Genomic DNA, 979,339 nt, shown 5'->3' with positions numbered 1-979,339 from the left:
TTGGGAGGTACGCAAGGAATCAAGGATAGAGTGAGGCAGCAATAGTTAGACTCAGTCATACAAGAAGCTTAAGGTGTCCCATTGAGTAAGCTTAATCGCTAACTTTTCGATCACCAGGAACTTGATTCTGGTTCATAATGGAAGTTAAAAGCTAAGGAGAGGTGCAGATGGAGAAGTGAACAGTCCACCAACGCCATCACTCATCAAATACTCGCGTACTCGTCCACATGGTCGCATGTTGATATCTCAACTCAATAGCGAATCCGCGCAGCATCCACATACCCTGAACGGAGTACTTAGGCGGATGTTACTCGGTGGAACCCGCCAAAGACCAATCCATATTGTGCACAGTGCAGACTGCAGTGCAGATTTGACTCCTTTCTGGACCCTGTATCGAGATATAGATGTGGGTAAACGTCTTCAACTGTATCGTATTGGAGTGTCTCCACCTTAGCATAAAGGGAAGGTCCAAAGACATCAATCCTATAGGGTGGAATGAGGAGCCCTGGAAAGAGCCCAGCAGATATGAGGGAAATCCACCTTGTGGTTACCGAGAGTACGCCGACAACGATAACGAGCCCAGCCCATAGATGTAAAAGCAAAAGATGGGCATTTTAACCGGCACATGGGGAACCTGCGACTCTCGACACGACGCAGACCATTTGTTAAGGCAACGAAAGACGAGATATCTCCGCGATGGAAGGCAGTTCTTCTGCCTCGTCTGTTGGCTGGTTCCACCTATGGTGTGTTCCAGGAATCGTCCTCGTCTTGAAGCTGTAGGGACAGATTGGCCGTGCATAACCGTCTGCAGAGTCAACTCAAATCTCAGTTGCCACCTCGAAAAGTCAAGTTTCTCCGGACTTCGCTGCGACATTCTGGAAGTACTTGACTAGGTACTCTGAGCTATGTACCTACGAGATACAGGCTGGAGAAGCTATATGCGCATCTCTACAGCAAGTACCCCAGAGGTACTCCGGAGATACACCGGTGAAATCGGTCTCCTCTGCAAGGTGGCAAGACAGTTCCAGCACAAACAGGCCATAAGTCTCGTACTGCGATTTTTTCGCCTCTTTGGATCTGAGTTAGCTTAACCTTTTGGCGGAGATGTTCGGAGAAGAGCCATCAGCCTTCGCCGCCGGGGAGTATCTTGTCACTTGGATCTGTATATAGAATTAGCACTTTTGAGTTTGACTATCGTAAGTGTATGAGGTGGATGTTGACCACTGTACGGAGTAGGTACGGGGTATGTATGTAAATCTGTGTATAGGTACCATATCCCGTACCACAGCATAAAACGGGTCCCGTACGTCCTGTAATACCAAAAACACACGTTACACGAGTCAGCCGTCAAATAACATTGTGGGTCACAACAGGCAAACCCATGGAGCCGGCTTGGAGTTTAAGTGGTAGGACCCGTCCCCGTACAAAGCTTAGAGCCAAGCTGTCCTGAACCTTGATATGTGGGCTCGCTGGATCACAAAGTTGGAGATCATCATAACTTACAACTCAGTCCTGGCCAGTGCATGGCCCAAGCTCTTGCACTCTATCCAGATCAGAGTTCAGGGATTTTGGTGGTAACCGGCAAGAGTTGCTTCACTCTGCTCGATCATCAGAAGCAAAAAGGTAAATGCCAACAGGTGATTCTGCTCTCATTGTTGATTCGATGATTTCGAATTCCCAAAAACCCAAAGTTCGTAACGCCTCCAGCAAAAGCAAACTTTACTTTACTTTTGTGCCATTCGCCTGTATGTCAGCGCGTTACCTGTCCATTTTCCTGCCTTTTGTTTCGTCTTAGCCGATATTCCCACGCGCCGGAATTGTCCGACAGTGCGAGTCCCTGCATGAGGTGTTGAGATTAAGCCAGTGAGTAAGTACGAAGTAGGCAGTGTTGAACATGGCACATAGGAGACAGGTGGATGCTCAACATAACGTTAGTTGGCTATGAACTAGGGAGCGATCAGCTATGCGGTACGAAGTACAATAATCAGTATCAAGTGAAACAGCATCCCCGATCCTTGGGGTCAGCTAGTCGCCTCGTTAACCTCACCGAAGCAATTCAAGTCAAGGCTCCTACAACTTAATTGTTCCCTTGTGGATTGTTAAGTCGAGGTGGCCCCTGTCGTCCCGTACCTTAATAAAGCGCTCCTTAATTTTGCTCAAGCTAGGCAAGAACACTCGCCGGTCGAGTATTCCACTGTATCTCCGCCTCAATTATACGGGGTGGATACGGTGATCCAGCATGAAGGTTGGTTCGGAGACAGTCAGGGGAGAAATGATCAAGAACAGGATACGGAGTACTTACTGGAATGTTATTGTCCAACAAAGACTAATATGCTCGAAACCGTCTAGCCTCATTCTGACACGAACAAGCTTACCTAAAGTTCTCCTGGCCAGGTGGCCGGGACACCGGGTATTGCCCATGATATCCAACGGTACTCATGAATGTGAGATCTGTTGCAGCTTCATCCAATCAGTGCAATCAGAGTACTGTGCCCATTCTACTTATATTTCTAGACCACTACTATTTAGAGCCTGGGTTTCAGGATGATAACTTTACAAAATCAGTGTGAGAGTTGAAGCTTCTACCTGCATACGGGACTCCAACTGACAACATCCTACAGTCAACACACGTGATAGAGGAAACAGTGCATTAGGCGCCTTCTGGCTGACATGGAGTACCTAGCAAAGTTTATTCAACTTATCATAATGAGCAAGGTTCACGCGTAGGAATGGTTTCCAGGTCTTCTTGACGCAAGGTAATCACAGTAAGATATCACAAACACTGACAGCTTACAGTAAGTAGTAGTTAGTCTTGTAGCTATGGCTTAAGAAAAAGAGCGCTGATTAGCTGATAACCCCGCGATTTCTGTTGCGCCCCAAGGCAACCACAGCTGCAGCTAGCTGTCAGCTCCGTCTGTGCTAACAGCATCCTTTCTCGTGTCGACGATGAGTCGGGACTCGGGAGCGAATGAGACTCGACTTCCAATCTCCTGGAACCCCATGACAGCATGATCCTTGCTGACAGAAACAGTTGAGCTCAATACTCCGTCCTCTATAGTCACTCTGACTCTGAAGTCAGGTGTAGACATACGTAACATGTCTGGACTTGATGCCGTGCGCTGCTCCGTAAAGGCGTGAGATACATTGATCACCCTAATCCCCCCCCCCCCGTCCACACTGGAGACCGCTAGTTATCTCCGCATGGATTCTAGGCCTTCGCGTCGTACAAAGTCCGATTTTAGGGTCTTAGTACTCCGTACGGATAGTCGGATAACCCCAACGTCTCCTGTCTGCAGCAAGCTCGATGACCTGTCTGTTTGTTTGATTGTTGTGAGATGAATCTCTTGGCTCTAGATCCTAGTCAAAGTGAAACACCTGGTAGGAGCTACCTTAGACTAAAGTAACTAATCAGGTATGATGATGAATGGTATCTGGTATTTTTCGAGTCAAAAATTGATACCTTGGCTGTACACAAAAAAGTATCGGTGCGTGGAATCCCACTATTCCCTCCACAAGTGGCACAAAATGTCAATAATATAATAAAGCAAGCAAGCATAAGCCAACAACCCTGTACACCCCTCGCCAAATGGTAATTCTACCCGATATCTAACTACCTGCACACTCTGTACTGGGTATGCTGGGTGATTGTGTCATGATAGCTAACTCTGGCAGCAATAATGCCTCACTCCCCATCGGCCATCGGCACATCCTTGTACTAGACTAACCCCCGAATCTACTAGCGTCCGTCGTTCGAAATTGGTACCTCTTTGGCTCTTGCTCTCATTCTCAGGTTAGGTGCCCCTCTCCCCTGGAAATAACGGAATGCCATTTATTTCCCCCCCTCCGGTCGCATACCAGAGCATCTCATCTCCCCGGATCCGTGATCCGGAAATGTCAGGAGAGGAACGATCAACAGCATCATGTACTTCTTTTCCCTCTTCGTTTCAAGTAATCTGAGCGAACCCGCGAATCATCTACATATCAGACCGCACAGTGTCGAAGTATATACTACTTGGCCAACCATTGCCAGATGGTATGTGCCGTCGATCGTGCAAGCCACAGTGGTGGCGGCCCTGGTATCTAACCTACCTTAGGTAGTTTCTTAAGTACAGTAGGTTTTCCGTTAGATACTGGCTGGAGTCCTGCATATCGGATTTTGGATTCTAATTGGTCGCCCCCACCCTCCAGTGTGGAATGGAACTTGCAGCAGATAAAGTATCAAGCAGGAAGAGACTTGCCCTGTTGTAATGGCGAGCCACAAGGGTAACAATCAAACATTGACATGGTCGTCATTGTGCATTCTGAGACAAATGCCTCTCTAACCAGGAAACAAAAAAGGGAGGAATTACATAGTAGTCTGTCTACTTACATGACACTAAGTGGGAGCCACAAACTGTTCCCAGATATGTCGATCCTTGGCTGACGTTGCCCGTCTATGGCAGGTGGAATCTGGAAATAACTCCTCGCGACTTGCGACCTTTTTCGATGAGGCCCATATGACTCGGAGTCTCTGCGATTCACTTAGTAATAATGTAATAAGCCTCTTGAAGAGGGAAGCAAACAACTGGTGGCTCAGGGCAAGGTACCAGAAAGGTAAAAATGTAGACAGAGAGAGATTAAGAAGTGGCGCTCTGGAGTTCGACCTCCCACCTACAAAGCAGCGCTTTCACGCGATCATGTATCTAATGTCTTATTTGCTGGCTTCAGCTCATTTACTGGATTAGCTCGAGAGTCATATTGGACCTGGTAACTATACTAGGTACCTCAGAGTAGGGTGGTATGTATTAGATAGTAGTAGGATTGGACGGTGGACTTGAATTTGGAGAGCCACAGTAGAGAAGAGACAGGGTTAGCGCAAAACTTAATTTGCGGCATCATGGCAAGTATGGTATCAATAAGGACAGAACGCCTCTCCAGCCTTTTAAATCGGGTAATCAAATGTAAGACAGAGTCGCCAGGGCTAAAATCAAGTGTACATCAAGGGAAGTCCAAGTGCACGTGCAAGACAATTACTCGATATCTTGAAAACAGCTCGCAGCGAAGAAAAATTGATGATAGCGTCGTGGTCGGCATCACAGGACGTGCATAGGAGGAAGGTTTGAGCTTGCTGATCAATATAGGCGCAAAGGCATTGGGAAGAGCAGATGCCTGGGGTATCCGTGTTGCAATATATCAAAAAACGTAATGGTGAGAATCCATTTGCAATTCCAGGGTCAAGCCCGAGACCACATCAACCTACTCCGAGGAAACCCCAATCTGTTCCCTCAGGTTGATTCAGGATTCGTGCCGGTTGTTTATAGTGAAAATTCTGATTATATGAAATCATGAGAGGGTGCCCTTCAGCCATAGGCTGCGCAACAAATGTTTGTTGCGGCTGCTGCTGCTGCTGGAACCCGGGTGGTATATAACTCTGGTTGGTTGTATCGTACCGCTGCTGCATGAGCTGCTGCATGTACTGCTGTTGCGCGTGTTGTACATCAAGCGGTGACGTGACAGGGACACTCTGGGTCATCATTGGCGGCGTATCGTGTACTGGGATATGAGTCACAGGCAGACTTTGTTGTGGATAAAAGTCCTGACTCGGCGTCGACGGCTGGTGGTAATACTGTTGCTGAGCAAGGAGATACTGGTCGTTTGGGATTGGAGCAGCGACTGGGGCCTGGTAGGATTGCTCCGACATCGCATCCTCAGACGGCGGTCTGGTCATTGTTCCTGGCGGGTGGGAACGGTGTTGATGCTTGGTTAAAGTGGTCTTACGGCAGAAGCTGGTCCATAATGTTAGAATCTTTGCAGTTGTCGGTACACGATCAGATTTCTTACCTTCTCTCGCATGTTGGTTCCTGGCAGATATAAGGTCGCTTGCCAGTGTGAATCCGCCGATGGCGGGCTAAACTTGATGACTGCGTATTTGTCAATTAGCAATAGTTTTTGAAAGCAATGACCGGTATCAGTCCACTTACATCAGAGAAGGCCTTGTGGCAGCCTTCATGATCACAGACGTGAGGTTTTTCGCCAGTGTGTGTCCTCGAGTGTACAGTCAACGCGCTGCGCTGAATGAAACTTTTGTTGCAGTCCTTGACGGTACAATGATAGGGTCGCTCATTGGTATGTATCCGGTAGTGTCTGCAGAGATCGGATTTACGGTTGAACGACTGAACACAGTGTCAAACCATTGGTTAGCGCAAATGGTTTCGTAATAGCTGCTGGCATCAAGATTTCCAACAAAACCGGAACGAATCAGGGCGGCAAAAAGCCCAATAAGAAATAGAGGAAGCCCACCTTTCCACAGTGCTCCCAGGAACAATTGAAGTCACGTCCAACACCTGGGGCCATGGTTGTTGCGACGGAGCGATATGACTTTGGTAGATATACAAAAATGCTGAGGACCGGAATGATAGAGATAGGCGGGGCGATGGTTTTAACTTGAAATTGTCAAGGGCAATCTCGGAAGTGGGAAGATAAGCAGCACTGGCAGATCGAGGAAGATGTATTAGGGGTGCTTATGCGAGGGAGATAAATGTCACGGATCCTGAGGTGGAGACAAGCATGGAGAGAGTATTCCAAGTAGTGGGCAGAGAATGAGGCAGTTGAACAGAAATCTGCCTCGGAGACGCAGTAACAGATCAAAGAAGGACAAGGGGACAAAGAATGAAGAATAATGCTAGAAGAAGCAATATCAACCAAATCTGCAGATACTCGGGTTTGATGACTTAAAAGTTAAGCAGTCAAGACTGAACCAAGAGAAAGTTCCAAGAAACGATTGCCCGATGCGCTGACGATACAAGTAGAAGATGATGGGCTGATGGCGAGATTGGATGGGACGATGCTTTCGATTCCAGGTCGAAGCATAATAAGAGAAAGTGCTGTGCTAGTGGTAGGTAGTGGCGGTGTTGGTAATAGTTGACACTATATAGTCGAACAATAACAAATAGAAGACATTAAGGTGTCTGGTCGGGTGGAGTTGTAACGCACTGGTGATACGGGCGGGTGTGCCTTCTATGCTCCAATATCACTGAGGGACAGCTGTCAAGCCAGACAGACCTGAAGATAAACAGGCACTCCCAAACGATCGATATAACAGCACTGGAATACTCAAAAGGATAAGAGAATATTCAGATATCGGATGGAAAGGGGGAGGTAATAAGGGAAATGGGGTGAGAATAAGAGGGAGTGAAAATCAAGAGGAAGTGAGGACGATTTTCAGTGTCTGAATTCTTAATTTTCGTTTCTATTTTATTTTATTTTATTTCGTTTTATTTTTATTTTTAATTTTTTTCATTTCCGATCGGTTTTATTTTCTACCTTAGTGAGCAGGACGTACAGCATGTATTTTTATCAATGGTAATAATGTACATCAAAATAATAATATTATTATTAGTGTACAAGTTGCCTTTAGAACCCATAGGTACCTCAGACCAATAACCAACTACCATTAACCAAGGCTACCTAAGTGGACAATTAGACTTGGCAATTTCCCCCGGAAGGCTGGTGGCCGCTAGTAGGAAGGACTTCAGCAAGTCTCGAGTCAGCCATTCTAAGGTACGGACCACGGAGTAGTCGACAGATACCCTTGTAGGTACTGCGATAGTATAACTTGGATATTAAGGTGATATGGATCAATGGTACCAGAACACAGAGGAAGACGATGGCAGAAACAACATACAAGGAGCAGTTACTTAGTTCGGACGTTTTTACAGGAACATTACCATACTCTACGAAGTAGGCCCGACGAGAATGACAAGGCTGGGGGTAGTCCAGTCCGTCCATAGTCAGGGTCCTAAATATTGACCTTGTATTGTCGTTGTACAGGTCGTAGAAAGGAAGGCAAAAAAAAGAAAACAAAAGTCAAAAAGAAACAGAACATTGACACACGAATCCCAGGTACCTACATCCTTTTAGATAGTCAATGAAGATGGTCTTACAGATGTTGATTGCCTACAGGCTACATCCTATGTAACTAACTTTGAGGTACTTCGCTGTATCCTCGTACCTACTGATAAATGCACCCAAATACCCTACTAGGAAACGCATGATAGTTGACACCCATAGTTTATGAGGGACTAAAGACTGTGGTGGGAGGTTAAGTACGGGACACTATATTAGTAACTTTATCATTCCAGTAACTTATTCAACTGCTTCGTGGGGCCCGACCTAGACCCAGATACGATTTACTACTCTAGTCTCGACGGAGTACTAGCGCCGTGAACATTAAGGGCTCTTAAGTGCTACTTCTCCTAAGAGTGCTAAACTAGGCTAGATACTGAACAGTGTTCCGGTCAATGTTATTTGGCGGGGATCGGAGGTATCCACCCGCGTTCCCAATACCGGCCTAGACCCTTTACAGACTAAGTGAGAGAAGTACAGTATTAGTCAATTAGTCAATGGAGAATGGTGGCTTGTTAGGAGCAATAAATTCGCGTCAAATGGAAGTTGGCCTTGGAAGAGACTTGAGCTAGTGCTATTAAGGCCTAGTCTCGCTGCATGGCGCAATACAACCTACTTGATTGTCCGATTCACTTGTATTGTAAGCACGGTAAGATTTCCAATCCGTCCATGGATAGGAGGTTTCGACGACAATACGAACCTTACCTATGTAATTACTGATAAGACGGATGCTGGTAACCTTCTGGCTCTGTCGTTGAGGCTACTATTTCCATACCCCAGGGTGACTAGACTGAGTCATGTATGGCCTTAATGGTCATAAGATGTTGTAATAAGGTTCAATCAAACAGAAGAGGGGACTAATTAGCTTGTTCGACCACTTCGGAGAGCAGGTAAATATGTATGGAAGTAGCAGGGTCTATCTATTTGGGGACGAGTACATAAGGTATCTCTTCTTGTAGTCTGTACCACCCAGTCACTCACCTAAGCACTTAGTACCTTGAAAGTCTTTCCATAATCCATACTTATGAACCCCCTTAGGAATGCTTGGAGCCAATCTCCCACTAGCGGATAAAGGAAGCTAGCTTTGTCAGCTTGTGTCGAGCTCCATCCAGTGCGTCCTTACAGGAGAGCCACCTACGTGATTATTGTTGATACTCGTCAGCAGGCACGCAGCATGCAATACAAAAGCCAGCCCGAGGCGACTGTAATCGCAACTACTATGTTTGAAGAGCTGGCAAAGAAAGGTCGAGAACGAGAAAGAGCAGACATTGACAGTGACAGCAAGGGATGAAGGATGGCCTTTCTGACATGACTATGAAGAAGAGATCGGCATCATTTCCGGGAATTTACGAGTAATAGGAATAACTTATCTGCCTGCTTACTCGACTAGGTATTTCTGGATACCAGCATCGCCATTGATCCCGCGAATCAACCGCGTTCTCTATTCCCTGGCTTCAATAGTGAAATGGGAGCTTAAATCTGACCGTCCTGATTCTGTATACGGAACAGGTTTCATACTGCATAACATTTCACACGTGGTCTATCGAGATATTGAGTACTGGTGTGTCAGGTATCGTACGGAGTTTACCGATGTCTTTGTTGATGTCGGCCAGATGGAAAAAGCTCTTCGCCATTACCGAATGGCCGACTCGTCTTTGGCCGACTCTTACCTGGCCCAAGGTTACTGTGCCGACGCCATATGATCTCGCAAAAATTGTATGCTTTCGACTTTTGATCAGAGGATCCAGTTGGTTTAGGGGCCAACTATTGGGGCCGTTGAGGGTATGCTGCCCATCTAGTTGAAAGTAAAATAAAATAAAAAGAAAGAAGCTTGTTAGAGTTGGACTGGTCGGGAGACTGGATACAGGCATCATATGTTGGAAAACCTCACTTATGCCTGAGGGGATGATACATCTCAGCTTCATCAGTGGAAAGTTCTCCCTTCCTGTGCTTTCCCAGCAGTTCTCCAATGTTGATCCCAACTTTATCTAAATTCAAACATACGGGGTCCTCTGTACCGGTGTACAAAGGATGATGAGGCAACCATGAAGGATGAAGGATGAAAAGTGACAGATCACCACCGCCAGTCAAAATAAAATTCTACTACTTTATTCCACGCGTACTGCATACTGCGTACTCATGAATTGTGAACCATGGTCTTCTGGAATGTGAAGATCTCTCTTGAATTGACTCTTGTGATTTGTGAAGTTGCGATCAATTTGCTCGGTGTCTGGATATTCGGGAATTGAAAAGTGATCCCTTATTACTAGCTACAGAGTACTATGGCGTTCACGAATGTCATTTGTTGATTGCTCTGTAGATCCCTCCCTGATCATGCTATTGTGATGAGTATGTTTTCTTTTTCTTAACGCTCCTGCCCTGTTTCAAAACATAGACTAATGGAAGTCATTTCCAAGCAGTGCTGACTAGTCAGAGGTGTTCGTTTGGAGTCCCAACATCAGTTTAGGGTATGCGTACCTCAAGCTTCTCGATACCATGTGTGCCGCTTCAACAGGGAACAATCCAACGACAAATGCAAGTATGCCTTATCCTTGGATGACGAAGGCTTACTGGCCTCTAGGCTTGGGTAGATAGTGTATGTGTGCCCTTTTTCCCTATCCTCAAAAAACAAGTTGCGCCGTTCGACTGCATCTGGGAATCCGATTGACCTGACAGTCCCGTCCCTCCCCCACCCAAACCCAACACCAGCTATCCTAAGGTACTATTAAGACCCCATAATACTCCTAAGTGGCGCAATATAGTGCTGTGCCACAGCTTACTGTAATTGCAAATCGCTGCGCTTAAAATCCTTTTGCGAACTCTGGCGCGGAATCCCGTCAATGAGATGGCAGCATGGAGATAGATGCATCGTGCTGTTGCAGGACTTACGTATCGCGCTGATCTCTACATACAGATTTCAAGGGGCTGAGAGAGCTAAAGACACTCGAAGCATAATTGCCTCTGATTGGGTCCAATGCATATAGGTTCACAGTCAGGTGGCTTGATAACTACCTAAGGACATCGTTAGAGTCACTGCTCGCTAAATAAATGCCGAGGAAGACGTCATGGCTGATCTAAAGAGAGATATCGTTTTACAATTACCTCTCTAAACTGGACCATCATGCGGAAACAGCAATGGAGAGCAGAAATTTTCAGTTGCAAGATAGGTACCTAGGTTTCTTATGCACCTGGTCGATGGTTCCGTCAGGGCCAATGGATTGCAATGGTTGGCCCTCAGAACGACCGTAGTTTTTATGATCGAATACTAGTACGAGCTTTGCCTTCGCTTCCTCTCATCATCTGCTGGTTTGCATTATATGACGAACTAACACAGTCATTCTAATGGGACATGTTTCTACAGAAGGATTTGTTTTTCCCGCTATGAAAGGGATAAAAGTCCCTCCTGCCTTCGTGTGGCTTCATTCCATCTTATTTTGCTGCTTCTTGTTAGCCATCTTTCGATTCTTTGTCATGATCAAAGATTCTCGCTTGCGATTCGTGCTCGTTCGCTTATGCCACTCATCTTATCGAGCAGTGGACCATCTTCATATGAAAGCGGGCTGAAGGTCGAAGCAATCAATAATCAGGGAAGTATAACGATACCCCGCATTTTGCAATCTCTAGCAGTCTAGCTTGACTCGACTCGACACACGCTATCAACTTACTGCACAGGAGGACTTGCCGCCTGCAGCCACATTCAGCAAAGTCCTTCCTTCCCGTTCGGCCTGTTCTGGAAAGATCGATCCGGCAACCGAGAATCAATGATTCACTCAACCATCGACTTCCTCCTGTGGAAATGCACTAAATGGTTTCGGTTCTGGGCGAAAACTAGATATTACTGCTCCTGTTTCACAAGCGTGCATTGAGACATTTAATGGCTTACGGACCCCTTGCGTCGACAGCCAATTGACAGAAACCAGGCCGTTGGTACAGAGCAAGTACTGTACTTGGCGATTTGCTCTTCCCCTGCCCTCCAAGAAGGATGTGGCTCGATACTGAATGTCCTGAATGTCCCGAAAGTCCTGAATGGCCACATAAAATTCCTGGGAGACAGCAGCTTCTCTGCGTTTCCCAGGCCATCCGATGCTGGGATGCATGGATTACCCGCTAGCAGTACGATTCCGAAGAAGCACTTTCCCCCTCTTCGTCTCAAGGATGCGAAACATGCATTGCTACACCAGTCGTGCATCGCACTACCCGACATCCTTGGCCAGCGTATGAAAATCTCCGACTTGCAGGGATCTTTAGACTTATGCACTGTCTCGAGTGGATTATGTTATATTTATCTAGGCCACCATCACACAAAGACCACCGGCTCGGCTCGGCCTTTCCTGATGGGCAACTTCTCTAGCTCTCTGTCACAGGCTCACAGCAGCCAATGAAGATGGTCATTGGAAGCTGAGCCGAAACGAAAGAGACTTGAAGTTCTTCCAACCTTCTTCGTCCGAACAGGTACAGGGTTACAGTTGCACCAGGCTTTCCATTTATTCATAATACAAATAACCTACTACTTCAGGCGCTGCTTTGATGATCTATGTTCGGAACATTTCCCCAAGTGTCGGTGAGGCGACTGGATAAGCGAGCATGCAATCTATCAGTCAGCGAATCCGCCGATTCGAAGGAGTGTTGGCCCCCTTGCAGGTATGGTTGGTCCAACTTCCAAGTATTCCAACTACTGTAGGTAGTATCTATTCTTCCAAGGTCCTTTGAAGACACCGATCAAAACGGCGGTGATATTTTCCAACTTTGACGATCGGACAAGTCTGGAATGGTGGAGGGCCCTTAGGAGTTCGCCTGTTCAAGGCGCAGATTGAGGCTGAATATCTCAAGCCATGATGTGTCACATCAGCAGCGCCACATGTTGTTAATGTGTCTGCTGTCCACTCCGTTGCCGTATAGGCCTCTTCTCCAATAGACAACATCATACTCATCCTGTTGGTGGCTGGATCTCGAAAAACGAAAACTCAAAAAGATGAGGACAGGTAGTGTACATCGTATGGTTGGAGACTGAAGTACTTCGCCATCAGGATTAGCTGTCTCAATACTAAGAGTTCATTTTCTGGAAGAAGAACGGATTACTTCAAGCTTCCATAGCAAATGTCCTGATGCTGACGAGGAATCCTGGTAGAATACGGCCGTGCTGTGTTTTACAAATACGCTTCGCTTCCAATCTGTCGGATCCCTGGGGTGGCCACCTGATCTTCTCTAGCTTTCTCATGGGCTTGCACTTTAAGTTCTTGAACACGAGGGTTCTATATGACAGATGAAGGATATCGAACGGAATGTAAATGGCTATCATCCGGTTCGATTCGATCGTGGTTGAGAAGACTACGCCAGCAGGTTAGGCGTTCCATCTCTCGCACTACTACTGCTTCCAAGTACCTTCTTCGTCGTCTCCGGCCCGGTTCTCTTCGTTAACATCGCCGTGCTTGCTCGACTCAATCGCTTTATTGAACAGCAACGGGACTTACTTCCGAGGCCTTTTCGTACTCGACACTGAACGGAAACAGGGATTGATGACTATCCTTAAATGCGCTGGACTGTTCGGCTAGAACCTTGGGTATCGCCGTCCTGAATCAATCTGAAGTAAGCATAACAGTTGATTTGAGGGTTCGCATTTATCCTAAGGTTTGACATTGATTGTAGTTGTACCGGCACGGCTTGGCGAGAAGATATTCCTCGATTTGGGTCCAAACCTGATGATCTCTTCGCTATCAATTGCTTGAACTTCCTGGTGCGAGAGAAATGCAGAACATGATATCATACACTATCCTGGTCTTTCCTGGTCGAAGTCGCACCATTTCCTACCCTGGTAAAACGGCCGCAGTGCATTGGAATCTCGACAGACTTTTCGTTCCCTTGCCCTCCGAAGATCATCCAATTTATCCGTTGAACTAAGACACTACCACATTCGGCTGACCGATTGATGGAAATTTCTAAATTTATGCATGTAGGTTCCAGGCGATGTCACCTTAACTATAGTATTGTCCATCGCATCGCCATCGCCGCTTTGCCACTTGACAGGGGAAACTATCAATGCCCCCACGTTCCAGGACCAGAACGGTCGGATGGAACTAACATGGCTTCACAAGCATTTTCCTGATAGGGACCTCGGAAGAGCCGTCCGACCCGCTTCCATTCGATGGCTGCTTGATACACTATATTGTTATTGCTTCAATGCAACTCTGCGTATGAGCCAATGGCCGCAAATACGCTTCGTTTTATGAGACATGATCTCATGCCTTATGTCGAAACATCCGGGAAACATGACGGCGAGTCCTGATTGACTTGCGAAATGTCGCATATCAACTGTACTCACCGGGCGCAGAACAGGGATTGTCATCCCTGCGCATCAATTGAGACGACGCAGCATTTCAACCCCTCGATGAGTCCATGGATTGAGGTGTTATCGGCACATATTAGGGTTAATTGATGTTATTATGTCGTGAGCACAGCATTGCGTTAAGCGTAGCAAGCTCTGGTTGGTTCTTCCGTATATTGAGGCTGGCTGCCAAATACGAGTCTTCCGGGGTTCTCTCGAGATCAAGCGTCCCCCGACTGAGTCCAGACACTGTCACGTTGTTCACTTATGCTTACCTTGATGAATCGAGCTGAAGTATGCTCAAGCGACAGGCCCGTCTTTCAACCAATTCGGGCAATCGATGGTGGTTGGCATAGAACGCCACGGCTGCACTACATGCTTCGAGTTGCTCGTGACACACTGGGGATAGGATGTCACAACGGGATAGAAAGCCTCTCCAGTTGTCCACCTGACTTGCATCTACCACGGCTCGTCCCTCAAAATTAGGCATAGCCAGGTGCCAGCGCAGAGGTGTGCTAGGTTCGTGCTTTTGTCGAGCTCATATCTGCGATGCACTATGGGCTTTTTAGACATGCATCTCCGCGTAGAGTCATCAGCTATGCTCGTATGGCAGCGTAACGAATGGTACTTGCGAACTGGGGTATGAAGGATCAATTATTTTTGTGATAGGTATGAAACAACAGGTGAAGTTAAGGTGAAGACCAAACAGTCCGAATGGATCGCGATCACATGATCGCGTGGAGCAGGCAGACCAGCGATAAACAATTTTCTAGTTATCGGCTTTATCCTGAAGGGGGCAAGTGTTGACAATCAGATCGGCTACACCACCAACAACTACTACTACTACTCAATTGACAAGTCACGATCACAGAGATACTCGCGCCTCGAGGATCTGACTACATGTCTGACAGGGATTCCCAAAATGACCTGCAAGACAAGGTCTTTGTCTTGGTAACCGGTGCCAACAGGTATTGTACATTTCTCCGCATCCCCTCCCCAGGGGGTAAATTTGCAGTCGCATACCCATAATTCATCGTTTCCTAACGTGTTGTTCCTCCCCTTGGTTGCAATTCTCTCATTACAGTGGCCTTGGTTTCTCAATCTGCTGTCGACTGGTGGATGAATTTTTGAAATCTCACCGACATCCCCGCCAGTCTCTGACCGTTATTTTCACCACGCGGAGCACCAAGAAGGGAAATGACACTCTCGTTCGCCTACATGATCACCTTCGCGGCGCCTCTGCCTCTGTCTCTGCTTCCGCCGAAGCATCAGCGCAAGTCACCTTTGTGCCCGAGAACGTCGACCTGTCGAACCTCGTCTCGGTCCGCGCCCTGTCCCGTCGACTGAACCAGACCCTCCCCAAACTCGATGCGATCGTGCTGAACGCCGGCCTGGGCGGATGGACGGGCATCAACTGGCCCAAGGCAATCTGGGGTGTCATGACAGACCTGGTGCACGAAGTCTCCTGGCCATCGTTCAAGATCGCGCCCGCGGGAATGGTGACGGACCCCCAGACCGCACTGGGCGACGACAAGGAACCGCGTCTCGGCGCGGTCTTCTGCGCGAACGTCTTCGGCCACTACATGCTAGCACACAACGTCATGCCGCTGCTGCGACACCCTGATCAGCTCCATGGGCCCGGCCGCGTCATCTGGGTCTCCAGTCTCGAGGCGACCGTGAAGTACCTCGACGTCGACGACATACAGGGCCTGACCACTCTGGCCCCCTACGAGTCCTCAAAGGCTTTGACCGACATCCTGGCTCTGACCGCGGACCTCCCCAGCTCAGCACCCTGGGTTAAGAGCTTCTACTCGGTCAACGAGCAACCAGAACCCCAAAAAGAAACAGAACAGGAACCCCCGCACCCAAACATGTTCCTCACCCACCCCGGCATCTGCGGCACAGGCATCCTCCCGCTCTCCTGGCCCCTCTTCTACTCCATGCTCGCGGCATTCTGGCTAGCCCGCCTCCTCGGATCCCCCTGGCACACGATCTCCACCTACGCCGGCGCCTGTGCCCCCGTCTGGCTCGCCCTGTCCGCTCAGGCCGTCCTCGATGACGCCGAAGCGCCGTACCGGCGCAACGGCGGCGGGAGAGTGAAATGGGGCTCCTCGTGTAACCGTCTCGGTCAGGACCGGCCGGTGTGCACTGAAGTCGATGGATGGGGGTACGGTGGCGTGGTTGGGCCGGCCGTCCTCGACGGTGACCGGTGCCGTCGCCGGAAGAGGGGCGCGGTGGATGTCACTGCGGAAGAGAAACTGCAGTATGAAGATCTGGGTAGGGAATGCTGGCAGCGCATGGAGGAATTGCGGATTCAGTGGGACAAGCTTCTTGACGAGGCTGAGGCCCAGGTTGAATCCAAGGCATGACCAGCGTTAACCCTATACCATAGCCCTCCTCTTCCTCTTCCTCGCATCCTGTACTTTCCCGGGTTTATAACTTGCTTAATGTGTAATTGTACATCACCGTCTCTCAGCGTGATTATTCTGAGACTTGTCGAGTGTCGTCGATTAGGGCCTTATTCTGTATCCAAAATAATAATGCAGACTTGGACATGCTTCGGAACAATTATCACCTTCATATCTGCCTTCACTATTTACATTCCAAGAAACCCCTTGTCCACGTTTATCATTAAATCAGGCGTAGTATTATTCCTTTTTGCCCACCACCCGCGAAGAAGCACAAGCGGAGCACGCAAGAGAACAGATAGCAAATAATCCACAAGAAGAGAAACACAACAAGAGACAGCTTCGAGCTGGACGAACCGGGAAGATTATATCATCGAACGCGGCTGTTTTCCAAGGAAGACAGGTTGGCAGAAACCGACGAGTATGAAAGTCGGGAGAGGGAAAAGATGACTAAAAAGCTCTAGCGGAGACAAAAAAGAAGATGCCGACGCAGAGACGCTCCTTCACCGTCAAGGCTATGGGAGTGCTGAGCTACGGGGTAGGAAGCGAAAGAAGACGTAAAGGTTACTGCACTGTCTGTGCCTGGTGCGAGAAAATCCGAGTGGAGAAGAGGCGTAAAGTATTGTACCCAAAGACTTGCACCAGACTCAGCCGACCGATGGACCAAGCTTCAGCCACGCTGGAATAGAATCGAAGAAAATGACAACCACAACAACGACTCCGGTTATATGCATCTGGGTGATCGCGAGGTAGGTAGAATCAATGAAGATCGAGGTAATTAGGACATGTCGGCATTAGAAGGAGGAAATCACATGATAATGGCGGGAACTGTGTAATGCGTTAGTTTCTCGCAATCCGTAACGTTCGTAAAACGCGAGTGAAGGAAACATACCATCGATGTTCTGCTTGATGCTCTTGTGCGGCAGAATCGAGCCGCCATTGACGTACACCTCGTCTGCAATGGTGACATCGTCACCCAAGACCGTGACATTCTCCAATCGAGCCCACTTGCCAACAGAGCTGTTCCAGCCGACAATAGCCGACTTGACCCAGGCGTGGTCCTTGACCTTGCTGTTCTCCAGGAGCACACAGCGTTGCAGACGCACGCCATCGCCGACCACAACGTTGGGACCAATGACTACATTGGGGCCAATGCGACAGTTCTTGCCAATCTTGGCCGAGGGGTCAACCATGACATTACCGCCATAGACGTAGGGTTCGCTGTTGGGAGCCAGCAGCTTGGAGTTACGCTTCGCGAGGGAAGTGAGGTAGAGGCAGGTGCCAGTCAGGAAATCTTTGGGCTGACCGACGTCCATCCAGAAACCCTCGAGATCAAAGGAGTGGAGCTGACCGTCACTGCAGATGGCAGGGAATGTCTCCTGTTCGATGGAGGTGGGACGCAGCTCAATGCGCTTGAGAACACTGGGGTTGAGGATGTAGATACCGGCGTTAATGCGGTTACCGACGAACTCGACTGGCTTCTCGACGAAACGATCAATGCGAGAGGGGTGGTTGGGCTTGTGAACAACGACACCGTACTTCGAGGGCTCGTCGACCTTGGTAACAACGATGGTGCCCTCATCGCCATGTTTCTTGTGGAACTCTGCGAGCTGCTTGAAGGGAAAATCACAGATGATATCGGAGTTGAGGACAAAGAAGGGAGAGTCGTCCTTGCCCAAAATTTTCTCTGCCAGCTTCAGGGGACCAGCGGTACCGAGGGGTTCGGACTCGACGGAGAACTCGATTCTGACGTTGTATTGTTCCTCATACTGCAGACGGAAAATCACAGATTAGCCACAGGAACATACCAAGCTAACGGAAGAGAAGAGATCGGTGTACCTTCTTGAGGGCCGCGACCATGACATCCGGGCGGTAGTTGACGGCCAGAACAATATCTGTGACACCAGCAGCAGCCAAGCTCTCGACCTGGTGCAGGATCATCGGGCGGTTTCCAAATTCCACCAGGGGTTTGGGAAGGGTCAGAGTCTAGCATTGAAACACAGGTATGTTAGCATCAATTCGAAGTATTAGACAGACACAAGCTTCAACTGCGGGGGAGAGACACTCACCAAAGGGCGCAGACGGGTACCGAACCCTCCGACAAGAATGAGAGCTACAATCAAAAGGTTAATCTGAATGAACGCATTGACACTTGGTTGCACATGGAGAAATCCGTACCCTTCATGATGATGATTGACTAGATAACGTAAGGAAGATAGGTCAAAAGAAAGAGTTATTAGAAGCTGGTAGAGGTATATGTTTTGGCTTTGCGACGAGTGTCAGGAGAGGACGAGGGGCTGTGGAGAGAAAAGAGGAAAAGGGAAAAAGGAGGCCCCGCGGACAACGAATGTCAAGAAGCAAACGTCGACGACAATTAAGAACCGATTCAATGCGGGTTCTTGAAATTGCAAGATGGATCAAAAAGATAGAAGATCTGTAGATAGAGAAAGGAAATAATACTATTATAGAAAAGGGTCGAGAAGCAGAAGCTCGAAGTCACAGGAACGAACACCTGGCGTTGTTTCTTCCTTAATAACCTAAATAACAAATGAGGATAGCATAACATGATTTTCCCAATTATGAGCAGGGGCACTACCACTAAAGCAGAACTGCGTACGACGACAGGTCCCAATGGCTGGCCAGTCTAGGTACCTATGGGACCACACTAAGAATGGGTTATGGAACAGTAAGGTACACTTGCTCCGTACTTTGACCCGCTAATTGGCGATTCCACCTGAATCAGTCGATGCCACTTACCTTGAACAGCTGGTACGAACAGGGCGGACAGTTGCACGTTTTCAGCCAGAACGCCATGGGCAGCCTGTAGCAAATCATGTACTCTATCCGTACTCTGTAGATATATCTCATCTTAGGATTGGCAAGTTTAAAGGGGGAAATAATCTTAGGAAAGGCCCAGAACCACTACTGGATCAGGTGCTAGGTGGAGCAACCCCATTCGTTGCCCCTTGATATTATTTGGTTATATTAATAGGATTATTTCCTGCATATCCAGGACTCAAATGGCTGTTCCATAAGGTTGAATAACAATGAATGTTAATAACTGAATATACTGAGTAGCTACTGTGTGACCCTGAACTGAATCTATATGAGATTTTCATTTTATCGCATTTGCGTGTCTGGATCTACAGTGTGGATTAGGAACTGAACTGCGATGATTGGGGTAGCCGCATCGGGCAAGACACCTGGGGAATATGACACCCCTGAACAATCTTCGCTGATGCGCTTGGGTTACATGCGAATCCTTCCTTCATTTCAAACTCTTTTCAGGTTCTGGGGGATCTTCCTAACTCGATACCACCCTCAATCGATCATCTGCCATGCCTCGTATCAGACTGTTAAATGTTTGTATACCCCTGTTAGGCATAGCTAAGGTATATATATCGTTATTGAGCGTTGAGTTGACTACCTGTGGTCAACCTTGGTGCTAGAATCTCTCTCGTCGACTTTGCATTATTCACACTTCAGATCTTGCAGTCCTTCAGCTTCATCAATAATTGACAATTTACTCCTGCGTGTCTGGAGGCAAAGGCTGGCCATGTTTCCTTGAAGTACGCGGCCCACCGCCTACTAAATCCGGTGCACGGTCCACAAACAGACGGATCCACTCCCGCACTTTGCACACCTTCATCAGTAATCGCAGATCGCCATGCTTGGTTTCATCATCTTTGAAGGTTTGCAGGCGCCTTGTACTGTAGATGCCTCCTGCGTCCGTTGCGTCAATCCGCTGGCGGTGCAGCAAGTCGACTGTCGTTACCCCTCTGCCCACACTCTGCCCATATACCCGTTCTCGGAATGAGCTCAATCCTACCATGCGCAGGAGAACAATGTCTCGAGGTCGGAGACTAGACAATGACGTTCGAAGCTTCTGAGCCTCGATGTCACACCGGCCAGTGGCATTTGTTTTGTCTCCCAGAGGCAGCCAGAAGGTAACTCCGAATCCTGTTCTTGTCTCGTCGCCCACCACCACTTCCACGAGGTCCAGCTCCCTTTTCCACTGCCGAGTAACTATGCGGCGTGGAGGATGAATTGCGATGATACCCACAATCAGGTTTACTGTCATCGTCTGAGGCACAATCGATTGTAGATATGTGGCGCTGGGGATATCCTTCAGGTCACTGAGACACCCTTGAATTGCTAGAGAACCCACTTCTGGCGCTTCTCTGTCACTGGACGACGTGACGGATGTTCCTGTACTATCCGTCGATAAGCCACTCTCCTGCATAGAGTCTCCCAGATGCGCTCCAGGTAAAGAGATCTCGGACGTCTCGTGTACCGCAAAGGAATGGTCGTAGAACTGAGAGATTGCCGAGTCATCTGGTGAAATTGATGATACGCCATTTAGGGGCGTGAGATCTTGGGTTCTCAAAAATATAGCATGCCTGCCTGGTTCGGAGCAAGCGTTTTCTCGTTCTTGCTCTTGAACTTTCGGATCCTGTAACAACCTCCATTTAACAGTATGGGATTCTGAAACAGGCTGATTCACTTGGTCTTCAACATTTGGACCAGAGAATGGAAATATAGGGTTGTCGAGCAACCCATCCTCATCCCAGCAGAGGCTCTGCGGTGTGGGAGCACCCATGAGGAAAATGAGCTTTGTCGACATTGCTGGTAGGGCTCATGTGAGAGAAGCGCCTACAAACAGATAGTCAACAACCATGGCTCTCACACACTATATATATATATATAAAATCCGTGTGAAATGGCTTGTAGGGATCTGGTGCTATGGCTTCGAGCCTAGTTCCCTAGGACGAATAGTATGATATGTCCAGGAACGATGATCCATCACTGGCACAGGAGGAAAGGCAACAATAACGGTATGTCGAAGTCTGACAGATCAGAACCACGGATCGCAGATCGACCTACTTAGGTTGTACAAGGCTCTACGTATGGTTTGATTGCCGACTAAATCAACCTCTTAGACTACTCGGACAAGAGCGTCAATAATAATAATGTGGGTCAGAAAACAAGCTACCTACCATACTACCCAGTTTACTGCCATTATTGCCTTTGGAAACGAAGAAGCACGAGGGAAGCTGGAATTAAGGAAAGGCAGATATTGTTCTGCCTGAGGCTCATATTCACGTGACAACCCAACTACGGTCGTCCGTTCAGGCCGCAGTGGCAATATCCATACGAATTTCGCCGCCGCATCCTTGGCGGATTGTCTGCCGGAGAACGAACTACTCGTCATTCCTCATCTTTGCTCGCATTCGCCATCGTTTGAATCTCGTTGGCGATGGCAGTCATCCCGATCAAAGAATAAGCTATTATAATATATTGTCTTCATACCTGCCACTCTTTGCGTGGTCGACATTGATTGCTGCGGCCTAGTGCCGCTCTGACTCGAGACAACTATGGCTTTCCAAGTCCCGGTCTCAAGACCTGTAAGGGTCCTTACAATTCCTACGCCTCTTATGCCGTCTATTCTGACTTTCCCCTCTTCACAGAATCTTGCGGCCGTCACTTCCGATCTCTGGCCATCGATGTCAAAGCTATTAAATGCGCCTTGGACTAGCATCCAACGCACGGCCACCTCCGCATCTCCTACAACCCGACGACTGCACCAGCGGACGCTTGGGGGAAACGAATCAAGTGTATGGTTCTATTGCGATCATAAGTCTTTCCTCAGTGCTATATTGACAATAAACTAGGTAACTGGCCGGATTCCGCTACCTGAGTGCCTGGACACAGTCCCCCTTGAGGCTTTGAACTCGAACGTCATGCAGCGACCTGTCCAACTTGGGTTGTCGCGGACTTCTCTAAGAGGTAGGCTCATTTTATCGACTTCCATGCATATCGGAATACTTAATTTTGCCATTAAAGATTCGCTCTGGAGTTCCGCGACTGTATCCCGCCGTCGTATTGTGTCTCATTCCGCTCGATCGTATTCGACACTATCCGCCACCCTAGGCCGGACTCGCCAGGCTCCGAAAGCCAACGGCCTTTCGAACCTACAACAGCAGCGGTTTATGTTTGGAGGCCCATCTCACGGTCTGTTAGCGCACCAGGAAAAGACCGCGAACAACAACCCAAGGAGTGCCCACGCACAGAATGCTTTCTATCAGACTCTGCTCCGTGCGAACATGCCCGCTGTTATTGTCGAACGATACCGCAGCGGTCAATTTGCGAGTAATCCACTGTCTGAAGCTATTTATCTGAAAGCGTTGCAGCGTGTCGGTGGCGCCGATTCCGCAGCGGCGGCACCCATCCAAGGTCAGAACCAGCATCTGAACCCCGACCAGCTGCAGGCTATCGGTCAAGCCGTCGCCGCTCGGAATCACGGTAGTCAGATCGGACTGGCGACAAAGCAATCCGGTACTGGGGCTAAGGATAATCCTCTGCATGTGGTTGTCGAAGAGTCGCTGGGCAGCGCTGTCTTTCGATGGGTCAAATTTCTGCTCGTTTTCGGCTTCTTCACTTACATCTCTCTTGTCGTGATTACCATTCTTGTCGAAACTACCGGCGTCTTAAAGAATATCAAGGGTCCGCAGAGCAATGAGGCTCAACCCCAACAGCAAACGGTTCGGTTCTCCGATGTACACGGTTGCGACGAGGCCAAGGAAGAGCTCCAGGAACTTGTCGAATTCTTGTTGAATCCGGAGCGATTCTCTTCCCTCGGTGGCAAATTGCCAAAGGGTGTGCTTCTTGTGGGACCTCCTGGTACGGGAAAGACTTTGCTTGCCCGTGCCGTCGCCGGAGAAGCTGGTGTTCCCTTCTTCTACATGTCTGGTTCCGAATTCGATGAGGTGTATGTGGGTGTCGGCGCCAAGCGTGTCCGTGAGCTCTTTGCACAAGCCCGGAGCAAGTCGCCCGCCATCATCTTCATTGACGAATTGGACGCCATTGGTGCTAAGCGGAATGAGAGAGATGCAGCTTATGTGAAGCAGACCCTGAACCAGCTGCTTACGGAGCTCGACGGATTCTCGCAGACCACTGGAGTCATCATCATCGCCGCAACCAATTTTCCCCAGCTGCTTGACAAGGCTTTGACACGACCTGGCAGATTCGATCGCAAGGTGGTCGTCGATCTTCCGGATGTTCGGGGTCGGATGGACATATTGAAGCATCACCTGAAGAACATTCAAATCAGCACAGAGGTCGACGTTGCAGTGCTTGCGCGTGGTACTCCTGGCTTCTCTGGTGCCGATCTGGAGAATCTGGTCAACCAGGCCGCCATTTACGCTAGCAGAAACAAGAAGCCCAAGGTTGGACCCAAGGACCTCGACTGGGCCAAGGACAAGATTATGATGGGCGCAGAGGCTCGCAGCAGGATCATTCAGGATAAGGACAAGCTTTTGACTGCCTACCATGAGGCAGGCCATGCTCTCGTTGCTTATTTCTCTCCTTCGTCTACGCCATTGTACAAAATTACCATTGTTCCCCGCGGAATGGCGCTGGGAGTGACGCACTTCCTGCCTGAGATGGACATGGTTTCCCGGAATTACACCGAGTATCTGTCCGATATCGACGTCTCCATGGGCGGAAAAGCAGCGGAGGAGCTGGTTTTCGGTCCTGACAAGGTCACAAGTGGTATTTCGGCGGTAAGTTCTGTCTTTCAAATTCCGAAAGTCTGTTCACGATCACTAATGTTCTGCAGGATATCCAACAAGCCACTGAAACCGCGTTCACATTGATCACTCGATTCGGTTACTCGAAGAAACTTGGCAACGTCGATCTGTCGACCAACTATGATAGTCTATCATCTGAAACCAAACAAGAAATCGAATCCGAAGTGCGACGACTGGTCGAGGAAGCGCGGATGCGTGCCACCAAGATTCTGACCGAACGGAGACACGAACTGGAACTTCTGTCCAAGGCACTGATCGAGTACGAGACGCTGACGAAAGAGGAGATGGAGAAGGTCCTGAGAGGCGAGAAACTGGACAAGATGGAGTCCGTACCGTCGGCTCCGCTCAAGCTGCCCGAGGCTCTGCAGACCGCAAAATTGAATCATCCATCCACCCAGGCCGAGGAACCGTCGACCGCAGCCAAATAATAGGTTTCTTCCTCACATATCCCTTCCATCACCCACCTCCTCTCTGCCGAAAATCAGGCGCCGCGTTTTTGACGGACTCCTTTGTTATCCGTATTTCGATTCCTATTTTCCATATGGTTTTCTTTCTTCGTTCCTCGGTCGCGTTTCTGACTTCATGGTGCTTCGCGTCTTTCGATATGAAGTCTCAAAACAGCAGTTGTTGCATATGAGGTGGGGCATATCGGTTTAAGAATGAGCGATCAATGTACTGTATTGCATAAACATACTTATAACATATTCATCCGATATCAATGAAGTTGTAAAAGTTGGGATTTTGCACAAGTGCTTATAAGGAGGGCATCTTGTAATTATATTATTCAAGCAGCTTCTGTAAAAGGCTACACTACAACCAAGACACTGAAACGATGCTGCGGAAATTCCGTTTGATTGATATGTATACAGAGTTATCCGTAGAAATACGGTTTATATAGGTGTAGTGTAGGAGTATATACTGATGATAGCGGGTATCCAAGAAGAGACCTAGACCTCCACCCTAGAAATGGACCTACTGACCACCCGAGACCAAGAGAAAGATGCCAAAATGCCATTACCCCAAGAAGCTGAAAACGGAACGCTCAATCGCAAGCACATTGCACACAATCATCACAAGATATATATGTAGGAAGACATGTCGTTACTCTTGGCCCTCGGACTCGATCTCGCTCGTGTCCAGCCAGCCGCGCGACATCTCGACGGCCTTGGACCACTGCTTGTACATCCGTGCGCTCTGCGCGGGCGAGATGCGGGGTGTGAAGGTGGTGCGGTTGGCGCGGTTCATGTTCTTGAGCTCACTGAATTCTTTCCAGACATCGATGGCGAACCCGGCGGCAATGGCGGCGCCCAGCGCGGTGGTTTCGTGCATGGCGGGACGCTCGACGGGGATTTGGATGATGTCGGCTTGTGTCTATACGAGTAAAGGAATGTCAGTTTCACTGGTATCGTGATGCGGAAGCTTTCTTTTCTTTCAGAGACGTACCTGCATGCAAATGTCGGAATTACTCATTCCGCCGTCCACGGCCAATTCCGACAATTTGTGTCCACTATCCCTTGCCATGGCATCGAGAATGGCCTTCGTCTGGAAGCAGGCTGCTTCCATGGTCGCGCGGGCAATATGTCCGCGCTGCGTGTGTTGCGTGATACCAACTTCGTAGAAGGTTAGCAATTCGACTCCGTTCAAGGGTACAATGCGTTCAGAAAACTTACAGATGGTGCCCTTGGCATCATCAATCCAGTAGGGAGCAAACAGACCACTGAAGGCAGTGACAAAAACGCAACCTCCGCTGTCGGGAACAGTGGCAGCAAGATCACTGACTTTGCGCGAATCACGGAAGAATCCGAGGTTGTTCATGAGGAAGGAGATACCACTTCCGGCAACGGCAACACTTCCTTCAAGGGCATACACCGGCTTTCGATCTTTACCCAACTGGAAGCCAACAGTGGCAAGCAAGCCGTGTTTCGAAATGACGGGTTTCTCACCGACGTTGTAGAGCAGGAAGCAACCGGTGCCATATGTGTTCTTCGCTGTACCCGGTGTAAAGGCGCAGTGACCGACCAAAGCTGCGGACTGATCGCCCAAGCAACTGGTGATCGGTACCCCATCGAGAGGTCCAAACCGGACGTATCCATAGCCCTCAGGGTCTGACGAGGGGAGAATCTTGGGGAGCCTGATCTTCTTCCTGTCGATACCAAAGAACTTGAGCAGTTTATCATCATATTGCAGGGTTTCGAGATTCATGAACATCGTTCTGGATGCGTTGGTAACATCGGTGACATGACGACCAGCTTCGGGCCCGCCGTTGAGGTTGTACAGAAGCCACGAGTCAACAGTTCCAAAAGCAAGTCGCCCTTCGTCATAAGCCTGCTTAACTTTGGGGCTATGGCGAAGAAGCCATACTAGTGAGACAGAAGAAGGGTATGTGGAGAGAGGTAGACCGCAGATAGCCGGCAGCTCATCCGCCCCCTCTTGCCCTTTGAGCTCTCGAACCAGATTCTTGGTTCTGGTATCAGGCCATGCGATCGCGTTGTGTAACGGTTCGCCAGTTTCCCAATCCCAGCAAAGTGTTGTCTCTCGTTGACTGGTAATCCCAATGGCTTCAATATCTGATTTGCTGTGGCCTAAAGCCAGGAAAGTCTTCATCGCTTCTTCAATGCATGTGTAAACGGAATCCACCAGTTCGAGGGGATCATGTTCGTGCCATCTAAAGGAGGGGACAAGGTAATGGTTAATTACAATCCACGAAGCAGCGAAAACCGCACTGGAGCGGCCGACTAGCAATATACCTAGCCACAAGGAGAGAATTGAACTTACCCTGAATGCTCGTGGATCTGGCGGAATTCAGTCTGATACTTGGCCACAGGAACACCTGTGCAATCGAAGATGATAAATCGTGAACTCGTAGTACCCTGATCGATGGCACCAATGAAGCGGTCTTTCAGGTTGTCGCCTCGGCGATTTTCATTTTGCAGTAGCGAGCGGTTGCCGTCATGCGATTGATAGGCGGAAATATCAATATGCGCTTGTTGCTCTTCGACGGCATTATCAAGCTCGGTCAGATCGAAAGGGTTCCTCATTGTGTCGCTTGCAGTGGGTTGATGTTATATATAGAGTGTGTGAGAAAAGACGTATATAAATCTGTCGTCTTCTTCCTTTCCTGAAATGGCCAGTGGAAAGGTAATGGCAAGCAAGATTGAGGAGATTGGGGATTGGTGCAGTAGTAAGGTAGTAGTAGTAGTGGTGGTAGTAGGAACGGGACTGGTGGGAAAATTTACAGTCCCTAATCTGGTCTAACTCCAATCTATAAGACAGCGAAGAGGATGGAAGATAGGAACAGACGGAGAGAGAGTAGCCGGGAGACGCAAAAAGGGTCGATCTCAGTCTACAAATGAGGAGAGGTGGCGGTGCGTGGTACGCGGGGCAAAAGACGCTCTTCTTGGTCGACTTTTGAATAAGAGCAGAAGTCAAGACTGGGTTTGGTGACGTATAGCTGACTGTCGGGGCGGGGAGGGGATGAGGAGGAGGGGTGACGGTGGTTGAAGATCGGAGGATAAGTTATTCGGGTGGAGCGCTGAATAAGGCAGAAGAGGATCTTAAGAGGATGCCGTTTCCTGTTGTGTACCTCTTTACCTCTCGGTAGGCGCTGTGAATTATGATGATGGTGATGATGTCGGAATATTAAGATATTATGGAGAGCCAGTTGGAGGATCCGGTTTGACTGGGCGAGAGACAGGACCGGGACAAGAAAACGATGAGGTCACCGGTTGGGTAATTGAGTGTGGTTTATTCGGCGGAGATGTGGGGTGGAGGAGTTCAGATTAGAGAGGTGATGATTAGTAGTACTTTATTAGGGGTAGAAGGAAGAGACAGAAGAGGCGATGATAAGAAGAAGAAAAAGGAAGAGATCAATCAATTGTTTCATGAACTCACATCAGGACGTGGGAGACTCTTTATCCAAGAGGGTGGATCTAAGGAAGAATTAAATTTATTTTTCTACAAGCCCGTGCTTTACCTTCAGGCTTACAGGAAGAGGACTAGATCAGGTACCATACAGAAGTAGAACAATCTGTAAGTTTTCTCCGTAGGGACTCCCCCGGCTTCAGGATAAAAGGCAGAAGAAAGTCCCTCCATTCATCCATGGCGGAGAAGTGGGTGCGTGGGGGACAAATCCTACTCTTTGCCTCTTGTTAACTTGAATCTGTTTAAGCTAGTGGTTTTTTTTTCTGATCAGACGACCATTTGACTTCGTCAGCGTTGACATATCTCCTTTCCTAGGGCTCCAGTCCAGTACCTGTACCTACTGATTGCTACTATCCCCTTACTTCGTCCCAATCCTATCTTGTCCGCGTTTATCTCTGTTTTCCTCTAAACTCTTTGTCCTTAGTTTCTAGCTTATTTCCTACCTCTCTAGATGCTGTTTTCCTGGGTGTGGTTACAGACCTTCAGAGGCTCCAGGTCAGAATCGGCAAGGTACCCGAAATCCGATATGGAACTCTAGACCTTCTGGACGCATTTCTGAACCAGCGAGATACCCCATCAAAGCCGCTAAGAATAGTTTCGGACTTGCACATGACACCGATCCAGACCCATCGTCTTGTAGTAAATTCCATAGACTTCTTTCCTATGATCACCACTATTATCCTGCCTGCCCCAAAAATCATATATCATCGAGCAACTGCTCAAGCGGTCAAGCCAGGAATTCTAGTTTAGTAAATAAGCTCATTTACAAACTCAATTCATTCAGAGTCGGAGGGGAAGGAGGTACATCTTTAAGCCGAGAGCCCATTGAACTTTTCCAGCCCGATGAATGCGACTACGTACCTTAGCTGGGACTGCAGCCACATGCAGATCCAGACACGGAGTTCTGGAACTCATCCCTTTACTACCAGTCTACCTTACTCCAAAGATGACTATAAAACCTGCACAGAGAACAGAAGGGGACCCTCCCGTTCGCGTACTCCGCTGTCATCCTCTGGATAAATAATTTGTCGATCAAGCACATGTGCCACATGACAATGTCCAATTTTCTTCTCGTCCGAATGTACCTAGTAGTCTACTATGATACCCATGATCTAGACCCCCAATTCAATTAATAATTCCTTGCTACTTGGTCTGTGAATTTACGTACCCAGTATAGTATAGCATCCCCCTATTGGACATGCCCTTTATTCCGTACATCGGCATTTATCCCCTGTTGTAGAGTCCATCTAGATTGCTTCCGGACAGAGAAGATCCAAATAAGCTTGGGAGATATCCCGGGCGGCGAAGGGTCTAGGAACGTTGGCAGGCTGGCAGCTACGTCCAGCGCTCTGATTTATGGAGAAATTTTTGTCAATTCCGGATACTCGGTTCGGCTACTTTAGTCTTGGTCTACCTCTGGAAGCCGGAAGATTTGTGTTGAACACAGAGCAACTGTACTACGATGCTCAGGCATCAAGATATCTAGATATACATTTAATTAAGCCATAAATATGGTGATAATGATATCGTTGATTAATGCCCCTCATCTACAGTATTACGTTGATCAGAATGTTTACGGTACTACCAGTAGAAGTGTAGTTATGGCCCAGATAGTGGGCGGATTGTGACGTCTTCGACCAGACTTAACCTGCTTACTCCGACTTCTCTTTCTCCCCTTTTGCCTCTTCGAATCGTTATTCTACACCCAATGCCAAGAAACGGCCTGTTCCACCTTGGATAATTGCGCAAACAACATTGACTATTGACACTGCAAGGGTAGATCGTCCAGTCCATCATGAATAGCCTTGTGATGCTCAAGTCAACAGGGTGCTAGACCAACTTTAAACAAGAAACAGACAAAGAAAAGAAAAGAAAAGGAAAAAGAAAAAGAATGCGGCGCTGGCACTGTACAACATAGCAGCAGATGCACAGTTCGGCCTAGTTGGCCAAAACGGACGATAGTATGGGACCTACAGGCAGTCAGGCACTCACGGGACGGAATCGTTGTTCTCTCTTAAGCAGGCCGAGTCCGACATACCTTCCGCACTTAGCTTTGGACTTTGGGGGCCAACCTTGCCAAGGTAGAATCATTGACTCTTACGCCCCTCACAGGAAGTACGAACTAAACTATCGTCTTGCCCCGAGGCTTTCATAGTACTCCCGTACTCCGTACGCAGTACTCGAGAAAAGTTGTCCCTTCTGACCTTACAAGGCCGTTGTTTCCTGCAATTGCAACCGCAACTCGTCATCGAGCTTTTCCGACTGATCACGCAATATGTCTTTAGTTTTTCGAATCATTCTACCCTAGGTAGTCTCTACCTACCTTTGATCCTATCTCTTCTGGTAAGGTAATTATGCTCTGTAGCGTTAGATTTAATTGGACCAATCAAAGAGAAGTTTTGAATTTCTCTAGACTAACCGTCTTGACGCTACTCCGTACCCCTCTTCAGCTTAATCCAGCAATTTTCGAGAACCCACCGAATAAGTCTAACCTGTTCATATACAGTCCAATAGAAATTCAAACAAAAGAAAGTACCAGCGTCCGCCAGGTCATTGAATTCGCATGTAATCTACAGAAACTCGATCAAAACGATGCGACGTCTTTCCCACTGTCACATTGAGCTGCCACAGGCAGCCCGGGATATCACCCAACCCCTCAATAGGTCATATCATGTGCTATGAGCATCTCAAAATGCACAGAGTATCACCTGTATCCCGCAAGTCTGTCATTTACTCAGACTCCTCCTCGCCGAGCTCGGCGCGGCGGCGAGCATTAGCCTCTTCCTTCTCCTTCTTCTGCAGGAAGAGCAGCGCGTTGATCTTGTCGGTGATCGTGTGCTCAGTGCTGATGGTGTTGGCGATCTGCTCACGGCCGATCAAGCTGGCCACGATGCTGGCTCCGACAACGAAGGTCAGGACAAAGCGGTACATGCCATACCAGTGGGGAGCACGGCCGTGGGCAGCAGCGCGGGCGTCATTGTAGTACAGGAAGGTGAAGGCGAGGAACTGGCTGATCAAGGCGTATTCGACGGGAAGTAGCAGGGTGGGCCAGGCAACAGCGGGGGCGATGACACCGGCAGCGTAGCGCCTGTAACCGTGCTTGCCACCGTATCCGGCCCATTCAAGACCCCAGTGAACAGCTCCAAGGAAGGAGAGGATCTTGAGGGTCGCTTCGCGTCAGATAGGGAGCTTGACAGCAGGATAAATTCAAACTCACCACAGCACCATAGCCGACCTGGATAGGCTCGAGCATGTGAAGCATCAGCTCGGCAGTCTGGCCGGAGAAAATGAGGCCATCACCGGTGGCGGTAGCACGGTTGATCTCGTAGGAAAGGTAGACAGTCTCGAGGGAAGTAGCGAGGTAGGGGATGACACCAGCCATTCCGAGGTAGAGAGCCTCCTTGGGGGTTCCCTCAAGGCTGAAAGTGTCCTTGATGACTTTCTGAAGGTCGTCAAACGCCACGGTTTAGTGATATATCCCATACATAACATAGGTACGGCAGGCTCCCGTCATGAATGCCGGCCGGACGTATCGAACTTACCGCTTCGGTCTTGATACCCGCCATCATGTCATGGTCCTCCTCGGCAACCTTGGCTTCCTGCAAACAAACATCAGCAATTGACCAGAACTCTCAACATGAGCGGCACTGACCTTGGGGACGTTGGTAGAGCCCGGGACGCTGGAGGCATAGCGGACAAGCGCAGTGGTGACGGGCTTGCGGGTAGTCAGGGCCAAGCTGGATGCGCGAGCGGGAAAACGAGCGGAGGATGTCAGGTGAGCCTTGAACACATTGTTGGAGAAAGTCGAGCGGGCGACCGAAGCATTGGAGCTAGAAATAGCCCTGAGCACAGAGCGGGCAACCGAGTTTCTGTAGAGCATGGTGGACTGGGGTAGCTAATTTTTTCCGATGTTTGGTTAGTGATGAGGTCTGGAAAGCTCGGATAGCCGGGATATAGCCGGCAGAGGACCCAATTGAGGCTGGAAAGTGCTACAAAATGGCTCTAAAGATAGAGGCAAGGCTGTTTACCTGATGCTTTACCGAGCTGAACTCGTAAGAGTGGAGATTTTGTGGTCGTGGAAGCAATCAATCCTGAGGACCGGGAATGAAGTGATACAATGATGAGGTGTGGTAACCTCTGGCTTCGGCAGACCATACAGACCAATCCCGTAACTGTTATTAGGAATTATTGCCTCAGGCATGAATCGTTCAGTGACCTCCGGATCAAAATAGACGCCATAACGGGATGACCCGACGTCACGTGGCTGAGTCAGCGCAGCTAGAGGGTTGCAGCCCTAGGCATCTAACTAGATGCAGTCAGAACGGAGTCTCCAGGAAAAGGACCGACGTCACTCCTCGCAAGGTTGCCCGCTCGAGATCCGCCGCGTCACGGCTGTTCAACGGCAACCACTACTGCTGGTACACAAACCCCCCTAATCAGTCGGCCAGCACATGTTTCCCCAGGCACTGAGCCATACATTTTCTTTACGACGCAATTGGGTAATCAGCTTGCCTTGATACCCAACTATCTACGGCCCTGACCACCATTATCTCATCCAGGTTTCCTGTCAAGTGGACACACGACCTACCGTTCTGACAGCTTGCTTTCGTATTTGCCCCATTATCCACGACATCGTACCAGTTTGGAAAACAAATAGACTTCCTTCTTGAACTGGTTGGCCCGCATCAATCTTGAATGCGCTTTTTGCCAACCACCTGGATGGCTAAGGCTATCGTTACTTGCGAGTGTATCTAGAGCTCGCGCAGGTATGCCATTTCCTGCGAATTTATTCCTCAAGCATTCCATATTTTCACCATCCATCAACTCGTTCAAATAAATGTATAACTCATCTTTCTAACGCCGTCATCACTAGGTACGAGTGATTGTTATCATCCGTCAGCAACCTCTGACCTTCCCTGGGCCGACCTGGGTCACGGTCGCACCCCGCAGTCATGTTGGAAGGCTTGGTCGCAAACCTGCTCAATCGCTTCTTGGGCTATTATGTCAAGAATTTCGATGCAAAACAATTGAACATCGGTATCTGGTCCGGCGATGTCAAGCTTCGCAACCTCGAGCTGCGACGGGAGGCTCTTGATCAACTACATCTTCCGTTAAATGTCGTCGAAGGCCACCTCGGCGAGCTCACCCTGTCCATACCCTGGTCTAATCTGAGAGGGAAACCGGTCAAAGTTGAAATCGAAGATGTGTTTCTCCTAGCAGCCCCGAAGGAAGATGCGGACTATGACCCGGAGGAAGAGGAACGAAGAGCTTATAACCTCAAGATGGAAAAGATTGAGAGTGCGGAAATCTTGCGAGAGCGGAATACAGAGGGCATGAGCCAGGAGGAACAGCGACGGAACCAGAGCTTCACCCAGAGCCTCGTCACCGCCGTTGTTGACAACCTCCAAATATCCATCAAGAACGTGCACTTTCGATACGAGGACTCGATTGCTTCACCAGGTCACCCTTTCGCCATCGGTCTTACACTGAAGGAACTCAGCGCTGTGAGCACTGACTCCGAATGGAACCCTACTTTCATCCAATCGACCTCCACTACCACCCACAAACTAGCTACACTGGGTGCGCTATCAGTATATTGGAACACTGATGCCGAGCTTCTGGGCACAGGACGAGGCTCTGACCTGGGCGCAGAAGCACAAGGTATTAGGCACGCGGAGCTGATTGAGAAACTAAGAACTGCCATTGAGAGCGAAGAGAGCCACCAGTTTATGCTTCGTCCCGTCAGTGGTCGTGCTGGCTTGGAGTTGGATAAGTCAGGAAAGCATGACCGGCCAGCCATCAAGACACGGTTACTGTTTGATGAGCTTAGTTTCGTTCTGGACGACGATCAATATCGCGATGCTCTAATGCTAGTCGATCTTTTCCATTACTTTCTTCGTCATCAGGAATACAAGAAGCTCCAGCCGAAATGCAGACCGAAAGAGGACCCCGGGCATGGTTCAGATTCGCCGGAGAAGCGGTTCTCAGCAAAATCCACGATCGAAACCGGCGCTGGTCGTGGGATTATATCAAAGAGCGACGGGACGACCGTATAGCCTACATCCATCTGTTCAAGAAGAAAAAGCGGGAGGAACCCTTGTCTCCACAGGAGGCAGAGGATTTCGAACGTCTAGAACGAAAGCTCAGTTACGAGGATATTCGATTCTGGAGGTCATTGGCGAGAAATCAACTGCGGAAGGAGAATATTGGCCTCAAGAAGCCCGCACGCCAACAAACTTGGTCGGAATGGATATGGGGCACCAAGAAGGAGGAGTCTGAAGAGACCACGATGACCGAGGAGCAACGGCAGGAACTCTATAATGCCATTGACTGGGACGAGAAGAAAGCGATCGCCGAGAGTGTCGAAGTGCCAAGAGAGTGGGTAAAGCTTCAGGTCAACTCCGGTCTCAGAGCCGGAAGCTTCACATTGAGGCGTGATCCCCACGGAAAGTGTAGTGAAGTCATGAAATTGGTGTTTGACAATCTACGAGCGAAGGCTTTGCAGCGCCCGGATTCCTTCTTCATCGAAGTTGATCTGGGTGGGCTCAGAGTGTATGACGGAACAACCGAAGGTAGTCTCTTTCCACAGATAGTCAAGGTCAAGGATTCTCTCCCACAGTCCGAGGACAGTCAAACGCAGCCCCCTGATGGTAACGAGTTGCATCCGGAGACCAACGAGGAATACGAGGAGGCTGAGGATAACCTGTTTCAATTCCAGCTTGAGAAGAACCCATTGGAGGGCGACGCCGACTCGGTGGTGAAAGTCAAGATGAAGAGTATCGAGGTCATCTATAATCCGAGGTTCCTTGTGGAGATTGTTAAATTCTTCGAGCCCCCTGAGCGACACATGGAGTCCATCGGAGCCCTCTTGGACTCAGCAGGAGCAACTGTCGAGGAAATCCGCCAGCAAACCCGAGCAGGCTTGGAGTTTGCCCTGGAGGAGCACAAGAAGGTCGATGCTCACTTCGACATACACGCACCTCTCATTATAGTGCCAGAAAGCATTACACAAGAAAGCTCCCTCTGTCTCATCTTGGACGCAGGTCACATCAGTGTCAATAGTGAACTGGTCGATAGGCAGACCATGAGAGACCTCCAGGCCAAGCAGAAACGGCAATACGATGAGAACGACTACAAGGAACTGGAGCATTTGCTATACGATAGATTCCTTCTTAAGCTTGACTCCACCCAGGTTTTGATCGGCCCTGGAATTGAGAGTACTAAATCGCAACTCACATCCGAGGTCAAGAACCGAAACTTTCATATCATCGATCGTATAAACGTGGACTTTGTCTTGGAACTGTGTATAGTACCGAAAAGCACCGAGCTCACCAGGACTCGAATATCAGGCCATCTGCCGGAGTTACACGCTTCGATGTCTGACATAAAGTACAAGGGTCTGATGAAATTGATTGACATCGCAATTCCACGATTTGACGAGGGAGGTGTTTCCGATCGTTCGCCCGCAAAGAGCTCGAGTGAATCGACAACAGCAGGGAATAGAGCAAGATCGGCTTCCTTGCAGCCCTCAGTACCCAGGGAACTGCCGGTCGTCGATGAAGATTCCGATTCCGAGACAGATCACGAGCAGACAAAGAAAAGTGTCGATAGACTGCCCAACATTCACCGCAAAGATTTTGAATTTAAGTTCACAGTTGGCTGTCTCCGTGGCTCACTGTTCCGGTCGGATCCAAATGACCAGTTTCGAGACCAATTGTTGGTAGAGCTTGTTGCTGAAGGTTTCGAATTAGACTATTATATGCGACCGTTCGACATGGTGGCAGAGATCGTTCTGCAGTCTCTGAGTGTGGACGACTATATCGAGGAAAACCCCATTCCTGACTTCAAGAGGATCATTTCTTCCAAGGGATTCGACGCAGACGAAGATAAGGACCTCTTTCACCTCAAATTTGTTCGAGTCAAGCCAGAGTCACCCGAGTTTCTGTCTACCTACGAAGGTATAGCAATGAACCTTGATATGTCCATATCTACCATAAACCTTGTGGTCACTAGGAAGACACTTCTCACTCTGCTGGACTTCGTTCTCCTCACCTTCACCAGCCCAGAGCAGCCCAGAACCCAGATACCGTCGTCCGACGAGACTGTCCAGGACACCACTGCTCTCACCCAGGACACAGAACAGCCGGGAAAGATTCGGATCAAAGCTGACTTGAAGAGCATCGCCCTCATTCTAAACAATGACGGCGTCAGACTTGCTACACTGAGTCTTCACACTGCGGACGTGGGAATTAATCTTGTTGGCCGCTCAATGCTTATCCAGTCTCGAATCGGTAGCTTAACCCTCATAGACGATGTCAATACCGGCGCCTCAGCCACCTCCGACCTGCGGAGGCTTTTGACCATCGAGGGTGATAACTTCGCTGATTTTAAATACGAGACCTTTGATCCCGAGAGCACAAATTATCCCGGTTACGACTCTGAGGTCTATCTAAGATCGGGTTCTATCAAAATCAATTTCCTCGAAGAGCCATATCGCAAGATCATCAATTTCCTTGTCAAGTTCGGCAAGATGCAGGCTATCTTTAATGCTGCCCGCCAGGCCGCGGCTAGTCAAGCCAACCAGCTGCAAGAGAATGCATCTAAGATGCGATTTGACGTCGTTGTCAAAACTCCAATCTTGGTATTTCCCGGTGCCGTGAGACCTGATCGACCCCGCGACACAGTCACTGCTCATCTCGGAGAGATTTATGCTAAGAACACTTTCGTTCCTCTGGATGAACATGCGGAAAGTCCCGCCGTTAACCTGATTTCTTCAGGCATACGCAATATCCGCCTGACATCCAAGTTCCACTTCGGGGAAGATGTAGTCGAAGAGCTGGAGATGATCCAGAAAGTCAACTTGGACTTCAGCATTTGCTACCTTGAGCATCAGAAGGATAATCCACGTCCAGATATGGAAATCGAAGGGTCTATGTCTCCCATAAACCTTAGAGTGTCGCAAAAGCAACTCAAATTTCTGCTAGAGCTCTCGAAAACTGTGCCCGGCGCTTTCTCAACCGACTATGAGCAGCAAGAACTCGAAGCCTTTGAAGATCTTCCTACGTCTGTAACAGACACAAGCAAAGGAGCAGATTTGAAACTCGCTCAAACCACCCAGGAGCATGAAAAGACCGCCGAAGGATCGGGTTTGGACTACGAGACCTGGGCCAAGCTAGATATGATTTTCAAGGTAGATAGTGTCGGCCTGGAACTTATCCTTGCAAAGGACGACGAGCCAGTGGGTGATCTGGAGGACTCGAGTCTGTCGAAGTTTTCGCTTAATGACACCAAAGTCAAATTGCGCATGCTTACCGATGGGTCTCTGGAATCCGAGCTCTTGATTCACTCCCTGTCTGTTCGCGACAGCCGCAATCAGGACACGAACAAATTCAGGAAGATCATGTCACTGATCAATAACGATGTGCAACAGCAATTCATGGCTAGTCTCTCTATGTCGCCTGGGCCAGAGAAACATCTTATTGCGATGTTGACGATCGACAGCCCACGTATCATACTGGCGCTGGACTATTTGTCCGCTTTGCAGTCGTTTATGAACTCGGTTTTCACGGCAGAGGAGCCGGTGACCGTAGAAGAGATTGAGGAGACTGATGAAGCTTCTGAGCCAAGATCCAGTACCACAGAAAGCCCAGACCAAACTGCCATCGCCACCCCAGGCGAGGACTCGACAAGCTCGGCCGGCCAGACAACGATTTCATTCAGAGTGAACCTTGTTGACGCCCAGATTATCATGATTGCCAACCCTGCCATTTCACATACCGAGGCTATAGTGCTTGGTACAAAGCAAGTACTCTTCTCCCAGCAAAACGTCTCTACACTGCAGATCAACAAAGTCGGCATGTTCTTGTGTCGCATGGACAAGTTCGAGACCAGTAGGCTGCGGATTTTGGACGATTTTACGCTGGAGCTGTCCATGGATAGTCGGCCACAGGAGAAAGGCTCATCGTTAACTTCCATAGACGTGCACATTGAACCGTTGGTGCTTCGCCTTTCCCTCAGAGACATCTTGATGGCAATACAGATTGTCAATAAGGCCTCCGAAATGAGAGCAAACAGGTCACAGGAAATAGAGAGCGGCGACGTGAAGAGAGTATCAGATGGTAGACAACCCAGCGCGAAGTCCACTCGAAGGAGATCAAGCGCTGCGCGGTCGTCACATGCCCCTGCCTTGATATCACGACGAGCGAGCGGCAAACCGGCTAATCAAGGAGCTGCTTCGGAACGCTCAGCTATACTGAAGCGCGAAGAACTGAGCGCGCAGATCGACGGCGTCAGAGTGATTCTCATAGGGGACTTGCATGATCTTCCATTGCTCGACTGGAGCGTCAAGAAATTCACCGTCGATGTTCGCGATTGGTCGTCTGCACTGAGTGCTGACACTAGCTTTGATACCTTCATCAACGTTTACAATTTCTCCAAGTCGGCCTGGGAACCGCTCATTGAACCCTGGCAACTTGGTTTTCACGTCGCCAAGGAGGTCGACCCTGAAGTCTTTTCAATCGATGCCTACTCACATAAGAACATGGAGCTCACTGTGACCTCGGCTACAATTGCATTGGCATCCAAGTCCTTCCAGTTTCTCTCTACCGATGAAGATGTTCTTTCCAAACCCCGCGGAGCCGACGCACCCTATCGGATTCGCAATTATACCGGCTTCGATCTTCATGTCTGGGCGGATGTCAGCACCGGAGAGGAAGGTCCGGCTGCTAAGCTCTCTGACGGGGAAGAATACCCTTGGAGATTTGAAGACTCGACTGCAGTACGTGAGACTCTTGCACCTGAAGGCCAAGGCGGCGTTGTCGGGGTGAAACTCGAAGGGAGCGGTTTCGAGAGCATCAACCGCATTCCAGTGGCTAGGGAGGGCGAATTCTTGTATAGCCTCAAACCCAAGGCAGATGGTGTTCTCCATAGGCTTCTAGTCGAAGTTAAGCTGGGTACCGACAACGCCAAGTATATTACCTTCCGCTCGCCACTGGTTATCGAAAACAACACTCAAATACCGGTAGAGCTGGGCATCTTAAATCACAAAGAAGGACATCTTCTCAAGATTGAGAAGATTCTTCCTGGGGATGCGCGGCCTGCACCTGTAGGTGCCGCCTACTTGCATTCAGTCCTCATCCGTCCTGATCAGGGCTTCGGATATGAATGGTCAACAGAACCACTGCACTGGAAAGATCTTTTGCGGCGACCTACTCGCACGATCAAGTGCATCAGCGAAAGCGGACAGCAGGCTCCGCCCTTCTACTTCCAAATGAATGCCACCTACAACCCAAAGGATTCCTTGACGAACGTCTATCCTTACATGCGTATACGTATTTTCGCTCCGGTGGAGATTGAGAATCTATTACCATATGATTTCAAATACCGCATTTACGACAAGAACACAAAGAAGGATTGGACCAATTTCCTAAGGAAGGGTGGTGTCAGTCCGGTCCATGTTGTTGAGCTATCTCATCTACTGCTTCTCAGTATTGACCTAGAGGACACCGTCTTTAGGCAAAGCGAATTCGCCATCATTAACGGAAATGCGCAAGATTACCGAAGGGAACACATGCTCTCACTCAAGGATGAACAAGGCATTCCGTTAAGACTAAAGCTCCATTACTTCAACGTTCCAGATAGTGGAGGCGCTTTCAAGGTGTCGATTTACAGTCCGTATCTTATCTTGAACAAGACAGGACTGCCAATGGAGATCCAGAGCAAGGCCTTCTTGCAATCAGCACGCTCCGCAGCTGGTGAGGGCCTGAACCCCGATCCAAGACATGGCGGGCGGGCTCTCCCATACATGTATGCTTATCAGTCGGAAGATCCGAAGAACCGATCTATTTTGAAGATAGGAGATTCCGCCTGGAGCAGGCCGCAGAGTTTTGAGGCTCTTGGGAGCAACTTTGAAGTTGTCTTGCCCGATAGGCAAGGGAAGTGCGAGTTCCATGCAGGGGTGTCTGTTATGGAGGGTGAAGGCAAATATAAGATGACTAAAGTTGTCACCATTTCTCCTCGCTTCATCCTGAAAAACAAGCTGAGTGAGGACATTTTGGTCCGCGAACCCGGCTCATCAAACGTGCTTACCATCAAGAGTGGCGATTTGGTGCCCCTGCATTTCCTGCGCCAGATTGCAGAGAAGCAACTTTGCCTGTGCTTCCCCGGCGTGAACAATCAATGGTCATCGCCTTTCAACATTGCAGACGTTGGAACCGTACATGTGAAACTTGCCAAGGCAAATCAACGTCAGAGGCTTATCAAGGTTGATATCATCATGGAAGGCGCTACGCTTTTTATCCACTTCAGTTTGGAAACTCGAAATTGGCCCTTCTCCATGCGGAATGAGAGTGATTCCGAATTTATCTTCTACCAAGCTGTAAGCACCCCTGCGCGACATATGACTCGTATACATGCTAACACACTGACTGCCCTTATAGAATCCAAACGTGGAGGATGACGAGGAGGATAGAACAAGTGGCTGGCGGCCAATTCGCTACCGGCTCCCAGCCCGCAGCATCATGCCATATGCATGGGATTATCCGGCTACGAAGAACAAGTCTCTCGTCTTGACGTGTAATGGAAAGGAAAGGCACATCAGGCTCACCGAGATAGGCAACCTGATACCGATGAGAATACCGCCTTCACGACCTGGGGAGCCGCAAAAGATTGTTGATATCAACATCGTGGCTGACGGGCCGACCCAGACCCTCGTCTTGTCAAATTTCAAGCAATCTCGAAGTCTTTATAAGCAACAGAAGGCACAGACATCCCAGACTAGTGTGTCAACCGGTTTTGAGGTAAAGGAGCTGGACTCGGACGTCAATTTCAAAGCTCAGCTACGTCTGGCGGGCATCGGGGTCTCGTTGATCAACAAGAATCTGAAGGAGCTGCTATATCTCACTTTCCGCGAAATCGAGATCAAGTTCAGAGAATCAAGGGTTTACCAGACTTTGAACACAACGATCAAATGGATCCAGATCGATAATCAACTTTATGGGGGCATCTTCCCCATCTTGTTGTATCCAAGCGTTGTGCCAAAGACCGGAAAGGAGATGGAGGCCCATCCGATCTTTCACGCCATGGTTACACGCGTAAAAGACGACTCTTACGGTGTACTTTACATCAAATATGCCACGGTACTACTTCAACAGATGACACTTGAGCTCGATGAGGACTTTATCTTCGCCATGCTCGATTTTGCAAAGGTTCCTGGTGCTTCATGGTCCGAAGAGCAGGAAGGAAAACTCTGCGATGAAGATCTAAAAATCCCAGAACCGCAGAATGAAAGTGCTAGCCAAGATGTGTACTTTGAGCTCCTTCATTTGCAGCCGATGCAGTTGGATATCTCATTCATGCGGACAGAGAGGGTTAATGCCGAGAATACCATGCAGCCCTCCAACCCTCTCATGTTCTTCGTCAATGTCATATCCATGTCAATGGGCAACATCAACGACGCCCCCGTTCGTCTCAATGCTCTTATGTTAGAGAACGCTCGTGTCTCTTTCGGAATCCTTCTGAACAATATTCAGAGACATTACACTCAGGAATTCCTTCGTCAAGTCCACGTCATTCTTGGGTCGGCGGATTTCCTGGGAAATCCAGTGGGTCTGTTCAATAACGTCAGCTCTGGTGTTGCTGCTATCTTCTACGAGCCCTATCAGGGACTGGTCATGACCGATCGGCCTCAGGAACTGGGCATGGGTATTGCAAAAGGCGCTACAAGCTTCGTCAAGAAGTCCGTCTTTGGTTTCTCAGACAGTATGGCCAAATTCACCGGAAGCATGTCCAAGGGACTTGCGGTCGCCACGCTAGACAAAGAATTTCAAGATCAACGACGAATGTCGAAGTCTCGGAATCGGCCAAAGCATGCATTGTATGGTATCACGGCCGGTGGAAATGCGTTCGCAACCAGCTTAGCAAGCGGCATTGGAGGTCTTGCTCGCCACCCGCTGCAGGGTGCGGAGAAAGAAGGTCTCCAAGGTTTCATCAAGGGTGTCGGTAAGGGTGTACTTGGACTGGCCACCAAGCCGGCAATAGGCGCCTTTGACCTTGCCTCAAGTACGTCAATCTCCAGGAAAATAATGATGCTCATGCTGACTGTTGTCTAGATCTCGCCGAGGGTGTACGAAACACCACGACAGTGTTTGACGCGGAAGGTCTTGACCGTGTTCGCCTAACACGTTTCATTGCCACGGACGGTATAGTGCGGCCATACTCACAGCGCGAGGCTTTGGGTCAATTTTGGCTTAAGACAGCCGACGACGGCAAGTATTTCAACGAAGACTACATTGCGCACTTGGAGCTGCCGGGCAAGGACATGCTGGTCATGTTGACGTACGACCGAATAATGCTTGTGCGCAGCAAGAGACTCCGAACAGAATGGGATATCCGATTGACAGACATCCAAACCATTTCCAAGGAACGGACTGGTATGAGCATTACGCTCAAGGGTGGCGCAAACGGGCCTTTCATTCCCGTGCAAGACGAGAGCTCGAGGAATTGGCTGTACCGCCAGATCGCCATTGGTAGGTCTATCTATCCCGATAACCTCCGGAGTGAACGGTTGCTAACCATCTGAAACAAAAGCTGTCAACGCATTCAATGAAAGGAACAATACAAGAGTTTGAGTTGGGATTCCTTCCATCTTAAAAAATCAGGCTACGTCTCTCTCACAAGAAAAATGTGTTGAAGGGGACCAACACGAGGATGTATGATGCATTAAACGTACTTGGTCAGATTCTACACTCGCATTCCGCTTTTCAGAGTATATAATTCTACCACAGCCATTTTAGTGATGAGCATGGACTGTCAATGTACATAGTCACACTTTCTTTTATGAAAACAGGACGACTCATTCTTTCTCACAGTGTCGAAGTAGACTACCGAATTTATTACACCATCATCTGTAACTATAGATGTGTCTCAAACTAACATGCAATGTCTCCTAGTGAACGTGCCTGAAGGGCAAGCTTAGATTCATATAGTCGTGGTCAGACGAAGCTTTCGTTTCATCACATATGTGGAGTAAAAATTTATCATAGAGCAAATAAAGTAAACATGGGTATCATCAATTTCCCAGATGAACGCGCAGAAACAGAGGCTCCAGAGAAGCCCAGAGTACCTGAGACAAAGACTGATATGTCACTTGCCCTCGGCACGCTCCACAAGCCGGTCCTCCAGACCCATAGGTTCCCATATATCCTTTGCTTTCTTGTTTTGAACCCAGACGACATCTCCCTGTACAAACGCGACAACTCCGCCCTTCCCGGTGGCGCTGGCCGTGATGCGGAACAGGGGCTGGCCGTTCTGGGGATGCGCTTCCCGCAGCGGCAGTATGATAAGACCCTGTTCCATGCACCACGATTCGAGAATATCCTTGAAGGCGATTTCCTCGACGACCTTGGGCTTGCGAGGCGGGGCAAGCGCCTCTGGAGCGGCGCGTGGTACGTCTTGTGGGGAGCCGGTTGCGCTGCGACGGTGGGGACTGGCAGCTCGGTGGCGGGGTCGTCCAGGCGGGACGCAAGGTCCATTTGTTGGAGACCTTTGTTCCATTCGTCGTCGACGACGGCGAGCTCGTTGATCTCTGCGGGGATCTGAGTGCGCCACCAGGTGAACCATTCGCCGACCTCTTCGAAGTTGGGGTCATGGGTAAGCCAGAAGTATAGGGTTTCGTGCCATTTAGGGAAGAACTCTGCCACCAAAAGAAGACCAAGAACGTTGGGCCTGAAGAATCCTTTCCACTTAAGGATATCCTCCAAGGCAGTCAAGTCCTGATCTTGAGGGTTTACCTCGAAGTCCTTCTGCAGGTGACGCGCAAGACGAGGCAGCAAGTGGTTACGTAGGCTCACATCGAACTCGGACCCTAGCGCGTCTCGCCAGAGTTCGATACCACTTATCAGACCCTTACTGAGATCCCACGAACGCAGGATCTCCTGGAACTTCTTTTTCGCGTCTGAAAGGAGACCCGTGGCTTGTCTCGGATTCGTGTGGCGTTCGTCCAAGTATTGGAGCCAAGTGAAGAGCCACCATGGAGAGCGTGAGCCCTGCTGGGAAGAGGGATGACGCCTGCTGCTGCTCCTGGGCTTCCACTCTTTCAGGCCGCCGCTGAGTTTGGGAACGACGAGCTGGTCGAGCACGTTTGCGAACACAAAGTTCGGTAGGATCTCTTTCCAGGATACGATCAGTGATGTGGCAGGGGACGGGTCGAACACATCCCAGTCGTTAATGAGCGCAGAGCGGACTCGGGGGAGCCAAAGAGTGTAGATCATGGTTTCGTATGGCGACGTCGCTGGCCTTGACACGGCCTCGTCATTTTTCTTCCTGCCGAGAAGGGGCTGAAGACGACGAAGATTAGATACAAGGAATGTCGGCTCTTGAAGAGGATCCCAATCCTCCATCGCTTGGCGGAAGAGCGGGTGAATAGCAGCGACCGCCGTCTCTGATAGTCGATACTCGTCGATCTCGCTTCGGTACTTCATCTCTATCGATTCGAGCTTGCTGGTCAATTCGTCGAACCGTGCAAGCGTACTGTCTTCTTCGAAAATCTCCAGCTGCCCGATAGCAGTGATAAGGTCCGTGAGTTGATCCGTCTTGAGCTGATTGGTGTCCAGTTGTTCCACGATCTGAGCTTCCTCCAACTCAGCAAACTTCTTTCGTTCCGTTAATCCTTTCCATTCATCGGCAAACGCTTCGAGGTCATGACGCGCTCGTCGTGCGATCTTCAACGCCTCTCCTTCACCTTGATTGACAAACTCCAAAGGAGTCATCAGGCCGGCTGTGGAGGTCAGAACTCGCTGTTCCTTGCCAGTAGCATCAATCAGCGACTTTAACACGTTTGGCACCTCCAGACCATCCATATCTGCCTCAATTTCGCGTGCGGTTCTAAACCGAGGTTTCGCTCGAGGGACCGGTGTCCCCGTCCCACTCCTGCTCTCCCGTTGACGTTCTTCCTTCTTTTTCCGTCGTCTCCTCCGTTCTTCATCTGAACTGTCTTCGACAACTTCACCTCGGGCAGCTGCTTGTCGCTTCTCCTCCTCTCGAGCCTGTTTCGTTTTCTCGCGAACGGCACCCAACCCAGCGCCCGTCGGTCGCGCTTGCGCCTCGATCGGGGTGACGATACCCTGTCCACTCGCACCCAAACCTTGCCCTTCTTTGTAACCCATCTTAGCCATCATACGCGCAGCAAAAGAATTCCCTCCGCCGGTGGTGGGTTTGCTGGTATTGGCGTTTCCGCCTCGGGGGCAGTGGTGGCTGACTGCATGTTATTCCAGGGATTACGACGAGCACTTCCCAGGCCGAAAGAAGGAGGCGATTCGGAGCGAGAGGAAGCTTTCGCAAAGCCGCGAAAGCCTGTAGCAGCGCGAGCATCTTCCTCATCTGAGCTCATATCGACGATTTTACGCTTCTGGCCAGCGAAGGACGAGGACGTCGGTGACTCCATGGTCGGTCTAACGGGGGCAAATGCAATGAAGTACGTCAGAAAGTCACAGCCTTTTCAGTTTAACTGAGGGCGTGCAAGTGAGGTTAGTCAGATCTATGAAAAATCCATGAAAAATGAGCTGGCAACGACGCCGTATGATCGGCTTCTAGAACATGAAGATAATAATAAGCCGTATCTGATTTCTTTCGTAATCGCTCGGGCGGTGACGGGGCGGGGAAACGCGAGCTCCGAGGGGAGAGAAACAATGACGTTTGTTCCCCATTCTCCTCCTTCGAGCCGATTCTTCTCTCGTTCTCTCTTCCTTTTCTCTTGTCTTCTGTCTTTGAGAAGCATCAGAATAGTTTCCTGTTTGCCTCTTCCATCTCTTCAGTGAACGACATTTCTCAATTACATAATGGCCGCCTCTCTCATCCGTACCTCTGCGCGTACCGCCCTCCGCTCCGGAGCTTCGGCTGCTCCAAGAGCTGCTGCGAGCTTGACTTTTGCCCGCGGCAAGGCTACTCTGCCTGACCTGTCTTGTATGTTGGCTTCCCCTCATCAATGCATTCCTCGTCTCAAGATAGGAGCCTCCTTCCTTCGTTTAAAGTGGAATACCGACGCTGTATCCGAGCTACATAATCTCACCTTCACATATATCTACTAGCGTAGCATTACAATTGCAGTCTCTGAATGAAACTAATCATGGATAACAGACGATTATGGTGCCCTGGAGCCTTCGATCTCTGGCAAGATCATGGAGCTTCACCACAAGAACCACCACCAGACCTATGTCAACAGCTACAACCAGGCCATCGAGCAGCTGCAGGAGGCTCAGGCCAAGAACGACATTGCGTCGCAAATCGCCCTGAAGCCCCTGATCAACTTCCACGGCGGTGGTCACCTCAACCACACTCTCTTCTGGGAGAACCTGGCCCCTAAGAGCTCTGGTGGTGGTGAGCCCCCAGTGGTGCTCTGGCCAAGGCCATCGAGGAGACATATGGCAGCTTGGAAAACTTCCAGGGTAAGATGAACACCGCTCTGGCTGGCATCCAGGGAAGCGGATGGGCTTGGCTTGTCAGGGACAAGCAGACCGGACACATTGGCATCAAGACCTATGCCGTAAGTGCAAGCATTCGGAAAAAGTCAATCCCAGACAACTTACTTCGAATTAGAACCAAGACCCTGTTGTTGGTCAGTTCCAGCCTCTTCTTGGCATTGACGCCTGGGAGCATGCCTATTAGTAAGTGGCCCTTTCTAGCCTTGCCATCCAATGCCGGTCAACAGTAGCTGATGCAACACACTCCGCAGTCTGCAATACCAGAACCGCAAGGCCGAGTACTTCAAGGCCATCTGGGAGGTCATCAACTGGAAGAGTGTGGAGAAGCGCTTCTCCGCATAGATTATCTAAGAGCATTGTCTGTTGACACAGCTTTGGTTGGAGCGTTCTTCTGTTGGTTTGTCGCATATGATTGTATAATGATTTCCTGTATCTGATATAGCCCTAATCAACAAATGCACCAACAACTGCCAGTCACTCTCGCAATTTTTACCTCATGATTGTAGCCATTGTATGAGTCCTGCAGCTCTCCGGATAGCCGCGGATATGATCTCCCGTAACAGCCGGTATTGTTACCGTACTGAGCTCTTTACGGCATCATCCAATCTCCAAAAACGGAAATTCAATCCTCCAGGTCCGTTCCGCAGTATGACGAGCATATAGGCAAAAGAAGACACCAACTCTTCAACTACCTCCCATTCATCGCCGGCCGCCTTTCCAGCAGGATGTCTGCAGAGAGCCCGGGGCAGAAAACTGGCTTTCGAGCCTTTTTAACAAACGCTCTGCGACCGAAAAAATCCCGCCAAGTTCTCCGCAAGAACACCGTATCTACACCAAACCTCCGAGCGGCTGCACGACCGAGCATTGCCAGCGATGAGGTTCCTGAAGTTCCTTCGCTTGCGCCCTTGCAGGCTCATCGCCTAAAGTATCGGGAGAAACATGCACTGGTGGATACCCAGCTAGGCGAGACTCGCGACCCTACGGCTATGCTACATTCGATAGGCATTCTTGATACGGAAGATTCGGATGGTTTCGCATCGGACTTACAAAAAGACAATCGACCGCCCGGGGAGCCGATGATTGCAAGCCTATCACAAGATCTGTGGGCGCTTGTTGCAGAATACCTCAATCCGGCAGAGCGAGCCAGCTTAGCCTTTGCCAGCAAGACGCTTCTCCTCCGCCTGGGCCGGGGGCCCTGGATGGCCTTGAACCTCCCCGAGAACCGCGAATACAGAGTCGACTTCCTAGCCCCGCACGACCGATACCTACCCCATCATCTCCTCTGCATGCCTTGCGCCCGATACCACCGGCGCACGCAGGAGGGCCACGAAAGACTCGAGCCCGCAACGGTCGTCAACCCGCTCTTCAACTGCCCGAACGCCCGCAACCCCTCCTCCCGCCCCGCGCCACCGCATCACCCACGCCCGCATGCTGCACTTCACCTTCGTGCAGCTCGCGCTGCGCGCCCACCGCTTCGGCCCCGCCTACGGCATCCCCGTCGACTCCCTCTCCCGTCGCTGGCGACGGGACGGCTGGTCCCACCACACCCGGTACCACATCCACAAGGGCAAGCTGCTGATGCGGGTGGTGAGCTCAACGTTTGCAGAGCCCGACCTGGCGCCCAGCTCGATGCGCCTGCTCCTGTACTCGCGCGACGACTACTGGCCGTATTTTTCCGTCTGCGCGCACTGGCGCGACGGGCAGCTCATGGACGTCTGCAAGTGCGCGCTGGGCCACGTCCCGAAACCCCGCGCCACGGCCGGCCTGCAGGGCCTCGAGCACCGCGCCAAGGACATCTACCACGGCCGCACGCACAACCCCAACCAGTTCGCGACCCTTTGCGCCAAGTGCCGTCCCATGCGCCGCTGTCCCGATTGTCCGTCCGAGTACATGGTCGAGATCAAGTTGTCCGAGGACCGGTCCGACCCGCGGAGTCTGCGCTTCCGGCATGCGATCGTGGTGACGAGGTGGTGTGATCTCGGCGATGGGACCTCGCCGCATGGATCGCGCGAGTGGGCCGCGTGTAATGGCGAGCTGGCCGGGTATGACTCGTTTGAGGTGCTGGGGAAGCGGTCCATCTCCGGGGTGTTTGAGTCGGCGTTCACGGATGATCATATACCGGGGCAGAGGATCGTTTCAATGAATCCGAAGGGGAAGAGGCTCGGGGAGGCGGGGAACAGCTGGTATTGAGTGTTGTTGCTTTTTCCTACTATACTGCATTCTGGGACTTTTGGCCGTTGGTCATGGCGTATGAAGGGAAAAAAAAAAAAGGGAGTATGGTCCGGATAGCGCTGGCTGCATTTTGGGAATGATATATAGACTGGGTTTGGTTTTCTAGCTTGGTATTTGGGACAAAATCTAACAACCGTTGAATTCGTTATGATAATCCTAGCTACCTCAATAGTCTACAAGTTGTTCTGAAATAGAATGATTGTCTTGGACAAGCTCGCCCGTAAAGTCAAATGAAATCGTCATCATGTACGATTTGTAAAAGCAGAGAGCAGGTCATAATGAAAAGGAGGATTGCCGGGCGAAAGTATACAAAGGGACATAAGATCAGAAGAGAGGTGGTGCACTGGTGGTGAGTTGGCAGACCTGCTGAACCCACAACCGGGACAATAAGCAAAAAGACGCCCAAATGCTTCATATGTCGTCAGAGATGTATCATAATTCGACAGTAAATAATGCTTGTATTCCATGAAAACCGCCCATGCAATCGGTAGTCGTACAGTCCCACATGAATTATCTGAAGGAAAGGCTCGGGTATCAAAGCAGGTCGTAACAGTCATGCATGAGATACACGCGACGTGATAAAAGATTTTAAAGTGGCATAGGACGGGTCATGTATTCCCAAACTCGGGTATTTTTGTCATTGCGCCGCCGTATCCTTCAAGGTCGACGGGTTCTTCGCTCAATATATCGCGGCCGACGCGTCGAATCGTCGTCGTCTTGCTTTTGAGCCATATGTCTGACGGAAGCTGACATATCCTGAAAAGCTCCATATGCACCGACGCTCTTTGCTGCCTCGGGTAAGGTATTGGAGCTGTCAGGATTCCACCGGGCTATCGGCCGTTCCTTGCTGGTGGTCTGCGTAGTTACCGTCGAGTCGGCTCCAGCTTTCTTATGATGAGAACCGCTTCCGCTCGAACTTTTCATCCAGCCAAAGCCAAAGATGCCAAGGGAGCTACGTCTCTTATGACCCTTGCTGGCGGACGTTGATGGTCTGGCAGTTGATGAGTGTGACCAGAAGTTCGATTCTGTGAAAGAATGGGGAAGAGTCCTGCTGGGGCTGTTTGCATTATTCGCAGCAGCGTAGGTCGGTGCCGATCCGTAGAGGTCCCCGTGAACCCGTTGTGAAGCATCCATAGTTTCAACGGTCTTGGCTGTCTTTGGCGGTTCCACGATCCTGGCTTTGCGAATGACAGGGGAGGGCGCACCATCCCCACTATCCTCTGAATCAGTTATTGGGGATGGCTCAAGACGACGAGGCTGTGCCAGACGGCCTAGGAACGGTGGCCGAAGATTGATCCGTCGTCGGTGTTCCCGTTCTTGAAGTACAGGCTGTGTATTTGTGTCTGACGGAGGCAAAGGAAGCGTTGTTTTTTCTGGGACTCCGGGGTCTCGGAGAGTCGAGTCCACACTATGCCTACGAGTTAGGAACGTGGATTGGCTGGGAGCCCGTGCCCCGGTCGCTTTAGACGGCGGAAGGCCGGTATAGGTCTTTGTGTCTGGAGACCTATTCTTCGTGGGGCGAGGACCTGGCTTTGCCGCCTCGACCCAGTCTTGAGGAGTCAACGGGGGTGATAGAGATGAGACGTCCGCTATTGGCTTTTGAGTTATGGGGGCTGGCGGAGAGTAGTAGCTCTTCTCCATCTTTGATATGACTTTCTCAATTCCCACAGGGTTGAAAATCACGTCATCAACGTCGCTGAAATAACGCATACTTGGTTTTGGAGAAGCTGGATCAAACACGTAGTTCCTCTTGGTTGGGATGCCGTTCAAGGGAAAGATAGCCGGGGTCGGTTCGCGCTCTTCAGTACTAAGACGAGGCAGAGTCACATCGCTCCGAGCAGGGTCAATTCTCTCCAAGTCTCTATGATCGGAACTCTTCGTTGTCAGCTCTCCCGCAGACCGTGGCCGGCCAAGTTTTCGGGCGGCAGAGCACTGCTGGTAAGGCTGAACCTTCTCCCTGGCGCTACTGCCATTCGATCTATTTGTCCCCGACGCACAGGCCGTACTCATTGTGTCTGGAGTAGGAGGTAATTTTGACCCTCCAAAGACGTCATCCAGCCGTAGCTTCTGGCGAGGGCGCTTGAGAACATGCCGTCTTTGATAATGTAGTCGCCAGCCTCCCTTGAAGCATTGGTGTGAGCTTGGTGCCTTTCTTTTGGGATGGTACTTGTCGGAAATAATTCCACTTGAGGCTGATTCCAGCTAGAGCTGCGAATGTGACCGCTTGCCTGTATTTCGCCCTTGGGCCTCGGGGTAGTCTCACTTGTCCCCACTGATTTTTCCTGGTGGACTGGAGTGTCGACTTGGTTGAAAAGAGGCGCCTCGTTTATAGTGTCATAGGGCATGAGCTCGCTACATTCACTGAGAGCGCTCAATCTGGGTGACTCTGGTTCGGTAATTTCAGCCATTGAGTTCATACTCTCCGTCTTCGTCATAGCGCTTCTTGCAGATCGTGAAGGATGTTCAGAGGTAACGTAGAGACTGCGTAGAGCTGCGGTGCTCGGCTGCTCTTCACGGAGGAATGAAGGGGCCCTTGTGAGAGAACGACTTCCCGAAGAAACTCGGTTATTGTCCCCTAGCAAGGTGCCCTTCTTAGACGAAGATCTCTCTGGTATATCTGGAGTGACACAATTCTTAGGTGTGGCTGCGTCTGGCCCATTGCTGGACGAAGGACGAGCTGTAGAGGCTCTGGACGAAATCGCACCAGCCTCCAGCTCCTCCAATCTCGCTTCAAGTTGGCAGATCAATTCCACGGCTTCTGTGACCGCCTGGTCTCGCTTATCGATCTCTTGACGGAGCTGCTCATTGGACTCGCGGAGTCTCTGATTGTCCTCTTCCACATCACGAAGCTCTTGCAGTTCCTCTTCTAAATCGCGCATGCGCTGAACGTCTTCCTCCAGCTGCTGCATACGTTCCAGTCTTTTCTCCAAGACGGCCATCTGCTGCGCGCGATGGAAGATGTCAAGTTTCAGGTCAAAATTTTGTTTGTTAATTTTGGAAATGTACTGGCCGGGCGTCAATTTATGCCTTGACTCATGACTCTTTCTCGTGGGTAACTTACTTGGTCCATCTCCCTGAAACCCATCTCTCGTGGCTGCTTGAGGCCCGCCGATAATGCGCTATTAATCTTGCGTTGTCTTTCAGAACCTGCATCTTCCTGGGACTGGGACTGGGTCTGGGTCTGAGACTGGGTTTGCGAGCGTTCGGGGGTACGAGGCATGTACTCTGCACAGTCCTCTGTAGGAGGCGGACCCCGCGAAACTCGAGTCGCACGTTGCTCTCTTAAAAGGTCTTGTAAAAGCGTAGACGAAGGGTTCACTAAAGGTGTAGAAGCAGGTTCCGGGGTCCCTGTCGCACACAGCAATTGTCAGCATTCTCTTCTCCATGGTACCACAGCTTCGCGGAGTGCAAGGACAGCTCAACTATAACTCGTACCTGATCTGGACCCATGTTTCCTTCGTGTGGCACGAGGCGTTCCAGTTAATGGAGACTGGCCGTTGAACCAGGACGTTTCTGTGTATACCAATCAGCACCAAGATATTCATTGTAGAACCCAGGCACGCTTTACCAGAATCCAATCGCGACGGACTATTCATAGTGGACGTGCCCTTGACACGAGCAAGCGCTGCAGGAATTGGGGGTTCGGATTTGTCTGTGGAACACGGCGGTCAACTCAGTTCTTTTGTGTATTGCAAACGGGACTTGCGAAATCAAGGGCGGGCTTACTGTTTGAGTAGTGTCTCAGGAATGCTGTACGGCGAGCAGGGGCAGGCACAGAGGAAGAGGGCTCGAAGGACTGTCGCAAGGTAGAAGGGGCAGTTGATTGCACGGAAATTGTGCTACGTCGCTTGGGTTTCGAATCCATGCTGATGAAATGTAGACAGGAGCCACTCAGCTGGCTAGCTAGCACATTGCAGGATCTAACAAATTTGCAACAGGACGGCCAGCCGTGTGTCCTCTAGGGATGGCAAGAACTCTTCATCAAATTGGGGAAATTACTTCATCGATTGAGCAAGGGTTGACTCAAAGAGCCCTCGCGATACGGAGTACTGGCAGATTGACGATGCGAGGGGCCCGAACTTTGAGGCTGGAGGCGCAATGATCAACGAGTAGAAAGAACGGTGGGTTCACCTAACGCAGGAGAGAGGAAGGTAGTGATGATATTGGAGAAGCACAGCGTATGCAGCCTATTGGCACTATATCAAGTGAGGGCAAGATGAAGAAGATGATGACAAGCGCCTGTGACAAGTCAACTGTGAGTCTGTAAATCTTTAAGCTAAGCAAGAAACGGAGACTCCCACGATATGGGGTCTGGTCGGGGAATGTCAGGTGTTGCCATGCGACCGATTGCCATGCATCCAAGCAGTGGCCGATCTATTGATATTTATCCCTTGAATTGCGATTGTTGTCACTCTTCTCCGTATCGTCGATGGTCATCCTCATACCTCAGATAAGATAGGCAATTGAGCCCGTCATCATTCACTTCCGCTGTCAGGATATCGGTTTTTGGAGAAAGGGTAGCCTGGAGTTCCCTTCCTGGACGATCAAAGAAACCACCAATGGGGTTTCATTTCTTGCCCATCATCATTGGCCTTTTTGTGCTAGTGTCCACTAAAGAGTAAGCAATGAGACTAAGGCACGGCTAAAGTTCTATGTACGGAGTAGACTAGCCTTTCATCCTGTCAAAACTCAGGGGCTGGACTCTTATCGACTATTATCGTGAATAGGAGTCAATTTTGAACTCTGGCATATAGGAGCAATCTGCCATTGTCACACATATCCTTTCACCTTCAAATTGACTTGAAGATACTGATACACTCAGTAATTGGAAGTACTCCGTACCATGAGTCCTTCTGGCTCAATTGCTCATAGTACAGAGTAGAGTAACAAAAGGAATATGGAATATGCTTCAACCCCACAAGGCGGGGTGTGCCGGTGAACCACAACTTGCCCATGTGCGGTACGCCAGATCTAGGTAGGTAGTTTAGCTGTATCTAACTGCGCCTTCAATAGACCGCGGCACGATAGGAATATCACGAAGTTATCTTATTGGTTATTAGGCAAGAGGATCTGCCTGGCTACTAATATTATATTATTGCCCCATCGCAGATACTGGTATTTGCTTTGAAATATATTCAGTCACAATTGCGCTTAAATAACTACAGCATGCTCATATTAAATGGTGTTCTGTGGATATAAAGTCGCAATGAACCAGGTCACTTGCTACTAGTTATTCATACTAAGCAATCACGATGACGTTGGGCTCCTCTTCCCTGGGTTTACTGGAGACAATTGATGGTCCCCAAAAGCAAGCTATTCCAATGATGTGCTACTCAAACCATCTGGTAAATATTGGATCCCAAAGGACACAGACAACCATGACCTGCACGTAGGCTAGCATTATTAAGTCAATCGCGAGTCATTTGCTCGAAATTAGGACTAATGGCCGATATCTTGAGGTTCATGCTTTAAACGCCCAGCCCAATGCACCAACGAAATGATACCATGGAATCAATATCTTGGATCTCCATCATGAACTAATCAAAACGAATTCTCCCTAACACACTAAGAGCGAGCACAGCTCAGCTCCTAACAACCATTTTGAAATTGGCTGTATCATCTCTTTTTGGCCTCCCCCGCCCAGATTCGTGTCTCCCTTGCGCTATCATGGGCCACGCGGAACACTAGTTGACGGTAGTCAATAGCCGGGAATTGCGTGTCAGGGGATAAATTTACATACATTGCCTCTCCGTCTCATCCAGTCCTCGAAGAAAATCTGCACCCTCCCCTAAAGCGCCCTTGGGGTTATGCGCGTGGTCAGCAATCTCCGCTGCGCGCTTTTTGAATGTCTATGAAGACCAAAATTAGCAGAGAAACGTAGAGGAATTCGTCAACTCCACGCAGTCTGATGGATTTATACGTACGTTGATGAGAACGTCGACCATCTCTTCCTCTTCAAAGAGATCGAGCACCCGCTCGCTCAGACTGTAAAAGTGCGGTGCCAATGAGCGCAGATCCACGGTTCGGGGATCGGCTTTCAGCGCATTCACTACTCGGTCTGATAATGCCGATGGAAGGTCAAGTGTAACTAATCGTGAAGTTCCCAGACGTGCTCTTTTTTTCGGAGTTAGCGGGAGTCTACTTCATCGATAGTACATGCTGCGCAAGATCCTGACCCAATTGACAACATCACCCCAAGCCATAATGGAAGATCAATCCGAGTTCCTGCCTTGATCTATGCAATCGTCAAACTCTGAGTCGTTCTCCTGGAGCATCCTTACTCACATTTTCTCCAGGATTGCCCTCCAAGATGCCAAGCCCGGGCACCTCAAGTTCAAATGTGCAGGGCAGTTTCTGGTATGCAATCGTTAGATCAAGAAAAAAAAGTTGTCAAGGTGCAGACTGGCATACCTGTGCGTCTGTCAGGATAGAGTCAACGTCATAGTAGGACATCTTGAAGTCTTCTCCGAGTAGTACGATGGTCAAGATGCCAATCTTAAGAGCAATGCCGTTAATTGTGATCTATCTTGGTCGGCGGCGCGTACCGTTGTCGCGCGATCACGTGATAAACATAATTAAGAATTTAAGATTGTCCATTGCTATCCGTACTGGGTACTTCTTGGCACTTCTTCATAATTATTTGACCATCGTATGCTTCACTCGGCTATCTCAAGAGCGTCATGTAGCGTCTACGGAGTATGTTCGACAATCTCGTAGCCAAAATTAACGTTATCAAGACATTCCTCAAGTTAGGTTCAATAGATGCCGTGCCACTGCCCGAAAGATATTGTTGCCAATCTTGGACCATCTCCCCTTTCAAGGGTACCAGGCTTGTTTAATTTCAGAAAATTCCTTGCCTATCCAGTGGACTCGAACTCTGACGGTACCGACGAAGAAGCATATCTTGGAAATTACGAAGGAACTTGCCTTGGATGCGGCTTTTAATCCTAGAACCATCTCGAAGCATAGCGCCGGATGATCATCCTAGAACTATATGCATCCCCGACAATACGGTCAACAAGGAGGGCCCTGAATGATGATATTGGATGAAGATTCTGAGGTCGACGATGGATGAAGGACGACATCTTGCAGCTTACTCTGGAGGATCTGACAAGCGATTTCAAAGTTTTCAAAGATGTCTTACTACTGAAGGTACGCTGTACTGAGACCCGAGGTCACAATGAACCTACGTGGACATTGATCTTTTTCTTCCTTTGCCTCTTCACAAACTCAAGGGGATCATATTGAAAGAGTCGCAAGTCAACGGAGTCAGGTTGGATTGAATAGGCGGACCGATGTAGATATAGATGAGCAGAGGAAGAAAGCATGAAATCTCGGTTCGAGGAAGAACGGTTTTGTTACCATCTCAGGACGGACCTGGAGGTTCTAGAACTGGGGATTTTCAGGGCCGACCATAGGGTGTTTGCTATCTAAAATAGTGCGACTCCACCGGGCAGTCACACTGCGAACATGTCTTAGGTACTGGGAACTGTCTATTTATTATTCATGAATTCCGACTTGGAATCATCTCGAGGCCGTAGGTCTTAAGCTGATGATATCTAGATAGGTACGGAGCAGCTACTCTACATCCTGATCATGCCTTCTGTAGGTAGAGAGGTAGCTATATAGCCATTGTCGAGATAGCTCGGCAGATAACACCACCAATAGTGTACCAACGCAGAAGCCCTATCATTGTACCGATTCAATAACAAGGCGCATTGAGATCGCCTTCTGAGCTTATCGCTCTAATCATACCTGGTTCGTGAAGCCCAACATGACGGGGTAAAATCGGAAAACTGGGGAGGGGAGGTTGGAATACGTACGGTACCACCATTCCTTCTGTTTTCGGACTGATAGTGATCTGCCAAGAATCAAAATCTGTTGCCATCCGTCTTTGTCCCCGAATTTAATGCGCAGCCATGCAGTCTGAAATCCATCTTTCACAAATCTCAGCATTCTCTGTGTAAGATAGGACAACTACCTTGTTTGTTTGTTCGGGTCTTCAAGTCATATCTCTCATTATCGCATGTCTTAGCGCTGGGTTTTAAATGAGTGCTAGCTACGAGTAATCGGGTCTAGCCTAGGTATTCAGTTCTTGTCCGCTGATTTCACTGGCTAGGAGGCATGTATTATCTCGAGACTAGGAGGTGCTAGACCCCTCTCTAAGTTGTAAGATGCCTGAAAACCATCACCCTTCTCCAGTTCCTTGTTTTTGAGAAGACTTGAGCACAAATGTGGCTCTGACTACATCATACCCTGCAAGAAATTTTTTTTCTGCTCCATTGTTATGCGTATATTCGAGTCTGTCACATCCCGAGCCAGAGATGGGTAAGTACCCAAGGTACGGAGTAAGCAGTACCAGATACTTACCCAGGTACCACCTTAGGTACCTACAGGTAAGGTAGGTAGTATCAGTTAGCCCTATCCCGCTACCTTAGGTATTCCGTACCTGGGCACAGTTGGGTTGTAAGTGTAACGGCCGTGTAATAATCATGCAAGCGGTATGGGGACCAAATAGGTACAACATTAGCACCTAAGTAAGGTACGTACCTAGATTCTTCTCATCCAAATATAGCACTGTATCCTGATAGCCGGGGTCAAGGTCTTACAATTCCGTACATACATACGATTTAATTTATCCAAGGATGGATCGTTCAGTCAGTCAATTCATTACTTCTCCAACGATTGATCTAGTCTACCTCTTCATCTTTTTCTCTCTCTCCTTTGTTTATCTGCTCCGTTAGAAGGTCCATATTATTGTTTCTTTTTTTCTTGTGTTTTCCACCCTCTTTCCTACACTCTCACCTTGCCCCTATCTCTCCATTCCTCCTCTAATATCATCACCCGCCTCCTTTGAGAAGTATTGCATTTGATACACTCCTGTGCACTACTGCATGAGGGTTGCCTTATCTCTTTCCAAAATCTCCCAAGCAATTATCCATAAATCCTCCTCACTTCCACTAGATTTTACGGGCCGCCTTGTGCTCTTGATGGCCCTTGGGGACGTCCACTACTTCCCCACCACCAAAGAGAATGGCTTACAACGCCGTTTCCCAGGCCGACGTCGAAGTGGCCTCCAATGCGACCGATTCTGACGCCTCCCGCAGTCCATCGCCGCAGTCGCAACAGCGCCCCACCTTTCAGTCACTGCCCCTAGATACAGAGCACATCGGAGGAGGGAGTTATTTACAACCAGCAAAGGCCGCTGAGGACACCGGATTTGGCAGCTTGAGCTCCATGTTACGGTCCATGACATCGACCAGTTACGACATGGTCGAGGAAGACGACTACGAGGAAACGAACCCTGGCGCAGATCGACGGTCCGACGATCTTCGTCGCGTGATTCCTCCGCTCGACACTACTTCCAAGCCACAAGTGCAAACAGACTCCGATGAACCTCCCTTGCGGACTCCCATCACCGATACGCCGGTACCTCTCAGTCATCCGACGCCAGATCTCCAGTCCTTACAAGGAGCGTATGTCACTAATGTGGAGAGGTTGGAGAGGAGTGCGGAACGCTTGAGCTCGAGCTCAGCGGATATTGCGAGTGAGATTCGAAAGATGAATCTCGAGCAGAAGAGGCGCTCGTGCAGCTCCGTCTCCAACTCTGCTCTCCAATACAACACGGAAGGCTACCCCTTGAGGAACAACATTTCCAGCCCTCAGGGCTCCACTCGTTCTGCATCTCGTTTGGCGCAAGTGTCGGAAAGTGGAAATGAGGGTATTTTCACTCAGCCTGCGTTTGGGACTGCCCCTGAGGACATTTCTCCGCCTCAAGAGACCTTCTCGCCCCAGTCCCCGCCGATTTTCCTGATCGACACAGTCATGGTGCAGGCTACGAGATTGAGAGGCCTTCGTCTGCAGCTTCCGGTGACACCTTTCAACAAGCGAGGGCTCTGTTCACTGATTTTGACGGCGTTCATTTTGTTGACAAAGGTCCGGACCCCATGCGCCATGTGTCGCTGACCCGACCGCCTCTCGCAAGTAGCTCCGAGTCGTACAAGGAACCACAGGTGGGAGATAACATGGTATACTACCCTGCGCCTGTTCCGATGATGCTGAATTTACCGCCTCGGCTATCGCAAAGACGTGACGCGGAACGGGAACGGGAGAAACGTCGCACCCAGCTCCTCAGCACAGTTGCTCCGGAGAACAGGAAATCCGCGCCATGGCTGTCTGGTCAAATTCAAGAGGAAGCGAACGGCCAGAAAAATTACAAAGATTTGCCTCCTCAACTTCGAGCGAGCGTCTTCTTCGACACGCCGGCCGCACCGCTGGAAATCGAAGTGAAACAGGCTTCGGCCGTTGAAACGCTTGAGAGTATACTGGATGCCTCCGCGCATGCCCCTGTTACTGCCTTTACAGAACATCCCTTCGCTGGAAACGTAGGGTCAGATGTATATCGGAGCGCCAGGCCCAAGTCGTCCCATCCGAATCTATCCGAACAAAGGAAGAAACGTGCGTCTAGAAGCAACCTCGTCTCTGAGTATCACGCTTCCAATCCTGACCTCAGAGCGGCCTCCATCGCGTCCCATCCATTACATAAGCAAACTGTAGCAGACGCTGCAGTTAGACATGAAGATGTCGCTCTACATGCGGATGATGATGCTTACGATGAACAGTCAGAGAGCGATGATTCCGAGACGGGCCATGAAGAATCAGAGGAGGAGGACGAACCAGATTTCGAATACACAGGTCCCCCGAATACTCTGCTAGCAGAGCTAGAAATGCGAAAGCAGGAACTTAAACAGCGGCGGCGGACAGCCGCTGTCTCCAATGGAATGCACTCCACCCTTCTTCAGCTTGAGGCTGTCGCGCAGAAGCAAAGTGAGCACAGGCGACAAAAGCCAGTTACATTAGCTTGGGAAGATCCCGACATTCACAAGCACGAGGAGGATGAGGATGAAGATGTTCCCCTGGCTGTGCTCTTCCCTGAGAAAGCCAATGCCCCCGACGAGGCCAGACCATTGGGTCTCATGGAGAAAAGGGAATTGGAGGAGAGTGAGCCGCTGAGCAGACGTCGCGCGAGGCTCCGAGGAGAGCCCTTGCCCTTGACCAGCCTTGATAAGCGCCCAACCACCATATACACTCAAAATATGCCGGAGCCCGCGCAGCCGGACAGTGGAGACGAGGGAGAGACCCTAGCGCAGCGCCTTAAGCGGTTGAAAGCCAAGGACCGCACCAGCACTGTCGCAGAGAGTGAGTTCGCGAGTGAAATTCTTGCCGAATTGAGCCATCTTCACGAGGACGAACCGAAGGACAAGGAAACCGAAGCCGCGCCCGAAGACGAGACTCTGGCTCAACGACGAGAGCGGCTTCGAAGGGAGGCCGCCGCTCAGAAGAAGGCGACCCAAGCTCCAAGATACCGGAGAAGTATGGCGGACATCCTTCATGCCCGTCCGATCAGCGTCGGGCAACCGCCAACGAACGAGCCTGCTGCTCATCGTGGACCGACCCACCAGCGTTCATACGACAACCGTCTATCAACACAGCAACTGCCATTAAATTTTGGGAATCCAGCTCCGGCAGGGTTTGCGCAGAACCAGGGAGTAGCGGCGGCAAATCCTCAGACTTTTGGGATGGTGCACCCGAATACATTCTACAGCGATGCTATCTTGGGGATGAATCATCTGAGCTATGCTATGCCTCATAACTACCATTCCAAAGTCCTGCAGCCAGTGATTGATAATGGCCAACGGGAGATCATTGATCGTTGGAGGCAAAGCATCCGATAATTCTCCTCTAGCCACCTCAGTCTTGCTTTTGATGCTGTTGTTTCTTTCATTTCTTTTACACTCTTGCGTCTGATTCTGAGCGGTATTCCATGGTTGTGATGCATTGAAAGCATAAGCCCTCATTGTATTGGTGATATCCATGTAGAATTAGCGATTTTGCTTTGTGTTGTGTAAACTCAATTTCTTCTGAGAACATTCCTGATAAATGCATTGATTCAACATTTCGTTCTTTTCCATGAAAGAGCAGCTCTACAGTACTCCGTATGTAGGTATACCCGGCCTGCATTTACTTCGCGGATGTTATAACCAACCCAAGGCATGATTGACCATCAAAAAACATAACTATTTCAATACAGACCGTGAGGTTGATGGATGTTAAGAGTCTGAAATAAGTATTGCCTAGCTAGAGCACTGGTTGAATCAAATGATATAGTTGCAATCATTAGACTTTTGTGCTGAAAGTTTGGGTTGACCCGTTGATGATGATGATGATTATCCGCTTTCGGATGGTAGGTAAGCTAAGGTAGAGAACGGATGACATTCCTTCTTCCACCGTTTCTGTCAACAGCAACAATAAATAATGGAATAACACCTAGTTTCTTCTCATGGCTGACCCCTTAGTCAGTTTTCATTATTGGCAATAGTTCTTCTCATGAATGATTTCTTTATCATGACTTTGGATGATTCTATCATTTAAATACCGGATATTTACCAGTTCCCCCTCCTAATCTAATAATTAATTCCTCAAATTATCTCCTCTGCTTGTTTAACTATTGTTAGAACAGCGACCCGTGCACGGTTGAGAGGAGCCCCACAGCTCATTATATTGATTTTATCACCTTTGCAAGCTCAACAGGACGCGAACGACCAATTCGAAGGCAGAATGGATGATTTGTATGAGTCCTGAACGGAGAGACCACTCATAAGGAAGCACTGTAGGTGCTGGGGCGCCGATAATCATGCCACCATCCACAGTCTTCTCCTACTGGCGACGTGAGCATCGTCGCTCGAGTGCACCCCCCATCTCATCGTCCGGACCGGCCTCTTCAAGAGGCAAAAGCAACGGCAACCCTCCTCAGCTCCCGGTTATTCAGCACACGCCGATCCTTGCGACTACGATTGAGGAATCATCTCCGTGCCCCGATACGCTGACTCCCCTTACTTCGAGCGAATACTCGCCTGCAGATGGCGATACTGATAAGGGACATGGTGTGGGTTCTACAGTCTCGACAGATGCGCTCTCATCTGCTGCGACCAACCTGGCAGTACCGTCCTCTACTTCGGACAAGCAAGCGCGGCCTCAATCCAGTCCAGAAGGCCGCGAAAAGAACTTGGATTTGACTGCTCAGCCGAACTCGTCGCAAGTGTCCATTACGGCTTCCCGTCCCGAGTATGGCGACAGTGATTCCTCGAAGCCGAACTCGCCTTTTCGGCTGTCCTTCGGTAAAGGACTGCTGAACTCTCAGAATCAATCCTTCGACGCCAATATTAAGCGATCTTCGACGCCCGTGTTGACAAGCACCGCTGACAAATCGAATACAATGCACAAGGAATACAGGCCGGAAGGCTCGAGTTACCGTCGTCAAACCGACCGGGACGTGTCCGCGGAACATACATCGCATAAATCTGGGAAGGCAATGCTTCACCTCCTGAACCCGATGTCTCTGCTGGCCCGGCGGCGCTCTTCACAATTGGCCGGCCTCCGAGCGGAGGACATCAGCATCGGAGCTCGAAACGTGGTCCCCGCCATACCCGATGATTATGATCCTAGGATACGCGGAAACATCGTGCACGACTTCTCTGCCCCTCGTCCGCGCCGGAATCTGTCCACAGCCCCAGTGCTCTTACAAGATGCTGCAAATCAGTATAATTCGTACAATACGCCGCAGACTGAGAATGTGTCTCATCCGCATGGGAGGGATGCAGTGGTTCAATCAAGCGAGCACAGGAAGAAACACAGTGAATACTCCCCAGTTTTCAAGGAGCACTTCGAGGACGATCAGAATGTGCTACAGGTTGACAACAAAGCCTATTTACAGTCATCGCTTCTCACAAACCCGTCTCTTCATAGCGATGATCAATCGGTCCCTGTATTTGCAAGGCGACTCCCGTCGCGACTACCCGATCATGAGGAACATCCTGAGGAATCAATCCCTCTTCAGTCCGGGCCCCAAGCAGGACCGCAGAGCAAAGAACAGCCAGCGGCTCAGCAAGATTCAGATACAATTGAAATAATACTCCATCAGTCATCTGGCCTACCGAAACATTTCAAAAGCAACGCGTCCCGATTCAGCTTTGACATGAACGGAGTTGAGTCATCGGCACAGGAGAAGCTACTGGAAGAGAAGCACAAGGAGAAAGAAGCGGCACGCAGGGCCAAAGCTCAGCTCGAAGACAGGGAATACAGTGACGTCGAAGACGATTATGACAACGACCTTCATGACTTTGACGGCTTGGAAGAAAAGATCCCTGGGGTCAACACTGACGCCGAAGAAGATGAGTTCAGTGGATTCTCCGGCCCTGGGGCCGCATTGACTACCTCATGGTATGCGCCTGGCCTCTCACCAGTCGTCGCGAGCCCCATCAGCGCCCCGGGTCTTGGTCCGGCAGTCGACATAAATCTGCAATCGGATCAAGGCGGCGCTCCTCAGGTATCCGAGCTCTCTGTCACCGAAGACAAAGTCACTTCGTTTCCCCCAACAACCCTTTCAGAATCGGCAGCAGTAGGATGCGCAATGCAGACGGGAACTCGTTCTTCTACATCGCAGCTAACCGAAGAAGACGACGACGACCTGTACTTTGACGACGGAGAATTTGGCGAACTGGCTGGTGATCCAGGCGGCGAAACGTTTGATGAATCGATTTTCGATGACGAATCCAGTCATTTGTATGCTCGCAAGACGGCAGTTGTACCCACCGCGCCGGTTGAACCGGGGACGACGGACCAGACGGAAGACAAGTCTAGATCAAGAAGTGAAGCACCTGAACCTCACAGCCTGAGTCCCGAACTGGATCAGAAGGATGGTCTTAAGCACGCACCAAGCGTTGCTAGTAATTTCCGAGACGCAGCAGTTGCCAGATATGGTGGACTTGACGCTGAAATGACCCATAACCTAACGACAACAAAATCTCATGGTGGGGTCTTATCCGAACATAACCTGGAGGTCTTGCACAACGCGCTGGAGAAGGCCGCCAATGAGACTGCCAACATGGACAGATTCAAGCGCACCACAAGCGCGAGCGAGAGGTCCCTAGGCCAGGACAGCATTGCCAGAACGAACCAGACTATGGACTCTTACTCGGGGCTCGTCTCAGATGACAGCCATCTGAGCCAGGCTATGGATGCAATGGGCTTTGAAGAGGTTTTTGACGATTTCAACTACGACGACGATGATGCCTTTTACGATGATCCTATCATCGCTGCTGCCAATGCGGAGGCGCTGGAAAACGACGACGAAGGCTTCTATGGGCAAGAGTTTGGATTTTACGCCCAGGCTCATGGGGCCTACAGCTCAGAACTTACCAATGGGGGATACTTCGGTCCGCGTGGCGTCGAAGGCATTTCGCGCAACCACAGCAGCCGAGGCAAATTCCGAGAACCCAGTTTGACTCCTATTACTGAACGAAGTGAATGGAGCACGCGAAACTCGGTCATTTCATTGACCGCGCACGGTGCGGCTCACTCCAATCCCGCCATCTCCGGTCCAGGGCTGGCGCAACTTGTTGATATGGGTACCATGGACGACGAGATGTCTCTGAGCGCCCTGTTGAAACTGCGACGCGGTGCCTGGGGTGGCAGTAATGGAAGCCTTCGTAGCAGCAGCGGAAGCCCACCACCTCATCATCACTCATCGTCGAATCGCGCGAGTTTCACGGCCTTTTCTGATGTGAGCCCGACTGTATATACGGTTCCGCCAGATTACCTCTTTGGAGGAACAAGCGCGGCTGAATCGCCGACCATGATACCAACAAATGGAGATGTCGCCCACCAGTCGATATGTGGAGAAGCGGATTTGCAAATGAATCCTGAAGAAGCTGTTCCCGGATGATGCAGTCCATCCACCTCAACGAGCCTGCCGAGCTAAAGATATCACGACACGGAGGAGAAGTGTGGCGAGTACATATACATGATTTATACCCCCTATTTTACATCTTTCTTGGTTAAATTAATCCATGGTGACCGAGTGATCCATACTTGCGTTATGGCGTTTCCTCTCTCCAGGTCTTACCTAGTCCTGACACCTATATTTACTTAGTTTCTTCCTCTCGATGGAGTAATTGACCGTTTACGGTGTAACGTAGTGCCATAATTCCGCGAACTATCAGAATTTACTCTCTTGTAGATAGTTTCTGATGCGCTTTAAAAGCGAATGGTACATCTCATGAGTCATCGAATCTTCTCGATGATAGCTCGTGCATACAGATGAAGTCATAGATTTGGATTTTGTGTCCTGTTCCTGAGGATTACTATGAGAAAATTAATCCATGGCGATGATTGGACTGCAGTCCATCCGCAAAGACCCGGAGCGGGAAATGTTCATAGCCGGCCTGTGGCGGTGCGTATTCCTCTATTGTGATTCGCGACCGGCCGTACTTGCCGCTCTCAGCATGTCGGCGGCCCGGGCGTGTGCTGAGTAAGCTGTGGCTGTTGTCAGGAGGACAGCAGCAGGAACTGCATTAGCCACATCCGCGCTGGCCGTCATAACCGTAAGACATTCGGCAAACCTCTTCTCCCAGTCCTTCGTCACTAGAGTTACTTGACCTCTCTACTCCGGATTTCTCTCCTCTCTTCTTTTTTTTCGCAAGGCAAAAAAAAGAAAAAGCTTTGATTGTCTAAAGAGAGTGCTTGCTCTCTGATGAGTTCTGTTTCTGTGCAGGTGCTACGGCAATCTTAGTCGACACCTGTTTTCTGAATTTTTAGTGACAACTGTGTGTCTTCCTTTCATCCGTTCAATCTATCTCAGCTCCTGGGAGCGTTGCCGCTTATATTGACGATTTCGAAACAGGTCTCTATAATATATCTGATTCATTCTTGCTCTCAGTGTTGAGCATTACTAGAAAGAGCTCCAGCCTACTTGTCGCATCAGCTTCATCGCATCTGTTTTCATCGGCAACGGAAAAATCCCGCAATGCTTCGTTCCACAGCCGTCAAGGCCACCAGCAGCGGTCTGCTGCGTGGCCCCGCCTGCTCGGCCTGCAGGCGGTCCATCTCCCTTGCTTCCACTGCCAGAGCTACTGCCAACCATAACTCGAAATTCGGCTTGACCACGAGAAGACCTCTCGCCATTATTGACCGTTTGTCCAACGGCAGGAGACACTATGCTGCTGCTACTGATGCAGGAGTGGTAAGCCTAGCTCCTGGTCTACTACTGTATCTATTCATTGAGGATATCACTGACTTGAACGCGCGAATCCGCGCTCTCTAGGATCCCAATGACAACTTCCTTTCCGGAAACACTGCCAACTACGTCGACGAGATGTACCTGGCTTGGAAGAAGGACCCCTCCAGCGTGCACATTTCGTGGCAGACATATTTCAAGAACATGGAAGAAGGCAACATGCCTATCGCCCAAGCTTTCCAGCCTCCTCCGACTCTTGTGCCTACCCCCACCGGCGGCGTTCCGCAGACCATGCCTGGCGAGGGATTGGGTCTCGCCGCTGGCACTGACCTGACAAATCATCTCAAGGTCCAGCTTTTGGTTCGCGCCTACCAGGCTCGTGGTCACCACAAGGCCAAGATCGATCCCCTTGGCATCCGCGGCGAAGCTGAGGCGTTCGGCTACAACAAGCCCAAGGAGCTGGAACTTGACCACTATGGATTCACTGAGCGCGATCTCGACCAGGAGTTCACTCTCGGCCCCGGTATCCTGCCTCGCTTCGCCACTGAGAGCCGCAAGAAGATGACTCTGCGTGAGATCATCGCCACCTGCGAGAGGATCTACTGTGGCTCCTACGGTGTGGAGTACATTCACATTCCTGACCGCAAGCCCTGCGACTGGATCCGTGACCGTTTCGAAATTCCTGAGCCCTACAAGTACTCGGTTGACGACAAGCGCCGTATCCTTGACCGTCTGATCTGGAGTCACAGCTTCGAGGCCTTCCTGGCCACCAAGTTCCCCAATGACAAGCGTTTCGGTCTGGAGGGTTGCGAGACCCTGGTGCCCGGTATGAAGGCGCTGATTGACCGCAGCGTCGACCACGGCATCAAAGACATTGTCATTGGTATGCCTCATCGTGGTCGTCTCAATGTGCTGTCCAACGTCGTTCGGAAGCCCAACGAATCCATCTTCAGTGAATTCTCCGGATCTGCCGAGCCTTCGGACGAAGGTTCGGGTGATGTCAAGTACCACTTGGGTATGAACTTCGAACGTCCCACTCCCTCTGGTAAGCGTGTGCAGCTTTCTCTGGTCGCCAACCCCTCCCATCTCGAAGCCGAGGACCCCGTTGTCCTTGGAAAGACTCGCTCTATTCAGCACTACAACAATGACGAGAAGGACTTCAACAGTGCCATGGGTGTTCTGCTGCACGGTGATGCTGCCTTCGCCGGTCAGGGTGTCGTCTACGAGACCATGGGCTTCCACTCTCTCCCCGCCTATTCGACCGGTGGTACCATCCACATCATCGTGAACAACCAGATTGGTTTCACTACCGATCCCCGTTACTCGCGTTCCACCCCTTACTGCTCGGATATCGCCAAGTCCATCGACGCCCCCGTGTTCCACGTCAACGCTGATGATGTCGAGGCCGTGAACTACGTTTGCCAGGTTGCTGCCGACTGGCGTGCCGAGTTCAAGCGCGATGTTGTCATTGACATCGTCTGCTACCGTAAGCAGGGTCACAACGAAACCGACCAGCCCTCTTTCACTCAGCCCTTGATGTACAAGCGCATCGCCGAGCAGAAGGCCCAGCTTGACAAGTATGTCGAGAAGCTGATTGCCGAGGGCACCTTCACCAAGGAGGACATCGACGAGCACAAGAAGTGGGTCTGGGGCATGCTCAACGACAGCTTCGACCGCAGCAAGGATTACCAGCCCACCGGCAAGGAATGGCTAACCTCCGCCTGGAACGGCTTCAAGACCCCTAAGGAGCTGGCCACCGAGGTTCTGCCTCATCTGCCTACCGCTGTTGATACTTCTTTGTTGAGCCACATTGCCCACAAGATCAGCGGCGCCCCGAGGGCTTCACCGTCCACCGCAACCTCAAGCGTATCTTGGCCAACCGCAAGAAGGCCGTTGATGAGGGCAAGAACATTGACTTTGCCACTGCTGAGGCCCTTGCCTTTGGTTCTCTGGTCAAGGAGGGCTACCATGTCCGTGTCTCCGGTCAGGACGTTGAGCGTGGTACTTTCTCCCAGCGTCACGCCGTTCTGCACGACCAGGAGAACGAGGCTACCTACACCCCTCTGAAGCACATTGGCGAGGACCAGGGCAGCTTCGTCATCTCCAACTCTTCCCTCAGCGAATTCGGAGCGTAAGTTGACTTCCAATGACCGATTCACCTTTGCTCGCTCAAACTAACTATTTCTTAAGTCTCGGTTTCGAATACGGCTACTCTCTGACCTCCCCTAATGCCCTGGTCATGTGGGAGGCCCAGTTCGGTGACTTCGCCAATAACGCTCAGTGCATTATCGACCAGTTCATCGCTTCTGGAGAGTCCAAGTGGCTGCAGCGCTCCGGTCTCGTTGTCTCTCTGCCTCACGGTTATGATGGCCAGGGTCCTGAGCACTCTTCGGGTAGAATGGAGCGTTGGCTGCAGCTTTGCAACGAGGAACCTCGCCAGTTCCCCACTCAGGACAAGTTGGACCGTCAGCACCAGGACTGCAATATGCAGATTGCCTACATGACCTCTCCTGCCAACCTTTTCCACATCTTGCGTCGCCAAATCCACCGCCAGTTCCGCAAGCGTAAGTTTTGGTTCTCTCCCTCTATGAATGACTTTTCATTAACTCACTTGCCATAGCCCTCGTGATCTTTTTCTCCAAGTCCCTCCTCCGTCATCCTGTTGCTCGCTCCGATATTGAGGAATTCACCGGTGACTCGCACTTCCGGTGGATCATCCCTGACCCGGCCCACGGTACCGCCATTGACGAGCCCGAGAAGATCGAGCGCGTGATTCTGTGCAGTGGTCAGGTCTATGCTACCTTGGTCAAGCACCGCGAGGCCAATGGTATCCGCAACACTGCCATCACCCGTGTTGAGCAGCTGCACCCCTTCCCTTGGGCTCAGCTGAAGGAGAACCTGGACAGCTACCCTAACGCCAAGGACATTGTCTGGGCTCAGGAAGAACCCCTGAACGCCGGTGCTTGGAGCTACACTCAGCCCCGTATCGAGACCCTACTGAACGAGACTGAGCATCACAACCGTCGCCACGTCCTCTACGCTGGTCGGGCCCCAAGCGCCTCCGTCGCCACTGGTCTCAAGTCCGTCCACGCCAAGGAGGAACAGGACTTCCTTCAGGAAGCGTTCACTGTCCACCAGGATCGTCTGAAGGGCGAGTAATCGGACGTTGTAGCCGCTGTTGGATTATCATCTTAGGTGCTTTGATTTGTAGGAGCTAGCGTCTATCCATTTCTGTCTCCTTTGTATGAATTCATTCTGTTGTCAGCATCTACTGCGGCTTCTATCCTACAGTCATGCTGTTCTGTTTTTTTTTTTGATATCTCTTTTTGAATGTTCCCTGGCACCCTGTTACGGGTTGGGATTGACTTGTCTATCTCCTAGAACACGCCGGAGCATGTGTTTGTAAACTAAGAAGGCCTGAATTACTAGATCTGCAGTATTTCTTTCGTGAACATATCCCGCCCTAGAGATGTACTTATGAGACTGAATTGATATACAGCGCTGATGACGTCAAGGCAACCAATGGGGTAAAATGAGTAAGCAGTTTATAATGCCTGAAATGCAAGGCATCAATCACCTGATGCGGGCCCAAAGGGGAAAGTCTTGCTTCTCCGCACTGCAGAACTTCCGTCTCCTCTCGCCCCATTATCTGACATACCATCCCATCAACACCTTCGTCCATGTTGTTGGGTTCAAGACGTATCCCAAACTTTTGTTTGTACCATTTTTTCTCACCTGATTGAGCGGTTTCTGACCTGTTGCGTTTGAATTTCCTCTTCAACCATGGCATCCGTCGTTTCGTCGTCGGCCGTCAACGCTCAGGGTCAAAATGCTCGCCAGTCAGCGCGCCAGACACGTACGAATCCATCCAGAACGTCCAAGACGCTGGGACGGTCGTCATTTGCCTACGGTCACGGCTCAATGATCGAAGCGCCCCCTACGCCTCCTGCCCCTCACGGATTCTATCCCGCCCTCACTCATTTCACCGACGCCATTACCGCTCTGCCGCGAGAATTTCGCCGTCACAATTCGTTGCTAAAGGAAGTGGATGCAAAGGCTTGGGCGCTTGAGGATAACCTTCTCCAGCTGCTAAAGGTTTCTTCGGAGTCGCAGCCTGTTCCTTGTCCGTTGAATCCAGCGCCTATTGTCGACGGGGTGGTTCGGGATGATATTGTGCCAGCGGTAGGTCGTGGATATCTACAACAATTAATGTGCTTGGCTAAAACCTGTTTGCTTTACAATAGGATCACTCGCAACCTCCTGAATCGCAAGACAGCAAAAACCGTCGTCTTCTTTTCGATCGTGTGCGGCGCACCCTAGTGGATCTGATGATGACCGCGGACGAAAAGAACCATGTCATTTCCAACGCCAATGACGAACTAGACCGGCAGCTTCTGCGCATCGACGGCGTATTCCCATTCATTGCAGGGGAGATCAGTGAGGAGGCGCGCCTGGGCAGTCTTACGCACTGGGCCTACTCGAACAGGAACACCGCGAAAACCACTACGAATGAGCGTCCTCGCCGGGAAGTCGCATCCAACAAACAAGACCTGAACCATGCGCTTGAAACAGAAGCCGGATCCCGTAGTGATGCGAGACGGGATGCCGCTCGCAAACAGCGGCGCACGCATGCCGATTCGGACTTTGACGATGCTCGTGCATCTAGTTCGCGGAAAGGGCAGGTTAGCAAGCCTCGTAGCGGCGCAGGTGCGGCTGCTGGGGATCTGTCTGCAGTCGGCCATGGTGCACAAACTTCGGGTGCTTCGGGGGCTTCGGGTGCGACGAAACGCCGCAAGGTCGAAAGACCTCCAGCGGCCGATACTGGCGCAGCGATGGAAAGATCCGCCAGCGGTGCTGGGAATGCTTCAGGCCGTGGTGCATCGAAGGACGCGACAGCTTCAGATGCCACCAAGAAGAGATCTCGTGCTCCCAACACGAATGCAGCCGCTCGCAAGAGGTGAACATCTCCAGGACCTTTCAATTCCAAACCCTGTGCATTTGCTAACCAAATTGGTAGAAATAACACTGGAACCTCCGCGGCAAATTCGCCAGTGCTGGCACCTGCTCCTCTGGCGGGGGCGTCGAATGCCGTGCGTAGCGCAGCCAGTCCCGGACCTGGAGCAGTCGCTCGGCCGCAGTCGTCTCGTGCCCAGCAGAGCTCTGGACAGTTGTCCAATGGTCGCCAGCGGCCATCCTCCTCGGCGTCTAATCGCCTAGCAAGCAACAGTATGTCACCCGTATCTTTTGTCTTATCTTCTGTCTAACCTTGTTTTCGATTCAGGCAAAATCGTCGATACCAAGACTCTACCTAAAGAAACTCCCAAAGCGGACATGGTTGCAGCTGCACTTAATTCAGAATTGCAACGCCAAGCCGAGGAAGAGAATTCCGCCACAGCTGCGGCCAAGGCTGTCGGTCCCGTCAGCATGAAACGCGAAGATACAGAAATTCGACCTGCTGAGTCGGTCGAACCTCGGGAGACACCAGTACCTCAAGCTTTGAACGCAGCTCCGAAGGGCCGGTCGTCGAAGACGTCCACGCCTGTGCTCTCCGCCTTGTCAGAACCCAACTCCCAGCGCACTCGACCTACCCGCAACACAGACCCCGCGCCTGCGAAACGATCGCATAAGAAGAGCGGCAGTGTGGCGGTAGCCCAGCAGCGAGCAGTGTCTGAGGAGGAAGACTCGCTGCATGAAGGGGACGACGAGGATGAAGATGGCGAGCCGCGGTACTGTTACTGCAACGAGATCAGCTTCGGCGAGATGGTTGCTTGTGACAATGATGCGTGCCCGCGGGAATGGTTCCATCTGTCGTGTGTTGGGCTTACCAAACCGCCGGGGAAGAATGGTAAGTTCATTGGCCTAACGAGTTGGACCATGCTGATAGGGTACAGTCAAATGGTACTGCAATGAATGCAAGGAGAATATGCGCAGAAGTCGGAACGGGCGGTGACCAGATTCTCAGGGCCGCTCAGGTTCAGGTTTCTGTTGATTAGAATGGTCTCTTGATTTGGCGTAGAAGTAGGGCAGGTTATGGACATAGCATAAGAGACTGGATTTTCTGGCAGATCACTTAGGTCATTGTCTTCATAGTTATGATCAACCACCACCACACCGTACTTTGATAGCGGGAGTTACAACGCCCTCAATCTATCCATAATCCCTCCCTCTCTCCTCCGCTGTCTCTGCCCGGAAGCCTCACTCCCCAGCCCAACACCGGCATTCCCACTCGCCGCCGCCGCAGCAACAGCCTCACCCTCCAACCTCCTCCTCAAATCCTCATATCGCTCCCCGCCTTCTGCCCCCTGGTTCCCGCGTCTCCCCACCTCCTTCTCCCCAACCACCCAAGCCGGAACTCGCCAGCGAGCCGTAGGCAACGGCAACACCTCCGCCCGCCACGCAACCCAACAACCCACCCCACCGCCGCGGGGAGCATCATGCCAGGAAACTGCGACAGAGCCAGCTGCGCCGCAACCAAGTACGTAGTTGACTTGTCGGACAGGAGGAGCGTGAGGTATTTCCCTTGTCCCTGGCCCCCTTCTCCTCTATCATTCGTATTCGTATTCGTATTCGTATTCGAGCCCGGAGTCGTAGTCGTAGATGTGCTGGTGCTGGTGCTGGTGCTGGTGCTGATCCTATACCGAAACGTATGCGGAATCCCCGCATGATACTGCGCCAGCAATGCAAAAAGCGTAGCCGTCGGTCCGCAGGGGAGATAGTTCATTTTGTAAAGTGTAAGCGGGCGGAGGAGGACGAGGAGGAGCGGCGGGAGGAGGGAGGTATATGGTAATGTGGAGAGGATGAATGTCTTCCTTTCACGTTAGTATCGCGAGGCGAGCGAAGGTCGTAGCGTAGCATTGACGCTCAATAGGGGTAGGGGAAGGGGGGGGGGAGAGAACGGCGTACTGCGAACTTGCGCTTCCCCATGCGCGCTCAACAACGCGGAGATGGTAGGCGAGCATGGCGGCGAAGAGGGCCTCGGTTGAATTGGCGAAGCCGGCGAGTTGCCATGTTGCGAGGCGCCAGAACTGCGCGTAGGGCCAGAGGTGCGGGGAGACGCGGATGCTGGCGAGGTGTTTGATGTCGAAGATGGAGAAGGCGATGGAGGAGGCGATGGTGTAGATGAGGAGGAGTTTGGTGATGGGGGCGTTGGTTAGGCCGGAGGTTAGCATTTTCGTCTTTTTCTTTTTTCTTTGGGCTTAATTGAAACGGGGCCAGACCGGCGTGGTCTAAGATGCGGAGTGTGCTCTGCCTGGTGCAGGTGTTGTTGTGTTTTGATGATGGTGAGGGGAGAAGATGGAGATGATGACTGGTGGACACGTCGCGCCAACTGGTGGGCCGAAGCCGAGTCAGGTCAGTCGGCATGCCGATAAATTGATTGACTTACATCGTACGGAGTACCGTAGCGTCTTACAGTTATACTATACTGGATGCAGATAAAATCATGTACATTATCTATTTTCCAGCGATTGCAGCCGCTGCATTTCTTCAGTGTATGCCGTATTGTACTTAGCTAGAGCAGTCTCCAATGCTCGGATGGTGGGCCCCAGCAACTGCTTGATGGCCTTCTCTCCACCTGTAACTCCCGCAAGATTGAGGCGGATCTTCTTGCCCGTAGCCTCTAGCACCTCGCGCGCATGCTGCTTGAGTCGGTTTACTTCCACCTGGCGCTCCGCCTCGGCGTCGTTTGCGACAGACTGAATGCGTTCCATGGCCCGGTTCAGCGATTCCACAAGCGATGCTACCTCGGCCGCACGGTCGGGGTTTCCGGACAGAAAAGCCTGCCAGAATTGGTGAAGGAACTCCGTGGTTGTCGCATGTGTCAGGGTTAACCTATCATAGAGATTGGTCGACAATCCGTACGTCCCCCGGAGGATGTCGCCTCCGTCTGGTTGCGCCGGTCGCGGATGGCATCAAGGATCTGCTTCGATGCGCGCTGCAAGTTGGCCTGCGATCCGGCCCGCTGATCATGTTTCTGCTCGTCCTCATCTTCAAGTTCCTCTGGCTCCACAAGCTTTCCCAATGGCGCTGTCCCATCGGTCGGCAGGTCCCGGTCGATCTGGACGCGTAGATCACGGAGGATCTGGTCGGGATCCTGCTTGGCAAATAGCCGACTCTGCTCATCTTCGGTTACTTTGGCCTGCGAGAAAAACCGACTCTGATCCCGGATATTCAGTAGAATCCTGTTCTGTTCATCGTCCCCGCGCAAGTCCCGCAACTGCAGCTCATTGTACGTCTCCTCGTCAATACCGACAGGCGCCGACGGGTCGCGATCCACCGGCGCTACATTCGCCATAATCTTCTCGCTCAGCGTATTGAGCGTCCGAATGATGGGCACCTTGTCCACCCCAGACGGCCGCATGTCCAGATCCGGCCGATTCCCGCGCCGCTGGCTGTGATTGACCTCGTTCCCCGCCAGATCCAAAAAGTGCGGCACGTGAGCCTCCCGCTCGGGATTCGCCTGCTCGTCCTCGCGCAGATATTTGTCGAGAATGGCATCCGTCGCATCGTTCTCGGAGATGCGCTCGCCGCGCAGTTTTTTGAACAGTCGACTCTGGAAGAACCGCGACCAGAACTGCTGCTCGCTCAGCTTCGGCACATTCTCATCATATACCCTCTTCACAAGCGGATGCTGGCTGAAAATGAGCTGGATCTGCTCCTTGCTGATATTGAGCTTGGTCACGTTGTCCTCGACCCGCGGCTTCAGCGACGACAGCACGTTGTACGAGCCGCGCGTCTGCGACCGCTCGATCGCGTGCGCCCGCAGCAGGTGCAGCCGCGTCGACCAGAACTGCGACATGAACTGCGAGGCGGACAGGGTATCTGGTTTGGTGTGCAGCGATTCCATAAACATGCGCTGCAGGCTCGCATCGGCCTTGAGCAGCGACTGCTGCAGCTCCACGTCCGCCTTGAGCCGCTGGTCGTCATCCCAGGGTTTTGGGGCCTGCCCGGCCGAGGACACCGCGCTCGCGATCGCCATAGCGGCTGACATCCCTTCCCCGCCGGCGGGGGTTCCTGTCCGACCGGGTGTCGGAGTCGGGGTCGCGCTCGCCGCGGTTTTGGCGGCCTGGATGGCGGTGCTGAGTGCATCTTTGATGGCGTTCGCTTCCGCTCGGGCGTTGGCCCCGGCCGTAAAGGAGAAGACGTATTGATCTGGAGAATCATTCGGCGTGTTGGGAGGAAGAACGAAGACCTTGAGCATAACTTTGGGGTTACTAGCCGGGGTTTGCTGTAGATCTGCCTTGGTCAATAACCATACAGAAGCAACCGAGAGAAGGCCATCTCACATACTAGTGATCTGAGAAACTGGAATCGTAATCGTTCCAGTAGCGCCGCCAGCCGCAGGGATCCACGAGATGGACTGGCAGTCCTGAGACATGGTCAGGGTGCCATCTTTCTTCTTGTATGCCGCCGATCCGCTCGGAGGTGCCATCGTCCTGGAACTCGACAGCTTCCACTGTCCTGAGCGGCGTATCGGGATGCGCCCATCGGGAGAGGAGAAAAAAGTCCTTCCAAGGGCGAGGCCGGCGAAGAGGAAGGTCAGCGGCCCTCTGTGAAGATTTCGTGGTAGGGAAGTGGGATGATTTCGAGGTCGTGTAAAAATGGGCTCCGCAGCTCTCGTAGAAGGATGCAAGATATCACGTGACAGGTGGCAGTCTGCATGTCACTCGATCCAGAAAAATCCACGGCCTAAAAAGTTGGAACAAGATGAAGGAGATTACGAAACTGAGCTACTGACAGTATTTAGACTTTGTGGCAGCTTTACCTGAGATGAGATTTGGCTATAAGATCAAACCGAAATGTACAGACAGCAGAGCAATGACGCCATTCCCGTGAAAGCCCCGACGTCAAAGCAGAACAGGAAGAACTCTTTACAGCCAGAATTGCCCTCCGTATACCACGCAGCTAGGATTGACCTCAAGGTTATAATGGGAACATGTCATGGAGCGAGGATTGATCAACAACCTTAAGAGACTAGCAACCATCCCAGAGAAGCACAACCGTAACGCTATGAGAATCACTCCCGCTATGCAGAACACAAGATGCTGGACAATTCATAGCAAAGGAAAGCAAAGCAAATTATCAAACAGAGTAACCAGTGATCCACCCGCACTTTTGTCGCTCACGCTTGCAATTTGGTATCATAAATGAGTCCGCCCATTTTTCGTCAAGGACAGCAAGAGAAGGACATGAAGCATAGTAAGGGTATTAAACAATCAAAAGTCGTAAGCAACAGCCAGGAAGGAACACTCTTTGTCTCCAGGACTTTATTTCTTAAACATGTAATGGCCATAGATGCCTCCAACGTCTCCAACTGCAACCGGGATCTTCCTCATCCCCCACCAACGGGCGCCCATTTTCCAGGGACGAGAGCCGTCGTCGGGGACTTGGTTTGGCATAGATGCAGGGTCACGTACGTACCAGCCGCGTCTGCCAAGCTCACGGACGGTCCAGCCGCTGGAGGCACGGTTATTCTTGATTCTCTCCCTCAGCGGAGCAATGATCTTGTCACTGAACTCAATGACCTGCAGAGGATAACTCTGCTGCGAAAGGAGCAAGCAAGTATTGGTATTGAAGATAGTGCCAATCGACAACTGCGTGACCTTGTTGAGATCCAAGTAGCACAACGAGGACGGCACCCACGGTTCCTGCGCCTCGGTCGAGCTCGCATTGCCCGACACTGGAGGCGGAGCGAAGAACATATTGAGGTCTTTGCAAGACAAATCCGCCGAGCTCAAGCCGAGCTCCTCGAGATGCTTGGTCAAAGGCACCAAGGCAGCCGCATGAGCAGAAGTGATCTTGGCACCTCCCAGGTTCAGCGAGCGGAGGGTTTTCGGCAACCGAGGAAGAAGAGCAGAGACATCCCCCTCCTCGAGAATCCGGTAGCGAGTGGGGTCGGTCAGGAGGTTAAGGTACACCAGCGTATTGCACACTGCCGGATGCGTGGTCAAAAACTCGACTACCCTCGGACCCTTCAACCGAGTGCACCGCGAAAGGCTGAGATGAGTAATCTGTGCGGTCTCGGGGGTGGAGAAGAGCGCCGCCTCGCTGATCTGCGTGTGTGTGACATCGAGATGCGTCAGATTGATCAGACGAGGGAGAAGGGCCTCAAAAGTAGACGGAGACAGACTGCTGCACTCGTGTAGGGATACCCGCTTGAGATTCGGTAGGCTCAGAGGCAGACCCGGTCCTGTGGTCAAGGCTTCCTGGAAAACCGCCGAGAATGACTGGGTAGCACAACCGCAAAAGTCAACACTATGTAGGTTGGGCAGGCCGGTGAATATCTTTCGCACGATGTCCACGCTGATATCACCTTCCACATGCTCCTGCAGCAGACATTCCTTAAGGTTCGGCAGAAGATCCAAACATTTCAGCAGCGTCGTGGAGGTGAGGTTCTGGATTTCTGCATTCATCTGCTTGGTGCGTCCGAGTCCTACGGAAGTGAAATGGGAAAAGTCCAGACGACGCACAAGCGTCCCGAGCGCGGGATACTGCGAAATGTGGTTCAGAGCTTTGGAGAAGATGATGGAATGCGGGAAGGTCATGTTTCTGTACAACACACCAAGTGTGGCAGCGTGCAACGTACGGGACGTCAGGAGACACGACACCAGGTCGACATTCCGTGGTGTGTACCCATTAGGAGGGATATCCAAAGCCAGGTTGGAAATGATATGATCTGCAGTGACAGTGTCAGTGGACGAGCTGATTAGCAGGCATGCAGACGGGAAACTCACCGAGAACTTCCGGGGGCAGTTTCTCTAGCCGCGAGGAGCCTGGAGGGGGTTTCTGAGACTTGGATTGCACCGTCTTCGTGGGAGGATTATTCACCACCGCATTGCTCTCCCACGCCCAACCCCGAGTGTGCATAGCCCCCAACGCGCGAAGATCGCCATAGCTCCGGCTGAGACTCTTTCCTCCGAGTCGAATCTGTTTCCAACCAAGAAAACCACCGCAAGGACAACAGAAATCAGGTGTGTGTTGCATATCAGTCGCTATCGGCGATGTCTGTTTGGTCTGCTCTGTGGGAGACTGGGTGATGTGTGTATCAACGAACGATTGAGCAATGCCTGTACGGAGAAGATCAATCAACATGTGCAACCTTGCCGATACATGTGCACGAGTGCTTACCGTCGACGTCCTCCTTGATCGAACCAAACGACGGACGACGGCGACTGCTAGATCTGGATCCGTTGGGTGAGGAGCAAGCGGACGAGTGCGACGAGGAAGTGCGCGATAGTTGAGGATGACTAGTGTCTATAGCCGGAGCCGTAGTAAACCGAGAATAGGTAGGCTTCTGTAGGGGAATGGCAGAGGCGGCGACGGAAGACATGATGGACTGGAAGGGGCCTGCAAGAGGCCTCCGAACTATATAATCCGCCGACTAGGTGAGGAGAAAGAAGGTTGGACGGGATACGGATGCGTAGGAAGGAAAGGGGAACACAAGAGGGCCGAAGAGACGGACCTTTTTTTTTTCTCCTTCCTTTTTCTCTTAGCTAATTAGTTTTCAATTTTTTCCCCAGATTTACCAGCAGATTCTTAAATTCCTTAGCGAAGCAGAGGGAAAAAGAGGGGCGGCGGAGACTTTGTTAAGGTGAGGAGAATGAGGAAGCTGTTAGTCACAGAAATTCGCTATTGAACTATGGATGTTCGTTGGCAGCGGACGGGCACACCACCGCGTTTCCCGAACGGATGCACGGTTCAAGGTTGGAATGCGACCAGTAGGAGCAAAAGGACGGACTGTCACTTGCGTAGAAGGCTATTTGCGGACAGTAGTCTTAAGAGTTTGCAGGTTGATGGTAGATGGATGAGTAGGAGTGGTGAGAGATGAAGTGGGAGAGAAGAGTCAGAGCACGTCAGGAGACCAGCAGAAAAGCAAAGGCAAAATCCAGGTTTATTGCTATTGATCCTTACCTAGGTAGTACGGTACAGCTTCTAAATAAAAACTTTCTCGCAAAAGTGACAGCAAAGCGGAGGCGGCAAAAAACGAGCAGACAGAGATCAAGAGACACAGAAAGAATGAGAACCACTGGGCTGGGCGCCATGGAAAGGGCAAGATGCGGCCACATGGGGCGAATTGGCCATGATGAATGCGGCAAACAAAGTATGGGGTATCTAGACGTCTTGCCTTTGTTAGGTAGATGGTAATAATTGATTGTAGTTAGTATCGATAGTACATTGTAGTACTTCTTACTGAAGAAGCATCGGACGTTGTAATGATCGTCATTCTTCCATTTCTTTTCTTTTTTGCTCTTGCCTCTAAAATGCTCTAAATCTGGAATTAGAATTTATCAATCGGACCGGGCGGTGTGCGCTAGTATCACTTGGGAATAGAGGATTCCTTCTGCGATGAAAACATTGCGTCATAAAGCACGACAGCCTCAACATAGATGAGATAGAGAACCATCACTGAATGTCGGTATATCTGATGTCTTATAAGCAAGGTTAACTACAGGTATACAGGGGATCATAATTGCCTGTCTGTCCATTATTATTATTGCAGCCATATGGTATGGATGTTTTATTGAAATCTACCATGGCCCATCTCTTGGCCTAATCTTCTTTGGGATCGCTGCAAGCATTTTATGACATAATGCGAACCTCCCGCTAGCTTATTACTAGCGTTTTGGTGGAACATAATTACATAATCAATTTATGCAACTTGAAACAATTTCTGCTAAGCTGTACCCCTCTAGATAGATGGACATCTGAATATTTATTCTCTTGTTTGAACTATGTCAATTAATCCATCATCAGTTGTTCATTTACATGAATACAACAAAATGAAGAGGCAAATTTGCCGTCCTTCGTACTCTCATAGACCATACTGGTGAACACTTACCTGGTCTAGAATACCCCAGATCCAGCCACGTTCTCCAAAACTAAAGCTGCGCCCCTGTTTTGCCTTACCTAACAGTTATGCTAGCGTCCACACTAGCTCTCTCAGCTTAATCTATCATTCGTCACTTTGTCAAGCATTCTCAGGGTGATGGTTGATCATGCGGAGGTCTGACACTTACATTGAACAGAGCATCATCGGATCATGATGGGCTGTGTCTCTCATTTGTCACTTGACCTTTCTATTAGCAATACAAATCCCCTTGGCTCTACAACTGTCATCACCTGACCATCTCCCCTTAGCAAACCCGGAAATCAAGGATTCCAACTGGCAATAGATTTCCGACCGGAAAATGGGTCAACCCGGTCCAGCAAACAATACTAATGCTTAGCCCAAATACGTGGACTATTATTGCACAATGACTGGACTCGATGCTCACTAGTCTAGTAGTCTAGATAGTTCCTGCCTGCGGACTCCGTCCTTAGTCCGTCCTTGTCACCTTCAGGGTCAGGCCACATGACCTGATCTCATTTGACATTTTCCCTTGCAGTTCGTTGTCCTCTGCAGCTGCAACGTATCCAATATCCCGGGTCTTTGGATGATGATCTTCTCCTCCCGGCTCCTGACTATGGTATGCTGATCGTCAAGTGCATTCACCATGCATGTCTAGACCGCATCAACCATCCCTTCGGGGTCAACATTGCCTCTCTGTCCGCTCAGGGAAGAAAATGCCAAGGAGGATCATCCAGCCAAGACTCGAACTATCTACTCCGTCCGCTATTCCTTGTCTATGCCCATATACCTAAGGAGCACGGAGTTCACTTGCCTAGACCCCTTCATTCTTGGCCGGGACCCCTTGATTCCTGGATCAGTCCGCTGTGCGATACACACCGCATCTACTGAGGGGTGCTCATTCAATGATGTACACCTAGTGCAATCGCCTGGCTAACTAGTCACTATTTCAGCAGGGATGGCATGGCAATACCTCGCCTCTTGCGGATCTTGCTAACAGAAAGGGGTTCATTGCTACTGGCGCCTAACGAAGGAGAGTCCAGTCGAGAATTCCCGGAACGTATGACCTCAGTCTACGATTATGTCTGACTGACTGCAACTAATGTGCACACTGGAAATCGCAAGGACAGGACGCCCCCAAGTCTCATTTCCAGATGAAGGAGAAACACCGGTCGATATGCAGAGTTAATCCATATCAGAGAACCTCATTCGATCTCTAAAACATCAATAACATCATGATCAATATGATCGAATATACTTTAGGGAGAAAGAGCCTACCTGCATCTACCTGAGCTGCGACCTTGAATGGTCTCGAGCTTCCATAGGAATTACCGGCAGACTGCAGGACCACTCACGAGGAATAATCTAGAACTGCGCGCAGTACGGAGTAGCAACTGCAACTATTGAATCCGTGCTGACCTAGAAACATCCGAGGTCTTCTGTGCGACCTGACCCAACACCTGACGCAAAAGTTACGGGTTGTATATCATTAAACCAGCACTCCAGAACAAGAGTCGAACGACACAAATAAGGACATCTAACAATCTAAGAGCTCTACTGCAGACTGATGACATACTTCTTGGCTGATGCACCCTTCTTCACCTGATCGAGTCCCTCCTGGATCGATCCCAATCCCTTACCCACCACCTCGGCAGTCGGGGCAGACTTGAACTCACCCGCTGCCAACGCCTTGGGGAGGAAAGCCTCGAAGATGGCCGGTCCAACCTCATTATCCTTCACAGCGGCTCCAAACACGAACTTGGACTCGATGCCCTCCGGCAACGCACCACTTGGGGGATTGGTCAAGGACACAAACCTGCGCGAGTTGACCTTGGAAAGGATCTCGCAGCAAGGGCCTGCCGCCTCCGTGCCGATGGCCAGCGCACCAACTCCGGTTTTGCCGTCGTAGACCTTACTGATATCCTCGATGAGGGTCGGACTGCGGTAATCAAAGACGTGGCTAGCACCGAGAGATTTGACGTACTCAAAATTCTTCGCCGACGCGGTGGTGACGACCTCGTAGCCCGCCGCCGCAGCTAGCTGGATAGCGTTGCTGCCGACGCTTGACGAGCCGCTCCAAATTAGTACGAGCTGGCCGCTCGACGTAGCCCGCGGACTCGTGGGTAACCGCAGCGCCAGATAATCCTTCTGAAACAGCCCACAACTCGCCGTCGATATGCCCAGCGGAATGACGGAGGCGTTTTCGTACGACAGGTCCGTGGGAATCGGGGACGCTACCTGCGCCGGGATGACCGTGTAGTGTTGGAAAGCGCCCTCGGCGGGATTGTTGTCCTTGAGCTCGCTACCGAGTCCCAGTACGCGGTCGCCAGGCTTGAAGCGTGCCGCTGCGGCGCCGGAGCCCACCTCGACGACCTCACCGGCCACGTCGGTGCCCATGATGGTGGGATAGGTGGTCCAGGAGAACAGTGCGGCGCCCTGCTCCTGGCGAAGACAGTCGACGGGGTTTAGGCCGATGGCGCTATTCTTGATAACAATCTCATTTTCCTTGGGAGGGGTGTAGGCGGCGGGCCTGACCTCAAGAGGCTTGGCCTTTTCGGCAATCTGCCATGCGGCGGTATTCGTTGGGTGCATTCTGTGAGATGACAAGAAGCGGGTAAAGGCACGACAAACTGTAACAGATAAGAGATCAGCGTCGGCCTGACTGGATGAATCTCAAGCCTGAAGTCTAGGAGCCTCGGAGTCCGGAGCATGGGGCATGTCTGTCCCTTAAGTTCTGTGGGATGACCATCGTTTCGGGCGATATTGCTCTCGTAGCCGATGACTGCAACTTGACAGGCAAAGGTTGTCAGCATGAGATCATTGCGATGGTGACCATTTGGCGGTTGCGATACTCTGGGACCTGACTAATAGGGACAAGGCCGGGGTACATTGCCATTCCGCAATCAGATAACTCATTTGATGGCTTCGCTTCTCGTCTTCCCATTGTCCAACGATCTATCGGGCTTGATAATCCTGGTGGCACTAGATCAATGTGCATCTCCGTTATCAGACTAAACAGAACAAGCCTTCCGAGACGCTACCAGCAGACTCCAGTGGAGCTTGGTCTCACGTCACTGTACCAAACCATGTAGAGTGCTCTGGCACCCGGCGCAATTGTCAATTTCTCTCGCGCGGAGAAGTTGTACACGTTCTCTGCACATGGAGTCCACATGCCGTGCAGAGCTCTCCGTGAATTCAATATCGGTTCTCTCACTATGGGTTGCCAATACAACCTGAGGCTGTCCCCGTGCGTCTATGACAAGATGGCTGACGGCGTAAGGAGCATTCTGTATGCTGTATAGTCCGTAAGCAGCTTGCAGTCAGTCATATATTAGAGCCACAGGCCCAGGTAGTAGGGAATCTGACCGACTCCTACTCGCGCGACTGGTGGCCAGTCAAAGCTAGTTCATTCAATCTATCTCTTCCTTACCAGGTTGAGCTATTTTTCTTGGGCCGAGAAGGTCAATGTACTAGATGAGTAGTCCATTGATCCGCGGTATCCAGGGTATAAAGCGACTGCAAGGTTGTCTCTGAGCCGAAGCGGACGAGACGATGCACTTATCCAGGGACTTCCGTACCATAGCTGTGCCAGGAGTCAGATCCCTAGCTAAGTATGGAGTACCAGGACATATGATCTTTACAGCGCTGTGATACTATTCAACTTGACGGACCACGCATCACCAACGACGTGGCTACCACCCAGGGAAATCCCTCCGACCACCTCATGCATGGACTTCCGCCCATCCTGGTATCAACAAGCGACACCGACGTTCCGTATCGAGGTTGACAACTGGCTTTCAGCTGGTCGAGTCCTAACAAAATGCCTTGCTCATGTCCGTAGTATCGTAGTCATCAGAGTATCATCCTGGTGGACAATTCTTCACTGTCCGAACGAACGCCGAGCCTACTCCATATATACCCCTGTTGTATGTACTTTCTACGACATGCAGTGATATTTCCGACAGCCAACTCAATCTCACTCCGTCCATATATCAGGTCGTGTTCCAACAAGATACTACTTCATAGGAGATCGCCACACACCAAGAAATCATAATCATAATCATAAATGATAGTAAATCCCTGCAAGCGAAAAGCCACCATTCCGACCGGATAGAAGCCGGCTGGGCTTGCGTTGTGGCTTCGGTCTAATTTAGCCTGCATTGGTGTCAACTCTCTACGCTAATGATTAAACTGTCGCCTGCGATTCCCAATTGCCATTTGCCATTGGCACGTTGGAGGCAATACCCGGTTCATGATTGTATCAAACTCGCAACCCTGCTGTACTTGTGCAGGTGTCGATAGATCTCGGTCTAGAAAGTTCTTATTTTTATAATTTGTTTGTTGTCCCTGACAGATGACTCGGACGCTGCCGAGCTGTTTTTGCCACTCAGTTGCTAGATACCAACAATCCTCCGTATTAGGATGACTCTCGGAGAAAAATTGACTTGTTTACCTTTTTCCAGGTAACCTAACCTTAATTGAACAAAGTTCGTTGAACAGATACGCTCGTCAGTATGGCGTCAACGATGACCGCATGACTTCAATAATGCAAAGAACTCAAAGAAGACTCTAGTAACTCTATTCATGACGCAAATTGAAGATGATGTCTATTTGCAAGCAAAGAAAAATCAATTGTAACCAGTTGTAGCGGTGGTCGACTTGTCGGACGGGCATCCAGACAAGCGCCGATGGATATCAGTAGTCCTAGCCCATAAAACCCAAAGATGCAAAATCGTCTAGATCAACATGATGAGGATGATGACCGTTAAATCAATGAAACAGACAAGTAAACCAGACGCCCAGAACAATAAAGTTCAACCCATTCTTCAGCCACTTTTTTCCCTGTTTTCAAATCATTTGTCACGTAGCGAAGTTTTGTAGTGCAAGTGCGAAAGTTCGATGTTTTTATTCGACAGCGGAAGAGCCATCACCGTGGGTGACAGGGTTGACCTTGGGGTTCCACTTGAACTTGAACTCCTGGCCAAGCTCCTTGCGGACGGCAGCCTTGACGGCCTCCAGCACGTTGGGGAAGACACCAAAGTTGGCGGGGTTGTGCTCGTCGTTCTCGCCGCCCTGGAAGACACCGGTGCGCACCAGGCAGGTGTTCCAGCCGTACATGTTACCACCGACAATGTCCGACTGCGGGTTGTCACCAATCATGTAGATGTTCTTGGGCAGGCGGTTCTCGTTGTGGATCTGCTCCATCCAGGCCTTGAGCACCTCGTCGGCGTAGGTGTAGGTGGCGCGCTCGGGCTTGCCGTAGACAACACGCTCCAGGTCGACGCCGGTCAGAGCCTTGTACTGCGCCTCGATGGCGATACGGAAGCAACCCTGAGTCAACCGGGGGGACCCTTGTGGTCGGTAGGCATAAGCAAGTCACCCTGGGAGAAGTAGATGGGGATGCGGGAGGAGACGGGGTCCTTGGCGCGGGTCAGCATCTTGCCGTCCTCGGCCAGCAGCAGATCGATGATCAGCTGCATGTCGGTAGCGTAGTCGCGAGAGTCGGCAAAGACGAGAATGGCATCGAACTTGATCTTGGAGAAGTCGCGGGGCTTGGCCTCGGCGCGGTCCTCGGCAGTGAATGTGCGCCAGGGAGAGACGGTAGGGTCCCAAGCAAGGATATCCTTGGGGTGAACAACGTTCTTGAAGCCGTAGTTCTCAGCGACCTCACGGATCTTCTGACCCTCACCACCCAGGACGAGAACGGTCTCGTAGTACTCGGACAATGCCTGCATTGGAGTATGAGACTGGATGAACTGGTCGGTCGAGATAGGCACCTCCAGGATCTCGGACAGCTGCTCGCAACGGGCGGCTTCAGTCTTGCCACCACCGTTGGTCAGAAGGATGTAGGGGATCTTGATTCCCAACTCGTTGTCGCCATTCAGCATCTTGAGGGCCTCCTTGGCTTCAGGGATGGCGTGGTTGCCGTGAGCCAAGACACCGTCGATGTCGAAAGCGAACGCCATGTTCTTAGCGGCCGCGACCTTCTCCTTGGACATGTCCTGTACTTGAGAGGCCAGGAGGTCACGAGAGACAGAGGAGGCATCGGCCATGCGAACAGAGGACAGGCGAGACACACGAGGGGATCTGGGGATGGGGAGGGAAGTGCCGAAAGAGTTGCGAGAACCCCGACGATCCCGCATCGAGGGAGACAAGCTCAGGTTGTGCATGAACTGAGCGGCATCACTGATGGAGCTTCTGGTGGCAGGGATCTCGACAGTGTTGCCAGCCTCGTTGGGGATGGGGAGAGAGCCAGAAGTACTGCCACGGGCATCTCTGGGCGAACGAGCACCGGGAGGAGCGGGCTCGACGCCAAAGTCAGCATCATCGAAGCGAGGCATGGTGACGGTAGATGAGAGTTGAAAGAGTATGTAGACGTAGAGTTAAGGTAGAGTAACGTAGGGAGGGAGATGAGGTGGGTGATAAGAGAATGGAAGATGATATCACTCTTATATGGGAGGGCGGGCCGGATCAGTGTTGTATGAAGAAATTCACTAAACGGCTTCCCGAGAAGATAAGGGACGAAGAGAACAGGTGAATGAAGAAAAAGTCAAGATGATAATGAAGGAGATCAAGGTATTTATTAACTAGAACATGGTTTACCAGAACCAGTGGCGGTCAACCATCCCACTATCACTGTCTTTTCGCTCTATCCAACGCAGTAGCATAATGAGAAAATCAGGCTCCACCCAGGCGTATCATCATTCCTAGGAATTATCGTCATCATCGTTTTAGGTATCTGGGAAATGGGATGGTATCATGGTAGCAGCAATAATGATTGCGGGATGGACTACCTTACGCTGTAATTGTTTCCAATAATGGTCGGTACCAGGGAAACAGTGATACGCCCAGCGGGTACAGCGGAGCCGGCGTCGGGCTGGCTAAGCCCTTTTCAGCCCCGACAGGCAGGATTGCCGTGGGTCTTGGTATTTGCCATGTACTGCGCATTCCGTAAGGGAGGTATTTCTGTTTCATTATACGGTAGCAGGTACCTTCTTAGACCCTGTTTGATACGGCCTGTAACATTTATCAAGAAATTATTCATTAGAGCATGGAAATAGGGCGGGGCGGGGACTGAGAGGCCGAAGGTGGCATCACTGACGTTCCCATTCATCCATTGGCTGGTAAAGGCTTAAGGTGGAAATTTCTTTACCAGACGAACCGCCCAAGAAATGATCCTCTCAGCCAGCATGAGGCCAATCTGCACGCTGAGTGGACAGGAACCCACACATACTTGCTACTGATTGGCTGGTCACGGTTTTCCACCCATGGAATAAGCAGAGATCGATGGAGCCGATGACGATCGAGCGGGCGGCGGTGGGTCAAACGCTCGCGCCGTTTCGTCCTTTTGATTTGCTGGTTGCAGCTAGGCAGGGATGATGTCATTGCTGAGGGACTGCGTGTCGTGGTGGGGCATCACATCACTGAGGGAAGAAAAGAAAGAGACGCAGCGTTACAGAGTAATATTGGTGAATTAACTTTGGGCAAAAAGGGAAATAATTCCCAAAATGTTGGGGGGGATTCAGAGTAGCTGCAGTAATTGTTAAATATCGTCAGCAATTGAGTGCAGAAAAAAGAGAGGCAGTTGCAGTGAAGAAGATATGCAGTCAAGGATGTTTGTTGCTTATCTCCTTTAAGCTGCAGCAAAAAGGAATTGATACTCAGGATAGAAGATTCTATAGAGTCAAAAAAAAAAAAAGAATCATAAGAATCACAGGGGAGAAAATCATCATCATCAGCGTCATCCCAGCTTGCCGCCTTCGCTCGTCTTCTGAAACCCCACCTAAGCTGCTTCTTGTTGCATTGCTACCCCTCCACCTCAAAACCGCCCAATAATTCATCCTCTCTCCCACTCATCCGTCATCCATTCCAATACCCCTGAACATCTTGTTCCTTTGGATCAGTTTTCCATTCTTCATTATCATCAAATACTTCTACCACAACTACCTCAATTGCGCCTATACCTCTCTGCAAAATGTCGGCCGGTGTCACTTTTACTCTCAGCAACGGCGTTAAGATCCCCGCCGTCGGTTTCGGAACCTTCGCCAGCGAGGGTTCCAAAGGCGAGACCTACAACGCTGTCACATGTGCTCTCAAGACCGGATACAGACACTTGGATTGCGCCTGGTTCTACCAGAACGAGGACGAGGTCGGTGATGCTATCCAAGACTTCCTCAAGGAGAACCCCTCGGTCAAGCGCGAGGATATCTTCATCTGCACCAAGGTCTGGAACCACCTGCATCGCTACGAGGATGTCATCTGGTCGCTTGAGAACTCCCTGAAGAAGCTCAAGGTCGACTACATAGACCTTTTCCTGGTCCACTGGCCCATTGCCGCGGAGAAGGAGACGCAGGAGAAGCCCAAGATCGGCCCTGATGGAAAGGTAATTTGACTCAAACAGTCTCGGTCTGAACTTCTACTGACTTGCAAACAAATAGTACGTCATCCTGGAAGACCTCACCAAGAACCCCGAGCCCACATGGAGGGCAATGGAGAAGCTCTACGAGGACGGCAAGGCCAAGGCCATTGGTGTCTCGAACTGGACCATCGAAGGGCTCGAGCAGCTGCTCAAGTTCGCCAAGGTCAAGCCTCACGTCAACCAGATCGAGATTCACCCCTTCCTGCCCAACGAGGAGCTCATCCAGTACTGCTTCAAGCACGATATCCTGCCCGAGGCCTACTCGCCATTGGGCTCCCAGAACCAGGTCCCCACCACTGGCGAGCGTGTCAGCGAGAACCCGACCCTGAACGAGATCGCCAAGAAGGGCGGCAACACCCTGGCCCAGGTGCTGATTGCCTGGGGTCTGCGCCGTGGCTACGTTGTGCTGCCCAAGAGCTCGAACCCGGCTCGTATCGAGTCCAACTTCAAGAGCATCCAGCTGTCGGATGCCGACTATGAGGCGGTCAACAATGTCGCCAAGGGTCGTCATTTCCGATTTGTCAACATGAAGGATACTTTTGGTTACGATGTGTGGCCCGAGGAGACGGCAAAGCAGATGTCTGCTTAATTGGTTCGCTTGATGCGGGTCATAAAAAATCATTTAATGTTGGGACGAATATCATGATCGTTGACACGGTACATAGCTACATCTGAAACAATCCAATAAAGCTAGCTGGATTAGCTGGTTCATTCATTTGGTCGGACTACTAGTATCATCTAAGTATGCTTCTACCTCTCTGCAGTAGATAAATGAAACATAAAATGCGCCAAGGTGTCACCAACCACCAATAGCACCTCCTGTCAAAATCCATCCCGAAATTTGCTTGAAAACTCTTCCAACTCAAAATGCAGCCGTAACTCCAATGAGATGCCGAGCTTCCTACAGGCTGCAGCGCCCGATGTAACTGCACGCAGTATCAAGAGGCCGGGCCGTTGTAAATGTAATACACGGAGGACAGTCCTCCAAGCCAGCACTAGCCACGCAGTATGACGCATGTCTCCATTGTAACCTTCGCACCTCGCCGAATTTGGATATCCAAGAAAGCTCGTCAGGGGTTCAACCTACAGCCTTATTTACCTAAGATTTTACTGCTGTGGACAGCTAATTGGGAGTCCGACACACTTTACGGAGTAGTAGTCTACGCAAATGCGGTAATGCACCGCCAGTCACCAGCCTCGAGTAATGAGATCGGAAAATCCCGGGACTCAGCCACGCCCGGTGGGCAAAAACGGAAAAGCCCTAAACACCGAGCTTCCCGAATGGGAAAGACCGAGTTTAGCCCGTGGATCTTGAGACATACCTAAGTACATGGCAATAAGTGCTGTAGCCCTACTCCGTACACTAGGTACACTAGCCCTTAGGAGTAAGTAGACTAGAATAGGATAACTGTTGAGAAATGACGGAAGTAGACCATGACGTCGGTACGAGGTTTATGGGCTAAGGATTGGGCTAAGTGGATCACTGAGGTCCTTGCTGTTCCTACGGCTGTCATCTAAGTTACTCCGTACACCTCCTTGAATGGTAAACACTCCCTACTCATAGCCCACCTTGAAGGTTAGCAACGGAATTGATATGGATATGGATATGGATATGGTTATGGTTATCATTTCCTCTAATGAACAGGAACATACGGATCCACATGGTGCCCAACAATGATTTGTCCATCCTCAAACTGTCGATAATGAACCATAGGTACTTGAGACTAAGGTACTCACAGGTTGCTGTAACTGGTTGATCCCATCCCTTGAGTGATTTTCTGTAGAGGAAAGTCTTAGTATTGGTACGTCTGTTATATCAAAATGAACGATGAGAGACCCGCCCTCCTTCCAGGCGGTGTAGATGCAGTATGCCTACTGCTAGCTCACCGTTGATGTTGATGTTGATACTCCCGCTCGACATAGGCAAGTGCTGCAGGGCAGGCATCAGAAGAATGCAATCTGCAGTCTGCAGCGGGCAACCTTCCTCATAAGCAGCCTATTATCTAATTACCGAAAGTCAATTGCATTGCTGATACGGATATTAATGACAAGATTCAGCCAAGAGCATGGCCGTCAGCTTTGTTTGACCGTACCTTTGCTCAGTTGCTGCCAACCTGCCTTCTATACTAGGCACCACTTGCATGGCTATTGACCTGACTGACCTCACAGCTCATCCTCTCTTGCTAAGACTCGGATCTAGGGAGACAATCGTCGGTAATGCTCGGCATAGTTATACGATAATGGTGATAAACATGATCCAACAAATGACGATGCGACGCATCTCTTCTCCCCGCACTAAACGAACTACGCTGGACTATCGGAGGCTAACCGAGATCTTCATGAACACAACCCCCAAGTTTCCCCAGTTGGTAGCTACGTAGTTGACTAGTTCTTCACTAGTATCTATACAATACTGTAAGATGATGGTCGAGTCATGACAACAATTGATATGGTTGGCTGGTTACGGCCTTCACAGAAACTAAACCGAAGGGATGGCGGTAATATTCACATGAAAGCAGGGTTGAAGATCAACAGATCAACAATCCACTGCAAATGAACTCATACAAGGTGTGTCTCTTACACATAACGCCTTACCCACTGACAAGTCAACAGAAATACAAAAACGCCGGTTCGCCAGTCCGTTTGTCTCGCAAATCCCGTAATCAACTGATTGGCGGGCCTGATTATGTACAACCTCCAAAGGAGGGTCAGTATTGAAAATAACAATAGAGTTGAAAGTGACACAATCAAGAGCGGGGACGGATACGTCTCGGCATCGGTGTCGATCCAGCATGTGCCTTGAGAATGTTCTTGGATCTTATTCGCGGAGCGCTACCGCTGGTAGAGTCGGACGAGCTCCTATCGTCGCTGCTGCCGCAAGGTAGTATCTTGTTCGAAACGGGAGTACCCGTTGCAACAGCGCTGGGCCGCTTGGGGAACAATTTCTTGCGCTTCTCAACATTGCTGCTAGTGCTGAGAGTCGGGAGAAGCGACGCCTTCTTCGTGTCTGTGGCCGCGACAGGACTGGGATTACTCTTTGACCCTCCTAACCGCCGCACACGCCGCACCTTGGGAGCTGCAGTAGCAGGTGCAGTAGTTGATGCAGCCACTTCTTCCTCACCACCGGCCTTAGCTGTCTGGGACCGGGTGCTGCGATTACTGGCTGCCTTCTGCTTATCGGTGCCCTTCACCGTCGGATTCAAAGCGGCGTCATTGCGCTTCCGCTCCCCTAGCTTACTGTTGTCCTCCCCTTGGTACTGTACCAGGCGCTCCTCGTTCCATGTCACATATTTCTTGGCCCCTGTGCGCTTCTGAGCAGGGTCTGCAGCTTTGCCATGATCGACATCGAGACCGGTCTTCTGCGATTGTTCCGCCAAGGCCTGAAGCACGTATTTTGGCATGACCGCATCCCCTTTGTTGTGACGAGTGTTTCGACGCGTCGCCAGCGCAAGCTCCTGGGCTTCTGTGCGCTGCAGGAAGACGAACTCCGTCCCCTTTGCGCGACGAAGAGTCAGGGTACGAAGAGTAGGCGTAGCCGTCTGGGGGGAACTTTGGCAGCACGGTGCCTCGAACTTCGACGGACTGGACTGGCTGCTTGATTTTCGTCCTCTCGGGCATCAACCCTTTTCCGTGATTGATCATCCCGATCAGGACTATCTGCAGGATCAGACGCTTTCCCTGGAGACAGCTGAACTTTCGATGGCGAGGGCGAATTGGCGTCCAGCTCTTCGAGAGCCCGTCGAGCCTGTGGAGTTGGTACGTCACTCACGTCCTGGCAGGCTTGCTCTGCGGCCACATCCTGCACAGTCATAGCTGCGGCTTTGGCCGCGCGAGCTGCCTTGGCCTTGGATAAGAAGTTATTGAGCAACTCCGCATCCTCCCCACCCAGCGAGCTGCGTAGTGCCGAACGCACCAGAGTGGACTCTTGTTGCACACTTAGACCCTGCTCCGATGTGACTTCTGCTGCGATTGTGGAGTCTGCGGTCTGGACTGTCAGATCTTGTCGATCATCCGTCATATATGTATCCACGGCTGCATCTGGGGCAATATTGGTTACGGTATGAAGACTCGCTACACTGGTATCAAGTGCGGGGTCAGGTTGAGCGACATCGCCGGTGGCATTTATCTCGAAATCGTAGCTGGTTCCAGCGCAATCATCTGCACTGACGGATTTGCCATGTAGCGTGTGGAGATTCGCTGAGAAAAGGACCGAGTCTGTGGGTGTGTCTGGGGTCGAGTCAAAAGATGCGTCCGTGTCCTGTTCCGCGATTGACGTGGCCGCGTCCCGTGGCTCATCCTCGTCAGCCACGGCGTGACCTGCCTCCTCCTCTTCATCCGTATCCATCGGCTCCGCTTGGGGATCAATAAAGTCGGCATGGTTCGTAGGTAGTTTCCCTGTAGTCCATCAGCGGGTGTCCCATAGTCGCCTGGCTAAACCAAATATCAAGCGAGCATGCATACGTCTTCTCCCCGTCGCTTCCGACTCCCATTTTGTCTCAAGGAACGAACGTCCCCGTAGAACAGTACTGTCCGGTTGACTCTCATCCTTCAGCCCAAAGCACCGTCGCTTGACACCGCGGACAAACCCCAGATTCCTGGACAAGTTGATTTCGGCGAAGAGATCTTCATCGACATCCTCGTGCGACGCAGCGACGAGACGTTGTAACGCTTTCATGCTGTTAAAGGAGGAACGAAAGCGTTTCCAGACTTTGCGCGATTTCGAACGCCCAAGGAACGCGTTCGACGGTTTTCGGTCCCATAGACGAGGGGCGGCGGCGGCCTTGACGGGCGTGAAACTGAACTTTTCGTCCTGACTCTGAAGCTGGCTATGAAACTCAATCCAGCGAAAGCGCGCGCGGTTGGCGCACACAGTCGCGATCGTATCAGCGATCGTGCCTTGGTCTCTGGGAGTAATGGCAAGAGAGGGAAAAGGGGCAGGGGGAATTCTTCAACGCTTCCCCGATCAAAGCACCCATCATAATTTACAGGAATGTCAATCGGGACAAAAGAAGCAACTCACCATGCTCGCGACAGAGGGCCCGACTGATGGGATGGATCATGACTGGTGGCCATGGCTGCTTGGAGCCCCGAGGAATGTGACGCCGTGACGGAGCTCAACTGTATGTCGATGGGGAATGCAAGGTAGAGAGGTTCAAGCTTCTAGAATACTGCAATAATAGGATACAAGCTTAATAATTGGAGCATAAATGCGACGCTGATAGAGAAGAAAACCATCTATCCTAAGCAATACAAATACGCGTCAAGGCCGAGATGAAGAAATCATAATAATAAGGTAACAAATAATGCCAGGGCAAACTAAGCTGGACCAACGTGTTGATTGGCGGTGGGCGGGCCGTTGCTGTGCCAACACTTTATCAGATAAACTACGAGGTAGAGAGCTACATACGGACAACTCACCTGGAGACGCTGAGGTTCACTGGATATGGATTGGATCTCTCTTCCTATTCCATACCATGGGTGACTTGACCATCTTGTACTTCATGTAGAGGTGACAACGAAAAGATGGACCCTCTTATGCCTTGATACACTAGGAGGCCGGACAGCAGCACAGCACGGCGTCCTTCCAGCACTTGAATCTTGTTGAGGAAACGGATAACCAGCACGACTGTTATAAGTCAGGGAATTCAGCCGTGGTCTTATCTACTTGACTCTATGCTACGACACACTACACTCGTTGTATTCATGACAGGAGCAGGCTTGTCATTGTCCGAGGTGCTTGCTTTCAGCTCTGCATGATATGACTATATATCACTGGAAAGCAACCAAGTCAAGGAGAGATTGTTTTCGCAATGCTGAATGAGGCTATTGACTAGAACACCACTGCCTTTATCTACTGGATCCACATCCGAGTCTCAAACGAGGCTTTCCCGACAGCGTCAAACCTGAGCTTAGGTACGGAAGTTGCGTTGTTCATGCTCACTGCCAGACAGTGAATACCACCGAACGAAGGGCTACTTAAAATTTCGGCATTGAATTAATGGAGGTCGTCTAATGACAACAAAAATCTCCAAGAAGAGGCACAGCGAATATCATTTAATTCTGGCTTACTGGTTAGCCATTGTGGTCGAAGTACATGAACAGGCTAGTTGGGCCTTACCCGGTAAGCATATCTCATAAGGTCGTAGACTACTGTCTCTTAAAATTCCATTAAGTACGAGAGAGATAAATTGGCCCCGTAGGTTCACCGCAAACCCTAGAATACCGGCTCCTCCATGTCTCGGTCATCGAAAGGGTCACCGAACTCATCTAGGCAGACCATTAGCCATCGGTTCTCTATGACAAGTACCAGAGGAAACATGTCAGTGAGCAAGTAATGCACTGTTACTCAACCTACCCAGATTAAAGTCCTTATCAACGATATACTCCATCGCTCGCTGGTACTCCTCCTCCGCCCGTTTGTTCATCCACCGTGCCCCGGGTTGCCTTTGCTGCTGCTGCTGTTGTTGTTGCTGCTGCCCAGCAACCTGTGTCGAGAAATCTGAAGGTCTGTTCTTCTCGAGTGCGGCCATCTCCGTGACTTCAGAGAAGTTCTGTGTCTGCGAGCCTGGCGGGGATAGTTCGGAAGCCCCAGCGAATCCTGAGTTAGAGTCATTGAGACTATTGTTGTTCGTAGGCGTGCGGGAGCCCACCGGCGAGCCGACAGAAGATTCGGGGGATGAGGCCATTTGCGAGTCGCCGTCCAGATCTGTGTTTCGTGAGCAAGCGAGCCGTGCAGCTATTAAGACGTCCTGGGTGCGGAGGTGTAGGGTTATGAAAGGGCTGGTGGGGACACATCTGAGCCCAAAACTTACCAGTTGGCATCGTAGTTTATTTCCAGAAGCGCAACAAACGAAGATGAGGCTGGCAAACAGTCGGTGATCGTTGGTATAGATGCAGCTGTCGGCGGAGTAGAGACGTCTAGGCTCCGCCGCGGTTTAACTAATCAAGCAACAATGATTTTCCCGTCTTCGCTGGCTTTCCCCGCTGCTGCTCACTTTCTTTTTCTCACGCAACGACTGTCGAGACAAGACCGCTATCAATGGACATATTGGGCTGGATCTGAATTGGTGTCTCTCGCCCCATTTTTTGCTTCCGTCTACACCACTAGACCTTCACTAGTCGCTACGTCCCTGCTGCGGTGGTCAATCCAAATCTAACTCCTTTCCCGCCGTGTGAATATGAGCGCAAAGCCTACTGCTGACTCCCCGGACGCTTGGGAAGATGACTGGGAAAAACAGGCAGATGTATGTCTTCCATATCTAATAGCAGACTTACCGACCTGCGGAACCATTCTACATATGGGTCCGCTCGTCACCTTCACAAGAAGCGTCTGACGGAAAATTTCTCCTGGACAGAAACTAGCCGACGATCCAAACCCTCCTCCTCCAGAGAAGAAGGTATCCTCGAAAGTCACCAAGGCGCAGCGCAGGGCGCAACAGGCTGAGTTCAACCGGCAGCTATGGGCCGAAGCGTGCGTGCATGCACCCTCTACTATCAATCTCAATTGAATATTTATGTGTTGATTATGTGATAGTGAATCTCCGCAAACTTTCCACTACCTAGAGGCCCGTTCCGATGTCCCTTTAAAGCAGGATTTCAAACCAGCAGTAACTGTACTCAGCCGCACGCCTCAATTGATGACGCGCCAGTCATCGTCCAGCGGAGTTTCTTCAGCGACTGCGGGAATTAGTCGGCTCGGTTTGGCGACTAATGAAGGCCTGGAGGACTCTGATGATGACCAGAAACGGCCAGAACCGACTCCAGAAGAACGGCATGCCATTGCCCTGAAGAACCTGGAAGAAAAACAACGGAAATATGAGGAAGTGCGCGAGAGACTGTTTGGAAGTCCGTCTGCAACCACCTCGGGTGCATCGTCACCACGAAGCGCGACTCCTCCCAGACAGTTTGAGGGCAGAGGGAAGGGGAAAAGCCGCGGCAATGGCAGAGACAACAACAGAGACAAGAGAGACTCTTCTGCATCCTCGACGAAGTCAAAACAGCTCTTTGACCCCGGATATTCCTCCAAACCCAATTCAAACTACATGCAGAAGAAGGAGAGACAGCAAGCTGGCGAGCGGGTATTGAATGACCAGCCGCAATCTCCGCGGCAACCCGTTCGTAGTCCGAGAGGCCCAGACGCCAGTGGACGAGGCGGTTTCAGAGCAGGCCACAGAGGCGCAAAGGCCACTTGATCACAGCACGTCGCGACGTCTGGGGGCGCAGCCTTGCGTCATTCGCACCGGATATGTCTTTAGTGACAGGACCACCCCTTGCTCGCTGAAGCATCATGGCAACCCCCTTCCGGAGTTGATTGCGTTTGCAACCTGCGACGTATTGGGTCGATTTTCTGGGGGACGTTAGTTCTTTGCCAGTCACGGCATGATTGTATACTCACGGGCATATCGCTCATAACTGTCGAGGTACAGTTCGTCCGAGCTAGTTGTCGCCTTGACATGCTCATTGGCCTCAATCGCATTAACCCATGCGGCCCACCGGCTTCCGGGCTCGGGGTCTGGCCAGCCACGGTACGGTTTGAGCACCCGGCTCAGGCGGAGGATCCAAGGGGCGATCTGGACGTCTACAAAAGAGATGGTCGGTCCCAGGAAAAATGGACCTTCGGGATTGGCAGCCGTGATTAGCGTCTTGAGACCGTCTTGGAGCTCCTGCATATTCGCCGTCTGCTTTTGTTCCTCCTGTTCCTGGAGAACCCTATAGAAGCTGGGCACGATATGACGATTGATCTGCAGCCATTCAGCCCTAGTCTGGGAACTAATGTCGGACCACACAATACTTACATGGTCGGTCCAGAGCCGACAGTGAGCTCGCAACTTCGCGTCGCCAGGCGGCAGAAGGTGTGGAGCAACATCCAAATCTTCGAGCTGCAAACCCTGGTTTAGAGATGACGGCCTCCCCGTGAGAAAGGAATGTGTGGGTTGAAACCTACATATTCGAGCAGAACCGAGCTTTCATACGATCCCCAGTCACCGTGCCGCAACGCTGGCACCAGGCCTCTGGGGTTCACCTCCAATAGAGATTGAGGTTTTTGATATGGATCTACTTCGATATATTGATATGGGATACCCTTGGTTTCCAAGGCTATCCAAACGCGTTGTACAAAAGGACTAGAATATGCTTGTTTAGCTGGGTCTCGGCTGAAATACTCGATGCTCAGACATACCAGAAGCAACTTCCGAACAGTTTGAGTTCTGCCTCATTGGAATGATTTATAGCGGTCAAGGCCGCTAAGCCAGTAGCTTTGGTGTGGTATGTTTTTTGCTGGGCTTCACTTTGGGAGGGCATCGTTCTAGACTTAAATTTTTGGTTAGTCTCAAGAGGTATTTGAACCGGAATGAGTCTTTTAATCGAGCAACCGTCTCATGGATGTGTCTCAGTTGTAGCCAGCTGGGCCAAGCGGGGAAGCTGGATGTCATTTTATCCGGCATCCAGCAGTGACGTAAATAGCGGAATCACATACGCCAATGCATGACAGTTACACAGGGCAAGTCTGACAACTAAGGTAGTAAACAGATCGCACTTACTGTGACTACCTTCTTCTTCTCCTTGGCCTCTTTCAGCAAATAGCGCTGAACACTATTTTTCTTGACCCGGTCGCTCTCTTCCAACGTATGCCGATGGCCCCCGCCCACCCCGTCATTCTTCCCATTCGCACCATTGCCATTGACCCGCTGGATCGTGAAGAATCTCTCCCCATTCGCTCCGGGATGACCCTCAGGTAAGGTCGGATTTGGCGTGAGCACACCGAACGGCTGACTGTCCCTCCTCTGGCCCAAGGCCGACGAGTCATGAAACAACGAGTTCACGCTGGGCAGAAACTCCGAGGAAGGAAAGGACGTCTCGGACCCGTTGGCGACAAAGTCCGATACAGCAGCCATCCCGTACCCGGGGAAGTATTCGGTGATTTTGATTTTGACGTCGCAGAGGTCTCGCTGTCGGGCGGTGCGTTTCCGCTTCTTCTTGTTCGGGTCGTCGGATTTGGGGGTGCCGGGCGGGCGGCCTTTGAGCCTACAGTCCCAGTAGTGGGAGACGAAGGGTTTGCGCTTGTAGCGTTGTGTGGAGCGGTGGGAGTAGACGTTGTCGACGTGGGGGAAGTAGGTTCGGAATCTAGTTGTAGGGCAAGTGGTCAGATGATTCGGTTTGGGATTGCAATTCGATTAAAACCGCGTAGACGTACTGGTCTTCAGTCAAGGTGATCGTCTCGTCCACGTTGAATAGCTTCTCCCTCCAGTATTCAAGGTCCGGAGGATCAGGGACCAGTTTCATGTCTTTCAGACAACCATCCTGTTTCGAGAGCTCCGGGGCCACAGAGTAGCCATCGCTTTGCGGCTGTAGCTGCAAATGGTGCGGAAAGGGCGGCGATACTTGCAAGCCGGTGTTGCGCATGTGCGTATCATCGTCGGCGCCATTACCATCACACTCGACAGCGGTATTCGCAAGATCTGAACGTACTTGCGACAGGACCTGCTCGTGGTGTGCATCTTGATCGCCGCCGTGAGCTGAACAGGATTGCATCTGCTGACCATCCGAGAGGCTACCTGAGAACGCCTGGCGGGATATCTGGTGGTAGGTGTGCAGCTTCTCGTTAAACTGTTGAGCAGATATCAGCTCGGTGTTAACCGACTCGCCAGGCCGCGACGACCGCATAGAAGCCGGTGAATTGAGCGGATGACCCGCATTTTGATGGTGCCGCTGCTCCTGCGGATGATGGAGGTGGAGGTCGGACTGTTCAAGCACAGACTGCAGAGTCTGAAGCGACCGCGCGTCCTGGGGATCTGCAAGCTCTTGTGTATGTGACCGGTGATGTTGCTGTTGGGTTGCAGCTAATGCGGACGCGTCGCCTGCCAGGGACGACAGCGATCGGGGCTGTTCGTCAGAAGTGTGAGAGTCGACGCGGAATCGCTGAAGATCCGGGCCGTCCATGTCTCGAGCGGAACATCAAAGCACGAAGGCGGGATTAGTGAGTCTGGATCATGTCGAGTGCTGCTTTTGGAGGAGCGGAAGGGGAATTGGTGGGGAGGTTGAAGCGGCGTGTGGATGTGGAGAGCTGATACTAGTGATAAATATGACGGAGAAATTATATTGCTGCGAAGTTACTCAAGACATCCCACAGAGGATGAATCTACATTTATACCTGCCTCTATCAATAACTGCGCAATGGCTTTGATTTCACTTCCCATTTGTGGGACTCCACCGAATCTGTTGTCACGGTGAAATCAAACAGCTCGGAAAAAGAAAAAGCAACTATCGGATATTGTGACAGGGAAACCGACCAGCAAACTAGTCAGCTCTACAATTGACAGTTCATATCAACAAAACAGCTCCACGTTATTTGTCTCATGTCAAAAGAAAATTCCAGTCGATCTTTGTTTGACCTATATCAGCCTCCTTCTGCCGCCTTCAGGTCCAGTGCTTGATGTGCTGATTGGCGTCCAATAGCGACGCTCCTCGCGACTCGACACATCAATATCCATTCTCGTCAACACTATACTGACGATACATGGTTAAACTCTGCTTGGCGAACGCACTGCGGGCCCGAAGCTTCTCGCCGTATCGCGTGAACAGGGGCGGAACAATGCAGAAGATAGTTGCGATGGCCGCCAGCACGGTCACAGCAAGATTTGCGCCTAGAGCTGAGAACAGATGGGGCGAGACTAACGGAAAGACAGCCGACAGGATCGATCGGAGGAAACTGAGGGCTGAGAACCCACTCGACGCGTAGCTTAGATAGCTGTCAGTGAGATAGCCCCAAGGACATAGTCTAACTCGGTCAGCGAGTATCCGACCAACAACAGCGCAATCACGGATACGCTCCAATGCAAGTCTTCCACAGCCGGGGGAATGGTCCAGGCGAAGACCCATAGCCCGCCCGCGAGGATAGGAGCTCCAAGCCAGAGACCCAGCAGCTTGTGCTCGGGGAGCAGGACGCGGCCCTGCTGCTGGCGTTGGTCGATGATGTACAGGTCAAGGCAGCGAGTCAGCAAGCCAAGACTAAGCCCAACACCGATAGCGATGAAGGGTAAACTGGCTTGTCGGGGGCTGAAATCAAAGGATTCATAGATGGGAGGCAATGCTTCCGTGAAAAGATAAACCAGTGCAATTGAGATTGCGCTTATCAAAGACACTATGAACACGATAGGTTCGGTGAAGAAAAGAAGTACAGGCCGAGATAGTGCAAGCCGCGCAAAGCTATGCAGATCCGGTGTATGATCTGGGTTCACTCCTTCCAGCGACTCCACCTTTGACGCCTTGCGGAGCTGTGCAACTTCTCTTGCCAGCAAAAGCGACGGGCGGGATTCCCGGATGGTAAGAAGGAGGAAGGTAAGGAGACCTGTTACGATGGCCGCAATGTAAAATAGCCAACGCCTTTGAAGCCCGTCCGTTAGCAGCACTCTCTCGGCCATCCACCGTCAAGCAACGCTTACCAGTCCAGATCTGCAACTATGTAGATGCTCAAAACTGGCCCCACGATGAGACCCAAGTTGCTTGTTACGGCCCAGATACATACCATCCAAACCCGGTCGCGAGCGTTGAACATATCCTCGATACTGCCTATTACCACAGTGGTGGGAATCGCCGATAAAAACCCACTGACGAAGCGGCCCACAACCGCACCAGAAAGTGAAGGAACGGCGGCTACGACGAGACAGCTGATACTGTACAACGCTGTGCTGATGATGTAGAGCTTCTTGCGTCCGAAAGCTTCAGAGTAGGGCGGGAACAGGATACCACCGAATGCTTGCCCTAGAAGATATCTATTGCGCGTCAATAATGACACCCGTGCGAGCACATCCACTGTCACAAATGGCTTGGAATGCCTGAGAAGGCGAGGCAGGTAACGAACACTGATACGAATATGAAGATGGATTTTGTCTTCTCCAAGCTATATTCAGCAGCTGCAGCTCCGGCGGCGGTTGACTAGGTAGATGATCAGGATAAGTCGATGGTCTGGTAAACAAGTGCTTGAAGGAAACATACACCAGAAGTGCTAACAGCTGTTCTGATACGCTCTTCAGATTAGCACAGATAGCATTATCCCAGACAGACAGGCACATACGTGAAGAACTCGAGGAAGAAGATCAGGCTGATATCATAGACCTTCCGAGAAACATCCCAATTTCGGGGATGTCGACGGTTGCCTATTGCCCATTGGACATAAAGCTCGTCGGTGGTCATTTTCAGCCCATATTGGGAAAGATGGAACTGCAGCGAGTCCGGGTTGCTCAACGGGCTCAGCTTCTCGTCGGAGATCGCGATCGTGGCCTGCATCAGGAAGAGATCAAGTCATAGGAATACCCAATTCAAGATTCAGGTGCAAAGGAGCTCGTGAACGAGATACATCCATGAGAGCTAGACACATTTGAAGGGCTTCAGATCAGAGCACCCCGAGCCAGGGATACGACGTACGAGCAGGATGTTGCTATCTTCAGAGCAGGCTTCTAGGGAGGTATGCGACACCTTTCTCATGAGGTAAGCGCTCTCTCAATGCGCATTCCTGAGCCTATCGATATCGAGCTGTTCATTGGGCCCTGAGCAAGGATACCCGGCTCTCGTCGTGTGAGTGTGGGCCATTAGCATGCTTCATTTGGAAGGTCGGAAGGTTCATCACGATCAACATTCCTCGCGGATGGATATGCTCTTGCCATTTCCTTGGCACGCTCGTCGCACTGTTCGTCATCGGCAATTTTGCGTCGTGTCCTTGAGCGTAATGTACGAGGATGTGAGCGTAACGTCAGCTGGAGCGAAAGACATTGTAGGCGGGTGGTGGGTAACTTACTTTAGCCGACATAGTTGAAGTGTGATTTCCATCCGTCCCATCTCGTATTATTAGATTTTTTTCGACTTGCAGGCAAGCCGAATAAAAGATTGTTTGCTTACAGGGTCAGACATCAAATCACGCAAATCATTCCATTGCTTTGTTATGTAACTTAGGACTCATTCGATTCATCAACTGCGGAAAACATCCTCCGCGCCCGCCTACTCTTCCAATCATCCATCGGTTAAGACTCGCCCTGCGCAGTCTGTCAACCATCGGCCCTTCGGCATAAGCTTAAGCATTGCCATTGTAAGCAAGCTTGTTGGGGCTGCCCTGAGTACCGGTGACAACACCACTGGTGGCCAGCTGCTTGATGCGAGAGGTCACGGCAGCAGGGCCAGAGAGGTTCTCGAGACCCATCAAGTAAACGGACAGGCCAACAATGTGGGGAGTGGCCATGGAAGTACCAGAGATAGTGTTGGTGGCAGTGGTGGAGCCAATCCAGGCAGAAAGGATATCCTGACCGGGAGCGAAGATGTCGACAACGGAGCCATAGTTGGAGAAGGAGGCGCGGGCGTTGCTCCTGTTGATCGCAGCAACAGTCAAAGCGTTAGGAGCGGAAGCAGGGCTTGTGTTCGAAGCATCAGTCTGGCACGGCATGTTAGTCCGACTAAACTTGCAATGTTCATTTGTAAGTTTTCCAAGGCGGGGATACATACGTTCTCGTTTCCAGCAGCGACGACAGAAAGGACACCTTCACTGAAAGCGTTCTCAACAGCGTTGTTGAAGGCATAAGAGTAACCACCGCCTGTCATTATCCATCAGCAGCCGTTACTTCCAATCCAATCGAACGAGCAAGACGGTCCATCTTACCAAGACTCATGTTGATCGCCGCCTTCTTAGTACGACCCTTGCTCACAATGTCGTTGGCAGCCCAGTTGAAACCGTCAAGAATGATGGAGGTGCTAGAGGACTCGCCCTGGAAGACCTTGACGGACAGAAGGTTGGTCTTCTTGGCCACTCCGTAGGTCTTGCCGCCAATGGTACCAGCAACGTGGGTTCCGTGGCCGACGCTGTCAACATGGCTGCCACCAGCGGCGTTGTATGCCAGCGATGCGCGGCCCTCGAACTCGACGTGGTTGACATTGATGCCAGTGTCGACAACGTAGGCATAGGTGCCAGCGCCGGCGCTGGTGTCGTAGATGTAGTCGGTGCTTGCTTGTCCCTTGTGGGAAATGCTGCCCAGACCCCATGGGGCGCCCCTTTGAGTGGTCAAGGCGTCAATGTACCAGATTTGGTCCTCCTCGACATGGGCAACCTGTGCGCTTGTAAGTCACTGACCTCATGAAGTGCTGGAGTTCTGAAGAGTACTGACATCTGCGCTCTTGCGGATTTCCTCGATGGTAGCATCATCGAAGGAGCCGGCGTAGGCGGCGAAATCCTTGATCTTGTAGTTCTTCTCGATACCAACGGGAGTATCACCGATGGTAGCATCACGACGCTCCAGGTTGCGTTTGTGGAGATCAGTGGCCCAAAGAGTGTGAGACTCAATGGTAGCTGCGTCGGTGCCCGGCTTGAAGGTCACGATGTACTTGCCAGGAATCTTCTGAGCACCACGACGAGTTTCCTGGACAGGCGCGCCAAACACGGCTGGCAGGACAGCTCCAAGGAGCAGCAAAGTGCGTTTGATAGAATGCATGGCGAAGACACCGAGAAGACTTTGGATACCGGATCAGGCTGGGAGATGTTGGACTGAATGGTCTGATGGACACAGATCTCTGGAGGACAGGCAGGTATTTATAACTTTGTCTCTCTTCGTGTTCCGTTCATGTTCTTCAGCACTTGTGCCATTTTCATGCCTCTGCATTTCCCAGTCACCACCGCGAGACGAGAAGGGAGACATTCCGGAAGTGATCCGCAGAGTGCAGTGGGAACTAACAGGGTAACATTGCAACTCTGCATCGCACACCGTCGGAGAGCCAGATAGTGCCATGCGGAGAGCGTGAGAAGAGATGAACTATGCAGATGACGGATATGATCTTCATCAATTCGACATGACCGAGTCCGGGACAGGAAATCGATGGGTCATCAGAAAGAGGACGTTGACCAAGGAGAACAGTAATTGAGGCCGCTGATTCGTGCAAGAACGCCCCGAGCACAAGAGAATTCTCTCATTACATGCGCAAATAGCGCCCATGAATGCTCTCGCGCCTAACATTCTGCTTACGGAAGGTAATATGTCTTTTTCTTGGCTTCCTCAGCGACTCCTCACGCCATTGTGCCGACTGAGGTCCGTCCCACGGGCAAAGCCTCGGGGAGGAAGGGTCAAACGATTCGTCTGCAGAGACGGATGTTACCCTACCAGGGTACTTGGCAATCTCACGCGATTTCCTCCTTGGCATTTCTGCACGCATTGGAGATAAGGATATTGACTAGGTGGCTCAGTCTGATAACGGCGAGCCAGGGTCCCCCTAGACGGGACCCATTCGCATGAGCTTGGCAAGAGGGGGAAAAGCGCCTGATGACATGCTTAATGGGCCTGCAGATCTTAATAACGTTTGCATTAGACTGGAGGCCCAGTAAATGCTAATCAAGCAGCCCAGCGGTGCTGTCTTGTAGCAGACAGCCTTAGTATTGAGCCCTGTACGACGCGTAGATACTGTTTCTCTTGGAATCTCACCGGCTCGCTTTATGGACGATGGTAGCACACATATATCATACGTGCGCGCATGTGGTCTTACTGATCTCCTGATGCAGTCATGGTTCGAGGGCAACACACTCGAACCGCTCGAGGTGACTCTTGCTCTTGCACTGACTCGAGCACGCCAACCAGGGCTCGGGGTAACCGTCAAACGAAGGGACGGCCAACTTCCCCTCTCCACATGGTCTCGGCTAGTGGTAACCGCAGGCTGGGAATTGGTGGACGTAAGCAGTCCCTTTGACCTTTGTGGCTAGCCTAGAGATCCCGGTATCATTATTCGCCGGCGGGCGTCCGAGGAGCGCTCGGCCTTGGCATTAAAAGACCATACCGTGAGATAGATTAAGAGCAATGTGACGATACTGATTCTTGATGATAGATTCAGGGCCCCAACCCCAGAGATATAGAGTAGGTACCCTGTGAGACGTCGAGCGCCGAGGGAGTTCCTGTATGGGCAAACAGGACTCGCGGGCGCCTTCTCCGGCTTGGCCAATAGCTTAGCATGTCTGGTGATTTAGTCAAGTTGCATTTGACCTCGTGATCTCGATAAGGGCGCTGTCCAGTCGGCCAGGTCCGATTGCAGAGTTGGGATCATGGGGGTGAATGTGCCTTGTGGGCGAAAGGCCAAGAGTCCTCAGTGCAGCATGCCGACTTGGCACATTATGTTCCACCGGGAATCCGTTGGGGCTTATTATTATTATTAACCCATTTATATGTTGCAATATGCATATATGCTTAGTGAAAATGACGGCATGCATGTATACTTGAATAATGTCTCAGAGATAAGGCCTCTACTACAGTTGAACCCTTGCATTTGTTATTTCCGAGAATGATGAAGAAACACTAGGTAATAACGTTGGCAACAAAAAAGCCGGCTACCCTGCGGCCAAGACCTATTTTAATGTACAAGGGTGAATATAGCTAAAATCAAGGGCAAATATAGTGGGAAGAGACCTCCGAGACAGATGACACCATTGCCCCGGTCAAGTACAAGGAGCAATATCCAGTCGGAACCATCCTCCGAGGCTGACCATATCACCGAATTCGACCAATATCTCGTCGTCTTCTTAGAACAGTGTCAGGTTCTTATTCACTCTTCTCCACATGCTTCCTCTCTGCCACTCTGTTGTCAAACGGGTACCCCGTAGTCCTCTTGTCAGCTCCCGTCTTGCGACTGATCTTCCCATGGCTGGTGGCAAAAAGCGTACACCACAACCCAAGGGACCCGACGGCAAAGTATCCCACCATGGCCACCGCGAAGACCACTTGGTCGGTGGTAGTATACCAGGTGTACGCATAAAAGGCCGAAATGGCGTGGTAGACGGACGTTACTACCAACGTAGGAACAGCATACGGAGCCTTAGGGTCGGAGTCCTCGGTTGAGACCGCTTCTGAAACCGCTGAGCTGAGAGGGATGGAACCAGTCAGCATGATGGTCAAGGCGGCGATCGTGAGCAGACTGAAGCCGAGGCAACGAGCGAAGTAGACCTCAATTTCTGCGACGGTTAGCAACGGTTCCTGCTGAATAATGTCTTTTTCTGACGATAGTGCTTACGCGACGGCTGCCTGGCTTCTTCTAGCATGATTCTTGCGATCATCTGTGGCATTCCAATCAAAGGTATGGCTTGTAGCGAGAGCCATCCCGCGGTGGAGTATGCGTAAGAGTAGAATACCTGGAGTACAGGATAAGATATCAGCCACAAGAAATGCTTTAGCAGTATAGCGCGTGCCTAACACATACATCCATGGTATGCGAAATGATCTATATGTTTCGTGCACAGATCCTGCTATGTCGTTGTGGTCCCTGAGGTTTCAGTATTCAAAGTTCAACAAAAGAGTCAATTGTAGATAGATACAAAGTCTTATAAGGATATTATTCCCAAGTGCAGTATAAGTACCTGGAGAAAGCGATCTGAAGCAATTCGGTGATACGTCAGTTTGATACTGCATGGAAGCCGTGTGACATCATCCACATGGCATCATGGCATGCTTGGGACACACGCCTTTTGTCTTGTTTGCATTGGAGACATTATCCTGTTTTCCTTCCTGGATCCAAGATTCAGAATATCCTTAAAGTTATAAAGTTGTAGATCCATATGTTATACAATCTTATTGTTCCTTCGTGCATGCGGAAGCTGATACCGGCTGGATAAGAATGATAAGCACGATAACCCCGTATCAACCCGAGGAGGATGAGATCAGCAAGGAAGTTCAAAAGAGAAAAAGACATTAATCATGATTTTTTTGATCAAAAAAATCTATCGGTTGATATTACTAGAGCGTAGGTACCGTGCGAAACTCAAATCTTCGTCGTTCGGACCACCTTGAGACTCTGAAAGAGCTTCTTTGTATCGCTGGGACAGCCCCGCCTCGTCACCAGCTGGAGGAACACCTTCCTCGTCATCGTCGGTATCATCATCGTTCTCCGAAAACTCCAGATCCCCTTTGCTTGCTGCAGCAGCGGCTGCTTCTTCCTCCTCCTCTGCTTCGCTGACGGTCTCGGCTTCGTTCGCGGCACGCGGCTTCCGCGAAGATCCGGACACGCTCATATCCTTCATCAGCTTGCCCAGCTCCAACTCGCGCTGAGCTGCCTGGGTTTCCTCGCGCTCCTTCTTCTTGCGTTCCAGTTCTGGCTTGTAGTCCCGTTCAAACTCCTGGCGCTTCTCTTCAACTGCTTCGAAGAATTCGTCAATGCCGTCGCCTGTCATGGAACTTACACCCACGACACTCAGATGGCGATAGAACTCTTCCAGCATTAGACTCATACTATTGAGAAGCGAGCCCATGTATCCGCTGCCTGCCCCGAAGCCCGCGGCGCTGCCCTCCCCTCCGAAAGCACCAGACGACTCCTCCTCCCGCAATGCCTGCTGGAATGCATCGAAGTCGGCCATCCATTTTTTCGCAAACTCTGCATCCTGAACGTCTGTCTTGTTGAACACGAGAATCATTGGCAGTTTTGTTTTGTACAGGATACTGCAGGCGTAAAGCATGTTGCTCATAAAGGTACTTGTGGAAGTCGTACGCGGGGTATCAATGACATAAGCGATGACAGTAGGAAACGAAGAGGCTAGCGTCTCGAGTAAGATGCTCCCAGATGCACTCCAAACGAAGACTTCGATTTGTCCGGGTGTGTCGACCAAAATGTGCTCGATAGGCTTGGCTGATGGATTTTCGGGATTGGGTGCGGTACGCTTTTCCAGTAATGATATAATCTGATCAACCTTTGTCGCGAACAGATTCAATGATGTCAGAATACCGCCGTTAGGTCCGAGGTTATACTGTTTCATAACTTCTTTGTAGTTGATCGAGTCACGGATGTCGATATTGCTCTCAAAAGGCACCGAGTATACAGCGGGGTCGAGGTTGAGCACGTAGGGGATCTTCTTCTTCGAATGGAGGTACGAGTTGATTCTCTGCATGAAGGTCGTCTTCCCGGAGCCTAAGGTAAAGTGGCATCAGCAATTATCGCCCATTCGGTAGCAGCCCTTCGAGCTAGAACGCCCTGATGAATGATATACCTGCCATCCCGACGCAGACCACCGACACGGGAGTCGTCGCCATGATGAGGAATGGATAAAATATGATTCAGTCCTATGTACTGTCTTAAAATCTCAGTCGTAAAGAATATTTCTCTTCAAATTAAGAAAATAGCTAGCTTGATGGAGAAGTGAACGTGTAAGTGAATTAATGTGGTTCGAAGCAGAAATTCTTTTGTCGCGGGGATTCGAGGAGATCTGCTTGCGGGTGGAGCCCGTAGTCTGGACCGCCCAGACGTCATCCTACTCCGGAGTAGTGTTTTTCATGCTGCGGCCGCTCCCTTTCCACACGAAAGCTCTATGTAATCGTCTTAACAGATATCAACATGACTCTAGACGATTTTGAGAAGTCTCTGGCGGAAGATCAAGAGCGACGCCGCGAACGAAGCGACAGAGAGAAACATCGACACAGAGATCGAGACCGAGATCACAGCAAAGAACGGTCAAGGCATCATCGTCATCATCACCATCATCGGCGCCATACGTCGAGGTCGAGAGAACGAGAGTCGGATCGCCCTCGTGAATCGCGTGACAGTGAGGGAAATGGTCACCGACACAAGCGATCTCGCCATTCCACCGACCACGGCGACGACCAGGATCATTCCCAAAAGCGACGACATAGGAGGGAGAGTAAAGACAATGAATCGGAATCTACAGCTCCGGTGAAGGAGATATTACAGGAGGAGCCGAAGCAGTTGAGGCGGGATGCCTGGATGGAAGCGCCATCCGCCCTCGACGTTGACTATGTTCACCGGCGTGACACTACACGGTTGGAGGAAGAGCCGAAAGCCAAGATGCTCCAAGCGGATTTTGAGTTGAAGATACACGACCGAGAACTGAACCAGCATCTTCGTGATCTGAAAGATGAGAAAGCACTGGCTGAAGTAGAGGAAAAGCCAGCACAGCATGAGGTGGATTACACTATCGGGGATGCTGGCTCCCAGTGGAGAATGACAAAGCTCCGAGGCGTATACCGGGAGGCAGAGGAGAGCGGGAAACCTGTGGAGGAAGTTGCTATCGAGCGCTTTGGGGATCTGCGCTCGTTTGATGATGCGCGTGAAGAAGAGGCGGAGTTGGACCGCCGCGCACGGTATGGCGAGGGTTACGTGGGCAAAGAAAAGCCAACAGGAGACCTCTTCCAGGAGAGGAAGCTTGAACAAGGGAGTCGTAGGGAACCTCTTGAACACCATCGAGATCCTGAACAGGAGCTTGCAGCTCGTGGTCAAGGTCAGAAGATCGACACGGTTCCTCCTTCCGGCGCTACCCAGCACCTTGATCTGACAGCTCTCAACCGACTCAAAGCACAGATGATGAAGGCAAAGCTTAAGGGATCGGCTGAAGCGGCAGAGCTTGAGGAGCGCTACAACGCGGCCGCCGCGGCGATGGCCAATCGCAAGGAGTCCGATGTTGTAGTGCTCGGAGTTATGGAGAACCGAATGCTTGCAGGACAAAGAAATGAAGCCAAGCCCGTCGAAACTAGGAGAGGCCGGGAGCGGGGACAGCTGGAGGAAAATGAGGATATGACTATTGAAGACATGGTCCGAGAAGAGCGGCGGACTCGCGATCAATTTGGCGGAGATGGGAGACGACTGGCGGAAAGGATTGCCAGAGATTCGAAATTCGAGGTCAGTTCATCACCTAACTCATTCATCTATGAATGGTTACTGATTTTATTTGACTGAGTTAGAATGATTTGGAGTACATGGACGATAATGCCGCCAAACTTGCCAAAAGGGTGCATCGGTCTGACATCAACCTCAAGAATGCTACCATCAGCGAATTTCAAAAGATGAATCGGATCTTGGACAACTGCCCGCTCTGTCATCATGAAGATACCAACACACCCCCAATCGCTCCTGTGATATCCTTGGCGACCCGAACCTATCTCACTCTCCCCACCGAACCCGAGCTCAGCGAGGGATGCGCTACCATAGTTCCTATCCAGCATCGCACCAACCTGATGGAATGTGATGACGATGAGTGGGAAGAGATCCGGAATTTCATGAAGAGTCTAACTCGCATGTACCACGATCAAGGCCGGGATGTCATTTTCTACGAGAACGCAGCTCAGCCACATCGGAAGAGACATGCCGCGATGGAAGCCGTTCCACTGCCGTACAGCCTCGGAGAGACCTCGCCCGCTTTCTTCAGGGAAGCGATTCTCGCAGCAGACTCCGAATGGACGCAGCACCGAAAGCTGATCGACACCCTTGCCAAGGCGAAGCAGGGACTGGGTCGGAATGCGTTTCGTCGCACTCTGGTCAAAGAGATGCCCTACTTCCATGTTTGGTTTGAGTTGGACGGAGGACTGGGGCACGTGGTGGAGGATGAGCACCGCTGGCCACGCGGCGATCTGTTTGCCCGCGAGGTTATTGGAGGCATGCTCGATCTAGGCCCGGAGGTCATTAAACGACAGGGCCGCTGGAACCGAGGAGGCGATCGCAGAATGGACGGGTTCAAGAAAAGATGGCGGAAGTTTGATTGGACCCGAGTGCTTGTGGAGGGATAGGTCGGAAGAGCCTTCAATTAGATGTTATCCAAGCCGAGCAGCTGATACTATGAATATACATGTTATGACTATCAACTTTGACTCCAAATCAGATCAAACGATGAGGGAGACAGTGCTGGCCTCAATCCCAGTACCAGGTTTCTGCTAATGCGACAGGCAGCGCATGCTCGTGCTTTTCAGGAGCATTAACGTTCCCGGCAAAATATTGACTGCCTAATAGCAGCTTGTCTCACAAGTTCGAGGTCATTCCATGTCTAGATTGATGTCCTTCTGCCTCGCGATTAATTCCGATGCCCGTACTGATCTCCCCGCATAACCCCCACGCGGCGTTCGCATATCGCAGGCAAGTCTATGGTAGCTTTTCTCACTCGGGAAAGTTCAGAACTTACCAGAACGGATACCACCGACATCGGTAGGATTGCCTCATCTTGACATTCTTTGTGTCCATTGTCAATTCTTGAAGATCTTGACTGGTGAGTTGGGACTGGGGACTCCGTAGATAGCTAGAGATAGATAGTGCGGGGGAGAAATACTGAGAAGGCGCTGCGACGATAACATCAGGTGGGGCACTGCAATCTTTCACGGCCGAATGAAGGCAACATAACTCTCTCCTCCTTGGACTTTTTCTTTTATTACTTCTCATCTCTGACGGCCTCTGACGACTGTGTGGATATTCTTCTCGAAGGCTCTGCTCCGTTGCTGTCAATTGTGCTCATAGACATCGACGCAGCTGGCAGGCTGATATACTCTCGGACATAGCTTGTCCGCCGACAGTCTCGCTCGGCATAATTCCAGGTGCGGCGCTTTTCGCTAATAAGTGAGTCAAACTCGTCCTTATCTATCTTCAATTCTCCTTTGGAAAGATCCCTAGATTAACTTGAAGTCACACAGAAACCTCACAATGGGTTCCACCGGTACCAAACCCAAGGTCCTCCTACTTGGATCCATCGTCCAGTACGCACTAGCCTCTCACCCTGTCTCTATGGATCACTCTTCTGACCCAGCCTCTTCCCATCCAGCGCACACAAGACATGGCAATCGCTATCCGAGATCGCAGAACTAGTCACTCCCACCGCCACAAACCGCGCAGAGTTCCTGGAGGAATGCCGCTCCGGCAAGCTGAACGGCGTCGTCGCCGCATACAGAACCTTCGACTCCGTCACCATCACCGGCTTCATCGATGAGGAACTCGTCAACGCACTCCCAAGCTCAGTCACGTTCCTAGCGCACTGCGGTAAGCTCGCCTCACACTCATCTACAAAGGTAAACCCAGTGATCTGACCTCCCTCCAGGCGCAGGATACGACCAAGTCGACGTCCACGCCTGCAGCGCCCGCAATCCCCCCCTGCACGTCTCCAACGTCCCTACAGCCGTGGACGACGCCACAGCCGACGTGAACATGTTCCTGATCATCGGGGCGCTGCGCAACTTCAACGCGGGCATGCAGGCCCTCCGAGAAGGGAAATGGCGCGGCCAACCCCTCCCTGCACTCGGCCATGACCCCGAGGGCAAGGTCCTCGGGATCCTGGGCATGGGGGGAATCGGGCGCAACCTGAAGAAGAAGGCCGAGGCGTTCGGCATGCGGGTTATCTACCACAATCGCCGGCAGTTGACCGAAGAGCTGGCCGCCGGAGCGGAGTATGTGACGTTTGATGAGCTGCTGGCCAAGAGCGACGTGATCAGTTTGAACTTGCCCCTGAATGTAAGTCTTCCTATTCTACTTTTTGGCACTTCTGCGGTCATCCTAACCATAGAGAAGAAACACACCCGCCATATCATCAGCAAAGCCGAGTTCGGGAAGATGAAGGACGGTGTCGTCATCGTCAACACGGCACGAGGCGCAGTCATGGACGAGGAGGCCCTCGTCCAGGCCCTCGATAGCGGCAAGGTCTACTCTGCCGGCTTGGATGTCTTCGAGGAGGAGCCCAAGGTTCACCCGGGCCTTATCCGGAACCCCAATGTTCTTCTCGTTCCGCACATGGGCACATGGACCGTCGAGGTGAGACTCAGTCTACAGCAGCGAAGTCAACATGGCAGACATATACTGATCCGGTTGGTTTTTGATAGACTCAAACGGCTATGGAAGAGTGGGCTATCGAAAATGTGCGACTTGCGATTGAAACAGGGAAGCTGAAGAGTCCCGTTCCCGAGCAAGCCGACCTTTGAATGGGAGTATCTCGAGAATTTTGCACTATGCCAACCAAAATTTGGTGAAATGTACTTATTTCTCATTATTGATATGTACATGATTTTTGATGATAGAGTAGATGATTGGATACACCTGTCACTGTGTGTTAAAATGCACACGCCAAATCGATCGCTGTAATTCTTCGATCAACAGACGTGTATCCCTCGAGGTTCTAATCGTCCATATGCAGGACACCCCGAAGCGAAGCATGCCAGAGCCAAACCCTCAACCAAGTCTTGATTCGAAATGATAAGCAGCCAGAACGCCGTGATGCTGCCATTCCCTAGCTTCTGAGAGAATTGAGAACCGAGAAAAACTCCTATGCCATGAAAGCTTTCGCTGAGCCGATTGGACAAGGTGCGCGAAAAACCGATGAGGAATGTAAGCCCGTAAATGTAGGGAAAGAAGAAAGAAAAGAAAGAGAATCCGAAGTCAATGGCCAGATATCACCAACCGAAGGAGATGTCGCCAATGCCGCAATGCCAGCAAGGTGAATGCAGAGTCGACTACTCCCGGGAAACGTACCAGGACCGCACAACCATGCCGCAAATGCGCTTGACGACCTGCGTGGTACCCTTGCCGCTGGCTTCTTGCTCAAGGAATTTCTGCGCTACATATAGCTTGGCTCCCGCATCCTTTTCGTTTGTGGTGACATGCTGAGGGAGGCTGTGCGGGAAATCTGCCCAGCGCTGTCCAATGTGGCGGGCAATGGCAATGGAATAAATCACATCGCGATTCTCAAAGGTGTCCAACAGCGTTCTGCAACGAGCCAGAGTATCATCAATTTCTTTCGCAGAGCTAGCTTCGTTGTCGTGGAGAGTCAGGAAGTGACCGATCGAACTCCAAAAATCCAATGCTCTTCGCATCAGTTGATCAGGAAGAGTGGGTGGATCAGCTGCCGGTTCTGGAACAGGCCATTGGGCCAGTGGGTTTCTCTCCAAATGCTCGCCAGTTATCAGAGCCTCGATCACGTCCAGCCTGGACGCGGTAGCCAACAGCTCGAAATCCTTTCCATGGCTGCCGTTCGACACATTCATCACATGACGGCACAATGTCATGGTACTCCAAACGACGGACGCCTCGAAGCTCTCCAGCTGTGCGACGACGTTGGGATCGCTGAGGTTCCGATCGTTAAATGCATCAATAAGAGCAGAGTACTCGGCCATCAGCTGCGCATTCGCCAACAGGTGACCGAGCGCTTTCTCCGAAAACCAGCGAGTCTCAAAGAATCTATCAATGGCGGGAGCGTATGTAGCGAGGAACACGGCCTTGATTTCCTCGAGACGGTTCGGGGGGAGAGATGTGATAGGATGAGGGGGTGGAGGAGGAATGCCTCTCAGGGCCAGTAGATCGCTAATCTGAACTCGTTTCACTGCTTTTCTGTGAGTACGCACCACATTGGTATATCAAGGGATGAGTACCGGACGAGAAGGACGTACCTTTGTAGCTGGAAGTTTCCGACGGAGTGACCGCGGCATTTGTCGCATTGAGGGTCGGCTGCAGTCCTCCCTGAGTGACATTCTGGGTGCTGGCCATATTGGTAGAGTTGTTGCCCCCCAACGAAGGGTCAGCGGAAGAAGCGCCGTAGTCGTATTGTTGGTCGGTGGATGTAGATGGCGATTCTGAATGAAGAGAGGGAGCGAAAGGCTGGGATGCCGCAGGCACGTAACCAGGAGGCGCCGAGGGATACGAAGGCGTTGGATCCTGTGGATTGACGACGAGTGAAGGAGCAGGATTGGGAGCAGGTTGAATTGCAGAGGGTGTCGACGCCTGCGGTCTAAAGACAGGGTCGTAACCTAAACATTCACGTTTGCTCTTGACGCAATTTCTGCAAACAGGGTGTCCTTCGTCACACTAAAGAGTAACACCAATGCTCCGTCAGCCACTTCTAACCAATATCAAATAACCAAATAAGCGATTGAAAACACGAAAAAAATTGTGGCTGTTGAGGCGGAAGAAAAACAGTGGGCGATAGGAGAGCGGGGTTCTTTGCAGGTGGGCAGCACAAGCGAAGCGATAACTTTGCTTGCCCGCCCGCGATCCCCGCACACGATGATCGCCCTCGCTTCGGAATGTACCCAAAACAACATGGGCTGGAGGTCCATGCCATTGAGATTTCTCATGTTCACAAATTACATACCTTGATTCTGCGCTTTCGGCACGTTAGACACCCGGTCTTCGTTCTCCGCTTAACTTCCTTCTTATGCCTTCCGCCAGATAGCATTTTGTTCGGGTCGCCAGGGAGCTGGTAGCGCATCTGCGCGTTCGAATTCATACCCATTTGTGATACATTGGAGGGATATCCTGTCATATATTGGCCTACAGAAGCCATTGGGGGCATGTTCGAGGGCATGGGTGACCCAATGGGGCCTGAGGAATATGGGATGGCTGTGGCAGAGCGTTCACCTGCGATGATGCGGGTTGATGATTCTGGTACACATCATGATTCTGTTGCTGGTATTGCTGATGTGTTGGCTGAACATGCTGCGGCTGCGGCTGCGCATACTGTTGGGACGACTGATGCTGCTGCTGATAGTGCAAATCTTGTTGTTGCTGCGGTGGCGACGCCTGATGCGACTGTTGAGCTGGTTGCGATTGATACGTCCCATTCGAATATTGATAGGGTGCCGTTTCAGCGGAAGCGTGGCCTGACTGGTGGGATGTGGGATGCTCAGATGCCCCGGATACAGTGCCAGTGAACTCTGAAGCAGCAGGTTCTGGGTTGGATGCTCGTGTACCTGAAAGCAAGAAATTGGCCTCTGCAGCAGGCAAAGTCGTGTCAAGCGGTGGAAGAGATGTATCGATTGGAGGCAAAGACGGCACGTTCGAGTCGAGTGGTGGCAGTGTAGAATCCAGGCTAGGTAAAGACGTATCTATTGGGGGCAGAGTCGTGTCGACGGCCGGCATGGACTTGTCAATTGGAGGAAGCGAGGTGTCGAAGGATGGTAGTGCCGGTACCGGAGCAGCGCTGCTGGTCTCGGTAGGTTGTTCGGCCGCCGCTTGAGGAGCTTGTTCGGGCATTGGCTGAGGTGCGGTCTCAGGGCCATTTTCTGAAGTAGGCCTGGGTGTCTGATCCGGAACCGTCTCAACAGCGGGCTGTTCGGTCGATGAAGCTGCTTGTTTGGGCGATTCCTCAGGCGCGTTCGCCGATTCTGCTGATTCCGCCATGGGGCTGGCGAGGATAAGGGTTCTGCGCGGATCGGGGCTTTCAGAAGGCAAAAGCGTGCGAATTCGATGCAACGGGTGATATACGACGTCGCAGCTTAGCAGACACGCCTATCCGCGGTTCTGTCACTTCGTACAGTGGCCGGAATGTTTGAGTGCCGGCTTGCATCTATTCCTGCGGTCTTTCGGCCAATGCGATGTTAGTATCGAGAACTCCGCATATAGGCTAGAATACAAAGAATAGCGCGTCTAGAAATCACAGTAGTGCTCTTTTAACGGGGATGATTGGAACAAAAAAACGAGGGTTTTGGCTGGTCAATCTTGTTGGCGCATTCTCTGACTGCCATAGGCTGCTATCTCAAGAGGCCCGCTTGCGCAATGCAAAAGCGCATTTGCGGCTGAATGACAGAAATATTTCCCACAATAGATCTGGACACTTGTGCAGTACTCGAGACTCGCCGAGTACGGGACCTCGAGGGTGACAGGGCATGGGTTTGGAATGTTGGCGGGCGAGGCTGTCATGATCTTCTCCGCTCGGACAAAGCGTAAAGCGGCCGCAAAACAAGTTCCAGAATACCGTAGCAACATCGCAACGAGTCTTAACAAGCAAATATTGCTTCTTGACAGTACGAGTACAAAGCTCAATAGCTCATGAAGCTAAAGAAATAAAAGACATATCGCAAGCGAGCAGACTGCGCCCGGAAAAGAAACAGAGAGGTTCCCGTCTGGGTTACTTACCAAGTACTACTACTGGTCCAGATAAGCGAAAAGAAGCGAGAGTAGCCAGCCGAGTCAATAATATTCCACCAGATCTCTCGATTTGATCATGAAAACCTCCTCATCAAGCGTGGGGAGATGGTTTGCAATGAGGTCGTTGCGCGTCAAGAAGATCTTCTGGTGTGAGCTCCGGAACAACACTAGAAAAAGCCCCGGACTTTGACTACGAGAGGAAAAGAAAAAAAAAAAGGGAGGGAAAAAAAGATGGCAGTGGCGAGAATCACTCAACACCGCAGATACGGCAGAAGTATCTAATCTTCACTGATAAAACAGCTTCACACCTGCCGTTCACTTCCTCTGCGAATAACATTTTCTATCCAAAAATACCTCCTTCAAATTTCGTATTGCAGGTTTCATATTGCGAGTTTTATATTGCTTTTTGATTTCTTCAATTCTAGCACCATGCCTTCATCACTCTCACCTATACACTTATTATGGCTTGATCATTCCTGTCAATACAATTTTAGCTGGTATTAACCATCTAGTAGACCGTGTGACTATCAGCTGGCAACTGAAGCTTGACCTGGCTCCGTATATTGCTCTTGCTGTCATAAGTCTCCTCTTCGACGAGATTTGTTTCGTATGCATGCCGTCGTAGATTGCACGCCAAAGAAAGAAAGATGTGGATGTCACCACCAAGTCGCATAGCATTGGGACTCTTTTGGTGAGCTGCATGTGATGTTTACATACGTAAGAACTGATCCCTCTCCGTCCACTGTATGGGCTCCAACGTCTCTCTGCCGATGTAAGGCCAAATATTATCTGAGAACCCGCATAAGCTCGAATTGGTACACTCGATCTGATGTAGGCTAACGCAGGACCAGATAAGGCTGTTCCTGGAATAAAACAGACTGGCTGTATGAGCTGCATTGTTTCAGTGACGGACGATTGGAGGCCAGATGCATCATTCCTGGTTCGCCGACACTGTAGTTCAGTGAGATGGGGGCCATGATCGCTTCATTGTAGCACCAGCAGGCGAGGCATACTGGACCATGTGCAACCATAACGCATCGTTCGGACATTTATGCGCATGGTAGATGATAGATATCCCGCAGCTGCACAATTCGACTATTTCCTCAGAACCTTCGGCTTGCGCTTCTTGAAAACAACTCCTGTAGGTCCCGCCTCCTCTTCCTGCTTCACCGCTGGAGCATCTGTTGTAGCAAGCTGCGCCGCCTCTTTATTCTCAGACTTGACCGATGGTAGTTCTGACTCCCGTGCCGCAGCCTGTTCCGTATCGTTGCTTGGGGTAGCACCCTCTTTGCTAGCCTTCTCTTTCGACTGTTCATCCGGCGTTGACAATTTGACCTTCTTTACATCCTTGGTAGAATCAAGAAGGGCATCCAGATCTGCGTCGCTCTGCGCACCAGGGTACTGCCGAGTCCTCGAGCCCCAAGCCTGACTCACAAATCTCTCAGCCTCCTGTCGCGCCTCCTGCTCCTCCTCATCGCCTTCCATCTTGCGCTTGCGAATCCCGACGGAGCTACCAGGCTTTCCTTCCTCTGCATCGTCATCTTGTCGGATAACCCGTTCGGATACCGTCTGCCATTCGCCAGCGAGCGCGAGTTCACCACGGTATTCGTCTGGGATAGCAATTCCCATCTCTGCCAGCTGCGCTATCTGCTTCTTTCTCTCTTCCAGGGACACAGGTCGTTCTGCCGGTGGAGGGGCAGCCGGGGCGCGTTTCCAGGGTGCTGCGCCGCTGTCCTTTGCGCCTGGTTTTCCTGCGACAGTTTGCCTTAAGCGCTCGACTTCGTCCTTCGCCTTCTGAGTCTCTCGTTGCTTCCGCTCATTTTCCCGGTGGATATCGCGCAGAAAGCGCTTAAGGCTTCCCTGGTGTTTGGCGCTCGCTTCGTGCTGGGTTTTCTCGAAGGGTGTATCACGAATGAATATCTTGCATTGTTTGCACCAGAATCGGGGCTAGATTATTGCTGTCAGTTGATGCTGAACTTCCTTCACCTCAAGATGACCTCGGAGGAAATTCCAGAACTGAATAGAGTGCGCTTACAGCCGATTTCCAGTATTCTGCCATGACGATGTTTGAGTGTTAAATGTGTTATGTGTAAGGGAAATGATATCACCGTTATCGCAAAACAGTTGCGGTGATAATCTGCCACTCAAAATTAACCTAGTCCCAAAACAGCAGTCAGTGTTGCTCTGCAGCTTGAATGTACACCACATATATCATGTTGTTAGGAATAACCAAGAGGCTCTAAATCGAATAACAGAAGCTACAGGCGGTTGTGGAAGAGATCTGTTTTTCCTCTCGCTGTTGACCTCCCTGTATCCTGACTGCACGATGAACTGCAGTCAACTATATATATATTTTCCCCACCAGAACATTGTAAGTTAAGACACTCCTTTACAACTTTTATTTTGAAATTGTTGTCAGTCCTATGTTGCAACTTCTACTCTGATCCTTGCCTCAATGATATCGGGTTGGAACCAAAAGCCTATGTCTCGCGTTGAATCCAGAAGCTCGACCTCTCTTCTGACGAACTCTGCATCCTCAGTAGTAGGTACGGACTTGGTGCTCTCTCCTAAAGCTTCATCCTCATCACTATCCCAATCGGCTTCATCATCCTTTTTCTCCTTATTGACAGGGTCCAACTCGTCGGTCTCCCAGACTAGTCGGCACTGGTAAGGCGGCAAATTGAACAGGCGGGAGGCGATAGCCTTGACTTGATATGTATCAAACGACCTCGGGATCTTCTGAACACGAATCTGGTCTTGGTTTCCATCGGAATCAATCGACGAGTGCAAGCGAAAAGCCAACTTCACTAATCGGGCGGCAACAGAGCGCGGATTCACGGCAGCGCCTGCCAACTCGGCTCTCCTGATTGTGGGCGGGCCGTATTTGTCACAAAGCTCCTGATAGCGGGGATGTGTAGCAAGAATCTCGCGCTCTGCGCTTCCCGGATATGCGGATAGCTCTTTGCCAATGAGGGAAAGGTAATAGAGTTCGCCATTACTTCGGTCTTGGGCGGTTATCTTGCTGTAGTTGAGGGTTTGGATGGAAGCGAGTCGGGAGAGCGTTAGCATGTAGGCCTCGTCCACCGTCATTGGCTTCTCGGGCAGGTTTGTGACGTTCGATGGGGCAACAGGCTTGTCGTAAAGAGGATTTCCTGATATCCGCAAAGATTTCAGCGCAGGAAATACGGATTGGAGTTCATTCACAAACAGCCATGAATCGATGCTGTTTTTGGATAGGTCCACAGATTTGAGATTTTCGGGAAATTGAATAGAGCTTCCTTCCATGCCAGGCGCATATACTTTCTCGATACGATTCTCTCTGAGCGAGAGGTGCTCGAGCTTGCTCAAAGAGGTCAGACATGCTAATGAGGATAGCGAAGAGATGTCATTGTTTTCCAGTGTCAAAGTTGTGATGGTACCCGTGATAGGGGTCGAGATGTGGGTAATCTGATTTGCGGAGGCTGATAGAGCAGAAAGTGATGGGAATTGATATGTCAAAGCTGAAATCTGAAGGCGATCAACAGTCAGTCAGCTTGCTGCTCACCAAGTAGTAGCTTTGCGCAGCATACCTCGTCCCATTCGAGTAGAGTCTCATCCAGGTGCAGCGCCGTGATATCCTCGAATATAGGACCTTCCTGGCGAGGACCCAGACGATTTCCGCTGCCAACCGTCAGCATGCTTCTCATAACTGCGCTGAATGACCAACATCAGCTTTAATGTCTTCAAGCGCTTCAGCTGTTGACATATGTTTGCAATGTCAACCCAGCTTTCCAGTAAGTTGTAACTCAGATCGAGATCAACGATCTTAGGACATGTCTGTTCTATCTCCTTGCAAGCCTCTGCAAGCTCATGTGGACTCGCTGCATGAGCCAGAACTCCTGCAACACATAGGCGATCCAGGAGAACGACTTTCAGTTCCTGGAGCTCTGCAAGCTTCTTCCGGATCTTGTCGAAGCCGACCTCTTCCACTACTTTGTTACTAAATTTGATTATGTCCCGCGCAGCAGAGACTTCGCCTGACTGTTGTCTTGCGAGTTCTTCTTGAAACTCAGAAGCATACTTGTGGCGCACTGCCTCCAGGAAGCCTCGAGGTTTGTCGGTCCGCCGCGAAGGACGCACAAACGACCCAGCTGTGGGGTGTTTTCTTCTACCTTCCGTGCAAGTCAGTCGACCGCTCTACCAAGTCTTGAAGATACTTTCATACATGTAAAATATCTCACTCCGTGATGTTCTCCAGAATGCTTTCCCCGCGTGGGGTCATCCCATTCCACTCCGAGCCACTCGCCGGTGGTGCCTTCAACTTCACCCACGTAGCGAACTGTGCATAGATCGCCATTGTAGGATCGCCGTTGATTCATATAGCATCCGATGTCCATTATTGAAACTAATAGTCATGCACCCCCTGAGTTGCGCTCAAGAAGCTCCGGGAGGTTGTTGATAGCTTCCCAAGCCCAATGAGAAGCCCGCGGCGGTGCTTACATAACCCAAATATATCGCGATCTCCGAATTTCCGCCAGTCGAAGCTTATCGTTGCGCATCACTCATTTTGTCCACTCCCCCAGTTCTCTGATTTCGGCGGACGTGATTCAAGATGGACTACCAGGTAAGCATGAGAGCATGTATATCTACTTTCTTTGACATGATCTGACCTCTCTTTTAGAACCGCGCAGGATCCAAGTTCGGTGGCGGTGGTGTAGCATCACACTCCGCAACGAACGCAGACCGTCGCGAGCGTCTTCGCAAGCTCGCCCTCGAGACGATCGACCTCGACAAGGACCCCTACTTCTTCAAGAACCATGTCGGAAGTTTTGAATGCCGTCTTTGCTTGACTGTCCACCAGAACGATGGCTCATATCTGGCCCATACGCAGGGCCGCAAGCACCAGACAAACCTGGCCCGACGTGCCGCGCGGGAGCAGCGCGAGGGCAAAAACCAAGATCCGGCGATGTTGCCCGGTGCGATGGGTGTGCAGGTCAAGAAACAGACTATCAAGATTGGACGGCCCGGTTACAAGATTACCAAGATCAGAGATCCCTTGACAAGGCAGCTCGGTTTGCTGTTCCAGTTACACTATCAGGAGATTACGCCTGGGGTTCAGCCCGAGTACGGTTTATGTCCGCCTTCGAGCAGAAGGTTGAGGAGCCGCCCGACAAGAACTTCCAGTACCTCGTTGTCGCTGCCGAGCCATATCAGACCTGTGGATTCAAACTGCAGGCCAGGGAGATCGACCGCAGAGAGGGTCGCTATTGGACCTGGTTTGACGAGGACAGCAAGGAGTTTTGGATTCAGATCATGTTCAAAACCGAGCGAGAAGAGAGATTTAGTGGTGTTCCCGGTCTGGCACCAATGGGACCCAGGACTTAATAAAGGGGTTGTTGAGGGAGTAGGGGTGCTTTTCTGAGCAAATCTAACGGCATGTACTATTCAACTGGGGCTTTCTTTCAGGCGTTATTGTTGGATTTTCCTCGCATTGTGAATGTGTTTTAGTTCTGGGAATGGGCGACTTTTCCCGCGAATGAACTTTTAGAAGCCATTCTCTTTCATTGGGCTACTTTCTACGTGGCATAGCTTATCTACTTTCTGATCTACAAGATTGTGCTATTTCACAGATACATGGCTCTTCAAGGTTTCACTTTCATTGAGGATACATTGAGGCGCGGTGAGCGCCATATGTACGACCTAGCTAAAAGACAAAACAGCCAGTCAAACCATGGTCTGTACGCTTCAGTATATCAAAGAATTTTGATGACCAACAAACAATGCACTCGTATGTAGTTCTCTGCTGCTAGATACACTCTATACCCAGCAGTTGTCGTCTTGCGACAGAAAATGCATATGAAACCAAATATGCTCAGGTCATTATCACAAGGCGAAATCAAATGCGCTATATGCTCATGATGAAGACCAATGGAACGAGTAAACCGTCTAAAATTGAACATCCACCGCTGCCAGGGTTTTCCGCGCAAGCCAGCCCGCTCTGAGAACCCCCGGTTCGGTTCATGCACAATCCCCCCCATTTGAAGGCCAGCTTTAGGTTCAGTTCGCCTGGAAAGCATTGAACGCTTTGTATGTGTATCCAATGAATGGGAGGCTCATCTCAGCCTCCTGCTCCTCTGGCATGGCACGGGCCTGAGCACGGTGGATAGCGCTGGTATCTTCCTGCGGAATCTCGTCGATGGGGAAGTACGAAACGTCGATGTTCGAGCTGAGCTTCGGCTCGAAGGGAGCGCGGATATTACGAAGTTGTTCCCACACCACTCCACGGAAGAATGGGTGGTTCTTGATTTGAGTGGCACCACCGAACTGGCCGCCTTCATTGCCGATACGGTGTTCCGCGTCGCATAGGAAACTGCACAGTATGATCAGCTTTCAAGTCACAAAGATGAAAACGGTAACTGGAACATACCTCCGTATCAACGATTCCGAATCGCGGGACAGCGTAAGTTCCTCAGGGAAATACAAGCATTCTCGCCAGTTGACGATCTTACGGTAGGTATCCGTGGTATCCTCGGCACAGAACGGGGGCCACCCCACAAGACATTCGAACATGATAGCACCAACAGACCACCAATCACAAAGATAGGTATATCCCTGACCATTGAAGATTTCGGGTGCGATATAATCAGGTGTGCCCACTGTCGAATAAGCCATGGCCCGGCGGGACTTTCTCCAGGTGTTAATCTGCCCACGGTTCGAGACTGTCAGGTTTATCGCATCGTTGAAGTATCCAGAGTTGCGATTCTTATCCTTCGAAGTTGAGTTCTTCAAAAGATTCTGATAGTATGAGTTGTCGTGTGTTTTCTTGCCTCCGGTTGAGAGACCGAAATCAGTAAGCTTGACGTGACCACCACGGTCAAGCAGAATGTTGTCAGGCTTGATGTCACTGAACGCGGCCGAGTTAGCATTTTTACAACTGTCACAGCTGGAGAATGCCCCTGGCATAGAAGACTAGAAACCATAGTTTGCGTTGATTGTGGGAATAACTCACCGATGGAGGAAGCCAAGCTTGTGGACGGCCTCGATGGCCATTACGATTTCTGCCATATAGAATCGCGTGATATCCTCGGAGAAGATTTCATACTTGATGAGCATGGTCATCAGATCACCTCCGGGTAAGAACTCCATGAGCAGATAGAGATAGGCGCTGTCTTGAAAAGAGGCATGCAGCTTCACGAGCCACGGGTTGTCCTTGGAGTCCGCCAGAATGTCACGCTCAGCACGAACGTGAGCCAGCTGATCCTTCTTGAACATTTCCGTCTTGATCAAAGATTTGAGGGCATAGATTTTGCCGTCGGTCTTCCGTTGCACGAGTTTGACTTCACCAAAGGCACCCTTTCCGATAATCTTGATGGTCTGGAAGTTGGCAGGTGTCTCCTTGGTCCGGAGGAATCTTAGGAAGGTTGACTCCTTTCTCGCAGCAATCTCGGCCTCCTGGCGCTTCTTTTCCTTGGGGATACTAGGTTCACGGATCATCTTATCGAGCTCAGCAGAACTGTTCGAATGGAACGAAAGACATTAGCGATTGCTTCCTGGTGACGTTAAAGGCCATCATCACTTACCGCATGTTGCGATCGCGTGCCCGCTCAATGTTCTCATGGAAGAACACATTCACCAACTCCTTCGCCGCCTTGCCACGCTTATGAACGTTCTCAGAGTAGCGTTCGGGGTACCGTTGAAGCTCTTCGTTCTCAGCCGGGGTTCGGGGACTCCGAGGCATAGGAGGGACCAGATGGCCCGGTTGCTGTTGTCCGGGGCAGAAGAACCAGCAGTGCGAGGTCTCTGAGCAGGAGAGGCAGAACGGCCAAAGAAACCCGTGCGCGTCGAGTTCAGATCCTGGTTAGAGAACTGCTGGATAAGTCCATTTGTCCCATCGTTGGCATTGTAGGCCATCCGTGACTGGTAGGTGGGCTGAGGGGACGCCAGATTGTGCTGTTGCTGTTGCTGCTGTTGTTGTTGCTGCTGCTGGCCGTAAGGCGCCTGAGAATACTGGGGAGGATAAGGGTTGGCCATAAAGTATCCTCCCTGATTGTAAGCCCCATTTTGAGCATCGACATAATCCTGAGGACCCTGATTTTGGTATATCGGCTGAGGAAAAGCAGAGGGGGTTGTTGGGTATGCGCGGTTGGCCGCTGCTGCATTGTATCCATTGCGATCGTTGAACCCGAAATTCAGGTGGAGACGATTATTGTTAGGATCCATTTTGAGACTCTTTCCTCGACTCAGCTACCTCGACGTGACAGACGTTGGGGGAGTGGGATCGGAGGGTTGTCAATGTGATGACAAAAAAGTTGACGATCCAAGGGGGAGGGGAAGGGCACGGGTCAATATTCAAAGGAGCGGTGGCTCAGGAGTAGTACGAGGAGCCCTTTTGGGGGAAGAGAGGGGGAGGGCTGGACGGGGGAGAAGCCGCACGTTGCTCCGTCCTCCACGTTCAGGAGAAATAGGACAAGAGATGATGGTGTCTATCTGAGCAAATTCCAAGAATACTTTTAAACAAATTTGCCTCTATTTAACGAGTAGAAGGTATAATCTGGAGAAACAACGAGTGTCAGAGCCAAACGACCGAGAGGCTACTGTGTCTATCTAACTCCAACTCTGCGCGATGTTTGGTTCGTTTTGCGACTTTTGCGGAGTCTGGACTGTCGGGATACGGCAGCCTACAGAGACCAACTATGCAAGACAGGGGCTGGTTGTTGGCCTGGGGCAGTCAGGCACAAATCTAAGTAGTCAAGAGGTTCCTGAGGCTCTTATTCAAAAGATAGTCCATATGTGCAACCTCGGATGTTTAATGATTTAGAATGATTTAGCACACTTCATTGCGCATTATATCATCTAATCATGTTCTGTTCTAGGAACTCGCCTTGGCGGATCAATAAGGTACCTTGAAATACTAGGGCCTTCAACCAACAACAATGAACGGGCTTTGCTTTGACATCAAACAAGTGGGACAAGACCTAGAAGCACGAACTAGATGATCAGTAAACAAGGTCAATATCACTCAAGTCGTCAAACACTTTAGATCAACATAGCATATCTATTGTACTGTCTGCAACAATGTAGTCTGTTTTTTTGGAACATTCTTAGTTATCTGTCTGGGCAGACACTGACTCTTGAGCAATGCTCAAACGTGCTCTATATACCGCCCGGATAAACCTCGTCCCGGGCAGCTTGGAGGATCCCGAAGTTTTTGACTTATCTCGAGTCATGGCCAGAAACTACGCAGTGTTCTTGAACGAGGTTCTACTCACTTTCTAAAGAAATTCCCTTCACCGGGCTTGGCCCAATTCATGAAAATTGGAATTACTGACCTTCACACTTGCGCCCCATTACCTCCATCAACAGCTTGAGCCATGGCGGAGTCAACCAGTTCCGCCGCTGCCTCGGGTCAGGCTCAAAATGCTTCGAAAGCTACGCCCAAGCCAGCCAATCCAGCATTCAGGATGCTAGGTAATTGCTGATCGATCTCTTTCACTAGTTTTAGCTGACATCAATCGGTCTGCAGGATTGCCCAACTTCCGTTTCAAGCTTCCATCTCGGAATTGGATGATCTTTTTCACCATCACCGGCTCACTTACGGCTGCTATCGTCTATGATCGTCGGGAAAGACGTCGCGTACAACAGAAGTGGTGTGACTTGGTCGCACACCTCTCCAAGGAGACCCTCCCCATTGAACAGACACGGCGGAAATTAACGGTATTCTTGGCCGCGCCGCCGGGCGACGGACTTCGCATTGCCCGTGAACATTTTAAGGAATATGTGAAGCCGATATTAGTCGCGGCAGCTCTAGACTACACAATCATTGAAGGCAGAAGGGAGGGCGACGTGCGTGCAACACTCGCGGAACGAATCCGCAAGCACCGAAGGAAGGCTGGCGAGCCAAGCTCGGTTGTGGAGGAAATCGGCAACGAAGATATTATCGCCGACGCGAGACAGAAGATCGGTGTTGTTGAAGAACCAGGTCCAAAAGGTGATCTGGTAATTGGACGGCATACCTGGAGAGAATACATTCGCGGTCTTCACGAAGGTTGGCTTGGGCCCCTTGATCCTCCGAGCCCCCAGCTGCACCCGTGGAAGAGCCGTCGATACCTGTCGAAGGCTCAGAGACACCTGCCGACGGCATGTCCGCTGCAGAGAACACCGAGAAGAAGGAGGAAGCGGAGAAGAAGGATGACAAACCGGCCAAACCTAGTGGACCGACACCAGCATATATCTCTCCGGCCGAATATTCATCGCGGGGTCTTCCACCCACCCTCCCACAGTCCTTGGAGAGCTCCGTCCCCATCCCTTTCCCACATTTACTGGGTTTCTTGAATACACCAATCAGATTCTACCGTTACCTGAACCGACGCCATCTAGCCGATGAGATCGGACGGGAAGTCGCCGGCCTTGTCCTCGCCTCGTCCAGCAGACCATATCATGACAGTTCTTTCAGCTCCGACTCCGAACTGAGCGGTGCAAGTGTCGACGCCGGTGCTTCGCCGTTCCCTTCATCCGATGGCTTGATGCCTTCCTCTTCCGCAAAGTACGAACAGCAAACCGTCCTCGAAAAAGAAGAGTCCGAATGGCACAAATCAGTGCATAAGCAGGACGAGGAGAACCCTGACAAGGAACGCGAGTGGCTAGATGATATCGCCCTTGACCCACGCATTGCATCGCGGATGCAGCGCTCCCTTCTCTCCACTGATGAAGAGGCACGCTCACATCGCATTACCGAGGGCAAGGAATACATTCTCGGACAAGAGAGACCCGCCCCTGTCTCCTTCTGGCAGCGGATGTGGATCAAGTACGGCTACGGGGAGGACGAAGAATCCGTCAAGATGAAGCCCATCATTGGTAATCTTGATGGAGCGGATGGTGAATGATGACGAGTCTTGCCATTGGAGGGATGAACCTCTCAACTTCTTGATGTACCATACTCTCCCACTTAGACTGTATATTAGTGCGACCTTGAAGGTCATATATATTGTAGGTTATCCTGACGAATGTACATGACCATGTCGCTGACTTCTAGAGGAGGGCGACATCATAGTAGAAATCAGCCCGCTACAGGTAGTCCATTCAATGTCTTAGGCAGCGTCCTGTTTCCCCCAACGGACACCGCTCTGGTGACATCTAATATCAGTGAGTTAGGCCAACAATCAATGGCGCAAATTTTACAAGATTATCGATCTCTTCCGGACAAAGACGAAGGAAGAGCTCGTCAGAAACTAACGAAGCAAGCACCAAGCCAGTCGTATCTCAGTTTTATATTCAAGCCCCAGGAAAAGATAAGAAGTATAGTATCCTACTCATACATCAATCACATTGTATCTCTTCCGCTACACTGGACTAAATTCCTTGTCCCCTTGAGCCCTCAACCGCAGGTCCATCGATTTCCAACGCGATGATTCGGGGGTGAATCCGAGGCAAGGGATTGACCAACCCTTAAGCCCCAGTTACCACCGCCGTGATATGTGGATGACGGGATGATTCCTCTTAACATTCGTGCGATGGCTCAGCTGAGCTGGAAAACTGTCGATTCAGGCCATTTGCTGGTGGCCTTCTCGGTGTATGCGGTCTTCGCGGCCGGATCGCTTCCCCACTCGTGCAGAATCTCGAGACCCGCCAGCGCAGTCTCGATGGAGGCATTGTTCAAGTCAAGCGTGGCGACCAGATCCTTTTCGCACTGCGCCTTGGAGTCAGGCTGCAGAATGTGGCGGCATTTGAGGCCGGCTTGTGTGTGCAAAGGACTCTCCTTATGGGTGGACAAGAAGGAGTCGTTCCACTCTCCGAGATTCTGCGATTTGGGCAGCAGCTTTTCGAATTCAGCATTGACAACCTCAGCGACCTCAGGGGCAAGGGGCTCAGAAAGATTGTCAAGAGCTTTGCGGAAGCGCAGAAGCTGAACATGGAGAGTCGGGTTGCTTGCGTCGATTTGGTGAGCGGCGGCAAGACATTTGAGCGCAAGTGCGTATTTTTCTATCAAACGGGTTAGCCAATTTTCAAATGTATCTCAAGGATTGTACTTACTCTGTCTGAGGTACACCTCAAATCCAAGACACTGAGCCTCGATATTCTTTGGGCTATGCTCTAACAAGGGCGTCAAGAACTTGGTCGCATCCTTGAGCGGGTCTTGCGTTTGGACAAGCTTGTTGCCCAGCGGGTCAGGGTCCTCTTTCTTAGTCTCCCCATCGGTGCCCTTCGCAGTAGCGGCGGCAGCTTTCCTTGCCTCTCGCTTTTCGGCCTCGATCTTCTCCAGACGCTGCTGTTCCTTCTTGGCTTTCTTGAGGGCCTTCTTCCTCTCGGCGTCGTCTTGGTCGCCGGAGCCATTGAGTCCACTAGGCAGCGGGCCGTGAGCCAGATCCGGTTCGGCATGGAGTAGAAGATATGCTTTGATGGCAGAGAGAGCCATTCTGGTGTAGAAGGGATGTTCGCGCAAACGATCCTCCCACCGAACCATATCAACGTACGCCCTGATCATGCCCTTGCGAAGAGAAAAGCTATGGAAGTCGAACTGATCTTCCTGCCAAACATCAACGATGTTGTTCACTCCATGGAAGCGCTTCAGAGCAAGACCAAGTTTCTTCTGTCGTAGATATGACTCGCCATCCTCGGTAAGATACCAAACACATTGCATCTCGTGAAGGTCGCCCAATGCTCCTCCAACGGTCTCATTCCTTGTGAATTTGCTCATATTGTCAAGTGCCTTTTCGTTGTCATTATTCCGTAGTTGATACTTAGCCGCTTTCGAGTTGATATAGCGGTCCTTCTCATCCAGAAGTCGGGCCTTCTCCATCTCTTCGGCAGCCTTTTGAGGGTTGCCGTAGTGCTTCCATATCCTGGCTTTGGTCATCTGGTACTCGACAGCCTTGGGGGCTAGTTCGATGGCCTTGTCGACGGACTCCATGGCCTTGGATAAATTGCGACTCAGGTGGTAGTTGTAGTGCTGCGCAAGGAAGTAGTAAGTCGAAGCGAGGAACTCAGTGTTATCCTTAGCTGCCTCTCCTTCCGGGGAGCCGTTTGATTGTGCCGTCCCATTACCAGACACATAGCTTTCCACAAGCTCCTGTACCGTGTCGCGCTTGCTAGGGTTGGTGTACAGAGATTTGATATTTGCAAAGAGTGATGGCACACCCTTCTTGAGCATACGCTGCAGGTATGCATCCGCGGCTTGCTTAAACTCTTCGCCTTCCAAGAAGTCCAGTGGAATTCTGCGAGGAGCGTCTCCTCGAGGGTTCTTGTCCGCCCAAGCGTCATAGAAAGCCTTCAGCGCCGCGTGATCGATTTCTGAGATCCCCTTCGCCCTTATTAGACCGTCATAGTAGATGGAGTTCTCCGAGTTACGCTCAAGAAGGGCAGTGTAGGCGGCCTCCGCTTCTGCCTTTCGGTCCAATCGCAAAAGGTAGTCTGCCTTCATTTCCATGACCGCGAGCACATCCGTAATCCTGTATCCAATAGTCTCAAGGTGTTCCAAGGCCTGTTCGACCTTGCCTGCTTCCGCCATGATCATGTTCTTGTACAAAACAGCCTCTGAGTGCTCCATGTCGGATACCGGCGGCGGTTGCTTGAGCGTCTCCTCGTACGTGGTCAAAACTTTCTCCGCCTCCTCGAGGTCACCTGCAAGATGGTGTGCGATCGCCAAAGCCGTCCAATTCTGGCGGAAGCCTGGACGGGCTTGCAGCATCGCACTCCTGCTTTGGACGTAACCCTGGTAATCCCGCATTTGCATCTGGAGCAAAGCGAGGTCGCGCTGGATGGGCTGTGACTCCGGCTCGATCCTCAACGCGAATCTGTATGCCTTGATTGCCTCCTCATAGTTCTTCTCTGCTCGGTACAGCAGCCCATACACGTGCCAGCAAATGTGCGACTTCATGTCATTCCGCAGGGCTTCCTTGGCCAACGCAAATGCCTCCTCTTGTTGTCCAAGATTGCTCATGATCAAAGCCTTCATCGCCTGCGTATCGCCATGGTTAGGGGTTTTTCGAAGGATCTGGTCGGCGAGCTTAATGCCTATACAAGACGGAATGGAGTCAGTCTTCTTGAGTCCACCTCTCCGGAAACTTTGAGTGACTCAGTTCGGTCCGCAACCCACCCTTTTTATATTGCTTGTTCTCATAGTGGCGAACCACCTGTCGGAAGGAGGACGCATCCTTGGAGCTCAAAGGCTGCGGCATGGTGGCTGTTGTGCAAGGTTGGCGGAGTTGAAGGTGCCAAGTTACTTGTGCGTAGATAAAGCTGGTGGAAGTTGTGCGGGGAGTGGGCTCTTCGCTCCGGAAACAATGACGAGCACTTATATTATTCTTCTTAGCCTTTGAACAATATCAACGTCCACTCTACCGCAATCTATTTACTTGACTGAAGACAATGGATTGATTTTCTCTCCTCTGCTTAAATTTATTGTAACACAATGGATGGCTTGCCCGTACAATCCTCCCTCTCCAGCTGCATTCGCGCTCAACCAACGAGGGCTGACCAGCGTCAGTCAGCATGAGTATCCGAGACGTCGCTTGCGTGCATATGCCGCCCAGGGAATCCTTACATATTAAAGTCCGTTGTCGTGCTACCGTACCTTTGTTCTTTTTGGGTATATGCCTGGCTTTATGGTTCTTCGACAAGTTGATAATAGCGCTGAGATAGCTTGTGTCTTGATACCAAACGCCTGAGATATGCAAGGATAATATACAGAAATATACATCAAGAGACATGACACCTCGAATTATATCAACATCTGCTATGCCAGCAGAGTAATAAATGGGGGAGTATCCTTCATGTTTTCGGCGTAAGGATAACGGCCTCTGTTGGCGCCGTTCACAACCCTCACCGTTGCTTCCTCTGGCGCCAATTGTTCAAAGCCTCCTCCCAGGTCGAAGCCGAGTCACTGCACCTGTCAGTAACCACGCCCCAGGTTCGCGCTCGTATGATCTCTTCCACTGTTCGCTGGTTTCGAACCAAGTTCGCAAGCGACTCTGTCCTCAGCTCTTTCGGGAAATATCGAGCAGAGTAAGGATCCAATCTTTCATCGACAATCTTTTCTCGTTCCTTTGCCGACTCTTCCTGTCGAAGGATAAGATCCGGATCGTCGGGATCGGGACTGGTCGCCACCCCAGCGCAAAAGTTCAGCACATCAGATCGCGTTTGCCATGACTGGAGGAGGACATTGTCTTTGAAGTTCCGGCATGCTTCGGGATCTATCGGCCTTCCGGCTCTGGAGTCCGTTTGACGGATTGCAGTTGACGAGGGATCAAACCCCTCCCGGGCCGGGGTGACCAGAGCATTGAGATTCTGCGAAATGGAGTCATCAATGGTCGCCCTAGAAAGCCGCAGAAAATCTGCTCGATCCAGAAACGGCGAAGTCAGTGATGTTACTCTGCTGTAGTTGTGCGCGATCTTGGGCTGTGTATCAAGTACCTAAGAGCACCCTCTCATTGAAGCAGAACTGAGGACTGAGTTGTGGGGTTGATGTCGATGACGCCCCAGACATTCCGCCAGCCCTAGACGGTGCAGGTCCACCGTCTTTTCCAGAAGTCGAAAGAGCCCAAAACCACTCCAGTTTGTAGAGCTAGACAAGAGCTAGGGAAGTAAGCTGTAGGTTGACTTGTGCAGCGGCACAAGAGCGGGATATGGGAACAACGTTCAGCCTCTTGATTCAAAGAGCTCTCAAGCACACGAACACAGGAGGATCTTCCAAGTCTAATAATGTGGCAGACTGGACACTCTTCAATCCGAAAGACGTAAGGATGAGACTGGATATTGCAGGTGGCTGCGGCAATCCAACGACTGATGCTCTCTTATCGATAGTGGCTAATCCAAATTGAGTCGGGAGCTATGGATCACGGGACTTCGTGACATCGACGCGTCTCTATAACAACTTCGTGTTCAAATAAGCTGGTGTCTCTCATAGAATTATTATTAGACCTCGAGTACATTATCTTCCATCTAAACTAATAATTCAGCATATACATCAATAGGTTTGTCCTTAGAGGTACTTCAGCTGCCATGCCTGAATTAGCTGAAATCTCGCGCATCGTTCACTTTATCGATCAACATCTTGTTGGGAAGACACTCACAAAGGTTTCTGCTCAGAACGATGATATTGTGTACGGGAAAGTTGGGACCAGCGCCTCTGAATTCCAAAAGGCCATGGAAGGGAAAAAGGTCGTCAGCGCAGGTCAACAAGGAAAGTATTTCTGGCTCATCATGAACGAGCCTCCTCATGCAGTGATGCATTTCGGAATGGCAGGCTGGCTCAAGATCCGAGACGGCGACACATACTACTACCGCGTCGAGAAACCCGAAGATAAAGAATGGCCACCGAAATATTGGAAGTTCCTGCTGGAAACAGACGGGGACCCGAAAACCGAGGCAGCTTTCGTTGACTTCCGCAGATTAAGTCGAATCCGACTTGTGGATTGTCCTGCAGAAGAGATCCGCAAACATAGCCCACTCAAAGAGAATGGTCCGGACCCGGTGGCCGATAAAGACATCGTCACGGAAGAGTGGCTGGCAGACAAGCTCAAGAGCAGAAAGGTTCCCATCAAGGCCCTTCTGCTGGACCAGGCTAATATCAGCGGTATTGGTAATTGGATGGGGTAGGGCTACACGACGATGTATGCTGCCGCTTTGATGAGCCCAAAGAGCTGACAGCTGTTCAGTGACGAGATTCTATATCATGCCAAGATACACCCGGAGCAATATAGCAATACTCTCAACGATGAGCAGATCAAACAGCTTCACTCCTCCATCCATTATGTTTGTACCACGTCGGTAGATGTGCTCGCTGATTCCGAGAAATTTCCCGAGCATTGGCTGTTCAAGCATCGATGGGGGAAGGGAAAGAAGAACAAGCCATCGGCCCTGCCAAATGGCGAAAAGATTGTTTTTCTGACTGTCGGAGGGAGAACGAGCGCCGTTGTGCCGAGTGTTCAGAAGAAAACGGGCCCCGTTGCTAAAGATATTGGCGACGAGGATGCCAGTAGCCTTAAGACCGAGACCAAAAGAAAGCGGGTAACGGCGGCTGTTAAAAAGGAGGATGATGTGAATGACGATGAGGAGGAGCCCAAATCGAAGAAACATGGATCGCGGTCCAGAAAATCCGAGGATGCAGTGGAAATCAAGGAGGAACCGAAGCAAGAGGGAAGAAGACGATCCACGCGCCTCAGAAAATGAAGACTTTTCTTCTACACGCAGAGACATGAACTTATAGCGACGCAATTCGATTCGTCTTCATATACATATCTTGAAACATATTAAACTTCAAATATGGCCATGAGAAACACAAAATAAAGATATCCCTAGTATCTCATCACAACTTCACTCCATCGAGACATTCTCGGAAGATACTCAAATTCCCTGTTCTATGACCGGGATCCACAATGCCGAATATAATTGCTTCAAACCATCCTTTGAATTCCTTCTCCTTCATGACTTCCAACCAGCAATCCGCGACGTCATGCTTGGGATTCATGAACGCGCCACAACCCAAGGCGCCCAAAACGAGCCTCCGGTGACCGTGGGTCGCAGCAATGCGCAGGACAAGGCGCATCTTACCCTTGATCAAATCTCGATCCTCCGCATTCGCATACCGATATTTCTTGGAACCATCAATCACGACAGCCGGTGCCACCTCTGCTGCTATGCTGACAACACCGACTATGGGGAGCCACTCAGGTTTGCCCAAGTCCATCCAGCGATGTCGTTTTCGCGTGTCTTCCCGAAAAACAACGACGGTCGGTGAATAGATAGCACTAAGGCTACTGATGGGATAGAACTGCTTTTTGAGAGTGAAGCTGAGGCTACTGCGGAAACAGAGCTCCTCTTCTTGAGCCATTGCTCCATGTTCCCAACCGCCTCCGATATGATCCGCATTCGCCATGTTCAAGACACAGACAGGTTTGGTATCCTCATGATCGAGGAACTGCGCGGCATTGGCAAGGTTGATCGCGGTGTTGAAGGTGTCTCCTTCTACAACTTTGACCAATGTGCGGACATTGGGGCAGTTCTTCTGATCCAACTGGGGCAATTTATCGAGCGAATATTTATGCCCATCGGGCGGAGCGTCAGGCATCACCGTCAATATCGTCGGGATGATGTTCTTTGTTTCTTGGGCGACTCTTACCAGGCGCGCTCTCCTCGTTTTGCTGTCTTCCTCGCCTTCATCGGTTTTCCGTATCTTTGCGGGCCGTTGGGCTTCTTGCCGGACATTCGAGTCATTTGCGCCGGAAGCTTCATACACATCCTTGACTGCTGCGCGCCGTTTCTGTGGTTTGACAGTTACTGGCTGCTTAGAGCCATCCGCTGGTGCACCGGTCATGATTGGTAGGAAATCTAGAGTATACACAGGGGAGTAGTCGGAAAGTTAGGAAACTAGATGTTATGGATTCTGAGACTTTCTCCTAAGCTATATACGTCTATCACTCTCGCTGGGTTCTTGATCGAATCCCAAGCCTATAGCCGGGCAGAACAGAGCAAAGCAAACCGGCGTCTCCTGTTGGAGCCTGAGGTCACTAGACAAAGAAACCGCAGAACCGGCTGAACGAGGAGCATAAACAAGGCGGAATCTTCTTTGAACACACGGGCGGTGAGCTTATCAGCGCCGATTGCGGGGTGGGGCAGCAAATCAAGTCGGTCGCCACTTTCGGCGGCCATTACAAAGCGCAAGATTGGCTTTACTAAACTGCCTACTTTTTTATCAAAGAGACGTGGGTTGTTGGCTTCTTTTCTTTTATCTTCTGAAAGAGCGCTTCTCCGGTCAATCTGTTCACCAGCCCCTCACTACTGTTTTCTTTGTCGCTATTTCCGCCGTATTGCATCTACAGCAAAGAAGACGGGCTCGAAGACCGCTGCGAGATCCATACTTCTTGGGTGGCGCTCTTCTTCGTCCTTATCGCATAGCGGGGAGCTCGACCAAAAGCCCCTGCCACAATGAGTGCAATCCTTTCTGCAGACGATTTGAACGATTTCATCTCTCCCGGAGTTGCTTGCATCAAGCCCGTTGAGAGTCTACCACTGAAAGAATCCCAGTCGGAGGTATGTTTGCTATCTTACCAATCAACTGTCGTTATCAGCCAATAGGCTAACGCTCATTTCCAATTTTATAGAACCCCTATGAAGTGACAAAGGAAGACAAAGTTCAACCGGAAAACCTTCCCCCGGCTCAGATTTCATTGACCGATTGCCTTGCATGCTCCGGATGTGTCACTTCTGCGGAAGCGGTGCTGATATCCTTGCAATCACATACGGAGGTTCTCAACACTCTTGATTCGTACCCTGAATTGCCGCTGGATTTTGGAAGCGATCAAAGAGCTACACAAAATGTGGGATCAGCCGACAGCGATGGTCGTATCTTTGTTGCTAGTGTCAGTCCTCAAGTCAGGGCGAGCTTGGCAGCCACATACGGAATCACCGAGCGGGAGGCAAAATATATGATTGATCAATTTCTGATGGGCCCTCATGGTCTCAGAGCTGGTGGAAAACATCGCAATGGGTTCACATGGGTTGTGGACACGAACATTATGCGTGAAGCAGTGTTGGCTCTGACAGCGGACGAGGTCACCAGCTCTTTATTATCAACTGAATCGGGCAGCCTTCCCAAGCGTCCAATCCTTTCGTCCGCTTGCCCTGGCTGGATATGTTATGCTGAGAAAACACACCCTTTCATTCTTCCTCATTTATCTCGCCTCAAGTCTCCTCAGGCTTTGAGCGGCACATTTCTGAAGTCAGTGCTAAGCAAGGCGCTTGGGGTCCCGCCTTCTCAGATATGGCATTTAGCTATTATGCCATGCTTCGACAAGAAGCTGGAAGCCAGCCGGGAAGAGCTCACCGACATTGCATGGGCTTCAACCTCCACCGAGTCACAGACAACACCCGTCCGCGACGTTGACTGTGTCATAACCACCCGTGAGCTACTAACCTTAGCTTCTGCTAGGGGGCTTTCTCTACCCAATTTGCCGCTCAAAGCATTGCCCGCGTCATGTTCCACGCCGTTTCCAGACCAAGCCTTAGACTCATTCTTGTTCTCTAAGAGCTCATCAGGCCAAACAGTCGAATCGGGGACATCTGGAGGCTATCTTCATCACGTCCTCAGAATCTTCCAAGCCAGAAACCCCGGCAGCAAGATTGTCACACAGCGTGGGCGCAATGCCGATGTTGTGGAATATGTGCTCATGTCCTCTGGGGAAGAGCCCCTCTTGAAGGCGGCTCGGTATTATGGCTTCAGGAATATCCAAAACCTTGTCAGAAAGCTTAAACCGGCACGTGTGTCGAGGCTTCCAGGCGCCAAGCCGCAAGCAGTCTCTTCAAGTGCAAGTCGACGACAGCCCTGGTCAAGAATCGCAACCCCAGCTGGAACAGGCGCTGATTATGCATATGTTGAAGTCATGGCTTGTCCTGGCGGCTGTACCAATGGAGGTGGGCAGATTAGGATTGAAGATGCCCGGGAAGCTATTCCGAACACGTTAAAAGAGACTTCGACTGAAGCTCCTGTGGCTGCGTCGAAACCCACGCCGCATGAGCAGCGTGCCTGGCTTGCCCGGGTAGATGAGGCGTATTACTCTGCGGACTCGGATAGCGAGCGGTCTGTCACGACCGAGCCGGTTTCCGTCCTGTCAAGGGATACCGAGATTCATGAGTTCTTGAAGTATTGGTCAGAGAAGATTGATATACCCCTTTCCCAGCTGGTGTACACGTCCTATCGCGAAGTGGAGAGTGACGTGGGTAAGACGCAGAATGCACCCAACGAAACTGCTCGTGTTGTTGAGTTGGCAGGAAAGATCGGAGGTGGTTGGTAATACCGCACTCGCTGTCCGGTTTGGTCTGAGAACATCTTTGCATATATCATTTATACCCTTCAATTTGTTGTTGGGGAAGCGCTTTTTTGCATCACTGGTTGCATGCTACGCATTTGGAGAGATACCCTTTTATTATAGATTTCTCATGTGAGGTTTGTTGGGCATTTGAGAGGATTTATCAGTCATGAGATTGCTGTAGGAAGCTCCATAGATGTATAGATCAGGGTAAAGCATGCCGCCATAGCTTTCTCACTACGGTCATGATCGAGCGCTTGAACCCAATACTTCGATTGCAAACAATAAAAGCAATGAAACATGTGGCACATAGGTACCTGAGGCACAAATGCGCTAGTCCCTATTAGGCTAGCTTCTTTACCCCCCGAACCTTCCATCGGGATGACAAAGCAGCCTAGAGCATTCGGCAGAAAAAGTGCTCGAGAGATCCAAGTCTGAACTCTGTTCCAACTCGCCTTCAATCACCCGCACCCCGGTTTATACTCGAGCGATACCTGCGCCAGCGATATATTATTTGCCTACCAGTCGCTCTCGAACAGACCACCTTAGATCATCATGTCCCGCGAAGCGTATCAGGTCCCCTCTCTCGGCGCCCAGAATGCCTTTGGCACCGAGGGTATGGCCGCTGGCTCGATGGATGGGCCTGTCGTCGCCTATCTGTGCGGCGAATGCAATGCGCGCGTCTCCCTGAAGAGAGGCGATCAGATCCGCTGCAAGGATTGCGGTCACCGTGTGCTCTACAAGGAGAGAACGAAGAGGTGAGTATTTTTACTTCTGCGCGAAGTGAAGATTTGTCCGTGTGCGGTTGCTAATTGCCCTTTTTGAGTAGAATGGTCCAGTTCGAGGCTCGTTAAAAGAATCCGCACGACGAAGTGTTTCCGAACAAAAATTTGCAGGGCCTCCGCCCGTCTCGTCCTTTTTACGACAGTGATGTGCATTTTGTGGCGCTTTGGAGTTGGTTATTTTAAAGTTGAGAACTGCGAGCATGCCTGATGTTCTGCAAAGGTAGCGCTGAGGACAACATCCCTATAATATGTTCACAAATATCTTCAGTCCGACCTGATTCAATGCTAAAATATACCCCGTTCTGACGGTGTTGAATTTCCGTCCCTCGAAATATGCTCTCCGAGTAGTCCAGTAGTCCCCAGGTATTCCAAAATCTCGTAACCCAGTATGTACCTAACCTCTATCCAAAACAGTCCCAGCGAGAATTAAAAGAAAACAACCCCGAAATGGAAGGCATGAGGCATCACACATAACCCTGCGTCATCAATGGGACAGTTTTGTTAAAGTCTGTTTGTGACTTCGATGAACTGTTCCAAGCATTTAAGTGCCGAACCGCTTTCGACGGCCCATCTTGCTCGTCGAACACCCTCCTTCCAGCGACCACCGCCCGGACCACGTTCGGTGATCACCTTGCCATCATCACCAGGGCCCATGTTACTGGTGTCGGCTTCACAAAGGCCCGAAATCACCAGGAGGGCGGCAACATTAATCAAGACGAATGTAAGGATGGGGTCATCCGGAGGTAGCTCGTTTCGTAAAATACTCATGATCTTGGCTGCGTTTTCTTTCGGCATCTTTCTACCGTACACTGCACTTAGAGGATGTGCAGGCAGACCGAAATCAGACGGGTGAAGCTGGAAGGTTTCTATCTTGACCAAAGTCCGGGGAACATCTTCATCCTCGCCGCAGGAACACTCCTCATCAGGGCCGTCATAGTCGGGATTGGGGTATCCCGTAAGTTTCCAGCAGTTTGTTGGACCCGCGCAACTGATTTCGTCCAGGTCCTCCGCACCACAGACAACAAGGGCCTTCTTCACCCCACTGGAGCGCAAGGCTTCTGCGAACACGGGCCCCAGACTCTGATAAGCCACACCAACCACTCTCGCTTCCAGCGCCCAGTCGACCGGGTTTGCCAATGGGCCCATTAGATTGAAGATAGTTCGCAGGCCCAAGCCCCGACGCACTGGGTTGGCGTACATCATACCGGGGTGGAAATTGGGGGCGAACAGGAACGCGTAGCTCGTCGCTTCGTAGACTTGGGCAAGGTTCTCGGCAGTAACTGCGGAGATCTTCGGGGGAACTGGGGCGATCGCGTTCAGGACGTCGGCAGAGCCAGAGAATGAAGTTTGCGCGCGGTTGCCGTGCTTGGCCATCATAAGGAGCGGCGAGGCGATAATAGAGGCAGTCGTCGAAATGTTGAATGTAGAATGTGAATCACCACCGGTCCCAACAATATCACACTGGAACAAAACAAAATTGTCGAATAAGCGAGACAGTCAAGCTATCGATTCCGATTTCAATCCACTCACCAGGCCGCCCCCATAGTTTCCTTCCTTCTTCCCACGAGCATTGATGACCTTTTTCAAAGAGCTCTTCTCGATCTGGCGAGCTGCCTCTCTCATGCGGAGCGAACATAATGCAATGACCTGCGCATCTCGATCTTTTGCAGTAGAATGCAAAAGGGTCAAGAGAGCGGCCGTCTGGATGGCCGATAGACGATCTTCAAAGATCAATGCAAATGCCGAAGCGATTTCGGCGGGATCAACAGGGACCTGCGTAGTGGGGTAGGCAAGTTTCTGAAGGAGGGGTGAGATCGAAACCTGATTAGGCTTCTGGTCAAATTCATGCGCAGACAACATGTTGACTTGAGTAGAGTTCTACTCTTCAAGACACTTGAAAATGACTCCAAATGTCAGCAGTGACAAAGGAAGGTGGAAGTAGTAAACAGCCCCTCAGCTTGTATCACCGGAGGAGTCAGCGGCATCTGGCAGAATTTCACCGCCCACCCAATGGACTATACCGAAATGGGAACATCGGCCATTGTTTCTTCCAGATTTTGGTTTCTCTGCGTGCTTTCAATAATTCGTCGGCCAACGTTATCGGCGCCAACCATTGCGCGAGACTATCACGCCCTGTATTTCCTGAGGGCTTTCACGGATATCATCACACTCGCAGAAAACCGAATCTTACACTTCGATTCAAGATGCCCCCCCGGTTACGACTCGCCAATGGACGCATTTGTCAGTCGTTCCGACGCCAGAGAGTCCTATGTCAATTCGAAATACCAGTCGCTGCTCGCTATGCGAGCACCGCAGCTACAGCGACGACTCCGGCCGCATCTATTGAACAGATGACAACTTCCATTCCTCCAATCGCTAGATATCCCCCTTCTCAGCCTCCCTCTCATCGCAATCCCGAGTACCGACGATCGCAGCTTCTCCGGCAGTACACATCGCTTATCCGCACTACACCTCTCATGGTTCTTTTCCAGCACGATAACCTTCAGTCGGTGGAATGGACCGCAATTCGACGGGAACTGAGCAAGGCCATGCAGAAGGTTGATGAAAAGATTGCCGCCGAGGGACGGCAAGCTCAACCACTGGCACCGCACATCAAGGTGCAAATCGTGCAGACCAGCATCTTCGAGGTCGCTCTCCGCATTGTCGAATATTTCCGCCCAGATGAGGCCACAGTGGCCAATGCCAAACCTCCCAGAGCCGTCGACCCCGTCACACAGACCTCCGCCGAGATCCCTCTGTCGGGATCCAAGGACGACCCGGCTTTGACCCATGACCTCTCCCGTGCGGCCCATGACGCTGTGATGCACCTGAAAGGCAAGCATGAACTTTCAGCGCTTCTCGTGGGCCCCGTCGCAGTCCTTTCTATCCCACAGGTGTCTCCCGAGCACCTGAAAGCCGCCATGTCGGTTCTTGCCCCCAAGGCGACCGGCTTCCCTGCTCCCACTAGGAGGGCTAACCCGGCATGGCATGAACTGCCTGTCCAAAATGGATTACAGAAATTGAGCTTGCTGGCTGCTCGAGTGGACGGTCAGGTCTTCGATGTCGACCAGACGAAATGGGTCGGCAGTATCGAAGGTGGTATGGATGGCTTGCGGTCTCAACTTATTATGGCTCTGCAGAGCATGGGATCTAGCATTACGAATGCCCTGGAAGGCGCTGGTAAGAGCCTCTATTTCACCCTCGAGAGCAGGAGGAGCGTTCTGGAAGATGAGCAAAAGGGTCCCGAGGGTGACAAGAACGAATCTTAACGACATAGCAAATCTTGTCAGGTCATCCATGTATAATATTTCTTGTACTTCTCAATTAGACTTCCTCGGAAAATCGTTCGGTTACATTTCTCGAACTTGAGTAGCATAGCTTTGTCCAATCAGGATCCATTCCTTGAGATGAGTTATTGTTCCTCCCGCTCTGCTCTCATACGGTGTAGTGTATTTCCAATCTTACATGGGTGCATGTATGAGACCAAATTATTGACATATCATAATAACATATAAAGCATTGATGGGAAATGATCAGCTGCATGATCAGGCTGCCCGTGTCGACGAGGGCACGCGTGAAAGCACAAATCAAGCAACGCCGTTAGAGTGTTCCTGCTCCTCTCTCATCTGTCTCATCTTCAGCTTAGCGTTCATGCCAACAATGCACCGCACAAGGTCCCAGTCACCTTCGTGGCCGACCCAGTCCGTGACAAGAATGCCGGTCGACCAGTCACCGTCCTTATCGCTGTGTCTCCGGCAAAGATAGTCAACAGTTGCCGGGTTCAGCTTCGCTGCAATCTTCTCGGGCCACGTTCCGACCTTCCAGAAGTTGCTTGCACTGAGGAAATTGATATAAAATGGATGCGCTTTGCTGGCTTCGGGATCCGGGAGGGCACCGAACGGGTAACAGTGCACGCTGGAGCGATCACAGTGTTCCGTTACATATTTGATCTTGACGTCGATGTTCTTCGTCTCGACGACTTCGTAGAAGTCCTGGATACAGAGTTGGCCACTGCTGCAGGTTGCGCTTGGAGTATTATCTGCCCAATCGCTTCCGTCGATGCCCCAGCCGCGGCCGTCGTGTTCATTCTTTAGCTCTTCTATGATGTTGAACCGGCGAAGCAGGACAACTTTCCCGCGCACCTCGCCCAGGGTAGGGATTTTGGGTTCCGTGTACCACCGGCTATCTGGACGAGCATAATGGTCGCGCACAATCCGACTCAGTTGTTCATCGGTATGATTTCCTGGGCCTTCTCGCTTCAGAGAGATGATGAGCGTCTCAGATGGATTCTCGTCGAGGAATTCATTAACATCGCGCATCAGATCGCGAAAATACTTGTTGCCTGTCAAGGAGATGGGGAACACGCTGTGCACTAGGATAAGCTCGTCCTTGGAGGGATCTTCGGGAAACTGAGGCTGCACGCGGATGTCGAAGAAGCGAACACCATTTCGGAGCTGTTCGCGCGGGCTGACCGCTTGGCAGCGGACAGACGGAGCCGCAACATGGCACGTAGGAGAATTGTGTGTTCCTGGAATGGACAGCGAGGAGAGCAATGTGCTATCTTTGAGCTCTCCCATCCATGCTTGCAGATTGGCCGAGGAGTAGATTGCAAGATGGGATTCAGGTGTTACGTAGACGGCAGTGAAGCGAAATCGAGGATTATCGCACAACGCCTTCATTCCGGCAGACTCCGTCGTAGGAACCGGTGTCTGAATCTGATGTCGCTCTCCCTCTGCTTCAAAGATCCAGCGCAGGCGCTCTTTGTCCGAATCGATGAATGCACGAACTTCGGTCTGGACTGTCTGGAAAGGTTCCACATGAATATCAACCTGTTCATGAGCAAATGGTTCATTGTCATCAGTAATCGCGGCTACGGTCTCATTGGTGCGAGTGACATTGCTTAGAATTCGAGAGAAATTCCTGGCCAAGAATTGCATGTCATCTCGAGGATCCTTATGGGGGTGAAAACGCTCAATGAGCTTGAGGGTTATCGGGGTTGTGGTAAGGTTGCGAATCGTCAAGTGTTCGGCCACCATTGTGCAGCACGTCGGTGCTCAATTGAACGGTCTATCAAGTACAGCGAAGCCAGTCTTGAAATGCAGAACATGAATAGAAGGGAGAAAGAGAATACTGCCGCCTGCTCTTCTCAACCCTCAGGGAGGGTGCTTGGCCCTGACAGGGCTAGAAGATTAGGTTGCACCAATGATGGTTCGATCCTCCGCAATGCGATCTCCCAGTCCCACGTTCATCAACGCCGGTAGCTGGAACCCTAAGGTGCATCTAAGACACACCAATTTGTGCTCGGACAACAGGCATGTTTACCCGGTCTGAGCTGGAGAGTGAGCATTATTGAACAGATAACAATTTCACTGCCATCAAAGCCAGATACTCAGAGACCCTGGATCACAGCATAGGCGAAATGATGGTGGTCGGTTGTTATCGCTCACTGCCGTATTCAGCTCCACTGTGCTGAGATAATGGTGGGGTTTCACAAAATAATGGAAAACGGAGGGGAAGTTAGACTAGTTGTGGAGATAGTAATCTCAACCATGGACATCATCGTCGTTAATTTTGGATATCAGATAACTCTGCTTGATAATGAAGAAAGTATTTGCATGGAATGCAGCAAATATCCTTGCGGAACAAGTAGATATCCTTGCTCTAATCAAACGAGCACTCAGTGAATGTTGGTTATCGCCGGACTTGAGTCGAGGCAAGCTTGGGCTCGTCCTAATTGACTCGCAAATTCGAATCAGATTCAATTCAGCCACAATATTTTGCTCATACAAGTAGGAAAGAATGCAGCCGAGCCGTTTATCAAGGTACCATTGTGTGTTGAAGCTCTCAGTATTTGAGCCCGGATGGAAAGACGGACCGAACTATGGAGTATTCGACTGATAATGCGGAGTAAATCACGTGGGGTGACGCTGTGCTCGGTTACTATCGGCGATGGGGAGCAATATTGCGGAGAGACCCTGTGTAGTCCTCTTCCTACTAATAGGGACAATTCCATGATGCCTCGTGGTTTTCTTCTTTGGAAAAATACCCTCTTTCTATATTCCCATTCCCCGGTCGCTTCGTGATCGACTATGAGCTTTTTGCGCTGCAACAGAGGTGTGCTGGGGGCTCTCAGGTCCTCTCGGCCTCAGAGGGTCATCCCAACCACCCCATCGTCAAAAATATCAATACCTCGACGGAGATTCCACGCTGCATTACCTTTGTGGGGCATAAAATCTCAAATACTGAAGGATGTGGGCGAAGGTACACTCTTTCCTACGCAACTCTCATGTCTGTCATTCAATTGCTCACCCAGATTCTCTACGCAGGGATCACCGAAGTCCAGATTATTCAGTGGTATGTCGAGGAAGGCGCTCACATAGAAGAGTGGAAGCCACTGTGCCAGTATCAGTCTGATAAAGCAGTCGATGATGTGAGCGAGTTCTCCTCTATCCCGCTATTTACCTATCTGACAATTTACCAATCTAGATAACTTCGAGATACGAAGGAGTAGTCAAGAAGCTCCACTTTCAAGCAGATGACACTGTTCCCACAGGAATGGTATGCATGTTCATGTACAATTGGAAGGCGAGAACTATCCGTGTCTAACATTATGCCCTTCCCAGGCACTCTGTGACATAGAAGTCGAAGATGGCAAATATCCAGATGATCACACGCCTACTGAGCCCAAACCCGAGCAATTGCAGCCAGATCCCGTTGCTGAGGATACTCTTTCTGTACAGCCAACAGCATCGACTCCGTTGCCCCCTTCACAGGTCAATGAGGCCGCTGTTGAAGCCCCAAGGTCAAAGTATGCCTCTCTCGCTACCCCAGCAGTCCGTGGGCTGCTGAAGACTTACAATGTTGATATTCTTGACGTCAAAGGGACAGGGAAGGATGGTCGTGTTCTTAAAGAAGACGTCAATAAATTTATTACCATGCGCGACGCAGCAGCGCAAGCGGGTTCTGTGGCACCTGCCAGTCAGCAAACAGAAACCACGGTTAACCTGACACCGATCCAATCCCAAATGTTCAAGACCATGACCCGCTCTCTCACTATCCCGCACTTCCTCTATGCGGATGAGCTCAAGATCAACGACATCACGGCTTTGAGGAAGAAGCTGGCGTCTGACCCCAAAGATCCCAAAAAGGTCACCTTCCTCCCCTTTGTCATCAAGGCTGTGTCCCTTGCTTTGAACGAATATCCGCTTCTTAACGCTAAGGTGGACTTGAGCAATCCTGAAAAGCCGAAACTGATCATGCGGCCGAAGCATAACATCGGAGTTGCTCTGGATACTCCACAGGGGTTGATCGTTCCGAACATCAAAGATGTCGCAAACCGGACAATCATGGAAATAGCAGCAGAAATCAGGCGGCTAAGTGCACTGGGTAAAGAGGGTAAACTCACACCCGCTGACCTCAGTGGTGGCACGATAACTGTCTCAAACATCGGTAACATCGGAGGCACCTACGTTGGACCGGTGATTGTACCAACTGAAGTGGCTATTCTGGGGGTTGGAAAATCAAGAACAGTACCAGTCTTTGATGATGCTGGTCAGGTCACCAAGGGCGAGTTAGTGAATTTCAGTTGGAGTGCAGACCATAGAGTTGTGGATGGGGCTACTATGGCAAGAATGGCCAACAAAGTTCGCGAGTTTATCGAGTCGCCAGAGCTGATGCTTTTGAATTTGAAATAGAGAAAGAGCGGTTCTTCCATCACAGTGATACCAGGTTCTAATATAGTAGTTATAGAGTTCACCTGACAAAGCGATTGAAAGTCAACAGGTATTTTGCTTCTGAGTCTGTGTTGTGATGGAGCCATGAACACCAAGTCCTACTATTGTGTTCGATGAAGAGTTGTTTATCCCAAGACCGTGGGCAGTGAATTTTCTTTTCCTTTTGAATTTTGTGTTTGGATCTTCTTTCGTTTGTTTGCTCAAGGCTGCGCGTGCTGGCGTCAACAACCCCTCCTCACAGCTTTCAGCCTCTCACCACTCACCAACCTCTAACCTCTGATTTTCTCCTTGGTATTCTCTTTCTTTCACTTCATACTCCTCTTGCACTATTGCTGCTACTTTGCGAGAAGAAGTGAAACCCTCAGTCTGTCTCGTAGCCTTTGTCTCTGTCCTTGATAGTGACACCGAACTGTCAAGATGGGGACAAGAGGACTTCTCTTCATCCGCTGCCGCGGCAGATACTTCGTCATCTGGAATCAGTTTGACAGCTATCCTGAGGGACTCGGAGATGCTATTGTTCATGAAATACCAACTGACCCTGAGGGCTACCGCAGTAAGAGAAACGCTATGCTTCTGGACGCTGTGCACACAAACTGACACATCTGTTCTCGTTAGATTGGCTGAATTCGATGAGGGAGATGTATTCTCGTTCTGCACAGAAGTTCGAAGATCAGATACTCACGGTGGATGTCAATATCGAGCAAGACGATCTTAGCATCAGTGAGCGTCATGCAAAGAGTTATCTGGCTGTCGATGACCGCCTTGAATATGCTCCAATTCAGACGATCATGAACAGATTCTCCAATGACCTCTTCATTGAATGGACTTACACCATAGACCTTGACCGGGAGATGTTCGCTGTTGATGATGCCGCATGCTTCAAGCTGTTCAATATACCCCACGGGGGACGGTGGATCCGATATCTCGCTGAGGACGCCCGGCGGCGCAGAAAGCTGAGTGACAATACACCCAAGGATATCATTGCTGATATCTCCTGGGAACCAAACATCGATCCTAACTTGAAGGTTTTGGGAGAAGCTCTCAACATTGAACTTCTCTCGCTTACCGATTTTGCTGCTGAAACTATGCTCCCCTTGGGCTTGGATGCCGCCTCACCCTCCACTGCTGTCAAACAAATGATGCCTGTCCGCATCAACTTTCTGATGACCACGTTTTTGCAGATGTGTAGGGTGTATCGGAAGGTTCTTGATCGCTTTGTCCTTGGTTGGGAGCCCAGCTGTTTTATGTTCAGGGAAATGGCGTTCGCTGTGCTGTCGCTCGCAGCTGGAGAAGTGTTCTTCGAATACCCTCAAGTCCTCGATGCGAAGTATAGGACAAATGGCTATTACCTGCTTCCGAATTCCAGGACTCCAAAATGCCATACGAGGATGCTCCCGCGATTCATACATGAGAGTCACCTTCCTGGCATCGAGCCTGGATCAGCACCGAAAAGCACTAGCTTCTGGTTTCACAACGTTCTCGTTCTTCTCAATTCTAGACTTGATTTAGATGATGTCGAAGAAGCATCAGTGGTAGCGGTAGTGAATGATGGACTCGGTCAAGGATACGAAGAGTTCTATGCCATGGTACTCTCTATTCTAGACGTTGTTCTGATCCGCGTGCAGAAGGGACGTGACGGAAAGCCATATATCAGAAGGTCTTCTCTCATGGCTCTGTTTGAGTTTACTGGCGAGAACTCTGAATATGCTCATGGCCCTCGTACTCATCGGTCTCAGTCCCAGCAGGGTCTCAACAAACTAGGCAGTCACGACACCAAACCGAAAGACACATCCCTAGGAGAGGACGATGCTTCAGAACAGGACGGTGCTGCTTCCGGTATATCAGCGGATCCAGCGGCAACGGGTTATTTCGCCTTCATGCTGATGTATCACTTCTTCAATGCAGCTGCAGCTGAGAGGCTTGCTGGTACGAAGTCTCTTCTGTTTCCCAACGAGATCTTGTCCTTGATCATGGACTTTTCGGATATGCGTACGTATTTGGCCCTTGCACAATCATCTGCTTTCTGCCACGAGATAAGCCGTCGCAAGCTCCGGCTGAACGATGAATACGCTGTGATTGGGAGTGGCGAAGACTCTGAGACCTTTGTCCTAGAAGACTTGCATTCAGGGAAGAAGATCCATTCTAAGCTCACCATGTACCAAGAGGATTGGCTTGGCCGCGCAATTACAGATGGGCTCAAATTGAGTCCTGTTATAGGCGTCGCAAATACAGACAGACTCAGTATCATGGATGACGTGGCCATTCAATTATCGGACGTGACGCCAAAGGATCCAGTGTGGTCTGAGGCAGAAGAAGGCCCTTCGCGGTAAGTGGTACATCTCATATGTAATTTGCCAGGAGAGCAGTAAAAGCTGATATGTCGTAGAGAACAGTACGGCTGGTCTTTCCCTCCGAACGAGAGAGATGGTGACTTGATTTTCAGTCTGCCTAGTTATGCGTATCTCGGTGCTGTCGAGAACGCCTGGGGACAATACCTGTCCAAGCTAGCAAGAGACGCTGGTGATCCCCACTCAAGGTTCTTCAGTACTATGCTCCGCAACAGACTGTACCGCTGTCTTCTGCCTCCTGGATACCGTGAATTAGGGATGGAGCCCTTCCAGTGCAGCGGTTTTCACGCATTCTTCCGCCACGAGCGTGACGAAACTCCAGAAGAGTGGGAACGGACACTTCAGTATGTCGTTCGCCAGCTTTCCAAGCTTGAAGCCCGCCCCAGAGATAGGTTCCAGAGATGGGGCCATCCCGTCATTGTGGCCTTTTCGACAAAAGCCAAACTGTTCTATTATGTCTTTCATCGTGAGGTCAAGCCTGCGATTTGCTCGAATGCGACATCATACACGGTTGAAATCGCTGAGAAGTGCACTGACCCGAATCCTGGCAGTCGGCTTGTCCAGCTCATTACCGGAGAAGATCCAATCGATCTAAAAGACAATAATGGCAGGATGAAGTTTGAAAGCTGGATCACATTCCTCTGTAAAAACAGCTCACTACAATACAATCCATACACCGAACAGTTTGAGCGGGAGGCTGAGGTGGATGGTGGAGAGGACAATGAAGAGGACAATGAAGAGGACAATGAAGAGGACAATGAAGAGGACAATGAAGAGGACAATGAAGAGGACAATGAAGAGGACAATGAAGAGGACAATGAAGAGGACAATGAAGAGGACAATGAAGAGGACAATGAAGAGGACAATGAAGAGGACAATGGCGAAGACGATGAAGGGCACGAAGGTTAGTTGACGGACAGGTGGGAGTCAGATTGAGTCAGCCATGTTGCTTTAGTAGCTTGACGCGACCCTACATAATTCCTCACCGATCTGTTCAGCTCCTTGCTGTCTATCTGTTTGACATCATCATACCAGTCTCTTCTTCAGTACACCGTCCTTTGTAGAAGTCGATACATCACAGAGAGAAATGAATATTTGTTACCTAGGTGTATGAATGATGAGCAGGTTGTGAAGCTTTCTGAGCAGTGTGGAATGTGTCAATTGACTATACCTTGCTAATGAAGCAAGATAAAACTTTATAGTGTCCTTGACCTGTTTGGTCAATCTCTCTTTTGCCTCACTTGGTAGCAGCACAAAGAAAGTACTTGGGACCATGATGCAGACAGACTATCCAGATCGAAGCGGAAATTGGATCCGGAAACAATAACAATTAACCTTGGGCTAGACATCTGCAGGCCCACGGGCTATAACAATAGGTTTGGGGGCCGATTGGGGGCATCCGCCTCTCTAGCAGCATGCAGCGGACGACAGCAGTATATCACAAGTCACCACACTGCTTTTTATCCGGTTCGTGGTTTCCCCGGGAAGAAGGGCCAACTGAAGCTCCAAGTTTCTGTATCTACAATCCTTGGGTGAAGAATGGAATACAATAAATACTGCCTTCTTGATTGATCCATCCTCTCCCACCTCCTACATGAGATGGGGGTATTTTCTCCCAAACTTGCCTAATGCAAGAATCGAGAAGATGAATCTGTAATTCGGATATGTGATAGCACAACTCTTGTTGAAGATGCCTTCGATACCCTCCTGTAGCCATTCCCCGTTTCGCTGCTGTCTAGACATAATCAAGCGAACTCCGCGGTGGATAGGCTCAACGTCGGGGTAGTCGACACTCAGGAGTGCGATGACAGCGAATGCAGTTTGAACAACTTGGGATCCCATAGAATGCTCGATGTACGTCATTTGTTCGCAGCTCTGAATGGGATTAGTTCTCGGATATCTTTAACGGAGCATAGGGGTAGTGTAGTGGCTTATTGATATAAGATACTCACCTGAAAGCTTTCAGACCATCCACCATCCTCGCGTTGTTTCGAAAGCAGGAACTGACACCCCCTGCGGACATGTTCACTATTCTCATAGGTCTCTCCAACTGCTCCCAGGCATTCCAAAGCAAACATCGTGCCGTATGTAAAGCATACTCCCCAGCTTCCATACCAACTGCCATCAGCGCGTTGCGCCGTCCTGATATAATTCACTCCGCGTTGGATAAATGTCTGTATCTCTCCGCGTCGATAGTCAGGCCAGTGTTTGGAGAACAGTATCAAAGCTGTCAACACAGCGCTCGTGCACTCAGGATAATCATATTCAACCATAATGCGTCCAAAGACCTCTGCTGTGTTTAACATTTCGAGGTATTCACTTCCCCTGGTCGGCTCATAAGACGCACAACCGCCCGACGGATTTTGATAAGTGAGCAAGGTGTCCACGGCATCAAAGATCCTTTGGTCTTCGAGCAGCTGTGGATATCCATCGGCCTCTTTCTGAAGCACAATAACAGCCTTCAGCGCCTCTGAAATGCAGTCACTCACCCCATATCCCTGGTCGCGATTGCTGAAAGCCCAGGCGCCCTTACGGAAATGACGATAACAAACGTCCTGATCCTTGCAATTCTCGCGGATCTGCTGTCGATCCAGAAATTCCAGCGCCTGTACCAGCATATGCTTGAATTGGCCATCTTCAGCTAGACCAGCCGACCACACAGCCTGAATCAGAAACGCTGTGTCCCAGCATTGTACACCATTCGTCCCATTAGCGAACATCCCATCTTTATTCACCCAAAGGAATTCTTCCATGCGTTCCCGATGACGACGCACAGAATAGGAATCGGGCCCATCGCGGATATAGCAAACAATCAGATTCATAGGTGCATTAACGGATGCTAAATCAGCATAGTCTGAATTCGCATCCTCCATGTCAACCAATTTACTAACCCAGTCTTCCGCCCGTGTAGCCAGGCTTCTCGGTCGAAGGTATGGTGTCCAGATATTCGACAGGAACCAATTGGCTGAGTTCAACACCCACGACTTGGGATGATAATTATCGGTCGGGGCAATGTCATTGCGGTGTGCCGCCCACTCGATGCTCTCCCACGGCTGGACAAACAGCTCCCGTCGCAGGGCCCTCACAACGTCTGTTTCCGCGGCCGTCCACCTTTTAGACCAGATCCACGACATCGGAAGAAAGACCTGTCGGATATGCACCCACCATCGCCATGGGGCTACTGGTACCCAGTCCGGCAGCAGCCATGTCTCGGGAGGAACAGGATTAACGACCTCCCAGTCACACACCCCTAGAACTGCTAGCCAGAACTTCGACCAATGCGGCGCATTCACGGCGCCTCCAAGCCGGTGGAGAAGACCTCGCGCCTGCACCATGACCGGGTGCTCACTATCCACCCCAAGAAGCCGCAACACGGTGTAGTTCAGCGATGTGCCAAACACAGTGCTGTCGCCCTCGGAATGGAGCCCCCATCCTCCATCGACCGGGTTCGCGTGCGCAATCAGGTAATTTTTGATCTCTGTCGCATAGGCCGGCGGAATGGGTGTCTCCGTCACCACCCACGCAATCACCACCCCGGGAAGCAGGAACATTGGCCCGCCATATTCGCAGCCCCAGTTCCCCGGTGGAAGCTGTAGTTTCGAGAAGAATTTTAGGCCATTAACCGCACTTTCTAATGGTGACGTAGCAGTAGGAAGATCCGGGAGATCCTATTCCATATCAAATTAGAATGGGTTGCTTGGAGCACGCGCCATGCGGGGAGGTTAATCGCGTATGGAGATACCAAAGGAAGCCCTAGATAATACTTATCAGCGAGTGTTTGGGGCCATTTCCGAGCCGCTTCATCGTCGTCGAGATAATGCCATGTGTGCTTTCCATCCTCGTCCAGCATACGCCAGCGCGAGTAATCCGTCTTGTCAATTCGGTTCATGGCGGAGGGCTGCAAGTACCAGCATTGCCAGGTATACTCATTTACCAGAGAAACCAAAATAGACAAAGGCCAGCTGTTTGCGACGACAGAATCGGTACAATCGGCCCCTATCTAGCCGATCTAGGCTAGGGAGGTAAACAATGGACGAAAGCGGACACTAGTTTGTATCACATGCTTACACACCTGAGGTTCCTAAGAGGATTAAGTACGGCTGGGCGTGCGGGAAGCCCCGTTGTCCACACCCTATGGTTATGTGCTTAACTTCAGCCCATCTAGAATCATAATGATATCCTGCAAGGCTAAAGTCAGCTGTGTAACTTTATGCAGAACGATGTGAATCCCCCCCAGTGTGGCTAAGTAAGGCGGCTTCAAGGGAACCATCGATGATGACGTCAGTTCCCACCAACCGCTTATACCAGCGTTCAGAACAATGCGAATCAAGTTAGGATGTAGAAAACAAGGCAAATCATCTTTCTAGTCAAGGTATCAGCTATGCCTAACGCAGGGAAACCCTCTTGTGTACATGAATCATAACAGCAGACAGATCACCATGACAGGACATAAAGATTCAAACCGATGGGAACTCCAGGATATGATGCGGACTCCGTAGACACAAGGACAGATCATGATGCTTCCAAAAGCATGAGTAGGCAGCTCTAAAACTCCAAAGACACCGGACGGCGCAAGAGATCGATGCAATCCGTGCAATTGAACCCAGCCAAAAAAAACAGCAAAATCATAAATCAAGCAGACAAATGATAACCCGGTTACTGGTATTCCGCCAGCTTCTCCGACACCAACTGAAGAACCGTCTTCTGAACCTCCTCGCGGGGACCATCAGCGCTGACGGTCAGCGCATCCCATTCGCCCTGGGGTTCCTCGAGAGCCTGCAATTGGGAGTGGACCATGCCGCTCTTCATATAGTGGGAGGGATCACGCTGCTTGACACGCTCGATCAGGACGTCCTTGTCCAGCTTGAGATAGATGAAGTGGATCTGGACGGAGGGGGAGCCGTAGGCGGCGACGCGCATGACGTCTCGATATTTCTGCTTGAGGGCCGAGCAGGCGACTACGACGCCGGACGGAGGGTGGAAGTTGTTGGCTTGTGAAGGGGAGAGAGCCTCGATGGCGGCTTTGCGCAGGGAGATGAGCCAGTCCCAACGGTCTTCGTCAGTTAGAGGGATGCCATTGCCCATTTTCTCTCGGTTGGTTTGTGAGTGAAACTGTATGGGTGTTGTGTTAGTTCGACTTGCGCATTTTGCCAAAGGCCATAGATAGGATATCGGGTGTGTGAGAAGCACTTACATCATCTCCTTCGAGGAAGGGCAGACCCAGCTCCTTCTGCAGCATCCGTCCAACGGTACTTTTTCCGCATCCCGCAGGCCCGGTGACGACCCAGATATGTTGGATGTTCTCTGCTTTGGATGTCTCTGTCCGCATTGAGGTGGCCAAGTTGTGATTCAGAGAAACTTTGGAGACTGGTGTCCGAGAGGCATCTACAACCGCATTGGTATTTATAGGCGGTTGAGGCCTTTCCCCAGCTGAGAGCATAGTGTGTGTGTGTGGGTGTGTGTGTAGAACAAAGGAAGAAGAACGGCTCAAACAGAAAGGAGAAAACAACTGCGCAAGAGAGCCGCAGAGGGAACAAAGACTATGACGCTCTAGTGATACACGGAACTCGGTGGGTGATGCCGGATGGTTCAACCAACTTTTGAGTGTGTTGTTGGGATCGGTGGATGTATATGCAAGGCAACGCTTTTGTGTCTTGAGTGCTTTGAACTACGTGAAATGCAGCAAACCAGGTCGTTGAACAGGCGATTGCAGGTCAAAGGTAATACCAGTATCTTTCATGCAAGTTATAAGGGGAAGAAGAGAAAAAGACAAGGGAGTAATGACTAAATAAAAGGAAGAAATCCAGCAGACGGATATTAAGTATCAAACCTGGGCCGGTGGGGACTTTCATGTCGAAAGCCGATCCTGTAGGGAAACATGACCTATTGTTTTCTGTCAAGTTGGAGTTACAAAAACATCGAATCATACAGACGTAACGGGAATTTTCCGACAACTTTGAAACTGGAAGTCCGAACAACTTCTACCTACAGCGTTGGGTTTCTCCATAGCCTAACCTTAACGTACCTTACAGAGGTACGGAGTATAGATTACAGCCAGCCGAGTGGGGGAATCAGTGAAACATTCGACAAGGTGGGGGACATTCGAGAAGAAAGGGGGTTCCGCCGGCTTGGGTGTTAGTGGGAGATCGGATTCTTATTCTAGCTTTGAAGACACTCACCATCGCAGAATGGAAAGAAAAAGGGAAGAGTACTTTCTGAAATAATTCTAGGAAATTTGAAGCAGCTTAGTAGCTTGTATATCGCCATACACAAATTGTAAGACTGTATCTTTTGGATGAGCATCAAATACGTACGAAGTTACGTCCCAATGTCATCCCATCTTTTCATGATGTCACGGGTAGAAAAGAAGGTTGCCCTGCACCGGGGATCCGGGACTGATACAGCCAATAATACAATTACAAGAGAGTTACAGACACTCATCATATAACCCCCACGCTATACCACATAGGTATACTGTGTACTGGGAAAGCAGTTTTCCCATGTTCTTTTCTTGCATTTCTTTGAATTCAGTGGAGGACATACAGTTCAAAATTCAAAGGACGCGGAATACAGACGAAAATCTCAGGGATTACTCAGAGATGATCTCCAGGGACCAGATACCAGGATGCTGTGGCTAGCATGGGCTGACGGAAATAAGGTAGCGGCCTGGCATGGGAATCTTCTAATATCTATCAGTTATCTGTCTACTGGTTTTTCGATATTGATTGCAATTTGATTGCAATTAATTGTAAAAACGAATGGCGTACGCATAGCATTTACACTGTAACCGGAATATTCCCCCACGCAACCTTCGAGATCTTCAATACTATTAACAGCAAAAGTGGGAGGATTCAATCAAAGCGCAAAGGATCTATCCCTAGCTACATTCTGTAATGCGTTGCTCACTCACTTTTAACGCATCCCTGATATACCAGCATGGCTGTACAACGCTTCAATCTGCCAATGTTTGATCCCGTGGACAAGGGAACAAGGGGGCAAACGATAATGAGTGCATTATGGACGGACTAATACTCCGCACTTCTGGAGGTACGTTGGCGTCACAGCTCTGATAGGCGCTCAGCAGACAATCATCTTCCAAACAAGGGTTATGGTTCAAAAGAGCGAAGCTGCAAGCCCGATACCGCCTTTTCTTCAAGCTGTCGAGCGTCGACACTCCACCACTCAACAGTCAAAGCCGTGTATTGACTTCGACAGGAGCGCATGGCCATGTGGCCCACCGCCTAAATTGATTGATCTTGGGTCCTTGTGGCTTGCAAGGGGACGTGGCTCAATCCGGGGAAACCCGCCAGTTTGCATGCAAACAATTCGCTGGCCAACATCTTCAAGTTCCTAGCATTGAGTACTCCGTATTTATCCAAACCTTGTTGGAACTTGGAACTGGGTCTCAGCCTCAAGAAGGCAATATGTTCCGTGTAACAAGGCTCCGGAAATGTGTTTCCAGTTGCCTTACTGGTATGGTAGGCTGGCGGATTTCTGCCCAATCCGTTCGTTCCAGTTCAGCTCAGGACAAAAGACGTGTCGTACCTGTCGGAAACTGCATTCTTTTCCGCGTCCCCTTTATCTTCGAAAGTTCCAGGTCGTACTGAAATCGGCTTTGAATATCAGTTGTAGTATCATTACCCTCCATTTCGCAAAAGGATATTTCGCGGCGGATGGCGGGGATGCGGTAGCAATACTGATACCCAGGTACTCATACTTCTGTATTTTGACCTTCTGGAGACATGGCTACGCTGCACCCGTTGTTTTTTATCTTGGACCTTGATTTAAAATAGGTGGTTATCCATAACGATTGCTCTTTAGCCATTTTAGCACGGACATGACATGAGCAAGTATGCAGCCCATTGGTCAGCATCTGTAGCGCACAACAACTTAGTAGTATGTTACTGTTCCTGGCACTGGAGATGTCGAGTCACTTCATATTTTCTGGCTCATGGGGAGAGTGACTCGTATGTTCTTCAACTGTTAATCTACGAAATCCCCAAGTACAGATGTAACTATTGATGGATCATGGAACATCTCCTATGATGCCGGGATATTACGTAATCACGATATAACAGGCTAACCGTCAGGCAGTCGTGGATCGCCTTCTGCGGTCAACAACCAGGTGTAAGCTTGAGCGAAGCTAAGCGGCATGGCAATTGTGTGATTCTATCTGATTTGACTGCAAGGACTTCACGTGTGCACGAGTTCCAATCTAGTTTAAGCCTCCTAAACCCTGCCACCCGGCCTCCGAAATGACTTCTCTCTTCTTCTCCACTCCCGTCGACATTGACGTCGTGCTCGAAGACAGCGATGAACGCCAGACAGTGGACGTAAAGCTCGATAAGGGCCGCCGCGAGCGAGTCCCTCTTTACATGGATGGGGAGTCGGTGAAGGGTGCTGTTACGGTTCGACCAAAGGATGGGAAGCGATTAGAACACACAGGCATCAAGGTGCAATTCATTGGCACGATCGGTATGGGAGCCTGCCCGATCAAAGACTGCAGCACTTGCTGCCACTAGTAATTGAGACTTGAACTGACCAAGCGTCTCGCTGAGCAGAGATGTTCTACGATCGAGGCAACCATTACGAATTTCTTTCGCTGGTGCAGGAACTTGCAGCTCCCGGAGAGCTGCAACACCCACAGACATTCCCCTTCAACTTCAAGAACGTCGAGAAACAATACGAATCATACAATGGTATCAATGTGAAGCTGCGGTACTTTGTTCGGGTGACGGTCTCGAGGCGGATGGCAGATGTTATTCGCGAGAAGGATCTCTGGGTTTACTCTTATCGCATGCCCCCGGAAACCAACAGCCCGATCAAGATGGATGTTGGTATCGAAGACTGCCTGCATATTGAGTTTGAATACTCCAAATCCAAGTATCACCTGAAAGATGTCATCGTGGGGCGTATCTATTTTCTCCTCGTGCGGCTGAAGATCAAACACATGGAACTATCTATTATTCGACGTGAGACGACGGGCTCCCCGCCAAACCAGTACAACGAGAGCGAGACGCTGGTACGATTCGAGGTAGGCCAGCCCTTTTTGGCACAAAACAGGGGATGCCTGCTAACGTTGTTCTTCTGACAGATCATGGACGGGTCGCCTTCGCGAGGTGAGTCGCATCCGACTGAAATCGCTTCATGTCACACTGCTGGCACCCCACAAAAAGCAATATATGTTGTTGAACAAATGGAAAGAGCTTCCTGCTGATCATGACCAGGCGAGACAATTCCTATTCGTCTGTTCCTGGGTGGTTTCGATCTGACGCCCACATTCCGTGATGTCAACAAAAAGTACTCCACAAGATACTATCTGAGCCTGGTGTTGATCGATGAAGGTAAGCAGAACAAAAATAAAGCACTGCTTGTTCGGATGTTTTCTTTATTGGCATGGAATCTGCCCGATCGATTCCCTACGGAGAACCAACTGGCAGTCCGTGCGACTTCGAAAGCGCATGACCCATTATCGCGGCGTTGTTTGCTACCTGAATTGGTACCTGAGGTTTCAATATGTTCACACTTGCCCAATAATATCCCACGGCATCCCACCCTGAACATTTCAATAGCCGATCGGCTATTGAAACCACCTCGGACCAGTCATGGTGGTCATTCGAACCGGCTGACTTGCGGTTTCTTTCCGAACGGCAAAACCCCCACGCTAAGCCACACTTGGCTGATACCTCGCGTGGCGGTCCCACTAAGCCCCCGGTTTTCGTCATTTCATACGTTTTTGTTTCGAAACCCAGCTGTTTTTCTCAGTTTTTTGCATCCCACTGCGGTTTGATAACGTACTGACCTGAACTCCTTGTGTCTAGATGCCCGTCGGTACTTCAAGCAGTCCGAGATTACTCTCTACAGACAAGCTCCCGAGATCGCAGCGACCCCTCAAATCGCTCAACAGCAACAGATCCAGCAGCAGCAGCTCCTTCAGCAACAGAAGCAGCAACAGCCCCTACCAGAAGGCTCAGCCACGGCTGGACCTGGACGCGAATCATATCACACTCAGAGATTATCCGCCCCTGCCGCTTAGCCTGTAGGCTGAGTATGTCGCATGGGGTCTCGCTTAACGTTTCTATTTCATGGAAGTTGTTGAGATTTGGCGACATCTTCTACTCCATACATATACCCTATTTGACTCTGTATCCGTATCCTGTGCTTATCTTGATTCCTTGCCATCAGATAAACTGGTCCTGTAGCTGACGGTCTATGATTGGTTCTTTAAATAAAATAGCACTCTTGTGTCCAATGATGGTTGAGGATGGAACACTTGCCGCAAATGCTTATCCATAAGAAATACGCACGATTGAGATCTATTTGGGATGATCTATAGCGCGAAATGTAAAATATACAAATTAGACATCGTTGCCGACCCGTTCTAAAACCGCTCCGAGAACCTGGAGAACCTCTCCGTCATCTTTTTCCCTTCCAGCGACCTGCACCGCCTTCACAACGAGTGGGTATATCCATTCCAGATGTTTCTTGTGATGTCCGTTTCCAGCCTGGCTTGAGTCGCCGGACGACATGACCACTGTCCTCGTCTTAGGCGGAGCAGGAACGGCAGTTGGTTCGCTCCGCAAATCGATCATGCCGCGGAGAAGATGCAGGAGCGCCTTGCGCGCCGGCGTGGGCTGCGGCATGAGTCCGCGGAGTGGCTGATCCGCGATGTATGCCTTCAGGGATACGGCGCATCGGAGTATGAGATACGGGGCGACAGAGCGCGAGAGTAGAACGCGGGCTGTTGTTTGCTCTGTATTGCTTGGCTCTTGCTTGGATGTATAATCATTGCTGCGCGAGTCTTCGCGCTGGGGGGCTGGTGCGAGCTCAAATAGCGTGTCGATCAGAACGTATGCCATCCGAGCGCGTGGGGTTGGTGGTGGGTCAAAGGTTCGGCCAGGCTGGATATCATATAGACCCTGCAAAGGCTCCTTGTCCGAATACTTGATAGGAGCGCCAAAACGCTGTTGTTGGTAGATGAAAGAGGAGTTGAATATCGTACGTGCGAACTGGTGTCGAATTTTGTCTGGGATGATGGATGCGCCTAGAGATGGAATGATGATAGACTTAAGCTTGTTCATAGCATCGATATCGAAGGTTTCGTCTGCGCGGATTTTTGTTTTGGGAATTGAACGGGTTCGATAACCTTTCGCAGAGGCAATGCCGTTCGCAATGTCTACCACGCACTTCCAGAACCGCGAGATCTCTTCCAAATTTGCGTTTTCGTATTGCTTTTCGACGTATGGAACCGCCACACGGAGAATATCCAGCACTGCAGTGGTCGATTTCTGCCATAAACTGGGATCTCTGTCTTTTCCTGGCCACTCGTATCTCTGAACAATTGGGTTCCCAAGATGTTCCAAGGCAGAAGATAGAGAGCCATTGGAGAAGATATCTTCCCTGATACCAAAGGCAGCAATATACCAGCCCAGGAGCTCTACAGCGCTTTTCGAGAACGCAACAAAAGTTGGCCTTCTCGAATCTGAATCTAGGGACCATTTTGTCAATGCGGAATCAACGAAGTCAGCAAGACAGAAAACGATCTTTGGCTGAGCCTCCGGCTTGTCTGAACATAGCATTTTCACACAGTCAATGATAATTGCCTGTACATCCGAAACCCGATCCACGTCCGGCGAATAAGGAGAGGAGACGGAGTTCCAAGCGAGGAGGCGCAAATGATGGAGAATATGCTCAATATGGTCATCCCCTAGATCGTCCTTATAGAGGGCATACAACTGCTGAAATGCCTGCAAGTATGCAGATGATGCATCCTGATTTGGGCGTCCGAGGTCAATCATGTCCTCCTTGGGAGCAGGATGGCCAGCAACCCACAGCGACCAAGCGAGTTCGAGAGCCTTCTTGCTCATAATATTTGTCGTCTGCGCCTGAAGAAGGATGTTTGCCAGACTGGAGAATACCGCTTCACTGAGCTCCAGGAAGTTCGAGCTGATGAGCTTGTGCAAATATCCCAGTAGACGTTCCCAGGAAGCGTCAAAGGCATCGTCTCCGACGATAGGCTCGAAAAATGTAGTTATCAGATTGGAAAACCCCTTGATCATGACAACTGCTGTTTCTATCCAAGACTGAACCACCTCAGAGCCCCTGGCCTTCTCCGCTGCCCGAGAATTTGCGAGTTCAAGTTCGATGGCCTCAACCATTAGGAACAAAACACGATTCAGACACAGACGCCATGCCTTGGGTGAAAGTTGTTGCCCGTACGCATCGAAAATCCGTAGAAGGGTTTGAATCGCGCAGTTTCGGATCTCCAGCCTGCTATCCCTCGCAAGGCTTACAATCCTAAGCAGAAGCAGCAGCCACAGCGCATTTCGTGAGACCGAGGGTTCATCACCTCTTGCAAGAGTCGAAAGTGTCTCCTCGCTGACTGAGAGTTCGACATGCGACTCAATGCAGAATTCCTCAATTTGCCCTTGCAGAAAATCAGATACATTCCAGAAGGATGATGTCGTTGTCAATGAGATATTGAAGTCCTCTTGCTGTAAAGCGAAACGGGATAATGAATTCACGAGGTCCAACCGGCATTGGCGTGGCAAGAGAGCGATAAAATCAGAAGCGACTAACTGCAGAGATTTGTATGCAGTACGAACGAGCCGAGGCGAGTCGGCTACCGAGCGTGTGTCACGCGCCCTGCTAGAGGTATCTCCTGCCGCTGTCACACTCTCGCCGTTTGAAACGTCCCCGAACACACTGGATATCAGACCGAAGACAAGGGTCCATCCTTCATTGAAAGACTCTGCATACTGCTCCAGAATGCTCTTTAATGTCTCCAGACTCTGCTCATGGATCTCTATGACGGACGTAGAGGGTGGTAACCCTGGAATGCAAGCGTTAACCGAATATAGCGTCGAGACTTGCATGTTCAGAGTTTCCAGGTTTCTGATATGACGCGCGTTTCGGACTGAATCATCAGCATCGTCTCTCTGTTTCATAGTCTCAAATACGACATAGCTGAGTACACCGTTCGCTTTTAGACGAAGTCTCTGGCTTATCTCTGGGTTTGCGGCGGTGGCAATCAACCACTCAGTGAGCAGCTGCCAGACGCCGCGGTCAGTGTCGGCCAACGACGACAAGCGTTTAAGATTTGCTTGGGCGAGCTCTTTCACTTTGTCCAAGACAAACTTCAGTTCTTCATCCCGCACTCTGGACTTTTCGACCAAAAAGGACACACCCCGGTTGTTCCTCCGTGCCCGAACGACATGCTTTTGCGACGGTGAGGAGTTCGGAGTCCCCAGTATCTTTTCAGATGGCCCATCTTTAACTGGTTCTTCAGTCGTGCCGGAGAGGTCAAGGAGAGCAATCAGCAGACCGTCGAACGAATCGCTCGGATAGTCAACAGTGCTCTCGAACAATTTTGCAGAGGCTGCTTGAACAGCTGTAATTTCTGCCCCGAGGTTGGCTTTAGACATATCGCCTGACACATCCCCCGCATTATTAATAGAGTTATTGGTTTTGCTGGAGGCCATGCCGATGAGTAAGTCTACATCCTGCAGCGTTCCGAGAATGATCGACCAGGCCGGCTGGTCTAAAGTGGGGCCGAGGGCAATCCCCAGATTCAAGAGAGCACGTAGGCACAGCAGATTTCTGGTGCTTACTGACAATGAAGCAATTTCCGCAGATGCTCTCGGACCCTCCGCAGGAAATGGGGAGCTAACGAGGGACACCGCGCCGCCCTTGCTTTTTTCATCCAAGGTGGTGATGCTGTGGGAATCTGAGGCAGCTGCAGTCGAAGCACCAGCCATCTCAGCTGGCATTGTAGCCTTCGCTAGAGTAGTCAAAAAAGCGTCCCGCGGAACGGACAGTCTGAGAAGGCCGGCAACATGAGCGAGCTTCTGAAAAGATCGAACAAGGTTGTGATAGTATTCTTCGTCCAACGAAGCGTAGAGAAATGTCGAACAGGCTGCAAGTATAGCAGGCCAGCAATTCTCAATGATGCCGGCGCAGGCCTTGATTGCTGTCAATTGAGGGTGAGAATCTAGGTCCAAGGGATTAAGAGGTATCGCGAGTTTCTTGGAATTCGATCGGTGTATAGTTGTGCCGGAATCCATTCTCTGAAGATTATGTGCAGGCTTAGTAGAATTGCTTTTGTCGGGGCTCATAATCCGACTTCTCCGCTTCTGCTTCGAGTCTGGGACAGTTAATGGAAGTATGAATTTCGCCAGCCCTTCTGCAAATGAGGTGATACAATTGAGCACTAGGCTGTAGATGTATGTTTCAGGGGGAGATGGCGGATCGGTCTTGTCAAGCAGCTCGATGTACGGCGTGCGGACTGTGCTCCACTGACTGCTAATTCCCTGGAAATTAGTCTCAGTAGAAGGGCCAGTGGCCCCGATAACCCCAGCAACTCCGCCAGCTTCAAGTGTTATCTGCTCTTCTGTTATGGATCGTGCATGTTCAGCTCGCAAGGGTACAGTTGAACGACTGCTGACTCCAATCAATGAAGGCTTCTCAGACGCTAGACGCACGAGAGCGGCCATGTGATCTCTGAGAATATTCTTCCTGTTGTCTTCTCCGTCATATAGAGAATAAATGAGCCGAACTAGCCCCGGCTCGGCATAAAGTCCTCTAAAAATTTCCATACAGAGTACTCTTTTCCAAGGCGACGTTCCATCGGGTTCGAGAAGGTGAGTCAGCAACCCAAGAGCCATCTCGCATTCGGCTGTCAGAAGAGACATGTAACGCTTGAGAAGTATAAGAAGAATCCGAGCAACGCGGCTGGTAAGGGCAAAGCCGTGCCTCTCAGAGAGGTACCTGACTGTCATCGGCATGAGCCGAGTCCGCAAAACATGCGTGAGCTCCGCATGACCAACAAATAAGTGTCCGCTATTAGTGAGGATGCTCTCGATGAGCTCCAATGTGAACGTTTGAGAAAGTGATTTGATACGCAGAAAATGCAATTGCTCGCCATCTACAAGCCGGCACAGATCATCCAAGACCTTTACGCGCTATGTCAATGAAGTCCGAATACGCGTAGGAGTGTGGTGCTTACCCGCAATGCATCATACGCAGAGTACCCGATGTTCACGGAGTCAGCTTCAAGCTTGATTGTCACTTGTGGCTTGCCTTCATCGAGAGTTTCTGAAGATACGTCAGCAGACATAACAAGCCAGGCCGAACAAAGGAAAAACTGACTGTCTTCTTCAGCAACTCGTTCGAATGTCGAGACTACTAACTGCTGAAGAGTGGCTGCTGCTGTGCTAGATACGGCAAGAGTTTTGCTTGCTTGCAGCGTAGCACATATTTCTAATGTACTTGCAAGAAGCTCTCCTCCTAGGTCATTGGAATAATGCTGCAAAAGTGAGGGCAAGGACTGCAAAATTTTGAGTTGGATATCCAGGTCTGATCGAGTTAGTGATTTGAAGGATTATCAGCTATGACTGCTTACTCAGGCTAGTGGTCTCTTTCAATCCCCCAAGGACATCCTTCAGCCTCTCAGAAGGTAGAGACCGGGAAGCCACAAGTCTCTGCAAGCAGACAACTCCGATTCCGGCAAGCTTTGCATGTCGACTATGGCAAGCTAAAATAAATGGATCGACAAATCTGGGTTTGCGCACAAGATCTCTTGGGTATTCAGTAATCTTCCCAAGCAGCAACAAGGGCGACATATGGCATTGCTTGACACCCACCAGCAGATATCTGAGCCTCGGAAGTTGAAGGCAACGCCTTCAAATCATTCAGTGACTCCTCAGCAGCCTAAGCGGTCAGTAAGTTTGAGTTTCATGAAACCTCCTCTAGTAGATGGGAAGCAAACATTTCGCAAGTCAGAATTCTTCCGTTTGGACTCCTGAATCAGATTCAAGAGTTCTGTCTGCAAGAACTGAGAGGACATTTCCGATCAATGTGTACAGTCGCACCATGCCAAACGCTACCAGTCCGAGGAATATCTCCTTGACTTTTCTCCCTACTGGCGATCAGGTGTTCGCTGAATCCGATATTCGTTCATGGAGCATTTAGTGAATTGTAAGGAGTCTAGAAAATTCCAGACCGGAAACAGAACTCAGCACTTTACTTCCCGTATAACAGCCATGTATCTGTCAAGGAGTAGAAGAGAGAAGATAATTGTGATGCAACCACTTAGCAAAGACAATGCAACCGAGTTGATCCACATACACCGTTCCTGTGATAGATACCTTAGCTCTACCTGGTACTAGGTGGCTTCTCAAGGGAATGCCAAGACATCAGTGGATATGCCGGCCCCACGTGATACAAGTGGCTGTCGTTATCATCACGTGAGATGACTCTTCTTGAAATCAAGGCAGCCGTGACGAGTACCTCAGGCACACAGGCTAACCAAAATCAGTAGTGCATTGCAGAGTGCCCCTCTTCCTCCCGCCTTGATAAGGTAGGATAATCTCGCTCTCTCCAGTAACTTTTTGTCCGAGTACAGAACTCGTATTGTCCCGTCTTCAACAACAGTCACTGCAATGGCCGCAAAGATTCCAAGAAACTTCAGGCTTCTTGAGGAGCTTGAAAAGGGAGAGAAGGGCTTGGGAGCAGGTGAGCATGCAACCAATCTGTCATGACGCATCATCCCGCTGATATCATGATGCTTTTCAATTTAGAGGCGTGTTCCTATGGTCTTGCGGATGGTGAGGATATGATGATGAGCAATTGGAACGGCACCATTCTTGGCCCACCCCATGTTCGTTCTCTGTCTCTTTCCGATTGTCAGACCTACAAGCCAGCTGACCTAAGGAAATTAGAGCGTCCATGAGAATCGGATATACAGTGTCCAGATCCATTGCGGACCTGACTATCCTGATAACCCCCCAACTATCCAATTCATTTCTCGCGTCAACATACCATGCGTCGACCAGAAGACGGGAAAAGTATGAATCTTGGTCCACTACTTTCCCAATCGAGATGGATATCTCCTAATCGTCGCTTAGGTCGATCCCGCCAAACTCCCCTGTCTGGCCCAGTGGAAACGGGAATATACCATGGAGACGATCCTACTTGAGATCAGAAGGCGAGTTTTGGACCTCTTATTTACCTTGCAAGAGTAGGCTAACCAATCGCTCAGATACATGGCCCTACCACAACACAAGAAGCTTCCCCAGCCCCCAGAAGGCACCAACTTCTGAGTCTATCGCCTTGTACATGGATCAGACAATGATCATTGGAGTAACAGGTCGGTCATTACGTTAGGTCTCTCTCCTTACTACATTGAGTTCTAGAGCGTGTACAGTCTATGCATATCAGCAGGTATTGGCGTGGTTTCGTTAGAAGCCCATTTTTCAAGCAATCAAAATACGAAACGTGCCAGAGATTATATCTGACCCTAACCTTGTAACAGCGACAATGGAAGTAATCTGACTTCATATTTAATATTTCGGTCAGCGGTTATTTCCGTCCAACCTGTATAGACCTAGGCGACGGAACCAGACATGCTTCCGAAGGTCCGGCATCAGGAAAAAGATGCGATGGAGACCGTAACGACTGCTCCCAGACAAGATGGCTTGATAACAGGTGAAAAGCACCTCACACTGGTAGATGACAAGGTCTTCCGAGTAAATTTGACTGAAGGATATGCGAATGTCAAGCACAGCTATATAGCTCAATGCTCATCACGTGATATTTATTTTGTCCATAATCACATGTTCTGGAGATCAACAGGGAACAAATTATTATGGAGTACTGAGTGTCAAATTGATCAAGCTATGCATCGACTCATCGTCCCAAAAACCTTACGGACGCATCGATATGCTTGTGAGTACCATGTTAGAAGATCGTTTATTATTACGAGGCATATTTGGCACATGAGCTAACCAGTCGTCTGCAGGTCTGGCACTGTATCGAGCACTCCTCCGCCAGTGCGGCAGATTGCCAGGTGCAGTACCTGAGCTCCAAACATCCAAGTCGCTAATCCAGCAAATATTTCATAAGTATAAGAGCCTTCAAAGTCCGTCACAGACTGCAAATGCCCTGAAAGCTGGATACGAGGTAGGCACTCAGTCGCTCGGTGCCATCTTCTGTGACATTACCACTAATACACTGTCCCGTTCAATCTGCCAGGCTCTCGACTTACTACATTCAGCGTCTCAGGGCAATGAACATGACCGCCACCGTATTGCGACACTAGTCCTGGAAAGCCAATCGATTAAAAAACAGACCATTGAGTTCCAGAAAGCATTAGCTAGCACGGTTCAACCAAAGCCTTTATCCAAGAGAGAACTCAAGAAAGAAGAATCGAGGCGCTTTCAAGAAATGACTGCGCGAAGGCATCCGGACGCCACTCCCATCCTTTCCCGGCCCCGACCCGTCGTGAATGGAAGACGTCGGGTCCCCGTGCTCGTCAGCGCGCGGGGGATCCCTTTCCTGCGCATCAAGAAGCCCCAGCCCAAGAATCTGAGCGGAGTTATTCGGACGAAACTCGATAAGCGCTGGCGTCGGATAGAGCGCCGGGACAAGCTCGGTGTTGAAATACTATTCGCCAAGGACGAGGATGAGTGGGATCAATTGACTCTTGGTCGGCCAGAGACAGAGACATGGGCTGGAGAAATCAAGAAAGCTTTGGCCGAGGTGAACACGCAGCTAAAGGAGTCAGATTCAAAGAATAAGGAGCTTGCCGAGGCGATGTGGCAAGTCGTCCTTGCGGAGCGCAAATTGGCTGCGGAAGAAGCAACACAGGCGTCAACCCAAAGATGAAGGATCGAACCAGAGAAGCAATGTTCCATTCTACGCAGGCCACTCTTTATGTCGTGAATTTTGCGCTCTGCGAAGCTTCATATCCTCACCCACTACACGAGAGATTGCCCTCTCATTCGGCTGCAGTGAGCTCAACGGACTGTTTTTCACCGGAGAGCTCGCTTGTGCGAGAATTCCAACAGCATGGAAACGTCTATGATGCTGAGTGGTAAATGTGGGCCGACCATTTCACCTCCATAATACTTGATGCGGACGTTTAGTGTGTCGCTCTAAGTGTTTTGAACATGAAATTGGGTGGTCATCCTTAAGAGAAACTAGTGACAACCAGCTCTACTACCCTTGTTGCAGCTTGGGGCATGAGCACGCATCTAAATGGTGAGGGTTTGATCGACCGGTCTATCCCGGGTCCAAACATACCTTTCGTCCTAGGAACAGCCAGGATTAGCCCAATTATGACATGGTACGAATCAGACGGATACCACGGTGTCAACAGGTGGAATACTTCAGCCCTCTACAAAGTCATCGGTGGGGTTATCGCGCGTGCTTCTTCAAAGTGTCCAGCGCTACTCGCAGCAAGTGTATTCAATATTAGATCCAGATATGTACAGGTGAATGCTGGAGCAAACTCAACCCAGATATACCAGCACTACTTCTTTATGCAGTAATTTTCATCTTCTCAACAGCGGCCGGAATAGCATCCTCATCATCCTCATCATAGTCTGCTTTCCCTACCAAACCTCTCTCCCATAATTGCTTGCCAGTAAGCTTCTTCTCTTCTTTGACCAGTGCCTTCTTTGCCCTCTTTTCGTCCGCCTCTTTCTCCTCGCGCTCTTTCTGCTCCTTTTCCTCCAATTCTTTTCTGAACCTCTCTCGCCACTCTAAAAATGTTTCAGGAGTCACCGCTGTGCCCTGGAATTTCCGATTCTCCTCCTCTTCTGCCTTCGCAGCTTCCATCTCTTTCGCGGCCTGGACAGCGTTCGCCCGTTCAGCCATGAGCAGTTCGGCACTTTCTTTCAAAGTGCTGACCAGAGTGAAGACCATAGCCATTCCCAAGTTTTCCTCGATAGTTGGCTGTAAAGCTTCAAGGAGCCGATCACGATCTTCCTGGATGTCTAGCAGAGGGTGCTTGGGCGCATTTGGAGGGGCCGAGATGTCCAGGTCCGGGGCAACGTCGGGATATTCTGGTGGGTATGATACCTGAAGAATCAGGACTGGCTGCTCGGTTTCTTCCTCGTCTCGGGCGTCATTTTCGGGCGTCTCTAAGTTAATCGATATCCGGTATGCGGTGTCGGAAATATCTGAGGGTCAATTCACAATCAGCGGCCCGAGTGCATTCAAGATCGCAATTGCGAATAAAGACAGCTGAAGTCCAACCTGTAATCTCTTCGGGAAAAATGGAGTCGAGCACCTCGCGCTCCTCGACCTGCTCTTCACGGCCCATTCTGCTTCAAATGTGCTAGTAGTTGGTGGGGTAGTGCGAGTAGGTTTCGCGGCAGATGCACAGTAAGTACAGTTGTGCAAAATATTAGCACTCGGACGTTCGAATTAGCTTCAGAGTCTTGACCCCAGAAGACTTAAAGTATACTCATCTGACAGCTATTATCAAAGCTTGGAGTGCACAGGAATGCCCATAGACGATCTTGCGGTCCCGCATGCAAACCAGGCAAACAGATAAGAAACGACCAAAATTATTTCATCCAAAAAAGGGAATAATTTCAATGCTTCTCCGCCTATCTCAAATACAAACTCGATAGAGCCCACGTTGTTGGATACTTGTTATGATAATCTATATAATTTGCAACTGACATCTTCTATTCGCGAACAATTCTACAGTACGTCCAAGACACACCAGCCCAATAAGATATCATGGGCAAATCTAGACCTCACAAGAAGAAGGCTTCGAAGTCGCGTGAAAAGTCCGTTCTCCGAGCTGGCGGTTCAGTATCCAAACAGAAAATGACCGAAGATCCTGCGACGCTCCTTGAGCAAGCCGTCGTCTTACTTCAAACGGGACAAGCAGATGCAGCGCTTGCAGCAGCTCAGCAAGCTTTCAATTCTGCGCCTGCCAATTCCCCCACTCGACTATCAGCCCTGAACACTATTGGCGAGATCTATGTCGAACTCGGTGATATCAATGCTGCGAGAGAATGCTTTCTACGTGCGGTGGAGCTCGACCCGAATGGCGCAATACCCGAGTCCGAAGGGGGTGGTGCTGAGAAGTTTTTATGGCTGGCTCAATTGAGCGAAGCGGGAGGGAAGGATAGTGTTCAGTGGTTTGAGAAAGGTGTTTCGGCTCTAAGAACAATCATCCAGCAGTTGGAGGAAAAGCAGGACCCTCAGACCGCTGCTGAGTTGGCAGAAAAGAAGAAAAAGATGGCGAATGCACTCTGCGGAGTAGCGGAAATCTACATGACAGATCTCTCGTGAGTAGCATTTTACCCAAACATATTCATGGTGGAATAATCTGACAGTCTTCAGTTGGGAAGAAGATGCCGAAAACCAGTGCGAATCTCTCATAACGGAAGCTCTCTTGGTTGACCCTCAAGCGCCTGAAGTCCTCCAGACACTAGCATCCATAAGGATATCCCAATTACGACAAGACGATGCCCGAGCCGCACTCTCCCGAAGTCTTGAGCTCTGGAAAGACTTGCCTCCCGAAGATCCAAAGGTCCCGGAGTTCGCAACTCGAGTCAGCCTTGCGCGTCTACTGATGGAGGTTGCAATGGAATTGGAAGCCCTCGAAGTCCTGGAGCGTTTGATTTTGGAAGATGACCAGAGCGTGGAAGCATGGTACCTGGGTGGCTGGTGTCTCTATCTTCTCGCAGAGAAGCGACAGGCCCCCAAGGACGCAGAGGCAGAAGCATCGCCCGAGTCACAGCGGCTAGCTTCCCTTGTCGCCAGTCGTGAGTGGTTGAAACAGAGTTTGACCCTCTACGATCTGGTCCAGTATGAAGATGAAAGACTCAAGCAGCATGCTCTTGAGCTGGTTGAAGAGATGAACAAAGAAATACCCGAGGATATGGAAGATGACAGCAACGCCGAGGATGCCGAAGGGGAGGAAGGGGAAGGGGATTGGGAAGATGAGATTGAGGACGAGTCAGATGAAGACCACGAGATGGCGGATTGATGAAAAGTTACAAGTCATATATGTTTGATGAATATCTGTCATGATACCAATAGAGATGATTTTATTAATGCACAGAAGCCACGCTGGATTTATCTCCATTAACAATGGAGGTTCTCATAGAAATCGCCGTATTTATTCGACGACTACCCAAGACTGTTGTGGACCAGCCTTGGACCAGTAAACGTCAGTCTTAACTGCTTGCTATCAAGATGATCCCTGACTTCTCTGTCACTCAATATCGGAGTCGGAATCGGATTAAGTCCTCTCCGACCGCTTTACCCCGAGATACCCAGAACCAAATTTATCTCAGCGACCGACTTTGAGTGGCAAAAAGCTCAATGTGAGTGAAGGTCCCTCATAGAGGCAGCCGGAAGTGTCCAATCTTTATTCAGGATGGACGTAATGTCAGTGCCCGGCGGGGAGAGCGCGTCGTTGAAGGATCCGGTGGTCGAAGTGGAAGCCGTTGATATGGCAGCCATGGAGACGGAAGGGACGATCAAGGCCGAAGATACGGCTGCCGTGGTGGGCGAGGTTTCCCATTCTGAGTACGAGACTGACAGCGATGGCTCTGGAGAGGAGTGGGAAACTCAGTCCCTGTGCGAAGATGCCATTCAAGTACTGAAGGATGAGCAACTTCGCGATGGCGGTAAGCTCCTTCTTTATGCGCCTGGCTTATACACGCCACTCCCCTCAGTAGCGTCGTTCCACTAACCATGATCTTGATCAGTGCCGGGTGCTTGCACTCTGGAAGAAGCCATTGCTTATCGCGAACGACTGCATGAAATCGGAAAAGCTGCATTCGTTGAGGAAACGATCGCTCGCGATACAGTCACCGCGAAGAAGTTATGCACTGCGTTTGGAATCATGCCTCCAGCTTTCCTGGAAGGGGCCCCTGACGAAGCGTATCACCCTCTTCTTGCGATCGGGATTTCGCGCGAATTCTCGAGGCGGCCGAAACTTCCTCAATACAATACAATTGACGATGCCGTCCGGTTGCTCAACGAATCCAAGAATATCATTGTGTTGACTGGCGCAGGTGTAAGTTTTCAGATCAAAGGTGCTTGCTTGGCTAATTTGGTACTGACGACTTCCTCAAGATCTCCACGAGTCTTGGAATCCCCGATTTTCGCTCGAAAGATACCGGACTCTATTCTCAGTTAGAACACCTGGGACTAAGTGACCCTCAGGAAGTATTTGATATTCATGTGTTCCGTGAGGATCCAAATATTTTCTTCTCAATCGCGAAGGATATATTGCCTACGGAGAAGAAATTCTCGCCCACTCATGCCTTCATCAAGCTCCTGCAGGATCAAGGGAAGCTGTTGACCAATTATACTCAAAACATCGACAACATTGAGGCCAACGCAGGTATTATGCCGGAGAAAATCCTGCAATGTCACGGCTCTTTTGCGACGGCTACGTGCGTCAAGTGTCATCACAAAGTGAAAGGCGAAGAGATTTTGAACGACATCAAGAAAGGTATTGTTCCCGAATGCATGGCTTGCAAAGAGAGGCTCGAGGACGATTCTTTGAAGCCGCAGGGGCTCAAACGTAAACGGATGTCCAACGGAACGCAAAAGAGCAGGAAGAAGGACGGCGAGGACAGTTCGGAGGAAGAAGATTACGAGATTCCCACTCCTGGCGTTATGAAGGTGAGCGTCAACTATCATTGTGGTCCTAATGGCAACTGACAGCTAATTGCTATTTAGCCTGACATTACATTCTTTGGCGAGGACTTGCCCGACGAATTCGGCCGTCGTCTGCTTCATCACGACCGCGACAAGGTGGACTTGGTCATCGTGATTGGTACATCGTTGAAAGTAGCACCTGTGGCTGAAGTGCCGGGTGTTCTCCCGCGCCATGTCCCTCAGATCTACATTTCTCGCACTGTACGTTGCGCTCCAATCCCTTGGATATTTGTCGCCTTGGAACTGACCCATTATGTAGCCGGTGACGCATACGTGCTTCGATATTGACCTCTTGGGTGATTGCGATGTGGTAGTTTCCGAGCTGTCTCGCCGGGCCGGTTGGGACTTGAAACATGACATGATACCCCCGATGAGAAGGTTGAGATTACTCGGGTTGAAGGATATGATTCACGATATGTATTTAAGGTTGTGGGCGCATAGCGGCGGAGTCTTGTCATGGTTATTGTGTTACTGTCTATCGGTTTAGGGCTGGCGCGGGTCTGTGGGTTTATTCTAATATTCACATCTTGCAGTATCATCTATCAGAGGTTGTACTAGGTTATACTGAAGGTCAACTTCAGTAAGGGGTATGTTTGTCAAGTATTTCCTTGTTTTGCGAAGTACATAAGAGCTGGAGCTAGCAAGTTGCGAAATCCTCGCCAAAGAATAGAGTCTTTGAGGTCACTAAAGTAGCTTTCTAGGAGATCAACCCGTTTTTGTTACCGAGTCAAGTTGTTGTCGCGTGTTGCCCTCATTTCTCTGTTCATTCCCTACAGTGTGGGTTTGTCCGACAGTAGCAGATTCCGTTTCGCGGCAAAAGTAGAAGAATCGACGAAAAAGTCATCCCAGTCGCAACCACCATTTGACGCACCATACAGCCACGGCTAGGCTGGATACATTCTTTCTTACCTACTCATGCAAACTTATGAGTAATTGATTGTTCTTACATAGTCTATCCAGAAGCAAAGGCCACATCTTGGCGTGGTGGCATCACAATGGAATACTTGATCCGCTTCGCTCAAGTGCACGAAAGTTTTCGACGGCCGGAGATCCAAGCACTGGCAGCTCTGGCTGGAATCGACCTTGAGATTATTTGTTATAATGAATTTGTAGGTGTTCTATTCACTTTTTTCCCGGACTGCGGTTCACCCTTCCATCTCGGATTGTAATGATCTTGGAGGGTTTCAGGTTGGACTTTTTTTGTTCCCCGCGCCCCTCATCATTTGAAAGAAATATATCAATATATCATTACGAGCACAGCTGACCTAAAGAGCAGTCACCGTATTGCATTGTGAAGTTGGCAAATGAGGAAGCTGCACGCAGACTTATTGCTCGTAGCATCCTAGCGAAGGATATCTTCGAGCTCTGGGCTCAAGGCACTACCTATGAAGAAGTCCATAGCGACGTCCGCAGGCGGACCCAGCATCGCTGGAACGACTACAAGGAGGTATCATTCCGTTTCACCATCGAGAGCTTTGCTGGAAAGCGAAGTAATGAAGAGAAAAGAGACATTATCCAGTCATTCGCCTATCTTGACTTCCAGGGTCCCATTCGGATGAAGAACCCAGATGAGGATTTCTGGGTGCTAGAGGAGTACATCCCAGACGTTGCAATCTCAAAGACGACGACGCCATTAAGTACAGCAGTGCCGGCTGAATTACAAACTCCGCAGAAGATCTATTTCGGACGCTGGGTTGCTAATAGTAGCCGGGAGGTCGTCAACAAGTACGACCTTAAGAAGCGTCGGTATATCAGCACCACATCGATGGACGCTGAATTGAGCCTAGTAACGGCTAATATGGCTCATGCAGCGCCGGGGAAGCTGTTCTTTGATCCGTTTGTGGGCACAGGAAGCTTCTGCGTTGCTGCTGCGCACTTTGGCGCCCTGACTCTCGGCTCAGACATTGACGGACGCAGCTTTCGCGGCAAAGAGATGGGGAAGGGTAAACCGATGGGAGTACTGTCGAATTTCCAGCAATACGGCACTGAAAGCAAATTCGTGGACGTCTTCACTTCCGATCTGACAAATACGCCTCTCCGCTCCAGTCAGTTCTTAGATGGCGTCATTTGTGATCCTCCTTACGGTGTCCGTGAAGGGCTTCGAGTTTTGGGAACTCGCGATGGGCGTGGGAAGGAAGAGGTCTTGATCGATGGGGTTCCAGCTCATCTGTAAGTTCGCATCAAGGACGTATCGACCCATGGTTTGCTGATGCATCTTCAGACGGCCGGATTACATTGCGCCGAAGAAACCTTACGGATTTGAGGCCATGCAGAATGACATTCTCAACTTCGCCTCGAGGACCTTAGTTACAAATGGTCGGCTAGCTATGTGGATGCCCACATCCAGCGACGAGGAAGGAGAATTGGCCATCCCGATGCATCCAAACTTGGAGGTTGTGTGTGTCTCTGTACAGCCGTTCAACAACTGTAAGTTCATGGAGAGGATGGACTGCAATAGCACCATGGCTGATTTGGCATCTTAGGGTCACGACGCCTCATCACTTACCGCAGACTCCCGGAAGGAGAGACATCAGACATCTCTGTGGGACGAAGAAAAGCTGATGCAGAAGGGATGTATGCTGATGAGCTTAATGCGTTCAGGAGAAAGGTGAGCCATTTCCTTCAGTCCTACATCTGCAGAGAGTATATGACTAACAGTGGTTCAGTATTTCATGAAGAATCCCATCTCAAAGTCTAAATCCGGCACAGAAAGCGATGTATCTCGATGAAATAAAAAGCTTACTTAGAAATACGAACGCATCCCACGATCATTGTCCCCTAATGGTTTATAATACGCCCTCATATGGGAGCCACTTGAAGTCCTGTTTGAGAGCATCAAAAGATAGAACGCGACGTAGGTATCATACATCAACACACATATAACGAAGAGCAGCACAAGGCTGCAATCTCACAGCTTCCCCTTCATCCTCTGATACCGCACATCCGTAGCCGTCACATTCAAATCAACGCCTTCCCTCTCTTCCACTCGGCGAACTTCCTTCGCCAGCTCCTCTCTCAACGCCTTGGCCAACGTCTCTCCCTCCTCGTCATCCAGTTCATCCCTCTGCCCCCGCCCAAACATGACGAAACTCATTTTGGCTGCAGTAGGCGCAGGATCCAGCGGCGGCCTGGGAATGACATGGAAATGCACATGGGGAACCTGCTGTGCGGCCCTTATGCCTGTTCAATGCATGAGCAAGATTTTAACCAGCAAAAGTGGACAGATAACATACCATTATTCTGCACCACATTCCAACTCCAGTCTGATTCTGCCTCCGTGCCAAAGACAGTTCTCATCACGACCCGCGAGATGATAGGGAGCCACTGGCCGATCTGCGCGTGCCGTATTTAGTATTTGCTTGTCATGTAGTCTGATAGGAGGGAGATAGAGGGTATACTGACCTCTCTGCTGACTTCCACGCCCATGTCTTTCAACTTCTCGTAGTGATCTCTCGTGACGACGAGAACATGGCCCCTTGTCAATGGCATGATGTCCAAAAAGGCCAGGATATATGGAGTCGAGAGTACAAGGTGCGCGTGCGTTTCTTGCGTCGTATCTGTGGGGATGATAGCCGATTCTTGTGCGCCATCCTGTTTCTGCTGAGGATGAAATGTCGATGGTGGGATGGGAGGATATGCTGCTGCGATGCGGCAGAAGGGGCATGACACTGATGATGACGGTACAGTCATCTTGTTATTCTGTCTCAATAGAGCTTAGACTGGGTCTCTGTTGAAGAGAACATCAATAAGTATGGTAGCAAGCGCTTGGTAGTCTGGAGCAGAGATTCATCTGCCGGGGTGCATTGAGGGGACGATTGACCTCAAAGCAGGGTATCTCTACAGGCATAAAAGCTATATACTCTCAGCCAATTTATCAGGAAGATTGTGACTTCAACTCTTCAATCGTTTTGGATGAGTTGTGCCTCTGACCTGATGAAATCAAACTGGCCGGGACGAGAGTGATACTCCTCACTGGGGACCTCGGCTTAAATCTTCACACCCGCCTACCATTCTATACTGATTTGTGGTGTTGCTCTACCACGTTTTGGACATCTAGTTGTGAGAGGTACTCAGGAATTTAGGTAAAAACTTACTAAGGCAAAGAAATGCAGAATTGTTCGAATTTACATTATACTTTAATTTCTACTTATAGCTGCGCTTCTTGCTGGATCCGTACATCTTCAACAGAACTTTGACACTCCGAATCCTCACCTTTAGCCTACAGCAGCATGTGGAGCGTCATTGATTCGTGAAGTTAGCTGCGTACGACGGACACTCGGCGCATACGGAAGGCCAGTAAGGTGATCGAACCAAAAATTAAGTCAAATGGAAGTACATTTCCAACCCTGAAGCTTTCAACAGTTGTGATACCCGTAGCCGGGCAAGAAGAATGTGTAGAAGGTATCAATCAAAGCTTGTGCGAAACAACTCCGAAGACAGTGCCGAAACCAAAAAGAGCTGAAAGAACTTAAACAGACGATGCGCCAGACACCCCGAGAGAAGCGGATAATGCCAACGTACGCAAACTGGAAAACAGAAATACCGTCATAACCGTATGCAAGAGGTGCCCTTTTACCATCACAAACAAACAAATGCCGACATATAACTCGAATTGAATCCGTTGCTCTAACACGGAGATATGTGGCATATCGTGGCCATGATCAGCATGCTAGCACAACATCGATGCGCGCCTATTCACTTTCTTTGATGAAGTTGTACGGTTCCGTGAGTGCGCTATCAATGTACATTTGATGGTATTTCTTGGCCCACTGCCGGGTAAGGATGGAGGCTAGACAGACTGGTTAGCTGCTGTTGAATTCCGACGGCATGATACTAGAGAGCTTACCCTTGAGGAACTTCTTGCTTGCGTATTTCTTGAAGAACGCTTCGTGACATACAGGACGGTGAAGGTAGTCGATCATCAATCGGAAGACAGGGTCGATCTCTTCCTCGGTATAGCCAGCATAGTGCGCTAGGGTGGCGTCCTACTTTGAGTTAGCTTTACAAGTCACTCTGCCTCGCAACTGCGAAGGTCCTTACCCAAGCCCCACGTTCCAGGATCAACCGAGCAAGATACATTGCGGCTGCGGCGACGTGGCTTTGAGGATAGCACATGAAGCGATGATCCAAAAGACTGATTTCCATGAGGTACTTGCCGAGGGTACGAGTCTGAATGTCATAATTGTCTGCCTTTGAAATACGACGGAGGAAGTTCATGGGGTTGGGATAGCTCATGTTGTACTCGAGAGTGGCTAGGATGTGGCGTTCGGCATCAAGAATCTCCTTGTCTGTGAATGTTTCGTCTGCAACGTGACTGAAGTTGGCCACATGGGGTGAAAGAACTTCCTCATATTTGGAAGCAATGAACATGGCGGCAACTCCGACCAATTGAAGGCGATCAAGTGCGACGACTTCAGCGGAAAGGAAACGGTCGATGATGTTCACAGCGAGAAAAAGCGTCTCGGGGAGGAGACGGAAGCGTGTGTGAACTTCAATCAGCCAGTCGACAAGAATGCCACGCATCTTCCACTCGAGGTCGGGTTGGTGCTCAATGTAGCGAGGATTGGGTAATGTCTCCAACTCCAGGTCTCTCAGGTAGTCAAAGATCTCCACCACGTATTCAGCGGCCATCAGAGGATCGTCCAAATCTTCAGTGTCCAGGTCGTCGACTACGTCCTCAGGCTTCTTGGCGACTTCAGGCTCAGCGGCAATCACAGCATCTTCTTTCGCTGAGGAAACCTTCTCCACGGTTGCCTTCTTCTCGGTGATCTTCTTCTCAACTTCGACCTTCTTGCGCGGCGGTTCGTCGGTCTGCAGGGATTTCTCCTGTACCGATTTCTGGCTGGACGTCCGTTTCATTTGTGTGCTGCCGATACCAGAACCACTTCCAGGACGCTTTCCTTCAACCGCAGGCTTCTCCTTCTTCGCGTTGTTATCTTTGGCGCCCAAGGCCGTACGTGATGAGTTGTTTCGGCTCAGCTTTTGAACACCGCCGGTCTGCAGGGTAGCTTTCGACGTCAAGCCGACCTTGCCAGACGCGGCTTTCTTCGTTTCCTTGGCCTCACCATTTTCCGTTTTTGTAACATTGCTGACGTCTCCGAGGGCAGCGCGTCTTCTTTGTGTTCCCGTAGTCGTCGAGTTGGTGGCGGCCTTCTTGGTCTGAAGGGGCTTTTTAGCAGCCGCGGTGGTTGTTGGAATATCTCCTGCAGACAGAGCAGCGGCCTTTGCTCGTGTCAGACGCGTCGACGGCCCGTTCTCATCATTTTCGTTCATTGTACCTCGTGTACGAAGACCTCGGGCCTGTACAAGGTCAATCAGAATACAATTGCAAATCATCAAACCAAAGAGCACAATGGCTTTCGAAACATGATCGGTAGAAACATTACGCGTGTCTCTCATGGGTAGAACTTACCGGAGGCATGATGCTGAGGAAAACAGAGAGAAGATGTACGTAGGAAAGCGAAGGAAAAATAAAGGAGATATACTGTAGCTATTGTCGACCTGCAGAAGCTCTCCAGTCAGCATTCCAGGAGATCACCCCGGTGGGGATGGAATACCTGAGAGCCAAGGTGCAGGTTGCACGTACCACGCGTGGAAATACGTTCAATGACCAGCAATTCAACTTGAAGGAGAATTCCTAGTTAGAGGAAGGGAATTTTGTTGCAGAGTCGCAAAAATAATCGCATATATGGCTCCAATGATGTTGTTGACAGAACCTTTTGAGGTCTCAAATCACGTCCTATCCGGGCGCGCAAAACAACCAGAACTTCGTGTCGGCGAGCAGATTTTCATAAAATGTCTCGATGGCTAGAGACGACACGCGAAGAACTAGTGATTGCGTGTTTTTGAGGTGCTTTCCGCTGTCTTGAAGAAGCAGTACTGCTGGGGTGGTGTAAAGAAGGTTGGTAAAGTTGACAGGGCAAAGGCGATGTTTGGCCCTACGCTTAGCGTGGAAACAAACTACGCTGGCAAAGCTGCCCCACAGCACAACCACCCGGTTGTATGATGTCGACACCGCGTGGAAGATAGAAGAGTTGATCTTGATAAACCCCGTATGAAGTATCAAATATGAGATACTTGGCTCAATTAATATAATTGATGAGCGAAGAATGGCGTTTGATAAAGGAGAAATACAAGACACCTCATGAGACACCGCAAAAGAGCCAAAGTAAAGATGGACGGAAAGGGGTGGTGACGGTAATAAAAGGAAGTCTCCCAGGTGGTAAGGTAATAGGTATTGTATGGATCTTCACTGGATGGACCAGAAGAGGCATCGAGATCTCAGGTACCTACTACAGGGCTACCAGTTCGACTGTCCAATTATTATTCCTGAAAGTGCTCTAATTTATGAGGCATATTCAATATCTCTTCTCAAATAGTTAGCTACTTCCATTAGATCCATATAGTGACTGCTCTCTACATGTTAGGATGCATTGAAGGTAACCAGAAGGAAACTAAGGAAAGCAAGGTACGGAAATCTCCGTATAGATATCGTCATCGACAGAACGATTATTTACAGTGGTGGAGGCTTTCTGTCAAACGAGTATCGATGCCTGAAAGTTTGTCCCCAGGCAGGAAGTCAGAACAGACGCCATCGCGGGCATCAGCCGTGATGCAGCGCGCGTCTGGCCACCAAAACAATATATTGTTGCCCAGCAACCGGCTGTACCTTTGAACCTTCCATTCGACGTGTTCCCGTGTGGCGCAGTCCCGTGATCTCAGTGCTGTGCCACAATTGACTAGGGGTGGCCGTGCGGTAAGTCAGGTGATCTCTCGCGAGCCACATCCGCACCGGATAGTCGAAGACATTTTCCGGAGCACAAGCAGATCACGACGACACTCCCATTAGCGAAGGAGTGTTGTCATTGGTTTTGAGGGTGTCTGGATCTTGTCTCTGGTTGTATCGTTTAGCATTGAGGGGGTATGCTTCACCATTGATTGCCTACTTGCTCCTCAAATCGCGCAGTCCGAATCTCGCAGCTCCGGCAGCGCTTGGAATATTTCCGATCAATCGAAATACAACTGAACATCATGCTTCAACCTCGATTCGCCCTGACGGGTCTTCGCCTACCCTTCAGATGCCTGTCTTCAGTGTCATCACGAGCATATGCAACAGTTATCCACGAGCAAGAGAAGCCCCCAGTTGAAGACTCATCCAGCTCCACCTTCGATCCAAGCATCGCCTTTGCCCCTCCACCGACCCGTGATGATGCTGGCGTTCTCCTGCGAAAGTACAAGCCACGGACTCCCGGTATCAGACATTTGCGAAGGCCAGTCAATGACCATCTGTGGAAGGGACGACCGGTGCACAAGTTGACATTCCCCAAACGAGGCCAGGGCAAGGGTGGTCGAAACAACACGGGTAGGGTCACCGTTCGGCACCGTGGTGGTGGTCACAAACGCCGCATTCGAATTGTTGACTTTGCACGAACTGCTCCCGGGCCGCATCTGGTAGAGCGCATTGAACACGACCCTGGCCGAAGTGCCCATATCGCGCTTGTGCGCAGCCAAGAAACCCAGAAGCTGAGCTACATTCTGGCTGCGGAAGGTATGAGAGCTGGCGACGTTGTTCAGAGTTATATGTCTGGTATTCCGGAGGATCTTTGGAAGAGTATGGGAGGTACCGTTGATCCAGGTGTTCTCGCTGCCAGGACCGCTTGGAGAGGAAATTGCTTGCCCTTGCACATGATCCCCGTAGGTACTTTGATATTCAACGTCGGACTTCGTCCCGGCAAGGGAGGTCAGCTGTGCCGGAGCGCGGGCACCTACGCAACTGTCATCTCGAAGGGCAGCGATACTAAAACCCGGGCCAACGAAGTCGAAACCCAGGAAGATGGAACGGAAGTCCAGAAGCCCCTCTCCCAACGGGAGAAGCAGAAGCAAGAACGTATTGCTCAACATGTCACCATTCGTCTCCAAAGTGGTGAAGTTCGACTTATTCACAAGGACTGCTGCGCAACGGTTGGAGTGGCCAGCAATCCTAACCATCAGTATCGGCAGCTCGGTAAGGCGGGTCGGTCACGCTGGTTGAATATCCGTCCCACAGTCCGTGGTCTCGCCATGAACGCTGCCGATCACCCTCACGGTGGTGGACGTGGTAAGTCGAAGGGTAACGTCGATCCAAAGAGTCCTTGGGGTCTACCGGTATGTACTTGCGAAATCACGGGACAAATGCTTTTATGATCATTTATTTACTGACACCTTGTCCAGGCCAAATCCGGCTACAAAACCCGGCCCAAGTGGAAGATCAACAAGGCTGTGGTGGTCCCAAGAGTCCGCAACCAGGGCAAGCGTCGCAGAGGCTACAACTGAGCTTCCCTTTCTGTGATCGTCGTCGTTTCTCCCCGTCTTTATTTCACCGGAGGACTGTTTAGCCATATTTCCACTGGGGAAACATATGGCAAAGGCTGTCTGTCACAGATCTAGCATTGTGACATGTCCTTACTTCCTTCAGTTCCTCATTGTATTCCTCGATTATTCTCATGTGCAGAGGATGGGTCCTCCGCTCGCACTGTATCATATTTTGACTCGATTTTGGCGCCAGGCATGCTGTCTTCGATATCTTTCAAAATTCTTGTGATTATTCCTTCTCTGTATGGTTGATAGATTGTATACCCATGCGTTTGCCATGGCTATCTGGTCTACGGTCGAGATACACTTGATCACCAGGGGCAAAAAAGGCTGCCTCTTGAGATCCCACTTGTCTTATCGAACAGCATGTTCAGAGAACTTTCAACCCAAGACCGACGTAGATCACACCATTCAGATGCCTGACGGTGGCTTCTGCTGATAACGAGACCACCACTCTCAGGGACAGCTTGTCGTACCTAGACTCCAAAAAGAGACTCAATTCGATATGGCCCGTATTCCATTTAGGCTAATAACGAAGACCATTGCAAGTGCTTGAGGCTGGCTTTTTCGAGGACGCGGGGTGATCAGCAGTTCCAGATTGGGGAATCGTGGCGCTGTCAGCCCCGTCACCAACCTAAAATGATCAACGTCAACGAATCTTCCTACTGCCTGTTCCCGACCTGAGCATGACACTTCTCTCCTGATTATTCTTCTTCTTCAACTCACTTTTATGCTTTCCAATGCTGCATTGGTATGTCTTTTCGTACTTCGTCATTGAGGTCGTGAAACCTCCGTTCTTGCGCCCTTGTCGAGTCGCATAGTCCCGAGAGCCAGCGGCTTACCTTTAGCGATACGTTTTCTACCAACCTCTGCTCTACTACCAGGCCATGGCAGATCTCTTCGGCGAGAATTTCTTAAGCGTTACCTCTTCTTCCTCTCAGTTACGGCCTACACCGACAAATCCTGACGCACCATCAGCATCCACCGGCCATGGCGACGCGGATAACATCCATCTTCCTCGTACCAAGCGCATCGCATGTGTTGTATGTCGGCGACGGAAGCTGAGATGCGATGGAAAGAGACCGAGCTGTGGGACTTGCTCTCGACTAGGTCATGAATGTGCTTACGATGAGATTCGCAAAAAGAGTGGTCCAAAGCGGGGTTATGTGAAGCAGCTGGAAGCTCGGCTTGGTACGTGATATCTTTTCCTTTCGGCGTTGTCTCTGAACAGGAGACTCTGCACCTTGCATATTGCTAATTTTAGGCCCTGTGAAGCCCAGGTCGAAAATCTGCTAAGAACCCAAGAGCCGAGTACAGCCCAGACTCAAGAAAGTCATAACCATATTCCAGCGTCGAATGAAAATGACATGACGAGCTTACCGGACGTTCCCTTACTCGCAACCGATCTCAGCACCTCTCTGTCACCTCCACAGCTAATAGTTGAGCATCAGCCTTTATCTCAGGCATACCTACCGTCAGGACTCAATGCTGGGGGTAACTTTGGTTGGGATATGTTGGGTCTGGGACTCGAGGAACCGTTGCCAACTCAGGATGTTATCGATGAATTGTACGCCTATATCATTTCTCGCATTTCTATATCAATATCTCATGAGTTGACAGGAACCAAATTTATTTCGACAAAGTCCATCCTTCGTTACCCATCTTGCATCGTCCGAGACATCTAGCAGCCATGAACTTAGCCTACAACATACGACCCGCTGTGTGTCTACAGTATATGACCTGGTGTCATGCGGCCTCTGTCAGCGATAAATACTCAAACCTGCATGCTCTTTTCTATCAGCGGGCGCGGAAATACGCTGAATTGGATGAAATGAAAGGCTTCGGGGAGAGCATTGTTACTCTGGCACACTGCCAAACTTGGCTCCTGATCAGCACATACGAGTTCAAAATGATGTATTTCCCGCGAGCGTGGCTCAGTAGCGGCAAAGCTACACGACTGGCGCTCATGATGGGCCTGAATCGGCTAGACGGTTTGGCTCCCGAAGTGAAGCAATCGTTACCACCAGCCAGAGACTGGACGGAAAAGGAAGAGCGACGGAGAACCTTCTGGCTGGCATTCTGCATTGATCGCTACGCTAGTGTTGGAACCGGATGGCCTGTCATTATTGACGAAAGAGATGTCAGTCTTGTACCCTGTTTTCCCGGGCCCCTAACATGCTACAGCCTGATTGACAGCAGTTACTGACCGTCGCGATAGATCATGACAAATCTACCCGCCAGTGAAGTGTCATTTGTTAAGAGTAAGCCCGAGCGTACTCTACGTCTCAGCAGCGTTATGCGAGGGGAAGGAATCGCGACTCTGTCATCTCTCGCAAGTGTTGTCCTGCTGTCAGGCATGTTCGGTCGCAATCTTGCCCATCTCTATCGCCCTGATCCGCAAGATAACGACCACGATTTAAATGGCGAGTATTGGAAAAGGCACAGATGTCTTGACAATATTTTACTCCATTTCGCGTTGACAATGCCCAGCCATCTGCGGCTTCCAGCTGGAATAGCCGACCCGAATGTAGTCTTCTGCAACATGGCCATGCAGACGTCGACTATTTGTTTACACCAAGCTGCCATTTTCAAAGCCGAGAAGAACAAGATGCCCGATCAGATCATCACCGAGAGCAAGCGGAGGTGTATTGTTGCGGCGGACCAAATTTCGAACATCATGAAAATGATCAGTCATACAGATCTGACTCTTGTTCGTCCTTCCACTTTTCGTTGAGCGGCCACCGCGCTAATTTGCCATAGATGAATCCCTTCATGTCTTTCTGTGTGTACATCGCCGCCCGGGTCTTCGTGCAGTATCTGCAGTCGCGGCCCGATGACTCGGCTGCTCGCTCATCCTTGCAGTTTTTCTTCTCAGCTCTTGATGCTTTGAAGAACAAGAATCCCATGACGGAGTCGTTTCTTGTACAGCTGGACGTTGACATCGAGGGAACAGCGTTCCGCGATATACGGCGTCCAATGGGTGAAGTGCTGCCAGAAAGGGTAAGGCCGCACATCATATTTTCAATGGACAATGTCAAACTGCAATTGCTAACGTTACCTTGTCTTAGGTTCCTGGTTTTGTGAACGGAAAATGCACGTCCATGATGCCTACGCACAACGAGTTCCATCCCTCTGCTTCACTTCCAAATCGCCAAAGGCGAACACCAGCGCAGGGCCAGAACTCTGGAGGTGCATCAAGGGCTGGAGTTTCGCAATCTTTCGTTGAGCTATCATATAATCTCAGTTCCGGGCCTGAGACGGTAGGCTCAGGGACGGATATGGACCTTTCGCCGGGTTTCGATGACAATGGAAATCCGATATCAGAAGGCTCAACGTCGTCAGCCGTGAAATCGTCTTCAAATACATCTTACGTCGGTCCTAGTAGCACATCATCGCCAAAGGTACGGCAACATTCGCCCCTCAGTCTCTCGAATCAAACACCCAGCCATACGCTCGGTAACAGTGAGTCGGTGCACGTGCCATCGGGCTCCGCGAATACCGGGCAATTTGACGGGTTTACGTACAATGATAATATCTTTTCGACCGACGCCATGTCATCTCTCGATACTACTGTTCCAGATCCACCATTCCCCATTCCTCCATCATGGGATATTGCCGCTACGCAATCATCCAACGGAGAAAATACTAATATGACACCCGCGACAATGGGGTCTCTCAGTGAGACCCAGTGGGCAGAACTCCTCAATTCCAATAACTGGGACGCCTGGCGAAACCAGGGCTAAGCCGAGAAGGCGGCCTTCGAAGGCCAACATTATTGAGGCAACCTGCAAGCTTCTCAAAAAAGCAGGGTTTGGAAATTGATTGGGTGTTTTAGCTCATCTGCTGGATGTACGTGATACCCTTTACGCTGGGCGGGTGTCTGATAACGGCCAAGTCGCGATTTGTTCAATGGCCTTGAAGTTTGGAGTTTCGGTGTATACGACTATGTGGAGATTTTTCCGTAATGTAACATGATAACGTCCATGGAGGAAGTATCGTGATTTTTTGTATAATGCTCTATCAGCACATACCAGATTCAATAGTTGGAAATAGCCTCAATGCAACACATCCCACGAGCAAAAATATCAAAAATATCCCATACCATCTTCTGGTTCAGGTTCGCCAACAAATAGGTCTTCTTAGCCTAGTACATGCTACAGTACGACTAACAAGGCTCATAAACTTCCACCAGCCGCACCGACGATCTTCAGTCCTCCGGCACCAGCGCTTCCAGGCCCGTCAGCCGTTGTCGAGTACGCAAGCCAGTAACGCGAGGGATGCCACGCAACAGTCGGTATACCAGAAGCACTGCTGCCGCCCGTAGGAACTGTGTAGACGCTCTCCCCTGTTTCGGCATGGAAGATCTCCAGGCCGTTCCCGCCGCAGCCTACCTCGTCGCAGGCGCCGCAGACGAAACGCCCATCGAAGCTCCAGCTTACGCCGCGGATGGCACCCCCATTGTTACTCGAGACTGTGCGCCGGCAGATCCAGTCCGTTGTATCCCAGAGCGAGATCAGGGCGTCGCTGCCGCCGACGGCGAGGTACCGGCCTGTAGGCGCGAGGGCTATAGAGAGGCATGCGGATGTGTGTGCGTGAAGGGTGTGGAGGATGTCGAAGGACGGGTACGACATGATTTTGACGGTGCCTTCGCCTGTCGTGGCGAAGAGATGCAAGTCGGGAGAGGCGGGCGTAGGGATGTGGTGGGAGAAGGTCGTTGCGTTGGTCTGTACGGGCTGTGGATGGGATTCTAGTGCGGTGTAGGCTGTCGTTCCTTCTTTTGAATTCGGTGATGTAGGGGGGTGGTTGGTGACGCCGTCAGTCAGAATATATGATGAAGAGGGCGATCCTATCGAAATGGGGATCAGGGTGTCGTCCTGGGATCCGGAAAAATAGTCAGTCTCGTTTCGCATACGTCGATTCTCGTGGCTCATGCGTCGGCTTCGCATTGATGAACTCTGAAGTCCCAAGTGTAACATGTGGTTCTTTCAACACACCTTTCTTCCCACCATAAGGACTCTCCCGTCCGCCGACCAGGACATTGTGAATGCCTCTCCGCCGACATCGAGACGGCTTACACAAGTCTTCGACCGCACATCCCAGAACCTGACGGTACCATCCGTCGAGCAACTCGCCAGCTCCGAGTCTTTCACCGGGTTGAACAACACTTTCTCGATGCCCGCGGAATGGCCGCGCAGCTCGGTCGAGTATTTGACTGCTGGGCGCTCGGGGTTCCAGATGCGAAGGGTTCGATCGGCCGAGCCTGTAGCGATGAGCTGCCCGGTGGGATTCCACGCTATCGTGCGGATACTGTGGCAGAGAAGCAGCAGCCGCGGTCAGCTGGGAGTTTCTGAACGTGAGGTCACCAAGTGGACGAAGATCAAGACAAGACGCACGTGTGGGACCCGGGACCCCTTGCAATGGGGTCATGATAGCTTTGAGTCTTGAGGCTGCCGAACGCGAATGCGAATCGCTCCTTTGGCAGGAGATTCCGTCGTGGTGGAGGAGCCATCGCTCGCTATTGCTGCGATGGAGTTGCTGGCAGAAAGGCGTGCGACTGCGGAGAGCAGTGGAAACCCACATGCATGCCCCGAAGGGCTGTGGTTCGTGCTGTTAGGAATTGACACTCGCGAGTGGCAAGAGAACGGCCAGTATATATGCGCGACTGGTCTGATAATGATAGCGGGGTCAATTGCAGTGGATTGCTCAGTAAGGGCGCATGAGAAAGTTGGAGAACAATAAATGCGTCCATTACTTGTTATCAGGCTAAGATAGGATTTATGCCTCAGGCAGAAACATGTATAGCAATCTTCTTGCTCTCTTCATGAAGTTGAGCGCGATCCATGCAATGATCAATTAATTACTTGAGGCTTGAGACTGCGTCTACTGCATAAGATTCATGTGGTGCCACCTCGACGATGGCCTTTCAAAAGAGAGTTCCTGTTTGTGGTCAGATCACTATGTAGTCTACTCTGTCTTCACCAAGTCAATTGTACTCGAATCGCCTTCAACTGGCAATCATCTGTCATTTGTATCAAGTGCTGCTTACCGACAGAATAATACTCTGGCAGCTAAAGCGTGTTGAAAGAACTGTTAATGGGAATCGGTGATATCTGTGGATATATTTGGTGGAAGTATGTAGCCATGCATAGTACATCTGAGTACTAAACCTGCGATTCATCCCATATCTATCCAGACACTGGCGAACATTTTACTATCAGCTTCCTATGAATTATAGACCCAGAAAGATACATCGAATCTGGGATACCTGCATGCTCGAAGGCCAGCCTTGTAGGGCTGAAGAAGCTTCCGGTCCGCAAGCTCTATCTATCTACAAATCACACTTTTCCGACCCAAACGGCATCACGGCAACACATTTTCAAAGTATACGAAGCATCAAGCGCCACTCCGAGTCCAGATCGAGTGAGACTATACCCTGATAGAATTTCCAACGTACACTTTGAACTTTTTGGCTGGGTATTATCTTATCATGTTGGACTTCGACGACGACGCGTCCACGCGTGAAAAGTGCTTCACCACCATAGCGCAATTGCCTGCGTTTGTCGACCCTAAGCAGCCACCGACAAAAAAGTCACCTTTTTCAGCTATAGCGAATCATCCATTTGTACACACGGTACGTTTAAGAAATAAAGAACTCATTTGGACTTCTAAGCGATAGTGAACTAATCGTTGAGAACAGGTAGAGGTCATCCTCCCAGAAGAGGTCTATTCAAGCATAAAGGACTCGCTGGATGCGAAAGTCCAAAAGCTTCGATATGCGAGAGTGTTCATGTCTCCTTCTGCATTGCTTGAAGGAGACTTCTTCAATACGTACATCAAGACTGGTACATCATTCTTTTCCATCTTCCATGACCCCGTCGCAAGCAATCTCCATTAGTTCTAATCTATCACTTAGGCAATATCCTCATGATATCTGAGGGGCGGTCAGGCTCAGACAACGTCTACACTCTCAAAAATGGTACGTTCGCTTAGGAAGATGCGCATCTAGATTCAAACCTGACAATCTTTCAGGGATCTTGAAATTAGAGCTCGGCAAGGAGGCCTACGAACGGACAGGACTGACAGGGAAACCCATCCGCAGCGGAGGAAGAAAACACGCCAAAGAGCGATATCGTGCGTCAAATCCCGTCCTCGTCCCATCCTCACTCAGAAACTAATGAATCTAATCGAAGTTGTGGAAATCAATCTACGGCTGCCTTCTATGCTACACGGCAAGAAAGGCTTTGACAGAATCGTCTGGGCATTCAAAAATGTCCTTGATCACTCCGTAGCCTGGCTTTTTTACGATCTGGCACCGGGTTCCAACGGGGTCTCCGAAGGTACAGGTACTCAAACCCCTAAATCTCATGACCAAAATAATAAAAGAAATCAAGGAGATCCCACCCTCAAAGGCAATCATCCACAAATCATCGACTGCGATGTCTCCCGTACCAACTACCACAACATAATCACTCCCTCTTTCTGCGAGACGAGCTTCACAGAAGCATCCTCAGAAAGTATCTTGAAAGAGGATTCCGAAAATCTTTCTGAATGGCTGGCAATGGTAGCCCTCGGGTCTCCGCGAGTATCAAAAGACGACAACATCGATCCATACCTAAGCCGCTACAGCGTCCCGGATAACGGAACTGCCAGATCTGTCGATTTAGTCTCCTTGAAATGGCACGGTTTGGTCCCCGCCAGCTGGATTTTAGATCTGTTCATCACCGTGCTGTAAGTCCTCTTCTGCCATATTCACTAGAACCGTAACGGCTCTGCTGACTCGGTTGCTCACTAGGCGCGAGACTGCTTCAAAATCCTCGCCGGTATCAACATGGTTTGCACTCTCGTCAAGCGCACTGGGAAGGGAAGCAGTGGAAGCGAAGGATGGATATACGATCATGTTGTTGCCGCGATCCGAACGCACTGACAGTACTCGCGACGATCAAGAAAGTGGAGCAGACGCGCCTACCAAGACCAGTCGGTCTTGTATTTGCTGGGAGTATGTGGGAGCCTCAGTCTTATAATGCTACAATGACTATCAATTGTAGAGAAGGTTCTCAACCCTTCGTAACGCATGCGCCAGCCCTAAGGACGATTTCTATTCATTACCGTTCGAGCTATGCTATCATTTAAGTCAAGGTTGTGGTATTATCCAAAAGAAAACCTGCAAGAATCAGAAACCTCCATCAGATCCGGTCATCGCCCCAACCCAGTGAAAGAAGATAGTCAACCAAGGTAAAACAGTTATACAAAACTCACGAGCGGTTGAAGCAACAACAAGGAAGAATTATCCAAATGCGGACCAACTCCGAGAGTCATTATCCAAAGAGTTCATTTACCACGTCCTGTAACACAGGTCTATTCCCGATGACCTTATCCCCGCTTAGAAGCTTGGCCCCTTTCTTAGCGGGTTTCTTGAGGCCTCTATGCGTTTGTTGGCCCTGTATGGGGCCGAGAGGATTGCGAGATGCCTTTCGCGAAGGAGAGGTCTTTGGGGGACTTCTGCTCCCCTTGGATGATGATTCATCTGCATCGAGTGATGGAGTAAAGCTCACGTCGCAGTCGAAGATGTGGCTTTCCAAAGCACCTTTGGGCAAGTCATATACCCATCTTCGTTCTTCCACCATGCTTATGTATTTGCGGAGTATATCGTTGCCGTCTCGCAGAGTGCTCTTGCTTCCAATAACGAGCAGCTTTGTCCGCGCGCGCGTAAAGGCGACGTTGATCCGTCTCCAGTCTCGGAGAAGATCGCCAACATTATTGTCGGCGTTACTCCGAACACAGCTTAGTATCACGACTTCCTTATCTCGGCCTTGGAATTTGTCGGCTGTATGCATTTCAAGCTCGGGTTGGTATCGACGAAGATTCTGCTTCAACAGGGAGAGCTGGCTGCGGTAGAATGTGATAACGCCAATGTTACGTGCTGGGATGCCGCACGAAACCAATGACTCTACGAGCTGTGCGCAAATAGAAGACTCAGTTGGATTTACAATCCTGGCGCCGTTTGCCACATCTCGGGCTGGGATCGCAAGCGTGTCTGTGTTGATAAAACGGTTCTTTGCAGACGGATCAAGCACGTCTCGTAGCCAGCAGCGGCCTTGCTTTGTCCCCAAACAAAATTGCCGTTGATCTGGTGACTGCGGTAGTTGGTTGATATGATGCAACTTGAGACCGCCAATGTTGGGCAGATCTAAGGAGCGCGATGCAACTGCAGGAGTTCCACATTTCAGACGTCCCGAGTAGATAAGATTGTTGGAAAGGACCATAATATCCTCGCACATGCGATATTGGTGTTCAAGATTGACCACCGACTCAGGATGTGCGTCGGAAAGGAGCTTGAACAGACTGATATCGAGTCCTCCCTCTTGGGCTTCCTTGTTTTGCACCAAGGGTGGCAATTGGTAATGGTCCCCAACGAGAATGAATGTGCGCGCCATTCGGATCGGCCCTAAGCATACCGGAAGAGTGATTTGCGAAGCCTCGTCGACAATGCAATAGTCGAATATGCGTCTATTGAAGATATTGTGGTTGACCCCAAGACAAGTCGTCGCGACTACTTGTGACTCTTCATAGGATGTTTTCAGCTCTTCGACGGTGGATTTAGGGACTGCCGCAAGATCGACAAATTGCTGTACTTCAGGATGCACCTTTGCAGTAGCTCCTATCCGCAGAATGCGGAAATTGTCGTCTCGGATCTTTAGTAGGATATTATCGACAGCGGTGTGCGTGTACGAGGTCAGGAGAACACTCTTTCCTTGCGCCACCAATGCTCGAATGATGTGGGCAATGGTTGTCGTCTTTCCTGTGCCGGGCATACCAAGCACTAGCGCATAATCTCGCGCACTCATGACCTTGTCTATGGCTCTTTTCTGATCGACATTTAGGCTTGCTTTGGCGGAGTCAGACAACGGAAAAGCTGATGGTGACGGCTTGAAAATGGGTGTTTCTCCCTCAATGATGAGTTTTCTGAGCCGATTCGCTTGAAATAGGTCCTTTTCCATCATGGAAATGAGATTGTTTCGAACGATCGCCATCCCGTTGCTGAATTCGTCCTTATCCAGCCTGTAAAGAATCTCCTCCTCCGGTTCGTTAGAAGTAGTTGAAGGGAAGGAGCTATCTTCCAGCACTTCCATGATGCCGCGGAATGATTGATTCTTGTTAGCATCAAATCCCTTCATCTTTGTTCTTGCATTGTGCAATCTCCGATCGACTGCGACCATTATATGCTTTGGGCTGACTTGCACAACGTATCCGTTGGCGAGCGCAAAGTGACCTTTCTCATCGGATACAACGATCGGCTCTCCCACTGTCAGCTGCGATTCAGTGAAGGAGAACGAAGGCAAAGGATGCTTCTTGGCAAATGTATATCTGAAGCGATTAATCTTGGTGCTCTCTTTGTCCTCGTATGCGGACCCCGGTTGAATCACGACATTCCCGAAGCAACGCCCGAGAGCCTCTCGCTCACTGCTCAACAAGGTCCAGAGTTCGCGCTTGAATCGCACCATGCTCTGTTCCTCCTTCGTCAGCAAATCGTCCCATTTCTTAAAAAAGTGTCGATGCTGGGGCGTCAAATAGTCCATAGCCTTGACGAATTCATCGCCAAGTCCGCTAGTTTCGCCATCTCCGTCGTCCGCAAGCTTATGATAGATCAAGCAAGGCGTCTTTGAGTAACATCTGTTGCACATGCCCGGTTTCCTCACCATCGGTGGAAGTTGGTGTCTTTCACGGACAAAACCCGCCAGGCGGTTACGTTCCTGGATCATTTGCAAGAGCTCATGTCTGACACCACGGATGCGGAATATCTTCGATATCTCAAGATAGTAGAGCAGACCGAAGGTTACATCGACGTCTTGAAACGTAGAATCAGTGAGACAAGGTCCGGAGCATAATTGTGGTCCAAAAGCTTACCGTAGCGATCAGAAAGCAGCAAGGTATAAAGGGCAGTCTGAGCCCTGTGTGCCTGATTTGTATCTCTGTTGCCCGTCTTGAGCTCCAGAGGGACAACCAGATTTTTGTTGCCCTCGCCGTCATTGCATGCAACTTGGACTGTAGCGTCAATATTGCCCTTGAGCCCATACATCGGAGACCATATGTGCTCCTCCACCTCAAGCAGCTTATTGATGCTCAGATTGACCTTGGAACTATGCCGGTCTTCAACGACGGATTTAGCCTGGAAGCGCTATTAATCACCAAAGCATCCCAACTCCTGCAGGGTACGCTTACACTCGGAGTGGTCCGAAGAAAGACCTCTGCCCAGGCTTTCAGAGCTGGGACTCTGCTCATCATGTACTCGACGGCTTCCGGAATGCTCATTTGGATCAAGTATAAGTCTTCAACATGTCTGACAAGAATAGCTTCCACTAAAGCCCTCAAAGAGCTCAGATCCCATTTGTTGACTTTCATAGCTTCTTGAAAGAGCTCATGAAAGATATTTCCAAACACTTGAGGCTTGCTAATGTCGCTTGAATTCTTGATACGGTCCTGGAGAACTGCTCTTCGCTGGCAAGTGATCGAGTCTGCGACAACGGTCGCAGATATTAGGTGGTCTGGATGAAGTATAATCATGTTATGAGCATCATCGACAATACATTGCCCTGCTGCATCGAAATTGCCGGTCAGGTGAATATATGCGCCCTTACTGCATGGGCTGTCAAACCAAGACTCTCTCAAGATTACTGCCTTTTTGATTTTAGTTCTTTCATCCTGAACCAACAGCACCTGTCCGATTTGTTAGCCAGCAACGGCATATCTGATGAGTTTGGTACGACAAACCTGCTCTGGCTGAGTGCGACCATTTTTAGTGATATACGTATTCTCTGCAATATCAACAATCAAATATCGTTTGATAGCTTGCCGGTCTGTAGAGTTCTAGCTCTTATGTATTTAGCAAAATCCTATGGAAAGTACCAACTAAGAGCGACAAACGTTGACTGGTCCATTTCTACCTGGCTCCATAGACTGCTCGATAGCCTCCACGTCAAAGTCGTCATCATCAAACTCGTCAGCAGAGGATATTTCCAAACTCCTCGTGGAAGTGCCGTTAAATCCGTCTGTTTCAGATGGTCGTTTCGTATTCTGTTTTATGCAAGGTTGTTCGTTAGCCAACAGCTTCGCTGACGCTGTTGGTCCTGGAGGAGTCAAGCCTGCTGTTCCATCGCATTCGGCAAGAAGATCCTCTATATCGTCGAAGTCATCGTCGAATTCGTCACTGTTCACAGCTTTGTCGACACTGAGCTTCCTGTTGCCCGAACCAGGAGCTCCTGCATTATGGTCCGAGTCCCCCAAAGTACTAAGTTGACGTCGAGGCTGCTCCATAGTAGATTCGACAGGGGCTTCGGCGTTCATTGGATTCGTATAGTTGTTGGGCCGGGTTGGTTCAAGGAATGGGTCCTCAGACGTTTCGGCCAAGGTGAGAAAGTCCTCGTCCAAGTCATCATCACCGAAATCAGATGAAGAAGCTCCTACGCCTTCGGCTTCGTTTGGTTGTACAAGTGGGTGAGCAACCCCGTCGTCATACTCAATGCCTTGCTCTGAAATTTGCGCGGCGGCCTTTCTCTCGATAGGAGAATTCGATCGGCTCCATCGCACTTGCTTGCGCTTCGGCACGGGTGAAGAATCCGACATTTCTGCTGGAGCGACAGAGGGCTTCTGCAAGCTTCTCTCAATCTTCTCCAACAAGAAGTTGAGTCTGGAAGATTTCGTATTTGCGGACTCCAGTACATTACTCTTAGACCGAGAGAAAATGTTGCGCCCACTACCAAACTCTTGTCCATTCAATCTTCTCCGTTTTGCTTTAGATGTGGGCCATTCCGCATTGCAACTAACTGACCTCCTCAAACCAGAAGAATCCCTACTGGTGCCGGTCGTGGCAGGAGTTTGGGGTGAAGAGGAGAGAAGGTTAGCTAGGCGAGGAGGAGGGAAGCTGTCCTCTGGATTGATCGAAGCCTTGCCCAGGTAATTGTTCCACAGGTCTGTTGCGAGATCGTTCTGCGGTGTTTTGAGGAGCGCTTGGAAGGATTGCATATCAAAGGACCGTTTCCGTTCACCCTTCTTGCTTCCACCTAGTGGAGAGCTGGTCGGGGATGAGCTGTGACGCCGTTTCTTTCTCGTTGCGGAAGGTTGAGAGAGTGTGTCCGGGTTGGAGCTCGCAGGTACATGCTGCCAGATAACATGATCTTCCGGCGTGTATTCTTGTCCTGGTGCTCGGTTGAATGCATCTTCTGCATTGCTAATGAGGTCTGCCAGGGGTATCCTGTTCCCTGGCGTCTGAGGACACTCTTTGACTGGTTTCGGCTCGTTCGCTTCGCCAGAAGGCTCTTCTTTTCCTGGTTCTGATTGCAGTGGTTTGACCACTCCGTTCAACCATGAAGTTTGGTTTTCTTTGTCATCGTGACCTGCCTTTAATGGCGACTTCGCAGGCGACTTTCCTCCATTGTTCGTATGTTGATTGTTGAACCGGAAGGCATTCAACTTGGAACGTGAATTCGAGGATATCGGGTAGGACTCCGAGTTTCCAGCCATGGCTCAAGAATTGTTGGAGATTTCAGCCTTCTGTAGCACATCGGTTCATGTCTGCCTGGAAATTCAAGAACTATACAGATTGAAGCGAGCTGTAGCAACTGAGTAGAATGTGGTATCTACCATCGAGGTAGGACGTTGGAGAGAGGAGTGTTGTTTCCTGATCAAAGGAGAAGTCCAAGTATAATATCCATCCAGACCATGGCTGGTGATTGTCTCGATGTAGTACAATGATTGCCTTGAGGAATTAGGGTAATCGAGACGCGTCGCGCGTTGATGGCTCCTGCCTGAGGTGTATACTGGTGCCTGTAATGTCAGGCAGAAAGGCGGCGTCTAGATTGCCTCAATAGGGACTAGCGTGGTGACTCCAAGCTCCCGCCTCCATCGGCCTTTTGCGGCCTCACGAACATCAACCACTGGACACCAAGCGCCCCTCCACATACCGCAGCCTCATCAACAGCTGCGAATCGAGCTATCGTCCAATTGAACTCAGGGCGACTGCACCAGTCTACATCATTCTTTACAGAACCCCCGAAGTACCTCCTTACTATATTTGGCAGGGGCTCCTCTACCTAGCGTCGCCTTCCGACTATCAACCGGCTCTTCAAAGGAACATTGCCCAGATTCCTTCACAATAATCACAATGTCTGCTCGCCCTTTGTCGCAAGCCCTCCGTGCTCGCTGCCTTCTCCGCGGACCTCAGAACACTAGGGGCTTCTCGACCCGGAACACTCTCCGCGCCGCTGACCACGGTAATCACTATGACCCTCCCACCGGATGGCTCTTCGGCGTCAAGCCAGGTCAGAAATACGTGAAGGAAGGATGGGAGAACATTTGGTACTACGGATTTATTGGCAGTTTGCTCGCTGCTGGTGTTGCATACATTTTCAAGCCTGATACCTCGTACGTTTCATAACCACGTCCAGCCATTTATGGGAGGCCATTCCCTTATGAGCGGCTGTACCATATCGGCTTGTGCTATCTGGGAACATAGGTACTGATTGTCTTCTAGGATACAAACGTGGGCTTTGGAGGAGGCCCGACGAAGGCTGGAGGCCGAGGGCATCCTGGAGGACCCTGACAAGGTTCAGCAGAAGTGATCGCATTATTCCCCGATTTTCCTTGTACACTGTACATAGAGTGATCGGCTATGAAAGGCGCCTTACCACAAGCCTGGTCTGTGATACATACGGCGTATGAGCCCAACTTAGACGACTTGCTTTTTCAAAGTCTTTGTTCGTTCCTTCAATTCTCTTGTTCCACGCAGAGGGATTTATGTCGTCGTTGTATTTTTGAAAGTCTCAAATGAAGTCACTCAAGAAATCTTTCAAAAGGGGAAGACGTTGGGCCTGGTAGAGCAATGGTTGTCGATTGCCTTTAAAGACGACCTGAGACGAGCATTACGTAGCAAGATCTACGGGGCTTAGGTTGGATATGTCTTGGCAATTAAATCAGGTGCTATACCTCTGGGTATATGTCAGTTCTCCTTATTAAGGGCATCTCTCTCCTGACCTTCTCCAAGAGGTTGAGGTCAATCTCCGCGGTAGCGACTGCTGGTTCCCGATATTCGTCTTCGAGTTTCGCCACAATCTCTCCCCAAGGATTAACGATCATCGAATGGCCATAGCTTCTCCGCTTCTCATTGTGCGGACCAGCTTGAGCCGCAGCCACTACATACGCCTGTGTCTCGATAGCTCTTGCTCGGAGCAACGTTTCCCAATGCGCCTGTCCTGTTGGAACCGTAAAAGCCGACGGATACGTGACGATCTGCGCATTCTGACGCTTCAAGGCTAGACTGATTTCAGGGAAGCGCAGCTTAAAGTAGCATGTAAGATTAAGAGCTCTTCTCCATCAGAGGTTGGAATTTGGGCCACTAGACTCACATCAAAGCAAATCGATAGACCAACGCGTCCTAGAGGAGTGTCGAATGGCGGCAGAATTTCCATACCCTTTTCAACGCTCCTTGTTCCCGCAAAAGTGAGTCGTGTATGTATGCTTTCTACTTAGGATCTACTTACGCGCTCTCTTTGAGGACCGGACCGTCCTCGATTTCAACATCGAACAGATGAATCTTCTGGTAGCGTTGAGTAATCGTACCCTTATCATCAATCCAGATCAGAGTATTCTTGACTTTGCCGTTCGGCGCCAGTTCATGGATGCCAACGTTGATATGCAGGCTTGCCTGCCGGGCTTCACGCTGGAGTCCCTGCACAAACACGCTGTCCTGCACGGATCGCACAAGTGATATGCTCTCAGCTGGCGAAGAGGCAATGTAGTCTGATGCCTCTGGTAGGAATAATGCCTGTTCAGCATTAAGCAATCAAGGTCTCATGAGTACCTAAGCTCCTGTGGGAGAGGAGGTAAAGTGTACTGTACTTTAGCACCAGATGCCACAGCTTTGCGCACGAGAACCTGACACTGAGCCAGGTTCGAAGTCATACTCGCTGTCGAGCAGAGTTGCCCGACTGCCTGTTGTGGTCCTGATTAGTAAGATGGCTTTCAGCTGAAGCTGGGGAGTTATTCGGCTCTTACTGCAATAGCCATTGTTATATTACTGGCTGATCTATGATTCCTTTCAGATAAGGTAGAAAAATGTCTATGTAGGATTCAGGAACAACGAATAATGGGTTGTAGGATGGTGACTGCCAAGCTTGATACTGAGGACCGATAACGGTATGATAGCGATATGAGAGGGGCTTACCTAAAACCGCCAAGCTCCGCCGACTGAGATTCAACGACAAACGTCAATCACTGCACTGCGGCTCGGAAATACACAGTGTTTTGTGCAAAACCAGATCTGACGGGAATCAGATCACTTTTCACGAAATATGAAGAGCCTTCGGAGGGAGTTCTCCTCTGATCCGCAGGCCGCCAATGTCACCAGCAAAATCTTCGTCAGGTCCACGAAAAGTGGAAAGGTGCAGAAGATCGTACGTGAGCTTTACCTGAGGCAGGATATTCCTTGCTCGTCCAAGTTGTGTTCTCTATGTCCTACAATTGCACCAGCGGATGCGAATGGGAACAGTAAGTTGGAGTCCCAGGCGTATGCGTGAGGCTGATTGCTAATATGGGATAGTTGCGCCTTTCGTCCTCTCAGAGCAACCCGCTGGCACGAGCGCTTTCCCGCGCGGTCACTACCTCGTCCCTGATACAAACGCGTTGCTGAACGGTATGGATCTCTTCGAACATACGGGAGCTTTCTACGACGTTATCGTCCTTCAGACGGTCCTCGAGGAGCTCAAGAACCAGTCGCTGCCGCTCTACAACCGCTTGCTTTCTTTAATTAAGACGGACGAAAAACGGTTTTATCTGTTCTTCAATGAGTTCAGATTGGAAACGCACGTAAGAAGAGGTCAGAATGAGTCCATCAATGACAGAAATGATCGCGCAGTACGGGCAGTGGCAAAATGGTACTCTGAGCACCTTCGCAGCACGCTGAAGAAGGGCAAGAAGGAGAAGTCGGTACCGGCAATTGTCGTTATCACGGATGACAAGGAAAATCTGCGCAAGGCAAAGGACGAAGGTGTGACAGCGCTGTCGCTGTCCGACTACGTCTCTGGCCTGGAGGACGCCGACAGGCTACTTGATATGATCAGCGAGGCGAGGGAAGCAAGAGACGCAAAGGGGGCTCGTGGCGAGCTTTTTTATCCCGAATATTACTCGATGTCGAGAATTATGACCGGACTGAGAGCTGGCACACTGCATCAGGGCGTTTTCAATGTCTCCCCGTACAACTACTTGGAAGGGTCTGTGAATGTCGCAGCTTTCGATAAGCCACTCCTCATCCTGGGTCGTGATAATAGCAACCGTGCTATTGCAGGGGACGTTGTTGTTATTGAGGTCTTACCGAAGGATCAATGGAAGTCACCATCCACGAAGCTCGTCGACGAAGAAGCAGTCACGCGGAACGACAATCCTGAGGCGGAAGATAATGAAGAGGTAGTAACAGAAAAGGAGCGGAAGGCTCTGCAGGAAGAGGTCAAAAAGGCGCATGGCAAGAACTCCGAAGGAAGGCCGCAACCCACAGCGAAGGTTGTGGGTGTCATCAAGCGGAACTGGCGCCAGTACGTCGGACATGTTGATCAAGGTTCGACGGGGGCGTCAGCCAGCTCTGGACGGCGGCAACAGAACGTCTTTGTCTTACCCATGGATAAACGTATTCCAAAGATCCGGGTCCGCACTCGGCAGGCTAACGACCTGTTGGGCCAGCGGATTTTGGTCACGATTGACGCCTGGGATCGCGATTCTCGGTATCCTACTGGACATTTCATTCGTTCTCTAGGAGAATTAGAGACCAAAGGTGCAGAGACGGAAGCCCTACTTCTTGAGTATGACGTGCAGTACAAACCATTCCCCAAAGCAGTTCTGGATTGCCTTCCGGCAGAAGGACACGGCTGGAGAGTTCCTGCCAACAAGGAACATGTGGGTTGGAAAGGACGAAGAGATCTGAGGGATATTCTGGTCTGCAGTATTGATCCTCCTGGATGCCAAGATATTGATGACGCCCTCCACGCGCGGCCATTGCCTAACGGTAATTTTGAAGTTGGTGTTCATATTGCGGACGTCTCACATTTCGTCAAACCAAACAATGCCATGGATCTGGAGGCTAGCGTCCGTGGAACGACTGTCTACCTTGTCGACAAGCGTATTGACATGCTCCCGCATCTTCTCGGCACGGATCTCTGCTCCCTCAAGCCATACGTCGAGCGCTACGCCTTCTCCGTCCTCTGGGAGATGACTCCGAACGCTGAAGTAGTGTCTGCTGAATTCACCAAGTCTGTTATTCGCTCGCGAGAGGCTTTCAGCTACGAACAGGCACAAATGCGCATCGACGACCCGTCGCAAAATGATGAGCTGACTCAGAGCATGCGCACGCTACTCCATCTGTCGAAAATTCTCCGTCAGAAACGAATGGATGCAGGAGCGCTGAATCTTGCGTCACCGGAAGTTCGAATCGAAACAGACAGTGACGAAGTTGGCGACCCGCTCACGGACGTCAAGACGAAGGCCATGCTTGCAACCAACAGTCTTGTGGAAGAATTCATGCTTCACGCCAACATTACTGTCGCGGCCAAAATCTACGATAGCTTTTCCCAGACTGCTTTACTACGTCGGCACGCCACTCCTCCGCCACAGAACTTTGAGGAGCTCATCAACCAGCTCTCGAAGAAACGCAATCTGGAACTCGATGTGTCGAGCTCACGGGCCCTCGCTGACTCCCTTGACCGATGCGTCGATGCAGAGAACCCATTCTTTAACACTCTGGTCCGTATCCTTGCTACCAGGTGTATGACATCCGCCGAATACTTCTGTGCTGGTGCACATGCCGAGTCTGAATTCCGCCATTACGGTCTGGCATCTCCCATCTACACACATTTTACCTCTCCTATCAGACGATATGCGGATTTGCTCGTCCACCGACAGCTCGCAGCCGCGATTGGATACGAAGGCGAAGACGGCCGGGCGCAGGTTGAAGGTGTCATGACACGCAACAGGCTCGAGGACATCTGCCGCAATATCAACTACCGGCATCGGAATGCCCAGTTCGCCGGCCGTGCTAGCATCGAGTACTACGTTGGACAGGCGCTCAAGGCTCGTGGGGAGAAGATGGTCGCCGATGGCGTCGATGCGGGTATCGAGGAAGAAGGATACGTTATGCGTGTCTTTGAGAACGGCGTGGTTGTCTTCGTCCCCCGCTTTGGAATTGAGGGCGTTGTCCGCCTGGAAGATTTCGTACTTCCCGGCGAGTCGGCAGTCCGGTCCGTCGAGGAAAGACGGGAGTTGCTGGTGCGACGTGAAAGCGATTTCGACGGCGAGGAGTATACACTCCGTGTTTCCGAGAAGGGACATCCTGAGAAGGAACGTGGCGTTACCGTCGAGCTCTTCCAGCGAGTCAAGGTGAATGTCAGCTCGGTGAAGGAAGAAGGAGGCCGTGGAGCTGGAAAGAGGCGGGTGCGGATACTGATCCTGGGGGCCGGGAACTAAAAGTTTTGAAACTTACCATACTACGATATCGGATGTAAAGCATAGACATAGGGTTACTGGCGTTCAGCGGTACGAACATGCATTTGCGAGGATTGCTTGATCACTAAATCTATAATCTTCCAAGCTTAGAGTAATGTGATGCAATATGGACAAATTGTAGGGTATCATAATGTGGACTCAAACAAACCCCGGCAACAACAAGGATATTGCGCATCTCTTATCATACTTGCTTCAGAGCCACCATACCACGTAACAAGGTCGACGGCGTCCAGGGGTTCAAATTCGACGTCGTGCGCACGGAGAACGCAGGGTCAACCGTTTGACCATGTTCCTCAGGTTCAGCGTCCTTGGCTGGATCGGCAGAAGGCACATTCCCAGCCGCACTATCACCTGTATGTCGGGTGTCCACCGCAGCGACAGCTTCTGCCTTGGCGCGAGCCAAATCCCCTACTTTCCAACCCCGGACAAGCCAAAGACACAGCGCACTGCCGATATACATGAAGCCCGTGAAGATCTGCACCCTCAGATACTTCGAATCTGCGGATTTGCTGTCACGCAGCAATAGGGCGACCGCCTCCGAGACCGTCGTCGGCGGCACGAGTGTCAGCCAGGTAATGCTGAGGCCGCTGGGGAGGTCGCGGAGCCCAAGGATCTCGGCCGCGACCGGGGTAGAGGTAGCCCAGTAAGTGCCTGCGACGGTGCCGACGAGGACGGCGAAGAAGGAAACGAGACCCATGCTGCGGGCGAAGATCCAGATCACGAGGCAGAAGAGGCCGCAGAGGAAGGAGAGGAACGTGGCGATGTTGATGCGGCCGAACTTGTCGCTGAACATGCCTACGAAGGGGCGGCCGAGGCCTTGGCCGAGGTTGAGCAAGGCGCTGACGATGCTGCCCTGGTGCGGGGAGAGGCCGACGGAAAGGGCGAAGTTGGCGATACTGAAGAGAAGCGCGACGTAGCCGAGCATGGTTAGGATGCCCCAGCCGAGGAAGAGGAGGAACTCGGGCCGTTTCAGCAGAGGCAGGTGGAAGGCTTTGAAGCGGCTGCCGACGGCTTTGTTGCGGTCTCGGAGGAGATTGGCGCAGACCAGGTTGACCACGCAGGCGATGATGCCGAGGACCCGGAATGTCCAGCCTAGACCGAGACGGGGGATCATGGCACCTACCGCTAGAGACCAGATCAGACCTCCCAGTCCCGAACCGGCGGCGTTGATACCCATTGCAAGGCTTCTTCGCCGTTGGAACCACTGTGGAGTGATCCCCACGCTGCCAACGAACAGAAAACCCATTCCCCATCCGAAACAGACGCCCTGACTGAGGAAGATGTGCCACTTCTGCGTGGCAAAGGAGGATCCAATCAAGGATAGGGTTTCGAAGAAGACGCCTAGGTTGAGGACGAACCGCGTTCCGAAGAGGTGGATCAGATGTGTGGCCAGAGGGGCAACGAGGAGAGCGCAGGAGATACTCAGACCTCCAGTGAAGGCGTACGACAGCGCACTAGTGTTGGGAAAGACATCGTGTGAGAGATAATAAGAAAGGAAGACCCCGTAGCTCTACATAGAAACGATTAGTCCCCATTCCGTCTGGCAGAGATAGCAGCTAGACATCGTACTTACACTGTTGATGCCCCAAGTGTGCGCATTGATCCAGAATACACAAGCGACACAGACCCATCCATAACCGCCATCAGGTACATCTTGGGGCTTATTGTGGTCCGGTTCTGCTACTGATGTTGAATCATCCGAACCCTGCCCATGATTTCGTTGGTATAGAGGGCCCCCAGCCGCCGCATCTCGGTCATGATCTCTTGAACGAGTAATATCGATCGGTGGATTATCTGCCATTGCAACTTGGAGGTCGATTCTACGCAAAAGGCAGTACGACTTGAGTCATATGCTTGTCACCACGAGCTGATCGTACACATTAGGAGCACCGCAAGTAGAATCCGAACTTGGACCCCATGTGTAGTTCCAGGAAGAGAGAACCAGAGGTGATCTGGAACAGCATGACCGATTTTAGGGAGAGAGCCATAAGCAGAGACAATATATTTAGTCTAGTCTATCTCTTGCGGTGAGAAGGGGAAAAATAGGTGGTCTGTCATGGATGTGACGCTTTCTAAGGACGGCTCGGTTTCCTTGGCCATACGGTTTCGGCGATCTATCCGACTATCCAAGCGCAGTCATTGGAAGACGGCATCAAGGACCAACCAGCAGTTACCGTGCCGGTTAACCGGTGCGGAGACGTGGATTCTCTGGAGTCCCGTAGATACTTTGTGGATAGTCTTTTTCTTTCTGGAGATTGGAAGTTGAAGTTGGAGATTGAACCCGTGGAGACTGGAGTACCTTTCTAACTGGGGCGAGATTCTGGGGAAGATGGATCTGAATGCAAGGAAACCTGGTTTAAGCATGAGTTTCACGCGGACAACTGTACTCTATAGGCAAACATTTCCTTCACTGTCTGCCGTCGCCAGTCATAGCCATGTCCATTCCATACATCTTTCATCCTCGGGACTATTTATGCAGTGTACCCTGCTACGTAACAAAGTACTACATAGTGATCCCCGAGAAGGACAAATGTCCGAAACGCACTAGACCTGTTCAGGGTTAGAGGCCTGAGGTGTCAGCAGCTGACATAAGCACAACCCCGCGTTGCCTCGCGACGGGAAGTTTGACGTGTTTGCATCTTTGTTGTTGTGGTGGTCATAGCTTCTTCCATCGTCCAGGATGAGGGGAGGATATGATAAGGTAGCAAATAATAACAATAAGCCTAGAGTCGAGTATCACTGGATTCCCTGCATGAATTACACATACCTCTTAAATCTACTTGAACAGTCCAAATCTAAGCATATTCTAATCTAACTCTTCATAACTTTAGCCAACCTAAAAGATCTCTCTAGTTGATTCCATCCCTGTCATTCCAGCCACCGTCTGTGAGCCTATTGGCTCTGACGTGACTCCATAGGTACCTTATCTACTTAGCTCCGACCTGAGAGTACAACCCATCAGAGAGAGTCTCCATCTCCATTGAGTCCCTACTGTGATCTTAGACTTCTTCACATCCCAAGAAGCTAGCCCAAGATGACGCATATACCTCATCTTCCCGGCCATGCTAAGGCCAAGGATGGCCAGCGGAAGGTTACCCCCCGCGTCCGACTTATATGTCCAGCGATCAGTTCGGTGAGTTTGCATTGCTCGCTGACTCATGACATTCTTGGAAATTGTCGCGGTTTTTGACAGATTGACACCTTTGGAGTTGGCACCGTTAATCACCTTTTGGAGCTAATAATGTGACTTAATCTTCAGCCAACTATCTGAAAGACTTGCGAACGAATCGACCAGTCCGCCCGAGTGGATCTAGACCCATTCCATCAAGAGTAACCGGATCAGGTTCAACCCCTCGAGAGACCCTCCCTCCTCGAGCGTCGTCGTCAATGTCAATGTATGGACACCCCAGCGCCCAGCCTACTTCGCCCGAGAGAGAGCGACCTCGAGCCAGCAGCTCTCTGTCTACCCATCGCCCATTCGAACCCCACGTCTCCTTGGGGAGCTCAGCTGGGCGCCCATTAGTACAGGAACCAAGAATGGTGCCGATACGCAAGAATGTTTCACCGTCGCATGTTTTCTCGCGCCCCTCGCCTCCATCTCCCAGTGCTGTTTATCGTGAAAGTGGTCAGCGGCGGGTAGAGAAGGAAGAAGCACGCTCCTTGCGGGATGCGTTGCAGGAATTGGACTTGCACGATGAGATCCGCCTCCATCAGGCTGCACAAGACGAAGCCACGGAGCTAGTCTGGATGCATCAAAACCCCGGTGTGCCCTACAAAAACCCATATGCGCCGTACCATAACCCGGACCTGGACAGATCATCCGAGACGCCAAAGAACGCCGGCCGCTCTCACAGCCAAATTGATACAATTGGCGGGCCCATGAATAATCATCGATCGACCTCAGAAAGCTCTTCTGACAGCCATTGTGCTGATGCTGGGGGGACAGGTTTAGGTCTAAAGTATGACAGACAACGCCAGCATGTGGTGGAGGACTCGGCAAGCAGCCCTACAAAGTCCTCGTCGCCGCGGAAGCATGTCAGAGTCGATTTTGCGTTGCCCGCCGAGGAATCGCCCTCGAAATCTAGACGTGGCGGGAACTCTTGTCTCTCGAGATTCGGTAGCGAGTCATCGAGAGGGATTTTTCGAAATCCTCGAGACTCGATCTATGAGGAACCCAAAGACACTCGTGGCCCCGAGGAGGATGAGCGACCGGAATTTTCCAGATCCGACTCATCAGCTCTCAGATCAAAGCCGCGCAATGCCCTACCGCGAGGCTCTCGACCCCTTCCGGGGAGACTAAGCAGTCTTCCGTTCGTTGACAAGTTGGCGCGGTTCGAGCTACATAAGCAACATTCAACGCAATCGAGAAATCCGGACTATACGACGAACGACCCGCTCCCGCAAACAGCCCCGGATGAGGATGCCGACAAAGAGCAGGCTGTCCAGGCCGTTCCCACGAAGAATGGCCTTGAGATTCGCAGCGAAGAAATCAGGGCGGCTACAAGTAAGAAGCTCAAAGATCGAAGCACAAAGCTGCCTATGCCCACAGCCGTAAGTAATCGCGTTGGCCGGCCGATCGTGAGCTTCGACCCGACTTGGAAGCCCACTGAGGCCCGTCACCGCAAAAGCGTGACAGCCTGAGGCAGGATTCGGCCTCCCCAACACTACCACCGCAGTCTGCTGCCCCTACTATTGAAGTGTCCGAGCCGCCGGCGATACCGGTTATCAATGTTCCGGACGAGAAGGAGCCCGCCATTTCGGAGATGGCAGCAGCATCATCCCAGAAGGAAAGAGGAAGTACTAGGCCTCTGCCAGATCCAGTGAGCACAAAGCACCGCCCGCAATCATCTCCTCAGAAATCTGCGCAGTTTTCACAAAAGCCCTGGTTATCAACGTATACGCGTTCGGGAGTACCAACAGCGAAATGTGAGTCCTGCTCGCTTCCCATTGCAGGGAAGATCGTCACAGCGGCGGGGGCTCGCTTTCACCCAGAGTGCTTCGTGTGCCATCATTGCCATACTCCCTTAGAATGTGTGGCCTTTTATCAGGAGCCCGAGGCCAAGCGCAATGAGCGATTGGCGGGGGCGCCAAGTGACGACGAGGAGGCACGTATGTTGCGCTTCTACTGCCATCTGGATTTCCATGAGAAGTTCAGCCCCAGGTGCAAGAGCTGCAAGACCCCGATTGAAGGCGAGATTGTGGTGGCATGCGGGGCTGAGTGGCATGTTGGTCATTTTTTCTGTGCCGAATGTGGTGATGTACGTTCTGACCTTGTCCAACACTGTAAGCAAACCCCACTAATATTGTTATAGCCCTTCGACTCGAACACTCCTTTTGTGGAAAAGGACGGGTTCGCGTGGTGCCTTCAATGCCATTCTCGGCGCACCGCTCCTCGATGCCTGGGCTGCAAGAAGCCTGTCCTGGAGGATGTTGTGGTCAGCGCCGTCGGGGGCCAATGGCACAGTGAATGCTTCGTCTGTCACGAGTGCGGCGACGGTTTCGGTCCCGATGGCCGGTATTTCGTGCGAGAGGGCGAGCCCAAGCGAACATCTAAAGGCCGGATCATTGGGGTCCGGTCCAGTTGGCTGTATGTGAGCGATGCGAGAGCATCCGACTGAAGGCATCACCCAAGTGATGATACTCAACCTAGGCTGCGCACCACAAGCCTCGCTTCTTCCATCCGCAGTGTCAGCAAGTGAAATGTTGTCGCGCTGCCATGCAAGATTACGATCTAGGACTCTGCATTTTTGTTTGATCTTCTCAGATTTTGCCGACTGTTTTCGAAATGACTGCATATGCAAGCAAGCGGGATTTACGGCGATATGGTATGATTATGCATGCAGCGGGTGCTGTAAGACTGTTTTCTTTTTTTTGGTTTGAATCATACTATGGAGTTCGACAGGCAGCATCCTTTACAGAATAGCATTTTTCAATCCATCACTCATTCTGCATTCCACGGTCGCTTGGTTTATGCTCAATAACAAATGAGTCATGCAGGCCATTCAGGATCCGCCTTACGCCGAAAGACAGCCACGTATTTATTCCCCTTATTCCGAGCCACCTTCTTCCCTTCCTCGGTGGCCTCCTTCATAACCCGCACACACTCGTCCTTCTCCAGCTCCTCCTCCGAAACCCGCTCAAAGAGTTCCCTCACCCCAACATTCGCACCCCCGCTGTTCTCCCCGTCCCCTCCTCATCACCAGCTTCCACCCCAAAATGCCTCAGAATCCAATGATGATACTCCTCCACATCGGTGATCGTGTACAAAAACCCACCCGGCCGCAAAGCGTAGGCATACTCGGCATTCAGCGTCTCGGAGATAATCCGGGCCTTGTGCTTGCGGGCCTTAAAGTGCGGGTCCGGAAAGCAAATGAAGATCTTGGAAAGCTGATGGCGGGCGAAGAAATTAGGGAAGAATTTCATGGTGTTGCTGCGGATTGCGGAGATGTTTTCGTAGGAGCCCGGGACGAGAGTGGTAGGGGCGTGCTCGGTGTCGGTGGAGGGGGAGGGCGACGCTGCCTCCGCCGCTGCGTTTGCGTTTGCTTGTTTCCCATCTATCTGAACTTGCTGCTGAGACGGAGTTTCCGACGCTGCTCCTGTGGCAGTTGCAGTTGCAGCCCTGAGCTTATGCTGCTGGGCCCGGAGGGCTTGGATGCGCGTCGTCACGTATTCAAGGACCGAGACGCGGATCTCCATGCCTGATTTCCATGCTCTGTTAGCACTGCTCTTTCAACGCATATGTATGTCTATGTCTCGTATCCTACCAACTATCAACGACTCCGGCAGCAGAGGCGCAAGCCCAATGAGCAACCCGCCAAAACCACACCCGATATCCACAACCTCCACATCCTTCAGGAGCTTCCGGGCCCCGGCGAGATTGGTATGCGACGGGTCCGGATCCACAAAGGCAGGGTAATGCGATGACCAGTCCATATGCGCCGGGCTGAGGGGGCTGTAATCACACATTAGCGACGAAGAATAGTGTTTGTGTGGATATGTGCGTGGGGACGTACTATTTCAGATGGTGGTCCGAGAAGGGATTTGCGTGCGCCCGCTGACGATAGTACTTTTTCTTGGGCAGCTTGATCTCTGCGGCGTCGCTGGGGCCGGGTTGTGAGGCGGCCTCTGCTGTAGCTTTGCGGTATTCATCGCGCTTTTGGCGTTTGGGCGGGGTGGTGTCATGGTTGGATTCTGTCTGGGATTGATTTATGAATTCGAGTGAAGAATGTCCTTTACAAAAGGGGGTTTAGAAGTGCGATGGGCAATTGCAATCCCTGATAGAGAAATATTCGTGCAATGGCCAGAGGCGTGCTGGCGGAGGTTTGGACTTTTTTTTCCTCAGCGGAAGCGTGACGTCCGTTCAGGATGTCGGAGGTGAAGCTTGGCGGAGTAAGACCTACACCTCCGAATAGCAACCCCACAGCTCAATCGCTCTCTTCGTTTTGTCAAATATCTCCTTTTGCGAAATCATACTGTCCTCTTGACTTCCTGCAAATGCACAGTCCATCGATAGAATAATCTCGCCATCCATCCCAGCAGCAATCCTCCATACCGTACCGCAACCAACCCCACACCCGCAGTATCCATATCGGCCTCCAGTATGTCAACAGCCTCCTACAACCACAACCACAACCACAACCATACTAACCATATCTCCAGTTCCCGGTCGGAAACAAAAAGATGTCTCAGTCTCAGCCAACAACAACCTTCGAATTCCCACCAACCTACTCCTTCCCCCGTTCTTCACCCCCAACCCAACAGTACAACCCGCCTCTCCCAGCTCCAGAAATGGTCCTCGCTCATCCAATCCTGGTGCCGCCATCATCGCATCTACCGCCTCTCCCTAATTGAAGCAATTGAGAGCCCGCTCTTCCACAACGCTGCGCTGCGGAAACGGTTGAGTCTGAGTGAGGCAAGGGCCGTGCTGGACTGGATGGCTAAGCCTGAAGAGGAAGGGGTGGTGGACGGCGGGCGGAATGGATCGATGGGGGAGTAAGTCGGTGGCCTGGATTTGGTGGAGGAGACCTGAGGAGTGGGCGGGGATTGTGGCCGATTGGGTGAGTACTTCCTTTCCCTCTGCTTGTTGGCTAGCTTGCTGATGGTCGGTTCTAGGTGGAAGCGACAGGGCAGAAGAATGTTGTCTTGACGGTGTACGAGCTGCTGGAGGGAGAGGCTACGATGTCGCAAGGTATGGTTATGGCTTCTGTCTTCTCGGAAGTCGTCGCTGACATCTTCTAGAATGGCATGGGATGGATGCAGACGTGATGCTTAAGTCTCTGAACGTTCTTGTAAAACGCGGCAAGGCCCAGGTGTTCGGCAGCGAAGGCCAGGAAGGTGTCAAGTTTTTCTGAACCGACCTCGTCTTGAAACGCTAAAGTCAAATTCTCGAGCTGCATAACTATTTGCACAGAGCTGCTGAGCGCAGCATCAAATCTGTGCGCAAAGAAGAAATCCCATATAACTAAAGATCCAGACATTGATCCATCATAACCATGTACAAGGTAAGTCCCCGAGGCTTGGCTATGCAGCAAACCTAATACCAAAACCAGGCAGACACCCTGTCTAGTGGTCGCCCTGGTCAACCATGTCTTCCTTCAGCTCATATCCCTCAGCCGTACGCAGCTCCTGGGACATGGCAATGTCGAGAAGCCAGTCCACGCGTACGATTCGTGGTGTCTTGCTCATGCTCTGTGCCAACTGTGAAAATCGTGGCCAGAGCTTCTGATGGTCGGACGTTACGCTGCTGAGAAGGTAAAGCTCTTTGCGACTGAGGTCATCCTCCCCTGAGCTATCTTCTTCGCTCTCTTCCCGCTGCGAGTGGTAGGAGACCCTTCCGCGGAAAAGGGTGCAGGTCCCTCCATTGACATCCACAATGGACTTGAACGCTTCAAATCCTCCACGGATGGACTCAACACAGTAAATTTGATAGCCCTGCAGGAGCTTGTTCTTGTTCTTCTTCGCCTTGGCCCTCGCTTTTTCAAGAGAGAAGCCGAACCTCTTTTCGGCCACTTTGTCCACTAAGGGGAAGTCGTCAGGGTTCAGAAGCTCATTCTTCTTGAGGCACTCTGTGATGAAATCAATGTTCACAATCGCAGGACCGTATGCCAGCGCATTGACGAATTTGGGGGTTCGCAGTATAGACGGGGCGGCGAGATGTGTGCACCTCCGTGCATCTTGCACAACCATGATTCCAAGATCGCGAAGTTGGCGCTGATAATCGTTAGCTCTTTGGCCAAACATGGGCCGGTGCATATAGTTAAATATGAATTGGCAACATACCTTGTCTGCATCCTCTTTCTTCAGGTTGCCCACCCACTTCTGATATCCAGTAATAAGGAGGTGCATGGCAATAGGAGGTTTCGACTTCCTCTGTCTCTTCGCCTCCGTCGCATTGTCTTCGTCGCTTTCTTCCTGTGGCTCTACTGATCTGCGTTTCTTAGTGTTGTTCAGCACGACTCTGTCCTCGTCGCTCTTTCTTCGCCCGCCATAGATCACACCTCCGACTCGCTTCTTCTCCTTCTCGTACAAGGCGATATCTGGTGCGAGTTCCTGGAGTCGATTGAAAGCCGCTTCCTTTGACTTGCGACTGCTCGTTGAAGACGGTGTGTCGTTCTCTTTGCCCTCCGACTCCAACCGAGCACGTGCGGGCGTCTGTGGTTTCTTGTTTTCTGAATTTTTACGTGACTTGTCAGCTGCTCGCGGTGTCGCAGTCTCAGCGTCGACGGTCTGGGCTGTAGGTGGCTGCATAGCGCTTGATGTCTTGCCGGCATCAGCATTCTGGTCTTTGGTCTGCATTGCTCGCCGAGGGCTGTCTGATGATTGAGTTGTGTTCTCCAAAGAAGAAAAGAAATGGCTCTCTAGCACAGATCTATCCAGGCGTGTCTGACCGACAACCTCGCCTAGATTCGTCCGCTTAGGAAAGTGAGTATAGCGGGGATCAGACACCGGTTGCATCTTCCATTTTGCATAGCTTTCCTCCAACCAAAGGTGATTCACAACGTGCAACCCCATTCTTTTGCAGCAGCGCATTTCTCACTGTTGCCGTGGGCGGTCACTAGGTGCGTGTTTTCCTGCTTTAGTGTCTTGGTACACTCTGCGCCTGCCGCTGCGATCAAATTCTCCAGGTAGATTCTCGCTTCGCCGACATAATTTGACAGACTGATTTTGAGCCCTTCGAACCCGGGTATTCCTACGCGCGAGATGGGGTAGTGTAACATCCGTCGTAGCGGCGAGGTCCATGCATTGTAGGTGATCATATGGTAGAGCCATGAGAGGTTTCCAACGTCCTTATTCAACCTTGACGCCAAGCGATAACCGAATCCAGATCTGTAACGGCAGATGTAGATATCTGCTTCGGAGACGTCCGATGTCACCCGGCCACCAGCATCCCTGATCACCTCGACAATCGTGTTTGTTAGATGTATGCCGATCCCAAGATCTGCCGACAACATGATCTTTTTCCCTTGGAAAACATCGAGGTTTGGCCGTGGATGAGCAGTGACGATAGACGCTGGCAGGTTGGTCGGCTCAAGCGTCGAGGCGCCAATGATATCGCGATTTTCCGATGAACGAATCGGTGCGTCTGCACCTGCACGGAGGATTTCAGGATCTGGAAGAGTATATGGGCGCTCGTCGATTCTCCTGCCTAGTTTGAGGCAGTCATCGAACCTTGCAGATGGGGTCAATCAGAGTAGAATCAAAGATGGCAGGGTAACTACAGTCATACCAGTGAGGAAGCACAATCTTGATGTTCAGCTTTCTAGAAGTGACCACTCGCGCCTTATCGGAATCCACCGTCAGATCGACCAAGTGAGTGACCATACCAGACACCCTCGGACTGTAGAGGCCGCCTTTGGCCAAAACGCCGCCAATAATAGCATCCTTATCGCCTTCTGGAATATCACCGCACATGACGACGACATCGTTCAAGAATAGCCTAGGATCCGGGCTGTACTGTCGCGGGTTGGCCAACTTTTTCTTCGCTAGAGACGCCTGCACCCATTGCGGTTTGACGACGGGAATGAGAGCGTCATTAGCAGCATCAAATGCAGGAAAATCCACAGTATTTGATATCAGATGCGTGAATCCTTCTGTAAGGGGCGGGAAGTCTGCTGGCGGCTCGTAGATCACGGTCTCCCCGCCATGCGCCTCGAACGTTGACGCGAGCTAGTTTGAGAAGTCAGTTGAACCAAGATTGTACAGTCAACGATACCAAGAAGGAAATATGCGTACCTGATGAGCGGTATCAGGGCTGAGGTCTTTGGAGCAAATTATACAGACTTTGCATTGGTCGAAGAGCTGGAACTCTTCGTCGCGGCCCGCCATGGCGGAAATGGAGACCGCAGTCTGTAGAAAACGTTGGGTCTCTTGCTTATTTATTGATCCTCCTGACAGACAACCAGTACAAGTATCGTGGCAATGAAGTACGTAAAGCGTAATAAGTGCAACACCTAGACGTTGTCCTTGCGACTGAGCATCTGCAAATGATGCCTGTTGGGCTGCGACGCGCCGACGCGAGGCATCACGACGCCATGTCACGTGACTCGTGCATGAATGCGATCTTTTTTTTTTTAAAGAAAGCAATACGAATATTGTGATATCAAGCATAGTTTAATTGGTGTATTCTTGTTGTTGGTTGCATTGCAATGCTACAACTCCATTGATGCATTGTTTGAACTTCGAGTCTAGTATTGGAGTGCGCATTTTGCGACCGTCTTCAGCGCCTGAGCCAAATTCATGGAGAAAGCGTGTTAACTACACATTTATCAGCATTTGGATGGGTTGAGATGTTCCAAGTGGTATGTGAATGTGAAATAGCCACAAGATATGGAACAAGTGCTTCACTACCGCCGAACTCGCCCGGTGATTGATCACCATCTAGATAAACCCACTCGCCCCGGCAGTTGGGCTGATCCGCTTTGTACCTTTTCCGTCCCCATCGCAGCTTCCTCGGCCCATCCCCCAAACCCCGGCAACTAGTACTGCATGTCCCCGAGAATGATCATGATAGTGGGGTCCCCGGTTTATCGATATGGCAGGATTATTACTAGTATTGATGTCCAGCAGTCCTTCTCTCTGCCCTTTTCTCCTTTCCATATTCCATTCTTTCTGGGATGATTGATTCAAAATGTCTTCGTCTTCGTCATCGTCATCAATATCAGGACCCTTCCGCATCGTGGAACATGTGGTAGAATGCCAACATATCAGAGAATATCCAGCGGCCACTGCGAACGAACAGGAAGATGTACTGCATCTGGCTGTAAAACAATACGTTCCACTCGATAACCCTGAACCCCAGCCTGGCGATGTGACCATACTCGCCGCTCACGCCAATGGCTTCCCAAAGGTATATCTGGAAACTCTACGGATCATACGCGAGCGCATACTGAAATCGTCACCAGGAGCTGTATGAACCACTCTGGGAGGAGATATATGCGCGCTCCAAAGCCAATGGGTTCCGCATTCGAAGTATCTGGATGGCAGATGTGGCGCACCAAGGGCAAAGCAGCGTGCTCAATGAGGATCTTCTAGGAAATGATCGTGCGTTGATTGTTATCGGGTCAACCTCTCAAACGTGGTAGACTGACTAGTCCATGTCAACAGCGAGCTGGTTCGATCACCCCAGAGATCTACTTCATCTCGTCAACGTCAAGCGCAAGGAAATGCCACGTCCAATCGTCGGAATCGGCCACAGCATGGGCGGCGCTCACCTGTGAGTCTAAGGGTTGAAAGCCCATGCAAGCAATTTCTAACGCTATCGCAGTGCGCAGTTATGCCTAATGCACCCCCGACTCATTCACACTCTGGTCCTACTAGACCCAGTCATCCAACGCCAAACCACCCAGCTCGAACCGCGACCCCTGTTCAAAGACCAGCTCGTCATCGCCAAAACCACCCAACTCTCTACCTACCGCCGAGACAAGTGGCCATCCCGCAAAGCCGCCGCAGAAGCCTTCAAGAAGAACCCCTTCTACCAAACCTGGGACCCCCGCGTCCTCGACCGCTGGATCAGATACGGTCTCCGAGACCTGCCTACCGCCATCCACCCGCTAGACGACGAGACCGCAACCTCCCAAGGCAGTGACCGACCAGTCACTCTCACAACGACTCGCCACCAGGAGGTCTTCACCTTCTCACGGCCCAACTACGACGGGCCCCCGGGCAAAAACGTCCCGATTAACCGGGTAACGCATCCCGATCTGAACCCGAAGCACGTTGGTTCGTTTCCTTTCTACCGGCCGGAGCCGTCTCGTATCTTCGCTCAGCTTGAGCACCTCCGTCCGAGCGTGTTGTATATCTTCGCGGGCAAGTCGGACATGTGTCTCCCCGAGATGATGGCCGACAAGATGAAGAACACAGGCACGGGACTTGGCGGCAGTGGCGGTGTGGCCGAGGGACGTGTACGCGACGTATATCTCGAAAAATATGGTCACTTGCTCGCCCAGGAAGCGCCCAGTGAGTGTGGCGAGGCGGCGAGCCGATGGCTTGGCAAAGAATTGGAGCGATGGAGGGTGGAGGAGCAAGCCTTCCGAGAGCAGTGGAGCAAGAAGTCGAAGATCGAGAAAGTGACTATTGATTCACGGTGGAAGGAGCATGTACCCGCGCCCGTGAGGCCAAAGAAGGATTCTGAGGCTAAGTTATAAGAGGCTCATATGTTCCCATACAGCCAGCCATGCGACGATAACAGTCCCGTATAATAGACAAATACACAAAGGATCTTCTACGCGACATCAATGCTACATAGACAGACCTTGCTTCGAAATCTGTCAAGCGACTTCCTGTTTTCATATGATTCATTTCTCGTCGATAATATAACCCTGAGGAATTTCAGGGCAGACCTCTATATGCTAGTTCATTCTAATGATCTACATAGACCGTTAAAGCAACTTGAGCAAGTCTGGAGCGCCTGGCTCCACGTGTCGCAGATAATGGGGCAGGCTCGAGTCAAAAAGGCATATGGGCAGGCTTAAATCAGATTGACTTCTTGGCCGGTCGACTTCCGGAGCCAGTACTGACGGGGACAATTTCCGGGAAGTTCCAGAAATGAGGCCACCACAGGTCATATTCCTCTTGCCGTCCGTTCAGGCAATGGCGCAGCCAGATACCCCAAATGATATATAGATAAGCTCCAATACCAGTCATGACATGCCTGCAAGAGACATTAGCAAAAAGCCGAGAACCGGATTAAACTAAACATACCACCAGCCATGGCCCTCGAGGAAAAGACCCCAAGGAAGCCCGACTGCCCGACGCCATCTGCGGAGCGTAGGGCAAAATTGGTTATCCAAATTCCAAATGAGGAATCCTCCCAGGAACATCGCTAGTCCATAGGCAACCATGAACCACATTGTTTTGAGAGTCCTCACGTCCCTGACATTCTCGTAATGCTGTTGTTCCTTGGAAGGTACAGGGCGGCCTTTCTTTTGACGAGCCAGCCGATCCTCCTCAGTCGAGTGCCGCAAAGATGGGCGAAGTGTCACTTCCATGGTGTACATGCTTCTCAACACGACGACGATCGTCAAAAGCGCATACGCATTTTGATGGAATATGGGGTCCTGGAGGTAATGGTAGTAGAGAGTGATAAAGACGGCCAAACTCGTCAATGCGATGGCGAGAACAATACGGAAGCCGAGGGGTCTTGAGTAAGAAAATGAGGCATAGCACATCAAGCAGGTTGTGTAGATCATCGAGAGCTCATCAACTAATTGCATCGGATCTAGTAGGCAGTCAGTAATCCCGCACGTATCCTTCTTAGTGACTGGACTTGCATTTGAGAGTCGAGTGGAACAGGAAACTTCCAGCCCCAACTACGAGATATCCGTAGAAAGCTACCTGGAAGATCGTATCGTGTCCATATCGCCGACAGCTCCGGATGCCCTTGAATCCAAGCCACATGAACAACAGATTTGTCATACTATTGACGATTTCGGCGGAGTAGACGGTCGCATAGTAATCCTATAATTCATAACATGTGAGCGCAAGACATGATCCCAGCCGAAGCTATACGCACCTCTTCACACCAGTTCAATGTTGATGTGACGGGGCTCCAATATCCGGCCTTGGAAGGCGGATACGGAATGGACGTTGGAAAAGACCACTGAGGCATAGTGGCTCTCCGTGGCGGGTATAGGACAGCCTCGTTAAACTGCGCCGAGTAAAAGGGTTAAGATATGGATGGCATCGCATCGCAGCGAAGAGGGGAAAGAAGAGATCTAAGAAGAAGACAAAGAGGCATCTTAGTCATGTACCTGGCTAGGTAGACAGAATACTATTCCATGGTCAGGACGCACTTCCTACCTAAGGTAGGTATGCAAGGAACCTCCGGTTATCTACGCTTCCCACGCAAGCCCCGTGACGTCGATAATTACACAAATCAGCGGGACCCATCAATGTCGACTCCGATTTGCAGGGTGCCCATTGGCCAGGCCGACCCTCCGCAGGCTGCCGAAGCCCCGGCGGAAGGCGTATCGTCATGAAATTACCAGTGATCGATCGATTTCGTCCACTGAAGAGGTACATACCTCACTGGAGCTAGTATCGGCATTTCATACGATATTTTTACCTACCGAACTATGGATGCTGTTTTCATTTTACATATGCATTCTTCATCTGCCTGAATGGTTGCAGAAAGTTATCTCGAATGAGGTCAGCTAATTGACTAGGAATACAATACTTCCAATATATCGCTTCGTCTATGGACGTATCCTTCTTAGAAGACATGAGTGGACATAATCTAGCGCTGCAGAGGGGGTGTATCTACCTAGTTACCTTAGGCAGCGGTGTATCATCGTATGATACGCTGTATGGTTTCGTAGGGGCGGTAAGATAAATCCAGATGTGGCTGGTGCTTGGTCAGCTGCAGCCAATCACAAGCAATCGGCCGGAAACTTGATGACTTCACCGATAGTCGTGCATCTGAGAAAATGTTGGAGAGCCGAGAAAGGCACAGTCAATCTCACTGCATGACTAGGAAGTGACTCGGCTTTTGTCCTGACAGACCTTTCATTACACGTCATTAGCGCTGGACTTCTCTCTGAAATGCGGTCGTCGCATATTCCGTTGTAATCGACCGCGGAGCGGTCTCCGAGTTCTGGTTCATATACGGTGCTGGAGCGCTGTTGTTAATACGGATGAGCCGAAGCAGTTGTGCCTATATCGTCAGCATTGATAGAAGATAGCCAGCTCCCGGGGGAACCTGTGGAACTCCTGCAAGGGAAATGTCGAACAATGCTGCATACACAGTGACGCCGGTGAAAACCACCTCCACATGTACGAACATTGTGACTATCCATCTTTGAACAAGACTACCAAACCCAAAGTCTCAGCACCGAATCAGATTTGCTAATGCTCTATTCCTGTTCAGCATCCAAAACCACATTCCATTTCGCCGCCGGTCTCTGCTCTGGCCTAACCTCCTCCATCCTTCTACAACCCGCAGACCTCCTCAAGACCCGCGTACAACAGTCTCAGAAAACCGCTTCTCTCCTACCTACTATCAAGACGATTCTCTCCTCTCCTCACCCCATCCGCGGTCTATGGCGTGGCACACTTCCTTCGGCCCTTCGAACGGGCTTTGGCTCAGCTCTATATTTCACCAGTCTGAATGCATTACGTCAAGGCTTAGCGCAGACAGAGGCTTCCATGGCCATCGCCGCATCAAGCAGTGATGGAAAATCTCGTACATCGTCGTCTGCGCTACCCAAATTGTCTAACTGGGGAAATCTAGCCACCGGTGCCGTTGCGCGGACAGCTGCGGGTTTCGTGATGATGCCGGTCACCGTGCTCAAGGTACGCTATGAATCGGATTATTATGCGTATCGCAGTCTCTACAGTGCGGGGCGCGATATCGTCCGTACAGAGGGTGTACGGGGCCTATTTTCAGGATTTGGGGCGACTGCAGCGCGGGACGCCCCGTATGCAGGACTTTATGTTCTTTTCTATGAGCAATTGAAACGACGTCTAGCCTCAGTTGCGAGCTCAGAGCAGTCGGAGCAGCCACTCAAATCGACTTCGTCTTCATCCATCAACTTCGTGTCTGGTGGATTGGCTGCCGGCCTGGCCACCGCAATCACTAACCCTTTTGATGCCGTCAAGACCCGTCTGCAGCTCATGCCTGGCAAATACGGGAACATGATACGTGCCGTCCGGTTGATGATTCGCGAGGACGGTGTTCGAAGTCTGTTTGGCGGCTTAGGGCTTCGCATTACGAGAAAGGCACTCAGCTCAGCACTTGCCTGGACCGTCTATGAGGAGCTGATTCTGCGGGCTGAGGCTCACTGGGCTGAACAGGACAAGATCGACTTATGATGATATAATTATGACCTTGCCATACTATGTTTTTCCCTTCCTCTGAGACTTCTCGGTGCTCGTCCAGCGGTTTACAGGCAATTACGGGGAAACAGAACATGGCGTCGCATCCTGATATTGAGCTTCTTGTATCATATATAGCGATGAATATCCCATCTCAACTAAAGAAGAAGACATAATCCCAAAACCGAGTACAACTTGACGGCTAATAGCGTATCATATATCATCAGACATCACCGGAAATGACGTCGTCTTCAGCAAAAACCGATGGGAATTGAGGTTGGGCATTCAATGCGAAAAAAGCCCAAGGCAAAAAGAATCTGGTATATATTCCAATATACCACGCAAAAACATTAACAGGCTCATTATGTGAAAATCCATGCCCTCCGGTTGGGGCTCTTCTTGCGCACAAGGAACATCCTGTCTTTCTTGCGATCATTCACTTTGAGTTCGGTCAGGGTGCTTGAGGTCTCGGTAACGAGCTTGCCTTCGCGTAGTCGCCGAGTGTGGGCAAAGAGCTCTTCCTGCAAATCTTCGGAGATCCATTGCTTGATGATAATGTAGTTGCCGTCGAGCTATGGGGGAAAGAGGTCAGTATGGCGCCGTCTTTGACGTGCAGTTAGACAAATGACTTACCTCATCGAAATCCCAGGGCAGGCGATAAGCAATCAGTGTCTCTGGGAGGATATACTTGCGGTGGACCTGCAATCGATTGTGTTAGACCTCATGCAATGGCTTGGGCCTGTTGAATCCAGATCACTTACCTTGATCCACGTAGTCTTGTGGTGCTCAATCTCCTTCTTCTCCTCTTTTTCCTTTTCCTTCTCCTTTTCTTTCTCCTTCTCCTTTTTCTCTTCCTTGCCTTTCTCCTTCTTCTCTTCCTTGGGTGGATTCTTCTTCTTGTTGATGATATCCTCAATTTCTGCCTCGCTGTAGCCAAACTCCATCCTTAGTCGAGTTCTGAACTCGCGGTCTTTTCTCTCCTTCTCCTCCCGTTCAGCCATGCGCCTCCGCTCTTCGGCGATCTTCCATTCCTCGATAGCAGCCTGCTTCATGGCCGCCTCTTTCTTCTCACGTTCCATCTGCTCGAGTAGCTGCCTTGCTTGCTCATCGCGGAGCTCCTTCTTGAGACGCTCCCGCTCTTCCTCTTCCTCGATCTTGCGCTGGAGCTCCTTAAGTTTCTCCTCTCGCAGCTTGGCCCGGACTTCTTCCTGCTCCGCAGCCAGACGCTCCGCCTCTTCGAATTTTCGTAGCTTGAAGCGGAACTCGGCCTGCCGCTGTTCCTCCTCCGAGCGCTGCTTCTTTTCAAACCGCTCAAGTCGTCTTAGACGATCACTGATCTCATCTTCGTACCAGTTTTCTTCTTCTTTAATAAGTTGAGTCTGGTTGTTCTCATGTTCACCGCGCCGGCGAGCAAGCTCCCGCTCTAGACGTTCAATCTCCATCTGCTGCTTCATGAGCTCGAGGTCCTGGCGTACATCGTTCTTCTCGAGCATCCGCTGATCAATTACCAATTCAAAATCACGTTGGTGACGAGGAGACGCCTCATGGCGAGGAGAAGCCTCGCGAGAAACGCTGGTGCTAGCACGAGGTCGACGGTGCTTTCGGAGAACAGTTTCATCCTCCGACTCGATATCGACTATGGTTGTATCCTCGTGGCGCTGCTTGCGGTTCTTGTTGGCACTCCTGTTGGTGCTTTTGTTGCGGGAGTCGTTTTTGATGTCAACAATGACTGCAGGAGGAGGGGGAGGGGGCTGAGCTTCACGACGGCGCCGAGCGCCCGTTGAAGCGGAGCGATGGATACGGACGTCTTCATGCATGACAGGACTCAGATAGGTCGTGCTGCTGAAATCAGGATCATAGCGATGACGAGAAATAGAACGCCTTCTGACGGAGTGTCTGTGGCGGGGAATGTCCATGGAGACGTCCGACTCTGAGTAGTCTGACTCTGACTCGGTGACTAAACGTGCACGACGAGGCATCTTTGATCAGCGCTCGCCTTTGTCTAGGAATTTAATTATATATGTGATGGTATTGCGTGGCCGAGGCTGACAAGGCTGAACCACGTCGGGTATCAAAGCGGGGTGGCGCAGGAATCTATATATGAAAGGTGGGCGGCAGTTGTATAGAGTTGCAAGGACTTGAGAGGAAGGATAGGACGATAAGAGGAGAAAAGAAGAGATGAAAGGCAACGACAGAAATACGACTGGCTCTAAAAAAAGGTCAAGAAGACGAACCAGCCACAGCTTTCGTAAAAGCGGGCACGGCCAGCGCTATGAAGATCAGACGAGGATAAATGAGTGATGACATTCAGCTGAAGTGGGGGAGGGAGCAGGTTTAAGTATCGCAGGAGACCTGAGACTGAGAGATCATCCCGTCGCCAACGGTCGCAGGAGCCTAACTATGGAGTACTGCTGATTATTCCTATTTATTTCCCTTTCGCTTACCACTGTGGGTTTGATAATGATAGAAAGACAGCTCCGAATATTGACTCACCTCGAGGTCTAGTGTGCATGCACTATCCCGAGTGCACATTGCCATTGTAGGCGAAACGCCTAACTGGCGGCTATAGGAACAATCGACCAGAACGATCTAGATGGGATTAACATCGACTGGATGCCAATCTTACGTTTTCACTGCTTTAGGCGCCTAATCACTTCTAGTACAATCCCCAGATCCGTATCCAATAATCCACCCTCCTTACTCCTGATCCAAGGAAACTAATCGGTTGATCCCGCTGTGACCCAGGAGTTATTTCTCAGAGGCAACGTTCTACCTACTTTTGTCAAGACTTTCTTCAGCTGCCATCTGTGTACCCACACATCTGACACTAGGGCGTGACATCCCTCGTGATGGGGTTGAGTACACTGGAATCTGGTGCTGTTGCTGCCCGATTGCACATGACGCCACCCACGCAATACTTAGGGTCGGTGATACTACTATGGTATGTTGAGTAAGTAACGTTAGTATGGTGGGGCGGCGAACTGCGTAGAATTAGGATGAACTCCGTGCCATTATTATTTAGGGATATCTAAATAGACCATGACCATCAACATCAGTCCTTTACTAAATATCTCTATGGCAATATGACTCCTTCTACACCTCCTCATTTCCAGCTAACTAGAGATGAGCGCCTGCAAATCCTAACTCTGCGCTCACTAAATATGAAATATGAAGATATTGCAAAACACTTAGGGGTTTCTATATGTCAGGTCCAGCTAGCCTGCCAGGCTGGTCACCCTACTCCTTCTAAAAGGTCTGGTCGGCCGTTAGCAATGAAAGATGAGGAGATAGACTATCTTATAGGGTTTATCACCTCATCAAGGTACGCAAGATACCTTACTTATAGAGAATTAGCCTTACATCTTGATCTAGGCTATTCTCAATGGGCAATCCGATCTGCCTTACTTTCTAGAGGCTATTGAAGATATATTGCTTGAAGGAAACCACCACTATCTCCTGAGAATAAGCAGAAACGACTCCTCTGGGCATAAGAGCACCTTAACTGGTCTCCTAGTCAATGGGAAGCTATCCTATGGACTGATGAAACCTGGGTAAATCCAGGTCGCCATACACGTACGTGGGTTACTCACCGTAAAGATAAGGTCTTCCATGAAGACTGTGTTATTGAACAGCGCCCACGTAAGATAGGATGGATGTTTTGGGGCTTATTTTATGGAACTACTAAAGGCCCTATAGTATTCTAGGAGAAGGAATGGGGTACAATTAATGCTCAAAGCTATATTCAATATATAGTGCCTCTTATAATAGAGTATATCCATCACTATCCTCATCTTTAACTAGTACAGGATGGTGCTCCAGGCCATAGTGCTTAATCTACTATCCAGGAGCTTGAGAGGAATGGAGTCTATATGGTTAGATAGCCCCCTTCTCACCTGATCTTAATCTTATTGAGATGGTATGGAATTGGATGAAGAACTATCTTCAGGCAAATTTCCCTGAACATATGACTCTATCTGAGCTTAGGATAGCTCTTAGAGAGGCCTGGGATGCTATTCCACCTGATTTTCTGCAAGGTCTACTAAAATCTATGCCTGAAAGGTGCCGTGCAGTTATTGAGGCAGGTGGTGGTCATACTAAATTTTAAGATATCATTGTGCGTGTATATATATTAGATAGGGCGTGTATATAGGCTGGAAACTCATCTTTACCTAATAAAGTAGGGATTTCCAGTGGAGCTTACTAACATTATTTACCCAATATACCAGAGTAGATTCAGGTGGGCCTGTGGCGGATGAGGGTTCTATCTCCCTTTTCTGTCTGCCTTTAAGGTACCAGAGATGTGAGACTACGCGTAGATATGATTAAGCTCCACTCTCGGAGCCGCCTTTTTGCCTGACAGCTCCTTGGGATATTGATGGCTAGTTTATCGGCTTTGCAGTTGATTGATCAGGATTCACTTTGCCACAGCTGATGCCCTGCAATGAGCAGAAGTATGGCAATGTGAAGAACACCTCATACATGGTTTTTGATACTAGAACCAGTCATCATTAGATACGGTTCTGGGCCATACTATCCCTAGTTGTATCGGTATCCAGGTGAGAAGTGACCTCCCTCTGTCTAACCCAACCCGATCGGACCCGCCGGACATTCTTCATACTCTTGGGTATTCTTCACGGGTAGTTGTACACTCTGCCAAGGAGCGATCGGAGCAGGCTCGTTCAGGGCATCTGTGGCGTCTCATCGCACTTGCAGCCCGGTGACCTGACAGATCGAAGCACCTTGCAGATCATGTAGAGCGCCGTGTTTTCCGCCATACCCGGGGATGTCTTCAACCCATCCCAGCTTTCCCAAATATATGATTGAGGCAGTTGTTGTCGCCGACTTGCCGTGCACATGTGATTTTGTGTTCGACTTCAGTAATCATGCTCGTCCACCGGACTTCAGAATCTGCTCCAGATTTTCACGACTGTTCTTGTGCGTCATCTCGAGATAATTCAATTTCTTTTCCAGACCCTCAATGTCTGTCTTCAGCTCAGTTCTCTCGGACGCTAACCGCTTGTCAACCGTGCCCATCGGAACCGCCACGAACCTACAGCCAAAGAGGAACAGTCAGCCTTATCTCGGCAACCTTACTCCGTAAGACAGCTGATAGCCACGCAGAACTTGTACTCACATTTTCCCGACGCCCTCGTAGACCTTTGTGTCTTTGGATAGCGATCCGATTTCTTTCGATGTCAATTCGAGGAGGCGGATATTCTTCTGCTTTGCCGTGATCTGTGCCTTGGTGACGCCGATCTGCTGCTGCGAGCTGATCGCTCGAGCTTCGATCTCTTGCAGCAACTATAAAACCGGTGTTAGGAGGCAAAATTGTGGAGATACACACCAGTAGCAACTCGTACCTTCTGGAGAGCTTCGTTGGGGATAGACATGTCGAGGGCAGATATCGGACGTGGAGGGGTAGTTGATGAGGGGAAAGCTTCGCGTCCTTCGGATCGATTACTTGGAACGTGTTCCGTGTGGTGGCGGTGAGTACTATGAGATCTGAGACTGTGAAGTTTCCTCAAGCATTTGTTTCGTTCGAACTATCCGCGCATCCCTGATGCAGTTAGATGGGGTTGAGCGATGCCAATGTACTCAGTTGTACCCCATGATCATACTTGGCCTGAGCTCCCTGATGGGCGGGCGGTAGGGGAATTACCAAATACGGCTACATAGGGCATAGGGTTTGGGCTCTGAGAGGTACAGGTGCATGATATCTCTTGAGGAACTTATTTTGTTTAATTAAGATAGGATATGAAGATATGCAGATTTTGTGCCTACTCAATCTGCTTGTGATCTTATGGATGGATTACAAGCTGAGATTATCTCGTGTTGTATGGAGTAGTCAGGGTATATATACCCCGGACAGCCAGAGGTTAGTGCCTAGAGGACAACGGCGAGACAAAACAGTGTCGAATAGGTACACTTTACAGCTGGTTGCAAAAATGGTCCAAATTGTTTATCCTCTTGCCATTGTTTCTGAAGCCCAAGGACTGAGCTGAATTGGGTAAGTGCCGGAACAGCTATAATCCGCGTAGCCTTACCAGTAATGACGAGACAGTACATTAAATTTAGAGAGAGGTATTGTACGTAGGGCGCCTTCTATGCAAACTAGTCAAACCCCCACATGTTTACCCGTCAGGGTCTGGCACCAAGTAGCCTCGTATTTTGATTTCCCCTTCCTTCGTTCTCGCCCCTTCCGTCGTCCTTTATACCGTTAGGAACGAAACAGAAACCAAAGTCGCGTCCAAAATGGAGAATTACCAAAAGATCGAGAAAATTGGCGAAGGTGACGTGATGATGCAGTTATCTTAAGTGGCTGCCTAGTATACTATAGCTCACGCGTCGATGCTCCCCAGGAACGTACGGTGTCGTCTACAAGGCTCGAGAGGTGAACCACCCAAACCGTGTCGTTGCTCTGAAAAAGATCCGACTCGAGGCCGAGGACGAGGGCGTCCCCAGCACCGCTATTCGGGAAATTTCCCTTCTTAAGGAAATGAAGCACCCGAACGTGGTCCAGTTGTTTAATATTGTATATGTTGCCGACTGCAAGCTATATCTTGTCATGGAGCTCCTAGACTGTGATCTAAAGAAATACATGGATGCCCTACCTGTCCATGAGGGCGGTCGTGGTAGAACTCTGCCGGACGGGTCAATGATCAGCGTCAACCTGGGACTAGACGGAGCTATGGTGAAGAAGTTCATGGCACAACTGGTCGAGGGTGTCCGCTACTGCCACAGCCACCGTATCCTGCACCGTGACTTGAAGCCACAGAACTTACTTATTGATCGGGAGGGAAACCTGAAGTTGGGCGATTTCGGACTGGCGCGCGCCTTTGGTGTCCCGTTGCGGACTTATACTCATGAGGTAATAAATACTGGCTATGAAACACGTCATTTAAGCCTACCAGCTGAATATTGTTCGTCTAAGGTGGTTACCCTTTGGTATCGCTCTCCGGAGATTCTGCTCGGTGGACGCCAGTACTCCACCACGGTTGACATGTGGTCTGTTGGAGCTATCTTCGCGGAGATGTGTACGCGCAAACCGCTATTTCCTGGCGACTCGGAAATTGATCAGATTTTTAAGATCTTCCGGTGCGTAGCTTTTTGCTAGGTCGAGTTGGCCCAATAGAGTTTGACACTTGGTTCTATAGTCTCCTTGGCACCCCAGATGAAGAGATCTGGCCTGGTGTTACCGCGTTTCCAGACTACAAGCCCACTTTCCCAAAGTGGAGGCGCTCCCCAGGTCCACTGGTCCCAGGATTAGACAGTGCTGGCTGCGAGCTTCTGGAGGCTCTGCTCGAATATGATCCAGCTCAGAGGCTATCTGCAAAGCAGGCCTGCATGCACCATTACTTCTGCAACGGCAGCTCATTATATTCCACCCGCACCCAGGGCAGTGGCTAACCAATCTCCAGAAAGAGAGCATATCGTAACATCATTGATGTTGGATAGTAACTGGTGAATAGATTATATCATAGTGAAGTCAACACGGACGGTCGAGTGGTCGAAGACCATATCTCTAGTCAGAAACCAAGCAATTTCACCTGAAGGCCAGCATCACCATAGTTGATTAAGTGATCCATTGATCCCTGCTGTTTGTAGTTCGCAACACTTGACCTTAAACACTACTCGCACCATTGACCCATTATTTTAACAACTTCTTACTGTCTACCATGCTATTACGTTTATTATAAAGCTCAGCAGTGTGGGGTTTATATATAGGGTATCCTTTATGATCTAAATAAAGTAAATATGCTGGACAGATTTAATACCACTAATTGTAGTAGAACTTAACTGCTCAGGAAAGTGCTGTACCAAAAGGAGCACAGCCTGTTTATCTAATAGAGATCCCTTTATATACCTAACTTATCCAAGTTTATTGACTAATATGATAATAGGGTAAGAAGTCCAAAATATAGTAAACACATACATCACCTATATCTATATTATGCTCTTCGGCTGTTTATTTTGCAGCCTTGCTGGACAAGTGTTATGTTTTACGGAGGATCTTTGATGGTTAATAGAAATATATCTACGTGGCAGGAAGGGTACATAGGTTGTAAAAGAGAATACTACAAGATATAGGTTATGTAGATATAGGCTGGAGAACATTCAGTCTGTGACCATCTTGTACTCCAAAGCTATGATGATATGACACTTGACAATCCCAAGTCAGTAAAGCTAGTGGTCACTAGCAATTATCTAGGTGGTGAGTGCGATCAGAACCAACAACGACATCTCAAAAAGAAGTTCAACCAAACAATGTATTTCTGGAAGACTCTGAGAGCCCAAAATAAGTTACTCACCCAACAAAAGAACCAGCAGGATGAAAAGTACATGTGCGCAGGGATTCTGCGGTTGGCCGTCGGACACGATGGCCCATCGCCCCGTTGCTGTGGCAGGGATGCTGGTGGAGACTGTGCTGGAAGCGCAGCCCACTATGGACTATGGAGGCATACATCATCCACGCCTCGCTCTCCATTTCGTTGACCGATCCGAGTGATTCGAAGATAAGGTTTCTGGAAAGAAGAAATTGTAAGTTTGCCAAAGTCCCTATGATCATTCGTTTTCGGTCGTCGATTCCCTGTGCAGTTACCATCATCCGTCAAAACAATACTAATTGTTTGGTTTACTACATCTAGTAGTTATTTGTTGTTAGCCGCCAAAGTCATCGCCCTAATTGGCACCGAATCTCCAGAACCATATTTGGAACACCGTTATAATCGTTGCTTCCGACAAATATTGGAACAGCTGGGCTGTGATAGGGTCCAGTGGGCGGATCGCAGCCTCTGGCAGCCAGAATGAAGACTTCATTGTGGATCACGGCCACATTCCTCGCTTCGACGGTCCTATCTATAGAGACATTGCCATTCTCTCCCCCACAATTCGCAGAAATCAGCAAAAGAGCATACGATGTCTTACAAATCCTGAAGCGCGCCGATAATAATTGCCCAGGGGGTTACAATCCTTGCACCAACCTAGGCCACTCCGACGTTTGCTGCAGAAGCGACTCGATCTGCTCTCGAGACGCCGCCCATAATATCGCTTGCTGCCCTACAGGGGCAAAGTGCACAGGAAGTCTTACGGGGACGTCCACTGGCACAGACACCAGCTTTAGATTCCCTGGAACCGCAACCGCGGCACCGACTACGACTACCAACGACGCTACAATAACCGGTTCTACGTTGACCGGGGCTTATCCGTTCATCTATGTCCCCACCACATTCCCCAATGCAGGCATATGCTCGTCATACTGGTCCGTTTGTCAAAGCGAGTATTCGCAGTGCACCGCGTCACTTGGAGGCCGCTACGGAGTCACAGTCGCAGGAGGCGGTGCAGGAGTCACGGTTGTGGGCGGTGGTCCAACGGCCGCCGCGTCTGTTTGCTCGAGTCTGAGTCAAGCTGCGTGTCATGGGCTCAACCTGGCGTACTGCGGAACGTATGCCACGGGAGGAAGTAGCCCGAACATTGCCGTATCCGGCCGAACCTCCAGCTTGCAGGACTTAGTTTTTGGTATGGTTGTTGGCGTGGCGGGAATGTTTATCTGAGCCTTTGAGGCACTGAACCATTTGAGGTCGACAATATGAGACGCCCCATCAAGTTTGTTTACGAGGACTTACAACAGGGCATCGCACACATTGGCCCTGTTCACGACTCTTTCTCTTTTACGCTTTGGATGACCCATGAAACGATTGACTGATGATATGTACGCCATGTATTTGAAATGGCACTATGTTTCCCAATATGCCTGTATATAGAAGACGAGATACTTTCATCGATCAACATGACGAGCAGAACCAGATTGATCCGATAAGCTTCACTTCACTCCCTTATCTCTGACAACATATTCAAAGGCATTGTGTATGCTGTTCAAGGTTGATCGACTCATTCATTAGGTAGGCTCCTTGCAAGAATCCCTCTTCCTTCACAGTCATTGGTCGGTCAGAATGGACTCGATCAAACGCGGCCTGAACTGTTGGATACAGTGAACTCAATGCCTTGCCTATGCGCAGGAAATGCCCAATCTCCTGCCCAAGTTTTCAAACTTTCGGATTCCAAGGCATTAGCGTCTCCGGATCGCCTGAAGATGTGTTGTTCCTACATGAGTACGGAGCATATCAGTGCATACACCGCTCTGGCGATTTGAATCCGAACAGCCGACACGTCAGTAAGCCTTGATACTTAGCTAGCTCAAGACAGGAGACTAAAGATCCGTATCAATGAGAAAGAGTTGACGCATTAGAAAGCCTGATGTGGACAGTCCTACGGGGTACGGAGTACATCGACCATTGGTTGCTGGCCGATACTAAGGCCGGGTAATTTCTGGGATCTTCTGTTGGTGGAGCTTCTACATAAACGGTCAATGGCCCGTCTCACGGTTTGATTAAGTCTCACCGGCCGCTAAAGTCAGGCGATCGGAAGAGTCGAGCGCAGTGACCTAGGAGTGATGCTGTCAGGGACGGCACCCAAAAGAGCGGGGAGGATTCCATGTGAGGGCAGTGATGTGATGCCAATCACACCGACGGATGATGCTCAGTTATTATTAGAAAAGCTGATAGAGACAGAACAGGAAAATATGATATGATTCCCAGCCTCCTAGATTTCCAGGTAGTCTCTTAATCTGAGCTATTGCAATATATCGTGCATCAGCTGTGTTGTAGCGATTGGTTGTTGGTATCAGGAAATCCGGTGGTTGGGTTTGGATGAGAGGAGGCTGGGAGTTGTGCTCAGTCTCGACAGTCAGACCTCCACGAGCTGCCGGATCGCTTCTCATTCTTCCATTCCTTTCTCTCATAGAAACATTTTTGTTTACTTAGATCATTATCACAAAATTTCTTACATTCCGTTCGTTTTTGAAACCTCGTGGAATCTGCTTTATCGCATTCCTGCTATCGGAACTATCCGAACTATAAGCCTGTCAAAAGTGTCACTGCCTCTGAGCTGGTCGACTGCTCAACGGGTGACAGGCTTAAGCTGATTTGGCCAGGAATCGCAGCGAACAGTCCAGGGTGGGCGACTGATCGTTACCTTGCGCCAGCCGTTCAAGAACCGTCGAAACTGCTCCTTCGCCATGAAGACATTTCGTATAGTACGGCCAACGATCTCGATACTGGCTGTTCTGAGCCAGTTGCGACTATCAGCTGCGACACCGCTGGAAGTCGAAGAGGTCAGTCTCGAGGAGGCCAGTCTCGAGAAGCGCTGCGCGAACCCTTGCGGCTATTACAGCCAGCTATGCTGCACCTCCAGCCAGACCTGCGGTACCAACAGTCAGGGACAAGCAGTTTGTTTGGACTCGTCGGGCGGCAGCGGCGGCGGCGGAACTTGGGAATACTATACCACTACCTACGTTATCACCGAGACGGATGCCAAAACGATTACTTCTACATGGAGTAGCCTGATACCGACCGCAACAAGCTCGACCAGTTGCAGGACCGACCTCGGCGAATCAGCTTGCGGCAATACATGCTGTGGTGCTGCGTTTGTCTGCGCCAATGATCAATGTATTGTGGGAAGTTCATCGATATGGGTAACAGCCACTGCGACCCCTCCAGTCCGGGGAACGACACAGTCGACTATGACGCAGACTGCAACTGCGACGACCACACAAGGGTTCATCCCACCTGTGGGAACAGACGGCGCAACTTTGATCGGAGTCCATGCTGCCGGAGGAGGACTGAGCGGTGGCGCGATTGCGGGTATAGTCATCGGCGTAATCGCTGGCGTCTTTATCCTGCTCCTGCTATGCGCCTGTATGTGTTGCAAGGGAGCTCTGGACGCCCTGTTCGCCTGCCTTTGTCCTGGTAGAAGGAAGAGAAAGGATACCACGTATGTCGAAGGGCATTACCATCACCATGCGCACGGAAGCAAACCCGAAGGGCGAACCTGGTTTGGTACTCGGCCATCCGCCTCAGAAGGAGGCGAAAAGAAGTCCAGATGGGGAAGTCTGGCGACCATTGGCATTATACTCGGCGCTCTTGCGCTGTGTCTAGGCTTGAGGAGGCGCAAGGATGAAGACGAGAAGAGTGATTACACTTATCCCAGCTCTTACTATTATTACTCCGACTACACGAGCGCAAGTATGTCTCCCCCGCTCTCCCAATTGACCGTCCGTAGCTAACAGTCTGCGTCTTAGGTAGCGAAAGCTCGGATAGGCGAACAAGAGACACAAGACGATCCAGAAATCCTCGCACGCCGCGCTCACGACGATCATGATCTAATGACTTGCTCCCAATGATCCGACGGCGTCTTCGAAAACGAATTCCCCGTCTCCTGTGAATGACTGAGCATTCTCAAGGAGCTTCCCCAATAACTGATAATGCATAGATCGGCGCTGGCCTTGTATGTTATAAGTATGCTTGCTCTTTTTCCATTGTGATCTGTGATTTCTGGGACGGAAATGTGTGACGATTATCTTCGTGTGATTATGTTTTACCTTTATGACCTTGATGGATTGGACGAGAAAAATGATGTAAATATGAGCAACGAACGCGAATGATCCGAGTTATACGGTAATAACGAAACCTGGTAATCCAACAGATCTTAATCACTGTAGGGTTATTTAACCTGCCAGGCACATAAGATGCTATAAGTTTGCCTTGGGACAGATATAGACATATCCGAACCGCAAAGCATCATGAGCTCGAAGCTGAAGAGGGCATCTGGACGCAGGTACCCTTGTAGCCTAACACAGATGCCGATTATGATTTCATGCATTCTTATCATGATCGCCAAGGGGCATTTTGAATCTCCGATTCCCCAACCTGGCGAGGGTGAGAGCAAGGGCCATCATAGTCACCTGCCGGACTGACTCGTGCGCCTTTCAGTGTAACCTGCAAGTCGGTACTTTATTTAGGTAGGTTAGGTATTCGAGGAATGTAAGCTCCCAAAACACCTTCTGAACAGCTCAAGAACAGTACTCGATGGTAGATATGAAGCCAGCAGAAAAAGAGAGATGAGAAGTGAAGGATTCTTGATGTTATTTTGCAGAGAAAAGCCAAGATCATGGTGCTAAAAGTAGTAACTAGTACGTAGTGGGAGGCTCCACAAGACACAGAACCCGACCCTTCTTCATCGCCAAAAGTCACAAACCCAACTAAACCGCCTAAGCTCAACTTGCGCGCGCTCCCCGCCCGCCTCCCGAAGTCCGAACTTCCCTCTTCAATAACCCTCCTCTATCTATCACTTCCGACTTCTGCTTCCTATTATATCCAACAACCTCTACCAGTCAACGCTACATCTGACTCCTGTCAGCAGAGATTTATCCATGAATTACACTTCCGAGTTCCCTGCTTGACAATCTGAACTATCCTATCCTCGCGACGCTTCACCGTCTCTATTAGTCGCCTAGGGTACTACGATCCTTCGTCGGCCCGCCATGCTTCAGACACAATCTCAGCACGTCTTTTCCCACCAGCATCAGTATCCGCAGGCTGATCCTTCTTGGCTGCAGCATCAGCAGCAACAGCAGCAGCCGCAGCAACAGCACCATCCGGCCCAGCCCCATCCCCACCAAGCACAACAGCAGCATTCGTCGCTGGTGGCTCAACATGCTCAAGTTCAGGCTGCTGCCGCCGCAGCGGCTGCCGCTCAACAGCAACATTATAATCGCATCGCTATGGCTGGAAACGGTGCTGCTGGGAACGCGGCGCAAGGTGCCGGTGCCGCAGCCTTGAATGGAGAAAACGCTTTGTCCGGTGCGGTCTCGGTCATGGATGGTGGCATCAGCGATGAGAACAGAAAGGTCTTCATTTGGGTTGCAGAGCTGCTTGATCCGAATCGTCGGGAGGCGGCTCTGATGGAACTCAGCAAGAAGAGAGAGCAGGTTCCCGAATTGGCGCTGGTCATCTGGCATTCATTTGGTATGATCTGAGACTTTCGCCCGCGGTTCTGCGGAGTGCATAATCTGAACGTTCAGTACTAACATTCTCTCGAAGGAGTTATGACTGCTCTGCTCCAGGAAATCATCTCCGTTTACCCCCTGCTCAACCCTTCCCAGTTGACTGCTGCGGCGTCGAATCGAGTTTGCAATGCGCTGGCTCTGTTACAATGTGTTGCCTCTCACAACGAGACTCGCACTCTTTTTCTGAATGGTATTTTCTCACCCCTGATTTACCTGCGTGCACTGAGAGACAGCATTGCTGATGAGCACGTCGCCTTCTAGCTCACATCCCTCTTTTTCTTTACCCGTTTCTCAACACAACTTCGAAGTCTCGACCTTTTGAATACCTGCGACTTACTTCACTGGGAGTCATCGGGGCGTTGGTAAAGAATGATTCGTCCGATGTGATCAACTTCCTCCTAACGACCGAGATCATCCCTCTGTGCCTTCGCATCATGGAGACAGGATCGGAGCTGAGCAAAACCGTCGCCATTTTCATTGTACAGAAAATTCTTCTTGATGATATCGGTCTTGCATATATTTGCGCTACATACGAACGATTTTACGCCGTGGGAACGGTGTTGAGCAATATGGTCACCCAGCTTGTGGAGCAGCAGACAGTGAGATTGCTGAAACATGTTGTCCGCTGCTTCCTTCGGTGAGTCTAGACCTCTGAGTCCCGATATCCTCGCAATAGACTGCCGATCGGATCCCATATGCTAATATCGTATCAGACTCAGTGACAATAGCAGGGCTCGTGAAGCTCTCCGCCAGTGCCTTCCCGAACCGCTCCGCGACGCCACCTTCTCCTCTGTACTCCGCGACGATGCGGCCACGAAACGCTGCCTTGCACAGCTTCTCATCAATCTCTCTGATAATGTTTCCGACGGCGCTCCGGGAGTCACCATGTAGACGACGAAAAAAGTATCCTTCCTCATCTAATATGCTTGGTATATTTGCCACCTTACGACATGCATGGGACGGTTTCTAGGCGAAGACGGATCACACGGCGCAAATAGTGTTCAAAATGGCAATCTCTACACATTGAGACAAGAAAAGCAAAGGGAGGGGCATGATCGATGAGGCCATGGTTTCGATTCAAGAAAAGCTTTCTTTTCTCTTTTTTCTTTCCCCTTTTTTTTATTGTGATCATCTGAGTTGGTTTCATTTCGGTGACTTGGTGCTTGAGTGATCTTTCGTGTTCGAGTGTATCAATTCTCTGGTTTCCATTTCGTCCTCTTCATTGTTCTTGCCTTCTTGTACGGGTTCTGCTGATCTTTCATTGCAATGGTACAAGGGTCGGTGGCGTGGATATGGTTGGGCGCTATCTTCTCTTTCGCGCATTTTCCTTCTCTTCAATCATGATTCTTTTACCAATCCGTATACCATTGAGATAGACCCTCTTTTGAGCAAGAGATACCAATATATATAAGTTTTTGTTCATGATGGATGCTGGTTGAACTGTTTCTCGCGAATTATATCTCGCGAGATATGCAATTAACAAATGCTGAGATCTCCAATGTTTGCTCTGGGACTCTGTGGAACAATGTGGTTTATTTTCTTTATGAATGCTTCTATTTTCATTCTTATTTACACCTTTCTGTTTCTTGAGGACTTCACCTCCCTGAACATACAGAAAGACGATCTACCGTGGAGTGCCTTATCGGGGTGTAATTAATCACGTGACGGCGTCCCCAGGTTCGACGCGCCTCCCTCTGAGCTCATCACTGTCTCGCGCCCTGGAAAAACTTCCGCCGTGTCTGCCCGCCGCCCTTCCAGCCAGGACAATTACAACACTTTCCTGGGAGGAACTGAAATCATTAACACTCATCCAACCGCAATTAATATTTGTCCCACAGATTCAATTTTTTGATCTAGGAAGAAGATCAGGTTGTCCCACGCATTGAACCTCGCACCTTCTTGAATTCCCATCTGCGCTGCGGCGCCCTGAATGGTCTTGAATCGCCGCCATGGTATCGCGAAAGCGCACCCGCTCCGAGGTGGACGCTGCTCCGGAGCAGCCTTCTGAAGAAAATGGCTTGCTGAACCGTCTTCGGAATTGCTGGGAGTTTGCGAACCTCATGCAGTATATCGCGATTTTTGGTAAAGTCATGAAGATTGACGAAGACTTTGGAATTGATGTGAGTGTTATTCTTTCCCATGCTCCTGCGCAGCTCCGTATACCGGGAGCGACAGTTCTGTGCTATTTGTCCCCCGTCTTTCTTACGAAGCTGATTGTTGGTCGTCCCTCCCTTGCTAGGATTTGGAAACGGAATGCCTCAAACCTGAACCATCGGAAAAGCTCATGGAGATTGGACTCTGCCTTCTCAAATGGGTCTCGTCGCATCGAGGTCTTACGTATGTGAACGGTCTCTTCACTTTCTCTATGTCGCCTCAGCTGATGGGAGGTTTTGGATCTAGGTTCGAGAACTTTGACGAATATACGCGACGTCAATACAATGCCAAAGCTCCCCATCTGCCTAACCCCTTCGGTTACGACGAGGTCCCGAACAAATTCTTGGACTTTGATGTATTCCAAAAGCTTCGTGTTCTCCATCAACTGTCTGTTTGGACTTTTTGGAACCCCGATCGCATCCGCGAGAAGATGCCAGAGCAGAAAGAAATTGACCAAACACAATGGGTTGGTAACCTCCCGCTGTCTACCTTGGTCTTCCGCAGAAATGCTGATACGGTGCAGCGCATTGAAGAATTAGGCTATGATCGCGAAGGCCGCTACTATTACGTTCTAGATGACAACCGGCTGTACCGTCGTACCGATCCTGATATCCCCCCCCGAAGCCTGCCAAGTCGAAGCCGAAGAGCCGAAGCGCAAGAGCATCACGAGCCTCCAAACGACGGAAAGTCTCAGGCGCGGCGCCCGTTGAAGAGTTCGGTGAAGACACTGACAATGTGGATGACGGCGTTGCTAAAGATCCCTTTGAAAACATGAAGTGGGAATGCATCGCCATCACATTAGAGGATTATAACCGCTTCTTGGACACGGTTCGCAAGACCAAAGACCCAGACGAGAAGATATTGCGGGATAGGATCGTGGAGCACGTGTTACCGGTCATCGAGAGGGAGGAAGAAGCTCTACAACGGAAGCGAGCCAGGCGTGAGAAGGAGCTCTTGAACATGCAGCTGCTTGCAGGCGCCAAACGGTCCGGCCGACTCGCCCAGAAGGCTGAGAGGGAGCGACAAGAGCGAGAGGCAGCCGAAGCAGCTCGGAAGTACGAGGCGGATTTGGCCGCGGCGCGCAAGGAAGAGGAAAGGTTGAGGAAGATGGAGGAAGAACGACGCACTCGGATGATGACGCGTGAGCAGCGCATCAAAGACCGGGAACGAAAGCGTCGTCTGCATGAAGCCGAACTTCAGAAAATTGCAGAAGAACAGGAGAGACTTGAAAGGGGTGAGAGCAGGCTGTCAGAAAGGCAGCTCAAGGCTGAAATGGAGAAGCAGAGGAAGAGCTTGGAGGAGCTTCAGTCAGATGATCACTGGATTTTTGACTGTTCAGGTTGTGGAGTCCACGGGGAAAATTGGGTATGAAATGGCCATTCTCGACTGTATCAGCCGCACCTTGCTAACAAGGAAACAGGATGATGGCTCACATAGCGTAGCGTGTGAAAAGTGCAATGTGTGGCAGCATAGCAAGTGTCTAGGTATTGCACAGCATGATGCCGAGCGCGAAGATTTCCACTTCATCTGTCAGGATTGCAAGCGACGGGAGGAAGAGGCGAAGTTGCCAAAACTTCCTCCTTTGAAGTTCAAAATCGGTTCTTCACCACCGTCCGCTGCTCTGGCTACCCACCATCATCAAGACTCGGGAGTAACCAATGCCGCCGCAACAGCGCAAATGAGTTCTCCTTCAAAGCCCCCGAAGGTAGAACCACACGCGCCATCTTCAAGTACAGCTCAGGCAGTGACTCGAGTGCCATCATCGCCTGAACGTCCTCCCCAGCACGTCACCCACGGACAGTCAGCTCCTATTAGCGACTCTCGGCCTTTGTCGTCGCCGATGAAAGGCATGAATGGTTTGGCGCCTTCGTCTCAGGGACTGTCTCAGGGACTGCCTTCTAAGCTGCCATCCATCTCACAAGCTACCAATCTTCCTCCTATCGGTCTAGGCACCTTTGGTGGAAGTTCTTTGCATACTGGACGGCCGTCGTCTGCCCACTCAGCTCAGAGCCCGAGTCTTCCCTCGCCTATTCAGAATCGTCCCTCAATGTCTCCCACCCAAGGCAATCATGATGTTGGTCCGCTTGCGGGATTTCCACCTACAGGTCCCTCGGACGGCTCAACTCCATGGACGCCGTTTGGACCACATCGGGCGGCTCCGCGGCCCGACACTGTCAATAATGCCTCCTTTTCTTCGTTCCACAGCGGTCGGCCATCTTTCTCAGCGGCGACTCCTAGTGGCAGCAGGTCCTCGCCCCCGCAGAGCTCGCATGGCGTACCATTTTCTGGCATCAGCCCAACCAAGCAGTCTCCGCGTCCCATGACCTCGGGCAGCCTTGTTGGGGCCCCAATCCTGCCTCCAATTCAGAAACTGGAGCCGAGCCCGAAGTTGATGGGCAGAAGTTCGCCTGACGCGCCCATTCCACCTCCCGTGAAATCTATGACTCCTGAACAGGAAGAGCGTCGGCAAAGGGAAAATGCTCTAATGTTCCAGTCTCAGCCTCACTCCCTGTCTAATCGCCAGTATTCCACCATGTCATCCCCTTCGCTCAATCGGATACCTCCTTTGGGCCCATCAGCTCTTAGTCGGAACAACGAACCACAGTCATAGGCGGCTCGGCAGGACCATAAGTTAGATGGTGAATTGGAATTAGGCGCTTATTTTTCGTCGGGTACAGGTTCCACATTGCATTTTGATATGGGATTTCGTACTACATTTTACACTGCATCATGGCCGAAGTGTGCTTCATTTCTGGATCTTTCGGCAAGCAATACCCTTCTTTACCCGAACGAATCTAGGGTCCGCGATGGTGGAGATTTACTCCGTGTTGGCGCTGTTATTCTTCCGATGGGCGAATACTGAAAGGCCGGAAACATCTCCCCCAGCAAATGGACATTATCCAACACCTGCAAACGGAACGACGTATTCTTTATTTGACCACTATCTGCGGATCGCCAATTCTAGTCTGCAAGGTTAATTGAACGTCCGAAATATCCGAAGATCGAAGCGCTACTTTCGGGCGACGTTGAAATTTTGCATCGGTCGATCGGTCGATGAACAACAATGCCTTTTGGGTTTTTTGACAACATGTCACTGTATCAATTGATCTTCTCTTCTGTCGTACGCAGGATACATCATCTTTTTCTGATCTGGGCCGGATGGGATTTCTGAATTACATCCACGGAGTTTTACAATGCAATCAAGGCGTTGCACTGGGTTGATTGAGGAGTTAATAGAGACTGACAGATCGGATGGTTTTTTCTGTATGTTTCAATAGATGCGGTTATGGTTTCAGTCTCAAGGCAGAAAATGGACACGCATGCATAGCTATTCCTTCAAATTTGCTTCAATACTATATCGAGCAATATTGCATTGCCTGGTTGCCTCAGGTGTAGGCTACACTCCAGCCCTGGAGTCCGAACGAATCCGAAACCCCTATCGGGTCGGCTGCATGCCTGTCTCAGGTACAATCAGAGGGATCCCAGTAAACCAGGGTAGCCTACGATCTATATACCGGTCACCTATAGCGCAGGGGCAACCCAATTCTTAGGACGAGATGGCTGCAGCTATGCAGATTGACAATAGCAAAGACACAAGAATGGGTTTTCTGCGCAGGTAGCAAATGAGCTGACCCTGGCACACCCGCTGCGCTGGGAGCAAAGGGTAGAGTCCGTCTGAATCGATTCGTGAGAACTGCATGGGGGCATTTCAAATCGAACTGGATGGTTTGTTCTTGTTGACGGGAATGTGCTGCTGGTTGGGGATGGCGATAGGGATGGGGATGGAGGACAGGACAATCACCTTATTGTGCTTGTTCCTCGCATGGTGCATATGCATTTTTTTTAGGAGGTAGGGCGGGCAAGCAAGCAAGTCCCTGATGCTTGGCCTGTGGTGATTGAGTGAGTGATGTACGGATACTCTGTAGGCCTGGACATGTTTACTCGCTGTCGATGACTTTAGGACTCTATTGCTCGTGTAACATGGGCTGGTTAGGGGAAATACTCGTAGCCCGATGGGTCCCTCTGCGCTCCATTCATACTTGTACGGACTATGAGGGTCTAATTCCGTCCGGGATTGCCCTGAATCGATTTTCAGGGATATGAATCCTGTTCTAATAAGAGGGTCGGCAGTCCGCCATGAAAATCTAACCGTTCAAAGTAGATAGTTTAGACGACTTGATTCGATCCATTCTTGTTGTATCAATCAAGCTGTCGGTTTAGTGTATCGACTATTATGGTGTAACGTCCAGTGCGCACGGGATGGATCATCGTTAGCTCACCGGGGGTGGCTGATTAACAGCCTGGCAGCTGCTGGGACTTTTGTCTCTCTCGTTCATTTGCCGCTTGGTTGAGACAGGATACAGGCACTCAAGTTTCCACTGCAGGACAAGTAGCCAAGAGCACATGATGAACGAGTGTTTAGTACGGAGTACTCCGTACGACAACTAACGAAAGTATGTAGCAGGCCCCTCCTCACTGGCCATAGGCAAACCTGACTCGAGGAAATCATTCCAAATCATGTATGCTTGGCGGAATATCCTATCGAATGTAACGTCGGCTATCGGCTCCGGTCATGACTTTATGAGTGCTATCTCGTATTACGGGCATGGTTGGGTTAGGGTACTCGGCTATGTGATCCCAGGAGGGACTAGTGGTGCAAGATGAACGACTAAACTGACGATGGCGGGTGATGGTCCGGCCGCGATGCAGCTCACGATCCAAAGATCGCCTGAACTCAAAAATCTGACAGTGACAGCCCTCGTTTCTCAGATCGTGTTCATGACTCGGGGAAAGGCAGTTTTGAATGGTTCCCGTCAACCCCGTGGAGCTAGCCAAGCATGCACATTGTGGATAGTGCTCGTGGTTTAGCTAGTAATCGATTGGAGTAGATAGACGGGGAAAGCGGATCCCAGTACATGCAGATGTCGACATAGGCAAGGGGTTCAGAGTAATCCTGTACTAAACTACGTAGTAGCATCCTCAGCTTCAACTTTAGGCTTGTAGGTGTGACAACTCTACCGCCGTGGCGCCTGTCTCTTGTCCAAGTCGTTAGCCTGTACGGGGGTAGGCAGATCCTCATGCACATGGCCTAACTGTAGTATGCAGTGCCAGATAAACAGATTGGAAGAATGAAATGGACAGTATCCAATTGTATCATGGATTCACGGGGAATTGGTTAGTCGTACAGATTGGAGTAAGTGCTTTGGGCTAGGTAAGAAGCAACATGGTCCAGGCCAAGAGTCCCCAAGTGGGGTCCGGATGGAGTTCCAATTCCGCCGACACTACTCCGTAAAGTTGACTAGATTACTAGAAGGGGGCATTGATAGCAGGGAATATATCTCTAATACGCATTAGCCGCGGGATTGCTCAATATTCGATACACCATCGATTCATAACAAAGTGCCGGCAGCTGATCCAAAGTCTAATCAAAGCAAAAACCTACATGGCACAAAAGCCTAATATTTCTCCATAGGTCTCGAACTATTAAGGTATGCGGATCGACCTTCCTCTAAACCGATCTGGTCCGTGGAGTGTGCGGAGTACTCCGTAGGGCGTAGACTCGCCGCACTATGGTACATAGTCCGTACTAGTATTTCATTTTCACTTTGACGTTTTGAAGATGTCAAAACCGAGTCTATCCGTCCACTCGAGGCGGTTGTTCGGATCCGATGCAAAGGCACATTGCTTATTAATAAACGATCAAGCCGCTGATCGCTAGCCACAGACCACTGACGATGAAGTATTGAAGGTGATGATGCTGAAAAGTCAGCAGTCAGTTATCTGTCACTCGAAGTCAAGGTTACTTGGGCCACTAGAGCTTTCCAATAGAAAGCCATGTCACTGCACCATAGTCATACCTCCTCATACGACTAAACAACCTTATTACTAAGGTACCTTACCCCATAGGGAAAATTAATCGGCTGCTCCGTACTGGACCATCTGCGCATCGTCACATATGCCTCATACCCGAAAGTAAGTTATAGACGCCGAAATCACGCTATTCTGATACAGAGTTGATCCCCGAACTAAACCGTCCGAGTCAGCCACAGATTAAGCTCGTACGAGCTCGTACGAGGGTTGGGATGAATATCTATTGTAGCTTCGCGTGGCAGTCAGGAGCCAGACATCCCTGCATATGCAAAGTACATCATGACGGGGAATGGCACCAAACAGAACGCACAGGCCGCGGACATCCTTGTGCTATAAAACAGCGTTTATTACGTGGAGTCCGTATGTTGAGAGACTTCCTAATGTACCATGTATCACACCCTTACTACTACCAGCGCCTTAGACTGACCGGTCAGGCCGCAAGGCACATGACTCGAAAGCGATAAACGGTTACCGTTAAGTAATCAGTGATGATACTGCATGGAAGGGTAGGGATTAGACTCAAGCTTCGCAATTTGTCACGCTTTCCAGCATTTTGCTTGGTGGACTTGATAATTTGAGTGTCGGGTAAGCTGATGGATTATTCCCCCTTTCCGGGTCATTCGAACTCGATAGTAGATGCCTTACTTTACAGGCAATATGCTACACTCGAGTACTCCGACTGCTAAACTGAGCGTTTCTTATATCCGAAGACCCGTAAAGTCCGTTGCTAGAAAATTTATCAGTAAGACTGCAAGGGCCGTAGCGACGAACTCAATGTATCTTCTTATCACTAACTTATGTCTAAAGACTTAGGATTCCGCTATGTAGTAGACGCGCGGATGCGAACCATCGAGGGAGATGGATGACGTGAACCAGGCACCTGCCGCATCATTCATTGCCCAAATGAGAGAATTGCACCTTGGCTGGGCTGGACGGATAACTCTAAAGCTGGCAGGTGATTTGGTACGTACCTTCGTTCGAGTCATTCCATATTTCTCCCATATTTCTCCCAACTTCACCCCAGGCTCCATGAGTCCAGCCTTATCTATCCTCGTGTTTAACTTCGACCCTGTCCACACGAGTGACAAAGCGTTTTCTGCCATTTAAGGTTGGATAAGAAACCATGTACTCGTACTGTTTTGTCAAACCATATCAGACCCACGCGGAGGATCGCCATGCTGTTGCTCCATAGTCCATAGGGAGTAGAACTGTAGATTCAAGGTAGGACCAATTCTGCGCCGTGGAGTTTCCACGGCCGGCACAGCGGGCAGACGTGAGAGCAGGGAAAGCATCCTCGAGCTATCCGGGCCGGCGTACCAGCACCACTCAAGGTTTATCGCTTGAGACTTGTTGACCGTTGCTGCCACTCAGTGAGCCAACTAGTGCGCTATCACACCGCAATCTAGCAGGAAAGTTCGCCTCGAGGCGCAGGATGTGTGGTCTTTATCACCAATTGTCACCAATCATATTGGCCCAACGCCCTGTTGGTTACTCAACAGTGCGCACACCTCTCCTGGTGAATTATCTTCTTGTCTTTTCCATCTTCTTGATTACCAGAAATACCTCGTGGCATAAGGTTTGAAACTTAGGATTGAGCCTACTCTGGCGCTTTGACGATGATTGTGGTGGCTTCCCTTCCACAACCACATGTTTCTGGGAGGCCACGTTTTTGTTGATCGCAGCCACCCTGCACCTTATTTCCAATCGAGCCATGAATAGCGCAGGTCGCGATGGTCTTGCTCGGCGATATACGCTTGCCATGTGGTTGAGACTTGAGAGAACCATGGAAGTAGTATGCCAAAAGGACTTAGTGCCAAACAGACTTTCTTGCGTCTCTCACTCCCCATACTTGACACACGTCGCTCAGGTGAAAAGTTTGACCAGAAGGCATGGAGAAGCAAAAGTGTGATAGCTAGTCCAGAAACAGGGAATGCGGTTGATCATGTGGGCGTTTTCCATTGAATACCTACTCCTCTACCGGTCTCTCAGTTTGCTGTGCCTGAGCAGACATCCAGTTGACAATCCTGAGTACAGCTCCTTGTCGGCCGTTGGCTTGTATCCATTGATCGCCTTTCTGGCCACTCCCAGGTCAAGCGATATTCCCGAAAAATATCTGGGACCAAGAAGACGAAGGAAGATTGGCGGTATCTCTGATGTCCGCTTGCTCTGCATTTCCTGATAGAGCCATCTAGCGTATCATGGAATCCTGAGTCTTAGCCACTTGTCTGACTCGCCGAAGAGTCAATAGCCTCTTCCCCAACGTTGATCCTGCCATGTGCTCGGGGACATTTGATCGGCAACTTTTGGAAGGAGCTTTCCGTGGCTCGTACCCAGATTGTTTCGTTTTCTCTTCCCACCATTTGCCCCATAAATGGAATCCTATTCTTCACAACTTTGTTTCAAAAAATATATTCAACGTTGAATGTTTGGGGAGAAGAGGCGCAGTCTTCGAACCTGAAACGCGATTATTATTAGGTTCGCCGGATTTGGTGAGGAAAGAAGCCATTAACCCATTCAGGGTGCAACGAACCAAGATGTGGTGATCAACGCCATGGTTGAGACCAGCAATTTGACAGGCCCCTGTCACCAGACCATCGAGGCTTTGCTCTGTCTGTTGTCCTCAAAATACTACACTCAACGGAATGGGAAAGGCTCGCTTCTTGGCGCAGATCTAGTGATGTTCCAGAAGCTTGTCGGACACCTGGGGTTGTCGAAATTGTCCTACCAGATCATCCTTGCTGCCAATCCTCTTCCTTTTGGAGGAGGCTTTGCCCAAGGACCTGCATGGTGACACCAACGGGGCTGACATCAACTCAAGCGGTCAAAGCGTCCCTGCAGGAGTCATGAACCACTCTGAAACTTGCAAGATACCTCAACAATGAGTGCTTTCATCTTGAGGCAAAGATCCTTGATGAAACTAGCCCTGCCCACAATAGTGCATGAATGCCTTGTACAAAAATAGACAGCACGAACTGCATCCACATGAGGTCGAATTGGAAAACCAGCGCTTCAGGTTGCTGGGGAATCTCGAGTCGAGCGCTGATACCTACTGTCAAAGGCCAGAGGTTCCTGTGTCCCTGGATTAAGCTCGAACAAAGAACTGATGCAGGGCCACTACGGTTCCTGCGCAAGCCATATGGGGGCCTTTCAAGCCTATCAGCAACAGCAGCCCACTTGACAGCCGCAGATCATGGGTCCATGCAAGCCTCCACTCGACGGTATGCCTGCTCACTCTGATATGGTGGACAATCAACAAAAAGGTCAATTAAGATGGATGAAGCAGAAGAGTGTGTAAGGCTCCCCCAAAAACCATTCGGTACGTCGATTGTGACTGGTATCCACTCTAGGTACCGTAACCGCTTTCAGGTTGACACATGACAGCCACATGCTTGGGGCTTGCTACACGGTCCAATAGCTGCAAGGATATGTACTATCGACTTGTTGGTATCACCACAAGATCAAGGAATGACAACCTAATTCTGGCAGTTAAGTAAAGTACCTTATTGCATGGTCATGATCCATTGTATGCGACTTGCGTACAGAAACCCGCCAAGTTCTTCCTCGACTCCAGGTAGGCTATGGACTTATTCGTTCCTGCTGCATATGGCCTAGTCGACACGTGACTGAAAAGAGTCCAAGTGCAAGGAACCTGATGGCAAGGATAGCAAGCCATTTAGGCACATCGATCAAGGTTGATCAAGGGTAACATGCACAAATCCTATCATTATAGACCAAAGGGGAGGCGAAGATAGGGAGCAGTTCGTCAGGCTACCGGTATTTTTGGATACAAGGTACGAGACCCGTCCTGACTCTATTCTCTTTTTACAGACATCTACGCTAGTAAGGTAAGAATCGGCGATCTGCTAGAGCCAGCCTGTGGTACTAGTGCGGCGCAAATTTGGCCCACCCAATGATAAGCACCAATGGGGTCCTCGTGGCAGGAAGGTAACTTAATTCTCATAACAGCCACCACATATTGAATAATAATGCCTAGTAATAGCCGGGCTACGCAACTACCGCCACGGTATCTATGAATGCCAACTTTCGGCAGACTTCAGGTGAGAATTGACTGAGAGGGAAAAAGAAAAGTGAGAGAAAGGAAGAGAGGGTTGATACTGAGGGATTAGGGATTCTATATGTTGGCAAATCTGGCTCTGAACGAGGTCCTCTCACTCCTGATCATCAAGCTCCCCGCAAAACTGGTCGAATTAAACCCCGTCTCCATCGGGTCCATGCTCACCGTTTGGTCCGACTATGGGGCATCTCCAAACACGGAACTGCTTGCGCCCGAACCAACGACCTACCTATCAATGACAACATTACCGGCAACTCCGTTTCCCACTCAAGACGTCTACATACAGGTAGCGTATCTCTCCTAAAATGGCGGACCCGAGGGCGATCGACAATCTCAAGTTCCATACTCCGCCGCGATTTAGGTTAAATACTGGGAAATGTCCATGGTCCTCTTGAAACTACGTACATTATTACATATGGTTTAGACCGGGTGATTTGCTGGAAGTTATGGAGGTCGAATAAGGCCATGTGGGAAGCGTACGGTTCCATGGGCCAGTCCTCATGTCTTCTCACTATACGGCGTAGGTCCCGGAATCGATATACCTTTTCGACGGGAGGGATTCTAAGTAGCTACGAAGTAGGTACGGTAACCGCCTCATGTTATATTTGAAATATCCACCCACAGACTCCAATGACATGCAGTCTTATATCGTCAGACCCATGGAACGTCGCTTCTGATATCATGATCAGTACATAGGTACTCTGAGTCTCATCGCGGAGAGTGGAGATGTCTTCCTCTTCTATACTCCTAAACAAATCATGAGACCCTGTATCATACATATATATAGTCTAGATTTGTCATGTATATACTCCGTGTTGTCTCACGTTTTTACTTGAATTGTCCGTCAGGTCGTGGATAGATAGTTAATGCCCCGTATGTACTATGGCTCAACTCTACGACTGACCACTGTTTGACACTTCAGGATAGTGAAGTATTGACGACATCTACTGTAGGTTTATGTAAGTATCTGCCAGTCAACTTGAAATAAAATTTTTTTTCTTTTTTTAGGGGTCTTTTTTTCCTTTTCGATTTCCCCTTTTCCCGTTGGTCGTTTCTCCTTCTGATCCTGTCTGAGACTGATAGACCCATTACTAACGCGCTGTCACTTTCTGAAGCTAATTAGACGAATGTCGCATTTATTACCATAACAGTTACTGTAGACAGGTATCCCAGGAGCTAAAGCCACATGAGGTCTTCCCCGTCATGTGTAATAATGCCTGAACATAGAACAGTCCAATTTAGAGAGACAGAAAGTATTCGTAACAGAATTGTGTCTTTGAGCCTGAAATTAGATTCTCCATTGAATCCCCTCTGGTTTTTTCTTGAATATTTGAATTATTCAACTTCTATCAAATCATGATCCATGGATAGTTCTGTCCACACTGCGGTACCTACATCCACTCTAGCCACTCAGTCCCAGACTGATTCACTAACAAGGGATCTAGAAGCAGTTCAAAGCATCTGCATCTAGAATTGGCACAAAGGAGGGGCGCAGTCCCTCTCATTCTGGCTCTTTTATTATAATAATTATTATCATTTTTCTAATTTTTCTTTTCTTTTTTGATCCTTTGGGAGGAAGATCCACTGGCGTATGTTTAGTTCAAGCCTTCAAAGGACACAACAGAAAAGAATAGGAAATACGGTCTGATAATATTAATGGCAAACCCCGGTCTCCTCTCGTCCCAGCACGGTGGAACAAAGACAGCGCGCAGAGCATTTTTGGCTTGATTTTCCCAGCAGGTGCAACACCGCCATTGACTCAGGGCCTCAGCCTACTGGACTGCACCAGCCAGAGAGGAACTCCTGACTGACTGACTGATGTCTGTCTGTGTCTGTTTGGCCCTCCAGGTCTGCAATAATGATGCATGGAAGAACCATAATACATCTCCACTATTACCCACTGATCAGACATTAAAACATTAAATAAGATCGACGGGGCTCTTGAGATTCACGATCTCGTTCACATCCCCATACCTTGATCAATCAGTCTGTCAATCAATCAGTCCTCTCCTCCAATTGATCCCTCCTTCCCATCCTGTTTGCTGAATATCTTTCATAAAATATCCTGCATACCCCTCCTTCATCCTCTCTCTTCTCTTTTCCTTGGTCTCATCAATCTCGCCTACTTCTACTGTTGATCGCTGATTTCCCGTGGAACTCTTCTACCGCTCCGTCTCCTTCTGGTACCCGTCTCCAAACGACAGTGCATAATACTGTCTGATACAGCGTTCCATCTTCTCGTCGGGGGTCTCTGTTGCTGTGGGGCATCGATTCACTGGAGCCTCAAATGCTCAACTTGCCTCTCAAGCATACCCTACTTAATCATAAAGTTATTGTCATTCCATTCACCTTCTCGGGTGTCTCTCTGCGCGGCTCGCCCGATTGTTTCCCCCGGTTGTCTAAGTCAAGGGGTTATCATTTTGACAATCGGACTGTCTCAGCCTTCGCACAAGAGTCAGAAAGGGGAAATTTCCCAGATCTCCTTTCGAGCATCTGATCTGCTGAGGGAACTTCTACAACCACTCCCATTGCGTCCTAAAAACGCATATTTCCGCTATCGCGCGACCTTTCCTCCCAACATCTCTATACCATCCTCACCTCTGATCTGCTGCCACAATGGCTGCTGCAGCTGCAGCTGCGAGATTCATCCCACCTCCTTCTCCCCCTCAGTCAACCGACGGAGATCTCGCTTCTGAACAGCGTGGCATGCTCAACTCGCTATATTGCTCCCAGAACCCTTTTGTCACATCTAGCTTGCCGTGCAGCGCTGAAGCTGCCTACAGTGAGCTTGAGCCACAAGCGATGGTGAGTTGGAAGCTTTCTTCAGCTTGTTGATTACCTACTGACTGTTGATCAGACCTACGGCCCTTCATCGTCACCGCGATATGTCTCCCACGAGTACTCAACACCTCTACCACTACAGCATACGGTAGGGTCCCCGCCCCCGTTCTCAGTGACACATTTAGCTAGCCAAGCATGTGCTAATAGACTGCAGATGCTACCCTCAGGTATTCAGATCAATACGCCGCCTCCTGCCTCGGACGAGGGAGTTGTTCCTAGCAGATTAGAAGCGACTCCTCCTCGCTGGCCATCTTCATCAGCCTTGAAGCTTTCCCCTGGGAAAGTAAGAGTAGCTAGACCTCCCAGAATTAGGCGCCGAGCCAAGAAGGCGAACAACCGGGAGTCGAAACCTAAGCTAGCTGGTCCTTTAAGTGAAGTTACCAAGCATTTGACACATGTTCCCCTCAGAGACATGGACAGCTGGGTGCATCGGCCCAAGGAGGTGCGGCACGCGGAGGTTGCCAAAAAGAATGGCAAAGTTGCCAGACCTATGAACTCGTTCATGCTCTACCGGTCTGCATACGCAGAGCGGACCAAGGAGTGGTTTGCACAGAATAACCACCAGGTCGTTTCAGAGGTCGCAGGCGACAGCTGGCGGATCGAAACGCCAGAGATTCGCGAGAAGTACGAGCTTCTGGCCAACCTCGAAAAGGCCAATCATCTCAAAGCACACCCAGGATACAAGTTCTCCCCGTCGAAGGAAAAGAAGAAACGATCTGAAACGGATGACGACCAGCTGACCGTGGATGGCGGCGAGATGACTACTGCATCTAGCCCGGCGTTCCTCCAGGTTCGTGCCGTGGGCTCGTCCGAGGTCGACAGCAATGGTTGGGGCAGCCACGACTCAACACCCTTCGACTTTCCAGAGCATGGGCTGCCCACGACGACATATTACGGTTCTTCGTGGCAGACCAGTCATCCCAGCATGTCAGCTCCCAAGCCCTCTTCATACCTCCAGCAGCCAATGCATCAAAACCTCATGGGCCCTCCTACTGAAGATCCTCGATTCAAGCATGTTGGACTCCAGGACATCCAGTTCACCTCGTCGACGGCGCTGGCCGGGCTGCCTGGAGGCGCCCACCACGACCTTCTTCAGCCCCAGAACACCCCTGGAACTGGACCCGATGGTCAGCTGGATCCTCAGTTGCTGTCATTAAGCGACCACTCTAGTCAGCATGCTATGTACAACCACTCACACTATGCGATCTGGCAAGAAGTCCCGACGAGTAACTGCTATGTCCCTGTTCCCTCTCCGCTGCAATCCACATACCATGTCGGCGCCACCTATCATCAAGGCATGCAGACTCTAGGGGATAGCCACGATACTTGGGATTCTACCAACGACGAGACCAGTTTTGACGCTTCCAATGGCGAATTCGAGCACTGGATCAACTCTCAAGCATCTGAATATCCCTGATCGACAATGTGACATTAATCAAGGCAGCTTCCTTGTGTCCCTGTCTTGTTGTGACGAGAAGATGACCCTCATGTCATGCTTACTGATGTGTGTTTTCTGATTTCTGTCTGTCATTGGGCCGGCCTTTTGTAATTTAGAAGAAAACCTCAGGGTCGGAGTTGTACAGGCGCGGAGTCTAGTATTGTGGGACTGGGTGATACCCTACGTTCTTCAGGTCTCCTGCTGCTCCTTCTCATTGGTAGTCTGCGTGATATCTCCTTTTGTCTGTTGGAGTTGATCCCTTTCTGGGTGGTAATCTCCTTTGATATTTCATGGAAATATCCCTGCTATTTATGTTGTTGGTATCTTGACTTTGACACAATATTAGATTGAGGGGCGCAAATCATTATTTTTCTGACCTGCTCTCCTCTTTGTAAAAATTTCCTTTGCATTGCACTGCTACAACCTTGTCCAAGGATGACCAATCTTCTGGTAACGAGTATCTTCTCCCGTCGATTGTAGCCAGAGAGCTATTGCGTTCGTGGACCACCCCTCATCTTTGAACCCGTCGTGTTCACTCAAATCCACCGATCCACTCGTTCGTAGCCAAATCTACACTATACAAGTCCACGTCGTTAACACATTCAGTATGTTCTCCTTGCAACAGTGAACATGCACAAGCCGTCAACGAGGCTATTTGAACGAGCAATCGACTGCGGCTGAACGATCCGGTTGATACACCAGGTCGGATATTCCTTATGTCGGGAGAGAGGGAGTCAACGCATTTCGTCGTTGATTCTCCTGCATTATGCTTTTACTGAGCTCCCCTGCTTTGTTGTCTCTCCTCGAGTGTGTGATAAGGCATGTATGTCCACAGATCACCCTTGTGACGAGCCAATCATTTTTGGTCTGTCTGCAGATCGCTGATCTATTGATCGGAGATCGTCAATAGATGCGCCAAGTGTAAATCCTATGTGGATAGGTTAACTAATGGACGGTGCTGACAATTCAGTCAGACAAGTCACGGGCCAGGAGACACATACTGAGCTGGAAGAATGGGACCTGAGCACATAGTGATACTTACTTTTTTCTGGACATAAATAGCCCACCCTCGCTGGACCCAAATGAAGTTTCCAGATAATCTGTATAAACTCAAAGACTCAACCCTCTACTAGATCAGCATCCAAACAGGACCAATTGCCGACAATGAAGCTCGCAATTCTAGCAGCCTTGTCTACTCTCGCTTGCGCAGCTTCTCAAAACTATTTCGTTGGCGTAAGTGTCTTTGCCCTCCCCACTGCACCTTATGACCAGCTGACAAGGTAGTATGACTCCCTGAACCCCGGCCCCGTCGACCCCAACCCCTTCAAGGGCCTCTCATACGGCGACCAGTTCACAGTCGCTCGTCGCGCCAAAGTAGCCCCAACCCTCTACAGACCCAAGAAGAACCCCAACGTTCTGGCCCTCGCTCCAAAGCCGCCTGGGACATTCCTCGGTTCCGTCCGCAAGGCCCGGCGGCGGATACCTTCGAAGCCAAGAAGATCTCCTTTGCATGCGTGACGGACCAGAAAGGCAAGACGGTGCCTGTTGACTGTACCGTTTTGTTCGAGGGCACGCAGAACAACGATCTAGGGATTCCGAAGATCCAGACGGCGAAATACACTAGCACGCCCCGACTGCAGAGAGTGGATTTTGAGGGGTTTACGGACTTAAGGACGTTGGGATTTACTGTCTCCAAGGCTGGGGAGGATGATAAGTTGAGTCAGGATGTTACGTTGATTTTGGATAACTTTGGGTATGTTGTCAACTCGAAGTAGTGTTGTGGATTGTGCGACATCCAACCTTTTGTGATGGATTAGGAGCGAATATTGCAGTAGCATTGATTTAGGGCATGCATCCTTAGTAGAACACCTTGACAATCCCTTCATGAACTCGTAACTCAATATGAGCTCGAATGCGTCCTGCTGTCTTACTGTGGTCTTATGGGTGCTTTTGATTCTCCATATTCAGCCTGATACCAATCGCGGCGGCCAATATTCATCCTTAACGCGTCAAACTTGTGCTGATAATGCACCAGTACGTATGCAAGAATAATACAGCAAGTCCAAGTCCCAATGATAGTAGTTGTAGATTGTAAGTGCCTACTGTCCTACTCCGTAGGTTCTTATGCAATGACCGCCTTTCGCGAGGCTTGGCACGCGGAATTGCATCAACCCGGCAGAATAAACTTATCGGGCCGATCATTGACACACGCGTCCAGCGCGATCATCAGACGCATCAATATATAGCAGTAATAACACCCTAAAATTCTGACATCTTTTCCTTGTCAACACACCATCATGTACGGCGAACTCGGAAACAAACTGGTCCGCCGCGTCCTACTCCCCAAATTGCATCCGGCGCTATTTGCTAACAGCACCCACACAGGTCCAACACGCCAAACGCACGCAATCCCTCGTCCACCTCCCCCCTACCAAACCGAACTGGTACGCACCGTCGCCCGCGAAGTCCGCAATCTCGACCGCGACGTCGCCCGCCTCCTCGAACCCTTCGGCGGCAGTTTCAACCCCTCCGCAGATCCAGCGACCGCCTGCGCCCTACTAGTCGACCACATCTGCACGCGCCGCAACAAGCGCTGTCTCCTTGCGTATCACCGCGTGCGCACGGAGAAGCTCGAGGAGCTCTGCTGGAAGGGGGTTGATGTGCTGGAGCAGGAGCAGCCGAATGCCGACGAGGGGCGGCGGCGCATGGGGTGGTGAGTTCGCAGGCGGGGAACCATAGCTCGTTGAGTCCTGAGGAGGAGGAGTATTTTCGGCAGTATAGTGATATGCTGGCGGCGTATAAGGGGCAGTGGACGGATATTGATTTGACGGGGAGCTTGGAGCCGCCGAGGGATCTGTTTATTGATGTGAGGGTTTTGAAGGATGCGGGGGAGATTCAGACGGAGTATGGGTATGTTGTTCTTGCTCTTGTCTGTCGGCTGGGCAATCCTACTGCATGCATTGAGAGCAGAGCTGACGTGTGTTGATGTTTTACAGGGTTATCAATCTGACGAAGAACAGTCAACTCTACGTTCGACAGGGCGATGTGGAACGGCTGATCGCGCAAGGGTTCCTGGAGCGACTGAGCTGATAGGAATTGATGATGATAAACGGCAGGCGGATTGACGACTTGAGATACCCATTGTATATACGGTGCATTGAACTTTTTTCTAAGAATTGTCGTATGGTTTGTAGATGTGTTCCCATATGCGGAGTAGGGGGGCTCTCATCATGATTCCGTGATCTTCATAGTCATGCAGTAAACCAATTTTGACCAGTTGACATTGAAAACAATGGTCGCTGTCATATCGAGTAGCTGATGGTAGCTTCCACTTACTCCGTAAACAAGTACTGCAATTGATCCGCTCGTATGTCCAAAGAAGCAAAGACAGACTAAGCTTGCATGCATATTCCGTCCTTGTGCATTGATCAATCACGGCGATCATACTACATCATTAATCAATTTCAGATTGTTTCTGCCCAACTTTCAAGTTCCAACTCTTGTCCCACCAGCTGCAGGAGGCGATTACTCAATAATAATAACGACACTATCCGTGCGGTAATCAATTCCAGGAACTACTCAAAGTTCCTGATCCACAATTGCCAGAATGCGGTAAAGCGGCCCCAGCGGAGACGATGATAACGGCTGGTGATAAAGACTTTTTTAGTCAACTCACGGACCAGGATTGATAACGCCGGGCAGCTTCTGGCCTTGGAGTTTTGATATGGAATGATTCCTCCCAATGACACTTGGTCGCTTTCAAGACCCCATTGGTCATACTCACTTCCTCATGCATCGGGTTTTTGTAGACCTTCTCCTCCCCCCAGTTGTGTGGTAATCAAAAGACGATTGCTCCTTGTGCCTTGATTCTTGCGTCATTCGGGTTCCCACCCATCTGCTGGTCTGCGGCCGTTGGGGTGCGGCACGCACACGGAGAAAGGAGCTTAACATCTCGCCTCAATTTATCCCGTTATTCCTCGTTTCTATAAACGGGTTGTCTGTGTCGCAGGCAATAACAGCTCGGGTTCGCGATGGGCGTCATCGGACGTCGAGACCGCAGTGATTCTCGTGCGTCAGGATTTTTACCCCGTCGCCCATCTTTGGTCAACACAACTGTCCCAAATGTGATAGAAATACCGATCGAACGGGCCAATCATGGCAGCACTCCGGACACTTCAGGACTCGAGCCTTCTATTCACGGCGGGTCGAGCTTCAGGACTCCGACTCGGTCATTCTACCATCGGTCCTTCAAAGGTTCTCAGGGTACGATAATCAGAGATTCTGTGAGGGGTTCAAATGTCCTAACTGGCTGTCTAGATCCGGCACACTATTCATCGGAAGGTTTGAGAGAACAAACAGCTGAATTAGCATCGTTTGCGCTGTCGCTTCCTCACGAACGGAGCTCTCATCCGCGAGGCCTGGATATCTTTCAATCGAACCAACAGACTGTTGTCGCCGCACCCTCGTCCAGCTACAACGGCACTCCAGGGGATCTGACCATTGTCGAACCGGAGCCCATCCACGCTCCTGCCACCAGCTCCTCGGTATTGACTCAGATGATTCGCAGTCCTCCCTCTGAATCGGTCGGGGACGACACCGACCACTACGGAAGTAAGCTGCGCCCAAACGACGCGACTGGTGTGGAAAACCCGAGGCTCTTGTTTAATGATGGCGAAGGAGAAGAGAACACAAGCACCGAACGGACCTCGTTGCTGAATAAAACGGCACAATCTAAACCATTCCATGGATATGGTGTTGCAGACGATATTGAAAGCCAGGACTTACCGAGAGAGCGCGAGCAGGGCGGACAGCCTCGCGGTCTAGCGACGATCAGAAGCTGTCTTCGTCTGATAGCAAGCCCGAAGTCCTGGGATGGGAGAGCAGTATGGCAGCAGGGGGTGGTTTATCCCGCCAGCCTGCTACCTTCTGTGTTCCTCGGGCTCCTGCTGAATATCCTCGACGCGCTCTCCTACGGGATGATCCTGTTTCCACTGGGAGAGCCTATCTTCTCTGAGCTGGGGTCAGACGGAATCTCGATGTTTTATGTCAGCACAGTCATTGCTCAGCTGGTCTTTTCATGCGGAGGGTCAATCTTCCGTGGCGGTATCGGGAGTGAGATGATCGAGGTTGTTCCATTCTTTCACAAAATGGCCATGACAATTCTGGTTCGGGTTGGCGAGGACAATCCGAAATCGGTCCTCGCCACAACCATCCTCGCATTCTCCGCCAGCTCGGTTCTTACGGGGCTTGTCTTTTTCCTGATGGGAACGTGCAAGCTTGGTTCTCTCATTGGGTTCTTCCCGCGTCATATTTTAATTGGATGCATTGGTGGTGTAGGATTCTTTCTGATGCAGACCGGTGTCGAGGTATCTGCTCGGCTATCCGGGTCTCTCGAGCTTAACGCACCGACCCTGCAGAAGCTTTTTCATATGGATACACTACTGCTTTGGATGATACCCTTGTTACTTGCGATTGCTTTTCTTGTTTTGAAGCGCTTTGTGCGGTCCAATTTCCTAGTCGGTGGTTATTTCATTGCGGTAGCTGTGGTTTTCTATATCGTCAAATTCGGCGCGAGAGTGTCTATGGATACCTTGCGTAGCAGGGGATGGGTCTTTGACGCTCCGTCGTCTTCCAACCCTTGGTATCACTTTTATACGCTCTATGGTGGGTTACCTTCGGGCTATTCCAGCCAAGCATGAATTGACGTTTTACAGATTTCTCGGCCGTCGACTGGCCCGCATTCGTTGATACAATTCCAGCGATGTTTGCATTGACGTTCTTCGGAGTCCTTCACGTCCCAATAAATGTACCGGCACTGGGTATATCGACTGGGGAGGACAATCTCAGTGTTGATCGTGAGCTCATCGCTCATGGCATTACTAATGCACTGTCAGGTTTCGCAGGAAGCATACAGGTATGGTTGAGCAATTCAAGGGACATCGTTCGTTTCATATACTCATGCAGCTCTAGAACTACCTTGTATACACTAATAGTCTTCTTTTCATCGCCAGCGGTGGCAATTCTCGACTGGCAGGTATCATGCTTGCCTTTGCTACAATGGGTGTTCTTGTCGTTGGTCCCGTGATTATTGGATTTATTCCCGTCATGGTCGTTGGAGCTCTCATCTTCATGCTGGGCATTGAGCTGATGGAAGAAGCTTTGGTCGACACGTGGGGGAAATTGCACCGACTAGAATACTTGACAGTAAGAAAGTCCTATCTCTTCAAGGAGCCGCCCTCTGATTCGTACAGGTCGTCATTATCGTCGTCACCATGGGTGCTTGGGACTTTGTGGTTGGCATCTTTGTCGGAATCATCTTGGCATGTGTGAGTTTTGTGGTGCAAACCTCACGCAAGTCAGCCATCAGGGCTACCTTTTCTGGCAAGATTACAGGCTCGACTGTCAGGAGACCTCCCATTCAGCAGCGATTCTTAAAAGAGGCAGGGCAGCAGACGCTTATCCTCAAGCTTGCTGGCTATCTATTCTTTGGGACGATAGTCAGCGTTGAAAGTGCCATGCGGGCACTCATTGAAGAGGAAGCTTTTGACAGACGACCTATCCGGTTTGTCATCCTGGATTTCTCGCGAGTGTACGGCCTGGACTTTTCCGCGGCAGAGGCGTTCACGCGTATAAACCGGATTCTCCGGAGACGCAATGTGCAGATGACTATATCCGGGCTTGATATGACGAGTGAGGTGGGGAAGAGTCTTCAGAACGTTGGGCTTCTTGCAAGCGAGACCGGCGTTGAGATTTTCAAGGACCTCAATTCGGCCCTTGAATTTTGCGAGAACGATTACCTCAAGGTCTTCTACAACCATCGCGAGGCATTGATACGGAAGAAGAGCGGATCGTCACCTCATCTTGAAGTTCCTGTGTCCCAGAACCAATTGCAGGCCGCTGAAGGAATTGTTGGCTCTCCCCGCCGGCTGTACCTCCAGCAAGCTGCTACCACTACTCTGCGCGAGGAGGAGACGGCAGCAATGGCCTCGGTTGCCTGGTCGGCGATGCGCCAACCGCTCCCTTTGCTCCTGCAGACTCTCCAGGGGCTCACCACCAAGAACGAGGATTTTTGGTTCAGGGCATGCCCGTATTTTGAGCGAGTCTGCTATGCTGCGGGCACCGTGCTGTTCCAGGAGGGAGACTTACCCGAGGGATTTTACCTGCTCGAGTCGGGAATGCTGCGAGCTGAATATGAGCTGCCTCAGGGCCATTATTTCGAACTGATCGTTGCGGGACGGCCCTGTGGCGAGCTGCCGTTCTTCAGCGAAACTCGCCGGACTGCGACGGTCAAGGCGGAACAGGACTGCGTGGCCTGGTGTCTGAATGCCGACAAATGGAAGCAGTTGAAGGAGGAAGAGCCCGAGATCGCGCAGGAACTGTTGACGGTGAGCTTGAAATTGACGAGTGAGAGAATGGACAGCATCACATCGTAAGTACCTTGGCTTTACAACATGGCCTCAAACATGGCCTGCAACAATAACTAATCTGGTATACTAGGTATGTCTTGACGATGGCAGCTTGATCACCATATTCTTTTTTTACATATCGCTGTTATTGGATGAAGCAATTGGGCGTTGCATATTTCGCATTGGCGGTCATCTGAGTCTTTGAATACTCGCATTAGCTTTATTTCATGTATACTGGATTTCCTGGCTCTGTAGATAATGTGATTTCTGCTTGAAGACCGAACTCTAAAGCCCATAGAGATGTATTGCCACGCAGGAGTGAACAGTGAACTAAACTGATGCATGCCTTGACGGCTTTGATGCCATCGTTGCCGTCATTTTCTGTATTCTGATGCAAGATGATGCGATGCATGGCAAGACCGCATGACTGAGGGGTTAATGAGGTCCTGCGTATGTAGGTAGTCGTCTGCTACGCATTTGATTGCTGCATCCAGCACTGGCGTCTACATATCCTTAGATGTACGGAGCTCACTACTCTTCTATCCCTGATCTGCGAATTCAGGATAGAACTGCCTACACCATAGATACGGAGGTCGGCGAACAACTGGTCAAAAGCAGCCAAGTGCTAACAGGACAAGCAGCGATCATCAGATGTGCAAGGATCGACAGTGGGCTGTAGTGGCATGATTGGCCCGTCGCCTGGTCGGAGATTGTGACTGGTAGCTGGCGACTACGTTAGCGACAGAGAAAACGGTTCGAAACGGCCAAGAGCGCGTAGATCTTGATTGTCTCTCTTCAGTCTCACCGGCTCTGGTCTCACCCCGTGACTCCCAAGGTCGATAATTAAATATCCGTACTCGTATTTCAGTGCATATTGAGTCAACATCTCGACGTCACCAGCGGACCAGCCAAGCGTGGAACCGGTACGCCATCGGAAAATGCAGGGTCATGCTAATATAGGGCTGGCCTGGTAGCGTAAGGTAGGCAAGGTACCTTTAAGCGACGCGAAGCGAGTTTGGAAATGTGATAGGTTGCCTACTTGCGACTCGAGAGAGAGCGGGTTACGCAGTGGGGCTCTTTTTGCCTGACACAGACTACAGTACCTAAGGACTAAGGTCGGTATGCTAAGGTACTCCGTATGGCGGGAACTGGAAGTCAACTAAATTTCCTGTTTCGGGCAGTTGGTATAGACCTGGAGCTAGGGCTACTGAAATTTTTTCGTTTTCGCTTTCGCTTTACTGGTTCCTGATCCACTCTCCCCTTTTTATTTTCCCTATACAAAAAAGCGACGGAGATTAGGTACCTCACCACGTTGGGCTCTCATTGGTATTTACGACTACTTGTACTCCCGTAGGTAGTTGACAGGCACGATTTAAACTGCTAAGGTAGGTAAATGGAATAGCATGTGCAATCCACACACGACATGGGATGGATCATGGAGGGTGTCAACGTGTTGTGGTTGGTCAATCGGGAAGATCGCAGCCAGGAGTCACGGGGCTGCAGTCGCGTGGACTCTCCCTTCAACTCACCCACTGATTTTCACTTTGTCGCACCTCTCAAGGTAGGCTAGATGGATAATGATTGGAAAGCCGCAGCAGCGCAGGTAACCAGAATGTTCCAAAATGCGCGGTGCGACGACAAACCAAGGACGCTGCTTCTGATTTGCAGAGTTAGAATACAAGGTGGCGGCGGGTTTCAATTCCAATCGCCTCCTTGAATCGGAAATAATGCAGAGTGCAGGTTCTCTGGCGAAAATGCAGAGCGTTTGAGGTGGATCCTGCAAGGACAGGGTGAGAGTCGGTGGGTGTGGTTGTGTCAGCCTGTCAGGGGGTGCTACTTTTGGTAGTTGGCTTGCTGTTTGTCGCAAGGATTTGGACCATTTGAAGTGAGAATATGGAGGTATTGAGAGATGAATGAGGGTAGTGAGACTTTTATTCTTTTCTTTTTACCTCCATATCTCCTGTATTCCTCTACACTGGAGGATGTCTTGACAATTCACAGATGTTGGAAGAGTTATCTGTACTACCAGACCATATGATCATGTAGTTAGCGTCTCACAATTCTCAGGACGATCTGAAAGAAGACCCATGGATCAAAAAGGATCCAGCGGTGGCTGGCGTCCCACAAACAGATGAGCGACGGTTGACGGGCCAGGTGACATGATTGTTGATCGCATCAATCTGCCATTCAAAGAATTTATTCATGATGCCACCGACATTGCTATTGGGGCTCAATTTTGTGGGATCAACTACAACACCATAGGTACGGTACCTATGGGCATGTAACAGAGTACTCACACTCTCCAGTTGCAAGTTGAAGGATTTTTGCATCATCACAATTCGCAGAATGTCGCTAAATGACGCTAAAGCCGACCAAAATTAAGTTGGAATCGGGCCAAAAATTTAGGGACAATTAGTGGATCAGTTCGGAATGGGTCCGCCCAAGCGAAAGGCCTAGTTACTCTGTAGGTAGTCTAGAGCTGTTTAATATCGACCTATCTATCTGCACGACCGGTAGGGGAGCTCCTTGAGTTGATCACAAAGCTATCCACATACGTAGTCGGAAAGCGACCTTAGTAGTTAGTCTGAAGGACTAGCTATCATAGTGTGCTCCTTAGCACCTTAACTACACCACTGTTTCATTATTCCTCCTTTTTTTGACTTTATTAGCAGAGGATCATGGCGGCGAAAAAGGAGGTAGATAGATAAAAGATAACCAAGAAGAATTTTCACGAGTACTCTTAGCCAAATTACCTTCATAATAATGGATTGACCTTGGGTTGGTCAGAAGTCTTGGGCACCTGCAGCGCATTCAAAACATACAATAAAGCTTCCCGAAAGGTTAAACAACCCAGTCATGGGTCCCTTGTGGAAGGATAAGACCATCCAGCTTTTGATATTAATCATCTCTATAGAGGTGTGTACTCCTGAGAACCGCAACTGGAGCTCTGATGGGCCCAACTAGAGAAGGGTATACGAGTAGATGGAGCCACCCCTAAGTGTACCAAAGTATCAGGTATCAACTGCTCCCGAATCCCAAGACAAACAAGAAAAATTTCACCCAAAGGACGGACTGCTTTGTACCATAGTAACCAAATTAACCAATAAACCATGTCTATCATTACCGTCCTTCTGCTCTGGCTAGACCTAGTCAGGCCATAGTGAGGAGGACCGCCCTGCAGCTCATTGCCCTTCTGGGCTGATGCACCATCAACCCAGGCTGCATCCACTCACCCCCCTCCTTCATCCCCTTCTCCTTCTTTTTCTTTCTCTCGTTCCTTTTTTTCCTCCTTCCTCTCCCTCCCTCTCTTTTCTTTCTTCTCTTCTTCTCCTCTCCATTCCATTCCTGATAACTAAGCTATCACGCTTTTGTTCGTTTCCCACGAACTTTTCTACCCATTCTTCCCTTGTGATACCCGAGCTATTCTTCGCCTTGTGCTGAGAGAGCTCCTGTTTCCTTTCTTTTGAGATACCCCCTTGAGATACCCATACTCGCCCTTGATACCCGAAGCGCTTACAGCTTCTCTAACGGCTACTTAATCAAACTCCCTACCATAATAACATCTTAATCAACCATCATCACCATGTCCGAAGTCCAGAAGCCTGTTGAGGAGACCCCGTGGCCGTCCCTGCCGCTGAGCCCGTCGTCGAAGCTCCTGCTGCCGTCGAGGCCGCTGCAACTGAGACTCCCGCTGCTGAGGCCTCCAAGGAAACCCCCGTTGAGAACGCCGAGGCCACTCCCGCTGCGGCTGAGACCAGCGAAGCGACTGCCGAGCAGCCCAAGGAGGAGGCCAAGGAGGAAATCACTCCTGCGACTGAAGGTGTGCTTGGACACAAGGGTCCTGGTCTGGTGAAGTAAGCGCTACGCGAGCCTTGGGACAGTAATGTGGATCGATTGCTAACTTGTTCCTTTTTGTTAATAGGGGTCTGCGTTTCTCCAAGCGGTTCTTCTACTTCAGCGACGAGCCCGTCGAGGCCAAGCAACTGTCCGTCTTCCAGCAGAACGAGAAGCCTGCTGTCGCCAACCCTATCGTCGCCTGGGCTACCCAGACCGGCAAGGGTCTCCTGTTCCTGACCAAGCGCGCCGAGGATAAGGCTACCCCCGCTGGTATCTTCAACTTGGTAAGCAATTTTTTTTTTTTACTTTTTTCCTTCGTGAGACATAGCGTGGTTATTCATGCTAATACGTCTTAGGCTGAGATCTCCGACCTTGCCAAGGAGGGCGCCAACGAATTCCTCTTCAAGGTTAACGGCCAGAAGCATACTTTCCAGGCTGCTAACGCTGCTGAGCGTGACAGCTGGTTTGTTGCTCTGGAAGCCAAGGCCGCTGAGGCCAAGGCTGAAAAGGAGACCATCGTTGCCAGCGAGGGCTACAAGGCTGAGCTCGAGAAGCTGAGTAAGTGATATTGGATCGAGTTGCTAAATACGGATCAATTCTAATTATCTTGCAGCCAAGCCTGTTGTTGCTGAGCCCGCCAAGAAGCCCGTTGAGGCTAAGGAGGAGGCCAAGAAGGAAGAGGCTGCTCCTGTTGAGGAGGCCAAGGAGACCACTGAGGCCAAGGACAAGGCCAAGAGCCGCTCTCAGTCTCGCAAGAGGGCCAGCATCTTCGGCTCCTTCCTCGGCAAGAAGGAGGAGACTGAGGAGAAGAAGGAAGAGAAGACCGAGGACGCCAAGCCCGTCGAAGCCGCCGCCGCCGAGCCTGTCGCCGAGACCGCTACTGCTGAAGCTACTGAGGGTAAGTTTCATCAATATTCAAAATCTGTCCCGAAGCCGAAAGCTGACTGTCGTCAAGCTGCCGCTCCTGCTCCTGCCGAAGAGAAAAAGGAGGAGACAGAGGCAAAGAAGGAGGAGAAGAAGGCCGAGAGCCCTGCTCCTAAGTCCAAGCGTACCTCTCTGTTCGGTAACTTCTTCCAGAAGGTTACCAGCCCTTCCCACGAGAAGTCCGAGAAGGAGGCTGCGGCTCCTGCTGAGACCTCCGCTGTCTCCAGCACTGCCCCCAGCTCGAGAACCCCGTCGAGGAGGCTGCCGTGAAGCCCATCGAGCCTGAGACCGTGACCACCGCCGCCGCTGCCACTGAGGCCGAGGCCCCAAGGAGACTGCCGCTCAGTCCCCCACTGCCGAGACTCCTGCCGGCAAGGACAAGCGTCGCACCTCTTTCTTCGGTAACTTCGGCAAGAAGAAGGGTGACTCTGACAATGAGGGCACCGACGGCGAGGCCAAGGCCAAGAGCAACAAGCTCGGCGGTCTTTTCCGCAAGCCCAGCAAGGCCGTGAAGCTCGACAACAAGGAAGCCTCTGCCAAGGAGGAGGACAAGGCTGAGCCCACCGCTCAGGAGACTTCCGCTGAGGCTGCTCCCGCCGAGGAAGCCAGCAAGCCCGCTGAGGCTCCCGCCACCGAGGAGGCCAAGCCTGCGACTGTCGCTGCGACCTCGACTCCTGTCCAGGCTGCGGCATGAAGTGCTCATTCTCAGAGGCGTGCCGTCGAGTTTGAGAAATGGTGGGATCAACTTTCTACGTCTCCCAACGCCTCTGCATGCTGTTGAATCATTACCATGACGGAAAACGAAAAAGTGCTGAGAGAAAAACCACGAAAAAAAAACATTTCCAAAAAACATATATGTCGATCTGGACCCGGTCTGCTCTTTTTTTTTTTGCTGTCTTCGAATCGCTCTATATCGTTTCCGCAGGCACTCCTTGGCCAAGTCTAAGAAGGATTTGGTGCAAGGAATGTCAATGATACCCACATGCTGCTTTGGCGGTCATTTCTCACTGCGTCGACGTCACCGGTGCATTTCGTTCCTTAATGATATCCATTCGCGCAGGTTTATCCCAACCGAGGCTTGCGTGTGTTCATGTTTTGCGCCGTGCAACTAGATTGATACCACTTGCTGTCTTGCTTTTGATGTTGTTGGTTGATCTACGATCACTAGTTTGATATTTTGTGTTGATACCCGAAGGGGAGGACTGGATTTGGTGGCTTCAACTCAAATCGAGCCCGATTGTTGACTGTTTGCTTGGAGCGTGTACGCCATGTATACTTGCGCACCGCATCATAGTAATAATTAATAGAATCAATAATGCGTTTGTATGATTTTGGCAGTTTCTAGTAGACTTTGGTCTCGACAAATCGATCCTGAATTTGCATGTGAGAAGTATCCTATGGATCCAAGGTGCTCCGAGCCCTGCTCCCGAACTTCTGAGCAGGCCGACTAAGTTTTTCTGTCTATGGGGCTCAGTTGTTGGTCAAGGGGCCATGGATGGCGTAGAGAACATTCCGTCCTTTCTCAAGGAGTCGACGAGGCTTGAGGGTTCAAACTCAATTGTACGGAGTATTTTCGATAGTCTCCTGACCGTGCGCCTTGGACATGACATCACTGAAGCAGCGCCTTTTCTTTGATTATTAATCTACACACAGGATTCATACAACCTCCTGTCTACAAAGCCAGGTGACATCGAAAACGGTCAAGCGAACAAAATGTTGGCGAGTGTTGCCGACTTCTACGGCGATTCCCGGTAGGGAGGATCCGTAGGTTCATTCGTGCATGGGTCGTGGACTGCAGAAGTGGACTTCCGCAAGGTGCAGAATGTGGACATTGGACGCGATTGACCCGAGGGTTATTCTAGACTGTTTGGCTTCGCTTAGTGAGAATCTGACCCTCCTTGATGAAAGGGTCGTAGGAGCCTGGTACCGAGTAGGGGATATGTATGGTACTTTCCCAAGGCCAGAAAGTTGGTACGAGTATATAAGGTGCAGACAACTGTCCTTTCCTCCCAAAACTGTCGAGCCACTTGTCCTTTGAGAGCCTGGGAAAATACTATCGTACTACTGAAAAAGATTGTGCGAGCTGATAGAGTTTGGACTTCGGAGATAGTAAAGCGAAGTCCACGCCCTTTGGTGACACCAACGCCCAAATGGGCAATGGGCGGGGAGAGAAAAGGGAAAGTGATATGAGTGGAATAACCCGCCGGATCCCCGGTTTTCCTGTTTTTTTGTCTTTTTCCCGCAGCTCCCTTATTAATCCATTTTATTGTGTACTGGTCTGATTGGTTTATCTGGCCATGGCGTGCTGAGACATGAGGCTCCCAGGCCACCAGGCTGCCAGGCATGAGCACTCAGCCCCCTCCGCGTCCCTTGTGACTTGCTGATTAACGGCCTGCATATGCCATCTGGAGTGTGGAGTTGATAGGTGTCTGGGTCCGTGGCTAAGTTGAAATTGGCTTTATATGATGGACACGAAGCTGCTGGCTTGCGTGGATTCACCCAATGTAATATTAATGAGACATTCAAGGGAGGCTGTGATGAAACCGGCTTTCTTAGTGCTGTCGTGGAATTGATGCCTGGGTTCTGGATGCGATGTTGCGCCATGTTATTGGTCAATGGGTCGTGAAGAGGTACCTCTTGCCTGGTACCGAGTACGCGGCGGAGCAGGGATGGCGCTCCGTATTAGGGGACCAGATCATGGAAGCGTCATTCCAGTACTACTGTCAATTATCAGTGATGGATTTCAGTGATGCTCATCCTCTTTGCACGTAAGATAGATATCTGTCCGAGGGTCTCAAATAATTATGTCAATTGAATTCAATTGAAGGGATCTTTATGGTGCACTCTGCTCGACAGGTACGTACCGGAAAGTACCTTACCTACCTGCACAGGAATGCCGCCCTGGGGCGTGTTCCCGCGGGCTAGACGGACCAATCATCGCAGCACATGGTCCTATGACTCACACCTGCTGACTGCGTCCAGGAGCGCTATCCCGACACAGTTAGTGCATGAAGTGGGACATTGTTGCGCAGCCATTGGCCGCCGGTGGAAACGCACGGCGCACACAGACAGGTTAAACTAGCACACTCGAGGGTTTTAAGAAGTGCCTGATTTCCCGTCGCTGCCTGGCGCTTTGCTTTTCCCTTTTCCTTTTCTCCTCCATCTTTTCTTCCTCTCAAACCATCATCACCTATATTTTATAAACATCTTCACCATACAACCACACAATTATCAAGAATATCAGTCTCAGTATCCATTGCAAAATGGCTGCCTTCTAAGCTCCTCCCCCAGAACGAGCTCGTCTTTCTCTCGTGAGACAGACACCATAGATCCTTTACGGTCTTCGTCACTTTCCAACATCTCCTCTCAACCTTCCTCAGAGTCTCCTGTCCCAGGACCTCTGAACTTAAGCATCGCTTCGCGTAGCTCAAGTTCTTCTTTGAACAACATTCTCCCGTTCGACTTCACGTCGTTCACCACGGATAACCAACAGCAAACATGGCTCCCCACGCCCCGCCCCAGCAGCCTTCGGCTCAGAATCTGAATTCGAATTCCAACAACGACAGCAACAGTTCCCCGCAGGAGGACTTTGTGCTCTATCCCGCCCCGTGTCCGCAGCCTCGTTTGAGAGACTCGCGTGCGCCAGTACTTCCGAGTACAGCCCCTAGATCTGTTTCATACAATCCTTTCCTGGTCCGACCTCAGTACCAGCAGCCCAGACGGCACTCGCTCAGTCTGTATCAGCAACTTCAGCAACAGAAACTTTCGGGTTCACCTGTCCAGGTTCCTCGTGTGACCAGGCTTCACTCACAGTCTACCGGGTATCATCTGTCCTCGTCTCTTCGGTCTAGTCCCTCCAGCCGGACGCACTTTCAGCGTGTCCACGCCGCGTCTGCGCCTTCGAATTCACCAAATCCCAATCGTCCTCCTGTTCCATTGTTTTCAGCAGCCAACGGCACTCAATTCAGTCAAAAACAGCTACAGCAATTACAACAGTTTTATCACCGCCGCATCATGTCGACCCCCAACATCGCTCAAGGTGAGCTGGCAGAAACTATACTCGTTTCAACTATGTCTAATTCCGCAGCAGATATGCCTGACTTCTTTGGCCTGCCCTCGAATGACTTTGGGGATGATTTCGAGTTGAGCACTGAACCCACCATGCTTTCTCCCAATCAGATCCCCACTGGCCTCATGGCTGTCAAGGACTCTGTGGCAGGTGCCCCTTCGGGCACCATCTCGCCCAAAGACTTGTTCATGGATGCATCGGCACCCCCGTCGACCTCGTTCACTGATCTCAGCACTCCTTCCTTTGAGTCTCCTGGCTATTTCAGCCAGGATACTTCACCCATGTTCCCCACCGATCTGGAGCTGGGCCCTGGCTCCGAGGAGTGGGGTCCGCTCTTCCCTGCTCAAGATGACTTCTCCACGGCCTTCGACTCCACCGCCTTGGATGTTGCACTCGCTCTCTCCCAGCCGGAGACTAAGCTCCCAAAGGAGGTCTCTGTTCCTCCGTCTCCTGCGGTCCGCGACTCTGCTTCGCCCGCCCCTTCTCCTGCGCCCAGCAAGTCCGGTGTTAAGCACTCCACCGTCGCCGGTGTCAATGCCCGTCAACGCAAGCCATTGCCCCCATCAAGGTTGACCCCAGCGACCCTGTCGCCTTGAAGCGTGCTCGCAATACCGAGGCTGCTCGTAAGTCTCGTGCTCGCAAGCTTGAACGCCAGGATGAGATGGAGCGACGCATCCGTGAGCTCGAGAAGTCTCTGGAAGAAGCTCAGCAGCGTGAACAGTACTGGAAGGCCCTTGCCCAAAACAGGGGTTGAACGATGATCGATAGCTTATCTTGATGACATGCTGCGTTTGTGGTATCTTGTTTGTTTCTTTGTTTGCTGCTTTTCTCTTCGTTGGCTTCTAAAATTGGGACGTGCAAAATGGGATCTGTGGTGGCGGGGGCTCGAGCCCCTCGTCAACCGAATGCCAGAAGTACCAGTCAGTCTCCGCAGGATGGTTACCTGACGATGACGCTTCTGGCAGGATAAAAGTTTTCTTTACTTGATACCTGAATGGTGGGCAATTGAAACACCATCTCGTTTCTATCATTTCGGGTACTCTTCGCTTGGCTTACTTGTTGCAGACATCCTAGTCCTCATCTAGGGTGCTGTTTTCTGTTTCTTTATGTTTCTTTTTACTTCATGGTCGGTTCTGATGTCTCCTGTCAAGCAGGATTGACTCGTGGCCAATTAATACTTTTCCTTGCTATTGCCCTGTCAGTCGCTCAATTCCATGAATGCGAGTTTTGTCGACGTGGCTTTCTGTTTCAATATGTCCTGCGTTTTAACCAGAGACTGTCTTTGCCAAATTGAATTCAACTATGTCGCTCTCTATTCTTTTTCCAGCGTAGCTGTTTCTCGCTCGTAGCAGGTCACCTCCATCTTCAGCGTACGGGCATCTTCACCAGCTACACCGTGAAGAGTACCAATACTGACGATGGTTGAATTTACTGCCTACGAATTGCAGAGGATCTTAAAAAAGACTACGAGGTTAAATGATTATCATTAATCCTGCTCGACTCAGCTCAGACTTGCCTTTCTAACCCGTCATCGACTCGACCTCTTGATTCTCGGAAACCTGCCATCGCCGCATCATCCATACCCTGGCATACCACAAGGAACACAAGTGACACCAGTACCCGGTCTTCCAGTCTCGTTTCTCATAAACACGCCCAACCAAGTATACAATCAGGCCCATAGCGGGAGGACTACATTCTCGGAATGAGTGGCTTGCGATGAAACGAGCGGTAGAGAGGGAGTGTCTGCTCTATATGGTAGATTGCACGACAGGGGAATGATGGGAAATGAAAGGCTGAGAGAAAGGGACAGAGGAGGCGGTCTCGGAAGTATCTGATCAGTGTTTCGTCATCACAGCTGGTCATGTCATGCGCAGGGGTGACATGGGATTGGTAAATGGTGTGGTCGAGGACAGGACTGTTGTATTCAGCTCAGTGCGTCGGTTCCTTTGGTTCTACCCTTTTCCATCTTTGCTGTCCGGGAGCCGAATTGGATTGCTCGTTTCTTTTCCCGAGCGACGGTAGCCATGCCCAGCTTGAGGGCCAGGAGGCGGAGCGCTCTCTTCTCTGGGTCGATGCCGGTATAATCCACACCGGTGATATCTGATGGGTCTGGGACCCCGAAGCCACATTTCTCCCATACGGGGGCTTCGAGCACGTAAGACACGAAGTCTTCATCTAAGAACGGGTATCGCGCCTCGCGACCCCAGTTTGAGAGGATCCGATCATCGCGGCCGAGATTTCGCTTGCCGAGACGACTGACATCCAGATGGATTTCGTCAATGAGACCTCTAAAGCCATCGCGGGCGAACGCTACTCCGTGTCGCGCGTAGCCCGCGAACAGTTCATCTGCTCCCAGGCCGGAGAGAAGTACTCTCGCTGGGCTGGTGTACTGGGTCGGTTCGGACGAGGAATCCCGACTATTGACGGCCATGCCTCGCGCGCGAGAAGCAAAGTACAGCGCGCACGCAATCGACAGGTCCATCTCTGTATTGTGAGGTCTCATCAAGCGCTTCACCATATCACGGTGGGCGACAGTTTCAGTGTAGGGTATATCAATCGCGACGAGGCGCCAGTTACGGTCTGGGCAGACTCTCTGAAGTTCTGCGAATGCTGCGCGACCCGTAATGCGATCTGGACAGCTTTCGTAGACTGATGATGTGGCGCCCTCCTTGCCAGCAGCTGCGGCAGCGACTCGCGGGTTCTCGAAAGCAACGTTGAGAAGATCAATCGTCTCACTTTTGGGAAGTCTGTCATGGGACAGTCTGGCAAGTAGAGTGCAATCAAGGCCACCAGAGAACAGAACGGCAACCTTCACATCGCTAATAGTAATTGATGGTGGTTCGGGTACCTTTTGAATTCTAAGGTGTAAAGATTGTCTAAGTTTCCGCTCAAGCTCTTGGATGGGGCAAGAGTCGACCGTCAATGACGGGGGCGTCCCATTCGGAACTGATTTGTTCATGTGTGATATTGGACTTTTCTATCCCTTCTGTCAGCGATTGTGCTGATGGAGGAGGAGAAAGAGTGTATACCAGGCAGCTGGTCGTTGCATCTTTATGCTCCCAGCGAAGAGTTTGGATGGCGTCAGAATTGAATTTGACGGCACCGGATACAAGAGCATTCTGCAGTACGTCTTGTTTAAAGTCAATAAAATGCACACCATCTGTGTCAACTTCCTCGAAATGTGACGACGAAGAACTATCGCAGACACTGCAAATTCTCAGATTTCCACGCTCGTCTAGACCTTGCAACAAGGACCGTCGGCCGAGGCAGTCCCTACTGTAATATAGCCTTGAGTTCACTGCATCATAGAAAACAAAGGAAAAGGGCCCTGCAATGTTGCTTATGACACCCGCTATTTTCCGTGTGGGATCTCCATGATCAACAGCGTCCAACGACGAATGCGTAGCGCGCAGGAACGACTGGAAAATGGACTCAGTATCATTATCTTGGATAGGCTCGCCAGCTATCTTCCAGGCTTCGCCATTCCAGCAGAGCACGGATTCCGTAGACGAATCCACGAGTGGCTGGGCATAGACATGATCTCCTCTCAATGAAAGCACCGTGGAGATGAATGTGAGCGTGACAGTCACCCTTGTCTGGCCCGTATGACTCAAAGACAATTCATATTGTCTTGTATGGACTTCGTAGCTGTCGGGCCCCGGTTGCGCAGCAGATTGCAAGTCTCCTCATTTGGCAGCACTGGCCCATTAGTGCTTAATGAGAAATAAATGCCACACATTGCAGCACAGTGGCTGCAAATACAATATAGCAAAATCCTGCTTCCGGCGACCAGAAGGCAAAAGAAGATAAATTGAAGAAAGTCAACCTCGGTGTTATGTTTCCTCGGCGGCCGGATCTCGGGGCAACGATGATCCACATAGCTTCGTGGCAGGTGGTGATAACCGAATACTCCACGCTGCCTAACATGGGTCCGATCGACGTTGTTTCATGCCCGGTCCTAGGTTAAATAGACATTTGCTACTTTGAAATATCCCATTGTTGTTTGAATGATTTTTCCTTGCTGCTTTTAAGCTCGACCGCTGTGTGCTGGATATTCCTCATAATGATCCGTTACCTCGTCTGAATCTCCCTCCTTCCCCACCGAGTGACCGAGCTTCTACATTGATTGCCGGCGTGCATGCAGGTTGCTTATGTCTGAACAAGCGATTTCCACGACCCCGGCTCCGGATGGACGACCGGATTCTCAGTGGGATATCCACGACGATCAAATAGAATCGAATCAACAGCAAGCGACATCATCGGTGTCGGCGCATAATGACCCTCAGCAACACACGAAGATCCATATCAGGAAGACCAGTTGGGTGAGAGGAAGGAGATTCCTCGAGATGGATGTCCGACCTCTGCGTTTGACTCGCCAAACATGATGTCGGAGAAATTCGCTCCAGTTTCCTCAAAATCTACATCCGAACCCCAGGGGACGTTGTCAGCGCGTATGGAAGGATTGTCGGTCTCGACGAATACAACAGAAACCGGTTCATTAGTAGACAGCGATGTGCCCCCGCCTCCCCCAGAAAAAGACGAAACCTATCTTAGTACGAAATCCCAGCTTGCACCGCCCCTGCAGACGTCCGTGAATGCGACTTCTGAATTGAGCGAGAAAGAGCTACCGCATGTACCGGGTGACGGAGAGAAGGAAAATAAACGGGACGCTGGCATGGATGGTACTCGAGAGGATGACTCTGAATCCGAGATTCAGAGCATCATGGGTCAGTTTCAGGACCCTGAACGCAGGGGCAGCCAGGAGCAGTTGATGTCTCCTCGTTTGGAGCTGGCTGAACAATTTCTTGGAGGCCAGGGTCATTTCCCGCCGCGTCATTCGAGTCTTTCAAAATCAGCAGAGGGAGGCTCTCAGGCTGCACAGGTGAATGCAGGGACGCCTTCGGCTGTTGAGAAGCCACCGGCTCCTATTTCGAAGAGCGCCCATAGAGCTTCCGAAGATCATCCAGCACTGACTCGACGATCTTCTACGTCGACTGTTCCTCCGCCTCCGCCAGAACCTGAGCCCGATCAACCATTCGATTTTCATCGTTTTCTGGAGCAGCTCAGGCACCGCACTGCAGATCCTGTAGCCAAGTTTCTCCGCTCATTCCTTAATGAGTTTGGCAAAAGACAGTGGATGGTACATGAGCAAGTGAAGATCATTAGCGACTTCCTGACCTTCATCACTAATAAAATGGCCATGTGCGAGGTTTGGAGGGATGTTTCCGACAGCGAATTCGATAACGCGAAAGAGGGTATGGAGAAGCTAGTCATGAATCGATTGTATTCGCAGACCTTCTCCCCCGCTATACCGGCTCCTCCCTCAATCCCAAGAAGTGCAAGTAGAAGCAGACGAAGAGAAATGGAACGACTTCATGGGCCATGGAGGCGTGGCCAGCACCAGGAAGATGTCGAACGCGATGATGTATTGGCGCAAAAGATGCGGATTTACGGTTGGGTGAAAGAGCAGCATCTTGACATACCGCCTGTGGGCGCTCACGGCCGTCGGTTTCTGAACCTGGCGCAGCAGGGTAGGTCTCGATGCCCGTTTATGCTGGGACTGTTTCTGACACTGAACGAAGAGCTTCTGAAGATCAATGGCTACCGTGCACCACGTGATAAAGTGATTTGCATATTGAATTGTTGCAAAGTTATCTTCGGTGAGCAGCAAAATGAGTAATCCTTGAGCGTGTAAGGTGCAGCACTGACGCCGATTTCTCTTGCAGGGTTGCTCAAAAATTCAAAACAAGCTGATACATCAGCGGATTCATTCGTACCACTGCTAATCTACGTCGTGCTACAAGCTCGCCCCGATCATCTGGTTTCCAATATCCAGTACATTCTTCGCTTCCGAAATCAGGATAAGTTAGGAGGAGAGGCGGGGTACTACCTATCTTCACTGGTATGTCAATCAAACATTATTTGCTGATAATTTAGGCAACGTAGCTGATTTCATAAACAGTCAGGTGCTATTCAATTTATCGAGACCTTGGATCGGACAAGTCTGACAGTGAGCGATGAGGAGTTTGAGCGTAACGTCGAGGCTGCCGTGTCTGCTATTGCCGAGCAGAATCGCGAGTCCGAGTCCTTCGAGCCGAAAAGAGGAGAGCGTCCTACGGCGGAAAGCTCCCAAGCTCCATCGCGGGTTTCAACCGATACACAAAGACCTGCGACGCGGAGAGAGGCGCCGCAAACGAGTGACGAGGAGAGCGCACCAGTAGCAGGGCTATTGCGCACTATTCAGAAACCTTTATCAACAATCGGAAGGATCTTTTCGGACGAGCCAGATTCGCCACACGAGCGGCCAATACAGCCTGCCGGCACCCCACAGCCGGGGCGCCACCGCGACTGTCCCCTAACGTATATCAGCCGCCCCGTAGCAGTAGTGAGGGGCCTCGTAATGCGGCACAGCCGCAGTTGGCCAGGGTACTGGATGCGCAAGATGCTGCCGCACGTCAAGCTAGCGCCGAGGATGCGGAGGCACGAAGGATTCAGCGGGCTGAACACAATAACGTGGTGGAGACACTGTCGAACATGTTTCCGAATCTTGATCGCGACGTCATTGACGATGTGGTCAAGATGAAAGAAGGAAGGTTGGTTTTTCTATGACACAAGGCAGAGAAGCAATGCTGACGCTGTTGCTGCAGGGTTGGTCTGGCGGTCGACGCATGCCTCGCTCTGAGTGCGGAGTAGGAGAAATCTGGTGCTAGTAGGATCTTGGAAAGCCTGCATGGCATTCGGGGCGGACATACTATGGCTTTGATAGCCATACGTCGCAGCATGTCGCCTGTCTTGTAGCTATTCCGCTTTTCTAGTCATGCATGTGCATATATTATTTGGGGCAGCTATGACCGCCCGAGTGCCGTCTCTAATGCATGGACCGAATGTCATCGAGGTCATCTATGCGTTATCGCAGTAACACTCTCCAAATACTTAAATCAACACAAGTCGTCATATAACAGTATGGTAAATGTATGTTGTCGGAGCATATCATGTGATTTGTTTTTAGTCAATCAAATGTTTAGACTGCAATATTGACCATGACTCAGCCCATCAAATTGGTGGCGAATCAGAGCGCTCCAGAAGCACCTCGCTTGCTGCTAGCGGCGTTTGTCAGTCCCCACCACAACATATATAAATCTCCTTGATCCCCCATCCTTTTGATTTTTTTTCTTCTTTCTTTTCTTCATACTTACCTTGTTTGGGTGGCTGCGATCAAGAAGGCGGTCCACCACGGATTGGTCCCTGCATTGCACAGCGCGGCGGAACAATCCGTTCAACGGCCTTCGGGTCATTGACAGGCGTATTCTTTGGCACCTTCCACCTTGTGGATATCATACTTTCCTTTTCATCAGTTCTTGGGCCAGTGGCTCGAGGGTGGAGAAGAGGCCTGATATGGTGTGTTCTTCTGGCGAGCACAAGTAGTGTAAGGTAGTTTTGAGCTATGTGGGATTCGCTGTCTGAAGGAGGGCGTGTGGTTTGCCTGGCACAAGTTTATTCACAGTTGCATGTACATATCTACCCTGGAGGTTATGTGATCAGTAAAGATGCCATTTTTGAATGCTCACTCAAATTTGAAGTAGTCGTACCACGAAATAGAGCTCTATCCTTTGGGATAGGTGAATCTCTGACCTTGCGGCCTGTGTTGTTTTTCCTCTGGAAAACAGACTGCGCCACAGCGTACAGTGGCGAGTGAATAAAACGCCTCAGCCACAGCAGTGTACAGAGTGACGTTGTCGCCACAGCTGGCTGTCAGTCCGTTGGTATCCACCACGGAATACATAAACACATCGTTGGCAGCTACAAGGGTAGTGAGTCTACATCACACACGTACAGGCTACAATCATCTGAACTACTACTCCCTTCCTCCTGTTGTGTCAATATATACGGATACCGCAAAGCAGTCTCCACAAATCCAAGATGCCTCACCTAAATCCCCCCTCTAATGAAGGCAAGGAGCCATCGACCGGAACTCGACCTACTGGCTCCGCCGGCTATGCATCATTAGACGCCCTATCCACAAGAGAGGACAACGCCAGCGGACGAGTCTTTGGTACAGGCACCGGCGGCACGGTCACATCGCTGGAGTATTCGACCGCCCTGAATTCGGATGTCATGCAAAATGCGGAGAGCGATCGGGCCATGAGCAAGGAGGAGGCCGATAGGATGTACGAGCAGCGTATGGAAGAGGAATATGCCAAGAGGGAGGGTGGTGCTTAAAGCATAGGCAACGCTGAAACTGCAGAGTTAATTAGAAATCTCTTCTTCGTGTATTTATAGTTTCCTGAATCAGAATGCATATTATAAAAGAGTCGGTCGCGTGCAGTAAAATGATCCTTATGCTCTTGGCTGGCGTGTGGCGCAGAGCCGTGGCCTTGTAGGTAGAACTGTGAAGTCGATACAGTGCGAAAGAAAAAGAGCGAAGGCAGTCCGTTTCGAACGGCGGCACTCGCGATACTGCATCACCATGGCTAACACTCGTACCTCCAAATGGGGTCTGTAAGTGAAGGAAAAAAAACTGGTAGCTTCTCTTTGATTGAGCGTGTCATCCTTAGTGCAGGGGCCATGCTAATCTTCTCTGTATCGTTTCAAATTGACCAAATGCCCGAAGGCACTTTGGTAGACATTAGAATGATTTATATGCATTTCGGAAAGAGGCTTTCCGGCGGTATGATTGGTCGGTAAGCGGGAGTGAGTGGATCACCAAAACTTACCTTCTGTGGCCCTGGGACAGGAACGCAACGAGATCGAGGCACGAGCCATTTCAATGTGAACCCTGGTAACTGTTATGAGGCTATGTGGTCCTGAAAAAGTGGATGTATTACACAGGTGATCTCAGGCTCCCATGACTTGAAGAGCCATGTTTGAGAGCAATATGAGCGGGATCCTCTAAGCCACAAAAAAGAAACGCAGGCAGCAAAAGGAGAAATGCAGGCAGATGTCCACCATTGATCCACGAGGTCTTTTCAGTTTTCTCCCCAGATGTGACTGATGCCTGGTGACAACTCACGAATGTGATTAAGGACCCTGAAGGAGCTGAAAGGGTTTTCAGGTGTACCAAAGTTGAGAATCTAGTCTGATTGAAGTTAAACTTTGCTTAAATTCGGCCTCGTATTCTACTCTTTCTCGCGATGTGATTAGCGCGGGACGTCCTGCCAAGCAAACATCGTATCTTGGGGTCAGATCAACTCGTCCTGAAGTTCCCGTCTATACGAGCCTCAAGATCCATTTTGGGATCTGATCATCCACACGAAGTCTTTCTTTCTGGACCCCTATCTGCTCATTTGCTGCCGTTCCCACTTTCAGGGCTTCATTCTCAAATAGATTCAGGGCTTGACAACTACGATTCCAAATTAGGACATCGGTTCGACTCCGTAGGAGCCATCTTGGACTCTTTTTCCCCATCGATAGTCAGGCGAAGGCCTACAATGACCGTCCCTAGTGCGCGATGATAGGCTCCTCGTTGGGAGCCCTTCGTCTGAGAGGCCTGAAGCAGCAGTTCGCTTGTTTGGGGTTTGAAAATCCGTTTCCAGCCGCATTCAATTCTAATAATATAACTTTAATGGCCATGGGCAGTATAAAGTCTCGTATCGCCAGTAGATGAGGCTGAATCGACCTGTGCAAACTTGAGTATTCTTCACGTTCTTTCAAACTTCTTTCATATAAGGTTATTGCCATCTTCCAGAAGACATATTCCTGTAGTTGTTTAATACAAATTTCGATCACATACTATCCTTACCTTCAGCACGACAGTCATTTCGGCTTTCACCATGCAGTACAAGACCCTTTCCTTGCTCCTTCTGACTGCCACTGCCCTGGCTGCACCAGAGGCCAGGCCCGACGCCGCCCCCGAGGCTGCTCCTGAAGCCGCTCCCGAAGCTTCTCCAGAAGATGTCGGCAAGAGACAGTATGACTACTACTCGAGCCTCATGAACGAGCTGAACAGCTTGTCAGTATATCCCCAGAAGCAAGCAAGCTGAACGATACTAACCGATCTTGTGGACACAGGGCTGACACCAACAACTGGGACAAGTTCTTGACCAACACTGACTACAACCAATACTTGACCAACACCGACTACAACCAATACCTGACCAACACCGACTTTGGCGGTTTCCCAACCAATACCGCCGCTGGCAACGTTCCTACAAACACCAAGCTAGGCGGCGTCCCGACTGACCTGGGAGGTCTCGGCTCCTTCTCCGCGCCAACCGCCGCCTTCACCTACGACGGCATGCCTCCTCCGTCCATTGCCTCTGTGCTCATCACTGCTGTTCCTTCCTCATACATGTCTCAGCTGGCCAACCCCAGCGTTCGCTCATCCCTTATCCACGATATCCAACAGGGTCACTACCCTGCCTGGTACACCGACCTGCCTAACAGCGTCAAGCAGTGGATCTCGACCAACTATGCTTCCATGACTGGTGCCGCAGCAACGGCCACCGGCAACTCGGGCTCTGGGTCTGGATCTGGATCCAAGGGATCTGATTCTCAGGGCTCTGCGTCGAGCTCCAGCTCACAAGGCGCTGCTGCTGCTGCTCCTGCTGCCACTGGTGCCATTGCCGCTAGCATTGCGGGTGCTGCTGGTATCCTTGGTCTTGCCATGGCTCTGTAGGTTGATTAACATAGAGAGTTGACTGGTTGGACAATGCTTATGCTTCGTTATCGATGATATTGAACTGGTTGATATGTTTAGTGATGTTTAATTCTTGGAAATAATACCTTAATGTCAGATTAACCGTTGCGACGGACTACCAATAAAACCATCGGCATTCTGCCATCATTCCTGTGACAGTCCTATTTCAACGCTTTGTAATGCTTCATTCTCACCAGTGAGGACCTCCACAGCTTGTACCGGAGGCCAGCCCTGGCAAGAGTCTGTATTCTCTCCAATCATAGAGACTGCAATATCCTAACCCCCAAGCGGGACCGCTGCCACTAGAGGTGAAAGGAGTACGCATTTGTATGCAGCCTGAAATTATTGAGACACAATCAACCAGTCCTAGACGTTGCAATGTCATCACCTTGAGTCCTTCGCCAATGAGACTGTGCGGATTATCATAACACAGACCACCAGCTGCGGGAGATACGAAGATGCGATCCAGATCTTCGATTGCTGACGATTACGGATGCGTTGATTGGCGGATTGCCACGAACCTAGAACCCCCTTGATGTATCAGCAAGAGGAGCTACACACAATTTGAATTCCTTATAAAGGTCTAGGGATATTTGAGACTGGACGATAGATAAACGGTGTAAGCATCGCTTCTTAAAGGGCATTAAGCATATTAGTCCTCTGCTGTGACTTGTGATTATCACTGCGTCTCTGTCAACTTGCGTCTGTGTCCTGCAAAGGCCTAGAATCGCCTCCTGACTCTGACGTCAGTGCCACTGATTGCCTGCAATACTGTATATTTCTCTTCTTCCTATTTCGGGCCTTCTGGGGCTTCAGACCCTCGAACCCATTCCCGGTCGAGCTTATTTATTATCTTCTGAAATGGCGCTTTTGTTTCTTAAACAAAAGCTTTTCCCGACCAAAGGAAAGCAACCCCGGTCAGATACTTATGGTTCGTTGAATGCGGCTATTTCCCGGAGTATATACGACGCTAACCAGGCAACAGGCAAGCCTCTTTTATCAGTAAGCGATTCCGACACTCTAGACAGCGATGTGGATCAAGATATCGAAGCTCAAAGATCCTATCGTACCTTCCACACACCTCGAGCCGACTCCGACTCCGTTTCATCCAGTTCCTCTACTCCCCGATCACGCATCAACCCGCGCATCATCTCGGATGCCATCCTGGGTCTATCCGATGGCCTCACTGTCCCCTTTGCACTGAGTGCTGGTCTCTCTGCGCTGGGGAATACCAAAGTCGTCGTGCTGGGTGGACTGGCCGAGCTGGCAGCTGGTGCCATCTCCATGGGTTTGGGTGGATACGTCGGGGCCAAGAGTGAAGCGTGCGTTTCTCGCTGTCAATCCGTATTCCACTGTGATTGAGGACTAATGGCTTACAGAGAGTCGTATCAAACGACTGTCCGCGAAACGAAAGAGTTGATTGAGACCTCGCCTGTCGAGACAAGCGCCATCGTCCACGATACATTCTCCGCTTACGGCCTGCCAGAAGCCGCCATCTCGCAGATCAACGCATCGCTGCATGCATCGCACGATCGTCTCCTTGACTTCCTTATCTCGTTCCATCACAAGGAGACCCAGCCTGATTGTAACCAGGCTTGGATCTCAGCCATTACTCTTGCCCTGGGGTATTTCGTTGGAGGGTTCATCCCGCTCATACCTTACTTCATGGTCGACCAGGTCATCGTGGCGCTGTACTGGAGTATTGGCGTTATGGCTGTAACGCTGCTTGCGTTTGGGTACATCAAAACCTGTGTCGTTCGGGGTTGGAGCGGTAAGGACAACATCATTGCGGGTATCAAGGGTGGTGTGCAGATGTGCTTTGTTGGCGGCGTAGCGGCTGGCGCTGCTATTGCGCTTGTGCGCTTGATCGACCATGGTTCTGCTTGATTTCATGATACCACAGCCGTTTATTCTGTTATGCATCAAAAGTCTAGGGACATATAGACCGAGCGCGGCGTTTGGGGACTGGGACAGGCAATAACACTCAATTATGATGACATGTACGATACTTGATTCTATACAACTCTCTTCAAATGACAAAACATACCTAGGCCAGGGTATCTTCAACATCATCTAAGACTAGACGAGTTAAATCACCCGCTCAAAGCCTTCTCAACCAACTCCCTCGCCCTCTCCGACATCTCAATCCCCAACGCCAACTCATGCCCCGCTCCGACATCTTCCCCATGTCTTCCTCAGAATCCCCAGGATCTTCTCCTCATCATGCCCCCTCTCAAACTCCTCAAACTGATCATCCAAAAACACAAGACAAGCCACATCCTCCAGCACCTGCGTCTCCTCATCCTTCCGCAGATCCTCCTTCCGCACCAACGCCGCCACCCTCCCGCCTCGGCCTCCGAATAACCCGCCTCCAGACACATCCGCTCCGCCAGCTCGGCCTGCCGTTTCGCGAGGTACGTCCGCCACGCATAGTAGCCTGCTTTTGTGGCCGGGTACGAGTCGCGCGGCACCTCCCAGCGTTTGAGGTGCTGGGCGCGGATGGCGACTTGGAGGGGCTCGGACGGGTTGGCGGTGCGTTTGTGGAGGTAGGTGGTCATTTTGTTGGCGTAGTGCAGCTCGTAGGGGATTGTGTCATTGCCGTTGCCGTTGCCGTTGTCGGCGATGGTGATGCGGCGGGGATCTTGGGCGTGGGCTTCGTCGATGAGGGCGAGGGCTTTGGTGAGTTTGTCGCTGGGGTGGTGGTTGCCATGGTTGGAGCTTTTACGATTGTTGCACGCGATGATGGTTTAGCGTGTAATGGTATGTGAGTGACAGAGATTGAAGATAGGAGATTAGAATCCCAAAGTAAGCACATTGCAATATGTTGTAGATAATAATCGGAACCTTGGGATTGGTCCTCTTCTCCGCCCCGCTTGATAGCAATTGATCGATCCTGCCCCGCTGAGGGGTGAAACGCTGAGTGTGAGATTCTAGATGACTGTTTATGCTGAGGCAGGCAGTAAAGAGACTTCAGACAAAACCATTCATATGCATTCATCTAGATAATGTATCACATTGGGGGCATCCTTGTGCCAGCGAAATCTCCCTAGCTATTGTCCGTAGACAAGGAAAAAAGACGAAAAAGAATACACAACCTCCCCCGGGTACTTCAAGAGAGGAAAAGAGAAGTGTACCGCCATATCACGAGCATGATTGATGAGCCTTGACCAAACAGTCATCCACCGGGGCGACGGAAAAGGACGATTCAACGACAACAATTGACCCATTGAAGATCCAGCTGAAAAGCCGAAACACAAAAGAGAAGATAATGGAATGACAACATTAAAAAGCGACAAGAGCATCCGTTTCCGCAGCTGATTATTGCTCCCCCACCGAACGCCATCCCATTGTGAAAGCCGGGTATATCCAGCACCGTAATGCAAAAAAGAACAAAATGTACGGAGAAGTAATGAATGGGACCAGGACAAGGTCATCGGCCTGATATCCGGCCTTAGCGATATCTCTCATCGCATGCATATTCATGCATATGCCACAGACAGTCAATGCCTCGCCCTCTGGTCTGGAACATAGAAATTTGCTTTTCATGCCGTAGATCTTTAAGGTCGTTCGGTTACCTCGCTCCAATTCCAAACATACCGACGCCGTAGCTACCGCCTCTATCGGGCAGCGGAGTCGAAACCTTTGAAACATGCTCCTTTAGGAAAACAAGAACGATCAGTCGTGTCCACGACCCATCCCAAATGGCATGTGATCTTACCTTCTTTCGTTTCTTCTTTCCCATTCCTTCACTGTTGGAATAGAATGCGGCGTCATCATCGTCATCGGCGTAGCCTTCGCCATACCCGACGAAGCTGTTCTCGTCATAATGCCTCTTGCGCCCGCGACTAGGGCGAGCGCGTTCCGGCTCCGTAGGAAGAGGTGTGTCATTTGCTTGGCTAGGCGATCGGGCGGTATTAGGAAGTGTAGCTGCTTTCTTTCCGTCCCCATAGCCCGCATGTTTCGATGGCTTCTCGTGACCCAAGACGTCCTCCCAGTATTCGTTGTTCGGGACTGTGCCCGGCTCCATCTGCATCGCCTTCATCTGAAGGTTATGCAATGCGGAATCAACATCGGCGACCTTGATTTCCTTGCCATAAACCTTCTGGTTCTGCCATTCCTCTTCGGGCCACATGGTTAGATGTCGAAGCCCGCCAGGGGCAGAGGGGTCGTGCTTCACGGGTTTGTTTCTCCCCGCGAGCCCCAAACCCTTCAGTTTGCCCTCATAAGACTTCCTGAGCCTGTTGATCTTCTCCCCCGTGACAGGATCCATCCTTGCAACCGATTTCGCAACCGGACCTAGACCATAAAGTGAGATGAGATCTAGCGCTGGGTCCGGGCCGGTCGCAATATGGGCTGTAGATTGCATAGAGCACAATGTTAACAAATCTCAGTTCAATAAGATGTGGAACATAGTGCATTGAAAAACGGCATGTGCCGTATAGAGAAGTCATCAGGGGTATCCTTACAGCTTTTGCAAAGATGGAATGCGGAAGAGAAATCCTGCTGCAGGGACTCTAGGCTCAGTCCATCGGATTTAGCAGAAGCGTTGACGTCCTTGTCAACATCCATGGCATCTGTATCGTTGTGTGTATGTGGGACGTCCATGCTCGCAAAATCGCGGACATCGATCCCAGGAGTTGGCCCTTCCACCTCCCGATCGTGATCGGTCCGTCTGTGCTCTGACTGTTGTGTAGATGATGAACGCAGGCCTGTGGCAGTAGTTGCGCCTGAGTCTGCTTGCACATGCTCAAATGATGTTCCCGTGTGCTCTGAATCCTCGACGGAAGTCGATCCCATGAAGTGGCCGCTCACACTGCTGGCCGGAGTAGGAAAAGAATTCGTTGCACCTAGGGTCGGCTGTTGTGAGGTCTGTGTAGACATCGGAGCTGAGGAAGGAGGGGATGAAAGGTTCGCAGGTTGTGACGTCGCCTGGCTGGGAGGTTGGGAGGATGCGATATTGGTGGCATAGTTAGAAGCGCTTACCGACATCAACGGAGGAGATGTCGGAGTCTGTGGAAAATGTTCAGATATATACGGTGGATGGTTCTCTTTCAATGACCCGGAAGCGGGAGATGATGGTGAAGGAGGCCCTGCTCGGAATGACGCTGATGAGGCGCAATCAGACATGGGGATCCTAGATGAGGAATCCGGGACAAGAGAAAGGCAAGAAGCCCAAGCAGCCTGAGCCCTGCGACCGACCGTGAAAAGATCCTATCTAGAAGATCTTTGATACGGGGGTAGCAAGCCAGGCAGGTCACGGCTCTAAGAGGGGGCGGAATGTGATCACGCCGGTCGAGGTTCGCTCAAGTAGGACGTTCCACGACCGTCTAAATGCCGCGCATTCCAATCAAATCACACGATCTCTAACTGAAGAGTCGAGGGGTCAATATTTTGTTGACTTAAAAGGAAGAAGTGGAAGGCGGTGTTTGGTGTTGGTGGTGAATAGTGATGCCCTTTGACACTCAATAATGGAGGAGAAACGACTGGAGATGTTGGATGACGGCAAAGAGGCCAGGCGCACACGTGATCGGGTGTCTTTTCGCGCTTGCACTCGGCGCCGGGATTAATTACTTTCCTATTCGGGTAATACGCCGTACAGTAAGTAGAGGCCTTTTTTGGTCCCCGGAACGGTAGAATATGTTCAACCTCCCTAATCTTGACCTGGTCTTTTGAGAATAACGTCTCTTCGTTTTTGAAAAAGGAGTTACATTAAGCCCGTATGCATCCACCAAAGGTTGTTGACTGAAAGACTCCGTAAAAAGGAAGGGGAAAAAAATCGGAAGAATAACGTCCTTTGTCAAGAAGAATATCGCGCCTTTTTACAGCCGTAATCCTCTAAAGACAGCCAATCCTAGCGGACGAGCGCTTATTTATGGAGTATAGATGTCAGCCATCGAGATCTCTACACTTATTCTCAGTCAATGCTCGCAGGTTCATTGTTCGCTCAACTGGACTCAACCTACGGAGTTCTGCACTCCAGATGAGGCGGTGAAGTCTCGAAGACTGTAGGTACGTGCTTCAAGCAATGCATCTCAAAAGATCATGTGTTTCGGGGGTTTCCCGGGGAGAGAAAGAAGGGGCGGTTGGGGGCTTGTTTCTGGTACTTTCGTTATTAATATCTGCTTTCATAAACTTGTGCCAGCAAGCCTGACAAATTGACCTTTGGATGTGGTATCTGGCTGCAACTGGAATCTGTTCAAATGTGTAGATTTGATCTAGTGCTGGATTGTCCATGTTAATCATGAAGTGGATTTGAAACGATTCACTATCACTCAGTAGAGTCCATCACTGTCAACTCGGTGGCCAACCGTTTCAAATACAGTATAACCTCCTCTCCCGTCAAACACTTGTAGGTTAATCTAGGATAGTAAAGACATTGATATGAAGTGAGAAGTTGCCCCAACACCAAGCCGAGCACATTATTCCAGAATATCGAACAGAGCAGGATGGGTATAGCTTGGATTCGCAGACAATAAGGACATGCATATCGCGAATAAATTCAAGATTGGTGATCTTCAACCGGGAGTATCGCAAAGATCATGACTGATAAAATGTGGCCGACTCTCTCACAAGTTGCGCGGAGACGTCGGGGATATTCTCCTCCAAGGATGCCATAAGCTCAATCTGCTCTTGCTGACTGAGCGTCCGTCCTCGCCAGGGTGGAATGGGAAAAGCTCCATTGAAATACTGAGAATATTGATCATCAATCGTGTCCATCCAGCGCATTGGGTCAACGGCAGCATCAACGTAGGTTAAATGGCTCGCTGTCGTCGAGGCAACAGTGTAATTAGGATCCCAACCGGGCAACCCCGGAACTACTGAAGGAAAAGAATTAAATGGTGTTGTGGGATTGAAAGTAACATCAGAGAATACGGTGGATGATTCAGTATACCCCTGAGGTGTGTATGAGGCCTGCGTAGAATTCGAGTCGGACGGTTGCAATGGAGGGGGTTCAGTCTCCCAATGTGAGTATGATGGAGGCTTTTGTGACTCGGCTCTCACGGCTGCCGCCGGAGATGCTTGTGAGTATGGGAAAGTCGGGTCCGCGGAGTGTCCTCTTGAGACAGTGCCGACTGAAACAGTATCATAAATTGAATGATTCCCAGCTCGCAATGAAGTTGTCGTACTAGAAGGGCTAGAAATAGAAGGCGGAGTAATCACGTCCTGTGTGGATGACGGTGTTGCATGGTTGGACGGCGAATGAACGACAAACGATTCGTCGGTATTATAAGCCTTGAGGCATGCAGTCACAAGATTTTTGTACAACAGCAAAGCGGACTCAACCCCGGGCCACCTCTCCGCGGCAAGCATCATCGCTTCCAAAGCGACGTCGAGATGAGCCCTGACCTCCTCTATGGGATGCTCCCTTCGGATATCGGGGTACGATAGGGACCAGAGAATGGTGTTGAGCGCCATAAAGAGTGATTGTGTGAAAATCCAGGTCAGATCAACTGACCCAGTTGCGATTTGCTCTCGTTGCATGGCAACATTGAACACCGACGCTTCATAGCATTTTCGTGCAGCATCAACGGAGGGTTCCGGGACTTGAGGGGATGGTCGGAACATGAAGACGATCATCGTATTCCGTCTGCCATGAAACCTATTGGGCAAAGGTCGGCGATCAACAAAGTCAACGAGATGGGATTTGATTTCTTACCATTTTTCGCTCAATCCGCTACCGCCATCGTTTTTAGGACAAGAAGCCACCCAGTGGTCGAGCTTGGCTAGCATTTGCGAGAACCACGGGTCTTGATCATTCGCAGGGGTGTCACGCTTGTTCAAATACAGAGTTCGCCGTATCTCTAACTGTAGCAATCTCATCTTGAAAAAGTGGATGGCTATGCACTTGGCTAAGATTGGTGTGCCTCCGGGAAGAACTCCATCGGCTGTGATGTATCGATCGTCCACAAGTTCGAAGAATTTGACGTTGATATAATCATGGGGGATAGAATAGCAACTTGGCCGACCAAGGCTATGCGCGAGGCCCAGTTCCATCGAGGTGACAATCCAGAATAACCGTCTTCGCATGTCAACCTCCAACGGGTTCAGTGACCTCCCATCCGGCGACTTGGTCACTGTCGCTTCTTCGGTCAGCCCGAGATCTTGACAGAGTTTGACTGCCATCCCGACAACCCAGTACGCAGCCGTCCTTGTGGGCGTCAGCAGAGAGTATTGGGCTATCAGGACGAGGCATTGCAGAGCCCTAAGATCCATTCGCCTAAGAGAGGCCTCTAAATATGGTAGTGCCGCCAAGTAGTAACTGTCAGCCAATCCCGCATACTCGGTGCTCATTTTTTGCATGCTGATGGCAATGACCATGCGGAGTTGGAAATTGAGGCAAGGGTCATCAGAGCCATTGAAGACCTGTTCAACCTCCTGGCGGAAAGAAGGCTCGTGCAGCGTCGGTAGCATAGCTTGCGCTGCAGATATGGTTAAACGAGATGCATCAGGAATCGTCGATTTAGAGAGGCAGAACTCACCCTTGACTACAAATACATCGATCAGTCGATAAGTCAGATTACGCGGGGGTAGATTAGGTTGAGGGATTGAGCTGATCATGGGGTAGACTTTCGATGTCGGTTTAGAGCTTTCTAGCGCAAATGTTGCTTTGATCTCTTGTGCTGTGAATTCAGGAACAACATCTTTGATGCTTTTTGAGTCTGTGTTCTGCTTGGCCATCTCCATGACCAAACGAGTAATTGCGATACCGCTGGATGGCCCAAGGTACCTCGACTCGTCATTCTCTTTGAATCGAATGCGCCCCGCCCCTCGGACCATGAGCTCGGCATCTGCAGCATGTTGGATATCTTTCTCCAGATCGGCCAATTCTTTCTCTAACATGCGGGCTTTTTCGCGCAGGGAGATAATGTATGTTCTCGGTATGGTGCACTTGCGGGCGGAATCGTAGTATACGCACTTGGCATTACTGCGTTCGCATGGGGAACATCTCGGAATACCAGGATCACACCTAGATTTTCGCTTCGTAACTCTTAGCTTAGGAACGATAAATCCAACAGGCGGGGTAGATGAAAGATGATGAATTTACGAAAAGGAACGCACCTGTCGACACCTAGTACACGCTGTCAATGTATGCGCAATCCGCCCGTCCGGAGCTTCTCCTATCTGCTGTGATGCTTTGACGGATGGCTCCTTCCACGGATTTGTAAATCGTGGATGTAATTCCAGCGGACTCGAATGTGTGGCCATGGTCGTGCGTCGGGTAGGCAGCCCACGAGTCGTTGCGCACGTTCAAAGGGATTCCGAGTCACAAAGCGCTATGCAATACAGCTTCCATGCCTCACATGGAGCTGCCCTTGTGAGGGGTTCTTGAGTTTAAGTTAGACCCACAGTAACAATTGATGTTTCGACCACCGGCAGAATAATGTTGACGACAGAGCACGGTCGACATATTCAGGGTTCATCTGCAAGGAGGCGTAGGCGGCAGCACCCGGGGGAAACCATCAGTCTGGAACGTTAAATCGGAGCACTCGTGACTGGTCTCAAGGGCTCGCAGGCGATTAATTCTATTATTTTGTGCGCTCGACGGACACAGGATATATTTTGATCCTTCGAATGCAAGGAGGAGGGGCGTAGTGGTACCTCCTCGGTCCAGATCCCACAAAGGCGCTAAGTCAAGTGATGAGCCAACAACTAGGTACTTTAGGTAGGTAGCTACGTAGGTACCTGCGGGACTGACACCAACCAGTCGTAGGTGAGTATTATTCCACCCACCCCAATGCTCAAGCTCACAACTGTCCAAGATGTATCTACGTACTCTGGTTGCATCGTTATGTCGATGTCCAAGAGCGAATTACGAGAATTATTTCTGCCTTTGCTAAGGGGTTCTGGATCGACCAAATATACCGTATTCAACCACCCATAGCTGTAAGTTGCAAGGAGGTCATTCAATAGAGACGAGGAGGTTCTGATCTTTATCCAGCAACCATGGCCGTCGATAAGGAAAGTCTCTATCGTTCGGAATTTTGGGCAAAAGGGTGCTGGAAGGTATTGCTTAGCTCCAGCCACTTCAACAAACTCAATATACGGCGTTCAGCAAATAGGAGGCTGGCCGAACCATGTGAACTAGGTCATATTCCTGAATGGATGATTGTTCCTAAGCAGTGACCCTGCTTCCTATTGCCCCTCGCAGAATGCTTCGTGTTATTGAAACTCACAGCTGTTGCTGACGTGCTCTACACAGCGAAGGGGTTGCTCTGAGGAGACTATTCATGCTATATGTTAAGCATGCTGCTGTTGATGCAGCACGTCTCCTTCATTGAAACATCAACTGCGACTGCGACTATACTTTTCTCTGATTGCTCGTCTCCTGACGGTTCATCACGAAAGGCATTATTGCTAAACAGCGGCAAGCATTGCTCGAGATCTCATATGACTTGGACCTTCCTGAATCGGGTGGACATCAGATACTGGTGAAGTCGATATATACTGCGGTCGACAGTGTAATTCCTTTTTCAGTGACTCGCTTATGCTTTTTTGCCTAACCTACTCACGTCCTTCGGGAGATCACATGATGGTTGATATGGGAATTCTTATTGAGTCTTCGAGACTTCCGTGACTAAGCAAATTGCGGAGAGTCTCAGAGCCTTTGAGTGCGAGCAAACAGACTTTCAAGTATGTTTCTCGATGCCGCTGCAATGGGGATGAATTTGCTCGCATTGTTTCTGAACAAGTCACCAGAAGGTTCCAGCCTTTCACTACAACAAGTGACTGGTGGGGTATTTCACCGAATCGAACGCATCCGAATTGCTGATAACCTTCGCTAGATGTGGAAACACAGACTTCAAGGGTAGACATACTGTACTCAGTTTGGGATTATAAGGAAGGATGGCGGTAGGGAGGCCAATAAGTCTGTGGCCCGCTATATTCAAGTTCTGACCGAAGTGTCTGAGCTGGCCAAGCTAGTGCCTAACCCATATCTCATTAACGGCAACGAGGGATTCGAAAACTCTTATCGAGGCCCTCAAGCGTTAGAAATCCGAGTCTGCAGAGTCAAGCAAGCTTGTTGTGAAAGGAAAGACATTTAGAAACTGATTGGAATTGGATCGCAAATGACAACCAGGCAAGACCAAGATTTGAACCTGTGTAAGTTGACTGGGTAAGGTCTGTATAACAGATGCATGTTGGATATGCACGTGCACCAACCGTGCACTTACCATGCACTATAGACAAGGGGCGCAAAGCAGCTATTAATATTAATTTCTCGTTCCGGACATCCGAGAATTCCATAGTTAAGAGAACCAGAATGGTAGTGCTGTGGCATGGAACCCGTCTATGTTGAAGCTTCTTAATTGGGAACAGGACTTGTTGTCTGAAAGAGGGATGCCCGGCGGAGTATATGCATATGTGTTGGTCTGTGGCATGCATCTGGAGCTCAGGACGAAGCCCCGAATCATGCTGTATCATCTCCTGCGAGGCGCCTGTAGTATTCGGGGAAGGAAAATTAGGACCATTGCTCTTGTATTCGATTGTCGGCAGAGCCACGGATTTCTCCATTGCCGAAGAGATAAGCTGTACAAGCTGCTGGGTATGGTGGAGAGGGTAGTACGGAGTACGGAAGGTGGGGTGTCCTTAAGAGGTGGGGAAAAAGGGAAACCCAACGGAAGAGGAAGAGCCAAATCAGCCTAGGAAGAAGATCAGCAGATGATGATTTCTACTTCCACTATCTATCTACAACGTATCTGCTGCTCACACTACTACTGCCTTACCCGCCGCATAACGGTCATGCTGCTTTGTTGGATGCACACCACTGCCGGCTGACCCAGTTGGTGGCATGAACTTAGTCGCCTTCATTTAGGTACCCCTTTGGTCAAGGTAACCGGGTTCATTTACCGCTTTGCTTTTGGCTAAACCTATCCCTTTCTTATCTCCTCACGGTACCCCAATTAGTGACTTGTGACGCGGAGCAAATCCGCTACTTATTTCCTCCATTGATAACCTCATCATTTTTTGGGTAAATATCACTAATATTTCCACAGGATATGGTAATCGGCTTGTCTTGACATTGACGTCGATAATCTCTCTCCTCTTCTGGGTCTCTCGCTGTTACTACAAAGGTACATCGTCACAAAAAGCAAAAGAGATCCACAGAGACCGAATGTTCTGCTGAGAGCAGTCTGTCAAAGCAACTAATGATCGATCCCGAGGTACTTCTGTCATCTTTTCTGAATGCCTTATTCCCAAAGTCATTAAGATAGTAGATGAATCAGCCTCTATTTTGATCTTCTTTCGGTCGCGCTCCTCGCTCGCAAGACTTGTGATTGCTTCGGCAGACCACATTTCAGAGCCACCGTTCTTATATCTGACATGCTGCACGCATTTCACATTAATCTCAGCCATTGTCCGTCCGCCATTCGGTATGCGCCTGGTGTTTTCAGACGCGTCATACTCTGTTGCAATCTGTTTTCCGGTCTTCTGACATGCTGCCCAGGTAATACTATGTTAGAATGTCGACAAACTCATTTCTAGACAAACCGCTGCTCAAAGTTAGTCGGCCGGTTGCCGCTTGCTCAAGATGCCGAACCGCGAAAATAAAATGCGATGGGAAACTTCCTGCCTGCTCCGCGTGCGAAAGAGTGGGGAAAGCAAGCACCTGCTCTGGCGCCAGTGACGAGTTTGCCAGAGGAAAAGAGAGAAGTTATGTAGCGTCCTTGGAGGGCTACTGTGAACGACTTGAAAAACAGATTGCAAGCCTGCGGTATCGCAAGGAATCTTCATCAACGGATGAAATAGGGACTGTCCGGGAAAGCTCTATCACTTCGGTTTCATCGCCGGATTGTGTCGCTCAATCACATCGTAAAGAGGTTTCCGACATTGACGACCTGGTTGGGGATTTCGGCTTTTTGTCCGTTCATCTTCGATTGCCCTCGTTGTTTCGTTGCTGACCAGCCGTTCTAGGTCGGTCAATGCCACCTCACGAGATTTCCACGGTATTACTTCGAGCACGTCTTTCGCCAATCTTCTACTATCATTGGCAATTGCCGAGCCGCTGCCGAAATTATCATTGCAGTCATTACCCTCACGTCATGAAATAACACCCCTTTTGCGCCATTATTTCGACAACCTATACACACAGCTGCCTTTCTTCGTCGAGACAAGTTTTTGGACGTCTGTAGATGCTGTATATCAGTCCGGTGGTCGTTTCGCCAAGCCATTTGATCATTGGATCTTACGCCTTGTCTTAGCCATCTCGTCTGCTTCGACGTCGTATCAGCCTGGCGACGGAGATCATCAAAGGGCATTATCGCTGATTTCTGGGGCGCTGAAATACGCCGAAGAAGTTCTTCGCCCAGGATCCGTGGTTGGCATTCAGGGGATACTGTTGCTTGCCCAGTACTCCTTTTTCGACCCTAACCACTTTCGTAGTTGGTATCTTGTAGGCACGGCCGTCCGAGCAATGGTTGATCTTGGCTTGCATCAAGACCCTCCTTTGGAAGAGTTGTCTACTCCCGATCATTTAGATATTCGTCGGATTGTCTATCATTGTGTCTACGGCTTGGATAGGTTTGTGCCTCTACATCATTCTGATACGAGCTCAATTTTACTGATCTGGTTGAGAACAGGGGTGTAAGCACCGCGTTGGAGAGAACACTTTCCCTCTCTGATGGGTCTGTCAATGTCGCTTTACCCTCAGTTACCACAGCACCTGGCTTTGCTCTTGCAGATGCAAGCGATGTCTTTTTGCACAGTGCGCAACCTGCTTGGCATATAGTCAAAATTCGGCAAATGCTGTCCTCCGCATATCATAACAAGTACGAATACGAAAATGAGGCATCCCTCCCAAATGCGACCTCCACCTGGGCATTGTGCTACAAAGCCCAGGAATGGCTCGAGAACGCTCCTCAGAACGCTGCAGGGCCTTTCACTATTTTATATACACTGGAGTTCCTTTACACGACTGTCATCATTTTGTCGCCCATGCATCGATTTATCGGGACATCTGACTATTCGAAGGTTCTGTTGTTTGAGCGTTGCATGGATTACATCCGCAAACTTCACCAGATTTTGGAAACGCCGAGCTTAGTGCCATTGATGACATATCTTGACGTTCAGCGAGCATACCAGGTCAGTAGCCGGTTTCTCGACCTCTTGGACCGACATTCAGAACTCGTCCTGAACCGCTCGGTGCCACCGCTTCCCAACGTCCCTTTTGAGACTCCAGAACCACCCGTGATCGACAATAAGGACCGCGTGAACTGTCACGCACGGGCGAGCGTATGCTTGGATTATACCCAGGATCTCCTCCAGTACTGCCTTAGAAAATGGGGAATCGCAACGCTTCTTGACACATTCCAGACAATGTCAGCATCTGCTCGAAAACGGCTCATGCAGTCACCCGCGATTTACATTCCAGGTGCAGGGCCTTATGTGACCGGACCACCCTTGCACCCATCTGCGGGTGGTGGATATCCTGGCTATCATCAGGGCCATTATGGTCTATGAACGAATCAAAGAACTGAATATTAGTCCGCTAAATAAATGATCCTACCCATTGTGGTACTCCTTGTCGTCCTTCAGAGAAGGATGTCGAGGACAGACATGGTAGCAGCTGAGTGCGAGTTAACCTGTATTCATCTACTCTAGGCTGCAGATATGCGCCTATTTTGGGAGTCTGTAAATAATTAGGCATCGAAATGCACGGCATTGAGACGATAGTTCGTCTGTTTCAACCATTTTTCCGCATTGCATGATAGGGGACGAAGTGGAACATTCAACCGCTATCTGTTCTATTTTGGTGCGGCATGCAAAATTGCGATGTCTTCTACATGGCACTTACAGCTGCTTTTCCCATCCCCACTTTATCCATCCAGGAAACTCGACGGAAGGAATACCTGCAATTGGCCATAATATTGGCTCAATAAGAGGTACCAGAGGTAGTACGCAGCGTTTGTAGACTGTGGACTGTGGAGTGCTGAAGTGGTGGGCAGATCGACACGACTCTTGACGTCAGACTGATGATCCACAAAAGCTCTAGTACAACTTTGTCTGGACCTTGACCAAGTCATCGCGGAACGATTCCCAGCGCGTCGAAACCTGCTCGGGATGGCGAATGGACCACGTAGCACATCTTATGGAGCTATGATTTCACATTGTTCGCTTCGCTGCGAACTTACTCTTCTTTGAATACATAATTTGTGCTTTGTGGCTAGTCGGCCACGAAAACGATGCTCAGTGCCAAGCCTTCTGGATTCAAGGTTACTGGGACTAACTATAGAGAGTGGGTACGCCCGACGCCGAGTCCCTACTCCGTAGAAGGGATCGAGCCAACAAGAGCGCAGAGGCTTCACTTTTGTTTCTGCCTTGTGGGTTGTAAACCGGGGGCCGATGCAGATGGGGAATTAGCATTGATAGCTGACTTTGGCTCTACCCTGTACATTTTCTTGTGTGAATATAAGATGAATCGTCAAGATGCAATGGCCAGCTAGGTAGAGCTCAAGCTTTTCGTCATGCTCTGAACTTTATCGAGTCGGCAATAATAGATAGTTCTTGTTCATAACCTAGTACAGATGATGACTTGCCTCCTTTGGTTTAGTCGCCTCTTCCCATTGATTGACTGAATATATGTCTTCAGCCAAGACCATGTATGAGCTCATATTCGTCGGAACTCATATGCACATGCTCGACCAAATTTCAAGAAAAGAACAATAATGCTTACAGAGAGGCTTCTCTTACGTATCATGCTCAGGAACCCGACCAAAAGCAAGAGTAAGGTACCTCTGCCCGGACACCTCAGGTACTCCCTACCTTAGGTAGCTATAACCCTCAGCGCAAAACGATCACCCACGACACGGTGACGTCAAGCATCCAGGGAAGGGTTGCGGCCCCTATCAATAACAGTCATAATCGATGTCACCCCACGAACAACTTTTCTCTCCTCTTCCTTACCCCCCTTGATCTGATATCAGTTGTCTAGAAAACTATTTAAACAGGTCACCAACAATCCATCGACTTCCAAACACATTTTGCCTCGTCACTCTTGATCCATAGTTGTCCTGTCTACCTTACACTGATCTTCATACCTCAACTGAACACACATTCCTCTCGCCCTTCGCGTCCTCCATTCCGGTGATACCCCTGTGACGCGATCTTCGTTATCTGTTTCTTTTCTTGTGCACTTGATTCTATTTGTCTGTTATTCGTCTCTTTTCTTCTCCGAAATAAAGTCTTAGCAGAGCTTATCTATCGCTTTCTCAAGTGACCATCGAGGTCTCTTGTGGCAGCCATAATTTCTATCTCAATATTGTCTGATTGTCATTGTCGGTCGCAAGCCATCCATTAGCGGTGCCAACAGACTTCAACATGCCGTCTAAAACTGTCAATCGTCCTATGGACACTAAGCAAAAGGAAAAGGTAGGCATACCAATACCTACACTTCCAAAGAATTGCTCTGACAGTGCTTCAGGACATCAACCAGAAGCTGCAGTTGTTCGGGATATATCAAGGTAAGATTGGAGCACCTATCCCTCAGCAATTATTTTAGGCTAACGGATCATACAGCTTTCAAAAACGGCAAGCTTCCATCGGTTAGTCCACGGATCATCCTCGCAAGATGCGTCAAGGCGCGTATGTCGTGCATCATACTGATAAAATGCCTCTGCAGAACAAGCAATGTGATGTCGCCTTGAATAGTGCCATTACCTCCAAGGCTCTGTCGTCCCCTCCTAAAGAACTATCCAGCGAGGGCCAGGCCCTGGTTAAGGATCTCCGGGTGGTCATTGATGAAGCTAAGAAACTCATTCTTAGCAAGAATGAGGGCCAGTTATTGCAAGACTTTATCTGGGAAGCTCAAAAGATTGGCACTGGCGAAGCGCCGGTACAGCCAGATGTTCCAGTGAGCAAAGAATCAGCCCAGCAGGATGCCGACAGGGCCGTCGAGGGTTTAAAAACCTTGGGTACTCTCATGATCACAAACGGAGAGTTCAGAAAGCTCTGTAAGTGGAGTCATTTGGAAGTCAGTGCCGACTTAAGTACCGTACTGACGCTTCACAGTGAACGATGCTATGATCATTGCTCGTGACATGGCTGGTGATGTCTCGCAGCAAGCTGCCGACAGGGTCCGACCTTCACAGGAGCAGCTGTCCCAAGTGGACCAACCTGCTGAAGAGAATGTCTGGCACGAGAAGCCTGATATCCCCAAGGAACAGCTCAAGTCTCGCTTTCAGAAAAGCAAGGTAAGATCCTCTTCTGACAGCTTATCTGCTGGCATGCTCACTTCCCCCGTAGGAAGAAGCTGGTGATGTAGCAAACACTGCGACACAATCTGCAACGGGTGGCCAGGACCCTGCCACTGCTAAGGATGTCGATGTCCAGGCTGGTGTCAGTTCGGCAGCCCAGAAGGCCAAAGAGAAAGTCCCAGAGGATGTCTCCGAGAAAGCGAAGAGTCGGGCCCAGGAGCTCAAGGAGCGGACTCGTAGCTACATGGAGCAGAAGATGCCCAAGGAGAGACGCGAGCAAGTTATCTGGCGATTGAAGAAGATGGTTATTGAAATCCAGGGTCATCCTGATTGTAAGTTCAATTCGGAGATCAGAAGCTTTGGATAGACGCTAACTTTGGGGCCTATAATAGACCAGCAAGCTGTTGGCACGCTCCTTTCTCTCGCAGAGAAGTACGGTCGTCACACCAGAGACATCTCCCAACAAGGTGCTGGAACCACAAAGGAACTCCGTGGCAACGAGAGAATCAGATCAATGGAAACCAATCTGAAGGTGAGTGACCAGAAGAATAGCGCTGACGGTGAAGCTAATATTCTTGCCAGACTCTCATTGAACGATTTGCAAACAGCACGTCCTTGGATGATTTCTTTGATTCCCTCGACAAAATCTACCGCGATGCAGACAGGGACCCGGAACTCAGAGGCTGGTTCAAGAACATGGACACCTTCATCAGGTGAGTCCGACGGCCAAGCTAGACTATACGGATCATTCTGACTCGAGCAGGAAAACCTTGCAGGAACAAGGCTACATCATGCAGGAGGACTGCGACCGTGAATGGGACCGATTGTACGATCACGGTCGTTACCTGTTGCGCGATCGCTACAAGGATCATACCGATCGGATCCTTGACGAGATCAGATTCATAGGCGATCAGTTCAATCAAGACCCTCAGAATCGAGCATTCCGCTCAGCTTTGGAGAAGCTCTTCAATGACCTTGGTCGAGACGCTAGTGGCAATGTTGCTTTCAAGAAGCACCTGCTTGAAGATATCAGAGATGTCATCTTGCCTTCGGTCTTTGAGAACGTTCGCTATGTCCCTGTGCCTCGCATCGAGGTGTCCGATCCGATGGCTGACGTGGTGAGTCTGCCTCAAGAAACTGTCTTGAGAGTTCCAGATGACTAACATTGCGATGTTCACAGGTTGTGGAGAATCTCGTCATCGAGAGTGACAATCTGATGCCGAACGTTGTGGAATTTGGTAGTGATAACTATTTCCGCTGGGGTCGGAAGAACATCAGTAACAAGAGAGACAACAAGGTTAGTCACGCGCTATCCAGTTATGTCCGTTGCTCAAACTGATTCCTCGCTCAGATCATGATCTCGGTATCCGGTATTCAAGCCGATCTCCGAGGTAGGTTCAATATCGAAACATGACGGTCTTCTGGGTTTATGTTTACTAACCCCTCGCTAGACGTCAGTTACTATATCAAGAAGAAGCAGGGATTCCCTTCAATCACAGACAAGGGTGTCATGGACATCTTCCTCGGTAACGAGGGCTTTGGTTTCAAGATCGCGGCCTCCACAGCTCACAAGGAGGACCGCCAGCACTTTGTCAAACTCGACAAGGTGACAGTGAAGATTCATGATCTTGACATCAAGTTGAGGAAGTCCAAGCACAAGATTCTCTTTGCCATCTTCAAGCCTATGCTCTTTAACATTGTTCGACCTACCCTGGAGAAGGTGCTCGAAAAGCAGATCCATGACGCCTTCGTCAAGGGTGATGCATTTGCCTTTGAAGTCAACCAAGAGGTTCAGCGTGCAAAGGAAGCTACCAAGCAGGATCCTGCAAATGCTCCCAACATCTACTCGCGCTACATGGACGCTGCGCGCGCGAAGCTGACCGAGAAGAAGCAAAAGGCTCAAGCAATTGCTCAGCGCGATACCAAGATCCAGACCGTCACTACTCTTCACGACTCGATGTTCCCAGACATCAAGCTCCCTGGAGCAGTCTCCAACAAGGCTACTGAATACACTGATCTCGCACGCAAGGGAGAGCGCTGGGAATCCCCAATCTTCTCTATCGGCAGTGCCTCTGAGTCCAAGGACATCCCCAAGCTCGCTTCCATCCAACGCAAGCCTCACCGGACGGCCGAGAGCCGACTCAGAGAGAAGGCTGATGGCCGACCCACCGAGGGAGCCGATGGTCGAGCGACCCAGGGTGGTCAGGTCGGTGCTGACGGACATCCAAAGACTGGATATCCCTCGCGTGGATTCGCAGATGAAATGGACAATGCCTTCAGCAACGGCGCCACCAATGGCGCCACCAATGGCCACACGAACGGTCATCAAAATAGGGCCGCTACGAAGATCACCGCCGAGGGGCTTACCGTCCGAGGCACCCCCGAGGCCTTCAACCCACAGACCGCTTAAAAGGTGAAATTAGCTATGAGGACAAATGTCTGCCCGTTCCCTTCAATATTTTCTTTTGTTTCTGACTGATGACGCATGTACTGGCTTTGAGATATCATGTTTTTTCCGCTTTCTGAGTTTTATGCTTGCAGTATCTGTGTATCATGTCTTAGTGGCTGTCAGGCTATGATCTGTATGACTAGTTCCGAGTACGTAATCTCTAATTTCTGTCTCGTTCGTGTGTCATTCCTCGATATTCCGTAAGTCGGTAGAGTCATTCAGCCATTCTCATCAATAATCCAATCTAGCTATTATATTCTGTTACATCTGTTCAAAGTACTTTTCCCATCCGAGCTCCTGCATCTTGGTCCCCTTCAGCTCCATGTTCTCGTATCTAGCCTGCTCGGCATACGCCTCCACCTTACGCTGGATAGCAGGGTCGGATGCGCCAAGGATACGAGCCGCCAGGAGGGCAGCGTTGATGCTGTTGTTGATTCCTACCGTCGCGACGGGGACACCTGTAGCGATGAACGATTAGTGACAGTCCACGCGAAAGAAAAAAGATAGTAAAAGAAAAGAAGATGACATACCTCTAGGCATCTGGACGATGCTGTACAAGCTGTCCACGCCGTCCAGCGAGCTGCCCTTGACCGGTACACCGATGACGGGCAGGACGGTGTGAGCGGCAGCCATACCAGGGAGATGGGCGGCGCCGCCCGCAGCGGCGATAATGACCTTGATGCCGCGCGCGGCCGCGCTGGCTGAGTACTCGGCCATGAATGTTGGGGTGCGATGGGCGGAGGTGATGTCGACGGCGGGCTCGATGCCGAAGTAGTCACGGAGGAGCTTCAGGCCCGGAACAAGGGTCTTGAGGTCGCTGTCCGAGCCCATCATCACGGCGACGGTGGGGGTGGGCTTCGACGGGCCGGACTTGGCGGGCTGCGTCTTGATGTCGCTGCGCTTGGAGCGGATCTCGTCGACAACGTCGATGAGGGGCTGGATGTACTTCTCGGCTTCGTGCATTGTGGGAGCGGTGACGGTGACGTGGCCCATTTTGCGGCCCGGTTTGGCGGCACCCTTGCTGTAGAGGTGGATGCTGGCGTTGGGGATGGAGAGAGCGGCCTCGGCGGCTTTAAGATGGGTGTCTGGGGCTGCGCCGCCGATGATGTTCAGCATGATGGACGGTTGGCGGATTTCGAGGCTCTGAGGGGAATGGGGAGGTCGAGAATGGCGCGGAGGTGGGCATCGAACTGGGACAGGGCACATCCTTCAATCGTGTAGTGGCCCGAGTTGTGGATGCGGCTGGCAATTTCGCACAGCATGACGCTGTCGTCTTCGAGAAGGAACATCTCCACACCGAAGGCACCCTTGCCATCAAAGGCTGCGACAGCCTTGCGGGCTAGCTCCTGAGCTTTTTGGTTGATGGCATCGGAGACATTGCGGGCAGGTGCGTAGACGAGCTTGCATATCGAATCTTCTTGTACTGTCTCGACTGTGGGGTATGAGAGGACCGCGTCCTTGGTTTTCACAACCATTACGGCCAATTCCTATGAGCGTCGATATTAGGTCGAAGTCACTTATGAAGTGAATAAAAGACCAACCATCTTGAAGTACGCCCATTTCTCAGCGTACAATGGCCGGTCCTTGAGCGCTTCCAGGGCTTCGGGGATATCGTCCTTGGAATTGACACGGAAGTTTCCTGGCGTCCATTGTCAGCCACAAGAACTTCAATATAGCCATTTCGGGTTCTGTCTTCTTCACTAACCCCGTCCGTCGTAGGCCATGGTTTTCGACTTAAGCATCAAGGGATACCCAAGCTGCTCGCCGATCTTGGCGAGTTCAGCAGGGGTGTTCTCAAGCAGCTCCCGGTGCTCCGCCATTGGTATGCCATATTTCCGCAGGTGTTCCTTCTGGTTGAATTTGTTCTGGATTGTTCGGATTGCTTGCCAGCTGGGCTCAACCTTGACCTCCGAGGAGATCTCCTCAAGAGCGTAGGTATCGACATGCTCGATCTCGGCCGTCACAACGTCGCAGGTCTTCGCCAATTTACGCACAGCTTCATGCTCCTTGAATGAGCCAGTCACATGGCCGTCGTGGGCACTGATTTGTTTCGCAGGGGCGTTATCGGCGTCCAGAACATTGACCTGGATGTTAAGTCGGTTCGCCGACTCAACGAGCATTCGTCCCAACTGACCTCCACCGAGGACTCCCACCTTTGGAGAGTTCCACATTTTGACAAGACAGGCAATGAAGGCTATGGAATTAGAATTGATCTGCTCCAAAGGTCAGTCACCAGATCACAGTGCTTGCAACGTCTGGGGAGAGTGAAACAAGGCCCCTCCGTCTGCCCGCCATGGGGACATTCGTGACTCCATCGAAAAATTGGCCGATAACCATCACGTGATGCTCCGATAAGCGATTACTGCAGCCAATTACAAGCTTCGACTGCCGGGAGAGCCGCTCCCCACGCGTATAGCATTCCATTGCATTAATTAACCTAGAGCAAGCAACTTGCGTCTGGGGACAACCTCAACAACAGAGTGACGAGAAGGAAGCGTGGGGTCAAAATGTCACTGGGTAAGCTTCTTAGAGTGTCTCTCATAAAAATAATCACCTGTCCATGAGCGCGCTTCGTTTTGGAGTCTTTTTATCCCTGGCAACACAGCTTGGGAATGCCACCAGGAGCTACTAGAGCTATCTTGCGCTGACATTTTGCAATTGTAGATGAAGAAAGCTTAGAGACGGTCGCCAATGGCGGCTCAATGGACTAGTACGGGCAACAATCGGTCAGTCTATCTATATCATGATCGAGTGCTAATAATACCTCGTCCAGCGACAAATGGCCCGGTATGGTCGAGCCTCTCCTCGAGCGACTAGAACATGTGCGCAGGCTCTACTCATCCTTTTATCCACTCTTCATGAGGACTGACAGATAAGTAGAATGTATACAACGCGTTCCCCATGCCCAAATTCCACGTCGAAACCCAACCACCAGCCGCGCAGCAACAGCCATCCTCCTACTCGCAAGAACCCAACTCAGTGCCACCGAGCAGCAACAAAGAAAATACTCCTCCAACAGAGACAGAGAACCCTTCACAGTCGACAATACCCGCATCAGCTGCCACGCCGCCTCCATCTGGCGAGCGTGTGCCAGACTCCAAACCACAGTCATTCGTTGATTCCTCGACCGATACCCTTCCCCAACCGCTTATGTTATTGCTGGATTCCATCAAGTCGACATTAAAGACATTTTTTGCATCGAAGCCCCCGCACACCATACAGAGACTCGCAGAACTAGTTCTCCGACCTAATGCGCACTATCGAACTCTGCCTGCGTACCTGCGCGCCGTCGACCGAGTCGTTTCCGTTACAAGTACCGCTGATATATTTCCACTTCAAACAGAGCCCAGCGCCGGTCAGGTCAATGGCGTCTTGAACGGAGGAGGGCATAGTTTCATGTTTCCAGATCATGCCCCAGGAAGTGATGAGTCCCTGGGTGGCGCCCTGCTCACCCCGATCCCTTGGTTGACCGGCGCATCTTCCCCGGGCAACGAGGGTGGAAATACTCTCAGTGAAGGTAACGCTCTCAGTTACTTGTCTCCATACATTCCCTGTTAACACTCGTTTCTGGTAGGTCTCGTCCCAGGCGATTCATTATCATTGGTCGCGCAAACATCACAACCAGAGCAGGTGCAACAGCAGGTTCAGGGTGACAACGCTTCGGATCCGACCGCACAAGGGCAGCCCTCAGAAACGACGGCAGAAAACGAGACTATGGGCGGTACTAGCCCCCGCTAGCCGATTCGTCCGAAGAGATCCCCCACGCTCGGGCCCGCCGATCCTAGGAGTAGAGGATATGGGCCTGCAGGACGGCAAGGGAGTCGAGATGACTTTGGCGCAGAACGCAAATGCGCTTGCGGATCGGTCGTCGGCACAGACCGAGCAACCTACTTCTACTGCTGAGGAACAAACCGAGAACCAGGAACCGGCGTCTCGGGCAAATGCAGACAGCGATGGGGATATCCAGCTTGACGATGCGAAAGAGGCGGGGGAATCTGCTCCTGCCGCAACAGCAACAGCGGCGGCGGCGGCTGAGGCCACTGAAACTCCCGAGGCGACACAGGACAAGAATGTTTAGACGCGGTTTGCGTTGATTGTGTTTCTTGGGCTTGCATTGTTTCATATAATGACGATCAGGAAATCTATGAGCGACAGTCTACAGGTCATATATTGACTATTGGCCTTCAATGATGAATGATATGATGTGACTTTACTATGTGCGAGTGCAAGGCTATTCCATGGATTCAAACACTGCTGCTTCGTATTCTTAGATTTTTACATTATACTAGCGATGCAGTCGTAAAGATACTACGTATCGATGAACATCTGTAAGACCCTCGAAAACCACATATGTCTATGCAATTCAAATTATTAAGATAGCCGTGAGAAGAGACATCCATCATGCAGGTACTTCATACGCCGAATCCTAGCTATGAACGATGCACATGAGACGAAGCACCCAAAAACATGCAAGAAGGGTACAGAGGCAAATTAAACGACAGGATCTACCGCCTGTAGAGGGACATAGCCATCATTGGTGTCTATTGTTCTCGGACTCCGTCCGGTGACAGTCGACCAGACTCTCGCGCCTGTGCGCCTGGCCCAGCGCAACGGGCCTGTACGACCGCCAGGACCGGATACAGAGAGAGCAGCGGCCCACCAGTTCTTCCGGGAAGCGTAGGATCCGGCGCCGACGAGCTGGGCTTCCTTCTCTAGCTTCTCGACGTCCATCCATCGTGGACGTTTCCAGAAGTTCAGGAGCAGACTGCTGACGACGACGGAGACACTGGATGCTGCCATTGCTGCGCCGGCGGCCATGGGTGGGAGCATGAAGCCGCCGAAGGGCAGGAAGAGACCCATGGCGAATGGAAGGCCGATGACATTGTAGAGGCAGGCCCACATGAGATTGAGCTTGATGCGCCTGAAGACTGCGCGAGAGAGCGATAGACTGGCGGGGACGGAGAGGAGATCATCCGGCCGCATGAGCACGATGTCGGCGGCTTCCATGGCGACGTCCGTCCCCGAAGCCAGAGCAATCCCGATTGATGCGGTTGCCAGAGCCGGGGAGTCATTGATTCCATCGCCTACCATGGCGACGCGGTCACCAGATTCTTGCATCGAAGCGATTATGGATTGTTTGTCGGACGGGGAGGCAGAAGCGTGAACGAATTCAGAGGTTATACCAACGGCCGAAGCGACGGACAAGGCAGTAGACCTGGTATCTCCAGTGATGAGCGAAGTCTTGAGTCCCATGCGATGCAAAGCAGCGATCGTAGCCACGGCAGTCGATTTCACAGTGTCGCGGAGGAAGATAGTTCCGGCAAACTGGTGATCGATGGCCACATGAATCTGCGTGATGCCAGCGGTAGGCTTCGGGCTGCCGGTGGACTGATCTTCAGCTTCAACAGATTCAGGAATCGATACACCTTGAGACCGCAAGAAAGCGGCGTTGCCAATTACAGCACGATACCTTGTCCGTTCTCCATTGAACGCGGGCTCAATCAATGCAGATATTCCCTTACCAACATGGGCATTGAAGTCACCCAAGCTGCCTGGTAGTCCATCGCCCTCGGAGTGGCCTGATTCCGCCTTTGCTGCTGAGAGGATGGCCTTGCCGATAGGGTGCTCACTGCTCATCTCCGCGAGACCCACGATCAACCACCAAAGTCGACGACGCCCTTCATGCCACTGGCGTTCAATTCTGGCCTCGGCAACAGTCATCTTCCCCGTAGTCAGGGTGCCAGTCTTGTCAAAGACGACGTGGTTGATCTTAGTCGCGCCTTCAAGCACAGCACCACCCTTGACTAGAATGCCCTGCTCCGCACCAACACCAGTACCAACCATCACGGCTGTTGGGGTGCTGAGGCCCAATGCGCATGGACAAGCAAAGACGATGACAGAGATGCAAAGCTTCAGGCAAACCATGACTTTTCCGCCACTGCCTTCGGCAACGAAGATCTTGGGAGGATGGGACAAAACGTGGCTAACGAACATCCAACCAAAGAACGTGATGAGACCGAGACTGATGATAGCCGGAATGAAGTAGCCAGCAACAATATCCGCCACCCGCTGGATAGAAGCCCGGCTTGTCTGCGCGTCTTGAACCAATTTCACAATCTGGCTGAGCTGAGTGTCCTTGCCGGTTCGGGTGACCTTGAAGTCAATCGAACTAGTGCCATTCACGGTTCCAGCAACGACGGTACTGCCCTTCTTTTTATAAATGGGCAGCGCTTCACCAGTGATCATGCTTTCGTCCACGTAACTTTCGCCTCGAATGACGACCCCGTCTGCAGAAACTTTGTCACCAGGATGAAGAACAACTATGTCGCCAATTTCAATGAGCTCAGTTGGGATCACTCTGTGACCTGGACCAGATCTTTCGGCGCTTGATGATGCCGGCTTCTTCTCATCAGGGTAAACTTTGGCGGTTTCCCATTCCTCGGCGAGCTTCTCAGCAGCAATAGAATCATCATAAATTGTCGTCATAGACGGAGCCAGGGACATGAGTCGCGAGAGAGCGGCTGACGTTTGACCTTTAGCCCGATTCTCTAGCCATCTTCCGAGTGTAATGAAGGTAATGAGCATGGTGCTTGTATCAAACACGGTGTTGGGCCGTTTGTCGGCCATTGTGCACATGGCCACAAGCATGATGAAGACACTGTAGAAGAAAGCCGCAGATGTGCCCAACATGACAAGAACATCCATAGTCGGTGAGCGATGCTTGAGTGATTTGTAGCTGCTCACGTAGAATCGCTTCCCAATACCGAACTGGACGGGGATGGTGAGCAACAAACATAGCACGTCCCCGAGGTACACGCCTGCGCATAACGGGAGCTTGCCGAAGTCGAGCTTGGGTAGATACATGGGAAGCAACATGTTGAGGACGAAGACGGGCACCGCGAATGAGAGAGAGAACAAGAATGCACGTCGCCACTCTTGGACCTCCTTGGTTTTGGACAGAGATTCCAATTGGGCGTTGGTGTCGTCCGACTCACACAGCAAGGCATTATAGCCGGCAGTCTCAATCGCCTCAACAATGGTACGAATCCCAATTTTCGCAGAATCATACGAAACTGCAAGCTTGTATGTGCCCATATTGATGGACGCCGAGTGTATTCCGGGTCTCCGGAGAAGGGAGTCTTCTAGATCATTTGCCGCGACTACATCGCGCAAGCCGTGTAAACTCAGAGCTACGCTGCTCATAGAGCTAGACGTAGACAGTTTAGGCTCTGAAGAAATGATAGCTGCATCAAAACCCGCATCTTCGATAATTGTGATGATTTGTTGGGCCGAGAGAACAGTAGGGTCATGAACGATGATAGCGCGTTCAGCAAGTAAGCTGATGTTGAACTGAACCACACCATCAGCACCATCGAATGCACTCTGCACGCTGGATGTACAAGCGCCACACGTCATGCCATCTATAGAGACGGTTGTGTTCATGAGGCGCGATTTAGCGTCCGCATCTTCCTGCGAGCCACGAGGCCCGTCCTGCGGCGTTGAGGTTTCCAGCACCGTCGCGCCGAAGCCACGATCCTCGATAATGTCCGCGAGCTGTTCTGGCGTGATCACGGAAGCATCATGCTCCACCGCTGCTCGTTCTGACAGCAATGAGACGTTGATCGATTTGACGCCTCTGACTTCTTTGAGTCCTCCTTCCACAGCAGAGGTACAGGCGCCACATGTCATTCCTTCCACCGCCAACGTCGTGGTCGAAAATCGCGGCGTCGGATCCTGCGCATCTCCGGGATATCGGCTTGTATCGACGGTCCGTCGGTGGAGATGATCTCAGCATCAAAACCAGAGTCATCGATTTTTTCGGCTATTGCTTCCGCAGGTATTATGGTCGGATCATGATGGACGACGGCTCGGCCCATCATCAAGCTAACTGACACCTCTCCTACACCTTCCAGACCCTTGAAAGCGCCTTCAACAGCGGAAGTACATGCCCGCATGTCATTCCATCCACCTTGACTGTTGTGGTCGCCATATGCACTGGGGATCGGCCGGCGGAGGAGCCACTATCGTGGGCGCGTACAGGATCGGAGGCCGCCATCGCGCGGGGTTTGACTTCACCAAAGCTACGCAACGGAAGCTGTACTGTAGTGTGTTACCGCATCAGGGTCTGTTATGGAAGGGAGACCAAGACTGTATGAAAAGGGAGACCAGGAGCCAGCGTCTACAGCCAGCTGGGTTGACGTCAAAGATAAATAGCGGAGAAAAGACCAACGAAGGGAGTACAGGGACGGATGTGGTCGGAAGACCGACAAGGGCATATCATTTCATCCCTTTCTTCTTGGTTATCAATTTCTTGAGGGCAACTGGAAGAAACAGCCGGAAAGTCTTGGCTAGAGGCCCATAATGCAGAAAGAAATTAAACCACAATCAATCAGCGGCAATGGTTGTGGTTTGGGCTGTTTGGCGCTATTATTAATGTTAATCTAATCAGCCGTAGGCCCAGTCTACTCGCTCGTCTACTCCAGTACTCCTAGTTCGTCTCGATCGGCCTTTCGGATAGATAAACTGGGTCACGGAGCAGGCCATTCTTGCACAAAGTACGGATTATCTAGCTTCTCATTCTTTGCCAACAATGCCACATACTTGCGATCCATTCTGTATCAGAGACTCTCAAGTCTGGACACAATCATTGCGGGCTGACAGCGATGAAGCTGCAGTGTCAACACACTTCCATTCCAATGCTTTGACTCGATATGCAAGGGGATCATCACCGCTCCTTGATCTCTTCCCTTGGTGGAATGGTGTCTGACTCGGTAATTCGGCTCTCCAGCCCAAAAAGGCTAACCGAGATTCTCATGTCTGGCTCTATTGATTATTATTCTGTCTGTGTGATGAGTCTGCTGTACGTACACTACACTACTGATCAATTTTCAAGGATAGTCTCAAGTTTGCAAAAGCCCCAATAATGAGGATGATTGTTCGCAGGTGCCATGTGCAATTGCAGTAGAATATGCGATTGGCCATCATGAAACAAACCCAGAATTCCTATCCTCATTGGGATGGTGTCCAGTTTCAAGTAAACGCTTCTACTAGTCATGATACAGTCTAACCCCTCAGATAGCCACCTAAAATGAACCAGGACTTGACAAGACCTGATCACAGACTCTAGATACCGTTTCGGTTCGAGTTTCACAAGCTTCATCGGAAATATGGTCTTGGTCTCTCACCCTCCCAGGCGTCAACACTAATAAGCAGAAGACTGCATAATGCTGAGGAGAAGGGAACTGAGCTGCTTGATTGACAAAGTGCCAAACTTCTCAATTCGCAGTGCCATTATTATAACGTGAGTTCGCATGTAGCATCGGCGATCAACCATCCTAGAATAGTGCTGAATACTTCGTATCGATCTGGAGATTATGATCACAGTTATGCTTGAATCCCAACCGGAATCTTAAGTGACAGATCTTGTTTGCATCACTAACAAACAGCCCCAATTCGGATGACGGCTGGATAGGTATCATCATCACCATCAACATCCCCACTGTTATCAGTCAACTATTCTATCAGAGGCAGCTCCAGCGCCGAGTCTCGCATACGGCACTTAGTCTCTCACGTCTCAGTTTCTCTTTGAATGTAGGTCTACGCTTGACTGTCTCGCCAAAAGAACCGCAACAACTGACCTCCATCAAGCACCAGACAACCACGCCCCAAATGGATCAAATACATACTCGGGCCATCGAGGCCCTGCAACCCTTCATCCACCTGGCCAACTCAAACAGTGCTACCTCCCCACGATTTATTGCGAACCTAATCACAAATGCAACCTCAAACCCGCACACCTACGTCTTCGCCGAGCTGCTGGAAACGCCTACAATTCAAGCCCTCCGCTCCCCAAACACCCCAGAAGAGTTCCAAGGGTACCTGACCCTCCTGGAAATCTTCGCCTGGGGAACATGGCAGGACTACCAGAGTAAGCCCGCCAGCCTTTCAAGCTGAACCATTCGGCCTATAGTAACTAACAACATCACCACCCAGCAACACCCAACCTCCCCAGCCTCAGTGCCGAACAAGCCCTCAAGCTCCGCCTCCTCTCGCTCCTCACGCTTTCCGCAACACTCAAGCCCCTCACCTACAAGACCCTCATGGACGCCCTCTCCATCTCAGCCCCCGCTGAGCTGGAATCCCTCGTCACAAAAGCCATCTACTCCTCCCTCATCACCGCCCGCCTCTCCCCGCCTCCAACCCTCCCTTCGTAAACGTGACGTCCGTCGCGCCCCTTCGCGACATCAAACCCCAGTCCCTGCCGACGATGATCTCCCTCCTGACACAGTGGGAGAGCCGCTGCGGCGATGTCATCAGCGACATCGAAGCCGAGATCGCCAAGATCAAGAGCAATGCCGCGAAGCGTAGGGCGAAAGAACAGGCGCGGGCTGCTCTGCTTGAAAAAGCGCTGGCCTCCGCTGATGGGAGCGCGAAGGACGCGGCGGGAGGCGGGCCCGGGTCCAGAAGGCTCGGCGGAGCGCAGCGGTTTGGCCAGGGAGGTGGCAATAAGCGCGAGTTCAACGCTGATGACTACGATGATGAGGATGACGGGTACTGGGATAATGGCAACGATGGCGGTATCGATTTACACGCGGCTGGTTCGCGTATGGACATTGATGAAAGTGCGGGATCGTCTAGATTCGGGTTGAGCGGGGCTGGCGCGAGGCATGCGAAGCGCATCCTGGGAAAGAAGTCCTAATGTAGCAGCCATAGTCACTGGCTAAAGGAGATGGAAAAAAAAAAAAAAAAAAAAAAAAAAAAAAGCAAGGTTAACAGTGGACCTGTAATGGTCATTACGAGCTCATGATGTATCTTCTTCCGGATGGTTTACTCTTCTGCATAGAGCCATCATGCTAGGACTACTTACGACATGCAATATCAGCATTCGATCAAGGTTATTTGCCATTAAGATTGCATTATTATAGCAGATTAGCGGACCAATGCCTGAACACCAAAGAAAGTTCCACCGGCAGTCATTGAAATTGAACATCATGCAGAAGAGGCAGAAATGGGTATTGTAAGAAGATGAAGAGGTGAAGAAGCAATCAAGAAGGAAACATTCACAAGACGAAGCGACAAGGAAAGTCTGTTGTGGCTGGAGGGATCGGTACGGCGTGGCCTTGAGCCGAATGACGCAGCATCAGCCAGAAGAAGGATGTACCGCGTTTTGCTCGAATCGTTCCAAGCCTGGGGAAGGGCTCCACGGAGCGCAACTTGGATGAGAATAGCCTAAAGTGTCGGTTTCGAGAACAACCGAGTGGCTAGCCTATGCACCAGCTGCATTGCCAGGCCGAAAAGAAGGCCTGCACTGCGGTGTCGGTCCCGCGTAGGACAGCTGGGCTCGCATGACATAATCATAGTCGCGAGGATTATTCAATGGATCAGAGGAGCGTCCGAAGTGAGGCCTGATGGAGCAAACATATGCTTAACAGCCTGAAAATGGCCAAATCACAGCATAGTACCGGGGACAAAAATGAACAGAATGCTCAGTGCGGCAGCGACCAGTAGGGCAATGAATAACGTTGCAGTGGCTCGTTTATTCAGGAGCTTACGAACATAAGGCTCGCGGATTGGAGCCCAGTTCATGAACGTGTATTCACTGTACCCCAAATATGCCATTACCGGGTCGATCTTGTACTGGTACGAAGCGATGAAATATGCAGCTACAATGAAAGGCAAAATCACCTGGTCCGTCATTAGCAAAAGTGTGCAAGGAACATGAAAAGAGGTCTTACCCAGCAACGAATATGCCGCGGCTTGTCTCGAAGGACAACGTAGAAGGCGCCCCAGAAACCACCGCCAAAGCTAACCAAAGCCAAAGCCAAGCGAGTGACAACGGTCAACGGCACAAGATTACCCAAGGCTTTTGCCTGCAAAAACCCGGGGTATGCGTCGCGTTCCATTGCTTGGAAGACATAGTCTTTGGCGGGGTCAAACACTTCTGGATCGTCCCTCCCGTCATCCTCAATGAGATTGATTATCGTTGATACCATTTCCTCCGGAAGAACGATCTCTCTTTCAGCACCGGGTAGTAAATACGTGTAGAGAATCTTCTCTGCAGACGCGCGAATATCGTGTCGCGTGACTGTATGGCCAGGGGAATTCGATTCGTTCTGTGTTCCGGAGCTTGGACGAGGCGGTTGTTCATTGGAAGGAAGGCGAGCAGCGTTCTGTGACCCGAGGCTACTCTGTGGTGAATGCTGGGATGTGTGGCCATCTGAGCGAAGGAAGGCTGACAGCCTTTGATCGGCGTCCTTGTCGTCGTAATCACGAAAGCCCCGGCGCAAGCCAGAGGGGCCAGCTTCTGTAAGCGGGATATCGCCAAGATGTTCCAAGTTATCCAAAGCGGCAGATGAGCCTTTACTATCTGCTTTTTCAAGATCAGGCGTCGCAACTAAGACAGACCGACGAAGTTCGCGCACATAATGGCGACATAGCGACATATGTTGTGATACATCGAGCCTATTTCACTTCGAAGTCAGCACTTTCCCGTGGTTCATGCGCCGCAGTATTTAAGCAGAGATCTTGCGCATACCAGAAATCCAAGTAATCGACCGAGCGCTGTTGGTCTCGCATGTATATGTAGAAAGAGAATAGATCGACAGGAGCCAAAGTGCGACGACTGAGGACCTCAAACAGAGTGGGGAGCCGATTCCTCGGCTCCAAGTCCAAAAGTGATGGCGAAGCCATTGTGAGCGAGAGCGATAGACCACCAACAAGGCAAATTCAATAAATGATCCAAACGAGTGAAAATTGGCGTGAGGTCGAGAGCGAAAAAGTCGGAAATGATGGAAGATATCGAGTTGGTCCAAGAATAGGAGTGGCCCGTGTTTACTGTTCCACCAACGTCTCAATAAGAATAAGAATGGCCAGCTCACGATTGAACGATCGCAAAGAACTAGAATATTAACGAATGACCGGAGATAATTTAGTCCAAATTAAGGCATCAGCGCAATGAACGACAGAGATTCGAGAGTCTAGGACTTTCAGGCTCAGGAGCCCCTGGAGAGGGCCGCCTGAAGTGGGAAAAGACGGCTTAAAGTAACAATCCTCCAGCCGCCGCCCACTGGGAACGACAACGGACAATAAGGACAAGAGGAACAGGGCACGCGTTGCGATATTATAATAATAATAATTATTATTATTATAACAGCAAAAGAAGGACGGTAGATTGCCCCGACCACCTGCAGAGCAACTTTCTCATACTAGAATACTAATTGTCCATCTCTTGTTGACCTGCCATCTTCATGATCCGCAGCCAACAAACGGCCCGCCGCAAAGTTATTCCGAAATGAAGGACCCACCAGCTAATGATCATCAGCAGCTTCACCACGTTCTCCACTGCTGGCCGAGATTACACGCAAGGGAGGGACGAACTATGATGTTACAATCATCTGGTGGCTAGAATCAAAGAGCAGCGACAAACTCACATGTTGTGATAGATCATATCTCTTCTCAATGCAGCAGTCCGCTGAATTCTAAGCTCCCTTGCGGGATTGGACTGTTATCCAGCCTTTTTTTTTTTTTAAGTTCTCGGGGTGCCTTCGAATAAAGCTTACAGCATCCGTTTCCCTGGTAGAAAATGAGGAATGTACGAAGTGATGTTTGTGATATTGCCATATCATTAGTTCAGTCATCGAATTCTCAATAGAAATGGCCAAATGCTCCCCCATGCATCAATTGGGTATTTGTTCGTTAAATAGCAGAAATAAACGCCAACCAAACCAAAACTCCGTCGCTTCAAGATCGGGAAAGGATGGATCAACCATCAAATAACTCAGTGCCCATCGGCCAGATGCTATGACAAAGTCAGCACGAGTTGCTCTTCCCTCTAGGGAGGGCTATCTAAGAGAGATACTTACCGACCACTCCGGGATGTTGCGAATCTGCTGCCACATAAACTTCTCCAATTTATTCGCGCTTTTCGCATATGGTGTGTTCTCATTGTTGTATTTGCGGCAATTGTCAAAGATCAACATGGCATCTTTGATGAAATCCTGCGGGGTCGGGTACATGTCCTTCTCATGCTTCTCTTCCATCGTCGATAAGTCCATTGGCTCTTTGATGACTTCGTAGTAATCAGGAACCTCATCGCGGTTGACAGGCTGAGTGAACGGCCATGCAGCACTGTGGTTCTGCATGTCGTTGAGCAAGTGCAGGAGTTGATTGTAGTTCGGCCCATGGCGCGGTTGCCGCGCCAATTCATCCATATCCGGTGACCATCCGGATTCCTTAATGGCGGGGATACTCAGAGGATCGATCTTGCAAGCTCCGTTCTTCCATTCCCTTGGCGGAGGATGGATAATATGCGAACGACTGAAAGCCCTGATTTTGGCTTGCACCGCTTCCTTCTGCTTCAGAAGCATGCGACCTGCTTCCAAGTATCGGATCTTGGGGAGCATGGTACATTGCATGATGGTTCCTCCCTCGTAATCCTTGATATAACCCATCCATATAGACTTGTCGAGCGTGATTTCCTTGGTGAATCCCTGCTTCTTGAAATAACCAATCGCATAGTTGTCCGCATAAGTCAGGAAATGCATAATAGGCGAGGTCGCTTTCACATAGTCCTGCTCTTACAGTTAGCTACCACTCCTGCTGCAGCTTTAATTCCTAGCCATACCTTCAAATGAGACATCAAATGCGCACCGTAACCCTTGACTTGCTGATCGGAAGATATGGCACAGAAGACGATTTCCGCGAATTTGCGGCTATTGAACGGCCGGTAGGTGATTCCTCTAGACAACAATTGATGAGCTCTTCAAGAAACTAACCAAACCATCTCTCCCATACATACCCTACAACCTCTAATGGATGCTTCACAATGGCAATTGACAAATGCGAACGATCGTAGACAAGTCGTGCGATATAATCCTTGGGCATCTTTGGAAGCTGCTTCTGAAAAATGCACTTCAACCCGGTGAGAACGACGAAGCTATCCCGCGAACCATCGTTATTGACCACTCGAAACTCGATTTCACCTCGTCGTTCTTCTAAGACGGCGGGCTATTGTGGGGAATGAACATCAGCCGCCGCGTCGAATCAACATTCACTGGTGAAGCTTACCTTTTCTGGGAAGGGAACGATCCTCAGCGGTGGCTTTCCAAGGGGTTCATCTTCGGTCTGCAAGCAAACACTGTCAGAAGAGCAACCGAAATGAGTTCATAGTAGAGACAAACCTTTGGCTCTTTTTCAGGAGAGTCAGTGCGCGCCTTTTTAATCTGTTTCTGGGAATCCGGGGAAGCCGCATCTTCCGAAGCTTTCCGCTTGGAACCTGTATCTATGGTCAATCAAGTCTGAAAACCACAAAACCAACAGTCCCGGCTCGCGGACTCACTCTCTGATGTAAGTGCCGGCATATTGTGCTCCAGATTTCTGGTATAAACTGTCTTCTTCAACGCCCTGTACCCAAAGCGGCGCCGAATTGCGGTCTCCGCGTTATAGGCGGGGATGGAGAGAGGATCGGAAGTATGTTGATCCGAGATGATTGGGCCAGATCGACCATAAGTTACTTAGCTTGACGCGTTGCCTCTATCAAGAAGCTCTGCGATGGCGGAGTAATGTAGACTAGTTGTTCTTTCCATTAGAGACATCAGTTGCTGTATAAGCTGTCTGATAATTGATATTTGCTCGATTTGAAGTCTAATCAATTTATCCTCATGTCTCTGAACGAAGTCTGGGAGGCAGCCTCCGCAAGCCCTTACTCTCCCCTGATATCGAAAGAGCACCAGTTCTTCGTTGGCTTCAGTCTGCTGCTGAGTGGTAAGAGGATTACAACTTCGTCATCGTTGACAGAACTAATTGGCACTCTAGCATTGGTTCTCACTGGTCTTTTCGGTCTGAGTATGTCGCGCTCTGCGCATCCAAGTCAAACTGGGTTATAGCTCACCATTGCTCGCTAAATAGATCGGTCCTTCTTGAGCATCGCAACATTCGGGGTTCCGGCGTCATTGGCATTCGGGTAAGCTGCGACAGACTTAATTGGAGCTATGGCCGTCACTCATATTACATTTCTACAGATTCGGTGCCGTATACATGATCTGCGCCGTTGGTGTCTACGTTTGAGTGACTCGCATCCCGAATCTTTCTATGTACTGTAAATCGGAAAGTTGAAAGACAGAAGACGTGTAACAGGGCGAGAGCTGTTTTACTAGACACGCCTATACAAACCCACCAACCTCTTCCATAATCAATCTTTCCGTGCTCACTATTCTATGCGTTTCCTTGGCTATCTGTACAGACAAGAGTCCTAGGGCCATGGCAACTACCGAGCCCATCTTTTCAGCTGTCTCCAGCAACGCTCACCAGCTCTATACTCTGCTGCAATGCATCGGATTCGTTCCAAAAGCCACCGTGCAAATTACTCCAGACGGAATCCGGTTTTCGGCAGAGGAGACCAGAGTGATACAAGGACTTGCCTTTCTCGACAAAGCGCTCTTCACCAGTTATACCTTCAACCCCCGAAGCCCCAAGCAATGAGGCTAACGACGCAGACCACCATGACGACACCGCAGACACCGCATACTACCCATGTTTCGTGGTCTCGCTGTCGGCCCTCTTGGAAACGCTGAAAATCTTTGGCATTAATGATGCGCCGTCTGGAAGCTTCAGCAGAGCAGTCAGCGTCCAACCGCCCAACCCTTCAGCATCAAGCGCATTCACATCCCCTGCGCTGCTCCTCGACCGTTCCTGCACAATACAGTACACGCACGAAGGCGCTCCGCTGAGCATCACCCTCTCCGAAACAGGAGTCAAAACGACCTGCGAGCTGACTACCTACGAACCCGAAGACACCGACTCAGACATCCCCTTCCAGCGCGACGGCATAGTAATGAAGATTATCATGCGTTCCGCCTGGCTACACAACGCCATCACGGAGCTCGGCGCAACCAATCCCACTGTCCTCAAACTCTCGGCCTCGGCAACACGAGAGCCATTCTTCGCTTTGTCAGGCTCCGGTGGCCCCCTCAGCGAATCGACTGTTGAATTCTCGATTGAACAGCAGAACCAAAACAATGGCCCGTCTCAAACCCATAAGGTACTCACCGATGATGGCTCGCGAGCGCGGGCGAAGAGGGCCAAACTCGCACCTACCGTCACCGAAACATTTCTCGTCAGCCCGCCCTCTTCCATGGGCACTCGCATCAACCAGAATTATCGTTTCTCCATGATACAAAAGGCAGCTCGCGCTATGGCAGTAGCCAATAAAGTGAGTATTCGAGGGGATAGACAAGGCGTTTTAAGTCTTCAGTTCATGATTGAGTTCGACAACAATGGGCATGGTGGCGCACCTGGTGGCATGCGGTCTTCGGGAGCAAGTACTGGGGGCACTGTGACTTTCGTGGACTTTCGTTTTGTACCATTACTAGACGAAGATGATGTTGATCTAGAAATGGATTAGGTAGAAGTTGGCGGTATGTTTGGTCGAAGCTGGAAGAGAACGTTGAAAATAAGGACATCAATAAAAATTCGATTGCTGAGGACTAATTTCCCCTTCCCCAACGCCGTACAAATGCGATATGTAACCCAAGATCACTTGGTTCGGCTAATAATATACAATGAAAGCAGACAATTATCAATGCATGTCACCTGGTCCATGCGCTGGTCATCTTCCCTGCTCTACCATGAAGTCGGAGTCGCTATGTAGCACGGAAGCAAGCATCGTACGGGTTTCGACAGTAGATTACATGACCTAAAGCTCATTAGTATATAAAGCGACCATGCTAGCAACGCAGATAATCATAACTCACCTCTGCAATGGACTGTCTCTCGATGATTGACTTCTGTTTCTCATTGCGGGAGACCCGGTAATAGTAATCACTGAAGTCACCGCATTGCATATGCCGAAGGAACTCCTCATCGTGAGTAATCACAATAAGTTGAAAGTTTGCCTGCTGCTGACGTGCCCGAATGATGTCGTGCAGGGACTCAGCAAGAGAGCGGATGTTGTCCCGGTCGAGGTTGGTTGTCGGTTCATCGAGTGCGATCAGGCCGCAGTTGACACCGAAACACTCTGCCAGGGCCAAGCGAATAATTATACTCGCAAGCACTTTCTGTCCTGCACTGCAGCGTCCTCGCATGTCCATCTCTGCGCCCGATTTGACCATGCAGACGCGGTAGTTGTATGATCGGTTCCCTTTTGCATTTTCGTTGTCGGAGCGGATGAGGATCGTGTCAACGTCGGTGCCTCTGTATGTCTTTTGCCAGAGCTCTCCTATGATTGCATTGATCTCCTCCATCTTCAACGAATGGTACTTCATGATGGCTTTGTCCAGAGCACCTCCGTACCGAGCCAAATCATCAACAGCCGCCTTGGTAGTCTCCACCTTGATGTGCGCTTCCTTATACTTGGAAGCGGCGTCTTTGTAGTCCGTGTTCCAATCCGCCAGAAGCTGCATCAATTGGTCATCTTTAGACTTCATTTCCCCCATCTTGCTGGCTTGCTTGGCAGCAAGCGCGTTGTGTTCGCGGGTTCGGCGCTCTGATTCCTCCTTGAAACGGCTTCGGTCCACCTCTGCGTTCTGAGCTTCTAAATCCTCAATTTCTGCAGACACCTCCGCCAGTGTTCGAGTTGCTTGTCGGTATGTCAGGTTGTCGGAGTATTGGCGTTTTGTGTTCTCGCTGTCTTTGAGCTGTGCCGAGATTTTGTTGATCTCTTTAGTAATATTGGCCTGTTCCGCTTCAAGCTGGCTGATTTCAGTCTCAATCGTTTGAAGCTCGCGTCTACTACGCTCCAACTGACTCGGCCCGCCTCGTTCGTTGTAAGAATCAATCTCCTCCGTTGCCAGATCCAATTGGCGTATGTTTTCAGACAGTTGAGATATTCCTTGCTGCATCTCCCTCTCTCGGGCCTCGACCCGCTGGCTGATATCGTCGTATTGAGCTTGGTATTTGAGGAGCTCCGGTGTCAGCTCCTCAATGTCTCTGTCAGCCTTTGCGATTGCCTCCCGTTGCTGGTTGTTGAGGTTCCTATATTCCTCAATGCGAGCAAGCATGTCTGACTTTCTCTCTAGTTGGAACTTCGCATTGTCAAGCTTGCTTCTAGCATCTCGGAGCTGCAACTCCAAGTTATTCATCTCAGTCCGTGCCTGCTCTCTGTCATTTGTGAGCTTTGTCAGGGTCTTTTTCAGAGCTCTGGTCTTCTCGCCAATACCGGCAATCTCCTCTTGGATATCTTCCAGGGTACGTGTAGCAGTATTGTCCTGCTGATTGGCGGACAGATCCTGTATCTGGGACCGAATGGTCTTGATTTCGCTCTCATATCGCACGATAGTATTGACAGTTTTCGACAAAGCCTCGACGTCTCGCTTCTTTTCAACCTTCTCACTGACGGTCTTGTCATGATTCTCCAGTTGGTCCAGGAGCTCATCCCGCTGATGAACATACTGATCTTCTTCTTTCTCTAGATCCGGAATCTCGGTTTTGGAGAGGCGAGTCCATGTATCGTAGGCTGTACTTACTGCACGGGCCGCGTCGAGTTCAGCTTCAAATCTTTCAACATCTTCTTCCTCGACACCAATCTGTGCTTTTTTCACCAAGCCCTCTAGTCGTTTCTGGAAGACAGTGAATTCTGCGTCGGCCCTGAACGCTCGTTGGCAGAGTCTACAGGCTTTCACCTGCTTGGCTGTCTCCAGACAACGCATAAAGTAGTCGCCGAGTCCGGCGCTTTGCTCGGCGTCCCTTCTAGCGACATCGAGCTGTGCTTGTCGTTGTTTGAGTGCATCGGGGTACTCTTCGGGTTCCTCATGGATGGCTTCGCGAATTTCTTTGGCGCAGCTATTGAGCTCTTTCTGTCGCTGAGCCAGAGTCTTCTTGGCGGACTTAAGCTTGAATTCGACCTGCTCCAGCTCCCTGTTGACGCCGTCACGTTGGCTTTCGGCATTAGAGACGTTTCTGGTCTCCTCTTCAAGGACACGCTGAAACTCTTGCTCTAAAGTGGCTGGGCCCCAGTTTGCACCAATGTACTTTGCAAGACGTTCGCCATGGGCAGCTTTCATAGTTTCCAAGCTGCGTTCTCGTTCTTTGAGTTCCTTCTTGAGATGATCTAACCGGGCGAAATCTCCGGCTCGTTTTGTGGCCCCAATCAACTCAGCATTGAGGCGGGTGCCTTCATCCTCGAGGGTGTGGAGTTCTGAGTTCACGTCCTGAATCTCTTGGTCCAGTGAAGCCGATCGAGCACGATCTTTGGCGTCGTTCAGACGAGATGAAATGTCCTCAATATTTGCTTCAAACGCAGCTTGGATGCCCTCGTCGACGTCAATCTCGTTGAGCTTTGCTTGATAATTGGAGGCCTCCTTGTCATTTGCAGCAATTTGACGCTTGGCCGCATTCTTACTTTCCTGCAACGCAGACTTCCGCTGCCCAATCTCATTTAGAGTAGACTGTACTTCGCGTAGCTCACCTTGCGCCTCTCGCTTAACCCGCTCCAGCGCTTGCTGTTGCTCCTTCAACAGCTTCCGAATCTTTCGCATGAAGTCGTCAATATCGGATTGATCATGAATATTATCAAAGCCTCGGATGTTATGACTGCGAGCAATCTCCCTTGTCATCCTCTGTCTTCTTTCTACCTGGCGCTCGAAGTTGGCTTTGTCATTTTCGTATTTTCCGTATTCGGCTTGTTTGACTCCCAACTTCTGACGGGCTTGCTCAATCCGGTCCTTGATCTCCATGTAGTTCTCCTTTTGAGCTTCCTCTTGTTGTTGGTACTGGAGTTGTCTGGACTCAAACTGCTCTAGATTTGATTGCAGCCACTCATCCGGATCATCAAGCTCAACGAGGTGCCTTTTGAGATTGTCAATCGTCGATTGTAAACTCTTTGCCTCGATACGCTTTCCTTCCAGAGTCCCTAGAACCTGAGCATAGCTTTCAGACTCCTTCCAAGCTTTGTCGGCGAGTTCCGCAACACGGCGCATCTCTTGGGAGAGCTGATGGGTTTCAGCGCGGAGCGCCTCGATCTCATCCTGTAGCTTGATGGATCTTTTCTCTGCACGATCGGCCTTTTCTTTGTCTTCTTTGGCATGCTGTTCCATGATTTTGTATTTTGCCAGCTCCTCGTTCTGCTTCTTCCGAAGGGCTTTGATATTGTCGATGGCTTTCGTATATTTCATGGCCTCGAAAATCTCATCAAATCTCTTCTTGAGCACCGAAGGTTCGCTCATGGGCCAGAGACTCTCATCCTGGTGGCAGAAAATGACGGAATCTAAGACAGCTCTCGAAACACCAAGATACTGAGGCAGGATTTGGTCCAACTCTGCCACTCGGGATGAGATTGCTGTCCTTTCACCATCCTTGACCATGAGAAGCTGTCCTTCGAGTGTTTTTTGTTGTCTAGTGGTTTTCTTCACTGTAAGTTGTAGACTCCGTGTAGCAACCATCTTCGCTCCAGATGTACTCTTGAAGGATAATTTCACTTGGGCTAGGACTTCTTTCTCTCCGCAGAGCTGCATAATAACTTAGCAACGTTTCTGTAACAGAAAGGTGAGTTCCAAGGTTACCTTGGGGTCATGGATGAAAGCACCGCCCTTACTGTTGGGTGGAAGATCGCCGGTCGTAGCATATTTGAGGCATTCAATGATTGTCTGTATTCCCACTTAGCATGAATGACACTCACAAGCTGTCCGTTTGGTGAAGCATACAGTCTTCCCTGAGCCATTATAGCCGACGATCAATGTAAGAGGAGTGTGAAATTGGATGGTCTCGCTGCGGGTGTTGTCGAAGGAACGAACACTGAGAAAGAATCACAAATCAGTATAAAAATCGAAATCGTGAGCATATGCTTTTGTAGGAATGAACGCACCCAAGTATTGAAAGTTTGTCTATCTTCGCTATAGTTGGAGCAGAGCATCAGTCTTGTGCTTCGTCATCGAACTCCGCATCACTTACACCTGCCAAGCTTATCAGTTTTCGACGTTATGTTTGTTCGAAGCGTGCAGACTCACATTTTGAAATCAAGCACTACAGCGCTACCCACCAGACTCTAAAGGTCTTCAAAGGATGTCAAGCCACTATCCGCCCCAACACTGTCGGTGCCCGAAGCCTAATCGAAGCTCGTTATCAATATCGCCGCTTCTGCCTGCGCGTAGAGACGCGGAAAGGAAGCGCGAAGTCACATGATATGCGCAAATGGCTCTATGGGCTTGAAAGAAACATTAGTATGTTGCAGCGTTATCTTTATTATTCTCCGCAAAATGGCGTGCTTGACAGTAATGGCTTTGTTTGCTTTGGGACTATGGATGACTAGCATTTTGTAGAGCGCCGTCATGTGCTGGTTGAGAAGAGAGTAGGCTACGTTTTTGCATCTCCATAGTTGTGAGTTGCTTGCTGAGGTTAAGGTGACAACATCACCTACGGTGACCACTACTAGATAATGCTTGGGAGCGGAATAGTGCGCGATTATATGGGTGACAGGATGGGTGGAAGAGCAGCTGTGAGTGGCCTCAGTAGCAGTCTATTCACGTTTTAACGTAAGGAGCTGTGATTTTTCTCTCACGGTTAGTTCACTCTTACCTGGCACACTGCATTGTTAATCCACTCCTGCTAGGGCCTCTTGGGTATATATATCTAGCCAAGAACCATAAGAACAATATTGTCTCTTCCGACTTCCTTTCCTCAATCTCCTATTTACCTGGCTGACATCCAAAACAAAGCAACTGAATGACAACATGACTGTTATCGATCAAAATCCTGCTAGGATTGAAAGCATTGTACGTACTGGACTTTGATAGAGACGTCTATCCTTTTGACTGATTCAACATTAGTACGTGGATCCAGCAGAGCTGTCGAGACTCGTAGCCTGAACCCGCGCAGTGTTGAGGGAGCTGTGAATGGAGTCTGGAACTGCATTTTGAACTGGGGTTTCGATCCAGCTGTATTACAGAGACAAAGGCAATGCATACTCAATATCGGGGGATGAAAGGCTCCTCAGTGTCCCATACCATGAGGGCAGCTGGGAACGCGCCGCTTCTTTTTGATAACTCAATGCAAGTCGGCGCAAGGCGAAGGGCAGCACTCCCTTCAACGTGATTGCTGTGAATGAGGCAGCACGCCTGTCTGAACCTGAACTCTGGCCCATGCTTACCTGGTTTGAACCGCGAGCAATTCTGCCGTTGGAACCCATCAGCAACTGCGGGCCCTCGCCTTGCCGCCATGATGACAACCCTTTTCAAAGCCAGCTTTCGATATCCTTTGTCACACAGCTTGAGCTCAATGGTTTTATGGATGTCATGTTCACCGAACCGCGCCAGATGGTGAACCAACCAATACGACTCGGCACTTGAACCTTCAGTATCAACTGCGAGTTGGACTCGATGAAATCGGTCCTCTGCAAGCAGTGTGCCAGCCGCCGTGCAACTTGTAGTTGCGTTTGTGTTGTTTTTCTACGTGTTAATGGTATGCCAGCCGTCTAGAGGGCGGTGGGCATGCTCGGAAATGCTTATGACTTACCGGCGATTCTGCAGTGGTACGTCGTGTTTTTGATGTCGACGAAGAAACTCCTCAGTGGAGAGTTCTATAACTCTCAGCTTTGCACGGCCGAATCCCTAGACGCCAGTGTTGGCCAGACCACGACCATGGTTTCCAACTACAAACCGTCGAGTCCTCCGCAAGGCCGGTTCTCTAATTTTCCCTGACATGCCTGAGGCCAAAGGTCAACGTGATTCCCGAGATTCCCGACAGAGGTCCTGTATCAACACAGATCTTGCTGCTGTGGTGTATGCTCTCGTTTCGGACCTGCTTGACGACACCCCTCTATTTCTCAAGTGATTGAACAGATTGTCAGACGTCATCGCGATATGACCAGAAAATTTCATTGTCGAATGTCAAAGCATTACGGTCTCCGACCAGTGCAGCGGATATCGACGAATCTCGAGCGTCTGACACTCCTCTGAAACTGGGAGTTGGTGCTCAAGCTGCATCAAGGCGTGGGGTTTATTGATGAGCCATTTGAGAACCTATTGTCCAGGCGCCTCCTTCCACACTTGTAGGCGTCTCGGAGTCGTTGATCAGCTGCATCGGGACGTAAGACCACTCCAGAAGAACCATTCGCAGATTCTTCGTTTTCAGGGTCGAACGACCTTGTCGCCCAGAAGAAGTGGAATTTGAATTACTAAGAGATCGTGATCGGCTTTTACTACGCATGGAAAGGTCTTACTGGAATGGACAATATTTCATCATGATCAAAGAAGAAAAGATGAACAATATATTGTTCTCGACGTCCCGATAAACTGCCACAGAAACCCCGTCCAGGTAATCCTGCCGTCGTCCACTTAGAGTTAACTAATGTCAAAGAAAACTAAGTTTCAAGAAGTCATGGCTCCTATAACTACGCTGTTTTTGATCTTCGCTGTCTTCCTAGTTATCTATCATAGCCGACCAAGCGCAACTTCCTTCATCCCGCCCATCGAGAGTCTTGCCAGTCATCTATGTTTTGCCTCTGACCCCACAAATACCTATAAATTTAGAGGACATCCCCGATGTACATCACGTAAATATAAACCACTCTCTCCTTTCTAAAAGAGTTCGAGAACTCAGATGGTAAAAGTTTCTATGCCAGCGAGAGCAGGGCCGAAGGGAGTTACGGGTTAAAATGCGGCGGTATACAGCGTCAACAGCGGTCATTTTCGGCGTTGATCTCACAGGTCCTCACATTCCATATGGAAATCCTTCGTCCTTTTTCTGTGCATATCTTTTCCGTCTTTGAACGATCAGATTTCACGAGCCTCTTCACATTATCGGCACCTGTATCATCAGGACTCTCGCTCAATGTACTGAATCATTTATAGTGACAATCATTTCGCCCTTCCTGTTTCCGCGCGACCATGGAAATCGCCCCTCTGGAGGCGGACACGGTGAGATCAAACGAGACATATGCATTGCAGCACGAGGGAGACACTGGAGATATAATGGATGTGCAAACAGTTCCAAGGTCAATTTCTAGCAATGAAAGCAGCAACAATTATTTGAATGCCATCCCCAAGATGCCGAACCCCAGCCGTCTCTCCATGCGACTACAGAACAGGTTTGGGTGCAGCGTGCCCTCGCCGAAATGACAGACATGCTCCTCCTCCTACGTCCCGATGGCACAGTTCTCTACGCTTCGCCGTCCTGCAAATGGATTACCGGATACGAGTCGAAGCAGATCGAACGTGACGCCCTATCCCGCTTCATTCACGATGACGACAAGTCCGTCTTCACCCGTCAACTCGAAGAGTGCATCGCCACGGCCCGTCCGCTCCGGTGCCATTTCCGCTTCTACAAGCCGAATAATACCTTTTGCGTCATAGAAGCGCACGGTCATCCACATATCAAAGACGAGAATAATAACTGCAACGGCGTTTTTCTAGTCTGCCGGCCGTATCCCACCAGGAGCTCGGCGCTACTCGATTCCTTTCTCGAACACAAGATCGAGAACATCCGGCTAAATCAGCGCATCTCACAACTCAGAGCAGAAGAGGAGGAAGACTTAAATGCAGGTCGACAGGCATACCTCAAGCAAAGCTCGGGATCATCTGCCCTGCGCCAGAACTTGCCTCCATTCACATCTTACGATGCGACCGGCTCAGGTGAGGAGAACGAGTCGTCCGATACGGTCAACACCGATGATGGAGAACCAGGGTCGCTTCTTGAAAGCACTACGCGACAGGCACAAGATATGGCCCACATCGACGGAATTGAGATGATGACAGGGCTGCGTTACCGCGAGGGCGAGCGGTCTCATGGTCTCAGCACGGGCATGCGCCAAGGCTGTCTCGTGCACTGCGATATTGATATAGCGACGATTGAGCAGCAAGCTCGGAGCGCACAGGAGATCGATCGAAGGAAAAGATTGAAGGGAGAGTACCTGTGTACAGACTGCGGGACCTCTGATTCCCCGGAATGGAGAAAGGGACCGGACGGACCAAAGACCTTGTGTAATGCCTGTGGATGTAAGTTGCTTTTCCTGAACCTACTCCTGTCGTTACTCGACTGAAACTGACTGCTATCTTCAATAGTACGCTGGGCCAAGAAAGAGAAGAAACGTCAGGAATCAAATTGATTATCAACCCCTGGACTATATCGGCTCGTATCATCGAGATTTCATACTCCCTTTCTGCGAAGGGATACCCTTTGGTTCCTTTCACCGATTGGCATATGCGGCGAACCTGAGCTCCATCTCGTTGGCTTTGAGACATAGATCAGCCTTACTGCCCCTTCATGTGACAGGAAGTCGTATGAGTCTCGGGTTTATGGATTACAGCATCGATACCAGTCGCAATTCTTATCATCTAAGAAATGAGGGCGACGCCTTCTCAATGGCACATCGATGACTCGCAACCAGCTCAATCAACAGAACTTTGATCGAACGCATGAACATACACAGGGGAATAGAGCAGCAAACAAATTTGGTGAAAATTCACACTCAATAACCGGTCGCACACATCCTATACACACTTCAACACGATCAAAATGCGCCGTCACGTTTTGGCGGCCTTCTTGGGAGGCGGAGGGAAATACATCTGAGGCTGAGACTGGGCCGTTGCCCCAGTCTGGGCGTATTGCCCTGATGCGAGAGTCTCCGCCGACGACTCCTGCTGCATCGAGTGGCGGGGATCTGAACCGCCGAGATATTCCCGAAGAGGTAGGTCGGATGAATCGTCTCCTCCTAATCGGTTGAAGGCAAGGCTACGGGGTGTCATAGCAGGCATGCCCTGTGGATAAGCTGGGCTCATCGGAATCATTGCGGGAGACTTGAGAACGGCTTCTTCATATTCCTTCCAGGTTCTCTTCTCTTCCGCCTTCTCTAATCGTTCCGCGCGCTCCTCCGGAGTCAGAACGCAGGAATGGATACTCAGAACGAACTCGACAAAATAGAGAACGCTGTTTCTTCCGTTAACCACAGCCTTGAGGGTCGACTCGCAGGGGCATGGTACTCACATGACTACTATTGTGAATGCAAACAGGGCCTTCGACTGACGACAGTAATTGATGTTGTCCTTATTCGCAGCGACGGTGCACTTCTTCGTGATGTACCACGGCGCACCGGGCTGCGGGTGCGCGGGATCCGACATATCAGGGCCGGCCTGGTACCGAGCAGAAACGATGTATACTGCAACAAGACCCCGTGGACAATAACCGACAATGGTGGATAGAACAGTCGAAGGAAGTGTATGGGGACTTTGGTGATCAAGAAAAATGTGCTTAAAACACTAAGTACTAGGTTGTAATCGGTGATGCTGCAGCCCCAGCCAGCGTCAGCGACATTCTTCTCCGGTTTCAGGATTAGACGAACAAGGAACGCTGGAGAAGAGAAAGAAGCAGAGCGAAAGGCAAGAGACAAGGAAACGTACAATTCGCTCCAGACCGTAGGCACCTTATAAGGTCGATAATTGGCAGCCGCATACAACTGCTCATCGGGGGAACTGTTGAAGCCGTTGTCTGCGCCATCCTGCCACAGCTTCGTCCGGTATAGATTATGAGAAGCGATTCCCGTGAGTGTAAGGATAACAATGGTAAACGGCAGCTCGGCAGCCATCAAGTACAAAAGTACTTTGTGATAGCGATGATTCCGTGGGAAATACATGGCGACCGAAACCGAAATCTTCTGGAAAGTCAAGTATGAAAGAGCTAGACCTCGTCTTTATCGAATGTGTAGTCGAAATAACAGTCCACTGGCGGCCAGACCGGCTGGCTGGGCGTTCAGTTCACTCGCATTGAAGGAACCAAACCACTCAACCAGAGGAAGAAGTTCAAACAAGCAACAATCACAGAAAACGACTCGGTAGACCAGCCGGAAACACGGTTTTAGATATGAACAGAGCAAGAAGCACCGTCAGACTAACTACGGAGTACCTAGGGGGTCAAATATGGCCTACAGCGCACTCTTGTCGTCCATGGTGCCCCTGTAAGCAGATAGCAGACCTGAAGAGGGGCACCAACCGTAGCAGCGATAAGCCAGGAAAGTCGAAAATCAAGACATGCAAAAGGTTCCTGCTGATGCATCTGGCCAATGCTGGCGGGTTTGAAAGCGCCAGCACAAGCACGAAGCCCGGGATCTATCGCCAATGAGGCTGCAGAACACGCACATTGGCTGCCCGCCATCACACGCTAGTCCGTGTGACGAGGAGATCAATCTGCATGGCTAAGCGGATGGCCTTAGTAGTCTAGTAGACCTGAGGGGATGTGCTAAGAGCTAGTTGACCAAGTCAATTAGCTGCGAAGTATCCGTAGCTAGTGGTCTGTCGAAGAGCGAAGCGCCAACGGAAGGAAGATCACTGGGTGTCTGTGATTGTGTATGCAGCATAGTCTAATTCGCCTTATTATTCATCCTCATCATGCTAACTAATTGGCGTGGCTAATGCAAACAAGCATTCGTTACTCATACAATATCTCCTCGCAAACGGATCTAACTCGAAGACTGAGGAAGTGCTAAGGAAGATGGATGGAATTGATGGAGGATGATTCCAGTATGACACGCTGGTAAACGTCATACCACTCATCCACCATCAGAGAGGTGTACTCATCTAAACTGATCGTACAATGTTGTTTTAACAAAGTCTCCGACGTCAAAGCCTAGGTAGTCTACGCGGATAATTCAAAAGATATAGATACCTTGACGTCAAAATCAGTAGGTCGAACATCCGAATGCAGACTCCCCGACTATTGTGGTGCCACCGACTCCACCGTTCATCACACGCACCAGGCATCCTCGTCTCTCAGTCTCAGCGCGTGCCTTTTACTGCGCGGCTTCAACCCCTGTCACCTCACCAGTCTGTTCCGGGTGCGATCCGACGCCAGATGGATTACGCATCAACTAGGAAGGCCTCTGTGCCGCATCTGGTGCGCACGGCGGCAGAGCCCCGACAGAACCGCATGTATACCGTCCGGCTCTCACACATCGACGAGGTCAATCCTACTGTGCGACTGATACAGCTAACCATCCCTCCTCATGTGCAGAGCCTGGAGGGGCAGGAAGAGCGAGCTGATGGAGAGGTATACTTCTCTCGCGACTATGCCACTCAATACTTGTATATATATATATATAACTAACGACCTCAGTCTGATCAACCACAACCACTCACGTTCCTGCCGGGCCAGTGGGTAGACGTGCATATACCTGGCCTCGCTGACGCGGGGGGTTACAGCATTACCTCCACCCCGGCAGATGCTCAGGTGCTTCCCTCGCCAGGGCCTCCCGTGGAGTCTCCCATGGACGAGGAAACGGGCCTGCCGCCGATGGACCCGCGAGGCAGAGCGCCGTACCTGGAACTAGCTGTCCAGCACGCTCCATCCAACCCAGCCAGCGCATGGCTCTGGAGACCCAAGGACGAGATCCAGGGACAGGAACTGAGCATCCGCATCGGAGGCAGTTTCGTCTGGCCTCCATCGGGAATCAACCTCGATGAAACCAAGAAGGTGCTCTTCATTGCAGGCGGAGTGGGTATCAAGTATGCACTCCTACAAAGTCACGACTGAGTTGAGAGAATTAGTAGCTAATCATAGCCCAGCCCTCTGATCTCCATGCTCTCGCATCTGAAGAACAACAACGACGAAACATCTCTACACCGCCAGCACTCCGATATTCACTTCTTCTACTCCACCAAGATGCCCCGGTCAGCTGTCCCGTCCCTCCCTGAGAAAAGCCCCAGGCATACCTGGACCGGATCCTCTTCCTCTCGCGGCTGCGCGAGATCATTCGCTGCCAGTCAGAGTCGGGCCGTCTGCGGATCTCTTTACGGCTCTTCCTCACTAATCTCCACGATGACTTCGCACCACTTCTGTCCGAACCGCAGCAGGATTTGACTATTTATGCGCGAAGACAGCAGCCCGACGATCTGCGGCAGGCGCTCCAAGGACCTGATGGTGTTATTAGGCCTGAGGAGACGGTCTGCTATATATGTGCGCCTCCCAGGATGACAGATGAAGTTGCCACTACTCTTCGAGGTTTGCTGGGAGATGGTAAGGAGCGGGTATTGTTCGAAAAATGGTGGTGATCAAGTTTTTCATTCGTAAGATGTGGGAGAGTGTATTGAGGCAAGGCATACTAGCGCTGCAACAATCGCAAAATGTTCTAGATAAATGCTGCTGCAGAGTGAGATCCTCGGTCCTCTGCTCAATGATGAGACAATTCAGACCCATGCTAACCTGCCTTCTCAACTCAATATATAAGGTACAAAGACTGCAGGGAAAAAAAGCGCCCGAGATAGCAAGATGTGAACCATAGACAGCGTATCTATGCCGTGACATCAAGGTATGAGAGTGTCGATATGCCTCATTGCGAAGTTGCTTCGAAGCCACACGTAAAGAGCACTCCCTGACAGAAGCGGCAAGTCAAGAAGAGGAAGATGGACGCATGTTGCAAGGGATCAGAACGCTCAATGATGTTCATCAGGTCCCTTCACTGCACCTCCGTCGATGATCATCATCTCGTCGATCTTGGCCTCTACTTCGCCGTATTCAAGTCGCTTGTAGGTCACAACACGCCCGGGGTTCATGTCAAAATCATAGAAACGAACCCGACGGACATAGCCGCCATAACCTCCGTAGCCTCCAAAGCCAGCACCGCCTCCATAGCACATCCAGAGAGACGGCTTCTGATCCCGATCCTTGTTAAGCATGCAGTAATCATTAACGTGATCGCTGAAGACATGTTAGCAAACAGCATACAGCTCGCTCCCAGTATTAAAAAGGGTACTTACTGCCCGCAGCTCACGAACAAAATTCCTTCCTCTTCTAGAGCATCTTTGAAACCAGAGTTGAACCCTGGAGCGGTAGGGGCCTCCGACCAATTTCCTCTATAGTAATTGGAGGAGTCGCGGTATTCTGGAAGCGGAATATGGATAAAAGCCATGTTCATGTGCATGTGACTGTATTCATGGTGTTTTGTTTTGAGGCTTTGCGCTGTGCTTTTGAACCACCGAATCTGGCTCGGTTTGATCCAATCGTAGCCTCGGAACTGACGTTCGTCTGGAGAATAGGAATGAGAGTCGAGTAGGTACAGAGTCAAAGCCGAGTGCGCGGTCGTTCCACGACCGAGTACTTCGACAATATAATTTCCAACCCCGTCCACATCTTCAGGGCCGGCGGTTGACAAGGAGTAAGGGAGATCTTCAAGTATGGTCATAAGCTGTTCTCGACTAAGGTTGCCTTCGTCGTCGTGATTGCCGAATATGGCTGCGTAAGGTATCTTGCGGTCGACAAGTAACTTGACAGACTTGAAGAGCGCGCTCTGAGCATCTCTCGAAGTTTCACCGTTGACTTGGTCACCGCTCAGAACAACAAAATCGGGTTTCTCCTCGTCGAGAAGTCTTCCCACAAACTCCAAGGTCCGAGGATCCGCTTCACACTTGTGACCGGGCACGGGCTCTACCGGAACTGGGTCTCGACACACTCCAAGCCCAGTGCTCAGATGAAGGTCTGCTAGCTGCATGATTTTGAATTTCCCATTCTCATTAATGCGTGGAGTGGGCTTCTTGGTCTTTGGCGGGTCGCCCCTTCGAATACTGACGCGGGCCTCCAACTCCTCCGTCTTGCTATCCAGCAGCAGCGGAGTATCTTTCACCTCCCAGCCCACGCGCGGATCAACCGCGTCCGCACCGAACAAGACATCGATCGAGGTGATCGCTTTCTGCGAGTCACTCGCATGACGCTTGGCCGTCCGCTTCAGCCAGATGCCACCTGGCCTCTGCTCCCATTCAATTTTCTCTCCATGTGGGTCATTCGAGGATTGCGGTGTCAGTCGGCTTATTTTCAAGTCGATCACCACCTTGTCAGATGCGAGCAGTTCCTCTTCCTTCTTCCGTTGAAATTGTACGTAAGCACTGGATGTCCACCCCAAGCGCAGATAGAGGTCCTTTTCAACTCTAGTCCATGCCTTCGGGTCGACCTTGCAACTGGAAAAAATGCTGAGAGAAGAGCATGTAACCACGGTCACATCGGTAACGACGTAGCCAGCGTAATGAGTGGGAAGGTGGCCATGGATGGACGCCGGTAGCACACGGAATTTATTGTCTAGAATCACCACAAGGAGTAATGCAATTGCGGCGATGATAGCGAGCTGCACGCCCGTCCGAACCTATTGTCATCAAGAAAATTAGCAGCGGGAACATGAAATCATCGATTCTCATCGAGAAGATAATCCATACAAGTCGGCGAGTCATGTTAAGGAAAGGAGCCCCTGGAGATCTTCGAGCGGATGGTAAATAGCTGGATGCTCAAGCATGATGGGGCACACGAGGCTATAAGATGAAAGCAGGCCACACCGTCAGTCCATCTCAAGGGGGGCCAAATCTGGGGATGGAAGAGTCGATTGTCCGAGCCCCGTATTGGGTAGCACCAGGAAAGTCGAGACCGGAAGGCGGTCACATGTGAACTAAAGTTTAATATTACCTCTTGATTATCGGCTTCGAAGTCCCTTGATCCGCGGGCCCTCCTTGATCTAAGCCTATTTGGGATTGCTTCGATACAGCCTTTCTAGTTGGCGAGTCATAGTTGTCTCAGCACTTGTCCGATGAAATCTTAGGTAACTAGCGATCCTCGTCTAATCAACCTTCTATATAGCTTATCTTCCTCTATATATGTATAGATACTATCGGAGGATATTTCCCCTTGTCTATTGAAAATCCGAAACAAGTCGAAGGAATCCAACGTCTCCCGAATCTATACAGCGTCGGTGGAATCATCTCAATTGCCTTGCTCATGCACCTTTTTCAATCCTTCTTCAGCCACTTTCTTCAATGATACCTTACCGCTCAGAATGTCTTTTGTAGTGTCTAGGATCGTCTCCCAACTTTCGAACGTGGTGAATGGCATTCCCTCCCGCTCGCAGTAGGTTACCAGATCTGAATTGTGATCAGTAGCGTACTCGAAGATCGAAGGTCCAGGGGATTTCTGGCTTACCATGCCCCTTTTTGGCAAAGAGAAGGTCAGTCTCTGCGGCAGCAGAGAGATCGGAGACACCATCTCCAGCATAGAGCAAAGTAGGACGCTTGTCTTCCGGCAATGCGGCGTAAGGCTTGATCTCCAAGGATTTGTCATGTCCGAAATGACTATCGAAGGCGCAAATTAGGTTCTAGAAGCAACATTTACAACCAGTGTTTTCGATAGTCTCACCTGTCATCGTGGTACTTGATTTTCCAACCGCCTGCGGTGTTGATGTCCTTGCCGTCGCGGCTCTCCACATCGTTAGAAACAATGTGTAAATGGCTTCGAGGCTTGTGTCCCAGCAATGACTCGAACAAGGCACTAATAATGGGCTTCATCCCTGACGACAAGACCACAATTGGAACGTTGTTTTCCTCAGCCCAGTAGTAGAACTCGACAAAGTGGGGGTCAAGTTTCATGTTCTCCTGGAGGATCTCGATGCACTTGTCGAAAGGCGTCTTGACGCTGTCCAACATATCGCGGAAGGCATCACTGTAAACAATCGAAGACGTCAGCGGACGCCTTCGCTGGGAACAATGCCCTGCACTTGCACATACCGGAAGCTAGCTCTGCCATGGAGCACATCGTAGTTTCCTTGGCGACGTTTTTCTCGTCCGTATCCGAGATTGTCGGTCTGAATATATCAGCCTGAGACGCTAGATCGGGTTTCACGCCAGAAGTTACCAGAAAATCATTGCCTGAGATTAACAGCGGACAATTAGCCTCTGATAGTATAGTTCACAGCCAGGTGTGCTTACTATCTGCCAGTGTAATGGTCCCATCAAAATCAGTGAAGAAGATGATTTTGGGATTAGTCTTCATATAAGGGAGTTCGGTGGAACCCATGGTGACAATAGGTAGCCCTTGAGTACGATGAAAGACTGAATACAGACAGAATTATGGTGAGATGCTAGCTCAGTGATGCAGATGGTGTTAATGGAGACCCACTGGATAGGGGAAAGGCACGAATCGGCTGGTAACTGAGTGCAGGGCTGGAGAATCCTAGGTTGATTCAGTATGATAAATGGCCCAATGGATTAAGAACAGGAATCAAAGAAGTGAATGAAAGATAGTGTCCCATGAATCATCCCGCGGGGTGGGATCAATAGTTATCTACTGCCCCGCGCTTCGGTCAGATGCAACTAAACTCGATTTGATTTGACCTCTTCGCTTTACTTGCTTCACCGTTAGGACTCAAGTACGTTTAGGTACTGGTGAAAGGATTCAGGACGATAATTGGGTGGGTTTCCGATGTTCTACTGGGCCGATCAATGCGGAGGCCCAGTCCCCACGCGCCCCTGTTTTTGATAAGTGGACAGAGATAGAGAAGTGCCGATAGCGACAAGTCCGATAACCGTCAAAAAGTTTTGATTCTGGCCATTGCCAAAACCCCCATCGCAATTGAACAACAGTTCTTCTCGACATTTTCCTGATTCTTTTTAATCCCTTCTTCTATCAGCAAGCAGTGTTGGATGGCTCATCTTTTTCAATCTCTGCGCCGAGTCTTGGGGCTGACTCCCTCTAAGCCCGTTCCAAAATTTTTGGGGTCAATTGACACGAATTTTTCTTATTTTAGAGGTACAGCCCATTCAGATAATCAATGCCTTTTGAGTCTGTGTATGCTGATCAATGTCATGTTAGAGGGCGACAGGGTCGTTGTCCATGGCAAAACTCCATCGTTAACAAAGCCCCTTCGAAGAGGGCAGAAGACCGATGTGCGACGAGGAATACTGGAACACGATAGCATCATCGGCCAGCGAGTACGAGATCTTGTCAAGGCGCATAAGGGCAAGTCAATTTGAGGCTCTTGATCACAAGGAGTATATAGCTAATTCACCGTCGCAATGCAGGCCCTGACTACCGCCTCAGCCTTCCGACCCTCGACGAATATGTCTCCATGACACCGCGACTCGTCACACCAGTATGAGATCAATCGCCATTGCTCTCTAGGCTAAGCTCCTACTCACGAACGTCCCAGTAGATCTATTCCGCTGATGCCAACTTGATTGTCTCCCTCCTCGATATCCACGTCACTCCCCCAGCAGAAGGATCCCAGGAACAGCCACCGTTGGAAATCCTCGAGTCCGGCACGGGTCATGGCTCCCTAACTCTACACCTTGCGCGCGCGATCCAAGCAGCCAACTCAGTTCCACCTCCCGTACCACAGAAATCCCAGATCCAATACCTGCAGGGCCGACCGATCCGGCCCGGAACCGGCGCGGAGAAGGCAGACCCCAAATCGACCAGCACCACCGCCCAAGAATCACCAGACGAATCCGCCCAGCACCAGACTCAGCAACAACAACAACAATGGGACACCTGGCGCGCCCACCGAAGAGCCATCATCCACACCGTAGACGTGTCCCCCAAATTCTCTGTCCACGCCGAGAAGATCGTGCGCGGGTTCCGCCGCGGAATCTACGCCGGCAACGTCGACTTCTACGTCGGCCACGTGGAGAACTGGATCGCAGAGCAGAAGCAGGCACGCGCGTCGAGATCCCTCCTCTCGAGCGGCCCCACAGTCGAGCCGTTCCTCTCCTACGCTATCCTCGACATGCCCTCCGCGCACCTGCGCATCCCCCACGTCGCCCCCATCCTGAAAAGGGACGGCATCCTCGTCGTGTTCATGCCGAGCGTGACCCAGGTCGGTGACTGCGTGGACCTCATCCGGCGGCAAAAGCTCCCCTTCATCCTTGAGAAGGTCGTGGAGCTCGGCTCCGGCATCAGCAGTGGTCGGCTCTGGGATGTGCGGTTTGCCGTGAAGAAGTCGCGTGCCGACCCGTCCTCGTGGACTGAGGCCGCGGACTCGGCGGAGACAGAGGAAGACTCTTCTGATGCTGCCGTAGAAAGTGCGCCTGCCGCTCCTAAAGAAGCTGCAAGGCAAGAGGAGAGCGTGCTGGTCTGCCGACCTAAAGTCGGGACCCGGATCGTGGGCGGAGGTTTCGTCGGCGTGTGGAGAAGGATAGAAGATTCGTCGAAGGAGTAGCCTATTTTGCCTGTTTCTGGATGAGGAACATGTCAGGATACCCATTTGTGACAGAATATCGCATTGCATCCCCATCATCCTCCTGCACTGTACAATAAACTAGCCTAGAATGTATACTATCTTCATTCCTTACTTGTTTGTAGGTCGTAGGAGGTACAACATCGTCAACCCATTCGGGGAATTTCACTTATCGCTACAATCACACCAGCGATTGATAATTCAAACAGCAGCAAGCCAGTCCTCTGGCTCCGAGAGGCCACGGCATTTATTCATGAAGTAGCGAAATCAAAGACGTACACGGCAACGATGAACCACATTCGCCTAGATTGAGAAGATGAAAAGACAGGGCGATGTTCTCCTGCTACCTCAAGCCGCATTCGCTGCCTATGGTGCCGATCGTGACTAGGCATGACTGAGTTGACAGTGAAAGCACTCAAGAAGACACCAAAGGCGCAGAAGATCCAGGAGTAGAAAGGGATACCGCGCAATTGACTAATTTCCAAGAACATGACAAGCGAGTTCAATTGAGCAAGTGCCCTCGGTTGACAGCAAACGCAAGGAATGTAACCACAGGAAATGTAGAAAACGACAGAGCAAAGCAAATAACAACACCAGAGATACACGAGAGGACCCCAAAGTTTCCGAAAGAACAAGACAAACCGGCTACACAAACACCAGTCTCATGACGTTCAACATGCTCCATTCCCTCAATTCCGTTGCGGCCCAAAGTCCGCCTCCACAACCTTACCCTTTTTCCCTTTAACTGTAAACTCCGCCAGCAATGCGATATGATCACTTGGAAAATGATAATTGGGGAATCCGGGCACCCTCTGTAGATAGTCCTTGTCCACCTCTCCGAGTAACGCCGAAACATGAAGTGAGTTTGAAGAATACCAGATATAATCAAGGATATCTTTGAAGTCTGGCGTGTAGTTCGTGAAGGGAAGTTCGCCAATAGCTCCATATGCGGACTTCAGCTTGAAGGGATGCGTCATACCGACTTTGCTGAGATTGCCGTAAAGACGCTTCTCCAAATCCGGATGCTCCTCGTCGAGCCGGCCGTGCGCAATCAGGTTGTATGCTGCGGATCCCGGAGACGAGTTCAAATCTCCGCACATCAGGAGAGGGATCTGATCGCCACTGGCATACTGCACGGATGGCGCCGGTTCCTCCAGAGGTGGCGTTTCTGATTGCCCCTCCTCTTTGGAGAATCGGAAAGCCGCCTTGTCGGTGCACGGGGGCCATTTGGCATACGTCTCCGACAATTTGGTGAGTTCTTCCATCAGAATAGCCGTCTGAATCAGTTTCACATCCTTGAACGCTGGGTCCCAGTAGAGGTGGGCATTCACGACAATGAACCGCGAACCGGTCTGCCTGTTTTCAAGGAATACGACAACTGCAATATGATCCTTCTGCCAGAGTCGGTTATAGATGTCGTCTTGACCTTTTGCGTCTGGGCGCCGCACAGCTGTCTGGCCAAAATTGATCAGCTGTTTGTCGAGAAGGATGAACTTGCTGCCCTTAAAGAAGGTCGCACATCCATCCACACATTTGGCGTCCTCCTCCTGCATCCCCATAGCCCTTCCTCGTGGCCAGTAAACACCCTTGTAATCATTGTAAGCCAGCTGTTCCCGGAAGTATTCATTATAGCTTCTTTGGTCGACTTCCTGAAGACAAATGATATCCGAATCGTGAGACCTGAGCTCGTTCAGGATGAGCTCCCTTCTAAACTCCCATGATAGAACGCGAGCTGGAGCGTAGCCGTAGTGTGACTGGGTCGCGGAGGAATCACAGAGTGTGTTGTATGACAAGACAGTAACTTTGTCAGTACGATGGTTCGAGGAGCTGGCGGTTTCGTCAAGGACAATCCAGTCCCGGTCCGGGGGTGGGAGGTGAACTGCCATCAGCATCAGTATGTTTGTGCACGAAAGAATGCTTGAAAAGATTTGCAATTCTACTAACCTGGCATCTCTTCCTTGAGATATTTGATCAAAGCCTTGGTACCCTCTTTCATAATGTGAGACTTCAGGACATCATTCAGCGGGTTGCCCTCAACACCAAGTGTTTCAAGCCTGTAAAGGTAGCCCATCTCGTAAGGAAGTGTGCGGATATTGTTGTCGAATAGGTAGAGCTTCTTCAGGTTCGTGAGCATGCCGATCTCCTCTGGAAGCTCGGTGAGGTCGTTGCCTGACAAGTCCAAGTGATTTAATTTCCGAAGTTGCCCGATGGTCGGCGGGAGGGCTTTCAGCTTGTTATGATTCAGATACAATTTCTCCAGGAAAACGTAGTTGAACAGAGACGTGGACAGCGCGCGCAGTCCCTGTCCGCCGAAATCCAATGCGTGCCAACCTTGCCGTGAAGATGCCTTGGCCTTGACCACCCCATTCTGCCCGTCAGAGACTTGTTCTTGTGTCTCCGGTTGGCTAGGGGCAATCTGGATGCCCTTGGCTTGTTGTGCGACAGATCGGGCATGATAGTGGGGCGAGCTGGCCTGCCGTGATTCCGCGGCCAACTGAAGTTGTTGCTGCCAGTGCTCATTCATCGATTCGTCAATATCTTCGTCAACATTAGTGTGAGCCCCATTCTGGATGTGGCTCGGGGTAAAGTGGGGAGTCGCGGAAGCCAATGCCCCGCTCGAGAAGTTGTGTTGGTGGTTGATGTTGTGTGAAGCTTGATTGTGGTGCGTGTGGTGATGAGGTTGCTGCGTATGGTGCGGGTGATGACTCTGCGACTGAAATTTGGGAATCTGCATGCCAAACCGCTGATGTGCTTGGCCGCTATTCATCATGACATGCTGCCCTTGATGAGTTTGGCTGTACATGTTGAACGGATTGAGAGCCGCGGCCTGACTGAGAGGAGGAGATCGGGAAGGTGAGGGAGTATCGTGGTTGAACTTCAGTCTTCCAGTGGGTGAATTCGTCCCGTTTCGTGCGATATGTCGTTGGTGAGAGTGCTGTTGTGGTTGCGTTTGAAAGAAGAATTGCCCGGCCCCAGGCTGCTGGAACCTGTAGGTACCATCTGCCATTTAACGTGGCAGATGAAACCGTGAGCGGGTTGCTTGAAGCGAGGTTGTGAAGATGCTCCGAGTCGACGACGCAGGGCTGAGAGTAGCAGAGGGCGAGAAAGGAGGAGTCGAGGATCGGATAATACGGTCTCTCCTTCTCTTCAACATGGGGTCCTGAAGCGGAACCGCCCCGTAGATAGTCCTTCCGAAGTATTGACTGCAGCGGAATTCACCACAAACAGCCTCCTTCCTGTCTCTAGTATTCGCTAATCTGCCGACCGAGCAAGCGATTGTCAAACGATAGGGGCGGGAGAGCGGGCGGGCGAGCGAGTCACAAGCGCTGAGGGAGGAGGTCCCGGGCAATGAGCCTGTACCAGATGGCTATCAAGGCTCCAAAGTGTGAATGGGCCAAGGAGATCAAAAAATGCGAACAAGTATCCTTATCGATTGATGAAGTAGAAGCATCAAGGGGTCTGGTCGAGATGGCAGTCTTGTCGCCTTGATGCTGCGAAGTGGTTTGCATCGAAGGCGGGAGTCGTATGGTCACGTGATTCTTTGAGCGAGAACATGATTCGCCAACAATGACAGGGCCAAGACCAGCCCAACCCGCCAAATCTCCAGCTTTCCCCTCGACACTTGGCTTCAGATCTTTGAAATCGATCCCATCAGCGCCTATATTAATCTGTTCATGGGTATTTTCGGGTCGTCAAAGCAGTTGGGTCGCACTTATGGCTTACTAAGACGAAAGCGATGATCGAGGCTGTTCCCGCGTCGAAGTCTCCCGACTTGTGCTACTCTACTCCATACGTCCTCGATTCTTGTTCGGTATGCTAGCCAACAATTTCTGGAAGGCGGAAATGTCACTGTCATCCTAGAAGACATGCTTATCAATACAAGGAATAATCTGACAATTCAGCCTCATTCTACAAGCATATATGCTGTACGATGTTGTAAACATCCTACTATATCTTAGCCTCTTCTGTGTTTCCAGTACACCGTCGTGAGCTGCTTAAAGCGCTTTATACTCGACCTTGCTTGGTTTGACCTCTTGCTTGGGACAGGGGCCCTCAGTGCACCGACATCAACCATCGAGAACAGAGGCCGATCTACTATGCTCAGACGCCGCCACAAGTCCGGCTTCACCGTAGTACTTTCTGACCACGGATGTACTTGTCTCGTCTTCAGTGTCGCCTGAACAAGAGAACAACTGTACTGTGTGCTAGCTGCAGAGGTCATAAGTTTACTATCATCCGAACTTGCTTGCAGTAATGGAGATACGGTCGGACTTTGGCCAGTTGTGAATCCTTCAGCTGCGCATGGATGGGTAGTTGATAACTTGTACGAGACAACTGAGCTCGACGGCTGCAGCTGATATCAAGTCCGGAAATGGTACGCCATAATTTGACTGGACGGCCAAATATGATGGATAAGACAATCGTGCAGATGGCGTAGTCAGCTGTTGGATCAATGTATCAATGACAGGAAGAGACGGACAATTATTGCACATATTTGACGACATGTCAATTGTTAGTATCGAAATCAAGGGATAGCAGACACTCTCACGATTAAGGAGGACGTGGCCAATCCGAGTCGTCACTCGTCAGTCGGCCATGTTGATCGCCTATAATATGCCAAGATAAGTCAAGAATTGGAGAAGCATTCTTCATTCGCAATGTCTGCCTCGAGATAGGGGATCGTAACCCCGGTATATGGTAATCCTCCGTGGATCCTTTGAACAGCTTTCTATTTCATCCTTCTGTTCTAAGCCCTTGAAGCTACGGAGTAGATACCCGTAGACGCTACTACCAATCTGTCTGAGTGCCTAGGTACTGGTGCTGGCGACTAGTGTACTCAGTACACAATGTGACCTGTGCAGGCACGTGTACTTATTGCAACGGACCGCCACCCGTGACTTCCATCTGCAGGAGCCCGTCCGGAGCCTGTTCGCCGTTTTCAGCACTGTTGGATAGATACATCGGATAGAGGTGTCAGATTCTGCACCCCATCTGTCACCGGATGATACTTCCTTCTGCGCTACAAGGTAGATAAGCTACAAGTACCCAGCTAATCACATGAAAATTATAAGACGTTGGACTATTGTACCTCTTTCGTATTTGTCTCTCCTGGACTTTCCTCAGGCACAATGCGGTGACATCGAGATTTCCAATGAGAGAACTAATATCCTGAACTAGAACGACTAGTGTGACTAGACTCATGTAGGCTGTACCGTACCTACGTTAGCCTGCCCGGGAACACAGACCAAGGCGTGTTCTGGTTGGACTGGGTGTCCGTTACAGTTGGCAATCTGCATTACCAATTTCCGTCTTGGGTGAGAAGTTGGTCAATACTTTGAATAATATTGTTATCATGACAAGGGGGAGAACTTGTTTTCTTGAAAGTCTCTACCTCTTAGTTCAACGGCCATTCATCATCGAGTTCCTGTTCGGACGATCTCTCCTTATGGGATAGATTGGATAGGTAGTATTACCCTCCACCAGACTGGATAGTACAATGTAGTATCAATCATGAGATGATCAACTATTGCCGTTCCATCGTTTCATTTTGTGTAACATGGTCAATGCTCCTGCATCTGCATTCAACACAGTATTTGTGTAGTAGTTTGTACTAGTGTGTAGGATGTACTTTTACTAGCAGTCCCTGCAGAGTATCTGTGCAGACTTTCTATCTATCTATTTATCTACAGCCTCCATTGTCTGGAGTCTGGATATGTAACCGAAACAGAAACTCAAAAACGAAGGGAACGAGAGACAAGAAGAGCCCCTGATCAAGTTGATGGGCGTGGGCCAGCGGGGATATCTGATTCAAGCCAACGGAGTAGAGTAGATAGGGTCAGGCCTGGAATTCCGCCACACACGGAGTATCGCTTTTTTCTCCGTTCAAGAAAAGGACCGGGTAAAATGAGAGTGATGACGGTGGCATCCTAGTTTAACATCAACAATAATGGTCAGAGCGATTGGTCTTGATTGTGTCTTGGATTGCCTTGAAATCGTGCTCATGTCTGCGACCGTTCAGTGTAGTTTTCCCGTTGAGTGGTAACTACGGAGGAGTAATTTAAACGACATTATAGTTTCTCCTTTTGGTCTTTAGACTCCCGGCAACCGACGAGAGGCCCAGTCTCCCAGACCTACGAAGTAGGTAAGAAAAGACTTAGGCATTTTTGTCGGAGTCATCCCAGTGGAGTTCGACTGCCGATTTTAGGGTCGTGGACCGGACGGAGACTTGAGGCGCAATTTTGCGATGGTCTTTGCCCCCCTCCTTCTCTTCATGTCTTCTAGTCCCATGGATCAATCTCTCGTTCTCCGCAGTCCAGACCTGCTTCAATTAACTTACCTGAGCTCTCGTTTCTTGCGTTGCCCCTCCTGTCTCGTCTCCTGCTGCGACGCTTGATCCTTTGTCCGTTCCTACTGTTCTCACACCACCTCCTGTTACAATGGTATAATCACTCCGCTCAATTCTCCTTCCTACAATATATTTCGAAGGGGCCGGAATGCATATAGCTCGTCGCGGAATTTCGTCATTTCTCGACTGGTGAAGAATAAAATAGAGCTTCAATTCGGAAATGGATATGATGCAAACTACCTTCACCCCCGTGGCCTCCGGGTCCGACCTTCATTCCACCCTGAGCTCGACCGGTCCTACGTGGGCAGGCACTTCGACATCCTCCCTCTCGTCCATTAACGACTACACCTCCTACCCCCTCATCCGCCAAGGTGACCGCACCTATCTCAGAGACCCCGAAAATCTATACCCTTTGCCATGCGACCTGCCAGAAATTCACCGCCAGACATTGCGCTCCCTTATGCTCATTCGTGTCTTCGGAGGCCCTTTTTGTACGCCATCGCTAAACGAGCAGCCCCCCAAAAGGGTTCTGGAGATCGCATGCGGGTCGGGGTTATGGTCCAGTATGTGTCATGACTATTTCAGCCGTCGCGGCCATCGCAACATCGCCTTTCACGGCATCGACCTCGTCTCAGTGGCCCCCGATTTGCGCAAGAAAGGCGTGAACTGGCATTTCAAGCGGCATGACCTACGCAAGCCTCGCCTGCCGTACCCGGACGATTACTTTGACTTTGTGTTCATCAAAGACGCGGGAATGTGTCCGTCTAGTCCAGCACAGCAGGCGTCTGGCCTCAGCGAACCATTGCGTGTTCTCAAGTCTGGAGGATTTCTGGAAGTATGGGATTCTGACTGGGTATTTCGATCACTGCTTCCGAATCCGGCCCCAGCTCGCAAACTAGCTTCAAGGGAGCAGGAAGTCGCGGACAGCACCGCGACGTATACCTTTTCACCAGCCACACCCTTCACCGGAGCTCAGAACAAGTTTCTCCAGGATTATAATTCGTGGGTCGAGAAAGCCTTTGATCGCCGAAAACTCACTGCTATACCGTGCGCCACAATTGGGTTGTCTTTCAATGCTGAAGTTGACATCCTCGAAAAGGTGGACAGTCGTCGTATCGCCATTCCATTGGGTGAATTGCGATGGGAACGTGAAGGAGGTCGCCCACGCAAGCAATTGACCGCGGAGCAGATGTCAATCCGACGAACTGCACTTCTGACTGTTATTCAGATGATCGAAGGCATGGAGCCAATGCTCATGGAGGCCAGCGGGAAAAGCAGGGACGAGTGGGACAGGTGGTGGACCGCGATGATAAACGACTTGTTTCAGAAAGGAGGTCTCGCGAGTGGAGAGTGTCTGGAAGTGAGTGCTTGGTGGGGTCGAAAAAGGTAGACCCTGCTTGACGAAACTTCCGGTGGAGTCATAAAGATAAAGAGGCTTTGGTGTTTTGGATGCCAGAAAAGTCCATCGACTATTGCTCACGACCCTAATTGGTGATACCCCCAAGTCTATTCTGTGTTTTCATTTGTATATTTTCAAAACCTTCACCTAGTTTCAGGCAGCGCCACTGTATTTATTTATCCTCATACCTCTGTTTCAGCGTGCGGTACCGCTTCAGATAATACCTGGTTTGTTCATCAGCATCATGTCTGAAGGTTCGGGTGTGTGGATGCATGATATGAACGATCTCCTCATGATAAACGGTGGTCCAGCAGTGGCTATCCTAGAATATATGTAATAAATTGTTCCTTTGGAATCCATCCTGCTCGGGAGTCGGTGTAGAGTGGTTTGTGGAAGGGCAGGCTCTCGGAGTTGGTGGGGTGGTGTGGGTGAAGGTAGAGTCCGCGTTCTTACATAGCTTCAATCTCTGATGCGTAGATAATTAGCGGTTGAAACTTTCACGCCAGAGACTCCCGAATTTCTGGAGACGAAGACTTCAATCATACCCTTTTTTACAAACTGTGCCCTCGCTATCCCTGTCCGAATCTTTTCTTCGTCGGCCAGATGCGCTTGGCCGGAGAACGCTCTATGCAGCCTTTGCCTGAAATAATCATATCCAAGAGGGTATTCTCGCCCGAGGTAGAGAAGCTCTGCAGTATCTGAATTAGTTTCAATGATATAAACGCATATAGTCATTCAATGAAGGGCATTTCGGTTCAGTGTCGAAATAGCGGAAAGGACGAAACACAGTATGCAGAGCAAATACCTTTGTAAATATTGATGACTTGTCGACGGAGCTCTGGATTCGTCATTGTTATTGCATTGAATTAAAGACAAGGAGGGTCAGTGTCTGGGTGGGATGGCTGCAAGACGTTGTCGGGATGTTGTTGTTCTGCGGCCGGAAGATGTCGGTGACGTCGTTTGGCGGGCGGCCTGCTATATTAGGTGTGGATTAGGGACTACCCAGCATACAGCCTCGGCTGAATTTTCCTTGAAGTCAATCTGTTTAGATTTATGAGTAATGATTATTAGTAGAAAGCTCGCGCCTGGAGGATATATTTTCTTACTTATACTTATTATTGTGGGCTTGCCCTAGAGATGTTGCGGAATATATATAGTTGATGCGGTGCGGAGAAGCTTATTATGGAAAGTAGTAACAGTGCTGCTCTTCAAATTGAACTTCCTAGGCCACCTCTATGATTTTATCACAGATGCTACTCAGGAATAGTGCTCATCTACATCCCTGGATGATAGTCCATTAGCCCATTGACCCGGCAATCACGTCAGGTTAGTACATAGTATCTTCGATTTCGGCATTTGCGAAGGTGGAGAGTGGGGAGAGCCCGGGGTTAACCGTCCGCCCCATGCTTCTTGGAGTGTCCGTGGGAGCTAGACCAGCAACAATCCCATTCCCAAACTCTCTCCCATCCCTGTTGTACATAGTCCTGCTGAATGATGATCGCAATTCAAACACTCAAAAGACAGCGCCTCACTGCGATCACGTCTCAAGCCTCAAGTTGCTATCCCCGGTTCTTCTCAATATCGCCCACCTCCCAGGATGCTCACTCCTCGGCCTCGAAGCAACCCCCATCCAAACCTCACCCCATTGATCCGCGATGGCTTACCATGATCAAAAGACGGATTGGAAAATGCATGATGTTCGGTCTGAAGCCGCCACAGGTCAAGGAAGCAGGAAACATACTTCAGCGCATTGCGCGGGATTGGCGCGAGCTGATCGCCGGCAGCGAGGGCTATCTGACAGATGAACAGAGGAGGGGTTTATATCGGCAGACGGTGGCTTGGGGAGAAATGGTAGGGCCCATGGAAGCAGGACCCTTGTAATGGAACTATGCTGACGGAGGACGTTCTGCGCTGGCAACAGGATAGCATGGTGAGTGTTACCCGATTCACCTGTTGTTTATACTAAGACAGCCTGACGATTGACCAGGGTATGTGCACCTTCCGCCCTACAATTACAAACAGCTGCAGATGTAGCTGAGATTGGTGACAATGCCATCCAGGACACGTCAATAACGTCACGTACCTCCGATACGCCGAAACCGCACGGGTGTACTTCATTCGCAACATCGCCGTACATATAGATCCAGCACACAGGAAAGACTGGATGAATCTGGTTAGCCCAAAAGGAGTTGGCGTCATTGTCCGCAGTCTCAAAATCGACTACAAATTCGTACGGGGACATCCCTCTTCTTCCTCTGATTCTTTGCTGACGAAGTGCGCCTGCTGCTGCAGCCCATGACGTACCCCGACAAAGTCACCGTCTACCACAAACTAGTCCACGACCCCTCGGCTCAGCAATCTCAATTCGCGTTCGACCTTCAGGCTATAATTTTATCCGAAGCGCGTCAGCGACCTGCTGCCCGCGTGCATGAGGATATTGTCGTGTACGATTACAAGCAGAACAAGAAGACTACCCTGCCGCCATTTGTCGAGGCGCAATTTCTGACCATGTGGGATCTCCAAGAGCGAGCCAGGAGACACTGGCAGCAGCAGATCCTTGATATTGAGACGCAAGTCCGCAAATTGGAAGTGGAAAGCTGGGATCGGGAGGATGCTGTCGAGGATATGGGTTCTGCGAGGAAATGAAAGCCTTAGCTCTAAGGTGAGGTGGCTAGCTCAAGGTCTTTATTCTTATATGGTTTAGAGGGTATAGAATTCTGTCCTGGAGTAGGACAGCCATAGACAGGCAATGAAGAGTGAGAGAAAGCATGAAATGTCGTCTTCGACGGGACCTTTCGTCCGTGTGTGTTACCGTGCATTGTCGCGTTTGTCGAAATTATGCATGGGATTTTCCACTAATGCCCAAGGTTCTAACTGGTAGAGGTGTGCAATCACCGGATGCTTGTTATCATTCCCATGCAGGCCAAACCAATACAGCGCGAGGTGAGCACTATTGCTAAATAATATACATGCATCAGCACAAGCTTAACAGATGCAATTCAGAGCGGAGAAGGCGTCCCGACGCTTGTGATGCTGCATCGATTTACGCATTGAGCTCTACCGTTCAGGCTGTTGCCCTTAGTTGATAAGGCTCGATCTCGACGAGCACTAAGTAAACAACCAAGGGAATTGCAATTATGTTTACAGCCCCGTATATATAGGTACAATGGGTACCGAGCCATACAATGATGTACCAGGGAAGGGGATGGCGCCATACACAATTGTCGTCTTCGCTGAACCATCATCGTCGTACATCCAGGTCCGTGGATTTGATACCTTACCTAGGTAAATTTAAGCCACGAACAAAACCTTAGTATCATATGACACTCAATAAACCCTGGCGCCGGGGCATTTCCGACAAAATACCCAGAATAAGTTTGGCCCGATTATCCTCTTTAGGGTAAAACCTGTCGATCATTCATCGTTATTCCCAGTGTCTTCCAGTTGATCCAATCAAGACCGGCTTAAGGAAGATTGATTGACAATCAAGAATCAACAGTCATGTAGGCAAATATGCTGAGTGCAAAAGATCTTCATCTACCTCTCTACTCCGTACTTGTTTGGCTATCATGCACTGAGCCATACTATGACCCTAAAGACAATGAATACAAACGGTCAACTCAACCATCGGAGTCAAGAGCTATTGCTCGAATCTGGTGAAAAAATCTCTGCTGTTCCAACCTTTGCCTACCAGATCAGACGTTGTGCCCTTTGTAGCTGTCGAAGTGGGAAAGTCGACCCCGCTCAGAAGCGGAGGATTTGATCGTCGGATGATCGACCTGCTTTGAATGATTTTGAGCACAGCATATCCCTGCGCATGGCGGCAGAAGATAGCTTGACAGAGAAGCGAATATTTGTATGGCCACTTTTTGCGTCAGTGAGGGGTAACTGGAAAGTAAGCAGTAGGTCATGTACCATGGGCCATGGCATTGTTGACCTATCAAGCCAATCAAGGAAGCAATCTCATTGCGATAGATGCCGGACACGTAGTCGTGCTTAAGAGCAGTGATATATGAGAAAAATAAGGCCGAATCATTTCCGTTTATCTCAGACATAGTGGACGCATGTATATCAGCCGGTCAGTATCTTGGCCACACAAGTACCGTAGTGCCAGAGGACTTGGTGAATCCATTATACGGACTTCTTAAACGATTTGGCATCAATCAGAAGAACCTCGTCTTGGACAGATCCTAGACCCTGAATATCTATCTGTTTTTGAGGTTGATTATAGAGATATCACGGGAGGGTTGAAACTTGCAGGAGTTTATCAGATAGCCGCCAAGCTAGAAGAAGCTTACCCCGTTACCGTCGTAATCATTTTGAAACAAGCGTTCTGCAGTACGGAGTAAAATAGGCAGATCTGTTTATGTCAGATTGACTTGTCATAACATAGCCACATTATGAACGAATGAGAGTAATCAGAATATGTCAATTTGAAGAGTGTCGTTTTTGTCACGGATTCATTCCTTCTGCAGGAGTAGGACAGAAACATACCAGCAATCGCTCCATCTCTGGTTGAAGATCCCAAAAATAACAAACCTCGGCAGCCAACCGGAATGAAACGCTGCCTTGGGTTGCGCTCTTCCATCAGCCCATCTGGTCAGGTGATAATAGTCTATAATCCGGCCGTCTGGGATCTGCTGTACTGTATTGCGTATTTCCAACATTACACGCCAACTGGTCAAGCAAGTGCCATTTAAAAGTTGGTTATGATGCCTCAGGCCGCAGCCCTTTACTCTTCTGGTGCTTAGTAGACGCGGAAGCCTTACTGCCTTGGGCTGAGGGTCCTTTTTCTCTCCCAAAGTTCCAGTAGCAAATCTGGCTGAGTGGCTTACATTGGCTCAATCGTCTTCTCTTTTCTTTCTTTTTCTGGTCCGGTTCTGACGATCAGTTCCAACCTTCCTGTGAACTAGACTCCTACGGTAAAAAGGTAGACTAGATTTCCTACGAGGCTACTCTCTCTCTCCCTTCCCGCCTCGTTTCGTCCATCCAGATTCCGAGAAAACCAAACCAAAAAAACCTCCGTTCTTTTTCCTTTCCTCTTTCCCTTACCATTCCCTCCAAACCCGCCCTCCCGCCACGCTATCTCAGCCCTCACCTTCTCATCCTCCTTCTCTACGGTCTTGTCTTGTCTTGTCTTTTCCTTTTTCTCTATTCATTTACCATTAGTCTCCTCTACCGCCTTTGCGAGACCCCTCTTGTCGTTCCTTTCCATCCCGCTCCCGCACATATTGCCAACCTGAGATATCGCCATTCTCCCTTCCTGCTCGCCCCTTCCAAGTCGTCCTTCCTCCATTTTCCATTTTCCTTCAAAATTGTCTACGTCTTCACTCACCTGCCTGGTCCAAGTCCTTGGCTTTAATCTGCCAAGCTGACTCGGACCTGGGTGTTAGGCTCCTCTGTCGATGCCACGTTCATCGGCTACGGCTAGGAAGAGTCATAGCAATCGGCATGAGAATGGCAGCGCAAATACGGGGAAAAAAGTGGCCAAACAGAAATCCAATGGACATCTAAACGGTATCATCAACGGCGGCTCTGCGTCCAGTTCTCTTTCCTCCTCTCAAGTCGATTTGCCGTCGTCTCGCTCTTCCAGCGATCCGGCCATCCCCACAACGACCGCAGCACCGACCAAGCTCAACGGAACGCTGGATAGCTCCAAGGCGGATTGCAATGCGCCTGATCATTTGAACGGATACGCCAAGGGAAATGCCGACATGTCGTATGTGCAGAACAATGGTGTCGCCTCGCAGACCGGTGGCGATGTTGCAGGACTGGCTTCGCGTCGTACTGAGAAGTCGGCGACCGGTGCCAAGAGGTCGCCTTCGAATGCCTCAATTAACCCTCTCCAACTCGCGTCGACCATCCTCAAATCATGCCCCATGTACGACACGATCGCGATCTTGATCTTTCTGCTCCAACTCCCGCCCATGGTTCTCACTCTGGTTCAGTTTTTGTTCGCCTCTTTGACCTTCTTGCCTCCTAGTGGTGCGTCGACCGGTTCCTTGACGTCCAATTTCGACATCTTTCAAGGCCCCGCTGGAACTCCTTCCCTCGGTACAATGATCGCGATGGATGGGTTCTGTTTACTGATATGGGGCTTGTTCATGTGGACCTGGGCGCAGAATTTCGCGCTGGACTTGGCCCACGTTCAAGTTGCCATCACGCTAGGTGGAGGAGGATTTGGAAAGAACGGGGGGGTGAACACCCTCTGTGTTGGTATAGTTTTGATAATGCACCTTGTACGGAGCAAAGGTATACAGGATTTTGTTATAGGTCATCTTCTTTCGTCGAACATCATCAGTCCCGATATGTTGTCGCAATATTCGCATCTTTTGCCTACTGAGTTTCGCCGCACCGAACCACAGACGTCGCCGAGCTGGCTTCGGAGTCTACTCGCAGTCCATATACTGGCCCAAGCGGGCACCGCCATGGCGAGACGGTCAATGGCAAAGAACAGAACGCCTAACCCTCCTCGTACCGGCAAGCGCATCGACACGGAAGCATCCGCCGGCTCGCAGACACAGATCGATTCTGCTTTCGAGTCAGGGGCCAGTGTCTCGTCATATATCGGTGCTGATGGGCAGATTGTCACCCCGACAGCGCACAAGGATGGGAGAGATCGATTACTTTCGGCGAAGAAACGCAGGAGACAGGCAAATCAGGTGCGGAGTCGTCAACCGTTTTGGGCGGCACTGGCAAGCACAAAGATCACCGTCATGAGAGAGTATGAACACTCTAGGGCTTTGTCGAAGACAGCTCGCGGTCTTCCCATGACCGAGGATGATCTTCAAGGACTTTCCCTGGACGATGGACTTGTATGGATTACGGAAATCGACAGTTCAACGATAAAATTTGCGGCTGGTGATTTTTCTTCGGCGGATGATTCAAGCGGTTCGGGAGCCTGCGAAGCTGGATGTCTAGCGAGCGAGGATATGGAACCGTTCTACGTGTGCGTGAATGGAGCCCTTTGGGCCACCGCTACAATATGCAAAGTGCACGATGCACCGAAAGGATCGAGTATGGTACATTGGCGGGGCGAGATTTCTGGTCTGGCACCCAATTGTGCTTACACTTGCTCGTTTGTGCGGAGCGATACCGATGAGGAGATATGTGTCATTAGTGTCAAAACCCCAGCGACCAATGATGCAGAACAAGGTAAGAACGGCCATTTGTGGACCTTTGCACACAATGTAAAGTTTTATTAACTTTTCAAAGCAGCAGTCTCTTCGGTATCAACCCCACCGCAGCCGTCGTATCGTCCTTCATCCCCAACGACTACGCTGAAGAACTCTATTGTCAACGCTGAAGCCAAGTTGAACGAGAAGCGATCTCGGCTCAGAAAGGCCAAGAACGATCACAAGCTTGTCATTTCCAAAATCAGGAAGGAGCTTGACAATTACAACCATCGTCTACACAGCGGAACAGATGAAAACAGGCAGAAACAACGCTCGCTGCAACTGGAAAGGAACATTCGGCAAACGGAAGAGGCCACTGCCTTGCTTGAGGATCAGCTTGACAACCTGGAGAATGTCCCGAGGAAGAACTTCGAGAGTGGTCGGACCAGAAAGCCAAACACGAACACGAGCTGAGTCTGCTCAATTCGGCAAAGGAGGAGCTCGCCTCTGCTCGGTCCGCTGTTGCCCGTGAAGTCTCCTCGTTGGAAACTGAGTTGAGCTCTGCGATTCAGAGGCGGGAGCGTCTTCAAAGCCGCCGTACTAGGATCAACGAACAATATGAGAGGATTGTCTCTGCTAATGCGCAAGGGCTCAACGAGCGCGAGCGTCGCGCAGCAGAACAATTTGCCCGAGAGCAGGACCAAGCAAAACTCGAAGCGACTTTCAACGAGCAGTTTGCCAGTATTGGGCAGTCTGTGCAAGAGTACCAGTTACGCGCGCAACAAATCTGGCAACAATGTGACGCTATCGAGCAAGCCATCCAGCAGCAACACCAGCAGATGCTCTTGGATCCTGGTCCGTTGACCCCCGAGGGTAATCTGCCCGGGACGAATCCGTTCTCCGAGTCGGCCTTGCCACTGGGCGCCTTGACATCGACTGCTCCGAGCAACAGATCACTGCTAGGGCTCAGCTTCCCGCCTTTGAAGTCCAGTCCCCTTCAGACCGCGTCTTCTCCGGTTGGTGCGTCATCTTCTCACCCCACGAGTCCAGTGCAGCAGCCGTCGTATCTCAACTTTCCAACTTCCCCCCTCGTCAATGCCAGCTCTCACCTCGATTCGGACTTTGTCTATCGTGATCGATCTTTCTCGAACCGGTCTGCCCGCAGCAGCCTCTATGGCTCCGACTTCATGGACTCAAGTCGTCGTCAGCCTTTCCAGCTCGACTTGTCTGAGCTGCTTGCTGACAAGAGAAGCCCGGGATCCGATAGCAATACCGCTCTGAATTCGGGCTTGAGACCTGTTTCCAGCCCTTTCCAACGGGCGGGTAGCCGTGGAAGCGGTAGCGGAAGCAATGGAACTGGTGGAAGTGGTAGCGGAAGCGGCAGTCCTAGCTCTGTGTACGGTAAAACCAACTAGGGCATGGGCTGATTCAAGAGGCTCTCGCGGAGTCTTCTGTGCGGATCCCAAGGGTACTCCTGGTTGTGTGTTCTGTCTCCAATTTCTGCTTGTGTTATTCTCTCGGTGTGATGTGGTGCTTGATGTCAAGAGAGGGGATTCCTGTTCTCTCCGACTTCTAGTGCTCCGCTCAATTCCCGTCGCCTGAGAACAGTCGATCCTGTGTCCTTCATCCTGTGTAGATTTCTTGGATAAAAGAATCAAAAAGCCTACCATTTGCCATCACTTGTCGTTATGAAGCGTCCAATATCAATATGTCGGTCAATGTTCGCGGTGCCAGCACCCGACCTGCCGTAGAGAATCTGCCTAGCGAGAGTCGGCAGTTAGTAGTTATGCCAGCGTCGTCTGGGTTACAAATCCAACGCTACAGATCCGTCAACCTGGGAAGGTGTGAAAGATAGATAATCTGTACATTTCTTTCCGCGTCTTTTCGATAAGTGGCTGTTCCCCCCCATCTTACATATAAGGGGAATTCTATGTACAAATGGCCTAAAACCTATATATGCGGTGCAATCTTGAATGACACACCGCGCTCTTGATGGATTGGATTCACCTGTCAGCCGACGGCAGGAAGCAATTATATGAGTGTGGGCAGTCATGGGTCCCAGCCGCAACCCATGCTCTAGGATCGATAATTATATTTCATGGCCCATTTCCCAGAATTTAGTATTAGCATATGTCAGGCATAAATCCTTTGCAGAGCCGGACGATACTGATGTCGCCGTCTCTGATTCAGGAAGATGCCGCAAGAGCGCTTGCACGACGGTCCCAACGACGATTGTGTGGTCGTAGATCTCCACTCGCTGAGTATTGAGCTGGCACTCGAACACAAACGGGAAGTCCTCGATGCTCTCCTCCTCGGTGTTTGTCTGGCTGATGGCTCTCCGTCGCAGGATGGGGAGCGGTCTAGTGACGGACCCGTCGGCAGAGATATGTTGCACGAATTCAAAGTCTCCCTTTCCGCTTAGGAGGGCTAGATTGTGGTTTCCTCTGGAGAAATCCCGGGCCAGGGTTGCGGTTGCCGGGGTCGGGGCTAGGAGATGGACGAGGAACCGGCCGGAGGACTGGAGGGCGGTTAGGGTCTCTGATGGGCGGCGCACGTTGAACGAGATGACGGGTGAGGGATGGAGGGTAACCGTGTTGAAGGAGGAGACGGTCATGCCGCGGAAGGCTTTGTCGATGGGGCCCTGCGGATCTGTGGCTGTGATAATGGCGACCGGGTAGGGTACACGGCGCATGAGCAGGCGGACTTGGTCGGTCAGTGAAAGCGCAGGCCGCGCTGACGCCGGCTTCTTGGGTTCACTGCCAGCTTGCGAAGCATGGGCCGAAGTTCCGTATTGTCTGCGCGGCCATGGTTGCTGAGGTGCTCCGCATCGGATGGTGATGTTGGACAGTCGGTTAGGTAGAGCCAGTATAGATTGTTGCTCTGGTCGTATTTGGTTAGACGATGAACAGGTGACATGTGCAAGGAATTGGGGCAAATCTTCCATACCCACTTTGATATTTACGGCCGACAGTACGGATAGCGAATATGGCAGCTTCATCCCGCCGATGGGAGAGCGGACGGAGCTCTGGACGAGTGGAGCTCAGGGCGAATGCACGAGGGAACGATCAGAGAAAAGACCATAAAGTCTCTTAAATCTCATCCTGAAAGCCCAGCAAATCCTTCGATAGCCTTCAATTGATAGCCGTTATCACTTCGGCAGCAGATTATATCCACCCAGAAACCTCCGCGGCCGGGGACGATGAGAAAAAGAAGCGGAGGTTTATCTGCTTACATAACCCCAGATCCATGAACGATCCGCGAAATTTCACGGCCAAAACCCATCGACCGATAACCATCGCAACAGTGCTCGTGCTACCCAATCCAATTGAAACCCCCCGGAAATTCAACTACCTGCACGCCTGGGTTTCCTATCAGCGGACACAAATGTCAATCCACATCCCACTCCGCCGCAGCGCGGTCAGCACCGCCCGAGTCCAGACATCCACCACCTACATCTGCTCGCAATGCCGACATGCCACACTCCTCCGGCGCCCCAAGCGCCCCTACACCTTCACGCAGCTCATCACCCTCTCTGACGGCAGCACCTTCACACACCGCACCACCTCCCCGACACCCATCTACCGCTCGACCCGAGACACGCGCAACTCGCTGCTCTGGAACCCGTCGTCCAGCAAGCTGATGAACGTCGAGGAGGACGAAGCCGGTCGACTCGCTGCCTTCAGAGCCAAGTTTGGACGGAGCTGGGATGCGAATACGCCTGTTGAAGGAGAGACGGATGCCAAGGCCGCTGCTAAGGGCAAGGAGGCGGCTGATGCTGATGCGGCTGCTGCTGCTGAGGCCGCGCTGGCAGAGGAGGAAGACGACAATCTGCTTGACCTGATTAGTTCGTTTGGACAGGAGATGGAGCAGGAACCTCCGAAGAAGAAGAAATAGGTTGATCCTTTTGGGGCTGAGTGTGCGGTGGGTTTGAGTGTATGATACGCAACGGAGGTCGGATGGCTTCAACGCAATCTTCATCTGGGATTTTATGGTGCGTTGACGGAGGAAGGCCGCCTTTGATGTTGCACGGAGAGATTCCTCTATTTTCTTTTTGGCTCCACGGTTTTTGTTTACTCGTCTTGTCGGTTTTATGGCCCATATACATGTACATCATACCATCTGAAGGGATTTCAGCATACTATTGAATTGGACCCTGAACATGTCATTTTTACCAGGGCTTGAAGGAGTCAGATATAGTTTACACGGAAGACAATCATAGTGATAATCCGACAGAATATTAAAGAAACCGGGTTCAGACAAAGCACCAATCATACGACCCTCCGAACGGTATCTGGGTTGCGTGCTCAGCGCGAGGTAGAACAAGTGAGTGCGGTTTTAAGGGCTATGGAGGCTCGCCAGCGAAGCGATACGTAGATCCGGGTCAAACTAGGCCAAAGAATCATCGCAATTCAGTTATACATGGCGAGAAAAGGTCAGGAGCTAGCCCAGGGCGAGCTACGTCGCCTCCTCCGCAGCTACCGGGGCCGAACCGCTGGCTTCGTCTGTCGCCTGTTGCGCAGGAGCATTTGCTGCAACAGGAGGGGACGCAAAGAAGGGGATACCCTCTTCACCAGCATCCAACTGCAAGAGGAACGTCTCCCACAACTCGATCAACTGTAAGACTATCAGTAAATCTGATCAGAAGCTTGAGTAGCTCGGTAAAGCTCACCTCCTTCTGCGCCTCCACTGCACTTTCCAGGAATGTCTCGACGCCAGACTTGAAATCCTCCACCTTTTCTTTCTCAAATCTCTGCAATTCATTACGCATCAAACGGCCCATATCGTCGAATAACAGCCTGGCCTGGTGCACTTTCCTTTCCGCGTCGGCCACATCGGCGTTGGCTTGATTGAGGCGATCCTGCTGCGTCTTTCCTTGTCTGAGAAGCTTCTCCTGGGTATGCTTCCGTTTTTGCAGCTCAGACTCCGCCGCGTGCCAGCTATGGAAGGCTTTTTGTCGCTGAGAGAAAGCTGTCTTGACGCTTCCGATGATGCGAAGGTATTCATCGATGGTGATTCCTAGTGTAAGAACATCCTGCTGAGCTTGACGCTCATAAAGTTCCTTGATGCGCAACTGCAAATCTGAGAGTCCGTCCAATGGACTGGAAAGGGCCGGAGACAACTCGACAGCCGCCAAAGCGTGAAGTGAAGACGAAAAATCGCCAGCCGCTTCTGCCAATCCCTTGCGCTGCGCGACCACAACATCAATCGCCTTCAGCAAAGCTTTGAGTTGATTCTCCAGCGCGTCCATGTATATCTTCCTATCGTGGAACCACTATACTCAAGTTAGCTTAACGGCTTGACTGTATGCAAACCACAAGGGACTCACATCATCGTGTTCTACGAACTTTCCACTCCCACCTACGCTAATTCCAAAGGAGCTGAACATTCCCTTGTTCTGACCTAGATCCGGTTCCCTGTTCTCCTTGTTCTTGACATCCATATTAAACGATTCGCTTTCCAGGAATATCTTCAGATCCGCATCATGCTGCAGGATTGGATGTGCCGCAATCTTGTTGAGCATGCGCTCAAGTGCAGCCCTTCTAGACTCAACGAAGTTCGTGTCGAAACGGCCAACAGCTTGCTTTTCAGGCGGAGGAGGTACAACAACACCGGGGTTGTTATTGTGCATGGAATTGTAGAGCCATAAGAAATCGCGGTATCTGCGGCTGACGGTAAACTCCGGTTGTCGATACGCCTTCGATGTTGTCTGTACTGCGTATCAGCGCCTTGCATCCCATACATGAATGGAAATGTAGAGAGGGGAGCTTACCTTCGTTCGAACTTGGTACACGATGTGGCTACTTGTCAGGTCTCCCACCTTGTGCGGATCACCCACTGTGATTTCGAATGTCGGCTTGGAAGCCTCTTCAATGCTGATACTGGGCTGAGATTGCCTCTTCGTCCCGTCCGCGTCTGCCGGGAGCTGTACAGGGGGCGGTCCCCTGAACCCCGCACCATCCTCTTCCAGATGTACCGAGTCTCCCAACCCACCAGCACTAGATGTTTGTGATGTAGATGACGTCGGACGAGCACCGCGACCTGCAAAAGGCTCCTTCTGGGGTGGTGTTGGTGCTTGCTCAATGACTGGAGCGAGACTATCGGTGGGCTTGTCTCCGAGCGGACCAAGCGGATCTACGGCGTCATCCACGGCTTCCAGCCTGGTGGCCTGCGCGCTGATTTTGCGAGCACCTCGCGGGTTTCGTCGGACGGGTGAACGGGTAGCGCTTGGGCTGGCTGGTTGTGTTGATCGTTCCGGTGCTGCAGAAGCGATGAGCTCATGTTGCAGGACGTGATGAGGAGTGCGCGGTATGCAATACCGCGGGTGAACATACCGACTTCTTCAGTTTCCGGTCTCTGTGTACCATGACTTGACTGCGAGGGCACATCTATGCTTACAATCAGAGAGGGCAATTTGGAGTTGAGTGGTGACACTGTGCTGCCTGCTTACCGCCCCACGGGGAGTCTCCAGCGTCCAGATCCATGATAGCTGTATGGGTATGAAGGCAATGGGTGCTAATATTTCAGAGACGATAAGACTAATAGTCTGTATGAAAAACTCAAAACGAGGACAAGGCCCAGAGCCGATGAGGGGTTAGCGATTGCAGTTGACAGCTGGAGATTGTATGTAGGAGTCGGACGGATGATCCGCGCGGTCGTCCCTGCGACTCTGTCCCAGCCTGGCTCCCCGCCAAGGCTTCCCTGGTTGGGTTGCTTAGGAAGCTACTGTTGAGCTTTGATACCATTATTTCCCGACAAAACAGGTGATCAAGGGATAATTGGCATCTAGATATTTATTGAGCTTGTATTACTGTGATTGATCGGATCGTGGGTTAAATAACGCAGATGGGCGCGTCTATACATTGTCGCCGGCTTAGGACCAAGTACTACTACGTTAGTCTTTTAACCTGCCGAGAGGTCCTCAAATTTCTATAGACAAATTTCATGTATCGTCATATACACTGGGCATCCCTAGTCATCATGTCGCGTGCTTCGTCGTTATCCTGCTGATGGTATCCCCGCTGTCGTGAGCGTTTATTTGACCCACGGAAGGCCGAGCTTGTGCATTTCGACAGCAAGCTGGAAGAGATAATCCAAGCTCTCGCACTGCGTCTTGGCTTTGGCAACGTCATCACCCCAGACATAACTGTATAGATCATCAGCTTCAATGGCTCAATATAACACAGCGGATACAACTCACATTCCATGTCTCCTCACCAGGACAGCGTAGGTGTCCGGGTACTGGTCCATGGCCTTCTCCAAGCTTCCCGTGAGATCCTCCTCGAAGGCAGTGTTCTCGATGATAGGAATCTTAAGGGTGTCGAAGAAGCCCAGCATGCCCTTCCCCTTGCCTCGAGGAATACCCTTGATCTGCTCAATGTTGCTGATCTCGAAGCAAGCGTCGGGACCCTTCTCGCGTTCGACCAGGAGCGTCACCAACACGGCCCACTGAGAGTGCGTGTGGATGCAGCAGCCAGCACCACGCTCAAAAGCAGTAAGGAATAGTGGAGTGCATGCGGACGGCTTCAGTTCGAGGGGCTTGCGGATGTACTTGCGGTCGGAAGGAGGGTACTTGGGAGTAGGAAACTCCAGGACAAAGATATTGTGCGGTTGGATCAATTCCTTTTGCACTCCTGAAGGCGCGATGAAGATATGGTCGCCGCGACGAATCGAAGTCTATGCATTGATTGATGCTCTCGTCAGCGACGGTCGGCTTTCGTGACGAAGGACGCGGATACTCACTCCACCACCAGTACCAGTGACCCAACCCCAATTGTAAAATTTGCGGCAGAGCTCGGGGATCAGGTTGGCGGGGTGCTCTGGGTCAGAGGACTGGACCAGATGGTCATTGTTGTTGTTGTTTCCAACTTCTTGCGCCATGCTGCAAGCTTGATGCTGATGGCAGACGGAGGGTTACGCAGTCGATTGCTGGGATAATGGTATAAAATTCAAATAATTACACTTGAGAAGAGTCAATATGACTTAGAGATACCCAGACAAGGGTAACTGGAATCAAAAGGTTGGATATATAGAGGAGCAACGAAGTGGTTATGCTGCGCGGGGAATGGAAATATTTTTGGCGGGGACTCTGTCGCGCAATCTCCGTTGCCTTATCCGTAGTAGATTGTCCAATTGACCAGGCGGTAGACTCCTCGTGGATGATCCATGATCAATTCTGGACATAACAGGAGCAGAATATCTGTTACAAGCTTAAGATTATAATATAGATGTGAGTTAGGTCCATTACCCTCCTAATGATCTGCGTTAAGACACTATCTGATAGCTGATATCTACCAACTCCTCCGTGCTAGAAAGCTAGATCAGTTCTGGCTATTGACAGAACATTGGAGAAGCACCGCTAAACCGCAATAGGCAGGCGGGACCTTACCCCAAGAAGCAATCCAGGCTCAAGCAAAGAAGAGGCCACCTTGAACTTCCCGGCATTCACTGGAAGCACTGCTGCTTTGTCACTTGCATATTTAATGCTCGTGTAGTCTAATTGCTCGGTGTAGTCAGTCAGTGGACCATCTTACCTGGCCTCACCTCTATCCCTTCTTACTACCAAGGTATATAACAATTATTCTTGCCCAGTTGTCCTCTTCTTCCCTTCTCCCCCTTCCCTTACTTCATTCTGTGTGGATCATCTTGTGGTACAGCTTCCCTCCCCCAAACCAAACACCTTATTGTTTGCCTCTACGGAGGATCCAATTGCTTGTTTGTTTGTCTGCTTGCTTACCTGTCCATCATTTGTATTCAGAGATTCTCGGGTAATATCAATCTCGATTCCGTCGTCCATCATGCGTTTCAACGCAGCTATCACTGGCGCCCTCGTCTCCTCGGCCACTTTGATGGGCCAAGCTCATGCTGAGGAGACTGAGAAGAAGGCCGACGCTTCTTCGCTCGTGGAAAAGCCTACCTTCACCGTAAGTAACGTCCCGTCAATCCAGTATTCCCCACCATCGCTCCGCATCGCTGACGATCGACTCTCTATTAGCCTACTACCATTGAAGCTCCCTTCCTCGAGCAATTCACCGCCGATTGGGACTCGAGATGGACTCCCTCTCACGCCAAGAAGGAGGACTCCAAGGCGGAGGAGGATTGGGCCTACGTCGGTGAATGGGCTGTCGAGGAACCTACCGTGCTCAACGGCATGGTTGGCGACAAGGGTCTGGTTGTCAAGAACGTCGCAGCTCACCATGCCATCTCTGCGAAGTTCCCCAAGAAGATCGACAACAAGGGCAAGACTCTGGTTGTCCAGTACGAGGTCAAGCCACAAAGTAGGTCATATCAGCTCCTGGCAATTGCTCGAAGTATACTGACGCCTCTTCACAAAAAGACTCCCTTGTTTGCGGTGGTGCCTACATGAAGCTCCTCCAGGAGAACAAGAAGCTCCACGCCGAGGAGTTCTCCAACGCTACTCCCTACGTGATCATGTTCGGTCCCGACAAGTGTGGTGCTACCAACAAGGTATGAAATGAGTGCCTTGTTACCGAGGCAAGGTTCTCTACGAATTATCAACTGACAATACTTCAGGTTCACTTCATCTTCCGTCACAAGAACCCCAAGACCGGCGAGTACGAGGAGAAGCACATGACCGCGCCTCCTGCCGCTCGTACCTCCAAGCTCACCTCGTTGTACACTTTGATCGTCAAGCCCGATCAGTCCTTCCAGATCCTGATTGACGGCGAGGCTGTCAAGAACGGTACCCTGCTTGAGGACTTCGCCCCCCTGTCAACCCGGAGAAAGAGATCGACGACCCAAGGACAAGAAGCCCGCCGATTGGGTCGACGAAGCCAAGATCGCCGACCCGGAGGCCAAGAAGCCTGACGACTGGGATGAAGACGCTCCATATGAGATCGTGGATGAGGAGGCGACTATGCCCGAGGACTGGCTAGAGGACGAGCCCACCAGCATTCCTGACCCCGAGGCCGAGAAGCCTGAGGACTGGGATGACGAGGAGGACGGTGACTGGGTTCCTCCCACTGTTCCTAACCCCAAGTGCAACGAAGTCTCCGGATGTGGCCCCTGGACTCCTCCCATGAAGAAGAACCCCGCCTATAAGGGCAAGTGGACCGCTCCTTTGATTGACAACCCTGCCTACAAGGGCATCTGGAAGCCTCGCAAGATCCCCAACCCCGCCTACTTCGAGGACAAGACTCCTTCTAACTTCGAGCCTATGGGCGCTGTAAGTTCCTTCATTCCGTATCCGCAGTTGTTTGCTCCGTTCTGACAAGCGAGCAGGTTGGTTTCGAGATCTGGACCATGCAGAACGACATTCTTTTCGACAACATCTACATTGGTCACTCCGTTGAAGATGCTGAGAAGCTCCGCAAGGAGACCTTTGACCTCAAGCACCCCGTTGAAGTCGCTCTGGAGGAAGCCTCCAAGCCCAAGCCCGAGGAGAAGGCTGCCACTCCCAGCGTCAGCTTCAAGGAGGCCCCAGTGACATACGTTCGTGAGAAGGTCGACTACTTCGTGGGTCTTGCCAAGCAAGATCCCATCAACGCTGTCAAGCAAGTTCCTGAGGTCGCCGGTGGTCTGGGAGCTCTCCTTCTGACCATGATCCTCATCATTGTGGGCGCTGTTGGAGCCAGCAGCCCTGCCCCTGCCGCCGCCGCTAAGAAGGGCAAGGAGGCCGCCTCTGCCGCCAAGGAGAAGGCCAGCGAAGCCGTCAGCTCTGCGGCCGACACTGCCAAGGGCGCAGCTACCAAGCGTAACACCCGGTCGTCTGCCCAGTAAAGCAGATGTGCCGATGCTTGGGGAGGAGACAGGGGATAATAAACCATCAAGCCAAACGCTTAAGAATGGGAAAAGAAGACGTTGAAGATCCCAATTTTATATTTATTGCAGCGTTCAAATTATCGTTGTACTCTGATATCCTTGGTTGTTCATGGTAGGTAAGGCAAGACTTCTTGAGAGAAGATGGCCACCTGTGACGAGATATGAGAACAAAAGAAGACCATTGCCAACTTCCGAAGGGGTGGTAGATGCGATGGATTCTGTAAACTAGTATTCAATTTGAGATGGCAAATTTCATCAGATCTCAGGTCTTAGCCATAGTGGGCCTTCAAGATGCCACATTATCCGTGCTACAAGTAATACAAACGGACCCTCGATTCAAGTGCAGAAAGCTTGCGGATATGATCTAATTAATATAGACCGGGAGAAGCATATGTAGATAGTAGAAGATGGACTCTGATAAGCGTTGACGGACCTTATCAACGTTGATTATCTTGTTGGAGATTAGAAATGGAGATCGCACTGTATTGGTATGTGTTCAAGTCCAGATCCATCGAGATGAATAAACCGACCTAGCCTGTGGAGAAGGTTAAGGAAAGCCATTCCTGCTGTTATGATTGGTTTTTCTCGCCGAAGGGGGTTCGGTTGACCTCGGCGCTGCTGGATGTGCCTCAGGATCGCAGATAACCCCGGAATCAGTCCAACTCAACGGCTGCTCCCTTCCTTGGACTTTCGACTTATATCCTGCTCTATCCCCCCCAAGCTCTTTTGTGACCTTTGGTTTTTCATCAACCCCAGACTCCAGTTTCGCACGCTTTCCATCTTCAACCCTCCCTTACCGTCACCCTTCTTTATTCGTCATGGCCGCCAGTCGGTCCTTTGCTCGTTCTCTCCCCGCTCTCCGCGCTGCTTCTCCCCGCACGGCCGTAGCCACCGTCTCTTCCGCCAGGATAGCAGCTTCATCTGCAGCGCGGTCGCTGTCAACTTCCCCAGGCTCCTCTTCTTCAGTATTGTCTTCTCAGCGGGCTTCTGCAGCAATGTCGGCATCATCATCGTCCTTTGTTGCTACCCGCAGACTACACGCCACTGCGCAACAGCTCGCCCCCGCAACCGCTTCCGCGGCTACGACCGCCACCGAATACCCAACGGATCACACGCCGATCGCCAACCCCATTGATACCACCAACTTTATTGATAACGAATTTGTGTCTTCCAAGGCCACCGCATGGATTGATCTGCATGATCCCGCTACCAACAATCTCGTCACCCGCGTGCCTCAAAGCACCGATGAGGAGCTGCGTGCCGCCGTTGCCTCCGCGGAAAAGGCGTTCCCTGCCTGGCGGGCAACCAGCGTTATCGCCAGGCAGCAGATCATGTTCAAGTTTGTCAACCTCATCCGTGCGAACTGGGACCGTCTCGCAGCGTCCATCACCCTCGAGCAGGGTAAGACCTTTGCCGATGCCAAGGGTGACGTCCTTCGCGGTCTGCAAGTTGCAGAGACCGCTTGTGGCATCACCACCCAATTGACAGGTGAAGTCCTCGAAGTCGCCAAGGATATGGAGACTAGAAGCTACAGGGAGCCCCTGGGAGTCGTTGCAGCTATTTGCCCTTTCAGTAAGTCCTTGCCTTTCACCGCTTGTCTGGGTGGATACCCCCGTTCTTTCTCCGTGACTAACCGCTCCAACCCCAGACTTCCCCGCAATGATCCCTCTTTGGTGTATTCCTATCGCTACGATGACCGGTAACTGCATAATCTTGAAGCCTTCGGAGCGGGACCCCGGTGCTGCCATGATCCTGGCTGAGCTGGCCCGGGAGGCCGGCTTTCCTCCAGGTGTGATCAACATCGTCCACGGCTCTGCCAAGACCGTTGACTTTATCCTCGACGAGCCAGCCATTAAAGCTATCAGCTTCGTTGGTAGCAACCGTGCGGGTGAATACATCTACACCCGGGGCTCTGCCAATGGCAAGCGTGTCCAGGCCAACCTGGGTGCGAAGAACCATGCCGCGGTGTTGCCCGACTGCAACAAGAACCAGACCCTGAATGCCATAGTCGGTGCTGCCTTCGGTGCCGCTGGACAACGGTGCATGGCCCTGAGCACCGTTGTCATGGTTGGCGAAACCAAAGAATGGCTTCCCGAGATGGCCGAGCGAGCCAAGGCTCTCAACGTCAACGGCGGTTTCGAAGAGGGTGCCGACCTCGGCCCTGTCATCAGCCCCGAGAGCAAGAAGCGCATCGAAGAATTGATTGCCAGTGCCGAACAGGAGGGCGCCACCATCCTTCTGGATGGCAGGGGCTACAAGCCTGAGAAGTATCCCAACGGCAACTTTGTAAGCTCACCCTCCTATGATCAAATCCTTTCCCGTTTCGCTTTCACTAACCCATTGCCTGCGCAGATTGGCCCAACTATCATCACCAACGTGACCCCCGACATGAAATGCTACAAGGAGGAAATCTTCGGCCCCGTCCTCGTCTGCCTCAACGTCCCCACTCTGGACGACGCCATTGAACTCATCAACAAGAACGAGTATGGTAACGGAGCCGCCGTCTTCACTTGCTCCGGCTCAACCGCCTCGCGCTTCCAGAAGGACATTGAGGCCGGCCAGGTCGGCGTCAACGTCCCCATCCCCGTGCCCCTGCCCATGTTCTCCTTCACCGGCAACAAAAAGAGTATCGCCGGTGGCGGTGCGAACACCTTTTACGGCAAGCCCGGCCTGCAATTCTACACCCAGCAGAAGACTGTAACCAGTCTGTGGCGCAGCGAAGATGCCATTAGCACCAAGGCCCACGTTGTGATGCCCACGCATTCATGAAAGCACATCAGATGGATTTGAAGAACCAAAAAGGGAATATGTAACGGGGAAAGAAATACCAAAACATACCAAAACTGCAAAAACTAATATTCGATATACCATTTGACGACATGCACGCGTCTGCCTTGTTCCTCGTCTTTCGGGAATAAATTGACATCTTTTTCTGCATAGTCCCACAAGCATAGGCCTTTGTTCTCGATTAGCTTCCGAGTCTTGTGTATCACCTGTTGTTGGACAAACGGGAAATTGTACTGAGCTTTGGCTACGAGACCATGTCAATGAAGTCAGCTGCACGATTATCCTCGCGTAGTATTTTGATCCACCGTATACCTCTCTATTGTAGGTAGGTAAGGTACCTCTACCTACCTACCTAGTCGCTGCACACCATAAGAGGCTGCGGTGAAGCAGTTTTGATTGGCTGAAGGAAAATCAAATGGTCGGCCTAGGGGCAAAGGTCGATTTAATTACTCTCTATCTATGCGTAGATAGCTGCGCCTATTCTTTCTTTCTTCACCTGCCTTTGGTGTGTACGCCAGGTGCCCGAGACTTAAGCAACTTATGAAATCGGTCTGGACAAAACCCCAACAGCCGAAAACTACATTGATGCAAAGCAGGGGACTATGGACACATAGTCAATTCTATAACTAACAATAGGTCAATAGGCTCGGGGGTTTGACCAAAGGCCGCTGCACATAACGTGACATTCATAGCTCAAGAGCGAGCAACACAACAAGACCTCCTGACCCTCAGTTGGTCAATACCTATCCGTTGGCGCTATCATACATGACTTAGTAAAGAGGTCAATGTTTACGCATCCGGCCTCTTAACATAGGTATAAGCAAGACGAGCCATCTTGTACTCGCCATCCTTGGCGACAACCACACGGCGAGTGTGGTAACGCTGTCCGTTGATCGTCTCAAAGCCCCAGATCTATATGAAGGTTAGTATCTGTCGCCAACCCCGGGTAGATTGTCAAATATGCGAACCTGTTCTGCGGTCCAGCCGGCTCCATCGTCCTGGTTAACGACGAAGCTCTGCAGGAAGAGACCTTCGCCTTCACCATATTCCTCACCCACATTGTCCACGAGGAAACCTTCGCTCGGGCTACCATCTATGAGGATCTCACCTCGCAGGAACTGCTTCACTTTGGGGTCATCGATCTTGGTGTTGATATCGACGGCAGGGCGGACTTTGCCATCATCGCCCTTGGAGCCGCGGATCAGCCGCGACCGTCCCTTGAGGGTGCCAAAAATGTGGTCCTTGTGCTCGCGCTCCACCCAATCGGTGTGGCGCTTCTCGCTAGTACCCTTGATGCCTCCTGTCAAGACCTGATCGATATCGATGTGCATGAGCTTCGCATCTTCCGAGTCGGCATACTCCTTGACAATTAGGGTGACAGTGGCGTATGAGATAGCTTTGCGAGTGACCCAACTAACACCTTGCTGAACGAGGATATCAGTAAGCATGGAATGACAATGAAGCGATCAGAGCTAGGTTATGCAATGAAACTCAAGAGACCAGGGAATATGGCTTTCATGACATACAAACGCGAGAATAGGGTCGGAGGGGTCAGAGATGGTTTTCTCCTAGATTGAGATCTATGGTTAGCAAGACGCGAAATAGAACTTGAGTACAACCCATACCATCGTCCACTCTCCATTGAGGTTCTTGATAGTGACGTCTGCGGGGGCGGCCATGATGGATGATGAGGGGTAGTAAATGGTAGATGATAGGATAGGGATGGATTCGAAGCGATTACAGATATCGAGGGAAGGGAAAAATGTTGTCTTTTGACCCTTGGAAGAGGGAGAGGAATGGGGATTAAAATAAGGCCGTCCGGGGGACAGTAGTCACAATGTCTTTCATGTGCCTGTCTGGGCAACCTCTCCACAACTTCCCCCGTTCAGGTACCCTTCCCGTCTCGTTCCTTCCCCCGCTCATCACCGAGGCTGACACGTGCAAGACTGACATCCATACTACTCTGTACTACTGCACGACTCTGTCTTTCTCATGATTATTACTGGCGCAGACTGCGCAGACTGCACAGACTGCACAGACTGTTGGTATGAACCTGTCGTCTCATTGATCCAGTGACAGTGGCGGGGTTGGCTACCTGTTAGCCTCATTGCGACTACATAGTATCTCAATTACTATTTGTTGACTTTTTTTGCCATGTGTACGGAAGAGTGCAGCAGGTTCAGCCTCTGGCTTTGATCGTTAATTATAGTCCATCTCGGATCCCATGCCCGATGCAAATATCCTGTTCCGGCCACCCCTCTAATGTTTGGTATGACGCAGTAACCACTATCATATGAAAGTGTGGAATCAATACTCCGTAAAAGGTGGGGTGTGATTATTGATAGTACGTACCTGACAGTTCAGGCCGCCAGGGGTGGATACCCCTTTCACGTGCCAAGGCGGAGTACCAAAAGACCGAGTCAATATACACGCAAACTAAGTGATCTCAGGGTCAGCAATAACATCAGCATTTATTCAAATTTGTTCAATAAGCAGATTGCCATTACAAGCTTGCGGCATGTCATTTAACAAGAAATATGCCGGTCTTCCTGACCTAGTAAGTAGTCGAGTCTCACCCCACTCGTGTCAACGTCCTTGGCCTCAATTAACAATGCGTGTCTCGTTAGGATCCAGCTCCCGATATCTATGAAACCCCAGATCTGACCGATGAGGCATCCACACTTCCCGTTAGTTCCCTGCCAAACGAAAGCAAATTCATACTTCTATGAATTCACCATCTAACGTACGAAAACCTGAAGACTGCCACGATTCGCACCGCCTCCGACGCGGATGATGACACTGGCACAAACTCCGACATCGACCGACACGGAGTCGATGTCGACGACGCGCGTGCTCATTTCCTGGGGGCTACTGTAGACGCCCGCGATGTCAACTTCTCCGATAGCATTGCCCTCAAACGAAAATCATACAGAAGCAAAAGCCGTCGACGACGGAGAGGTCCTGATGGGATAGAGGAAGTGGGCGATACCAGCGACACGGAGGAGGAGAGCTTCGAGAGAAAGCTGGCCCGTCTGCGCAGGGAAGTTGAGGAATTGAAGGATGAGATGGCATCGCGACAAACAAAAGCGGAATCCACCGAGGAACCTGTCGAAGCGGTAGACGACGGTGTACTGGAACTGAGCCGGGCGCTGGACAACCTTCATGGATCTTCTCGAAATGCGTCAGGACCGCACTCCGCGGCCACAGCGCTGACCCAGAAGCTCGTGTCGACTACTTCCCAAGACGTTCCTGGCGGATCGAAGGGACCTGACGAGACGATCGCGACAGAAGATGCAGTGACTCCGTCGTCCGCTGGCGTTCTGGCACATGCTGCAGCCTTTGACGGCCGGCTAGCATTAATTGAAGCCGCCATGGGCATCTCTAGCTCCTCCAATCCTTTTGTTTCTGACGGCATCTCCGAGCCGGCACTTCAGCCCGTCCTTCCTGCCCTGGACCACCTCACTTCCCGACTATCCACACTTACCAATATCCTTGTCGGGCCCACCCCGGCATCAGCTGTACCGACTACTGGGTCCGCTGCACCGTCGACAACATTCACAACCACCCACCTCGAGGCCCTATCAAGCCGGGTACGAAGACTGACCGCGGATACCGAGGCACTGGCTTCGGCACGGAAACGTGCAGTTGACGCCGCCAAAGCCGCTCAGAACGCCCGTATCGCGACCTCCACGATCGAGCAGACCTCCGACATGTCGGTGTCATCCGGGTCGGCCACCGAAATCGACCAAGCAGCTACTCAGCGTGACGAACAAGCCACGAAAATCCAAGCCCTCTACGCTACTCTCCCTACTATCCAGTCCCTTCATCCTATCCTACCCAGCGTGCTCGAGCGCTTACGTTCCCTCCGTGCCATCCACGCGGGCGCCGCGCAGGCAGCGGATTCACTCAATGAGCTCGAGAAGAGACATGCGGAGATGACGCGGGAGATCGAGCAATGGCGTGAAGGGTTGAAAGTGGTCGAGGAGAAGATGGGGCAGAGTGAGGCAGCAATGAAGAGCAACATCGAGTTAGTCGAGCCATGGGTTCGGGACTTGGAAAAGAGACTGGGCCGGCTGGAAAGCCGTGAGGATTGATTTTCTTGGCTCTATACCCGGGCCTGCTTAGAACGCTTGTAATAATGGTATTAAGACGGCGATTTATCCTTGTTGTCACATGTGCATACAGTGATATCCAATAATTTGATTTTGGTGTACTTTTTGGCTCTTGTCCATGGCCTACCCCAACGAGATAGAAAATAACATTACACTACAAAATAACCAATATCACCTGATCCGACGCAGGATCTTAATCTTGGGCTCCATCCTCAACTCCGCCCACCACCCACGTGTGACATGCTTCCGAGCATAATCCCTAACCATCGTCCAATACCGAGCACCCTCGGGACCAAGCACGAGGCCGAAGACCCGCTCCTCCAGCTGCCCAGTGGCCCCTCACCAGGACGCAGGACCTTCAGCCCGGCGAATCCATGGATCACCTCGACCTCCTCCCAGCTCTGAGGCCGGCCCGACGCCCTCCGGACTTTCTTCTCTTCGCTCGGCTCAATGAGCACGTAATCGAACCGTTTCCAGAAGGGAGGGAAGGCCTTGGCGGTCTCGTCTTCTGTCTTGTCGTATCGCCAGACTGAACCTGAACGTGAACTCGCGCTCTCGAGGGCGGTGAGCTCGCTGTTTTGCAGGGGTTCCACGGGGATCTGGGGAGGAGGCATCTCCAGGAATCTGGTGACGCCTGTTTGGCAGGCGAGGTTGCCGAGATAGACGTTGATGACGGGTTTGGTGTTGTTGGCGCGGTTATGGAGGATGTTGAGGGCGCGAGCGCCGGGATAGTTTGCTGATGAGGCGGGCAGGAGGACAAAGTTCGAGAGGAAGAACGAAGCGGCTGTTGAGGCTATCAGGGCGAGGGAGAGCAGACGGTAGATGAGGGATTTTGAGCGGTGCGTCCAGATGTAGGAAGCGCCTTGGGCAGCGGCGGCGGTTAAGGGTGGGATTGCGTATGCGATGAAACGCCATTCCTTGTGCGGTTGAGCGCTGTAGATCGCGACAAAGACAAGGGAGGGGATGATGATGTATGCTGCGGAAGAGCGGGTGGATGGATGCGTGAGGGCGAAGGGGAGTGCGAGTAGATAGGTCAAGGGGTTCAGCAGCAGGCGCGGGATGGCGCTGCTGAAATAAAAGTGCCACGGGTGCGTTCCCCATGCGGAGGCTTGCCCTGAGAGGACATTGAACTTGAAGGCAGCGAGCTCTGGCCACAACGGGAACTGCTGCCAGAAGAACGAGTCCACCAGCACAGTGATGGCCAGTCCAACCACAAGACCCAGAGCTCCCGCCAGGATGATCTCCTGTACGAGTCGGATACGACCCGTAGCAAAGAGAAACAGTGTATGCGCGGCCAGAAATAGAGCCAACTCGGACCGAAAAATGATGCCAGCTATCGTGAACAGGAACAACGCCACTCTGCATCTCTTCCTGTAGAGATCAAGAGCTACAGGTTCCGGGAGAAGAGCCCGCATTGCCAATGTAGTAATGCCAAAGGCGAACATGTTGGAGAGGGTCCTCGAGGCATAGTAGATGACATGGAACTGGCTCGCTTGGAACAGCAGATACCAAATGGCCGTAGACTTTCCGAATGCTCGCCGTACGCCGAGCGCGAACAATATCAGCGACACAGCATTGAACAGGCCTAGGATACCTCGAGCTACGTGAGAATAAAATCAGTTCCGCTAGACTAGCTAACCAAGCGCAAGTTTAGAGAGATGCATACCGAGAGTTTGCTTATCGATATTCTCATTCAACCAGATGAACGGCTGCGATAGCCCGGCCAGAACAACAGCCCCGACAAAGGTCCGAGGCACCGCTCCTGGAAACGTCGAATGATCATAATGTGCTAGGATACCAGAGACATCACCCGTAGGAATGCCATATTTCAGAATATCGTGTACAGCCTGTATATGGAACGACTCCTCGACCTTGGTGTAGGGAGCAACGAGCAGGTGGAGACAAACAAGGACCGGAAGCGACACGATCAACAACAGAAACACTAAACGAGATATCAGCAAATTAGTAAGTTCACATATCGAGCATAGCAATCGGATCATTCCTACCAGCATTACTCCCCATTGTACTGCAGCAAGAACGTTAAGCATAAACCCCGTTTCCGCAGGCCAAGTGAAGTCATTCCAGCAGAGCTCCCCTTCTTTCCCCACACGTCAGCGAAACATCGACCGCCGAGCCAAGTAAGTCATCTCCGCCTCGACCTGTCCACTGTATCACCGCAGTCCGACTCCGACCCTCCACGCCTCCCTCTCACCACGCGCAGGCATACAGAGCAGTCGCAAAGATGTTCCTATTCGGCCTCGGAAAACTCGTCTATGGTACGCACCGTTTCCCGTCCCATATGGCCTCAGTCAACTAACACCAGGCGCAGTATGCTGTCTATTAATCAACGCCGTGGCCGTCCTCTCTGAAGATCGATTTCTGGCAAGAAGTACGCTATCCTATCTCCTTTGCTCTATCCCTCCTCCGCAATTTAATTTCATGCGCTTGCTCAAGCTTTACCAATACAATACCGACACTGAGACTAACCAACTGCTGTAGTTGGATGGGGCCGCACACAGACAGACCCTGCCTTCGGCGCGACATACGATAGCACAAGTATCAAGGCCAAATCCGTGAATTTGATCGCTAGTGTTCGGACCGTGATGCGAAGTAAGCCACTCCGATTCCGCCGTTCACTCCCTTGTCTGTTTTGTTGCTTCGTTGGATTAGAAGTTGGGCTATATGAGGCTAAGCTGACCGTTCGATCTGGTTGCAGTACCCCTAATCGTGATCAATACGACGATAATCATCTACGAGCTCATTCTTGGGTGAATGATGCCCTTGCATAACCTTGTTTTCGCCTTATAGAAAGACTCGGATAATAGTCTTTTCTCGGGGTCCTTCAAACGCATGATCGACCTGTCTCTACACAATGGAATGGGCACAAGAAGCTAGAGCCCTACCGCATATGACGAGTGAGCCATGAGGAATAGGATACCTCATAAGTGATTGTCCGACTACGAGATCTCGTGTTAAAAACTGCATGAATGACAGATGATATGATTGATTCCCAGCAAGTTGTCCCAGATTCATGCGTTAATTGTATTTTCACGAACCATCGTTGGTGTTCTCAGTCGTATATGCATCTGTGCACTTTAATTGATACATGGATCTTTTAAGACGCCGCAACAGATAAATCTTGACTGTTCTATGGCAATGGAAGACCAGAAAGGTCCTGTAACAAAGTACCTGCCGGGTTCAGAAGACAATATCCACCTTGTAGATCCACAACCCACATGTCCCAAGAGAACTCTTTGACTTTTCGAAAGCCGTACGAATATTCTCATGACCATGAAGTAAATGTTACCTGTACACCGTTCCCGTGTCACTTGAAGAAAAAGAAGAAGTAAAAAGAATCCGCTGAACGCCTCATGTACGCCACTGTGTGACCCGGGCATGGGTATCACAACATCGACCATATGGAAAAGAAGATAGACACATAGATGCGTGAAAAGTGAAGATCATCGAAGGAAAGAGAAATAAGACAAGATCGGTCTCATGAAATCGCAGCTACTTTGACAGCAAACTGTGCCGTAGGTGTCATCTCGCCGCAGATCATAGATACCGGTACCGAAGGGGAAAATATGATGATACATCAAGCGAATATATGTACGGTAAAAATCCGGGTATTATGTGCAAAACTATGCAAGGCCGTTGAAATGTATCAATGTCGACCTTCGAGATAATGGTCGCTATGACAAAATGCTGAACGACTTCTTTCTGAGGCTGAAACTTCTCCATTTTCCATGTCCGGTACGTTCATGTTTGGAGTCTTTGTGGTTCACTTGCTCGTCCTCTCTTATCGTAGGCTTGACGAGCGGGGGAGAATTCGGGGCCTGGTCGTGGTTTGGAGGTGATTGTTGTCGTTGTTGCTGTTGTTGCTCTGATGTCGGCCCACTTTGCGAAAGGGTTGGGGTTGAATGCTCGGGGATAGGTACCGACGGTAGATCCGACGACACACTCCGCGTCTCTTTGTCCTTGCCGAGCCTGTGGCTCAAGCTTTTGCTGCTCCGTTTCAGTCGGCTCAGACCACCACTTTGTTTCTCCTTGCCGTTTTCAGGGCTAAGGCGACGGTCTTCCTCGGCCTTGGATGCTTTGCTCATTTCTAGAGCGGCTTTTAGCTCGGCTTCCTCACGGCGTTGGTTTTCCTTCAGTCTTGCTCCCTGTTCCTTGCGGCGCAACTTTTCAGCCTTTTCTCTTTCTTTCTCAGCCTTTTCTCTTTCCTTCTCAGCCGCCTTTCGTTCCTTTTCTTCCCGGGCCCGTTCCCTCTTGGCCAGCGCATCATTCTTTGGTGGAATTGCAACTGTGGCGACCCTCTCGGGAATGGGAGGGACAGGAGGGATCGGAGAAAGCGGAGAAAGCGGACTGAAAGGAGTGCTCTCGGGGTCTCCGTGCTCGTCGTGAGTAGAAAGCTGAGGCGCGGTAGGGGCTCGCCTGAGGCCATTCGGTCGGAGGTTATCTTCGTGAGAAGGGATCTGAGAAGCGCTGTGCACGTGAGCCAAAGGCGACTGAGGGAACCCGTTCTGCTTCAAGATAGTGTCGTTTGTGTCGGTAGCGGCCAGGTTCGAGTCCATATTTTCTTGTTCCTGTTCCTTCAAGACAGCCTCAAGGGTGGTCTCCTGGTAGAAAAGAACATAAGCACATGCTAGACCCGGCTTATCGCCAAAAAAGTTTTTGACATAGTTCTTGTCCACCGGCTCGACCATCTCGTCATCGAAAAGTAGCCATCCTCGATCTTCAGTCTTGATGATTGCAACATAGTGTCCGTGATAGGGCCCACCACCAATATGCACCACAACCGCATACAGCTCATAGAGGCGATCGGGGTCTTCGGCATCATCGGTCGTATTGAACAGACGGAGATGATATGGATAAACCACTCTATGAAACAGTTTCTGCAGTCTCTGAAGGTCCTCTGTGTATTTGAACCGTTTCAGGTGTAATGCTAGGATGCGCGGCAAGCGTTTAATTTTCATCCTCTTTTCAGCCTCTTGAAGACCACCACAATTGTCACAGTGAAATTTATTTCGTTCACAGAGCATCTCCTCCGCGGAGAACTTCCTCAAGCAAGATGTGACCGATGAATGTTGCTCCAGATCCACGGAAAGGTCCAAAAACACTTCGTCACGCTGAGACACCTTTTCGCATGTAAGGCACTGCGTTTCTGAGGTCAAGAGTCCTTCGAATAGTTCGTGAACCCAACGAGTAGTATTGGGGGTCTTCGAACCGGTACTCGACGATTGATCCACGGAGTCAGCAGTCTCTGGCGGAGGAAGGCTTTTTTCCAGAGGCTGTTTGGAAGCCTCGGCTTCGACGTTAGCGACAACTTCGTTGAGCAATAGGTTCAGAAATTCATGTGCGTCTTGATGCATGGCCGTCCGGAACATTTCGTGGTCTCGCCTGAGGACCTCCAAGAACTGCTGCGGACGTATAATACCGATGCGGGACTGACTCCCAACGACGGACTCGAAAATGTCCTTCAAAGACGTAAAAAGTGATTCAGACATGCCGTAGCTTGCGGCGTTGTTCTGTGTTTCCAGGAGAGGGAGTGTCTGCAGTGCCATCTTCTTCTTATATTCCGGCGAGTCCTTGTCCTCGGGCTTCTGCTGCGGATTCGGCGGCATGCCAGGTCGCTGAGCATTGGCAGCTTTCTGCTTCTCAGCTTGAGCTTCCGCTTCCAGCTGCGCGTTCGGGTTCGGGTAACGGAGACTCTTCGCTAACGCTGCTTCCAAACTCTCTATCGGCGTCCTTGTAGGATAGTTGATTACCGCTTCGCGAAAAGGAACCGAGTAGTAAAGACACTGCAATATCGAATTACAGTAGCTGTCGAGATAAAAAGTTTTAGCAGTGTTTCTTTCGATAGTCTTTCTTGTCCTTCTAGGGCGACTCGATGTTATGCGCGAGATGACTTACCATGTATTTCCATACTAAAGCAGGACGAGATGTCAGCAAATTGAGCTGAGCGCACAATAGAACGGCAATCCGGTAGTACGGTAGTGAACTTACATTTTCCATGCCATAAAACTTGTCGCTTCCATCCTCCCTAATCGGGCCCATGTCCAGTAGCCTCTTTTCAAGAGGCGTCATCGGGGGAGGTTGTGTTTCTTTCTTTGCGGGGACCGCTCCGACCGAAGGCGCAGTAGATCCCTAGGTAAACAAGGTGACAAATCAGCAATTGACCAACGCGGCGAGGAAACGAAGAAACAGTGAAGATGAAGATAGAGAGCATCTTTCTCTAGCTTCCTAAAGTTGACAAGTAGAAGACAAACATAGCGACAGGCAAAAGGAAAGCCCTCCGGCCTAGAAAGCCAGACAATAGGCACAGAAACGGGTAAAAGGACATACCCCATTATGGCGAAAACTCCTCAGGAACGACCCCATGCTTGTCACAAAGTATCTCTATTCGTAGTATCTGGCTTCATCTGGTGACTTCCGCGGGAAAGGAGGCTGATGCCAGCAACGCTGGACGTGTGCGGAGTTCGTCGCAGGGAACGCCCGAGGGATGAGGATGCGGTAGAATAAGCGGGGAGTGACCGAACAAGAAACAGATGGCGATCAAGGGCAGGAGATATGAGGAATTCCAGAGTGTCTCAATCAACAGTATACGTTTCGAAAAACCGACGGAACTTCGAAAGTGAAAAAGCGTGGAAATTTGATCAGAGGAAGAGAGAGTATCGCGGCGGAACGTCGTTGAACGGTAGCGGAAGAGAGAGAGGCGGGACTACCCCATAGGTTGAGGAATACAGCGGTTGAGAGAGGCTTCCACGAAGGTTGTGAAGAGTGAGAAAACCGAATTGAGGCGACAGATTGACAGCAAGAACTCGTTACGAAGGATATGAGTACAGAGATTAGAGAGTGGATAGAAAGATGGAAGAGGTAGAAGAGCGAGCGGGCAGGCGGTTATCTGAGAACAGAGGCTAGCAGCACGAAGACGTCGACGAAGCACTCACTGACCGTCGTTTCTCCATACAAACGGGAGTTAATAAGACCGAACCAAATTAATCTCCGGACTGCTAGACATACTAGACTGCTAGTTAGTCTACTGCTAGTCGTTTAGTTATGACGGAGAGAGTAAAGGGCGGGTCCGAGCGAGTTTGGGGGGCGAATGAACCGTTTTGGGTCGGTGGATGTTCTCGTCGTTGGTGGGCTGGAGTCAGACGATTGTTCGAGTGTCTATTTACATGGTAGTAGTATGATTCTTTAGAGACTGCAAATTTATAAAGCTGTGATCTTTATGTGCAAGAGTCATTAATCTAAATTTTGAATATTCCTTTTCGTAAGATATGATCAGATCAGGATATCCCCAAAGAAACTGTCACCCATGGAGAGAACTCTTGTCAATACCTCTGGAACGGAGTATGTTATCATAATACCGGTGACAGTACAGGTAGGTGTCTGTAACTAAACGGCTTACCCGAAGCTGTAGGGTATTTTCTGCCTTTCTTACAGATTGGAGGTAGATAGGTACTTGTTAACTCGCCATCAGATTATTCTTCCTACCAATTCAATATTACTTACGTGGAAAACTCGATATAGTAGTCCATACACCCCTTCAGGATCAATCACCAAGGAACAAGGAACTCACTATTGCTGTGGAATCTCCGAGTCAGTCGACCCACTGTGTCCGAACTGCTGCCTTGGATGTCCAGCTGCAGAGTACATCCTGAACTGATTGATACAGGAGGATCGGATAAATTCAAGCCCCAAGTCGACCACATTGTGTACATGAAGTGACTATATCATTCCGGAAAACCAGTCCGACCTTGAACATATCACTAAGAATAGCAGAGGCCAGAGTCCTATGCCATGGCGTAGATAAGTCACTGTACTTTGAAAAGCCACCTTCAAACCTGGTCTTCGTTAGGAAGGGTATTCTGATTCGATGCCAGCCCACTGGCAATGGCTCAGGCTTATGTCAATGGCTTAGCTGGCCTTACCTTGTGTTACGGTTGCACACAGCGGATCGAGTTCCTGGAGGCGTAGGCCAAGTGATCCTCCACTGATACAGATACGTAAGTCAATTCTCAGGGCCTGATCATTTTCGCCTGGACTTCAGGAATCTGAGCACTCGCAATTTTTTACTCCATATCGGCGATCAAGGCGGACATCGCTGAATTTGAGTTCTTGGATTGCTAATCCTGTGGTGAAATACAGCATGGATTCTGACCGGCCTGAGCTCAGCGGCCATCTTGGCACTCCTTACGTATTAATAAGGTGCTGACAGCCTGAGACCTAAGGCCATAAATTCGTTATTTTATCCTATTGTTGAGAGGTTGAATTACCGCCAAAAATAGTCTCTATGGAACTTCCCCCGCATATGGACTGAGTCGATATGGCTATCAGTAGTATCTCGAAAATCGAGGGAGAAGGTAAGGTATTGTATCGTATGTGTCAAGGTAATCCAGCCACCGAACCACGTGGAAACACAAGGATGATAAGACAATTCCGGTTATGTACGTAGCCAATCGTCAAATTTTATCAACCCCACAGTTCGATAAGCCCGTAGTTCAACTGTTCTGTGATACTAGGCAATACAGGAAATGCACAATGCTGTATGTTTTGCTGCTGTACGAAACTCAAAAGGTACCTGAATAGGCTGGAGCTGATCTAGGTACCTAAGGTACGCTGCAAAGTTGTCAGGTACTTTTGACGGTAACTAGTTCTAGAGAACATCCTGGAACAATAAACATAGATCATTATCCTGGGCATTCTTAAAAGAATAAGAGCGACCGACCGTAGTTTAGTGGTTGCGAGCCAGCCATAACCTGCTTCTTGAGTGGCAGGTTGGCAGCGGCTGGTTAAAATCTAGAAATAGTTAGAATTCCAACCAGGGGCCGAGTCCTACGCACTGGGCCCAAGGACCAACTCCCGCAGTGACATCCAATGGGACCTGGGGAAGGGCTGATCGCAGACGACGAATGAAAATGCCAACTTTCATTTGGTTTTCTGGGCCATGTGCCACCCCCTCGCGTGGGGTTAAACTTTGAGCCAATCATAGTACAAATATGTGGGGGCGTAAATACCTCATTGTACTCGGATTTACTGGCTCAGGGAAGATCTCGGTATGCATTTCAAAACTGGTCTTGAACTTGGTCAATATGTTCAGCCGCGTACTTTAGCTACACGGATAATAATGCTGAATCCAACAGCAAGCACGAGTAGGCTAGGCCGTCTGGATGATGCTCGTTTTAAGTGCTCGGGATCAGCTTTGATTGTGCAACCGGCTGACCTTGCAGCAGATAACTGTGCTCAGGTGTACTTTCAGGCAAAATGGACAATGCAAGACTGATAATTATAAGCAGAGCTCTGTCAACGACGTTGACATGTTAGCTGTCAAGGACTTTGGTATGTAGATCGACGATCGTACGGAGGACATCTACCCCACTCCTTTGAAGCTCGATTTACGGAAACTATGGGGTAGTCTCAAACCTTCAGAACATGTACCCGGGTTGTGGAATTCGACTCTCTGTGATGTTTCTGTCCGTATCTTCCTGTTCCATGACTGTCAGGATTCGCCCCCGTTCTCTGACAGAGGGCTTCAATTTTCACACACCGTGGGTAAATAGGGGTCATCAGAAGTACTCCTAGAGCGAAGTAACTGGATTATCTTGGTGAATAAGTAAGCCCTCAGTCGAGAATGAGATTGAGTAGAGACCAGTTTGACAGCCTAAATTCTCCTTGTGCTGGTTCATCACTGCGCAGGGTACACTGCGTTTGTCGATCTTGAGTACTGGGTTAACTGGGTTCGGCTTGCATAAAACCTAGTCTCTTTGCTCAGACTGCTGAATTTTCAAAGCTTTTCTCATCTCTGAGTCTTGTCCTGAATAAGCTCTTTAATAGAACCATAACAGAGCAAAGGTCCCAATCACCAGTAGAAGTCTACCAAGGTAAATCGGAGAGTGAAAAGAGCCACACGTGACTTGCCCTAAGCGGAAGCCCTGAATCCCTGTTTGAGAGCCGGACACGGAGTAACTTGCTGTTTCGAGCAACTCTCCAGAAAAAGTAAGGAAGTGAGTCAGAAACAACATCAGATCATCAGACTGGCCAGAGATATATAGAGGGTCATCGATTTATTGTTTACTAGCCGGCTCTGCTTCACCACTCCAATCCCTTGGATGAAGCCCACTTTTCAATCAGGCTTTTTGCGCTCTGCACGACGAACAATTGTTGATCCCATTGTCGTTGTACCTGTCCGTCGGCCCCTTCCCAGCGCAGCGGCCGTCCGCCCAACAACCCTCACTCTCTCCTCCAGCGACCCCACCATCCCCACTACCGCCACTCTTCTTCCCTCACCCTCAGATCTTCGCGCCCGGTAGACACGATGCCAAAGGATAACAAGAATTCCTTCAACCTCAAGACGCCCAAAGGCACAAAGGACTGGTCCGGGTCCGACGCACTCCTCCGCGACCGGATCTTCTCGACCATTGCCGATGTCTTCAAGCGTCACGGCGGCACGGCGCTCGACACACCCGTCTTCGAGCTGCGTGAGATCCTGGCCGGAAAATATGGCGAGGACTCCAAGCTTATCTACGACCTTCAGGATCAGGGTGGCGAGATCTGCTCTCTTCGCTACGATCTGACCGTGCCCTTTGCCCGCTGGCTCGCCATGAACCCCGACGTGCGCAGTATCAAACGCTACCACATTGCCAAGGTGTATCGCCGTGATCAGCCTGCTGTGAGCAAGGGTCGCATGCGCGAGTTCTACCAGTGTGATTTCGATATCGCCGGTGCTTTTGATCCTATGGTTCCCGATGCTGAGATTCTGCGGATCGTGACAGAGGTGTTTGAGGAACTTGGATGGCAGGGTCGTTATACTATCAAGGTCAACCACCGGAAGATCCTGGACGGTGTTTTCGAGGTCTGCGGTGTGCCGCCCGAGAAGATCCGTCCTATCTCTAGCGCCGTTGATAAGCTCGATAAAATGTCCTGGGCCGATGTGCGGAAGGAAATGGTCGAGGAGAAGGGACTGGATGGTGAGGTGGCCGACAGAATTGAGAAGTACGTGGCTGGCAAGGGCGCTCGGGAACTACTCGAATCTCTATGGAAGGACGAGTCTTTAACTGCGAACGCGTCGGCCAAGGCTGGTCTGGAGGAGATGGGATTGCTCATGGACTACCTTGAAGCCTTCGGATGTCTCGACAAAATTTCCTTTGACATGTCTCTGGCGCGAGGACTTGACTACTACACAGGTGTCATTTACGAGGTTGTTACCGAAGGTTCTGCGCCTGCCGTCTCGTCCTCAGCCCCCGAAGCACAGAAGCTCCAGAAGTCCGGAAAGAAGGACAAGTCCAAGAGCGGGAACCTCGAAGATGAGGACAGATCAAACGATCCCACACTAGGTGTTGGCAGTGTTGCCGCAGGTGGCCGCTACGACAATCTCGTTGGCATGTTCTTGCCCAAGGCTCAGATTCCTTGCGTTGGTGTCTCATTCGGAGTGGACCGCATCTTCTCCATCACCAAAGCCAGACTCGAGCGGGAAAAGAGCAACGAGGCACTGCGCAGCAGCGAAGTCGATGTCTTTGTCATGGCCTTTGGTGGAAAGGGCTTCACCGGTATGCTCAAGGAGCGTATGGAGGTATGCCAGAAACTCTGGAACGCCGGAATCAAGGTAAGTCTCTCCACGATTGTCTCTACACAATACAAACAGAAAGAGAGCTGACCGTTCCCGTGTAGGCTGAATTCTCCTACAAGATCAAGCCCAAGCTCCCCCAACAATTCAAGGCTGCCGAACAAGGAGGCGTCCCCTTCGCCGTCATCCTGGGCGAGGACGAACTCGCCGCCGGCCAGGTTCGTGTCAAGGAACTGGGTCTCGAGGAAGGCCACCCCGAGAAGGAAGGTGTCCTGGTCGAGCTGTCCGCCCTCACCGACGAAGTCAAGGCCAGACTGGCCAAGAAACAGAGCCAGACGTCAGCTAAGGCGGATATCTCGGGCGTAACACAACAGCTTGAAGCCGTCAAGGTTGAAGCTCCCAAGACCGAGGACGCGGGGGTCTAAGCGGGGATACGTCGCATATAGCAGGCCATTCACCATAAAAAGGAGCATGTAGAAAACGAGACAGCAGGACCGAGAAGTACCTGCGAGATTCCAAAATACCCAGTTTAGATTGCAGTCGAATTTGGAGCATGACATGCAAAAGTTTTATTAACATTTCATTTCTTTTTATTCGGGTACCCGGGTTCCCACCCTCATAGTGTACATTTGGAGTATCGTACGCTAAAGGATTCTATCTCTGTCAAAAGCTAACATACAGATGAATAGCGATGTATAATAGAAGTGAGAGGTGTGGTGACGTCGACGCCGAGGCAGTCCTCATCCCTGTGCATTTTTCATCAAGAAATTCTTGACAAACGGTAAGCGATCAATGACATCGAGACCGAAACTCCGAGCCCAGGTAACCGGCCCCTGGCCAGGAACATTATACAGCTTGTGCAGGACATCGCAAGCAGCGCCGATCTTGGCGTTAGTGGCGTATCGCTCTGCGGTATAGCGTTCCAGAGTCAGGATATCACCTACATCCATCCCGTGGTTGACGGCGTACTCGATCGTCTTGGAGAGGGAAGCCACGTCCCCGAGACCGAGGTTGAGACCCTGTCCCGCCAGTGGGTGGATGACGTGGGCCGCGTCGCCGACCAGAGCTACTCGGGGCGAGATGTAGGTCGATGCGTGGCGGAAGCGCAGCGGGAAGGAGGCCACACTGCCCTCTTGAACTCCGTTGACCATAGGCGGAATGTGGGATGGCTGAGGGGTATGTTGCAGGCGCCATGTAAGTTCGTCTTCGTGGGGGTTCTCAGCATCTGCCATTGGGTTTGCTGGGCGTTCCATGTTTATCATGTACTTGAGATCGGCCATGGAAAGACGGAAAGCAGCGTTGACCATGGCGATGAAGGCTCTAGGCGACAGAGACTTGAGGTAGGCGGCATTTTCGACGGTGGTGGACCACACTAGAGTTGCGGTGTTGTTGGGAAGAGGGAGCAGAGCAATGGGACCCCCTAAGGATGGCAGGAAACGCTGGTAGGCGGTACTGGTGCCGATGGGAAATGTAGGCGAAACTGGATCCGACAAAGATAGGGTGGCTACCACGCCATGCCTATCGTAGTCCCAGCCATCCGTCATGATGCCGGCCCAACGACGAACGGGGCTGTTGATACCATCGGCTCCGACCAAGAGCCTGGCTGCGATGCGCGAAGGCGTCTGGGATTGTCCCGCGGGGCCAGTAGGAGAGAGTGACAGGACCGGCCAAGCCGACAGATTCGGCCCCATGGAGTCGTCAATGCCATTCTCTATCGACGAGACCGTTGTGTTTGAGAAGATGGATAGATTCTCTTCGCCTGATGCCTCGATACGCGATAGCAGTCCGCGGACGAGATTCGCGTTCTCCGTCATCGTCGCTACAGTGGGGAGATTTTCAAAGGGAGATGTTTCCATGGACCAGTCGAATGATATGCGCGATCCTGTCTCTCCATCCCATACCTGCATCTCCTGGTACTCCTGAGCACGACTCGCGTCGACATGATCCCACGCTCCAATCCTCTGAAGGAACGACACAGATGACGGTGTCAGACTGCTGACTCGGTTGGAGAACTGGTGCGGTTCGAGCTTCCACGAGCGGGCTCTGCTTAGATCCTGGGTCTCTATAAGGGCGACCTTGAGTTTTGAAGTGGCTGGAGAAGCTCCTGCATGAAGTTAGTATGGCCAAATCACCGAGTATCATTTCAATTGCGCGAATTGAGTGCGAAGGATGCCATACTGAGAGCGGCCAACAGCCCCAGGCCAGCAGGACCACCTCCGACACAAACTACATCATAGATCTCGGGTACAGAGGAGGACTGAGTCGCAAATCTCCTGCGTGTAACTGCCCCCGACCGACAGTATGGACAGATATAGGGCCGAAGAGCCGACCGAGGAAGAGGGCGCATGGTGAGCTTAAGCGTATGGAGTACAGCTTGAAAGTCGATCATCAGATCATCTCGTTTCGGTGATGCGCTGAGCCGGTCGACGAAGATGCAAACGCAACAAACACTGTTCACTGTGGTATTATTAGCATAAGACGATGATGAGCATCATGCCATCAAGCAAATTCTTCAGGACCAAAACGGTAACTGATAGAGAGCTATAGCTTTGTCACACAGCTGCATCAACAGCAAACAATTCTCTTTCGGCCGTATCCTGTCCAATGCTGGATGCTCAATCAGGATATCCGAGACTACAACCGCCCACGGAGATCACCTTAGTCGACACCGAGGGACCAGCCCCCGATGAATAAGCACCAACATAACCAGACATGATCTCTAACTGTCCTATCACTTCTTCGTCAATTCACTGCCACACCCAATGCACAATGCGGTGCTGCGGCAGACTGCAACTCCGCCACCACGACGAGTCTGCTTTCGGACTAACCCGTACAACTTCCTTCATACGAATCCTACTGCAGCTGAATGATCATTGCAGAGTCTAGTCTTCTGCCGCAATTACCACTGAAACGCTGGCCCTCATTGCCACTGAGATGCCTGAGACCCAAGACGCATTGCGGATGCACTGTAAAACCACTTCCCCTGTTGACTGGGAAGTACTTCGTAGGAGGTGGCTCAGATGGTTTATAGCAAGAGGTATATTACGCCGATATCTCGTGAACAACTACTGTAACTGGCAGATGATCTCCGTTAAACTAAAGGCCACAATTGACTAACTCAATTATGCCTGTTGATTCGCTTCTTTGATCCTAGCATCTTTCTTATTCTATTAAGGTAGTTGGTCTTAAGATCAAGATCGCCAGTGGACGGGTAGTACCACCACACACTACGCTTCTGCCGTCAACAAATGGCATCTACATCAACGTCAACATCGACCTCTACTTCTACCTCTACCTCCAAACCCAGCACTACACGCACAGCATCAACGCCGTCAACACTCCATCTCAGCGCCAACTTCGCAGGCGCGCATTCCAAGTCCCATGCGGGGAACTCCAATGCCGTGGGATACGACCATGAGATCTACCTTCAGTTGACGGCGGGGGAGAAAGCGAAAGAGAAGACGCCGAATCAGGTATACAGAGAGGTGTGTGATTCCTACCAGAGAAGGAGCAATGCGACTGACATGGTTGCAGGAGCGAGCCCGAAGACGCACGACGAGGGCGTTGGACCCAGCTATTTTAGAACCTCAGGGCGATCCGAGTCCGATTGACTTTGAATGCGCCGAGGTTCAGTCGAAGCGAGACTGGTAGATGGGGGTGTATTAAGCCTCAAGATATCAAAGTTCTTCTACCCAGCGTGCAGACTTGACCTGGAGTATCGATTTGAGGGTACGGCAGGGGACTGACTGATAACTACCAAACTATACCGCCGCAAGAGCTGTCATTGAACAGAGTAGAAAACGCGCCCTCCGGTGATTACACAGTAACAAGAATCGCTGCCTTGTAAATAAACGAAGTAGACACAGTAATGAAAAATCTGTCCGGTACCCTCACAGTCCCCCTTTGCTCTATGCGGCCACTCCCTCTCCGCGACCATGTTCCGACGTCTCTGGATCGTTATCGAGGTCCCCTTCCATTTCAGCAACAAATCTTTCCCAAGTGTTTATCACACCCTGGAAAAAGTCGATGTGATTTTCAGCAAGAGCCCCCAGCGTATCTCGAAACTCGACCGCCTTTATCCGTTCAAAGTCGGCTACTTCGCGGACAACTTCTTCATCGAACATCTCTGATGTGGTCTTGGCCGATTCCACCTCCCGGGTGAGCTCGTCGATGCGCAACTCCAGCTTCCGGACACGCTCACGACGCGACTGTTCGTGGTCGACCCCGCGCATGTCTTCCATCTTGGAGCGGATGAATGAGGCTGGCGATGACGTTAGAGGGTTAGAGGCGTAGTAGGAAGATGGGTTGGCGGCAAGCGAGTCCCGCTCAGCCACCGCTTTGTTGCGATAATCTACCAGCGCTTCAAAGTCGAGTTGTTTCTGCTCGCGGGTCTTGAGGAGGGCTTTGACGGAGACAATGTATGCCTCCATATCCCGTAGGGAGCCCAGGTAGTTCTGATCCGTGTGGTCTTTGAGCGTTTTGAACCCCCGCGCGGTCTCCTCCACCGATGCCGCGAAGATCTGTAGCGGGACCTCGACATCCGGCTCGAGGGGCACAAGTTTCCGGAATTGCGTCGCAAGATCGTTATAGTCTGTCTCGAGGTCGCTCTCCCGGCGCGCTACTCGGGCAACGATCTTCTCAACATGGTTGAGATCCTCATCCAGCTTGTCGGCCTTCTCCTTGACCTCGATGAATCGACGGTCTGGCTTGTGAACCTTTGTGAATGCATTGACAAATGTGTCAGTGAAGTTGTCAAATATCCCTGTCCCGCTTCCGTCAGAGTTACCCGTCGAGGTGCGGGTAGAGTGCAGTCGCATGTGCGCATTCCAGTCTGGCGATTCGAGGAAAATAGCAAGCAACGGGGCTCGACGAAGGACAGGATGCAATGTCAGGCGCTTCAAAAACCGATGTAACGACCAAGCGCGACGAGTAGTGAACTCCGGCCCGAACCGATCCCCCGTCACGTACTCCATCTTATGCTTCTCTGGCAGTGGCGGGACCGCGCAGGCAGGATATTCCCGGTAAAGCGTCCTGTACAGAAAATAGAAATCGGTAAATCGCCTCCGCACAGCAAAGTCTGGCTTCTGAAAGGACTTGAAATCGGTCTGCATTTTTATCATATTGTCAATACTTCATTCGCATGCATCTCCAGCCAGGCAACCGGCAAACGGGCACAGGCCCACTGATCAGGAAAAGGTAACCCACATGTGTAGTGACGAGATACGAAATGTACGCATCCTTAGTTCCATCATTCTCTTTCAAAGGGGAATCGACTCGACATTCCAGTACCCCATCCCCGATACCCGCCAGGTCCACGGCGTCCGCCAGCGGCCCGGCCTGAGGCGGGTCTTCGTGAACTGAGCTCATCCTCCGCTTGCCATTGGTATCACGATTGTATTCTTGCGCTTCATCCGCATCTGTCCCTGATGTGGTGGGCCGAGAGATGTCGCTCTCCGGGTCCTGTCTCCACGAGACGCTATCAAAGTCGTCGTGCTGATCCATCGAGGGGCTGCCGTCCGGCGGTGTCTTGGCCTACGGCGTTGCTGTACTGACACTGTTCGACGGAACCGATGAACGAAGACCTGAGAAACTATTGGTATCGAGAGACTGATGACAAATGAGAAATATGGAATATATCCTATCAGCTGCTGGTTGGTGGTAGCTGATGATGGAGAGTTGCGGAGGAGCCATCAACCAGCTTGGTGGAGCAGCCGGGGAGCTGGAGAACCACGGCGTCATCGGCCAAGGCTGGAGGAACATCCAACCATCCAGCCATCGAGTTTATCCATGATTACTGCTCCATCTGCCAAAACTACCTTCAATTTTATAATTACTGCTAGCGATGTATTATCTCCAAATTATGTTCATGACTGACTTTGTTCTTTAGAAGATGATTATATACAGATCTTTCATTCGGCACCAGGCTGAATCGCATTGGAGATGAATCGAACGCCTACAAAGTGCGGAAACAGAAAAATCAAGAAAAGGGATTTTCCACGGTAGACAAAAGGATAAATGCATCAGTGGTCACCGTGTCTCAGACTACGGTTATCGCTGGAGGTGTCGCGGAGACGATCCTCACTCAGAGCCCGATCTCTGTAAGGCTCATCATCCTCGTCGCTGAACAAAGGCTCCTCCTCATCGCTTTCTCCTGCAAAGGCATTGTACAGCTCGCCACCTCGGCGCTGAGTGCGACCCGAACGCCCGTTGCCGCCGTGGAGCGCATCCTCGTCCTCGATCATTTCGAAATCATAGTCGTCACGGGGGTTATTGAGAATGCGCTTGCGTCGCTGGACCTGGAAGTAGATCCCCAGACCAATACAGAACACAATAATGGAGCCGATGGCGGCATAGATCCAGATCTGTGTCCTCTTGGAAGCCCCGAATGTGGGCATGAAGCTGGGCAAGAAGCTGTCCGACGCAGCAGTAGGTGTGGGAGAAGACGTCGCCGTGGCGGCCGGCCTGGTCTCGGCGGGTGGAGCTAGTTCGGTTGCGGCCGTTTCGGAGGGTGACGGTGTCTGAGTTTCGATGGGCTTTGCGTTCACAGGACGATTGATGGTGTCATCCGTGGAGTCCGGGGCACCGGTCTTGGTAGGTCCTGTTTCCACACTGGTGGTAGCCACAATAGCATCCTCGATGCTGTGATCGTCGTCATGCTCATCGGGAAAGGGATGAGGCTTTTGGTTGGCGCCGTCGATAGCCTCTCCCCAGAGATTTAGTCGCCAATCAATGAACTCTCCGGTGAACTCATTCACAATGGTATCTTTGACAATTACAGTCCATCTTCCCACGCCCGACTCACCCCTGCAGGGAAGAAAAAGTGGTTAGAAATCTGGAATCGCCAGCTGTAGGGGAAAGGCTCCTTACCAATGAGCAACAGTCATGAAAGTCCAGTCGACATAGCCCGCTTTTTCATTATCCGACTTTCTTGTGGTGCTCAGATGGCTGACAATGCCTTCTGGACTGCGTAGCTCGACGCTAAGATCACCACGGCGTGTATGATTGACATTCATGGTCACAGTAACATGCTCCAACCTCGCAATGTTCGCGTTCTTCATCATCTGCTCAGTCACCTCGTACGAACTGGCTAGACCTTGGTCGCCTTGAGGGACCTTGTGCTGCACACGGAGCCAAGGGGAGTGAAACCAGGCTTGCGGCTTCACCAGCTCCCAGGTCTTGGCCTTCTGAACCAGGGCGTACGCATCGACTTTGCCATAGCCCCAGTCATGACTGAACTTCCTTCCAGCCTTGGTGACCTGCCAGCTACCGTCGTCTTCATGAATCGGGACGGCTGTTTCCACCATGAGATATTGCGCATCGCGCCATGTTAGTTCCGGACGAGCGCTGAGAGCCAGTGCTACCGTGCCCGCGGCCAAAGGTCCTGCCGCCGATGTTCCACCATGAAAAGAGTAACATTTGTCAGTTCCGACGTCAGTGGTATGGATTGCGTCGCCCGAGCCACTACTGTAAGCGACCACTAACTGTGCGGAGCAAGACTCGGAATAGCTAGGGTGTTTCCCTTCCCTGTCAATAGCGCCCACAGTGATACTGTAAATGCTATTCGTATAGCCGTCGAAGTTGCAATTATCCTCGAAGCTTGCACCGTTCCCAGCCGCAAACACGAATATCGAGCCCTTCCCGCCGCGACCGTTCTGGACGCCATTGACAAAGGCCCGCTTGATCAAAATGCCAGGACCTTCCATGGTCGCACCATCATCGGGAGGACCCCAAGAGCACGAGAAAATATCGTTTTCCTGATAGGCGAAGTTGATGGCCGTCGCCTCATCAGCGTCGTTGATAGCCTTAGAGAGAATCCGGACCCCAGCAACCCTGCTGTCGTATGCAACGCCAACTCCACAAACGTCGTTTCGCGCCGCTGCAATCTCACCAGCGCATCTTGTACCATGCTTGTCATCACTAAGTCGTGGCCTAGGTTCTGGGGTGTTGTCGTTGAAATCGTAAGAGCCTCCGGGGAAGTAGTTCGGCTTAAGGTCATTGCTGTACATATCCAATCCGTCATCGACCACCGCCGTAGTGACGCCTTTTCCAGTTATACCTTCCATCCATACCCCAGTAACATTAAGATCATGACCGAGCTGTACAGTATTAAACAAGTGCCACTGTCCATTAAAGATGGGATCCGTAATCCCGAGCGTGGAGGCGATTCGCTTCTGAGCTTGGGCAGCTACCGGGTCCTCTTTTCCGGTCGCGAACTCTCTCACAGTCTTCTCAGGCGGTGGTACTCGCTTCACTAAACGCTTCTTGGGTGCCAGCTTCTGTGACCAGAGGATCCCACCCAGTGCATCATTGTTCTCCTCTTGCGACGTGGCATCATCTCTCGAACGCCGCCGAATCTTCCTCGCACGTGCACGTTCCAGCAACGCATCTAAGTCTGAGCTGCTCTCCCGAGGTATAGAGAATGTGTGATGGTTTGCGAGTTCTCCGATTTGACCTTCATGGCGGGCTCCCAGGAGCTGACCGACATGGGATGGCGAAGCGGAGTCGTCGAGGTGGAGAGCGAAGAACTCGTGGGTATCGTAGGATCGAGGCTGGACGTTTGCAGAGGTCGCAGAGATGAAGCTCAAGCCCAGAGCTATACTCCCCAAAAATCGCATTTTGAATGGATAGGACGTCTTATTGAACAAAAGGAAAATGTCCTCTCAGTGAGGCGGAATAAAGGACAACGAATTGGCTGCCATGAACGGAAAGGCGACAAATCCACTCAGAAGGATCAGCTACCGGAGAGAGGACCTCCCGAGTCCAAGTTAGTTATTAACAAGTAACGATAATAATAAGAAGAAGAAGAAGAAGAAGAAGAAGAAGAATAATTCGAATACCAGTCCTTGCTTCATGAAAACCCCAGCTTTGTCAATGTCGGTGACTGAGAAAACATAGTAGTTGCGGAGTTCGAGTCTATTTTAACTACCAAGTGTCACCTATTCAAGCTGATCTATCTCTCTATTGGGGGCCATGACACTACGTAGCCTAGACAGTAAGGGGCTTTCACCGCTAAGGAAGAGTAGACAAAGAGACGGTTCTGCGACCACCAAAATGATTTCCAGAAGGCTAAAATAGAGATTGTATTGATTCTTATTGATTTCGGATGAAAGAAAGCTACCCGCTTACTACTAATTCTGCAGAACAATACCTGTCTAAAGGTATTGAAGGTGGGCCATCATCTATCATAAACCTCCATAGGCAGCTCATTCGAATCCTAACCAGTCCGAAAGACCACATTCCGATTGCTTAGATCCTTGTCAAAGACTAAGTGGCCGACAGCCTTAACTCCACTGTCACTCTGCTGCATCCAATTCCTGGATGTGGGGATGCCATCTTGACGCTTGAATGCTTTGGATGCTTCTATAAATCTGTGGCACCAGAACACTCAACCTTCACACCCCCAAATCCAAACTAGTAGCAGCAATAGCAGAACACCGACTATCCTTTTTGTGTGGCACATTCAGCTTCAATTTGGATCATTGAGCTGACGTATATACTCCAACTGCCTCAGGATCGTTATTCTTAGGATAAAATTGGGCAGCTGTCAGAGCAGCGTGGCATGCGGATTATCCACTCCCATTATCTGTATCTTGAGCACGTTCTTAAACAAGGGAGTGGTGCGGACACGAGCGATGATCAACAATATTGGAGAGACAGTGAAAGGATCAAGGATCCCTTAATAGAAGATCGGTGGTGCCTGGCAGGGTTGATTCTGCTGCAGGTCCAAGTCCAGGTCATAGTCCAACAACAGCCCCGCGGCGAAGGAGTAGAAAAGAAAGAGGGCTGGGCGATTAAATCAAGTTGCCAGCCACCAGGTTTAATCTAAATCCATACCTGCCTGGCCTTGCACGATCAATCTTGCAAGAGGCATAATATTTGCATTACTCCATATCACATTTTACTTTGATCATTCTGCCGTCTTCTTTTCCTTTCATTCTTTTTCCTTCCGTAAAGTGCATTAAGATTCTCCATTGTTTCCATTGTATACTCCACATCTGTATACTTCATTTCACGACCAGCACCGAACTTGCCTGCCATTCCACAGCCTCGGGGCTCAGACTTAATTTCGAATAGGCGTACAGGTCCAGGATAGACTTCGTTATTCTTGACTGATTCGCCTATCTACAGTATCATTGCCAACACATTCATTTTCTCGGTCCTGATTGCAATCCTAAAGTGAGAGGTCAATCGCAGGCAATTGACTTTCGAGGTATGTCTTTAGTTCTCGTAGCACTTGCACTCGTTCTACCCCCTGATACAACTCTTCGGACCGAATCTGACAATCGTCACTCAGGACTAGGCACTTGATTATCATGCTCTCGAGTACGGCTCCTTAAGACTTGCTCCTGCCTATAACCGAGTCGCAAAATGGCCACAGCAGCCTATCGAAGACCTATCGATAGAGACTCCATGTCACCTCAACAGATGCCACCCAACGGAGGTCAGCATCATGATGATAATATCAGAACTGCCCATAGGGACTATTTGCACGATGACAAGCACATGTTAAGAAATCCAGAGGTCCCGCATGGCCAGTCGCATCCTTATCGCAGCAATTCTACTGCAACACGGAGAAGACAGGTTTCCAGTTCATTTTCTGCACGAGCTCAGAACCGCCCAGAGGGTAACATAATCCCACCGGAAGGTTATCTCACATCCACCCCTCCTTCCATTAAAGGAAATGGAGCACCTACGAGGCGTCCGACCAACCCAGTAGCTGCTGCCTCGGGATCAGCGAGGCAGGTGGAGGACGGCAAACCGACATCGCCGGTAGACTCTGTCAACCAAATATCGCCGCTGAGTCGATCTAGCACGTTACGGTCTTCAACGAATAAGCAGCATGACTTCGCCCCAGATAGGTCCCCTCTTCAGAAGCTCGAAGTTACATTGAACGGGATTAGCAAAGAGGAAAAAAGGGCGCGCGTCTTGGAGGCTGAGATGAAGCTCAAAGAAAGGTTGGCACGTCAACAGATGGAAGCAGAGAATCGAAATGCCTCTCTCACGCAGCCTGCAGACAGCAACTCAACCGCAGGCACAATTGGAAGTAGGATGCCTCAGCAATTGGTCTCGCAGCGAGATGTCAGCCAAGGAGGGCAGGAGAATCGAAGCCAAAAGACCAAACAGAGCATTGGCCAGAGCACTGTTCACCGGGGGCACGAAGCGACGATTCCCCGTGACCAGGGAGTACCAGGACAGGCAAAGTCTAGCGCCCAAAAGTCAGGACCACCAGCCCTGTCGGTCGCTCCTGAGATGCAAGCCCCGAAGATTGGAAATTCAAAGCCCTTAGCGGGGCCAATTTTGAATCATGGTAGCGTTACCAGGCGATCTGTGTCGGTGACAAACGGACCCGGAGGTCATGCCCCGAACACCACGAGAGATCCTAACACGTCTCGAGATGGGAGAGATTTCTCTGCGGTACCTGGGCCATCACAGAAAGATCATGCAATGTCAAGTGTGGCACAGATGGCGCACCCGCAACCCTATGCTGGTACTCGGGTCCAACAGAGTCAACCGCCCCAGGGGGGACTTGGAGGAAATCACCCTTATGCACAAGGCATAGCTTCCCAGCAACCAGGACACCTAATCACAAATACACATAACGCTGTACTGAGCGATCTTTCCCAGGACGAATTAGGTCCACACACAAAGCCCAAGAGAAACACTGTTTCGTTCAATGTGCCTCCGCCAACGCCTCCTCCGCTTTCGGAATGGAAGAACGCACCGGTTGCTCGACTGGGTGCCTCGGACTTCGACTTCCAACTCCTTGACGTTGATCGAAGCAAAGCTTGGTGGGAAGGTGGTGGCAGTAATCGCAGGAAGAGCAGAGCTCTCCCGAGCGCTTATCAGAAGCCAGCTCAGAAGTTGACAGGTCAGTGGTTCTACCCAGTATTTGAGAACTCTTTCATTTATCCCGTCCGTATTCTCTTTTCTCTTTTTCGGTGTACTAACCATGGGATCCATGCAGAGAATAAGAGCTTCCAGCCTCCTATCTTCCTGAAATGTGGCCCTCTGCTCCGCTACACAGGACTGAAGCGAGTCAGTATTGACGGACCAAGCGGTCCTTTCGACAAGGAGACTTGGAGGGGTAGTATTATGATCGTCACCAAAGATTCACGCTCTTCCTATGAGCCACCGCCCACTCTGAGGTTATTTTCTCAGCCGATGGATCTCCTGCCGCCTCCGCCTGTCGAAGTCAGTGGCGCTCAGCTTGCACCAGAGTACGTCGATCCCACAGCAGGTCTCATGAAGCTGGGTAGGGACGGCAGGCCACTTTATGTCAAGCCAATCGACCATACCGAGGAAGGAGTGGATTTGTCATTCGTGGAGAATGACGATGGAATCTACGAGATGTCCCCCAGTAACCTGCACTATAGCAGTGACGGCGTCAAGCAGTCGATCCCCGCCAACAGGCTTCATCCCGTGGACGGAGAAACAGTGGGAACATACAAAGAAATTCCCGGAGCGCGCTTGTACGCCGACTCAGCTCGAGATGTCACATTCTGGAGGTTCAACATTGAAATAGAACTAGGCGAGAGGCAACAACGAATCGCATACCGCTTGAACCACGGACCGGCCTTGGGATTCTGGGTACCGGCCAGAGGGCAGTCTATGAACATTATGTTCCATAGCTGCAATGGTTTCAGCCTAGGAGTTGATTCCAACAAATTCTGCGGTCCTGACCCTCTCTGGCGCGACGTATTGAATGAGCATCAGACTCGCCCTTTCCACGTCATAATCGGGGGCGGTGACCAGATCTTCAACGACAACGTTATGGTGGAATCGCCCCGATTCCAAGAATGGATCAAGATAAAGAACCTGACTGACAAGTACGACATGCCATTTGACCCAGAATTTAGAGCTGAGATAGAAAGCTTCTACCTCGAGAACTACTCGGCTTGGTTTTCCCAGGGCCTTTTCTCACTGGCCAATTCCCAAATCCCAATGGTCAATATCTGGAACGATCACGACATCATTGAAGGTTTCGGTTCGTATCCGGACGAGTTCATGGCTACACCGGTGATTTCGGGACTGGGTAGAATAGCGTTCAAGTACTATCTGCTCTTCCAGCATCACAGCGTAACTGAAGAGACAGAAGCAGATGAGCCTAGCTGGCTGCTTGGTGCGCAGCTGGGACCCTATATCAACCAGCGAAGTCGAAACGTGTTCATGTCTATGGGCAAGGAAGTAGCTTTTCTGGGGTTGGATTGCAGGACGGAGCGACTGGTAAGAAAAATGTGCTTTCCTGGCGGACAGGAGAAGGGTAGATGCTGACCAATCTCTCAGAGTGACGAGATACTCAGCGAGCAGACGTGTGATTTGATCTGGGACCGATGCCACCGTGAGATTGTTCGTGGAGAAACCAAGCATCTGATAGTGCTCTCGAGCGTTCCCGTCGCATATCCAAGAATGGTTTGTACCCCGTAGACCCACCGTGACATGGGTTTTCTGACAATTTAAACAGGCAATGCTCAAAAACATTCTCAATAGTCGCAAATCGCTGGGGAAGGCCGGGCTTTTCGGAGGCTTCGTAAACAAGAACGGCAGCAAGGTAGAGATATTCGACGATCACTGGACGGCTAAACACCACAAAGCCGAACGCACCTATCTGCTTGAGGACCTCCAAGACCTTGCAGCAGAAAAGTCGGTTCGGGTGACTATCTTGAGGTGAGAATCTGCTCCTGGTCAGTGAATGTTGGCAGGAAGCTAACATGACGCTCCAGCGGCGATGTCCATCTGGCAGCCATCGGACAATTCTACTCCAATCCTAAACTCAACCTGCCCAAAGACAAGGATTACCGATACATGCCGAATGTCATATCTTCTGCGATTGCAGACATGCCAGAGGCCGAAATGGTATCGGACATGCTGAACAAGAGAAACCACATTCACCACATGGACACGAACACAGATGAAGACATGATCCCCATCTTCACGCACGACGTCAACAACAAGCCGCGTAACAACAAGCGCTTGCTTCCACGCCGAAATTGGTGCGCAATCCGAGAGTATCAACCCGGTGAGCCGATGTTCCTTTCCTTACGAGCTATCAATCTCTCTGACTGAAGATAGGCTCCACACCTCCAGGTACGCCGGAATCCGAAGAGGCCCCTCCACCGGCTGAGGAGCCGCGTCCGGGTATACTGCAGAGGACTCTGTCCTTAGGACGAGGTGACAGACCTCAGGGTGGTTTGCTGCGACAGCTCTCGCTGCGTGGACCCCCACCGGCTGAGGAGCCGCATCCGGGTAAACTGCAGAGGACTCTGTCCTTAGGGCGAGGTGACAGACCTCAGGGTGGTTTGCTGCGACGGCTCTCCCAGCGTGGACCTCCACCGACAAAAGAATTTAATATTGGAAATGCACCTGGTCGCGGTACGAGTATGGACGGACCATTTCCTCCCACTGATGCCGAAGGCGGTTATTTCCCTGCTCCTGCATCAGAATTTCGCCCAGGCCCCTTCCACCGTCGCCCTACGAGTTTGAGCCAGAAGGCAGCCAAGAAAACTGCGAAAAGGGGCGACGACGGTGTAGGCGCATATGTCAATCTGGAGAAGGGTCTAGCTATCACGCTCAACCTGGAGCTGAGCCCACAAGATCCATCAGGTATCACGACGCCGTACAAGCTCCTTGTGCCCATGCTGCGTTATGAAGGCACTGAATACGATCCCCCGGCCAACCCGGTTGCCAAAGGTTGGAAGAAATGGTTGGCTGTCGGGCGTAAGAAAGAGCGTGGCTTCGCCAAGGATGTCCCTGGTGATGTGGAGGATACTGATTACGATGATGACCCTGACTATGAAGACTATGCGGGAAGTGATCTCGATGAGCCTGGTGAGAGGCTGCCGGAGGAAATGGGCCACATGGGTCATGCACCAGCACATGCACCAGTACCGGGGCCCGTCAATGATTGGCCGGAGGAGACTATGAAGCGGAAGAAGAAATGGTTTGGACGATTGGTATGAACTTACGATGACCTTTCATGACTCTTGACGATTGAATGCCTTATGAATTTTTCACGCTTGACATGTGCTCCCTAAACTTGTTATTTTGTACATAATTGATTGTCCCACGCATGGTCTTGAGGGTCTTCATTTGATGTTAATCGAGGCTCCATGTTATCACCCATGCAGTTAGTTATGAAGACATGCTTAGGTAATGAGGTGGATCGGATCAGATATCCAGATGCTTCGAGAAGCCGAGATTGCAACCGCCAGCAACAGCCCCAGTACTCCGTATGTGCACGAAGGACCTTGTGAGATAGAAAATGGAATCAGTTATCAGACAGCCGATCGATGGATCAGCCACGTACCTCTTTACGCTGTAGCAGTATTCTTCCTGCAATTCCTGATGGCGATGGTGATGGTGACGATCGAAGGTCTCGGCCAGTTCGCTTGCTAAGCATGGGCACGTGACAAGCCTCGCCGGGGATTGATTCCTAAGAATCGACGCTCTGGATGATCTCATGCAGCGCAGAATTTCGGTCGCCGAGAGATTATCAACAAGTGTCTTGCGAGGAATTACAGAAAGCTTCTCTCAGGTACGTATTCCTCTGTTATCAACTGCTCTCATCCTTCGCCGTTCGTGCTTGGATCACATCATTTATTATCAATCAAATCCGTCGATCCACTTTTTTTGTTCCATCCCCACCGTAAAAGAACTGCATAACCAACCGCATGAGAATCACCATCACTAATACCGAACCAGACCAGATTTCGATACTTGAGCCCCTCTTCTTCCTTTCGCCATTTATCCTTCGTTTCTCTTTCTTCACCCCCGATCAATTCCTGATTCTGAGTTGGCTTGAGACTTCCCCTTTTGCCCCCCTTTCCCCCGATAAACTCTTTTCCCTTTAGTCCTCACAAAAACCGTCAAACTGTTTTCCTTCGCCTTTCGTCGGATTTCCTCTTCTCTGCGATCCTCTCTTGGACTGACTGCCGCTGCTGCGTCTTCACTACATCAAAAGTCTTCCCCGCCTACCTCGGTTCTATCAAATTCGCTATCGACGCCGTTGCGCGTCAATTCAACCTCCGCTTCCAGAATGGTGCACACAAAAGTTGCCAGTAAGTATCTACCCCTCCTGCAACCCAACGATCTCAGTTGTCTGCTTTGTTGGTTGTACCCGTTTTGCTGACGTGCTGTCCTTTAATAGTTATCGGCTCCGGCCCGGCTGCCCACACCGCTGCTATCTATCTTTCGAGAGCGGAACTGAAACCTGTTCTCTATGAGGGTATGCTGGCCAATGGAACGGCCGCTGGCGGCCAGCTCACCACTACCACCGACATCGAGAACTTCCCCGGGTTCCCCGATGGCATTGGTGGCGCAGAGCTCATGGAGAACATGCGCAAGCAGTCCATCCGGTTCGGCACAGAGGTGATCACGGAGACTATCTCCAGGGTCGACCTGTCCTCGAAACCTTTCAAGCTATGGACAGAATGGAACGATGGCCCTGATAACGAGCCCGCTTGTACTGCGGATGCTGTCATCATTGCTACCGGTGCCAATGCTCGTCGTCTCAACTTGCCTGGCGAAGATACCTACTGGCAGAATGGAATCAGCGCCTGCGCCGTCTGTGACGGTGCGGTGCCCATTTTCCGCAACAAGCCCCTGTACGTGATCGGTGGGGGTGACTCCGCTGCCGAAGAGGCCATGTTCCTGGCCAAGTACGGCAGCAGTGTCACCGTGCTCGTCCGTCGTGACAAACTTCGTGCCAGCAAGGCGATGGCCAACCGTCTGCTGGCCCACCCCAAGGTGACCGTCCGCTTCAACACCGTTGCCACTGAGGTGCTGGGAGAGAAGAAGCCTAACGGCCTGATGACTCACTTGAGAGTCAAGAACACCGTTACCGGCGAAGAGGAGGTTGTCGACGCCAACGGTCTCTTCTATGCTGTTGGTCACGACCCCGCCACCGCCCTCGTTAAGGGTCAGATCGATCTCGATGAGGATGGATACATCATCACCAAGCCAGGCACCAGCTACACCAGCCTCGAGGGTGTGTTTGCTTGTGGTGACGTGCAGGACAAGCGTTACCGCCAGGCTATCACCAGTGCAGGTTTGTGACCACCGATTTTAAGTTTCTGCTTGATTGTAATACTAACTGCCTTTATCAGGATCCGGTTGCATTGCTGCTCTCGAGGCCGAAAAGTTCATTTCTGAAGCCGAGGGCCCCGAGGAAGAGCCCGTCGCCGTATCCGCTCAGAAGTCCGCCGATAACTCCACCGTCCAGCCCGCCGCTCAGGAAGTCAACGGTGAAGTCAAGAAGGACCCTAAGGGCGCCGTTGCAGAATACAAGTCGAACCCTCTCCTCTAAACGAATTATTGCATCTTAACTATCCCGGCATTGCATCCTTCTCGCCTTCTCCACGCCTCTTCACCTCGCCTTGTGCACTCTCCCTGTCCGTCTGCCTCGACATATCATCTTGATATATCCTCTTTCTATGATCCTCATGGACGCGTTGGTTCTTCCCATTAGACTTCAGCGTTTATTGCAATTTTCCTAATGACTTCTTTTTTTTGTCCCACCATCTACGGGGCCTCCGGATTGAGAAGGGATCGTTTATGGGAATCTACTTCTACAAATAGAATAGACATAGAATTAATCCCAAAGCTGGAATTCAGACTTAGATTTCGGTACATCTTCTGCAGGGGAAAACCCAGTTGATATCGATATACTCCTGCTTGAGCATGGCGGACTAGTATCAATTCTGTCTGCAGCGGTCTAGGAGTATACTGTTGTTACATAGCTAAAACGCTGTCTCAGTATTAGTAGAAAGAACAAAACCATATTTAGCACATTTCCAGCGCCAGCCCCTCCATACCCATGTGACCGTGACACAAAAAGAATAAACTGTCACTCATACTTGAAGTCTAGGCATCACCTCTTCGCCGGTGGCTGCCACGACTCGAACGGATTGGCCGCGCACCACCGCTCCTTGACCTCGAGCGACTTCCTTTCCCACTCCTTCGTATTCTGCTTCCATCGATCCCAGATCTCCGTGTTGGTCTGCCGGTTTACCTCCGTCTGTTCGATATACGGCCGTTTTTCCTCTTCGCTGGCCTGCCGCCACATGAGGCCCAACGCCTGGCGGATTTCGTCGCGCGCAGCTTTGGCATTCGGGTCCTTGGTCGTGGCTTGTTTGGCTCCGTCGCATTGAGCGCGCGCTTTACCCCAGTAGTCCTTCTGGTAGAGGAGAAAGGGGTTGAGGCCAGTTCGCGCCGGTCGCGGTTCGGGCGGGCCGAGCTCGGCGTGGATGGCTGCCCACATGGCTTGTTCGTAGGCTTGTCGGAGAGCCGTGTCGCCGGAGAAGGAGTTGTTTGATCGTGCGGGCGCCGATGTGTCGGTGGGATCTGCTGATGTGGAAACGGGGGCGGGGAAACCGTTTGAGAAATGTGCTTCCTTTTTCTTTTGCGCCGTTGCTACTGGTGTGCCCAGTTCGATTGTCTTGCCCTTTTCGGGAACCAAGGGGTTCGGGATCTCTATAGGTCCGAGGACGGATTCAATGATCTCTGATGCAGCTCGCAGACCGGAGAGATAGGCGCCGTGGACGGTGGCCGGGTGGGTGCCGCACGTGGCCTCTCCTGCGAAGTGTAGGTTGCCAATCGGCTTCGCCATCAGGTCATAGTCACCCGGCAGCGCCTGCGCAGCTACGTAGGAGTAGCTTCCCCGAGTGAATCTGTCAGTTGCCCACCGCGTGATGATGGTCTCTAACGGATCAGGTACCGCGACGTGCTTGAAGACATTTCGAAGCTGACTCGTCACCTCTGCAATGATCTCCCCGTCAGGTGTGCACTCCGCCTGATGGGCTGCGTCGCCAGCCATCAGGGCGATCAGAACCGGTAGGCCTGTTGTTTTCATGCAGTTCCAGAAAAGATAAAATCGGCCTCGGTTGGCAGCATAGTCCTCCTGCACCATGCTATCTCCATTCTTGGGTTCCCGTAGCAGCCCAAACATGTCTCTCTCGGTATCCCAGAAGGGCTCCTCGAATACGAGTATCACTTTGTTCATAACCCCGAAACCGAGCCTTTCTATAGCTCCACACTTCCAATCAGGAAGAGGCGGCGAGAATTCTATAGAGCCATGCTTCAAAACACCAAGTGACCCCGTAAATACCACTTTATCTGCAACGAACGATTCGCCGTCTTCACAATGAACCACTGTTTTCCGCTTCCCCGAGCCCGTCGAGTCATAGGCGACCTTGCTCACGATCTTGTTCGTTCGAACGTGGAGTTTCGTGGGCAACGACCACAAGCCATAAGGTACCTGTTGATAGCCGCCTATGACCTGTGAATGCTCGCCTTCGAATTCGTTGCCCAAATCTTGGTCCCAGCCAGAGAGACTGAGTTTGCCGATGTTGGTAGCGTTCGCGTATTCCAGGTTTGCAAAATGCCAGTTGATCAATCGCATATCTTTGGGTGTAAGAGGAAGCATGCGTTGATATTGTTTGACCCCCTCATCCATTACGGCGCCCAGAGTTGGCGACCCTGAAGCTTTGGCAACAGGGTCTAGGTTCAGAGATGCTGTTGGGGAGACCCCATCCCTCAGCTTCCATCCCATGGCTTGACAAGCAAGAGCTGCGGGCTGCTCTTCTGCGGGACCAAGATCGGTCGGTACAGGGGGCACAGTTGCTTTTATGTCCGCTGTTTTGTGGCCCACGCCTCGTCGCACTTTTTTATTGGGGAACAAAAGTTCAACGGTACCAGCGGCGCGAGCCTCTTCGTATTGTCTTACGGTGAGACCGTCGCTCATTGTTAAGTCGCGGCCAGAGTCTATCAATCCCCTGTCTCCTTCGGCGGTAGGTACAATAACAGCGTTGTGACGGTAGAGTCCGGAGCGGTCAAGAACATCAATGTACAGCCGTTCATCCATGGCGTCCTGAACTTCATCGACCGCCGAGCCGTCAATATCGTAGATAGTCGATATATCACGTAACAAGTGATAGGGTAGCGCCAACTGGCCCCGAATTATCTGGTCTAACGGATTCCCATGCTCGAAACCGACGATGATTTGCGCACCCATCTCGGCCTTGGGCACAAATCCTGGGCCTAATTTGGACGACTGAAGGCTCCGTAGAGGATGAGAATATATACGGCCTCCGATTCTCCGCCTCCCCTCCAATACGACAACCCGCGGTGACGTCAGTGGATCATGATACTGCTTGAAGAGACCTTCCAATTGTCTTGCGCAACCCAGTCCAGCCATTCCAGCCCCAATTACAACAATGACGGGCCCGTCCTTGCGTCTCCCTTTTCTAGGGGCAACTAGAGCCGGTGGTATTTCAACGCAACCAAAGTTGATGTATCCATTCCGTACAAGCCATTCGTAGGCAAACGAAGCCAATCCCATCCACCGGTAGTCTTTGGCACAGCCTAGAGCCTCATCTTTTGTGACACTGACCATTGGGTTTCGCGTCCAGAGGCGTAGGATTCCGTTTCGTATATTCAGATAAGCGGTGACATGCAGATGGCACAGATGATCCTGTAATGCTTCCTGTTCCTTCTTGTGTAGAGAGTAGGGATTGAGTCTGCATGCATACGCTGCGGTAACACACTGCTGAGCGTAAACGGCACCTGTGAGCTTAGAAGGTATGGACGACCTTGGTCGATATCTGGCATAGTCTGCACTGCCACTGAGACCTCTGGAGTCTGTGGTAAGAGAAGACGTGGACGGGACATTGTTGACAGTTGACGGTGGAGTTGAGTTTTTCTGACTAGGTTCATATATCAATGACACGGAGGTTGCTGAGCCACTGAATATATTACTCGTATCCTCATTGGAGTCATGTGCCATAGAATCCGTGGTCTCAGATCCACCAGCGACTCTATCGAGAACTCCATTGACATCTTGAGGCCTTGTTAATGGTTGGGTAATTGCGGCAGGACTGGACGTCTCGCCATTCGATTGATTTAATGCATTGCACGAAGGAGAGCGGCGAAGCCGCTTCGCCGGAGGCTCTGACCGGTCACCAGTTCCAGGTATCGTTTCATTTGATAATGAGGGATACTGCAAGTGTTGGTTACCATTGACGTATGAAGTTGCCTGAGATAAGTAATGGTCAAATTGTGATAAATCGTAGGACAAGCCATTCAGACCCTGAAGTCCCATAGATGCGGTAGTCTCCATCCTCGCTAACAAGGGGTTTGATGGACATTGGACGGGACCACTTGAAAGTTGATATTAACCAGGTAGGCTTCCACCGATTCAGATGAAAGCCGATTATTGTTAGGTGTCGAAAACCAGCAGCCCTTCCCTTTCCAAGACGAATATGGCGATATTAGATGTCAGGATTTCCATCCATGGTGGGTCCACCTAGAGGGCGCCGAAACAGAGGGAAAGGGTTCTTGGAATAGTGCAAGGTATGATACTTCCTATGAGATTGTCAGAGCGGAGTGATCATCCACATGAGGGTTCTAAACAAAGACAAAGATGTTTCGTATCGCAAGAACATATGTACTCGGTTTCATCTTACCTTGAGGCGAAGAGTAGATAGATCGAACACCACTGCGGGTCGACAGAAAAAGTATGATCTTAGGTCATCATAGAACGCACGCCCTTCGATCTAGTTTACAAAGATATTGAATGGAGACAAACAAGTTCATCGACGGACGTGCTTTAACAGAGAGCAATAATAATTCGAAGACTATGCACGATGCTTCTGTGTTCTCACTGCAAGTGTGGTTTCAGCAGGGAGACTCGATGGTGCTGGACGGGAGCTTCGGGCGAACCCAGCGTATTTCTCAGTCTGAAGAAGGAAAGCCGCATTCTACGGTCTCTCTCTCTTCTTCACATCGTCAATCGGCTCAGAATGGTCATTTCACAGTCTTCCTCTGGGTTTGTTTATCAGATACATATCTGATAATGTTACTTATGCAAGCATTAATTTTATCTTTCCTTACATGAAAGAGCATTGCAAGCCCCAAGCCAGTAATAGCTTTACCCAGTGAATTGGTACGAGCTTCTCACCTTGCATATGCTGTTTAGAGCACAACTAGGGCTGAGAAAATCTTCACCCGTTACCTCTGATCCAAGCGAAATTTGAGTGTCTTAAGCTCTTGAACTGTGTCTGATGTCCTCTCTTTATGCAGCAATGACACTACGTGTGTGAGAGGTCGTCGTGACATGGCTTTAATTGGCAGGTCTATACTATAACAGTGTGTACATCATAAGCTAGGTATATATCGTGAAGATATGACTCCTGGACAGCGTGACAGGTCTCAGCCCGATCGCACGTGTGTATGGAGACGGAGCATCTGACTGTCGGGCCCATCGCCATCCCCGAAAACGTCTGAATCATTGTCTGTGAATTCATCCGTATAGGGTCCCTGGAACTGCTTTTTCGCGCGATTGGACGAATTCTCGCTGCCGCTCTCGTCATCAATAACGAGATCGACGTTGTCATCATCAAAGTCGTTGAACCCGATCCTTTCCTCCTCGTCGCGAGCAAGTGTAGTGGCAGCCGTGTTGACGTCTGGGTCTTCGGAGAAAGAACCATGGGGACGGTGAGCAGCATGATCGGCTTGTAACGACCTCCGTATATCTGCTCTCTCTTTGGCTTCCAACTCTTTGGCGCGAGCCAACGTCCTATAACCATAGTTGTTAGCCTCGTGGAGAGTAAAGGCAGTGTCAATGCCCAGGGAAACTTACCTCCTGTATATATACCAGCCTGTAAAGATACCAATTCCAATTGTAAGGATAATACTACAGATATTCACAGCCTTGGACCCGGCGCTCATCTCTTCGTTTTTCTCGGAAAGAATCCGAATCCTACTTCCAATGAAAGCCGGGACAAGCAACTTGGGTGTGATGAGAGCAGTTGCAAGTCCATACATCAAAGGGTGGACCGTCGGAAAGGTCGAGACGGCACCATTGCAGACGGAGTATGGTAGGGGGCATAGGCGAATCATGCACAAGAGTTTAAGCCCATCGTACTTGAGTGTCAACGCAAGAGCCGCGAATCGTTTGTCCCGTTCCATCATGCGGTTCACAAATTTCGACAGGATCGTCCGCGACACGATGAAAGAACATGTGGACCCGAGCACGGTTGCAGTGGCATAGAGGATCCAGCTAAGATATGGGTTAGGTCTAGGTTCAGAGTAATCGATCAAATAAAGCCGAAAAATAAATCAAACCTACCCTTTCCATATGCCAAAAATGAAACCAGCTATCGTTCCAAACGTCGACCAACCTACCAGCGGTGGGAAAGAAACGAAGAAAACGCACAGCCAGAGGACGAAAAATGCCAGCCATGACTGTTCCCATTTTTCAGCTACAGGCCCCAGCCAGAAGAACACTTGTCCCGTGAAGATCATGAATGCCAATCCTAGGAAGATGGCAAGCAAAGCCGCCCCAATAGCCCCAATTCTCTGCCAGAATGTTAGTCTCCGCCATGTCTTTTTGGTGCGTCGCAGCATCTTCGTGGCTTGGTTGACGACTTGATCACGGAGACCAGTTGATGCCCGGGCAGAGGGACTGGCAGTATGGCGTCTGCTGGAGGCCAGATGGCTCCATAATGGCTGTGTATCTTCTTCGGCCGGCGACAGTGATTCCGCAGGCGACATTGGAAGAGATAAAGCCCGCGCAGTGGACGTATAGTCTGCAGGCATCTTCAAAAGCATGGAATCCTATCCGGATTGTCTTTCGATGATCGTGAATCGGCAATGACAGGGATCAGCGCTTAGAGGAGTAGGAGCATGGACACACGCCAGCCAACACTCGAGAATATGCCAATCGCAAGATTGCGATCAACTGCGCATAAAGATAGGAGCCTTCTTGAGCTCTGCCAGGGAAGGGAGCGCCGAAAGTGTGCAGAAAAATAGGTGGATAAGTAACGGAATACTCGATGAGCAGCGAAGCAGGGGATGCCGAGAGAGGAATCGAGGTGAAGTCAGGAAACCCCCATCAGATGTTGAAATCGAAGGATATTAGGGTAATGTTGTTACCCAACTTGATTAACCCTTCAAACTAACCGTCATAGTGAGATGATTTCTAGGCTGACGCCGTGATGTTGTTGGCCATTTGAAGTTGGAGGGTTCAGCTGCTGACTGTACACAGAGCCTATCTAATCGCTAGTTGACTAGTTAGTTACGTGGTGCAGGTGAGTTACTAAGCCATCGTTTACTTTCACTTGATTCAGGCGCAACTGAACTTTGTCTTTTAGGTGATGACTATGTCTCTCTGTTTACAATACCTGTCAAGCAGATCGTCAATGATGTACATCAGCTGTGAGCGCCCCGGACAGAAGTATAATGGATATTCAAGATGTCGTAAGTATTGCAGCTCCTCCGCTGATTGACGATCCTTTTGTTATCTCGAGCCAAGGAATTTGGTGCCTTTGGGCCTGAGGTTCCAGATCCTCCCCCACATCCGCGAACCTCATTTCGTGGTTAAGGACAACATTGAATAACTGTGAAGATAGTGTCTCGAACCTTTTGGAGCTGATCTTGTAAAGATTAGGAAAGAATCTGAAAAATAAGCACATTTTCCTCCATCGCAAGAAAGAAAAGGCGATTCCTTGTTGGGAGCCAGTAGCTTGAGGCCTTTAGCGCCTCAGTGTTATGGCTGTCAATTCCCTGCCTGAGTCCCCGTCCATCCAGCCAGTAGCTTAAGCTCCGTTGACCACGATTCCCGATCTCTCTCGTCCACCCTCCTCTTTTTGTTCTCATCCTCGTTTATATTCTTCCTTTGTTGTGCAAGCGTTGATCTCTCATTTTGTACTGTTCAGTTGAATTCTCTCACCCCTCTCGTTCATCGTCTTTGATGGGTTCTTTCCTTTGACAGATGCGATGTGATCTTCATATTCAGTGTTCCGCAATCTGTCCCCCTTTCGCATGTGTACGCCCCTCCTTTAGCTGATACCACAACCAACCGATTGTGATTCGCAACGCTTTCCCATCTTCGGAGAACAATGGATGTGCATCTCTGAGAGGCTGCTCAATCTCAAGTTTCGAATACGCTCTTATCGCCGTCCGAGAATTTGACGGCATTTACCCCTCATCTTCATAACACTGCGTCGCCCTACGTCGCTCCGCTTCTTTCGCTCACACCTAGTCGCCTATCGCTTCATCGAAGCATCTACTCAGGATGATATCCGACGACCTTCTTGACAGTTGTCTTCAGATCCTTCAGGACAAAGCTCTTGATGAAGAAGAACAGGCAGAGAAAGTTGAGAGTTTCTTACGGGAGAAAACATCTTTGTCTGGAGCATCGCTGGAGAATGCGGTGCTCGACGTCCTTTGGCGACATCGGAATCGCACATTACCCGACTCTTCTCCTCCCCCTCCTCGTCATACGGTGATTCGCCGAACCTCGCCAGCACCATGGCAGATGGCACGCTCCTCTACACCTTTATCTCCTCTCTCCAACCTCGGCACAAGCCCTGGCGGCTCATCTTGGTTCCAAAGCTCTCGAGGCTTCTCTCGCGCACCTCTTTCATCGACCGTATCACCATTCACCTCCCCGCGACCGTCCCCAAGATTAGCCCTTGCGCAACCTATCCCCCATTCGCCGAACCTTAACGCTTACGAATTCTCGGACCAGAGTCAAGTATCGGACTTTTACAGTGACTTTGGCAACGATAGCAATGTAGATTGGCTTGTTGCAGACGATGCGCAGAGCACCACCTCCTCTGTGGGGACAATGAGCGCCTCCGGTGCCCTCAGCGCCACTGCCCCGGAATTTGTTCCCGATATGAGCCCCCACGATATCTTGCGCACTGTGCTTGGAGATAAAAGATCCAATGAAGAGATTGAGGCTGCGTTAGAAGCAAATGGCTATGATCTCGGCGCGACTATTGCATCTCTCTCACAGGATCAGAGTGGAGGCAGCTTCAGTCAGTCGGATGATGGTCGTGTCGTCGTCGGCAAATCTATGACCATGGAGCAACCGAGATTAAGCACGTCGCCGAATCACAACCGAAGCCCTGTTGTTTGTAAGTATTGGCTGTCTACCGGACAATGCCTTCGTGCAGATTGTCGGTTCAGCCACGATCTTACCAATCATGTCTGCAAGTAAGTAAATGAAACGTATATGGCGGGTGGGCTTCACACTGACACGTGCTTCAAAAGGTACTGGATCATGGGCAATTGCCTTGCGGGCGATGGATGTCCTTTCTCCCACGACCCTTCAGCACTAATTTCGAATCTCAGTGTGGGGGAGAGCAACCAACAGGGCGGTCCAACATTTAATGTAGAGAACACCTCAGAAGCTTTCCCTCCGTTACATTCTGCAGGAGGAGCTGGGGAACAATGGACGAATCACTACCTGGGCAAGTATCCTCATCTATCAGGTCTTGGGGGAAACAAATCTCCACAAGCAATGCAGCTCACCCCAGGGAAACGCAACGGCCATGGGTCTCGTCCACATTCCCGCCCAACGAGCCGTCACCAACAACGTGAATTGAACCCTGCAGCGCTTTCCGTAGATGATCCAGATGCATTCCCCACGCTTGCTGCAGTGAGCGCAAAGAATGCTAGTAAGAAGCACGGGAAACGCAATAACCGAGAAACCGGTTCAGTCAAAGAGAACTTGCCTACATCTTTGGCGGATGTGGTCCGTATGTCTCCGTCCCCTGCTCCTGGCAAAAGCAAACCCACGTCCAAGAATAGCAGAGAAGGGACCAAAAGCCGCGAAAACAGTGCTGCTGCGCAGTCTATCCCAGCTCCGCAGAATATTCCTTGGCTTGAGACTGGCTCCCGAGTCAACCAGCAGTATATCAAATACCGTACGGAGGCTATCCGCCACGGTACAGTGAGAAACAAATTTCTTCAAAGGTAAGGCGACTGAAGTAACCGTGATATATTGCGCAGACTAACATATCTCTCAGCGCTGCTCAAGCCTGGAACCGGAACGATGCTAGAGCCGCTAAAGCTTTGTCTCTTCGAGGCCAGGCAGAAAACGAAGCGATGCGTAAGTGCCACCGCGAAGCGGCACGGCAATTGTACGAAGAGCGGAACAAGCACCTTCTTGGTGCCGGTTTGGATGAGTCGTCCGAAGAACTTTACGTCGACCTTCATGGCCTGCAACCTGAAGAGGCAATTGAATATTTAGAGAAGATCCTTCTGAAGCATGCTCGTGAGGGACGACCCGTGATCTACGCCATCACAGGCACGGGTCATCACTCGAAGAATGGCAAAGACAAGATCGGAAAGGCTGTCAAGGCTTGGCTCAACGAGTGGAAGTACCTTTACCGTGAGTTTAGTGTGCCCGGGGAGAGGGGAGGATATGTAGGTGGCGTCCTGGGAATCGACCCCACCAGCTATGACAAGACTCTCGCCAGAAGTCTAGAAGAGGGCGAGGCTGGGAAGGGTGGTGACAGCAATGGTAGTCAACCCGTAATGACCATGGGCAAGATTCAATTGTTGAAGCGCGAAGATCTGGAGTCGAAGAGTTCATAAACGCCTGTCTTTGTCTTTGAAGGATACCATGCACTGTTGTCCGTTATTGCACAGAGGAGATGACTCGAAGGACTTCTCAATCCCAACACCTTGACGGAAAGTGTCTTCTCACCATCGTCGGGAGAGCAAAGTATCCCACCATATTCCCACCGCACGCAGACCACGATTATGAGATTAATTTCTCTCCTGCACTACTCCATGCAGAGCGCATGGTGCTGACTAGTTTGCGTTGCTTGCTGTATGGACAGGCATCGCCTCGATTGCGATGGTACTTCAATTACGACGTATATACGAGTTACATACATTTATCAAACACACCTAACGTTTATCCTGTCATCAGCTATTAAAGATCAGTCATGAACCTTCCTAGTAAAACCGCTGAGGACCTACAAGTAAACGGCAAGGACAGAGGTGTGACACGGGACAAATTCATTTTCATTCAGGCTCTTGATGCCGCCACTTATTCTGCAATTCCTCCACATCAAATCCGCAAGCCTCGGCCTTCTTCACGATCGCGCGTGCTTTCGCCGCAACAGGGATGTCAATCATCTTACCATCCAGAGTCCAGGCGCCACGGCCTGCCTTTGCCGCTTTCTCATCCGCAATCGTCACTCGTACAGCCCATTCCATCTCGGCCTGCTCCGGACCAAAAATACGCTGCGCCGTCTCTACCTGCGAAGGATGAATACACTGCTTCCCATTGAATCCTAACTGCTTTCCTCCGCGGCATTCTTCCTCCAAAACCGCCGGCGGTGACCCATCACCCTTGGTAGACTTGTAGGCTGTACAGACCAGATCAATCGCAGACGGCAGATTCGCAGCGCGGGCTGCAGTCACGATGGCGGACCGGGCAAACAAGAATTCTGTTAGAGATGGTGTGCGGGTAAGACTGAGGTCGAGGGCGAAATCCTCCGCCGCGAAAATCAGACCTTGGAGAAGTGGTGTCGCTGCACAGATCTGGGTCAGATTCGTCAGGGATTTGGCCGACTCAACCAGAGCCAAAAGTGAGATAGGGGGCCGTGAGGCTGCCTCTTGCGAGTGTGCCTGTTGCGAGAGTGTGTGGGAGACGACATCAGTGACGAAGGTGAGATCCGAGGCGGAATTGACTTTTGGGATGACGATAGTGCTGAGGTTGGGGGATTGCAGCTGTTCTTCTCTTTAGCTGATTATCGACCTGGAGAAGTCGAGATCTTCACATACGACTTCGGTCAGATCTGCCAATGCGAGACCGCTATCTACTGAGTTGATGCGAACGGCGCGTTCGCGGATGCCAGGGGGAGCGGGCTGGTCAAGCGCTCTCCGCACCAGCGAGCGAGCTTCCGCTTTCTTGTGCGGAGTCACGCTGTCTTCCAGGTCATAGGCGACGCAGTCCGCCGTCAGCGAGCGAGATTTGTCAATGAAGCGCTGGGAAGATCCGGGAACTATTAGTTAGGCGTCAGCCAGGAGCCTTACTCAGGATCGTGGTCGTTTCGTATGTGCCAAGAGGGGGATGGTCAACTGCGGGGAGAGCTTGTTCCGTAGATTAACGTACTGTATAGAAGGGCGCGACGGAGGGTATTCCTCGACGCCATGGCTGTCTGGTAAATATATGTGATTTAACTCAAGATGATATGCGCGGAGTAATTCAAGAGACTTTAAGGCACCTATTGCCAGCTGAAGAGCATGCAATATGAAAAGGATGTTGCTATGCTATATCCTCGGTCTGAGATAAGATATAGTCCGGACTTAAAAAGGTTTCTCGGACAGGGTCCTGAAAGCTTACCCGGGCCGTTTAATCGACGTCAACTTGCCATAAATTCTGTTGCAATTATATTTTTGCCTTATATCCGTTGGTCATTCAATGTCCAATTATATCCATCTAAACATGCAAGCCGGGCTCTAGACAAAACGATCTGTACTCCATGATCTCACTGCTTCCTTTCCTCCATACAGACAGTTTGTTTTGCTTTTCCGCTGTGGAGCTGATTCTGCCATCATCTACCGCCTTGTCTACGTATGTAGGAGACACGCAGCATCATGTATACACGTCACGCGGATTGCTGATCCCATGTTTATAACGAGAGAGCTCCATAGCGATTAGCCACCTTTCTGTTCAGCAAGAGTTTGAGAGCTCTTTGTACGGCACCATGGATCAACCTCTCCAGGCGCAGCAGGGTGAACTGAACTGGCGTCTCAGCGCCCATCCGATCACTCTTCTGTTCTTCCTGGGCTTCCGCACCAGTGCGCTGTTGATGTATCTATTCGGTGTTTTATTTATCAAGAATTTGTAAGCTTCCCAAGGACTTAGGGGGTTTACTGGTCACTCCGTCTCATAGCTTCTCTTCCGCTAACACACTTCACAGCGTCCTTGTCTTCATCCTAACTCTCCTCCTCCTCTCCGCGGACTTTTACTATTTGAAGAACATCGCCGGACGTCGATTAGTCGGTCTACGCTGGTGGAACGAAGTCAACACTACTACCGGTGATTCACACTGGGTCTTTGAATCCTCCGACCCGGCCACGCGCACCATCTCGGCCACAGACAAGAGGTTCTTCTGGCTCAGTCTGTACGTGACACCTGCGCTGTGGATTGGACTCGCCGTTCTGGCGATTGTCAGGTTGAGCAGTGTTATTTGGTTGAGCCTAGTGGGTGAGTTGTTCTTTCTGATATCAATTGTTGTAGCGACCTCTGAGGCTAATTCAATCTCAGCCATTGCGTTGGTGCTGACCATCACCAATACGGTTGCGTTCTCCCGTTGCGACCGCTTTAGCCAGGCTTCTACGTATGCTAGCAGGGCGTTTGGGGGCAACATTGTGAATAACCTTGCTGGGGGTCTGCTGGGCAGACTTTTCAAGTAAACTGCAGTCGAATCTATGCCATGTATGATTTGCGTCATTTTCTTTTAGGGACAGTAGTCCAAGGTTATCCTTACTTTGATGTCATTCCTAGGGATGAGAATAGCTGGAGCGTTGTATGAATATTCACAATTTTATACTAAAACATATGTGATAAGCAAGCAGGTCAAGAGATCATGAGATTACTGTGGTTAGTATGGTTGATGACCAAGTATGTGGATACATCTGTCATTTACACAGACACTAAGCTGATCTCGTCAGCTAAGGTACTTTAGTTATGACTAGAAATGTTACTGCCTAAGCTGAGATTAAGTGACAATAATTACACAGGACTGTCGGCTTAGGGCAGCAGAAATGTCTAAAAAAGTTTATGACCAAGATAATGATAATGCTACTCAGATTCTAGTCTAGGAACTTTGCATCTTAGAACAGGCACTAATTTTATATATCTCAGGCCTACCTTAGTCGTCGGATTACAGATTTGATATACTATCACACACTGACTTATCAAACCCAAGACACGACTCGCTCAGATCATGCTAGATTCTCCATCACAGTCCTAATAATAGTAATCCAAAAATCCCTAGAAATCCCATTCTACCATATCCTAACCAAGCGACATTGACACTAACGTCTGCCTTGGAAGAATCCATGTCAATTGCAAGGCAGAATCGAAAAAGTTTTTTCACCCCTAATGCAAGTTGACTGTGCCGCAATTTCGATAGGAGGTCTTTCAACATCCTCGTGCTACATAAACAAATCCACTGGGCTATGCAGCTAGCTCAAACGAGATGATGGCATGCGTAAACGGCTGCGTTTTGCTTTTTCTCCTTTCAATGGCTGTTGGTTCTGCCTTGATATAGCTAACTATCCGGGTGTCATTTGGTCAGTAGAGGCAGTCTGTGAATAGGATTTTTCGTTTTGATTTTCACATACCTCCTTTTTCAGTGATGTGTCAATATAGAGCTCTCTCTAATGGTTCTCATCAATGACATATTGTCCTGAGAGGCAATACCAGCTCAAGAACGGAGGTAGACACTCCGCTATTGTTATATAGGTTTCTCATAGTCGGCAACTTCAACTCAATGATTCGATAGACCTTGTTAAGCATAGAAGAGAGACAATCTGCCCGTTCTGTTCTCCTAAGATGATACTTCACCGTCTGCTAGATGCACTCAAAGTCTCGGCTAGACAGAATCTTTCACAGAGTCTCGGCGCAGCAGGACTTTTTCGCACGATCTCAACCTGTTCAGGCATTGACCCTTTCATCTGGTTTCAGCCTTGCCAGCCCTTCATCCTCCTAATTGGTTTCTGTTGGTTACCAGCACCTTTTCAGAGGAGATACATCGACTCACTAGCGGATTATCCTAGTCTTCTTTGTCTTGTTCGGAGAGTCTGAGAGTCTGAGCCCCAGACAAACGCAGCCAGTCTGAAAGTATCTCCCATAGCCATAACAAGCCCAGTTATAAAGGCTTGGTCCAACAGCCTTTCCTCAGACTGTGTTTTTTTGCTCTTTTTTCCCCTTTGTTTCCTCGGGACCTTGTCGTTCTCAATGCCGAGAAGTACGAAGATCCCTAGAACTCGCTGGTCAGAGTCAGAGAAACTTCGGCTTCTCAATTACCGGGACAGACATCCTAACTTGCCTTGGGATCAAATCAAGCTGGTAACATGACCATACTTCATATATCTGAAGGACTATAGCTGACCTTTTCTGTAGGCTTTTCCAGGCCGCAGTGGGAATGCTCTCTGCAAGCAGTACTCTGTGAGTTGGGATGACACAAAGCAATTTATGCATTGCTAATACTTATAGGACCTGAAAATTGAACGTGAGAAGGAGGCCCGGGAAAAGGTATGTTATCTCATGGAGTATCTCGTGTAATAGTCAGAGCTTGATGCTAACATACCTCATGCTGATCAGGCGAACAATGGTAATAAAGCGACTGAGGAAATGGTATGTCATCTCATTTGTAATATCGTGTACAATAGTCGGAGTCCATGCTAATATACCTCGTGTTGACCAGTCGAACAATCAGAATAAAGTGACCAACACTACTCAGCTCAGTAAAGGGAACAAACGTCTGCTGGACCTCGGAGACAACGAGACACACCCCAGCAAGCAAACCAAGACTGGTGATGTCGCAGCAAACAATGTCAACGACCCAGACTTCGACCCTAGCGAGGCTAGTGACTCTGACGGGGGGACATTAGCGTTAGAGGTGACATTGGCCGCTCTCCCACTGCTCGACAGCTTCGTAATACGCCTCGCAAGCAGCTGAACGATACTGTCGTGGGCTCGGCTTCTGGCCTGAAGCGCCCATCCAAAAGTACAAAGCTTCAATTCACTGGTCAACCTGGTGCACGCGATCCATTCAGCACAACACCCGCTAGCCCTGACCCTCACACACTGCAGAACGCGAAAAAATCTAACAAAACTACTAAATCTGCATCTGCCTCATCTCAGCCAACACTTTCAGATTCTCGCTCTCTTGAGAACGCAGCAGACACGAACAAATCTGACGCAACCTCTGCAATCGAGTCACCGGTGCAGAGAGCTCGTCCAAGCTTATCTCCTGCAACCAATCGTCATTCTGCACAGAATCAAGAACCTAGTACCAACAACGAAGATTCGCCATCAAAGCCTGAACAAGAAATGGCTCCTCGTCCTCCCACTCCTCCTTTTTCCGCCACCACTGCTTTCACGGACTCTGGAAGCAACGAATACCAATCCATGCAGCATGGCGCACGCCTGTTTACGCAGGCGGCCATGGCCATGAGAGAATTCCCGAAAGAGCGTGCCCGTAACGCGCAGTTGGACGAGACAAATGAGAATCTTATGATGGAGTTACTGAAGCTGGAGGAGAAGGGAGCCGAATGGAAACAGGAAATTAGAGAGCTCCAGCTCCATAACAGAAACCTCGAAGGCGACCTTAAGAAGCAAATCGATCAGGTCAAGAAGCTCGAGGCTGAACTGAAGGAGATGAGCGAGAAGAAGAACCAGGGTGCTCTCGATGCCGCCAATGGAGCCACCAATACCGAATGCGAACACTGCCTTGAGCATATCTCCCGCCTCAACGCTCTGACCGAAGAGAATAAAAAGCTCAAGCAGAAATTGAACGTTGTGGCTGAAGTATTCGCGGCTGGCAATGATCAAACCTGAGTGATGCCAGGTACGCTACTCGCAATTCGACTTGGTCATCCGCTTGGTCATTGCATAGGGCCGTGGGAAAAGGATTGGTTGATGGCATGAGGATTCTCGAGTAGGAGCTGATGACCCTTGTGTACTTTTACTCATCGCCATCTTGGTGTTGTTCTTACCATTACTGGCTAGAACTTGCCCAGGTATCTCTGTAACTAGGGTTCTAATATGATGATTTATGGCTTCTAAAATACCTCTTGTCTCATGGTAGAAATGTAGAATTGCCTAAATCACGCTACTGGACTAGTATGGCTTTGAAAAGTACCTTAAGCCTATCAGTAGCTGGTGCCAATATAATTGCTGTTAAACAATTATAGGCAGACAGAGGAAATGAAGCCATACAGCATGAGGTCACTCGCAGATGCCTACTTGATATAAGTGAGACTATGGCAATCGAATATTCGAACCATGTAAACCAGACTGCAAATTCGTCAGCGTTAGCACAAAATCCATATAGCTCGGTTGTTGGCCTGAGGACACAGGCAGGCAACAGCTTGAAGCTTTTCTTGTGAATATTGCTCATCTGGGCAAGATTTTCTCAGGAAACAAACAAAGGTTGAGGTGTTGTTGTTGTCGTTTGTTTGTTGCTCCTCGAGCTCACCTACTCTTCTTCCTCATTTTCTCTATTCTTCCCCGTCTCCATTCATCTCCTTTCTACATATTTACGTCTTTCTAAATCTGTTCCCTTTTTATCTCTTGATTCCTCTAGGGAGAATCGTGTAGGCGTAAGTCTTTCCACTATGCTTTGATCAAGTCAAGTCTGCCAGGAGACTTCTCCATCGGCCCCTCAAACCACGTTCTGTGTGCTTCTGAAACTTTTGCATCAGGACAATTTGCCTTTTCCATTTCTCTCTCAAGAGAGACACATGTTTAATATTCTCACAAAATCCCTTGTTGCGAAGCAATACCCTTGACAACACTGTCGCCTAACTTGCCTCTCTTTTAGTTTCGAGCGCGAACAAACAGTCGAGATGTCTGGCTGGAACTCCGGCGAGGCAGATGCCTGGAATACCGGTGAAACAAGCGGCTGGAATGACAACAACGGCGCTGGTACGTACGCCTTCGTACTTCCTTTCTAGCCGTGGCGGACAGTCTGTGTTGGCCGTCCTGCTCTGTTGCGGGGAGCCTCATCAACTTGTGCCGGTACCGGCAAGGAATAAGGATAACATCTGCGGAAAGGTGTATACTCATTTTTTGTTTAGCAGGTTTCGCCGACGAGAATATCAACCCAATCAGCTCCACCCCTGCTGGAGACTTCGGCGAGAGCAAATGGGGCGGTGATCAATCTGGTGGTCAGTTCGAGCCTACCTTCGGTGCTGGTGAAGAGGGCAAGTATGTGTCTTCCTACCCTGGGAAGGTCTATGACGTTTCTGCTGCTGACAAGACCCAGTTGTGGAGGTGATGGTCACTTTGCGCGTGAATGTCCCGAACCTCGTAAGGGTATGGCTTGCTTCAATTGCGGCGAGGAGGGGTAAGTAACTCTACGCTACAAGTCAATGTTTGTCAATGCTAATGCTGTATAGTCATTCCAAGGCAGAGTGCATCAAGCCGCGTGTGTTCAAGGGTCCTTGCCGTATCTGCAGCAAGGAGGGACACCCGGCTGCGGAGTGTCCTGATAGACCACCTGATGTGTGCAAGAACTGCCAGTCCGAAGGTATGTCAGTGGCCGTGCGCAGATATATAAAGGTGACTGACAAAAGATGCATCAGGTCACAAGACTATCGAGTGCACCGAGAATCGCAAATTCGATCTGAACGATATCCCTGACAAGCTTCCCGAGGAGGCCTGGGCTGGCCTCAAGAAGGCTAGTGACGAGAGAGATCTGGAGGACTTCCGTGAGGTAGGCAATGAAATTGACCTATACGCATTGAAACACGAAGGTTGGTGGCTGACAACCCTCTAGGGCCTCAAGGTCTATTCCAAGGCGGTTCCTCAGGCCACTTTTGTGGACATTGAGAAGAAAATGCGTGAGGAGAATTTCAACATTTACCTCATTGCCATGGTTTGTTCGAAAGCTCTTGATGTTGTACGTTCCTTGAGAAATACTGATGGTGTCTATCACTGCAGGAGAAACCAGTCGGCGACAGCATCAGCTTGATCAACCTCCAGGGCAAGTTGAACTGCAAGTATGTCGTTGCATTCTACTTCAGTCCTAAGCCGCAGCGCGCGAACCTCAAGGAACGCTGGCCCGCCGACCCTGAAGAGAACCTTGAGCGCCTTGAGGACGCTGGATTCCCTTACGATAGACAAATTCCCAAGTGTAATAACTGCGGTGGTAAGCAGAACTTTCTCTGCTCGGATGTCGCTGCTATTAGGAATAATGCTAAAGAATAGCAGAAATGGGTCACACTGCTCGTGGTTGCAAGGAAGAGCGTGCTCTGGTGGAGAGGGTCGAAGTCAAATGTGTCAACTGTAATGCCAGCGGACATCGTGCTCGCGACTGCACTGAGCCTCGCGTCGACAGGTTTGCCTGTCGTAACTGCGGGTATGTCGTTCTTTCTCTTTTCATCTTTCGAGGCTTGCGTTGACTTGAACAGATCCCCGGAGCATAAGGCAGCCGACTGTCCCAATCCCCGCTCTGCCGAGGGGGTCGAATGCAAGCGCTGCAATGAGAGTAAGCGCTATGTTTAGAACGACGCTGACCACCACACATGCATATACTAATGAACTGCAGTGGGCCATTTTGCAAAGGATTGTCCTCAGGCACCTGCCCCTAGAACCTGCCGTAACTGCGGGTAAGTCTCGGAGAAAGGAGCTGTTGTCACCGTCGACATTCTAATTGCAGCAGATCTGAGGACCACATGGCGAGAGATTGTGACAAACCTCGTGATGTGTCAACCGTGACTTGCCGTAACTGTGACGAAGGTAAGATTCCATATGATCGGCTGTTTTTCGTACCTCAAGTCTAATGGATGATATTCTAGTCGGACATTTTAGCCGTGACTGCCCTCAGAAGAAGGAGTGGTCCAAGGTCAAGTGCAACAATTGTGGTGAAAGTAAGTGATCTGCCAAGGGATGTCAGAAAATACGATACATGCTGACCAATGTAACAGTGGGCCACATCGTCAAGCGCTGCCCCCAGGCTGCCAGTGAGAGTTTCGGTCAGGACAACAACGACACCCAAGCCAATGGCGCGGGCGATGATTGGAATACCGACACCGCTGCCCCGTCACCAATGAAAATACTGAAGGAGATGTCGAAGCGGGCGGTTGGTCGGGCGGTGGTGGTGGATGGTAAACCTGGGCGCATGGTGGAGAACACTGTGCCAGGCGGTATCTGCCGTTCGATTGACGATGTCTGGATCCGATGTCATGCGCAAGCGTCGTGATCGTCCTTGGATGTTGTCTGCTCGACAGCTTTGACCATTTCCGGTCTAACCTTGATGCTACTACCAGTGTACTCCATATTCGCTAGCCTCCTGTCTTTGCTGCCGTCGCTGGCGGCTGGCTATCCAAGCTCAACCGGGCGGGCCCGGAACTCTTCCAAACCAGATCTGAAGGAAGACATTCGGGGTGCAATCGGGCAGAGGGCTCGCATTGACTGTTGACTATTTGTGATGTTGTCGACGGAAGGCAGCCTTCCTGTCTGTGGTCTCGGATATGATGAATTTACGACTTGATATGAAATGACCTCCGATGTAACATATAGATGATCGGCCCGACTCCCCTGTAGCCGGATTTGTAGTCCTACGTAGAGCTCAAACCTGCATTTCGGCCTTGGATCGCCCAGTAGTGTGGATGCATTCGAAAACCGATCTTATCAAATCAACATTGATACTGTGGTGCCTGATATCGCCTTCCATGTCAGGAAACATTGAGATACTCTGCCGAACCGACAGATCCAATATGTGGTTGGTGTAAATTCCTGTTGGTGATATTATCCAGTCATACCTACTAATAGAATATTATATGAAAGATACAAGGGCCTACGTACCTTAGGATGAAAAGCCTGGATGACTAGTCATGACTCATGCAAATTGAGCAAACTAGGCGACTGATGACAATCTGGCCACATTTTAACTTAGGAGTAAGCAGCACTGTGTCAGCACCATAAGATGGCTTGTTTATTGTCTATAATTAAATGATCTGTACCCCTGTGATCGACTACTCTGGTTCCTGCTCCTCATATGTCCACAAATTCACCACAGTAACAAAATGGAACCTATTCTATCTGCACATGAAATCGGCGAAGGACTTCCCGTTTTGATCATTCATGGATGGAAGATGGAGGCAAGAGTCGAGGAGCTGGACTTTGAGCCCGTTTTCAGCAAAACACCGGGACTTCGCCGGATTTACGTGGACCTTCCAGGCATGGGCGCAACACCTGCAAATAATGTCAAGGATCTGGACGATATCTACCTTCGCCTGGTGCAATTCATTGATTCTCGACTTGGGAGGTCAAGATTCTTACTTGTCGGCTCATCATGTGGCGCGTACCTTGCACGTGCGATAGCTCAAAAATATATTGAGCAAGTCGATGGTCTACTATTGCGCGTACCGCTCATAGAGCCAAAGGACAGCATGCGCGATCTCGATGCTTTCAAACCTCTGGTTGCAAATAAGCAACTCATGTCGGACATGTCGGCCGAAGACAAGGGTCTTCTTGGAAACGTTCTCGTTCAAACGCCTGCTTACGTTCAAAATTTGAAGGCAAAATACGAGGATGTTTTGCTTCCAGCGGAGAGGAAAGCCGACAGTAAGGTGTTAGATCCGATCCGAGAAGATCCACATCGATATCAGTTATCTTTTTCCTTGGACAATGAAGGTGCCAAGTTCTTTGCACCCACGCTTGTTATATGTGGTCGGCAAGATGAGAGCGTTGGCTATCGAGACAGCCTTCGCTTGCTGGAGCTCTATCCACGATCAACCTATGTTGTTCTAGATCGTGGTACGCATGGCCTTCCTATCGACGAGACAAGTGTTTTTGAAGCCCTTGTTCGTGACTGGATAACCCGGGTTAATGAATGGCGAGGTCGCACGGACAGAGAAGTGTATGGTGACTCTATAGATGGAAGGTAGTGCACCAATCAAAAGGGTAAGTAGCCTGCAACATAATGCTCTAAGGAGGGAACTAGATGTGATGCCATGGCAGTTAACCCAGGGGAAAGGCCATGACAATGAAAGAACTGCAGAAATGCACTTCTACGATGTGCGGAAAAGCCCTGAATATATACATATATATATGTGATAGCCCAAATTGAATGGGATTAGGGTCTTGGAGGATTTCCGGCTGGAACTGTGGCGTCACCGTATCGTGGATCGAATACGGGAGCTTAGTATAAGGTCCCGATGGTGTAGGTTTGTAAATTAATGAAGAGGTTCAGAGCGTTCGGTGGACACATGAAAATTGAGCCACTACCGTCATCAGCGCCATGAAACCAACCGCCAAGCACCGCCGCGTTTCTGCGACATCGTCAAAACGTAGATTAGGCCATCTTCACTCTGGAATCCACCGTTTGCATATTTGCAAAATAGGGGAAGTTCGGTTCAAGCCGTGGGTATCTAGATCGGACGACTTGATGGATGGGTGAAAGTCAAAGGTTATAGCACTAGGCTGAAAGACGCGTTATTATGAATACTACGTGACGCTTAAGCTCCAGCGAACGTAAGACGCAGTCAATGGCGAGCAAGACAGGACTCAGATACGAGCAATGGAAATCCAAACTGCCTATTATGATTTATGGCACTTGTCAAAAGACTCGGACCGTGAACGACGAAGCGAAATGAAGCGAGATGGTATGATATGATATGATCAGGCCCGGAATTGCCCGAATAGGCAGTTCCGGCGGGTCTCCAGCGCAGGCAGACATAGCAGCGGTGCGACATCAATCATCGATAACGGCTAAACGAGTCAATCAGAGCGAAAGAGTCGGTGGAGCGGCGGTGCACGTTCCATTTCAGTCAAGTGCTTGAGCCTCCCGGCTCCCGAGTCGAGGACTTTGATGGAGGGTAGGCGACTATTCGCGTTCTGTACGATTTAGTGGTTACTTGGTCCGAGTTGCTGGTGGGCAAAGTCAAAAAGGGCGGGAGGAGGGCGTCCACGGGAAGAGAAGCGACCTGGGGAAGGTGGACCAAAGGCACCAAAAGGTACCTTACCAACTGCCGAAGTAAGGTACTTTGGTAAATGGTATCCTACACCTACACTTCACGACTAAAGGACTCATGCGTCTCTACTGAGAGATATATATATATTGACAATACATTTCTTTTCTCGCGCTTGAGCATAGACCTTCCTTGAAGGCTTGCGTTTTCTTTTCTTTTGCTTCTGGAGAGATTCCCGGTCTTGGATGTGGGGCCGATCTGTTCTCGGCCAAGATGCTGTGTATCCCGGACTGGGTTTCTCCGGCCCGTGTTTCGGCCTTGGACGTTGGAGATCGGCCTGAACTTCACTCAACTTAGTCAACTGCGCCAATTCTCTTCACTAACTAGCTGTGAACTTGCATCATCGCATGAGACAGCATCTGAGAAACACGAGGGACCTATGTAGTTCGTCTCCGCTGCTTTGTTATTGGCAAATGAGGATACGTACTACTGTCTGGCGTCCTTACGGAAGACGTAGAGAGTATGGACTACTCCGTACGGATCAGTTGTCTCCGAGACTCTCTAACTCCAGATTCATGAATAATCAGTCATAAGATGTCAATCGAGATCAACCCACCTTGACGGCGCTTATGTCTGATGGCATAGTAGTCGACCATGGCCCCATGGGTACGAAGTATATCTAGTATTCAAGTGACGGCCACGCGAAGGACCACGCGAGCAATCACGAGCTCAGGAGCGCGAGGGACAATTACATGTTTAGTGACCATTGTTCCATTCTCCAACGTGACATCTTATGTAAAACCAAAGAGAAACACAACAAAAGAATCCAAAGAACCGGCGATTTTTCCGACCGCGGAATCGTCTCCTCACTCTCGTGTATCTACCCGTGCTCGAAGTACTCAGTACTTCTCTTACTTCTGGACCAGTATTCCTCGGGTTGCCCAAAACAGGTTAGCGCATGGACGTCTGCGGTTAAACCAAGAGAATCAAACCCACACCATGACGGCATAATAATCCATAGGGATTGGGGAGATATCGATATCGAGTAATAATAATGTTTTCAATCAACAATTCTACATGCTAAATCTAAGTTTCACGCCGGCCATTCCCCGCCGATCAATCAAGCCACACCAATCATCGTCCTTTGGACTTTCTCCTCATCAGGGTCGGGGTCAAAGTGGGGAATCTGTATACACCGCGCCTCTGTACCCCCCATACCCCCATACCCCCATACCCCAATGCAATGAACGAGCCACTACCCGACTCACGAAATGACGGGGAAATTCGCTGCCTGGCTCGATCCGGAGATGGTGGAGTTCATTTCCAACCGTCCCTATCCAATCTCCTCCAGGATGGTATTCGCTGATTTGCCCGTGAGGTTGTCTGTGATACCAAATCATGCCCGCTCATTGCTGCTTTGGGCAAAGTACCTGCCTTAGGTTCTCTGTGACTGCTTCATGCTTGAGCTCATACTTTCACCAGGATCCTAGTATTAATGATCATTATTGGCTCTTTCTTTCCTGAACTTATATTTAATAATCCGTCTCTTTTAAAAACCCCATCCGCTTCCCTCGTGCGACGCTGATCTCTTTTTCTCCGAATACTTCTTTTCTCTCTGTTCCCTCCTTCAAATCAGTCCTGGACTTTCCCTCCCATTACATGAGTCTGTCTGCTCTGGGGTTTTAGCCTTTCAGCTGTCTGATTCTTCGAACGGATCTTGTATAGCATTCACTGAAGCATCGAGGCACAGTGCTTTGCGCAAGAATGGGAACCCAACGGTATCTGGGCCTTCAAGGCCACAAGCTCCAGCTGGCTATCGGTATCATTGCCGGTATGGACTTTCTGCTGTTTGGGTGAGTCTGGGATGGATCCATCTTTCTCTGGCATTTTGCATTCTGCGCTTTCCGCTGGCGATACCTGACTCTTCTCCGACTAGTTATGATCAAGGTGTCACTGGTGGTCTTTTGACCTTGGAGTCATTCATCAAATACTTCCCAACAATCGCCCTTAACGGACCTCATTTTGAAAGCCTAAGCCCGTCTGAAAGAAGTGCCCAGTCTACGCGCCAAGGTGGGTTATCAATTCCAGGTCTTGACTGCCCTGTTTTCTCGGTCTGGCGCTTACAATCTGGCTCAGGTATCGTTGTTGCTGCCTACAACTTGGGATGTTTCGCCGGATCGATTCCTACAATCTGGGTGGGTAATTGGCTGGGTCGCCGCAAGACAATCTTCCTCGGTTCCTTGATCATGGTGGTTGGAGCGATCCTGCAGTGTACATCCTACCATCTCCCGCAGTTGATCGTCGGTCGTTTGGTTACCGGTTTTGGTGAGTTCGCCTGCCAGTACAGGCATAATTCCCGAACTCAAGAGGACCCATGTGCTAATTAGACGAAAAACAGGTAATGGTATGAACACTTCGACAGTGCCCACATGGCAATCGGAATGCTGCAAGTCCAACCGCCGCGGTCAGATGGTCATGATCGAGGGTGCCATGATCACTTGCGGCATTACCATCAGTTACTGGATCGATTTTGGTCTGCTTTTTGCGGACCCCAACGAAGTGGCCTGGCGTTTCCCCTTGGCCTTCCAGATCTTCTTTGCAGCGATTATCCTGGTTTTTGTCATGTGGCTTCCCGAATCACCGCGCTGGCTGGTCCTCAAGGGCCGCGAGGATGAAGCAAAGCAGACTCTGACCGCTTTGTTGGGTAGCGACGCCGATGAAACTTTTATCGAGACCGAATTTACCGCCATCAAGGCTACCGTCCTGGAGATGAGCAAGGGTTCGTTCCGCGACATGTTCACCATGACTGAAGATCGCCACTTCCACCGGACCGTGCTCGCCTACGTCAACCAGATGTTCCAGCAGATTTCCGGAATCAACCTGATCACCTATTACATTCCCGTTGTGCTGGAGCAGCAGCTGGGCATGGACATGATCAAGTCCCGGCTGGTTGCCGCTTGCAACGGAACCGAATACTTCATTGCTTCCTGGATTGCCGTGTTCACCATTGAGCATTTCGGTCGTCGTTCCCTGATGTTGTTTGGCGCCGCCGGTATGTCGATCTCCATGGTGATCCTGGCCGTCACTGCCAGTCTCGGCACCGACGCATCCAAAGTCGCCTGTGCCGTCTTCCTCTTCGTGTTCAACACCTTCTTCGCCATTGGTTGGTTGGGTATGACCTGGCTGTACCCTGCCGAGATTGTGCCTCTGAAGATTCGCGCCCCGGCCAATGCCTTGGCTACGTCCTCGAACTGGATTTTCAACTTTATGGTCGTCATGATTACTCCGGTGGCATTCGAGAACATCAAATGGCGGACCTACATTATCTTTGCCGTCATGTAAGCTACCCTCCACTCTTCTGTTTACGGTACAGACCGCTAACCAATGACAGCAACGCCGCCATCTTCCCCGTTGTGTACTTCTTCTACCCTGAGACTACCAGACGGTCTCTGGAGGAGATGGACCGTATTTTCCGAAAGACCAAGAGCATCTTCTCTGTGGTTCGCGTTGCGAGGGATGAGCCACACATGTATGGCAAGAAGGGCGAACTTTTGCTCACTCTGGATGATATTGAGGACGACGCCGTGCGCCGTGCAAGCGTGTTGAGCCACGCTCACAAGGAAACCGGAAGCAACAGCGACGAGAACACGAGCTCCGAAAGAGTGGAGCGCATGGAAAAGGCCTAGATCATTGACGCAACGAATAATAGACCTCTAGATGAGGCAATGTTGTATGAGTCGGGCGGTTGATACTGTCTACTGCATGGCTATATATATACCCCGCTTGAATTAATTGTACTGAGATTTTAGATTTTATTTTTCATTTTGACCATCAGATTCCAGGCTTTCCTGTCCATCGTAGAAGTACATATCTATAGGTCTTCCGTCGTCGTAGCCGTCCCCTCGGGTTAACTGCACATCGCATCACATCTAGTCTTTTTCTCAGAGTTTGTGTTGCAGGATACAACCCTCTCATTGGTGCACTACTTTCCATCTATCGATTCATCATACAGCTGATTACAGCATGACATGCATTGCTCTGGTCCGATCGAGTCCTTCATATAAGTTGGTTGAAAGAAAAGCTGGGGAGTACCACGCAAAGTAGCAACTCAAACCAGACCTTCGATGGGGGCATGACGAATATCAGTATTTACTATTTACGAAATTCACGGATAAGAGCATCTAGAACCACCAACATCCCGCACCAGAGCGGAATCGGTAGAAGTGGCTTTGACCGACATCGGCAGCTCGAAAGCTAAACTATATACGTACTGTGACTCATTCAAGGTTTGGGGCGTCTGCTGCAGTGAGTGAGTGTTGGGAAATTGGCGTTGTGACCAGCCGGTCGTTGAGTGTGGGGTAGGTCCGCTGAATATAGTTTTTCTTCGCGATACCATTAAAGGAATAGAAACGAAGAGATGAAGCTATCCAGATAACCCGTCGTTCAAACAAAGTTTGGCTTTTGGCGGGAGGAATTTCCGCTCCGGGTTTAAGCGTCGAAGCTTCAGGAAAAAAAGTAAAAAAAAGTTAGTCCGATCGTCGGATTGCAAACTCCGCTCCACGATCAGATTAATATTGAGATTTGAGACTTGAGACTTGGGGATATTCAGATATCCTGGTTGAGTTTCTTGGTATACTTTTTTGTTGCTGTGATCTTGTTGATTTGACGAGTGTCTGGACTCGTTCTGCTTGTTCTGAGTCCTGACGGACTTAACTACTGCGAATAAAGTACTAATATCAGCCTCGGCTCTGCGTCATCAACCAGGTACGTTGAATAATGAGACTATGTTTCCTTGCAAGTCTATCTACATACAGTATACGCTGGAGGGGATTTTCAGTATCCTGATGGATGATTTTTTCTCATTGCCTATTCCGGAAGAATGAGACTTAATGTCTATCTGGGCAGCGACACATGCTAATTGAAATCATTAGACCCATCTCGGACAAGCCAGTGTGGGAAGACAATCTTCATCATTGCAATCCTGATATTTGACGCTTCGACCTATCTGGCCGTGCGGGGCTTGCAGACCTCTTCCATACGTTGAAGGTTCTGCGTTATATCCTGTGGTCCCGACTCGACCGGTCTCTTTGTTCTTCTATTTGATTCAATCATTTTAGAATTCTGTATACTCGCCTGCACCATCAATGCAGCTCTAATCATAATTGATATCCCACCACTCACACCAGCTCCTCAACATGTCCTCATCAGAACCAGAAATCCGTCCCCAAGACGTGGGAAAGCATCAAGACACCGAGAATGTCCGGGAACCATCAACTGACACTCAGAATGACGTCGAATCTGGCGATGAGCCCAGCGTCGCTGAGATTGAGCGCGTCTATAGGTGAGTCTCCGCCTAGTGCCTGCCGTGATGCTACAGAAAGAAGCTCACAGCCAATTTAGAAAACTAGACTATCGAATCATCCCTGCCTTTTGGGTACTGTACTTTCTCTGCTCTGCCATCCGATCCAATGTCGGTCTGGCACAGACGATGAACATGGACGTAGGCCACGACCTCGGGTCCGTGCTGCACCTGACGCCTCATCAGATCTCGACCGGTCTCGCCTTGTTCTACGTCTGCTATGTGGTCTTTGACTTGCCCTCGAATCTGGTGATGACCAGACTCAGCCCGCATGTCTGGATGAGTCGGATCGTGATCAGCGTGGGTATCATTGGCAGTTGCATGGCCGCCATGAAAGCAGCGTGGAGCTTATAGTATGTTTAAATCTCTGATCCGGTGGAGTTTGCAATTTCTGACACCACGCACAAGTCTCCTTCGTCTTCTTCTCGGCATCGTCATTGCCGGCATGTGGCCCGGAATGACCTATTACCTCACCCTCTTCTACCCTCCCTCTAGGACGGGCAAGCGCATCGGCCAATACTTCACTGCCGCTCAGATCTCCGCCGCTGTCGTGGGCCTGGTCTCGGCAGGGTTCCAGAAGATGGACGGCGAACGTGGCCTCGTAGGCTTCCAATGGATGTTCCTCGTCTACGGCATCATCACCATTGCTGTTGGCATCGTCCTCCTCTGGTGGCTTCCCGACCGGCCCCTGGCTCCCGGCGTCGAACCTCCCCAGCGCAAGTATCTCCGGTGGCTCCCGCGCAGCCCGCCCGCCCTCGCAGGCCGGGACGCAGAGATCCATTACCACGACCTGAAGCGCGTCTACCACCGTCCGCAGTGGTCCCTCCGCGACCTTCTCCGCGTGTTCCTCGACTGGCGCCTGTGGCCGCTGCTAGTCATGTACTTTGGCGTAGTAGGCGTGGGCATCGGCGTCCAGAATTACGCCACCGTCATCATCAGGGGAATCGACCAGTCCCTAAGCGGGATTGACCTGAGTCTCCTCACAGCCCCCATCTGGCTTGTAAGTCCCCCTGCCAACCAAACCCCCGGGTGCCAAAGGCGTCAACTGACATCAGTAGATGGATCTCCTCGGTATCCTGCTGGTAACCCCCTTCTCCGACCGGTTCCATAAACACCGCGCCCTCTTCTTCTCCCTCCCCGTCTGCCTCCAGATCCTCGGCCTCCTCCTAACAACCTACGCCGGCTCCGCCTCGAACCCCTGGCCCCGCTACGGCGGCCTCCTCATCGTCGGCTTCGGCCTCGGGCCCACCGTCCCCATCACCATGTCCTGGACAACCGAGGTCTTCCAGCCCCGCCACGGCGAAGTCGGCGTCGCCGCCGCCTCGGCCGTCGTCTCTGGGTGGGGAAACCTCGGCAGCATCCTCACCACCTACGCCCTCTACACCGGCTGGCCCAGCGATAGTGCCGCCCCCGGCCGCGCCAAGTTCCGCAAATCTAATCTTGTGATGGTGGGTATCCTGTGCGCTAGTATCCTTTCGTCGGTGATCATGCAGACTGGTCTCTGGCTAGCGGAGCGGAGGAGGCGCGCTCGCGGAGGGGATGAGCCGGGGAAGATTGTCGATGGTGCGGCTAGGCGCGAGGCTCAACAGCGTGGTTTGCAGGGCTTGGGGTCTTCGGGTCTTTTCCGCATCTTCAGGAGGGGCGCATAGTTTAGACATGTGGTAAATATATCGGTCGCTCACGATTGACTTGGAAAAATAAAAGATAGATACTGGCTTCTTTGCTCTGTGATAACGCAGTGTACAATGCAAATATTATCAAAAAGACTAATAGGTATCAAGAGACTTAGTTTAAGGTGTTTTGCGGAGACTTTGGAGCACCTGTCACTAAGCGAAAACGAGGACTATAATCGAGCAGGGTCCACACGAACCATGCATGCGCTGCTGCAAGGGCCCATTGCAGGGGGCTCGAGTGGTCCACTAGCAGATGCGTTAGTCCTAGGCACGGCTAAAAGACTCAGTTGACTCTATCTCCGATTCTAGCGCTTACCGGCCGATAGAAAGTAGGAAGGCGGCGGACAGGTTTCGATAAACAGCTGCCCTCGGCTGCGAAATGTCTCCAGCTCACGATGCACGCGAGTGGTCTCGGGTGTGCAGCGAACCACCACGGGGACTAGGGAGCCCAAGATCAGTATCGTTGCGACATTCCTGTCCAGACGGTGGAGAGTATCGTATCCCGCTTGCCGTCCTCTAGAGGTGTTGGTGCATGGGCGTTCTGCTCATAGATGAAGATAACACTGCGGAGATGGGTCCTTATTATTATTGTATATGGACATGGCTACTAGTCTACGCTCGAAGCTGCCTTTTCTGCTCGTACTAGACTAGACTACTAGACTACTAGATGTATCCACTATAGGCACGGATAGTAACCCTAGTTGGCCTGAGGTCCACTCAGTCCCAGCCAAGGAGGCCAAAGGACTAGTTTAGAGCTTCATTTTGCTTAGTACTGTAGCTAAGAACTGAAGCTACGAAGTTCCAGTTCCTAGTCTACACCCGATCGAGTCTGTCTCGCCTACAGGATACTCTTACGGTCTTACCTCTGGGGACTGTGGCCATACAGCTAACTACCGAGACCTTTTCTGTGTTGGTCAGTCCAAGCGAACGAGACTCAAATTTATAACTAGTGTTACTGCAGCCTCAAGTGCCTCACTACACAGCTGTTCGGTTTCCCATGGATCAGAAATTGCCGAGATCCCTTTCAAGCCCAGCATCTTCATATCATCCCTATCCCTATCCCTGGCCAGTATGATCCCGATGAGGTGTTTGGAAATCCCACTTCCACCACCACTACCACCACCACCACTACCCCGGTTCCCAGTTTCACGACGACGACGACCCTGGATGCCATTGACTGTTACGACACTTTGTGAGGACAGCGGCCTAGCCAAACCTGGTAAGAGGAGGTCGTGTCCGCCCCCGTCCTACAAGGCCGGCCCGAACCCAGCAGTCTGCGATGCCGTTTTTCGTGTGCGATGTCGACAAGTGGCCGAACGTCTGCAACAATGCCCGCTCGGCAATGGACAAAAAGGGGCACCCTCCGTCTTGACGTACAGGGAAAGAAGGTCCACGCCACGGGCCGATGGCTGGACTACCACGGAATCGACGAGAACGACGGCGGCGCCAAACGCAATGAGGTAACCCGCGCCGGAACGATCCAACCAAGTATCCAACCAAGAGGACCTGCTGGGGGATTTTGATAGGCTGCGAGGTCGAAGAATATCCTTTCGGGAATAGCCAAACCGGCGCCCCTGGCCAGGCCAATTACAACGACCGCCCGGCCTTGCGTTTGATCCCCCAGGAGGGAGAATAGAGACCACGGGGCCGAAATGGGACAGTCCATCAGAGAGCTGAAGAAGCAGACGCAGAAAACACAAACCCAACCTATTGTATGTTTCCGTTTTCCGTCCAAATCGCCCCCGTCAATTGCTAATTCCGTCATCTAGGCGTCGAGGTCACCAGCTCCTCTGGAGCCGCCATGAAGGCCGACTATTGCATCACCGAGTTCTACGACTGCAACAACACATGCACTGCAGCTTACGGCCCGGGCTGCATTTTTGGTCAACCAGCTTAGCCAACAGGATCGCCAGGCCGTCAAAAAGGCAGGGCTTCAGAGCACCCGGGAGTGGGGATCTCTGGTTCGACGACCCTGCCCATCCGAACCGCAAAATGGGCGCACACCCTGCATTGGGATCCCGCGGGCTTGCAGCAGAACCCGCCGGTCTATTCGGCCGTCACGTCGACCATGCCACCACGGTTTTCCCCCTCGTACGGCCCCGAATAACAAGGACCAACCGCCAGGCCCGGGCCAGAAGATCTACGTGGGCAATTTCCCGCTGGGCTCGTGGGAGCTCTCCTTCGTCCAGAGCCGGGAGGGGGGGAGGGGTGGGTGGAGGCAATACCTACACGGTAGGGGAGTCCAAGGGTGTGGTTGCCCCAGGCCGACGGTAGCCATCTCATCTATGACGATCCTCCCAACGGGCTCTTCCCGTATCTCCGGAAGTGCGACCCAGCCGGCTCCGAAGATCAAGATCCAGAGGACGGGGCCAGCGCTCCCCTTGCGAATGCGAACCTCCTCCACAAGCCTGCACTCAACGCTACAATCACCGGCCTCAACGACTTCCCGCTGCCGGTCAACAACCTCAGGCGGCCGCGCCGCCCTCTCCGGGCCCTCTCCGGGACCAGCTTCCTCGACCACGCAGGTCGGGTCTACACCGACGTCCTGAGCTGTGAATTAGCTGCCGATCTCGACGCCTGCTCCGACTGCGACCCCCAGGGGATAGAGTGGGACTGTGAGCTTGGGGATTGCTTTTTATATGATGGCGTGTTCATGGGAGCAGATTTCTTAGCTTGGTTTGGCTTACCTAGCCTGAGCACTCACAAGTCACAACCTAGGTAGCTGGTAGCCACCTCCATATTCAGCTCCAACTCCTTGGAGGTTTGTCTTTTTATACTCACACCTGGGTCTCTCCCCCAGCTTCATATTGAATAGCGGCATTGCAAGTACTTAGCAGACACTAGGGCCTTTAGAAAGGTATACAGGCCACAGCCATATGGAAATGTCGAGGTACGTGGCGAGAAGTTTGGCAGATTGACACCATACGTATAACGTAATTCCCGGGTCAGCCGCCATCCCGGGTCAGCCGCCACCCCCCATTTGAATTCAACGCGTTCAAATTTGAAGCTATCCAAACCAACCAAAATAATATATTATTCCATTGGATCTAGCTAGTATTATGTGTAGGGCATCTAGTTCTAATATGCCCTATAATAAAGCAATTTGAATACCTTGGTGGCGCGCGTCTTGGGGGTTCTGAATGTAAAGGTATAGAACCAGTAGATGACCCCCCAATATCATTACTTTGCTTATCTCTTACCTGGATAAGATCCCTAGCTTCCTGTATGCTGAGTCCTTCATTAGGAGTCATCTGATGTCTAGATTGCTTCCTTTTCTGCTTCTCCTTCTCATTGGCTGCGCGTAGATCATGGTTTTCCTTCACTAGTAGGGCTGCACTGTGCATAGCCATTTCACAACCCTTGATAAGCTGCTGTATAGCTAATTTTGAAGGCGTTGAAGGGCTTTAAGATCGTTGTTTTAGAAGCTTCTTGACTGAAGATGCTTGCTTTTGTAATTGCCAAAGTGTATGAGGTGTAGCAAGCCATGATGAGCTGGTTAATTGACTTGCGCGGCTTGGAGGGGGGTAGGGGTAGATATACAGATATTTAGCTTCTCAAGCACCCTCTTTGGATTAAAAGGATAGATTCTGGCTGCTGCAAAGCTATTTTAAATATTTTGAGGCTTAAAAACCTCTAGATAAGCTGTTGGATATGCTCTAAGAAAGTCAAACTTATTAATATAGTTGTATCCTGCGCGTATCTTGTCCTCAATAAGTTTTCCGTAAGCATGCTTTAAAGGCCCGAAACAACCAACATCTAGTGGTTATAAGAGATGAGAAGAATGGGCAGGCATGCAGATAGCAATAATATTATTATCCTTGCAGGCTTTATCAAAACCTGGTATTAGATGGCTCCCGTGGCCATCTAGAATAAGGAGATGATATCTTCCAACTATACAGCCTGTTATTACAGGAATAAAGACCTTTTAAAGCCACTGAAGGCCTATCTCATCTATCATCCATCTATTTTCACTAACTTTAATTCTCCAGTCAGGTGGTAGATTATGATCTTAATACCATCCTTCAATATGAACCTTCCCCTTGAAGATTATACATGAAGGAAGCACCCAACCAGTTATATTAACATATTCAATTATTGTAACCCATTCCCAATTGCCTGGCTGAATAAGATGAGGCTTCCCTGGCATATTAGCTCTTATAACTACCTTAGTAGTTGCAATCAAGCCCATAGCAAAGCTAGTTTCATCAAAATTATAGATATCCTTATAGGAGATGCCATATTGCATTTGAATCTGTTATAGGCAGTCAAACCACCCCTTAATGATCTTCGGATCCTCACATTAAGCTCAGCTATAATTATATCGTCAAGCATATCGAGTTTTGATTTCCTCACGCTGGTTGGTAAAGATAGATACCCAGTTCTTGCCAATAGGTTTGAATCCAGAGGGATTATCTGCCTGAAGAAGGATATTAGCCCATTTCTTGCACATGACATGGCCTAGGGGGCACTCCACGTCGATCCCTGGATAGTATCCATTCTACCAATGATTCTTCCTGCGTAGGAGATAGTTGGTGATTATGGTTGCGTTTTTCAATTCGATATTGGCATCCATTGAGTCGGTCATGGAGGGTAGATCTAGGCACATCAAATATATCAGCAGCGCGTTGAACGCTAGAAATTTCCTTCTTTTTCAAAGCAGATATTGCTAACTGAATCCTTCCCTCTTGTTCCACCAAATTTCTAGGGGTTTGACGCGGTTTTCGTGGCATGGTAGTGGTTTGGATAGCTTCGAATTTGAACGCGTTGAATTCGAATGGGGGGTGGCGGCTGACCTGGGATGGCGGCTGACCCGGGAATTACGTTATATAGCGAAGCTGATTCATCTACTGCAGGACCCATGCAGCAAAACAGCATTAAACAATGTTGTAGAGTGGTATACTACTACCATAAAGAAGGTCTTGCCACTGTATATAAGCTTAGTTGTCCTGATCAAATGATTGTTCTCCATTTCACCTCGGAAAGAAGTCCTCTATGCTGTACGTGACACATAACCCACATGGGAAGACAAAGAAATTTGATTAAAAATGCAACAGCAGCAGTGGGTAACGAACGCAAAGGCGCAAGCTCTGGCATCTCGAGAGTAAGAGTGACAACCTGAAATACCGACATTAAGGATGGGAAAAACGAGAAAAGAAATCTATGTTTGCTCCACACGTTGCCAGGCCGCTCTTGTAGTTCTACACCCAGTTGACGCCGGCGGGTATACTAGCGCTAATGAAATGTTTGCACATTTTGTTTTGATATCGAAGATATCTAGTTACCACCGCAGAGCTATGGAGTGGTTAGCAAAGTTCACCTTGACATGAAAAGGTGCAAACTTACAGTCTCGACGATGATGCCGGTGATCTGGTAGGGATCAGCGTTACTGGCGGGACGGCGGTCCTCGAAGTAACCCTTGCCGTCCTTGGCAACCTGGCGGGGAATACGAATGCTGCCACCACGGTCGGCGACACCATAGCTGAACTTGTCGATGCTGCCGGTCTCGTGACGGCCAGTGAGACGCTCTTCGTTGCCCTCACCGTAGACGGCAATGTGCTCGTTGTGACGGGCTTCCAGCTTCTGCATGTAAGTCTCGATGGCCTTCATACCGCCTTCAGCACGAGTGGAGGCAGTAGAGACGTTGGTGTGGAGACCGGCTCCGTTCCAGTCACCCTTGATGGGCTTAGGCTCGAAAGAAATCTTGACGCCGAACTCTTCAGCGACGCGGTGGAGCAGGAAGCGGGACATCCAAAGCTGGTCACCCACTGTTGTGTTGGTCAGTACTGGCTAATTCAATGCGAGTGAAATGATTATGACGTACTCTCAATACCCTGGCAGGGACCGACCTGGTACTCCCACTGGGAGGGCATGACCTCAGCGTTGATACCAGAGATCTTGATACCGGCGTACAAGCAGGCGCGGTAGTGAGCCTCAACAATGTCACGGCAGTAAACCTTGCCAGTTCCGACACCGCAGTAGTAAGGACCCTGAGCACCGGGGAACCCGCCCTTGGGCCATCCGTAAGGCCAGCCGTCAGTGCCGAGGAGGGTGTATTCCTGTTCCAGACCGAACCAGAACTCTTCCTTGGCGTGTATCTCCATCAGGCGGTTGGCCTCATGACGGTAGTTGAACTTGTTGGGGGTTCCATCCGAATCCCAGGTCTCGCAGAGAACGAGAATGTTATCGCCACCGCGGAACGGATCAGGGAAGATAGCAACAGGGCGGAGGTAGACATCGGAGTTGTCACCGGGGGCCTGGCCGGTGGAAGAACCGTCAAAGTTCCATTCAGGGAGCTCATCGACAGATTTAACAGGCGTGGCGAGAGTCTAGATGGACGAGTGTTCGAATTAGCAAACATGCTTCTCAAGATCGTGCTGCTTTGTATCGCCTGTCACGTGTCACGGGAAGGTGCAGATATGAAATCATGGCTTGCAGTTTCCAGTCACCGTGCGCAGGGCTTATCGAAAGAGCGCGCGCGTTAAGATAACAGCGCGCCTCATGTCACTTCGCAAGCCCTGCATCCCAGCGACCATAACCAGCAATATCCATGTATCCATCCTCGTGGCCAAGACTGTCCCATTCACACGGAGTCTATGCCCACAATCGCTCTTCCACGTAACACGTAGGATCGGGTTTGATTTGATTGGAAAGTAGGAACAAAGTTGCATACCTTGGTCTTGCAGCGGCAGTTACCGACAGCGTCGATCCAGACATACTCAGCCTGGACATGTCCCCGTTGGTCGAGGCTCATGTATTTCATGAGCTGTTGCCAGCACACAAAAGTCAGTATGACTGTTTCCTCTAAACCGCAGAGGCGGCCGAAGGAAAAATTGTAAAATCAACAAAGAGGAAACGCACATTCTCCGTGTTGGAGATGACGGTTGATGTTTCAGCCTAGTAGCAAGAGGGTACAAGTCAGAACACCAGTCTTCCACGAAATCACCCTAAACATCGTATTCGAATGTATTGAAGGACTCACCATGATTGGCAGAATGTGTGGTATGAATGATAGAGAGATTCGCAGAAGCAGAGCAAGCGAAGACTTCAATTACTTAAAATGAAGTCGATTCCAGTAGACAGAGAGATTGACGACGACAATAATCCAGAGATGGACGGAAGCGACGATATACTGAAGAGCAGATAAGAGAGAGAGAGCGGGTTAAAGTGTTAAATAACGAGGAAGAGGATAAAGGATGGAGATGAGGCGAAATGGATGTATGGGAGTCACAGTGGAAATGTGGGTGGGGGCGAGGATATCCTTCAAATTTAAGGCAAGAAGGACGACATGAGGGCGATCGATTTCTTTGGGGCGCCGGGGGGCAAAATTCAGTTATTTTACGGGAAAGAGGAAGGCACCCAGAATAATCCCACTGGAAGATCCATCAAACTGAAATTTAGATAGGGAAACAGTTTGAAAATTACCTTACCCGCTGGTTGCTGGGCGCCTTCCCGTAATACAAATTCCCACCAGTCAGCTTCACTATCCACTTCTGACTATTCCTGCCTGCATGATCGAACCATCTGGCCTCTGCAAGTATTCCTAGAATTGTTGATTTGAGATAGATTTTGAGGGCTTTTACTTTCTAATGTTCTCACCAATTTCAAATGCTGGATAATATCATGCATTATTCTGGTGCTCAACTGGAATGAGGCAACAGTAAAGTGTGGGCGGAATTTAGTACAAGAGTTTATCATACCAACCATATATCCCTCATACTCATCACCATCACAACCGACCATATAACAGATCAAAATTATCTCTACCACTGTGGAAAGGATATTGTAACTGAGGAATAGATCTTCTCCACTCAATGAATGATCTCGAAAATTCAATAATGACCTCCATGTATGGATGCATACTGCAATCCATCATGCTAAACTATAATACCCGTTTAGGAAATCAGATGGATCAAGAATGACTCCCCCTTTCTCCCATTGCGCAAGGCAGAGTGGCATGTGCATGTAATGTGAAATGCTTCGTCTCTGATAGGCAGATGTATACAGTGTATGGACTAGAGTTCTTTGATAAATCATTTAATAATTTTACCGTCAAAGCGATAAATATCGATTGCAGCCGCCCAGGCGATGGAACTTCCCCGGACTCTCCACCCCACGCCAGAGCAACGACCTGCTCCCGAATAATGCGTTCTGATAAAGATCCGCCGCGATTCTCGTCGATACACATTCGTACTGGTGTGCATGATGTGTCGGCTGACTCTGTCTCAAAAGCAATATCAAGGACATTGCCTGATGCCTGTGTATGATGCTGCAGTCGTAAAGATAGCAGCTTGATTATGTTGCTAAAAGGTATTATCAAACAGCGACCAGGAACGGATGCATATCAATTGCAAGGCCCAATTAGTACGAATCATGCATGCGCCTAATGCAATAGAGCCAAATCTCATTGGTAGGTGTGCTATAATAGCCTACGGGATGCATCACACCTTAAGAAGACATTCACAGGCTATCTGACCAGTTAGCTACAAAATAGTTGAAGTTCCCTAATTGCTCCCAGAGGGCTTATCTCTCCAGAAGATGGAACCGCGGAGATGATTCCGAAGAAATTGGGCACACAGTTGATCCAAGATACTCACTCAGGCTAAGGTATCAGTTGCAAGCGACCAGTGATTTTCAAATACTTCCAGCAGATAATTGCAGTGTAATATGACGGCGCAAAATCGCGTACCTGCGACTTATCGGCGCATGGTTTTGCTTGGATACTCTTAGTCAATTCCTTATCTATGACTGCCCCTCAAAAACCCCGCCATGTCGCGTGGGTGGATCATAGCGCGCCTGCCACATTATCCCCTGTCAGAAAGTTCAGGAAAAATTTAAGTTAGCGGCCGAATGAGAAACTATTACTCGGTCGTGTCATCTCTGCTCAACTTCTCTCTACAGAGCCAACGTTGTAGGAATCAATACCCGATTTCAGACCATATCTGCAGCCCAACCATTCCCTTCAGGCGGGACATTTTGATTTGGGTACCTTACACTTTACCCGGTAAAACTATTACATACACGACCCAGAGACGAGTGCCGAATGTGGGGCGTGGCAACGGTCCTTGGACCAGCCAGAGGGCCGCCGAAACCGGACTGGTGTTACTAAGTATAATTTAGGACGTTCGGAGGACCAGTAATTGGATAACTGTGCGTTTTGCACCGCCTCGAAATTGGCGAACGATGGGAACGGGTCATCGGAAACTGGATAGGATAGATTGTGAGAAAAGTCACTGCGTCAAGATGATTCTGGAGAAGCCATCTTCTCCAGACTTTTGGGTGGCGGCCCTTGCTAGTGTCCGATCTGGGTGATGCGAATCCTTAGTCTTCCCGGCCTGTCTTGACAAGAGGGCCAACGACAACGGAGTCGAATCGGGAGATTCAGGAATCAGCTGCCGACGAGTGGCTGTAGGTTCAGCCCTGTGGCCGATTTACATTTTGTCTGGAGAATCGAGAACCTTGCAGACACCGTACCCCGTACTACAGAGTATAATCACTATTATTACCATGAGCCTGGAAGCTTCTGTTCTGTACGAGAATCAGAGACATTCTCCAGATCATGAAACACAGCCATCGTTCTCTATCAATAGCACACAGGTGGTGCGGCTAGTGCAGTAATAAATAGAACATGTGTGTGGCGGTCCGCAAACACCCTTCTAGCCGGGTGCAGCTTAGCGTCACTCATCCTCCAACAAGTCGAATACATCATCCGTCCGCCTCTCCGGTTTCGCCCTTGATCATATGCAATAATATGAAGTCAATTTTGACTGTTGACGAGGTATTCGAATTCATAAAGTCCAAACAGGAATATATCCCGTTGAAGGCACTTATGACCGAGGACAAAAAGAAGACTATGACCGTCGCCTCGGTAACTTCTGTCCATTGCAATTCGCAAACCTCAAAATGGACGTAATTTTTCGAAAGTCGAAAACGCAACGGTCAATCTCATGAATGATAGTCCAAAAAACAATATGCGGGTAATAGGAAATATATCCCTCACCGACTACTCTAAAAGCCTTCACACATTTGCGAAGGATAATCGCTCATTGCATCGTCCAATAGGCAGCGGATAATAAATAATTTCGAGTCGAGCAATCTCAAATGAAATTCTGAAACAGTAAAAACTACAATTATTATCGTTCTTCCATCGCCAAACGCGTCCGCTGCTTGCCCAGTCATTTCCGCGCTCAGAAAGTTTGCTTATCGCAACACGCTGATTGGATGATTTTGTCGAACCATGACAAACTGCGCTGACTGGATCCTGATCATTTTGATAGTATCACATCTCAGGCACCATTTGCACGTTACTACGCAGTACTCCACCTAATATCGGAGTTCGCATCGTAGAAGGTAGAATGCTCGACTCGAGGTCACAGACATCATGTATCTAGATACTTCTTGAACCCTGTCCTACCATCCAGGTGATCTCTTGAAAGATCAGCTTCAGATTCATCCCACGTAAATCTCAATCTTCGGTGTATAAATGTGGCACTGCAGGCAGTACAGAGTAGATAGTCAGGTACAGTAATTCGCGCAGTTGATCAAACATTCCACGCCCCTTGCCTCGCACCAAAAAAGGAGTCAAGCATTTCGCATGGCAACTCGTGAAGACATCTTCAAGGCATTCTTCTGATACGTAATGGAAACGATGCTTGTGTAGAGTCCCTTGCATGATACTGACATATCAAAAATTGTTAACTAACAAATCGCGCATATTGGCTGTTTAGGCACGTAGTGTCTACACTTGATGTCCCCCGAGCTGCCATATCGTCTCATCTCACAGTGGTATATATTGCTTTTACCGGTAAGCAACTGTACGCACAAAGGAGGTTAGGCGTGGCATGGCAGGGTTGGTTTGTGGATGAACATATCTTTAGATTGCCATTTGATGCTGTTAATGCAGGCTTCCTCCTATGAAAGGATAATTGTGGAATTGTAGTCATCAGTTCATTAGTTACCACTTATGCGGTACTATCTTGCCCCCTACAATTGCGACTCTCATTCGTAAGTCGCTCTCCATTGCGCGCCTTCTGTAATCCACTTGGGAGGTACATGGAGCTTATTTGTTGGCCCAACCTCTGTGATCCCAGCTTCAAGTGTGGCTCGTGGACCTCCTGCTTGAACAGACTAACCGGGGCCGTTGAGTAGACGCGGAGTAGCCTTGGAGCAGTCAGGCAGCACCTGTTGCCATGATTCCTTATGGCAACACTACAAGGCTAGTGCTATGCATGCAGTCTCGTCACCCGACACACAGTAGTATATTGCAACGTGGAAGTCAAGGTCCTGCATTCGACGGCAAGCCAACCGACAGGCTGATTAGACGCTGCTCTCCACTTCAAGGCCTCCGCCATTCGTCACAGGTTTCACCCACGTCCCTTTTGCTGCCGTACCCACCGCGCAACCCATTCTACCAATATCTCGATGTCTTGGGAGATTTCCAGCACCTTGGCTATCTTCTGTTGCAGCTTGTATGACTCACTGTTCTCTGCACCCTTTTCACTATCTGCGGCCGTTTCATCATCTAGCAGGCCAGTCATGTCCACGACTGAAATGCGGCCATTAAGCCCAATCTCCAAACTGATAGAGACTTTGCTCAGGACAGTCTCTGCAGGGGAACTCGCCAAACGAGGATCTTCCACGGTGAAAAGTAGTATTATGACTGGTGATTGTCCAAGTTGCGTCCGTAATGTCACATCTACCTTGACCTCTTCCTGATGGGCAGCAGGATCACGCAGACTTATTGACGGTGACATTGCAATGTCTTTCCCTGAACCTGTAGCAGTAGCATTTGATTTGTTGATTCCATTCAACAAGAAGTCGAGCTTTTGCTCATTCGGATCTTTATTGCTCAGAACGATCACTTTGTTTTTCTTCGTTGGCATTATCGCTTTTGAGGCATTCGGTTGCCTAGGAATCCCCTCTGCGGCTGGATCGGCGTCCTTTCTTGACCCATCGTCCTTTTGCGGCGAATTAAATATTTTGTGAATCAGATTCGCGAGCAATGCATACTGACGCAAAATCTGGAGAGGGCACAAGTGTTAGCATATTAGCGCAGCGCGAGCACAGCTTGTACTTACTGGGAAAACTTCCGCAAGTTGCCGCGGATGTGAAAAGGGGATGTCACGCATCGTCCGCCCTGCAACCGACTCAAACGCCTGAAAAGTGTAACTATGATGCTTGGTGCAGGGATTTCCTTCTTGGTCGAAGCCTTGAACTGACGTCCTGCGCCTTTTGCGGCCGGGCTGAGGTATGTCCTCAGCGCCAAGACCCACTGCACCCGTTGTTGATAATGGTGACCATCCAGGAACTAGCAGACCGTCATATGTGACCATTCGAAATTCGTGTGGAAGCTGAATGCCTAGATGCCTGTAAATGTCTGAAGCTGCCAGGATCGGAACATCAAGAGGTGGCTCCATTCGAGCGACAAAACGGCGGTTCAGTGCAGAGGAGCCCAGCATGTTCGAATCTAGTGCCATTGCGTCTGAGCCACCCGAGCTTAGGGTAGGAGGCGGGTCAGCCCAGTTGACAACTGCAATATCTGAAGCTGCAGCCTCATTCGAGGAGGAGCCATTTGCAGCATTGTTGACCACTGTGAGAACATCAGAGTCCACCCATTCTTTCGAGACACGAAGTGACGGATAGCCTTCTTCGCATTCGATCATTACAAACCATTTTCTATTTTGTGGTTCTGCAACTTCATCAAGCGCTTGATTAGCTGGTCTATCAATGTCCATGGCGTCAGGAGGTGAATCCGTGTGCTTCGCGTCTAAGACCTGCGCTTGGTGGATCCAATAGTCCAAGCTTAGTCCGAGTCGACTTCCCTTGTGAAGGCTTGGTCGGCCAATGGATCCAGCGCATAGATGTTCGTAAACACCCGAGAATTTAGGAAGCTTCTGCTCTTCATCCCATACCCGCTTCAGGCTTTGATAAAGGCCTTCAATGGCCTCAAAGCAATTAACCTCTTGACTGAGTCTGTCATGCTTGGACAGCCACTGCAGGTTTCCATGAAATCCGGTCAAAGATTTCCATAAACCCCGTTCTCCATCTTCCGGGTTTTGCACAAGATCTCGCTTTAGTACAGCAGTAGCTTCTTCCCGTCGTTCGCCATCTGTAGTGTCCGGTGTGGCATAGCTAAGGCTGACGTCTTTCACAACGTTCTGGCCGCGGTGAAATTCAATCTCAAGGTCAACAAAGTTTCCGGCAATGTTAATATTGTCCTCCTGCCAGATAGATTCAAATCCTTCGAGCTGGACTAGACGCTCAATTCCCTCTCTGCAGACTGATCTGCCGGATATACGAGTCCGTAGGAGTTGGACAACATCCTCAATGTGTCTTTTCCGCTCTTCGTCATTATCTCGAGCGGATCCTAGCTTGATACCTTGCATTCCCAGCGCCTGGATGTCATGCTCATTCATACTCGGAACAACTAAGGCATCATGACCGGCAGGAGATGGGCTGATCGCACCGTAGCCACCCAGCGCTAGCAAGGCAGATGGTGAACTGAAGGTGACAGTATCCTCAATGCCTGTTGTTACAGCAAGAGGAGTAGCATATTGGTGAGAGGATACACTTGGCTGATGACCATGGCCATGCCCCGATGCTGATGGAGTCCTTGTTGATGGTGACTTATGCGCTATGGGTCTTGCCATATGCGCGCCAGTAGGTCGAGGAGAAGAGGTCAAGTGGGTTGGGGTTGTTCCCGGATTTTGTTTGGTAGAGGGTGTCGCCATATTTGTCCGTTATTTGATGATAAAAAAAAATCACATTAGAAGGAACAACCAGCAGCCACTCGAGATGACTGCTTTATAATCAATTGGGGTATCATGCAAAGTATGAGGTACAATCAACAACCAAACTAAGGCTGCGATGCTTACTTCCCACGCTACAAGGGGATGCGCAGGAAACCACGGTCGAAACGTCAGGTATCACTAAACCAGCGGCATCCTACGGGAAAGCTTCTGAAAGGAGCATTTTCAATTATCCAGATAAAGAATGAAAGGAAGCCAGCAGCAAAAATCGTCAATGGGAGGAAAGACATGGAGCAACATCGGAAGAGCTACAATAAATTGCCGGCATCGAACTCCGCGGGATCACATGATTTTGTCTTGTTTGTCTCGATAGCGTCATAGGCAAAGCAGCAATTGAAGCTCCAAATAATTCTGTGCAGACTGATCGACTACTTCTCGACTCAGCGATATATTTCCAATATGATCTCGTCCATGTCCTTTGCGCGACAGCCGCTCAGGTTAGCGAAATGGTGCCAGATTCGCACAGTGTCTACCCTGGAAAGCAATCCCCATATCGTAAGTTCGGTAGCCAGAGTGTCTGCCATTTCTCGAGACTCGGGCTCACAATCACAGTATGTTTTCTCGAATAAACCCCAGAGTGGAAGCCATACCTTGTCGCTCCTATCTTCGGAGCCTGTCAATCCGAAAACAGCCATTGGAGTCACATCCAAGATACCTCCTTCGACAGACTCTTTCAGGGAGAATCCCAACTTTCTGAAGATCCTACAAGAGGTCATTTCTGAGTACGGCCACAAAGATCCGGATGCTATCTCTCAAGCTCAGGTTATGGTTTCCACAGCCGGGGCTAATATAGGCTCGGGAGGTGTCCTAATGACAGGACAGGGTGGCAGAAGACGGCGAGAAAGCAAGGACTCTAGTGGAGGAGCCAGTGGCCAGGGTGGTGTCGGCTCCGCTGGTAGAGGCGGCTGGATACACCTGTCCGACAGCAGAAGACCCCGGAGTATGGTCGTATTGCATGGTAGCGATTCTCTTCGCCGAGTTGTCCAATGGAACCACTAACGAGCTGGCAGGCCCGAGGATATCTTCGGCAGTCTAGAAGTTGATGCGAACGGGAAATTTGTCGGAGATAATGGGAATTATCAGCCAAGCGGTACGGTTATATACTTACCAGACGGATTTGGCTCGATCAAGCTAACCAGGAAGCAGGCACCTACAGAATCGTCACTAGGGACGGAATGTAAGTTCTCTCGCCCTTTGACTAGTTTTGAAGCTGACATGTTGCGCTGCAGACTCGGACTGAGTCCTTTCCTAAGAGAGAAGCTGGTTCAAAGGCTACGTGAGCTACAATAGGGCGACCCCAGCTTCAAGTCGGGGTTATACCGAGCTATGTAACACCATGATATCACTTGTACTATAATACCACATGTGTGAACACATTGAATACGGAAACTGCTGGACAGTTGGCTCGTTACATTCATTGCTCATTAGGTGATTCGGCCGCTATGCCTCACTGCAGTGGCAGTGCCTGCGCGTGTTGAGGCTGAATTGATCATACTACAAACAATGACGCCTTCCCTGATTTTGAACGGTGCAGAAACACTAGGCATACCATCATGATGGCAGTGCATTCGTGGCTGTCATTTCTGAAAAAAATTTGTGATTCGCTGAGAGCCATCGGTCGTCTTCCCATTTGTCTTCTTTAGAGGCTTGTCGTTATGTGTCGCACTTCGCGTTTTTCTACTCGACGTGGTCGTCTTCCGCTCAGACTTAACCTTCGGCTCATGCGCCTTTTCTGTGGGGGAGCGCGAGGGTGCTGGCTCGGTTTTCTGTTTCTTCGGGGCTTCATCGCCAATGTCATCGCCGTCCGGAGGGTACTCTCTTTTGACGCCTGGTTCTGGCAGCGGAGCATTATTTTCACTCCATTGACTGTCTTGAGTCTTGCGCGGCTCATCCGAATCTTTCACCACCTTTTGTTCGGCAGAGTGCAAGGTCTCCTTGGCGTCCTCCTCCCTGGCGGAAGATACTGCTCCACCCTTCTGCTTCTTCGCATTGGCGAAGAAATTGGCGATATTACTCTTATTGTCCTTGCTGTTGATCGGAATGATGAAGTCGGGCGAATTGTTTCCCACCTTGCCGACCTCCTTGGAGACTGGATAGCATTCCAATTCTCCTTCATACGGTTTCAGAATGGACTGCAATTCACTGGACCAAGTTGTCCGTTCGGGATCCAGCCACATCTTCATCGCTTCGCTGTTGGGCTCAAGTATCACTGGCATTCGATCATGGAGAAATTTCAAGTACGAGTTTGAAGAAGTTGTGATGATGGTATATGTGTAAAGCTTCTCGTCTGAGCCTGTACCGGGACGTCAGCGAACGATGAACATCGCAAAGACAGCAGTTAGAATTGAGTACCTTCATACGAAACGCAATCCCACAGTCCGGCAAAGCACAGCAAATCCCCGTCCTTGCGCTTGATGAAGTGCGGGATCTTTTCTTTACCCCCAGGTCCTTTCTTCAACCATTCGTAAAAGCCTTGGCATATCACAATGCATCGCTTCTTCCGCTTCATGGATGTCCACATTCCGCGATCCTCGATCAGAGAGTCATCGCGACAATTGATGGTTCGCATCAGAGATCCGTAATCGGGTTTCCGCTTCGTCCAAAACGGTATGAGCCCCCACCTCATGCTCTGAATCTTGTACCTCCATTTCCTATCATGGACTTTTTCTACACTGTCCACAGCTTCTGGAGTTGGCTCCTGTGGGTGGTCTGCGGTGTCTTGCTCGCCATCAACGAACCCGCGGTCAGAGACATCGGCCCGGTAGACAGCACCATTAGACCCTGGTGCAAAATTGTACGTTTCTCTCACTTCATCATCCTCGGGGACTTCGTCAACCTGCATACCTTGCTCCTGCAGACGGCGTCGGACAAATGCCATCCGCTAGCGATAAGATCAGCACTAGACAAAGAAGCACTGGGATAACCGGGCTACGCACCACTCCAAGGGCATACCGTCCACACATCTTAAGAGGCGCCCACCGTTCCTACACCAGGAAATTATTGTGCACGTTGATGTAGAACTACTATTTCTAAAGATGAAATAGATATTGATAGAGCGATAGTGCTGGCGCCGAGAGATGACTTCGACGTCATATCATATCCGCAGGCGGAGAAGCTCGGACCACTAGAATCCTTGAATTGGATAGATGATTTGAATTTCAGTCTCTCTCGCACGCAGTTTTTAGATCGCTTTCCACCACAGTTTCACCACTCCAACTCCCAATCGGTGCCCGTTCATGATCTGACGACACACAGAAAATCAGACAATGTTTAATGCAGCATCACGGCGCGCCTGCGCCTTCATTTCGAGGCCGAGAAACCTACAATGCAACAAAGCTCTCTCAACACGCACGGCGTCCGGAAACAGCACCAGATCATCACTTCAAAGACAATCACAGACCTTATTCTCGTTACTACCTCAATGCCGACATCTTAGCTATGGACAGCGGATGAAGCGCGGCTTCCAGGAAGCGTCAAAAGGGATCTGGCGCAAGAATCCGATCCTCCTCCCACTCGCCATTATCTCCGTCGCCGGAGCTACGGCCATATTCGCATATATATCCTACATTGAGTTGACACGCGTCGGCCCGCAGTATCACAAATTTCCACCTCCTGTTGCCGAGTCCCTCCGGACGGCCGTATACTACACTGAAGTTGATCTCAACCCAGCCAAGGCGCTGAAAGCATACAAGGAGGCTTTGAGGAAGGCGGTCGAGCTTGGCATGCATCCCTTCTCTGATGAGATGTTAGGAATACATCTCCAGGTATCGATGATGCTCGAGAAGGCCGGGCTGGCGAAACCCGCCATCCAAGTTCTCGAGCGCACAAAGACCGAGTGCCTGAAGTGGGTGGAAGAAGGTAGAAAGAAGAAGGATGCACAGAAGCCTGAAACCGAAGCGGTGACGGAGTCCATTCAAATCGATGATCCGGACGCGCTAGCCATGTATCAGAAGATGAAGGAGCTGGACGAGTACGAAGACCGCCAGCGAGACAAGGTCCTGAAGAAGGTTGTCGGCATCCATATGAAGCTCGCAGAGCTGTACGCAAGCGACTACATCCAGGACGAGAAGAAGGCCGAAAGCTACCAGGAAGCCGCGGTGGAACTGTGTCTGAAGGAGCTCCGCCGTCGCCAGGAGCTCGGTCTCCCAGTCGGGAGTGCCTCGCAAGACGACAGCACAGCCTGGCTGAACCTCTCCGAGATTGCCACCGCACTCACAGATCTGGGACAGACATATCTAAAGCAGGAGAAGAATGAGCTCGCCATGCCGCTCTTGCTCCGCGCGCTGGACCTCCTGCGCACAGACGAGGGCAGCACACCCTCCTGCAAGCAGGTGACGCTCCTCGCCGACGTGTCCACCGCGATCACCGGGGAATTACACAAGAAGACTCCTTCCCGTGGGTCAACTACCGCACCTCAACAACTCATCGACTCGGGCAATCAGTGGGCGCAGAAGGCTCTAGACGTTGCTGCTAAACTGCAGCCTCCTATCCGCGACGAGGAATGCGATATGTCCTGTATCGCGGCAATGTATAACCTGGGAGAAATTGCCCATCTTCAGGGCAAGCGGAAGGAAGCCGAACAGTATTGGAAGGAGGCCAAGTCTCTGGCTCGGGGGTTGGGACTCGAAGAGAATGCGGCCCATGTGGATGAAGCTCTAGCGCAATTGAAGAAATGAGTGACATTTCATGTTTAAAGAGGCCATGTCATGACTGTACAACAGTATTTAAAATTGAAAACAATTCGAGATTGCTACCTTATTGACTGTCAGGTGTAATTGCCATGTTTCTGCATTGAGTTGACAAAGTCGGGGCATTGTAGATAAAGCTCCCACACGTTGTGCTTTGCCAAAGGCAGTGATACGATGAAGAGTAGGAAGATAAATAGATTTTTATAGTATGTTTTTTTAATTGGTATTAGAACATTCGGCATGCCGACCTTGACAAGATTCCAGACGTACGAAGTTTATGACGAATCAAGTAAGCTAGACATGTCGGAGAAAAACCCCGGGCCCAGGCCCGGAGTGCTTCATTGCTCATGGCTCATACATCCCAACCAATGCCAGCGCTTTCTTTTTTAGAACAAAGAAAAAACATAGATTTCCTCTCCTCCGCCTAAACGCTCGTCAAATCATCTATGCCCTCGACATGACACCCCAGGCACGGATCTTGTTGTCAGTGTAACCAGCGAACAGAGTCTGGCCATCAGCGCTCCAGGCGAGAGAGATACACTCGGGCTCACGGGCCTTGGAGCTCTTCTCGATGAACTCGGGCTTGAGCTCATCAACCTTGCTCTTCTTCTCGAGATCGAAGATGGTGATGGAGCTGGCGGTGGCGGCGCAGAGCCAGTAGCGGTTGGGGGAGAATACGAGGGCGTGGATCTCATCGCCAGCGTGGAGGGAGTAGAGGTGCTTGGACTCGTTGAGATCCCAGAGCATGGTGGTGCCGTCCTTGCCACCGGAGGCGCAGAGGGATCCATCGGGGGAGATGGTGACGGTGTTGATGTAACCGGTGTGACCGATGTGGTCGGTCTGGAGGCGGCAGGAAGCAAGCTCCCAAACCTAATGGGTACGTTCGTGTTAGCTTCAATCTCCGCGGTGAATAAATGAGCTGGTCCCATGTAAAAAGTGCAAAATTGCGAAGTGTCCATCAGGGCATTGGTGATTATTTGTCTCATGGCCGTAGAAGGCTCTGAAGTAGCAAATACGTATTATGCAAAACATCATTTGGGCAGACAGTTTCGAATTCGGGTATACATCGCGCCAGGGAAGACCGGATAAACGTACCTTGACGAGCTTGTCCCAGCCAGCGGAAACGATGACGGGGTTCTGGGGGTTGGGGCTGAAGCGGACGCAAGAAACCCAGTCGGTGTGGCCCTTGTCGGTAATGGTGAACTTGCAGTCGCCGAGGGTGTTCCACAGCTTGATGGTGCGGTCACGAGAACCGGAGACGATCTGGCGGTTGTCGGCGGAGAAGGAGACGGAGAGGACGTCGTTGGTGTGGCCAACGAAGGTACGAGTGGTCTCGCCGGTAGCGAGCTCCCACAGGCGGAGGGACTTGTCCCAAGAGGCGGACAGAGCGTAGGCACCGTCGGAGGAGATGACCTGCACGGAACGAAACACACACGCGGTCAGCCAATCTCGTCATATTTTTTTTCGGTTTCCTCCACGAGCAATTCCCAGTCCTTCCACTCTCTCTAAGCTCAATGGGATTTCGGGTAGCATACACAGTCAGAGACGATGTGGGAGTGACCCTCGAGGCTGCGCTTGGGGTAACCGTAGGCCTGCTCGTCGCGGGTAAGGTTCCAGATGATCAGGGTCTTGTCGCGACTGCCAGAGAGCAGCATGTTGGGGCTATTCGAAACATCCAAGTCAGAATCTATTTGTCCACGTGCTCAATCAATGCCCAAAGTCTTCCAAAACAAACGTTTCTTCATCCTTTCGGCATATGATTTTCATGCAATTTTTTCGAATATTCGGTATTCCCTTACTTCTCCAGAGAGGTGGCCAGGGAAGTAACCCAGCCATTGTGGCCCTCAAGGGTACCACGAAGGACCATCTGCTCAGCCATATTGACGATGAAGGGGCCGCGAGAGGAGGGAGGAGGATGAACGCGGGCGGAGCAATTGTCGTTGACTCTGGGCCTGAGATAAAATCGCAGCGCTCGAGGATGGAGGAGCAGAACCAGCGTTGCCCGCCTAAGCCCTAAACTAGCCCGTTCTGCCGCTGGTTGTGTGGTCCACAAGCCCTAAGCCTAAGCGAGTCACATGACCAGGAACTATACAGGTCGGTCGGAGCAGTAGTAAACATCCTGATACATAACTGCAATCAAACAGGTTGAGATGAGCTCATTCATCCAGATTTTTTGAGGATCGTATTGCATTCCGCGAGTTGGCCAATTTGAGCATACAGTCATCAGCAACATAGCATACGCCGAGGACTATAGTCATATACCATGAGATACCATAAGAGACAATGCTGTCAAGACATCGATGTCTCATACAGAGCGCATCAAAAAATTCAAGGCATACTATAGTACAAGCTGAAATATACAGTACACATATATCCGTCCCTTTGCGTCATACCTTGATCTGCCCAATAGACGTAACAGTCAAGCCTATTTATCAAAGACCTGGATGTCGGGCATTCTTCCCAGCCCAGAACCGCCAGTCTTCTTGTTCTTCGCGGCATGGAATCCAACAGCGCTCTTATCGCGCACATGCTGTCTCAGAAGCCTGAGGACCTCGGAGTCGGCCCACCGCGAAGGGACAGGCCTATACGCAGCCTTGTAAGCACCAACGGTCTGCTTCCACTCACCACTCTTGGCTCCGGTGCGTTTCCACGTCTCCGTGACGGTATCCTCGGCTGGACCGTCCGCAACAGACGGAGGGTCCTGCGTAGCCCAGTAGTAGATGTCCCAGTCATTCTCGTCCAGGAAACGGTCGTACTCCTGGAGCTGTTCTGGCGTCATATCTTTCAGATAGACGTCGGCGAACGTGGATAGCAACAGATCCGACTCGAGGATACCTCGCTTTCTACTCTGGTCTGCATTTGGTCACTCTATTAGCTTCAAGAACCAAGGGCTGTAGGAAGCGAACGGCAAGGACCAAACTTACACAACAAGCGAGCCCTCATGGTCGCCGGGTCCTCCCCAGTTCGCTTCAGCGGCTCGACCTTGAAGGTAATCCCTTCCATCTCCCCAACACCAAGCTCCGGTTTCTGCGCACCGGGCTGCTGTCTACCACCGGTGTAATGCTCGACACGGCCAGGATAAGGATCTACCGGCTTATAGTTCGGATCGACGGAGCTCAAGACCTCCGGGGCGGGGTCCTCTCGCCAACGCTGGGGAAGTCATTGGTCATAGTCGAAGTTGAATGGGGCACAGCCTGGTTCGGAGGCCTCGAAGTCTGGTATTTGCGGTGCTCCGGAGCTGTAGAGGGCGCGCGATCCTTCCCATCGCCATCATTCAGACGAACAGCCGAGCTGCCGAAGGAGCGGCGGGCAATTGCTGCTGTGAGAGAGAAGGGCGACCTTGACGGCCGCGAGAGGCGTTGAATGAGCCGTGGGGCAGACATTGTAAAGCTCCTAGTCAATATGAATTTAAAAATAGGAGCTTAACAGGGAGTGTCTCTAATCAATGAACTTCAATGAAGCCCAAATGTCCAAGGTAGGTACATTAGATAATGACACGGAATTGACATCATCCGCGGCAATGCTGGGTGCTGTTTGCACCGTTTGCATCAATTAAACATGCAAATCAGATCGGTATACGAGAGGTAACCCAGTGTAAGTCGAAATTGATCGAGGTTACTACCGACAGCAAGGATACAATGTGTGAACTAGATGGATTTGAGGGTTGCAGATGTGGCTGCATGTTGCAACAGCTTGGTCTCATCGCCAAAACCCTTTCACAACTACTTCGTACGAGTAGCGGCATCTCATGTTATAAACTAAGGTAGAGAACAGTCAAGGTGAAGGCGTGAGACGCTCAATCCTAGATGATATAGTACTACGAAACAGGAGCACATACTGGAAGCACTTCTATTCATTACCGGTGTCATTTCATAAGTACGGAAATCGAAGCAATGCACCATAAATATACCTGAAATTACACGAGGCCGAATCCATCAAATGCGACTGAGAACTCCGTGCCTGTCATGCAACTCAACGGAGAATCAACCATGAGCAGCCTTGTCCACACAACAGGGGGATCCAAAACAAAACACGACAAGATCTCAGATAAGATGCTTCGACCTGTTCGAAACAAGAGCAGTAGTTAGCCTCGACACCATCAACCCTCCACGACACGGGGACTCAACATACCTAAAGTAAGCCCTGAGGTATACAACCTGCCAAACACCAAGACCGACCAACATCCCCATAGTGCCAAAGGCAAACCACTTCACACGCTCGTTGGTGCTCTCGTTGGTATCCCGCAGCTTCTGTTCGCGGGCCCGCAGGTACTCCATCTCGTTGACGATCTCCCCACCATCTCCTCGATACGACGGAGATCAGTTTCGACGGGCTTGAGCTTCTCCGCAGCCTGAACGCTGGACCAGTCACGGGCGTCGGCGCCAATCTCGACATCGAGTTCGACAGACTTGTACGGGTTCGCAACACCATCTGGACACGTTCGGATCAGCTCGGTGGTCAAAACAATCGAGTCGGATATCATGCGCAGCTAAGTAAAGAGGGCAACTCACGGTGAGAAACCAGCTTATTCTCAAAGCAAACATCAAACGCCGTGTCCGCAACAGAGGTGAATGCCTGACGAGTCTCGCCCGCGATATCCTTAGGCCGACCATGGTCATTGCCAAGCGCATCCTTAATCTATAGCAAGTACAACAGTAAGCATCGCTGCAGTAAACCCGATAAACAGCAATAAATGAAGCCGGAAAGTAGCCTCCCACGACCCGACCCCGAAAATCTCCCAGGGCAATGGTAAGAATCAACATACGTGCATATTCACAACCTGCCCATCACCCTTGTGCCCGCTCACAATAGCAGTCACAACGACCAATTGGTCCTTGAAGACAAAGTTGCGTATACATCGCTCGTTGTGCCCGCTGCTGGCGTGCAGGTCGAATTTCAAGGCGGAGGAGAGCTGCACAAGCAGCAGGAAGAAGATACCGAGGAGTGTCCTCGTGCTGGATTGTGACGAGCTACCCATTGTCGATGAGTAAATTGGCCGACAATGAGGTTGTGGCTTGTTCTGTCGGTATATTGAGCAGCGATGGGGCTCTACAACATTATTGATGCCACGCCGCGTCTACGGAGAGTGGTCGGATTAAAGATCTTCCGTCTCCTCCAGTAGTATCAACTGGCTCGCTACCAAAACTATGCCATTCTTATGCCTTCGCATTGAAGACTTGAATTGATTTTATCAGGCCGTCCTCTATGAAATTGCTTGCGCTGAAAGTTCCACCGAAACATGGACGACGCACGCCTATGCCTCCCTGCGGACGTCAACGCTCTACGAGTCTCTACTGTTGATGGCTGATGGTGGATATAATCACGGATGATATGAAATATTTTGCTGAGATAGAGAATGTACTGGATCAGCAACCGCCAGAATACTGGCGACCCAAAGCTTTATATATACAATCGTACTCCAGTGCAAGACTTCCCTCAAGAAGTCCAGAGAGTCGAAATGCGGACAATGAGACAAGAAAGGGAACACTTGAGGTAGCCAAGTGAGTGCGACGCGACAAAAGCCACCATAAGTTTGAATGCGCGAAGAAATTGTAGGCATATCACTGCAAGGAGTATCACAAAGAAAAGATAAGACGCAAGGAACGTTTCATCACTGGCTCAGAACGCTCAAAGACACATGTCATCTGCCAACCATATAACAATATCATAGTCGCAAGGAATTGGAATATTGGTCTAGACCAAGACGGGGAGAAAAACAAAAGAAGAGGAAAGGGTATATATAATCTGATGCTTCAAACCTCAACTTTCTTGCGACGAACAAAGAGACGGGAGAAGCCACTCGGATCTTTGCCTCTGCTGCCAGACAAGGAGGGTCGCCGACCAGCAGGAGGCTCCGGCGGACCGGTGCTTCTGAGAAAGCTGGCTAATGCACTGGTTTCGGTCTGCTTCTCAGGCACGGTGGACAACCCGTACCCAGCATGAATTGCTCCTCCGTTGCGCTCCATGCCAACCTTGACAGTATAATTCGACTGTCCCGTCAAGTAACCTTCCTGCTGTTGACGCAGCGATGATTTCGAGGTTTTCCCGGAAAGGGATTTGTCAAAGGAAGTATTTCGGAGAAGCCGTGCCTTCATGGCTGAGGCACTTCCAAGTCCTGTGGAAGTACTTTTCGATGTAGGCATATTCAAGGCCAGAGGCTGGGGTTCAGCCTCTGGCGGAGGAACATTACGCAGGAAATCTATCAGGCTTTCTTCCTCCCGTTTAGGCTTCGAGGGTTCTAGAAGCTCTTCAAGATATTCGTCGTCGTCCGAGTCATCAATGGCATAAGGATCCCGCACCCGACGCTGCTTCCGTGCTGGTTGAGGGTCGGTAGAGTCCCTACTGCTGGCCAGATTGGCCGCATTGACTGAGCGGCCTTGTGCAGTTGAACGGTTGGCGGATTCGAGAAGGGCCGTACGAGAACCGACGGAAGTAAAAGACCGAGTAGCCACTGAGCCTCCTTGTGTGCTAGCAACAGAAGGAGCGTCTTGTCTCAATTCGTCCATGTCCATGGACGAGGCAACTGTGCGTGGCACCTGGTGAGCTCCAGTATTCGACGGTCCTTCCCGAAGAAATTCAATTAACTCGGCTGTCTCATGCCCTCGTGGTGCCACAGCTGAACGGGCTTCCAGACGTGGAGCGCCGCTGCGGGGGGACTTCATGTCTCTCTGCTCGGGAGCTACGCTAGGTATCTGAATGGGTATATGTTTCGCCCTCTCGGACGACATAGACTTCGATACCCTTGGAAAGTCGGTCGCTTCCCTAGAGGATGATTTGGATGTCCTTGGCCTAGGTGTTTCGCTTCCAGGAGGGCCAGTATTCTTAAGAAAATCGGCCAAATCCGCGGTTGGTGATCGCTGAGGCTGCCATCTGGGGAGTCCAAGTTCTTTTCACGAGTCAGCTATGGGGTTCTGCAAAAGAGGGTTTTCAGTCTGAACAAACCTCTATATCCCTCATGTTCTTGGGTGTCAGGGTATAATGGATCGTCTCCTCGCTCTGGATTAATTCATCCAATCCCGATTTATCATCATATACTGAGTCATGGGTGACAGCGGATGCCCTACTGGTTTCTGAAGAGCTGCGAACAAGGAAAGTAGCGGAGTCGGTTTGGCGGCTAATAAGGCCCTTGAGCTTGCTCGAAACCTGCGACGTCGTTGATCCGGCCGTGACTGGACGCTTCTCCCGATGGCTGCCAAAACTGTCGGACCGGCGTGATTTTGTGTAAGTAGACGAGGCTACCGAGGTTGAGGGGCGTGATACCCGTTGAACGGCTGCACGCTCAGTCCCAGAACTGCCAGGGGTAGCTAATCCCGGACTCGTTGCCCCGAAAGACTGCTGGCCTGCGGTGTTCAAGGACAAGGCAACGGGCACGGGCCGAGTCCGCGCACGTTCAGGAAGAATTGCCTCTCCGGCTGTGGAAACCGATTCGGTGACCTCTTTTCTAGAGGATTGGGCTGTCACCGGTGCCAATCTTGAGGGTTTGCCGTCCGCGGTAGAATCAGACGCCCTGGGAGGAGCGGCTGATAAGTCCTCATCAGCGGTCTTGGAGGCGTCAGAGCTGCCGGCGGGGCCGGATGGCTTGGCGCTTCCCCTTGCGTCTGCGGTTCATGGTCAACGACAGTAACAGCCCGCGGCGCTTTTTCTTCCGCTGGCGATGCAGGGGTATCCTCAGAAGCATCCTTATTGGTAACTCGTTTAGGTCGCTGCAATGCGGCCAGCTTTGGCTTTTCGCATAACCCATGTCCTTCGATAACCTCGGAAACTAACTCTTGCTCATCGCTCAATGATGCCGTGGATGTGTCCGTGCTACTGGTTTGACTTGTGACGGCGTCAACTGATGCCGCCGACGGTGAGGATGCCGAGGCCGCATCCTGCACAACAGCAGAGCAGTTCTGTTCACCGGATGAATAGTCTGTTTCAATCTGCTTGACTTGTAAGGTCACCGTAATCTTCTGTGAGACTGATCCGTTTGGTGCCGCTGGTTCGTCATCCTCATCGTGCTCATACATCGTCTCTAGGCGCTTCTGTTCTTCGGCTGTGGCAGGAGAATTTGCCTGCGGAGCCGGGTATCTTTTGGAATGTCATCTTCGGGGTACGAACTGTTGGGTAGTGACCGCGATCGAACGTGACGAACAACTCTGGCACTCTGTGCGCTGAGAGGAGTAACCGGGGAGTTCCCTGTGGAAGGAGACTTCGGAGGTGCTAGGGTGAGTACCATAAGGCTATGTGGTCGCACTTTGTGAGCTACGACAGCTTGCATGGTCCGAACCTCATGTATCTCATGCACTTCGCTGCCATGCAAGTCAGCCACATACCCCGGGAACTCAATCTCCTCGACATCGTGCTCGCTCATTGGCAGAGCGACAGATGCTGGATCGAGCTCCTTGCTGTGCTCAACATCCGGTGACACGGGCAGACTGGGTGGGTATTCATCGACAGTAACGATGCTGCTTTTTCTGCTGCCTGCAGAGGGTGCAGTCAATCTGCGACGCTGGAAGGACTCCCTTGAAACCGTCCGAGATAAGCTACGTGTTCGAACACGTCTTCGCCAGGTTCGCCACAGTCTTCCTAGGGTCGGATTCAAAGCTAGTTTTTCCATGTCGAGTTCCTCCACGACCAGCCTATCCATACTGCCTCGCTCTGCGCCAGATTCGGTCACTTCGTCATGATTGTCGCTAAGTTTCAAAGATAACCGGGACCGCGCAGTTTCCCCTGCAATGATGAGGGCCTGTTCTCCAATGTGCTCGATGATAGACGTTAGAAAGATCGCCGCGGCCGGAGTGATGTTGCCCACGTGGCTGTCGAATCTCGGCGGAATCCCATCGTCAGACTCGATAAGCCGGTCTTGCGCGATGTACTCATCTTCATCGTCTTCCTCCATGTCGCCCAACCTCGTGTACACCATGCATCGAAGCCGAGTCAACTTCCAGGAACGGACCAGGTCAAAGTCATTGCCCGAAGTCTGCCCGCCGCGAAATTCAGATTGTTCGTCTTCTTCGCCGCCCATGTACTCATGCAGTTCATCATCCGCAGCAGAGACTACTTCTTTCGCGAGTCGAGGTTTGAGGACGTCGGCTATCGCCGGTCGAATGCATGCCAACTGAGTCGACTTGGCGGTTGCCAGAATGTTGTAGAGAAGGTGGTCGAGAAACCCGTTCAAAGCCGAAAGAGCCTCTGGGGTGACAAGAGCGCTCGCATTCGCACCATTGTCTTCTTCGCTAGTCACAAAGTCCGCAGTGTTAAACTCCTGGTCGGCGGTGATGATTTGAGAGGCTGCAGATGATGCGATGAAAGAGGGTGGAGGGTTCACTGGTGGTGGAGAGAGAAGGTGGATGCGTGATAGCTGGGAGTCGCTGGACATGCTAGTGCTGCGCGAGCGCGACAGTGTCCTTGCCAGCTCGGCGAATTCGGGGCCTTTGTTGTGCTGCATGATTCTTTATATTGATCGCATGCAGTTAATGGCGGCCTTCCGCGGTTCCGGTGGCTTTCGAGTAGAAGGGGTGTCTCTTAGAAGAGAAATACGAAAATGCAGAACGGAGTCGCTAGATCATTCTGAAAGAGCCAAATATAAATTAGTATCTCGTCAGCCTTATCGACAGATAATGTTGCTGTGCGCACTGCCTGCTTTTTAGGGGGCTCATATTCTTGCGGCTGCTAACATATGATGGGGTACGCAAATAGCACTGCAAACGGAAGTGTTGGAGATGGGACAATGGACCAAAAAGCCTACCCGTCAGTTGCTAAAAGGAGTAGCTATTCATTTATTCATTCCAGCGAGTTGACAGTGGTCGGATACTTAAGAAGCGAAAGGAAGCAAGACCTGTAGACCTGATAAAGAGAGTATGCGAAAGAATGGACTGGCTAAGCTCGGAGGAGGGAACGAGAAGAGAGCTAGAAGGAAGAGAGAATAAGAATCTGGAGTTGCACCGGGGACTGGCGAAACTTTGAATTCAGGAGGTCTTCCGAACTTGGTAACTACAGAGTACTAGTTCAAAGGGGTATGACTTGCCCGGTCTATCGCTAGGTATCTGGTTTTGAGAAGTGCTAAGTGCTCGGTGGTCAGTAGGTACAATACCTAGTCAGGACACGGAGGTAAAGATGCAAATCAGGAGAGGTGGAGACTGTCGACATTTCTACCATTGAGGTTTGAGGATTGGGATCAAGAGTGGGAGTGGAGAACAGTAGTAGTAGAAAGACGACGGGAAGGAAATAACAATGTTTATCCTTATAATAGGCATTTTCAGGGATAATATTAATGATGGATGCTGGATGGCAAATGTCTAGACTACAACAAAGTTCGTGGCTCTAACGTCAGAAGTATCACAATATGGCAACTTTGATGAGGTTACATTTTTATAAACCAGCGTAGATACTCCTCGTCCCTCTACATACATCTGCAGCACGACCAACATGCCCACGGGTTGGATACAGTTTCCCTCAACACGAGGGACTGATCCTGAGATCGACACCGGCTGTTGCCACTTTGTACAATGCCTATCAGTCCACCTGGTAGTACCTCCAGAGGCACATAGTAAATTGTGAATTCGCAGTCATGATAGCACTATACCCGGAGCAGTACTGGAAATTAAGAAGCAACCTGGTTTGCATGGAACTTGTCACTTCACTATACCGGTTGGCAGTTCTACAGGCAAGAGGTATGGAGGACCTAGGTAGACGACTCCTGAGGTAGCAGTCCTAAGTACAGAGTACTTCGGAAGGAAAGACTAAAATGGGGGCGAATGCAAGAAGACGAAAGTGCAGTGGATCAGAAAAAGCCCCACCATCTAAGCGTCCCGATTCCAGGGTCAGGGGAAGAAAGCGAATTTGGATGGAAAAGGAGAAGAAGGAGAGAACACACCGACACCCCTGTCAATTAATTTCTGAATTCCAGATCCTTTGCCAAGATAAGAAGCACTCCATCGGATCAGGCTCAAACGGATCTTATTTGCTTTTTCTCTTCCAGACTCGCTTTGATGGCATTTCCACCATGGCAAAATCAAACCAAAGTAACAGTCTAGTCTGAGCGGTAGGTAGTCGGCTCCGTAGACACTCCGTAATATCATCCGCTGAAAACTCTTTTTTCAGACTATTAGACAACGGCGACGGGGTTGGTCCACCAGAAACAGCAAATACCAATTCATCATTTCCATGGCTCTCTGCATTTTCCATAGATCGCATGTCAAGTTGAAGATCCTCTTAGTCCTATTCCTTCTAAGATCACCTTCTACACTTGAGTCTTGACTGTTAACAAGGCAAGCAGTGACACAGAGCTGGGTCATTAATTTCGCATTGTCTTATCTTTGCATGACCGTATCACCAACTCACACCTGGGATGACATAAGAGCCATAATCATGCTTCACTCCTGTCGCAGTAGAACAAAAATCATTCAGCGTAAGCCACACGTGGTCTTCAGAACGCCTTCAAGCCTTGCTCTGGAGGAATACAGACTGTGGATCAGCGATGTCGCCTCTTAACCAATGGATCCATCCACGAGTCAGACACAGAGTCAATAACAGCCTATCAGTTTGCCCAGTCTGGAATTGTATTCGACATTTCGACTTGCGACTTAGCCGGAAAGCTTATGAACCATGGTTGCAGCCCAGCAGCTAATAAATAGTTCAGCTGATACACTCCTCCATAATGTAAATGGCTCATCGAGATCGGAGAGCATACCATATTGATCGCGCCATTCGGACCATTCTATTGGCACGCTTTCCTCCGATACAGTTTGTTATCCTGGGCGAGGGTGGCAGTAAGTAGTGGGACTGCTAAACTTCTAATCATGGATCTACTCGCTTATTTGAGACACTTTGACTCTTCACTACTAACTCGTAGAACATGGATAGTTAATTGGTCTGACTCACCTAGACAGGAAGCGTAATCATTTCGGAGTCTCCAGCTGCCAAGCATGTGTTAGGGCTGACCGGCTGAGCGACTGGACAGGAGCCAGGAAACCAAGCCATTGAAGTTCGGTACTCGCTCTGTTAACCTTTTGATACTGGAGTGATGACTGCACCGCCAGTCTTCGGGATCTTGGATGCGCAGGCTGACTTGATCTCATACGGTCTTACACACGTTTGCAGAGTAATTCCTGCGATAGCAGCCATTCATAGACTTGACTAAGAATTAGTCTTTAGATCCTGTAAAAATAGGTCTTTTGAAAGGCACGCACTGAATTGAATGTTGGGCACACTCTCAAGTGCCCAGAAACCTGGGGAAAAAAAGATTGTATGGTAAGACTGGGAGTCGAACCCAGGCCTCTTGCGAGAGTGCATGACAAATCTAGTTTTCTAGAGAAAGCTAACCAGCTTGAGTGCACCACCTTAACCACTCGGTCATCTTACCATTACCATACCGAATAACGCAGCATCTTGCTATCTATGCTCAGGGCGTACAATACTACCACAATTAAAGTTCTCCGTACCTGGAGAACAATGAACAACTTAAGTGATTGGTCCAGACAATCTTTTCCCAACACCCTAAGCATCAACAATCAGCAAAACATTTATTGTCACCTTATTGCGCCCTGCAAGATCCCCGATCGTCTCATTAATCAACATCAGTTCTGCCTGTTTTGACTGTTCTATTTCTTGATAAGGTAAAAAGTTGCGCAAACATTCACCCAAAATGGTAAGATGACCGAGTGGTTAAGGTGGTGCACTCAAGCTGGTTAGCTTTCTCTAGAAAACTAGATTTGTCATGCACTCTCGCAAGAGGCCTGGGTTCGACTCCCAGTCTTACCATATCCTTTTTGTTTTTTTTCTCTAATCTCATTGCACGTAAAGAATAGCCTCAGATTTTGTTCTCACTAGGTAGTGATAGCATCCTGCTATATCATAATAATACTAGTCGGCGTCGTCTCGGGCTCGCAGTGGGCAGGTGAAGACTACCTATCATTAATATGCCTGCCGCAGTGTATACGACCAGCAAGTATTCCCAGATATCACTAGGTACTCATGATTCTAAGAAACTGTATGAGACCCTACCCAGTCCTCACTCCAACACTACTTGAGACTGAGCCACGCTAGCGCCCTTCAAACCTCCTTGGTCTGAATTGGAAGCAGCCTCGGCCATAAGCCAGACTTCGTCTTATCTTGACCAACTTAGAGCGTTTCACGGTATTTGGTCACATGTGGTCGACAGTCACTGATCAATATGTCTGGGTTGATCCATGCAAGTTTTGTCTTGGAACATCCTGGCATTATGAGATGGTAGACGGTAGGATTTGGTCAACCGCCCGTCTAACGATTAGATCCGGTCTTCGACGCTGCATTGCATGGTGGTGTCACAAGCAGGCCTCTCCAGAATTTGAAATTGGCCCCAAGAATACACCACAGCCAAGCTACAGGGGGTCAGAAATGGAAGTAAGCAGAGCAATGATATCCGAGTACCCGAAATGACGTGGTGGACTTTTATGTACATAGCTTCATAACGTTATTGAGTGCATATAGCCATTTTTTTCATTCATCAAACATCGTAGAAGAGCTTCTGGTCCACGAAGCCTTGTTCAGTGTGATGTATACGAGGCCCAATTCTGAAGAGCATAAGCAACGCCGCCAGCGAAAAAGCTTAGCTCATCCTGGCCGATTTCGACATCATTTCCTGCCAGTCTCTCAGAAAGAAGATGTTCAATCTTATCCAGTAGCTCGTTACCGAGTCCTTCAGTCGCCTCGCTCTGTTGCCGGGCTTCCCTTCGCTCAGTGAGAGTGGCCAGTTCGTCAAGCTCCTCCTGAACAATAATGTTGCGGAATGTACCCAGGACGTGGTTCAGTACATTATCTAGGTACACCCCTTGCGCGTTATCAGACTCCAGGTATGGAGATTGCGCATGTCCCTTTCTGATATCATCAATTCTTTCGCGGAGACGCGCTTTGTATCCGGGGTCGGCAATTCCGTTGATGCCGTTGATGTAGGCAATGAATAGTCTCTTGTCCAAGTCGACAATATCACTCGGGTGTTCCTCTGGCCATTGCTTGATTGAATCACCAAGGTCATCATGTTCCAGCGTTTTCTCACTCGAGTCAGACTTGGCGGCTTGTTCACCCTGGAGCCGAAGAGTGCCAGATGCCCTCGCCATTTCCATTAATTCATGGCAGGTTAATTCGGTTCGCGGTGTCTCGATCTCTTCTTCCTGGGGCTCTGGCGCCTCAATATAACGCACGTTGGTGTCGAAACGCACCACGGATTCGAACGAAATGAATGAACCGTCCACTGATTCACCATCGTCATCGCATGTTTCCGACATGGCATCGGAGACATCCGAGGCCTCGTCCCATGTGGAAACCGCATACATTTCGTCGTCATGTTCATCGGACACAGAAGCGTAATCGTAGTCAGAATCGTCTGTTCCGTAGCCAGACTCAGGTTCCTCATCTTCCTCAATATCAGAATACGGCCTCTTCAAAATGGGCTTCAATAGCGAGTGCAGAGAATCCTGGCGGGCTGGCGTAAAGGAGGAGGCTAGCGACGTGCCAGCAGTGATAGGATTGGTCGGACTGATGGAGAGCTCGTCCGAGGCGTAACAGCTGTCCTGGGAAACGGATATTTCGAGGTTGGAGAAAGTCGAAGAGAGGGACTCCCAGGACTTCTTGTTCAATGTGTGCGTGCTCATTTTGATGAGCTGAGTAGCCTTTAATTTCTTGGAGGCAAAATCACGGCGTGACTAAGATATTGCGATCCTTGTCTCAATGAGATAGGAGTTCGCAAACTGGATATGGGTGCAAGGAGAGGATTTCGTAGTAGAGTGATCTCAAGGTGTGGCTTCGAAGGCCTCCGAAGAATCGGTGGGAGTCCATGGTGAAGCTCGTGTGTGAATGTAGTTATTCACCTAAGGGAGGCAAACGAGGACCCCCTCAGCTGGAATAAACTTGAGACCCATTGCAGAAGCACCTGATGATATTGAAGGTTTTATTTGACCAGTCGGGCAATGTGATGATTATAGAGCATGCAATTGTGATCGACTGATTTCCGTTTAATCAGAATTTTCGCTTTGTTTCCTTGTCTGTCTTGCAAAAGAAATCTGGTTCTGATAGTCTCGTTGGTGTAAGACATATAGGCTATCGAATGATGAAGAGAAATCTTTAAGGCGCGAGGTTGCTGGTATGTGATGTTTGGAAGCACAACGCGTTGCGCACTGCTGTAACTTGGGGCCCGTGTATCTCAGTCGCGATAATAACGGGTTGAATCTGCTTCTACAAGCAGTTGCGATCAGTTCGAGTCCTTGATGATACCAAGTCGTCCTTGTGAAGTCATACCCACCTTGCGTGGGATGGTCTGGCAACAGCGGGGGTTTGAGGGGTAACAGTCGAAAGTTGGTGACGGCTTTCGTACGAAGAAATCTCAGACACTGACTGACATCGACGCTTCACGTCGAGCCAAAGAAAATGCGATGGATAAGCCAAGGAAGTCCAGCACAATATACAGTGCCTTGGTGAAGGGGAAGAAAGAGGTCAACTGCGTGGCGGCTGCGAGGAGTCAGATTTCCGTCATCGGCACCTGACCTCCTGTTGCCTCCCAATACAATCAGCCGGAGGCTTCCCAGAACTGCTTAGCGGCTGCCTGTGCTGACCAGAACCGGAGTAAATTTCCTCCGGTATTAAGAGAGATGAGTTCTACCTACCTATGATTCTCTGCGAAGCCACTCGGCTTGTCCATTATTATTAGGTATGATGATGGGTGTCTTTCTGAAATTATGACAGACTCGAGATATCACCAAGGATTTATTGAACACATACTAATCTCTGCCGTTGACGAGGCTTGCAAATGCTGATGGTAACTGAATGATACTAGAGCTGACGACCCAATATTCATACTGTAATAAGTCACAGCAGATTGCCACAATGAGCTCGAATCATTGCCCTCTACTAAGCCTGCCCATCTATCAAAGGTGTTTCTTTGTGATTATGAAACCGTGCTCTATTGCCTCTCTTTGAGGGCTTAAGCTCTACCACAATTTGAACAGTGGTCTACGTCTTGTTAACACCAAGGTTACTACCACTAGCCATGGAAATCTTTCTTGTGGCTTGCTGTTGTTACTACCTATCGACCCGAGAAGATGATCCCCCTTGCCAGAACCTAATTTTGCTAAGCACTGGCAGGACATTCAGCGACGCTTTCAGACAGATCTTGTCTAGTCTTGACAAGGCGAAAACAAGGCCCACACTTTCTATTCTTGGTTTTTGAACCTTTGTCCTATCTTTAGCCCTCTCTCCTTCGAGCTTGATGGTCCCTAGGTGCAAGATCTGGCTCCCCGAAGCCTGAGCATCATGTGCGTCCTAGTAGCAGGGAGCTTCCCAGTTTACCACATGGCTATGGGGCACAAAGAAGACTTTGGAGAACAAAGAAACTGGCTGGGGATGAACACCCTAACTCTGGGCACGAGATTCCTTCTACGGATCATACTTAGTGGGCTTGCCAACCACATGAGTTGCTTTTCCGCAGAGAACAAAGAACGGATCACACCATGGCACAGTTGGTTCGTGCCTCCTAGAGGCTGATTCTCATTGAGTACCTTTCTAAATAATTCCAAATCACTTCTTGACAGGGCAAAGTCTGCAAGCCATGACGGTCTAAGGCGAGAATTAGTTCTTCCCTCCGCTAGTGGAGATCCGTTACGTGTATAGGGCAGGATAATTTTAGAAAATTTGGCATGAGGGCAATCGCACAGATCTTTCTCATAGATCATGCCTCGAGACTGACTGCTGCGAGAACTGTGTGTGTGCCTGGACCCCAAGAGCCAGGCTGTTTCTTTGCATTGTTGTCGTGGGCGCGCATTCTTCCCAGCCCTCGCATTCCAGAGACACATTTGCAACAAGCTTATCGACGGCTGTGCCGTTGAAGGGAGCGAATCATGCCTAACCAACAGCTCCACTGAAACATCACCATTAAGCAGGATCCAAAGGAGTCAAAGGAGAAGACCAGGGCATTGTGGCCCTGTGCTGGCTAGTGTGCTGTTTGTGATGCGTGCTGACGGTGTAGGAAAAAACCGTATGACGCTTACACTTTGAACACTGGGGATTGACCAAATCGACACTGATAATGGCATTTCGCCATCCTGGATACTCTTCTCTGGTTCCTTACGGATCATACCGCTCAAGCTAACGGATATCCCATGATCGCCTCCCGTCCCATGGACCGCTATCGAGCAGCTGTCATAAGCTCTCCCCAAGGTGATGAGCTTTGCCCGGCTGCTGAGGACCACACATTCCTCTTCTGTTGATTCTTCCTCTTTCTGGTTCTGGTATAGGGAGGGTTGCATTCCAGCGGGTGGCCAACGACAACCCAGTCCACTTTTGCCCAGAGAGTGGATAAGGGTAGGATATTCGCATCAACCACTTGCTTTTTCCCACGCCTTCTGATTGGTATGGGCATCTGGGGCACTCTCCGACTCCTCCATGCACATTCCTCTCCCATCTTTAGAGCAGAAGGAATGTACGCAGAATCCTCGAGGCTGGCAGCCATCGCGACAATTCAAATAGGGCCGTCTGTCTGTTGTTTGTTTGCTTTGTCTTTTTTGCATCTTCTGCAGTGTTTTCTTTGATTGTCAATCTATCAAACTATTCCTACATTGCATTCCACCATAGCCAAACTGCTTTGCATTGCATCGACGGAACACCGGATCGACACCCGAACTCTCTTCGAGCCATACTTTGTTCCCGCAGTCTCCTTGCCAATCATATCTGATCCGCCTGGCACCCGTTAACCGGTCTCTGACACTTCTCAGCTCTTTGCCGCAAACGGAAAGACAGAGCGACCCAAGATGTTCGCTCAACCATTCGATCATGCCTTCAATGATTTGTTCAGTCAGTATGTCGACATGGACTCATCGATGGTCGATGGCAACAAAGACACTTCAATTCCAAGCGACTTTGACCAGATCTTCTCTCTTGACTCGTTGTCAAGCGATTGTGGCGATCATTCACCCCCAGTCCCCACCAAACCCACCCATCAGTCACCGCAACCGTGGGTCACAGACTTATGGTCTCTGCCGCAAGATGCAGCCTCATCTGCAAGCCAAGGCAGCTTTACTTTTCAGGACACTGTGCATCCCTCAGCTGTCTCAGACCTAAGCTTCCATCTTGAAGCTCTTCCTACTTCACATCCTGCCCCTGCAGTTACCTGCAAAGCATCTTCCCGATCACCGTCCACTCCTCCCGCAACTCCCCGCCACAAAGCCTCCAAAAGTGCTCTGGTCACTCCGAAATCTATCCGTCGTCACCGAGATTCCCATGAGCGTAAACTGCTGCGCAAGCAGAGCTTCTCCCCGAGCTTGATGCGCCCTTCCCAGCTGCAGGCAGGCAGAATGATGTATCCCGAAGCATGGGCTCAGCGGTTTCAGAACTTCAGTCTTCATAGCTCGGACGAGCACTTGCCGCTGTCACCCCCTCCATCTGATATTCTTGTGCAGCATGAGAACATCCCTGCGGACAATGTTGTCACCCATATGAACCATTCGGCCGAGGGCTTGTCGAGAAATCCTGCAGAGATGCCTTCGCATTACGAGACTGGCATCTTTAACCAGTCACCAGCAATCTCTATGCCATCACCGTCAGCCAAGTTGCTGGCGCAGCAGCAGCAGCAGAACTATTTAAGTCAATCGAATAATTCCACAATGGCCACATCGAGCCCCCCTTCAGGCGACGACATATTTTCCTCTCCACATTCTTCCGATCCTCAATCCTTGTCCTCTTGGCATTCCGACTCCCTTGGGGGCCCTGCACTCCCTTTCACGCCTGAGCTCCAAGCCCACGATGGTCAAGCGTGGTGGCCATCCATGCCCTCTCGAGTACCGCGACATCCTTCATATCAGCACGTGGTGTCCTCTCCGGCTGCACAAAGGTCAATTCAAAGCAACAACCAGCATGATCTAATGCAGGGGGGATTGATGATCCAATTTGATTCCTCATTCGATGGGTCTACCTCAGCAGACCCATCATTTTCGTCTGTCGTGGCTTCGGCCCGTATGCCCCAGGAGAATCAAACTACATACAGCCACATTCCCGTCACTCCTCAAAAGTATATGAACTTGTCCGCCTACGCGACTCCTCCTGTTCAACATGCATCATCACGATCACCATCTTTGTCTCCAAGAGGCCGCGGGTCACCAACACAAGGATCACCCTTGCGTAACGGAGCCAACACAAAGACTAGTCCTCACCGCCGCGGCTACCACGGCAGGAAGCTGTCTTCTCAGTCAATGAACACACCTAAGCCCGTCAAAGGGCCAAACTCGTCGAGTCCCCGATCGGGATCCAACAAGTCGCTGACAGTGTCGTTTGTCAACTTCACTCCAAACGACAGCAAGAAAATCCTTACTGGAGTCGCTCCAAGTGGGAGTTCCAAGACTAAAGCAAGACGCGAGCAGGAGGCCCGCGATCGACGCCGGAAGCTCAGCGAGGCTGCCATCAATGCAGTACGAAAAGCTGGCGGAGATGTGGAAGCACTTGAGGCTGTCCTCTGCTAAATCATGCTCATGTATACCTAATATCTGTTCAACATTGTGTTTTCCGCTCTATACCTGTTTGATTTTTATTGCAATGGTCGTTTGGGCGTTTTATTTTCATGGGGTTTCGGGCGGAGGTGGCTTTCAAAAATGGTGCTTAGATCTCCACAGCGTTTTGAAACACACATACCTAATCATGGAATACATTATCCTAATGTTTCTCAAAATCTCACACCCTTGCTCTTGAAGATTATGACTAGCTGTCCGGTTTACCTGTGGATCACTCGCTGAATTTTTGAGCATGTTCTCATCACACATGCTGGAAAGTGAGAATTCCCGTTAGGGTTAGGCCTGTCGGATGTAGAATGCCATGGACTTCGTTCCCGGCTCTCTTCAGAAGGATGTTGCCTTCAGTACAATCATATAGTTTATATGGAAGAAGATGGTGTTAGATAGATGTCGTATATTGTACAGGGCAGATGTATTCCACGAAGATTGTTGATGAGATATACAGATATAAAAAAATCCCCTCAAATGTTCCGAACAATGTGCAGTGAACGCCAGATTGCCAACTGAATATAAACAGAAGATCGAACAGCTTTTCTGAGGAAAGGGATCTAGGAGTCTAAATGAAAGCGACTGGCGTTTGCCTAGTCACCTCCGCGAAGAAGACGGTGTCCAGGACTCGGGCTGCCAGTTCTCACTATCGCTCGTTCGAGCTTTAGCCCAAGGATCCTCCTTCCCGCCGATGCCACATCGGGTGTTGGTGTTGGTGTTGGTGTTGGCGTCGTCGTTCCCGCTGCTTTTGTAGCCTCAGCGCCAGAAACTGCGTTATGCGTCTTGGGACCCTCGCCAACCGCTCCCATCGGTGGGTTCAACGTCGCATCGCTTGTTCTGGTCGCAGGCCTTGGCTGCTGTGTTTGCGGCTTGTCGAGGTAGGATGGCTTGCTTGCCCAGCGCATATCGGCTAATTGGGCGAGTTGCTTGATTTGAATCTGACGGAGGACATCCTGCTGCTGTTCTTCAAGCGAGGGAGGGTCGGCACGGACGTATCGGAGCCATTGGTGCCACTGGGCTGTAAGGTCTTTCTGTTAGCTTACCTAGACAAGTTCACTGCAATTGTTTAGATGTTTCAGGACACTCACGAGTCACTTGCACGTCCGCATAGTGGGTTTTGGAGTTGTACTTGACGATCCGCCGGTATCGCCCAGCATTCAGTGAGTCTTTGAATTCCCAGTATGTGTTTCCGGATAAGTCGGTGCCTGTAATCAGATGTCAGAGGACCTGGAGGCAACATTGTAATAGACAGTTAGTGCTGGGGATGCCTACCGACAAGGAAGGATCTTCGCCACGGCAATCGAAGGCTTTTCCACTTGAACCACAAGCTGTTCACTGGACTCATTAGGACCCAGGTAAGATGGAACTATTGATGGCAGCCTAGAACAAACACCGATCAGGGTGCGATGAAAATGTGGCTTGCTGCGTTGCGACGCAGATGGAGGCTATCGATAATATTGAGGGCGCAGAAAAACGTCATCGGGCAGTGCTCGTAATCGTATTGGGATTACGACAGGCGTAATTTGTTTGGCCGACAACCACATTCCATTCCATAGTTCAGCGTCAACTATCTTCTTCTCGGGCGGTTCTTCATTTCACCATCGCTTCTATCCTTGTAGAGTCTCTTTCCATCTTCATCTCCTTATACATAGGTTCTCCGTTCATCGTTTCTCAATACCCCCCTTAATCAAGCTTCTTCTAGAACCTCTTTCCCCCTAATACGCTACCCCTTGAAGCCCACATAAATCCGCGGTTCTTCCCACCGTTCCTGTCGGGCAGCATAAACAGGGGTTCACATCCCTCGATCTGTCAGATCCTGGTTCCTCAAGTCTTCAGTGGACTTTCTGTATGAACGCAGAGTCACATTGATTTCTATTCGGCCCGATATGGCATCAGTTACATCATTAGATAATGACCTGCGCAGTTTGCGCTTGTCCCGCTATACCCCGCAGGCTGCCGCAGAGGTCCGCACATGGATTGAAGAGACGCTCCATGAGAGACTTCCACCGGGGGATCTCCTGGATGCGCTTAAAGATGGCGTCGCACTTTGCAGGCAAGCATTTCCAAACAAAAACACTGCAAATAAGTACTAATTGGATGGAATGTTACAGACTCGTCAACCTCGCCGTTTCCCCAGGCGTCAAGTATAAGCAGTCATCTATGCCCTTCGTACAGATGGAGAACATCTCGCATTTCCTACGCGCATGTCAAATACCTCCTCTGAGCCTACCGCCACACGATGTCTTTTTGACCGTCGATCTCTACGAATCAAAGGACCCTGCGCAGGTCCTACAGTGTCTGATGGCCTTCAGTAGGAGGGCTAATGCGCTTCAACCCAGCAAATTTCCTCGGGCAATTGGTGTTCAGAGCAAAGGAGGCGCCGTGAGTCCTCATTTGACCGGCTCGAGCCAATCAGCCAATACTCCTCTACGATCTCGAGGACTCAGCAATGTTAGCAACAATTCTGGGACATCTAGCCCCGCCAAGTCGCCGGCTGTCAGCAGCTGGAGCAAGAAGTCAGACGAGCAGGTGACAATGCCGGCCTGGAATATCCATCAATATGGATACATGGGCGGTGCCAGTCAGGGCAACCAAGGAGTGGCCTTTGGCGCTCGTCGGCAGATCACGACCCCTTCGCCGTTTGTTCCAAGCGTGGAAGAGAAGGAAAGACGCAGGCGTGAAGAAGAGGAGCGGCAGCGCATCGAGCGAGAAGAGGCTGAACGTATCCGCCGTCAAGAGCGGGAGGCGGAGGAAGAGCGCGCCAAGGCGGAAGAGGAACGCAGGTGGGCAGAAGAGACCGCCCGTCTGAAGGAGGTGGAGCGGCGTCGACTGGAGGAGGAGCGTCGGCGGTGGGATGAGGAACAGCGAAAGTGGGACGAAGAGGAGCGGAAGCGCCAACAGGAAGAGAAGGAGGCAGAGGAGAGACTGAACAAAGCACGACAGTGTCAGCGGGAGGCAGGTGATGTCCGTCTGACAGGGCAATTTCTCAGTCAATATCAAGCCGGCCTTGCTGGCGAGTCCAGGGAGAGCCAGCGCGTCAAGGAATTGGAGCGGGAGCTGGAGCTCGCCCAGGAACGGGAGCGCCAGTATCAGCGTGAGCGTCAGGAGCTGAAGGAGAAAGAAGCAGGCAAGTCGCAATCGCAGAGTCCCCGCCCTGTACCTGTTCCTCCGAAGCCCAGCTACAGCCTATCGTCTCTCGAGCAAGAACGCCGAATGCTGCGCACCGAATGGCAGAAGCATCAGACCCACGATGAAACTGCCGAGTCCGAGTCCGAGCCCAGCAATGCGCCGCCTCCGATGCCGCCCAGGCCACTTCCGGAACCGACAACGTCACAGTCAGCGGCCGCATCACCTCGGCCGCTCCCCGACCCAGCCGCTTATGCCAACAAGTCCCAGGGCCAGGAAAGCCGTGTCGACCGCTTCCTCGCATCTAACCGGCCACCTGTCGCCCCTAAGCCCGCGACTCACCGCCCACAGGACTACACCACCACCGCAGAGGTCGACGAAGAGAATAACCGCCGAGCTGCTGCGCAGCAGAAGACAAAAGCAGGCGGATGGGCCTCCAAGTCCCTTCTGGAGCGGGAAATGGAGCGCGAGCGCGAGCGCCAGCGTGAGTGGGAAGAGAGTCAGAAGCAGACGCGCGAGGCAGCCGCAAAGGGTCTGAAAGATCCTAACGTTGGCGTCGGACCAGGCCAGGGCGCCTGGGATGTGCACCAGTACGGTTTCATGGGCGGTGATAACCAGAACCGAGGCGGACCCGGCCTGGGTGTAGGAGGAGCAAGGCGGCAGATCATTGGGCCTCGCCCGCCGCCATAGATGGCATGGCCAGGTCACCTACCTTGTTATACTGCGCTACTTGACGTTGCTGTTGTCTTTATCTCGATTTGCTCCCGATCCTTTGTACATAGGCAATTTAACATTAGATACCATGTTTAGGTGAAATCAATTGACATCAAAACTAGACATGGCCGGTTCGAGGCAGGGGTATCATAAAATAGAGACATAAAGATATATAGAAACAGCGTGCCGACCACGACGACTATTTCGCAGAAGCACCCTTCCGCGAAAGAACCTCATCCACCAGAAACATCAACCGCTCTCCACTCTCCAGCAGCCAGCACCACTCGATATCCTCCGTCTTGCGACTACTCTGGTTCTTCCTCGTTTCCACCTGGACCTTCTCCGCGCGCGCCATGATGCCGTCCTGCACGGCAGCCTTCAGCTCCGGCGTGACAGTCAGCATATCACTATCCGCCAGGAGCACCAGAAGCGACTCCAGCGCGATGGACATCTTGGCATTATCGACGATGCTAGGCGTGCTAGCCGCATAGGGCAGGAAACACTCCTCCAGCTTGGCTTGGTTCAGATACTCCTCGTCTGTGTCCGGGGCTGCGTTCTCGCGCATCCGGAACAGCAGGAACTCGCAGAGGGTGGTCTGCGCGGCGGCGGAGAAGTGCGGGAGGACGTAGGGGCTGACGAACGCTTGGTAGATGGGGAGGGGCAGGTGGCGGATATTTTCGACGAAGAGGTGGTAGAGTTCCTCGAGGGTGGTGAAAGAGGCGGGGAGGTCCTCGGAGACGGCGGAGAGGAGGTGCAAAAGGCGTTGGCGGAGGGCGAGCGATGGGAAGCCGCCGAGGAGGGAGACGCCGCCGTGGACCTGGATGGTGCTGGGCGTGTCGGCGGTGACTGCGTCGGCGGCTGGGGTGTCTTTGGGGCGTCGCCTCGTCTGCTGCGCTTGGATTGACGGGTTGGACGTCTGGCTGGGGCTGGCGCCGCGGAGTCTGTCGCTTCGGACCCGTCCTCGTCCTCGTTGGACAGGTAGTCGCCGAATTGGTCCTCGTCGATGTTGACCTCGCCTTCGCGCTTCTTGATATTGTTGCTCTCGCGCTTGAGCGTCTTCAGTTCGTTGTGGAACACCTCGCGGAATTCATTGACGGAGGCCGTGCCGCCATCTGCGAAGATGGCTCGTAGGATTCTTCGATTCCGCCCGTACGGAGTGCTCCCGCCGGCGATGTACCGGAAAATCAAGCTTTTCTCGAGCGCTTTGCGACGGGCTCCTTCATCCACGGCATCCGCGCTCTGCCTCTTGCGCTCGTTCCAGTCGTCCTCTAGGACCTCGCACATGAACTGCAGCCATATCTGCCATCTTGCCCACCGTTCCGGATGTAGGACAGAGCAGTTGAAGGCCCACCCGACGGCATGCCAAAAGTCTTCAGCGCGAGACCAGAGAGATGCCGCTTGGCATAGGTCGATGTTCAATGTCCTCGTGTCATCGTTCGAGATATCGCAATTCGCATTCTCGTCGTCCTCTACGCGCCGCCGCCTTCCCTGCCGAGATGACTCGAAGTGATTGAATGCAAACGCCGCCGTAAATCTGGCAGAAATCGGCCCGACAAGCGTGTTGGTGAGCCGGAGCAGCCGCAGCGCTGCGTTCGGGGCCTCTTCCTCTTCTGCTGTCTTGGCTCGGCTGGTCGTGGATGGGTGGACGAGAAACGTGGCTGCGACTGCAAGGTACTGCGGGGAGGGGACGTAGACGGGTCCTGATGCAATGGCACCGGGCGACAGTATGTTCAGTAGAAGATTGAGCGCTTGTGTGTCTGGTATGGCTCTGTGTCAGTGCGTGGCATTGGTAATTGGTGAGCGGGCAAACCAACATAGCTTTTCTTCAAGGAATATGCCACAGTGTTGGACGAGCTCGTAGGGCATCGCCTTGGTCGGGCGATATAGGGGCAGCGACGCCCCTTCTCCTGTGGCCATAGCTATCGTCATCGGCATTGATCTTTGCTCACGGTGAGTTTCTCGGTGGGTGACAGTGAGCGCATAATTTGGTTATCGATTAGGCGCGTCAACGCGAACCCGCGACGCTTATCGGAGGGGTTTCATATACGTCCTACTATGAGAGGGCGGCCGATTTTATATGTTTTGATGTACATCAACATCGTATTAGTCAAAGCGACGGGCTCTTCGTCATGTATCGATGGTTACAATGAGCAGGAGAATGCGAATCGTTGTTTTTCTTGTACTGCAAGTATAATTTGCTATATCAAGCAAAGAGCCCTCCGCCCTGTCATCAAATCAAGGTGCTGTAGTGTAGTGGTTATCATGCGACGTTGTGGCTCCCCACAGCTCCGTCTCGACCTGGGTTCGATTCCCAGCAGCGCCAACCACTGGCGTCTGGACTTGATTTGTTCATTTTTTGCCGTTTCCTTTTGCATCACCCTTTCCTCAGCTCCTTTTTCTCACATATTTCGTCTTGACGCATCATCTCTATAGTATACAATTATGGTTTACCTCACTAGCATAGTGGCATGGGTTACTGCGCTGTTGACTGCGGACTTCTGTCCGCACCGCAAATCATATATTGACCCGACACGAAAGACAGCGGAAATAGTGCTCCGCTCCATCAACGCAATACATGGGGCATAGATAACAATATGTTCTCCAAACTACTAAGATCATAGAGTATCATATCACCATTACCACGTACGGAGACCATACATCGCTGGCGTTTAGGCATCTGAATCGCTGTCTCGGACGCAACGTCTCCGGGATCGGATCACCGTCCGAACATTGAGCTGACCGAGGCTTGGCTGGATTCACTCTTCCATGCTAGGAATTAGCATCAGGGTATACGGCGTAGCCCAACAGTTGCAGAAACACGCGCAGCCATATGGACGGACCACTGTGGTATAGACTCGGAGACGCCTGGATGGACAAGTAGTGCGGCGACATGCCCAGGTAGTCTATATAAGCTAAAATCGACGCATTCTAACACCCGTACGTATAATGGAGGCCTGGACTGGTCGAACTCAGCAAGCAAACGGTGGTTCACCAGCCAAGCGTTGGCTAATCATGAGATGAGGCTAATGATGGACTCGTAGGTATTTAAAACACGGCTTTATTGCAGTACAAGGAACAACTGCTCCTTGCCGCACTCTAATCCGGCTCTCGCCGATTCATATATCAAGTATTCTTTATTGAATTACCCCCAAACCCCCAGTCACACCACGAACATGCAGCAGATAAGGAAATTGTTGTAAGCGTAGTTGTAAAGCTGGAGAGAGAAGTCGATCCCGTAGACGGTGCTGTCCAATAGACTAATATAGCAAGCAATGGAGTGCTCGTAAAAGACAGAGAAAAGGAAACACTGAGACGCCAAGTGGTAGTGTAGGAAAGGAGATACTATGTCGACTCATCCGGTAAGTCGGAAAAGAGACCTATCCGCAGACGGTGTGACTAAGGTCCAGGTTAGCAATGACCACGCGATCAATCAGGAGAGGACATACAAATGGTAATTTTGGAATGACAACACCTAGAGTGGCCAGGAAATTGATAGTGAAGTATGTCAAGTCGTAGTGTGTGTAATGTGTGCTGAGTAGGAAGAGACAAATGGGGACACAAAGGAGGAACTTCTTTGTTGGCGTGTACTGGTCCCCGTTGTCAATTTGCTCCCACATGTTGAGGTTGTCGTATGCTCCAGCGTTGAACTCGAATGGAATACCCCGCACCCAGTGAAACATGAGGAAGGAGCCGAACATATAGCTGATGTTCGTAAGGGTCCATGATGTCTCCTGCGAGACGCCGGGAATGATGTCGTAGAAGATCTTCAAGGCGATGATGAGAACGAAATGGATTGTCCAGGCACCTGTAATTGACGAGCTCGAGTCAGCTGTTTGCCCATACCAAGCTGTGTCCCTTCAAATAACATGGACTCGCTTGTACACAATATGTAGCTCACGTACCCTTGGCATTGACCCAGTTAGCATTGAGGTTCGGCAGGGCAGCCTGATCACTGGTATGCTCGATGGATTCCGGCGGCTCCTGGTAGATGATACTGCTCGATCTCCTCCTCCGACCAGCCTTGGATTGAGACATATTGGAGTCCGGAGACAACCGGCGCGAACCAGTGTCGACTTCCGGAGGGAAGGAGATGGCACGGGGAACGAGTAGGGAAGACACTTTGGCGGTGTTTCGTCAGGTCGTACGAAGCGAGGTCGAAGAGGTTGCCAGAGATAAGTCGGGAGGTGCAGAAAAAGCAAGACCAGGAACCACCAATGAACGCAGGCCTTCTTCTTTCTCCCTGAAGAATCTCACTCTTTTCCAATGAGAATGCAGACTCTCGTAGAACTTCCGACCGCGAGATCTTAGAGGTCCGGCAGTATGAAGGGTCACAGGGGTCAGTGGACAACAACCGCACTGTTGGCAAATACAAGACTTGCAGACTGGTCAAAAGCAAAGAAAAAGGATACAATGAATGGCGATACTATGATAGACCAAAGAAGTAAAAGGAAATTCGAGCAGTGAGTGACAAGAAAACCCTAGGAGAGGGTCGACGTGTAGCTGGAAGTCGAGGGGCAAAAAGAAGAGATGGTCGGCGGAAGGAAGAAAGATTGGAGATTCACAAGGAGAAGCAGAAGATGGTGAAGAAGATCAAACAAGAACAATTAACTAGTGCAGAGGCCAGGCCTAAGGACCTCATTAATCACTTCTATATTGGATATGTTCTAGACTGCTCTGTAGATAAACTACAAAATAAACATGTTCATCAATCTGGATTGTTATTTTTATCTCCCCCTGGCTATACAGATGGGACTTGAGGCCACACTATCTACTAGTCCTCCGTAGGCCGTCCGGAGCTGTTACCTCCAAACCGTTGGCTATATTCAATTGCAGCTCCATATCGATACTTAATTCATGCACAATGGATAACATCACAACAGCAGGCCGACAATGGCTTCCAAGATAGATTCCAATACTCCCTGATCATCCTCACGTTCACCGTAGACCATGTTCCAGCGGCGACAAATGACGTTCCTGGTCTCTATCGGTTACCGTAAAATTTCTCGATCGGAAACAACCCCAGAATGCACAATGTCCATCCATCTCTTAATTACCTTTATCCCACCAGGGCGACTTCCTGACCCCTCGCAGGCGCCCAAACCCTCGATGAGGCATCATGGCGGGATCTTCCGATAATGAAAATGACTCGCGGACCGCCTCTGTTGGTGTCCAGCGCAGTCGCTTGAATGACTCGACCGACTCGTCGCGCCCCAACTCGTCGGATCCAAATCCGAATCCTCGAAAAAGGCAACGGAGAAATGGCAAATCTGCGGTGCTGGACGTGCGAGACTTTGTCCCTCAAGGTGCTGCTTTCACTGCCGTATCGCTGGAGGTAGATCCGGACAGCGCGTCCAGCTCTGGTTCTGACTCGTCCGACAGCGATAACGACGGCAAATCCACTACGTCCGATGCAGAGAAACAGAACGCCGCGCGGACGAATCCTCAGGTACCTGCCATTAACTGGAACAAGGCGAGCAAGAGTGGCATCAGAACGTCGCTATCTAGGCGAGCGGACAGAACGGGCGAGGACAAACAAGCTTCTTCTCAGTTCAAGGCCGTCAACGACAAATTCTGGCGCAGTCGCAGTGCTTCCGTGTCTAGTGACGGTGGCGATCAGGATGTTACGTTGGTTGAAAACGAGGGTGACATGGAGGAAGGGGAGCTTGACGAGGAGACATCAGCAGAGTCAAGTGACATGGATCAATCTGGAGATTCGGATGACTCCGTATCTCTGGATTCCGAGGCTGATGACTCTATATTGCTGAATATTGGCGATCAGAATGATCAAACAGATGGCTTATCTGCTGAAGTAAAACCTGTTTCGGTGAATGGAACCGCCGCAGGCGACCGATCGACAATATCAAAGGAAGAATCACATCGTCTCTTTTCCCAAAAGTACTCCGTCGCTCCAACAATACTCGCGGATCTCGATCGAAATGATATGGAGGTACAGGCCAGGTGCTTGTTCTATGACCGCGAAATCAACGACATCAACCTTCAGTTGCCTATATCGTGCACCGAATGCTTAAAAGAGGGACATCTTGCAGTAGTGTGTCCTTCCAAGGAGGTACGTTCCAGAAACAGTCGACTGAGTGTCAGGCATATTCCTCCCATGACACTCAGGGTCTACTGCAGTCTATCAAATGCAATTAGCAATTACTGACTACCTATAGTGCGTACATTGTGGCGCCTGGAACCAGCACCAAAGCATATTCTGCCCATCCTGGCGGAGATGTCAACGATGTCGCGAACGCGGTCACGATGAAGAGCAATGTTCGTCGCTCCTCAAAGGCTCCGCATCCGAGATACCTTGCGATCTCTGTGGATCGTCCAGCCACCTGGAGCTCCAGTGTGATATGATGTGGAAGATTCCACAGCAGGAACTGCCCTCCGGGCCCGTGCTAGTCTCAATCTCATGCTCTCACTGCACCAGCAACCGCCACCTTGTAGGCGACTGCCCGTCCTTCTCACGATCGATGGTCTCCTCATCATTCACACTCCGAGGCATCGACCCGCACATGGTGACCAACATCAACTCAGTAACCGGCGGCAGGCAAGGCGGACCAGCCCCCGAAGAGGCCAGAGCGGCATGCAAATCCGGGGCCGTGCAGACCGACCATCGGCATCCTCAGACAGCGAGGACATGATGCCCAGGGCGGGCCGGCAACCCGGCGGTCGAAACGCGAACGCGAACGGCAACCGGCCCAACATCCGAATCGGCAGCGGGATAGGAAGGGGCAAGAATCTTGCACCTGCTGGCCCTCGCGCCTCCGACCGGGATACCCGTCAGACGTACCGAGACCGTCAGGACTATGGGGGCCACAATTCCCGCCAGCGCTCCATGTCTCCCAACGCGCGCCCGAGCCGGGCAGAGCCAATGACCGCCGGCAGCCACCGCCTCGCTCGCCTCCTCGGAATCGACCGGAGCCGTCCCGTCAGACAAGAGGCGGAGGAAACGGCGGGGGTCGGGGTGGTCGAGGCGGACGAGGTGGTGGTGGGAACAAACGAGGTGGTGCCAGCGGAGGTTCCAACGGGGATGGCTATCGTCCGATGCCAAGTGCCGCGAAAAAAAACTGGGACAGATACAGACTATGATGAAATGGACAGTGTAACGATACCCATGAAAGTGCAGGGGCCTGGTTACTTTGCCAAAGTCTGTGAGTGACTCGACCTTGCCAGATGACCTTGTATATATTCATGCGGCTATTGTTTGTGTATTAAGGGAAATGGCGTTATGGGTCTATCACCTTTTATTCGAGTCTTGACTTGGGGGCTTTGTTTGGCTAGCATTATCTTCCATCATGTCCCAATTCGGGCACCATTACGGTGACCATGTTTTCATGAGTCTATATCCATAAAGGCATTGAGAATACGCCTTTGCATCCCATTCGCGGACTGTATATACTCCCCGCATGTGTATAGTACACCAGTTTACTCTTTATACAAAACCAGACTATGCGACGATTGAGGGCTCTTCTGTATACTCTATCCATCCCTGTCACTTGTGGGTGGCTTATCTCCTCCCCGGTGACCAACGAAGCCGTTTTCTAGTATGTCAATCAGCTCGTCTAAACGGTCGATATAAAGATCCGTATGAGCATGGTCTTTGAGATGAGAATTGTGCTCGTTGACAAGCAGCACAGTCGCTGCACCTGCCGTATGACCGGCAGTCATATCATCAATGCTGTCACCAACCTGCGACATTACCAAGGAAAGACAGAATTAGGTTCTGGATACAAGCGAATCAAGAAGATGCTGACTTACCATGATCAAATTCCCAGCGTGATTGTCAAGTCCCCATTCCCGGGCAATATGTAGAATCCCGGCCGGATCAGGCTTGGGAAGTAGACCGGGCGTTTCCCGCGTAATGATGGGTAGAAAAACGTGAGAAGGAAGGTGATTCTGCAAGAGATGCATCACCGGCGCCCTGTCATACACAGCACAGTCAGCGACTTCCTCGCCATGAGCGACTAGAAAAGCAGCGGCAAGGCTTCGACGCACTCGAAGTTGCGTGTACAGAGGGCCCTATGTAACTCCCGAGACTGGAGGTAGTCCATTAGGTCCACCAGACCTGGCTGAGGCTGCTGATGCTTCATCGCCTCTCGCTCGATGGTTTTGATTTTTTCGGCTGCCGCGGTGCGCTCGGCAGCAGTGGGAAGACCCCGAATATGGTGCAGAATGTCGACTTTCTTGTCGATGCCCAGAGCTTTACTATGGGCTGTTAGCAAGTCATATCTTTTGAATTGGGTATTGGCTGATGAGTCCTTACCGCATCTCGGTAAACATGTAATTCTGTGGTAGGCTGTTGCGGCTAGTTAGGACTACAGTATTCTATTGGAACTCAACGAGCGTGAAGCGCATCTTGTATCATAATAAAGAAGAATACGCCAGATTGGTTTCTCTTAGGAGTAGGAGTCTCACCATAGTGTGCCGTCTACATCGAACACAATTCCTTTTAACCGAGGCGCATCAGAAGATTCCGCGAGGGCTGGGTTGAGGGGAGCGAAGCGTCGTTGTCGGAGGGCATAATTCTCAAGTGAGAGTGCCATTGAGACGACTGAAGATGAGGATCGGCTGAAAGTACGAGATGCAAGCATAGAATGAAATGGCTGTTGTTTGGGTGCGGGAGATTTAAGGTATGGTGGTGAGGATCGAATCAAGTGACGTGATAGGGAGATTAGAGGAGATAGGCAGTGGCAGTACACAGGGCCAGCGGTATCTCCCAGAAGAGCATCTGGAGTGATATATTGCTGTCCATAATGCTTGAGCTGTAAAGACGCCATTATTTTACAAGTCGACCTACGTTACTGAGCTTTTCGGGACAATATCCCATATGCTGAAAATGCCATTGCTGGTTGCTCCTTCCTCCGAATACAGCTTGCTACTTTTGGGCAGAATTCCCTGAGAATGGAACTCTTACTTCTTTGTATAATGGATAGTATTTCGATCCTTTTATGGCCTCCCTGCTCTATATTCATTTTTGTGACAATCCTGTCCCAGCATAGATAATACCGCTTCATCCCAAGGACCGCATTCATGACGACCTCAGCACCCAAGGACCTGTCTCAGAAACATGGACCTATAGCAATCAGTCTGGCACAGGCTCTCAAGCTAATAGGAGCACTGTTGACGCTGAAGATGCTGCATGCTGTGGCGCTGGTCTTTCGCATAGAGCAAGCAGCAGCACGGCACCCGGTTCGGGGAGCCATTCATCGCAGAGAGCAGCAAATCGTACGAATCTTTCTATCGTCAATTCCGGAAAGCTACTACGTACCGGTTATCGGGAACTTCTTCTCCAACGACCTTCCCTTAACCTCCATCGCAACGAATTCTATTTCGATTCAGCAGTCCCAGAGACCGACAAATGCGGCGGAAGTACAGTCTACTGAGAGGACATCGTCCAACCAGAACAGTCTGCTGATGCAAGTCTCCTCCAGTATTGAGCCTGCAGTCCGCATGTCCCAGGGACTCGTGGATCGTGAGGCTGAGCTAGCCAAAAACAAATCGGAAAGTGGCATGGACTCAATGATTCCAGCGGCCGGCAGCGATTCGCTTTACTCGAACACGACGATAAAAAGAAGTACTTCTGTGCGCAGAATGTACTCGCGTTCCTCGAGTATGCAGCAACATATGGCAGGTTCGGCGGCGCAGTATGCCAAGCTTGCGTCTGGCAGGCCACAATTCAGCACCACCAGTCGGCCAATGTCGATGGAGTCCACGGAGGGACAGCAGCCTCGACTGGCTGATGACTCTGCGGACGACCAGACGCTGCTTGAAATGGAGACTCTGCGAGCAACCCACTCGGTGGAAAGTTTTCCTGGAAAATTTCCCATCAGTGATGGGCTGGAGTTTAGCTCTCTTGCCACGGCACCGCACCATATAAGAGGCCGAGGGACCACTTCTGTCAGGCCGTTTTCCGACGTTTGACTGGACATTGAATTGTCTGTTCTGTTCTGCTCTTGGTTTTGCTTTTCCTGTCTGGAGTAATGGAGAGTTAAGCGTGTTTTCATCATTACTTGGAGTCTCATGTGTCAGAAACAGGGTTAGCATTCAGGTTAATACCCGATTCCATAGCTCAAATCAGCAAGAATTCATCCAAAAACAACAGAGCAGCAGGGCTACTGTTCTTGGTATATGGCATGATCCAGATATCCCATTGCCCGAACGTAGATCTTTGCACTTTCCAGAACGCGCTTCTTGCTATCGCCATGGGTGTCCCAACCGACAAAGGCACCGTGAGCATCATCGAACTCTGTGTGCTTGATAGCCTTCCAAATATTATGCACCTCATCAGGCGGGAGGGGAATCTGTCCGGTCAGTTCAACCTATACCAACAACCAAGCAAGAACCACAAACCATATTGGGATACGACCACATGAATGTATACGACGCCGTACCCGGCACCCGATCCTTATGATAAACGCCACTCGGCACGACCGCGATCGAATCCGCAACCAGCAACTTCCTCAACGGCTTGAACCACAGTACCGAGCTACCGGGGAAATGACCCCCGTCTTCACCGCTACCAGGTCCGCATCTGCATCCCCATCGCCTTTACCCGGCAAGGGGATCCGTAACTCCGTCCCCTCCCAGAACACCTGTCTCTCCGACCTGCGCATCACCCACTCCTTATCCTCCGCTGCTATGTAGACAGGACACCCGAACACCTCCGCCCAGTGCACGTTCGCGCCGAAGAAGTGCGGATGCGAGATGACGATCGCGGCTAGGCCGCCTAGCTCGTTGATCCGGCGGATTGTGTCCTCGTCGATGTAGGAGAGGCAGTCCCAGAGGACGTTGCCGTGGGCTGTGCGGCAGAGGAAGGCGCGCTGGCCGATGCCGACTTTGGGGCTGGTGTGGATGGTTATCAGGGAGTCTGGGTGGTCCGGATCGGGGGCGATGTCGTTGTGGTATTGGTTTGCTGATTGTAGAGTGCGGAGGGTTGTCCAAGATTGGCTTCATTGACAACGTTAGTAAACACCTTACTTGAAGTGAGTGCTGGGTGCGACGCCTACCCAGTTGGAGGGAGGTATTGGCGTGGATCGTCGCAGATCTTACAGGAGGACTCGGAGGTGGTATCGTACTGTGTTCCGCAGGTGGAACACATAATGAGGTCCAAATAGTCAGACATGTTTGTGGTCCAAAAGGTTGTCTCTTGTCACAAATGTAATGTTGTCGTCGCTGTGGTTGAGAGAAGTTCAGAGGTTCTGGAGACGGGGGAGATCAGGTGAGGGGATGATGTCGTTCTTGATAACTTACCCCGCATTTCGATTGCGCACTGCATCTATGATGGCCACAGTCCTTGATAATCCTGTCAGGATCATGAATCCAAGCTCTGGCTTTCTTAAGTGGAAGAGTGACTGATGGGAAGAATTGGGGTCCGACCATGCTTTTATGTCCAGGCTATGCATGTGACTGCAAAGTACATTCATCACAAGCATCATCACAAGTGACCGACAAGACTGGTCTGCTAATAAACAAAATATGCAGGAACGTGAAGAGAGTAGGGAATCATTCGTGCGCAAATAGGACAGAAAAGTACATGTAATGCCATAAAATCAATGTTTACAACTTCTACCCGTTCCACCAAAAGCAAGTCATCAGGTAGGGCAAAAAGAGGCTGCAGATGTGATATGCAGGAACGCTGGGATCGTCAATTATCAGGTAAATGATCAACTGCAAAGGTCATTAAGGTCATTAAACATTGATCAGCACAAGGATCACAATCCCTAGTTGAGATTGGGTATCGTCTTGGAAGCGTCACTCAAAGCCTCTGTCTGAGTGATGTTGCGTGACAACCGATCAATGGTTGTGTTCAACATCAACCTGGTCGGGGCTTGCTCGATACTGACTCATCTTCCTGCGGTTCGGACTGTATTGTGAGCCGGAGTTGAGAGGTCGAGGCCCGGTAGGTTTGCGCGGAGGCGGCGTGCCACGTGGAGAACGCATAGCAGAACTCTGCAGGTAAGGTAATTAGTATCATTCTCGTTCCTGATGTGGTAGACAAAGGGAGCTCACCTGGGACGCAACACGCTCCGCGTATGATCGCTCCTCCTCCTTAACTTTGGGAGGCCTCTCAGGGACGAGCGGACCCTCGTCCATGATCTTGGGAGGTCTCGGGGGCCCTTGTTGCCCAGCTCTCGAACTTGTTTGCGAGTAGCCAGTATCCGAGATTGGTGAAAGTCGACTGGCGCCACTGTATCGATTCTGATTCGGATTAGTGGCGGACATGCTGGGATTGGAACCCCATTGATCCGAAGTCGCTCCGGTCATTGGCATTCCGTAAATCTGCGCCTGCGTCTCTAGCTGGGATTGGTAGCGCCCGGTAGGGCCTTGGCGCGGTTGGGGATGCTGCAGATCGAGACTGTCGCGATGAGCGCGGTACTTCGGAGCCTCGGAAACCTGTGATGGGACGAGAGGCGACGGAGGTCGATTCGCCTGCTGCTGGTCGTTCAGGGTGTAGTTGGACCGCAGCCGGTCATCGCCTTCCGGATCGTACCAGTCAGCCGTCTTGTAGGGCCCGTTGATATCGGATCCAGAACGTGACGCATCGAAGTAAGGGCGTTCCTTGCGTCCGGGTTGGAGGCTGGTGCGGATATTATCTCCCATAGAAGATGCGGTGGTTTTCGACCATCGTGAGATCTTGGGAAAGAAGGAAGAGCTGCTCGACTTGTGCTTGCGTGCCTTTTCCGTCTTCGGGCTAGTCTCGTTGCTGAGAGCGCCCGAAGCCACCGGCACTCGAGGTGGAGTTGAAAGGGGCGCAGATTCAATCCCCTCACGGTGTCCATCCGCCTTCTCCTGGGACGGCATGTTCGGGCTCAGAAACTCTCCGCGATCGTCGTAATCGTCGTCCTCATCGCCTTCTGGGACTGTGCTGACGCGGTTGTCGAGCTCTCTTCTTTGTCCATTGCCACGAGATTCTTGGAAAGGTCGAGAAGATGTTGAGAGGTACCCTGTTCCCGGAGAGCCAGAACCGGCGAGACCCTCAGGCTCATACCCTTCCGGATCAACACTCGCTGTTCGATTGACACTGCGGGCGAATCTGTCGTCTTGACCTGCGCGCAGGGCTTCAACCTCCTCGAGAAGCTGTTCCAGCATCTCCTCGATCTTGGTCAAATCATTCGAAGACTTGAGACTCAGCCCCTTGAGCGCCCGTTTGAATATGCTCTTTCGCTTCGAACGCATGTCCTCCATATCTTCCGCCGCCTGGCGGAAGTTTCTTGAGCCGCTGGCAGGTAGTGGGCGCGGTCCACCGACAGCTTTGTATACACGTTCATGCTGCTTGTCGCTGGCCTCCATGATCATGCCGTCCTGTTGAGCGATGAACTTCTTCATTTCCTCGAATGAATTGCGCATCTCCGCTGCACTTCTGACGAGGGTCACCAGGATCTCAGTGTCCCTGGCATTCCGCTGAGCGTCACGAACGGTGAGCTAGTTAGTGGAAACGTTAGTGAGTGTTCTGTATTTTAAAAAGGGGGGAGAGAGGAATACTCACATGATCCATAAGGGCAATGATATCTTTTGACTGGATTCTGTCGATCCCTCTCCCTGTAGCGCTATCATACAGAGGAGAACCGATGCCGTGGGAATAGCCACTTAGGTTCCTCTGGTGAGAAGGCCCCGTTGGGTCGTCGGCCTCCAGGGGAGTGTCGAAAAGGCCCATGCCATTGGCATCGATTCCACCAAATCCCTTACTGACCGGCTCGGGAGTATCGGCACCTGGTGACAAAGGATTGGCGGCCGATACATAGCCCTCGTCCTTGGCACCCAAAGGCGAGCCGAACATGTGACCACCACCATATGGTTGATCAAAGTAGCTGTCAGGTCCATAGTTGTCCGCAGCGTAGTAATCCTTGTGGTAACCATGGTGATCCATAGACTCTACTCCTAAGCCCGCTCTACCGGCACCCACGCCAGCATGCTCGTGGTAATGCGGCGACTGATCACCCTTTGGCGCCGTCTGGTGATACGTCCAGTTGCTATCCTGAGCAACACCCCCTATCGGACCTTGGATGATGGAAGGATTTGTATTGATCTCCGATTCAGAGTCGGGGCTCACGTCGCGACCATCGCCTATGGGACTTCCTGCACTGCGGTGCTCATCAGCATATATTTGAGGCGAGTGGGTCCGATCCTCAAGCGACTGAGTCACACTTTGGGGAGGCGATGTGGCGCCCATTCTTCTCGGGAAAGACGTCTCATCCGGACTGGATGCATCTTGGCGTTGCTTGAGAGGGCTACCCTGGCGAGACCTATGGGCTGTCTGCTGGCGCGGCTCAGGGCTGCGGTCGTCTTGTATGCGAGGCAGATTCTGCTGCGAAAGGTTCCCGCCTGACTGATTCGACTTGGTATCCAGAATTGAAGGATCAAGGAGCGAAGCAACCGCTGATTCAACGGCAATGGGTTGGACGTATTGAGGATTTGCACCGATCCCCTGAGCAACACGCTGGCCCTCGTCAATTTTCTTGATGTAGCTGACTTCGCTTTCATCAGTGTAATTGGTCAACCGTTTGCCCTCGCTGTCAATAGTGTCTGCTATAGAGTGTCGGTTATTGGGCCCGTCTAATTCCGAGCCTTCATGCCAGCTCTCGTTCTGGGGTGTTAGCCTCGGCGTTTCCTCATATCCCAACTCATGATCGATTTCGTCCCGATTTTTCAGAATCTCACTATGACTTGTCAAGCCGTCTGGTCGTGTTGACCGCGCGAGACTCGTGCTTGGCGCCGAGGAGAGCGATTCAATCGACAGTCGCGGCTCCAGCTCCCTCTCGCCTTCAGAATATTCATGTTGATCGGGCTGAGTGGCATACTGCTGGGATTGAGAGTCACTCTGATAGCTGGCTACGCTTTGGATAGGACTGAGCGTGCGTCGGCGCGAGTCGTTGTTGAAGTCGGAGTCTCGACGGTCGGAATGGACGTCTAAGAGGTTAGCCGCAGCCGCAGCAGCAATAGCCCCAGCAGCAGCCTCGCTGACGGGCGAGTGATCCCGATCGTGAAGAGAAGGATTTGAAGTGCTGTGCAATGAGAGGTCGTGGTGTGAAAGGTTGCTGTGTTTCAGCGCCAATTCATGCCGCGAGCCCATGGGTGTCCGATTGGGAGTGCGAGAGATAGGAGAATTAACTTGCAAGGGCGAGCTGCGAGATACGTCCTGGACTCTGCTTTCTTTGTGTGGAGTTTCAGTCTCTGCGCTTCGTTGAGACAACAGAGAGTCCCGGGTCAATTCCGTCTCGACGGCACTGCGCAACGGCATGGGCGCCACGTTATGTTTCTGGAAAACCAGCTCTGTTTCATTGATCTCCTCGGCGCCGTCTCTGTCGCCACTTCTTCTGCCTTCATCCTTATCGATGCTGGACTGCGATTCATGACGTCTCAGAGCGGCCGCGGTCAATGCAGTGCCTACAATCGCGGCCTTTTCCGCATGGCGCAATCCTTTGCTTTTCTGTCTCCGCAACTTGTCTTGTTCGGTCAGCTCGGGACGATTGCCCCAGACTGCATAGGTCGGTTCGAGTTTCTTCTCGCTATCCTTGCTTGTGCGGCGCTCCTTCGTTGCCCGCACCGGCTCGCCCGAGAGTATGATCCCTTCGTCCTTGCTATTCTTGTTCAGGACAACTTTTGGTTTCATGACATCTGGCGCACTGGCATGCTTGGATAGACGCCGACCCAGCTCATCCCGAGACCGAGAGCTGGCAGAGGAGGTATGGGAAGCATTGAGATCACGTTCGAATTTGGAAGTGTTTGAGATGACCTTTTGGTCCTTTTTGAGTTCCTTCAACTCGGGCAAAATCAATCTTCTGATCGCATCCTCAACCGTCTCCAGCAGTTTTGGATTGTTGAGGGATGACTTGGAAGTTCCCGACCGGAAAGAGTATTGGTCGCCGGACTTGCGGTGAGAAACAGCTGAAGCGCTCAACAGACTGGACTCAGGACTCGCCATGTCGTCGTCTCGGTAGGCTCTGCTTTTCTTGCTGGTGGTGCGGTCGCGTGGATCGTTGCTCAATTTCTCAGCTACTCGATGAGCAATCCTCTCCGTACTCAGACTGCGGCTTCTCTGGCGGGTCGGAGTCTTGAGATAGTCCTTGGTTTCGTGATGGGGTTTCCTATCAAGACTCGAGCTTCGTTTGCGTCGTGGACCAGCAGAGGAGGCTTCGAGCATGCTATCCGCGGGCATCGACGAGATATCCGATGTCGGCTGGATATACCTGTCCCGCGAAAGGCTGGACAGCTCACTGCCCTGGTCCCGATTCACAAACTCGATTTCCACCGGGGGATGCCGAGACGAGTGGTGGTTCTCGTCAATAGCAGAGTTGGAGGAAGAGATACTGTTATCATCTGGCTCTATCACGGACTTGTGCTTCGAAGGGGAGCTGAATGAAATGCGGCGCGAGTAAACCGGCTTTCGGTTCCCGCTCGACTCGCTGATCTGGATATGATCTTTTTGCTCTTTCGCCTTCCGAGCCGACGATGGAGTCACTCGAACACGGACGCTTGGCCGCGAAGTCAAAGAACCAGAACCCTTCCCTCCTTCGAAGTACTCGATAAGAAGGGAGGTCTGGGAGTGATGCGATGAGCGAGACAGTTTGGAATCGTCGCCCCGGTCACGGTGTCTCCGCCGGGTGGAGATGATTACGGGGCTTCCGTCGTCAGGGATTGAGTACGACGTCTTGTCTGTGCGTCGAGAGAGGTCAGTGGCTAAATCAGTCCCTGTAGCACTGCCGCCAGTGGTATCGACGATGGATTCAGTGGGGGCGGGCAAGATCGGCCTGCGGGTGTCGACACCCATATTGGTAGGAACCAGTACGTGAGGTCGTCAGCCACACAAGATCATAGTAGTCTGTGTCTTTTTTGTTGAGATACTTCTGAGGGTAAGGGAAGCTTGAAGGGGATTGACGAGGCAATGGAGGCAATCGGGTAGGATGACGAGGGGCTGACACCGAGATCCAGAGAGCTGAACGATGGTTTGTCACTACAGATTGTAGACATGCAGTGTGGACGGTGATGTGGTGGGGTCGGGAAAGAGTGAGGCAGGCAAGTGAATTGTTGCAGGGAAGATGAGTGGTCTGGTACCACAAGAAGCAGAGAAAAGGAAAAGGAGACCAAGCGTACCAATGCAGAGCAAATTAAAAAAGAAATCAAGCAGACAGTAATAAAATCAGAAAGTCGAACAGACAAGTGAACGAGCCGACAGACGTTAACTCGACCTTTGAATGTCGCCGCTAGACTACGGCGATCTCTCACTTGACCGTAGCAGCAGCTGTAGCCTGTAGGTATTGACGTGCGTACAGTAGGGAATAGATAGAGCTTGACCGATAAGAGAGCCCAATCCCCAGACCGTATCTAACAGGGAGATCTGGCGCATAAGGTGGTGGAGACGAAAAAGTCACAGGTTCGCTGTTTCTAAGATTGACGTTGCGATCATGGTCTTTCAGAAGGTAAAAAAGATAACAGTGATCATCAGACAGAAAGCAAGCAAACGAGGAAGATGAGAGAAAACCAGAAAGACAAGGGAAAAAAGATGAAGGCTGGAGAAGACAGAAGGCAAGATCTATCTAGCTAGCTAGTCAACCTAGTGTTGATGGGATGATGATAGCCGGCCAGCTGGCGGAGGATCAGAAAACCAGATTATTATCTAGCGGCAACACACAAGCAACGACGGCTGTTCTTGATTCGCGTCGAATTTTGAGCGTCAATTATTATTTAAAAGGGAAGGAAACCCTCGAAGGCGAATCCGTCCTTGTTTTCCTACCCTCGGAACTTCGACTTTACTTCTCCAATGTTTCTGCCCCTTTCCCATCCTACAATTTTTATATTTGAAGCCCTTCCTCGGATGAGTCCATGTCCCCTTGGAGTAATGCAAGGTATATACTCCGTACCTAGTCCGAGTAGTAGCACTCACTGTAATAGGAGGAAACAAGAGCTACCGTTACAGTTCTGATTGGCAAGACTACGAGGTGACGCCCAATCTCATCACCCTGCAAGGTGGCTGGGACAATTGTACAGTACGCAGACTTAGCCTGAGGGAATTGTTACTGTGCCATCGAACGCTCCATGGACTTTGTACAGAGTATCTTGTATAAATATTTCTCAGTCGGTGTGTCCTGATGTCGTTTGAGATCACATTTACTTTGTACTGTAGGTTGCTATTCTTCCACAATTGCATTATTATATAGAACTGTGTCCCGGTCTGCGGCGCACATCACACTATCGTTCCTAATAAATGTTGAATCTGCCATCAATAATAACTTTCCGAGAGTAATGAACGACTCGGGCAATTCTCGAAAGAGGCAGATAGTAGCCGATCAGTATCATTCATGTCCTCTCAGGCTCGTGCTCTGAACATCCTGTGCTGGTAGTACAGACGAACCCCTAATTGGGACCCAGCGACAAGAGTATCTCGAGTCATCAGTTTGACGAGAAAGCCGGTCACCAGCAAAGACACAATAATGTCCACCTTACCACGAACGATCTGAACTCTTTCAGAGCCGTTCAACATCAGACTGGGTGGTGAGGTTTGTATCTACCTCCAAAACAGGACCACAAACTTTGAGTATCCACCGTCGGCGCGGGATCAGGACCCGCTCTCCAGGAACCACCGGCACTGGCTCATGGCAACAACACTCAAACCAAAAGTACCTTAGAAGGTTAGTTTGACTCTCAGAAACTCATTTCCTCCTTCATGCTGAATCGATCCCCAATCCCATGGAAAAATCTGACACCCTACCAAAGGCCGATCAGCCATCGCCAGGACGACCCTCGTGTTCTCTGCATCATTGGGCGTGATGGCTCCATATGCCCGCCAACTCATCACATCCCACCTTTAACGCCCGTGATTGTGGTTGGTTGATTCAATGCAGTTTCCCCAGCCACCGCGGCCGACATCACCAGCCACCGGGTTCTTGTTTGCAGCTTCGGGTATCACCATCCATCCTTCTTTTTACTTTTCAAAGCGAACGGAAAGTTTAGAGATTAAGCAATATTTAATCGGATGACAGGGTAAAATTACCAGTCACATCCGATCGCTTCGGAATCGATCGCACAGGCATGTTTACCTCCTGTGCCTGAAAATATTGTGGTTCTCCATACTGTCAAGTCAATCTTGCATATCCTCGGTTCCCTGTACTCTTTCTACACTTCCGATGAGAGGAACAGAAAAAGTAAAGGCCGATGGGTTACTTGCATAGGGGCAATTCCTGGTGCGGGACTGTACCTTACATGGCTCACCTTGCATCAAGGGATCAATCGATGCCATTTATGGGGATATAGCTATCTAGTATCGGCATCGTGACTCCCAGAAATCGCCCGACATTCGGACAGGTGATTCATCTCTCGTCTAGCTGGTCGTCTTCTTGTTGTAGGCTTAGGACCCAGAAGCGTCATGAGTATCTGACACGGTCACCTGAAGAAGACCGTGATCTGATGCTTGTGATCCTTGAAGGGTTATAGGTAGTCAAGTCGGAAGATTTCGAGCCAGTAATTTCACTAGATACTTCGAATACATATGGTTAGGAGAGACTTTTCGAGGAAGTAACCATCAGACTAGAGTATGTAGACAAATTATATATCCACAAATATGTATAAACTCCTGCACTCCTAAGAGACATGACGCCAATATTCACAATGATCAAACATGGTTGCTTTTAGGCTTTCCAGACACGCTCTATGAACAGATCAAAGTCTATTAGTCTTCATGCTTCCGCTTGAATTTCAACCCTTTGCTGTGAGGCTGGCTGCCGTAATTGCGCCGCCCTTGTTGCTGCTGCTTTTTGTCGCGACCGAGACTAGCTCCCAGCTGGATGTCGATGCGTGGTGGGGTGGAGAAGCCGAAGCCCTTGGCAACCTTGACGAGATCGAGCTTGTGTACGTCGAAGACAGAGCGAAGGGAATGAGAGGCATACGCCTGAAGGTAGGAGCGGTAACCTTCTTTGGCGGACTAGATTGGAGTCATATCAGTATGTTGTTCTTCTTAAGTGGCGTCACGGGCCCAAAAGCGCAACTCACCTTGTTCAGATAGTAGTTCTGGCCAATGAGCTTCTCGAGTTGAGATTGGACGTTGACGATCTTGTTCGCCGGGAATTCGAACTCGACCACGGGCACGCGTGCTTCTTTCAGATGCTTCAAGAATCCGACTTCGGACGGCTGCAGGAACATCAAACTGCGACCCTTGGCATTGGCACCACGAGCGGTACGACCGACACGGTGAATGTAGTCTCTCGGGTCATCGGGAGGGTCAAACTGAATAATCCAGTCCACAGCGGGGATCTGAAACGATGGTTAGCATAAAGCAGACAGACGATGCGTTGTGGAGGAGTGACTCACATCCAAACCTCTAGCAGCCACGTCAGTGCAAATCAGGGTACCCTGCTTGGCGTTGCAGAATTCGAAGAAGGTGTTGGTGCGCTTCTGCTGCTTCTGCTTGCCGTGCAGCTCGAGCACCGGCAGATCAATGTAGTTCAGAAGTTCGGCGTGGTACTTGACGCAGTTGCAACTTGAGAAGAAGACAATAATCTTCTTCTTGAGGTTGCGCTTCAGGAAAGAGAAGAGAAGGAGGAAACGCTTATCCGCCTCACAAACGACGTAGCCTTGTTCCAAACCTTCGACCGTACTGTGTTCCTTGCGGTGGTCGACGTTGATATAGAGAGGACCGGGTCGAAGGGAGATACGCGCCAGGTCCTCGACCTTTGTCGTCTGGGTGGCAGAGAACAGCATCGTCTGTCTCTCTTCGGAAGGCAGGATCTTGACGATCTGGCGCATTTCATCTTCGAAACCCACTTCCAGAATCCGATCCGCCTCATCAATCACGAGTGTCTTCAGATTCTTGAAGATGAAACCTTGAGTGTTCTGCAGATGATCCAGCAGACGTCCCGGGGTTGCGATGAGGAGGTTGACACCCTTCATAAGCTTCTCCGCCTCGGCTCTCCGATTCGCACCTCCAATGACTATACCGTATGTTTGAGAGCTATGAGCACAAGTCAACAACTGCCCAGTACTAAAGTCGGTGCTGTAAGTCACTTACTGGTATTGGCATAATTCTCTAGCCACACCGAAAATCTGAAGGGCCAGCTCGCGTGTTGGGGAGACGACAATGACACCAGTACCTGCACGAAACGACATCGATCTGTCAGTAAGCCGCTCTCTCACATAAAAAGGAAGGATATTCTTACCGTTCCTAGGCTTGAACCGTAACGCGCTCAGCATCTCGACAGCAGGAATCAAAAAGGACAAGGTTTTGCCTGAACCGGTCTTTGCGGCACCCAGGACATCCCGACCGGCGAGAAGTGGAGGAATCGTTCGTCTTTGAATCTCGGTCATGGTATCAAAGCCCATATCATTGATGGCCTTCAATGTCTTCTCCGATAAACCCAGCTCTGTGAACTTCTGAGGCTCCCCCTCTACCGTTGGGAGACGAAGAGCGTCCGCCGAAGGAAGATCTGTGGACTCAGCATCCTTCTTATCCCCGTTGTCTCCGTTCTCAGCTTCCGACTGGTCGTCGCCATCGTCTTCGTTGTCGTCGCTGTCTCCATTGGCTTGAGAAGGAGCGCCCTGTTCTTCCTCGCTCTCATTCTCTTCATCGCTGGATGCGTGGTTGACCTTGCGCTTCTTAGTGGATTTATTTTGTCCATTCTTCTCGCCCTTCTTAGTATCCTCCCCCTTCTCAGGGGAATCGGTCACAGCTCCATTTTCAATGGCAGGCGGAGTACTCGCATCGTCAGTCTCAGTTGCTGCACGAGCATTTCCACCGTGCTTTCTCTTGCGCTTTTTCGTAATCGACTTCGCTGTATCCACAGGGCCCGGCATCTCGACTGCCTCGTATCGCAAAAGAGACGAGTTGTGTCTGGAGTCCGAAAGTGGTCTGTTTAAGAAAAGCCTAAGCTGTGAACTGACAATTCTCTTCTCTTTTTTTGTCTTTTTCTTTTTTTTTCTTGGGGTCGACCCACTGCAGAAACTCCACGTCACGTGCTGATAGGCCCTGATAGTTGTCGGATGTGTCAGCAGATTACTTGCCACTTTTCTAAGGCATAAATCTCATATACAGCCCATTTCAAGGTAACATGAGATTTTGGTTAAGGTAGTCCTATGTCTACTTTATTCTGACAACAATAATCGTATCTTCAACAAGGTCGATCTGATCTGCTGAGACAACAATATATCTGATGTTGTACGTTTCTCATTTTCAAAGTTCACCTACTAATATAGAGGCCCCAATCAATGACATATCAATCGATGTACTACGCCTGTCCCAGCGAAGCATGCTGAGATTGGCAGCAAACGATCTGATCAGAATAAAGACCTGAGCTTGGTTATGCTTGGACTAAGCGAATGAGCGAAGGACTTCATAGTGAGCACCTTGCCTGCTTTGCCATGTTCTCATCCTACTTTAGGTTCAAGGTTGTTTTCCGCAGATGTAGACAGATTTGACCTTGCTATATAATTTCGTGATTTAGGACCACGCTGAGAGGAGAGTTAATCTCTTCGTGAGTCTTACGCGAGTCAGAGTCAAGCCCAAGGGATGGATATGACGAATTAGGGGACATCTTTCCTCCGAACTGACTGGTTTCTCTCGGTTAGACGTGCTCTATTGACTTCAGTACATGTTGCTGATTCCGAAGCCGAGATTTGGCTAGTCTGTACTTAGACTCGCATGCGGTCTGAGTGATAGTTTTCTGTTACCAAGACGTCCTTTAATGATCACAGGGAGAGCTGTATATCTCAAGCTGCAGTGCTTCCTATTATGGCTGAGGCCCCATCAACACTTCCCAATGAAGGCATAAGAGCGCATGGCAGCTCCTGCTGCTAACATTGTCATTTCACCGGGGCTGTGCAATATAGGAGCGATGTGACCTTGAGAGCCAAGAGACATTCAACTGATTAATTTTGCTGCCTTGAATCCAAGGTGAGGAGTGCTCAGTTTCCACTTGGAGCCGAGTACTTGGCGACGGACTATGTTTTGATCTCAGTCTCGGCTAGATGTAAGAAGAATAAATGAACTGTGCATGGTGTTCCAGAGCCATAATAAAGGACGATGTCTATGCAATTTCTATTACGAAGTTTGGATTGAGCATTGAATGCTAAAAATAGCAATTCCTGCTGCCTATGACCTGATGTTTGTTCAAGACTTGGAGTTTCAAATGCACTGAAACTTCATTTGCGATTTGTTTGTCCTGATACTTGAGTCCCCAAGGGTCGAAGTACGAAGTACTATTCCTTGATTTCCTTCCTGATATTATTGATTCATTGTTGGAGTCGTCATCGCATGACAAGTACAAGTGCAATCGGTGAAGATCGGTGAGGATGAACGTCATGGCGCGCATTCCAGTGGGAGGATCGGCTCCAACCTCCAGCCTCTGATGTAGATCAGGGACGGCAATGTGCGACTATCACCGGACCATGATGCTTGAGTTGAAGTAGTATCGCGTGCATTGTCCTCCAGATCATTATTGTGAAATGAAACTGAAATCATGTATCTCTACCCATAGACAGAGCTGACATCCTAATGTCTGCCACCGAAATCATCGTTAAATGCGCCAAGGAGTCGTTTGGAGGCTGTGCAGAACGCAGGACTTAGGCGCTAACCAGATTTATATGGGAGGACGATACACTACTGTGCAGACTATACATCAAACTAATGATCTAGTGGTGTTCTTGCTTGAGAGAGGGCTTTCAAATGATACTGTTAATGTTAAAGAAATGAATATTATCATTATGATAATCAATCACGGATAACCTCATGCTTGTTTGCATGATTGTACTAAAGTTTGAGTGGGTGGCGGAGTTATTAATAGCATCCGCTTGAAATCATGACCCAAGGTCGAAAGATGACCAGCAGAAAGACCAGTATCACGATCAAAACTGAGGAAGTTCACAGTCCTCGTATGGCAACACTTGGCCTGAAGTTCTGAACCAGTTTAATGATAGACTCTGGACGTGGCTGGGTGATTGCTAAGAACGTACAGTAAGGTAATAGACAGACGCTGGATCGCCAAGGCGAGTAACGATGAGCATATCACTTTCAACGGAACAATGGGATAGATCCACTGGTGCCTTTGGAACGCTCGATGGATGTAATCTCGCAATCCGTGGGGTCCTTGGTACCATCCAGGATATACCCAGCCTTCATGAATGACAATACTGCTCCCTTTGTCTTTTTCGGGGGTTTAGTAGTATTCCAATATCCCCAGAAAAAGGAAAAGAACGAATCAAAAACCTCACCAAGATGAAAAAGTTTTAAGTACTCCGTAGTACAAAGGATATTGTGTTCCTGTTGCCGCCAACGCAAAGGCAAATTTGAAATGGATTAAAATTATAACCAATGATCTGGTGTTCTGGTCCAGCAAATATGCCGCCCCTGAGAGACGCGCGTGCATTATTGGGACACACAGAGGCTCAGCACAGGCTGGGTTGATCTGCTCTGGTGGTGGATGCTGTGGGTGGTTGTCCGCCAATGGAACTTTTGCGAGACAGTGGATGAGGTGAGGTACCTACAGAGCATGATCTGAGCATTACGGCAGTTTCAGCAAGAAATTCGATGGCTGATACGGTCATCCACCATCTTGCGCTTGTAGACTTGTCATGCTGAAGGAGCTTCGGCATAAGGTAAAACCTAGTTTTTTCCCTGCATAAGCACACTGTAGACTTAATCTTCCAATATTTCCTTTCCTTTGTTACCTGTTACCTACCCTGCCCCTAAAAATCTGTCTCGAATTGAAACGGCAGCAAATCCACTGGACCCAAGGACAGCTGCCTGATACTACTCACTCTGCGACCCTCAGGGACCTTAATTAATGAACGCAGTGATCACCTGTCATTGGTCCACCTCACAACACAACCCCGTGCTGACTCAGCTCTCGAGGGTGTTTCATCGGCATTCCTGCGGTCTCTCCTGCGACCAGACCTTCTGTCCCATCCACCCCCTCCGTTTTCTTGTGTTTCTGGAGAGATCAAGAGCGAAAGGGTGCCAATTTCTACCTCTCCTACTACCCTCGTTCTTTTATTTTCTTTCTTTTGATATCTCTCTTTGCCGCTTCTTGACTACTCTTCCAAATCTCGAAGGGTCTTGAGGGAAAACAGAAAGAGACGGATAGAGAACGACGGCCATCATATCTCAGGGAAACCCCGTCCCCTTGGTTGTCTTACCCTTCTAGGCTATACACTGTGTGTTCGCCGTCCCGCTCGCTTCAATCGTCCTCCAACGACTTCAATATCGCTCTCGACACTCTTTTATATACACTGCGACATTCGTCACTCTTTCCCGGAATTTGTTATCGATCGCTTCGTCGCCGTATCGATTCGTGCGATCCTTTCTCTCGTTTACCTTGCCTAGAAGAGTCGCGCTGGATATCGGTCTATGGTCCCTTCAAATGACTTCTTGAACAACAAGCCGCAATACACCCCGGTCTTACTCGAACAATTTTGAATCGGCACTCTATTTGAATTCTACTGCTCGTTACCCTCGCTTCCACATTATTACAATACAACCTTTGGTCGATACCACATTTCCGCATCCGGCCGGTCCACACTTGGTACTCTGGAGTACCACCTCCCATTCGACAGTTATCATTCCAGCCTTTTTGACTGTGCTCTATTCTCACCTCCATCCACGAACTCCTTCCCCGCTGTCGAGTGCAAGAACACAGCTCGACAAAGCCCTGCCACCATGCGGTTGATATCGCTAATAATCAGTTTGTTCGTCGCTTTTCTCGCAACACCGCTTGTGTCTGCGACTAAGCTCATCGAGTCCAATGCCCTGAACCTGTGCCAAGACAGTTCGAACTTCACAGCAACCTTCTTCAGTGTCACCTTCACGCCCAACAATCGATCATTAGCCTTTGCCTTTGATGGAGTCGCTGCGATCTCCGGTAAGGTTACCGCCGAGCTTGTTCTCACTGCTTATGGATATGAAGCAATGAGGAAAGAGCTGGATCCTTGCGAAATGAATCTGGCGGGTCTTTGCCCAATGAACGCTGGTCCCATCGATGTCCCCAGCGCCAATATCATCGTGTCAGAGGATGTGGCTAAACAGATTCCTGGTGAGGATGCCTGCACTGACTGCTGTCTGAAAAGGGTGTAATCTCGCTAACCATACCATTAGGCATCGCATACACGGTTCCAGATCTTGATGCCAAGGTCCGGATCTATATCAACTCTACAGAAACTGGCAAGAGTATCACCTGCATTGAAGCTAGTCTGTCGAACGGCAAGACGGTTTACCAGAAAGGCGTCGGTTGGACAACAGCTATCATCTCCGGTTTGGGTCTTGCTGCTTCCGCAATCACTTCTGGTCTCGGTCACTCAAATACCGCCGCTCATGTTGCAGCCAATGCTCTCTCTCTTTTCGGCTTCATGCAGTCGCAGGCTATGTTCGGCATGGTCTCCGTTGCAATGCCGCCGATCGTCGAAGCATGGACGCAGAATTTCCAATGGAGTATGGGTATCATCCACGTTGGGTTCCTGGAGACCCTTTGTACTTGGTATCTACGATCGACCGGTGGAACGCCTTCAACCCTTCTGTCCGAGTTGTCTACCACTTCCGTCGAAGTCCTGAAACGCCGAAAACGTTCTATTGAGACTACAACGAACCTGATGAAGAGGGGCGTCAACGAAATCGTGAAAAGAGCTAGTGCGGCCAGCGACGCGGCTACTTCCTCAACCGTCGTTGTGCGCGGCATTGATCGTGTCGGTTTCATAGCAGGCATTGAACAGACCAATATCTTCCTTACGGGTCTCATTTTCTTTGTCTTCTTCGTCTTCATAGTGATGGTCATTGTCGCTCTCTTCAAAGGCGGGTGTGAGATCCTCGCCAAGAATGGAAGGATGAAGAGTGACAAGTTCTCTGATTTCCGGAATGGCTGGAAAGTCGTGGCACGAGGCATCTTGTTCCGACTGACCTTGATTGGTTTCCCCCAGATGTGCGTGCTGTGTCTCTGGGAGTTTACCCAGCATGACTCGGCCGCTGAGATGGTACTGGCGGTTATCATGTTTCTGTCAGTGCTCGGCGCTCTGGGCTGGGCTGCTTTCAAAGTGATCCTCCTGGCCAAGCGCTCGGTTGTCATGCACAAGAACCCAGCATACATCCTCTACTCTGATCCCACATGCCTGAACAAGTGGGGATTTCTGTACGTGCAATACCGTGCGACTGCCTACTACTTCGTGGTGCCGGTCCTAGTGTACCTTATTATCAAGGCCATGTTCATTGGCCTTGGGCAACCCGCTCCTGTTGTACAGACCGTCGCCCTGGTCATCATCGAGGCCGCCATGCTCATTGCCGTCAGCGTTCTGCGGCCTTGGATGGACAAAAAGACGAACATCTACAACATTACTATTGCCGCCATCAACTTCGTCAATGCCATCTTTTTGCTGTTTTTCTCGGAGGTCTTCAACCAACCAGGAATCGTTACTGGCGTCATGGGTGTTATCTTCTTCGTTTATAACGCGGTCTTGTCGCTGATTCTATTAATTCTGGTGCTTATCGCATCCATCTACGCCATTGTATCGAAAAACCCCGATACCCGTTACCAGCCCATGAGAGACGACCGCGGCTCGTTTATCAAGTCGCAGAGCCAATTGACTACGGAGCTGGACGCCCTAGGTGCCACTGCACGCGGCGATGTCAAGGACACCTCGTACAAGTCAAGTCCCTTCGACGACGACAATGGTTCTTTCTCAAGCGGCAATGGAGCCAGCATTGGACGTCATAATCTGCAAGCATCTCATGACACGACGCCGCACCGCCAAGCCCCAGTCTCTCCAGTTGATCCTTCGGTACCTCTATTCCCCAGCGACGGACGGGGGCCGCCTAACTATGGACGTTCACCATCGCCAATTCCCTACCGCGCCCAGCACAATGCCAGTCCATGGCAGAGAGGGGCCGGGTATGATCATTAGAGGATCCCACTGACTATGTTTTCTCTAAGCCTTTCTGGAAATGAAGTTATGGCGTAAGCGCGGGAGTGGACTGACCAATTGTCCTGTCCTCTGAACTCTGATATTTTCCTTTAACCCTTTCGTTGCTCGTCCACCCTTTCTACCTCCTTTCCTTTTGCTTCATTGTGATATACTCCAAAGTCCTTTTTTTTCCCCCCCACCCTGGCTATTGATCTTACTATATCCTTAATGGATGTTCTCTTTTTCCCTTGCGATTACAGCTGGCGTTCTGAAGCATTGGATTTGGATATCGGGACCTGGGTTTGTGGACTTTTCGCAAGTATTTTAGGGACCTAGAGTCGTCTGTGCTCTGCATTGTCCGGTGGTGTATCATATCGCAGTTCCATGTGAGGACAGGAATCATATTGCTAGAACCTGCGTGAGACACGCATGGTATCCCAACATGCTCATTATTATAGAATACGTCTGTGGTTACCACAACTGGATACAAGTGTGGACTCATGTTGGAATGATATAAACCCGAATGATCCTCAATTGGACCTTCGAACGTATATGCGTGTGGCAAGGTTATATTGCAGTAAGATTAATCATTGCCACTAAATGCATTCGTATAACATCCTGTTAAACCACGCTGAAGTAGAACAAATATAAAAAGTTCGTAGAGATCTACCGACACGAAAGCCCGAGTAACATCACAAGTAATACAACACAATGACCAACGCAAACTCGATCATCGCCTTTCACCTAGTCCCGGAGGAGGTCCCGGCAGACTCGAGGAGCCCATCCCCGGCGGCGCCGGGGGACCCGACATACCGGGCCCCGGGCTCGGGCTGAAACCGGGCTGGCCGGGAGGAGGCACAGGAGGGAATCCCCAGCGCCAGGAGGAGGAATCTGGAAATTAGGCGGGAAGCCGCCTGGTGGCGGGACGGGGGAAAGCCTTGACCGGGGGCATGTTGCCGAGAGGCGGAGGGGGAAAACCTCCTGGGGCGCCGCCTGGTGCTGGGGGAAGGGAGGTGGGAAGGGGAGGCCTCTACCGCCGGGTGGTGCTGTTGGAGTGTCAGTGATAAATCGGGAGCAGAGAATTGGGACATGGAGGGTGTGGACGTACGAATGGGCATGCCTGGGGGAACTCCATTGGCCCCTCCGGGGGGAGGAATGCCGAACGGAGGAGGTGGGAGTTGACCGGGGCGACCTAAGCCAGGGATATTTGTAAGTATTTTTCCAACATAAGAGAAGAGGATTGTTTCCCTGAGCAAAGGTAATGTTACATACCAGGGAATCCGAACGGTGGGGGAAAAGCGCCCGGGGGAGCCATTGCAGGGTTGGGAACAGCTTGGCCCTCAGCGGCATATGAAGACGTGATCGAGTCAATGACGGATTGTGCCTTTTCCTGTCCGATCTCTGTACCAATTGTCAGCACCGTCAGCGACAGCCTGTGGTTGGGGAGAGGGTAGACTTGTGCATACGTTGATAGTATTCCACCACGTTTCTCAAATGATTTCGACCCGAATTGTGAGCCTTACGCACGCTCATCGAGTCGTGCGTGAGATATACATCGCAGTAGTCACCTGTATACAGAATCCACCGTTAGAATCACCACAGCTGAGGTTGAGGTCGTACTGATAGATGACTGCGTTCGGATGCGATTGCGCATCCGAACGTCTGATATCGACCGGAAAAGAAGACCTACAGAAGAGTACAGCGGATGTCAGCTTGGATCTTCACGTTATAGGGAAGAGATACTTATATTTTGGCATTTTCAAATGTAGAAGTGATTGCTTCTGCAATCGTATGGGAGAAGTTCGAATGGGTGGCGCTCAAAGGCGCGTTGCGCGTTGGACGAGGATTGTGCGAGGAGTCAACACAGATTTTGCTGATCAGATGAGCAGCCCTCAGATTGCAGTACAACTCCTGTCTCGTTTGCCAATACTTCAGTCGCAAAGTCGGGTTGTTAATCAAAGCATTGTCGCAAGTAAATTTAGCTACGGAGCGGAGGAGGTTATCAGAGCGGTGTAAAGTGGCAGAATCTGGTGATGTCCTCGGGCTCGAAGGTGTCAAGGCCAGCGCCGTTGCCTGAAAGCAACACCATGTTACGAGGTTGCAATGATGAACATATTCAGTCGATTATCTCAGGCATGGCTAATGCTATTCAAAGCAGTACGCAGAAACCATGGCAATTTGGAGGAATTGCGAGCTAAAATTTAGCACTGTTGACCATCACTCGTGCAGCAGCATGAGTCAACATTGCATTACCATGCGCTGCACGTCCTCATAGAGCTCAACTGGGATGGAATACGCGAGCCGAGCGAACAAGTATCGTCCTACATCCGCATTCCTTTCTCATTCAGGGAGGATATCCCAATTTGGCCATATTAAATGACAAGAGTTGTTGAAGCTGTTTGCTCATGCTTAGTAGATCAGTAGCGTTATGTGATGGTTCTCACAATGATTTCTGCCTGAACCACTCTTCATAGTTAGAGCGATCTGTGGTTGAGCATTGTGAGAGATCCGGGGAACCTCTCTGAATCATCTCAGTTGTGATTCATCATGTCGTCGATGTGTTCGACGTGTCAACGTGTTCTTCATCGACGGACTGTAATGTGCTGCAACTGCTTACATTTGCAAGTCTCGAAACGTCAAGATCAGAAGTTAGCAGCCATGGCCGACACAAGCAGTTTCTACCAAGGAGAGGCATTATACAAGGTTGAGGGAAATCCAACATCTCATGAGTTTCAGTCAAATAAACCTTGCAAGAACGACAGCCCAGCTCAGTGTTCATGCTGCAACCCAAGCGGATGGCGCCGTGCAGTCAAGATCCTCGTTCTTGTTGCAGTGCTTTTTGCAGTTCTAGCTGGAGTAATAGTAGGCATTGTCCTAGGAACGAGGGATACTCGATATCCAGATTATTTACCTCTTGACTATTTTCTGGTGGACGAGTACCACCCATCCTCCTTCTTTGATCACTTCTGGCACTTCACAGACGAGGACCCTACCTATGGATTCGTCGAGTAAGTAAACAACCTTAGGCAATCTGCATTGACCTCGCGCTTACAATCGACAGGTATGTCGATCGTAAACAAGCCGAGTCTCTCAACTTGATACGCTCTACAGATTCCTCTGTAAGCATCAGAGTCGACAACAAAACCCGATACGCACCCCGAGGCAGAAAGTCTGTCCGACTCGAGTCCAAGAAAGGCTACGACACGGGCCTATTCATCTTCGACATTATCCACACACCTTACAGCTGTGGAACCTGGCCCGCCCTATGGCTAGCGGACACATACAACTGGCCGCTCAACGGGGAAATCGACGTCCTCGAAACAACAAACAGAGCTACAGAAGGCAACGTGGTCACCCTGCACACCGACAAGGCCTGCAGCGTCAAGGGAAGACGGAAGCAGCTAGGCAGCGCGCAGTACTCAACCTGCGACGATAAGCACGGGAACGCGGGCTGTGCTGTCCAGGCTCGCCCAACGACGTATGGCGAGGAGTTCAACGAGAATGGCGGTGGTGTATGGTCCCCCGTTCTGTCTTTCAAGCATCAAAATATTGACTCGGTTTCCAGGTATACGCGGTCGAGCTCCGAGAAGCCGGAATCCGAGTCTGGGTTTTCCCTCGCGACTCCATCCCAGACGACATCTCGAATCCGGAGCGCAGGCCTGACCCGTCCTCTTGGGGCACAGCTCTGGCTGACTTCCCCAGCACACACTGCGACATCCCGTCTCACTTTAGCAACCAGAGCATCATCATCAACATTGATCTGTGCGGCGAGATGGGCGCCCAACAGGAGGACTACAACGATTTGTACGATTGTCCAGCAACATGTGAGGAGTTTGTCGCTCGCAACCCGCAGAATTTCTCCCAGGCTTATTGGGAGTTTCGCAGTTTTCGGATCTATCAGACGATGTGAACGGGGGTGGGGGTGGTTCTAATTTGACTCGCTGTACTTCCGTGGGATGTTGAATTTTTTTTTTTTTGTGTTTATTGGATGACCTGCGACTGGCTCGCGGGATCTTGCTTTATATATGGACTTGCGGGTTCATATTGGTGATTGCCGCTCTTCCTGGCTTATGTCTAACGCAATTGATACCCATATTGATCTCTTCTCTACTTGATTGCTGGTGAGCGTAGTACTATTAGTGCAAGCAGAGCGCAAGAAATGCAGGTTACCCGAACCCTAACGACAAGAGACCTTGCGTAAATCACGCAAACCTGATGTGTCCAGACAACCCGCCGTGACGTGATCGAGGATGAACCAGAGGCCTCCTCCTGAGACCACCATAGTCACGTTTTCACCCCGCTCCAGCTGATTCGAGTGACAATCTGACTTTGAGGCCTTAGGTCTGTCAAGGATCCAGCGGGAGATTAACCAGTAGTCGCCAGGAACCGGAGCGGTCAAAACCCCAAGCCGGCCCAGACCGGGGCATTCTGTTACTTAAGAATAAGCCGGCCACAGGGCTCTAGTCCCTCTGATCTTCAGGCTTTAGCTAATATTAATAATGACTTGACGACTTCAACTCCGCAGTATGATGCAGGGGAAAGAAATGCCGCATACTGGGGATGTGTACGGAGTATGCAGTTTTGTACGACTGTGACACTGGATGCTGATGTGCATGCTGGTGCTACACACGTCGCAAATGGACAAGTGGAGGGTAATGGGGCGGTTTTGTTGGGAAGGTGATCTCCGACTGCAAAGACTACCTTAGAAAGTATAGTTGTTCTACGGTAGTCCGTTGGAGTTTGGGGAAGAGGGGTTCACCAAACCCAAGTCCCCAAACAGTTAAGCAGTAGACTACCTCAATAGAGTAGGAGGATCCAAATCTAAGGGGGAAAGGGACCTGCCACGAGGGGTATTGAACCCTTTAGAATGCCATGAATGATAACCCCTATTCTGCTGGTGAGATCAGGGGGAGATATCACGGGATGCTGACTGCTGGTGGTGCCAGCATGACAGTTAGGTACAGTACGTGGTACGCAGCCACGCTGGGCTGGGGCTGGAAAATCCGGGGAAGGCAATTTCCTGTTTCATCTTGTCAGGCTGGAGAAGCCTCGGAGTGCTCGGGTTGGGTTGGATGGACCGGCCATTAGCCGGTAAGGTGATCCGGTTGCTGGTACTGGTCAGTGGTCACTCGGCGAGAACCACCAGTGACTATTCCATTTTGTCAAGTTGAAATGATGACTGGTAAAGGTAAAGCGCAAGGCCAGTTTTGCTGGTTGGAGTCGCAGAAAAACTTGCTACCCCTCAGGGGAAATTGATTGATCCAGAGTAAGTGGGTTACAGAGGGAAAAACTAGAACGAGAGAAAAAATTTTCCCTTCCGTGCGTCATTTCTGAGATCCACCTTTGTCTGCACTCTGCAGTCCAGGCTCTTCCGGTCTGGGGAAAGCTGTCCTCTTTGAGCCTAGTGTCTGTTCTCCTGTCGATTTGCGGTTCCAGGTCTGTCATAAGTCTCCAACAGTACATAGTATGTCTATGTGGAGTAGACAGAAACAGGTAGCAGTTATGACGGTGTCAATTACGAAGCAGCTCCTTCCGTGAGACCGATGAGGATTGCCTCCGAATGAACTAGATACTTGGTAGAATCCAAGATTGAGAAGATTCTAAGATCCTCCATCCTTGACTCGATCGTCGCCCCTGACTTGATCTTGACGCTAGACTCGAGCAAGGCTAGTCGGATCTACAAATGCCAAGCCATACACTTTGCATCCTGCTCCTCCTCCAAGACATCACTATTGAAAAGACTCTTCTCCTACTCAAGTCATGGGGTGGATTATTGTCTGCCATGAAAATAGTGCTATGACAGTAGATCCATCAGCAAGTCCTCAGCCTCAGAAAGGGTAGGTACAGGGAGAATATCCTGCAGCCTGCCATGGAGATTAATGATGGCTTGGAATGTCCTAAGAGATGGCAGTTTCTGCGACAAGAATGATGCAATTGTACATGGACTTCGGTACATGCGGGGTTTTTTATTTTTTGTTCTTTTTGCTTTGTCCGCCTTTCTTTACGCCTCGACAGCAACCATCCATGGTCCAATAACAATAGGCCATGTTACATCTATCTTAGACTACGTAGAATCTGTTGTAGATGGTGAGAAACGATAGTCTGGGATTCCCCATGCAGATTCACCAAATAAAGATGCCACGAGACTACCTTAATTAGGATTTCGCCGCATGATCCGTCCCCCAGGAACTGCGACGCAATAGCCAACGGAGAGGATCTGAAGCATCGGCGGAGACGGTGAGGAGTGGGAATTGGAAACATCGTCATTCCTACCATGTCTAGAACCATCTGCTCTCCTCATCGTGACCAACACTGGATTGCTTCGGTGGCATTTTGGGAAAGAGGCGAGTGCTCAAAGCGACTCGTGACTGACCATCCAGCAATTTCCATTACCCCAGAAAATCCTAGGGAGCACATGATTGGTTCCAAAGGCCGTTTCTATTACGTTTGCCACGCCGCGGAGGGACGGTGTGCTCGTCAGATGATCTCCAGGAATTTCTTAAAGCAGCAGGGGCTACTGGCTGCCAACTGGACGTTTTACCCAATAGGAGACTGACCTGCTGACAGAATTCCAGCATATTTACTTTTGATTGGTTGCTGCGCTGCTGAATCAGCGAATTGTTCTTGCTGCCGCCTTACAGCCTGCCGAAGAACCGCGCGCATACTCTCGGAGGCTTACCTGATACGTCGACCGTGAGAGAATTTTCGCTGGGGAAAATTTTTTTTGGTTTCCACGACAAGACTAACCACCAACTCCACTTGGGTATCCAATATCCACAAACAGCACCGCGTGTGACCCTCTGGTTCTGTCCGTGACTCTTGTGCCTGGCAAGGAGCGCCCCAGCTGAGGCACTAATGGTGCAATTTGGTGCAATGATGGTAGACCATGACGGCACAAGGGGCATAACTATATAAAACCTTCCCCGCCAGAATGTTTGGGTCCCATACTATACAGTCTCCATCCAGCAAACAAAGAAATTTCTTCTCCTTGTTACCTCGCGTCCTCTAATACTCATCGCTAACCTTCTCTCTTACACGTCTTCAATCTTTAAAAGACGTATCTACTTGATATTCGAGCATTCTGCTTCTGCGTGCTTGAAGTCGCCTACAATTCCGCGCGGTCACGTCAGCTATAGACTAGACGTTGAGCTTCATCCATTAGATGGTTCTTTGCTGAGAGTTGGCTCTTGAGTCAATCGCACGATCCGCATACCACGAGCTTGATTTGAGTATAATCCGGTCAAAGGACATCCATCACCACTACCGACACTATGCCTGCGAAAATGAACTACCGCGTGATTGAACCTCACCCGTCCGTTCCTCACACCAGCCGTCCAGCCGTACATACAGCTCGCGGAGGTGCTGGCAACGTCATCAGCCTGAAGAACACCAAGACTACCGATTCGCAAACAGCCACCGGCCCCGCCTCTCTGACGCGCCTGGATTCAAATGTCCCCAGCACCTTCAAGTCCGGCCGCGGCGGCGCAGGGAATGTCCGCAGCAGCAGTGAACGCGCAATCTTCAGCTTTGACGAGGAACTGGAACGGGAATTGCGCCGTGCCGCTCCTGTCTACCATGTCGGCCGAGGAGGTGCCGGCAACATGATCTACGGCGATGGCTGCATTAGCGGCGGCAGCATCCTCACTCGCAAGTTTTCTTCCAGCAGCACGGCATCAGCGAGCAGCACCGGCTCCACTCGGGAAAAGGCCCTTCGTGGCCTGGAGAAGGGCTGGGGGAAGATCAGGGGTATGGCTTAAGAGGTTGCCATTCCCTCTTGCATAATGCGCTTCTCTGCGCCTAACGACATGACGATTTACGACCACCAACAAAAAAAGTTTTTCCTTTTTCGATTATCATCTCCTTGGGGAAGTTAACTATCACCTACGCTTTTCTTAATCCAACTTCAACATCCTTCGTGCGATATGATTGCTGTGGAGCGTCCTGGCCGACAATCCGCGGCTACAATCTATCCTTTTTGCTTCAACATTACTGTATCGGCCTGATACCCCTGCTACTATACATCTGAAATCTGCTTCCTTTGTCTATGATTCCCCAAGGATCTTCAACATCAATTGCGCCTATCTCCCATCACTCATATCATTCTGTTTCTTTCAAACTATTCAGCGTGTTTGTGCCATGCCAGATTTTTGGATTGGCATCGGGGAGGCCATCTGCATCTGCATTTGCATCTGCATCCCTCATGTATCTTAGCTTAGCGTACCACTGGCGTTGGCCACACCAATTGGAAACAGGAAACAGATTTCTGTTATTGGATCTTTGCTCTACCAGTAACCTTTACAGTGACTTGTAGTAGTCCGTAGTCATGTCATCCCTTAAAAGTTAGACCAGACTTACGTACCCGTACTGACGATATGGCATACATTTGATCATCGTACGACATGCGCTCATTCCGTCTATATTCCAATGTCTATTATGTACAACATCTGCCTTCCGACGGCTCCCGCTGATACAGTACAGGGCAAACACTACCTGAACCCAACCAACCCCACTGCAGCGTGAAGTAAATTACTTGCTGTTTGATCGATTCGGGCAGCGGGGACATGGATTTCATGCATAGATTGAGGCGCTATTATGTGGTATGTTCCATTGTGCCCAACATCAACAGAAAAAGAAAGGTATAGTGCGTGATGGGATGAACGATGCATCAATGGCTCAAGAAGAGGGAAGAAGAAGGGTATCAAAAGCCCAAGCCTAGCTGCCACAGGTAGTGGTTTGGCTCGATTTGAGACCGCCGGACTTGGTGGCGGCTGGGGTGGTGTCTATGGCCAGAAGCCGGAGGAAAGGAGAGGCCGAGGACTACCGCATTTGTTGGTGTGAGAGACATGTTTAGGCAAATTTCCTGTGGATGATCTCCGGGTCTTCATGCCATTCGTCTGCGCTCACCCACATCTGATGGAGGTGTTAGTTGTGTCTGTTTTGGGTATTGGGTCCCGAAGTGACTTGGACGTACCTTGCGGAATGTGCTGAGCCCGGCGAGGATACCACCGCCGATCCAGGTGGTGTATTTCCGTTCTGCCGGAGCAGAGATGCGGATCTTCATGTCCTCCACGGCCAATCTCTTGATCTCGCGCATTAGCCGGTCCGGGAAGTTCTTGCACAGTGTTGAGCCACCTGAGAGGACGATGTTGAGGTATAGGGATTTCCGGAGATCGAGATCTGTGCGGGTGATGGCGTCTTGGACGATCTGATGAACGCCGGGGTATTCGAGGCCGATGAGTTCGGGCTCGAATAGGATCTCGGGGCTCTATAGCGCTCTTGGCCGATCTACTCTGGTTGATTAGTTCGGGTCCCCGGGAATTTGACGGTAGAAGGGCTGACCTTGATCTTGTGCCCGTCAGGCAATACGTAGTCGACGGCTTTCGCCTCCGACTTGTGGTAGCTGTTCATCCAGTCCTTCTCTTCCCGCTTCGGATCCAACGACACGTAGCAGACCTTCTCCTTGATCATCCGCACCACCTCCTTCTCCGCACTCGTATGCAGCACATGCCCATTCTTCCGCAGCAGCAACTGCAATTGCTCCGTGACATCTCGCCCCGCAACATCGATCCGTCGTATACTATTGGGAATCGCGAAACCCTCAAACACAGGCACCGCGTGGGACACCCCGTCCCCTGAGTCCAGCACCACGCCCGTCGTGCGCCCGGACGCGTACAGCGACAGCACCGCCTGGATAGACGTATACAGCGCCGGCACATTGAACGTCTCGAACATGATCTGGGCGGCGACATCGCGGTTCTTGCGCGGGTTGAGCGGCGGCTCCGTCAGGAGCACGGGGTGTTCCTCCGGTAGCGTCTTCAGCTCGTTCTCGTACACGTAGTGCCAGATTTTCTCCATGTCGTCCCAGTCCGTCACGATGCCGTGTTCCAGTGGGTATCGGATCTTGAGCAGCCCGCGCAATTCCTGTGCTCGTTGCCCGATAAACACGTCGCCCTCTAGACCGCCGGCCATCACTCGGGGGTGTTTTGGCCGCCCGACGAACGAGGGGAAGAAACATGATGGGATCTCTTCTCCGGCGAAACCGGCGCGGATTGTGCCGCTGCCATTGTCGATGACAATGGGGGCGTTGTGAAGGGTTGCCTCGGCCATTCTGTGAGGAGAAGGGTTGTGTTTGGGGAGGAAGTCGGTAGGGGGAGGCGGCGCGAATTGTGGTGCCAATGGCCCTGAGGCCTATTCTTGCTGGTTGTGATTCGTAAGACCGGTAAATGTGAAAGATTATAACTGTCAGCTTGTGAAGTGAGTTCTAGTTCATCAGCGTGGACATTGGCGATGTATGCAAAATAGTTGTTTTTAGAGGGGATGTTATCCCGCAACTCTTCGCGTCCGCTCAGTTTCCCATCAACAAGGAGCTTGGGCCAGCCGACTATTGCTGCTACAGATGTACTTCCTACGACTATTTTGTCGCGACACAAAAATTTATCACCGAATATCACGATAACGGATCCTGAAGGCTTGAAAACAATATAAATACCTAAGCAGGCAAAATCCAATGTTCATGGACGGTCGTCCACTAAACAAACAAGGCATCGGCCTTTCTTCTATTTGACCACACGGCTCGATCGACCAACAAACCTGCCTTGAGGCCCATGGAGGAGGCACAAAAGCTTGGACCAGATATCCTGAGGTCAAGCTTGGAGCAATTCCAACAGTTGGAAGCACCGAGGATGAAGGAGTAGCGGCGACGTGATCGTTCGCAGTTCATATGAGAGTAGCCAAGAGGTAGCATAAATCATCAATCATAAGGGAGTTGACGGTATTTTTCAATCCACAAATCCCATCTCATCAGACATTACTTGCTCCAGTGTCGGTTGGTTTTTCTGGCCAGGGCCACGAACAGGCGGCCACCTTAACATGCGAGCTCGCAGTTGTTCAGCCTGATGTAGTGCTTGGCAAAGATTTCTGCAAGGTAATTAGCAAAGCCTGGAGCACATATAGCGGAACCTGAAACCTACTGATAGTGACTAGCAACCACGTATCCTTGTTTCTGTAACTGGCGCGCTAGTTCCTCTTGATGGTTGTCCTGAAGAGAAGGATTGGGCACAACGATGAGGGGATGCCCATCCGTAACACCTCGAGAATAGTGCCAGAACCTAACAAGTATTCCATGTCAGATATCAGGAAGATGCCAGTGCTGGTTAACGGCCTAGAAAGATGATCCATACCTGCGTGACTGATAACCAACCCACCACTTCGTCCTTTACTTATGTCCGCCTGAGCCAATGCAAACTCTCCTCCCAGCCCATGCTCGTGGAAGGAGAAACCACCGATATCTATTCTGCGCCAGGGCCTGCGCTCAGGTGGATACTGCTTGAGGAAATTATCATAAATCGCCGCATTTTTGCCGTATTGTACCAGTAAATGCGAGTAGCCATTTTTCTCCAGGGCCGTCACAAATGAGGGATCCAGCGCAGCGCGTACAAGCTCTTCAAAAGAAGCAGTTGCGCCGACTGTCACAAAGCATACTTTGATCGCGAGCTTCGCTGACATGACCGCAAACTAAGTCCCCAGGAACTCCGTTTGACAGGGTATTTGATCGATGCCTTGACAGGGCTGCCGAAGCATTTCAGCTCCTAAGCTAGATATGCCCTTTGAATAAATATGCAAGTCCGTTATCAACCAACATCAAGGTCAGACAAAGGAGATGATGAATGGTTGTTGCAGTACTTCGGAGTGATGCATTGATATGATGGCAGCAGTGAATGCGCTTATCCCAAACGGGATAAGCGTTGCCATGCGAAGTTCATCCGCAGAAAACATCTCCGACATGCAAATCCCAGGAGGAATTCGACAACCCCCCACGGCCAATCTTCGCCCGCAATGGCCTTTGTCGCAAGATATCTGGGCCGTACGGCCTTTTCAGTCGCTCGGAGAGGTCCCGCTGCTATTCAATCCCGCCCATTCTCTGTCTCACCCTTCAAATTCATGCCGGAAGATCCGCCAATTACCAAAGAACGTTCGCCGAAGGATAAATTGCCTGACGTGTCGGAGTACTCGCCAGATCTTCTCAGCAAGGAGGAGCAGTCAATGTATGATATGCTATCCCCGGAGGAACGGGAGGCTTTTGACGCAGAGCAACGTCGCATGATCGAAGAATTCAACGACCCACAAGTGCGAGCGGCCAAATTTGCGGAGATCGAGAAGAGTGTGAGAGACATAGAGAAGGAAGTAGGGTTGCGATTTGAGGATGTTCCGGACAAGTCCCGCGGCTTCTGGGCGGAGGAAGAAGACGATGAATTCGGCCTCGTGGAGGACGCAGACGACGATTTCCATGACGACGAAATCACCTCCATGGCGCACGCGGAAGTCGAATTGCACCGGGAGATTCGTGAATATGCTCGCATTGCAGCTTGGGATATGCCCTTACTGAGCAGTAAGCTCCAACATTTCTAAGCGACTATGGTTCAATGCTAATCTGGCCTCCAATTCCTAGAACTCGCCAAACCTTTCACACTGCCTCCTGAAACTCACATCCTGCGCTTCCGCTACACCACGTATATGGGTGAACAGCATCCAGCCGAGAGCAAGGTGGTCGTCGAATTGGCCAGCAAAGATCTTGTCCCCAGATATCTCTCCGAGGAACAGCGCCAGACCTTCCTGAAACTCGTGGCAACCCGCTACAACCCCGATACGGACATTGTACGCATGTCCTGCGAGAAATTCACAACTCGCGCCCAGAACAAGCGATACCTGGGTGACATTGTCAACACCCTGATCAAAGAGGCGAAGGAAGGCGACTCCTTCGCAGACATCCCGCTCGACCTCCGCCATCACAAGCCCAAGACTCAACTGCGCTTCCCCGAGGAGTGGGCGATGACAGAGCAGCGGAGGAAGCAACTCGAGGCCACACGGAGAGAGAGACAGCTCAACGAGCAAACACGGCGGGCAGTCGTGGATGGGAACGCCATCGTCGCTCAGGCCACTCTGTCTCTGCCTTCCTTGAACCCTGCCTTGAGCGCCAGAGCCGCTGAGGAGCGGGAGAAGGTTGCTGTCAAGGTTGGAGCCAAGGGCCTGAAGAAGAGAGTACGTTAGACCCTCGTTGCGGTGGTATATTGAACTTGTCTGGTTCATGTATTCGATGGATGTCTTCTTTGCGTGATTTTGAGTTCGAAAATATCAAGGGCGGGCGCACATGTCAAACGGTCGTATAGACTATCACTTACACTATTGTACAATATTCTACTTCATGAGCTTTTCCCATCTTTTATACTGGGATGTAAGTATACTACGTTTCTGCTTCATGCCTGTACTACGAAAGAGGAATCAGAGAAAAGCTTCCAACATGTCCAATGCAATCGACGATCATATGTCATTAAGGCCATCCCTTTTTTTGTGATTTTATTTAAAGATATAAGATACCCCTCAACCGTCGTTATAACAGACGACAGACACAGGAGGACGACGAGAGATCCGCCCAAGTTCAAAAGTCACGAGAACAAAATTCCGGCGTGGTCCAAAGTCGAAGCCAACTTCAACTCATCAACCTCGCAATGGTTTTGTTCACGACCTCCAAACTAGCAGTTCAATCTCATATCCTTCCTCTGTTCGTAAATTAAATAATCGGTTGAAGACTCAAAGTCACCCGACGAAATCAAGAGAGAGTGACAACAAGGAAAAGATCAGGAATCGGAAATGTGAAGAAGGAAAGATGTCAGACCGTCGACGAATGTCCACAATCGGAATCCATGCTGACGCTGTCGACTTGAATGACCTCCATTTCTCCATGTTGCCCTCCGCCATCGGATGGTGGGTATATTTAACCATGGGCGAGTGAGTGAATATTGTACGAGCCACCCAGACCAGCTTGGCGTGGCATCGTAGGGGGAAAGTGACTAAAAAGAGAAGAAGAGTGGCCACGGTCCGCTTGCTGTCACGCGAGGGTGAGACCCGACTGCAAGAGACAGTCGTTCAACTGGCGAACCGGGCAAGGATTCTCTCTTATATGGGGTTACTTGGCAGGTCCTCCGCCCATGCCGAAAATGTCATCGGGGACGTGACGGCGGGACGTTTGAGGACGGTAGGGTTCTTATGAGTGAAAACGCCGATAGGTGGGAGGAGCGGCTTGAGACGTCCGTCGTCGTCGTCGTCTTTTCTGGCGCGGCTGTTGAGGTAGGCAGTAGGGCTGGGCTCAGAGCATGAGAGGCACGACTCGGTCGAGGACGAGCGGCGGTGGCGGGGAGACTCAGAGGACCTGGGGGTTCCCTGCACGACACCGACGCCGGTCTTGGGCGCCACAAAGAAGTCATCGTCATCGTCATCGTCATCGTCATCGTCATCGTCGAAGTCCTTGACAGCCTCAGCAGCAAGGTTGTAGATACGGACACTCTGCTGGCGAATCTGGTTGGCATCCGAGGCATTGGTCTCCGTACCACCATTAGGAGCAGAATTAGGAGCGGCAGGACGGTCCTGGAACAGGCGACGAGACTTGGGTTGCACACGTTTACTGCGAGGCTGACCTGCGAAGACGTCCGAATCGGCGGGCACCGTGTTGGTCTTTCCAGGCAGGGCGGTAGCTGCGAACATGTCGTGCAGACCACGCAAGAACTCGTCACGCTTGGCACGCTCTGTGGGATCGGAGATAATCTGTTGACCAGAACGACTCAGATCGGCGGATGCGTAGTCAGGCAGGGGATCGAAGGAGAGCAGGTCGATCTTCTTATTGTGCGCATTGGTACCGCGATTCTGGGGAGCGGAAGCATGAACTAGGCCACCCTGGTTGCGGACGTGTGAGCTCGAAGTCTGAAGCTGTGTACCCTGGGCCTGCTTGGAACCGTGATGGTGAGTAGAACCTCTAGGCGAGCTGACATTGCTGAAGTTGGGGCGACCTGGAAGCGCAAGAGGAGTCGGCTGGTGCATGGAGACAGCGCAATTGCCCTTAATGCTTCTTTCAGTATCGGAATGCTCAGCAGTTGCACCGATTGCCAGACGAGAGCCCCTCGCAGCGCCGCGGTCGGAAGCACCATCATCGTGCAAGCCGGCCAGAGCACGCGACTCACGGGTCTGGTTGCCTCCGCCAGACAGAAGGCTTGGGACATTGTACTTGTCGCGGTACCAACGGGGAATATCGCGCAGACCAAGCTTCTCGAGCATGGAGCGATCGGTGGGCATCTCATGCTTAAACAGACAGCCTACATGATTGTTAGGCCACACTTGTCGATTGCCTGTGGTCATGGATTGGACCCTACCTTGCTGCTGATAGTCGCACTCCCCGTGGCGGATCCAATATGAACAGTATTCCTTTTTCTGGTGACTACCCTATGCCATAGTCAGTCTTGGTCTTGCTCTTGTCCTAAACCGAGGAACGACTCACCTGTCTGGGGGTTCCGCCATTGCTTCCAGCAGCGTGACCCGCAACAGTGCCAGCATTAGGAGCAGTACCCACATTAGCAGGCACAATCCAGCCGTGGTTAGGAGGTGGTGTAGGCATCACCCAGTTCTGACCATTGCCCTGCGGATACATAGGCTGAACAGCCAGTCGCTGCTGGGGAGCAACACCGCTTTCATCCGGCATGTATCTGGGCGCGGGACCTTGGCCTTGGTTACCATAGTCCCTAGCACGCTGGCCGGGGACGTTGGGGACATCGACTGGAAACTGGAAACGAGAGAAAGGAAGAGTACTCTCCACAACATAGAACGAGCAACGAGGGCCCACCGTACCAAGGCTGGTCATGCCCTGGGTATCACCCGGAGAAAGAACGCGTGGGGCCGAACGAATATTGACGTGGATAGGAAGCTCGTCAACAGCAATAAGAGGAACAAGGGTGCCATTAGGTCTGGCGCAGAAAAACTGAGGACGCAGAGGGGAGGACATGACGTCGTGATTCGCCCTCCTGAGCTTGACTTTGACACTCAGAAAGCCTGCAACTCAGAAGATCTGAGAGGTTATCAAAGATGTGGTCTTGAGATCGCTTCAGAGGATATAACAGGGTAAGTGTCGCTGTGGAGTTGAATGATGAAACAGCTTTGCAAATGGTGGGTGTTGAGAGAGAGAAAGAGGGACGTGAGAAGAGACCAGCTAGGATATTTCTCGCGTCTATCGCTGAGTGAATACTCGCGAGGTATTCTGATGTTTTGTGTGCGATGTGAAGCGAGCTGGACATTCACTGCTGAATAGGGCAGAGGCTGGAGCAGCACACTACCATCTATGTGTTGTGATCACAATATGGATGAATCTACTAAATCAATGACAGGCAGCGTATATAGCGGCTTCAAGAAACACGTCTAAGAAGGAAAGATCAGCCGCCAGGAGGAAAACAGAGTATATAGGCAGATGGGATGAAGCTATCCCAAAGTCTGAATACTAGACCAAAAAGACTATATTGACCAAGCTTCTAGAAAAAGACAACGAACAACAATAAAAGAACGAGAGGAAAGAAAGAGAACCACTTTTCTTTAAGATTCAAAGGATCCAAAAGAGCAAGAAGGAAAAAAGCTTCAAGCTTAGTTCTTTAAAAACAATCATGGCCTGTTTGCCTCCATCCTAGACCATATGGTGTTGGCATCGGTACAACAGCTCAACGGATGGCTGCAGTTGCTCTCCCACTCGCCTTCTTTGCTTTTTGCTCTCCCTTCCCTGAGTCTCCTCTGAACAGGCCAACGGTTTTCTGGAAGAGTAGAGAAGGCCAAACTCTTTTTGTATTGTCTTATTTCAGCATCTTGATTGTCTTGAATGGCGGATCCTATGGATGAGATCATGAGGCTGATTGTTCGGGACGTAAGGTTGCACCTTTGACTACTGAGGATGTCTTCTGTTGGAGCCCGCCAGCTTTACCAGGCTCAAGACTTGCATATTGTTCGAATAGACGTTCTCACGCTGATCTAAGGGTATAAACTAAAGTACATCATGGTATCAAAGTCGTAGAAAAGATTCCATTCCGATCCCCGTGTACGCCATTGATGCACGTCCCTATGTAAGAACCACATTCCAGTTCATTCCTCTGCCATAGAAAGTCAAAGAGCGCCGAAACAAACAGAAAAATAGAGAAACAGCGCAGATTATCTTTCTGATGTTGGGAATCTTTGTCCGGGCTTACTCGGGCCGAAGGACGTTGTCCCATTGCCAGCCGGGTAACCGGTCAGATCGATAACAGGCGACCCAGTAGAACCGGTGTTGGTTGTACGAGGAATTCCATTACTAACCTGGCTTACTGCAGCCCTACTGGCCAAAATCCTTCGACGCTGTGCAAGGGAGCCGCGTATCCCTTGCAGGTATTTCTTGGCTTTCTCAATAAGCTCGCGATCCTCAGTGCTGTGCTTCAGAGCGTCTAACATCCTTGCCACTTGTGTCTCAGACCGAAGGTGGGGACAAGTACGTGCAAGCCCATAATGCGCAAGCCCGCATAGACCACAATGTTCAACGCCGGCCTGCTTCAAGGGGCAAGAGCCCACCGGATGATGCTTGGCACAGACAAAGCAGGGCTGGTGACGCGCCTCCACATTGCCGTCCATGCCTGTTGCACCGTATGCAGGGACTCCGTCCTCTTCGGCAGCGATACGTTTGAAGGGAGGGGCTGTACGCGTGGTTAGTACCGAGGAATCAGTGCTCAGGCGGGGGACTGCGTTACCTTTGGATTTCTTGGAGGACCGGTCCATCTCGTCAGAATCCATCCCAGGGTCATTGTCTGATTCAGATTCTATGACCTCGTCCGTCTTGTATTCAACGTCATTGTCGGCCTCGCGGCGAACCTTCACAGGCGAGACGTCCGTCGTGTCTTTTCCGTAGTCTACTGCTGCTCGCTTTCGTTTGCCGCGGCCCAGCGTTTCTGCCTTTCTCCTGGCCTCTTCTGCCGCCGCTTGCTCACGCTCCTGCAAAATCTTCTCCCATAGCGTATTACTAATTGCGGGATCTTCACCTTTATCTTCAGTGTCCTGCAGTTGGCCTTCCAGATTTTGGTTGTCATTCGCCCAGACCCTGGCGAAGCTGAATTGAGACTCAGGCGCACTTTCGTCAGGCGTCCTCGCTTGCTCTTCCTGACTCCGATCAAGGAGCTTGTCAACAGATTCCGAATCGTACTGAACGTCCCCTGAGTCGTCATCATTAAACAGTGCTTGGGCTCCGTGACGCAATATAGATTCCAAGTCCCGCCCATCATCCTCCTCCGCGACCATCCTGTCAATGAGGACATGATCAAGGACCATCTTCTTCTTGCCAATCTGCATAATTTTCTCTTCAACACTTCCGCGAGTCATAAGCTGAAAGACAAGAACTTTATTCTTCTGACCGATGCGGTGAGCGCGAGAAAGTGCCTGCATATCTTGATGAGGATTGAAGTCTGGATCCATGATGATAACAGTATCTGCCGTGGCGAGATTAATTCCCACACCACCGGACCTGGTGGAAAGAAGGAATGCAAAATATGGTGAGTTATCAGCATTGTATTCATCAATACGTTTCTGCTTCTCCAATGAAGTCATTCGTCCGTCCAGACGGCGATGCAAAAGGCCGAGGCCGTCCAGAAAATCTTCAACAATATCTAGATTATCGAGAAACTGGCTGAAGATCAAAACTCTGTGGCCTCGCTGCTTGAGCTTAGGAAGCATAATCTCAAGCAGCTTGAGCTTTCCTGATGCCTCAACCAGGTGTTTATGCGCTGCAGCAGCATTAGCAGTGCGCTCCTCGATTGCTTCACTGTAGACAAAAGGATGGCATAGGCATTTTCGAAGCTGCACCAGGATATTGTTCAGATTATGGCGATCTGCCTGCTTAACGCCTTCAGAGTTATTGTTCCTCTGAAAAATTGCCTTTATCAGCTGCGGATTCTTCGCCAAAATAGACTTGTACAGCTTCTTCTGAACAACAGACATGGACACAGGCACAATGATTTGAGCCATGGGAGGAAGAAATGTGAGCACTTGTGCTTTTGTACGTCGCAGGAAGAATGGCCGAATCATGTTGTGTAGTTCAGGAATGTTCTCTTTTGAGAGTGTGCCGTACTCTTCATCTAATTTTGCAGCGTCCTTGGTTGGATCACAGAACTGAAGTAGATTGAAGAGCTCCCGCGTGTTGTTCTGGAGTGGTGTACCTGTGAGGAGTAGCTTAAAGGGGAACTTGAATCGCGACAGAGATTCATATATCTGGCTCTTGTCGTTCTTCAAGCGCTGCCCTTCGTCAACTACCAGACCTGCCCACGGTATCTTCATGAGAACTCGTCGAGACGCGTCATCAATCATAGTCTCATAGGATGTGACTACAACATGACATCGAAGATCTGGTTCGCCCTGAGAAAACATCTCGTGCTCCTGGGCCGATTTGCGGGCGAACGCTGAACCGTAATATGTGACGACGCGGATGGAGGGAACCCATGACTTGATCTCCTTGCGCCAATTTGGACAGGTTGAGTTCGGTACAACAACAAGGAAGGGCCAGCACTTGTGGTACTGGATGAGAGTCGCGAAAAAGCCAATAACTTGAATAGTCTTTCCTAGTCCCATTTCGTCCGCAAGGATGGCATTTTGTTGCTTAAACCACATGTAGTATAGCCAATTCACACCATCTTTCTGGTAGTCCATTAGCTGCCCCCCAGTCATCGTTTCAGGCTGAGTGTCTCTGACAATCTGAGACTTGAAATTTTGCTTCCGAATGTGAGCAAGATGCTTCTGAAGTGCCTTTGGCTCTGGCATATGGATGTAATCACGTTTAACCCAGTCCTCATAGGCAGCTTTGAAATCATTCCATCGTTCAGTTTGGCTAGGATCAGGAGGGGAGTCCCACTCTGCTTCCTCATACGGCAGGCCTTTGAATTTCATGTACGCCCTGGTTACCTTGTGAATCCTATCAAGGTCTGACTCAAAGCTTCGCTCTTCCACTTCTTCAGAATAGTACACTTGGAAGACAATGTCAACGCGCAGGAAATCTTCAGGGATCGCTTCCTCTATCGTCATATGGGGCTGGAAATTTTTCTCTGACCTGAAGAATGCTCTTCGCATAGCAGGACTAACAACACCCCAGACCCAGCTGCCGGGCATCCATGACGTATGGTGGTAGGAATGCCCCTTCCATTTGATAAGATAGTCCTTATCCGCTTCCTTCACCCCGTCCGCAGTGTACCCAGTGACATGGTTTGGGGTGTCTGCTGGTCGCCACGCAACTAAAGCACCGATCTCGCCGGGGACTGATGAGCAATCGTGGCACTTCCACGTATAGGAGTATTCTTCAAAGCGGGCCGTTGCAGGATCATCGGTCGTATCGGAAATTGGAGGTAGGTGTTCAAAGTGAAAGGCTCTGTGGCAGGCTGTACATCGGAATAGCACATTGTCCACATTGTTGACAGTGGTCATGTCCACAGGGGTAATCGGATCTTTCCCACCATTGTCCTGGCGAATCTGCTGTTCTTGCTTCGGTGTCAAGCGCTCGCGGAGAGGCTTCGACATCTTGCCTTGATCGTTACATTTCATACAACAGCCTTGATGGGGCGATATGGGGTCCTTTGCATGGGAGACTCCTATGCAGCGACGGCATTGGAGAACAAACTGTTCATCAGCAACTTTGGTGACTAGATGATCACGATTCGATCTGGGGCCTAAGCAGGCTTGGTGATAGGCACTAGTACAGCCCTGACAGAAAACAAGAGGACCTCTAGTGCCATCATCGCCTTCGATTCCACAAACCTCGCAGATGCCATGATGGCGAAGGCGGAACGCATCTCCTGAAGGTATCTTTTGAAAAGTCTCCTTGGCTCCGACAAATCTCTTTTCTCTTGAAGAGTCTTCCTTCTCAGAGATATCATCTTCCATCCTTTCACGCAGATTCCGCCGCAAGGTCTTCCGCTGACGAGTTGAGAAGCGCTCGCCTCTAGGTTCAGCGTACTCGCTCTCTGAACTTGACTGCTGTCTTGATCGGCGCGACACCCGGTTGCGGACACCTCTCTTGAGGCGGCGAGTCCTTGAGGTGATAGCAGAGGAAGAGATAATATCATCACTCGAAGCATCCCTCACAGGCTCGTCGTCGCTGCTGAGGGGACCAAAGAAATCCGTGAAGGTAGCGTTCTTTGCGCGTCGAGATCGACGACCTCGGGTTCCAGATTCAACATCTTCCTTGTCTGAGGAGTGAAGCGTTATGTGGGAAGTTGTGGGAGATGACGAGCGGTAATCAGTGTTCTGGAAGTGGAGTAGGGCCTCGGGACCGTTCTCAAGTGTCTGAAGGTGAGAGAAGGTGACCTATATAGATGAAGATTGAATGATCAGCTCAAGCATAGTGAGAGATATGTCAAGTGAGTCTCACTATGTCCGACTCACCACTTCGTAACCGCACGCGGTACGAGGGCTCATTTAAAGGATGTGATATTTCGCTGATCACATAGTGGACCGCAAAATGACCAGGAAGAAATTCATACTCTTCTGGGTTGGCGATCGGAGGTACTTCAACTGCAGCAAGTCGCATTTCACGAGGCATCGGATCCGGCGAGAGGGGTTGCTCCTGTTGAGATGCTTGCTGAGGCCCTGGCTGGGGTGTTCGTTGAAGCGTAGATTGAGGTCTTCCCCGTTGAGTGTACGTCGTATGCGAACCATTGAATTTAGCTAGCAAATCCGCGACAAGATCCTCGTTGTCATCGTCTCCATTAGAAGGAAACGCTGTTCCGTGATATAGCTCCATTACATTTCAATAGGGGATGCTCCACAACACACGAAGTACGGAGTACTCGGCGACGAGTTAAGTGAAGAGTAGGGAAAAGAACTAATTAGAGACGAAAAGAAGTGGGCAACCACATAATACAAATGAGAAAGGGCTTTGCAAGGTCAGTGACATATTTGACCGCAGATAATCCCTTTGACATGCTTAAAAGCGTAATATTAGGACGGCCCATGAATTGGTCTTCATAACTGACGCGTCGGAAGACAACGCGAAATTGTTCCGGAACAATGATGATGCGCTTATCTTATCAGTTTCTGATTGCTGGGGGAAAAAGAATTCAAGACAGGAAGATCGAGAAATACACAATTTCTGAACACAGTTTCCTCATTTTCTTCGTCACTGACTATGTGCTACTAAATCTTCATAATCGAAAGGCAGTTCATTGCCTGACTCTATCTTGCACTTGAAATGTTTTTGAATGCACCCTTGAGAGCCCTCGGGACCTGCTCATCGAGAGCTCCTTCAATCCCACTGCGTTCCATTCGCAATGCCTCCTTGAATTCGGCCATTGGTCGCGGCATCCGCAAGACTCAATCGGTGGAAGGAAGAAACCAACCGCAGAAGAGCTCCACAGGTGACTCAGACCAAAGCCGTGGCACGAGGCACGTTGGTCGATCGGACAGTCGCAGAGATGTCGGCATAAAAGCTTTCGACGAGGACGAGTTCATTAAGACAGGTAGATTACGTGAGCTCAGATCGAAACGAGGTGCAAACTTACCGGAGCCAAAGCGACCTAGAATACAAGCCGACGAACGGGCCAAGACCATCAAAGAACACAGGAAGGAGAGGGATCTTCAAGAACGATCCAGGCTGAAAAGGGGCGATAACCGTTTCGCAGAAGGGGAACCCGAGCAGAAGAGGAAACATGTGTTGGTTCCTGATTCTGTTCCGTACACCACTCCTGCGTCTGAATTCATCTACGGAACCAGCGCCGTGGAGGCGGCGCTGCGCAGCGGCAGACGCCAGCTGTACAAGTTGTACATATATCAGGGAGACAACGAGGAGCTTGGTCCCACAAGATCTATGCTACGCAAACTCGCCCTCTCCAAAAACATCAAGGTGAAAATGGCATATGCAGGTTGGGACCGGCTGTTTGATCAGATGAGTTCTGGCCGACCCCACAATGGCTGTATACTTGACGCATCCCCTCTGCCACAACTGCCCGTGAAGAGTCTCTGCGCCACTCCGACCTTGGGCGCGGATGAGTTCCGCGTGGTCCTAGCACCACAGTCAAAAGAGGAAGCGACGGTGAACAGCACGAACAATCGCATCCCCGTCCGCGCCCTTCCAGGCAAAAGCAGATATCCGGTCGTCCTTCTCCTTGACGGGATCACCGATACTGGCAATCTTGGCGGCATCATCCGCTCTGCCTATTATCTGGGAATTGACGCCATCGTCTTCGCTGGCCGAAACTGTGCGCCCCTCTCCCCGATAACGATCAAAGCATCCGCCGGAGCCGCGGAAAACATGCCTCTTATCAAAGTCAGCAACGAAGTGGACTTCATCCAGCAATCCAAAGCCAACGGATGGCGCTTTTTCGCAGCCGATGCACCGGTACCAGGCTCTAGTCATCCTGACACAACCGGCGATATCGACCTCACGAGGAACGCGGTCACGCAGGCACCTAGCGTCATCATGCTGGGCAGTGAAGGGTCTGGGTTGAGTGGCCATATCAAGTCCCACGCAGATTCGGTTGTCAGCATTCCCGGGGCGAGAAACGCGACTGAGTGGGGATATGAGAAGGATCCCGCCAGAGTTGACAGCCTCAACGTAAGTGTTGCTGCGGCGATTCTGATGGAACAGTTTCTACGAATCCCAATCTTGATCACCGAGGCGCCGCCAAAGAAGACTGTGAATAAATGATCAGGGAATAGACGTGAATTAACAGCCATTATGTGTATATAGCTTGTACAATACCCCTAGAGTATGAACATCTTTATTCTCTAAGTGCAGTTCTGTCATGCTGGACGACTCAATGATATAATGCCGTAGAAAGTAGGCCGACTACCATGGTTTGAATGAGAGTCTTGTCAAGAAATTACTACATCTGATGCCTTTTGAATACCGAGTACTACCGATCCGAAAAGGTACTTGTTGTACAATTCATCTTGTGAATGAAAGAAGGAAATTTCATGAACCACGACTCATCGGTGACATCTATTGCCAACGCCATACCAAACTCTCGAAAAAATACCAACCCATCCCATGGCCAAATAATCTTCAATATAAGGTACAGGATAGTCATAAAGATTTTGTTGATCGGAGCGAGAATGGAGAAGAAGACTGAACTACTTTTTCTTGCTCTTGGACTTGGACGCAGTAGTCGATGAAACACTGGCTGCTCGTGAGGTTGACGCGGAAGTTGCTTTGCTGCCACTTTTGACGGCCTTGACCTGTTTGTTCTGCATCCGTGTTAGTTATGGTCATGCACGCCTGTAGGGAAAGCAAGTTAACTTACCACTGCGCCGTTTTTGCTCTTCTTCTTGGCTGGTGCACCGACTTCCTCGTTCTCTTCATCCTCTTCTTCACGATCACGTCCCCGGCCCTTGCTGGCCTCGCCATTCGCTCCAACCTCAAACTCTTTAGCGACAGTGTTCAATAGCGTAGTGCAGCGACGGCCGATCTCCACTGGTGTCCGGCTGAGGAAGAACCAATCGAAACGGAAAAGGGGAGACTCGCGAATCTCATCGCGAATCTTCTCGTAAAGGCCCTCGCCATCGACTCCATACTTGTCCAGCATCACAAGAAGGAATCTGTCTTCTTCTTCTGTGTAAACCTTCTTGTTGGTGGTAGACACTGTGTAATTGATCTTGAGCTGCTGCAGAGGAACGCGGTACATTTCCATTTTTTTGCGAAGCATCTTGCGTTGATGGCTCATTTTCCGGAGCTTCTCTTCACCCTGCTCGATAATACGGATATACTTGGGGTAGTCTTGAATTTCGGTGTATCGCTTCCAGAAGACTTTAGCGTATTCTTCCACTTCGGCTGCATCTTTGCTGTCCACTTCGGTAGCGATCCCTTCATAATCAGTACGGCCGAACTTGGCAGACCCGTTGATGAACTGCTGGAAGTCTCGGCGATTCCATGTCGCGAAACCCTCTTCGGACATCCGGGCCTTTTCTGCCTGTTCCTCCTCAGTCAATGGAACGGCATTGTCAATTTCTTGCTGCTCCAGGTCACGCTCAGCTTCTCGCTCACTGAGCTCCTCTTCAGGGCCCTCAGGAAGCTGTGCCTTGTACCCAATTTCTTTGTGGAAGTAAGCTGTTTCCTTCTCTTGAAGTTCTTGGAGACCCGGGGGAAAGAATTGCCAATCATGGATGGATATCTGCTTTGGCGCGCGTGGAACCTTAGGCTTTGTTTCCGCCGTCCTTCCGCCGGTGGCCAGCGCCTGACGGTAGTATTTGTCGATGGAGTAAAACTGTTCCTTTCGCTCCCGCTTTGCCGGGTTGATCCAGTTAATACCGATATCTTTCTTCTTTTCTGTGAAATCCTGGCCGTTCCATTCGTATGCGCTCTCAGAGCTGAATTTTTGCAGATCATCGATACCCAACTTCTCGTACTTCTTGTTCAGTTCAGCAGTCCGCTCCTCACCCTTGCGCAAGATAGCATCGATATCATCATCAGACAACTGCTTGTCATTAGATAATGTGCCAGTTGCACCTTTTGTGTTGAAAACGTTTGCGGCTCCGTGCTGGATCATGCCAAGCAGCTCATCCTTGGAGGCTGCGTTCTTGACTTGTTGCTGAGCACGGCCTTGTTGAATGACAAGTTGATCCAAGCGCAGTTTCTGCGCGGCTCGCTCCAGGACCTTCTCCTCAATGGCATTTTCAGTAACGAATCTAAACACCACGACTTGCTTGGTCTGACCGATACGATGGGCACGGTCCATCGCTTGCAGATCAGCCTGAGGATTCCAATCACTATCGTAAAGAACGACAATATCCGCAGTCGTCAGGTTGATACCCAGCCCTCCTGCTCTTGTTGTAAGCAGGAAGATAAATTTATCTGAACCCGGCTTATTGTACTCGTCGATGGCGGCGATTCGATCTTCATGCGCCGTTGTACCGTCTATCCGGCAGTATTTGTAGTCTCTAAAAACACAATAGTCTTCCAGAATATCGAGCACACGACTCATCTGTGAGAAGATGAGAACTCGACTCCCTTGCTGCTGCATGCGTGCAAGGAGCTTGTCCAGAATGACCATTTTGCCGGAATTATACACGAGATGCTCGTCAGTCGTATAAGGAGGACCAGGTTCGGCGCCCTCAAAAAGATACGGATGGTTGCAACATTTGCGCAGTTGCATGACAATATTCAGCAAACGCGTTTTTGATTCGCGTTTCCCAGCAGCGCCATTGACCGCATCAATATCTTTCTCGAGGATCTTCTGATACCACTTGACCTGCATTTCCGACATAGGCACATAGAGGTTGACTTCTTTCTTTGGCAGCAAGCTTTTTTCAACGTCACTCTTCACACGACGGAGAAGGAAGGGCCGCAGAACGCGGTGTAACTGCTGTACAACGGTGTCTTGATCGGCATCCTGACTGGAGAACCATTGATCGAAAGCTTCCGAGTCGCCGAACACGTCCGGTAATAGGAAGTTCAAAAGAGCCCAAAGCTCATGGAGATTGTTCTGAAGGGGTGTACCGGTGATCAACAACCGATTGCGCGAATTGAATACACGAATGATCTGGGCTAGTGACGATTCCTCGTTCTTGATCCGATGCGCCTCGTCGATGATAATATACTCCCAAGCGAATTTCTTAAGGTGCGCCTTCTCTCTGAGAACCATCTCGTAGCTGGTGATGCAAACGTCGAAATCTTCGTCAAGAAGTCGCTCATTGATGAGTTTATGACGTTCCTCCTTGGCACCCTGGAGGACCAGGACATTAACTTCTGGCGTCCATTTGTGAAATTCACGCTTCCAGTTATCAAGGGTGGACTTGGGGACCGCGACAAGATGAGGTCCAGTGATATCGCAGACATGTCGCAAGTACCCAAGGAAGGAGATGGTCTGTAATGTCTTACCCAGACCCATTTCATCAGCCAGGATACCAGAAATGCCGTTCTCGTGAAGGGAGACCAGCCAATTCAATCCTGCAACCTGGTAATCGCGCATCTCGCCATGAATAAAGGGAGGGGATTCCCGGAAGACCGTAGCAGTTCCGGCACCAGTTTTCTCGTCCTTTAGCAGCTCTGCATCTTCCTCTTGTTCGGTTCGGCGACGTCTATCATTTCCTGCGCCCCCTGTTCGTGAAGACCCCTTCTTCTTAGCCTTGGCGTCTTCTTCAGCGTTCTGCCGGTCAATCTCCGCCATGATCTCCTTGATTCGGGGGTTGGGATTAGTTTCGATGAAGTGGCGGAACAAATCGGTGAGGCCAAGAAGATAACGAAATCTTCGGATAGAGTCGTCTTCCTATGATGCGCAAACCCAAATGTAAGTGCCTGTACCGAATAAATGAGGCTGGACACGCAAAACCCACCTTTGACTCGTCCAATCGCCCATGCTTCTTGCCAAACATGTTCTTCCTCATTTGGAAAGCCTCGGATCTCCTCCTCCGGCCGTCAATGGGAGCGGCATCGCCAGCAACACTGCTTGCCGTTGTGTTAGGGTTCGTGTCGGAGTCCTGATTTCCAGTCGTTAGAGAGGTGGAATTGCCGACATCAATGGGTTTGGGCGCAGTTACCGTGTAGTCTGGAGTATCTTGATAGCTCTGTAGAGCGACGACGATTAGTATAATTTGATAGATAAAAGTCAAGTGCCAAAGGCGCAGAAAGCTCGAAATCAGACTTACCGTCATCTGCGCGTCTACATTATCAACGGGTACTGACGTGACAGCATCTTCGTTTGCATCCGTCATTGGAGTGTCTGCCTGCGAAGGTGTGTCGGAGTTGAAGACTTGCGAAGGAGCCATGTTGGTTCTCCGCGCACTGGGCGCAAGCGTTTCTTATGACGCGAAACACGACTCAGGAGTGCTTCGAGAGAAAGACAAAAGACCGAAGAAGGACTTGGAAAGATGGAACCAATGATAGCTCGACTGTCCTGCAACTTTGTATGATGGTTATGGCGGCCGAACCGTTAAGCCTCAGGGTACAAGGACAGGAGAGGGAGTTGATTACTGAAGAGCGATAGAATGTTCGCCAGTCGCGCTGGGATGGCAAATGGGACTTGCATTTCATCGGAGCAGCGCGGCGAGGAGACGCGCTTATTGGCTGAAGCGCGCAGCTCTTGATGACTCAGCGCCGAGCCATTTTGAAGCGGAATAGGAGTTTCCCGCGGTGGATCACGTTACCGGGACAAAGCAAAGAAAAGAAAGATCACCTGCACAAGAGCATCATTACAATCCATCAATCACCTGCTGGCATCCGCGCTTCTACGTCGCCTTTCTTTCTCCTTTCCCTTTTTCTTTTTCCTACCTACCTCCTTGCCAGTTATTGGTTTCAGTGCCTGACAGAGTCCTTTTTACCATTTTGTTCTGGCTACATCATCGTGACTCGATTGGCCTTTGTTCACGGAGCACTGGTTCACCTCACCCCTCCTTGTGGCACCGAAGCGACTACCGTCTTCAATCTTCCATCAGGGCGGCTTCTGTTGCGGTTATAACAATCATGGACTCCATGAGATCTTTGAACACGTCTTTACCGAGCTCGACGCCTCGCCCGCAGCCTCCCGAACAGCTCCTACAATCGTTCAAAGCTGCTGCGCTGTCCGTTACCAACCTTTACAAGAATGCTGTACTGGAACAAGCCCAGGCGAGACAAGCAGGTTACCAAGAAGCCATTGAAGATCTTCTTCAGTTTCTAGACAAAGAAAACCTTGGCCTCGGCGATGGGGAAGGGTGGAGAGTACGACAGTGGGCGACTGAGCGAAGTGACGGCCTTGGTACACCTAGCGACGATGACGAGCGTGTAGATCTTGACAAGTCCAGAAATGCTCCGCAGGCCACAGTTCGTAAGGAGCAGCCTGAGTCAGAAGCTGTCCGGCAGTCAACGAAGTTGGAATCTCCTCAGAAACCTGGATTGTCTCAGCGGGACGAGCCCGCCGCCCCGGAGCAGCAGCCAACAGCGCTGTCTACCCCCTCAACCAACGATATCAACGGCTTGGATAGGCATGCTATCTTCACCTTTACGGCAGGACCATCTTTCCCTCAATACCAGGAACACGACGTCGACATGCAAGCCTCAGATAGCTCTACGGCATCTTCTCAGGATGGTTCCCCCGTCAGCGTCTCCGTCTTGCCCCGAAATTCCCGACAGCAAAACCGCCAAACCAACCTATCGCGACCGAATACTCGAAACTCTCCCCGCGACTCATCTGTTGGAATAGGATCGAAGCGGAAGCTCACTTTTCCCGACTTTTTTGACCTCTCTGGTATGGGAAACAACAAAGACATGTTTGGAGGTGGCAAACGCGGCCGCTTCGCCTAGAGAATATAATTGTCGACGATGGGACGAATTTTATTCTTATAGTCACGCAGCGGTTGATTGATACTGTGGATTTTCGGTGCATTTGTGGGAGTATTACTTGTGATTTCTGGTGCTTTTTTCTCTGCATTTCATCATCATCTTTCTATTCTTACCTTCTTTCACATTATCACACTTTCCAAAAACCTTTTCGTGCTTTTGTTTGTTTCATGCATTTCAACCTATAGAGGATATCAGATATGGCGATACCCAGTGAGGCAGTTGTTGTGAACCTTCAATCGTATATATTTTGAATTTTGGTCTGCATGCGCACCAAGGAATCCTTTGTTTTCCTTCTTCCCAGGACATATAGTATACCATCGATATTCAATAATGTACATTATGAGCTCGCACAATACCCAAAGCTTTGCTGCCGGTCATTAATTCAAAGCCCTCCATATTCCCATGCCTACTAATGTTGCAGATATAGTTGCAATGCCCAATTTCCGAGATCCCATCTTGTATTTTGTCGCACTCCGCATGATTGTTTGTTCTTGCTTTCGTAGATTATTCATTCCCGTGTAGTAACTGTATACTCCAAGGCCAATGAACGCGGCCGAACCTATGTGTTTTCAAGTGAGCAAGCCGCCCTCTATGCGCGGGAGTAAAGAAAGGACGAGAGGGACGTACCTGTTATTCGGCAGGAGAGGCAATCATCGTACTTGTCCTCTGCTAGAATACGCTTTGCGTCTTTTGATTGAGCATCCCAAGCGCTCTGACTTTCTGACGGCGCCATTTGTAACTCGGACTTTATCAGTGTGCGAAGGTAGGCGAAACAGTCTCAGAACAGGATGGAATTATGGAATTCAGATGCGGATTTCTTCAAAAAGAATCCCCGAAGTTAATCAGCAACCTGGGAGGACATAAACTTTGAATGCCTCGAGGAGCTTCCTCCCAATGTATTGTAAAAATACCAGGAGGCGGGATTCGGCGGCAGAAACACAGTGACTTTTTTGGATGTCGTCAACCAGAGGATGTAACTGATCTCCGCTAATGCTTCCCCACCGATTGAGACACACGACACACCGGCATGATGAGCGAGGTCGATGCGCTCTACATCTATGATGAGCACAAGTATGCGCTGCTTTTACTGTTTTTCCCAAGGTCCAATTCCATGAGTGCTGACTGTCTGAGCTCTCAAGCAACCCGCTCGTGGAGCATGTATATCGCTCCCGTCCGCCCTCCGCGGCAGCTATCCTCCCCCTCTATCTCGCCCACTCACCCCCGCGTCCGTCACTCCTCTACATTCCAAATATCTCGCCCCCGGTGACGATCTTTTCTATCGTACAGTCAAATCTGCTGTTTTTGGCCCTTTCCGAGGTTGATACCGAGCCGCTTCTTGCGCTGGAGTTCTTGCACCGAGTAGTTGATGTGCTTGAGGACTTTGTCGGGGCTCCATTACTCTCTTCCAAGCTTCAGGCGAACTACGATGTGGTCGCACAATTGCTCCACGAAATGTGCGATGCGGGCATCGTATGCAATACGGAGCCAAATGCGCTGCAGGAAGTTGTGGAGATGCCGGGATGGATGGGGAAGTTGTTAGGAGGCGTTGGACTACCGGGGTGAGTATGGGGTTGTTGCTCTTGCAAGCCGGTCTTTTGATGCGGCTCTCTAAAAATATGAAGTCTTTTACTGACGGAGTTACACTGCGCACAGGTCGTCCACACCTATATTAGGGCATCCCAACCCTCTCAAAAACCCATTATCATCCGCCAATGTCGCTCAGGGCCCTGCGATCCCTTGGAGAAAGGCCGGTGTGCGGCACACGTCGAATGAGTTATACGTCGACATTATTGAATCACTCTCAGTCACGATTGCTCCATCTGGACGGCTTCTGTCTGCGCTGGTATCGGGAACCATTGCGTTCACGGCTAAAATATCCGGGATACCCGACTTGCTCCTCACTTTAACCACTCCCAGCGGTCCCCAGGCTGTTGGGAAGAAGATAGACCTGCCGGTATTCCATCCCTGTGTCCGACTAGCTCGATGGAGGGAGCGACCTGGCGAACTCAGCTTTGTGCCTCCAGATGGCCGATTTATTCTTGCGGGTTATGAAGTGGATCTGCTCCCTATTGATCCTAGTATCGACCAACCTCCCACGCATATGGAGAAAGTATTCTTACCTGCCATTGTTGAAGTACGCAAATCACTTGGACCGACGGGATCGGAATTTGAGGTCCGATTGATCTTAAATACAAGCTTTCCGGGATACTCATCTTTCAACCGCCCCGGAGCAGGGCGGGGCGGATCGGGCACTTCTACTCCCTCGTTCCTTGGAGGAGGCGGGAACTCCTCAGCACCCGTCCTAGAAGAGGTCGTGGTTAAGGTACCAATACCGAAGACGGTTCGAAACATCACCGATATGCAGGCAAGTCGCGGAGAAGCGATATTCGCGCCCGGCAACGATACACTGGAGTGGCGCATACCTACCAAAGACTCCGGAACTGTTTCCGGCACGGCGACTCTTCGCTGCACGGTTGTCGGACACCAGAATGTGGACGATGAGCTTGAAGAAGACAACGAGGGGGCTGACGCAGACGCAAATCTCTTGCAAGGGTACTACGACGCCTCAACAGCAGCGTCTTACCAGGTCGCGGAGGAAGCCGCAACAGGTACAACGAAACGGAAAACGAAGAAAAAGAAGAAGGCAACAAAGACTACAAAGACCAAGAAATCCTCCAAATCTGCCGCCGCCAGCGCGCTCGTCGCCTCCGATCAAGACAGTGTACCGCAAACCTCTCCCAATCCCTCGAAGCCTCAAAGCCCTGCACCGGAATCGTCATCATCGCCAGCCGCACCCGCCCCTGCACAATCCTCCTCCCAGTCTTCTTCCTCCTTATTCTATACACCACCTCGTAAGACCAAGGCACAGCTGAATGCCAGCCTTATGCCGAACTCCGCTTCTGTCTCATTCTCGGTTAAAGGTTGGCTACCGTCGGGGCTCCGAGTCGACAGCCTGAATATCGACCCGCGGCGCAGTCGAGGCCTCGGAGAAGGCGTGAAGCCATACAAGGGCGTGAAGTATCTGTGCGTCAGCAGAAAGGGCGTGGAAGCTAGATGCTAAGCATCAGTCCAGCGTGCTACCTAGACAGAAGCTATCACGATCTAGACATGCATGAGATGAGCTATGATATATCATTACTTTGCAATATACAGTGTTCGCAGGACCTAGCTACGAAGATAAATTTGGGGTTTGAGGACTCTCATGACAACGGTACATCTCATGACATTATGACATGCGCACATTCAAGATCGCCGGTCAGATTCAGGCTATATCATGGACCAATTTTGTATGACACACAAATAAGAAACGTGACAAGAATGCCGTATGGAGTAGCGATTTGCAACCAAGAAAAGAAAAAGACACATCCGTCACACCATCTTAGAGTTTCGATGATCGACGTTCGAGAATTTGTAGTACAATGTAGGCCACTAGATATTCAGAGACGTAAGTAGATGCATTAAATCAAGATTATAGATATTAGATGATTAGATCATTATCCGTATATGTCGAATGTAAGGGTATCTCCAAGCCGCCGGGTATCCAGAAATCACCAAGAACTGAACAAAAAGCAGAAAGGAAATATGAGGCATGGAAATGTAGTAGAGCGAGTGAATGACAGGAGGAAGACTCCTCGAGAGCGCTTTGAAGGTGTGAAGGGCGGGGTCGGGGAGAGATCACTCTCGGTCTGCCGAGTAACGCGGAGAAGTGAGAAGTCGGGAACAACGATATACTTCACAGGCGGCGGAGAGGGTTGTGGGAAGACAAGATAAGAGAATTTACTCACCGGCTGCAACAACTGCGGCCCTGCCGGCACCAGCCTTCGCGGTTCCCCCGCCGAGAGTGAGGATGGTACGCAGCCAGCCGAACCGGAGCTGATTGCCGTCGCGATCGAAATCGGGCACCATGGTACTGGCGACCTTGAACTTGCTCAGTTTGCCGGCATACGGGGGGTAACGGATGGAAAGGATCGCCTCGAGCCAGCCGGGGCTGGTGGTGATGGGGCGGCGGTGCACGAAGACGTCGAAACTGGCTTTTCCTCTGTAGGCGCCGTTGCCACTCTCACCGACACCACCGAAGGGAAGCGTTGGGATGTGCAGGGCGGCATCGTTGACGGCAGCTCCGCCCGAGCGAGTCATGGAAAGAACTGTAGATCACGTCAGTTGGGTTGGTCCTGTGGCAAGTATGGTTGCCCAGGGGAATGCGTGGTGGACTTACTCTTGTCGGTATCAGCCTTGTTACCGAAGGGGTATACACCCAGGGGAGTGCTCTGGATGCTGTTGGCGATATTGACCGCCTCCTCGAGGTTGTCGACGGGAAGGATGGGCATCAATGGGCCAAAGCTCTCCTGGATGATGAGAGAGTCGTCGGGCGAATCGACCTGGACAAGGGTCGGTTCGATGAACCTTTCGTTCTCGTCCATGGTTCCTCCCATGAGGATCTTCCCCTTGGAGTTATCGATCATGGACTTGAGTTTACGGAAGGCACCCTCGTTGATGATGCGAGAGTAATCAGGCGATGCTTTAGCGCCCTTGGGGTAGAATTCCTTGTAGGCCTTCTTGAACTCCTCAACCACGGCGGGCAAGATGGCTCTGTCGACCAAGAGGTAGTTCTGCGATGTGCAAATCTGGCCCGCATTCAGCGTTTTACCCCACAGCATACGGCGCGCGACCAGTCGAGGGTTGGCATTCCTGGTGATGATGGCGGGGTTAATACCTCCCAGTTCCAGCACAACCGGAGTCAGATGAGGAGCGGCTGCTTTGGCGATGATACGACCAACGTTGGCGCCTCCGGTAAAGAAGATCTTGTCCCATCGCTCAGCAAGCAAGGCCTGGACCTCTGTGGGTCCACCTTGAACCATTGTGTAGCATGAAGGGTCGAGAGAGGCCTCCACAATCTGCTGCATGACGGCAGCGCTCTTGGGGCATTCTCACTAGGCTTGATTACCACAGTATTGCCAGCAGCAATAGCGCCAATGACCGGTCCAAGAGTCAACTGAAAGGGGAAGTTGAATGCACTATACTCGAATCACCGAACGTTAGTTTATATTCCGGCAACTCGTAAATGGCTAGCTCATACCCAATAACCAGAACACAACCCAGCGGGTCTTTACGGATCTTAGGGTTCATAAGTTTGTAGTTGAAGTCGATATCCTCGGCCTTCTCATCCTTAACCCACTTGTGAAGATTCCGGCTCACAAACACGATGTCGTTCTCCATCCATAAAGACTCGGAGACTTCGGACTCGAAACGTGGCCTGCCCAGATCCTGGGCCAAGGCCTCGACGATCTGCTCCTCATGGTCCTTGATACTGAAAAGAAGGGCATAATTCATTAGAAAGAAGTCCAAAAATGCACAAATGAAAGAGTGGATGGTTCACTCACGCCCAGTAGAGCTTGCGAAGCTGCTTCAAACGAAATTCGACATCGCGCGTCTTGTGCTCTAGAAACGACTTGCGCAGTCTCGAGGCGCGCTCCTGGATATCTTCAATAGAAGTAAATTGGAGTGGGGGAATGTCCGACGCAACCATGATGGAAAAGGGGTAAACGTTGAAGAGTTACAAGTTACAACTGAGAAGAGAATTTCAGGCGGGGATGAGCGGGAGGGAAGCTGAGCTATATACGTAGTTAGTTAGATGGAGCTTACTACAAGCGGATGATTATTTTAAGGAGAAGAGGGTCAGAACACTAACGTTTATAGTTATTACTACGTACCTAGGTTAGGTTAACTATCTGTTCAAAAACTAAGCCCGGAAATATGTTCATTTCTTTGGTTTTCAGGATGGCTAGAATGATCATGTCCGTCAAGGAATGCGTCAAACCGCTGGAAGCTTAATGCTCTCCCCCTCGTTTTGTGCATCTTTGAACCGCGGCAACCCCATTCTCTCTCCCCTTCATCCATTCATCCATGGTTGCACTGTCCCACCATCACAAATGACATTGATCCACCCACTAAAAGGGCAATCAGCTTCATACAATTGATCACTCGATTCTATAACCTCAGTCCTTAGAGGATATTCCATAGAAGAGGTGCTGGCTTCATTCTGCAGCACCATCCCTAACTATGGAATCTTCATGTTATGCTTACTTTGATTCGGGGTAACTCCACATGATCGGCAACGCCCCTCGCAACGCTCTCTCAATCTGTCAACTTGACCGGAGCAATAGTTCGGCCGAGATGCTTTGGTTTCCGTCCAAAAGTCACCGTTTATCATCAGGCACATGGATCCTATCATCTTGGGTGGCCAATAACTAACCAGCAACAAACCCTGCTAAGACCACAGTACTCCGCTCGGAGTACAAAGTAGAAGTCTTCCATGCAAATTCTGAATCTCAGGAGTGGCCATAATCCTCAAGATCTGTGCTCTCACTGAGAGCTCGTCTACAATGAGCGGAATTTCGAGAGAATGTGTTATGGAATACTTGAAAACAGAGCCCGAACGAATCGATGAATCGATTTTGGTGCGAACATCCAGGTATTGGCTTTCTCTGTATGAGAAGACATTTCAAAACAAAAACTCCGAAGATCCCAATGCGTACAGTCTACTGTACACTGACAAGACTTGACAGCGTCAAGAACAAGGTGTCAGATAAACAAAAAAGATTAAACGTCAGTGTCATGAGAAATTTTCAGGCGGTTCTTGACTATCCACCATCTCAGTGCTTGAACTGATCCTCTGTCACACCCTTACCCATGGCGGCGGTGCTGCTGACACCGCCAGTGACCATCTTCAACATGTTATCCACATAGTTGGCACCACTCCATTTCTGGTGAGTCACCACGTCCACGCCCTGCTCCATCTCAGGTTCCTGCACCAGTTCGCCGTACGCGCGCATTCCCTGTTTCGCGTAGGCCCTGGCGAACTGGTCGGAGATGAGTGCGGTAGTGTGCAGACCAGCCAGGGTGATGAACTGCCAGGCATAGCCCAGAGCGCCGAGTCTCTTGATGTAAGTCTCCTGCTCCTCACGTGGCATAGCCTTCTTCCAGTTGAAGGATGGCGACAAGTTGTACGCCAACTTCTGTTCGGGCCAGACGGCGTGGACACCGTCGGCAAACTCCTTCGCCTGAGCGTAATCGGGGAGCTTACTCTCCATCCAGATCAGGTCCGCGAATGGAGCATAGGCAACAGCACGGTTGATAGCGCACTGCGTTCCTCCCTGGTACCGGTAGTAGCCCTCCCGAGTACGGGGAGCATCCCAGTCCCAGTAGATGTCAACGCCAGTGATGCCCTTGGCGATAGCACGAGCCTCGCTGTTACTCTTGCCCTTGACGGCAGTCAGATACTCCTTGATGAGGGCATCCTTGTTGACATGCACGCCCGCCTTGATGGTGTCGACAACAGCATCGTTGAACAGTTTCAGGCCAGCTTGGGCAATCCATTGATCCTCGATGGCCTGGAGCTCTTCGCCAGCCTTGCCGGCCTGCTCACCCGCCACCATGAGGTCGTTCAGTGGCTGCAGGTTGGGATTGGTGGAGCCAACGATGAAGGCGTGATCGCGGTGGTCGATGGTAGAGGTGATGAGTGTTGCGGCTTCAGAGTCGGTACGGGCAATGGCAAGCAGGTCAGTTCCTGGGGTCTTGTCAGCTGATATTCTGGTGGAATGGCATTCTGCATGTGTCTACTCACCCATGATATCCGCCTGCGCGCGGATGGCAACCAGACGGTTGATGTGCTCGTTGATAGGGACAAGGACCTTTCCAGCCATGTGACCACACTTCTTGGTACCAGGGGCCTGATCTTCAATGTGAATACCGGCAGCGCCTCTCTCGATGAACAGCTTGGTCAATTTCATGACAGCGGTGAGACCACCATGGCCGGTATCGGCATCAGCGATGATGGGGCGCAGGTAGTCGATGTTGGGCAGCTTGCTCCGCTGGTCCTTGGGGGTTGTGATGCGTTCCTCGCGTTGTTTCCGGTCATGGAACAGCTGTGCCAGGAACAGCTGGTTTACCTTGTTGGGGACGGTGTTCTGCGCAATACGGAATTAGCACGAGCGCAACAACGGAGCTTCATCATAGGACCGAGGCTGAATACGAGCTTACCATGGGGTAATCAGCGAGATCGGGGGAGGGTTCATCGGTGGACGAGGCGGTGGAAGAGCTCTGCCAGCCGGAAACGTAGACGGTGTCGAGGTACTTGGCCATCTGGGTGAGCATTGTTGGTTCGAGACAGCCATAGGTGAAACTGGCAACTTTTTTCTGGAGGGAATTAAGGTCAGTGCTGTTTCTCTGTCACTCCATTCGAACCTGCGTACCTCAAAGTTGCTTTCCAGGATTTTCCAGAGCTTCTTGCTCTGATCATTGGAAGGGTACTGAATCTTCAGGTTTCCACGCTTCGCCACGATCTGCTCTGCAGTGTACGGGCGTCGTGTGTACCTCCATCTCGAGTCTTTCCACCAGGCCTTGACGGCTTGGACGTCGTCCAAGTATTTCTGATCTTCGTCTTCAAGGAAACCCATTGTGACAGGTATGAAGAGGATTTAAACAGAGAGAGTTGGGGCGAACTGGCCACAGAAAGGTTGATTCACAGCAGTAACGTAACAGTAGCTAACCCTACACTAGGAGGAACATGCAAGACAAGATATAAAAGGAGAACCGTACCCAGGGAGGAGAGAAGAAAGTAGGTGAAGCTGAAGAAGAACAGGTAGAAAAGAGAATTGCAATCTCAAATCCAGAATCACAAGCCAAAAGCCAGGGTACTTATTACATTTGAAGCATGCGCCATCGCGAATGCGTCAGAAGGTCTATGGTCGGTAATCGCTCGGCTCAGCGGGACAACGAGGAATCCAATGCGGGCCGGCCATATGAGCATTGCACTATTATTGAATAGAGTACCAGAGAGTTTCGCAAACCGCGGGGAATCATTCGTCGACCTGCTCATCAGGAAATTTGGGTTAACATGTCCCAAATTCACAAGCTAGCCCCGAGAATCGGCCAAGCTCACTGGTGGTGGCTCGGGAGAGAGGATCGAGACTTGCTGATGATCCTCGGTCTAATGGACAGCCTGTATTCGACACCCATTGCCACACAACCATTTTGCATGCCACTGACTGATAACAATGTCAATTTAGTATTCATAGCTTTACGTTTGTACTAGCTGAGTACCTCTCGAGGTAATACCAAATTGATTCGAATTTCTATGAATTGCCATGAAGCTGGAAAGCAAGAATCTCAAATGCGACAGGATGACGTAAAAACATGTGCTAGCTTGGCATAACAGTACATGACAGTACCAATCTTCAATGGAAATCGTACTCCAGCATCTGACAGTTCAAAAGCACACTCCCTGACACCGATTCTCGGAGCTTCGACGACCTTGTCAAACATTATCAAATCCTACTATGCTGAAAAGGAATATCCCCGAATGTTCCTGTCCTTCTGCTCCATAGAATCCGGTGAACTCGGTGCCGATATCAGAACCTGAGTCATCTCAGGTATCGATGTCAGACCCCGGTAATTGTACCCCACATACGTACGGTTACCATCGCAGAGCTTAAATCATTCTCAACCTCAGGTGTCTAATGCCTCAGGCAGTGCTCCTCATAGTTATCGTGCCTTGAGGGCAAATGGTCTCATTCCGTCAGAGAAAGTAGATATAAGAACACTACAATTATACAGAAAGCCTCAAATACTTCAACATGTACTCTGTATCCAAGATGAAACAAAACAGCAACATATCGAAAAGTACCTAGGGTACCTAGGTAGGCATCAACCTCGGCACAGCGAGCACCAATCACAGGCCCGGAACGCTTCGTCCAGGAGTGACTCGCATCTGTCCAAAGGATCACGAAAATCAGCCTCGGGAAAACAAGGAGGTGGAATTCGTTCTGTGCCCGTTTTATTGTCGACGAGAATGCCCATCATCGTCTTTCTGATTGACGACTCGACGCTTGATAATAGTGGCTATTTTGGGCATATTTCCGTTTGGAGGCGGAGATGCTCTAAGTAGACTACTGTGTGGAATGTTCACATGCAAAACGTATATCAGAGTACAATTACATTTGTATCTAATCTGATAAACAGACACGAGGCATATTGCTCGAACAGGCACCTGGACTAGACTAGTATGTGAACTTCTCGCCTACTAATTCCTCACTCAGCTTCCACAGGCGCTCTGCTTCGAGCGGACTCGTAGCCCATGGCTTGACGGTGTCGACCCACGGGTCTGCAACATGGCAGTCGGTCAGGTACTTGCCGTTGTGTTCTGACTGTGTCAGTCTGGCAACTAAAACCTTACGATAGGGCTCTTACCAGCAAGGTCATGATCAAACGCTGCATAGACATGAGTCGAGACGCCTGTCTCTATTGGTCTCGGCTCCAATCCCTTCCATCCTTCGGGGTTACCCTGTGCGCGGTCGAGAGCAGCTGTCCTGCCAGTCAGACTCAAAAAAACAATGAGACTAGGAAATGAAGGGCACGTACCGAGCTCCTCGAAGTTCCCCTCCAGATCTTCAAGAAGGTGGTTCACAAGATTCGTGAAGATCACCCCGGGGTGCAGACTGAATGCGAGAAGATTCTTGGACGCAAGCTTCTCAGCCAGCGAGACGGCCATGAGCATATTCGCCGTTTTGGTCTGCCCATATGCAAGCCATCTATTGTATACCTTGCCATTCTGAAAACACTGTCAGCCTTACTTACAACAGTAAAAAAGAACAAGCGCCACTCACATCAAAATTATAATCCGCGAACCGAATCCCACTCAACCGATGCCCATCACTAGCAACCATGACCACCCTCGGACTCCTCGCCGCCAGCACCTTCCCCATAATCAGATTCGTAAGCAGGAACGGCCCGAGATGGTTCGTCGTAAACTGCGACTCCACCCCGTCCGCCGAAAGCGCATACTCCGTCGCCATAACCGCGGCGTTGTTAACCACTACATCGATCGCCGGGATATCATCCCACGAGTTGATCTGCGCAGCTGCCCGTCGGACGCTATCCAAGGAGGCAAGATCGATCTCAAGGAGGCGGGTCTCGACGTTTGGATGCGAGGCCTTGATCTCGTCGGCTGTCTGCTGGATTTTGCTCCTGTTGCGGCCGGCGAGGATCAGACATCTTGGTTCGGCGGCTGCGGTGGACTGCACGAAGTGGCTGCCTAGGCTGCCCGGGGAGACGCCGGTCGTGAGGATGATTTTGCCTTTGATGTGGCTGGCATAGTTCTGGACTAGTACGTGGGCGGGTGTGTTTTTGTCAATGGGAGACATGGTTGTCGGTGTGAAGGATTTCAGGATTGAGTTTGTGGGTGTGCATCTTGAGAAGATGTGTGTTTTATTTATACGTAGGACCACGCGGGAGGGCACTTTGGTAGCTGCAAGATGGTACTCTTGGGTAATGCGGGGATGCATCCTGCTGACTGCGGAGATAGCTTACAGCTTACCAATCTCCAAGGCAGGGGTAAGCGGAGATGACGTAGTCAGAAATGACATGAGTCGGAGATATGTTCTTAATCTCCCAAGTAGATTTGGCAATGTGATGATGGCTTTATGCAGCGATTAGATCCATCAGAATCCAAAACCTGTGAATGAGGTCATGTTATTGAGATCAGATCGATTATACCTATAATAAGTACTCTATGTGGATGTTCCCGCCAGAGACAAGTTATCTTGTCCCTCGCAAACAGATGGCAATTTGGGTAAATGACTAGACTTGGAAAGAAGGAAATTCAAATGGTAAGACAGAGCTAGTAGAGGAAATAAATTTTGCGTTCTTCTCTGCTTATGCTGACATGGCTTGGAAGAAACATGCCGACTGGGACGACAAGAGGATAGCATCTGCAAAATCCAGAAAAACATCAAACTCCATGGTGCCTGAAAGGGTCTTCTGCATCCGATTCAGTCGAATTGAATCTTGAGAAACGAGCCGCGATTGACGATTAAAACGATAATACTAACGAAACGACAAATCAACCTGCCGCAAATCATGATGAATGCTTCTCTAACCAGTAGTAGAAGATGCTCCGAAGAAAGGAGAAGTCTGAAAACTGGAAGTAGTAAGCGTCGAATCACCGATTCTAATAAGCGTCCTGTACGGCTATGGCTTTGCTATACGTCTCCCAAGGGGTGATAGCTCCCAGCGCCCGCCGTTGATGGGCGTTTAGGAACTCCAGGCCGTACACATAACTGGCATTCACCCAGCCAAACCTGTATTCAATCGTCAGTCATCTGGTGTGAATGGCTGAAGAAAGACGTAGCACACTTACCCTTCTCGAGGCGCACCCTTGAAATCTACACCCTGGTTGCCATATTCGGCATCAACCCGGTGTGGATCGATAGGCCGAGTGACATCGTATTTCTCGACGACAACACCGTTAAAGTCGACAAAGGCCTTGGTGATCATGTACAACCACTTGTAGGCCATACGCTCAGCTTCCTCCTGGTAGCCGTATCTCAGCAGGCCCGTCCACGCCAACATCTGCTGCGGAGCCCAGCCGTACGGGTAGTCCCATTGCCGGTTAGGTCTGTCTAGGCCGACAGCACCGCGGGACTCCTCGGTTCCGGAAACCAGACCACCATATACCTCGAATCTAGGCAAAGCCTTCCGCACCATTTCTGCCGCCTGGTGCGGTGTCGCCAGTCCGGCCCACATGGCCCAGAATGTTGTCGCACTCTCATAAGTCGTCCGCTTCTGCAGAACCGTGTCATAGTCGAAGTACATGCCCTTCTCATCATCCCAGAGGTAGGTATCCATCCGCACCTTGCGTCTTCTTGCACGACGATCCCACACGGAGGATGACTCACTTTGGATATCCTTGGTCGACTCAGTGCGGAATTCGGGGGGATTTCTAGCCTGTCTTTGAAATAGGTCCGGATAATCCTAGCGATATCGACCTCGTACTTGTACAGAAGAGAGTTCAAGTCTACCGTGGCCAAATTCGCGCAGACTCTCTCGAGACGATAGCTGGTATCGTGGCCTGATTCACGGACTGCCCTATCGTGCAAGAAGTACTCATCAAGCTCAGGTTCCTGGACTTTGCCCTCGTTGTAAGCCTGGACAAACTCCTTGAACGTCATACCGTGCTTTTCAGCATACGGAGTGAGGATATGCGTGAAATGAGTCGGTTCAGTTTCGGGAGGAACACCTCTTCCTTCTGGACGGTACCTGGACAGACCCGACAGCTCGTCATAACGCGGTGCAGCCGTCCAGACGCTGTAGTATTCTTTAATCGCAGCGAGTGTTGCGTTGCGAAGGAAATCCATTGCGTCCGGCTCGTTCTTGATACGCTCATAGACACGCAGGGCCATGTCGGTCAAGAACGGTGGCTGTGAACGGGTGAGGTAGTATGAGCGGTTGGCATTCAATATCTTGCCGTAGTGCTTGATGCAGAAGCAAAAGTTGATGACCATGGCCTTGGCCAAGTCCACTCTGTTGCTGACCAACAAGCCTAGAGACTCCATGTAGCTGTCCCACCCATACAGCTCGTTGAATCTTCCTCCTGGGACAACGAACGGCACGCCAACGTATTCGGTCTTTTGTGTAGATTCATTGTATTTCTTCTGCATTGCCAACGCGAGCAATCCGGGCTTAGAGTTAAGATCCCTCACATAGTCCGTTGTGATGTTCGCATCGAGCATCTGCACATCAAGTCGCAACTCAGGATGCTCCTTGGCGATCCCTTTGTAGTACTCGAACTGCTCGGGGCACCGTGGGGGATATAGATCCGGGGCCGCGGGTCATCAGTCCAGTCTTTGGGATCCCTGCCGGCGACTTCAATATTGGAAGCATCGATGCGACGTGTGAGAGCGTCCCAAAATGAATTCTTGATAAGGCGAGATAGACGCGCAACAGGGTTCTCGCTCAAACGAGCTTCGTCGAGAATGATGTGCTTCCTCCCATAGTCTTTGGCGATGGTGAGCTCCTGGAGAAGATTGGAGAGCATGTACGTTCCTCGCACATCGAATCGGTTGTACCCGGATGACGCAGCGGTTCCTACTGATAACACCTGAATAGCACCAATCAGCCGTCGCTCGAAACATGACTTACACCGTTCCGGGCCAATGGCAAGACCAAATCACATACCTTCGGTCCAACATCCTCAATCGTTATCTGCATGTTCCTGTCCGTATCCTCCCTTTCCAACAAGCTCTGCAGGGTTGCGTCAACGTCGATAAGGAACTTTCGTGGGTGTGCGGAGAGTTCATCTGTTGAGCACGTGCAGGTCAGTCACCGCAACTTTGTTCTCAGTTTGTTCTTCGCAGGGGCTTCAGATACGTACCATGGCTGCCTCTCCTGGCAGGGATTTTGCCCAGAAGATCCTGAATATCCTCGCGGTTGAATGCTTTCAAAGTCTATATGTATATTACCGATATCGATCAGCAAAATGCCCCGGTCTCCAATCTCTCGCAAGCATATTGTAACTCACCGAAGAAAACGCACGCCTGCGGTCTCGAATCCGCGCAACTGAGTCCTCGTCTCCATAATAAACGTCAGGATCAGAAAACGGATCGAGAGAATTAGTTCGTCGATGCTGTGTATTGGATGAGCTCATCGTCTGTCGGTCGTGGAAGAATAAATGGAAGCGATCTCGGAGTCAAAAAGGCTAAAATAAAGATCAGAGCAAGGATTGTTGGGCTGAACGAGGTAAAGCGAGATCAATGACCACGCCAAAAGTCGTCCGTGGCGTTCTTGCTGTGTCCCTTAAAAATTGCTATGATTCTTGGTGTCTGAATTCCGGATTGCAACACAGTGTGAAGAGTCCTCAGTGATAAATGACGAAGGGAGAAAGATAGACAAAGGGGAGTTCCACACGAATTGGCCACACCGATCAATTATTAGTTACCACAGACGACGGACGGAGGAATGACAACGTGCGCCGTGGGGGGATGCACTGTTATTTTTGTTTTTCCTTTTTCCTTCGGATTCCGCTTGATTTGGCTTTCTTTCTTTTTCCTGTCCAAGTGACTTCCGAAGCTGGGCTTTCTTGAGTATTACCTGAACAATTCAACTCCGACAATGATAAAGAGGTTCATTGTGCTGGTATGACGGCATAAGTGAACTGATGATGTCGCCGCTCCACAGTACTCCATCACTACATCATTGCCGCTCATCACTACTATCTTTCGTAGCCTATAGGGTATCCGCCGCGTCAAAGAAAGTTATCGATAGCAGTCTTGACAAGGATATGCTCGAATCGAGAACGTGCAAACGGAGGGGGAGGGGCTGAATGAAATAAATCTTATCGAATCAACAAATCATAAAGTGACAGATCGGAGCGAAGAATAAGAGGGAAATGCATCGAAATCGGTTGGTTACGATCAAAACGGTTGTATAAAACTTTCCCGGTGTCGACCACTGGTGCATATGATAGATCGAAGGCCTATACCAGAGATATCACCAACATCAATCCAATATTAATTCAGACTACTCGCTTGGAGATGTCATTCCTCGATTATACTTCCATATCCCTCACTATTTTGTATGATAGCGTCTAAAACTGTTCAGTGTTTGAGATCGACGTCCAGCAAAAGACTCATCAACGAGTCTGTCATCTCTCGCAATGCGTTCACCAGGAAGCAGTATCGCGCGGTCGAGTTGAACAGGCAGTCCACGATGGCGTCCTCGTATCATCATGGCACAGATGACGATTTTGCTAAAGACGCTAAACTGTCCACAAAATGAGGTGGTCACATTGGGGTATCCCAGACTGAGACCAACGTTTCCACTGCAATTCGTCAGACATCTTCGGAAGGAAAGGAATAGATACTGTACTCACTATGCAGAGACGACCTCAAAGAATATGGCAAACACGCTGAAGCCCTGCAAGAAGTCAGTGATGCGAGCCCTAAAAGCGAAACAAGACTGGAAACCGACAGGTTCCGAAGGGTCCATGATCCTCCGTGCCTCGGTGGCACAGATACAGAAAATCCCAAGAAATATATACCAAAGATCAAAGCTGAGTTGATTTCGCATATGCGTCGTCACGTAATTAATCCCATTGTTCTCATCCAGCTCATCCTGATTAGAGGGATATAGCCCAAGAGCACGTTCCTCGTATGTATTCGAAGCACGGATGCTGATGGCAATCGGAAAAATCGAAATGTACATCATGACCAGTAAGCTGAATTGAACTGCAGGGTTCACTTCTGCGAGGTTGAAGGACGAAGTTCCCGTATGGCGTGCCGAAGCAGCCTGAAAAATGGCCGCGAGGATGCGATGCCCACCGGATAGAGTGTTGACGGCCGGATTATGGAGATCAAGCACCACAATGAGCAAGACGTCCACAAAGTTCAACACAAAAAGGATTCCAAAGAGCACCCATGTAGGTCGGCTACGGAAGAGCAGCGTATAGCAACGGCGTGGATAATTCAATAAGAAGCTCAGCGGCTCCCTGATGGAGGAGTGTTTGGGGGCGCATTTGAACATGATCCAGATGATGAGGCGTAGAAAGCAGGGGTACATAGTATGCCCTGCGTAGGCGAGAAAGCTCATGATGAACATCGGAAATGCTGCATCTCGAAACGATATCATCGAGTCAGGAGTGAGTGTGAATCCTAGGTTGTCAACCATCGTCTGGGACGTGTACAAGGCCCTACCGGCGGCGAGCATAGTAAGCCTTGCTGATATTGGACTGTCAAATGCTCATGCAGCAGCAAACCTACCACCAGACGTTTCCTTGTCCGCATTCCTTCAGATAGTCCCTGTATTTGGGATCCGCATGTTGAATCCAAGGCACGAGGCAAATGACGCCAAAGACATGGAGGCCAATAAAATAGCCTATGCACATATGTCAGGTTCTCCGTATGAAAATATCTCAAGTCTGCTCTCACCCAGTGTTATCTTGAGAAGTAGCCTAAGACTGCGATACTCTATTCCTCCCAGAGCTTCTCTGTCTTCAGGGGTCAGGTTGTAGAACTTTGAGTTTCTGCCGAGACTGGCTTGTGAGGAAAGTTGCGGCAGCTCCGGGTCTTTAGCAAGCGACATGGTTCTTCTAGTCTGTCGCTCTTGAGATCTAGAGGGATAAGATCCAAGCACAAACATCGACGAAGCAACGCGCTCCAACGGGATGCCACTGACCAAAGTTCGGTGGCGAGCTATATCGGTCTGATGATCATCATCGGCGTGTTCGAAATGGTCTGGTGTTGACACAGAGTATTAGTGGTTTACGTCTCTATGAAGATATAGAGATCATACCGTGGTCGTCTATCTCCGTGATAGCATGACCTTGACCCTGTTAGCGCAGACCTGAGTTACTCAGCTAAGAACCAGGAATTACCTCTATCGCGTTCGCGCGGCGAGGGTATGTGTAGAGCTTTTGAGTTGTCTGCAAAGGAAATTTGTCTGTGTTTGGTCGGGTTCTCGCCGCCATTGTTGTCATTGTTCGAGACGATGCAATCATGTTCCCTGAAAACCCCTCCTTGGTGCTTAGACAACCCAGTCGGAATTAAAACAATTTAGTGAAAGTACTTACTTATTCAGCTTCAAGTGACTATCATATAGAGCACTCGATTGCATCTGCGCTGTATTGGCTTCTGAAGGCCGATCGGCATTGAACTTGGCTGGTTGCGCTTCTGCATCTTTCGAGCGCGATGATTCTGATTGCAGAAGTGTAGGCGCTTCACGAAGTTAGCAACAAGGAAACATAGATCGGATTGTAACGGGATAGATGAGGTGTAACACATACCCAGTGTTTTCAGACGCTTCTCGAACCAGTGCAGTCGCACAACGACCACTATAAGATTGATGAACCCAGCGTTGGCCACAATCGGCACAAAGTACAGAAATAGCTGCTGATAGGTCTTCAGCTCCTTCACGTCAACACTATTTTTTGATCAATTTTTTATCAGCAAGTGGTCTCCATGAACTTCGGAGTGAGGTCAACCAACGGGTTCAGTCCTGATTCTGTCGAAGAGCTCACTCCGAAAAGGTAGGCATCGACTGCACTGAGGTTGCCGTATGGATAGAGGATAACAATCCCTAAGATGCCCAGTGTAACGATGTATGCATCTTATTCTTCATGAGCTTGCATAGAATGATGTAAATCAGATAAGGTTAACGTACAATGCAGGGTTATGAAATTAAGTGGTGGCTTCCACATTCCTAGCTCTCAATAATATAGATCTCGACCGCAACTTGGGATATTTCCCTCGCTACCAGAACGCCGATAAATTTTAGGGTCGAGTCTAGGAACCAATGATAAGCTGAATACTCTTAGAAACTTTTGATTCGTTCAATAAGTGCCCTGAAGTAGAAGGTTAATATATTAGACTCACGCCGAATTTGTCCATCTCAAGCTTTATACTATAGGACGCTTTAGCTGAGGGATTTGCCTGACCAATCCAAAGCTCACCAAACAGCAACCCCACGCAGCTATGAAGCTCCCCTGCGTCTATAAAGCTTCAGATGTAAGAGGCAATTATCTTATCCACTGGTTAAAAGCTGTGGGAATACGAGCTCTCAAGATATTTTTACTGAGCCACCGCCATCGGGCTGGAAATGATGAGATCTGAGAGTCGCAAAGGACGATCTGTCAGCCTGAAAACCTCAATTTGGTCAAGGCGGGACCTGCTTTTACCTACCACAACCTTTACGGCATGAAGGCGTCAGAAGATCTGCTCAGTTGACCCCTTGATACTAGGGAGTCGGTTTGATCTATCCACGCCAAGACAATATTACGCTCTCTAAGAATGGGGTTAGGATGACTATCTCGCGGAAGTGCCATGCAAACTCCTAGGGATCGGCTGAAGTGCAGAAGTTAGATTAGACACGTGGATATTGTTGACCCTGTGTAGCTATTATTATTCCCAGAAGACCAAGACTTCTTGTATGCAACCCCTGCTCAACTGCTCATAACAGTGGAAGGCAGCCACAACGAAGGCAATGATCTGAGATAAACTCGGCAAGACCTTCTTGAATAGGTTATGATAAGCGTGTCCATTCAAACGGTTTTGCTTTTCTAGTCTGCGCTAAGCTGGTTGTGTATGTTGTCTACATCTTCGCAGCAATCGCGCTACCACCGTCCACCGCGATCGTCGCACCATTGATGTACGCACCGGCCCGACTGCTGAGGAAAAGGCAAGCACCAGCAACATCCTGAGGCGTGCCAATACGGCCCAGCGGGTTAGCACCTTCGATAGCATCCCGGAATTTCTCCAAGGTGGCGGCCATCATCTTGCTCTCGAAGGGACCGCACGCCAGAGTGTTGGATCTGTCAGAAAGCCATGTTAGTAGCCGCCTTCGACGCACGTAGTTAGCACAAGGTGTACGAACGTGATATTCCTCTTGCCAAGGTGATGTGCGAGGACACGGCTCAGATGATGCAAGCCAGCCTTGCTAGCACTGTATGCGAACGTCTCCAGAGCCGGTACTCTCAGCCCATCAATGCTACCGATGTTAATTATGCGAGCTGGATCATTCGGCGCACCAGCCTTCTCGAGAAGGGGCGTAAGGAGCTTGGTAAGATCAAAGACTCGTTGAAGGTTCAGAGTGAGGACTCTGGTCCATGCAGATGAGGGATATTCATCGTAAGGAGCACCCCAGTTTGACCCGGAGTTGTTCACGAGGACATGAAGCTCTGATAGAGCATGGGATTAGCCTTCCGCCTGAGCAGGGCTCCCAAAACCAACTTACTGCTTTCGCGCTTGGCAATCTCCTCAGCTAGCCTCTTGCATTCCTCCTCCTTGTAGAAGTCCGCGGGAATAGCATACGCCTTTCCCCGGCCAATAGCATTCAGCTCCTGCACGGCCTTCTCGCAAGCCTTGGCATCTCGAGACGAGATGTAAACTGTTGCGCCGTTGGTGACGTAACCTTCGGAGATCATACGCCCAATGCCTTTGGCTCCGCCGGTGACCAGCACCACTTTGCCCTACATAATTGTTAGCAACATGCAAAATGATGGTGCGCAAGCGGAGAGCACCGATACTAACCTCCACATTGAAAAGAGACTGGGTATCCATTGCAACAGTGTCAAAAACGAGATTCTAGGGGCGGAAAGAAAAAGAATGAAGGAAATAAATTCGGAAGAATGTTTCAAGGGAGACTTTCTTCACTATGGTCGAGGCGAGGGAAGCCCTCCTCATATAGTCTAGCTACGATGCTTATCCGACGACCGAGAGACTGTTGCAAGGCTTGGCGGAGAATACCGAGGCTGTTCGGAGCAGGAACAACAGAAGCACCGACAAGTAGACGCTATGCCTAATCTAGGAAAATCCAGGGCCGGTCTGGGCGCTTGTGCGGGGAGGGGCGAGCCCACTGTTTTATGATTATTCACTTGAGTTGCAGTTGTTCTACAGTTGTATGGCGTTGGTCCCATAGATGGCATTATCGATTTCAGCATATCTTAATTGATATCGTTTACATTCTCGCATATTTACTCAGTTTATTCTTGCTCTCATACCCCAAGATTATAGATTTTTCGCTTTACCTTGCATTTTGCCTGCGTTTATCTAAAAATGGAAGAACTATTAGCGAGACAGCGCAAGGAGCAGAAAGATCTTCAGGCACGCATCACGCAGAAGAAGAAATCAGCTACAAAGAAGACACGTCGCGGAATCAACGAGGAATGCGAGAGGCTGCAGCGAGAGCTCTCCGATCGTCACCAAGGCGAAATTGCAGCGCTCAACGGCGAGCCGGTCCAGCCAGTCGATGGCTTCGAAGACCTTAGTCTTCGCGATCCCGATGTCGAAGATGCAGATACAGTAGAGAAACCTACATCAGATGTTACACAAGGCACAGACAGCCTCCCGGAGCCTTCAACGATCGACTCGACGGCAACCTCCTCACCTGCCTCCGCCCCGCGTACGAAGAAACCGAATCGACAAAAGGCTCGTCTGGCACGTCGGGCAGCAGAACAGGCGGCTCAGTCGGCGCTTGCCGCAGAAGAGGCCGCGAAACAGGTTGACCATCGTGGGAACGAAAAGGAGGTGATGGAGGCTGTTTACAAACGACTGGGCTTGAAAGAGGTGGAAATCAACCCAGATGGGCACTGTTTATATTCAGCTATTGCCAATCAGCTGGAAGAATCAGGGCTTGGGCTCAGGCCTGATCCACAACGGATAGTCATTCAGCCCCAGACACAGTCTCGGATTGATACGGTTGCTTCGCCCAAACATGATGGCTACAGAGCGGTTCGAGCAGTCACGGCGGATTTCATCGTCGAGCACAAAGATGACTTCGAGCCCTTTATGGAGGAGCCGTTGGATTCGTATACCCGGAAGATCAAGCTTACGGCGGAGTGGGGAGGACAGCTGGAGCTGCAGGCAATCGCTCGGGCATATGGAGTTAATATTAATGTCATCCAAGGCGATGGCAGGATAGAGAGGATTGAATCCGGCGATATGGATGGGATTGATGAGGAAGAAAGAAACAAGCGGGTCATTTGGTTGGCATACTACCGGCATACATACGGGCTGGGAGAGCATTATAATGCCCTTACGAAACAATCATAGAGCAGCCATTCTAAAAGGGAGAAACATGCGATTTGATATCTGGTTTTCGAATGTGCTAATTGCTCTTAAGCATCTCCGATCGTTGTCGGGGTCCCGGATTACGGCACAAAGAACAAAAGGATTGATCAACCTAGTTCGGGCGGCGCCATATCGACACTCGGTCTTGGACCTCTCCCTCAACGATCCCTACCTCATGCGTCCGAGCTGGTTGCCAATATGCCACTCGCTCAAGCCCCTGTGGGCTTGGCGCTTTTGATGGGTCAATGCTACATTGACGGTTTGCATCATATGGGATCTCTTCGCCAGGGTGGTTCAGATGTGCCATATAAGCCTCGGACGTAGAGGCCCATGGAGGGCCCTGTAGTGACGTATCCTTGTGCCTTGGAAATTCAAGGCAAATGAGATGCCCACGCGGCGAATCTGCCAGAAGCTGGGTGTGCCTGAGTGCCCATTGCGGACGCATTGACGGGTCCAAGGCGCAAAAGAACTATCAAACACAGCTGTTTAGCGAGAGAAGCACAGTACTGCGATAGGAGCTAACTGAACTCTGCTCCTGAGAAAGAAGATAGAAACCAGGCCGAGTGCACTGTACAAAGGACTTCTGAGATCCACATACCGTGTAGTCATAGATCAAATCGAAAGAATTCCGACGCAATTGCAGTTTCTCCAGCCAAGTATCCTTGAAGAAATCCCCCTGCACGAATGTGATTTTGCCTTGCCCAATCTCCGCATCTCGTACATTATACTTATCCCCATTCTTCGCCTGTTCCTCTTTACACACCTCAACGGCAGTGGCGCTATATTCCAGGCCATAGGCATCATACCCGAAACTGGCCAGGAGAAGTACATCGACACCTCTTCCGCACCCTGGGACTAATGCCTTCTTCCTGTACGTGTTGCCTTGCGCATCCCGGCCGATGGGGCCACCGATGATATCGCGCTTCTCGATCAACGTATCCTCAAATGCTGGGTTGGGAAAACCTTTGTCAAAGGGGAGAGGTTTACCCTCACTCTTATTCCAGAGCTCAGCCCATGCTTCAACGTAATTTTCCTTGTATTTCGCTATGAATTCTGGGATACTCGAAGGCAGTTTGGGGTCGTTCGACATTATCGATTCAGTGAGATAAAACAGAGCCTATGGTGGTTTGTCCTTCAACATTGCTCGAATGCAGCTCCGTCCGTGAATCAAGGTGCGAAGCCTTATATAGTACCAGGCGGGGTAAGTTGTGGTTCTGGGAAGCCCGAATGAACCGTTCGGTGACTTCGGCCAGTCTACTCACTCCTTCTCCAGGATTTCAATCGGCTATGTCTCGTATTCTCTCATTATGACTAATTGTTTATAAGCCAGGCGATCAACCATATTGCTTCTGTAGAAGGAAATCCTCATGTATGCATAATTGTACTAAGAACCTGGCTGAATATTTTTGAGGTGGCATGTTACCTTCGGCAGCAAATGAAGACCAGTCAGTGATCGGAAAAATCTTGGGCGATCTCGAGAGTACCCCGCTATATCAATATACACAGGAAGCTGATTGATTCTCGAAAGCAGGTGTCCAACATGTATAGGGAACATCACAGGAATTATGCCCCGGAACAAGCGGAAACTAACAATATTTCCAAGCTTGTGGAGACATAATCACTTTGCAAGTCTATTCTTCACAGAGGAGGTTTGCGATAACGTCAGGTTCACTGACTCAGCCTGTATCAGAAAGGTGAGCCAATCAGTTTATACCGTAGGAATCGCCATTCCATCGCCTCTGGGGTCACTCCCTGCACTGTAGACCAATTGGCCATCGTCGTGATGACAGCGAATGATCTGTCCGCGACCAAACATTCCCCTCTGCCACCCGGCGAGAACCTTGACTTGATGTCCAAGCCGCTTGAGGCCTTCAATAGCTTCGTCACTGATACCCTCTTCGATATAGACTGTCTGATTGCCAGGCTCAGAGTCGGCCGCGATACAGATCCGTGGAGCATCCAGCGCTGCTTGAGGATGATAGTTGAACGCAAGCGTGTTGAGGAGGACCTGGACGTGACCCTGTGGCTGCATGAAACCACCCATGACACCGTAAACCGAGTGAAGAGAGCCGTCTGAGCAATTGGTAATCAGCGCAGGAATGATGGTGTGGTACGGCCGCTTTCGTGGAGCCAAAGCATTAGGATGGCCTGGGTCCAGAGAGAAGTTGGCGCCGCGGTTCTGTAGCGTGAAGCCACAGCCTTTAGGGATGATACCACTACCGAAGCCAGCGTAGTTACTGTTGATGAAGGAAATACCGTTGCCCTCTTCATCAGTCACAGCGAAGTAGACAGTATCGCAGTGATTGTGAGCTGGACTACCGTGATCGACGATGTCTGCTGCTTTCTCCGGGTTGAACAGCTTCGCCCGTCCGGCCAGGTACTCCCTGGAGATCAGCTCTTTCGACGGTACCTTTTCCACGTCTGGATCCGTGACCCACCATGAGGCATCGGCGAAAGCAATGCGAAGACTTTCGATAACTGCGTGAAGGTACTCTGCCGAGTTGTGCTGATTCTCGGTAAACACGGGGATCTTTCCCGTGCGTTCGAGTTCCTCAAGAATACCCAGGGCCATGAGAGCAACGATGCCTTGGCCGTTGGGTGGATGCTCCCATATTTCCACCCCTTGGTTTGCTTCATCGTCCGTTCCAGCGGTCTGTTTTTTGACAATATCTTGGCCCGTGAATTTGAGGGAGATAGCTTCAGTATGCTGTGTTCCGGTCTCAGCGTGATACTTAAGGTCATCCAGCGTCATATAGCCACCCAGGTCCTGGACGACCTTGACCAGCTCTTCTGCAACTTCGCCTTCATAGAACCCCTTCTTACCCTCCGCAGCGAGCTTCCGGAAGGTCTTAGCCAATGTCGGATTCTTCATAATTTCACCAGGATGGGGGCTTCTAACACCATCTCTGGCTTTCGGATCAGGCTTGAGCATTTCCCGGAAATTTGGAGATGCGTTTCGTAGCAGATCTTCACTCTCACGCCACTTCCAAAGCAGTCAGAACGGTACATTACTACAAAAGCTGGGCAAATAAAAAAGGATAAACTTACAAAGTAGGAGGATAATTCTGACACCGCGAACCCTTGCTCACCCAATTCAATTGCTGGCGTCAGAATCTGCTCCAAGGACAGCTTGCCACTGCCAAATCTCTCCACTGTGTCTACCCATCCAGCAGCTGCGCCGGGGGTAGTCACCGATAGGACGCTGGTCATTGGGATGCTCCTCTTCTCATTGGCACCAAGGTTCAAATCATTCCTGATCTTCTCGAGCGTCGCGCTGGCGGGATATCGGCCAGAACCGTTGAGTGAATGGACTTTCTTTGACTTCGCATCATAGAAGAGACAGAACATGTCTCCACCAATCCCGGTTGACGAAGGCTCGGTGATATTCAATGCGGCGGCTATTGTTGAAACGAGTCAAACCTGCTTATCATCGCCTATTGCAATCAGCACTTACCCACTGCTACAGCAGCGTCCTGGTGAAACATAATAGTCAGTGAAACTGATGGCCGGAGAAATGTCCCCTGCACACATACCGCAGCATTTCCTCCTTCCCTCAAGATTCTATGACCCGCAGCAGCTGCCAGAGGTTGAGTACATGTTACGATGCCTTTGGTACTGTGGACAGTACTCCTTCTACTGGCAAACGGGACAAAGTCCGGGTTCAGTCTGGAATAAACAGCGTGGGAGTTGAGAGGCATTTTGGAGAGAAATGACGATGGCAAATGAAGAGCAGTAGACAGTGAGAATGACCAAGCAGAAGATTGTAATTAAGCGATGAGGGGAGGTCGACTCTTAAGTAGGACAACAGACGAAGACTCATACATACTACCGTACTAATATCGGGATGCTCCGCTCCTTTACGCCGTCCGCTCGAATACAGCCGTAACCTTATCATTTATTGGGGTAGATTGAATTCCGAAATACCTTTCCGCCATTCGCAGAAGAAACATACGCAACATTAGTTGAGATATGGCATGCTTGAATTATCTTCCTGTCATCATCAATACCATCCATCGCCCGCATCAGATGCCTCGATTTTGCTTGTTCTCAACGAAGCGTTGGACATCTTGCCGAGGAAAACAGAGAAGATGGAGAAGTTGGGGTCACCTTCCTCTTCGGGAATGAGGGGCAGCTGTACTGCTTCGGGTTTAGTGCGGGAGAGATACGCGTGACTTTCCGATAAGAACGAAGGGACACTGGCGTCATATCATAACCACCTCTCGCGTTGAGACGCTGATGCTCTGGATAACAAGTAGTATTGTCACAGAGACTGTGTATACAAACCCTCAAAGAGACCCTTGTCACGCTTAAGGTCTTCCGATCGCCTTCGGCTTCTCCATCCCCGAAACGGACCACGATTGGCGCCCCGTCGCCCCGCGCCGACAACGGAGTGATCGTCCTCATCCGCATCATTCCACTGTATATTCTGCACGGATGGCTGCTATACAAGAGTGACAGCGTTTCCCTATTGACGGTGTGATAGCTGTCTATATTGGATTTGGACTTTCAATAGTTCTTCTGCTCCAGACTGAGTCTACCATCTCTGGGGCTGGCTCGAGCCGAGCGCGTCCTCCTTTTCCCTTCTCTTTGATGGCATAATGGTGGTATTTGTCGATTATGACCATGATGTCTTCCCCGGAGCCCGTGATGGCACCTATCAGGCGTACCTTCAGCCAGATAAGCCTGCGCTGTCGAAGTTAAAGGCTATTGGCTCTGATCCGCCAACTCTTCCTGACAATGATCATTCTGCTGGTTCGATGCACGATCATACAAAAAATGACGGCCCTCATGAGATGCTGAATCGTAATGGGTTTTCAGCTGCTTTGAGTTGCTATCCGTATGTCATACTGGCCGACATTTTCTGGCAAAATCATCTGTTTGCTGACTGAAGCTGCAGAATCGTCAAGGAAATCGCCCAACAAGTCGATCTCAATACACTCTATGCCCTCTCCCGAACTTGCCGTCAGTTCCATGCAAATCTAGCGCCATATCGCCATCAGCTCGTGAAGCAGACCCTTCGTTGCGAGAACGAGTATGTTGAAACTTTGTCGGATCTCTTGGATGGCAGGGCGGCTATTCCTGACAGCGTGAGATCTGTCCTCCGGCTTGTGAGTCAGGGAACCCTGACTGCCGGTAGACTGGTCAGGGGCAAGGTTGGTAGATGTGCTCGGGACATGGTAGCGGAATGTCGGAGATGCTCCAGGATCATATGCAGGGTATGACCGAGTGAAGCACGTGTCATCGATAAGCGCGACTAATGGCGTCCACAGAATTGCACCATCAAAACCCCTCCCAGAAATATTCTCAAAGATCGCGTTCGTCGCCTGTGTACCACCTGCCGTACAGCACCCTTGGCCGCCCATCTTACCCGGAGCCCTTCTAGTACAACTACTTCTGAAACCCAGGTGCCGCCAGACCTTTCCAGTTTCACGGCATCAGCTTTTATACATTCACCATGCTCGTGCGAAGATCTGGTATGGCTCTGTCATCCATGCGGAAAGACCCTGCGCAGTAGCGACACTACTTACCGCCGTGTGTGGACTTGGCGCACTCGGTATAGCACATATCTTGGCGGCCTAGGCACCGGGATTGGTGAGGGATGTCAAGGGGTGAAATGCGGGAGGGAAGAGGATTGCTTAGCTGCTCAAGAGATTGAGCTGGAGGTGGAGTGTGAGGCAGACGAGTCGTCGCCCTCAGGAAGTCCGCACAACCATCATCAGGGCAATGCGCGCGCACACGGTCACCTCAGTCCGCAGGATGAACTTCTCCGGGATCGGTCATTGGAAAGAAGTAACAGTCGTGATGAAGAAAAGCCGGGGTACTTCAGACAGGAAATCATTGGGATAGGCGGACGAGTCAAGCAAAAAGCGAAGAAGCGCGTCACTATCGGTGCTTGTGTTGTGGAGTATGAGGATGAGCGTGATACCGGTCAATATTTGACTCGAGAAGAGCAGGGATTGAATCGGAGCTGGTGCGGCTGGTGCTGCAGGGTTATCCCATCCAAGGATGACCTCGCTTCTATACAGTGATGCATAGCAAGTCTTAACATATATCAGCCGGAGTATATAGGGATAGTGCAGTATGGGCACTGGAACATAGTGACTTTCTATACTCTTTTAATACCGAAGTTGAAGTCTCCGTTGTAAACAGATACGAAATGATAGGTACTAATGAGGACCGACAATAGCGCAACAGAACCCTGTCGGCATACCGAGCCAAAGAAATCATGTCCAGGATCTTATGATCAGCCCTCGACCTCTTTGACAATACCCATCCCCAAATGCACACACAGTATACTCATTAACCAAACAGATTCGCTCATCAGACACGCCTACTCAACGCAGTAATCGATCGCATCCTGTTCTGCTATCTCCGAGAAAGCCTATTTGGACGAGTACAGTACAGCCCCATACACTAAGGTATATTGCATCGCAATCTCCCGATTTGGCATCTTTCCGGTATTGAATCTCTGCCCTGGATTTGTCCAACATCCACAATCTCTCGTGGTCCTCCTCCAGCCAGTCGTAGAGATACCAGTTGGAATCATGGTTATCAAGGCAGGAATGCGCTCCGAAAGGAGGATGTTAGATGGAATAACAGATCGAAAGCGAAGAGAGTGGAAGAATAATGTGTGGTAATTACCGGTATGAATGTCTTCCAGATCTAATGAGATCTGAAAGAATTCTTTATGCAAGTGGATAACTTAGGTCAGGCCAAATCTATTAAGTTTTGTAGAGATATGCGTTTATTGTTTCATCAACACCAGTATCGATTGATAAACAGCTAAAGCAAAAGAAAAATCTATCTGCCAATGAAGCATGGAACCAAATCCACCATTGCAAATGGATAAATCAATCCAAACAAGATCTATCATAAGGGCGTTTCTGTCCAGAGACACGTGCAAGCGAAGGGAAGCTGTAATGTAATTGTACAATACTTGGAAACGATCGTATTGTTGCAGTTCTGTAAAGCGAATCGTGGGTATATGCTCGTTAAGCAACATAAAGAAGGACATAAGGGAAATAAAAAAAAAAGACATCGCATAAACCAACGGGATGAGGACCTGAAGCCTGGATATATGATTGTGGTGAGCTATACAAGAATGCGCCTGGCCATGAGGTTTTTTTTATCAGAGGATGTAGGTGAGGATAGGATTGAGGCATGTTTGATGACATTGCCATGGAGTGTGGTCGTGGAGGATATAATAGGAGCTGGAAATCCTTGCAACCAGCCTTTTGGTGATATAGATGGTGAGGGATGGCGGGATTGATTGCGAGGGTATACCGGTTACAGCGTCCAGGACTTCCATGGTACAGATTGAAAGGCTACTGTTTGGGGATGATGGAGGTCATCATAGGCGACATGGTGTGAGGATGGCCATGTAGGGGAAGGATAATGGCAAGTAATAGGCTAAAAATCTGTTAGTTCAAAGACTCAGTAATACAGAGAGTCATGGCAACGTACTGGAGAGAGCAGGCTTCCATTCAACGACATGGGAACCATTGAGGAGAGATTGGCCTCGGCAGGATCCCAACCACGTAACGTGGAGTGCATAGGAACCGGCGAGGACGTCAGATCAGAGTCGATGATGCTACTTGGATACGAATCGACCATTGTAGCTGGGGTAGATGAGAGTGAGGAACGGCTATGAGGCGGGAGAGAGAGCGAGGTGCCATCCGAGGCGGGCGACGGGCATGTTTCCGGGGTTGCGTAGAAACGAGTGTCCTCAACGGACTCGAAGATCTGGTGATTGCCATACATGGGTACCTGAGAAGCTGAGTGCATGTCCATCGAGTTCCACAAGAGACTGCAGTTGCTCGTGAGGCTCGGGTGCATGGACGAGCCCACCAGGGCTCCGACGGACATTGTGCTTGGTGACTGTGTGGTAGCGAGGTATGTGTTTATGGCTGGATCTATCGGCATGCACTTGGACACTCGAGTGGTTTCTGAAATAGTGGGAATTTGTGTATCTCGGTCCCATTGTGATGAGCTCTCCATCTGTGCCTCAAGCTCACTGAGAGGTCGAGTGTCAGTTGCGCCTCCAGAAGAGCCCCATTCCGGGATGAGACTTACTGTCTTGCCAAGTGCCGGGTTAATAAGTCTGAACGATGAAACTCCTTTTTGCAGTTCTGATGAGGGCAGCGGTATAAAGCTTCAGGCTTGTGGTTCAATTCATGCCGTCTATAAGATGGTAAGTAAGTGTTCCGTCACACAATTGAGAGGCTATGCTACCTTCTATGCTCTGCTCTGGTAAACACCTAAGACCTTGTTAGTAGATGTCCCTAACACAGTCAGATGGTGTCTAGGACCAACCTTGTTGCATCCTGGGAATTCGCAAGCATGTACACGCTTGCCCTTCTTGGCTTTGCTGATACGATGAGTGGTAGGTGTGTAAGTGATAGGAAGAGGAATCTCTGAGGCTGCATTGCTCCGACGCATGGTCACGGTGGTTTGTTTACTGGCTTTGGAGGACAATGATTTTTTGGAGGCAGAATGTCGTGGTTGATAAGCAGTTGCTGCGGAAGATGTGTTTGAGGTGCGGATGAACGTGGATAGATGGACTGGCGACAGAGAGCAAGATATAGCTTCAGAGTTTGAATAAGCACCTCTAAGCATGAGGCAGGTACGCTGGACAATGTGTGGGGGAGGTAGGCTGTGATAATGTTATTGTTGGAGTCCTCACAGCTAACAGCGATAAGATTGGTTGATGGCGAGGAGGGTAAGAATAGATGTTGGAAGAGAAAAAGCCTCGCATGCAAGTGACCGAGATGCAGTGGAGGGAAGAAAAAGGAACTAGTCAAGATGAAACTCACGGAATGGTGGCAAACGACTCTAGAGACTGGGGGAATGGAGGTGAGAATGAGGAAGTTGATATAGATTGTTGAACCGTCGGAGTGGATATGCGAGGTACCAAGTCAGCCTGCTCCAGAAGATCTTCCTCACCCCCAGGCCCACAATTGGATGGTTTGATATGAAGAAGTTAGTTAAGAATTTAGGGGGAGAAAAAAACCTGAAACAATGCTATTATCGATGATGATTATTTTTGGTCAAACATAGAAACAAATCATGTAAGTAAGCGAGAGGTGCAGGTTTGATGATCAATCTGCAGGGTGATCATACAAGCATGGCTATGTGCCTACTAGTTAGGTATACCTTGGATGACTTCGGTAAAATTGGTGTACATATTGTTATCGATGCGTTTCCCGGCTGCAGAATTAGTGTGAAACTAGAGTAAAAATACTACAGAGCCACACTAGGTAAGTCCAACAGTCTTTAGTTGCGTTGGAATCAACCTCGACTCTGGACCTCGAAGGTGGAAATCAGTGAAGCATCAAAAGTTCAAAGTTTAATAGATTAGAAATAAAGCATGGTGGGCCCCAGTAGAACGAGGGCAGATTGCGGAGGTTACATTACACAGCGAATACCTTACGGGAAAGTCAAAATTTCCCCTGAAATTTGGATAAAAAGGTATTGGATAGAATTGAAAATAATGCCTCCCCCATTTCCAGCCATAAGCAGGCGACCAACATCCACACTGGACCAAGAAGGGCTCGAATTAGCTCATGCGGCTGAGGCGCATTCGAAAAACATGGACCTGTAAAGATTTGAAATATTATTATTTTATTTTTACCCTCGAGCCAACAACGTGTACAGCCAGGATTAACCAAGCCCCAAATATACTTCAACGGTTTTTGGTTAGGCTGATTCTTATGCACAGGGAAGAAGCTAGACTAGATCTTGAATCCCAAGCCACAGCTTTTAGAGGTCAGAATGCCTGAGGGAACAAAAGAATTGTACCTTAGCATTGTCTGGACACCACGTATTGTGCATTTTACATATTTCTCTTAATCCTTTCTTTCCATTTGAAATGAGGTTAAGTACTTACCACTATGGAGGAGCGGACGGACTATAGGTACCCTCAAAGTCATAATGACGAGATGATTTTCCGACGGTCAAGGGTGTAGAGGCCATCCTGGACCGCTGCAGCAGCATGAAAACCAACAGAAAACAAATAATCACGAGAGGGTAATATAATAATAGCAGTCCATAGGGCGAGGTCGAAAGTGTTGGTTGAGGAGTGCGTCTGATTGGCTGTTTCGTAAATACTTCCATCTTAGCTGCATTTTCCTATGGAATGTGTGCTAATTATACCACTTTTCTCTATCCATTTTGAGTTTACTTCGCTTGTCTGCAGGGATATTTGCTTTTGTTTTTCTTCTGTTCGCTTAGGCTCCTCCAGCACCGCTGACACCAGGCATTCAGGCTTCGCTCAGGTCAGCCCTAGACACAGTCAATCACAAGCTGAACAAAATTAACTATTATTGACTCAATTGGCATGCTAATTGGACTTTTATGGGCTCCTAAACGTCCGCCAAGGTTGAATCAGCTCGGGCGGCTCATTCGGCTTCTGACAACCAGCGAAAAAGAAAACAAAAGAAAACGGGTACTGCCATCTGTTCTCCCTGAATACCTTTCTAGGTCTTTTAAGAAGTTATTCCAAATGGTCGTTCCAATTTCCCAACCCTTGTTATTGTCGCTTTTGTTACAAGTTAGAAGAGCCAACCAGAAGTGCGTCTGTCTGGCCCTCGTGGCCATGACACTGCCCCGCAATCAACACCAACACATACCCTTTCAGGAAAGTCCCGATTTCATCTCGCTGATAGATCAATTCTGTTGAATAGCCATAAGTCCAGCATTAGTCGCGAACTTCCTCTTTTAGATACTGGAGAAGGTTCGTCCCGTGTCAAGTCTGCCTCCCCAGGCTGTGGCATCCGTATTTGTAGTTAAATATAGCTCCGTATAGGGTCTATGTATTCGGGACCCGTCTCGTATTTACAATTCGTTCACTACTCGATTTTATTTAAAGATCTAGATATCTTGAGTAACATTCCTGCGTCAGAGGCATGGATCACGGCTTGACGTAAGGAGTAAGGAGCAGTAAGGTGCCCCCGTAAACGTGGACAAGCACATCCACGTGTGGATAATGCCATAAGCACCTTGCATCCTTCGCTTGCACTATCCTCCGGACTCCGGACTCCGTGCTCGTGCTCGAGAAACAACTCGTCGATATTAACACTTGACCATCGACTGATACCTATGCAGCCCTCCGGGGGAAGATCCGGCAATCTGCCCCAAATGTCCGGTCGATTCTGTACCACCTCACCTCCGTACTTCCAGACTTCGCTTCCCTGTCAAGGCATCCAGATTCTGGCCCCTGTAATAATGCATTCTCAGTATCCCTGGACTCCTGGAGAAATTGACAACGACTAAGGAGGAGTGGGCCGTTCCCTGTCATTGAGCATCCAAGCATAGGCTTAGCTTGTTTCATCTGGGTGATCAGTACTCTATCTTGTATATACATGGACGACCGTCTCTAGCCTGTGACATGCAAATTTTTTTTTTTTTTTTTAAAAAAAAAAAGTACCTTGGGTTTACTGTTGTTTCTGAAGCTTGTCCCATTGTGCACAGTCCTCTGGCTTCTGGAATTATCTCCCAGGATTTCTGCATCATTCGAATATCAACAACCACGATCGATTTTTGGTACAATAAGCGAAGGTCTATCAAGGCATCGGTTGGTTTCGGATCCAACGACCGAGACATTTGTCTCGTCGTTATTTACAGCCTCGGTCAATTCATTATGAGCGAATCCTGGTGCTTGTATCTGTATGCATCCAACAAAAAAAGTGCATCCCAGTTATCATCATCATATCCTCACTCTGCAGACAAACAGTCCTATCGGCTCATTCTGCAAGCGAGCCACACCTGCAAAACCTAGCCAATCACCCCGGAAACCAGTCCTCCGTAACTTTCTCTCCAGATGAACATACAACACTGCGCTGGTGATTTGTAGGCAGTCTATCCAATACACAGTACTTAACCCTCCTTCCCGGGAATGATCGTCACTTCCACATGGACATAGTCACGTAATCCGCATTAGAGTGCATTAGCTGGGAATGCTGCAGTGAGCATGGCAACATGGGTTGATGGAGGGTAGGGTAAGACGTGGCCCACCATCCATTACCGATATTTGCCAGTCGGCCATGTGGTCTTGAGCGTCGGACATGGACACGGACACGGACGTCGTTCGAGTTCTGGATTTCTGCATAACTGGTCTTGTTTACACATACTGAATGTATGGCCATGGAATCTTGAAGTACACCGTACTAAGTATTACTCTGTACTCCATAGCTATTCAGTAGTAGTAGGGCTGTGGGCTAACCTTGGAGATTGCAACCGAAGCTCATTGGCTCTAAGTCCCTCAGATCTAAGAAACCTTACCTTACCTTATCCTGCTCGCACTTGTTCACCCTACTCCGTACCCCGTACCAAGCACCATCCGCATTCCACAGGATTTAGGGAGGACATTACCTACATTCCACTTGTACTCGCACAAGCCATGCCGTCATGGGTGTGTGCAAGGTGTGCAAGTGCATGCATGGATGAAACATTCGACGCTGACACAACGCAGCCCAGGCTGCAGTCTGTCGAATCCACTGAGCGATTCTGGCGTGTTGGTTTTGGCAGAGTCATCACGTGGTGTGGTTGGCCTGCAATGATGCAAGGTTCCTAATCCTTCGAGGCGGGCCGGTGGATCAAGGAGACAGGCGAGACGAGTGTGCGTTGAGACACTACTACTGATAAACCACGGTCTACGGACTACTTAGACTAGTATCTCCGTAATTGCTTTATTTATTGTCTATTGTGTTGATGGAGGTGGCAACTGGAGAGCGAGCGGCCAATATGCTTCTTTCCTTCTAATTCCTTATACTTGCTTGCTTTCCCGGCGAATCAGGTGGTGCCCTAAAAAGGTAGACTGTTACGAGGATGCAGGCAATTCAAGTCCAGATCCAGTGTTACACAAGGTAAGGGAAGGATGAATGGTTGCGAGATGTGCGACCCTTGAGATTCCCAAACCCAAGTGCTCTGCTAGTCGCACGTGTGTCTGGAGATTGTTATGAGAGTGAGACAGCAACGTGGTTGTCTGTGGGGAAAGGCCTCTGTTAGTGTCAAGTGTGGTGTCACTGGTGTCACCGCTGTGCAACCATCATGGAAGCTGTATGGAACCCAGAAACCACTAGCCTTTTTATGGTATAGCCAAGTCGGTGGAGTGGGTTTCTCAACCAAGCGCACCTTGCCTGGTCAAGTAATCGGTAAGGTACAATAGTCAACTGTAATTTGAAGAACTCAGTACAGACGATGTACCCAGGACAGGTTACCACGGATGCTGTAAAACAGTTGTGGATAAGAAGGTAGAGCTTCATAAACATCTATCATTGAAACAGAGGGCAACTGAGGAATGAGGTGAGGATCTTGACCTGTATAAGCATTGCCCTTCACCTGGTTCCGTCGTATAGCCTCCCATTTTGATCAAGCCGCACCCTTGACTTTTGTATCTTGATTGGTTAGCTACATTCGAGGTCGGAGAATCGGTAGACAAAGCACTCCGTGACAAGGATCCCGCAGCCGGAGCCCAGTCTCGCCCCGGTCGAAAGGGTCATTTGATTGTGCTCCCAGTCTAAAGGTTAGATAATGCTAGATAGCTAATTTGCAATGGTTACCAAATTCGCCAATCTTCCGGACTCGGGCCCGACGCGGTCTATTCTCGATGAGGCTTATTAGCGTCGAACTAGATACCGATGGCATCATGGCGGTATTATTATTATCCAGTCTCGACTCTTAGTGCAATTCACAGCCAAGCCCTGCACGGGTGCACCGTTTGTAGGGATGTTGCACTGCCATGCGACCACCTCCTGTCATTCATCTATCTCAAACATGACATAGGTAAATCTGCCGTCATCATGGAGACCTCGATTAAAGCATCGGAATCTGAAACTTGAAGGATGAGAAAGGTTGGTGTTGGTACTGCGCCTTGTTCATAGGGTTAACCTTTCTCCAGGGAGATTCAGCCTTGCCTGATTGCCTCAGGCTGCGAGTTGGGTCATGTAAATCACCAAGAACGTTGGGCTGTATCTGTTACACTTAGGCTAGGGTGCAGAGAAAATTACAAGCTTGAGTCCACTGTTGATCCTGATCCTGAAGCTGGAACGTAAAAGCCTCAGTGGAGAAAGCAAGACCTTTCTTTTCGGATGGCGGAGAGAACTCCGGCGTACCTTTTCGGGTTTCCAATTGGTGCAATTATTGACCCTCCCTGGCTCCGGCTCGACCAAGTTAATGGGCTCATACCAATTGCCTATTTTGACGTTCATTGTCGTCAGGCATCTATAGAATCGTGGACACCAGAGGGTCTTGTAAGACTGGACCCTGAGCAGGCGACGACCCCTGAAATGAGCAGAATCTCACCAATCACAAGTGTCGTTATCAATAAGAATTCTGCCACCAAGTAAGATCAATCACCGAGATAACATCATCTGAGGTTCAATAACCACTAACTCAATGTGGCTTGCGGCTTGCAGCCAATGCCTCGCCAACAGTTAGATTAGTTGATCCCAAGACTGAGACAGTCTTCTGAATCTGCGTGGATTCCACTGAACCGGACTCTGGTACTGAACCTTGTCTACCAGTAGACCAAACTCCATCTTGTGTTGACGATAGTTTCTCATCGATGTCTCCTATCTAGGTGTCTATCTCGAGGATTTCGAGTCCACCGCAAACCAAACGGCAGGAACCGTCTGTGCTCCTACCAGTAGTGAAATAGCGGCCCGTCATCGCCAAGTGCCGCGACCGAAATTAGCAATGAATTGGAGTATTGGACAACGATCTCAAGGTTGGCTCCTTTTATCTCAGAACATATACCCGATTGAGTAGGAGTCGGCGAGAAATCTCGAATTGTCAAAGCTTTCGAGTCAACCCAGCCCAGCAAACGCCGTTTGCATGATTCACTAATACTCCGTACTATCGCTGTTTAACTGTTTAACGCTACCTATTAGCTTGCTGTCCCTGGACAGTGGCTCACTGGCTCGGCAGTCTTCCGTCGTCGTGACTACTTAATCTTGCCTAGCACCGTTCCGTCTCGCTTGACTAGGCGGTGCGCGATCGGCGCCATACCAATCAGCTCTGTATCCAAGCGCATGCAAAGAGTGCCCAAGCCTTGGCAATCTCCATTCTGCATTGCTTTTTGTATACATATCTACTGGTCGAGAAATCAGACAATGACCTTACCTTGAGCTTTATGCGCTCTGAAACTGTTGGATGAGTATATTCCTCTCTACCAGCCAAAGACCGACATATGTTCCTGCCATTAGATGTGGAAGCATTTTCCCCATGAAGACAGATCTAGCTCCCGTTTAGAGACACTTTTCGGGAGCGGCATCTGGTCTCTAGACTACCCTGACATCCCAATCACCAGTGTCACGCTTGTAGATCTTGAAGCTTTGGTAACACCCTGAACTGCGCCAACTGTACTAAAATATACTAGCCGGAACCAGATCCGTCATTCCCCGCTTCAACGGCCTTGTATTTTGATAAAGATGGGTCTCCTCGAGCTAGATAAAGAAAGCAGGTGGTTAACCAAAAAAAACTGTGAAGAAGAGGCAAAGAAACAGATAATTAACTACTTCTTCGCGTTTGGATAGGATTCCTTTCTTGGATGCAGATAGTGTCTAACACAACATGGCCAATACAGCAGCAGCATAAGTCCAAGCCAACAGAGATTTATTCAGTAATTGGCTGTTATATCCCATCTACATAAATTACAGCGTAGCATGAAAATTTATGAAAGACAAATTAGATTAATTGGTCAAGCCAAGCCAATTGCCAGCTATAGACCAGGATTCTCTCCTCCGTACCTACTTTCATTTTTCGGGATGGGAAACTGGTAATGGGTAATGGGTAACCACTAATGGACGTGCATGAGCCTTAAGGCGATTGAAATTATATTTTACCAACTGCCTAATTGATCAATCATGCTATCATCAAGGCACCCGCACCCACAGACAGTCGATAGTGCTTACCACCTACCTGCTAAAAGACCATTCTTCACACCATTCGCTTCGTCTCAATCTTCACTTCGCATATTAACACATGCGGCCGCCACATGCCATATGGAGTACAGCTTTTTATAGGATATCCGCAAAGAAGTCGATCACCAACATTGATGGTTGTCTACCACCAATCGTATCCGGCCGACCCTCGCGAACCAACACCTCCTGCCGAACGAACACGGTGATTTGCTCGTATTCCGGGTCATCATGCATCGGGTAGACAACCCGTGTGGCTACATGGCACTCGACAAGTGAGCTGAGCTGACATCATCTTTCCTATCATCCTTGCTCTTTGTTAAGACAGGGTGGTGAGATGAGATGGTGATATCTACTCCAGACCATGCTGAGTATTTGTCTTGCTTGCTGTGAGACTACGGTATCATGATATCATGCGCTTGGCCACGAGGATACGGTCAGATGTCTAGCTAGAACGCGTTACTGGTCTGTTAGCTGACAAGTCCAGCTGCGATCGTCGTCATCAGTCTTCCTACTTCTATGACTGGACTACATGGTCAGCCCTTCGACTAGTCTCTCAGAGCTGAGATTGGATATCCCCGTCGCCACAGACGTCGGATTACTCTGCGTGGACGGGCGGACATTACCCCGTTTCTTCTTCTCCACTCGTCTTCTGTCTTCCCCCATACCGCGACAGTTGAAGATGACCGTCTCCTCGCCACGTCTTCTGCCTCAGTCACAGCGTTCCGAGGAGTCGTCCGTAGAAGATGCCAAGAGGATGAGATGATGTGAGTGGCATTTCTGCTGATCATGCACGACCCTAAGCGAACACAGATGTTCCTCACGGTCATAGGGACGAGACAGAACTGTCTTGAACGTGTGTTCGACTGAGGCAGAGGGAGGGTCACGTATTGATTCAGCCGAGCCAGATATCTTGAGTAGGATACGGCATTAACCACCTGGCTCGGGTCGGGATTCGCTTCGACACGACGGATATATGCCAGCACTGCAATGAGTAGGGTCCAGTAGACGCGGGCGCAGGCGCCGACTGTGCAGTGCAGAAGTTAAATCTTATGTTGCAAGTGCATAGGAGTATGACGAATGACGAAGAGACGTTGAATACCGGTATTGTGATATCTGACAACTGTACCGTACGTTAACTAATGGCGACGGAAGGTAGAAGAGACGACTAGGATGCATCTGTATGCTCTGGCTCAAATCAAAGGAAGAGAAGTAAAGTCATTGCATTGCAAATAGGCACGAATTCCGAAACAGTGTTCCGCTGGAGGAGCCCACGTTTTAAATACACAACCAATGTCAAAAAGCTCGCTCGACAAGATTGCTGTACAAAACCCCTCTAGATGCATTCACGAAAACATATATGGAATACAAGTCAGAAAAGACGAAGTAAAAGCACAAAACACCACATATGCTTATGCTAATATGCCGAGAGAACATTCGATGCGATGCGAGATTGTTGGGAAACATCACGTTGACAATAACCCGAACGGTAACATGGGAGTAAAAATCAAGGTGGGTAGGCCGTGATAACAAGTGAAATGACACCTGAGTTAATGAGCAACAACTGCTTTGAGGATATTCTTGAGCTTCGACTCTTCCTTTGGAGGCTCATCTCTCCGGCGCCTGTGATGGTGATGGCGCGTTTCTCCACCATGACGGTGGCGATGGTGGTCGGACGTTTCTCTTTCCTTTGCCTGCTCTGCTTCCTCTGCAGCCCTTCGTCGCGCCCTTCTCTCGCGTCGAGCCTGCTCTTCCTCCGCCGTATGATGGGAGCTCGCGGACCGGTCGGACCCTCTTCCTTCGTGCGAGTGACGGTGACTGTGTGAATGGGTTGTGGAAGACCGACGCTCAAACACATTTGCAGCAGCCTTGTCGCCGTTGATCTTGAGAAGGGGACCATTCGTTTCTGATTCGGCTGCTGTCATGTATTTCAGGAAGGCTCGCGGCTTCGAACCCGATGCATGGCCATCCCTTGAGGAGGTACTTCTACGTTCGCCTCCGTGGCTACTCGAGTGCTCGCTGACCCGTCGGCTCGGCTCGATAGTCACGGCAGCCTTTTCCCGCGAAGAACGCTCGACTTCATAGGTGGCTGAGCGCTCGGATCTTCGTCGACTGGGCTTGACATCCACGGCAGCTTCTTTTGACGAACGCTCGCTTCGTTTAGAGCGCTCTCGCTCCGAGGAATGCCTGTCCTTCTCTGCCTTCTCTGGAGCCCGGAATTTGTCTTTACTCCGTATTTCCTCCTGCCTTAGCTTTTCTTCATGCTGTCGCTTGGCTTCCTCGAGGGCTTTGTTCCACCGATCAAGGAGACTGCCACTTCGCTCAAGTTTCTGCCGTGGCAATGATCTTCGTACTTCCTCAGAAGAACTCTTCGAATGTCGACTCTGTCCCTGATCCGGGGACCGCCTCTTTCTCCTGCGTGCATGTTCGGCTGCTACGGCGGCTGGAACAACAGCTGGCAAGCCTGCTTCCAAGGCCTCCAAGCCATCGATATCTCTTGAGGTTTCCTCAACGGGCGTTGGTTCTGGAGCCTCTTCGGAGACTTCTTCGTCCACAGGAGCAGTTTCTTCGACTGGGACAGGTTCTTCAATAGGAACGTCTTCCTCGACAACGGCAGGTTCCTCGGCAGGTATCTCCTCGGCGGCAGCAGGCTCTTCAACGGGGGCAGGTTCAACGGGAGCAGATTTCTCAGCAGGAGCCTCTTCCACAGGAGCAGTTTCTTCGACTGGGACAGGTTCTTCAATAGGAACGTCTTCCTCGACAACGGCAGGTTCCTCGGCAGGTATCTCCTCGGCGGCAGCAGGCTCTTCAACGGGGGCAGGTTCAACGGGAGCAGATTTCTCAGCAGGAGCCTCTTCCACAGGAGCAGGTTCCTCGACGGCGGCAGGTTCCTCAGGAGCCGGCTCTTCAGGAGGAATCTCCTCAGCAGCAGCAGGCTCCTCCACTGGAGCAGGCTCTTCAGCAGGGGCGGACTCTCCAACCGGCGTGGGTTCCTCAGCAGGTTCTTGCACAGGTGCTGGCTCCTCAGTAGAAACGTCCTCAACGGGAGCAGGCTCTTCAACGGGGCTGGTTCCTCCTCGGAGGCAGTAGGGTCTTCAGCGGGAGCCGGTTCTTCAACAGGCGCAGGTGGATCAACTGGAGCTGGATCTTCAGCTGGCGCAGGTTCCTCAGCCGGAGCAGGCTCTTCAGCCGCAGCAGCTTCTTCAGCCGGAGCAGGTTCTTCAGCTGGCGCAGATTCTTCAGCCGGAGCAGGTTCCTCAGCCGGAGCAGGCTCTTCGGCCGCAGCAGCTTCTTCAGCTGGCGCAGATTCTTCAGCCGGAGCAGGCTCTTCAGCCGCAGCAGGCTCTTCAGCCGCAGCAGGTTCTTCAGTCGCAGCAGGTTCCTCAGCCGGAGCAGGTTCTTCAGCCAGAGCAGGTTCCTCTGCCGCAGCAGGTTCTTCAGCTGGCGTAGGTTCTTCAGTCGCAGCAGGTTCTTCAGTCGCAGCAGGTTCTTCAGTCGCAGCAGGTTCTTCAGTCGCAGCAGGTCCCTCAGCCGGAGCAGGCTCTTCAGCAACGGGTTCCTCTGCCGGTGTCTTTTCAACGGGAGCAGGTTCCTCAGGGGTCACATCCTCAACAGCAGCAGGAGCTTCTTCAGCTGGGGTCTCCTCCGGTAGCGCAGGTTCCTCGGCTTCAGGCGCAGCAGGGGCCGGCTCCTCAGCAGCAGGAGATTCTTCAGGCGCAGGCTCATCTGCAGGAGGGGGCTGCTCGGCAGGTGCTGGCTCTTCAGCCTCAGGTTCAGGGGAAGCAGATTCTTCGACAACTTCTTCAGTCGGAGGTTGCTCCGATGGTTCTTCAGGTGCGTCTTCTTCCTTTTCTTCTGCTGGAGCTTCCGCAGGAGTTTCCTCTGGTTGAGCCACCTCATCACTTGGCGGTGCTTCTGGAGCCGCTTCGGCGCCAGCATCTTCAACCACAGCTTCTTCCACAGCCGGTGTCTCAGTTGCTGCTTCTTCCGGTGCGGGAGCTTCGGTTACCTCCTCTTGTTTGTCCTCGACTGGGCTATCTTCAGCCGCAGGCTCTTCAGGAGCATTCTCGGCAGTGGGCTCTTCCTTTGCGGTTTCGTCTGCAACATCGTCTGCAGTTGCATCCTCGGCAGCTACCGCTTCTTCTGGAGTGTTGTCCTCCGCCGGCTCCGTTGGCGCGGCGGGTTCCTCCTCAGAAGGAGGTTCAGGTGCAGGCTCTTCAGGAGCGGGCTGCTCCTCAGCAGGTGGTTCCTCGGCGGGGGCTTGTTCTTCAGCGACGGGCTGCTCTGCTTCGGGTGGCGGATCGCTCTGTTCTTCAGCAGGTTCGTCCAGAGCTGGACTATCCTCCGTGTCGGGTTTCGTCGCATCTTCTTCTGCCGACTCGGCCGGTGGTGGGTCGTCATGAACGGGAGTAGCTTCTTCGCTGTCTAGATTATCTGTAGGTGAGTTCTCATTCCCAGTATCAATATCGACGTCATCAGGGACCCCTGCTGCGGCTGCGGCTGCTTCTGCCTCCTCTTCTGCTTTTGCATCCTCCTCCGCTTGCCGTGCCGCTTCCTCTTTCTCGGCCTCGACCTTATCGAGCTCCGCGGACGGATCACATTCTGGGAAATCATCCCCTGGAATGAGGTCAGCTGGTTTTATGCATTTCGGTATCCGCAAGCATACCGTTGCTGTCTCCTTCCTTGCTTCCCGGTGCAGGACTTTCATCTACCGCAGCTGCGGCACCATCACCTTCCTCGGGCGGTGGGTCTTGCGCGGCATCTTCAGTGGCTGCTGGCGTCTCGGACTCATCGGGGGTGGCAGCGTCTTCGGCTTTCTGCTCGGTACCGTCTGCCTCTGGCGCAGGTTCTGCTTCTTCCTTGGCTTCCGGTGCAGGCTCAGCTGACGGTTCTGGCTGAGGTGGGGCAGCTGCCGCTTCAGATGACTCTAGACGAATGTGAGCAAAGGTGAACCCCGATAAAGAGAGATGGCGATTGACAAGCATACGTACCTTGAGATTCCGCCGCAGGCGCAGCGTCATCGGGAGAACTACTTGATTCTTCTACGGGAGCACTCTCTGGGGATGGGCCTTTCTCTGGATTGGTCGCATTATTGGTGGTATCCTGATCCTTATCCGATGTCAGACCATCCGAAGAAGTAGCAGTGACGGGATAAAATGAAAATTGCAAAGTTTGACGGTCGAAGGTCTGATATTGACGCTCGAATGTCTGATATTCAAACTTGGGAAGCTGTGCATACTGTAGGTTGGCCATGGTCCCCAGCCTCGGCGGCCTCTTCAAGGCCGGGCTCGGGGTAGGGTTGTCTTCAGGGAGGGAAAACTTATTATCGTTCACTGGTAGGCGTTGCTTATTATTGTTATTGTTCTTCTTTTTGTTCTTTGCTGCTTTTTTGGCCATGGCATCGGATCAGTCACAGTACGTCCAGCTATGAGCTTCTCGGTTCGGCCCAGTTGATGTATCGATTTATATAGATAAAGTACGCCTTTCCTGTCACACTCTCTTCAGGGGTAGGAAAGGGTCAATCGGATGAAAAAAGACAAGGATGATGCGAGAGAACGGAATGGAAGATTCAGACATGAACAGGCATGGGAAGGATGAATTGGGGCAGACGCTCATGTGCTAGGGAGGTCAAATCGGGATGGAACAAGCAGCACACGTCTTGTCCCTCCGCCAACAGCATGGTGGTTCCGCCCCAAGTCCCAAGGCGAGGCGACGTATAGCCGTCCGCCTGTACCCATTGGGATAGAATACTGTCAAACTACAGTTAGAGTCTTGAGGCCGGATGGACGTCACCGGCGAACTACCCAACGGCATGGTTTTTGATTGGGCCACGTCTCACAGATCCAATCGCCTTTGACGAATTTAGGAAAAGAGCTTGGGAGACCCCCTCCCGAAAGCATCGTTAGGGCCGGGACAAAGCAGGACGGTCATGCAGTAGCCAGCACAGGCAGCGGGGCGAGAAAGGGAAGCCGTCCAGTGATGGAGTTGCGTGGGTGGTGGATAACTGGGTACCGCAGGGTTGGTGGGGGTGGTGCCACCGATAGATAAATCATGATTGTCTGTGTTGCTTTCTCTTGTTTTTGGGCATAACCCGCAATAGCCTCGCGCGGCTAAGCCAACGCGCGTGGCCGAAAAGAGTAGATCAGTAGGATTTGAAACGATCAGCAACGAGAGGGCTTTCGTCGGGTAGCTCATATGCTAGACAATAAACATCATCTTAATGGCATCGTAGATGCCAAAGAGATCGAACCGTCATGCAGAAGGAAGGACTCGGGTTGTGTCCTATGCTTTAGAAGACAGATAGACAGCAAGCCTTCAGAGGCCAGACAACGAGAATGACAAACATGTCCAACCTCTCAGGGACACTCCTCAATCACCGATTCCTGCCCAACGCAAATTGCGGGCGGTGGCCGGAATAAGGTGCATAATGTGTGGTGCGTTGAAGCGCCGGCCAGAATGACTGGGATCAGACTGGAGTGCATGATCGACTTCTGTCCTGTTCTTTGCAGCAAAGTGTCAATCATGATCGCCAGCTTGATTCATTTCTGTGATTACGACATCAACGATGATGGTTGGGACGTAGAATAGACAATCTTGATGAAACCGAGTCTTGAGGGGAGAAAGAGAAGGCGTTCCAACTCCACCGAGACACTTCAGCATTTGAAGATCAGTCTAGACTGCTTTAGGCAATGGCCAAATTACCACCAAATCCCAACCTCCATCTACTGTTGTCCTTTGAAGAAACAACATCTAATACCATTGATATTATCATCCGCATGATTATGATGTTGCCAAAAAAGGAATCTGACGAATCTAGAAGCTATAGAACGACCCAGAACTCCTGATTGTGAAACACCAAAAGATGTCACAGTAATAAGCCAGTTTGTTTACTATTTCTGCACCTAAAAAATGAGGCGAGGATTGCTGCTTTGGCGGTCAATGAGTGGTCAATTGGCACCTAACTATGGAGCACTAACTAGCCAGAACGGCTTGGGCCCATTTGAAACTGAAAGGGCTCTTCGTCACGCCTCTCCGAAAGCAAAGAAGAGCAGAATAGTAATAATGCATGGAGCTATCTTGAGTATGCCACGCTGAGCAGCAGCCCGAAAAGAGCATCTCAGCCCATTCAATGCTACCAGAAAAGCAAATTTGACTTGAGATAGATAGACCTTGAGAAGTCGGTTGATTGCTATCCATAGCCATAAGCAGGGCGACGAATCATAGAGCCAGATGCAACTGGATATGTAGAAGATGGATAGTAAGTAGGTTATCGAGAGAGTTGCCTGCGGTGGTTACCTGCATGATTGCGGATGATCCCTGATCCATCACCGACCACTGCTTGCCTCAGAAGTATTCTCTGCTCCTAAGGCAATTGATTCACAGCATGCCAATACAAGGAAGAATTATGTGCTGAAGCTTTTGATCATCCAACAATTGCTACCAAAATCAACCAGACCATCCAAATAGCCTCCGCTCATCATGGCGGCGCTTTCCCTACGCTCAGAATCACCATCATCCTCCAAGGTCAATAGAGCGAAGGATGGAGCATAGTAATACAGAGGATCTGTCACTCGCTACGGTCAATACGCTGCGCTGAAGTTATTATTTCTGTATCAAAATGCAATTGCGCGCTTACAGATCACCTACAGCAGGCGCCAGAAGAGCAGACAATTCGATTCATCGCTTTATGCTATGCTAACATGACTCATAAAAATAACGTTATTGGGGTATCTTTTTGCATTCTGGCCCAAAAGAAGACCAGATTAGTGACTCACGGCATCCATCGACTTCCTCCAATGAGGTCCAAATACTTTCATAGCGAGAATCACCGAGCTGCTGGCGAAAGCGACCAGTCCAAGGATCATAAAGAGCCATCCGTTACCAATGGCATCAATAATGGGGGCTGTCACTAGCGATCCGATGCATGAGAATATGTTTCTCATAAAGTTGTTCAATGCGACACCAGATGATGATTTCTTGGGCATGAATTCTGTCAACATTGTCGTTGACATGCTGAATATGAGCATTGATCCGACACCAAAAAAGAAGTTGGCGGCCATCTGGGAGACAAAGTTAGCTTCTCACCCTCCCAGTAAAACAAAGTGCTAGACCAACTAACCGGCGCAAACCAGAAGACCCCCTTGTCGGCAGTCCAGCCGTACCAGATCAACGCAGCAGGATACAGAAATGCGCCCAGCCAAGCATTCTCACGCATGCGATCCTCCGGGCGATAGATCAACTTGCCGTCCTCGTCATATCTACCGGCCTTCTTCGCCTCACGCTGCATGATTTTGTCCATCCATCGCCCGCCGAAAATACTCGCAGCTATGTAACCCAGCGAGTTTGGGATATAGAGGCACCCAACAATAACGGTGCTAAAGTTGTAGGGGTTCGTTGAAAACGTATGTTCAACGCTAACGTTCAACACGTATAGGGAGCCGAAGGTGATACTCGCGTAGTATACAGTCAAAAGCACTGCGGGATAGCGCAAGTAAAGAACGATCTTAAGAGGGTCAAGGAAAACCATCTTGAGGACCTTCAACCATCTGGCAGTGAGGTGAACGACCTGGCGTGAAGATATCCGACTGAGCTGTCGTTCAACGGGTGCTTGTTCATCCCCATCACGCTGCTTTTGATTGGCCAATGTTTCAGGAAGTGCAAAAAAGATGAATATCACGATGATTCCGCCATAAACCGCCAACAACCACATGGTACTCCTCCATTGCCAACGCTCTGCCAGAGCACCCCCCACGATGGGAGCGAGCAAAGGACCGCACAGCGGGCCCAGATAGAAAATGCTCATTGCGCGTCCCCTTTCATGCGGATCCCACAGATCTGCTATCGTCCCTGCGCCAACTGCTTGAACTGATGCCGATGCCCCACCGCTCAACATGCGCATGACGATTAGCATCGAAATGGAATGGGATACGGCACTCAGAACGTTGAACAACACAAAGAGACCGAAGGATACGAGGTATATCGTTCGCCGACCAAGTCTCTCGCTGAAAGACGACCACCAAAGTGGAAAGATAGACATACTCAGCATGTACAGCGAGATATTCAGGTTGACGACAGTGGTTGGTGCGTCCATTTCCTTGGATATTTGAGAAAGAGAGGCTATTGTAAGAACCTGTTAGCACGTGCTAATGAATGATATATCGACCGTTTCGGTCAGCGAGGAATTCTCGAAGTGTGAGGGTAGCGAAGTCACCAACGAGAGTTGTTCACCGACAAGGGGAGCGCATGAACAAGTGGGTTGGCCACCACGAGTTCAATCCTAGGGGCAGCTGAACTGTGAGCCACTTACGGAATAGTATCGAGCTACCCATGGGAGCCGTAGATCCTGCCAGCGCGACGATAAATGTGATAAACCACTTCGTTTTTCGGAGATACGTCTTCGGATTCTCAACCTCTGCCAGCAGGGTAAGTTGTCCGAAAAGCCCTCGGCGCTTCAGCCTCGGCACCGCTATCGGCAAGCTTTCATGCTCTGCATATGGAATATCAATCGCTGTGCCCTTCATATCCATGGCCGACTGCGCGGGCGATGCAGCGAACGAAGAATGGCCATCTTTTTCGGCACATACGTCTTCATCTCCGGGCCTTTTGACTGTTGGAGCATCCGTATATGCGGTTTCCGCCGACGTGATTTCATGAACACCTTCCTCCAAGTCCCCGGAAGTCATTTCTTATGTGTGGGGAATTCGTTTGTCGTGAAAGAAAAATTCCTACTGTTGTTCCTCTGCAAACCGACGGGAGTATAAGATCGATGACGCACGATGCAACCCCATCTAAGGTAGCATCAGTCTTGAGATCTTGGGAGATCCGGGAAGACCCAACAGGTAGTTCGTCCGAAGAGAAGAGCGAAAAGCCGAGAAGAAAGGATGACGGAATGATAGGGCAGTAAATGAAGATAGTGTGCAAATACTGCAACTGTAGCAATGTCAGTTAATAAGACTGGTGGATATATAAGAGAGCAGCGACTCTTCCCCATGTTCTTCAGAAAGTAGTGGAGTAATTCACTTCAAGAGGATAGATATGTCAAGGCGTCCTCTTGAGTGTGGTGAAGTGTCGTAGAAGGAAGGAAGTGAAAGGGAAATACCTATGACGTGAAAACAGAAAGAAGTGAGCGTTCCCTGCTGGCGCCGTTTGAGGCAGGTGTATATCTACTCGAGGACTGATTCTCCCCACTTTCTGCCAGACAACAATCTCCTCTTCAATATTTAATTGAGCATTCAAAATATGGTAGCTGGGATTTGTCTTCTGCCAGTGAGATGTCAATTTTCTTGTACGCGCTTTCTGTCTCGATGCTGCTCTTAGTGGGAGAGCAGTCCCTCTTCTCGGTCTTTCTCCGCATGCGGAACCCATTCTTCTGAGTCTGCCAGATACGATTCATAGTGACTCCAAAGTCTACAGTCAAAACGACTAAGACTTCTCAGTCTCCACATCAATGAAAAGGATGAATCAAAGAACCGAGACAGTGTGCCGTTCGATCCGTAGTGACCAGTCGGAGAGCGTGGCGCATTTGGTGATGGCGGGGGTTTCCGCCCTTGGCTTTCCCACCCCCCCAGTTACCCGAGGTCAAGCCTTATGTAGTCTAGCTGACAGTCCTGTCTTGGTAGTCGGTATGCGAGTCAGGTATGCAACAAAAGCTAGGAGCATGGATTATACTTGTCGCCTGGTAAAGGCTCAATAAGCGTCGGCCTAAGCTTTTTCATTCAGTGACCTTAGCCTGCCACTCGAAGAAACATGGCCTGACCCGTATGTGACCCTAGTTTGTCTTCATCGGGCACTGAGGATTTCCTCAGCTGTAAGAGGGCAGTCGAGCCTCTCAATGCAGGAAACCGTCCATCAGACTTCTGCACAATAAGGTCACGCACCAGAGCTCTACGAGAGATCCCCTACCCTCGACATTGAAAGGCTCTACTCCCTTTGCGATGAACGTTATCCCATCTGGTAGCATGTCAGCATAACTCATCCCGATATGAGGTCATAACGTTGCGGAAAGACAGCCTCTTAGGGCTCATGCCAGCGAGATGAGTCAATCCCGTATCAGCGAACAGCGGAAGCCCCTGCAGGCGAGTAAAGTTTTGCAGCTGAGTCGATCCGAAGCCACGCATACGAGTGCTTCTGTAGGTGATTTTTCATCCTTGGTGCGGAAAAGGATCACTTCAAGATGATAACAACGCCCGGATAAGACAATGCTCGGGGCCCCAGGTTGAAATGGGTGTCAGTTTGCATGATATGGAGCCCTAAAGGCGACCGGTCTGAGAAACAATGGGATGTTTTGCCATCGGCCTCACGACTTAGAAATGACCAAGAATCCTTGCCTTGTGCATGAACAGGAGTATTTGCTTTCGGCGGTAGTGGAGGCATCGGAGAGTGCTTTTCAAGATCCGATCGAAACATGAGGTATCGGAAGAGGCCTTTGCTCAAGGCCTACAGCCATCCGCTTCTCAATTGGAAATGCTTGATAGACGGCATATCCGAAAGGGACTTCACAAAGTTGCCGATGGCGAGATTTGGCCGTGGGTCAACCTCTCCAAAGTATATATTGTTAGCCATCAATGTAGAGAGAAGGGGCCCTCGTATGTGGATGCACTGTTGGAGGACAGCCGCAATACAAAAGACAGAAGCCATCAGCTTCACCTCCATTGCTGAAGGAACCGACGCATATATAAAACAAACACCACGGAGCACGACCGAGACAAGGTTCTGCGATAAGAATCGCCCCCCTATCTTCCTCAGTTATATCATGACGCCTCCTAAATCTGCAAAAAGGAACATAGATAACTCTCGATCGCGAGCCAACCTATGATCGGACCCTTTCCCATGGATATGCCTTATCGACAGAAGTATCGATATCGTCAGTCAATATCAATGGCGTATTTTTCTGGTATATCTAGGACATCGTAAGCACCCGACCAGACAGCACAAGCACAAATAGCGTACCATAGCCGTCGTTCCTGAGAACCAGATGTCAATCACGGGATGCTTTTGATCCCTGCTCTACCACCGAATAGGCTTCTTAGTTTCTGGATAACATACGACGGGGCACATTAGTCGCCTCATATGCGGAGAGGGTGTGAACCAACCCGCGCAGCAGCCCGCAATGGCTTCAGATTGACGAAGGGAAGCACTTTTGAGAGGACCTAAGGGGATATCGAGATGGTTCATTGGGCGGAGTCAATACTTCGACCGAAAGCTAAGGTAGGCTGCCTTCAGAGACTTCGAAAGTCGTCGGGCTCAAGGGATCTACTCATGAATGGATGTGTATAATTTTCTGCAGATCTTGAGAGAAATTGCCAAGAAGAAACTATAGAGATATCCCGCGAATTCAACTGTGGTTGATAGCAGACACGCAGCTGCAACGCGGGTTCGATATGAATGGATCCTGGCAGCAAGGCGTTGGAAGTGCAGTCACTGGGTTGAAATGCTACCGTACTATAAGGTAAACTGATCTATTATTAACTTCAGATGGGTGCTTAGAGGTGGTATCCATATTCATTTCAAACATTAACTGCAAGACCTGTCCATGACTCTCCTGTTCAGCCGGTCGTTCAGTCCACTCGAGAGATGGAATCCAGGACGAGGAGAAAGTTGAGTGATGACTCGGAAAAGCAAAATGTGACATCACAGAAAGAAATCAAAATGAAAGAGATAGTCCAGCTTAAGTAGAGGGGAAACCAAAGAAAAATGAACTGATTACAGAAGAAAATATGAATCGACATGCCAACTGTGGAACGCCTTTTGAATAATACAAGTCCCTTGACACACGTCCAAGTACAATATTGGGCCCATGACCCTACCGATGACCCTGCCGGAAGTAACATCCAAGGTATATATGATTGATTTGGGATGATGCGATATCGTCCGAATATCCTGTGCAAACGGTGTGACCTGCCCGGGAGCTCCTTGATTTGCATCTTTCATAGAAAAGAGGACGTCGTGGTTTGAGGATTTCCGAGTTTTGCCAATATCGAACAGATTGGAAAGTCGGTGCCTCCAAGAATAAGCCTCTTCATAACGCGCGGAGGACAAGCTCGATAAAGTGCTGAGGAATAATATCTTCCAGTGATTGGGTAGGAAAAACGTTGAGGAATTCGTAACAGTATGTTGAATTCATAGCAAATGCGATGACTCAAATTGCCTTGGTGAACTTGGACGCTGCGCTTGGTGCAATACGGCTAGGGGTTGCTTCGATACATGTCGAATTAACGTCGGTCAGGGTTTGTTACCTAGCATTTCGAGTCAGTGCATCTAGTTAAAATATTCCAAGCGCAGAAATGAAGAGACTCACCTGTAAGATACGACGGGAAAAGTCTTGATCATCATCAATGCTACCATTGCTTTGCCGCCTTTGTGCCATGAAGTCGCCATCGAACCGCGAATCGGACATGGAATCTTGCGACATGGGCTTGCCAAAGTGCTCGGTGGCGCCAGCGTTATTCGAGTAATGCGGTTGCACGTTTGTGCGCTTCCTGAAACGCCAGAGGAAGAATCCAGCTCCGACAAGGGAACAGAATCCGACCACACCGACAACAACACCAGCAGCAATGGCAGCAGTGTTCGGGCCATCCTTGTTCTTTTCCTCGTTGAGTCCGTTTGTCGCGCCCACCCCATTGCCTGCTGCTGCTGTGACGACGACTGTCTGCTCCCCTTGCGTGACGACTTGACCCTGACTGCCAGTAGTCACAGTCGACCCGCCATTCGTCGTTGATGTCGAGCTCGAGTTGGTGCTGGCAGACTCATCATCATCTTGGTAGTACGGAACGTTGGAACTTAGGCCAGTCAGGTAGACAGAGAATGTATTTGCACCACCACCTGTTAAATCATCCAGTCAGCACGGCAACGGAACCAGCAAAAGTTATAGGGAAGACCATACACATGACATCAGGCCAACCAGCGCATTTGACGTTACAATCCGAATCGGTCGTCTTAGCAGACTTCGCGGGAAGCTCATTTCCACAGAGACAGTTCGATCCCTTCGTCAAGGCAAAGACAAGATTGTTGCTCTTCAAGCAGAGTTGTTGACAGTAGCCGTTACTCTGATACATATAGGGGCCTTGGTCTACCAAGGGTGTGGAGTCACTGAAACAGCCCTCGCTTACCATTTCGGCGGCGAAGACTGCTGGAAGGTTGGTGGTGAGGAGCAGCGCTGAGGCTGTAAAAGCGGATCGGACAGTGAAAGGCTTCATTCTGAGTTTGGTATATGTGACTGTAATATCAAAAAGCGAGAGTCGAGGCGTTAAGCGGTTGATGAGGTTTGGTGAGAAACGAGAGACAAGGGACGACCAGCGTAGCCCTTAGATATTATTTTGCGATTGTTGTCTTCAATCTACTTCCCGTTTATCCTTCCTGAGTAGCGAGCGGTAGGAACGAAAACGAGAAACAGTCGTCGCGATTTATCGACGGTCGGACCCAGCTTAGACAATTGATATGACGAGTCGACGGTCGTGAGATGCCAGAGAAGAGCGACGAAAGAGGTTTAGTTGAGGCGAAGTTGAAGCGAAGAGGGTGATATCGATGAAAAGCCGGTGTTGATCCTTCTGGAGAAGACGGTCCCTTGGCGGGGAAGAAGTTGAGGACCGGCTGTTTCACAAACCCCTTTTGTCGGGAAGCTGAAATGAGCAACCTGGACGGGGCTAATTGCTCGCACCACGGTGTGATCAGTCAAGCAACCACCTCCTTCACGTCAATAAGAGAAAATTGTGCCTGAGCTAGAACAGAGAAAGCGAGGCGTCGAAGTAGAAAATTAGAAACGACAAGGACGTCGACGAAGAATACAAAAAGGGTGGCTACTGAAGTCGAACCCTTCCAACATACGATAGAAACGAGTGGAAATTTAGTGGAGGGAAAGGATTATTATGGAAGGGGTGACAAGGAGAAGAGGACAAGCAGTAGGAGAAGGACCTGGAGAAAGACGGAAGGCAGACAGAGAGAGTGACTGAGTGACTGACTGTGACTGATGATAGTGTGAGAGGGACTGATTATTGAATGGACAGTCGAGGGATTATTGGCTTAAGCGATAATCTCCGGGTTCAGATTAGCTATTATTATTAGGAGGTACTAGCCTAAGGTACGGAGTATACAGGGTAAGTAAACAATGCGACCGCTGCCGCACCTAAAAGGAAAGGCACCTGCCTTAGGGATTGGGAAGCATACACGGTACGCCTTTTTTTGTGCCTAAGGAGGAAGAGTGTCCAAACGGGCCCTTACCCTGGTTCGCCTCTGACGGTAATTTTACATCCCGCGTAAAGAGCTCCACTCATAATTCTGCCCAATGATATGAAGTACCACTGTTTATATAAGCGCATTTGCCGTGCTTATGACCAGGGGTACAGTAACTCGTTTCCATATTTGGTTACCCGGCCGGAAAAAGGGAGCCCTTGTGGTGCAGGCTAAGCCCGAGGTGGTAAAGGCGTGCATTAGCTTGCTGAATTGTGGTGGCTCTGCTTTTCAGTTTCATCAATTGAAAGAGGGGCTGCTGCTGTACGGAGTAAGGTAGATAAGTAAGGTACAGAATACTTAATCCGGAGTAGAGGTATGAATTGCCTGGAGTGCTAAGTAAGGTAGTTGCAAACTGTAAGGTACACAGCCATGGCAAAGGTACAATGTGGTACCTATATAGGTACCTGTATAGTGCCTAGTCTTCCTTATCAGAAAGGAATCAAGCTCCAGGACCGAGAGGGAATAGATGTAGTTGAGGAGAGGATACAAGAGATCTTCAGATACGGAGTATGGAGTACACTGGCAAAGTTCATGCAAGTCCATCTTGTGGGATAATCAGTGATCTGCTACAGTAGTAGTCGCAAGTCATGTACTTTCCTCTATTGGCCTCAAAGCCAGTGTAGGCTTTCATTGTCGCATGGTTGGACTATCCTTATGAAACAAAGCAAACAGATAACTTGTGATTCACTGCCTGTCCTCAAGAGCATCCTGCTGCCCTTGTAACACTTTTCAACTCGTCCCCGAGTCGAAGTTCGAGGTCAACCCACCATCTATTAGCAAGCTATCTATCTGCCTACCATTGTGTCGTCTCTCTTGTTACTTATTGCCGTAGATAGATGCTCCGTATCTCACTCTCTATTCCCGACAAGCCATTGCAGCCACATTGGAATGACAAGGACGCGGCGTCGTCGATCCCTGTTTCGGCCAAGCGCCCCCGATGGATCACACACACACACGCACACACACAGACCCGTGATGCGAGCCCCGATTCCGTAGACTACCCTACCCTCTGATAACCCAGATCAGCATGTGTCACATTTCTTCAAGGACAATAAGGATCACATCAATATGGTTACAACCGAAGGTTCCCCTCTAACCTTGGAACTCGTGCAAAACTCCCTGCTGGTAGTCAGCTTCCATAAGTTCCAAGGCTCCAAGCGGCCACTCCCGGACTGTGTGGGTCTGAACCCCTTCGTGGCTTCTGCAGGTTAACGCGGGTCGCTGGAACCTGTAAAGAAACTGTAAGGTTCACCACCTTTGGGTACTGATGTAACGCACAACGAACACACAACGATAATACCTCGATCGCTCATCCTTTGATCGACAAGGCTCGGCCAATGACAGAACGGATTCTCCTGTGAGCGATGATGATGAACTAGTTTCATTGTCCAACAGGTGTGATTTACTCGGTAGATCGAAGATAATAGTTCATGGCTTCGCCACTTACGTTGTCCAACGGACGCATGTCGATGGAGATCAATCAAAAAGGATTCCATACATCATTTTTGCTGAATGGGAGAACGGCGTAGGCCGAGAAAAGTAGCACACGTATATCAGCAGTGCGAACTCGATGTTGTTACTATTGTGATGAGAGCAGGATACTGCCCCTCATTCCTGACTATTCGTAGCCCAGTACGGAGAAAAGCCCTCAGCTTATGTTCATCTGAGATATGGCTCCTGGGATTACTTGTGGTCGTCATTGCGCCGCTCCATTTGCAATTTCTTAAAACCCATCATCCTTATTGCGGTCAGTCAATATTCTTGTGAACCCTGGGAGTCCGCCAAATGACTCAAATGACAATGACAATCCTTTCCACCGAATGACATGGCATACGGAGTACATGCCGAGGAATACCTCCTTGTACGGACGTTATGGAAGAACCAGCCATTCCAGAAAACGAGAGGAATGTTCCTTGGAGACGTTGAGATAAAGTGGGTTGCTCGAAGAGACAGGCTCACCTTGCTTCAGTTCGCGAATCTTCCTCATTCAATCAGACTTTCCGCAAGAACTCGACGCGATTAGAGCAACTCGATAGTCGCGTCGGCGTTCATGGTCAAGAAACAGCAACGGATTTATCTGCGCTTCTGTCAGAGCCTCAGATCACCAGATCTTGGAAGTACGAACGGTTCCCCAGGAATACCAACTCGCACAGTCGCACTAATACAGAGTATTAACAGATCATTGCTCACATCCCGAGAACCAAATCCAGATAGACCCTGGTCGTGTGCTGTTCTCCTTATGGCCACCAACGATTCTACCTAAGAACATTATCATCCTTCCAGAACAAGCTTCAATACCACAAACGGATACACCAGTATTTCACGTTCACCTCAACTCGTGCAAGCCACCGTATGATGGAATACCTAGACGGAAAAACCGGAAGCTGTACGGATATGTAGATTTGTCCCGACGAAGTCGTAAAGCCCTCGGGCAGGTCTAGAACCTGTCAATTGACCCACAACCCAACAGTCAGGCTTGCATCCAGTCCAGTTTTGTCTTAACCCGATGATCTATCGACTTATCGAGTTCACTGTGACTGTCTAGAACTCTTTGAGTTACGCTGGAGCTAAGATTGTGAAAAAGCAAGCTGCTGTTGCCTCACTCCACTGCTTGACAAGTAGAAACCCGGCTTCGGCATCCCAGACCTGACTCCCATGGCAACCTCGCGCCCATCTGGGACTCTAGGTTTTGTTTTCCTGCGTACTCAGTCGTCGACCTTGTTCTCAACTTGCAAGTTTGACTGGAAGTTTGAGGCAATTGATGGGGATCGCTGTCAGCGATGCATTTCATCGTCGATCAATAGACTTAAGACTCTTGAGGGCTGACTAGGCTCTCTATCCACGTTACACATCTGGATGATTAATCTGCTGTACCGAGAAGTAGATTTAAAGGATCTAGCTGCATGCTCTGGAATAAGCTGCAGATATTCATCATGTTGGTGGAAGATCTGAGCCGCAGCGCAGCCGGCTGTATATATATGTGTCGCAGTATGTGTTAATACTACAGCCTTATTGTCATCCATCCCAGTTTCTTAAGAAATGCTAGGATATGGTATCCGCTATAACCTCCCATAATTGTATAACAGTATTTGACAAACGTTCGATATGAAAAATGGATGTATCTGACTAGGATAAGGAAGTGCTCGGTAAAAGTTCATTTGATGCACTGGAGCCGGGGTTCTACCAGATGTTTCGACGAAGCTCGACAACAGCTTAACCGGTACAAAGGAATGCAGCTGAGGCAGACAAATCGAATGCAAACTTTTCAAAATTGTATCAACAATTCTTCACGTCCTCTCCAGTATATATGTACGTAGAAAGATCTCTCTATCACGGTACTTAAATTCTGAGCAGCCAAGCCTGAACTCGTCTGTACAGATAATTAACCCCTCTATGGCTTGGGGATCTTTATCGACTTGCTGACCATCATGCAGCCGTGCAGGACAAACAGCAGAACAACGGGGTGAAACTCAAATGGCGTGCCCTGGGCGGCGAGGCCAAGAGGAAGATCCTCGAGAATCCAGCCCTGAGATACCCAGTAGGCCATGAGCGAAGCGATGCCCAATGTCGTCGGGATCGGTGTGCCTTCAAAGTACTTGGACTTGCCGGTCTTATCCTTGGGAAGGACGGCGACGGTAACGTTGAATCGGGCCAACCGTGTCAAGCCGCAAAGGACGAAGAACGCTAACAGAAAATGGTCGACGAGGGTGCGGGCTCCAAGAGCGAAGGCGCATGCGGCTGGTGCGAGGCCGAAGGAGATCTAGAGCGGAAAGATAAAGGTCAGCTGCGTCCGCTGCCCCTCGGGGAGTGCGAAGTTTGCCATACCAAGTCTGCCAGAGAGTCAAGCTCCTGTCCCATGAGGGATGACTTCTTCCTCCATCTCGCGATTTTGCCATCCATAAAATCAAAAAATAAACCGAAAGGCATGAAACCAAGAGCGGCCCAAACAGCACCATGATCATGTGGGTCTCCTAGACAATAACGCATCGACGAGAATACGGACATGACTGTTCGAGATCTAGTCAGCGTCGGTTCATACTTTCGATTATAATGAGATTGCGGCCTTGCCTCCACAGAATCCTATCAAGTGCTGTCAGCGTTGAAGACGGATAATGTTGTTCTAACCGATCTTACCATTGAGCTCGGTCACCAAATCAGCAAGATGCAACGCCCTGCAGGAAATTTAAATGAGCAACATATCTTGATTCCCACCGGACACTCAAATACCAACCTGACCAAGCTAAAGTGACCCGTCTCCGACGAGAGGAGCATCTTCTGCTTTTCCTGACCTGCAATCAATAGGTGAGCATGTTGCAGGACAATTGCACCCGCTGGTGATCCAAACTCACCTCCATCGCCCGAAGCTGCGACACCGCTATTTGAAGATTGACTTGACGACATGGCTGCTGTTCGACGAGACATGCTCGATCTGTATGAACAAGAGTAGACGATATATGACGGAAAAATAAACTAAGATGTAAGTTCAAAGCGATCAGACGGCTCTTATAGGTAAGTAGCAGGTTGAAACAGGTTGAGGATTCCAGTGTTGACGAAACGCACAGATTCTCTGGTTCCTGGGCGGTCCAGACGTCATTGGAAAGGCGGTGCAAGCTGCGCCACAAGATCAAGCCACATGCTTCTAGGGAAAATTTCCAGCTTTTTAGCATCCGATGATGCTACAAGCTGGTTAACATCTACTTAAAAAGGATAATTGACGTAGTATTGTTGCAAGTGGACGAACTTGGACTCGCGCTGTGTATTTTACAACATCACAGAAACTGAAGCAGCAAACTTTCATATGCATAATAAAATATCTCGAAAATAAAGGTTCCTGCAAGAGCTCCCGTTTTCCCATAACGCCATAATAAGACAGTACTAGTCAAAACAAACTGTCTATCGTCGGAAACCTCCACTACCACCACGAGGTCCTCCTCTGCCACCACCTCTGCTCCCACCACGGAAGCCGCCTCCACCAAAACCGCCTCCACCAAAACCACCTCCACCAAAACCACCTCCCCTAGGTCCTCCACGTCCTCGGGGGCGCCGCCTCGGCCACCACGAGGTGCACCACGTCCACCTCTGGCGCCTCCGCGAGTAAAACCACCTCTGCCACCGACGGCCCTCTTGGGTTTCGAGCCTAGACAAAGTTAGAATAAGTGTACGATAACTGGACGAAACTAATGGCATACCCGGAGGGGGCTTAGGCTTGGGAAGGAACCTATTATTGGACAGTTAGTCACGCAAACATGCAAGTCAAGGCGATGCAGAACGTACTTCTCAAGCGGAAGAAGCTTGTCTCCTCCAATGTAGACCTTGTCGCCAGGCTTGAAGGATGTCGCAACAATGCCCTCCTGAGGCTTGATGGTGAAGTACACCTGGTTGATGGGACCGAGAACTTCGTCGACCTTGCCAATAGGGGTCTGACGAAAAGGGTTAGTCACTAAGATTGCGACAGAAGGTAGGGTGCAAGCCTATGCCGTACTTTGTTCTCGAGGTAGATAGGGGCGTTGAAGTAAGGAATCTTGGGATTCACTGATTCGCAAACCATCTCGCCCTCGCAAGCGTGCATGACAGTACCCATCTCTGACAAAAAATCAGTCATCCGTCATCTCCCCCGATGTACCCGCAAATGTATATTTACCCAGAACCTGTGCTGGCGGCCCAGTTTGTGCTTGGAATCCTCCGCGGCCTGCCCGACGAAAATTTCGTTAGCAGCCATCAATCTTCCACTTTGGCAACTATTCGAACTCACCACCGCGTCCACCAAAGTTTCCACCACGATTGGCGCCAGAGGCGAAACCGCCACGGCCACCTCCACGAAACGACATCTTGATTGTGGTGTTGCGATTGATGGAGCTGTCTGGAGTTCGGAGTCCGGAGAAGTTTTCAAATGGTGGGAGCCTCGAAACGGTAAAGTGTCGCTAGCCGCCAGGGCAGTTTAATGTCACGTGCTTCACCGCCTTCCTTCCCCTCTCCGTTTTGAATTATTATGACTCTTCGCATCGGCCGAAGAAGAGTCATCGTTCTGAGCCCTGCCCCCTACTCATTGTGCGCGTCTCCCGAACCGCTGGTCTGAACTTACGGATACAGCCATGGCTCCCGAAGACTCGAAAGAATTGCCAGTGCGGCCTGCAGTGGCCCAGGACGCCAATGCTACTGCCCCGCCAAAGGCTGCGAAAGTTAATGCAGCCTCGAATAACGACTCTCTCCCCGATTTCATAATTGAACGGAACAAGCTATTTGAAGAATTGTGGCAACAGTATCTTGAAGAGCTCAAGAACAAGCCTCACCCGGAAATTAATGTCCTTCTCGATCTCGGCGACGGGAACCCCTCTCCTGTCCCCGCCAAAGCCTGGGAGACCACCCCCGGATCGTTTTTGAGAGACGTCCCCAAGGATATCAGCGCAAATGTCGTTCTCGCGAAAATTGATGGCAAGGAGCTCTGGGATTTGAACCGCCCTCTGGAGCGCGACTGCACCGTCTCTTATGTTCCGTTCGACAGCCCCGAAGGTCGGGATGTTTTCTGGCATTCGAGCGCGCACTGCCTGGGTGAAGCATGCGAATGCGAATATGGATGCCTACTCTCCCACGGACCTCCTACTCCTCAAGGTTTCTTCTACGATATGGCCATGCCTGACAAGTCAGTTTGCCATGCCTACTTTCCCCTACGTGTGCCTCGTGATGGAATACGAGTCTGACTCTAGAGAATAGCCGTGTTGTACGAGAGAGTGACTGGCCGGCCTTGGATAGCAGAGCGTCGCGGATCTTCAAGGAAAAGCAAAGCTTCGACCGATTGGAGGTTACGAAGGAAAACCTCAAGAAAATGTTTGCCTACAGCAAATATAAACTGCACTACATTGACAAGCTTGTCACCGGAGAAAAGAGTACCGTTTATAGATGCGGTACCCTGGTCGACCTTTGCAGAGGGCCCCACATCCAGAACACTGGAAAGATCAAGACCTTCAAGATTATGCAGGTATGAACACGATCCTGCGGAAGCCGTTTTGCCGAGTCCATTGCTGATTGCTATATCCAGAACTCTTCCGCATATTTCCTTGGTGATCAGACTAACGACTCTCTGCAACGTATCCGTGGTGTTGCTTTCCCCGATAAGAAGCAGATGCAGGAACATCTGAAGTTCTTGGAGGAGGCGGAGAAGCGCAATCACTTGAGAATCGGCAAGGACCAGGAGCTTTTCTTCTTCGATGAAGTTTCTCCAGGCTGTCCTTTCCTCCTTCCCAACGGAACTAAGATTTTCAATTCGCTCCAGGCTCTTCTGCGGGCTGAGTACCGCAAGCGCGGCTACCAGGAAGTTCAGACTCCCAACATGTACGACGTCGGCATCTGGAAGACATCTGGTCACTGGGCGCATTACAAGGATGATATGTTCAAGCTTGACGTGGAGAAAAGAGAATGGGCACTTAAGCCCATGAACTGCCCGGGCCATTTCGTGCTCTTCGGCCACCGCGAGAGGAGTTACAGAGAACTCCCCCTGAGAATTGCGGACTTTGGTGTTCTGCACCGTAACGAAGCTTCCGGTGCTTTGAGCGGCTTGACCCGTGTGCGCAAGTTCCAGCAAGACGATACCCACATCTTCTGCACCCATGATCAGGTGAGGAGGGATCTTACAGCAAACTTCATGTCCTATAGTCAACTAACTGGTCGCAGATTGCCTCCGAGATCGAGGGTCTCTTTGATTTCCTCCAGTCCATCTACGGACTATTCGGCTTTACGTTCAAGCTGAAGCTTTCCACTCGCCCAGAGAAGTATCTCGGTGACCTCGAGACCTGGAACTATGCCGAGGAGCAGCTCAAGTCTGCGATGACCAAGTTCAAGGGTAAAGACTGGACGATTGATGAAGGCGATGGTGCATTCTATGGTCCTAAGATCGACATCACCATTGCTGATGCTCTCAAGAGAGAGTTCCAATGTGCTACTATCCAGCTGGACTACCAGGCACCAATCAACTTCAAGCTCGAGTACATGACCAACGAGAAGGGCCAGGCTGTTATGGAAGAGTCTAAGAAGGAAGGCGAGACCAAGTCCAACGAGCCTGGTCCGGGTCGGGCGCGCCCCGTCGTCATTCACAGAGCTATCATTGGTAGCTTTGAGCGTTTCTTGGGTATCTTGATTGAGCACTTTGGCGGCAAGTGGCCATTCTGGATCAGTCCTCGTCAGATTCTGATTGTCCCCGTCATGCCTGCTGTGAACGACTATGTTGAAGAGCTGCAGCAAATCCTGCGTGGCGATAAATTGAATGTGGACATTGACATCAGTGGTAACACCATGCAGAAAAAGATCCGTACTGGTCAGCTAGCGCAGTACAACTTCATCTTTGGTAAGTCTTATCGCGAATCCTCATCTTTTTCCTGGACGGTATTGACTTTGGGTAGTCGTCGGCGCTCAAGAAAAGGAGTCTCGCTCTGTCAACATCCGTAACCGTGACGACCCTGCTACACAGCACAAGGGCGTCATGGTTCCTCTTGAAGAGGCTCGCCAGAAGCTCCGGGCTCTGAGAAAGGAGCGCAGACTGGTGAATGCTCTGTAGAGGATTCGACACTGGTATCTAGCGTTTATTGGTTGGCGTATTTCGAGGGCCGCTATTTTTACGGCCAGCGATCTCGCGTAGAGGTTTATGACTTACGTAGGCATTGATTTGCCTCTCTTACAGAAAAGTAGATCTGGAGTATTTAGCGATAAAGACATGAAGAGAGTTCTGATCTAGAAAACTTGGGGTTCTCTGACCATGTATTTTGGACAGTAGATACATCGAAGCAGCCTGCATGAATCGCTAAATACCAACTGGTGGTCCCACCATGAGTACTGTGGGCCTATGCAATTTTGATCACCCCTTAATCAAAGTGGTGATAGTGACTGGTCAGTCTGGTCAAGGGTAGACTAGTCGCCATCAACGACACCAGGTCGTATTTGCCAAGATCATCTCTGGCGTTGGCATTGGCAAGGGAGAAGGGGAGATGGTAGGCCATTATTTTGCGCTCCTTTTTTAGCGAGTCCTGACTTCACTGCAAGCAGGCGATATCTAACATCAACAGTCATGCTTGAATCATCATGCAGCGCCTTCATTCGTTTAGTCAATTGCGACATGCATCCCCACTGAAACTTTTTGCCCTCGCTGCCGCCTTCATCTTGGTGTCCGCCTCCCTCGTGTTCTACTCCAGACCTGTCAGTCCCTCTGATATTGGCCTCGTTCCCTCGCTACCCTCCAGCAACAACGAAATAGAAAACAAAGGCACTTGCTATGTCGACCTCGACCTCTTGAGATCTCACGGGTACAATTCTACTGCGAAATACGCACGGCTCGAGATAGCCGTGAGGCGGACAGCGAATTTTACGGGATTCTCTGACACCTTGCCTACTCGTTTCCCCGCTTATCAGAAGATTCGTTTGGACACAGCCGAGCAAGAAGCACCGTTGTCACCGGAGACATGCTCTCCCGCAGTGACCATTCAAGCTCCATTACCGGTCGCACCACCCAACGCGTCCCACATCCTGTTCGGCGTTGCGACAACACTGGGAAGGCTGGATGATTCCCTGCCTGCATTTGCACACTGGGCGGCAGGAACGGACGCTCGCATATATGCTTCGGTGGACTCCGACGATGGCTCGGCAATAAGAAGGGTGCAGCAACGAGCCAAGGAATTGGATGTCCGTTTGACTATAATTCTATCGGATGAGGAGCGACTGGATCAGTACTTCTCTCTACTCCGGGTTCTGCTCAAGCACCGTGATGCATCGACGCAGTGGGCTGTCTTGATCGACGACGACACCTTCTTCCCTTCTATGCGGAATCTGGTGGACAGACTCGCAACCTACGACGCGACGAAGCCACAGTATGTCGGGGCTGTGACGGAGGATCTCGCACAAGTGTTCAGTTGGAGTTATATGGCCTTTGGAGGTGGTGGGATCTTCCTCTCAATACCACTCCTTGAGCAACTCGACAAGGTGTACGATGATTGCAACAGCTTCAAAACCACCGGCGACCGAAGAGTCGCCAGGTGCATCTACACGCACACACACACGAAACTCACCTGGGACCGCGACCTGTATCAGCTGGACCTCCAAGGGGATGCTTCTGGCTTCTACGAGTCCGGTCGCCCGCTGCCGCTGTCGGTCCATCACTGGAAATCATGGTTCCATGCAGATATGGTTGGGCTCGGCCAGGTTGCGGCCGTCTGCGGCGACGCTTGTCAACTGCACCGTTGGCGCTTGAAGGACAACTGGTTCCTCGTGAACGGGTTCTCCATGATTAAGTATACTTCACCCAGGAATGTTGATCTGATGGAGAAGACCTGGGAGGATAGTAAATACAGAGGCGGGGACGGCTTCGCATTCAGTCTGGGTCCATTTCGCCCAAGGGATGAAGGCAAGGTGTCCTTTCGCTTGCAGAACGCAACTCAACACGCAGGGTCTGTTCGACAGGTCTATATTCATGACTTGGGGCCTGAGAAGCCTCCCGAAGTATTGGAAGTAGTCTGGACACCTGCATCTGGGTGACGTTGCCTTCTGTCCAAGTTCTTCTACAAAAATCGTTGAATGTCTTATCGGTACAGAATACTCTCAGAGACTTCTAGCATTAAGGTCGAAGCATACTCGTTCTTTGTTCTGATGCGACTTAGCAATGGCGGAGTTGTTGTTACTTTGATGTCTCTGGCTACGTAGCGAATAATAAACTGTCGAATTGAGTTTGCCCTTTGTTCTAGACTTCGAGCCGTATGATCAGGCTGCTCAGCGCTGTGATTCCTGGCTGGCTAAGCTTCACGACAGAAGAGCCATCCATTATGGAATATGGAATATGGAGCCTTGGGAATCCCCACCGCAGCCCCTCTTCTGTCTCGGACGGCCCTCAGGCATCTATCTTCCTTTGTTCTCGATGTCACCTCTTCTCTTTGACATCAAGTCCTTTTTGTAGCATGAACTCGCCGTAAATGCAGGACCTCTTTCATTTCTTTTATATATATTTTTTATCATGATTTAGGATCATCTTGATGGTGTCTCCCTTTCTTTCTCTACAACTGCGGCGGAGCACTGTGATTACTATTGATTATTGATTAAGCTGATGCACGTCCCGGCGCTCCAGCAGCTGCAGGCCCCAATCATTCCTTAATTAACTCCCCCGTCACATCCCCAGCTGCGCAGCTTCACATCAAAACACATTCTATTTCTCCTTTTAACCCTCCCTGCTCTCTTCCTTCTCCTCCTCTCCTACCCCTCATTCTCCTTTTGAACACCTTTCATTTTTTGTTTTGCCCTCTTTCCGTCGCTCCACCGAGGTTTCGATCTGTTCCTGCGGCTGCACATTGTACTGCGGGGCTCGAACTACTGACAGCTCCCTTTCCACCAAGCCTGTCTCAGGTGCACCGGATCTCTTTTCTCCTTAAATTTGTTCGGCAATTTCAGCTGCGACTTTTGCTCCATTGAGATACCCGCTTCGTCTTCACTCTCGTTGGCACAGAAGCATTGCGATTTGACTTCCAGTCCGGCCACATACGACACTCGTCTGTCGATTCTCCGCCCCGACTTTTCTCGTCGATCATACGCCGGTCGCTCCAGGACAAAAAAAAGCTGTCGGATTTGAGTCATGTCTGATCTACAGGGTCGGAAGGTCTTCAAGGTCTTCAATCAAGACTTTGTCGTGGATGAACGGTACAATGTGACCAAGGAGCTGGGCCAGGGTGCGTACGGTATCGTCTGGTAGGTTATCTGCATTCTCAAGGCTGGGCCGGGGTATCTGTTTTTGTCTGTATCAGTCGAGAGGGCTGTTACGGCAGAGCTACATCAGAAGGAGTGGTCAAGAGTCGTGGATCTACCATTGAATTAAGTACTGATGACGATCATTCGACTGTAGTGCTGCCACGAATGTTCATACTGGCGAGGGCGTCGCTATCAAGAAGGTTACCAATGTCTTCAGCAAGAAAATTCTGGCCAAGCGGGCATTGAGAGAGATTAAGCTTCTGCAGCACTTCCGCGGCCACCGCAATGTACGTCAATTGCTTGTTTGCTCATAAGATCGGTAGGGCTGATCGGTACTGCAGATCACCTGTCTATACGATATGGACATTCCACGACCAGACAATTTCAACGAAACCTATCTATACGAAGGTCAGTGTGACGACGGCTATGGTGCGTAGCAGCCACTGATTGATTTTACGCAGAGTTGATGGAATGTGACCTGGCCGCTATCATCCGTTCGGGACAGCCCCTGACCGACGCACACTTTCAATCTTTCATCTACCAGATTTTGTGTGGACTCAAGTATATCCATTCCGCCAATGTCTTGCACCGAGATCTGAAGCCTGGTAACTTGCTGGTCAACGCGGACTGCGAGCTCAAGATCTGCGATTTCGGTCTGGCACGTGGTTTTTCGATCGACCCCGAGGAGAACGCCGGCTACATGACTGAATATGTTGCGACCCGGTGGTACCGTGCTCCTGAGATTATGCTGAGCTTCCAGAGCTACACCAAAGCTAGTATGTCGTGACTCATTTCCGTTGCGATTAGACTGCCGGTATGCTGACGATCATAGTCGATGTGTGGTCCGTAGGATGCATCTTGGCAGAGCTGCTCGGCGGCCGTCCTTTCTTCAAAGGCCGGGACTACGTCGACCAGCTCAACCAGATCCTGCACTACCTGGGTACTCCCAACGAGGAGACTCTCAGCCGCATTGGATCCCCTCGTGCGCAGGAATACGTCCGCAACCTGCCGTTCATGCCCAAGATCCCCTTCCAGCGTTTGTTCCCCAACGCCAACCCCGACGCTCTCGACCTGCTCGACCGCATGCTGGCCTTTGACCCGGCGTCGCGTATTTCCGTTGAGGAAGCGCTGGAACACCCATACCTGCACATCTGGCACGACGCCTCCGACGAGCCCACCTGCCCGACGACATTCGACTTCCACTTCGAGGTCGTCGACGACGTGCAGGAGATGCGCAAGATGATCTACGACGAAGTGGTGCGCTTCCGCAACCTCGTCCGGCAGCAGTCCCAGGCGCAGGCCGCCGCTGCCGCACAGCAGCAGCAACAGCAGATTGCTCAACAGACCAATGTCCCCATCCCTGACCACCAGCAGGGAGGCTGGAAGCAGGAGGAGCCCAAGCCTCAGGAGGTGCACGCCGCGGGCGGCCACGCGAACGATCTGGAATCGTCATTGCAGCGGGGGATGGATGTCCAATAGACGTTTGCTGTCGTTGGAGGATGTCTCGGTATCATGTCAATTGCTGCACTGTTCATAAACTTAGTATATCATCACTTCAACTATACCTCTGTTCTTAGGGCATTCCCACTAGTACCTCAAATCACTATATATATATAGCAAAATAAGTAGCCATCCTAGTCTGGATGAAACTGAACTATGTCCATACCGGTGCCAATGTAATGCAGATACATGACCACACATTGTGTTCGCCTCGAAAGCTCAAGCTCAGTAAAGTACATACATGACCCATCAATTCAACAGAAACTCTATAAACAAAACATGCATCAATCATTATCATCCAATCATATACAATCAAGTACCTCCTTTACATAACCACCCTCTCCCCATCCTACCCTATCCTATCAAATCTTCAATATATGGCGACAGCATATAGACCAACTATTTATCCAAAACATAAGTTGCTCCGCAAGCAAACCAAACCAAAACAAGGCTAAGTCTACCTAGAGTCAAGTCAAGGTTAATGATAATACCCCCTCCACCAAACAGCCATGCACGCCGCAACCACCAAATCCAACATCTTGATCCCCTCATCTTCGATGATTAGTTTGCCTAGTTTGGCGCTTTTGCCGCGGAGTCCCCCGCCTGCTGGTTCGCGCGCGAGAGAGAAGTCGAGACGGTCGGGGTCGGGGTCGTCTGCAGCGCCGCTGCTGGTGCTGCTTGAGGAGGGGTTGCGGGTGTGGGTTTGTCTTTGTCTGTGTGGGTGTGTGTGCCCCGGTATGCATGAGACGGAGGAGGTGCTCACGCTGGTGCCGGAGTGGGAGCGGGGTCTGGTGTAGGTTGTTGGGTTGAGGAGGTGGGCGAAAGAGTTGCGTTTTGAGGAGGGATGACCCCGTGTCCGTTGGGATGGGATGTTTGGCTTGGAGAGGAAGAGTGGCCTGGGGTGTCTGAGGAGGTCTGGCTGAGGGTGAAGGGGAGATGTGGGCGGAGTTGGATGGGTGGTGGTGGTGATGACCGGCTTGGAAAGGGGTGTTGAAGCGGATTTCTGCGACGGTCACGGCTGGAGCGCTGGGGGTGGAGAGGTTCGTTCCATTGCCTGGGTATGAGGGCGTGGGGATCATGTGCTTGCATTTGAGGCTGCGGCCGTTGACGCTGGTGGAGAAGGTGCAGATGCCGTTCCAGGGGGAGGTGAAGGTGTAGTAGCCGCTTTTCAGCTTGGAGTGGGCTTGGTGGTGCGGCCGGGTCGGACTGCCAGTGAAGGTGTCCAGTGAGGCTCTGTTGGTAGGCATATCCAGGGAGCCTCGCGAGTCGTCCCTGTGGTGATGTGGCCGCGATACGCAGAGCTGGCGGCGGAATTTGCGCGGCAGGGACGGGTCCAGGGCCCGTGTTTCAGGGTGCGCCTGTGTAGGAAATTTGAGCGTGGATGAGGGCAGAGACTGTCCGTCTGACGGGAGGTTTATGCCCAGACTCTGCAGGGAAAAAGGCTCATCCTGGGCTAGGAACCGGTTATACCCCGGTGTCGAGACCTCGATGTTGACCACGGTGCGGTCCGTCTTGGACGTGGAGATGGTCGCAACGTTCCATTGAATGCCGTGAGTGGGATCGCGGCGGATGAGAGTGATATGAAATCCCTGTCGATCTGAGGCCTGGCCATGCTCGCGCGGCCTTCTGTGCGGAGACTGCCCTGGGCTCCTTGACGGCGATGCTCGGCGAGCATTCGACCCGGCCCCGTCAGACGTATGCGGTCGTAGTTCGGGCCGACCGGCATCCAGACTAATACGTCCTGCGGACAAGGCTTCATACTTCTCCTTCCAGTTATCGAGCCCTTTACTGTTGAGATACCCCGATAGGGCGCTCCATCGATTACTCTTCTTCGCCGGACTGTTGTTGATCGAATCTGAAGAAGCTTCCTCTGTTGGCACAAACGGCAGAGGCCTGCGCGGTAACGGGGATGCTCTAGTCTCTCCTGTATCTCCACGCGAGTCGCCCAGATGGTCGGAGATGTCCGAAACAGCGGTAGCTGACTCCGAACTAGGAAAGCCTTGACGAAGCGTCGGACGGGGCGGGGTCGGCGGAGGCGGAGAGTCGACCGCAGCAGAGTACGGCGAGTAATTCTCCTGCTGCAATGGTATCTGTGGAAGAGGACCACCCGGTACAGGCTTTCGCCGGACATTGTTCAATCGCGCAAACTCTGGCGGTGCTCCGTCGCTCCATTGTTCCTTTCGTAGTTTCGCCTGTTTTTCCCGCTCCTCCTCAACCTCCTGCAACAGGAGTTCGTCCTCTGGCGTCGCAACATGAAGGTAGTAAAGGGAGGCGTTGATGGCTTCTGCGGAGATGCTTGATTTCGTCGGAGGCTTCAATGGCGAGAGGAATACATCTATTCGAGTCAGAACGGTCGGTCTTCCCCAAATGCAGTAGACTTGAATGACAGGCGCGGGGCAGTTCCTAGGAAATACCTTTGCTTCCAGGTACGCGCACGATATAGAGAACGAGAGGATCTAGCTTCTTTTGCGCCGGATTCCGAGGGTAGGCCGGTGGGTTTGAGGCGATGGTAGTGATGGACGAGAGCGAACGAGCCTCGACTGGAGGCTGAGGGATATTGGGATGGACCGAGGCGGGGGAGGATGCAGAAGCTGCGTCCGCCGCACCGTCCACCATGGCCATTTGATTGACTATGTACAGTCGCAGTGGCAGGTAGGTGACGGGGCGCACGGAATGAGCTGTACTGGCCGCCTGAAAGGGTCTTGGGAGGGCTGTTCCTGGGCAAAAACAAACAATCGCGGAGAAGCCGGGAGGATTGGGCCGTTGCGGAGGAACCGCCAAGAGATTATATATCAGCGAGGATCTGCATGGATTGCAGTAGATCGAGAGAAATGATGACCGGCCAAGTAGAGATAGGTCTAGAAATAACAAGGATCGGAAAAGACAAGTTTTCTTTGGAGTACGAGACACGTAAGGTGCGGCGAATCTACGAAAATCGCTGCCTGGAGTAGTACGAATGCAGATCTATGGACCCAATGGCACAAGTCAAATTCCATCGAATTGGTATCTTGAAACGAAAATAGCTACAAAGAAACTATGCCCGTTGCTGAATTCATAATTACTGAATGAGACGTGATTAAAAATGAAGGAGAGAAGGCCCAAGTCCCATTGCCCGACCAGATAAACCAAGGATATCAGATATATGAACTCCAATCCGTCCGCTGAATGATCCGCTGTTCTGTACCTATTCGAGATGGAATGACCTGTCTCGATTGGATGCTGTCCTATACAACCGTCTCGGACCGTTCGCCTTCCGCGATGACCGGAACGCTGAGACCACGCTCGGGGCTTTGTAGTACCAGTTGCTCATGCCGCCGGGCCCGTAAGAAGTCGCTGATGGCGCGTATCAGAATGAACCAACCGACAATCATCAAGACATACGAAATCCACTCGCTCGTTGTGATGTCGGATATCGCACCGCTTCCGCCGTTGCCACCGGAACCGTCAGACACTGAAGTTGGATCAAAGCTGTGGCTGTTGGGATCCGGAGGAGGAACATAGTCCGCACCACCGTCAGATCCCCCATCACTCCCCCCTTTCATGTAGAAACCGTACTGCACTAACGTAAGGCCGAGACCAGCTCTGCTGCCGTTTTTCGCGGCGTGTGTGGTGTGAAGGAGGTAGGTCAGGAGGAAGCCGACCAGTTGGAAGGACATCGAGATCATGGCGTTCCAAACGAAGGAGAAGATCGAGCCGACCGGCAGTCCATCCACATAAACCTCATCAGACGAGATGCCGGGAGCCAAGATGGTAGTCTCCCAGTACGGAGGGGTGGCGTCTGCAGCTGCTTCTTCGTAGGACTATAGACGTCAGTATCCTGAATATATCACTATCAGATAGTATGCTTACCGGAGGCAGATCCTCGTTCTTCTCTCCCCGTTCTGGCTTGGCCGCCAGGTTGGCAAAGACTCCGTCATTTGACGAACTGATCACGCGACCTGCGCCTGACGAGGGTGTGCTGAAACTGGGCAGTATTGTTGGTCGTCTCTGAAGCGTCGAGCTCGACGGGTTTCTCTGTGATGGTTGTTCGTTGCTGGCAGCAGATGAAGGGGCCCCCTCTCCGCCACTGCCCGCTGGCTGCTCCGGATGGGCCCGCATCAGTCGCTGTCGGTCATCGGGTTCGTCATCACCCTCGGAATCGCTGGCGTCACCAAAGGCGTCGGCAAGAGTCTGGTCTGCATCGCTTCGATGGGGGTCATTCTGGAGAAGTCTTCTTGATGAGAAGGAAGAGGAACGAGAGTGGAACGAGGGCGGCGGAGACGAGGGCGAAGGGGCGTTTTGCAAAGGAATCGACGAATGGGAATCAACCTCGTCGTCCTCGTCATGGGCATTAACCTGGAAGTAGTCAGTATCTTTAGGGGATCGATATAAATACGTCTATATAGATGAAGTGCTGCCTACCCTTTGATAACGCTGCGAGCTCATGACGAGCTGAGCAGGTGCACGTAGAGACACTCGGGACTGCGACAAAAGAAATGACAACTGTGGGACAGAGAGAAAGCAGACAGAAAGAAGCAGATGAAAGAATGTGCAGAGAGATGCAGGAAACAGTCGATATGATACTTGTGAGGCGTGGACTTAGGATGTGGATGGAAGGGGATCGACCGCCGTCTCCGTAATCTCCTCACTAATCAGGCAGCCAGCGGTGGCGGTGACTGGACATCACTGTGGCTGGTGTGGTTCCTGTGGCTGAAATGGTGGCCTGGAATCTGGGGCATCTCCGATTTTCCGATATCATCAATCCATCATCTGTTTTATCAAAGCTCGACAGAACCCCAGCTCTAAGTATCGCCTTACCTTTGATTCTCCGATCGTCTCTCAGAATCTTTTGGGCTAAATTACCTGTTCTTGCATTACTAAAGACAAAAACACATCAGTTATCATTATGAGCAAACCAGTGAGTCCATAGTCCACACCACCATGTAAAGACCATACTAACAGCTGCAGACTCTAAACCCCCAGACAATACAGAACCGCATCTCTCATCTCCTCAAACACTGGCCTACTGACGCCGTCCGCCCGGCCTCCGTCTCCGTCCAAACCTACCTCCAATCCCGCCTTCAACCCACACAACCGCAACAAGCGCAGCCCCAACAAGCACAGCCATCCCCCAAAACAGAAATCTCAGAGGCCTCGCTGAATGCCCTCTCGTCATTACTGGAAGACCGCTACGCGAGACGGTATCCGTTACCGCCGAAGCTGCGGCGGCCGGCGACGAACCCGGACCACTACGACAATGTCGTGAAGGAGTTTGAAGAGGCCCCGGGGCGGGATTTCTGGGGAGAGTGGGGAAAAGGCTTCGGGGGTTGTTTAGATTTACGTGATAAAGTTGGGGTGGTGTATGATAGTGTATGTATATAGCCGTTGTTACTGTACTATTAAAAAGCTGATCAGCCTTCGATAATTGAGCAGCAGAATGTAATGATACGGAAGATAGATAGCATTTCTCTTTGGTGGTACTTTGATATACAGTTGATGAGCACGAGATGTAACAGTATTCCTGCATCTTGATAGAGACATGGAGCTTGCAATGCGTCGAGCTACTTGCGTCTTGCATCTACGCTCTGTGCTCTGTCTATTTTAAACAACCTCGACTTGTATCTCAAACAGGTTTAACAACCGCTGTGCTGCAACCAGACCTCCAATCGCCTCTATTAAACGAATACATACTCCTAATCATTAGTGTTCAGAATCCGCAAGCAAAGCATCAGCTCAGACCTACTGCCTCTGACATATTCGCGTCATGACATGGAAGCAACCTTTCTATACGAGGTGGACAACCTCCAATTCGACAGGTCTCAAACACCCTGAAACGCAACCAACAGCATTGACTCTGACAGTCAGTGGCCGACGGCAGGCCATCTGTCAGGTGTTCATGTCATACATCGTGATGTAAGACATAGACACACTGATCTATATGTAGATATATATATTCACCATCTACCCGCACATCACCACCATCACCATCACAAGTACAACCAAAGTAAACACAGCACAATGCATCTCACCAACCTCACTCCCACCATCCTCTTCCTCAGCCTCGCAGCAGGTATACACCCAACTACAATCCTACAGAGAGAATACTAATGAAAATAGCATCCCCCGGCTGCCCCAACAACCTCTGCGGCGACAAACCCTGTCCCTCCCCAAGCACCTGCACAACCTACGCCCGCACCTCACCCTCCTCAAGCCTAACAACCTGTATCCCCGCCCCGACCTGCCTAGGGGTATACCGTAAGTCCCCTCCACTCTTCTCACTACATATGAGAATCACTGGCCAGCTGACAGTCGACTAGAATCCTGCTCGTTCGGCACCGGTCTCACCTGCTGCTCGGGCTACTGCGCCGCGACGAAATGCCGGCCCACGAATCCCAAGTGGCCGGGCTGCGCGGAGGATTTCCAGTTGTGTGGGGGTGATGCGGATTGCTGCTATAGTGGGAGTAAATGCCTCGAAGGGATTTGTCGGAGGGTTAACAATGGTGCCTAAATAGCTTAGGGGTATGCTTATGCTTATGGTTATGGTTGAAATGATGATTATGGTATGCTATGAAGTATGAACATGAATGAATTGACTTGTATGTTAAAAGTGAACTTGCACTATCTCATCTCTCGTTTCTTGTGACTGTCTTCGGACTGTCTAGCAGTTGAGGTTCACGGCTGTACCATGTTAGTTTGAGCACTTGAAAGTGGAATGAGGGGGAAGAGGAGAGGGAAAGGGAGTACCATTAGCAAACAGGGCATAGTTATCCGCATTGAGCTGCGCCTGGCTGGCACTCAAGGCGGTGGAAGCCCGGTAGCCATAAGCGTAGTCGTCCGTGCCGGGCGAGTAGACGGCCGGGGCGTGGGTGAACTCGTGCAGGCTGGTGGTGGCCTGATCCTGGGCGTGGCAGGAGCGGGTCAAGGCAGGGAGATCGGAGTAGTAGAGGTCGCAGTTGGCGATGACGTTGCTGGAGGGAAGACAAAAGGCGAGGGTGTTGGAGTCACAGTAGCCGTAGGGGTCGGTGCAGTAGTAGGTAGTCTTGCCGGAGGACTGGGAGGACGCCTCGCTGGCAATGGCGCGGAAGCGTGCGGCGACAGCCTCGCGGGCGCTGCTGGAGGTGGTCCTGAAGTACTCCTGGAAGCGGGCAGAGGAGCCGGAGGAGGCAGCGCTGGCGGCGGCGTTGGCGAGGGAGACGGTGTTGCGCAGGGCCGTGGAGAGGGCCGAGGCGCGGGTGCCGGAGCAGGAGGTGACCTTTGTGCGGCGGTCAAGGAGCTTGATGGCCTGGGGCACTTTGGCGGCCTTTGCGGCGTCAACCTCGATTTCGATCTCGTTTGACTGGTAGGGGATGTAGCCGGAGACCTTGCGGTCTGTGGCCATGGGGACGACACCGTCGGTGCGGATTGTCACGGTGCCACCCTCAGTGAGGTCGGCGGTGCTGGCGATGTCGAACTCGTCCTCGAAAGTGGCGCCGGGCGCGAGGGTGGTCAAGGCATCGTCAGAGAGGCCTTCAGTGAGGAGGCGACGCTTGATTCCGGTGAACTCGACCTCGGTGGCTGACTTGTTAGTATGTCTTGTCTTGGGGTGGAGGGGTGGGTGTCGGAAGAGGAGATACCATTGCGGAAGAGCGAGACCTTCTTGACAGGAGCAGCATCCTGGAAGAAGTTGAGATGCACAAAGGTGACCTCCTCGTTGCCACTGTTCTTGACGGTGGCCTTGATGCGAGTGTTGTCGACCTGGGTCAGGGTGACATCAAGGGTCGGGGCGTTGGCAGGAAGAGCGAGAGCACCATTGATGAGGGCCAGAATGGCAGAAGCGAGAACAGTGACCTTCATGATGAATTGAACTGGATTGAGAAGCTTTCTGATGCGGTGCTGTGCTTTTGCTCTTGCTCTTGCTCTCGCTGATGCTTCTGTCAGACCGACCTGGGACCATCCTCCTATTTATAGACCTCCAGATACTGGCGACCGAAGTATAGATATCAGGAACAAGTCTTGGAACGAACGGAGATATGCCCAAAAAAGGAGGTTACATCTACCCCGTCTGCCAGTCTCGAATCTCGACTGGACAGGATGACAAGACCTCAATTGTCTGAAGACCGCCATGGCGTTTTACATGCCGACATAACCACTCCGCGAGGCGTCTTGAAGCATCACTATCGCGGCCAAGAGAAAAGGCCAAGGAGTATGCTTGGCCCGCCGGAGGACCGTTTATTCAGGGGGACGAGATTCTTATTTGCTCGAGGTATATCAGCGTTGACGCTTTGGATTGGAACGCCAAGAGGGTTGGTCCGGCATGTAAATGATGAAGAAGTTTAGCCGGCAGTCCGTATGCCTGAAGAGGAGTGTCTGTGTCGAGATAAGACGTCTGTCTGCCGGGTAAGTCTTCATTCACTAGGTCTTCGGCAAGAGTCCGGTGTGATCATTCAGTATCGTGATCATATCAGTATTGTTTTTGTGTTGTTGATATTCACATACTGATGACAATGTACTGGTTGACCGCTGATTGACACGACGATGTGTCTAGACATGATCTGCTGTATCTAGACTCAGACGGTCAGACCCTGAGGTGCCCCTGAGAATTAGTGAAACGAGTGGATTCATCGACTCCAGATTGTCAGAGAGATCCGGGACTGACTCGCATCATTGACTGAAAGAGACAGAAGCATAGATTAAAGTGCCGATCATGACCACTTTATCAATCCTTAATATCCGGCTGATACTGACGAAATGCAACCCAAGACTTCCTGTTTCACCTCCCCTCTTCCATTTCCAGTTATCTTCCTCCTTAAAGCTTGGCAATTCCCGCTGTGTATATAATTGGTGGATTGCTGTCTTCATGTAAAGCTTGGGGTTTCATCATTCGTCCCTCCTCTCCATACCCCTCCACAGTGTCCTCCGGCACTTCCAGCATCAGATAGACATTATTTCATTTCACATCTCAACTGACAAAGTGACAACTGACGAACTGAACGAGAACGACGACACGACATGACAAACCTCCAAGTAATCCTCTCGCCCGTCCCGCCCTCGGCCACTCAACCCATCAGCCTCCCCATCAACATCGCCATCCACAACCAAGCCAACACCCCAGTGACCTTCCTCAACTGGGGCACCCCGTTCGACCCTAAAGCCAACCTCCTGGGCGTATTCCAAATCAACGACACCACCACCGATCATCCCATCACCCTCGACACCATCAAATTCAACCGCCAGCTGCCTCCCTCGCGAGACGATCTGGTCGAAATCCCCGCGGAGAGCTCCATGGAGCGGACGATCACCATCCCGCATGTGCCACTAGAAGAAGGACACGAGTACGCAGTGCAGGCCAAGGGCATCTGGCATGGGATTTGGGAGTGTCCGCGCGACCAAGTGACGGATTCGCAGCTGCAGCAGCTTGACCAGAGGGGGGAGTTTGAGTCTGAGCGTGCGCTGTTCAAGGTTACTCAGTAGCCTAGCATCCTGTACCTTGTACGGAGTACACAAGTCAATGGATCGTTGATGTTGTACATGTACGACTGGCTCCCAGTATATAACCTCTCCCCCTGCGCTGTAGTATGCTTGGATAGATCTTCTTTCCCAAAGTCACTCATAGTGCAATAGCGAAGCAATGCGGACGACTATTGATATCCCCACCGACGCAGCCCGCGTATTCTCCGTCCTCGCCCAAGGCGGGATAGGCATCATCCCCTCCAGCGTCGGCTACGGGATAATAGCCACAAAGGCTCCCGCACTTCAGCGCATCTACACAGTCAAGCGTCGCCAGCCCCATAAGCGCCACGCTATCATAGGCAGCTACGCGCTCCACCGCGAGATCCATGTCCTTCCGCCGGACAAAATGGATCTCGTGCGCTTGCTGACCGTGGATCTCAACCTCCCGCTTGGGGTGATCGCTCCGTTCCGGCATGATCACCCGTTAATCACGAGACTAGACGCAGAAACGCTGTCGGCGAGTTTGATGGACGGCACGATGGCCATGCTTGTCAACGGGGGTCCATTCCAGGAAGAGTTGGTACGGGTGGCTGCTGCTGCCGGCACGGCGTTGCTAGGTTCGAGTGCGAATCTCACCGGGCAAGGGACGAAGACGGTGGTGGAGGAGATTGAGGAGGAGGTTCGCGAGGCGGCGGATATTGTGGTTGATTATGGACGGGTGAGGGACGGTTGGCCGCGGGCGAGTTCGACCATGGTGGATTTTGAGAGTATGCGGGTGGTGAGGGTTGGGGCTTGTTATGAGGTTATTCGTGATGTGGTGAAGAGGTTTGCTGGGTTGAATTGGCCGGAGGGTCCATTGATTTCCGGGAGATGAGTATCTACGGTGAAGATGAGGTTATTGTTGTTGCTGAAAGTAAGTTAGGGCTATCTATCCATCTGCTTCATCACAGGCTCACACCGTCACACTAGGACTGGTCAGATACATCTTATGCTGCACCGTCAGTACTCGTTCATTTGAGTGTATTTCTATGCGCTCGTATAGCATCGTATCATCGTATATCAACCAATTAGTATCCCCAATGACCAGACTATACCACCTAAACCGCCGATCATGCAACCTCGGGTGCACTAATCTAACCCCGAATGGCTTCATTTAGCGAATCTCAAAGTACTTATATATCACTTCCACCTCCCAGCTCTCCTCACCATCAGCATCACCAAGAACCACGCACACATCAAAATGAAACTCTCACTCCTCCTCCTCAGCGCAGTCTACACTGCAACCGCCACCGCAACTACAACTACAACAACTGTAAAAGCAGCAACACACGTAATCTACTCCTACCCCGGCCCCTCCCCTCCCGCAAGCCTCCTCACCCTCATCTCCTCGGGCAAAGTAGGCGGCCTCATCCTCTTCGGCGAGAACATCGACGCCAACCTCCCCACCACGATCGCCAACATCCAAAAAACCTATGCCTCGTCCCCAGACTACAATGGAACGCCCCTGCTCATCATGACCGACCAAGAAGGCGGCAAAGTCCGGCGTCTTCCTGGTGGTCCGACACTCTCTGCGAAGCAGGTCGGTCTGTCGGCGGAGCCCGCATCTACAGCTGCAGACACTGGAACTGAGGCTGCGACTACACTGGCTAAATACGGCGTGAATGCGAATCTGGCGCCTGTGCTGGGCGTCTATCGCTCATCTGGGAACTTTCTAGACGAGTACGGCCGGTCGTATGGGAATACTTCCGAGCTGGTAGCTTCTTGTGTGGAGGCGTTCATCGCCGCGCAGCAAGGACAGAAAGTGATTGCTACGGCGAAGCATTTTCCTGGTCTTGGGGCTGCAGGCGCAGATGCGAATACGGATCTCATGCCCGTGAGGATTGACCTTGGGCTTAGAGAATTGCGGCGGGTGGATGAAGCGCCGTATAGCGCTGCGATTGCGGCGGGCGTGGATATGGTCATGGCGTCTTGGGCTGTGTATCCTGCATTGGATGAGAAGCCGGCTGGGTTGAGTGAGAAATGGATTCAGGGAGAGCTGAGACGAAGGCTTGGATTTAAGGGCGTGACCATCACGGATGCGATTGAGGCTGGGGCGCTGGGAGCGTACGGCGATGATGCGGCAAGGGGGTTGCTTGCTGCGCAGGCCGGGATGGATCTGATTCTTGCGTCGGCGAGGAATGTCACGCAGGGCGAGGCGATCGTGGATGCATTGACCAAGGCGTTGGACAACGGGGAGGTGGATACGGAGGAGTTTGATGCCGGGACAGCGCGAATCATGGCATTGAGACGGACTTTACATGCATAGACAGATACACTAGATCACGAGTAGGTATAGCAGTACTCCCCTCCCAATGGATCCATCAAGTCTGCAACTTTTCTCGGCCCACCGAGCACTCCAAACTCCACGACCGTATCGACAGTCACATTCGTCGCCCACGGCGGATCAAACATCCACGCCGTCCCGTTCAGCGCATACCGGCGCTCCGGACCTCCATCCTGCCACATCCCCCACAGCCGATCCACCATCGCATGATGCAGAAAGAACGCTGGGTCCTGCACCGACGAAAACACATCCCCCATCGTCGGGCCCAGCGCAACATGCACCGCGGCATGCGCGCCCAACCGGCCCGCAGTGCTCGGGTCCAGCACCGCTAGAAACTCCTGGATCGTTTGCGCGGCGAGGATCCGCTGTACGGCGTCGGCACCGGCAAACCGGAGCAGCGGGGCAGCATTAAAACTGCGCATCAGACAGCGCGAGTTGTATCTAAAGGCTGACGGATCGAGCGGGCCGTACAGCTCGTCCAGGCCGTGGAGGTTCAGCGGGCCCATGTTTGCTTTCCAGGAGGGGAAGGTGAAGGGTCCGGCTGTTACGCAACCGCCGCCGGTGCCTCGGCCGATGCAGCCTACCTGTTCGTCGCAGAGAATGCGCTCGTCTGGGTTGTAGGTGCCGTCGCTGGAGAGGGAGGTGGGCGAGTTGTCGAAGAGGGGGGAGACGGTGAGGTTGGGGTGGAGGGCCAGTTCCAGTAGGGAATGGTGCCGTTGTAGGCGCATTCGGTGCGGAGCGCGTTCTCAAAGAGGTGCAGGTAGTGACGGTGCCAGGGGAGGAAGAGGCCGTTGTTGTGGATGTGCGAGGTGTAATTGATGTGTGTTCTGCCCATCCGTTAATGAATCAATGCGTGTAGACGAGAGGATGGAACGTACGCTACAAAGTCGTCGAATCGATCCTGGACTCCGGGGTATTGATCATTTGGGAGGATTGAGGGAAGAGATCGTAGACAGAACAGCGCGTCAATGTAGTCCCGTCGTTCGTGCGGTGTCAAGACGCTCCTATTCAATCAATATTGCTCTCCTCTGTTGACAGCATCACATACCATTCTCGTCGAACTCGCGCATTGAGGAGCGTACAGGGCAGTGCAGAGGACGCAACCACGCCTAGGGCAAAAAGAAAAACAAGAAGCATGATTGCTGAAGACCAAAAATAGAGGCATATCCAGTATTTAAATCTGCCCGACAGCTAGATTCACCTGCTGTGTAACGTTGCTCTGTTTGCACGGGAATAATCGGCCAATACCTGAACGATCTCTAGGAGAATATCCACAAATCATACGATGATTGCATGCTATTATTGCCTTCCTTCCTGTACGTACATGCTGGCAGCCACAGCTACAGCTCCAGTTTATGCTCCGGTTCGTCCTCGCAAAACACACTCCAGATCGGTACCGGTTCGTCGCTCTCGTGCACGCCGGGTTTCAGCAGTGTCTGTCGTCCGATACACATGGGGCCTCTGCTTTGGTCAGCATAGTCATCAACTTTGAGGACTCAATTGGGACGGCGTACGTGAAGAATCGACATGGCTTCTTGACTGACACTGTCGTCACCTCACTGTAGCGGTCAGTCAGCACCATACTGCATGCGCTGTTTGCATGTCAAACGTACTAGGAATCGATGTTATGGCAATCGCCCATAGGCACGCTGACCGTTTTACTGCCCTCTTCGATAGTTTCCAGCCCGATCTGCAACATCCCTGTCAGTGCTGCGTTGGAGCGAGAGTGGATTTACTGACAGTGGTGTTTTTTGCTGCGGCCGAGACGACCAAGAGCATGACCCAGGAGAGATGCATTTTTGTAGCTATTGTGTATCGTATGAGTAAGTATTATGAAGAATAGAGAATAGGGGAGGAAGTATTTATTTCTGCCAAACTAGGGATGGCAAGGGATGAGACACTCCCTTGCCGGTTCTATACATGTAAACATTTCCCACCATCGCGATGAAATGACGACATCTAATTGTTAGGACCATTCAGGATCCACGACAGATTGAACCTCCTCCAGATGATCGCCCGATACGAATTCTTGCCCGTGCCATCGTTGAAGAAATCGCTCTCCACCAACGCCCCAATCTTATAATCTCCCGTCTTGGTCATACTCGAATAACCCCCTTCATTGCCCGCCCCGGTAACCTTCGCATCCTCCAGCTTCCGCCCATAATCGAACTTTTTCGCGTCCGCGTCATAGCTGATCCGGACGCGCATCGCCCGCCGACTCGTCCCCGACGCGGAGTTCAAAAAGATCGTCCGCGCCGGCGCATCGCTGTTATACTGCAGCACCGACCCCTGGCACGCCGGATCCGGCAACCCGGTGTCCGTCGCAAACGCCCCAAAGCCATCCAGGGTTCCGCGCGCCACAATCCGGTACCCCTTCTCGCTGGGCCGGTCATTGCGGTAGAGCTTCCCGTCGGGTGTCTGCACGATCGTCCCCTCCGCCCCGGCCCCGGAAAGCCGCTGCACGCTCCACGTGCGGTTGCCCGGCGCGCCGCGGCCGATAATGTTGCGGCCCATGGCGGGGATGACCAGCTCGCCGGTTGTCAGGCGGATACCGTTGCCGGGGCCGACGGCGTCCCAGGCCCAGCCGTTGGGTGTGAGTTCCTTGGTGAGATCGACGGGCTTGGACCAGGTGTTGCCGTCGTCTTTGGACTCGGTGAGATAGAGGTGTCGGCGACCTTCCCAGGTGGAGTCGATTTTCTTGGTCACCGTGCCGTCAGGGAGGACGTCCTTGCCGTGCTGGCTGTAGGTGGCGCCGTTCCATGAGAGGAACAGGTAGATGGTGTTGTCGTCGTCGACGACGGGGGTGGGATTGCCCCAGGTGCCTGCGCCGGAGCCGACGACTTCGCGTAGAGACTCCCAGTCTGATGGACTAGCGCCGTTGTTCGTGGTTGTCTTGGTGCGCTTGTACACGAGGTTGATGTCGCCAAAATCCCGGTTGGTGTGCCGGCGGCCCTCGGCGAAGGCGAGGATGCGGCCGGTTGTGGTGCGGACTACGGCGGGGATGCGGAACGAGTGGAAGCCGATTCCTGTAGACAGTTTATCCGGGGAGGCCATGTTGGCGCTGCGGAAGAGAGGGAATTCATCGTGGTAGGGGGCGGCCGACTTGGCCGGGTCGTTGACTGCCCATGCTGGGAGGAACTGCACAAGCAGTGCCAGGATGATGAAGCGCATCGATTGCATTGTTGCTAGTTGCTGGACAACGTATCGCCATAGCAGGAGACCGGTCGAAATTATATAGTCATAGCCAGAAAAAGCCTCCTGAATGCGTTATCCAGACATTCTTGAATATCAACGCACGTGGGCGTGTCTTGTAGCTACCTAAATATAAACTCGTGTTTGATCAGACAAACCTCGTATACGATCGACATTCACGTCGTATTCATTCTATCACTTATTAGGACAAGTAGCGACTAGCGAATACGACTGGGAAATTAGACCGAGACCTTGTCAAACTAATAAGCCATTCCGCTCGTAGCTTGGCGCTCTTCATTGCAGTATAGTCGTGAGGTATGGTTCATCCTGCAGGATGCCGGTCCGTCAATACGATACGATATGCATCGCAAACTACCAATCCCGCTCGTGTTCATGATCCTTGTACATGAACTGGACGAACAGGCTTATGGTAGCTCCTGCTGCCAGGGACAGGTTACATTGAGTGAGGATGTTCGACTTGTCCACCCGATGAGACAATATACTGAAGGTCGTCCAGAGGCGGAGTGTCTTCACGAGTGCTGCGAGTCTGGCAAGGACATGCATAGGATCAGTCAGTGAACTGCAATTAACTCTGCGATAGAGACCCGCCTCAATTTCCTGCTGGCCTTGAAGCAGTACCCCTTGTCTGCAAATTCAGCGACAAATGTTGGATTGGTTAGGGGTGGCCACCAGTGCCTTGGCCTTACAGCGTTTTTGCTCATGACTGATGAAATGAATACAGACGTGCATTCCCATCTATCAGAAGGTTTTCCAGATTCCCTGCCAAGCATGTAAGCCTTCCAAGAATGGACGTAAAATGCGAAGGGAGCGAGGAGGTGCATCGTACCTGGCAAAATTCACGTTGGCTAATCTCTGTCAAGGCATGAGTGTGTGAGCTTCCGAAGTGCTCCCTGTAGGACTCAATTCCGTGTCATATTAGCGAACGGAGGACTAAAACTCATTCATATTGTCTTGTCGCAAAAAGTATGGACATCGGCTACGTAGCGTTACATAGCCTAGAAGGATGGGAGGAAGAGCAACACTTGTAAACGGGCTTCAGCGAGCACGTCATGAAGCACAGATACTCCCTTGCCAGGAAGTGCAGAGCTAGTAGCATGCAGACTTTCTCACTTTTGTTCCTCATATCCCGAATAATCTGTCCCAGTCAATAGGAGATGAAGTCTACTGGTGAAAGCTGATTGTAAGCTGCTTGTACAGACAACTATTGAATGCAATCGAACCACTCCCTAGCTTTGCAATTCCACGCCAACGACATGATAACCAGATATGAAAAGATACGTAATGAAGAAGATTGCAAGTACAAACTGATCACATATGTAAAGTCTTTGAACTTTCTCCGAAAATAGACAGACAGCCTGATCACCTTCGGCTGGGGACTGTTTGTGTCATAGTCATTCAACGAAGTACGCAAACACTTCATGCACCACATGAATTCGTGGTTTCACTGCCTGACTTGAACGGCACGCCGCGCATTTGCTGGCAAGGAGAAATGGAAGAACTGACAATATGATGCTGAAAACCCAAAAGCGACGTCGACACAATGTGTGCACTCATATACAATGTAGTTCCCCCTGCACATTTTAATAATGTAGTGATGTCGGAATAAGTCGCTTGATCATGAAAACTAGAAAAGTAACTGAAAAATAGTTGTTCCTGATTCAAGTGCTCGGTAACATACTATTATCCAAGCGGACTCAAACCAGGAGGTTTCGGAGGTTGTCCTCAAAATTCTGCGTGCTGCTCCCTTGGCCTGTATCACCCTCAGAACTCTGCGTTTGAGCAGTCTGAGGAGCAGCGCTGCCTTCGGGCCCAATATCAGGAAGCCTTCTTCTGCAACCACACTCCGAGCAGCGGACTATGTGGACCACTTCGAGCTTCTTAAAGCCAAGACATTCATGCGCTTGCGGCACCATGCGCAGCGGGTAAACCCAACCCTGGAGAACATCAACTGTCTCAGTAAATAAGGTAAGCAGTAGATCCAGAACTCAAGTTGTCACGATCTGGATGAGCGTGCGCGGGGGATCCTGAGTGGAGCGTCATGCATTCTGACCAGAGTTTGCATAATCGCATTATTCAACTGCATCTTTCGCTGCTGTGTAAGACACACATCGGTAAAATCTTGCCCCGAATCGAAACAGGCGCCATTGGGCTATAGAGGCGACTCTGACAATCCGCACCGGATGCAAAAGCGCATCTCAGCTTCGGGGCCGTTTTTGGCACGGCTGCCCGTGATCTCTGAAAACTCTCAATATAACCAACTTCTAGTGCAATAGTCGGAAAGCGTCGACCTGGCACGTATACAGCGCGATCACAAGTTTTCTGACTAGTATAGAGTTAGTAACTGCCCATAAAACACTTAACGGGGCTATGGCTGGGCTTACGAGCCTTTCCGTCGTCAAACTTTTCGACTGCCAGCATCGTGCGCCGTTTGAAGCAAGCGTGTTTGTTGGAGTTCCTGGAATTGTTAGCTCCGATAGTGCTTGTCTAGGGTGGAGCTGAACTCACTCGCGCCATAGCTCGTAACCCTGTAGGAAGGCTTCCTGTTGCGTAGCATCTTCCGGCGTCTGGACGTTGACCAGGGAGCGGAGGTATTTGTTGGTTTAGTAGAGGGAGACCTTCGACGCATGGTCGCAGTGTTCGACAATGGGAAGGTGAACCTCCATAAGAAGATTCATGAAGGGTGAGGCGGTAGAGTCTGCCATATGCTGGCTCTTTGGAATTTCAATATCTCTCTCCAGATATTTTCGGTCTTTAGGCCTTGAAAGCTAGTAGCTTTGTATGGATATGCAGATACAAGAATGCAAAGGTAGTGGAAAGAGAGAAGCAGAGCATGATAGAGAAGGTTTACATCCATGATGAGAGCACAGTGGCGAAGTTGTTGAGATTTTGGGCTCTGATCATTCGATATCTCCTTTTATATTGGATATTTCCAGTGTCATTCACTGTTCATTGGCTGTGGAGTGAACATGTATACGTAAGGGTCTGAATGTTCCCTTGATTCAGCGGAACCCGCCTTTATCTACAGTGAATGAATCGTTATTATCTTTGGCGTGCAGGTAGTTATGTAGAATCCAGTGAGAAGCAAACAAATTTCACATGGATAGGGCTGAGTCTCAGGCTTGGAATTCACTGCGCCAATCATGGCTGTAGTCATCCATCGGAATCAAGATGGAGGAGCAAACAGCAAACAGTACAACCCGTATACGGACCTTAGAGAAAATTGTCTGACTCTGTTATAGCCAACCCGAGCATTGGCCATAGATCCAGCAGCATGTACGTCGGTGTTTACTTTGAAGCCGTTGCAAGATATCTATTTTACATTGGAGTTGTATATATACCGGTTATGAGGATGCTTCACTTCCACTATGTACTTGTCCCTCAGACGTAAAACAAGCCAGGGAATATAATATTTATATAGTAAGTTATTATATTAATAAATAAAATATATAGATATCCTAGTGGTGTGGCTAGAATACTAGAAAAATGGGTGGTAATTAGAATACTAGGGGTCACCTGACTAGGTAGTATGGATATATCCATTATCCGCAATCCAACCCGCATGGATATGAGGGTGGGTTAGATAGGTGGTGGATCAACCCATAACCCACATGGGTTGGATTGAACCCCTTGCGGATCCATCCAAACCCAATCCACGACCAGTCTACAGCTGACGCCACTAAGGAAGCAATCTACAATGCATTAGTAGGCGCTGAAGACATGGAAGGCCCTTAGGGAAAGATAGTCAAAGCAGTGGATCATGAGGGATTGAAATCCATCATGGAAAAATATTTGTAGATGCATATTATGCATTATGCATTTATAATTCTGGTATCTCGCTAACGCTTTTCCAGTAACAACCTAATGGGGTCAATCCTTTCCTCACACCCTTCATAAAACCCAGCCACAAGATCAAAAAGATGACTCAGCCTGGTGATGTAGTTATATATACTGATCTGCTAGAACCTGATTCCTCTTGACAGATGGTTATCTTTTTCGTACAAGCTCTTAATAGCCGAGCATTGTGTGTGTGTTTAAAAAAAAATTTAAGAAATTATTTCCGAAGCAGGTCGGTAGGAAACAAGCAAATCATAGAAAGTTAAGGGCGGCTAGAATGAATATTTCTAGGTATAAAATATATCTTTTATTAAGTAGAGACTCTGTGGAGTAAGTCTGGGTGACAACAGAAAGGACTAGAGTTACATTTGGTCTGAGTTCAGGCAAGTCCAACCCCAGTTGGAACTGAAGCGCTGTGATTTTTAGTCTAAATTTTAGAAATCAGAACCAAACCTAATCTGTTCTGATTTAGTTTGAGTTTCATTGTAAAATCCACCACTAGGCCTAGAGGATGTGCTCCAAAACTGGTTTTAATCTGCATCCATCCAGTGGCTCTGCAAGTACTCCTTCACCGACGTAGGTTTCACCTCTGGGCACAGCCTATTAACAACTGGTTCCAGGTACCCTTCGTCTAGCCGGTCTCTGCAGTATGCGAGTTTAAGTTCAACCCATAGCCAAGCCATAAAATCATCAGAAGAGACACTTTTTAGCTTTCTTTCAAGGCTCTTCGAATTCACAACCGTCACATCAAGCTTGCGTTTCGCTACCGCCTCCGCATGAGTAAGAAGTTCACCCATGGTGAGAGTTTCACCAACCATGGTCATGCTGGGTTCCCACCTGGGAAGCTCTAAAGAATATGCGACGAAGCGACCCACATCCCTCATCGTAGTCAAGGTAATCCGGGGCCATTTGCCGTCGTCCGTCTGAGGTAATTCAGCGATGCCATTCTTGAGCGATATGAGAAATGCCCCGGAGCCATCCTTCATATCTCCTTGCCGGTGAAGGCCCTGACATGCCTCATCTTCACCTTTTGCATACCCGCCACCTTCCTGCAGCCTGATAAGTTGCTTGTCCTCCGGCAGCGGTGGCTCAGGGTTAGGAAAAATTCCATGTCCCAAATAATTCATGTACGAGCCGTGGTTAAACCTGGTGCATTCGATTTTATCTTGAAATCTCATGCATTCTTCCCACACGCCTTCAACTGCTCCCTTTGTGGCGCTGACTGCTTCCAATCCGGTCGGCCCAAATCCCCATTGTGATGGCGCAAAGCGTGCACAGCCAGCTTTAACCGCTGCGTGGAGTAAATTTAGCTGGACTTGTCGCTGGGACCCATCTAGCGCGGATGTTACTGAAATAAGTGTGTCCACGCCCTTAAGCGCGCCGGCAACCGATTCCACAGAGAGGTAGTCAGCAGTGCGAATCTGGACGCGCAGCTCTTCGGGGTCAACAGCACGAAGCCAGAGTGGACGATGACGAGAGCGGGAGAGGATAACTATCTTCCATTGCGGCCCATGTGGAGCAGAAAACAGCGCGGTCACGATTGCCCGCCCAAGGCTGGGTGACGTGCCACCTGCCAATCCAAGTGTTGGCATTGGGATGGTTCGGAAACGGAACTCTGCGAGACGATGAGCGCAACAATTTCAAGGGTGCAGTGTAGTAGAAGAAAAACAATTAAGCCGATGAGACCCCATCCCCAACCTCGCCGGTGAGCCAGCCAGCTTTATAGCAGAGACAAGAACTCAAAAACGCAACGTTAAGACATCATGCGTCTCTGTACGGACATGTGCCGGAGTCCGACTCTCTGGCCAAGACAGCCGTGGTGGGCTTTCCGGGCTACCCAAACCTCCGAGTGTCCGAGCACCGCAATCTCATCCATATTGACTGGGAATCTATATACTGCCCTTATCACCTACAGTTGTGGTACAACGTCTGTATCATTGCTGGCCTCTTCTGATCATGTCCACCCTCCTCAAACCCGTTCCCCGCTACATCTTCTGCAATATAGAGCCTGTTCTCCTCTTTGCAGGTTTCGCAACCTCGGTGATCTCGACCCCAACATATGTTGCTTCTCTATCGTCTGCCTCCCGGCCTCATGGGTTACTTCCTACTGAGCACATTCTGGCTCTTCAATTGAGCAATGTTTATCTTCTGCTGGCATTTATCAATATCTTTGTGCTCAACACAACCAGTGAACTAAAGGTCGTGAAGGCATATCTCTCAGCGTTATGGTGGGGAGACTTAGGACATTTGAGCAGCACTGCCTGGTGCTTAGGAAGAGAAGGGATGGCTGCAGCTTCTTCTTGGACTACCATAACCTGGGCCAATTTCCTTATACCGTCCTTCCTCTTTCTGGCAAGGACGTTGTATCTCTTAGGCGTCTTTGGATCAGACGCCGTTGTGGACGGTGAGAAATTCGAATAAATGGGAAGGCCTGTTAAGAGTCACAGCAAAGGGTAAGCATATACCAACTGCACCATGTCTATTCGCCATTCACTTACCAGAGGAGCAAGGAAATGTTAACGGTCCTGCTACTGGGCACTAGTTTGGAATTCTATGTCGGTGCACTATGTGTTGGAAAATTAACTGCTGAGTTGCTATGTGGAATAGAAGCCATTTGTCTATCTCTTTTTCTCTTATTTTTCTTTTTCTTTCTTTCAAGGAGGGGGAAGTGTCTCTTCCTCGCCTGAATAGCGGGCCTTTCGAATTGTTGTTTAAGCTTAACTCCGTATTTGACTATCACAAGCAGCAGGAGCTATGCTGGGATCTGGATGTAGAAGATTACAATCGCGACTGCAGTGCAATTAATGATTAAAAAGATATTTAAGACGCCGCTTTCACATGCAGTGGCCAATCACTTATTTATAAATTTACAAAGAGCTTGAGTCTCCGTGTCGCCCCCAATTTAGGGTAACCAATGAACCGCTAAGTCGGACACTTGTGGAGAACTTATACAGAGTCTACTTTCCAGTATTTCTTGAGGAGAATGGACAGGGTTGTTGTTGTTGTTGTTGTTGCCGGAGTCCGAGACCCCGAGCGGGTCTTGTCCACTCCTCATGACATCCGAAGTCTTCACTCACTCTCCTACTCTCATCAATCGACAGCACTGAGACTAAGCAAACTTCAGAAGGTAGACATATTGAGCGAACAGACAGTATTTATAGATCCAATTTTAATAGAGTCTCCAGGATCGAGTAAATCAGGGAGGTACTCGGCAATGCTTGAATATCTTTGTTGGTTAGCGATCTCCGATTTATGCAGAACGCGACGATTGGGGCGTGACGCAGTATTAGTTGAATATTGAGAATAAACATACAAGTTGATTAGCGCGGATTGGACGACAACTTACTAAGTGCAAATTTATGGTGAAATCGTATACAGGATACAGGTCAGCCGGCCTTTCGGAAAAGTTCGGCCAGTGCCAAGATAGCTGATACAGTGAATGAGACAAGCCCAGATCACGTGACTGAACCACACTTTAAGGGTCGGCTGACCTCAAATCATATAAAACGTCTGGTGGGGCGAAATTAGAGGCCGGAGTCCGAGACCCCGAGTCCTGATGTATCACGACTTTCAAGGCGGCCGAAATCTCCTCTCACTGCCTACTCTCGTCGTCAGTGCTCTTGAAGGCTAAAAGCAATGACCGAGCAGACGGTACCCATGAATCCAATCTCGGTAAGGTCTCTTGACAATGTCTCTGCTTATTATTAATCAAGCCTCCAGTGCCGGAGATGCAAGGAAAAAAAGGTAGATACTGAGCAAATGGGTGCAGATTACCGTACGGACACCACCTCATGGTAAACTAAATTTGGCACAGATTCGGTGCAGCAAAACCTTACCTCAGTGCGGCAAATGCGTGGAAGGAGGTGTTGATTGCGAATATGCCCCTCGGGCCACAAGACCCAAGGGGCAACGGTGAGTGATGTCTCCGAGCCCCAATCACCTGACCATCCTATGCCTGTCGCTAACTCAAACCAGTGCTCAAGCAGCAAGTCTGGATGACACCGTATCTGACATTCTACAGCGCCTCTCAAGCGTCGAGGAACACGTAGCTTCCATTAACCGCGGGTTCTCTCTGGAGAGCGTCCCATCGCCTCATCGTACACAAACGGCGAATCCGACAGCTCGGACGCCCAGAGAGTTAAACCATGACATTTTGGAGAGCCTTGGACTAAGTAGTGGGGGATTTCTCTCCCCGCTGACCTTTGTGAGCTTCAACTGACGCCGTACTAGACCCTAGCTTCTCGGTTGTTGTGCTTGACGCAATAGCCAAAGCGCGTGATGCACTCCAGACGCATGTCTCACAACCTTGGTCGCCCCGAGAATATGAGCTTAATGAGATGATGAACGGTTTTCCTCATGTTGCGAAACTGTGCAGGATGATGCAGGCGGTTGAACCGTGTGATGTCATCAAAATTTCGGAAGAGACAGCGATGCGATGGGTGAACTGTCCGTCTGGCCCGTTCATTAACAAGGACATAGGATATATTCGAACTCAGCACTAATTCTACTTCTACAGTGTATTTTGAAAACTTTCGAGCTTTGGACGCCCAACTACCGATAGACGAGCAGTTGATGTTTAAGCTTACACTAGTATCTGGCCTGGCATATGTTCAAATCGACGCATCTGCACTCATCATTTACCATCATGTCATCTTTCGTGGAATGCTCTTGGATGCTACCTTGTGCCATCAACGCCGTGAAATATCGACCTCTCTGTATCAGTCCACTATTCGATTACTAGAACGTTGGCAGCATGAAGCAGGGGAACGTCCCATAGATTTCCAAGCGGCATTTTTACTGGTGAGTCACTTGATTTTTGCCAGGATCGAACATAGTTTATTCCCCTCTTCGAACATGGACACAATTAACAACTCTTTGAAGAGCTGGTTGGCGGCCGACTTCTTCAACTACGATCTCTCTTGGGATTGCTTCCGTCGAGCGTGCTCCATTGGACGACAGTTGGGGATTTTCACGGTTGACGCGGAACACATGGAGGGCTCAGATGCGCCAGGGGATTACAGTAGTACGTCGACTGACTGCACATTGACCAAAAGCCAAAAACGATATGCGTTCTGGCAGCTACTGCAGACCGACTGTCTATTCAGGCAGCTCTTTGGCAAGTCGCCAGTCATACCCTTTGGTAGCTGGTGCGTGCGCTTTCCTGACCTGCCTCTCCATCCGGATGGGGTCACACCAGAATCTACCCTTCAAGTGTATTTCATTGTTAGTATGAGATTTGCGTTCATTACTTTGAGGTTTCTGGAATTCCTCGATACACACGGTCATGCTTCGGAGGACCAAGTAACAGAACTTGTCCTTGAGCTTAAATCTGTGGTAGCTGAATGGGACTTGGTACGTCTTTCGGTATCACTATCCGTATTATAGTCTTCCACTAACAAACGAAGGAGCGTTCATTTAGAGCTGCAGTAAACCCAACAGACACGTATCTTTATGCCGACCTCCTCTTCAGCAGCCACTTATTAATCATATCGTTTGAACAATCTACAAAAACATCCTATCCCTTGCAGCAGATTCCTGAATCGTCGCTTTATGCAGCCCGTCAGTCAATTAATATACTAGAGCACTGGTCCAAATTGCCAACGGGCAACCCCTACCACACGATCAGGTGCGTATATCCGAGGACCTAGGCAGAATGCAGCAGCTAACCCGTTGAAAACCTCAGTCTCGTTTCGTCCTACCCAGTTATCCATATATTCATCCTTCAGTCAAACATCCTGTCCAATCCTGACACAGCAACCGCTGAGGCCGACCTTGCATTGACCCTGTGCTTTGGCACCATGTTGCGTAAGTGGTCGGAGGAGAGAAACCAGGTCGGCGCCCACCTGGCGTTTGTAGTCAACGTACTTAACGAAGTCTGCCGACGTGTTGTTTGTGTGAAGTCTCTGTCAACCACGCGGCAGTAGCCGTTGCCGCCGGGAAACCTCTCCACATCATCATCCGGTCCTTCAACCACTTCTGCCGCCACGCGGACTTCTCAAATGTGAGAAAAGGCGTTAATTATAGAAGTGAGAAAGCATGCTAGTCCGTTCAGAATAGTCTGATATCACCAACTCTATGCGCCCTCTCGTTGTCCATCCCGCATTGTCTATCAAATAAGGATCAATGGTCAGATAATCTCTCAGGCAAGCAAAACTTTCATTCTCACGAAAATCAAGGACAGTTGGGCGGACGTGACAAGCTCCAATTCACGGGCGCAAAAGGAGGTGGCGAAGTGCAGAACACAGGATGTACAGCTTCCTAGCTGTAGAGGGCGGTGCAGTCTAGAACTTGGGCGGCAAAGCAGCAAAAGGGAATAGACACTGATAGGGGTAAGCACTGACATATATATCCCGTTGTATAGTTTTATTTCTTTATTTATTTTTGTGCTGCTGGGCCCTTGCTGCTTTCTTCACCAATAAGCTAGGGGCTCCACTGCGGGTAGTGGATTGTTTTCCTGCTTCTGATGTGAACCCATTCATCGCCCTGTTCAGCTGACTATTCCGGTGACTCTGACTGCATTCACAGGGAGTTATGGGATACCATCTTCCAAGCATCGTAGCCCAACTGTGGAAAGCCACTCTATGACACTTATTATTATAAATGTTGAGCTTTTATAACAAGAGGCCATATGCATGATTTGTGAGCTATGAGCAGAGTACAGCCCCACCTGAGGGGTTGTTAGAGGAGATTGGGTACTGTAGAAGCTGTTTATTTGCAGACATGTCAAACCAAGCTAAGAGGGTGTGATAGCACTGAATGGCAAAAAAGTAGTAATCAGTTAACTAATGAGGCGGAACTATCTGAAAATTGAAGTCGAGAGGCTGAAGCGCGACGCCCGAGGTCGACGGCAGACAGTGTATCGCTGCAGAATTAGTGCTGTCTCTGACGCAACTTATGAAGACGAAGTGTCCGACTCTCTCCTTTTATTCCTCTTCTGCCTCTCATTTAATAAAGTGAGCAACCCCAACAATATTGGATTATGTTGCTGCAAGAAAGGATATCGTGACTCTTGTTGAAGAAAGTGGTACGTTCTTTAGCAGCCCAAAATCTGTCACACGTCTCTACAGCAAACTTCTCTCAGGATATCATTTGCTATACCTAAAACATAAAGCACATACGACCATAGGGTGTGGAAAACAGGGCTTCCTGTCTGCTCAGCCGTACTTAAGCCACACGCCAGCCAGTTAGTAGTTGGGTGGGTGACCACCAGTGAATCCCGGCTGTTGTATGTTGGAGTTCACTAAGTTTTTCTAATTCATCAGGTTTAGCACCCCAGAGTATGTTATGTTGCCAGCTATATAATACTATAGTAGTAGTTCTACCTAACTATAGCATCCACCTTAGCGCAGAGTTTTAATTAATAGCTATAGAAATATTTAACTGCAATAGAAGTTAACTGTAGCGGGCAGGGCCCGCTGGGTGCTCATGCTGTTCAACAGCCCTCGCAAGGTCTTATCCAAACTGGACACCAGCTGTCAGTCACGTGACTTTTATACTAACTAATGTAATAACCCAACGCTGTCATATAACCCAGCCTCCCCTTTTCATGTCCAGCCACGATACGCCCCCAGTTAGACTTCTTAGTAATTTCTTACTATCCAAACCTAGGTCATAGGTCGAACCGGCTTCTAGCCCGTGACATTAGAAATCACTCGCCCTAAGATAGTTAGGAGAAGAAAGAGACAGCCAAACCAGCAAGACAGCCAAACCAGTGAGACAGCCAAACCAGCAAGACAGCCAAACCAGCGAGACAGTCGAACCAGCAAGACAGCCAAACCAGTGAGACAGCCAAACCAGCAAGACAGCCGAACCAGCAAGACAGCCGAACCAGCAAGACAGACAGACTATGAGCTATAATAACACATTGGAATCAATGCCCACAGAAGAACCTAGCTAGACTGGTCGTGGGTTGGGTTTGGATGGAATGAACTATATAAGACTGCAGGCACTCTGACCAAGATATATCAGCACAATATTAGAGTCTCTAAATATCTTGAGGAACGACATCTCAAGAAGGAAGAGGAAAGCCTCTTATATCTTTTCCCCTCATCCTTAATGCTCTGCTTCTGCTCCTTATAATCATGGTGTATGCGCCGGGCTCGTCTTAAAAGAAGTAAGATGTGAATGGCGCTAGGACGAACTGAGTAAGGTTGACTAGTTCTTATAAAAGTGGCGATACACAGCGTGGAAAGGCCACAGTTTCTGGCGCAAAAGCCACGCATAACCGTGTCCTTTCCGTCGTCACCCAGACTTACTCCGTATACCTCTGCCCTGCAGCCTTTCACACCCTTCACAGTAATAGTGGGCCATCTGATTGATCATGATGGGCCGAGCATAGGGTTGGTACGTCCCGTTCTTCATTCCACAGGATATGCAGGATCTCCAAGGAGCTCGATGGCAATTCTTCCGATAGTCCCAGAAAATTTGATCATCGGAGAAATTGTCTGCCGAGAGGAATGTTCTGCAGTCCAGACAGAAGAAATGGTTCCAGTATCTAGAGGAATGTAAGCGTAAGGATAATACCTTCTATCCCCTCCCACCTGAACTGTTTTCTTTGACAGTCACCCGCCACACTTACTCTGGCCACATTTCGAGGGTGATGTAGAATGCTTCCCACTCTTCAAGCTCAAGCTCTGTTGTGTCAACGGCGATGGTAGACCGGAGGTACTTATTTGCATTTTTCAAAGCCACTGCCGAGGCAGGGTCAAGGTACTCGCGGATCAGTAGGTGTATCTCTACCGGGAGATTGAGGAAGGTAGTTGTCGATGCCATGATTGACTGGCTTTGAGGCTCAGATTGGATAGAGAATGGAAGAAGTGATAGAGAAGTATTCCACAGCTTAGCGTCTGGAGGGACGAGAACTGGCAAGGTGAGAGACGCGAAAGAGAGATGAGAAGACAGAGAGATGAGAAGACAGAGAGATGAGAAGACAGAGAGATGAGAAGACAGAGAGATGAGAAGACAGAGAGACGAGAAGACAGAGAGTACTGGCCTTCCCAGGCACCCATGCCTCACATTGACGGTCACCTATGGAGTCGAGAACCTACCTTCAGCACAATAACAGTGAATGAGTAGACAATCGGCTCTGTTTTGATACTGTGTCAACTCCTCCTTACTTTCTTTATCACACACCTCCGAAGCTGAGCGATGGGTACATATGCAACACTCCGTAAACCAGAGCGAGTCATAATTACTGCTTTGTGTCAAACAATCTGACACTATTTTCACCCTGCCATCATCGTAATATAAATCTATACACAGCAATGAGTATTCGAAAAAGCACTGCTTCATGCGCTAATGTAAAAGTGCATGGAGTGTGCATTGCCAGATTATTGCCAGCTGAAGAACGGCGTGCTCCGTTATGAGTGATCTTGAGAGAATCGTAACTTGTCTCAATAAACAGTAGGTCTCTGGCATCAGATGTTAGCGAGAATCGGTCACGAAGCTTAGATTCGGTCTCCACGGTCTAGCGCTGTGCTCGGCCTGGATGAGAGCATTCGTAGTCATGAGTGTGTGCTCTGCTGCCGGCGTTCATGGTCTTCCAAAATTGTGTTTGACTACCAACCCAATGGAGCAATTAGAAGACTTGCCCGGATATTATAGCTACTCGTGCACGAAGTAAGTCTTGTAGTCTGCCATAGTCATCTGTAGACAAATCATAGTGAATTTCGTGCGGCATCGAGAAATTTCCGCAAGAGCCACAACATCTCAAAGCTCAACAGGCGATTATATTGAAAATCTTTCTGTTTATAAGTAACTACCATTCTACGACAAGATATGAACTGAAATTGGCATTTAAATGCGCTGAAGCAGGCCAGCAACAGACTGTGGTGGATCTCGTATATAGACCCACTCCTCACAACTTCCTAAAGCGGAAGCCCAGAGTCAGCGCCAAGAGGCCAAGCTTCTATGGACTATGACATTATCTTGCATGGTAGATGAAGGTGGATTCAATTCTCCGAGTAGAAACTTATTCTGGAAGGTTGGCTCTACCAAGTGTCTTGGCTGATGGACGAGCAGATTCGGCCATGCTTAGAAATCAGAATATCCTGTAGATATAAATCCACGTCGTGGACTACACGAAGTCGAACGATCAAGACCATGGAGGACAAGTCAGTTTCAAAGGACCCTGCCGAGATGGCAACCCATGATATAGAAGAAGACAGCGAAGCACGCATCGAAAGACTAGGCCGCGAGCGCCCACCCTGCTTCTCCAGCCTGTGGTCCGAACTAACCTTTTGCTTCTCCATCGTCATGTCTCAAATCCTCGCTGTATGTCCCTCCACTCCCTGCCTCCAGTTGGTGACTGACTGACAGTTTAGGAATACTACATCTCCGGCTCCAACATCCTCCTCCCAACCCTCATCTCCGCCTTGGACATCCCCCTCGCCTCCTCCATCTGGCCCTCCACAGCCCTCTCCCTAGCAGTCACCTCCACCCTCCTCATCTTCGGCCGCCTGGCAGACATGTACGGCGGCTTCGCATGCTACCTCTTCGGCGCCGCCTGGCTCACCATCTCATCCATTCTCGCCGGCTTCTCGCAAACCTGGCTAATGCTCGTCATCTGCCGCGCACTGCAGGGCCTCGCCCTCGCTGCATTCTTACCGTCTGGCATGATGATCCTGGGGAGCGTGTACCGCCCCGGACCGCGGAAGAACCTCGTCTTTAGCGTGTACGGCGCCTGCGCGGCGCTGGGGTTCTTCGTGGGGATTTTCTTTTCCGGGCTGTGCGGGAGGTTTCTCAGTTGGAGGTGGTATTTCTTTATCGGGGGATTCTTGCCGCTGTGACGGCTGCGACCTCGTTTTTCTCGATCCCGAGTGATTTTGCGGAGCGCAGGAAAACGAGAAAAGTTGGGATGGATTGGCTCGGGCGGGGGTGCTGGTGCCCGGGTTGGTGTTGCTGGTGTTTGCTATTGCGGGGAGTGCGCATGCGCCGAGGCAGTGGGCGACGGTGTATATCGATGTGTGTCTTGCGCTGGGGGTGGTGCTGCTCGTGGTGTTTGTGTATGTGGAGGGGTGGGTGGTGGGGGATCCCCTGGTGACGGCGGATGTGTTTGCAGTGAAGTACATGAAGCCGCTGCTTTTCTCGCTGGTCTGTCTGTATGGCAGTCTGGGGATATTTCTGCTGTACGGAGCATTATAGTACGTCTCCTCCTGATCTATGTTGTGTAGCTACGCTAATCGTCCGCAGCATGCAAAGCATCATGAACGCCAGTCCGCTGCAGATCGTCGCCTGGACAGTCCCCATGGCGTTCGGGGGCCTCCTCATCTCAACGGTTGGCGGCTTCATCCTGCACCGCATCCCCGGTACGATCCTCATGCTCATCTCCTGCCTGGGATACATCGGCTCAGGTCTCTTCTTTGCCCTTCTCCCGGAGAACGGAGGCTACTGGGCGTTTGTCTTCCCGGCCATGATCTGTGGGACGATCGGGATCGACATCAGCTTCAACGTTACTAACATTTTCATCACGAGTAACATGCCGCTGGAGAAGCAGGGGCTGGCCGGGGCGCTGATCAACTGCACATTGCACCTGGGGATTGCGCTGCATCTGGGGTTCGCGGACATCGTGCAGGTCAACACCGACGATCAAGGGCTGAGGAAGAGTTACCAAGCCGCGTTCTGGTTCCAGGTAGCGCTGTCAGGGCTGGGACTAGTGGTGAACGCGTTATTTGTGAGGATTAGTCGGGCAAAGAGCGACCTGACCGTTGACGAGAGGAGGGCTTTAGAGAGTAATCTATAGCATCTATACTCCATACAATGCAATCTACTTCTACTCCTTCTGACGAAGACGAAGTCTCTCCCCCTTCCAATGCAACAACGCCGTCGGCACAAAACTAACCCCCATAATCAACGCCGTCACCACACCCGCACTCCTCGCAACGCCCACACGCTCAAACATAGCCGTGAACCAAAACGGCCCGATAAACCCCCACTCGGACCTCACAAAGTTGATAAACACCCCGATACTCCCCGCATCAGCCGGGTACGCATCAACCGCATACGTCGTCAGCACCGTCGTCACAACCTGGTTCCCAAACGCCGCGACGCCAGTCCCCACCACCGGCGACACAGTCCACACTCCGTGCTTCGCGTGCTCAGTGCACACTAGGAAGACAACCATGCCTGCGATCGTCAGCAGGAACCCGATATAGCTAAGCCAGAGTCGGAATTCAGGCGGCGGGCGGCGGGAGATGCGGCGCGCCCGGAAGGCCATCCATGTGTCTGAGGCGTGGCCGCCTAGCTGCTCGCCGAGGAGGGAGCCGATAATCAGCCCGAGGAACTGCAGGCCGAGTTGCTGGGCGTTGAGGGAGAATTTAGATTGTAGCAGCTGAGGGACCTCGACGGAGTTGAGGACGCTGCCGAAGAGGAAGACCATTGCGTAGGCGCACGCGGCGGTCAGGACGGGGATGTTGGTGAAGAGAGTTAGGGGGTGGTAGAACTCGCGGACCGTGAAGGGGGAGGGGTCGATGCGTCGGAGGGAGAGGTATTCGCGTTGGAGGCTGGAAGTTTTGGAGGTCATGTCTGTGCCGATGTAGCGGGTTTCCGGGCCGAAGACGAGGTAGAGGATGAATTGGACGGCGTTGGTCTGTGGTTCAGTCAGTGGTAGATCATACTCAGATAGTAAAAGAACGTACAATTGCCAAAATCCAGTATATCCACCTATATCCCACGCGCTGCGCAACAAACCCAAAGATGAACGGCCCAATCGGCACCCCCAGCGTGACCATCACCGTCCAGACACCCATATACCTCGCTCTCTCGCGCTTGAAAAACGTCTCCGCGACGACTGCACTGCCAATGGCCATAGCAGGACAGATGAAGAAGGCAACGAGCGCCCTGCAAGCCGCCATAGATGCATAGTCCGGGCTCTTGGCACACCCGATATTACACACGCAGCTTAGCACCAGCGAGACCAGGAAGATAGGCCTCCGTCCGAAGCGCTGTGAGAGGGGCTTCCAGACCAGCGGGCCGCCGCCCAGGATGGCGATCTGCAGCGAGGTGAGGTAGCTGACTTTTTGGATGGACACGCCCAGGTCGACCGCGATGTCTTCGTACGCGGCGATGATGCCTGCTGCGATGAAGGTGCCCATGAAGGCGTGGAAGGCCACCAGGAGGAGGTTGGTTATTCTCTGTTTTCTTTAGTTGCTGTCACAGCTACTCCGTACAGTAGGGGCAAAACTACCTTCCATAAAGGCCAGTTGTATGGATCTGCCGGGTCCATACTCGGGAGGGGATCGAGGTCGAGGGTGCCATGTCGCTGTAGGAGATATGCACGATGAGGCTCGGATAATTCGGTGGCTGGGTCTGGTACGATGTCGATGTCTGCTTCTGCTTCTGCTTTTTCGAGAAAGTCAGACTGCGATTTTGTCTTTCTGGATGTGTCGTCCATGGCAGAGGCCAGTTCCGGTAGATCGATAGATGGCATGATGGGAAATGGTAGAACACGAATAAATAAAGGTCCTGGGACTGACTGAATCTAGGAGAAGCCCCTTATGGCTGATCGAGAAGCGGGGATCACCACACCGTGATGCCCAATAGTCGAGATGACTATTGGTTCCTAATGAAGCTATCCAGTCTAGTGCCCGGTAGTTGTTGCTACTTGATTGCCGTGGTGGGAATCCGGGGAGGACTCTCCACTCGCTGATACGCTGATCCCCCACGAACCCGGGGATTTTCTGGTCTGTTTCTGTCCGACTCGCCGAAGAGAGCTGTCATTTCTTGCCGAGGCTGGATCAACTGCCGATTCAGTTTTCCGATGGCCCACAGGGTCATCCTCTCAGCGGTGATGGCATCTATTCGTGTCAAAGTCGAATCAGTATCGAATCTATTATGCTCCCCATGTACACGAGTCACAATCCGTATGATTGCTATTCTAACTTTTATATCACAAAGTTACAGCCAAGGACCAGAAAGCTTAAATATGGAATCGACAAAGGATGATTCGAGTAAAGTTCGCCAAGTATATACCAAGTCGGTTCCTGCAGCCACAGAGCTTGTCACAGTTGATTTGGTACTAAAGAGACCTGCTTCATACGCTCAACTGCTATAGAGCTAGGACTAAGCACTTATATTCTTCTTCTGCACCTTCGGCTCCAAAGGAAACACCTGTTCTTCCGGTGTCACATTTCCATACACAATATCCCACCGCTCCCGCAGAGGTTCAGGCGTCTCCCAGGCGTATTCCGGGTCCCGCAGCCAGAGCCGTAGCAAATGTCGCCTGCGACCGGTTAGTATATCATATATATATCGTATAAACATTGCCCGGGGCAAAGCTTACTCTTTCCCCGGCGCATCGCGGAACCCCTTGCGCGCATGGAAAATACTCAAGTTATTAATATACTGCACATCGCCCTTCTGGAAATCCAGCGCGGCACTGTGCTCCTCGGCCAGGAAGTGCAGCGCGTCGAGCGCTTCGGCCTGCGCTTCGGTGATGGGCGGGATATTCGCTGAGCGGGGCTGGGCGAGGAAGCCGGTGAAGTAGCGGCGGGCGTACTGGATGAGGACGCGCTCGGGTGTCAATGCCGTTGCGTTCTGGTGGTAGAGTAGGGCCGCGAGGTATATGGGCGCTCCGGGTTATTGAAGCTAGCGCTGTAAGCAAGATATTAACCAGGTGAGAGGGCGCGCACTCACCCATCCACAGGCCAATCCGTCGCCAACGTCCAGATCAGATCCGGTCGTTCCTTGGCGAGAATGTTATACACGAGCCAGCTGCTGGAGATCTGGCTTTCGCCTCCCTCTGCGGCTGTCTGGAGACAGAGCAGCGAGACGATATCCCCTGCGTCGGTGTGAAAGACCTGTTTGTCGGCTGTACTGCCGGGCCCGCCGATATTCCCAGCTTGATCGGTGCGAGTCAGGTCCTTGATATGCGCGAGCACGACGGAGGTTCCGTCCTCTTGTCGTTGGTCCTGCTGCCGGCCGCGGAGGCTGCCGATATGGGAGGATACGCCGGCGTAGATGAGGATGTTGTCTTCGCGGGAGTACCGATCGACGTCTAAGCCGCGGAGGACGAAGAAGCCTCGGCCGTTGTGGATTTCGTGGGATAGTTCCCGCAGTATTGGATGGAGAGTGGGAAGGGGAATGTCTCCTGGTTGATGTGGCCGGCACCAAGGCCCAGGGCTGTGGAAGTTAGACAGGCCATTGCCGTTGGTTTTGGATAACTCACACTTGAAGCTATTCAACGCAGCGTGTATCTCCTCTCGCTGCGCGTCATTGAGCTTATAGATCCAGTCATCTTGTTTTTCTATCTCCTTGCCCTCCCAGACAAGAGGAGAAGAAAGTTTCTCGGGGAAGCCAGGAGGAAGAGACTTGGGCAGATCCTCGGTTGCCTTGCGACGCTGCCCGCGCGCGAGATACTTTTCGTAATCTGGATGATACTGAATATCAGGTTGTCTGAGTGTCTGAATTTCGACCATTTTGTGGCGTCAATTCTAGGATATCTTTGATTGCCTACTGCAAGGTGGGGGTAACTGGTATATAAGTCCCCGCAGGCATCACATCATCGGATGCCTGTATAGCGACGTATTGCACCATCGTGTGCACCACACTAGGCTTGCCATGCATTAATATGTTCCCCTCTGTAATCAAGACTCTTCTATCAAATCTACACCTGATTCTGTCAAAATGTGATGGACTCAAATATCACCTCTGAAGTGCAGACATGTCAACCGATCCCCGATAATAGCGAATCTATGGGAATCGCTAGTAAGCGGTAGGTTTCGGGATGAAAGAAGGTCTGATTCCTGGCAATCTAGATGTCTAACTACTTATAATCAACAAAATGAAAACTCTATAAAATCTCCTTAATCCGGCGAGTTGAATCCATGATAGAATCCAGTGATCTGATTGGCCCAGCCAGAATTTAGTTAAATATCAATATCTGATAATCACTGTATTCAATAGTGGTAAGAGATGGCTAAACACCCCCCAGGTAAGTAGGCATCGCGAAGCGGAATCTAATGTTTATAATCTAGTGCTATAGATATTAAATAAACTTTTGATACTTCCTTATTAGGAAGGTGAGATAGATGGTTAGCAATTCAGACTGACAAGTGTGAAGGCATTTTCTTTTCATGACGGGCCGCACCTAATTTCCTTCCTCCTCCTCTTCCTCCTCCTCCTCCTCCTCATCTCCTTCCTATGTCTATTTAAATTCGTTTCTGCTCTCTCTTTATAGCCACCGACCCTCAATCTCTGAAGCAGCATCTCAAAGGACGTTTTCTTCCGCTTGGGCTCTACTTACTACCAAACATGTCTACCCTTCAAAATCAGAACACCAAGTCTCAAGCAGTCAAGATAGAAAGTGCTCAGACAGGACCGGCAAAGCGGGAAGTCTCAAATGGTACATCTTCTATCCATCCCTACCCCGGTCCAAATCACAAGCTAATACGTAATAGGAGGCAAATACAACGCTACACCACGTGCGTCCAATGACATTGTCCGAAATGACAGTCACTCCAATCCCAATGCTCTCGAGCAAGCAGATGCCCATGATAACTGCGATGCTGATTGGGAGGTAGTCAGCAGCGCCCAGTGCGGCGAAAAAGACAGCAATCAAGCGTTCCATGGGCATACAGGACATTTTAGCGTTGATGTGGGTTGGGGTAAATGGAAACATCGGCTGTATTCCAGTGATTGGAGCTTTGGCCATTATCATCACCAACATCATGATGATAGACATGGCGAGAGAGGTACTTAGTGACACCGTGTGCATTCCGCCTACCACATCTCCTGGGTTAGCGCCGATGATACCCTTCGTCCAAAAGGGTGACTATAGAAACTGGACGGTTTCTTAGACCACACGACAAACCGTGAGAGTTCTTTCCCCGTCTACTTGCCCTGAAAAAGCATTTTACGCTTTTTTGGCAAGCGTGATTTCCAGGGCTGTGTACATAATAATAAGACAATTGATTCTTAATCATAGTCTATCACCCACCGGATTCTGAGAGCTATCTTCCCAGTTCTCTTCATTTTTATAATGATAAAAATTGTAGCAAATTATCGACTCAGTCTGGGTCTGACAGGAAATTTCTTAGACAAAAAAGAGGCCGACGAAGATTGAATTTGGAGAAAAAACTACATTAATACAGCAAGCTGTGCGAGGCGGATGTTTGCTTTGGTATTCGTATTCGGGACACAGGGCGCGTCTTTACATTCTCAGCGGACAGATCAGGATTCTGGGCTTTCTTATCCTCTAAACTTGTATGTTACAAACAGACTCAGGATGATTATTATGCTAAGATTGGCAGAGCTCTTACTATCCTAAGCTAATCCAAAAAATTTGGAGAGGACCTTGGCAATGGAGGATGATTCGATGCTGCTCGTGAGGGAAAGATTGTTTCTGATCTTTGAGATGGATATTTCAAAGAATACAGCAAGTAGAAAATGAGGGGAGATAAAAAACTCCACTTTGCGGGAGGGGAGAATTTCTTTATATATGCAGGGAACTTCCTTGAAAGGAGGTGAACTTCTAAGAGGGCAAAGCGAACCTTGCATGAGACAAGGTGAGCTTCACATGGGGCAAGGCGAACTTTGCATGAGAGAAGGTGAGCTTTGTATGGGGCAAGGGAAGTCCCCTCGTTGCCAATGAATGGCAATAAGTTATCTACTCTTGTCTTAGCGCTTATGGCCAAGCAAAGATTGCTGCTCACCACCCAATGGGAATAGTTCTATGGGCCGGGTTAGAAGATGTGGACTGGGCGCTTGCATGCAAACCCGTCTAGCTGCCTGGATGACATGTTTGGGAATAGCTATGCCAATCAACTGCCTCCCACGTCACCCTGTTGTCGACCTGCAGGAGTTTGTTCTAGAACGGTGAACTACGTCGATTAACGGAAAAATGTTGGATACAGGATGTATCTATGTTTTTAGTGGCTTTGGTTGCTGAGATAGCTAACTAGGAAGACTATATAATACCTTCCTACAATATTCTGGGTTGATTCTGAGATGCAATCGTGTTGACATTTGTAGGCTGGAGACGAAACGATCAGGTAGCTTTCAAAAGAGACCTTGGCCATGGAACGCCACAATCGAAGGGGTGGGTCGATGCGGAAACGGGTTTGGTACGCTGAGGCATTGAGGGACCTCAGGGCTGGCCACTATTTGAGTGGGATGTGGCTGGAGAAACTGAAGAAAGCTTAGTTCCACATTCCTACCGGTGCCTGCCAAGCATTTCCGCAGCAACGCCATAACTAGCTGTGGCGCTCCATTCGTTCATGAACATGGGTCACGAGTGATCAAACCATACGTCGACAGACTACTAGCAAAAGACAAAAAACCCCCAAACTATGAAATGCAGATGGAGCACTCCAGATCAGTTTCAATTCAACCTCAGAATTTAGGTTAGCAATTAGTTTGCATGTAGATAAAAGGCTGTAGACTGAGTCACATTCTTGTTCATCCAGTGTTAGTACCTGCTAACTCCAAAGAGAGCTCAAAGAGGATGGAGTAGTGAGAGCAGTTTATTTAAATTAAATTTTTTCCCTTTAATTTCACTTAGGATTGTTGATTCAGTCACAGCAGACTGCACTAACCTAAATGTGAAAGATCTCTTAACTTTCTATCCAGATATTAGACATAATTTTGTAAGAAGTCATCTCGCTTTTCACGAAGCACTTCTAGAAAATTATTAAAGTGGTGTGTTAATATCCTTTAGACTCTAGTTAATGTCAGCTTGGTACTAATACTGAGGAGGGTGATTACATGTGCTAAGTTAGAAATGTCAAATTCCCTTCTGGATGGGACTAAGTAGATAATAGCACTACCAAATTTTTGAGCAATCCTGTGCCAGTCGCTGCCGTCGTATAATCTGCGTTGAAGGATCTCATATTAACGCTTGAACTCTGAGCTACCTCGTTCTAACAGCGAGAATCTCTCAGCTATAATATCTGACGTAGTCTCAGAATCCGCGAATGCTCGACTACTGCCTCGCTGATAATCCATAACATCATTAATGGAGCCAACTTCTGGAAAAGGGAGAGCATTTCCATTTCATCACATTGTGGTTAGAAGTTCTTGAAGTTAAGCCATAGCAAACAGACTGGCTACGCAAAGAAGAGGCGGGCAGTCATGAGCCAGTCAGTACGGCATCCAGAGGCGCACACCATGAGAAGTTTTATATGTGAGAGACGCCGTACTTGTATCCCATGATTCTGGGCAACTTTGTCCAGTCAGGCTTTTGCCTTGGCCTTCTCAGCTGCGACGTTGCTGCTTCTGATTGAACCCACGGCAGTTGTAGGAAGGGTAGCCTTGGCGGGACACGTAGAGCAGCTACGCCCTTTTCACTTGGTATAGGACGTGATTGAGCGGTCTGGAAAGATGAACTAGCACTCACTGAAGTATCTGGAGGAGTCGTGGTCTCTGTAGAGTCTCCCAACTATCCGATTTCCACTTTGCAAAGCTTGAATTCCTGTGCCGGTTAGCGTAAATAGATTTAGCCAAGTTTTGAATTCAGATGCCTACATTATTCACTGTATTTAACAGGTTTTCGATCTGGTCAAACCTGTGCAATAGAGTTAACCTTAGGTGCTGGTTGTATATGGCACGCTGAAGGTCGCGGTCGGCCTAAGCACACTGTGCATAGTGAGATTCCATGTTACAAATCTTAGGAATTACGAATGGTTTCTCATAGTACGAGTTTGTTCGTTCGCATGAAGGGTATAATTATGATAACACTTTAGCCTATGAAGAGTGATGTGGAACAAGTCTAACTATTGAGTGAGACTAAAGAGCTGCTCTCTGCCATGCAGCAATGTCAGCCAGGGTTACGCTCTTGTTTAGACCAGGTACTGCAGATGGTTCCTTGGTAAGCAACAATGGGAGGCCTGATTCACTAGAGGATGAGCCCTGGGGAGGGGCGCTTCTAGTTGCAGACCCCAACACGTAAACACCAGCTTCATTGGAGCTTGTAGATGCTTGTCAATAGTACAAGAATTATGTACACTTATAAAGAAGGGATCGCCTAGCGCAGAGACCATGCAGGGGCCTGACTTTAGTCTATTGAGGCTGTAGTGACTGCTGAGTGGTACTTAGACCAGGATTATACTTACCAACCTGACATGCTGATGAATGTAGATTTCTAATTAAGAGAGATTTGGAAAGGGGGAGCCTGTATACTAATTGCTTGGGCCATCGGCCCATATAGTTTTGGACCAACGAGTCCTCTCCATCATGCGTTTGAATATATTAAATGTCTCAGAAGATTACACTACATTAAGAATATGAGCCTAGTATGCCAAGTGGACCCTCTAAACACATGTATGATGGCCTGATAGGACAACAAATGCCTCACCTCTCCAAACATATCTAATAGGCGCTTGGGAAGGGCGTCAGGCGTCCAACTAGGCGTGCTATGATGCATTGATTGTCCTTAATGATTTTGTTACTTCGTCAATCTGGGGATATACAGTTTGATCCGGAGTGAAGTTAAAGAGCCTTGGGGTATAAGATTGAGAACAAATCCGCCTCAATCCTGAGTCTTCATCTCATTCTTCATTCATCAATATCTCACTCTGATTCTGATTCTACAAGATCTGTTTCTCTTTTAACTCACATATCATCGTCATCATGGTCAAGACCGCCCTTCTCCCTCTCACTCTTCTCGCTGCACTGGCTCCCTTTGCCGCCGCAAGGAACTGCAAGACTGGGCTGAACTACTGTGGTTGGAACCTCTTGAACATTGGTCTGTGAACTTGCCTCCACCGTCCAGACTCAACGTCCCTAATGAGGCCCTCTCAATAGGCAACTACGGGGCCCAGGTCAATGGCGCCCTCGAGGTTGCCGGCCAGCCCACTGACGACGGCCATATCCGTGAATCCCTCTTTCACTGCAATGGTGGCGACAATGGTGATATCTCCTTCATCACCTACTGCGGTGGTGGCTGCAGGGATGGCGGCAATGACCGCAGCGACTACTGCTAGAGAGTTGGCTTCTGCATTGGTACCTTGACTCCTGACTGAAGGTGTGATATGGATGCGGACATTGTACTTTGATCGATCCTTTTGGTCGTATTATACAACAGTATAGTGGAAGTCTTAGTTTTTAAAGAGATATTGAAATTTGGAAGATTGAGTTGGGTAGCTTCATGTCAAAGATAAAACTTACCATGATAGGAATGTGATATTTATATCAGGATCAAATCCAGTGCATATGTATGTGAGAAACCCGAGCTTCTACACACGTAGCCAAAGGAATACTCCATAACCTGAATTAGTACAACCCTCCACTCTGGGAAACTAAATACCATAATGGAGGTAGTACTGTTCTACAATCTCAGCATGGATTACCATACCGACCGAAGAGAGTAGAATCTTTTCCTGAGCATCTTCAAGGGATCTCATTTTATCCTTTTATAAAGATATCTGTGAAGGTGATGGTGGCTTAGAGCAACCCTTTCAAGAAGTTGGACGACAGAAAAGTTACCGTAGCCATCCATGCCTAGTTATCTGCATTCCTAAGGGCATCACTTTCCTTCAGATTGCGGGTTTTAAGAGGCCCATAGCTATGGGCAACGTCTATTATACTTTCGAGGGGCCATAAGATGAGAAGAAAAATTAATATGTTTCAATCCACCAGGGATGGTAGATGGTATGTCAGCCTAGGAAAGCCTACGTAGTTATGAGTGTTAACGCAATTATGGTTGGACTAAATTCTCTAACAGAGCAATATGAGTACAGGGTAGTTACCAGAGTAGACTGCTGCCTGTTGGTATTCCCACACTTAGGTAACATCTAATGATTATTTATGCATGGTAAAAGAGCCTACATGATCAGATGTGGTTACCCTTCTTTATGAACTTGATGTATTAATAATAGGACCGCCATAGTCTTAGATAATACTTTATTAGAGAGGGAGTCCTACCATCCAAATCTTGAAGTAAACAGGGACTGAAACCCAAATAGCTGTTTACAAGACTATGCTAGTATAGAGTATAATGATACATTGTATCTACCCTAACTAATCTAATTAGATTCAGGTGCAGTAGAGAAATAACCATTTAACTAACTTTTGCAGAGGTCTTGAGAAAATATCTGCCTGTTCTTTTGCCACCAGCCAGGATCCTGCCTGCAAATATAAAAGCTCTTTAGTCAACCATCTACGAGACTACGACAAATCGACATGACCTTACGTTTTCCTATCTACTTCTTAGGAGCTATGAAATAACTACAAATGGTCGTCTTCCACTACCTTTTGCAACTGCCTACAGAGTTACGCCGTCTCATCTGGAAGCACTGCCTCCCCCACCGTATAGCAGAAGAAGATACCCCCGACTTCCTTCTCGACGGCAACGAATGCCGTCAAGCCTGCTGGGCCGACCGCATAAAAAACGCTCAGCCGCCGGTCATTTGCATTCGTCAACCGCGAGACGGAGATTTGACCTGGTAGAGACGACTAGCCTGGAGTCGGTATGATTGCAGCCGCGTCGGGATGTGCTGCATCTCAACTGGACGCGACGGCGCTACGTTGTCTGGGAAAACGCGGACGACCCTTCGAGTCTGATTGGCATGTTCCTATGGCGGGCGGAGGATCTGGGAATGCAGCCTTCTGTCGTGGCGGAGATTATTCACCCTTTTAGGCTGAAGGCGCTGCTGGATGGTGTGGATGCATCTGACAGCCCGTGGCTTCTGTAACACTGTGTAAGGAATAAGGATGTGGCCAATACTGCGTATTGTGCAAAAAGTCAAAGCGCGCTAGCCGTAGCCATGGCTGCTGTTTCTCTGCATATCAGGAGGAAAGCGGCTCTGAGATCTGGCCTGTTCGGGTTGCTGGGCGATGCGCCTGTTCAGATGGTTGAAGTTGACGACAAGGATTGGTTGAGAGATTTTCAAGCATTATCCAGGGACACGCATTAGAAAAGGAATCAGCCGTGCACATGCTCTTTAAAGCATTTATCAGTCCTTAATTCCAAACAGCCGTGGAGGCATGGGAAAGACAGGCTGAATAGACCATCCTCGCGTACATGTGGCAGTCGGCACGAGAGAAAACCTCAACATTCTTGGGACGAACCCGGGTTCCGCTTGGCTCCCTCAGCTGTTGGAGCAAGAAGATTTCATCAGGACTGTCTCAATATTTGCCCGATGAGAAGCGTCCGTGGGTTATCCAAGCTAGGCAGGGCATGCCCAAGCTGCGGCCACGAGTTAAGCTGCGATATTGTACCAATGAGTGTTATAGAAAGGAGCGACTTCCCAAGAACTTTGGGACTTCATAATAGTAAGTATATACTGACGGACATTTTTACTCGCTTCAGCCAAGATGGTCATGCATATCCTGCGTCTTGGTAATCGCCTCGATATGGCTCAATGATTGTCTGGCCTTAAGCCCTAGGCTTGGGTAGGGTCTCTGTTTAGCCTAGGCGTTCCTCCCTTATGCTGCTCAGATAGCTCTTCTGAGCGAGAACCAGCAGACTTATTGAGGGAAGGTCTTGCGTTGAAAGCGTATGGCGTTGTGACATTCGACCAAGGAGTGAATATATATTTATACTTGCCAGAGGACCGGTTAGATGGTCGAGTCCAAAACAACAAATTACAGCGATGTCATCGTGTACAAACATGGTATGCTTGCAGATATCTATGCAACCGGACACTACAATTATCCGTACTTGACCTTGTTAGTTGTGAATCTGCGTATTCTCAGTGCTAGCGAGATTCCTCTCTTTGCAGCCATACAAAGTTTCGCCTAGTTAAGGAACCCGCGTGATGAGTCAGCATGGGTACCAGGCAGACAAATTGATCTGTGATGCTTCAGACCTCATCTCGTCATTAACATCTTGCATGAATCCATGATCCATCAAAATGAAAATTGCCATCATTGGAGCAGGCATCTCCGGATGCACCGCCTATCTGCAGCTCAAGAAACACCTCCGTGGATTCCACACAATCACCATTTACGAATCTCACGATACCAGCAAGGATCGCAAATTCGACGCCTCCAAGGGTAGCCAAGAGGAGGATGCCACACATTCATCTACTCTTATTGTCGGCGGAGGTCTAGGTATTGGGCCTAATGGTTTGCATGTCCTCAAGCGTCTGGACGAGGACCTCCTCCGCGACATTGTCCGAGGCGGATACGTAGCCCCGCACGGAAATCTGAAAAGCAAGCATGGTCATCTTCTCATCCGTATGGATAATTCTGCTCCAGGTGTAGGAGATGAGCCGCCGATGCACATGGTCGGTTGTAGTCGCGAATGGCTATGGCGGTCTCTGCGCGAGAGGATCCCAGACGGGGATATAGTGACGAAGCGTGTGGAACGGGTCGTCGCCAGTCCTGATGATCGGAATACGATCTATTTTAAAGATGGCAGTCCAGCTGACGAAGCAGATCTGGTGATTGGCGCTGACGGAATCAAAAGCGTAGCTAAACGGGCTCTTTTCCCAGAGGCGGAGGAGGACCCGTTCCCTCCTCATTATGAGTGAGCAATCCTTTCTCTTCCAAGCACCAGAGCTGACAAGAGTAGAGGTGTCTGCGGTATTGGTGGCTTTCTGCCGTCCAGCGAGGTCAAAGATCTTGTGGGGAAAGGATCAATGAACTTCATCTTCGGCGGAAATGGATTCTTCGGCTACTTCTTCAGCACCAGTTCGTCGACCGCTCCGCATCGGGACTCACCGCATCATGTCTCTGAGCCGGGCGATCTTCTTGCCTGGTGGTCGACCTATTCTGTGGACGAGTGCCCCGACACCAAATCACTGGACATGGGTGATGTCCTCCAGCAGCTGCACAAGCGACATGAACACTGGGGGGATCCCGTCGTGCAGAAAGTTCTCAACTCCGCGCGTGTGAAGAGTATCTATCCAACTTGGACGTCGCCACAGTTGCCGACATGGGAGCGAGATGGTGTAGTTCTGGTCGGGGATGCGGCGCATGCGCTTCCGTCGACTTCAGGCCAGGGATCGTCCCAGGCACTGGAAGATGTAGAGTCGTTTGCGAAGTTTTTGAGTTACTTCCTTGGCAAGGTGGAGGACGACGGGGTCAAGGAGTGCAAGGAGGCAGTTAAATTAGCAGCAAAGCAGTATATGGATCTACGCCGGCCGCGGATTCAGGCCATCCTGGATGATGCGAGGAAGAAGCAAAACAAAAAGCGAGATATGGGGGTGATCGAGGAGTATCTGATGTATTCGATTATGTGGATCATGGGTATGTATGCCAAATTGGATTGGAGGATCTGGCTAACGTTGGTCACAGGCTTCTTTCCGAGTGTGACGAACAATCTCGCGCAGCAGGTCTTTTCATATAATGTTGCAGAGCATGTGGACCAAGTGCTTGCAGAGATGGATGCATCTAGGCATTGATTGGGATTAATAGCTTTCGTGGGATCGAGGTCAAATGCCAGTTTCCTTACACGAAAGAGAGAGTTCTGTTCTCTATTCTCTGTCGCTGCAAGTACGTTTGCGCACTGCTAATATTCACTTGAAACACCTCTCGACTCATTTGTATTCATTATTTTACTAATACCATTCGACTTAATACTGTGAGAGTATGGAATGAATATGTTTTTGAAATCCCTAGGCCTCTAAACAATACTAATACAGACAAGCATTGTAGCGTCTTTCTAGGGCGCTTGTAAGTTCATCTGCGTCGCTTGCAATTTCCAGGAGATCGCCTTTAACCCAAGACAGCCTGGTCCAAGTACCAAGAGAACAAAGAACAAATATTCCATTCACTAAGAAGAAAATGAGGGCAGAAATAGAATACCCCGCGCGACCATCCATTAACGCCAAATGATTCGTCGCTTACTGCAAGCTAATGGATGCACCTTGACCTCAGCCTCAGCCTCATCCTCATCCACTGCACTAAACTAGACATTATTGCCTCCTACTCGCCTCCGGTAAAGTAGCTTCAGGCACCACGACGACGGCCATGGCAGACCCGATCTCCATTCTCGGCCTGATACTACAGGTAGTACATACGACAAAAAGAGTATACGAGTTTGCGAAGCAAGTCAACAATGCCGACAGCGAGATCCGCGAGTTATTCGGGGAACTATTCGCTCTGAAGGCTATTCTCGAACAGATGCAGACAGACCACAGCGAGAAAAATGGGACATCGACGTTCCGGGATGCGTTACTGAAAGCGAATACCGTCCTGGAAGAGATCCTGGACGATCTGCAGAGAAGAACGATGCGGCAGTCGCGGCTGGGGAAGTTGGGGTGGCCCGGTAGGAAGGGGGCTCTGGAGGGGAATATTGCCCAGCTGGAAAGGCTGAAGACGTATTTTATTTTAGTGATTTTGAATGATCGATCGTGCGTGTGCTTTTCCGGCTGAGGATCATGGGCGGAGTTGACGATTGTCTAGGGCTGTCGAGAAGGAGACGGCACATTCTATTGACGCTGTGGTTGACTGGAGTAGGGAAATGAGGCAATTACGAGAAGGTAGGTCACAACTTATCTGATACTTTGCTTGCTCGTGTCTCATTCTTTGAAGAGAAAACGCACGAGAAGATTAAGACGTGGATATGTCCGGTTGATTTCGATTCGATGCATCGCAAGGCTCGATCGCTGTGCCAGGCTGGTACTGGAGCTTGGTTTATCCACGGGCCCTTCCAGTCGTGGATTGCAAGGGAGGGCAAGTGCCGGTTGCTTTCCCTAGAGGGAAAATGTGAGTCGTCTGCTGTCGAGTGTAGAGATATGCTGACCAAGATCAGCGGGATCAGGAAAGACTGTCCTATGGTATATCTTGGAAACTCTTCACCATGGCGGTTGCTAATCTGCCATCAGCTCGACGGCAATCGACGCTGTCAACAATTCTATTTCCAAGCGTCCCTCCAGCACAGTGATCTACTACTACTGCTCATTCCACTTGAGTTCCTCGCAGGAGCTCGTCTACCTCCTAGGAGCATTGCTGGTGCAGCTATCTGGAACTTGTCCAGACATCCTCGACGAATTGCAAGAAAGTTTCAAGAAACGCGCCCTTCCTCTACCAGACGTATTGATAAGGCTGCTTTTGAAATACACGAAAGCACTGTCGGAGCTTTTCATCGTCGTGGATGCGATCAACGAGAGCAGTGAAAGTGCAAAAATCCTCGAAGCACTGCTCACCCTCCTAGAATCATCAGACAACATTCGGATTATGGTTACGAGCACGACCTCACCACCGGTGTCGAATCCCACCATTAGTACCCTCAGGGCGCAGATGAGACCTTCAACTAATAGAATTGACATTGAGGCATTTCTCAATACTCAGCTGCAATCCGCCCCGGCTCTTCAACGGCTACCGGAGCATATCAAATCACGCATCAAGACAGTCTTGCTTGAGAAAGCAGGCGGAATGTACGAATGCGCATCGCCAAGCTGAAGATGTCATACTAACACATTGTTGCAGGTTTCGATATGTGCAATGTCAAATCGAGCTCTTAAGTGCCCAGAAAACTGGCCGGGACGTCATCCGCGCTCTGGACAGTATGCCGGAAAGCCTGCACGGCACCTACGAAACTATCTTATGTCGAATCCCTTCGTATGACCGGGAAATTGCAAGAGAAACACTGCTCTGGCTTAGTTCGGGTTACCAGGAGATTACATTGTCGGAGCTGAGCGAGGCACTCGTTGTGTCGAAAGGGGATAAGAGCATTGACGACGATTGTAGGCTCTTTGACCCACACGCCGTTCTCTCAATCTGCCAAGGGCTGGTCGTCTACGACGAGCGTACTACATTTGTTGCTTTAGCGCATTCCTCAGTCAAAGCTTTCCTCACATCGGATGCAATCAAAGACGGGCCAGCAGCGTATTACAGCCTGGACGAGACCGAGGGATCACGGCGCATCTGGCAAAAATGTCTGACGTACCTGATGTTTGACGAGTTCAAACAGCCTTGTTCGAACTTTGACTCTCTCGCAGAGCGTCGGGAAGCGTACCCGCTGCTCAAGTACGCCTCCGAGAACTGGGCGAGCCACTGCAGTCCATCCTGGCCACCAGGCTATCCTCTCATTGATGCTGAAATCGACGAGATTCTATCTTTCTTTGAGACCCGCCACCTCCCTGGCGGGGGAAACTATACGTCCTGGATCCAGATCCTTCTTTATGAAGCTCCCGCGGAACAAGCCCGCCGCACAGAGCCATTATACTATGCTGCCTCGTACGGCATCTTACCGCTGGTGGACCGACTCATCAAGTCTGGAGCGAACGTCAACGCCGCCGGGGGCCGTAACGACGCAACTCCTCTCATCGTCGCCTGTTACAGAGGCCAGGAAGCGACCGTGCAAAGATTGTTAGAAGCAGGCGCAGACCCTACTATCCAGGATGCAGCGGAGATGTGCAGCCTGGAATGGGCAATCAGGAGGCAACATCGTGGTATTGTTGAGAGCCTGCTATCGCACAAACGTAAATCCTTGGAAATAGGATCATCGGGCCTATACTGGCAGTGTCGGGCTTGCAAGCACCAGAACCGGATAGACTCTGCTGTGCTGCGGTGTGCTTCTTGTGGGATCGATTTACTTGATCAGTATGGTACTAGGCCCGGGGGCTCTGCGCCACGGAAGAGTGCGCCACGGAAGAGTAGGGCTTGGTCGCGCATTGGTCGTACGATCGAGGCAAATCGCAAATTACTAGGTAACCAAGTGTCGTCTGAGCCTTAAGCTTGGGACTTGCAGCCGAACGACCTCTTCAGCTGGTCTAAGTCATTGATATTGGGCGATATGTTACTGTATTTTGGCTGACCACCGCGGTGGAAGAAAAGAATTTAATTCTTTGCAATGAAGCGTCGTCTCGATAAAAGACTCGATAAAAGACTGAGTTTGATTGACTCATTGAGTCTACGTTTGTAGTGGAAGGTAGTTCAGCCTGATGTTTTTACCGGTCTTAAATACGTCCACTTTCAGAATATGGTGAGCGAAGTGGAGAACATCCCCGCAGTGATCTGACCATCTTTCGAGAGCCAGGTCGCGCAACTGTTTTAGCATTTATACCATCAGCACAGAGGAAACAACCCATCCACGTCTACAATGGCATCAAACCCCTTTTCCAGGACTTCTCTCTCCAACGAGGAATTCAAGCAACTCTACATCGGAAAAGACATCGGCGACGTTCCCAAACCAGCAGTCGTTCTCGACATCGCAATCATCAAACGCCACTGTCAAACCATGCTGCAGACAATAAAGCAGTTAGGCGTAGGTTTCCGCGCCCATGTCAAGAGTCACAAGGTACGTGCTCCACCGCGATTCCCTACGTCCAATTGACGATACCTAGACACCGCAAATCGCCCATCTGCAAGTCGGCACAGAATCCAGCGACGCAAACTTCGTCGTCTCGACGGTCGCCGAGCTGGAGACTCTCCTCCCACTACTCCAGGAGCTTCAAGCGCAAAACCGCCGTGTCAACGTCCTCTACGGCATTCCGCTCGTCCCGTCCCAGGTCCCTCGTCTAGCGGCATTAGCCCGTCAGCTACGCACGACTGATCTTGACCATGATCTCCCAGTCTCCGTCATGATCGACCATCCAGATCAACTATCCTATCTGAGCCAGTTCCACGAGATCGCCGGCCTCCCCGCCGGTGTATTTATCAAAATCGACACGGGATACCACCGAGCTGGTGTCCCGCCAGACATGCTTAACAAAAGCGGACTTCTTGAGAAAGTCTTACAAGAAGAGAGACTAGGCCACGCTACCCTGATCGGGGTCTACTCGCACAGCAGCTTGAGCTACGCAGCCAGTAGCCCCGAAGCAGCTATATCCTACCTGAAAACGGAGATCGACGGATGCGGACAGGCGCTGCGCCAGCATGCTTCCCTCCTCCCGGACAGGGAGTTGGTTATCAGCGTGGGCGCAACGCCACAGGTTGTCTCAGCACAGAGCCTATTGCATGAAGATGGTTCCCTAACTCCTGATGCAAAGGCGTTGAAGGGCCTTCTGCGGGATCCTAGTGCTCACATCGGGGATAAGGTTAGGGTAGAGTTGCATGCGGGGGTGTATACTCTCCTCGATATGCAACAGCTCGCAACGAATGCGCAGAGCTCGGGTAGCTTCGAGGAGGAAATCGCCATCTCGGTGATTGCGGAAGTATGCAGCGTCTACAACGAGGCGGAGCGGGATAAGCCCGAGGCGCTGGTGGCGGCGGGGACACTGGCTCTAGGTAGGGAACCGTGCAAGTCGTATCCCGGCTGGGCGGTTGTCGGAAACTGGAGACGCGAAAGCGGAACTGGCGGGTCACGCCTGATTGTCGAGCGGATCAGTCAGGAGCATGGGATTCTTGCATGGGAGGGCGGTAATGGGCCGGCAATCCCGCTCCGGATTGGGCAGTCTGTGAGGCTTTTTCCGAATCATGCATGTGTGACTGGGGCGTTGTATGGGTGGTATTTGGTGGTTGATTCGAGCGAGGATGGTGAAGGATCGAGGATTGTGGATGTCTGGACGAGAACAACTGGATGGTAGACAATCGGAATCATTTCCCGTTATCGACTCTTGTAGTGGTGGATAATTGGACATTATCAACGCTGGATGAACAATTCACATTGATCATATCTAAGGTTTGCGCCACCGAATGGTTTGATTGGCCGGTGCTTATCTAGACCGAAATATGGGGTACATTGTCCCGATATCAGTACATCTCCGGATCTTCCTGAGATATGAGAGATAAGGACGTTGAGCCAGTATATAGACATGGACGAGACGCAGCCCATACCAACATGGCAGCATCCGTAAACACATCATGACTTCCTTAGACACCAAATACCCCGTGGAGCCCACGGAGACTGCCCTCTCCAAAGATGACTCCCCTCCGGATGCAGATATCGACCCTCGCGCTGAGCGTGCCCTAGTCTGGAAGTTCGATCTGCGTGTTCTCCCGGTTTTGGCCGTCATGTACCTCTTCAACAGTCTTGACAAGTCCAATGTGGGGAACGCGAAGACTGCCGGACTGGAGAAGACGCTCAATCTCAAGGGAAACGAATACAACTTGATCCTCAGCATCTTTTTCATTCCGTACGTCCTTACGGCGCCGTTTCTCGGCATCCTAGGCAAGAAGTACGGCCCTAATCGCGTGCTGCCGTGCATGATGTTTGCCTTTGGGTTGTGTACCGTCCTTGTCGTCGCGGTGTTCAATTTCAGTGGTCTGTTGGCGATCCGCTGGTTCCTGGGAATGGCGGAGAGCGCATTCTTTCCGTTGGTTATCTACTACCTCACCACGTATGTCCTTCTACCAGCCTCAAACGAACATAACTGACAGACCAGATTCTACCGCCGTGGCGAACTAGCCCGCCGGCTCGCCATCTTCTACGCAGCGCAGAGCATCGCTTCAGCCTTCTCCGGCCTGCTCGCATTTGGCGTCTTCCGGATCCAATCTGGCCCACTAGCACCCTGGCGCTACCTCTTCCTCATCGAAGGGGGAGGGACAATCCTCGTGGCACTCTTCACACTATGGTACCTCCCTCGCTCTGCAGCACACGCAACCTTCCTCAGCCCCGACGAAAAACAACTCGCATACCTCCGCCTCCAACGCGACAGCTCCGCCATCGTCAACGAGAAGCTCAACCTCCGCGACGCATTCAAGATCTTCCGCCACTGGACCTCATGGCTCATCCTCGCCATCCAGATCTGTCTCGGTGTCCCGCTCCAATCAGTCCAGCTCTTCCTCCCCTCCATCATCAAGCGCCTCGGCTACGACACCGTCAAGACGAATCTGTACACCGTGGCCCCCAACGTCTCCGGCGCAGCTATGCTCCTCATCCTTGCTTTCTGCAGCGACTGGACCCGCTGGCGGTTCCCGTTCGTGGCGCTGGGGTTTTTGTTCACTTTTATCGGGTTCGTCATCTACGCGGCGATTGACGTCCAGGCGGATATTCACGTTGCGTATTTTGCTTCGTTCATGATGACTTGGTATGTCCCCTCACTCCCTCCCTCCCTCCTCAGTTTACATTGATGAGCTAACAGTAGGCAAAGGGGAACTTCCGCGCCATCAGTCCTCCTAGACGTCTGGTACAACAACAACATCGCAAACGAGGGCCGCCGCGTTGTACTAACCAGCATCGCCGTCCCGGTCGCGAACCTCATGGGCGTCGTGAGCTCGAATATCTTCCGCAGCCAGGACGCGCCGCAGTATATGCCTGCGCTTATTACCACCGCGTCGTTTGGGGGAACGGGGATTCTGTTGACGTTGGTGCTGGGTGGGTGGATGATGGTGGATAATAAGCGGAGGGATAGAGCTCAGGGGAGAACAGTTCGCGCGCAGGATGTCTCGACGGAGAGGTTGCATGAGGGGCCGGATTGTGCTGATTTTAGGTGGTCGTACTAGATTTACTTTTGGGAGGTATAGCAGGCTATATTGCGTTTCTTTTAAATGGCATGATTGCTGGATGCCGTCATGCGGTTATTATTATTGATTCAGACTTAGAAGTGTTGTCATTTCAGAACTGCATTCTGGAAGATCATTGGATTAGAGGATTCTTACAGACTAGAAGGCTCACAAGTCATATGTATCCCATCTGTCCATACTTAGTGTAGTTTCTCCAGTCTAATGAGTTTGGGAATTCTGGCTAGGTTTAGGGTCCAACGAATGATGATTGACGTGATCATAGCACTATGGAATAATAGTTAGATACTTGATATGAAATGACAGTCGAAAGTAGACCAAGGTAAAGATGACTCAGTGCTCATCACGAAGAGTAAGCGTGTTAAGAGATAGAAAGAACTGATGTTCCACGCTGTGAGCACACGAGAACCCGTTTACGATGCATGCGCAGGTCGAGTTTGACATTCTCCTATATGTTCTCCGTGACGGCTATCCAACTTTCTCTGGGAAATCGTTTCCTTCAACCCATTTGGTACTAGGAATATGTCAGCGAATCATCAAGATAGGAGGATGGAATGACTTACAGAGGTTTCAAATCAACTTTGGAATGATGCAAATCTCCCCAGCGGGCTGTCTTGAATTTGCATGTCGCGCCCCGAGTGCAACCGTCTCCAAATGTACAGTGATGACTCAAATAGCAGCGATAGTTTTCGCAGTAAGGACCGCTAGTACATAGACTGCCCCGCGCTTTCCATCGGTGGACCGCGCGCTCTCCAGGCGTCAGTTTGATTTCGTGCTCCAATGGACAATTCGGGCCCTTGGGGCAGCCATCTGCCAGGTACAAGTCGTTACAGAAGACTTTTGGTTTGATTCTCAGGCACTTTTCATTGTAGGTTCGATGGTCGTTCAGGTTCGCGGGCCGGTTGTTCGGAGGATCGATGCGCTGCCCATTGCTGTTGTAGTACATGACTCGCGGCTCTTTAGGCTTGGCACTGGCTGCAATGACGACGTTATGGTGACCGTTTGCACCGCTGGCTGTGGCGTATGTGGGATATTTAATCGAGACACCACCGTTGCCGGAGCTAACCACTGTCCCAGTTGCGGGGGATGCTTGGCGCTCGGGCGGGACTACCGCGGGAGAGTTGGCGCGGACAGTATTTGTCGTTGCTGGTCGCGCGATAGGACTTTCCTTTCTAACAGTAGACGGAGGAGCAATCGGTGGTTGTGTAGTAGCTCCGCTGCTGGCAGGGGCCGTAGTCATTGGTTGTATTCTGAGAGCAGTCAAAGGCGCAAGGGGGACGGGCGGTGATCCGAGAACATCACTGCGGAAAACAGAATCAAATCGGGTCATCTCGAAGCCCATCTGAGTGAAGCCTGACTGCGCAGGAGTAGTCTCCAAAAGAACGATGCGCTGTCTGCCCGACTCGCCTGCGTATTCGCGAAGATCATGAAGATAGCCGTTATCATGACAACCAGCGAAGAAGATTTTCTTGCACTGGAAGTTTCTATAAAAATGACCGAACATCTCTGCGAGAATATCAAGTCAGCAAGATACCTGTCAACCAATCTGATCAGGACTTACTTCTCATTTTAGAGTCAGCGTTCTCCTTGCCGTGACCGACATTGACGAAATCGAACTCGGCACGACTATTAGTAAACTGCTCGGCGAATACCCGCATCTTATCCTCATAGTCGATGGCATTGTGGTGTAAAAGCGACTTGGCCAGCCCGTTCAGATTTGCAAAGATCCGCACGACAATGGGAACGTCATCGGAGCCAAGAGGTGTATCCTTAAGGTAGTTTCTCACCGCCTCGGTGAGTCGTAGAGCAGCTTCAGAGGCACCCTGACGAGGGTCCTGCAGCAACTCGTTATTGAAGATGGCACCGTCACCATCAACCAGGACTGCCACATATGGGTCTTTGTTCTAGTCGGGTTAGACCTTAAGGCAGTTCATACTATGTACGACTTCAGCTTACATAGAGCTGTTCCCATCTTTGCCGTTGTTCTCGCAGATCGCGGAGCTCTACCTGGTACCTAAGGCGGGATTCTCGCTCATGCTCCAGCTCGATGGTAAGGCTATCCAGTCGGCCTTTATCTTCATTGATTTTTCTTAACACGACCTAGTCACAATCAGCAATTTCACGAGCGACATAGCTGGAGAGCGAAACGGGGCGGTGGAGGCGTCTCACCTCGATAAGCTGGGCCCTTTCCGCGTCCTGCTTAAAGAAATTATTAAAGCGATTGCTTAGATCGTCCATCGACGCCAGGTCAACAGAACTACCCATAGCGACTTTATTGCATCTAAAACCAGTATCTAAGGACTGGAAGGACGGAATTCTTATATTTTTTTGATGACCGAAGGCGAATACCTGCTCAGCCTGATAAACAAAGGAGGGAATGGATTCCTTTGTCTGGGCTGTGAATAAACGCTGGATGGACTGCTGTCATATTAATTTTTGTTATGGGAATTCCCAGTCCAGTAACAAATCAGGTGACTAGAGCTGCATAAGTAGTGCCTAACAGTATCCAATAAGGTGGTCCGTAGGGAGTAGGGAGTGATGCCTAAGGCTCCTCATACTTAACCCCTTTAAAAGACTTCAAAGCACAAGGCTGTCTTTCATGTGAATTCTGGCTGTGCTTGCTAAGTCTCAACTTTGATATTCTATAAGGGACGATATATCAGCTTCTTTGTCGTCCATTACCCATGTTTCTATTAATAGCCGCAAGTCATCCTTTCAGTCAATACCAAGAAAGCTACTTGATATATGCCCGCATGTGCTGCTCAGCGTGTGTTGGAGAAAGCGGTCGCTGAGTTCGGCCAAACCTGGCTCAACCCCGACCCATGCTCAACCTTAACGGGTGTAGGTCATATTGTGTTATAGATTAGTTATGGCTGGACACCTGCTGACCTATCTTCCATTGAATCCTGACGACCTCTCTCCGACACACGCCAAGCTGCAAGCCCTGAGTCCTGGTCCGCAACACAGATCGATAACAGCAATTAGATTAGGTTTTTCCAATCTCAGCTTATTGACCAATAGCCCGCCATTGTCGACATCGGGGAGTCCTGTATTTCTGCCTAGATTCTTGGCTCCCTCCTAGTCACTTAATCTGTCCGGTGTGAACGATTCCCGGTCGTCTTTCTCCCAGCTTGCGGTTTTGAGGAAAGAGGCGAGGCCATCCATGGATGTATGAACTGTCTGTTCCATGACGCGCTGGTTGGCATGTGATTGATCTAGCGAAAGGATGTATTTGGTTTGCAATCCGGGGTCCAGGTGCCGATGACCATCTACGTTCAGGTACCCCTCGCTTAGCGAGTCATTCTACTTGGGTGGTTTTCAGCGTGGAGACGAATAGCCTGTAAACCGTTGAAGGGGCAGGAGTCTTCGACGGCAAAAATCTGGAAAGGAAGGGTTGGGGTGGATGATGCCTGATCTGGCAGGATTATTACTGCCGTTGTCCAATAATGCCCATCACAGCTACACCACAGATGGCCCAGCCTCAGGTAGCAAGACAAGGAGTATCATCTTCCATGCGGGCCCGAGGGTTTCCTAAATGCGTTTCCATAAAGAAAGAGATTCAAGGAATGACAAACCTATTGCCATGGAACATGTTCGAGTTTCCGCGGAACATTCATTTAATTCCACAACTTTGGTATGAGACAGTAGACTCAGGCCAGCCATGAAGCCGACAAGAAAAGTACGCCCCTATGGTAGTCTCGCATTTAAGCGAAATAACAAGACTCTAGAATTCAACAAACATGGACATTCCCACGTATCAAAATCAGATCCTTGAATATGGCATCGTTCATGAAGCATGCATGACTTTATATCTAGGCTAAGATCGTCTACCAATTAAAGCGCATAATGGAAAGCTTTATTACCAAGATGCTAATGTATACCAAAGGCTGGAAACTTGGGATCAACATCTTACACATACTGTCTCTCATGCCTGCATCCATCAACGAGCTGGAGGTTCTTCCATGAGCCAGGGTCCGAACCACTTGAGTCCAGTCGGTCAAGTAGATATTCAAGGGCTCATAGGAACATCAGTTAGATGGCCTACTGGTAGAGGTAAGACAGCACCGATAGTAGCAAAGTAGCTGATCAGAAGTCCAAAGATTCAATACCTATGGGACGTCATTGGTGTGACTTCAAATAGGACAGAAGAAGAGAGCGCACCTCCGTCAATCTCGACGCAGAGTGATGGCACTGACGGCAGTCACTCCAGCCCCCATTACTCTTCCTGGGCCATAATATATGGCCGCGTCATCCGGCAACATGGGGACTCATTTCGTGGCGCGAGTCTAGCCCCTCTTTTTCACAAGCACAAAAGATCTAGACAGTTCTTGTGTTATATCCTCTGCGCGGGTTTCCTCGTGTTATTGGTGCATGCAATTTTATGCGTAGATCAATGTCTGGTTTTCAACCCATTGAATCATACCGAAATAGTCGACTCGGGATTTCTGACTGATGGATAAATAGTCTGTTCTAGAGCATTGCGCGGCAATCAATCTATGTATATTGAGGTGGATGCGAACTATACACCTGGCGAATGCTTGTTATGACTTCCGATCGTCACTATAATCTCCTGAATGGACATTGTTCCACCATTCAGGAAGGGAATGAGTAGACAGTACTTGTGCTTTTTCACCGATACTGGAGACTGGAACAGAGAATTAATCTGAAACCGTCTACTGTATCCTTGAAAAGATGATGTTGCTTTCAAGCTTCCTGCTGCATGCTAAGGCGTTCTGTGGTACGCAGGCCGATAGCAATGAAAATGATCCCAGAGCATCACTGCAATGGGTTAATTCTATGCTGAAGAAAGATATGGAAGGAAATACTTCAGGATGTGTTCGTGCGACACCGAAACCCCCTACGGGCCCGCCCATCCACCGCACTAATTGACTCCCAGTGGAGCATTCTGATATCCCGCACCACGCCCTAGCTCCTTGATGACGACGATCTCCAGACCAAGCATCCTCTTGACCCGGCTAACCTCCGATAGCCGTTCGAGGTTGAAGAACTTTGTAATTTCCACCAATGATCATTCATGTTGCAGGCGTTCATGTACTGGCTTGGCCGGAGCCAAGTTGGAGCCAAGTTTGTGGAAGCTTTGTTTCACTGAGCAGTGCTGAACGTCGATGGGTATATAAGGGAGTGTGTCGTAGAAGCATTGATTTACCTAGCAAGCTGTAATCTCCAAGCCGTCCTTCCTTTCTTTCCTACCTGTTGACCAGATTCATCCTTACCGACCAAAAACTGTTCTGTTGATCGGAACTTTCATTCATTCATTCATCATGCGTTCCGTTGAGCTTCTTGGCTTGGCTGCCCTGGGCTCGCTCGTCGCTGCTGCCCCTGCTCCGTCTCGCGTGTCGGATCTGACCAAGAGGTCTTCGACTTGTACCTTCACCGCAGCCTCCCAGGCCACCGAGAGCGCCTCTGGTTGCTCCGAGATTGTCCTGGACAACATCGAGGTTCCTGCGGGTGAGACACTGGATCTGTCTGATGTCGATGATGGAACTACCGTATGTCAACGCCATGGCTCATCTCCCTGCCATATCCACTATACTAACCCCCGAAGATCGTCTTCGAAGGCACCACCACTTTCGGCTACAAAGAGTGGAGCGGCCCCCTGATCCGCTTTGGCGGCAAAGACATCACCATCAAGCAAAACTCCGGCGCCGTGATTGACGGCGAGGGCTCCCGCTGGTGGGACGGCGAGGGCACCAACGGCGGCAAGACCAAGCCCAAGTTCATGTACGCCCACAGTCTCGAGGACTCGACCATCACCGGGCTGTCCATCAAGAACACCCCCGTGCAGGCCATCAGTGTCCAGGCGACCAACCTCTACCTGATCGACATCACCATCGACAACTCGGACGGCGATGACAACGGCGGGCACAACACCGACGGGTTCGACATCAGCGAGAGTACCGGCGTCTACATCCGCGGCGCGACCGTCAAGAACCAGGATGACTGCATTGCCATCAACTCGGGCGAGGTATGCTCCACTGTCCTTTTTGCAGGTTGGCGTTGAAGCTAATTGTCTCCAGAACATTGAATTCTCCGGCGGTACCTGCTCCGGCGGCCACGGTCTGTCCATCGGCTCGGTCGGCGGTCGCGACGACAACACCGTCAAGAACGTCACCATCACTGACTCCACTGTGACCGACTCGGCCAATGGCGTCCGAATCAAGACCGTGTACGATGCCACCGGCTCCGTCAGCGAGGTCACCTACTCCAACATCAAGCTGTCCGGTATCACGGATTATGGTATCGTCATCGAGCAGGACTACGAGAACGGCAGCCCGACGGGTACCCCGACCACTGGTGTTCCGATCACTGACCTGACCATCGACGGTGTCACTGGTACAGTCGAGTCTGACGCCGTCGAGGTGTACATTCTTTGCGGAGACGGTAGCTGCAGTGACTGGACCTGGGAGGGCGTGGACATCACTGGCGGGGAGACGAGCTCCAAGTGCGAGAATGTTCCCTCAGGCGCTTCTTGCTAGGAGCCTTATCGAGTGAACAGTGGCTCAACCTGTTGGCTCAGCGACATTGAGATAGTGTAATATCAGATACATGCAATATCATGCACTCCAGGTTCGATAGGGAAGTCTGAGGCATCCAGTGCTGAAAGACTCGGTAGGTGAACTTTTGAGAAGTTCTCGAATTCGAACATGTCGCTGAAGGTAAACCAAATATGCCAATGATATTTTAGCCGGTGATCCCAAACAGATGAAACCGAGGAGTTGATACAACTATCCATCTCCGGGTCAGGACGAGCCCACTTCTCCCCCCGAGTTCGGGGCAGATGATGCATCCCTGAGACTGAACACCCCGAGAACCGTGGCGGCAAGGATATACATGGCACCGTAGTCATACCTGGAGTGCATCGCACTCCTTTCCCAAACGAGTATTATTTCACTCCTGGTGCGTTTAAGACTGAGAAATGATGAATCTCAGACAATCTATCTCAGGACCAATCAGCTGCTCTGGCAAACTCGCAGTGCATTCCGAATAAAGCTTAGCTGCGTCCACCTTCCAACAGTTTCGCAAGTATCTGCGGAGTACTCCAATCTGGATCTTGTGGATCGCTCCAATTTGTGGTCGCTGGTACGTATCTAATTGCCGATGGGTCGTGTTATTCCTATCAAAGCGTAATTGGTTGCTCCTGTCGAACCCACAAAATGTTTTGTTGATGTGGGCGATCGACAGTTGGGGAATTACCGTGGATGCGGGGTGGTCGACTCCGGGGTAGATTCAGAAACGATATTGAAGGTCATTCATTCGAATTCTAGGGCTATGAAATTGAAATTGAAACCCCAATTTTGAGGACAGGCTGTTGTTGTAGGTAAGCACCATTCCGCGGATCGGCGCGTACACGGGGCGGAGATATGCATACGCTGGAGTCAAGGGATGCCCAATAGACACGGACTTGCTGGAGCTGAAATTGGGAACATGCACGCGTCATATCAAGGATCTTCGATGGCACATGTAGACTCCGAATATACTAAGAATGTATTGAGCCTAGGTTCGGTACATGCGTTGGGAGCTGGGACTTGGAGAGATAAACTGGATAAGCCATGGGGTTGATCCACAATCGCGGGGGACAGATCAACGGTTCCTGATCCCTCGTAGCGCGCTTATCATGACATTTATGTCTCCCACAATAATGGAAACCGAGGTATGCCGATCATGCGGGGGCTTTCATATGCCCTGTGCGCAATAAGGCTGGTCTGGATTAATATATAGGGTCGGCCCAGCCTGACCGGCCAGACCTCCGTCCAGACATTTCTTCGACTCAGGTCCTGGCTCGAAACAATGGCGCACTCGAACATCCCCGAAGGATTCCTCGGAAATCTCTCCGCAGATCAACAGAAGAAACTCGAGCAGTTATGGACCATCATCTTGACTCTGTCTGACGCTCTGACATCCACCACCACCACAGACACAAATGACCCTCAGCACCGACGCAACTCCCTCGCTCGGACCAACACGACCGCCTCCAAGGGCAGCACCGCCACTACCCCCGCTTACGCTGCTCAGGTCTCTCAGCACCTCCAGGGGCTCGGGCTGCACGCTCCCGAGATCAAACAAGTCCAACATATTCTCACCCAGATCACACCTGAGGAAATTCGAGATGGACTCCTAAGCACCGCCAGACACGATCACACAGACACGCTGCTGCTGCGTTTCCTGCGCGCGCGCAAGTGGGACGTCAACAAGGCCTTCGTCATGATGCTAGATGCCATCCTGTGGCGCATGAAGGAGTTCCACGTCGATGAGGAAGTCATCGCCAAGGGCGAGCTACATGCGCTCAAGGCGTCGCGCGATACCTCCAACGCTGTTGCTGCAAAGAATGGCAAGGACTTTCTGGCACAGATGCGGATGGGAAAGGCGTACGTGCACGGTGTTGATCGGCTGGGCCGGCCCATCGTCGTGATCCGGGTGAAGCTGCATAAGCCTGGTGCGCAGAGCGAAGAGACATTGAACCAATTTATTATCCACGTTATCGAGTCCGTGCGGCTGTTGCTCGTGCCGCCGGTGGAGACTGCTGTAAGCGAATATTCTCGCTTTCGGCTTTGGCTGGACGGAACTGACGAAGTGCAGGCTGTTGTCTTCGATATGACCGGGTTCGGTCTCTCGAACATGGAATATCCTCCCGTCAAGTTCATTATTAAATGCTTTGAAGCAAATTACCCTGAGTCACTGGGGGTGCTGCTCATTCACAACGCACCATGGGTGTTCTCAGGTACGTTTGTTTCCTACTGCAGAAAGAGTGTCGACTGACGAGACCAGGTATCTGGCGCCTCATCAAAGGCTGGATGGATCCTGTCATTGTCTCCAAGATCCAATTCACCAAAACCATTGCCGATATGGAGAAGTTCATTCCCCGCGATCAGATCGTCAAGGAACTCGGCGGGACCGAAGACTGGACGTACGAGTACGTGGAGCCTGATGAGAACGAGAACGACCGCATGGAAGACACAACCGCGCGTGATGCTCTGCTGGCCCAACGCGCCAGCATCGGCGACGAGCTACTCAACGCCACGTCCAAGTGGGTTACAGCCATCAAGAACAAGGATGAGGCGGAGACGGCAGCTGCCAAGGCTCATCGGGATGAGTTGATTGAGCAGCTGTGGTCGAATTACTGGCGGCTAGACCCGTATGTGCGCAGTCGCAACTATCTGGACCGAACGGGGGTGATTCGGGAGGGAGGTAAGATCGACTTCTACCCCAAGAGTCAACCCCAGTCGGATGTTGAGGTGGCCAAGGTTGTGGAGGTCGAGCACGTGGAACAGACTCAGGCGCAGGCTGTTAATGTCTGATTCATTTCTTTCTGTATGTGAATATATCTGTTACCTAGTGATACGCTTAGAACATGCCCGTCATTTCTTCATAACCGCTCACCAAGCTCTTTGCATCGTTGTAACAGTTGTCTGACGGTCCGCTCTTCGTGATAATTAATTGCGAGATATGGCCAATTCTCTCGAGGGTTCCTTGCCTCTTGAGGTCATAAATAAGCTGGAGTTCTTCAAGCCCGGAGGAGCACCTTATATAGTCGAAGTCCGCAAGAAAGTGTGACTAAACCAACATGAGAGCCTTCCATGTCGAGAAAAGTGGTGCGATAACCTGACACGTCATGGAAGAACGTTCAAGCCCCAGGCGACCTTGCTCGAGTTCAAGCAGCCATCACATCGCACAACTTCCCCAATAACGCCCTCAGACCTTGGAGTGCTATCTATCCTGCTTTGAGCAAGGGTGGCGGTCCCTCGCATAGAGGGGCGCAGGACCGCTCATTCACACCGCACGCGTTTATATCGAAGGAGGAAAGCTTCCTCCCGTTGATCCAATCAGTCCGGTTATCGACGTATTCCCGTACGCCGTTCCCTTTTCAGGCGTATAACATTTTGTTGGAAGTGACAACTCCCATTACTCAATCGGATCAAGGCAGAGGCAAAAGGATCACGGTCGCGGGGTCAGCAGCAAGGTAATTGCTATGCCAGAAGGATAGTTTGATTCGGTCTGTGGTGATGACTTGGAGCATAGCACATGGGCACCCCAAAGCTACTTTGGACGTTGACGAAATGTAAGAAGGCAGTCCCGTGTTTTGATGGCGGGAGCGTCCTTGGTACTTACAGCGGTAAGATATATAGATATAATGCACGGTAAATCAAAGAGGTCAAGAAAGGAAGTCTGATATTCTGAACAGATAGTAGACCAGAGAATAGATGACACAATGTCTGGATTTAATAGCAGTAATCTACTTCGACAACTTCGCAAATGTGCATGATCCTCATAGCCCTGACACTGTGCCCTATTTCCTAGTTGGGCAGCTTTCAATCGAGTCATGTGACAAGAGGACCATTTGGTAAGGGGCTGGCCAATCAGAAGCGCCGACTCAGGGGCAATCTTGCCTGAGGCAGAACTACACCAGATGAGGATGGATTTGTTGGAGCTGACAATATCAAGCTACTTTCTTTGTATACCATCACGAGTCAATTTTCAAAATTCTTTGTGTCTAAGTGATGTAGAAGGACTGTTCCTGGGGAAGAGTAAATGTTTCAAGAGTCAAATGGAAATGAGTCGGGAGCCGTCGAACAAAGAGAAACAACCGAACTCAATGCAGTAGATTAAGATATAGAACGGAAAAGAATGACGCACTCCGCAGGAATGCTACCAGATTCCTTTACTGCGCAGGCGTGAGACCATTTAGGGATAGAAATTGCGATACCATGGTTGTGCACAGAGAGAAAACTAGGTATCCATGACCGCTGCAGCCTAGACAGGCATCTAGGGATGCCAACCGGGCCTCTGGTTCTTTGACTGACTTCTCTCTCACTACAACGCAACACATCATCGAACATCCAACGTCAACCACGTTTTACAATCACCTCCATCAACTCAGAGACATATCCCGAAATACAGAAGGTCATATGTTGCGAATTGCAGGCTTTTCTTCTGCATGAGGCATCATGCCTTGCAAAGTCTTTCAAAGAGACCTGATTGGTGTAAAAGTACCCGGCAGATTCCCTCATCTGAACGGTGTCAGAGCAGGGGATCATGATGGTTCTATCACTTTTACGTTCGCTGATTCCTCAACAGACACCAGGATTGATTTCCAAGCCATAGTATCAGGTAAGGCTTCTTCAGGACCTACTCACGATCGGGACCAACTAACACCTCGGTAGATACACAAGACTATCCCGAAAACCACACGTACTTTGTCTTCACCACGTCCGAAGATCCTCCTTCAAGGGTCGCTACAGTTCTAGAAAATGCTCAGTCCAGGTTTTCAGGAGTTTCACTTGACGATTTCCTGACTTACATCGACGAGCTCGTCCAAGACGCGCTACGGCAACCGGATTTCGAAGCCGATGACGACGAGGAGGTTGGCTATGGGGTTGACGAGACTGACTTCGACGACGACGACGACGACGTTGACTGGGATATGGAAAATGAACCGGTATTTGGCATTTCGCGGACAGATGAAAAGCATCTATTGAAGACCCTGCGCCGCGACCTTCGCGCCGTGAAAAATGCTGGTCTTAAAGTGGGTTGTCTGGGAAAACTGACAGGCGCTATAATCGTATCAGTCTCCTGTCGCATCGGTAGACTAGACATATCTGAGGAGGCCATGGAAGCATGGAACGTCCGCGCTTCGGAATACCTGGTTCTGCTCATTCGTTATCCAGGGACCTATGTGCATTTTCAGGAACTGCTGGCGCTCGGAAATGCAAAGTACCCTGCAATCCAGTTCCACGTCGGATTATGTGATTCTTATAAGCCAACTGCCGAAGACGCCATCCGAGCCTTTCAAGGGAATCTCCCACTCGCTGAAGAAGTCCTAACAGGGACCGCCCGATTGAGACCCCTGTTTATCGAGCAACCGCTGGATTCGCTCCTGAACGAGAGATTCCTCCGGATTATGGAACTGCGATATCATTTAGGCTTGTCATGGACCGGCGCTGAGCTTTACATTCAACAGAATCAAGGCAGGAAGCCGGAACATGGAGCTCTACCCGACGACTATTTCGAGCCAGACACCTGGATTGCCTCCGCACCGGCCCTATTTCAAGACGACTATATAGATCAAGGCCAGGGGGCTGATAAATTATCCCTGCCGTTGATAGCGATGCAGTTCACTCTTCGCCACTTTGTGAAGTGCACAGAATTCTGCCTGGTCTGCCATTGCAAAATCCGCGACAGTCTTGAAGCAATCAAGCCGTACGTTTGCTCCAACAGTTTGTGTTTGTTCCAGTACATGGCGCTCGGTATGGGCCCGAGCTTGGAACACGAGATTCAATTCCAACCTAGTGTTGTTGATTTGCTCATCAGTTTGACATATGCTCGCGCAGTATCCGGTAGACTCACCGATTTTCCCACAGGCCTAGGTCTCAAAGTCCCAGGGGTCTTAAACATGAATAGGCTTGACGAGGTCGAACATCATCTGACAATACTAAAGGACAGAAAGTCTTCTCAGGTCCCAACCTGTCACAGTGGCAACTTGGTCCCTGCAACAATGGCCTGTCGCCTGGATGAGCGCGCAGATCTGAAACCTGGGGACTGGGTGGTCATTTTCCAGACTGGAACGGATCTGAAGGATGGACCCTGGCACTGTCGAGTACAGGCCATTGATGTAGGTACTTGTGAGGTGCAGCTCTCCTCTCCCACCGTGAAGGGACAGCAGCTCTCAGCATCTGAACTTCTGCCTGGCCCGTCACAGGTCAAATTCATGGCTTATGAGAGGAGTTTCGATGACCTTGACGTCAATGAGAAAAGAGCTGCGATCAGACTGCTCCTCGATACCCTCCCCAATGTTGATAAGATGAAAGCCTTCGTTGCGGACTCCGATAACAAAAGGCTGGCTGCTTGGAGGGATGTCATTTCCCCGGCAGCACTTGACGTGCTGCGTTGGGTTGTTGCGTCGAATCGTTCCTTTATCCTGGAGGATGATACCACGCATTCTGACCATCGAGTGACTGGAATGGAGTCATACAAGCAGTTTCGGCTTGTGCAAGGGGCCCCAGACAAGGAGCAGCGCTTCAGAGCCGCCGTCGCCGCTAACGCTGCCATTACCAAGACAGATTACCCAACCATCTTTGCCTGGCACGGAAGTCCAGTGTGGAACTGGCACAGTATTCTCAGAGAAGGTCTGCACTTCAAAGAGGTTATAAACGGACGCGCCTATGGGGATGGGGTTTACCTGTCAAATAACTTCCATACATCCATAGGTTACACGCTGGAAGGACTCGACTACTCCTGGCCTCAGAGCAATTTGAAGATCAGGATGCTTGTCTCGCTAAACGAGCTGGTCAACGCGCCAACTCAGTTCAAACATACCGATCCGCATTACGTCGTCACTCAGCTGGACTGGATACAGCCGAGATATCTCTTCGTCAAATGCCAAGGTGCAGGACCTGGCGATGGAACAGCAAATGCAAAACCATCAGCCATGTACAAACAGGATCCGAAGTACCCAGCCCAGGGGCCAAATGGAACTTCAATCTGCATTCCCATCTCTGCTCTGAACAGCCAGCGAAGAAATAGCCTGGGGGTCGTTAGCCGAACCGATACTGACCTTGCCATATCCGCATCTCCTGGAAGAAAGAAGCGAAAGCGGGATGCCGACAAGATGCCTACCCCTGACACCTCGAAAAACAGTATAGTCTCGGAGGAAGATGACGTTGTTAGTGTGGCCACAGCATTCGACGATCTTCAGATTCTTCTCTCAGAAGACGAGGGCGAGATAGAGGAGCCCCCGACAGTCAAGCCGTCCAAGAACGGTGTGAAAAGTGACTTCGAGCCCGGAACTCTCAGAAAGGAGTCCCTTCCCTTGCTCTCCCCTCCCCAATATGCAACCACACCAGCGACCAAGGTTCTACAGCAACATCTCCAAGCGACTCTCAAAGTTCAAGCTCGAGAGCCCCTTCACGACCTGGGCTGGTACATTGACCCAGACTTTATAACCACCGTATACCAGTGGATCGTGGAGCTGCACAGCTTCGACCCCAAACTCCCGCTCGCCAAAGACCTTAAGCAAGCGAATATGAAAAGCGTCGTGCTCGAACTTCGCTTCCCCCGGGCTTCCCCATGTCTCCCCCATTTGTCCGCGTGATCCGGCCGCGGTTCCTGGAGTTTGCCAACGGCGGTGGTGGGCACGTCACCGCCGGCGGGGCCATGTGTATGGAACTTCTGACCAATTCAGGCTGGCTCCCGACGGCATCTATCGAGAGCGTTTTGCTGCAGGTCCGAATGGCAATCACCAACACCGAACCCCGTCCTGCGCGTCTGGCGCTGAACCGGTCTCGCACGGACTATTCTGTTGGCGAGGCGGTTGAAGCGTATAAGAGGGCGTGCATTGCGCATGGATGGCAGATTCCGGAGGATATTCAGCGGCTTTCGTGGGCTTAATTTGTTTACGATTTATGAGATGATGACTATTCATGAATGTGGACACACAAAAATCCATTGCTTAGTTCTCGAAGATTGTGCTAATAAGGATTCCTGACGTTGCTCGCTTTTCATAGTCCAAGAATCTAGTATGACTCAAACTCTCTAGAACTGGCACACGCTCGTACTCGTATTTGATTGGTGATTATTGTAGTGTTGCCTAAGATCAGCTAACAGTGGGTACTTTGAGTCTACATATCAGCCCTATCTCCTCAAATTTACTGTCACGGCCCCGGCAATACTAAACAACCAACTAAAACGATACAACCTGCACCAGCATCTCCCGGTACCTATACTCAAGCAACCACCACGAACCACAATGACCACTACTCCACCAAGAAACGAAATTTCAATCCGCCTAGCTGTTGAAGAAGACATCACACAGCTTAACACCATCGAAACCTCCGCCGCTCAGCTCTTCCGCACCGTCAATCTCGCCTGGATCGCCGACTCCCCGCCCCTTGACCCAACAACCCTACGCTCAATGATCGCGCAGCAGAACGTATGGGTGGCAGTGACCTCAGACAACACAGCCGTAGGCTTCATCGCTGTGCAAGACCTAGACGGAATGCTGTACCTCGCCGAGATGGACGTCCACGAAGACTGGCAGAGGAAGGGGATAGCGAGGATGATGCTTGAGGAGGTGGAAGAGCAGGCGAGAGATAGGGGGTACGAGTATGTTTCTCTTACGACGTATCGGGATTTGGGGTTTAATGGACGGTTCTATACGAGGATGGGGTTTGAGGAAGTGGATGTGGGTATGGCTGGGGAGGGACATGCACGGGAGTTGGAGGAGCAGGCAAGGTGTGGTCATGATAGGGATAGCAGATGTGTGATGCGGAAGAGAGTATAATGTAACTTATGGATTGGCGTATGTTATGGAAAAGAAATTCTTTGTTGGTCTTTGTTGGTTTACCTATGCGAGAGACTCATAGTCTACACCTCGCTTCCTATGCCGCCAAATGCACTTTCACCACCTTCCCTGACGAAGGCAAATTGTCAAAAGCGACGCGACTATCGGCACGCAGACGCCGGCCGTGACAACGCCAGAATCTGTTGATCAATGCCATCAGAAGATTCCTGTCTATGAAGTTGTCTTGTTCGAGATCGGTAGTAGGCCGGCGGCCAACAAGCATCGCGAAATTCAATCGGATCTCGCGCCTAGGGATGGCATCTGTATTCTGACTTGTCTTCCAACCAAGTATCTCGGGCCCGCATCTCCATCAAGGACCTCGGTGTGTTGAACGTGCACCCGGACGGCGGGAGAGGGGGGTTTCTAATGAAAACCGCATCAATCCTTCTGCTGACTCTCCAAAAATCAAAATAGTGAAATTATGTCTTTTGCTAAGATTGATCGTTATGTAGGTTGAGGGTCATCCCAGGAGCTTCCAAGCAACCTGACGTATTCGTTGCAGGACGCCGGAGGTCGTACGATACCCAATGTGAGTGGATGGTAACTTCCAGAGCTCAACAATGACACCAGGACGCAATAAACCATACTCGCGATTATCGGCGACGTCGCTAGTCGGATCTCGAATCCCGCAGGCCCAAATTCGTTCAGGTTTGGACGTTCCCATCTCCTTCTCGCAGCCGGTAGAACGAGTTACAGCGCCCTATGGCACATGGGACTTCAGCTAGATCGGTGTCCTCTTTGTCTGGAACAATGATGGAAAAGTTGTTCCAGTACTTTTCAAGCACAATCGTCAGATGGCCTGTTCTGAGGACTGGAAGACGATCCAGCCCAAGCGACCATGCACTTTCATAATCCGGGGCCTTCAAACCCTGTCTGACTACGTGCAGGCTCTGTCCCGAGCCTGCTGCCTCTTTACCTAAGGCGCAGGAATCCCCCAACGCAGACTCCGACTCATCATCGGTGGTCGTCATGCGGACGAGCGCAGAGGTCCTCGACCCAGGAATTTCAAACTGTGTTCTCGGACTTGCATTGAGTGATTAAGAAGGTTTGGCGAGTTCCTCCAGCTACCTTCATGGGGTGAAAGCCGGCTCTGCTATTAACTCTTTCCCGGATGACGCCTGTAGTCTCAGAGTCTAGGACTCTTCATTGCTTGTACCACCGAAGTGTTCTTCACCCATGAAATATGGGTCCCAGAGCTGCGTCGTGTTCTTGAGGCTTTCGACGGCCTTATGATCATACCCAACTGCCGTCGATGTTGCACGGTGACGTGTTCGAACCGCTCGTCATCTGCAAATGTCAGCGTCAGAGCCAACTTTCAACTCTAGGCGGAAAGGTGAGATTCCCAGGTATGTGGTCTGGCTCGGAGATTCGGATAGGGAAAAACATACATTTAGATGTAGCAACCCAAATATAAGAGGAAATAGATGGAACGACGAACACTGCAACACGAGCTTAGATGAATTGAACAAGCTGGTCAAGTCGTGTACGAAATAGCGGATGGGAATCACTAGAAATGCCATCCTTTTGTGTTAGCCAACCATAATGGGAGATTAATAGCAAGTAATCACATTCCTGTAAGAAGGAAACAGCCTGACAGGCCTCAAAGCAAGGTAGAAGACGCTAACAGAAGGCAATCAAGCGATAGGCACAGAGAGAATTAAAAAAAAGACTTTTGGAAAGGGCGACAGAGGAGGGAGAAAGTAGATAGTTATTGGCCATCAAACCACTACGCCAAAAAGGCGTCGAGACGACCATTTCTAGCATAGGCATATTCGAGTTAACAGCTTGTAAGCAGGTTGTGGAAGCTAAGCATAGTGCAAGTATAAAAGAGGTCAGATATTATGGCGGGACTGAGATAATGCATACACTTTCTAATTCACTTCTCTTCTGGGTCTGCAGCATGTAGAGGTGGATGTCTATACAAACAGCCAGAAAGCTAACATCTCATTGGTTAGAATCAATCTGCTGCAGTACCTTGCGTCTATTCAATAAATGTATCATTAACTGGACTCTAATCTCGCTAGGTTAATTGCGGGCTAGGGCTTCATATCTTCCCTTTGCCAATGCATACACAGTTTCCAACCGGGGCATGCTCACTGCATGTTTCCGAGCCAGTCTCACCGTGTTCCCAACAATCGCTTCGACTTCAAATGGCCGACCCTGTTTCACATCCTGCAGCATACTGGGATCGCGTCCTGTTCTTTCTTTCGCCCGACGTGTTGCTATCTGAAGCCGAACCCTGGCCGCTTCTTCGTCCACCCCGGGGATCCCCAGCTTCTTCGCCAATTCCACGATCTCCATCATGATTCCCCAGACAAGTTCGAATGCGAATGGCTCGGAGCTGAGGAGAAAGCCCCCGTCCGAGCACATACTCAGCGCGCAGATAGGGTTCCACGACGCGTTGACGAGCAGCTTGGTCCACCGCGCGATCTGAATGTCGTCGTAAAATTTAGCCTCGCCACCGCCTTGATGCATGAGGTCAACGAGCTTGCTGGCCGCTGCTTTGTGTGTAGCGGGTGCATTGGCGGGATACGTTCCCACTTCGATCAAGTTTAGCATCTCTGGGTAGTCGATGACTCCGGGACTAGTTTGGGTGGTTGGGAGGTAGACGACACCGCTGAGGATGGGATTCTCCGGGTATTCGTCTGCAATATCCTTCTCGATTTCTATGCCATTCTGTGCTAGAACGATGGCAGTCTCTGGACGGCCAATAATGGCCGGTCTGATCAGATCTGCTAGTGACGGCTTACTGCCGGGGAAGCACTTCGCGGTCACCAGGACGTAATCATATACAGTGTCCTTTGGGCATTCAGCAATACTGCGAACGATGTGATCTGGCCGATATGTGACATTGCCAAATCGGACGCTTCTCAGAGTGAATCCCTTCTCCTTGACGACGTCGTAGTTGGACCGACACACTGCTGTCACGGTGCATCCGGCGCGTTGCAATTGGAGTAAATGAATGGCGCCAACACTACCGACCCCAAACAGCAGAATATGAGGTTTTGATGCCATGGCTGAGGTGGCGATGAGAAATTGGGGGCCGTTTTCCTCGGATGACGATCAGGGGGTGAAGTTGAAAGGTCGGTGAGTCAACATTATTCCCGTTCTTGGTGGGGTCGATTATTTATCTCGGATTTTCGGGCCTCTCGGCTCAACACGAAGGATCTTACGAGCTTTCTCTTTCTCGTCCTCCTTTTCCTCTGAAATGACGTGATGTCTTTTCAGGCCCTTCCTCCAGAGATTATTTCCTTAGTTGTCCGCTTACTTGCTGACGTGCATCCACTCAGTGTCTTTCGCCTGCTCCGAGTCAACAAGCGATGCTTCGCCTTAGCTTTGTCGGTAGCCAAGTCACTTGTCTTTCATACAGTGCGCTTGCAATTTTGTCACCGTGGACGCATTGACAATCAAGTAGCAACGGTCTGTGCCAAGTTGCAAAAGGCTGATGCCTTTCGTTATGTCAGGCGGTTGATCATCGAGGGCTTTCTCTTGGGAGATCCCCCTGAAGAGGAGGATGATGACGAGTGGTTCCCAGCTCGAGTCTCGCGTTTCTCACCGTTGAATCGCGATCCGCAAGATGCGTACGAGTTTGAAGAGGAGCTCAACGGCACAGGGTGGGACATATGTTATCGCGACGAAAACAACAACTTTGAATGCTGGGAAAGTGTCGCGGGGTTGATTAAGAGCCTACCTACCCTAGAAAATCTTCACCATTTGCATTACGAACAGTTCCCTCCTTGCCTGCTTCAAGCATTGCATCAATACCGGCCCGAATGTAGACTGCATTTGCATTCGTTCGTGCTGCGGAGTATATGGGAGCCTACAGCTGAGGAACATGAATATTGCCTAGTCACCTCGCCGTCTTTGCATAGTATCACTCCCCACTACGACACGTCGATACCAGAAGGTATCTGGCAGAAACAAAGCTTTGTGCGAATCCTAGGCCTCGCCCCAACCTAAAAGTGATGTATCCAAGGGCGTCAGACGACCGTACATATAATGCGTCAGGAGCTGGCATGACCAAACTGATGCAAAACCCAGGCGACAAACGTCCAGCCGCAATAGAATGCCTTCGAGTCAAACACTCCTACCACCCCATGCTTGACGCTGCACTGGAGGAATGGGTTCCGTACATTAATTTCTCCACAGTGCGGATTCTTGATCTGGGATCGTCCATCACGGCAGAAGCATTCGCAGCATGGGCAGATCATCTTCATTTCCCAGCCCTTCGAACCCTGCGCTTGTTCCTCGGTCCTACAGAGGCCGGATCAGAACAAGCACCCGGCTTTTACCCGCAAGCAACAAAATTTCTTCAGAGTCTACCGTCGCTATCGGAGATCCATCTGATTGCATGGCACTCACAGCTGTCGATAGGGATGTTGGCAAAACATCACGGATCGCGTTTGCGCAAGCTGTCTGTCACCAACAGTCGACCCTGGCAATGTTTCAGCGAGCACGATGTCCTCCAGCTCGGCATATATTGTCCTCTACTGGAGAAGATGAGCATCTCCATCCGTCGCACCCAAGGAGACGCTCGGGAAGTAGCTCTCTACAAGGCCTTGGGCACAATCAGAAACCTGAAGTTCCTCGACCTGGAATTAAACGTATCTGATCCGACCTTGTACCAGGAGAATACTTCCATCGACCCGGACTGGGACGACTTTGACAATCAATACACCGAGGAAGACCTCGAAGGCATCAACCGAAGCCGCAATGGACACATACGGAGACTCCTGGTCAATACCCTCATTGACGAACCACTTGCGTCCTCGATCTTCGAGGTCATTTCGGCCGCAAAGTCCCACGATGCACCACTCCTTGAACGGCTGACCTTGTCAATCAAAGGGCAAGCTGACCGGCACTACCGTCCGCGATGCGTGTTCTCCCGCCTTGTGAGGTTCTTTGCCTCGGAGTGGACCATCGAGCGCGATCTCCGCTACGAGCACCGGGACAAGTTCGAGGCGCGAAGCTCTCGGAATTCCAGTTTCCAGTTTTCCTACAACGAGAGTGTGTATCCGTGGGTAACTAAGGTGTTTTTGCGGATTTGGCCTATCACACAAGATGGAAGCGATACTAACATTAGATATTGGGACGTTTGGAAAAGCGTTCGACTGGCTATAGACGAGACGCAATAAGTCAAGGGGAGAGGCAAATGTAGGGATTCCCGCCAGAGTATATCTATGCAATAGTGGTTCGACAATTAAAGACAATCAATCCACGACCCTACGAGATGTCAATACTGCTTTAGCCTTAGTATTCATAAAATTATAGTAGGTCAAAGTGGTCCGCCTACTGCTCCTGCACTCGCTCGTGTAGTATTCAGTGCTCCCTTTTCTCTCCTTCTGCTGCCATCCTCGAAATGTGTTTACTAATGGCAGTCTCTCAATCATAGCTTTTACCTTTAATTTCCTGTTGAGACTATACTAGAAAGATCCTTTCAGCAGCACATATCCGCGCTTTAAGGAAGGATCAATCTTCTAGTATAGATGATACTCCTGGTAAATCAGTCATAACGACTAGGTGATCATTGACGAACACAGGGGCTATGAAGCTGTGCTAGAGGAGGAAGGAGCAAGGTGGTAATGCAAATATTATTACAGAGGGGCCACGATGTTCTGCACTAGGTATTTTTTCGCAGTTAAGATCTATCTGTCCATTCACTCATTATTCCAAACAGGAGCTGACATATCCTTTTATCGGACACGGAGTAGATTAGGTATACAGTCTGGTACGGAACCATCTTGCTTGTTGATTTGACGCTCTGGAACAGATACAACGCTTTTGTTAGCTCAGATAGACTCCGCCAGTACCAAAGGAGAACATGCCATCCAAGACAATGCATGTTAACTCTCCGCATAGATCCTCGACTAGGTGTTGACATGTCATCAATACCGGAGACTTATATACCAAACTCTGCAAATGACTTCATTTATTTAGTGAGAATTCGGTCTGCATCAAATACTTCAAGATCAGCACTTTATCTCCCTATATTATCACTCATCACTAAAGCAGTATGTCCGGCAGTTGCCATTCCATGGAATGACCAGCATAACTCCTAAGGACTTGACCCCCGCACACCGAGAACAAAGAAACCCCCTCAAGCAGCTCTTATGCCAGGATACACCACAAGGCGAATCGAATCATATTAAATTCCTATTGATGACCTTTTATGGCTAGTGCGAGGTCTAGAGACTCCTTTATTTCTCCTACGCTTCTTCTGGTTGTAGTGGTTAGATAACTGGAATATGCATATATTATGCCGAACGCCACGGCCGTCGCACCATCACTCCGTCGTTTCGTCCTAAGCTGCTTCATCGTGATTATCTAGTTATCCAAATGTTTCTGAAAAACTATCGAGATTCCATCAATAGCGATGCTAGTGGTAGGGAGGCACTCGTAAATGAAAAGCAATCAGAATGCCTGCATGAAGCAGTCCCATTCGGTGCCAGAGAATATCACCGGTTCCGGAAGATTATCGCCATTCAATACATCCTTATAGTCTCGCTCTTTGTCTTTGCTATAGGAGCTGGTATTGCAGTGTGGACGAGTCCAGGATTAGAAATACCTGATATGGTTTAACTGTAAGCAGCTTACAATGTGCAAGTTCACAGCTAATGAGCCCTAGCTCCTGCTCAAGATGTCATCAGATACAAGAACGTTGCGTTCAATTCCGGCTGGGGAGGTCAAAAGTCAATCTACATGGGTCCGCCATCGGAAGAGAACAATAAAGCGTGGGATGATATCCATGTTGGTAGGTCATTCCCCCAATGCACTGCTAGGCTTAGGCTGAGCCTTCAGCGCCGGCGATGGTCAAGATACCTGCCAGTGAGGCGGCGAAATTGGTTAATAAGACTGTCCCAATTCCTGATGATTCGGGGTACAGTTCCGGGTACTATCTGATTGGACTCGATGTGTTTCATCAGTTGCACTGTTTGGTAGTTCTTCTTTCATCCGCTGGTGAAAAGATCTGACGGCGCGCAGGATATGCTCCGCAAAGTACTCTGGGGTGTTGATATGCATGACCCCAATGACGAGGAGGCTATGCATCACCTTGATCACTGTATCGAGATGATACGTCAGAGTCTGATGTGTTCCGCCGATATCACCGTCGACGTGTGGGCGTGGAATAAAGAAAAACAGATGGTCACAGTGAGGGCGGATAATATGCACACTTGTCGGGACTTTGAGGCTATTCGGCAGTGGGCGCTCGAGAGACCGGCAGGAGAATTTGATCGGACCCTACACCTGGTGGTGGTGGATCCTTGACTGGCGAGACCGAATTTGTTCGAATTATCGTCTGCTGACGGTGTATACTCGTATATGTGAATGTGATGCTCGGGCTCCTATGCTCCTCTATAATATGATACTTGGGTCTAGCTCACGATGTCACTCCAGTCTTGTCCAGCTCGTGCGCTGGCAGGCCTTCTGCGTACAGCTCGAACCTGTAGAAACCACCCAGAGGCGGTTTGAAGAATAATATTAATTAATAAGTGTCGAATGACCAGGAAAACAGGGCCTAGAGCTTTCCCAGTTTGGCTGAGTGGATGCCGCTACCTATCTATGACACTATTTCCATCAACACCTCTCGTCTTCTTCAGTCCTGTCCAAACGCCAGACTTATTAGGCTTTCGTTCACATCAATACACCTTCATCGATCGTTGCAAACTCATCAAGCCAGCATGGACAATCCCGGAACTGCCGAGTTCCTGTGCAGCCCTGAAGGCATGGACATCACTCTCGATCCGCCATCCGAGCCTCCTTTCTACCTCTCTCGCCAAACCTGGGTGATCGATAATAAGCTCTGGAAGATCTCAATGGATGACGCAGCCGCATGTTACTGATGGCCTTAGACTTCCGTTCGCTGCCATCGCAAGGACAATCCTAGCAAGAAGGCTTTTATGCGGATATATCTTCAAATTCCTGTCATTGGCACTCAATATCAGAGCCCTCAGATTCGACGAAAGCATTAAGCCACAGCCGCACGTTGAGTTGAGGACCTTGAAAGCGCTCAAGATATTGGAATGCGATATTGTCCTTGATCCCCTTGCTTACCAAGAGGGAAAGCAAGCGGAAGATAGTATTGTTCCGGGGGTTATATCACTTATGTGGTCTGGGATAAAGTGCCCGGGGAACCTCTAAGCGAAGAAGAATTCTGGGAGCTAGATCTTGAGTCACGCCAGGCGATCCGCGATAAATTTCGTGGAGCCTATCCGTAAGTTTACATGGCCTGCTCTCAATTGACATGAAAACCAGAAAGCTGAGGAAGTGTGGTTACCTGCCGCGTATCCCAACCATGTCAAAGGTCATCTATGACGAGGTTACCGGGAATATGTACGCTCTATCCGTCGTTGAGTAGCGAACACTATAAGCTGACAACGATTAGGCATTTCTCAGGTTTTCCACGCGCAGGCCGCACTGATACAAACGAAGAGTGGCATGACAAGTCCTACGTTCTGTTTGATTTGGCCAGCCATCTCTGACAACGAACTGGGCGAAGGATACCACAGGGTGGACTTGGTGAACAGCGTAGTCACACTCAAATAGCCCCCTGGGACCGCCTTCGATATTGTTTAGATGGTCACTCGTAGTTCGTAGCAACTTGCCACTCGTGGCACACAGACTGAATTGGTCAGTGTCTGACCGGTGGCTCATCTGCGGCTGATGCAGGCGTTAGTGCTTACGAAAGATGAATTTCCTGGCTTTCCCTCCAATTACCCCTCGTATTTAAGCCTTTGATGACTGCTCGCAATCTCGTGCCGTAGGTGGACTCTGGACATAGCGTCGATGCTCAGCCTCGTGGTGGCTGTGCTGTAAGCCTGGGTCATCCAGGCTATAACATTATCATCAACACCATGATATCAATCATCGACAGACCTCAGATATACAACATCATACTCTGACTCGGCCATCCAGTCGACCTTGCCGCCGAAAAGTGATCAATATGAATCGCCCAAAAGCTTCTGAAGAGCCAGCGCCTGCCTACCATGAACTATTTGACACAGAACCTATCAATCAACCGACAGCCACATCGTCAAGGACAGTATGTTTTCTCTACGCTGATGTAGTTAGAGCCTCGAACTGACTATCTCAGCATCAATACGCTGCTGTCCCCGACAACGACCTGGGCGAAAATTTAAACATCGCAAACCCACACGATGTGGAGTCCCACCCTCAAGACTCCTCAAATGAGCTTTCGCAATTAGACCCTACAAAACCACATGTGCACTGCGAGACATGCGACCGCCAGCTCGAGCGCCGACAGAGAAGGGACACAGAGCGGGAATGCTGTCGGATGGTTGCGCTGGTGTTTATTGTGGCCATTATTTTTCTGACATTGTTGGGGATTGTTATTGCGCGGAGAGTGAGATAATGGATTAGGTTGAACTATCCAAACCGAGACCCTGAGTGAAATCGATGTCTCAGTGGAACGTGATGGTTTTATCGATTGATTGTTGTGTGGATACCCATCTTATGCGAGTGTTCTGAACTGAGTTGATTATGTGTTCTGTCGATGACGTACGTCTACACTCCTATAAACGCCTCCCTCCATCCACCACCTTCAAAAGACCCCATACTCAATATTCTCCCCGTAAAAGCATCATCTAGGAGATTATTCTCTAATTAGAAACCATGTCCGAAAGTAAGCCATCTCTGCAAGGCTCATAGTATGCCCCGCTGATGTGAAAGACACACATACCTCACACCGCACCGGATTCATGGACCGGATGTTCCATCACGGACATGACGACAACAAACAAGGGCAAAATAATTCACAGGAGCAACAGTCTGAGGCTCAGCCTCAGCAGGGTGATCAGCCCAATCCACCGGTCAAGGAAGGCGAAAGAAAAAGTGTCGGGGACTACGTGGACGAAGAGCGGAAGCTACTGCAGGAGGGAGACACATACAGTGGACTCATGTAGGCTATTCTGTGTAAGAACTGGATACCATGGTTGGTGCAGTCTCTGGCGTTGGGTTATGCTGGTCGTCATTCTATCTTGAGTATCAAGTGTATCCCTTCAAATTGAATTTCTGAGTACAAAGCAGAAGATAGGAATATCGCGTCTAGTCAGACTTATCTTCCTGTCTATATCTTCCCTGGACTTGTAAGTCTCACCCTCAAATTCTCATGACATACAGCCAATGACAGCCCCAGACTGACCTGTATGGTCACGGTGTTTTCGAGCCTGCGGGATCTCTTGGCTACAGTGTGATTTCATACTCTGCGATCAGGAAGTAGCTGGGATATTATCACCATGAATATGATAGGACATTCCTGTACTAAGAAGTATATTATCCGGACACCTTTTTAGAATCGCGCTATTTGATTTGAATAGGAGCAATTTGACTGCTGACGGTGGCAGCGGGGATACGCCTCTAAACAGGAAGTAATCAGCCAGGAGGTGCATTGATGTATTAATCTAGTCTAATATTCAAGCTTACTACATGCTCATTGAAGGTGCTGTTGATTCGCTGATTGAAAGTGGCGCAAGCCTGCCAAACTGGGCAAGCTGGGGCGTTATTGCGGATTACTACCGAATTGGGTATATAACATGGCCAAGACCGGCTGAGGCTCCAGACTCAGCTGCACGTCAGATGTCCATGGTGATGAGCAGGTTTCGTATTTAGATGATGCTGAAGTGTATGTCCAGTATGTCAGGCTGTATTCGAGGTATAAATACGGCCGTGGTGGCCAGTGATTGTCGTTGACAGACAGCAACTCAACCACTACAATAGCAAAATGCGAGTGCATTTGTTCTCTCTTTCTCTTCTTGCAGTATGCAGCACCGGCGCGGCCAACCTCCTTGGTCCGGTGTATCCTGCCCCTAGAGACCTCAGCAGCAAGTCAAGCCGAGTCGCAGCTGGATGGAAAAGTCTGACAGCGAGGTTACACGGCGAGACCTCCTCAGATTCCTCTTTGCTGAAGAACCTCACCTTTTCCGTTGGTCTGTTTTCCACCCATGACCCAGCAGCGGAGTCGTTGCAGTTTCACTACACCTCCTCCGAGATCCAGAATGCCCCAAATGGCACCAAAAAGGTCGACGGAGACAGTATCTACCGCGTGGCTAGTCTCTCGAAGCTTTTCACCGTTTTTGCTGCGATGCGTGAGCTCGACAGTGAGCAATGGGAACGGCCTCTGTCGGAAATTATTCCAGCCTTTGCCGAATACGTCAAGCCCAGAGCCAACACGGACTCAGTCTACTCTACCCCCTGGAACCAAATCACCCCAGCGCCCTTGCCGCGCAAATCAGCGGCGTTGCGCGCGATGTACTGCCATGGGACGGCGGTGATCTACTCCTGCAGTACGCAATTGCGATACTGGCCGGCTTGAACCCCGTGCCTGCAGCCATCGATCCAGCAACCTACGGACTCCCCCCTGTCGACCTGAACGACGCCCTGTCACTGTCACCGTGTCTGCCGAACGTGAGCGAGCCGTGTACTGCGCCTCTGTATACCGCTGGCGGAGCCAACGACGCACCTGTGTATCTCCCTTGGACGAGCCCGGCGTACTCAAACAACGGGTTCATCCTTCTCGGCCTGGCTCTCGCCAACTTGACCGGGAAGTCTCTCGATGAGATATACAAGCAAAGTATCTTCGATCCGCTGGATATGCATTCGTCCTACTCTGTCGTCCCGGGAGCGTCGGAGTTTTCTCGGTCTGTGATCGCAGGCGACTTCGCCTCGGGCTTTGGCTACGACGGTGGCATTTCCAAGTCGTCAGGAGGGATCTACTCGACCACCAACGACCTAGCAAAATTCGGGACGGCGATCCTGAACTCCACGCTCTTACCACCCGTCGTCACACGCAGGTGGATGAAGCCCATCTCGCACACGGCGGACCTGCAGTATTCCGTCGGTCGACCGTGGGAGATATACCGGTACAAGCATGCCCAGTCCGGCGTGGTCACGGATCTATACACCAAGCTCGGGGATGCAGGGAACTACGGCAGTTTTCTGGTCTTGGTTCCTGATTTGGAAGCTGGGTTTAGTATCATCGGGGCCAGCGCGTTGGCAACGCGATCGGACGCGACGAGTCTCCTGGCGGATCTTGTAACGGAGGCGGTCCTCCCTGCGCTGATGGAGCAGGCTGCGTCTGAAGCAAAGAAGAATTTTGCGGGGAGGTTCACGACCGATCGATTGAATTCCTCTCTCGCACTGGATGTTAGTTCTTCGGGCAATCCAGGCTTGTCGGTTACCTCGTGGGTCAGCAACGGGACGGATCTCATGCCCCTGCTGGGTAAATTACTCGGGAACGAGAACTCCAGGCTCGTGCCGACGATTATGTCGAGGAATGCCGGACAGGTGGCCTTTAGGGCATATACAGCTACACAGCAAAAGTCGGGAGGACTATTCCAGAGAAACTTTGACGTGAATGACTGGATTGTCGTCGGCAGCGGGGGATACGCTACTAAATCACTGGCGGAATTTGTGTTTGAAGTGGATGCGCAGGGGAAGGCGAGCAAGGTGGAATTACCAGCTTGGAATGTGACTCTTCATAGATAGTTGTCTGTTGTCTGCTGTCTGTTGTCTGATTCATAGAGGTACATAAATCCATCAACATAAATGCAGATGCATACACCTACTGGTTATCAAGAAACCCACTGATAAGCCAACACGGGAATCGTAAACTCCTCCGCCGTGCACGTCGCATTGAAGAACGCATCATGCACGCATTGCAGCTCAAACTCCGTGCTCCCAGAGTACGTAATCTTACTCCCATTGTTGCATGTCAGCGCATGCCCCGCCCCAAGGACATAGTCCATCCTCCCAACGGAAGTCTCATAATTTGAGCTCCCATAGAACGAGACAATGCGCCCCATCCCGCGGTCCCCATAGCCGCAGTTACTTTCCCCGTTCCCGATATCGTGCACCCGGTACCCGATGTACTCGTCGTGGCACTGCAGGCCGTCCGTGAAGTCAATGTCGAGGGTCTCGAGCGGGCCGTAGCCCCAGGGATGGTAGTTTGGCATGCCGGTCCAGCACAGGGGCACCCAGGAGCCGTTGCAGGTGGCCTGGTTGGGTTCGCACCAGCCGCCGGTGCCGGGGCAGAGGCAGCCGTAAGCGTTGATGTCGGCTTGGTTGTGCACGCAGTCCAGGCTGTGGGAGCCGTTGTACCAGTGGAAGTTGTTTACTGTCCAGGTCGGGATGGGGCAGCCATCGGGGGAGTGATGGACTGGGTTAGGGCGGTGGAGGTAAAGGCCAGAAGGCCGGTGAGGAGGTGGAGTATGGTCATTTTGATGGTATGATTGTCTTGACTGTTGATGATTAGAAACGAGGGGGAAGAGGAGGGGTTATAACTTATATAGATTTCTGCACAGACTGTGGAAGCAACAATGAGCTGATTGCGACACAGGACCGGGGTTCACGATGAATTCTGACTCGGTTCTTCATCGCTTCTGCAGCTCTGGAGCCACCGGGGATTCAATCACCAATCGGCGGCGGATATTTCAGACACTACTTAAGACATGTCTCGAATTGACTACAATCATTGGTACAACACATGCCGATTTCCTTACTATTTCTTACTTAATCCTTTGGCCTCCCATTCTTCTCCATTCAAATCGGGGCAAACACGCTTAAATCTCACGGATGGAGGGTTATGATGCTTATTTTAGCCAGACCTGCAGTATGCATTGGCCACTTATGCATCAGTATCACATTGTGCCACGAAGGAATAGGTTCTGTTAAAGTTCCATGTGGGCTGACGGAACGATGCCACTGTCCTTGCAGGTCGGAGCTTTCTAATGTTTATGCCATTTTGAATTATACAGTCTTCGATGGGCTTTCGTGAAGATAGAACGCATCTATTAAATGCAATAGCCCTAGCTAAAAAGGTGTCCGGACGATGTACTCCTACTGTAGGGATTCCATATCACAGTTATGGTAGTATATGCTGTGGCATCGTCAGACTGGCCAAACGCCTCCGCGAGATTGTCTGCGGTTTCTGGCCATTGTACATGTCTCAGTCATAGTCCTGAAGCAGGTTTGGAAAACATCAAGCTCACTGCTCCGTGCTTTAAACTGCTTCCGTTTCTGTCTTGTGACACCTCCGCTCACAACAGTAACAATGTCCACATCTGGATCCCTGCTCTTTGGGAAGAGCGGTTTGAATGTAATCGTTCGGCGTGGGTGTAGGAATCCGCCATTGTCCCGGTTCGCCCATGTGCTTTAGGATGAGAGCACGATTGGACCTGGAGGTCGATTCATGATGAGGACTCAATGCAGTGTAATGGCTGGCTTCCCGTATAAAAAGGTGTTTTCGCAGGGGTGGGTTGCATGTAGTCATGTATCGGGCAACTTGGGCTTCTCAAGGACATCCTCGTCCGGTTCGGAGAGGTCGGTCTTGTCCCAACATGCATGACTTTCAACTGTCTGTTCTCAGAGAAGGGCACGTTGTCTGCACTTCGACGTGCTCGGCTGTCCCATTGTCACTTTAGCAAATGCAAACTAAACTCTTATTATTAGGTTTCCCTCGCAGACCCGAGATAGAAGGATACTAACCCTTTCGTCCATTCTGTTTGTAGATTTCCATACTGCCCCTGACATGGCTTCCTTAGGTCTTGATCCATTTTGGGAGAACTGTCGGCTTCATGGAGGTTACCTAGCTATCCTTCCGTAGGTGTGGAAGGAGTCTGTCCAATCTGGCTGGACAGGCAAAAACAACAACTTCAACGCAGAACAAATTTTTGAAATTTCTTGCCCATTCAACTTCCTTTGAACTGAAATTCGCCTGGTTTCTCATGGCTACATGGATGGGTAAAAGGATTGGGGTCGGTCTCTCCGACTGCACTGCGGCACAGTGATCTTGCACTAGACAATTCCGCCCAGCTGGAATATCCCTTTTTGAACACACCAGATATATATTTTATTTCTACTTTCCACGATCCATTGCTTTGCGTGGGACCACTCACCAAAACAATGGCGCTCCTGCTTTTTGTGAGTATGTGAAATTTCTATGATTACACTTCCAGCCGGGATTTCATCTGTTGAGGCCATAATATCAACGTTCACTATTTAGGCGATTGGTCATTTAACTACCAGCAGGCTCTTCCTCGCAAGCTAAGGGTATTTCACTCACAGCTAGCCTTAGATTTCTCTGAAAACTAGAATTAGCTAGTAGAAATATAATCCCGCTCGTTACATGTGTCTTATCTGTGGTACATATTCCGGAGCAGCGAAGTAGTCATTAATGATTTGCATTCGCAAATACAACCAGAATGCGTACTCTGTATAGAGAGCTATTTTCCTGATTGGCTGACTGTAGAATAATTATATTTGGGCCCATAACTATCAGCCCTGCGGGTGGCTAGGTGTTTGGAGTACTTTGACTTGTTCTGCTAATGCTCTTAGGTGTTCCTGATCCTCCCTAGCTATGATGATGGTTGTAGTAAGATATATAACTCCACACTACTTTTCATCCTAAACTTAGGGGCGCCCTAACCACTTATATAAGGCTATTTAGCTAATATAATAGGTAATATAGATATATCTGTCCATTGTCCACAATCCAAAGCACGCGGATATAAGGGGTGGGTGAGATAGGTCATGGATCAACCCATGCGGATCAAGGCTATATCCAATCCACAACCGGTCTAAATCGGACTCTCCCGCGGGTGACCTTCAATGGATGACCGCAGCCCTTCAAGTTGGAAATTGATGATGACTAATCTTTATTCGTCTTCTATCTTTATCATTTAAAAGCTATGCTCAACTGAGCAACATAATTCTGGCATTCCTTTCATGGCGCCTTCGCGCTCGTTCTCCCCTGTGAAAATACTTCATGTACTGGTTTAGTCACGCTGCGCAAGCACAGTCCCTTCAGCCTGCGATGGCGACTACACATACAGAGTACCGGTCGCCTACTAGGTGCCGGGCAAAGGCTGCCCAGCCATAAACCGAGGGAATCCTTGGTAGCCGATGTCGAGCTCGCCAGCTCCCGGCCGGAAACCGACGATTTCATTCTTGCGACCCTTGAGCTCATCAACGTCCCAAGAGGCGAAGACGATCTTGTTTCTGAGAAACTCTGCTTCGGGGGAGGCAATCCAGACGAGGAAATCGGCGGGAAGGGAGACTGCGAAGGAAAGAATGACAGTTAGTTACTTGCATACAGAAACAGATTGGCGACAAAGGACGGGTCCAGTTTATACTTACTGTCATCATAGTCATATGGCAATTTTATCGTCTCAGCTAGCTTGGCAGACATGGCCGTTTGGAGGAGTCCGGGATGCACATTGTGAAGACGCACTTGCGGGTTCTCGGCGGCAAAGGAGTCTAAGAGCTTGACGGCGGCCATCTTGCTGCTCCTGTAGGCGCCCATGCCGGGAAAAGGGGGGAATAGGATGCCGGCTGTTGTCAGATTGATAAAGGTGACTGGCTTGTCCGTGTTGGCGCTGACCGTCTTGTTTGCCAGGACGACAGCCTGTGCCGTCACCAGCGTACCGACAACAGTAGTCTTGTAGCCGTCCATAAAAGTAGCCGGATCGGCTTGCAGAAGGGGAACCACGGGGGCCAGTGAGCCGGCACAGTGGACGAGGATGTCGATACCGCCAAACTCGGCAGCCACCTTGTTCATGGCATCGCGTACGCCCGAAGCATCGCACAGATCAGCCGTGTGAGTTTGAATGGTCACCTCTGCGTGGCCGGCTCGAACAGCCGTGGCGGTTTCCGCCAGGGCGTCGGCGCGTCGGCCGAAGAGGATGAGAGCTCGGGGACGCGATGCAGCAAAGGATGCGGCGGTGGCCCGGCCGATGCCGCCAGATGCGCCAGTGATCAGCACAACCTTGCCCGCAGTGGACAGGCCGGGCTGAGTTGGATTGATGCTGGCATACGTGGCAGAGTGAGTGACCTTGGTATAGGAGGGTGGTGGCGCCGCCATTATGTCAGACTGTGGGCTCTCTTTTTCTCTGTGTGGTTTGGTTGCTGTGGTGTATTGCACGAGAGTGAGTGTGTAAATAGTCAAATAGACAACTGTCTTTAGGAATCACTCTGAAGTGATGAGTAGGTAGTAGAGCACACAAGATAGCACAAACAGTCTGAAGCAGAGATGGAGATGAGTATGGCTGGTGAGAGTATGAGGGGAGGCCAATATTAATGTAATGCATGTCAGTAAAATTTAGCCTGGTCACTGACCATCCCCTTGGGTGTTCCCCCATGCAGGTACCTTCTGTATTGATGTTTTGACCAATCATTTCGGATAGTGGATTGGTGGATTCCACGCTAAATAAAATAACTCAGTGGCATGCTAAGGGATACAACCATTAGTGGCTTCCTAAGTTACCACGTACTAGTTAGCATGCATGTACTCATGTGTACTCATGACTCATGCAGACGTCTGCCTGGAACAGCCGCATGAATGAGTGGGCGGAAGCAGCTGAATGTGGGGCCTATACGGGCAATAGCGGGTGAAGTCTTGCTAACTCTTTGTCTGTAGGCGGCAGGCTGGATTCTGGAACCTCAATGTTACCTGACGCTCGGAGTGGAACCGATAATGCACAGGCTGTATTGTCTTCTCAGGGGGTTTTGAATGCAGAGATCTCAGCCAGTGCGGCCCCGCATTAGTCTTTTTCAGGTGCATCGGGGGATTTGCCAGCCTGAGGTCAGGTACCCACCCCACCGGCTACAGCAAGCGCCGCCCCTCTTTGTTGCACTATCTACGGAGTCCGAGGATGCGTGGCTAATACTGAAATCACCGCCCATCCACATATCCACACAGTAACACTTCGTCGCAAGGCTTGCCATCCTCAATCTGCAGCCACGAGAAGATACCTCGGAAGCCTAGAGATTGGCTCTCCATTTACTCCGAATGGACATGAAAGAACCCTCGCTTGTAGTGGTCCTTTTCCAATGGCTGCCTGTGCCGCAATATCCGTGGCCATTGGCGTGTTGGGAAATCATGAGCAGCGTTGTATTAGTGTCTCCTAACTCACCTTGCTCCTCTGGTTGATACGGTAGAAGTTGAAGGTCTGGCTATCCGTAGCAAAGCTTTCACTGTGATAGAGCAGACGTACCCATATATCCCAGTAACTGTTGTTCACCCTTCCCCAGCTCTTCCCCAGCTCTTCCCGGGTCTTGGCTTCCACAATAACCAGGTTGGTCTCAAGGTTCGCCTGCGCCCCATACCACAGTGCATAGTCTGGCTGACCACGCAGCAACCTCTCCCGGAACCTTATGCGGACTGTTTTCCAAAATGGGGTCTTGTAACCCCACGAGACTGGATATGGTATAATCCTACTGTCTTGCTTAGTGAACCCCAGCACCAAGCCAAGAATGACATTGAGCTGTGCGCGTACTAGTACTTCAGCCTTTGTGGAGCCCTCATGGGCCAGTTTAAGGTAGTCAAGGGCCTTGTCTGGTTTAGTGAATAAGTAAACATCCTATTTCTAAGAGAAGAGGGCATTTACTAAGGAATATAAAAAACTCCAAAAAGTCATCAGGATATTGGACGTTAATCACATTGTTGTAAGGCTCTAAATCCCACTTATCACCTGGTTGCTTGTTCTTTGGAGTCAACTTCTTGATATAGAAAATGCTCTCAACCTCCTCCAGTGTCAGGTCGCTTATAGCTACTCCAGGTAGCTTGCGGTCACGCGCAGCCACCTTCTTGACTTGCTCAAATGTTTCTTTGATCTCATCAACCTCCGCTTTCAAGATGTTGCTTGTCGCTGAAAGCCACTTCAGGGCTACTTCGATAAGGCCGAGAGCATGGTTGCGGAAAAGCTTCTTGGAAGCCATGATGGTGGTGTTGTGAGACAGGTTGGGGATGGTCTTTATTTGTTTTAACTGCCCTTGTCAAAGATGAGATGTGGGACTATACAGACGCCTCGTTGTGGGCTCACGCCCAAGCCTTCAGCGACTTCATGAAGCCCGAAAAATACGACGGCGCAGCCATGATGGGAGTGTTCCTGGACTATGTGCGGCGGTCAACTCCTTCTTTCTGATGCCATGTGGTACACAAAGGAGGTGGAAGCACCCGCCGTTTCGACGCCTTCACCGCGATTCCCAACTTGGGGGGCGTGGCGGAGCTCACCACTGTTGACGACGTCGTGGAGCAGTTCGGAGCGGATATCCCATCCAACCTGCAACGGTAAGCAACGATCCTGAACACTCTACCATTCCATGCTCCACTGATCTAACTACTTCTCTAGCGGCTTCCAACTCGCCTTTTCGTTCAATAACCCCAATGCTACTGTCTACATGGAACTCATCAAAATCTCGGAAAAGGGCTTGAGCAAGGTCGCGAATGTGGAAGGCATATTCGTCGAGTTCTTGTCATTGTACATGTTTCAGTCATAGTCCTGAAGCAGGTTTGGAAAACGTCAATCTTACTGCTCTGTGCTTTAAAATGCTTCCAACCTGTTGGACTCATCAGGGCCGCCGCCGAACAGGTCGGCAGCGGTCAAGTCAGGCTGCAGGGAGTTGGGCCGTTCTCGGCCGGGGCCGACATCGGTGTCCGGGTGATTGGGATCGTGGTAGATCGGCTTGACTGCGGGATTAACCTGAGGCTTTGTCTTCGCCTCAATGCAATGTAATGGCTGGCTTCCCGTATAAAAAGGTGTTTTCGCAGGGATGTAGTCAAGCTTCGTCCATGTATCGGGCAACTTGGGCTTCTCAAGGACATCCTCGTCCGATTCGGAGAGATCGGTCTTGTCCCAACATGCGTCCCAGCCAACGGGGTAGTACTTTCCATGTTACTACCCCGTCTCGGGCCCTTGCTGGCAGCGAAGAATGTGGGGTCGGTGGTGATGGAGACACGGCCCGCAGACGCAGCCCCTGTGTATGGGGAAGTCCGAACTACCACTGTATTAGACGTAAGTTAGTTACTGTCCTTATTCCTCCTACACAGTCAAGATCGTCAGGATCGGAACTTACCGATATCTGTGGTGGACAACCCTCAACTAGCACCCTGACAAAGGGTCTCGCTCGGCTGCCGACCTCTTCGCCGATCTGTCCGGCAACCATGTCAGAGACGGGCTCGAGGGCCTGGCAGAAGAACCATCAAGGAAAAGCAGAGTGACTCTCTCTGGTTGTATTTTGGATTCTCAACGGTGATCTTGCAGAGTGCTGGATAATGTCATGACGGAGGGTACTGGGCTAAAATATTTATCTGATGAAATGTATCTCTATCCACTAATGAGATGATTGACTTTGTTGTGGACGTTGAGTTGTTCCTGCCAACGTTTGTCCGGGTGGGAATGGAGGGAGGAAATACCAGATGCCCCGACTTGTAGCATTCACTGCTTCCAGTTGTAAGTTTCAGATCCAAGTTATTGTGAGACAATGAAGTTAAAACATTCACTCCTCTTAGTGTATGTACTTTCTCTACTATGAAAATTCCTGGCTCTCCAAAGTCATCACATCGGCCATGGGAGCAAAGCTTGCTTCGAGACGCTGTTGAGAGAGAGCATGCTAAACTCCTGGAAGATAGCTGATATGAGGTAAAGCACTGTTCTTTTTCTACTTTTAATTACAGGGACTGAAAAGGGACTGGCAGAGGTTTTCTTTTAAGAAAGACTTGTTATTTATTGCTTATTTGATGGACATAGATTTGTTCTCTCAAACTGTGACTATCATGTAGTTGTTCCGAAAGCAACGGAAAGAGATTGAGTTCAGGATATTGATCAGATATAAACATACATAACGAACGGGGCGGTGATCCCGGCCTTCCGAACAGACCAGAATAGTGGAACATGTACACCTTATTCATATCACACAACGCTTGATACAAGGGACGTCCCGTCGTCATCATCAGCCGTTGTATATTTGGGGCTTTCCCTGGGAGTTATCAATCTCCTCATCCGGTCCTCCAAGTGTGGCTCAGCCTAGGCCACTTTGATTAGACACCATTCACATCATCTCAGCATGTATGCGAGTACCTACCCAGTCAAAGAGCAGCCATAAAGCGAATGTCAAAAGTACCAACGTCACTCCAATAGGAAGGAACCATCTCCAGTTGGGATTGTCTTTCAGAAGGTTTATATTCATCCCGAAAAGGCTCTTGGTAGATGCGATGTGTCAGCAACCCGGAAGGACATGCATGAATCCCTTGCTTGTGGATGCACTTACCGACGCGAGCATAAGGGGGAGAAATATGAACTGGCGAGTTAGTCTGCGAACCAGTGGTTTTGAATTGACTTACAGTAATCCAAGTGAGCCGTTTGATGCTTTTGGCCTCGCTAATGGAGATCCATGCAATTTCCTATCAACCACCGGTCAGTTGGATCGAGAGTAGACGGCGGGGTGGTGCACCCACAATCTGCAGTAACTCACGAATACTTTGCTCGATGCGAGCAAGTCCCGAACTGACTTCCTGGTCCATCTCCCGTATTATTTCCATAAGCGGGCCCTTTTCTTTCCGCAAATATGGGTCGATATTCACCACATGCGTGAGTCCAGTTACGTGGGCTTTGAACCAGCTTTGCAGCCTTGCGTGTTGTTCTGCCTTTCTCTGTAAGCACTTGAGGACAGTCCGGCTTCTCCCCTGTAATTCGACTTGGTCTAATCTCTTTTTTTGTCAATTTGGGAGAGAATCAGATCAGTCCGCGACTTTGGGGATCGCGGCACTCTTACAATATTATTGATTTCATCCACCAGAACCGACACTCTCTCCCTCCATTCCCCGGCAACCTCGGTCATCAAATCTCTGAAAGTCCTCCATGATGCTCAGGTATTGAAGAGTTCGAAAGCGTGCTGATGTATCCATATGCAAGACTATGATCTATTTCCCTGATGGCCCAAGCTATCTCCAATGGAAATCGCTCGGAAAGGCTTGTCTCCAGTGGAAGTCGCTCAGAACGGCGTGTCAAACCAGGCAAAGATATACATAGCTTGAACAGCTGAGTCTCACCCGGTTGACTTGACCGTTTTGACTGGAAGAATTGACAGTATCCACGACGTAAAACAGGATCTTCCTTGACCTTAAAGCTGTGAAAGTCTGGTATTTTCGAACCTCTATCGAAGAGACTGGCAGAGTCAGTACTAGGGAAGAGCGAAAGGCTACACTGTAAATCACCGTAATTTGATGTGTCCAGGCTGCGGGTTCCACAGCTCTCGTGCTTCATCATTGTCACTGATCAGAAGAAGAGTTTGGTAATGGGCCCGACGATTGCTAGTCAGTTGGACGCAGACCGGCTTTGATTCTCTGATTTTGAACAGGCTTGCAGCTTGCACATCACTGAGGTCCGCGCCGTGTTGGATCAAAAGCTTGACAATGTCCTCGTTGTCGATTGCATACTGCATCGGCGTTTTCCCGCTATTGTCCTGCTGATGAACGAAGGCGTTTTGTTCACCATAATCCGGATGCAGAAACTCCTCAACTAAGCGTGTTCTTCCCTTACGACATGCAATGTGGACGGGATTCTGACCTTTCAAATCCCGCTTGTTGAGTTCGTACCCTTGACCTAGAAGCTTGCGTGCGAGGTCCAAGGCTTGCTCTTCACCTATATCATCAGCTTCGTCCGCCAAAATATGCATCGAAGATTTGTCTTTCTCCTTGAGCAGGTCGACCATGGTCATGTTGCCAAGCTTCAATGCCTTTATCAAGGGGGTCATCCGAGGTTCCACCGTGTCACGAATGTTGGGGTTCGCTCCCGTATCCAGAAGCCATTTAACAATTTCTTCGTCCTCAAACTCCACGGCCCACGAGAGAAACGTGCACCCGTCCGGAAGTACCTTGTTCCAGAAGATATGCCTTTTCAGCTTAAATAAGAGGTTTTCCAAGTCAGTACGATCTTGCCACCCGGGCTTCGGGAACGGAAATGGGCCCGGCTGCTTCTCTCTTTTCCGTGACCTCGTCTGAAGGAATCTTTCCCACCAAGTACAACTGCCCATATCGGCGTCGTGTGATAAAAGGTAGCTCATACAATTTGGCCATCCTCCAGTTGCTGCACACATCAGTGGAGTTTTCTCCTCGTCCCCTGCGTGTTGATTTTGGCAAGACCAGACTCGACGACCAGCTTCACGAATTCTTCATTTCCTATAGCAGCAGCCAACGCCAGCGGGGAGTTCCCTTCGTCGTCTGTTAAATTCGGATCTGCCCCGGCCTGCAGGAGTAATTCAATCATGACATTATAACTGGAACGGAAGGCAAATATGCCTTGCATAGTGCCACCTATGCTTCGCGTAGTGGCCCAAAAGAATGGGGTACGGTTTCGATCTTCCCGAGTATTGGGGTCGGCCCCCTTTTTCAGAAGCAATTCCACAATGTCATACATGCGTTCCTGAATGGTTACCGAAAGGGCAGTTCGGCCATCCGGGCCCTTCTCTTCCACCTCCACTCGTCCGTTGTCCAGCATCGCTTTGATCTCAGAATAACCATGGTGACCAGATCGAAGGACTACTTCTCTCAAAGCCTTCGCCCCATATGTATAGAAATCTGAATCAGAAGCTTCCATGTCCCACAATGGCTCGCCGTCTGTCGAGGCGTGCTCCGGTCCAGGGGGCGATTCGTCTTCGGAATCGTGTACCGACTGGGGTGGCGATGGCTGATCAACTTGAGTGTTGTTCATATTCTGACCATCAACTGGCGTTACCCAATGTTTTTCTGGCTGTAAATGTCGAAGTCGATTTATCGAGAGCAGGGACGCGTTTCCAGGTTTCTGACGAGGTCGTCGGCTTATAGGAGAATCCGTAGAGCGGCACAGCCAGCGGCCAAGCAGCTAATGCAAGGCTCTCCTGCTAGGTACTTGGGCAGCTGTCACGCACACCAGCATTTCGATCCGTCGTCGAGCCAACCACAGCATTGGAACAACGGCTGCTTCGCTATCCAACGCGTTATCAGCCTTGCGATGACAAAACAGCCTCATCATTTACAGCCTTGCTGTAGGCATTCAAATCAACCTTCATCTCTCCAGACCACCACTATTGCATGCTATAGGTAGCACGTGAGCTATATCCGCAATACCAGACATACGGGGCCTGACGTACCGAGAATATCATATACAGTAGCACTGAATAAACAAAACTCTGAGAAGAAAATGTTATAATTGCTCATCTACGCCTCTTAAATTTACAAGGACAAGACCAACTCCTTCAACTTCATGAAATCGGGAACACCAAGACCAGTGACAGGATCCCAGCCGGCAGTAGCATTCCAGTGCGCGTACGGGATGATACCGCCACCAGGAACTGGCTTTCCGGTCTGCGGGTTGATACCATTACAACCGATTGAACTTCCAGCAGTGATGTCGGTGAATCCTTCCGCCAGAATGCTATACAGCAATGGGTTCAGGAAGCCAAGGGTAGACTTGCCGGCGCGCAGACGGGCGTCGTTCAAGAGACCGACAATACCAGCAAAGACGGGGCAAGCAGCGGATGTGCCACCGGACTTGTAATGTTTGCCCGTTAAGACGACCTCGTAGCTATATGCGGTTAGAACGCGGGTGTCCGGATGTAATAAAAAGCAGGGCCACGTACTCAGGAGTCAAGCTATGGGCGGAAATGTCAGGGAATCCACGGCCCTTGAAGTTGGTGTACTGCGAATAGTACTTCTTGGTATCCTTGGTTATGTGGTTGTTGAGGTAGTTCTCCACCGCGGAATACTGGTACCAGGGACGGCTGAAGTAGTTGCTGAATCCGCCCGAACTGGCGTCCCAGGCCACTTCAGGAGCATAGGACTGGGTACCACCAACCGCGGTGATGAAGGGACAGGTGCCAGGGAATGTAGGAGTGAATTCGGGAGTGTTGGTACCGTCATTGGACATGCACGCCGAGCCGATTCCTGATCATGTTAGCACGGAACAGACTACCAGGGGATCTATGCCTACCGGTGTCACCAGAGGACTCAAGCACCGTGATGCCACGAAGACCCATCAAGCCGATCAAGTTGCACACTCTTCTGGCGTAGTACTCGGGAACAGTCTAATAGGTTAGTGTCTACCTATACAACAGAATTTTTAGGATGCTCACCTGTTCATCGTCACCATACGAGTTGGAAATCACCTGAGGAAGATGCGAGTTGGGTTTGGAGAGCAAGTACTCGTAGTACTGCAGATAGGGCTCATTCTGGTTGTCCGCAGCAGTGGGCTCGTCCACATTGGGAACAAACGGACTGATTCATTTTAGCATGCTTTCCTTCACTTGGATGGACTGGCTTACGGTGAACCGCCAGTGATAAACTCCACTACGGGCAGGGGGTGGCTGACGGCTACGATCAACTCCACATCCAGATCGGCCTCGCCGAGGGAGGCAGTGGCCCAATTCTGGTCATTAACGCCTCCGTTGATCAATTCCACCGAGAAATTTTGGGGTGGGATGTTGAACAGTTGCTCATAAGCAGCCAAATCTGCATAGTTGGCTGACTGATTCAAGAAGCTACCAAAGCCAACTCGACTTCCCGAAGATGCATCAGGCTTATAGTCGCCGAGGTTGTACATCTCCACTAGGCAGTCGGGAGTGATGAGATTGGCGCAAGAGCTGTTGGTGGCTGCCCTCCTTGGAAGGGCTGGAAGCTTCACCGCGTGAGGTGGCAGTGTGCTGCCTTGCTCCTTGCCAAAGAAGACAGTGGGGGCAATCAGATCGATCGACTCTGTCAAGCGGTCGGGAATGGAGTACTGCGTGGTACGCAGTTTCTGGGAAGCACCATTGCGGTAGTAGGAGAACTTGGTGTCGAAGAGCTTGTTCGCCGTTCCCACAGTGGTGGCAAAGTTCACCAAGCTGCCTTGACGAGACACTTGAGTGATCCCAGCATCCTTGAGCCACTGGATAACTGCATCATCGCTTGCAGTAGGAAATAGGGATTCAATGTCGGATTGGTCCAGCCACTTGCCGTACTCCGCGTTCCCTGGGGTCGCCAGCGTGGTCAACTTGGACTCGAGCTGGTCGAGGTTCTGCCGAACAAGGGCAATTGAGAGAGTGATCGTGTCGCTCTCCGATGCATCCTCGACGAGTGCCCAGCCGCTAGGAACAGCTGAGAGCTTCTCGTGCACCACGCCAAGGGCTGGGGCTGCGAGGGAGCAGAGCAACCCTGCGTAGAGAGTTGAGGAGAGCATTGCGGGAGGACTGCGGAGCCGAACTCACAGGGGCGGATAGGAAGATAAAAGACAAAGGATATAGATCTGAATCAGCCGCCGATCGATATTTATATTTGCATGTCAGTTGGCTCGAAAAGGCGAGATTATCATTCCATGTGACGGCAACCGGCATGATGCTAGGGGCGTGGACAGAGCAAGGACACGCGCATCGCACCTTGCAAAGTCCAGCATCTCTTTGCGGGATTTTCCCTGCAGACACCATTAAAGAAATTAGTTCAATCTATTTGATTAAGTCCATCGGAAGCCCGCAGGAGTGGCGCCATACTTGTCTTTGAATTACTCCATAGATTCAAGGTAGTTTTTCGGTTGCCTATTCGAGGGGCAAGAGTGCTTATCTTGGTCAAGCTAGTACAAGCATTTTTGCTCCACCCCGCCAATCATTCCAAGCCTTTCCAAGGTTCCTCCCCAGGAACAGCCGACTGAGCCGAGGATTGGTTGTTGTTGGGATGTGGGACAGTAAAAGGTTACATCTGCTGGCAGAATTCTAAGCATCTTGCACGGTCGGAAACTGATCAGCCGAGGGTATATAGTCTGGAAGCTCAAAAAGCGTCTTCAAAAGGCTTAAGATGTCTAGCGATTTTTCAGTAAATGGGCAATCTCACTGGCAAGGACCGTCAATAAAGACGTGCCGATATCCATAGCCTGAGTCTTCTATATGTTGTTACCTTGTTGATGCTTGAACCTGAGACGATAGGCCATGTTTTCAGTGGCCTCTTTGGGACCACTCGAGTAGTCCTTTCGCTAAACCGTTTTAGGAAGGTGCTTGCCTGCGCGATTAATCGTGATCGTGAACCAGGATGACTACGTGATGTAGTCGCGGTTTCTGTCAGTGGAACATTGTTAGGAATACGACATTTGTTGTCTAACTGGGCCCAATGAGATCAATATGGCGAACCAACGAACTGATTGACCAAGTAGTGGTCATATGAAAGCCTAGGGTCAGTTATCAATAGTATGGGTCAAATAAAATTCTTTTGGACTCCTTTTCCTTCATGTAGCACTAAATAGTCGTATATGCCAAGCAATAGCATCATTGGTCTAGTGGTAGAATTCGTCGTTGCCATCGACGAGGCCCGTGTTCGATTCACGGATGATGCATTCTTTTTTGTTCTGTATCTTTTTCTGCAAGCTAACAATTCAATTTACAATTGAGTCCATCTCTCCTTTTTAATTGCCCTCCAGTTATTGCCTTCGTTGAATCCAGAATCTACGTACGGAGTACTTCATAAAAAATGACGATATTGCGTTGGTTTCGTGGTTTACCTGACTGAATAGCTAAATCTATATATTCTCCCGTCTTCCTAATTACTTAATCAAGTCGGTCCCAAGTCGGATCGGGCGATTGAACTGCTGCGGTTTCGGTGGGTGGAGGATTCCTCGTTGGAGGAGGCGTCGCCGGTTGAGGTTTCTCGGTACGTCTTTCATACTATATCATTCTATTCTCTGTTCTACTGGAATAGACGCTTCGACGAGATGTGGAGAGACCTTCCCACTGGACTCACCACGACGGCCTGTCTCATGGTGACTCCCCCAGCCTTAGAGTCAGTCCTCAATTCACCACTTCCTTCTTCAGCGCCCCTGAGAGACCGAAAGGAGATTCCATACGTGGTTGCAGTCTCCAGGGTCGCGCACTACCCACGTCCTGAGCTCACCCTGACAAAGAAGATGAAGATATCTTTGGTCAAAATTTTAAAGGATACTTTAATGTTGCGGTTGAGACCCTTTTGACGAATTTCTACCCCATGGTCGCGCTGGATATTATGGACTTACCGAGACTGACGGGTCGCATGCGACATGACAAGGATATCTGGAGCGATACGTATCGGGGAGGGATACGCCATTATCTGGAAGAGTCCGGTTGATCGATCTCTTCCGTCCCACTTTTCAGTAACATTGCCGCTACTCTGCTGGAGAGCGCTGACGGCATTATTGAGACTGCCAGGTCTACCAACAGCTTCAACCGCCTGAACGAACGGCTCTGAGATATGTCTTTATTTTGTCGACTGATTCGTGAAGAACTCCAGATTCAGAGGATTGCTGAGCCGGAAGAGACACCCACCATAAGGCCGTGTTTGAGCAGTGGCCATGACGAAACAGCATTTCGAACAAAATCAGCCTCAGTGCCGTGGCGAGTGACTGGCCCGATTTAGATTGGCCTAAGCGGAAAATATCGTCTAAGGGGATCATTGACTATCCCAAAGCAGTAATTTATGTGCCTCTATCCATGGGTCAAGGCGGTGTCAGGCAGTGCAGGAATACGGATGATCAGCTCTTGGCACCGCAGCGGGATGCACAATAATTACTCTTTTGGGACTAGCCTAGATTCCACTGCTGCCAAAAAGGGCAAACCATCAGGTCACAGCCACGGGCAGGGTCAAACACATTATGATGGAAATCGCCATGACAATGTATATATACCGGTTCCAGCACTTTCAAAGGCTATTCCAAATGAAATTCAGTTCAGCAACAGCTCCAATACATAACCAACCAAATACTATGGACAAACTATTCTCCAAAAGCAAATCCCCCAGCCCGTCTACACCTTCACCCTCGACAGCTCGGGAGAAACAGTCACCTGCGCAGACAGACCAGTCTTCCACCTCACCACCCAGAAATCCAAACCACATCTTACCGTCTTGCGTCTCCCACCGCCAGGACCAAGGTCTCCAGCGCCTATCCCCATCGGAACCTGCACCGTCCACAAGTTCCCCTCTAGCAAGGTGGACATCACACTTCACGGCCACGAATTCCTACTCAAGCGCGACCTCCTCAAAAGCGATAACCACCACTTCGATTACCCACCTCTAGGGCACTTCAAATGGAAGCCCGATGCATGGGGAGGGAGTAAACTGGAGTTGTTTGACAACGAGCGGCGGTTGTTAGCAAGATACCACAAGAAGCTATCCTTGAAAGGCCAGGGGCAGCAGATTGAAGTGTTTGTGCAAGGAGATGAGCGGTTCGTGGAGATGGTGGTTGTGACGGCGTTGGCGATGAGGCATTATATTGAGGTGGAGAATAAGGATATTAAGAAGGTGACTGACATTCTTGATGCTGTGGGCGGGGGTTAGTTGACCAATCATTATATACAAATTAATCCATGTATCACGTATAGGCCATTAATCCAAACGAGATTACGCCTCCAAATATACATCCTTCATGCCCTTGGCCACATGAGGATTCCGAGCAAGTCGATCATGCCAAGTCGTCAACTCGGGGAAGCGCTCAAGATCCAGATTCGCTTGACTCGCGCCGGCTACATATGGGAAAATCACCAAATCCGCCAGTGTACTGCATCTGTTAGCACGCTGCACGGTTGATGGTAGGCAACAGACATACCACTTCTTGCCGACAAGATACGGACTCCGCGCCTTCTGCAAATGCTCCTCAAGATAGAGATACAGCCGCAGGGCCTTCCGTGTAAAGGTTTCCTCTGGATTATTGCCGTGGATGGTCTTGCTCAGGAACGCAATCCAGTTATCCACCTCCTCTGCTTCCTTGGACCCCTGTTTGTACGAAAAGTGGTGCTCGGCGTCATATTTGGTGAGAAGGTAGCGGCTGATATTGGCCAAGCCGGATGCACTGGTCTTTTTGCCTTCTCTGGTTACGTCGAAGAGGACGGGCAGGCTGGTATACGCGCTTGCATCGTCGTGTTTGATTTCTTTTATGCTGTGGACGAGGTGGATGCAACGCGGTTGTCTGTGTTGTTAGCACTAAGCTGCTATCGTGGGGGAGTAGTGTGGCATACCCGATGAGTTCGATCAGCATGGCGATGGTGGCACCCTCTTTGGTTCGTGGAGAAGTGTAGAGGGCGATATGCCCTATCTGCTCGTGGAAGACGTTCATTGCGATAGCTCTGGAGGGATAGGTATCAGAAAGGAAGATGATTACAGACAAGAAAATGACAGGCAGCAAAGGCTAGATAAGCTTCAGGAGAAACACGTGCGCATGCAGCGAACATTCTTCAGTTATCCAATCTCGACCGAATCAGGCAACCCATCAGGCCATCTGTGGAGCCAGCCAATCAGAGTGGAGGCATGGGAACGTGCTCAGGCCAATCCCCGGATTTCTTGGTACGCTATTGCAAGTGGCAATCAATTGGCCAATCAGGTGCTCCTTTAAGGCGGAAATATCTCAATCCTGAGACATCTCACAGGTCAAGACACGGTGGATATGGAGAAGAGAGAGGAGGATGCTACCTTATGGCAAGGCACTGATATAAATGACGTCATATATCATGAACCTATTGTCTGGTGGACAATAGTCATTCACTCCGATAGATTATTATATATAACACTTTAGACAGTCACATCTTAATACTCTATATCATTAGATAGTAGTTATGAATTATACAGCATTAGTCTGCATGCGTAAAATTCATAAATCCATGGGCATGAGCAAGCAATATATATCGCTACAAACCTACTATTTAGAAGTGCAAGATCCACATTAGCACATGATATTAGTGATCTATAGAATATACCTCCCATTACTCCTGCCAATACCCCCATAAATCCTCACAAGCATCCCTCAAAGACTTCTCCGTCGTCCATCCCAACTCCACCGCCGCCCGCTCCGCACTGGCAACGCATGACCCAACATCCCCCGCTCTCCTCCCCACCACCCGTCTCGGAATCGACCGTCCGGACACATTTTCCAGCGCCTGTACCAGCTCCAGCACCGAATGCCCACGCCCCGTCCCGAGATTAAACGTGCGGAACCCATCTCGAACACGGCCCTCCCGCGCCGCAGCCAATGCCGCGGTGTGGCCCTCGCCACGTCCGTGACATGGATGAAGTCCCGGATCGGGGTGCCGTCAGGTGTATCCCAGTCACTGCCGTAAATAAGGAGCTCGTCTCGCTTGCCGGTGAGGATGTCCACGAGGGCGGGGACGAGGTTCGAGGGATTGATTTTGGGGTCTTCGCCTAGGAGGCCGGACGCGTCGCAGCCGATTGGGTTGAAGTAGCGCAGGGCGACGATGGTCCAGGCGGGGTTTGCGCGGGCCACGTCGGCGAGGACTGCTTCGCCGAAGAGTTTGGTGCGGCCGTAGGGGTTTGTGATTTGGGAGATGTTCGTTTCGGAGGAGTGAGACGCACCTAAGTGGTTGGGTTCAGATTGATGGGTGCATTCCTCTTCGTGGAGGGTGGGGCGGTTCTCGGCGAGTTTGCCGTAGACGTTGGCAGACGAGGAAAAGATGAAGGCGGTGATGCGGTACTGGTCTAGCAGGAAGAGGAGGTCGACGAGCCCGTTGATGTTGTTGCGGTAGTACTTGAGCGGGGTGTGGATGCTCTCTTCGACCTGCTTGAAGGCTGCAAAGTGGATGACTCCGATGATGCTCGATTGTCTTGGGGATAGGTCGAGCTGATACGTGTCGAGGAGGTTCCTCATGGCGGACATGTCGCGGTAGTCGACATCGTACAGTGTCGCCTTAGGACATCGGCCATCCGTCCCGTCAAAGTGCAGTTTCGCGGCCAGGAGGATCCGGGAGAAGACATGACGGTAGCTGTTACTCAAGTCGTCGACGATGAGCACATTGTAACCCGCTTTCATCAATTCCAGACAGGTATGGCTCCCGATGAATCCTAGGCCGCCAGTGACAAGGACATACTCCTCGCCATCACTGACTGGTGTCAATGTATCAAAGCCATCCGTCTCGCTGTCTGGAGTTGGGACTTCAGAAAAGATCCGAGGAGAAGCAGACGGGCTTCTTTCAGAATGTGAACTTGAAGTCATACTGGGACAGGTATACCATATCACAGCAACCAAAGGAGCGACTTACTACAGTCTACAGCCCAAGGCTCATCGCAGACAATAAGTCCAACGGATCGCAGTCATCCTCGTCATGATCATGGCATCCACGTTTCCATGACTTCATGTCAATGATACTATTTTCATCTCAAGCAATCCAGCTGGATATGATAGCCGAGACATGGCTGGTATTGGTATGTCAGGCCATGACTCTAAGCCATACAATACATACCGTAAGTACCTTACTCCGTACCTTACATCCTGTACATCCTGAAACAATTCGATTCATACGAGGAATATACTTTCCTTATCATGCCACCATTATTTGCCTAATCCCAGTCTCACCGTCGTGGACGTTTGCACGGTGCAGCCGCAGTCAGCTTATGCCGGTTGCGCTGGCGATGCCAAGTAGGCAACTACGGATATCCAACGCCATATCAATGAGGCGTCGGTGGATGTCTCACCCTTATCGACCAATTACCACACCTTATCCACGGCATAGAGCCAAAAGTGAGACCCAGCGATTCATTGTGGCGCTCAGCGCACTGTGGCTTCTCACTAGTGCGTACTAACTTTGGCACCGGTGACAGCTAAACACGCAAGAATGACAGATCTATTCGATCCACGCCGAGACCTAGGCCTAGACCACTAAGATACACAGTACATACACTACACTATCTCCGAATCTGAATCGCTTTTCAGCGCATGCATCAATTGCATCCAACTGGTTGGTCCAAATCGCTCGTAGAAATCCCCCTCCACCTCCGTGACAAACAGATACGCCGCGCGATCGCGCAATTCGCGCACCAGGCCAACCAGCTCGCCGACTGGCACCGCATTGATCATGTACCCGCATCGGACTTGGTCATAGGGCAGTTCGGCCAGTCGACGCTGCACCTCGTCGGAGCGGTACCTCTCGTACGGCTCTTCGCAGGTCAGAATCAGATCCGGACAGGTGTCGGCCAACCCGGCATCGGGGGGTGTGCCTGGGTTATGGACGACCTACCAGCATCATCCCTGTCAGCAGGCAACTCAACTCAACTCAACTCATTTCAATTCAATTCTGTTCAATCCCACGGAAAAGAAAACCCAAAAACTAAAAAAAGAAAAGAAAGAGAAGAAAAAAAAATAAATTACTTACCATCCGATCGCGCAGAATCCCCTCATTCCCCTTGATAAACTCCGTACAAGCACGCAGGTACTCCTCCCTCTCCTCCGAATAATGGTTTGGCGTTTCATCAAGCAGAATCCCACCTAATCCTAAACCATCGCAGGCCGACCAGCTAGCATACCGATCGATCTCCTCGTAGACCTCCTCCAGAGGCTTATCGCAGTAGTGGATACGAATGTAGCCGACGGTGTAGACGTTCGGAAAGGCGTTGAGCTTGGGGACCTCGCGGGCGTAATCCTTGTTCGGGGAGGGGAGGTCGCCCGGTCCGCTGTTGGGGTTGACGACCACCAGGAAGTCTAGATCGGGGTGGGCAGTTATACTAACGAGGTGAATACCAATCCAGTATTGTAAGATACTGACCGATACTGATCTGGTTGATTTTAGGAATTGAGATTGGTGGACTCACGCGTCGTATAGTGGAGCCCATGTCGTCGCTGATAGAGGGTAAATGTACAACGGGACGAGAACTCCTGATTTTGGGGGCATTGCGCCGATGGTGATGAAGTCGTAAGAATCAGTCAGATGGCGAAATGATGGCGATTATTCGGTCAGATCGGGTGGATGGTTAGTGTGAAGCGATAGCATGAACGCTAAATAGATGCCCTGATTGACAGGGACGAGGAACAGGAACGCACTGCGACCGCACATGTCTATCTATCTATCTATCTATCTATCTATCTATCTACTAGTCTGGAGGCTACTACTAGGAGGTAGCCTAGTGCTGACGAGATGCAGGGATCGAGCCATGTGGTGCCGTTGATAGCCAGTCGTGGTGTCACATTTCCTTCTATGCCCGACACGACACTGCCTATCAAAGCTTGGTCAATACGATGGCTCACCTGCCTGCCACTTATCAAGTAACTATTGCCGGAATCCTGACAAAGCTAATTGATTATGTTACCTGCGATTACTGTGACGTGATATCAAAAGTCCAAAGCCAAAAACAATGCTCCCCGCATCCAATAACCATGGTTTCATCCACGTCAACTGGGCATGACAGCACATAAAGTGGGTAACTTTGGGTCAAAACTCTCGTAGAAATTCTGGCTCAGCGTCGTGAGAAACAGATATTCCGCGCGCTCGCTTAGATCCTGGACCAAGCCGCGGAGTGTGCCATTATTCATGGAAGGCACCGAGTGGACCATGTAGCTGTAAGCCGTCCGGTTCGCAGGAAGCGCCATCAGACTCGCATGCTTGGTCTGATACTCCTGATAGGACTGTTCAAAGACAACTGTCACATCGGTCCCGTCGATGTTACTATATCGGGAGTCCGGGATCGCGCCCGGGTTATGGATCACCTAGTGATGAATCATTAGTTGAGCCTCAAAGCATGTCTCGTACACCAGGAAACTTTAAGCAGGTCTGGACAGCGTACTGAAACACAAATACGAAAACAGAGACATGCTTACCGTTCGGTCTGGCCTCAGCCCAGAGGCGTTCTTGGCCGCTTCATTGATCGTAGCCAGGAATTCGGCTGAGGATGTGGTATACTCGCTGGGCACCTCGTCGAAAAAGATCCCATGCATGGCAAGAGTTGGCGAAACCGCTGCCCAGCCGGAGTAGATGCCCACCTCTTGCAGCACGGTTGTCACATTCCGGCTGGCATACCCTGTGCGCACGTATCCGACGGTCCGCACATTTGGGTACGCATTCAGCCGCTGGATCTGGTGTGCGTACTGCGAGCTAGGCTGCGAGCTGTTTCCCGGACCACTGCTGGGATTGATGATGATGGTAAAGTTCAGATTCGGGTAGTTGGCCACTCTGACGACATCAATTTACCAACTCTTCCGGATCTGACAAGGGCAAACTTACTGCTCGTACAGCGGGTCCCACGTACTGTCGGTTTCGGGCCAGATATAGAGGGGGAACAAGATCGTAGCCTTCTTGCCATGATGTTTCTTGGGCAGGATAACTGCCAATGGCACGACAATAACAATAATGACCACAATGGCAATGGCGACGCCGATACCAATCCACAAATTGCGTCGTCCTTTAGCTTTCGAAGCAGCCATTGTAGGTGAGCCTGGTGGAACGATTGGAGGGAAGAGCACGTAAGCCTCTCGACAGTGATGGTGATAACACGCAAAGGCGGATCTCCAGCAACAATTCCAGCGATATCAATTCTCTACAAATACCTGAGAACGAACCTTCCTCATCTCTCCAGCCTGGTCTCACCGGACGGCCAAGAGTAATGGCAACTTTTGGCGAGAATTAGCGGCTGACGACCAAGACACATCCAGACCCTTGACTCGCTAGACGTATGCCACGTCCAAACTCAGACACTGGTCGCAGAGTCATAGACTCGTTCCTGATAAAGAATTATTTTTGGATCGAACCACTGCAGCACTAGCGCCGGTCTAATTTGGTCTGTTTCCTTTCGTAAATTTGGGCCCCAGCACCCGAGCTGAAATCAGAACAGAATTCTCTTGCTTCTCAAGCTCAGGCGGGCACTGTGTAGCTCAGCCACCATAGGTGGGCGTCGTATCAGTCATAGAGATGTATCACTGAGTCTGTCAGGCTCTACTTAGCATAGACAGCAGGCAGGGTGGTGGTTTCGGCCTTATATCATCGTCATATAGATCCGCACGCCCATGCACCTGTAGTCTTGTGCATATCACTCGTTATCGCGTCCCTGATCCCCAGTGTCATTTGCCATGGGGACAGAATATCTGGGTCTCCATGCTATTGGATGGCATGGAATGCTCAAGACCTGGTGGGACAAAGCACTCGCTGTACTGCTATTGACCACCATCGTCCTGGGTTGTCTATACTTCCTGTTCATTATCGGAAAGAAGCTCCATGCTCGCTGGAAGGTACGTCGCACTTCCTCTTGTAGATACTCTTTCTCATCATGGATACTGATACCTGGTATAGGGGAGACGCCAACTATCAGCCGCCCCCGTGGCCATCACTCGCTATCTTGATCGCTTGAAGAGGGAAACGAAACCTCTCCGTTCGCAGAGCCCTGCAAATGTGGAACTGAAGACATTCGGAGTGTACCTCGGGTCGCTATCCAGCCCTCCTAGTCCAGAGCAATTGTCCATACTATCGCGATGGGACGTTATCGTGGTAGACCCTCTTCAGCATGGGATTGTGAGCGGTATATACAATTATTGTTCCTCCACCCACGTCGTTGGCCGGGTGGATGTTCAAAGTTTGGTAAACATCGAGACAAGCATCACAATCGATGAAGTCATTCAGTGTTTGTGTGTCGTTGCCGAAACAGTCATCTCGAACTTCAGCCATCCACAAGGAAGGGAGTCCCCACTTCACGGAGTTCTCCTGGCAGACTGGCAGAAGCATTTCCAACCTGTTGTACTCAACCAATTGGTCCAATACCTTAATGGTATTGGTCTTGACGTATGGCTGGAGATGTCACCGCCTGACTATCTCAGCGAACGTGAATGCCGCGACATCGACATAAGCCGCATTCGCGGCGTTGTTTACCGCAACGGTACAATATTTCCCAGCGGCAACCAGCGAGACTACTTTCAGATGGAAAAGATGCGGACGGTCATGCGAGTTGTCGCTGCCCAAAAAGCCATGGGAGGCTGCACTCACGCCATGTGGGAGACAGTCGAAGATGATGTGGACGTCTCCCACCATGTTCTCGGACGGACCTTCAAGTGGTGCGGTTACAACAGCGCCATGAACTGGATTGGTCCTCGGTCCGCTCTGACAGACGCCGAAGTTGCCGCTCGTCGGACAATCAAGAACGAGCCCTTGGGTGCATTGATGTGGTTGAAGGACGATATTGTGCTCAAAGCCCACGATAACTGGCGCTTCAATGACAAGGTGAGCATTCACTCCATCGTAGCAAGTGCAAAGGCTGACGCACGTGCAGGTGACGGAAGTCTCCGCTGAACATGATGCTCGCTACGATGGCCTATGGACCTTCGTACCGGATCTCCTCGAGAAAATGATCATTGTTCCTCCTACACATCGGCATCGGTCACTGGTTGATGCGCGCTCGATTGACATCGATGAGGTTGATTGGCCATCGAAAATGGACTACGCACACATGAATCCCTTCTCTGTCTCCCCCGACGGTGTCGACTACAGCGGTCTGGGCTGTTTTCAAATGGGTCATGACTGCTCCGAGAAAGACATCAATGACCTTCTCGAGGCGCAACGCAGCATTCGCGACCTAGATCTTCTCGACCGGATTCAAGTAGAGGAGCTACGACGTATGGCGGCGGACCTGCGTGCTCTCCTCAAATCGCAGAAAACTTCCATCGGTGCAGGCGCCATGTCTGCCACGATCCAAGAATTGATTGACCTTCTTTCTTCTGGTAACGGTGCGGAAAATGATAAACTTCGGATCTGGGTCGGTTTACACTCCGGATTTCGCACGCCCAGTGGGACCCAGATCTGGGGTATGTACGAGGCCGATGCCCTCACGGGCTCGTTGGATATTTTCATATCCGGAAAGACGGTCGATCGGACAGCGACCATCTTGCACACCTTCCTATCGCGTCGCAGATTCAGCCGGTATGAATGCCTCAAAGCGGAAATCGCCCTTGCAGATGCCAGAAACACTCTTTCTCCGAAATGGGATCTCCCTCCTCGATTGGTGAACGACATCGAAGACCTCAGTCCCGCGGAGGCGCTGCTTTGGATGCAACGCTTAACATTGTCGACATGTAAAGAGTCGTCCGCTTTAGTGGCTAAAGTTCGCACCTGCTGTGAATATCAGCTCCTGGACGTCCCAACTCTGAGCCAGTTGCGAGCTATGACCTCGACGGGCTATCTCAGCGGGGAAGTGTCCGCCAAGCAGCTTGTTGAAGTGCGTTTGGCCTGGTACCACGACCAGGGCTGCGCATCGCTCGAACCCAGAAGTGCTCTGGCGCTGTTTGAAGAGATTGACGCTCGCCTTCCTGAGATACTCATCGAGGCAGACAGCACGAGCTTGGCGAAAATCACCGAAGTCATGGAGGCTATTCTGCAACCGGGGCAGATTGATGTCAGGGCAGACTTTCTGGCCCTGTCCGTTTTCTGCGCTTTTCGTAAGCTGGCCATGAACGAGATTTACCTCGAGGTTCTTGATCGTAACCCTCGTCCGAACCTTCACCATGTGCAAACATCTTGCTTTGCTGAAAATTATGCGGTCGGAGCCAGATGCGATGCTTACATCGACATGACGCCCAAGGCCATTGGCAAAATCTTGTCCGATCGTATCCGCGCATACTATCGCCAGCACCAACCACCTCGACGGGAGGAAGCTTTTACCGAGCTTCCCACTGCTTATGCGTCCATGGATATCGATCTGGATCCCAATGGAGGACAGGAGGACCTCCCATTATCTTACCGCTTTACGTTCCTTGGTATCTTTGCGGTTCCGGCGCTGATCGATATCACTCTCCTGACGACCATCGGACGAGGCCTGTATCTTACCACCTTCATGAGCAATGACGATAAAACTTTGGCGACCACTGCATTGATGGCTGCGTTGCTACTCTGCGGTGGCTTCGGCGGCTGGATCAGCTCGGGAGGCAGCTACTACCTATATGCCATGGCGTTTCCCGCGATGAGCATGTTCGTCTTAACCCGCTTCATCGCTGGCGTAGCAGTTGTCTCCGTCGGAGGTATCTTTACATTCATTGGGATAGGAATCGCCAAAGGCTTTGTGTCTGGTGTTGTCTTTTCCGCATACCTAGTGATGTTGACAATATATCTGATGACACTGTCTGCATTGTCAATCTATCAGCTCCCTGGATTCCATTTCCAGTCGGTAAGTCTTTGCATGCACACGATAACAGGGATAACTACTGACCTTGACAGGGCCGCACGGTTATTATGAGCTGCATTCCTATCTTGTTCGTCTCTCCCGTTCTTACCATTTGGCTCCAACACGACATAATCATATATCCCTGCGTCCTGGCCGTCTTCCTGACAGCACTACTGCTCGGTGCCCGACGTGTGATTGCAAAGTGGAACAATTGGTACCTGCATATTCCCTGCATCACTGACGGCCAGGTAGTAGACTGGTACCAGCGGACGTATCTCGCCAGTGCGTCTACTGGTGATGCCGACAAGGAGTTGGCATCCACTGCTCTGGCCCGTCAGACCCTGTTGGCCTGCGTGCTGAAGGAACGAAAGCATTGGTTCTGGACCAGGTCCACGGCCGACCCATTCATCAAGCGTCTCGCTGACGAATATTCCGCCACAATGTTTCTGCTTGTGTGGTACTGCAAATTCTCCCGGACGAGGCTTCCTCTTGCCTACAGTCCAACGTGGAACTTGCAGCTCAAAGCCGCCGTCGACACCATGGGCGACATGCAAAAGGGACTCAAATTGCATAATGCGTTCCTTCACTGGCGGCACACGGGGAAAGACGTCTGGGGCGGAATTCTCTACTTCATCATCGCCCTCATGGACAAGTGGACAGCCCTATTCACCGGCGAAGGACTGGTTGGGCTCTCCTCCGCTTCAAGTGAGACATATCGCTTGGCTGTAGGTTTCGGTCTGTGTTACTATTTGATCGGAGCCGTCATCCTCGATGGCGTCTCGCAGCCGCTGTGGACGCTGGCACATCAGAGGACACCTCAGCCAATTCCCTCTCTCGAGTTTCTGCGCGAGGCCACACGCAATGATGCATGTGCTCGACGGTCGCTGTACTGGCGGAATCTGCTCAAGTTCTCTTTCCTCCATATCTGGGCTATTGCAGTCACTTGCGCTCTAGTCTGGTCATTCGAAGGCTCCCGCAGTGCCATCATCATGTACCTGGCGTATATCGGTGCATATACGGGTCTTCTTTGGTATCAGTATAACAGAATTTACACTGGATCCCGATCGGATCGGGCGCTCACTGTTGGCGCTGTTGTTGGTTTTCTGGCTTGCATCCTGCTGAGAGTCCTCCCGCGGCAGTTTGCTTATAGCGGTGTACTCGGATTGGCAGTTGGCACCTGGACGACCGCGATTGTGTCTTTTTGGAGGGCTGGCGTGGCATGGCCCCGTGGTCAGAACTTAACCGGCATTGATAAGGATAAGGATGCTGTCACGTACACCTGCAGCACACTGGAGCCCGATCCGGATTTCTCACAAAATACTTTATCAAATACCTTTGACGCAATTCGTGCGTTGTCTCCCGAGCTCCGGTACAAGTTGGATCCTTCTCAACACCCTGGCACGGAGGTGATGCATATTCTTCGTTCGAAGGGCGAGACCAAGACGTTGCCCAGCTTGCAACAAGCCTTTCCTCAAGCGGAGACAATATTGCATCGCACAGCCGAACTATGGCAATCGGGAGAAACAGTTGTCGAGCTTGTGTCGGCACGTCATCTCTTGCTGCCACCACAGGACCCTGCCATGCGCGCGATCACACAAAGAACAGGAGACCGGCTTCACATCTTCATTCTGATCAGCCTCGACCTTGTTGGGGATGAGTGGGTCGTGAACATTCGTCGCAATTGCCAAGCCATCGCTGAGACTCTGGTTCATGTTACGGCTGAAAGTCGACTGGGACTTTCTCGCGATCATGCAATGCTAGCGGAGCTCTTGGTAGCCCAGCATCACCACAGTGGTGCGCTTGTCGTTCCCGAGGGCATCAAGCGCCAGCTCGAAAGCTCTTCCTCGGAAAGGAAACGGGTGATTGCCAACGCTCAAAAGACAATGCTCCGCCATCTTCTTTTGGGAATGGATCCTGAAATGGAATGGGATCTCATGCCTCGGCATGTCCACGCCTTCTTGATAGAGAGAGCATGCGGCCAACCAACTCGTCTTTCTGCGCCAGATGTGGAGTGGATCCGTTCTCGAGCTGGCACAGCCGACGCAGTGGACCTCCATTGTCTCGTTGCGAGATATAGCTTGAGTACTTCCCTGGCCGTACTTGTAGGCCAGTACGCCGGAGCGATCGCTGCCCATGATGAGGATTTTGGACCCAGGTCAGATTTCCGCGACTCAAGCTATGATCAACTGATTACCACGGTGTCATCCGAGGTCGAGCTCAAGAACAAGGGGTTTACCGAGTTTATCCGAGTAACAGTCATGAGGTTTCTTCAGAAGATTCGAACCTGTATCAAGTTCACTGTGCTCTCCTTGGTCGCAGATCCCGAGTATCAGCGAGAATTGAATTATATCCTTCGTGGCCAGTCGCTGGTCATCTCTTGGCCCATCACATGGATTCTGACTGCTATTTGGTCTTTCTGCAAGGCCTTGCAGGACCTTATCCTCCCCCTTGTTCTGGTATGTCATCCTTTCTGTAATCTTGATTTGCGCTAATATTCTGCAGTTACATGGTCGAGACAAGGTTTCCGCTCTGTACAAAAACATGAAAGGACAGAAGACGGTGCTGGAAAAGAACCGTATCGTCCTTGAAAGTTTGAACGGTCTCACGACTTGTTTCATGCATATCGAGCCAGACGGTTGTTCTCGACTCTACCAATACTCCGGTCACCATGAGCAAGAACCGAGTCAACGGCAGAATCTGGTGGCCATCAACACATACACCGACAAGCTCATACTTCGCAGTCGGGAACTATATGATGGCAAGGGGACTCTGCAGAACGAGTTTGTATATGATTATCCCGAAACGTCCAGGGCAAAGCTCCCCATGCAACGGCAATGCCTAGCCGGCGACCTGGAGGGACAAGTCGTCCAATACGACCAGCGTGGATACATCACCACCGGCTCCGCCATGAGAGGAGTCAATCCGGTTCAGTTCCAGTACTGGTACCGCAAGAACGCCAAGTTCGACGACGAGTTGCTTCGAGCCGAGTATGTCTTTCCGCATATCAAAATCAAGGTCGCATGGAGTATGCCTCCACCGACGCGTCCGGACCGCCTGGACAAATGGATCCCGTATCCACGGGTCACTGAGGCTGTGTTCATCCAAGACGGCGATGTCTACAATGCTCAGTGGACGTATGATCACAAGTTCCATCCAATCATTGCGACTACTCTGAACGGCGAACACATTCCCACGCCGCCCATGATCTGTGACGACTGGTTCCATGTCCTCGAGAAGCCAACGGGGTGCACCTTCTTGCATGACAACCCCTTGTCTCGTTTTCTTCCACCAAAACAAACATTATTGCCCGCCATCTGCGATTAAATGTCAAGCAATATCCAATTCCAACCTCGCGTGCTCGAACACAGCTTTGGAAATCATGGAAGGCCTCCAAGGAGTTTGATGCAGTTACTGCCCGGTGGCTAGACGAGATTCTGCTTCGATCTGATCGTATTCTCCGTCCGTACTGGAGGCGGCGTGACTGGGGTCGTCTCGTCTCAGCAGCGGACTATCTTGACGCCCAGGTAGACACCATTCTGGCTCGTGTTGATATTGATCCGGAAATCAGTTCATGGACACAACTGGCCTTCAAAATCAGCGACCTGTACAGTTTTGGCCAAGGGGTGACGCAAGGATCAACACACGTACACTGTCAACTCAGCTGCAAGATACCGACAGCGAACTGCATGTTTTGGCGATGGACACCGGCACCTGGCCCAATGAGCCAGGAGGTGTCTCTGCATGCCGAAGGGACATGGTCAACGATCTGAAGTATATCCGGTGGCACATCCTCGCTGAGGCGGCGAATGACTTTGGCGTCCCTAAATTCCAGATAGAACGGAACGTGCAGTCGCTGACTGTTTTGCCGCAATGGGGTCTGGACTTCCTCAACCCAACACACGGTGTGTTCCAAAATTGTTTGGATTCCGCGGTGGTCGAGAAGTCATACGACACCACGGTGGCAGATATCCGACGCAATTTCCTTCCCATTCTGTCCAGCATAGTTCGGTGTTCACGAGCCGTCCAGCTCACCCGCTCGCATATCGAGGAAGCGACGCGTGCCCTGGTGGACTTGAACACGTATTTTGAGTCGTCCCGCAGTTGGAACGATGTCTGGATGAGTGATACTGTCAAACAGGCGTGGCGAGAAATGTGGCTCAGCGAAGACACGCCCGGCGCTGTTCCTGTTTCACAATGGTTGAATTCCGAAAGACCCACGCTCCTGCAACTTGACTCGGCATTGGACATGTGGCACCGCTGTAAGTTCTTAATCGTTCCCTTGCCAGTCATGTATTCATGATCACTGACTTTGGTAGACCTTTTTATCTTCTCCATCCCCGTTCCCGACAAGATTCCTGATGTTTTCCAGGTTTCGCATCATTTCACAGGCGCTACATACGGTGTCCTATGCAAGGTAAAGCGTCAATGCGCCTTGCATGTCTGGGACCATTGTGTCTCTTTCCGTGAGATGACCACATTCCTGTCATCAGCGGTGTCCTTCGATTCGACCTTCGTAAATACCACTCTGATGGGGTTAGGACATCTGTCGTGTGTTCTGATCCAGCATCACGCAGACGTTGTCCTTCCATGTGCCGAATACTTCAATCCGGGATGGGAAATCGAACTAGGAACCTGCGAAGGTGCCCTCCAGCATCGCCGGACCTTCCGTCGAAAGATCGACCCAGTTGTGAACGGGATCACTAATATGGACAAATATAAGCCAATTGAGACGATCAAGACGGCTACCCCGACGGTAGTCATGTTGTCACATATTCGGTATGTCCTTCGAGACTTGAATTGCAGGATTGAATTAGCTGACGTCTGGCAGATATGTGAAAGACATCAAGACAGCGATCATGGCAACTGACCTCATTGTCAATATTTGGGGCTTCAAGGATTATCGGCTGCACATCTACGGAGACATGGAGCGTGCGCCAGCTTACGCGTCGGAATGTCAGGAAATCATCGCATCAAAGGGCCTGCGTGAGCATGTTGTCCTGAAAGGATTGGGAAATCCGTCTGTGGTCCTCCAAGACGCTGTAAGTTGTATTCTGCCTTTTCCTTTCGGTGATCTTGTGGCTGATCCAGTACAGTGGTTGTTCATGAACTCGTCCATTTCCGAAGGTCTGCCATTAGCCATGGGCGAGGCCGCCTTGACTGGTGTCCCTGTGGTTTGCACCGACGTAGGTGCATCGTTTTGTGTGGTCACTGACCGCGCCACGGGTAAAAAGTTCAGCGAAGTGGTCGCGCCCAACGACGCTATATCCCTTGCCAGCGCTCAAATCAGGGTGCTGGCATTACTGGGCCAATGGAGCGCTTTTGCCGAGGACGAGGAGGGCTATGTACCCCCAACTTTATCCCTGCGCCCTTCGCGTGAGGAGGTAGAACAGATCACACGGCGTATGTACGAAAAGGCCGAGCAGCGTCGAAAGCTTGGCATGCTGGGTCGGTCCAATGTGTACAACAATTTCTCTTCCGATCGGTACCTCCGAGAACATGAACAAATGCTCTGGCTGGGCAAGTACCAGAGCCACAGCTACGTTGCTCGAGGTCCAGGTTCGTCGAACAACTCCAGCGGGTTTTTCAAGGAGAAGTGGAAGTCGTCGATTCTGATTGATCAAAATGAGGTTCTTCTGACCCCAAACTCGGACACGTGGTGGACTCCCTTCCGCCCGAGGTTGAAGCGAGGAAGTCGTTTTGGGGGCGCGATCGAAGGAACTTCGGGAACCCAAACACCTGTTTGACCTCTCATAATTTTAATGTATAATTGTATGTTTTTCGAAACTCACACCAGAGATGTATATATGCATATAGTGCATTCATTTTGTGCGTGGTAATGGATCATCAACTATAGCTTCCTCGCGATCGAAGCGATATATATAATTGTAGCAGTCCCTACCTTCACACTTGCAAACATCTTGCTGGCATTAATCACGCGAAACCTGGAAATTTTATTAACTTGTGCATTGTAAAATTGCTCGGAAATATCAAGAAGAGGCACATACCACATGTTGCCTCGAAATCGCGTATTCGAGATGCCAAAGGCATATGCGGGCTAGGAGAGTAACCATAACTATGTTGCTGTGCTCGAACATAGCTGCGATGACATTCGTATCGTCCATTCATGCGAGTCAGATCTGTGTCAATAGATACATGAATAGTGCCTGTAGCTGCGAACAAGACATGGCATATCTGCAACAACTTCTCCATAGGATCCCAGATCGACGGCTTATCACAGGCAATATTGACGTTGTTCACCGACCGGCGAAGGCGTTGAACCAGGTCCTGGTCTGGGCGATACTATCGTGCTTTCTTGGAAGCTGCGGGGGAAGCGCGACGTGCTCGAACGTCAAGGCAAAGCAAGGTGTTGGTCTCGGCCCACGTTTCAAGCAAGTCCTATAACGAAAAGTTAGTCGAGTCGTGGTGCAAACTTGATTCAGCAGTGATTTGATCCCGTTTGATGTCAACACAGAGTCATCAAGGCGAGTTTTTGACATCGGTGCCTACCAGAAACGAAGCCACCTTGGCTGGCCTCGTCAAAACGGGGCAGCTGGGTCTGGAGAGGATGGGCGGATACCAGGTAAGGCAGAAACATACCACCACGCAAAAGAAGGATAACATAGGAAAGAGCTATCGAATCAAGGCAGGGTCGTCGTGGATGTGTGTTTGGGATCTTGTTGAAGGTACCTTAGATGTGCGATGCTTCAAGCGCTAGCAAAGTCACCTGATTTGTATACTGTCCTGGCCTCCTGGGCCTGAGGCAAACAAATACAAAATGGTAGCTGTTCTCTCCTTCTTTCACATAGTCGGATTCTGAAGATGCAGTGCCGTCGCTTACTCTTCGCCTTGTACGCATTGCTGCTTTAGCGGACCCCTAAAGCAGGTGGACTGGGTATATCCACGGGAAAGGTCTTTATCTGTGCATATTCCGTCTTCAGCTTGCCCACGAGGTGACTGAGCATGTCTGAATAAGAGAGATTGAAGAATCTATCTGTGTTATCATGACCGCTGGCAAGAGTGGAGTGCAGTTTTTATCGTCTCCGGGGGGTGGTCTGTCCTTTTTTTTTTCAAGAAACAACTCCACAATCTCGTATCGATCCTTTTCACTTGCAAACGGAAGGGCCTTATCAACCTCAGTCCCTAGGGGCTCGATTCAGTCGAGGGCAAAGACTCATTTCTGCCAAGGTAGGGAGCTTATACAAAGGTTACGGGGCCAATGCAAGTCTTTGCTCCTAGTTAGACAACTCCCATCTAGGCCAGCCTGGTCGAGCCAAAGGCAGTGTCACAACAACCGCCTGCCTCGCTTCACAACGGGACATCAGCATTCCTAAGACAAGGGCTTTCTAAATACATCCGTCCTGCTCTTCTAGACAGTTCTGTTCAAAGAAACTCAGCCAGGTAGTGGATTCGACCGACCTGCAGAATTACGAATTGCACCAACCGTGGCGATGAATATACGTCTATTGGATAGCCATAGACCTAATCGCCAACTATAAGAGCAATAAGCAAACCGACAACGAGCAAAGCCACGAAGCTGACAAGCTTCGGCACGGGGAGGGGGGCCTGAGCGAACAGCTGTAACCATATAACGCTCCTATCTAAGGCTGCAATATAGAGCGTGCTCCGAATAGCGCCCCTTGCCTCTCCATGCAGAGAGAGTGTTTGGGAGCATCCAAGTGTACCGTTGGACAAGTCAATGGCGGCATATCTCCTTCCCGTTCCAATCTAGTTTCTGCTTGGGGTAAAACAGGAATAGGCAACATTTTGCGTAAAATAGCGAAACCGATGGTTCGGTCAATGGCTGTACATAGAACAGCATGAGATATGTTTCAGCGCGGCCATCAGCCTTATCGTTCGCCCCATAAACTAGAACTGCTAATACAGCTCCGTCACAGCTCAAGTTTGTGTGGTTATTAATCAGCAGGCAACGATCAGTTTATTCAAGTAACGTAGGCAACAGCGTCTTACCACCCCCACAGTACCTCTAATTCTTCCACATAACAACCTCCATCCTCTCTCCCAACTCTAGAATCAATAACAGACATCACGAGGTGCAAGCCACTCACAATGAGCCTGATTCCCATCATCTGCACCCACGAGGTGTCCCCTACTGTACGGAACCCTCTCAGATCCTGGGTGGAAAAAGCACATCTTAACTGACATAATAGGTTATCACGTCCATCCTTTCAACAGCATACGAGGCTTCAAGCAAAATCGATTCACCTCCAAGCCTTATTCTTATCATGACAGCCGACGCGGCCGAACTCCAGAAGTACACAGAAGACTCAGTCACTATGCCGCCGGTTGAGTCCCTCCAGTATCCTTTCCTCGGCTGGGACATAGGCAAGATCGCCGAGTTCCTACAGGAGGACGCATCAGAAACTGTAGTAGATTATACTACATTCCTTGTTGCCGACGAGAAGACAGCCTCAGATGAGGATACCCTGCTCCTTATTTACAGTATTGAAGATTCGCTGGAGAGTATACGGCTCTGTGCTAGCTATGCCAACAGTCAGGCTGTGTCAGTCTCCATTGCAACCACGGATGTGGGCGAGTTGTGGAGCCTGGCAGATGAGGATGGGGTGTACAGAGGTGGTCCGCAACGCCCGCCGCCCAGAAAGGGTGGGGAAGCGCCCAGAAAGCAGTTGTAAATACGAGAAGACAATAATGTCATCAATGTACAATGGCTGTTCTCCAGAGATGTAAGCAATAGGGAGGATCCCGTCAGTCCTATATTCTTACCTAGGCCCGTTGATGTCGAAGCTGATAAACTCAAGGTAGAGATGCAGAGATTCGTATCGTCGAAGTACTTGGAGATTGCTTGCTGGCATGGAGTAGAGGGAAAGAAAGATTTTATATCTTAAGAGTTCGGTCAGCGTAGGGCCAAATAATATTCTGCATCCTTTGTTGAAGAACGAGAGAGTCATGGCTAAACCCATGGTGGAAACCTTCAATCGCCGCAAATCGCAATGAGCAATGACAAACTTGGTTTTCCATCAGTCTAATCTAAGTATAGAGTATGAAAGCCCATGTGTGCACATCCATCCATATCAAGACTGTGCTGCCTCGTAGAACCTTTAACATACAATCCTAATGCGGAATAAGATAGGTATGTCTCTGCACCCGCCTCAAATTTACTTCCCTTTCTCTACCCATTTCCGAAGATTGAAGGGGAATATCTATACCCATAGCCAGCTAACTTAAATGTTTCATCGTCAAGCAGTCGGAAGTACAACCATGTTCCTGTTGTTGCCGTGTCTAAACAGGCCCCTAATGAGGCCCTAGAAAAAGCTCGCAGGCGTTACTCCAGGTGCACTGGAATACCCTCAAGTTGTGTCGTGAGGAAACTGTTGGACATGTGACTTCGAGTAACTATGACAGAAAGTGTTAGTATCTATTACCAACATCAACCGTGGCGATGGATTTTAATTACCGCCACTGGATTCTCACGACACACCAGTACACCAGTATAACTAATGCTGCTACTGCAGCATCGGCAGCAAGTCCAATGCCGAGGAGCATTGGGGCATCTTTCACTGTAAATGTGGCAGCGAGGGGTGCGTCACTGACGCTGACAGCGTTTGTAGATTTGGAGGGTACTTTGGGGTTGTTGCGAGCAATTGGAATTCAAACCTTTTTATCTGGTCATTCAGACCACAATCCCGGCATTTCTTTGGATAACCAAGGATCTCGCAATAACCCCAAAGTACCCTTCATATCTACAGCAGTCAGAATCGAACAACACCTTCACCCTGGTCACCTTGTTCAGGGACCGCTACACACAAAAGATTAGCTACTTGCGGCCATAAATATTGCATAGAAGGAACTGATCTATGACTTACTGACAGTTTCCGGCACTGGGATTTTGTACCGGGAGACATCCATCCCCCTGCCCTGCCCGAGCTTAAATATCTCCCGGATTTGTTTTCTCGCAGGCTGCGGATGGCCATCGGCTTTCCGGCCTCTGGCCCGGCCTCGATCTGACTGATGAGGTCCTTTAACTCCGCCTGCTTGTCTTTTGGCAGGTGGTTTTTAGCATCTCTTGCCCATGCCTTCAGGGCCTCTACTGGCCTATAGACCAGCGCGGCGTCGGGGGCCTTCTCCTGGGTGGAGTTGGAAGCGCTATCAGAAGGGTTTCTGACAGACATGGTGAGATAGTATCAGATTCTCTTGATACTATGATTATACTGTGCTTAACATTAGAGTCCATCATCAACACCAGCAAGGATCATGATTAGTGTTTCTTGTCCAACTGACGAACCAGTGTAAATATGGCGGTTCCGGGGGAGCCTCTACTGGCCCGTAGAGCTGTCACAAGCCCTACGAAAAGCCGGGCACTGTCAAGTTGCTGCGACCGGGCGATTTGTTGCCGCTGTCGGAAGAGCTTGTCGAGGACATGATTTTGTCTAGTAAAAAGCGAAAGCGTCTCAGTATGCAATTTCAGCGGTAAATGCAGGAAGGAATCGGTAAGCTCACCCTGTGCATCTTACTGCTGAAGATAAAACCGTCCGCATCATCGGCGGTAGAACTTGCGCTGTTCTTTGCATCTCAAGTCCTGATAGAGATATTCTTCTCTATCATTGAGAATAAATGCATAGAAATGTGGAGTTTAGGAACTGGGATGAATGTTATCTTTCCCTTGGTCTTATGTTGCAGAGATAGGAAAGTACGGAGAGTTAGTTCCGGGGGAAGGTCTACCCTTATGCCTGAAGAGATGGAGTGAATTTTCTATTATTCACTACTTACTGGGCTAGTGAATAGGACATGCAAAAAGTGAATATTTTGGATGAACCATGATGTCAGTATCGCGTCTTTGATCCGAGTTTTCTCAGTTTTCCCCTAATTTGACTCAGCCAACTTGTTTACTGCCTGTTCATCACTTTCACAAATACAGCAGCATTCACAGACTATTCAGGAGTAATGTTCAAAACCATGCCTTCTAATAGCAAGATGAGATCGCTTCTCAAGCCACTGACGAAGTCTCAGCCTGAGGAAGAGAGTGTTGAGTACTGGGAGAAGAAACTTAAAAAAGCAAAGGTTCTGCAGGACTATACACCATTCCTCCTGTCACCCATAGACAAATCTGATAAGGCGCGGTTTATTTACAGAATCGGCCTTCAGAAAGGCTTGCCAGACAACCTATTCGGTCACCAAGAGAAGGTAGAACGACTGGCAGCACTCCTGGATCGAAAGGGGAAACAAATATCCGCGCGTGTTCTTCGTTTCTTTCAGTTCCACACACAGCCGCCGGATTATTCTGTGTTGGCATGGTGTCAGAGTCTCCTTGAGATGGAGAGACAAACCCAGCGTATTGTTCAAGCACTGATCTTCTTGGAGAAAAGGCTGGAATGGGGGCGAAATGCTCTCACTCAAACCTCACACTTGGAATATCGCCAAAAGCTGGAATCAGAGTTGGATGACACTGAAAAGCATCACAAACGTCTTGTGGCCATGTATACACAGTGCCGGAGTGATAAGGGCGACCACAGGTGGCATATGCCTAGTGGTCTCTTCCGCAGAGCATTCTTCTCCTGGAGATCTTACCCCAAGTGGTATCTGTGTACCTCGCTGTTATACGAATGTGCAGCCCGAGGAGGCTGCTGCTCTAGAACGTGCGGCTGCTGCTCGCGCAAGAGAGAGACTGACAGGGTTCCTTATCACTCCCATTGCACTGAATTTTGCCCATGTTGTCTCGCTACGAATGGGACCTCACCTTCTGACCACATCCCGGATATCGACGTAAAGGTCGAAGAGGATACAGTCAAATTTAATGTCATCTATGGGCAGGATCTGTACAGCCGTCGAGTATACCGCGCTTGTATCTGGGGAGTAGATATCATCAACGATATCGAGGATTGACGGTGGAACGTGAAGTGGTTGCTCTTGTAGCTTTGCTGAATTGATATGATCCGTACTTGCTGAGTGATTTAGAGCCAAATGATGTTTTTGTACTTGCTCTGATCTTGATTATATCAACTCATTGGATTAGTGGGTTCTCGCCCCTTTCGAATCAAATCCATGTTCTTCTCTAGCACCTTGTCCTTGTGGGTCCAGGCACCGTCTGGTCATAACTTCTCATCTATTCCAACGCTCGACTATCAACCATCCTCTACTATCGTCACCGCCACTATCACGATTGGTTGTCAAGCACCTACTAGCGGAGGGGAATATGCTTGGCAGATTGACTGCAGAGCCTCTGCTGTCAATAAATTATGAGTCACTGAGTACAAGATCTTCCTTGCATTGGTTTCCCCACCAGGTTGGAAACCCCATCGGTATTCTAAACGTACCTACTCTGCATTCCAAGGATGAATATGGCCGTTCTCCCACCAGAAATCATCCACAATATCCTCGGCCGCACCACCCCCAGCTGGCGATGGGGCTGGCGATGGAAAAAGTGGAGGAAGGTCATGCTCGCTCGCGCAGATCTACTTTGGTTTCTGAACTTACGATTCGTCAATAGTACGTCCCTTGACCATATCAAACTACTCAGAATGCAGTTGCTAACTGTACAGAACAATTCGACGATATCGTGATCGACCGTTTCCACACGGCAATTAGAGCCGGGCTCATCGATCGCAAGCTTCCCATTTGCGATGGGGCGCCGAACCCCTCAACTATGGCAATGGCAAGACGATTACTATGTTCGCTTGTGGAGCGTAGTCGCCTTCAAGGGGGCACAACGAGGAGTGTTTACCCAATTGTCAACACGATCAATGCGGGTGTGGACGGGGTTGCTGAGTTTTTCTTGCACAGGGGCGATACGGACCCCGAGGAGCTCCGAACAAGGTATCTAACCGGCATGGTATCCATGTTTGTCGGCTTGGCGGGGACTAACTTTATCAATCGTGTTCTGGCTCCGGCAGGGGCTGGAGGAGAAACTATTGATGATGGCCTCGACTGCGACAGAGAGGGATGGTGCGGTACTGCATTGATGGCGGCTGCGTACTTGGGCAGAATTAACGATATGGAGGACCTGCTTGCGTGGCGTATAGGAAATATTGCTGATCCGGATGAGTTGCTCCATCTACCTCTTATGGCGGCTGCGTTTGGCGGGCAAGGAGACAGCATACGGTTTCTGATCAACAGGGGTGTCAACCTGAATGCGCGGACTGTCGTAAATGGGGATACTGCAGTGCATTTTGCTGCGTTAGGAGGGCATTCATCTCTTGTGAACTATCTTCTAGAGGCTGGAGCGGACGCTGACGTGGTCGATACCGCTGGTGATACGCCACTTCTCTGGGCTGCTAGGGGAGGGCACGCGGATGCCGTGAGGGAGCTCTTGAGAACTGGAGAAGTGGACGTGAATTTTCGGGACCGTTTGAGGAGAGCACCGCTGATCTGGGCCGCGGCAAGGGGATTTGACAATGTGGTGAAGGAGCTGTTACTGGGAGAGGAAATCGATGTCAATATCATGGACGGGGTCGTGAATCTTTTGGCTAGACCTATATACCATGCAGGATCGGCAGGCGCTCCTGGGGGGAGTCCATTAGAAGTGGCTGCGATGATGGGCAGGGAAGACGTCTTCCAGAGACTTTATCGTCATCCGGAGGCTTACAGGGAGTTGTCCACTGTCTTTCCGCGTGCACTGACGGGCGGCAAGGCCAGCATTGTGAGGACAATAATCGAGGCATTTCCTAACACACTGGAAGACTACGAGTCCAGCTACGAGGAGACGGCTTTCCTCCGTGCCGCCGAGGATTCAAGTGAAGAAGTGGTTCGATACCTACTTTCTCTCAAGAAGACCCCCATCAATTATCAGGATCGTGACGGTAAGACTGCTTTATACTTTGCCGTCGAGTCAGCGGATCTTGGTAAAGTCACAGCTCTTCTAGAGCATCCTGATGTAGACGTCCATTTGCAAACAGATGAACTTAGCGGCTGCCAATCACTGCTCCACTGCGCAGCTAACCAACGGTGTGTGGATCCGGAGATCATGAAGGCTTTACTAGCTCGCCCAGATATCAATGTCAACGCTCGAGATTACGGTGGCATGACTCCCCTCGCTTACGCTACTTTTAATGGGGAAGCTGAACTGGTGAAGCTCCTCCTACAGCATCATAATGTGGATTTATTCCCACTAGATAGATGGGGAGACACCCCATTGCTTCTCGCCGCCAAAGAAGGAGAAAGTCACATTGTGAATATACTATTAAAGGTACCAGGTACGGACATTTGGCACAGAAACAACTGGGACAAGACAGCGCTGGGGTTGGCGGGGGAGTCAGGTCACGCAGAGGTTGTGACACGATTGCTCGATCCGGGCCTCAAGGTAACTCGGGAAATCATATGTGATGCCATGGAAAACACGAAAGAGGCTTTGGTTGCTATTCGGAGGACACCGACAACTTTTCTGGGTTCCGAAAATGAGAGGCTGGCGCAGGAAAAAAGGATAGAGGAGGCGCACAAGTTGCTTTCGGCCGGTCTAGATAGGATAGGTTCATGATGCTTTATACGGATTATATCAACGCAAAATGTACAGAAATTGAGCATTGTGTTTTGCTGTCAGTTAACTCCTAGCTCTGATAAATCGTAGGTGTTTTGTCTAGCGGGGTGCCTATCCTTCCATAGAGCACACATTTCCATTCTTTCCCTCAATCCACAGAGAATTAGTCTCTCGACTTTCAGGCTACATAGAATTGCAGACAACGATGGCTTAACCGGCTCATCCGTTTATCTCGGGTACCCGTTCGCCCCGAGGTATCCCTGGCGACAGCATGGCATAGATGAGAGGGGCCAAATCTACCCCGCATCAGTCTCAACATTTGGCTGTCATCGACTGAGTCATCTCGCTTCAACCATCGTCCACCTCCGATTGCAACCCAACACACGATGCCATATAGTCTCAAAGGGAAGAATGTGCTCGTCGCGGCAGGCTCAAGGTAGCATCTAATATGCCTTCTTCCCCAAAAGCTAACGGCGGTTCAGGGGTTTGGGTGCTGTGATATGCCAAAAGTTCGCAGCTGAGGGGTGCAATGTAGCCATTAACTACCACTCAAGCCGTGGGGTCGCGGAAGACCTTGCCAGTCGATTGGCAAAGGGGTATTCTATCAAGTCCATTGTTCTCCAGGGGGTCAGGTCAACTCCCGAAATCACTTCAGAAGAGAATTAACGGTATACAGGACGCCGAGCTCCCAGAGGACAATCAACGTATCGTTCAGGAGGCTAATGAGCAATTATCGGGTTTGGATATTGTCATTGCAAATGCTGGGTGGACTCGATTCGCTGACAAGCAGGACATTTATGACTTGTCTTTCGAGGAATGGGACAAGGAAAGACGCGCACGGCCTGGCTGTCCTTGTTCAAGAAACTAACGTACGCAGTGTTGGAAAGTGAACACTATGTCGCATTTGCAACTCATGCAAGCGGCTAAGCCAATATTCGACAAGAATCCTGACGGAGGTGTCTATATAATGACTTCATCTATCGCAGTACGTCTCTCTTGAAGGCCCTGTAAGTCGAGTCTCATATGCAATAATTAGGGCATCACTCCGGACGGAAGCAGCATGCGTTACTCGGTGACCAAAGCTGGGCCACTCCTTCCCTTGAGACGAGTGATAACACCACCCATCTCTGGATTATTGTCGTAGTCAATCTCTCCGTCTAGTGAAATCGACTTCATTTTGTGTAATTCTGCCTCTAAGAGCCTGAAATATTCGTCAAGAAAAGCAAGCTCAATATTCACATCACACACCACCACCATGTCCAACAACTCCGTAAGCGTTACCAGCGCACCCGTTGCGGCCACATTTGTGGCAAAAGACACGCCAATGCTTGCCGGCATTGTGATTAGCTGCGCTGCGGCTATAGCCGCAATAGTTGTGCTCGTCTACTGGGCATTTATGTGGATCCAGAGACGGTAAATAAATTCATGGCCATGGTTGTTGTTGGTAATAGAAACTAATAGTTTCTGTCATAGGTACTCCACGACACATGTCCTCCCCTTCCCCCACGATGGAACCAGTGAGCAATATGAGGTTTGGGCGCTGGCGTTCAACGAACCCCGACGGCGCAGAATGACCCCCCAAGGCCAAGAGCAAGAACAAGGACAAGAACAAGGACAAGGCCAAGAACAAGGACAAGGCCAAGAACAAGGACAAGGCCAAGAACAAGGCCGAGAACAAGGCCGAGATCAAGGCCAAAGCCAAGAACAAGGACAAGGCCAAGAACAAGGACAAGGCCAAGAACAAGGACAAGGCCAAGAACAAGGCCGAGAACAAGGCCGAGATCAAGGCCAAAGCCAAGGCACCGAGTTGGGTCGGGTTCCAGCGTGAGGGAAAGGAGAGGGCAAAAACACAGAAAAACAGAAAAACATGTAAAAAAACAGTCTCATCAACCTAAACACCTCAAGTGGTATAGAGGATAGCAGGCATGGACAGCAAAGAAGGTTCTATTTAAACAATAAAGAGGCAATATGCCCTATGTTACTTTAGGACAATGAATCCACTAAAGCCTCCATTGGGAATCTAAGTTAAGGGAGTAGAGACGTAGTAAGGTTCATAATATATATCTCGCATCCTCGATAGCTCAGATTAGCATTAGACGTACTTCAGACTGTAATTAGTAAACACTATGTACGCAGGACACAGATTCATTACTCAATTATTGGTTCCTGACTCCGACAACACCACATCAATACTTAAAGAGAGGATGAGATATGGATCAGACTCAAGCCGTCGACAACTTCCCCAGCAAGAACCGCGCCGCATCACCCGTATCCGCCCCGTACGTGAAATGCGCCGCCGTCACAATCAACGTCCCATCACACACCATATCCCCCACCGCACAGTAAACCTTGACCTTGTCTTTCGGGAAATCCGCAATCTGCCCCCTCTCCTGCGCATTGCGCGTATACCCAAACAGCACAACACCTTTAATCTTCTCCTTGACCTCCTCAGGAAGCCGCTTGATGGAGCCGTCCATGACCGCTGTGCCTTGGCTGTATCCGCCCGCGACAATCTGCGTGTCGGGGCATTTCGACGCAGCCTGCTTGAATAGGTCCATGGCTTCGTTGATAGCTGCCGGGGAGGTGTTCTCGGGGAGTGCGTTGGACGCCAGATCAGCTGTGTAGGCTGGTCCGACGCCTTGGCAGGCTACCTGGCCTGGTTTGGCGGCTTTAAGGTTGTTGCAGACGGCTGGGCCGGTGGAAATCCCCTGTATATGTTAGTGTTGGTATTGGATAGCATGCAGGTTGCTCTTACGAGGAGACCGGGCTCCGTGGATGCGCGGGCGAAGATGAAGGTGATGGGTTTGCAGGCTCCATCGCGTAGTTCGTTTCCTGAGGAAACTGGGTTCAGGTTAGACACGACCACGACGCAAAGATGGCAAGGGTATACGTACATTGTCTCTCCTGGATGGCAACTGGACTTGCGGCGGCGAGGCCGGCGAGGGCAAGGGTCAATAGGCGCAGGTTCATCTTGTCTTGGGCCCTTGTCTTGGGAGAGTTGCTAATCACAATCCTTGCCCTGGACAAGGGTCTTTATATCTACGGTTCTTGGCTGGATAGAGACCCATCCTCGGCAGTTGCGCCAGAATAAGAATCCGATGGGAGGTCCAGGCAGAACATCCAGGAAATAAAGTCGGATCCCATTGGGGTCTATCCCCTCACAGTTTCAGAATGTCTTGGATAGTTAGTTCTTGATCTGATGAAGATTGAGAGTCTGAGTCTCCTACCAAGACCTGAGTACCGTCCCTGAACATGCCGATTACCTGTTTGTGATGTGGGCCATGTCTCATAATAGTGTTGTTGATAGTTCGTGGTTCGCCCGATATTTGGGGAATCTCGGACGAATTTCCCAATGCGGTTTGAACTCGCCCAAAGTCCCAACAATTTGGACTCATAATTAGAGAGATTACTTGATATTGACAGATCTGAAACAATAATCGCTTCATCCAGCCCTAAACTACATGACTCATGAGATATAACGATCGAAAAACAAACGCTGATCGCTGAACGCCTGCCTATTACGGACTGATTCATCCCAGATTCTGCAGATTGACCAAGTCAAAATACCGCCCTCGCTTCCGAAGCAGGTCATCATGCGTCCCTGACTCCACCACCTCCCCCTGATCCAGCACATAGATCACATCCGCCCGTTGGATGGTACTCAACCGGTGCGCCACGGCAATAGTCGTCCGGCCCTGTGCCGCCGCGTCCAGCGCAGCCTGCACCACCTTCTCAGACTCCGAGTCCAGCGCCGAGGTTGCCTCATCCAGCAGCAAGATCCGCGGATCGCGGATGAGGGCGCGCGCAATGGCGATGCGCTGTTTCTGGCCGCCGGAGAGCATGCCCCCTTTTGTGCCGACAATAGTTTCAAAGCCTTGTCTGTTCTGCATTAGCAGTGTATAAGTACATAAAGGATATGGGTGGGACGTACGGGAGAGAAATGATAAAATCGTAAATATTTGCGTCCTTGCACGCATTAACCAGCTCGTTTTCAGACGTGTACGGCCTGGTACTCCCCAGGAGGATATTCTCGCGGATCGTCCCCTGGAATAAAGCTGGTTCCTGGCTGACCAGCGCCAGGTGGCTTCGATACGAGGTTAAATCCCAGGTAGCGATGTTTCTACCATCGATGTAAATTCCCCCAGTCATAGGGTTGTAGAATCGTTCAAGTAGCGAGATGATCGTGCTCTTCCCGCTGCCGCTGGCGCCGACGAGCGCCACGAACTGGCCGGGTTTGACGGTCAGATTCAGTCTGCGTAGAACCGGTTGATCCAACCGGCTCGAATACCGGAAGGAGACGTCGCGGAATTCAATCAGCCCTCGCATATCCGGCTGGGGTTTCTGGCGTTGAGTCGCAGACTTCGACTGCATGGTCTCCCCGCTGAAGAGCCGCTTGAACTCCCCCGCGGCGTGCTTCGCCTTGCCCATATCCGGTGCGTGCGAGAAGACAGTCCCAGCCGCCTGAGCGCCGAAGATCACCTCGCTGAAGCAGACGTAGAACTGGAATAGGGAGTACTCTCCATGCCCCAGAAGCTTTCCACCGTACCAGAACCCCAGGGCCATGCACAGGAACGGCAGCGCCTGGGAGCTGGCGTACAGCAGCGACGATTTGACGATAGGGAGGATATCCCGCTTGAGCTGGTGCTGCAGCTGGGTTTGATACGAGCCCAGAACCTCACCCTCCATCGTCAACGATGCGACGGTGCGAATCGCCGATGCAGCCTCGCAGGCCGAGCTGGCGGACTGCTGGTACGCGGCCTTTGCGCGTCGCTGGAATTTATCCAGCATCCAGACTCGGATGAAGCCGCAGAGGAGGAGTATAGGTACAGCGGAGATGCAGACTAGCGCGAGCTTCCAGCCCATGATTAGTGCGATGCCCAGCGAGGCGACCAGGTTCACAGAGACGATGAGCAGGGTGCCGAGTGTGACGCCGCTGATGCCGGCCAGTTGCTTTGTCTCTGCGCTTAAGGTGGCTGTCAACGCGCCCGTGGTGTTCTCCGGCTCGTCGAAGAAGGATATATCCTGGTGGAGCATGACCCGGAAGGCCTGGCTGCGCGCGCGGTAGACCATTTTCTCGGAGCAGTAGGCGAATAAGCTTCCTTGGAAGGCGTACAGAATAAATGTGACCAGGCCGAGCATGAGAAACATGAGCGACCAGAAGCTCGCGTCGTGGCGTAGTTTGGGATATTCCCAGGGTGGCAGGCTCAGCGTGCTCACGGCTTTGGCGAAGAGGACGGCCTGCGAGGGCTGGATGCCTCCGGCTAGGACGGATGCAGCTAATCCCAGCCCGAGGAGCGGCCATTCGGGGCGGTTGAACGAGGCGAGGAATTTAAACAGTGTCCACAGTGAGTAGGATATCTCCTTGGCTTTGTGCAAGTGCACCGGCAGCGCCGATATTGACATCCTCGACATCCGCTGTTTCAGTCTCTCGCCTGTTTTCAGCCCAATGTCAGACGCGTCGTCCTGGTGGTCATACTCGGAAACGTCATCGTCGGTCGGATAGTCCAGATCAAAGAAAAACGTCTGCATCGGGCTCCGGGGCATCTGGCTCATCCGTGTGAGGCGCTTCTTGATCTGCTGCGCCTTGACCATGCCGTAGTAGACTCCCCTTCTGTCCATGAGACGATCATGCGAGCCCTGCTCGACAATACATCCGTTGTTCAAGACGACGATATTATGCGCTTCCTTGATGGTCGACAGCCGGTGCGCAATCACCACCGTCGTCCGGCCCTGTGACGCCTTATCCAGAGCCGCCTGCACCAACCCCTCGGATTTTGTATCCAGCGCCGAGGTCGCCTCGTCTAGCAGTAGGATTTTCGGGTCTTTGACTATGGCCCTCGCAATCGCGATGCGCTGCTTCTGACCCCCGGATAGCGAGAAACCCGCGATGTTGGTTTCATACCCGTCCGGCAGCGCCATGATGAAATCGTGCGCGTTCGCCATGCGGGCTGCGCCTTCGATTCGTTTGTGTATCTGTTGTGGCGGGTCATGTTCGTGCTGCGAGCCGATGAGGCCGACACGGATGTTCTCTGCGATGGTGGCGGCGAAGAGGCGTGGTTCCTGCGAGACGAGAGACATTTGCTGCCGGAGCCAGCGCAGATTCAAATGCTGGATGTCACGCCCGTCGAGCAGGATATTCCCCGCTACAGGGTTGTAGAAGCGTTCGACGAGCCCTATGATGGTGCTTTTACCGGATCCGGACGGGCCGACGAAGGCTGTTGTTTTGCCGGCCGGGATTTCGACGCTCAGGTCGTGGGCGACGATTACCTCCGGCCGGGAAGGGTAGACGTGGCGGATGTTTTGCAAAACGATGTTTCCCCGGACATGGCCCAGGGTGATTCCTTTGTCTAGTGACGCATCCAGAGGGGATTGCCGATCGATCGTGCTATACAGCTTGGTTGCGGCCGCGACGGCAGTGGACAGTGCCTGGGTATTGGGCGCAATATTGCCCAGATTGTACGATCCGAGAATGATCGCCATCAAGATAGTCAGCACATCACCAGCCTTGACATGGCTCCCGTCGTCGACTAGGAATCGCGATCCCATCCAGAATCCCAGTCCATAATTGAGGTACATCACACAGAGTAATGCTCCCACCATCAGCGCAAAGATCATCTGCGCTCTCATCCCCGGTCTCTCTGCATCCTTGAGGTGTTTCTCGTATTTAGTTGCTAACGTCTCCTGTGCGTCAAATGCGACCACCGTCCGGATCGAATCGAGAATATCCTCTGCTAAGCTGGCGCCTTGACCCTGGGAAGCCAGCGCGCGCTTGTTGAAGCCGAGCATGGCTGTAGAGCAGCCACCCATGATGAGCAGCAATGCGACCAGCGTGGCGCTACAGATCAGCGCCAGCTTCCAGCTTTTGATGTATGCGATGATGAACGCCGTGACGAATGTCGACAGTCCGGTCAACGCTAGGCCGACCTTTTCGGAGATTCCGTCTTGGATGAGGTTCGTGTCGGCCGTGATTCTGGTCGTGATTTCTCCCGCGCCAAGGGTATCGAAGAAGGCGATATTCTGTCGAAGAATAGCGCGCAGGTACTCGACGCGAATCTGCTGCACGATGTGGTCGCCGGTGTAGATGAAACCGACCGTGGCCAGGTAGATGGTTGCGAACTCCCCGATGGCCAGATAGACAAAGTAGACGACGTACTTTGTGAGCTCATGGTGGAAATGCGCGTAGGTGATTTGTCCGCTGACGATATCTTGAAAGGTTGAGGTCAAGTTGCCAAAGAGGACCTATCATGTCAGTTGCAAACATGGTGACGGATGATGGATACGTACAGTGAATAAAGGTAGTGCAGCGCCGCCTATGATGGCGCAGGCCGAGCTGACGACGAGGATGGCAATGTCCCATCGCGAGGCATATCGGTATATACCAAAGAAGCCTACATGCGAGTCTGGTGCGTGGATCTGTCTTTGCAGGATGGCCTTCTCTGCTTCAGACAGGCAGAGTGTCGCTGAACTCCCGCCGGGAGACTACTTCATTAGTTGGCTGCTGTCGAAGAGTGCAGTAGACTTACTTTTGGCAGATCTTCTAACTCTATGTCCTCCTTTGACTTCATCGTGGATGTTCTCTTCGCTCTGGAGTGGACATCTTAGCTACGACATATCTGGTATGTAGGAATGTGGCTGTCGACAGGAGACGGGGCATGTCTGAGACCCTGTGATACTTTCTCGCAGTCGTTACTCAATGTATCATGGTGGAACGTTTCACCAGCAGGGGTCTAGACGAGTTTCAAAAACCAGACGTCACGAACTGACAGCGTCCTCGGACTTCAACTGCCGAAGCCTAAGTGCCGTAGCCTCGGTGACTGCGATATTATCATCGCCTTGTCGATCAGTGACTGACTTATGAGACCGTGCTCAGTCACATCGTAAAGTCAAATGGTTGCTTAAGTTTAACTTGATGGGATGGTCACGGAGATGATCGACAGCTGAAGCAACTAGCGTCTCACTTGGCTCAGCACCACACGAGCCTTTCTTCAGCTGGTATCAATCAATCTTATTGATGGAAACTACTGAGTTCCAGCCTTCCAGGTACCCGAAACTATGTAAATCTGATGGAAGTGTGTTTGCGATAGATGAAATAATAGGGCAAGATGATACCTCAACTCTGAGGTGTCGACGTTCCATGGTTCAAACATCCGGTGTTTATAGCGGCGAACGATGAAACAGTCTGAAATTTGGGTCGAACGCGAAACTCAATTAAACAGCCTAAAGTCGAACGATCTCTAGACTTAGTTTAGCTTAGCAATAAGGCTGCTCTTAAGGTTTGTGCGAAACTTATGAGGAGTGGGCCTCGGGATCGCGCCGTTAGACTCAGTTCCTGGATCTGTGCATACGGAGTAGGTACGAAGTGGTCTTGGCTATGAGAAAGGTCAAACAACTAATCAGACTAACTAACTATGGGTATGAGATGCATCACATTAATTAAAACAAAAGTGAAAACAGTACAATTTATCAGTCAACCAATCGCTTCCTCAGTTTCACCTTGAGGTCCGGCACTTCCCAAAAGGCATAACACCGAGACTGCCGCTGCCAGTCGTTGACCTTGCCCACATACTCGGCCTCAAACTCTAAGAAGAAGCCGGCCAGAGTCAATTGTAGCATCTGTTTGGCAAAGTACTTGGCAATACAAGCCCGACTTCCCACTAGGAATGGCTGAACCGCCTCTTTTTGGTCTGTCGATCCAGGCTCAGTCCATCGCTCCGGGATAAATTCGTAGGGAGAGCTGAAGTACTCCGGATTGTGATGCAGAGCAAACAACGACGTACAGATCTCAGTCTATATCACGTTAGCATAGGGACTAAAGTCTGAAACTGAAGAATGTACTCACCCCCGCCGGGATATACACCCCTTCCACATACGCCCCGGTGAAACACGCGGACCACCCAATGGCACAGGCGGATACAAGCGCAACGCCTCCGTAATCACAGCATTGAGATAGGGCAGCTGCGCCGCCACATCCCCCGAGATATCCTCGGCCGAAGCAAATGCCGCCTGTAACTCCTGCACCAGCTTCACATGCGTCTCCGGGTGGGTCAGCACCAGGTAAATGACCGCACAGAGGGCGTTCTGCGTCGTGTGGAAGCCCGCGAGCATGATCGCCGAAAAATTTTCGGCAATCTCGTCCTCGGGGAGATCGCTGCCCCCCGATCGCTCCATCACCTCGACCATGATGTCGCGGCGGGTGTGTGATGCGCGCAGTTGTCTGATACGTTAGCTTGTTTCGCGACAATTACCAGAAACAGAACCTACTCGTTGATGAGTCGCATGCGGGCTTGCTCGGCGCGGAGACGGATCCCCTTGCGTAGAATCCGACGGAGCAGCCACTTGATTGCTGTTGGGATGCCGGAGCCCTCGAACTGGTCTCGGATTGTTGCCCAGTAGAAGATACGCGGCAGTTGCTCGGTCCAGAAGTAGGGCTTCCCGCGTTTCAGGCAGCCCAGTGGCTTACCCAGGAGGACCTCGGAGACGGTATCTACCGAGTGGCAGTAGAGAAGCTCGTTCAGCGAAATAGTGTTGTGCGTCTCAAGTTTGCCTCGGATCACCTCGTGCAAGCGAAGGATGCACTCGCGGATGACACCGGCGTGGACATGCATAGAGCCAGGGGTGAACGAGGGGCCGAACAGCTTGCGAACCGAGGCATGGTACACTGGATCTGCCGCGGTGAAGACGTTACGACGGGAGATGTTTCTGTAGAAGCCAGTTTTCAAAAACGCAGCGCCTTTGCCAGTGCCGGTGCTGTAGATCTGACGCAGGGCTTTGACGGTGTTGGTGGTGGCTTGACCGGGGCGAATCGGACGATGTTGCCTGGTTTGTTAGACTCAATCACTCAATAGCCAGCAAGTAATGCAGTACATACCGTAGGACTGATGAAGGGAATGAAAGTGGTATGCACTGCGGCCGGAGATAAAGGCAAGCTTGGTGCCAATCTGCGGATATGAGATGCGGTTCTAGTTGCCCTGCAGGATAGGAACTTACACCGCAGAGATATAGGTCAACGAATGATCCAGGTACGCCTTTGATGACCGGTCCCTTTGGCGCCAGGCGTATGGCCAGTAGTACAAGGCATGGCACTAGAAGGACAGCAAGAACCGGAAAGGGGACGACCGGGTAGGCGAGTTCAGGGAAAGGCCCCGAGGGCAGCGACATCGCAACGAGGACCATATTGAGAATGCAGTAAACGAGTGTTGGGGATGATGATCCTCTCGAGCTTACAGAACACCCTCTACTATTTATCCTTTTTGCAATCCCATTCCTCGGGATCAGATCAGCTAGGGCTAGATTTTGGTAAGCACTGCGAAGACTTGCTCACCTGAGTTTCGGGTGGAAATTGCTCATAATGTGATACTGCCTCGGTTTTGCCCGAACTCCCTCGATCTATCACTTCTCTATGGTGTGATCGCTTTGATGTGATGGTTGATGTGAGGACGATGCCGATCTGCGCTTCCTCCGGCAGTAGTGGATCCGCCGGTGATGGACACATGAAACGAACCCTGGATACAAACTCGCGAAAATCAGATCCCCAATTTTGATCACCGAATTAAGGTCAGGAGGTTCTCCTGAACACTGGTGTTACATTTGCGGTTACTTACCTGAATCACACGGGTTGATTCGGTCGATTGATTGGCATATAAAAGCCTGTCCCACTACGTACCACCTTGTCTCCATCCCTAACATTTGCCTCAACTCAGTCCTCATGGCTACTCCTACCCGGGTATTATTTCTCGCTAATAGCGAACATGGCCAGACGAATATCATCCTGGCCATCACCCATGAGCTGCTGGTCCGAGGAGATGTAGACGTCCATATTGCCTCATTCCCTGCGCTGGAAAGACGGGTTAACAAACTCTTGAACGATAATGCCCCTTCATACAATGACTCCTTTCGATCGCGCATACATTTCCATCCCATTCGCGGCCCCTCCAATACAGACGTCTTCATCCGCACGGGCAAGCGCGGAGCGTTCCATCCTCCCGGGTACAGTGGCGCCGTGCTTGGCTTCCAGTCCCTATGCGAAGACATCTGGGGCTGGACAGAAGACGAATACGTCGACATCTACCAGTGCTGTATGGAAATCATCAATTCTGTACAGCCTTCGGTAATTGCAGCCGACTTTTTCTTCCTGCAGGGCCGCGATGCCGCTTATAACGCTGGTTACACGGCCATCTTGATCAACACCACATCTCTCACACATATCGTCCTCGGCCTGCAGCCACATTCGGCTGCTCTATGGAAATATCCTTTGTAGGTCCCTCGCCCAACATAGCCAGATTTGTACTGACTGCATAGACCCGGAACTGGATTCCCCTACCCGCTTCCTCCGCACCTCATCCCGCTCAACACACTGGCCGTGCTCAAAACAGCCAAAATGTACCACGGCAGCGGTCGCCGTCGTGAAATCCGCGAATGGCGCATCCGACACAAGATCCATGGTCGGTTCCCCTTTGCGGATGCCTGGCGACCGGACCGCTTCCATCTGTCGCCGGCGCTGAAAGAGCTGGACTGGCCCATGGACGTGCCGGATAACATCCTCCCGTGCGGACCAATCCTTCTTCCTACTGCATCGGTAGAAAAACAGGACCCAGAACTTGCAAGCTGGCTGCGCAAGGCGCCGACCGTCCTGGTTAATCTGGGGACACTATACGCACCAGACCCAACGGTCGCAGAGAATATTGCCCTAGGACTTAAAATGTTCCTCGCTTCCTGGAAGGGAGAGAAGGTTCAGATTCTGTGGAAATTGCCCAAGCATCCGCATGACGAGGAGAATGTCTACGCTCAGTCGATCAAGCCCCTTCAGGCTGAGGTCGAGACGGACAGCGCGCGGATCCGACCCTGGTTTGAGGTCGAGCCCATGGCTATGCTGCAAACGGGCCAGATCATCTGCTCTGTTCACCATGGGGGTGCGAACTCGTGGTACGAAGCAATTCAGTAAGTTGGCCTTCCTGTCCGGCTGTTCCAGACTAACTAACAGTATAGAAATGGTGTCACCCATGTGGTACTGCCTGCGTGGCAGGACTGCTACGAGAATGCAGCCCGAGCAGAATGGCTCGGAATTGGAGTTTATGGCAACAAAAGCCGTGCGCCTAACATTGATGCCAAAAAGCTAAGCAAGGCATTGCTCAAGGTCATGGGTAACAAGTCGTACAAAACCAAGGCACTCGAGCTGGCCAAGCTCTGCCACAGGAAGGAAGGCCGTGTAGCGGCTGCCGAGAAGATTGTCGAGCTGGCGCTCAACCCAGAGAAGATGACAATGCACATGCCAGAGGTGAAGGTGGAAGACACCAAGTGTCCCCTCTACGAGATCAAGAACCGTACAGGGATGGTGCTCCAAACCGCGCAGCCCCCTGAAACCAAGAGCAAAGCTGCCCGAGTCCCCATCCTCCGAGATATCAAAGAAACCCTCGTCGTGACTACACTATGCAACGCCTGGTTTCTTTTCCCAATTATTGGATACTCCCTTCTCCTCGTCCCTCGCCTGCGTCTATTCGCCCTCCTCTACATCCTCTACATCAAATACCTCGCCAAAGCACACAAAACCGGCACACTCTCTCTCCGCAACGACCGTTTCCGCAAATCCTGGATCTGGAAGGCCTACACCTCCTACTTCCCCCTCCGCCTCTACCGCTCGGCACCCCTCTCCCCTCGCAAAAAGTACATCTTCGGCTACCATCCTCACGGTATCGCCCTCCGAGGCGCAGTCGGGACCCTAGCAGCCGACGTTGCCGGATTCTCCGAGCTCTTCCCAGGCATCACGAACACGCTACTAATGAAAGACGAGGCGTTCTATCAGCCCCTCTACAGGGAATACCTCCTCTCCACCGGCGTGAGCGGCGTGTCCCGCTCATCGTGTATCCGACACCTGACGCGAGGCGGGCACGATGGGCAAGGTATGGGCCGCGCGATTACCATCACCGTCGGCGGGAGCCGCGAGTATAACATTGCCCGACCGGGGACAATGGAGGTGGTCGTCCGCATTCGCAAGGGGTTTGTCCGGGTGGCGGTTGAGACGGGGGCGGATCTCGTCCCTGTTATTGCTTTCGGGGAGAATGAGTTGTTTGGTCGTGTGGATGTGTCCTCGTCGTCTGTGCCGGGGCTTGTGGCTCGCGTGTGGGAATGGGCTGTTGGACACAAGGTTGCGTTTTCCACGGGAAGATTCAATATCTTCTGTCCGTATCGGCGGCCGGTGGATGTTGTTGTTGGGAAGCCGATTGCGGTGACGCAGCAGCGGTGGGATCCGGATCAGAAGTATATTGATCAGTTGCAAGGGGAGTATATCAAGGCGTTGGAGAAGTTGTGGGATGATTGGAGGGATACGTTTGGTGTAGACCGGTCTGTCCGGTTTGAGGTTGTTGAGTAATGTCTTTTCAGGGGTTATGTCTATATTCAACTGAGGAGGGAAATGATTGCATTGTAATGATTAGCTGTATCTATGCAATATAATTACCATCAGATGGCATCTTGGAAAGCCAGCTGTCCACCATTTCCACAAAATCCGGCTTATACAACCACTCCAAATCAAACGGCTTATTCTCTGCCTCCTCCCCCATCGTTGGCATCCTCCGTTTATCAATCTGCGCATTCAGCGCCAGCACCTTATCCACCCTCTGCTGCCGTCCCTCCTGCCAAATCTTCAGAGCCCGCTGAAGAGACCCCTTATCCGACCGTCCCAGGATCAAAGCATACGTGAACACGTCCTCAAACGCCTGATTAATCCCCTGCCCCGCCGACGGCGGAATCGCATGCGCCGCATCCCCCAATATCACCACCCTGCAATGGCTCGAGCTCCACGTCCCAAGCTTCGGCACAACATAAAACGGCCAAAGATTGATCTTGTCCGTCGTGATATCCGCCACAGCCCGCTGCACGATCTCCGGAAACGAGTCCGCGCCTTCCCGCAGGAAATCCACGCACCAGTCCTTATTACTTAGGAGCTCGTCCCACCCCTCTCGACTCAACTGCTGCGCCCGCTTCTGGCGCCCGATGAGAACCTCCGAGCCATCGGCCAACTGCGGCGCGATGACGAATGCCCCATGCGTTCTGTTCAGGATCGTCACCGGGAGGCAATACCCGTCCGGGATCTGGAGCTGGGCTGTCGGTACGGCGGCGGTTACGGCGACGATGTTAGTGAAGATGGGTTCTAGGTCTGGATAGAGGTACTTCCGGACGCGGGAGTGGATGCCGTCCGCGCCGACGAGGCAAGTTGCTGTTTCGCTGCTGCCGTCGGCGAATTCAAAGGTGATATCCTCCCCTGTCTCTGCGAGTACTCCGACGAATTTCTTGTGGTAGTTGATGGGGATGCCCGCTTCGTTGACCATGGCGGAGAGTTCCCGGATGAGAACGTGCCGGTAGATGCGCATGCCGCGGTATTCGTATTTCTCTGTGCCTCCGAAATCGAAGGTGTCCATTGGCTGATCGTCCGGGGAGCGGAAGTAGAGTTTGTCGAACTCGTAGCCTTCTGGGCGGATGCGCCCGTAGACGCCTAGCTGGTCGAGGATGCGCAGGGCGTTTGGGGAGATCATGATGGCGCCACCGATATCGAGGGGGCTGAGCGGGCTTCGTAGAGGGAGCAAGGGATGGATTGCTTGTGGAGGGCTAGAGCGAGGGCTAGGCCTGAGAGGCCGGCGCCGATGATGGCGACTTTGTCGATAGTTGACATGATAGTCTCAGTTGGACGAGATAATTGAGGTATGAGTTGTATGCTGCATCAAGATAAGAATGCCACATTTATATATCACTTCCCTTGTTCCAATGGCCCTGGGGAAAGGCCCTATCGTTAATAAGCCAAAGGATCGAGGATTTGGATACCGGGCTTATAAGCTAGTCGCATCTGGGGCTATCTCCGCAATTCCGTGCCGCTGATATCAGCACTGCCCCGTAAGCTGACACCCCAACGGTCTTACCGTCAGCCTGATAGGTGCATTATTGCATCCTGAGGAAGTCGAGCATCAGCGGCTGAAAGGACAGAAGGTAGATTGCGGGTTTGGAGCTTGGGCAGGTCAGACTTGGCAAATATCTCACTAGAATGCAGCATGGGCTCAAAGCTGGCTAGATCAGGTGCAAGAGTGATAGGCAGGCAATGCGTTAGGATGCTATTGGCATGCTGACTGTGCTCGGAAAATGATCCCAGCGTCTTAGATAATGTGGGCTTACAATGATGGGTTTAGTAAACCAGAATATTCAGGCCATGCACATCCTGCTATTGTTCAGTGTTGTGCGACTTCTCATACTCAGGTAGGGCCCATTTTCACCATCCACTGAGATTCAAGAACTTGTCGCGCAGAAGGACGATCCTTCGGACATAAAGGAAAGCATTGACCGCAACATGGAGGAAAGAGAATCTCGTTCGCTTGAGTCAAGAGCCGGCATTCCCTACTTTATACGTGCTCGCTGCACGCTTGTCTCACAGTGATCCTCCCATGATTCTTATGCAGATCGGTTATTTGGCTCTCCATTCTCGGTGAATTTGTCTCGACCTGCCTCGGTTTTTTTCCACCATTCAGTCGGCAACGGGCCAAGTGCGTCAATTTGCTGGCCTTTGGGCAACGATATCAAAGATGGTGCGGGCAAGTGTCCAGATATCGGATGAAAAGTCCGGAGGCTTAGTTGGCTCAAACCAGGCGTCTGGAGGACGGATCAGGAGAGGCGTACGGGACTCAAATTTCTTTTCTTGCGCCGGACAGAATGCCTCACCAAAGTCCGAAAGGATGATCCTGGCTTCTGGAAGTGCGATGTTTTCAACTTGCTTCCCCAGCCAGACAGGAAATATACCATATTGCGGGATACCTGCCGGGAGCTTTTGGCCATTAGATCGATTGACTGGCTCGCGTATCGGCTCCCCATACTGCTCGTACAATTCTTCAGTGGATAAGTCATCGAATTCACGGGACAGTCGGAGGAGAATGTTTCCGCGATGGAGGTCTCCATGGACGAGTTTTTGTGAATGAATATATTGAACAGCAATCACAAACTGGGCTGCTATCGCTCTGGCAACATCAAGCTGGAAAAGCCTGATTCATGGTAGGGATCATTGTACGGCTGGTTTGCCTTCTTAGAAACAAGACCACGGTGAGGAAAACATCTAGACGAGAGTAAGGGCCCAGGGGGCAAAAAGGATGATTTTCTCATGGTTTTTCTTGGAACAAACAAATAGCACACAGAAGATGGCTCGTTATTGGCTTTATCTGTCCGCTGAGGATATAAAGAAAAAATTCTCCTGTTATGAAGATCCAAAGGAGTCTACGAAGTACATGCTAGGCTCTCGCTCGCCCAAAGGACCAAAACATCACGCTCCAGTAGCCACCTGACCACAGTCTATCTGATCACCTAAAGCCGTCCGGATATTCTATATTTTATTTCAATAATATAAAAACTAATTATATAGATCTTATATAATACTAGTTTTATAGGCTCAAATAAGTCTAATTAAGGGGGTAGGAGATAGACTCGAAGGTCAGAATGAAAAGTGGTGCCGTGATATATATTGCTAACCACCACCATCATGGTAAGCATAGGAGTTCTAAAAGGCCCAAGCTCGTGGGCACCTAATGGGTCATCCATATCCATGAAGAGTGTGCGTACAAGTTAAATAACCATGTGGATGGATGCCACTCATACCTGCCAATGATGTATTAGCATGTGATAAATGTGCGGTATTCTAGATTCTTCGTGCATTACTCGACATTGCCCTCTATCCGTGAATAAAGTATATGCAAAACAGGCATTCTAAAGAAACAAATCTACTGAATTCGTACCCGAAAAGAATGGCTACAGTATTTATCGTCGTCAGGCAGGACTACGATGAGGTTGATTGAGTGCCTTGGAGTCCACTCACCTCCAGTATGCGGAAATCCAACAACCTCGCGCAACTTCGATCTAATGTGTAATCCATAATCCGTCTAGTGTTGCATATAGAGATTACACTTTTCACAGCCTTATCAAGATGAGAAGTTGTCCGTGGTAGCCTTTCTCACTAAGCCAGAATCGCATGTCCGACGCTGGTTAAGGCCATGTGCAATCTCTGGTACGATGTCGTAATAAATACGGGTTTACTTGAGATCCTACTACCACATGAACTTCTCTTCTTACGTTGTAACAACAATCAAACATGCTTATCCTGTCTTCCATGCAGCGTGACCGTCGAGTAGTCTCATCATGGGGATCAGTAATCCCATCAGCTTCCTTGATCTTCCGCCGGAGTTGCGTATCGAGATTTACAAACACCTTTTTTGGAGATATTTTGGTATCCCTATACACTTTGAGCTACAAAAGTCTAAGAACAATAGCGCAAATGACAAGCAGAATGGCACAGAGACAAGAAGGCCCCATGCCGCAGTTCGTTACAAATATTTCGCAACGGACTTGTTCCTCACCAACAGGCAAGTCTATCTTGAAGCTGCGCATGTGTTCTACACCCACACCCTATTCGAAGCCTCCATTAAACTCGGAGAGAAAGACTGGCAGACGCTTTACAAGTGGCTTGTGATGATCGGTCCGCACAACCGGAAAAACCTCAGGAGGATCGAAATATGCTATTGCTGTCTGGAATGGGCTCCCATACTGGAAGATGGACGTCCAGGTAAAAGGTGGGTGACCGACCTTCGCGATTTAGATGTATACCGGCCTCTTGACTGGGAAAATCTGTCGCCAACGGGTGAATGGGTGGAGTACATCAGTCCAACGATCGAGAAGATATTCAAGCTGCTTGGCGAGTGTCGCAATGTTATAGTCACGATCGATTGCTGGGCAAACGAGCTTGGTGGCAGAGTGTTGTTCCCTGAATTATACGTCGCGGAGCAAGGGACTGGGTACCCAAATTCTAGGTGGTTCGATATGTCATTCCAGACTTGGTATGACCTCTATATTACCTGTGAGGAGCAGCCGGATATCGACTTTGATGGGGACCTCTACGGTGAGTATAACTTTTTCGGACCACTCGATATGTCGTTGATACCAGATCTGGTGGAGCTCTATCGGACTCGATACGGCGAGGATTCCATCAGCGTGTTGTGGACGGGTGAAATAATGATTTTCACAACAGAGGAGAGGAGCTGGAGAATTAACATGATTGAGCGTTCCGGATGGGACATACTTCAGTCGAAATGTCGTTATTTAAGCGCTATCTCTTCAGCTCCGATGACGGAAGTGGTAACTATGCAGTTGAAAAGAAGGTCGAAGAATCTGCAGGAATTGGCAACACAGTCGTCTGGAGATCTTGAAGCTGATCTCAATTTGTGTATGCGGTGCTCTGATGATGCGGGCTAGGGTATGGTGTGTCACTTGGCTGTATGATTGCATGTATATCTGTCGACATGAGGTGGCTATAACTGTGATACCTTCCACGGTTGCCGACAAAGTTGGCCATTGAGTGACTTGGTGCATTTGCTAATATTTTTTGATCGTGGAACCAATAGAATATGATGGCAGCATTGAATACTTTGTTTATTCCAGAGTTGACCATTAGAAATCAAGGGGTCTGTTCCAGGATCTTGTCATATTGACGCAAATCCAAGACGCGCAGCTAGAGATTCGCAGGCAAAGGCCGATGACAATGAATCAAAGACCGAAGCATGAACCATAATGATTATTGATCAAATACAAGTGTGGAAACCTGTTATAGCCATCCAACTACCAGATTGGTAATCAGATGCAGGCAAAGTACGGAGTGGCGACACAGCGAATGCAAGCCATCGGATTTACCGGCAAACAAGAACACTCCTTGGCAGGCAATTCAGATATTGGGGACCTTTCCAGAAATGGCGCCGTATTGAGTATATGCACATTCTGCATCAGGGGACGGTCCCCATGGTGCAACTGGAGATTGTCAGGTTGACGATGGCAGAAGGCTCATATGGACTAGTGGGGGACAATAAGCGCCACACGAGAAAAATAGCAGCCGAGGAAAAGTGCCACGCAACAAATTCATAATCATGCCCGACGACAGACCTTCGACAATCTCTGCGTGTTTGCTCAAAGAGATATAAGACAACTGGGACACTGCGTTCGTTTTATTGCACCATCCAAGCAGAGTATCCTGCAGGTGTGGTAATGCGACCGTGAGGTCCAAAGTGCAATCTACCATGTTCATTCCTTATCGCGGACCATCAAAGACGAAAGACACCAACACGCGGCGAGCAATCAATGCTTTTGTGGCAACAGAGGCGAGCAGCAGAAGTCACAAGCGAAGGGCAGAAGAGGTCGAGCACAGGGGGAGGCAGGGGACCCTGCGGTGGCTCCATATTCCAGATCGTCCCGATTCAAAAGAGCCAATAATTGATAAAAGGCACCAGCCGCCAGAAGACGATGGTCAGGCACCCGGGAAGCCGACGACAGAAGCGCTGGTTGTTCCCACGCCTGTCGGGGCTGGGAGGTTCTACCCGTTCGGCGAATTGGCCTCGAGAGGTCCGTTGACTGCGCGCGCTCTCAGCTACTGTGAGTGATTCCTCCGTCCTGTTCGGACTCCAGGGCGGGCACCGGTATTGATATCAGTCAGATTTCGACATCCTTCTCCCTCACGACGCAAAGGCTCTTGGACTGGGAGAAGTGGGTACGAGATCATTCGGCCGCGGACTTCTCTCGTGGGCCTCAAAGCACGATCTAATCCTGCATGGATTGTCAGCATTTACCCTGTGCAGTCTGGAATGTCAGGACATTACCGGCAACACCAGTCGTGCCATCATGTTCCATCGGAATAAAGTCCTGCTCGATCTGCACAGCCGTTTGTCCCGGCAGCAAGTGGACGACGTGTTGATACAGGGGATGGCTCTGCTAATTCCGGTGGACGACTATCTGGGCCATTATGAGTTTGGTCCGGTCCATCTGAATGGGATGCGAGAGGTGGTCAAGCTCCGTGGAGGGTTCGATGCCGTCGGAAGCTCCGACGAGAATGCTTTTGGGAGGAACCTTCGCATGAGTCTGCTTGTAACCCAGAGCATGGTCGAGTTTCACGTCCAGACAACAATCACAAATGGCCAAGCTTCCCTTGCAACTGGGGGCTGCCTTCTCCTCTGCCGGTGCGGGAGGAGACAGCTCTAGATCTACCGCCAGGCTTTCGCGACCTGGCCCGTTATCGCTATCTGTCAGAAGAGGCGGTTGGAATTATCAGGGGCTTTTCACACTGGCTTACTAGAAGCAAGGAAAGCGAGCCCACAGTCCGACAAACGTGGCGTTGCTCCATGTCCCGAAATCTAAATAACCTTGAGAAGTGCATATGTGTCACCCTGGCATGTCTCGCCGATGACCTCAGTGCTATGGGGACTCATCCGGCAGCGTTGATTTTTCGTAAGCCTCAGCGACGTGCCGAAGTATTAGCAGCCGTTGCTGAGGTATGGAATGATCCCCTCCTTACTGAGTGTGTGATATGGATGTGTACTGTTGTTGCGACACCACAAAACAGCCGGATCATCTCCAGAGACAAGCAGCGGCATTTGCTGCGGAGGGCAATCCAGCAAAGGTACTCGGCAAGTGATTGGAACCACGTACGGCGAATAATGCAGCGGTTTTTATATGATCCGTCTCGTGAGAAAGATTGGGAAGAGGCCTGGAATATTGCGCTGGCTGAACATCCTGAGTCCCTGACATGGAGAACGAAGGGGATTCGGCAATCTGGCGCTACATCAACCCAATACTTAGCGTGAACATGTAAAAGGGAGGTGCAAGGAAGGAGATAATGGCACGTTGGGTGATGTGGGATACCTGCTCGTCCTTTTCGTTTGGTGCAAGAATTTTATGCATGAACGATGTCCTGTATTGGATTTACTTGATGAAGGGTTTCAGATTTCACTGTCGCAGTAGCTAAGAGAACAAGATCAAGAGTGAGACGAAGAGAATTCCTGTAAAGTCAAATGACCAAGAGATATCTCATCATTGTTCATGCCCATGCCGGGTTGCTCCCAGAAGTATTCATCACAGAGCAGAAGCGGATCTAGGACGAATTGGTTCGGCGACGGGCGCGAGCCTTCTCCCGGACTTGTGGACGTGCTGTCGAGAGGAAGCTTCAATGTTTCAGAGTCGGACGATGGATTCTGGCTCGACACGGGAGGCGACGGGAGCGGGCGCTTGCGCCTGAGAAAGGTCTCGTCCCATGAACCGTCTGTGCTCTGATACGTGGACGAAAACGATACCGACTGCGTGAGAGAAAGCAAGAGCTGAAGATTCGTTTGCATGGACTGCGCGAGAAACGGATGGGACATTCCAATTCCAGAGTCCACGACAGAAGTGTGCACGCTGAGATAGAGGTCGCGGATTGCGAGGATGGTCTGTTCAAGCTTGGCAACTTCCTGGTCTAGTTCTGTAATTCTGAGATCCTTGCGAAACCGGTAGGCTCGTTGTGCAAGTCGGATCTGTTGTTTTCGTCTCTGGAGGAGAATTAGACATAGACCTAACAGACGCCGTTCACAAGTCCTTACCTCACCCGCTGTTTCTCCAGGACGATCTATCCTAGGTCGACCCCGTTTGGGAGGCTTGGAGGTTTTAATAGGAGGGGAAGGTTCGGGTGTGTTCCGACAGTCGGATTGTTCTTCAAGCGGGGATGCATCCATGATTCACAATTGATCCTCCACGGTATAGTTCAAAGCAGACAGCCACGACTTTTCAAATGCCTATTTGAGGCGATGAGCCCGATGCTTTATAGCATGGTGTCGGGGAGGAGTCAGGCACACAGTCTAAATTCTGTCGAGCCATGAATCCTTGTCTGTCTATTATGCACTGTCTCAGAATTCGCCTCCAACCTCACGGTTCATCTCACGCCGACATGACCATGGGGGACCGCATAAGTAGTTTATTGCTTCCGCCGTAAAGAAGCGGGACCCGCTAGCTGGGGCGGAATTCTGGACGGCAACAGAGAATGGTCCAATGATTTTGAGATAACGGCATGATTATGTTACGAGCCCCACTGGAGAACATACTAGTCTGCTAGCTTGTCATCAAGAAGATAGCTAGGGATTCAGCCGCCGTAATAAATGGCATCTTATGAGATTATCTGATAAGCAATGCTTCATTATCGCTATCCCCGATCTGGAAGTCGCGCAACCTTATCAGGATTAGAGTGAGTGGGCCAGTGGGGAAATGCCCACGTTAGGGCCTGTTCATTGGCCAGATAGAAAATCCCTAGGGCCTTCCCAAATTGGCAGTCGCATGTCCATTTTAGGCAGCGGCCATGTCGCATCCGTCTACCGCAATCAGTATCATCCTGGTCATCTGCAGCAGGAGGAATCATCGAGTCAGTCCATGCATGAATAGTTATTCCTAGTCGACATGGGGCGGACTGGAAGACCCTCGCTGACTATGCACGGATTGTCATACCCCGTTCCGTGCCCCTCCAATCCTTCAGGTTTTAATCAAGGTCTCCGTCTTTACGTCGATCTGTGGACTAGCATTTGTGAAGATAGTGGGTTCCAGTCTCTGATGCACTAAATTAGCTCCAATACAGTTTATCTGTTAGGACTTTCGCACGGCTGAGGCTAGTGATACATTCGTAGGTAGTGCCGCTCTTGATAGGAAGGTTTGATTGGGTCAATGTCTGAGGATCAGAAACAAACAATACTAGATGCCTATAACCACTAGACCCTTGCCACCTGATGGATACCACTGGCGCAGAGATATCATTGCTGATGGGAGTATATTAGTGATCAAGCCGAATTCTCAGCTAAAGCGACTAGGATACCCCAATTATTCAAGCTAGGGTATACTGATTACTGAACAAATGCCAAGCTGATCACCAAAGGGACAATATAAAACCAGATGGAAAATGACTGATGGAATTCCAAACACAATCTGTATTCCCCAAAACTATAGGGCCCCCACCATATCATGGCTACAGACGCATACAAAAATATAATCCTGGTCGGAGTAAGTCAACGCATGTCTACTAGAGGTACCCAGCTAATCCAACGCGCAGGGTGGTGGCTCCCTCGGAAGTGTCCTTCTGAAGTCTCTTCTGTCCGAACCCAGGTTCAACGTCACAGTTCTCACTAGAGAATCATCCAAGGCACGCGGCAGTATTCCTTCCACCGCGTCTATAATTACCATCGCCGACTCCTACCCTCTTGAGGACCTCGTCAAGGCCTTCACGGGCCAAGATGCAGTCGTGAACGCAATCACCAGTTTCTCCGTCGCCGAGCAGCACAAGTTCATCGACGCCGCGATCGCCGCGGGTGTCAAGCGTTATGTGCCATCCGAGTATGGGCTCGACAACAATAACCCCGAGGCGCAGAAACTATCCCCTGTATTCAAAGACAAGGGAATGGTGCAGCAGTATTTGCGTAGTAAGGAGTCGAGTGGATTAACCTGGACGGCTATCGCGTGCGGCATGTGGATAGGATGGTATTGGCTCTTCATCTACACATAAATAAGTGAGGCTGATGACTGACTGTGGAAAGGTCCCTGCGCAATAACTTCCTCGGATTAAACTATCCCAATAGGAGCATCACCTTCACCGACGACGGCGAGGGTTACTTTTCGACTACCACGCTGGATAACACGGCTCTTGCGCTGAATCGCGTCCTCCTCAATCCTCGCATGACGGCTAACCAAATTGTCTTCACGAGTGACTTTGCCACTACGCAGAAGGAGCTTGTTGCGACTATTGAGCGAGTTACTGGCGAGAAGTGGGAGCGCAAGTCGATCAGCACCGAGGAGGCTATTCCTGCTTTGAAGGAGGCGTGGGGAGATGGTGAAGCGTCTGCAGGATATGGCCTAATCAATATCGGATTTACCAAGGGGCCCTACAGTGGCCACTTTGAGCCCGTCAGGCATATCAGAAACAAGGAGCTAGGGCTGCCGGAGAGGAATCTTGAGCAGGTGGTGAAGCAGGCTTTGGCGGAGGTTGGACATCCTGGTTTCTCGTAGTACTATAGCTGAATATATACGGGTGACGTATGGCTATGGGTGTGATTCTTATGCGGATATGACGTTGTATTCATAGAAGAGCAACGATATTCATTTGGAAACTGAAATTAGACAAAACTCGAAACAAGGCAATCAAGAGATGTAACAGAATATCAGTAAAGCAGGAACAACAATCAAGCAATCTAACAGTCATTGATTCGAGTCCTCTCCGTCTCACGATGGATTCATCTAAGTAGAGTTGGGGTTGGGAAGGGCGTGGTAGCTGACATCGTTGTCGCCAATCTGCCAGGTTCCGCCCTTGGTATCCTTGTTCTTGCTGCCGTAGCATTTGGAGCTGGAATCGGCCATCTTCATGAGGTATGTCTCGCAGTCGGCCTGGTTGGGAGTGTGATCTCCGTCCTTCATCTTGTTGTGGATTTCAACTATATCCCAGTCAGCCAGTATCACTGTAACTCGGATCAACGGCACTCACAGTCCACAGCAGCGGGAACATCCCCCTTGAGGTAGTATCCGTTCTTGACAATCGCTGCATGCTTCTGTCCCGCTCCAATGACAGTTGGCAGCCCGTCCTGGCTATGGGTGACATGGTAGCAATACTGCTCGACGGCCGACCGGTAGCCGGAGTGGCTCTTGCTCTTGTCATCCTCGATGGGCATCCAGTTCTTACCGCAGCTGGAAATGTAGTTGCTCTTTCCACGCTTTTCGAGGTCATCGAATCCGTCGTTGGTGACGCCGAGGTCGATGATGTCGCGCTTTTCGAGGTCTCCGGCGCCCAGAGGAGTCACGCCGAGGTCGACGATATCTCGCACAACGATAGGAGAGCGCTCCTCGAAGGATCTGGGAGCAGCAGTCGCGGCGGTGGCCAGGAGGCCAAGGGAGATGGCAATCTTGGAGAAATGCATTGTATTGATGAGTATCTTAGAAGCGATCAAAGATGATTGTTTGAGTTGCTGTTCTGGATTTGTGATGTTGCTGTTGTTGATGATTATGCCAGAGGACCGGGAAATGCCATGGGCTTTATATCTTTCACTTTCATTGACTTCCACTGAAGGAAATGCTTGAGATGATGCCTTGAAGTGTCTCCACGGTGCACAGCCATTTCCCAACCAACTCAGTCCCTTCGTCTCCACGTCTTCATTGCGACGCCATCCATGTCCTCAATCGATACCGCAAGGCAAGCAAAATTCCCTCGACTGATGGCGAAGTCGATCTTCAGACTCTGGTTGTTGGTGTTGGGGGCTACAGCGAGGCATACTCACATCTCCTACAGATGATCTATTGCTGGAGATCAACCAACATTAGGTCAACTCACAGCGGAATAAAGATAGCAAGGCTGTCTGAGAAGAGGCTCATAAATAGGGCTATCGCATGAACGCATGGACCAACAAGGAATCCTTTGTTGGGGGCGGCGAGTTTCATATCTACTGCATGGTATTGACCCTGCGGGATGTTATAGAATGTTCAAATGCAAGTATTCTGTATGACACCCGGTAGCATCGCCTCTCCCGAAGATCTCAAGCAGATGCCGCGTTAATGTGAAACAACCATAGGGATGAGACGCGGCTCATCGCTGCCCCATCCAACAGCCAAGCCCTAAGCCTCCCCAGCCTTTTGGCCAGGGCCGCTGGAGAAGACTCCAACATGTTGGTCTTGGCAGGGATATAGACCCTGTCCACCTATGGAACAGCCTTGTTTTTTGCCTTTTATGTGGCCCCTTAACGCTAGGGCTTTTGTGGGGTAAAGTTGGTTTACATTGCAGTCAATAACCAACCGGTGGCATTGCTGCAACCCATGAATCAGCTGCTGTTGGGAGTAAAAACAGCGCCTTGCAAAGACCTCTTTTCCTTCCATGCAACATGGCATTGGGGGCGGGAATAATGTAGATGTATAGAGTCGTAGAAGACTCATAGTCTGGAGCTTTATAAAAAGGGATAGAATTCAGTTGTAATTGAGAATCCACGACGAGTCGAACAACATTAAGCCCTTACTCCTATCATTTTCACAAACCACATCTAAATCAGACCTCAGTATCAAACCTTACAATGAAAGCCTTCAGTTCCATCCTTATCCTCCTATTTGCCATCTTCAGCCTCTGCGTCGCAGAACAGCACCCAGACAGGTTCCCCAATCAAGAACAGGTCGACAAAGACAACTACGAGGCCGTGACCCTAGCTGCAGCCGAGAAGGGCGTCCAGCTCGAGCACGGCAAACGCTACGCCTTTCGCGAGAAATGGGCCCCCGTCTACGGCGAATACAGATGTCTGCCCGACTACTCGCACGTCCGGCTCATCGTCGGCCAGTTCTTCAACCTTAACACGCGCTCTGGACGGCAGGCTTTCTCCGGCAAAGCCTTCGAGATGATCAGCGACGAGGCAGAGACGAAGCTCGGGCAGACCCCCGTCGGTGGAAAGGTAGAGTCTCAGGTGACCGAGAATTGGTGGGCGAACCACTATTTCAACTACAAGAAGAAAGAATGGGTGCGCGTTAGCAAGGACAATAAGTACGAGTATCTCGGGGAAACCACGGCGACGGATGCGTATATCGAGAACCAAGGTATGTCTACTGGACTGTTTCCTGACGTGGCTTTCTGTAGGTACCTGACTTTTGCAGGTCTGAAGTACGCTCGCGATCACCCTAGTTACAATATCGTCTGGAACAACTGCATGGTTTACACCACCGAGGTGTGGGACGATATCCACTGAGTGTTCAGTATTCGTACATTGCGATGATATTGATGTATTGTTGGATTCCTGGGTATTTAGAATTGAGTGCATGTGGAATGTGATGTCTTTGCTGTCTGTTTTGTTACTGAATCTTCATATCCGTACCAATCAAGATTTTGACTTGCTGCTCGCTCTGCTGGATGAATACTTCTCACCTCTACCTACCCTCTCTATACTTAACAGTTGGTGCAAAGTGTTGAAATGTTTTTGCTTGGATTCTCATGACCCAGGCAGAAACACGCTAAGCCACTTTTTGGAAGTTATGAGGAGTCCCCGTCGAGCATGCAAGGACGCAGAACTCGTAAACCATCTTTTTATGAGCTGAACGTAAACGTTCCACTGTCGCTGTCAAGTCGATTCCCCGTGACAGTGATGGACAACACTCGTTCGGGAATCACTTGGTTCGATGAGGATAAGTGGATCGCCTGTCTTATGTCTACGGATCCTCAGCCGTCAACATGGATTATCGATCGAAAGCTTGCAGAGAATGAAGACCTGGCCACCGAAGCTGACGTCAAGAAGTGCATGATGCCCTCCGAGGCCGGTAGCATCTTTGTGTGTTCAAACATCGATGCCCCAAGTCAAGAAGCCGTTGTTAAGGCTCGGATGCAGTATGTTCCTTGTCTCATTGTAATACTCTTATCTTCTGAGTTCATTTAGGATACCGTACTTCAATACGACCTTCAAGTCTCGCCAAGTCAGGGCGCAACATGCAGATCCGGACATGAGGGCACCTTCACGACGAGAGCTCAGTGCCTTCGATTACCTCACCTAAGCTGGTTGTTCATCAACGGCGAAATTGTTCGCATTGAATCCGAAACCCAAGGCGATGAGGACTAGGCACCAGGCGGATATATCGACTACAGCCTGATGGAGAAAATCGCCGGAGAAACCCCTGGGTATTGGTCCGGCCGCATGAGCAGAGCAGGACGTGATCAACTTCGGGAATCGTTCAAGAAACCATGGATGTAAGTTTCGACTTTGATTGATGAGATTATGGCAACGCCCTTGAGGAGGAGAGAAACACGGGATACATAGCTGACAGCATGGAAGAGAATACGTCTCCTATGGCATCGTCCACGAAGGCTGTGGTATCCGAAATCTTGTTTGGAATCATGAAAACCAGTAATGGTAAGTAAACCCTTCATTTCCCTTTTGCTACGATATAGATGTCGCCCAGTTCACACAGTAACAGCTACATCGTAGATTGGGACGATTGGAGGAAAGCACCGACAAGGATGTATTGCAAGATACCCAGTACAATTCATGGAACCTGGCGTGGGTTAGGAGTCATGATTACGATGGATATGTCAACATGGACACTATGATGGGTCCATATATTTAGACTGTTTAACCCAATCCGCAAATCCATATCTGACCCGGGTTGATTGGTTCTCATTTTGGCGGTTCAGTTCGGCACCTATGGAAAGAACAAAAGTTCAAGAACTGCTAACCTCAATACAGTATACTATCTGGAGACTTGATATACCTCTCTTAGAGAGAGGAAGAGAGAAAGAGCAAGCTTGGTAGCTGACTGGCATAATGACTGATCTGCGCAACCGCCTACAAGACAAATACCCGGCGCCAAAGCCAACAACGTCACCATTTTGGCCAAAAATAACTCTCCAACCAACCAACTAACAAAAAGTCCAACGGAATTGACACAGCCGCCTCGACATGCATCGCCAAGAACACCGTCAAAACAGAACGAGCCTCTAAAGAGTGGCCTTCCGCCACAGATTAATTAGCGTGAAACCTAGCCCGTCTCTCATGAACCGCCAATAGGCCGCCCGCTGCTCGACAGAGGTGATCGTCCATCCAAGGATCCAACATGCCCCGAGCGCGAGTCCGGCAAGAAGGCGCTTGAGGGGGCTATCGCCGCATACGGTGAGAGAAAGAATAAGACCGGCCAGGGTATAGCGCAATACGTTCAGATTCGTTATCGGAAGAGGGGGGTGATAGAAGGCTCGGCGATACACCATGCGAAGAACAATGTGCTTGTATTCACCGCGAAAGCGAACATTTTATCGACTTCATCGGCGACGGGATTCGAGAATGGAAACAGATAGGATAGACGGAGGGATTTGATTTGACGGAGTGCAGTGAGCGCCAGGCCGATTGCTAGAGCCCGTCGAAGATAGAGTGGTGTCGAGGATTCTTGGTCCATGGTAAAGCCCAAATGCTTTGTCAATTGGAAGCGAGGTATGAAAGCTAGCTTGAACCCTCTGAGACCGAGGAAGGAAAAATGATAAAAGAAGTAATGGAGCAAAAGCGCTAAGATGGGGTGGCGGGGCTTAATATATAGCTTAGCAAGGTCAGATGTTAATTTCTTACAAGGCAACAGTGGTGATCATGACACAAGTACAGCCACAATAATAAATAACCAAGAAAATATAACCTATCAAATGCAACCGCAACATGAAACCAACCAAGATCCCTCACCAGATCACCTGAACTGCCTTCCCTTCAAACTTGCGGCGCAGGCCTGGCATTGAACAAGAGACACTGCACATTGTAAACAAGGTTGCAAGCGTAAGCTGCCGCAACGCCAAAACTGACGAGCACCAGACCCTGGCGCTGCTCGTCCGTCCAGTCATTACTTGTCCATCCTGCCCCTATCTCAGTGATGCCCCTTTGCAGCACCGCCCCCGCGACCCAGCAACAGGTTTGGCCCTGGTCAATCCGACGACCCAAAGCCCCTGCGACATTATGCTCGAACATATCGTACACGATCGTCTCACTGAAGTCCGGATGATTCAGCGAGTGCAGGTCCTCGGTACTCCGGATCAGATGGTACGGAGCATCACCGACCAGCAGCGCTCGTTTGTCGAGTAGATCTGGATTTTCTCGTATCGCATCCAGCTGAGATCGATAATAGGCTTCCTCATCCAGCGAGTCGCGCTTAGTCAGGCCCACGCGGTGGAAGTAGTCATTCAGACAGACGTTGGATTTGCTGCTGCAGGAAGACGTGCAGCAGTGATCCTGAAAGACAAACTCGGTGCACTGTTCGCGACAGGCATGGTACTCGCTGCTGCTGGGATTGAAGGCCTCTTTGCATTTGTTGAAGCAGCCGAGACGGATATTGTCCTCGTTCTGATTGAGGCATTTGCTGCAACCTGTTGCACTGACGATAGAGACAAAGATGGCCACGTAGATGAACGAGAACAGGTGGAGACGCATCCTGTATAGCAGTTATGTTGTAGAACCTTGTGAATCAGAGAATGAGATGATGGATAATGCTCAGTGCCGGAGGAGAAGAGAGAGGTTTAAATTGATATCATATGATCGGTTGGTGTCTCAACACATCCAACTTTGCGAGAACATGGCCTCCACACTTGAAACATCACAGCCGCATCGCCCCGTCATCGCAGATTGCAACATGTTGGTTGTCTTTTGGTGATCGTTTTCCACGGACAGATTGACCAGGTTGGAGATGTTGGATGCCTCAGTGGTATTGAGAGCCAACGACGCCTCAGTTGGTTGATGGGGCCAGAATTGCTCCGCAGCAGGGATCTTCTGACGTTGGTTTTTCCCCCCAAGAGCGAAGAAAATAGCTCAGAGAGTGGACGCAGATGTCAAGACAAGGCAGACTCGACCAACTTCACTTCGTCATTGTCCGGTCACCTGATCTGCTGGTTTCATCCTTGCTAAATGCCATCAATCATCATTCCCCTCTCTTCTCTCGATACCCCAGATTTCTCCATTGACTTCCATCTCGTTTTCATCAAAAATTCCAAATTAGAAAACTTAGAACTCTTTTCAGATTTCTGTCGAACCTGAGCCATGGGTCAGACTGCAACCAAAGAATCTCCTGAGGAGTTTCTCCCGCCAGTGCAAACCCGGGGTTGGGCGGACTCTATCCATCTCTTTGTGGCGGCGAATACTGACCGTCTCCAGAGGAACTTTACGAGAGACTTAAATGGTGTCTTTGGAAAGATTGTCTGGGTGATGCTAAGCATGAATGGTTTCAAACCATTTTCCAGATCTTCTGTACCGAGTCAGAATCGGAGAAATGTACGTCTGAGTGCACTGTTGATCCACTTCATGGGAGTAACATTCTATAGTCTGGACGGTGTCAGACCTGCAGGAATTCATGATCAGCACCTTTCCTCCAGAGTTGGCAGCGTGTATCCGTGAAGCTGCCCCAATTCTACATCGCTGCCTCCTGCGACTTGGATCGTTTCCGTACCACAACGATCCACACGGTATTATGTCGCAGGACGTCCTGCGCACAGGACTGATTATGCTGCTAAGATTGAATGGAGGCAAGCTTCTTGAACAAGATGACGGCAAAGCGTCACTCATCTACCCTGATCGTCTCAATGCCGCACAACGCACCTTACTGTTTCAGAGCATGGCAGACATGCAGGCCACTACTCCAGATCATCGCAAGGTGGAGGATGACTTTCATCTTCAGAAAGCGCTCGATCTGATCACGTATGGTAATTTCAGGCGCAATCCATGGTTTCCGACCGCTGTGACCAAAGGGCCTGAGTATCCTCCGGCTGAACATTTTCCGTCGTCCAACTCAACGTTGACGAATGGATTGATCCCGTTGAAGGATTTTAGACCTTTGCTCCGCCTGATGCTTCTGACGCAGTTGCATGTGGCCGGTATTGAACCAGATGAATTCACCTCATGTCTGTCACAGGTTGAAACTGTGACAGACCGCCTGTTGGCCGCATTTGACGACCGAAGTGCAGCGGATGCTACTGGTGTGTCGTTCGCTACTTTTGACCAAGTACTTGACAGGTCACTTGTGCGTATCAAACTGCTCTGTTTGACAAAAAGATTATATGCTAACACGCATCAGCAAAACCTCTTCTTGGGACTGCCCCGAGTCTTGGGGCCTTTACACTCGATCAAACCCTTGCCGTCTGCGAAACCCCCATCATCTGTTGGAGACGCACAGATTCTGCTTAGGGAACTGTTTGCTCCTTCAATCAAGACACAGCCTCCTCCAGAGGGGTTGATCACTAATCTCCCACTCCTAAGTCAGCTATCAATGGCCTTGCCCCAGGACTTTCCCATCGAAGCACAAAAGAGACTGTATTCTTCTCGGGATATAGATATTCGGCAGGTAGCCACTTGCATGTCCCTGATCAGCACAGCAAAAATTATGCTTGTGTCAGGCAAGAGTGCATCGGAATCTGTCATCTTTGGCGCATACTTTCCGAAAGGCTCCTCACTCAGCGGCGTTGCCAAGTCAAATCTCATTTTCCAGCTTGCGCCAGTTCCCAGAGTGTTCTATAACTCTGAGGAGACGTCGCAGATCAACCCAGATCTCTCTACAACAGACAGTAGATTGGAAGTCTCGGTCAAGGATGATGTCCTGGGCGTCATTACTCTGGCATTGCAGTCGGACTCGACTGGCCTCTTCACAGCATATGAAAAAGGCGACATCAGTCTGGCATTCGACGTTGACGCAGTGGAAGTTTTTGGTTATGTGGGGGAGTTTGTCCGTGTTGATACTTTTAAATAGTTAGTCTTCCCCTCTTATGTCATGTGCTTTCGCGCCAGGCCACCGCAGGCATCCTTGACAGATGGAATATAAGTACCTGTGAAAGTAACATTGCACACATCTATACCAGTAAAGCACGGCACCTATAACCCCTGCAATAGTTACTTTCGTGATATATATCATATAGTCAATCACCTTATGCTTCCAGGCTCGAGCTGTCGTGCCATTCGGAAGTAGACTGTATGGGAGTGTGTCTTTGGGTCAGACATCATGGTAGATATTGGCATGCTCTTTTCATGAATTCACCCAGGTGAATAGAACAAATCCTTTATAACTAAGCCTTGATCAGAGATGCTTGGTAATAGAGCAGCTGAGTCCCAAGCAGCGCATTCCAGTATAGTCTCGCACGCAAAAACCTGCTTGCTCCCTCCTGGGCGACCCCGTTGTTACGAGCTAGCCCTAGGTGTCTCTTTGCCCTTAGGAGGAACATAGCTTCCGCCGTGGCCACCACGCTCGAAGGGCAAAGTCCTGGTTTGTCGAGAGACGGTAGAATTCATAGACAACTCGGTCGAAGCGCTGGTGTTTCCAACAGAATTGACTGGCGTCGAGGTTGATATTTCCCTCCTGGCGGGACGTATCCGCCTCCGTGGCGTTTGGGCTGAGGATCCTTGCGATGTTACTCTGATAGAGAGTTGAGTGGGAGTATGTAGGAGATGGGTATACCTGCCCAGATTCTACCATAGTGAACTGAAAGAGTTCAAAATCGGTGTAGGTAGTAACTGGCGAGGATGGAGTTCAGAATAGTAAAGCAGAGAGCGGAGCAGGGAGCCTGCGGTTAGAAACAGCAAGAGACAGATCATATTGCTTTTTTGAGACTCAGACATCATTGGACAGATAGGTCGGGCACAATTAACGCTGATTCGCTCGCTGATCTACGGTCATTGGTCGAAATACTGTAATGCTTTTGCTCCTTGGCAACGCAAGGCAACTGGCGGTGCCAGGAATGCAGCGTGGCTGAGTCCCAGGCAGTAAGCAGGTGTGTAGAACAAGGCTCGTTTCTGTTCCCAGAACTGTTGCTCGACGTAAACTGCGATTATTCGGGGTAGGACCCGATCTTGATGAGTGGGGATCCCCGAGGGCGCTTATGGGGTTGTCTTGCCTATGCTGTCTCTCATCATGTATGCCAGATTGTTACACATCCAAGGCAAGGGACATGGAACATGGCGTTGTGGCCCCTTCAGCGTCGCACACCAAGGTCCATGACCCGCATGGATAAAGTGACCAATATTCCTGACTGTCGATCAGTTAGCATGAACTTGGTGCTAGCCATAGATACATAATCTAGCAGTGACAGCCTTGCCGCTTCATTCCCCAAAGCCGTCGAAAAACACTGCATATGGCCGGGCAATAGTTGCGTTCCACCAAGCTCTCTTCGCCCTAAAACAGATCTTTATGTATATTGGGCTGCTGGGACTATCTGCCCTTTTCTCTTTCCCTTATAGAGAACTTTTTCATAAGAGAGCTTGAGAAGCCAACTTCACCCGTAACAGAGTGCACGCTTCATCACCTCGGCCTTACCATATTCACCGCACAACATGCCTTCAGCGAGTCTTCAACTGAGATATGCGTCACCGGAAAGAAGAATCGCGGACATTGTCGCTATTACTTTTGATATGGTGACTGAAATTGCATTGCTTGCATTTCTCAGCAGTTCATGTCTGATCAGAAGACCGAGACATCATCCGAACGCGATTCCATTCAAATCCCTTTTCATCTGCCTTTTAAGTCATATAATGTGAGTATCTCCATGATCATGACATTCGCATACCGACCAAGAACCTTCTTCATTAATGATTCAGCACAGATCTATATCGCTTCTTCTGTCTGATTCATTACGCGTTCTGTTCCCCGAGAGAAAACTGCCGGGAAACCGTCGCGCCATGGCAATAGTTGGAAATATTTGCTGGTATCTCCACGTTATTCTTATTGCGAATGTACTATATCGGCTTATACGCGCTTACAATGCCGCCAGTTCACCGCGCCGCAATAGGGCCACCAAGTCTGTCCTTGCGTTGAACGTGCAAGGGGCATTTTGGTCATCTTATTCATTGTTTCTGTTCTGTTGCTCGTTATCCCCGAGGTGAAAAGAGACAGCAGCCTCCTTAACTTCTATATCGCAGGATCTGTTCTCTTTTCGACCGTCTCCCTGGAGATCATGTTCGAGATGGTCATGGTGGTCTGGAAACAAAAAGATCTAAGACTCTCTTGCAAGGTAGGTCGTCGCATGTTTTTGCTATTAGACCGTTCGAATGCTGATTGGCAATAGAATGGAGCTATCTCCCTCATGGCTGGGGGCGTCTTCTTCATTGTCGTCAACCTATTTCGGCTCATGGCAAATTTTAAATGGGCCTCCCGCTTTGTAAGAATTGAGTTTCAACATATAACCGATGCTACATGTGCAATCGGGCTATACACAGGGATCATCCACTGTTGTATGCAGTGGCATAAATTGGGACCCCACTGCCTAAGCAAACCGTCGTCTACAGAAGATGAGAGGACGCACATGCTTGGGGCTTTTAACGAGGGCCTACACTGAGCATCAGCTGTCCAGCTTCTTTATTAACAGCGGAAGTTCAAATTTATAGACGATGAGTGCTCTAGATGACGACTTTATGAAAGGACATGAGCGAGAACAGTGATATCATGGTCTTGGTCTAGTGAATCCCTCTCTTGATTGGGGCGCTTACTCTTGTCCCAAATGCTTCTTTGAGTTTATTCTTCTCGAAATCTTCCAAGTTACGAACGATTCGTTCTTTGAGACAAGACCGCATGGTTCAGCTGCCGACGTCCTCTTCTTCCTACTTCAAAGATAACCTGGCAAAATGAGCATGGAAACAACTTTTCCCACCAGAAAGCAATATCAATACCAGAACACTACGGAGGCAATATATACCTTTGTAACTGGATTCTCTATGCCTCGCACAACTTCCTGCCTTCTTTGTGCCACAAACCCCGCTATAGCACCCCCGTCTTGCTCCCTGAACCACCCCACCATCACACTCTCTGACATGAATACATACTCACCAAGATCCTAAGTGGCTGCCAGGTATGGGGATATTGGCAGCAGCACCCCAATACACCAAGGGCGATAACACGGCAGACTTTGGCGACTTTGCGAGCAATGAAGACGAGAAACTTGATCTCGAAGACGTTGTTGAGCCCTGGCATAAGTACGACGTAAAGGAAACTTCACGTGTCTTCTATCTTATTTGTACATGAACTGATGAGAAATGCAAGCAATGCAATATCAGTTCAATGAAAGAAACCTGATAGAACACTAAGATCGGCTCGGGGGGCTTCTTCACAGTCTGGATGGCCCGTGACCTCCACGACAAGAAGGATGTAGCCCTCAAAGTGATGTCTTCGGGAGAATGGGGAGAAACCGAAATCCGTATGCAGGACAAAATCATCCAGAACATCCAGGATACCTGTCTCCTTGTGATGTATTCGGCGACGTTTCCACTTCCTGGAAACAATTTTTATCATAGAGTTCTAGTGTTTCCCTTGCCTTTACCCTGTTATCCTGACAAATATGCCCATGGCGCGGCGCGAATGTCTGCTGCTCGGCAACCGCTAGAAGCTTTGGAAAGTTTACACAAAGCCGGTATTGTACACCGTGGTGAGTGAAGTCTGTCTTCAACTAGACCCGCATCTAATGAATATTCGCCAGATTTGAACGAGAGGAACTGTATGTTTGGGATGGTTCCTCTCCATAATCTCGACAGAAGTGCCAAATACGATGCGCCTGGCCGGCCACTAAAGCGAATCATACCCTATGTGGAGCTCTGGAAGCAGGGAGAGCTTGTTCGGCCCATTGAGGACCCTGACAATCTACGCACAGAGAAGTTCTATTTCAGTGACTTCGGTCTGGCGATGCATCTCGGCGACCTTGTGACTCCACGTGGCTATCTGCCTATGCAATTCTGCTCCCCTGATCGACTTCATAAGGAAGATTCAAGTTTTGCCTGCGACATGTGGAGCTACATGATCATTTTCGCTGAGCTTTATCTTGGCTATACGCCCTCTCCTACTCACCTTAAAGGTGGATTAATATCTGGTATTGTCAGATGTTTGGGTCCACTGCCTGAAAGTTGGAAGGGCTTATACACTCACCCGGGAGGCTTTGATTCCTGGTATGATCAGGGGATAACGCCCGATCCAAAGCATGACCTTGCATCGACAATTGCATACTGGCGTCCCGACGCCGATCCAATTGAGCGAGAACTTGTGCCCTCCATTATGAATAGAGTATTTACTTATTCCCAAGACGAATGTCTGACCGCAACACAACTTCTGCAGGACCCTTCTTCAGAGCCATTATGGACAAATATGGTTGTTGATGTTATATTCTTGACTTCCTTCATATAGATCAAGGTTGCGAACACCAATTGATTATCTTGCCTAGGCGTCATAGGCAAACGTGGCTTAGAGTCTCTTCGTATGGAGTAACCAACATGAACTAGAAAACCAACATCTTGGCATATAATTGACAGGGTATTGCATCTAGATGATAAAACGGCCCCAAAGATCAACACAACACCAACCCCGCCACAATACACCAGTCCCAGTTCCACCTCGTAGCCTCAACCACATCGTCTACATTCAGCATGCCAACCCCACTATCAACCAGAAACCGCCATAGCCTCATGCGCAGGCTGACTGGCCAAGAGGGGATGCTCCAGAACCGAGAGAGTAACCCTCTTTCCGAGGAAGCGCTGATCATCTTCTGCATGGTCTGTTTCTGATTGTCTGTTGGGCCCCAGGGCCATACAACTCCTAGGGCTTTTTGCAGCGAGACGCTGGCGTAGTAGCTGTTTTCTACTGTATAGGCGGTGTTTTGAGCAAGCTCGTTTAGCGGGGCGTCAAAGAAGACATATCGATCTTCCTCTGCGACTACCAACTCAAACATGGTATTTCCTGTCCCCACGACCGTGACAGGACCACGGACAAGAGATTTGCTCGTCCCGTTCCAGCGGGATAGCCATCCACCTGAGCGTAGAGGACCCAGTTGGTCGAGGAGGATCGGCCAAGTGGCATTTCCGTCCGATTTGATGTCGATCAGGAGAGTAAGGCTTGTTGTGGGATCAACCTCGAATACGCCTACCGAGCTATTGGCAGATAAATTGGCGTTTAGGTTTGACAGAATTAATGTCAACGGGTCGATATAGAGACTCGTCAGTGTACGATCAGGGGATAGAGAGCGCTTCCCGTGACCGACGAGCAGATCGCCGCCCTCGAGCCAAATGTCTGCTTCGACGCCTGTGCAGCCAGCCGCGATGGCCTCGTATAGAGGCACTGAGCGCCAATAATCGTTGTGGGAGTGGCATTGGACCGGTGTGATGCTTTGACTGAAGTCTTTCGGCCAGGGAGCTAGTAAGGAGACAGAGTCCGCCGGGCGTTTCCATGTTTCGACGATCCTCTGTAGTCCGTTCGAAGGGACGGTAGGTGTGAGTCGGTCGATCAATGTGAGGACAAGTGAGAACCACACCCTAGAAGTGTCAGTAGGAAAGGTTTTACTTGACAACAATACTTACAGTACAGCTATACCACCCACTGCAAGGATAATCGCAACTACAACAAGAGCACGATTTCTGCGGGCTTTCTTCTTGCCCACGACTGTAGGGTTGAGTCTTGATTTAAAGCTCGTAACCCACCGGCGAGGAGCTTCCTGGTTTGGCTCATGATAAGTATGTAGAGACTTGTTGGAAAGATCAGAAAGCCGTCGCTCAGTTAGGGTTGTGTCACTGAGCGAATCTGAGCGGCGAGAGGAGAGACGCGAGAATAAAGGTAGGCCAGTCATGATTTGATACTTGCAATGGAGCTCTTGGTGTGTGAACGACTCTTTAACAGTCCCTCTGCTTCGTCAACGAAAATACACGGACATTTGGAGACCATTGCCGAAGCATTATGTAGGTGCCTCAATCACCCATGATTCCCAAGGCTGACACAAACAATAATAGCAATTCGCAATAACATACATATACTGATAACTATTAACCAACATGTTGGCTTTTCGAAAGTTGGGGGATTGCATGGATGCGACTCAGCCTCGATAACCATGCCAAGGGGCCAAAATATCAGGGTCCATCTTGAGCCTGTTGGTGGCGGCGGCTACAGTTGATGAAACCAACAACTTTGAAACACAGGATCGACAAGGCAGACACGATGATTGGCATGGGAATAGCCATACAAGATCTCTCTCCTCGGTTTGGCAGATTTGCCAAGGCATTGCTTGGGTTTGCCCTGAACTCAGACCCAGCACGCAGAATTGTAGAGTTGGAAGTAAGAAAGAACAGAATTATTGCCTTTTTTCGTGCTACGAGTCTGCAGAATATACCTCGTCAATTGTAAACGGCCTATTAACTGCTTTCAGAACATGGTCATGCAGTTGGAAATCATAGCTCCATGAAAAACAACGGCAGCAGGTTGACAAACTTGCTTTTCAACATTGGGCTCTCTGAGATCCTGTCCGCCCTGTCAAGCCTGTTATTTGATTCCAGTTGAAATACCGAGGGTTGATGTCGTTCTCAAAGCATCTTCTATGATAAACTTCTATGATGGATCCAGATGCAGGAAATACGGTTACTTTGACAGAGGATATTTATTCATATCGCGGACAGATACGTACGACTACTATGCTCTTGTGTTTACAGACACTAGCTCCGCTATTTGTAATGAGCGACCATCTCGTTGAAGCACTTCCGGGGTTCAAGGCAGGGTAGGTATTAACCTTCCAAGAGAAGGTCGAAGAAGCACTCGTCGCCGTAACAGAGCGTATTCTGAGGTGGCGCCGATGAAGAAGGCCATCGACTGTGGCTCATTCCAGTAGAGAAACTCATGACTATTCATTTCTGCCTAGTGGTTAGATATAACGTCCCTGGGATCAGAAATCAAATCAAGTCGTCAATCAATCTATGAGTGCGACTTGCACCACATCGTATCAACTTTCATGACTTGCAATTATGATGTCCCAACTAGGGCTACGTCCTTCATTATAGGAAAACTTTTAAAAGCAGTCAACAAATATTGTGCGTCTGTCGAGGCGACATCTGCACTGGTTTTTCTCCGCTAAACGTGTCCAGTGCTCAGAATAACACGTCAATATTGAGGGATAGTAGTAGGAGGAGCAGGAGTAGCATGAATACCTGTGTAGTGGCGCCCTCTATACGCGTGTAACTGTCCCTATAAGTTAAACAGACTTACTAATGGAGCCTAGAGACCCCAGGGTGTCTTGTAGGAGCAACCGAAAACCACCAAGGCCCAACTGTGCGAGCAATGTGAGGGGATATATATATGAGAGAAGGAGGGACATCGTTTCAGTCCTGCGCATCTGGTGCTTGAAGCCCTAAGACTTGTCAGGAGGTCATATCAGCGCCTTGTCGCAGGGTTTCCCTCTCATACTAAACTATCTTCTATCTCCGTGCTCCCTTTGAATATTGATACCAAAATTTAGAGTTAGTGTACTCTATGGTGGTTTTCCAATATGTCAAGTAGTCTTTAACCAGTCTTCTTGGCAGGCGAGACACTCAATATATATCATGTGTCCGCATGAGTCATGTGTCAACCCACGTAAAACAGCTTTTAGTCCTACAGATAGAAAAGGCTAATTTGGTGAAGTGTATTGTCGGTCTGTTTATAATAATAAGAGCGGGTTGGTCGGCTACGAGTGGCAGGCGAAATGATGAAAGGATTTGCGCCTGGCGGGATTCGAACGCTTGGCTATTTCAACAGCCGAACTTTCTTCGGCACTCGAACCAATCAAATTGTGATACGCTTCCTCTGTCATCTGCCAGTGCATGTCTCACAGCCAATCTCTGAATTGGACTCTATTTATAACGGCCATCTTCCCGTTGACATTAGGCCCCCTGTATTATTATGATAGCTGAGCTGGTCAATGAAAGACAGCGAGAGCATTTGGTGATCAAGACATCATAGACCACGTGACCCCTGTCGACGAAAGAGAGTGATCTCATGTTGTTTGGATCTTCAGCATAGATTGCCCAACTGGGACACCTGCTGTGCAAGGTAGCTTTGCAGGAGGCCTCAAATTGTGAGACACGCTGAGACTCATCGAATGATCTCCTTTTTATTTTGGCACATTCGATGCTTGGATGTATACGCAAATTTGACGACATGATGTCCTGCAGACTATAAGAACCATCAACAATCCGTCCGCTTCAAACTGATGTAGCAGGAACAACAAATTCATTGTCAGTTAGCGTCCACCACCACAGAAGTTCCGTGAGATCGCTATTTTCCATCATGAAGGTCCCTTGCTTCCTTGTATTTCTTGCGACGACTGTGTCTGCCCAGAATGTCGCCATCGGTTTGCCCTGCGAAGGAGAGAACTTGAGTCTGGGAAGTTCGACTGTGGTGCAAATCCAAAGACCGGTATGTTTCTGACAGCCTCCAACATAAGGACAACAGCTGAGTAATGCTTTTAAGAATTCCCTCACAGGGTCTCAGGAAATAGCCGTTGCGATCGGTCTATCATCTTGCGCGGACTCCAAGTGTTATTCCTCGGAAGACGTCATGGGCGCTATTTTATATAACGGTCCCTTCAAGCCAGAGTATCATGAATCCGGCCAGCCACCTTATCAGAACTTCAGCGTGAATATTCCCGAGTCTATTGGAAAAGGGACGGCGCAACTCAACATCGCTCATGTCTCCTTGGTTGGCGTGAGTTGCCTCAAGTTTTGATTGACGAGAAAAGTGGTGCTGACTAGAACCTGCAGGCTGGCCCTTTTCCGTTTATGGAGACATTGAACCGGACAGTCCTTATTGCTTAGCATGCCTCTGAGTCATTGGAGCTCGGTCTATAACATTACTTATTTAAAGAAAGTCTGATTGTTGGTGGATTGCATTTTAATTACATTCTTGATCATCATCAGTATTGATATGAGATATCGTTAAAGTTCTAATATTACTATTTAAGGCCCTTCACTCTATTGACCCCTTTTTGACATCCGCTTCATGGCGGTTATGCACTATTCTTCATCTCAACAGAAGCAGAAGCCCGATCCTCTTCTGCTCCTTTATCCAACTGCAGTCCGAGACGACTATAGTCACCAGGCTTTGTAGATCCATTCGGAATATGGAATCGCTTGTCGATGCGACTGAAGGTCAGAAGACAAAGGATAAGGATCTCGAGGACAAAGTTGAACACGTAAAAGGAGGCCTTGGAATGGAACCAGGCGGGGTTGGTGACTGGCCGAGGCGTACTCCAGTTTGCGCCAGCCTTGAAGCCCGCGATGAGGATGCACAGCGCAGACGATAGGATCACGATGATGACTTTGCTGGCCATGCTTCCTTTTCCGAATGATTCCTCCTGGTCGGATCGTGGAAACAGAAACGCAGCCAGGAGATGCAGGATAGGAAGACAGGTAATGACAAGAAGAAGAGTTATGGCTGCCAGTTGGACATCGCGGCATTGTGACTGCGTATGCTTGTCCAGGGTATAAACGCTGACAACAGTAGCCGTGATGACCATGATCAAAGCTGCAGCGACGAGGGCGTAAAGGATCTTGTATGCAACCCGCAAAACGGGATTCCAGCCGAGCCGAGGCTGCTTCGCTCGAAGAATACGCTGTGCGAGAAGCAAGTTGATGATGTATACTAGGAGAACACCGGCATTGACAAAGATATTGGCGGCAATGGCGAGTCGGATGTTATGCTGTCGATTGGCCCAGACGATGCGCAAGACTAGGGTGGTGATCCGTGCCATACAAAAGCCAAATAGCATTCCCGACATAAGGAACTTGTGGCTTCTTCGACCATTTATTTGGAGGATGGTCATGTTCGCAGCTGCAAATCCGATGTAGAGGGCGAGGAAGACGGCACAGATGGGAATGTCGGGGATGACACTGGGTAGACCCCAAGTCCAGCGTTGGGCGACGCATACGGCCCTCCTCGTTTGTCAAGCATCGTTGGACACTGTCTCGTCGAGATGCTGCCTTAGCAGTGGCCAGGTTTGATGTTGAGAGTTGCGACATTATGTCCAAGCAGCGTCCCCATCACGCTGTGAATATATACCTACTTGGCTCCAAATGCCGATCAAGGACCAGGATCGGTGCTCGGCGAGTTGGGCCCCGACAACGCGAATGACTGTCATTATCCATCGCTTAGCTCCCAGCTAGCTCGTATAAATCCCTATTGCCAACAACCTGGGTGGCCTTTGCGTAGTGAAGCCTCGGGACGACAGAAAGAGAAGCCAATCAGGTGACAGAGGTGGCGCGGTCGGCTCGCACTTTTCGTCCGCGGCCCCAAAATTTCGTCCGCGACCGAACAAGACTCTTGCCTCTTCAGCTCTTCATCTCCCTATTTTCAACTACATCATCTCGGAGATAACGCTCGGAGGAAATTTTGTCTCGGTGTTTCCGACGATTTATCACAAACAGTAATAGGCGCCAGTCATTTCGGCAATGTCAAGTCCTCAAAGCGATCTCACTGCGCCGCGGAAGGGAACAAAAAGCTGCACAGAGTGTAAGCGAGCATAAGACAACATCATCTATGTTTCGTCAGTTTTAATCACCAAGGCAGGCAGACGGCGTAAAGTTCGATGCGTCCGAATCTCCGAAGATGCTAAATCGTGTCGGCAATGTGAAGAGCGAGGTTCAGCCTGTGTTGCCCAGCCTTCGACCCGACTGAGGTCCTCTCGAGCACGGTTCTCGTCTCGACAAAGGATTACACAGCTGGCATTTCAGGTCACTCAGCTCACGAAAATTGTCAACAGCCTTGAAGTCAAGCTTGGGAGTAAACCGTCCCGGGTAATATACCCTGACACTTTTCAAGCTCCTGATGCGCAAGAGTCCGATATCGAAAGTAGCGGGTCGGATTTTCCCATGACAGATCGTCCATCTCATCTACGCTCACTCTTCCAGAATGACTGGCTCAGTTCCGACACCTCGCAAAATGAGAACAAAGCGCAGGGAAAAGTCTCCACACACTTCTCGCGTCTCGTGAGGCCTCGTCTGCAGAGTCTAATCCCCCAAAGGATGAGGTGATCGAGATTGCAGGATCCTCATTTGATTGGCTGACCATGCTACATACCCTCCTACCGCAACCCTGCACAGTTGTCTCACAGCAAGATCTCGTCGTCGGGTACGAGGAGATGTGTAGTCCTGATGTGAACATCCTTACTCTGGCATCCTGGCTCCTAGCGCTGGCGATCATGGCCCAACAACTTCCGCAAGAGACCGAAAATCGTGACGATCAGCTCAGGAAATGCCAGAAGCGGTCGGACCTTTGTCGAAAAATCATAAATACCATGGAGAGTACGCTCTTGTGCCATGATCGATTGCTTGCAACTGGTGAAGGACTTGGAATGGCCGTACATTTTGCCCGACTGTGAGACTCGCACCTATGATTCAGTCACGCGACATGAACACATGCTGATTCTGTAGTCATCTCGGGCTAGGAAACTTCCAGAAGTCATGGTTGACAATACGGCGGCTCGTCGCCATTGCAGAACTGATGGGCTTGCCTCGAATACATCAGGCAGTTCGTCTCGACAAGATCAGCGGAACCGATGACCAGCATTCCTACCGCATGGCCCAACTTTGGGAATTGCTCTGCAATATTGAAAGACTGTCTGGAATGATTTTGAATCTCCCACCTGACACTCGGCGCTACCAACCCTCACCCAGTCTACGACTTATCGTCGACGGCGTTGTTCAGCCTGATGTATATGTCACGAAGTTGCTCCATATCGCTGTCCGAATACACGAGATAGATGAATCTAGTGCCATTCAGGGACCCGCGCCCGAACTCCACATGACTGCTCTGGAGATGGCTCGGGATCTGGGCACCCTTGCTGCTCAGACGCCCAGCACATGGTGGCTTGTCAACGAGGCATCCCCGGTCACCGCCACCCACCTAGTACAGTTCTTTCACTATACAATCTTGATGCGAGTATACCTTCCCATGGCATTGCGTCAAGATTCGCGAGAGGAGTATTTATACAGTCGGTTACCCTGCATGGACGCTTGCGCTGCCGTGGCAAGGCGCTATATTTTCCTCAGACGAAAACTGCCTCCAGGTGTGTTCGTTGGACGAGTAATAGACTTGCAGGCTTTCACAGCTACAGCGGTACTCTTGCTCTTGTCCCGCAACACCTTTCCGACGGACCGGCGGAGCTTTCATGTCGACACCAGCCAGATTCAGGGTGTGATTCCCGAAGTAATCCAGATTATGGGGCAAAGATCCAAGGACCCCACGGGCTTTGAGTTTGCCGAACAAGCCTTTAATACGCTATGTGCCCTTAATCAGCTTCTACGACAGGAAGAAAACACTGCCTTTGAGCAGACACTGACCTTGCAAGTTCCTCTGCTCGGGAGGCTGCACATCCGTCGCAATGTGAAGTCCACACAGTCGACTGCGACCAACACGATAGCGTCGTCCTCATTGGCTCCCTCTTCTCAAGCTCAGAGTCAAGACGACATGTCCGCTTCTTTCCTACAGGGTCCGGTCGGCTACCAAGTGCCCACTGTCATGGACGGCGCGAGTGCTGTCCCAAATGGATGGGGATGGAACGACTTTTCCTGGTCTATTGAAGATACCCATGAGAGCCTATTCAATGATGCTTTCATGGGCGACAGTATGGAACAGGCTGCTTTGTGGGACAATACACCTAACAATTCACTTTCCACGTGGAATATGTTCAATATATTCTGAGAAGGCGACGTCCGCGACGACGGGGCTCTAGGACTCCACATTGAACAGAGGAAAACGTTGTATTATTCTTAGACTCCTCATGAGCCAACCAGCCAACTCAACATGGACGGAACAGAGGAAGAATCTCTGCCCTCAATCATGCCTCGCCAATGGTGGGTTTAGGTTTCCGTCCTTCGATGACTATGACAGGGGTGATTGTGAGGATCAGAACCGCAACAACTACCGCCACCTGTGTTCCGAAAACTGCCGCAGTCCCGTCTTTCGCGATCCAGGAGGGCTGAAAGTATCCGACTGAGAAGCCACTGGCTGTACGCCAGGCATTGATGATGGCTGAGACTACTGTTGACTGGTCGGGATATTTCTCCAGATTGTATGCCGTGATCGAGCTGTTGCATACAGTAATTAGCTCATCAGGTCATACTGTGGGTAAAGGCAGACTCACACTGTACTGGAGATCATGCCAAACACAACCATTAGCCAGCCAAATGCGAGACCAATCCAATGCTTATGGTAGTTCAGGGTCATGCCGTATGTGAGCAGTCCACAAGCCATGACTCCAATGGCAACCCAGACACCATGCAGTCGATACTCGGGACGCCACGTCTGCTGGCGAGAGTTTTCAATCCAACCATTAAACCAGTAGCCAAAGGCATATCCTATAACGGTCAGGACCTCGGTCAAGGATCTCGGGAGGCTACTCACCAAGTAAGCCTCCGATGATTGGGGCCCATCGCAGTGATGCCGACTGGACTGTGTTGAAAAGGTACGGAGGCTGCGCAACAAACGTGGAAACGGTCACAGTTATACCTTGCAGTTGTCAGATATATCTTTATGTTGCGGAGTTCGAACCCACCGATCGGCCAGCAAAAGTTGACCATTGTTGCAATTCCTGTCAAGAGGAGCGGGAACTTGAAGATGTGTATGGCAAGGGTCTTGGTCCAGTAGGCCAGAGTGCGCCCGACCGGTAGGTTGTGGTTTTTGATTCCAACCATTGACTGGAGGCGCGAATTTCGCTGGCATTGATGTCCTCTGGCATAGTAAGTCTCGTATCCGAAGAGAAAGATCGGGACCGTCGACAGCGCGTAGAAAGCCGTCAGAACGCCAAACGAGGCCTTCCAATTGCTGCCGGCACCGATATATCCGGCCAGGGCAGGGCCTAGAAAGGGCCCGATCAAGAAGGTAGTGCCCCTGAAGTCAGTTAGTAGATTCAGATGTAAATATGTTCATGTCCGATCATACCAGATATTGATCATCTGAGGCCAATCTGAGATGAATTGTTAGCCACCGCCATGCTGAATTGGTTCGAATGAGTTCGAAATTTGCATACCCTTCGGCTCATACATGTCATGAATAATCGGCAAACCGACGACTTGTGGGATCGTGCCAAAGAGACCCTGGAGAGAGCGAAACGCAGTGAAGGTGCTATAGTTGTTGGATAACGTCGCTCCGAGGACCATGAAAGTGGTGACGAACTGCGGCCACAACCACACCGGGAGGCTACTCCTGGCGTTAGCACCCGTCATTACTGCCACTGATGGACTAAGCGAAGACATACCGTCCATACGCCTCTATCAATGGTATGGCCATCAGACCACCAACACCCTGTAACAGCATGCCGTAGTTCATACTGGTCGCGGAATGATCAACGCTGACTCCCCACTCCAACGCTTGAGGCACGATCAATGTCGCACCCCAGGTCATCCCTCTGTTTTGGAATTGATCAGCGCATGTAAAACATGGGGATTATGCAATCCCACAGCAACGTACCCATCAGCCAAGATAGAGCTTGACATGAGTGCGACAAACACAAGAAGCTTCTTCCTTGGACTCCATTTCCGGGGATCTCGGCCATCCTCGTCATCAATCTCGGTAACATGACTTTCTACTTTTGTTTGAGTACCCTCTGTACTCATATTGGGCTTTTCGCCTGCATTGACTGAGTCCTCGAACCTGGTCTCACTCATGATGTGCAACTCGGCAGGCAAGACAGTGCAAGATCTGAGGTTCTGGATGGATGCAATTGCACAGCGGAGTCACAACAAGGATACGATATAAGTCTGACAAGGACTCGACATGACTAGAAAGCGGAAAAATTATCAGGAGGCAGTTACCAACAAGAGACGCCACGCGGCCGGAGGAATGTGCTGTTCGAATTGCCCAATAGTGTCCAGGACGAGGATACAAAGCCTTGCGCAAGCAACCACCTGGACGACTCAATCGTGTTAATTATCTTGGCAAGGAATAGTCCAGGCCGGTCTGTCTTCTATGGGATCTAGACGGTTAACCGACCGCAGAAGTGATTATCACCAGAGGCGCAATCACAGCAAATGGTCATGATGATGAGGGGCAGCCAATTTACGGCGCAGCCCACTAAATTGATAGTGAATACTAGTACTGCTTAGCCTGAAAGTGACAGCAGGGATCAGGTAGACGCAACCTTGTAGGTTTAATTTATGTTGAAACTGGTCTAAGTTAGTGCGCAACCGGCATTTTTAATGTACCTCTAGTGTAATCTTACTGCGGATCAGGAAAGGAGCCAAAAACAATGGGATAATTCCACACAAGCTGCGAGACCGTGATCAAGATATCTATTCCATGCCGCAGCTATCTGCAGCAGCACTCCGCTAGCCTCTCCTCCATCAAGCATCATGTCTTCGCCTGCTGCTGCTGCAGCTCTTGCGAGCACAGTGACCTCGGTCGGTTCAAGATCCCCGGAAGCCGGTATGCGATAACTCATGCTTGACTATTTAGGCTGCGGCCTTCGGCTTTGTTCCTGTTGCGGTTCGCTTTCAGCTTTTCGATATCTTGGCAGATCTTGACAAGCCGGTGAGCGGACAAGATGTCTTGACGGCCCTCCAAGAACGGTCCGACGACAAAACAAGACAGGATATACCATGTAAGTACCATGTCTTGTCCTGATGAATGTCACGTGTCCTAATATGTGACATAGGTTTACTTTTGATTCGTGAGATGACCTCCAAGTAGACAAGACGTGTCGAATCGGCGTTAACTTTCTTCGTCTAGAGGATACGCTGTATGCCATGTCCGGTTTTGGCTTTGTTGATTTTGCCGGAGAGAATCTGTACCGTGCCAATGCCATAACCAAGCATCTGGCTGCCACTCCATCCGCCCAACATGGAGCTGTGCACTTGTACGCTTGATCTTATTTTCAGCTTCCATTGATTGGACCTCCATGGCTAACTGTTAGTAGTACCACGGAAGCCCTTCTCGCCGGTGCATTTTTGATGCGAAAACTCGAGGCAGAGAACTTTCAGTATCCATTCAAAGAGCGGGAGACACCGTTCCAATTTGCCTACAAATCAATGGGCCAAGAAGAGCTCGCGAAAGAACATACTTATTCCATTATGGCTACAGAAGGCCGCATGGACAGCTTTAACCATTTCATGGTGGGCAAGTTTATGAAAACAAACACTGCTCCTGACCGTCTCCAAGCCCTAGGGTACGGTCTGGAATCCGTCCTTAACGATGCGCATCCTTCCACCCCGCTCACGATGGTGGACATCGGCGGAGGTCGCGGCGAGATGCTGCTCGATTTCAAGGCTGCATTTCCCCAGCTTCGGACTTCGGGCTTGATCGTCCAAGAGTTCAACCATGATATCACCGATATCCCTGGGGTCACCCTCGCTACTTGGAACTACAAGGATGAAAGCCCCCAACCGATCAAGGGGGCGCTGGTTTACCATTTGGCTCATATTCTTCACAATCTCCCGGACCTGGACGCCGTGCGCTTGCTGAAGAAGATATCGGATGCTATGGCTCCTCACTCGCGACTGCTGATTCATGAGTTTGCCAAGAATGTCAATTACGCGAAAATGCACGCTGCCATGATTGCCTTGTATGGAGGTCGAGAGAGAAGCTCGACAGAATGGCATCAAATGGCTGACTTGGCTGGGCTTCGGGTGACATTTGAGGCTTATCCGCCGTTTGGAGAGGGCTTGATCGAAATGAGGAAGGTAGAAAGCTCTGCTAGTTAGATGTTACTTTCCAACTGCGGCAAATAGAGATTAATGGAACCACTGTCTCTATGATCCCTGTCTCTGCCAGACTATGGTGATGGATATCTCCCTGTGTCAAGTCTGTTGTCCAATGATTCTTAATTGCCACAGTGCGGTTCGACTCCGGCAAAATACTATAACTGGTAGACCTTTTGTAAAGAACAGGGAAGAAATTGTGGATATGTGTGGGATTGATTCGGTCTAATTGTGGCAACATAATTCGACGGCTTCTAAATTCTCCTGCAACTAAGGCTGGTCCAGAATCGGGATTTGCTTGTGGCCTGATACTGTCCTTGTCCTTCGTATCCCTAGAAGGGATAAGTCTCAATCACTGCAAAGTCCACTAAGAAGACCGTGATACTTAGTGGCGTATCATCCCTGTAGTTTAATCCCACTACCAGCGCAGATTCGTTGACCCATGCACATAGTGGATGCCATATACCAATGAGGATGACGTGTGCCTATTTATCCTAGAAGTGCTCACTGTTAAGGAGGCTTCCAAGTACCTGAGTCGAACCTTGCTCCCTTGATATTTACCATCCCGGCATTGGCTAACTTCCGGATATCAGTCGATTTTATCGGACCAGCCCCGAATAGGCTCGACGGGCTACTCTCCGGAACGATTTCCTCCATGGTCTGTTTGCATTATCTGGTTTTGGTTATTGCTGCTTCAATCATCCCTGCTTTATTTCCCGAACGCATTGTCTTGGTAGGTGATGCATGTGATCGTGGTATGAACCAGGGGTATCATCAATGCTGGTCAGGAGCAACTTGGTGACGAGTACGAGAGGCCTGCAGTTCCAACAGACACTGTGTCAAAATCACCTCTTCGACTGTCCCTGTTGTACGGTAATGGTTGAAGCCAAGCGTATGGGTTCATTATATGCTAGATCTCTATTTTCCCTCTTCCCTGTTCGAAATATGCTCAAAGCTCCTAGTCAGGAGTTCAGTGAAATTTAGAATCCCACGGAAATATATACCTATTCTTGTTAACACGCGTCCCCTCAGTTGCCCTGCGAATAACTCTGCTCAAAGCACTGCTCAGCCCTGGCAATAAAATGCCCACTGCATTAGAGAACGATACCAACTACGGTGAGTGTCTACCCTTTGACTCTTGGTTGCGAATGCAGAGAGCGAGGTATAGATGGAATACTGATACTTAAGCCAATTTTTCAAACAGCTGGTCCGTACATCTATGCAGCGTGGGTTAGTTGCTACTATCCTTCCCTACGCACGGGAGAGATGACTGATAGAATCGCGCTCAGGCTTTGACAGGAGTTGCAGGACTAGCGTTGGCCTTTCGGTATACAACCAAGACATGGATTCGATGGATGCTGCCTCGTGTTAGTTCCCCCGAAAGAGTATGGGGTTTGGAGGACATTCTATACGGCAGTGCATATGCGTTTGATATCGCCCACATGGTCTTTATCCAGCGCAGGTTAGTGTTCTAGCCAGAACCCTCACCTGATCTGTTCTGACACATCGACAAGCTTTAAAAATGGTCTCGGGAGGCACATGTGGTTCCTGTCGGATGCGGAAAGAAAATTAGCATTGAAGAACGAGTTCATCTCCCAGCCTCTAGGTGAGTGGCTTTCCTTATCATTCGATGTAGACACTCATGGTCTGTCATCTAGCTGTCACTGCCTCCATGCTGAGTCGCTCCGGCATGATGTGTTTTCTTTACACGTGCTTTAGCAGCGTTGATAAGCAGATCCGCCTATCCATCATCGTATGCATGGCAATACAGGTCGTGGTGAACTCGGTGACTGCCGTTCAGATTATCGTGCAGTGCGGCCCCAATCCCTACCATGCGGTATGTGAACTCCCCCTCCCTAGTTCCGGTTCCTGACAATAGCTGACCGGTGCAATTCCCTGGTAACAACAATAGGTCAATCGAGTCAGCTATTTCCACTACATGTGGGATAACCCACCAGCCGATGGCTCCGTGATCTGCCAATCACCGGCAGTACAAACAACGATAGGATTCGTACAGGGTGGTATAACACCAGCTGCCGTCTCCACTATACATCGTACTGATGGATGGCCAGGTTTCAACACGACGATCGATTTCTTTTTGACGGCACTTTCAGCGGTCCAACTGTGGCGTTATACAATAAGGGCAACGGACTCGGCTCAAGCACAGCACAAGCCGGTATTCAGTCGCATTCGGCGAATGCCACGACAGGCGCTCTTTCGTCGGATCTGGCAGACTATTAGCCTCAGCGGGCCGTTGCTGCTATCGGGAATTGCTTCTATTGTCAAAACATATGTATGCAGCCGTCGAGAAGGATTATTCCCATCGCTGACCCAATCGAGTAGTTGCTCAAGACCCTTGGAGAGCGGAACGATATCACACGTGAGTCTTACTGGACATATTGTTGGAGGCGACGCTAACGGTCCTCAGATAACACTGTCCCTTTTATTCTATGGGTCAAGTAAGTATACTTTCAAACTCCTCTGGTGCAGCGTGGTCTGACATTTCAAAGGATAGAGAACTACAGCATCCTCCTCGCCACGTTCGCGCCGATGATCCGTCTCTTCGTGTCAATGGCGTCAACAGACAAAGGACAAAGTGGTGGCTACTGGTCCAACAGTCGGTCCAAGAATAGCCACCCGGGCCTGGAACTGGATTCACAACCGCATACGCAAAAAAGGGGAGCGGTGGTCATGTCCGTCTCTGCAGCGGAGGAGGCAGTCCAACATACGGATGATGAGTGGAAAAGAGCCAGCAGTAGAGCATACCATAGACATCGCAGCAGTGACCTGCAGGATGGCTCTAATGGGGTGACTGTTCGAACGGAGATTGTGGTCCAAGTGTCTTCGGATAAGGCTTCGACAGAGAGACTGGTCCTTTGAGTATCAGCTTTCTTTAGGCATTCGCCCTATCAGCGGGAATAAAGAATTCTTTGTTACTGCTCTCCGGGTGGGGGGAGTCCCCAGACTATCTCTGGAACGAGCGGTGGCTCAAGATCCCTGACAGATACACTCCACGACCTTCTGGGCTGTGTTTCATCCTCCTCATAAATCAGTTGCCTTTGCAGACGCACAATTGCATGGCACCAGGCTTCAGGACTCGCCTCTTTGTTCAATAGTCTGGTGACCTGGCGTAGTTAAGCCTAAAGCTTCTCAGTTGGCCCTCGGATACTATCGAGGATTAAAGCTGTTTGAAAAGCCAATCATACCAGCAAAGTCTCCCAGGAGGTCGCCTTCACGTACCGGGACAATGGAACGGACAGTTAGTTCCTTGCCCAGGAGGTGTAAGTTTTGGGATGTTTTAGACACAGCTGGCTTTAAAATAGTTTGTCCTGCAGTATGGGCAGATCCTCATGCAGCATGAGAGATAATCACGTTGGTTCCGCGCCATGTCTAAAAAATTCCACTACATAATTTCAATCGGATTTTACCATAAGTTGGTCCAGGAATCACTTTGGTCTTGTGTGATGGCAGGTGGCAGTTCCCTTATGTATATTTCTCAAACATAGCAATCTCGGTTCAAGAGATATAGTGCAATTCTACGGAATGCCTGCTGGGTTGCTATGAGCAAGAGTGGTAAGCCTGCGGACATCGATTCTCTTTCCAAGAATAGAGTGTCCAGTCATGGGAGCCATTGGTCCTCTAGAGATCATGATGTTCGTCTGCAGGAGCAATAGGCCCGTGCTGGGAAACTCTACTTTTGCAGGCCTGAAACTTTCTATAAGATCCAGCAGATCCTAACAAATTATCTTAAAGTTCTCTTAAATGTCTTGAAGAGCAGAAGGGCCTAGAGGTCACTTTCCTTACCAATATTGCAGAAGGACGTACCAGACACTAGACAATTGATTTCTCTAGGGTGCTGTCACCCTCTGAGCTTCCTTTGAAAATAATATATCCAGAAGTTGTTAAGAAAATAGAATTTAATTCTGATGGACTACTAGATCCGTTTACTCCTCGGTACATGGATCCTTGCCCAGTGACGCAGGTTTGGTTTGGAGATGCCGGAAAATCAGTATGGAAAAGCAGGCTGGCTCAAGTGCTTCTAACTAAATGTTCCAATATCTCCCTCATCTGGTTCACCACAATGCTTGCATGTGTCTCATTCTCCAGCCTGAGATATGCTCTACCACGCAGCCGGGCGGCTATCTGCACACCATGATTTGGTGGAACAAAAGTATCAAGCTTCCCATACCATAGTTGCATAGGTAGTTCAGGACGAATATCCTCTATTCGAAAACCATAGTCCATGCACACCAACCTACCATCCTGCCACACCCCATGGAACCCTTGTGCGAAGCACTCTCGAGTCGATCGCAAAGATAACCGGGGCCAGTCCGTCTTCATAAAGTCATTGTCCTTCTCATGAGCGATTGGCTTCTGAAGCAGAAGCTCAAGACGCCTCTCGTCACTGAGATCTAAGCGCCCTGACCCCTCTAGCTTCCAAAACCACCGGACAACGCTGAGAGGCGCATAGCGAAAACCCAGTGGGAATCCAAGCCTGTGCACCCAATCTGCTCCACTCATACCGATGTCAGGCGGCCCTAGGCCGCAGACAATCGAAACACACTTAAGCTTTTCATGCGGTAATGTCGCGGCGCAAGCAAGTGCATATGGTCCGCCTCCTGATATTCCCTATCCAGCAGCGCCAGCAAACGGTGTTAGCAAACAGTCTCGGGCCTTCTCAGGACTAATACGCTCTCCGTACCAAAACACTATAATGATCCAACTTAAGGTGCTTCGCGAGGGATTCTAAGTCTTTTGGATGATCAAGGAGCGTTCGATCGGGGTGTGGTGAGCTCCATCCTATACCAGGTCTGTCCACAGCAATGACACGGGCGCCTAATTCTAGGCCCAGCTCATCAAAACCCGCAGCCTCTAGGCGAGAGCCTGGGAGGCCATGTAGGTAAAAAATAGGCCTTCCGGTCAGCGAACCATATTGTGCATAACCGACATTTCGACCATCTGGGAGGGTGAGTGTGTCCGAACTGTCGTTGTCCGTACGAAAATGGGGCTTGGGACGTTCATCTGTAAGAGCTGCTGGAGCGCTGACTGGGTTATAGGTGGCTGTGAAGCTGGCAAATAGTCGGAAAATATATGCTTTCAAGTCCGATATTGGAGACATGGTAGATGCAAGGAGTTGCTGACCGTATTCCATAAAGGAACTATCAATAGCTGACAGGAAGGGCGTATTAACTGCCCTGATACTCCAATATGACTGACTCACAGGATCGTGTTAAGGATCTAATGGTGGTAGAAGGCCTGTCGATCAGTGAGAGAAAATAAAAAGGTTGACTCAGAAGCAGTATCTCCATAAGCACAGAGATAGAATTATACGGGTTCCCTTTTGCTAAAGATTCAGCCCCATTCGCTATGTAATCATGCAGGAAGCGGGGTAGTATGTCAGACCGTTTCTTATGGCGGACTATTATCTGTACAAACCGGCTAAAATAAATTTATCACCATGATTACCTCCCACCACACTGCTGCTGCTGCCACACAGGCACTAGCAGCCTAGGGCCTGTCCAGCATGTTTATATAAAAAATACAGTAATTATAGTCACTTTAGTCCATATCTAAACTGAGTCAATGTCTAGGTGGTTGAGTAGGTGGCGGTTGAGGAATATTCTTAGCCAATGGTGGTTATCAAAGGTTAATCTACATTTATATCCTCCACTACTTTCATACTAACCCTTGAGAGAGACGATTATTCGCTTATATCTCTGCAAACATCAGAATATTTATGTAGTATTAATATTGAAGCACCATAGTATCAATATCAAATCATTAACCAGTAGGGGTATAGAGTACTTGGTATTGATATTGATGCTTCAATATTGATACTATATGATAATTCGATATTGATACTAGACTCACGCTAACCATGGGCAGTATCACTGATTCCCCAGTAACCACTGTGTTTATTGCAACCAGTGATAAACATGAGTTTGATCCAAAGAACTAGACATCTTGGGATCTGGTTCCTCCGCGGCCCCCAGACATACGTGCAAGGGCTCATTGTAGGTGCTGGCTTCGCCGGGCCAATAGCAGCTCGTAAACCTGTGCCTTTCTTGGTCTACATCTAGACAGATCTGCAGCTGCTGTGAGTCAAGGATCAGTCCGAGAGGGGCAACTGCCCACGTGACATCATCTCACATCATGCTTCAGATTTCAGATTTCAGATTCAGACATTCTTTCCATTCGCCATATTTTGATCAGACATATGTATGCCTGGCAACCATGAGCTCTACCGAACGCGAGATCATCTCTTTCAGCGAGATACCGACCCGTCGTTCTTCCCATGACGTGATTTCGTCAGAGATAGAGCAACCCTCGCTGCCCCCCGCAGATGGAGGCAAAGCTGCCTGGCAACTCCTCGCATCATGCTGTCTCATTCAGCTACCAGTCTGGGGTTTGCACTAAGCGCGAATGACCAGAGTTTGTCAACGACTAACTTGACACGCCAGGATTCTCGACTGTTTTCGGTATTTTCCAGGAATACTACAGCACGCATGATGTCTTACAGGGCAATAAAGGCGACCTTGCTACTGTGGGAACTACATCAACTGTATTGAAAAAGCGCCACACACATGTCATTGGATTCAATATGGTCTAACGCAACTAACTAGGGTCTTCTGTACCTCTTATCACCTGTGACATTTACCCTTTTGACGCGGTATCCACACCTTCAAGCTTGGTGCATTCCGACAGGACTATGTATCACCGTGATCGGCTCGCTTCTATCGTCCTTCTCGCGGCAGGTATGGCATCTCATTGCGACTCAGGGTATCATGTGCGCCATCGGCAATGCGCTCATGTTTAGTCCCTCGTCTCTGTTTATGGACCAATGGTTCATCCAGAAAAAAGGGCTTGCCCTCGGTATCATGTGGGCTGCCAAGAGCGTAACTGGCGTTACATTGCCCTTTGCGGCGAATGCTTGTTTACGCAAATTCGGTTCTAGCACTACCTTCAGAGCTTGGACTGTCACTACGGTATGACGCCCTGGTTCATTGCTTCCTTTTGTTCCCAACTGCACATTTATTGCAACGGAGGCGAACCGACTCCGGTAGCGTCTGTAACTGTCATATTGCATCCATTTCTAACACAAATGACAGTTGCTTACTACCCTAGTATCTTTGCCGTTCATGAAGCCTCGAATCCCTGTCTCGCCTTCTGCATCAGCCCGGCGTTTGGATCTCAGGTTCCTCCGCCTGGCCGCCTTCTGGACGCTCCAGGCAGGCAATATCATCCAAAGCTTTGGATATTTCTTACCGTCCACGTATCTGCCATCTTATTCGACCACCACAGTTGGTCTGTCAAGAACGATGGGCACAATGCTAGTCTCGCTCTTCAACGCGACTTCCATTGTCGGTGGTATCTGCATGGGAATGCTTTGTGATCGTTTCGCAGTGTCGAATATTCTGCTTTTCTCCTCGATAGGCTCAGCACTATCCGTGTTCCTTCTATGGGGCATGGCATCATCTCCGGAGTCTGATTCGCCTCAGACGGCTATTGCTTTGCTCACCCTATTCTCCATCTTCTATGGATTCTTCGCGGGTGGTTTCAGTTCCACTTGGTCGGGTGCGATCAAACAAATCAAGCGCGACTCTTCCACCTCCTTGGAGACAGGCTTAGTCTTTGGTTTGCTGGCGGGAGGGCGGGGAATTGGCAATGTCATCAGTGGTCCGCTAAGCACGGCACTAATCAAGCAGGGATCGCTGAGTGGCTCGCAAACCAACAACGCTGGAACTGGCTTTAGCACTCAATATGGGACTTTGATTCTCTTCACTGGTATCACGGCAGTTTTCGGAGCTTGGAGCTGGATGTGGGGTTATATCAGCTCTGGCGTGCGCTGTGTGAGTTGCTGAGAGCAGGTTGTATGTTTGACTGCAGGACATGACGTTGGTTTTCTGGGTTTTCGACTCATTCCAGGATTATTGTTGGTTTGAAGATGAAATAAAATCCCTGCTTGATTAGCGCCGTGCTCAGCGGACCACTGATGATCTCCAATCATGTCTTTCCCGGAGGCACATTGGGCTCCCGGCCTCCACTGGAGGGTCCTCCACCTTCGGTATTTCCCATGGAGTAGACAATCTGACAAGGTTGACAATGCCTACAATTCGCTGTTGGACGAATATGTCCCCGTTATCATTGACCCTCGCCACGGCCGTAATGAATATATTAGTCGTCATTAATGCACCCCATGAGATCCTCCCGGACGTCAGGAATTTCGTCTTTGAGAAGGCCACGTCTTGGGTCACTTCACTTGGGTTTTGCTTCTCGCTACTATATGTGGCGAGTAGAATATGAATATTTCAAAGATCCCATACAAAACAATACCTCCAAAGGAGGACGATCCATCATCCATCAACTTTTCCTATCAATCACCCAAGCCTAAGCCCCTGCCCCAATGATAGATTTCATTGTTTCTCTCGCCTACGCCGCCAGATTAGGCTTAGAGCGACAAACACCTTATCTTCTGCTTCGTGCGTAGATAGCTTCATCTCATATAGCTCGAATATCATTATTGTAGATGCTAATATACACTTGGTGGCTGTAATACAATCAAAACCGGCAGAGTAGTTTACTCATCCGGAGCCTGACCAAACTGCTGCTTGTATTTCTCAGCAGCGCTGCGTTTGCCCTCCTGTGAGACACCAGGGTTACGGGTGGCACTAGATGAAGTTAGTCTGGCAAACTTCGGCGTGCACGGGCGGGAACATACGCCTTCAATCCAGCTTGGACTCTGTTAGGGTCCTTCTGGTCGTCACCTCGTTGCTGGTAGAAGTCATCCTGGGCCTGGTCGCCGCCCAGTTCGTTGTCAATGACATCCCGAGCGTGCTGCTTGGCTTCCTCTGAGACATTGGGGTTGTTCAAGGTACTACCATCTTGTTAGGCGACTCAATACTTCGAAGGGTCGGAACAGGATCAACCTACGCCTTGTAGCCACGGAGGGCGTTGATGCGATCTTCGGCCATTGTGCTTTGAAAAGAATTCCTGATAGTATAATCAACTGTGCGTTTGCGTTCTCTTTGAATGTTCATCCAGTCAATGCAAAAAGTAATGCAGTTGCTTCTTATATCTTCTTGTACCCTTTCGCCACAGCTGATGTCAGCATGTCATCAAACCCCAACTCGGGGCTCCACACATTCGCATACCTGGTTTTGTATAGAATGAAGCGCGGAAACAACCAATCGCTGAGGTTGAGACCCCACAAATTGCATTTCCCGAACGTCAATCAAACCTCATCGGGTGATGATTGATCAGGCTCAAATGACCCCACTGACACTGTCCAGCTCCAGGGCTGCATTCTTCGCTTTGTGGTTGAGGTACATCATTCAGAAACATCGTCGACGTCATGGGATTTGACGTATCACAATATTTGGGTTGGAATACGCACCTTGGTGAATCACGCCAGGGCTAGCGCGTCGGATGGGTCGATCGGGGAGTGAAAGTCTATCTAGATATATCCGAAGTTTCCGAAATCAGGTTTCTAGCCAGACTTCGGGCGTATCTTTGAAGAATTAGGGACCCCTAGAGTAATAATGATATAGTGAACAGATCCTGCCAATATGCCGATTAGGACCTGTCTGACAAGTCATCATCTTGGCCCCGAGGGATAACTCTGCGCTCTTCTCTTTGAAGCTGCCCCAGGCTAGGATATATTACCCAAGCCTATATTTGTGGTCAAAACCAACCATCTTCTAGAGAGTAGAGCTTCCTGAGAGCCATCTGAAAGACCCATGGTCCCTTCAGCTGACTCATTTCTCATTCTCCCTCAACCGTTGTATCTGTGCCTTACGCTCACCCTCCGCGTTAAGGGTGAGCCACACCAAAACCACCAACCACAGTGAAACGACCATGTACCTTTTATATGGCGATGCCATAGAAAGGTACATCTAGATTATCTAGTCTAGGTATGTATACTCTTAGTTTTTCTAGTTTATTATTATTTAGATATATAAGTATCGATCTTCTATTACTTCCTTATTATCAGAAACTAAGATTATAAGTGTTATAATAGAATAATCTCTCTTTATATTTTTCCCTAAGAAAGAGGCTTTCAAGACAGAAATTTCATATATTCTTATATCTCTAATTTTCAGGTAAAACTTATAAAAGGCTTTTAATTATAAGATGTTTTCTTTTAATATTTTAATATTACTATCTTAAATATAGTTACCCCTAGTAAATACCTAAGATATTAGACTTAAGGTACATGGTGGTTTTGGTGTGCTGCTGAGACGCGGATAGCACTCCCTAATAATAGCATATTTTACACATGGTGTTGATGCCTAGTTATGCAAAACCTGCAGCCGTGTATGAACGCCATCATAGTGCAAATCATCCAACCTTTGCGTAGGTATCCAAGTCCATTCTGCGGTCTCCATGCCCGCTGACACAGACTCGGTACAGTGGGATATATGAAACTCATAGGTGCTGCAGCTTTAACTGCATTAATATTGTATGAGTGTCAGCCATGCCCACATTTATAAGCCCAAGCAACCATCAACGACATCTGCTTGAACAGTGCGTCTTCAGTTAATTAGCGCAAAATCAGTGCCTGAAGGGAAGATGGACTGGTGTTTCTATTTGCTTGTTTCATTTGTTTACCGCTACATTCTACCTTTAGTCGCTTGGCGCCTCTATTAGATTTTATGGAGCTTTTTGGTCGTTCAAAAATTCAGACCTCCAATGTGTGTGTCATTGAGTTCTCGCTCACCGATGCTCTTGTTCCTACAAGGCCGAGCCCGGCCAGACGCAAGTCGACCCAAGAGTGGGACTTGAGAACAAATTTAATGAGACTATTGACCCTATTCGTGGCTATGTGGATACATGGGACTCAGGGGATTACTCGTATCAGGGGTGAAGTCCACAGTCACTGATCGTTGCGGCGCGGACCGCACGCTACTCACTTAGCAACAAATAGGCGCTTCTCACGGGTACTGGGATCCAAGTTTAGTGGCTGTTAGTGTACCTACTAATGCATCGCGACTGCGGCAAGGCTGGAGCTGAGAAAAGCAACGGCAGACAAAAGTTCCGAGTGGCCGCGTACAGTATGGACATAAATTCGACGGGTTCCCCTTGACCGGGACAAGGAAAACAACGGAAGAGGCAGAATCCGTAACAGCATTGCAATCGTGAGTATCCTATCAAAGCCGCCAGAATGGGAAAACGAGTGCGCCACTTTGTCGGAGTCGAAAGCTCAGAGCAGCTGGCCTTCATTGATGAGCTCCAGGAGCTAGGGCTAAGCAGCACAATTGATCTGCCCGAGGTAGGCTAAGTGCCCGCAGCTTAATGGTGACATGGCCATGGCTAACGATATCAGCTTGTGGTGGTGGGAGACCAGAGCACCGGTAAGAGCTCGGTGCTCCAAGCCATAACCGAGGTTTCCTTTCCGGTCAAGGACACCATGTGCACTCGTTTCCCAATCCAGATTTCCTTCAGGCAGACCTCCGCCTCAAATAAATATCCTGTTAAGGCTACTATTGTGCCGGGACGACTGTCCGAAAATGACGAGGCGCTTCTCCTTCGCATACAAGACTTTATCATCGAAAAGGAAGAGCTGACTTCGGAAGTGATGGAAGAGATCATAGAGGAGGTACGTTGAACAAATAAAGACTGATCTGCCTCATCACTGATGCAGCTAGGCCACGGAGTGCATTTTCGGCGAGCAGAAGCCAGGGAAGCAGTTGAGTCTGAGCGACGCCACACTCCGAATTGAGCGCTCCGGCCCGGACGAGATGCACTGGACGATTGTCGATCTCCCAGGTCTCATTCGGAAAGGGCAAAAAAGTAAGAAGCAAAATGGTGTATCAGAGGAGGAGGCACATGCGCAGCCTAATGCGGCAGTTGCTTGGGAACTGGCTCGAAGCTACCTAGCGAATGAGCGGAACATCGTTTTGTACAGAGCCAGACGAGATCCGTGGTCAATGATAAATGCTAACTACTTGGGTCCAGGGTGGTTATCGACAATGTGGACGTGGAGCGGCACAAAACTTTCGAATTGATTGAAGATGTACCCGGACTGGAAAGCCGATGCATTGGCGTGCTCACAAAATGCGATCGCAAGCAGGAAGGCTCCGATGATTGGGTATGTATAACCGCCCGGCCATTTGTAGGTGCCTTATGTTGCTAAGTGCTCCCATATCCTAGATGGTCAAACTCCTACAGAATGATTTGCCTACTGTTCCTCATCTCGACCACGGCTGGTTCGGATTGCGGAACAGAATACCTGCCGAAGCTCATATCACAGACGCCGAGCGCGACGAACGAGAACTAAAGGAGTTCGCCCAGCCGGCTTGGGAGGGAGTGGGCAAGGATAGGACAGGCATACGCTCGTTGATCAAGTACGTCGACAAGGAGCGGCGGGCCCAGATACAGTCAGGCCTGCCCCAGATCATTGCGGAAATCCGTCGCAAACTTCAGGACTGCGAGTCAGACCTTAGCAGAATGGGAGAGGCCCGTGATAGCCCCAAAGCCCAGAGATACTTCGTCTTCCAATTCTGCAATGAAATGCAGAAATTGGCCAATGCGAGTTTGATAGGCCAATATCAAGATGTACCCTCAGAGGATCCGAGGATCATGCTGCGATACCGAGTGCAGCGTCGTCTTGATCAATTCTATAAGGAGATGGTGAACCCAGATAACATGCCCATTCTCTTTTCGAGCTATCAGGACGACCTGGAAATTCTCAGCTCGATGAATCCGGAAGAGTGGGAAGAAAAGGTCATGAATGCCCCTGGTATGTATTCCGAGATATACAAGGAAGCCAAAATCAGCGAGGGGCGCAGCCTCCCAGGGAGTATTCACCCAGATGTGGAGGAAAGGATGTTTCGGAAGCTGACAACCCATTGGGAGAGGATTGCTCGGAGCTTTGTTGAAGACGTGAAGGACCTCACAAAGGACTGCCACGATGTACTTTCGAGGATAGCCATACCCAATAGTAAAGTGCGACTTGAAGTGAGTCGCATCATTGGGAAGACGCTGGCAGAGTGGAACAGAGATGCAGATGCGGCTCTCTTGGAGCTCATCGAGGATAACCAAGCCCGACCGCTCGTCACTCGCCATCCCCTGTTGATCTCTGAGACGATAGCTGCAGATAAACAACGAGGCGAAATCTTACTCGGGAAGAAGTCGACGATGGCAACGAACGGGGAGAGTGAGGGGATCCCTAACGCCATAAGCGGGGCCACCAGCCACGTTTTATCTCGACTTTGCTGAGCCAGGTGCTTTTTGTCCGTGCCAGGCTGGAGTCGTACTACAAAATTGCACTGTACCGATTCATTGACAATGTAGCGATGCAGGTCGTCGAGAGACATGTGCTGGGACCGAAATGCCCCATGCTCACTGTCTCTGTCAATACCTTTGCAAATCTGGATGACAGAGAGCTGAATAGCGTGGCCGGGGAAGATGAAACGGATATTCGTATGCGCGCGAGGCTGGAAAAGGTGCGGTCTCGATATGTCCAGGCGCTCGAAAAGTGGGAGAGATTGAGAGTACTCTAGCACGGATTACGCAGCAACAGTCAGGTTAGGATGAATTGAAGGGTAAAAGGAGATGGTATAAGAACGACTTCTCGAGGCTTTTGTGTCCCTCGTCCAAAGAGCCATCAAGTACTGCTTTATAGATTTGTAGCCAGTCGTTGATAACCACTGTGGTTCAAACGAGCTCATCAAGCATCACTCACTCAAGCCAGATACAAATTGACAATGATCATGATGACCATATGTCTCATATAAAAATAGTAACCTCTGTACGAATGCTGGAGAGGCCCTGTCGCGCAGGCATACGGACCCAAATTAAGAAGAATCAGGGACTATAAAATTGTATGCGGCTCATGGCTAAGTCAATCATGATAGTGCCGAATCACGTCTTTCGCCATATAAACCATCTCTAAAGCTCATGATTATGCTTTGACAATGGTAAGCATGCTACATAAAGTTGTACCTCAGTGATCACCAAAGACTCTGTATGTCCACTATAGGTCTCAGGACTCGGGTTGGCATAGTGCTCCATCTTTGACTCAAACCTTGCACGAGTGATGCATAGGTCTAATAGCTGTTCCTGTTGTCACCCTGCCAGTCGAGGACATCATCAAAACAATATCTTACAGTACAATACATGAGCTCAATCAATACCAGCTTAATACACCACAGTAGCCTATACCTGTGGAGTTATGTTGCACAGAAACAGTAGATAATTTAGGATGTCTATGAAGGTTCTGGTGAAGTAATAGGTAATAGCTGTATGATAGAGAATAAATTTATACTTATCGATGCTTAACCCTCTCCTCTATAATTAGATAGTTATATTGGGCAGAGTTTATGGGAATTCGGTTGTCTCGCGATTGCCCTATCTAGGATCCGCAGACCTTCAGATACCCGTACAACACCATCCACACCACTTGAATAGAGAAGCACTGGCAGTCATAAGCTCTTGCTCTGGCACAGCCGAAGCGATGACTATCTACTCACAGCTGTCTAGTGTAAGTACAAACCCCTACTTATCTCTCAAAGTTCAGAACTGCTCAAGGTTCACCCAAGTAACGGAACTGGAAAATATCACCGCTTGTTCCATACGAACCAAGAGGTGGCATATCCTTCAGAGGGCCTATGGGTTTTCCCTGAGAATCGAAGATTTCCACACGGACAAGATCGCGATTCGAAATGTAGATCTCGTCTGTTGGGAAGGCATGCGTAAACTTGAAGGTGCAGCTATTCGCCCAGTTCGTTGTGCATAGTTCGGACTTTTGGGTCACCCCAGGAATAGGAGGCTTCGCTCCCAGGTACATGTTGGTCTTCTTGTTCCAGACAACATATTGGAAGCCGGGTTTGAACTATAGGCATTAGAATGATGACACGAACTAGTGCAGGTTCAAGAGACATACCCTGTACCGGACGGTTTTTCCATCATAGACCTCATAAAACTTGGTGCCAGCTTGGTAGATCTGCGAATCGTCCTCGAGTGATGGTTTCATTTCAACGGAATGCGACGAGGCAAAATTCGAGGCGGCGTTTGCGAGCAATTGAGCCATGGCTGGTGTTATAAACGTGGAATCTGAACATATATAAATATTAGTTATTGTCCACCCGGAAATAATGTGACTGCACTGACCGAGACCCAAAGAATTGGATGAGGGATTGTCGCAGACAGTTGGATATAGGCTCTCATTGGGGTGCTTCAACCAAAATGTGACCCAGCCATCCCACTCCTTAGGGAGAGGGGGAGTTATTGCCACTTTGCTCTCCTTGAGGGGTGCCAAGTTGTTGAACTTCTGTTTGACGTGTTCATAGCCTGGAATGAGTGATATCATGTCTTCCATTGAAAGGAGGTCATCTTGCTGTGAGGACTATTAGCACTGCTATGGCTTAGTGATATTGACAGAGATGAGGAACTTACCTTCGAGATCCTCCAATTGTAGTAAGACGCCACCGTAGCGCACCAGGCAGGAGGGCTATGTAACAAAACGTCAGTTCACAGCAAACTCATAGGAAAGCTTTCGCGGAGCAACCCACTTGTTGCACAATAAAGTATCACCTCCCTTCGCCTCCCATGCCATATTAGTGCTCAAGCTGCTGTTCTGGCGATTTGAGCTATGGTTGCTTGAATCTTCATAGCTACCGCTGGCAGAGCCTTGAACGTATGTAGAAGAGAAGGAGGCGGCAGCAGAAATCTTCAGTGCCCGGGCTCTTTCTTCTACTTTACCTTGTGCAAAGGAATCGCTGCTCTCGGACGAATGGAGGCGTCCACCTAATTCAACCCGGGAGGCAAAGAAAGTCCCTGTGATAATTTAGCACTTCCTGCGGGGGCAGCACAGAGGTATTAGGGAAAGTACCATATTTTCTTCTGAAGAATTGCACTGCCTCGGGCGTAGAGATGTTCTCGAGGTCCTTCTTGCATTCGTCTGAGATATCAAGGCTTTCCCCATCAAGCTCGAGGACAACTCGGGGAAACTATGATGTGACGGTTCTCAGCGACCGTATTGAATGTGAAAGCCTAGGTAACTCACATTATATGTGATTGTCATGCGCATAGAGTCTGAAGTTGTGTTCGACGCTGTTTTGACCTCTGCTTGCGACTTGTACCCGACCTTTACACCAGCAGTGACGCCGAATGCTCCTCCCCCCCTGCACTTATTAGCAAGATTCAGTATGTGGGACCTGTGCTCTCATAGAAAACTTACACGGAGACCTCAGCTGAATGTTCAGAGAGCGAACTGTCGGCAATTGCGTCTGCCACTGATGTCTTATTTTCAGAGACATTGATGTAAGAGTCATCTTGTACAAGAAATCTAGGAATCCTCAGGTGATGCACCTGGTGATAGTACAAAATTAGCATAGGGCGACCAAGAGAAGGGGACACATACCACAGGCTCATTGTCACTAGCTGAATGGGTAGCACCGTCCTTGCCACCACTATTAAAGACAATTTCAAAGTCATGGAACTTTCGCGGCTTCAATGCAAAAGCTATCTCGCCAGTCAGATATCAGTCACAAGTCAGTCAATCCTTTAAAGTTATGAATTCACGTACCAGGGTACATGGCACGTTCGACCTTCCTCTGGCCATTGACTAGCTCCCTCACATAGTTGCCATGGAGAATGGAATTGTTCTGAAGGACGATGTACCACTCTCTCTCACCCATGTCCGCCGGATGGCTGGTTATAGCTTGCCTCAGTCCCAGTAAAATACTATTCGCGGGGGTTAGTATCTTACGTGGTGTTTTTGCCAGCAAGAGCTTGGAAATTGCTGTGATTGTAGGAGCTCGTAAGCTTGTTGACATCGGCTGATGTCAACCCTGGTTTCTAAGTACGGCAGTCAATATAAACAAGCATCTGTGAGTGATGGCAGAGCACCTACATTGAGCGAGATGTCTAATTTCTCCTTGAGGAAATCTTTGGTGGTCTCGTCCAACTCGGTTGGGATTTTACGCAGCTTCAAGTAGACTTTGTATGATTTGCCGGCGTTTGATTCCCGAGTGATCTACCAGCTCGAGATTAGCATAGTACTTGGTCAAAAATCCAGGTGGTATTCTCACGGGACGACCATCGTTTCCCTTTGTTCTCTTACCATTACCTCCGCTGTCATCAGTTGAACCCTCTTCATCTTTGGGCTTCTCCTCGCTGCTGTTGAGAAAGTCCAGGTACACATCGAAGCGAAGTTTGTCGTCCACTTCAGCTCCCTCATCATTGCAGAACTTGCTGGACTTTCTATCCACAAGTTATTATGTGTTTATGTAAGTCACACCTCGTGTAGGTGGTCAACTTACTGTCTCCAGGACAGGGCATTCTCGCTGATCAAACTCTTCCGAATATCGGCCAAGGTTGTGTCCTCGACATTTTTGATGCTGCCGATGGTGACGAACTTTTCCATCTGGCTTGTCTTGGTCACACTATCAAACAAATAGATATTGAACATGGCTTGGAGGTCGGTTTTGTTTGCTTGACACATTGGTTAGTTTTGGGGAACTTATGCTGCTCAAACGACAACCGGCATCTCTCACCTTCCTCCGATTCCTTAATTTGACCCTCTATTTCCTTCAAGGTTTTCTGCTGTTTGGGGTCCGCTTTGGCGTCTGTCGGTGGCTGGGAAGTAGCTCCCTTACTTTGACTTGTATCAGCAGGCATGATGACAAAGAAAGCACCAAGTTAAATCGGAATCTTAAGATAAGTGTTGATTTGGCAAGAGTCCAAGGTATTGAATTGAGCCGAGATTGTTTGCCTCCGTTTTCTAAATCCCAAGGCGAGGGATGAGCCCGTATTTAAACATTTCAGTCACTCACTGTTAGTAACTAACTTCTTGACAAGTCAATTCCCACAGATGCCCACGAATTAAGCGCCTGCGATCGACAGTACCCCGCCAGAGCTGAACCGGGAAGCAACGTACAGGAAATAGATCTTCATTGTCATTAGGGCATAAAGGTTTCAGCTTCAATCCTCCGAACTTTTAGGCCTGCAGATCACAGCACGCAGGCATTCAGTCGCGTGGAATAATTAAACATTTGGTAGTATTGCACCTGAAGTTGAAAAGCAGATCCCATGCCAAAAAATGCATAACTTAAGTGTTATTAAGGTACTTACTAGTTTGATTTGCTCCATACAAATACGGCGCACTAAGCTTGGCTCCTGGAATCATGGCACGCTCTGTCAGTGCATAACTGACCCTTCCACCTAGTTTCAGGGCCGCCCAAGTTAGCTATAGGCGCCCACAAACACTCTCTGCCCTGTAGGTCTCAGTCCTACTATGAGTCCACTCTTTGAGAACCCACTGTGCATGAGCAGTGATCAGTGTGATGTCAAGATCTACTTTTTTTATAGCACCAATTGCATCATTTATGTTGGATCAGCGGTTCGCCCCGGGCGGGAGGCAACCAGAGATAGGCCATGCCAAATACTGCACTCACCAGCATATGGATCAGTGATAATCATCAAGCCACCTCACAACATGACGTCGGAGGCATTTAAACAGAGTCAATGCCATTGAGCAGTATGATATATGGGTAATTTTTATCCATATAAGCTGATTACGCCTCAAGGTGTCCGAATACTTGACAGATAGGTAATTGCAGGATATGTCCACTATGTCATGATGGAGATTGTGGTATCCAACACCAACACGAACCAGTTGGACGAAACAGACCAATAGTGTGCTCTAAGCAGATGCACCTAAGGACCGGGTTGCCCATATGGGTTAAGCATGGTCCATCTGCAGGTGGCTGTGGGTCGGATCAGGCGCTAACCAAGATCCACCTATTTTGCGGATGCGCATGGACTGTAGGATGGTGGGAGTGGTGATGCAATGAGGGTGAGATTTTAACCGTACAAATGGTCGAATGTAAGTGTGGTAGTCGGTTTTGCGAATGATGTAGGCAGCTCACAAAGGGTGTTGGCTGCAAGTAATAGCAATGCATACATACGAAAGCAGTAGCGCTAGAAAAATATGAAGGCGATATTAAAATAGGCAAGGTCAGAGTTAAGCTACCATATCAAATATGAGATATTCTACTTTTGACGATTGTGTGCAAAAGGTTTCTACTGTAGCAAGGATAAAAGAGCCAAGATTCATGTTTTATATCAGTGCAGTTCATGTGACCTTAGGGAGGGCAGAGGGAGTGAGATGTAGTCATTATAAACAAAAAGTCAATGTTATAGAACTAATCAGCTGTATAAATACTTAATTCAAATCGCATCTTTCAAAAAATAATAATGCGCGCCTTTCGGAAGTGATTGTATGCAGCGTACCATGCGTCCCTAGTAGTTACTTCTTCCTTTGCCATGCCCCAAGCTTGATGCATCTTGTCCAAATTCAATTGTCGAGCAAAATTCAACGTGGTCATGATGAAGACTGGGAATCTCACGACACTCCGAGTATTTTCTCCGAAACGTCCGGTTGTAGGCCATATTTCTTCTCCATCTTCGACCACTCCTTCCGATTCTCACTGAAGCCGTGTGGATCCGGCCCAGATCCATTCGTTGGAGCAACTCCTCGTGAGCCGAAATATTCGCAAATGATGGGCCACTTCTCTGACCAGCTCGATGGGAGACAGTTATCAGCTGTGTTAAATCTTTCTCCCCCGCTGACTTCGGGAGGCAGGATCGCGTGGATTGCAAAGCGAGCAATAATGTCCTGGCTGTTGTCGTTGCTTTTAACGAGCCAGCTTTCCATTGTCCCCGGGACAACCACGTCAGCTCCTTCCCCATACATTTCGCGATACAAATTTAACCCAGCTAAGGAAGAAATCTCAACACAGAGGGCATTAAAAGCATTCCTCTTATTATCACTAGCAAGAGAGCAATAGCTCTAAGAGTGATGCTAATTTAGAAACCTCTAAATCTAGTCTAGAGCCTAAACCCAGAAGGTCATGTTAACTTAAGGTCTCTAATACCAACAAACAGAGAGTAGGTAAGAAATCTAAGAGATTAGCTAAAAAAGATTATCAGATCTACAAGCTTCAAGATTGTTTGGAGTAATTGACAACCAGTGGATACTCTGATAGGTTGAGTGAGCAGTCTTGTTGCTCTTAACAGGCCCGTTGTAACAAGGCATAGGCCGGCCCAGACTTTCTTTGGCTATTTCCATGCCTTGCTGGCTTACTACTCAACAATTTATGCGATGGTTCTCAGCGAAAGGAAAGGGAAAGAAAAGAGACAAAAGGAAAAAAAAATTGTTACACTGCTTCATTTAGATTTACATCATTTCAATGAAACACTTCCTGCTTTATGCATTGTTCATCCTAGTTAAAATTGAATTTGGCTAATCAAGCTTTTTTCATTCTTTTTTCACTCTTTTTGACTCATTTTTGATTCCTTTTTTATTCTTTGTTCATTCTTTTCCCATTCTTTTTCCATGTATCGTAAATATGGAAACATACTATTAAGTATTAACCAGCCTAGTAGCTATGTTAGCTGTATTGCTGTATTGCTGTTGACCACTTGTCTCTATACTGTACGTGTAATTTTATACTACCCTGATTAGCATGGGTAGGATAGCAACGCAAACAATATAAGCAGCATTTGAGTCTCCCATATGGGGCGATGGTGCATGTATTCACACCGCACTGAATTCTGTTTGAGTACATGTAACATCCGATATTAATGGGGTTGAATTCGATCCCCAGCAGGCTGGAGTGTTTGCTAATTGAGCTATTAGGCATTATCATATCGCCAATTCCAGAAAGCGCAGACTTGATATCACTATCTGGTGTCAACAGATTATTACAACGATTATGTGTCCCTTTACTATTCTAATGCCTCAGTGTTGGATTCTTAACTATTGGATTAGACCGCCTGCTAAAGGTATCAAGATCCTACCTCACCCCCTACTTGAAGACAATTAGTTACAAGGCTTCCACTCTTGCTGACCCCCATAAGTTCCCTGCATATATTATAGAAGGAAATCTTTAACAGATATTATACTCTATAGTTACCAGTCATTAGGATACATTTCACTCTTATCTTTACACTCTAACCAATTTTACTCAGGATCAGATAGGCATGTATAGTATTTATAAGAGCTAATGCCTCCTATACTTAATAATATTGTCATATTTCCATCTCTAATGCGATGAGCAACAGCATATTATAAGGTTTAATCAGGACACTAGGGCCCTAGTCACTTTATTACCCTATTTTATAAATCTCCACACCATCTAATTATATTTCACAGATGGCATTAAAGACTAATTCTAATCACTCGCAAACCAGATGCTCCTGGATGGATACCCTATATTCCCTAACCACCTAGAAAAGCTACTGACTGCAATCACAGTCACCCAGGAAAACAACATGACCATCCACACTTTTAAGATAAGTGGGTTCTACTCTCAAGCGCCAACAGAGGATCATCCTCTACAACAGTTAGCCACCAAGGCATTGCAGAAGGTGGAGAAGCTACAACTTATAGACAGCCCAGCAATAATGCCCTTCATTAATCAGCTATCCTTGCTGTATCTCCAATTCTCCATCACCTTGAGCTGGCAAACTATTAGCTATCTGCTCCCACTCTTAAAGAATACATATAGCTCCACGTAGGCTCACTTCAGTCTCTTCATTTTAAGAACACCTGGATCCTTGAGGAAGAAATAAGCCATGAGGGGATCCATATATTAATGGGCTGCATGAAGACCCTCCTAGCTCACCTTACTCTTATCCCTGGTGCTAGTTGTCTTCAGCTCATGGCAAGTTGATAACCCTACAGGCCAGTAAGAAGTGCACGATGGGTACATGACGTGTAAAGCTGAGAGCCAGGTAGTTAGACTTATGATCTGTTATGAGCGGAATGCAGGAATTTACATATTGTTAGTGAGAGTATCAACATGACAGTAAATCCATTTCTAAACGGTGAATGATGAATGCAGGGCATATCTACACATGAGGACAACAAATAGACCTTTGCCGCTAAGGTACAGAAGCTTGAATGGAGCCAGCAGCTACCAAGCAACAATCTATGAGACGCCTGCCCGTCTGGCTCCAGTGCCGCCTTGAGGTCGCGTGACGAGATGATGGGGCAGGAGATATAGGCAAAATCGGCACCACATAATCTTGCCTGTAAAGCGACGTTCAGTTCCTGTTATTGGCTAACCATCTAGATGGGATGTAGGCTATGTTCGATATTCTTATGGGGATATAGTTACTCTATCAGCTTGCTCTCACATGATCTATTGATTTTGCCGCGGAAGAGTTGAGGCTATACGGGCTCACCTACGGAACCCCACCAATAACCGGATATCTTGACACTGCCGTCCACTTATCTACTCATTTTTATGGGCTGCCCCTCCGGCGTCTCTAAAATCCACATTGTTCGCATTCTCTTCTTCTCTTGCTTCTATTCTTGCTTCTATTCTTGCTTCTATTCTTGCTTCTATTCTTGCTTCTATTCTTGCTTCTATTCTTGCTTCTATTCTTGCTTCTCCCCCTTATACTATTGCCGAGAGAGACCACTGCTTTGGGAAGGTTCAAGATGGAAGGAGTATCGGCGGCAGCAAGTGTCATCGCAGTTATCCAACTGGCCGGGAGTGTCTTGAAAATATGCGGTGGCTACCTCAGAGAGGTGAAGAACGCACGCGACGACATCACCGCCTTGCAACAGACGGTCGAGGACCTTAGAACGATTTCGCTGAGGATGAGGGAACTTCTTGAAGATACTCGCAGTACAGGGATAGCCTCGTCATTGTCGCTCATCAATAGCGTCTCTGGTTGTATGTCGGAGCTCTCAACACTCGAAAAGGTAATTGATCCGGGGAAAGGGAAGGACCTTATGAGAAGGTTTGGAATCCGGGCATTTAAGTGGCCCCTCCATCGCTCAGAGGTGGACAAAATCATCCGGAATCTAGAGAGATTCAAATCATCCTTCGCCCTATTACTCCAGGTTGATCAAACGTATGTTCCAATATTGGATTTCTCTAGCTTCCTGGGCTGATCTTGGCAAAGTGCTCTTTTAACCGGAGTGGCTTCAAGTACGGCAAGTATCCATTGGAATCTAAGCCTTGACAGATTGCCCGTTGCCCCAGGGGCCGAGTTTGATTCGTACATGGATCAACACGAGATTGGATGTCTTCCGGGCACCAGAACCCAGCTCCTTCGTCAGGTTAGACAGTGGGCCAGATCACCGCAAGGGGAATACATATTCTGGTTGAATGGGATGGCTGGAACGGGGAAGTCGACCATCTCCCGGACGGTGGCACAAACCTTCAAAGAGGCACATATTTTAGGAGCCAGTTTCTTCTTTAAGAGGGGCGAAGGGGACAGAGGAAGTGCCCTTAAGCTTTTTCCGACAATCACAAGACAGTTAGTGGCACGCGTGCCTCAGCTGATCCCAAGTGTTCAGAAAGCCCTTGAAAACGAACCTGATATCACTGGGAAATCACTACCGGAGCAATTCGACAAACTACTTCTTCAACCAATAATGAGCTTAAGGCTATCGGATGATCAGCCTCCGACCGTGGTGTTGGTAATTGACGCACTGGATGAGTGTGAGTGTGACGAGGATATCAGAATGATTCTTCAATTGTTTCCACGATTACGAAACTCCAAAGCCTTGCGCTTCCGAATATTTGTGACAAGTAGGCCGGAAATAGGGATTCGTCTAGGATTTTCAAAGGTCGCAATCGGGGAATATGAAGATCTCGTTCTCCATGACATCCCCGAGCCAGAGGTAGCGCATGACATATCCTTGTTCTTGGAACACAGACTTTCAGCAATCCGGGCGGTCCACTCCCTTCCTGTCGATTGGCCTGGGGAAACTGATACCCATAGTCTGGTGAAATTATCAGTTTCTCTGTTCATCTTCGCCGCTACAGCGTGCCGCATATTGGAAGACCCTCGATGGGACCCGGTTGATGGTCTGGCTGAAATCCTTGCTCGCCGTAATGATGGATCTCGATTCGATAGAACGTATCTTCCTGTGCTTAATCGGCTTCTTAAAGGTCAGACTAAGCTGCAGGAAAGGCTGCTAGTTCGAGAATTCCAAGAAGTCGTTGGTGCAGTTGCGCTGCTTGAAAGCCCACTATCAGTTGTCGCGCTTTCCAAGTTGCTGGGCGCCACTGAAAGCCGTATTGGCCGGAGGCTGAACTCACTACCGTCGGTTCTTAATGTACCTAATGACCGGGCCCAGCCGGTGCGGCTCTTTCACTTATCGTTTCGGGACTTCCTTCTCGATTTAGAGACACGAGGAAAGACTCCGTTCTGGATCGATGCGAAGGAAGTGCACCAGAATTTGGCAACGCAATGTCTCCGTGTGTGTGAAGGGTTACGAAAAAATATATGCGAGCTAAATGATGGCACAGAACGTTCAGCAATTGATAGTCAGACTATCGTCAAGTATATCCCTCCGGAATTACAATACTGCTGCCGTTATTGGACACATCATCTGACGCAAAGCAAGGATCCTGCTTCTGGAAAGGATAGAGCCTTTCTGTTCCTTCGGAAGCACTTCCTGCATTGGATGGAGGCAATGAGCATTCTGGGTTACGCAAATGAGGTTGTGCAGAGACTTACTTCATTGCAAACACTTATTGATGTATGTTTATCTAGAGGTCTTCATTAGATTCACCTGACTCTTATAGGATGATAACGATACTGAAATGTCCGAATTTCTCCACGACGCCAAGAGGTTTGTACTTGCAAATCGACAAATAGCCGACAAAGTACCTCTCCAAATCTATTGCTCAGGGCTTCTATTTGCCCCTGGACGGACGATATTTAGCAGAGAGTTCAAGAAGGAGCTACCAGAATGGGCTTGCCAATTATCACAAGCTGAAGAAACCTGGTGTGCAACTTTGGAGGTTCTTGAGGGCCATTCGGATGATGTGAACTCAGTGGCATTCTCACCTGTCGGCCCGCTGCTAGCATCCGGATCTTATAATGGGACAGTCCTACTCTGGGACTCCGACACAGGTAAGCTGGTACACACTCTCAAGTGCCACTCTGAAGAGGTGAAGTCAGTGTCCTTCTCGCCTGACGGCCGAGTACTGGCGTCTGGCTCTGGTGGCAAGGTCCGACTCTGGGACTCCGTCACAGGCGAGCTGCTACAGACTCTCGAGTGCCACTGTGGCCAGGTGAATTCAGTGTCCTTCTCACCTGACGGCCAAGTACTGGCATCTGGCTCTAACGACAAGACAATCCGACTTTGGGACTTGCGTACGGGCACTCTCCAGCAAACTCTCGAGGGCCATACAAACTGGGTTACGTCAATTGCCTTCTCTCCTGATGGTCGGCTATTAGCATCTGGTTCCTTGGATGAGACAGTCCAACTCTGGAAGACAGCTCCATGCGCTCTGCAACTTATTCTTAAGGGCCACTCCTACTCGGTTTCGTCGATAGCATTCTCACCTAATGGCCGACTAGTCGCTTCCGCATCTGGAGATATGACAGTTCGACTATGGGACGTCGCCACCGGCACCGTACAGCTGTCTCTCAGGAGCTATTCCGATTCAGTATCTTCGGTGGCGTTCTCGCCTGACGGCCGACTTCTAGCATCTGGCCACCTTGGCCTCGTGCATAATCCAGTCCGATTTTGGGACGTCAGCACAGGCACCCTGCTGCGAACTCTCATAGGGCATTCAGGAATGGTCGAATCAGTCGCGTTTTCGCCAGACGGCCGACTATTGGCCTCCGGATCTATTGACAGTACAATCCGACTCTGGGATGCCGTCGTAAGCATCTCGCAGCAGACCGGCGAAGATAATCCATATGTGGTCAAGTTGGCGGTATTCTCGCCTGATGGCCGGCTGCTAGCATCTGCGTCCTCTGATAATAAAGTCCGAATCTGGGAGACGGCCACTAGCCATCTGCAGCTAACACTCGAGGGCCATTCACAAGAAGTCAGTGCAATAACATTCTCATCTGATGGACGACTAGTGGCGTCCGGATCTTTCGATAAGTCGGTGCGACTCTGGGGCACTACGGTAGGCACCCTACTTCACAATCTTATTGGCCATACAGATTCAGTTGAGTCAGTGACCTTCTCGGCGGACGACCAGCTGCTGGCATCACGATCCGAAGATAATACAGTGAGACTGTGGAACACCACTAGCGGCACCCTGCAGCAGGTTCTCGTGGGCCATTCAGGCTGGATCAAGTCAGCAGCACTCACGCCAGGCGGCCAGCTGTTGGCCACTGGCAGCACTGACAAGAAAGTCCGACGTCGCGCAATGCCAATTGCATTTTCATCTGACCGCAGTCTACTGGCTGTCGGCGGCGTTGATGATTCTGTCCGCCTCCAGGTCACTGCCACAGGCAGAACGCAGCAGGTTCTTGAGGGACATACAGGCGAGCTTTTGTCAGTGGTATTTTCGCCGGACGGCCGGCTGCTTGCATCTAGCTCCACTGATAGGACAGTCCGAGTCTGGAATACCGCCACTGGTTCCCTGCTGGGAACAATACATGCATTGATAGTTGGGTCACTCGCGTTCTCACCCGACGGACGACTGCTTGTATCTAAACACCGATATTATCCAGTCCGGTTCTGGGACGTCACGACGGGTGCACCACAGAAGGATTCCAAGAGCAATTCAAGTGGTTTTGGCTCAATAACATTCTCACCCGATCGCCAGCTGCTGGCGCCGGGTTCCGGTACTCGGTTGCTCCGACTTCTGGACACGTCGACAGGTGACCTGCAGGAATTCAGCGGCTCTTTATACCCAGTTACGTCAGTATCATTCTCACCGGACGGCAGACTTCTCGCATCTGGCTCCGCGGACAAGACTGTCCGAGTTTGGGACATTATCACTGGTACCCTGCAGTGGAGCTCCGAAGGCCATTCGGAGATAGTTGTATCGGTGGCATATTCCCCAGATGGCAGGCTACTGGCGTCTGGATCTAGAGATGGGACAATATTAGTTTGGGACACAGCCAAGAGCACTCTGCGGCATACCTTGACGGCAGCGGGGTCAGTCGCTCACCTTGATTTTGGTGAAGACAGTTCTACCCTACGAACTCGCCAGCAATCTTTCAACCTCCGGGCTCGTCACACCAATTGTACACCAAATAGCCTTCCAGTTACTTTAAACATATCTCCACAAAGTCAGTGGATCATGTTGAACGGTGCAAATTCGCTGTGGCTGCCTTATGGGTATCGCTGTGTGGCCATCCATGAACGTATGCTTGCCCTACTCCACTCGTCCGGGCGATTATCCTTTATTCTGGTTCGCGAATAGGGGATATCAATGAAAGCTTGTCGGTCCTTCTTTCTTGTTCCCTTTTCCATTCCCACGTTTGTAGCATGTGCGTCAAAATGGTTCACTGGTGATGAAGGGGTAGATTGCAAATAGAATCGGACCAATCGGGACCCTTATGACTCTCGAAAACAGATAAGCCGCACCTGTCCTCGGTTACTGCTGCAATTGGCCATTGTATGGAACAAAACTTAAGCTTATCTTACGGTCTGAGGACACCAATGGGTCTCTGGCTTACGCTGTACACTGTCGATATGTCAATTAGTCAATGTGTTATTTTTGGGTCTGCTGGTTGTAGCTAACTGCTACTCGTGCTGCAAGGAGGCGTAAGCTAAAAAGCCACCACCTGGCAGTCCTCTCAGTAGTCCGTCATAAAATCCTATCCTAGTCATCATTAGTCCTTATTGCTACTGTGCGGCCGTTGGCTTTGCTTTTGGAAGAGCTACATGACGTCCTGTTTTATTTGCGTGCTCTCTGTTGCTTACGATTATGTAATAAGAAGGTTGCTATGTCGTATCTTGCGGTTCATCTGCCTCCTAGTAGTAATCTTCATGCCCATACAGCTGCCCTCTCCAGGTCCTGCTGCGCCCGGGAGCTGCGTCCAACAGCAAGCATCCTACTGTCTAGATGTAGATACACTTAACACTGCGCAACCAAAATCAAGTAAGCTAGACCAAGTGCAGAAAGTAAAGAAATGTATATAGAGAAACGAACACCAGCGAAGACCGTATCGAGATAAAGGAATGCCAGTCTTACTAGAGGGCTAAGGCGCGACTCTCAGGCATGTTCCTCCATATATGGAGGTTCGCCTTCCGCGAGAGCCAGGCGGCGCGTGGCGGTGATCCCGCTGCCGCTGCCGCTCCCATGCTAGCTGGGCCTCTTGCCTCTCCTTCTGTTTCAGTTCCGTCGCCAGGATTTGCTCTGGTCCAACGTTTGGCATCTCAGCCTCCTTGGCCGTCATGTCCGTGATCCCGCCGCCCTTGGACGCCTGCGTGTCCTGGGACCCAGCGGACTGTAATTGTGCTCCTTCGTCGCGGAGTGAGCTCGAGATCTCCTTGAGAGTGTATGAGCCGCCGAGCGGCCCAGGTTGCGAATGGCTAGTGTCACAACCTGGGTGTCTGTCAGGATGCTGCAGTGGCCTAACCCGGGTCCATGTACACCCACAGAAGCCTCCAGTGCCATTGTGATGCCCCAGAGACCACCATTCTGGCTCCCTGTCCCTAGTATCTCCTCGCTGCTCTACACCTTGGAATAACCTCTGCTGCACCCACACCATCGAAGCCACTCGCATCTGTGTATACTATGTGGGTGTCCTATTTGGCTGCAAAGTCGCCCTGTGTCTTAATCATTTGTCCCATTACGTCCGCGATTACAGTTTTAGGGGGTCCCACTAAGGGGGCGCTATATAGGGCTCCCAGATCATCCAGGAGTTCCAGTACTCAACAGCCGTGCCTTTCCCCACCACTGCTGTGCTTTCCAGGGGGTGCACCAACTGCAAGTGTATATGTCCAAGGGCCTCATGCTCATTCTAAACCCCAGATTAGGGCATGCAACAAGCCAGATTAACTAGAGTCCAACCAGGAGCTACAAGAAATCTCAACTAGTTTGCAGATATATTTCTCTGCTAACATGGACCGCATCCACAAGGACCTTAAAACCATTAAATAAATAATGCAGGACAACCACCAGCAACAGCTAACTAAGCAGTAAAGGCGTTATAATATGGGCACATGTAGCTGCCATGAGTGTCATTACTTTGGTTATAAGACAACCACACCAGCTTTTTGCCAAGCCTCCAGTTTATGTGACCATGCTCTTGAACTTCAAGTCTAAAAAGTTCAGCAACTTCACCAAGCTAGAGTCGTGTCAGCCCCTCCCTGGCACCAGCCACAATCAGTGCAGACACATCCAAGCAAGATCCATCATCTAGCAAAGGAGAATAAAGTGGTTTCCTTAGGTGCAGTGAGGGCCACAGCGGCCCAACAGTAAAGGCAGGAAAATATACTGCTAAAGGGAAGGAAATTCTGCAGAGGCAGAAACCATCTGCATCTACACAGAGCTTAGAAGCCACTTTCTAACAGTGATACAGATGATAGGAAAGTAGATTTGAAAGGCGAAAAATGGAGCCCTCCGCTCGAGGGACCTACCAATGGCAAAGGGAATGGGGCACACATAAGGTCCCTTCAATTTGCCTCTCCGGTTAAAGTGTTGGACTTGAATCCCTGAAGGCTGCCTTCCAGTGGGATCTATCCCAGGCAGTGGACGGGATGTAATGTGTCCTGGTTGTGGCTGTCGCTCAACTATGGGAGAGAATGGGAATGAATAAAACCAGTTGGGTTGATGAATGTGTCTCAGCTACCAATATCAATCGATCGGCTGGAGAAGCATCTTAAATTCGTCCCTAGTGAATATCCAATGGATGTTTCAGTGGAATAGAGAGAGCTCTGTCTGAAAGGGAAATTCCGGTATGTATAGGAGCTGTTGTGGAAAATATTCTCTTTATCATGACTGATTCTGTACTGCTATATGATCTGTATGGATCTGAAATTCAAGGTAGAGTTAGAGCTAGTTCCCATTTCGGGCTCTCATCATTTGTTCCCTGCCTTTATTCTTACAACTAGTGCAATACCTTTGACCGCAGAGTAGAACGCAAAGACACAGACGGACATTACACCTCATTCCAACTGTTGCCTTCGTTACCGGTGCTAACTGAGGATTGGGCTTTGGGCTGGTGAAGCACTTCGTGGTGGTTGCACTGCTTGCTGCACCGGTCAGGGCAGTAATTGGGCAGCACAGGCAGCAGCTGCATGTGCCTCAAAGGCTTCATAGGGCAGCAATGGCATCCAACGAAGCAAAAAAGGAAAAGACCAGCTGAGCAAAAAACATACAACAGCCGGGATTCGCTGGTGGTCACCCACCCAACTACTAACCGGCCGGCGTGTGGCTTAAGTACGGCTGAGCGGACGGGAAGCCCTGTTTTCCACACCCTATGGTCGTATGTACTAGATAATAAAGAGTAATAGGTTATAGCCAGCTCCTCTTTTGCATTGATTGACTGTTAGGGGCACTCCATGACTTCAAGATGACTAGAGATCTCAATACAGCGGCAAATCGGCTGCAGATGTAATACTGTGAACGGCAGATGACGACGCAGCATCGGGTGCATCGAGTAGGCGACAAGAGTCAAGCCAGCATGGTGGAGCCGGATGCAGGGAAAGATACATATATACATTAATCATGCATCAGCTCCCATTGCAAACTTTACTAAGTCTTCGGAGCTACCAAAAAACACATTTGCCTCTCCTCCATTTTCACTCCAACCAGCATATTGCCAGAACGTAGCCTCCTCCCAGCCTACCGGCAACGTGCCCATCTCCTCAGCCCAATTCGCCAACCATAATGCATGGTCCGCGCCAAACGTGGCATTGTTCCCGGCGCACTTTGCCCACCAGCCCGCCGAGAGGAACAGAATCGGCGTTCGACCCGTCCGGACCTTGTACCTCTGAGAGAAATCAAGCATCCAGTCCGTGATTTCTATTGGCGTCATCCCATGGCACAGCTTCCCTGCAATATTGCCTTCCATCTCCAGCACCCCAGGAAGCGTCTGTCCATCCGCGGTCCAGTTCCCTCCATGTTCGATGAAGAAGTCTGCTTGATCGGCTCCGCTGCTTTCCGCCGCAGATGCGAAGTGCACTGCGCCATGGACGATCCCTGCAGCGAGTGCACCGGCAGTCTGAGTGGGGAAGCGTACGTTTTGGTAGTTGATACCTTCAGTTGCCTGTGGCGAGTCGTCGTTCAATAGTAAGTCCGGGGCCACTCATATACAAATATACATTGGAAATGAACACATCGATCGGTTTGACCGATCTCACCCACCTTGACGAAGACAAACTTTACCCCATTGGCAACTGCATCCTTCCAGTCTACAGGAAGGTGGACCTCAAACAGATCGATTCCTTCAGTTCCATTGTGTGTTGCAGCTGCAGAAGCGAGAGATAAAAGGCCTAGGAGCAGCCCCCACGGCAGACAAAGTTGCATGATGCTCGGAGAATTTGTGTAAAGTCCACAAATGGATCGCAGCACGAAGTGACGATCAGAGACGGAAGACCCCTTTTTGGAATTTTGATGTCCTGATTGAGTTGCGATTTACAGAGTGGAGACCTGCACTAAAAGGCCTAGCACCGCGCTAGTGTAATAAATAAGATTTAGCATATTCAAAAAGTCCTTTCAGCTAGTTTTTGGCACGATTTGATATAAAAAACAGCGATGTTGGTAGTTATTGAGAGATGTGGAAAGTGCCTGTGTCAGAGCGCAGAAGTGCATTGGCCGCATACGGCACCTGGTATCGACGGACAGGAGCAATAGCAGACAGAGACAGCCACACAGTGATTGCGGGAAGCCATCGGCCGTTATATATTTTCAACTCTGAGCTCTTGACACCCCATCCTACACAGACGCAAGTATGAGCATTAGAACCGGAACTAGTCATTATCCATTAATCTCATAGCTACAAACTGAGTGGCATATGCAAATTCACATGTAATCAATGAGGATCGAGGTACCCCTTATTTGTTGCAGATCTTACCTAGAACCCCCGACAAGTACGACTTCTGCGCGAGATGGTGCAATTTGCGGCGGTCAGTTTTATTGGACCTGGTTTTGGGAATCTGACTGACGAGAATAAAGTATTCCGGTATCTTGTGAACGGGAAGCGCAGCCACGACCTCAGCTTTCATTCTCTGCACCAATTTATGAGCCGAATGGTGACTGGTGACCGGGAGAAACTCGACCGAGTTGTTAGAAGCAACGGGGACGACATGGTCCTCACTGTTAGTCAACCACAGGAAAGCGACTAGAAACGGCTCTCGTGGGCCATCGATCTCGCCAAGCAGGTCCACGATGACCGCGTCCCCATGGCCCAACGACCTACGGAGGATGTACTCGACCTCGGTGGCTTCGACTCGATAACCATTAATTTTGAGGAGGGTGTCCTTGCGGCCCATATGTTCCACGGTGCCGGCATGTGTATATCTCCCCAGGTCTCCAGAGCGATAGAACCTCGATGTGGCTGCCCGAGACGGGTGGAGATCTTTCAGCCAGGCTGGTGCATGTGGTAGGAATCCAACGCCAGGCTTCTGGCAGGCACCATCCAGGTATCCTCGGGCCAAGTGGGGGCCTTCAATAAGTATCTCACCAAGAGCCCCGACGGGCATAAGGAGCTCTGGAGATTCCGGACTTGTTATCCAAATGGCTCCGCTCCCGCTGCGCCCGACGATAGCATTCTGGCCAGGTTGGAGTTCATCGTTATAAGCGCAGAAGGTGGCAGCCTCCCCCATCCCATACTGATTCACCAGTCTCACACGAGGCCCCCATCTCATCAGGAGCTCGTTTGACATCGGCTCACCACCAAGGCAGACCAACTCCAACGTTGGCACATCCTGCGGGGAAATCTGAGCGGCGATAGTCGGGGTCAGAAAGGTCATGTTAACTTGAAGGGCGTTGATGTCCTCCACGAGAGTAGATATAGACTTGCTCGGTGCGTGAACACAGCAGCATCCACCAGCAGTGAGGGTGGTCAAATAGTCATTATTGCTGATATCAAACGCGTAATCATCAAATTGTAGCACGCGGCTGTGTCGGCTGATTCCAAGCAATTTGTTGTAATCCCGGACCGCCGTAGCATACGCTCGATGCTCTTGGATAATCCCTTTTGGCTCTCCAGTACTCCCAGAAGTGAACAGGATGAGACAGGCATCACTTGGCTTTACCAGGGGACAGATGATGCTAGTGCTGACAGGAAGAGCTCGTACCATTTCTGGTGTAACTGCAATGATGGACGGGACAAAAGGAGTGTATCTGGACTGATAAGCCTCAGAGGTGAGGATTATTTTTGCATTCACGCGACGAATCACATTCTCAAGGTAAATGGGCGGATCTGTCGCGTCAACAGAGATATATGCGGCGCCAGCTTTCAATATGGCCAGGCGGGCAACAATTGCCCATGTAGACTTCTCAAAACAGCTGATTACAAAGGTTCCCGGGCCTACATCCATATTGGCCAGAAACTGTCCTAGTCGGGAGGTGGCATCATCCAGCTGTGCATAGGTCAGGTCACCATCCCAGGAATGGACAGCCGGAGCATCAGGGGTTAGCTTTGCATGCTGCAAGGCTAAGTCGTGCAGCAGCACTTCATAGGGTTCGGATACACTCCCAGTATATTTTTGCAACAACTGGCGATCATGTTTTGAGCACAGACCTAACTCTCCCAGGGATTGTAATGGAGATGAAAGCACAGTCCTGATGGCCATATTGAAGGTATGCAATATACTAAGTGCAAGGTCTCTAGAGATGTCGGAGACAGAGAAGGTGAGCTTGGCTTGGAGCTCTCCATTTGCTTGCGAGATGCCCAGGAAGAGCTTGGAATTGATGTGCTGTCAGGGGTTATGATCTGTTAGCGGATCAGATGTACACAGTGTGTGGCGACGGCTGGTGGAACGGAAATATATACTCCTGTTTTCAGATTTCTATTGCTTGATCCCTCTGTCATGGCAGATAATGCATCTGCGTAGCAAATCGTGGTCGTCAGAAATTTCTCCGACGCCTCGTCAGAAGGATGGTCGCCCACTGCCATCTGTGACGTCGCCCCAGACTGAAGGAGGGAAACATCTCGCACTAGATTTTTGACTGGGCCTCGCAGTTCAGTTCGATGGCGACCTGACGACCTGCCCTTTGTGCTAATCTGGTGATGAAGTAGATGTTGGGCGAATGCAGACCCAGGTAAACGTCCTGGGCCGGAGAGAAGCAGCGTACAGTGACCAGCCAACTGGCATTGAGGAGCGTTATGATGCTATGTGAAAGGCTGAGAGAGCACTGATATTCTGAGATAAAGGCACTGAGAAGGTTCTCTGGACTATAAGAGAGTGAGATACCCACAGAATCCCGTAATTCGGCTGGTGCCTCCTTGTGTTTGATTTCGGGGACATCAGCAGAAGTCCACCCACAATCCTGTATACGGGTCAAACGGGGTGCCATGGTAGAAGTTACTGTGCCTATTTACGTGTGGCTAATTGTAGTACCCGCAAACAATGTTGGTCTAACACTGAGGTAAGCTTTATCCGAAAAGATGGTTGACGAGATCTAGGAAATCATAAGATGGAGCGCTCTTTCCACAAGTCATACTATGTGAGGCTCCATATTATTTATACAAGCCGAGCCTGAGTTCATATTTGGCGCTGATAGAAGAGCGTACAATGTAGATCAATAATAGCTATGCAGGACGCGTGTGATTTTCAACATATCTGATGCTCCGAGTCCCCCTTGCTTATCTCACCTTTTGATTCGCTCCTTTTTCCTTTTTTAGAAATAAGGATTCTCTGGCGCATGACCTGATATTATCCCGCGTTGCAGCCCCCATGCAGTGTTCTAGATCCAGAGCCGCAGCTCCACCAAGCTCTGGCTTCGGTTTCTAATTCTCACATCCATGTCAATCTCCTGTCTGTTTCCCCTGACTTTAGACCATTGTTAGCTTGGATCGAGTTCGATGGTATCACGGGACCTCAATCCCTTGCTTAGACATTCCATCTTCCGCATCGGCGTGAAGGCCGGGGAGGTTTTGTCCGGTCCTTCCAGCCCCCAATCCGTCGGCTACCAGCCACACAGGCACCGTAGGGCCAGAGCAGTCTCGAATCTCGATTCACCCTTTGCGGTCTTTCACTTCCTTCCGGAGTTCATCCCGGTAGGATCACAAGTTCACGACTGGAAACTGAAACTATAATCCAGCTACTAGCTTCAATCTTAGTGCACAATCCTGATGGTGATTATATTACCGCCAACCACAAACGCACATCATCTTTGTCCTTGACCACTTTAACTCTTTTACATAGATTTAGCATATTTAATTGAAGTTGAGAAGTCCATCAGACCAGTAAGTCACGTTAAAAGAACCATTGATCAAAGAGAAAATACCAAGTACTTTCCATCTCTGAATCCACTGAATCAGGATATGTGTACACTTCAATAGTGCTCTGTACTATCTTGGATTTTGCCAGGAATAGTGCATGGCTGAGACCAGGGTCAAACAAACAGAAGGGTCATGTGAGGTCCCTTGTTATTCTCCAAGGAAATAGTCTGGAATACGGAGTAATAATGCAATCTGTACCTTATCCGGGACTGTCGGGAAGATGCCGCGCGTAGATTAAAGGGGGCCGTGGAAGGCTCACATGATATGATTGGTTTTTCTAGCTCCATTAGTTGCAGGGATAGCTACCCCATGCTCCACCATGGACCAATCTCAACTTCGGGATTGGGGCAATGGCGTGGCCGCGTGGGGTTGACTGGAGGCGAGGTCTGGAATTAAAGAAAGCGGAAAAGACTTTCTCTTTTTTTTTGGACCATAACAGGTCGAAAGTCGTGTTGTTCGAGACTTATCAAAGGTAGATGAGTCGGTCAATAGTCAGGCAATGCTATACTATACCATTCATCTCTGCGAAACTGGACACGTGTAAGGTGATCGGGTGGTGGTCATGCCTTTGTCTCAATTTGATTCATCTCAAATCCAGACTCATACAATATTAGACCCAGCGGGATGGTTCAAATTCTGACGGGTAGACTACTCCGTATGTTCCGAGGAAATAGCTACGTAGTCAGTCGGTGTGGCATCCCTAACCCGTACTATTCAGAGTTTGCAGACCCGGTTGGCAAATCCCGAGACACTACGTACTTAGTGCTATTAAATAGTGCTGCCGATACGAAGGCCACATCCAATAGCAATTAATAACAGAAGCTTAGCTAATTCATTCTGGAAGCGGCAGAAAACTCTTACAATGACGCCACTCCTGTGTTGCTCATGCAAGGTTACTTAAAATCTCTTGTTTTCTCCAGTTTCCTTATCAAGTACTTCTGGTACACCGCTCACCTTGTACGGGCAGCAATGGCGAGGATGAGTAAGTTATCCCCCGCCACTGGCCCCTATTTGAAGGCCCAGTCCATGATGTAAGAATGCCCATTTCCTGAACACTACCTTTCTGTTTTCCCGCGATCAGCAGTCAAAAGCAGCGGTGACCCTGCTGCAAACTCTTCCCCTCGTACAATCTCACCCTTGTCGTTCATTTTTCACCTCATCTGAGCACAATGGCTCCCCTCAAGCTCAATAGCAAGAATCTGTCGCAAATTGCGGCGGCAGGTGGCGCGCTGGTGAAGATTCCAACATACCAGCGCGGTCGCGCCGTCAAGGAGGGAATCGTCCACATTGGTGTTGGCGGTTTCCACCGGGCTCACCTGGCTGTCTACATCGACCAGTTGATGCAGAAGCATGGTGTTACTGACTACGCCATTTGCGGCGTGGGCTTGCAGCCCTTCGACTCCGCAATGCGCGACGCGTTGGCCTCTCAGGACCACCTCTACACCCTCATTGAGCGTTCGGCCAAGGGCAGCTTTGCCCACGTCATTGGCAGCATCAACTCTTACCTCTTTGCCCCTGATAACCGCGAGGCCGTCATCGCCAAGATGGCACACCCGGACACGAAAATTGTCTCCCTCACCATCACCGAGAGCGGTTACTACTACAACGAGAACACACATGAGCTGCAGAGTGAGCACCCGGACATTCAGTTCGACCTCGACCCGGCCAACGAGAAGGCACCGCGTACCACCTTCGGCTTCCTCTACGCCGGCCTGACCCGGCGCTACCAGCAGGGTCTCAAGCCCTTCACCGTCATGTCGTGCGACAACATGCAGAAGAACGGATCTATCACCCGCCATATGCTCGAGTCGTTTGCCCGCCTGCGTAACCCCGAGGTTGCGGAATGGATTGCCGAGGAAGGCGCCTTCCCCAACGCCATGGTCGACCGGATCACACCTCAGACCTCAGAGAACGACAAAACGGCACTCGCAGATAACTTCGGCATTGTGGACTCATGGCCCGTCGTCACGGAGCCCTTCACGCAGTGGGTGATCGAGGATCAGTTCTCCGACGGCCGCCCTCCATTTGAGAAGGTTGGTGTCCAGGTTGTCAAGGATGTCCACGCCGTGGAGCAGTTCGAGAAGCACAAGCTGCGCCTGCTCAACGGCAGCCACTCGGCCCTAGGCTACCCCGGTCAGCTGGCTGGCTTCAAGTACGTGCATGAGGTCATGGAGAACCCGCTGTTCCGCAAGTTCGTCTGGCAGATGATGCAGGAGGAGGTCAAGCCTCTCTTGCCTGAGATTCCGGGCGTCAACATCGACGAGTATTGCAACACCCTCATCGAACGCTTTACCAACCCCACCATCATGGACCAGCTGCCCCGTATCTGTCTCAACGCTTCCGGCAAGATTCCCCAGTTCATCATGCCCTCGATTGCCGAGGCCATCTGGGTTACTGGCCCGTTCCGCCGCCTGTGCTTCGTCGCCGCCGCTTGGTTCCACTACGTTAAGGGTGTCGACGACAGCGGCAAGCCCTTCGAGGTCGTCGACCCGATGCGCGAGGAGCTCCAGGCCAAGGCTCGCGCCGGAGGCAACGACCCGTTCGAGCTGCTCACCATCAAGAGTCTGTTCGGTGACGACCTGCGCAGCGACGAGCGGTTCCTCAAGGAGATCACCACCGCTATGAATGACATTGCCCGGGACGGCATCATGAAAACGCTTCCCAAGTACATTGACTGATTGCCCGGCTGATGCTGTTAGAGCTGTTGGATACCTGCGTTTTGCGAGCGATATTTTGTTTTGTATATTTCATGAGTGATTTGGATAAAAGCACCACATAGAGAATAGAGATGATAGACTAGGTCCCCTAATTCTCACTTTATTGCGCATCCTATCATTCTGGCCCGGGGGACCACCTCGGAAGAGTGCGCTTTTGATGGATTTGGTTGGATTTGGTTGGGTTCTGGGTATTTATACACGGTTGCAGTATATAGGAGTTCTTTTACAACATAATATTTTTATCACCATCATCCTATACATGGCTCTATCCTTACAAATGGGGATCCAACTTAGGTGTTGGTACTTAGGACACCACTAATAAGCGAACTTGCAGAAGAACCATGAAGAGGCTAGAGGCCAATTATGCATTCAAGGTGGTGGGATGCTGTATAATTGACTGCATTACACTGCAGTATAGTATCATCCTAACGCCCGCGTTGCGAGAATCAAAGTAGCCGGCCAACAGCCACGCAGACATCTCCCCTGGCCCAAGAGGTCCTTTAGCTCCTGTAACAGTCCCGTAAAGGCCTCTGGATTGACACCTGCGTGAGGAAACGAACGGAAATGCTGCAGAAACCCCTCAAAGTCAGTTTCAAATCGCCCATTCCTCATCCGTTTCATACACAATCACATCAGTAGGGCCCGAGAAGTCAGGATCCGTCACTTCATGCTGTCGCTCAGGCGGTAGAAGGCCTGTAATGCCGCCCTGGGCCATGTTCAGCCGGATGCGCAATGCCCCCGGTCGAAACCACTGCGGCTCCAGCGGAGCCACATTGTACTCTTTCGAACTGCGGTTCATGACATCAATAGTATCCTGCGGATGCTCCGCCATGTTCACGAGGATCCGACCGCCCTGCTGGCTGATCCGCTCCCAGACATCACTGTCAATGAAGTACGGAGGAACGGTCCAGGTGCCGCCTTTCTCTACGGTGAGGACGACATCTGCAAATGCCTCGAGATCGTGCAGCACCACTGACAGCATGCCGCGGTACTTGTCGGCATAGTCGACCAGGCTGCTGGCAAACAGTCCGTAGGCCATGCGCCGGGTGAAGCGGTTGGCCACGCCGTCTTCTGCGAGCCGCTCAAGCGCATGGATCCGGCCCTGCACGAGATGCGCCGCAGGACGCCAGGATGCCAGCCACTCGCTTGCTTCCTCGTAGTAGATAGTCGCACTGGCAAAGGGCTCCTCAATAGACCCGTTGACCACGTTGCGCCATTTCAGATGTGCCTGTCCGGACCGGATATTCTCGGTGCTCGCAGACACTTGGATGAGCTGTGGTGACTTGGTGTTCTCTTGCGCCACAAGAGCCTTGAGGACTTCCAGGTTGGCGATATTCATGTGTAGTTCCTGATTGGGATTCAACTTCTTATAGAGATATTCACCCAGCGTGAACGCGATATCGGCGTGGATCGACTATTGATGTTTAGTTGTCGATTACGGAAAGGGAGACAGAAACTTACCGAGGTAACAACTCCCCGTCCATTCATTTTGTGTCCATACGCTGCCGCTAGGAAATCTGGCTGCATGAGATCTGACCGCATGACGATCGACCCAGCCGTTCCGTCGAACTGCTCGTGGATGATCTGCTGGACGGTGGACGTCCTCAGCTCCGGTGCCAGCCCAGCAAGGGCATTGGCCTGTGGGGCCTCGTCATCGTAGAAGGTGTTTCCCTTGGTGAGGGCCCAATTCCCTTTGTATTGGATCCAGTATGTCTTTTCGTTCCAGCTATAGGTCGGTAGATCTAATAGCCGTAGGGCACGTTCGAACGGCTGGTGGAACTCATTCCAGTCCACAGGCACTCCGGCGCAGTGGAGAACCCCTAAACTGTTTGTGAGCGTTACCCAGTTATCCTCCGCGCGGCGGAACGACGGCACTGTCACGCTGGTCGTGGGGAGGGAGGATCTGACGAAGTTTACGCAGACAGGGTGTGGACCGATTTCAACCCACACGGTGGCATCGTCAATGGTGGAAATCTTGTGCGCCATCTCCATCGCAGAGAGGAAGTTGACGGTCTCGCGCGTCGCCCGCCGCACGTATAGCGAATCTATCGTATGCTCATCAAAGACCACCTTACTCAGCAACGGCGAGATCACCGGCAGGTTAGGTGCCTGGAAGACCACGCCCGATGCCGCCAGCGCCTCAAATTGGTCGAGGATGGGATCCATCTGCGCCGAGTGAAAGGCAAAGGCTACCTCCAGAACAATACAATTGAATCCCTCAGCTTGCAGGGGCTTGGCCACCGCCGCCATCTCCTCGCGGGTGCCGCTGAGGACCATTTCCCTGGGTCCGTTGACACAGGCAACCTCATATGGCAGGCTCCCCGCGAACTGCTCAATCTGCGCGAGGGACGCCCGAACCGCCATCATCTGATGGCTACTGGGCTGGCACCTATCTTTAAGCAGGGACGCACGCTGTCCGACAAGAAAGATGGCATCGCTAGCAGACAGAACTCCAGCGATGTGCAAGGCCGCATACTCCCCCAGACTATGGCCCACCACCACATCCGGCTGCACCCCTAGTGAGGCCCAGTACTTTGCTAGAGCAATCTCGGTGCAGACCAGTGCTAGTTGTGTGATGATGGGAGAATGGGCATGGTCCTGGGGATAGGAGCCGTCAATGGCAGGGACAAAAGAAGGGAACCCTTGCCCCTGCGCCAGCGTATCTAAATGGAGGATCTGCGCGCGAAAGTACGGCGAGTCGTGGAAGAGCTGGAGGTTCCATGATTTGTATGAGGATCCCTGGCCGGTAAAGGCAAAGGCCATGGGGGCGGGCCCGTAGCAGAAATCGGTTGAAGGGTGTTGACAGAGTCGGATTCGAGGCTTGCGCACAGCTGATTCTTCAGATGCACGACATCCGAAGTGGCCACGGCGACTCGATGATTATGGTGATGACGGCGTGCCGTGGTCGTGTACGCCAGGTCAGACAAGACCACGTCCGGATGTGCGTCCAAAAAGCCCAGCAGCCGTTCGAGGTTCCCTTTTAGGGAGACCTTGCTCTTTGCCGAGACGGCGACTAGGTGACAAGGACGGGGGTCGATCTCGCCAGCCGGCTTTGGTCGAAGGGGCCCTTCTTCCACAGCCAAGGTCGAATTGCCCCGGCGGCACTGAAATTGTTGACCATCGCGATGCGCTTCCTGCCAGGACCGCGGGGCCAGGCTTGCTTTTCATAGGGAATATGCAAATTTCGCTGATCTAGGTCTTTCGGGAATCCAGGATTGATGCTATTCTTGATGCCGACGTGCGGGGGGATGGTCTCTTTCTGGAACATGAGAAGAACCTTCACCAGTGCGGTGACACCTGCTACAGCTTCCTCGTGGCCGACGTTCGCCTTGACTGCACCGATGAACACTGGCTGCTTGGAACTGCGCCGCTTAACAGCCGGGGCAAAAACATCACTGACTGACTTCATTTCTTCCGCATCCCCGGCCTGGGTCCCAGTTCCGTGCATCTCAACAAAGCTGACGTCCATTGGATCGATGCCAGCGCTGCGGAGCACCTGTCGGCTTAGAAAGGACTGGGAGCCGGCATGTGGATGGGTGATGGAGACGGCTTCAGCAGAGTGGTTCGTCGCGGCCCCAAGAATAACTCCCAAGATGTTGTCATTGTCTGCTTCCGCGTCTTCCAGACGCTTCATTACGACAGAGGCCACTCCATCCGCACGGCAATAGCCATCCGCCTCACAGTCCCATGTTTTGCAGGCATTGGGAGTCTTGGTCAGGAAATGCCCGTGGCTGAGGCCGGCGAACGCATCCGAATTTGTCAGAACATTCATTCCTCCGGCAACTACCGTGTCGGTGTCGCCGTTCCAGAGAGCGGTACAGGCTGCCTAGAAGAGGTTAGTCAGAGGACGATGATCAAGAACTTCCGACATACCTGGATGGTGGCCAAGCTGGAGGAGCAGGCCGTATCGATACTAAAGCTCGGCCCCCAGAGTTTGAAAAAGTAATTAATCCGTCCCGGTCCAAATGCACGACAGCCGCCGGGGGATGAAGTAGGTGCTAATCTCCTGTGCCGAGTTGACCTCGCGGTAATCGTCACTGGCTTGGCCGTAGAACGTGCCAATGCGGTGTTTGTTGGACGATGGGGTGCGGTTTGCTACATATCCTACCCGCTCCAGGGCTTCGTAGGCCGTCACAATGGCGAGACGCTGCATTGGATCGGTCTGTTGAGCTTCTCGGGGGGACATGTTGAAGAAGGGGGCATCGAACATGCCTGGTTCGTCAATGAAGCAACCATACGGTGTGTGACTAGCGTTGACGCGTTTCCCCGCGGGGTCATAATGGCTATCCACGTCGAATCGGTCCGGAGGGATCTTGCCATGGACGTCCAGCCCCTGTTCCAGAATGTCCCAGAATTTCTCCGTATCGGTCGCTCCGCTGGGCATGCGACAGGACATGCCGACGATGGCGATCTTGGACTGCGCCGTACCGCGCGGTGTAGGTCGCTCATCGTCTCGCGTCTTTGTGATCCATGGATCGAGGTCCTTGATAGCCACCTCAACTCCTTCCCTTAGGGAGGTCCGCAAGGCTGACAGGAGGTCGTGAACAGGAAGTGAGATGCGGAAGACCTGGACCTGGACCTCGGACATGGGGAGCAGCTTGGCCCGTTCTACTACTCCCTGAACGACATTTTCCCACTCAATAGCTTCCGTGAGGATTTCGGTAATAACATGTTCGAACAGCTCCGTCGCCGTCGTCTCTGTAGGGAAGGGCTCGCCGCTGCTGGTCGAGAGGATCGGGTATCTGGCGATACAGCGCGTGTCCAAGGCCGCTATTGACGGCCCCTGAACCACTAACCGGGCAAGCTGCGAACTGTAGATGTGTTTTGCGTGACACAGCCCTCCATATACGGGAAGCGTAACGAAGGTGCGGTCACGGAAGAAATCAGACATTCGAAAGAGGCGCCTGAGTCGAGCCGGTGGCCCACTGATGGTCACTGACGTCCGACTGATTGCGCTGATAAAGATCCGGCTAGCTTCGGGAGTATTCTACGGCTATTAGCTGGTAAATATGGTGAATACTCCAGTAGAACTCACTTCTCGCGTGTGGATAGCAGTAAGCTCCTCTTCTGCTTCCTTAAGAGCGACATTGGGAATCACGTAGGCCCATGAGCCTCGATCGCCTGTCGCATCAGCGGGTTGAAGATTCTGAGAGACATCGGCAACCAGCACTCCAAGACGGAAAGCCACTCGGACCACCTCTGCCCCGGCCAAGGGAAGGTCCGCCAGCGTCGCGGAAAGAGAGACAGCCGTCGACGCCAACAGGCCAAGTCCAAGGCCTGTGAGATAGGTGTGTGCGGAGTCAAAGGCGTACTCATTCGGTGACGTTTCGTAGTATCTGATGTCTTTAGTATTGCCTGCTGTTATGATCCTGTCCCACTTACCCGATAAACGTTCCCAACTGGATAACACAAAGAAGAACGCCCTCGATCGACCCGCAGAGAGGTCCTTCCCACAGCTCAGGCTGCTCGGCAAGATGTAGAACGCTCTCAAACGGGGTCACCAAGGCTTTTTGCGCGGCACGTAGTTGTCGAACTTCGTCGTGGAGTGCCCAGGTGCTCTGCTCGATGAATCGGGCCAGGAGCGGGTAACGCCGGTCTTTGGTGTAGGCGTGTAGTCGTCGACAGATGCCTTGGAGGCCATCTTGAGAAAGCTCGTTACCAAAGTAGACGACCTTCATTCCTTTCTCTGCTGTGGGAGATTCGGACGAGGGGGTAAAGTCTACTGGCCTCATCGTCGCTGCTATAAACCTCACGGTCTCACAGCAGATACAGGAATCGGAGAGGTATCTTTGCTAACTCTAGATACTAATTCCGTTGAGCAAAGAGGCTATCGTGTAGTCAATGTAGGTTTTTTGCGTACAGACATGTCTATATGCGGGCCATGCATCAAGCCCAACAGGACATGCCATGCTCGGAAGTCCGTCTTGCTCTCGGGTAACAGAGAGCTCGGTCGATATACTTTGGACGTCCGACTGGTCGGTCAATTCTCTCAGGTCCAATTAGGCCGAGGCCGATGACCACTGTGACAGTAATCATCGACCTCTTACATTTCGCTTTCGTTTTTGATTTTTCCCCTGTACTTCTTTGCGCATACTTCCCCCTTGTACATAGGAACAGTAATCATGGCCAATGCGAAACGAGGAGGATATCGACAAATCAACCAAGCACTGAACATATGTGCCTGGGAGGGTTATTTGGATGAGCAGCACGCACGGCTGCCCACCCTTGAGGATGTCGAACAAATCAGCCCCCGCGTGCTGCGTGTTTTGGGCCAGAATGAAGGCAAGGTACGCAGAGCCGCAACGGCTTCAACACATGTAGTTTCCAGGCTGATCGAATGACTTCAGTTCACGCTCCAAGGAACAAACACCTATATCGTGGGCACCGGCCGCCAACGTCTGCTCATCGACACGGGACAGGGGATCCCCGAATGGGCCAGCCTGATCTCGTCTACATTGGCCGCCTCCTCGATCGAGCTGTCTCATATTCTGCTCACCCATTGGCATGGTGACCACACCGGGGGCGTTCCGGATCTTCTCCAATTATACCCTTACCTGTCTGATTCAATCTACAAGCATACCCCTGGCAAAGCCCAGAGGCCGATTTTAGATGGGCAGGTTTTTCGTGTGGAAGGGGCTACTGTCCGTGCCGTACACTCCCCAGGCCACTCTCATGACCATATGTGTTTCATCCTCGAGGAGGAAAGTGCCATGTTCACCGGGGACAACGTCCTGGGCCATGGAAGCAGCGCGGTCGAGGTGCTTAGTACCTGGATATCTTCATTACGGATGATGCAATCGCTTCGCTGTGCAGTGGGCTATCCGGCTCACGGCGCAGTGATACGCGACCTGCCAGGCAAGCTGGACCTGGAGCTAACGCAGAAGGCCCGTCGGGAGGACAGGGTCGTAGAGGCGTTGAAGCGGATGAAAACAGAGGACCAACGTAACGGAGCACGGGGAAAAGGCAGCGTCACCGTCCAGCAGCTGGTGACGGCCATGCATGGAAATGACCTGGATGAGCAGGTGCGAGCAATGGCCTTGGAACCGTTTGTCGACGAGGTTCTGCGGAAGCTGGCACAGGATGACCGGGTGGCTTTTGAGGTTAGAGGAGGCCAGAAAAAGTGGTTTGCAATCGAATACACATGAGTACATATATCTGTGGTACTGCATTATCTCCGCATTTATGTTTGGGGGGGGGGGGGGGCTGCTTTTTAATCCCAGCTAAAGACATCGAGGAGAGCATTCCACTACGTAACCATTCCTTCTCCTTATAGACACGGGGCTCCAATTGCAATGAACATCAGCGTATTTACAACTGTGGGCTCCCGGCTAATGTCCAGCCCCGGTTTGACTAGACTTGAGGTGCTTTACGCTCGGTGGTTTTCCTCGGGTCGTTTTGTCGGGCATGCTCCATATCCACCAGATGTCACCCCGAGTGCGGCGTAAGAGGAATGCTTGTGTTACAATGTCTGCGCTACCATCTGGATAAGTACCTCGACACTGCTGTATTGGAACAAAAGTGTCCCTTGATCAACTAGCGTAAACGAATAAAAGACAACAAGATGGAACGGCAACCAAAGTCTCTCTGCGACGCGGCGCAACTTCTTCAGACTGCCGACATTATCTCTAGCACCGTCCAGACCATTATTGCGGAATGGACTGCGGAGGTGCAGGCATCAAAAGGCTCTCGCAAGCAGAATGCTCCAATGCTTCCTAGTCGGGAGCTGTTTGATGCTCGGCGGCTCATCCTAGCCGCTGTTGGCAAGCTGACCGAGTTGGTGTCGGATCCGAGCGCAAGGATCCTGGAAGTAGCAACGCAGTTTCAGGAATCTCGATCGTTGTATATCGCTGCTGAGCGGCGCATTCCTGATCTCCTTGCAGCCGGTGATGAGGGCGGCGTACACGTCGACCAGATCAGCCAGAAGGCCAGAATCGAACCCCGAAAGCTGGGTGAGTCTGACTCTGGGATGAGGGTTACGAGCAAGGTCTCTCTCATTGTGATAACAGGCGACTGACGCGATCTGCAGCTCGCATTTTGAGATACCTGTATTCGATTGGAATTTTCAAGCAAACCGGGCCGAATACCTTCGCAAACAATGGCATTTCTGCGGCACTGGTGTCGAATGAGCCCTTGCGCGCCTACGTTCAGCTGGTGAATAGTGAGGGCTTCACGGCCTCCGATCGTCTGCCACACACCCTCCTGCACCCAGACACCGGGCCCTCTTACGACGTTGCAAAGACAGCTTGGCAAAATGCCGTCTGCACCAAAAAGACCCGATGGGAGTGGATCGAGGAACGTGTGGCTCCAGAGAAGTTGCTGGAGTCTGGAGGCCATTATCCGGGGATTCCGAATCTAGTTATGGGGCTCCCGCCATGGGAAGATGATGGACTGGTCGCGAGACCGGAGCTGGAGATCATGGGTCTGTCCATGGTTGGCGGCGGGCGAGTGTTCGGGACAGCCCATGTTTACGGTAGCTCTCGCCTTGACATCATCGGATCGGCTTTCTCGCTAACGTCACGCAGATTTCCCATGGGCCTCCTTAGGGGATGCCTTAGTTGTTGATGTCGGGGGAGGCGTCGGCGGATTTCCCCTTCAACTGAGCAAGGTCTACCCCAAGCTGCGGTTCATTGTGCAAGACCGTGGTCCGGTCGTCAAGCAGGGGCTGGAGAAGGTCTGGCCCCGGGAGAACCTGGAAGCATTGAATCAGGGACGAGTGCAGTTTGTCGAGCATAGCTTCTTCGATACAAACCCCGCCGAGGGTGCCGACATTTACTTTTTGCGATATGTCCTGTAAGGCTGTCCTTTCCCATGCTCGACGGTTGCTAACGTTGGGCACACTACAAAGCCATGACTGGTCGGACGACTATTGCGTGCGCATTCTGGCCGCCATTCGGTCGAGTATGGCGGCACACTCTCGCTTGTTGATCTGTGATCAGGTCATGAATACGACCATCGGCGACCCTGACTTGGACTCAGCCCCGAGCCCGTTGCCGGCCAACTACGGCTACCACACGCGGTTCAGTCATAGCCGAGATATCACCATGATGTCGTGTATTAACGGGATTGAACGGACGCCAGCGGAGTTTAAGAGTCCTCTCCAGGCCGCAGGGTTGAAGCTGAAGAAGATTTGGGACTGCAGGAGCCAGGTGTCGTTGATTGAAGCAGTCTTACCCGAGGTAAATGGCTTCAGATAGTATATCCTTTTATCCTTCTGGAGAATTCGCGGAACAGAAAATAGCCGAATTTGAGGAAAAGCACATTAACCCCTGATGAAATGAGGGAGGTAGACGCGTAGCCATCTTTGTGAACCAGCCACGTTTTGGGATTGGTCTGCAAGAATGAAATAGATCTTGCATCTTTAATTGCTATCAAATCGTCCGTTTGTGCACAGAGCAATTCAGGAAAAGGTACGCATCCTTGCAAAGAGAAGGGCCTCGTGTGTCGGCCATCACTTAATGAACGGCATTGGAAACACTCCCTCGGGCGGACTTGTATCGAATGACCACGGCCAGTCATCCAGTAATTCTGGCGGCAGCTGGAACTGAGTGAGCGGGTCCTCAAACCCGGTTAGAGGTGCATGTATGGACGCGATGCTGTCTTGATGATCTTCGGACGGCATATGGTCGGGGTTAATGGATGACCTTCGTGTAGACATAGTCGACGATGCTTGCATGCGCATGTACTCGTCTATGCGACCTACCTGCGCTTTGAGTCGTTCACTGGCACCAGTGGACCGTCGTAGCCCTGACTCCAACCGATGCAAAAGCTGGGCCATTTCCAATCTATCACAGTTGAGTCTCGGTTTGTCTGTGGGAAGTTGCAGGGGATGACCTACAGGAGCGTGCGAACTCGTCGATAGGACCTCTCAGAGAGACTTCCTTCCATTACCGATCCAAGAATATAGCCAATTCCGCCCAGATGATGCAGCTTCGAGAATCAGTACAGGCCGTCGATTTAATGTGGCAGGAATAGCATACCAAAGGAGAACTGATAGCTTTCAGATATTCGACAGGCACTTTGGAAAAGACGCTTAGGACTTGCCCTGCGACGTCACATTTCCCGTCCGCCCCTGGGTCTTCGTTTGCGAATAGGACCATGCGCAGCAGTTGCAGAGTTGCTTGAATGTTAGCGGACTGGAAGCCGACGATGTCCTGAGCGGGGTCACCAGTGACTGGCGGAGTCTCCCGAAACTGCGCAGGCAGTGCAGAGTACATGGAAAGGACGTGGTCCATGACTGAGGCTGCGGCCATCGGAGCTGGACGGAATAACGACCAGACTCCGGTCTTCCCATCAGTGTTCGAAGGCGACCGCCACCGTTGGCAATCGACGGCATGCTCCAGTATTCGGTAAAGGTCGGTGGTGAAGTTCCAGCCACGCATCCACTGACTCGGCTGTCCTTTTCCGCCGTAAGCATCAGTGGGATCCCCTGGCACGGACAACATGTCTGGGATAAAATCGTCATCCTCCTCACTCGGATACTGTACATTAGACTGGGCTTCTCGGTAGCGGATGACTCCGCCCCATACGATGGACGAATAGACATCTAACGTATATATGGACCAGAACTAGCAACGACTGTTAGGCATTGAGCAGTGTTATGCAAATGAAGAGACGGGGAAACGTCTGCCGTACCATCCTTCTCCGCACCTCAACCTCCACCGGGCTCAAGTCTTTGGGCCATAGCTTCTCGTCATGCAGCCCTTCCATTGCACTCAGTGTATGGTAGATCCCCGCGTACTGTTGCATGTCCTGGATTTGTCCATTCTGGATGCCGGCAATGCTAAGAATGGCACATGTCCGCAGGTACTCTGTACCCTTTGCTGCGGCCAGGTCTCGCGGAATAGATTCTTTTGCCGCAGCGCAAAAGACCTCGGACGGAGGATTCGCTAGTTGTGAGGGACACCAGCGCTTTGAATATAGGGCCCCGTCACGAGCCCGCGCAGAGGCCAAGGCACACATGGCCATTGTCGACGCGAATAATCCCCGATGTTTAAGGTACTCCCTCTTTTCCAGCTGCATCAGGACTGACGACCGATGAAACAATGGAAATCTATCAAAAATGGGGATTAGTCCGACTGTCCCGGTGTAAATTGGACAAGGAGATAAGTACATGGGATATACAATCTCGAAATAGACGTGGGCGAGATCGTTAATAGTGCTCTGACAGCCAATAGCAAATGCCTTCCATGAGTTCACCAGCGGCCCGTCATTGGAGGCTGGAGCGGTCGTCCAGGTGCCATTCAGAATGTCCCACGGGGAATCAGCAGCACCAGGCTGTCTGACAACATCTAGACGAGCTGAATGCGACGACGATGATCCTGCAGTATCCAAGCTGAGTGGCCGAGCAGACTTGCTTTCTGCTAAACTGGCATTCCTCGGAGCTCCTCGCCTCCTGGCTGGACGATCATATGTACATTGTATATCAAAATCGGCGCAGTTCTGGCAGGGAGCCAGAGGGCCGTTGATCTTATTGCATTTTATGCTACGTCTGTGGCAGAAGTCACCTATGGATTGTTAGGAAAAAACCACTGGATATTGATAGGGAACACGAACACGCTTTAGAAGCACGCTGAAATTTCCGCGGACGTTGCGACATTCCCACGATGGTGTGACATGGGGAAATGAAGCTGTTAAACTGTTAAACGCGTCGACCTGATGATCCGTGGCGTCCGTTGCAGAGGCGGTTGCTGACCAATGACATATGAGTTAACTAACTAACTACCGAGGTATTCCTGTTATCAAGTGGTAGGGAACCAGGGATACATAGCTCCCGTCGGCATCACTCGGTCAAAACTCGGAATTCTAGCCTTGAATACAAGACTTGGCGTGCTAATGGATGCATCATCCTCTCTCCATACCCCACACTGACACATTCTGCAGCCCATGCTAAGCTGTAAACCCTAACTATAGGTATGAAAGAGGCACTGATCGTGTGACAGTCCATATTAAGTTATAAACCTGGTCGATAATGGTTTCATGCTTTCCAAAATAATACAAAGATACCTTGTTCTTGATCGACTTGTGCAATCTTGCGCTATCCCAGCAAAGGAGAGTATGATTGGTTTTAATCTTATTTGTATCATGGTCTTTGTAGGTCAGTCAACTGGTCAAACCAAACTCCTCATTATTTTCTAACAGCAAACTCTTCATTACTCATTGTTAAATCTATAATACACTTATATTCATATCCATAACCCGGGTACCTATCACCATTTATTATCAAACACCTCCCCCTTGACATAATTTACCATCTCACTCACCGGTGAGAGGTGGTCGCGGCCTTGGCCAAACAGCATACCCTGTCGCATCACCTTGCGATAGTTCTTGCCTGGCGATACCTTGCCCAGAACATATTCCTGCCGGGTCTCGACACGGGTGGGGACGGGGATAGAACGACCAACAATCGCCTCCATGCCCTGCCAGGCGAAGGTGATGGCCTCCTTGGCGCCGCCGGGGATACCGGCAGCGTCCAGCATCATGATACGTGTAGATGGGTAGTGTTTCTGGATATACTTGACGATGTTGGGATTGTAGGCTCCGCCGCCGCACATGAAGATCTCATCGATCTGAAGGTTCTTGGGCGCATAGCGACGGTAGTGGTTGACGATGGCCTGCGCCGTGATGCGGGTGACGGTGGCGACCACGTCGTCTGGGCTGAGTCCCTTGCTTTCCGCCTTGCGGATGAGCTCGAATGCAATGGTGTCCCGGAAGACTTCGCGGCCGGTGGTCTTGGGCGGGTCGAGGCGGAAGTAGGGGTGGCTCTGGAGGAATTCGTCGACGAGTTCCTGGTCGACGGTGCCGCGGGCGCCCATCTCGCCGTCCTTGTCGTACTCCTGCTCGCCGTTGGTATAGTGGCGGACCACGGCATCGATGAAAACGTTGCCCGGGCCGGTATCGAAATCGTAGCAGGCATCAATTCCTCCGTGCGAGTCAGGGGGGATGAAACATACGTTGGCGATTCCGCCAATGTTCTGACAGGCACGCAGCTTTGTGGGGTGGTGTAGGAGCAGGGCATCGAAGAAGGCGATCAGAGGTGCGCCCTGGCGACCGGCAGCCTGGTCGCTGACTCTGAAGTCGGTGACGGTGGTGATTCCGGTGCGAGAAGCCAAGAAAGTACCCTCGGCCATAGTGAGCGCGCTGCGTACTTCGCCGGGCTCTGGCATGGAGAGCAGCCAAATGGTCTGACCGTGAGATCCAATCACATCGATGGTCGAGATGTCGACTTCATGCTCCTGGCAAAACTGCTTGACGGCGGCTGCGAATGTCTCTCCCAGAATGACGTTTACTTCCGATAGCTCCGAGGGGGAGGTCTTATTGTGAAGGATCATGTTCATGACCCGCTTCTTGATGGTCTGCTCGAGGGGGATTTCGCCATACTGCAGGTCATGATCTGTTAGTGTCTTCTTATCACTAATTGTCGGTGACTGAGGATATGGTCTGATGTACCTTGAGAAGCTCGAAATGCATGGGCGACTCGGGAGTCTCCTGACGGAAGTGGCACAGAGCGCAGTCAATTCCATCCTATAAGTCTGTGAGTGAGTCTCCCGTTTGCGATAATTCCGTCCCTACTCACCATTGATGTGCCGCTGTTCAAGCCCAGGACGGTCAAGTCCAGGGTCGGGCGGCTGCAAGTACCGTTGGAAGCGCCGTTGACAGACATATTGCGTGGCTGAGAAGATGCACCGATAGCGATTAAACCCGACGTTCCCTTGTCAGTGGACGGAGCGAGGGATTAAATAGATTAGACAGGTCTGCTTGTGACCACTCGTCAGCTCGCCCTTGCGATCTGGGCCCAGCTTCCGTCTTAATTGCCTTCATGCTAGTACTACCAGCCCTGACAGGCCGGCCCACGGACATCATTGGTCTGAATATCAAGCCTCCATGCGTATTCATTGGCTGACGCGTAAATTGGTAAACGGTTGTGCTCTTAAATGCTTAAAGGGTAAACGGCTAAATGCTTAAACGGCCCAAACCCACACTGCGGCGCTCTCCGCATTGTTGGCTTCTCCCCGAGTTTTCGCCATCCCGCGGACAGACGGAGTACATTTCGACGAGATGGCGCTTGAAACTGCTCCAAAACGCCTCAATCTTGTTTTATGGATCGGTTTGGTTGGGGTTTGGGATGGAGGGCAGGATTAGGGCTCCGACTAATATTTAAATCGATCTCCTCCCCCCGGATTTTCCTCCGCATTAGTCTCGTGTCTACTGCAAGCTCCAACGGCCTGTGAATGGACTCAGGGCTTTGATATCTTTCAACAGTTTGATATATTTTGCAAAGGTTCATGCATCATGGGGTATACCACCCTCTGGAAGCGGCTTTCGTCGTCGCAGCTCAATGTGGCTATTCAAGCTTTCTCCCTTGTTTGCATCTTCTTCGAGGGCTATGACCAAGGGGTTATGGGAGGCGTCAACAGTGCGCCCACTTATGTTACCGAGGTTGGCATTGGCGAGCCAAATGGCAAGGTGACTGATACTACCCATCAGGGAGGTATTGTCAGTATCTACTATCTCGGATGTATCTTTGGCTGCTTTGCCGGGGGCTGGCTGGCTGATCGTATTGGCCGTATCAACGGTCTACTGATGGGCTCTATATTTGCATTGGTTGGAGGTGCTCTCCAAGCTGCAATCCAGAGTTCTGATTTTATGTTGGTCGCCAGAGTCATCACAGGTGTCGGTACTGGAGGTATGTCCTAGTGCATCCGAAGGATAGATTTTGCAAGTTGCTAACTTCGTCGCTACTAGCTTTGACCGGTATCACGCCCGTTCTGGTGGCCGAGACTTCTTCAGCAGAGCACCGTGGAGGCTTCTTGGGTTATGTCTTCATTGCAAACTGTAAGTCCCATCTGCGGGATGCCATTCGGCAGGAATATTGACTGATGTCTTCTAGACTTGGGAATTTCCGTCGCATACTGGATGTCTTTTGGGCTGGCCTTTGTCAATCACGGTTACTCCGATATCCGGTGGCGGTTCTTGCTCGCCTTCCAATGTGTCCCAGCCCTGATACTGGTCTTGTTCATCAAAATGCTACCGGATAGCCCTCGTTATCTCGCATCAGTCGGTCGTAACGAGGAGGCTCGGGACCTGCTGACCAGGGTCCGCGCCCATAAAGCAAGCCCCGCGGACATTGACCACGAATACATGGAGATTGTTGCATCCTCTCAGGACAGCAAGCCCAGTTCTCCTATTGAGTTTGTCAAAATCCTGATCGGTAAGGGTGGCAGGCCCGGCTCGAATCTGGGTCGCCGGGCGTGGCTTTGTGTCTGGCTTCAGATCATGGCTTCGTGGACGGGTATTACAGTAAGTCTATACGTTCCGCAAAGTCTTAGAGTAGACGACTTACAACGATCACAGGCTGTTACAGCGTATTCTCCCGTTCTTCTCAGCCAAGCCGGGTACAGTGAGGTTACACAGAACGGTCTCGCAGGAGGACTGAACACAATCGGAATCCTCGGTACACTCATCAGTACGCAGATTGTGGATAGACTTGGTCGGAGAAAGTGTCTGATGCTAGGGTCCCTGGCCCTGTTTATTGTCGATCTTGTGGTAAGTCTCAGCCATTGCCCTATAACTAACATTTGAGGGCAGAATTAATCAGTTACTGTTACAGGCCGGTGGCGTGTATGAAGGCTCGCTTCAGAACCCGAGCAAAGCTTCGCAGTATGCTCCAGCTGCGGTGGCAATGCTCTTCCTCTTTAACCTGGGGTATGCTGCAACCTGGGGAACGGTGGCCTTCCTTGTGCCCACGGAGATTTTCCCATCGGATCTCAGAGCGCAAGGGAACGGGTTCGGCATCACCGGTTGGGCTATTGGAGTCGGCATGACTACCTTAGTCAATCCCATCATGTTTGGGAGCTTGAAGAGTCGAAGCTACTTCCTCCTCGCTGGGCTGAACCTTCTCTGGATTCCCATTGTCTACCTGCTATACCCGGAAACGTGTAATCGGTCCCTGGAATCGATTGACGCCTTGTTCTCCACATCCAGCCCGTTTTACTGGGACATGGAGCGAGCCTACCTGCTTCATAGCGACGTGCTCGCGGAGAGAGCAGCACGGAAACTTGCTGACGAGGATGCTACAAAAGCCGAACGTCAAGAATCAGCCCACGAGGAATTCCACGGGACGACTACTGTTGGCGTATGATGTATGAGATATATAGTCGCAATCAAGCGCTGCCTGTATTCTATCTATTATCAAATCGGTGGTCTATAGTTCTGATCCTTTGAATAGAGGAATGGACCGGCAGCTATCGGCCAGCTCCCAATTTGTATTGGGTAGTGCTCTGATTTTATCTACATTAAGATGGCTTATTAGCCAACATTAGTTAGCAAGCCTAGCTGCCCGGATGGTAACTGCCGAAGCACTGGGCTGGCGTGTAGTTTGTGGTCCAGAAGATATGGGCAACTATACTCCGTAAGTGTCAGAGCGGGGACCTACACCCCTGCTGCACATTGTTGGTAGGCGTTAATGCGCACCAATGACCTATTATGACTCCTGAATGTCCACATCTTGGTACTCTGTTTCCCGTTTCCGCCATGCTTTAGTCTCCGTATGCAAAGGTCGACGGACTGACCAGTCTTAGTATTGGCTCATGGCGCGAAACCAGTGAACAGCCGCGGTGGTTCATTATGGCTGTGCGGACTGCCATAAAGAGAGATGACTCTTGGGGCTTTAGGAGTATGTGAATGCCACTCATATGGTCTTAATTTAAACAGACTCCCCTGTGCCTGAAGCTGACTAAGTATACCATTGGTACTGGAAATCTAGCAGATAGAGTTGCACTGCAGAGAACGTCCTAGCTACTTCGGCCCAAGAGTGTCATACACATGCTGCTGCTACACTCGCACATTGGACCATGATTCGGGTTTATCCCCCAATCTACCCAAATCCTGCTTACCGAAACAAGTCCGGCGATGTCACTGTTTACCTGGTTGATTTTAATCTCTTATATATCTGTAGTCTCACGAATCGACCATCTTCACTCACAAGGCTCACATAATATTCTTGCACGACTTTAGGTAAGTGTGATGCAAATGAATGCTATATCATCAACATAGCAGGGTATTTAGGAATTCCCTTTACTTTTAAACTATGATTGTGAAGAATTATCTAAAACCTCAACACAATGAAACATATCAAGGAGTCTATTCTAGCCTGATGGATATAATTTATACAGGTACAGAGTCATAATGGTTGCGCCACGTCTTGTCAATTACAGGATGAATCTACAGACAGGTCAGCCATCATTTTGTCATCAAGTTTGATGTCTTCCAATACTCTTTATATGACTCTATAAGGGTGGGACACTGGACTTGTCAACTCCAAAGTTTAATATCATGCCACCGCATTCAGAGAGAGGCGGGTGGCAAAATAGGAACAATCATTTCAGTTCAGACAGGCTGAATAGGAGGTAGTTTTAAAGTTGAAATATCATATGAGTTATTTCGCCACCTCGTTAAGTTTAAATAATATTTGGGTCCAGAACATAGCTATTTCCCAAGGATCTCATGGGGGGTTAACAAACATTAAGCTTTCTTATGGAAACCTTTTTTAGCTAGCTTTAGAATAAATGAAATCATGCCACTCAGCTGCCTCATTGCCTGGATGTCTCAGACTCGTTGATAATACATCGAAGGCTGCTGTCTATTCTCCAGATATATGATCGATCGAGACAGGATGGGTCACTATGGAACTGCACAGCAGGTTACAGAAGCAAACACCTACGCCTTATTTGACTTCTGACAATGACCTGGAGAATGACACGAATGATCCAACAGAATTGTACTTGGCCATTTTCGCATGTGGCAGTTTTTATCTAATCCTGGCACTCTGGTATTCCATGGACTATAATCATAATGCCTGTCCCTACGTCCAAATCTGAACACTGACCAAATGGATAGGATACTATACACATCGTATTGCACCCCTCAGAATGAAAATCAAGACCCGGAAAATATCTATGAACAATCAATTCGCCAAACCATCGCAGACAATCTAAACGAGCTTCAAGAGGCAGCCCCTATAGAGCTCCTGGGTTCCTGGCTGATATCGACGCAACCTGCAGAAGTTCCGTATTTCCAGTACAACAGCATCACATGGTAAGATCATGATCCATAATGTTGAGCATCCAAAAAGTACGGGCATGTGTTGCTAACGTGGGCGACAGCTCCATCTGTTTAGATCCGGTTCTTAGACATCATCCAGTTCATACTCTGCGGTGTCAACATGTTTTCCATGATATTTGCCTTGAAAGATGGTTTTTAACAGCTCATAATAGCTGCCCACTGTGCCAGATGGCTTTAGTCGAGGTCTGTGACGTATGCCAGGACTGTACTGTGTGAATGGTCGAGGGAAATATTTACAAGGTACTGGAAAATATCGTTCAAGTTAAATAGCTTCAGTTCTACATATGACATCTTTGCAATTATAAGTCTAAATTAGAGCCTTAAGAATATCATTGGTGTCTCCAGATGTTCTTGAGCAAGACATAGACGGACAAGTAGTAGCTCAGACCTGTCAGTATATCAGGTCTTGTAGCATGGCTAATCTTATTCAAGGATTAAGATTTTACTTTCCTTATCCAAGGTACTTACGGGCGAGACCCCGCCTCATTCTGTGGTCTGACCGAGTGATACTTTTCGAACAGAATGATCATGACGAAGTTGATCAATTATGTCCAATAGCACGGCTAGGAATCCTTCCCTACTTCTGGTTTAAAACGGGGCATCTCCATGTGGCAGGTCTTTTGTTCTATTGTGTATTTTGCAGTTCACTTAGTGTCTGCACTGCATCCCATTCGCGCAGCGTTTCTGGACAAGATACATCATGCCGTTCATGTCATATTCGCATGTACTAGAACTGAGACGGTGGTTGGAAGGGACCCGAGCGAATGTGATTTGTTACGGATCTCAGGACTATGCGGAAAAGATTAAAAGATGGAGTGATACTTGCGAACGAGACGCAGTGTGTTCCTCCATGTTCTCATTGTTCATATGGCGGGGGACTGACTTTCGCCAGGGCGCTATAGTCGAAGTGACTTCGACATCAGAAGTATCTGAAGCAGTACAATTTGCGCGAAAGCACCATATCAACTTCGTCACGGAGGCCGGCGGACATTCCACCACTGGCTCGTCTGCCACCCACGGCGGACTGGTCATCAGCCTGACTAAAATGCGTCGGGTTCTAACTGACCCTGCCTCCCGAACTGTGTGTGTCCAGGGTGGCGCTATCTGGGACGATGTTAACGAGTCCACTGCTGCTTATGGCCTTGCAGTTGTCGGATCGACTGCAAGCAACACAGGAGTTGCAGGGACGACACTGGGGGTGGCTTCGGGTGGTTAACTGGGCGATACGGTCTGATCAGCGACAATCTCGTCAGTGTCAGAATGGTCTTAGCAGACGGTACCATCGTGGAGGCATCTGACGAGGATCACCAAGATTTATTCTGGGCAGTGCGTGGAGCGGGACAAGCCTTTGGGATTGTGACGGAGCTGGTTTTCCGGGCTTACGACCTTGCTGGGCCAGTGTATGGAGGAACGCTCATTTTCACAGTAGATCGGTTACCGGGAATCCTTGAGTTCGCCAATCGCTTCCATGAGCGGCAAGATCAAGACAGTGGCTTTTTCTTTGGACTTGCGGCGCCATCAGCGGCTGATCGTACTGGTATCTTGGTTTTGCCATTCTATAACGGCAGTCAAGAGAAAGCTGAGGTGTTCTTCGCGCCGTTGATGTCTCTGGGCCCTTCAATAAACAAAACGTCTATGATGTCCTACAAAGAGCTCAACAGAATAGCAAATGTCGATCCAGTCCCGGAGGGTAGAAAGTGTTTCAGTGGGACCAAAGTATCCATGCCACTTGACCACCACATGCTCTGTGATTTATGGGAACATTTCGACGCGATTATGGACAAATACCCGCGATCAAAGAACAGCGTGCTTATGTTTGAGCTCATACCTTATGGGAAGACCATAAGTGTCCCCATCGACGCGACAGCCTGCGCAGATCGAGGACGATACTACAACGTTGCATTGCTTCTCTGCTGGTATGACCCTGAGCACGACGCGGCGATGCATACATATATGCGAGCCCTACTCTCGAGGATCAAGAGATCGGATTGTTATGCTGGCAAAACGGAGCCTGTGGTGCAGGCCAATGCGAATTTCGCAGGTGGGAGGCACGCAGGAATTGTTCTATCTTGAACACATGCTGACAACCCATGCAGGCCATGAGATTGGAGCAACTTACCTCTTCAGGGACAATCTTCCCCGATTGCAGGCTCTGAAGAAGAAGTATGACCCACATAATGTTTTCTCCAAGTGGCATGATCTCGTCTCTCATACAGAAAGGCAGTCATGACTGGGGTTTAAGTTGGGCAGAGTATTGAAAACGTTTTCCCCGGCGCTTTTTGAGAATTTGGTGGTATTCTTCGGCCTCGCAGCATGGATACTCATACTTGACAGGCATTTGTGTCACAAAAGCAAGACAATAGCTGCGCGAGGTCCTTGACTACAGTTCGCACTCAACTTGTAGGATGGTGATATGAGACTGGCAGGGGCAGTGTGTTCTATTGGCAAACTATAACCCATGATCCTCTGGTGCATGTACATATGCTCGTGGTATTTGTATCAGTAACTAACTTAGCAACACTTTAACACAGTGTGAATCAAGATGAAATACATGGACTTTTGCAACTGGGCTGCAGTCGCCTCGAGGAAGCTCAACAATGCCGAAAACTGAAACAGTCAAGAGATACAGGAAAGCGGTAGGAGCAAATCAACAACTATTCCAATCCACAAATTGAACGACGATATGTTCTCAGGCGAGCGAATACCGTAACGACTAGTCCCTCTGTGCGCCGTTCTCCTCTCGAAGTGTTTGTACACCATTGACAAGAGCCAGAAGATCCAGACGCCTCTCATAGAGATTCCGCAGATCCACTCGCTTGCAATCATCAGCCGAGTTATGACCTGTGATTAAGATGATCATGAAGAATGACTCAATCAAGCTTGGTGGGACATTGCACAGCAATTGGCCTGTCATTGTCCATTTCATTGCACTTGCTCCAGCAATGAGGCACACAATGACGAGAAAGCCAGCCACGACCGTGATCTCATGCGCGCAGACCCGATTCATCGCATCGGATACGCGGTGCGTCAGACCTGTCTTTTCAGTGACCTCTTTGACCGGCATGGCCTGACCGACACTCTCAAAGAGTTTGCTGTCTTCCGTTTCGATCTTTTCAATCTCTAGATCGGCAAAGTCTCGAAGGCGAGCTTGCAAGTTTCGGAGGACAAAGCCATCGTTCATGCCAACGAGACCAGCGTAAGTGCCAATGATCAGCCACCAGTTTGCGTTGAATTGCAGTAGAGGTCCTATCGCCACCCATATGATCATCATGATTAGCAGGATGGTAATGCCGACCAGCGTCCCGACGAGATCCGCGTAGTAGAAGATGGCACGTTGAACTCCGCTGACCTTCGGCGCTGGGATGACGACCACATCGTTGTCAATGTTATCGCCAGTGAGGAGTCGGAGGCGAAATTCGAGCGTTGCGTCAACCTTGAAGATTGCGTTCAGACAACTAAGGGTGTAGGCCGAGTGTCGCTCACGGATGTTAGGCAGGAATGCAAAGACAAACACCATCAACGCCGAAGACGCCGAGTTCATGTACAGCTGCCACTCGTTGCTGTATCCTTTCAGATGTCCGATGCCGACCCAGACAAAGACGCCAACCCAGTATAGAGCGACGGTGCCTAGATGACCCAGTACATGAGAGAACCAAGTGATGGTCCGTCCGAAACGCTTTTCAGTAGGTAGCTCTGCGCTGAAGTCGGGAGCGTCCCGGTACTGAGCTACGATCGTCACCAGACGGGCTCGCTTCTCCGGATCTTTATTGTCTCTTTCCAACTCCAGTTTCGTCAGCATCCTGCGGTGGCTGAGAATGCGCGACTGCAACTCGGCGGCCACAGTCATTTCCTCCTCGTATGCGTTGAGCTGCTGTCTGACCAGGAATGAGTCAAACACATAGCTGACGATTGCCTGTATGTCGGAGATCAGGACTTGCCAGAGGTCGGTGGTCCCGTACTTGATCCCAAGCAAAGCCCAGGCGAGGAGACCGGTGAGGATGAAGAAGAACACCGGCTCTGAGCCAGACATTCGAACGACGAAGTCAAGCCACCGGTCTAGCATTCTGGGTTTGCTTTTCGGTGCGTAGCCAGTGGCGTTAGGCTTGTCGATTGCAAGGCCGTCTTTCTCGGTGAACTGAGTGGGAGCCACGCCTTGGATGTCGCCCTTGGCTCCGGGCTTGCTCAGGATATCCATGAAGCGATTCATTTTGTGCCTGGCGATAAGCTCTTTCTTTTGTGTTTTAGGACCCTCCTTTTTTGGCTGTATATCAAAGGCCAAGTATGAAATAGCGGATGTATGAAATCTAAAGGAACTGTACTAATCTGTTGCATGTCAGCGTGTGCATCCCGAAGAGCATTCTCGGGGATGGGGGATATACGAACACACAAAGGCAATCTTTTCCATCTTCTGAGGCTATATTGATACCCTCCGAAGCATTTGTCGTCGATAACTGTTGTCTTACGGCGGGCGACGTTCTTCTAGGAGCTCTGGGCAGACACCGTTGGGTCTGTGGTTATGGCATTCTACTGCAGTGATACAGCGGCACAAGGTAGTAGAAGGAAGGCTATTCATCGAAGTATTGCTTAGCCTAAGTGTCAAAATTGGCTGTATGATGAAGTAGAAGTATCAGTATATGGTATGAAGAGATGATCAACCAAGTAGGCGAGCAAAGGGAAGTGGACGGGGGAGTACAAACGTCTTATGTGCGCCGCACTAAATGTTCTGTATACATTTACTTCCTAGCTTCGGAACTCTAGACTTGTAGACGACCTTATTCGGTCCAGCCCTGTGGATTCAGCCATTCAGGTTCGTCGAATCTGTTGACAGTCTGTCATGGTCGTCCAAGAAAAGCTTGGATCTATGCGTTTAATTCCCTCACGGGCCTTCTAGGCTGCTGCCTTATGATTTGTCCCCTGCTACCTATAACAATATACCATGATACGCACTGCTCTCTTACGCTTCGCGGCAGGGGAACGAAGTTGTCCATTTGATGGACCCCCGGGAGCAGCATCAGTACCATTTAGCACAGCTCTTCTAGGTACCACTATTATCTTCATCATTCTGACTTCTGAACCTTTGACATCGCAACACTATTCTCATTCCAGTTTCCATCACTTTCTGCTATCATTCAGGGCCGCTAGATGCGGACCTCCCGTTGACTAAGGTTTGCATATCCATTGGCTCCCAAAAATGCCTCTCATACCTTACAGAACATAGATGCCTAAAATGGGACTGCAGAGGATTTTTTCTCGACTTCTGTGGCTGCCTGCAGAAATCATGAATTACCAAAACCACTTTGAAGAAGTATCTTGCCATGTTGTTAGCATAGCATAGACAGGAACAAAATAATACTGAAGAGTCAGGCGTCATTTTCATAATGAACCAGTAAGTAGGAAGAAATTTCAGGGAGGATGATTCCTATCTCTTTTTAACTTGCAAGACTGGAGGCTTTTCTTGTCTCATACCTAAAACCACTTCTAAGGAATAAAGTGCTCAGATTGGCGGTAAAGGCAATTCGATCGACGGTGCTGGGGCTGGTGTTGACTCTGGCATCTCTTCTATTTCTGTTTTATTCTTTAGCGTTTATCTCCTACATGGGCAGGGCAAAGCAGGGCATGAAACCCTCTAGGTATCTTGTGGTTTTGTGTAGCACCCGACTAAATCTATAAAATAGACTTTTTCATGTGCCTAAAAGATCAGTAAATCAATCAAGCAAGCAAGCAAGATTCTATTAACCTGTTAGAGCCCGTCTATAGAAGCGACTAGCTATGCAGGCGCTTCGCTAAATGAAGCAGGAATCTAGTATCCGAAAGATCTATGACATGCCGATTAAATGCTGATAACTTGCAATCATACTTGGCTACCTTAATCCTTCGCCACTGTCATTCTCCTTGGCAAGCAAGTCTTGAGCTTCACAATGCTCCTAAGCCAATCAAGCATGAAGGCTTTTATCGAGAACATACTCTGTAGTACTAGACCTTTCAATGTTACTGACGCCCATGACAGCCAGAGCTTCCTGTTTAACTATTGGATTCGTACTGTTTGAATAATATCATGCGGTTCATGTCTGGCTTCTAGCACCCAAATAAATAGGTAATATATGATAGGTGCACAGGGGAGTGTTACGGATTCAATTTTGTTGCTGAATAGTATATCTTACCCAGACTCATATAACAAGTGAGTGCGTGACTGACTTTATGTGCTCTGCGTTCATTAAAATAGTGCAACGGGATTGAAATTTCTAGAACAAGAGATAATTTTGAAATAATTGAACAATTATTTGCCTACATGCTGTGGGCCGATTGTAGGGGCATAGCCTACGGTTCCCGCATTTGGACGGCTCCACCTGGGCAGAAGCGGGCTAAATGAAGACACGACATAAATATCCAAGTTGCAAGTACTCTTCTATCTGCCTCAAGCATTGATTTCTTAGTATTCTAGACAGCACAATCAAATCTCGCAGCAATGCCATCCAACACGACCCACATCTGCGTCGTCGGTTCGCTGAATATCGACTTTGCGGTATCAACATCCCGGTGTCCTGGGCCAGGCGAGACCTTGACAGCAAATTCCCTCTCCGTGACTGCCGGTGGAAAGGGTGCAAACCAGGCTGTCGCATGCGGTCGAGCATCGCTCACCTCCAGTGCCGCCTCAAAAGTCACTGTGAGCATGATTGGCGCTGTGGGCGCCGACGACGTTTACTACGCAACACTGATCCGACCGACGCTAGAGGATTCCGGTGTAGATACAAAGTATATTGAGGAGAAAACAGACAGCCGCACAGGGTCGGCAACGATCATCGTTGAAGATTCAGCGCACGGCGAAAACAGGATCCTGGTGGTCCCGGGGGCCAATCATGCGGGCATGGACGATGCTTCCAAGATCCTCGCCACGATCCGGTCCTACCCTCAATCTCCGGCTTTGATTGTTCTACAAGGCGAGATTCCCAGACCCACGACTCTGGACTTGATGAAGCATTTCAACCAGCCAGGGAACCCCACACATATCCTTTTCAATCCCGCCCCGGTCTTCGCAGATGGCGTCCCGGTTGATGCGCTCTCCAACACCTCTGTTCTGGTCATGAACGAGACCGAAGCGGTACAAATGCAGGCATCCATCGCACCAGATTCAGGAATCAGCACGCAGATGACAGACGAATTGCAGCCGGAAGACCTGGCGAGGCGGTTCCATGCTCTCGCCAACGTCAAGATCGTCCTCATTACCCTTGGCGCAAAGGGTGTGTTCTTCTCGACTTGCACCGGCAGAAAGGGCTTCGTCGATGGAGTCCGGGTACAGAAGGTGGTTGACACGACGGCCGCAGGCGACACCTTTGTTGGGTATTTCGCCGCGGCATTTGCTGAATTTCTCGCAACATCGGCACCGCTGAGAGAATTTGATAACACCATTGAGCAGGCTGTGCGACGGGCCAATTGTGCCGCGGCGTTATGTGTGCAGAGGCCTGGTGCGATGCAGAGCATTCCCACGGCCTCAGAAGTCGACAGTTTGGACAGTCACTAGGTAGAAATAAAAAGTCCTGATGTAACTGCCATCAAGCAATTGGTTCTTCGTATCGTGACATGCGCCACTGGGATTGAAGAGACTCGATCTCGTAGTCCAGGTTGATCCCTGTCAACTCGGTAATCCGTCGTAGCCGGTTCAACACCGCTGACTGCTGTAAATGGTGAGTCATATCCTTGGCTATGAGAAGCAGCGCCGCGATGAGAATCGGGTCCCACTGCTCTACCGTGTCGTTGCTAGTTGCAATACCGGCAATGGATTGAGCATGCCAGATAGAGGACGACAGACACTTCGGGCCGGTCAGCGTTTTCACAAAGCGAGGTTTGCGAGTCAGGAGGAGAAAAGAGGCGACGTGGTAGACGGCATTGGCGACTAGTGCGAGGGGTGTGGTGTAGACCAAGATGGGGAAGGAAGAAGCGTTCTGTGGATCAATCTCATCGGCATGCGCAGCTCGAACATCCAAGACGGGCTGCACTTGCAGAGGACGATTTTGATACCATCTCCGACATTCCGTCCACAGGTAGCTCCATTGTGATACGGGATTCAAAGCGGGAACCGTGTCTACTTGGCCCGGGCCCTCGAGATATGCCGTTGGACCTCCGAAGATGAAGCTCAAGGTATGCGCGAGAAGCAGGAGAATATGCTGGTAGACCTGCTTGATCGAACTTGGCTCTGAAGTTGGTACTGGCGGGGGAATTAGCATTTGTGGAGGCTCAGAGTTTATAATCGATGCAGCGAGATCTGGCCAGTGTTAGCTTCTGACAATAAGCCCCAAGAAGTTTTATCCACTCACCGATTCTAAGCCTCACCCAAAAAGACGGTTCATTGAGCCCTCCATCAGAGGCTGCCAGGCATCCGCGGCCTCCTGGCGCATTGATATGACCAGTCACCAAAGTCTTCCACTGAGATGGACGGGAGGAAAAGAAGTCATGGAGCATAAAGAATACGTTTCGTACTCGCTGGATAGTATTATCTTGCAAAGGAAGGCAGTTCTGGGCTTCTTCGCGGAACCTGAGGCTCCTGGCGAGGTCGTCGGCTGCATGCCTCGGCACTACAAGCGACCTTTGACCCGCAGCAAGCGCGAGGATAGCAGCAAGAAGCGGTCGGACTCGCCTTCCAAGGATCAGGAACTCGAGGCCGAACGCACGGCTTGGATCGCCGACATCAATCCAAGGGGCTAGTGCATAGCAGTAATGTCGAAGTAAACCTGTCTCAGGATCATTTCCGGTTGAATCTGACAGAGCGGTAAAAGAAACCTCGCGCCGAGCCTGCTGAGTAGGAATAGCACTGTTCGAAGGAAGATGCGTCGTAGCGTGACTGGGGGCTGGAAGTAGTTCTAGCGGCTCTTCATGACATTCGGCTGGACTCTGCTCGTGCTCTAACGTCCCACTCTCATGCAGTGAAGGGGTTGTGGCGGGGGTCTCATCCACAAACTATCGACGGTCAGTCAACGGACTCGACGAGCACTTCTTTGGCGATTCTCTTCTTACTGTGATGGTGCTGTAGGTTGCTCCTGTCGCATCGGATTGTAGATCCGTTGCATTTACAACCGAGACAAAGGTGACTTTGCTGGGATATTTACAGGCGAAGCCTTTTGCAGTGCAATTTTCACACTGAGGCTTGGCCTCATCGCCTGAGTAGATGGCATCAGAATTTAACCACTCTTAGCTTAGTAAGGTGTCCGCCAGCTTACATTTTCTTCTGCGCCTGCGACAAGTCCAGCAGCCAGTGCGCACCCGTTGTTTGCCTGCTGGGGTAGTTCTTTTCGTCGGCATCGTGGTAGTCGGTTCTTCCCCAGATGCTTCCGAGAATGTGCAGAGACCGGTCGAAAAGGGGGCTTTGAGCCTCTGCACCCCGGAACTAGCAGGCTTGGACCTCCTCGGCTGACCGATGAAAAGCGGCTTGAGGGATGTCCGGTTCTCGTTTGGTTCCCTCCAACTCGGGCGGATTGTGGGACTGGGGAGGACAGGACACCCCGGCGGAAATTTTACTAAGGCATAAAGGGCAGCCGGGTATTGGCCAATCATAATGCTAGGTCCATCGGAATTATGTACTTCTTTTACGTAATACTTTTCGTTCACTTTTCCCTTTCTGCTTTTCAGTGTTTTCTTGATTACAGATTTGTCTGCGCATACAGATTGATGCCTCTCTCTTTTTGACTTACAGTCGCTGGCATTAATATTCTTAATATTGCCAGATGAGTAACTCTGACAACTATTTGAATCGAATCAATTGTTCGGCTGGCCGCCATGCGTCTGAGCTCTAATTTTTTGCTGATGCCGGTGCGGCGGGTTATAGTCTGCTGAAAATGATAATACTGTATCGATTTACGAATCGCTAGCAATTTCTATGGCCAATCGAAAATGAATGAAGGTCTGATTCTTCTAAACGAATGACTATCTATCTCCTATTTAAGCCTTCGATAGGGGTCGGATTGCGGGGCTTCCAAATGATCAAATGCTATTGAATATTCGGCCAAGAGTGGCAGTGCTTTGCCAATTCATATGCTTCCAAATAGGGCAAGTGATAACATAATTCAATACACCCCCCCAGCTGAACTGTTAGGCGAAGCTGCATTATTCCATAGCTGTTGAAGCTATATCCATCTCTTAGAACGGGCAATCGTGTTGAATTAATAGTGTTGGATGGGTTGAAGCTCAATCTCTGCTTCCTGATTAGTCTATGAGCCTAACCATCCTATAAAAGTCCGTATGCTTATTCTTTGGCAATATCTTTATAAGGCCATCTGCCGGCATGTGATTAGTTTCAATCTAATTGACTAATATGCAGCCTGATTGAACCTCTTACTAAAGCTAGTGCTAGTGTATATCAACATGGCATAGCTTTGTGTGAATTGTAGGCTCTTTGCTGCGCAGAAGCCCTACTGTTTAGTGATTATTGCACAAGATTGATATCTCATGCTCCAGATTGAATCTAATATCCAGGAATAGTTATTTCTACTAATAGATGTTCTTCGCGGCTTCTGAAAGGGTAAGTAATTTAGCCTTAGTAGTGGAAGTAGTAACAGTCTATTACTTCCCTGCGCACTAATCCACAGCGGCGCTGAATAGCTTTACTAGATATCCTTCGCTGCTACTATGATCTAAATGATCTGCATAGGCAGCATTACTAGCAATAATGAAGATATTCCCTGTTAAATTACTTCTATATTCCAATGCGTAGTCCTTTGTTGAAGTGAGATATAGAATAATTTGATTGGCTGCATCAAAATGCGCTAGTCCAGGATTCAATAGATATCTTGATAGATTGGATGTTATCTTAGCAATATCTAAGTAAGTAATCACTGCAGCATAGAGAATTGATCTAATTTTAGATTAATAGTAGTATATCTCATGCGCCATAGCCTTTCCATCATAAGGGCGTAGATGATCTGTTATTACAGGTGTTTATGCCTTCTAATTAGTGGAATCTAAATGATATCTTATAATAATCTTCTTAATATATGCCTATTAGCTAAGCTATAGCTTCCATTTCATTTGATCTCTGGTGATCTTAATGTTTAGGAAGCTCTCTCCCTTGCCTAGATCTTAGAATTTATATTATTCTTGCAGTTTTCAAATTAGATTGTCAGCATGCTTCTTGCTTTTAGGATAGTAAAGAAATAGTATATTATCCATAAACACTAGGACGACAGTCTTATCATCTATATAAAGGCATGAGTCTGTATTAATTCTTTGCAAGCTAATCTCATTGAGGGCTTTTAAAATATCCCTCTGCTAAAGGTGCAGTGCCCTGCATAGGCTATAGAGAGCTTGCTTTAGTAGGTAAATATAGCTATATTTAGAGAATCCTTCTGCCATTCTGGTATAGACCTCCTCGTCTAGCTCGCTATTAATGAAGGTGTTGATGGTGTTAATTTGCTATATATTAAGATTAAATACTGCTGTAATAGCTATTAATGTCTGAAACATTTGTGCAGCAAGAGTAGCAGCTATGGTATTATTATGTATTATCTACTGTATGTCTCCTTGTATGCAGATTTATGCCTTAGCCTTAATTAAATATCCTTCTTGATTAAATTTGTATGTGAAAACCTATTGTAGCAGAATGATCTGCCTGTCTCTAGGTGTTCTAACCTTCTGAAAAGTTCCTTAAGCTAATAATGTATTATGTTCTAACTCTGTAGCTGCTTTAAAGAGTTCCTTTAGTAGATACTTTTGCATTTCCTTCCAGCTGTTAGGTGCAGGTGGTATTTCATCTTAATGAAGTTGCTTCTTTATAGATGCCTTATCTTATAGGCCTATTCTGAATGATACAAATACTGAGTGGAATTCCTTTAAGCTATCTATCTAAGTGCTAGTATATGCATGTTATAGAGCTTGATGTTCCTGTTTTCCTTTAATAATATTATCTAGTAAAAAATTAGTGCTTATGCTATGTTTTGGCTTCTATAGGATATTATTAATATTGTCTGGCTTGTCTTAATTATTTAGTTTAATACTCAGTCTATTGACTTCCTTAAATAGCTGTTTTAAAGGCGAATCTTCTGCTTATAATTAATCTAGGGACTTAGGAAGTGTATCTATAAGTCTTACAGGTGTGTTAGGCTCTGGGGAATCATTGATTCTTATAGGAGATCTCAGAGTTATTAAATTAAGTTAAACAGGCTGTTCTCTCCGCGGGCTATTAATCTAGCCTCTAGGAATGCCATATTAGCCTGTATCTGTATGCTATAGGTGTGGTATAAGATCACCTTCTTGCTTAATAGATTTAATAGGTTTATTATGTTGGATAGATCTTCCTAGCGTAGTAAGGGGAGTTAGAGGTGTGAGGTTTGCTTCTGGTAATTCTGCTATCTGACTACCTTCCTTATCTAGTATAGCACCTCTACTTATTCCTTTACTTATTATATTAATTGCTTTATTCACCCCCTGAGCTTTAACCTCATCCAACTCATCATCTGCACTTCCCATTAAGCTGGGCAAATCATCAATATCTAGCAGCTCATTGATTTCAATAGGTAATTCTGGCAGATCTGATATTTTGATTGCTTCAGCGTGGAATGGCTGATTTGGATCAAATAGGATGTCTTTATTAAATGTCATGTCTCTCTTATCAGTGATTATTCTAGTCACTAGATTCTATATCTTCCATATATTAGATGCTGTATAGCTGACTAGATAGCCTACCTAGGCGCGCGGATCCAGCTTCTTTAATCTTGGAATCTTATGGTGTCTAATGTAAGCTCTGCATCTATATACACATAGATTTGCTAATGATGGCTTCCTCCTATAGAGCTTCTTATATAGTGTGATCCAGATCCATTCCTTCTGCCTATTCTCCTCTACTGCCTCTCTGCGCGGCTGTTAATTCTGCAGGTAAATAGCAGTGTGGAATATATGCAGCCATAACTTCTCTAGTAATTATGTACTGATTTGCATGCTTTAGGCCATCTTAATGATTATCTTACCAGAATGTTTAATTAGCCCTTTCTGCTCATTGATATATTGTGTTGAATGGAAGATCTCAATGCCTTTATCTTTTATAGTGTGTATATATTTATTCCTAAGTGTTAGTTTGCAGTCTGAGAACATCTTCTTTAGCTTGAGGCTAAATTATGTTTTAACCCATTAGATGAATTGCTTTATTAGGCTATTAAGCTGATCTTTATCTGGATGTGTGTAGATGACATGCTATCTAGTTGATTTGTATATGAAATGAGTGGCCTAGTGATCACTATTATGGGCAACAGTTATTGGAATCATATTAAAATGAATACTTTTAAATAGCTTGGTTGATCTCTCTCTGGGTGTTTAAGATATCTGTTTAGCTGCCTTTGCTAGCCTGCACGTCTTACAGATTGATCTCTTATAATTTAACACTTTTACACCAATAGATGCCTCTTCTAGATGCTGTATGGCTTCATCTCCTAAATGTGCCAGCTATTTATGCTATTGTTTGCTAGTTTTGGTGGATTCATGCAGCCTCTCTGAATATTGATTTATTGTAAAGATATTTAATATTAGATTATATTCCACCACTTCTAGATTGCATCTCATTTCTGTATGGCAAATCAGCTTCCTATACTAATCTTCTATGATATTGGTGTGTTGATTAAGATAAAATCCATGTTTCTTCATGTGAAAGGTTAAAAGCAAATTTGTATGGCACTTAGGTATATAGGCTACTCTACTTAGTTCTAGGATATGCGGCATTCTATTTATTCTAATTGCTTTTAGTTCAACCCTCCTATATCTAAGGATTTGCATGTTTGTTGCACTGAAATGCACATACTTATCTTCTACTGGTTCATAGGTGAGGAACTAAGTTTGATTATTATAGATATTAATATCTGCTCCTGAATTAATGATCTAACTATCTCACAGCTTATATACATTGCTTCCTAGTGAGAATACTATGGAATCACTTTGGATGATACTTATAGCTGTGTGAGATGCATCCTGATTCTAATTCTAATTAGCTTGCTTAATTACTTCATCCATTGTGTGCTTTACCCTTAGGTTTTGCTTAATCTTCTTAAATTATTCTATAATACCTGGATTTAGCTTCCATCCTTTTAGCTGTATTAATTTAATCACATATAGGCACTTATCAAATAAGTGCCTTTCTCTATAGGGGCAGTCATCTTGCTTAGGCTGTTTAAATCCATGATTCTGATTGGCTGAATTAGAATTTAATTAGTTAGAGGATTGTCCCTTAAATGTGGTAAAGATGTTCTTCTATTCTCTCTGACTAAGGCTTTCCTAGTGTTTTTGATAATAAGAGATCTTATTAAAGACACTTAGCTTGCTGTCCTCTAGTAGATGATCTAATTAAATGCTAGCATATTAGGGTTTGATCTTTTTTAATGCTATGAGGAAGGTCCTGGTGCCTATATATCTAGTATATTATGTTATATTTAGTTTAGTACACATGCTTAGCACCTTCTCCTATTTACTTAGCTAGCTTGACACATTCTAATTAGCTGGCTTAGTGGCAAGCTTTTAATATCTTTCTTGGATATTGTTTATTTATATTTTGATTAAAGGCTTTAGGTCAGCCTTAAGCTTTTGATATCTCTTAACCTTATTATCTGATTAGCTGGTTAGCTACTAGAGATGTTCCCTGGCTACTATTTGCTCCATGGTGGTCCAGATAGCTGTGAGGCCTTGATGATCTAGTTGATATTACTCCTTTTCTTCCTTATAGATTGCTAGTTCTTTAGTATATATCACTAGTTCAATATTGGTTGGCTTTGCTGGAGCCTTCAGGGCGGCTGCAGCAGTTAATAAGCTATCTGATTGGCTTGCTTCTATTGCTTGGGGTTCTGCTAAGGCTGACTTTGCCTGTTGATTGGCTAGAACCATCGGATGAGTTGGTTAAATTAGTGGAATGGGGTAAGGCCTTTCTCCCTAGAGTATATTAAGTACTCTATGGGTTTGGGCTAGGCTGATTATATGTGAGTCCCATGTCCACTAATCATTGGGCTTATCTAGCATGATGGAGACCTTTGTGGTGGATCTGATTGGTTTAGTATAATAGTCTATATTGGCTTCAGGGTGACGGCGGTGTTGATATATCTTTAATTCTTCTGAATCAGGCAATTCCAATGAGATATCTCGCTAATACTATGAGATAGAGCTCTCTAATATACAGGCCTTGGAAGAATGATAGCAGAAGTTGATCTGTGCGTTCTTTAAGGACAAGCCGGGCTCATAACTGTTGAAAATGATAATACTGTATTGATTTATGAATCGCTAGCAATTTCTATGGCCAATCGAAAATGAATGAAGGTCTGATTCTTCTAAACGAATGACTATCTATCTCCTATTTAAGCCTTTGATAGGGGTCGGATTGCGGGGCTTCCAAATGATTGAATGCTATTGAATATTCGGCCAAGAGTGGCAGTGCTTTGCCAATTCATATGCTTCCAAATAGGGCAAGCGGTAACATAATTCAATATAGTCGTAGTATGGTGACAGGCTAAGTATTCCAGGATATCAATACTGTAATGTGGCTGTTTATGTGTAGACTACATATAACATGATTGAGTGCTACAAGGGATCTACAAGGGACCTTGAGATAAACGTGGCGAATCTTTTGATTAAACTCTGCTGATAGAGCAACATCCGGATATATATCTCCGCAAACAGATCCCACGCAGCAAGCAAAATATAATAATTACAAACAAATGCATTAATCTCATCCCTCATAAAATAGAGAGCACCATCTAGACACTCTCCACAAACTTCTCTTCCGGAATTGGCCCTTTCGACATACCGTTGCCTCCATCCGCCCTGGCCAGCAGTGCCGTCAACCCCACATCGCGTTGGGCTTCACGAAGGAGCTGGGCGTCGCGCTCGCCAGTATGACTGTTGAACACCCGGTCCATTTCCTCCAAGGATGCGTTCTTGGTCTCCGGGAGGTAGAACTGGACCCAAAAGATGCCGACCAGAAGGAAGACGGCAAAGAAGATATATGTGCCCCATTGCCATGACTTCAGCATAGGCGGGACGAAAAATGCAATGGCAAAGTTGTTGACCCAGTTGCTGGAGGCTCCGATGGAAGCTCCCTTTGCGCGGATCGAGAGAGGGAAGATCTCGGAGACGAGAGTCCATGAGACTGGGCCCCAGGTGGCGCCAAAGCCAGCGATGTAGAGCCAGATCAGTGCTGTAGCGTGTAAGCCAGTGTTGTGATTCAAATGAGACTATCGAGGAACTCTTACCAACTGCGGTCCATCCGGCTGCGACATGAGACGGCCAGTCGTGTTGGAACTTGGCAACAATCACGCCGACAATCACCATACTCAGGAACATTACCACCGAGCCGACCAGCAGCATGGGTTTCCGACCGACCCGGTCAATGATCAACTATTGAATATTAGTAGACGTCCAGTAATGGATGGCACGAGATAGATGACTTACCATAGCTGGTACAGTGCTCACGATGAACACAACTCCAGTGACACCAGTTGCCAGGAGAGCGATGGTGCCGCCTGTCAGTCCCAGACTGACAAAGACGTTGGACGCATAATAGATGACTGCGAGAATGTCAGCTCAGAACAAGGAACACAGAGTTGGAAGACATACTGGCATCGATTCCACTCCACTGCTGAAAGAACATCACCAGCCAGGCGGTGCAAACACGCTTGAAGTTGTCCATGGTGGAGAAGCAGTTGGCATACTGCGCCCACTGGTTCTTCAGAATTCCCTTTTCCGCCGTGTTGGGGAAGGCTCTCTTCTCAAACAATGCTTCTGCCTTGATCTCGAGATATTCCATTTGGACAAGGTCATGCTCGACCGGCAATTTCCTCATCCAGGCGAGAGTGGACTGAGCCTCCTGGTCCCGTCCGACTTTGACCAGCCACCGAGGTGAAAAGGGCATAAACCAGATGCCGCAGGCCAGCGCAAAGGCCGGAATTCCTTGAATGATGGAGGGCAGACGCCATGCCAGATCCGATTGTGTTTCACCAGTGCCGCCAATGTAATTGCTGCCGTAGCCCACCCAGAAGGATATCATAATCCCGAGGATAGTTGCAAATTGATAGAAGGAGACCAGGAGACCGCGCATTTCCGGAGCGGCCAGCTCGGCATTGTACAAGGGGCCGACACCGCTGAAAAGACCGACTCCGAGACCGGTAAAGAATCGCCCAGCGTACAGGAGCGAGGCCATTCCTGCTGAAGCACCAACGTACAGATAACTTCCCAAGATGACCCAGCAGCAGGCCGCGAACATGGTGTACTTCCTCGAGAAGATCTCGCCAAAGACGCCGGCAGATAGCGATCCCACAATACCGCCGAGCTGAAGAACGGAGGTGAGCCATCCGGTAGCCGCAGAGGAATGAACGACCGATGGGAAGTTTTCGGTAAACCGAGTCATCACTAAGGATTGTCCGAGCACTCCTTGTTGGTAGCCATACTCGAATCCACCAAACCTACCCATTGTCAGTCAATGAAAATCTTTTGATATTGCAGCTCGTGACACTTACGAGGCAAAGAAGGCAATGAATAGAACCTTGGGGTTCTCCCGCAACGACTGCCACATTGATTTCTTCTCCATTTGGCGATGTTCCGCGTAGCCCGCTTGCTGGGAGACAGGTGCCTCCAGGTCAGAAGATGAACGACTGCTCATGTTGAGGTCTGGTCAGTAAACCCAAATTCAGAGGGGATTATTGCGTGCAAATGAATCGCCTTGAAGACAGGGTTTGAAGGACCGGACAGAGGGGAACATGACTTTATAACCATTTCCCCTTCTCCGATCGATCATTAACTTTGCGAGGTTTTCTCCAGAATAAACACAAGGAACAGGAAACGGCCTGGCCACATGAAGATCGGCTCACTCCAGGAATTCCCCAGAGAAATCTCTTGCTTTGGCCCAGTCGGGGGGAGGAAAATGTGGGGATCCCGCACAAACATGGTGCCATGGGTTAGACACGTAGGCTATAACTTCCTATTCGGGCTCATCGGAGACCACCGACAGTAAGCCCTATCCATAAAGGGGTATCAGAGCCTATACTTCATGCAAAAGCTTAGCAGACAGCTCCACCCATCCTTGCTTCAAGACATCTCGTGACTCGGAAATTTACTGACCCCACATCACTCGTTAGTAACTTGCGGGATTAGAGGCATGATGTGGTTTCCCGGGCCAACTTGGCATACCGGTTTACTGACGCGGTTCTTCCCGTCCCAATGATTCATGTATTATTTTCATCTTAGAGCCATCTAGAATCCGGGGAAGTTGACTCCCGCATAAAACGACTGGTAGCGAAACGCCTCTATTGAATGGAATGACTTGGGGCTCAGAAGTGGTAATAATCACGCTGGAATAATGTAAATTATACACATGTTCCTCACATTATACCTAGCCTGAGGATAGTGTGGTTCTATACGGATCCACTGAATACAACTATATTTATCCGAGGCATCATATTACATAGAAGAACAGACTCAGATAGCAGATAGAATTTCACCAGTCTCGTATCCCCATGCTCGCTCAAGATCTCTCAGTCTCCACAGGGCACCCCAGCCAGTGCTGGTTTCAATTTTCTTGAATAATCTGGCGACCTCGAGATGCTCACTTCGATGGCTCAAGAGCTTTCCCGCAATATAGAGTGGCTGAATCGCGTTGATGAGGTTGCCACTGTGAGGGTTCGTCAATGAGATCCCACAAACCCTCCGAGCATGCCAAACAGGGGAAGAGTGCGGGCTTGGAGAAACAAGCGGGGTGTTTGCCGGTTTCATCTGCAGCATCATGATGCAGGCCGTGTGATAGAGCTGGTTGCCTGAGATTGCCGCCCAGTGTGCAAAGAGGATCTCAGGGAATATCTGATCGCCGCCAGTAGTCGTGGTCCTGATCGGGAGCATGGCCGGACACCGGTGGTCGTTCCAGAATTGCAGTTCTTCCCAGAGCTGTCTCCATTGTTCGGAGAACGGCCTCGTGTCATTCTGATCCAGCTCGCCAAGTTCTAGGAACCGTGATCGCCGGCATGCCAGATTGCACGTCTTCGCGCAGAGATACACCGCCCAGTTCGCATGTCTGTCAGGATTCAAACAGCCGTCCTGGCAAAACAGATTCTTGATGATGATGTCTCGCTCTTCTTCGGAGTCAGCGGCCTGCGGAGGGACCCATTTGTGAAGTGGAAGGATAGTGCCTTCTGTTCCTTCTGAAATGATCGCTCCACACAGTTCCATTCGCGCATAGCACCAGAAGACCGCCTGAAGATGACCACCAGAGAACCCATTGACGTTATACGCGTCGAAGAGAGCCGCGCAGCCCTCGACATGCCGTCTCCAGTCTCTAGGGCTGACGGACATCAGCTCCAGACACCCCAGGATACAGACCGTTACGAGCACGTTAGGATCTTTTGCTTGCAGATACGGGCTCAGCAGCCGAATCGACTGTTGGTAGAGCTCCAGACTGTCATACGACTTGTCCAGGCAAGCCTTGCGTTCGGTTTGTCGGGCTGAAAACGCCAAGATGGCATAAAACAAAGCAGGGGAGCTCTGAGCGAGGACGGGGATATGCACACCGAAATGGCTTTGCTCATCAAACTTATCCAGATGAGGAGCGCACTCGATAATCCAGTTTTTCAGGTAGTGGATCAGTCTGACCTTCGGGATCGAGACCTGTGCGAAATCCAGACTGTTCCTCAACAGCCCCGACGCAGAGTCCTCGATCGGATCCAATGGTCTCGGTGATTGATGCCTCGTGGGAGCATGACTGGCCACTGCTGTGAACAGTACATCGCGCAATTCTTCCTGGAGCTGCAGGAATCGCGGGTTTGCTGCGTACTCATCTGAGCTGGAGATTGTCCCTGGCGAGAGCGTTGTTTCTTCCTCAAGATGCAAATTCGCTGTTTCTGCAGGCCTTGCACCTGCACCAACAAAGTTACTCATTCTTTCTTTTAGAAAGTAGCTGATGAATATCCATTCGTGCGTAGGTCAATATCTCTCTAGGCAGGTGACCGTGCACTACTTGCATAGGTCTGGCTTCATGTAAATTCCATTTCATAGCCGAGCTCCTTGCAACTCCTAGGCATGCGTTGTTTTTGTCTCTGAATTCTTTGATCAGAGATTGACTCAAAGTACCAATTTCCCCTTCTTCATGGGGAAGGGGAGAGGAATGTTGGGGAAAATTGAGATAGGCGGAGAATGAACATTTGTGGCGCTTGATTCCGTTTTGTGGCTAGTTCTGCTATATTTGGTATGGTACAAGCCACGACTGACTAATACGCGCTCTATTTCGAAGCACGATTTCCGTCTTCCCAATAAATCTCCGACTTTCTGACCCTGCCTGTAAGATTCGCAGCCTACCGCATAACCGAGGTTCTGTAACTCATGCATATGCATTCCTATTGGGTGTAATTTCCCATTGCTGAAGTTCCCCGGAATTGTTCTCGTATCACGGGCAGGTGCCTGCGCCACTCCTCAGCATGTGCCACAAAGAGGTCGACATCGATGTCGTCCAGATTGCTGACGGAATTTCCCTTATGAGCTCCTTGAATGGCTAATCAGACTCCCCACGTATTGGAGAGGATGGCCATGGCATGAGAATTGTCCAAGCACGGCGTCGATATCATCCTTAATGCTCCTGAACCAACGAGCCGAGATCGCCCTTGCCTTGCGTCAATATGTTCTCGCGGGCGTCCACCTGCCGCAGGTCAACCATGGCATTCTGATAGGCCCACGCGGTGATATTCATATTCCCATTCAGCATGTCCATCTTCCGAAGGAGCCGGGTTACCCCTTCGCGGGCTCGTGCGCGCTGTGGCCCTGGAAGTCCAGCAGCCTCGTTGATCCGATGAGGAAATGCGTCTTTGAGTAAGAAGGTATATTCCCTTGTTACAGCAGCCTGGAAATCTTCGACCGGGTGCAGTATCTCCGCCTTGAAATGCTGTTGCATGGGTGGTCTTTGTATGTGACTGAAGTATACTTTTAGCTATTTGATCTCGTTATACAATGCTCTGAAAATGTCTTCCAGAGGCAGAGCGGTTTCTGTAAGCGGTACTGTAGCATTATCGCTAAGGCTGGTGGCCTTGTACAGGTCACATCGCAGCCAGGGAAGCGATGATAAGGGTGTTGATCTGCTTAGGATGGCGTGGATCAATATCCATGCGGCTACATGACAGCAGAAACCCTTTTCAAACGTCTATGTAGTGATCAGAGTCGGTAAAGAAGTGGGCTCAGGCCTAGCATTTAAGTCAATAAGCCAACCATACTTTAGAAAGCCGGACTTTCCTTCACAAGCCGGGGACGCGCCCTACCTGAGACGCAAATCCCCGAACTTACTCGCTGCTAGAAGGGCCTGAACCGATAAAATTCCGTAACAACTGGATATAGCGCGTGACCAGCTAGCTGGACTGCGTCAACCCCTTGCATGAATGGCCAAGTGGCTGTCAGAACAAGTGTTTATTCGCGAGGGTGTGTCAGTCGTGTCAGTCAGAGGATGCCAGGTTATTCTAGGCCCTTTGGCCTTTTATGCTGTCGAATGAATTGGTCTCTAACTAAACAGAAATGACAGAATACGGGACTAGGTCTTTCTTTCAATCATGAGTGCTGTTAAAAGCACAATCTATTCCTCGTCGCGTGCGATCGGTCCAATCTTAAATATTCAGCAGTAGCAACCTGCCTGCGAGGACGATGGCAGAGAGATACCATTAAAACCAAAAAAGGTATGCTCACGGCATAATTCAATGTCAGTATGGATGTTGTCTATAGGCTGATATATCGCTGAACTCGACCTGAATCGCCGAGGGATGAGGGAAGAAGGCGTTGCCATATTCATGACGAGATGAAGAACCCTCATGCCACTAAATCGAGGCTCAGGATCCTAAATGGAACAGGATTTATATTTACCGACATGACGGCAGTCAACTATAGTAGGTGCCGCAAATTGAAAAGGATCCAGTCAATATCAAAGGGAATGCAGAACCTATTCTACTGGCAAGTCTAACTTCTCCAGTATTTTGCCCAATTACTCTTGCCCTTGACGATGTTGATGAACTCACGCGCAATGATGCGGTCGGTCTGCTCCGACGGATGAAGATCATCATACCACAGGTAACTGTCTCGAACTGCGTTAGACGCACAGGGGCTTCCACAGCGATAGACAGAGCTCGTGACGTTGTACGGCGCCGTGCCATTCAAATAGTGCGAGGGGTTTGCCCAAATGTCAGTCATCTGAGAATTGATCAGCCAAAGGTGCCACAGCCTAGAGGTACTGGCATATCGCATCTCACCAATGCATGCACATCATAGACAGCAAACTGGCTGTGTGGATATCGATCCGCGATGACAACATCATACGGTGTTTGATAGTCATACACAGCATTGACCATTGTCACATACTGGCGCATCTTCTCGCTGGAGCGAGTGATATTGGAATCATAAGCCGCTTTATCGGTCCAGTACTGCGCGTTCAACGAGCCACCGTTCTGCGGAAGAGCATACAATGGAGTCAAGTCTAGTGGCGCCATGTTCATAAGCACAAAGGCTCGCGCGCCTATCGCGTACAGCCGATCAAGCTGTGCATAGACACAGTCGGTCATATACGTCAGAGGCATTCCGGCTGGCTGTACTTCGGTGAGAAAGCCTCCGTAGCCGATGTCGTTGGTGCCGATCCAGACGGCGTAGACGGTTTCATCTGGCGGATTGGCCAGGGCGGGCTTTCCGGTTGTATTACTGACATAGTCATTATCCTCCAGAAAGGTATTGATTTGATTCTGCTTCACGCCGTTGCGGACAGTGTTTGCGACAACGGCATCGCAGACCGCACCTGACCAGGCGTAGTCGTATATGTTCGCGCCGGTGTATTGGCGTATATAACTGGGCCATACACGACCGCCGGTGCTTCTCTTCGTTGACTGTGGAGAGATCGTGAGCACCCCGATTCAATAAAATCTTTGGGGACTGTACCTCAGCTGCAACTGGCGGTTTGTATGATCGGACCCCGTTATCGGTATAGCTATCACCGAATACCACGAGGGAAGTGAACTTCTTTAGTAGTGCTCGAGAACGCTGCTGGAGTGGCGCGCTGACTGCCACACTGGGTGTCAGGGCGAACACAAGCAGGGTAAAAGCCAACTTCATCGTCGCTGCCTGTTGAGTTGATTTAGAACCAGAATCCAAAGCATTTCATGCAGACAGAATTGACCATATATAGGCCCGCATGTAGGATCGTCCAAGCCTGGTTGGAGGAATCTCAGTAGCCGCCTCAGTCACAGCCATACCGTAAACATCCAAGCATAAGGGGTCTATGGTTGGTGGAGTATTAACAAGTACATAATAGAAAGGCTATGCTGAACTTCACGTCCATATGGCTGTTTATCATGCTTTTAGCCAAGTAACCCCGTTGCGGGGTCATTCTGGAATTGGTGCATGTACCCCTCATTGTCAATCTAGCCCGGCGGCGGTGATCCTATAGTACTGGCTTTAGTTAAAAAGCGAAGAGGCACTAAGACCATCCAGAGTAACCGCCAGGATGGCTTGGGGTATGCCGATACCATCAGTATGCGCAGAGGGCTGGACAAGATCCCACAAAGCTAGGATTACATTGGCCTGTGGTGGGGTAGTCCAGTTGTCTTCGGCGTCAATTCAGCCGAACGAGCTTGTCGGGACTATTCTTGTTGAAACTTTCAGCCCCTCTATCCGTCGGTTGGAATGCTTCTAGAAACGATGGATGTTCGCGGAAGCTATGTCGGTGCATCTTTCATGGTAGAGGGCTATGGCAGCATGCGATACAATTGAGCTCGTGTAATAACTAGCGTAAATTTCTTCTCTGACCTGTGGTGCGTATATTCGGAGAGCGGCAGCGTACTCGATCAGACAGCTCGCCAGTCAAGGCTGCTCATAAGCACTCTACTGACCATTAGATATTGCTAACATGTCACTAGATAAACTTGAGCTGCAAAGAGTACGAAGTCTCGCTGCCATCCACCGCAGGCTGAAAACGTTGATCGGAAACCGCATTGGGTTACCCGGGCGTGAGCGCCTGAGTCTATTAAAGTCATATCATCGACATAGACCCGAATTCTGGCGAAGACTGATGTAGGCCAGTTCCCCACGCGAACTTCCGCCTCTAATGTAGTTTCTCGTGCAACACAATCGACGCTGTCACGGGTAGGACCCCAGATCGAGTAACGATGCGGTCCGCGCGCTCGCTTTGTGTCCCCGAGATGTATGGTGAGCTGCAGGGAATTAACGACGGATGCACCACTTCCTTCTCAAGAAGAACATTCATAAAGCTCCCGTACACGCCGTCGTTCTGGTAAAGAATATCTGGGCGTTCCTGAGCTGCCTCGGCGATGTCGCACCGGCTGGACAGAACCTTGCAAGCGAGCGTAAAGGCACTTCTGGCAAAGTAGCGCCCTGACTCTGCGATACTCCGTGTCTGGAACGGAAAGCCTTCCATCAGGGCTTCTCGTACTGACCGTGAAATCTTCTCAAAATTGCTGTCTTGGTAGCCGCCACCAATATCTAGGGGGTTCATGACATATCCCACGCTTTTGCCCAGCTCAAATACCATGTGGGCATGTTGAATGGCATTCGCATATGCCGACGCGTTCGAAGCCCCTGTACGTTTGCTCTACATCAATACTACGAAGTGAGGAAGTGTCACTGAAAGAACTTACCAACATGAAAGCTCACCTCGCACACTTCCGAGCCCAGTTCTCGCGCAGGTTGCAACATAACGAATGAACGCTCAACGGGAGCGCCGAATTTCTCGCCCAGCTTGATGAGAGCATCGTTATCACAGGCATAGATCCGTAGCATAAGCCGTGCAGTGGGAAGAAATGTTTGAATGGTCTCCAGTCCGTCCAGATTATCAAAGGTAGTCAGAGTAACTCCCGCCCTGGCAGCAAATAGGAGCGAGGAGGCCGACTTGCACGGGTTGGCGAATATGATGCGTGATGGATCGACTCCGAGGTCGAGGACGACCCGCAGTCAAAACCAGTGCCGAGTTCAGCGAGCAGTCGGAGCAGCGTAGGGTCCGGGTTGCATTTCACCGCTGGGGCACCAATCGTCAGTTTGGGTCTAGTACCACAACTCGTAATGGATCCGATGCTTGACGTACCATACATACTATAGAACGGATGAACATTCGGTAAATCCGATTACCAGCGGCGGTGTTGACATATGGCCTGCCCTAGATCTGCGACAAAGAAGGGTACGTCTGTGACGCCGAATTCGTAATTGCCCATACTCGATAGAAGAGTGTGGATGGTCAGATCAATCAGACCATCAACTGGGTCCGTCATTCTTTCTTTATGCCAATCTGAAGGAGAACAGTGAATAGACGCGGCAGACATTGTGTTTGAATTGTCATTGCCACGTCGACCTGAGCGCCGCTGTGACGTCGTACATTTGGGAACACAACTGAGCGATCAGCATCATCGACACAGGCTGATCTTATGCAGGTCAATTGGAAACGGGTCCTCGACGCTCTGATTTGTTCGTACCTTCCGGGGGCAGACAGTCACTGTCACATGTCAATGGTGAAGTCACATTCCGCAGGGATCAATCTGGCATTTGGAATGGACAGTCGCGTAGAATGCACGCGGAAAGAGACAAAACATCATTATAGACAAGTAAATCACTAATATTATATGGGATTCGACAGGTACATACAAGAACTATCTTTGGGATCATATACGCAGTCTAAGTTTCATGTCTGTACTGGAAGTGGCTATGCGGATCTCGTACGACCCAGTAGCATAAAACCCTTACAGTATTTTGATGATCTATTGAGTGCTCTATGAGTCCTTCATTGAACCTTAAGGTTTGAACAGCTTGATAATGATAAGATAGAAAGAAGAAGTTGCCTAAGGGTCTGCATCTTGGTCCTTGTATTAGACTGGTAGAGTTGTAGACCTATTACCCAACTTAATCCGCAAATCCATATCTAACCATATCTAGGGCTAGACAGCATAGCATCTATTTCCCTATATTAGATAGAGAATGATTATATCTATCTATATATAAAATAAAATATTAGATCATCTAAGAAAAACTAGAGTTATGGTTGACTTTGGATTTTAGATAAGGGTAATTAAGATGGTGTTAAAAGACGTACATAGCCCTGCACTTCTTTCATCCTAACCTTAGGATGTACCCCTACCACTGTGGATAAAGGCTATTTTAGCTCATATAATAGGTGATATATAATATTTATATAATTAGTTACCATATTATCACATAAAGTATATAGTATCCTAGGAGTGTGGTTAGAATTCTAGAGAAATAGTTAGTAATCTAAATACTAGAGGTCAACTAACCTGGTTACTAGGTAGTATGGATATGTTTTTTATCCGCAATCCAACCTGCGTGAATGTAAGGGTGGGTCAGATAGCTAGAGGATCAGCCCATAATCTGCATGGGTTGGATCGAACATCATACAGATCAATCCATATCCAATCCCCAACCAGTCTACCTTGCATGAACAGTCCCATAGGCTGATTGGTCGGCCGAAAAAGCAATTTAAGAGGGGTGAGGACAAGATACTGAGAATTCTTTCCACCCGGGTTTCGGGCGCTCGACTTGGGTAATGCTTATTCCCACCAAGCATGCTCATCTCCATGATTCCAAGAATCGGAGCTTGATTTGCAGACATCCTGAACAAAATTCGTAAGCGCTAGAAGGCCTTGACTAGATCAGAAGACACCAACAAGGCGGTGCATCAAACATACCTCGCCGTCATACCCTGCTATCGAATCAATCAATATTCGGTACAACTCGGCGTGATGACAAGGATAACCTTAGGTAATTACCACCCTTCAGTAGGGCGACGCATAAGGTCCAAAGTCAATTCGAACTCAGAAGGCGCCACTTTTGGGCTAGATAACCAACATGATCCAGAGATAAAACTAGACAATGTAGCCATCCCGAAACCTTCTACTACCCCGTGAGGCCGCCATTGGATAATGGTTTCATATTCTTCCCAGCGGTTGGAGAACAGCTATCGGGTCAATGACGGACAACGGGACAAGTCAGCATGGAGAGACGCGAGTTAGTTAACTAGTGCTGCGGCTGTTAGCCATACCTCACAAAGTACAGTTTAGCTGAACATTGCTAACGGGAAAGATCCCCGACGCTAAGGCTTGCATAGTTATGTAGCATCCAGTGACGGCAGCCCCGACAGGGGGCTGACGGATAATTTTTAAAAAGAAACATTCATGGGGACGGGTTTTCACTGGTTGTATTCACAGTTTTCAACCTAGAAAGTCATCACTGATCTGCAATCCCCCTTCGCCATGCTAATCACTAGTAATACCACCCTTGACATCTCCGAGTTCAGCCTGGAGAACATGGCGGAACCAGCACAGAAAGCCTCAGCTCTGCTGGGAAAATATCACTGCCAAGTGGCCCTGATAGGGAAGGTAGGCACCGAAAAATACCGTGAGATGCGGGAGCTTGGTAAGACGCCACTGCCCAAGCCTATCTATCCCCCAGAAACCCTTGATGGCACTGTTCATTCGTCTGATACTGGCCGTGAGATCAAAAGATCCCCACCCACAAGCCTGATAATGGCCAGCTTAGCAAAGGCATCTTCCTGCACTCCCATAGGGTGTGTATATTAGCAACGCGTAGACAGTGAGATTCTTTCCACCACTAGTTCCTGCATGTCAGCTCGTCTAGATATTAATGTCTTACGAGAACTCTGATAGCACCCCCGGGAATACATGGTGGCCACGCGGTGGACGTGTATGGCACCCCCGTTTGCTTTCTCGGCAGAGAACCAGCAGGGGCCTGTCTCGCTACTATCCTCAGCGCTGGAGCTTATACAGTCATGGCCATATTACAAACTGTCGGGTCTCGTTCCTCCTTATGGCCTACTTGATGTTGCCCTCGGGCTTCCCACGGTGGGCGGGTTGGCCCTGGGACGAGTCGGTCTCTTACATCTTGCAGACTCAACCCAGGGCATGTCTAGTATAGAGCTAGCGCCTTGGCTTCGCAAGCAAGATGTAACCTAGACATAATTAAGCGTTGGAGTTGTTGATGACGATGCGGGGTCGTAACACGAAGTTTCGTGGAAAACTCAGCAATATCAGTGATATCGCTTAGAGCTTTCATTTAATGGCGTCATTTGCCTACGTTGAATGGCCAGATCCCTGTATGTTACGTAGTTGATGCGCTTGTGTGGATGTCAATCAGCCTAAGGGCATTGGGGCCCCCAAAGCGAAACGGGGCTTGGCTGACCAATGCCTTTACATTGTGGAAAGAGATTGCATGGGTGTCCTTATGTGTCTAGGATTACACGAGTTGAGTGAATTGCACCTCCCACTGACCCTATAAGATCTGAGTTTCCAACTGACGGCTGGCAGGCTACTGGTAGGGTCGTATCTAACAGGATCACCCCCCTCGCTGATGCCTAAATGTTGTCAGATTTTAGTGTCTCATCCGCCTGTTGAATTAATTAAATCAATTGGATTATACTCTAGCTAAATCTGATTGATTTCACCTTTAGTCAGAGAGTTAAGGACCCAAGGTTTAGATGTGTTCTATCTGGTTACTTCATATCTTAGTTTTGGTAGCTATTACTCCGTGGTTGGACACCTAAGCAACTAACTGGATGATTGTTAGCGCCGTAACTCTAACATTTAAGGCCCTACGGGGAAATCCGTATCGGTCCCACCAACAGCCGTCGAGCTCTGGGACAGGCCTATCCTCTCGCCTGCAGACTCTGCAGTGGTGTCAAAAGGTCAATGCGTATCAGATTGCGGGCCCGTCGATCCCTTAAGCCGATTGGACAGAACATTAATACAGAGGATACTAAATACGCCACTATTTTATAGTGGCCAATCAGCCTAGTGGATTAGCTGACCTGCAATCTGATACGAGGTGAGGGGATACGCCCTGAGACATGCTGCTTCAAAATGGGCAAATTTTAATGACATGAATGGTTTGTTTCTCTTGGCTCCGTTATGAATACGGGAAATGAATGATTCCTTCATTCTGTATCCTGACGTACTTTGATAGTAATATATTTATCGCCCCCTAGGTGGCTGACATCCATGCCTGGGTCCCGGAAGGGCGCTTCAGAAGGGCTATTCTCTTACCCACCTTTCCCACAATCGACCTGGGGGATCCGGCCCCGGCGCTCACCCCAGGTATTTGTTACACCTCTGGCTGACTAGATAAGATGTTGTTGAAAAGTTCGTACGGATATCGGCTCCGAAATCGCCAGTATTTCGCACACAAATGATAAACCAACGAAGATTTGATCCTTTCTAATCAGTATCTGATGGACGTATATATATACTACCGGAATCGCATCCCAGGGGTTAGATTAGGGGTATCAAACGCAATCCTCCGGATATCGCGGTAGTAAGAGAAGATATCAGCTAATAGGCAGGAAAAGTAAATTCCGAATAAGGTTGGTAAGCAGTAAAGTATATCAACAAAACTCAAAAAAGGTCTGATTCTTCTAACGAGTGCCTATTTAGGCGGTCTATATACCCTAGGCTGTGGCGTGTATGATGTTTTTCACCCCTTGGTATTCGTGATCTGAAACGTCATATAGTAGATCAGCAAGCCTGTTGATAGCAGAGAGAGTAGATCACTGGTTGATCATTTTGCCATATAGGGAAGATATAACGAGGAGGAGGGCCATGCTGAATCTTCCTAAATGGGTAAGCCGTAATAACTAATACGAGGCAGAGTTATAGTTCTTAATAATGTCTGGACTTTCAACCTTGGATAAATAGAGAGGGGAAGGCTGGGCCGCCCCCACTGTGGTTGTCCTCTTCTTATGTGCATCAATTCTCGCTGATTGGCATGTCTCCGTTGCCATAGTCCTCACAACAAGAACGCCCAGACATCAGCCCGCCACGGTCAGAATCTTGTCCGAGACAAGATTTCGATCATTTCAACTTCACATAGCGAGTCCCGAGACTGGAGATGCTCTATGCGCACTCCTGTTCGCCACGCCCATCCATTAGTAACGACTTAGGATTATGCGGGACTACTGAATGAGCAAATCACAAGACCTGCATTTTGACAACATCGACGCGCCGAGATATGAGTTCTTCAACATCGAAAATTCGTGGCAGCTGCCAAGCTTGCGCCTTGGCAAAAGTCCGATGTCCCAAGGAGAAACCAACCTGCTCCCGGTGCGAGAAACGGGGAATTACCTGCGAGTATTTTATTATGAAGCGTCCTGGACGCAAGAGAGAGAAAGACAACGGCCACGAGGGCAGGAGCAGCAGCAGCGGACTATCCAGTTCCCGCAATTTCGAAAGTACAGCTCTTCCCGGCGATGTACAACATGCAGATCTATCGTTGGTCCCTCCGGATCCGACACCGTCCCCCAGACTATCGGAACCTGCCGAGTCTTTCCATATGGATATGTTTGCGGGCCCTCTAACTCCCCTTGACTCATTTCTATCTCCTGGTTTATCCGGGATGAGGGACTGTCTCACAGAGCTTCTCGCAACGCCCATCAACTTCTCAGAACTAGGGTTAATAGACCCCATCTTATCAAATTTCGCTCAGGAGCAACATGAAATTGCGTGCCTCTTTGGGTCCGATGGCGCCAGTACCGATCCGGACTTGCTGTCAGGGCAGTCGCAGCTCGAATTCAATCTCTCACCTAGACCCTCATCGTCGGGGGATCAGTCTCTCGCGGAGGGCGGGCCGAAATGCAGCGACAAATCAAAGTGCCATGCTATCTGCGGCTGCATGATGCGAGCACTAAACCTCATTAACACACTCTTTTCCTCGCGAGCATCCTCATCCACGTCTTCCTCCTCATCAGGCTTTCCACGCGACAGCGCTTCAGGCTCCACACCCACCCGCCCCGATTCCTTGCTAGAAGCACTGTTGGCAGAGAATAGAGAGTCCATGGAGATAGTCCACACCATCCTGAAATGCGAATGTGGTGAGATGACCTATCTAATACCCATGTTGTCGATCGCCGTGGTGAAGGTCCTCGAGCGATACGCCCTGACCGCGCGCGAGCTCGCCGGAGACCTAGGGTTGGACGGCAAATACAAAGACCCCGATCGACCATTCAACAGCTCGGTCGATGACGACCACAGCTCGGGCCGGACGACCGCGCAGCTGATCCTCAACGAGCTGCATCGTGTGCAGGGGGCGGTGAACCTGGTTGAGCGCCTACTCAAGGAGGACTCGCTGGAAGATTGTGTCAGGCGCGGCCAACAGTGCCCAGTTTCATCATCGCCTGTCGCTTTCTCGCCCACCACCGTCCACCAGATGAATACGGATTTGCGCAGGCGCTTGACTACCCTGTCTTCAGAGATTATTAATATCCTGCGGCAGAGTTAAGGGTGGGGTGTATAGACCCCGTGGTAACGAATTACATGACTAGATGAAGAGATGATGCGAAGTTAGATGTTGAAGAAGACTTGGTGTCAATGGATAGAGCAGTGCTCTCTTGTCGCTATACACTCATCGATCTGAGTGATGCGAACCCGATGGTGTCGAAGTCACAGAACTTTTTCATGCCAAGTTGGGAAAGTCCCGATATTCAAACCCGATAGGATGGACTTGGCTCAAACCCTTTGTGACTCAGACATTTCCCTATCAAAGGCATATGTTTCTGTTATGCATATATATATCTGGATGATTTGGTACTCCTATATTTCAATGGACCCTCATGTCTCAGCCACGCCGCGCTTCTTTTTATCTCCTTCATAGTGCTCATAGAACCATCAAGTGCCTTCTCCCATGTTTAGACCATTCTCGTCGTTCGGGATTGATCCTCCTGCCGGTTTACTCTTCCTGGATGAAAGCTTGACGCCTCTCATTTCTGACAAAGCACATACTCGTGATTCATGCGGAGCAAGTTGATTACAAATATCACGCAAATAACATAATCTATCATGGTGCTACTCAATCTAGCTATAGTACTCATCCAACCACACACGCAAGTCTCGAACAGTCGGGTACTCCAAAAATAGACTCCCACTCACGGTAATCCCCAACTGCTGACGCAGCTTCTCTGCAATAACCAAACTCATCAGACTATCAACCCCGAGACTCGCAAAGCTGACATCATCCTGCAAGTCAGAAAGCTCAATGGCTGCCTCGGCTGCCACAAGGTCCAATGCCTTTGCTGCAGTGCTGTCTGAGGCGGCGACGGGGGGTGCAGCCGTGTCTTGCTTATTTCTCTGCACAGGGACTGGCTCCGGAGCTGGTACTGGTGCTGGTGCTGGTGTCGGCACCGACTCTGCCACATTCGCTGGCTTTGGAAGCGGTGCCGGGCAGACACCGACTTTGTACTCTGGGCGCTGCTCCTGGCACCCTTTGCACAAGACATGGATCCAGATGCAGGGTTCTTGATATCTGCCGGTGTGAAAAACCGGTTGAGCAATACTCGGGGATAGCGGCGGAACTTCATCCCTTGCATGACCCCGATGATCTCGTCGCCCTCCAGCACATAGACATCCCCAAGATAAACCGTCGGATCCTCGGCAGTAGGGATCATCTTTACATAGGAGCGGTACCTCCCACCGGCGACCAGCGGACGCGCCATGCGCAGCGATCCCCATCCAGGAGTGACACAGAAATTGTTCTTGGTGTCGATGGCGTCTGACACGTTCATGACGAAGCCAGCGAGATGGCAGACGGAATCGATGAAGAATGGTGGCACTGTCCAGACGCCGCCTTCATCGTCTGGCTTGGTCTTGACGTCGGCGAAGGCCTCCAGCCCGTGCAGAACCACCGACTGCATGCCACGATACCGGTCAGCGTAGTCAACCAACCGGTCAGCAAAGAGCAGGTAAGCCATGCTGTTTGATAGACGGTTGGCAATGCCATCGTCCGCCAATTGGGAAAGCGCCTCGATGCGGCCTTGGACGAGGTGGAGGGCTGGCACCCAAGAAGAAAGATAGTCGCCCGCCGTGCCGTACCGTATCTGGGCCGTCACAATAGGCTCCTGATCGGCGAGTGAGACGCCGTCATTGGTGACATTATGCCACTCCAGATAGGCCACGCCCGAGTCGACGTCGGCCGTCGAGATGGAGACCTGGATGAGCTGAGGAACGCTGCGGTTCTTTTGTGCCACCAGGCCTTCGCGCACAACCAGGTTGGAGATTTCCATGTCAACAACACTCTTCCTGCTATTGGGCTTCAGGGAATCCAAAAGGTACTTTCCCAGGGTCCATGCGATGTCGGCGTGGATGGACTAAAAACCACATCAATACCTGTTGCCTTGCTTTCCTGGGAGGCTGTTCTACTCACCGAAGTCACCACACCAGCTCCATTCATCTGATGGCCCCATGCAGCGGCCAGGAAATCCGCCTGCATCATATCCGACTGCACAATGACCTTTCCAGCTGTGCCGGAGAATGACTCTTCAATAACCCGATGAACCAATGAGGTCCGTAAGCTGGAAACAGGCGCCGCAGCCAAAGGGCTCCCAGCCGCAGCCGACTTTTTCTTGGAGTCATAGAAATTATTACCTTTCGTGAGCGCCCAGTCACCATTATACTGATGCCAGTATGTTTTGTTGTTCCATGCATAAGTGGGTATGTCCAACAGGCGCAGACCATGCTCGAAGGGACGGTGGAATTCGTTCCAGTCCACTTCTACACCTGCAGCGTGCACCGCAGCCAGGCTCTGGGACAGTGTCTGCCAGTTATTCTCTCCGCGGCGGAATGACGGTACTGTCATATTGACAGTGGACATGATTGACCGTACAAACCCTACGCATACTGGGTGCGGGCCGATCTCAATCCAGACCATAGTCTCATCCACCGTTGACATAGCAAGTGCTTTCTCCACAGCAGCCACAAAATTGACCGTCTCCCGTGTTGCGCGGCAAATATACTTGGCGTTCACTGTCTTCTCGTCGAATATAACCTTAGCAAGTAGGGGCGAAATGATTGGTAGTCTCGGAGGTTGGAACAAGACTCCGGTTTGTGCGGTTTCTTCCAACTCCTGCAGAATTGGGTCTGTCTGCGCAGAATGGAACGCAAATGCCACATCTAAATGGTAGCACTTGAGACCCGACTGCTCTAGCTCCTCAGCCAAAGCTTCCATTTCACTCACCGTCCCACTCAGTACGGTGTCCTTCGGTCCATTCAGGCAGGCAACCTCAAATGGCTTTCCATTCGCTTTTGATTGCACCTCGTCGAGTGCGGCACGGACTGCCAACATTTTGTGGCTCCCGATCTGGCATTTCCTCTCCAGCATCCGGGCCCGCTGGCCGACGAGGTAAATCGTGTCCGCTGCAGACAGCACTCCTGCAACATGCAGGGCCGCATACTCGCCCAAGCTATGTCCGACAACGACCTCAGGTCGCACCCCAAGAGACTCCCAGTATGCTACCAGCGCCAGCTCAATACAAACAAGTGCCAGTTGAGTGACAGTAGGCGGGTGAGTGTGATCCTGCGGATAGCTCCCATCAACCGCAGGGATGATAGAAGGAAACCCCTGAGACTGGCAGAGCGAGTCGAGATACAACATTTGTGATCGAAAACAAGGCGAATCACGGAAGAGTTCCAGGTTCATAGACCGATGGGCCGCCCCTTGGCCAGTGAAAACAAAAACAACAGGCGGGGCTCCAGTTGAGGGAATAGGTTTGTGAGTGTCGGCTGACTGGAGATGCGAGTTCAACTGGCGCACCAAGTGAGGAACAGCCGACGTGGACACTGCTATTCTGTGGTTGTGGTGATGGCGCCGTGCGGTCGTTGTGTATCCCAGATGGGTAAGTGAGACATCTGGGTTCGCCTCGAGGTAATGTATCAGACGCTGCAGATTGCCCTTCAATGAAACCTTGCTCTTGGCTGACACGGCAACAACATGCATTGGACGAGTGTCTTTGTCGCTATCCTGAATCGACCGCACTGGTCCTTCTTCAAGAACAATACTTGTGTTGCCCCGGCTGCACTGAAGTTATTCACAACAGCCACGTATTTTTTGTCGCTCGAGCTTCGAACCCAAGGGGTCGACTGGTAAGCGATATGAAGGTTTCTTTTATCAAGGTCCTTGGGAAAACCCGGGTTGATGGCGTTCTTGATGCCCACGTGCGGCGGGATGGTCTTTTTTTGCAACATCAGCAGCACCTTGAGTAATGCTGTTGAGCCAGCCACGGCCTCACCGTGACCAACATTGGCCTTGACAGCCCCGATGTATAGTGGCTGCTTTGTAGCTCGACGTTTTGTGCTTGATAAAGGAGCAAATACGTCGACGACTGACTGGATCTCCTGTGCATCACCTGCCTGCGTACCTGTCCCATGCATCTCTACATAGGAAACATCAAGCGGATCGATAGCGGCTTTGGATAGAATCTCTCTGGTCAAGTCTGCCTGGTGCCCAGCGTGGGGGTGGGTAATAGAAACAGCGTTGGCGGAGTGGTTCGTTCCAGCAGCGAGGATGACACCCAGGATATTATCATTATCGGCCTCGGCGTCTTCCAGGCGTTTCATAATAACAGTGGCAACACCATCTGCTCGACAGTACCCATCGGCTTCGCAGTCCCATGTCTTGCATGCGTTTGGCGTTTTTGAGAGAAAGTGGCCTTTGCTTAACCCAGCAAATGCATCCGAATTGGTGAGCACGTTCATTCCACCTGCCACTGCCATATCGGTATCACCATTCCAGAGAGAATTACACGCAACCTATATAATGCACCATTAGTGTCCGTTTCCCTGCGCAATCTTTGGGCATGTGGGGATCACTTACATGAATGGTGGCCAAGCCAGAAGAACAAGCCGTATCAATACTGTAGCTTGGTCCGGAAAACTTGAAGAAGTAGTTGATTCGACCAGGGCCAAACGCCCGGCAGCCCCCGGTAATGAAATAAGTCCCGATTTCCTGAGCAGTATTGACTTCGCGGTAGTCATCACTAGCCTGTCCGTAGAAGGTCCCGATTCGATGCAACTTAGTGGACGCCGTCCGGTTAGCCACATAACCAGCACGCTCCAGGGCTTCGTATGCAGTGACAATTGCCAGTCTCTGCATGGGGTCGGTTTGCACTGCCTCCCTCGGAGACATGTTAAAGAATGGTGCATCGAATAGTCCTGGTTCATCGATGAAGCAGCCATATGGGGTCAGACTTGTATTCAGGCGTTCTCCAGAAGGATCACAGTGAGTCTCGACATCGAACCGGTCAGCGGGGACTTTTTTATGCACATCAAGGCCTTGGTTTAGAATTTCCCAAAACTTCCCAGTATCATCGGCCCCTCCAGGTAACCGACAAGACATTCCTACAATGGCGATCTTTGCCTGCTGGGCACCCCTCGGCCCTCGCGGCTCTGCCTGAGGCTTGGTGACCCATGGCACGAGATCCTGCGTCCGTCCTTTGAAGGGAAGAGACTCCGAGTTCAGGGCTTCCACCAAGTCGCGGGCCGGCAGGGATGTTCGAAACGTCAACACCAACGCCTCAGAAACTGCCGTGCATTTAGCATGTTGGATGACCCCTTCGATGACATTGTCCCACTCGATGCGCTGAGTGAGCAGCTCTTCGACGATATTGCGGAATAGGCCGCTCACGGTTTTCGCGGAATAGGGCTTTCCATTGCTGGTGGCGAATATGGGCACACGCGGTGCAAGCCGGGAATCTAGTGAGACAAGACTGCTGGATTCGGTATTTACGATGCTGTCAACATGCTCCTTGGTGTATACATGGCTGGCATGGCATAGCCCCCCGTAGACCGGTAGAGGCACGAATCGGCGGTCGCGGAAGTAATCCGAAACGAGGAAGAGATCTTTGAGCCGAGTTGGTGGGCCGCTGATAGTTACGGAGGTTCGGCTCAGGGCACTGATGAACACCTTGCTTGATTCAGGAGTTTTCTGGGGTTATAAAGTCATTCATCTGGCAACGCTGAGTGGTCCGCGAAAGAGGCTCGAATTTTTACGCACCTTGGCATCGTGGAAGGCGTCAAGCTCGGACTGAACGTCGTCCGCAACAGCATCCGGGACAACATAGGCCCAGCTATCCCCAGGGCCGCCGTCAGAGGTCGGAGCTTGCAGGATTCGCGAAACCTCATGGACCAAGATGCCTAGTCTGAAGGCCATCCGGACAACCTCCGCTCCAGTGACTGGCATGTCAGCCAATGTGGGGGAGACAGACACGGCAACGGTGGACAGGAGACCAGTGCCCAAGCCGGCGAGGCAGGCATCGGCATTGTGCCAGTGGAACGTGTCTTCGGTGCTATCTTCATAGTATCTAAATGAGCTGTTAGTTTGAACGAAATACCCTTTGAAGACATGGCATCCAGTCCACTCACCCAATGAATGTGGCCAGTTGAACTGCACATAGTAGCATGCCATCGATACATCCACCCAGAGGACCATGACGGAGATCCGCATGACTGACGAGACTGAAGATGGTCTCGAAAGGTGGGATGAGAGTCCTCAATGTAGCAGGCAATAAGCGGACTTCCTGCCGCACGGCTGCGGTGGCTTCATTGATGAATGTCGCCAACAAGGTATGTTGTCTGTCCTTGCTCCAATTGTACAGCCGACGAGACAGATCGTGCAGATCATCGTGGGGGAATTCGTTGCCAAAATATCCTACCTTCATCTTGGCAGGATCCACCAACGACTCGGTGGTCGATGGCGTTGCAGTGACCAACGACGGTTCTGTGTTGGGGGTTTCCGTCGTCCAATCCATATCGATAGTCATGGGTTGCTGTTGTCTTAAGTCGGGGAATGGGGAGGGTCGACGAAGGATGTATAAATTGACGGTGGCAAGTGAACCAGATCCATCAGCATTTGTATACACTTCAGCATCGGATCGATGCAAGCAAGCCAGCAGGCTTACCCGATGCGCTAGGCCCCAACCTTTACCCCGATGCCGGATCGGGGCGAGAGCAGGATTTCATAATTAGCCCGCTATCTCTCGGTTTATATCTCCTCGCCGGTGGTTTAGATGCGCTGGACACGCCCTTTATCGCATGTCGAACGAGATTCCCTTGATCCAAGCAGTGACTGTCGACCGTTACACTAGTGTCAATTCAACATGGCCCCCGGTGTAGGAGGCTACCGTCAAATCAACAAAGCCTTGAATATTTGTGCCTTCGAGGAGTATCTCGAAAGCCAGCAGACGCATTTGAGCAGTCTTCCAAACGTGGAGCAGATCAGCCCGCGTGTAATTCGAGTGCTAGGACAGAATCCAGGAAAGGTTATTCTATTCTATGTATTCAAGATCTCTGCCATATGCTAACCAGCCCCTGCGTTGCTCAGTTTACCCTCCAAGGGACGAATACGTATATTGTCGGCACAGGCACGAAGCGCCTGATCATCGACACAGGCCAGGGAATTCCCGAATGGGCGGACCTGATCAGGGAGACTCTGTCCGGCGGTGACTTCTTGTTGTCTGACGTGCTCCTCACCCACTGGCACGGTGACCACACCGGTGGAGTTCCCGATCTCCTTCGCATGTACCCCGATCTTACGCCACGCATTTTTAAGAACACGCCAGACAGGACTCAGCAACCTATCGTCGATGGCCAGATCTTCAAGGTAGAAGGCGCCACTGTGCGAGCAGTCCACTCCCCGGGCCACTCGCATGACCACATGTGCTTTGTTTTGGAAGAAGAGCAGGCGATGTTTACGGGTGACAATGTGCTGGGCTCGGGAACCGCAGCTATTGAGCATCTCAGCACGTGGATGGTGACGCTGAAGCAAATGCAGAGCCATGGCTGCAAACTGGGCTACCCAGCCCACGGAGCGGTAATCACCGACCTGCAGTCCAAAATTGGCAGTGAACTGGCCGGCAAGCTACGCCGGGAGCGCCAGGCGCTGCAGGCACTCAGACAAGCAAGTAGGAATGGAAGCGGTGGGCCCGGTAAAGGCAGGCTTACAGTCAAAGAGCTTGTGGCGGCCGTGCATGGGGACCGAATCGATGACGGTATCAGGGTGCTGGCTTTGGAGCCATTCATGGATGAGGTGCTCCGCAAGCTGGCCGAGGATGGTGCGGTGGGATTCGATATGAGGGGGGTGTTAAAAAATGGTTTGCTGTGTGATACATGCTGTCTGATTAGATCTTTCTATTACACACAGTATTCTATGCCATTTCTTGTCCCGTAATGACCATTTGATACTGTATCACACAGCCATACCTGACATTAAGGCTCGCAAGCGGTTCAGGTGACCTTACTATTCTTACAAAAGTACGTAGTTTTAGGGTACGTCAATTCATACAAAGTGCACAATAAATTCATCGGTCCCATAGGACATGGTTGTTCCACACGTTTTGCCTTCCTCACGAGGCTTGAGTAAGCATCTGACATGGTTACGTTCCAAGGCTTAGCCAACGTCGGTACAATTCTCGCTTTCTACCGTCCAGCCTTTATGCCGAGTGCAATAAAGGACTGCGCCTAAATTGCGTTGATATTGCGCCATCAAGTCCGGAGCTCGCGAATCAAAGCCCTGAATCCCAGAAATGCCCCGAACAGCGGATACAGCGACCGCACAACGTGCAACCAGGCCCATTTCACCACGAGAACCTGGACCACACCTAATTCTGTGCTTTCCGCCGACCTATGCAATCCGAACAAGGTATTGTTCGTCGGCACCATGACCCACCAGGTAAAAGGTACCATCGCTAAGGTCGACACAGCCGCCAGTACATATGGGGACCATAGAGGAGAAATTGCGGCCCTCTTGCTCAACGCCACATACCCGTAGATGCCGCAGGTGGCGACACACAGTGCGGGCATATAGATGCTCCCGTAGTGGTAGAGTCGCGCCCACTGCCGTAGCAGTTGAGGTCCATCGTCGATCGTGTCGAGGAACAAGGGGATCACCAAGGCTGAGAGACTCATCATCGACCCTGCACCAATGTTTAGCATTAGCCCGAACCGATTCGGCTTGAGGGCCTGTCCGCTGCACTGACCTGACAGGAACGATCCAGAGACCACGGCCGTGGCTGAGACGTACGTTTCTTTCGTCATGGCGGTCGGTGTGTGCAGCAGGATTCCGCCGGATTGAGTTATTCGATGAGGTATATAGTATAGATCCCCTCGGCATAATTCTCCTTGCAGTCTAGATAAAAGTCCTCACCCCATTCTTGCAGTCGGGTGAAAGGAAAATGCCTCATTTTCCCTTGCCTCATATCCAATCCCCCTGCGCAAGCGAACTTCGACTTTGAGTAATCGTCTACCCCAACATGGCTTCTTCCACGCACCCGGAAATGCCCGAGCTCTCTGGTTCTTACGAGAACAAGTACCTATGCCTCACTATCTGTGGCTACCGCAAAGCAGGCATGACCGAGGAAGACTACCACAACCATATGGTCCACATCTCTGCGCCGATGACAAAGCATCTCATGGTCAAGTATGGCATCAGGCGATGGACACAGGTCAGCCTTTCCTTCTCGACATGAACATGTGCCCATATCCGAATCATGCACTCTTCGGGCTGACCCAGACTTGGACGTAGATCCACAACCAAGCCGCTACGCGCGCATTGATGGCAGAGCTTTTCGACCCGCAGATGGCAAATGTCGCCGACTTCGACTGCTTCAGTCAGGTGGTCTTTCAGAATGTGGAGGATTATAAACGGATGAAACAGGATCCCTGGTATCAGGAGCATCTGGTTGGCGACCATGAGAACTTCGCGGATACGAAGCGGACGCTGTGAGTCTGAGCATCTCGGGAGGGGGTGACATTGTTACTGATCGCGATAGGGTGACTATCGGGTGGATTGAGGAGTTTGTGCGAGATGGGGAAGCTGTTGATGGATTCAAGTCGTAGATATCTAGTTTTGGATGCAAGTGTTGTGTTTATCGGGACTGCAGACTAAATGTATGCGAATAAGGAGTAGTAGGGTTACTCTTCACTATATCAGCTTAGGCTTAGAGTGTCAACTGAAGTAACCTTTGAATCCACAAAAAAATGTTCTCATCGGCTCATATCAATCAAAGGAATTTAGTACTGTCCAACATATCTACGAAGATGTCACAAAGTCGGGAACCAAGTCCCACATGGGAGCGAACCCAACGCCCCAAACCCACTTCTTCTGAGCCTCGGTATGCGAAGCGGTGGAATCATAACAGATCTGGGCAATTCGGAACCAGGCATCTCCCTTGACAGGCAAGATGTCGGCGTGCTCCTGCTCGAATGGTAAGGCGACCTCTTCGGCATTCTTGAGGGCGCGCACAAACTTGGCAACATGTCCGTCGTCGTGGTATCGGTTCAAGGCGTGATACAGTTGCCGCCAATCCATTCCTCGGCTGAGCGTCGGTTCGTAGTTGAGGAAGTTCTCATCACGCAGCTCCGGCGCTGCACACGCGGCGTACCACACCAGGTCGAGCCGGGCCTTCCATTCCACCAGGCGTGCCTTGTCCGCGATTGAGATCCAAGTTGCGCGGCCGAGCACCGTGAAGAAAATGGAGCTGGTCACGCAGTGCATCAAGAAGAAGTCGATCTTGCGCTCCTTACCCGGCCTATGCGGCCCACCACACGCCCAGGCCGCGCAGCTCATCATCTCCACCGTTGCACGCTGCACATCGTGTTCGTTGGAACTCACTTGGAACTGGGCAGCCACGTTCACGATCTCGTCAAAGGCCCGGCCGAGAACGCCGTCACGAACCTTCCAGGGGCCGTCGGACAGTCGTGCTGCGGTGCGGAGGGTGTCACTGGCACGCACCTGGCGATAGAGCTCGACCAGAGGCTTGGAGGCCAGCGACCCGGTCCCAGCCAGGGCCTCTGCTGCCTGGAAAAAGACGTCGATCTTCATGGGATCGTGGCTCGCAGCCTGGGCGAGACCCTCGGCCACGAGTCCAGGCAGATGGAACTCAATCCCGAAGCCAAGATGGATGATCGGGTGGTACAGGCCCTCGAACAGTTGAGCCAGCATGAAGTCGGCGAGGGGCGTGCGACTAAAGCAGTATCTGCTTACAACGGCCTCCTTCGAGCTCCCCGGCTGCTCCAGTTCCTGCTCGAAGAACGCCAGGAAATTCGAGTACTGATCCAGCCGCTGCATGTGTTGTCGGAACACGGCTGGGTCGCGCATCTTTCCGACGGTTGGGGCCTCCATAGGAGGTAGGGCCGCTGAATGGGTTCCCCATCTTCATACGCCCTCTGTAAGTCGGCTGGGGTCCCGCCCATTGCCAGAGTACTCAGAATGGCGTGCGGGATGTGGTTGTGACCAGCAACATCACGAAAGTACATGTGCCACTTCTCGTGGTTCTGTTGCAGCAGAGTGCTTGCCGCATCGGTCGCGCCTGGGGAGTAGGGTTCGACCTGCCCGAGGACTTTCTCGGGGGAGAGATGGAAGCCTGCTATGGCAGGGGCTTCAATTGTTGTAGTAGTCATTGTTGACGGTTAATCCATATAGTACTGTGGGAAACAAATGTGGTGAATATTAACTGCGTCCACCATGATATTTAGAATGGCATACTACCGGTTAACTTCCATCCCTTACGCGCGCGATTGGCCTTGACAAATACCCCGACATGACAAGGGCCGAAGTCAGGCCATGCGTGAACTGTCCGAAGAGTAAATGCCGTCGGGCTTTCTTTACCGCGCAGTTATTACGCCGGCCTGACAGTTTCTCATACATACATACATAGGTAGTCAGGGCGTTGGCCGAACCGTACTCAAAAAGATGTAGCGAATACCGCTGTGTGTGCAGACTGGCAAGATTGGCTCTCTTACCTGACACCACAAAGACACCACAAGATGGAAGTCAATGACAAGTTCTTTGCGCAGGACGATATCTTCTGGGAAAACTACCTGAAGGGCCGACCACGAGTACCTGACTCCTTTTTCGACCGCATTTTCGACTACCACAAGGCCAAGGGCGGACATTTTGGGACTGTCCACGATGTTGGCGCCGGCAACGGTCCCTATGCCCTGCGACTGCGCTCCCGTTTCGACCATGTTATCGTATCCGATATCGTGGCGAACAATATTGAATTAGCCCGCCGTCGCCTACAAGGGGAGGAGGGCTTCAGCTTCCGCACGTCCCGGCTGCAAGACGCCGACGATATCGCGGCCGGCAGCGTCGATATGGTCTTCGCTACCAACGTGATGCATTTCGCAGACCCCCAAGACATCGCCATGGCCGCTATCGCGCATCAATTGCGACCGGGGGCACTTTTGTGACGGCCGGCTTTGGTCCTGCGCGGTTTCACGATGTCCGGCTGCAGGGCCTGTGGGATCGCATTAGCCGTCAGGGTGGACGGCAGCTCCTTAACAAAGCCAATGACCCTACTGAGACTGCGCGGGTTATGCTACGAACGCAGGGAACGTATAACGTTGCCCGCTGCCCCGAGGGACTTTCGCCCCGGGCGCGCTGCGAGTTCACCTCAACATGACAGACGGGGCATTCAGAGCATGCTGCCTCTAGACGATGTCCATCAAACCACACCTGAACCGAATTACACGGGACCGGATGATGCAGAGATCTACGAGGACGACGAGGGGTGGAGCTTTGAGACGGACCTGGCGGGGGTGAAGGAGCATTTTGAGTCTTTCCCGTTCGTGTCGCAGTTTCCCGGTGCCTTCACGGAAATGTACCGAGAATTAGACGATCTTCTCGCGGATGGGAAACCTGTACAGGGCTATTTCCCGGTCAAAGTCATCTTAGCGACGCGCTCTTAGCTGGGCTGCGGGGAGGTTATATATACATATATATATATATAGATATATGTATATAGAGTATGGCATCCGCCTGGACCCTTCAAGCCCACGTCTCTAAACCAAAGAGCATCATTGGAATCCACCCTGAATCGTATCATTATAGGGTACATATATTAGGCGAAGCGAGCGCTGAGTTATAATACCGAATACGATATATCTTATACAGAGTTACACACGACTAGGCCAACATTGATTGCATGAGCATTAATATAAACCGGTCGCCCAAGGTCCAGGAAAATATCACATGCTATACTTGAACAGTAGTAGGCCTCAGAACTGCCCCATCCATGAAGTAACAACTTCGGCCAGCTCGGTGCCTGTCCGCTGCAAGGATTCTGCAGAAGAACACGTCAGCCACAGGGGGAACAGGGTCGTATCAGCTGGGATGTGAGGTAGCCAGTAATATAATAATAAACAACTCTCTGGGAAGCACGGACAAACATGACTAATAATGGTTACATCGTGGAATGCTAATCTATTCGGGGGCTAGAATGATCCGCATGACCTATCTCGGCCACTGGAAACACGCTTTAATTCGGACATTAGAAATTGCCGAACGTGGGCAAGGGTGCATGTACGAGGACACGTATAAGAGAAGGAGATGGAGGCACGCGCGGAATAGGCCAAAAGTAACATGCTAGGTGCGTGTTGATCCACAAATTGCTCCAACAGCCTCAGCCGAAAGGAACTGGCCCACTGTTAGTGTCTTGGGCGTCACGTCTACTTGGCTTGTCCCTCCACGGCCGTCATCTCATCAACAGGATGGACGATCTGGCCCAGCTCCAAAGCTGCAGCAATGAGCTCGCCACTGCCATTACGAGCCTGGCGAGCTACGCTGGAAGTGGAAACACCCAGCAAGCAATCAATAACCAGTCGCCTTTTGAGCCAGAAGAAGTCCAGAGAGCAAAGGGAAACATCTTAGCGGTTGCCACCAAGCTTAGGACGTTGATATGCGGGCCGACAGACTTTCTGCAGCATCTCGCGAGCCAGGTTGTGCATCCACCATGCCTAAGCCGTTGAACGACTCAGCTAACGCGACTCCCAGAGCGAAATCCTCGCGTGTCTGCGGTGGCTTGGTGAGTTCCAAATTCTGGCCTGCATCCCATTGATGGGGAGCGCGCCGATCAAGGATATCGCCGACTTGACCAACGTCCCAGAGTCTCGCCTGCGCCGCATCATCCGGTTGACTGCTACGGCGGGCTTCCTTCGCGAGCCAGAGCGGGACCATGTGGCCCATACACCCTTATCGGCATCCTTCTTCTCGAACCCCTCTCTTCTGGATGCAGCCATGTTTCTCTCTGAATCGGCAGCTCCAATCGCATTGCAGATGCCCCAAACCGCCCAAGTGAAAGAGAAATCGAGCTCGCCTCCATCCAATGGTACTCCATGCGACCTGGCCTTGCCCAGGGGCACGGAATTCCATACCGCCTGCAAACGGCGGCCAAAGCTGAATCGTCAGTGGTTGGCATATCTTCACCACGCGGCGGGGCTACATACGGCCGACGATATAGCCGCCGTTCTCACACAGCTGGACTGGCCCAAACTGACCAACGGGCGCGATGGAAGTATAATAGAGGTATTTCCATGTGTTCCTTTTCCCGGACGAAACCACGGGTGTGAAGTATGCCATATCCCGTGTTGACCACTGTCATGCGCAGGTCGGCGTCTCTTCGTGGTCCACGTCGATAGCTCGACGCCTGGCGCACTTTTACCCGGCGCTCCATTTTACCGTCCAGATCAGCGACCCAGCCGTTGCCATCACCCAAGAGGAGTTCCATCCCCGGATTACTGCGACAAGTCGGATCCTCGGGACACGGCAGACGGCGGCGGGCGCAGCTGTCTACATCCTGCATCTCCCATTCGCGTCGTCCTCCCCCAGTGCGGTGATGACGGAGCTTGCCGTGCACCTGGACGTTCTGCGGTCGCGTAGCGGCATCCTGCTGATCCTGACGCCTCGTCTTCTGCCCCAGCCCGGGAGCCTCCCTGACCCTGAAGTGGAGGCGACGGCCCGTTCTCGGGATCTGGCGCTCGGGCAGATGGCGGACGAGGGCGAGATGGAGATGCTCGAGTTGCTAGAGACGATTGACACGGTTCGGGACAGCCTTGGCAAATTGGTCGTTACCTCTAAACTACGCTCGCGGAACAATTTAGTTGTTGCTGTAACAGTCGAGTACCAGAGGGATTTACCTAGCTAGCTAATACGGGGCTGGTTAGGTTAATTGGCTAGCTAGACACTAGTTAGCGGCTATGGAAGGACAACAAGAGGAAAAGAAGACTGGAAGGGAGCGAGGGCAAACGGGGGTGCTGAGAGATTATCCATCCACCAGGAATGCTACTCATAATCCATGAGCCCTATGATCTTCCGGATCGAGCGCTATAAATATGCTATTGGGAATACTAGCGTACGGGCAACTAGACCTACTCAAAAATCTTCTCCAGATCATTCTCAGCCCAGCGAATCTCCGGCTCCAGGCCGGCAAATTTCCACACCCCATCGACCAAGCAAAACTGCACAGTAGCCTTTCCATGGCCATGGCCCGTATACAAGACCTCCGTCAACGCATCGTCACTATACCTCTGATGCGCAACCCGCATCTGATGGTAGCCGGTGATTCGGTCCTCATGGGTCTGCACCAACTTCCCGGCGCCGACAAAATGCTGCGTTTTGATGCGCGCGTTGCCCAAGAATTTCTCGCTAGATGCCATCGCCAGGAACTCATCGGCGGGCATGGCCTCCCACAGCTTGCCGATTACGTTCCGGTAGTCGATCTAGAGCAGTTAGAAGGGGGCGCTACAATGCATATGGACAGGGATGGCGCACGCGGAGGGTTGGCGCGATGCATTTTGCCAGACGGCCCCAGTCTTTGGTGTCGTAGCTCTCGGCCCATTCGAATAATGCGATCTGGCACCCTACGGTGTCTGAGCTATGTCAGCTTCTGTCCAATTTCCTGTCTCGGATGAGGGGGTCAAGTTGGACGCACCTTCGTAGGCCGGCGTCTTCGGGGGAACAGTCTTGGTCATGTTGATGAGTGTCTGATGAGTGAGACGGGGTTGCCTTCAATTTCTGAGGGGGAGTTTATTCTCGCTATAAATAAACCGTTTCTCCCGGCCACGCGCGATACTTGGGAATGTTCCGATAGCCACATTTGCATTGTCGCGGGGCCGAATTCGGGACAATAGTGAATGGGATTTTGTTGATAAATAAAGTGCCTTAGATGGTTCCTGAGTGACATCGCATTCGTCCTCAAGTCAAATCCTCCATACATTGTGAATTCCCGTCCTGCGACAACCGCTATTACTCTACCATGACGATCCCCTACACTCCCGGCCGGCTGGACGGCAAAGTAGCCTTGGTAACTGGCTCCGGACGCGGAATCGGCGCAGCCATCGCCATCCAACTAGGTCGCCTGGGCGCCAAAGTCGTTGTCAACTACGCCAACTCTGCCGAGCACGCAGAGAAGGTTGTCGCCGAAATCAAGGCCCACGGCTCAGACGCCGTCGCTTTCAAGGCCGACATGCGCCGCGTCGCCGAGACCGCCAAGCTCTTTGACGATGCAGTCGCCCACTTCGGGCACCTGGATATCGCCGTCAGCAACTCCGGGGTCGTCAGCTTCGGGCACCTGAAGGACGTGACCGAGGAGGAGTTCGACCGGGTGTTCAGCCTCAACACGCGGGGCCAGTTCTTCGTCGCGCGAGAGGCGTACCGCGTGCTGAGCGAGGGTGGCCGGATTATTCTCACCTCGTCCAATACGTCCAAGGACTTCAGCGTGCCTCGCCATTCGGTCTACTCGGGGTCTAAAGGTGCCATCGACTCGTTTGTGCGGATCCTGTCCAAGGACTGCGGTGACAAGAAGATCACCGTCAATGGGGTCGCCCCTGGCGGCACTGTAACCGACATGTTCCATGCAGTCTCGCACCATTATATCCCGAACGGGGAGAAATTCACGGCGGAGGAGAGGCAGCAGATGGCAGCACATGCATCGCCCCTGCATCGCAATGGGTTCCCTGAGGATATTGCTAATGTCGTTGGTTTTCTTGTTAGCAAGGAGGGTGAGTGGGTTAATGGCAAGGTCATAACCCTGGATGGAGGCGCGGCATAAAGGGTGAAATGGGACTTGTTTTCACATTATTGAAAGAAGAATCATCGCACATATCGATCTATATATCCAACTTTGCTGCTGTCAATCTCAGTAATTAACTTAATACCAACCTGGTGTTTTCAAATATGGTTTAGATGAATGAGTAGAATGCTGATAAAATCCAGACTCAGACCTGGTCTTATTCAAGCAATGGACAATAAGAGTATGAGGTCGGCCATTTGATATTGTGCTCAGGCACTGACCCTGACGGTTTACTCTGATTCTAGTTACAACTCTGGAATGTCATAATGCAGTATGAATCAGCATCTACGTCCAATCTCCATCCAGTAAGTCCTCCACCTTCTTCCCGGCCGCCATTTCCCGATGGATTCCCTCCAGTGTCCAGTGCACAAATTGATGGCCAGGTGGAATATTTGTGTTGTGGAATTCAGCTCCGCTGACCAAATGGGCGAATGCCTGGCCATACTTTTCATACACATAGCCTTCAGGGTCGTGGCGGAAGAACCACTTGGGATAGCGCACGCGGACCTTGCTCGGGTCGGCTCTCACAGCATCCCAGTCTGTGGTGTCGCCAAGAACCTGTGCATTGACAAAGGCCATTTTCTGAGTGCAGCTCGCGCGCTCGTACCGTAGCAGGTTGTACACTCGAGTGCCGAGTGGGACGCCCGCGCCGGCACCAGCGCCTGGTCCAGAGGCAGCGGCCGGGCTCGAGGCAATCTGCAGGCTTGTAGCCAACGTAATAGCATCTTCGAGGGCCAGGGTACCGCCTGCGGCTGAGGATGGCACTGTGGAGTGCGCTGCGTCCCCGATCTGTACTACACGACCACCGGGCGAGACCCATTCGCGACGCAGGTTGCGCCAGCGCAGCGGCCAGTGGATGATGCTGCTGCGGGGGCGGTGCGAACGAGGGCCTCGAGGATTGGGTGCCAGTCGGAGTCTGACTCTCCTGGCACTTTGGCCCGGCGCAGCACGTCGATCACCTCGTCCGGGCTCACGTCGGGGTCCCACGACTCACGTGCAACCTTGTCCTTGGCGAGGAGATGGTCGCGCGGCGTGATGCCGAACGCAGCCAGCTCGGGCGACAGGTATAACCCGATGTGCATGCCAGACCCCATCCAGAACTCATAGGTGTGCTTCCCTCCCCAGCGCTGGCGGACCGCCTCGTCTGCGAGCGCCAGCTTGGCTGGGAAGGCTGTGCGGTACACGGACATGCCGCTGGATTGGGTGGGCAGATACTCATCGGCAATCAGCAGCTCGGAGCGAGAGCGGAAGCCATCTGCAGCGACGACTGCACAGAACTAAGTATCATGGACCCCCAAAATGGTTATAAATGGGGCGCTTGGGGTACTTACCCACATGCGCTTTTCTAATGGATCCGTCCGTCATCCGAACACCGGCAACTCCAGCACTATCATCCTCAAAGTAGCTCTCGACGCGCTGACCATAATCCACCCGGAAGCCCAGCCTCGCAACCTGGCGCAAGAGCATGCGATAGAACTTTTTCCGGATCTGCACAGCACCAACGTAGGGAAACCCGCCCGGCCGCGCCTCACGCTCGGCCACATACTCGGGCGCATTGTAGTTTGGATGAGCGGGCCCATCGACGAGCTCGCCATTATGGCGGTAGTAGTATGTGCCCACGGTGACCTTGTCTTCCTCCAGTTCGCGGCGCATCTGGGGCCAGTGCTTCATGATCTCCAGTGCAGACGGCTGGATGATGATGAGATCGCCGCTGTAGTTGGGGCCTTGGTTGCGCTCGACAATCCCGACCACATCATGGCCTTTCCTCCAGCATTCGAGCGCTGCCATTAGCCCGGCGAAGCCAGCACCTACAATCAGCACCTGCACGTATGTCGGGGGCCGCGCGGAGGAAGCGGATCTTGAGATGTCCAGTTCTCTGGATCGAACTCATGTTTATCGCCGGTTGCAAAAAAGCGCAATGGTTCCTGGGACTCAGTGATACTGCCCATGGTAGTGTGTCTGTGTGAGTGTTCGATATGAGTGTTCGATATGGGAATTTCTGTATAATGCCGAGGCTCAGCGTTATATCCTCGCATCTACATCATAAATGATTTTGGTTCAGTAGTTTGGTCCATCGGTCAACCGGGTGAATTCGATATGCTCCTCAGTCATTTGCCCGAGTATCGGCACATTAAATACAAGGGGGATCTGACATCGGCCCAAATAGACCAGATACCTGGCCAGATGTTCCCAAGTGTCCCCAGTAAATGGTTATTATTACATTGCGTCCTGCGCGAGATACTGCACGTCCACGCTGGGTTTGACCGTCGTATTGTACTCGCTATGTTCAATCTCTTCAAGCAAACAAAAGTAGCACCACGCGTGGTGGCCGGAGATGAGGTGGTCGAATTGCCCTTCTTCGACGATACTCTGCTCCTGCAGACGTTCGTGCTGCACTCAATGTTCGTGTTCGACCAAGCGCTTGACGTCTTGAAGCTACAGGATGCGCTCGAGCGCCTGGGGCAGCGAGCAGGTTGGCGAAAGCTAGCGGCTCGGCTCCGGAGGAACGTATGTGCTCATTCAAAAGTCATTTGGTATAATAAGTTCTAATTCTGATATACATCTGCATGGAGCAGGCCGCTGGTCAGCTCGAATTCCACATCCCAACTGAATTCTCAAGCCAACGACCAGCTATCGCGCAAACCCATATTCATCATGAAACGCCGCTGTCACAGCACCCAGTTTCGGCTTTTCTCCCAAAACCATCTGCGCAGCCCGCCATTGTCGGCAATGCCGAGGACCTGCGGCCCCTTTACGAGGGCCTCAACTGTCCAACCAAGCTGGACGACTACCTGTACGAAGACCGGTCAGTTGTCGGCCTACACGTCGTCTCCTTCCATGATGCGACAGTTCTCACGCTGAACTGGATACATGCTGCCTTCGACGCCACAGCCAAGAAAGCCATCCTCGATGCGTGGAATCTGGTTATGCTGGGAAGAGAAGATCAGATTCCTACCCCCGTAAGTTACAGGGAGGACGCGCTCAAGGACCTTGGAACGAACCCCCTATCGCCACATGCGCTGGCGGACCGAAAGACTTCCACGCTGGGAATGATCCGCTGGGCGCTAAGCAATGTCACGGACTTATTCTTTCGCAGCCAGGAAACACGCATTATTTGTGTACCTGCTGGATTCGTCGAGAACCTGCACGCGGTAGCAATGAAGGAACTGGTTTCTTTTCCGCCCGGACCTGGTGAGGAGAGGCCATTCGTGTCCGAAGGGGACATTCTGACGGCGTGGGTGGCACGTTTGGCAGTGTCGCATTTATCCCAGTATCCAGACCGAACAGTAAGGCCCCGAAAGGAATATGCGTCCATTTCTTAGCACTATTGACGGATCTAGGTCGCCATTCAAAACGCCTTCTCGGCCAGAAAGGTCCTGCGACAGTATCTTCCCGCTGACCAGCCGTACATCGCCAACTGTGCCTTCTTCTTCAACGTCCTTGTCCCGGTCAAAGACGTCCTCGGGCGACCGCTGAGTTATACGGCATGGCAAATCCGACGCGCCATTAAGCAGCAAACTACGGCCGAGCAGACGGAAGCATACTGCGCGCTGCTACGTTCGTCCGGTCAAAGCAAGCTGCCTCCCTTCTTTGGTGATAGTTCCAGTATGCAATCATTGGTTTCGAGGCACAGGGTGTGTGTGTGCTAATGCGTGACAGTGCACATGCTGAGCTTCTCCAACTGGACCAAGATTGACTTCTTCGGGTTGGACTTTTCGGCTGCCGCTTTAAAGGGTGCTGGTCCGGTGAGGCCGAAGTATATCCAGAATGTCCAGACGCCTTACAAGTTCACCGAGATGTTCCCTATTGTTGGGAAGGATGAACAGGGAAATTACTGGCTTAGCGGAACAAGGACAACGCAGAATTGGGATATCATTGAGCAAGCGCTGAGAGAGGAGAGTCCTATGACTGGGAGTACCTAGCATCCACCTTAGAAAATGCGTACCTCACCAGGCCTGTGTATGCATCAACCTCCAATCCATTGCAGTCCAGAATTGATCTATATCAATGTCCATGCCAGGCGGTCCAGCGACGTCGGGGAAGCTGCTGGGACCTAGATCTGGACCGGGGAAGGCTTGTCCGTCGGCACTGTGACCGGTGAAGTTCATCTGTGCGGGTATCGCCTCCGAATGGGCACTGATCGCGATGCTGCTGTGAGACGGTTCTCCGGTGCTGCAGCTCGGTACCATGGAGGAGCCCGAACTCGTCTGCCCTACTTTGCTGCGAATATCCAACACAATCTGGGGTGCCTCCACGGGCATGCCCCGTTGCCGAAGGAATATCTCCCGCGCTCCCCAAGCCTGGAGAACCACCCTTGCAAAGACGGTGAAGACACCCTGCCCGCTGGGCTTGGGGTGCATGGCGCGCGCTTCGTAATTCTCGCTCATGGCCTGCCAGGCCTTCCCCGCGTGGCTTTCCGTGGGTCGCTTCCTTAGGTCGTTCAGAACGTGGATGTATGCCAGGGCGGGGACGTGGAAATCTACGAGCCACCGATAACGACAGGTCAAAGGGGAGACTCGCAGTCTCGTATCGCACTCCAGCATCTCTAGAGCGTAGGAAAGGGCAGCATTGCGCTGCGCGTCTGTCTGCTGCATTGCTGGCGACGACAAGTGTCGCGCGTAGTGCTCCAGCAGGCGGTTTCTGGCCAGGTAGCCGCGCGTCGTCCAGATTGTCATAAAGTGGAGCGGGTCAGCGGGGTCGCAGAAAGCGAGGTATTTTTCCTCGATTGCCCTCTGTATAGTCAACATCTCACCGTCTGCAGAAATGGACACGTGGCCAGGATCCTTTGCCTTAGCCACGGCCGCCAGTACCGGGTTGACAAAGTTGATGTGGAAGGTGGTATGCCGGATCAGGTCAGCGAGCTCGCTACGAACGACCGCGAACAGCGCCTCGGTCGGCTTCTCGCTGTTGGGGGGCAGGAATTGGTGTCGGGTCGAATCTCAAAGTCGTTGACATTCAACGGAATCCGGCAGTCCCAAGTGGGTGTCAAGGTGGTGACCTTGTAGTCGGACATCTCGCACATGCGATGATCGAAAATCACCAATGACCACCAGAGTCTTCGGCGCATCTCGGCCTCCACGGCAGTATATCGAGTGTATGTCGACTCATTGTGGAGCCCCATCCGTTGTGCAATCCGGAGGGCGGCGGCCAGCATAGAGGAGAGCGAGCGCGGGTCGGTTTGCGGCGAAACGGAGACCTAAAACCGTTAGTATATGTGGTAATTCTCATCTCATTCTGAGCACGGACGGTCCGCATACCAAGTAGAGGTACACTGCGGTCAAGCCGTCGACATTGGTAAACTGCCAGGGCCGACACTTGATCAGCACTTGCCGACACCCCAACCGGTAGCGCGCCAGTAGATCTTCCTTGGACGATTTGAGCAGCCGGTGACATTCGTTATCGGCCAGACTCATGACCGCGATGCAGTAGATGCTAAACATGAGTGCCTCCAAGGTAGGATGGATATCCCCAAGATCGCTGACCGCGTCGACAATCCGTGGTTGCAGGGTCGGCGTATGGGTCACTTTCAGCAGGGGATTGACGTTTTCCAGATACGTCTGCCAGAGCCGAAAGATCTGGGCTTGCTCGGGATGCAGGGCGAGGACATTCACATTAGCTTGCGGTTGGCCAAACAGAAGATCGTCGCCTGTCTGATCGTTCGCTTCCGGCTGGTCGACATGGTGATCCCAGGCGTTTTCCACGCCGTCGGCCTGCACGTCAGGACTGTCGCCGTCGTCATCTTCGGGTTCAAGTGTCTTCTCTAGGGTTAACCGCTGCCGTATAAAGACGACAAATAGGAATCAAACATACCACTCGGCTAATGGCCTGCCAGAGGTCGCTGTAATAAAATTAGCTACTTCCCGTAGTTAAAGATGGGCTAATCAGGTGTCGAACACTGCCTGCGACTGGACCGGGGTCTGTGCCCTCGCCGTTTCTGACCGTTCACAGTCCCGAGGGACATCCGCGATGACAGGCTCCTGCTTGGCTTGGGGATGCAGGGGTTCGAAATAGATGTTATGTTGGCGAAGTAGGCCTTCGTAGTGGCGCAGGCGGTCTAGTAAAACTCGCTCTTGAAATCGACGACGGCGCGGAGTGAGCGTTGCAGGGACACACTGCGAGTCAGATGCGACACAATTCCCACAGGGGGATTTGTGATCGCACCTGACTTTTCGCTGCTGACATCTCACACAAGCCCTGAGGCGGGGCGACCTTGCCGAATGATCTGTGGACATGGTAAATGCGATGCGATGCGATGGGACGAGGATGATGAGGGCAGATGGGAAATGCAGAAGAAACATGGGGGCGGCCGGAGGTTACTTCGGCCTTTTGAATGAACCGCGGCTTATATTCGGAGTATTCTAACTCCCGAACTATCCTCCGTTGGATCACCCATGACAGCGACTGTGAATATTGAACAACACACTGCAAAGGATCATAGGTTAACTATGCCGGATGGACATCCCTGACTATCTGTGGCTCCCCGGGTCCAACTAATGCCCGGAAAGAGGGTCTCTTGCCACTTCCCGCACTTGTTGGTCTACGTCCGATGATAGATATTTATATTGCCTCGAGTCTCCAACTGCGTTTTCATGCACTATCCCTGAGTGTTAGTCCAAGAAAGTCCATCACCATGGCTGCAGAAACTCAAGACACGGCGCAAGCCGCCGAAACCTCACCAGATGCACCGACTCAGCCTAGAAGTCTCGAACCCGAGAAAACAACAACAACGACGACGACAACGACGCCGCCGACGACGACGACGACGACGGTCATTGTGATCATCTCAGTGCTCCTGAGTATGTTCCTCGTCGCACTAGACAGAACCATCCTCGCCACGGTATGAAGTTGCACAAGGACCATCTTAACGGCCGTCTGCTAACTGCTTTTTGAGGCCATCCCCCGAATCACAGACGAATTCCATTCTCTCACAAGCGTCGGCTGGTACGGGAGCGCATATCTGTTGACCTGCTGCGCGCTGCAGTTGATCTTCGGAAAGATCTATACACTCTTCTCGGTCAAATGGACCCTCCTGTGGAGTATCCTGATCTTCGAAGCGTCTTCCGCCCTGAGTGGAGCGGCTCCCAACTCGACTGCTCTGATCGTGGGACGAGCCATCTGCGGTGTGGGGGCGGCTGGAATCTTTGCCGGTGTGGTAGGTTGATACCCCCTTGTCACTATCTTCACTCTTCATGGGTTAATCATGGTTTTTCCAGGTGGTCTGCATCGTTCATGTCGTCCCTCTCCATAAGCGTCCCCAGATCCAAGGCATGTTCGGTGCCCTGATGGGGGTTTCTTCGATCGTGGGCCCGTTGATCGGCGGTGGTTTTACTTCGAACGTCACCTGGAGATGGTGTTTCTACATCAATCTGCCCGTCGGGGGCGTGGCCATGCTCGTTATCCTGGTCTTTTTGAAGATCCCCGACCAGCCTACCGCCCAGGCCCCCTTGTCCGAAAAGATCAAGCAACTGGATATCCCCGGGACCGTCCTCCTGGTCCCGGGCACCGTCTGCCTTCTCCTGGCATTGCAGTGGGGGGGACAGACCTACCCGGTGAGTGGGCCTAACCCTAGACGTGCTTGACTCGTACCTAACCATCTCTAGTGGAGTAACGGACGGGTGATCGCCTTGTTGACTCTCGCCGGCGTCCTCTTGGTCGGCTTTTCTGCCGTCCAAGTCCTTCTGCCGAGGACCGCCACTCTGCCTCCACGGATCATGAAGCAGCGTAGTGTCGCTGCGGCGTGCTGGGCGACCCTGACCATCAACTGTGGAAACTATATCATCAGTAAGAGTCCCGCAATGAACCTCTTCCAAACGCAAGAGCTAACCAAACGGATAGTCTACTTCCTCCCGATCTGGTTCCAGTCGATCAAAGGAGCGTCTGCTTCCGAGTCCGGCATTCGCACGCTCCCCCTGATGATCTCCATGGTAGCCGGGTCCATAAGCGGTGGCACCCTAAACACCAAAATCGGCTACTATACACCGCTCGCCATCGTTGGGACATGCCTCATGTGCGTGGGAAACGGACTGCTCACCACGTTCGAGGTGGATACAGGCGCCGGGAAATGGATCGGGTACCAGATCCTATACGGTCTCGGCCTGGGCTTGGCATTCCAGGTACCCAACCTAGCGACACAGGCCAGTCTGCCGAAGAAGGACGTGCCTACCGGGTTAGCGCTGATGCTGTTCGCCACTCTGCTGGGGGCGTCAGTGTTCGTATCGGCTGGAGAGAATGTTCTCGCCAATCAACTGGTGAAGAGGTTGGCCGGGGTTGAAGGGGTTGATATCAGTTTGATCACTTCCGGGGGCGCCACTTCTTTGCTCCAATCGCTCCCGGATGGTGTGCGTAAAATCGCTCTTGTTGCATATAATGAGGCGCTGAGAGAGGTGTTCCGTGTCGGTTTAATCCCGACATGTCTGAGTGTCCTCGGGGCTGCGGCCCTAGAGTGGAGGAGCGTGAAGAAGCCGGCAGGGAAGGTCTCTGCAGAGGACGGGGAGAAGGAGACAAAGAACGTCGACAAGGAGACAACTGAGAAAACGTGAGATTGGAACACGTCCAGCGATGAACGAGCATGCTGGGCACTGGTGGCCAACAGAGGCACCTCCTCTTCGGTTTGATATGGTATTCGAGTTATTGTACTATGGATGAATAGACTGTTTGTATAATGCCCACTACTATTTCCTCGATGTTTCGATCCTACACAAGTATTGTGCTTCGAAAAGCGTCCATACTGGACCAACCAAGTGTATTGTCGAATTCATCCGTGTTCACTCGCAATATGATGATCCTATGAGGTTTGTTTATGCTATCACCACATCTACACCGTCGACTCTTCCCTTTACTTCGCCACAGTTGCTGAAAGTCAGTCAATCTGATTTCGATTCTCCATCGAATTCCCTTGCTTCTAGTTCAATAAAACACGGTGACTGTATCATCGCGTGTAAAACAGCGGGGCATATTTGAGAAACCACCCGAATGCCCCGCAACCCCCCGAGGCCCAGCCGACTGGGAACATGTCTCTGAAGAAGGAACTATACTGACACCTGAGTCCAGGTTTGACATTCTCATCTGCTTCGCATCAACAAGGACAACCATACACGACAAGATGTCTCTATTCGAAGCCCAGCCCCGCCCAACCAAAATATACCACTCCGAAACCTACGATCGTATCGCCAAGCACCATGGCTTTAACGGTCAAGGCAAGGTGGTACTCATAACAGGCGGCGCAAGCGGCGTCGGCTTCAGCATCGCCAAGGCCTTCGCTGCAGCAGGCGTCGTCTGCATCGCCATCGTATCGCGGTCTGCCAGTCCGCAGGAACAAGCCAAAGCCGCCCTCGAAGCTGCCTATCCGTCCGTGCGGGTCGTACTCTTCCAGGCCTCTGTCACAGACAGCGTCCGGATGCCCGAAATCCTGCACGAGCTAGGCCCCGTTGACGTCTTGGTTCTCGGCGTCGCGGTCGTCCACCGACGCGAGAAGGCAACGGCCATCACCGAACAAGAGCTCCGAGACGCGTTCGACACCAATGTCATCGCTGCCTTCAACCTCACTAAAGCTTACCTCGAGACGCCCCTTCCAGCCTCGGGCCAAAAGACGATCATCAACATCTCCTCCGCCGCGGCGCAGGTGCACACCACGCGCCGGGTCGGATATGGATCCAGTAAGGCGGCTGCCGCACAGGTTTTGCAGCATTTCGCAGTAGAGCAGGAGCAGGAGCCGGACGGCAATCCAGTGCGGATCTTCTCATTTCACCCTGGGGCATTCTACACGCCGGCCGTGGCGCAACACTTTACGAAGGATGAGCACAAATGGGACGATCTGGCGCTGCCGGGGGATTTCGCCGTTTGGTTGGCCGGGCCGGAGAGCTCCTTTTTGCATGGACGGCATCTCTGGGCAAACTGGGATGTTGACGAACTGATTGGCTTAAGGGAGAGGGTTCTGCAAGATAGGAGGTTCCTCACAATCGGGTTGGTTGTTTAGTTTGAATAGACATTTGTAGGATGTATGTCGGTATCTGCTTCACTCACTGTTCAGTGTTCGAAGGAATGTACTCATTCATACAGGAAAAGGACAGAAATATGCAGGAACATATGATTCGATCTAAACATACTGAAAGCTATCAACCAGTCGTCCACCTACTATCCTCCCCTTCCCATCACAATACACCCAATAATTCCCAAATGTTCTTCTGAGGCATGGAAACTACACCTTTTCCCTTGGAACCAATTTGCAGTAAGCAGAGGGTAAGACAGTCCCACGCGCGGCATTTAACTCCTTAACATGCACCGCCTGGGGAGTAGGCTTCCCGGTCTCATCGCAACTGCTCCAGTCGTACATGGCCACAGCATAAGCAATAATGATATTTTGCTGCAGCTTCGCCCAGCGCATCCCTGGACAAGGGTGACGCCCTCGGCCCCAACCGAGAACTACAAATCGATCCGTCAGCATCGCCTCATGGAACCGGGTTATTACAAAGACCAAAAGCAGGACAGTCACTCACATCCGTAGGCCTCATTCCGGAACTCTTCTCGCCCGTCCAAAAACCGTGCCGGGTCGAATTTCTTGGGGTCGGGGTACAGGGAGTCGCTGAAATTGACTTCGGTCGAGTTATAGCAGACAAACGTGTTACCCGGGATGACCTCATCGCTTCCCGGGATTGGGATCGGGTTAGGCGAGAGGTTCAACCGGGCCATAGAGAAGGATGTCCACATGCGGATCGTTTCCTGGAGGCAGAGGTCGATCGATGGGAAAGAGTTTTCCCAGGCATGCAGGGGGATAAAGGCGAGCTGGTCCACCAGCGGCGCGTTCTTGTCCGGTGAATGCGCTGCTGCCGCGGCCTTGATGTCCGCATAGACCTTTTCCTGCCAGTCCCGGTAAATGGACATGATGTTGAGCATCTGGCCGCCGATGATGCGGGAATTCGCCGGGGCGATGAAGAGCACGCTGATGAAGAACTCAATGATGTGGTCCACTTTGTCGTTGTAGTCGAGCAGGATTTGGACGGGGTCGTTCGGTCCCCGGGCACCGTTCTTCAGTCGCTTGTTCACAATGTCCTCCATGAGGTTGTAGAGGGCGTATCGCGCTTGACGGCGCTTGTAGTACGAAGGCGAGGGCAGCCAGGGGAAGCAGACATTGTAATGGCTGAACGTAAAGAGAAGAGTCTCCACTTGGCGTCCAAATGTTGCGAGCAGCTTAGAATCAGCGACGATCTCATCGGTGCATAGCAGGCGAACGTCCTGCGTGAAGACAGTCTCCCAGCAAGACACGGATGGCTTCGTCACACGGGAGAGGCCCGCCATCCCTACACGCGCATCCTTCAGTAACTGGGGTAGATAGTGATTGAGCTGCTCGGTGCTCTGCAACTCATACAGACGCCGGAGAAAGTAGGTATTTTTACTTCTGCTTTTGGAGTCAGGCCTGAAGATGTCGTGGATCGGGGGCCAGAAGTGAATGTTGATCGGTCTAATCAGCGCCCCGCTGACGAAGTCCAACGCCTCGTGGGTGAAGAACATCTTGCGGGCAGCCTCGCCGGTCACTCCAACCACATGGCGTTGCCCCAGCCAGAAGCTGAAATTGCCGGTTTTCGACTCGGCCGTGGCCCTTTTCCACCAATTCCTGGCCTTCCTGTTAGTGCCGGCCAGTCGAGGTAAAGGACTCCTACTCACCATTGCTCGGTAGTAAATCCCAACGAGCCGATGAACGGTAACTTGTGAGAAGTAAATGCAGGAGATTTTTGGTGAACTCGCGGGGTATAGGAAAGGAAAGCCAGGGCACTGAGGAGGACAGCTAGAAAGGCAGCGGTCCCAAACTTCGTCCACTGGAAATCTCCTCCGTCTGTAAATCTGGAAATTATCTGGAAGTCCATCACGGCAGGTAAGTGTAGTCTGGTAAGTAGAGGACAGAGGATTGACAAGTTTGGCTTTATATGGTTCGAGAAGCCGTTCAATTCTTGTAGACTTGAGTCCAATAAGTAAGCGGCACTCGGGGAATTGATTTACTGAACGTAAGCAAGCCCTGATCAGCGCGAACAGGGAATACAATCGGCGTCTCGGTGGATTCGCGTTAATCAGATAGGCTAGGCCCGATCTTATAACAGATTCCTACACGATAGCAAATGTCACTGACATATTAACCGGGATAATGTATATCAAACTACTGTTAGAACTACATTAATCATGTCCGGATTGGTTATGCAAAGTTTAGAATCATATTCAAAATTCAAAGCGTAAGTTGTTGAACCTCACTCAGTTGTACTTCAATGCACACATTATTCTAACTAAACTTCGCTCCCAGCTGCATTTTGTTGTCAGCCACATACTTGTCCAGTTTTGGTAGAAACTCCTGCATTACAACCGCATCAAACATCTCTTCGATCTTCTGCACCCGGTCACCAATTTCATTGAACCATAAAAAGATCGCATGCTCATTTCTGTACGGCCCAAATGGTGTGTCCGCCTTGGTGAGGGCGTAAATGACGGCCTTGCCCTGCGGTGCGTCATGGACAACGTTATGGATATCCAGCTGCGTCATCTGGCATTAGCTGCTGGTTTTGGACAACAGAGGCTTCGTTCCTTACGGTGAAATTGGACATTAGGGACATAAGAACCGGAAAAAGCTTCTCAGTGTCTGCGCGGGTGCGGAGTGGCACCCCTGAGCTGAAAGGCAGTGTTTTCTGCGTGCAGTCTTCGGACCAGTTGGCGAGAAAACCGTCTGGGGTCCATCCGGCCCATCCTTGGATAAATTTCTCCAGGGTTGCCGCTTGGACTTCAGCTGGTGCAGGCATGGCTATAGGGGATATGGGCGATTGACGAGATCAGATACGTAGTCGGGAAGATGGATCATCATGGACAGAATGTATGTTTTTATTGATTTAAATACTTGCCCTCAACCAGACCGTCCCCTCTATCGTCGCGGCTTTCTAGTCTTACTGAATCATCCGATCGGATAGTAATTTATCCGATTGGGTCTATCGTAAATTCGTAATCTCACCGCGGCCCCGTGTTCATCGGCAGGTAGGGGTGCAGAAAAGGAAAATAGTGCCTCAGCAGACCAACCAGGATGCACAACGGGGTACCCGTAGGGAACTTCGCCTTGCCATTTGTATTGACGACGCCCAGACTCTGCATGTCGTAACAGCCCGTCTCCTCGTCGGCCGCCTCAATCATCGCGGCCGCTAGGTCGAGGTATGACAGAGGGCCATCTTGGTCCGTCTGACTCAGCGCATGGCCCCGCTGAATGTCGACCGACAAGGCACCCGGTTTAATGAATATACTGGTTAGCCAGTCTTTCTGCGCATGGAGCAGCTTCTCCGTGACCACTAAGTCCTCGTAGACGTAGGACGCAGACCGGTGGAGGATGAAACGTAGGAGGGATGGGACGTCACGAGAGAGCTGACTGTCGGTTGTAGCGGATGAAAGAAGTACCAGTTTTGGCATGACGGTGGACGTGGGGTTGTTGCGTTTGAGATCCTGGAGCGCCTGGATTACGGCAGTGGCGGTGTCCTGTGCAAGATGGCAACCGGGGATATTATCATTTGTTGAGACGACAAGGAAGACAGCATGGCAGTTGCGCAGGCATGACTGTAGAAGCTCGGCGTCCTGGATGTTGCCTTCGAAGATGGTAACCCTGTCTGATTCTTCAAGTTGAGGGAGTATCTGCAGGAGCTTGGGCCGGTTGCGACAGTAGGCGTGAATCCGAGCATCAGGCGTCTTAAGCAGATTCTCAATGAGCGCTGTGCCGCAGTTGCCTGTTGAGCCGAGGACTGCGTAGGTTCTGGGGAACATCATTCTGGCCGCTGAGAGATGAGACAAGATGGCCTAGTGGGTTATGTCGCGCATGGGGCGTGAACGGGTATCTATATAGGCCTCTGAGCATGGGATATTTGTTTACAGTGATCAATTGGGAGACCATTCCAGGTTCCAGTCTTGGACCATCGCTCTGGCGGGACCATTCCTCTATATGCCGATATACATGCATGGACTAAGCTTATTGAACAAATTCCTCCGGCATCCTTTCTTCATGACTCCTCAGACAGCAAGCATCTCGCGGCAAACAAAACTGATGAATCTACTTCTTCAAACCGCCAAGCCCCATCAAGTACCTCTGGAACTTAGGGACAAAACTTTGATAGAAGGCTGAATCCATCATTTCCTCCAGTCTACAGACCTTGGTCCCATCTTCAGAGAAAGACAGAAAGATCGCGTATTCGTTGGTCCACTTCTCGCCCGAAAACGGCGTATCAGCTTGCGAAGTCGCATAAACCGCCGCTGTGCCCCTAGCAGAGTCGTGCACAATTTCCTTGATATGAAGCTACTGGGCCGTGAGCTTTTCCTTTCCCTTACCGGTGTTCGGGTGAAAGGAGGGGGACGAAATCTTGCGATACAAGCAACGAGTAGGATACGCCAATCTGAGAAAAAGAGCAGAATCTTACCTCCCAATTCCTCAAATTCTCCACGAGCCCGGGGTAAAACAAAGCGGCCTGATCGCGCGACCGGAAAGAGCTTTCTCCCAGCGACAGGGGGAGTAATCGTTGCTTGAAGTCATCGGACCAAAGAGCCATTGTATCCGGCGCACTACCCTCCCGCCATGCAGCGAGGAACTTGTTCAGTGTGGCGGCCTGGATGTCGGCTGGGGCGGGCATTTTCGCGGCTTGATACTGGGAGGGAGAATCGCAGGATGACTATGCTTTTTATATTAAGCTTCAGGGCCTAGAGATTTACAGTTCTTTGCGCTTCTGTTCCACGGAGTATTTACGTTGCTCGGGACATTGAGTTGAGTATATTCAGAACTCAGAAGCAGTGTCTATTGGCGGCGAGTGGCGGGCAAAAGGAGCTATCAGGCCGGGCGAATTGATTGCAATTGACCCGAAGATCCAAACAGGGCTGGGGGAGTTGGGGACTGGGTTAGGGCCAGGATCTTAATGGGTTAGGTGGTCCTCTAGCGATAAAAACTAGGCTCCCATCAATCATCTATCCCTACGGGGAAAACTAGCTGTTTAGATCCTATTAATTTCTCACTCTCTAGGGATTATAGTTCTCTAAATTCCTACTAATTTCTTACCTTTCGGTAGAGTCGCAGTAACCGAACCACCAATGTTCGAATCCAACCTTCGCTGAACTCAAACTGGTGAGGTTTTATTTTTTGATATTGTGAATTTGCACTGGGCAGGTCAGAGGCAGATCTAGGGAGTTAGTAGTGAAACCACTAGAAACTATTTTAATGAGTACTCACTAATTGATTTTTGCATTTATTCTAAGTCCAGATAAGTTTAAAGCTAGTTACACTAAACGACCTCCAGATCTTGTCACTAGTTTTTAGTGGCTCCACGCCCTCCTCTGCAATAGCCAGATGCTTGCTGCCATCCTCCATCTTAATTGTCCTGTACGGCAAGCCATTGGAACGAAACCGAAATAGCAACATTAGGACTTTCAGTATGTCAGACTTTCATGTTTTCTGCCAGCAGTAAAATTTGATTCTACAGCAGACTATAGCTACAATATGGACTTCTAGTATTTTTATGATAATTATAGCTCACCACCCGCCTCTCCCTACGGTTGCATTTGATATCGATACTAGATGGCATTCAATATCGATACTAGGCGGCATTCGATATCGATACTATATGGCATTTGATACCGATACTAGATGACATTTTATATCGAATGCCGTCTAGTAGCAATATGCTGTCTATTATTGATATCGAATGTCGTCTAGTATTGGTATCAAATGTCATCTAGTATCGATATGGAATGCCGCCTAGTATTGATATCGAATGCCACCTAGTAGCGATATGCCGTCTAGTATCAATATCGAATGTCACCTACTGATATCAAATGCCATAAGATGATAAAGGAGATCTGTGGGGAGAGATAAACAAATCCCACATGGGCAGAATTACTGGCGGTCACATACTCTGAAATCCTAGAGTCATATTTCGGTTTTGTTCCAATGGCTTGCCGTAGTCCTGAGCCGCGCTGCGGGAGTGAGATTTTAGCCCTTGATCAATTTGCCTGATTGGTTCCCTGCCTTTACAGATGTCTCATGATTCGACATTCTGCAATCGACTCAACCAACGCGTAACGGATGGGGGTAAGTTTTGCATGAGAGGTGGAACCACGCCCGCAAATGTCGTCTCAGTTCAAGTCCTGACTCAGAATAGGCTTAGCGATCTGTTCATATTTATTGATGACTCACTAATAGGCTAGCTCCCTGGAGATCTGAGCACGAGAGCTCACTGATGAGAAATTTGCCCTTGCATATGATTTCGCCTTGCTCTGTTGAATGACCTTTGAGATATTGAGTCTCCATTACTTGCCCCACAGCCTTCAACCAGCTCCTTCAGACAGTCACAATGGATCCCTTCCCATTGGAACCCTACCGCTCCGCGCGTCTCCTTTATCGTGCGCCAGAGGATAACCTAGCAGACGATGCATTCTTCCAAGCTCTCTACGCCGACCCCTTAGTCGGTTCTATGGCCACTACCGCCCTCATACGCCCGCTCAGCACAAAGGAGCGGAAGGAGTTGCGAGAAAGGCTTGCTGGTGCATTCATGTCAGTCATGATATGTATCATCCCCGAAGAGGGCTCCGATAAGGTGCCCGAGACAATTGGTGTGATCTCATTAAAAGAGCAAGCCCCTGGCTTCACACATAATCGCACACACGAGTTAGCGATCACTATTGCGCGCCAGTACCAAGACAAGGGGTATGGTTCTGAGGCTATCTTATGGATGCTGGACTGGGCTTTTCTGACTGCGGGCCTGCACCGTGTTGAGCTGATGGTCTCTGAGTGGAATGAAAGAGCACAAAAGGTGTACCAAAAGCTTGGGTTTGTATCTGAGGGACGGAAGAGGCAGTGTGTGTGGAAAGGTGGGAGGTGGTGGGATTTACTCTATATGGGCATTTTGGCGCATGAGTGGGAGGTGAAGAAGGCTGCTGACTCCTGAAATGCTGATGAGTATATATGATAAACAGGAGATATTTAGTGAATGAGATGGTGTCAGCCCTGACAAAAGTTTTGCGCATCTACTTTTGCACTTTTGTTGTATAAAACAATCACATAATAAATGGATGGATGAATGGATAACAGCACTGCCTGAAACTAAAATATTCAACCCGTCTCAAAGATCTAGACCCATTAATGATCAACATACATCCCAACTCTAACGAATAATTGTACTCTATTGATTTTATAGCCTATATTGATCACTACATTAGATACCTTGCGGAAACACACCCACTAGAACCAAATATAGTAAATGCCTCTGTACTAGGTGGCTCCTGAATGCCGTGGCATGGCCTTCAGAACATGAGACGTGCACTAGGGGCCTTTACTATATGACGGTTTCTACTACCAAATCTCAATGATATGAGCTTAGAAATGGCTGCTAGTTTTTTTATACCCACCCAGATCTTATTATTCCAATACCATCTACATGACTATACCCAGTTCCGTTCCTATTAGTAGATGTTATATCCAAGTCTGCATATATATAAGTTTAGTAAATACAACAAGCAGTATAATCACACCTATTTCCTCCACCTTAACCTCTAGACACAAGTTAAGCTATAGATATGTACTATGCCTTAATATTTAGTTGCCTAGGTAGCTAAGTTCTATAGTATATTTATCATTCATCTTGCATTAATATACAGCTTAATATTACTTAGTCCTATATTATTTATAAGGAACACACTTTATATAAGAATATACATGCTACAGTAGTATACAAAAACCTAGTTGTAAGTATAATAGTGTCCTTATCTCCTATTCCCTGTACTAAACATATAGTAAGGAATAGTATATTATGTTAAGAGTGCTTTAAACTTTAAGATGCATATATGGAGAAGAGTAGATGAATCTTATCTATATGCCCATCAATCAGGTCTCCTCAGTGGGGGATCTACTGGAAGGATCGTGAGCTGTATTAGAACTACCCAATTGTAAAGTTCAAGCCCCTTATAAAGAAGATTGAAACTGGAGAACAGCTAGAGCTTGTCAAGTGGCTTACCTTGAAGCATGGAGGCAATTGTCATGGCTGCTTAACCAGTCACTCCTAGAGCTTAATAGCCTGGGCAGAGATATGATTTTGGTTTGAATTAACTGGTGGTACTGGTAAGCTCAACGATATAGGGTAGCATATGGGCTAGTCTATATCCATATTTTCCCCATCGGGCTGCTTGCCTTGTAAGCATGATAGATAAAAAGGCTTGCACTTGAATCATCGGAGGCTGGGTTAGTTAAAAGTAGTTAAGGATAGCAAAGGTATATATAAACACCACAAGCTTTCCCTGGGTATTTTCTTTACTCCCCTCTCCTCAAAAGAAGTTTCAAGGTTGATATGAACCTACCTAGTCTTGATATTTTTTATAATGCTTAAGCAGCAACTTATCCGTGATATGGTCCTACGTGACTGTGATCAGTGGAAAGAGGGCCTTAGACTGTATGCACCTGGCTCCCTGGCACTTGAAGCTGCTGTTAGGTGCTAGAAGAATAATCGTATCTTCTGGCTTTTCCTGATGTTATTAGATGTTACTAGGAATCAGACTTGTTTAAGAGATTGCAGTCTGAAACTGATCTGAGGCTTACATTTCTTACTGACCTCAACCCCTCAACTTGCGCTGCTGTCCCCTCACAACCTAGTGTAGGTCAAGGCATGATATCCCGAAGCATGGCAGGCTGAGCTTATTCGTCATATGATACGCACCGAAAAACCTAAGTGCTGCCCACATTGTTGATGCGACTGGATGCAGTTAACAAATAATTTTACATATTCGTTGCATCAAGCATCTTTGGATGGCTAATGAGTGAGTATACTATCATAAGGCGTACTCGCAGGACTCTGCGACAGACGTCAATCACCAGCAGAGACCAGCTCAACACTTGAGGACTGCTCTATGACACTCACCCAGACCAACTGAACGCCTAAAGGATTATTGCCAAATTAAATCTTACTGATGTACTGCCTACAAACCATAGAATTGAACCATTAAAAGAAGAGTCGTGCATGGTAGAAAAAAAGACCCTAATATACGCTTAGACCATGCATCAAGAAACTGCCAATAGTTACAATAACAGGCGTGATTAGAAAGATGGCCAAGGGCCGGGTGACCCTCAGTTTTCATCCGTAAACCAATTGCCATCGCCATGTAGACATGGAATTTGGATATGATATTAATATAGGGTATTTTCCAATCATAAGAAAGAGGCAAGGAACAGTATATAACATCTAGGAATAATTAGAATAATTCCTAACTACAGAGGTAAGCGTATCTCTCTATTTCAAAAGAACTTCGCTGAATCCTGGCTTTATTGTGTACTTTCCTCACAGCGAAACAACACAACTTAATTATCCTTCGAAGAAAAGGGCTGTGATAAGAAGACAGAATGCGGGCGTCGCGATTGATGCAATCGCTGTCCCTCTGTTTGACAAACCACGCACAATGACACTGTTCTGTACGACAAACTGGTCAAATCGAATGACCATTGACAGCAAGCACCTGGTTGCGTGATTTGCGGGAAAGAGAGACCGGCCCTAAAATTCGCTTCACTGCCTACTACGATGGCAATAAGGCAGAGCTTGATGCTGAAATCAACAACTCTATCCAACAAGATCAACCAAGGTCCCTATTTCGTCGGCGATCGTTGGCCGAACCATCCACGCGATTTTTCCATGAAATCCTCGTTGCCCAGTGGTCTAAAGAAACCATAAGAGCCTTCCCCGCCATCGACTCCTACCGCGTCTTTACCTCCTTTGTTTTTCCAGACGATGATGATAATGAAAAGAGAACGCAGGCCGTCACTTCTATTGTCAACGACCAACTGAACGACATCAAACACCAAGGCCTGCTATCAATCAATCAAGTTTCTATTAGCCTGTTAGAGCCCGTCTATAGAAGCGACTAGCTATGCAGGCGCTTTGCCAAATGAAGCAGGAATCTAGTATCTGGACGCCTATCCTATAACCCGCGAATACAGATAAGACATAAGAGATATTGAAAAGAATGTAGAAATCATAACTAAAGCAACCTGCCACTAGGCTGCATGTCTCCCCTGCGCCGGCCTTATCTACAGCCTCATTCCCCGCCATGCCTATGTGTGTAGGGACCTAGTGTATCTATATATTATTTAGAGGCAGCCCACGCGCCCCTAGGGCCCTTACCTTCTGACATATTCCTCCCAGGATGTACTGGCCAGAGGGGTGACATAGGTTCTGCACTGCCTGGAATGTAGATTAGCCTATTAACTAGGTAAGAATTAGGAATAATAAAATGTTAGGTCAGGATGGTATGGGAAAATACTAGATTACTTAATAATAAGACTAATCCTTGTCTTCTCTAATATCTGATAAGGGGACACTATATATCTTCACTGCATATCCTAGATGGTTGTGGTGATGATATGAAAACAGTCCAAGGCCTGAAAGCAGAAGACTGAAAACAGAAGGCTGAAAATAATGACAATAAGGGGTTAAGGCATAGCACTGCTTAATCCGTTACAATTCAAAAGATCATGTTGCATCTTAATTCACGAACTTCAAGATACTATCTAAATTAAAGTTTTCTTCCCAATAGCCGTGAATCCTTAGGAAGACCATCACAGTTGTCGCCAGGCTTCAATGACACCAGCGAGTTGAAATAGTATATTAGCCTAAGCCTCTCAATAGAGATCATAATCTTCGTCCACATCTGAGTGTGAATCCTTGCAGCAGGTCCAGCAGTGCTACCATTCCATATTAGCAACTTTATCCGGGACAAAATTTTCGACGGATTCAGTTCTTACTCGAAACCTCTTGTCATGCTGCGTCTGTAGTATTAGCATTTTTTTATAAGGCAACAAATAGAGACTTTATCCGCTTACCCATCCATGAGGACAATGGGGCTTATGTGGAAAACACGCTTTCCAGCAGATATCGGTAGAGTGAACTTCTTCATAAGGAATTGCGGCAATTGCCCCAGAAAGGAGGGTGGCAGCTGTAAAAAGGATTGTAGAGAACTTCATTATAAAGAGGCGTTATGAAACCACCACGTGGATATGATATTATTTGACTTGGAAGAAGGAAGAAGGAAGAAATCTGATTTAATACTCTCCAGAATGGCACGGTTAATCTGATAAATGGTGCAATTCCAATGGAAAGAGCGTTCTATTTATGCTTATCTTTAGTGCTCATGGATCTGCATTCTGTCTAGACATTATCCATGACATCTACTATAATGATGACATTGTAGGGCGCCTGAAGGCTTATGATCGAACTGCTACGTAACATACTATGAGATACAGTATGCATTCGGTACATAGCTATTTAAGGTTATGTATAATGTAACCCTGCCAGGTGTGTTTTTTGGGTCAAGCCAGTGAATAAGCAACTTCTTGGGATGTACGAAACCCATCTCATGGTCATTAGTGCTAGGACTAAGAGATCTCCAACTGTCCAGACCATTATTCAAGACAATAACCTCGCAACATTGCAAGAAACCTTGACCAGTGGCTAAACTTAATCTAGTAATTGGCCGAAAACGTCGTTGATGCTAATATAAACACCTAATGTATGACTTCAGTCCGTATCATGGAACCATGGCCAGTATATTCTCCAATTTGGGGGTTTTTGGAAACCCTATCTACTAGGATAAAGATTAAGTAGTAGGCTGTCTTGAAAAGTTTCAAAACAACTAACTGTTTCTGAATACTAATTCACGAGGTCCGACTTATGCGATGGGGTTGTATTAATGGCTGGAGCGGAAGCTAAAGCGCGGCCCGACGACAGCTTGGCATGCGGCATCCCAGTTATTTTGAATTATTATCAAATGATCTTTTATTCTATTTTCTTTCATTTTATCTATTTTTTGAGTGATTGCTGTACGTAGATTCTGGAAGACTTTGAACATATGAGGAATATCCAAAAAGCAGCCTTGGTGCCCAAAGATTTAAAACAGTTAATCTGTATGCCATGGAAGCCTGGACATAGAGGTACTTGGGTGGAATGTGCAATTTTCTACTGGCGATACGGATTGAACATAATTTACATTTGATTCTCTTCCCTCATAAAGTCACCACTATAAGCGACCAACTACATGCTTATACAAAACTAATATGGTATTCGTTGTTGAAAATCCACAAAATTAATACTCATGCCATGCAACCATTGAATATAAGCTTTTATTGCCTCTACGAAGTAGTTGCTTGTTTGAGGGTAATTATTCCGGTACGGATTAGAATGAGTGTGGCATAGACGTGAAAAAATATACAGTACCTAGTCATAAACTTGGAGAATCATCATGATTAAGGAAACATTCTTATTCGTCGCTTATTGAGTGTATATATATATGCGCATTTTTATATATAGATTAAGATGAGCATGATATGATAGAATGCTCAGTATTATCGACGATACTTATACAGACCATTTCAGTGGCTGTATCTGGAGTCTTATAGAGACTCCTGGAACTGCTCCAGCACTCAGCACTGTTCGCATGAGAGATATGTAAAGGTTAACATCAAGGCTCAGATGCTGCCGTGGTCATTAGTATGAACTAAGTGTTTAAAGTTACCAACAATGCATAGCATGCGTGGCTCGGGCAAGGGGCGGCCTTAACAATGATTACAAGAGCCTTTGGCTCCTCAAAGAGGACGTGCCAGTCATATCGCAATTCCTCTACACAATGGCCTGCCCCGATCTTGCCCCAGGACCTTAATCATACCATACCATTGTCACGTAAAACATCAACCTGGGGATGCCAACTCAAATTTAATGGGACAATAAACAGGGCATGGAAAGTTCTTCATCGGAGACATATAGAATATTATTTTTTGTGCTCTGTTTCTCACGTGAAGTTGCAACGCAAAGGATCCTCATGCTAAAGTCAAACACATCAAGATCACCACAGGTCTTGATAATATCTAACTTAGCTGGAATCTAGTAGACCATCATCAATGTATATAAATTTAAAGATACTCATCAGTAGCAGGTTTAAGGCCAAAGTAAGGGATTTGGTGCATAAACACCACACGCCTTAGGAGCATTAGCATTGGCTATCACATAGTACTTAGTTAAAAAGCTCCTCAGCTCCCTTTCGTCAGAATAGTAAGGTGCTTGTATATATACATCAGCAATGGTTAAGACTTGATATATAATGATAATAGAGCAGGATAAAATTTGTTTTTGTCACCCCATACACCTTCTGAAACTGAGAGATAGTTACTAATCTATGGAGGTGGGAGCTAATGCTATAAAGAAAGCTTTCTATAAAGCCTTAGACTATAGTGGCTGCCTTTGTATACTATCACTATATGACCCCTACAAGCACTTTAACCCAGTCCTGCCAGTCATGAGCTAATGTCGTAGTTTTAAGGCAGTGTAAGAAAGGGTAGAGCCAGGCTGCTCTAGAAGAAGTTAGCAGCATATAGTATTACACTCACTAGCTTAGCAGGCATAATCAGAAAGTCCTTAGTTCAAGGGATATATGTAAAGAATTTGGACCCGAAACCGCAGTGGTTCGGTGCCAACTAGGCTTGAACCCGCCCGAACCCGCACCAAATGCAACTCTAACCCAGAGAAGCTAGTATGCGAAGGTCAGTTATACCGTTATACCTGGGGGGTGTATCAACCAAAATATGCACTATCATTTCTACTATGCTAGAAATGGAAGTCTAGACACCTTTTTAGCGTAGTAGTTTGATGGTTGACACATCCTCTCTAATTAACTTATAGTGCTTCTAGGTCATATATTCTGTGGGCTAGCTTCGTAGAACTCATTCACTCTACGCAAAGTATTATGCCGCAGAGCACTTTCTATACAGATCAACAATCTACAACCCCAATACCGTATCAATCCAAAACAATGCATGCTGTCCCTCCCCCTTGACATTCAGATCATCCTCATCATTCTGAAACACCGCGTCCGGTGCCCCCTCAAACCACAGATGATATCCCAGTCTATCTAACGGGTAGATGTTATCTCCTCTCAGCGTGATGATATACCTTCCTTCCTTAACCAGCCACTCCTTAAACCAGAGGTCTGTTCCCTCATCATCAAGTCCCATCCAACTAAGCCCTAGCCAGTCAGCTTGTGCTAATATGATGTAAGAATAAGAAAATATACTCCCTCTTCAGCACTAGATACTTGCCCATCTCAGTCTCCTTGAACTGGAATCCATTGTCGCCCTGCTCAATGTAGAACCAGTTGCCCTGCAGTGCGGATGTGGCATTTGTGTACAGCATGCCCAAGGAATTATAATGCTCAACATTCTTATGGGTTGTGGTGAGGAGCTTATTATAAGTAGTGATATAGCCAGCATCATCACACTGGAAGGGCAGGCTGCGGCGGTAGCTGTGCAGGTTGACGGTGTTGCTGGGGGAGAATTTAGGGTTCTGAGTGCAATAGGTGCGGCCCATTGTAACTTTAGGTATCCAGGAGCGTGTTGATGTGAAAGTATTTGATCGCGGGAGTGTGTTGTTGTCTGGTGAAAATGCTGCGCTGTAATGGAGGGAGATGTGGTTTTATGTTTGTCCAGAGCATTACATTTCAACAGTATGTCGCCGTGTAAACTAATATCATCATGATTATGAACATGTGTTCATCTGCAACCACTGAGCTGGTACTGCATGTTATGGACTACTCTTATGTGTCTGTGTGTTTGGCGTGGATCTTGTATAGTTCGTAACAGCCGCCGATCAATCCCTGAAAAGGTAAATAATGAAGACATTTCCAAGCTGGGTGGAGACTCCATGCATACCTAGCGCATTCCATGAGATTAATACCCACCTACATTGACGATATCGTTTTCTAGTATGTCATGCTGACGCTATACACCGACATCATCCTCGCATGGTGTTGGAGTTGACCCAGCAGATATTGACGGGCCATTGACATAGACATGATTCCAGGTTTGAGCGCCAAGCTCTTCATAGGTAAGGCCTATCCAAAAGATCCTGGATGCAACGGTAATAGCGTAGGCGTACTTTGTTCCGAGTGCGTGCTGTCTAAAGGAGGGTTCTACTCACCCGGCATCGAACTGAGATAAATGCTTTAGTGTAACCAAACTATGATGAGACTTATCCTGAGTCTCCTTAAGGGCAATATAAGAATCACTTTTTGTGATATGTATCTATCTTAAAGCTGTCTGAGTTTCTTTCCCTCTAGGCGTCATCGACTCTTGGCTGACTGACTCATCAGTTTCCTCATACGGTGTTGCGTTTCCTCCCAAAGAAAAGATAGGCAAAACAGTTTGGCGAGATTATCTGCCCGAGGCATCATTAGCCAGTGGTCAGTTCAAACCGAAGCCGGATCCGATGGTAGTCGGTCACGGGTTGGATAAGATTCACTATGGCTTGGACAATCCAGAGAGCAGGCGTTTCTGCCAGGAAAGTTGTTATTACTTTATAAGGAACAGGTCAAATTTTTATTCATGTACTTTTGTACGCAGAAAACGAGATGCAACAATACGAACATCTCCTGGGGCAGCAAGTGGAGTGTCATGTCAGCCGTTCTGTCTTTCCTATACTCATATAAACGTAATTCCTGGGTGAGCTGGCCACCCGGGTCAGCCGGCCACCCCCATCCAATCTCAACCTGTTTACACCTTCGAAGCTATCCAAACAGCTACCATGCCATCAAAACCGCGTCAAACCCATGGAAAATTGGTCGAGCAAGAGGGAAGGATTCAACTAGCAATATCTACTTTAAAGAAGAATGAAATTTCAAGCATTCGCCGCGCTACAGAGATATTTAATGTGCCTAGATCTACCCTACAAGACTAGAGTTGCATAACCGAACCGCAAAAATCGAACCCGAACCTCACCGAACTCGCAGCGGTTTGGGTTCGGTTCCTAGCCTAGGGAATCACACCGGTTTCGGTTTCTATAGGGTGGAACCGCTTCGAGTTTGGTTAAAACCGCCGGTTACGGTTTTTGCGGTTTTGCGAGTTAGGTTAACCAACCCGCAACCGTTTTACCTAGAAATTACTGAATTCTAGATATTTTTAATTGATATTAATATCACTAGATAGCCTTTGATTCAGGCTATCTAGTGATATAAATATTATTCAAAAATACCTGGTGGTTGCTGAGATATAAGGGAATTTCCTCTCTGTCATAGGTTGGTATGAAAGTAGTGGTAGTTTATATATATATGTGACTGACTGTTGACAATAACCATATTTAAAAATGATTTTTTAACTACCACCCATTCAAACCTATAGATATTGAATTCATATTTTAGATCTAGATTAATATGATGATAATTACCATATATTTTATATAAAAATCATAATTTTATATAAGCATGCTTGATAGGGGCGTCAGAGGGGTCCCCGAAGGGGGGAATGGTAAGGGTTAAAACAGTTAAAATTAGCGGTTTAACCAACCTGAAACTGAACCGAATCTAACCATGGTTAGTTAGTATAGGCCTAGCTAGGCCTAGCTAGGCCTAGCAGCGGGTTTTGCGGTGAAAACCGCAACCGAATCGCATCGGGTCCGGGTTTGGTGCGAGTTCTAAATTTTGAACCCGAAACCGCAGCGGTTTGGTGCCAACTAGGCTTGAACCCGCCCGAACCCGCACCAAATGCAACTCTATCCAAGACCGACTGAATGGATGCCAATATCGAATTGAAAAAAAAACAGCCATAATCACCGACTGTCTCCTACGCAGGAAGAATTATTAGTGAATGGATACTATCTAGGGATCTGCGCAGAGTGCCTCCTAGGCCATCTTATATGCAGGAAATGGCCAATATCCTTCTCTAAGCAGACAATACCTCTGGATTCAAACCTATTAGCAAGAACTGGGTGTCTACATTTATCAAACAACATAATGAGATCAAAACTCAATATGCTTAATAATATAATTACAGTCAAGCTCAATGCGAGGATCCATAAAGGGTGGTTTAACTACCTATAATAGATCTAAATGCAATACAGCATCTCCAATAAAGATATCTATAACTTTGATGAAACAGGCTTCGTGATGGGCTTGATTGCGACTACTAAGGTAGTAATAAGAGTTAATATGCCTGGAAAGCCTCACTTTATTTAGCCAGGCAATCAGGAATGGGTTATAATAATGAAATATATTAATACTACTAGCTAGGTGCTTCCGTCTTATATAATCTTCAAGGGGAAGGTTCATATCAAGGGATGGTATTAAGATCATACTTTACCACCTAACTAGAGAATTAAAGTCAGTTAAAATAGATAGATAATAGATGAGATAGGTGTTTAATAGCTTTAAAAGGTCTTTATCCCTGCAACAACTAGCCGTACAGTTAGAAGATATCATCTACTTATTCTAGATGGCCACAGGAGCCATCTAACACCTGGTTTAATAAGGCCTGCAGGGATAATGATATTATCACTATCTATATGCCTGCTCATTCTTCTCATCTCTTACAACCACTAGATGTTGGTTATTTTGGCCCTTTAAAGCATGCTTACAGCAGCCTTGTTGAGCAAAAGATGTGCTTAGGATACAAGTATATTAATAAGTTTAACTTCCTTAAAGCATATCCAGCAGCCCATCTAGAGGTTTTTAAACCTCTAAATATTCAGAATGGCTTCGCCGCAGCTAAAATTCATCCATTTCCTCCAAAGAGGGTGCTTGAGAAGCTATAAATCTATATATCAACCCCTACTCCCCTTCAAGCCATGCAAGTTAATCAACCAGTTCATCATGGCTTGCTACGCCTCATACACTTTAGCAATTACACAAGCAAGCATCCTCAGTCAAGGAGCCCCTAAAACAACGCTCTCAAAGCCCTTTAACACTTTCAAAATTAGCTATACAGCAGCTTATCAAAGGTTGCGAAATGGCTATGCACAGTGCGGCCCTACTAGCAAAGGACCACCATGATCTACGCTCAGCCAATGAGAAGGAGAAGCAGAAAAGGAAGCAAGCTAGACATCAGATAACTCCTAATGAAGGACTCAGTATACAGGAAGCTAGGGATCTCATCCAGGCGAGAAATGAGCAAGGGAATGAGTTTGAGGGTCATTAATAATTCTGCGCCTTTACCTTTAGAACCACCAAAACGCGCGCCACCAAGGTGTTTAAATTACTTTATTATAGGGCATACAAGAGTTAGATGCCCTACACGCAATACTAGCTAGATCTAATGAGATAATACTCTATTTTGGTTGATTTGGATAGCTTCGAAAGTGTAAACGCGTTGAAATGGGATGGGGTGGCCGGCTGACCCGGGAATTACGTTAGTCTTACGATAGGATCTACTGTGACTGTCAAGAAGTCGCGGCTTATCTACTCTGAAGCGGAGCGCACAGTACCACATACCTGGAGTGTTGCGGGACAGGGCCCCAGATATTATACCGAGTGAGTTTTATTTGAGTCCTTATATCGTCTCCATATGTCCGTCTTTGCTAATCTGACGTTCTCTTGCCTTGTGAGATGGGCATCTGAAGAGGATGAGAAACTCAGAGATGGGGGCCTTCGGAAAGGCCACCTGGTACCTGACCTTGCTACAGTTAAGGATTTCATGCGATTCTATATTTGATTGTCAGATGGAATTCTGTCACCACGCCCTACGAAAACTTCTGTGCTGAATTTTGCAGAACGATTCTTTGCGGGATTCGCTAGTATTACAAAGTTAGTTCTTTGATAAGAAGGGTACTTAAGATGTGTATAAGGGCTGTGGTTCATTTATTAATAAGGGTTTATCCCGGAGTGCTGATTAAGGGGAGGCAGCTTGTACCCGATTTCGAGAGGAGCGTTCCATGCAAAAGTATAGGATTCGAATTGAGAGGGTTAAGGCCTATATTCTGAAGCCTTGTAGTCTCCACTTGCCAAACCTCAGTCGCCTTTCGTAGCAGCACTTGTATATGGAGTTCACAGACGAGAAGCTGGTGGATGTACCTCAGTAGTAGCAGTGGAAGCTTGGAATTAGATCACGTTATCATTCTGCTATAGCCAACAGATCATACATCTTCTCGGTAGGACGGAAAAGATACTCAAGAGACTCGATTCCGCCCAGGGCCTTATCGGTCCACTTTCAGAGCCTGTCCGCAAATGTCTGATCCTCTAACCTTCCAGGTACGCCCACAGGTTCATAATACGTGCCAATTACCACCTTTAGGCTCGTGGCGGCCCATAGATGATTTCTGATCCCGATAGTCACAAGCACACAGAAGAACGGTGCAATAGGCTTGGTCAAAGTACTACTTTCTTTCCACAATGACGTAGCCATGCCAGTAGGAATTCTCCCTGGATGTATAGCGACTGTTTTAATCTGTGGACAGTCGCGGCTGAGCCCTTTCATTAGGCCAATGAGGGCTGCTTTGCACTGGCCATAGCTCTTTGGATATGGCTAAAAAAAAGTTAGATTTCAATGTCTTCTTTCCTCTACGCCAAGCATCCGAAGAGAGAAACAAAATACTGACCAGATTCGAACAGTTGGTTTTGACAAGGTCGAAATCAACGCCTTCTTTAGGCGCTGAAATGTGTCCCTTGCTTGATACAACAACAACGCGTACATCAGCCGGGCTGTCGCTGCGTTATGCGAAGCAGTATTGGCATTAGCAGGCGGGTCAAAAGGGCATGGCCAAGATAGTTGATTCCCAAATGGATCTTGTAGCCTTCCATGGTTGTTGCAGGAGGGACGCGGATGATACCTGCATTCAGGATGAGAATATCCAGATGTTGTTCTTGAGCAGCGAACTTCTGGGCGCATTCTCAAATGCTATTAAAAGATGCAAGGTCCAAAGCAAGAAATCAGATCTCAGTCAATGTTGTGACGGCCGTCTCCATGGTGGGGGGATATGGATATGGGGTCTCTGTAAGCCTCATAATTAATCTGGCGGATCAGATCTTGTTTGGCGTCATCGCTGCGTGGCAGATCTGCGATGTAGATGCGGCTAGGCCGGCCATACCGAGCCAGCTCTATGGCTGTTTGTCAGCTGAGGTCACCTGCGGCGCCCGTGAGGAGGATGACCTTGCCTGCCATCAACGGGATATCTTGCGCGGGAATAAAAGCAGGAGCACCATCGCGAGATGCATCATTGTGCGACCCGAATAGAACAACGCGGATCATGTCCCAAATGTTACTCATAGTGAGAGGAAAGGTGGTGATGACTGGAAGACCAACTATGAGGGTGAACAGCAAGATCTGAAGGCTCGTGACTGTTTTGAATAAGGGTTTGCTCAAGCGGTCGGATCATGCAGCTGGGTCGGGTGCTGTCTGAACGGATTTTCGGAAGAATGGTGTCATCGCGATATAAGGAGAATTGTCAGACAGAATCAGAGAGGGGAAGGGCTGAAAAAGCCTCTGATCTCGTTGAGGGTGAGAACGGAAGCCAAAAAGGGTCAATATAAGGGAACCCTATATCTCGGAATGGACTTCATACATCATGGACAAGAACCAGTGTATCGTCATTGTCCGGGCAGGCGTCTTTAGCATTCCTCCCTACCCAGCTAGGACATCTCTACATGGGCAAACTTCATCTCTGCGGAGGGTATGTAAGACTTCTTATTAGCCTTAAGAAGATCCTACCTGAGGTGGTGGACAGAGGTTTTAAGAAGACTTACCTATACTAGTATAATAAGACACTAATAGGTGACTTCATCTTTGACTATCGCCCTAGACATCTAATCTATTTATTAATACCAGCGGGACTAGGCAGTATGTGTACCGCCCAAAATTATAATAAGATAATAACTTTTAGGGTAGTACATTCAAAGTTTCTCCCCAACGTTAGAAAATATATTGCTAAGCCATTCCAAGATAATTATCCCTAGAGTTAACCAAAAAACAGAAGCCCTATACTAAGTATAAAGACTGTCCTTAGCAAGACATCTTCACTAGGAAGAAGAGATAGAAGGGAGGAGGTGGTGGCTGCAGAGGTCCTAATAGATGGGAGTTTACCCCTGAAAAGTAAGACAGTCTTTTGTCTCTTATAAATGCATTAGCAGTAAGTCAGGCCAAGATGTAAATACCGGATCAGGCTATATCAATTCTGACATGGATTATGATTGTTTCTGGGTGTTCGTGATCTCTTGGCTTACAAGTACCATGTGTCCCTTTCTATATCAGGCTTGTTTAGTGAGCAATGACATTGTAACTTGAAAGATATAATTCTTGTTGTGATCGAAGATTACATAGGTATATAACCCTGGGATTGAAATACTGGCTTATTTACATTCATATCTACCAGGAATAAGCTCCGGCAATCAACTATACATCCAGAAGAGTAGATCTAGTGACTGTACCATCTCTCACCATCTTTTCACTTAGGATGTTAGCCAAACTCTCCCAGAGCCAGAGGAATATGATAATCTTAGCAGTAACCAAATAGTATGTACCCTTGCCTGTACTCCGCTAGAAACTGAGCAGGTTTCTGTCGTAGCCAAAAGTGGGAAATCCAAGGGAGGAATATGTCTGAGATAAGACTGAAATATAATTTGAAATTAACCTCATGGTTTAGCTACTGTAAGACAATATCTTCCTTAATATCCGATTCCTCCCAGGCCGGTCACTCTCAAACAGGCAGAACAACTTTGACACCCATGTATTCCCTCTGATGCATGATCTTGCCATCAATGAGGACCTGGTCTGCACCGACCCTGTTGCGAACGGTATCGGTCGGATCCGTGCAGGTGGCAATCTGAATCTCGCGCCATTGACGATTGGTAGGGACCAGCTTTCCTTGAGCAGTGAGGTTCTTGAACTCTTTGTAGACGCCTTGCTCCTCGATGCAGCCCTCCCGTTGAATGAGTGGTGACTCTACTCCAATATCAGCACGACCATATACCCAGAAAGAGTACAGGCACACTCACCATACGCCGGCGCCATCCGCAAATCCCCAACCGAACTGTTAAACAACACCAGCGACAAACGCTCTTCATTCAACTGATCCGCCGGCGGCTTGAAAACCCGGTGTCGAGTTGCCTTGAAATGACCCCCCGAGACAATCTCCAGTGTGTCTCCGATGTTGATCACCAGGGCACCAGGCTTATACGGCACATAGTACCACTGTTCATCGCGGCCCCAGATCTGAAGACATGAGATCGGGACAGAGAACAGCAAAGTCGTCAGTCCAAAGTCGGTGTGGCCGTGCATGCGCAGACCCTTGGACGCCTCTTCGGTTTGTTTTTGGACGGGGCGAAAGAGCGCGTGTCGAAAGTAACCTTCACCCGTTGGGCCGCCGTGGGACTGCACGTTGTCCCAAAGGTAATTGTCAGGTAACTCAAGGACGCGCGAGAAGAGGGTGAGGAGCCGGCGGTTGACAGATTGGGTGAGGTAGTTGCAGAATGCCTCGATCTCCTCCATGAAGGGGTGGAGGCATCGGGGTACGCGATTAATGTCTTCCCACTCGGGCTTGTACCAGTTGAATTGTTCGATGCCGTCGGGGTGCCGCGATGGCGCTAACCAATAGTTAGTATAATCATTAAAATGCTATTATACAGTGTAGCGGCCAACCTTGAATCCGTAAGGGTGCTTATAACCGGACCAAACACCGGTGTCGGGGTCAAAAAGAAGGCGTTCTTTGTCTTCCTCGCTGATGTTGTTGTAGAGATATTGTGCTAGAGCAAATTGACGATGGAGCTAAGTGCCATGAGGTAGTTGTCAGCCATCTCCTTTCTCCGTCGCCTATAACTAGGAGAGCTCCTACCTGCTCCAAGGAAATTCCATAGTTCTCCAGGAACAGAAATCCATCATCGCGGATGGCTACCTTGACCTTTTGAATGAGATTCCCAACGATAGTCTGGTCATCAGAGTCCAGCAGGGAGAGGTCAATCGACTTGAGTTGTGCGAAGTTGTGTTTTTCCTTGGTCACTGGAGGAGGGATCCATTCGGGGACAAAAGGTTTACCAGTAGTGGGAGGGGGACTGAACGGAGCAGTAGGTGCCATGACTTCGGTTGATTTAGTCTGATTGAATTTGACGGTGTAAGTGTAGTTGATTGTAAAGACAGATCCGATGAATTCCCCGGCCACTTTATACTATTATTTCGTCGCATGTTTACATTGGCACTACTTTCTCCGTATTTGATCTCCAGATGGACAACTTGATCATATGAGCGGCAGGACAAGTCCCATACCCACCTCTGCACCTCCATCCTCGTGAACAATCAATCTACTCCATCAGTTCCTTTCTCCCTCTGGAGCTCCTCTCTTGCAACTATTCAGACGTGATCTTATCAGCTTTGATATAAGGTTAACCTTGACAGAGAGGACAGCCCTGGTTCGATCAGCACTGTGGGGCGGAGGCGCTCCTCCCAACTTAGGGCGGAGCGCCCCTTGGGAGGAGTAGAATCAACACGTTAGGTAGAAGACGCGAGGACCAGTCTTTAGTTAACCTTATTCATAAGGGGGCTGAGGAGTCATTTACGGTCGTATATCATCTCACATCCTATCTTCAATCACTGCAATCTAGTTTCTACCCAGTCTGTCACGATGTCCCGTGAATTGATCTCCAGCGAAAAGTACCCTCCCAAGCCACACAACTGTGAGTATTCAATCTCACCGGTCGATCAAATCAGCCAGGATCCCTAATCCCTATAGGTCCTGCCGTCAAGATCCCAGGCCTCGTCTTCTGTGCTGGACAGACCGCTACTGGCGAGATTAAGCAAGCGACAGTGAGTCTTCACATGCAGCAGTATACAACCTCAACAATCATCCTGACGCTAAACCATCTTCCGTATAGCGCATGGTATTGCAAAACCTAAAGGAAGTCCTCGAGCTGGCCGGATCGTCCCTGGAACAGGTGGTAAAGTACAATGTCTATCTGGCCGATATGAAGGATTTCGCGGCAATGAATGAAGTGTACATTGATTTTCTTCCGAAGCCGATGCCTTCGCGCTCGTGTCTTCAGGCGCTGCCTCCTGGTGACGGGACGGTGATTGAGATAGAATGTATTGCGCAGGTTTAGGCCGTTTGGAAGCTCATTCAAGAGAAGAATTCATATGTTTCCGATGTGCCAAATTGATTGGTAGAAAGATTCGCGTATGAGTTGTTGATTAGTATAGTGCCATTCGTTCACTATATGGTTAATAACCAGACAACAGCATAAGTGAAGACATATAAAGCCGAATTTGCCGCATGAGGTTACACCTAGCTTGCTGCCAGGGAAGACTGGCATGAGCGAAAACTGGATGTGTCTATACAGCAATACCAGACTCCTGTATAATGATTATCACATATGCTAAATCAACAGAATGGACATCAGAACAAAAATACAGAGCAAGACACTAAACAGGCAAGTAGCTAATCAGGCAAGTAGCTAATCAGGCAAGTAGCTAATCAGAGGAGCATCCGCACATCCCCTTCAGCACTTAATCAGTACATCTCGTACCGCCACCCCATTTGCACCATCTCCTCCGTCACACCCCCTTTCACAACCTTGGCAATTTCCTCTGGCTTCCCCGAATCCAGCCTCGCATTCTCCCTCCGAACCAACCATCGATAGACCGTTACTGTGCACGCCAGCAAAACAGCCGCACCCATCAGAGCACCAAACGCCGCATAAAAGTGCGGGGGCGAGTAGTACAAATATGAGGCCCAGATATTCGACGTGCCGCCGATGGCATTGACCAGGGCCGAGGCAGCCGCACGCTTAGAGATTGGTCGGGCCAGGTGCAGGTTAATAGTCTTGTAGAGGAGGAGTTGCGGGCCGACGGACGCAAATGGTAAAACCATCATGGAGAAGTACCGCGCGCCGACGTTGAGGGTGGTCATGGAGATGATGTACATTGTGATAGAAATAGCGGCACAGACGAGGATGACAGGGTACACGGTGTTTTTTCGGTCGGAGTAGAACATTACCCCGTAATAAACACCGCCGGCGAGGATGTACGGTGGCGCGGTGAGCAGCAGGCTCACCGTGTGCGAGAAGTTCAGGGAGGCGACGAGGGTGGGGAAGTAGTTTGCAATAGAGCCTTGGGTTTGCGACAGCATGTTGGCCAGGATGAGGAGGACGAGCTTCGGGTCGGAGAGGGCATTGGCAAACCCACGGAGGACGCTTTCATGCTCGTTCTCAATACTGCCTTCTGCGGCTCCGGCCTCGGACTCGATACGCCAGACGGCGAGGTCACGCTCCAGCGGGGAGAGGATGCGGCTGTTGTGAGGGAACTCGGGCATGATAAGGCTGCAGATGACGCCTACGCCTACCGTCACACTACCCTCGATGATGAAGAGCCATTGCCAGCCGGCGATGTGGTGCATACCGTTGAGCTGGAGAATGGCCGCCGCTAAGAGTCCTCCAAACGCGTTGCCGACTTGTTGTGCGATATATAGCCCCGCAATACGCTTTCCAAGCTCTCTTTTCGTATACCACGCCGAGAGGTAGTAGATGGCTCCGGGAAAGAAGACCGCTTCGGCCATGCCCAGAATGGCTCGCACCGCCAGCAACTGACCGTAGCTCTTTACTGCAGCCGTCGCCGCCGAGATACAGCCCCAGACCGTTACAGCGCAGCATATGTACATGCCTGGACGGGAGATCTTCGTGATGAGGAGGTTGCTCGGGATCTGGAATGGCAAGTAGCCGACGAAGAGAATGGAGACGGCCGTGGCGAACTGTTCAGTGGTCATATGCAGATCTTCGGTGATCCCTTGGAGCTTGGCCGCGGCAAGGTTCTGTCGGTCGATGTAGTTCAGGATGTACAGGATGCCGATAGTCGGGAGGACGAGTAAATCTACCTTGCGCACGATCTTCCGGTTGAGATCACGCATATCATCATCGCTGAGGCTGCGAAGGGTCTCAGGCATCCGATGCAGGGGTGAGATTTGTCCTTCTGCACATGATGCTTTGTCCGCGATTTGGACAGACGGGGGTGCTTTTTAGTGTCCATTGTCGAAGTCCAGAGCAAGTTGTCTGTATGAGGTATTAATCCTCGGACTCCCTTCCCGGACAGCAATGACTTATAAGTAGCCAGAGAGCACCTTGACGGTCATCTACTGCTCTCAGAGCTCAAACCGTCCCTAACACAAAAAGTCTTGCTGTTTATCCATTCAAAAAGTCTTGCTTTCCACCAAGAGACCGCAGTGCTAGTCAAAAGATTAAGGGAGGAGCCCCGGCGTTCTTCAGTGCAGTGGGGGAGCCAGCCTTACACTAGTGCGGAGGAGCTCCTCTCGATAAGCTTTCGCTGTGCTCCATACCGCGATGGCTGGTATGAGGGAGTATGCAGTACATTGACACCACTCAGGGAGCAAAAGTCCTGGAAATCTATACTTAAAGGCATGCCTCGCTAGTATTAACATAATGGAATTCTTTCAAACCATCCAGAATAGCAAACACCGACACAATGACCTATCTAACCGCGCACACGACCACCATCACCAACCCCGCCTCCGGCTGCTCAACAAACTCAAAGCCCGCGAATACCCGCTCATGACATTCATGGCCATCCCCTCCGTACGCATGGCGCAAATAGTCGCCCTAACCGGCGTGGACGGCATCATCATTGACTGCGAACATGGCCACATCAGCGACGACGCAATGCACAACGCCGTCGCAGCCATCTCCTCCCTCGGCGTCTCCCCGATCATCCGTATCCGCGGCCCAGCGCATGACATCGTCAAGCGCGCGCTCGACACTGGTGCCCACGGGATCATGGTGCCTCAGATCAACACCGCGGACGAAGCTAGACAGGTCGTTGCCTCGTCGAAGTTTCCCCGCAGGGCGTGCGTGGCCAGGGCTCGGCGTTCCCGGCTATCGGGCACGGGTTGACCACGCCAGAATATATGGTTTCTGCGAACGAGACGATCCTTACAATGATCCAGATCGAGACGAGAGCGGGAGTTGAGAACGTTGATGAGATCTGTGCTGTGCCTGGCGTGGATATGGTCTTTATTGGTCCCAATGACCTGGCGCAGTCGCTTCTGGGATATGTCCCTGCGCGCGGCGACGAGCCAGAGTTTGTGGCTGCCGTCGAGAAGATTATCGCGGCGGGGAGGAAGTATGGGAAGTGGATTGGGAGGATGGTGAACAATGGGGCGCTGGCAAAGGACGCAAGTAAGCGGTATGATACTGTTGCCATTACGGGCGATACAAAGGCTATTCAGAACTGGTACATGGCGGAGTTTGATATTGCGAGATCATGAGAGAACTTGGAATAGAGTTCATGTACCCGAAATAGTCACATAAGAAGTATATACGACTTAGATTATATCCTTAATCCATCCAAGCAGCCGGCAATCAGCCTTCCAATCTGCCATCTCTCTTTCCCTCGAAATACCTTCCTCGCCCATTCCAATGCACCGTGCTCATGCCCATCCTCGACTCCAACAACCTGCATTGCCCCAGGTACCCCGTTTCTCACCAACTGCCAGGCAATCAGAAACGCCCTGTACGCATGCAGTGTGACCCACGGTGCCTCAGATTCCGGCGCCGGCATCGTATCAAGGTACCTCAGGAACCAGTCAACATGCGGCTGAATCGACTGCGCAGTATCGGCTTTACATAGAACCTCGCAAGATGAAAGCGCCATCTGCGTCGACTGACTCAACCAAGCATCGATGCTGGCTCCGACCACGCCGCCTGTGTGCAGTGGAGACCACATTTGTAGCTCGAGCATGGCGCTTTCCCAGACTGCTGCGTAGGAGGCAGCGGCTGGAGTTGTAGCTGTCGTTGTCGCGGTGAGTTCATCCGCATGACTCCGCTGGCAAAGAAAAGGAGATAGTGCCATGAGGGAGTTCCGCAACGCTCCAAATCGCTCCATGCTCAGCATCCCCGTCATGGTTGACCAGCCGGAGATTTCGCGTGCACTCGAGATAAGGAAGTGGGCGATGTTGATAGCGCCGAAGGGATCGAAGTGCGGGATGGAAGCGAGGTCTCCGTCCGAGGAGAGGAACCGCCTGACAGCGTCGGCGTACTGGACTGAGCTTCCTGGATGGTATCGCGATATAAGCTGGCGGTGCGCCCATTCCGCGCTTGATGACGCAGTCCAGTGGTCCTCGGGGCAGGGAAGGTCGTGTTTGATTTCTAGGTGGGAGATTGACCGCGGGATGGAGAGCAATTGATACCAGAGAGCGTCGATCTGGTGGACGGTGAAAAGGGTTCGTTTGCGGGTCTCGCCCTGGATAAATTCGTGCCATAAGGAATTGAGGTCTTCGGTGGCAAGTGATGAGGCAGCGAAGGGTTGCATAAGTCCTGCTGACCGAGCGAGAGAGATCATATTGGAATGCATTTTCAAACCATGGGCGGAGTGGTCGCCGCACATGTACATCATCGCGCAGATCTGAAGTAGAAGATATGACTGAACTATTGCAAGGCTTCGTGTTGGATCATTCAGCGTATTGTCGTCGAAAGCGATAATAGAACGAGCTTGGTTGAAGCAGCGGGCGGACAGTATCGCGCCGGACCCCGCCTGATTGCTGCATTCAGGATCCTCTCCGTACTGATAGCCCAGACACAGAATGCTGAGTATCAGGTGGGGGGCTGTTTTGTTGCCTTGAAAGTGGGTTTGTGAAGGAAAGGGATGAAACATGAAACGTGAGTAAAGAAGAGGTGGCATCCCTGTGTTATTTGTACAGCTGAGGGGATCCAGTTGTCCTCTACTCGGGTTAGATTATGTGGTAGTGGGTCATCGGCCGGATCCGCATCAAAGAGGAAGCTTGTCGGATTCACATTGGATAAAGGCGACGGGGAATCGGTCTTCTGGTTTTGAAGCGCAGGCGCCAGCGATGCGCCGAGCAGGATGTCCCAATCAAGCTCGGGTACATCTGGCAAAATCTCTCCAAGACCAGTCGCGTCGTTGATTGCAGGCCTATTTGCAGAAGAACCTGATTTCTCCCTGTTATTGCTGTTGTCATGGGCACGATGATCACGTAAATGTCTCGCATGTTTTGTAGGTCGTCTCAGCTCATGCTCCGGGTGTTTCCTCTTAATATGGCGATGGCGCAGATCAGACCGAGAGAACGTCGTCTTGCAATAGTCACAGGGAAGCAAGGCCTGGCCCAGAGACCGAGAATGCAGGGTTGCATGTCGCTTTAGATTCTCGTGCCGGGTAAACCGACTATGACAGACGGCACATTGGAAGGGCTGATACGGCGGTAGTGGTGTTGGGGAATGAGAGACGGACATGATGGAAGTGCTTGACAATAGAGTTTGGAAAATTGCGGGGAAGAGCGTCTATTTATCTGGCCACGAGCCAGCGCGAGTTTCCTACCCTCTACTGGACGTGCTCCACCCCCGCAATATTGCACAAGAACAGAGATGTGGTGGCGATCGGGCACTCAGTGAGCCTTGGGTAGGTACTATGCCAGGTAGTTCCCAAAAAGGAGAACGATCAGTTGCTCTGGTGAAATATGCGTTTCTCTTTGAAGGAGAGATAGTGAAAGTCCTGTACCTTATCTAACAGCTTGGTCTTTTATGTCTGTTATGTCTCTTATCGTAGCTCCGCTGCACTCTCGGCAATTCACCGATGTCTCCCCTATCTTATCTCTGGCCATTGGTGATCGTCATCTTTGCCGTGAGACTCTTGATAAGAGACTCATTCCAGGGAAATTGCTCATGGTCCCGTATCCTGCCGAGTCTCCTGCTACTGTTCGAACACTTTGGCCCTGACTCTATCGCTTACAGCAACGAAACAAATTTACGCTGTCATCCGAGCATGATAAAATTTCCCGAGTCTGTGATGCATCTCTAGCAAATGAGCTTTTCTTTCTCTTTTCTTTTTTTCAAATTCTCGGCGTCAACTGCTTATTTTAACCCTCCAGCAAGCAGTAAACTCTGGCCCGTCATGTATCCTGTCCTCACCAACATACTCACGACATTTGCTGTCTCTTCCGGCGTCCCTAGCCGACCCAAAGGAATACCCGCTACTACCTCCGGAACAGCTGCAGCATTGGCCATCATCCCCGTATCCCCAATCATTGCAGGAGCAACATCATTGACGCTGATATTATACTTGGCCAGTCGCGTAGCTACGTTCTTCATCATCCCAGTCAATCCGGCCTTGGAAGTCCGCGCAGTCTGGCAAAAGGGCGTTAATCCACGGCCAGAATAAGAAAACGAGCATACCCACGACATCCATTGATCCCTCCCCCGTATGCAGCAATTGATGACATGAACACGATGCGACCCCATCGCTCGCTCTTCATTTGCTCGACAACACCTTTTACAAGTATGAACGAAGCATGAAGGTTGATATTCATCATCTTGTGAAATTCCTCCAGACCAATATCCCAAACTTGAGTAATGCGTTTCCCGTATCCGGCATTCGAGATCAGAATGTCCGGTCCGTGGCCGTGGTAAGCATCGATCTGCTCGAACATCGCTTCAATCTGATCTGGACATGCAACCTCAACTTGGTGAGTAGATATGCGAAGCTGCTGGTCCCGTATCGGGATCGTAGAGACGCTACGAGCTCGTTATTCGCGGTCTGGTTGGTCGAGTAGGACAGAGCGAGGTGGACTCCATGTTGTGCCAGCTGCTCAGTACACGCGGCGCCGATTCTAGTATTATTACGTTTAGTCTTTTTCGCTGCTAAGATAGTGTAAAGAAATGGTGATTCGATTCCAGATACCCTCCTGATGCACCAGTGACAAGAGCGAGTCGGCCGCGGATTTCAGAGAGACATTGCTGTCCGGTGAATATGCAGGAAGAGTATTCAAGTCAAGTGCAACGTCTGATATGCAAGGATGAACATCCAAAGAGCCATGAAGTATACTCTTGCTGCACATAAGACTCTTCGGGAACTGAGCGGTCGATTAGAACCTAGCGGACGGAGCTCCTCCCAAACCCTAAGACCAACACTCTATCGTGCTCCTCTCGTGTTAAGTTCAAGCTTTTGGTCTACCAACAAATCTGTTATCAGTCGAAGCCACTGGCCACGTTCACACTTTTAGGCCAAGCATGCAATAACAATCGTGCGTGATGGAGATACTACAGGGTTCCTGCATGATGGAGGACCCCAATGGTGATGGTAGTGATGATAGCAGAGTTGAATGATGGCCATGTTCTCTGTGGGTTCCTGTTTGAACTATGAGGCCTTGGCGTAACACAAATTTCCACCGGTGCGTGCACATTGGCATAAATGCATCTTCCTGCTCTGTCCACTGACGGGAGACTGAATTTTGCCAGACCTGAATCATCGACTCATTCAACGTAGGAGCTGTGGAAAGCATCCGTTTAGTACCTCTTCGCGTCGTACTTCTGAGCTTGACTCTTCATTGTTAGTCCGTCTCCGCGTCGTTCCCTCGTAGACACAGCTGAAGTAAGACCTGGTTCAAACAATAAAAGCCTCTGTCATATTCTGTTTAGCCATCTTGTCTGCCCGAGAAACCAATAACGGCCCCCAGAATCAACACGCTCTCTCCAGTGGCGGATACTGATTCTGGCTGATATCAGCGCTTGCACTAATACACATTAATATTCTTTTGTAAATTTCGATTCGTGCCTCTCACTGAGCCTTCTGTCTCCCCTTTGTCAGCCATTCAGGGTCAATAATATGTGTAGGGTGAATGCATGTACTTAAATGCAAAAATATGAAGGCCTGATTCTGTTGGCTAGTTAGAGAATCAAAGATGCCTGATTGTTTAGGAACTCAAAGCAGAGCAGACTAACTGATAAAGTCCTTTGCTGTCGTGTAACATCAAACCTGAATAAGTATGATACCCAAAGGTCAAATAGTCCGTACAATGCTACTTGCTTCATTAGCAGATTTGATGTAGTACTTGGGATCCTTTGGGAAACCGCCACGCATGCTCCTTTGCTTCAGGCCATAGATGTCTTCATGGATGTTATTCGATCAGAGAAAGCTTGAGATGGTCGGTGCAGTCCTTTGCGAGAGGCTTACCATTCCATGCCTCGCCACACGTGTAGGAGAGGACATTGGGAGCAATACGGACAACGTGACCATACTTATCATGTAGCTCCTTTGTTCGTGGGGTGATCGAACCCCGCAAGAGACGAAAAGTATACGGAAGACGGGTTGCTGCATCGAATTTCGAGCCCGGATATTGTCTGAACGGGTGAAACCATAGATTGTATACCACATTACCGAACATGTAAATGATCAGCTGCGGACATTTGTCGTTAGTGTCATGATTGAGCTAACAGATACTAAAGCTGGGTATCTCCACTGACAGTATAGACGGCAAGGAGCCCAAGTGTCGCTAAAGATGGCACACTGGAGGTCATGGGAGCAGTGGAGGCCATGTTGGAGCCGATGGTGGTGAAAAGAAAGAAAGAATTTCCTCGGGCCATTAGGTACAACGAATCCTGTTTGCATTCGACATATATACTGCTTACGCGCCGGGTCCCTGAAATTTTGAGCAACTGAGATGCTAAGAGCCTCGCTGGTGTACTGCATCAATAAGTAAGAATGCGAATACGAGAGACTCCTATAACGTATACCGAGTGGGGCGACAATCACATAAGCGAACAACAAAATCACATACTGTTTCTTGGTTAGACCTTCAACCACCTTCGGATTCGCTTCCCAGTTGAGCAGGTCAAGCCAACGGTGAACCTGTACATTCAGAATGACTATTTTGGGTGAAAATTACTGTGAACCGATTATGCCGCGCATCAGGTTACAAATGGCCTACTCCAGAAGACATCGTTGACAAATAGAATTATTTTAGGGCTCTGGTTCGAGTGCCGTATATGGCAAGAAAAGCATCCTACATGAAACCATTTTTAACCTGTCCTTCGTTTGTCCGATGTCTTCTACAGAGACATGACCGCAAGCGGCCACCTCCACAGTACCCAGTCGAAAGAAAAGGGATGTCGAAAGAAATCCTTGTACCGCGATGAAGGTAGCCGGTATGCCGTTGATCAAAGCGGAATCCACCTGGATCTGATGACACTGACAAGGACACCCGGTAGGGCTTACGAATACGAGCCTATTAGAGTTATTGTAAGGTGATTGTTGCACTCGCCAGCACGCTGGAGACCTTTGCTAACGGGGCCCTGCGTCGAAAAGCCTTCTGGCCTGTACATGTACATACGTATTCGCATCCCAGATCTATGAAGCTTCAATGATTGGTAGCTCTACCCTGGGGTCAGACATTGTTCGGCCTTCCTTATCTGCTCTCATTCTGTCCAGCCTGGAAGAAAAGGATCCTGATAGGGGCATGCAGCATAGCGTCAGAGCTTGCCATACGATTTTTGCTTTTTAATACCCCACCTGTGTAGGCGTAATTCAATCGTACCTGTAGTATTCTCAATCCCATGCTCCTTAATAAGGTGTGTCCGGGGAGATGCACCGGATTCTTATAGAGATGGAATAGCTCAGCCTTATATGGCTCAAGGTTAATAGAAGGGCGAGGCATTGTAATTATGCTGTATCATATGGATGGAAAGGTTAGAGATGGAGATAGATAAGATATGAGAGAACGTAATCCACAACCGAACGAGCCCCAAGCGAACGAGTCACCCTCAGAACCCCTGAAACCTTGCAGCCTTTAGATTTCCCATCGAATATGGCATCAAAATAACTTGGATCAATAGCTAAATTAGAAGATCGCATACCTCTTGCGGTCAAAGCATACCAAAATGACCAGTTTGAAAGCATACGAGCAGCAGCAGCAGCAGCATATGATGTCCCTTGATATAATTTTACATTGAATTAGCGGCCGCAAAGCACGGGTTAATATACCAGCTAACTGCCAGAAGCTTAACAGTCTAGAAGAGGGTTCTCTGAAGAAATGGATTCTAGATATGGATGAGTGCGGCCTATCACCAACTCAGGATACTGTACGCAAAATGGTGGATATCTTACTACCTCATTGGTATCCCAGGTCTGTCTACTGGAAAGAACTGGGTCAGCAACTTTATTAAATAGCATGATGATCTTATATCAAAATATACCCGCAAATGTCATTACCAGCGTGCAAAATGGAAGGACCCAGGAGTCTTCAACTAATGGTTTAATCTTACTAAGAATACCATAGTGAAATATGGTATTCTTGAACAGGATGTTTACAACTTTAATAAGACTGGCTTTCAAATGGGTGTAGCCCATACTGCAAAGGTCTTGCAGCACCCCATCATCAAACAAGCCATAGATTGTTTGATACCGGTGCAATTCAGACCCGGTATACCGCTTCATGAAGCGAATAGGCGTAGCTCCTCTTCGTCGTTCAAGCGCGACAGTATGTCAAGGAATTTGCCAGTAAACTTCGACAACAGAAGTCACTGGATGATCTAAACATGTCGATTCCTGCGCCCACAGTGGTTGACACCGAGGTAGGCCGCCGTCCTGTATCGCATAACTCTCCTTCCTTGTCTAACTCTGACCAGGCTCCGATCCGTCCGAATCGGGCAAATTGCAATAACAATGATAGCAATGACGACTTGCAAGATACTGTCATGGAGTCCTGGGAACCAAGGGACTATCTATACTATCCTGTAAGGCCGGAGATGAGCGTGCCTGGCGTGGATGAGAATTCGATAGCGACTTCCTTTAATCTCCAGAGCTTGCTTGGGTTTATTGTTCCAGGATTTGGACCTGAATCGGTAGATCGGATCTCAGCAATGTGAATTCTCCACTGACATCTCATTCCATCATCATGTAAACATGCCAGATATCATCCGTTTCAAATGACCATTCACATAAATTCTAGAAACAATATGCTCAGATTAAATTTGTACCCCAGATAAATGAAGATAACACGCGTTACCACCTAGAAAATCTCCGTCACATATCGCTCCTCAGGCATTGTCCCCAGTGTCTCCTGCAACCGGTCTTGACCCCCTTAGCCACATTCTTCGACCCGCAGACATAGATCGTCGCAATGAACCCAGAGGTTCTTGATGGCCTGGGCTTCTACCACTAACCGATGTGTCACATACAGACATCTCTTGACCAGGTGATGTTCCGGGTCTCTCCTGTACGCTCTGTGAACGGTCACCACGCCAGCAGATTCAAACTCGCATAATTCGTCGTAATAAAGATCATCCAGGCTCGAACCGCGACAACTGAAGAACAGCAGTGCCTTCGCGAGTGCTTTGCCCTGTTGCAGCCAGACAATGCGTTCTTGGGTAAAGCTGTAGAAAGGGCAAAGGCCACTCCCCGCACAGATCACGATGAATGATGATTGGTGTGCTGGAATGATCCCTTGGTAGATGGAAAGCGTCTTTCGCTGGGGGGTGGAATGTGTAGCTCCTGGATCCTGGCGTGAGCGAGGCGAGGTAATTTGATCGATACCCAAGTGCCGACCATTGCCGCTCCATGCGAGCTCGTTAGCGACGGAGAAGGTGAGCGAACCGTGCAGGGGCTTGAACGTGGGAGCCATGGAAAGGGAGTATAGCCTGACGAGCAAAGCTAGGAGCACAGAGATAAATGTGGCAACGGGCAGAGCAGCCAAGGAAAACTGTTCAAGGAGGCCCACGACCGAGACACGCTTATCTCGGACTAGCGAATGGTAGGAATCGTGAAAATGGAGCAGCTCTTGCGAGTCTTGATCTGACTGTGCAAAAGCGAGGGCGTTGATGTTCTGGAGTTTCTTCAGTCAGCGAGTTGCGTTCAGTTAAAGTCAGGCTAGTGAGGATCCTTATTGCCTCACATTCCGCGCTGCCGGTTGGGACAACCCCAGATACGAGCTAAACAGCTCAGTACCGACACAGGCGTGTCGTGATGCTGACAGAACGCGATGAATGACTTGATCGTGATAGTGTGATCCGGCGCGGTTGAATCGAGCCAAGACTCTCGAGACCGTCTTTGGTGGATTGACCGGGAGGACATTCAGATGATCGCCTGGGCGGAGGGAGAGTTCGCTGGGGACGCGGAATTCTACATGACGTTTTTGGGGGTTCCGGGGCTGCCGAGGATCCGGACACCCGTCACGCTGGGCTCAACAATGTCCGGGTGCATTCCCACCCTCATGGGCTTGCCGAGGCTTAGTTGAAGCGGATGCGGGTCGAGTAGTTCACCGTCGTTGCTTCTGGAAAGGAGGAACTTCTCCCGGATGACAGGCAGCAGAATGTTTTCTTCCCACGCTTCGAGAGCCGAGAAGAGATCGCTGACGGCGGTGTTGGCTTTGCCTCGTGTTACTAGACGTGTGGCTCCAGCCTTCTGTATCAGCTTGTCGATCAAGATAGGGATGCGATATAATGTTTTAGACCAGTCTTGGTGACCGCAGCCAAAGACTGCATAGAAGACGCCTTGGAGAGATGGACAGATACTGCTTTCAAGCCAGATAACAAACTTCCTTCGCATCGTCCGCGGGTTGCCGGTCGTACGTGGTCGTTATGATGATCACTGGCTAATCTTGCGGTAGGTTGCCGACAGCACTGTCTAGACTGGCAAGCTCCTGGTCGTTCAGACCGCGGGCCATCATTGTCGATGCCAACCGGTTGGCGAGAGTTTTGCACGTTCCACTATTGGAGCAATATTAGAAGGTAACTGGCTGCTTTCCCGCTGCCTCCAGGCCATTTTCGTTCCTGGCTCCAGCGAAACCAGTTGACAATACCGTGTTCGCAGCAGCGCCCACGGACATACTGCGCCGCAAAAGCCCCGTAGCACTCTGGCCGCGACGCAGCGAGGGTCAATAATCTCTGTCTACACTGGTTCATTCCTTGCACATGGTCAAGGAGATGCCGTTTCATGCCAAGGGAAGCAATGTTTGGCAAGAGATGTTACCCGATCTTGCTGGAGATAATTGTTACCTCATGCACATATTCACCCCGCAAGTCAAACTCGGCGCCCGCGCGGCGTATGATGAATCAGAGATGGTCAGCTACGTGCAATTGAAACATTTTCAGTGAGGGCTTCAGGTCTCCAGGGAAGAGATGTCCCCACTCTGCAACTCGAATGCCTAAGTGGTTTATGCAGGTTCTTCGCTCCTTCGGGTTGGGTAGACTCCACCCGTGATCCATGAGAAGTGGCCCAGCCAAAGGCTGCGGCCGCAAGCGGGTGGTGCGATACTGCCGTAAATATGGGTAGTAGAAAGACCTACTATTTGCCTCATCTTTGACACAGCTCGGACGTTCTCCCCCGCGCCTTTTGAATTCGCCCAGTGCCCCGGGCCAAGCCATCGCCGATTAAAGTCCAACTGGACACCAGTTGGGTCCTTAGGAACCATAGAACCATATGTCTCGCCTCGCCGACTTTCCAACATTGCTCTCATCACAAACAACCTCGGGCGGTGCCGTTGGCGAACAAGCAAAAGCGATCGACATCCTGAGGATGATTTTTCCCGTATTTCCTCAAATGTTCAAGTTTGTATCAGCGCGCAAGGATGTCACGCTGATTCCGATATTCCGGCATGTTGTGAAATTGAGGATCTATCAAGTAAGAACAATAGAGCTTCGGATATATTCCGCATACAAAGCGATTAATTGGAAATCAACCTGATGTTCACCTTTTAACTTAGTATTTAAAACCTCGAGTTTTCAGATAAGGATAAGGATAATCAACCTTCCTTATTACAACATGGCAAGATTGAGGCCGTGGTGCTGTCCTACCATAATTTTCAAATGATTTTACCTCGTCGCTATCGACGGCCGTCAGGCGAGTAAGGACTCGGGGATAACTCCGTCCTCGGCTGGTTGGCCTAGTTGAGAAGACGTTTAAATGGACACATCCATGTTCAACTCAGAAGGCCTGTACCCTGCAATCCGCTCGTGATCTGGCGGCAAGCTTCCAGACACTTACTCCACGGCGCTGCCTATCCTCCGATGAAGGTTGCCTCGAATCCATACCTGTACTCATTTGCCCAGGTATTCCTACCCCCGGGCGTCACTGCCTCCGTTTCTATTTGCGCAGTCGGTTTTTCTCTTACCTACTGAAGGATCCGCCGGCCCCCTACCCCACCCGTGTTTGTTTTCTCCGGCCCGGCTGCAATGCAAATCAGATGTCTCTCAATCGGAGTGATCATAAAAGAGTCCAAGTCTCTTGGAAGACTGCATCGAGGCGCTTAGTATGTTCTCTCAGCTATATGAAGCCTTGGCACGGCTGGTGCGAGAGGTTGAAGTAGCACGACTCAGCATTGGCCCCATAGTAGTAGCCTAAGACTATTACACAATATTTTACAATACTTCTCTGCCTTGCTAGTGCGGATCCGTTCTCTACTTTCATTCACAATTTATGTCTCCTTTTTGATGCAATTCAAAATATGTAACGTGGAGTTTGAGCTCCTTATAAAGCAACATGATCCTTCTCATGTGTCCTAGGAGGCTTTCCACCCTTTCTTTACACCACTATACCTCCAGTCTGACCTGTATCGGTGCCATTGGCGACGTGCTTCCTGGAAATCCATACTTTTTCTCCGTCTCTTTGTCTCTTTTATTTGTGGCAACTGGTGTCGGGCCCGATTTCCATACACATCAAAATGGTGGACTTGAGGGATTCCAACGGGGTCGACTTTGCCTTCTATCGCTACGACCCCAGCATGGGCGGCGCCGTTATTTTCGTCCTGCTTTTCATAGGCACAACCGCGTATCATATTTTTCGAATATTCAAGACTCACACATGGTTTTTCTTTCCCTTTGTTATCGGGGCATCTGTCTGTTCTCCTTCATTCGTTGGGCCCGGAATCGTGCTGATCTGCCTAGTGAGATTATCGGATATATCGGACGTGCCATGTCCAGCAGGCAGAGCCCAGATTGGACCCTCGGACCTTATCTAGTGCAGACACTCTTTCTTTTGCTCGCGCCAGCTCTCCTAGCGGCCTTAATATACATATTTCTGGGTCGCATTATCCTGGTGTTACAGGCCGAATCGCATGCGTTGTTGAAAAAAAAGTGGTTGACCAAGATTTTTGTGACAGGGGATGTGCTTTCATCCTTATTGCAAGGAGCTAGTAGGTATCTCATAGTGAGGACTTATAGCATCAAACAACCTGTTGATATGGTTTAGGTGGCGGCATTCAGAGTAGTGGGAACCTGGACAGTATGAAGAACAGCGAACACATTATCATTGTTGGCCTCTTGATTCAGATCTTCTTCTTTGGGTTCTTTATCGTCACCGCGACCCACTTTTATTAGATGCTCAAGAGATACCTGATCCCATGCTCCTGCTCTCCGGACATTCTGTGGCGCAAACATCTAAACATACTCTATGTGACAAGCTTCTTGATCATGATCCGCTCCATCTTCCGATTAGCTGAATACATCCAAGGAAATGACGGGTACCTCTTACATCACGAGATCTATTTATATATTTTCGATGCATTGTTGATGTTCATCACCATGGTCACCTTCAATGTTGTTCATCCAGCAAGAAATTGGTCAACTTCTGGCTCGTGCCGCTGATTATGCATTGACACGCATCCCAGACGCGCAAGCGACCAAGGCATATGGGGGTACTCTGGCGTGTGAGGAGGTTGTTCTTTCTTCCCTCCCCTTTATTACTACCGTCGCTGTATTGTATATCTTTTGAGGTGTACTGCATCGTTCATTCGGTTTGGAATTCAACGGGCTTGTTATCCCAGCCTTGACATAAATTTTCTTCATTGGCAAATAACTTTTCAAATGAGTGGGACTGGTCGGGCTCTGAACTCCCCAAAGGCTGTGCCTCTTGGTAGACTCTTCAAACCTGTACCTACCAGAAACAACGTCCAGCTGCATCGGTTCGAGACATACCAAGCTTGCTAATTTCCTGTCTTGAATTAACGCAGACTTACCAAAATTTGTCAGATTAGGGCGCATTACTCTCCCGGTATCTTGGTGCGCCCTTCATAAGCGACGCTCTGGGAGAGATCATAAGGCAAGTGTTTAGCACTCCCCACCCACGTCAGATTCATCTCTGCAGTAGTGACCAGAAAAACATCTCAATATCCTGGGTTTATGTTCTCCGCCATGCCGATCTTGATCGGATTGAATGTAACGAGGACGACACCTATCGTTGCCACATGCAAGAAGTGGCTATTCACCTCACACAGCTCGACTATGAAGTGGTTAAATCTGGCTTGCATCAGAAACTGATCGCTCCCCGGCCATATCCGAAGGACCTCCTTGCGGAATCTACCGCTATTGAAGCTACCATTGCGGATGTGTCCCAATGGAATGACCGGGCTATGTATGCAAGGCAAGGCAGATCCAGTCCTATATTGAAGGCACTTTCACAAATGCAGAGCTGACTAGTGGTTACAGTCATTGGACGGAACCGGCACCTTCTGGCGACTCTCAACAAGCGAGCTCGTATGCTAAAGCAGTGCTATTTGATGGAATCTTGGCCTGAACATCAAAGTCCGCCATCTGGGACATTGACTGCTTCAGAAGCTGTCGATGCCTCAGCGGAACTCACTATGGGAAGAGCATCTACACCTCTCAGCGAATTAACTTCCCTCTCGGGAATCGACCTAGAGGACGGTGCAGCGACGCATCCTCGGGCGTCTTCTTCCACGGAGGGCAACCTTGAAGTCTACCGTCAACCCCAGAGCGACTCCAGGGCAGCAGAGCATTCGATTACTGCCTCGCTAGAGGAATCACTGTTCGAAGGCAGAGAAAAGGGCGAAAGATAGATAAAGTCAGTAGTCGCTGTTTCTATATATTTTATTAGTAAAGTTTGACAGGAAGGTTGCCTAATTCTTCATGATAGTTTGATATTAAGAAAATTCATCGGTGAGATGGCGGGGTCGCGCAACGCGCGACCCCGAATACTAAGGCTTAGTCTTACTAAGCCGCAACGTTGCAGGGGTCGGTTACGGCAACATTATTATAACCCGAGCTGGTAAAGGTGTGAGGTCAAATGCCATGACATCATGCGTTCCTTTAGAGATTATTCCAGCAGAGTCAACATATTGAATTTTCTTATAGATCTAAAAAATATTGGCTAGTCTATGAGACCTATCAGGAACCCAGCTTTGCTTCTTTACATTAATTACTTATGTATCTCCAATCCTTACCCATCACGATTATCCCACCGGCGAAGGAAGACGAATAGGGATGGAGCGCGAGAAACGGAAGACCAGAAGGAGTGGATGGACGAAGGCACGGAGATCGCGGACACGACATGATCTGGCCCAAGCACAAGGAGTATGGCAATGATCACAAGGCTCTTAGCACGCGCAGAGTCCGCTCTGAAGGATAGCCCAGTGCCCTTGGCCAGCCGGTCCAAGATGAAGACTAAGACAACAAGGCTCGGTTCTGCAGAGAAGTAGATTGAATTCAATCTAAGATATAAGTAGGCTTTTCGAGGCTAGCTCTACACTTGGAAGGCCCCCGGCCCATTGCCGGCACGTTCCAGGTTAATCCGATCCAGTTCGACGTCGCCGTATTTTAATATCTTCCGCCGCAGAATATGTTTTTTCCCGGGCGTAGAGGGAACTCTTCGCAGTCATTCTAATCACACAACCCCAGTTATCCACAAATAGCCTTATTGAAAGATGGGCCATGCCTCCAGGAATTCTGCAAGCTTCTCCAAGCCATGACGAAACGTCTCGGGAGACATCACAAAACCCAAGCGAAGATAGCCCTGAAGGCCGCCCTGGCTATTCTCCTCAAAGCAGAGGCTAGCGGGGCAGAATAAGATATTGTTCGCCTTCAAGAACTCTAGAGCAAACTCATGATCATTGAGGGGAGATCCGTCCTTGTTATGAAGCCTTATTAAAGTTGAAGTTGAAGCATGAGTAGGTGTCCAAGTGATCAGTTGATTCTTGGCAACAAATTCCTTGAGAAATCTAAGATTCTCCTTTGCCATATCTAAACTTCTTTGAAGCAAGCTTAGTCGGCATCTTGGTGAGAGTACTTCTGCGGCAATAATCTCGTCAACCAGGCCAACACTTATAGTAGTGTAGTTACGAATCTGAGTGAAACGACGTATGAAGTCATTGGAGAGAGTCGCAATCCAGCCAACTCTGATACCGGGAAGCCCATATGACTTGCTGCAAGAGCTTGTGACAATACATTTTTCATATCCACTTTCAAGGAAGGAGGCTGGCTCCTCCTCGTGATTTGGTGAGAAGTGAAACATCGGTCTGAAAACCTCGTCAACCATTAGAATGATGCGATGGACTTCTGCCAATTCCAGGATAGAATGCTGCACTGCGATTGGTAGATATGCACCAGTTGGGTTGTTTGGGCTGCATAGGACAATCATCTTGGTATTTTCGCGAATAGCTTGGCGGAGACATTGCATGTTCGCGCTCCAACCATTACTATCCTCGAGCTTCCAGAAAGTGACCTCAGCACCCAATGCTTGGCTGATCTTATAGAGTTGCTCGTATACTGGATACATGCAGATAACGTGATCGCCAGGACATATCAGCGCAGAGAAAATAATGTGGTTGCCAGCCACGGCCCCACTAGTCGTTATTATATGTCCGCTTGTGACTTGTGGATTTGTGTAAAGAGAAGCAATTGAATGTCGCAGGTTTTCGCTTCCATTAGGCTCTCCGTAGGTCAGAGGAACAGATCCTAGTGACAATGCTCTTCTAGTTGCCTGGGAATCAGTGGATAACGCAATTAGATCGTCAATTGACAGCGCAGGCGACGAAACCGTTGTTGACATGTCCAACGTGTCATGATTCTCATGAGTGTCGATCCACTATTTCGGCTAAGTAACTTGGGTATGGTAGACAATGGGTACGACTGCTTACTGTATTGAGCTCAAACTGTCTGATACTATTCATAATTTAGTTGGCAACCCCTTAAAGCAACGTGTCAAGGGTGTTTATGAACTGAAATATATAATTTCGTGCCTGGTTAACTACCAGTAAGGCCGTGGAAGTGAACGAAAGAATTACAAGAGAAAAGTGAAAGCATGTAATGACTCAGGCCTTGCTGCTCCATGCTTTAATTATATACTTTATCTGGTTCTGAAGTGGGATAGGTGGTTTCAGAAGTTGCCAATCATACGTGCGGTCCTTCTTTACTGGGCCCACTCCAGTCAACTACTCTTCTCACAAATGCGCTGCGAAGGCGTAAGCAAGATGGCTGCATGCATATACAGAAAGTTTGCCTGCACACCCAATGTTCAGCCTTTCCATTGCTAGCAGTCTTGGTGCTGGTTGGGTATCAGCTTGGCGGTGTAGGGCTTCATCTGTATATTCGCTCTTAAGATGGCAGCAATATCTGTTACACTGCACTCCAACGCATTCATATTACTGTAATGGGCCCTGCGCCCTTAAACCTCAATTTAAACAGGCTTCAGGCGGCTGGCATTATTTTGCTAAGTTGGTCAAATTATGCGCTAACTGGGCATGGTCAGAAGCCACGAATACGAGGTTTACATACAACCCGTCCGAAGGGCGTGGTAAGTATCCTACCAGAAAAACCGGTTTTCAGGCACGAAAGTCTCCAATCAAATTCTCTCCATTTTCAACCACCCTGTGGGCGTATGGTGGCTTGGAAATTGGGAAATTATAGATAGAAGCCAAGTAACTTACCTCAATAAACTGGAGACCATCTCACTGTCAGAACTGTGCTCTGTCTTTGCACAACATACTAATAGCAATCTGGTAATGGCAACCAACTTAGCCCAGTATGAACTCGTACTCCTCGGCGCCTCAGGTCATACTGGAAAGCTTTGTGCCGAATACATTGCTGCTAAGCTACCACCTGACCTTCGTTGGGCAATAGCCGGAAGAGACGCCAACAAGTTGGCGATTTTATTTGAGTGCTTGAAAGCTCGCGACCCGGTCCGAAAACCGCCAGGTGAGCCTTGCCTTCCCACTGGGAGGTCTGACGCCAACTCTAGTTATACAGGAGTTGAAGTGATCCAGCTTAACTCTGGCCAGCTTCATAGTCTAGCCAAGAGAACGCGTCTTCTGATCACTACCATTGGGCCATATATGCGATATGGCTCTCTAGTGGTTGAAGCGTGTGCAGTAAATGGTACACACTATATAGATTGGTCAGTCCACTCTTAAACTTCTGACTTCTTCTAACAACTGTCAGCACGGGCGAGACACCTTGGGTGAGGCAGATGATTCATAGTTACCATCACACTGCGAAAGCAAACGGCGCAATGGTAAGTGCGTGAGATCTACTCTAATATGCGTGGTCTTAATATTGTCTCTAACAAAGCTCTCAAAAAGATGATTACACATTGCGGTATTGAGAGCGTCCCTGCCGATATCTTAACACTGGCTATGGTGAATCATATCCAACAGAAGTTCTCCTCTCCAACTTCTGAGGTTATCACTAGTATTCACTCGATTAATCACGAGTTAACCTCCGGAACCATTGCAACGCTGCTCTCATTTGCTGAAGTGTATACACTTAACGAACTTATTACGTCTTTAAGCCCATACGCATTATCTTCTCGTTTCAACATCTCAAACACAATCTCTCAGTATGCAGCATTCTTTGAAGGACTCACCAGCATCCATCGCATCCATGAACTCGGGGTCTTGTCAGAATGCATTCAGGGCAGGATTGACACAGCTCTAGTGCATCGCAGCCGGGAATTACTCGCAGAGAGCCTGCCTAGATCGTACAGCCCTTCTTTCCGTTTCAAAGAGCTCATGCGATTTGAAGACCCTTTGCTTGCCTTACTCTTCCATTGGAGGTGGAAGATGTGTATTCTGCTATTCTGCTTCCCGCCTTTTCGCTGGGTTATGAGATACATCTATTGTAAGGTGCCTCCTAAGCATGGTGCGCCCTCAGCGAAGACGGAATACGCGAATTACCATGGCATCGCCACCGCTGACACGGCAGAGCGTCAGAAAGTGTTTGCTGTGTTCGAATGGAGCGGAAGCCCGTACCTGTTGACGGCATTAGCTCTTGCTGAGGCTGCGATGGTTCTGCTGAGGGGTAACAGTGACTGTTTGAGCAAGCTCGGAGGTGGCATCATGACGCCTGCCTGTCTAGGGCAGGAATACATCGACCGACTTAGCAATGCGGGGGTGAAGATTGAAGTTAATAGCCTCTAAGACGTGTGTTCTTTTGTGATTTAGACATTTGCACATTATGACTTGAAGCGTAATACTTCAAGATTTACTGACCCAGGGCAGTGCAAGAATCAATGTTCTGCATGACTGACAAAAACAAGATAGTTTTTATCTCCGGAAAACAGTCTTGTAGACTGATGCGAGCCGAAAGAGGACAGGGCGGATTCTGTGTTTGAAATGTTCATCTGCGATATATTCCACAAAGATGGGTATACTGTCCTATACATAGCACGTTGAGACTGCTGGTTTGGGTACCAAGTACAACTACCAGGTGTGTCGGCGGGCGTACATACACCACTAGGTATCTTACAATACGCTATCGAACGGGACATCTATACTGTAGACAACGGATGGGATTATTATGTACTAATATGGCGAACAATTTTTTGAACCATACCTTGCTACAGGCTACTTATCTGCAACGGATGTTGTCAATTTGAGTAGGAAGCGTTGTTATCGTGACTGAGTTGATCAGGCAGTAGATTGTTCAAGGTGGGACAAACGTGCAGTCTTTAGGACTGAAGAAGACAATGGATGGTCAGTCCATTAAAATCAGCCTGTCTGCAAATAGTAAATGTTGCATCATATGTTAAGGAGCTTTCATCACAATCAGTAAAGGATCTTAGTGTCTGATGCTAAAAATATTTTTTGAGGGCAGGACTTCACTAAGGTCTCTTAATCATCTAATATGAGGCTTCACGGCCAGGACGTATCACGATATGTGAATCTGAATACAGCAAAGCTCAATCACCATCTATCACGATCCAGATTGGGCTCTCTTGTCATTGATATGTATTGACATTAGTATACAGTAGTAAGTATTACTCCATTAATGGGTGAGTATAGTGAGAATATACGTTATCTATAATAAGAAGAGACTTTGGCTCGGGCCATTGACTATAAGGGTAGAGAAGCTGATTGACAACATCCTCGAACATACTAGCATCAGTCGATACTTAAAAAATTTGTGCCAACAAAATGCCATTCTAGTAATATGCTGGGAGAATCTATCCGTAATATCACTAACCCCGCTTGAATCAGGGAACCTAGACAGGTGCCACACTGTGGGAGACCAGTCTGTCCTCCTAAAGTTAGCCCATTTATAATAGCCTAATCCGTCTATAAAGACTTGATATTATGAGCAAAAATCTGATAGTTAATACAAATAGTGATCTCGTAGATCCGCGTTCCTTTTCTGTGCTATCCATTGGGCTACTTTTTAGTCTAACCATGCGATTGGAGGGCCAAGCTGATGAGAACCGCCCACTATCTATTGTGACTGCAGAGAACCTATTCAAGGTGCAGCGGTAAATTTCCTAGCCCCTCGGTCGTTGATCCAATTGGATAGGGGTTAGTAGTGGAGGCTCCGTTCGTATCTTTCTCATGCGGAGCATGTGATCATCAGAGCCTCCCAGCTTTACTAGCCCGATCGATAACGGTCAGCTAACCTCAACACATAAGCCAGAAAAAGGCGCCCAGCCTCTTTGTCTCTGCTCTTCTGTACTGCTTGGATAATACTTTACCCAATGTGCACCTGGATGAAGTTTGCAACGAAGTACTCCTGAGTCACGCTCGCCTCTACCGATTAGCTCTAAAATCAGGCTGGGCATCATTAACTGCAGCGGCCCTCCAACGTTTAAAAGTGGCATTGGCATGCTTTACTCGATCTGAAGAGCGCATCCACACCATTGTGGAACCGCTACATTTTGCGTTTGGATTTGAGGAGCGGCGCGTGGGCGTGCACCGGCGTCCGCCGAACTTAATGCGGCCCAGTTTGATTACCAAGCAAATACGAAGTAACGTTAACTAAACCCTCCGAGGACTGCGAATTGCGTGAGCGCCACAATGTACTGGAGCGGAGTGACCAGATAGGTCGCCGGTAGAATTTCGGCTGTTCTCTGGTTCATTCATGCCTTAAGACTGGACAAAAATACATACCGGCTCGCCAGGCAATTCTCGGAGTCTCGGGCCGTTTACTCGACATGAGCTCTTGTTGGCAAGCGCCATAACCGACTGGAAAGATTAACCAGCTCCCTTGAAGAAACATGTGGCCATTGATTTATACGGCATATAAAACAGCTGGTGCCACTCAGTCATTGTCAGGTAGTCACAGTCCAGTCCCTTTTACAACCGATCAAAAAAGAGCTCTGTGATTTCCCTTTCCCTCAGGCACCACAGATGGAGCAACTCTCTGAACGGGGTGTCTCGATTAACCTGGCCGACATGGCACAACCATCGCATGACTGGCATCCCCGGACTTTCGAGGCTGTGCCTACTGACGTCCCAACAAAAAGACGCAGGATGACAATCATTATATTCATAGTTTTGAGCAATATGGTTCAGGTGAGGAGACTACCAGGCTACTCTCCTCAATTCCGCATTCTTATGACGGCCAGATGATATCCAACATGGTTGGTCTTGCTGCCGGCCTAGAGATTAGCAAGATATTAGGTGCTGCAGTTGGTCCTGGCAAGGCCAATTGGGCTGCAGCGTCCTATCCGTTCGTTCCTTTTACCATGGACAACCATGTAGCGCTCATAATAACAATATGTTTTCCAGGTTGACGCAAGGGACCTTCGTCCTGATTAGTGGGCGACTGGGGGCCGTATACGGTCACCGACACATTCTTATCGCTGGAGCAGCCTGGTTGGTTGTCTGCTCTCTTGCAAACGGTTTTTGCACAACCTTTTTATCCTTCAACGTTGTTCGCGCTCTGTCCGGTATTGGAGGCGCCTTGATTATGCCCAACGCCGTGGCTCTAATAAGCACGACTATACCACCAGGTAGAGCGCGTAACGTGACGCTCGGCTTTTTTGGAGCGTCAGCACCTATTGGGAGTCACCTCGGTTCTATATGGGCTGGTGTCTTTATTCAGTATTCGAGCTGGAGATGGATTTTCTTTGGCTTGTAAGTCCATTCATCCTCGATAAGGAGTCTCGGGACCTAAATATTTCTAGGGCAATCTTGGGCACTTTCGTTTTCGGACTTCTCGCTCTACTGCTACCAGCCGATTTTCCTGTGGATAGAAATGGTAAGATTGACTGGATCGGTGCGTTGCTGGGCACAAGCGGTCTGATTGTTTTCAATGTCGCGTGGAAGTAAGTGGAAATTCCGTGCAATTTGAGAAATAACCTAAAGAGTCCCAGCCAGGCTCCTGCAAGTGGATGGAGCACTCCCTTCGAGATTATTTTGCTCGCTACATCAGTTTTGGTGCTTGCCATATTCGGTATTTGGGAGTACAGGATCACCAAAACCCCAATCATGCCACTGGGCATTTGGACGGCGCCTTCCTTTGCGGCTGTTATTTTAGTCGTACTTCTAAGCTTCATGTCCAACGGTATCTTTCTTTGGTACCTGGTAGCGTGGTTACAGCTTCTGCGCGACAAGAGTATACTGCAATTTGGAATTGAATGGACTCCATTCGGAGTCGTCGCAACCATCGGTACGTTTATTGCGGCGTGGCTAATTCCTCGTCTCGCCGCACAATGGATTTTGGCCATCGGCTCTGCGGCGATTATGGTTGCGAACGTACTCTTGGCTACGATGCCAGAACAACAGATCTACTGGGCGCAAGTCTTTCCTGCTACTATATTCATGGCTTTCTGCCCAGACTTCGTCTATGTCGCGGCCCAAATAGTGGCTAGCAACAGCGTCAGGCGCAGCCAACAAGGCGTTGCCGCCTCCCTAATCGGTACGCTCAATCTATACGGAAATAGTCTGGGTCTCGGGTTTGCTGGGACCATAGAGACGCAGGTGAGCAGATATCGTACCGACCAAGTACTTGGTTTCAGAGCTGCACTATTCTTTGGAGCCGGAATTGCGTTAGCGGCGGTGATACTAGATGTGCTCTTTGTGAGGGTGATCAAGGATGAAAGGGAGGGCTGGCGCGACCCAACTGACGAAACAGCCAGTGGCTTGTCTGATTTTGACCAAGGAATCTCAACTGCAATGGATAGCTCTCAGGCGTAGGTATCAGTTGCGGTAGTGTATTCCGTTTTTCTATTAGCGGACAATTACAGATAGGAACGACCTCTGGCCACAAAACACCCTGAGAAGGTACCACCGCGTCGTCGACGAGAACCCGAGAGATACAATACCTCCAAATCAGCGAACACAGAGGAAAGCAAAGGCAAGGAACTAGTTCCGTTAGACAAGCCTGCCCAAGCCAACTCCGTACGATCTCCCAACACATGGCTCCTTGATAAGCCGCAACCTGGCACATGACGCCAAATAGACATGATTCCCTCACATACCAGGAAGTCTCCAAGGGGAAACCAGTTCATGATGCAGGCAATCACTCCCATCATGTTGTCAGCATTGGAATAGTAAAGCTTAACATACCGGTAGGCACAATTAAAGCACGGGATGTTCGGCATATCCCTGGAATCCATGCTTCACTGTTGTCCTTTTCTCTTCTTGAGGCACAAGCATTTGACATTTCCTTGGTAACTACTTTTCCCAAGCACCTCCAAGTAACATCTCCGGATAATTTATCATTCCAAATATATGCAAATCCTACCTGTGGCACATTTCAGGTCAATGCTAAGGAGAATTCTCCTGTATAGGCGGCCACTACTCGAAAGTCACCAGAAGAGGACCAACCTAGCATCAAGAAAGACCAGTCCTCTACTCCAGCGCTCACGATGGTTGGATGGCATCAACGTCTCTGTCATATTAGTTTCCGTGACGTGCTCAAACTAGCAAATACCGGTACCATTCGCATTACAGGCTCAAAGACTATGCCGTTCTGTGATACCGGAAAGCGATGCAAACGCAGCATTCCTTCCACTGCCGCTCAACGCGCTGTTAAGCCATTAGCGCGAATTCACATAGACATTGCCGGTGACGGCAGTTCACTTGGATGTAGTGATGAAGATCCACCTGCCGAAAAAACAACTTCAACGCAGAACAAATTTTTAAATTTCTCGCCCAAACCACGTTCCTTTGAACTGAAAATTCGCCCAGTTTCTCATGACGACGACAGCTACCAATTAAGCCTATTTTTATAGGATTTCGATCGCTAGTTGTCGTCGAAACCCAGGTGGCCGCCGCTGACGGTCTCCTGCAACAGGCCACAGAAAACTCTGCACAACCACATCTTGGACCTTTACCACAATACAAGCATATATCTAAGCCATCTCAAGGCTCACAATTAAGGAATCTTAAAGCCTATTATTAATCTACTTATAGCTATATAAGACCTTACTAAGGAGCTTATCAAAAGCCCCTTTAGTAAGGACTAGAGGAAAGCAGTTACTAACCTCCGCAAGCTATACCCTAGTACGTCGCGACCGAAGGGTACGGTCGCCTTTCCGGCCCGGCCATTGGCCGCCGGTGCGTGCTCCCGCTCCCGCAGGTGCGTCGCCCTGTCTCAGTCGTCCCGGTCCCGGTGTGCTTGGACATCCCTCATTAGTCCTGTAAGGAGCCGCGAGGTCGGCTACTTAGGGAGGTTCCTAGCCAGCAAGGTATCGTCAACTAGGCTGCAAGTTGCTGCTATGATTACTAGGTTATGGGAATATATAGGTTTGCTAACAAAAACATATATAGTGTAATGATCAGAACAAACCGCTTGGTTTCCCCTAAGCCGTTCGGTTCCCCGATTTCTATTCTGCGTGTGCGGAGTTCGGGCAAACTATTATCTAAGCAAGGGAGCAGGCCCGCTTGGGGTACGCTGGTGGTTCGGCACGTGACAATATGACCAACTGTTGATAATAACCATATTTAAAAATGACTTTTTAACCACCACCCATTCAAACCTATAGATATTGAATTCATATTTTAGATCTAGATTAGTATAGCGCTGTGTCTCGCCGCTTTTGCCCTATTTCTCCTGCCGCTTCGACACATGCACTCTGTCTATATAAGCTGATACTGCTTCCTTGAATGATAACGCACTTCATTGTCCCCTTTTTCCTTTACTGTATCACTCATTGGTGCTTTGGTCTCTTTTCTGGGATGCTGTGTTATCTGAGGATTGCCCTTTCCTGGTATAGTGCCGTCCACTCCACTCTTTTCGCCCCTGCAGCTACGGAGTCGCCGACAGGTAGTTAGAAATGACTGAGACCTGGTACTGTTGCTTGACTTGGCTTGAGCTATCTACTTCAACCTTCGCCGCTGTTACTGAATTACCATAGCTTTCAGTGTACAGTCATTGCACCCATGGCGGCTTGTTCACGAGGCACGCCAGCTATTCAGTAATTTACATGCTGCTTCCAACATCCCATACCATAATACCTTCACCTTGAAATCATGAGGATCATCTGTGCTCTTACTTTGATAAAAAGTTTTTGGTGACTCCATGAATCCCGCGCCCGGAACACAAATGGAGAGGAAGCTTCCTGGATTAGCTGGGTACCCACCCTGGCTTCCATCCAGTCTGCAGCGCCTTTTGACGCCTGTGAACTGGATTTTGTCTCCCCCGCCACGCCTGTTTTTTGAGCTCTGAGGATCAAATCTATTTCTGTATCACTGCATTGGTCATGAGCTAATAGCAAAAATGCCGCATCTCTTTCATTTCTGTGTTTGACAGGCGAGGCGTGAGCTGCAATAACTGGATACAGTTGGGCGCAAGGCGGCAGATACCAGACCTGAGGCATCGTTCCTAGACGCAGATAGACACGTCAGCAGCACTGGTTGGGATTTGTAGGTTACACAAATTCCCCTGGTTCGCTTCTTCCGAGAGAGAAACAGAAAGGTTGACTGGACAGCCTGAGAGAGCATCTATAAGGAGACCAACAGAGCTTCTAAATCTCTAGTAATTACTTAATTTTCATGCCCTTCCCCTTCCCTCTTTCTAATTACCTTCCCAGCACACTACCCCTCCCCAACCCCTAAATATTTTAATTTCGCACAATACAATATGCCCCCTATATTTTAAGTAAACAACTTCAAGCCATGGGCTCCTCCTTATGGGAAGCCGTTCCCCCCTCACAAATCACCTAATTCACACTCCCAAAGAACCAGCAACTCCCCTTGTCCTAAAAATCATCCTGAGTCCTTCCCAAGCACTCTGCCTATTCCGCAGCATCACCTCCCTGTGTAGCCACCGGCCGAGGTCTGCATGCATCTAAGTTTGAAAATTCAGCCATATGCACCCCTTAGCCCACGAAATCACACAGGGGAGATTCCTATAACACCACTAAATACACTAAGTTTGGAGAGCGTGAAGCACAGTACAACACCTCCTCACAAACTAGCACCTCACACACCTTAAACATCTCACACCTCAAACACAGATAGGGCACACTGTGATTCCTAAGAAGTCACTAGGACCCTAACTAACATATCCAGTAATCTAGGGGGGATCATAGAGGCTGCCCTGCCATCACCAAGCATATCTAGCCTAGAAGATAGCTTTAAAGAAATCTTCCGGCTCACAGATATGCAGGGCACTATTCCCATTAACCCTGTGATGCTTGCTAACAATGGGTCCTAGGTGGCTAGCAATCAACACCAGCCAGTCCCACCATGTGACAGCGCTGTTAATTCAGAGACAACCTATCCATATCCTAAACCTCCACCTATTCTTCACAACACATATAAGAGTCATCAAGACTATAGTGAAGGTGCAGGCAGCAGCAATGCTGGTATTTAGATGAATTATTATCTACACATCCACAGTCATCCAGATTTGCGCTTGTTTAATCACAACACTAAACCTAACCTGTCCCACCTAAGCAGCACTAGTGAGCTGTCTAAAAACTCTAAGTGCTAGAAACAGTGATCAGATGGACAAGCTCTAAAATGGCTCTAAGTTTCTAATAGATTACAGACTAGAGAGATTTCTGTTACTGGCCTCTGTTCTTATTTCTTAACCCTACTACTTAATAGATGTTTGCAGTTTCTATCCTGGCTGTTTGAAGGTGTCCTACAATAATGCACACCTAACTCTGTACCCACATGTGAGGAAAGAAATACACAGGCATAGTGTTGCTCAACCATCCATGCAGTGGATGAATAATTGCAGTAGGATATTAGTAAGGCCCATGGGACCTCCAGGAAGGGCAAACCATAGACTACAGAAGAGGTGGAACTGCTGCTGAAGCTAAGAAGGGATGAGAAATGACCTTGGTTAGAGGTAATGAGATTATTCTCAGACTAATATCCAGGCCGGAGTCAAGGTTCAATCTAAGTGTACTAGAGTATGACCCTCAAGAAGAGGATTAGATAACCAATTTTGAACCACACTGAAAGAAGCTTGTGATCAATCACTCCTACAATATCACTCAATGACCAAGAGAACAAATGACTACTTCTTTCCCATGGCCATTTCCCACGGCCATAACCTGATAAGTCTAAAAAAGCAGGTCACTTGCCTGAGCTCTTCCGGCTGAGCCGCTGCTCTGTTTAATAGCTCCGACAGTAACCATATGATCAGTAATCAGTGTCTTAAAGCTCTCTGTGTTCCTGGTTGAACATAAAGAATGGGTGTATATTAGCTCTCTGGCCTTTCACACTTACTATGCCAACGGGGCACTCCGAGAGTCTATCATGGAATAATGGAACAACAGATCAACATCCTTGACAGAGGTCTGGTCACTGCGCCTTCTGAGTCCGGGATTGAATACATCCGAGTCCTTATTATCATTAAGATTGTTACAGGCAAGGCGCTAGAGAACGAAGGTTGTGGACAAAGATGAGGTGGAGAAGAACCGTCTATAGCCGGCGCTTATACGTGCACGTGTCTGAGGAGCGCATGCACTCTATGACAGAGGTAAAGACTGATCATCCACCCTTGATGAAGGCAGTGGATGTCATGGTTGGGAAAAAGAGGTTACTGCAGTCAGGCGCGTTTTATGGCAGCAACCCTTCGCTAATCACACGCATGTACCCTTCGCCAGTGGACTGTTGTGGGTCACAGATGTAACACCAGAGGGGAGTAGGGTAGGGGGAGTATGACTGATGCGAAAGGAAGGATGATCTAGTTACTAATTATCCTTGTTTTTTTGCAGGCTACAATGGACATCCATGGAATGATGGAGTATGAAGAATAGTTCACTCATTAAATAATATAATCTCCACATCACCTTTTGCTAAATGATGCAGTTCCTGTCCCACTGCTAAATAGCAACAGCACACAGAGAAGGCATTATAGCGCGCTGATTAAGTCTTCACAGCAACAACCAAAAATCTACTTCCTCTGCTTGTGATCCTAATCGTCCCCTACGTAGCTGGATTGTGGAACAGCGGCTGGTTAAGTCATAAGGCATTTAGAAATATATTTAGATCTCCTTTGGTGAGCCAAAGTAGCTGAGATTGTTATGTTCAAGGGAGGGAGATATTACACAAAGTAACCTTCTTAAACATGTGGTGGTTACCCACGGGACAAGTTATGCAAGGTCACCCACAGCAGAGGTTAGTGGATGGATCTCCAGTTGATTTTAATGAGATGTAGTAGGAAATAATGTCTCTGTCTAAAGATAGTTTTGAATGGACTATCCCTGGGTTCTTTACAGTGGAATAATTTGCTTGAAAGCGGAGAACTGAGTCTCTTACTGTACGGCGTCTCATTCTATGGCAGATGAGCGCGTTCAAAAGACAGGTTCATGTCTTGATACAACCAATTATATCCTATTTCTTGAACAGCTTGGCCATTCTAGGGCAACGCTTATAGGCCAGAACAAATGTCCATGTCTGAGCAAAGATATACAAGGAAGCTTGGCTTGCATAGTGCTGAGCATTCTACGGGCCTGTATCATCTAACTCAAAAAGTGAACTCTGAGAATAGTACAGATACTGTATAACATTATTAATATCAATGGACCGTACATAGATAGCTTCATCTGTTAGAGTAAACATTCAGAATAGGAGAATGTGTTCAAGAGCCAGTAGCACGCAGTACTGAGTCAACAAATGCAGAGTATTAGACTTGAAGCCTAGCAGTTAGGCGAACCTAGATCTTGCAAGCTGAAAAGAGACTATTTCAGACTGTATGATCATTCTCTCCCTGAGAGAGAAATAAGCACAAAGCATCGTGGTATGTGGCCTCTGCTGCAGCTAATTCATTGCTGCTCACCTTGCGCTCACTAAGCACATTGTGCGCTCCTGGGTGATCTGGACTTTGAACTGAGCAGAACTAAGCTGGGGTGAGCAGCCTAATGGTGCAGCAGGAGGCGTCATCTCTCAGCCTTAGGGGTGTACAATGCTCAAAGACCTGACCTGATATTTTTGCTGGGGATTCAATCAACTGAATTACCCTGCCGAGCAATTCATACTGGTTAAGAGGATTGAAAGTTGACCAGCAACAGGCCATATCCGACCAGTAAGCGCTGAAGATGCCGAGGAAGTTACCGCACCAGAGCAGGGAGAAGTGCGACCCACTGCAGTGAGAATGCCAATTAACAGATTAGGATACCCAGCTCATCTGCAGACTTTCGCCTGGCCCTCGCATATTTGATAAAATAGTTAAATCTTACTCACTGTCATTGTTTCTATAACCACATCAGATATTCCCGCTATTGCTTTACATGCGGGTAAATGCTACAATAATCTAAAAGCATTGCTATTTTCTCCTAGTGTTCTGATTGTTTAATTACTCTTCTGCTTCACCTAGGTTACTATGTTTTACTACATTTCAGTTTCCCTTTATTACAAACAGCACTATCAGGAGGTGTTACTTTCGCAACAGCTCTGTTCAACAAACAATGTTTCCCAACCAGTTGCTCCAAGTAACGGTTACAGCTGGTGGGCTTGACTAATTTCCCCCTTATAGAGTGTCCAGTGTTTCTGAGATGACCTTAGTTCCCACAGGCTGAACCTCAAAGCGACACTTAGTTAAATTTCAGGGCAGTTCATACAGTCTATACTCCTGCGAAAGATTGTGGAACTGTGCTCTTCCACCAACCCACTTTTAGTCAGTGGGTTTCAGTGTAGCCTCATTCTTGTGGTTTCCAAGGTGCTCAATGAAGTCTCAGCTAATCTTTCTTCCTTGTCTTTTCATACACTGCACCATCTTCAATGGATATTCGCTCCTGCCCCATACAAGTGATGGTTTCTAAACAGATTATACAAGAAGGTGTTAGAGGCGGGTTAGGTCACTTAGGCGGTGACCCAGGATTCGCGAGGTTGGGGAGCTGGGCAACCCAGATGAAATGCCGTGCTTGTCCTTTGACATGTTGACTAGCAAAGATCTGGGTGTCTTCCTTCCATATAAGCCATGTAATAATGCTTCCACAATGTCGTCATTGTTCAGTAATATAGTATTTGCTGTATTTGGAGTTAGGTTCACCTACTGATGCTTTCCAATGGGTATCTAGTTTGACTAATCCCTAGAGCTCATAGGCTTGGCCTACTTCTGTTTTATGGTGGCCTAGCGCCGCATCCCAGTATCCTGTATAGTCAAAATAACTGTAAGCTAAAAAGGGCTTTTCCTCTGGCGTCACCCCTGGTTAACCAGTCAAAAACAACCACCTACTAGATGTGTCTTAACCGCGATAAACCAGCACTTGGAGCATATGGCTGGTTAATATTATCTATCCATAGTTGCTACTGTTTGGGTATTTCTGTGGTCTGCTTTGCCCAGGTCAAACCTTGCTAAACGCCCACTGCGCTGACTCGTCGGGGATCTTGACCCATTCAATTTGCAGAGGAATCGCCGAACCGCTCCTGTCGGTTTATGGGCCAAAAAAAATCACCTAACCTCCCCTTGACCAACTCTAATTGGCAAAAACCATATTACCCTTCTAACAATGAGTGGATTTCGACCCTGGTCAAAGGAAACTGTATCGCGGTAGCCAGGCTCCGATAGAACATGGAGAGAGGCTTGACCATTCCTGTTCGCTCTGGTGGGTGGGCCGAGAAGGCCCCAGAGAAGAAGATGTATAGTCTACACAACTGGTCTAGCCACACCTGGACATCACCTGGTTATTTCTAGTCATTTCACTATGAGTAACGGGAGCGTCATGTCTCTCCACTCTGCATGGATTTCCAGTTCCTTGCTGCACCGGATGCTGGCTGACCTACAATCTGTTGCCAGCTTTCGTCTCCCCCAAAGCTGCTGTCAACCAGCAGCTTTCAGGTCGCCTCATTTGCGAGTTCCATTGCCGTGTGGGCCGGTGCCCGGAGCAAGTAAGGGGAGGGACTATCGTTGAGCAAACTCAGTGAGTATACTTACGGGATATAAGCGCAAGAGAATATAATTAAACATAGATATACCATGATAAGTAAGTCTCACCACGTTGAAAGTATGGATAGCAGGGCGCGTCTTGCCCCGGAGGAGAGAAGGGATGAATTTCAGGTTGGATCCAGAGCGGGCATCAGATGGTTAAAACTCGCTCACCACTGGGCACAATTTAGCTAATGCAATGTCGGGGCGCACATGATTGCGTTCGGGGTCACTAATTATAGCTAGGACCACACTACTACACCGCTTGGCCGGGGTGGAAGTCCTTGGCGCCGTAAATAACTACTGAAAAGGTTCTCTGGAAGCTGAGTTCAAACAAGCCTTGATCATTGACTTCCATCGATGCACCAGTGGATGACCGAGTTTAGCAGCATTCCAACCTGCCAAGACTATCTGCAGAAATATCTGCGGTAGCTCTGCCTCCGCGCCTTCCGGAAAGATGTCTTTACGCAGATTAAGGCACTGCTGAAGCTGGAGTCCGCGACCGCTGCCCTGGCCGGTAACATCCTGCTCTGTTGGCCTAGTCTGGAAGACGTGCTCCAGGAGCGATTCCGGCCACCCCACATCACTTTGGGGAACCGGATGGCTGTCAAGCATATTAACATCCTCTTCACATAGCTCTGGGAGTGGCGGGACGGCCGATTTGAGCGAAAAGGTTGGGACCATAAGCCCTATCGCCTTTTGTATCAGAAGAGCTTCGAGGTGATTACCCTAATCCAAGGCAAGGACGCCGCTCGTCAGTGGAAACAGGGCCTGAAAGACTCCTTTATTCAGGGCCATTGGATGCTGCCCTATCCCCAGAACAACAGCTTCATGCGAAAATTCAAGGAGAGTGGCTAGGTCATGTGGCAGTCCAGCGTCCACCGAGGCCTGGATCTGTATTATAAGGAACTGGACGTCCTCTTAACATTCTTCCAAGCCTCCTATATCAAGAATCACCCTGTTCAGCCCTGGGGCCACTCTGAACCCTCCCTGTCCCATCCGGACTATATAATTGAACCGGAGCAACGGCTTCTTCATCTCTCCGACAGTGAGCTATATCAGCAGCTCACCGAGTTCCGCACTTGATGGACGTCGGCCGCTCCGAGACCATCTCCCTCAGGGCGCCAACCGTCCCGGCTAATCTTTGAGATACAGGAGCGGATTCACGATCCATCCGATCCAATTACGGGCCCGGTTGAAACATGGTCGCTACCGCATGCAGCCGGATGCTTCTCTGCATTGTACAAATATGAGATCCTTCAGCATCGGGGCCAATGTTTCCAGCGCCGTTGCCGCCATGCCACGCTCCCCGACCACTACTCCGACACCCGACACCGAGCCCGAGGGGACGGCCGATACTGACGAGCAGATCGTCTGATGAAGAGGGGATTGAACCTCAGAAAACACGGGTGGCGGAGTACATCCAGCGGATCGAGAAACGGATGTTTACGATCATCAGTGCGGATCGCAAGGGATGGATGGGCCCTTATAGACATGACAAGATGATCAAAAGTTTTGCGCCTCAACTCCGTCGACTGCCCCATCATCCGTTCTCTCTTCTGCTACTACTTGATATTCCAGTGGATAAGAACTATCGGCCCGCCGCCGCCGCCAGACAACGTGACTCTACCCCAGAGGCCCCACGGGGCCGGAGGTGCGGCGGATATCGGGTTCAGTGGATCTGTATGGTGCTAGGGTTTGGGGTCACCACCGGGCGGATTCCTCCTTGCCCCCGCATGGACTGGAGTGGATAAATTCGCGGGGGAGACACTTGGTCCAGCCTGGCAATGGAACCACAATCCGGACACGACAAAATTCTCCCTTCATAATCCTGGATTGACTCTGCACACCGCAACTGTGACAGCCAATCTTTATGGGGCAAGAAACACGCTCACGCGCCATCTTCATGGTGCAAATCCCTATGGAGTAGTGGAGATCGACTTCAGCAATATGGCGGATGGCGACCATGCCGGACTAGCAGCGTTGAAGGACGCAAGTGCTTGGATTGGCATAGTCCGCAATGGCACCGAGTATCGTGTGGTTGTTACCCATGGTCTTGCCATGGGAACATACAGAGGAACGACAAGCACACGCACAACTGTAGCAACAACTCTGATTATCCGAACAAAGGTGTGGCTGTAGGTCAGTCTTGATGCTGCCGCCGTGGGTTCCCACGAAGCGCACTTCTTCTACAGCTTAGATGGGAGCACATTCATCGAGCTGGGAGACGCCTATACTCTTACCACCGACTATCTTTTCTTTATGGGATACCGTTATGGAATCTTTAACTACGCGACCCAGGCTCTGGGTGGCTCTGTTGATGTGCTTAGTTTTGCAAGTGAGTCTAGCTAGGAGCCATTCGCAAACTTTAAGTGTGATATGCTTAGTTTGGTCATGAACGGTTGTTGCAACCTGCCGTCATTGTGTATCACTCTTATCTAGATGGTCAAGCACTACGGTTGGAGGGATGTCTACAGCTTTGTCCAACGTCCTCTAGCTGGTATTGTTATGTCTCCGCCCAGTAGATTGTATATATATAGCTAGCTATAGAGCTGCACCTTCGATGCTGCTAATTATGGTTTTATCTAATGACGTCACATGCTTCTTGTCGCAGGATAAGGGTAGGTACAATATCCACCTAGGGCCTGCAATTAAAACCCATGCAACTAGGATATGGCAGAGCAAGAAGCTATTAAATATATCATCCTTGAAAGCTCTACATCTGAACTCTTATACTTACTAAGTATGGTTGAGAACCAGCCATAGATAAGACTACTACTAATCAGATTATTATTAATTAAGACTAAAAGGTACAGTTGGTTCATAGGACTAGGGCGGGGCCAATAGCTGTGTATATTATATATTTTACTTTTACAAAAGACCTTGATAGAGTGTGATAGTTTCAGGGAAGTAAGTAGAGTAATAACTATCCCCCTAAATCATTATATAGTATAGGAAAGATGGATAGTTATACACACAGTGATACTATCAAAGTAACTAGCTAGGGACAACTATAGACCTTCTTATAAGCTAGCATACTGTAGCAGCCAGTATTATTAGCCACGCAGTTAACTTCCTTACAGCCTTCTCCAGGGCTTAGCATATTATGGTTTACTATAAAGGGGTTACCCCATTCATTACTTAGCTCATCTAAAAAATGCTATTAGTAGAAGATTTCATAGAGGATAAGTAGATATAGAATACTCATAGTACACATAGTCTGGGTTAGAAGAGAATGAATAGCTAAAGAAGAGAGGCTTATCCAGTATTTTAGTCTTGGCAATCTTAATGGTCTGTGTATTCCTTCTGGTCAGCCTCTCTTATTATCTAGCTTTAGGGTAGAACAGATAAATGTACTAATCCAGAGGCTCTGAATTTCTCTAAGAATATTCCACCTAAGGGAATAATGGTTAGGGGGCTAGGGGCGCTGCTATTATAGGGGAATAACTACACATATATAGTAGTGCTATAGTTATTATTTATAATGGCATTCTGGGCAGAGGTCAGGCTAAGGAGGGTACTAAATATAATTAGAGAAGTCTTCATGGTAGATATTAGTCTAAAGGTTAGCAAGGAATAGTTAAAGTACCTATCTCACCCCTAATTAAATAAGGGGAAGCCTAGGCTTTATATAGCTCTGCTACTTAAATACTGCAGTACTAATAAGTTACTAATAAGGAACATCCAAGAAGAGCATCCAAGATATCACAGCGCCCTAGCCTATTCAATGTCCTAGATTATTAGGCTACCACTTAGGTATCTGTTTCCCTGCTAATCAATACAGGTGGTAGGTGAGACATGCACATCATAGCCACTGCATGTACTCCACATCAGACACACCGGGATGCAATATCAGTTTCTTAATATTGGATGGGTATCCTGTTGACAGTGATCCATGTTAAGTAAGGATAATCTTAGTAGTGTGGAGATACTCCTGGAATCAAGGAATTTGTTAGTATAGAATCTTAGCTAGTTTCCCTACTTCTGACCCTGGCTAAGTACCCCCAAAATCATCCACCCATTCCCTATATGAATGTAATAGTAGATGCTATCCCCTATCAGACTATAACTCCATGGGTATATCACAAGGAATGCTTATAGTATAATGTGTATATTCTTCCTTCTAGAGTAGACATAACTGACATATCCTTTATAGAGATTCTTAAAATTAGCCTGACCCCTAAACTCATGTTAATTATTTATTAGCCCCACTGCCAGAAGCTTAGCGTGATTATTCTATTAAGCTAACCATGTAGCGGGCAGGGCCTGCTGGGTGCTCAGGCTGTTCGATCAAATCGTACGGCCCTCGCGAAGTCACATCCAAACTGGACACTAGCTGCAGGTCACATGACCTCATACTAATCAATGTAGTAATCTGCCCAGTCACATGACCACAAGAACTATTTATATACTCCTTTTAATGTTTGGCCGCCGCAGCCCTAGCTAGATTTCTTCCTTAGCAATTTCTTACTGTCCAAACCTAGGTCATAGGTTGAACCGGCTTCTAGCCCGTGACATTAGAAATCGCTCGCACAACCAGACGAACTAGACGAACTAGACGAACCAGACGAACCAGACAAACCAGACAAACCAGACGAACCAGACAAACCAGATGGGCAATACAGACAGCATGAACTATAACAACATGTTATTGCGGATGTTAACATCCCCTAAAGGACCTAGCAAAGAATAACCATCACAGCAGAATAATATGCAGATGAATCTCATGGCCTAAATAGCCCAACAGCTACAGAATATTATTAATTAAATAACTTAACTAGACTGGTCGTGGGTTGGGTTTGGATGGATCCGCAGGGGGTTCAATCCAACCCGCATGGGTTTTGGGTTGATCCACCACCTATCTAACCCACCCTCATATCCATGCGGATTGGGTTGTGGATAACCATTCTACCCATATTATACACGTGATTTTAGACTATACTACTTTTGGTAGGCGGAAAGACCTAAGAATTTAGACTATACTACTTTTAGTAGGTAGAAAGACCTCTCTTTAAGAGAATATTATGAATATCTGTTATTCTGCCGGTCATGTGCACCCAATGGGTTACCCATATCCATATGGGTAGGATGCCATCCACCCATATGGATATGGGTTGGATCAGAGTCGACCCCCATCCAACCCAAAGTGCGGATTGGGTGGGTTGGATATGGATTTGCGGATTGGGTCAGCCAGTCTAAACTTAACTTAAAGAATAATAAATAACTGCTACCACAGCAGCATCTACTCCTCAGATAACCCTACTAGCTACTATGGTGGAAGACCTAATGAGAAGACCTAAGCCCACGCTACCTAATGTGGAGATATATAATAGCTCTAATAAGGCTACATACTAGACCTTTCATGCTAAGCTATAGGTAAAGCTATTACTTAACTAAGCTGCAATTAGTTCCTTCTATGGGTGCTTATAGTATGCTTTTAGTAGACTTAAGGGAAATACTGCTGCAGCCTTAGCCCCTAGATAGATTAGTATAGAAATAATCTAAATATGACATAGGCAACATTGAATAGCTTATATAACTAACTTAATCTTATATTCCTTGACCAGGGCAGAAGTGAGAAGGCCTTACAAGAACTATAAACCCTATGCTAAGGCAGCCGCCCATTTAATAAGCTATTAGCAGACCTTAACTAACTGCTGATGGAAGCTGGAGGCTATTCTTAGTCTAATAAAGTAAAGAAGAACTATCTAGATAGCACCCTAAACTATGAAGTAGAAGAAGCACTTACTAGTATTAGGAAGGAAGAGACCTTCGCAGACTACTACCACTAAGTATAGTAAGTAGCTAACTAAGTAGAAGCCCTACATGCAAGGGGAACTAGCTGCTCTAATTAGTACAGAAGGAAAATACAGACTACTAGTTATAGTTATATTACCTATATTCCTACACCCCTGGTAAACCCTATCTCAGCTGTAATAAACCCCAATAATATCATAGACTGGGAGCCTTCCTCTATAACCTTAGCCCACTAGCAGCACCATGCCAAATGGGTTGATGAAAATAAGTTATCCTATTATTATAGTAAAGGAAGATACCTATACTGTGGGGCATTAGACCATATAATTAAGGGCTGCTAGTACCTAGGGGCTATTCCCCTATAGAGTAAGGAGCTAAAGCTACTAGTACTTCTTAAGCTATCAGACCCCTACTTAAAGATGATAAAGTAAATAAGGTAGAAAACTAGTTACTCCTGTAAAAAGACTCTCATAGGGGCTAGTTAAATAGTTAATGCAGCTAAAGAGCTAGCATTATCTATACCCTAAGAAAGAAGATATACTTACTGGTTATAGATAGTTCTGATAAGCTATCAGATTTGATACTCCTAAATTCATTGTATTAGGGATCATTAATAAGGAATATAATTATAGAATCCTTCCCAATACTAGATGCATATCTTATGTAGTTATAGCTGAATACTTCACCTAGAAGCTATAACTAGAGCAGATCAAGATTAAACTAATTTGCCTAGAGAACTATACTAGCACCACAGGAAGTATTATTTTAATAATCACCTGATTCTCCCTAGATATTAGTAGTAACTACTAACATATGGTCTATGCCTATATGGTACCTATGTGAATGGATAAGTAGTATGTAGTGTATAACTAACTAGTAGAGTTCACTAAAGCAAAGGGGAATAGATAGCTTGCCAAGGTAAGAAGGAAGAATAGTAGAAGGAAGTAGCTAAGGATATCTTAGCTGAATGTCTTAATTCCTTGATTTCTCTTAATCCCTTGATTAATTATAAAACTAGGTGAGGAGTGACCTTGAGGACATATTTATAGGCAGTGGGTAGCTAGGTGATATCACTATGCTGTCATAGTGAGATCACTATTTGCCTCTTATTAAGGTTTAACCATACCATGGTTCTCACCAACAATAATACTATAAAATACCATATCAGGACACCCTAAGAGACTACTAGGAATTAAATAATATTAGCTATTTATAAGGTAGTCTAATAATCTCATTAATTAATTAGCCATTTAGGAACTTACATAAAAAGGATAATAATAGTGGGCTTTATGTGCTTAGTGCATAGTAATTATATAGAGTCCTAAGATTTAGTAATCAAACACCTGTGTTGCTATTAAGCTGGTTTTATATCTGGTTCTAACTAGTTAGATACTCAGATGCTTATGGGCACATCTAGTACTATTTCAACTATAAGTCTGTTAACTATTTTTAAGTTAAGTTAAGCCATGCAGGATCATCACTCTAGCAATACTTAAAAGCTTTAAGTAATAGCTAGCACTTATAGTTTATTATTAGGCAGCTCATGGCAACCAGGGTTATTTAAATAAAAGTATAAGTAAATACGGTTCTCTCCCTTTATAATAATATAAAAAGAGCCCACTGCTCATTTTCCATTCAGATAGTTAGTACTATCTTAAGGTACGCTAGCATTAGGAGATTTATCATCATTTATATTATTAGTTAACTACATCAGGGTTCTATTCTTCTCATCTATAACTCAGACAAGTGGATTTATATCTAACTAAATACTGGGTGCAAACTATGGATTGTTTTAGATCTCTAAACCATTGCTCTAGGTGTCATTAAAGGGAGATCTGTTCACTACTAAATTTTACTAATATATCATTAAATAATGCCTCTGGATGATTTGTAATTCCATAATATACAGCTGAATTTAAATTTCCCCACAGTTTAAAAGTAAGTATAAGATGAAACTAGAGTAGTGAGACTATAACTTCACTATATTTTACCTATAAGGGAGTATATTTATTAGCATAAATTAATTCCTAAAGAGCACATGGCATAAGTAGTCTATATTATTTTTATAGCGCCAAGTACCCTTCTATTAGGGGTAAAGATGGTCCTATACTTATGTAATTGATAATATGGCCTTGCAGAGTCCCAATAATCCTATGATATCTTTGTTACGGCACTGACACAGCCGCACTAGTACAGGGCGGGTGTGACAGGCAGAAACCTGAGGATTAATGATCACCAGTCAATCCCGGAGTGATCAGGACACAATCTAGAGAAATACTTAATCTAGATAGGTTTCCACAGAAAAACAGTTTAGTAGGGCATGACTAAACATGTTTCCTAACAAACCATTATCACGTGATGTGGTAGATGGGTATACAGAATTAATGATAGAAGGGTATTATAATTATCTACCATTCTATCACCATACCACATATCACCACTATCACCTGGAAGAACTATGGATATATAAGGATATTTATTATTATTATCTAGCACTCTTAGTTTAGTTCCTTGTGTTTAATACAAGTTATTTACTTAAGTATAAGTTCACTAGTCTGATTTATTAGTTACTCTCTTACTATTAAGTATATGTACTTAATAGGCCTTGCTTCTATCTCTACTATTATTATTCTTATATTACCTTTGGTTATCCTTGATCCTATTCAGATTGTTGTATTGTTGCATTATTAGGCTACCTGGTTAGTAGGCCTTAAGTAAGTATTAGATATAGTCCAGGGACTATATCACCCCATTCCTAAAGTAGTTAACTAGTAGAGAACAGCAGAGATGGATCCCAGGGTGTGATAAATTAAATCCCATATAGTATTAATTACTTTAGGAAGTTTAATTAACTCTTGATATTAAACATCATGGCAGGAAATGCACTAACCCCTACCAGCTTAAATATTAGAAGGGCAACTCCACAACAGCAAATAACCACACAACCTTAGATTATGGCTGAAGGCCTAATGAGTATGGTTGAGTAGCTTTAAGAGTATATCTAATAGCTGGAAGGTTGACTCTTAGCTAAGTCTATCAAGATCAGACCCCCAGAACTGTTTAATGGAAGCAGATCCAAGCTATGAGCATTTCTCATCTAGTTAGATATATATATCTAGATGAACTAAGAGAAACTCATTAATAAGGTAGACAAGGTCCTATTTACTATGACCTACCTGACTAGACCAGCATTTGACTGGTTCAAGCCTTTTATTAGGGATTACTAAGAAGATAAAGAAGGTAACCAGGCTAATAAAACTAATGAGATATTCACCAGCTACAGCGCATTTAAATAATAACTAGAAAGCACCTTTAGTGATATTAATAAAGAAAGAAATGCCAAGCAACAGCTATAGTAACTTAAATAAATAGGATCTGTAGGGGAATATATGTTAAAATTCCAATAGATTATATCCTATATAAATTAGGACAAAGATATGAACATTGCATGATTTGAAGAGGGTTTAAAACCAGAAATCCAAGAGAAGTTGATCTGGATGGAACAGCCAAGTAAACTTAATAAAATGATTAAGTAAGTAGTTAAGATTAATAATAAACTACAAGATTTTTACATGCGTAAATAAGAGCAAAGTAACTAGAGTAGCCTTAGTAATAAGTATACCATAAACTATTAGGTAAATGATAGAAGACCAGCTCAGCTAAGGAACTAAGGATATTCAGATCCTTATAGACCAAGGCTAATGGAGTTAGACGCAATATATATAGCACTCTTAAATAAAGAGAGAGAATAGTAATGAAAAGAAAGACTATACTTTTAGTGTAGAAAGCCAGGACATATGTCTAAAGACTGCAAGCAATAACCTAAGAAGGGTAAGTAGTATGAAAAGAAATAGTTATAAGCTATAAAGGAGCTTAGTGCCATGACTAGTAGAGATGGTTATAACACTACTAGTATTATTAAACTAAAAAGGGTTGATGAATGACTTAAAAAGCTATATAAGAAATATATGAGCTTAAGTAATAAAGAAATTAAAATAGAGCTTAAGAAGGAAAACTCCACTAATTATAAAAGTATAAGAGATGATTAGTCCACTAAGGACTTGAATATTCTTGTAGCCACTAATTAGAAATTACTAAATAGTAATGCAGATAGTCTCATTAATTAGGAGAATATTATGCCTGGAGGGCCTATTTACTAATAGATAATATTAACCCACAAGACATATTAGATTATTAGTGCTGGTGAAGAAATAACTAACTAGGATAAGCTAGAATAAGAGGATTTTCCTGCAATAGATTAGACTATGATTAACCAACCTATTAATCCACTTAATGAAGAGTATAGAACTTAGTAGGTAGGCCTTAATCCTAATAAGGAGTAGTCCTATGAGATTCCTAAGACACCCAGAGATATATCCCTATAAAATAATAATAAAGTAGATTGATATGCTATATAACTATAATAGCTAGATAGAAAATAGTTAGCAGAACTAGAAGTGCACTAACTAAACACATAAATCCTTGAAAGAGTTAAATAAGGAGTAAAAGGATGCACACATTAAAACTTAGAATATTAGACTTAAGTTAAATCTTAGGAATAATATATAACACACTATGGGAACCACACAGTCTATTATTAAAAATATAGATAGTAGATGAATAAGTATCACCATGAACTTAGGAGGGTATTAGAAAAGAGACTACCAGGACCATTCCACAGGAAATGTAACTATGCCTAGTGTTTATATAAATACTTCTAAGGACACCCACAACATGAATAGGTGTTATAGATTATCTATTATAGTAATAATTATAGCATCTATTATGATAATAAGTATATGGCAAAATATTAGCTATTAGTACTAGTGATTATAAAGGAGAATAATACTTATCTATGCTGGAAGCTTAAATGCTCTTACAAAGGATATAGATAATATCTAGAATATAATATAATGCATTGGACAGCATGCTTTAAAGATTAATATATGATATACTATTAAGGCAAATTAGTGGGAGGATATTTCCCTACACCACCTCTGATGATAAGGGCACCAAAATGGGAAATGGAATACCTTATAGTAATAGTATAATATAGGAAGTACTTAAAGATAGTTATAAATATTCTTAATTAATTAGCTAAAGTGATGATTAACTTAGGAGTAATAGGTAACTTTATAAATCTAGCATTCATGAGAAAGCTAGGGATTCTTAGAAAAATAAAGGTAGTACCTGAACTAATTACAGGTCTGAATAGAGAGAACTTAGGAACTCTTATAATTATGACTAAGTTAGGACCAGTTCTAATAGTTGTGTTAGGACACTTTAAAAGAATTAATTTTGATATTATACTAATGGGATAGTATGATGTAGTATTAGGGATTCTATAGCTTAGGAATCATAACCTAGTGATTAACTAGAATATAAATTAAATCTAGTTTAACTATAAATGCCCACAACATGACCAGACTCAAGGGGAAACCAGGGCCTTACAGTATGTTAGATTGAAAGATAGTGATAATGATGCTAAGCAGTTAAAGGGTGGACTAAAGAAAGAAGTAACAACTAGCTAAAGGATGATGGTGGTATTAGCAGTAATAAAGCTATTGCAATAAACTATAATAATAGAGCTACTAGGATAGGTGCTAGAGTAAGATAATAATTATACTAATATCATGATGCTAGAAAGTAATGATAAAGATACTTAGGAAATGGGAATTAGGGAAATAGATAATCCTAGGATAAGTATTCCTAGAAATACTTTTATCCCAGGACCCTACTTATTCTTAGCAATAACTAATTAAGAACATGGAAATTCCAGGAAAGTTTTTCCTAGGAACAGTTAATCTAGGAATATTAAAACTAGGAATGAATTAGGATCAGGAATGATTCTACCCTAAGAATATAATAAATTCAGGATATTATTTAAATAACCTAAACACTATGAATTACTAGAACATAGTAAGCATGACTATAAGATTCTATTATAAGAAGGAAAGTCACCAGCATGCAAAAAAATATACTAAATATTAGAAAAAGAATCAGCCACACTAAAAGAATATATTAATAAATAATAATAACTTGGAAAGATATGACCATCAGCCTCACCAGCAGGGCATGGTGTACTCTTTATGCTGAAAAAAGATGGAAGTCTATGGCTTTGTGTGGACTATTAACTACTAAATATAATAATAATTAAAGACTATTACCTACTTCTGTTAATCTATGAAATCCAAGATTAAATTTAAGGAGCTAAGTAGTTCATGAAGTTAGACATTATAGATGCATATAATTATATTTAAATTGTGGAAGGTGAAGAATAGAAGATAGTATTTAGAATAAAGTTTGGCTACTATAAATACTTAGTTATGCTATTTAGGCTTACTAACACACCAGTGTCATTCCAAAGATTTATTAATAAGGTATTATAAGAGTATCTGAATCTCTTTATAATAGCCTATCTAGATGACATCTTGATCTTCTTCAAGGAAGAAAAGGAACATATGGAATATGTTAGCTAGGTACTAAAGAAGCTCTAGGGGGTAAGTATTAAGCTAAAGTTAAAAAAATATAAATTCCATGTCTAAGAGACTAAGTTCCTAGAATATTAGATCTTCATGGAAGGAATCTACATGGACTAGAATAAGATTAAGATAATTATTAAATGGCCTTAACTAAAGAATGTTAAAGAGGTCTAATAATTTATTAGACTTATTAACTATTATTAACAATTTATTACTAGCTATATAAATATTATGTACTTACTCTTCGCGCTACTTAAGAAAGTAAAAGAATTTAAATAGGATGAAGGATGTGAAGAAGCCTTTATTAATATGAAAAAATAAATTATAGAGGTACTGATCTTAGTGTAACACAACCTAGAAAAACTAACTACTATTAAGACTAATACATTAGACTATGTGATTAGAATGAGAATAACTTAACTAGGAGAAGATAGGAAACTATAACTAGTTGTATTTTACTTAAGGAAGTTGATTTAAGTGGAACTCAACTATGATATCTATAATAAGGAACTGCTAGCTATAGTAGTAGTATTTAAAGTCTAGAGAGTCTACTTAGAAGGAGCTAAGCATACTATTACTATAAAAATAGATTATAAAAACCTTATGTTCTTCATAATAACAAAAGAACTAATAAGAAGGCAAGCTAGATGGGCTAAGATACTCTTATAGTATAACTTTAAGATTATTCATTGCAAAGGAATAGAAAATAGATAAGCTAATATGCTTAGTTAATGACTAGATTATAAACTCTAAGGAAAAATAGTTAAACTAGCTATATTAAAATAATAGGAAGATAGGTTGCTGATATATAACTACCAAACTCTTATAGTAATAATCAAACTGTAAGAGGACCTACTTATTCAGAAAATTATTAAAGTAACTAAGAGGGATAAAATCATTTAGGAAATACTAGAAAATTTAGTAGATAATAAATACCTTACTATAGATGACAGAGGGATAATATATTTCTAAGGACTCATCTATATACCTAAGTATATAAGAACTAAGATTATTATAAAACACCATGATAATCTAATGCATGGTTATATAGGTATGGAAAAAATAGCTAAAGCTATTTTAAGGAATTACTACTTTCTAAATATAAGAAGGAAAGTATAGGGCTACATCTATCAGTGTAAAACTTATATTAGAGATAAACCTACTAGGCACCAGCCTTACAGCAAAATGCAATCACCAGAAGCACTAAAATAACTATAGGAATAGATCACTATTAATTTTATTAGACTACTACTAAAGTTAAAAGGGTATGATTACCTAATGATAGTTACTAACAGACTTATAAAGTTTATTTATTTAATTCTAATAATAATAAATATAATAGCATTATAACTAGTGAGTCTGCTTATAGGGCATGTAAGTATTAATTACAGAATGCCATAATACATTATATTAGATAGAGATAAGTTATTCATGTCAAAGTTTTGGTAGTTATTAACAGACTTAATAAGAATTAAGCAAAGACTCATAACTATATATCATCTATAAGCTAATGGCCAAACTGAATAAATAAATCAGATAGTTAAGTAATATCTGTGATACTATATAAATTACTAATAAGATAATTAGGTAGTTTACCTACTAATAGCATAATATGCATATAATAATGCTATTTATTTAATAACAGGGGAAATACCTTTCTTTGCTAATTATAGATATAACCCTATATTAATTAGAGAACCATAGAATAAAGTACCCACTATAGAAGAAGCCACAGAAATAGTAGATATTATTAATTATTTAAGGACTTAACTTTTAAGGGATATTAAATTTATGAACCTCTGCATGATAATTTATTATAATAAGAAGCATGGGAGTGCTCTAGACCTAAAAAGGGGGGAGAAAGTTTACCTACTATATAGAAATATTAAAACTAAAAGACTAAGTCAGAAGCTGGACCATCAGAAAATTAGACTATTTATTATTAATGAAAAATTAGGACTAGTTAACTATTAACTATAACTACTAAAAAGTATGTTAAAAATTCATCTAGTATTTTATATCTCATTATTAGAACCAGCGCTAGAAAACACAAAAATTACTAAAGATATGGAAATTAATGATAATATAGAATAAGAATATAAAGTTAAATAAATTCTAAACTATAAATAAGTTAGTGGAAAGCTATACTATCTTATAAAATAGAAAGGCTATAATACCTCAGAAAATATATGGGAGCCTATTAAGAACCTAATAGGCTGCTACCAACTTATTTAATAGTACTATTTAAAGGGAAATTAAAGTTCTCCTAGAAGGAAGGGGCATCTAATCAATCTCTATCATCATCTAACTAAAATTAGGGTTATCAGAAGTTACAGCCAGCTGTTAGGCCTCAGCAGTGGGATTAGACTAATTAGATAACTTCTTCTTATCCAAGATCTGTAGTAGTTTAGCATCAAGTTTTAATATTTTGAAACTACATTCTTTAAGAAACTTTTGTTATTTTTAAAGTTATGAATAATAAGCTAAATGTGACGATCCGTCACCATGTTCCCTGCTGACATCCTTACACGGAGCTTTCTGCCCCTCTTAACTACTTACTGCTTTAGGGTTGTTTGGCTAGTTTGCACTGCTCCGCCCTCTATTTATAATATCTCCCTATCATGTATATACTTTCCTTCTCTCTCTTCTCTATGCTTAGTTTTCTATCAAAATACTACCATACCATTAGAATATAAGCAGTGCCATCATATAAAACTAAGCATCACTTCCTGTATCATCTCTTTTATTAGAAGGTTCAAGATCCAGCAATAAATGTGTTCTTTTTCACATTAAGCACTGAACTTACCTCCTCTTGTAAAGAACCCTTCGCGTGCTAACAACGCCAATAGTTAGAGATGATGATACAATCTATTGACTAGGATTATGAAGAATAAATGATGGCCAGACCTGTGGCTTCTACTAAGGAGCCTGAGAACCAGCAAGGAGCTGGGGACAGAACCCATAACCCCTCTACTCAGTGTACTAGACCAGGCTCAGGTTTGCTAGAAGGCTGACTGCCCTACTCAACCAGATAGAGAATGGCGGCCTTAATAAAGACACCTATAAGCTAGCTGATAGCATCTCCTATAAAGAATTCACTACCCACTGGGGAACAGACCTTGAGCACTGCTAGGAAGCTATCTCCTAGATCTACATTACCTTAGACATAAAGGCAAACCAGAACTGTGCAGAGGCAGCTCTCCTAAATAAGCAACTTATTAAGAGCTAGAGTAAGACTAATGATCTCAAGTGCCAGAATAAATAGATCTATTAGGAACATAAATAGACCCAGGCCTAGCTTATTGCTGCTAACCTTGAATAAGATGAGGCCTAAGAGAAGCTTAAAGAGGTAATCTGTAAATAAAATAACTTCACCCTGCAGGTAGCCTGCAGATCTAGCATTAGAAATACTGGTTCTCAGGCTTTAGCTACTAGTAGTAAGTTAGCAAAGATTCCAGACCCCCCTCTCCTTAGTAATGGAAAGGACCCCTATTTTAAAGATTAGTTACTGGCTATTAAGCAGAAGCTTATTACTAATGCTAACCACTTCCCCAACCTCATAATAAGAATTACCTATATAACTAGTCACATAGAGGGCAATGCCTGGAAGCACATTACCCCTTAGCTATAAGAAGATGCTGTTAACCTATATCAGGACTCCACAGACCTCCTTAAGCACCTGGAAAATGTATTTGTGGACCCTAATCACAAGTAAGTCACTAAGCAGAAATATAACACCCTCTATATAAAGCCATCAGCCAAATGGAATGACTTTATTTCTAAATTCTTATACCTTACAGCAGAAGCAAGCATCCCTAAAGAGAGCTAGAAAGATAATCTATATAATAAACTATCTCTTCATATGCAAGAGCTCACTATGCCTGCTTATAATAATAATAATAAGACCTTCTAGGAGTTCATGGACTACTGCAGCCATATAGTAATGAATATTAAGAATATAGAAAGAATTAAGGCTCATCTAAACAGCAGTGCTAATACTTATACCAGAGGGACTAGAGTAATATCTTATGCTACTACTCTAGCTGCAGCTGCTTCCTCTATAGATAATACTATTATCTATGGCTGTACTGCTACAGCTTCCCTGGCTCCTAGCAACCTTGATGATAAGACCAGGAAGCACCTTATAAATGAGGGTAAATACTTTATATGCTTCTATATTAGGTATACTAACCATAGCTACCCCACAAAGCAGGCTGTGTAGCTTAAGGTGTTAGAATAGCCTATTAAACTCACTCCTGAATTAGAAAATAAGAATGCCTAGGAGAAGTCTCCTTCTTAGGCAAGAAATTAGTCAACTTATGTAACTTAGATTTACGGAATCTATTAGGCAATAATGAAGATAGTTTTAAAACAAAATTACTTATCCTTATTAATGGATTCTTAGTATCTATAAGCTCCCTAGTTAATACCAGAGCAAATGCATACATATGCATAACCACTCCCCTAGCTATCTAGATCTCTTAATACTTTAGAGTTCCTACTGTGCCCCTAGAGAGGGAGTATATAGTTATAGGATTTAATAGGAAGTAGTCTATTCCACTTACTCACATTATTATATTAACCATGGTAATGGACAATTATATTATAAGATAGATACCATTTCTTATACTAGAGCTGGGATGCTATAATATCATACTAGGAAGGATATGGCTCGCGGAACACCACATCCTAGTAGATTATATAGAGAAATAACTAATCTAGCCTACACCACCCACCTACCAAGATAAGATAGCCATATAAATGAACTAAGAGGTCCCTTATAACTTCCTAATTAGGCAACCTATTAACCAAGATCACTAACATGATATTATGCGCCGTGCTAGGTGATGGGCAGGGTATAAAAGGGATATTTTCCCTCTCTTAGCTCTATCTTCTCTTCTCTCCCTAACCACCCCTAGCCCTGTAGTTCTTCCCAGGGCAGTAACTAAGCCTTTAAATATATATAGCTTAATAGGAGAACCATAAGGCTATAGCACAAGGTCATGGCACCCCTTTTTTAGAATGATCTGAGGGTCCCTAGATATCTCTGAACACTTATATATTCATTCCCCAGTGCTTCCTTCTGCAGCTCCTGAGGAGGCACCCAAGCCTTATTCCCCTAAGGAGCCTGACCTAGTAATGCTAATAACCACCACTTCACCTTTCTATAAGACTAGATAATACTAACCTATAAGAATAGAGGAAATTAATTAGTAGCATTGCGCCCTTAAGATAGAATAAGCCCTATAAGGAAGAGGCATAGAACTAACATCATAACTATAACCTACCCACCTACTAAGTAAGACTGTTATTAATATTACTATAATAGGTGTAGTAGCCTTCCACTAATATACACATAAGAAAGATGCTACTATCTTCTTATCTTCCCTCTATGAGCTTAATAAACTGATTAATAAGAAATAGGGTAAATAATCCCTTTCCCTCCCTTAGCAGCTAACTATTACAGCTTAGTCCTTAACATCTTAGTTAACTAACCATAGTCTAGTGATTGCTGAAGATGAGATAAGTAAGGTTAAGCAAGTCCTACCAAAACCTTATTAGGACCTAGCTAATATTTTCTCTAAATATGATTCTGATACTTTGCCTCCCCACCGCGGGGAATTTAACTATAAAGTTAAATTAGACTAGGAGAATGCTGTCAGCTACAGGCCCCTATATAAGATAAATACAGAAGAATTAGGAGCAGTGAGGGAATATATACTAGATAACCTCTATAAGGGATTTATTATATCCAGTAATGCTCCCTTTACTTCTCCTATTCTTATAGTAGAAAAGCTAGGTGGAGGACTATACTTCTATATTAATTACTATAAACTAAATACTATAATATATAAGGACTGTTACCCTCTCCCCTTAATTAATAAGATCTTAGAGTATATCTCCAGTGTGAAGATCTTCACTAAGCTAGACATCCGCCAGGGTTTTCATTAGATTTGCATAGATCTGGCCTTAGAGGACCTTACTATATTCCGCTCATAATATGACAGCTTTAAATATAAGGTAATGCCCTTTAGTCTCACTAATAGGCTAGCCATATTCTAGCACTTCATGAATAGTATTTTCATGGACTACCTAGATTAATACCTAATAGTATTCATTAATAACCTACTAATCTATTCTAATAATGAATTAGACTACCAGCTCCATATCTACACTATTTTATAGTATTTATAGGAGCATGGCCTATAAGCCTTAATAAAGAAGTATGAATTCCATGTAATGAAGATATAGTATCTTAGCTTTATTATCTTAACAGATAGTCTTAAGGTGGACCCAGAGAAGGTTATTATAGTATAAAAATAGAAGACATCTACTACTATAAGAGGGGTCCAGTCATTCCTAGGCTTTTATAACTTCTATTAGAGGTTTATATAGGAGTATAGTCACATTGCTAAACCCCTCATTGCACTAATAAGGAAGGATATCCCCTTTATATAGAATGATATTTATAAGAAGGCATTCTGCTATTTAAAGGCTGCCCTTATAGAAGCTCTGCTTCTCACCTATTATAACCTATCTTTGCCCATAAAGTTAGAGATAGATGCCTCTAATAAAGTAGTTACTAGCATGCTCTCTTAGTAGCAGGAAGGAGAGTAGCATCCTATTACCTACTACTCTAAGACTATAAATCCAGCAGAGTGTAACTATGGCATCTATAACTAAGAAATATTAGCTATTATACATGCTTTAGAAGAATAGTGAGCTAAGCTACAAGGCCTACAAAGAGCTAAGCTATTTAAGATTTTTATAGACTACCAGGCATTACAATATTTCATGCATAAGTAGTGACTAAACCCCTAACAGGCTTGGTAGAATAAGTTCCTGTCTAGCTTCTACTTCCTAATTACTTTTTAACCTAGGAAGCTCAACATACTGGCTAACACACTTTCCAGACTGGAATACCTAGAAGGGTTAGATGATTACTAAGTTTAGTTAATACTTTAGTTAGATTACCTAGACCCCTGAATCTTAGCAGCCATTACCCCAGCCTAATATTAATAGTAGATTAGGTATCTGAAGTAAATAGATAACATAACAGTCTCCAGCTTAGTAGGGAACTCATGCAGGTGGGAAGTGACTAGTGGGAACTTAAAGATAGACTCCTACTCTTCTAAGGACGCCTAGTAGTGCCTAACAAAGATGATCTATGTACTAGACTACTAGATAAGATCCATTAACCACCATCATCAGCACACCCAGGTAAGGCTAAGATGAGGCAACTTATCTGAGCTTGCTACTATTAGACTTCCTAGAGACAGGATATAGACTGCTATATAGATAATTACCTTATCTACTATTAAATAAAGATATGTAGGGACCCTCCACCAGGCCTACTATAACCTCTTCTAATCCCTAACTAACCTTAGTAATATATTGCTATGGATTTCTATTTATTCCTACACTCTAAGACAGGTTTTAATACTGCATTTATTATGGTGGACTAACTAGGGAAGAGAGCCTTTACTATTCCCTATTATAAGATAACTACTGCTCATGACATGGCGTGTCTCTTTATTACCTATATTTACCTGTGGACTGGCTTACCGGAAATAATTATCTCAGATAGGAGAGGTCAGTTTATCTTAGACTTCTAGGATAAACTATGTAAGGTCTTGCAGATCCACCTTAAGCTATTATCAGGATATTATCTATAGACTAATAGTTAAATAGAAGTCATGAACCAGTGGATTGCGTAGTAACTATAACTATTTATTAACTATTACCAGGATAACTAGGACTAGTAGTTATCTATCCTAAATTTCACTGCTGTAGCGCTCCCTAGCAAATCTATAGGGGTATTGCCCTTCTTTATTAAAAGAGGCTTTAAACCATGCATATCCTTTAACTAGTCAGCAGCTACCACCCCATCAGAGCTTAATATTAATCGCGAGTAAGCATAATAGATGGCTAAATGCATGGAGGAGATTTAGTTATATACTTATAAAGGAATAGAAGCTGCTTAATACTAATAGAAGTAATAGGCTAATAAGCACCGCTGTACTATTAATTTTGATATTAATAATTATGTCTTTATCACTATATCAGACTGGAAGGTTGATCATCCTAGTTAGAAGCTTGTTAACTAGCTTGCTAGACCATTCTGAATTGCTAAATATAAGGGCAATGCCTTCTAATTAGATTTGCCTGATTCTATAAAAATCCACCCTATTTTTACACCTAAGAAGCTTTATAAAGCCCCATCCACACCACCCCTGCTGGGCCAGCTTCAGGACCCAGCTCCCCTACTTAAGGTTAACAGCAAAGATAAGTAGGAGGTTAATAAAATACTTATATCCTAGCTCTACTATTGCAAGCTCTAGTACTAGGTAAGATAGCTTAATCATAATATTAATCTTTCCTGGTATCCGGCCTGAAACTTTAGAAACTCCCTAATATTACTCTGAGACTTCCACACCTAATATCCAGCCATGCTGGGCCCACTAATGCGCCTACCTAAATGGCTGCAAGCAGCTGAAGATGATGTATTCCTTAATAATCACCCAGACAACAATAGACCCTGAATAAGGGCATCCGGAACCTAAAGGGGGGGTAATATGATGATCTATCACTATATTCCCTGCTGATGTCCTTACACAGAGCTTTCTGCCCCTCTTAACTGCTTACTACTTTAGGGTTGTTTGGCTAGTTTACACCGCTCCGCCCTCTGTTTATAATATCTCCCCACCATATACATACTTTCCTTCTCTCTCTTCTCTATGCTTAGTTTTCTATCGAAATACTACCATACCATTGGAATATGAGCAGTGCCATCATACTAAGGACTTAGTGACTTTCTATTATTTTTCTATTAACTTCTTTTAGATCTTTTCTAAATGCTCTTGCAACTATTAAAGCTTAGGGTAGAGAAGCTCTAACTTATCATTAGTTGCAGATAGCTTAGAAGTAATCTTCTTTTTAGCTCTCTTCAAAATGTCCTACTCTTTTTTACAATGAAAATCTTTCTTACATAACCAACCCTAATGGGTACACAATGCATATTTTAAATAGTGATGAGTTTAATCCATTATATAAACCTCACCTAATAATACATAATAATTACAAGGAAAAGAAGTTATGAAACTGTTTTTAATAATATATTCTTCCTAGTAAATATGACCAGTGACTTGGTCATAGTTATAAGGAAGTTTAGGAACACCTTTAAGAATAGTATTAGTGTAATACTTAGGCATGATAAGTAAACATAGTTTAGAAATGAAAAACACACCTACCTAGGGAAAGCACTGCCTTTTAAATTAAGTTTCAAGGATGAAACACTAAGAGAAGGGGAGGTGATGTTATGGCACTAACACAGCTGCACTAGTACAGGGCAGGTATAACAGGCAGAAACCTAAGGATTAATGATCACCAGTCAATCCCAGAGTAATCAGGACATAATCTAGAGAAATACTTAATCTAAATAAATTTCTATAGAAAAACAGTTTAGTAGGGCATGACTGAATATATTTCCTGACAAACCATTATTATGTGACGTGGTAGATGGGTATACAGAATTAATAATAGAAGGGTATTATAATCATCTACCATTCTATCACTATACCACATATCACCACTATCACCTGGAAGAACTATAGATATATAAGGATATTTATTATTATTACATCTAGCACTCTTAGTTTAGTTCCTTGTATTTAATATAAGTTATTCACTTAAGTATAAGTTCACTAGTCTGATTCATTAGTTACTCTCTTACTATTAAGTATACATACTCAATAGGCCTTGCTTCTATCTCTACTATTATTATTCTTATGTTACCTTTGGTTGTCCTTGATCCTATTCAGATTGTTGTATTGTTGCATCGTTAGGCTACCCGGTCGGTAGGCCTTAAGCAAGTATCGGATATAGTCCAGGGACTATATCACCCCGTTCCCAAAGTAGTTGACTAGCAGAGAACAGCAGAGACGGATCCCAGGGTGTGACAAGAATGTCTGTAGATTCATATTAAATTAGTAGTCCTTTATGCTCTAGCACTGAGGTTAAGTTAATTAGACATTCCTAAAGATAGCGGGCATGGAACTACATGTAGTAGTATTAATTAGTTATACAACACTATTATATTTATAGCACTCCCAGCCATTACCCTGTAAACTAGTTTATGAAAGCTATCCCACAGTAACTAATATCACCAATACTAAGATCACAGTGTCATGGGCTAGAATATCTGAGTCCGAGGCTAGCTAAATTGGCGTGCTGGAAGTGGGGTCTCCCTTTCTTGGAATTATAGTACGGGGCATAGGAGTTAAGGTCTGGTTTGTTAGTGTCGTGAATCAAGGCTTGATCAAGTAGATAATAGAGCTTCATATCTCATAATGCGGAGGTCACTGATTTAATATAGGGAGACCAGTGGGTGTGCGACCTTAGTAAGGAAGCTGTATAACCTTGTATTAGTCTTTGCGGGAAGATTGTTTCCTGCCACTGGAGTAGAATATGTTTGACGCATTGACATGCCTGTGAAAACGGAAATGCATCATTTTTAAAGTCTCGCCAACCCTCGCCGTCCCATCTAAATGTTAGGATACTTTGTACTATTGTTTTTATTTCATTTCTGAGAAAAGCGTCGATGGACGTGATCAATAAAACTATGTCAAATCGCAACATTATTGCACACCATGAGGAGGTCGCGCCTATCGAGAGGACAAACCTGTTCTCAGACTCTGAATCTACTCGTATCCTAAACCGACAGTTAGTTCGGAAACTGGACCGTACCCTGTTGCCGATCTTGTGGCTGATGCATACGTTAAAGAACTTGGACAAAGGCAATATTTCGTGTGTCTAGCGCACCCAGTTCTCCTGGACCTCCTACAACTGACTTGGATACTAGTCAAGCAAAGCTGAGCACCTTCGAAAGCGACTTAGACTTACATGGGACGCAATATAACACGATTGTCTCAATGGCGTCAGTCGGGTAAGCCAGCTATAGCACATAAACCGTGTGTATTGTCAATGTTTGACCTGGCCAGATATATACCAATGATGATTCCCAGCAACATGCTCTTGACTCGAGCCAAACCGTCCCTGTATCTCCCATCCTTCGCTGTCTTGTGGTCAGTGGTAGCTACAGCAACGGCTGCTTCACAGACGTTTTCGCAGGCTGCTGCGATGCGGTTCCTCCTGGGCTTGTTCGAAGCTCCCTTCACTCCTGGGGCACTATGGCTCCTATCCCGCTGGTATACGAAACGGGAGATGGCGCTACGATATGCCATCATGTACCTAGGGTATATACTCTCGGGTTCATTCGCCGGTTTGATTGCAGCCGGCGTCTTTTCCCGGTTTGAGGGCTATCAAGTTATGGGCGGTTGGCGCTGGCTGTTCATCATCGAGGGACTCCTAAGTTTAATAGCTGGGATGATTGCATTTGCTGTACTGCCCGACACACCTGACGCTTCTTCGGGCCCGGTGAAGTGGCCCCTTAATGCTTCTGAGCGAGAATGGGCAGTTGAACGCATGCGTCGCGATCGGGTTTCGTACCGGAAGTCCGATGGATCTGTCTGGCTTGGCCTTCGACTTGCTCTGCTAGACTACAGAGTGTGGATGCTGGTAAGTCTGTAACATGCTCTTTGCGCACTTGCTGGAGCTAAAAAAAGGAAGGCGCTGGTTGCCTGCACCCAAGGCTCAACCGCAGGTTATACCAGCTTCTACCCGGAAATGGTCAAAAGCATGCATATCGGAGATACGGTTGTTACGCTCCTCTGTACCGTTCCTCCCTATATACTTGCCGCGATTGTTACACTGGTGGTCGCTTGGTTAAGCGACCAGTTCCGCAGCCGTAGTGTGCCCATTGCCGCTTCGATGACGGTGATGATCGTGGGGATTGTGGTAGAAATGTGTACGTCGCGATCCGGGGTGCGATACTTGGCCTCGTTCCTGTATATCACTGGGTGCAATTCTGCCTTTCCGCTTCCGCGGGCGTGGGTTGCTACTGCGGTTAGTCAAACACCTGAGAAATGCTCCTGCGCGGCTGCGATCCTCGAGGTGATTACGGCGTTGAGCTACATATGGAGTGCTTATTTCTTTCGCAACGAGGATGCGCCGCGTTACCGTTCCGGCATGATCCTACTGATTGTGTTTGCGGGTGCGTGTCTGCTTAGTGCTCTAGGGATGCGATGGGTGCTACGCCGGGATAATCGTAAATTACTGGAGAGATATCGAGGCACCGGAGTGGTGCCTGTGCTGCATCCCACATAATGTTGGGCTCAGTGTTTTGTACCCACGTAATGTATGTCCAAATTAATGATCTGCCGTGTTCGGGAATCTCGCGTTACTAAAAACTCGCAAATCTTAACCAGCAGTATGACACTGTAACCAACACAATGGTGCGTTCGCAGATAGGAGATTTATCAATGTATGCCTTATGCTCTGTGTGGTATGTGCACAGCTGTTGCGTATCTAGATTTCCCAGAACAGTAGCCATCTAGCTGTCGACTTGGATGATTACTGTGCGCGGATCGTATGTCTATCCCTGCATGTCAGGAGATGAGAGGCTTCATAGCCTCTTCAAAATCAAATCAGATCCAGTCTAATTTGGGGTGAGTTTCACTCCAAAAACCCAAAGTTATTCTTGATGGAAATAATTATTGGGTTAACAAACCACCACACTTTTATACCAACCCCTAATAGAAATAATTATTCCTATCCACCTGCTAAATTAAGAATAAGTTGAACCATGTTCTTGCAAGTTGAGCTAGCCTAAGCAAAGAATAGTAAAGAGCTAGCTGCAGTGAGATTTTAGCCCTTGATCAATTTGCCTGATTGGTTCCCTGGTGCCTGATGTCTCATGATTCGACATTCTGCACTCGACTCAACCCACGTGTAACAGATTAGGTAAGTTTTGCATGAGAGGTGGAACCACACCCGCAAATATTATCTTAGTTCAAGCCCTGACTTAGAATAGGCTTAGCAATCTATTTATATTTATTAATAACTCACTAACAAGCTAGCTTCCCAGAGATCTAAGCATGAGAGCTCACTAAGGAGAAATTTGCCCTTATATATAATCTCACCTTGCTCTGTTAAATAACCTTTAAGATATTAAGTCTCTATTACTTACCCCATAGCCTTCAACCAGCTCCTTTAGATAGTTATAATAGATCCCTTCCTATTAGAACCCTACTACTCCGCACGCCTCCTTTATTATATGCTAGAGGATAACCTAGCAGATAATATATTCTTCTAAGCTCTCTATGCTAACCCCTTAGTTAGATCTATGGCTACTACTGCCCTTATACACCCACTCAGCATAAAGGAGTAGAAGGAGTTATGAGAAAGGCTTACTAGTGTATTTATATTAGTTATAATATATATCATCCCTAAAGAGGGCTCTAATAAGGTGCCTAAGATAATTAGTATAATCTTATTAAAAGAGTAAGCCCCTAGCTTTACATATAATCATATATATAAGTTAGCAATTACTATTGCGCGCTAGTACTAAGACAAGGGGTATGGTTCTGAGGCTATCTTATAGATGCTAGACTAGGCTTTTCTAACTGCAGGCCTACACTGAGTTAAGCTAATAGTCTCTAAGTGGAATAAAAGAGCATAAAAGGTGTACTAAAAGCTTGGGTTTGTATCTAAGGGACAGAAGAGGTAGTGTGTATAGAAAGGTGGGAGGTGGTGGGATTTACTCTATATAGGTATTTTAGTGCATGAGTAAGAGGTGAAGAAGGCTGCTAACTCCTGAAATGCTGATGAGTAAATATGATAAATAGGAGATATTTAGTAAATAAGATAGTATTAGCCCTAATAAAAATTTTGCATATCCACTATTATTGTATAAAACAATCACATAATATAAATGGATGAATGAATGGATGACACCACTGCCTGAAACTAAAATATTTAACCTCTCTTAAAGACCTAGACCCATTAATGATCAACATACATCCCAACTCTAATAAATAATTGTACTCTAGGTATACAGCTCGCCGTGTCCATTCCATGCCTCATTCTGCGCTCTCCTAATGATGCACTTTGCCAGCTACAGCTTGCTAATAATCGGTCTAGGCTGCCCAGTGCATGCAACTCTGGAAAACTGCTGATCGTCAGCACTTGCACATTAATATCATGGACAATTGCTCGCTCTCCCTGCCGCCCGTTCAGCAGAGAGGTGAATGAATGATGCTTTGCTGAAGCCCCTGGCGAGCTTCTCGCGATGCACCTGTATGACATCAGTTACTTCTCCTCGCGGACTGTAAGCCGAACATAACGAAGGAACTACCTGCATCGCCAATAATGTCAGCCTGCTAGACCCACCTGACAACCCCGTCTGGAATCGGTTTTGGTTCATTTAAACTCAGCCTGCGAATCAAAAGCAACAATGTCAAATGGCTTTTGAGTCCCGTTTGGTCCCATAGACAGCGCATGTGTTACAATCTAACTTGAGATCCCTATAAAGGATAGTATGAGTTCAATATTAATGCTTATGAGGCTTAGGCATAGTTGCCATAAAATTAGCTAAGTTCAAGATAAAGATTCCAAGAATATAATCTAGAAAGAAATCACCCTGCGGTCAATCCATTGCATATATGTCATTGTTTTAATCATCTACTGAGTAGGAGTTGGCACAATACAAAATTTACCTACTTGAACAAGCCTTCACGGATGTAGCGCTTGCAAAGATGTATGGATGTATAGGCTGTGGTATCGATTAATCAAGAATTTTCCTCAACTTATTTTGTCAACAATAAATGTTAACCCTTGTATAATACAGTGTGCTTTTACCCGGATACGACTATAGGGTGTAGAGTACAGGGCTTCCTGTTCGCTTGGCTATACAGCCTATACAGCATACTTAACCTTACTATAGTACACGGTTGATTCTTAATGCACCCTAAGCTCTAAAATAACGTTAGGTCTGATCTTAGGGTAAGTATAGGTAATATAGGTAGCTAAGAAGAGAGTAAGATGAGGTAAAGGTAGGGCTAGAATTCTAGTCCAGAGTCAAGAGAGTGTTTCTTGGGAAGTTCTATCTTCCTCCTCTGCGATCAGTCTTATATACAGATTTTCTCCCTTAGCCAAAGTAAGGGGTAAACAGCAGAATAGGATAGATCACATAGAGGGATAGGGTTGTGCATAAGGGATTTTGTTCAAGCTTTTGTTAGAGAACAGGTGCCGAAATGGGGGTAGCTCACCGCCGATCCCCTACCAGGCCTAAAACGGTTGAATAGAAAGAAGTCTGTATGTTCGATGTTGATCTCAGATACTACAGCTTCCAGTCCTTCCGAGCGCCTCTTATATACCCATTTTTCCTAAATTTTCCGGGTTCAGACATGTGCCATCAGCACTCAACGATGTAGGTTAATGTCTCGCCGAGGGGCCGTCGTAGATCTACCTGGTAAAGATAAGGTGGCGGAGTATCGCTGACTGGAAGCGTGTATTTGACCAACTGGGGCCACATGAGTGATTCCAAAGACAAGTGAAGCCAATGAGACATGTAACTAGTGGTTTCGTCAACCCTGCAGGCTACTACTATCACAGACCCTCAAAAGGAGGACGATCTCTTCGGGGCCGTGGCGGAATCCTTGGGGCGATGAGCTTCGTTCAAGACGGTCAAATATCCTTGGGGCACTATCTGTGAGGCTTACTGCCACCGTTCTCTATCCATGTTGGATCCAGGAATGCGGAGGTAGACCAAAAACTGGAGCAGTTGAAGCGAGCAGCTGGTGTTGAGTTAAGGCCCGTGGGTGGAAGCGGGCGATGAATTTCTATGCGCAATTCACTCCTGATGGAAAAGTATCCAAGTCATCAAGACGAGCTACAATCCCATTTGGTGTGCAAACTTTTGTCCACCGCAAAAGAGACTATCTGACAAATATGGGCATTTCGAACTGAAGAGTTTGATTTTGGTGTATGGCAATTTTCGCGTGCAAAGTTGTCTCTAATTTACAGGACGTCGCCTGGCATACAAAGCTCTATTTGGCGTACAATGCACATTCCGAATTTGATGAGAGAGGCTAAAATGACTCGCCGGAGGTTCCATCACGTGTCTTCTTGTTGGCATTGAAGCAAGCATCAAATCTCGGGGCGGACCCGGGGGCGGGGCGGTTTGTGTGCCAGATTCAATTCGTGAGCGGCCTATAAGCAGTCAGCGGCTCGAAAATCGCAAGACTCATCTAGGTATTGATAGGCTCAGAAGAAGAATGATGTGGCGGAGTCCCACGTGGAGTGGTGAATGTTGGCCATGATTGAGCAGCAAAAACTCGTTCTGCTGCGTCTCATGGCACGATAAAATCACTGGCCTCAGGAAACAGGACCTGGCTCCCTATGCCAGTGCGAGCAAGTCAACATCCTGTTTCATGACACAAGCTCAGACAGTAGTAACAAAGACAGTCTTGAATCAATGCACCCAGAATGCAATTTCAGGCAAGACTTCAAACATTCAGGTCCTCAACAAGTGTACCAGTGTCTGCTTATCAAACCGTGGAACTCATTGTTAAAAAGCTATGAGTTGAGTTTCGAATACAGAAGCAAACAATACACGTGTGAATCATGATTCTGGCGGTTTTACTCAGACTCGTTACCACCCGCGTCCAAACGTGGTCGACTTATAGCTATCGTCTTCTTCTTTGTGCCTTAACTGTACACCGCAATCTATATACTACATATCTCGAAATACAAACTGTCCATCGTTTTCGTGTATCCCTGATCAAGGCTTTTAGCAGTTGTCCCGAGTGAATCGAATCACATAAATAGGCGTTCGCTACCAATGAATGACAATGATAAATCAGAGAGTTCTCAACGACCTTGGGCATAGAATTTAGACCTCCAATGCCGCGGAGCCCTTATTCTTGAATGACCATCTTTCAGGCTTTGGAGATGGAATAGCTATTTGGATACAAATTGCTGCTGTGATGGCCGTTTGCTATCTCAACCATTGCACCAAGGTATCATATGGATCCGCAGTAAATCTAGCAATGAAACATAGTACTCAAAATATTTTTCAGGCTATGGGGGTCGCGCTTCATGATACTTGCCAAGTAAGACCGAGCTCTGGTATAGCATGGTATGTGGCAAACCCTAAAGCTTTCCCTAGAGCTTTGCGTTACCCCAATAGTCGCTTCATAGCTACTGAGATCACGGAAAATAAGGAATGAGTGTCCGACAAAGAAGCAACATGTATGATTTTAGATATCCGCGAATTCTTAACATTAATTCCATTGCGCAGGAGGAACATCCTACCGACCGCATCTGCCATGTATTGCGAGGAGACGGTAAAGGTAAGACAATTGGATCTAATTCTTCCATTTACAGGAGCAGACAACATAGACCGCTCCGATGGATAATGCTTTCCATCTTCTGCAGCTAGTCACTAAGTTATCTAGCCACTGATCACTAATTATGGGCCTCGAGAAGCAGCAGGCAGAGGCTTCTGTCCATGGTTGAGATGCACTGTTTAGTGTGTGTAAATCTGCAAGTTTATAGTAATATATATCATTTAGCTTTGCTTCGAATCGTAATTGTCGGCAACATGTCATGTTATATGCTATGCACATTATGGCAAGGGAGCAAACACAGAGAATAAGTGGATATTTGAAGAGCCAAAAAATGATAAGTGCAATTTACGGTTACTTTACTTGCATGATCTCAAGAGAGGATAACGAAGGGGACAGGGTAAGGGAGTAGGATAGAAGTGATTTAGGAGCCAAGTTATATTGAGCTTCTTAGAGGATATACACAGAAAGATACAGATGATTCTCCTCTCTGGCGATAGATACATCAAATTAGAGGCTCGAAGAGAGTTAGACCTCCCCATCCGACAAAAACTTCTCCACTTTCCTCATTTCGAAGGCGCCAGCCTCATTCGTGAATTTCTCTGGGTAGCCGAAGAACAATGGATAGGAAACGTCTGGTTCAGCATTTAAGAGAGTACCTTGGAATTGTTCCGAATCGGTATGATGGATTCTGAAATCGTACCAGGTCTTGTTCTTTGGCGGGAGGGGCCCATGTTCGTCAAACTCGACAGGGAACACGCCCGGTGGACATTCATAATAATAGCTCATGAGAAGAGTCCCGTCCTTAGCACTTCTTGCATCTGCGATGGTGACAATTTCCTGTTCGATGAAATTGTATTTGGTGGGTTGGCGCCACTTGTCTATGGCCCAGTTCTGGCATTCCTCTTTAGAGGCGTTGATGAAGTCTGACTCGAAAAATTCACCATCTTGTAAACCTGATCTGAAATGCTCCTGTGAATCTGGGCAGACTCTCGATTCAACAAGATAGTACCAATAAGGAAAGTCTTGTGGCTCTGTACTGAATTCGCGTAAGGCCTTAGGTACGAACTAGTGATTTCGCGGTCAGCCTCGATTTCTTCGGTCCGACCTCCAACAGGCTATCATCGTGGCACCTATAATCATAACACACTAGACTTACAGGCTTAGCGTCTTCAGCAATACAGAAGAACAAGGCGCGTGTCATCCTAGGGTCTTTATGCTATCGACGAAATGAGGTTTAAGGGCATATGACGGCTTACTTTCCAATAGGACCAGACTTTATAGAGTCTTTATATAGATTCTAAACGGCGAAGATACGATGACGTCATACCTGGTCTACAGAGTACCAGATAGAGGGACGAAGGAATTGGGATAACTTGCAAATTAATAAAAAGCGTTGGCAAGCTGGTAAATCTGATTGGTAGGTAGCAAACTGGCTCTGGGGGCCGCTCCAGCCTACATACAGGCTTCCGCCCTCCCTGCCCGCACCGCCCGACTGAACTCATAGTATATACCAGGTATAGAGTACTACATCTATCGAGGATCTAAATTGAAACTAACAAAAAAGCTAAAATTAATCATAGACTACCTGAACTACTGCACTTTTATTACTATAGAAACTGTTTATTACCGGCCCCTTACAAACAATACCATATTTTCCGGACCCTCGCCGCTACACAAATAATATTACTGTAATGATAGGTTGCCTCATGGTAAATTCTAGAGTCAACTAAGTTTCTGCCAGATCGAGGCAGACGCAGATCTTGGGTTGTTCAACCTTGAATATATCATCTACCTGTCAGTGGTGTGGGTTAAATTATGAAGGAAGAGAGATTTCCCCAGTTCTCAGAAGCATCTTGGAATCCTCATCCCCGCCGTTTGGCCCAGAGCCCGAAGTGGCTAGCGCCTGAGGATGTTGGAGTCCGATCGGTCCGCGATCGGGACACAGGATTTAAGGCCCTCCTTTGAGTCCCCAGTCTGAAGCTCTCCAAGATTTAGTTTTATATTATCAGTCCATAATAATTTAACTAGAGTTGCATTTGGTGTGGGTTTGGGCAGGTTCAAGCCTAGTTGGCCCCGAACCGCTGTGATTTCAGGTTCAAATTTTAGAACCTGCAGCCAACCTGGACCTAATCCAGTTTGGTTACAGTTTTCACTACAAAACCAGCTGCTAGGCCTAGCTAGGCTGATCATAACTAACAATGGTTAGATTTGGGTTGGTTTTGGGTTGATTAAACTATAAATTTTAACTATTTAACCATACCATTCCTCCCTCCAGGGGGTCCTTAACAGGGCCTACTAAGCATCCCTATATAAAATTTTAAATTTATATGAAATATATGGTATTTATAACCATTCTAATCTATATTAGAAATATCATATTTGATATCTATAGGGTTGAATGGGTGGTGGTTAAAAATTATATAAAAGGTATAGTAGTTATTAGACCTTAGTATCCTTATATATATATCTCTGCACCACTTTCATACCAACCTATGACAGAGATGATTATTCCCTTATATCTTAATAACCACTATGTATTTTCTAATAATTTTGGCATCATCAGATAGCCCCTAATTCAAGCTATCTAGTAATATCAAAATTATTAGAATATCTATAGAATTCAGTGATTTCTAGGTAAAACAGTGTGGGTTGGTTAAATAGGTTAGTTAAAACTGCAAAAACCATAACCAGCAGTTTTAACTGAACCTGAAATAGTTCTGGGGTAGAGAAACTAAACCTGAAATGGTTCCCTAGGCTTACCCCCGAACCTGCACCTCTGTAAGGTCAGTGAGGGTTGGTTGCGGTTTTTGCGGTTCGGTTATGCAACTCTACTTATACTGTATGTATTGAAGGCTGAAAGACAATCAACTTGATTAAATGAGTTCTCTTGAAGGGAGTGTATTTTTAATATGATTGTGGCCTAAGCAACAGGGCCATGACAAAGGAAGAAGGAAGAAGTACTTTTACTGAAAGATCTCAATCTTGCATCAACATTGTGTTATTCTTCACCAGTCTTGCAGTAGCTACTAACATAGACTCTGAAATCTCTAATAATAAGTATTAACTAGAGTCCCGGTTACTATACTGCTCATTTCCCTCGATAACCTCTAAGGTAGGACGGGGACTGAGGTAAACGGCGGCAACTATGGCACAGGTGATGGAGATGGTCGCTATATTGCATCAGCGATATATCTATAAATAAAAATAACGTCGAGGAGGAAGCAATACCCAGTACACACTGTAGTTCAAAGTAGCCGAATCTCTCCATCACGAACCCTGCTAATATGGGCCCAACCAGCAGACCCATAGTCCAACTCATGCTAGTGATGGCGACAGCTCGAGAGTAGCCTCCGTACATTCCAAAAATGCCCGGTTGACATTCTTCTAGCTTATCAACAGCTTCTACGCACAAGGTTAATTAACACTATATTTTATCAAAAGAGAACGCAGATAACCCACCAGTCGCTTCCATTGCCCCTACTCCACTCAGTAAAGACATAAGACATCCAGTCGTGGCCAAGGAGCAACTATAGATGGCCTTGTCTTTAATTCCACCATTAAACCACGAAAAGCGCTCGTCGCCCGCTGCCCCCGAGAGCAAAAAAAATGGTGCCATGGACAAGAACGCAATCGATGTTGGGGTTCGCGATCCCCAGCGGTCTTTCCAGTATCCAATTAGGGGTGCCAGTATCATTCCTGGGCCTTGAACAGCGGCAAGGAGGAGACCGACAGGAAAGGCACCCCATTTAAATGCCTCCCATGAATGCAAGGGGATGGTAGCTTGGAAGCTGGCGATATATACGGCATATATAGAGTAGCAAATGATACCTGCTGCAAAGCGACTCTGGCGAAAAAGACGGACGTAAAATCGCCACCCAGTTGCTTCTTCGACTGGGACTAGCGGTGCATCTAGCAAACGGGAGTCCTCCGTAACTTCGGGTTCATCACTAGATATTTGTGCTGGGGCAGGACATAACGTGGTTAGTGGACTTCTTTCTTCTTCTTTTCCTTTCTGTATCTATGTATCCGCGACACTTACTCTCTCGTGGTGCTTTGGGACGGTCAATCAACAAAACACGCATCAAGACATCCACGACCAGGAAGACAGCTGGTCCCACCCATGCAGGCCAATACCCGCCAAGCCCGAAAAGAAACCCGGCAAGCACTGGACCTGCACATGTCCCCGCTGCAGTTAAGGTTGAGGTTAGCCCTGCAATCTTGCCCATATGCTCACTGCCGACACTCTCGACCATCGTTGCGACACCCACGATCCAGAGGCCATTGCTGGTAAAACATTGGAAAAATCGACCGATAAAGAGCCCGGCCACTATCATCTGGCCGGTAAGTGTGAGAACAATCTCCGAGGTACGATGACGTACACGACTTTGTAATTGCAAGACCTAAGACACTGGCAAGCGTCAACATCCGCAAACCGAGTAGCAAGGCCTTCTTTGACTTTGCCCGGTCGGCCACATGCCCAATGAATGGGCTGGTTATGATGGCGACTAAAGCGCCTTCGGCAAGGAAGATTGATGTGTATGCTTGAACATGAGATGCTTGAACCCCAAGGCGCTGTTCAAAGATGTAAGGAAGCAAGGGTACCATGAATGAGAAAAGGAGCTCATCTGCAGCAGTAGTTCTATTAGACATGACAGCTGCCAAGTGCTATAGCAAACATATTAATCACATACCCGTAAAGAGCGCCATGGACATCGTGGCTGTGGTAAACTTGTTAGAGGATCGCAAGTCACCCATCCATGGCTCCTTGCTTCTCTCATTGTCCAGCAAGGGCGAAGAGCTCATTCTACTCAATTTCGAGTCCTGTCATTAAGCTATAAGACGTATAGAAGTTCTAGAATTCTGTTTGGCAGGCGGCTAAGTCTAAAGTGTCAAGAAGTCTGTGATATATTCTTTGAAAGCCGCAAACAGAGGTTGCCATTTATATGTTGATAAGAGTATTTCAACAGTTACGTCATCGTAAAACTGAAGTAGTAGTATACTGTTAACTTGGAATGTGGTAATGGAGTGCCCGGTTGACCCAGCCTTTGATCCAATTATCACTCTAAAAATTCTGAGAGCCAAGCTTATGTACCTCAGCCTCCTGCCATCCACAATGTTACCAAGATTTGGTCACAGCAAGATCTAATAAAGCAAGGGGAAACAAAACCCAAGTTTTCATGCACGCACATATGGGTTAGGGTTTACCTCAAGTTCTATGTCACTCTATAATTGCCTGGTTGATGCAGACGACCTTATCCCTATTCATCATCATTACCCACCCATATCATTGTCATTTGGGTGTAAAGAACCACGTAATTCTCGCTATTAACTATGCGAGGCAACAATAAGAATGTCTTAATGAAAGGTTCCAGCCACCAGGGGATACTGCAAAGAACTGTGACCTTCCTTTGTGTTCGGGTGGCCAGCGATGGGGAGATACGGGTAATGTAACCGATCATATAAATTCATCTCATCCATCTTCTGACAGATCTCCCAGTGGACGCCCCCACGTGTTGACGCAGGCATGTCGTCCCAATGGAGGACGTTGCGGACTGTGTTACCATCACGCCGTGGATAGTAGGTCGCATTGATTCTCAACTCGCCATCACGCACGAAGTTGCTGTACAGGTCAATCGTGTTCCGGGCTTGCTGGAAGTAGTTGACGGAGGCGAGCACACTACTGCTGATATTGGCATAATTGGCTGAGCCGAAAAGGATGGGGATTTCAGCGGCATGACAGGCACGCTTTGTGCCACTGCCACAGATTAGTCCCCGAGAAATTGCGGTAGACCGATATCCCATGACACTTCCCAGACGTTGCGGTTATGCCTCTCCAAAAACCCTGCATAGATCTCGCTGCTACATCGGTAACTAAGATCTGTAGTAAATTGAATGAAGGGGTCGGTAACATCAGGCGCATGGATCAATGACCGGTTGAACCCTAACTCCGGCGTATCTAGCACTTCTCTGGTGCGGTCCCCACCCAGGAGAAATGTGGCCAGAAACTCAACCGCCGTTGAGTACTTTGCCGGTCCGTCCTTAAATGTCTCATTGGCCTGCAAAATCAATCCGAACTCGTCCCGGGTGTACGTGACAAGTGTTGGAACCTGATGGTAACGACCGTTCTCCAGCGCAGTAACCCAATCCTCCGTGATCAGATCATCATCAATAAAGGGCCGGAAAGGCTCGATAAAGTTGACTTCCCCCGAGGGAACGCTTCTTGAGCCTTGGAGAACAGCCGGTCTTGGCATTCTAGAATCTCCCCCATCGTACGATTGTTTTTCACGCAATTTAGATCGTCACAACCGGCTAGGTCAAGAAACATTCGTGTGAGGCGGGCCTGCACGTGCGGCCTTTGCCAACCTGACCATGTACTTCCAGACTGAACAATGGCACGGGCAAATAGGCCTTTCGCAGAGGCTGTCTGGAGGAGAGACATCACCGCACTGCCTCCCGAGGACTCACCAAAAATCGTTACCCGTCCAGGATCGCCACCAAACGATTTGATGTGCTCCCGAACCCAGTCCAGAGCCATTAGTTGGTCCCGCATAGCTTGGTTGCTTCCAATATCTGATGGCATAGATGGATCAGAGAGAAATCCCAGAACACCGAGGCGATAGTTCAGGGTGACCACCACCAATGGTCGGCGAGTTGGAAGGTTCATTCCAAGATAAAAAGGAAGGGACGAGCCACCGTAATAATTTGAGCCCCATGAATCCAAAACACCACAGGTAACAAATGAGGGGACTCGTTTTCAGGAAGCATTGGGGTGTAAATATTCAGATACAGGCAATCTTCGGATATAGTGTAATTTGGGCTTGGGAGGTCCGGTGTAGCGTTCGGAGCCATGTCTTGCTGTTTCAAATGTCAGCTCCACGGTACTACGTGCTCTTGTTGGACCCTTAATCGGGCAACGTACCGGACAGAGCGCTCTGAACTCTGTAGCATCATATGCCAATTCCTTTTCTCGTCCGAGTAAGCTGTGCAATCTTTCTGGGTTCTTCAGTCGACGCTCGTCTATTGGAGGTTTCGCATAGGGAATCCCCTGGAATCGTGCCGTCAAGCGGTCTCGGAACCCCTTAATAAGGCCTTGAGAGGTATCAACGAATACATGGCGACTCGTAGACGGTGGACTGACGCCAATCTGATATCCTGCACTATTGGTGCAAAGAGCGCGAATGCGACGGGTGCACTCGATGCTCGAGGGTTGATTATTCGGCAGACTGTATGCTACGCAGGCCCCGCGGTTTCCTTCCAACCACATGGGATAAGATTTCTCCTCATCCATAGCTCTCAGGTGCAACAAGAGCAACGGCTGGAAGAAAGGCACATCTTTGACACCTGCCAGAACCTCCCCCAGTGAGTTACAAGCCGCAGCAGCGTGTTCATGCGTTCGTGCTTCGCGCAGCAACAGATAAGAAGGGCTGGATTGCACAGCGGCCGGTTCCTGCAAAATGAGACTGTCAGTAAACATGATATATGATTCAACGATGGGCAGTAGATACTAGAGTATTATTCACGAGCACAGTGAAGGCTGGCGATTTTGGTATTCTAGCTGATCCAACCCCCGAAAAGAGTAAACATTGGACGAGAACAACGCACAAGTATGACAAACGCATTTTGCCTTTTTGACATATGTTGATATGTGATTTAGCCGTCCTTTCATTGACAAGACAGCGGATTTAAAAGGCTAGGACATGTATATACAATTACACGAATGAACAGCATCATGGATTCTGGAGGAAAGGCGGAACGAACAGCTGCAAATATTCTATACGTCATCATTCGCTGACAGAACTACATAATTTGGAGTAAAAGCGATTGTACATGTCTGAAGGCAGTGGAGCAGGTTCAATTTAATTTGAAATCGTTTCCAGATGTCACCCAGTCCCACCCAGTTCCACCAAGTCACACGGACTGGGCCGCCGAAGCATAACTCAAATTCTTCTTTTCGTCGAGCGTGGATCGGAATGCAGCTGTGCATCCCTGAGTAGGGGCCCCAAAGTACCATTCAATGCTATTCCTGCCTCATCTTGTAAAATTCAACCAAAGATTTGATCAAAACCCAGAGATTGTTGGCGAATCGGGCTACGAGAGCACTTCCGCATCGAGATAAGATCTTTCACCCGTCTACGATTTTATGTCGTTGCTCCGCTTAACAGGGACACCGGCGCTGCTTGGCACGTAGATGACACGTAGATTGAGCGAACTAGTGATGTAGTGACATCACAGCATTGAATGCTAGGTTTCCCTTTCTGCGTCCGAGTCATCATTCGCGGAGTGACTATCCAATAAGTCCAGTCTGGGGTATTCATTACGTCGAAAGGTTGCATCTCAAACCCAATTGCGAAGCTCAAGTCTCACATAGTAAGCGCCGTTTGCAAACCCTCGAATGTCGCAACATTTTCTATACATGATGAACTGGAGGGACCAGTAATGGTATACCCTGTTGAACCTTTAAGAAACCATTTCGACCCCCAAGTTTTCTCCCTAGAATCTCAGTTCACGACACATTACCCAGAACTGCTGGAAAATGAAGTCCCAGTCCACTTTTCTTTTCACATCGGAGTCTGTAGGTGAAGGCCACCCGGACAAGATATGTGACCAGGTGGCCGATGCCGTCCTCGACGAATGTCTCAGGCAGAATCCCCTGAGCAAGGTTGCCATAGAGGTTGCCGTACGGCCCGGGCTAGTGATTGTGTTTGGCGTTGTCCACTTCATCTCCCGATTGGATATCGATGCCATTGTTCGCTTCGTGCTGAAAGACATTGGGTACAGCAGCCCAGACCAGGAGTTGGACTATCAGACGTGCGAAGTCATGGACTTTGTGGAGCTACACCCATCGCCGTTTAAAGGCATATCCTCTGGCCTTGAAGCACCCGACAACGAACCGGCAGGCGACCAGGTAAAGCGCTCTGTCGATCCTTCTGACAGATATTGGCAACGCAACTAAACTTTCGGTCTTCATATTCCAGGGCATGGCTTTTGGATACGCAACTGACGAGACCGACCAGTTACTGCAAGTTCATCCCATCGGAAATGAGGTCGCCGCATTAATAGCGCTAACAAAGAAATTTCAGGCCTTTGACCCTCGATCTAGCACATAGGATCTCCCGTGGCTTGAAAGCTGCCCACACCAAGGGCATCCTCCCATGGCTTCGACCGGACACCAAGGCACAGGTTACCGTGGAGTATGATGAGGACAGAGGCAGAATGGTTCCGACTCGGGTCCATAACGTGGTCATTACTGCCCAGCATACACCAGGTGTCACGGTCGAAAGGCTGCGGCAGGACATACTAGACAAGATAGTCCGCAAGTCAATTCCAGCGAAATATCTGGATGACCGGACCGCGTATCATGTATGTCCTCGTGCTCAAGATCCATACTGTGCTCTGAAACTCATTAAAAGCACCTGCCACTAGATCCAGCCGACAGGAGATGTAGGAGTCAGCCCATCAGGCAAGTTTGCCGGCGTAACCGGTCGCAAAATTGTTGTGGACACCTATGGGGGTTGGGGCGCCCATGGGGCGGCGCTTTTTCGGGAAAAGATTTTCGCCAGGTATGCTCCCTTAATTCTGTAAAGATCTGGCCTAAGTCTCTCTTTCTAACCTGTTTGAGGAAAATACAGGTCGATCGGTCCGCGGCCTACATGGCGCGGTGGATTGCCAAATCACTTGTCCACCATGGCCTCGCCCGCCGGTGCGTCATCCAGCTGTCTTACTCTATCGGCATAGCGGAGCCATTGAGTATTTTTATCGATACTTTTGCTACCAGCAAACTCACTGCAGACCAGTTGAAGGAGATTATCCGCAAGAATTTTGATCTCAGGCCGTCAGCTATTGCGAAAGACCTCAACTTGTGTAATCCGATCTACTACCAGACTGCCAAGAACGGACATTTTACTAACAAGGAGTTCCCTTGGGAGCAACCATTTGACTTGGTGCTGTAAGGGTCCTTGCTTTTCGAATTATTTGAATCGCGAGGATAATAATTAAAAATCCTCCAATATCTTTGGTTGCATCGCAACTCTGGAATTGGAAGTCTATAATCGCCATTACTATACCTAATAAGCTCCCCAAATAAAGTCTATCCGCAAATAGTGACAAGCTTATTGACTTTTTCTACGGAGTACTACTCGGTTTAATCTTACGGCTACTCTACTAGTTGGTTTAGTACCCCGTGGCTTAAAAAATATCTTCTTCATGAATATCTTGACCGCAAGGTATCAATCTTCGTATTATTTAATGCGATATAGACTGTCTTCACAGAAATAGGCGAATACTCATCACGCAAGGTACATTACATGATTAACGCACTGGATAAATATAAACCTATCCCATACCAGATACTACTATCTCAAGTCTACGTAGTCCTTTATATGACAAGAACAGGTAACTTATTATTCTCACAAAGCACATATCCTATTTATAAGTTAACCATATTCGCCAAGGACAAGGACACAGTTCCCCCAAGCTTTCCAAGGTCTTTAAGGTTATTTCCGGATATAGTCCTAGTTAGGGTTTGGAGCACCAGGCTGATTGTGGAAGAAGGACAAGATAACAACACCAGATCAGTCAGTCATTAGACTTAATGCGCTTTATCTTGAACCCCTTGCTGATACCTATATAACCCAATGGTCATTGATGTGCATGCCATGACATCATTAGGGGATGGGATGCGATGTAAGGGCTTTCGAGGAATGTGACTTGATGACAACTGTGTATTCGACATTACTGGTGATGCTTGGAATATTGGTCATCTTATAGCGGGCAACTAACCCCATAGGGTACCGTGGAAGTTGGCTCACCAATGATTCAAAGACCTTCACAACCAGTAGCCAGTCCTGAACGTAACACAACGCAAACGGTAGATGCAGAGGCTAACTCATTTAGAAAGAAGAAGTAGAAGAAGTCATATTAGCAACGCTGTGGAGGAAGCTGTATTTATGATGGTTTCCAGCTCCATGCCCAATGGACGTAGGTGATAAAACCCTGTACTACTGCCCAAATGCAAGGTGACTCTGTCATTGTTAGCAACAGTCAAGAAGTAATCCAGCTAGCAACATGAAACTATTCATCTCTTTCATTCTTGGCCTTGGCTGTCTTGCCAAGGTCGCCAATGCGCGTCCTGGGGCGCTGAACATTCCTGGTGGAGTGCCTTTCCTGTTTAACGCAGTTGCTGTGTTCAATTATCCCAATTAGAGCACTCAGCAGCCCCGAGAAAGCACCCTGGAAGGCGCCAACTTCTTTTGCTATGCTACTAATGAAGGTTTCTTGAGCTTCGGCTAGTACGGAATTCATTCCCCTGCGGCATACACTAAACCCTAACAAAGTAACCCTGAAAGTGTCCGGTTGTTGACAAATAGACTACCAGGTGGCTAGAAGCCTCTCCAGGGACCAATTACTCGCATTGTCGCCCCGATTCACCTAATTTCGTCTATTACGAATACTCGGACAAAATATACGGATGCACCGAGAAGGGCTGCAAGGCGCATGTAGTCAATTACTGGGCTTCCAACAATAGCTTGAATTTTGTAACAGACTACGTCTACAGTGATGCAAATCTTGCGCCTCCAGAGTTAGGTACTCTGAGTACATTTTACCGCGATGAGAAGCAGGGACCCTCAGCAGTGGGAACCAGACATGTCCTTTCCTCTACACCATCCACCGCATCGGACTGCTGTAAAGCATTGAAGATATTGCGCGGGATTAGGGATAAATATAAACTTAAGCTAGACTTTGATCTCAAAGATATCTGTCCGCGGCAGAAGACGTTCGGAAATTCATGGTGGCACTGGGGTCAGCTTCCGATGGATAGGGGATGCAATAGCCAAGGTAACTTTGGCAACGAGCTTCATTAAGATGATTGCTTTAGGTTGCCTAATATAGCCCACCCAATAAAATTCCTAGGAACTAAGTTGATTTCCATTTTTTGCGGATATATTGAGAAAAGGGCATTCAGATAAGGTTAGGGTCATGTAACTGTTAACCATACAGTGCGCAGGTAAAATCCAATTAGCTTGTGAGAGTTAACCTACAATTCAAACAAGCTATGTAAAGAGCAGATTTCAACAGCGCCAGTCACACCGGTATGGTGCAAGGGCGGATTGTGGACAAGGGAGTTCGACATCAACTCCCCTGTTAGATTGTGGAAAGCAGGTAGCTGCAACAGATGCTTTCAGGGAGCCATGGATTAATGCTATATTGGGTGACTAAGCTCTAGGTGAGTAGGCTCATAGCTAGAGCTGTGTGAGTGAGGTCTAAGTTGTGTGAGTAAGGTATAGGGGTGCAGGCTTTTAGTTAGGGCTATGTGAGTAAGCTCTAAGGTGTGTAACTAAGGTATAGGTAAGCAGGCGCACTGTGAGGGCCTTATAAGCAAGGCATAGGGTATACTAGTAAGCTATAGGTGAGCATGCCCATAGCTAGAGCCACGCAACCAAGGTTTACAGCGCGTGAGTAAGGTCTAGACTAGGTAACGAGGCCTGTAGCTAGAGCCTCGTGAGTATGGTCTAGGCCACACAAGGGAGGTATAGATGAGTAGGTGTGTAACCAGACCCGCGTGAGCATGGTCTAGGGTGCATGACAGAGGTCTAGGTAAGTGAGGTTATAGCTAGAGCTGTGTGAGTGAGGCCTAAGGCGCGCAACTAAGGTCTAGGCATGTAAGTAAGATTGAGGTGAGTAGGCTTATAGTTAGGGCTCTGTAAGTAAGGCGTTGGGCGCGTGAGCAAGGTATAGGGTATGAAAGTAAGGTCTAGATAAGCAAGGTCATAGCCAGAGCTGCGTGAGTAAGATCTAGGGCGCATGACCATGGCCTAGGTTAGTAGGCTTGTAGCCAGAGCCATGTGAGCAAGGCCTAGGGCCGCCCTTGGCCATTAGCTGGGCCTTAGCTGGCCTGCTAGCCTGGCTATACGGGAGTGGGCTTGTGCTGATCTGATTGGCTCGCGCCGTGGCCGGCGGCTGCCGTTGGTGGGATTGGCGATGGTGACTTGGCTCGGGTTATCACCGGTAGCTGCCGCCGGGCCCTCGTGGGGCTGGTGGGATGTGGCCAGCGGCTGCTGTGGGTCCAGATCCTACTAAACCATATTTAGTGCCAGGGGCCAGATCCCCGCAGAACTTCCTGACAGGGACCATAACCTGGTTATCAACCACACCTAGGCCAGGAGCGGGATTCGAGCTGTAGGAGGGCTATCAGGAAGGAGCCTTATAGCCAGATTACTCACTAAAAACCATCAGTAGTTCTGGTTCCCATACAAAATGCCCGACGGGGTCGTCCGGAGCTCGCTCGTAGGATTAGTATGAGTACCCCCTCAGGTACTGGGCCATTATAATGTTTGGTCGGGCATAACGTTCGCGATATGCGGCATACTTGTCATCTTCAAAGTAGTGGCGCTGCGTGTAGAAAACACGGCAACTTACAAGACGACTACTCAATGAAGGAACTATAGCAATTCAATGGTAATTATTATGATATATGTATTCAGCTCGGTTGCCTCTGCATTTGCATTACACTAGGGAAAAACCCACGATAAGACGTAGGATCAAAAAACCATAGTAAGGCATGTACCCGAGCAAGATGCTAATCAGATGAAGACAAGAAAAAATTGCCATATTTGGGTGAGGACATAACTATGGTTGTGAAATTACGCCCCCAGTATCATATAGCGCCAGCATCACGGAAGATCAAACTCAAGATGGCCATCGATATTTCTGATATGTTCAGCAGTATTAATATCAGCTTCATCAGCGTGGCCCGGAAACTTAGCACAAAGTATGGGCTGCTTAGCACCTCCTTCTCTAAAGGTAAACCTAATACTGCCTGGAACTGCGTCATGTGTAAAGCCGCTCTTTCTCCATGAAAATCTACCTAAAACACGGTCAATGCATGACTGGCAGATTACAATGGCAGAAAGGGCTGTACCATTTTCGTCTCCAATGTGGTCATCAAGATCAAGTCAACTGTCTACATATTGCCCGCGTTCGTTCCGGCACTCTGCATGCAGGTAGGTTTGACCATTCATCAGACAAATTTCACCATTTCAAGAGCTATCTTGCCAATTCCCGGCCATTTTTGTAGAAGTGGAGTTCTGCTATTGAGAGTAAGATTGGGAGTAAGTGCGTATTTGAAACACCTGCGCACAATAAAGCAACTGTTTCCCAGCGGTCTTTATATCTCTCAATCAGAGCGAGAAGAACTAAACAGGCATCTAGCAGTTAGTATGGATGCGTCAGGCATCACATCATTAATATTTAATAATGATGTATCTATTGCAACCTTGCTAAGTGCAATCATGGTAACTCTCTTTTCTCTTGCCACATCTTGGAGGACTGGATGGACTTGTCCTAACTCATGAAAATAGTGACATTAGCATGATTCCACGGGGAAAATAGGTGCTGATCCGTGGCGGAGACTGAGTCTCCATGCGGACCATAGATGGACCAAGCAGTGAGCATTAGGCCCATATGATGATCCTAGGTTTCCTTGCAAACCATAAAATATTAATATTTAGACCTATCGTTTGCAGAATCATGGCAAGACGTATTAGTTGTGGCAAATAATTGGTTGAGCACATAGGTCTCATGAACACTGAATCCATAGGGATGGTTTTGAAATCAGCGTCATATCCCGTAATGTGTGAAGAAATTATTGTTGTTTGGCTAAATACAGCCTGGCTAAGTGCACTGAAAACGCAACTATCGGGCAGCCTAATCCGGCTTAACTGTAGTTGATGCTATCTGGGTCTCCGACAGATGCTGATCCGTGTCTAGCTAGCTCTTGTTCAGTCGCCGCTTTGTCGTGCTCCTGGCCAACCAGCTTCCGAAGGGCCTCCTTTGCTTCCTTCCGCGCGATCTCACGATGAGCTTTTAAGGCATCCTCAGGAGACGGTCGGCCGTTGAGCACAGCCTTCTTTGAGACCGATACAGACGCCAATGCCTGAGGTTTTCGTGGGGATACGAGGGTGGAGAGAAATCACACAAAACCGCGGGAAAATGAGGCGGATGATGATGCTGAAGTCCGTTTCATGTCCAGGAAGGATGACTGTGCTGAAGAGAAGAAGAACAGCAAGGAAGTAGGCAAGACTAGGTACCGACCAGCCTTCCCCCAAACCCACCAAAAAAAAAAAAAAAAAAAAAAAAAGAAAAAAGAGTTTACCAAAACCTTAGCCTCATGTCATGACTGTTGCAGACTTGTGATCCCTGAACCTTTTTCTTTTGCTGGACATGCTTCCACAGCGGCCAATGAACAGGCAGCAAACGAGGGACCTCCTCATTCACTAGCCGTCGTCAGTGCGAGAAGGGGTCGATGCCATGTGTCGCCCGCAGAAACTGTACTGACTTCCAAAATCTATAATGTCCAGTTATTCATGTGCCATAGGTAGGATATAGGAAACTATGGCTTCCGGTATTTCCAGCTTTTACGATCCCGAGTTGCCCTATAGAGATGACTATACGACCTAGATGATTTGGGGGAATCTCCACATGTCTGTGTGGTTTATCTCACCTCCGCTGTGTGTTGACTCTCTTAAGTTGAGGGTCTTATCGATGAACCAACGGTCCTCCTGTAGTTCTCTTGCTAATCCCACCAATGAAACAGTCGAGGCAGATAATCAGATCCGGAGTAGGTGAAATCATAACTTTGAGCAAATTTTTATGCATGATATTACCCGGAGTCTAGGATTATCCTAATCACTGGCTAGCTACTTACTTCGGCATGGCCGAAGGTTTAGTTAGATCTTGACTTTCCACTTAACCCTAGGGATCGGCTTTCTTCTCCGCCAATACATTTGGCCGTATTAACCGTTTGCGGATGAGAATTAGGATGACAATAATATAATGAGGTCATGAGGTACTTGCACAGCGTTCAAAATAGATATTTGGTTATTTTGATCCACACCAAAACATGGATGGGATGGTGGCTCAGTGAGCTGAAAGGCTTTGCAAGAGGCATCGCCAAATCAATGAAATTTCACCCTCATGGGACCTTGCGCAGCTATAGGAACATAGAGAGCCTGGCCCCCTTTGTGATAGTACTCGGTGTTGTAGAGCAAAAGATATAAAATCCGTCTGCAAAGTTTGCTGGAAGTATTTAGTATCTGTTCCCTTCCAGGGCTTTGGATTCAAATAAATGGCAATTTTTCTATTTCAGTGGCGACACCGCCTCATTCCATATAGGTGAGACGCCTATGGGTGAAGCACTCCAACTAGAGTTGCATTTGGTGCGAGTTCGGGCGAGTTCAATCATAGTTAGACCCGAACTGCTGCGATTTCGAGTTCAAATTTTAGAACCCGCAACCAAACTGGACCCGATCCAGTTTGGTTACAGTTTTAACTGCAAAACCCGCTGCTAGGCCTAGCTAGGCCGATCATAACTACAACCTTGTTAATAAGTGGCTCAATCAACCTTTGAAGGAGATCATACCTTGTCTTCCTCACGAAGGAAAATGCAATAGTATTATTCATGCCATGTCTCTTCGAAAACCCAATGTTGCCACATTATGTCTTGTATCAGCTATTACTGCCTTATTACCGCAGATACTCCAAAATTGTCAATCATTCCTGCTGCCGACCTGTTTAGAAGCGTCCGCCTGGACTACATCGCCGCAATCCTTCATGGATCCTCAGTATCACCGCCGAACGCCAGCCCATACTGTTAATGGTGAAGATATGATACCTCATGAGGACGAGCTTCGACTATTATACTTGACGGATCTTGACTCCAAGATTTACGGAATGCCACCTCTGAGCCCTTATCGGCCAATCGGATTTGTGAGTCTTCGAGATTCCTCTTTAGAGGTCAGATTACATGCAAATTGTGGTCATAAATTGTCCTATCTTTCCTGGGAGTGGACGATGAACTCTGGGCAATGCTTAAGCGACTATGGTGCTACATACAGGGTATCCCAACATATGTTCCGGGCCAGGTATAACTTGACAAAGATCGTCCTTGGGGTCATGACTACTACTACTGCTACTATGCTCTCTATTTGGTGCTTTGGGAAGGTGCGTCTTATCTATCTCTTGGTTAATCGCGTTGCTAATGTTCACCTAAAAGCTAAGCCTTCTTCTCATGGGGTTACCTCTCATTACACCCTTTATTCCAACGGCTATATCGCTCGGGGTGCCTGCGACGGAATCGTTACTATCGAAGGCAGTTGCGATAGCGTTATTGACCAAATCGTTTTTGCACCAGCTACCTCCCATACTTCTTCCACAGCGCCTTAAATACCACCCATGAATCCAATCAGTAAGCATAATACAACGTAGTCTCATCATTCGACTGCCGTATCTTGCGATTCGTGCGAATCAACCACAGCTTCATGATCCATGCGCTGGTCGCACACGCTACGCTGAATGCTGTACTCGACGCCATGGCGATGGTGTATCGCGGCTCATCCGATTTCGGCCATAGGTACTGAAAGAGAGTCAGAATGCAGGACTTATACATGGCTTTCGGGAGGAGGACTCACTGGAGTCCATATAAACGACACATTAGCAATAGTATTAACAATCGCCAACGCCGACGCCTTCTTCTCATTGGTCTGACCACACGTACTCGACACCCACCCGAGGATGATACTATTGACCGCATAGGTGCCAATTGAGAAGACCACCATGGCAAAGTATCTCGCCCCGACATTCAGCGTCGCACACCCCAGCACAAACCCGACAATAGCGATCGTTTTCGCAACCGTGATATGCCAGGTACGCTCATTATACCTTCCCGAGCTCCACGACCAAAAGACCGATATAATGCCAGCAATCAGATACGGCGGACAGGTCAGCACAAGCGTGATGGTGGTGTTGAAGCCGAGGGTCTCGACAGCCGTGGGGAAGAAGTTCTTGAACCCGTTGGCGGCGAGATGCATGTGCTGCATGAAGGCAAAGAGCCAGAGCCGCGGATCGCGCGCGGCTTCCTTGAGCCCGCTGAGCGTGCTGGTCTCATGGCGCGCGCCGACGGTGTCGGCGACGATGCGGGAGTGCGCGAGGGCGCGCTCTTCGGGCGTGAGCCAGCGTGTCTCGCGCGGGTCGTCAGGTAGTGTGAAGATGGAGAGCACGGCGACGACAAAGGTCACGGCGCCTTGCAGGATGAAGAGCCATTGCCAGCCGCTGATGCCGCCGAGGTCGTCCATGCCGTGGAAAATGCCGGCGGCGATGAGCCCGGCGAAGGCTGTGGCGAGGATGTTGCCGGTGTAGAGGACGGAGATGCGAGTGGCGATCTCTTTTCGGGTGTAGAAGATGGAGAGCAAGTAGAGGGCGCCTGTGGGGTTAGTGTGTATGCGGTAGTTCTATGGTGAAGGACGTACCTGGGTAGTATGGAGCTTCTATGGAAGAGTAAGCATGTCTTAGTCTGTATAAAAGGGTCGTAGACACGTACCAGTCACACCGAGAAAGAATCTCGTAAGTAGTAGACCCTTGAAGTCCTTTGCCAGGGCAGTGAGAGAGCTCACTACAGCCCACAGAGCCATGAAGCCAGCCATATACCATGAAGGTCTGACTCTTGTCAGGATCATGTCTGGAGCAGTCAGCTAGTGAACAGATCCATCCGAGACAGTGGCTCTTACTGCTAGGTACCTGTCCAAGGAGGTACCCAACAAACAAAATAGAAACGCATGTCTGGTACTGGGACGAAGACAAGTTGAGATCCTCTTCCAGATCGTTGAGGCGAGCCAGTGCAATCGCATTACGGTCCAGGTAGTTCAACCAGTACATGACCCATAGAGTAGGCATAATCCAGAGATCAAGCTTCCGAACGAGACGAATCTCGACAGGGTCGGTCTTTTTCTGCGCGCCAGAGTAGTCTGTCTGCTTTGCGGGCTGCTTGACACCCTCAGAAGTAACTGTGTATTCGCGGTGCAGAGCCGTCGGGTTGTCCTCTGGGTCTATGTCATGCTTGTCTGATTTCTCAGTTTCCATGTTGGAGCTGTCCTTGGGTTGGACTTAAGAAGAGTGGCAGGGACAGAAGATTGTGTATTCCTTAAAGACAAGATGAAATAATGTAGCATTGCCTCAGAAGGCGACCCGACCCCGGGACAGGGCCTTTTATATGCTTACACACACCGTCGCCTCCAGGCCCTTCCCAACCATCTGTCTCATCCGACTGTCACTCCCATCAAATGAACCCCGCAGACTCCCCACGCTACACCACGTGGAAATGGTGCGGGGATCTGGGTCCGGGGAAGTATGAAAGGCAAAGAGAGGTATCGTTGAGCGTCATGCGGTCCGGCCAAGACAAGTCCAAGAGCATCCAAGACCAGCTCTACCCCAATGAACAGGGATGGTATACCGATCTCAGACCAGCAAACACACAAACCACCCTTGTAGATGCAACCTTTGCCGCTCCAAGCCCTTCCAAGACGACCAGCTCACGCCCAGAGCGCCCTTTCACGAGGGAAGAAGTCAAGAGGTGATGCGGCAGCTGCTGGAGTGGACAGACGATGAGCTCATTCGACTGCCGGCTGAACAAGACATAGGCTTTCCATATGACCGGCTGCCGCTACCCAGGACGCTCCCAAGGTTTGCACTGCCTCCCCCGGAGATTTGCCAAGCTCTTCCTGTCGTGTATATCCAGAGCTTCCTTGCGGGGCACAGCATCAAGACAATGAACGCACTTGGCGGGTTCTCGGCGGGCGGACGATGGCCGAAGCTGTTGGACCAGGAAAGAGTGGTATTGGAGAGTGTGCTGACGGCCAAGTCTAGATAGAGTTTATATCAATCTCGTAAGATCGGAAGTAATAGGCACAGCCCTTGGTCGGACACGATATGCCCGGGAGATTTTCGTACGCTAGACTGGGCATTTGATGTCCGGGGGTTGGCCAAGATGTTGGCGCAGGAGCTGACCAATGGGTCGGGCAGGCAGTTCAACAAGGTCTTGGAAAACTTCGGCAAGGTCTCAAGTTATCGCCAAGAAAGAGTTCAACAAGGTCTCAAATGCTATGTAATCCAATCTAATCTAAATAGAATTTGAGACCTTGTTGAACTTCATCTTGGCATATTTTCAGCCGTTGTTGAACTTTGTTTGGGTTTGTGTCAACCGATCCCCGAGAATAGCGAATCTACGGGAATCGCTAGTAAGCGGGATGTTTCGGGATCAAAGAAGGTCTGATTTCTGGCAATCTAGATGTCTAACTATCTACTTATAATTAATGAAATGAAAACTCTGTAAAATCTCCTTAATCTGGTGAGTTGAATCCATGGTAGAATCTAGTGATCTGATTGGCCTAGCCAGAATTTAGTTAAATATTAATATCTGATAATCACTAAATTTAATAGTAGTAAGATATGGCTGATATACCCCCCAGGTAAGCAGGCATCATGAAGCTGAATCTAATATTTATAATCTAGTGCTATAGATATTAAATAAACTTTTAATACTTCCCTATTTAGGAAGGTGAGATAGATGGTTAGTGCTATAGATGTCTATCTTATTTATCTAATACTAATTTTAGATTAAATTAATTAATCTTGATCTGGATTAACAAGGCTGATCTACCTCATGAATTCATAGTATTTCTAGCGCAGGCGTATCTTTATAAGGCTATCTATAGGTATCTTACTTATCTTAATCTATTAAATAGAAATATAGCTGGCTTGAACTTCCTGCTAGAGCTAGTGCTAGTGGATATTAATATATCTAAGCTTTATATGTATCTTTAGCTTGTTGCTAGTAAATAGATCTACTATTAATAAATTATTATATAAGATGGAGATTTAATGCTCTGGATTAAATTAAATTAATATAAATAATTATTTCCACTAATAGATATTCTTTGTAGCTCCTGAAATGGCTAGTAATTTAGCCTTAGTAGTAGATATAGTAACTATCTTCTGCTTCCCTGCCTTCTAATTAATAGCTCCTCTGTATAGTAGGTAGATATAGCCTTCTGAGCTCTTATAATCTAAATAGTTACTATAAGCAGTATTACTAGCTACTATATAGACCTCTCTGCTATAGTATTTAATAGTATATCTTATAGAATAATTCTAGGTCCCTTAAAGGTATTAGATTACCCAGTTAACTAATTCCATATGCTTTGGCAAAGAGTTGGTAGTGTAGTGGGCAAGGCCCACTGAGTGCTCAAGCCTACCAGTACTTGCAATCTGCCTTAGGCATTAATGAACTCCTACTACTAGATACGGTGTTGTGTGCGGACTCCACAGTTCCCATACTAAATACAGGCAACTGCAGCGCCTCCATAGCGCAGACTCCACAACCATCCTCCATCCACTCTGGACTCCATAGTCCTGACTATCCCACCTTAGCGGACTCCACAGTTCCCTACTAGCGGTGTTGTGCGCGGACTCCACGGTTCCCATACTAAATAGGGCCGACCGCAGGGCCTGGTGACCGCAGTTTCCACGTCCATTCCCCGTCCAGTCCGGACTCCACGGTCCTGATCATCCTGCCTTGGCGGACTCCACGGCAATGGCCCATAGCTTAGTCAATTCTTGATATTTTTGAATGGTTTAAAATGCTTTATGAATCTAATTAGCTAAATTATTATATTCTAATATCAAATCCTTGATTATTCGCTAGCAAGGTGGTTAAACTAGGGGGGTAGGTGCCAGGTCAAAATTTTTTGTTGGGGTGTGCCAAGATGATTATTTGCGGGAAGCCTATACCCTTTTAGGCCACCACCTAGCCTGGATTAGTGCCTGAGGCATCTATTAACCTAGAAGGGCCTTAGAATTCAGGCAGAAATTATGAGAAAAATAATTAGTAGTATTTATTAAAAGCCTAGTACTAGGTGACTAATAATAAATATTTTTAGTAAATAGTAGGGACTTTTAGCTATAGAATGATAATAGTCTGATTATGTAAGCATGATTCCTAATTTTTTAAAAATCCTTAAAAGACACTTTGAAATTTATTACCTGCTGACTAATTATAATTATTTTTAGTTAATAGGCCAAATTTTAACTAGAAGAATGATATATAGTATGCTTAGTAATACTAAGCCTAGAATTTTTAAAAATTCATAGAAGTTAATGTTTTGTGGATTTCATTTAGAGAGTAGGTCTAGACTTAGTAGTATAGTAGGGAGAGGCCTATAAGCAGGCTACCTAGACCAGTTAATTTAGCTACAATAGGTCCCTGCGTGGGGTATCTCAACTAGATGATTCGGCTTCGATAGGTCCCTGTGCGGGCTATCTTGACTAGATGATTCGGCTTCAATAGGTCCCTGCGTGGGCTATCTCAACTAGATGATTCGGCTTCGATAGATCCCTGCGTGCGCTATCTAGACTAGTTAATTTGGTATGGCTCAGCCTAGTGATTCGGCTTCAATAGGTCCCTGGTGTGGGCTATCTAGACTAGTTGATTTGGTATGGCTCAGCCTAGTGATTCGGCTTAGACAGGTCCCTGCGTGGGCTATCTCAACTAGATGATTCGGCTTCGATAGGTCCCTGTGCGGGCTATCTCGACTAGTTGATTTGGTATGGCTCAGCCTAGTGATTCGGCTTCGACAGGTCCCTGCGTGGGCTATCTAGACTAGGTGATCCAGCTTCGATAGGTCCCTGCGTGGGCTATCTCAACTAGATGATTCGGCTTCGATAGGTCCCTGCGTGGGCTATCTAGACTAGGTGATTTGGTATGGCTCAGCCTAGTGATTCGGCTTCGATAGGTCCCTGTGTGGGGTATCTAGACTAGATGATTCGGCTTCGATAGATCCCTGCGTGGGCTATCTAGACTAGTCGATTCGGTATTGCTCAGCCTAGTGATTCGGCCTCGATAGATCCCTGCATGGGGTATCTCAACTAGGTGATTTGGCTTCGATAGGTCCCTGCGTGGGCTATCTAGACTAGGTGATCCAGCTTCGATAGGTCCCTGCGTGGGGTATCTCAACTAGATGATTCAGCTTCAATAGGTCCCTGTGTGGGGGGTCTAGTCTAGAAGATTTGATATGGCTTAGCCTAGTGATTTAGCTTTAATAGGTCCCTGCGTGGGCTCTCTTAACTAGGAAATTCAGCTTTGATAGATCTCTGCATAGGCTATCTAGACTAGGTGATTCAGTATGGCTCAGCCTAGTAATTTAGCTTAATAGGTCCCTGTGTTAGCTATCTTAACTAGGTGATTCAGCTTTAACAGGTCTAAAATATATATATAGTAGGGTCATTCAGATGTAGGTAAAGCTTTAGTTAGTAACTATATATATAGTAGAGTCATCTAGATCTAGGGAGATATTTAATTTATGAATATATATTTACATATAAATATATATAATAAAGGGAAATAAATATATTTAACTTATACTAGCCTAGTAATTCTATAATTATCTAGACCTATCTAGGCCTATCTATTATATCTAGTAGAATAAGATATACTAAATCTATAAAATAATAGGGCCCCTTTATAGTAGGGGGAGGATAAGGGTAGCTTTTAGAGCTAGGGAATAAGGGATTAGGTATATAAGTATTTAATATACTCTATAAGAGTAGATAGATTAGTTAATTAAAGATAGGATAGATATAACTACTAATAAGAATAAAGAAGATAGTAATTTAAAAGATAATAATAAGAATTACTTTATATATATATCTTTATATTTAAGTATATAAGCAGGATAATATATATAGATTAGTTTAGTAGTTTAGGTTTTAATATATATAAAGTATTTAGAATAAAATATTACCTTAGAATAGCTAGATAGATATAATAAGTATAACTTAAAGTAGTAAGGGTAAGAGTAATAATTTAAGAGAAAAGAAGAATATATAAAGAGAGAGATATATTAAAAAGTAAAAAAGTTTAATAGAGTAGATATATATTATTAATAAATATATATAAGAAGATAAAAGAGAATAATATAAAAGAGAGATTATTTTATAAGAAATAGTTTAGAAAAGAGAGAGAAATTAATTACTTAAATAGAATTAAGATAGAATATAAGAATAAAAAGAAGTAAAATAATAATAAATAGATTAGTTTAAGATAAAATAAAGAAAAAGAGAGAATAAAGAGAAAGATTATTTAAATAATATATAAAGTAGAAAAGGGTAATAAGAAGTAAATATATATATATATAGAATAGTTTAAAAGTATAGAGAGAGCTTAGGTTTACTTTAATTATAATATAAAGAGGAAAAGGAGGAAAAAAAGGATATAAAGAAATAAAAAAATAAGAGATAGTTAGATTAAGAGAAAAAGAAATAAAATAAAATTATAAGAGATTATTTTACTAAGGAGAAAAGAAAAGAATAAAAGTTAATTAATTAGAAAGAAAAGAAGAATAGGGAGTAAAATAATATAGATTATTTAATTAGAAAAAAGAATAAAAAAGTTAGGTTTTAATAATTTATAAAGATGAAAAGAAATAAATAAATAATATAGGAAGTTAAGGATTAGAATAAGAATTAAAGAATAAGTTAAAAAAGAATTAAAAAAAATAAGAGTTAGAAAAAGAATTAGAATAAGGTGCTAGAAAGAGAATTAGAATAAGAATTAGAATAAGAATTAGAATAAGAATTAGAATAAGAATTAGAATAAGAATTAGAATTAGAATATAAATAAGAGTTAGGGATAGTAAGTTAAAGGTTAGAATAATAAATAAATAAAGAAAAAAAAGATAGATATATAATAAAAAAGAAGAAGAGGAGAATTAGAATAAGAGCTAGAATAAAAAATTAGAAAGAGAATTAAAATAAGAATTTTAATAAAAATTAAAAGAAGAGTTAGGGGTAGTAAGTTAAGAGTTAGAATAAGAATTAAAAAAAGAGTCAGAAGAAGAGTTAAAGATAGTAAGTTAAAGATTAGAATATAGATTAAAAAGAGAAAGAAAATATAGATAAATAGATAGAAGATTAAATAAATAAAATAGAAAATAAAAGAAGGATAAGAGGAGAATTAGAAAGAATTAGAAGAAGAGGTAGAGAGAGAAATAGAAGAATAGTTAAGGATAGTAAGTTTAGAATTAGAATAAGAATTTGAGGGAGGGTTAGAAGGAGTATTAGAGTAAGGATAAGAGAGTAGACCAGAGTTCAGAGTAGGGGAAAGGTGGATTAGAGAAAGAAAGGCGGGAACCACTAACTGCTATGGGTTAGAAATGGACGCGAAGCGTAACCGCTATGGGTTAGAGATGGGCGCGAAGCGTAACCGCTATGGGTTAGAGATGGGCGCGAAGCGTAACCGCTATGGGTTAGAGATGGGCGCGAAGCGTAACCGCTATGGGTTAGAGATGGGCGCGAAGCATAACCGCTAGGGTTAGGGTTAGGGTTAGGG

General features: G+C 49.7%; 369 protein-coding genes and 4 non-coding genes across 373 annotated transcripts; 185 read left to right on the top strand and 188 right to left on the bottom strand.

Moving 5' to 3' along the window:
• Nucleotides 1-5,230: 5,230 nt before the first annotated feature.
• On the bottom strand, nucleotides 5,231-6,333 carry P174DRAFT_372956 (putative C2H2 finger domain protein; the record flags this gene model as incomplete). Its single annotated transcript, XM_024822469.1, has 4 exons — nucleotides 5,231-5,765; nucleotides 5,821-5,900; nucleotides 5,961-6,152; nucleotides 6,280-6,333. 4 exons carry the CDS (start codon nucleotides 6,331-6,333, stop codon nucleotides 5,231-5,233), a joined length of 861 nt encoding a protein of 286 aa, XP_024681226.1.
• Nucleotides 6,334-14,994: 8,661 nt separating this feature from the next.
• On the top strand, nucleotides 14,995-16,835 carry P174DRAFT_204954 (3-keto-steroid reductase). Its single transcript, XM_024821331.1, has 2 exons — nucleotides 14,995-15,174; nucleotides 15,291-16,835. The coding sequence occupies exons 1-2, from the start codon at nucleotides 15,107-15,109 to the stop codon at nucleotides 16,573-16,575; spliced, it is 1,353 nt and encodes a 450-aa protein (XP_024681225.1). The 5' UTR covers nucleotides 14,995-15,106; the 3' UTR covers nucleotides 16,576-16,835.
• Nucleotides 16,836-17,422: 587 nt separating this feature from the next.
• On the bottom strand, nucleotides 17,423-18,799 carry P174DRAFT_461172 (mannose-1-phosphate guanyltransferase; the record flags this gene model as incomplete). Its single annotated transcript, XM_024829971.1, has 5 exons — nucleotides 17,423-17,442; nucleotides 17,507-18,383; nucleotides 18,454-18,600; nucleotides 18,684-18,727; nucleotides 18,793-18,799. The coding sequence occupies 5 exons, from the start codon at nucleotides 18,797-18,799 to the stop codon at nucleotides 17,423-17,425; spliced, it is 1,095 nt and encodes a 364-aa protein (XP_024681224.1).
• Nucleotides 18,800-19,942: 1,143 nt separating this feature from the next.
• P174DRAFT_391036 (uncharacterized protein) lies at nucleotides 19,943-21,560 on the bottom strand. The gene has a single exon (XM_024823504.1). It carries the CDS (start codon nucleotides 21,236-21,238, stop codon nucleotides 20,138-20,140), a length of 1,101 nt encoding a protein of 366 aa, XP_024681223.1. The 5' UTR covers nucleotides 21,239-21,560; the 3' UTR covers nucleotides 19,943-20,137.
• Nucleotides 21,561-21,811: 251 nt separating this feature from the next.
• Nucleotides 21,812-24,941, top strand: P174DRAFT_504748 (i-AAA protease YME1). Its single transcript, XM_024831222.1, has 4 exons — nucleotides 21,812-22,019; nucleotides 22,083-22,229; nucleotides 22,287-24,176; nucleotides 24,233-24,941. Exons 1-4 carry the CDS (start codon nucleotides 21,990-21,992, stop codon nucleotides 24,629-24,631), a joined length of 2,466 nt encoding a protein of 821 aa, XP_024681222.1. The 5' UTR covers nucleotides 21,812-21,989; the 3' UTR covers nucleotides 24,632-24,941.
• A 363-nt stretch (nucleotides 24,942-25,304) lies between these two features.
• P174DRAFT_421675 (glycerol kinase) lies at nucleotides 25,305-27,241 on the bottom strand (the record flags this gene model as incomplete). Its single annotated transcript, XM_024824972.1, has 4 exons — nucleotides 25,305-25,574; nucleotides 25,647-25,813; nucleotides 25,874-26,925; nucleotides 26,979-27,241. 4 exons carry the CDS (start codon nucleotides 27,239-27,241, stop codon nucleotides 25,305-25,307), a joined length of 1,752 nt encoding a protein of 583 aa, XP_024681221.1.
• Nucleotides 27,242-30,508: 3,267 nt separating this feature from the next.
• On the bottom strand, nucleotides 30,509-32,255 carry P174DRAFT_442479 (DUF3429 domain-containing protein). The gene is made up of 5 exons (XM_024827587.1): nucleotides 32,153-32,255; nucleotides 31,777-32,019; nucleotides 31,667-31,723; nucleotides 31,342-31,566; nucleotides 30,509-31,283 (listed from the first exon to the last, which is right to left on the bottom strand). The coding sequence occupies exons 2-5, from the start codon at nucleotides 32,002-32,004 to the stop codon at nucleotides 30,855-30,857; spliced, it is 939 nt and encodes a 312-aa protein (XP_024681220.1). The 5' UTR covers nucleotides 32,005-32,019; nucleotides 32,153-32,255; the 3' UTR covers nucleotides 30,509-30,854.
• An 821-nt stretch (nucleotides 32,256-33,076) lies between these two features.
• Nucleotides 33,077-42,751, top strand: P174DRAFT_421673 (membrane morphogenesis protein VPS13; the record flags this gene model as incomplete). Its single annotated transcript, XM_024824971.1, has 5 exons — nucleotides 33,077-34,174; nucleotides 34,234-40,500; nucleotides 40,562-42,182; nucleotides 42,233-42,649; nucleotides 42,711-42,751. 5 exons carry the CDS (start codon nucleotides 33,077-33,079, stop codon nucleotides 42,749-42,751), a joined length of 9,444 nt encoding a protein of 3,147 aa, XP_024681219.1.
• Nucleotides 42,752-43,040: 289 nt separating this feature from the next.
• P174DRAFT_442477 (putative G-patch domain protein (TFIP11)) lies at nucleotides 43,041-45,701 on the bottom strand. Its single transcript, XM_024827586.1, has 15 exons — nucleotides 45,402-45,701; nucleotides 45,188-45,378; nucleotides 45,049-45,166; nucleotides 44,957-45,021; nucleotides 44,873-44,923; nucleotides 44,744-44,851; nucleotides 44,483-44,719; nucleotides 44,214-44,458; nucleotides 44,014-44,192; nucleotides 43,913-43,986; nucleotides 43,751-43,876; nucleotides 43,572-43,717; nucleotides 43,524-43,550; nucleotides 43,483-43,499; nucleotides 43,041-43,441 (listed from the first exon to the last, which is right to left on the bottom strand). Exons 1-15 carry the CDS (start codon nucleotides 45,562-45,564, stop codon nucleotides 43,266-43,268), a joined length of 1,923 nt encoding a protein of 640 aa, XP_024681218.1. The 5' UTR covers nucleotides 45,565-45,701; the 3' UTR covers nucleotides 43,041-43,265.
• Nucleotides 45,702-45,958: 257 nt separating this feature from the next.
• On the top strand, nucleotides 45,959-46,942 carry sod2 (superoxide dismutase sodB; the record flags this gene model as incomplete). The annotated part of the gene is made up of 5 exons (XM_024831959.1): nucleotides 45,959-46,082; nucleotides 46,257-46,439; nucleotides 46,502-46,662; nucleotides 46,716-46,783; nucleotides 46,852-46,942. The coding sequence occupies 5 exons, from the start codon at nucleotides 45,959-45,961 to the stop codon at nucleotides 46,940-46,942; spliced, it is 627 nt and encodes a 208-aa protein (XP_024681217.1).
• Nucleotides 46,943-47,218: 276 nt separating this feature from the next.
• Nucleotides 47,219-49,035, top strand: P174DRAFT_442476 (uncharacterized protein). The gene is made up of 3 exons (XM_024827585.1): nucleotides 47,219-47,487; nucleotides 47,560-47,952; nucleotides 48,053-49,035. Exons 1-3 carry the CDS (start codon nucleotides 47,326-47,328, stop codon nucleotides 48,788-48,790), a joined length of 1,293 nt encoding a protein of 430 aa, XP_024681216.1. The 5' UTR covers nucleotides 47,219-47,325; the 3' UTR covers nucleotides 48,791-49,035.
• Nucleotides 49,036-49,489: 454 nt separating this feature from the next.
• On the bottom strand, nucleotides 49,490-52,697 carry P174DRAFT_421669 (uncharacterized protein; the record flags this gene model as incomplete). The annotated part of the gene is made up of 6 exons (XM_024824970.1): nucleotides 49,490-50,953; nucleotides 51,019-51,837; nucleotides 51,894-52,180; nucleotides 52,268-52,345; nucleotides 52,401-52,484; nucleotides 52,559-52,697. 6 exons carry the CDS (start codon nucleotides 52,695-52,697, stop codon nucleotides 49,490-49,492), a joined length of 2,871 nt encoding a protein of 956 aa, XP_024681215.1.
• Nucleotides 52,698-54,226: 1,529 nt separating this feature from the next.
• psf3 (DNA replication protein PSF3) lies at nucleotides 54,227-55,285 on the bottom strand (the record flags this gene model as incomplete). Its single annotated transcript, XM_024823503.1, has 6 exons — nucleotides 54,227-54,516; nucleotides 54,573-54,681; nucleotides 54,757-54,946; nucleotides 55,009-55,067; nucleotides 55,118-55,186; nucleotides 55,244-55,285. The coding sequence occupies 6 exons, from the start codon at nucleotides 55,283-55,285 to the stop codon at nucleotides 54,449-54,451; spliced, it is 537 nt and encodes a 178-aa protein (XP_024681214.1). The 3' UTR covers nucleotides 54,227-54,448.
• Nucleotides 55,286-57,865: 2,580 nt separating this feature from the next.
• P174DRAFT_432006 (uncharacterized protein) lies at nucleotides 57,866-60,567 on the top strand (the record flags this gene model as incomplete). The annotated part of the gene is made up of 2 exons (XM_024825726.1): nucleotides 57,866-58,553; nucleotides 58,592-60,567. 2 exons carry the CDS (start codon nucleotides 57,866-57,868, stop codon nucleotides 60,565-60,567), a joined length of 2,664 nt encoding a protein of 887 aa, XP_024681213.1.
• Nucleotides 60,568-61,135: 568 nt separating this feature from the next.
• P174DRAFT_442474 (uncharacterized protein) lies at nucleotides 61,136-64,835 on the top strand. The gene has a single exon (XM_024827584.1). The coding sequence runs from the start codon at nucleotides 61,527-61,529 to the stop codon at nucleotides 64,614-64,616; it is 3,090 nt and encodes a 1,029-aa protein (XP_024681212.1). The 5' UTR covers nucleotides 61,136-61,526; the 3' UTR covers nucleotides 64,617-64,835.
• Nucleotides 64,836-65,374: 539 nt separating this feature from the next.
• On the top strand, nucleotides 65,375-69,221 carry kgd1 (alpha-ketoglutarate dehydrogenase KGD1). The gene is made up of 5 exons (XM_024827583.1): nucleotides 65,375-65,912; nucleotides 65,994-67,691; nucleotides 67,733-68,037; nucleotides 68,097-68,470; nucleotides 68,527-69,221. The coding sequence occupies exons 1-5, from the start codon at nucleotides 65,697-65,699 to the stop codon at nucleotides 69,063-69,065; spliced, it is 3,132 nt and encodes a 1,043-aa protein (XP_024681211.1). The 5' UTR covers nucleotides 65,375-65,696; the 3' UTR covers nucleotides 69,066-69,221.
• A 327-nt stretch (nucleotides 69,222-69,548) lies between these two features.
• On the top strand, nucleotides 69,549-72,065 carry P174DRAFT_408317 (putative PHD finger domain protein (Ing1)). The gene is made up of 4 exons (XM_024824169.1): nucleotides 69,549-70,088; nucleotides 70,151-70,863; nucleotides 70,924-71,132; nucleotides 71,188-72,065. The coding sequence occupies exons 1-4, from the start codon at nucleotides 69,690-69,692 to the stop codon at nucleotides 71,814-71,816; spliced, it is 1,950 nt and encodes a 649-aa protein (XP_024681210.1). The 5' UTR covers nucleotides 69,549-69,689; the 3' UTR covers nucleotides 71,817-72,065.
• On the bottom strand, nucleotides 72,038-73,170 carry dscB (the record flags this gene model as incomplete). The annotated part of the gene is made up of 3 exons (XM_024829041.1): nucleotides 72,810-73,170; nucleotides 72,325-72,715; nucleotides 72,038-72,208 (listed from the first exon to the last, which is right to left on the bottom strand). The coding sequence occupies exons 1-3, from the start codon at nucleotides 73,073-73,075 to the stop codon at nucleotides 72,038-72,040; spliced, it is 828 nt and encodes a 275-aa protein (XP_024681209.1). The 5' UTR covers nucleotides 73,076-73,170.
• Nucleotides 73,171-73,349: 179 nt separating this feature from the next.
• P174DRAFT_442471 (TFIIH subunit TFB1 family protein) lies at nucleotides 73,350-75,375 on the bottom strand. Its single transcript, XM_024827582.1, has 3 exons — nucleotides 75,195-75,375; nucleotides 73,767-75,140; nucleotides 73,350-73,644 (listed from the first exon to the last, which is right to left on the bottom strand). Exons 1-3 carry the CDS (start codon nucleotides 75,334-75,336, stop codon nucleotides 73,355-73,357), a joined length of 1,806 nt encoding a protein of 601 aa, XP_024681208.1. The 5' UTR covers nucleotides 75,337-75,375; the 3' UTR covers nucleotides 73,350-73,354.
• Nucleotides 75,376-76,171: 796 nt separating this feature from the next.
• On the bottom strand, nucleotides 76,172-78,234 carry P174DRAFT_421661 (Leucine Rich Repeat domain protein; the record flags this gene model as incomplete). The annotated part of the gene is made up of 3 exons (XM_024824969.1): nucleotides 76,172-77,580; nucleotides 77,639-77,971; nucleotides 78,033-78,234. 3 exons carry the CDS (start codon nucleotides 78,232-78,234, stop codon nucleotides 76,172-76,174), a joined length of 1,944 nt encoding a protein of 647 aa, XP_024681207.1.
• Nucleotides 78,235-81,306: 3,072 nt separating this feature from the next.
• P174DRAFT_421660 (zinc-binding alcohol dehydrogenase family protein) lies at nucleotides 81,307-82,344 on the bottom strand (the record flags this gene model as incomplete). The annotated part of the gene is made up of 1 exon (XM_024824968.1): nucleotides 81,307-82,344. The coding sequence occupies one exon, from the start codon at nucleotides 82,342-82,344 to the stop codon at nucleotides 81,307-81,309; it is 1,038 nt and encodes a 345-aa protein (XP_024681206.1).
• A 2,249-nt stretch (nucleotides 82,345-84,593) lies between these two features.
• On the bottom strand, nucleotides 84,594-86,568 carry P174DRAFT_442468 (phosphatidyl synthase; the record flags this gene model as incomplete). Its single annotated transcript, XM_024827581.1, has 2 exons — nucleotides 86,547-86,568; nucleotides 84,594-86,491 (listed from the first exon to the last, which is right to left on the bottom strand). A coding segment is annotated over exon 2 (1,000 nt), but the record flags the coding sequence as incomplete, so codon positions are not given.
• A 957-nt stretch (nucleotides 86,569-87,525) lies between these two features.
• gldB (putative glycerol dehydrogenase (GldB)) lies at nucleotides 87,526-88,894 on the top strand. Its single transcript, XM_024831958.1, has 2 exons — nucleotides 87,526-88,135; nucleotides 88,191-88,894. The coding sequence occupies exons 1-2, from the start codon at nucleotides 87,728-87,730 to the stop codon at nucleotides 88,758-88,760; spliced, it is 978 nt and encodes a 325-aa protein (XP_024681204.1). The 5' UTR covers nucleotides 87,526-87,727; the 3' UTR covers nucleotides 88,761-88,894.
• A 1,761-nt stretch (nucleotides 88,895-90,655) lies between these two features.
• P174DRAFT_442465 (uncharacterized protein) lies at nucleotides 90,656-93,405 on the bottom strand. Its single transcript, XM_024827580.1, has 4 exons — nucleotides 93,192-93,405; nucleotides 92,633-92,997; nucleotides 91,722-92,566; nucleotides 90,656-91,665 (listed from the first exon to the last, which is right to left on the bottom strand). Exons 1-4 carry the CDS (start codon nucleotides 93,242-93,244, stop codon nucleotides 90,919-90,921), a joined length of 2,010 nt encoding a protein of 669 aa, XP_024681203.1. The 5' UTR covers nucleotides 93,245-93,405; the 3' UTR covers nucleotides 90,656-90,918.
• Nucleotides 93,406-94,385: 980 nt separating this feature from the next.
• Nucleotides 94,386-94,993, bottom strand: P174DRAFT_421656 (uncharacterized protein; the record flags this gene model as incomplete). Its single annotated transcript, XM_024824967.1, has 3 exons — nucleotides 94,386-94,438; nucleotides 94,527-94,877; nucleotides 94,984-94,993. The coding sequence occupies 3 exons, from the start codon at nucleotides 94,991-94,993 to the stop codon at nucleotides 94,386-94,388; spliced, it is 414 nt and encodes a 137-aa protein (XP_024681202.1).
• Nucleotides 94,994-95,184: 191 nt separating this feature from the next.
• P174DRAFT_204474 (uncharacterized protein) lies at nucleotides 95,185-96,453 on the top strand. Its single transcript, XM_024821330.1, has 3 exons — nucleotides 95,185-95,415; nucleotides 95,527-95,642; nucleotides 95,706-96,453. The coding sequence occupies exons 1-3, from the start codon at nucleotides 95,350-95,352 to the stop codon at nucleotides 96,361-96,363; spliced, it is 840 nt and encodes a 279-aa protein (XP_024681201.1). The 5' UTR covers nucleotides 95,185-95,349; the 3' UTR covers nucleotides 96,364-96,453.
• Nucleotides 96,410-99,249, bottom strand: P174DRAFT_408299 (glutathione S-transferase family protein). Its single transcript, XM_024824168.1, has 7 exons — nucleotides 98,364-99,249; nucleotides 97,711-98,293; nucleotides 97,350-97,480; nucleotides 97,116-97,293; nucleotides 96,967-97,050; nucleotides 96,567-96,912; nucleotides 96,410-96,518 (listed from the first exon to the last, which is right to left on the bottom strand). Exons 1-7 carry the CDS (start codon nucleotides 99,107-99,109, stop codon nucleotides 96,457-96,459), a joined length of 2,130 nt encoding a protein of 709 aa, XP_024681200.1. The 5' UTR covers nucleotides 99,110-99,249; the 3' UTR covers nucleotides 96,410-96,456.
• A 405-nt stretch (nucleotides 99,250-99,654) lies between these two features.
• P174DRAFT_204379 (putative MFS multidrug transporter) lies at nucleotides 99,655-101,608 on the bottom strand. Its single transcript, XM_024821329.1, has 5 exons — nucleotides 101,244-101,608; nucleotides 101,165-101,186; nucleotides 101,031-101,104; nucleotides 100,612-100,941; nucleotides 99,655-100,552 (listed from the first exon to the last, which is right to left on the bottom strand). Exons 1-5 carry the CDS (start codon nucleotides 101,453-101,455, stop codon nucleotides 99,910-99,912), a joined length of 1,281 nt encoding a protein of 426 aa, XP_024681199.1. The 5' UTR covers nucleotides 101,456-101,608; the 3' UTR covers nucleotides 99,655-99,909.
• A 628-nt stretch (nucleotides 101,609-102,236) lies between these two features.
• On the bottom strand, nucleotides 102,237-103,641 carry P174DRAFT_431992 (S8 family peptidase; the record flags this gene model as incomplete). The annotated part of the gene is made up of 4 exons (XM_024825725.1): nucleotides 102,237-102,590; nucleotides 102,662-102,750; nucleotides 102,816-103,260; nucleotides 103,318-103,641. 4 exons carry the CDS (start codon nucleotides 103,639-103,641, stop codon nucleotides 102,237-102,239), a joined length of 1,212 nt encoding a protein of 403 aa, XP_024681198.1.
• Nucleotides 103,642-105,726: 2,085 nt separating this feature from the next.
• On the bottom strand, nucleotides 105,727-106,361 carry P174DRAFT_372141 (uncharacterized protein; the record flags this gene model as incomplete). The annotated part of the gene is made up of 2 exons (XM_024822415.1): nucleotides 105,727-106,136; nucleotides 106,196-106,361. Coding segments are annotated over 2 exons (576 nt in total), but the record flags the coding sequence as incomplete, so codon positions are not given.
• A 537-nt stretch (nucleotides 106,362-106,898) lies between these two features.
• On the bottom strand, nucleotides 106,899-108,201 carry P174DRAFT_371884 (putative ATP binding protein; the record flags this gene model as incomplete). Its single annotated transcript, XM_024822405.1, has 2 exons — nucleotides 106,899-108,079; nucleotides 108,159-108,201. 2 exons carry the CDS (start codon nucleotides 108,199-108,201, stop codon nucleotides 106,899-106,901), a joined length of 1,224 nt encoding a protein of 407 aa, XP_024681196.1.
• A 251-nt stretch (nucleotides 108,202-108,452) lies between these two features.
• P174DRAFT_408289 (putative cell cycle control protein (Cwf19)) lies at nucleotides 108,453-110,754 on the top strand. Its single transcript, XM_024824167.1, has 2 exons — nucleotides 108,453-109,801; nucleotides 109,864-110,754. Exons 1-2 carry the CDS (start codon nucleotides 108,503-108,505, stop codon nucleotides 110,683-110,685), a joined length of 2,121 nt encoding a protein of 706 aa, XP_024681195.1. The 5' UTR covers nucleotides 108,453-108,502; the 3' UTR covers nucleotides 110,686-110,754.
• A 670-nt stretch (nucleotides 110,755-111,424) lies between these two features.
• On the top strand, nucleotides 111,425-113,025 carry P174DRAFT_204153 (D-mandelate dehydrogenase-like dehydrogenase). Its single transcript, XM_024821328.1, has 6 exons — nucleotides 111,425-111,502; nucleotides 111,569-111,639; nucleotides 111,705-111,919; nucleotides 111,978-112,387; nucleotides 112,445-112,684; nucleotides 112,753-113,025. Exons 2-6 carry the CDS (start codon nucleotides 111,587-111,589, stop codon nucleotides 112,849-112,851), a joined length of 1,017 nt encoding a protein of 338 aa, XP_024681194.1. The 5' UTR covers nucleotides 111,425-111,502; nucleotides 111,569-111,586; the 3' UTR covers nucleotides 112,852-113,025.
• On the bottom strand, nucleotides 113,010-116,041 carry P174DRAFT_488543 (putative C6 finger domain protein; the record flags this gene model as incomplete). The annotated part of the gene is made up of 4 exons (XM_024830796.1): nucleotides 113,010-114,245; nucleotides 114,313-114,727; nucleotides 115,014-115,192; nucleotides 115,234-116,041. 4 exons carry the CDS (start codon nucleotides 116,039-116,041, stop codon nucleotides 113,380-113,382), a joined length of 2,268 nt encoding a protein of 755 aa, XP_024681193.1. The 3' UTR covers nucleotides 113,010-113,379.
• Nucleotides 116,042-117,883: 1,842 nt separating this feature from the next.
• P174DRAFT_372226 (putative formin binding protein) lies at nucleotides 117,884-118,847 on the bottom strand (the record flags this gene model as incomplete). The annotated part of the gene is made up of 2 exons (XM_024822417.1): nucleotides 117,884-118,735; nucleotides 118,824-118,847. 2 exons carry the CDS (start codon nucleotides 118,845-118,847, stop codon nucleotides 117,884-117,886), a joined length of 876 nt encoding a protein of 291 aa, XP_024681192.1.
• A 325-nt stretch (nucleotides 118,848-119,172) lies between these two features.
• P174DRAFT_513155 (putative tubulin-specific chaperone) lies at nucleotides 119,173-121,164 on the bottom strand (the record flags this gene model as incomplete). Its single annotated transcript, XM_024831957.1, has 4 exons — nucleotides 119,173-120,295; nucleotides 120,358-120,448; nucleotides 120,495-120,939; nucleotides 120,993-121,164. 4 exons carry the CDS (start codon nucleotides 121,162-121,164, stop codon nucleotides 119,210-119,212), a joined length of 1,794 nt encoding a protein of 597 aa, XP_024681191.1. The 3' UTR covers nucleotides 119,173-119,209.
• A 203-nt stretch (nucleotides 121,165-121,367) lies between these two features.
• Nucleotides 121,368-122,152, top strand: P174DRAFT_513154 (spliceosome assembly protein PRP11; the record flags this gene model as incomplete). The annotated part of the gene is made up of 3 exons (XM_024831956.1): nucleotides 121,368-121,391; nucleotides 121,449-121,880; nucleotides 121,919-122,152. Exons 1-3 carry the CDS (start codon nucleotides 121,380-121,382, stop codon nucleotides 122,150-122,152), a joined length of 678 nt encoding a protein of 225 aa, XP_024681190.1. The 5' UTR covers nucleotides 121,368-121,379.
• Nucleotides 122,153-122,824: 672 nt separating this feature from the next.
• Nucleotides 122,825-124,987, bottom strand: P174DRAFT_461136 (serine/threonine protein kinase CBK1; the record flags this gene model as incomplete). The annotated part of the gene is made up of 5 exons (XM_024829970.1): nucleotides 122,825-123,137; nucleotides 123,195-123,671; nucleotides 123,777-124,280; nucleotides 124,348-124,567; nucleotides 124,588-124,987. The coding sequence occupies 5 exons, from the start codon at nucleotides 124,985-124,987 to the stop codon at nucleotides 122,825-122,827; spliced, it is 1,914 nt and encodes a 637-aa protein (XP_024681189.1).
• A 1,008-nt stretch (nucleotides 124,988-125,995) lies between these two features.
• P174DRAFT_513153 (Tim22-complex subunit TIM54) lies at nucleotides 125,996-127,650 on the top strand (the record flags this gene model as incomplete). The annotated part of the gene is made up of 3 exons (XM_024831955.1): nucleotides 125,996-126,235; nucleotides 126,291-126,812; nucleotides 126,848-127,650. Exons 1-3 carry the CDS (start codon nucleotides 126,139-126,141, stop codon nucleotides 127,648-127,650), a joined length of 1,422 nt encoding a protein of 473 aa, XP_024681188.1. The 5' UTR covers nucleotides 125,996-126,138.
• A 375-nt stretch (nucleotides 127,651-128,025) lies between these two features.
• Nucleotides 128,026-130,987, bottom strand: P174DRAFT_390978 (peptide alpha-N-acetyltransferase complex A subunit NAT1). Its single transcript, XM_024823502.1, has 3 exons — nucleotides 130,860-130,987; nucleotides 128,798-130,777; nucleotides 128,026-128,746 (listed from the first exon to the last, which is right to left on the bottom strand). Exons 1-3 carry the CDS (start codon nucleotides 130,939-130,941, stop codon nucleotides 128,283-128,285), a joined length of 2,526 nt encoding a protein of 841 aa, XP_024681187.1. The 5' UTR covers nucleotides 130,942-130,987; the 3' UTR covers nucleotides 128,026-128,282.
• A 199-nt stretch (nucleotides 130,988-131,186) lies between these two features.
• Nucleotides 131,187-132,525, bottom strand: P174DRAFT_442445 (MIX23 family protein). The gene is made up of 2 exons (XM_024827579.1): nucleotides 132,176-132,525; nucleotides 131,187-132,096 (listed from the first exon to the last, which is right to left on the bottom strand). Exons 1-2 carry the CDS (start codon nucleotides 132,246-132,248, stop codon nucleotides 131,585-131,587), a joined length of 585 nt encoding a protein of 194 aa, XP_024681186.1. The 5' UTR covers nucleotides 132,249-132,525; the 3' UTR covers nucleotides 131,187-131,584.
• Nucleotides 132,526-132,686: 161 nt separating this feature from the next.
• P174DRAFT_442443 (putative formamidopyrimidine-DNA glycosylase) lies at nucleotides 132,687-134,041 on the top strand. Its single transcript, XM_024827578.1, has 2 exons — nucleotides 132,687-133,356; nucleotides 133,420-134,041. Exons 1-2 carry the CDS (start codon nucleotides 132,764-132,766, stop codon nucleotides 133,931-133,933), a joined length of 1,107 nt encoding a protein of 368 aa, XP_024681185.1. The 5' UTR covers nucleotides 132,687-132,763; the 3' UTR covers nucleotides 133,934-134,041.
• On the bottom strand, nucleotides 134,029-135,114 carry P174DRAFT_513149 (uncharacterized protein). Its single transcript, XM_024831954.1, has one exon. It carries the CDS (start codon nucleotides 135,075-135,077, stop codon nucleotides 134,070-134,072), a length of 1,008 nt encoding a protein of 335 aa, XP_024681184.1. The 5' UTR covers nucleotides 135,078-135,114; the 3' UTR covers nucleotides 134,029-134,069.
• Nucleotides 135,115-135,458: 344 nt separating this feature from the next.
• nar1 (iron-sulfur cluster assembly protein NAR1) lies at nucleotides 135,459-137,828 on the top strand. The gene is made up of 2 exons (XM_024831221.1): nucleotides 135,459-135,793; nucleotides 135,865-137,828. Exons 1-2 carry the CDS (start codon nucleotides 135,689-135,691, stop codon nucleotides 137,551-137,553), a joined length of 1,794 nt encoding a protein of 597 aa, XP_024681183.1. The 5' UTR covers nucleotides 135,459-135,688; the 3' UTR covers nucleotides 137,554-137,828.
• Nucleotides 137,829-138,018: 190 nt separating this feature from the next.
• Nucleotides 138,019-138,667, top strand: P174DRAFT_442440 (Rpo12/RPC10 RNA polymerase subunit family protein). The gene is made up of 2 exons (XM_024827577.1): nucleotides 138,019-138,326; nucleotides 138,398-138,667. The coding sequence occupies exons 1-2, from the start codon at nucleotides 138,124-138,126 to the stop codon at nucleotides 138,420-138,422; spliced, it is 228 nt and encodes a 75-aa protein (XP_024681182.1). The 5' UTR covers nucleotides 138,019-138,123; the 3' UTR covers nucleotides 138,423-138,667.
• On the bottom strand, nucleotides 138,528-140,256 carry P174DRAFT_442439 (anthranilate phosphoribosyltransferase). The gene is made up of 2 exons (XM_024827576.1): nucleotides 139,884-140,256; nucleotides 138,528-139,814 (listed from the first exon to the last, which is right to left on the bottom strand). The coding sequence occupies exons 1-2, from the start codon at nucleotides 140,211-140,213 to the stop codon at nucleotides 138,855-138,857; spliced, it is 1,290 nt and encodes a 429-aa protein (XP_024681181.1). The 5' UTR covers nucleotides 140,214-140,256; the 3' UTR covers nucleotides 138,528-138,854.
• A 178-nt stretch (nucleotides 140,257-140,434) lies between these two features.
• P174DRAFT_442438 (mitochondrial 54S ribosomal protein uL10m) lies at nucleotides 140,435-141,704 on the top strand. Its single transcript, XM_024827575.1, has one exon. The coding sequence runs from the start codon at nucleotides 140,558-140,560 to the stop codon at nucleotides 141,620-141,622; it is 1,065 nt and encodes a 354-aa protein (XP_024681180.1). The 5' UTR covers nucleotides 140,435-140,557; the 3' UTR covers nucleotides 141,623-141,704.
• On the bottom strand, nucleotides 141,655-143,654 carry P174DRAFT_442437 (phosphatidylinositol-specific phospholipase C). Its single transcript, XM_024827574.1, has one exon. The coding sequence runs from the start codon at nucleotides 143,387-143,389 to the stop codon at nucleotides 141,941-141,943; it is 1,449 nt and encodes a 482-aa protein (XP_024681179.1). The 5' UTR covers nucleotides 143,390-143,654; the 3' UTR covers nucleotides 141,655-141,940.
• Nucleotides 143,655-144,442: 788 nt separating this feature from the next.
• P174DRAFT_371867 (putative 2-oxo acid dehydrogenases acyltransferase) lies at nucleotides 144,443-146,047 on the top strand (the record flags this gene model as incomplete). The annotated part of the gene is made up of 4 exons (XM_024822404.1): nucleotides 144,443-144,614; nucleotides 144,680-144,783; nucleotides 144,840-144,911; nucleotides 144,977-146,047. 4 exons carry the CDS (start codon nucleotides 144,443-144,445, stop codon nucleotides 146,045-146,047), a joined length of 1,419 nt encoding a protein of 472 aa, XP_024681178.1.
• A 668-nt stretch (nucleotides 146,048-146,715) lies between these two features.
• On the top strand, nucleotides 146,716-149,343 carry P174DRAFT_371683 (uncharacterized protein; the record flags this gene model as incomplete). Its single annotated transcript, XM_024822388.1, has 2 exons — nucleotides 146,716-148,412; nucleotides 148,473-149,343. 2 exons carry the CDS (start codon nucleotides 146,716-146,718, stop codon nucleotides 149,341-149,343), a joined length of 2,568 nt encoding a protein of 855 aa, XP_024681177.1.
• Nucleotides 149,344-149,963: 620 nt separating this feature from the next.
• P174DRAFT_442435 (terpene cyclase/mutase family protein) lies at nucleotides 149,964-152,419 on the bottom strand. Its single transcript, XM_024827573.1, has 3 exons — nucleotides 152,177-152,419; nucleotides 150,387-152,102; nucleotides 149,964-150,309 (listed from the first exon to the last, which is right to left on the bottom strand). The coding sequence occupies exons 1-3, from the start codon at nucleotides 152,321-152,323 to the stop codon at nucleotides 150,025-150,027; spliced, it is 2,148 nt and encodes a 715-aa protein (XP_024681176.1). The 5' UTR covers nucleotides 152,324-152,419; the 3' UTR covers nucleotides 149,964-150,024.
• Nucleotides 152,420-152,781: 362 nt separating this feature from the next.
• Nucleotides 152,782-154,351, bottom strand: P174DRAFT_408244 (gluconokinase). The gene is made up of 2 exons (XM_024824166.1): nucleotides 153,629-154,351; nucleotides 152,782-153,546 (listed from the first exon to the last, which is right to left on the bottom strand). The coding sequence occupies exons 1-2, from the start codon at nucleotides 153,872-153,874 to the stop codon at nucleotides 153,091-153,093; spliced, it is 702 nt and encodes a 233-aa protein (XP_024681175.1). The 5' UTR covers nucleotides 153,875-154,351; the 3' UTR covers nucleotides 152,782-153,090.
• Nucleotides 154,352-156,555: 2,204 nt separating this feature from the next.
• P174DRAFT_442431 (vacuolar protein sorting-associated protein 26) lies at nucleotides 156,556-158,759 on the top strand. Its single transcript, XM_024827572.1, has 5 exons — nucleotides 156,556-156,909; nucleotides 156,996-157,468; nucleotides 157,529-157,553; nucleotides 157,662-157,778; nucleotides 158,256-158,759. The coding sequence occupies exons 1-5, from the start codon at nucleotides 156,690-156,692 to the stop codon at nucleotides 158,468-158,470; spliced, it is 1,050 nt and encodes a 349-aa protein (XP_024681174.1). The 5' UTR covers nucleotides 156,556-156,689; the 3' UTR covers nucleotides 158,471-158,759.
• A 33-nt stretch (nucleotides 158,760-158,792) lies between these two features.
• Nucleotides 158,793-164,571, bottom strand: P174DRAFT_504703 (putative endosomal peripheral membrane protein (Mon2); the record flags this gene model as incomplete). The annotated part of the gene is made up of 6 exons (XM_024831220.1): nucleotides 164,201-164,571; nucleotides 164,076-164,142; nucleotides 163,835-164,008; nucleotides 163,582-163,788; nucleotides 163,439-163,527; nucleotides 158,793-163,394 (listed from the first exon to the last, which is right to left on the bottom strand). The coding sequence occupies exons 1-6, from the start codon at nucleotides 164,276-164,278 to the stop codon at nucleotides 158,793-158,795; spliced, it is 5,217 nt and encodes a 1,738-aa protein (XP_024681173.1). The 5' UTR covers nucleotides 164,279-164,571.
• A 302-nt stretch (nucleotides 164,572-164,873) lies between these two features.
• Nucleotides 164,874-165,757, top strand: P174DRAFT_513137 (E2 ubiquitin-conjugating protein MMS2; the record flags this gene model as incomplete). Its single annotated transcript, XM_024831953.1, has 5 exons — nucleotides 164,874-164,946; nucleotides 165,012-165,091; nucleotides 165,153-165,278; nucleotides 165,339-165,418; nucleotides 165,473-165,757. The coding sequence occupies 5 exons, from the start codon at nucleotides 164,874-164,876 to the stop codon at nucleotides 165,531-165,533; spliced, it is 420 nt and encodes a 139-aa protein (XP_024681172.1). The 3' UTR covers nucleotides 165,534-165,757.
• A 352-nt stretch (nucleotides 165,758-166,109) lies between these two features.
• Nucleotides 166,110-167,097, top strand: P174DRAFT_372939 (LYR motif-containing protein; the record flags this gene model as incomplete). Its single annotated transcript, XM_024822467.1, has 3 exons — nucleotides 166,110-166,158; nucleotides 166,214-166,392; nucleotides 166,465-167,097. 3 exons carry the CDS (start codon nucleotides 166,110-166,112, stop codon nucleotides 167,095-167,097), a joined length of 861 nt encoding a protein of 286 aa, XP_024681171.1.
• Nucleotides 167,098-167,656: 559 nt separating this feature from the next.
• Nucleotides 167,657-168,712, bottom strand: P174DRAFT_451886 (RWD domain-containing protein). The gene is made up of 2 exons (XM_024829040.1): nucleotides 168,472-168,712; nucleotides 167,657-168,395 (listed from the first exon to the last, which is right to left on the bottom strand). Exons 1-2 carry the CDS (start codon nucleotides 168,536-168,538, stop codon nucleotides 167,752-167,754), a joined length of 711 nt encoding a protein of 236 aa, XP_024681170.1. The 5' UTR covers nucleotides 168,539-168,712; the 3' UTR covers nucleotides 167,657-167,751.
• A 119-nt stretch (nucleotides 168,713-168,831) lies between these two features.
• Nucleotides 168,832-170,272, top strand: P174DRAFT_442427 (ACL4 family protein). The gene is made up of 2 exons (XM_024827571.1): nucleotides 168,832-169,520; nucleotides 169,576-170,272. Exons 1-2 carry the CDS (start codon nucleotides 168,964-168,966, stop codon nucleotides 170,222-170,224), a joined length of 1,206 nt encoding a protein of 401 aa, XP_024681169.1. The 5' UTR covers nucleotides 168,832-168,963; the 3' UTR covers nucleotides 170,225-170,272.
• A 221-nt stretch (nucleotides 170,273-170,493) lies between these two features.
• On the top strand, nucleotides 170,494-174,678 carry P174DRAFT_504699 (putative histone deacetylase SIR2). Its single transcript, XM_024831219.1, has 12 exons — nucleotides 170,494-170,870; nucleotides 170,952-171,262; nucleotides 171,322-171,876; nucleotides 171,934-172,113; nucleotides 172,172-172,329; nucleotides 172,400-172,492; nucleotides 172,689-172,693; nucleotides 172,864-173,021; nucleotides 173,189-174,081; nucleotides 174,134-174,339; nucleotides 174,396-174,520; nucleotides 174,579-174,678. The coding sequence occupies exons 1-12, from the start codon at nucleotides 170,618-170,620 to the stop codon at nucleotides 174,639-174,641; spliced, it is 3,000 nt and encodes a 999-aa protein (XP_024681168.1). The 5' UTR covers nucleotides 170,494-170,617; the 3' UTR covers nucleotides 174,642-174,678.
• A 70-nt stretch (nucleotides 174,679-174,748) lies between these two features.
• P174DRAFT_504698 (HIT family protein) lies at nucleotides 174,749-175,842 on the bottom strand. Its single transcript, XM_024831218.1, has 3 exons — nucleotides 175,315-175,842; nucleotides 175,146-175,245; nucleotides 174,749-175,092 (listed from the first exon to the last, which is right to left on the bottom strand). The coding sequence occupies exons 1-3, from the start codon at nucleotides 175,600-175,602 to the stop codon at nucleotides 174,821-174,823; spliced, it is 660 nt and encodes a 219-aa protein (XP_024681167.1). The 5' UTR covers nucleotides 175,603-175,842; the 3' UTR covers nucleotides 174,749-174,820.
• A 513-nt stretch (nucleotides 175,843-176,355) lies between these two features.
• On the bottom strand, nucleotides 176,356-178,492 carry P174DRAFT_203750 (B-type cyclin nimE). Its single transcript, XM_024821327.1, has 4 exons — nucleotides 178,325-178,492; nucleotides 176,953-178,212; nucleotides 176,759-176,897; nucleotides 176,356-176,701 (listed from the first exon to the last, which is right to left on the bottom strand). Exons 1-4 carry the CDS (start codon nucleotides 178,331-178,333, stop codon nucleotides 176,604-176,606), a joined length of 1,506 nt encoding a protein of 501 aa, XP_024681166.1. The 5' UTR covers nucleotides 178,334-178,492; the 3' UTR covers nucleotides 176,356-176,603.
• Nucleotides 178,493-179,741: 1,249 nt separating this feature from the next.
• P174DRAFT_504696 (mitochondrial 54S ribosomal protein uL2m) lies at nucleotides 179,742-181,651 on the top strand. Its single transcript, XM_024831217.1, has 2 exons — nucleotides 179,742-181,056; nucleotides 181,123-181,651. Exons 1-2 carry the CDS (start codon nucleotides 179,944-179,946, stop codon nucleotides 181,222-181,224), a joined length of 1,215 nt encoding a protein of 404 aa, XP_024681165.1. The 5' UTR covers nucleotides 179,742-179,943; the 3' UTR covers nucleotides 181,225-181,651.
• Nucleotides 181,652-181,923: 272 nt separating this feature from the next.
• Nucleotides 181,924-185,342, top strand: P174DRAFT_442421 (putative C6 transcription factor Prf). The gene is made up of 6 exons (XM_024827570.1): nucleotides 181,924-182,454; nucleotides 182,539-182,830; nucleotides 182,884-183,403; nucleotides 183,482-183,973; nucleotides 184,024-184,263; nucleotides 184,332-185,342. Exons 1-6 carry the CDS (start codon nucleotides 182,151-182,153, stop codon nucleotides 185,004-185,006), a joined length of 2,523 nt encoding a protein of 840 aa, XP_024681164.1. The 5' UTR covers nucleotides 181,924-182,150; the 3' UTR covers nucleotides 185,007-185,342.
• On the bottom strand, nucleotides 185,295-187,097 carry P174DRAFT_442419 (WD repeat-containing protein). The gene is made up of 3 exons (XM_024827569.1): nucleotides 186,657-187,097; nucleotides 186,258-186,570; nucleotides 185,295-186,137 (listed from the first exon to the last, which is right to left on the bottom strand). Exons 1-3 carry the CDS (start codon nucleotides 186,770-186,772, stop codon nucleotides 185,439-185,441), a joined length of 1,128 nt encoding a protein of 375 aa, XP_024681163.1. The 5' UTR covers nucleotides 186,773-187,097; the 3' UTR covers nucleotides 185,295-185,438.
• A 538-nt stretch (nucleotides 187,098-187,635) lies between these two features.
• On the top strand, nucleotides 187,636-189,294 carry P174DRAFT_408207 (ribonuclease P protein subunit p40). Its single transcript, XM_024824165.1, has 7 exons — nucleotides 187,636-187,894; nucleotides 187,961-188,105; nucleotides 188,177-188,239; nucleotides 188,293-188,394; nucleotides 188,454-188,600; nucleotides 188,655-188,991; nucleotides 189,056-189,294. The coding sequence occupies exons 1-7, from the start codon at nucleotides 187,751-187,753 to the stop codon at nucleotides 189,282-189,284; spliced, it is 1,167 nt and encodes a 388-aa protein (XP_024681162.1). The 5' UTR covers nucleotides 187,636-187,750; the 3' UTR covers nucleotides 189,285-189,294.
• Nucleotides 189,295-192,970: 3,676 nt separating this feature from the next.
• P174DRAFT_203680 (bifunctional ATP-dependent DNA helicase/ssDNA endodeoxyribonuclease DNA2) lies at nucleotides 192,971-195,005 on the bottom strand. Its single transcript, XM_024821326.1, has 2 exons — nucleotides 193,033-195,005; nucleotides 192,971-192,978 (listed from the first exon to the last, which is right to left on the bottom strand). Exon 1 carries the CDS (start codon nucleotides 194,779-194,781, stop codon nucleotides 193,171-193,173), a length of 1,611 nt encoding a protein of 536 aa, XP_024681161.1. The 5' UTR covers nucleotides 194,782-195,005; the 3' UTR covers nucleotides 192,971-192,978; nucleotides 193,033-193,170.
• A 183-nt stretch (nucleotides 195,006-195,188) lies between these two features.
• P174DRAFT_442416 (uncharacterized protein) lies at nucleotides 195,189-196,248 on the top strand. The gene is made up of 2 exons (XM_024827568.1): nucleotides 195,189-195,681; nucleotides 195,791-196,248. The coding sequence occupies exons 1-2, from the start codon at nucleotides 195,422-195,424 to the stop codon at nucleotides 195,876-195,878; spliced, it is 348 nt and encodes a 115-aa protein (XP_024681160.1). The 5' UTR covers nucleotides 195,189-195,421; the 3' UTR covers nucleotides 195,879-196,248.
• P174DRAFT_513124 (carbon-nitrogen hydrolase family protein) lies at nucleotides 196,220-197,416 on the bottom strand. The gene is made up of 5 exons (XM_024831952.1): nucleotides 197,311-197,416; nucleotides 197,155-197,247; nucleotides 196,797-197,080; nucleotides 196,662-196,740; nucleotides 196,220-196,593 (listed from the first exon to the last, which is right to left on the bottom strand). The coding sequence occupies exons 1-5, from the start codon at nucleotides 197,320-197,322 to the stop codon at nucleotides 196,237-196,239; spliced, it is 825 nt and encodes a 274-aa protein (XP_024681159.1). The 5' UTR covers nucleotides 197,323-197,416; the 3' UTR covers nucleotides 196,220-196,236.
• A 190-nt stretch (nucleotides 197,417-197,606) lies between these two features.
• On the top strand, nucleotides 197,607-200,763 carry P174DRAFT_451874 (exosome catalytic subunit DIS3; the record flags this gene model as incomplete). Its single annotated transcript, XM_024829039.1, has 2 exons — nucleotides 197,607-197,802; nucleotides 197,855-200,763. The coding sequence occupies 2 exons, from the start codon at nucleotides 197,607-197,609 to the stop codon at nucleotides 200,761-200,763; spliced, it is 3,105 nt and encodes a 1,034-aa protein (XP_024681158.1).
• Nucleotides 200,764-200,823: 60 nt separating this feature from the next.
• Nucleotides 200,824-202,744, bottom strand: P174DRAFT_451873 (MCT family MFS transporter). The gene is made up of 2 exons (XM_024829038.1): nucleotides 202,376-202,744; nucleotides 200,824-202,312 (listed from the first exon to the last, which is right to left on the bottom strand). Exons 1-2 carry the CDS (start codon nucleotides 202,601-202,603, stop codon nucleotides 200,984-200,986), a joined length of 1,557 nt encoding a protein of 518 aa, XP_024681157.1. The 5' UTR covers nucleotides 202,604-202,744; the 3' UTR covers nucleotides 200,824-200,983.
• A 1,092-nt stretch (nucleotides 202,745-203,836) lies between these two features.
• P174DRAFT_461102 (LIM domain protein) lies at nucleotides 203,837-206,437 on the top strand (the record flags this gene model as incomplete). The annotated part of the gene is made up of 6 exons (XM_024829969.1): nucleotides 203,837-203,893; nucleotides 203,932-203,935; nucleotides 204,062-205,380; nucleotides 205,431-206,060; nucleotides 206,115-206,377; nucleotides 206,410-206,437. The coding sequence occupies 6 exons, from the start codon at nucleotides 203,837-203,839 to the stop codon at nucleotides 206,435-206,437; spliced, it is 2,301 nt and encodes a 766-aa protein (XP_024681156.1).
• Nucleotides 206,438-206,616: 179 nt separating this feature from the next.
• trm8 (tRNA (guanine46-N7)-methyltransferase) lies at nucleotides 206,617-208,273 on the bottom strand (the record flags this gene model as incomplete). The annotated part of the gene is made up of 5 exons (XM_024829037.1): nucleotides 206,617-206,975; nucleotides 207,044-207,500; nucleotides 207,567-207,754; nucleotides 207,816-207,997; nucleotides 208,205-208,273. 5 exons carry the CDS (start codon nucleotides 208,271-208,273, stop codon nucleotides 206,792-206,794), a joined length of 1,080 nt encoding a protein of 359 aa, XP_024681155.1. The 3' UTR covers nucleotides 206,617-206,791.
• A 129-nt stretch (nucleotides 208,274-208,402) lies between these two features.
• P174DRAFT_421608 (ESCRT-II subunit protein VPS25) lies at nucleotides 208,403-209,153 on the top strand (the record flags this gene model as incomplete). Its single annotated transcript, XM_024824966.1, has 4 exons — nucleotides 208,403-208,794; nucleotides 208,823-208,859; nucleotides 208,915-208,990; nucleotides 209,041-209,153. 4 exons carry the CDS (start codon nucleotides 208,403-208,405, stop codon nucleotides 209,151-209,153), a joined length of 618 nt encoding a protein of 205 aa, XP_024681154.1.
• Nucleotides 209,154-209,191: 38 nt separating this feature from the next.
• On the bottom strand, nucleotides 209,192-212,258 carry P174DRAFT_513119 (BRCT domain-containing protein). Its single transcript, XM_024831951.1, has 5 exons — nucleotides 212,035-212,258; nucleotides 211,529-211,968; nucleotides 210,802-211,470; nucleotides 210,082-210,772; nucleotides 209,192-210,012 (listed from the first exon to the last, which is right to left on the bottom strand). Exons 1-5 carry the CDS (start codon nucleotides 212,125-212,127, stop codon nucleotides 209,365-209,367), a joined length of 2,541 nt encoding a protein of 846 aa, XP_024681153.1. The 5' UTR covers nucleotides 212,128-212,258; the 3' UTR covers nucleotides 209,192-209,364.
• Nucleotides 212,259-212,750: 492 nt separating this feature from the next.
• P174DRAFT_513118 (putative toxin biosynthesis protein) lies at nucleotides 212,751-214,531 on the top strand. Its single transcript, XM_024831950.1, has 4 exons — nucleotides 212,751-213,148; nucleotides 213,204-213,342; nucleotides 213,406-213,514; nucleotides 213,566-214,531. Exons 1-4 carry the CDS (start codon nucleotides 212,930-212,932, stop codon nucleotides 214,443-214,445), a joined length of 1,347 nt encoding a protein of 448 aa, XP_024681152.1. The 5' UTR covers nucleotides 212,751-212,929; the 3' UTR covers nucleotides 214,446-214,531.
• A 162-nt stretch (nucleotides 214,532-214,693) lies between these two features.
• On the bottom strand, nucleotides 214,694-215,908 carry P174DRAFT_408187 (ceramidase; the record flags this gene model as incomplete). Its single annotated transcript, XM_024824164.1, has 4 exons — nucleotides 214,694-214,951; nucleotides 215,002-215,518; nucleotides 215,571-215,757; nucleotides 215,813-215,908. The coding sequence occupies 4 exons, from the start codon at nucleotides 215,906-215,908 to the stop codon at nucleotides 214,774-214,776; spliced, it is 978 nt and encodes a 325-aa protein (XP_024681151.1). The 3' UTR covers nucleotides 214,694-214,773.
• Nucleotides 215,909-216,970: 1,062 nt separating this feature from the next.
• On the top strand, nucleotides 216,971-218,109 carry P174DRAFT_390886 (putative mitochondrial carrier protein; the record flags this gene model as incomplete). Its single annotated transcript, XM_024823501.1, has 1 exon — nucleotides 216,971-218,109. Exon 1 carries the CDS (start codon nucleotides 217,147-217,149, stop codon nucleotides 218,107-218,109), a length of 963 nt encoding a protein of 320 aa, XP_024681150.1. The 5' UTR covers nucleotides 216,971-217,146.
• Nucleotides 218,110-218,474: 365 nt separating this feature from the next.
• Nucleotides 218,475-220,091, bottom strand: P174DRAFT_372767 (uncharacterized protein; the record flags this gene model as incomplete). Its single annotated transcript, XM_024822451.1, has 3 exons — nucleotides 218,475-218,684; nucleotides 218,746-218,811; nucleotides 218,874-220,091. The coding sequence occupies 3 exons, from the start codon at nucleotides 220,089-220,091 to the stop codon at nucleotides 218,475-218,477; spliced, it is 1,494 nt and encodes a 497-aa protein (XP_024681149.1).
• A 2,902-nt stretch (nucleotides 220,092-222,993) lies between these two features.
• P174DRAFT_421602 (putative prefoldin subunit 1) lies at nucleotides 222,994-223,502 on the bottom strand (the record flags this gene model as incomplete). The annotated part of the gene is made up of 3 exons (XM_024824965.1): nucleotides 222,994-223,162; nucleotides 223,247-223,413; nucleotides 223,473-223,502. 3 exons carry the CDS (start codon nucleotides 223,500-223,502, stop codon nucleotides 222,994-222,996), a joined length of 366 nt encoding a protein of 121 aa, XP_024681148.1.
• An 814-nt stretch (nucleotides 223,503-224,316) lies between these two features.
• On the top strand, nucleotides 224,317-225,666 carry P174DRAFT_390876 (cyclin-dependent kinase). Its single transcript, XM_024823500.1, has 4 exons — nucleotides 224,317-224,401; nucleotides 224,472-224,980; nucleotides 225,044-225,207; nucleotides 225,267-225,666. The coding sequence occupies exons 1-4, from the start codon at nucleotides 224,365-224,367 to the stop codon at nucleotides 225,517-225,519; spliced, it is 963 nt and encodes a 320-aa protein (XP_024681147.1). The 5' UTR covers nucleotides 224,317-224,364; the 3' UTR covers nucleotides 225,520-225,666.
• A 496-nt stretch (nucleotides 225,667-226,162) lies between these two features.
• On the top strand, nucleotides 226,163-227,663 carry P174DRAFT_488392 (uncharacterized protein; the record flags this gene model as incomplete). Its single annotated transcript, XM_024830795.1, has 3 exons — nucleotides 226,163-226,600; nucleotides 226,626-226,650; nucleotides 226,888-227,663. The coding sequence occupies exons 1-3, from the start codon at nucleotides 226,442-226,444 to the stop codon at nucleotides 227,661-227,663; spliced, it is 960 nt and encodes a 319-aa protein (XP_024681146.1). The 5' UTR covers nucleotides 226,163-226,441.
• Nucleotides 227,664-229,186: 1,523 nt separating this feature from the next.
• P174DRAFT_421599 (uncharacterized protein) lies at nucleotides 229,187-230,350 on the top strand (the record flags this gene model as incomplete). Its single annotated transcript, XM_024824964.1, has 2 exons — nucleotides 229,187-230,192; nucleotides 230,253-230,350. The coding sequence occupies 2 exons, from the start codon at nucleotides 229,187-229,189 to the stop codon at nucleotides 230,348-230,350; spliced, it is 1,104 nt and encodes a 367-aa protein (XP_024681145.1).
• Nucleotides 230,351-231,490: 1,140 nt separating this feature from the next.
• Nucleotides 231,491-232,906, top strand: P174DRAFT_461091 (Rcd1-like cell differentiation family protein; the record flags this gene model as incomplete). Its single annotated transcript, XM_024829968.1, has 4 exons — nucleotides 231,491-231,974; nucleotides 232,050-232,205; nucleotides 232,277-232,652; nucleotides 232,729-232,906. 4 exons carry the CDS (start codon nucleotides 231,491-231,493, stop codon nucleotides 232,904-232,906), a joined length of 1,194 nt encoding a protein of 397 aa, XP_024681144.1.
• An 857-nt stretch (nucleotides 232,907-233,763) lies between these two features.
• P174DRAFT_513109 (putative PHD finger domain protein) lies at nucleotides 233,764-236,848 on the top strand. The gene is made up of 6 exons (XM_024831949.1): nucleotides 233,764-234,135; nucleotides 234,255-234,352; nucleotides 234,416-234,635; nucleotides 234,693-234,737; nucleotides 234,794-235,534; nucleotides 235,590-236,848. Exons 1-6 carry the CDS (start codon nucleotides 233,965-233,967, stop codon nucleotides 236,778-236,780), a joined length of 2,466 nt encoding a protein of 821 aa, XP_024681143.1. The 5' UTR covers nucleotides 233,764-233,964; the 3' UTR covers nucleotides 236,781-236,848.
• Nucleotides 236,849-241,873: 5,025 nt separating this feature from the next.
• On the top strand, nucleotides 241,874-242,553 carry P174DRAFT_442394 (uncharacterized protein). Its single transcript, XM_024827567.1, has one exon. It carries the CDS (start codon nucleotides 241,983-241,985, stop codon nucleotides 242,217-242,219), a length of 237 nt encoding a protein of 78 aa, XP_024681142.1. The 5' UTR covers nucleotides 241,874-241,982; the 3' UTR covers nucleotides 242,220-242,553.
• Nucleotides 242,554-246,731: 4,178 nt separating this feature from the next.
• Nucleotides 246,732-248,422, top strand: P174DRAFT_408165 (HMG-box domain-containing protein; the record flags this gene model as incomplete). The annotated part of the gene is made up of 3 exons (XM_024824163.1): nucleotides 246,732-246,920; nucleotides 246,973-247,044; nucleotides 247,111-248,422. 3 exons carry the CDS (start codon nucleotides 246,732-246,734, stop codon nucleotides 248,371-248,373), a joined length of 1,524 nt encoding a protein of 507 aa, XP_024681141.1. The 3' UTR covers nucleotides 248,374-248,422.
• A 1,028-nt stretch (nucleotides 248,423-249,450) lies between these two features.
• On the top strand, nucleotides 249,451-250,169 carry P174DRAFT_513107 (uncharacterized protein; the record flags this gene model as incomplete). Its single annotated transcript, XM_024831948.1, has 3 exons — nucleotides 249,451-249,627; nucleotides 249,724-249,852; nucleotides 249,891-250,169. The coding sequence occupies exons 1-3, from the start codon at nucleotides 249,559-249,561 to the stop codon at nucleotides 250,167-250,169; spliced, it is 477 nt and encodes a 158-aa protein (XP_024681140.1). The 5' UTR covers nucleotides 249,451-249,558.
• A 442-nt stretch (nucleotides 250,170-250,611) lies between these two features.
• P174DRAFT_442389 (DNA replication protein PSF1) lies at nucleotides 250,612-251,551 on the top strand. The gene is made up of 3 exons (XM_024827566.1): nucleotides 250,612-251,054; nucleotides 251,120-251,304; nucleotides 251,391-251,551. The coding sequence occupies exons 1-3, from the start codon at nucleotides 250,692-250,694 to the stop codon at nucleotides 251,482-251,484; spliced, it is 642 nt and encodes a 213-aa protein (XP_024681139.1). The 5' UTR covers nucleotides 250,612-250,691; the 3' UTR covers nucleotides 251,485-251,551.
• Nucleotides 251,552-252,229: 678 nt separating this feature from the next.
• On the top strand, nucleotides 252,230-255,968 carry P174DRAFT_203073 (sulfate transporter family protein). Its single transcript, XM_024821324.1, has 6 exons — nucleotides 252,230-252,657; nucleotides 252,712-254,058; nucleotides 254,109-254,308; nucleotides 254,365-254,598; nucleotides 254,646-255,823; nucleotides 255,892-255,968. The coding sequence occupies exons 1-6, from the start codon at nucleotides 252,426-252,428 to the stop codon at nucleotides 255,914-255,916; spliced, it is 3,216 nt and encodes a 1,071-aa protein (XP_024681138.1). The 5' UTR covers nucleotides 252,230-252,425; the 3' UTR covers nucleotides 255,917-255,968.
• Nucleotides 255,969-259,864: 3,896 nt separating this feature from the next.
• P174DRAFT_202902 (uncharacterized protein) lies at nucleotides 259,865-260,632 on the bottom strand. The gene has a single exon (XM_024821322.1). The coding sequence runs from the start codon at nucleotides 260,544-260,546 to the stop codon at nucleotides 260,076-260,078; it is 471 nt and encodes a 156-aa protein (XP_024681137.1). The 5' UTR covers nucleotides 260,547-260,632; the 3' UTR covers nucleotides 259,865-260,075.
• Nucleotides 260,376-261,872, bottom strand: P174DRAFT_203015 (uncharacterized protein). Its single transcript, XM_024821323.1, has 2 exons — nucleotides 260,690-261,872; nucleotides 260,376-260,526 (listed from the first exon to the last, which is right to left on the bottom strand). Exon 1 carries the CDS (start codon nucleotides 261,412-261,414, stop codon nucleotides 260,719-260,721), a length of 696 nt encoding a protein of 231 aa, XP_024681136.1. The 5' UTR covers nucleotides 261,415-261,872; the 3' UTR covers nucleotides 260,376-260,526; nucleotides 260,690-260,718.
• A 2,703-nt stretch (nucleotides 261,873-264,575) lies between these two features.
• Nucleotides 264,576-265,384, top strand: cpcA (amino acid starvation-responsive transcription factor GCN4; the record flags this gene model as incomplete). The annotated part of the gene is made up of 3 exons (XM_024829967.1): nucleotides 264,576-264,600; nucleotides 264,652-265,160; nucleotides 265,199-265,384. 3 exons carry the CDS (start codon nucleotides 264,576-264,578, stop codon nucleotides 265,382-265,384), a joined length of 720 nt encoding a protein of 239 aa, XP_024681135.1.
• Nucleotides 265,385-266,554: 1,170 nt separating this feature from the next.
• On the bottom strand, nucleotides 266,555-268,369 carry P174DRAFT_488361 (asparagine synthetase domain-containing protein; the record flags this gene model as incomplete). The annotated part of the gene is made up of 3 exons (XM_024830794.1): nucleotides 266,555-267,607; nucleotides 267,660-268,239; nucleotides 268,272-268,369. The coding sequence occupies 3 exons, from the start codon at nucleotides 268,367-268,369 to the stop codon at nucleotides 266,555-266,557; spliced, it is 1,731 nt and encodes a 576-aa protein (XP_024681134.1).
• Nucleotides 268,370-268,570: 201 nt separating this feature from the next.
• Nucleotides 268,571-271,537, top strand: P174DRAFT_442384 (guanine nucleotide exchange factor VPS9). Its single transcript, XM_024827565.1, has 7 exons — nucleotides 268,571-268,892; nucleotides 268,940-270,161; nucleotides 270,213-270,290; nucleotides 270,357-270,532; nucleotides 270,593-270,990; nucleotides 271,011-271,223; nucleotides 271,278-271,537. Exons 1-7 carry the CDS (start codon nucleotides 268,782-268,784, stop codon nucleotides 271,321-271,323), a joined length of 2,244 nt encoding a protein of 747 aa, XP_024681133.1. The 5' UTR covers nucleotides 268,571-268,781; the 3' UTR covers nucleotides 271,324-271,537.
• Nucleotides 271,538-272,550: 1,013 nt separating this feature from the next.
• Nucleotides 272,551-272,850, top strand: P174DRAFT_421588 (uncharacterized protein; the record flags this gene model as incomplete). The annotated part of the gene is made up of 1 exon (XM_024824963.1): nucleotides 272,551-272,850. One exon carries the CDS (start codon nucleotides 272,551-272,553, stop codon nucleotides 272,848-272,850), a length of 300 nt encoding a protein of 99 aa, XP_024681132.1.
• Nucleotides 272,851-274,262: 1,412 nt separating this feature from the next.
• On the top strand, nucleotides 274,263-275,379 carry P174DRAFT_408157 (uncharacterized protein). The gene is made up of 2 exons (XM_024824162.1): nucleotides 274,263-274,579; nucleotides 274,639-275,379. The coding sequence occupies exons 1-2, from the start codon at nucleotides 274,401-274,403 to the stop codon at nucleotides 275,243-275,245; spliced, it is 786 nt and encodes a 261-aa protein (XP_024681131.1). The 5' UTR covers nucleotides 274,263-274,400; the 3' UTR covers nucleotides 275,246-275,379.
• Nucleotides 275,380-276,019: 640 nt separating this feature from the next.
• P174DRAFT_513098 (VIT1/CCC1 transporter family protein) lies at nucleotides 276,020-277,259 on the top strand. The gene is made up of 3 exons (XM_024831947.1): nucleotides 276,020-276,197; nucleotides 276,252-276,588; nucleotides 276,646-277,259. Exons 1-3 carry the CDS (start codon nucleotides 276,128-276,130, stop codon nucleotides 277,151-277,153), a joined length of 915 nt encoding a protein of 304 aa, XP_024681130.1. The 5' UTR covers nucleotides 276,020-276,127; the 3' UTR covers nucleotides 277,154-277,259.
• A 169-nt stretch (nucleotides 277,260-277,428) lies between these two features.
• Nucleotides 277,429-278,034, top strand: P174DRAFT_431927 (uncharacterized protein; the record flags this gene model as incomplete). The annotated part of the gene is made up of 1 exon (XM_024825724.1): nucleotides 277,429-278,034. The coding sequence occupies one exon, from the start codon at nucleotides 277,429-277,431 to the stop codon at nucleotides 278,032-278,034; it is 606 nt and encodes a 201-aa protein (XP_024681129.1).
• An 803-nt stretch (nucleotides 278,035-278,837) lies between these two features.
• Nucleotides 278,838-280,147, bottom strand: P174DRAFT_373308 (uncharacterized protein; the record flags this gene model as incomplete). The annotated part of the gene is made up of 2 exons (XM_024822493.1): nucleotides 278,838-279,619; nucleotides 279,733-280,147. 2 exons carry the CDS (start codon nucleotides 280,145-280,147, stop codon nucleotides 278,838-278,840), a joined length of 1,197 nt encoding a protein of 398 aa, XP_024681128.1.
• A 1,337-nt stretch (nucleotides 280,148-281,484) lies between these two features.
• Nucleotides 281,485-284,838, bottom strand: P174DRAFT_513096 (putative C6 transcription factor). The gene is made up of 4 exons (XM_024831946.1): nucleotides 284,327-284,838; nucleotides 283,747-284,245; nucleotides 282,924-283,686; nucleotides 281,485-282,866 (listed from the first exon to the last, which is right to left on the bottom strand). Exons 1-4 carry the CDS (start codon nucleotides 284,471-284,473, stop codon nucleotides 281,804-281,806), a joined length of 2,472 nt encoding a protein of 823 aa, XP_024681127.1. The 5' UTR covers nucleotides 284,474-284,838; the 3' UTR covers nucleotides 281,485-281,803.
• A 2,892-nt stretch (nucleotides 284,839-287,730) lies between these two features.
• P174DRAFT_461076 (Zn(II)2Cys6 transcription factor) lies at nucleotides 287,731-289,726 on the top strand (the record flags this gene model as incomplete). The annotated part of the gene is made up of 3 exons (XM_024829966.1): nucleotides 287,731-288,152; nucleotides 288,173-288,787; nucleotides 288,847-289,726. 3 exons carry the CDS (start codon nucleotides 287,731-287,733, stop codon nucleotides 289,724-289,726), a joined length of 1,917 nt encoding a protein of 638 aa, XP_024681126.1.
• A 1,857-nt stretch (nucleotides 289,727-291,583) lies between these two features.
• Nucleotides 291,584-294,868, top strand: P174DRAFT_421582 (uncharacterized protein; the record flags this gene model as incomplete). The annotated part of the gene is made up of 12 exons (XM_024824962.1): nucleotides 291,584-291,634; nucleotides 291,687-291,726; nucleotides 291,782-291,807; nucleotides 291,885-292,215; nucleotides 292,274-292,455; nucleotides 292,508-292,790; nucleotides 292,851-292,990; nucleotides 293,041-293,171; nucleotides 293,222-293,576; nucleotides 293,639-293,755; nucleotides 293,810-293,849; nucleotides 293,910-294,868. 12 exons carry the CDS (start codon nucleotides 291,584-291,586, stop codon nucleotides 294,866-294,868), a joined length of 2,655 nt encoding a protein of 884 aa, XP_024681125.1.
• Nucleotides 294,869-295,168: 300 nt separating this feature from the next.
• Nucleotides 295,169-297,078, bottom strand: P174DRAFT_461074 (phosphoribosylaminoimidazole carboxylase ADE2; the record flags this gene model as incomplete). Its single annotated transcript, XM_024829965.1, has 5 exons — nucleotides 295,169-295,365; nucleotides 295,438-296,048; nucleotides 296,099-296,394; nucleotides 296,449-296,546; nucleotides 296,613-297,078. The coding sequence occupies 5 exons, from the start codon at nucleotides 297,076-297,078 to the stop codon at nucleotides 295,169-295,171; spliced, it is 1,668 nt and encodes a 555-aa protein (XP_024681124.1).
• A 288-nt stretch (nucleotides 297,079-297,366) lies between these two features.
• On the top strand, nucleotides 297,367-299,157 carry P174DRAFT_442371 (uncharacterized protein). The gene is made up of 5 exons (XM_024827564.1): nucleotides 297,367-297,424; nucleotides 297,572-297,729; nucleotides 297,788-298,424; nucleotides 298,482-298,628; nucleotides 298,663-299,157. Exons 2-5 carry the CDS (start codon nucleotides 297,697-297,699, stop codon nucleotides 298,983-298,985), a joined length of 1,140 nt encoding a protein of 379 aa, XP_024681123.1. The 5' UTR covers nucleotides 297,367-297,424; nucleotides 297,572-297,696; the 3' UTR covers nucleotides 298,986-299,157.
• A 48-nt stretch (nucleotides 299,158-299,205) lies between these two features.
• ctpA (Cu(2+)-transporting P-type ATPase CCC2) lies at nucleotides 299,206-303,278 on the bottom strand. Its single transcript, XM_024827563.1, has 17 exons — nucleotides 302,853-303,278; nucleotides 302,709-302,823; nucleotides 300,887-302,649; nucleotides 300,790-300,865; nucleotides 300,733-300,756; nucleotides 300,698-300,711; nucleotides 300,623-300,676; nucleotides 300,560-300,595; nucleotides 300,434-300,532; nucleotides 300,334-300,403; nucleotides 300,188-300,306; nucleotides 300,013-300,148; nucleotides 299,857-299,991; nucleotides 299,603-299,835; nucleotides 299,530-299,572; nucleotides 299,484-299,496; nucleotides 299,206-299,462 (listed from the first exon to the last, which is right to left on the bottom strand). Exons 1-17 carry the CDS (start codon nucleotides 302,961-302,963, stop codon nucleotides 299,399-299,401), a joined length of 3,105 nt encoding a protein of 1,034 aa, XP_024681122.1. The 5' UTR covers nucleotides 302,964-303,278; the 3' UTR covers nucleotides 299,206-299,398.
• Nucleotides 303,279-304,197: 919 nt separating this feature from the next.
• P174DRAFT_488323 (uncharacterized protein) lies at nucleotides 304,198-305,603 on the top strand. The gene is made up of 4 exons (XM_024830793.1): nucleotides 304,198-304,208; nucleotides 304,292-304,498; nucleotides 304,556-304,835; nucleotides 304,901-305,603. The coding sequence occupies exons 3-4, from the start codon at nucleotides 304,577-304,579 to the stop codon at nucleotides 305,119-305,121; spliced, it is 480 nt and encodes a 159-aa protein (XP_024681121.1). The 5' UTR covers nucleotides 304,198-304,208; nucleotides 304,292-304,498; nucleotides 304,556-304,576; the 3' UTR covers nucleotides 305,122-305,603.
• Nucleotides 305,175-305,606, top strand: P174DRAFT_421577 (uncharacterized protein; the record flags this gene model as incomplete). Its single annotated transcript, XM_024824961.1, has 1 exon — nucleotides 305,175-305,606. The coding sequence occupies one exon, from the start codon at nucleotides 305,175-305,177 to the stop codon at nucleotides 305,604-305,606; it is 432 nt and encodes a 143-aa protein (XP_024681120.1).
• A 749-nt stretch (nucleotides 305,607-306,355) lies between these two features.
• On the bottom strand, nucleotides 306,356-307,597 carry rgsB (putative RGS domain protein (Rax1); the record flags this gene model as incomplete). The annotated part of the gene is made up of 3 exons (XM_024825723.1): nucleotides 306,356-306,592; nucleotides 306,643-307,369; nucleotides 307,443-307,597. 3 exons carry the CDS (start codon nucleotides 307,595-307,597, stop codon nucleotides 306,356-306,358), a joined length of 1,119 nt encoding a protein of 372 aa, XP_024681119.1.
• A 903-nt stretch (nucleotides 307,598-308,500) lies between these two features.
• gcnE (histone acetyltransferase GCN5) lies at nucleotides 308,501-310,330 on the bottom strand. Its single transcript, XM_024827562.1, has 7 exons — nucleotides 310,245-310,330; nucleotides 310,087-310,181; nucleotides 309,974-310,030; nucleotides 309,705-309,913; nucleotides 309,531-309,645; nucleotides 308,770-309,477; nucleotides 308,501-308,705 (listed from the first exon to the last, which is right to left on the bottom strand). The coding sequence occupies exons 1-7, from the start codon at nucleotides 310,264-310,266 to the stop codon at nucleotides 308,685-308,687; spliced, it is 1,227 nt and encodes a 408-aa protein (XP_024681118.1). The 5' UTR covers nucleotides 310,267-310,330; the 3' UTR covers nucleotides 308,501-308,684.
• Nucleotides 310,331-310,450: 120 nt separating this feature from the next.
• Nucleotides 310,451-312,308, top strand: P174DRAFT_513088 (putative DNA repair protein Rad1; the record flags this gene model as incomplete). Its single annotated transcript, XM_024831945.1, has 6 exons — nucleotides 310,451-310,669; nucleotides 310,721-310,750; nucleotides 310,814-310,868; nucleotides 310,927-310,966; nucleotides 311,153-311,351; nucleotides 311,374-312,308. The coding sequence occupies exons 1-6, from the start codon at nucleotides 310,567-310,569 to the stop codon at nucleotides 312,306-312,308; spliced, it is 1,362 nt and encodes a 453-aa protein (XP_024681117.1). The 5' UTR covers nucleotides 310,451-310,566.
• A 4,704-nt stretch (nucleotides 312,309-317,012) lies between these two features.
• P174DRAFT_431914 (uncharacterized protein) lies at nucleotides 317,013-318,054 on the bottom strand (the record flags this gene model as incomplete). Its single annotated transcript, XM_024825722.1, has 4 exons — nucleotides 317,013-317,354; nucleotides 317,532-317,556; nucleotides 317,619-317,772; nucleotides 317,985-318,054. The coding sequence occupies 4 exons, from the start codon at nucleotides 318,052-318,054 to the stop codon at nucleotides 317,013-317,015; spliced, it is 591 nt and encodes a 196-aa protein (XP_024681116.1).
• Nucleotides 318,055-319,949: 1,895 nt separating this feature from the next.
• On the top strand, nucleotides 319,950-320,939 carry P174DRAFT_421571 (GATA transcription factor LreB; the record flags this gene model as incomplete). Its single annotated transcript, XM_024824960.1, has 2 exons — nucleotides 319,950-320,829; nucleotides 320,896-320,939. 2 exons carry the CDS (start codon nucleotides 319,950-319,952, stop codon nucleotides 320,937-320,939), a joined length of 924 nt encoding a protein of 307 aa, XP_024681115.1.
• A 418-nt stretch (nucleotides 320,940-321,357) lies between these two features.
• On the bottom strand, nucleotides 321,358-322,463 carry P174DRAFT_461065 (uncharacterized protein; the record flags this gene model as incomplete). Its single annotated transcript, XM_024829964.1, has 3 exons — nucleotides 321,358-321,760; nucleotides 321,818-321,963; nucleotides 322,002-322,463. The coding sequence occupies 3 exons, from the start codon at nucleotides 322,461-322,463 to the stop codon at nucleotides 321,358-321,360; spliced, it is 1,011 nt and encodes a 336-aa protein (XP_024681114.1).
• A 771-nt stretch (nucleotides 322,464-323,234) lies between these two features.
• On the top strand, nucleotides 323,235-325,099 carry P174DRAFT_442363 (FAD-dependent oxidoreductase). The gene is made up of 4 exons (XM_024827561.1): nucleotides 323,235-323,872; nucleotides 323,939-324,327; nucleotides 324,388-324,499; nucleotides 324,523-325,099. Exons 1-4 carry the CDS (start codon nucleotides 323,678-323,680, stop codon nucleotides 324,871-324,873), a joined length of 1,047 nt encoding a protein of 348 aa, XP_024681113.1. The 5' UTR covers nucleotides 323,235-323,677; the 3' UTR covers nucleotides 324,874-325,099.
• A 155-nt stretch (nucleotides 325,100-325,254) lies between these two features.
• P174DRAFT_421568 (uncharacterized protein) lies at nucleotides 325,255-328,648 on the bottom strand (the record flags this gene model as incomplete). Its single annotated transcript, XM_024824959.1, has 8 exons — nucleotides 325,255-325,519; nucleotides 325,579-326,954; nucleotides 327,623-327,720; nucleotides 327,779-327,927; nucleotides 327,992-328,294; nucleotides 328,360-328,436; nucleotides 328,487-328,500; nucleotides 328,561-328,648. The coding sequence occupies 8 exons, from the start codon at nucleotides 328,646-328,648 to the stop codon at nucleotides 325,255-325,257; spliced, it is 2,370 nt and encodes a 789-aa protein (XP_024681112.1).
• Nucleotides 328,649-329,025: 377 nt separating this feature from the next.
• P174DRAFT_513082 (tRNA (adenine-N(1)-)-methyltransferase) lies at nucleotides 329,026-330,878 on the top strand. The gene is made up of 4 exons (XM_024831944.1): nucleotides 329,026-329,380; nucleotides 329,444-329,590; nucleotides 329,653-329,723; nucleotides 329,784-330,878. Exons 1-4 carry the CDS (start codon nucleotides 329,275-329,277, stop codon nucleotides 330,786-330,788), a joined length of 1,329 nt encoding a protein of 442 aa, XP_024681111.1. The 5' UTR covers nucleotides 329,026-329,274; the 3' UTR covers nucleotides 330,789-330,878.
• A 617-nt stretch (nucleotides 330,879-331,495) lies between these two features.
• P174DRAFT_372938 (CCR4-Not complex 3'-5'-exoribonuclease subunit Ccr4) lies at nucleotides 331,496-333,813 on the bottom strand (the record flags this gene model as incomplete). Its single annotated transcript, XM_024822466.1, has 2 exons — nucleotides 331,496-332,685; nucleotides 332,751-333,813. The coding sequence occupies 2 exons, from the start codon at nucleotides 333,811-333,813 to the stop codon at nucleotides 331,496-331,498; spliced, it is 2,253 nt and encodes a 750-aa protein (XP_024681110.1).
• A 3,559-nt stretch (nucleotides 333,814-337,372) lies between these two features.
• Nucleotides 337,373-338,542, top strand: P174DRAFT_373224 (class I SAM-dependent methyltransferase; the record flags this gene model as incomplete). Its single annotated transcript, XM_024822484.1, has 1 exon — nucleotides 337,373-338,542. One exon carries the CDS (start codon nucleotides 337,373-337,375, stop codon nucleotides 338,540-338,542), a length of 1,170 nt encoding a protein of 389 aa, XP_024681109.1.
• A 191-nt stretch (nucleotides 338,543-338,733) lies between these two features.
• P174DRAFT_372468 (NADH-ubiquinone oxidoreductase complex 1/LYR family protein) lies at nucleotides 338,734-339,402 on the bottom strand (the record flags this gene model as incomplete). The annotated part of the gene is made up of 3 exons (XM_024822433.1): nucleotides 338,734-338,775; nucleotides 339,086-339,249; nucleotides 339,357-339,402. 3 exons carry the CDS (start codon nucleotides 339,400-339,402, stop codon nucleotides 338,734-338,736), a joined length of 252 nt encoding a protein of 83 aa, XP_024681108.1.
• A 600-nt stretch (nucleotides 339,403-340,002) lies between these two features.
• P174DRAFT_442354 (thioesterase family protein) lies at nucleotides 340,003-341,319 on the top strand. Its single transcript, XM_024827560.1, has 4 exons — nucleotides 340,003-340,402; nucleotides 340,473-340,481; nucleotides 340,611-340,781; nucleotides 340,844-341,319. Exons 1-4 carry the CDS (start codon nucleotides 340,043-340,045, stop codon nucleotides 341,195-341,197), a joined length of 894 nt encoding a protein of 297 aa, XP_024681107.1. The 5' UTR covers nucleotides 340,003-340,042; the 3' UTR covers nucleotides 341,198-341,319.
• Nucleotides 341,320-343,956: 2,637 nt separating this feature from the next.
• P174DRAFT_461057 (putative ubiquitination network signaling protein) lies at nucleotides 343,957-347,081 on the top strand (the record flags this gene model as incomplete). The annotated part of the gene is made up of 3 exons (XM_024829963.1): nucleotides 343,957-345,706; nucleotides 345,773-345,958; nucleotides 346,078-347,081. The coding sequence occupies 3 exons, from the start codon at nucleotides 343,957-343,959 to the stop codon at nucleotides 347,079-347,081; spliced, it is 2,940 nt and encodes a 979-aa protein (XP_024681106.1).
• Nucleotides 347,082-347,755: 674 nt separating this feature from the next.
• On the bottom strand, nucleotides 347,756-348,664 carry P174DRAFT_372499 (flavin reductase family protein; the record flags this gene model as incomplete). The annotated part of the gene is made up of 2 exons (XM_024822434.1): nucleotides 347,756-348,546; nucleotides 348,613-348,664. 2 exons carry the CDS (start codon nucleotides 348,662-348,664, stop codon nucleotides 347,756-347,758), a joined length of 843 nt encoding a protein of 280 aa, XP_024681105.1.
• A 133-nt stretch (nucleotides 348,665-348,797) lies between these two features.
• P174DRAFT_442351 (mitochondrial 54S ribosomal protein bL31m) lies at nucleotides 348,798-349,896 on the top strand. The gene has a single exon (XM_024827559.1). It carries the CDS (start codon nucleotides 349,051-349,053, stop codon nucleotides 349,558-349,560), a length of 510 nt encoding a protein of 169 aa, XP_024681104.1. The 5' UTR covers nucleotides 348,798-349,050; the 3' UTR covers nucleotides 349,561-349,896.
• P174DRAFT_390816 (sorting nexin 1) lies at nucleotides 349,798-352,274 on the bottom strand. Its single transcript, XM_024823499.1, has 6 exons — nucleotides 352,115-352,274; nucleotides 351,999-352,052; nucleotides 351,437-351,924; nucleotides 350,993-351,373; nucleotides 350,336-350,938; nucleotides 349,798-350,280 (listed from the first exon to the last, which is right to left on the bottom strand). The coding sequence occupies exons 1-6, from the start codon at nucleotides 352,146-352,148 to the stop codon at nucleotides 350,122-350,124; spliced, it is 1,719 nt and encodes a 572-aa protein (XP_024681103.1). The 5' UTR covers nucleotides 352,149-352,274; the 3' UTR covers nucleotides 349,798-350,121.
• Nucleotides 352,275-352,571: 297 nt separating this feature from the next.
• Nucleotides 352,572-353,715, bottom strand: mde1 (methylthioribulose 1-phosphate dehydratase MDE1). The gene is made up of 3 exons (XM_024824161.1): nucleotides 353,407-353,715; nucleotides 352,865-353,340; nucleotides 352,572-352,810 (listed from the first exon to the last, which is right to left on the bottom strand). The coding sequence occupies exons 1-3, from the start codon at nucleotides 353,542-353,544 to the stop codon at nucleotides 352,699-352,701; spliced, it is 726 nt and encodes a 241-aa protein (XP_024681102.1). The 5' UTR covers nucleotides 353,545-353,715; the 3' UTR covers nucleotides 352,572-352,698.
• A 417-nt stretch (nucleotides 353,716-354,132) lies between these two features.
• clxA (calnexin) lies at nucleotides 354,133-356,780 on the top strand. The gene is made up of 7 exons (XM_024827558.1): nucleotides 354,133-354,230; nucleotides 354,422-354,587; nucleotides 354,659-354,941; nucleotides 355,001-355,131; nucleotides 355,198-355,366; nucleotides 355,407-355,849; nucleotides 355,906-356,780. The coding sequence occupies exons 2-7, from the start codon at nucleotides 354,462-354,464 to the stop codon at nucleotides 356,401-356,403; spliced, it is 1,650 nt and encodes a 549-aa protein (XP_024681101.1). The 5' UTR covers nucleotides 354,133-354,230; nucleotides 354,422-354,461; the 3' UTR covers nucleotides 356,404-356,780.
• Nucleotides 356,781-357,132: 352 nt separating this feature from the next.
• P174DRAFT_442347 (CoA-acylating methylmalonate-semialdehyde dehydrogenase) lies at nucleotides 357,133-359,508 on the top strand. Its single transcript, XM_024827557.1, has 3 exons — nucleotides 357,133-358,017; nucleotides 358,094-358,731; nucleotides 358,798-359,508. Exons 1-3 carry the CDS (start codon nucleotides 357,264-357,266, stop codon nucleotides 359,212-359,214), a joined length of 1,809 nt encoding a protein of 602 aa, XP_024681100.1. The 5' UTR covers nucleotides 357,133-357,263; the 3' UTR covers nucleotides 359,215-359,508.
• Nucleotides 359,509-359,652: 144 nt separating this feature from the next.
• Nucleotides 359,653-360,995, bottom strand: P174DRAFT_442345 (uncharacterized protein). Its single transcript, XM_024827556.1, has 4 exons — nucleotides 360,858-360,995; nucleotides 360,759-360,800; nucleotides 360,201-360,656; nucleotides 359,653-360,144 (listed from the first exon to the last, which is right to left on the bottom strand). The coding sequence occupies exons 1-4, from the start codon at nucleotides 360,909-360,911 to the stop codon at nucleotides 360,022-360,024; spliced, it is 675 nt and encodes a 224-aa protein (XP_024681099.1). The 5' UTR covers nucleotides 360,912-360,995; the 3' UTR covers nucleotides 359,653-360,021.
• Nucleotides 360,996-361,688: 693 nt separating this feature from the next.
• Nucleotides 361,689-363,444, top strand: P174DRAFT_390803 (dynactin subunit 2). The gene is made up of 3 exons (XM_024823498.1): nucleotides 361,689-361,789; nucleotides 361,860-361,919; nucleotides 361,992-363,444. Exons 1-3 carry the CDS (start codon nucleotides 361,751-361,753, stop codon nucleotides 363,324-363,326), a joined length of 1,434 nt encoding a protein of 477 aa, XP_024681098.1. The 5' UTR covers nucleotides 361,689-361,750; the 3' UTR covers nucleotides 363,327-363,444.
• Nucleotides 363,445-363,515: 71 nt separating this feature from the next.
• On the bottom strand, nucleotides 363,516-365,407 carry P174DRAFT_513070 (dolichyl-P-Man:Man(7)GlcNAc(2)-PP-dolichol alpha-1,6-mannosyltransferase; the record flags this gene model as incomplete). Its single annotated transcript, XM_024831943.1, has 4 exons — nucleotides 365,351-365,407; nucleotides 365,011-365,286; nucleotides 363,701-364,944; nucleotides 363,516-363,668 (listed from the first exon to the last, which is right to left on the bottom strand). Exons 1-4 carry the CDS (start codon nucleotides 365,364-365,366, stop codon nucleotides 363,516-363,518), a joined length of 1,689 nt encoding a protein of 562 aa, XP_024681097.1. The 5' UTR covers nucleotides 365,367-365,407.
• Nucleotides 365,408-365,516: 109 nt separating this feature from the next.
• P174DRAFT_513069 (YOS1 family protein) lies at nucleotides 365,517-366,471 on the top strand. The gene is made up of 4 exons (XM_024831942.1): nucleotides 365,517-365,620; nucleotides 365,674-365,733; nucleotides 365,844-365,954; nucleotides 366,061-366,471. Exons 1-4 carry the CDS (start codon nucleotides 365,587-365,589, stop codon nucleotides 366,114-366,116), a joined length of 261 nt encoding a protein of 86 aa, XP_024681096.1. The 5' UTR covers nucleotides 365,517-365,586; the 3' UTR covers nucleotides 366,117-366,471.
• Nucleotides 366,472-367,036: 565 nt separating this feature from the next.
• On the bottom strand, nucleotides 367,037-369,431 carry creB (ubiquitin C-terminal hydrolase CreB; the record flags this gene model as incomplete). The annotated part of the gene is made up of 3 exons (XM_024824958.1): nucleotides 367,037-369,167; nucleotides 369,258-369,271; nucleotides 369,351-369,431. 3 exons carry the CDS (start codon nucleotides 369,429-369,431, stop codon nucleotides 367,037-367,039), a joined length of 2,226 nt encoding a protein of 741 aa, XP_024681095.1.
• Nucleotides 369,432-373,320: 3,889 nt separating this feature from the next.
• P174DRAFT_504635 (histidine--tRNA ligase) lies at nucleotides 373,321-375,513 on the top strand. Its single transcript, XM_024831216.1, has 2 exons — nucleotides 373,321-374,952; nucleotides 375,018-375,513. The coding sequence occupies exons 1-2, from the start codon at nucleotides 373,666-373,668 to the stop codon at nucleotides 375,336-375,338; spliced, it is 1,608 nt and encodes a 535-aa protein (XP_024681094.1). The 5' UTR covers nucleotides 373,321-373,665; the 3' UTR covers nucleotides 375,339-375,513.
• Nucleotides 375,514-375,653: 140 nt separating this feature from the next.
• On the bottom strand, nucleotides 375,654-377,260 carry P174DRAFT_461044 (putative ubiquinone biosynthesis monooxgenase (Coq6); the record flags this gene model as incomplete). Its single annotated transcript, XM_024829962.1, has 2 exons — nucleotides 375,654-377,017; nucleotides 377,092-377,260. The coding sequence occupies 2 exons, from the start codon at nucleotides 377,258-377,260 to the stop codon at nucleotides 375,654-375,656; spliced, it is 1,533 nt and encodes a 510-aa protein (XP_024681093.1).
• Nucleotides 377,261-378,161: 901 nt separating this feature from the next.
• P174DRAFT_431892 (uncharacterized protein) lies at nucleotides 378,162-378,564 on the top strand (the record flags this gene model as incomplete). Its single annotated transcript, XM_024825721.1, has 2 exons — nucleotides 378,162-378,398; nucleotides 378,448-378,564. The coding sequence occupies 2 exons, from the start codon at nucleotides 378,162-378,164 to the stop codon at nucleotides 378,562-378,564; spliced, it is 354 nt and encodes a 117-aa protein (XP_024681092.1).
• A 35-nt stretch (nucleotides 378,565-378,599) lies between these two features.
• Nucleotides 378,600-380,589, bottom strand: P174DRAFT_442338 (sorting nexin-4). Its single transcript, XM_024827555.1, has 2 exons — nucleotides 380,119-380,589; nucleotides 378,600-380,018 (listed from the first exon to the last, which is right to left on the bottom strand). The coding sequence occupies exons 1-2, from the start codon at nucleotides 380,413-380,415 to the stop codon at nucleotides 378,822-378,824; spliced, it is 1,494 nt and encodes a 497-aa protein (XP_024681091.1). The 5' UTR covers nucleotides 380,416-380,589; the 3' UTR covers nucleotides 378,600-378,821.
• Nucleotides 380,590-380,768: 179 nt separating this feature from the next.
• On the bottom strand, nucleotides 380,769-383,825 carry kexB (kexin kexB). Its single transcript, XM_024831215.1, has 2 exons — nucleotides 381,781-383,825; nucleotides 380,769-381,717 (listed from the first exon to the last, which is right to left on the bottom strand). The coding sequence occupies exons 1-2, from the start codon at nucleotides 383,526-383,528 to the stop codon at nucleotides 380,934-380,936; spliced, it is 2,532 nt and encodes an 843-aa protein (XP_024681090.1). The 5' UTR covers nucleotides 383,529-383,825; the 3' UTR covers nucleotides 380,769-380,933.
• A 1,006-nt stretch (nucleotides 383,826-384,831) lies between these two features.
• Nucleotides 384,832-386,782, top strand: P174DRAFT_451811 (uncharacterized protein; the record flags this gene model as incomplete). Its single annotated transcript, XM_024829036.1, has 2 exons — nucleotides 384,832-385,123; nucleotides 385,208-386,782. A coding segment is annotated over exon 2 (1,500 nt), but the record flags the coding sequence as incomplete, so codon positions are not given.
• On the top strand, nucleotides 386,693-390,070 carry P174DRAFT_442333 (uncharacterized protein). Its single transcript, XM_024827554.1, has 6 exons — nucleotides 386,693-386,782; nucleotides 386,879-388,137; nucleotides 388,198-388,323; nucleotides 388,376-388,578; nucleotides 388,635-388,930; nucleotides 388,984-390,070. The coding sequence occupies exons 2-6, from the start codon at nucleotides 387,007-387,009 to the stop codon at nucleotides 389,868-389,870; spliced, it is 2,643 nt and encodes an 880-aa protein (XP_024681088.1). The 5' UTR covers nucleotides 386,693-386,782; nucleotides 386,879-387,006; the 3' UTR covers nucleotides 389,871-390,070.
• An 876-nt stretch (nucleotides 390,071-390,946) lies between these two features.
• On the top strand, nucleotides 390,947-392,215 carry trr1 (thioredoxin-disulfide reductase TRR1; the record flags this gene model as incomplete). Its single annotated transcript, XM_024829961.1, has 3 exons — nucleotides 390,947-390,968; nucleotides 391,058-391,957; nucleotides 392,016-392,215. The coding sequence occupies 3 exons, from the start codon at nucleotides 390,947-390,949 to the stop codon at nucleotides 392,213-392,215; spliced, it is 1,122 nt and encodes a 373-aa protein (XP_024681087.1).
• A 564-nt stretch (nucleotides 392,216-392,779) lies between these two features.
• Nucleotides 392,780-396,025, bottom strand: aof2 (putative lysine-specific histone demethylase Aof2; the record flags this gene model as incomplete). Its single annotated transcript, XM_024822454.1, has 1 exon — nucleotides 392,780-396,025. The coding sequence occupies one exon, from the start codon at nucleotides 396,023-396,025 to the stop codon at nucleotides 392,780-392,782; it is 3,246 nt and encodes a 1,081-aa protein (XP_024681086.1).
• Nucleotides 396,026-396,253: 228 nt separating this feature from the next.
• On the top strand, nucleotides 396,254-396,990 carry P174DRAFT_201542 (uncharacterized protein). Its single transcript, XM_024821320.1, has 2 exons — nucleotides 396,254-396,850; nucleotides 396,988-396,990. The coding sequence occupies exon 1, from the start codon at nucleotides 396,482-396,484 to the stop codon at nucleotides 396,800-396,802; it is 321 nt and encodes a 106-aa protein (XP_024681085.1). The 5' UTR covers nucleotides 396,254-396,481; the 3' UTR covers nucleotides 396,803-396,850; nucleotides 396,988-396,990.
• P174DRAFT_442328 (TVP38/TMEM64 family protein) lies at nucleotides 396,953-398,911 on the bottom strand. Its single transcript, XM_024827553.1, has 3 exons — nucleotides 398,036-398,911; nucleotides 397,547-397,966; nucleotides 396,953-397,483 (listed from the first exon to the last, which is right to left on the bottom strand). The coding sequence occupies exons 1-3, from the start codon at nucleotides 398,503-398,505 to the stop codon at nucleotides 397,117-397,119; spliced, it is 1,257 nt and encodes a 418-aa protein (XP_024681084.1). The 5' UTR covers nucleotides 398,506-398,911; the 3' UTR covers nucleotides 396,953-397,116.
• Nucleotides 398,912-399,681: 770 nt separating this feature from the next.
• On the top strand, nucleotides 399,682-402,472 carry P174DRAFT_201602 (CCCH zinc finger and SMR domain protein). The gene is made up of 3 exons (XM_024821321.1): nucleotides 399,682-400,908; nucleotides 400,966-401,670; nucleotides 401,724-402,472. The coding sequence occupies exons 1-3, from the start codon at nucleotides 399,983-399,985 to the stop codon at nucleotides 402,292-402,294; spliced, it is 2,202 nt and encodes a 733-aa protein (XP_024681083.1). The 5' UTR covers nucleotides 399,682-399,982; the 3' UTR covers nucleotides 402,295-402,472.
• Nucleotides 402,473-402,729: 257 nt separating this feature from the next.
• P174DRAFT_451807 (HpcH/HpaI aldolase/citrate lyase family protein) lies at nucleotides 402,730-403,963 on the bottom strand (the record flags this gene model as incomplete). Its single annotated transcript, XM_024829035.1, has 3 exons — nucleotides 403,826-403,963; nucleotides 403,495-403,715; nucleotides 402,730-403,440 (listed from the first exon to the last, which is right to left on the bottom strand). The coding sequence occupies exons 1-3, from the start codon at nucleotides 403,863-403,865 to the stop codon at nucleotides 402,730-402,732; spliced, it is 972 nt and encodes a 323-aa protein (XP_024681082.1). The 5' UTR covers nucleotides 403,866-403,963.
• A 168-nt stretch (nucleotides 403,964-404,131) lies between these two features.
• Nucleotides 404,132-405,481, top strand: P174DRAFT_442324 (DUF846 domain-containing protein). The gene is made up of 3 exons (XM_024827552.1): nucleotides 404,132-404,560; nucleotides 404,637-404,923; nucleotides 404,984-405,481. The coding sequence occupies exons 1-3, from the start codon at nucleotides 404,421-404,423 to the stop codon at nucleotides 405,130-405,132; spliced, it is 576 nt and encodes a 191-aa protein (XP_024681081.1). The 5' UTR covers nucleotides 404,132-404,420; the 3' UTR covers nucleotides 405,133-405,481.
• A 1,200-nt stretch (nucleotides 405,482-406,681) lies between these two features.
• P174DRAFT_461033 (uncharacterized protein) lies at nucleotides 406,682-408,286 on the top strand (the record flags this gene model as incomplete). The annotated part of the gene is made up of 4 exons (XM_024829960.1): nucleotides 406,682-406,792; nucleotides 406,940-406,978; nucleotides 407,016-407,313; nucleotides 407,346-408,286. The coding sequence occupies 4 exons, from the start codon at nucleotides 406,682-406,684 to the stop codon at nucleotides 408,284-408,286; spliced, it is 1,389 nt and encodes a 462-aa protein (XP_024681080.1).
• Nucleotides 408,287-409,613: 1,327 nt separating this feature from the next.
• P174DRAFT_201295 (uncharacterized protein) lies at nucleotides 409,614-410,513 on the top strand. Its single transcript, XM_024821319.1, has 5 exons — nucleotides 409,614-409,657; nucleotides 409,716-409,796; nucleotides 409,849-409,979; nucleotides 410,035-410,165; nucleotides 410,229-410,513. The coding sequence occupies exons 2-5, from the start codon at nucleotides 409,768-409,770 to the stop codon at nucleotides 410,421-410,423; spliced, it is 486 nt and encodes a 161-aa protein (XP_024681079.1). The 5' UTR covers nucleotides 409,614-409,657; nucleotides 409,716-409,767; the 3' UTR covers nucleotides 410,424-410,513.
• Nucleotides 410,514-410,916: 403 nt separating this feature from the next.
• Nucleotides 410,917-411,925, top strand: P174DRAFT_442321 (uncharacterized protein; the record flags this gene model as incomplete). The annotated part of the gene is made up of 6 exons (XM_024827551.1): nucleotides 410,917-410,939; nucleotides 411,002-411,060; nucleotides 411,114-411,190; nucleotides 411,250-411,321; nucleotides 411,379-411,493; nucleotides 411,740-411,925. Coding segments are annotated over 5 exons (456 nt in total), but the record flags the coding sequence as incomplete, so codon positions are not given.
• A 441-nt stretch (nucleotides 411,926-412,366) lies between these two features.
• P174DRAFT_442319 (alpha/beta fold hydrolase) lies at nucleotides 412,367-413,541 on the top strand. The gene has a single exon (XM_024827550.1). The coding sequence runs from the start codon at nucleotides 412,480-412,482 to the stop codon at nucleotides 413,341-413,343; it is 864 nt and encodes a 287-aa protein (XP_024681077.1). The 5' UTR covers nucleotides 412,367-412,479; the 3' UTR covers nucleotides 413,344-413,541.
• A 2,378-nt stretch (nucleotides 413,542-415,919) lies between these two features.
• On the top strand, nucleotides 415,920-418,195 carry P174DRAFT_390763 (sugar porter family MFS transporter). The gene is made up of 5 exons (XM_024823497.1): nucleotides 415,920-416,219; nucleotides 416,303-416,436; nucleotides 416,503-416,691; nucleotides 416,765-417,704; nucleotides 417,758-418,195. Exons 1-5 carry the CDS (start codon nucleotides 416,131-416,133, stop codon nucleotides 418,050-418,052), a joined length of 1,647 nt encoding a protein of 548 aa, XP_024681076.1. The 5' UTR covers nucleotides 415,920-416,130; the 3' UTR covers nucleotides 418,053-418,195.
• Nucleotides 418,196-419,561: 1,366 nt separating this feature from the next.
• On the top strand, nucleotides 419,562-421,374 carry P174DRAFT_373264 (putative MFS transporter; the record flags this gene model as incomplete). Its single annotated transcript, XM_024822490.1, has 4 exons — nucleotides 419,562-419,707; nucleotides 419,767-420,078; nucleotides 420,134-420,725; nucleotides 420,784-421,374. The coding sequence occupies 4 exons, from the start codon at nucleotides 419,562-419,564 to the stop codon at nucleotides 421,372-421,374; spliced, it is 1,641 nt and encodes a 546-aa protein (XP_024681075.1).
• Nucleotides 421,375-423,479: 2,105 nt separating this feature from the next.
• On the top strand, nucleotides 423,480-423,733 carry P174DRAFT_336749 (uncharacterized protein; the record flags this gene model as incomplete). Its single annotated transcript, XM_024821688.1, has 2 exons — nucleotides 423,480-423,610; nucleotides 423,646-423,733. Coding segments are annotated over 2 exons (219 nt in total), but the record flags the coding sequence as incomplete, so codon positions are not given.
• A 2,724-nt stretch (nucleotides 423,734-426,457) lies between these two features.
• On the bottom strand, nucleotides 426,458-428,497 carry glnA (glutamate--ammonia ligase). Its single transcript, XM_024827549.1, has 6 exons — nucleotides 428,378-428,497; nucleotides 428,257-428,292; nucleotides 428,069-428,161; nucleotides 427,220-427,724; nucleotides 426,742-427,163; nucleotides 426,458-426,690 (listed from the first exon to the last, which is right to left on the bottom strand). The coding sequence occupies exons 1-6, from the start codon at nucleotides 428,378-428,380 to the stop codon at nucleotides 426,673-426,675; spliced, it is 1,077 nt and encodes a 358-aa protein (XP_024681073.1). The 5' UTR covers nucleotides 428,381-428,497; the 3' UTR covers nucleotides 426,458-426,672.
• Nucleotides 428,498-432,324: 3,827 nt separating this feature from the next.
• On the bottom strand, nucleotides 432,325-435,414 carry P174DRAFT_451799 (RNA polymerase II mediator complex middle subunit MED1). Its single transcript, XM_024829034.1, has 2 exons — nucleotides 433,473-435,414; nucleotides 432,325-433,415 (listed from the first exon to the last, which is right to left on the bottom strand). The coding sequence occupies exons 1-2, from the start codon at nucleotides 435,123-435,125 to the stop codon at nucleotides 432,759-432,761; spliced, it is 2,310 nt and encodes a 769-aa protein (XP_024681072.1). The 5' UTR covers nucleotides 435,126-435,414; the 3' UTR covers nucleotides 432,325-432,758.
• A 235-nt stretch (nucleotides 435,415-435,649) lies between these two features.
• On the top strand, nucleotides 435,650-436,493 carry P174DRAFT_461026 (uncharacterized protein; the record flags this gene model as incomplete). Its single annotated transcript, XM_024829959.1, is given in 5 exon segments — nucleotides 435,650-435,716; nucleotides 435,736-436,143; nucleotides 436,207-436,293; nucleotides 436,350-436,380; nucleotides 436,433-436,493. The coding sequence occupies 5 exon segments, from the start codon at nucleotides 435,650-435,652 to the stop codon at nucleotides 436,491-436,493; spliced, it is 654 nt and encodes a 217-aa protein (XP_024681071.1).
• Nucleotides 436,494-436,780: 287 nt separating this feature from the next.
• P174DRAFT_461025 (SOS response-associated peptidase) lies at nucleotides 436,781-438,166 on the bottom strand (the record flags this gene model as incomplete). Its single annotated transcript, XM_024829958.1, has 3 exons — nucleotides 436,781-437,496; nucleotides 437,556-438,084; nucleotides 438,140-438,166. The coding sequence occupies 3 exons, from the start codon at nucleotides 438,164-438,166 to the stop codon at nucleotides 436,781-436,783; spliced, it is 1,272 nt and encodes a 423-aa protein (XP_024681070.1).
• A 211-nt stretch (nucleotides 438,167-438,377) lies between these two features.
• Nucleotides 438,378-439,949, top strand: P174DRAFT_442311 (TPR domain protein). Its single transcript, XM_024827548.1, has one exon. It carries the CDS (start codon nucleotides 438,470-438,472, stop codon nucleotides 439,877-439,879), a length of 1,410 nt encoding a protein of 469 aa, XP_024681069.1. The 5' UTR covers nucleotides 438,378-438,469; the 3' UTR covers nucleotides 439,880-439,949.
• Nucleotides 439,950-440,172: 223 nt separating this feature from the next.
• On the bottom strand, nucleotides 440,173-441,883 carry cpcB (40S ribosomal protein RACK1). Its single transcript, XM_024827547.1, has 4 exons — nucleotides 441,691-441,883; nucleotides 441,427-441,553; nucleotides 440,987-441,304; nucleotides 440,173-440,761 (listed from the first exon to the last, which is right to left on the bottom strand). Exons 1-4 carry the CDS (start codon nucleotides 441,768-441,770, stop codon nucleotides 440,336-440,338), a joined length of 951 nt encoding a protein of 316 aa, XP_024681068.1. The 5' UTR covers nucleotides 441,771-441,883; the 3' UTR covers nucleotides 440,173-440,335.
• Nucleotides 441,884-442,098: 215 nt separating this feature from the next.
• Nucleotides 442,099-443,358, bottom strand: P174DRAFT_442309 (succinate dehydrogenase assembly factor 2). The gene is made up of 3 exons (XM_024827546.1): nucleotides 443,041-443,358; nucleotides 442,816-443,014; nucleotides 442,099-442,744 (listed from the first exon to the last, which is right to left on the bottom strand). The coding sequence occupies exons 1-3, from the start codon at nucleotides 443,272-443,274 to the stop codon at nucleotides 442,317-442,319; spliced, it is 861 nt and encodes a 286-aa protein (XP_024681067.1). The 5' UTR covers nucleotides 443,275-443,358; the 3' UTR covers nucleotides 442,099-442,316.
• A 369-nt stretch (nucleotides 443,359-443,727) lies between these two features.
• Nucleotides 443,728-444,932, bottom strand: P174DRAFT_442308 (emp24/gp25L/p24 family protein). Its single transcript, XM_024827545.1, has 5 exons — nucleotides 444,657-444,932; nucleotides 444,403-444,529; nucleotides 444,189-444,322; nucleotides 444,023-444,168; nucleotides 443,728-443,953 (listed from the first exon to the last, which is right to left on the bottom strand). Exons 1-5 carry the CDS (start codon nucleotides 444,867-444,869, stop codon nucleotides 443,935-443,937), a joined length of 639 nt encoding a protein of 212 aa, XP_024681066.1. The 5' UTR covers nucleotides 444,870-444,932; the 3' UTR covers nucleotides 443,728-443,934.
• Nucleotides 444,933-445,644: 712 nt separating this feature from the next.
• P174DRAFT_421526 (uncharacterized protein) lies at nucleotides 445,645-449,321 on the bottom strand (the record flags this gene model as incomplete). The annotated part of the gene is made up of 4 exons (XM_024824957.1): nucleotides 445,645-446,754; nucleotides 446,834-447,433; nucleotides 447,508-447,926; nucleotides 447,992-449,321. 4 exons carry the CDS (start codon nucleotides 449,319-449,321, stop codon nucleotides 445,645-445,647), a joined length of 3,459 nt encoding a protein of 1,152 aa, XP_024681065.1.
• A 2,802-nt stretch (nucleotides 449,322-452,123) lies between these two features.
• On the bottom strand, nucleotides 452,124-452,237 carry P174DRAFT_t110. The gene has a single exon. It is a non-coding gene; the product is annotated as a tRNA-Leu (tRNA).
• Nucleotides 452,238-452,521: 284 nt separating this feature from the next.
• Nucleotides 452,522-452,635, top strand: P174DRAFT_t120. The gene has a single exon. It is a non-coding gene; the product is annotated as a tRNA-Leu (tRNA).
• A 710-nt stretch (nucleotides 452,636-453,345) lies between these two features.
• P174DRAFT_200753 (uncharacterized protein) lies at nucleotides 453,346-454,867 on the bottom strand. The gene has a single exon (XM_024821318.1). It carries the CDS (start codon nucleotides 454,501-454,503, stop codon nucleotides 453,400-453,402), a length of 1,104 nt encoding a protein of 367 aa, XP_024681064.1. The 5' UTR covers nucleotides 454,504-454,867; the 3' UTR covers nucleotides 453,346-453,399.
• Nucleotides 454,868-456,091: 1,224 nt separating this feature from the next.
• Nucleotides 456,092-456,862, bottom strand: P174DRAFT_200686 (uncharacterized protein). The gene has a single exon (XM_024821317.1). The coding sequence runs from the start codon at nucleotides 456,694-456,696 to the stop codon at nucleotides 456,190-456,192; it is 507 nt and encodes a 168-aa protein (XP_024681063.1). The 5' UTR covers nucleotides 456,697-456,862; the 3' UTR covers nucleotides 456,092-456,189.
• Nucleotides 456,863-457,650: 788 nt separating this feature from the next.
• Nucleotides 457,651-459,354, top strand: wetA (developmental regulatory protein WetA; the record flags this gene model as incomplete). Its single annotated transcript, XM_024822491.1, has 1 exon — nucleotides 457,651-459,354. The coding sequence occupies one exon, from the start codon at nucleotides 457,651-457,653 to the stop codon at nucleotides 459,352-459,354; it is 1,704 nt and encodes a 567-aa protein (XP_024681062.1).
• Nucleotides 459,355-459,780: 426 nt separating this feature from the next.
• Nucleotides 459,781-461,040, bottom strand: P174DRAFT_513041 (uncharacterized protein; the record flags this gene model as incomplete). Its single annotated transcript, XM_024831941.1, has 6 exons — nucleotides 459,781-460,068; nucleotides 460,089-460,408; nucleotides 460,479-460,595; nucleotides 460,663-460,756; nucleotides 460,902-460,967; nucleotides 460,990-461,040. The coding sequence occupies 6 exons, from the start codon at nucleotides 461,038-461,040 to the stop codon at nucleotides 459,988-459,990; spliced, it is 729 nt and encodes a 242-aa protein (XP_024681061.1). The 3' UTR covers nucleotides 459,781-459,987.
• On the top strand, nucleotides 460,958-463,349 carry P174DRAFT_513040 (calponin homology domain protein). The gene is made up of 2 exons (XM_024831940.1): nucleotides 460,958-461,443; nucleotides 461,502-463,349. The coding sequence occupies exons 1-2, from the start codon at nucleotides 461,277-461,279 to the stop codon at nucleotides 463,204-463,206; spliced, it is 1,872 nt and encodes a 623-aa protein (XP_024681060.1). The 5' UTR covers nucleotides 460,958-461,276; the 3' UTR covers nucleotides 463,207-463,349.
• Nucleotides 463,350-463,361: 12 nt separating this feature from the next.
• On the bottom strand, nucleotides 463,362-465,343 carry P174DRAFT_451787 (uncharacterized protein). Its single transcript, XM_024829033.1, has 3 exons — nucleotides 465,045-465,343; nucleotides 464,186-464,987; nucleotides 463,362-464,156 (listed from the first exon to the last, which is right to left on the bottom strand). The coding sequence occupies exons 1-3, from the start codon at nucleotides 465,163-465,165 to the stop codon at nucleotides 463,430-463,432; spliced, it is 1,650 nt and encodes a 549-aa protein (XP_024681059.1). The 5' UTR covers nucleotides 465,166-465,343; the 3' UTR covers nucleotides 463,362-463,429.
• A 126-nt stretch (nucleotides 465,344-465,469) lies between these two features.
• P174DRAFT_t121 lies at nucleotides 465,470-465,553 on the top strand. Its single transcript has one exon. It is a non-coding gene; the product is annotated as a tRNA-His (tRNA).
• Nucleotides 465,554-466,252: 699 nt separating this feature from the next.
• Nucleotides 466,253-467,688, bottom strand: P174DRAFT_442298 (ORMDL family protein). The gene is made up of 3 exons (XM_024827544.1): nucleotides 467,133-467,688; nucleotides 466,677-467,035; nucleotides 466,253-466,626 (listed from the first exon to the last, which is right to left on the bottom strand). Exons 1-3 carry the CDS (start codon nucleotides 467,263-467,265, stop codon nucleotides 466,573-466,575), a joined length of 546 nt encoding a protein of 181 aa, XP_024681058.1. The 5' UTR covers nucleotides 467,266-467,688; the 3' UTR covers nucleotides 466,253-466,572.
• A 409-nt stretch (nucleotides 467,689-468,097) lies between these two features.
• On the top strand, nucleotides 468,098-470,325 carry P174DRAFT_513037 (zinc knuckle domain protein; the record flags this gene model as incomplete). Its single annotated transcript, XM_024831939.1, has 4 exons — nucleotides 468,098-469,297; nucleotides 469,404-469,835; nucleotides 469,871-470,073; nucleotides 470,103-470,325. Exons 1-4 carry the CDS (start codon nucleotides 468,347-468,349, stop codon nucleotides 470,323-470,325), a joined length of 1,809 nt encoding a protein of 602 aa, XP_024681057.1. The 5' UTR covers nucleotides 468,098-468,346.
• A 230-nt stretch (nucleotides 470,326-470,555) lies between these two features.
• Nucleotides 470,556-471,860, bottom strand: P174DRAFT_200635 (putative haloacid dehalogenase-like hydrolase). Its single transcript, XM_024821316.1, has 5 exons — nucleotides 471,652-471,860; nucleotides 471,500-471,532; nucleotides 471,232-471,441; nucleotides 470,995-471,157; nucleotides 470,556-470,925 (listed from the first exon to the last, which is right to left on the bottom strand). The coding sequence occupies exons 1-5, from the start codon at nucleotides 471,825-471,827 to the stop codon at nucleotides 470,716-470,718; spliced, it is 792 nt and encodes a 263-aa protein (XP_024681056.1). The 5' UTR covers nucleotides 471,828-471,860; the 3' UTR covers nucleotides 470,556-470,715.
• Nucleotides 471,861-471,973: 113 nt separating this feature from the next.
• Nucleotides 471,974-473,402, top strand: P174DRAFT_200425 (uncharacterized protein). The gene has a single exon (XM_024821315.1). It carries the CDS (start codon nucleotides 472,267-472,269, stop codon nucleotides 473,155-473,157), a length of 891 nt encoding a protein of 296 aa, XP_024681055.1. The 5' UTR covers nucleotides 471,974-472,266; the 3' UTR covers nucleotides 473,158-473,402.
• P174DRAFT_461012 (putative metallo-beta-lactamase domain protein) lies at nucleotides 473,349-474,358 on the bottom strand (the record flags this gene model as incomplete). The annotated part of the gene is made up of 4 exons (XM_024829957.1): nucleotides 473,349-473,537; nucleotides 473,587-473,744; nucleotides 473,789-474,183; nucleotides 474,243-474,358. The coding sequence occupies 4 exons, from the start codon at nucleotides 474,356-474,358 to the stop codon at nucleotides 473,349-473,351; spliced, it is 858 nt and encodes a 285-aa protein (XP_024681054.1).
• Nucleotides 474,359-475,029: 671 nt separating this feature from the next.
• On the bottom strand, nucleotides 475,030-480,004 carry P174DRAFT_372324 (uncharacterized protein; the record flags this gene model as incomplete). The annotated part of the gene is made up of 3 exons (XM_024822425.1): nucleotides 475,030-475,185; nucleotides 475,246-476,658; nucleotides 476,723-480,004. The coding sequence occupies 3 exons, from the start codon at nucleotides 480,002-480,004 to the stop codon at nucleotides 475,030-475,032; spliced, it is 4,851 nt and encodes a 1,616-aa protein (XP_024681053.1).
• A 2,677-nt stretch (nucleotides 480,005-482,681) lies between these two features.
• Nucleotides 482,682-485,108, bottom strand: has1 (ATP-dependent RNA helicase HAS1). The gene is made up of 5 exons (XM_024827543.1): nucleotides 484,383-485,108; nucleotides 484,235-484,316; nucleotides 483,538-484,177; nucleotides 483,220-483,480; nucleotides 482,682-483,151 (listed from the first exon to the last, which is right to left on the bottom strand). Exons 1-5 carry the CDS (start codon nucleotides 485,014-485,016, stop codon nucleotides 482,900-482,902), a joined length of 1,869 nt encoding a protein of 622 aa, XP_024681052.1. The 5' UTR covers nucleotides 485,017-485,108; the 3' UTR covers nucleotides 482,682-482,899.
• A 3,764-nt stretch (nucleotides 485,109-488,872) lies between these two features.
• On the top strand, nucleotides 488,873-491,100 carry P174DRAFT_421513 (transient receptor potential ion channel family protein; the record flags this gene model as incomplete). Its single annotated transcript, XM_024824956.1, has 2 exons — nucleotides 488,873-489,245; nucleotides 489,308-491,100. The coding sequence occupies 2 exons, from the start codon at nucleotides 488,873-488,875 to the stop codon at nucleotides 491,098-491,100; spliced, it is 2,166 nt and encodes a 721-aa protein (XP_024681051.1).
• A 583-nt stretch (nucleotides 491,101-491,683) lies between these two features.
• Nucleotides 491,684-493,220, bottom strand: P174DRAFT_504601 (putative U1 snRNP complex component Yhc1; the record flags this gene model as incomplete). Its single annotated transcript, XM_024831214.1, has 7 exons — nucleotides 492,848-493,220; nucleotides 492,791-492,796; nucleotides 492,567-492,668; nucleotides 492,373-492,501; nucleotides 492,209-492,292; nucleotides 491,914-492,146; nucleotides 491,684-491,731 (listed from the first exon to the last, which is right to left on the bottom strand). The coding sequence occupies exons 1-7, from the start codon at nucleotides 492,855-492,857 to the stop codon at nucleotides 491,684-491,686; spliced, it is 612 nt and encodes a 203-aa protein (XP_024681050.1). The 5' UTR covers nucleotides 492,858-493,220.
• A 538-nt stretch (nucleotides 493,221-493,758) lies between these two features.
• Nucleotides 493,759-495,010, top strand: P174DRAFT_372598 (glycoside hydrolase family 16 protein; the record flags this gene model as incomplete). The annotated part of the gene is made up of 3 exons (XM_024822440.1): nucleotides 493,759-494,108; nucleotides 494,162-494,612; nucleotides 494,666-495,010. The coding sequence occupies 3 exons, from the start codon at nucleotides 493,759-493,761 to the stop codon at nucleotides 495,008-495,010; spliced, it is 1,146 nt and encodes a 381-aa protein (XP_024681049.1).
• Nucleotides 495,011-496,492: 1,482 nt separating this feature from the next.
• P174DRAFT_442288 (uncharacterized protein) lies at nucleotides 496,493-497,373 on the top strand. Its single transcript, XM_024827542.1, has one exon. It carries the CDS (start codon nucleotides 496,983-496,985, stop codon nucleotides 497,199-497,201), a length of 219 nt encoding a protein of 72 aa, XP_024681048.1. The 5' UTR covers nucleotides 496,493-496,982; the 3' UTR covers nucleotides 497,202-497,373.
• Nucleotides 497,374-497,664: 291 nt separating this feature from the next.
• On the bottom strand, nucleotides 497,665-498,188 carry P174DRAFT_200133 (uncharacterized protein). Its single transcript, XM_024821314.1, has one exon. It carries the CDS (start codon nucleotides 498,003-498,005, stop codon nucleotides 497,736-497,738), a length of 270 nt encoding a protein of 89 aa, XP_024681047.1. The 5' UTR covers nucleotides 498,006-498,188; the 3' UTR covers nucleotides 497,665-497,735.
• Nucleotides 498,189-498,371: 183 nt separating this feature from the next.
• On the top strand, nucleotides 498,372-498,857 carry P174DRAFT_372092 (DUF3602 domain-containing protein; the record flags this gene model as incomplete). Its single annotated transcript, XM_024822413.1, has 1 exon — nucleotides 498,372-498,857. One exon carries the CDS (start codon nucleotides 498,372-498,374, stop codon nucleotides 498,855-498,857), a length of 486 nt encoding a protein of 161 aa, XP_024681046.1.
• A 644-nt stretch (nucleotides 498,858-499,501) lies between these two features.
• On the bottom strand, nucleotides 499,502-501,207 carry P174DRAFT_451777 (actin-related protein ArpA; the record flags this gene model as incomplete). Its single annotated transcript, XM_024829032.1, has 3 exons — nucleotides 499,502-500,010; nucleotides 500,072-500,365; nucleotides 500,440-501,207. 3 exons carry the CDS (start codon nucleotides 501,205-501,207, stop codon nucleotides 499,948-499,950), a joined length of 1,125 nt encoding a protein of 374 aa, XP_024681045.1. The 3' UTR covers nucleotides 499,502-499,947.
• A 332-nt stretch (nucleotides 501,208-501,539) lies between these two features.
• alg13 (N-acetylglucosaminyldiphosphodolichol N-acetylglucosaminyltransferase catalytic subunit ALG13) lies at nucleotides 501,540-502,757 on the bottom strand. Its single transcript, XM_024827541.1, has 4 exons — nucleotides 502,281-502,757; nucleotides 502,189-502,208; nucleotides 502,071-502,138; nucleotides 501,540-502,017 (listed from the first exon to the last, which is right to left on the bottom strand). The coding sequence occupies exons 1-4, from the start codon at nucleotides 502,603-502,605 to the stop codon at nucleotides 501,879-501,881; spliced, it is 552 nt and encodes a 183-aa protein (XP_024681044.1). The 5' UTR covers nucleotides 502,606-502,757; the 3' UTR covers nucleotides 501,540-501,878.
• Nucleotides 502,758-502,899: 142 nt separating this feature from the next.
• P174DRAFT_408010 (mitochondrial 37S ribosomal protein mS35) lies at nucleotides 502,900-504,415 on the top strand. Its single transcript, XM_024824160.1, has 2 exons — nucleotides 502,900-503,488; nucleotides 503,549-504,415. The coding sequence occupies exons 1-2, from the start codon at nucleotides 502,936-502,938 to the stop codon at nucleotides 504,145-504,147; spliced, it is 1,152 nt and encodes a 383-aa protein (XP_024681043.1). The 5' UTR covers nucleotides 502,900-502,935; the 3' UTR covers nucleotides 504,148-504,415.
• A 456-nt stretch (nucleotides 504,416-504,871) lies between these two features.
• P174DRAFT_461001 (uncharacterized protein) lies at nucleotides 504,872-506,926 on the bottom strand (the record flags this gene model as incomplete). Its single annotated transcript, XM_024829956.1, has 3 exons — nucleotides 504,872-504,947; nucleotides 505,109-506,370; nucleotides 506,426-506,926. The coding sequence occupies 3 exons, from the start codon at nucleotides 506,924-506,926 to the stop codon at nucleotides 504,872-504,874; spliced, it is 1,839 nt and encodes a 612-aa protein (XP_024681042.1).
• A 750-nt stretch (nucleotides 506,927-507,676) lies between these two features.
• P174DRAFT_408007 (putative chromatin remodeling complex subunit (Chd3)) lies at nucleotides 507,677-512,886 on the bottom strand. The gene is made up of 3 exons (XM_024824159.1): nucleotides 512,336-512,886; nucleotides 508,680-512,271; nucleotides 507,677-508,625 (listed from the first exon to the last, which is right to left on the bottom strand). The coding sequence occupies exons 1-3, from the start codon at nucleotides 512,705-512,707 to the stop codon at nucleotides 508,111-508,113; spliced, it is 4,479 nt and encodes a 1,492-aa protein (XP_024681041.1). The 5' UTR covers nucleotides 512,708-512,886; the 3' UTR covers nucleotides 507,677-508,110.
• A 152-nt stretch (nucleotides 512,887-513,038) lies between these two features.
• On the top strand, nucleotides 513,039-514,688 carry P174DRAFT_408006 (RNA methyltransferase). Its single transcript, XM_024824158.1, has one exon. It carries the CDS (start codon nucleotides 513,155-513,157, stop codon nucleotides 514,607-514,609), a length of 1,455 nt encoding a protein of 484 aa, XP_024681040.1. The 5' UTR covers nucleotides 513,039-513,154; the 3' UTR covers nucleotides 514,610-514,688.
• Nucleotides 514,689-514,795: 107 nt separating this feature from the next.
• Nucleotides 514,796-518,867, bottom strand: P174DRAFT_408003 (putative SNF2 family helicase/ATPase). Its single transcript, XM_024824157.1, has 5 exons — nucleotides 518,545-518,867; nucleotides 518,437-518,463; nucleotides 518,233-518,376; nucleotides 515,205-518,165; nucleotides 514,796-515,148 (listed from the first exon to the last, which is right to left on the bottom strand). Exons 1-5 carry the CDS (start codon nucleotides 518,662-518,664, stop codon nucleotides 515,035-515,037), a joined length of 3,366 nt encoding a protein of 1,121 aa, XP_024681039.1. The 5' UTR covers nucleotides 518,665-518,867; the 3' UTR covers nucleotides 514,796-515,034.
• A 228-nt stretch (nucleotides 518,868-519,095) lies between these two features.
• P174DRAFT_442279 (uncharacterized protein) lies at nucleotides 519,096-520,588 on the top strand. The gene has a single exon (XM_024827540.1). It carries the CDS (start codon nucleotides 519,359-519,361, stop codon nucleotides 520,175-520,177), a length of 819 nt encoding a protein of 272 aa, XP_024681038.1. The 5' UTR covers nucleotides 519,096-519,358; the 3' UTR covers nucleotides 520,178-520,588.
• Nucleotides 520,336-520,949, bottom strand: P174DRAFT_460996 (uncharacterized protein; the record flags this gene model as incomplete). Its single annotated transcript, XM_024829955.1, has 4 exons — nucleotides 520,336-520,369; nucleotides 520,424-520,506; nucleotides 520,553-520,710; nucleotides 520,844-520,949. The coding sequence occupies 4 exons, from the start codon at nucleotides 520,947-520,949 to the stop codon at nucleotides 520,336-520,338; spliced, it is 381 nt and encodes a 126-aa protein (XP_024681037.1).
• Nucleotides 520,950-521,215: 266 nt separating this feature from the next.
• P174DRAFT_390695 (putative AP-3 adaptor complex subunit mu) lies at nucleotides 521,216-523,477 on the top strand. Its single transcript, XM_024823496.1, has 3 exons — nucleotides 521,216-521,287; nucleotides 521,356-521,775; nucleotides 521,870-523,477. The coding sequence occupies exons 1-3, from the start codon at nucleotides 521,244-521,246 to the stop codon at nucleotides 523,275-523,277; spliced, it is 1,872 nt and encodes a 623-aa protein (XP_024681036.1). The 5' UTR covers nucleotides 521,216-521,243; the 3' UTR covers nucleotides 523,278-523,477.
• Nucleotides 523,478-523,543: 66 nt separating this feature from the next.
• On the bottom strand, nucleotides 523,544-525,855 carry P174DRAFT_442277 (hexadecenal dehydrogenase). Its single transcript, XM_024827539.1, has 5 exons — nucleotides 525,598-525,855; nucleotides 525,294-525,524; nucleotides 525,162-525,231; nucleotides 524,433-525,132; nucleotides 523,544-524,361 (listed from the first exon to the last, which is right to left on the bottom strand). The coding sequence occupies exons 1-5, from the start codon at nucleotides 525,741-525,743 to the stop codon at nucleotides 523,994-523,996; spliced, it is 1,515 nt and encodes a 504-aa protein (XP_024681035.1). The 5' UTR covers nucleotides 525,744-525,855; the 3' UTR covers nucleotides 523,544-523,993.
• A 1,014-nt stretch (nucleotides 525,856-526,869) lies between these two features.
• On the bottom strand, nucleotides 526,870-528,672 carry P174DRAFT_460992 (isocitrate lyase 1; the record flags this gene model as incomplete). The annotated part of the gene is made up of 4 exons (XM_024829954.1): nucleotides 526,870-527,783; nucleotides 527,841-528,183; nucleotides 528,257-528,412; nucleotides 528,469-528,672. The coding sequence occupies 4 exons, from the start codon at nucleotides 528,670-528,672 to the stop codon at nucleotides 526,870-526,872; spliced, it is 1,617 nt and encodes a 538-aa protein (XP_024681034.1).
• Nucleotides 528,673-530,261: 1,589 nt separating this feature from the next.
• Nucleotides 530,262-531,417, bottom strand: P174DRAFT_451766 (oxidoreductase, short-chain dehydrogenase/reductase family; the record flags this gene model as incomplete). The annotated part of the gene is made up of 4 exons (XM_024829031.1): nucleotides 530,262-530,417; nucleotides 530,465-530,578; nucleotides 530,636-530,825; nucleotides 530,881-531,417. 4 exons carry the CDS (start codon nucleotides 531,415-531,417, stop codon nucleotides 530,275-530,277), a joined length of 984 nt encoding a protein of 327 aa, XP_024681033.1. The 3' UTR covers nucleotides 530,262-530,274.
• An 806-nt stretch (nucleotides 531,418-532,223) lies between these two features.
• Nucleotides 532,224-534,698, bottom strand: P174DRAFT_460990 (alpha,alpha-trehalase; the record flags this gene model as incomplete). Its single annotated transcript, XM_024829953.1, has 7 exons — nucleotides 532,224-532,353; nucleotides 532,413-532,999; nucleotides 533,041-533,825; nucleotides 533,855-534,152; nucleotides 534,230-534,351; nucleotides 534,426-534,498; nucleotides 534,573-534,698. The coding sequence occupies 7 exons, from the start codon at nucleotides 534,696-534,698 to the stop codon at nucleotides 532,224-532,226; spliced, it is 2,121 nt and encodes a 706-aa protein (XP_024681032.1).
• A 920-nt stretch (nucleotides 534,699-535,618) lies between these two features.
• On the bottom strand, nucleotides 535,619-538,244 carry P174DRAFT_460989 (putative potassium uptake transporter; the record flags this gene model as incomplete). Its single annotated transcript, XM_024829952.1, has 10 exons — nucleotides 535,619-535,871; nucleotides 535,923-535,966; nucleotides 536,021-536,738; nucleotides 536,809-536,923; nucleotides 536,977-537,282; nucleotides 537,423-537,550; nucleotides 537,618-537,762; nucleotides 537,831-537,967; nucleotides 538,033-538,153; nucleotides 538,208-538,244. 10 exons carry the CDS (start codon nucleotides 538,242-538,244, stop codon nucleotides 535,619-535,621), a joined length of 2,004 nt encoding a protein of 667 aa, XP_024681031.1.
• Nucleotides 538,245-538,892: 648 nt separating this feature from the next.
• P174DRAFT_442270 (short chain dehydrogenase/reductase family) lies at nucleotides 538,893-540,248 on the bottom strand. Its single transcript, XM_024827538.1, has 4 exons — nucleotides 540,073-540,248; nucleotides 539,777-540,011; nucleotides 539,417-539,720; nucleotides 538,893-539,354 (listed from the first exon to the last, which is right to left on the bottom strand). Exons 1-4 carry the CDS (start codon nucleotides 540,100-540,102, stop codon nucleotides 539,135-539,137), a joined length of 789 nt encoding a protein of 262 aa, XP_024681030.1. The 5' UTR covers nucleotides 540,103-540,248; the 3' UTR covers nucleotides 538,893-539,134.
• A 349-nt stretch (nucleotides 540,249-540,597) lies between these two features.
• Nucleotides 540,598-541,593, top strand: P174DRAFT_371442 (deubiquitinase OTU2; the record flags this gene model as incomplete). Its single annotated transcript, XM_024822379.1, has 1 exon — nucleotides 540,598-541,593. One exon carries the CDS (start codon nucleotides 540,598-540,600, stop codon nucleotides 541,591-541,593), a length of 996 nt encoding a protein of 331 aa, XP_024681029.1.
• Nucleotides 541,594-541,658: 65 nt separating this feature from the next.
• On the bottom strand, nucleotides 541,659-543,066 carry P174DRAFT_199329 (putative thiol methyltransferase). Its single transcript, XM_024821313.1, has 3 exons — nucleotides 543,035-543,066; nucleotides 542,210-542,922; nucleotides 541,659-542,080 (listed from the first exon to the last, which is right to left on the bottom strand). Exons 2-3 carry the CDS (start codon nucleotides 542,699-542,701, stop codon nucleotides 541,724-541,726), a joined length of 849 nt encoding a protein of 282 aa, XP_024681028.1. The 5' UTR covers nucleotides 542,702-542,922; nucleotides 543,035-543,066; the 3' UTR covers nucleotides 541,659-541,723.
• A 253-nt stretch (nucleotides 543,067-543,319) lies between these two features.
• On the bottom strand, nucleotides 543,320-545,309 carry P174DRAFT_373595 (gamma-glutamyltransferase family protein; the record flags this gene model as incomplete). The annotated part of the gene is made up of 4 exons (XM_024822516.1): nucleotides 543,320-544,594; nucleotides 544,660-545,009; nucleotides 545,066-545,084; nucleotides 545,145-545,309. 4 exons carry the CDS (start codon nucleotides 545,307-545,309, stop codon nucleotides 543,320-543,322), a joined length of 1,809 nt encoding a protein of 602 aa, XP_024681027.1.
• A 521-nt stretch (nucleotides 545,310-545,830) lies between these two features.
• On the top strand, nucleotides 545,831-547,714 carry P174DRAFT_442268 (uncharacterized protein). Its single transcript, XM_024827537.1, has 3 exons — nucleotides 545,831-546,448; nucleotides 546,509-546,827; nucleotides 546,882-547,714. The coding sequence occupies exons 1-3, from the start codon at nucleotides 546,210-546,212 to the stop codon at nucleotides 547,638-547,640; spliced, it is 1,317 nt and encodes a 438-aa protein (XP_024681026.1). The 5' UTR covers nucleotides 545,831-546,209; the 3' UTR covers nucleotides 547,641-547,714.
• Nucleotides 547,715-548,416: 702 nt separating this feature from the next.
• Nucleotides 548,417-550,529, bottom strand: P174DRAFT_442267 (putative C2H2 finger domain protein). Its single transcript, XM_024827536.1, has 5 exons — nucleotides 549,925-550,529; nucleotides 549,844-549,869; nucleotides 549,685-549,792; nucleotides 549,076-549,625; nucleotides 548,417-549,021 (listed from the first exon to the last, which is right to left on the bottom strand). The coding sequence occupies exons 1-5, from the start codon at nucleotides 550,225-550,227 to the stop codon at nucleotides 548,899-548,901; spliced, it is 1,110 nt and encodes a 369-aa protein (XP_024681025.1). The 5' UTR covers nucleotides 550,228-550,529; the 3' UTR covers nucleotides 548,417-548,898.
• A 916-nt stretch (nucleotides 550,530-551,445) lies between these two features.
• Nucleotides 551,446-551,836, bottom strand: P174DRAFT_199250 (uncharacterized protein). Its single transcript, XM_024821312.1, has one exon. The coding sequence runs from the start codon at nucleotides 551,722-551,724 to the stop codon at nucleotides 551,500-551,502; it is 225 nt and encodes a 74-aa protein (XP_024681024.1). The 5' UTR covers nucleotides 551,725-551,836; the 3' UTR covers nucleotides 551,446-551,499.
• Nucleotides 551,837-555,176: 3,340 nt separating this feature from the next.
• On the top strand, nucleotides 555,177-555,574 carry P174DRAFT_199220 (uncharacterized protein). Its single transcript, XM_024821311.1, has one exon. It carries the CDS (start codon nucleotides 555,249-555,251, stop codon nucleotides 555,447-555,449), a length of 201 nt encoding a protein of 66 aa, XP_024681023.1. The 5' UTR covers nucleotides 555,177-555,248; the 3' UTR covers nucleotides 555,450-555,574.
• Nucleotides 555,575-559,078: 3,504 nt separating this feature from the next.
• On the bottom strand, nucleotides 559,079-562,925 carry P174DRAFT_431834 (PE repeat family protein; the record flags this gene model as incomplete). The annotated part of the gene is made up of 4 exons (XM_024825720.1): nucleotides 559,079-560,472; nucleotides 560,502-562,145; nucleotides 562,195-562,455; nucleotides 562,520-562,925. 4 exons carry the CDS (start codon nucleotides 562,923-562,925, stop codon nucleotides 559,079-559,081), a joined length of 3,705 nt encoding a protein of 1,234 aa, XP_024681022.1.
• A 2,366-nt stretch (nucleotides 562,926-565,291) lies between these two features.
• Nucleotides 565,292-567,211, bottom strand: P174DRAFT_460980 (MFS transporter; the record flags this gene model as incomplete). Its single annotated transcript, XM_024829951.1, has 3 exons — nucleotides 565,292-565,588; nucleotides 565,648-566,645; nucleotides 566,836-567,211. The coding sequence occupies 3 exons, from the start codon at nucleotides 567,209-567,211 to the stop codon at nucleotides 565,292-565,294; spliced, it is 1,671 nt and encodes a 556-aa protein (XP_024681021.1).
• Nucleotides 567,212-568,277: 1,066 nt separating this feature from the next.
• Nucleotides 568,278-569,037, bottom strand: P174DRAFT_442258 (uncharacterized protein). Its single transcript, XM_024827535.1, has one exon. The coding sequence runs from the start codon at nucleotides 568,643-568,645 to the stop codon at nucleotides 568,490-568,492; it is 156 nt and encodes a 51-aa protein (XP_024681020.1). The 5' UTR covers nucleotides 568,646-569,037; the 3' UTR covers nucleotides 568,278-568,489.
• Nucleotides 569,038-570,739: 1,702 nt separating this feature from the next.
• P174DRAFT_460979 (WSC domain-containing protein) lies at nucleotides 570,740-571,723 on the bottom strand (the record flags this gene model as incomplete). The annotated part of the gene is made up of 3 exons (XM_024829950.1): nucleotides 570,740-570,763; nucleotides 570,826-571,349; nucleotides 571,411-571,723. 3 exons carry the CDS (start codon nucleotides 571,721-571,723, stop codon nucleotides 570,740-570,742), a joined length of 861 nt encoding a protein of 286 aa, XP_024681019.1.
• Nucleotides 571,724-576,147: 4,424 nt separating this feature from the next.
• Nucleotides 576,148-578,584, bottom strand: P174DRAFT_460978 (Gar1-domain-containing protein; the record flags this gene model as incomplete). Its single annotated transcript, XM_024829949.1, has 10 exons — nucleotides 576,148-576,516; nucleotides 576,582-576,763; nucleotides 576,891-576,928; nucleotides 576,988-577,045; nucleotides 577,106-577,185; nucleotides 577,255-577,258; nucleotides 577,664-577,833; nucleotides 578,031-578,176; nucleotides 578,239-578,339; nucleotides 578,509-578,584. The coding sequence occupies 10 exons, from the start codon at nucleotides 578,582-578,584 to the stop codon at nucleotides 576,148-576,150; spliced, it is 1,224 nt and encodes a 407-aa protein (XP_024681018.1).
• Nucleotides 578,585-578,767: 183 nt separating this feature from the next.
• Nucleotides 578,768-581,491, top strand: P174DRAFT_442255 (threonine--tRNA ligase THS1). Its single transcript, XM_024827534.1, has 5 exons — nucleotides 578,768-579,396; nucleotides 579,468-579,732; nucleotides 579,793-580,368; nucleotides 580,425-581,094; nucleotides 581,150-581,491. The coding sequence occupies exons 1-5, from the start codon at nucleotides 578,849-578,851 to the stop codon at nucleotides 581,302-581,304; spliced, it is 2,214 nt and encodes a 737-aa protein (XP_024681017.1). The 5' UTR covers nucleotides 578,768-578,848; the 3' UTR covers nucleotides 581,305-581,491.
• A 159-nt stretch (nucleotides 581,492-581,650) lies between these two features.
• P174DRAFT_451754 (glycosyltransferase family 31 protein) lies at nucleotides 581,651-583,465 on the top strand. Its single transcript, XM_024829030.1, has one exon. It carries the CDS (start codon nucleotides 581,826-581,828, stop codon nucleotides 583,269-583,271), a length of 1,446 nt encoding a protein of 481 aa, XP_024681016.1. The 5' UTR covers nucleotides 581,651-581,825; the 3' UTR covers nucleotides 583,272-583,465.
• Nucleotides 583,466-584,355: 890 nt separating this feature from the next.
• Nucleotides 584,356-585,947, top strand: mpkA (mitogen-activated serine/threonine-protein kinase SLT2; the record flags this gene model as incomplete). Its single annotated transcript, XM_024822392.1, has 5 exons — nucleotides 584,356-584,468; nucleotides 584,623-584,755; nucleotides 584,810-584,876; nucleotides 584,930-585,244; nucleotides 585,301-585,947. The coding sequence occupies 5 exons, from the start codon at nucleotides 584,356-584,358 to the stop codon at nucleotides 585,945-585,947; spliced, it is 1,275 nt and encodes a 424-aa protein (XP_024681015.1).
• A 165-nt stretch (nucleotides 585,948-586,112) lies between these two features.
• On the bottom strand, nucleotides 586,113-588,853 carry P174DRAFT_442253 (uncharacterized protein). Its single transcript, XM_024827533.1, has 3 exons — nucleotides 588,383-588,853; nucleotides 586,942-588,303; nucleotides 586,113-586,883 (listed from the first exon to the last, which is right to left on the bottom strand). Exons 1-3 carry the CDS (start codon nucleotides 588,588-588,590, stop codon nucleotides 586,447-586,449), a joined length of 2,007 nt encoding a protein of 668 aa, XP_024681014.1. The 5' UTR covers nucleotides 588,591-588,853; the 3' UTR covers nucleotides 586,113-586,446.
• A 154-nt stretch (nucleotides 588,854-589,007) lies between these two features.
• P174DRAFT_442252 (metal homeostatis BSD2 family protein) lies at nucleotides 589,008-590,564 on the bottom strand. Its single transcript, XM_024827532.1, has 3 exons — nucleotides 590,370-590,564; nucleotides 589,818-590,303; nucleotides 589,008-589,768 (listed from the first exon to the last, which is right to left on the bottom strand). The coding sequence occupies exons 1-3, from the start codon at nucleotides 590,391-590,393 to the stop codon at nucleotides 589,193-589,195; spliced, it is 1,086 nt and encodes a 361-aa protein (XP_024681013.1). The 5' UTR covers nucleotides 590,394-590,564; the 3' UTR covers nucleotides 589,008-589,192.
• Nucleotides 590,565-590,716: 152 nt separating this feature from the next.
• On the top strand, nucleotides 590,717-591,405 carry P174DRAFT_504571 (ubiquinol-cytochrome c reductase complex assembly factor 2). Its single transcript, XM_024831213.1, has 2 exons — nucleotides 590,717-590,865; nucleotides 590,916-591,405. The coding sequence occupies exons 1-2, from the start codon at nucleotides 590,854-590,856 to the stop codon at nucleotides 591,327-591,329; spliced, it is 426 nt and encodes a 141-aa protein (XP_024681012.1). The 5' UTR covers nucleotides 590,717-590,853; the 3' UTR covers nucleotides 591,330-591,405.
• A 560-nt stretch (nucleotides 591,406-591,965) lies between these two features.
• On the top strand, nucleotides 591,966-592,455 carry P174DRAFT_460971 (uncharacterized protein; the record flags this gene model as incomplete). Its single annotated transcript, XM_024829948.1, has 3 exons — nucleotides 591,966-592,017; nucleotides 592,044-592,202; nucleotides 592,265-592,455. The coding sequence occupies 3 exons, from the start codon at nucleotides 591,966-591,968 to the stop codon at nucleotides 592,453-592,455; spliced, it is 402 nt and encodes a 133-aa protein (XP_024681011.1).
• Nucleotides 592,406-593,969, bottom strand: mep20 (putative penicillolysin/deuterolysin metalloprotease). The gene is made up of 3 exons (XM_024821310.1): nucleotides 593,561-593,969; nucleotides 592,692-593,501; nucleotides 592,406-592,625 (listed from the first exon to the last, which is right to left on the bottom strand). Exons 1-3 carry the CDS (start codon nucleotides 593,778-593,780, stop codon nucleotides 592,606-592,608), a joined length of 1,050 nt encoding a protein of 349 aa, XP_024681010.1. The 5' UTR covers nucleotides 593,781-593,969; the 3' UTR covers nucleotides 592,406-592,605.
• A 966-nt stretch (nucleotides 593,970-594,935) lies between these two features.
• On the top strand, nucleotides 594,936-595,397 carry P174DRAFT_371840 (uncharacterized protein; the record flags this gene model as incomplete). The annotated part of the gene is made up of 1 exon (XM_024822399.1): nucleotides 594,936-595,397. The coding sequence occupies one exon, from the start codon at nucleotides 594,936-594,938 to the stop codon at nucleotides 595,395-595,397; it is 462 nt and encodes a 153-aa protein (XP_024681009.1).
• P174DRAFT_198631 (uncharacterized protein) lies at nucleotides 595,396-596,461 on the top strand. Its single transcript, XM_024821309.1, has 2 exons — nucleotides 595,396-596,289; nucleotides 596,346-596,461. Exon 1 carries the CDS (start codon nucleotides 595,555-595,557, stop codon nucleotides 596,248-596,250), a length of 696 nt encoding a protein of 231 aa, XP_024681008.1. The 5' UTR covers nucleotides 595,396-595,554; the 3' UTR covers nucleotides 596,251-596,289; nucleotides 596,346-596,461.
• A 155-nt stretch (nucleotides 596,462-596,616) lies between these two features.
• P174DRAFT_372247 (putative glycosyl hydrolase) lies at nucleotides 596,617-597,681 on the top strand (the record flags this gene model as incomplete). The annotated part of the gene is made up of 1 exon (XM_024822419.1): nucleotides 596,617-597,681. The coding sequence occupies one exon, from the start codon at nucleotides 596,617-596,619 to the stop codon at nucleotides 597,679-597,681; it is 1,065 nt and encodes a 354-aa protein (XP_024681007.1).
• Nucleotides 597,682-597,695: 14 nt separating this feature from the next.
• P174DRAFT_451748 (putative polyphenol monooxygenase) lies at nucleotides 597,696-598,836 on the bottom strand (the record flags this gene model as incomplete). Its single annotated transcript, XM_024829029.1, has 4 exons — nucleotides 597,696-598,329; nucleotides 598,371-598,526; nucleotides 598,578-598,703; nucleotides 598,748-598,836. 4 exons carry the CDS (start codon nucleotides 598,834-598,836, stop codon nucleotides 597,696-597,698), a joined length of 1,005 nt encoding a protein of 334 aa, XP_024681006.1.
• Nucleotides 598,837-599,039: 203 nt separating this feature from the next.
• P174DRAFT_407946 (uncharacterized protein) lies at nucleotides 599,040-599,496 on the bottom strand (the record flags this gene model as incomplete). Its single annotated transcript, XM_024824156.1, has 4 exons — nucleotides 599,040-599,160; nucleotides 599,214-599,258; nucleotides 599,313-599,389; nucleotides 599,440-599,496. The coding sequence occupies 4 exons, from the start codon at nucleotides 599,494-599,496 to the stop codon at nucleotides 599,040-599,042; spliced, it is 300 nt and encodes a 99-aa protein (XP_024681005.1).
• P174DRAFT_442247 (putative extracellular sialidase/neuraminidase) lies at nucleotides 599,313-600,955 on the bottom strand. Its single transcript, XM_024827531.1, has 2 exons — nucleotides 599,680-600,955; nucleotides 599,313-599,621 (listed from the first exon to the last, which is right to left on the bottom strand). Exons 1-2 carry the CDS (start codon nucleotides 600,877-600,879, stop codon nucleotides 599,562-599,564), a joined length of 1,260 nt encoding a protein of 419 aa, XP_024681004.1. The 5' UTR covers nucleotides 600,880-600,955; the 3' UTR covers nucleotides 599,313-599,561.
• Nucleotides 600,956-603,173: 2,218 nt separating this feature from the next.
• P174DRAFT_421474 (uncharacterized protein) lies at nucleotides 603,174-603,614 on the bottom strand (the record flags this gene model as incomplete). Its single annotated transcript, XM_024824955.1, has 4 exons — nucleotides 603,174-603,235; nucleotides 603,294-603,367; nucleotides 603,418-603,476; nucleotides 603,528-603,614. The coding sequence occupies 4 exons, from the start codon at nucleotides 603,612-603,614 to the stop codon at nucleotides 603,174-603,176; spliced, it is 282 nt and encodes a 93-aa protein (XP_024681003.1).
• A 1,325-nt stretch (nucleotides 603,615-604,939) lies between these two features.
• On the bottom strand, nucleotides 604,940-606,398 carry P174DRAFT_390643 (NmrA-like family protein). Its single transcript, XM_024823495.1, has one exon. It carries the CDS (start codon nucleotides 606,336-606,338, stop codon nucleotides 605,277-605,279), a length of 1,062 nt encoding a protein of 353 aa, XP_024681002.1. The 5' UTR covers nucleotides 606,339-606,398; the 3' UTR covers nucleotides 604,940-605,276.
• A 164-nt stretch (nucleotides 606,399-606,562) lies between these two features.
• Nucleotides 606,563-607,632, top strand: P174DRAFT_442246 (uncharacterized protein). Its single transcript, XM_024827530.1, has one exon. It carries the CDS (start codon nucleotides 606,703-606,705, stop codon nucleotides 607,165-607,167), a length of 465 nt encoding a protein of 154 aa, XP_024681001.1. The 5' UTR covers nucleotides 606,563-606,702; the 3' UTR covers nucleotides 607,168-607,632.
• A 1,774-nt stretch (nucleotides 607,633-609,406) lies between these two features.
• Nucleotides 609,407-611,100, top strand: P174DRAFT_442244 (fungal specific transcription factor domain-containing protein; the record flags this gene model as incomplete). The annotated part of the gene is made up of 4 exons (XM_024827529.1): nucleotides 609,407-609,546; nucleotides 609,628-610,098; nucleotides 610,152-610,372; nucleotides 610,430-611,100. Coding segments are annotated over 4 exons (1,073 nt in total), but the record flags the coding sequence as incomplete, so codon positions are not given.
• Nucleotides 611,101-612,301: 1,201 nt separating this feature from the next.
• P174DRAFT_390637 (uncharacterized protein) lies at nucleotides 612,302-613,518 on the bottom strand (the record flags this gene model as incomplete). Its single annotated transcript, XM_024823494.1, has 2 exons — nucleotides 612,302-613,056; nucleotides 613,325-613,518. The coding sequence occupies 2 exons, from the start codon at nucleotides 613,516-613,518 to the stop codon at nucleotides 612,711-612,713; spliced, it is 540 nt and encodes a 179-aa protein (XP_024680999.1). The 3' UTR covers nucleotides 612,302-612,710.
• Nucleotides 613,519-614,847: 1,329 nt separating this feature from the next.
• On the top strand, nucleotides 614,848-616,486 carry P174DRAFT_488021 (putative MFS multidrug transporter; the record flags this gene model as incomplete). The annotated part of the gene is made up of 4 exons (XM_024830792.1): nucleotides 614,848-615,018; nucleotides 615,069-615,529; nucleotides 615,597-615,887; nucleotides 615,937-616,486. 4 exons carry the CDS (start codon nucleotides 614,848-614,850, stop codon nucleotides 616,484-616,486), a joined length of 1,473 nt encoding a protein of 490 aa, XP_024680998.1.
• A 30-nt stretch (nucleotides 616,487-616,516) lies between these two features.
• Nucleotides 616,517-618,172, bottom strand: P174DRAFT_390634 (putative MFS multidrug transporter; the record flags this gene model as incomplete). The annotated part of the gene is made up of 3 exons (XM_024823493.1): nucleotides 616,517-617,332; nucleotides 617,382-617,876; nucleotides 617,930-618,172. 3 exons carry the CDS (start codon nucleotides 618,170-618,172, stop codon nucleotides 616,517-616,519), a joined length of 1,554 nt encoding a protein of 517 aa, XP_024680997.1.
• A 632-nt stretch (nucleotides 618,173-618,804) lies between these two features.
• P174DRAFT_460961 (TauD/TfdA family dioxygenase) lies at nucleotides 618,805-620,159 on the bottom strand (the record flags this gene model as incomplete). Its single annotated transcript, XM_024829947.1, has 4 exons — nucleotides 618,805-618,964; nucleotides 619,025-619,278; nucleotides 619,386-619,828; nucleotides 619,910-620,159. 4 exons carry the CDS (start codon nucleotides 620,157-620,159, stop codon nucleotides 618,805-618,807), a joined length of 1,107 nt encoding a protein of 368 aa, XP_024680996.1.
• A 704-nt stretch (nucleotides 620,160-620,863) lies between these two features.
• Nucleotides 620,864-621,648, bottom strand: P174DRAFT_442243 (uncharacterized protein). The gene is made up of 2 exons (XM_024827528.1): nucleotides 621,141-621,648; nucleotides 620,864-621,085 (listed from the first exon to the last, which is right to left on the bottom strand). Exons 1-2 carry the CDS (start codon nucleotides 621,323-621,325, stop codon nucleotides 621,079-621,081), a joined length of 192 nt encoding a protein of 63 aa, XP_024680995.1. The 5' UTR covers nucleotides 621,326-621,648; the 3' UTR covers nucleotides 620,864-621,078.
• Nucleotides 621,649-625,308: 3,660 nt separating this feature from the next.
• P174DRAFT_407933 (uncharacterized protein) lies at nucleotides 625,309-625,877 on the top strand (the record flags this gene model as incomplete). Its single annotated transcript, XM_024824155.1, has 2 exons — nucleotides 625,309-625,423; nucleotides 625,483-625,877. 2 exons carry the CDS (start codon nucleotides 625,309-625,311, stop codon nucleotides 625,659-625,661), a joined length of 294 nt encoding a protein of 97 aa, XP_024680994.1. The 3' UTR covers nucleotides 625,662-625,877.
• Nucleotides 625,878-626,910: 1,033 nt separating this feature from the next.
• On the top strand, nucleotides 626,911-628,228 carry P174DRAFT_512991 (uncharacterized protein; the record flags this gene model as incomplete). Its single annotated transcript, XM_024831938.1, has 6 exons — nucleotides 626,911-627,081; nucleotides 627,159-627,358; nucleotides 627,383-627,536; nucleotides 627,581-627,635; nucleotides 627,710-627,801; nucleotides 627,824-628,228. The coding sequence occupies 6 exons, from the start codon at nucleotides 626,911-626,913 to the stop codon at nucleotides 627,947-627,949; spliced, it is 798 nt and encodes a 265-aa protein (XP_024680993.1). The 3' UTR covers nucleotides 627,950-628,228.
• A 304-nt stretch (nucleotides 628,229-628,532) lies between these two features.
• On the top strand, nucleotides 628,533-630,233 carry P174DRAFT_390628 (FAD-dependent oxidoreductase; the record flags this gene model as incomplete). The annotated part of the gene is made up of 3 exons (XM_024823492.1): nucleotides 628,533-629,149; nucleotides 629,195-629,871; nucleotides 629,920-630,233. 3 exons carry the CDS (start codon nucleotides 628,533-628,535, stop codon nucleotides 630,024-630,026), a joined length of 1,401 nt encoding a protein of 466 aa, XP_024680992.1. The 3' UTR covers nucleotides 630,027-630,233.
• A 308-nt stretch (nucleotides 630,234-630,541) lies between these two features.
• On the top strand, nucleotides 630,542-633,428 carry P174DRAFT_512989 (uncharacterized protein). The gene is made up of 6 exons (XM_024831937.1): nucleotides 630,542-630,977; nucleotides 631,030-631,106; nucleotides 631,159-631,332; nucleotides 631,379-631,403; nucleotides 631,452-632,003; nucleotides 632,056-633,428. The coding sequence occupies exons 1-6, from the start codon at nucleotides 630,595-630,597 to the stop codon at nucleotides 633,302-633,304; spliced, it is 2,460 nt and encodes an 819-aa protein (XP_024680991.1). The 5' UTR covers nucleotides 630,542-630,594; the 3' UTR covers nucleotides 633,305-633,428.
• Nucleotides 633,429-633,452: 24 nt separating this feature from the next.
• On the top strand, nucleotides 633,453-635,161 carry P174DRAFT_198127 (uncharacterized protein). The gene is made up of 3 exons (XM_024821308.1): nucleotides 633,453-633,499; nucleotides 633,608-633,868; nucleotides 633,915-635,161. Exons 2-3 carry the CDS (start codon nucleotides 633,671-633,673, stop codon nucleotides 635,094-635,096), a joined length of 1,380 nt encoding a protein of 459 aa, XP_024680990.1. The 5' UTR covers nucleotides 633,453-633,499; nucleotides 633,608-633,670; the 3' UTR covers nucleotides 635,097-635,161.
• On the top strand, nucleotides 635,043-637,088 carry P174DRAFT_390624 (putative MFS transporter). Its single transcript, XM_024823491.1, has 3 exons — nucleotides 635,043-635,849; nucleotides 635,895-636,539; nucleotides 636,603-637,088. Exons 1-3 carry the CDS (start codon nucleotides 635,374-635,376, stop codon nucleotides 636,952-636,954), a joined length of 1,473 nt encoding a protein of 490 aa, XP_024680989.1. The 5' UTR covers nucleotides 635,043-635,373; the 3' UTR covers nucleotides 636,955-637,088.
• A 443-nt stretch (nucleotides 637,089-637,531) lies between these two features.
• P174DRAFT_373257 (uncharacterized protein) lies at nucleotides 637,532-639,237 on the bottom strand (the record flags this gene model as incomplete). The annotated part of the gene is made up of 4 exons (XM_024822487.1): nucleotides 637,532-638,478; nucleotides 638,534-638,876; nucleotides 638,929-639,072; nucleotides 639,142-639,237. The coding sequence occupies 4 exons, from the start codon at nucleotides 639,235-639,237 to the stop codon at nucleotides 637,532-637,534; spliced, it is 1,530 nt and encodes a 509-aa protein (XP_024680988.1).
• Nucleotides 639,238-642,254: 3,017 nt separating this feature from the next.
• On the top strand, nucleotides 642,255-643,469 carry P174DRAFT_373576 (glycoside hydrolase family 28 protein; the record flags this gene model as incomplete). The annotated part of the gene is made up of 3 exons (XM_024822513.1): nucleotides 642,255-642,482; nucleotides 642,539-642,958; nucleotides 643,011-643,469. 3 exons carry the CDS (start codon nucleotides 642,255-642,257, stop codon nucleotides 643,467-643,469), a joined length of 1,107 nt encoding a protein of 368 aa, XP_024680987.1.
• A 1,280-nt stretch (nucleotides 643,470-644,749) lies between these two features.
• P174DRAFT_442234 (CRAL-TRIO domain-containing protein) lies at nucleotides 644,750-646,349 on the top strand. The gene is made up of 3 exons (XM_024827527.1): nucleotides 644,750-645,516; nucleotides 645,571-645,712; nucleotides 645,760-646,349. The coding sequence occupies exons 1-3, from the start codon at nucleotides 644,782-644,784 to the stop codon at nucleotides 646,287-646,289; spliced, it is 1,407 nt and encodes a 468-aa protein (XP_024680986.1). The 5' UTR covers nucleotides 644,750-644,781; the 3' UTR covers nucleotides 646,290-646,349.
• Nucleotides 646,350-647,808: 1,459 nt separating this feature from the next.
• On the top strand, nucleotides 647,809-651,480 carry P174DRAFT_504560 (putative ubiquitin conjugating enzyme). The gene is made up of 2 exons (XM_024831212.1): nucleotides 647,809-648,099; nucleotides 648,153-651,480. The coding sequence occupies exons 1-2, from the start codon at nucleotides 647,937-647,939 to the stop codon at nucleotides 651,077-651,079; spliced, it is 3,090 nt and encodes a 1,029-aa protein (XP_024680985.1). The 5' UTR covers nucleotides 647,809-647,936; the 3' UTR covers nucleotides 651,080-651,480.
• A 168-nt stretch (nucleotides 651,481-651,648) lies between these two features.
• P174DRAFT_442231 (GNAT family N-acetyltransferase) lies at nucleotides 651,649-652,286 on the top strand. The gene has a single exon (XM_024827526.1). It carries the CDS (start codon nucleotides 651,734-651,736, stop codon nucleotides 652,265-652,267), a length of 534 nt encoding a protein of 177 aa, XP_024680984.1. The 5' UTR covers nucleotides 651,649-651,733; the 3' UTR covers nucleotides 652,268-652,286.
• A 2,003-nt stretch (nucleotides 652,287-654,289) lies between these two features.
• On the bottom strand, nucleotides 654,290-655,415 carry P174DRAFT_442230 (ketopantoate reductase family protein). The gene has a single exon (XM_024827525.1). The coding sequence runs from the start codon at nucleotides 655,340-655,342 to the stop codon at nucleotides 654,353-654,355; it is 990 nt and encodes a 329-aa protein (XP_024680983.1). The 5' UTR covers nucleotides 655,343-655,415; the 3' UTR covers nucleotides 654,290-654,352.
• Nucleotides 655,416-656,424: 1,009 nt separating this feature from the next.
• On the top strand, nucleotides 656,425-657,571 carry P174DRAFT_407907 (uncharacterized protein; the record flags this gene model as incomplete). The annotated part of the gene is made up of 2 exons (XM_024824154.1): nucleotides 656,425-657,334; nucleotides 657,411-657,571. 2 exons carry the CDS (start codon nucleotides 656,425-656,427, stop codon nucleotides 657,446-657,448), a joined length of 948 nt encoding a protein of 315 aa, XP_024680982.1. The 3' UTR covers nucleotides 657,449-657,571.
• Nucleotides 657,572-658,954: 1,383 nt separating this feature from the next.
• P174DRAFT_371861 (oxidase ustYa family protein) lies at nucleotides 658,955-659,593 on the top strand (the record flags this gene model as incomplete). The annotated part of the gene is made up of 3 exons (XM_024822403.1): nucleotides 658,955-659,078; nucleotides 659,126-659,262; nucleotides 659,309-659,593. Coding segments are annotated over 3 exons (546 nt in total), but the record flags the coding sequence as incomplete, so codon positions are not given.
• Nucleotides 659,594-660,006: 413 nt separating this feature from the next.
• On the top strand, nucleotides 660,007-660,297 carry P174DRAFT_421455 (uncharacterized protein; the record flags this gene model as incomplete). The annotated part of the gene is made up of 2 exons (XM_024824954.1): nucleotides 660,007-660,111; nucleotides 660,178-660,297. The coding sequence occupies 2 exons, from the start codon at nucleotides 660,007-660,009 to the stop codon at nucleotides 660,295-660,297; spliced, it is 225 nt and encodes a 74-aa protein (XP_024680980.1).
• Nucleotides 660,298-661,268: 971 nt separating this feature from the next.
• P174DRAFT_421453 (uncharacterized protein) lies at nucleotides 661,269-661,697 on the top strand (the record flags this gene model as incomplete). The annotated part of the gene is made up of 2 exons (XM_024824953.1): nucleotides 661,269-661,367; nucleotides 661,419-661,697. 2 exons carry the CDS (start codon nucleotides 661,269-661,271, stop codon nucleotides 661,695-661,697), a joined length of 378 nt encoding a protein of 125 aa, XP_024680979.1.
• A 371-nt stretch (nucleotides 661,698-662,068) lies between these two features.
• P174DRAFT_371835 (uncharacterized protein) lies at nucleotides 662,069-662,352 on the top strand (the record flags this gene model as incomplete). Its single annotated transcript, XM_024822398.1, has 2 exons — nucleotides 662,069-662,257; nucleotides 662,287-662,352. 2 exons carry the CDS (start codon nucleotides 662,069-662,071, stop codon nucleotides 662,350-662,352), a joined length of 255 nt encoding a protein of 84 aa, XP_024680978.1.
• Nucleotides 662,353-663,065: 713 nt separating this feature from the next.
• P174DRAFT_460947 (serine hydrolase domain-containing protein) lies at nucleotides 663,066-664,828 on the top strand (the record flags this gene model as incomplete). The annotated part of the gene is made up of 2 exons (XM_024829946.1): nucleotides 663,066-663,463; nucleotides 663,556-664,828. 2 exons carry the CDS (start codon nucleotides 663,066-663,068, stop codon nucleotides 664,826-664,828), a joined length of 1,671 nt encoding a protein of 556 aa, XP_024680977.1.
• Nucleotides 664,804-665,587, bottom strand: P174DRAFT_442226 (uncharacterized protein). The gene is made up of 2 exons (XM_024827524.1): nucleotides 665,458-665,587; nucleotides 664,804-665,422 (listed from the first exon to the last, which is right to left on the bottom strand). The coding sequence occupies exons 1-2, from the start codon at nucleotides 665,556-665,558 to the stop codon at nucleotides 664,915-664,917; spliced, it is 609 nt and encodes a 202-aa protein (XP_024680976.1). The 5' UTR covers nucleotides 665,559-665,587; the 3' UTR covers nucleotides 664,804-664,914.
• A 2,413-nt stretch (nucleotides 665,588-668,000) lies between these two features.
• On the bottom strand, nucleotides 668,001-669,518 carry P174DRAFT_390603 (SDR family NAD(P)-dependent oxidoreductase). The gene is made up of 2 exons (XM_024823490.1): nucleotides 668,477-669,518; nucleotides 668,001-668,396 (listed from the first exon to the last, which is right to left on the bottom strand). The coding sequence occupies exons 1-2, from the start codon at nucleotides 669,198-669,200 to the stop codon at nucleotides 668,188-668,190; spliced, it is 933 nt and encodes a 310-aa protein (XP_024680975.1). The 5' UTR covers nucleotides 669,201-669,518; the 3' UTR covers nucleotides 668,001-668,187.
• Nucleotides 669,519-669,806: 288 nt separating this feature from the next.
• Nucleotides 669,807-671,056, bottom strand: P174DRAFT_451725 (uncharacterized protein; the record flags this gene model as incomplete). Its single annotated transcript, XM_024829028.1, has 2 exons — nucleotides 669,807-670,673; nucleotides 670,726-671,056. 2 exons carry the CDS (start codon nucleotides 671,054-671,056, stop codon nucleotides 670,243-670,245), a joined length of 762 nt encoding a protein of 253 aa, XP_024680974.1. The 3' UTR covers nucleotides 669,807-670,242.
• A 68-nt stretch (nucleotides 671,057-671,124) lies between these two features.
• P174DRAFT_421447 (uncharacterized protein) lies at nucleotides 671,125-671,617 on the top strand (the record flags this gene model as incomplete). Its single annotated transcript, XM_024824952.1, has 3 exons — nucleotides 671,125-671,243; nucleotides 671,292-671,408; nucleotides 671,470-671,617. The coding sequence occupies 3 exons, from the start codon at nucleotides 671,125-671,127 to the stop codon at nucleotides 671,615-671,617; spliced, it is 384 nt and encodes a 127-aa protein (XP_024680973.1).
• A 44-nt stretch (nucleotides 671,618-671,661) lies between these two features.
• On the bottom strand, nucleotides 671,662-675,151 carry P174DRAFT_451724 (ankyrin; the record flags this gene model as incomplete). The annotated part of the gene is made up of 7 exons (XM_024829027.1): nucleotides 671,662-672,003; nucleotides 673,202-673,318; nucleotides 673,388-673,417; nucleotides 673,461-673,520; nucleotides 673,575-673,759; nucleotides 674,169-674,284; nucleotides 674,334-675,151. The coding sequence occupies 7 exons, from the start codon at nucleotides 675,149-675,151 to the stop codon at nucleotides 671,662-671,664; spliced, it is 1,668 nt and encodes a 555-aa protein (XP_024680972.1).
• A 62-nt stretch (nucleotides 675,152-675,213) lies between these two features.
• On the bottom strand, nucleotides 675,214-675,828 carry P174DRAFT_421445 (ankyrin repeat domain-containing protein; the record flags this gene model as incomplete). Its single annotated transcript, XM_024824951.1, has 1 exon — nucleotides 675,214-675,828. One exon carries the CDS (start codon nucleotides 675,826-675,828, stop codon nucleotides 675,214-675,216), a length of 615 nt encoding a protein of 204 aa, XP_024680971.1.
• A 479-nt stretch (nucleotides 675,829-676,307) lies between these two features.
• On the bottom strand, nucleotides 676,308-678,333 carry P174DRAFT_407900 (S53 family peptidase). Its single transcript, XM_024824153.1, has 5 exons — nucleotides 677,417-678,333; nucleotides 677,228-677,369; nucleotides 677,086-677,179; nucleotides 676,736-677,039; nucleotides 676,308-676,680 (listed from the first exon to the last, which is right to left on the bottom strand). Exons 1-5 carry the CDS (start codon nucleotides 678,307-678,309, stop codon nucleotides 676,329-676,331), a joined length of 1,785 nt encoding a protein of 594 aa, XP_024680970.1. The 5' UTR covers nucleotides 678,310-678,333; the 3' UTR covers nucleotides 676,308-676,328.
• Nucleotides 678,334-679,378: 1,045 nt separating this feature from the next.
• P174DRAFT_t122 lies at nucleotides 679,379-679,449 on the top strand. Its single transcript has one exon. It is a non-coding gene; the product is annotated as a tRNA-Gly (tRNA).
• Nucleotides 679,450-679,583: 134 nt separating this feature from the next.
• Nucleotides 679,584-681,468, top strand: P174DRAFT_451721 (uncharacterized protein; the record flags this gene model as incomplete). Its single annotated transcript, XM_024829026.1, has 4 exons — nucleotides 679,584-679,596; nucleotides 679,670-679,763; nucleotides 679,812-679,974; nucleotides 680,871-681,468. 4 exons carry the CDS (start codon nucleotides 679,584-679,586, stop codon nucleotides 681,417-681,419), a joined length of 819 nt encoding a protein of 272 aa, XP_024680969.1. The 3' UTR covers nucleotides 681,420-681,468.
• Nucleotides 681,469-681,482: 14 nt separating this feature from the next.
• On the bottom strand, nucleotides 681,483-682,194 carry P174DRAFT_460942 (putative glutathione S-transferase; the record flags this gene model as incomplete). Its single annotated transcript, XM_024829945.1, has 3 exons — nucleotides 681,483-681,639; nucleotides 681,688-682,047; nucleotides 682,097-682,194. 3 exons carry the CDS (start codon nucleotides 682,192-682,194, stop codon nucleotides 681,483-681,485), a joined length of 615 nt encoding a protein of 204 aa, XP_024680968.1.
• Nucleotides 682,195-682,717: 523 nt separating this feature from the next.
• Nucleotides 682,718-684,459, bottom strand: P174DRAFT_442220 (NAD-dependent epimerase/dehydratase family protein). Its single transcript, XM_024827523.1, has 2 exons — nucleotides 683,128-684,459; nucleotides 682,718-683,086 (listed from the first exon to the last, which is right to left on the bottom strand). The coding sequence occupies exons 1-2, from the start codon at nucleotides 684,079-684,081 to the stop codon at nucleotides 682,838-682,840; spliced, it is 1,203 nt and encodes a 400-aa protein (XP_024680967.1). The 5' UTR covers nucleotides 684,082-684,459; the 3' UTR covers nucleotides 682,718-682,837.
• A 225-nt stretch (nucleotides 684,460-684,684) lies between these two features.
• On the bottom strand, nucleotides 684,685-686,191 carry P174DRAFT_504548 (spherulation-specific family 4 protein). The gene is made up of 3 exons (XM_024831211.1): nucleotides 685,674-686,191; nucleotides 685,238-685,586; nucleotides 684,685-685,098 (listed from the first exon to the last, which is right to left on the bottom strand). Exons 1-3 carry the CDS (start codon nucleotides 685,751-685,753, stop codon nucleotides 684,766-684,768), a joined length of 762 nt encoding a protein of 253 aa, XP_024680966.1. The 5' UTR covers nucleotides 685,754-686,191; the 3' UTR covers nucleotides 684,685-684,765.
• A 59-nt stretch (nucleotides 686,192-686,250) lies between these two features.
• On the bottom strand, nucleotides 686,251-687,279 carry P174DRAFT_372450 (spherulation-specific family 4 protein; the record flags this gene model as incomplete). Its single annotated transcript, XM_024822432.1, has 3 exons — nucleotides 686,251-686,565; nucleotides 686,677-687,028; nucleotides 687,080-687,279. The coding sequence occupies 3 exons, from the start codon at nucleotides 687,277-687,279 to the stop codon at nucleotides 686,251-686,253; spliced, it is 867 nt and encodes a 288-aa protein (XP_024680965.1).
• Nucleotides 687,280-687,921: 642 nt separating this feature from the next.
• On the top strand, nucleotides 687,922-696,797 carry P174DRAFT_512972 (glycosyltransferase family 4 protein; the record flags this gene model as incomplete). Its single annotated transcript, XM_024831936.1, has 10 exons — nucleotides 687,922-688,080; nucleotides 688,142-689,062; nucleotides 689,112-690,998; nucleotides 691,049-693,451; nucleotides 693,498-694,220; nucleotides 694,328-694,618; nucleotides 694,657-695,254; nucleotides 695,312-695,771; nucleotides 695,824-696,034; nucleotides 696,089-696,797. 10 exons carry the CDS (start codon nucleotides 687,922-687,924, stop codon nucleotides 696,737-696,739), a joined length of 8,304 nt encoding a protein of 2,767 aa, XP_024680964.1. The 3' UTR covers nucleotides 696,740-696,797.
• Nucleotides 696,798-696,891: 94 nt separating this feature from the next.
• On the top strand, nucleotides 696,892-697,576 carry P174DRAFT_197697 (uncharacterized protein). Its single transcript, XM_024821307.1, has 2 exons — nucleotides 696,892-697,450; nucleotides 697,506-697,576. The coding sequence occupies exon 1, from the start codon at nucleotides 697,044-697,046 to the stop codon at nucleotides 697,395-697,397; it is 354 nt and encodes a 117-aa protein (XP_024680963.1). The 5' UTR covers nucleotides 696,892-697,043; the 3' UTR covers nucleotides 697,398-697,450; nucleotides 697,506-697,576.
• A 1,486-nt stretch (nucleotides 697,577-699,062) lies between these two features.
• On the top strand, nucleotides 699,063-699,646 carry P174DRAFT_372824 (uncharacterized protein; the record flags this gene model as incomplete). The annotated part of the gene is made up of 2 exons (XM_024822455.1): nucleotides 699,063-699,107; nucleotides 699,164-699,646. The coding sequence occupies 2 exons, from the start codon at nucleotides 699,063-699,065 to the stop codon at nucleotides 699,644-699,646; spliced, it is 528 nt and encodes a 175-aa protein (XP_024680962.1).
• A 2,299-nt stretch (nucleotides 699,647-701,945) lies between these two features.
• Nucleotides 701,946-702,854, top strand: P174DRAFT_421435 (uncharacterized protein; the record flags this gene model as incomplete). The annotated part of the gene is made up of 1 exon (XM_024824950.1): nucleotides 701,946-702,854. The coding sequence occupies one exon, from the start codon at nucleotides 701,946-701,948 to the stop codon at nucleotides 702,852-702,854; it is 909 nt and encodes a 302-aa protein (XP_024680961.1).
• A 449-nt stretch (nucleotides 702,855-703,303) lies between these two features.
• On the top strand, nucleotides 703,304-705,441 carry P174DRAFT_512970 (ankyrin repeat domain-containing protein; the record flags this gene model as incomplete). The annotated part of the gene is made up of 2 exons (XM_024831935.1): nucleotides 703,304-703,457; nucleotides 703,511-705,441. The coding sequence occupies 2 exons, from the start codon at nucleotides 703,304-703,306 to the stop codon at nucleotides 705,439-705,441; spliced, it is 2,085 nt and encodes a 694-aa protein (XP_024680960.1).
• A 363-nt stretch (nucleotides 705,442-705,804) lies between these two features.
• On the top strand, nucleotides 705,805-706,587 carry P174DRAFT_390585 (SDR family NAD(P)-dependent oxidoreductase; the record flags this gene model as incomplete). The annotated part of the gene is made up of 5 exons (XM_024823489.1): nucleotides 705,805-705,877; nucleotides 705,924-706,068; nucleotides 706,118-706,289; nucleotides 706,329-706,426; nucleotides 706,478-706,587. The coding sequence occupies exons 1-5, from the start codon at nucleotides 705,828-705,830 to the stop codon at nucleotides 706,583-706,585; spliced, it is 573 nt and encodes a 190-aa protein (XP_024680959.1). The 5' UTR covers nucleotides 705,805-705,827.
• Nucleotides 706,588-706,696: 109 nt separating this feature from the next.
• On the top strand, nucleotides 706,697-707,336 carry P174DRAFT_421433 (uncharacterized protein; the record flags this gene model as incomplete). Its single annotated transcript, XM_024824949.1, has 3 exons — nucleotides 706,697-706,854; nucleotides 706,915-706,972; nucleotides 707,025-707,336. 3 exons carry the CDS (start codon nucleotides 706,697-706,699, stop codon nucleotides 707,334-707,336), a joined length of 528 nt encoding a protein of 175 aa, XP_024680958.1.
• A 327-nt stretch (nucleotides 707,337-707,663) lies between these two features.
• Nucleotides 707,664-708,534, bottom strand: P174DRAFT_451713 (cutinase family protein; the record flags this gene model as incomplete). Its single annotated transcript, XM_024829025.1, has 3 exons — nucleotides 708,336-708,534; nucleotides 708,197-708,282; nucleotides 707,664-708,149 (listed from the first exon to the last, which is right to left on the bottom strand). The coding sequence occupies exons 1-3, from the start codon at nucleotides 708,409-708,411 to the stop codon at nucleotides 707,664-707,666; spliced, it is 648 nt and encodes a 215-aa protein (XP_024680957.1). The 5' UTR covers nucleotides 708,412-708,534.
• A 437-nt stretch (nucleotides 708,535-708,971) lies between these two features.
• Nucleotides 708,972-713,006, bottom strand: P174DRAFT_390581 (putative ABC multidrug transporter; the record flags this gene model as incomplete). The annotated part of the gene is made up of 4 exons (XM_024823488.1): nucleotides 708,972-709,320; nucleotides 709,373-712,680; nucleotides 712,726-712,920; nucleotides 712,965-713,006. 4 exons carry the CDS (start codon nucleotides 713,004-713,006, stop codon nucleotides 708,972-708,974), a joined length of 3,894 nt encoding a protein of 1,297 aa, XP_024680956.1.
• An 898-nt stretch (nucleotides 713,007-713,904) lies between these two features.
• Nucleotides 713,905-715,614, bottom strand: P174DRAFT_460934 (benzoate 4-monooxygenase cytochrome P450; the record flags this gene model as incomplete). The annotated part of the gene is made up of 5 exons (XM_024829944.1): nucleotides 713,905-714,228; nucleotides 714,325-714,655; nucleotides 714,703-715,228; nucleotides 715,310-715,379; nucleotides 715,429-715,614. 5 exons carry the CDS (start codon nucleotides 715,612-715,614, stop codon nucleotides 713,905-713,907), a joined length of 1,437 nt encoding a protein of 478 aa, XP_024680955.1.
• Nucleotides 715,615-716,146: 532 nt separating this feature from the next.
• On the top strand, nucleotides 716,147-718,807 carry P174DRAFT_373558 (Diacylglycerol acyltransferase family; the record flags this gene model as incomplete). Its single annotated transcript, XM_024822510.1, has 3 exons — nucleotides 716,147-716,694; nucleotides 716,740-717,378; nucleotides 717,427-718,807. 3 exons carry the CDS (start codon nucleotides 716,147-716,149, stop codon nucleotides 718,805-718,807), a joined length of 2,568 nt encoding a protein of 855 aa, XP_024680954.1.
• A 38-nt stretch (nucleotides 718,808-718,845) lies between these two features.
• On the bottom strand, nucleotides 718,846-720,205 carry P174DRAFT_504541 (FAD/NAD(P)-binding domain-containing protein). Its single transcript, XM_024831210.1, has one exon. The coding sequence runs from the start codon at nucleotides 719,967-719,969 to the stop codon at nucleotides 718,878-718,880; it is 1,092 nt and encodes a 363-aa protein (XP_024680953.1). The 5' UTR covers nucleotides 719,970-720,205; the 3' UTR covers nucleotides 718,846-718,877.
• A 765-nt stretch (nucleotides 720,206-720,970) lies between these two features.
• P174DRAFT_431781 (uncharacterized protein) lies at nucleotides 720,971-722,013 on the bottom strand (the record flags this gene model as incomplete). The annotated part of the gene is made up of 3 exons (XM_024825719.1): nucleotides 720,971-721,457; nucleotides 721,737-721,792; nucleotides 721,939-722,013. The coding sequence occupies 3 exons, from the start codon at nucleotides 722,011-722,013 to the stop codon at nucleotides 720,971-720,973; spliced, it is 618 nt and encodes a 205-aa protein (XP_024680952.1).
• Nucleotides 722,014-722,886: 873 nt separating this feature from the next.
• On the top strand, nucleotides 722,887-724,008 carry P174DRAFT_442210 (uncharacterized protein). The gene has a single exon (XM_024827522.1). The coding sequence runs from the start codon at nucleotides 722,932-722,934 to the stop codon at nucleotides 723,709-723,711; it is 780 nt and encodes a 259-aa protein (XP_024680951.1). The 5' UTR covers nucleotides 722,887-722,931; the 3' UTR covers nucleotides 723,712-724,008.
• A 187-nt stretch (nucleotides 724,009-724,195) lies between these two features.
• Nucleotides 724,196-726,083, top strand: P174DRAFT_512966 (uncharacterized protein; the record flags this gene model as incomplete). Its single annotated transcript, XM_024831934.1, has 5 exons — nucleotides 724,196-724,878; nucleotides 724,940-725,387; nucleotides 725,423-725,727; nucleotides 725,752-725,812; nucleotides 725,843-726,083. The coding sequence occupies exons 1-5, from the start codon at nucleotides 724,527-724,529 to the stop codon at nucleotides 726,081-726,083; spliced, it is 1,407 nt and encodes a 468-aa protein (XP_024680950.1). The 5' UTR covers nucleotides 724,196-724,526.
• Nucleotides 726,084-726,254: 171 nt separating this feature from the next.
• P174DRAFT_431778 (bZIP transcription factor) lies at nucleotides 726,255-726,986 on the bottom strand (the record flags this gene model as incomplete). Its single annotated transcript, XM_024825718.1, has 2 exons — nucleotides 726,255-726,803; nucleotides 726,855-726,986. The coding sequence occupies 2 exons, from the start codon at nucleotides 726,984-726,986 to the stop codon at nucleotides 726,255-726,257; spliced, it is 681 nt and encodes a 226-aa protein (XP_024680949.1).
• Nucleotides 726,987-728,256: 1,270 nt separating this feature from the next.
• On the top strand, nucleotides 728,257-729,294 carry P174DRAFT_373319 (aromatic alcohol reductase; the record flags this gene model as incomplete). The annotated part of the gene is made up of 3 exons (XM_024822494.1): nucleotides 728,257-728,295; nucleotides 728,345-728,769; nucleotides 728,826-729,294. 3 exons carry the CDS (start codon nucleotides 728,257-728,259, stop codon nucleotides 729,292-729,294), a joined length of 933 nt encoding a protein of 310 aa, XP_024680948.1.
• A 204-nt stretch (nucleotides 729,295-729,498) lies between these two features.
• Nucleotides 729,499-730,937, bottom strand: P174DRAFT_512965 (uncharacterized protein; the record flags this gene model as incomplete). The annotated part of the gene is made up of 3 exons (XM_024831933.1): nucleotides 729,499-729,716; nucleotides 729,767-730,266; nucleotides 730,840-730,937. 3 exons carry the CDS (start codon nucleotides 730,935-730,937, stop codon nucleotides 729,523-729,525), a joined length of 792 nt encoding a protein of 263 aa, XP_024680947.1. The 3' UTR covers nucleotides 729,499-729,522.
• Nucleotides 730,938-731,268: 331 nt separating this feature from the next.
• Nucleotides 731,269-732,186, top strand: P174DRAFT_197595 (uncharacterized protein). Its single transcript, XM_024821306.1, has 2 exons — nucleotides 731,269-731,847; nucleotides 731,905-732,186. The coding sequence occupies exons 1-2, from the start codon at nucleotides 731,337-731,339 to the stop codon at nucleotides 731,994-731,996; spliced, it is 603 nt and encodes a 200-aa protein (XP_024680946.1). The 5' UTR covers nucleotides 731,269-731,336; the 3' UTR covers nucleotides 731,997-732,186.
• Nucleotides 732,187-732,389: 203 nt separating this feature from the next.
• Nucleotides 732,390-732,792, top strand: P174DRAFT_421420 (uncharacterized protein; the record flags this gene model as incomplete). The annotated part of the gene is made up of 2 exons (XM_024824948.1): nucleotides 732,390-732,628; nucleotides 732,678-732,792. 2 exons carry the CDS (start codon nucleotides 732,390-732,392, stop codon nucleotides 732,790-732,792), a joined length of 354 nt encoding a protein of 117 aa, XP_024680945.1.
• Nucleotides 732,793-733,448: 656 nt separating this feature from the next.
• P174DRAFT_197590 (uncharacterized protein) lies at nucleotides 733,449-734,241 on the bottom strand. The gene has a single exon (XM_024821305.1). It carries the CDS (start codon nucleotides 733,997-733,999, stop codon nucleotides 733,733-733,735), a length of 267 nt encoding a protein of 88 aa, XP_024680944.1. The 5' UTR covers nucleotides 734,000-734,241; the 3' UTR covers nucleotides 733,449-733,732.
• Nucleotides 734,242-734,483: 242 nt separating this feature from the next.
• P174DRAFT_431774 (uncharacterized protein) lies at nucleotides 734,484-735,197 on the bottom strand (the record flags this gene model as incomplete). The annotated part of the gene is made up of 1 exon (XM_024825717.1): nucleotides 734,484-735,197. The coding sequence occupies one exon, from the start codon at nucleotides 735,195-735,197 to the stop codon at nucleotides 734,484-734,486; it is 714 nt and encodes a 237-aa protein (XP_024680943.1).
• A 521-nt stretch (nucleotides 735,198-735,718) lies between these two features.
• On the top strand, nucleotides 735,719-737,684 carry P174DRAFT_504536 (uncharacterized protein). The gene is made up of 4 exons (XM_024831209.1): nucleotides 735,719-735,861; nucleotides 735,915-736,031; nucleotides 736,082-736,776; nucleotides 736,831-737,684. The coding sequence occupies exons 1-4, from the start codon at nucleotides 735,801-735,803 to the stop codon at nucleotides 737,497-737,499; spliced, it is 1,542 nt and encodes a 513-aa protein (XP_024680942.1). The 5' UTR covers nucleotides 735,719-735,800; the 3' UTR covers nucleotides 737,500-737,684.
• A 1,290-nt stretch (nucleotides 737,685-738,974) lies between these two features.
• Nucleotides 738,975-739,594, top strand: P174DRAFT_197549 (uncharacterized protein). Its single transcript, XM_024821304.1, has 3 exons — nucleotides 738,975-739,273; nucleotides 739,338-739,444; nucleotides 739,511-739,594. The coding sequence occupies exons 1-2, from the start codon at nucleotides 739,074-739,076 to the stop codon at nucleotides 739,426-739,428; spliced, it is 291 nt and encodes a 96-aa protein (XP_024680941.1). The 5' UTR covers nucleotides 738,975-739,073; the 3' UTR covers nucleotides 739,429-739,444; nucleotides 739,511-739,594.
• A 521-nt stretch (nucleotides 739,595-740,115) lies between these two features.
• On the top strand, nucleotides 740,116-741,941 carry P174DRAFT_487869 (protein kinase). Its single transcript, XM_024830791.1, has 3 exons — nucleotides 740,116-740,733; nucleotides 740,812-741,157; nucleotides 741,209-741,941. The coding sequence occupies exons 1-3, from the start codon at nucleotides 740,587-740,589 to the stop codon at nucleotides 741,904-741,906; spliced, it is 1,191 nt and encodes a 396-aa protein (XP_024680940.1). The 5' UTR covers nucleotides 740,116-740,586; the 3' UTR covers nucleotides 741,907-741,941.
• A 125-nt stretch (nucleotides 741,942-742,066) lies between these two features.
• Nucleotides 742,067-743,338, bottom strand: P174DRAFT_487866 (phosphatidylinositol-specific phospholipase C/glycerophosphodiester phosphodiesterase family protein; the record flags this gene model as incomplete). Its single annotated transcript, XM_024830790.1, has 2 exons — nucleotides 742,067-743,027; nucleotides 743,073-743,338. The coding sequence occupies 2 exons, from the start codon at nucleotides 743,336-743,338 to the stop codon at nucleotides 742,067-742,069; spliced, it is 1,227 nt and encodes a 408-aa protein (XP_024680939.1).
• A 2,099-nt stretch (nucleotides 743,339-745,437) lies between these two features.
• On the top strand, nucleotides 745,438-746,396 carry P174DRAFT_442205 (uncharacterized protein). The gene is made up of 3 exons (XM_024827521.1): nucleotides 745,438-745,929; nucleotides 745,984-746,217; nucleotides 746,274-746,396. Exons 1-3 carry the CDS (start codon nucleotides 745,801-745,803, stop codon nucleotides 746,325-746,327), a joined length of 417 nt encoding a protein of 138 aa, XP_024680938.1. The 5' UTR covers nucleotides 745,438-745,800; the 3' UTR covers nucleotides 746,328-746,396.
• P174DRAFT_442204 (uncharacterized protein) lies at nucleotides 746,390-747,664 on the bottom strand. The gene is made up of 2 exons (XM_024827520.1): nucleotides 747,440-747,664; nucleotides 746,390-747,401 (listed from the first exon to the last, which is right to left on the bottom strand). Exons 1-2 carry the CDS (start codon nucleotides 747,460-747,462, stop codon nucleotides 746,519-746,521), a joined length of 906 nt encoding a protein of 301 aa, XP_024680937.1. The 5' UTR covers nucleotides 747,463-747,664; the 3' UTR covers nucleotides 746,390-746,518.
• A 295-nt stretch (nucleotides 747,665-747,959) lies between these two features.
• On the top strand, nucleotides 747,960-750,210 carry P174DRAFT_431768 (transcription factor domain-containing protein; the record flags this gene model as incomplete). The annotated part of the gene is made up of 4 exons (XM_024825716.1): nucleotides 747,960-748,020; nucleotides 748,060-748,491; nucleotides 748,515-748,884; nucleotides 748,941-750,210. 4 exons carry the CDS (start codon nucleotides 747,960-747,962, stop codon nucleotides 750,208-750,210), a joined length of 2,133 nt encoding a protein of 710 aa, XP_024680936.1.
• Nucleotides 750,211-750,346: 136 nt separating this feature from the next.
• P174DRAFT_407864 (putative MFS transporter) lies at nucleotides 750,347-752,540 on the bottom strand (the record flags this gene model as incomplete). Its single annotated transcript, XM_024824152.1, has 8 exons — nucleotides 751,978-752,540; nucleotides 751,766-751,915; nucleotides 751,538-751,707; nucleotides 751,450-751,474; nucleotides 751,064-751,398; nucleotides 750,913-751,017; nucleotides 750,653-750,866; nucleotides 750,347-750,596 (listed from the first exon to the last, which is right to left on the bottom strand). Exons 1-8 carry the CDS (start codon nucleotides 752,172-752,174, stop codon nucleotides 750,347-750,349), a joined length of 1,446 nt encoding a protein of 481 aa, XP_024680935.1. The 5' UTR covers nucleotides 752,175-752,540.
• A 283-nt stretch (nucleotides 752,541-752,823) lies between these two features.
• On the top strand, nucleotides 752,824-754,341 carry P174DRAFT_407862 (putative O-methyltransferase). Its single transcript, XM_024824151.1, has 5 exons — nucleotides 752,824-752,906; nucleotides 752,962-753,106; nucleotides 753,161-753,175; nucleotides 753,235-753,361; nucleotides 753,422-754,341. Exons 1-5 carry the CDS (start codon nucleotides 752,859-752,861, stop codon nucleotides 754,203-754,205), a joined length of 1,119 nt encoding a protein of 372 aa, XP_024680934.1. The 5' UTR covers nucleotides 752,824-752,858; the 3' UTR covers nucleotides 754,206-754,341.
• A 943-nt stretch (nucleotides 754,342-755,284) lies between these two features.
• Nucleotides 755,285-757,082, top strand: P174DRAFT_431765 (uncharacterized protein; the record flags this gene model as incomplete). The annotated part of the gene is made up of 9 exons (XM_024825715.1): nucleotides 755,285-755,318; nucleotides 755,407-755,432; nucleotides 755,492-755,664; nucleotides 755,717-755,808; nucleotides 755,861-756,039; nucleotides 756,115-756,495; nucleotides 756,546-756,582; nucleotides 756,631-756,661; nucleotides 756,713-757,082. 9 exons carry the CDS (start codon nucleotides 755,285-755,287, stop codon nucleotides 757,080-757,082), a joined length of 1,323 nt encoding a protein of 440 aa, XP_024680933.1.
• A 1,149-nt stretch (nucleotides 757,083-758,231) lies between these two features.
• Nucleotides 758,232-759,321, bottom strand: P174DRAFT_371471 (alpha/beta hydrolase; the record flags this gene model as incomplete). Its single annotated transcript, XM_024822381.1, has 2 exons — nucleotides 758,232-758,831; nucleotides 758,905-759,321. The coding sequence occupies 2 exons, from the start codon at nucleotides 759,319-759,321 to the stop codon at nucleotides 758,232-758,234; spliced, it is 1,017 nt and encodes a 338-aa protein (XP_024680932.1).
• A 1,115-nt stretch (nucleotides 759,322-760,436) lies between these two features.
• Nucleotides 760,437-762,429, top strand: P174DRAFT_407857 (putative MFS monocarboxylate transporter; the record flags this gene model as incomplete). The annotated part of the gene is made up of 4 exons (XM_024824150.1): nucleotides 760,437-760,608; nucleotides 760,664-760,764; nucleotides 760,826-761,188; nucleotides 761,312-762,429. The coding sequence occupies 4 exons, from the start codon at nucleotides 760,437-760,439 to the stop codon at nucleotides 762,062-762,064; spliced, it is 1,389 nt and encodes a 462-aa protein (XP_024680931.1). The 3' UTR covers nucleotides 762,065-762,429.
• A 351-nt stretch (nucleotides 762,430-762,780) lies between these two features.
• P174DRAFT_460915 (Con-6 family protein) lies at nucleotides 762,781-763,174 on the bottom strand (the record flags this gene model as incomplete). The annotated part of the gene is made up of 3 exons (XM_024829943.1): nucleotides 762,781-762,871; nucleotides 762,922-763,077; nucleotides 763,134-763,174. 3 exons carry the CDS (start codon nucleotides 763,172-763,174, stop codon nucleotides 762,781-762,783), a joined length of 288 nt encoding a protein of 95 aa, XP_024680930.1.
• Nucleotides 763,175-765,363: 2,189 nt separating this feature from the next.
• On the top strand, nucleotides 765,364-767,704 carry P174DRAFT_512954 (putative dynamin family GTPase; the record flags this gene model as incomplete). The annotated part of the gene is made up of 6 exons (XM_024831932.1): nucleotides 765,364-765,471; nucleotides 765,526-765,798; nucleotides 765,848-766,101; nucleotides 766,158-766,290; nucleotides 766,353-767,399; nucleotides 767,426-767,704. 6 exons carry the CDS (start codon nucleotides 765,364-765,366, stop codon nucleotides 767,702-767,704), a joined length of 2,094 nt encoding a protein of 697 aa, XP_024680929.1.
• A 1,022-nt stretch (nucleotides 767,705-768,726) lies between these two features.
• P174DRAFT_431761 (uncharacterized protein) lies at nucleotides 768,727-771,824 on the bottom strand (the record flags this gene model as incomplete). Its single annotated transcript, XM_024825714.1, has 15 exons — nucleotides 768,727-769,035; nucleotides 769,087-769,256; nucleotides 769,314-769,539; nucleotides 769,599-769,653; nucleotides 769,715-769,979; nucleotides 770,035-770,152; nucleotides 770,209-770,326; nucleotides 770,383-770,513; nucleotides 770,566-770,666; nucleotides 770,731-770,888; nucleotides 770,914-771,002; nucleotides 771,058-771,132; nucleotides 771,185-771,407; nucleotides 771,467-771,638; nucleotides 771,701-771,824. The coding sequence occupies 15 exons, from the start codon at nucleotides 771,822-771,824 to the stop codon at nucleotides 768,727-768,729; spliced, it is 2,334 nt and encodes a 777-aa protein (XP_024680928.1).
• A 1,726-nt stretch (nucleotides 771,825-773,550) lies between these two features.
• On the bottom strand, nucleotides 773,551-773,901 carry P174DRAFT_431760 (uncharacterized protein; the record flags this gene model as incomplete). The annotated part of the gene is made up of 1 exon (XM_024825713.1): nucleotides 773,551-773,901. The coding sequence occupies one exon, from the start codon at nucleotides 773,899-773,901 to the stop codon at nucleotides 773,551-773,553; it is 351 nt and encodes a 116-aa protein (XP_024680927.1).
• Nucleotides 773,902-775,391: 1,490 nt separating this feature from the next.
• On the top strand, nucleotides 775,392-775,727 carry P174DRAFT_372900 (uncharacterized protein; the record flags this gene model as incomplete). The annotated part of the gene is made up of 1 exon (XM_024822463.1): nucleotides 775,392-775,727. A coding segment is annotated over one exon (336 nt), but the record flags the coding sequence as incomplete, so codon positions are not given.
• A 771-nt stretch (nucleotides 775,728-776,498) lies between these two features.
• P174DRAFT_390545 (NACHT and WD repeat domain-containing protein) lies at nucleotides 776,499-781,483 on the top strand. Its single transcript, XM_024823487.1, has 3 exons — nucleotides 776,499-777,074; nucleotides 777,126-778,713; nucleotides 778,760-781,483. The coding sequence occupies exons 1-3, from the start codon at nucleotides 776,656-776,658 to the stop codon at nucleotides 781,349-781,351; spliced, it is 4,599 nt and encodes a 1,532-aa protein (XP_024680925.1). The 5' UTR covers nucleotides 776,499-776,655; the 3' UTR covers nucleotides 781,352-781,483.
• Nucleotides 781,484-782,132: 649 nt separating this feature from the next.
• On the bottom strand, nucleotides 782,133-782,660 carry P174DRAFT_431758 (uncharacterized protein; the record flags this gene model as incomplete). The annotated part of the gene is made up of 1 exon (XM_024825712.1): nucleotides 782,133-782,660. The coding sequence occupies one exon, from the start codon at nucleotides 782,658-782,660 to the stop codon at nucleotides 782,133-782,135; it is 528 nt and encodes a 175-aa protein (XP_024680924.1).
• Nucleotides 782,661-784,506: 1,846 nt separating this feature from the next.
• P174DRAFT_407838 (putative secreted glycosyl hydrolase) lies at nucleotides 784,507-785,494 on the bottom strand. Its single transcript, XM_024824149.1, has 2 exons — nucleotides 785,246-785,494; nucleotides 784,507-785,147 (listed from the first exon to the last, which is right to left on the bottom strand). The coding sequence occupies exons 1-2, from the start codon at nucleotides 785,405-785,407 to the stop codon at nucleotides 784,605-784,607; spliced, it is 705 nt and encodes a 234-aa protein (XP_024680923.1). The 5' UTR covers nucleotides 785,408-785,494; the 3' UTR covers nucleotides 784,507-784,604.
• Nucleotides 785,495-785,869: 375 nt separating this feature from the next.
• On the bottom strand, nucleotides 785,870-788,635 carry P174DRAFT_512950 (putative NRPS-like enzyme). The gene is made up of 3 exons (XM_024831931.1): nucleotides 788,089-788,635; nucleotides 787,878-788,059; nucleotides 785,870-787,800 (listed from the first exon to the last, which is right to left on the bottom strand). Exons 1-3 carry the CDS (start codon nucleotides 788,399-788,401, stop codon nucleotides 785,935-785,937), a joined length of 2,361 nt encoding a protein of 786 aa, XP_024680922.1. The 5' UTR covers nucleotides 788,402-788,635; the 3' UTR covers nucleotides 785,870-785,934.
• Nucleotides 788,636-790,156: 1,521 nt separating this feature from the next.
• On the top strand, nucleotides 790,157-792,295 carry P174DRAFT_407835 (mannitol dehydrogenase family protein). The gene has a single exon (XM_024824148.1). The coding sequence runs from the start codon at nucleotides 790,499-790,501 to the stop codon at nucleotides 792,005-792,007; it is 1,509 nt and encodes a 502-aa protein (XP_024680921.1). The 5' UTR covers nucleotides 790,157-790,498; the 3' UTR covers nucleotides 792,008-792,295.
• Nucleotides 792,296-792,638: 343 nt separating this feature from the next.
• Nucleotides 792,639-797,778, bottom strand: P174DRAFT_460908 (putative polyketide synthase; the record flags this gene model as incomplete). Its single annotated transcript, XM_024829942.1, has 15 exons — nucleotides 792,639-792,899; nucleotides 792,924-793,460; nucleotides 793,508-793,567; nucleotides 793,592-793,772; nucleotides 793,815-793,845; nucleotides 793,873-794,059; nucleotides 794,081-794,091; nucleotides 794,122-794,212; nucleotides 794,240-794,785; nucleotides 794,851-795,116; nucleotides 795,152-795,872; nucleotides 795,920-795,935; nucleotides 796,018-797,033; nucleotides 797,082-797,382; nucleotides 797,429-797,778. 15 exons carry the CDS (start codon nucleotides 797,776-797,778, stop codon nucleotides 792,639-792,641), a joined length of 4,575 nt encoding a protein of 1,524 aa, XP_024680920.1.
• Nucleotides 797,779-797,918: 140 nt separating this feature from the next.
• Nucleotides 797,919-799,213, top strand: P174DRAFT_512948 (metallo-beta-lactamase superfamily protein; the record flags this gene model as incomplete). Its single annotated transcript, XM_024831930.1, has 4 exons — nucleotides 797,919-797,963; nucleotides 797,988-798,039; nucleotides 798,158-798,333; nucleotides 798,394-799,213. 4 exons carry the CDS (start codon nucleotides 797,919-797,921, stop codon nucleotides 799,189-799,191), a joined length of 1,071 nt encoding a protein of 356 aa, XP_024680919.1. The 3' UTR covers nucleotides 799,192-799,213.
• A 394-nt stretch (nucleotides 799,214-799,607) lies between these two features.
• On the top strand, nucleotides 799,608-801,240 carry tpcA (O-methyltransferase tpcA; the record flags this gene model as incomplete). The annotated part of the gene is made up of 4 exons (XM_024822514.1): nucleotides 799,608-799,995; nucleotides 800,073-800,516; nucleotides 800,569-800,836; nucleotides 800,892-801,240. 4 exons carry the CDS (start codon nucleotides 799,608-799,610, stop codon nucleotides 801,238-801,240), a joined length of 1,449 nt encoding a protein of 482 aa, XP_024680918.1.
• A 254-nt stretch (nucleotides 801,241-801,494) lies between these two features.
• P174DRAFT_460905 (putative C6 transcription factor) lies at nucleotides 801,495-803,642 on the bottom strand (the record flags this gene model as incomplete). Its single annotated transcript, XM_024829941.1, has 6 exons — nucleotides 801,495-801,828; nucleotides 801,882-801,973; nucleotides 802,024-802,611; nucleotides 802,679-803,096; nucleotides 803,157-803,550; nucleotides 803,600-803,642. 6 exons carry the CDS (start codon nucleotides 803,640-803,642, stop codon nucleotides 801,495-801,497), a joined length of 1,869 nt encoding a protein of 622 aa, XP_024680917.1.
• A 543-nt stretch (nucleotides 803,643-804,185) lies between these two features.
• On the bottom strand, nucleotides 804,186-805,706 carry P174DRAFT_512946 (UPF0075 domain protein; the record flags this gene model as incomplete). The annotated part of the gene is made up of 3 exons (XM_024831929.1): nucleotides 804,186-805,422; nucleotides 805,493-805,567; nucleotides 805,620-805,706. The coding sequence occupies 3 exons, from the start codon at nucleotides 805,704-805,706 to the stop codon at nucleotides 804,253-804,255; spliced, it is 1,332 nt and encodes a 443-aa protein (XP_024680916.1). The 3' UTR covers nucleotides 804,186-804,252.
• A 385-nt stretch (nucleotides 805,707-806,091) lies between these two features.
• On the top strand, nucleotides 806,092-808,244 carry P174DRAFT_390528 (putative MFS sugar transporter). Its single transcript, XM_024823486.1, has 5 exons — nucleotides 806,092-806,729; nucleotides 806,789-806,878; nucleotides 806,934-807,343; nucleotides 807,398-807,589; nucleotides 807,654-808,244. Exons 1-5 carry the CDS (start codon nucleotides 806,336-806,338, stop codon nucleotides 808,182-808,184), a joined length of 1,617 nt encoding a protein of 538 aa, XP_024680915.1. The 5' UTR covers nucleotides 806,092-806,335; the 3' UTR covers nucleotides 808,185-808,244.
• A 1,689-nt stretch (nucleotides 808,245-809,933) lies between these two features.
• Nucleotides 809,934-810,382, top strand: P174DRAFT_373403 (RING finger protein; the record flags this gene model as incomplete). The annotated part of the gene is made up of 2 exons (XM_024822499.1): nucleotides 809,934-810,139; nucleotides 810,208-810,382. The coding sequence occupies 2 exons, from the start codon at nucleotides 809,934-809,936 to the stop codon at nucleotides 810,380-810,382; spliced, it is 381 nt and encodes a 126-aa protein (XP_024680914.1).
• A 434-nt stretch (nucleotides 810,383-810,816) lies between these two features.
• On the top strand, nucleotides 810,817-812,604 carry P174DRAFT_512943 (FAD-binding oxidoreductase). The gene is made up of 4 exons (XM_024831928.1): nucleotides 810,817-811,004; nucleotides 811,059-811,313; nucleotides 811,334-812,207; nucleotides 812,263-812,604. Exons 1-4 carry the CDS (start codon nucleotides 810,867-810,869, stop codon nucleotides 812,394-812,396), a joined length of 1,401 nt encoding a protein of 466 aa, XP_024680913.1. The 5' UTR covers nucleotides 810,817-810,866; the 3' UTR covers nucleotides 812,397-812,604.
• Nucleotides 812,605-812,637: 33 nt separating this feature from the next.
• On the bottom strand, nucleotides 812,638-814,844 carry P174DRAFT_407821 (Low affinity iron permease). The gene is made up of 2 exons (XM_024824147.1): nucleotides 814,550-814,844; nucleotides 812,638-814,489 (listed from the first exon to the last, which is right to left on the bottom strand). Exon 2 carries the CDS (start codon nucleotides 814,371-814,373, stop codon nucleotides 812,880-812,882), a length of 1,494 nt encoding a protein of 497 aa, XP_024680912.1. The 5' UTR covers nucleotides 814,374-814,489; nucleotides 814,550-814,844; the 3' UTR covers nucleotides 812,638-812,879.
• Nucleotides 814,845-816,597: 1,753 nt separating this feature from the next.
• On the top strand, nucleotides 816,598-817,717 carry P174DRAFT_442184 (ribokinase). Its single transcript, XM_024827519.1, has one exon. It carries the CDS (start codon nucleotides 816,633-816,635, stop codon nucleotides 817,683-817,685), a length of 1,053 nt encoding a protein of 350 aa, XP_024680911.1. The 5' UTR covers nucleotides 816,598-816,632; the 3' UTR covers nucleotides 817,686-817,717.
• Nucleotides 817,717-819,818, bottom strand: P174DRAFT_460898 (uncharacterized protein; the record flags this gene model as incomplete). The annotated part of the gene is made up of 5 exons (XM_024829940.1): nucleotides 817,717-818,426; nucleotides 818,479-819,118; nucleotides 819,176-819,346; nucleotides 819,379-819,617; nucleotides 819,740-819,818. 5 exons carry the CDS (start codon nucleotides 819,816-819,818, stop codon nucleotides 817,717-817,719), a joined length of 1,839 nt encoding a protein of 612 aa, XP_024680910.1.
• Nucleotides 819,819-825,734: 5,916 nt separating this feature from the next.
• P174DRAFT_442183 (sugar porter family MFS transporter) lies at nucleotides 825,735-827,580 on the bottom strand. The gene is made up of 4 exons (XM_024827518.1): nucleotides 826,736-827,580; nucleotides 826,571-826,686; nucleotides 826,372-826,516; nucleotides 825,735-826,316 (listed from the first exon to the last, which is right to left on the bottom strand). Exons 1-4 carry the CDS (start codon nucleotides 827,523-827,525, stop codon nucleotides 825,877-825,879), a joined length of 1,491 nt encoding a protein of 496 aa, XP_024680909.1. The 5' UTR covers nucleotides 827,526-827,580; the 3' UTR covers nucleotides 825,735-825,876.
• Nucleotides 827,581-828,461: 881 nt separating this feature from the next.
• P174DRAFT_442182 (putative C6 transcription factor) lies at nucleotides 828,462-830,258 on the bottom strand. The gene has a single exon (XM_024827517.1). The coding sequence runs from the start codon at nucleotides 830,039-830,041 to the stop codon at nucleotides 828,593-828,595; it is 1,449 nt and encodes a 482-aa protein (XP_024680908.1). The 5' UTR covers nucleotides 830,042-830,258; the 3' UTR covers nucleotides 828,462-828,592.
• A 183-nt stretch (nucleotides 830,259-830,441) lies between these two features.
• Nucleotides 830,442-831,111, bottom strand: P174DRAFT_442181 (uncharacterized protein). The gene has a single exon (XM_024827516.1). The coding sequence runs from the start codon at nucleotides 831,045-831,047 to the stop codon at nucleotides 830,727-830,729; it is 321 nt and encodes a 106-aa protein (XP_024680907.1). The 5' UTR covers nucleotides 831,048-831,111; the 3' UTR covers nucleotides 830,442-830,726.
• A 982-nt stretch (nucleotides 831,112-832,093) lies between these two features.
• On the bottom strand, nucleotides 832,094-833,233 carry P174DRAFT_371415 (SGNH/GDSL hydrolase family protein; the record flags this gene model as incomplete). Its single annotated transcript, XM_024822376.1, has 3 exons — nucleotides 832,094-832,324; nucleotides 832,384-833,007; nucleotides 833,060-833,233. 3 exons carry the CDS (start codon nucleotides 833,231-833,233, stop codon nucleotides 832,094-832,096), a joined length of 1,029 nt encoding a protein of 342 aa, XP_024680906.1.
• A 45-nt stretch (nucleotides 833,234-833,278) lies between these two features.
• Nucleotides 833,279-835,452, bottom strand: P174DRAFT_512937 (ornithine decarboxylase; the record flags this gene model as incomplete). Its single annotated transcript, XM_024831927.1, has 6 exons — nucleotides 833,279-833,356; nucleotides 834,208-834,330; nucleotides 834,357-834,715; nucleotides 834,775-835,062; nucleotides 835,095-835,189; nucleotides 835,262-835,452. 6 exons carry the CDS (start codon nucleotides 835,450-835,452, stop codon nucleotides 833,279-833,281), a joined length of 1,134 nt encoding a protein of 377 aa, XP_024680905.1.
• A 4,837-nt stretch (nucleotides 835,453-840,289) lies between these two features.
• tpcE (Zn(II)2Cys6 domain-containing transcription factor tpcE) lies at nucleotides 840,290-841,426 on the top strand (the record flags this gene model as incomplete). Its single annotated transcript, XM_024822410.1, has 1 exon — nucleotides 840,290-841,426. The coding sequence occupies one exon, from the start codon at nucleotides 840,290-840,292 to the stop codon at nucleotides 841,424-841,426; it is 1,137 nt and encodes a 378-aa protein (XP_024680904.1).
• A 286-nt stretch (nucleotides 841,427-841,712) lies between these two features.
• P174DRAFT_487776 (type I polyketide synthase) lies at nucleotides 841,713-847,721 on the bottom strand (the record flags this gene model as incomplete). Its single annotated transcript, XM_024830789.1, has 7 exons — nucleotides 841,713-842,346; nucleotides 842,373-843,287; nucleotides 843,344-844,988; nucleotides 845,057-845,724; nucleotides 845,789-846,898; nucleotides 846,968-847,274; nucleotides 847,336-847,721. 7 exons carry the CDS (start codon nucleotides 847,719-847,721, stop codon nucleotides 841,999-842,001), a joined length of 5,379 nt encoding a protein of 1,792 aa, XP_024680903.1. The 3' UTR covers nucleotides 841,713-841,998.
• A 348-nt stretch (nucleotides 847,722-848,069) lies between these two features.
• Nucleotides 848,070-849,203, top strand: P174DRAFT_460891 (metallo-beta-lactamase superfamily protein; the record flags this gene model as incomplete). The annotated part of the gene is made up of 3 exons (XM_024829939.1): nucleotides 848,070-848,231; nucleotides 848,294-849,062; nucleotides 849,166-849,203. The coding sequence occupies 3 exons, from the start codon at nucleotides 848,070-848,072 to the stop codon at nucleotides 849,201-849,203; spliced, it is 969 nt and encodes a 322-aa protein (XP_024680902.1).
• Nucleotides 849,204-849,453: 250 nt separating this feature from the next.
• On the bottom strand, nucleotides 849,454-850,005 carry tpcL (anthrone oxygenase tpcL; the record flags this gene model as incomplete). The annotated part of the gene is made up of 2 exons (XM_024822472.1): nucleotides 849,454-849,884; nucleotides 849,948-850,005. 2 exons carry the CDS (start codon nucleotides 850,003-850,005, stop codon nucleotides 849,454-849,456), a joined length of 489 nt encoding a protein of 162 aa, XP_024680901.1.
• Nucleotides 850,006-850,220: 215 nt separating this feature from the next.
• tpcK (decarboxylase tpcK) lies at nucleotides 850,221-850,806 on the top strand (the record flags this gene model as incomplete). Its single annotated transcript, XM_024822428.1, has 3 exons — nucleotides 850,221-850,412; nucleotides 850,493-850,689; nucleotides 850,740-850,806. The coding sequence occupies 3 exons, from the start codon at nucleotides 850,221-850,223 to the stop codon at nucleotides 850,804-850,806; spliced, it is 456 nt and encodes a 151-aa protein (XP_024680900.1).
• Nucleotides 850,807-850,955: 149 nt separating this feature from the next.
• tpcI (questin oxygenase tpcI) lies at nucleotides 850,956-852,388 on the bottom strand. Its single transcript, XM_024831926.1, has 2 exons — nucleotides 852,174-852,388; nucleotides 850,956-852,105 (listed from the first exon to the last, which is right to left on the bottom strand). Exons 1-2 carry the CDS (start codon nucleotides 852,367-852,369, stop codon nucleotides 851,000-851,002), a joined length of 1,302 nt encoding a protein of 433 aa, XP_024680899.1. The 5' UTR covers nucleotides 852,370-852,388; the 3' UTR covers nucleotides 850,956-850,999.
• Nucleotides 852,389-852,699: 311 nt separating this feature from the next.
• tpcM (methyltransferase tpcM) lies at nucleotides 852,700-853,659 on the top strand (the record flags this gene model as incomplete). The annotated part of the gene is made up of 3 exons (XM_024831925.1): nucleotides 852,700-853,157; nucleotides 853,226-853,306; nucleotides 853,377-853,659. Exons 1-3 carry the CDS (start codon nucleotides 852,736-852,738, stop codon nucleotides 853,657-853,659), a joined length of 786 nt encoding a protein of 261 aa, XP_024680898.1. The 5' UTR covers nucleotides 852,700-852,735.
• A 619-nt stretch (nucleotides 853,660-854,278) lies between these two features.
• On the top strand, nucleotides 854,279-855,893 carry tpcD (trypacidin cluster transcriptional coactivator tpcD; the record flags this gene model as incomplete). The annotated part of the gene is made up of 3 exons (XM_024831924.1): nucleotides 854,279-854,691; nucleotides 854,744-855,274; nucleotides 855,321-855,893. The coding sequence occupies exons 1-3, from the start codon at nucleotides 854,461-854,463 to the stop codon at nucleotides 855,891-855,893; spliced, it is 1,335 nt and encodes a 444-aa protein (XP_024680897.1). The 5' UTR covers nucleotides 854,279-854,460.
• A 223-nt stretch (nucleotides 855,894-856,116) lies between these two features.
• On the bottom strand, nucleotides 856,117-856,719 carry P174DRAFT_451670 (putative scytalone dehydratase; the record flags this gene model as incomplete). Its single annotated transcript, XM_024829024.1, has 3 exons — nucleotides 856,117-856,467; nucleotides 856,520-856,617; nucleotides 856,680-856,719. The coding sequence occupies 3 exons, from the start codon at nucleotides 856,717-856,719 to the stop codon at nucleotides 856,117-856,119; spliced, it is 489 nt and encodes a 162-aa protein (XP_024680896.1).
• A 284-nt stretch (nucleotides 856,720-857,003) lies between these two features.
• Nucleotides 857,004-857,798, top strand: P174DRAFT_460884 (putative hydroxysteroid dehydrogenase; the record flags this gene model as incomplete). The annotated part of the gene is made up of 1 exon (XM_024829938.1): nucleotides 857,004-857,798. The coding sequence occupies one exon, from the start codon at nucleotides 857,004-857,006 to the stop codon at nucleotides 857,796-857,798; it is 795 nt and encodes a 264-aa protein (XP_024680895.1).
• Nucleotides 857,799-858,104: 306 nt separating this feature from the next.
• Nucleotides 858,105-859,768, bottom strand: P174DRAFT_460883 (FAD binding domain protein; the record flags this gene model as incomplete). The annotated part of the gene is made up of 4 exons (XM_024829937.1): nucleotides 858,105-858,684; nucleotides 858,741-859,086; nucleotides 859,151-859,677; nucleotides 859,707-859,768. 4 exons carry the CDS (start codon nucleotides 859,766-859,768, stop codon nucleotides 858,105-858,107), a joined length of 1,515 nt encoding a protein of 504 aa, XP_024680894.1.
• Nucleotides 859,769-860,102: 334 nt separating this feature from the next.
• On the top strand, nucleotides 860,103-862,198 carry P174DRAFT_512929 (uncharacterized protein; the record flags this gene model as incomplete). The annotated part of the gene is made up of 4 exons (XM_024831923.1): nucleotides 860,103-860,327; nucleotides 860,396-861,106; nucleotides 861,161-861,425; nucleotides 861,480-862,198. 4 exons carry the CDS (start codon nucleotides 860,103-860,105, stop codon nucleotides 861,740-861,742), a joined length of 1,464 nt encoding a protein of 487 aa, XP_024680893.1. The 3' UTR covers nucleotides 861,743-862,198.
• On the bottom strand, nucleotides 861,690-864,213 carry P174DRAFT_512928 (transcription factor domain-containing protein; the record flags this gene model as incomplete). The annotated part of the gene is made up of 7 exons (XM_024831922.1): nucleotides 861,690-862,720; nucleotides 862,774-863,016; nucleotides 863,078-863,575; nucleotides 863,631-863,658; nucleotides 863,715-863,932; nucleotides 863,982-864,161; nucleotides 864,184-864,213. 7 exons carry the CDS (start codon nucleotides 864,211-864,213, stop codon nucleotides 861,767-861,769), a joined length of 2,151 nt encoding a protein of 716 aa, XP_024680892.1. The 3' UTR covers nucleotides 861,690-861,766.
• A 405-nt stretch (nucleotides 864,214-864,618) lies between these two features.
• Nucleotides 864,619-866,359, top strand: P174DRAFT_373375 (MDR family MFS transporter; the record flags this gene model as incomplete). Its single annotated transcript, XM_024822497.1, has 5 exons — nucleotides 864,619-864,657; nucleotides 864,712-864,972; nucleotides 865,034-865,369; nucleotides 865,421-865,601; nucleotides 865,656-866,359. The coding sequence occupies 5 exons, from the start codon at nucleotides 864,619-864,621 to the stop codon at nucleotides 866,357-866,359; spliced, it is 1,521 nt and encodes a 506-aa protein (XP_024680891.1).
• Nucleotides 866,360-866,922: 563 nt separating this feature from the next.
• P174DRAFT_421366 (SDR family NAD(P)-dependent oxidoreductase) lies at nucleotides 866,923-867,795 on the top strand (the record flags this gene model as incomplete). Its single annotated transcript, XM_024824947.1, has 1 exon — nucleotides 866,923-867,795. The coding sequence occupies one exon, from the start codon at nucleotides 866,923-866,925 to the stop codon at nucleotides 867,793-867,795; it is 873 nt and encodes a 290-aa protein (XP_024680890.1).
• A 222-nt stretch (nucleotides 867,796-868,017) lies between these two features.
• On the bottom strand, nucleotides 868,018-869,680 carry P174DRAFT_372675 (cytochrome P450; the record flags this gene model as incomplete). Its single annotated transcript, XM_024822447.1, has 3 exons — nucleotides 868,018-868,241; nucleotides 868,316-869,439; nucleotides 869,481-869,680. 3 exons carry the CDS (start codon nucleotides 869,678-869,680, stop codon nucleotides 868,018-868,020), a joined length of 1,548 nt encoding a protein of 515 aa, XP_024680889.1.
• A 355-nt stretch (nucleotides 869,681-870,035) lies between these two features.
• P174DRAFT_407796 (uncharacterized protein) lies at nucleotides 870,036-870,680 on the bottom strand. The gene is made up of 2 exons (XM_024824146.1): nucleotides 870,392-870,680; nucleotides 870,036-870,336 (listed from the first exon to the last, which is right to left on the bottom strand). The coding sequence occupies exons 1-2, from the start codon at nucleotides 870,596-870,598 to the stop codon at nucleotides 870,088-870,090; spliced, it is 456 nt and encodes a 151-aa protein (XP_024680888.1). The 5' UTR covers nucleotides 870,599-870,680; the 3' UTR covers nucleotides 870,036-870,087.
• Nucleotides 870,681-870,800: 120 nt separating this feature from the next.
• Nucleotides 870,801-871,598, bottom strand: tpcG (oxidoreductase tpcG; the record flags this gene model as incomplete). The annotated part of the gene is made up of 1 exon (XM_024822391.1): nucleotides 870,801-871,598. One exon carries the CDS (start codon nucleotides 871,596-871,598, stop codon nucleotides 870,801-870,803), a length of 798 nt encoding a protein of 265 aa, XP_024680887.1.
• Nucleotides 871,599-871,814: 216 nt separating this feature from the next.
• On the bottom strand, nucleotides 871,815-872,460 carry P174DRAFT_442171 (nuclear transport factor 2 family protein). Its single transcript, XM_024827515.1, has 2 exons — nucleotides 872,246-872,460; nucleotides 871,815-872,124 (listed from the first exon to the last, which is right to left on the bottom strand). Exons 1-2 carry the CDS (start codon nucleotides 872,453-872,455, stop codon nucleotides 871,882-871,884), a joined length of 453 nt encoding a protein of 150 aa, XP_024680886.1. The 5' UTR covers nucleotides 872,456-872,460; the 3' UTR covers nucleotides 871,815-871,881.
• Nucleotides 872,461-874,053: 1,593 nt separating this feature from the next.
• Nucleotides 874,054-874,800, top strand: P174DRAFT_442169 (GNAT family N-acetyltransferase). The gene has a single exon (XM_024827514.1). It carries the CDS (start codon nucleotides 874,166-874,168, stop codon nucleotides 874,757-874,759), a length of 594 nt encoding a protein of 197 aa, XP_024680885.1. The 5' UTR covers nucleotides 874,054-874,165; the 3' UTR covers nucleotides 874,760-874,800.
• Nucleotides 874,801-877,256: 2,456 nt separating this feature from the next.
• P174DRAFT_431719 (uncharacterized protein) lies at nucleotides 877,257-877,719 on the top strand (the record flags this gene model as incomplete). Its single annotated transcript, XM_024825711.1, has 2 exons — nucleotides 877,257-877,269; nucleotides 877,307-877,719. The coding sequence occupies 2 exons, from the start codon at nucleotides 877,257-877,259 to the stop codon at nucleotides 877,717-877,719; spliced, it is 426 nt and encodes a 141-aa protein (XP_024680884.1).
• A 3,900-nt stretch (nucleotides 877,720-881,619) lies between these two features.
• On the bottom strand, nucleotides 881,620-882,205 carry P174DRAFT_460875 (uncharacterized protein; the record flags this gene model as incomplete). Its single annotated transcript, XM_024829936.1, has 2 exons — nucleotides 881,620-881,857; nucleotides 881,913-882,205. 2 exons carry the CDS (start codon nucleotides 882,203-882,205, stop codon nucleotides 881,620-881,622), a joined length of 531 nt encoding a protein of 176 aa, XP_024680883.1.
• A 4,604-nt stretch (nucleotides 882,206-886,809) lies between these two features.
• On the bottom strand, nucleotides 886,810-888,058 carry P174DRAFT_487702 (uncharacterized protein; the record flags this gene model as incomplete). Its single annotated transcript, XM_024830788.1, has 5 exons — nucleotides 887,724-888,058; nucleotides 887,553-887,702; nucleotides 887,418-887,488; nucleotides 887,198-887,263; nucleotides 886,810-887,124 (listed from the first exon to the last, which is right to left on the bottom strand). Exons 1-5 carry the CDS (start codon nucleotides 887,863-887,865, stop codon nucleotides 886,810-886,812), a joined length of 744 nt encoding a protein of 247 aa, XP_024680882.1. The 5' UTR covers nucleotides 887,866-888,058.
• A 1,233-nt stretch (nucleotides 888,059-889,291) lies between these two features.
• On the bottom strand, nucleotides 889,292-890,699 carry P174DRAFT_487698 (putative gibberellin 3-beta hydroxylase; the record flags this gene model as incomplete). Its single annotated transcript, XM_024830787.1, has 4 exons — nucleotides 890,426-890,699; nucleotides 890,233-890,358; nucleotides 889,590-890,208; nucleotides 889,292-889,536 (listed from the first exon to the last, which is right to left on the bottom strand). Exons 1-4 carry the CDS (start codon nucleotides 890,663-890,665, stop codon nucleotides 889,292-889,294), a joined length of 1,230 nt encoding a protein of 409 aa, XP_024680881.1. The 5' UTR covers nucleotides 890,666-890,699.
• A 509-nt stretch (nucleotides 890,700-891,208) lies between these two features.
• Nucleotides 891,209-891,683, top strand: P174DRAFT_431716 (RidA family protein; the record flags this gene model as incomplete). Its single annotated transcript, XM_024825710.1, has 3 exons — nucleotides 891,209-891,260; nucleotides 891,317-891,390; nucleotides 891,459-891,683. 3 exons carry the CDS (start codon nucleotides 891,209-891,211, stop codon nucleotides 891,681-891,683), a joined length of 351 nt encoding a protein of 116 aa, XP_024680880.1.
• Nucleotides 891,684-892,090: 407 nt separating this feature from the next.
• On the bottom strand, nucleotides 892,091-894,320 carry P174DRAFT_460870 (MFS general substrate transporter; the record flags this gene model as incomplete). The annotated part of the gene is made up of 2 exons (XM_024829935.1): nucleotides 892,091-893,586; nucleotides 894,194-894,320. 2 exons carry the CDS (start codon nucleotides 894,318-894,320, stop codon nucleotides 892,091-892,093), a joined length of 1,623 nt encoding a protein of 540 aa, XP_024680879.1.
• Nucleotides 894,055-894,905, bottom strand: P174DRAFT_487683 (uncharacterized protein). The gene has a single exon (XM_024830786.1). The coding sequence runs from the start codon at nucleotides 894,787-894,789 to the stop codon at nucleotides 894,394-894,396; it is 396 nt and encodes a 131-aa protein (XP_024680878.1). The 5' UTR covers nucleotides 894,790-894,905; the 3' UTR covers nucleotides 894,055-894,393.
• Nucleotides 894,906-894,915: 10 nt separating this feature from the next.
• On the bottom strand, nucleotides 894,916-896,834 carry P174DRAFT_512924 (uncharacterized protein; the record flags this gene model as incomplete). The annotated part of the gene is made up of 3 exons (XM_024831921.1): nucleotides 894,916-896,189; nucleotides 896,237-896,408; nucleotides 896,472-896,834. 3 exons carry the CDS (start codon nucleotides 896,832-896,834, stop codon nucleotides 894,916-894,918), a joined length of 1,809 nt encoding a protein of 602 aa, XP_024680877.1.
• Nucleotides 896,835-897,452: 618 nt separating this feature from the next.
• Nucleotides 897,453-898,864, bottom strand: P174DRAFT_512923 (SDR family NAD(P)-dependent oxidoreductase; the record flags this gene model as incomplete). Its single annotated transcript, XM_024831920.1, has 5 exons — nucleotides 898,639-898,864; nucleotides 898,279-898,334; nucleotides 898,117-898,207; nucleotides 897,749-898,084; nucleotides 897,453-897,725 (listed from the first exon to the last, which is right to left on the bottom strand). The coding sequence occupies exons 1-5, from the start codon at nucleotides 898,708-898,710 to the stop codon at nucleotides 897,453-897,455; spliced, it is 828 nt and encodes a 275-aa protein (XP_024680876.1). The 5' UTR covers nucleotides 898,711-898,864.
• Nucleotides 898,865-899,494: 630 nt separating this feature from the next.
• Nucleotides 899,495-899,912, bottom strand: P174DRAFT_431712 (uncharacterized protein; the record flags this gene model as incomplete). Its single annotated transcript, XM_024825709.1, has 2 exons — nucleotides 899,495-899,773; nucleotides 899,841-899,912. The coding sequence occupies 2 exons, from the start codon at nucleotides 899,910-899,912 to the stop codon at nucleotides 899,495-899,497; spliced, it is 351 nt and encodes a 116-aa protein (XP_024680875.1).
• A 1,998-nt stretch (nucleotides 899,913-901,910) lies between these two features.
• Nucleotides 901,911-902,240, top strand: P174DRAFT_421352 (uncharacterized protein; the record flags this gene model as incomplete). Its single annotated transcript, XM_024824946.1, has 2 exons — nucleotides 901,911-901,946; nucleotides 902,001-902,240. 2 exons carry the CDS (start codon nucleotides 901,911-901,913, stop codon nucleotides 902,238-902,240), a joined length of 276 nt encoding a protein of 91 aa, XP_024680874.1.
• A 215-nt stretch (nucleotides 902,241-902,455) lies between these two features.
• P174DRAFT_504497 (NADPH cytochrome P450 oxidoreductase family protein) lies at nucleotides 902,456-903,918 on the bottom strand (the record flags this gene model as incomplete). The annotated part of the gene is made up of 3 exons (XM_024831208.1): nucleotides 902,456-903,196; nucleotides 903,345-903,456; nucleotides 903,497-903,918. 3 exons carry the CDS (start codon nucleotides 903,916-903,918, stop codon nucleotides 902,456-902,458), a joined length of 1,275 nt encoding a protein of 424 aa, XP_024680873.1.
• Nucleotides 903,919-906,031: 2,113 nt separating this feature from the next.
• Nucleotides 906,032-907,080, top strand: P174DRAFT_460866 (RTA1 domain-containing protein; the record flags this gene model as incomplete). The annotated part of the gene is made up of 5 exons (XM_024829934.1): nucleotides 906,032-906,205; nucleotides 906,259-906,502; nucleotides 906,559-906,662; nucleotides 906,687-906,893; nucleotides 906,919-907,080. 5 exons carry the CDS (start codon nucleotides 906,032-906,034, stop codon nucleotides 907,078-907,080), a joined length of 891 nt encoding a protein of 296 aa, XP_024680872.1.
• A 516-nt stretch (nucleotides 907,081-907,596) lies between these two features.
• On the top strand, nucleotides 907,597-908,230 carry P174DRAFT_196753 (uncharacterized protein). Its single transcript, XM_024821303.1, has one exon. It carries the CDS (start codon nucleotides 907,844-907,846, stop codon nucleotides 908,162-908,164), a length of 321 nt encoding a protein of 106 aa, XP_024680871.1. The 5' UTR covers nucleotides 907,597-907,843; the 3' UTR covers nucleotides 908,165-908,230.
• Nucleotides 908,231-908,888: 658 nt separating this feature from the next.
• P174DRAFT_390486 (PLP-dependent transferase) lies at nucleotides 908,889-910,397 on the bottom strand. The gene is made up of 2 exons (XM_024823485.1): nucleotides 910,241-910,397; nucleotides 908,889-910,188 (listed from the first exon to the last, which is right to left on the bottom strand). Exons 1-2 carry the CDS (start codon nucleotides 910,271-910,273, stop codon nucleotides 909,019-909,021), a joined length of 1,203 nt encoding a protein of 400 aa, XP_024680870.1. The 5' UTR covers nucleotides 910,274-910,397; the 3' UTR covers nucleotides 908,889-909,018.
• A 707-nt stretch (nucleotides 910,398-911,104) lies between these two features.
• On the top strand, nucleotides 911,105-912,517 carry P174DRAFT_421349 (uncharacterized protein; the record flags this gene model as incomplete). Its single annotated transcript, XM_024824945.1, has 4 exons — nucleotides 911,105-911,297; nucleotides 911,349-911,463; nucleotides 911,541-911,613; nucleotides 911,681-912,517. The coding sequence occupies 4 exons, from the start codon at nucleotides 911,105-911,107 to the stop codon at nucleotides 912,515-912,517; spliced, it is 1,218 nt and encodes a 405-aa protein (XP_024680869.1).
• A 2,426-nt stretch (nucleotides 912,518-914,943) lies between these two features.
• On the top strand, nucleotides 914,944-916,504 carry P174DRAFT_421348 (MFS general substrate transporter; the record flags this gene model as incomplete). The annotated part of the gene is made up of 4 exons (XM_024824944.1): nucleotides 914,944-915,035; nucleotides 915,095-915,442; nucleotides 915,493-915,633; nucleotides 915,682-916,504. The coding sequence occupies 4 exons, from the start codon at nucleotides 914,944-914,946 to the stop codon at nucleotides 916,502-916,504; spliced, it is 1,404 nt and encodes a 467-aa protein (XP_024680868.1).
• A 674-nt stretch (nucleotides 916,505-917,178) lies between these two features.
• Nucleotides 917,179-917,658, top strand: P174DRAFT_504492 (GAG-pre-integrase domain-containing protein; the record flags this gene model as incomplete). Its single annotated transcript, XM_024831207.1, has 1 exon — nucleotides 917,179-917,658. One exon carries the CDS (start codon nucleotides 917,179-917,181, stop codon nucleotides 917,542-917,544), a length of 366 nt encoding a protein of 121 aa, XP_024680867.1. The 3' UTR covers nucleotides 917,545-917,658.
• Nucleotides 917,659-926,557: 8,899 nt separating this feature from the next.
• P174DRAFT_460862 (uncharacterized protein) lies at nucleotides 926,558-928,184 on the bottom strand (the record flags this gene model as incomplete). The annotated part of the gene is made up of 8 exons (XM_024829933.1): nucleotides 926,558-926,637; nucleotides 926,687-926,821; nucleotides 926,849-926,950; nucleotides 927,615-927,623; nucleotides 927,648-927,778; nucleotides 927,843-927,931; nucleotides 927,996-928,065; nucleotides 928,087-928,184. The coding sequence occupies 8 exons, from the start codon at nucleotides 928,182-928,184 to the stop codon at nucleotides 926,558-926,560; spliced, it is 714 nt and encodes a 237-aa protein (XP_024680866.1).
• A 19,314-nt stretch (nucleotides 928,185-947,498) lies between these two features.
• P174DRAFT_373263 (MFS general substrate transporter) lies at nucleotides 947,499-949,102 on the top strand (the record flags this gene model as incomplete). The annotated part of the gene is made up of 4 exons (XM_024822489.1): nucleotides 947,499-947,683; nucleotides 947,739-947,822; nucleotides 947,878-948,454; nucleotides 948,506-949,102. The coding sequence occupies 4 exons, from the start codon at nucleotides 947,499-947,501 to the stop codon at nucleotides 949,100-949,102; spliced, it is 1,443 nt and encodes a 480-aa protein (XP_024680865.1).
• A 5,549-nt stretch (nucleotides 949,103-954,651) lies between these two features.
• Nucleotides 954,652-955,359, bottom strand: P174DRAFT_451656 (uncharacterized protein; the record flags this gene model as incomplete). Its single annotated transcript, XM_024829023.1, has 2 exons — nucleotides 955,283-955,359; nucleotides 954,652-955,191 (listed from the first exon to the last, which is right to left on the bottom strand). The coding sequence occupies exons 1-2, from the start codon at nucleotides 955,325-955,327 to the stop codon at nucleotides 954,652-954,654; spliced, it is 585 nt and encodes a 194-aa protein (XP_024680864.1). The 5' UTR covers nucleotides 955,328-955,359.
• Nucleotides 955,360-957,124: 1,765 nt separating this feature from the next.
• Nucleotides 957,125-958,929, bottom strand: P174DRAFT_487621 (MFS general substrate transporter; the record flags this gene model as incomplete). Its single annotated transcript, XM_024830785.1, has 6 exons — nucleotides 957,125-957,173; nucleotides 957,336-957,528; nucleotides 957,586-958,059; nucleotides 958,166-958,453; nucleotides 958,506-958,751; nucleotides 958,818-958,929. 6 exons carry the CDS (start codon nucleotides 958,927-958,929, stop codon nucleotides 957,125-957,127), a joined length of 1,362 nt encoding a protein of 453 aa, XP_024680863.1.
• Nucleotides 958,930-959,481: 552 nt separating this feature from the next.
• P174DRAFT_460858 (alpha/beta-hydrolase) lies at nucleotides 959,482-961,745 on the bottom strand (the record flags this gene model as incomplete). Its single annotated transcript, XM_024829932.1, has 6 exons — nucleotides 959,482-959,881; nucleotides 959,932-960,342; nucleotides 960,363-960,696; nucleotides 960,813-960,977; nucleotides 961,009-961,573; nucleotides 961,632-961,745. 6 exons carry the CDS (start codon nucleotides 961,743-961,745, stop codon nucleotides 959,482-959,484), a joined length of 1,989 nt encoding a protein of 662 aa, XP_024680862.1.
• An 857-nt stretch (nucleotides 961,746-962,602) lies between these two features.
• Nucleotides 962,603-964,076, top strand: P174DRAFT_451655 (methionine adenosyltransferase; the record flags this gene model as incomplete). Its single annotated transcript, XM_024829022.1, has 5 exons — nucleotides 962,603-963,031; nucleotides 963,102-963,139; nucleotides 963,207-963,486; nucleotides 963,550-963,686; nucleotides 963,746-964,076. Exons 1-5 carry the CDS (start codon nucleotides 962,660-962,662, stop codon nucleotides 964,074-964,076), a joined length of 1,158 nt encoding a protein of 385 aa, XP_024680861.1. The 5' UTR covers nucleotides 962,603-962,659.
• Nucleotides 964,077-965,190: 1,114 nt separating this feature from the next.
• On the top strand, nucleotides 965,191-965,987 carry P174DRAFT_460856 (uncharacterized protein; the record flags this gene model as incomplete). Its single annotated transcript, XM_024829931.1, has 3 exons — nucleotides 965,191-965,307; nucleotides 965,329-965,395; nucleotides 965,509-965,987. The coding sequence occupies 3 exons, from the start codon at nucleotides 965,191-965,193 to the stop codon at nucleotides 965,985-965,987; spliced, it is 663 nt and encodes a 220-aa protein (XP_024680860.1).
• Nucleotides 965,988-971,070: 5,083 nt separating this feature from the next.
• Nucleotides 971,071-972,620, bottom strand: P174DRAFT_442159 (MFS transporter). The gene is made up of 4 exons (XM_024827513.1): nucleotides 972,500-972,620; nucleotides 972,429-972,446; nucleotides 971,592-972,382; nucleotides 971,071-971,536 (listed from the first exon to the last, which is right to left on the bottom strand). Exons 1-4 carry the CDS (start codon nucleotides 972,600-972,602, stop codon nucleotides 971,366-971,368), a joined length of 1,083 nt encoding a protein of 360 aa, XP_024680859.1. The 5' UTR covers nucleotides 972,603-972,620; the 3' UTR covers nucleotides 971,071-971,365.
• Nucleotides 972,621-973,337: 717 nt separating this feature from the next.
• On the top strand, nucleotides 973,338-979,319 carry P174DRAFT_421338 (uncharacterized protein; the record flags this gene model as incomplete). Its single annotated transcript, XM_024824943.1, has 3 exons — nucleotides 973,338-973,528; nucleotides 973,627-973,799; nucleotides 979,162-979,319. The coding sequence occupies 3 exons, from the start codon at nucleotides 973,338-973,340 to the stop codon at nucleotides 979,317-979,319; spliced, it is 522 nt and encodes a 173-aa protein (XP_024680858.1).
• Between the last annotated feature and the right edge of the window lie 20 nt (nucleotides 979,320-979,339).

Source organism: Aspergillus novofumigatus (genome assembly GCF_002847465.1).
Source record: "Aspergillus novofumigatus IBT 16806 chromosome Unknown P174scaffold_5, whole genome shotgun sequence".
Classification (NCBI taxonomy): Eukaryota; Fungi; Ascomycota; class Eurotiomycetes; order Eurotiales; family Aspergillaceae; genus Aspergillus; species Aspergillus novofumigatus.
This window is presented reverse-complemented; position numbering and strand designations above follow the sequence as displayed.

Coding starts and splice junctions, on each gene's coding strand:
- P174DRAFT_408317 (XM_024824169.1), top strand. CDS start 69,690: ATGGCATCCGTCGTTTCGTCGTCGGCCGTCAACGCTCAGGGTCAAAAT. Junction 70,089..70,150: donor GGGATGATATTGTGCCAGCG/GTAGGTCGTGGA, acceptor GCTTTACAATAG/GATCACTCGCAACCTCCTGA. Junction 70,864..70,923: donor AATGCAGCCGCTCGCAAGAG/GTGAACATCTCC, acceptor CCAAATTGGTAG/AAATAACACTGGAACCTCCG.
- P174DRAFT_442226 (XM_024827524.1), bottom strand. CDS start 665,558: ATGACCATACTCCACCTCCTCACCGGCCTTCTGGCCTTTACCTCCACC. Junction 665,423..665,457: donor GCCCCATCCCGACCTGGACA/GTAAACAACTTC, acceptor CGGCTCCCACAG/CCTGGACTGCGTGCACAACC.
- mep20 (XM_024821310.1), bottom strand. CDS start 593,780: ATGAAGGTCACTGTTCTCGCTTCTGCCATTCTGGCCCTCATCAATGGT. Junction 593,502..593,560: donor GGTCTCGCTCTTCCGCAATG/GTATCTCCTCTT, acceptor CTAACAAGTCAG/CCACCGAGGTCGAGTTCACC. Junction 592,626..592,691: donor CTATGCCCTGTTTGCTAATG/GTACTCCCTTTC, acceptor AACATGGTACAG/CCGTGAACCTCAACTGCTAG.
- P174DRAFT_442443 (XM_024827578.1), top strand. CDS start 132,764: ATGCCTGAATTAGCTGAAATCTCGCGCATCGTTCACTTTATCGATCAA. Junction 133,357..133,419: donor GGTATTGGTAATTGGATGGG/GTAGGGCTACAC, acceptor ACAGCTGTTCAG/TGACGAGATTCTATATCATG.
- P174DRAFT_408010 (XM_024824160.1), top strand. CDS start 502,936: ATGGCCTTTGTCGCAAGATATCTGGGCCGTACGGCCTTTTCAGTCGCT. Junction 503,489..503,548: donor GGATATGCCCTTACTGAGCA/GTAAGCTCCAAC, acceptor TCCAATTCCTAG/AACTCGCCAAACCTTTCACA.
- P174DRAFT_408157 (XM_024824162.1), top strand. CDS start 274,401: ATGCAGTACAAGACCCTTTCCTTGCTCCTTCTGACTGCCACTGCCCTG. Junction 274,580..274,638: donor ATGAACGAGCTGAACAGCTT/GTCAGTATATCC, acceptor TTGTGGACACAG/GGCTGACACCAACAACTGGG.
- P174DRAFT_201602 (XM_024821321.1), top strand. CDS start 399,983: ATGATATCCGACGACCTTCTTGACAGTTGTCTTCAGATCCTTCAGGAC. Junction 400,909..400,965: donor CTTACCAATCATGTCTGCAA/GTAAGTAAATGA, acceptor GTGCTTCAAAAG/GTACTGGATCATGGGCAATT. Junction 401,671..401,723: donor AGAAACAAATTTCTTCAAAG/GTAAGGCGACTG, acceptor CATATCTCTCAG/CGCTGCTCAAGCCTGGAACC.
- P174DRAFT_504698 (XM_024831218.1), bottom strand. CDS start 175,602: ATGACTGTACCGTCATCATCAGTGTCATGCCCCTTCTGCCGCATCGCA. Junction 175,246..175,314: donor GCGTGGAAGTCAGCAGAGAG/GTCAGTATACCC, acceptor CGGCACGCGCAG/ATCGGCCAGTGGCTCCCTAT. Junction 175,093..175,145: donor GAATGTGGTGCAGAATAATG/GTATGTTATCTG, acceptor TGCATTGAACAG/GCATAAGGGCCGCACAGCAG.
- ctpA (XM_024827563.1), bottom strand. CDS start 302,963: ATGGCGGCCTCCGATCCTGTACGCGCCCACGATAGTGGCTCCTCCGCC. Junction 300,533..300,559: donor GTCGACTTTGGTGGTTGATC/GTGGGTCTCGCG, acceptor ATGAGCAGTGAG/CACCCTATCGGCAAGGCCAT. Junction 300,404..300,433: donor TGGGTGACTTCAATGCCCAT/GTTGGTAAGGGA, acceptor GCATTGATTGAG/CCCGCGTTCAATGGAGAACG.
- P174DRAFT_408003 (XM_024824157.1), bottom strand. CDS start 518,664: ATGGCTCCTTCGCAAGTCTTCAACTCCGACACACCTTCGCAGGCAGAC. Junction 518,464..518,544: donor ATGTAGACGCGCAGATGACG/GTAAGTCTGATT, acceptor GTCGCTCTACAG/AGCTATCAAGATACTCCAGA. Junction 518,377..518,436: donor AAGATACTCCAGACTACACG/GTAACTGCGCCC, acceptor ACTGGAAATCAG/GACTCCGACACGAACCCTAA.
- P174DRAFT_513109 (XM_024831949.1), top strand. CDS start 233,965: ATGGTATCGCGAAAGCGCACCCGCTCCGAGGTGGACGCTGCTCCGGAG. Junction 234,636..234,692: donor AAATTGACCAAACACAATGG/GTTGGTAACCTC, acceptor GATACGGTGCAG/CGCATTGAAGAATTAGGCTA. Junction 235,535..235,589: donor GAGTCCACGGGGAAAATTGG/GTATGAAATGGC, acceptor ACAAGGAAACAG/GATGATGGCTCACATAGCGT.
- P174DRAFT_504699 (XM_024831219.1), top strand. CDS start 170,618: ATGGACGTAATGTCAGTGCCCGGCGGGGAGAGCGCGTCGTTGAAGGAT. Junction 171,263..171,321: donor TTGTGTTGACTGGCGCAGGT/GTAAGTTTTCAG, acceptor GACTTCCTCAAG/ATCTCCACGAGTCTTGGAAT. Junction 173,022..173,188: donor TTATTTGTTATAATGAATTT/GTAGGTGTTCTA, acceptor CCTAAAGAGCAG/TCACCGTATTGCATTGTGAA.
- P174DRAFT_200425 (XM_024821315.1), top strand. CDS start 472,267: ATGACGACCTCAGCACCCAAGGACCTGTCTCAGAAACATGGACCTATA.
- P174DRAFT_513118 (XM_024831950.1), top strand. CDS start 212,930: ATGTCTTCGTCTTCGTCATCGTCATCAATATCAGGACCCTTCCGCATC. Junction 213,149..213,203: donor ACGCCAATGGCTTCCCAAAG/GTATATCTGGAA, acceptor AATCGTCACCAG/GAGCTGTATGAACCACTCTG. Junction 213,343..213,405: donor GGATCTTCTAGGAAATGATC/GTGCGTTGATTG, acceptor CCATGTCAACAG/CGAGCTGGTTCGATCACCCC.
- mde1 (XM_024824161.1), bottom strand. CDS start 353,544: ATGGCGCAAGAAGTTGGAAACAACAACAACAATGACCATCTGGTCCAG. Junction 353,341..353,406: donor TCACTGGTACTGGTGGTGGA/GTGAGTATCCGC, acceptor ATCAATGCATAG/ACTTCGATTCGTCGCGGCGA. Junction 352,811..352,864: donor CTGGTGAGGAGACATGGAAT/GTGAGTTGTATC, acceptor TGATCTATACAG/TTATGTCTGGGGTGATGACG.
- P174DRAFT_204954 (XM_024821331.1), top strand. CDS start 15,107: ATGTCTGACAGGGATTCCCAAAATGACCTGCAAGACAAGGTCTTTGTC. Junction 15,175..15,290: donor TTGGTAACCGGTGCCAACAG/GTATTGTACATT, acceptor CTCTCATTACAG/TGGCCTTGGTTTCTCAATCT.
- P174DRAFT_442279 (XM_024827540.1), top strand. CDS start 519,359: ATGGACTCCATGAGATCTTTGAACACGTCTTTACCGAGCTCGACGCCT.
- P174DRAFT_199220 (XM_024821311.1), top strand. CDS start 555,249: ATGGCATCATGGCGGTATTATTATTATCCAGTCTCGACTCTTAGTGCA.
- P174DRAFT_512989 (XM_024831937.1), top strand. CDS start 630,595: ATGGCAGACCCGATCTCCATTCTCGGCCTGATACTACAGGTAGTACAT. Junction 631,404..631,451: donor TCAGGAAAGACTGTCCTATG/GTATATCTTGGA, acceptor ATCTGCCATCAG/CTCGACGGCAATCGACGCTG. Junction 632,004..632,055: donor CTTGAGAAAGCAGGCGGAAT/GTACGAATGCGC, acceptor ACATTGTTGCAG/GTTTCGATATGTGCAATGTC.
- P174DRAFT_197590 (XM_024821305.1), bottom strand. CDS start 733,999: ATGGTGTATCGCCGAGCCTTCTATCACCCCCCTCTTCCGATAACGAAT.
- P174DRAFT_408299 (XM_024824168.1), bottom strand. CDS start 99,109: ATGGACGGCCCGGATCTTCAGCGATTCCGCGTCGACTCTCACACTTCT. Junction 97,294..97,349: donor CTGTTCGGAAGTTGCTTCTG/GTATGTCTGAGC, acceptor AGCATATTCTAG/TCCTTTTGTACAACGCGTTT. Junction 96,913..96,966: donor GTCGGCTCTGGACCGACCAT/GTAAGTATTGTG, acceptor GAATGGCTGCAG/ATCAATCGTCATATCGTGCC.
- P174DRAFT_204474 (XM_024821330.1), top strand. CDS start 95,350: ATGAGCGCAAAGCCTACTGCTGACTCCCCGGACGCTTGGGAAGATGAC. Junction 95,416..95,526: donor ACTGGGAAAAACAGGCAGAT/GTATGTCTTCCA, acceptor TCTCCTGGACAG/AAACTAGCCGACGATCCAAA. Junction 95,643..95,705: donor CGGCAGCTATGGGCCGAAGC/GTGCGTGCATGC, acceptor ATTATGTGATAG/TGAATCTCCGCAAACTTTCC.
- P174DRAFT_442438 (XM_024827575.1), top strand. CDS start 140,558: ATGCCCCCCCGGTTACGACTCGCCAATGGACGCATTTGTCAGTCGTTC.
- P174DRAFT_391036 (XM_024823504.1), bottom strand. CDS start 21,238: ATGTCGACAAAGCTCATTTTCCTCATGGGTGCTCCCACACCGCAGAGC.
- P174DRAFT_390486 (XM_024823485.1), bottom strand. CDS start 910,273: ATGAATAGTATCAGACAGTTTGAGCTCAATACA. Junction 910,189..910,240: donor GACAGTTTGAGCTCAATACA/GTAAGCAGTCGT, acceptor TAGCCGAAATAG/TGGATCGACACTCATGAGAA.
- P174DRAFT_442183 (XM_024827518.1), bottom strand. CDS start 827,525: ATGACTCGGTTTACCGAAAACTTCCCATCGGTCGTTCATTCCTCTGCG. Junction 826,517..826,570: donor TGAGCACTGTACCAGCTATG/GTAAGTCATCTA, acceptor AATATTCAATAG/TTGATCATTGACCGGGTCGG. Junction 826,317..826,371: donor AGCCGGATGGACCGCAGTTG/GTAAGAGTTCCT, acceptor TACACGCTACAG/CACTGATCTGGCTCTACATC.
- P174DRAFT_442421 (XM_024827570.1), top strand. CDS start 182,151: ATGGCAGATCTCTTCGGCGAGAATTTCTTAAGCGTTACCTCTTCTTCC. Junction 182,831..182,883: donor CAGGATGTTATCGATGAATT/GTACGCCTATAT, acceptor ATGAGTTGACAG/GAACCAAATTTATTTCGACA. Junction 184,264..184,331: donor GTGAAGTGCTGCCAGAAAGG/GTAAGGCCGCAC, acceptor ACCTTGTCTTAG/GTTCCTGGTTTTGTGAACGG.
- P174DRAFT_513149 (XM_024831954.1), bottom strand. CDS start 135,077: ATGACCGGTGCACCAGCGGATGGCTCTAAGCAGCCAGTAACTGTCAAA.
- P174DRAFT_390876 (XM_024823500.1), top strand. CDS start 224,365: ATGGAGAATTACCAAAAGATCGAGAAAATTGGCGAAG. Junction 224,402..224,471: donor GATCGAGAAAATTGGCGAAG/GTGACGTGATGA, acceptor GATGCTCCCCAG/GAACGTACGGTGTCGTCTAC. Junction 225,208..225,266: donor CAGATTTTTAAGATCTTCCG/GTGCGTAGCTTT, acceptor TTGGTTCTATAG/TCTCCTTGGCACCCCAGATG.
- P174DRAFT_200753 (XM_024821318.1), bottom strand. CDS start 454,503: ATGAGCACGCACACATTGAACAAGAAGTCCTGGGAGTCCCTCTCTTCG.
- P174DRAFT_442324 (XM_024827552.1), top strand. CDS start 404,421: ATGGATCAACCTCTCCAGGCGCAGCAGGGTGAACTGAACTGGCGTCTC. Junction 404,561..404,636: donor GTTTTATTTATCAAGAATTT/GTAAGCTTCCCA, acceptor CACACTTCACAG/CGTCCTTGTCTTCATCCTAA. Junction 404,924..404,983: donor TATTTGGTTGAGCCTAGTGG/GTGAGTTGTTCT, acceptor ATTCAATCTCAG/CCATTGCGTTGGTGCTGACC.
- P174DRAFT_442437 (XM_024827574.1), bottom strand. CDS start 143,389: ATGGTGGCCGAACACTTGACGATTCGCAACCTTACCACAACCCCGATA.
- P174DRAFT_442471 (XM_024827582.1), bottom strand. CDS start 75,336: ATGGCACCTCCGAGCGGATCGGCGGCATACAAGAAGAAAGATGGCACC. Junction 75,141..75,194: donor TCCAGTTTCTCAGATCACTA/GTATGTGAGATG, acceptor TGACCAAGGCAG/ATCTACAGCAAACCCCGGCT. Junction 73,645..73,766: donor GGCGACATCCTCCGGGGGAC/GTACGGATTGTC, acceptor CGGCCGAGGTAG/CATCGCTTGTGGAATCGCTG.
- P174DRAFT_504748 (XM_024831222.1), top strand. CDS start 21,990: ATGGCTTTCCAAGTCCCGGTCTCAAGACCT. Junction 22,020..22,082: donor AAGTCCCGGTCTCAAGACCT/GTAAGGGTCCTT, acceptor CCCTCTTCACAG/AATCTTGCGGCCGTCACTTC. Junction 24,177..24,232: donor TCACAAGTGGTATTTCGGCG/GTAAGTTCTGTC, acceptor AATGTTCTGCAG/GATATCCAACAAGCCACTGA.
- P174DRAFT_442258 (XM_024827535.1), bottom strand. CDS start 568,645: ATGCGTGGCTTCGGATCGACTCAGCTGCAAAACTTTACTCGCCTGCAG.
- P174DRAFT_200635 (XM_024821316.1), bottom strand. CDS start 471,827: ATGCTTGCATCTCGTACTTTCAGCCGATCCTCATCTTCAGTCGTCTCA. Junction 471,533..471,651: donor GATGTAGACGGCACACTATG/GTGAGACTCCTA, acceptor TAGCCGCAACAG/CCTACCACAGAATTACATGT. Junction 470,926..470,994: donor ACGCTGGGAATTTGATCATG/GTAAGTCAGCAT, acceptor GTAATGTCGCAG/GTTGGTGACAGCATTGATGA.
- P174DRAFT_442205 (XM_024827521.1), top strand. CDS start 745,801: ATGAAGGTCCCTTGCTTCCTTGTATTTCTTGCGACGACTGTGTCTGCC. Junction 745,930..745,983: donor TGGTGCAAATCCAAAGACCG/GTATGTTTCTGA, acceptor AATGCTTTTAAG/AATTCCCTCACAGGGTCTCA. Junction 746,218..746,273: donor CTCATGTCTCCTTGGTTGGC/GTGAGTTGCCTC, acceptor TAGAACCTGCAG/GCTGGCCCTTTTCCGTTTAT.
- P174DRAFT_442171 (XM_024827515.1), bottom strand. CDS start 872,455: ATGCCCGCCCCAGCCGACATCCAGGCCGCCACACTGAACAAGTTCCTC. Junction 872,125..872,245: donor AGAATTTGAGGAATTGGGAG/GTAAGATTCTGC, acceptor ACGGCCCAGTAG/CTTCATATCAAGGAAATTGT.
- P174DRAFT_407862 (XM_024824151.1), top strand. CDS start 752,859: ATGTCTTCGCCTGCTGCTGCTGCAGCTCTTGCGAGCACAGTGACCTCG. Junction 752,907..752,961: donor TTGCGAGCACAGTGACCTCG/GTCGGTTCAAGA, acceptor TTGACTATTTAG/GCTGCGGCCTTCGGCTTTGT. Junction 753,362..753,421: donor CAACATGGAGCTGTGCACTT/GTACGCTTGATC, acceptor AACTGTTAGTAG/TACCACGGAAGCCCTTCTCG.
- P174DRAFT_513119 (XM_024831951.1), bottom strand. CDS start 212,127: ATGGCGGGCCGCGACGAAGAGTTCCAGCTCTTCGACCAATGCAAAGTC. Junction 211,969..212,034: donor GCCCTGATACCGCTCATCAG/GTACGCATATTT, acceptor TTCTCAAACTAG/CTCGCGTCAACGTTCGAGGC. Junction 210,013..210,081: donor AGAAAGAGGATGCAGACAAG/GTATGTTGCCAA, acceptor AACGATTATCAG/CGCCAACTTCGCGATCTTGG.
- P174DRAFT_513040 (XM_024831940.1), top strand. CDS start 461,277: ATGGCATCAGTTACATCATTAGATAATGACCTGCGCAGTTTGCGCTTG. Junction 461,444..461,501: donor GATGGCGTCGCACTTTGCAG/GCAAGCATTTCC, acceptor GGAATGTTACAG/ACTCGTCAACCTCGCCGTTT.
- alg13 (XM_024827541.1), bottom strand. CDS start 502,605: ATGTCAGCGAAGCTCGCGATCAAAGTATGCTTTGTGACAGTCGGCGCA. Junction 502,139..502,188: donor GTTCTGGCACTATTCTCGAG/GTGTTACGGATG, acceptor CCTTCTCTTCAG/GACAACCATCAAGAGGAACT. Junction 502,018..502,070: donor GTGGTTGCTAGTCACTATCA/GTAGGTTTCAGG, acceptor ATTACCTTGCAG/AAATCTTTGCCAAGCACTAC.
- P174DRAFT_512943 (XM_024831928.1), top strand. CDS start 810,867: ATGCCGTTCATGTCATATTCGCATGTACTAGAACTGAGACGGTGGTTG. Junction 811,005..811,058: donor ATACTTGCGAACGAGACGCA/GTGTGTTCCTCC, acceptor GACTTTCGCCAG/GGCGCTATAGTCGAAGTGAC. Junction 812,208..812,262: donor GGCCAATGCGAATTTCGCAG/GTGGGAGGCACG, acceptor CAACCCATGCAG/GCCATGAGATTGGAGCAACT.
- P174DRAFT_442333 (XM_024827554.1), top strand. CDS start 387,007: ATGATCGTCACCAAAGATTCACGCTCTTCCTATGAGCCACCGCCCACT. Junction 388,138..388,197: donor ATTGCAGGACGGAGCGACTG/GTAAGAAAAATG, acceptor CCAATCTCTCAG/AGTGACGAGATACTCAGCGA. Junction 388,931..388,983: donor AATCCGAGAGTATCAACCCG/GTGAGCCGATGT, acceptor GACTGAAGATAG/GCTCCACACCTCCAGGTACG.
- P174DRAFT_442204 (XM_024827520.1), bottom strand. CDS start 747,462: ATGCTTGACAAACGAGGAGGGCC. Junction 747,402..747,439: donor CTTGACAAACGAGGAGGGCC/GTATGCGTCGCC, acceptor GGGTCTACCCAG/TGTCATCCCCGACATTCCCA.
- P174DRAFT_442234 (XM_024827527.1), top strand. CDS start 644,782: ATGGCGCACTCGAACATCCCCGAAGGATTCCTCGGAAATCTCTCCGCA. Junction 645,517..645,570: donor TGCCGCCGGTGGAGACTGCT/GTAAGCGAATAT, acceptor GACGAAGTGCAG/GCTGTTGTCTTCGATATGAC. Junction 645,713..645,759: donor CGCACCATGGGTGTTCTCAG/GTACGTTTGTTT, acceptor TGACGAGACCAG/GTATCTGGCGCCTCATCAAA.
- tpcI (XM_024831926.1), bottom strand. CDS start 852,369: ATGACTACTACAACAATTGAAGCCCCTGCCATAGCAGGCTTCCATCTC. Junction 852,106..852,173: donor CATCCCGCACGCCATTCTGA/GTACTCTGGCAA, acceptor GAACCCATTCAG/CGGCCCTACCTCCTATGGAG.
- P174DRAFT_407821 (XM_024824147.1), bottom strand. CDS start 814,373: ATGAATCGCTTCATGGATATCCTGAGCAAGCCCGGAGCCAAGGGCGAC.
- P174DRAFT_203750 (XM_024821327.1), bottom strand. Junction 176,898..176,952: donor TCCTGGAACGTGGGGCTTGG/GTAAGGACCTTC, acceptor AACTCAAAGTAG/GACGCCACCCTAGCGCACTA. Junction 176,702..176,758: donor AAGCAAGAAGTTCCTCAAGG/GTAAGCTCTCTA, acceptor CAGTCTGTCTAG/CCTCCATCCTTACCCGGCAG.
- P174DRAFT_442288 (XM_024827542.1), top strand. CDS start 496,983: ATGGCTTGGAATGTCCTAAGAGATGGCAGTTTCTGCGACAAGAATGAT.
- has1 (XM_024827543.1), bottom strand. CDS start 485,016: ATGCCGGGCCCTGTGGATACAGCGAAGTCGATTACGAAAAAGCGCAAG. Junction 484,317..484,382: donor ACGGTTCAAGCCTAGGAACG/GTAAGAATATCC, acceptor CGTTTCGTGCAG/GTACTGGTGTCATTGTCGTC. Junction 484,178..484,234: donor AGAGAATTATGCCAATACCA/GTAAGTGACTTA, acceptor TTGTGCTCATAG/CTCTCAAACATACGGTATAG.
- P174DRAFT_202902 (XM_024821322.1), bottom strand. CDS start 260,546: ATGAAACTTACCCTCAGTAGCTTCAGCAGTAGCGGTCTCGGCGACAGG.
- P174DRAFT_442298 (XM_024827544.1), bottom strand. CDS start 467,265: ATGTCTCAATCCAAGGCTGGTCGGAGGAGGAGATCGAGCAGTATCATC. Junction 467,036..467,132: donor TAACTGGGTCAATGCCAAGG/GTACGTGAGCTA, acceptor CGTCAATTACAG/GTGCCTGGACAATCCATTTC. Junction 466,627..466,676: donor TCATTCCAAAATTACCATTT/GTATGTCCTCTC, acceptor CCTGGACCTTAG/TCACACCGTCTGCGGATAGG.
- gcnE (XM_024827562.1), bottom strand. CDS start 310,266: ATGCCGGCACTTACATCAGAGA. Junction 310,031..310,086: donor CTCCTGAAAAAGAGCCAAAG/GTTTGTCTCTAC, acceptor GTTTGCTTGCAG/ACCGAAGATGAACCCCTTGG. Junction 308,706..308,769: donor GCAACATCCCGGAGTGGTCG/GTAAGTATCTCT, acceptor ACTTTGTCATAG/CATCTGGCCGATGGGCACTG.
- P174DRAFT_407796 (XM_024824146.1), bottom strand. CDS start 870,598: ATGCCTGCACCAGCTGAAGTCCAAGCGGCAACCCTGGAGAAATTTATC. Junction 870,337..870,391: donor CCCTAATGTCCAATTTCACC/GTAAGGAACGAA, acceptor CAGATGACGCAG/CTGGATATCCATAACGTTGT.
- P174DRAFT_197549 (XM_024821304.1), top strand. CDS start 739,074: ATGCCTTCAGCGAGTCTTCAACTGAGATATGCGTCACCGGAAAGAAGA. Junction 739,274..739,337: donor TGCCTTTTAAGTCATATAAT/GTGAGTATCTCC, acceptor TTAATGATTCAG/CACAGATCTATATCGCTTCT.
- P174DRAFT_442253 (XM_024827533.1), bottom strand. CDS start 588,590: ATGGCCATGGTGGACGGTGCGGCGGACGCAGCTTCTGCATCCTCCCCC. Junction 588,304..588,382: donor GCGCGTACCTGGAAGCAAAG/GTATTTCCTAGG, acceptor TGACTCGAATAG/ATGTATTCCTCTCGCCATTG. Junction 586,884..586,941: donor CAACACCCCTTTCCAAGCCG/GTCATCACCACC, acceptor ACCCTCAGCCAG/ACCTCCTCAGACACCCCAGG.
- P174DRAFT_442427 (XM_024827571.1), top strand. CDS start 168,964: ATGGGCAAATCTAGACCTCACAAGAAGAAGGCTTCGAAGTCGCGTGAA. Junction 169,521..169,575: donor ATCTACATGACAGATCTCTC/GTGAGTAGCATT, acceptor GACAGTCTTCAG/TTGGGAAGAAGATGCCGAAA.
- P174DRAFT_451873 (XM_024829038.1), bottom strand. CDS start 202,603: ATGGCAGATAATCCACCGATCGATATTACTCGTTCAAGAGATCATGAC. Junction 202,313..202,375: donor ACACTTGGGGCATCAACAGT/GTAAGTACGATG, acceptor GTTTCTATGTAG/AGCTACGGGGTCTTCCTTTC.
- P174DRAFT_197697 (XM_024821307.1), top strand. CDS start 697,044: ATGCGGGCTAGGAGAGTAACCATAACTATGTTGCTGTGCTCGAACATA.
- P174DRAFT_442439 (XM_024827576.1), bottom strand. CDS start 140,213: ATGTTGTCTGCGCATGAATTTGACCAGAAGCCTAATCAGGTTTCGATC. Junction 139,815..139,883: donor GAAACTATGGGGGCGGCCTG/GTGAGTGGATTG, acceptor GTTTTGTTCCAG/TGTGATATTGTTGGGACCGG.
- P174DRAFT_442308 (XM_024827545.1), bottom strand. CDS start 444,869: ATGGGTAGCTCGTCACAATCCAGCACGAGGACACTCCTCGGTATCTTC. Junction 444,530..444,656: donor GGCAGGTTGTGAATATGCAC/GTATGTTGATTC, acceptor TACTTGCTATAG/ATTAAGGATGCGCTTGGCAA. Junction 444,323..444,402: donor GAATAAGCTGGTTTCTCACC/GTGAGTTGCCCT, acceptor GAACGTGTCCAG/ATGGTGTTGCGAACCCGTAC.
- P174DRAFT_197595 (XM_024821306.1), top strand. CDS start 731,337: ATGAAAGCCTTCAGTTCCATCCTTATCCTCCTATTTGCCATCTTCAGC. Junction 731,848..731,904: donor TGCGTATATCGAGAACCAAG/GTATGTCTACTG, acceptor TGACTTTTGCAG/GTCTGAAGTACGCTCGCGAT.
- P174DRAFT_504536 (XM_024831209.1), top strand. CDS start 735,801: ATGGGTCAGACTGCAACCAAAGAATCTCCTGAGGAGTTTCTCCCGCCA. Junction 736,032..736,081: donor CGAGTCAGAATCGGAGAAAT/GTACGTCTGAGT, acceptor AACATTCTATAG/TCTGGACGGTGTCAGACCTG. Junction 736,777..736,830: donor AAGTACTTGACAGGTCACTT/GTGCGTATCAAA, acceptor AACACGCATCAG/CAAAACCTCTTCTTGGGACT.
- P174DRAFT_442431 (XM_024827572.1), top strand. CDS start 156,690: ATGACTTCTCTCTTCTTCTCCACTCCCGTCGACATTGACGTCGTGCTC. Junction 157,554..157,661: donor GGACGGGTCGCCTTCGCGAG/GTGAGTCGCATC, acceptor GATCATGACCAG/GCGAGACAATTCCTATTCGT. Junction 157,779..158,255: donor CCTGGTGTTGATCGATGAAG/GTAAGCAGAACA, acceptor CCTTGTGTCTAG/ATGCCCGTCGGTACTTCAAG.
- P174DRAFT_390528 (XM_024823486.1), top strand. CDS start 806,336: ATGGGGTATACCACCCTCTGGAAGCGGCTTTCGTCGTCGCAGCTCAAT. Junction 807,344..807,397: donor CTTCGTGGACGGGTATTACA/GTAAGTCTATAC, acceptor CAACGATCACAG/GCTGTTACAGCGTATTCTCC. Junction 807,590..807,653: donor TGTTTATTGTCGATCTTGTG/GTAAGTCTCAGC, acceptor TTACTGTTACAG/GCCGGTGGCGTGTATGAAGG.
- P174DRAFT_407900 (XM_024824153.1), bottom strand. CDS start 678,309: ATGCTCTCCTCAACTCTCTACGCAGGGTTGCTCTGCTCCCTCGCAGCC. Junction 677,180..677,227: donor CGTATGGTGACGATGAACAG/GTGAGCATCCTA, acceptor CTAACCTATTAG/ACTGTTCCCGAGTACTACGC. Junction 676,681..676,735: donor GCCCATAGCTTGACTCCTGA/GTACGTGGCCCT, acceptor AACCGCATATAG/CTACGAGGTCGTCTTAACGG.
- P174DRAFT_407838 (XM_024824149.1), bottom strand. CDS start 785,407: ATGCAACTTTGTCTGCCGTGGGGGCTGCTCCTAGGCCTTTTATCTCTC. Junction 785,148..785,245: donor TAAAGTTTGTCTTCGTCAAG/GTGGGTGAGATC, acceptor GACTCGCCACAG/GCAACTGAAGGTATCAACTA.
- P174DRAFT_204153 (XM_024821328.1), top strand. CDS start 111,587: ATGGGTTCCACCGGTACCAAACCCAAGGTCCTCCTACTTGGATCCATC. Junction 111,920..111,977: donor CACGTTCCTAGCGCACTGCG/GTAAGCTCGCCT, acceptor ACCTCCCTCCAG/GCGCAGGATACGACCAAGTC. Junction 112,685..112,752: donor TGGGCACATGGACCGTCGAG/GTGAGACTCAGT, acceptor GGTTTTTGATAG/ACTCAAACGGCTATGGAAGA.
- P174DRAFT_504541 (XM_024831210.1), bottom strand. CDS start 719,969: ATGATCTCCCCAAACGCCCTGCGCATCCTCGACCAGCTAGGCGTCTAC.
- P174DRAFT_513069 (XM_024831942.1), top strand. CDS start 365,587: ATGTTCCTATTCGGCCTCGGAAAACTCGTCTATG. Junction 365,621..365,673: donor CCTCGGAAAACTCGTCTATG/GTACGCACCGTT, acceptor CACCAGGCGCAG/TATGCTGTCTATTAATCAAC. Junction 365,955..366,060: donor TGTTCGGACCGTGATGCGAA/GTAAGCCACTCC, acceptor ATCTGGTTGCAG/TACCCCTAATCGTGATCAAT.
- P174DRAFT_442319 (XM_024827550.1), top strand. CDS start 412,480: ATGGAACCTATTCTATCTGCACATGAAATCGGCGAAGGACTTCCCGTT.
- P174DRAFT_442311 (XM_024827548.1), top strand. CDS start 438,470: ATGTTTAATGCAGCATCACGGCGCGCCTGCGCCTTCATTTCGAGGCCG.
- P174DRAFT_504560 (XM_024831212.1), top strand. CDS start 647,937: ATGCCTTGCAAAGTCTTTCAAAGAGACCTGATTGGTGTAAAAGTACCC. Junction 648,100..648,152: donor TTTCCAAGCCATAGTATCAG/GTAAGGCTTCTT, acceptor ACACCTCGGTAG/ATACACAAGACTATCCCGAA.
- P174DRAFT_504635 (XM_024831216.1), top strand. CDS start 373,666: ATGCCAAAGGATAACAAGAATTCCTTCAACCTCAAGACGCCCAAAGGC. Junction 374,953..375,017: donor TCTGGAACGCCGGAATCAAG/GTAAGTCTCTCC, acceptor GTTCCCGTGTAG/GCTGAATTCTCCTACAAGAT.
- P174DRAFT_442384 (XM_024827565.1), top strand. CDS start 268,782: ATGTCTGAACAAGCGATTTCCACGACCCCGGCTCCGGATGGACGACCG. Junction 268,893..268,939: donor AACAGCAAGCGACATCATCG/GTGTCGGCGCAT, acceptor GATCCATATCAG/GAAGACCAGTTGGGTGAGAG. Junction 270,533..270,592: donor GGTACTACCTATCTTCACTG/GTATGTCAATCA, acceptor TTTCATAAACAG/TCAGGTGCTATTCAATTTAT.
- P174DRAFT_442169 (XM_024827514.1), top strand. CDS start 874,166: ATGGATCCCTTCCCATTGGAACCCTACCGCTCCGCGCGTCTCCTTTAT.
- P174DRAFT_442351 (XM_024827559.1), top strand. CDS start 349,051: ATGTCAATCCACATCCCACTCCGCCGCAGCGCGGTCAGCACCGCCCGA.
- P174DRAFT_390545 (XM_024823487.1), top strand. CDS start 776,656: ATGGAAGGAGTATCGGCGGCAGCAAGTGTCATCGCAGTTATCCAACTG. Junction 777,075..777,125: donor TTACTCCAGGTTGATCAAAC/GTATGTTCCAAT, acceptor ATCTTGGCAAAG/TGCTCTTTTAACCGGAGTGG. Junction 778,714..778,759: donor CATTGCAAACACTTATTGAT/GTATGTTTATCT, acceptor TGACTCTTATAG/GATGATAACGATACTGAAAT.
- P174DRAFT_442477 (XM_024827586.1), bottom strand. CDS start 45,564: ATGGAGTCACCGACGTCCTCGTCCTTCGCTGGCCAGAAGCGTAAAATC. Junction 43,987..44,013: donor CAGTAAGGGTCTGATAAGTG/GTATCGAACTCT, acceptor GAGACGCGCTAG/GGTCCGAGTTCGATGTGAGC. Junction 43,877..43,912: donor ACCTGCAGAAGGACTTCGAG/GTAAACCCTCAA, acceptor ACTGCCTTGGAG/GATATCCTTAAGTGGAAAGG.
- P174DRAFT_442159 (XM_024827513.1), bottom strand. CDS start 972,602: ATGGCTGGCTTCATGGCTCTGTGGGCTGTAGTGAGCTCTCTCACTGCC. Junction 971,537..971,591: donor TGTCGTTTATATGGACTCCA/GTGAGTCCTCCT, acceptor ACTCTCTTTCAG/TACCTATGGCCGAAATCGGA.
- P174DRAFT_442182 (XM_024827517.1), bottom strand. CDS start 830,041: ATGAGTAACTTTGTTGGTGCAGGTGCAAGGCCTGCAGAAACAGCGAAT.
- P174DRAFT_200686 (XM_024821317.1), bottom strand. CDS start 456,696: ATGTGTCTCTGGAATGCGAGGGCTGGGAAGAATGCGCGCCCACGACAA.
- P174DRAFT_390803 (XM_024823498.1), top strand. CDS start 361,751: ATGTCATTTAACAAGAAATATGCCGGTCTTCCTGACCTA. Junction 361,790..361,859: donor ATGCCGGTCTTCCTGACCTA/GTAAGTAGTCGA, acceptor GTGTCTCGTTAG/GATCCAGCTCCCGATATCTA. Junction 361,920..361,991: donor ATGAGGCATCCACACTTCCC/GTTAGTTCCCTG, acceptor GAAAACCTGAAG/ACTGCCACGATTCGCACCGC.
- P174DRAFT_442328 (XM_024827553.1), bottom strand. CDS start 398,505: ATGCCTGCAGACTATACGTCCACTGCGCGGGCTTTATCTCTTCCAATG. Junction 397,967..398,035: donor ATTTTTGGCATATGGAAAGG/GTAGGTTTGATT, acceptor CCCATATCTTAG/CTGGATCCTCTATGCCACTG. Junction 397,484..397,546: donor GGCTGGTATATATACAGGAG/GTAAGTTTCCCT, acceptor CTATGGTTATAG/GACGTTGGCTCGCGCCAAAG.
- P174DRAFT_442476 (XM_024827585.1), top strand. CDS start 47,326: ATGTCTGCAGAGAGCCCGGGGCAGAAAACTGGCTTTCGAGCCTTTTTA. Junction 47,488..47,559: donor CCAGCGATGAGGTTCCTGAA/GTTCCTTCGCTT, acceptor GTGGATACCCAG/CTAGGCGAGACTCGCGACCC. Junction 47,953..48,052: donor GACTCGAGCCCGCAACGGTC/GTCAACCCGCTC, acceptor ACCTTCGTGCAG/CTCGCGCTGCGCGCCCACCG.
- P174DRAFT_196753 (XM_024821303.1), top strand. CDS start 907,844: ATGCTAAAGCAGTGCTATTTGATGGAATCTTGGCCTGAACATCAAAGT.
- P174DRAFT_442270 (XM_024827538.1), bottom strand. CDS start 540,102: ATGGATACCCAGTCTCTTTTCAATGTGGAG. Junction 540,012..540,072: donor AGTCTCTTTTCAATGTGGAG/GTTAGTATCGGT, acceptor ACAATTATGTAG/GGCAAAGTGGTGCTGGTCAC. Junction 539,721..539,776: donor GATTGCCAAGCGCGAAAGCA/GTAAGTTGGTTT, acceptor ATGCTCTATCAG/AGCTTCATGTCCTCGTGAAC.
- P174DRAFT_451754 (XM_024829030.1), top strand. CDS start 581,826: ATGCAGCGCCTTCATTCGTTTAGTCAATTGCGACATGCATCCCCACTG.
- P174DRAFT_198631 (XM_024821309.1), top strand. CDS start 595,555: ATGCGGACGACTATTGATATCCCCACCGACGCAGCCCGCGTATTCTCC.
- P174DRAFT_512950 (XM_024831931.1), bottom strand. CDS start 788,401: ATGGCACCCCGTTTGACCCGTATACAGGATTGTGGGTGGACTTCTGCT. Junction 788,060..788,088: donor ATTAGCACAAAGGGCAGGTC/GTCAGGTCGCCA, acceptor CTGAACTGCGAG/GCCCAGTCAAAAATCTAGTG. Junction 787,801..787,877: donor ATAGAAATCTGAAAACAGGA/GTATATATTTCC, acceptor AACCCCTGACAG/CACATCAATTCCAAGCTCTT.
- P174DRAFT_390624 (XM_024823491.1), top strand. CDS start 635,374: ATGACTTCCTTAGACACCAAATACCCCGTGGAGCCCACGGAGACTGCC. Junction 635,850..635,894: donor GTTATCTACTACCTCACCAC/GTATGTCCTTCT, acceptor CTGACAGACCAG/ATTCTACCGCCGTGGCGAAC. Junction 636,540..636,602: donor GCTTCGTTCATGATGACTTG/GTATGTCCCCTC, acceptor CAGTAGGCAAAG/GGGAACTTCCGCGCCATCAG.
- P174DRAFT_442231 (XM_024827526.1), top strand. CDS start 651,734: ATGACCACTACTCCACCAAGAAACGAAATTTCAATCCGCCTAGCTGTT.
- P174DRAFT_442267 (XM_024827536.1), bottom strand. CDS start 550,227: ATGCTTAGAGGTGCTTATTCAAACTCTGAAGCTATATCTTGCTCTCTG. Junction 549,870..549,924: donor AATTCCCAGGATGCAACAAG/GTTGGTCCTAGA, acceptor ACAAGGTCTTAG/GTGTTTACCAGAGCAGAGCA. Junction 549,022..549,075: donor ATGGAAGCCTGCTCTCTCCA/GTACGTTGCCAT, acceptor ACAGATTTTTAG/CCTATTACTTGCCATTATCC.
- P174DRAFT_442419 (XM_024827569.1), bottom strand. CDS start 186,772: ATGGCTCCTCCACCACGACGGAATCTCCTGCCAAAGGAGCGATTCGCA. Junction 186,571..186,656: donor AGGGGTCCCGGGTCCCACAC/GTGCGTCTTGTC, acceptor TCTCTGCCACAG/TATCCGCACGATAGCGTGGA. Junction 186,138..186,257: donor TCCTTATGGTGGGAAGAAAG/GTGTGTTGAAAG, acceptor TCCGGATCCCAG/GACGACACCCTGATCCCCAT.
- P174DRAFT_203680 (XM_024821326.1), bottom strand. CDS start 194,781: ATGGCTGGAAACTCGGAGTCCTACCCGATATCCTCGAATTCACGTTCC.
- P174DRAFT_513096 (XM_024831946.1), bottom strand. CDS start 284,473: ATGGCCACACATTCGAGTCCGCTGGAATTACATCCACGATTTACAAAT. Junction 284,246..284,326: donor CGTGTACTAGGTGTCGACAG/GTGCGTTCCTTT, acceptor AGAGTTACGAAG/CGAAAATCTAGGTGTGATCC. Junction 283,687..283,746: donor CGATGTATTTGTAGTCAAGG/GTGAGTTCTGCC, acceptor CCATATCTGCAG/CGCAAGCTATGCTACCGACG.
- P174DRAFT_442210 (XM_024827522.1), top strand. CDS start 722,932: ATGATCGGTCCGCACAACCGGAAAAACCTCAGGAGGATCGAAATATGC.
- clxA (XM_024827558.1), top strand. CDS start 354,462: ATGCGTTTCAACGCAGCTATCACTGGCGCCCTCGTCTCCTCGGCCACT. Junction 354,942..355,000: donor GTACGAGGTCAAGCCACAAA/GTAGGTCATATC, acceptor CTTCACAAAAAG/ACTCCCTTGTTTGCGGTGGT. Junction 355,132..355,197: donor AGTGTGGTGCTACCAACAAG/GTATGAAATGAG, acceptor ACAATACTTCAG/GTTCACTTCATCTTCCGTCA.
- P174DRAFT_390643 (XM_024823495.1), bottom strand. CDS start 606,338: ATGCCAACACTTGGATTGGCAGGTGGCACGTCACCCAGCCTTGGGCGG.
- P174DRAFT_199329 (XM_024821313.1), bottom strand. CDS start 542,701: ATGTCGAACGACCCCAAACTGCCTTCGAGTATCCCAGAATTCATAGCG. Junction 542,081..542,209: donor ATTTGATCTATGACTACACG/GTATGTGGATCT, acceptor TGTGTTTGATAG/TTCTTTTGCGCCTTGGACCC.
- P174DRAFT_442474 (XM_024827584.1), top strand. CDS start 61,527: ATGCCACCATCCACAGTCTTCTCCTACTGGCGACGTGAGCATCGTCGC.
- P174DRAFT_390603 (XM_024823490.1), bottom strand. CDS start 669,200: ATGGCGGCGCCACCACCCTCCTATACCAAGGTCACTCACTCTGCCACG. Junction 668,397..668,476: donor GCCATATGACTATGATGACA/GTAAGTATAAAC, acceptor TTTCCTTCGCAG/TCTCCCTTCCCGCCGATTTC.
- P174DRAFT_442247 (XM_024827531.1), bottom strand. CDS start 600,879: ATGCAATCGATGCGCTTCATCATCCTGGCACTGCTTGTGCAGTTCCTC. Junction 599,622..599,679: donor GGTTCAATCTGTCGTGGATC/CTGAATGGTCCT, acceptor GGAAATGTTTAC/ATGTATAGAACCGGCAAGGG.
- gldB (XM_024831958.1), top strand. CDS start 87,728: ATGTCGGCCGGTGTCACTTTTACTCTCAGCAACGGCGTTAAGATCCCC. Junction 88,136..88,190: donor AGATCGGCCCTGATGGAAAG/GTAATTTGACTC, acceptor GCAAACAAATAG/TACGTCATCCTGGAAGACCT.
- P174DRAFT_407835 (XM_024824148.1), top strand. CDS start 790,499: ATGGCTCCCCTCAAGCTCAATAGCAAGAATCTGTCGCAAATTGCGGCG.
- P174DRAFT_442181 (XM_024827516.1), bottom strand. CDS start 831,047: ATGCAACAGCATTTCAAGGCGGAGATACTGCACCCGGTCGAAGATTTC.
- P174DRAFT_442445 (XM_024827579.1), bottom strand. CDS start 132,248: ATGTCTGGGGCGTCATCGACATCAACCCCACAACTCAGTCCTCAGTTC. Junction 132,097..132,175: donor CAATGAGAGGGTGCTCTTAG/GTACTTGATACA, acceptor TGGATCGAGCAG/ATTTTCTGCGGCTTTCTAGG.
- P174DRAFT_487683 (XM_024830786.1), bottom strand. CDS start 894,789: ATGGCAACAGTATCATACCGCTTACTTGCGTCCTTTGCCAGCGCCCCA.
- P174DRAFT_390695 (XM_024823496.1), top strand. CDS start 521,244: ATGATGAGCGAGGTCGATGCGCTCTACATCTATGATGAGCACAA. Junction 521,288..521,355: donor TACATCTATGATGAGCACAA/GTATGCGCTGCT, acceptor TGAGCTCTCAAG/CAACCCGCTCGTGGAGCATG. Junction 521,776..521,869: donor GGAGGCGTTGGACTACCGGG/GTGAGTATGGGG, acceptor CACTGCGCACAG/GTCGTCCACACCTATATTAG.
- cpcB (XM_024827547.1), bottom strand. CDS start 441,770: ATGGCTGAGCAGATGGTCCTTCGTGGTACCCTTGAGGGCCACAATGGC. Junction 441,554..441,690: donor CTGGCCACCTCTCTGGAGAA/GTAAGGGAATAC, acceptor TGTTTCGAATAG/CCCCAACATGCTGCTCTCTG. Junction 440,762..440,986: donor GCTGGGACAAGCTCGTCAAG/GTACGTTTATCC, acceptor CGTACCCATTAG/GTTTGGGAGCTTGCTTCCTG.
- P174DRAFT_408006 (XM_024824158.1), top strand. CDS start 513,155: ATGTTTTTGAATGCACCCTTGAGAGCCCTCGGGACCTGCTCATCGAGA.
- P174DRAFT_451886 (XM_024829040.1), bottom strand. CDS start 168,538: ATGGGCCGTGAAGAGCAGGTCGAGGAGCGCGAGGTGCTCGACTCCATT. Junction 168,396..168,471: donor TTTTCCCGAAGAGATTACAG/GTTGGACTTCAG, acceptor ATTGACCCTCAG/ATATTTCCGACACCGCATAC.
- P174DRAFT_442338 (XM_024827555.1), bottom strand. CDS start 380,415: ATGGATCAGCACGACGACTTTGATAGCGTCTCGTGGAGACAGGACCCG. Junction 380,019..380,118: donor CGTATCTCGTCACTACACAT/GTGGGTTACCTT, acceptor ATAAAAATGCAG/ACCGATTTCAAGTCCTTTCA.
- P174DRAFT_442345 (XM_024827556.1), bottom strand. CDS start 360,911: ATGGCCGCCCCCGCAGACGTCACTATCAAGAACCTCAATGGAGAGTGG. Junction 360,801..360,857: donor TCAATGGAGAGTGGACGATG/GTATGGGTTGTA, acceptor ATCTCAATCTAG/GAGAAAACCATCTCTGACCC. Junction 360,657..360,758: donor CCGACCCTATTCTCGCGTTT/GTATGTCATGAA, acceptor ATCCTCGTTCAG/CAAGGTGTTAGTTGGGTCAC.
- P174DRAFT_442230 (XM_024827525.1), bottom strand. CDS start 655,342: ATGGCATCAAAACCTCATATTCTGCTGTTTGGGGTCGGTAGTGTTGGC.
- P174DRAFT_198127 (XM_024821308.1), top strand. CDS start 633,671: ATGGCATCAAACCCCTTTTCCAGGACTTCTCTCTCCAACGAGGAATTC. Junction 633,869..633,914: donor CCCATGTCAAGAGTCACAAG/GTACGTGCTCCA, acceptor GACGATACCTAG/ACACCGCAAATCGCCCATCT.
- P174DRAFT_442354 (XM_024827560.1), top strand. CDS start 340,043: ATGATGATCGCAATTCAAACACTCAAAAGACAGCGCCTCACTGCGATC. Junction 340,782..340,843: donor TCAAAATCGACTACAAATTC/GTACGGGGACAT, acceptor CTGCTGCTGCAG/CCCATGACGTACCCCGACAA.
- P174DRAFT_442243 (XM_024827528.1), bottom strand. CDS start 621,325: ATGTCCTGTATGCCCATGGAACGCTTGATTGCTGTCTTTTTCGCCGCA.
- P174DRAFT_487869 (XM_024830791.1), top strand. CDS start 740,587: ATGGGGATATTGGCAGCAGCACCCCAATACACCAAGGGCGATAACACG. Junction 740,734..740,811: donor ACGTAAAGGAAACTTCACGT/GTCTTCTATCTT, acceptor GAAACCTGATAG/AACACTAAGATCGGCTCGGG. Junction 741,158..741,208: donor AGCCGGTATTGTACACCGTG/GTGAGTGAAGTC, acceptor AATATTCGCCAG/ATTTGAACGAGAGGAACTGT.
- P174DRAFT_199250 (XM_024821312.1), bottom strand. CDS start 551,724: ATGGAAGTATTTACGAAACAGCCAATCAGACGCACTCCTCAACCAACA.
- P174DRAFT_442371 (XM_024827564.1), top strand. CDS start 297,697: ATGGTCGAGCCTCTCCTCGAGCGACTAGAACAT. Junction 297,730..297,787: donor TCCTCGAGCGACTAGAACAT/GTGCGCAGGCTC, acceptor ACAGATAAGTAG/AATGTATACAACGCGTTCCC. Junction 298,629..298,662: donor AGAAAACGAGACTATGGGCG/GTACTAGCCCCC, acceptor TCGTCCGAAGAG/ATCCCCCACGCTCGGGCCCG.
- P174DRAFT_442389 (XM_024827566.1), top strand. CDS start 250,692: ATGTACGGCGAACTCGGAAACAAACTGGTCCGCCGCGTCCTACTCCCC. Junction 251,055..251,119: donor TCTGCTGGAAGGGGGTTGAT/GTGCTGGAGCAG, acceptor GTGAGTTCGCAG/GCGGGGAACCATAGCTCGTT. Junction 251,305..251,390: donor GAGATTCAGACGGAGTATGG/GTATGTTGTTCT, acceptor GATGTTTTACAG/GGTTATCAATCTGACGAAGA.
- P174DRAFT_200133 (XM_024821314.1), bottom strand. CDS start 498,005: ATGCCCCTTGTGCCGTCATGGTCTACCATCATTGCACCAAATTGCACC.
- P174DRAFT_201542 (XM_024821320.1), top strand. CDS start 396,482: ATGGAGACAAACAAGTTCATCGACGGACGTGCTTTAACAGAGAGCAAT.
- P174DRAFT_408289 (XM_024824167.1), top strand. CDS start 108,503: ATGACTCTAGACGATTTTGAGAAGTCTCTGGCGGAAGATCAAGAGCGA. Junction 109,802..109,863: donor CCAGAGATTCGAAATTCGAG/GTCAGTTCATCA, acceptor TGACTGAGTTAG/AATGATTTGGAGTACATGGA.
- P174DRAFT_442479 (XM_024827587.1), bottom strand. CDS start 32,004: ATGCTCTACAGAAACTCGGTTGCCCGCTCTGTGCTCAGGGCTATTTCT. Junction 31,724..31,776: donor GCTCTACCAACGTCCCCAAG/GTCAGTGCCGCT, acceptor GTTTGTTTGCAG/GAAGCCAAGGTTGCCGAGGA. Junction 31,567..31,666: donor CGGGTATCAAGACCGAAGCG/GTAAGTTCGATA, acceptor GACGACCTTCAG/AAAGTCATCAAGGACACTTT.
- P174DRAFT_513124 (XM_024831952.1), bottom strand. Junction 196,741..196,796: donor CCGGTCCTCAAAGAGAGCGC/GTAAGTAGATCC, acceptor TGCGGGAACAAG/GAGCGTTGAAAAGGGTATGG. Junction 196,594..196,661: donor GTCTATCGATTTGCTTTGAT/GTGAGTCTAGTG, acceptor TGCTACTTTAAG/CTGCGCTTCCCTGAAATCAG.
- P174DRAFT_451799 (XM_024829034.1), bottom strand. CDS start 435,125: ATGGCGACACCCTCTACCAAACAAAATCCGGGAACAACCCCAACCCAC. Junction 433,416..433,472: donor AACTTGCGGAAGTTTTCCCA/GTAAGTACAAGC, acceptor TGCCCTCTCCAG/ATTTTGCGTCAGTATGCATT.
- P174DRAFT_504696 (XM_024831217.1), top strand. CDS start 179,944: ATGCTTCAACCTCGATTCGCCCTGACGGGTCTTCGCCTACCCTTCAGA. Junction 181,057..181,122: donor AGAGTCCTTGGGGTCTACCG/GTATGTACTTGC, acceptor CACCTTGTCCAG/GCCAAATCCGGCTACAAAAC.
- P174DRAFT_442252 (XM_024827532.1), bottom strand. CDS start 590,393: ATGAGCTCGCAGCGTTATCAAAGG. Junction 590,304..590,369: donor GCTCGCAGCGTTATCAAAGG/GTAGGCAGCACT, acceptor GACTACTTCCAG/GTTAATGCCCATGACGAGGA. Junction 589,769..589,817: donor AGAACGAGGATCTGCCTCCG/GTAAGCATACTA, acceptor TGACGTCTATAG/TCCTACGAAGAAGCAGCTGC.
- glnA (XM_024827549.1), bottom strand. Junction 428,162..428,256: donor TCATCTCCAACACGGAGAAT/GTGCGTTTCCTC, acceptor TGCTGGCAACAG/CTCATGAAATACATGAGCCT. Junction 427,725..428,068: donor ACTGCCGCTGCAAGACCAAG/GTATGCAACTTT, acceptor TCGTCCATCTAG/ACTCTCGCCACGCCTGTTAA.
- P174DRAFT_442394 (XM_024827567.1), top strand. CDS start 241,983: ATGTGGGCGTTTTCCATTGAATACCTACTCCTCTACCGGTCTCTCAGT.
- P174DRAFT_390816 (XM_024823499.1), bottom strand. CDS start 352,148: ATGGATCTGGACGCTGGAGACTCCCCGTGGGGCG. Junction 351,925..351,998: donor ACCGGAAACTGAAGAAGTCG/GTATGTTCACCC, acceptor TCGCTTCTGCAG/CACCGGAACGATCAACACAA. Junction 350,281..350,335: donor CAGTGGAGGCGCAGAAGGAG/GTGAGCTTTACC, acceptor ATAGTCTTACAG/TTGATCGAGTTGTGGGAGAC.
- P174DRAFT_488323 (XM_024830793.1), top strand. CDS start 304,577: ATGGATCAAATACATACTCGGGCCATCGAGGCCCTGCAACCCTTCATC. Junction 304,836..304,900: donor AACATGGCAGGACTACCAGA/GTAAGCCCGCCA, acceptor ATCACCACCCAG/CAACACCCAACCTCCCCAGC.
- P174DRAFT_201295 (XM_024821319.1), top strand. CDS start 409,768: ATGGCTTGCTTCAATTGCGGCGAGGAGGG. Junction 409,797..409,848: donor TTCAATTGCGGCGAGGAGGG/GTAAGTAACTCT, acceptor AATGCTGTATAG/TCATTCCAAGGCAGAGTGCA. Junction 409,980..410,034: donor CAAGAACTGCCAGTCCGAAG/GTATGTCAGTGG, acceptor AAGATGCATCAG/GTCACAAGACTATCGAGTGC.
- P174DRAFT_442416 (XM_024827568.1), top strand. CDS start 195,422: ATGTCTGCTCGCCCTTTGTCGCAAGCCCTCCGTGCTCGCTGCCTTCTC. Junction 195,682..195,790: donor ATTTTCAAGCCTGATACCTC/GTACGTTTCATA, acceptor ATTGTCTTCTAG/GATACAAACGTGGGCTTTGG.
- P174DRAFT_442465 (XM_024827580.1), bottom strand. CDS start 93,244: ATGGCCACCAGTCATGATCCATCCCATCAGTCGGGCCCTCTGTCGCGA. Junction 92,998..93,191: donor GGCCCTCTGTCGCGAGCATG/GTGAGTTGCTTC, acceptor TGAGTTTCATAG/CCAGCTTCAGAGTCAGGACG. Junction 91,666..91,721: donor CGAGGCACCGTGCTGCCAAA/GTTCCCCCCAGA, acceptor CGTCGCGCAAAG/GGGACGGAGTTCGTCTTCCT.
- P174DRAFT_442220 (XM_024827523.1), bottom strand. CDS start 684,081: ATGACTTCAAGTTCACATTCTGAAAGAAGCCCGTCTGCTTCTCCTCGG. Junction 683,087..683,127: donor ACTTCATCCATGTCACGGAC/GTGGCGAGGGCC, acceptor GCGGCGCGGGAG/GGCCGTGTTCGAGATGGGTT.
- P174DRAFT_203015 (XM_024821323.1), bottom strand. CDS start 261,414: ATGTTTTTTGGAAATGTTTTTTTTTCGTGGTTTTTCTCTCAGCACTTT.
- P174DRAFT_513098 (XM_024831947.1), top strand. CDS start 276,128: ATGGCGCTTTTGTTTCTTAAACAAAAGCTTTTCCCGACCAAAGGAAAG. Junction 276,198..276,251: donor ACCCCGGTCAGATACTTATG/GTTCGTTGAATG, acceptor ACCAGGCAACAG/GCAAGCCTCTTTTATCAGTA. Junction 276,589..276,645: donor GTCGGGGCCAAGAGTGAAGC/GTGCGTTTCTCG, acceptor AATGGCTTACAG/AGAGTCGTATCAAACGACTG.
- P174DRAFT_504548 (XM_024831211.1), bottom strand. CDS start 685,753: ATGCCCCCAAAATCAGGAGTTCTCGTCCCGTTGTACATTTACCCTCTA. Junction 685,587..685,673: donor TGGGCTCCACTATACGACGC/GTGAGTCCACCA, acceptor TCACCTCGTTAG/TATAACTGCCCACCCCGATC. Junction 685,099..685,237: donor GGATTCTGCGCGATCGGATG/GTAAGTAATTTA, acceptor TGATGCTGGTAG/GTCGTCCATAACCCAGGCAC.
- P174DRAFT_408244 (XM_024824166.1), bottom strand. CDS start 153,874: ATGCTCTCAGCTGGGGAAAGGCCTCAACCGCCTATAAATACCAATGCG. Junction 153,547..153,628: donor CCTTCCTCGAAGGAGATGAT/GTAAGTGCTTCT, acceptor ACACCCATACAG/TTTCACTCACAAACCAACCG.
- P174DRAFT_442184 (XM_024827519.1), top strand. CDS start 816,633: ATGCCATCCAACACGACCCACATCTGCGTCGTCGGTTCGCTGAATATC.
- P174DRAFT_408007 (XM_024824159.1), bottom strand. CDS start 512,707: ATGGAGCTATATCACGGAACAGCGTTTCCTTCTAATGGAGACGATGAC. Junction 512,272..512,335: donor GAAGTGGTGAGTCGGACATA/GTGAGACTCACT, acceptor TCATCTATATAG/GTCACCTTCTCTCACCTTCA. Junction 508,626..508,679: donor GTCCTCCAAGAAATCCAAAG/GTAACGCAGTCC, acceptor CCACGCGTACAG/CCCCTCCCTTCAAACGTATC.
- P174DRAFT_390763 (XM_024823497.1), top strand. CDS start 416,131: ATGGGAACCCAACGGTATCTGGGCCTTCAAGGCCACAAGCTCCAGCTG. Junction 416,220..416,302: donor ATGGACTTTCTGCTGTTTGG/GTGAGTCTGGGA, acceptor TTCTCCGACTAG/TTATGATCAAGGTGTCACTG. Junction 416,437..416,502: donor TGCCCAGTCTACGCGCCAAG/GTGGGTTATCAA, acceptor AATCTGGCTCAG/GTATCGTTGTTGCTGCCTAC.
- P174DRAFT_442435 (XM_024827573.1), bottom strand. CDS start 152,323: ATGAACCGAATTGACAAGACGGATTACTCGCGCTGGCGTATGCTGGAC. Junction 152,103..152,176: donor ATTATCTAGGGCTTCCTTTG/GTATCTCCATAC, acceptor GATATGGAATAG/GATCTCCCGGATCTTCCTAC. Junction 150,310..150,386: donor GATGGTCTGAAAGCTTTCAG/GTGAGTATCTTA, acceptor AATCCCATTCAG/AGCTGCGAACAAATGACGTA.
- kgd1 (XM_024827583.1), top strand. CDS start 65,697: ATGCTTCGTTCCACAGCCGTCAAGGCCACCAGCAGCGGTCTGCTGCGT. Junction 68,038..68,096: donor TCCCTCAGCGAATTCGGAGC/GTAAGTTGACTT, acceptor CTATTTCTTAAG/TCTCGGTTTCGAATACGGCT. Junction 68,471..68,526: donor CCACCGCCAGTTCCGCAAGC/GTAAGTTTTGGT, acceptor CACTTGCCATAG/CCCTCGTGATCTTTTTCTCC.
- P174DRAFT_442440 (XM_024827577.1), top strand. CDS start 138,124: ATGTCCCGCGAAGCGTATCAGGTCCCCTCTCTCGGCGCCCAGAATGCC. Junction 138,327..138,397: donor TACAAGGAGAGAACGAAGAG/GTGAGTATTTTT, acceptor CTTTTTGAGTAG/AATGGTCCAGTTCGAGGCTC.
- nar1 (XM_024831221.1), top strand. CDS start 135,689: ATGAGTGCAATCCTTTCTGCAGACGATTTGAACGATTTCATCTCTCCC. Junction 135,794..135,864: donor TGAAAGAATCCCAGTCGGAG/GTATGTTTGCTA, acceptor CCAATTTTATAG/AACCCCTATGAAGTGACAAA.
- P174DRAFT_203073 (XM_024821324.1), top strand. CDS start 252,426: ATGGGCGTCATCGGACGTCGAGACCGCAGTGATTCTCGTGCGTCAGGA. Junction 254,059..254,108: donor TCACTTTTATACGCTCTATG/GTGGGTTACCTT, acceptor GACGTTTTACAG/ATTTCTCGGCCGTCGACTGG. Junction 255,824..255,891: donor AGAATGGACAGCATCACATC/GTAAGTACCTTG, acceptor CTGGTATACTAG/GTATGTCTTGACGATGGCAG.
- P174DRAFT_451787 (XM_024829033.1), bottom strand. CDS start 465,165: ATGCCGATGACGATAGCTATGGCCACAGGAGAAGGGGCGTCGCTGCCC. Junction 464,988..465,044: donor ATTCCTTGAAGAAAAGCTAT/GTTGGTTTGCCC, acceptor GAGCCATACCAG/ACACACAAGCGCTCAATCTT. Junction 464,157..464,185: donor TCCAACGAGGACGAGGACGG/GTCCGAAGCGAC, acceptor CCGCGGCGCCAG/CCCCAGCCAGACGTCCAACC.
- kexB (XM_024831215.1), bottom strand. CDS start 383,528: ATGCGATTTTTGGGGAGTATAGCTCTGGGCTTGAGCTTCATCTCTGCG. Junction 381,718..381,780: donor TTCATGACTGTTGCTCATTG/GTAAGGAGCCTT, acceptor TCTTCCCTGCAG/GGGTGAGTCGGGCGTGGGAA.
- P174DRAFT_204379 (XM_024821329.1), bottom strand. CDS start 101,455: ATGCAGGCCACGATCGCGATCTCCGACGAGAAGCTGAGCCCGTTGAGC. Junction 101,187..101,243: donor TTCTTCCTCGAGTTCTTCAC/GTATGTGCCTGT, acceptor AGAGCGTATCAG/AACAGCTGTTAGCACTTCTG. Junction 101,105..101,164: donor CAGCTGTTAGCACTTCTGGT/GTATGTTTCCTT, acceptor TCATCTACCTAG/TCAACCGCCGCCGGAGCTGC.
- P174DRAFT_442246 (XM_024827530.1), top strand. CDS start 606,703: ATGTCCACCCTCCTCAAACCCGTTCCCCGCTACATCTTCTGCAATATA.
- P174DRAFT_442347 (XM_024827557.1), top strand. CDS start 357,264: ATGGCCGCCAGTCGGTCCTTTGCTCGTTCTCTCCCCGCTCTCCGCGCT. Junction 358,018..358,093: donor TGCAGCTATTTGCCCTTTCA/GTAAGTCCTTGC, acceptor CTCCAACCCCAG/ACTTCCCCGCAATGATCCCT. Junction 358,732..358,797: donor AGTATCCCAACGGCAACTTT/GTAAGCTCACCC, acceptor TTGCCTGCGCAG/ATTGGCCCAACTATCATCAC.
- P174DRAFT_442309 (XM_024827546.1), bottom strand. CDS start 443,274: ATGTCTGCCCCACGGCTCATTCAACGCCTCTCGCGGCCGTCAAGGTCG. Junction 443,015..443,040: donor TGACCAATGACTTCCCCAGC/GTTGGCGAGAGG, acceptor CCCGCCCCGGAG/GTCTTGAGCTCCGTCGATCC. Junction 442,745..442,815: donor CATGAGGGCTCGCTTGTTGT/GTAAGTTTGGTC, acceptor GACCAAATGCAG/ACCAGAGTAGAAAGCGAGGT.
- P174DRAFT_408207 (XM_024824165.1), top strand. CDS start 187,751: ATGTTGGACTTCGACGACGACGCGTCCACGCGTGAAAAGTGCTTCACC. Junction 188,106..188,176: donor CAATACGTACATCAAGACTG/GTACATCATTCT, acceptor TCTATCACTTAG/GCAATATCCTCATGATATCT. Junction 188,601..188,654: donor TTCCAACGGGGTCTCCGAAG/GTACAGGTACTC, acceptor AAAGAAATCAAG/GAGATCCCACCCTCAAAGGC.
- P174DRAFT_442255 (XM_024827534.1), top strand. CDS start 578,849: ATGGCTCCCGAAGACTCGAAAGAATTGCCAGTGCGGCCTGCAGTGGCC. Junction 579,397..579,467: donor GATATGGCCATGCCTGACAA/GTCAGTTTGCCA, acceptor TCTAGAGAATAG/CCGTGTTGTACGAGAGAGTG. Junction 579,733..579,792: donor AGACCTTCAAGATTATGCAG/GTATGAACACGA, acceptor TGCTATATCCAG/AACTCTTCCGCATATTTCCT.
- P174DRAFT_513082 (XM_024831944.1), top strand. CDS start 329,275: ATGGCTCATCTTTTTCAATCTCTGCGCCGAGTCTTGGGGCTGACTCCC. Junction 329,381..329,443: donor GAATTTTTCTTATTTTAGAG/GTACAGCCCATT, acceptor ATGTCATGTTAG/AGGGCGACAGGGTCGTTGTC. Junction 329,724..329,783: donor CACCGCGACTCGTCACACCA/GTATGAGATCAA, acceptor ACGTCCCAGTAG/ATCTATTCCGCTGATGCCAA.
- P174DRAFT_442277 (XM_024827539.1), bottom strand. CDS start 525,743: ATGGTTGCGTCGGACATTCCCCCACTCCAATTTACTTCTATTGAAGAT. Junction 525,525..525,597: donor CTTCGCAAGCTCTACTGGGC/GTGAGTGAACCA, acceptor CCTTCTTTTCAG/TATCAAGGACCATGAGGAGC. Junction 525,133..525,161: donor TTGCTGCTGGCAATACTGTG/GTAATCAAGCCT, acceptor GAATGCCCCAAG/AGCGCTGCCGTCATGCAGCA.
- P174DRAFT_442268 (XM_024827537.1), top strand. CDS start 546,210: ATGGTGGTATTTGTCGATTATGACCATGATGTCTTCCCCGGAGCCCGT. Junction 546,449..546,508: donor GCTGCTTTGAGTTGCTATCC/GTATGTCATACT, acceptor CTGAAGCTGCAG/AATCGTCAAGGAAATCGCCC. Junction 546,828..546,881: donor GCTCCAGGATCATATGCAGG/GTATGACCGAGT, acceptor TGGCGTCCACAG/AATTGCACCATCAAAACCCC.
- P174DRAFT_442363 (XM_024827561.1), top strand. CDS start 323,678: ATGGATTACGCATCAACTAGGAAGGCCTCTGTGCCGCATCTGGTGCGC. Junction 323,873..323,938: donor AAGAGCGAGCTGATGGAGAG/GTATACTTCTCT, acceptor TAACGACCTCAG/TCTGATCAACCACAACCACT. Junction 324,328..324,387: donor GCAGGCGGAGTGGGTATCAA/GTATGCACTCCT, acceptor ATCATAGCCCAG/CCCTCTGATCTCCATGCTCT.
- P174DRAFT_390978 (XM_024823502.1), bottom strand. CDS start 130,941: ATGCCGCAGCCTTTGAGCTCCAAGGATGCGTCCTCCTTCCGACAGGTG. Junction 130,778..130,859: donor GAACAAGCAATATAAAAAGG/GTGGGTTGCGGA, acceptor CGTCTTGTATAG/GCATTAAGCTCGCCGACCAG. Junction 128,747..128,797: donor TGAGGTGTACCTCAGACAGA/GTAAGTACAATC, acceptor CCCGTTTGATAG/AAAAATACGCACTTGCGCTC.